The sequence below is a fragment of the Eurosta solidaginis genome, chromosome 3 (genome assembly GCF_040869045.1).
Source record: "Eurosta solidaginis isolate ZX-2024a chromosome 3, ASM4086904v1, whole genome shotgun sequence".
NCBI classification, from domain to species: Eukaryota; Metazoa; Arthropoda; class Insecta; order Diptera; family Tephritidae; genus Eurosta; species Eurosta solidaginis.
The window spans coordinates 149987584-151141016 of record NC_090321.1 but is presented as its reverse complement, the minus strand read 5'-3'; the positions used below and the strand labels follow the sequence as shown (position 1 = coordinate 151141016).

The following is a 1153433-nucleotide window of genomic DNA, read 5'->3' as shown; positions in this document are numbered from 1 at the left end:
TAATATTAAAGGTTTAATAAGTATGTAATAAATGAAAAATAAATTACAATGAAAAATCGGCGTACAAAAGTTTGAAGTAAAGACTGTTATGTTACAAACCACTTTGGGTTCTGAACAAGGTCTTAACTACAAACTCTACTACCCTGCAAAAATCGCGAGTACTCCATGCATGCATGTATGGAGTACTCGCTATGGACCAACCGAGTGCTCCAAAAGTAACCACATTTCATACAAAAAATATAGTCCAATTAACATTGCGATGTCCTAGGACTGGACCATATACTCCAGCTCCGCATTACATTAGAGTAATCCATGGAGTACCCATAGTTCAATAAACATCGTGTAGTGATTACAATCGTTAAAAACGAGCAATGATCGGCTTATAATATCTTCGTGTAGAAACATGAGTTGGTCCATTGCTGCCTTACAGTGGAGTATAATGGTAAGTACTCCAGTGGACCACATGATCCAACGATTTTTGCAGGGTAATATTATAGTTTATATGAAAAATAGACTTGGAATGCTCGAAGGAAATTGAATTTTTCTGGTTTGTTTACATGCTAGACTTTGGCCAAAAAACTATTTTGAATTTTGGACTGTTACGTTACATGAAAAAATGCGATTGAATTCAATGTGTTCAAAAGTACTCAAAACATTTGTCTTCTCGAAATATTTTATCTAATTATTTTCAGTTAACCTAAATCTGCCTGAAAAGGTAACTAGAGCATTAGAAATAAGATTCCTGAAATGCAACGTACCTTTTCGTTAGATAATGCAATTTTTAAAAATGTTGTTCATTAAGAAACACTACAGAAACTATCGTAAGTTTTCGAGGAAAACAAAGGGTTGCGCGATGTCTTCATGTCTTCAATCATAGGCATTTAGCATGTGTGTAAACCCAAAACAATCAAAAGCACACAATATTTAAAAAAATCTAATTTTTTCTGTGGTTTTGTTTTTGGCGATGTTGGCCATATATGCAAAAATAGAGTAAAAAAAAACTAGCTTGACATTATAAACTTAGTAGTCAAACACGCCATTTTATTATTTAGTTTTCATTTTGGATAAAAAATCTTTCTGTGGCAACACTGTTAGTTCGTTTTTCAATGCTGCGCTGCTTGGCGAAACAAAACTAGGTGGCGTCGGTAAGCAGCTGATTGCTAGTTTTTTCATAAGATTGGACATAACATTTTCTAGCGTAGTGCGATTTTGACATTACACTAGAGAATTACAAAAACATAACACACGGAACGTTTGTATGCATGTCGAGCCGCGGCCACCTTGTACTGTTCCGCCATGGCTGCGCTGCCTCTTGCATTATTCCGACTTTAATATGCAAGCGCATACGTGGCGAAAAATTGTGTGAATTTTTAACTATCTAAAACTTTATTTTGTGAAATTGTACGAACAAATAGATTTCCTTATGCCTCATTTCGACCAAGAGTCGTATGTGTTATTTGTTGAGACTCCAGAGGAAATATTATTTGTTTATTCTCCGAATAAAGAAGTGGAAGCTTTACGCGAAATTATTTGCGGTAGGATGCAATTTGATGAACGAGTTTTACAAAGAGTTTTTGGTAAGTAATTCGTGTAATTTTTCGTGTTACGTCGGTATCAATAATCCGAAGTCGCTTCCATGGTATTTATGTGAAGAACAGAGTTTGGTATTTGTTTCCTTCTGTGAAGAGATATTTGCAATCAAAGTTGCAAGTTTTCACGTTGTTGTTGTAATCACATTAGCCAAAAAAGTGTTCTGCGCAGACATACTGGGCATGGCGTCGTTTGATACCTATTCCGACACTTTTTATAGCAGTTCACGTATTATAGCAGTTTTACAATTGCTTGGGCAATTTCGAAAGTTTTTAATGAAACGATTTTGGTTTAATTTTCTGATTGTGGCTTAGACGCTGGAAGCATGTGTCTTCTAAACGATGCTGACTTGGCAGACATTTTCCCAAAGACAGAGATTGGGCTAAGAATAAAATTCAGGGAGCGCCTTTCACACTGGCGCCAAAACGAAGTAAGTTTCCCTTTTTATGTATTTGCCTTATTGTTATAAGGGGTATTCATGTTTAATTGCATATGGGATATATATTTTTTATAAAAAAAAACTTGTAAATGAATTATAAAAGTATTTTTTTTTATACATAAGTTTTTTGTGCGCCTTATTTTTTTGTTATGCGAGAGCGCGTACACCGAGTGCCACTCAAAATGTCCATATTAGTATAAAAAAACAATCCTTAATTGAAACTGTCATAAATAAATAAAATTAATTTAAACAAGTATGGAAGGTTAAGTTCGGGTGTAACCGAACATTACATACTCAGTTGAGAGCTATGGTGACAACATAAGGGAAAATAACCATGTAGGAAAATGAACCGAGGGAAACCCTGGATTGTGTTTGTATGACATGTGTATCAAATGAAAGGCATTAAAGAGTATTTTATGAGGGAGTGGGCCATAGTTCTATAGGTGGACGCCATTTAGAGATATCGCCATAACGGTGGATCAGGGTTGACTATAGAATTTCTTTGTACGATATGGGGGGTATCAAATGAAAGGTGTTAATGAGTATTTTAAAAGGGAGTAATCCTTAGTTCAATTGGTGGACGCCTTTTCGAGATATCGCCATAAAGGTGGACCATGGGTAACTCTAGAATGTGTTTGTACGATATTGGTATCAAATTGAAGGTATTAATGAGAGTTTTAAAAGGGAGTGGTGGTAGTTGTATATGTGAAGGTATCAGATATCGACCAAAATGTGTGTGTGTGGGTGACCCAGAACATCATCTGTTGGATACCGCTATTTTATTTATATATGTAATACCTGCCAAGATTTCAAGGGTTTTTTATTTCGCCCTGCAGAACTTTTTCATTTTCTTCTACTTAATATGGTAGGTGTCACAACCATTTTACAAAGTTTTTTCTAAAGTTATATTTCGCGTCAATAAACCAATCCAAATACCATGTTTCATCCCTTTTTTCGTATTTGGTATAGAATTATGGCTTTTTTTCATTTTTCGTAATTTTCGATATCGAAAAAGTGGGCGTGGTCATAGTCGGATTTCGTTCATTTTTTATACCAAGATAAAGTGAGTTCAGGTAAGTACATAAACTAAGTTCAGTAAAGATATGTCGATTTTTGCTCAAGTTATCGTGTTAACGACCATGCGGAAGGACAGACGGACGACTGTGTATAAAAACTGGGCGTGGCTTCAACCGATTTCGCCCATTTTCACAGAAAATAGTTAACGTCATAAAATCTATGACCCTGCCAAATTTCAAAAGGATTGGTAAATTTTGGTTCGACTTATGGCATTTAAAGTATTTTAGACAAATTAAATGAAAAAGGGCGGAGCCACGCGCATTTTGTAATTTTCTTTTATTTTTGTATTTTGTTGCACCATATCATTGCTGGAGTTGAATGTTGACATAATTTACTTATATACTGTAAAGATATTAAATTTTTTGTTAAAATTTTACTTTAAAAAAATTTTTTTTTTAAAAGTGGACGTGGTCGTTCCCCGATTTTGCTAATTTTTATTAAGCATACAAATAGTAATAGGAGTAACGTTCCTGCAAAATTTCATCATGATATCTTCAACAACTGCCAAATTACAGCTCGGAAAAGTTTTAAATTACCTTTTTTTAAAAGTGGGCGGTGCCACGCCCACTGTCCAAAATTTTACTAATTTTATATTCTGCGTCACAAGTTCAACTCACCTACCAAGTTTCATCGCTTTACCTGAACTTGGTAATGAATTATTGCACTTTTTCGGTTTTTCGAAATTTTCGATATCGAAAACTGGGCGTGGTTGTTGTCCGATATCGTTCATTTTAAATAGCGATCTGAGATGAGTGCTCAGGAACCTACGTACCACATTTGATTAAGATACCTCAAAATTTACTCAAGTTATCGTGTTAACGGACGGACGGGCATGGCTCAATCAAATTTTTTTTCGATCCTGATGATTTTGATATATGGAAGTCTATATCTATCTCGATTCTTTTATACCTGTACAACCAACCGTTATCCAATCAAACTTAATATACTCTGTGAGCTCTGCTCAACTGAGTATAAAAACCAAAAGCCATGTTTTTTATTTTTAGCATGTTAATTTAACAATAAAAACCAGGTTAAAATAACATGATAGATCGTGTTAATTTAATAATAAAAAACTGTTAAAATAACATGATAGATCGTGTTAATTTAACAATAAAAACCTGTTAAAATGACCTGATAGATCGTGATACTTTTACAATAAAAAACTGTTAAAGTAACAAGATAGATGGTGTTAATTTAATAATAACATCCTATTAAATTAACATGCTAGATCGGGTTAATTTAACAATAAAACCCTGTTAAGTTAACGTGATAGATTGTGTTAGTTTAACATGACATATCGTGTTATTTCAACATAGTATAGTGTTAGTTTAACTTGTCAGATCGTGTTAGAGTAACATGAAACAGTGTTAATTTAACGAGACAAATAATGTTGTATTAACAGGAAGTCATGTTGATTCAAACGTTTGTGATTATGTTAAATTCACACTGTTCCTTCATGTTGATTTGACATGTAGGAACAGTGAAAAAGTAGATTCATGTTAAAACAACCTGAGCGATAGTGTTGAAAAATAATAACCCGAAAAAGTGTTAAAAAAGTGTTGATTCAACATGAAAACTTTTCTGCATGTATTCATAATTGTACATTCATCCAATAGAATAATTGCTGCTTGTTGCAAAACTTTTGCCATCGCATTTCTTGAAATATTGCCCGTGGGATGTTCAATCACCTGTTAATTTGAAAATAGTTACATTTTAATTAATATCGATTAAATTTTAAAGTGATCAATCAATAAATATAAGCATACCTGCACATTCAACGGCAATTTTAATGCAGAGTGCACTGTTCGTCCACCATCCAATAGAGTAGCAGCGATTCCCGACGAAGCAAGTGCCAATGCAATTTTTCGTTGCGATCGAATGGCTGCCAAAATGAGTGATATCACAAACGTTTATCCGTTCTCGAGTTATGGAGTGACAATCAAAATGTACACTTCTTTTTATATATATAGAAGAATACGTAATCAATCGGTGAAATTTGAAGCTTATAGCTGATAAAATGGGGTAGAAATTGCGAAAAGTTTCTTATCTGAACAATCGGTTGTATGAGATATATTCTATATATACAACCGATCTCTATGATTTTTTCAGACAACAATATATGATATATACGTAAGCATTCGTTGAAATTTGACGCCTCTAGCTCTTAAAATAGGACAGTAATTACGAAAAGTTTCTTAGCTGAACAATCGGTTGTGGGGGATATATACTATAAAAAGGACCGATCTCATCAATTTTTCAGACAACAAAGTGTGCAATATACGAAAGTATTTGGTGAAGTTTGAAGATTCAATCTGTTGAATTGAGGAAGATATGACAAAAATCCTCTTTTTCTGAAAAATCGGTTGTATGGAGGATATATGCTATAGTGGTCCGATCCGGCCGGTTCCGACAAATGTCTAATCGGACACCCAAATACACCCGCTCACCAAATTTTATCAAGATATCTCAAAAATTGAGGGACTAGTTTGCATACAAACAGACAGACGGACAGACGGACATGGCTAAATCAACTCAGCTCTTCATCCTGATTATTTCGGTATACTTAATGGTTGGTCTATCTATTTTCCTTTAAGGACTTACAATTTTGGGTTTCGTGACGAAATTAATATACCATTTCATTTTCATGAAAGGTATAAAACTACACCGCTATGCTTTTGCTACGTCAATGCAAATACACAACAAAATCCATAGTTCATTTTTGCAACAATAAACAGCAAACTTCAAGAATCCGTAAACATATGTATGTAAAAGTTAATTTCCCTACAATTTTATTATATCTTCTTTTTTTGACCCAGTCTAATCCATACACACTTTTACACATGTATGTATGTGTACAATGAAAATTGCAACACCTTTTATTTACATACATCCGGATAGTAATAGCGAATAGCAATGGATGGTGATGACGAAATAATCGGAATATGGTTGGGAATGTTCCAATTTCAAAAAGGAAATTGAGGCACACCCATTTTAATAAAGTCTCATTTACTGAATAAGTCAATCGGATAAGATTTAATGGTCAATTTGCCTTTTTGCTATATCAATGCAAAAATTTCAAAATCGTTGTAAATACGCAGACAAAACGGTTGATTGACCCACCAAAAATGGCTAAATCAACTCAGCTCTTCATCCTGATTATTTCGGTATTCTTAATGGTGGGTCTATCTATTTTCCTTTAAGGACTTACAATTTTGGGTTTCGTGACGAAATTAATATATCATTTCATTTTCATGAAAGGTATAAAAATAGGTAGGTACTTTGTGCGAGGATGCAAATCAAAATGTACACTTCTTTTCATTTTTTTTTTAAATTTTGAATTTTTTCTAAAATAAATCATAACTCAAGAATGGCTAAACCGATTTGGGATTTCAAAATCAACTAACCATCCTGTATCTTTCCTAAAAATTTCATGGCAATCGGTCGAGCCGTTCTCGAGTTATGGAGCGACAATCAAAATGTACACTTCTTTTTATATACATATATAGAAGAATACGTAATCAATCGATGAAATTTGAAGCTTATAGCTGATAAAATGGGGTAGAAATTGCGAAAAGTTTCTTATCTGAACAATCGTTTGTATGAGATATATTCTATATATACAACCGATCTCTATGATTTTTTCAGACAACAATATATGCTATATACGTAAGCATTCGGTGAAATTTGAAGCTTCTAGCTGTTAAAATGGGGCTGAAATTGCGAAAATATATATATACTATATATATATATATATTGTAGCGAATTTTCTGCAAATTCCTCTTATTTGCCCTTTTGCTAGGTTCGTATCGCTAAACTGTTGAATAAATAACTCCAATATTGAATAATGGAAAAATGGCCTTTATTAAGATACTTCACAATAACACTCAAACTATGCAACGAATAGCTTAATAACCAACTGATAGCTCAAATGAAACTCCACTATTCAAAATAATACTGCTATTGCTCGCTAGATATCGTCTTAGTCGTAACTGCTTCACAACTCAAATCAAACTCAAACTCAATTACTTTTTGCTCGCTTGTGCAGCTTTTATAGTTTACGCTGCATACATCTAGGCTCTTCTATTTCCAGAACTTACCAACTATTTCGAGTGTTTATAGTTCTCATATAGTTTCTACTTGTTTACAATTTTCTACTTTTCAGCGTCTCTCAGATGTATGTGAGTTTGTAGTTTACAGTCTCTCGCACACACATAGGCGTATAAGTAAATGCATCTGTGTGTGACATCTCTTTCGGCTGCCTTATATATGTGTATACATGATTTGATTATTGACGTAAATACTGCTTGGCATGGCCTTAGCATCGCCTTAGTGATGGTATAGCTTAGTGATGCTAATATCCGTGACACTGCCCTCCACCTACGTCTGATCGTCCCGATCAGACAAATCTCCCGATCTAACTGCCGCTAGCATCTCCAAATGTACCACTCTTCTAATCCGTGGTTTCCCAGTGGGTTGTATGCGGTAGATGGTATCACTGATCTTCTTCACAACTTTGTACGGGCCTTCCCAACTGCACCGAAATTTGGCTGGAGCACCTCTCCGCCGGTGAGGGTTGTTTAACAGTACCAAATCTCCCGCCAAGAAACCTTCCGAATTAAAGTTCTTGTCATGTCAGTGTTTCATCTTACTACTCATTACCCTGGGCCGTTCCTTCACACTCTGTTGTTTGGTCAATGAACCACTTCGTAGAGCTTGCGTTGGACGGATTTGCTTTGCATAATCGGTATCGTTCCCACATTTCACAAGAGTAGTGCGCTCGGGCTTGAAAATACCCTCGCATTCTTTCTCGGAAATTCGTTGCTTCGTTTCCCTGCGTCTTTTAGGTTTTGTCAATGCCAGTGTTTCTCTCGCAGGTACTTTCGATTTTGATTTATTTGGCCCATTCGATCTATCAACTTTTGCCTTTGACTTTCGTGGTCTTTGTCGAGTCTTTTCCACCAGTACCCGATTACTGCTGAACCCTTTTTCCAAACTAAAGTTAAGTGGTATGTCCTGGTTCTTATAGCGCATAATTTTTCTCCGCATATCGATCCTGACGTCATGGTCAACCAAGAAGTCCACTCCCAATATGACTTCATCAACGATCTCCGCCACAACGAATTTGTGTAGAACCATGACTTTCCCAATTAATACCTCACATACCACTTCGCCTTGGACTTGATTATATTCGCCTGTGACCGTACGCAACCTTGCTCTAGGTAATGAATTTACTCTCCTGTAGACCAAATCAGATCGAATCAAGGAATGAGATGCCCCCGTATCTACAGTCAGTACACGCTCTTTACCATCCACATTCCCTCTGACGGTAAGACTGCTTGATTTCCTTCCAATTTGCGACACAGATATCACAGGACATTCAATAGCCGGGGCAAGTTTTCGTTCTTTACATTCGACACGCTCTTGCTCATTTCCGCCAGCTTTGCGTTTACGGCCACCCACATTATTGGAACTATTAGGACCAAGATCGCAATGACGTGCAATGTGACCTGGGTTGCCGCAGTTGAAACATTTAATAACTCCGGCATTCTTCTGTTGAGATCCCTTCAGTGCTTCCAAAATTGTGTCTACCCACTCTGGCCTTTCTACTTCCACACGGCGTGCTTTGAAAACTGGCTTACACAGACGCGACGCTGTTTCCTGAATCATAGCTTGTGACACCATTTCTGCGAATGTTGGCTTTGGGTTTGCGTAGGTAGCTCGCTTTGTTTCGGCGTTCCGTATGCCATTTATAAAGCTCTGAATTTTTACCCTTTCAGTGTATTCCACGGGTGCGTCCGCATTCGCTAAATGTGCTAGCCTTTCAATATCCGACGCAAACTCTTGCCATGTTTCACCAGGCCTCTGGAAGCGGTTCAGCAACTCAATTTGGTATATCTGTCTCCTATCCTCAGTTCCGTATCGTCTCTCTAGAGCGCCCATCAATGCTTCATAACAGTTCCGTTCGCCCTCTGAAATGGTTTGTAAAATCTCAGCTGCAGGCCCTTTCAACGCCATGAATAATGCGGCAACTTTATCTTCCACATTCCAGTTGTTCACTGCTGCGGTCTTCTCAAACTGTAGCTTAAAGACCTGGAAAGGAACAGAACCGTAAAAGGATGGTGTTTTTACCTTTGTATTACTCGCTGAAACTGGTGGACGATTTAATTGTAACTGCTCCATACGATCCTTCAAATCATCGACTTCTGCTTGAAATTGAGCGATTTTTGCATCCTGCGCTTCCAGCTTTTATGTTACCCTTGCTTCCTGTGCTTCTAACTGTGAAAACATTTGTGCCACCTGCAATGATAAGCGCTCCTCTTGTTCTTTCATCTTTGATGTTATACGGGTTTCCTGCGATTCCAGTTGTGAAGAAATTTGTGTCGACATTTCTGAAATACGTGTTTCTTGTGCTTCAATCTTCGATGTTATGCGTGTCTCCTGCGATTCCAATTGTGATGATATGTTGGTAGATATTTGTGATGACATTTCGGACATTTGTGCCGATATTGCAGCCAATATCATGTTCAGGTCTGTGTTCGCCATTGTTTGCGGTGTTTCTTCCATTTTTGTTATTTCCTCAAGATGAAAGTCATACTCTTCCACATCAATTCCTTCTGCTTCCATTACCTCTCGTAGCCGTGCCTGAAGTTCAAGTTTAACGCCGCTTGTATTCAATCCACGGCTCCCCAACTCCTTCTTCAGTTGCTGGACCTTTAATTCACTGAACTTTGCCATGTCCTTGTTGTCCTCTGGCACTTATTCAACAATTCCTCTTCTGACACCAATTGTAACGAATTTGCTGCAAATTCCTCTTATTTGCCCTTTTGCTAGGTTCGTATCGCTAAACTGTTGAATAAATAACTCCAATATTGAATAATGGAAAAATGGCCTTTATTAAAATACTTCACAATAACACTCAAACTGTGCAACGAATAGCTTAATAACCAACTGATAGCTCAAATGAAACTCCACTATTCAAAATAATACTGCTATTGCTCGCTAGATATCGTCTTAGTCGTAAAATGACAACTCAAATCAAACTCAAACTCAATTACTTTTTACTCGCTTGTGCAGCTTTTATAGTTTACTCTGCATACATCTAGGCTCTTCTATTTCCAGAACTTACCAACTATTTCGAGTGTTTATAGTTCTCATATAGTTTCTACTTGTTTACAATTTTCTACTTTTCAGCGTCTCTCAGATGTATGTGAGTTTGTAGTTTACAGTCTCTCGCACACACATAGGCGTATAAGTAAATGCATCTGTGTGTGACATCTCTTTCGGCTGCCTTATATATGTGTATACATGATTTGATTATTGACGTAAATACTGCTTGGCATGGCCTTAGCATCGCCTTGGTGATGGTATAGCTTAGTGATGCTAATATCCGTGACAATATATACTATATATACCACCATATATATACTATATATACCACCGATCTTTATGATTTTTTCAGAAAACAATATATGCTATATACGTAAGCAATCGTTGAAATTTGAAGCCTCTAGTTCTTAAAATAGGGCAGTAATTAAGAAAAGTTTCTTATCTGAACAATCGGTTGTGGGGGATATATACTATATATACGACCGATCTCATCAACTTTTTCAGACAACAAAGTGTGCAATATACGAAAGTATTTGGTGAAGTTTGAAGATTCAATCTGTTAAATTGAGGAAGATATGACAAAAATCCTCTTTTTCTGAAAAATCGGTTGTATGGAGGATATATGCTATAGTTGGCCGATCCGGCCGGTTCCGACAAATGTCTAATCGGACACCCAAATACACCCGCTCACCAAATTTTATCAAGATATCTCAAAAATTGAGGGACTAGTTTGCATACAAGCAGACAGACGAACAGACGGGCATGGCTAAATAAACTCAGCTCTTCATCCTGATTATTTCGGTATACTTAATGGTTGGTCTATCTATTTTCCTTTAAGGACTTACAATTTTGGGTTTCGTGACGAAATTAATATACCATTTAATTTTCATGAAAGGTATAAAACTACACCGCTATGCATTTGCTACGTCAATGCAAATACACATCAAAATCCATAGTTCATTTTTGCAACAATGAAAAGCAAACTGCAAGAATCCGTAAACATATGTATGAAAAGTTAGTTTCCCTACAATGTTATTATATTGTCACGGATATTAGCATCACTAAGCTATACCATCACTAAGGCGATGCTAAGGCTATGCTAAGCGGTATTTACGTCATTAATCAAATCATGTATACACATATATAGGGCAGCCGAGATATGTCAACACAGATGCATTTACTTATACGCCTATGTGTGTGCGAGAGACTGTAAACTACAAAAACATACATCTGAGAGACGCTGAAAAGTAGACAATTGTAAACAAGTAGAACTATATGAGAACTATAAACACACGAAATAGTTGGTAAGTTCTGGAAATAGAAGAGCCTAGATGTATGCAGCGTAAACTATAAAAGCAGCGCAAGCGAGTAAGAAGTAATTCAGTTAGATTTGAGTTTTCGATTGAGGCGCTATCTAGCGAGCAATAGCAGTATTATTTTGAAAGTCAGTTTCATTTCATTGGTTATTAAGCCAGCTAGTTGCAAAGTATGAGTGTTATTGTGAAGTACTTTAATAAAGACCGTTTTTCCATTATTCAATATTGGAGTTATTTATTCAACAGTTTAGTGATACGAACTTAGCAAAAGGGCAAATAAGACGATTTGCAAGCAAATTCGTTACAATTGGTGTCAGAAGAGGAATTGTTGAATAAATTCCGGAGGACAACAAGGATATGGCAAAGTTCAGTGAATTGAAGATCCAGCAACTGAAGAAGGAGTTGGAGAGCCGTGGATTGAAAACAAGCGGCGTTAAACTCGAACTTCAGGCACGGCTACGAGAGGCAATGGAAGCAGAAGGAATTGATGTGGACGAGTATGTCTTTTATCTTGATGGGGACGAGACAACAACAAAAATTGAAGAGAAAAACGAAACATCGCAGGCAGTTACGAGCACAGACTTGAACATGATTTTGGCTGCAATATCTGCTCAAACATCGACAATGTCATCTCAACTAGAAGAACAGAACACGTATATGTCATCTCAACTAGAAGAACAGAAAACGAATATGCCATCACAGATGGAATCCCAAGAGACACGAATAACATCGAAGATGGAAGCACAAGAAACGCGTATATCCGAAATGTCGTCGCAAATGTCATCTCAGCTGGAATCGCAGGAGAACCGTATAACAGCGAAGATTGAAGCACAAGAGGCACGGATATCCGAAATGTCGGCGCAAATTTCAGCACAGATATCATCGCAGATCTCTGCTCAACTGGAAGAGCAAGAAGGACGTATTTCCTCGAAGTTGGAGGTGCAAGATACAAAAATTTTACAGTTTGAAGAAAAAATCCAGGCCGAGGTGGATGCTTTGAGAGGGCGTAGCGAGCAGTTGCAACTAAATCGCCCAGCAGTTTCAACGAGTAATCCAAAAGTAAAAACCCCATCCTTTGACGGTTCTGTGCCTTTCCAGGTCTTTAAGCTACAATTTGAGAAGACCGCAACAGTGAACAACTGGAATGCTGAAGATAAATTTGCATTGTTCGTAGCTTTAAAAGGACCAGCTGCGGAAATCTTACAGGCCATCCCAGAGTACGAGCGGAACAACTACGAAACATTGATGAGCGCTTTAGAGAGACGTTACGAAGCGAGCATAGGAAACAGATATTCCAAATGGAGTTGCTGAACCGCTTTCAGAGGCCTGGTGAAACATTGCAAGAGTTTGCGTCGAATATTGATAGGCTAGCACATTTAGCGAATGCGGACGCACCCGTGGAATACACTGAAAGGGTAAAAATCCAGAGCTTCATAAATGGCATACGAGATGTGGAAACGAAGCGGGCTACATACGCAAACCCAAAGCAAACATTCGCAGAAACGTGTCACAAGCTCTGATTCAGGAAACAGCGTCGCTTCTGTGTAAGCCAGTTTTCAAAGCACGCCGTGTGGAAGTAGAAAGGCCAGAGTGGGTAGACGCAATATTGGAGGCGCTGAAAGGATCGCAAAAGCGGAGTGAAAAAGTTATCAATTGCTTCCAATGCGGGAAGTCCGGTCACATTGCACGTCATTGCGATCTTGGTCCTAATAGTTCCAACAATGTGGGTGGCCGTAAACGCAAAGCTGGAGGAGATGAGCAAGAGCGAGTAAGAGGTAGAGATCGAGACCTAGATCCAGCTATTGAATGCCCTGTGATATCTGTGTTGCAAATTGGTAGAAAATCGAGCAGTCTTACCGTCAGAGGGAATGTGGATGGTAAAGAACGTGTACTGACTGTAGATACGGGCGCATCTCATTCCTTGATCCGATCTGACTTGGTCAACAGGAGAATAAAACCGTTAACTGGAGCAAAGTTGCGTACGGTCCCTGGCGAGTATAACCAAGTTCAGGGAGAAGTGATATGTGAAGTCTTGAATGGAAAGGCACGGTTCTACACAAATTCGTTGTGGCGAAGATCGTTGAAGAAGTCATATTGGGAGTGGACTTCTTGGGTGACCATGACATCAAGATCGATATGCAGAGAAGGGTGATACGTTATGAGAACGAGGATATACCACTTAACTTCAAGTTGGAGAAAGGGTTCAGTAGTAATCGAGTAATGGTGGAAAAGACTCGACAAAGGCCACGAAAGTCAAAAGAAAAGGTTGATAGGTCGAATGGGCTAAATAAAGCAAAATCAAAAGTACCTGCGAGAGAAACACTGGCATTGACAAAACCTAAAAGACGCAGGAAAACAAAGCAACGAATTTCCGAGAAAGAATGCGAGGGTAGTTTCAAGCCAGCGCGCACTACTGTTGTGAAACGTCCAGACGATAATGATGATGCGAAGCCAACCCGTCAAGCGCAAGCTCTACGAAGTAGTTCATTGGCCAAGCAACAGAGTGCGAGGGAACGATCCAGGATAATGTGTAGTAAGATGAAACACAGGTACGACAAGGAAAATAATTCGGAAGGTTTCTTGGAGGGAGATTTGGTACTGTTGTACAACCCTCACCGGCGGAAAGGTGTTTCTTCCAAATTTTGGTGCAGTTGGGAAGGCCCGTACAAAGTTGTAAAAAGGAACAGTGATGCCATCTACCGCATACAAACAATTGGGAAACCACGAAATAGAAGGGTGGTTCATTTGGAGAGGCTAGTAGCGGTTAGATCGAGAGATTCGTCTGATCGGGACGATCACACTTAGGTGGAGGGCAGTGTCACGGATATTAGCATCACTAAGCTATACCATCACTAAGGCGATGCTAAGCGGTATTTACGTCATTAATCAAATCATGTATACACATATATAAGGCAGCCGAGAGATGTCACACACAGATGCATTTACTTATAAAAATAAGCTATATCTTTGCAAAATAGAGCTTCATATCAATGTTATTTCATTTCCCAAGTGAATTTATAACAATAAATGGAAAAAGCTTCAAATTAAAAAAAAAAATGGGTGTGATACCGCCCCTTTTATGACTGAGCAATTTTCTATGTTTCGGGAGCCATAACTCGAAGAAAAATGTGTTCAGAATAGAACCATATGTATATGTAAACAAGTAGAACAAGTAGAACTATATGAGAACTATAAACACACGAAATAGTTGGTGTAAGTTCTGGAAATAGAAGAGCCTAGATGTATGCAGCGTAAACTATAAAAGCAGCGCAAGCGAGTAAGAAGTAATTCAGTTGGATTTGAGTTTTCGATTGAGGCGCTATCTAGCGAGCAATAGCAGTATTATTTTGAAAGTCAGTTTCATTTCATTGGTTATTAAGCCAGCTAGTTGCAAAGTATAAGTGTTATTGTGAAGTACTTTAATAAAGACCGTTTTTCCATTATTCAATATTGGAGTTATTTATTCAACAGTTTAGTGATACGAACTTAGCAAAAGGGCAAATAAGACGATTTGCAAGCAAATTCGTTACAATTGGTGTCAGAAGAGGAATTGTTGAATAAATTCCGGAGGACAACAAGGATATGGCAAAGTTCAGTGAATTGAAGATCCAGCAACTGAAGAAGGAGTTGGAGAGCCGTGGATTGAATACAAGCGGCGTTAAACTCGAACTTCAGGCACGGCTACGAGAGGCAATGGAAGCAGAAGGAATTGATGTGGACGAGTATGTCTTTTATCTTGATGGGGACGAGACAACAACAAAAATTGAAGAGAAAAACGAAACATCGCAGACAGTTACGAGCACAGACTTGAACATGATTTTGGCTGCAATATCTGCTCAAACATCGACAATGTCATCTCAACTAGAAGAACAGAAAACGAATATGCCATCACAGATGGAATCCCAAGAGACACGAATAACATCGAAGATGGAAGCACAAGAAACGCGTATATCCGAAATGTCGTCGCAAATGTCATCTCAGCTGGAATCGCAGGAGAACCGTATAACAGCGAAGATTGAAGCACAAGAGGCACGGATATCCGAAATGTCGGCGCAAATTTCAGCACAGATATCATCGCAGATCTCTGCTCAACTGGAAGAGCAAGAAGGACGTATTTCCTCGAAGTTGGAGGTGCAAGATACAAAAATTTTACAGTTTGAAGAAAAAATCCAGGCCGAGGTGGATGCTTTGAGAGGGCGTAGCGAGCAGTTGCAACTAAATCGCCCAGCAGTTTCAACGAGTAATCCAAAAGTAAAAACCCCATCCTTTGACGGTTCTGTGCCTTTCCAGGTCTTTGAGCTACAATTTGAGAAGACCGCAACAGTGAACAACTGGAATGCTGAAGATAAATTTGCATTGTTCGTAGCTTTAAAAGGACCAGCTGCGGAAATCTTACAGGCCATCCCAGGGTACGAGCGGAACAACTACGAAACATTGATGAGCGCTTTAGAGAGACGTTACGAAGCGAGCATAGGAAACAGATATTCCAAATGGAGTTGCTGAACCGCTTTCAGAGGCCTGGTGAAACATTGCAAGAGTTTGCGTCGAATATTGATAGGCTAGCACATTTAGCGAATGCGGACGCACCCGTGGAATACACTGAAAGGGTAAAAATCCAGAGCTTCATAAATGGCATACGAGATGTGGAAACGAAGCGGGCTACATACGCAAACCCAAAGCAAACATTCGCAGAAACGTGTCACAAGCTCTGATTCAGGAAACAGCGTCGCTTCTGTGTAAGCCAGTTTTCAAAGCACGCCGTGTGGAAGTAGAAAGGCCAGAGTGGGTAGACGCAATATTGGAGGCGCTGAAAGGATCGCAAAAGCGGAGTGGAAAAGTTATCAAATGCTTCCAATGCGGGAAGTCCGGTCACATTGCACGTCATTGCGATCTTGGTCCTAATAGTTCCAACAATGTGGGTGGCCGTAAACGCAAAGCTGGAGGAGATGAGCAAGAGCGAGTAAGAGGTAGAGATCGAGACCTAGATCCAGCTATTGAATGCCCTGTGATATCTGTGTTGCAAATTGGTAGAAAATCGAGCAGTCTTACCGTCAGAGGGAATGTGGATGGTAAAGAACGTGTACTGACTGTAGATACGGGCGCATCTCATTCCTTGATCCGATCTGACTTGGTCAACAGGAGAATAAAACCGTTACCTGGAGCAAAGTTGCGTACGGTCCCTGGCAAGTATAACCAAGTTCAGGGAGAAGTGATATGTGAAGTCTTGAATGGAAAGGCACGGTTCTACACAAATTCGTTGTGGCGAAGATCGTTGAAGAAGTCATATTGGGAGTGGACTTCTTGGTTGACCATGACATCAAGATCGATATGCAGAGAAGGGTGATACGTTATGAGAACGAGGATATACCACTTAACTTCAAGTTGGAGAAAGGGTTCAGTAGTAATCGAGTAATGGTGGAAAAGACTCGACAAAGGCCACGAAAGTCAAAAGAAAAGGTTGATAGGTCGAATGGGCTAAATAAAGCAAAATCAAAAGTACCTGCGAGAGAAACACTGGCATTGACAAAACCTAAAAGACGCAGGAAAACAATAAACCAATCCAGTTACCATGTTTCATCCCTTTTTTCGTATTTGGTATAGAATTATAGCATTTTTTTCATTTTTCGTAATTTTCGATATCGATAAAGTGGGCGTGGTTATGGTCGGATTTCGGCCATTTTTTATACCAAGATAAAGTGAGTTCAGATAAGTAGGTGGGCTAAGCTTAGTAAAGATATATCGGTTTTTGCTCAAGTTATTGTGTTAACGGCCGAGCGGAAGGACAGACGGTGGACTGTGTATAAAAACTGGGCGTGGCTTCAACTGATTTCGCCTATTTTCACAGAGAGCAGTTACCGTCATAGAATCTATGTCCCTACCCAATTTGAGAAGGATTGGTAAATTTTTGTTCGACTTATAGCATTAAAAGTATTCTAGACAAACTAAATGAAAATGGGCGGAGCCACGCCCATTTTGAAATTTTCTTTTATTTTTGTATTTTGTTGCATCATATCATTATAGGAGTTGAATTTTGACTTATTTTACTTATATACAGTAAAGATATTAAATTTATTGTTAAAATTTGAATTTAAAAAATTTTTTTTTAAAAAGTGGGCGTGTTCTTTATCCAATTTTGCTAGTGTTTATTTAGCACATATATAGTAATAGTAGTAGCGTTCCTGCCAAATTTCATCATGATATCTTCAACGACTGCCAAATTACAGCTTGCAAAACTTTTAAATTACCTTCTTGTAAAAGTGGGCGGTGCCACGCCCATTGTCCAAAATCTTACTAATTTTCTATTCTGCGTCATAACGACAACCCGTCTGCCAAGTTTCATCGCTTTAACCGCCTTTGGCAATGAATTATCGCATTTTTTCGGTTTTTCGAAATTTTCGATATCGAAAAAGTGGGCGTGGTTATAGTCCGATATCGTTCATTTTAAATAGCGATCTGAGATGAGTGCCCAGGAATCTACATACCAAATTTCATTAAGATACCTCAAAATTTACTCAAGTTATCGTGTTAACGGGCGGACGGACGGACGGACGGACGGACATGGCTCAATCAAATTTTTTTTCGATCCTGATTATTTTGATATATGGAAGTCTATATCTATCTCGATTCCTTTATATATGTACAACCAACCGTTATCCAATCAAACTTAATATACTCTGTGAGCTCTGCTCAACTGAGTATAAAAAACAAATCTACATGGCACACAAATCAATATAGAGACAAAATGTCTCAATTGTGTTGTTAGTGTAGAAATGAGAAAAACTGAATTAGGCATGAAAACAAATACCAGCAGGATGGCCTAGTGGTTAAAGGCTACTGCAGTTTCACCATGTGATCCACGGTTCGAATCCCGGCGAAACCTTTGATAACATTACAAAATTGCTTGATGATGATTACGTTGGCGGTTTTCGAAATGGGTCCATCGCAATATGCCAGTAAATGTTTCTTTCTTTTCAGTTTCTCTTAGAAAACATAATAATTGAAATTCAATTATTATAAGCCGGTGTTAAGCTCATGAATTCTTAAATATAAGTATAAACTGAACACACCATTAAACAAACATACATAAATAGTGTCTATTTGTTGACAATGCGATCCAAGCCATTTTGGACATTTTAGTACCCATATATTTGCCAGGCCAAAAACGTACTAAATTTTATTGCATTAATGATTGGAGCCAAAAGAATCTAAGTGCGCTCCTCCAAGCAATAAAATTTAATTGCTCGGCCAAAAGAACATACAGAATTTTTTCAAGTATGCAGCTTTGTAGACCGTTTAATTTTAGTATAATAAAGTGCTAAACTTAAGTTCGTAGGAAGTCTCGCTGAATTGAAAGAGGTAAAGAAGCCTCTCCCCTCTGTCGTCTGTGCCGCAGACTTGGGTTCAATACTTGACTAATGTTAAAGCAGGCTGACATGTATGTTGTATATTTTCTGTAATTACTTAATATAATGTATGCCAAATTCGCGAAAATTTGTTATTTTGGCCGAGCACTCAACGTTCGAAATTTTATTGCAACAATTTTTGGAGCCAAAAGGGTGTATTTGCGCTTGGATCCAGAAAAAAAATTGCCAAAAATCAGCAAGACTTCCTACGAACTTAAGTTTAGCACTTTATTATACTAACATTAAACGGGCTACAAAACTGCATACTTGAAAAAATTCTGCATGTTCTTTTGGTCGAGCAATCAACGTTCGAAATTTTATTGCAACAATTTTTGGAGCCAAAAGGGTCTAAGTCCGCTTGGATCCAGAAAAAAAAATTGCCAAAAATTAGCGAGACTTCCTACGAACTTAAGTTTAGCACTTTATTATATTAAAATTAAACGGGCTACAAGACTGCATACTCGAAAAAATTCTACATGTTCTTTTGGCCGAGCAATCAACGTTAGAAATTTTATTGCAATAATTTTTGGAAATTTTTGCAATAATTTTTAGAAATTTACAGTTATTTTCCATCAGCAGTAAACATCCTTTAAATTAGTTGACTAACCTGCATTCATTTAGAAAGGAATCGTTTCAAACTCATTTACCCAGAATTTACAATAAGTAATTTACATTAACCTTAATTATCTCAATTCATCGTCGATGTTAATTAGATCCTTTTGATTCTAAGCCCTTCAAATATAAAATAAAAAATAGATAGGTACTTTGGGTGAGGATGCAAAGTTTCAGGTTTTTTGTGGTCTGCGTGTAAAAACTATGACTACGAATCACGTATTTCAACAATATATGACGTAAACGCAACTATTTGATGAAATTTGATGAATTTTGAAGCTACTAGGCGTAAAAAGGGGCAAAAATGACAGTTTATATGGGGTATATAATATATATACCACCGATCTCTATGATTTTTTCAGACAACAATATATGCTATATACGTAAGCATTTAGTAAAATTTGAAGCTTCTAGCTGTAAAAATGGCGCAGAAATTGCGCAAAGTTTCTTATCTCGGTTGTATGAGATATATACTATGTATACCACCGACCTCAATGAATTTTTCAGACATCAATATATGCTATACACGTTAGCATTTGGTGAAATTTGAAGCTTCTAGATGTTAAAGTGGGTCTGAAATTGCAAAAAAAAAAATATATATACTAAAAATATATAATATATATACCATCGGTCGTTTACTGCCACTTCTGGTGTACCCCAAGGAAGTGTGTTTGGTCCCTTATTATTTGTTATCTTTATTAATGACATACGTCATTGTTTCAGTTATGCTGAATTCTTATTGTTTGCTGATGACTTGAAAATTTTTGCATCAATCACGACTCAATCTGAGTCCAATATGCTCCAAGCTGATCTTGATAACGTAATGGACTGGTGTAAACGGAATCGTCTGCTTTTAAATATAAATAAATGTTTTAGTATTACCTTCGCTAAAACTCGAAATGTTCTTCCGGTTTCTTATCATATTGGGGACTCTACACTGAGGGTTGTTGATGAAATATCAGATCTTGGTGTAGTCTTTGATGCGAAGTTTCTATTTCACAGTCAGATTAATTATGTCATTGCGAAGTCTTATTCCACACTCGCGTTCATTCGCCGTTTCAGTATGGATTTTAGTGATCCTTATACTTTATAACTTTTATTAACAACCCTATTGCGGTCTAAACTAGAATATGCTGTTTTCATTTGTAGGCCGTACCATATAGACCGACTTGAGCGTACTCAAAAAATATTTTTGCGATTTGCCCTCCGGTCTTTGCGTTTTCAGGACCCTGTTCCAACATAAAGTTCTAGGTGTCTTTTAATTAACCTTAAATCTTTAGTGAGTAGAAGATCAATGCTTTCATTGACATTTTTATATGATATCAACAATGGGAAGGTTGACTCGCCCTATCTTTTAGAACGTATACGGTTCAATGTACCATCGCGAACCCTTCGATGTCACGATTTTTTCTGGATAGATAGATTTAGAACGACTTATGCTTCCAATTCTCCAATTGCTAGGGCAATGAGGTAGTTTAATTTGCTGTATTCTATAGATATTGATTTTGCATTAAATAAATTTAGGTTTAAACTGCTATTGAATGAAATAGTTTGAATATTATATATTTATTAGAAAGATATATTAGTAAATAGTCTGTAAGGAGGTTCTGATTGTCCTATACTATAATATGAATAAATAAATAAATAAATAAACAAGTAAGGAGGGCTAAGTTCGGGTGTAACCGAACATTACATACTCAGTTGAGAGCTATGGAGACAAAATAAGGAAAATCACCATGTAGGAAAATGAACCTAGGGTAACCCTGGAATGTGGTTGTATGACATGTGTATCAAATGGAAGGTATTAAAGAGTATTTTAAGAAAGAGAAGGCCATAGTTCTATGGATGGACGCCATTTAGGGATATCGCCATAAAGGTGGACCAGGGCTGACTCTAGAATTTGTTTGTACGATATGGGTATCAAATGAAAGGTGTTACTGGGCATTTTAAGAGAAAGCGGGCCTTAGGTAATGAGTATTTTAAAAGGGAATGGGCTTTAGTTCTATAGGTGAACGGCTTTCCGAGAACTCGCCATAAAGGTGGACCAGGGGTGACTCTAGAATATGTTTGTACGATATGGGTATCAAATGAAAGGTGTTAATGAGTATTTTCAAAGGGAGTGATCCTTAGTTCCATAGGTGGACGCCGTTTCGAGATATCGCCATAAAGGTGGGCCAGGTTTGACTCCAGAATGTGTTTGTACGATATGGGAATCAAATGAAAGGTGTTACTGAGCATTTTAAGAGGGAGTGGGCATTAGGTCTATAGGTGGACGCCTTTTCGAGATGTCGCCATTAGGGTGGGTCAGGGGTGACTCTAGAATGTTTGTACGATATGGGTATCAAACGAAAGGTGTTACTGAGCATTTTAAAAGGGAGTGGGCATTAGGTCTATAGGTGGACACCTTTTCGAAATATCGCCATTAGGGTGGGCCAGGGGTGACTCTAGAATGTGTTTTTACGATATGGGTATCAAATGAAAGGTGGTAATGAGCATTTTAGGAGGGAGTGGGCATTAGGTCTATGTGTGGACGCCCTTTCGAGATATCGCCATTAGGGTGGGCCAGGGGTGACTTTAGAATGTGTTTGTACGATATGGATATCATATTAAAGGTATTAATGAGGATTTTAAAAGCGAGTGGCCCTTAGATGTATATGTGAAGGCGTTTTCGCGATATCGACCAAAATGTGGACCAGGTGATCCAGAAAATCATCTGTCGGGTACTGCTAATTTATTTATATATGCAATACCACTAACAGTATTCCTGCCAAGATTCCAAACGCTGTTGATTTCGCCTTGTGGAACTTTTTCATTTTCTTCTACTTAATATGGTAGGTGTCACACCCATTTTACAAAGTTTTTTCCAAAGTTATATTTTGCGTTAATAAACCAATCCAATTACCATATTGCATCCCTTTTTTCGTATTTGGTATAGAATTATGGCATTTTTTCATTTTTCGTAATTTTCGATATCGATAAAGTGGGCGTGGTTATGGTCGGATTTCGGCCATTTTTTATCCCGAGATAAAGTGAGTTCAGATAAGTACGTGGACAAACTTTAGTAAAGATATATCGGTTTTTGCTCAAGTTATTGTGTTAACGGCCGAGGGGAAGGCCAGATGGTGGACTGTGTATAAAAACTGGGCGTGGCTTCCACCGATTTCGCCCATTTTCACAGAAAACAGTTACCGTCATAGAATCTATGCCCCTACCAAATTTAAGAAGGATTGGTAAATTTTTGTTCGACTTATGGCATTAAAAGTATTCTAGACAAACTAAATGAAAATGGGCGGAGCCACACCCATTTTGAAATTTTCTTTTATTTTTGTATTTTGTTGCATCATGTCATTACTGCAGTTGAGTTTTGACTTAATTTACTTATATACAGTAAAGATATTAAATTTTTTGTTAAAATTTGAATTTAAAAAAAATTTTTTTTAAAAAGTGGGCGTGTTCTCCATCCAATTTTGCTAATTTTTATTTAGCACATATATAGTAATAGTAGTAATGTTCCTGCGAAATTTCATCATGATATCTTCAACGACTGCCAAATTACAGCTTGCAAAACTTTTAAATTACCTTCTTGTAAAAGTGGGCGGCGCCACGCCCATTGTCCAAAATCTTACTAATTTTCTATTCTGCGTCATAACGTCAACCCATCTACCAAGTTTGATCGCTTTATCCGCCTGTGGCAATGAATTATCGCATTTTTTCGGTTTTTCGAAATTTTCGATATCGAAAAAATGAGCGTGGTTATAGTCCGATATCGTTCATTTTAAATAGCGATCTGAGACGAGTGCCCAGGAATCTACATACCAAATTTCATCAAGATACCTCAAAATTTACTCAAGTTATCGTGTTAAAGGACAGACGGACGGACGGACGGACGGACATGGCTCAATCAAATTTTTTTTCGATACTGATGATTGTGATATATGGAAGTCTATATCTATCTCGATTCCTTTATACCTGTACAACCAACCGTTATCCAATCAAAGTTAATATACTCTGTGAGCTCTGCTCAACTGAGTATAATAAATAAATATATATATTATATATATCACCGAACTCTATGATTTTTTGAAACAACAATATATACTATACCCATAAACAATCGGCGAAATTTGAAGTTTATAGGTGTTAAAATGGGGTAGACATTGCGAAAAGTTTCTTATCTGAACAATCGGTTGTATGAGATATATACTATATATACAACCGATCTCTATGACCACAATATATGCTATATACGTAAGCATTCGGTGAAATTCGAAGCTTCTAGCTGTTAAAATGGGGCTGAAATTGCGAAAATATATATAATAATATATATTTTATATATACCACCATATATATACTATATATATCACCATATATATACTATATATATCACCGATCTTTATGATTTTTTCAGAGAACAATATATGCTACATACGTAAGCATTCGTTGAAATTTGAAGCCTCTAGCTCTTAAAATAGGGCAGTAATTACGAAAAGTTTCTTATCTGAACAATCGGTTGTGGAGGATATGTACTATATATAGGACCGATCTCATCAAATTTTTCAGACAAGAATATATGCAATATACGAAAGTATATGGTGAAGTTTGAAGCTTCAATTTATTAAATTGAGGAAGATATGACAAAGCGCCTCTTTTTTTTCTGAAAAATCGGTTTTATGGAGGGTATATGCTATAGTGGCCCGATCCGGCCGGTTCCGACAAATGTCTAATCGGACACCCAAATACACTCGCTCACAAAATTTTATCAAGATAGCCCAAAAATTGAGGGACTAGTTTGCATACAAACAGACAGACGGACAGACGGACTTGGCTAAATCAACTCAGCTCTTCATCCTGATTATTTCGGTATACTTAATGGTGGGTCTATCTATTTTCCTTTAAGGACTTACAATTTTGGGTTTCGTGACGAAATTAATGTACCATTTCGTTTTCATGAAAGTTATAAAAATAGGTAGGTACTTTGTGTGAGGATGCAAAGCTTCACGTTTTTGTGGTCTGAATGTAAAAACTATGACTACGAATCACGTATTTCAAAAATATATGACGTAAACGTAAATATTTGATGAAATTTGATGAATTGTGAAGCTTCTAGCCGTAAAAAAGGGGCCAAAATGACAGTTTATATGAAGTATATAATATATATATCACCGATCTCTATGATTTTACCAGACAACAATATATGCTATATACGTAAGCATTTGGTGAAATTTGAAGCTTCTAGCTGTTTAAACGGGGCAGAAATTGCGCAAAGTTTCTTATCTTAACAATCAGTTGTATGAGATGTATACTATATATACCACCGATCTCAATGATTTTTTCAGACATCAATATATGCTATACACGTAGGCATTTGGTGAAATTTGAAGCTTTTAGCTGTTAAAATGGGGCCGAAATCGCAAAAAAATATATATATACTATATATATACTATATATACCATCATATATATTATATATATATCTCCGATCTCTATGATTTTTTGACATACCAATATATACTATACTAGCGGATCCCGTTGCACTTCGTAGCAACCAACCAAAAAAAGAAATGAAAGATTATACATTTTTTTTATGAAATGAATGCATTGTATACAATGCATGATATACAATATTTTTAGTTTGCCCATTGGAAGCGAGTGAACAAAGTAATTTACAATAAACAAAAAATCCAGCATTATCAGTGATTTGCACCAGATGGCGCAACACTGAATAAATATAGTTGGTAAAAAGGAAGTAGCAAATTTGCCAGTCAAACAAACCACCACTGTATAGCTAAATGGTTAGCACAGCATGCCTAAATCGTACTGATGATGAAGGCGTAGCACCCTTCGAAATGGATCTATCTGCGCAGCTATGGCAGGTTGTCTGAAAAATTTTCTACATACTATTCCAAAAAAAAAAAACAAAATACAATTTTTCAAATTTAGAAAAATTAAAAAAATAACAATAATTATGATTAGAAAAAAATTATTGTTCTGGCCTTGAGCTCGAATCGAACCTTGAATCATTGGAAGCGAGCACAAACAAACAATTTGGAGTTCCAACTCTTGAGCAGGCGACGTATAGCTGTCCATGTGAAAAGCACGGCTTCTCCAAATTTAATCCGCATATTTGAAGCGTTTGTCCTTGTGTCTTATTGATGGACATGACAAATGATAGACGCACTGGGAATTGCAAACGCTTAAATTGAAATGACATGTCTGTTGGAGTCAGTGGAATACGTGTTATGAGTACAATTTCATTTTTCGCTGTTCCGGTCAATATTGTCGCTTCAATTAAATTCGGCATCAATTTTTTTACTACTACTCTTGTGCCATTGCACAGTTTTTAAATTCCGCAGTAAAATAATTGATGAGCCAACCTTTAAATTCAAGTAATGCGGTGGCATACCAGGTGGTTCCAATGAATTCAAAAATTCAATTGGATAATTCACTGCATCATCTGCATTCATTGCGCTATCAACAGATTTATATGATGTCACTGCACCTGGCAATTTTTCTTGAATCTGATAATTGATTGCATTGACGTGTAAATTTTTTGGTGCCAGTACGTATTGCGCGTTCTCTCAACTAATTGTGATTCCTGTAATTTTGCACAATATTTGGAAACACACTTTCAATCAACTCTTCTGTTGATTGGAGAATGGTACAGAAATTGTTCGGCAATGTAATCAATCCATTTGTTTTATCGACTCGAACTTTTCCATTGCCAATATCTAACAATTGCTTCGAGAACAGATCTGCAGATTGATCGTTGTGGAATTGAACGCGCATATTTATGTTCAATGTAAATTTTTGCACATGCCGCCACAGAAGAGAAGCCTTTAAACATGCGTTGATCTCATCCGCCGGTGTTGATCGTGGAACCACAGGCAATATTTGTCGAAAATCCCCTGACAATAATATTAATGCACCACCAAAAATTTCTTGATTCTGACTTAGATCTTGCATTGTACGGTGTAATGCTTCCAGCGATTTTTTACACACAGAAAAATTTCTTACATTTTTAGTTAACATGAATCATGTTGAATCAACATGAACAGCTCTAGTACGTAAAGCAAAAACAATTTCGAAAAATCAACACAAACATTTTAACATGAATCGTATGGTTAAAATAACATGAACTATTTCTGCATTGAAATTACATTAGTGTGTATCCCTCACCATAAATTCGGTTTGATTTAACAAGAAGAAGTGTTGTTTTCGACCGCCATCTGTCCCCCTTCAAAGGTTGTGAACAGAATTTTGTTCTCAAAAGAACAGAAGTTAAGTCGAGGTCAGTGTTGCCAGTATTGGTAAGGTAAAATGGCCAAAAGTTCCAAAGTACCAAAGTTCTCTTATCGAAAAAGAGAAACATTATTGTTTGTGGCATATTGGAGAAACTTTACGAGAGAAAATCACGCTTTGCGAAAAGCTACTTTCTGGGAATGGTAGAGGCGGTCGTTCAGATCACAACTGTGAAAGTAGAACCTAAAGGAAATTAATATTTTAGTGTGTGTATATGTATATATGGTACCTACCGAAAATCTGATAAAATATATCTAATAGGGGAGCCAAACAAGCGTATTTACGTCTAGATTAGGAATCTGGAAACAGAAATTTAATATCTCAATTCGATCAAAAGTAATGCGCGAAAACCGTGCAAACCCCAAAGAAAAAAAAAACATGTTGAATATAATATTAAAGGTTTAATAAGTATGTAATAAATGAAAAATAAATTACAATGAAAAATCGGCGTACAAAAGTTTGAAGTAAAGACTGTTATGTTACAAACCACTTTGGGTTCTGAACAAGGTCTTAACTACAAACTCTACTACCCTGCAAAAATCGCGAGTACTCCATGCATGCATGTATGGAGTACTCGCTATGGACCAACCGAGTGCTCCAAAAGTAACCACATTTCATACAAAAAATATAGTCCAATTAACATTGCGATGTCCTAGGACTGGACCATATACTCCAGCTCCGCATTACATTAGAGTAATCCATGGAGTACCCATAGTTCAATAAACATCGTGTAGTGATTACAATCGTTAAAAACGAGCAATGATCGGCTTATAATATCTTCGTGTAGAAACATGAGTTGGTCCATTGCTGCCTTACAGTGGAGTATAATGGTAAGTACTCCAGTGGACCACATGATCCAACGATTTTTGCAGGGTAATATTATAGTTTATATGAAAAATAGACTTGGAATGCTCGAAGGAAATTGAATTTTTCTGGTTTGTTTACATGCTAGACTTTGGCCAAAAAACTATTTTGAATTTTGGACTGTTACGTTACATGAAAAAATGCGATTGAATTCAATGTGTTCAAAAGTACTCAAAACATTTGTCTTCTCGAAATATTTTATCTAATTATTTTCAGTTAACCTAAATCTGCCTGAAAAGGTAACTAGAGCATTAGAAATAAGATTCCTGAAATGCAACGTACCTTTTCGTTAGATAATGCAATTTTTAAAAATGTTGTTCATTAAGAAACACTACAGAAACTATCGTAAGTTTTCGAGGAAAACAAAGGGTTGCGCGATGTCTTCATGTCTTCAATCATAGGCATTTAGCATGTGTGTAAACCCAAAACAATCAAAAGCACACAATATTTAAAAAAATCTAATTTTTTCTGTGGTTTTGTTTTTGGCGATGTTGGCCATATATGCAAAAATAGAGTAAAAAAAAACTAGCTTGACATTATAAACTTAGTAGTCAAACACGCCATTTTATTATTTAGTTTTCATTTTGGATAAAAAATCTTTCTGTGGCAACACTGTTAGTTCGTTTTTCAATGCTGCGCTGCTTGGCGAAACAAAACTAGGTGGCGTCGGTAAGCAGCTGATTGCTAGTTTTTTCATAAGATTGGACATAACATTTTCTAGCGTAGTGCGATTTTGACATTACACTAGAGAATTACAAAAACATAACACACGGAACGTTTGTATGCATGTCGAGCCGCGGCCACCTTGTACTGTTCCGCCATGGCTGCGCTGCCTCTTGCATTATTCCGACTTTAATATGCAAGCGCATACGTGGCGAAAAATTGTGTGAATTTTTAACTATCTAAAACTTTATTTTGTGAAATTGTACGAACAAATAGATTTCCTTATGCCTCATTTCGACCAAGAGTCGTATGTGTTATTTGTTGAGACTCCAGAGGAAATATTATTTGTTTATTCTCCGAATAAAGAAGTGGAAGCTTTACGCGAAATTATTTGCGGTAGGATGCAATTTGATGAACGAGTTTTACAAAGAGTTTTTGGTAAGTAATTCGTGTAATTTTTCGTGTTACGTCGGTATCAATAATCCGAAGTCGCTTCCATGGTATTTATGTGAAGAACAGAGTTTGGTATTTGTTTCCTTCTGTGAAGAGATATTTGCAATCAAAGTTGCAAGTTTTCACGTTGTTGTTGTAATCACATTAGCCAAAAAAGTGTTCTGCGCAGACATACTGGGCATGGCGTCGTTTGATACCTATTCCGACACTTTTTATAGCAGTTCACGTATTATAGCAGTTTTACAATTGCTTGGGCAATTTCGAAAGTTTTTAATGAAACGATTTTGGTTTAATTTTCTGATTGTGGCTTAGACGCTGGAAGCATGTGTCTTCTAAACGATGCTGACTTGGCAGACATTTTCCCAAAGACAGAGATTGGGCTAAGAATAAAATTCAGGGAGCGCCTTTCACACTGGCGCCAAAACGAAGTAAGTTTCCCTTTTTATGTATTTGCCTTATTGTTATAAGGGGTATTCATGTTTAATTGCATATGGGATATATATTTTTTATAAAAAAAAACTTGTAAATGAATTATAAAAGTATTTTTTTTTATACATAAGTTTTTTGTGCGCCTTATTTTTTTGTTATGCGAGAGCGCGTACACCGAGTGCCACTCAAAATGTCCATATTAGTATAAAAAAACAATCCTTAATTGAAACTGTCATAAATAAATAAAATTAATTTAAACAAGTATGGAAGGTTAAGTTCGGGTGTAACCGAACATTACATACTCAGTTGAGAGCTATGGTGACAACATAAGGGAAAATAACCATGTAGGAAAATGAACCGAGGGAAACCCTGGATTGTGTTTGTATGACATGTGTATCAAATGAAAGGCATTAAAGAGTATTTTATGAGGGAGTGGGCCATAGTTCTATAGGTGGACGCCATTTAGAGATATCGCCATAACGGTGGATCAGGGTTGACTATAGAATTTCTTTGTACGATATGGGGGGTATCAAATGAAAGGTGTTAATGAGTATTTTAAAAGGGAGTAATCCTTAGTTCAATTGGTGGACGCCTTTTCGAGATATCGCCATAAAGGTGGACCATGGGTAACTCTAGAATGTGTTTGTACGATATTGGTATCAAATTGAAGGTATTAATGAGAGTTTTAAAAGGGAGTGGTGGTAGTTGTATATGTGAAGGTATCAGATATCGACCAAAATGTGTGTGTGTGGGTGACCCAGAACATCATCTGTTGGATACCGCTATTTTATTTATATATGTAATACCTGCCAAGATTTCAAGGGTTTTTTATTTCGCCCTGCAGAACTTTTTCATTTTCTTCTACTTAATATGGTAGGTGTCACAACCATTTTACAAAGTTTTTTCTAAAGTTATATTTCGCGTCAATAAACCAATCCAAATACCATGTTTCATCCCTTTTTTCGTATTTGGTATAGAATTATGGCTTTTTTTCATTTTTCGTAATTTTCGATATCGAAAAAGTGGGCGTGGTCATAGTCGGATTTCGTTCATTTTTTATACCAAGATAAAGTGAGTTCAGGTAAGTACATAAACTAAGTTCAGTAAAGATATGTCGATTTTTGCTCAAGTTATCGTGTTAACGACCATGCGGAAGGACAGACGGACGACTGTGTATAAAAACTGGGCGTGGCTTCAACCGATTTCGCCCATTTTCACAGAAAATAGTTAACGTCATAAAATCTATGACCCTGCCAAATTTCAAAAGGATTGGTAAATTTTGGTTCGACTTATGGCATTTAAAGTATTTTAGACAAATTAAATGAAAAAGGGCGGAGCCACGCGCATTTTGTAATTTTCTTTTATTTTTGTATTTTGTTGCACCATATCATTGCTGGAGTTGAATGTTGACATAATTTACTTATATACTGTAAAGATATTAAATTTTTTGTTAAAATTTTACTTTAAAAAAATTTTTTTTTTAAAAGTGGACGTGGTCGTTCCCCGATTTTGCTAATTTTTATTAAGCATACAAATAGTAATAGGAGTAACGTTCCTGCAAAATTTCATCATGATATCTTCAACAACTGCCAAATTACAGCTCGGAAAAGTTTTAAATTACCTTTTTTTAAAAGTGGGCGGTGCCACGCCCACTGTCCAAAATTTTACTAATTTTATATTCTGCGTCACAAGTTCAACTCACCTACCAAGTTTCATCGCTTTACCTGAACTTGGTAATGAATTATTGCACTTTTTCGGTTTTTCGAAATTTTCGATATCGAAAACTGGGCGTGGTTGTTGTCCGATATCGTTCATTTTAAATAGCGATCTGAGATGAGTGCTCAGGAACCTACGTACCACATTTGATTAAGATACCTCAAAATTTACTCAAGTTATCGTGTTAACGGACGGACGGGCATGGCTCAATCAAATTTTTTTTCGATCCTGATGATTTTGATATATGGAAGTCTATATCTATCTCGATTCTTTTATACCTGTACAACCAACCGTTATCCAATCAAACTTAATATACTCTGTGAGCTCTGCTCAACTGAGTATAAAAACCAAAAGCCATGTTTTTTATTTTTAGCATGTTAATTTAACAATAAAAACCAGGTTAAAATAACATGATAGATCGTGTTAATTTAATAATAAAAAACTGTTAAAATAACATGATAGATCGTGTTAATTTAACAATAAAAACCTGTTAAAATGACCTGATAGATCGTGATACTTTTACAATAAAAAACTGTTAAAGTAACAAGATAGATGGTGTTAATTTAATAATAACATCCTATTAAATTAACATGCTAGATCGGGTTAATTTAACAATAAAACCCTGTTAAGTTAACGTGATAGATTGTGTTAGTTTAACATGACATATCGTGTTATTTCAACATAGTATAGTGTTAGTTTAACTTGTCAGATCGTGTTAGAGTAACATGAAACAGTGTTAATTTAACGAGACAAATAATGTTGTATTAACAGGAAGTCATGTTGATTCAAACGTTTGTGATTATGTTAAATTCACACTGTTCCTTCATGTTGATTTGACATGTAGGAACAGTGAAAAAGTAGATTCATGTTAAAACAACCTGAGCGATAGTGTTGAAAAATAATAACCCGAAAAAGTGTTAAAAAAGTGTTGATTCAACATGAAAACTTTTCTGCATGTATTCATAATTGTACATTCATCCAATAGAATAATTGCTGCTTGTTGCAAAACTTTTGCCATCGCATTTCTTGAAATATTGCCCGTGGGATGTTCAATCACCTGTTAATTTGAAAATAGTTACATTTTAATTAATATCGATTAAATTTTAAAGTGATCAATCAATAAATATAAGCATACCTGCACATTCAACGGCAATTTTAATGCAGAGTGCACTGTTCGTCCACCATCCAATAGAGTAGCAGCGATTCCCGACGAAGCAAGTGCCAATGCAATTTTTCGTTGCGATCGAATGGCTGCCAAAATGAGTGATATCACAAACGTTTATCCGTTCTCGAGTTATGGAGTGACAATCAAAATGTACACTTCTTTTTATATATATAGAAGAATACGTAATCAATCGGTGAAATTTGAAGCTTATAGCTGATAAAATGGGGTAGAAATTGCGAAAAGTTTCTTATCTGAACAATCGGTTGTATGAGATATATTCTATATATACAACCGATCTCTATGATTTTTTCAGACAACAATATATGATATATACGTAAGCATTCGTTGAAATTTGACGCCTCTAGCTCTTAAAATAGGACAGTAATTACGAAAAGTTTCTTAGCTGAACAATCGGTTGTGGGGGATATATACTATAAAAAGGACCGATCTCATCAATTTTTCAGACAACAAAGTGTGCAATATACGAAAGTATTTGGTGAAGTTTGAAGATTCAATCTGTTGAATTGAGGAAGATATGACAAAAATCCTCTTTTTCTGAAAAATCGGTTGTATGGAGGATATATGCTATAGTGGTCCGATCCGGCCGGTTCCGACAAATGTCTAATCGGACACCCAAATACACCCGCTCACCAAATTTTATCAAGATATCTCAAAAATTGAGGGACTAGTTTGCATACAAACAGACAGACGGACAGACGGACATGGCTAAATCAACTCAGCTCTTCATCCTGATTATTTCGGTATACTTAATGGTTGGTCTATCTATTTTCCTTTAAGGACTTACAATTTTGGGTTTCGTGACGAAATTAATATACCATTTCATTTTCATGAAAGGTATAAAACTACACCGCTATGCTTTTGCTACGTCAATGCAAATACACAACAAAATCCATAGTTCATTTTTGCAACAATAAACAGCAAACTTCAAGAATCCGTAAACATATGTATGTAAAAGTTAATTTCCCTACAATTTTATTATATCTTCTTTTTTTGACCCAGTCTAATCCATACACACTTTTACACATGTATGTATGTGTACAATGAAAATTGCAACACCTTTTATTTACATACATCCGGATAGTAATAGCGAATAGCAATGGATGGTGATGACGAAATAATCGGAATATGGTTGGGAATGTTCCAATTTCAAAAAGGAAATTGAGGCACACCCATTTTAATAAAGTCTCATTTACTGAATAAGTCAATCGGATAAGATTTAATGGTCAATTTGCCTTTTTGCTATATCAATGCAAAAATTTCAAAATCGTTGTAAATACGCAGACAAAACGGTTGATTGACCCACCAAAAATGGCTAAATCAACTCAGCTCTTCATCCTGATTATTTCGGTATTCTTAATGGTGGGTCTATCTATTTTCCTTTAAGGACTTACAATTTTGGGTTTCGTGACGAAATTAATATATCATTTCATTTTCATGAAAGGTATAAAAATAGGTAGGTACTTTGTGCGAGGATGCAAATCAAAATGTACACTTCTTTTCATTTTTTTTTTAAATTTTGAATTTTTTCTAAAATAAATCATAACTCAAGAATGGCTAAACCGATTTGGGATTTCAAAATCAACTAACCATCCTGTATCTTTCCTAAAAATTTCATGGCAATCGGTCGAGCCGTTCTCGAGTTATGGAGCGACAATCAAAATGTACACTTCTTTTTATATACATATATAGAAGAATACGTAATCAATCGATGAAATTTGAAGCTTATAGCTGATAAAATGGGGTAGAAATTGCGAAAAGTTTCTTATCTGAACAATCGTTTGTATGAGATATATTCTATATATACAACCGATCTCTATGATTTTTTCAGACAACAATATATGCTATATACGTAAGCATTCGGTGAAATTTGAAGCTTCTAGCTGTTAAAATGGGGCTGAAATTGCGAAAATATATATATACTATATATATATATATATTGTAGCGAATTTTCTGCAAATTCCTCTTATTTGCCCTTTTGCTAGGTTCGTATCGCTAAACTGTTGAATAAATAACTCCAATATTGAATAATGGAAAAATGGCCTTTATTAAGATACTTCACAATAACACTCAAACTATGCAACGAATAGCTTAATAACCAACTGATAGCTCAAATGAAACTCCACTATTCAAAATAATACTGCTATTGCTCGCTAGATATCGTCTTAGTCGTAACTGCTTCACAACTCAAATCAAACTCAAACTCAATTACTTTTTGCTCGCTTGTGCAGCTTTTATAGTTTACGCTGCATACATCTAGGCTCTTCTATTTCCAGAACTTACCAACTATTTCGAGTGTTTATAGTTCTCATATAGTTTCTACTTGTTTACAATTTTCTACTTTTCAGCGTCTCTCAGATGTATGTGAGTTTGTAGTTTACAGTCTCTCGCACACACATAGGCGTATAAGTAAATGCATCTGTGTGTGACATCTCTTTCGGCTGCCTTATATATGTGTATACATGATTTGATTATTGACGTAAATACTGCTTGGCATGGCCTTAGCATCGCCTTAGTGATGGTATAGCTTAGTGATGCTAATATCCGTGACACTGCCCTCCACCTACGTCTGATCGTCCCGATCAGACAAATCTCCCGATCTAACTGCCGCTAGCATCTCCAAATGTACCACTCTTCTAATCCGTGGTTTCCCAGTGGGTTGTATGCGGTAGATGGTATCACTGATCTTCTTCACAACTTTGTACGGGCCTTCCCAACTGCACCGAAATTTGGCTGGAGCACCTCTCCGCCGGTGAGGGTTGTTTAACAGTACCAAATCTCCCGCCAAGAAACCTTCCGAATTAAAGTTCTTGTCATGTCAGTGTTTCATCTTACTACTCATTACCCTGGGCCGTTCCTTCACACTCTGTTGTTTGGTCAATGAACCACTTCGTAGAGCTTGCGTTGGACGGATTTGCTTTGCATAATCGGTATCGTTCCCACATTTCACAAGAGTAGTGCGCTCGGGCTTGAAAATACCCTCGCATTCTTTCTCGGAAATTCGTTGCTTCGTTTCCCTGCGTCTTTTAGGTTTTGTCAATGCCAGTGTTTCTCTCGCAGGTACTTTCGATTTTGATTTATTTGGCCCATTCGATCTATCAACTTTTGCCTTTGACTTTCGTGGTCTTTGTCGAGTCTTTTCCACCAGTACCCGATTACTGCTGAACCCTTTTTCCAAACTAAAGTTAAGTGGTATGTCCTGGTTCTTATAGCGCATAATTTTTCTCCGCATATCGATCCTGACGTCATGGTCAACCAAGAAGTCCACTCCCAATATGACTTCATCAACGATCTCCGCCACAACGAATTTGTGTAGAACCATGACTTTCCCAATTAATACCTCACATACCACTTCGCCTTGGACTTGATTATATTCGCCTGTGACCGTACGCAACCTTGCTCTAGGTAATGAATTTACTCTCCTGTAGACCAAATCAGATCGAATCAAGGAATGAGATGCCCCCGTATCTACAGTCAGTACACGCTCTTTACCATCCACATTCCCTCTGACGGTAAGACTGCTTGATTTCCTTCCAATTTGCGACACAGATATCACAGGACATTCAATAGCCGGGGCAAGTTTTCGTTCTTTACATTCGACACGCTCTTGCTCATTTCCGCCAGCTTTGCGTTTACGGCCACCCACATTATTGGAACTATTAGGACCAAGATCGCAATGACGTGCAATGTGACCTGGGTTGCCGCAGTTGAAACATTTAATAACTCCGGCATTCTTCTGTTGAGATCCCTTCAGTGCTTCCAAAATTGTGTCTACCCACTCTGGCCTTTCTACTTCCACACGGCGTGCTTTGAAAACTGGCTTACACAGACGCGACGCTGTTTCCTGAATCATAGCTTGTGACACCATTTCTGCGAATGTTGGCTTTGGGTTTGCGTAGGTAGCTCGCTTTGTTTCGGCGTTCCGTATGCCATTTATAAAGCTCTGAATTTTTACCCTTTCAGTGTATTCCACGGGTGCGTCCGCATTCGCTAAATGTGCTAGCCTTTCAATATCCGACGCAAACTCTTGCCATGTTTCACCAGGCCTCTGGAAGCGGTTCAGCAACTCAATTTGGTATATCTGTCTCCTATCCTCAGTTCCGTATCGTCTCTCTAGAGCGCCCATCAATGCTTCATAACAGTTCCGTTCGCCCTCTGAAATGGTTTGTAAAATCTCAGCTGCAGGCCCTTTCAACGCCATGAATAATGCGGCAACTTTATCTTCCACATTCCAGTTGTTCACTGCTGCGGTCTTCTCAAACTGTAGCTTAAAGACCTGGAAAGGAACAGAACCGTAAAAGGATGGTGTTTTTACCTTTGTATTACTCGCTGAAACTGGTGGACGATTTAATTGTAACTGCTCCATACGATCCTTCAAATCATCGACTTCTGCTTGAAATTGAGCGATTTTTGCATCCTGCGCTTCCAGCTTTTATGTTACCCTTGCTTCCTGTGCTTCTAACTGTGAAAACATTTGTGCCACCTGCAATGATAAGCGCTCCTCTTGTTCTTTCATCTTTGATGTTATACGGGTTTCCTGCGATTCCAGTTGTGAAGAAATTTGTGTCGACATTTCTGAAATACGTGTTTCTTGTGCTTCAATCTTCGATGTTATGCGTGTCTCCTGCGATTCCAATTGTGATGATATGTTGGTAGATATTTGTGATGACATTTCGGACATTTGTGCCGATATTGCAGCCAATATCATGTTCAGGTCTGTGTTCGCCATTGTTTGCGGTGTTTCTTCCATTTTTGTTATTTCCTCAAGATGAAAGTCATACTCTTCCACATCAATTCCTTCTGCTTCCATTACCTCTCGTAGCCGTGCCTGAAGTTCAAGTTTAACGCCGCTTGTATTCAATCCACGGCTCCCCAACTCCTTCTTCAGTTGCTGGACCTTTAATTCACTGAACTTTGCCATGTCCTTGTTGTCCTCTGGCACTTATTCAACAATTCCTCTTCTGACACCAATTGTAACGAATTTGCTGCAAATTCCTCTTATTTGCCCTTTTGCTAGGTTCGTATCGCTAAACTGTTGAATAAATAACTCCAATATTGAATAATGGAAAAATGGCCTTTATTAAAATACTTCACAATAACACTCAAACTGTGCAACGAATAGCTTAATAACCAACTGATAGCTCAAATGAAACTCCACTATTCAAAATAATACTGCTATTGCTCGCTAGATATCGTCTTAGTCGTAAAATGACAACTCAAATCAAACTCAAACTCAATTACTTTTTACTCGCTTGTGCAGCTTTTATAGTTTACTCTGCATACATCTAGGCTCTTCTATTTCCAGAACTTACCAACTATTTCGAGTGTTTATAGTTCTCATATAGTTTCTACTTGTTTACAATTTTCTACTTTTCAGCGTCTCTCAGATGTATGTGAGTTTGTAGTTTACAGTCTCTCGCACACACATAGGCGTATAAGTAAATGCATCTGTGTGTGACATCTCTTTCGGCTGCCTTATATATGTGTATACATGATTTGATTATTGACGTAAATACTGCTTGGCATGGCCTTAGCATCGCCTTGGTGATGGTATAGCTTAGTGATGCTAATATCCGTGACAATATATACTATATATACCACCATATATATACTATATATACCACCGATCTTTATGATTTTTTCAGAAAACAATATATGCTATATACGTAAGCAATCGTTGAAATTTGAAGCCTCTAGTTCTTAAAATAGGGCAGTAATTAAGAAAAGTTTCTTATCTGAACAATCGGTTGTGGGGGATATATACTATATATACGACCGATCTCATCAACTTTTTCAGACAACAAAGTGTGCAATATACGAAAGTATTTGGTGAAGTTTGAAGATTCAATCTGTTAAATTGAGGAAGATATGACAAAAATCCTCTTTTTCTGAAAAATCGGTTGTATGGAGGATATATGCTATAGTTGGCCGATCCGGCCGGTTCCGACAAATGTCTAATCGGACACCCAAATACACCCGCTCACCAAATTTTATCAAGATATCTCAAAAATTGAGGGACTAGTTTGCATACAAGCAGACAGACGAACAGACGGGCATGGCTAAATAAACTCAGCTCTTCATCCTGATTATTTCGGTATACTTAATGGTTGGTCTATCTATTTTCCTTTAAGGACTTACAATTTTGGGTTTCGTGACGAAATTAATATACCATTTAATTTTCATGAAAGGTATAAAACTACACCGCTATGCATTTGCTACGTCAATGCAAATACACATCAAAATCCATAGTTCATTTTTGCAACAATGAAAAGCAAACTGCAAGAATCCGTAAACATATGTATGAAAAGTTAGTTTCCCTACAATGTTATTATATTGTCACGGATATTAGCATCACTAAGCTATACCATCACTAAGGCGATGCTAAGGCTATGCTAAGCGGTATTTACGTCATTAATCAAATCATGTATACACATATATAGGGCAGCCGAGATATGTCAACACAGATGCATTTACTTATACGCCTATGTGTGTGCGAGAGACTGTAAACTACAAAAACATACATCTGAGAGACGCTGAAAAGTAGACAATTGTAAACAAGTAGAACTATATGAGAACTATAAACACACGAAATAGTTGGTAAGTTCTGGAAATAGAAGAGCCTAGATGTATGCAGCGTAAACTATAAAAGCAGCGCAAGCGAGTAAGAAGTAATTCAGTTAGATTTGAGTTTTCGATTGAGGCGCTATCTAGCGAGCAATAGCAGTATTATTTTGAAAGTCAGTTTCATTTCATTGGTTATTAAGCCAGCTAGTTGCAAAGTATGAGTGTTATTGTGAAGTACTTTAATAAAGACCGTTTTTCCATTATTCAATATTGGAGTTATTTATTCAACAGTTTAGTGATACGAACTTAGCAAAAGGGCAAATAAGACGATTTGCAAGCAAATTCGTTACAATTGGTGTCAGAAGAGGAATTGTTGAATAAATTCCGGAGGACAACAAGGATATGGCAAAGTTCAGTGAATTGAAGATCCAGCAACTGAAGAAGGAGTTGGAGAGCCGTGGATTGAAAACAAGCGGCGTTAAACTCGAACTTCAGGCACGGCTACGAGAGGCAATGGAAGCAGAAGGAATTGATGTGGACGAGTATGTCTTTTATCTTGATGGGGACGAGACAACAACAAAAATTGAAGAGAAAAACGAAACATCGCAGGCAGTTACGAGCACAGACTTGAACATGATTTTGGCTGCAATATCTGCTCAAACATCGACAATGTCATCTCAACTAGAAGAACAGAACACGTATATGTCATCTCAACTAGAAGAACAGAAAACGAATATGCCATCACAGATGGAATCCCAAGAGACACGAATAACATCGAAGATGGAAGCACAAGAAACGCGTATATCCGAAATGTCGTCGCAAATGTCATCTCAGCTGGAATCGCAGGAGAACCGTATAACAGCGAAGATTGAAGCACAAGAGGCACGGATATCCGAAATGTCGGCGCAAATTTCAGCACAGATATCATCGCAGATCTCTGCTCAACTGGAAGAGCAAGAAGGACGTATTTCCTCGAAGTTGGAGGTGCAAGATACAAAAATTTTACAGTTTGAAGAAAAAATCCAGGCCGAGGTGGATGCTTTGAGAGGGCGTAGCGAGCAGTTGCAACTAAATCGCCCAGCAGTTTCAACGAGTAATCCAAAAGTAAAAACCCCATCCTTTGACGGTTCTGTGCCTTTCCAGGTCTTTAAGCTACAATTTGAGAAGACCGCAACAGTGAACAACTGGAATGCTGAAGATAAATTTGCATTGTTCGTAGCTTTAAAAGGACCAGCTGCGGAAATCTTACAGGCCATCCCAGAGTACGAGCGGAACAACTACGAAACATTGATGAGCGCTTTAGAGAGACGTTACGAAGCGAGCATAGGAAACAGATATTCCAAATGGAGTTGCTGAACCGCTTTCAGAGGCCTGGTGAAACATTGCAAGAGTTTGCGTCGAATATTGATAGGCTAGCACATTTAGCGAATGCGGACGCACCCGTGGAATACACTGAAAGGGTAAAAATCCAGAGCTTCATAAATGGCATACGAGATGTGGAAACGAAGCGGGCTACATACGCAAACCCAAAGCAAACATTCGCAGAAACGTGTCACAAGCTCTGATTCAGGAAACAGCGTCGCTTCTGTGTAAGCCAGTTTTCAAAGCACGCCGTGTGGAAGTAGAAAGGCCAGAGTGGGTAGACGCAATATTGGAGGCGCTGAAAGGATCGCAAAAGCGGAGTGAAAAAGTTATCAATTGCTTCCAATGCGGGAAGTCCGGTCACATTGCACGTCATTGCGATCTTGGTCCTAATAGTTCCAACAATGTGGGTGGCCGTAAACGCAAAGCTGGAGGAGATGAGCAAGAGCGAGTAAGAGGTAGAGATCGAGACCTAGATCCAGCTATTGAATGCCCTGTGATATCTGTGTTGCAAATTGGTAGAAAATCGAGCAGTCTTACCGTCAGAGGGAATGTGGATGGTAAAGAACGTGTACTGACTGTAGATACGGGCGCATCTCATTCCTTGATCCGATCTGACTTGGTCAACAGGAGAATAAAACCGTTAACTGGAGCAAAGTTGCGTACGGTCCCTGGCGAGTATAACCAAGTTCAGGGAGAAGTGATATGTGAAGTCTTGAATGGAAAGGCACGGTTCTACACAAATTCGTTGTGGCGAAGATCGTTGAAGAAGTCATATTGGGAGTGGACTTCTTGGGTGACCATGACATCAAGATCGATATGCAGAGAAGGGTGATACGTTATGAGAACGAGGATATACCACTTAACTTCAAGTTGGAGAAAGGGTTCAGTAGTAATCGAGTAATGGTGGAAAAGACTCGACAAAGGCCACGAAAGTCAAAAGAAAAGGTTGATAGGTCGAATGGGCTAAATAAAGCAAAATCAAAAGTACCTGCGAGAGAAACACTGGCATTGACAAAACCTAAAAGACGCAGGAAAACAAAGCAACGAATTTCCGAGAAAGAATGCGAGGGTAGTTTCAAGCCAGCGCGCACTACTGTTGTGAAACGTCCAGACGATAATGATGATGCGAAGCCAACCCGTCAAGCGCAAGCTCTACGAAGTAGTTCATTGGCCAAGCAACAGAGTGCGAGGGAACGATCCAGGATAATGTGTAGTAAGATGAAACACAGGTACGACAAGGAAAATAATTCGGAAGGTTTCTTGGAGGGAGATTTGGTACTGTTGTACAACCCTCACCGGCGGAAAGGTGTTTCTTCCAAATTTTGGTGCAGTTGGGAAGGCCCGTACAAAGTTGTAAAAAGGAACAGTGATGCCATCTACCGCATACAAACAATTGGGAAACCACGAAATAGAAGGGTGGTTCATTTGGAGAGGCTAGTAGCGGTTAGATCGAGAGATTCGTCTGATCGGGACGATCACACTTAGGTGGAGGGCAGTGTCACGGATATTAGCATCACTAAGCTATACCATCACTAAGGCGATGCTAAGCGGTATTTACGTCATTAATCAAATCATGTATACACATATATAAGGCAGCCGAGAGATGTCACACACAGATGCATTTACTTATAAAAATAAGCTATATCTTTGCAAAATAGAGCTTCATATCAATGTTATTTCATTTCCCAAGTGAATTTATAACAATAAATGGAAAAAGCTTCAAATTAAAAAAAAAAATGGGTGTGATACCGCCCCTTTTATGACTGAGCAATTTTCTATGTTTCGGGAGCCATAACTCGAAGAAAAATGTGTTCAGAATAGAACCATATGTATATGTAAACAAGTAGAACAAGTAGAACTATATGAGAACTATAAACACACGAAATAGTTGGTGTAAGTTCTGGAAATAGAAGAGCCTAGATGTATGCAGCGTAAACTATAAAAGCAGCGCAAGCGAGTAAGAAGTAATTCAGTTGGATTTGAGTTTTCGATTGAGGCGCTATCTAGCGAGCAATAGCAGTATTATTTTGAAAGTCAGTTTCATTTCATTGGTTATTAAGCCAGCTAGTTGCAAAGTATAAGTGTTATTGTGAAGTACTTTAATAAAGACCGTTTTTCCATTATTCAATATTGGAGTTATTTATTCAACAGTTTAGTGATACGAACTTAGCAAAAGGGCAAATAAGACGATTTGCAAGCAAATTCGTTACAATTGGTGTCAGAAGAGGAATTGTTGAATAAATTCCGGAGGACAACAAGGATATGGCAAAGTTCAGTGAATTGAAGATCCAGCAACTGAAGAAGGAGTTGGAGAGCCGTGGATTGAATACAAGCGGCGTTAAACTCGAACTTCAGGCACGGCTACGAGAGGCAATGGAAGCAGAAGGAATTGATGTGGACGAGTATGTCTTTTATCTTGATGGGGACGAGACAACAACAAAAATTGAAGAGAAAAACGAAACATCGCAGACAGTTACGAGCACAGACTTGAACATGATTTTGGCTGCAATATCTGCTCAAACATCGACAATGTCATCTCAACTAGAAGAACAGAAAACGAATATGCCATCACAGATGGAATCCCAAGAGACACGAATAACATCGAAGATGGAAGCACAAGAAACGCGTATATCCGAAATGTCGTCGCAAATGTCATCTCAGCTGGAATCGCAGGAGAACCGTATAACAGCGAAGATTGAAGCACAAGAGGCACGGATATCCGAAATGTCGGCGCAAATTTCAGCACAGATATCATCGCAGATCTCTGCTCAACTGGAAGAGCAAGAAGGACGTATTTCCTCGAAGTTGGAGGTGCAAGATACAAAAATTTTACAGTTTGAAGAAAAAATCCAGGCCGAGGTGGATGCTTTGAGAGGGCGTAGCGAGCAGTTGCAACTAAATCGCCCAGCAGTTTCAACGAGTAATCCAAAAGTAAAAACCCCATCCTTTGACGGTTCTGTGCCTTTCCAGGTCTTTGAGCTACAATTTGAGAAGACCGCAACAGTGAACAACTGGAATGCTGAAGATAAATTTGCATTGTTCGTAGCTTTAAAAGGACCAGCTGCGGAAATCTTACAGGCCATCCCAGGGTACGAGCGGAACAACTACGAAACATTGATGAGCGCTTTAGAGAGACGTTACGAAGCGAGCATAGGAAACAGATATTCCAAATGGAGTTGCTGAACCGCTTTCAGAGGCCTGGTGAAACATTGCAAGAGTTTGCGTCGAATATTGATAGGCTAGCACATTTAGCGAATGCGGACGCACCCGTGGAATACACTGAAAGGGTAAAAATCCAGAGCTTCATAAATGGCATACGAGATGTGGAAACGAAGCGGGCTACATACGCAAACCCAAAGCAAACATTCGCAGAAACGTGTCACAAGCTCTGATTCAGGAAACAGCGTCGCTTCTGTGTAAGCCAGTTTTCAAAGCACGCCGTGTGGAAGTAGAAAGGCCAGAGTGGGTAGACGCAATATTGGAGGCGCTGAAAGGATCGCAAAAGCGGAGTGGAAAAGTTATCAAATGCTTCCAATGCGGGAAGTCCGGTCACATTGCACGTCATTGCGATCTTGGTCCTAATAGTTCCAACAATGTGGGTGGCCGTAAACGCAAAGCTGGAGGAGATGAGCAAGAGCGAGTAAGAGGTAGAGATCGAGACCTAGATCCAGCTATTGAATGCCCTGTGATATCTGTGTTGCAAATTGGTAGAAAATCGAGCAGTCTTACCGTCAGAGGGAATGTGGATGGTAAAGAACGTGTACTGACTGTAGATACGGGCGCATCTCATTCCTTGATCCGATCTGACTTGGTCAACAGGAGAATAAAACCGTTACCTGGAGCAAAGTTGCGTACGGTCCCTGGCAAGTATAACCAAGTTCAGGGAGAAGTGATATGTGAAGTCTTGAATGGAAAGGCACGGTTCTACACAAATTCGTTGTGGCGAAGATCGTTGAAGAAGTCATATTGGGAGTGGACTTCTTGGTTGACCATGACATCAAGATCGATATGCAGAGAAGGGTGATACGTTATGAGAACGAGGATATACCACTTAACTTCAAGTTGGAGAAAGGGTTCAGTAGTAATCGAGTAATGGTGGAAAAGACTCGACAAAGGCCACGAAAGTCAAAAGAAAAGGTTGATAGGTCGAATGGGCTAAATAAAGCAAAATCAAAAGTACCTGCGAGAGAAACACTGGCATTGACAAAACCTAAAAGACGCAGGAAAACAAAGCAACGAATTTCCGAGAAAGAATGCGAGGGTAGTTTCAAGCCAGCGCGCACTACTGTTGTGAAACGTCCAGACGATAATGATGATGCGAAGCCAACCCGTCAAGCGCAAGCTCTACGAAGTAGTTCATTGGCCAAGCAACAGAGTGCGAGGGAACGATCCAGGATAATGTGTAGTAAGATGAAACACAGGTACGACAAGGAAAATAATTCGGAAGGTTTCTTGGAGGGAGATTTGGTACTGTTGTACAACCCTCACCGGCGGAAAGGTGTTTCTTCCAAATTTTGGTGCAGTTGGGAAGGCCCGTACAAAGTTGTAAAAAGGAACAGTGATGCCATCTACCGCATACAAACAATTGGGAAACCACGAAATAGAAGGGTGGTTCATTTGGAGAGGCTAGTAGCGGTCAGATCGAGAGATTCGTCTGATCGGGACGATCACACTTAGGTGGAGGGCAGTGTCACGGATATTAGCATCACTAAACTATACCATCACTAAGGCGATGCTAAGCGGTATTTACGTCATTAATCAAATCATGTATACACATATATAAGGCAGCCGAGAGATGTCACACACAGATGCATTTACTTATAAAAATAAGCTATATCTTTGCAAAATAGAGCTTCATATCAATGTTATTTCATTTCCCAAGTGAATTTATAACAATAAATGGAAAAAGCTTCAAATTAAAAAAAAAAATGGGTGTGATACCGCCCCTTTTATGACTGAGCAATTTTCTATGTTTCGGGAGCCATAACTCGAAGAAAAATGTGTTCAGAATAGAACCATATGTATATGTATTATTGTGCAGCCTTGTAACACTATTAAGCACACAAACCAAACAACGACAGCATTTCAAGTGTACAGCTGGGTATGAAATGTTCGGTTTCACCCGAACTTAGACTTCCTTACTTGTTTTTCTGTACTTATGCATGCATGTCATCAGGTTTATTTGAAAGGTAACATGATGTATAAAGCTTAAAAGCTTTTAGTTTAAAATAAGGTTTACATATGTAAGTGTTTTTTCAAAAGACATTAGGTTGAATCAAAGAACCTTATTATTAGGCTTATAGATTTATTAAATAATTTTATAAGATCGAGGCCTTATCCAAATAAAACACAGTGCTGTACTTTATATTTGTATTTTGTTTATAATGTAGCTATTTGACATTAGGAGAGAAATTATAATAAACTATTTTCTTTGGAAATGCTTTATATAGCGAACACCCCTAAAGGCTCTATTACTGATACTTAGCATAGACCTGACTTGGCTTGCGAACTGTCACTTACAGTTCTGTTAAATGAACATTGCATGTTACTGATTACTCAAAACTTAGCAACACTTAACTTGACTTAGAAGTCTGTTGAATTTTGATTTTCTATGTAAGTTCTAAGTGACGTTTACATTTTGAGATGCCATTTGTTTGTTTCCATTTCATTTTGACATTTTGTCATACAAATTGACATTTATTTAAAAGTAAATTTCAACGCTGATTATGATGCCAGGTTGTATGCGCCAAGTGGAGTATAATCGTGACTAAGTTGCCAAGTTTACGCCAAGTCAAGTCAAGTCTATGCTAAGTATCAGTAATGGGAGTTTAATAGTACTAGGATGAATTTTAAAGCGGACACTGACCACTGTGCACATGTGTATCGGGACTTATAGCGTTTTCTTTTCTGTTAGTGTTATGCTTTTTGTACACCGCGCAAGGGTTGTTGTTCTATTCTAAAAAACAGGCAACGCCTTTACAGGGTATTCCGTTCTTTTGTGAAAAGTGTTGCCTGCTCGAAAGGCAAAAGCGTTACACTTTTACCCTGTATAAAATGGCGGTGTGGCAGTGCAACTCTGTGAGTTGAGCTCTTGAGTTCCACATATACTCTGTTAATATGAGTGCAGATCAACTACCAGATTGCGCATTCAAAATTGCTTCGTTCTTCGCAACTACGCCAAAGTTGACTGTTTGAGCGAATGAAAGAGAGATACAAAAACAAGAGCTAAAGGAGGATGACGTAAGAATTGCCCATAAAAAAGAGATGATCTAATGTTTACATGCGCAATGCGCAATCTTCTTGTGTGATTTGTGATGTGAGTGAATATGGTGAGATGAAATGTTCTTTCTATGCACTAAAAATGTTGACAATTTTCTGGGGTAGGAGTAACACTATTAAGGCTTTACCATTTACTTAAGCAACAATTTATTTCAGAAAGAAAAGGCTATTAGTTTTAAGGCAACAACATTGCACGGTAGAAAGATCTCTCCCACAACAATAAGGAAATGAGATGATATATATACATATATATGTATGCTTGTATGTCGTACTTTTACATCCCAACCTAATAAAACCGCACTGCGTTTTTTTAGCGCACGCAAACAACCGACGTTTTTTGCCCTAAAGGCCACATTATGCTTGAAACACAATGCCGAGCGACGACGATATACACCGCGTCGGGCGATGACATTTTTCAAATTACGCCCAGACATTTCGTCTATTTAAAACACAATAACGGGCGAAATTGACGCTGTTTATTCAGAGTGGCCATTATTTAGAAATAAAGATGAAAAAAATTAAAACTTTTATTAATTCTCTGCTTTAGCACTTGACTGCGAAAATGTTGAGAAAAAAACAAAACAAAACAAAAATGTTAAGAAATTAAATTAAAAATTATATGTAAAGAAAAACAAATATGTTTTTCTTTTTTTATACTTAAAAAATTGAACAGCAGCAACCCTTGGGATGTTTGTCGTCATCGCCCGGCGCCGACGATAGAAATAAATCTATCGTCGCAAAATGACGTCGCGTAAATTTCGCTCTTGGCGTTCACTGTGTTCACCTTCATGTAATTATGGGGATTATATTTTTGACAAGGCGATGTTCGTCGCGTTTATTTCGCGGCGTCATGGCATTGTGTTTCAAGCTTTAGGCTGCACTACGCAGCACTACAAAATATTCTTTGCATGTATTCTTATGAGGCAATTCACACCTAGCGTCAGCAGCACTGCGCGACCCGGCACAGCGCGGCAAATTTGATCAACTAGGCAAAAATGCCTAGAGCGCAGTGCTGCTGCCGCTAGGTGTGAATTACCGAGCGGCAAAATATGTTTACAATATTATTATTGGCCTAGTTTAATATATTTACAAAATGCAAATAAACGAGGAACAGCTTATTATTTTAATAAGTAATTATCCCGAACTTTACAATCTACAACATGAGCATTACATGAATGCTACGAGGAAAAACAATATTTGGGCCGAAATCTCAAAGGAAATTGGAGCAGATGGTGAGTAAACTGTTTTTGTTCTTGCGTTTGCATTTTCCGAGAGGTTGCGTTGAATATATCCATGTTTTAGTTAAATAATAAATCATTCACGCTTGCAGACAGTTTACAGCGAGGGTAATGAATTTTTTGCAACAGGCGATAAACTATAATCAATTGCGCAAGGAGCCAATGAAGACACTAAAGGTTCAATCGTGGTCTTTCCGCTATTATTGTTCTGGCTTAAAAAAGGCTTAGAGGTGACAGTGTAATCGAACTTTATCCCTAAGACGTTCAAAATTTGCGTTTATTTGTTCGGTGAAGGTACCAGGTCGTGCGAGCTGAAGAAACCAGAAAGTCTGGGAAGGTAGCAGTTTATTCTAGAAACTCATTCGTCTATTTGTAGGGAAAAATCAAGAGGAGCACGACGCAAATTGGAAGAGAAGCTCGGCCTTAGATCTCTCCGGAGGTTATCGCGCCTTACATTTATTTTTATTTTATAATTCGTCTATTGGAGAGCCAGGTTCGGTTGCCATTATCGTGCAGTCGTCGGCGTAAGAAAATATAGTTGTTGTTGTTGTTGTTGTAGCAGTGCTTCGCCATCAAATAGGTGTGACTGATCACAAATTGTGATCAATATCCTCTAACGGGAGTCCAAGGAAACTTGCTGTTTCAACAGGGGTGGACCATAATTTGAGGGGTGTTAGAGGCGTTGGTTCCACATTACAATTAAAGAGATGGTTGGTGTCATGTGGGGACACATTGCAAGCAGTGCATACATTTAGTATGTCGGGGTTGATTCTGGATAGGTATAGGTTAACCTGTTACAGTATCCAGATCGTAGTTGAGCTAGAGTGACTCGCGGTTCCCTAGGGAGTGTGCGTTCCTCTTCCGCAAGTTTTGGGTACTGTTCTTTGAATACTGGATTCACCGGGCAATTCCTGGCATAGAGGTACGACGCCTGTTTGTGGAGTTTTTATGTAGCGTGATTTGTTAGTGAATTAATAGTTTGTTAAAACAGCTGCTCAACTTTGTCGAGAAAAGTAAAAATGCTGCAACAACTGCAGCTCGAAAACATCCGAAATCCCTGGCCATAGTTTGACTAATATCTAAAATTTGTGAGGCTACAAACCACGTTCCAAATTTCGCTAAATTCGGTAAAGTCGTTCGGCCAATTTGTAGCGCAAAAGCTATTGTATAATTAAATATGGATATAGATTAAGTTTTTTACTTTAATATTGTATTTGAATTTATTAAATATAACAAGCCGTTTGGCCAATTTGTGGCATAAAAAATATTGTACTTCATTGCGACTGCAGAGTGGAAAATCACCATATTTCGGCAGTTGCTTCGGAAACGGCCTATCTCAGAAAACGTTTGAAGAAACCCATATTTCAGATTTTGTTTAAAAACGCCTTATCTGACCTCAAATTCATAAAATCCTGATATAGGGCGTTTCTGAAACAGCTGCCGAGATAGCACGATTTTATATGGTTAAATTTAGATTAGTTGTTTACATTAGTAATGTATTTGAATTTATTAAATAAATTATATAATTTAACTTCGGCGAGTTCCTTGTAGTGCAATATCATTCTGCCATGACGCGGTTCCTTGAGGTGAATTAAAGTAGTCCTTAAGTGTATCCCGTACCTGTATGGCGTTATTTACAAAATTACCTCCTATACGGGGAAGATCTTTCAAACGAAGTTCGCCACAATCTTCATGTTCAGTCTGTACTGAGCACAAGTGGCCAGGATGACATTATCTACGTATTCTGGGCTGAGGCATATTTTTCGATAGTACACTCGAAATTTCTGAGATAAAATTCCGAACGCATTCTCGGAAACACTTCGGACTCTGGTGTGCCTATAATTATATACCTTTTTCTTCATATCAGTTAGTTGTGAGCCAGGATAAGGTCGCATAAGATAGGGTTTCAAAGGGAAAGCTTCGTCACCAACTATTACGTGTGGTATTTGAATGTTAGTTCCTGGCAATTTTTTTGTGCCTGGTATATTCAAACTGTTATTTTCCAGTCGCCTAGCCAAATCTGAACGCGAAAATTTACCAGCGTCGCTATTTTTCCCCAAATCGCCTACATTGACATAAATGAATTTGTAGTCTGCATCTACTAGGGCGAGCAGAACAACAGAAAAAAACTTCTTATAATTGAAGAAGAGGGAGCCCGTTTTTGGGGGAGCGAAAATCTCCACATGTTTTCCATCTAGTGCTCCTGTGCAGTTAGGATAGTTCCATTTTTCAGAAAATTCGCTTTCTATTTTCTTCCATGTGCTCTCATTAGGTGTCGGCATTACTACTTTCGACAACACGTCCCATAATGCTTTGCAATTGGAATGCACTATATCTGCTACTGTTGAGTTTCCCAATCGAAGAGAAGCCGCAATTGTCTTGAATGAATCTCCTGTTGCAAGAAATCTGAAAAAAAAGAAACTTTATGTAAAGAAAAGTGGAAATCTCTAAGGGATAGCTATTCGAGAAATCTAAAAAAATGAAAAACCAAAAGTGGAGATGGTGCGTCCGCCTGTAAAAGGTGGAAGTATGAACGTCAGATGGAATTTCTCCGCCCTTATATACAGGAATGACAAAAACACAACAAATTTCCAAAGGTCCGAATCGGCTTATGAGAGCTTTAATGAAGATTCTTTGCAAGATGACGATACTATAAGCCTACCCCGAACTTCTTCATCGACAACAAGAACATCAACTCCTAGTGTCAAGAAAAGAACTCATCAGTCGCAACCTTCAGTAGCACATGTTTTACAAATTTTTTTAACCAGTCGGTAAACAGAAGTACCGCAATCAACAGCAACTGGAAGTCCATACATTCCTTCTTCAAGGTTATGGCAGACTCCGTTTCAGTTTTACCCTTGGACTTGCAATTGAAGGCAAAGAATAAAGTTTTTTCAATTGTGTCAGAAGTGGAAGAGGAACATTTAGAAAGGAGCTCAAGGAGTACTCAGCAGGTTTACGATGATCGTTCGCTAAACTCGGCAGATGTACATAAGAACGTTATATTGAACACCTCCTATCCTTACAGTGAATATATTGAAGAGGATCCACGAGTACATGTTCAAGAAGACCCCCAACTATGTTGTTTTGTTGCACCAGGCGGCTATTTAGTCCCACAACGCAACACATAAAATGTTAAATATAGGGCATGATTTAAATTTGAAAAATATTTCATGCCTATATGACACTACTTCCTTTTCGTGTATTTTTCTTGTATTTTTTTCTAAATTTTTTATCGTGCTCCCTCCTAATACGGCTTCAGTACTGGTGTAAGTGTGTAAACTATATTCAAACAAAGAAAATACAAGAAAAATACAATATAGTTTGTTAAAAACAAATCAGCCAGTTTGTATTTCGTTAGGTTTTTGTGCCATTTTAACAATCAAAAATTTATTTTTTTTTTGGAAAAATTTATGCATAAATACAAAACGAAAATCAAAGTCCTGGGGAAGTCATTTAAGCCAACAAGGAATCCATAATTTTCACTCATTATTTTCTTTTGTTTTTTTGTGAAAAAATTTCACGAAAAATAAAGTTTTCAAATTGAACAAAAACATGTTTCGCTCATTTATTTTGTGTGCAATGTTGGTCTCGTCTTCGCGTATGAGTTATTGTTATTGTAATTTGCTTTTCCGATAAAGTTTCGTCCGCTTTTCTAGTTTGGTATCAAAGACATATTCAGATACGGCCTTATTAACCAAAGCTTATTAATCAAAACAAGAAAGCATACAAAAATTTCGTACTTGTAGCAGCATAAGTATGACAAGAAAAAATTGTATTTTAGGTACATTCGATTATTGAATATAAAAGCATTCAGGCTGGGTGGTGCGAGTTTGCCTAAATTGTAGGTACCTGAACTAATATCCCACTGAAAATTTCCAGCGCTGTCATAATTTAGGAAAAAATCTGTCGAAACTGTTCGAGTTTACTTGACGGTTTTTATTGTTAGCTTTTAGGAAAATTGCAAAATTTCAAAATTTGCAGTGTATTTGCTTATTTGTTGGCGCTGTTGTAAATTTATTAAAATATTGGAAACGTTTTACAAGACATGGTTTTCTGTTCAAAGAAAAACTATGAATCGGGCCCCCATTTTCAATATTCCCGGCGTTATTTTTTATACACATTTGGTATTGCGGCGTTTATAAAACCCCAAATATTTCATTGTGCTACCCAACTGTAACGTTTTCGGTTGATATCCTTTGTTGCCTTTTGATATAGATATTCTCCAATTCTGTCAAGCTTATCTGTCGAGCTGAGCTAGTAAAATGTTAACTTCTTCATGTTTGACTTAACAAGACTATCCTTCGGATTAACTGGAAATATATTATCTACAAGCCGTTTGTAGCGGTGATTTCTGTCGAAAGATATTTACAAAAAAACAGAAAACGACCCCGAGAGGGTCCGAAATATGTGGCCCCATCCATAGTTTATCCACAGAACACCTTTTCGCGTTGGCGGCTTTCGGCCGCGATTTAAAAAAAAATAAGGTAAACGTCTAGTTGAAGAGTCGACTGCTAATAGGCGTCCAAAATTATCGAAAAAGGTGTCAAACGACGCGTCTTGACATCAGTATTAATAATCCGAAGGTGATAAATAAAACTTTTAACTTGTTCAATAAATGTTAAAGAAAAACCGAAAAATTACCCCGGGTACTTCCGAAACGGGGGTGCGATCCATACCCTGCAAAAATCGCGAGTACTCAATGCATTGTTGTATGGAGTACTCGCTATGGACCAAGCGAGTGTTCCAAATAAACCACAATTCATACAAAAAGTATGGTCCAATTAACATTGCAATGTCCGTTTTTTTTTTTTTTTTTTGTTTTTTTGCGGGGAGGCTGAAAAATGCCTAATGCATCATAATTGCTGCCGTCGCAGCAACCGTGTGTCCGTAGACTAAAAAACAGCCCCGTTCTGGAACCGTCGCCCACCCCGGCACCACTTTCGCATTACTTGTGGCGTTCCATATTTCTCATTTTTTAAGAGCCTACTGTTGTCCCTGCGTCCAGGTTCCCGCTATTTGCTCTGAGTGTCCATTTAATCGACACTGCTTCGCATGCGCATTTCTCTGCGCTCCCTCTCAGCATCCATCAGGCGTGTCATTACTATAAATGCCATTTTGCTCACTGCAGTTCAGCATTCTTTCCTGTTGCACATATGTGAAACTAAATTGCTCGTGGTAGGTTCCTCCCCAAAGACTCCATGCAAGGTGAGTCTTTCTTTGTGGAAACGGGGGCAGTAGAACATGACGTGTTCTGCGTTTTCTAACTCTGTGGTACACATTGGGCAATGAGGATCTTCCTCTATCCTACGCTTCCATAAATACTCTTTGAAACCGCCATGTCCACTCATTATCTGCGTGAGATGGTAGTTCAGTTCGCCGTGCTTCCGCTCATTCCATTGAGCTACGTTCCAAACTAGTGTGAAAGTCCAACGCCCTTTACTCGAGGCCTCCCACCGTTCTTGCCACTTAGCTATTGTTTGTGTCCTTGCTCTTTTCTTGTCTTCTTCAGATGGTCGCTCGATATTAGTGTTATACAGATCGGCCATTTCGCTTGCCAGTAAGTCCACTGGGATTTTCCGGGTTAGAACCAGGATCGCGTCGTCGGACACCGTCCGATAAGCACTTGCTATTCTTAAAGAAGCAAGTCGGTACGCTGCTAATATATATTTTTGATGGGTCTGTTTAGATCCATACCACACTGGTGCTGCGTATAGTATTATTGAGCTGGTTACTGTGGACAATAGCTGACGTATAGCTTCGCTCGGACCACCAATGTTAGGCATTATTCGCATAAGTGATCCATTAACTTTGGTAATTTTCTCCCCCACCGCTCTGAAGTGCTCTTTGAAAGTTAACTTAGAGTCAATGTGCACTCCTAAGTATTTTAAGGAATCCTTTGAGGTGATTTGATGATCCCCGACACTTAAGACTAACTCGTTCGCCGACCGTTTTGAGCTTACTAATACCACTTCCGTCTTTTGGCTAGCCAACTCCAGTCCTGTATTGGTCAGCCATTCCTTTATTCTTGCTACGGCGTCATTACATAATGCTTGAAGCAGGTCCAGTTTCTTGGCCACTACTACCACTGCAATGTCATCAGCATATCCCACAATTTGCGTGTTTTCTGGTAGATCTATCTTTAGCACCCCGTCATACATTACATTCCAAAGCGTTGGACCGAGAACAGATCCCTGTGGGACGCCTCCTGTGATTTTGTACTCTTTTGCTCCTTGATCCGTGTCAAAAAGAAGTACTCTGTCTTTAAGATAGCTACCTATAATTCTGCGTAAGTAAGCTGGAGTGCCGAAGCTTTGCAGCGCTGCCATTATCTGCATCCAGTTCGCAGTGTTAAAAGCATTCTTGATGTCCAACATAATCAGTGCACAGAACTTCCTTTTATTTTGGCCTCCAGAGATAGCTTCTCTAGCTATATTGACGACTGTTTGTATTGCATCTACGGTGGATCTTGATTTGCGAAATCCATATTGACTATTCGATAAGCCACCTGGTCTTTCTAGAGTCAGCTGTAGGCGCTCACTAATTATACGCTCGAAAATCTTCCCTAGGGAATCCAGCATACAAAGTGGCCTATATGAGGATGGTTCTTGCATACAGGCATTAAAAATATCAGTAAATAATGTAGCCCTAGTTGTAATCGCGGCTTTAAGGGCTATGTTTGGTACTTCGTCGGGTCCTGGGGATTTGTTATCAGCAACTTTTTTGCAGCGTCCAGCACCTCTTGCTCTGTAATTTGCGGAATTTCCGTACTTTCTAGATCCTCGCTTGGATAAGTCCAGCGATCTTGCGCCGGGAAAAGTGTTTCAACAATAATATTCATCAGTATCGGGCACGTAGGTTGCTGTGATATCGGTCCTTTAACTTTGGCCATCACAGTTCTGTAGGCTGATCCCCAAGGATCTAGGTCGACATTATCCAGCAGTTCCCTAAAGCATAACTTCTTGCTCTTTTTTATGGCATTTTTAAGTGCCTTTCTTTGTGCGACATAGGTGCTGTGTAGCTCTGCATATCGTGGTGATGAGCGTGCCCTCTGCGCTATTCTTCGTGCTTTGTGGCATTTTCTACGCTCTTCCGCAATTTCGTCATTCCACCAATATACCGGAGTGCGCTGTGCTTTTCCGCGACTTCTGGGCATGGCAGCATCACATGCCATATATAGCAACTTAGTGATTTGAACCGACTGGTCTTCCGCATGCGATTCTCATACTATGGCGTCCTTCCAGATAATGTCAAATATTTGTGGGTCGAAAAGGTGCTGTTTCCATTTCCTACTTTGTCGATGTCTTGCTGCTACCGTTCGTGGAGTTTCGAGCAGCTCTACGCTAATAGCTTTATGGTCGCTGTGTGTGTATACGTTGCTTATGGACCATTTTGCTCGTCTTGCTATTTCGCTGCTAGCGAAGGTGAGATCTATAATGGATCGTCTGGTACCTGTATCGAAGGTATATATCCCTGGTTCATTTAGGAGTTCTAGCCTCAAAGAAGTAAGGCTTTCGAGGAGAACTCTCCTTCTTTCGTTGGTTCGTCTACTTCCCCACACAGATGACCATGCATTGAAGTCTCCACACACTAAAAGCGGGTATTTACCTCGTGCTTCAATCGTGATCCCGTATATCATGTCTTCGAACTCGGCGATGGTCATGCTCGGAGGGGCATAGCAACTGAAGACGTATATACCGTTGATTTTTGCCCACGTGAATCCTGCTACCGTTGGCGTCATAATTTCCTGGGGGAGAAATTTCCCTGGTGCCCAAATTGAGGCTTTCCCTGCTGAATCTGAGAGCCAACCCTGCTCCTGGCGATTTTTGTATTGTTCAGAGAGTACCACTATGTCATATCCTCCTTCATAGACTGTTTGGGATAATAGCTCTTGGGCTGCCTCGCAATGGTTTAAATTGAGCTCCAATACCCTCATGAGACAGTCATTTTGCTGCCCTCTCGTTGTGGGCATTTAAAACTGCCTGCTGAATGTTGTCCCCCACATAGCGCGCATTTCGGTGCATTTTGGCAACTTGCAGCCTTATGACCTTCCTGGCCGCATTTCCTGCATAGGCTGGACCTATCTACAGTCTCCTTACATTTCTGAGCTATATGCCCGTAGCCCCAGCACCTACAGCGTTTTTCTTGCTTGAGCTCTCTAATTCGGCAGGAAACCCATCCTAACCGGATTCTTTGCGTATTAAGAACCGCCTTGGCATCATCCGCTGTAAGGCTTATAAGTGCCGACTTCGTGCCACTGTACCCTGTGCGTATGCTTTTTATGGCAGCCACATCTGGAAGTTTGATGTTGCATTGCTGGTGGAGGGCGTTGCAAATCTCCTCGGGCGTAGTAATCTCATCGAGATCTCTGCACTGTAGCGTGACCATTTGGGACTTTGTTATAACTTTAGCCGAGTCCTTTAGTACCGCTTCAATTTCTTCTTGGTACGCGCTTGTTTTCCCATCTTGCGATTTTTTCAGCTCTAGTAACAGCTCTCCTTTCGCCGTTCTTCTAATCGTTTTGACGTCATCACCCAGGGATTTTAATTCGTCGCATCTTCTCACTTTACGCAATATGTCGGCGTACGTCGCATCCCCCGCCTTGGAAATGATGATTGCATCCGGCCTAGCCTTAAGTGATTTTTTCTTGCTCTTCTTTTTGGCTAACTGCCACTCTCCCGTCTTTTGGGCTGCAGTTTCCTCTTTCCGCTCCGTCTTCTCTTGCGTTTCTTGCCGTCGTTTGTGACCACCCACGTGCCCTGTTAAGACATCTTTTAGTGTAGTAGTGGGTTTTACCACGTTGTTCTCCTTGGTCGAGTACGAATTATTCCTCGGTCGCTTTCCTGGGGGTGATGGACTTCTATCCTTGGCGCATTCGCTTGCACGCAATTTATGTTCTAAATTCTTTACCTCTAGGGCCGACTCGATGTACAGCACTTTTATTACGGAGGCCAAGCGCTTGATTTCCGCGTGTATATTATTACGCCCTATGAAGAACTGCATCAAGTCCTCAATCGCCTTGCCTAGCTTGGTCATCTTTTTTTCTCCAGGGGGGTTTTGCTGATTTAACGCAGCTGACGCGTGCTTAATTAGCTCACTTAATAATGGTGTGCCCATTTGATCCTTGCTGTCGGAGTTCTTTTTGCAAAGCTTCGGTGTAGCACCCGGCGACAACGCTCCTTGCTTGCTTTCGGCCTCCGCTCCTTTGGGTTTCGTTACCACTTGCGACGAAATGTTAAGGCCCCCAGCCGATGGGCCACGCCCTTCTGGAGAGCGAGCTAGCTTCCTTCCTACAAATGGATTGAACGCCATTTCATTCTCCTGTGTTTGGTTTTTTTATTTTAGTATTGTTGTTGCTCATCATTTATTTAATTGGGTCCCCACTTGAGGCCGCTATCTTGGTCCGAGTGTGCAGTTACCTATATAGATCCCGTGGTTGTCTATGCGAAGGCAGGGAGGCCACGTGAAGGTTGACGCAGTCCCTCATGAAGACTGCGTTCAGAGCCAGATCAGTATTAATCGGGAGGATCTCAACCGAACCTGCACCACCAACTTAATGATGACGGACTTTGAACGTACCCCAAGGCCTGCCAAGGTTTTAACAGGACGGAGACGAATGGCACATTAACCGGAAAGTCATCTCGACGGTGTGTCAAGCCGTGTACTGAGATTTCCGAATGCCACATTCGCCAGCCCTTAACAAACATATCCGAGTCGTTGATTCCAGTATACCTTAATTAAGACCTTACTGGGCTCAGTCTTAATGTGACAATCACCTTAAATTTACAAATAATTTACCTCTTTACCTTCCTGAGTATGTATCCCACGTCGTATAGTTGCCTCCCTATCTTGGGTAGGTATTCCCTCGAAGCAACCCCGTACTAGGCTGTGGATGCTTAATTCAGGGCGGCATCTACTCGCCCTGCCACTGGATGTTCTCAGGGTGCTTTAGGCCTTTTAAGCCAAACCCTCCTCACCAGCCGCTCTTGGTCGAGGGCTGCTTATTTGATATTCGCAGCTAACCTAATTAATAGGCCGTTCACTGTCCGCCAGCAGTGACCCCCTTGGCCTGAGCTCAGCCACACATTGCGATGTCCTAGGACTGGATCATATACTCCAGCTCAGCATGACATCAGAGTAATCCATGGAGTACCCACATGAATAAACATCGTGTAGTGATTACAATCGTTAAAAACGATCAATGATGGGCTTATAATATGTTCGTGTAGAAACATGAGTTGGTTCATTGCTGAATTACAGTGGAGTATAATGCTAAGTACTCCAGTATGACACACGTGGACCACATCATCCAACCATTTTTGCAGGGTAGTATTTTTGCGCTGAACACCTTTTTGCGTTGGCTTCCTTTAGCCTCGCTTATAAAAAATCACCCTGGCCGGTCTACCAATGGAGTGGGAATAAAAATAAATCCATGCAAAATCCCTTTGTAGACAAAATTTTTTTCAGTGCACAACAACCTGACAACAGCCACATGAAAATCACCAAAAAAAATTCCAAGCATAACTTACCTCAAGCTTACCATTAGTTTTTCTTCGGGACATATCGCTCTTCTAAAACAGGTGTCCTCTTTTTTAATATGAGGCAGCATTAAGGCTAACTATTCTTTAAACTTTTCTTCCGTCATACGAAAGTAAGTGTAGAATTTTGCACCATCTTTTTTTAATCTGGGCAAAAGAGTGTGGAACTCTCCTTCCTCATATCTTGAGGATGAGATGTCGTGCACCCATAGCCGCGGTCTTTTTCTTTTCCTTTCCTCTTCCTCGCACAAAAATGAAATAATTACAGCTTCAAAAACTGTGTCGGCCATTTTGCAAACAAAAATAAACTCAGACTTTTGCCGCAATTTGTCGCTCGATTGCCGCTTAATGTGAATTGCCAAAATATGTCGTACTGTGAGGCGCCGCTGCCGCTACATGTCGCGCAGCGTAATGTGCGCGTACCTTAACCGAAATAAGCATGCGTTGCGATAATGTAAAACATTTATGCGAACGTCAAATCTAAACGTCACGCAGAACAAAAATTGGAAATCGAGTTAGGTTTTCACGCAGCAAATTCAATTTCGGTTGCTCTCATACATGTTGTATGTGCATGAGACATTTTTGACAGAAAATGACTTGCGTGCGCTTATATTAGCTTGGCATGATAGCCACTCGATGTACTTTTGTCTTTGCAAACATTTTGTTTACATTTACGGTGCATTAAAATAGTAGGGGGACTCATGTAACCGTATAAATGCCTTATAAAGTGTGTAAACGTATAAATTTATCTAGTGCGTAAACGAGCTGTCAAATTTTGTATAAAAAATCATTTACACAATTTGTATAAATTTACGCGCACATTTCATTGTGTAAACGCGGTAAACTCAAAGGAATGCAACCTTGCAGACATTACAGCAGGCATTTTCACCAGAAATCTTCAACATCAGCAAGTAAAGGCATTTTAGTTTTGATTTTTCACTTAATCTTGGCATTTTTTAATTTGTATAACAATCAAAAAACTTTTGTTTAGCAATAATACAGCTGATAAACAATCAAGTTTATCAAGAGTATTTATTACTAGGTGCGTTCATATAACAGCGTGTGTAAATGGATATAATTTTACACCTTATAAGTTTATATGCTTTCATGAGTCCCCCTATTGTTTATATTTTCGTATGATTATTTGTCTCCAACATTCTTCATTTTCGCACATATGGTTAGTCTGTATCAGGCATGCTTAACCAACGAACCGATATCATTTCGTTACGATAATTAACGTTAATAAACGAAACAAAGTCATTTCGTTTCGTTTATTAACGTTAAGAACGTCAAATTAACGAAATGATTTTGTTTCGTTTTCTGCTCTATCAAAACGAAATCAAATCGTGTATGTTGATTATTAATTTCAAACTATGCTGGCAAAGCTGATTGATGGCGGAGTCATTAAAGGTGAAAGCATTAGCCAAGCTGATTGCAACTTTTCTCATGAATTTTGACAGTACGAACATTTCCCACAGTTTTTTGACATTACCACCAACGAATTACACAAACAAATTACATGGAGTTTGTGTGTGTATGTCCGCTCGCTGTTACCACCTTACGGCTTCACCATGGCTATAGCATTGCCAGCACATTCAAACATAAAGTATCACGTTTTTGTTAACGTTTTTAACGTTAACGAAAGCTTTTCGTTTCGGTTAAAAACGAGATACAATTTATCTTGAAAATTTCTTTATCGATAATATTTCGAAGTGTTTCAACCGAAACGGTGGAAATTTTTTGATAAACGATTAGCTTAACGTTAAGGTGCATCCCTGGGAACGTATTCAGTAATTGTGAGTTTTAAAATGTACACTTTTTCTTCATATAATTTGTATGAAAGAAAAATGTACATTTCAAAACTCATAGTTACTGAATAGGGCCCCTGGTCTGTATAACATTCGATTGTGTAAGTGGTACATATTTGTTTTATGCTGAATTTTTTGTAAATGTTATAATCATGTTTTTGTTTCACAGTCCTGATGATGACGTCAGAGTGAAGTCGAAATATCGAAAATACAAATATAAAGTACAACACTGTGTTTTATTTGGATAAGGCATTGAGCTTATAAAAAAAGGACGTGTGGCACTCGGTGACTGCCGCGGTAAAACTATTGCATATTATCAACTTATGCAATTATAATATTTATACAGCATTATGGTTTATTTGATATTAATTCAAGTTTTGTCTTAAACTTTAATTTTAACTTTAACTTTAACTTTAACTTTATTTTTAACTTTAACTTTCAATTTCACTTTAACTTTAACATTCACTTTAACTTTAACTTTAACTTTAACTTTACCTTTAACTTTAAATTTAACTTGTACCTTAACTTTAACTTTAAGTTTAACTTTAACTTAAACTTTAACTTTAATTTTAACTTTAACTTAAACTTTAACACTAACTTTAACTTTAACTTTAACTTTAACTTTAACTTTAACCTTAACCTTAACTTTAACTTTAACTTTAACTTTAACTTTAACTTTAACTTTAACTTTAACTTTAACTTTAACTTTAACTTTAACTTTAACTTTAACCTTAACCTTAACTTTAACTTTCACTTTCACTTTCACTTTAACTTTAACTTTATTTTTAACTTTAACTTTAACTTTAACATTCACTTTAACTTTAACTTTAACTTTGACTTTAACTTTAACTTTAACTTTACCTTTAACTTTAACTTTAACTTTAAGTTTAACATTCACTTTAACTTTAACTTCAACTTTAACTTTAACTTTAACCTTAACCTTAACTTTAACTTTAACTTTAACTTTAACTTTAACTTTAACTTTAACTTTAACTTTAACTTTAACTTTAACTTTAACTTTAACTTTAACTTTAACTTTAACTTTAAGCTTAACCTTAACTTTAACTTTCACTTTCACTTTAACTTTAACTTTATTTTTAACTTTAACTTTAACTTTAACATTCACTTTAACTTTAACTTTAACTTTGACTTTAACTTTAACTTTAACTTTACCTTTAACTTTAACTTTAACTTTAACTTTATCTTTAACTTTCACTTTAACTTTAACTTTAACTTTAACTTTAGCTTTAAATTTAACTTTAATTTTAATTTTAATTTTAACTTTAACTTTAACGTTAACTTTAACTTTAACTTTAAATTTAACTTTAACTTTAACTTTACCTTTAACTTTGTTTTTAACTTTAAATTTAACTTTACCTTTCACTTTAACTTTAACATTCACTTTAACTTTAACTGTAACCTTAACTTTAACTTTAATCTTAACTTTACCTTTAACTTTAACTTTAACTTTAGCTTTAACTTTAATTTTAACTTTAACTTTAGCTTTAACTTTAGCTTTAACTTTAACTTTAGCTTTAATTTTAACTTTAACTTTAACTTTAAATTTAACATTCACTTTAACTTTAACTTTAACTTTAACTTTAACTTTAACTTTAACTTTAACTATAACTTTAACTTTAACTTTGACTTTAAGTTTAACTTTAACTTTAACTTTCACTTTAACATTCATTTTAATTTTAACATTAACTTTAACTTTAACTTTGACTTTAACTTTAACTTTAATTTTAACTTTAACTTTGACTTTAACTTTAACTTTGACTTTAACTTTAAATTTAACTTTAACTTTAACATTCATTTTAATTTTAACATTCACTTTAACTTTGACTTTAACTTTAACTTTAACTTTAATTTTAACTTTAACTTTGACTTTAACTTTAACTTTAACTTTAACTTTACCTTTAACTTTAACTTTAACTTTCGCTTTAACTTTATTTTTAACTTCAACTTTAACTTAACTTTAACTTTAACTTTAACTTTTACTTTAACTTTAACTTTAACTTTAACATTCATTTTAATTTTAACATTCACTTTAACTTTAACTTTGATTTTAACTTTAACTTTAACTTTAACATTCATTTTAATTTTAACATTCACTTTAACTTTAATTTTAACTTTAACTTTGACTTTAACTTTAACTTTAACTTTAACTTTAACTTTAACTTTAACTTTAACTTTAACTTTAACTTTAACTTTAACTTTAACTTTAACCTTAACTTTCACTTTCACTTTCACTTTAACTTTATTTTTAACTTCAACTTTAACTTACCTTTAACTTTAACTTTAACTTTAACTTTAACTTTAACTTTAACTTTAACTTTAACTTTAACCTTAACTTTAACTTTAACTTTAACCACGGAGGGGAGTGTGGAGGGGTAAAAAGCAGGTATACTGGTGGAATAGCGAAATCGCGGAGCTGTGGAAAATATGCCACAGGATGCGAAGGCTAGCAACTCGCGCGCGCGGCAGGCCTGAGGCTCTAGAAAAGTCGGAAGCGTACAAAGGAGCGAAGAAAGCTCTTAGTGCTGCCATTAAGCAAAGCAAGCTTAAGTGCTGGAAAGCGCTTTGCGAGGAAGTGGATCGAGACCCATGGGGGCAGGGATATAAGATAGTAATGAAGAAGTTCCGTCCGCCAAACCAGCTGATGGACGAAAACCAAATAAGGAACATTGTGGATGGCCTGTTTCCCACCCAACTGCCTAGGGAGGGCGGGTACGTTACCCATGAAGATCGCAACGTGGAACCATTCCAAGAAGAAGAGCTTAAAACTGCCGTGCGAACTATGAAACCTAGGAAAGCATCTGGGCCCGACGGAATACCCGCGGAGGCAATTAGACTAGCTGCAAACGACTGCCCAGAACTTATGTTGCACATGTACAACAAATGTCTCGAAGAAAGAATTTTCCCCACCATATGGAAGACAGCACGACTGGTTCTCATTCCAAAAGGGAAAGGAGATCCCAACTCTCCATCATCCTACCGTCCCCTATGTATGTTGGACACAGCAGGGAAATTGATGGAGAGTCTCCTGAAGCAACGCCTCACCAGAGCGTTACAGGACGCCGGAGGACTGTCGCCCAGACAGCATGGTTTTCGGAGGGGGCACTCTACAATGGATGCCATAGCAGAAGTTATAGACGCAGTCAAGAAAGCCGAGACAGCGTGCCACAGAGCAAGACCTATAGTGTTGCTGGTCACGCTGGACGTCAAAAACGCTTTTAACTCAGCTAGGTGGGAGGACATGCTTGAGGCACTAGAAAGCACTTTCAAAGTACCGCAATATTTGTTAGAAATTTTAAGGGACTACCTAAGAGAGAGGTATCTAATATATGAAAGTACTCACGGTCAAAAAAAGGTAAAAATAACAGGTGGAGCAGCCCAGGGTTCGGTACTAGGTCCCGATCTCTGGAATATAACTTACGACAGTCTTCTTCGGTTAGACATGCCAGAAAGCACCTTCCTCGTTGCATTTGCAGACGACGTGGCAGCTGTGATAACAGCACCAAGCTGCGAGCTGGCACAGCTAAAATTAAACCAGGTCATGCGTAATGTAAATAGGTGGATGGCTGAGCACGGTCTCCAGTTAGCAACAGCCAAAACGGAGATCGTCATCCTCACAAAGAGACGTATTCCCACTACCAGGAACATGATGGTTGGGGACCAGCCAATAGAAACACTCGCTTCAGCGAAATATCTGGGAGTGAGGTTAGACAGCAAACTCAACTTCTCGGATCACATACGAGGGACCTGCGAAAGAGCTGCGCGCATAATAGCGCAGTTGAGTAGATTAATGGCAAACACAGGTGGCCCAAAACCATGCACAAGGAAGTTGCTTGCATCAGCCTCGGATTCTATACTCTTATATGGTGCAGAAATCTGGGCGGACGCAATGAAATACCGGAAGAACCGAGTCGCCCTCACCTCGGTCCAACGCAGAGGGGCGCTGCGAATATCTTCGGCTTACCGCACGGTCTCAGCTGAAGCTGTCCTGGTCGTTGCGGGAACCATACCGATATATCTTCTCGTTGAGGAAAGAAAAACAATATATGACAACGGATCGCAAGCAAGTAGAGCTGCTGTTGCCATGCAGGCGCGAGAAGAATCGATCCGACGTTGGCAAGATCAGTGGAGCAACAGCATCGTAGGAAAGTGGACTAGGGAACTAATCCCTGAACTTGATCCATGGTTGAAGCGACCGCACGGAGAGGTAGACTTTTACCTGACCCAGTTTCTAACGGGACATGGTTACTTCCGCAAATACCTACACAGAATGGGTAAGGTTGATAGCCCGAGCTGTCTGTACTGTGGGGAAATAGACGATGTACGCCACACCTTCTTCGAATGCAGGCACTTCTCCCATCAGCGAAGGAGGGTAGAAGAGGTACTTGGCGACCTATCCCCGGGCAGTGTCATTAATAACATGACCTGTCGAAGAGACAGATGGGATACGGTCAGCACATATGTGAGGCATATACTTACCAGTAAACGAGAAGACGGATGCCTAGCCCATTAGCGTGAGAGTAGCCATAGAGCTCACGTAGCGCGCACCCGTACCCGAAGTAATGCTAAACGCGGTCCCAGGTACGGGGATTTGCGCGGGCCGTGGGAGGTTAGGTTTTAGTGGGTAGGCCTTCATGGCAGAAGGGAGTCCTACACTCGGAGAGTCTCGCAGTGAGGCTTAAATATCCCGGTCAGTGCATAAAGCATTTCCTCCTTCCACGAAACACAAAAAAAAAAAAAAAAAAAAAAAAACTTTAACTTTACCTTTAACTTTGTTTTTAACTTTAAATTTAACTTTTACTTTCACTTTAACTTTAACATTCACTTTAACTTTAACTTTAACTTTAACCTTAACTTTAACTTTAATCTTAACTTTAACTTTGTTTTTAACTTTAACTTTAACTTTCACTTTAACTTTCACATTCATTTTAACTTTAAATTTAACTTTATTTTTATACTCAGTTGAGCAGAGCTCACAGAGTATATTAACTTTGATTGGATAACGGTTGGTTTTACAGGTATAAAGGAATCGAGATAGATATAGACTTCCATATATCAAAATCGTCAGTATCGAAAAAAAATTTGATTGAGCCATGTCCGTCCGTCCGCCCGTCTGTCCGTTAACACAATAACTTAAGTAAATTTTGAGGTATCTTGATGAAATTTGGTATGTAGATTCCTGGGCACTCATCTTAGATCGCTATTTAAAATGAACGATATCGGACTATAACCACGCCCACTTTATCGATATCGAAAATTACGAAAAATGAAAAAAATGCCATAATTCTATACCAAATACGAAAAAAGGAATGAAACATGGTAATTGGATTGGTTTATTGACGCAAAATATAACTTTGGAAAAAACTTTGTAATTTGGGTGTGACACCTACCATATTAAGTAGAAGAAAATGAAAAAGTTCTACAAGGCGAAATCAACAGCGTTTGGAATCTTGGCAGGAATACTGTTAGTGGTATTGCATATATAAATAAATTAGCAGTACCGGACATATGATTTTCTGGATCACCTGGTCCACATTTTGGTCGATATCGCGAAAACGCCTTCACATATACATCTAAGGGCCACTCGCTTTTAAAACCCTCATTAATACCTTTAATTTGATATCCATATCGTACAAACACATTCTAGAATCACCCCTGGCCCACCCTAATGGCGATATCTCGAAAAGGTGTCCACCTATAGACCTAATGCCCACTCCCTCTTAAAATGCTCAGTAACACCTTTCGTTATTTACCCATATCGTACAAACATTCTAGAGTCACCCCTGGTCCACCCTAATGGCGATATCTCAAAAAGGCGTCCACCTATAGACCTAATGCCCACTCCCTCTTAAAATGCTCAGTAACACCTTTCGTTTGATACCCATATCGTACAAACATTCTAGAGTCACCCCTGGCCCACCCTAATGGCGATATCTCGAAAAGGCGTCCACCTATAGACCTAATGCCCACTCCCTCCTAAAATGCTCAGTAACACCTTTCGTTTGATACCCATATCGTACAAACATTCTAGAGTCACCCCTGGCCCACCCAAAGGCGATATCTCGAAAAGGTGTCCACCTATAGACCTAATGCCTACTCCCACTTAAAATGCTCAGTAACACCTTTCGTTTGATACCCATATCGTACAAACATTCTAGAGTCACCCCTGGCCCACCCTAATGGCGATATCTCGAAAAGGCGTCCACCTATAGACCTAATGCCCACTCCCTCTTAAAATGCTCAGTAACACCTTTCGTTTGATACCCATATCGTACAAGCATTCTAGAGTCACCCCTGGCCCACCCTAATGGCGATATCTCGAAAAGGCGTCCACCTATAGACCTAATGCCCACTCCCTCTTAAAATGCTCAGTAACACCTTTCGTTTGATACCCATATCGTACAAACACATTCTAGAGTCACCCCTGGGTATTGCAGCTCAATTTAAACCATTGCGAGGCAGCCCAAGAGCTATTATCCCAAACAGTCTATGAAGGAGGATATGACATAGTGGTACTCTCTGAACAATACAAAAATCGCCAGGAGCAGGGTTGGCTCTCAGATTCAGCAGGGAAAGCCTCAATTTGGGCACCAGGGAAATTTCTCCCACAGGAAATTATGACGCCAACGGTAGCAGGATTCACGTGGGCAAAAATCAACGGTATATACGTCTGCAGTTGCTATGCCCCTCCGAGCATGACCATCGCCGAGTTCGAAGACATGATATACGGGATCACCATTGAAGCACGAGGTAAACACCCGCTTTTAGTGTGTGGAGACTTCAATGCATGGTCATCTGTGTGGGGAAGTAGACGAACCAAAGAAAGAGGGAGAGTTCTCCTCGAAAGCCTTACTTCTTTGAGGCTAGAGCTCCTAAATGAACCGGGGATATATACCTTCGATACAGGTACCAGACGATCCATTATAGATCTCACCTTCGCTAGCAGCGAAATAGCAAGACGAGCAAAATGGTCCATAAGCAACGTCTACACACACAGCGACCATAAAGCTATTAGCGTAGAGCTGCTCGAAACTCCACGAACGGTAGCAGCAAGACATCGACAAAGTAGGAAATGGAAACAGCACCTTTTCGACCCACAAATATTTGACATTATCTGGAAGGACGCCATAGTACGAGAATCGCATGCGGAAGACCAGTCGGTTCAAATCACTAAGTTGCTATGTATGGCATGTGATGCTGCCATGCCCAGAAGTCGCGGAAAAGCACAGCGCACTCCGGTATATTGGTGGAATGACGAACTTGCGGAAGAGCGTAGAAAATGCCACAAAGCACGAAGAATAGCGCAGAGGGCACGCTCATCACCACGATATGCAGAGCTACACAGCACCTATGTCGCACAAAGAAAGGCACTTAAAAATGCCATAAAAAAGAGCAAGAAGTTATGCTTTAGGGAAATGCTGGATAATGTCGACCTAGATCCTTGGGTATCAGCCTACAGAACTGTGATGGCCAAAGTTAAAGGACCGATATCAAAGCAACCTACGTGCCCGATACTGATGAATATTATTGTTGAAACACTTTTCCCGGCGCAAGATCGCTGGACTTATCCAAGCGAGGATCTAGAAAGTACGGAAATTCCGCAAATTACAGAGCAAGAGGTGCTGGACGCTGCAAAAAGAGTTGCTGATAACAAATCCCCAGGACCCGACGAAGTACCAAACATAGCCCTTAAAGCCGCGATTACAACTAGGGCTACATTATTTACTGATCTTTTTAATGCCTGTATGCAAGAAGGCGTGTTCCCTCGCCCGTGGAAACGACAAAGACTTGTCCTATTGCTGAAACCGGGTAAACAGACGGACCAACCATCCTCATATAGGCCACTTTGTATGCTGGATTCCCTAGGGAAGATTTTCGAGCGTATAATTAGTGAGCGCCTACAGCTGACTCTAGAAAGACCAGGTGGCTTATCGAATAGTCAATATGGATTTCGCAAATCAAGATCCACCGTAGATGCAATACAAACAGTCGTCAATATAGCTAGAGAAGCTATCTCTGGAGGCCAAAATAAAAGGAAGTTCTGTGCACTGATTATGTTGGACATCAAGAATGCTTTTAACACTGCGAACTGGATGCAGATAATGGCAGCGCTGCAAAGCGTCGGCACTCCAGCTTACTTACGCAGAATTATAGGTAGCTATCTTAAAGACAGAGTACTTCTTTTTGACACGGATCAAGGAGCAAAAGAGTACAAAATCAAAGGAGGCGTCCCACAGGGATCTGTTCTCGGTCCAACGCTTTGGAATGTAATGTATGACGGGGTGCTAAAGATTGATCTACCAGAAAACACGCAAATTGTGGGATATGCTGATGATATTGCAGTGGTAGTAGGGGCCAAGAAACTGGACCTGCTTCAAGCATTATGTAATGACGCCGTAGCAAGAATAAAGGAATGGCTGACCAATACAGGACTGGAGTTGGCTAGCCAAAAGGCGGAAGTGGTATTATTAAGCTCCAAACGGTCGGCGAACGAGTTAGTCTTAACTGTCGGGGATCATCAAAGCACCTCAAAGGATTCCTTAAAATACTTAGGAGTGCACATTGACTCTAAGTTAACTTTCAAAGAGCACTTCAGAGCGGTGGGGGAGAAAATTACCAAAGTTAATGGATCACTTATGCGAATAATGCCTAACATTGGTGGTCCGAGCGAAGCTATACGTCAGCTATTGTCCACAGTAACCAGCTCAATAATACTATACGCAGCACCAGTGTGGTATTGATCGAAACAGACCCATCAAAAATATATATTAGCAGCGTACCGACTTGCTTCTTTAAGAATAGCAAGTGCTTATCGGACGGTGTCCGACGACGCGATCCTGGTTCTAGCCCGGAAAATCCCAGTGGACTTACTGGCAAGCGAAATGGCCGATCTGTATAACACTAATATCGAGCGACCACCTGAAGAAGACAAGAAAAGAGCAAGGACACAAACAATAGCTAAGTGGCAAGAACGGTGGGAGGCCTCGAGTAAAGGGCGTTGGACTTTCACACTAGTTTGGAACGTAGCTCAATGGAATGAGCGGAAGCACGGCGAACTGAACTACCATCTCACGCAGATAATGAGTGGACATGGCGGTTTCAAAGAGTATTTATGGAAGCGTAGGATAGAGGAAGATCCTCATTGCCCAATGTGTACCACAGAGTTAGAAAACGCAGAACACATCATGTTCTACTGCCCCCGTTTCCACGATGAAAGACTCACCTTGCATGGAGTCTTTGGGGAGGAACCTACCACGAAAAATTTAGTTTCACATATGTGGAACAGGAAATAGTGCTGGACTGCAGTGAGCAAAATGGCATTTATAGTAATGACACGCCTGATGGATGCTGAGAGGGAGCGCAGAGAAATGCGCATGCGAAGCAGTGGCGATTAAATGGACACTCAGAGCAAATAGCGGGAACCTGGACGCAGGGACAACAGTAGGCTCTTAAAAAATGAGAAATATGGAACGCCACCCTGAAGTAATGCGAAAGTGGTGCCGGGGTGGGCGACGGTTCCAGAACGGGGCTGTTTTTTAGTCTACGGACACACGGTTGCTGCGACGGCAGCAATTATGGTGCATTAGGCATTTTTCAGCCTCCCCGCAAAAAAAAAAAAAAAAAAAAAAAAAAGAGTAACCCCTGGCCCACCCTAATGGCGATATCTCGAAAATGCGTCCACCCATAGACCTAATGCCCACTCCCTCTTAAAATGCTCAGTAACACCTTTCGTTTGATACCCATATCATACAAACATTCTAGAGTCACCCCTGGTCCACCTTTATGGCGATATCTCGAAAAGGCTTCCACCTATAGAACTAAGGATTACTCCCTTTTAAAATACTCATTACCACCTTTCATTTGATACCCATATCGTAAAAACACATTCTATAGTCACCCCTGTCCCACCCTAATGGCGATATTTAGAAAAGGCGTCCACCTATAGACCTAATGCCCACTCCCTTTTAAAATGCTCAGTAACACCTTTCGTTTGATACCCATATCGTACAAACATTCTAGAGTCACCCCTGGCCCACCCTAATGGCGACATCTCGAAAAGGCGTCCACCTATAGACCTAATGCCCACTCCCTCTTAAAATGCTCAGTAACACCTTTAATTTGATTCCCATATCGTACAAACACATTCTGGAGTCACCCCTGGTCCACCTTTATGGCGATATCTCGAAACGTCGTCCACCTATGGAACTAAGGATCACTCCCTTTGAAAATACTCATTAACACCTTTCATTTGATACCCATATCGTACAAACATATTCTAGAGTCACCCCTGGTCCACCTTTATGGCGATTTCTCGAAAAGGCGTTCACATATAGAACTAAAGCCCATTCCCTTTTAAAATACTCATTACCACCTTTCATTTGATACCCATATCGTACAAACACATTCTAGAGTCACCCCTGGCCCACCTTAATGGCGATATCTCGAAAAGGCGTCCACCGATAGACCTAAGGCCCGCTCCCTCTTAAAATGCTCAGTAACACCTTTCATTTGATACCCATATCGTACAAACAAATTCTAGAGTCAGCCCTGGTCCACCTTTATGGCGATATCCCTAAATGGCGTCCATCCATAGAACTATGGCCTACTCTCTCTTAAAATACTCTTTAATACCTTCCATTTGATTCACATGTCATACAACCACATTCCAGGGTTACCCTAGGTTCATTTTCCTACATGGTGATTTTCCTTATTTTTGCTCCATAGCTCTCAACTGAGTATGTAATGTTCGGTTACACCCGAACTTAGCCTTACTTACTTGTTAACTTTAGATTTAACTTTAACTTTCACTTTAACTTTAACATTCACTTTAACTTTAACTTTGACTTTAACTTTAACTTTGACTTTAACTTTAACTTTAACTATAACTTTAACTTTAACTTTAACTCTTATTTTAACTTTAACTCTAACTTTAACTTTAACTATAACTTTAACTTTAACTTTAGCTTTAACTTTAACTTTAACTTTAACTTTAACTTTAACTTTAACTTTAACTTTAACTTCAACTTTAACTTTAACTTTAACGTTAACTTTAACTTTAACTGTAACTTTAACTTTAACTTTAATTTTAACTTTAACTTTAATTTTAACTTTAACTTTAACTTTAAATTTAACTTTATCTTTAACTTTAACTTTAACTTTAACTTTAACTTTAGCTTTAACTTTAACTTTAGCTTTAACTTTAGCTTTAACTTTAACTTTAACTTTAACTTTAATTTTAACTTTAACTTTAACTTTAACTTTAACTTTAACTTCAACTTTAACTTTAATTTTAACTTTAACATTCACTTTAACTTTAACTTAACTTTGCTGCTTATCCTTTCTGTGATCGCAAAAGAAGTGAAAGAGCCTTCTTTTGCATAAAATCCTCTAACTCGCGGTAAGATCGAACGATTATTGTAGTTAACTGTTTGACAAAAGTAGTCAAACAGTTGCTGTTAACATAAGATTAACAGAATGCATACCAAGGCTGCCGAAAACATTTATGTTCCTAGGGCTGCCGCAAATATTTATGTTTTAGCCCGTAGGCATAAACATGCCGGCCCCCTTGCGATAAGCAATTTCCTAGCAGGACAACAGCCAGCCACCAAGATCCAAGTTACACTGTTGGAAAGAAATTCCAAACCGAAAGAAGTGTATGGACGTGTATTAAAAATTCCAGATGCACTTGTTTATTACGAAATTCAATTGGTTAGCGTATAAAATGTATAAAATTTGATGTAGTATAAGTTCAGCACTTAATATATGTATGTATATAAATTCAAAAGTTGAGTGTTTGAAAAATGAAAGAAAAAAATAACGACGTATGTGGTTTTAGCAGGCCCCAGATAGCACGAACCCAAAGACGGTGTCTTGGGCTAGTAGCGGACCAAGAGTGCCTGCTGGGATTGTGTCCCTGTATATTTTAGGAACACGTCCGCTCCTAGTACTAGGCGTACCGGGGCAGGACTATGAAAACGCGCGTCGGCAAGCTTTAGGTTGGAGTACGCTCTGACGATTGCACTATCAACCTCGTTAGCCGGTGAGCGCTGGAAAAAGTTACGCAGAACTATAGCATGCGTTGTTACCGTACTCGCATGCCCGTAGTTGCCTCGTAATTTGATAAAGCAACCTTTTTGCTTATTTGTCGCCGTCGTAGATAGGTTTAAATCTTTTACAAGGCCGTCCGCGATAATTGAGGTACTGGCGCTTGGATCAATCAGCGCACGAACTAAATGTAATCGCCCTCCGGATTCGACCTTGACGACTGCAGCCGGTGTAATGGTTATGCTCATTAACGCAGCAGGTTCCTGAACACCAGATCGAAAATTATTGCGAACCAGAGACTGGAAAGCGTAGGGTTCCACTGTCCTCCGGGGTTTGTTGTGCTTTTGGCGATGTGCTTGGGCATTTTGTTGTCGACGGTACGGCTTAGTCGCTCGTGACGCATCTTGTTGCCTTTTTTCGTGATGCAACAACGGTCTAAATCGGAGGTCGGTCATATCGCTGCTTCGTGCGGTTGGGAGTGCATCTAACTCCCTTTCCTCGTTGGTGTCTCTGTAGGTAGCACTAGTTCCCGCTTGCGAGACTGATATTTCACCTTCCTCCAACTCTACAGGAGCATTATTTTCAGCTTCGACCACTGATGCTTCTAACGAAATGATGTCGTCATCGTCGTCGTCTTCGTGGCGTTAATACCTTGATGGTTTGTGCGTTGTTCTTCGCGGGTCGGCAGAGGTGTCAATATGGAGAAGAGTGTGGTGGTTCGGCGTTGCATCGACGACATCTTCCCTCATTTGAGCAACTCTCTGTTCGATGAGTGCCTGCCAGGCAATTTGTGCAATAGTGGTGTATGAGCACCGCACGTAAACGATCTTCCGGTTTTTTGGCCCGAAAGATTGGACAAAGCCGAATCGGATGATATCGGCCGAAGAATTTGCACTTGAGGCTGTATTGTCCTCCGAACTCAATGCGTTTGCGCATAGCAGAATAACGGGTCATGTTGTGCTGTAATGAAATTTTTCCCCGTTGAGGTAACAATGGTATAATGGAAAATGTCATGTATATATGCTGGCGAGCAATAATTCTTCTAATAATAGCGGCTGCGACTTGTGGCTAAAGTGATTATTCTGGGTGGCAAGTATGTATTTTTACCCAGAAACCAAAATTTTGTAGCTTATTAGACTCGAGCATATACATATGTATGTTGCTTTATTGAATATGCGATCCAAAAAGAAAAGTAAAAGATTTCGTACGACCATTCTACAAATATGTAAATTAAATCTTCAGCATTAACACTTGACTTATTTTGGAGCGATTTTTGTTAATCTGAAGCATTTAGTATCCTCCCCCCTTTAATTTTAATTAAATTTGCCTTTATACGGACTAAAATAGTAAATTTTACAACGTTTTCTTACATTTAATATCGATTCCGGGATCTTGCATTCAGCCCACACAACTAGTTGCATGTTGTGAACGCTGCATGATCACACCAGTCGATAACTTTCGTGGCCTTATCGAATTGAAAAAATGCATTCACCACGCACCACTACTTTCATGATGGCCGGGAACAAAAGAAGAACAAAATCAAAACAAAGTGCCGGTAAGTGGTAGACATGGTTCAATTACGAAGGGATTGTCAAAAGGAGATGGCAAACTCAAAATGAAACCAACACATTGGCAACATTTTACTTACACATACAAAAACTGCTAAGTTTTATGTTTCCATTCCATACCATTCGCACCAACACCAATACACAGATTTTGACAATTTGAACAGACATATTTTGTTGCTTTACAGATGAGCCAACCTGTATATAGTTGAACCATGGTGGTAGATTTATATGCAAGAAAAACAGGGTGCTGGAAAATGTACCCAAGTGCAATGGCCCAAGTTCAGAAATGCGATAATTTCTGAATTTTGATGTTATTTTAATAATAGGCCGCGTGTTATGCTTATTTAACTGTGCAAATAAATTGGCAAAATCAGAATGAGCATTAGAGTGGGTTGGTGTCTTTGAACAAAAAATTTCTAGAGGAAAAAAAAATTTTTGAAGGCACGTGATAATATTTTTCACAGATGGGTTTTTATTTTGGATGTGCGCTAAAGGAGGTGTATAATCCGCCGAAAGCTGCTATTAGTTGGAGTGTGTTTTGCCAAAAAAAAACTTCATTTTTTTTTTTCTTTTTTGAACTTTTCGGTATTTTTGTGAAGTTCGATTAAATTTCAATGAATGCAAAAATTACATAAATCAAAAGATACGCAAACGGGAAAAGTTTATATGGAAAAAAATGAATTTTATGGGCAACTCCAATACCATTGGTAATTTGGATTACAGCATTATAATAAAACAAAATGTTTGTATTTTTCGGGTAAAATGAACGAGATGCGCTGTGAAAAAAAAAAGGTTTTGAACAATGAAAATGCGAACGAATGTCGAGGTGGTAGTTTTAAGTAAAAGAAAAGATTTTTTTTTGTTAAAATTTGCCTAACAGCTACTTTGCTGATTAGGGTTTTTCCTAGATCTAGTTTCCATTGAATTATGTTCCTCATTTTCAATGGTATTTGTTGGTAGTAGTACCAACTTCACTAACGGTCGTGTAACCTGACCATATTCTGTAATAAGGTCTACGACGCGAACTCGGTTATCGGAACTAGGATATAAATTGATCACTCTGCCCATTCTCCATTCGTTAGGTGGCAAATTATCCTCTTTGATGACGACAAGATCTCCGACCTTTATGTTAGTTTGAGGTTGCTTCCACTTATTCCGTTTGTGTAGTTGAGCTAAATACTCGGATTTCCATCTTCGGCAAAATTTATGGTGTGTAGTTTTCAGTTTCTGCCATCGATTAACAATCGAAGCAGGATTCTCGTTCGTATCTAATTCTGGTGGGGCTAATAGATGTCCTCCTACTAAGAAATGACCCGGGGTAAGAGGTTCTAATACAGAAGGTTGGTTAGAAGCAGGGCTCAAAGGTCGCGAATTGAGACACGACTCTATTCGACATAGAAGCGTGTTAAATTCCTCAAATGCAATCTTTTTGAAGTGTGCCTTAAAGCTTCTAACGCCCGCTTCCCAGAGGCCGCCCACATGCGGCGCAGATGGCGGTATGAAATGCCATTCAACTAATTGATGTGCATACTTTGATAAAGTTCTATCTCGCGCATCAGCGATAAAGACCTTAAGTTCTTTTTTAAGAGCCCTTGAGGCTCCGACAAAATTCGTTCCGTTGTCTGAATAGATATTTTTTGGACATCCTCGTCTAGCAATGAACCTGTCAAAGGATGCGGTACTTAAGTCATTTGTGGCTTCTAAATGAATAGGTTTGGTAGCAAAGCAAACAAATAGACAAACGTAACCTTTTGAAATGCGACAACCACGGCCGCGATATCTTTTAATATCAAATGGTCCTGTAAAGTCAACCCCTGTATTGGTAAACGCTCGCGAAAAGGTAGTTCGCTCCTTCGGCAATGCACCCATAAGTTGGTTTTGCAATCGTTTCCGATAGACCGTGCAGGTCTTACAATTATGAATGACAAACCTAATCATTGTTTTCACTCTAGGGATCCAATATTGCGTTCTGATAAGTCGAAACATTAGTAGGTTTTCACCATGAAGTGATATGTCATGGATAAATTGAACTATCAGACGTGATAACCTACAATTATACGGGAGAATAATTGGACAACGTTCGTTGAAAGGTAAATCTTCAGATGCCTCATTACGCCCTTTTATCCGCAAATGATTATCTTCGTGAATAAATAAATTGAGAGAAAGTATTTCACTCTTTGAATCTATTACTTCTCCTGCTTCGAGTTTATTGATTTCCGAACTAAAGTGTTGCCTCTGTGCAATGATTATTAATCGAGTAATCGTTAATTTAATTTCGCCTGCTGCAACTGAGCAAGACGTTGGTTTAAATGAGGCTTTTGTTTTTGGATTTGTTCTCTGAGAAAACCTAAAAATATATGAAATCACTCTCAAAGCTCTGGGTAGGCTACAAAATCTTTCAAGAATATCACTAACACTGCCTGTGGTTGTAGTATGTACTTTAACCCTTTTTTCCTCGCTATTAGTAGTATAGTCTGTATTTTGTGGCGGCCATTTTTCTTTACCTTCTTGAAGCCAAGAAGGACCCTGCCACCACAAGGAATTGTTAAGCAACTCGTGTGCTAATACACCCCTACTAGCTAAGTCTGATAGGGTTAGTTGCGGAATCTACATGAAACAAACTTGAATTTCCCACTTTATCTAGGAATTTAGTAATGCGATGGGCCACAAAGGTAGACCATGAGCATGGAGGTTTGCGTATCCATGCGAGAACTATCGTGGAATCGGTCCAAAGATGCACTTTCAAGTTAATCAAGAAATCAAGATTATTGATAACCGATTCAATAATTATTGCGAGTAGAACGGCCCCACAAAGCTCCAAGCGCGGCAGAGAAATAGTTTTAACTGGAGCAATTCTGGTTTTAGCTAAAGGTAAATTGACGTGTATCCCGTCTTCCCTTTCCACACGTAGATATACAGCAGCAGCATATGCTTTCTCCGATGCATCGCAAAATCAACAAATCTCGACTTTGTCTTTGGTGAAAATAGTACCCATCGTGGAATCCTCATTTGCTCGATTGCAATATGATTTTGCGCGAAAATGTTCCATTGATCCTGCGTGGCTGGTGAAACTGGTTCATCCCAATTAGTACCTTCTAACCAGATGTTTTGCATCAAAATTTTAGCAACTATAATAATTGGTGCCAGCCACCCTAATGGATCGAAAAGCTTGGCAATAGCCGAAAGTATTTCTCTCTTTCTCTCTCTTAGAATTTGATTAGTTTCAATAGATTTGACTTTAAAATAGAAATGATCCGCATGAGAATTCCATCTAATACCAAGTGTTTTGGCACTGCCCGTATCTTCGAATTCGAGAAAGTCTTCATGCAAAAGAAGCGCTTTTGAAATCCCACCTAAAATTTCACTGAAATTCGTAGTCCATTTTCGTAATGGAAAACCAACTGATTTCAAAACCGTATTAACTTAATCTCGCCCTTTAATTGTCGATTCTATGGAATGACCCCCAGCAAGGACGTCATCGACGTACATGTAATTTCTCAAAATATTCGATGCGATTGGGTATACGGGTTCCGAGTCATCAGCTAGCTGTAATAAAGTTCTAATTGCTAAGCAAGGAGCACAATTAACTCCGAAAGTCACAGTCTTCAATTCGTAAAGACTGATAAGTTCATTCGGACTAGAACGAAAAACTATTCTCTGATATTTGGTATGGTCACTACTGACCATAATCTGGCAATACATCTTCTCAATATCGCTGTTGAAGACGTATTTAAAGAGTCGCCAACGTAATAACAACATAGTTAAATCAGACTGAAGCACCGGCCCTGGAAGGAGAACGTCGTTAAGGCTTTTGCCATTTGCTGTTGCAGACGAGGCATTAAAAACCATCCTAACCTTTGTTGTTGTACTTTCCTCTTTGATTACCGCATGATGAGGCAAGTAATAATTGTCAGTAGCATTAGCTGACTGCATTCCAGGTAATTTGGGCATGTGGCCCATGGATTCATATTCCATGACCACCCTATTATATTCCTGTTGTAACTCGGGCCTTTTTGCTAGTCGTGATTCGTTTGAATAAAATTGTGAACAGGCTTTTCCTAAAGAAGGGCCTAAATTAATGTTATTTGGGAAATCTGATCGGAAAGGAAGTGAAACGATATATCTTCCCTGATCATTCCGCACAGTTGTACGTTTGAAGAGCTCTTCGCATTGTTGCTCATCTTGCGTACGAATTTTTGTTTTTGTTACATCTTCCAGTTCCCAAAAGCTTCCTAATTGTTTCACTAATGAAACTTCGTTGAAATAGGATGCCCGATGGTTAGATGGTTTTACTGCGTCTGCCTGACCAGTTAAAATCCACCCGAACACAGTTTCTTGGGTTAAAAGTTTATTAAGCACGTTTTTCCTAATACCCTCTAATATTATTTGTGGGTAAACGTCTCCACCCAAAACAAGATCAACTTGCTCGTTGATGAAGAACCGCTTATCCGCCAAGATAAGATCTGGAAAAGCTTGTTGTGTCAACGCCGAAATTTGGCATGTTGGCAAGTTCCCAGTTACTTGTGGCAAAACAAGAACCATAGTCTCGATAGCAATCAGTGGGTCGACAGGTGACCGCAGTTGGATCATGCACGCTTCCTTTACCTGCGCAGAAACCGTATTATTGATGCCCGAAACTTGAGCATGCATTTTACGTGTTGGCAGGTTTATTCTGCGTCTGAGCCTCTCCGTAATGAAGGAACACTCTGATCCTGAATCTATAAGTGCTCTGGCAGAAAAGTTTGTACCATTGTGATGCAGGTTAACCCGCGCCGTACCTAATAAAATCCCTTTGCTTGTATTAGCATGATGGGATTGTACATTTCTAGCAGATGTTTTGTTACTGCTAGTGGAGTCGCGCGTTTGTTGGGCTTGTGTAGAAGTGGACTGTATATTATCCGAAGGTTTCTTTGATTTGTTAGACGGTTTCGACCGTTGGTTCTGTAAATGCAATAAAGAATGATGTCGAGAGTGGCAAGTGCCGCAATTGTACGGGCTAGTACATCTCGACACCGAATGTCCCGAAGAGAGGCAATTGAGGCAGCAGCCATTGGATTTAATTAAACTAATCCTTTTGCTAACCTCTAACCTTTTGAAATTGGGACTTTGTAATGCTGTGTTAAGATACTCGTGGTTATGGTAACCAATTTATATGTTGCCTGTAAATAAATAACCGATAGCAAAGAACTTTGTTGTACGAGGTGGAAATATTAACTTGTGAACTTTACCTTGTACAGCCCTAGGTTGTGTCGAATATTTCTTACCAGAATATGGGGAAAATACTCGATAGCAAAAGGCTTTGTCGTACAAGATAATTTTTTGTGGCACTGATTTTAACAATAACTAACACAACCAGACACCCTGTTTATATAAAACATCCCAGCCAGCATTTTTTGAAAATTTTGATCAAAAAATATTCAAATATCATACCCTAAGATGATTAAAAACGTTCAAATTTAAAAGCATTTTCTGTTCGAAAATTAACGTATCGTCGGGAGAAAAATGTACCATAAATGTGATTATTCTTGAATAATCATTTATGATTCATATTTCGAAACGCTTTTTATTCATATTTGATATCATTGTAAAATTGAGCTTTAATTGTTTTAGAGTAATATTTGACTGCTTTTCATTCAGTCATTTTCTGATCATATTCGTGAATATATTTCAACCGTTTTGGTTTCGATTTTTGACTCATTTTTGAATGCGATTATGATGCATTTATTCTTCATATCTCATTCAAAATAAGATACTACATAATAATCTTATTTCACCAGGGGAAGAAAGCATGCGGAAGTGAGCTATTTGAACCACAGATCACTCGCAAACAAACTTGACCGATATTCACCTGCGACTACAACATCCAACATCAGCTATGATGTTCAATATCTTAAAATACGATACGGTACGGGATGTTGAAGACATATCCAGGTACATATGTCAAGAGAGTTTCACTTACCTGGTCAAATAGCTCACAACTTTTGTATTGTCCAACTATTATGTATTATCTGGGAAGCCGAAGGTGGAAAAATGGTTGGGGAAATCTTCGGGCATGAGCAGCATTTGCATTAAATTGTCTTGAAGAATGGCTTAGTAATAAAAATTTTACATACATATTTTTTCTGAACTTCATGATTGAAAAAATGTGTGTATGTGAAAAAAATAAGTTTTTTAATGAAAAGTAAAATTTTAACAAGTATAAAACTCATTATTCAGTTAACAAATATAGTCAGAAAAGATTCAGAAAGCTGAATTAAAAATGATTATAAATGTTTAATCACCTAAAGTAAACACATTTGATTCAAATATGATTCCAAAATGTGATTGAAAAACTATATTCAGTTTTTGTTCATCGAAAGGTAAGCACATTTTATTATTTTTTTGTTGACTTTCCCAGCCAGCATTTTTAGAAAATTTTGATCAAAAAATATTCAAATATCATACCCCAAGATGATTAAAAACGTTCAAATTCAAAAGCATTTTCTGTTCGAAAATTAACGTATCGTCGGGAGAAAAATGTACCATAAATGTGATTATTCTTGAATAATCATTTGTGATTCATATTTCGACACGCTTTTTATTCATATTTGATATCATTGTAAAATTTAGCTTTAATTGTGTTAGAGTAATATTTGAATACTACTCAGAGTAATTTTCTGATCATATTCGTGAACATATTTCAATCGTTTTGGTTGAGATTTTTGAATCATTTTTGAATGCGATTATGATGCATTTATTCTTCATATCTCATTCCAAATAGATACTACATAATAATCTTATTTCATCAGGGGAAGAAATCATGCGGAAGTGAGCTATTTGAACCACAGGTCACTCGCAAACAAACTTGACCTATATACACCTGCGACTACAACATCCAGCATCAGGTATGATCGTCAATATCTTAAATACGATACGGCACGGGATGTTGAAGACATATCGAGGTACATATGTCAAGAGTTTCACTTACCTGGTCAAATAGCTCACAACTTTTGTATTGTCCAGCTATTGTGTATTTTCTGGGAAGCCGAAGGTGGAGAAATGGTTGGGGAAATCTTCGGGCACGAGCAGCATTTGCATTACATTGTCTTGAAGAATGTCTTAATAATAAAAATTTTATATACATATTTTTTCTGAACTTCATGATTGAAAAAATGTGTGTATGTGAAAAAATTAGATTTTCAATGAAAAGTAAAGTTTTAGCAAGTACAAAACACATTATTCAGTCAACAAATATAGTCAGAAAACATTCAGAAAGCTGATTGAAAAATTAATATAAATTTTTGATCACCTAAAGTAAACACTTTTGATTCAAATATGATTCCAAAATGTGATTGAAAAACTATATTCAGTTTTTGATCATCAAAGGTAAGCACATTTGATTATTTTTTTGTTGGTTTTTATGAAATATTAAAATTTAATCATAAAACGACTTCAAAAATGATTCCAAAAAGTGATCGACAAATGCTTTTCAGTTTTTGATCATCAAAAGTATTAATATTTGATTATTTCTTTTGTTCAATTGTATGATAACTCATTATTTAGTCAGAAAAAATAATCAAATTGTATTTATATGTAGGGAAATTGAAATTTTAATCATCTAAATGCTGAGTGGGTTTATGAAATATTAAAATTTAATCACCAAAGGACTTCAAAAATGATTCCAAAACATGATCGAAAAATGATTTTCAGTTTTTGATCATCAAAGGTATTCATATTTGATTATTTCTTTTGTTCAATTGTATGATAACTCATTATTTAGTCAGAAAGAAGAATCAAATTGTATTTATATGTAGGGAAATTCAAAATTTAATCATCTAAATGCCGTGTGGGATATGTTTCAGCAATCAGATGACCGCTCGTACCATAGTGTACAAGTACAAGTGTGTTGACTTATCTGTCAAGCATTCTGACAGGCACTCGCTGAATTCGGAATGACAGCGAATTCAAAATGGATACCATTACCGAATGCGCCGAATGATTGAAAAATTGAAAGAGTCGAGACGATTGGTAGACAAAAATGTTGTCGTTGAGACCAAAAATGCGACTCTAGACCTGAGATTTACATCAGGTGAGCGAGGCTGTTTGTAGTTTTGACGTTTATCGCTTAGTGAACACACTTGTATAGGTACACTATGGCTCGTACCTAATTGCACATATGTACATATGTATATGTATGATTGTAAATAATCAAAGTGGTGGCCAGCCAGCAAAATTTTAATAATTAAAAACAAGTGCAGTGATTTTGTAAAATAATTGAAGTGACTTTTAAAACTATAATAATTTAAGTGATTTCGTGAAATGAACAATTGTTAAGGTTTTTATATATGTATGTGCACGGGCCAAGTGTTAAAAAGTGAGGTTAAAAGGAAAAGTGTGATACTCATATTCTCTAGCCTTTTCCCTAGCTTTATAAGAGGTCACTGAGGTAGAAACCCTCGGCCAACCTCTGCAGTCGAATGGAGTCAAAACCTCCAGACGAATATACTCTAAGCGCAAATGAAGTCAGAAACCTTCAGGTGTGCTCTTGGTGGGAAGTAATAAAGCCTTCCGACTCATATGCCTGTCTCCTGAAACTTTAAAAGCAAATTAATTTAATGTAAAAATATTTGTGACTAATTAACAAAAAAATTTACCGAAATCACAAAAAAAAAAAATTATTTTAACACTCTTTTTGGCTTTTGCGTGCACTATTTATGAAATCAAAAAAAAGAATGTAAGTACATATGTGCGTGGGTCACAAACAAGAACAACCCTTAACTTCAAATAATTTTCAAAACCACTTTAAAACACTTTTAAATAATTCTTTTAATTTGATTCACTTTATTCTTTACAAGAAAAGTAACCAATATATTTTTTTAAAAAGTGCACTGAAATTTTTCACACGTACCTTTTATTTAAAAATCGCAGATTTGCTGATGTATGTATGTATGTGGATGGCTGCTCCAATAAATTTCGCTGGATTGCCAAAAATTGTAAAATTTTCCAACGCTGGATCACCAAAATAAAGTTGAGTGAAATTATCCTCGCAAAAATTTTATATGGAAATTTGGTCGCTGGAAAAAAATTTGGTTCTCATTTAACGGCGCTGAAGGACCATGTTTGAGGGAGCAGGAGACCTTGGGCTCGTCCGACGAGATAAATAAAAAAAAAGGACGTGTGGCACTTGTGGACTGCCGCGGTAAAGCTATTGCATATTATCAACTTATGCAATTATAATATTTATGCAACATTTTGTTTTCTTTGATATTAATTCAAGTTTTGTCTTTGATATTATTTCACCTTAACTTTAACTTTAACTTTATTTTTAACTTTAACTTTAACTTTCACTTTAACTTTAACATTCACTTTAACTTTAACTTTAACTTCAACTTTAACGTTTACTTTAACTGTAACTTTAATTTTAAATTTAACTTTAACTTTAACCTTAACTTTAACTTTAATTTTAACTTTGACTTTAACTTTAACTTTAAATTTAATTTTAACTTTAACTTTAACCTTAACTTTAACTTTGACTTTAACTTTAACTTTCATTTTAACTTTAACTTTAACTTTATTTTTATACTCAGTTGAGCAGAGCTCACAGAGTATATTAACTTTGATTGGATAACGGTTGGTTGTACAGGTATAAAGGAATCGAGATAGATATAGCCTTCCATATATCAAAATCATCAGTATCGAAAAAAAATTTGATTGAGCCATGTCCGTCCGTCCGTCCGGCCGTTAACACGATAACTTGAGTAAATTTTGAGGTATCTTGACGACATTTGGTATGTAGGCTCCTGGGCACTCATCTCAGATCGCTATTTAAAATGAACGATATCGGACTATAACCACGCCCACTTTTTCGATATCGAAAATTTCGGAAAATCGAAAAAGTTCGATAATTCATTACCAAAGACGGATAAAGCGATGAAACTTGGTAGGTGGGTTGAACTTATGACGCAGAATAGAAAATAAGTAAAATTTTGGACAATGGGCGTGGCACCGCCCACCTTTAAAAGAAGGTAATTTAGAAGTTTTGCAAGCTGTAATTTGGCAGTCGTTGAAGATATCATGATGAAATATGGCAGGAACGGTACTTCTATTACTATATGTATGCCTAATAAAAATTAGCAAAGTCGGAGAACGACCACGTCCACTTTAAAAAAAATTTTTTTAAACTGAAATTTTTACAAAAAATTGAATATCTTTACAGTATATAAGTAAATTATGTCAACATTCAACTCCAGTTATGATATGGTGCAACAAAATACAAAAAAAAAAGAAAATTTCAAAATGGGTGTGGCTCCGCCCTTTTTCATTTGATTTGTCTAGGATACATTTAATGCCATAAGTCGAACAAAAATTTACCAATCCTTGTGAAATTTGGTAGGCGCTTAGATTCTGGAATGATAACTGTTATCTGCGAAAAAGGGCGAAATCGGTTGAAGCCAGGCCCAGCTTTTATACACAGTCGATCGTCTGTCCTTCCGCTCGGCCGTTAACATGATAACTTGAGCAAAAATCGATAGATCTTTACTAAACTTAGTTCACATAATTATCTGAACTCACTTTGTATTGGTATAAAAGGGCCGAAATCCGGCTATGACCACGCCCACTTTTTCGATATCGAAAATATCGAAAAATGAAAAAATGCCATAATTCTATACCAAATACGAAAAAAGGGATGAAACATGGTAATTGGATTGGTTTATTGACGCAAAATATAACTTTAGAAAAAAACTTTGTAAAATGGGTGTGACACCTACCATATTAAGTAGAAGAAAATGAAAAAGTTCTGCAGGGCGAAATCAAAAGCCCTTGGAATCATGGCACGAATACTGTTAGTGGTATTACATATATAAATAAATTAGCGGTTCGGACAGATGATGTTCTGGGTCACCCTGGTCCACCTTTATGGCGATATCTCGAAAAGGCGTCCACCTATAGAACTAAGGCCCATTCCCTTTTAAAATACTCATTATCGCCTTTCGTTTGATAACCATATCGTAAACAAATTTTAAAGTCACCCCTGGTCCACCTTTATAACGATATCCCGAAAAGGCGACCACCTATAGAGCTAAGGCCCACTCCCTTTTAAAATACTCATTAACACCTTCCATTTGATACCCATATCGTACGAACAAATTCTAGAGTCACCTCTGGTCCACCTTTATATCGATATTTCGAAAAGGCGTCCACCAATAGAACTAAGGCCCACTCCCTTTTAAAACACTCATTAACACCTTTCGTTTGACATCCATATTGTACAAACGCATTCTAGAGTCACCCCTGGTCCACCTTTATAACGATATCCCGAAAAGGCGACCACCTATAGAGCTAAGGCCCACTCCCTTTTAAAATACTCATTAACACCTTCCATTTGATACCCATATCGTACGAACAAATTCTAGAGTCACCCCTGGTCCACCTTTATATCGATATTTCGAAAAGGCGTCCACCAATAGAACTAAGGCCCACTCCCTTTTAAAACACTCATTAACACCTTTCGTTTGACATCCATATTGTACAAACGCATTCTAGAGTCACCCCTGGTCCACCTTTATGGCGATATCTCGAAAAGGCGTCCACCTATAGAACTAAGGCCCACTCCCTTTTAGAATACTCATTAACACCTTTGATTTGATACGCATATCGTACAAACAAATTCTAGAGTCACCCCTGGTCCACCTTTATGGCGATATCTCGAAAAGGCGTCCACCTATAGAATTAAGGCCCACGCCCAATAAAAATACAATACAATACAAATATTCATTAGCACGTTTCATTTGATACCCATATCGTACAAACAACACATTCCAGGGTTACCCTAGGTTCATTTGCCTACATGGTGATTTTCCCTTATTTTGTCTCCATAGCTCTCAACTGAGTATGTAATGTTCGGTTACACGCTTTCTACTGTGAATTAAATTATTCTGTTATTAACTTAAATGTTATTATAATTTTATTTTGAAGTGATTAACTATAAACGATTGTTTGACCTTCTACTACTGTTATATAAACTCTTTTTAATTGAAAATTATTTTCTATTTTTTAGTTCGGTTTGCTATAAAAGCGTGTTTTTTTAGTTTTTTTAAACTTTTATTTATTTTTAATTTTTTAGTTCAAGTAATTTTAAAAGTTTTTGTCGAAAGTGATGAAACATAGAAACGCCAGCGGTCTATGGATGAATCCAACCCTACAGCACCGAAAAGGGCCAAGACGCAGGGAGGCTGGACGCGGTCTTTCGCCGAAATTGCCAAGGGTCGGCAGATCATTGGCATTATAGACGATAGCAGCGAAGACGGCAGGATCCCGAAACAACAGTGGAAGTGGATCGAGGCCGCGTTCACTACGGTGGCCGTTAAGGTTAAAAAGACAACCCTGGTCCACCACCATCTTGCACCGATGCAGGGTGGTTCCAGGGCAATGTCAAGCTAATTGCCTGTGACGACGCCAGGTCGGCCAACCTCTATAGGGCCGCCGTCACGCTGATAAGGGTGGTATATCTGGGCGCGCGCCTCAAGGTTGTGGCGGAGCTTGATATCCCCTCACGACCAAGGGCTAGAGCCTGGGATCCAACGACGCCAACGGACCCAGCTGGCATCCCGGAGCTGCTCCAGGAGTACAACGCGCCACAGGTTTGGAAGTCAACCCGGACAAAACCGAGCTTGTTCGCTTCACGATGAGGTACAAAGTACCAAATCTTACACCGCCAAGAAATGGGGTTACGTTCTTAGCGTTTAGCGATCAATTCAAGTATTTGGGAGTCATTCTGGATAGGAAGGTATTATGGAGTGACCATATAGTGGAGCGATCCAAGAAGGCAGCAGCAGAGCTGTTCACCTGCAAGAGGGCAATCGGCACCTCCTGGGGATTCTCCCCTAAGGTGACCTACTGTATTTACACAGCCATTGTGCGCCCGATTCTTCTTTATGGTTCCTTGGTCTGGTGGCCTGCACTAGCTAAAAGTACCAATCTTGAAATTCTTCAAAAGGTGCAACGGAGTTCGGAGCTCTGCATTACCGGGGCTCTCGGCTCCACTCCAGATGCCGTTACATACATACATGGATACATAGATACATAGATAGATACAGGCCAAGCTAATAAAAGCGTATTAAAAAGGGCTCCAGTATGCTCTTTCGTAGATGTGCCATGCATCCACTTCTATCATTAATAAAGGAATGCGTTTTTCGCAATATGTGCAAGGTTTCAAATCTATGGCCATTTAGGGTGGTCACAAGTTCAATTGATCTTATGTCCGTTAACCTTATGTGACCCCACCATCACATTATTGCATTGCCATCGAGCCTTGATACGTGTGCCAAGTTTCAATCAAACTTATGGCTATTCAAATTGGTAATAAGGCCAATTGACCTTATGGCCGTTGACCTTATGTCACCACGCCATCAAACTAATGTATTGTCATCGAGCCTTGATAAGTGTGCAAGGTTTTAATCAAACTTATGGCCATTCAAAGTGGTAATGAGGCCAATTGACCATATGGCCGTTGACCATATGTCACCACACCATCACATTAATGCATTGTCATCGAGCCTTGATACGCGTGCAAAGTTTCAATCAAACTTATGGCCATTCAAAGTGGTAATAAGGCCAATTGACCTTATGGCCGTTGACCTTATGTCACCACACCAATACAATAATGCATTGCCATCGAGCGGTGATACGTTTGCAGAGTTTAAATCAAACTGATGGCCATTCAAAGTGGTAATAAGGCCAATTGACCTTATGGCCGTTGCCCTTATGTCAGCACACCATCACCGGTGAAAATTAAGCTCAAAAATTCCGTTACATAGATACAGGTCAAGCTAATAAAAGCGTGTTAAAAAAGGGCTCCAGTATGCTCTTTCGTACATGTGCCATGCATCCACTTCTATCATTAATAAAGGAATGCGTTTTTCGCATTATGTGCAAGGTTTCAAAACTATGGCTATTTGGGGTGGTCATAAGTTCAATTGACCTTATATCCGTTAACCTTATTTCACCCCACCATCACATTATTGCATTGTCATCGAGCCTTGATACGTGTGCAAAGTTTCAATCAAACATATGGCCATTCAAAGTGGTAATAAGGCCAATTGACCTTATGGCCGCTGACCTTATGTCACCACACCATCACAATAATGCATTGTCATCGAGCCGTGATACGTGTGCAAAGTTTCAATCAAACTCATGGCCATTCAAAGTGGTAATAAGGCCAATTGACCTTATGGCCGTTGCCCTTACGTCACCACACCATCACATTAATGCATTGTCTCGTTCCTTGATATGTATGCAAAGTTTCAAGTTAATCAGACTTCTAGAAATCGGTGAAAATTAAGCTCAAAGATTCCGTTACATAGATACAGGCCAAGCTAATAAAAGCGTGTTAAAAAAGGGCTCCAGTATGCTCTTTCGTAGATGTGACATGCATCCACTTCTATCATTAATAAAGGAATGCGTTTTTCGCATTATGTGCACGGTTTCAAATCTATGGCCATTTGGGGTGTTCATAAATTCAATTGACCTTATGTGCGTTAACCTTATGTCACCCCACCATCACATTATTGCATTGTCAACGAGCCTTGATACATGTGCAAAGTTTCAATCAAACTTATGGACATTCAAAGTGGTAATAAGACCATTTTACTTTATGGCCGTTGACCTTATGTCACCACACCATCACATTAATGCATTGTCATCGACCCTTGATACGTGTGCAAAGTTTCAATCAAACTTATGGCCATTCAAAGTGGTAATAAGCCCAATTGACCTTATGGCCGTTGACCTTATGTCACCACACCATCACATTAATGCATTGTCATCGGTCCTTGATACGTATGCAAAGTTTCAAATTAATCAGACATCTAGAAACCGGTGAAAATTATGTTCAAAGTTTCCGTTACATACAGGCCAAGCTAATAAAAGCGTGTTAAAAATAAAAAATAATTTTCCATTAAAAAGAGTTTATATAACAGTAGTAGAAGGTCAAACAATCGTTTATAGTTCCTCCTCAAAATGAAATTATAATAAAATTTAAGTTATTAACAGAATAATTTAATTCACAGTAAAAAGCGTGGGGTGCTTAAAATTAATTGTTACAATCAGTCTATTGGCAACTATCTGAGAGGAAAGATATGAAATGTAGTCAACTGCACCCCACGCTCTTTACTCTGAATTAAATTATTCAGTTAACAACTTAAATTTTATTACAAATTTATTTTGACCTGATTAACTATAAACGATTGTTTGACCTTCTACTACTGTTATATAAACTCTTTTTAATTGAAAATTATTTTCTATATTTTAGTTCGGTTTGCTATAAAAGCGTGTTTTTTAGTTTTTATACCTTTCATGAAAATGAAATGGTATATTAATTTCGTCACGAAACCGAAAATTGTAAGTCCTTAAAGGAAAATAGATAGACCCACCATTAAGTATACCGAAATAAGCAGGTTGAAGAGCTGAGTTGATTTAGCCATGTCCGTCTGTCCGTCTGTCCGTCTGTCTGTATGCAAACTAGTCCTTCAATTTTTGAGATATCTTGATAAAATTTGGTGAGCGGGTGTATTTGGGTGTCCGATTAGACACTTGTCGGAACCGACCGGATCGGACCACTATAGCATATATCCTCAATACAACCGATTTTTCAGAAAAAGAGGATTTTTGTAATATCTTACCCAATTTAACAGATTGAAGCTTCAAACTTCACCATATACTTTCGTATATTGCACATATTGTTGCCTGAAAAAATTTATGAGATCGGTCGTATATATAGTATATATCCCCCACAACCAATTGTTCAGATAAGGAACTTTTCGTAATTACTGCCCTATTTTGAGAGCTAGACGCTTCAAATTTCAACGAATGCTTACGTATATAGCATATATTGTTGTCTAAAAAAATAATAAAGATCGGTGGTATATATAGTATATATATGGTGGTATATATAGTATATATATATATATATTTTAGCAAATTTTAGCCCCATTTTAACAGCTAGAAGCTTCAAATATCACCGAATACTTACGTACATAGCATATATTGTTGTCTGAAAAAATCATACAGATCGGTTGTATATATAGTATATATCTCATACAACCGATTGTTCAGATAAGAAACTTTTCGCAATTTCTACCCCATTTTAACAGCTATAAGCTTCAAATTTCACTGATTGCTTACGTATATAGCATATATTGTTGTCTGAAAAAATCATAGAGATCGGTAGTATATATAGTATATATCTCATACAACCGATTGTTCAGATAAGAAACTTTTCGCAATTTCTACCCCATTTTAACAGCTGTAAGCTTCAAATTTCACCGATCGCTTACGTATATAGTATGTATTGTTGTGTCAAAAAATCATAGAGATCGGTGATATATATAATATATATATGATGGTATATATAGTATATATATATAGTATATATATATTTTTTTTACGATTTCGGCCCATTTTAACAGCTAGAAGCTTGAAATTTCACCAAATGCTTACGTGTATAGCATATATTGATGTCTGAAAACATCATTGAGATCGGTGGTATACATAGTATATATCTCATACAACCGATTGTTCAGATAAGAAACTTTGCGCAATTTCTGCCCGTTTTAACAGCTAGAAGCTTCAAATTTCACAAAATGCTTACGTATATAGCATATATTGTTGTCTGAAAAAATCATAGAGATCGGTGGTATATATATTATATACTTCATATAAACTGTCATTTTGACCCCTTTTTTACGGCTAGAAGCTTCAAAATTCATCAAATTTCATCAAATAGTTACGTTTACGTCATATATTTTTGAAATACGTGATTCGTAGTCATAGTTTTTACATGCAGACCACAAAAAACGTAAAGCTTTGCATCCTCACACAGATTACCTACCTATTTTTATACCTTTCATGAAAATGAAATGGTATATTAATTTCGTCACGAAACCGAAAATTGTAAGTCCTTAAAGGAAAATAGATAGACCCACCATTAAGTATATCGAAATAATCAGGTTGAAGAGCTGAGTTGATTTAGCCATGTCCGTCTGTCTGTTTGTATGCAAACTAATCCCTCAATTTTTGAAATATCTTGATAAAATTTGGTGAGCGGGTGTATTTGGGTGTCCGATTAGACATTTGTCGGAACCGACCGGATCGGACCACTATAGCATATATCCTCCATGCAACCGATTTTTCAGAAAAAGAGGATTTTTGTAATATCTTACCCAATTTAACAGATTGAAGCTTCAAACTTCACCATATACTTTCGTATATTACACGTATTGTTGCCTGAAAAAATTTATGAGATCGGTCGTATATATAGTATATATCCCCCACAACCGATTGTTCAGATAAGGAACTTTTTGTAATTACTGCCCTATTTTGAGAGCTAGAGGCTTCAAATTTCAACGAATGCTTACGTATATAGCATATATTGTTGTCTAAAAAAATCATAAAGATCGGTGGTATATATAGTATATATATGGTGGTATATATAGTATATATATATAGTATATATATATATATTTTCGCAAATTTTAGCCATATTTTAACAGCTAGAAGCTTCAAATTTCACCGAATACTTACGCATATAGCATATATTGTTGTCTGAAAAAATCATAGAGATCGGTTGTATATATAGTATATATCTCATACAACCGATTGTTCAGATAAGAAACTTTTCGCAACTTCTACCCCATTTTAACAGCTATAAGCTTCAAATTTCACCGATTGCTTACGTATATAGCATATATTGTTGTCTGAAAAAATCATAGAGATCGGTTGTATATATAGTATATATTTCATACAACCGATTGTTCAGATAAGAAACTTTTCGCAATTTCTACCCCATTTTAACAGCTATAAGCTTCAAATTTCACTGATTGCTTACGTATATAGCATATATTGTTGTCTGAAAAAATCATTGAGATCGGTTGTATATATAGTATATATCTCATACAACCGATTGTTCAGATAAGAAACTTTTCGCAATTTCTACCCCATTTTAACAGCTATAAGCTTCAAATTTCACCGATCGCTTACGTATATAGTATGTATTGTTGTGTCAAAAAATCATAGAGATCGGTGATATATATAATATATATATGATGGTATATATAGTATATATGTATAGTATATATATATTTTTTTTACGATTTCGGCCCCATTTTAACAGCTAGAAGCTTCAAATTTCACCAAATGCTTACAAAAAAAAAAAAAAATGTAAGGCGCGATAACCTCCGAAGAGATCTAAGGCCGAGCTTCTCTTCCAATTTGCGTCGTGCTCCTCTTGATTTTTCCCTACAAATTGGCCGGACGGGACCTACATGTTTTATGCCGACTCCGAACGGCATCTGCAAGGCAGATGAGTTTTCACTGAGAGCTTTTCATGGCAGAAATACAATCGGAGCGCTTGCCAGACACTGCCGAGGGGCGACCCCGCTTAGAAAAATTTTCTTCTAATTGAAAAATCTTATTTCTAAAATTTTGATGTTGCTTTGCCCGGGAGTTGAACCCAGGGCATACGGTGTGATAGGCGGAGCACGCTACCATCACACCACGGTGGCCGCCAAATGCTTACGTGTATAGCATATATTGATGTCTGAAAACATCATTGAGATCGGTGGTATACATAGTATATATCTCATACAACCGATTGTTCAGATAAGAAACTTTGCGCAATTTCTGCCCCGTTTTAACAGCTAGAAGCTTCAAATTTCACAAAATGCTTACGTATATAGCATATATTGTTGTCTGAAAAAATCATAGAGATCGGTGGTATATATATTATATACTTCATATAAACTGTCATTTTGACCCCATTTTTACGGCTAGAATCTTCAAAATTCATCGAATTTCATCAAATAGTTACGCTTACGTCATATATTTTTGAAATACGTGATTCGTATGGGCTCCGCCCATTATCATTTAGTTTGTCTAGAATACTTTTAATGCCATAAGTCGAACAAAAATTTACAAATCCTTCTCAAATTTGGCAGGGACATAGATTCTATGACGGTAACTGTTCTCTGTGAAAATGGGCGAAATCGGTGGAAGCCACGCCCAGTTTTTATACACAGTCCACCGTCTGTCCTTCCGCTCGGCCGTTAACACAATAACTTGAGCAAAAACCGATATATCTTTACTAAACTTAGCCCACCTACCTATCTGAACTCATTTTATCTTGGTATAAAAAATGGCCGAAATCCGACCATAACCACGCCCACTTTATCGATATCGAAAATTACGAAATATGAAAAAAATGCCATAATTCTATACCAAATACGAAAAAAGGGATGAAACATGGTAACTGGATTGGTTTATTGACGCAAAATATAACTTTGGAAAAAACTTTGTAAAATGGGTGTGACACCTACCATATTAAGTAGAAGAAAATGAAAAAGTTCTACAAGGCGAAATCAACAGCCCTTGGAATCTTGGCAGGAATACTGTTAGTGGTATTGCATATATAAATAACATAGCAGTACCCGACAGATGATTTTCTGGATCACCTGGTCCACATTTTGGTCGATATCGCGAGAACACCTTCACATATACATCTAAGGGCCACTCGCTTTTAAAAGCCTCATTAATACCTTTAATTTGATATCCATATCGTACAAACACATCCTAGAGTCACCCCTGGCCCACCCTAATGGCGATATCTCGAAAAGGCGTCCACCTATAGACCTAATTCCCACTCCCTCTTAAAATGCTCAGTAACACCTTTCGTTTGATACCCATATCGTACAAACACATTTTAGCGTCACCCCTGGCCCACCCTAATGGCGATATCTCGAAAAGGCGTCCACCTATAGACCTAATGCCCACTCCCTCTTAAAATGCTCAGTAACACCTTTCGTTTGATACCCATATCGTACAAACACATTCTAGCGTCACCCTGGCCCACCCTAATGGCGATATCTCGAAAAGGCGTCCACCTATAGAACTAAGGATTACTCCCTTACTCACCCATATCGTACAAACATTCTAGAGTCACCCTTGGTCCACCTTTATGGCGATATCTTGAAAAGGCGTCTACCTATAGAACTAAGGAGTACTCCCTTTTAAAATACTCATTACCACCTTTCTTTTGATACCCATATCGTACAAACACATTCTAGAGTCACCCCTGGCCCACCCTAATGGCGATATCTCGAAAAGGCGTCCACCTATAGACCTAATGCCCACTCCCTCTTAAAATGCTCAGTAACACCTTTCGTTTGATACCCATATCGTACAAACACATTCTAGCGTCACCCTGGCCCACCCTAATGGCGATATCTCGAAAAGGCGTCCACCTATAGAACTAAGGATTACTCCCTTTTAAAATACTCATTACCACCTTTCATTTGATACCCATATCGTACAAACACATTCTAGAGTCACCCCTGGCCCACCCTAATGGCGATATCTCGAAAAGGCGTCCACCTATAGACCTAATGCCCACTCCCTCTTAAAATGCTCAGTAACACCTTTCGTTTGATACCCATATCGTACAAACATTATAGAGTCACCCCTGGCCCACACTAATGGCGATATCTCGAAAAGACTTCCACCTATAGACCTAATGCCCACTCCCTCTTAAAATGCTCAGTAACACCTTTCGTTTGATACCCATATCGTACAAACACATTCTAGAGTCACCCCTGGCCCACCCTAATGACGATATCCCGAAAAGGCGTCCACTTATAGACCTAATGCCCACTCCCTCTTAAAATGCTCAATAACACCTTTCGTTTGATACCCATATCGTACAAACATTCTAGAGTCACCCCTGGCCCACCCTAATGGCAATATCTCGAAAAGGCGTCCACCTATAGACCTAATGCCCACTCCCTCTTAAAATGCTCAGTAACACCTTTCATTTGATTCCCATATCGTACAAACACATTCTAGAGACACCCCTGGTCCACCTTTATGGCGATATCTCGAAACGGCGTCCACCTATGGAACTAAGGATCACTCCTTTTCAAAATACTCATTAACAGCTTTCATTTGATACCCATATCGAACAAACATATTCTAGAGTCACCTATAGAACTAAAGCCCATTCCCTTTTAAAATACTCATTACCACCTTTCATTTGATACCCATATCGTACAAACACATTCTAGAGTCACCCCTGGTCCACCTTAATGGCGATATCTCGAAAAGGCGTCCACCGATAGACCTAAGGCCCACTCCCTCTTAAAATGCTCAGTAACACCTTTCATTTGATACCCATATCGTACAAACAAATTCTAGAGTCAGCCCTGGTCCACCTTTATGGCGATATCCCTAAATGGCGTCCATCCATAGAACTATGGCCTACTCTCTCTTAAAATACTCTTTAATACCTTCAATTTGATACACATGTCATACAACCACATTCCAGGGTTACCCTAGGTACATTTTCCTACATGGTGATTTTCCTTATTTTGTCTCCATAGCTCTCAACTGAGTATGTAATGTTCGGTTACACCCGAACTTAGCCTTCCTTACTTGTTTATTTTATATTTATCTTAAAAATCGTTTAGATATGTTCAAATTTCACCAAATGCTTACGTGTATAGCATATATTGTTGTCTGAGAAAATCATAGATACCGGTGGTATATATAGTATATATCCCATACAACCGATTGTTCAGATAAGAAACTTTGCGCAATTTCTTCCCATTTTAACAGCTAGAAGCTTCAAATTTCACCAAATGCTTACGTGTATAGCATATATTATTGTCTGAAAAAATCATTGAGATCGGTGGTATATATAGTATATATCTCATACAACCGATTGTTCAGTTAAGAAACTTTGCTCAATTTCTGCCCCTTTTTAACAGATAGACGCTTCAAATTTCACCATATGCTTACGTATATAGCATATATTGTTGTCTGAAAAAATCATAGGTATATATATTATATACCCCATATAAACTCAAATTTTTGCCCCCTTTTTACGGCTAGAAGCTTCAAAATTCATCAAATTTCATCAAATAGTTACGTTTACGTCATACATTGTTGAAATACGTGATTCGTAGTCATAGTTTTTACACGCAGACCACAAAAAACGTGAAACTTTGGATCCTCACACAAAGCACCTACCTGTCTTTTATTTTATATTTATCTTAAAAATCGTTAAGGTATGTAGATCTGTTCACTATATATTTCTTATCTTATACATCCGATTATTCGGAGATTACGAACGGGATAAGATTATTGTTCAGCCCCATTCATGAAAGGTATGAAGTCTTCGGCACAGCCGAAGACAGTCCCGTTCTTACTTGTTTTAAACTATTATTTATTTTTATTATTAAATAAACGGTTTTATTTAGCTTGAATTTACAGGCTTGCACGAATTTTGGAATTGAAATTTAAGTGACTTCTCGATAAGCTACAAGCTTGAAACTTGAAATATAGTTCAGAACCCGATGACAATGCAATAATATGAAACAAACTCCGATAGGTGGCGCATGGATCGAAATATTTCAAAAAATCGTATTTGTGGTCCGATTTGGCTCATATTTGGAACACATAATACATACATGAATTGAAAGCGACCTGTGAAAAAAGTCGCCGCTAGGTGGCGCGAGGATCGAGATATTCAAAAAAATCGTACTTGTTGTCCGATTTGGCTCATATTTCGAACACATGTACAATGTACATTGTACATACATGAATAGAAAACGGCCTGTGAAAAAAAATTCCGGTAGGTGGCGCAAGGATCGAGATATTCAAAAAAATCGTATTTTTGGAACACATAATACATCCATGAATAGAAAGCGATCTATGATGTCCGATTTGGCTCATATTTGGAACAAATATTACATATAGTACGGTAGAAATGACATCAAAATATTTTGGAGTTCGAGGAGGGACAAGCATACATAGCGCAGAGTCGAGTGAAGTGTTTGGAAGGATTATGTATTGAGGACTTAGATTGTCAAAAATTGTCAGGAAAGAGTCCGTGTAACAATGAGTCACTAAATGAACTAAGTAGAATCAGAAATAATAGGCAATTAAATAAAGACTAAAAGCTTGAAAATAAAATAACTAAAAAAAAATTTTAAGTTAAACAGTTTTATTGAAAACAATATTTACATGAAGTAATAATAATACTAAAAGCTAGAAGATAATTAGGTAGGCCCTAGGTACTAGTCATCACACTCCTTATCAATCTAGGGCGTTGATCAGACAATTAAAAAAAAGCGTTAGACGCGTCAAATTTCTATTGATAGTCATAAGTAAGAACAACTGAACCTTAATAAGGTTACGCTACGCCTCACATTTTTAGACATTTCACGCGCTCAACTCTTTTATTTAATTGCCTTATCAACGCCTTATTTTGATGAGGAGTGTGATGAATAGTACCTAGGACCTACCTAATTATTTTCTAGCTTTTAGTATTATTATTACTTCATGTAAGTATTGTTTTCAATAAAACCGTTTAACTTAACATTTTTTTTTTTAATTTGTTTACCACCGATATATCTGCATTAGTTTTTTAACAAATCATGCAAGCTTTATTGTATAGTATGCGCAGCACATCTCACAACAAGAATGGAGCCTGAAGGAAGCTAAAGTGGTATTTTAATATCCTGGCGCATTATAATTAAAATATTTATTGAAATTTTCAGCTATCTTATTGTCGAACGTTGCATCGTCAAATATGGTATCGCAATTTTCAAACAACTCTTCTTCGTTAATGTCATTTGTTTCTGGCAGAGGAAGTACCATTTCCTCCATGGTGCCGTGCTTCAGGATGGCGCCGCAAGCTAACATGTTGCTGCCATTATCGCTTGTTATGCTATAAATTTGATCAGGGCCGATGTCGCATCTTTAAAAGTTCATTCCGTATTTATTACACAGTTTTAACAAAAAAGGCAAAGGTGAAAATACCTGGGAAGTGATACAATTTTACAACTAGATCTTGAAAATCTTCGGATTACGACTTAGAACAGTTAATTCCACTAAAGCAGACATATGAATATACACTGAACAAAGTTAAAGGCCTGCAAGAGTCCAAAGGTGCGAAACCCCGGGTTTTACTCGAAACTCACGATTGGTGTCCGGAGAGAATCTTGTATGCAGTCAATCTCAGATCTTCAAGATCTACTAGAAAAATGGTAAGACTTCCCAGGTATTTTTTGGAGTCACACAGTGTTATTATTCAACTGACCTATACTTAGTAAATAAATATAGTTTTAAACATCATTGGTACTTATTTCCAACGAGTTTTAAATTTTGTTGTTATCTGGGGCCGAATCGTTACATACGATCCGTGATCGAATGCCGTTTTTTAATCACTATAGCTCCGAAATGATGCATTGGATTAATGAAATATGTGAACTAGGAACAACGCGTTCTCACTAAATCCATATGTTATAATTTTTTTTAAATAGTTGGATAGCTTCATTTTGGTCGCTTGTGGGAAAACCGTTTTCGATCCGTGATCGTATTGTAACGAATTTACTTGCAAATCCTCTTATTTGCAATCCTCTGCTAAGTTCGAATCACTAAACTGTTGAATAAATAACTTCAATTTGTAATAATGGAAAATGGCCTTTATTAAAGTACTTCACAATAACATCAAACTGTGCAACGAATATCTTGCTTAATAACCAAACTGATTGATATCTCAAATGAAACTCTACTATTCAAAATAATACTGCTCTTGCTCGCTAGATAGCGTCTTAGTCGAAACTGCTTGACAACTCAAATCAAACTGAATTACTTTTTACTCGCTTGTGCCGCTTTTATAGTTTACGCTGCATACATCTAGGCTCTTCTATTTCCAGAACTTACCAACTATTTCGAGTGTTTATAGTTCTCATATAGTTTCTACTTGTTTACAATTTTCTACTTTTCAGCGTCTCTTAGATGTATGTGAGTTTGTAGTTTACAGTCTCTCGCACACACATAGGCGTATAAGTAAATGCATCTGTGTGTGACATATCTCGGCTGCCTTATATATGTGTATACATGATTTGATTATTGACGTAAACACCGCTTAGCATGGCCTTAGCATCGCCTTAGTGATGGTATAGCTTAGTGATGCTAATATCCGTGACAGTATGTTACGATTCCATGGCGGGATTGTTGCAGATTTCACGTTACTGTAACAGCCGCTGCCAACTGACATCCATTAACTGTTGTTTCCTCGGATATATAAGAAAAAAATTTAGTAGCAGAAATAGGACGCAAACAGTTTACAATTGCCCGATACGTTTTCCTGGAGTTCACAATTAACTACTACTTCAGCCTCTTTGTGTCTTCCCAATATAGCTCCTTTGGTCAGTTAGAGGGGTGACTTGAACACATTGAGTACTCTTACTGAAATACGTCCATCTTGTTTTTTCATATCCATTGTTTTTCCTAAAAGTACAGTCGTTGAGTACAGTGTTGATTTGTTTGCTGCCTCGACAACCCAAAACTTGTTTGTCTCACAATCCCTATGAACCTTTGTCCAATTCTGATTCTCCTCCACCAGCACTCGTTTATTGCTGTAGCCTTTCTCGTTACCTGAAATTAAGTGGCACATCCATGTTCTTATATCGCATCCTTTTGCTTTGCATGTCGATTCTTGATGCTTTGATCTTCAGTCTCATCTAAGCCATGTCCTTGTTGTCCCCTAAAAGTCTGCAATTTATTCAACAACTCCTCTTCTGACACCAATTGTAACGAATTTTGGGAAATTCCTAATTATTCTGCACATTCTGTTATATTTAAAATCACTGAGCTGTCGAATGAAAAACTCAAATATTCAGTATAGCAAAATGTTCTTTGTTTACAACTCTACTGTAATAGTAGAATTTCACAATCAAATCACTCGAGTACTTCACTTAAAGCACGTTAAAATCAAACTGATTGACCATTCCTCAGCTTGCTTTGCTTTATACTCTCTGTTGCCTCGTTCGCATATTTCTCCAAGGGTCTAGACTTTTTACGAACAACCTTCTCGCTTATTTATTTCTCCTTTCTGTATCTGGTATTCACTGTTGTCTTCTAGTTATATGCATGCTAACATTCCCCACAATATGTCAATCCGCCGGTACATGAAGCACATTAATTAAATTTAGAAAAAATATTTGTTTATGGTTTTTTTTATAATAAAAACAAAATCAAAATAAAAGAAAAAACATGAGTTCCGTGAAAGTTTAACAATTTTTTAAACACCATTTACTTCAACGAGTTTACCTTGAAATATTTTTATAATGATACGTACATATTTTTGTTTTTATAAATACATTTTCAGGAAAATGTTTCACGTATACATTTACGTAGCCAATACCTACAAAATTTCCAAAAGGGAGCTAGTTGTGGAATTACCATGAGCATTCAATAGACACTTCGCAAATCCACTCAGAAGAGCTGCATTAATCGATCTTCAGCTGAATCGCTTTAAAACTTACATTTCTCATTACCACATGGAAAGAAATGGTGCTGTAAAATCAAAAAATCGGTTCTGTTGTTCTTGACTTAAAGGAGATTCCGTGAAATTGATCTAGTTATGGTTAATTCGACCGAGTTCTTTGTCAAGCGAATAAATTAGTTTAGTCATTTAAACAGAAGAAAAGTTGTCGCTTTAAGTTAACAAAATTCTGTAAAATTGACAAATTCCTAATCAATTTAACTGATTTTTCTGTTCACACAACTGATCTCACTGGTCATTTCAACAATGAACAACAGTCAATGCATGAGCAAATTTCAAAGAGAATTTTACGCTCACTGCGCTCTTTACTTTGTATTTATGACGATGGTGCCACTTGTTAAAAAAAACACCAAAATAAGAAAACACCAAATCGAAAAAACACACAAATTGGGGAAACAACAGAAAACTAGTTTTTCAGTTATCAATACAAAACGAAAAAACCCTTTTTTTTAATTTACTATGCATAACACTGCAAAATATTATGCGATATGGGGACACCTATTTATCGGGTGCAATTTTGCAACTTCTCCTCCAAGCGAAATGCAAAATGCGCCCTCTTGTTGCAAAAGTTTTGTTGGAACGAACAGGATTTTCCAAAGTTAGTAACACTTTGTTCAAGTTTTTACGAATTTTCGCTAACGCGAACGAATCTAATAAGATAATAAAAAAACATCCTTTTTTCATGTTGATATTTCCGACAGCATAAAAGTTTGAGTTGTTTTGGAATCGTTTCAAAATTAAGTGTTAAGAGATTTAAACTTGCCGAATTACATGTACAGATACTCCAGTGGTGAATTATCTTCCCGCGATTTGATTCTTTACTTTTCTATAACTTACAAGTTCTCTATTTAAAATGTTATGTCGAACATTTATACTACAAGTTTTGTTCGAAATAATTAAGTGTGGCAACTCTACATGCGAGAGAAGAAATCGAGAATGAGATGCAAATGAAAGAATTGAGAATCAGTTTCGTGCATAGCATAGCGGAACGATACAGGTGGCAGCATGGTGACATACCTACAAACATAAATAAAAATTCAATGTACTTTGTTTTTGTAAATTCGATGGACAAATGTCAAAATCGTACTGCTTCCTGCGCAGTGTATCAAATCAAATAAAAAAAGTTTGTAATCAGCTGTTCCATGCTGCCACCTTGTATCTTTGCGCCATGGTGCATAGTGTACAATACCAAGTGTGTCAACAAAGCGATAAACGTCAAAACTACAACAGCCTCGCTAAACTGATGCAAATCTCAGGTCTAGAGTTGAGTTTTTGGTACGTACGAGTACTTTAAGCTGAGTTGCATTTGATAGTTAATAAAACTTTGTAGTATTTACAGTTGAAATAGTTGCATATATTTCCACGGAAATATAAATAATAGAAGACTTTTAGCCTCCAACAATGAGGAAACATACGGACATAGCAAAATTTATATAAATTAGAGTAAAAAAAGTCTAGAAAAACCTAACAAAATATAAAGCGCCACACGTGTAACATTTTTGTTTTTTCATTTAAAAATGCTGTTACCAGATTATTGTATTACACAAATATAATGAACTTGGGTACAGAAATTCAGGAATCATAGAAAATATATATATACTTGTTGTTGTGTTTGTAATCAGCTGTTCCATGCTGCCACCTTGTATCGTTGCGCCATGGTGCATAGTGTACAATACCAAATGTGTTAACTAAGCGATAAACGTCAAAACTACAAACAGCCTCGCTTCCCTGATGCAAATCTCAGGTTTAAAGTTGCATTTTTGGTACGTAATAGTACTTTAAGCTGAGTTGCATTTGATAGTTAATAAAACTTTGTAGTATTTACAGATGATATAGTTGCATATATTTTTGCGGAAATATAAATAATAGAAGATTCGTAGCCTCCAACAATGCGGAAACATACGGAATCAACATTTATTAAAATTAGAGTCAAAAAAGTCTCGAGAAACTTAACAAAATATATACCGCCACACGTGTAACATGATTCCCTCAGGAAAAAATTTAATTTCTATGGCTGTTTACACAAATGAAAATGGGCAAAATTATATAAACGCTTTGGTCGTTTAAAATCGTTTCATTGTTTTTCATATGGCGTTGTCAAAGCGTAGACACGCAACCAAAGCGTTTATGTAAATCTTTCGATGCTACGCTGACAGATGAGTTAAATTTATGACAGCTCCTATATATTGCTAAGCAAAGTTTGTTGAATGTTAAGGGACTCAATAAGTTGAAACATTCTCAAAGGGAGATTTACAACTGTTTCTTCGCTTGGCAAGGAGTCTCATTCTTATATTATGGACCTGCCAAAGCGTCTGATCGATGCAATACAACCAAAGCGTCTATGTAAATCAGCCCTAATTTATGTCGCTCTGAAAGTCTCCCGCAAATAAAACGGTGCTGTGAGTGGAAGCTAACCAAAGGAGAAGGCAAAAATATGAATGAATGAAAGTTTGACTATTAGATACGTTTTTTTGCAATAACATTGTGGTTTTTTCATTTAAAATGCTGTTCTTGTTTTGCACAAATATAATGAAATTGGGTACAAAAATTAGAAATCCTAGAAAATAGTTTACCAGTATACTTTGTTATTGAGTTTAAAAAGTTTTTCACAATAATTTGAAAAACTCTACGTTTTCTATGCTTTTCACATTTAGAGGAGTAACCTTATGTAATAAATTAAATTTTTAATGAAAATCAATAACTCTGAACTGAACAATTTTCGTCATGACATAAAATAACAAGAGCAGGAACAGGAGCAACACTTGTGTGACTACATAAACCCTGTTTCAATCTTTTATGTCCGATTGCCTGTCAGATAAAAGTCAACACACTTGTACTCAGAGCTGGGGAGTAATGATTACTTTAGGTAATCAATTACCGCCAATGCCCCATTGCATGTACTTAATTCCTTTCCTCCACAGCGAAGGAATTGATTACATTTAAATTCCTAAATAAAAAATACCAAAAGTAATTTGGTTTTTTGATGCTCAAGAACAAACAATTTTTTGTTTGTAATTGAAAAAAAAAAAAAACAATACTTTGCTCAAATGTAATTTCTGCTCCAGTACTTTCGAAAGTAATTGGAAACGTAATTGCAAATTTTCCAATTACATTACAAGGAATACCAAATGTAATAAATAATTTCCCATTCATCAAAGGAATTGCAAAAGTAATTGAAAAATTCTTAGTGTAAATAATATTTTTGCGATTCAAGCGGTGATTTTATGAGGTCATAGTAACTCCTTGGACCACAAGAAAAATGTTTGTAAAACATAAGCACCGTCTTCAATGACTGACAATTGATTTCTCCTCACCATATATGAGGAAGGGTATGGTAAGATTGTATCATCGTAGTTGAGATTTGCTGTTGAGCGGCCGGCCAATTGCTTTGTACGTGGCTACTGGCAAGCGACTTGATGATTTTGTTACGGATTTGTACTTTAGATAAAGAGGATAGATATAATAAGAGCCGTCACTCGTTATTTTGTGGCGAGTAACTCGCTGGAAATGGAAAAATTGGTGCCGAATGTTTTCTATGAGGAACCTTTTTGAATTGCCTCCCATTTATCCATGCGGTGTTGGCACTTTAGGCAAACGTGATTTTTGGAAAGAGAATTAATACAGTCGGAAAAATAAACACAAGTACCGCATGAAAATGTATATAAGACATTTATAAACATCTCGCTGAAAAAAAGTAGCGACTAGCTCATAGTTTACATCGAGTAAATGCCTAAAAAATAACGAGTGACGGCTCTTATTATATCTATCCTCTTTGCTTTAGATACAACTTCGATGGCATACGCCTTGAAGATGAAAGTGTGAGCGAATGTTACGCCTAAGTTCTTTGAATGACTGTCCAATATTTCACGTCACAAAACAGAGTGGCCGTGGATTTGGTCGGCTAGGTTCAGATAATTTGCAGTATATCTTTTTATACAGAGGGGAAAGGGTGAACCTTCAGTATCTTGGAGTAGAGTACCGTGGTTGACTGTGGCAGTAAACTGACGGAGCAGGAAGGTTTCCAATGTCTTCGCTACTGGCGAACGGAGTGATACCGTTCGTTATGACTCACCTTCGTTAACCGGTTTTCCAGGCTTGAAAACGTATGTCAGGTAGCTTTCTTCCTCACCGCCATGAAGTTTTAGCATTGACATGGCTATTCCATCTGGACATATTGATTTAGAAGGTTTGGCTTTTTTAATGGCATCTTCATTCCCTGTGGGGTGATGGTAACGGGTCACACGTCGTGTTTTTGTCTATGTTCCCCTCTGTGTGCACGTCATGTGGCCTTGTCTACTCAAGGACGCATTAAAAATTGCCGGCAAAAACCGCTCACGCATGTTTTCGAGTCCGCAGAGTCGTATCGCCAAAAGCGATGGATATATTATCATTGTGTTTTTTCGGGTTAGACAAGGATTTGATGATTGACCACGGCTTATCGAAACCCAAGAGAGGTTGCAGTTATTTCGATGCTCTTCCCATTTGCACGTTTGTGTTAATTTACCAGCCACGTAGTATTCAAGTTCAGATTCCTAATAAGAGTCAAGTTATCCCTAGGTCATGATAGCGCCTGGCAGAATTTCTTAACAGAATCTTTTAACTAATTTTTGAACATATATCAGTTGAGCTAGAATCAAAGCGCTGAGCCTGGTGATAATGCAACACAATGGAAATCAATGTATAGATCCTAATGTCCAATCCTGTGTCGGTATATTCGGATTCTGATCCTACAGAAGTCGCAGTGTATCATTCGACTTGATCACGCATGGTATCGATAGTTTAACTTTTGGTACCGTGGAGTTTTGCGCTTTATCCACCATATCAAATAGCGCGTTCGTTCCTTGCCTTTGGAGGTTTCGAACCACTTCCCCCAGCCACCGCAAGCTCACGATGTTGCCCCACGCTATCATCTTCACACCATGGAACATGCTGAGTACAGCCTCAGGATCAGGATCCTTTGAAAATTATGCAAAATATATTCAAATATTTTTTTTTTCATGAAAATGAAGTGGTATATTAAGTTCGGTCTGGTTCTCGGAAATTGTAAGTCCTTAAATGAGAAGAGAAAAACAAAGAAATAAGCATACCGAAATGATCAGAATGACGAAGTATTGTCTATCCGTCTGTATGTTTGACTGCAAACTAGAGCCTCAATTTTTGAGATATCTTGAAATTACGCTATCTTAATGTACATTTTAGTGTCTGAGTAGACATTTGTCGGAACAGACCGGATGACATATATCTCCCATCCAACCGACTTTTCAGAAAAAGGATTTCACCAATTGTTTCTCGTTTTAACAATGTGGCAAGCATTGTTGTCTGAAAAAATCGTCAACATGGTCGGTCACTGGTCCGCTTCCCGGAAAATAGAGTTTCTCAAACAATAACCTGGTCAAGGAAACACCCCGTACCAAATTACAAGGAAATTGCACCATAAATTAATTTTGCTTAATTTTGCTTGTTGGCCCCTGGTTAATTTCCCGGCAAAATAAGAAAGAAAACGGACCAAGCTGCGAATCTAAAGCATCCACAATTCTCCTTGAACATATACACAAATATTCATTAATTGGGTCCAGTTTTTTAGGAGGAGCTCAGTCACAAATACACGTGTATATGATATACATACATATTTTAACGAAGGTATGATAGGAATAATGGGGATACTATTACCTATAAACTCACAAATTTTGCGAAACGCTTTATTGCCAAAAGTGAGGGAGATGATAAACTGTCTAACATATTCATGGTACAATGACAAACATCGTACTGTCAGGAAGCGGAAATGCAAATATTCCGACTTAAAAACAATGAGGCACAGAAGAACATCTGACCACTAAACTTTTCAAACAAGGAGGCGAAACGATGTATCATTTCTACGCAAACTTTTAAATATAAAGAAGCATTTGGCATTGAAAAATGTAGTAGCACCTGGTGCTGCTATACCTTAGTTACACTTCATTTCAAACGCTTCTGAGGTTTTATACGGACGACTCTTTGTCATTGTCTGCTCTAATATTATTTATTACAATAAGGTTCAGAGGAAGCAACTATGGATGAATCAAAAGATCAAGAATACGAGAAAAAAGTTTTCCGGAACATTAATGGTATTTACTTACTTACTTACTTACTTAATTGGCGCTTAACCGTCTAAACGGTTATGGCCGTCCAACAAGGCGCGCCAGTCGCTCCTTCGCTCCGCCAACCGGCGCCAATTGGTCACACCAAGGGAGTTTAAATCGTTTTCCACCTGGTCCTTCCAACGGAGTGGGGGCCGCCCTCTACCTCTGCTTCCATAGGCGGGTTCCGATAGAAACACTTTCTTGGCCGGAGCATCATCTTTCATTCGCATAACATGGCCTAGCCAGCGCAGCCGCTGCGTTTTAATTCGCTGGACTATGTTGATGTCTGCGTATAGCTCGTACAGCTCATCATTAAATCTTCTTCGGTACTCGCCATCGCCAACGCGTAGAGGTCCATAAATCTTTCGAAGAACTTTTCTCTCGAACACTCCCAAAGCCGCTTCATCTGCTGTTGTCATGGTCCATGCTTCTGCCCCATATAGCAGGACGGGTACGATAAGTGACTTGTAGAGTATGATTTTCGTTCGCCGAGAGAGGACTTTACTTTTCAATTGCCTATCTAGTCCAAAGTAGCATTTATTGGCAAGATTGATTCTTCGCTGGATTTCAGTGCTGATGTTGTTGCTAATGTTGATGCTGGTTCCCAAATAAACGAAGTCTTTTACTATTTCGAAATTATAGCTGCCAACAGTAGCGTGGTTGCCAAGGCGCATATGCGCTGACTCTTTACTCGATGACAGCAGGTACTTCGTTTTGTCCTCATTCACCATCAAACCCATCTTTACCGCTTCTTTTTCCAGCTTGGAGTTAGCAGAACTAACAGCGCGGGTGTTTAGGCCGATGATATCAATGTCATCAGCATATGCCAGTAATTGCACGCTTTTATAGTATATTGTTCCAGTGCGGTTAAGTTCTGCAGCTAGTATAATTTTCTCCAGCATCAAATTGAAGAAATCGCACGATAGGGGGTCACCCTGTCTGAAACCTCGTTTAGTTTCGAACGGCTCGGAGAGGTCCTTCCCAATTCTGACTGAGCTGATGGTGTTGCTCAACGTCTTTTGCACAGCCGTATAAGTTTTGCGGGGAAACCAAATTCAGACATAGCGGCATATAGGCAGCTCCTTTTCGTGCTGTCGAAGGCGGCTTTAAAGTCGACGAAGAGGTGATGTGTGTCGATTCTCTTTTCACGGGTTTTTTCCAAGATTTGGCGCATTGTGAAAATCTGGTCGATGGTAGATTTACCAGGTCTGAAGCCGCACTGATAAGGTCCAATCAGCCGGTTCACGGTGGGCTTCAATCTTTCGCACAATACACTTGAAAGGACCTTATATGCGATATTAAGAAGGCTGATTCCACGATAGTTGGTGCATTTTGCAGTATCCCCCTTCTTGTGGACTGGGCAAAGAACACTTAGATTCCAACCGTCGGGCATGCTTTCGTCCACCCATATTTTGCTAAGAAGCTGCTGCATGCGCCTTACCAACTCCTCGCAGCCGAACTTGAATAGCTCCGCAGGCAATCCATCAGCGCCCACGGCCTTGTTGTTTTTCAATCTGGTTATTGCTATTCTAACTTCGTCATAATCGGGCGGGGGGACATATATTCCATCATCATCGATTGCGGGATCGGGTTCTTCATCTCTGCGCGGTGAATTGCTGCCTCCATTTAGGAGAGCAGAGAAGTGTTCCCTCCATAATCTAATCACTCTCTGGACATCAGTTACAAGGTCGCCGTTTTCATTCCTACAGGAGTTTGCCCCGGTCTTAAAACCTTCCGTCTGTCGCCGTATTTTTTGGTAGAATTTTCGGGCGTTATTCCTGGTGGCTAGCAACTCAAGCTCCTCGCACTCACGCCTTTCTGCTTCTGCTTTTTTCTTCCTGAAAAGGCGTCTCGCTTCCCTTTTCAACTCACGATAGCGTTCACACACTCCTCTTGTCGCGCTCGCTTTTAACGTAGCCCTGTAGGCAGCGTCTTTTCTTTCGGTTGCAACGCGGCATTCTTCATCATACCAGTTGTTTTTTCGTGGCCGCCGGTAACCAATTTTTTCCTCGGCGGCAGTATGAAGTGCTTTGGAGATATGCTCCCACTGCTCCTGTATTCCTTCAGGATGAGTTGTGCCCTCAGAGAGCAGGTGTGAGAGTCGAGTTGCGAAATCATTGGCAGTCTGTTGTGATTGAAGCTTTTCGACGTCTAGCTTTCCTTGTGTTTTTTGTTCCTTGTTTATCAACCGAAATTTCTTTCAATTTTTATCTATCGTAACAAGATGTTGAATCAACTGCGCACAAATCGTTGATTCGTAATTGACCGTTTTAGTAGTCAAATGAACAAAAAAGTTGTTGCGACAGTTTTGTACGAAAGTACCTATGTTGCCATATACATACGTAAATATGTGAATACATAAATACGCATGCTTGCTACATATACATACATATGTACGCACTTACTAACCGAACTTCAATTATACTGACACACATTAAGCATTATACACTTTATTATTTTGTTTTATTAAACGCACTTTCACCAAATTTTATATTTTATAATTTATTTAATTTATAGTTTTGAACTTCGCTTTTCAAATAGAAATGAAAATAGTAGTCACAAAACTGATTCTCAATTCTTTCAGTTGCAGCTCAGCTCATTCTCAATTTCTTCTCTCCCATGTAGTTGCCACACTTGATTGTTTCGAACAAAACTTGTAGTATAAATGTTTGACATAACATTTTAAATAGAGAACTTGTAAGTTATAGAAAAGTAAAGAATCAAATTCCAGGAAGGCAATTCACCACTGGAGTAACTTTACATGTAATTCGGCAAGTTTAATTTTCGTAACACTTTAAGTTGAAACGATTCCAAAACAACTCAAACTTTTATGTTGTCGGACACATCAACATGAAAAAAGCATGTTTTTTATTATCTTATTAGATTCGTTCGCGTGAGTGAAAATTCGTAAAAACTCGAACAAAATGTTACTAACTTTGGAAAAATCCTGTTCTTCTATCAAAACTTTTGCAACAAGATGGCGCAATTTTGCATTTCGCTTGGAGGAGAAGTTGCAAAATTGTACCCGATAAATAGGTGTCCCAGTATCTCATAATTTTTGCACAGTAAATTCAAAAAAGGGTTTTTCGTTTCATAGAGATCGGTGGTATATATATTATATACTTCATATAAACTGTCATTTTGACCCCTTTTTTACGGCTAGAAGCTTCAAAATTCATCAAATTTCATCAAATAGTTACGTTTACGTCATATATTTTTGAAATACGTGATTCTTAGTCATAGTTTTTACATGCAGACCACAAAAAACGTAAAGCTTTGCATCCTCACACAGATTACCTACCTATTTTTATACCTTTCATGAAAATGAAATGGTATATTAATTTCGTCACGAAACCGAAAATTGTAAGTCCTTAAAGGAAAATAGATAGACCCACCATTAAGTATATCGAAATAATCAGGTTGAAGAGCTGAGTTGATTTAGCCATGTCCGTCTGTCCGTCTGTCTGTTTGTATGCAAACTAATCCCTCAATTTTTGAAATATCTTGATAAAATTTGGTGAGCGGGTGTATTTGGGTGTCCGATTAGACATTTGTCGGAACCGACCGGATCGGACCACTATAGCATATATCCTCCACACAACCGATTTTTCAGAAAAAGAGGATTTTTGTAATATCTTACCCAATTTAACAGATTGAAGCTTCAAACTTCACCATATACTTTCGTATATTACACATATTGTTGCCTGAAAAAATTTATGAGATCGGTCGTATATATAGTATATATCCCCCACAACCGATTGTTCAGATCAGGAACTTTTCGTCATTACTGCCCTATTTTAAGAGCTAGAGGCTTCAAATTTCAACGAATGCTTACGTATATAGCATATATTGTTGTCTAAAAAAATCATAAAGATCGGTGGTATATATAGTATATATATGGTGGTATATATAGTATATATATATAGTATATATATATATATATTTTCGCAAATTTTAGCCCCATTTTAACAGCTAGAAGCTTCAAATATCACCAAATACTTACGTATATAGCATATATTGTTGTCTGAAAAAATCATAGAGATCGGTTGTATATATAGTATATATCTCATACAACCGATTGTTCAGATAAGAAACTTTTCGCAATTTCTACCCCATTTTAACAGCTATAAGCTTCAAATTTCACCGGTTGCTTACGTATATAGCATATATTGTTGTCTGAAAAAGTCATAGAGATCGGTAGTATATATAGTATATATCTCATACAACCGATTGTTCAGATAAGAAACTTTTCGCAATTTCTACCCCATTTTAACAGCTATAAGCTTCAAATTTCACTGATTGCTTACGTATATAGCATATATTGTTGTCTGAAAAAATCATAGAGATCGGTTGTATATATAGTATATATCTCATACAACCGATTGTTCAGATAAGAAACTTTTCGCAATTTCTACCCCATTTTAACAGCTATAAGCTTCAAATTTCACCGATCGCTTACGTATATAGTATGTATTGTTGTGTCAAAAAATCATAGAGATCGGTGATATATATAATATATATATGATGGTATATATAGTATATATATATAGTATATATATATTTTTTTTACGATTTCGGCCCATTTTAACAGATAGAAGCTTGAAATTTCACCAAATGCTTACGCGTATAGCATATATTGATGTCTGAAAACATCATTGAGATCGGTGGTATACATAGTATATATCCCATACAACCGATTGTTCAGATAAGAAACTTTGCGCAATTTCTTCCCATTTTAACAGCTAGAAGCTTCAAATTTCACCAAATGCTTACGTGTATAGCATATATTATTGTCTGAAAAAATCATTGAGATCGGTGGTATATATAGTATATATCTCATACAACCGATTGTTCAGTTAAGAAACTTTGCTCAATTTCTGCCCCTTTTTAACAGCTAGACGCTTCAAATTTCACCATATGCTTAACGTATATAGCATATATTGTTGTCTGAAAAAATCATAGAGATCGGAGGTATATATATTATATACCCCATATAAACTCAAATTTTTGCCCCCTTTTTACGGCTAGAAGCTTCAAAATTCATCAAATTTCATCAAATAGTTACGTTTACGTCATACATTGTTGAAATACGTGATTCGTAGTCATAGTTTTTACACGCAGACCACAAAAAACGTGAAACTTTGGATCCTCACAGAAAGCACCTACCTGTTTTTTATTTTATATTTATCTTAAAAATCGTTAAGGTATGTAGATCTGTTCACTATATATTTCTTATCTTATACATCCGATTATTCGGAGATTACGAACGGGATAAGATTATTGTTCAGCCCCATTCATGAAAGGTATGAAGTCTTCGGCACAGCCGAAGACAGTCCCGTTCTTACTTGTTTTAAACTATTATTTATTTTTATTATTAAATAAACGGTTTTATTTAGCTTGAATTTACAGGCTTGCACGAATTTTGGAATTGAAATTTAAGTGACTTCTCGATAAGCTACAAGCTTGAAACTTGAAATATAGTTCAGAACCCGATGACAATGCAATAATATGAAACAAACTCCGATAGGTGGCGCATGGATCGAAATATTTCAAAAAATCGTATTTGTGGTCCGATTTGGCTCATATTTGGAACACATAATACATACATGAATTGAAAGCGACCTGTGAAAAAAGTCGCCGCTAGGTGGCGCGAGGATCGAGATATTCAAAAAAATCGTACTTGTTGTCCGATTTGGCTCATATTTCGAACACATGTACAATGTACATTGTACATACATGAATAGAAAACGGCCTGTGAAAAAAAATTCCGGTAGGTGGCGCAAGGATCGAGATATTCAAAAAAATCGTATTTTTGGAACACATAATACATCCATGAATAGAAAGCGATCTATGATGTCCGATTTGGCTCATATTTGGAACAAATATTACATATAGTACGGTAGAAATGACATCAAAATATTTTGGAGTTCGAGGAGGGACAAGCATACATAGCGCAGAGTCGAGTGAAGTGTTTGGAAGGATTATGTATTGAGGACTTAGATTGTCAAAAATTGTCAGGAAAGAGTCCGTGTAACAATGAGTCACTAAATGAACTAAGTAGAATCAGAAATAATAGGCAATTAAATAAAGACTAAAAGCTTGAAAATAAAATAACTAAAAAAAAATTTTAAGTTAAACAGTTTTATTGAAAACAATATTTACATGAAGTAATAATAATACTAAAAGCTAGAAAATAATTAGGTAGGCCCTAGGTACTAGTCATCACACTCCTTATCAATCTATGGCGTTGATCAGACAATTAAAAAAAAGCGTTAGACGCGTCAAATTTCTATTGATATTCATAAGTAAGAACAACTGAACCTTAATAAGGTTACGCTACGCCTCACATTTTTAGACATTTCACGCGCTCAACTCTTTTATTTAATTGCCTTATCAACGCCTTATTTTGATGAGGAGTGTGATGAATAGTACCTAGGACCTACCTAATTATTTTCTAGCTTTTAGTATTATTATTACTTCATGTAAGTATTGTTTTCAATAAAACCGTTTAACTTAACATTTTTTTTTTTAATTTGTTTACCACCGATATATCTGCATTAGTTTTTTAACAAATCATGCAAGCTTTATTGTATAGTATGCGCAGCACATCTCACAACAAGAATGGAGCCTGAAGGAAACTAAAGTGGTATTTTAATATCCTGGCGCATTATAATTAAAATATTTATTGAAATTTTCAGCTATCTTATTGTCGAACGTTGCATCGTCAAATATGGTATCGCAATTTTCAAACAACTCTTCTTCGTTAATGTCATTTGTTTCTGGCAGAGGAAGTACCATTTCCTCCATGGTGCCGTGCTTCAGGACGGCGCCGCAAGCTAACATGTTGCTGCCATTATCGCCTGTTATGCTATAAATTTGATCAGGGCCGATGTCGCATCTTTAAAAGCTCATTCCGTATTTATTACACAGTTTTAACAAAAAGGCAAAAGTGAAAATACCTGGGAAGTGATACAATTTTACAACTAGATCTTGAAAATCTTCGGATTACGACTTAGAACAGTTAATTCCACTAAAGCAGACATATGAATATACACTGAACAAAGTTAAAGGCCTGCAAGAGTCCAAAGGTGCGAAACCCCGTTTTTACTCGAAACTCACGATTGGTGTCCGGAGAGAATCTTGTATGCAGTCAATCTCAGATCTTCAAGATCTACTAGAAAAATGGTAAGACTTCCCAGGTATTTTTTGGAGTCACACAGTGTTATTATTCAACTGACCTATACTTAGTAAATAAATATAGTTTTAAACATCATTGGTACTTATTTCCAACGAGTTTTAAATTTTGTTGTTATCTGGGGCCGAATCGTTACATACGATCCGTGATCGAATGCCGTTTTTTAATCACTATAGCTCCGAAATGATGCATTGGATTAATGAAATATGTGAACTAGGAACAACGCGTTCTCACTAAATCCATATGTTATAATTTTTTTTAAATAGTTGGATAGCTTCATTTTGGTCGCTTGTGGGAAAACCGTTTTCGATCCGTGATCGTATTGTAACGAATTTACTTGCAAATCCTCTTATTTGCAATCCTCTGCTAAGTTCGAATCACTAAACTGTTGAATAAATAACTCCAATTTGTAATAATGCAAAATGGCCTTTATTAAAGTACTTCACAATAACATCAAACTGTGCAACGAATATCTTGCTTAATAACCAAACTGATTGATAGCTCAAATGAAACTCTACTATTCAAAATAATACTGCTCTTGCTCGCTAGATAGCGTCTTAGTCGAAACTGCTTGACAACTCAAATCAAACTGAATTACTTTTTACTCGCTTGTGCCGCTTTTATAGTTTACGCTGCATACATCTAGGCTCTTCTATTTCCAGAACTTACCAACTATTTCGAGTGTTTATAGTTCTCATATAGTTTCTACTTGTTTACAATTTTCTACTTTTCAGCGTCTCTTAGATGTATGTGAGTTTGTAGTTTACAGTCTCTCGCACACACATAGGCGTATAAGTAAATGCATCTGTGTGTGACATATCTCGGCTGCCTTATATATGTGTATACATGATTTGATTATTGACGTAAACACCGCTTAGCATGGCCTTAGCATCGCCTTAGTGATGGTATAGCTTAGTGATGCTAATATCCGTGACAGTATGTTACGATTCCATGGCGGGATTGTTGCAGATTTCACGTTACTGTAACAGCCGCTGCCAACTGACATCCATTAACTGTTGTTTCCTCGGATATATAAGAAAAAAATTTAGTAGCAGAAATAGGACGCAAACAGTTTACAATTGCCCGATACGTTTTCCTGGAGTTCACAATTAACTACTACTTCAGCCTCTTTGTGTCTTCCCAATATAGCTCCTTTGGTCAGTTAGAGGGGTGACTTGAACACATTGAGTACTCTTACTGAAATACGTCCATCTTGTTTTTTTATATCCATTGTTTTTCCTAAAAGTACATTCGTTGAGTACAGTGTTGATTTGTTTGCTGCCTCGACAACCCAAAATTTGTTTGTCTCACAATCCCTATGAACCTTTGTCCAATTCTGATTCTCCTCCACCAGCACTCGTTTATTGCTGTAGCCTTTCTCGTTACCTGAAATTAAGTGGCACATCCATGTTCTTATATCGCATCCTTTTGCTTTGCATGTCGATTCTTGATGCTTTGATCTTCAGTCTCATCTAAGCCATGTCCTTGTTGTCCCCTAAAAGTCTGCAATTTATTCAACAACTCCTCTTCTGACACCAATTGTAACGAATTTTGGGAAATTCCTAATTATTCTGCACATTCTGTTATATTTAAAATCACTGAGCTGTCCAATGAAAAACTCAAATATTCAGTATAGCAAAATGTTCTTTATTTACAACTCTACTGTAATAGTAGAACTTCACAATCAAATCACTCGAGTACTTCACTTAAAGCACGTTAAAATCAAACTGATTGACCATTCCTCAGCTTGCTTTGCTTTATACTCTCTGTTGCCTCGTTCGCATATTTCTCCAAGGGTCTAGACTTTTTACGAACAACCTTCTCGCTTATTTATTTCTCCTTTCTGTATCTGGTATTCACTGTTGTCTTCTAGTTATATGCATGCTAACATTCCCCACAATATGTCAATCCGCCGGTACATGAAGCACATTAATTAAATTTAGAAAAAATATTTGTTTATGGTTTTTTTATAATAAAAACAAAATCAAAACAAAAGAAAAAACATGAGTTCCGTGAAAGTTTAACAATTTTTTAAACATCATTTACTTCAACGAGTTTACCTTGAAATATTTTTATAATGGTACGTACATATTTTTGTTTTTATAAATACATTTTCAGGAAAATGTTTCACGTATACATTTACGTAGCCAATACCTACAAAATTTCCAAAAGGGAGCTAGTTGTGGAATTACCATGAGCATTCAATAGACACTTCGCAAATCCACTCAGAAGAGCTGCATTAATCGATCTTCAGCTGAATCGCTTTAAAACTTACATTTCTCATTACCACATGGAAAGGAATGGTGCTGTAAAATCAACAAATCGGTTCTGTTGTTCTTGACTTAAAGGAGATTCCGTGAAATTGATCTAGTTATGGTTAATTCGACCGAGTTCTTTGTCAAGCGAATAAATTAGTTTAGTCATTTAAACAGAAGAAAAGTTGTCGCTTTAAGTTAACAAAATTCTGTAAAATTGACAAATTCCTAATCAATTTAACTGATTTTTCTGTTCACACAACTGATCTCACTGGTCATTTCAACAATGAACAACAGTCAATGCATGAGCAAATTTCAAAGAGAATTTTACGCTCACTGCGCTCTTTACTTTGTATTTATGACGATGGTGCCACTTGTTAAAAAAAACACCAAAATAAGAAAACACCAAATCGAAAAAACACACAAATTGGGGAAACAACAGAAAACTAGTTTTTCAGTTATCAATACAAAACGAAAAAACCCTTTTTTTTAATTTACTATGCATAACACTGCAAAATATTATGCGATATGGGGACACCTATTTATCGGGTACAATTTTGCAACTTCTCCTCCAAGCGAAATGCAAAATGCGCCCTCTTGTTGCAAAAGTTTTGTTGGAACGAACAGGATTTTCCAAAGTTAGTAACACTTTGTTCAAGTTTTTACGAATTTTCGCTAACGCGAACGAATCTAATAAGTTAATAAAAAAACATCCTTTTTTCATGTTGATATTTCCGACAGCATAAAAGTTTGAGTTGTTTTGGAATCGTTTCAAAATTAAGTGTTAGGAGAATTAAACTTGCCGAATTACATGTACAGATACTCCAGTGGTGAATTATCTTCCCGCGATTTGATTCTTTACTTTTCTATAACTTACAAGTTCTCTATTTAAAATGTTATGTCGAACATTTATACTACAAGTTTTGTTCGAAATAATTAAGTCTGGCAACTCTACATGCGAGAGAAGAAATCGAGAATGAGATGCAAATGAAAGAATTGAGAATAAGTTTCGTGCATAGCATAGCAGAACGATACAGGTGGCAGCATGGTGACATACCTACAAACATAAATAAAAATTCCATGTACTTTGTTTTTGTAAATTCGATGGACAAATGTCAAAATCGTACTGCGCAGGAAGTTGATGTATCAAATCAAATAAAAAAAGTTTGTAATCAGCTGTTCCATGCTGCCACCTTGTATCGTTGCGCCATGGTGCATAGTGTACAATACCAAGTGTGTCAACAAAGCGATAAACGTCAAAACTACAACAGCCTCGCTAAACTGATGCAAATCTCAGGTCTAGAGTTGAGTTTTTGGTACGTACGAGTACTTTAAGCTGAGTTGCATTTGATAGTTAATAAAACTTTGTAGTATTTACAGTTGAAATAGTTGCATATATTTCCACGGAAATATAAATAATAGAAGACTTTAGCCTCCAACAATGAGGAAACATACGGACATAGCAAAATTTATATAAATTAGAGTAAAAAAAGTCTAGAAAAACTTAACAAAATATAAAGCGCCACACGTGTAACATTTTTGTTTTTTCATTTAAAAATGCTGTTACCAGATTATTGTATTACACAAATATAATGAACTTGGGTACAGAAATTCAGGAATCATAGAAAATATTTTACCGATATACTTTGTTGTTGTGTTTAAAAAGTTTTTCACAATAATTTGAAAAACTCTACGTTTTCTATGCTTTTTACACTTAGAGCAGTAACCTCATGTAATAAATTAAATTTTCAATGAAAATCAATAACTCTGAACGAACAATTTTCGACATGAAAAAAATTAAAATGCTGAGCAACACTTTTGTGAATACATAAACCCTGTTTCAATCTTTTACGTCCCTGCATAGAACCCTAATTGACCGTTTTCAACCGAAACAACAATGGCAACCGAGATTTTCCCGTTATGCTAACTTAAGCGAGTGCCTGTCAGAAAGAAGTCAACACACTTGTACTTATCCACAATGACTACTATTTTCATTTCTATTTGAAAAGTAAAGTGGCGCGCGGCGAAACATTGTGTACAATACCAAATGTGTTAACTAAGCGATAAACGGCAAAACTACAAACAGCCTCGCTTCCCTGATGCAAATCTCAGGTTTAAAGTTGCATTTTTGGTACGTAATAGTACTTTAAGCTGAGTTGCATTTGATAGTTAACAAAACTTTGTAGTATTTACAGATGATATAGTTGCATATATTTTCGCGGAAATATAAATAATAGAAGATTCGTAGCCTCCAACAATGCGGAAACATACGGAATCAACATTTATTAAAATTAGAGTCAAAAAAGTCTCGAGAAACTTAACAAAATATATACCGCCACACGTGTAACATGATTCCCTCAGGAAAAAATTTTATTTCTATGGCTGTTTACACAAATGAAAATGGGCAAAATTATATAAACGCTTTGGTCGTTTAAAATCGTTTCATTGTTTTTCATATGGCGTTGTCAAAGCGTAGACACGCAACCAAAGCGTTTATGTAAATCTTTCGATGCTACGCTGACAGATGAGTTAAATTTATGACAGCTCCTATATATTGCTAAGCAAAGTTTGTTGAATGTTAAGGGACTCAATAAGTTGAAACATTCTCAAAGGGAGATTTACAACTGTTTCTTCGCTTGGCAAGGAGTCTCATTCTTATATTATGGACCTGCCAAAGCGTCTGATCGATGCAATACAACCAAAGCGTCTATGTAAATCAGCCCTAATTTATGTCGCTCTGAAAGTCTCCCGCAAATAAAACGGTGCTGTGAGTGGAAGCTAACCAAAGGAGAAGGCAAAAATATGAATGAATGAAAGTTTGACTATTAGATACGTTTTTTTGCAATAACATTGTGGTTTTTTCATTTAAAATGCTGTTCTTGTTTTGCACAAATATAATGAAATTGGGTACAAAAATTAGAAATCCTAGAAAATAGTTTACCAGTATACTTTGTTATTGAGTTTAAAAAGTTTTTCACAATAATTTGAAAAACTCTACGTTTTCTATGCTTTTTACATTTAGAGGAGTAACCATATGTAATAAATTAAATTTTTAATGAAAATCAATAACTCTGAACTGAACAATTTTCGTCATGACATAAAATAACAAGAGCAGGAACAGGAGCAACACTTGTGTGACTACATAAACCCTGTTTCAATCTTTTATGTCCGATTGCCTGTCAGATAAAAGTCAACACACTTGTACTCAGAGCTGGGGAGTAATGATTACTTTAGGTAATCAATTACCGCCAATGCCCCATTGCATGTACTTAATTCCTTTCCTCCACAGCGAAGGAATTGATTACATTTAAATTCCTAAAAAAAAAAATACCAAAAGTAATTTGGTTTTTTGATGCTCAAGAACAAACAATTTTTTGTTTGTAATTGAAAAAGAAAAAAAACAATACTTTGCTCAAATGTAATTTCTGCTCCAGTACTTTCGAAAGTAATTGGAAACGTAATTGCAAATTTTCCAATTACATTACAAGGAATATCAAATGTAATAAATAATTTCCCATTCATCAAAGGAATTGCAAAAGTAATTGAAAAATTCTTAGTGTAAATAATATTTTTGCGATTCAAGCGGTGATTTTATGAGGTCATAGTAACTCCTTGGACCACAAGAAAAATGTTTGTAAAACATAAGCACCGTCTTCAATGACTGACAATTGATTTCTCCTCACCATATATGAGGAAGGGTATGGTAAGATTGTATCATCGTAGTTGAGATTTGCTGTTGAGCGGCCGGCCAATTGCTTTGTACGTGGCTACTGGCAAGCGACTTGATGATTTTGTTACAGATTTGTACTTTAGATAAAGAGGATAGATATAATGAGAGCCGTCACTCGTTATTTTGTGGCGAGTAACTCGCTGGAAATCGAAAAATTTGTGCCGAATGTTTTCTATGAGGAACCTTTTTGAATTGCCTCCCATTTATCCATGCGGTGTTGGCACTTTAGGCAAACGTGATTTTTGGAAAGAGAATTAAATACAGTCGGAAAAATAAACACAAGTACCGCATGAAAATGTATATAAGACATTTATAAACATCTCGCTGAAAAAAAGTAGCGACTAGCTCATAGTTTAGATCGAGTAAATGCCTAAAAAATAACGAGTGACGGCTCTTATTATATCTATCCTCTTTGCTTTAGATACAACTTCGATGGCATACGCCTTGAAGATGAAAGTGTGAGCGAATGTTACGCCTAAGTTCTTTGAATGACTGAAAATCGGTAACGCAACACCATCGACGCAAACGTCCAATATTTCACGTCACAAAACAGAGTGGCCGTGGATTTGGTCGGCTAGGTTCAGATAATTTGCAGTATATCTTTTTATACAGAGGGGAAAGGGTGAACCTTCAGTATCTTGGAGTAGAGTACCGTGGTTGACTGTGGCAGTAAACTGACGGAGCAGGAAGGTTTCCAATGTCTTCGCTACTGGCGAACGGAGTGATACCGTTCGTTATGACTCACCTTCGTTAACCGGTTTTCCAGGCTTGAAAACGTATGTCAGGTAGCTTTCTTCCTCACCGCCATGAAGTTTTAGCATTGACATGGCTATTCCATCTGGACATATTGATTTAGAAGGTTTGGCTTTTTTTATGGCATCTTCATTCCCTGTGGGGTGATGGTAACGGGTCACACGTCGTGTTTTTGTCTATGTTCCCCTCTGTGTGCACGTCATGTGGCCTTGTCTACTCAAGGACGCATTAAAAATTGCCGGCAAAAACCGCTCACGCATGTTTTCGAGTCCGCAGAGTCGTATCGCCAAAAGCGATGGATATATTATCATTGTGTTTTTTCGGGTTAGACAAGGATTTGATGATTGACCACGGCTTATCGAAACCCAAGAGAGGTTGCAGTTATTTCGATGCTCTTCCCATTTGCACGTTTGTGTTAATTTACCAGCCACGTAGTATTCAAGTTCAGATTCCTAATAAGAGTCAAGTTATCCCTAGGTCATGATAGCGCCTGGCAGAATTTCTTAACAGAATCTTTTAACTAATTTTTGAACATATATCAGTTGAGCTAGAATCAAAGCGCTGAGCCTGGTGATAATGCAACACAATGGAAATCAATGTATAGATCCTAATGTCCAATCATGTGTCGGTATATTCGGATTCTGATTCTACAGAAGTCGCAGTGTATCATTCGACTTGATCACGCATGGTATCGATAGTTTAACTTTTGGTACCGTGGAGTTTTGCGCTTTATCCACCATATCAAATAGCGCGTTCGTTCCTTGCCTTTGGAGGTTTCGAACCACTTCCCCCAGCCACCGCAAGCTCACGATGTTGCCCCACGCTATCATCTTCACACCATGGAACATGCTGAGTACAGCCTCAGGATCAGGATCCTTTGAAAATTATGCAAAATATTTTCAAATATTTTTTTTTCATGAAAATGAAGTGGTATATTAAGTTCGGTCTGGTTCTCGGAAATTGTAAGTCCTTAAATGAGAAGAGAAAAACAAAGAAATAAGCATACCGAAATGATCATAATGACGAAGTATTGTCTATCCGTCTGTATGTTTGACTGCAAACTAGAGCTTAAATTTTTGAGATATCTTGAAATTACGCTATCTTAATGTACATTTTAGTGTCTGAGTAGACATTTGTCGGAACAGACCGTATCGAACCCCGATGACATATATCTCCCATCCAACCGACTTTTCAGAAAAAGGATTTCGCCAATTGTTTCTCGTTTTAACAATGTGGCAAGCATTGTTGTCTGAAAAAATCGTCAACATGGTCGGTCACTGGTCCGCTTCCCGGAAAGAAGAGTTTCTCAAACAATAACCTGGTCAAGGAAACACCCCGTACCAAATTACAAGGAAATTGCACCATAAATTAATTTTGCTTAATTTTGCTTGTTGGCCCCTGGTTAATTTCCCGGCAAAATAAGAAAGAAAACGGACCAAGCTGCGAATCTAAAGCATCCACAATTCTCCTTGAACATATACACAAATATTCATTAATTGGGTCCAGTTTTTTAGGAGGAGCTCAGTCACAAATACACTTGTATATGATATACATACATATTTTAACGAAGGTATGATAGGAATAATGGGGATACTATTACTTATAAACTCACAAATTTTGCGAAACGCTTTATTGCCAAAAGTGAGGGAGATGATAAACTGTCTAACATATTCATGGTACAATGACAAACATCGTACTGTCAGGAAGCGGAAATGCAAATATTCCGACTTAAAAACAATGAGGCACAGAAGAACATCTGACCAGTAAACTTTTCAAACAAGGAGGCGAAACGATGTATCATTTCTACGCAAACTTTTAAATATAAAGAAGCATTTGGCATTGAAAAATGTAGTAGCACCTGGTGCTGCTATACCTTAGTTACACTTCATTTCAAACGCTTCTGAGGTTTTATACGGACGACTCTTTGTCATTGTCTGCTCTAATATTATTTATTACAATAAGGTTCAGAGGAAGCAACTATGGATGAATCAAAAGATCAAGAATACGAGAAAAAAGTTTTCCGGAACATTAATGGTATTTACACTGAAAGAAAAAGACTGGTAAAATCAACCGAAATACGGGTCAAATCAACCGAAATTTCTTTCAATTTTTATCTATCGCAACTAGATGTTGAATCAACTGCGCACAAATCGTTGATTCGTAATTGACCGTTTTAGTAATCAAATGAACAAAAAAGTTGTTGCGACAGTTTTGTACGAAAGTACCTATGTTGCCATATACATACGTAAATATGTGAATACATAAATACGCATGCTTGCTACATATACATACATATGTACGCACTTACTAACCGAACTTCAATTATACTGACACACATTAAGCATTATACACTTTATTATTTTGTTTTATTAAACGCACTTTCACCAAATTTTATATTTTATAATTTATTTAATTTATAGTTTTGAACTTCGCTTTTCAAATAGAAATGAAAATAGTAGTCACAAAACTGATCCTCAATTCTTTCAGTTGCAGCTCAGCTCATTCTCAATTTCTTCTCTCCCATGTAGTTGCCACACTTGATTGTTTCGGACAAAACTTGTAGTATAAATGTTTGACATAACATTTTAAATAGAGAACTTGTAAGTTATAGAAAAGTAAAGAATCAAATTCCAGGAAGGCAATTCACCACTGGAGTAACTTTACATGTAATTCGGCAAGTTTAATTTTCGTAACACTTTAAGTTGAAACGATTCCAAAACAACTCAAACTTTTATGTTGTCGGAAACATCAACATGAAAAAAGCATGTTTTTTATTATCTTATTAGATTCGTTCGCGTGAGTGGAAATTCGTAAAAACTCGAACAAAATGTTACTAACTTTGGAAAAATCCTGTTCTTCTATCAAAACTTTTGCAACAAGATGGCGCAATTTTGCATTTCGCTTGGAGGAGAAGTTGCAAAATTGTACCCGATAAATAGGTGTCCCAGTATCTCATAATTTTTGCACAGTAAATTCAAAAAAGGGTTTTTCGTTTTGTATTGATAACTGAAAAAACTATTTTTTTTTGTTTTCCCATTTTGTGTGTTTATTTCGATTTGGTGGTTTTCTTATTTTGGTGATTTTTTTAAACAAGTGGCACCATCGCCATAAGTACAAAGTAGAGAGCGCAGTGAGGGTAAAATTCTCTTAGAAATTTGCCCATGTATTGACTGTTGATCGCTGTTGAAATGACCAGTGAGATCAGTTGTGTTAACAGAAAAATCAGTTAGATTGATTAGAAATCTGTCAATTTTACAGATTTTTTGTTTTAATTAAAAGCGACAATTTCTCTTCTGTTGAAATAACTAAACTAGTTTGTTCGCTTCACAAAGAACTCGGTCGGTTTAGCCATAATTCGATCAGTTTTACCGAATATCCATTAAGTCAAGAACAACAGAACCGATTTGTTGATTTTACTAGCACCATTTCTTTCAGTGTACGTTATGCCAGCTGAATGTATGAAAGAAAATTAAAAACTATGCTGCTTTCCTATAGCCACCACCCTTTGATAGCGGAGGAAGGAAAGGAGACGCCCTTACATAGCTTGAACTTTAAGAGGATAATAATTTGATATTCATTGGTGTTTCCAAATGCTTTTAGTTACCACTCACCAGAAAAATTTGAAGAAATAATGAAAACTGTGACTCGAAAAGTCACCCCCCTCAACCGGAGTAAGTTCCTATAGACAGACTAACTCGTAGTTTTTCAATTACTTTCGCAATTGTTTTGAGGAATGGAATGGAAATTACGAAAGTACTTTTTCCATTCCTAGTAATGTAATTGAAAGAAATTTCGATTACATCCCATTCCTTTCGAAAGTACTGGGAAAGAAATTACAATTGGGCAAAGCATTTTTTTTCAATTACAAAGTAAAAATTTTTTGTACTCGAGCCTCAAAAAACCAAATTACTTTTGGAATTTTTTTTTGAGAATGTGAAATGTAATCAATTCCTTTGCTGTGGAGGAAAGGAACTGATTACTTTTTCCAATTACTTAGGAATGTAATGGAATTGAATTTACCCAGCTCTGCTTGTACTTATCCACAACGCGGCGAAATTCAAAACTATAAATTAAATAAATTATAAACAAGTAAAGGTGTCTAAGTTGAGGTGTAACCGAACATTATATACTCAGCGTGAACTCGTGAATTGTACATTTCATTTCAGATAAATTACTTTTCTACGTAACACGTGGCACCGCCCGTTTAAAAAAATGTCTCCCCATTTCCTCTTACAATAAAACTTGATAAGTGCAATATCATTGATTCAAAACTATTTTTTGCTAAGATGTAGCTTATTATTCTAGTCTACGACCCGTTTAAATTTGTTTTATATCTAAGTTGCCGTGGTCTTTAACCGATCCCGTCCATTTTTACTAGAAATATTTTCTGCTATAAGGAAAATATGTGTACACTATTTCATTACAGTATGTTAATTTTTCTTCGACTTATGGCTCCTGAAAAATAGTTATAAAAGGGGCGGTGCCACACCCATTTTCAAAAATTTTAGTGTTTTCCAATTTAATGTTATAATTCAATTTAGAAAGTAAAATCCTCCTGATACAAAACTGTTTTTCGCTAAGATATAGCTTATTATTTTCATCTACGACCCTTTTAAAAATCTTTTATATAAAAGTGGGCGTGGTCTTTAACCGATCTCGTCCAATTTTTCCAGAAATATTTCCTGCTATAGGGAAAATTTGTGTACCCAATTTTTTACGATACGTTAATTTTTCTTCGAGTTATGGCACCCGAAACATAGAAAATTGCTTAGTCATAAAAGAGGCGGTGCCACGCCCATTTTTTAAAATTTGATGTTTTTCCTATTTACTGTTGTAAATCCACTTGGGAAATGAAATACCATTGATATAAAGCTCTTTTTTGCAAAGATATAGCTATTTTATTCGTCCACGAACCTATTAAAATCTTTTATATAAAAGTGGGCGTGTTTCTTAACCGATTTCGTTAATTTTTCTTCAAAGCATTCCTTATAGTAAAGGCAACCTCTCTGCCGAATTTTTATTACATATGTAGCAATTATGCGTATTTATGTATTCACATATTTACGTAAATATATGGCAACATATTTTCGTACAAAGCTGTCGATGGTAATTCAAAACAAGTTTTGTTTATTTGAATTCAGATTTAAGTTATTATTATTTTAATTAATATTACTAAATATAGCAATAAAATCATTAGAAATGAAATGTACTTATGTGTAATTTATACAAATAACAAGTAAGGACGGCTAAGTTCGGGTGTAACCGAACATTGCATACTCAGATGAGAGCTTTGAAGACAAAATAAGGGAAAATCACTATGTAGGAAAATTAACCAACGGTAACCTTGGAATGTGTTTGTATGACATTGGTATCAAATGGAAGGTATTAAAGAGTACTTTAAAATGGAGTGGGCCATAGTTCTATAGGTGGACGCCATTTCGGGATATCGCCATAAAGGTGGAACAATGGTGACTCTAGAATGTGCTTTTACGATACGGGAATCAAATGAAAGGCGTTAATGAGTATTTTAAAAGGTAGTGGGCCTTAGTTCTATACGTCGACGCCTTTTCGAGATATCGCCATAAGGGTGGGCCAGGGGTGCCTCTAGAATTTGTTTGTACGATATGGGTATCAAATGAAAGTTATTAATGAGTATTTTTAAAGGGAGTGAGCCTTAGTTCTATAGGTGGACGCCTTTTCGAGATATCGCCATAAAGATGGACTAGAGGTGGCTCTAGAATGTGTTTGTACGATATGCGGATCAAACGAAAGGTGTTAATGAGTATTTTAAATGGGAGTGGGCCTTAGTTATATAGGTGGACGCCTTTTCCGGATATCGCCATTAAGGTGGAACAGGGGTGACTCTAGAATGTGTTTGTACGATATGGGTATCAAATTAAAGGTATTAATGAGGGTTTTAAAAGGGAGTGACCCTTAGTTGTACATGTGAAGGCGTTTTCGAGATATCGACCAAAATGTGGACCAGGGTGACCCAGAACATCATCAGTTGGGTACCGCTAATTTATTTATATATGTAATACCACGAACAGTATTCCTGTCAAGATTCCAAGGGCTTTTGATTTCGCCCTGCTGAACTTTTTCATTTTATTCTACTTAATATGGGAGGTGTCACACCCATTTTACAAAGTTACAAAGTTTTTTCTTAAGTTATATTTTGCGTCAATAAACCAATCGAATTACAATGTTTCTTCCCTTTTTTGAACTAAGTTTAGTAAAATTATATCGAATTTTGCTCAAGTTGTATTAAGGGCCGAGCGGAAGGACAGACGGTCGACTGTGTATAAAAACTGGGCGTGGCTTTAACCGATTTCGCCCATTTTCACAGGAAAAATTTTCGTCATAGAGTCTCTGCTCCTACCAAATTTCACAAGGATTGGTTAATTTTTGTTCGACTTATGGCATTAAACGAATTCTAGGCAAATTAAATGAAAAAGGGCGGAGCCACGCCCATTTTGAAATTTTCTTTTATTTTTGTATTTTGTTGCGTCATATAATTACTGGAGTTGAATGTTGACATAATTTACTTATATACTGTAAAGATAATCAATTTTTGTTAAAATTTGACTTACAAAAAATTTTTTATTTAAAAGTGGGCGTGTTCTCATCCCATTTTGCTAATTTTTATTAAGCACATATACAGTAATAGTGGTAATGTTCCTGCCAAATTTCATGTTATCTTCAAAGACTACCAAATTACGTCTTGCAAAACTTTGAAATTACATTCTTTCAAAAGTGGGCGGTGCCACGCCCATTGTCCAAAACTTTACTAATTTTCTATTCTACGTCATAAGGTCAACCCTACCAAGTTTCATGGTTTTATCCGTCTTTGGTAATGAAGTATCGCACTTTTTGAATTTTTCGAAATTTTCGATATCGAAAAAGTGGGCGTGATTATAGTCCGATTTCAATCATTTTAAATAGCGATCTGAGATGAGTGCCCAGGAACCTACATACCAAATTTCATCAAGATACCTCAAAATTTACTCAAGTTATCGTGTGGACATGGCTAAATAAATTTCTTTTTTCGCCCAGATCATTTTGATATATAGAAGTCTATATCTATCTCGATTAGTTTATGCCGTTACGGATTGCCGTTATGCGAACAAAGTTAATATACTCTAAGAGCTCTGCTCAGCTGAGTAAAAATACGTAAGTTTAAATATATATTTATCCGGCTTTTATTTTTTCCACAGGTATTATTGTCATATGAACAGAAAATTCTGTTGATGTAAAATTTATGCTATTAATCTAGAAAAAAAGAGAAATATCTGTTATTTTAATAGATTTCACTGGCAGTGTCATTTCGACAATAAACTCTGTTAATTTAACAGTTTGCACTGGTAATTTCAAAAGAACAGAAATCCCTTTCATATTAACAGTTTTGATTGGTATTCCTAAAGCGACAGTAATAATTGTTAATTTAACTATGGGTAAAGTATAAAGAAACAACTTTTTTTGTTTTTTTTTGTTGCGATGGATAAAAATTTACAGAAATTTCGATAGAATTGACCCGTATCTCGGTTGATTTTACCAGTCTTTTTCTTTCAGTGCATTTAAGGCAGTATAGTTCCCGCCCAGGTTTGAAAGCTTTTGCATACGCCAGTTGTTCTTCCTCATCAAAAACTAAGTTAAGTTTAGGAATATTCTCTGGATACTGGTGGTCAACGAAATTCTTGAAATCTGTAGGAGAAAAGGAAGAAAGGTAGTTGCATACGCCGATGACTTAGTGATTCTTATCACAGGCAAATTCTTGCCAACCATCAGCGAACTCATGGAATCGGCACTTTGCGATATTTTGCGATGGGCAGGGCAAAATAAGCTGGAGAAGGAACGTTGAGGTGAGATCAAAGAAAGCTCTAGCAGCATACTAAGCCTGCAAAAGGGCTTTTGGGCGGAACTGGGGACTCTATAATCAGTATCAACCGCAATGTCAATATCTTTCATTACACCAAGCAACCAGGTTTTAAGGCGCCGATGATTTGAAAAACTCCTTTCGGCGGTTGCGTTACTAACTGGAAGTGTAGGCAGAACACAAAGCAACTTGTGAACTAGTCGAAAAGTATAGCTATCACATATACTCAGAACCTCTATTGCTGAACTCGAGCACAATTTTTCATTTCTACATTGTTCTGACCATACCATATATTCTGCCTCCATGTTTATAGCGTCTTTACCTAAAATGCTATGATATGTTTTTGCTAAGGATTTTACGCGCTCAATAGCATCATGTTTTTTTGGTAATATATCCAGTTTTAAGATGGTGTGGGGCAGCAATAAATTAAGGTGGCATATTTTCAATGTTGCACGGGTCTTGAACCCAGCACCCTCGGTGTGGTAGGCAGAGTACGCTACCACTACACCACGGTGCCGCCAGAGTCTTGAACCAGCAAAAGTAATAAGTTAAGCTTAAATTCCGGTTAAATAATTTTAAGATGAAAATAACATGTGTTCGCTTTGTTTTCATTTTTTATTGATCTTGATGAGAAAGTTTATGTTTAATGAAAAATTTACGCTTATTGTGAACACTAAACAACCTGTTGTAAAGGATATCTTATTATTCCGTTTTTTCGGGTCGTGTATAGAAAGCTCTTATACATGTTTTGAAACATTATAAATGTGTCAATTAGGCTAATTCACGACTATTTTTATTAGTTATCTTAGCTAAAATTACTAAAAGTTTATCCACATTTAAGCAACTCTCCACATTGTTTATAAAGTACGAGCCCTCCACTTTCAAAGAATTTCTGCTGCATTAACCGAATTTCGGACCGGAGGAAGATAGGTTCCATCAACTACTAAGAGCTGCCCAAAGAACTATAGGTTGACTTAATTTTACATATTTTTTTTATCTTTATGTAGAATTATGTATAGTATAAGTCAGAGCGTGTTGCAATTCCCAAAATAATGGAGATTTCCTGGATGAATATATTACTGCTGCCAAATAGTAACACATTAACGCGATGTAGGGACTGAAATTCGCGAAGGCCTATATAAATAATTTTTTTGTGACATTTTAAAAATATTGGCCCTTCTTTTGTTTTTTCAAAAGAAATTTTTGTCCAGTAAAAAGATCTGGTGTGGCAACCGTGATCATGAAATAGTGACCAAGGCTGCCAACTTTCAGCGAAAAGTACGCAATTCCTTCTTCAAATACCAGAATGGTACATTTTTTCTGCTGATTTTACCCACAGCGAAAGAAATGGAGATTGGAAATGAATATATAGCTAAACTATTCATTTCATAAAATATTTCAACCGAAGTATTATAAATTGCAGATCTTGGGTGGCGGGGGGTGGGGGCGATTAGGACGATCTTATAGATTATACATACATAAAAGCTAAAAATTTTAAAATTCTATATGTAGTTAAAACAAACTTTTAAAATTTTCATAAGTTCCAGATCAGATCCGCCACTGAACACGTCATTAGGTAGCTAATTTTAATTCATGCCTGTTCTGCAGCAGTAAAGTTGTTTGTTTCGTGATTACAAATTCAATATTTAACTTCAGTTTTCTCTGATTTCACTGTTTACCCTTTTTGCTAAGGTCAACAGTGTCGCTTAATGTTTGAATTAAATAACATTGTGACGAATATTAGCTACAATAAGGGATACTATCATCTCTAAGCCGATGCTAAACAGTGACTTGTATGCACATCAATAAATCAATCATTATGTCTACATATATGTACGTACACGCAGCGGAGAAGCAACGCACAACCACATGCATATATCTGAGATACTCCTGAAAGTATGCAATAATTGTGTAAGTATTACTCACATATACACGCGCATGGGCTATGAGAGAAGCTATAAACGTAGTAATTTTATAGCAGATAACTAACTAGTAAATTCTAAAAATGGAAGCGCCTAGAAGTATGCGAACGAGAAATCACAGAGTATAAAAGGCAGCAACAGTAGAGGCACGACAATCAGTTTGAGTTAAGCAAGCTATTGGTTGTGAAGTATCAGTGTTATTGTGAAGTACTTTAATAAAGGCCATTTGCATTATTAAATAGTGGAGTTATTTATTCAACAGTTTAGTGATTCGAACGTTAGCAGAAGGTTGCAAATAAGAGGAATTTCAGTAAATTCGTAACAATTGGTGTCAGAAGAGGAATTGTTGAATAAATTCCGAAGACTTCGAATACAACTTGGACATGGCAAAGTGGAGTGAATTGAAGATCCAGCAACTGAAGAAGGAGTTGGAGAGCCGTGGATTGAATACAAACGGCCATAAACTCGAACTTCAGGCACGACTACGAAAGGCAATGGAATTAGAGGGAATCAACGTGGAAGAGTATGTTTTTCATCTTAGTGACGAGGAGACAACAAAAATTGTAGAGAAAAATGAAACATCGCATACAGTTACGAGCACACCCTTGAACATGATTTTAGATGCAATATCTGCTCAAACATCGACAGTGGCATCTCAACTAGAATCGCAAGAGACACGTTTAACATCCAAGATGGAAGCACAGGAGGCACGCATTTCAGAAATGTCACAAGTGTCATCTCAACTGGCATCGCAAGAGACACACATAACATCCAAGATGGAATCACAAGAAGCGCGTATTTCAGAAATGTCGACAAAGATTACATCAAAGATGGAAGCACAAGAGGAGCGCTTATCATTACAAGTGGCACAAATGTCTTCGCAGTTAGAAGCACAGGAAGCAAGGGTAACATCAAAGCTGGAAGCACAGGATACAAAAATTGTACAGCTCGAGGACAAAATTGATGCCGAGATAGAAGCTTTGAGAGGTCGTATACAGGAGTTGCAAATAAATCACCCTGCAGTTTCAGCGAGTAATCCAAAGGTAAAGACACCATCCTTTGACGGTTCTGTTCCTTTCCAGGTCTTTAAGCTACAATTTGAAAATACGTCAGCAGTGAGCAACTGGAATGCAGAAGATAAAGTTGCTGCACTGTTCATGGCATTGAAAGGGCCTGCAGCTGAGATTTTACAAACCATTCCAGAGGGCGAACGGAACTGTTATGAAGCATTGGAGATAGATATACCAAATGGAGTTACTGAACCGCTTCCAGAGGCCTGGTGAAACATTGCAAGAGTTTGCGTCGGATGTTGAAAGGCTGGCACATTTAGCGAATGCGGACGCACCCGTGGAATACACTGAAAGGGTAAAGATTCAGAGCTTTATAAATGGGATACGGAACGCCGAAACAAAGCGAGCTACATACGCAAACCCAAAGCCAACAATCGCAGAAACGGTATCACATGCTCTGATTCACGAAACAGCGTCGCTTCTGTGTAAGCCAGTTTTCAAAGCACACCGTGTGAAAGTAGTGGGTAGACGCAATTTTAGAAGCTTTAAAAGGAACGCAACAGAAGAATAATGGTGCAATAAAATGTTTCAAGTGCGGTAACCCAGTTCACATTGCACGTCATTGCAGCACCGGTCCTGGTAGTTACATCTTGGGTGGCCGTAAACGCAAAGCTGGAGGAGATAAGCAAGAGCGAGTCAGATGTAAAGATCAAAAACTTGCACCAGCTATTGAATGTCCTGTGATATCTATCTCGCAAATTGGAAGGAAATCAAGCAGTCTTACCGTCAAAGGGAATGTGGATGGCAAGGAGCGTGTACTGACTGTACATACGGGCGCATCTCATTCCTTGATTCGATATGATTTAGTCAACAGGAGAGAAAACCGTTACCTGGGGCAGGTTGCGTACGGTCACAGACGAGTATAACCAAGTCCAAGGAGAAGTGATATGTGAAGTCTTAATTGGGAAGGTCATGGTTCTACATAAATTGATTGTGGCGGAGATTGTTGATGAAGTCATATTGGGAGTGGAATTCTTAGTTGACCATGACATCAAGATCGATATGCAGAGAGGGTTTATGCGTTATGAGAACCAGGATGTGCCACTTAACTTCAGTTTGGAAAAGGGGTTCAGCAGTAATCGAGTAATGGTGGAGAAGACTCGACAAAGACCACGAAAGTCAAAGGTAAATGTTGATGGCTGGAATGGGCCAAATAAAGAGAAATCAAAAGTACCTGCGAGAGAAACACTGGCATTGACAAACCCTAATGGACGCACTAAAACTACTGAAAGCATTTTCCAGAAAGGATGCAAGGGTGGTTTCAAGCCAGCGCGCACTACTGCTGTGAAACGTCAAGACGATGCTGATGATGCAAAGTCAATCCGTCAAGATCAAGCTCTGCGAAGTAGTTCTTCATTGGCCAAATAACAGAGTGTGGGGGAACGGCCCAGGGTAATGAGTAGTAAGAGGAAACACAGGTACGACAAGAACAATAATTTGGAAGGTTTCCGGGAGGGAGATCGGGTACTGCTATACAACCCTCACGCGGAAAGGTGTTTTATCCAAATATCGGGACAGTTGGGAAGGCCCGTACAAAGTTGTGAAGAAGATCAGTGACACCATCTACCGCATACAAACCATTGGGAAACCACGGAGTAGAAGAGTAGTACATTTGGAGATTCTAGCGACGTTTAGATCAGGAAATTTGTCTGATCGGGACGATCAGACTTAGGTGGAGGGCAGTGTGACGAATACTAGGAACACTAAGGGGTACTATCATCTCTAAGCCGATACTAAGCAGTGACTCGTATGCACATCAACAAATCAATCATTATGTCTACCCATATGTCCATACGAGTAGCGGTGAAGAGACGCACAAACACATGCATATATCTTATCTGAGATGCTCCCAAAAGTAGGCAATTATAATTGTGTAAGTATCACTCACATATACACGCGCATATGAGAAGCTATAAAAGTAGTAATTTTATAGCAGATAACTAACTAGTACATTCTAGAAATGGAAGCGTCTAGAATTATGCGAACGAGAAATCACAGAGTATAAAAGGCAGAAACAGTAGAGGCACGACAATCAGTCTGATTTAAGCAAGCTATCAGTTGCGAAGTATAAGTGTTAATTGTGAAGTACTTTAATAAAGGCCATTTTGCATCATTGAATAGTGGGAGTTATTTATTCAACAGTTTAGTGATTGGAACATTAGCAGAAGTTTGCAAATAAGAGGAATTGCAGTAAAATCGTTACAATATTAAATAATAAATTTACTTATTTATTTTTAATGCTAGAAAATCTGTCGGAAAATCTTAACCACTCCATTAAACAATTTTGTTAATTGCTCATTAAATACACTTTTTCTATTAATTTAATAAATACATTATTCACTAATATAGCTTATTCAAGTACACAAGTTCACATCACACAATTCTATATTTAAGATAAATTTGTTCACACTAGATTCGGGTTGAATTCTTTGGTGAGAGTCTCCATTATATGGGCAAGTCTTCGGGCATTTGTTATTTTCCATGTGACAAATGCAATGGTGTAAATTAAAAATCCAATTCCTGTAAGTATAACAATTAGTTAGATACAAAATTAGTGAACCAATAAATAAATAGCATCTTCAAGGTTCATATAATTTTACATAGTATGTATTAGAGGTTTACGCCGATCACTTTATCGGCGGCGGCGGCGTGGGCGGCCGGTGTTCTTACTTTAAAAAGCTTAATTTTTCTATTTAAAAAAATAATGGTAATAGTGCAGTAAACGGTACCCACCGAAATTTTGGGCCAAAATTTTCGAGTGAGGTATCAAAAGACGCGTAATCACAGAATATCAAGAATCCGAAAGCGGAAGCTAACTTTTTTTACCCGTTCAAAAGATATTAACGAAAAACCGAAAAAAGACCCGCGGGTCCCTCCGAAACCGGGGGTGGGATCCATAGTATTTTTGCGCAGAACACCTTTCTGCGTTGGTGGCCTTCGGCCGCGCTTATAAAAAATAACCCTGGGCTACACCATGCCAAGTCCTGGTGTGTGGTATAACCGTGGCTACCGCCACGGTGATGCACAATTTTTTTTGTGGGTATAAACACAACAACAACCACATTAAAATCGCCAACTTCAACTGCAAATATCTCCGGACAGAGAAAAATTTCCGCCTTCGGATTAATGTTCTCGAGATTAATACGCGTCTTTTGATACCTCACTCGAAAATCTTGGCCCAAATTTAGGATGGGTACCGTAAACTGCACTACTACCAAAAATAATATTTAGGAAAGGTTTTGTTTGTATGAATTTAAGGAAATCAACGTTTTGGCCATTTCGGAAAGATCCGGGGTTTTTGCCTCAAAATCTCGCAGATCGTTAAAAAATGTTGAGGAGTAGCTCCTTCCGGAGGGATGGTCCCTCGTTCACGTACTCCAGAGAGGCTTCGAACCTAACCCTGGTCTTTGGAATTGGTACTTCTGCGTCTGCTGAAAAGAAACAGAGATACATAAAATGGTCACGCTTTTATCTGTATATCTCGTGCAAAGCGTAGTTTCACTTGGGGTTAACTCCTAATAATCGCCGCGAACACAATTTATTTAAATCGTTTGTGGCTCCTTGGCGGTCACGCACAAAGGCGACTTACGGTTGCTATTAATGATTTATTAATACTCATGACTCTCGTGGCACAGGGCGCCTCCAGTTTTTTCGGCTGTTTTTAAGAGCTACAATTCCCGATATGCGAACAGCAGCAATCCCGACCACCAGTCGCTATCACTCCTCCTGACCCTCACACCATATGTCAGCACAATAGCTATAGGACTGCGACTTCGAACTCATACCTTCGTCGATGACTTTCTAACGGATTTTTTTTGTCGCACTATGCTGCCGAGCTACAGCGGAGAAACACCTTGAAACATTAGGGAGTGACTATTCGGCCAAGGATGCCGCCCTCGAAGTCATAAGCAGCCTAAGTGGAACTCATGGGTGGAAATCGTATAATCCTCGTCTCATCTACATAATTAAAATTTTACAAGGACCCTGGATAAAATTTTTAAAATGTGGACCAAAGTTTGCAGACGTTTGTGTTCACAACATTGATTTTAATAGTCTTCGTAAAATCGAAACGATATTTTAGAATGAAAGTCGACCGATTTTAAGTTGAAAGATCTTAACTGCTGTTTTCCGGCCTTATGATATAAGAGCTCATTATGGATGGCCGCGTAGCTTCAGTTTTCAGACTAGTTCGACTGTCCACTACATTCGGGTAGTAGCACACACGATTATTAGTTCGACTGTCTTGGGAAAGCTTTTGCTTCACCACTTTAAGTGTTCTTGCGAAAGACAAAGCCTGACCTGGTAAATATATGTGCCTACGTATTCACATTTGTAAAAGGAGCCGTAACTTGTAGGTGATATTTAAACTTGGTTGATAGGCTATAATCAATGTGATTCACTTCAAGATACTAGTTTTGGATAGGGCCGCCAACTTTAGGAAATGTCAAACCGGGAGACTTGGATGTTATAACTGGCAGTGATGCGCATCCGTTGATACCACTTTCGACCATATCCGACCAATTTTCGACATGAACAATAAATGGCCTAAACAATCTTAAAGGAGTAGAAAATATAGTAACGCGCCGGATGCCGCCGCGCCGATATTTTTGACATTCGGCGGCGGCGTACGAAAAACGACAAAAATAGGTGGCGGTGTTTATCGGCGGCGTATACCTCTAGTATGTATGTATGTTAAAAAAAATTTTCTATACTGAAATTTTAAATGTTTTTCCCATCGGCAGAAAATTGGCCTTTCGAACGTTTTTGTGTTTCAATGCTTTAGCCCATGACAGAACGATACAAGGTGGCAGAACGGGACAGCTGATTATACACTTTTTTATTTTATTTGATACATCAACTTCCGGCGCAGTACGATTTTAACATTTGTCCATCGAGTTTACAAAAACGAAGTACATGGAACTTTTATTTATGTTTGTAGGTATGTCACCATGCTGCCACCACCTTGTACCGTTCCGCCATGCTTTAAGCGGGAGTCGTTGGTGCCGTATGTCGTATCGCTGTAGTCGTATCCCTAACGTGATCAGCTGTTTATCGTTACGACAGTAAACCAAAAACCAATTGGTTGGCTACGATACGGTTACGACCTTAGCGGCACCAATAATCGATTGCATTGATTCCCATAAGGTTGGTCGAATCAGCTGTTATAAGGTTACCGATACAGTTACCGATAAAGCACCAATGTCTGCAGCTTTAGCCGCGCATGTAGTCAGCAAGTAAGGAGTAATAAGACTGTCAACTGCGTTACAGTTGTTAAAATTGTACAATTTTCAATTTAAAATATTAATTAGTTGAACATTTTTAGAATGGAATATGGAATATGGCAGTTGCTAAACTTTTTGGCGCCGTTGTTCTAACCATTCATCTCTCACAGCGGTTGTTTGTTTGTCTTCATAATTTTTGTTTCTTGCCGACTTATTCTACCGAATAAACGATGTGAAAATTCGCAAATTTTTATGCCAATGATGCTATAGTGCTATATTTGTTGGCGATTTTTACCCCGTGCATTTACAACTTGGTTTTTGTTTTATCTGCGTATTGATTTGTAAGATCGTGGTTTCGAATCGAGCTAAATCCCACAGTGATTTTTTTGTCGTTATTATTGTTACAATATTTTTTTCGTAATTCTTTCTTCTGTTCTAATAAATTTTTTTTTTCAATCTAATTTATCTCACAAATCAATCATTCTGTACTATGGTTTTAAGATATTTAGTCTCTTTGGTTCCCAGGATTTTAAAACAAGCGCCGTAGGCATAAGTCAGATTAAAATGGCATGACTTTTTATTCAAAATTTTCATGTTAGTCTTCTTTATAAACGGAGATTTCCTAGCATTTAAAAATCGTATCCGATATAAAACGAAAGTTCGTGAAAAAAATCCAATTTTTTTGGTAGCCGCTATCGACTTGATCGGTGGTAGCGCCTAGTGATTTTTTCTATCCTACGTAAGTCAACCGAAAAAATCGGTAGTCTCAAGCAAAAAAAGGGTTAAGTTAGCATTTCTCATCTATTCATCGGTCTATCCTTCATCCTATTTGTCCGAGAGGTCATCGTCACACGTTGATTTTTTGCAATAACTTTCATTTAAAGAAACGTATTGTAATGAAATTCAACATTCTAAGTACTTCTTCTGACCGCGACTAATACTCCTGTAAAAAATAAATATTGTTTTAAAATGAAGTATAATTCTGTCATAATTCAATACTTAACGGGATATTTCCATCATTTACAAAGCTACACTGTCAAAATTTTATTTGATCAACTTCGTAAGGTTGACTTAAAAACCGTATTTAACTATCTTGAAAAAAAAAAGCGAGTAGCCTACCAATGCCGCTCGAATCTTTTAATATCTTAGCATCGACTTCCAAAACGATTGAAGATGTGATATTATATATAACCATTGTTTGAGTTCAATTTAATTAGCCTGTAGTGGTATTCGCTAACTTATAACGATGCGATTTGTGGAAATTTTAACTAACGATTTTGTCGCTTGCCTTATCGATTGTACTATTCACTAACTTAGTTTTAACGACTCCAAATAAATGACATTTAAATTTCGTTTTAATAGTAGAAAGGTGGTAGCACAGTTTAACGAAACCTAAAAAATGCGAAAAGCACAATTAAATGCCAAAAATAAATAAATTCCGCATACTAACTGCTTTTAAAAGTTTTTACATATTTTAACAAATGGTAAGTAAATGCGGTTATAATTTTTTTTTCTCTGTTGATATCGCAGTTATTCTTGTACCCCTTAATTGACCATCAAGTTGAGAGATAATATCATGAGCCAAGTCTGGGGTTAGTCGGTACAGCTTTCGAAACTCTGTTGCATTCAATTGGCATGGGTTATCTACTGTTCTAAGAAGGTGTCTGTCCACTGGCGATGGACTTAGTAATTCTTCATCTTATGATAAAGTACTTAAATGCCATTTGACTTATAAATAAAGCAGCTTTCGTGTTTGGAAGTATTTAATTAAAGTTACTATTTTCTTTTTAACTAAAATTGGTGGAAAATACTGGTATAATAAAAAACCCAAATGGTTTGTTTCACAAATTTATTACGACTGACTGTTACGTATTCCGAAAGAAACTGATAAAGGCTCCATTACTGATACTTAGCATAGACTTGACTTGACTTGAGAACTGTCACTTACTGTTCTGTTAAATGAGCATTGCATGTTACTGATTACTCAAAACTTAGCAACACTTAACTTGGCTTAGAAGTCTGTCGAATTTTGATTTTCCATGTAAGTTCTAAGTGACGTTTATATTTTGAGATGCCATTTGTTTGTTTCCATTTCATTTTGACATTTTTTCATACAAATTGACATTTATTGATTATGATGCCATATTGTATGCGCTAAGTGGAGTATAATCGTGGCTAAGTTGCCAAGTTTACGCCAAGTCAAGTCAAGTCTATGCTAAGTATCAGTAATGGAGCCTTAAGCCTAAAATATATTGGAAAAGTCCTGTTAACTTGACATCGAATGATGTTGAGTGAAAAAATAGTAATAACAATTTACATTAGAATACAGTTTTTCTGAGGTTGAGAAATGTTCTATGTGTACATTTGCATATTCATGTACAAATGCTTAACTTATACAAATCAATGAGTAATTATTATTATAAATATGTAAGCATGTACACATAAATAAGGTAAGCACCCAGGCGGCCGTCGCATGATTTGCTTTATGTATGTAGATACGTATACATAAAAAAACAGGCACAGTGTTACAGCTATGGATCAAAGAAATACAAATTGAATTAATCTGCTTCAACATACGCCACCCGTTGAAAGGTTCTTTTCAATATTTTACTCAACTGGCAATGGTGCTATCTTCTGCACTGGACGTCGTAACGTACCTCGCTTTGTTAAAATATCGACCGCACGTACACGTTCATCTGCTCCTGGGATGTATTTGTAATACGACTAAGAGCCCATTGTTGTGGTGGCAAATTGTCATCATGAATAAATACTAGCGTACCAGGAATGATATTTTGCGGCGTCTTAAGCCATGTGGACCGCGTAATGTATGAAGATAATCGCAAGGCCACAAGTCCTACAATCGCTGCTTTAGGTAAGTGATTCGGTGCCAACTAGTTAGACGCGATTCTTTAATAGTATTGAGTTGTGGCTCCGGTATTGTGTGTAATGAAGTACCAATGAACAAATGTGCCGGTGTCAGCGCCTCGCCATCGTTTGGGTCGTCAGTCAAAGGAGTTAGAGGCCGCGAGTTCAATATGGCCTCCATCTCATTCACAACTGTTTGAAGCTCTTCAAATGTTAAATTGGACTGCGAAATGTTTTTTTATCAGCAGAGTCTTCATTGATTTGACAGCAGCTTCCCACAAACCCCCAAAGTGCGGAGCTCGCGGAGGAATAAATCGAAATTCAAAACCGTGCTCGCTGCTAAACTGTTCCAAGACAGATAATGATTTCTGGTTGTAGAACTGACGCTTGAATTCATCAAGCTGTAACTCTGCGTCTACAAAATGTGTGGCGTAGTCACAGTATATACGCTGCGATATACCACGTCTGCAAAAGAAATGATTTAAAGAAAGAACAAAGTTATTAGTAGATAAATCAGATATCAATTCCGCATGAACTGCTTTCGACGAAAAACAGATAAATACGGCTAGATATGTTTTGTAAGGTGCTTTTCCGCGAACACGATAGATGTAAAAAATGGACCGCATAGGTCTACACCTACGACCAGAAATGGACGCTGAGCAAGTTAGCGATCAGCTGGAAAATATCCCATTATTTGTTGCACCAACTTCGGCTTGTAGTGGTTAATTAGCCAAATTTGAGAACCCATAATTCCCATTAACACCTTTGGGCCTGCATGCTTGTTCATTAGATGCATGTACTCTACAAATTTGCGCATAAATTTATGTTGTTTTGGCAATAAAGCAGGAAACTTTGCATTGTATTCAATTGGTGCTTGATTGAGTCTTCCTCCAACCCGTAGAACTAACTTAGTTGAAGCTTTCAACGGCGATTCGACCAAAAACGGGGAAAGCTTCTGTAGTTCAGGCTTTAGTGTCTTGGCTTCCTTGAGCAGCTTTATTTCAGCTGGGGATAGTGTGAGTGCTGAATGGATGAAACTATGTATAAAAACGTCTTCTGTAGTTCACTTGGTGATGTGAATGCATAATTTTGTGATGAATTTTTACTCGGCGAAATTTTGTTGAACGGCCTTAGTATGAATGTCATCAGCCTCAATATGCGCCGATACGATGAATACCTTACACCTACCTTGCAAACCTACGCTACAGTTGAGAGTAACATGTTTCCTCTGTTCTATTTCGTGTTTGCTGAAAGAGGTCTTTGTCGGCTCTTTGGGCCAGGATTCTGAGCCGCAAGAGAGAAACTTTGGTCCTTTTAACCACATTGTATACAATAGGTCACGCGCCATACAACCCCGTGATACAATATCTGCCGGATTTTGTTCAATTTGAAATAGATACCTACTGAATTGTCCTGCAGCTCCGCAACTGGATTGGCAACGAAGCAGTTAAGAGTGGATGAATGCATCTGTATCCATTGTAAAACTATGGTTGAATCGGTCCAAAAGTGAATACCTTTAATATCTACTAAAATTTATTTAAATTAAATTTTATTTTGTTCCATGTTGAAAACAGTAAAACAGCTGCGCACAACTCTAAGCGGGGGAGTGAGACTGCCTTTGATTTTGATATCAACAACGCTGTGGTAAGTTGACCGTTTATATTTGTGCGAAGATAAATACAACAGCCGTACGCACGCTGAGATGCGTCTGCACACCCATGTACATCACATTTATAGGTCAAGGCGAATGTACATACCTGGGTAATTCAATGTGGTTCAAATGTTGCAAGTCAGCTTCGATTAGCTTCCATTGAGTGATAAGCTCATTGGGTAGTGTCTCGTCCCATCCAATGCTACGTGTGCAAAGTTCTTGAACGAATATTTTACAGCGAACTGTCACTGGACTTACCAAGCATAATATGTCATACAAACGGGCAACTGTAGAAATTACAGACCGTATCGTTGGATACTCTATGACTGGCAAGTTATATTTAAAGCAGGAAACATCATCCTGCGGTTTCCATGACATGCCCAGAGCCTTAGTCACGTCCAGTTCTTCGAGTCTTATTTGGAACTCTTCACAGTCGGATTGCCACTTACGATGATTACATTTCCATTTGGCCAACTGCAAATCTGATTTTGCTAACAACGTGGTTGTTTCTAAGCCTTCATCTGTGGATCCCTGATGTTATCTGCGTCCGTCAAAAGATCGTCCACATACATATCTTCCTGAATAGTTGCAGATCCAGGAGGAAATTGTTCTTTGTAAAAATCAGCAATGAAATATAGGCTCCTGATGGCCGCAAATGGTGCGCATGCCATGCCATATGTCATTGTGTTCAGCTGAAAAAGACTTACAGGCTCATTTATATTTATATTTATTGTAATACCGTCAATGAAACAATGACGACATTTACAGATACTCTCCAATAAATTAATTGATAATTACGATCTTTTGGTTGTATAAAAATTGCCGATACATTTTGCAAATATCTGTAGTAAGGCCGTAACGATGCAATGGATGCTAATAATGTTAATATAAGATTTTGCTGAATTGTGGGCCAAACCATAATTAAATCGTTGAGGGAGCAACGAGCTGTAGTTTTAGCGGACGCATTGAATACCGTAACTTCGTTGTTGAACTCTCTGGCCGAACTACTCATTGGTGTGGTATTACGTAATGTGATAAAGTCACATCCAAATTGTGGATTGCGCTCATGTGTCCAAGATCCAAGTATTCTTGCATAAAAGATGTGTACATTTCTTTTAATGTAGCATCACGTTCGGGACGACGTTCGAGTTGGAGAAAACGGCGCTTATCAAACTCGATAGATTATACAAGTAAATTTGGAGACTGTTTAAATGGCAATGAAACTTGAATGCGGCCATTTTCAAGTACCTTTACGTTCTCTTTGAAATGATTTTCACATTCTTGTTCCTCGGGGGTATATGTGTGAGGTGTAACCTGGTCATATGCGAAATCTTCGAGTTCCTAGAATTCAAAATTGTATCGAGACCGCAACTCCTCACGATATTGCATGTGTATGGACTTGATTTAACATTGTTCTCGAGTTTTCCACCAACAATCCAGCCCAATATGGTATTGATCAGACGCGGGGAGTTTTCACCGAGACTTAAGGTGTTTTCAGAGATAATGTCAAATAATATTTTCGCAGCTAACAACAAATCGATTCTTTGTGGTCTAAAAAGAGCAGATCAGTCAGTTCAATGCCTTTTAGTAAGTTCCAGTTGGTTGTGTCCAAGCAATGATCTGGTTGATGAAGGGAAATTCTTTTTATGACGGCAAGATTTGAAGTGAATTCATAACTAGAGAATCTAGATTTTATCACGGCTTTAACTGAAAACCTCAAATTGGTACGAACATCCGCAATGCCACAAATTTCTTGAATTTTTCGCTGGAACCAAAGTTGAAGACTTTTAGCCAGCTCCTCAGTTATGAAATTAATTTCGGAGCATGAATCAAGAAGAGCTCGTGCTGTTTGAATGCCCCCATACTTGCCCTTGGTTAACACAAGAGCTGTAGGAATAAGGGCACGCCGCGAACTCTGTGAAACTAACGACAAAAGTGGTGGTTGCACAGTATTTGTGGCAGAATTTCGCTGTCTATTATTATTGTTGGTTAAAGCTACGAAATAAAGTTAAACACGCACTCAAACATTAGATGTGCATCGCACGATTTATTAACAGCAACTAACTCATATAAAATGTAAGGTGAAATATAGAAGAGAGAAAAGTGTTACAATTTTGTCAGTGTTGTTGATGTAAAGCAATTCTTATAATTGGGAATTTTACTAACAATCCTTCTCTCAAAATTAGTTAACACTATTTATTTAAAAAGAAAACTTGGACAATTCAATTCATATGCTTCTTATTTCATTAAAGATCATATAAGTTTATGTTCACTCGAAAAGAAAAAATATATAAATACGTACCTATATGCATATGTACATATATCTAAATTTACATTTTTATTTCAACCCCAATTTTGAGGTAAATTCATTATGTTTTATTTTCTTTAAATTTTTAGTTAAAATATCTGCAACCATTTTTTCTGTTGGCAAATATTTTATGTTTACAAGCGCCTTCTCTGCTACTTCTCTAACGTAGTGAACCTTAATGCCGATGTGTTTTGTTCGAGTGTGGAAAACAGGATTTTTAGCCAACTTTTACGCACTAATGTTATCGCCATATAAATCTGTAGCATTTTCGACGAGTTCATTGAAACCCAACTCTTCTATGAAGCGCCTCAAATAAACCAGTTCTTTACAGGCTGCAGAGAGAGCGACGTACTCGGCTTCAGTACTGCTGAGGGCAATGGTGGCTTGCTTTTTACTCTCCCATGAAATCGGTGCTCCTGCAATAAAGAGCGCAAAGCCCGTATATGATTTACGGTCAACGCAATTTCCACCCCAGTCGGCGTCAACAAATCCTTTTAATTTTTCACGGCTCTGGAAATAAGTAAGGTTTAAATTAAGGGTTGTATTAAGATACCTTAATAAATGCTTAATGGCATTCATGTGCTCGACATGCGGATTCTTGTTGAATTGTGCCAGTTTGCAAACTGAATGCATGATGTCTGGTCGGGTACAAATGCTCAAATAAGTTAAGGAACCAACGACAGACTGGTACTTCTTCTGGTCTACCAATACACAATTAGGTCCACCATCGCATCTTTCAAATTTTACGCCAGGGTCTAAAGGTGTTGAGCAATTTCTGCATTCGGACATACCGAAATCTTCAAGTAAATCTCGGATTAACTGCTTTTGCAATATCTGAATACCTTATCTATTTCTAGAAACCTCCATACCCAAGAACTGATCAATGGGTCCTTTGTCTACCGCGTCGAACTGCACAGATATTTAGTGTTTTATTTCTTCAAGCATATCGACACACGAACATGCAATCAATATATCGTCGACATAAACTGCAGCGATTACTACTTCGCCTGGAACATTTTTAACGTACACACACGCTACCCCGTTGCACTTTACAAAATTCAGTTTCATAAGTGCAATATTAAGTTCTTCATTCCATTGTCGTCCTGATCGCTTAAGACCATACAATGCTTTATTCAATTTGCACACTTTATTTGGGTTATCTTTGTCAACGAATGCTTCTGGTTGCACCATAAATATCTCTTCATCCAACTTTCCATTAAGGTATGCCGTAGCAACATCCATGGTATGTACGAACAAATTGTATTCTGCAGCGAGCGCTAATACCAAGCGAATTGAAGAATATCTCGCTACTGGTGAAAAGACTTCTTGAAAATCAACGCCATATTTTTGGTTGCAACCTTTAGCCACTAGGCGTGCCTTTTAGCGAACAGCAACGCCATCTTTATCACGTTTGACATTAAACACCCACTTTGATTTTATGGCTTTACGACCACTTGGCAAATCGACTAACGTCCACGTGTTTTTGTGTATAAGGGATTGAAATTCAGACTGCATAGCAGACTTCCACTTGTCTGCATCTTCTCGTTGCATTGCATTTTCCACTGTTAAAGGATTATCAGTTTTCATTAAATTTACTTGTGGGCTTAACGGCTTCCGTGGTCTTAGTTTCATTTTTATGTTTTCGGCTTCAGTGTAACTTGCCTTTGGAAGTACTTCATCTTTATTTTCAGTATTCTCGGCTTGGACGGTCGTATCGTATTCTTCAGAATTTACAAAATCTGTGCATACTGAACTATTAGCGTCGTTTGTGCATTCACTTACTTCCTTTTTGCTATTTACTGCTGGTACTTCGGTCGTACTGTCAAACACATATACATCTTCTGGTGTGAAATCAACTACCGCCTCGGAACGCTCACCTTGTAAAAATTTTACATCACGTGCAATCACTACTGTTCGTTGCTTCGGGTCATATAACCTGTATGCCTTTGCTTCACTTGCATAGCCCACCATGAAACATTCTCGTCCTTTTGCCGAGAACTTAGATTTTTGCGGAAATTTGTTCAAAACAATGCCTTTTGCGCCAAATATCTCGAAGTAAGAAACAGCTGGCTTACGGCCAGTCCATGCCTCATGTGGTGTAATATTTTGCAGTATTTTTGTCGGCGAACGATTTCGCACGTAAACAGCTGTATTGATGGCTTCTGCCCACAAAAATTCTGGCAATTTCGAATCAAGCAACATGCAGCAGCTCATCTCAACTAACGTTCGATTTACTCGCTCTGCTATGCCGTTTTGTTGCGGCGTGTATGGAACAGTCAATTGCCTGCGAATCCCTTCTTTCTTTAGGAAATTGCAAAAATCATTATTCACGTACTCTCGGCCATTGTCCGAATGAAATATTTTTATTTTATTGCCCGTCTCGCGCTCTACAGCAGATTTAAATATCTTAAACTTTTCAAGCACTTCACTTTTTTGCTTTATAAAGTACACAAAGATTGTTCTGGTGAAATCATCGACGAACGATACAAAATATTTAGCACCACTGAGCGATGGAGTACGCATAGGACCACAAACGTCGCTATGAATGATTTCTGAAACACTTTTACTATATTTATCATAATTTTTTGCAAACGGCAATGAGTTTATTTTGCCTTTTAAACAAATGTCACATTCAAATTTTTCCAATGGTTTTATGCTCATTCCGCGCACCATATTGTTCTTTGACAACTGCTCCAAACTTTTAATATTCAAGTGTCCATACTTTCTATGCCATTTAAAAGCTTTAATGTAATTATTTAATGTTGTCGCAAAGCACAAATTATTTGATTGCATTTCATATATAAAGAGATCACCATTTTTGTTCGCTCGCAATACTTCTACACCATGAAGTGTCATCACTCTTGCAGTCTCTTTGCCAAATTCTACTTTACAGTCATTCGCCGTAAACTTGCTCTCACTGATAGGAAATTAGATTTGAGTTGCGGAGCATAAAGTACATCATGTAAGATAATTTTGCTAGACTTCGTCTCTACGCGTACAACACCAATACCTTCGGAGTAAAAGAACTTATCTCCTGCTAACTCTATCTTCTCACGATGCTCGGAAAATTGAGTGAAAGACGATTTTTCACAAGTCATGTGACACGACGATCCACTGTCCAAAACCCAAACAGACTTGTTCAGCTTATTTCTATGCTGAGAGACATTGAGCATAGCGCAATTAACACTCGGTTTGCTTATGTTACTTGATTTGCAAGACGAGGCACAATGCCCTCTCTTATGACATTTATAACATTTGCCCTTGAATGTTCTGTTTTGTTGTTGCGCTTGCCGTTGTTGATGAGACTGATTGCGGGACTTATTCGCAAAAAATGCAACCTCATTGGATTCGGACCGCACACACTCAGATTTTCGCCTTTTTTCTTCTTCTAATAATTTGGTTTTAAGTACAGTTGTACTTGGCAAGCTGTCTCGAGACTCGATCGCAACAATGAAATTTTCATAGCTTTTCGGCAGAGTGGAAAGCATAACAATTGCAAGTAATTCGTCTTGAAACTTTATGTCCAACTCAACAAGTTTCTCGAACAGATCAAAAAATTTGTTTAAATGCTCTGCCATGGGCTCTTCCTCACCCATTTTCAAGTTGACCAACGACTTGAAAATTGTAATTTTCCGCGCTGGACCGCTAGGTGCATGAACTGCAGCCAATTTTTCCCATGCTTCTTTCGAAGTTTTAGCATTTTTCACATTCAGTAATTGACTTGGTTTTATGCACAACAGCAATGTAGCTAATGCTTTTCCGTCCAACTTTTTCCATTTTTCTGCAGCAACCTGCTCAGTTGGCTCGACACTTTCACCGGACACATAGCCCCATAAATCGCAATAGTTTTTCAATTTGATATAGCCCGGAACTCATTTCGGTAGTATTACAAAAAAACATTTACCGCGTCAATAACTTTAAAACGCTTTTATTGAAACAGAATCTCGCCTGGGCCCATAACCATTGTTGGTTAAAGCTACGAAATAAAGTTAAACACGCACTCAAACATTAGATGTGCATCGCACGATTTATTAACAGCAACTAACTCATATAAAATGTAAGGTGAAATATAGAAGAGAGAAAAGTGTTACAATTTTGTCAGTGTTGTCGATGTAAAGCAATTCTTATAATTGGGAATTTTACTAACAGTTATCCACTGAAGTAACACGATGCAAAAGGGTATGATGAGAATTTTGGCATACACGGCATTTTGATTTTGAAGGGCATTTTGAGATCATGTGGCCTTTACGAAGGCAGTTGAGGCAAAGATTTAGTTGCTAGGCAAATCTATACATATCACTTACAGATAGCCACAAGAACTGTGGACAAATGGCTAAATAAGGATCAGCTGGCTGACATTTGCAATAAAATGATGCCGATTTGCTCTGTATAGTACCGATATAGTTTGACGATTGTTTATCATTTGCACCTTTGCTCTTTTCTTGTTGCGGTTTGATGTTACTTTCAAGAAATTGGCAATGACGACTTAATGTGTTGTAACAGAACTCCCAGGAAGGTAAATTTTCGTAGTCTTGCTTGCTGTCATAACTCAATTTTGACTGAAGGTCTACATTTGATAGAACTAGGTTAATGATAATAGCATTCATCACATTTTCTTCGGTACCCAAAGATAACAACGAACCTCGGAGAGCAGAAACTGTATCTTACAATGTGCGAAGAGCTGATGGATCCGACTTAGGAATGGTTGGAATATTGGACAAACTAGATATGTCCTCTAAAAACATTAATACTCTTTTGTCGTATCGTTCCGCAAGGGCTTTGAGCACAGTTTCATAGTTATCCTCCGATACTTGGAAAGTGCGACGACATTCAATGCGTTGCCTGACAAAGAACTCAATAAGTAGTTAAACTTGTCAATTGTTGGTATAGATTTATCATAATGAACCAGGTTGTTAAATGAAGTAATGAATCGTTTATATTCACCATCAAACTTCGGTAATTTTAATGGGGGTGAACGATTTTGGTGCAATATATTAGAGCAATTTTAAACATTGGCTACAGTAGAGTCAACAAATTTCTCCTTCGTACTCTTATCTATACGTTTTATTGCGGTTGTCTTTGCAGCGATGGACAAATCTTCAATTTCCGAGCGAGTCTCGTCTTCCGGATCATATTTCTCTATTTGTGATTGCAGCTTAAAAATTTGTTGAAAATACGTCTCCAAAATATCTGCTTGCCATTCAACGACTGCAAGATCATCATGCTTCTCTTGATCGATTTTGTCGGCAATGCTCTTTAAATTCCTTTCAATGGTGGCGCGTTGTTGACGCAGTGCCGGTAATTGCTCTTCTGGCTTGTCCAAGTTTGGCTTATTCATTTTACTATTACACAGATGTAGCTAATGATGAAATGGTTGAAGAATCCAAACGGTACTGTGTAGTGATTAATGCTCTTCCAACGATAATAGATATGCGGAGGTTTGTTAAGTGCTGAGATCTAAAACTGCTCAGCTAGAGAATAAAAGTCATCAGCTGAGTATTATATACATAACAGTTGAAAATTATACATATAGTAAATTGTTAAATAAGTTAACGCTTTTAGCATATAAAGATTTTATTTTTATTTTGTTACGAGTGAAGTTTTCCTTATAGTAAAAAGTGAATCCGTTATATCAAATGAATTCGATTGAGAGTTAAAATCATGACACAAACACCGAAAAGGTTCATTTAATTCGAAATTAGTTCTGCACTGCCTCAAATGAAAAGGTTTTTAATGTCTTGACGCTCGTGATGGCACATTGAAGTTTACTTCGTTCAAAAGAAAGGGGCTAGAAATCAGTCCATTCAGTAGTTTAGCCATGAATAATACGCCTGGTATTTCTCTACGACTAGCGAGAGTTGGAAGATTGATAAGCTTTAACCGACTAGTATAAGGTGGAAGATTATACGCAGAGTCCCAATGAAAATTCCTTAGAGAAAAAAGTAAAAATTGCTTCTGTATTGACTCAAGCCTATCTGCATGAACTTGATATCGCGGTTTCCAGACTATTGATCCGTATTCTAGTATCGGTCCAACTAATGTGGTAAAAAGGGCTTTGGTTACATAAGGGTAATTAAATTCTTTAGACCATCTCTTCACGAATGATAGAACACCTCTAGCCTTATTGGCAGTAGTCATAATATGAAGGGTGAAACTAAGTTTAGCATCCATCGTGACTCCCAAGTCAACACAATAATTTACTGAGACAAGACAAAAATTATCAATTACGAAAGAGGCTGCTGGCAAAGATATCCGCGAGATGCACATGAATTTACATTTCTTGATGATCAGCGGCATTGAATTCGCGTTGCACCAAGCAACTAAGCAGTTTAAATCCGCTTGAAGCAAGAGACGTTCTTCAATAGACGCATAGGACCTAAAAAGTTTTACATCATCATCATACATTAAATCATCATCATTTTATTGTGGTACAGATATCATTAATAAATAGCAAGAACAGAATTGGACCGAGATGACTGCCCTGTGGAACGCCAGAGGAAATATTAATGACATATGAAAGAGTATTTTTAAAAATTACTTGTTGTGTTCTACGTTGATAGGAAGATATCCACTGGGTGAGACCAGGTTGGAAGCCAAGTCGATCCACCTTGTGGATAAGCAAGGAGTGGGAAACTTTGTCAAATTCTTTACTAAAATCAGTGTAAATAACATCAGTGCAAATAAATCCATTAGAAACATGAATTGTGAATTCAAGTAGGTTGGTAATGGTAGATTTGCCTTTACATAATCCATGTTGAGAGTCAGCAATCAATGTAGAAATGGAAAATGTTAGCTGAGTGGTAACAATGGCTTCAAATACTTTTGGGATGGCAGACAATTTTGCAATTCCTCGATAATTTTCTACACATGACCTACTGCCGTTTTTGTGGAGCGGCATTAGAAAAGATTCCTTCCAAGCAGCAGGAAAAACACCATGTTTTAGGGATATGTTGAATAAATCAGTTAGGTGCTGATAAATGTCTTCAGCGCATTTTTTAGAAAACATGTGGGAATTAGGTCAGGTCCGTATTTATAAGATTCCTTCAAAGACGTTAAATATGTAAAAACCTCATCTGGAGATATTGCTGGAATATTAATTGCGTTAAGTGAGTTAAGTTGATACGGGTATTCACTAGACAAAGAAATTAATTCAGCGGAATAATTAGATTTGAAAAATTGTGCAAAGAAGTTAGCAATATCACGATCGTCGCTAGAGAAATCATCACGGTATTTCATACCAGAAGGAAACCCTTTAACCCTACGCTTAGAGTTCACGAAATTATAGAAAGCTTTCGGATTGCAAGTTATTTTCTTTTTCATCGCACAGAGATAGGTATTGTAACACTTTTTATTTAATTCAAAATATTTATGACGCAATATAGAGTACTTCAAGTAGTCCGAGTGTGACCCCATCTTATTGTACAGCTTGAAGGAACGCGATTTTTTGTTTTTAAAGATTTCAGTTCTTTGGTGTACCATATTTGGACTAGTTCAGTGGAAACACGTTTACGCTTAGGTAAATGTCTTTCCAGAATAGCGTGAATGATTGCATTGAAGTCAGAAACGTTTTTGTCAATATCTGCACCGTATTTGGGCCAAACTACGGTAGATAAAATTTGGTTGAGTTTATTAACATTAGTCCTCGCTAATTCGAATCTAAAACTAGAGTCGTTTTCTGTGATAGTGCAACTCCGAGAACTCTCTTCCAATTCGTAAACTATTTCCACCGAAGGATGGTAAGGGTCCTCAAGTACAGTAAGAGGTTCACCCGTCCTAAGAATGGATTTTGATGTATCATCAACAAATACCAAATCAAGTACCCTCCCGCACATGTTTGGAACTATATTTATCTGTCTTAGGCAAAGTTCAGTTATTTCGACTAAAAAGTAGATGCTGGACAATTTTGAAGAAACCGGTACAATACCATGCTTGTACCGGATGTGGTCCATGATGCGTGCGGAAGATTAAAGTCACCCAAGACAATTATCCAGTTAATAGGCTTTAACATTGAATTGATATCTTTCAGTAACGAAATATGATTCATATACACCGAGGGATCTGAAGATGGTGGGATATAGCAAATGGCAATATAGGTAAAACCTATTCCTAGCTGGATTCTAAAGCACATAAATTCCGTAGCTTCTATAACAGGTAAATTAACCTCAGGGGAAGGTATAGAAGAATGTACCGCGAGTAAACTCCACCTCCAACTCTGTTCAAGCGGTCATTTCTATATATTTGGTAATCATTGCAAAGAATCTCCGAATTAAAAATATGAGGCTTTAACCAAGTTTCAGTAAAGGCCATGATATTGTCACGGATATTAGCATCACTAAGCTATACCATCACTAAGGCCATGCTAAGCGATATTTACGTCAATAATCAAATCATGTATACACATATATAAGGCAGCCGAGAGATGTCACACACAGATGCATTTACTTATACGCCTATGTGTGCGCGAGAGACTGTAAACTACAAACATTCACATCAATAATTCAATAATTATGTATCTACATAAACGAAACAATAATTGCGTCTACATATATGTACCATGTACGTATACGAGCAGTGGAGAGTCAATGTACTAACACATGCATATATCTGAGAAGTTTGAGAGCTACTGGACTAGTAGATTCTGGAAGCGCCTGAAAGATGTATAAAATTGTGCAATTTTAGTTATAGCTGAGAAGTTTGAGAGCTCATGGACAATGCTAGTAGATTCTAGAAAAATGCGAACGAGGAAACCAAAGAGTATAAAAGGCGACAGATGTGGAGGCGCTGTAATTCAGTTTGAGTTGAGCTATCAATCAGTTAGTGATTAAGCACGCGATCTGGCGGCCAATAGTAGAGTTTCATTTGAGTTATGAATCAGTTTGGTTATTAAGCCAGCGAGTAGCAAAGTATAAGTGTTATTGTGAAGTACTTTAATAAAGGCCATTTTTCCATTATTCAAAGTTGGAGTTATTTATTCAACAGTTTAGTGATTCGAACTTAGCAGAGGATTGCAAATAAGAGGATTTGCAGTAAATTCGTTACAATTGGTGTCAGAAGAGGAATTTTTGAGTAAATTCCGAAGATTGGGAATACAACTTGGACATGGCAAAGTGCAGTGAATTGAAGATCCAGCAACTGAAGAATGAGTTGGAGAGCCGTGGATTGAATACAAGCGGCGTTAAACTCGAACTTCAGGCACGGCTACAAGAGGCAATGGAAGCAGAAGGAATTGATGTGGACGAGTATGTCTTTTATCCTGATGGGGACGAGACAACAACAAAAATTGAAGAGAAAAACGAAACATCGCAGACAATTACCAGCACAGACTTGAACATGATATTGGCTGCAATAACTGCTCAAACATCGACAGTAACATCCAAGATGGAAGCGCAAGAGGCACGTATAACAGAAATGTCATCACAAATATCCACCAACATGTCATCACTACTAGAAGAACAGAAAACGTATATGTCATCACAGATGGAATCCCAAGAGACACGAATAACATCGAAGATTGAAGCACAAGAAACGCGTATGTCAGAAATGTCGACACAGATTACATCGAATATGGAAGCACAAGAGGCACGGATATCCGAAATGTCGGCTCAAATTTCAGCACAGATATCATCGCAGATCTCTGCTCAACTGGAAGAGCAAGAAGGACGTATTTCCTCGAAGTTGGAGGCGCAAGATACAAAAATTTTACAGTTTGAAGAAAAAATCGAGGCCGAGGTGGATGCTTTGAGAGGACGTATCGAGCAGTTGCAACTAAATCGCCCAGCAGTTTCAACTAGTAATCCAAAGCTAAAAACACCATCCTTTGACGGTTCTGTTCATTTCCAGGTCTTTAAGCTACAGCTTGAGAAGACCGCAGCAGTGAACCAATGGAATGCTGAAGATAAAGTTGCAGCTCTGTTCGTGGCACTGAAAGGGCCTGCCGCGGAAATCTTACAGACCATCCCAGAGTATTAGCGGGACCACTACGAAACATTGATGGGCGCTTTAGAGAGACGTTACGGAATCGAGCATAGGAAACAGATATTCCAAATTGAGTTGCAAAACCGCTACCAAAAAGCAAATGAGACATTGCAGGAGTTTGCTTCAGATATTGAAAGATTGGCTCATCTTGCAAATGCGGACGCACCCGTGGAATACACTGAAAGGGTAAAAATCCAGAGCTTCATAAATGACATACGTGATGTGGAAACGAAGCGGGCTACATATGCGAATCCAAAACTAACGTTTGCTGAAACGGTATCGCATGCACTGACTCAGGAAACAGCCTCACTTTTGAGTAAGCCAGCGTACAAAGCTCATCGCGTGGAAGTGGAAAAGCCAGACTGGGTAGACGCAATTTTGGAAGCATTGAAGGGTACGCAGCAGAAGAATAATGATGCCTTCAAATGCTTTAACTGTGGAAAGCCAGGGCATATTGCACGTTATTGCAAAACCAACCCTAACAGTTCCAACAATGTGGGTGGTCGTAAACGCAGAGCAGAAGGAGATGAGCAAATCTCCAAGACAAATCAATCGTTAAATTAAAGCGAGTCAGCAGCAAGGGGCGACAGCTGACTCCCTCAATTGAATGCCCCATAATCTCTATCTCACAAATTGGAAGAAGGTCGAGCAATCTTACTGTCGGAGGACATGTGGATGGACAGGAACGTTTACTGACTGTAGATACGGGAGCATCTCATTCCATCATTCGAGCGGATTTAGTCAACAAGAAGATAAGACCATTGCATGGAGCAATATTGCGTACAGCCACTGGAGAAGACACCCAGGTAATTGGAGAAGTAGAACGTGAAGTAGCAATTGGGAACGTCACGGTACTACACAATTTTATAGTGGCAGGTATTGTTGATGAAATCATAATTGGAGTGGACTTCTTAATCAACCAAGGCATCAAAATCGATATGCAAAGCAAGACGATGCGATATAAGAACATGGATGTACCACTTAATTTCGGCTACGAGAGAGGCTACGGTAGTAAACGAGTGCTGGTGGAAGAGAGTCAGCAAATACCACCAAAATCAGAAGCAGCCATCTGGGCAAAGGTTGATGGAGATTGTGGGACAAACAAATTGTGGGTTGTTGAAGCAGCAAATAAAACAGCACTGAACATACTTGTAGGAAGAACCCTGGCTATGTCAAAACAAGATGGACGTATTCCGGTAAGAGTACTCAATGAGTTCAAATCACCATTCAATTTGACCAAAGGAGCTATTTTGGGAAGATGCCAAGAGGCCGAAGTAGTTATTAACTGTGAACAGCTCCAGGAACACGTTTCATCTAGAAATACTGATCTTTCAAATGATATCACGGCATGGACGCATGGGCTAGAGTAAGTCTATCAGAGTAAGGCAAAACAACTGCTCCTAAAGTACGCAAACATATTTGACCAGGATGGTTCCAAACCAGGCCGAACCAATGTTGTGAAAGAAACATCAAATTGACACTGGAGATGCGAGGCCGATCCGTCAAGCTCTACGTAGTGTTCCACTGGCGAAGCGGGAAGTTGTGAGTCAAATCATTCAAGAAATGAGTGACAGCGGCGTCATCGAACCATCAGCTAGTCCATGGAGCTCACCGGTAGTACTTGTAAAGAATCAGGATGGAAAAATGAGGTTTTGCGTGGACTACCGGAAGTTGAATGACGTTACGAAAAAGGATAGCTACCCGTTGCCAAGAATTGACGACACTCTGGACTCGCTATCTGGTACGAAATGGTTTTCCACACTGGACTTGAAAAGCGGCTACTGGCAAGTTGAGGTGAAGGAGGAAGATAAAGAGAAAACAGCCTTCAGTGTCGGTGATGGTCTTTGGCAATTTACAGTAATGCCTTTTGGACTTTGTAATGCACCAGCTACTTTTGAGATACTCATGGACCAGGTACTGAAAGGACTACATTGGAAAACATGCTTGGTGTACCTGGACGACATCATCGTATTGGGCAAGAGTTTTGATGAACATCTTAAGAACTTGGAGGAAATTTTCCAGAGAATGGCTGGCGCTGGTCTGAAGTTAAGTCCCTAAAAGTGTACGCTGTTTAAAAAGGAAGTAAATTATTTGGGCCACAAGGTAACGAGAGAAGGTGCCTGTACAGCGAATGAAAAGATAGAGGCAGTAAAGGATTGGCCAAGACCACAGAATCTGCATGAATTGAGAAGTTTCCTTGGGCTGCAAGCGTAGCCCATAGTCTCCACGAGCTAACAAAAAAAAATAAAGCTTTTGAATGTAATTATAATATCATCGCTTTTACTGAAACTTGCTTAAAGCCTCATATTTTTAATTCGGAGATTCTTTGCAATGATTACCAAATATATAGAAATGACCGCTTGAACAGAGTTGGAGGTGGAGTTTTGCTCGCGGTACATTCTTCTATACCTTCCGCTGAGGTAAATTTACCTGTTATTGAAGCTACGGAATTTAAGTGCATTAGAACCCAGCTGGGAATAGGTTTTACCTATATTGCCATTTGCTATATCCCACCATCTTCAGATCCCTCGGTGTATATGAACCATATTTCGTTACTGAAAGATATCAGTTCATTGTTGAAGCCTATTGACTCGATAATTGTCTTGGGTGATTTTAATCTTCCGCACGTATCATGGACCACATCCGGTACAACCATGGTATTGTACCGGTTTCTTCAAAATTCTCCAGCATCGACTTTTTAGCAGAAATAGCTGAACTTTGCCTAAGACAGATAAATATAGTTCCAAACATGTTCGGGAGGGTACTTGATTTGGTATTTGTTGATGATACATCAAAATCCATTCTTAGGACGGGTGAACCTCTTACTGTACTTGAGGACCCTTACCATCCTTCGGTGGAAATAGTTTACGAATTGGAAGAGAGTTCTCGGAGTTGCACTATCACAGAAAACGACTCTAGTTTTAGATTCGAATTAGCGAGGACTAATGTTAATAAACTCAACCAAATTTTATCTACCGTAGTTTGGCCCAAATACGGTGCAGATATTGACAAAAACGTTTCTGACTTCAATGCAATCATTCACGCTATTCTGGAAAGACATTTACCTAAGCGTAAACGTTTTTCCACTGAACTAGTCCAAATATGGTACACCAAAGAACTGAAATCTTTAAAAACAAAAAATCGCGTTCCTTCAAGCTGTACAATAAGATGGGGTCACACTCGGACTACTTGAAGTACTCTATATTGCGTCATAAATATTTTGAATTAAATAAAAAGTGTTACAATACCTATCTCTGTGCGATGAAAAAGAAAATAACTTGCAATCCGAAAGCTTTCTATGATTTCGTGAACTCTAAGCGTAGGGTTAAAGGGTTTCCTTCTGGTATGAAATACCGTGATGATTTCTCTAGCGACGATCGTGATATTGCTAACTTCTTTGCACAATTTTTCAAATCTAATTATTCCGCTGAATTAATTTCTTTGACTAGTGAATACTCGTATGAACTTGACTCACTTAACGCAATTAATATTCCATCAATATCTCCAGAAGAGGTTCTTACGTATTTAACTTCTTTGAAGGAATCTTATAAATACGGTCCTGATCTAATTCCCACATGTTTTCTTAAAAGATGTGCAGAACACATTTATCTGCCCCTAACTGATTTATTCAACATGTCCCTAAAACATGGAGTTTTTCCTTTTGCTTGGAAGGAATCTTTTCTAATACCCTTCCACAAAAACGGCAGTAGGTCATGTGTAGAAAATTATCGAGGAATTGCAAAATTGTCTGCCATCCCAAAGGTGTTTGAAGCCATTGTTACTAATCAGCTAACATTTTCCATTTCTGCATTGATTGCAAACTCTCAGCATGGATTCTGTAGAGGCAAATCTACCATTACCAACCTACTTGAATTCACAACGCATGTTTCTAATGGATTTAGAGAAAATCTTCACACCGATGTTATTTACACTGATTTCAGTAAAGCATTTGACAAAGTTACCCATTCATTGCTTATCCACAAGCTGGATCGACTTGGTTTCCAACCAGGTCTCACTCAGTGGATATCTTCTTATCTCTGCGGTAGAACGCAACAAGTAATTTTTAAAAATACTCTTTCAGAGGTCATTAATGTTCCCTCTGGCGTCCCACAGGGCAGTCATCTCGGTCCAATTCTGTTCTTGCTATTTATTAATGATATCTGTACCATAATAAAATATTCCAAAATTTTAATGTATGCTGATGATGTAAAACTTTTTAGGTCTTATGAGTCTATTGAAGAACGTCCATTGCTTCAAGCGGATTTAAACTGCTTAGTTGCTTGGTGCAACGCGAATTTAAAGCCGCTGAACATCAATAAATGTAAGTTCATGTGCTTCTCTCGGAGATCTTTGCCAACAGCATCTTACGTAATTGATAATTTTTGTCTTGCATCAGTAAATTATTTTGTTGACTTGGGAGTTACGATGGATGCTAAACTTAGTTTCAATCTTCATATTATGACTACTGCCAATAAGGCTAGAGGATGATAGAACTATCATTCGTGAAGAGATGGTCTAAAGAATTTAGTGACCCTTATGTAACCAAAGCCCTTTTTACAACATTAGTTAGGCCGATACTAGAATACGGATCTGTAGTCTGGAATCCGCGATATCAAGTTCATGCAGATAGGCTTGAGTCAATACAGAAGCAATTTTTACTTTTTTCTTTAAGGAATTTTCATTGGGGCTCTGCATATAATCTTCCACCTTATACTAGTCGGTTAAGGCTTATCAATCTTCCAACTCTCGCTAGCCGTAGAGAAATGCTAGTCGTATTATTTATGGCTAAACTACTGAATGGACTAATTTCTAGCCCCTTTCTTTTGAACGAAGTAAACTTCAATGTCCCATCACGAGCGTCAAGACATTACAAACCTCTTCTTTTGAGGCAGTGTAGAACTAACTTCGAATTAAATGAACCTTTCCGGTGTTTGTGTTATGATTTTAACTCTCACTCGAATTCATTTGATATAACGGATTCACTTTTTACTATAAGGAAAACTGTCCTATCCTATCTCAACTCGTAACAAAATAAAAATAAAAAAAAATAAAAATCTGTATATGCTAAATCCTTAACAATTTACTATATGTATAATTTTCTACTGTTATGTATATAATACTCAGCTGATGATTTTTATTCTGTAGCTGAGCAGTTTTAGATCTCGACGCTTAACAAACCTCCGCCTATCAACAACTCGGCAAAAACAAAAACAAATCCGTGCGTCATGCGGATGCGCCCCTCGTGTTGGTTGGGTGGGCTTTGGAGGGTATTAATCTGTTGGGTTTATTATTATTATTATTATAAGAAGGAGCAAGAAGTAGCTTTCCAAACATTGAAAGAGCGGTTGTGCACTGCCCCAATGTTGGCATAACCGATTCCAGGAGCAACGTTTATTCTAGATACAGATGCGGGCGGATATGCTATAGGAGGCGTTTTATCACAACTGGTCGATGGACAGGAGAAGGTAGTTGCATATTACAGCCGTTCGATTGGAAAACCAGAGAGGAACTACTGCGTTACGCGGAGAGAGCTGTTGGCATTGGTAGAGTGCATTAAACATTTTCACAAATACCTCTACGGCCAGCGATTCCGTGTCAGGACAGATCACGCAGCGTTGAAATGGTTTCTGCAGTTCCGTAATCCGGAAGGACAATTGGCACGGTGGATCGAGCGACTACAAAGCTATGACTTTTCCATTGAGCATCGAAAAGGTAGTACCCATGGAAATGCGGATGCAATGTCACGAAGACCATGTAGTCTGGAATGCAAGCACTGCTCAAAGGCCGAGGCTAAAGAAGACATTATAGATGTCCGGCTAATGACTATAACGTGTACGGATGAATCGGACAAGGAACAACTAAGAAAGTGTCAGCTACAAGATACAGATCTGTCACATGTTATGCAAGGGCTCGAACGAAACGAAAGACTAAGCAGAGAGGAGATGTCAGCAGAGAGTCCCATTGCGAAGTCATATTGGGCACAGTGGAACAGTTTAGAATTGATATCCGGTTGCTTGCATCGAGTATGGGAGAGTGAGGATGGTCAATGCAAGAAGAAACTGATAGTTGTTCCCAGAAAGAGGATTCCCGACGTGCTCAGCGAGCTGCACAATGGTCCAAGTGGAGGTCATCTTGGAATCACGAAGACACTCGAGAAAATTAAGCAGAGATTCTATTGGGTTGGTTGCCGTCAGTCGGTCACCGAGTGGATTGCCAATTGCGAGGTATGCAACAGAGCGAAAGGGCCCAAAACCCGAAGTCATGGCCAGATGAAGCAGTATATTTCAGGTGCACCATTTGAAAGGATCGCCATGGATGTCGCAGGTCCATTTCCTACTAGCAACCGCGGAAACAAATACGTACTGGTGGTTATGGATTATTTCAGTAAATGGCCAGAGGTATACCCAATCCCAAACCAAGAAGCAGAAACAATAGCAGAAGTGGTTAAAAACGAATAGGTTGCAAGATATGGTGTACCAATGGAGTTACATTCTGACCAAGGCAGGAATTTTGAATCAGCTGTGTTCCAAGAAATGTGCAAGAAGTTGGGCATTCGGTAAACACGGACAACTGCATTGCATCCTCAGTCCGATGGTATGGTGGAACGTTTCAATAGAACATTGGAGGAGCATTTAAGGAAAGTAGTAGACAAGTACCATAAGGACTGGGATACACACATATCATTATTCTTGATGGCCTACCGATCGGCAGTACATGACACAACGGCCAAACTCCAGCAAAGGTAATTTTTGGCAATGACCTTCGACTGACAGATGATTTGAAGTATGGGATAGATGCCGATGCGGAGAGGAATGTCAAGAAATCCACTGGTGTCTTGGAAGAAGAGCTGAGAGAGATATACAATCTGGTAAGGCAACGAGCAAAGATTATAAGTGACAAGATGAAAGCGAGGTACGATAAAGCAATTAATTCGGAAGGGTTTCAGGAAGGAGATTTGGTGCTGCTATACATCCCACAACGAAAAAAAGGTTTGTCCCCGAAATTGCAGTGTAACTGGGAAGGTCCATACAAAGTTGTAAAACGGATCAACGATGTAGTGTACCGCATACAAACCACTACCAAACCACGAACCAAAATGAAAGTGGTTCATTTGGAGAGATTAGCAGCGTTTAGATCGAGAGATTTGTCTGATCGGGACGATCAGACTTAGGTGGAGGGCAGTGTCACGGATATTAGCATCACTAAGCTATACCATCACTAAGGCCATGCTAAGCGATATGTACGTCAATAATCAAATCATGTATACACATATATAAGGCAGCCGAGAGATGTCACACACAGATGCATTTACTTATACGCCTATGTGTGCGCGAGAGACTGTAAACTACAAACATTCACATCAATAATTCAATCATTATGTATCTACATAAACGAAACAATAATTGCGTATACATATATGTACCATGTACGTATACGAGCAGCGGAGAGTCAATGCACTAACACATGCATATATCTGAGAAGTTTGAGAGCTACTGGACTAGTAGATTCTGGAAGCGCCTAAAAGATGTATAAAATTGTGCAATTTTAATTATAGCTGAGAAGTTTGAGAGCTCATGGACAATGCTAGTAGATTCTAGAAAAATGCGAACGAGGAAACCAAAGAGTATAAAAGGCGACAGATGTAGAGGCGCTGTAATTCAGTTTGAGTTGAGCTATCAATCAGTTAGTGATTAAGCACGCGATCTGGCGGCCAATAGTAGAGTTTCATTTGAGTTATGAATCAGTTTGGTTATTAAGCCAGCGAGTAGCAAAGTATAAGTGTTATTGTGAAGTACTTTAATAAAGGCCATTTTTCCATTATTCAAAATTGGAGTTATTTATTCAACAGTTTAGTGATTCGAACATAGCAGAGGATTGCAAATAAGAAGATTTGCAGTAAATTCGTTACAATTTGTAATTACAGTTAATTGATTTCAAATACAGTTCAGTTAGTTTCATGTTCAGGCCTCTTACATTTTGATAAAATATATTAAGGACTGATTTAATATTTAGTTTTTTGCAGCATTATTGTTATGAAGAACAGTAGCAAGATTACGAATACTAACGTTGTGTCTATGCTCAAATTTACGTACAAAGGCTCCGGGTGGCCAAAATGAATTATTCAAAATTGTTTCAAAATGTTCCGCGGATACGTCAATCCTAAATGACGAAATGTCTCTAGTATAATTAAAATTAAATTTACGAATAGTCACATTTTCAGATTTAAGTTTACTTATGATGTACAACTTAAAGATATACGCCGCCGATAAACGCCGCCGCCGCCGCCGATTTTGGTCGTTTTTCGCACGCCGCCGCCGGATGTCAAAAATATCGGCGTGGCGGCGCGGCGTCCGGCGCATTACTATATTTTCTACTTGTTTAAGACTCTTTAGGCCATTTATTGTTCATGTCGAAAATTGGTCGGATATGGTCGAAAGTGGTATCAACGGATGCGCATCACTGCCAGTTATAAGAAACTAATTGCGAAATTTAACTCTTTATAACTATTCAATAGTTATTTAAAATAACAGGCGCTTTCGATGTTAGCTTAACACGGATTTTGCATCACCCAATTCAGCAAGTTATTAAAATATACTAAAAGAAAAGTTATATAATAAATGTATATGCTCACTTTGCATTTTTGAAAAAATTAATAATGAAAAATTAATTCGAATAAAATGATCTAAGGCGAACTTGTTTTTAAATTGTCCTCAAGAATAAGCGAAATCAGTGATGCAAAATCCTTTAGTAGGTTCTAGGGGCACAAACACTCCTTTGAAATAATTCTTACCTCATACTTAAGTTGAGGATATACATAAGTACTTATGACAAGGGTTTGAAAAATCACTGTCTTGCATTCAAACATCTATTCTTTATTTGCGAAACTATACAATAGCGTCTGAAATGTTAATTTTGATTTTCACACTTCATCATTCAACACCCAAGTCTCCCGGTTTGACATTTCCTAAAGTTGGCGGCCCTATCCAAAACTAGACCCTTGGAGTGAATCACATTGATTATAGCCTATCAACCAAGTTTAAATATCACCTACACGTTACGGCTCCTTTTACAATTGTGAATACGTAGGCACATATATCTACCAGGTGAGGCTTTGTCCTTCGCAAGAACACTCAAAGTGGTGAAGCAAAAGCTTTCCCAAGACAGTGGAACTAATGACCGTGTGTGATACTACCCTAACGTAGTGGACAGTCGAACTTGTCTGAAAATTGAAACTACGCGGTCATCCATAATGAGCTCCTATATCGTAAGGCCGGAAAACAGTAGTTAACAACTTTCAACTTAAAATCCGTCGACTTTCATTCTAAATTTGATTTAACGAAGACTACTGAAATCAATGTTGTGAACACAAACGTCTGCAATCTTTGGTCTACATTTTAAAAATTGTATCCATCCACATGACATCCACTTAGACTGCTTATGATTTCGAGGGCGGCATCTTTGGCCAAATAGTCACTTCCTAACGTTTCAAGGTGTAGCTCGGTAGCATAGCGCGACAAAAGCATCCGTTGGAAAATCTTCGGAGCTACACCTAGAGCTTCTAGGAAAGTGACGTCGACGAAGGTATGAGTTCGAAGTCGCAGTCCTATAGCTTCTGTACTGGCATATGGTGTGAGGCTCAGGAGGCGTGGTAGCGACTGGTGGTAGGGATTCCTACTCTTCGCACATCGAAAATTGTAGCTCTTAAAAACAGCCGAAAAAACTGGAGGTGCCCTGTGCCACGATAGTCATGAGTATTAATAGACCATTAATAGCAACCCTAAGTCGCCTTTATGCGTGACCGCCAAGGAGCGACAAATGATTTAAAGAAATTGTGTTCGCGACGATTATTAGGAGTTAACCCTAGGTGAAACTATGCTTTGCACGAGATATACAGGCAAATGTGTGACTATTTTATGTATCTCTATTTCTTTTCAGCAGACGCAGCAGTACCAATTCCTAAAGACCGGGGTTAGGTTCGAAGCCTCTCTGGAGCAAGCGAACGAGGGAAAATCCCTTCGCAAGGAGCTACTCCTGAAAATTTTTGAACGTTCTGCGAGATTTTGATGCAAAAACCCCGGGTCTTTCCGAAATGGCCAACACGTTGTTTTCCTTAAATACATATAAACAAAACCTTTCCTAAATATTATTATTTTTAAATAGAAAAATCAAGCTTTTAAGGTAAGAACACCGGCGTACGCCGGCGCGCCGCCTACGCCGCCGCCGCCGGTATATAATAGAGCCTACGCCGCCGTCGCCGATAAAGTGATCGGCGTAAACCTCTAGTACAACTTCAGAACCTCTTCTGTAGTATCTCTCTCGAATCTGGACACGAAAATCGACTTTTTAATCGGGACAGTAATCAATCTACTAGCCGGCGGTCCAGATTCATTAGAGGGGTTTTGGGGAGCCTGGTTCCTTTTTGTGGAGGAAGAAACTGGTAAGCCTAAAATATTGTTACGAATGTTAGCAGCACTGAGCGATGCTATCGTCTCTAAGGCGATGCTAAGCAGTGACGTGAATTCACATCCATAGATCAATCATTATGTATCTACATAAACGAAACAATAATTGCGTCTACACATATGTACCATGTACGTATACGAGCAGCGGAGGGTCAATGCACAAACACATGCATATATCTGAGATACTCCTATAAGTATGCAATGAGAAAACTATAAAATTGTGCAATTGTAGTTACAGCTGAGAAGTTTGAGAGCTGCTGGACTAGTAGATTCTGGAAGCGCCTAGAAGATGCGAACGTTGAAATCAAAGAGTACAAAAGGCGGCAATTTTAGAGGCGCTGAAATTCAGTTTGATTTGAGTTGTCAAGCAGTTTCGACTAAGACGCTATCTAGCGAGCAAGAGCTGTATTATTTTGAATAGTAGAGTTTCATTTGAGCTATCAATCAGTTTGGTTATTAAGCAAGCTATTCGTTGCACAGTTTGAGTGTTATTGTGAAGTACTTTAATAAAGGCCATTTTGCATTATTACATATTGGAGTTATTTATTCAACAATATAGTGATTCGAACTTAGCAGAGGGTTGCAAATAAAAGGATTGCAAGTAAATTCGTTACAATTGGTGTCAGAAGAGGAATTGTTGAATAAATTCCAGCGGACAACAAGGACATGGCAAAGTTCAGTGAATTGTAGCAGCAACTGAAGAAGGAGTTGGAGAGCAGTGGATTGAATACAAGCGGCGTTAAACTTGAACTTCAGGCACGGCTACGAGAGGTAATGGAAGCAGAAAGAATTGATGTGGAAGAGTATGACTTTCATCTTGATGGCGAGGAAATAAAAATGGAAGAAACACCGCAGACAATGGCGAACACAGACCTGAACATGATTTTGGCTGCAATATTTGCTCAAACATCGTATATGTCATCTCAACTAGAAGAACAGAAAACGTATATGTCATCACAGATGGAATCCCAAGAGACACGAATAACATCGAAGATTGAAGCACAGGAAACACAAATTTCTTCACAACTGGAAGAACAGAAGACGTATATGGTATCCCAACTGGAATCGCAGGAAACCCGTATAACATCACAATTGGAAGAACAGAAGACATATTTGGCATCTCAACTGGAAGCGCAAGAGGCACGTATATCTGAAATGTCGGCACAAATTTCGGAACAGGTATCATCGCAGCTCTTTGTCAAACTGGAAGAGCAGGATGCAAAAATTTTACAACTCGAGGACAAAATTGATGCCGAAATAGAAGCGTTGAAAGGTCGTATGGAGCAGTTACACCTAAACCGCCCAGCTGTTTCAGCAAGCAATCCAAAGGTAAAAACACCATCATTTGACGGTTCTGTTCCTTTCCTGGTCTTCAAGCTACAGTTTGAGAAGACCGCAGCAGTGAACAACTGGAATGCGGAAGATAAAGTTGCTGCACTGTTCGTGGCATTGAAAGGACCTGCAGCGGAAATCTTACAGACGATTCCAGAGTACGAACGGAACAGTTATGAAGCATTGATGGCTGCTGTAGAACGACGTTATGGAAGCGAGCATAGGAAACAGATATTCCAAATTGAGTTGCAAAACCGTCACCAAAGAGCAAATGAGACTTTGCAGGAGTTTGCCTCGGATGTTGAAAGGCTGGCACATTTAGCGAATGCGGACGCACCCATGGAATACAATGAAAGGGTAAAGATTCAGAGCTTTATAAATGGCATACGGGACGTCGAAACAAAGCGAGCTACATACGCAAACCCAAAGCCAACATTCGGAGAAATGGTATCACATGCTCTGATTCAGGAAACAGCGTCGCTTCTGTGTAAGCCAGTTTTCAAAGCACGCCGTGTGGATGTAGAAAGGCCAGAGTGGGTAGACACAATTTTGGAAACACTGAAGGGATATCAACAGAAGAATGCCGGAGTTATTAAATGTTTCAAGTGCGGCAACCCAGGTCACATTGCACGTCATTGCGATCTTGGTCCTAATAGTTCAACAATGTGGGTGGCCGTAAACGCAAAGCTGGCGGAAATGAGCAAGAGCGTGTCGGATGTAAAGAACGAAAACTTGCCCCGGCTATTGAATATCCTGTGATATCTGTGTCGCAAATTGGAAGGAAATCAAGCAGTCTTACCGTCAGAGGGAATGTGGATGGCAAAGAACATGTACTGATTGTAGATACGGGCGCATCTCATTCCTTGATTCGATCTGATTTGGTCTACAGAAGAGTAAAGTCATTACCTGGAGCAAGGTTGCGTACGGTCACAGGCGAGTATAACCAAGTCCAGGGAGAAGTGATTTGTGAAGTCCTAATTGGGAAGGTCATGGTTTTACACAAATTCGTTGTGGCGGAGATCGTTGATGAAGTCATATTGGCAGTGGACTTCTTGGTTAACCATGACATCAGGATCGATATGCGGAGAAAAATTATGCGCTATAAGAACCAGGACATACCATTTAACTTCAAGTTGGAGAAAGGGTTCAGCAGTAAGCCAGAGCTGGTGGAGGAGATTCGACAGAGACCACGAAAGTCAAGGAAAGTAGATCGAGCAAAGGTTGATGGATCGAATGGGCCAAATAAAGCGAAATTAAAAGTACCTGCGAGGAAAAGACTGGCATCGACAAACCCTAATGGGCGCACTAAAACGACTGAAAGAAATTTTCAGAAAGAATGTAAGGGTGGTTTCAAGCCAGCGCGCACTACTGTTGTGAAACGTCCAGACGATAATGATGATGCAAAGTCAATCTGTCAAGATCAAGCTCTGCGAAGTAGTTCTTCATTCTACAGAGTGCGAGGGAACGATCCAGGATAATGAGTAGTAAGATGAAACACAGGTACGACAAGGAAAATAATTCGAAAGGTTTCTTGGAGGGAGATTTGGTACTGTTATACAACCCTCACCGGCGGAAAGGTGGTCCATCCAAGATTCGGTGCAGTTGGGAAGGCCCGTAAAAAGTTGTGAAGAAGATCAGTGATACCATCTATCGCATACAAACCACTGGGAAACAACGGATTAGAAGAGTGGTTCATTTGGAAAGGCTAGCAGCGTATAGATCGAGAGATTTGTCTGATCGGGACGATCAGACTTAGGTGGAGGGCAGTGTAACGAATGTTAGCAGCACTGAGCGATGCTATCGTCTCTAAGCCGATGCTAAGCAGTGACGTGAATTCACATCCATAGATCAATCATTATGTATCTACATAAACGAAACAATAATTGCGTCCACACATATGTACCATGTATGTATACGAGCAGCGGAGAGTCAATGCACAAACACATGCATATATCTGAGATACTCCTATAAGTATGCAATGAGAAAAACTATAAAATTGTGCAATTGTACTTACAGCTGAGAAGTTTGAGAGCTGCTGGACTAGTAAATTCTGAAAGCGTCTAGAAAATGCGAAGGTTGAAATCAAAGAGTACAAAAGGCGGCAATTCAGTAGAGGCGCTGAAATTCAGTTTGATTTGAGTTGTCAAGCAGTTTCGACTAAGACGCTATCTAGCGAGCAAGAGCAGTATTATTTTGAATAGCAGAGCATTGTGAATGATGACAAAGTGTGTTATCTTATCTGTCAACTGCCTGACAGGCTGTTCAATATGGCTACTTTTCAGCGTTTTGACAGGCTGTTCAATATGGCGGCGCCTATCTTCAGCGGGTGATAGAAAGAGATACAGAATGAGACAGCGATATTCATTTACAAATCAGGTGATCCAATCACTTTGGAATTTTGACGTTTATGCGTAAGATATCACACTTAGTCATCATTCACAATGTAGTAGAGTTTCATTTGAGCTATTAATTAGTTTGGTTATTAAGCAAGCTATTCGTTGCACAATTTGAGTGTTATTGTGAAGTACTTTAATAAAGGCCATTTTGCATTATTACATATTGGAGTTATTTATTCAACAGGTTAGGGATTCGAACTTAGCAGAGGGTTGCAAATAAAAGGATTGCAAGTAAATTCGTTACAATATATTAGAAAAGTCCTGTTAACTTGACACCCAATGATGTTGAGTGAAAAAATAGTAATAACAATTTACATTAGAATGCAGTTATTTTGAGGTTGAGAAATGTTCTTATGTGTACATTTCTATATCCATGGACAAATGCTTAACTTATACAAATCAGTGGGTAATTATTATTATAAATATGTAAGTATGTACACATAAATAAGGTAAGCACCCAGGCGGCCGTCGCATGATTTGCTTTATGTATGTAGATACGTATACATAAAAAAACAGGCACAGTGTTACAGCTATGGATCAAAAAAAATACAAATTGAATTAATCTGCCTGAACAACCATCTTTATTTTTTAAAAAAGAAATGCCCTAGATGAAAATCACAAATTCGGATAACTATCACGCCCACTTTCTATATAAAAATAAAAATACAGGTATAGAACACACATACAACTTCGAGCTCTGTAGCATCTACTGCTTTTTTCCATGTATTTGGCGATGAAAAAATGTAAATATATATATTTTTCGTAAAAATACATTTGCACAGCAATTTACATTTAATTAATGGTGTGAGGACGATCGACTTTGCTGTTTCCCGAAATGTTTTCATATACAGCTCAAAGTCTAAAAGATCCATAAAGTTGCATGGCTGTCATCCGATCGAAAAATATGGCACAGAGTATAGGAAAAATTTTAAATGTTAATAAAACTGACGAAAGACTTCAAATCGAAAATGTCGACTTGGTAACCAATGTTCAGAAAGTGTTCAAATTCTAAAGGAAAGTCGTTATCTTAAACGGAAACAGCGTTGAAGCACCCAGCGAAGGTGACAATGTTCCACCCGCCCTTCACAATAATTGCTTCTGGAGCATTCCATGGTTGGTGCAAGACAAATCATACCCATTATTTCATTAACTTAAGAAAAAACTACAACTTTTTCAGACAAAGTTGTAAGTGCATTAGTATTGTGTAGTACGTGTATAAATAAAAATAGAACCCTGCTCTTCAAATATTTGTTTGTATGTTTGTGTTAAAAATCGCAAAAAAGCATCCGTTAGTACGAGACATTAGTCAGTCAGGTGAAACTTCAGCTAAACTATTAATACTAAAAACAAAAACAGTTCACTTTTCAAATTTCGATTTTCCTTTATACTATTTAGCGTAGCGTTCTCCACCTACCACACTGAAAATCCTTGGTTCAAGCCACGGGCAATGTAACTTCAAAAATTTAGAAACAAGTTTTCTCAAAAGTGGTGCCGCTATATAGTGGTCGTTACATAGCGGCATGGCAAAAAATATCATAGCCGTCATGACGGTACAAACGTGTCCATCGACGTTTTTTCCCACCGCTATATTCAAAGCGGTGAACATTTTGTCAAAAATTTCAAATAATTTCAAAACCAAAAATTATTTTGGCTCTTAATTTTCTTTGAAATGTCAACAATAAGTAGACTAATAAAAAACATATGAAAAACTTGGTAAATGAGAAGAAAACGTTCGGCATAAATCGGTCATAACGGCAAGGTAAGTTTACAACAGGGATAACCATTTAGTTGAATAATTATTGGCGCCACTTCACATGTATTGTTATTCTCTTTCGTCTTTACTTGTCGCTCAACAAGCAGAGTAGCAACATCGATTGTTGGTGTCGCTTGTTTGTGTACCACTATGCTATTTATGCGCGAAGTTTCGTAATTTTGACAAACGAAATTAATAACAAGTAAGGAAGGCTAAGTTCGGGTGTAACCGAACATTACATACTCAGTTGAGAGCTATGGAGACAAAATAAGGAAAATCACCATGTAGGAAAATGAACCTAGGGTAACCCTGGAATGTGGTTGTATGACATGTGTATCAAATGGAAGGTATTAAAGAGTATTTTAAGAGAGAGTAGGACATAGTTCTATGGATGGACGCCATTTAGGGATATCGCCATAAAGGTGGACCAGGGCTGACTCTAGAATTTGTTTGTACGATATGGGTATCAAATGAAAGGTGTTACTGAGCATTTTAAGAGGGAGCGGGCCTTAGGTCTATCGGTGGACGCCTTTTCGAGATATCGCTATTAAGGTGGGCCAGGGGTAACTCTAGAATATGTTTGTACGATATGGGTATCAAATGAAAGGTGTCAATGAGTATTTTCAAAGGGAGTGATCCTTAGTTCCATAGGAGGTCGCCGTTTCGAGATATCGCCATAAAGGTGGACCAGGGGTGACTCAAGAATGTCTTTGTACGATATGGGAATCAAATGAAAGGTGTTACTGAGCATTTTAAGAGGGAGTGGGCATTAGGTCTATAGGTGGACGCCTTTTCGAGATGTCGCCTGGTGGGCCAGGGGTGACTCTAGAATGTTTGTACGATATGGGTATCAAACGAAAAGTGTTACTGAGCATTTTAAAAGGGAGTGGGCATTAGGTCTATAGGTGGACGCCTTTTCGAGATATCCCCATTAGGGTGGGCCAGGGGTGACTCTAGAATGTTTGTACGATATGGGTATCAAACGAAAGGTGTTACTGAGCATTTTAAGAGGGAGTGGGTATTAGGTCTATAGGTGGACGCCTTTTTGAGATATCGCCATTAGGGTGGGCCAGGAGTGACTCTAGAATGTTTGTACGATATGGGTAAATAACGAAAGGTGTTACTGAGCATTTTAAGAGGGAGTGGGCATTAGGTCTATAGGTAGACGCATTTTCGAGATATCGCCATTAGCGTGGGCCAGGTGTGACTCTAGAATATGTTTGTACGATATGGATATCAAATTAAAGGTATTAATGAGGGTTTTAAAAGCGAGTGGCCCTTAGATGTATTTGTGAAGGCGTTTTCGCGATATCGACCAAAATGTGGACCAGGTGATCTAGAAAATCATCTGTCGGATACTGCTAATTTATTTATATATGCAATACCACTAACACTATTCCTGCCAAGATTCCAAACGCTGTTGATTTCGCCTTGTAGAACTTTTTCATTTTCTTCTACTTAATATGGTAGGTGTCACACCCATTTTACAAAGTTTTTTCCAAAGTTATATTTTGCGTCAATAAACCAATCCAATTACCATGTTTCATCCCTTTTTTCGTATTTGGTATAGAATTATGGCATTTTTTTAATTTTTCGTAATTTTCGATATCGATAAAGTGGGCGTGGTTATGGTCGGATTTCGGCCATTTTTTATACCAAGATAAAGTTAGTTCAGATAAGTACGTGGACTAAGTTTAGTAAAGATATATCGGTTGTTGCTCAAGTTATTGTGTTAACGGCCGAGAGGAAGGCTAGACGGTGGACTGTGTATAAAAACTGGGCGTGACTTCCACCGATTTCGCCCATTTTCACAGAAAACAGTTACCGTCATAGAATCTATGCCCCTACCAAATTTAAGAAGGATTGGTAAATTTTTGTTCGACTTATGGCATTAAAAGTATTCTAGACAAACTAAATGAAAATGGGCCGAGCCACGCCCATTTTGAAATTTTCTTTTATTTTTGTATTTTGTTGCATCATATCATTACTGGAGTTGAATTTTGACTTAATTTACTTATATACAGTAAAGATATTAAATTTTTTGTTAAAATTTAAATTTAAAAAAATTTTTTTTAAAAAGTGGGCGTGTTCTTCATCCAATTTTGCTAATTTTTATTTAGCACATATATAGTAATAGTAGCAACGTTCCTGCCAAATTTCATCATGATATCTTCAACGACTGCCAAATTACAGCTTGCAAAAGTTTTAAATTACCTTCTTGTAAAAGTGGGCGGTGCCACGCCCATTGTCCAAAATCTTACTAATTTTCTATTCTACGTCATAACGTCAACCCATCTACCAAGTTTCATCGCTTTATCCGCCTTTGGCAATGAATTATCTCATTTTTTCGGTTTTTCGAAATTTTCGATACCGAAAAAATGGGAGTGGTTATAGTCCGATATCGTTCGTTTTAAATAGCGATCTGAGATGAGTGCCCAGGAACCTACATACCAAATTTCATCAAGATACCTCAAAATTTACTCAAGTTATCGTGTTAACGGACAGACGGACGGACATGGCTCAATCAAATTTTTTTTTCGATATTGATGATTTTGATATATGGAAGTCTATATCTATCTCGATTCCTTTATACCTGTACAACCAACCGTTATCCAATCAAAGTTAATATACTCTGTGAGCTCTGCTCAACTGAGTATAATAATGCAATATACCTATGTAGATGTCATATATGTATATAAAATAAAAAATAAATCCAAAAAGTATATATATATGTATATTAGGTTGGGTCGATTTGTATGGACGAAAGTTAACCAATATCGCGCCATCGATTTTTCGATAGGATTTGGGCTGAGGAAAAAAAGTTCCACTACGCATACACAAAAAAATAATTTTCAAGCCCGCGAAATTTTATTTTTTTGACTTTTTTTCGACTTAGATTTTTAAGGTTTTTTCATGACCTACTAAAAAAAATTTCATATGTATAACTTGTCCGACCCAAAAGTGTCCACTAAAAACGCGATTTAGAGGTACCTTGACATTTTTTTTAATTCAGGAGAGTCTTTAGCTGTGTATAGGGTATTTTTCATACCCCTGGGTGACTAGGGTCTCGAGATATAGGCCAAAACTTGGGCCAGTGAATGTCTAGAGAGTGTTTATACAATATGGATATCAAATGAAAGCTGTTGATGAGTGCTTTAGTACAGAGTAATATATTATCCAGAGACGGACTGGGACTGGGATTAGGACTAGGACTGGAACTGAGACTCGGAGTGGGACTGGGACTGAGACTCGGAGTGTGACTGGGACTGGGACTGGAATAAAATACATACCGCCTTCTGGGACAGGCAATAAGGGATGCAGAGGAATGAGAAGAAATTGAGAGAAGAGAAAAGAGAGAAGGAGATTGAGAAAGATATATAATGAGACGAAGATGGAGATAGATGAAGCGAAAAATACGGAGGGAGGAGTGAATAAAAGGATTAGGAAAAAGTGAAGAGGGGGAAGGGCAGAGTCAGACTGAAAAAGCTTATTAAAATGTATGCAGATAGGCCAAATTTAAGACAGGACAACGTCTGCCGGGCCTTCTAGTATAACATAAAATAGTAGGTATATATATATATATATGTATTTTATACATATATCATGGAATAGTAGGTATAGATGTATTTTACACATATAACATTAAATAGTAGGTAAATATGTACATGTATTTTATACATATATGTATCATAAAATAGTACGTATACAGTATACTCTCTTTTAAACGGACACCTAAGAGACTGCCAAATTTGTCCGCTTATGAGAGGTGTCCGCTTATGAGAAAAGTATTATTGATGAATGTTTAAACAGTGTTATTTCCAAAACAAGAATATTAATACATACAAATAAGACTAAGTTAGGAGGTTCATAAAACTTTGTTCATAAATTAAAGAATAAAGTTTTGTGTACAAAATATTCAAAATAATTGTACGGAAAGTTATGTTGTGACTTTTTTGAACCTTTCCAGCCAGCCGGATGATGCACTAAAATCATCGTAATTGAGTCTCACTATAAGTGTGCCTGACAGAGGAACACTCTTATTTCGAGCCTTCACAGGCCATTCGTAGCACAATTTATCAATATTAAGGCCTTTGGGCTTCAGCATACTCTTTTTTCTCTCCGGGTTGACGTCAGTGTCCCACAAACTTAAAATTTGATCTTTGTTTTTGATAATGCTAGCAGCTTGCGTTTTGCTGATCTTACATTTCTTTGCCAACACTCGTACACTTAGTTATTCTTTCTTATGAATTTCAATGATATTAACTTTGTCTTTAATACTCAACACAACTTTAGGCATTGCGATTCACGTACGTACACAGACAAGAATATACTAACTACGTGTATGCAATAGGTACATACATTTTTATGTCTTTTACTGTATTGAAAACAGGTTCTTCGTATTTAGGGGAGTCTCCTACATCCATGCCCGTATTAGTGAATAAGCAACAGCTAGCTGTACGAATATGGTAAAGAGTAAATGTAAAAAAAAAGATTTGTAACCTGTCCGGTTATGGGAAATTAAAAAGCCTTTCGGGGTAAAAAGAAAGTGTCCGCGTCCTGTTATGGGAGGGTTGTCCGCTCAAAAGGGAAAAACTTAAAAAATGCTTAAGGATTTTTTTTGTACTGAAAAATTGTCCGTTTATGAGAGGTGTCCGCTTAAGAGAGGTGTCCGTTAGGAGAGAGTACACTGTATATACTTATTTATATTTATAATTATTTATTTAATCAACAAACAAGGTGTTTATAGACTGTTTATATACAAAACTTCAAGTTTACATAGCTTATATAAAAAGTGTAGTTAACGTTATGACAAGTATCTGATTGAGAGGTTCCTAAATGTAAATTTACTACAACTAAAATCAAACGCCAAGGAATAGGAATAAGCATTAAATTGGGAAAGTGTCCTCCTAAGGGGACCATTCATTGCATAAACTGTTCTAGCAACACCCATATAAAACAAATCGTTACAACGAAGGATACGACAGGATACATTAAAAGGAATTTTCATGAGGAGGTAAGAACAGTCAATTGAGCCCGAAACGATATCAAAGACAACGCACATTGACAACAGAGTTCGCATGGAGTCTAGTGACATAAGATTTATCAGTACACAGCGAGAGTGATATGATGGTACAGGGTCTACAAAGTTCATCGACCGCAACGCAAAGCGCACAAAAGCTCTCTGAACAATATCCAACCTCTTGATATAAACAGCATGAAAAGGTCTCCAAACAAATACCGCATACTCCAACCTCGATCTAACTAAAGATGTGTACAATAGTTTGAGAGTATAAGGATCTGAAAATAATGATCATTTGACTTTTTTAATTGAACGTCTGAAATACTATACGAAGTAGGAACTAAACCAGAACCTTTAGCATAAGTGGTAAAATGACACTTACCAATATTTAGGAATAGAAGATTACGAACACACCAATGGTTTCTAAGCTCATTTTGTAAGATTAAAGAATCATCCAAGCACTTGATTTCATTGTAAACTTTTAAGTCATCAGCATAACGAAGAAACTTACACCTTGAAAAGCAAGATGAAATGTCGTTAATAAATATGACAATTAGTAGCGGACCCAAAACGCTGCCCAGGGGACACCGGAAGTTGGGGCGAATGGAAAAGATGACACATTATATAGACGAACGACACAACTTCTGTTCTCTAAGTAAGAAGAGATCCACTTCAGAAACTCAGAGTGAAAGCCCAAGCATTCAAGTTTTGCCAGTAGTATTCGATGCGATGCCCTATCGAAAGCCTTAGAAAAATCAGAATAGATCGCGTCGATTTGGTAGCCCTTTTGAAAGGAATCCAAATAGTCTTCCGTAAAAACAGCCAGATTAGTTATGGTAGATCTACCCGCAACGAACTCGTGCTGCTGAGGACATAGTAAATGTTTCACAGAGAAGTAAATTTTATTCTTAACTATGCACTCAAATAGCTTTGACAAAGTGGTAAGTTTGAATATCGGCATATAATTTTCGATATCATTTTTGTTACCACCTTTAAGGATAGGCGTAATAAAAGTCAATTTCCATGCATCAATAAAAACTCCGGCAGATAGTGACATATTAAATATGTGCCTTAAAGGAACAATCAAAGATGAACAACTTTTCAACAGGACAGCCGAGAGGCCATCTGCGTCAGTTGTGTTGACATCTTTTGCTGTTCAATATCATTAGCTATGTTTAAGTCAGTCAAGCATAGCTTCCCGAAATTGATGGAAGTATCTACAATTGGCAGATATTCAGACAAATCCCCACTACTATTATCCTTAACGAAAGTTGAGGAAAATAGTTCAGGGAATAAGTCAGCCGCTTCCGTAATTGAGTTGGCCGAAACACCTCGAAGGTGGACCGATGTCGGAATATCCGAATAATTCTTTTTCGACTTAATGTACTCCAAAAAATTGTGGGTTACATTTAATACTGTTTTCAACATTATGAATGTACCGCCGATACAAAAATCTATTGAGCTTATTAAATGCATCTCTGTAAAAAATTTGGCGCTCACGAACATTGGCATTGGTAGATCGTTTATACTTTTTATAGAACTTATTCTTTAAATTACTTAACCGTTTGAGTTCTTTGGAGAACCACAGACGTTTGTTTTTTGTTGCTCTATGAACAGGGATGCTATTCACACAGATGTCATAAATTGTTGACAATTGTTTTTGTTTTTATCGGCCTATTGATGGCCTTGAGCTCGAATCGAACCTTGAATCATAAATTGTTGACTTAAAAATATCATAACAACCAGTTACATCTGCATTTCCAAAAAGATGGTTCAAATTCAAATCAAACAAAATGTTTAACTCATCAAAATTACATCGCGAGTAGTTAAAGGCCGCTCTATTATCACATGTTGGTAGTTCGAAATATTGATAAAACTCAAGCTCCAGCATCAATGGGCTATGATGTTGATTTGGAGGGGAGATGTAATTGGCTGCTATCGACAGCTTATGGTTAACATTGTAGATTACAAATATTAGATCTAAGACCCAGTCTAGTAAGCTTAAAAAGCTATTAATTTGTACTAGTTCTATACATGAAAGTTATCAATAAGGTATGACTCAGAGACAGTAGTAACATTCGATGGAGTTAGAACGGCATTACCATCCAAGGAGCTCTATGAAATATTACCCATATTAAAATCTCCCAGGATACAAAGTACATTGTCCCCAATTTTATCATGCACAGTCAATATATTATATGTACATGTATTTTATACATCTTAATATATAAAAAACACGTGTCACAACATTTTTGGCCGCGATGGACTCCTAATCTACTGAACCGATTTGGAATTTGTTTTGCACCCCGTGTGTAGCTTGATGTAACTTGAGTGATAGGATAGGTTATATCTCAGCTTATAGTCGCAATATTGTTTTATTGCAAATTTTTTTATTTGTTTATACGTAACAATAAAATGTTACGTATACGCAGGGGCACTCATGTTTTCAGGTGGTGCGGATATACTTCCGTGTAATTGCTTGGTGTTTAATTAAACAACCTGGTTATCAATAAAAAATATTATAGCGAATGATATCAAGTATAGCACATCACCAGGCCCGCCGCGATGGTGGGGGGGGGGGGGGGGTTTCTTAGGGGGCCCGCGATTTAGAGGTACTATGACATTTTTTTTTAATTCAGGAGAGTCTTTAGTTGTGTAGAGGGTAATTTTCATACCCCTGGGGGACTACGGTTTCGAGATATAGACCAAAACGTGGGCCAGTGAATGCCTAGACAGTGTTTATACAATATGGATATCAAATGAAACCTGTTGATGAGTGCTTTAGTACAGAGTAATATATTATCCAGAGACGGACTGGGACTGGGATCAGGACTAGGACTTGGACTGAGACTCTGAGTGGGACTGGGACTGGAATAAAATACATACCACCGTCTGTGACAGGCAATAAGGGATGCAGAAGAATGAGAAGAAATTGAGAGAAGAGAAAAGAGAGAAGGAGATTGAGAAAGAGATAGAATGAGACGAAGATGTAGATAGATGAAGCGAAAAAGACGGAGGGAGGAGTGAATAAAAGGATTAGAAAAAAGTGAAGAAGGGGGGGGGGGGGCAGGGTCGGACGGAAAAAGCTTATTAAAATGTATGCAGATAGGCCAAATTTAGGGCAGATAACGTCTGCCTGGTCTTCTAGTTTAACATAAAATAATAGGTATATATATATATGTAGGAATATATAAAAAGGAATATATTTCATTGTGTTATATGTTCAATACAATCTTCTACGATATTTTTGTGAAAATTTCGTATTCAGAGGATATTATTCAAATTCCTTGAAGTCAATTTATTTCTCTGTTTTGAACAAATATATTTCAAATCCGAAAATGCTTGTTCACAAAAATATGTTGAGCAGAATAGCGATAAACATACTAAAGCATTTTTTAGATGAGGATAATGTTCCTCATGCAAGTTCTTCCAGAACTAAATCATATTAGTGACATCTGGAACTATCCGTTCACTCCTGAGAATAACGAGTTCGCATTCAATTTCGAATTTGTATTTGCTTACATCACAATGAAATGGCGCTTCAAAAAGATCGATGAGCGCTTCATCCTTTCAAAACCTTTAAACCTATCCTGGAAGTTACTAAAAAGCTTTGGAGGATATCACAGCAATCCAATTTTTTTACAACTAATACAAAATTGGCATAAAATCATTGTTGTTTTCGGAAAACTTGAATAATTTTCTGATTGCCATAAATAATATACGAAATGTTCTATTTTCCAAGAAATCGAAGGGCTTTGAGTTTCTATTTCGATTAACTTACGATATCTGATTTTATGTATACCGACGCATGAATTACCTGAACTTTTCAAGAATCCATTCCTGGCTAATGGCCGAAATTTATTAATATTTCTTGTGAGTATTTGCTATCAACTTCAGCTTTGAATCGTCATCTCGAAAAAACCATCTCTTCCAAATTGCCGAATGAAAATTTTACAACACAACTTGTAGAACAACTAAGTATGGCGAATGAATCTATTTTGATGATATTCTCAATTTTTTACAAGTTTTGAGATAAGAAATTTAGTCAATTTCCAATCTTTTTTTGAAATTTGCCAAAATTTAGTTACTAATGGTCGAAATTTCGTCATCGCATATTCAACAAGTATGGACGGCTAAGTTCGGGTGTAACCGAACATTGCATACTCAGCTGAGAGCTTTGGAGACAAAATAAGGAAAATCACTATGTAGGAAAATGAACCTAGGGTAACACTGGAATGTGTTTGTATGGCATTGGTATCAAATGTAAGGTATTAAAGAGTAATTTAAAAGGGAGTGGACCATGGTTCTATAGGTGGACGCCATTTCGGGATATCGCCATAAAGGTGGAACAGGGGTGACTCTAGAATGTGCTTTTACGATACGGGAATCAAATGAAGGGCGTTAATGAGTATTTTAAAAGGTAGTGGGCCTTAGTTCTATAGGTCCACGCCTTTTCGAGATATCGCCATAAGGGTGGAATAGGGAATGGGTTTGTACGATATGGGTATCAAATTAAAGGTATTAATGAGGGTTTTAAAACGGAGTGACCGTTAGTTGTGAAGGCGTTTTCGAGATGTCGACCAAAATGTGGACCAGGGTGACCCAGAACATCATATGTCGGGTACCGCTAATTTATTTATATATGTAATACCACGAACAGTATTCCTGTCAAGATTACAAGGCCTTTTGATTTTGCCCTGCAAAACTTTTTCATTTTATTCTACCATTTTACAAAGTTTTTTCTAAAGTTATATTTTGCGTCAATAAACCAATCGAATTACAATGTTTCTTCCCTTTTTTCATATTTGGTATAGAATTATGGCCTTTTTTCATTTTTCGTAATTTTCGATATCGAAAAAGTGGCCGTGGTCATAGTCGGATTGTGGCCATTTTTTATGCCAAGATAAAGTGAGTTGAGATAAGTTCGTGCACTAAGTTTAGTAAAGATATATCGATTTTTTTTTTGATCGTATTAAGGGCCGAGCGGAAGGACAGACTGTGAAGACAGCGGAAGGTCGACTGTGTATAAAAAATGGGCGTGGCTTCAACCACAGGAAACAATTATCGTCATAAAATCTATGCCCCCACCAAATTTCACAACGATTGGTTAATTTTTGTTCGACTTATGGCACTAAACGTATTCTAGACAAATTAAATGAAAAAGGGCGGAGCCACGCCCATTTTGAAATTTTCTTTTATTTTTGTATTTCGTTGCGTCATATAATTACTGGAGTTGAATGTAGACATAATTTACTTATATACTGTAAAAACAATCAATTTTTTGTTAAAATTTGACTTAAAAAAATTTTTTTTTAAGTGGGCGTGTTCTTCATCCGATTTTGGTAGTTTTTATTTATCACATATACAGTAATAGTGGTAACGTTCCTGCCAAATTTTGTCATGTTATCTTAAACGACTGCCAAATTACAGCTTGCAAAACTTTGCAATTACCTTCTTTCAAAAGTGGGCGGTGCCACGCCCATTGTCCAAAACTTTACTAATTTTATATTCTACGTCATAACGTCAACCCACCTACCAAGTTTCATCGTTTTATCCTTCTTTGGTAATGAATTATCGCAGTTTTTGAATTTTTCGAAATTTTCGATATCGAAAAAGTGGGCGTGGTTATAGTCCGATTTCGTTCATTTTAAATAGCGATCTGAGATAAGTGCCCAGGAACCTACTTACCAAATTTCATCAAGATACCGCAAAATTTGCTCAAGTTATCGTGTTTACGGACGGACGGACGGACGCTCGGACGGACATGGCTAAATAAATTTCTGTTTTCGCCCAGATCATTTTGATATAAGAAGTCTATATCTATCTCGATTAGTTTATGCCTTTATGGATTGTCGTTATGCGAACAAAGTTAATATACTCTGTGAGCTCTGCTCAGCTGAGTATAAAAATGCCGACTTCAAAAAAACTGAGATAAGAAATTTAGTATAATTCCGATTATTTTAAAATTTTGCAAGAATTTAGTTGCTAATGGTCGAAATATCGTTATCGCACATTCAAAAATGCCGACTTCTAAAAATCTGAGATAAGAAATTTAGTCAAATTCCAATTTTTTTTTCTGATTTACAGGAATTTAGTCGCTAATGGTCGAAATTTCGTCATCGCACATTCAAAAATTACGACTTCAAAAAAATTGCGGCGGTGGGAGGGTTTGACACCCCCACACCCCTACCTCGCACCGCCCCTGTATAACCTATAGTTGCCCTACAATGTTAAGATGTGGTTTCCCCTAAATTAGAGACAGGAGAGTAGGACGATTGTGGTTGTGTTATGGTTTTTGTTTTGCTCTTTTTTTTCGAAAAATGACTCCATATGTGGAAAGCTAAAAGAAGTGCAAATTCAAAAATTCAATCTTAAAGTTTCTAGAAAGAAAATTTAGTTTTTTTGAACCGGCTAACGTTGCATAGAACTTTTGTCTAAGTAATGACGTCCCAGTTATCAAAACCAGAATTTTAGCTACACGAAAATTAAATCAACACCAACTAAACGACCGCTCCAGTATATTCGACGCTGAAAGGCCTTTCAACGGGAGATATCATGGACAAACATATCTACATACACACGATCACATGCATGTAAGTCAATTTTACCTTTTTTTGCCTATTTTCTTTGATTGATTTTTTTCTCGCGGATTGACTTAATTATGTACATACATCTTTAGTAAATGGTATAATTAAAATGTTGAGGGAATAAGCATATACATTTCTCCATACGTATGTAAGTCAGTAAAACTTATTCTGATGCCTATCTACATAATTCTGTCAACCCAATAACGTTCACGCGGGTTATCTTGATGTTACATGGATTGTTTTGTTAAGTTTAATGCAACAAGGGAAGTCAGCCCAGTTCCTTTTATTAAAGCTGCGAGATCGATCCCTAACACAACTGTCGCTAGCTCCTGTTTCTGATTTCCGAGTAAAAGGGTTCAAATATGTTTTAACTTCAACTAATATGTTGTTAATAAGTGTTAACAAAGTTAAAAAATAAAACTAATGTAGCCTTTAAATTTGATTAGCATAATACAAAACCCCAAAAATGATACCTTTCATGTAAATAATAATGTTAATCTATATCTAAACCAAGCTTTACTCTTTACGAGCCAGATTAATTAACATCAGGATTTATCCAAATCTAATAAAAATTGAATTGTTTAGAATAGCTTATCATCCTAGTTTGACGTTTTTCCTTTAAAGAATAAAATTATAAAGTCAGCTTATAACGTACTTATAATGTGTTAAGTTTTTGGAGTTTTCCTGAAGGCATATTGTGACACAAAGAGTAAGGAAAGTTCATTTTAGAGGGGATCTTCACCATCAAGTTGTATCGAGGATCATGGTTGGGAAAGGGTTAAGAAGGTGAGTGTCGAATATCATCTTGGACCTCGCATACCAATCCGCGTGATTAACGTTCAATGGGTTCGTTTTTTTTCGATTCTTTCACGCGGCCCTACTTCTTTGTGGTTTAAATCATTTAGTTCTGTTAGGAATATTAATATATTTAAAGTTTATGTGAATCAGTGGAGGCAAGGAAAAACCACCACGCGCCGCATGAGCTAAGGCACCAGAGGATTCCGTCCGCCGCGGCTCTTCTACTGCCATTAGGTAAATATCGGTTCCTACTCTTAACACCCAGGAACCACTGAGAGACTACCTACCATTGTAAGCGGTCATACCCAGTCACCTAATAATCACCACCGTCAACGATACCTCTGGTTAAGTTGTTGGTTACACGTGTTATGTAGAAAAGTAATTTATCTGAAATGAAATGTACAATTGAAGCTCACGCTGAGTATATAATGTTCGGTTACACCCGAACTTAGACACCTATACTTGTTATGAATAACATATTTTTTCTTTGATAAGGTATCTTTTTTATCCTGACTTAGTTTGGCTATGCTTTTATGGAAAAATTCAATATGCTTCTTATACCTGCAAAATATTTGTAACATAGAACGCATTGTACTTGCTCAGAAGCATTTGGCAACATAACATAATTTACGCTTGACATTTCAAATAAATAAACAAAATTATTGCATACGATGTTGCCTCGTTCATTGTGGATAAGTACAAGTGTGTTGACTTCTTTCTGATAGGCACTCGCTTAAGTTAGCATAACGGGAAAATCTGGGATGCAATGTTTTTGTTGGTTGAAACTGTCAATTAGGGCAGAACCCTAACATAGAGACATAAAAGATTGAAACAGGGTTTATGAAGTCACAAAAGTGTTGGTCGTGTTCCACGGCATTTTTCTTTTATATCGTGGCGAAAATTGTTCAGTTCAGAGTTATTGATTTTCATTAAAAATTTCATTTATTTCATAAGGTTACTCCTCTAAATGTAAAAAGCATAGAAAACGTAGTTTTTCAAATTATTGTGAAAAACTTTTTAAACTCAATAACAAAGTATATTGGTAAACTATTTTTTAGGATTTCTGAATTTCTGTACCCAAGTTCATTATATGTGTGCAATACAAGAACCTGGTAACAGCATTTTTAAATGAAAAAACCACAATGCTATTGCAAAAAAACGTATCTAGTAGTTAAACTTTCATTCATTCATATTTTTGCCTGCTCCACTCACAGCACCGTTTTATTTGCGGGAGACTTCACAGCGACATAAATTAGGGCTGATTTACATAGACGCTTTGCTTGTGTTGCATCGATCTGACGCTTTGGCAGGTCGATAATATAAGAATGAGACTCCTTGCCAAGCGATGAGAGAGTTGTAAATCCTCCTTTAAGAATTTTTCAACTTTTTGAGTTCCTTAACATTCAACAAACTTTGCTTAGCAATATATAGGAGCGGTCATAAATTTAACTCATCTGTCGGGCGAAGCATCGAAAGATTTACATAAACGCTTTGGTTGCCTGCCTACGCTTTGACAACGCCATATGAAAAACAAGTAAGGAAGCCTAAGTTCGGGTGTAACCGAACATTATCGCATTAAATTATCGCACTTTTTCGGTTTTTCGAAATTTTCGATATCGAAAAAATGGGCGTGGTTATAGTCCGATATCGTTCATTTTAAATAGCGGTCTGAGATGAGTACTCAGGAACCTACATACCAAATTTCATCAAGATACCTCAAAATTTACTCAAGTTATCGTGTTAACGGACAGACGGACGGACGGACGGACATGGCTCAATCAAATTTTTTTTTGATCCTGATGATCTTGATATATGGAAGTCTATATCTATCTCGATTCCCTTATACCTGTACAACCAACCGCTATCCAATCAAAGTTAATATACTCTGTGAGCTCTGCTCAACTGTGTATAGCATTTTCAGGTCAAATGAAACTTTTTATACTCAGTTGAGCAGAGCCCACAGAGTATATTAAGTTTGATTGGATAACGGTTGGTTGTACATATATAAAGGAATCGAGATAGATATAGACTTCCATATATCAAAATAATCAGGATCGAAAAAAAATTTGATTGAGCCATGTCCGTCCGTCCGTCCGCCCGTCCGTCCGTTAACAGGATAACTTGAGTAAATTTTGAGGTATCTTGATGAAATTTGGTACGTAGGTTCCTGAGCACTCATCTCAGAGCGCTATTTAAAATGAACGATATCGGACTATAACCACGCCCACTTTTTCGATATCGAAAATTTCGAAAAACCGAAAAAGTGCGATAATTCATTACAAAAGACAGATAAAGCGACGAAACTTGGTAGATGAGTTGATCTTATGACGCAGAATAGAAAGCTAGTAAAATTTTGGACAATGGGCGTGGCACCGCCCACTTTTAAAAGAAGGTAATTTAAAACTTTTGCAAGCTGTAATTTGGCAGTCGTTGAAGATATCATGATGAAATTTGGCAGGAACGGCGAAATCGGTTGATGCCACGCCCAGTTTTTATACACAGTCGTCCGTCTGTCCTTCCGCATGGGCGTTAACACGATAACTTGAGCAAAAATCGACATATCTTTAATGAACTTAGTTCACGTGCTTACTTGAACTCACTTTATCTTGGTATGAAAAATGAACGAAATCCGACTATGACCACGCCCACTTTATCGATATCGAAAATTACGAAAAAATGAAAAAAATGCCATAATTCTATACCAAATACGAAAAAAGGGATGAAACATGTTAAGGTAATTGGATTGTTTTATTAACGCGAAATATAACTTTAGAAAAAACTTTATAAAATGGTTGTGACACCTACCATATTAAGTAGAAGAAAATGAAAAATTCTGCAGGGCGAAATAAAAAACCCTTAAAATCTTGGCAGGTACTACATATATAAATAAATTAGCGGTATCCAACAGATGATGTTCTGGGTCACCCTGGTCCACATTTTGGTCGATATCTGGAAAACGCCTTCACATATACAACTAGCAGGTCATGAAAAAACCCTTAAAAATCAAAGTCAAAAAAAAGTAAAAAAAAATGAAATTTCGCAGGCTTTAAAATTATTTGTTTGGGTATGCGTAGTGAAAACTTTTTTCCTAACCCCAAATCCTATCGAAAAATCGATGGCGGGATATCGGTAATAAATCGACACATTCTAATATATATATTCTAAGTATTACATTTAAATGAAAAATAATGGAATAAAAACAAATATATATGTTTTCAAATTCCCAAACGAGTGAAGTGCAATGTAACTACGCCATAGAGTAGAAAAGATCACTTTTTACCGTTATGTTTTTCTGCATAGTTAAAAAAGATCTCTCCACAGTCCACATGCTCTACTATATAGTTGGTAAAATTAATGTTTCTCTCAATACCTTGCTATCGTTCTATGTTGTTTGGTAAGACGTTGGTCAAAGAGAAAAGCATAATACAGAGGATTCAACCGATGTGTTAGTTGGTCTCAGACAGTGAATAAGAAATACGCTCACATCATGCTCTTTGGTTCCTTCTATTTGTTCTATACGTTGCTTTATTCCTACGTTAAAAGTATACGTAGAAGAAGAATGTGCTTTATATAAAAGAGGAGTAGATACAAGTAAAAACAAGTAAGGAAGGTTAAGTTCGGGTGTAACCGAACATTACATACTCAGTTGAGAGCTATGGTGACAACATAAGGGAAAATAACCATGTAGGAAAATGAACCGAGGGAAACCCTGGAATGTGTTTGTATGACATGTGTATCAAATGAAAGGCATTAAAGAGTATTTCATGAGGGAGTGGGCCATAGTTCTATAGGTGGACGCCATTTAGGGATATAGCCATAAAGGTGGATCAGGGTTGACTCTAGAATGCGTTTGTACGATATGGGTATCAAATGAAAGGTATTAATGAGTATTTTAAAAGGGCGTGGACCTAAGTTCTATAGATGGACGCCTTTTCGAGATATCGCCGTAAAGATGGACGAGGGGTGACTCTAGAATGTGTTTGTACGATATGGGTATCAAATGAAAGGTGTTAATGAGCATTTAAAAGGGAGTAATCCTTAGTTCCATAGGTGGACGCCGTTCGAGATATCGCCATAAAGGTGGACCAGGGGTGGCCCTAGAATTTGTTTGCACAATATGGGCATCAAACGAAAGGTGTTAATGAGTATTTTAAAATGGAGTGGGCCTTAGTTCTATAGGTGGACGCCGTTTCGAGATATCGCCATAAAGGTGGGCCAGGGGTGACTCTAGAATTCGTTTGTGCAATATGGGTATCAAACGAAAGGAGTTAATGAGTATTTTAAGAGGGAGTGGGCCTTAGTTCTATAGGTGGACGCATTTTCGAGGTATCGCAATAAAGGTGGACCAGGGGTGACTCTAGACTTTGTTTGTACGATATGGGTATCAAATGAAAGGTGTTAATGAGTATTTTTAAAAGGGAGTGGGCCTTCGTTTTATAGGTATTCGCCTTTTCGAGATATCGCCATAAAGGTGGACCAGGGGTGACTTTAGAATTTGTTTGTATGATATGGGTATCAAATGAAAGGTGTTAATGATTATTTTAAAAGGGCGTGGGGCTTAGTTCTATAGGTGGAACCCTTTTCGAGATATCGCCATAAAGGTGGACCAGGGGTGACTCTAGAATTCGTTTGTGCAATATGGGTATCAAACGAAAGGAGTTAATGAGTAGTTTAAGAGGGAGTGGGCCTTTCTGGACCAGGGATGACTCTAGACTTTGTTTGTACGATATGGGTATCAAATGAAAGGTGTTAATGAGTATTTTTAAAAGGGAGTGTGCGTTCGTTCTATAGGTGGACGCCTTTTCGAGATATCGCCATAAAGATGGACCAGGTGTAACTCTAGAATGCGTTTGTACGATATGGGTATCAAATGAAAGGTGTTAATGATTATTTTAAAAGGGAGTAATCCTTAGTTCCATAGGTGGACGCCATTTCGAGATATCGCCATAAAGATGGGCCAGGGGTGACTCTAGAATTCGTTTGTGCAATATGGGTATCAAACGAAAGGAGTGAATGAGAATTTTAAGAGGGAGTGGGCCTTTCTGGACCAGGGGTGACTCTAGACTTTGTTTGTACGATATGGGTATCAAATGAAAGGTGTTAATGAGTATTTTTAAAAGGGAGTGGGCCTTCGTTCTATAGGTGTTCGCCTTTTCGAAATAGCGCCATAAAGGTGGACCAGGGGTGACTCTAGAATGAGTTTGTACGATATGGGTATCAAATTAAAGGTATTAATGAGAGTTTTAAATGGAGTGGTGGTAGTTGTATATGTGAAGGCATTTTCCAGATATCGACCAAAATGGGGACCAGGGTGACCCAGAACATCATATGTTGGATACCGCTAATTTATTTATATATGTAATACCTGCCAAGATTTTAAGGGTTTTTTATTTCGCCCTGCAGAACTTTTTCATTTTCTTCTACTTAATATGGTAGGTGTCTCAACCATTTTATAAAGTTTTTTCTAAAGGTATATTTCGCGTCCGCTAAAACGTTGGTATACATGAAAATTATACAATCAAATGAAAATTTTATAGTGTTCATAGTGTTTAATGTGACAAAGTGTACCACAAATCGATGGTACCGATTTTCTATGTAATTAATGGTGTCATGTTGGTAAATTTTATTTATTTTTCATTTGAAATATTCTCAACCGCCACATCTAAAAATATTTCGCCTCTGATGATGCTAAGGAAATTTAGCGAAACGTTGGGCCGTAAGGTGGAATAAACTTTGTTTTTACTCGCACTACAACGAAATGGATCAGAATAGTTTAAAGGAAACTTAATCTCCGAAAATTTTTTAGTAGGTCATGAAAAAACCCTTAAAAATATAAGTCAAAAAAAAGTAAAAAAAAAATGAAATTTCGCAGGCTCGAAAATTATTTGTTTGGGTATGCGTAGTGAAAACTTTTTTCCTGACCCCAAATCCTATCGAAAAATCGATGGCGGGATATCGGTTAATAAATCGACCCATTCTAATATATATATTCTAAGTATTACATTTAAATGCAATATAAAATGAAAAATAATGGAATAAAAACAAATATATATGTTTTCAAATTCCCAAACGAGTGAAGTGCAATGTAACTACGCCATAGAGTAGAAAAGATCACTTTTTACCGTTATGTTTTTCTGCATAGTTAAAAAAGATCTCTCCACAGTCCACATGCTCTACTATATAGTTGGTAAAATTAATGTTTCTCTCAATACCTTGCTATCGTTCTATGTTGTTTGGTAAGACGTTGGTCAAAGAGAAAAGCATAATACAGAGGATTCAACCGATGTGTTAGTTGGTCTCAGACAGTGAATAGGAAATACGCTCACATCATGCTCTTTGGTTCCTTCTATTTGTTCTCTACGTTGCTTTATTCCTACGTTATGAAGTATACGTAGAAGAAGAATGTGCTTTATATAAAAGAGGAGTAGATACAAGTAAAAACAAGTAAGGAAGGTTAAGTTCGGGTGTAACCGAACATTACATACTCAGTTGAGAGCTATGGTGACAACATAAGGGAAAATAACCATGTAGGAAAATGAACCGAGGGAAACCCTGGAATGTGTTTGTATGGCATGTGTATCAAATGAAAGGAATTAAAGAGTATTTTATGAGGGAGTGGGCCATAGTTCTATAGGTGGACGCCATTTAGGGATATAGCCATAAAGGTGGATCAGGGTTGACTCTAGAATGCGTTTGTACGATATGGGTATCAAATGAAAGGTATGAATGAGTATTTTAAAAGGGCGTGGACCTAAGTTCTATAGATGGACGCCTTTTCGAGATATCGCCGTAAAGATGGACCAGGGGTGACTCTAGAATGCGTTTGTACGATATGGGTATCAATTTAAAGGTGTTAATGAGCATTTTAAAAGGCAGTAATCCTTAGTTCCATAGGTGGACGCCGTTTCGAGATATCGCCATAAAGGTGGGCCAGGGGTGACTCTAGAATTCGTTTGTGCAATATGGGTATCAAACGAAAGGAATTAATGAGTATTTTGAGAGGGAGTGGGCCTTTCTGGACCAGGGGTGACTCTAGACTTTGTTTGTACGATATGGGTATCAAATGAAAGGTGTTAATGAGTATTTTTAAAAGGGAGTGGGCCTTCGTTCTATAGGTGTTCGCCTTTTCGAAATATCGCCATAAAGGTGGACCAGGGGTTACTCTAGAATGAGTTTGAACGATATGGGTATCAAATTAAAGGTATTAATGAGAGTTTTAAAAGGGAGTGGTGGTAGTTGTATATGTGAAGGCGTTTTCCAGATATCGACCAAAATGTGGACCAAGGTGACCCAGAACATCATCTGTTGGATATCGCTAATTTATTTATATATGTAATACCTGCCAAGATTTTAAGGGTTTTTTATTTCGCCCTGCAGAACTTTTTCATTTTCTTCTACTTAATATGGTAGGTGTCACAACCATTTTATAAAGTTTTTTCTAAAGTTATATCTCGCGTCAATAAAACAATCCAATTACCTTACCACATTTCATCCCTTTTTTCGTATTTGGTATAGAATTATGGCATTTTTTTAATTTTTCGTAATTTTCGATATCGAAAAAGTGGGCGTGGTCATAGTCGGATTTCGTTCATTTTTCATACCAAGATAAAGTGAGTTCAGATAACTACGTGAACTGAGTTTAGTAAAGATATATCGATTTTTGCTCAAGTTATCGTGTTAACGGCCATGCGGAAGGACAGACGGACGACTGTGTATAAAAACTGGGCGTGACATCAACCGATTTCGCCCATTTTCACAGAAAACAGTTAACGCCATAAAATCTATGCCCCTACCAAATTTCAAAAGGATTGGTTAATTTTTGTTCGACTTATGGCGTTAAAAGTATCCGAGACAAATTAAATGAAAAAGGGCGGAGCCACGCCCATTTTTAAATTTTCTTTTATTTTTGTATTTTGTTGCACCGTATCATTACTGGAGTTGAATCTTGACATAATTTACTTATATACTGTAAAGATATTAAATTTTTTGTTAAAATTTTACTTTAAAAAAAAATTTTTTTTAAAAGTGGGCGTGGTCCTTCTCCGATTTTGCTAATTTTTATTAAGCGTACATATAGTAATAAGAGTAACGTTTCTGCCAAATTTCATCATGATATCTTCAACGACTGCCAAATTACAGCTTGCAAAATTTTAAATTACCTTCTTTTAAAAGTGGGCGGTGCCACGCCCATTGTCCAAAATTTTACTAATTTTCTATTTTGCGTCATAAGTTCAACTCATCTACCAAGTTTCGTCGCTTTATCGGTCTTTTCTAATGAATTATCGCACTTTTTCCGTTTTTCGAAATTTTCGATATCGAAAAAGTGGGCGTGGTTATAGTCCGATATCGTTCATTTTAAATAGCGATCTGAGATGAGTGCTCAGGAACCTACATACCAAATTTCATCAAGATACCTCAAAATTTACTCAAGTTATCGTGTTAACGGACGGACGGACGAACGGACGGACATGGCTCAATCAAATTTTTTTTCGATCCTGATTATTTTGATATATGGAAGTCTATATCTATCTCGATTCCTTTATATATGTACAACCAACCGTTATCCAATCAAACTTAATATACTCTGTGAGCTCTGCTCAACTGAGTATAAAAAGTTTGATTTGACCTGAAAATGCTATATAACAATGAAACGCATTGCGTTATCTTTGCTTTGAAGCGACCAAAGCGTTTATATAATTTTGCCCATTTGCATTTGTGTAAACAGCCACAGAAATGAAATTTTCCCTGAGGGAAACATGTTACACGTGTGGCGCTTTATATTCTGTTAAGTTTCTCTAGACTTTTTTGACTCAAATTTTGATAAGTTTTGCTTTCGGTATGTTTCCGCATTGTTGGAGGCTACAAATCTTCTATCTATAATATAAAAATAAGTTGGGTTTTCCTTCCTGACGCTATAACTCCAGAACGCCCGAACCGATTTCCACGGTTTTGCATTCGTTGGAAAGGTCTCGGGCTTCGTGAGGTTTATAGCAAAGAAAATTCAGGAGCGACGCACAGGGTCTCGCCAGGTATAGGCCAAAACGTGGACCCGGGTACCCCTAGAATGTGTTTATAGTATATGGATATCAAATGTAGAGCGTAATTTTCATACCCCTGGGTGACTAGGGTCTCGAGATATTGGCCAAAACGTGGACCCGGGTACCCCTGAAATGTGTTTATAGAATATGGATAACAGTAAAGAGTAAGTTTTATGCCGCTGGGTGACTAGGGTCTCGAAATATACGTCAAAACGTGGACCCGGGTACCCCTGGAATGTGTTTATAGAATATGGATAACAGTAAAGAGTAAGTTTTATGCCGCTGGGTGACTAGGGTCTCGAGATATAGGTCAAAACGTGGACCCGGATACAACTATAATGTGTTTTTACAATATGGGTATCATATTGAAGCTGCTGCTGTATGCTTTAGTACAGAGTAAGTTATACACCGCTGGGTGACTAGGGTTTCGAGATATAGGCCAAAACGTGGATCAGGGTAACACTAGGATGTTTTTTACATTATGGCTATCAAATTGAAGCTGTTGATGTGTGCTTTAGTACGGAGGGTGGAGGGTGGGGCCGTGTGTAGAAGTCCACGAAAGTGGGGAAAGCTTCTGACCGCCATTCACCTGGGAATGGCCAGAGCGATTCTTTTGCATGCGGTTCAAGCAGCTCACTACTGCCGGTCGCTTGCGGCCAAGTATCCTCTGGGAATGTGAGAAGGCGACAACCTGGCTAGGCCACTCTGACATAATCGGTTTAAGGGCTAGCCGGGGGAGATCTCATCGGCAGCGTCTGTAAACCTCTAGGTGCGGCTGCCAGCGGGCGTCTGTCTTGGAGCAAGCGGCTCGCTATATTAACGTGCCAAGTAATATTTTCACCCCCGCTAAGCGGGTGGTGCGCTGGCCTTGGGACCCGCCACGTAAAACCATACTCCAATGAAATATAACAACAAGCCTCGGATAAATACACTCTCTATTGATGACGACCATGGCAAACATTTGAAGGACAATGAATTGAGGGCATGCACCTGGAACGTCCGCTCCCTGAATGGGATTGGTGCAGATGCCCGGCTGGTTTAAGTCCTCGTCAAAGCAAAATCTGACATCACCGCCATCCAAGAAATGCGTTGGACGAAGCAAGGAAGAAAGAAGATCAAAAATTGTGACATATATTGGAGTGGCCATACGAATAAGCGCAGTTTCGGCGTCGGATTCGCGGTGGGAGAGAGACTTTGTCGCCAAGTTCTGGCGTTCACACCTGTGGACGAACGTCTCGCCGCTATCCGAATAAAAGCAAAATTTTTTAATATATCATTCATCTGCGCCCATGCGCCGACAGAGGAGAAAGACGATGAGGTGAAAGACACTTTTTATGAACAATTAGAACGCACATACGAGCGCTACCCCCGTCACGATATAAACGTCGTGCTCGGTGACTTTAACGCCAGGGTGGGCAAAGAAGGTGTTTTTGGCCCTAAAGTCGGAAAGTTCAGCCTACACAATGAAACTTCTCCTAACGGACTGAGCCTGATTGACTTTGCCGGTGCTCCAAACATGGTAATATCCAGCACGAGGTTCATGCATAAAAAGATACATCAAGCTACATGGCTGTCTCTGATCAAAATACTCGCAATCAGGTCGATCACGTTGTGATAGACGGACGGCATATCTCCAGTGTCTTAGATGTGCGCACGATCCGAGGACCTAACATCAACTCGGACCATTATCTCGTTGCAGCCAAAATACGCACCCGCCTCAACGCGGCTAAAACCAAGGAACAAAAAACACAAGGGAAGCTAGACGTCGAAAAGCTTCAATCACAACAGACTGCCAATGATTTCGCAATTTGACTCTCACACCTGCTCTCTGAGAGCACAACTCAACCTGAAGGAATACAGGAGCAGTGGGAGCATATTTCCAAAGCACTTCGTAGTGCCGCCGAGGAAAAAATTTGTTAGACCACGAAAAACAACTGGCACGATCAAGAATGCCGCGTTGCAACTGAAAGAAAAGACCCTGCCTACAGGGCTACTTTAAAAGCGAGCGCGACAAGAGGAGTGTGTGAACGATATCGTGAGTTGAAAAAGGAAGCGAGACGCCTTTTCAGGAAGAAAAAAGCAGAAGCAGAAAGGCGTGAGTGCGAGGAGCTTGAGCTGCTAGCCACAATGAATAACGCCCGAAAATTTTACCAAAAATTACGGCGACAGACGGAAGGTTTTAAGACCGAGGCAAACTCCTGTACGAACGAAAACGGCGACCTTGTAACTGATGTCCAGAGAGTGTTTAGATTATGGAGGGAACACTTCTCTGTTCTCCTAAACGGAGGCAGCAGTTCAGCGCGCAGTGATGAAGAACCCGATCCCGCAATCGATGATGATGGAATATATATCCCCCCGCCCGACTATGGCGAAGCTAGAATAGCAATAACAAGATTGAAAAACAACAAGGCCGTGGGCGCTGATGGATTGCCTGCGGAGCTATTCAAGTACGGCGGAGAGGAGTTGGTAAGGCGCATGCAGCAGTTTCTTAGCAAAATATGGGCGGAAGAGTGCATGCCCGACGATTGGAATCTAAGTGTTCTTTGCCCAGTCCACAAGAAGGGAGATGCTGCAAAATGCACCAACTATCGTGGAATCAGCCTTCTCAATATCGCATATTGAGAACTGTATTGTGCGAAAGATTGAAGCCCACCGTGAACCGGCTGATTGGACCTTATCAGTGCGGCTTCAGACTTGGTAAATCTACCATCGACCAGGTTTTCACAATGCGCCAAATCTTGGAAAAAACCCGTGAAAAAAGAATCGACACACATCACCTCTTCGTCGACTTTAAAGCCGCCTTCGACAGCACGAAAAGGAGCTGCTTATATGCCGCTATGTCTGAATTTGGTTTCCCCGCAAAACTTATACGGCTGTGCAAAATGACGTTGAGCAACACCATCAGCTCAGTCAGAATTGGGAAGGACCTCTCCGAGCCGTTCGAAAGTAAATGAGATTTCAGACAGGGTGACCCCCTATCGTGTGATTTCTTTAATTTGATGCTGGAGAAAATTATACTAGCTGCAGAACTTAACCGCACTGGAACAATATACTATAAAAGCGTGCAATTACTGGCATATGCTGATGACATTGATATCATCGGCCTAAACACCCGCGCTGTTAGCTCTGCTTACTCCAAAGTGGAAAAAGAAGCGGTAAAGATGGGTTTGATGGTGAATGAGGACAAAACGAAGTACCTGCAGTCATCGAGCAAAGAGTCAGCGCATATGCGCCTTGGCAACCACGTTACTGTTGGAAGCCATAATTTCGAAATAGTAAAAGACTTCGTTGATTTGGGAACCAGCATCAACACCAGCAACAACATCAGCACTGAAATCCAGCGAAGAATCAATCTTGGACTGGGTAGGCAATAGAAAAGTAAAGTCCTCTCTCGGCGAACGAAAATCATACTCTACAAGTCACTTATCGTACCCGTCCTGCTATATGGGGCAGAAGCATGGACCATGACAACAGCAGATGAAGCGGCTTTGGGAGTGTTCGAGAGAAAAGTTCTTCGAAAGATTTATGGACCTCTACGCGTTGGCGATGGCGAGTACCGAAGAAGATTTAATGATGAGCTGTACAAGCTATATGCAGACATCAACATAGTCCAGCGAATTAAAACGCAGCGGCTACGCTGGCTAGGCCATGTTATACGAATGAAAGATGATGCTCCGGCCAAGAAAGTGTTTATATCGGAACCCGCCTATGGAAGCAGAGGTAGAGGGCGGCCCCCACTCCGTTGGAAGGACCAGGTGGAAAACGATTTACACTCCCTTGGTGTGACCAATTGGAGCCGGTTGGCGGAGCGAAGAAGCGACTGGCGCGCCTTGTTGGACGGCCATAACCGTTTAGAAGGTTAAGCGCCAATTAAGTAAGTAAGTAAGTTGTATGCCGCTGGGTGATTAGGGTCTCGAGATATAGGCCAAAACATGGACCCGGATACCCCTAGAATGTGTGTGTATTATGGATATCAAATGAAAGCTGAGAGCTTTAAAGTAATTTTCATTGTGATATTCGATTTAGCTGCATCAACCTGGCAAAACTGATAAATATGCATGCGAAGCCGAAATAAAGACATGAATTAATAATACCCACATACTTATTTACATACGTCCTATTCGATTTGCCTGAAATTTGTTATATAAATTTGCCTATATTAGTATTTGCGATGCTTTTTTCAGGGAAGTAGACCAGAGACGGGCTGGGACTGGGATTAGAACTAGAACTGTGACTGAGACTGACTGAGACTCGGAGTGGGACTGGAACAAAATACATACCACCCTCTGGGACTGGCAATAAGATATGAAAAAGAATGAGAAAAACTTGAGAGAAGAGAAAAGAGAGAAGGAGACTGAGAAAGAGATTGAATGGGACGAAGATGGAGATAGATGAAGCGAAAAATATGGAGGGAGGAGTGGATACAAAGATTAGGAAAAGTGTAGAGGGGCGAGAGCAGAGTTAGACGGAAAAAGCTTATTAAAATGTATGCAGATAGACCAAATTTAGGGCAGAACAACGTCTGCCGGGTCTGCTAGTTATTTATATTTCCGCGGAAATATATGCAACTATATTATCTGTAAGTACTAAAAAGGTTTATTAAACTATCAAATGCAACTCAGCTTTTAGTAGTCTTACGTACCAAAAATGCAACTCTAGACCTGAGATTTGCATGAGGTGAGCGAGGCTGTTTGTAGTTTTGACGTTTATCGCTTAGTTGACACCATAGTACAGACCTACAAGTAGGATATGTAGCAGCACGCACATACCCAGCCACGCTCACCTGATAAACTTTCAAACGAGCGCTTAATTACATCTCTCTTTAAATTCCATATGTTTTGGACAGTTTTAGTTAACAAATTGTGATACTTTATTACCGGGGACGATTGCTAAAACACGACCAAAACCGTCAAAGGAAGGTATTAATAGACGCGTTTTTGCCTCGCCTCCAATAATTCGAATACTTTTTCGCCTTTGGACTATTGATAACAGGACAAAACGCGTCTTTTCGTTTCTCTTTCCACATTTCTGGGCGCGTTATTGCAGTCGACCTCGGTTTCAAAGTGTTTTTCGCGGAGAACTTTTGAACGGGTAGAAAACTTAGCACCCGTGTTTGTATTCTTAATACTGGAATAACTTCGCGCCCTCAGATACCTACCCCTATTCAAGACTTTTGTATAATTTTCTGTAGGACCCATATATGTATAAATTCGTTCAAAAAAATTTACCATCACAGCAACCCATATCTGATATTCATCTCCTTTTCTTGTTTCCCTGCGTCGCTTTCAACGACAGCAACCCCGGTAATTTTGACACTTCGTTCAGTGTCAAACGCATGTTCCACGCACGCTCCACAATAGTTTGACACTGACCGAAGTGTCAAACGGCAGTGTGTTAGAAAGAGGAAGGAATTGTTTCCTTCCCATACATATTGTAACGAATTTACTTGCAATCCTTTTATTTGCAACCCTCTGCTAAGTTGGAATCACCAAACTGTTGAATAAATAACTCCAATATGTAATAATGCAAAATGGCCTTTATTAAAGTACTTCACAATAACACTCAAACTGTGCAACGAATAGCTTGCTTAGTAACCAAACTGATTGATAGCTCAAATGAAACTCTACTATTCAAAATAATACTGCTCTTGCTCGCTAGATAGCGTCTTATTCGAAACTGCTTGACAACTCAAATCGAACTGAATTTCAGCACCTCTACAATTGCCGCCTTTTGTACTCTTTAATTTCAACCTTCGCATCTTCTAGCGCTTTCAGAATCTACTAGTCCAGTAGCTCTCCAACTTCTCAGCTGTAACTACAATTGCAAAATTTTATAGTTTTTCTCATTGCATACTTATAGGAGTATCTCATATATATGCATGTGTTTGTGCGTTGACTCTCGGCTGCTCGTATACGTACATGGTATATATGTGTAGACGCAATTATTGTTTCGTTTATGTAGATACATAATGATTGAATGGCTTAGAGACGATAGCATCGCTCAGTGCTGCTAACATTCGTTACACTACCCTCCACCTAAGTTTGATCGTCCCGATCAGACAAATCTCTCGATCTATACGCTGCCAGCCTTTCCAAATGAACCACTCTTCTAATCCGTGGTTTTCCAGTGGTTTGTATGCGATAGATGGTATCACTGATCTTCTTCACAACTTTGTACGGGCCTTCCCAACTGCACCGAATCTTGGATGGAACACCTTTCCGCCGGTGAGGGTTGTATAACAGTACCAAATCTCTCTCCAAGAAACCTTCCGAATTTTTGTTCTCATTGTACCTGCGTTTCATCTTACTACTCATTAGTCTTGATGGTTCCCTCGCACTCTGTTGTTTGGCCAATGAACTTCTTCGCCGAGCTTGCACTTGACGGATTGGCTTCGCATAATCGGTATCGTTCTCACGTTTCACAACAGTAGTGCGCTCCGGCTTGAAACTACCCTCGCATTCTTTCTCGGAAATTCGTTGCTTCGTTTTCCTGCGTCTTTTGGGTTTTGTCAATGCCATTGTTTCTCTCGCAGGTATTTTTGACTTTGCTTTATTTGGCCCATTCGACCTATTAACCTTTGCCTTTGACTTCCGTGGTTTTTGTCGAGTCTTCTCCACCAGTACTCGATTACTACTGAATCCTTTCTGCAAACTGAAGTTAAGTGGTATATCCTAGTTCTTATAACGCATCACCCTTTTCTGAATATCGATCTTGATGTCATGGTCAACCAAGGAGTCCACTCCCAATATGACTTCATCAACGATCTCCGCCACAACGAATTTGTGTAGAACCATGACCTTCCCAATTAGGACTTCACATATCACTTCTCCCTGTACTTGGTTATACTCGCCAGTGACCGTACGCAACCTCGCTCCAGGTAATGACTTTACTCTCCTGTAGACCAAATCAGATCGAATCAAGGAATGAGATGCGCCCGTATCTACAGTCAGTACATGTTCTTTACCATCCACATTCCCTCTGACGGTAAGACTGCTCGATTTTCTACCAATTTGCAACACAGATATCACAGGGCATTCAATAGCTGGATCTAGCTCTCGATCTCTACCTCTTACTCGCTCTTGCTCATCTCCTCCAGCTTTGCGTTTACGGCCACCCACATTGTTGGAACTATTAGGACCAAAATCGCAATGACGTGCAATGTGAATTGGGTTACCGCACTTGAAACACTTCATAACTCCGGCATTTTTCTGTTGTGATCCCTTCAGAACTTCCAAAGTTGTATCTACTCACTCTGGCCTTTCTACTTCCACACAGCGTGCTTTGAAAACTGGCTTACACAGAAGCGACGCTGTTTCCTGAATCAGAACTTGTGATACCGTTTCTGCGAATGTTGGCTTTGGGTTTGCGTATGTAGCTCGCTTTGTTTCGACGTCCCGTATGTCATTTATAAAGCTCTGAATCTTTACCCTTTCAGTGTATTCCACGGGTGCGTCCGCATTCGCTAAATGTGCTAGCCTTTCAATATCCGACGCAAACTCTTGCAATGTTTCACCAGACCTCAGGAAGCGGTTCAGCAACTCCATTTGGTATATCTGTCTCCTATGCTCAATTCCGTATCGCCTCTCTAGAGCGCCCATCAATGTTTCATAACAGCTCCGTTCGTACTCTGGAATCGTCTGTAAGATTTCCGCTGCAGGCCCTTTCAATGCCACGAACAGTGCAGCAACTTTATCTTCCGCATTCTAGTTGTTCACTGCTGCGGTCTTCTCAAACTGTAGCTTGAAGACCTGGAAAGGAACAGAACCGTCAAATGATGGTGTTTTTACCTTTGGATTGCTTGCTGAAACAGCAGGGCGGTTTAGTTGTAACTGCTCCATACGACCTTTTAACGCTTCTATTTCGGCATCAATTTTGTCCTCGAGTTGTAAAATTTTTGCGTCCTGCTCTTCCAGTTTCAAAAAGAGCTGCGATGATACCTGTTCCGAAATTTGTGCCGAATATGTCTTCTGTTCTTCCAATTGTGATGTTATACGGGTTTCCTGGGATTCCAGTTGGGATACCATATACGTCTTCTCTTCTTCCAGTTGTGAAGAAATTTGTATTTCCTGTGCTTCAATCTTCGATGTTATTCGTGTCTCTTGGGATTCCATCTGTGATGACATACACGTTTTCTGTTCTTCTAGTTGAGATGACATTGTCGATGTCTGAGCAGATATTGCAGCCAAAATCATGTTCAAGCCTGTGCTCGTAACTGTCTGCGATGTTTCGTTTTCCTCTTCAATTTTTGTTGTTGTCTCGTCCCCATCAGGATAAAAGACATACTCGTCCACATCAATTCCTTCTGCTTCCATTGCCTCTCGTAGCCGTGCCTGAAGTTCGAGTTTAACGCCGCTTATATTCAATCCACGGCTATCCAACTCTTTCTTCAGTTGCTGGATCTTCAATTCACTGAACTTTGCCATGTCCTTGTTGTCCTCTGGTATTTATTCAACAATTCCTCTTCTGACACCAATTGTAACGGATTTACTTGCAATCCTTTTATGGCAAACCTCTGCTAAGTTCGAATCACTAAACTGTTGAATAAATAACTCCAATATTGAATAATGGAAAAATGGCCTTTATTGAAGTACTTCACAATAACACTCAAACTGTGCAACGAATAGCTTGCTTAATAACCAAACTGATTGATAGCTCAAATGAAACTCTACTATTCAAAATAATACTGCTATGGCTCTCTAGATAGCGTCTTAATCGAAACTGCTTGATAGCTCAAATCAAACTGAATTCCAGCGCCTCTACAATTGCCGCCTTTCATACTCTTTGATTTCAACCTTCGCATTTTCTAGGCGCTTCCAGAATCTACTAGTCCAGTAGCTCTCAAACTTCTCAGCTGTAACTACAATTGCACAATTTTATAGTTTTTCTCATTGCATACTTATAGGAGTATCTCAGATATATGCATGTGTTTGTGCATTGACTCTCCGCTGTTCGTATACGTACATGGTATATATGTGTAGACGCAATTATTGTTTCGTTTATGTAGATACATAATGATTGATCAATGGATGTGAATGCACGTCACTGCTTAGCATCGGTTTAGAGACGATAGCATCGCTCAGTGCTGCTAACATTCGTTACAATATCATACTTGGTATTGTACATAATGGCCTGTTTTTCTAGCATACCAACCCTTAAGCGGGGTCGCCCCTCGGCAGTGATTTCGAGTGTAATTCTGCCATGGAAAGTTTCTCAGTGTAAACTCATCTGCTTTGCAAATGTCGTTCGGAGCCAGCGTAAAACATGTAGGACTAGTCCCTCCAATTTGTAGAAAAAATTAAAAGAAACACGATGTAAATTGGAAGATAATCTGGCTTAAATTCTCTTCTGGAAATTTACTCCAGTTTACTTATATTTACATACATATTCCAGGTACAGGATTAGTCTATATACAGAAATGAACATTTTACATTTTTGGATTAACATAAAGGAATAAAAAAATGGTTCCATATGACGATTTATTTTCTGAAAAAATATCACCCTCGTGTTACACTCTTAGACCACGTTTACACATGCACACATCTACAATAAATCGTCAATAGATAATCTATGCGTTTACATACATTGTTCCATCCCTACGAACTAGATAACACTGGATCACAAATTCCAATTTTTTTTCTGCACCAGAGACACCATTATGAAATTCCTATGGAAAATCACCCCCTGATTCCGAAAATCAAGGTTATTTTTAATTCTATGGAACGATTTGAGATATTTACGAATTACCGTTAAAAAAAAAAAATATATATATTATATATATATATATCTCAAGAACGAATTGGGCAATTCCAAAACGAAGTTTTTAAAAGGTAATAAAGTTTGCTATGAACTGTGCATACAACATTTTTTGCTAGGCCCTGCAGATTCAAAAATAACGAACAATCAATACGGATTTTTTCAATTTTTTTGTAAAAATATAAAAAAATGTGTACTTTGCGAGGAAGGATCTCGAAAACTTTTTACTTTTTTGCAGATTTTTTTTCTCTGTGTGCTCTGTTTTATTACAAACAAAATAAGCTTTCATTAAAAAAAATCGATTGACTAATACAAAAGTTATAAGCATTCAAGTAAATATATCCATTTAATAGTTAAGTACCCTACTGATACATATGTGTTAGTATTCGTATATCAGTTAGTTAGCAGGTAGATTGTCGAAGGGTTATTAGATACATAAAACTGTTACTGTCGTTTTCTCTGGCATTCGCATATGTTTACCCACCCTTAGCTGGCTCACAAGACGGTTACCCTGGCTAGCTCAGAACTTCAGGTCGCGATTCTTAACCCTACCGCCTTGAGAAGGGTGCATATTATGGGTCGTTCTTAACGGTCGTTGGCATGAGTTCCTCCCACAGGATGCCCTCCCTTCCTTGAACCGCTCCTTTCCGATTATACTCACACGCAGTTCCCTTCAGCTTTTGCTCCAATCATCCGAATACCTATTTCCCTTTGATCATCTTCCACTCCCCCGTATTAAAAATTTAGCTCAACCTGTGCATTTCGGATTTTTACATTATAATATAATAATAATAAAGTTTATTTAGAAGCATAATTTTTGGGGTTACATTCATACAAACATATATGCCTTTAAAACGATTTCAATTGCGATGTACCACCGCCAAAAAGGGTAAATAACGGGGTTTTTCTGTGGCAATTCGCCCAAAGAGAACCTGACTCCCTACCTAATTTTAGATCTCTCTTAAGAAAGCCTGCAGTTTCCCTAAGCTGATATTTTTTTTCCAGCTCATCAATCTTTACTAACTCTCGCTACTACCAAATTTTGGAGGAGTTGCACCACTGTACAATAATAAAAAAATTTTAACAATCTCAAAAACTAACTTAAAATTGACACCACTAATACTAATTTACATGGAATCAAAAAACATTCAATATTTAAAATAGATTAGGCCATATCAGCGCCCGACTGCCAACTATTCACAATGCGGCCCTTATGATTTTTCCTTTATACATTCGGAGTGTGATAGCAGTGAGTGTCCGAACTATGGTTGTCGACTAGGCCGCGGTAAATTGGAGACTCCTAATATGGTGAGCTTTTATTTGCGGCACAGGTATCACCCGTTCTCGTGGACGCAAAAAAATGGTATATCATCGACATTAGACGAACTTACGTATCCGATTTTTGGGGTGTGTGTGCGGACTTGCTTATACCAAATACTCTTGGTTGTGCTCACCAGCGACCCTTTGAAATCTACTTTGTTACCGGATAAGTAGAACCTTCAGGGTATTCCACTTCCCTTACACTCGCCTCCTCATCAGTTTGTTGTTGCTCCTTTAGTACAGCCAGACTCTTACCGGGTGATTCAGGGTATTCCACTTCCCTTACGCTCGCCTCCTCACTTGTTGGTTGTTGCTCCTCCGACAGGAGTTGATTACTTATAATTAAGTTACTTTTTTTTTTGTGTGGCCTCTTAACGTGATCGCGTTTCTTTATTACGCGTATTTCTGTGGTTTGACCATACTTTAATTATTTTGTTGAGGAATATTTAAGCGGAAGTTAAAAAAAAAATAATTTTTTTTCGGATTTTCAATATATATACTTAGCGCGCGCACTTTTGGCTATTTCTTAGCCGGATTCGAATTCGGACTTTTGTCAAAGTCACGTCTCTCCAAACCGAATCTCAAATCCAATCTCCCGCTATTTCTCTTGTCTGCTCCTTTTATAGATTTTTCTTCATAGCCGAACGTTTCACCTAACGTTTTTTATTATATTCATTCCGACCAATCACATAAGCGCGCATAGCGTGATCCATCTGTCACCCTTCTCCCATCGAACCCTCCAGACCCAACCTTTCAATATGGTAACACCCTTTTTGGTCGAAAGCTCTTTTTTTTTCATTTTGTTTTATTTGATATTTTAACAAACTGAGTGAAGTTAGCTGCGTTTGGGTAAGTAGAATTTGTTTTGATTTTGCCATTATGAAAATAATTTAATAGTTTTATTTTTTTTTTGGTTCCAGAGCGGGACAAGGGATCCTGTTTAAAAAAATTCTGCAATATTTTGTAGCGCTGCTCAACGTGGGGAACACCCACCCTGATACAGTCTCCTGCTTGAAGAGCTAGGCCGGGCCTTCGCTGCAAATTGCACTTTCGGAGTCTTTATTTACATCTGCAAATCGCTTGGCATTGTCGTCATCGCGAAAAAGGTTTAAAATAGCCCAAACACTATTTTAACTCACCTTCTTGATACGTGAAGTATACCAAAGGTTTCTAGTATAGTATTATTACCATGTAGAATGGTTTTTCCCAGCCGTAACATCAAGGGATTTGGAATTATAGGCGTTAGCAACATTTTACAGCCAAAAATGTGGCCAAGGCGATTGCGCCATAAAAAAAAAGTTCAATACGTGGAACGGACTGAATAAGATGGGAAATGATGACAGGAATGTATTTTTTTTATTCTAGTCATCGAGATGGCGGCCACCGTGGTGTGATGGTAGCGTGCTCCGCCTACCACACCGTATGCCCTGGGTTTACACCCCGGGCAAGGCAACATCAAAATTTTATAAATAAGGTTTTTCAATTAGAAGAAAATTTTTCTAAGCGGGGTCGCCCCTCGGCAGTGTTTGGCAAGCGCTCCGGGTGTATTTCTGCCATGAAAAGCTCTCAGTGAAAACTCATCTGCCGTTCGGAGTCGGCATAAAACATGCAGGTCCCGTCCGTCCAATTTGTGGGGAAAATCAAGAGGAGCACGACGCAAGTTGGAAGAGAAGCTCGGCCTTAGATCTCTTCGGAGGTTATCGCGCCTTACATTTATTTTATTTTAGTCATCTAGATTGCGATTTCAAATGATTTCTTGGGCACTTGCACCACCCCTCCCGCGTGAAGACAATACCTAGTTTAAACGTGAACTTTATATTTACTCTACTTTTACATAAAAACATCTTTAACTTCTGTTTGCTTCTTTACAGGTCGATCATCATGTTAAGGTGCGAGAAAAGGAGACATTTTTGGATATCAGTTGGCCGGTACATATTTTGAAGATCCTATCCTGCCCGCCTAGTATGCTGTTTTTGGGCCTGGCCCCTATAGTCACCCTAATTCCTGGAGAAATGTTCATGTAAGTGTAAAACTTAATTTCGGTTGATTATGAACAGTTGGGACCTTAGAATCGCGGTCGGTGTAGTATATATATATAAAGCTCTCATCTAGGTAGAAAAAGTTAAAACAATGCTCACTGCAAAAAATATAAACTTAAAGATGGTCATTTAGCCAAAAACGTTGCGTGTATTACACACGCACAAAAGATACGTAGGGTATTTTAATAGACTTTTATAAGATATGGGATGGTGCTAATTAGAAAAAGTTTGTGGGTACTAATGTTTACTTAACGAAGTTTATAACACACCATCGATCCTTCCCTAATCGACTTGACCCTCATCGCCAGGGAAGTTCGTACGGATACTATTGTTTTAAGTCCTTCGCGTGCCATGCCCCAAGACTTTTCCCGCCGAGGGATTCCAGCATGTACATATTGTTGCCGAGGGCTTTCATGATACGGAACCGGGTGAATTTCTTACAAAATTTTGAGTTGATACTGTTTTTGAAATTACTAAGTACAAAGTTTCTTTTATAAACCTCTTGACCTGGCTTGAATCGAACCTCACGGACTCTTTTATTATACCGCTTTGCATTCGTTTCGTAGGCTTTATGCATATTGGCTTGTAACTTTTTCACGCATAAGTCGCAATTTGTCGTTGTTATCCAGCAAACGAAGCTCGTGGTCCTCAAGTGAATTTAGTTTCCGCGCCAATGCGTAGTCAGCGCCGTTTGTGAACATATTCACGTCAAATAACGCAAAATAGGGTGAAACTCTGAATGTACTGCGCCTCGTAAGGCGCATTCAATTTCTGATAAGTACATGTCCCAGTCTCGATGATCCTTATCGAGATATGCTCTTATCGCAGCTAGGACGGATTGATTCACGCGTTCGGCTGCGTTTGATTGTGGGGAATAATGGGCAGTTTTCATGTGCTTTACCTTATATGCTTCTATCATCTCAGCGAATTTCTTTGACGTAAATTGTTTTACATTGACGCTGTGTATGGTTTTGGGAACACCGAATTTATGAAAAATTTCTTCTGTGATAAATTTTATTACATTGCCTCTTGACGCTTCGCGCATTGCCTTAAGGAAAGTAAATTTATAAAAGTGATCTACGACAATTAGTATATAACTATTTCCACGCTTTGATCGCGGATATTTTCCTAAGAAATACACATACAGACCAATTCTAAATATTCTCGCGGAATTTTGTTCTCGCGGATTTTTTTATTCCCGCGGAAATATTCCTCCAATTCTGTTCTCCTAGGGAGAACAATAATTGGGGAATAGGAATTTCGAATTTTCGAAGTCAGCTGTTTTGTCAATTGAAATTTCGTTGCACATTTCTTCTTCTGTTTAAAAAATTGAAAAGTTAAATTATTGTTGCAAATTTGTTGGAAATTAAGAAAAAAAATATAAACAATGCACAGTATTTATAGCATTTCATGTGGTATTCACTGAAATGAGTAATGAATTGGTGCCACAGCAACATCAACAGCGGAACATAAGAAGAAGACGGCCGCATAACACAAATCTGCCGGAGTTGCCTGCTTTCATTCAGCAAAGCAATTTTCTGGCGGCCAAGTTGAATTGAATTCGTCCTTCGTCATATGCCAAAATCTATTTAAGCCTTATTAAAAAATCCTTGCGCAATTTCGGATGGCTGCATCAAATATGTATACCAAGAGCTCTACCGTTGCTTATGATATACTTTTCGACTTAAAATAAAGAATATTGTTGTTGTTGTATTAACAGTGAGAATATTGTGGTAGAATGTAAATACATATTTTAGCAAAAATTTGTACAAATAAGTGTTCTTTCTTAAAATAACCAATTTCCTTTAACTATTTTGATGCATTCCCTTTAATTTAACTAGTGAAAAAACTCCTATGAAATGGCAGAGAAATCTCCCTCTCCCTCACATTCATAATACCTACTTTTCTCCCATAACCGGTTTCCGCTTTTTCGAACATTGTTCAGAATAGGAGGAAAGGGAGAAGTGAAAAAACTCACAAGGAATTTTTATTTATAATACGAGGAATGGGAGAAGGGAAAAAACTCGCACGGAATTTTCGTTTAGAATTGGGCTGATAGATTTTCTGAAAGGGTAGTACCGTTATCACCTCGTTTCTTATGCCGGGATTAGTTAACGCGTTTTTAGGTTTGCTTTCTTTGCATATTTGACAATTTCGTACATAGTTTCGCACTTGAACAATCATGTTAGGCCAGTAATAAAGTCGACGCAATCGGTGTAGGGATTTTGTCATCCCTCCATGTGCAGACGTTTCATCGCAATGCGCGCTTTCAATCAGGGTAGAAGTTAACGCTTCCGGGACCCACAATTTCCACGAATTTTCTTCCATTTCCATGTCCATGTCACTGCCAAAGTGATTTCTTAAACAGAAGTCCATCCTCCACCTTCAGATCCGGTCTCCACCGTATTTATTAACTCTTTATATTGTGGGGAATCAAATTCTACTGTATCTAAATTGGATATGGGCGAACTAGCAACTTCGTCGATACAACGTGAAAGCGCATCGGCGACTACATTTTCAGTACCTTTGCGGTGTTGTATTTCGAAATCAAATGCCTGTAACTGCAAAGACCATCTGGCCAGCCTGCCGCTCAGATCCTTCATTGACATAAGCCATTTTAAGCTAGCATGGTCTGTCACTACCGTAAAAGGCATTAGCTCTATATACGGCCCGAACTTCTTTACGGCTAACACCGCCGCCAGACACTCTTTTTTAGTGGTACTATACTTTCGTTGACACTCATTCAATTTCTGGGAAAAGTATGCTATGGGTTTCTCTCCTCCGTCTTCTTGTTGCTGAAACAGTACGTCGCCTATGCCAAAATCTGATGCGTCGCATTGTACACAAAAGCGCTTGGTGAAATCCGGGTGTTGTAGCACTGGATCACTGGCAAGAGCCCTTTTCAGGTTGCTGAAAGCCTCCAGAGTTTGTTCATACATTTCAAATTTCTTGCCTTTCTTTAATATATCTGTCAATGGAGTGGCTAATGCGGCGAAGTCCTTAATAAACCGCCTATACCCGCGACTCCTAAGAAACTTCTTACTTGTTTTACGTTTTTTGGAATAGGGATATTTTGTATGGCCATTACCTTCTCCGGATCAGCCTTCAACATACCGCGGCCTACGATAAACCCCAGATAAGGTAGCTCCTTAAAAGCAAATTGAGATTTTTGTAGGCCTATTTTTAGGTTGGCTTCATTTAAACATATGGCAACTTCAGTCAGATATTTGACATGCGATTCAAAATCTGGTGCTATAATCAGCAAATAATCCAGATAAGTAAATACATTGGCTTTAAGCCTTTGAGGGATCACGCGGTCCATTATGCGGCACAACCTCTGCGCAGCATTGCATAGTCCAAATGGCATGGTCACGAACTGGTAAAGAGGTCGTCCCGGTACCGTGAATGCTGTATATTGTTTGCTACTCTCTTCCAGCTCGATTTGCCAAAAGGCGTGTTTCAAATCAACGCTGCTGATAAAATATGTGTCATCAATCCTGCTAAGTAAACCTTCAATGTTCTGCAGTGGATAGGCGTCCTTGATGGTCACAGAGTTGAGCTTCCTGGCATCTAAGCAAAAACCATTTTTACCAGGTTTACGGACTACTGTTGTGCGATTGCTCCATGGGCTTTCACTACTTGCAATATCGCCTAATGCCAACATCTTGTCGATTTCATCGTATACAATGTTTTGCATGGCTGGTGATAATGGAAAATGCCGGTCTATAATAGGAACTGTATTTTCAACTAATTTTATAGACTGCTTTTCCAGATTGGTTTGTCCTAGCACGTGCTGCTCGAAGGTTCTGAATTTGCTCGTAACTTCATCCAGACGTTGTCGTTGCTCAGCAGATAGGTCATGTAACACGCGTCGCTCTCTTCTGTCCTCATCCGAGACCATGTCTTTTTCCAATTAGACTAGGTCAATCTCACTCACGGATAAGATTTCGGCCGCTAATTGGAATGCGCGCCAGAAGTCCACCCCTAGATACACCTCCTGCTCTAAATAAGGACAGATAAAGAAAATTATATTTTGCTTCAAATTTCTAAATTTTACGGGCAATGAAACTTTGCCTAACACATTGTGTGCGCGGCCACTTGCTGTTCGCACAGTCGATACATAACGTTCGGTTTTAATATTGTTTCCTTCTAGGAACTCACGGCAACCTCGTCCGAGAATGCTCACTGATGCGCCTGTATCTAATAAACCACGTTTTGGAACATCATTTATTTCGACATCAGCGAAAACTCGCGGATCCGATCGGCCCACATTCTTCACAGAAGCTGTGACCTGTTGTCTCAAGGATTTGCGCTTAAGAAATCTATCCCGAGCTTTTTGCACTTTTCGAGATATAGTTCGACGTCCCATAAGTGCACTTTCAGCGAAGATATGCCGTCGAGCTTCTCAGTACCTCCTCAAACGTTCGCCATATGTTGGACTATTCTCTTTCGTAACTTTATTATGTTTATTTCTCATTACTGTGTAACAATTATTAATGTTCTCTATATTTTCAGGTCCATCAGTTTCTAAGATAGTTTTACCGGTGTTTGGTCCTACGTTTACTCGTGCGGGGTTTCCCCCGAAATAATCGCGCGCCTCCTTACGTTTCCCGCTGGGTTGCAAATAGGGCATCTTGGCGTTATAACGTCGGGTTTACCGCACTAGAAACAAAATATTTTTCGTTGAAGCGACATACAATCGGTGAAGAAATGTCCTTCAGCTCCACAGTTCCAACATACAACTGTTTTTGTTTGCCTCTTCGGTGATGTATTTCCTCCACGGTGACTTGACCCTCATCACCGGGAGGCAATACTTCATCATCGTCGATCGCGACCACTTAGTTCACATGATGGCCCTTTATCGCAAAGCTACTAGCCATTGTGCGCTCGCGTCGCGGAAATCACCGTTCAACCTCATTGTATTCCAGCCTCAGTTGCCCTAATGAGTGTGTTATGATAGGATATACTATTTTAGCTAACGACTCACGCAGATTTCCTTTTACCAGGCGGATTATTTCGTACTCCGGAATGGGGTTCCTAAGACGGGAGCGCAATTTACCCACTACGTGAAAATATTCATCTATAGTTTCGCCTGGTAATTTTTTTCTTTCGGTTAATTCTCTTAAAATTTCAAAATCTGTGCGATTAGACTCAAATTGGCGACGAAGTGCAAATTGCAAAGTTGGCCAATTGACATTGCCATTGGTACGCACATATAACCAGTACCATTCACGCGCTTTTAGCAATCGATGGAAATCACGTAGTATGTTGGCCCACGAACAACGATACTGCCCCTGTAAATACTCCAACCGGAATAAAAAGTCTTCGATTTGCATGGAATCGCGGTGACCTTGGAAGTTTATCCCCCACTTTTCAATATTTAAGTCCGATCTAATATTATCATTATAAAGTCCTTTCATTTTCTGGGTGTGAATTCCCTATCCAAGCAGGGGGTCTCTGAAAACTAGCAGTTGGGGGTGTGTCGAGTAACCGGCGGCTCGTGATATGCTAAAGTATAGGAGGTCTGCTTGAGCCGTTGATATTGGGTTGTTAGTAACGATGTTTAGGTCAATATTACCTACGAGTTGACCCTCTTTCTTACATTAGCCCTAGCTTCTATAGAATCTGTACTCGAATCATGTTTTCGTTTTTTGTTATTCCTATCTCGCGCTCCATACCCGGGTCCTGAAGCTCCCTGTTCCATACCTAAATACTGTGTTGCACTCCTAATTTCTTTTAACCCTTCGCGCATCTCTGCCAACAGGGTCTGCTGTGTTTCAGCTACCATCTCCTTTAATATTGGCATAGCTTCATTTCGTAGTTGCCATGAATTAACCTGATTAAGCCTTGCATTCCAATTGGGGTAGTTGTTATTGTTCAGATGACTTGAGTTGGGACTCGGCAAGACAAATGATCGGAGCAAAGCCTATCGCTCCTGTGAGAAAACATTGTATTCTAAAATAAGAAGGTTTGGGGGTTTTATAGATCATGTTTCATGCTTCGCAGTTCAAACAAAGAATATTTCCTATTGGTCATTATTGATCCTTACGATCGAAGCTATTTTATTAAATTTCAAAAATAAGGTCTTCGAATTCTAAAACGGAAACTAATTAAAAAAAAAAGAATTATTCAAAAGCACATTGTTTGTTGGGTTTAAGGCGATGCATATAGCCGACTTATAAAAAAAATATAAATATATGCCATCGATGGTTTATTCTAGCCGTCAGGTGATACGGTTCCTCTGCTGTACTGGTGCAAGTAGAACTTGTGAAGATCACCTCTCCAAGCCACCTAGCCAGCGAGAGGATCGCATCCTCTATGACTTCTTAGAAACGAACACAAAAAAACATATTTTTAAGATTGAAATTTATTTTTAATTTCAAAATGAGAGAAGCTGTTATGAAATGAAGTATTTTTCACCGCCATGGTATGAATATTTGGAAACTGCTCATTCGCGGGCGCCATTTTCAATCTTCGGCGCAAAACTAAAAAAATTTTTTTTGATCACTCGTCATTTTCAAACATGGCGCTTATCTCGTTTTTGTAATTTAAAATTTCGCGCCAACCTGTGCATTTCGGATTTTTACATTATAATATAATAAAGTTTATTTAGAAGCATAATTTTTGGGGTTACATCCATACAAACATATATGTCTTTAAAACGATTTCAATTGCGATGTACCACCGCCAAAAAGGGTAAATAACGGGGTGTCTCTGTGGCAATTCGCCCAAAGAGAACCTGGCTCCCTACCTAAAAGAAGGTTGGCCTGCAGTTTCCCTAAGCTGATATTTTTTTTTCAGCTCACCGATCTTTACTAAATCTCGCTACTACCAAATTTTGGAGGAGTTTTACACCACTGTACAATAATAAAAAAATTTTCACAATCTCAAAAACTAACTAAAAATTGACCACTAATACTAATATACATGGAATCAAAAAACATTCAATATTTAAAATAGATTGGGCCATATCAGCGCCCGACTGCCAACTTTTCACAAAGCTGCCCTTATGATTTTTCCTTTATACATTCGGAGTGTGATAGCAGTGAGTGTCCGGACTATGATTGTCGACTAGGCCGCGGTAAATTGGAGACTCCTAATATGGTGAGCTTTTATTTGCGGCACAGGTATCACCCGTTATCGTGGACGCAAGAAAATGGAATTTCATCCACATTAGACGAACTTACGTATCCGATTTTTGGGGTGTGTGTGCGGACTTGCTTATACCAAATACTCTTGGTTGTGCTCACCAGCGACCCTCTGAAATCTACTTTGTTACCGGATAAGTTGAACCTTCAGGGTATTCCACTTCCCTTACGCTCGCCTCCTCACTTGTTGGTTATTGCTCCTCCGACAGGAGTTGATTACTTATAATTAAGTAATTTTTTTTTTTTGGTGGCCGCTTAACGTGATCGCGTTTCTTGATTACGCGTATTTCTGTGGTTTGAGCATACTTTAATTATTTTGTTGAGGAATATTTAAGCGGAAGTTAAAAAAAATTATTTTTTTTTTTCAGATTTTCAATATATATAGTTAGCGCGCGCACTTTTGGCTATTTCTTAGCCGCCTACCATTCGGACTTTTGTCAAAGTCACGTCTCTCCAAAATGAATCTCAAATCCAATGTCCCGCTATTTCTCCTGTCTGCTCCTTTTATAGATTTTTCGTCATAGCCGAACGTTTCACCTAACGTTTCTTATTATATTCATTCCGATCAATCACATAAGCGCGCATAGCGTGATCCATCTGTCACCCTTCTCCCATCGAACCCTCCAGACCCAACCTTTCAATATGGTAACACCCTTTTTGGTCGAAAGCTCTTTTTTTCATTTTGTTTTATTTGATATTTTAACAAACTGAGTGAAGTTAGCTGCGTTTAAGTAAGTAGAATTTGTTTTCATTTTGCCATTATGAAAATAGTTTAATATTTTTATTTTTTTGGTTCCAGAGCGGAATAAGTGATCCTGTTTATAAAAATTCTGCAATATTTTGTAGCGCTGCTCAACGTGGGGAACACCCACCCTGACATCTCAAACCCAGGTATATTTCAAGCAAGAGCACATTTTTAAGGCAGGTAGTGTTTTCTTTGTAGAACTGGGGAACCTTTTCGTATAGGTAGACTTGAATTTTTACTTGATCTAAGTATAAATAATAGTACATGCGCCTTGTTCCTTTATAATATCTGCAAGGCTCGCCGGATACTGTTCAGTTTATAATTGCAGTTTATAACCCGTCATTTACTTAAAAATATAATATGAATAAAAGGGCGCGAGCGTTTGAGTGTACAAATGATCCAGATATGTTCTGTTTCATCTGCGGTCAATTTATCGTTAAAAGGCTGCGACGTGTTTTTTCAAATCCTTTGAAAGTTACATACTACAAGTATTTTGGAATTGAGCCTAAAAACCATGGACACCGATTACTGTGTGCACCACATGTCGAGTCGAATTGATTTTTTCGGAAACCGGAACAAAAACGTGTGGTGTAAAAATTCGCTCCCTTTTAATGCATAGCTGACTAATTTCTGAAACTATCTATTTAGGCGACATATGAAATTTATTACACCAAAGAAGTGGAGGGAACCAACTTGCCATTCAAAGGACTGCTATATTTATACTACAAAAGTACTTGGGGTTGGAAAGTCAAGAAAAGTAACCTATGCGAGTGTATCTACAGTGTCATTGCCAGAACTAAATTCAACGGAAGCTACATTACCAGAATCAAATTTAACTTTAGTTGCGGCTCCAGTTTCATTGTCAATAGCAGTATCTGATTACGCGCCATCATGTTGTACTGGATTTCAAACGGAAAACGAAAGAAACTTTTTGTCACAAGCACAACTCAATGATTGGATAAGGGATTTGGAATTGTCAAAGGAAAAGGCCGAACTACGCGCCTCTCGTATGCAATTTATTTAAATTTGTTTCGTTCGATGTTAAGGTAACATATTATAGAACTCGTCACGAACAATTTTCAAAGTGCGATACGAAGGAGGACAGTGTTTGTTACTGGAAAATATATTGCTGGTCTATTCAAACAGTTTGGTGAACAATATGATTAAGTTTAAAGGCCATATTATTGCATATTGGCAACCAAAATCCATCTATCCCGATCGCGCATGCAGTAAAGACGAAGGAAACGTATGAGATAATGCAAAAATTGCTCAAATTAATCAAATACAAAGAACATGATTGGAAAATATGTGCCGATCTTAAAGTCGTTGGAATGCTATGTGGTCTACAAATTGGATACACAAAATACTGTTGCTTTTTATGCAAATGGGATAGCCGAGCTCGTCAATACTACTACACCATAAAGGAATGGCCAGAACGAATCGAGTTTCAAGTTGGGATGGATAACATAAAATACTCCCCACTTAAAAAGAAGGATAAAATAATTCTACCTCCGCTCCACATAAAGCTCGGCCTTATCAATAACTTTGTCAAGGCTTTGGACAAAGAAGATGAAGCTTTTCATCATTTGAAGACAATCTGCCCAGAGATTTCAGAGCAAAAATAAAGGAAGGAATTTTTGTGGGACCGCAAATAAGGAAAATGATAACCAATAACCATTTCAAAGAACTATTGTCACCAGTGGAGGCAGCAGCGTGGGATTCTTTTGAAAAGGTCGTTACTTCTTTTTTGGGCAAATACAAAAGTCTTAAATACGAGAGGATAGTGAACACCTTAATCAAAAACTATGCGGAAATTTGTAAATAAAAACTATATTTAAGACCATTTTCTCAGTTAACTTTAAAATCTACCTGCCCGGTAAACAAAAAATTTGTATAAAAATTTTTAAATTTACATGCGAATATATAGCCCTAAATCTGAATTCATCGTCCAGTTCCGAACAAACAAGAACGAGAAAAATGTAAACAAAAAATTTGTCCTGAATTGAAATATAAATCCAGCCTAATAAAATTATATACTAATGTGTCACTTATGTATTTATCTAATATAATTTTTTATTTTCTTTCAGGAGTAAATGTGTCTTTAAAAATTCATTTTCTACACTCCCATTTAAACTTTTTCCCGCAAAATCTTGGCGACGAAAGTGACGAGCATGGCGAAAGGTTTCACCAGCAAATGAAAATGATTGGAAGTCGGTATCAAGGATTTTGGGATGTCGCTATGATGGGTGACTACTGTTGGTTTCTCATACGAAACCGATCTTAATCTAAATAAGCGTCAAAACAAGACACATAACTTTTTCAATTATATAATAGGATCATAGAGTTAAGACAGAATCATATGTACATATGCTATTATTTGTACGGCACTTAAGTTTTACTATATGTATATATTTATTTGAATGCTTATAACTTTTATATTAGTTCATCGATTTTGTTGAATGAAAGCTTATTTTTACAATATGGATATATTTATTTGAATGCTTATAACTTTTATATTAGTTCATCGATTTTGTTGAATGAAAGTTTATTTTTTTTTTAATAAAACAGAGCTTACAGAAATAAAAATCCGCAAAAAAATAAAATTTTTCGAGATCTTTCCTCGCAAAGTACAAATTTATTTATATGCTTACAAAAAAAAAAAAATAGAAAAAATCCGTAATGATTGTTCGTTATCTTTGAATCTACAGGGCCTAGCAAAAAGTGTTGTGTGCACAGTTTACAGCAAATTTTATTACCTTTTAAAAGCTTCAAACCGTTTGCTCAATTGTTTCTTGAGATATATATGATTCAGTGGACCCAATCTTTATTTTATAATCAGTTGAGCAGAGCTCACAGAGTATACTAACTTTGATTGGATAACGGTTGGTTGTACAGGTATAAAGGAATCGAGATAGATATATATCCATATATCAAAATCATCAGTATCGAAAAAAAATTTAATTGAGCCATGTCCGTCCGTCAGTCCGTCCGTTAACACGATAACTTGAGTAAATTTGGAGTTATCTTGGTGAAATTTGGTACGTAGGTTCCTGGGCACTCATCTCAGATCGCTATATAAAATGAACGAAATCGGACTATAACCACGCCCACTTTTTTGATATCGAAAATTTCGAAAAACCCAAAAAGCGCGATAATTCATTACCAAAGACGGATAAAGCGATGAAACTTGGTATGTGAGTTGAACTTATGACGCAGAATAGAAAATTAGTAAAATTTTGGACAATGGGCGTGGCACCGCCCACTTTTAAAAGAAGGTAATTTAAAAGTTTTGCAAGCTGTAATTTGGCAGTCGTTGCAGATATCATGATGAGATTTGGCAGGAAAGTTACTCCTATTACTATATATATGCTTAATAAAAATTAGCAAAATCAGCGAACGACAACGCCCACTTAAAAAAAAAATTTTCTTAAAGTAAAATTTTAACAAAAAATTTAATATCTTTACAGTATATAAGTAAATTATGTCAACATTCAACTCCAATAATGATATGGTGCAACAAAACACAAAAATAAAAGAAAATTTCAAAATGGGCGTGGCTCCGCCCTTTTTCATTTAATTTGTCTAGGATACTTTTAATGCCATAAGTCGAACAAAAATTTACCAATCCTTGTGAAATTTGGTAGGGGCGTAGACTTTAGGACGATAACTGTTTTCTGTGAAAAAGGGCGAAATCGGTTGAAGCCACTCCCAGTTTTTATACACAGTCGACCGTCTATCCTTCCGCTCGGCCCTTAAAACGATAACTTGAGCAAACATCGATATATCTTTACTAAACTAAGTTCACTTACTTATCTGAACTCACTTTGTATTAGTATAAAAGATGGCCGAAATCCGACTATGACCACGCCCACTTTTTCGATATCGAAAATTACGAAAAAAGGGATGAAACGTGGTAATTGGTTTGGTTTATTGACGCAAAATATAACTTTAGAAAAAAACTTTTTAAAATGGGTGTGACACCTATCATAATAAGTAGAAGAAAATGAAAAAGCTTTGCAGGGCGAAATCAAAAGCACTTGAAATCTGGGCAGGAATACTGTCCGTGGTATTACATATAAAAATAAATTAGCGGTACGCGACAGATGATGTTCTGGGTCACATTTTGGTCGATATCTCGAAAACGCCTTTACATATACAACTACCACCACTCCCTTTAAAAATACCCATTAACACCATTCATTTCATACCCATATCGTGCAAACACATTATAGAATCAACTCTGGTCCACCTTTATAACGATATCTCGAAAAGGCGTCCACCTATAGAACTAAGGCAAACTCCCATTTAAAATACTCATTAACACCTTTCGTTTGATACCCATATCGTAGAAACATTCTAGAGTCACCCCTGGTCCACCTTTATGGCGATATCTCGAAAAGGCGTCCACCAATAGAACTAAGGCCCACTCCATTTTAAAATACGCATTAACACCTATCATTTGATACCCATATCGAACAAACGCATTCTAGAGTCAACCCTGGTCCACCTTTATAACCATATCTCGAAAAGGGTACACCTATAGAACAAAGGCCCACTCCCTTTTAAAAAAATCATTAACACCTTACGTTTGATACCCATATCGTACAAACAAATTCTAGAGTCAGCTCTGGTCCGCCTTTATGGCGATATCCTTAAATGGCGTCCACTTATAGAACTATGACCCACTCCCTCTTAAAATACTCTTTAATACCTTCCATTTGATACACATGTCATACAAACACATACCAGGGTTACCCTAGGTTCATTTTCCTACATGGTGATGTTCCCTTATTTTGTCTCCATAGCTCTCAACTGAGTATGTAATGTTCGGTTACACCCGAACTTAGCCTTCCTTACTTGTTTTTTTTTATTTATTTATTTTTTTTTTTGAAAAAACGGTTATTCGTAAATATCTCGAAAACGTTACCATAGAATTAAAAATAACCTTGATTTTCGGAATCAGGGGGTGATTTTACATAGGAATTTCATAATGGCGTCTCTGGTGCATTTTGGCTGTAAACCAGTGTTATTATCACTTTTCCCACAAATTAGCCGCTTTCAATTCCATGGCTCACCGGCTAGTAAATGTGCCGCTCAGTGATTCGGCATACAAAAAAGAAAAGGAAAAAATCCACACACAACAAAAAGGAACGAAGGGAGAGTAGTTCATTCTTTGACACAGTGGGCGTGGATGATAAGAAGACTTGGTGTAGCATGACTTATGATCCAAACAGCTTTTATGACTTACATAAACTTTATAGGCAAGTAAATGTAATGTGTAGTGGCCCCAAGAACAACAACAAAGTTAAAATCACTAACGAAGGACAGATGTGAAAATTTGGACAAGCCGGGCGTATATTCAATAACGTGCTCGCAGAAAAACGACGATGGGAATATATGCGGCGCAAAGTACATTGGTCAGTCGTCCCGCACTGTACGAATTCGGTTAAATGAGCATTTAAAATATATAAAGAATATTGACTCGAGAAGTGGAATCGCTGAACATGCTTTATCGAATAGGCACCGAATAAGCGAATACGATTGCCAATTAAAAGCAGAAACAAATAATAGCAGATTAAATATACTAGAATCTTTACATATATATGTAAACCAAAGTGACTCGATAAATCGTGATACAGGCCCACTATATTCGAGTCTCTTCGCAGCTCTTCAGTAATGTTTGATGGTTCCGTTTATTGTTATACATACAGACATATATAATTACTTTGTTTTTTGTTCTTGTAACTCCCTTTAACTTGTTACATTGTATTAGCTTTTTCTAAATTCGCTTGTGTGATGTAGTCAGGCTTAAAAAAATAAAATAAAGGTAAGGCGCGATAACCTCCGAAGAGATCTAAGGCCGAGCTTCTCTTCCAACTTGCGTCGTGCTCCTCTTGCTTTTCCCTACAAATTGGCGGGACGGGACCTACATGTTTTATGCCGACTCCGAACGGCATCTCAAGGCAGATGAGTTTTCGCTGAGAGCTTTTCATGGCAGAAATACACCCGGAGCGCTTGCCAAACACTGCCGAGGGGCGACCCCGCTTTTGATGTTGCTTTGCCCGGGGTGTGAACCCAGGGCATACGGTGTGGTAGGCGGAGCACGCTACCATCACACCACGGTAGTCAGGCTTACTTTGTTTATTTTTATTTTGTTTTGATTAGTTGAACGTAGCACAAATTGTCATCCTCCCAGCAGCTCCTTGCAGCAGGACTGCTACATATTCTCTTACTCCGGGAAGGTATCGAACCCAATCCGGGTCCGTCTCCTGACCCCGGTCATGAGAAATGGTTTTGCTGCATTTGCCAGAAAAGAATCTTTTTAGGACGGTCATACTCTGTTCAGTGTGTCTCGTGCAAGGGATGGTTGCATCGGACAGGTTGTTCTGGGCTTGATCCCAAAACCCGACGTCCACGTAACTTTTATAAATCTTTTGTGGCTCCTTGCTGCTCACGCCCAAGGGCGTCCCGTAGTCTACGCCTAAGCGTATCCCCACTACCTTCCAGCAGCTTCGCTGCTCAGCAAGCCACAACAAGTACCCGCTGCTGCTCGCGCCCCACGGCGCCAACAACTCAAACAGCTGATACCACTCATAACTACTACCTTCGTAGTAGAGCTGGTTGCAATGCTGAGCATCAGCCCCTGCCCCCGTCTTCTTCTACCCCCCTCTTTTCTGGCAGCAATCGTGCAGGTCAGGGAAACAGACTCTTAGTCCCTGCCTCCGTTTGCACCGTCTGCCAGCACAGAATATATAGGTTTGTGACATCCGCTCAATGCAGCTCCTGCCTTGGGTGGTGCCACTTTCCTATATGTTCTGGTCTCCGCGACGGCAACCCCCCGACGGGTTTCATCGCGCCATGTTGCCAGGTCGCAAACCCAAATCATCCGGGTACCCCAATGCTTGCCCAAGGGCGCCCAGGCCCAAGGCCACAACAGCAATTGCGTCCTGGCCTTCCACAACCTAGGCGTAGTCACCCCTCACTTACCCCTAGAGTGGCGGCGTCACCCCTCATGCACTTCAGAATTCTGCAGTTCAACTGTAATGGACTAACTGGGAAGATTACGGAGATAGTCGATTTCATGAAGCGGCACAACATCCGCATTGCTGCGATTCAAGAAACTAAACTCACAGCAAGATCTGCATTGCAGACCTGCTCTGGTTATAATGTCCACAGGAAAGACCGCGAGAGCGGAAATGGAGGCGGCCTCGCGTTTATTATACTCCACTCTGTGCAATATCATATATTTGATCCTGGCATCGACCGCAGTGACAATGTCTTAGAACGTCAAGGCCTATCTGTCCGGTCAGGCGATGCAAATCTAGAAATCATCAACATCTACATCCCTCCTGTCACCTGTTGCCCCAGCGGATACCGCCCTAATATCGAGGCCTTACTCACTGGCAACAATCGCATTATCTTAGGCGATTTCAATGCCCATCACGACCTATGGCATTCAAACTTGCGGGCGGACAGTAGGGGTGAGATGTTGGCGGATCAAATAGACGAAACGACGTTCTGCACAATAAACGGAGACGCCCCCACACGTATGGTAGGAAGCTGTCATAGCTCGCCAGATATCTCAATCGTGAGCGCAGAACTCGTAAACTGCGTCAACTGGCAGCCGATGGTAACATTGGCATCCGACCACCTGCCCATACTTATTTCGTTCGAGCGTACCGCCGACTTCATCGTCACCGAAAAACGCACTTTCATAAACTTCAAAAAAGGAAAGTGGGAAGAATATAAATCTGCAACAGACAGCAGCTTTGCTGCCCTCCCTATCCCGACTGATGCCCGCCAAGGGGAGCGTGCCTTCCGTAAGGTCATTGAATCCGCCTCGGCAAATTTCATTCCCGCCGGGAGAATTCCCGATATCCGGCCCCACTTCCCGGCGGAGGCCGCGAGCTTAGCGAGAGAACGCGACCTTATAAGACAGCTTGATCCAGGCGACCCCCAAATAAGGGATATAAACCAACGCATCAGATTGCTTGTGGACGAACACAAGCGGGCGAAATGGGAAGAGCACCTAAGAGGTTGTAACCTCTCTACCGGTGTAGGTATACTTTGGTCCACCGTAAAGTCCCTATCGAATCCGACTAAGCACAAAGACAAAGTTTCCATCGCCTTTGGCGATAAGGTGCTGTCGGATGCGAAAAAATGCGCGAGCGCTTTCTGCCGACAATATATAATGCATCCTACGGTCGACAAAGATAGACGGAGAGCCAATAGACACGCACATAAACACAAACTCAGCGCGTCACCAATTACCATCACCGCTAGAGAGGTTGAGGACGCCATTGGTCGCGCTAAACCATCCAAAGCAGTGGGCCCAGACGGCATAGCCATGCCGATGCTTAAAAACCTAGGGAAAGAGGGTTTCAAATATTTAGCGCATGTCTTCAACCTGTCTCTTTCCACCTTTGTTTGTTGCCGAGAAATGGAAAATGGCCAAGGTGGTCCCGCTACTAAAGCCTGGGAAACCAGCTAACGTAGGTGAGTCATATCGTCCGATATCTCTCCTATCGCCAGTGGCAATGACGCTTGAAGCCATTTTGCTCCCTTATTTCGAAGCACATTTGCAGCTAGCTCCTCATCAGCATGGCTTCAGAAAACTCCATAGCACTACCTCCGCGCTAAATGTCATTAGCACCCAGATAAATTGCGGTTTGAATCAATATCCCCACCATAGAACAGTACTCGTAGCGTTAGACCTATCAAAAGCTTTTGATACGGTCAACCATGGCTCGTTACTGCAAGACCTGGAAGGGTCCACCCTTCCCCCATGTCTTAAAAGGTGGACCGCAAATTATCTGGGTGGTCGGCAGGCATCGGTGCAATTCAGAAACGAAACATCAAAACAAAGGAGAATTAAACAAGGGGTGCCACAGGGTGGTGCCCTATCCCCGCTTTTGTTTAATTTCTACATATCTAAGCTACCTTCACCACCGGAAGGAGTCACAATCGTTTCCTACGCCGATGACTGCACAATAATGGCCACAGGCCCAGGCCCAAAGATCGATGAGCTATGCAATAAAATAAACGGCTATCTCCCTGATCTCTCCAGTTTTTTCGCCTCGCGAAACCTGGCATTGTCACCGACTAAATCTTCCGCGACCTTATTTACAACATGGACGCCCCAAATGTCGACCATATTGAACATCCACGTCGATGGCACTACGCTACCGACTGTCCTACACCCCAAAATCTTGGGTGTGACGTTTGATCAGGATCTACATTTTGGTGCGCACGCAACCGCAATTGTTCCAAGAATTCAGAGCCGTAATAAAATCCTCAAATCCCTTGCTGGCAGTACCTGGGGAAAAGATAAAGAAACGCTCTTGACCACATACAAAGCAATTAGCCAGCCGATTACGTGCTACGCGTCACCCATATGGTCGCCAAGCCTAAAAACCACCCACTGGAAGAAACTACAGGCCTGCCAAAATACTGCTCCCAGAATCGCCACGGGCTGTCTTCTTATGTCCCGAGAACAACATCTTCATAATGAGGCGAGAATACTCCCCATCAGGGAGAGAAATGAGATGCTGACCAAACAGTTTCTGTTGAATACCCAGAAACCTGGGCATCCCAACAGACATCTGATTGACGAACCAGCACCGCCTAGGGGCCTAAGGAGTCATCTCCGTAAGCATTTTGAGGAAATACGGCACCTGAGAACCCAGCCGTATGAAGCGGAAAAACACAAGCAGGTCCTTGGTGAACTCCATAGACAGGCGTCGGACCTTTATGTCGGGAATTGCCCGGTGAATCCAGTACTTGAAGAAAAATATCCAGAACTCGCAGAAGAGGAACGCATACTCCCCAGGGAAACGCGTGTCACTCTTGCTCAACTTCGTTCTGGATACTGTAACAGGTTAAACTCTTACCTATCCAGAATCAACCCCGACATACAAAATGTATGCCCTGCTTGCAATGTGTCCCCACATGACACCAACCATCTCTTTAATTGTAATGTGGAACCAACGCCTCTAACACCCCTTTCCTTATGGTCCACCCCTGTTGAAACGGCAAGTTTCCTTGGACTCCCGTTAGAGGATATTGATGACAATTTGTGATCGGTCGCGGCTATTAGGTGGGGCGAGCATTGCTACAACAACAACAACAACACTACGTATTTGTCGAAACAATTGTTTTGCTTTTTTATTTTTATTTTAATAAAGACAAAAACAATAAATATATTCCCCGTTTTAAATTAGAATAGAAGAAAGAAAACATTTAGACAACTGCCAAAGCTCGTTGTATAGATCCATTTCGGGAACTGCTAAATTCCTTCATCGGCAACGTTTAGGCGCCGCTGCGATAACCATTCAGCCATCACAGCGGTTTTTTGTTTGTCTTCATTAATCTTACTTCTATTCTGGTTCGTGCCAATTGATATTCACAACACTGCGACATCTGTTGCAGAATGGATGTGAAAATTGGACTTGTTTGATGGCAATGCTGCCATAGTGTCATATTTTATTGACACTTTTTTCCCCGTGCTCTGGGATGTATTAACAATTTTTGTTGTTATATCGGCCTACTGATTTCTAAGATCGCGGGTTCGAATCGAGCTCAAGGCCTAACAATAATTTTTTATCATTATTATTGTTATAATTTTTTTCTTAATTGAAAAAATTTTTAAATTAGAATAGAAGAAAGAAACAAAAATTTAGACAACTGCCAAAGGTCGTTGTATAGATCCAATTCGGTAACTGCTAAATTCCTTCATCGGCAACGTTTAGGCGCCGCTGCTATAACCACCCTGCAAAAATTGTTGGATTACGTGTTCCATTTTCTTCATGTTGGAGTACTCTAACAATACTCCTTTGCAAAGCGTTTGCGGACCACCATCAGCCGATCATTGCTCGTTTTTTAACGACCGTGATCACGACGCGAATATGATCGAACAGAGTTGCCAAAAGTAAAATATTGCATACAAATAACTGATAATAAAATTTTACTATGGCAACTCTGATAAAATGCAACCGCGCACTGGTTTTATGTATACATACTATAGTATAGAGAAATATTAGTTTCTTTATTCACGCAAATGCTAAATAACATAAGAATATTCGTAGTAAAAAATATAAAAGTTGTATTGCCCCTCTTCATTTACCTTCATTTTAAATTAAATTCACTCCGATAATTCTTTCCGACACAATTCCTCTTTAGTGCTTTGGCATATGATCCTCTGTGGGTGCTCCATGGAGTACTACAGTGAAAGTACTTTGGAAAGTACTCTCACGTATGTACTCTATGGAATACTCACAAACAAAGCGAAGGTGGGATCGCCTACTCCTCTCCTAGGACATCGCAATGTTAATTGGAGCACATTTTTTGTATGAATACAGATTAGTTTTGGCATACTCCTATACTCCCAAAGGAGTATTCCTTACATTATTTATGGAGTACTCGCGTTTTTTGAAGGGCATTCAGCCATCACAGCGGTTTTTTGTTTGTCTTCATTAATCCTACTTCTATTCTGGTTCGTGCCAATTGATATTGACAACACTGCGACATCTGTTGCAGAATGGATGTGAAAATTGGACTTGTTTGATGGCAATGCTGCCATAGTGTCATATTTTATTGACACTTTTTTCCCCGTGCTCTGGGATGTATTAACAATTTTTGTTGTTATATCGGCCTACTGATTTATAAGATCGCGGGTTCGAATCGAGTTCAAGGCCTAACGATAATTTTTTATCATTACTATCGAAGACTTTGTCATTGTAATTCTAGGCCAGGGGCCGAATCATAACATACGATCCGCGATCGAATGCGGCTTTTTAATCACAATAGCTCCGAAATGCTCTATCAAATTACTCAAATATATGAACTAGGGACAACGCGTACTCATTAGATCCATAATATATTATTCTTTATTTTTTTTTAAATAGTTTGATAGCTTAATTTTTATCGCTTGAGTGAAAATAGTTTTCGACCCGTGATCAGATGTTACGATTCCTTAGCAAATTGTTATTCGCCACACGTAAGCAAAATACGTTTACGCGTTAGCCTTCGCGGCTACCAATGTGCCTAATATGAAATAAACATTAAAAAAAAAAACTTCCTCAGAAGATTAACATTGCATTGATTTTTAGCAAGACATTTTTTCCTCAGTTTAATATATGAATTATTATAACAATGAAGAAAATTCCCATGCATATTAAAGGTTTTTTTTTTTGTTTTTAGTATGGCTTTTGGGGGTGGAGGACGCCTTCCGTACCCCCGTTTATCCTCCACTGCGTATGGGACTAAAATATTCACCGGATTCTGTGTATATTACGAGTGAGGTGAAATTTCGCGAAACTATCTACTAATACTCTGCATAAGTTTGTTTTTGTTTAATACATACATAATTACGACTTACCCAAAAGAAGTATTGCCTCGGAGGCTTGGTCGTGTAACGTCTTGGAAACGACGCATAACAAAATTAATCCGCTAAGTAAACAAAATGATCCAATCACTGCCGTTAATGTGATGATTATTAAAATCGGATCACTAAGCGCATAATCACAAAATAAGTATCCAAATGGCCGCTCTTGTACCTGACTGAAAAACAATTTTATTTCACTTTATGAAACTACAAATCACAGACAAACAATTATATAAATATATTTTGTAAGTATCTTACCAAGTCTGAGTGCAGTTAACCTCCGAAGCACGTCTTATTTTCATCTTTGCGGTATTTTAACTAAACAGCTAGGTTTATCTTCGAAGAAACCCTCAATGGACTCATTCACAACACATAAGTACGCACATACTATGTACATTCATACATTTGTATACAAAAATATTTCAGTTCGAAAACTTTTCGTTGAATTTCCTGCGATTTAATGGTGCAACGAAGTTGTCTGTTGGCACTTCGGCCGCTAAAAATAAGCGGACGTGTGCCGCTCTATACTTATATTCTTGGTGCAAAGGGGAATGCGAGCAGATGCTAAGTCTATTCAAGTGATTCCAAAAATAGTACTTCGCTCGTGCCAGCTATAGATATACGCCATCTCCGCCGCCGCCGATTTTCGTCGTTTTTCGCACGCCGCCACCGAATGTCAAAAATATCGGCGCGTTACGATATTTTCTACTCATTTAAGACTGTCTAGGACGTTTATTGTTCATGTCGAAAATTGGTCTGATATGGTCGAAATGAGTATCAACGGATACGCATCACTGCCAGTTATAAGAATCCAATTGCGAAATTTAAATCTTTCTAATTGTTCAAAAGTTATATAAAAAAATAGGTGCTGTCAATGCCATTTCAACACTAACCAAGTTTAAATATTACCTACACGTTACGGCTTCGGTTACAAATGTGAATATGTAGCCACATATATTTACCAGGTGAGGCTCTGACCTTCCCACGAAGACTTAAAGTGGTACAGCAAAAAGAGAGCAGCGGCTTTATACGAAGTTCAAATTTTGTAAAGCCGAATATCGAATTCGTAAAGTACTAGTACCTCACTAGTGAAAGAGATTACTAAATGTGAATATTGTACTTGAAGCCGCATCGAAGCAGGTGTGTAAGCCGTACAGCTACATATCTCAAAATCTATGACAATCAAAGTTTGTAAAAGCCGCAGAGTAAACAGTCTTCGTTTCTGAATATTATCAAAGTTTCTAAAAAAGCTGTTAGAGCCGCACAGTTCTATATCGACGAAACACGTATAAATACAGCTACATATTCAGACGAAGAGCACAGATATTGACACTCGGAAAACTTTTAACGAAAGATGGAGCGTTAAAAGTTGCAGAAGTGGGAGCACCACAGCATAACACTGAGTTTTAAATAGAAAGTAGATACAAGAGTCAAAGAAGGTGTGAAAGCAGCACAGCTTTACACGAGAAAAGCTACAGATACCGCATAATTTGTAAAAGCCGCACAGCTTTATACATACATACACAATAGAAGAGATCATCTACAGAAAGTCGCAAGAGTCAAAGCAGTGAAATCCGTTCAGCTATACACAAACACATGAATTTTAAAGCAAGTGAACTTTTGAAATAAAAAACCGGCAGCACCACAGTTTAGCACAGAAGACAGTAATATTGGCCGATCCCGTGATTTTTGAGGAACAATGTTATCTGTGATTCTGACCTCTCAGTCACAGCGGTTTTAACCGTGACTGCGACTGAAAAAAATAAAAACAAATATCACGCCAACAGGAATCAGTTTTGGTGATTCTATACGACAACATAATACGCATTCTAAAATATCGAGAAAGGTGTCAAAAGACGCGTATTGACCTCGACAACAATAATCCGAAGGCGGAAAATAAAAATATTGGGTCTGTCAGCAGATATTTGCGAAAGAAATTGAAAATTTTCATGTGATTGTAATTTTGAAGATTTTGTGATACCCACAAACAAAATTGTGAACATAAGTGTTCTGCGCGGATATAGTTTTGGTCTCCAAAATGGTTTCGGAGCACTCGGGGTCATTTTTCGGTTTTTCGTTAATATTTTTTTAACGAGGTAACATTTTTATTTTCCGCCTTCGTATTATAGTTGTCGAAGTCAATACGCGTCTTTTGACACCTCTCTCGATATTTTTGAACGCGTATTAGCAGTGTCATGCTGTCATATAGAATTACCTCAGTTTTATATTTTTCCTGCGGATTGTATTGCGAATAATAAACTCTGCGTCATTTTTTGGGACATCTACCGTTATTCAGCCGCAGCTTAAGTAACTTGCTCTTTGTATTGGTTCATAGCATATAAGCGATTTGTTCTTGTGATGAGAGCTATGTTTGAGTCTGTGATTGGTAACGGGAAATAAATGCTGTCACAGGCAATCAGGCACGAATATTCCTTGTAAGGTGTCGCTGAAGTGTACTGTGATATTACATTAGCTGTGACAAAATCACAAGTACACGGATATTTGCCAACTCTAGAAGACAGGAAGAACATCATAATAAGTAACCACAGGAATTTTAGAGGTACCAATATTTTACATGTATGTATATCAAATAATATTAATATATATACGTATGTGAAATTAGAAGTATTGCCACGGAAATGGATGCACATTCATGTATACCCATTGTACATTTATGCATAATTTAAACAAGATTGAAGTTAGTATTTTCAAGTTCATGCATGCGAACAAGCAATCAATGTAGATCCGATATATTTATGTACGTGTTAAGATTCGTGATTTTTGTAATCATATCGTTTTCAAATTCTAAGAACAGTAGGTATATCGTAAAAGAAGAATGACGATATAAGTAGTGGAAAAGAGACAGTTGTGTATTCATGTTTATGTGCGTTTTTTTCGAACACCATGGATCAAGTCAATGGTAAACGTCGTGGTGACGACCTTAATAACGAGGTTGATAGCGCCAAAAAGGTGCAACGGATCAGCGGCTTCTCTCCTAGTTTAATGCAAAGCATGGATCAGCGATTTGCTAAGTTCAACGATCTGATTGCTAAGCAAATTTTGGACTCGGAAAAAAGGCTCATCGAATTCGTATGCAAAAAACTAGAAGACAAATTTGTGGTGTTGAAGAAAGAGGTCAGTGAGCTTAATGCAAGAGTTACTCAGCTGGAGAGAGTGTTCGAGCGCGTTGGTTATCTCGAAGAGGAAGTAAAAAAACTCAAAAACAATGCGTCAAAGCAAGAGAGCCATATTGCCGCAAGTGAAGTCCGTGTACACGGAATTCCCTTTAAGGAAGGAGAAAACTTAGCTAGTGTCTTTCATCACTTCTGTTCCACTCTTAGATTGCAACCAATACCTATAATGAGCATTTTTCGGCTACGGAAAATAGACAACAGCGTGACAGATCCGGCCGTAATAATCAAATTTCAGTCGCCGACAGACAGAAACAAATTGCTAAAAAGTATAGGCACCTTTAGGCGCCAAAACAATCCAAACATCAAGGGTCTGCAATTAGTTCATGTGGGCATAAATTCAAATGCTCCGATTTATGTAAATGCTTCGCTGTCTAGGCAAAACTATGCGATCTTCAAGGCAGCGATCCGTCTAAAGAAGGAAAGGAAGGTAGTGGCGGTTTTTTCTAAGAAGGGTCTGGTACATATCAGACGAACAGCCAACGCCAGCCCTGAAGCAATACATAGCTTGGATTTTCTAGAGCGTCTTGAGAATACCGGCGAAGAAAGCGCGAGTTCCTTTCGAGTTGATGATGCGCCAACGAATAATGATCAATAAATTAATTTCTATGTATGGTATATTACTTAAGTTCTTGAGTCTCTTCGTTTCTGTCTTTATCTCTCCCTATCATACTTGTAAACAATCACTTATGTTGTCTTTATTGTTACGCATCGCAGAGCATTCTTTATATCCCATATATAGTGATGGTCCTAGACTATATGTTGTCTAGTTCCAAAGACTGCTTACATACACTGTTGCGCGTATTCAACAAACGTACTAAAGGGCTCAAAGTCTGTAGCAAATAGATTCAGTAGTGTTATTAATTTTAATAACAGCTTATATAAGTTTAAGCTTGATTGTTTTCTATTTTTAACTAGTCTGTAATTAAGCATGTAGTTATCGACATGTAAAAATTGAAGTAGATAAAATTCAGTGCAAAGGATTTATCAAACACCAAAGGCATGTCTCAACTGGGTGAATCCAATTTCAAGGGGTTGTGTTCGCAACCCTCTCAAGGGGTTGCCAGCGCAATATATAGCTCCTCAAACCGAATTGTCAACCTCACCTATCCGCGGCGAATCCTGTTTCACTAACAGACGAGGCTCTGGCGACCCAAGCTCCTCATGGAACTTGGGGGTGGGGAGGAAGGGATGGCCTGGAAGGTTTAATGTGGTCATATAAATCGTTTCCGAGATGGTCTGGCTAGTACCTTAATCGTGCTTTGTTACCGGATCTATATCCGCCAAAGGACCATCAACATCGACCCAAAGCCTTCGGGGAGTGGCTTTATCGTTAATACAACAACAACAACAAAGCATGTACTTTTAGACTGAATGAATTAAATAAGTAAATAAATTGCGCGCACAAAGAAATTACTAGTAATTCAGATTGATATTATTGACTAGTTGACTTAGCACATTTTTTTGAACAGCTGACGACTTAGCACATTTACACATTATTGGCCACAGCACGTAAAAATTAAAAGTTAACATATTTTTTTTTTGTGATCATTGTATTTTGAATTCAGTTTTAAAATTGCATTAAAATATAATTTTTCAAAAAAAGGGACTTAGTACATTTTCACATTAATCTAACGATATATGTATATTACCCGATAAATCTATTATATATGACAGTACGAAAGTGTGAAGAAACAGGAACAATGCGTTAAAAATTATCAATTTAAGAATATAATAATCAAAACAAACGAAGATTAATTGAATTGAATATTTGCACACAAGCAAAATTATTTTTATGTAACCCATTAAAATCGCAAAAGAAAAGAGGTTTGTAGATTATAACATTGAATAATTATAGTAAATATAAATACTTACATTCCATTATTTCGATACTATTTGAATCAAAATTTTAAAGCTAAAGGCTAAACCGTAATTCAAGATATATAAGTATTTTCAACATTCACAGACCATGGACGCACAGAAAATTTTAGCAATGACTGTTGATACTTTGAAAGAGAATTTGAGATCTGTTAGCTTAAGTGTTCAAGGACGTAAGAGTGAACTAAGAGACAGATTTCTTCGACATTATGAATTATTAAATATCGATGACGAAGATAGTGAAAGAGAGTCAACCTATGAAGAAGCCGTCAATTCTTCTCCACACACCGTAATAATGAGACCTAATTTTACTTTAAAGGATATTCAGGATAGCCTGCCTTCATTTACAGGAACCGACACATTAGACGTTTATGACTGGGTACAAGAGTTTGAAGATAACGCTCTTACGTTAGGTTGGAACGAACTTCAAAAGTACGTGTACGCTAAACAACTACTCAAAGGAGAAGCAAAATTATTCTTACGTAGGCAGGCTGGGATAAACGATTGGAATTTCATAAAATCGTTGGTAATTGACGAATTTGGTAGAAAATTTTCCGCACTTGATATTCACAGAATGTTGCAAAATCGTCGTAAAAGAGCTTCTGAGTCTCTCAAAGAGTACTTATATACTCTTATGGAGATAGCGAAGCCAGTTAAATTAGATGAAATTAGTATAATTGGATATTTTGTAGATGGTATCCAAGATTCCAGAACTAACAAAATAATATTATATCAAGCGCAAACCATTAGAGAATTGAAAGAAAATTTAAAGGTCTATGAAAGGGTCCATGGTTCGCGGCTTTTATCAAATAGACGAGCTATGGTCAACAAACATCAAACGCGTCAAACTCACAAGGTAGTGCAGAAATTTCTAAAAAATGCAATAAGTGCTCCTCTACGTCGCACTTGGGGAAGGATTGTAGTAGCGGGGTTAAACAATATACATGTTTGAAATGCGGTCAAGCAGGTCATCGTAGTTTTGAGCGTAAGGGACATTCAGGTAAGCCGATAAAACAGAAAAGGGTATAGTTAATGCCATGTGTAACGCCTTTCAAGATCGCAGCAGTGGCTTAATATTTAAGAAGATATACATGGGGGGTATGGTTATCGATGCTATGCTTGACACGGGTTCTGATTTAAGTTTAATTAATTACCAAACTTTTCAAAAACTGAACTATCCCCTATTAAGCAGAGAAAAACGACGATTAGTTTGTATCAAAGAAAGTGAGCTGAGTACAATAGGCAGTATAACTAAGGAAATTAACGTAGATGATCTTGCCATAGAAGTTACTTTCCATGTTACTAAATCTAATGACTTGCGTTACGAAGCTGTACTTGGAAACGATATATTGAGTGAGGTAGATATTTCGTTTTCATTGGGAAATGCCGAGTTTAAGCCAAAACAACAACCAATTTTCTTCTAAGTGAATTTACAGCGCTTTGTTTAGAAAATGATTTCGAGAATACCAAAAAAGATCTGCCTCTGGATTTATTACATTTGGCAACATAAAAACGCGAGATAGTAACTACCATGTTAGAACAGTACAATCCAGTACCAAATTCGAAATCTCCCGTTGAAATGAAAATTATTTTATCCGATGATTTACCTATCTATGAAAGACCACGTAGAGTTTCATATTCAGATCAACGCATAATTGATGAGCAAGTTAACAACTGGCTAAAAGATGGAATAATTCAGCAAAGCAATTCCGAGTACGTGTCGCCAGTTGTCTTAGTATCAAAAAAGGATGGAAGTAAACGATTATGCTGTGATTACAGAAAGTTGAACGAAAAAATTCTTCGAGACAATTTCCCAATGCCACTCATTGATGATGTGTTGGAAAGGTTGCAAGGGGCTAGGATTTTTACAACGCTGGATTTGACCAACGGATTCCTTCATGTTCCAGTTGAACCAAACTCAAAGCGGTATACCTCTTTTGTCACACATAGTGGCCAATTTGAATTCAACTTCGTACCATTTGGACTTTGTAATTCACCCGCCGTTTTCTTTAGGTATATTTCAGCTATCTTTCGTGATTTAGTTCAAGAGGGAACCATCATAATTTATATGAATGACATAATTATTCCGGGTATAGATTTAGACGATGGTTTGGGAAAGCTTCAAGTATTTTTAAGAAGAGCGAAAAGGTATGAGTTAAAGATTAAGTGGCAAAAGTGTCAATTTCTTATGAAGAAAATTTAATTTCTCGGTTATGTTGTCGAGGAGGGAGGTATTAAACCGTCTGATGATAAGGTAAGAGCTGTGAAAATATTTCCATTACCACACGACAGGAAAGCGCTTCAAAGGTACTTAGGTCTGACGTCCCATTTTAGACGTTCCGTAGAGGGATATGCTGTAATAGCTAAGCCATTAAGCGATTTACTCAGGAAGGACACTGAATTTAAGTTCAATGAGGAACAACATATAGCATTTCAGCAACTCAAGTCAGCGCTTGTAAGCGCTCCAGTTTTAAAACTCCGATGCCTGTATGTATGGCTATGGAGGCGTACTTCTTCAAAAAGACAGAGATGACCAACAGCTCCACCCCATACAATACATGAGCCAAAAGACTAGACCGGAAGAGCAAAGGTATAACTCACATGAGCTAGAAGTTCTTGCGATCATAGAGGCGCTAAAAAAGTGGCGGATATATGTAATCGGGAAAAAGATAAAGATTGTAAGCGGTTGTAATGTTTTCACCTTGACGATGAAAAAGAATGAAGTACCACTTAGAGTCGCTCGTTGGGCTACGAATATGCAAGACTTCGATTACGTAATCGAGCACAGGCCAGCAATGAATATGAAGCATGTTGACGCGCTTAGCCGAATGACGCGCATGTTACTAGAAGACTATCTAAGCTTTCGGTTAAAGAAGGCGCAGCAAGAAGACGAAAACCAGATTTATCACGATTTTTATATGAGAAATGGTGTTTTATACAAGGACCCAGTAAATGAGCTGGTCGTTGTTCCGCAAGCCATGGAAGAAGAAATTATTCGCGCGGCCCATCGGCAGGGGCATTGGGCAGCGAAAAAGACCCAGGATTACATAGAAAAATCATTTTTTATACCACAAATTATTCCTAAAGTAAACAAAGATATAAAAGTTGCATTCAGTGCATTGCATAATTGCAGAGGCAAAGCTGGGCAAGAAGGAAGGGTTGCTTGCTCCTATTGATAAGGAGGATACGCCACTTGCCACTTACGATTTGGATCACGTCGGTCCAATGGAACTGACGCACAAGAAATACAATCACTTGCTTGTCGTGGTAGACGGGTTCATCAAGTTTGTGTGGCTATATCCTACCCGAAAGTACTGACTCAGCTTCAGTCATAGATCGATTAGAAAAACAGGCTTCAGTGTTTGGTAACCATAGACGAATAATAACAGATAGAGGTACTGCTTTTACAGCAAAATGCTTTGATGAGTATTGCGACAGAGAAAATATGCAACATCTTTTAATGGCAACAGGAGTCCCTCGCGGCAATGGACAAGTAGAACGCATACATCGCATTATTATTCTACTTCTTACGAAACTATGTCACAATAGCCCAGAAAACTGGTACAAGTATGTCGAAACAGTCCAACGTTTTATCAATAATAGTCCAAAAAGAAGTACCAGTTATACACCTTTTAAAATACTAACGGGGTTAGACATGCTTATAGCCGAAAACATAGAACTGCGCAAGTTACTGGAAGATTCGTTAGTTGAAGAATTAAATAGCGAACCAAAACAAGAGACCGAATATAATGTAGATGAGTTGGTTGCGATAAAGAGGACGCAATATGGTCCAGGCTTAAAACTTAAGGCCAAATCCTTAGGGCCATATGCTGTAAAACAAAGGCTACCCCACGGCAGGTATGAAGTAGAAAAAGTAGGTGACCATAAGGGTCCCCATAAAACTACAACAATATCCGAGCACATGAAAGCCTGGAAACTATAGTTCGGTTCGAACGACATATCAGGACGGCCGAATGTAGGATTGACACAGGAACGGATACCAAGAAGTGGACAGACCTATTAGCTACTAGATAATACAACTCTACTGACGTCACCGGTCAATTCACGTATCCTACTACAATTTAATACTTAAGCTAATCTCAATAATGTTAAATTCAATAAAGCAGTGCTGTGAGTTCAAAATATATCCAGGTGTTTTATTCAACCCTACATACATAAAGATTATCTGAAAGATATATAAAGATACAAGTCTTATCGGCTCGAGTAGTACAATAACCTGGTTATATTGTATATGAAAAGAAGAAGAAGAAACATAAAAGGAAAATCCAGAAAAATTTGTCGACTGGAGCTGGGTTCTATTTATCATGTATCCTTTTAGTTTAGGCAACATTTATTTTTTTTTTGAATTTTTGGTTTACTTTAGGGATAGACTTATTTGTAGCGTAAATACTAAGCCTAAAATAAAATTAAAGAAAAAACTTTTTTAAAAATAAGCTTTTATTATTGGTTAATAAAATTAACTAAAAAGTAAAACTAAAAACTAAAAGTAAAAAAGTAAAACAGTTCTCGGCAGGTACTCATTCTGAGCAGACGTGTTTTGTTTACTCTCGATATTCTGTTGAAGCTTTCGTTTGGCATTTGATTAGCGAACACGTGTTTGATTTGTAAACCTGTTTTTCTCAAATTTTTCCTATACAAGTGTATTAAAAACCAGTGTTTGCTAAGTGAAAACTGAAAAAATGGCCCCCGGGCCACCAAATCTCGGGGATAATAGGTTTGCACTGCTTGCCTTAGATCCCCAACCAAAAAGAAAAAAAACTACGTATACCCCTATTGTATATCCGAAACTACCAGACATTAAAAAAGAAAACCCTAAATTTCTTACAGTTCGTGCTACTGACACAAACAAATCCCTTGCTAAATACTCGTGTTTTGCTGTACATAAAGCATTGGAATCAATCAGTAAGGAAATTCTTTCGATCTCGGAACTAAGGGACGGCAATCTTTTGCTTTTAGTAAAAAGTCAGCAAATAGCCAACAAATTTTTATCAGCGAAAAAGCTCCCTGGTGTGTGCCAAATAGAAGTGAGTTATCATGAAAATTTAAACAGTTCAAAGGGAACTATTTATGCTCCCTGCTTAAACTATGTGGAAGATAAAGAAATCATAGAAAATATGAAATCACAAGGTGTTGTTTCCGTGTACAAATTTACAAAAACAATCGACAACGAAACCAAACCCACTGGAGTTGTACTCCTTACTTTCAACCTCTACAAGCTTCCTGACCAAGTTGAGGTATCTTGGAGGAGCGCAAAAGTTAGACCTTATTATCCTAACCCTATGAGGTGTAAAACCTGTCAGCTTTTGGGGCATACATCCAAACGCTGCACTAATTCTCCAGCCTGTCAAACTTGCAGCCTACCTCCTCACACTCCTCCATGTTCACGTACTTTATGTGTAAACTGCTCAGGTAACCATCCATCCTCTTCTAACGCATGCCCTAAGTACACGCAGTCAAAAGAAATACTGAAAATCAAATGCCAAAATAAATGTACAATGCGAGAGGCACTTAAACTTTACAAACAACAAACTCCCACAATACTCAACTCATCTTTCGCTGATGTCGTGAGAGTACAGCAAAACAACAACGAAAATATTGCTACGAAAACCCTTCCCTCTTTACCCGAACACATATCAAACGCACAGCCAACAATTGTCGACTCACTCTATATTACTTCCAACAATTTTTCCAAAAACACCTCAAATTTAAACAGTCTCACTTTACAAAAAAATAACAATCCACAAGAAAATAACCAACAACCTAACTTATCATCTGAAACAAATTCAATCACCTTCGATTCTTTATCACAAACATTCTTCAATACACCTCTACACTTAGATTCCACTCTCTCTCAAGTTCTTGCACAAGCCCAAAACTTCCAAACTCAACAAATTCCACAAATTTCAACAGCAGCTACTGCTGTCACATCAATAAACAATACAAATCCAAATCACACACATCATAATAATGATATACAATGTATGTCAGATGATGACCAACAATAATTTAACTAATAATTGCCACAAAAAACCTCCCATGTTCAAAATCTTGCAATGGAACATGAAAGGTTTTTACAACAACTATACTGAGTTAGAACTTTTAATAAAAGAGCAATCCCCAAGCTTTATTGCTCTCCAGGAAACTCACTTGGCTGTTGGTAAACCCGCACCTGTTCCTAAACAATACCAAAGTTTTTTTCATAATCTACCCATTAACAAACAGAATAAACAAGGTATCGCGGTTCTAGTTCGAAAGAACGTTCCGCACAAGCAAATCCATATAAATTCAAATATTTCCGTCCTTGCAATAGAAATTTCTCTTAACTTTAAGTTTACTATTATATCTTTGTACATACCCCCGCATGAAAACTTCACTCGATGCGAATTAACCAACATAATAAATTATGTCCCGAACCCCGTAATAATGCTTGGAGATTTCAATGCGTGGAGTCCCCTCTGGGGCTCACATAGTTGTAACAAACGTGGTGAGATATTGGAAGATTTGATTCTTTCGGAAAATCTTACAGTACTAAACGACAACAAACCTACACACTTCTCCACGCACAACTCATTTACTACCATAGATTTAACAATATGTTCTACAAATATAGCTCCAAAATTATTCACCAACACACTAGATGAGCTATTCGGCAGCGATCATTACCCGGTCATTACCGTGCTGCAGCATAATTCAGGCAACACTACACCCGCCTACCCCAGGTTTTTAACAGACAAAGCCAATTGGGAAAGTTTTCAGAAGATAGCCTTAAAACTTGCTAGCGAGTCGCCCATTTCTGGCAATATTAATCAAGAAGCAGCCTCAATTACTAAAATCATCCGCACCGCAGCCCATTACTCAATCCCCCAAACAGCCAGAAAGATACACCAGAAAAGGGTACGTTATTGGACGGATGAGCTTTCTAAATTACGTAACGAAAAAAAGATCCTTTGGGCAGAATTTAAAAGAGATAGATCTGACATTAACTTAGCTAACTATAAAAAAGCGAACGCCTTATTCAGGAAAAAATCAAAACTAGCAAAAAGAGACGCTTTAAATAAACTCTCGGAAAAAATTGACCACAGAACAAATACAAAGAAGGCTTGGGCAGATATCAGAAAGCTCTCCGGCTCCTACAACCAAACTAATATTCCTCTCGTTAATAGCCCTAATGGTCCCATCCTTCACTCAATAGACATAGCCAATCACTTTTCAGCAGTTTGGTCGAATTATTCATCGGACACAAACTTTGACTCTTCTTTTATATCAGCAAAGAAAGAATGCATAAACAAATTTAATAACCACAGCAATGGAGTTGCGGAATCCGCTGACTTTAAAATCCACCCCACCGAGTTAGAATCCGCTCTCGCTACTATGACTGGTAAAACTCCAGGTGCCGATAGAATTTCTTATCCGATGCTTCAGCATCTTCCCAGTAGTTTAAAGCTAAGAATAGCACAATTATATAACAACATTTTATTAAAGGGAATTTATCCACAAGCTTGGAAAAACGCAATAATAGTACCAATACCAAAATCGACTAACATTTCGACAGAAGTCCTAGGTTATAGACCGATCTCGCTTTTATGCTGTCTTGGTAAACTATTGGAAAAAATAATGGCGAAACGCATATCCTGGTACGCTTCAAAACACAACCTTATAAGCCCGCAACAAATCGCATTCAAACAAGGCCAAGGCACTATCGATGGCTTACTCCTGTTCGATAATCATATTTCTTCCGCACTTTCCAACAGCAATCATGTTTCGTGTTTAAGCCTCGAATTTGAGAAAGCTTTTGACCGTGTAGGTATACATGTAGTTCTTCGTGAAATAGAAAAATGGAACATGAGTACAGCGATACTTACCTTTGTAAAAAATTTTCTTGTAAACCGCAAGTTCAAAACCAAAGTAAATTCCACACTATCTAAAATGTACGATTTACACAATGGGATACCTTAAGGATCTCCCTTGTCAGTAGTTTTGTTTAGTATTGCATTTAACGAAGTAAGTAACATTATTGTTAAATATAAAAACATTTCACATATTTGCTATGCCGATGATGTTCTGCTCTTTACAAAAATAAACGATCTAAACGTAGCAAAAAAAGATTTTCACGATATCCTTTCTGATATCTCAAACTGGTCTAGAAGTTCAGGCTCTAATATTAATATAGATAAATGCAGTACTCTCCATATTTGCCGTAAGCACAAATGTAGTAATATAAGTCTAAGTTATAATAATGTAAATATCACAAATGCAAATAGTCTTAAATTTTTGGGTATTATCTTTGACAAAAGATACACCTTTAAAGATCACTGTTTGTACCTAAGAAAACAGCTGGCTGCCAGGTTAAACATTATCAAGTATTTAACCTCAAAACACTGCCTGATTACCATCTCCACCATGGTTAATGTTACAAAAGCCTTTATCCTATCGAAGATAGATTATGGTCTTCCAATATATGGACACTGTGCAAAGAGCAACATAAAGCATCTCTACGCACCTTACCACTCAGCCGTCTGTCGGAGCATCAGAGCATTTCCAAGGTCACCCACCAGATTTGTACTTGCGGAAGCTGGCTTACCTACGATCGAAGAGAGAACTGAGCTTAACACCACAAAACTTATATCAAAACTTTTTCTCTGTAACAACATCGTACTATACCAAACGGTTATTGCTGAAATCAGTCGCAATCGTCCACTTAGGCGAAAGTCAGTAATATCCAGATGCATAGAATACGCGAAAGAGCTTGGAATCAACGACCCAGTACTAAACCAAAAAGATACATTTTCACCATGGTCTCTGAATAAGTCATCCTTTATCTTAGAACTTAGTAAATATGCAAAAGAGACAACTAGTTCAACCGTTTACCAAAAACTGTTCGCCGAAACTCTATCTCACTTCCTCCCAGTTTGGCATACCATATTCACGGATGGTTCCAAGACTGGTGACTACACTTCGTTTGCAGTAGTAAAATCCTGTGGTGAAACTTTAATGGCAGGCCATCTACCTCACTTTTCTTCCATCTACACAGCGGAAGCTGTAGCGATCTTAAAAGCAATCGATCTTGCTCAAAGCCTCTTTTCTAAAACAATAATATGCAGGGACAGCATGTCAACTATAATGTCTATACTAAACACCTCGAACGAAAACTACGTCATATCCTGCATCCGAAATAAGCTAATCGAAAACTCGAATACAATAAAAGTTATGTGGGTCCCTGGACATAGGGAAATCAGAGGAAATTAGCTTGCGGGCCAGCGAGCCAAATTAGCTGGAAGAGAGCCATTGACCACCTTTCAATTTATTGTAAAAAGGGATTTATATAAGTACTTTGTGGCACAACAAAGAAAGACACAAACAGCTGACTGGAAATCTATTCAACACCACTACACACAATTTAATGATAATAGAAGCAAACCAGAATACCCGCCTTTATGTAGGTGCAACGACATGAAAGCCTTCGTCCGCCTTCGCCTAGGACACATTGCAGCCACACATGCATACAAACTCGCAGGGCAAAACCCACCATGTTGCCAATTCTGTTCTGCAACACCCCTAACGACCACGCATCTGCTCAACGAATGCACTTATTTTTCCACCACAAGAAACAAGATATTTAATCATAGCAGTCCCACTGAGTTGCTAAAAACGCCTACTTTAGATAACATTGAAAAAATCGCAACATATCTAACACTTACAAACTTAAGAAAATTAATATAAATATGTAGTACATAAGATTATCGATGTAAAACCTGTTAACTTTTACCACTTGATAAACATGTATAGATATATATAACCTCATACACCTAGCATAAGCATTGACACTTTATACCAGCGAGCCGAAGGCCCTGGCAGCCAGCGCTCCTCTCTTAGTGTAATAACAATTGTATTGTTGTTCCACTTTTCTTAAATAAATAAATAAATAAATAAAAAAGTAAAAATTTACTGTAAAGAAATATAACAATTTTTAAGTTCATTGTAACCTTTAACGATAATTAGGCTTCTTCGTCTGCGACAAAAAAATTCTATATTGTACATAATTATATATTTTTAACATTAAAACTTTACTCCTAAATTATTAAATCTTACAGTTTATATCACAGTCCTAATTGCTCTAATAAAAGCGTGTTACATTATGATAGCAAGTAAGGAGTTCCAAAATGTTCTTAATTATACCGTCAAAAGTTAACACGCTTTTATTAGCACAATTAGGACTGTGATATAAACTGTAAGATTTAATAATTTAGGTGTAAAGTTTTAATGTTAAAAATATATAATTATGTACAATCTGGAATTTTTTTGTAGCAGACGAAGAAGCCTAATTATCGTTAAAGGTTACAACGAACTTATAAAGTGTTATATTTCTTTGCAGTCAATTTATTTTTTACTTTTTAGTTAATTTTATTAACCAGTACTAAAAGCTTAATTTTAAAAAAGTTTTTTTCTTTAATTTTATTTATATCATGATCCGAATATATTGGGGCATATTCGTAATCGAAATAAAATGTGACTAAGTCAGTTGAAGCATTTTTGACAGAGAGCACATATAAAATTGTGTCAAACAGTGTTAACTAACTTAAAATCATATTTTATTGTGACTTTGCCAATGTCGCGTTCAGTTTACAACTACGCATTGCAGATCTCTGCTCTGTAGGTTATATCTGTTTTAAAATAAAATTCCAACTTTCGCTTAGCTAAAATAACTTCTACGTTCGTTGTATACACAAACAAAGCGAAGTTACCTGCGTTCTTGAGCCGCTGTAGGTTAATCACCGTCCCTCTAAACAAAGAACATGGAAGAAAGCGTGGGATTCACCACGTGGTAAGCAAATTTTCTCATATAAAATGGCATGGTGAATCCCATACCCGCGTAGTAATGGCATGGAATTGCTACAGCGGTTCGTGTCCGTGTTTCTCGCAGTTCGTAAATATGCAATATAAATATCTATGGTTCGAAGCAAAAATCGCCTAAGTCTCAGACTCCACGGATAGGTACCGCTGTAGATAGGCCGGGTTTTTTTGGGACTTAGGCTTTTATTGCTTGTGAGCACAAATCTTACCGATAACTCTGTTATTGATTAATTTATCGAATTCTCGCTAAGTAATATTGCATTGTCATCGGAGTTATACATGCGTGCGAAATTTCAGCTCAATCGGACACCGGGAAGTGTATCAAATTAAACTTGAAAAATTTGATTACAGACAACAGCCAAGTGAAACTAAATAAAAGCTTATAAAAAAAGGCGTAACTATAGGGCGTATGATGTACTCTTCTTACCTAATCTTAAAATATATAAGTTTCGTGGCACGTTGTTTGTCCGCGATGGACTCCTAAGCTACTTAACCGATTTCAATCAAATTTGCACACCGTGTGCAGTTTGATCCAATTTTAAAGATAAGATAGCGTTCCTGTGAAGTTCCTTTCCGGGAAGCGGACCAGGGATCGATCTATTCGAACAAATTCCATTCACTGTTCGATTTGCCTGAAATTTGGTATATATGTAGGTAGCCCTTTGTATAGATTAGCATTTACGATATCCTTTTCCGGCAAGACGACCAGGGAGTCTTTTTTAACAAATTCTGTTCTTGGTTCGATTTACCTGAAATTGGGCAAATTGCCTTGATGGGGGAGGACTGGGACTGGGATTGGGACTGGAACTGGGACTCGAAAAAATGGTTTAGAAAAACAAGAAGAACTAGAAGAAGAGAAAAGATGGAAGGAGAAAGAGACAGAGGCAGAGTTAGACGAAGATAGAGAGATATGGATAGTTGAAGTGGAAAAGAGGTGAGGGGAAAAAACTGAGAGAGAGAAGAGAAGAGAAAAAAGAAAGGAAGAGTCAACAAAAATGTAAAGAAAAAGGGGGAATGGGAAAGGAGAGTAAGAGGTAGGTTAGGTTAGGTTAGGTGGTAGCTGCCCTAATAAGGTGTGATACCACATGCAATAAAATAACGGTTACGTGGATATAGCTACTTAGAGAATCATTGGGTAGCAACGATAAAGCTCCGAATGATACCGATCTCAACTTTGGATAATCCTCGGGAGATTTAAGTGAGTCGCGACCGAAGTACTTTCGCCTAGTTCTGGCAAAAGCTGGGCAATCAAGCATAAACTGATTTGGTGATTCCACCTCATCATCCTCCATACAGCTACAGCGGGATGGAGTTTCTAGTATATTAAGACGTACCGCATGGATACACATGGGACAGTGCCCTGTCAAAACCCCAATGACCATTGATAGGTGAGCCTTAGTGAACCCAATTATTTCAGCAGACCTCCTGCCATCCACTTTCGGCAGAAAGATGTTGCTACCCTGCAAGACGTGGTGTCCGCCCAACGTTTGCTGAGATGACTCGAGGCCCATCTATGGAGGAGCAATCCACAGGTGGCCAGCGGAATCTCGAAATCCCGACAGTCATCTTCATCGGATTTAGTTGTACCGAAGCGGGCTAAAAGATCCGCTTAACAGTTACCCGGGATATCACTATGGCCCGGGACCCAGATAATCTTAATTGTAAAATAATTCGATGCAATCGCAAGCGAGGTCAGGCACTCCCAGGCCACCCTCGGTCGCACTGTAGTTGAGCTCAAGCCTTCATAGTCGCTTGGTTATCAGAGTATATGTTAAGTTCCCTAACCGTAGTAGCACAGGGATAGCATTTCATCTACCGCATCCTTAATCGCAGCAAATTCCGCTCGGAATACACTGCAGTGATCAGCCAACTTAAACTTGCGGCTTACATTTAACTCTTGACAAAATACCCCCCTTCAACCTTTCCGACCAACTTCGACCCATCCGTGAACAAGTTAACCGGTCCCATGCTCCTGATAATTCCTCTTCCCCACTCCTCTCTCGGTGGAATGACTGGGGTGAAGGTTGTATAGGTAGCAGTTATCGGCATACAATAGTCCGTCCTGTCCGGGATAAAGCCGAAACTGGTAAGAAGGCTAGAGTGTCCGAGGTCAGAAAGCCCCTAGCCCATATCACGAAGCCTGAATAACGACCGGGCCGCGGCCGCCTTTCTCGCAATATATACTGGATATATGCTCAGCATGACGTTCAGTGCCAAGGTAAGTGTTGTTCTGAGAGCGCCACTGATAGCGATCAGCTCCGTCCGTTACACTAACACTAACATTTTGGATGGGGCTCGCCCTGTCCAGTGCTTTCCACTAGACCAGCACCCCATAGAGCACAATCGGTTTGACCACCATCTCATAAAGCCAGTGTATTACTCCTGCCGAGAGTCCTCATCCCTTTCCGATAGCCCCCCTGCAGTAGTACAAGGCAACCGCGGCCTTCCTGGCCCTATCTTCCACATTGGGTCTTCGGGACAGTTTCTTGTCCAAAACAATCCCCAAATATTTAACCCTATCAGAAAGTACCAACGGTACCCCTCCAATCGCGGGAGTTCTGAAATCGGGGAACTTATATCTCCTTGTACAGAACCAATTCCGTTTTTCCCGGGTTGACCGCCAATCCACATAAACCTAGTCAGAGTGTCCAAGTAGCCCTGCAGAACAGAGGAGATAAGACACCCCCTGTGGCGTGCCCATGCACACCTTCCTCTCAATTATGGCCCCTCCCCACTCTGCTGCGACAATTCTTTTGCATTAAGTTTGTTAATAAATGCAACAAGAGCCCCATCGACTCCTAAACCAACCAGAGTTCTTTCGTTAGCCCCCGATAAGACATTGTTAAAAGCCCCCTCGATGTCTAGAAAGGCACCGCTCTATTTGCTTTATAATCGAATGGAGAGCCATTTCCGCCGATCTGCCCTTACAGTAGGCATGCTGCGAAGCCGACAGTAACTCCCTAGGAATCCTTTCCCGTAGGTGCAGGTCAATCAACCGCTCAAGTGTCTTAAGAAGAAACGACGAGAGACTGATTGGTCTGAAATCCTTAGGTGATACATGAGAACTTCTTCCGGCCTTCAGAATAAAGATAACCCTAACCTTGTGCCCAGACATCGCGATATAGCTAAGCCTAAGGCAGTTGGTGTAGATGATGGCCAACCAGCGGCAGGAAATCTCCAAAGACTTTTGAAGTTGCGCAGGAATAATGCCACCCGGGCCCGGAGTCTTATAGAACTTGATCGAACTTATAGCCCAGGTTAATTGACTCTCCCGTAGTGGAATGGCAGGCATTCGTGCATGACCACCGACCGCCGACTATGCAGGCGAAGATCCCTGCGCAACTGAGACATCGGGAAAATGATTGTCCAATAGAAGCTTTAGGGATTCCCCGCTACTTATCGACCAGTCGCCACTATTATCTCTCAGATACCCCAAAGGGGCGGGATTCCTAGAGAGTATTTTTCTAAGCCTCGCGGATTCATTGCAGCCTTCCACGTTTTCGCAGAAGCTTCTCCATGAATCTCGCTTGGCTATCCTTATTTGATATTTATAAATCCCCAGACTCACCTTGAATAAATCCCAGTCCGAGGGTAACTTACTCCTCCTGGCTCCGTTGAAGAGCCGCCTACTGGACGCTCTTAGGTCGTCAAGAGAATCAGACCACCATGGCGGCTTTCCCTTCCCCCTGTAAGTTTTCAACGGACAGGACAGTTGAAAGGCGCTATTGCTTGCCGAGGTGAAGTTTTCCACCAGAACGTCAATCTCAGATTCGGACAGGTTCAAACTCACGGTAGGCGCCACAGGCAATAGGTCTCCTAGCTTCCTACAATACAAGTCCCAGTTAGTACTCTTAGGGTTCCTAAAAGATATTTTACCGGGACGTTCTTCGTTCACCGGAAACTGAATATAACGGTAATCAGAGAGTGGAGTGCCCGTTAAAACCCCTCCATCCAGATATCCCATCTTCCAGGGTGAGGACCAGGACCTCCTCCCTCTATTTCATATACAAGGTCCCTCATCTGCAATAAAAGTAAATAAAGATTCACCTCTGATGTTGGTATCCGAGCTACCCCAGATGCTATGATGGGCATTAGCATCGGCACGTATGATCACGCCAACACTTCTCCGCTTAGCTTCAGCGGTGATTTTGCCCAATATCGCAGGTGGTGTTTCCGCTACGTCCCCATGGGAGATGTACGCTGAGACCACCCACATTTCATTACTGCCTCCCTCAAGGCAGACCGTGGTTGCGTCAGCATTGGTGAAATTAGAGAGAATAAATGCTTTAATCTCCTTTTTAACAAGTACACAGGATCTAGGCCTACCTGCCTCCCCATGCACCAACGTATTGAATTTCCCAGTCCTTAATCCAGAAATCTTTCTGCCGTTACTAATCAGCCCCGGCTCCTGGACAAGGACTATATCCACTCCGCCTTTTTCAAGGCAAAGCAAGAAATGTGCGGAAGCCGCCTTAGAGTGCTGAAGATTGATTTGACGGATTTCCATCAACACCACTCTTCTTCTGGTAAAGAAGTAAAAACTGCTTAAAAGTTATGTAGATAGACCCAAGCTAGGGCTAGCTCTTTTATATACATAGGTCACTTCTGTTGTATTCAAAGAGAGCAAAGAGTTGGTGAGACTTATAAGGGAATATAAACAAATTTCTTTAGCGTTTTCTTATCATCTGGACTCCACGCTAAAAATTTCAAATAAAGAGATATCTACCCAGTTTAAAGTATACACATATATATATGCATAAATGTGATCACATGTTCAATAAGGAGTCCGGGAAACGATATTCAATTCTCGTAGGTACATGAATTGAAGAATAGCATTACGCCATTGGGAAACTGCAATTGCGACAAAAGTTGTCTGAAATGTGAATGGAAATTTGCCCGTATATAAAATGCTGTGAAGATATCCTGATGACATTTAGCAAATTTTGACTCAGGGATCGTGAAAATTCAAAAATCTTTCCAATCTTGAACATTTTTTTTCGAGTTTTTGGGAAATTCCCGATAACTCAGAGACCCAGACATTTTGAACGAAGCTTCGAGCTCTATTAGGTTTTAATATTAAGGAAAAAACAGTTTGTTAGATGGGACAGCGGTTGATATATTTAGAAAACCAGTTTAAAACATGTGGAATCTTGCCACAACTATTTGTATAGCTTCCCGTAGAGCTAGATTCTTCATACATCAGAATCCCATGATAATGTTATATAAGGAAAAACAATTATCGCTACACAGAGCGAAAATCACCTAATAAAATAGAACAAAGGTAAGAAGATACCTCTATAGTTTTTCTTTAAGAAGAATCCCTACTTACTTTTAGTGGGATTGTCTTTTTAATAAAATCAAGAAGAAATCTTCGAATATGTATGTGGATATATCTTTGAATTAATAAAGAAGGCTTTCTTCTTACTTTTATTAGGTTATCTCAATAAATTTATTAAAAAGTTAATCTTCTAATTTTAATAAGGTTATCTCATCGAAGTTATTAAAAAGATAATCTCCTTATTTTTATTAAGTTTTCTTATTGAGTTTACTAAAAAGGTCATCTCCTTATTTTTATTTGGTTATCTAATTGAATTAACTGAAAAGATAATATCCTTATTAATGTAAGGTAATTTTCTTGAATATATTAAAACTCGTCTTGGATTATAAACAAATATTCTTTATTCGTAAAATATATATGTAAGTACTGAACTCTTACATACATACATATATATTATATACATATGTATATGTAAGTACAAAGGTAGTGTTAAATAAATGTATTCGAATTCTTTTTATACATTCAAATTTTTATCAACATATTAAATTTTAGTCAGAAATAAGTGTACAATGTGAATACACATAATCAGTATATTTTTACCGCTGGCGAAATTGCTTGTAGATCTTGGGTATTAGAATTTTCCGGAAAATTATAGTTGCTTTTATCTGAATTGACCCATCGAGAAAACAACTTTCCCGTGGGATTTTTATTTCCGTACTTTCTAGCTAGAAAGTATGTTTCATAGATAAAAAAAAAAATAAACTGAAGGAGTTTGTTGGTACGGGTATGGTCCCGAAGTTAGCAAACTTTTGTTTAGTATATTTGCAATGTTTTATATGATACATTTATTTCGTAAATTTTTTTAAAAAATATGCAGTTTAATTAATTTTCACTCTCTTTTGTTTATTCTAGAAAATCAACTATACTTGAAAAAAAAAGAAATAAATGTGTGTAAATTACTGCCTCCTCGGTTCCTGAGCGCGATCGCATCCTGCAAGCCTATAATGCGGCCCATCGACAAGTCAGAAATGCAGTAAAGAGAGATAAACGAAACTTTGCCGAAAGCACAGCAAACGAAGCAGAAATAGCAGCAAACAGAAATAACCTATGCGGCGTGTACACTGCCATTAAGAAGCTAACAAACTCAAGACCTAACGTACCTCCCATCAAAGCAGAAAATGGCACCATTTTAACCTCAGGTGAAGACCAACTGAACCGATGGGAGGAGTTCTTTAAGGACAACTCCTCCGGCGAAGAAGTGGGGTCAAACTCACGAACAACGCAGAGAAGAAACTCCAACAGAAATATTCCAACAGAACCGCCGTCATACGAAGAGATTATAGAGGCGATAACCAAATTGAAAAACAATAAATCTCCCGGTCCCGATGACCTTCCAGCAGAACTTTTCAAGTATGGTGCGGACGTCACTGCCCGTGCCCTACATCGGGTTAACCCCTTTATCCCAAAAATCTGAATCCCCAATTCAAAATCCCCAAATCAAAATCCCCAAAATCAAAATCCCATAATCAAAATCCCCAACACGAAATCCCATTTACTGTGTGAAAACATTAAAATTGGGTTTAAAATCGCTGCTAGCTGAGTCTCCTTAGCATTATCTAAGTGAGGGTCAGCCTTTTTTTGTGCCCAAATATAGACGTATATACGTGCAAAAAAAAACACGGCTAACAAAACTGCATATGTCGATCTGCGCAGAAGTTATGTATAATGCCAATAACCCCCCAATTACCAATAATTCGTCAACTTATGTAAGTGCAGACTCAGCACAAGACGATATCGACAAATTCATATTGAGCATAACAAAATATTTAAAAGTAGCTTCCGGCCCAATAAATTAAAGTCATTGCAAAATTTATGTAAACAATTCAGGTTAATTAGTAGTAAGCATTTTCACCATTGTACATTTACGCTTTTTTTTTAATTTGGAACAAAGAAAAGAATTCAGTTGGGTTTTGGAGTCTCTTGACTTAAAGTCTAGTTTCGGTTGTTAATTTATTTAAGCCGTTGCCTTTGGCTTTTTTTTTTTAAATCCACTTGCCGCCACCACGACGAAACTGGCGCAGGCGGTGCAACAGGCACATTCAAGGACAAATCAGCAGCAGTGTTTGTGGCAAGGTGCAATGACCACGGCGTGTGCACTAGCGTTTAGGCCCGGAGCTTCAGCTTCGTGGATTCGATAACGCGACCACTGCACAGCACTGCTCTCCCCAGTCAATGGTCAAACACGATAATTATTTTTACACACCGGGATTCAACCAAAAATAAATAATAAAAACCCACTATCGCATTTGCATGCCACACTTCAGCAATGTGACACCCTATACTTACCCTTCATGCCTGGAAGCTCGTTGTTGCAACGTTTGGTGGCTGCCTCTATACCCACCCTACCATTGGCCTCTTAGATGTGATTGAGGCCCCGATACACTACCACTAACTCCTGTGTCTCAAACCAAAGCAAAATCAAATTATCTACCCATTATAACAATTATTATTATGTCAAAATCAATCCATTACAATGTTAAGGATCTTAGCTTAGTTTGTCTATTGTTTCGTAAAAATACAATAAAAGGAATGGTGTGGTAGAACTATAATTATTCCAACAAGCATACTCGTTTTTTTAACTTTAACTTCAAATTCAACAAAAAGCTTTATACATAAATTTGTAAATATGTATGTGTGTAGATGCAAAAAACAAAACTCACTTTGCAAAAACAAACTATTTATAATTAAATTGCATTCGTCTATCCGCACATGCTTATGTACATACAATATGTATGTACAACAACAACAAAATATATATGTTCTATGAAAAATATGTATAAAGTCTTATTACTAAATATGCATATGTATGTAGTATTCTGCAATAATTAGGGTATCACAAAAAAGTAGCTTCCGGCCCAATAAATTAAAGTCATTGCAAAATTTATGTAAACAATTCAGGTTAATTAGTAGTAAGCATTTTCACCATTGTACATTTACGCTTTCTTTTAATTTGGAACAAAGAAAAGAATTCAGTTGGGTTTTGGAGTCTCTTGACTTAAAGTCTAGTTTCGGTTGTTAATTTATTTAAGCCGTTGCCTTTGGCATTTTTTTTTAAATCCACTTGCCGCTACCACGACGAAATTGGCGCAGGCGGTGCAACAGGCACATTCAAGGACAAATCAGCAGCAGTGTTTGTGGCAAGGTGCAATGACCACGGCGTGTGCACTATATATTATATAATATATTGTAACGAATTTGCTGCAAATCCTCTTATTTGCCCTTTTGCTAGGTTCGTATCGCTAAACTGTTGAATAAATAACTCCAATATTGAATAATGAAAAAATGGCCTTTATTAAAATACTTCACAATAACACTCAAACGTGCAACGAATAGCTTAATAACCAAACTGAAAGGAAACTGACTTTCAAAATAATACTGCTATTGCTCGCTAGATATCGTCTTAGTCGTAACTGCTTGACAACTCAAATCAAACTGAATTACAGCGCCTCTACATCTGTCGCCTTTTATACTCTTTGATTTTAACATTCGCATCTTCTAGTAGCTTCGAGAATCTACTAGTCAAGCAGCTCTCAAACTTCTCAGCTGTAACTACAATTGCACAATTTTATACATCTTCTAGGCGCTTCCAGAATCTACTAGTCCAGTAGCTCTTAAACTTCTCAGCTGTAACTACAATTGCACAATTTTATAGTTTTTTCTCATTGCATACTTATAGGTGTATCTCAGATATATGCATGTGTTTGCGCATTGACTCTCCGCTGGTCGTATTCGTACATGGTACATATGTGTAGACGCAATTATTTATTCGTTTATGTAGATACATAATGATTGAATTATTGATGTGAATGTTTGTAGTTTACAGTCTCTCGCGCACACATAGGCGTATAAGTAAATGCATCTGTGTGTGACATCTCTCGGCTGCCTTATATATGTGTATACATGATTTGATTATTGACGTAAATATCGCTTAGCATGGCCTTAGCATCGCCTTAGTGATGCTAATATCCGTGACAATATATTGCATTTCTACGTAGCATCGAAGGCCTTCACGCTTGCAGTTGCTGCATTAAGAACTTGCGAATGACGGTAACCAGGGCCGTAGATAGAAAATCCGGGCAAATATGGGTCACTAAATCCATATTTGTGGTCAACAATTTTTTAGGAATTTTAGTTTTCGAGATACGAGGTGTTCGACTAATCGAGCACTGGGCACAAGTAGGTGTTTTTTTTTAATTTTTTTATCTGGTTATTGCTTCCGCTGAGTAAAAAAACAAAATTATTTCAAGGTAACGATTTATTAAATAACTTTTAAGAGGACATAACAAGTTAACATATTGCTCAAGTTTACTTTTTTAAATGGTATGACTCAAAACAATGGGTGTGTAGTGCAATGTTACATCTATTGCATATGAAAGAACTAGGCTTGTGGCACAATTTGCATCTCCATTTTTTATTATTTTCGATTTTCACAATGTGGTGCTGTCCGGCAAGTTTCGGGATATTTTTTGGAATGACTATCCTTTGAAGATCCTGGTAAATAATCAAGGTCTCTCACTTCGTCTTCTGCGGTGTTTGCGACGTCTTCATCATCAGCGGTCATGATAAGAGAATAAGCAATTTGCACACGGAAGTCTTTCTGATGCAGGATGCTTTTCTTATAATATCGACGAGAAAAACAGTCAAGTTTCCATGCGTTTACAACATCAGAATATAACAGAGAAATCCATAAAGGCCAATACCATTTTTTGGATCGAATTGCAATGCAATAGTTCTGGGCGGCATTGTCGTGAAGATCCACTCCACCCATACCCATATTATAATTTTAAGTAACTGAGGCTGGTTGTAGTTTGCATATCCTCCAGGTTGAACAATTTCCCCACAAGCGCTTACTTTTTGCTTCTTCCACCTTTTTACAGGCACCATTGGCATGATTTGCTCGAAGTTTGTGGCAATCGTAACCTCGCTATTGTCCTGCCAACTACAAACCAAAATCTTATTGCTTTTATCAAATTGGTAGTCATGATTGCCCCTCTCCAATTGCTTTCCAGTTTTAAGTTGTGCACCTCCAATACGATTTGCCCGTACGGTGCCAGTTGCGCAGAGTCTTTTCTCAGATAATAGGCACATTAAGTAGTAGGACGTAAAAAAATTGTCAAAATATACCATATGACGACTTGGATACTCAACATTTTCCAGCAACCGTAGAACCACATCTGCTCCAAATCCACTCTGCTTGTCGTATTTATCGGCTGCTCCTGCATATGGTATACAATTATAAAGGTAGCCAGAAGCCGAACACAGACACCACAATTTGTAGCCGAAACGAATGGGTTCCAACGTATGAACATTTTGCAAGAACGACGCTCAAAATATGGAACCATTTGTTCATCGATTGAAAGCGTCTCCTCCCAAACACCAAATTGCATAAATTTTTCGTTCATTACTTCATACAATGGTCTTACCTAAGTAAACATAATACAATTTATAAGCAAATCATACAAAATGAAAAAAAACTTGATGAAAATACTTTTCTGTCGAATCAAGATTGTAGTTGTTCCCGAAATGGATGAACCTCTTGGTATCTTGAAAACGATTCCTGGACATGCATACTTTCACGTTGGTACTCCTAATGTTGGGTTTGTTGACCAATAGTCACGAGCTGTCGGCAAAGTATGATATCCTGATAAAATTAAAATACCAAGAAATCGCTTCAAAGTAACTTGATCAATGCGAAAGTGGTCGTTTTTCTGCTGAGCATATATATTTGTTTCTTCTATAATCATATCAAGGACTTCTTTATCAAGAAAGAGTGAAAACAATTCCAATGGGGTTTTGTTTTGGAAGCTTTCTGCCAAGTTTTTTTTAACATCATCCAATGGCTCGGTTGTAGGGGAAATATCATATGCGAATGTCCCGACACGGTATTTCTCTGCACCCACTTGGGCTTATTAAAAGCTGATAAGGGCTTATATTTTTTAACTGGTGTTGCATTTGTCTCAATGCTCTACCTTTTGGAGGGATTTTCTGTTGCAGATGCTGTTGTATCTGACGAACATTCGATGCCAATGACGTTGTCTTCTTCGATATGGTCATTTTGATGTATATAGTCTACTGTAGATTTTTCAATCGCATCTAGCTCAAACTTTCCAACACATTCCACTATATCTTCGCACTATTAAATAGATTATTTAATATTAAAACAAGAGAAAAAATACTTATTTGAATAATTCAAAGCTCGTCAGAGAAGCTGCAAGGATTACACTTACTTCACGCATAGTTATTAAATCATCATCAAAATCTTCTTCATCGGTATTTTCGTCGACTTTTTCTGGTGGTACAATTGTAACTGTAGCAATTTCAGTTTCATCGTCACTCCACTCTTCAATAATAGCCATCATTTCAGCTTTAGTAAGAGCTCGACGAAGGGGATCTAGCAAACTGTATTTCCATTTTTTAATCACACAATTTACCACTTTTTAATTACAAATTGCTTCAACTAAACAAGTTCACTAAACCGCACACTTATTCATACTAAATTTGAACAAGTGCGTATAGTTATTCCGACCAAAATATTTCTACGCAATTGAACAAACGGTAAATACATTTCAAATTGCAACCGAATTCAAAGAGGAAAAAATGCTGAATTGGTCCCAGTGTTCGATTAATCGAACACCTAATTTCACATACATGCAGGGACCGTTATATTAAATTTGCAAACACGAAAACTATCAAAACGAAAACTTCAATTCATTCGCAGCAAAGACTTAACCAGGTTTTCATATTTTCTAATTCTCTTTAATTAAAATAATTGCTTTTAAAACATGCTAAAATTAGTGAGTTTTTATTATGCTCTGTGAAAAGATTGGGTGATGGTCAGAAAAAATAATTGTACGTAATAATGTAGAAAACTCTCCAAACGAACATAAAACGTCATAATTTCGTATCTCACTTTAAAGAAAACCCCTGGAAAAATTGCAAAAAACAGTAAAAATTACTGTTCGATTATTCGAACAATGGGACGATATGGGTTAATACATTTCTGATAAATTTAATGATGATTATAAATTTTAATTATTCAATATAGAAAGTTCGGATATCAATGAGTGGCTTTACTTGCTTTTTCGCTGCAAAATTTTTATAATAATATCAAAATTTAACTGTCTTGCTAAAACGGATTCAACACAAAGCGTGCAAAGTCCTGAAACTCGCTCTTGAGATGAACACGATCTATGAAAGTTTTTGATTCTAGAAAGGACGCTGAAGGAACGTTCTGCACTAGCTACAGTGACAGGTGTAGTGCGAAAGATACGTAAAGCAACACAAATGTTGGGGAAAATTATATACAGATTTTGAACAAATGTAGATGACACTTAGCAATTCCAATGGTGACAGACCTTTATCAAAATTTGCTTCGTAAACGTATTTCAAGTGAATTATTTCGCATTCTAAGCTTTGAGAAATGTCCGACTTTTATTTTTCGATAAATTTTTCTGCACTCGCCCGAACCGTAGTTTCATCCATGTCTTCAAATTGCCACAAAAAGGAAAACGTCTGGTTCAAATTTCTCATAGCTGCAAATCGTTCAGTAATACGAGTGATTACCGAATCGATGATCAACAAGAATGTATTGTTTTTAAAATCAGACTCTGGATCTTCCGTAATCTTCTCATTTCCATTATCTTCAAAACGTCTTTTGGGTTTTCTCTTTCGAATGTCCGGAAACTTTGGCGAGATGTTCAATTGAATAGCAACTGTTTTGCATTCGTTTAAAATAGTTTCCCATTGGTTCCTGGTCAACATCAAATCTGCTAATAAGGCATCTAGATATCGGACCTCAACATCTAAGGTGGCGTCTCTAGCTTGGAGGACCACGTTTCTTTCATTAATGGCAGTTAGTATTTTGAACCAAATTGAGGACAGCAAGATACATTCTAACTTGTTGATGTACTTGAGAATGCCGGTAACATCGCCGTATGCTTGCGCAGTCAAATTTGGCTTTTGGCTGAAATACTATGAAGAGAGCTCGGTATATTTTTTTTGAGGATGTCCCATCGTTGTGGAGTGCTGCTAAATATAGTAAAACATTTGTGTACAACTCCGAAGAAAGTAATTGCAGCCGCACAACATTCTGCAGCATCAACACCACATAAATTGAGACTGCGGGTTGCACAAGGCGAGTAATCAGCATTCGAGTTTTTGTCGAGAATGTGACGTAGTGCTCCGTTGTGAGCTCCTTTAATATTGGCGCCGTTATCGTGCACTACAATCTTTTAATGGGATTTCATGTTTACCAAGAGTATGGCAAATTAGATCAGCGATTTTCTGACCAGTTTTTTGGTCACAATTCAAGAAAGCCAAAAACCGTTCTTGAATTGTAAAATTTGTTGCTTTCGAATTGAAATGGAGTTAGCAAAAAATGAACGTAGTCAACGCGACTAGTATCGGGCATAGCATCAACGATAATAGCAAAATACTTGGCTTTCTTGCCTTCATCTAATATAGTTTCCCTCACGTGCTTTGCATCATTTCTATAAACTCGTTCTGAATGTCTGGCGAAAGATAGTGAACTTGCAAACGTTTGTGCTGCTGTTGGAAATCCTAACTTTCTCCAAATGATCTCTAAGTATCGGATCATAATGTCTTATGAGATCTTAGATGCCCAAAAAATGTCCATCGTTTCGTTCACCAAGATATATACCTTCGCCTTAAAAGCTAGACCTCTTTCACCCAAAAATAAAATAGTGTCCAAAATTCTATATAAATTTCTAATTTTGAGTTTCAGTGATTAGCTGTTCATTGATAAGTGTATCAGTTGTAGCCTTCTTTTGAATTACATTTTGTAAAGATCGTATATAAGTATAAAGATGAATATAACATTTAATGCGATCTTGAGTATTTTTGTGTGATGCCAGTTTATCGTATAGCTTTTCCATACCTGGAATTTCGAATATCCGCACAACAAATTTTAGGTCGATTTAAAGTATTGGTGCTTAACAGACGACATGGTAGGCAATAAAAAGCATTGCTACTGGCACTCCACACTAACCAGTCACGCTCCACTTTCTCTTCATTTGGCAAGAATCTGTTTAAAAACGAGGTAGGAAATGCCTCGTCATGACAATCACGAGGAAAAATAACAGGTCATTTTTGATGACCTCGACGAATTATTTCGTTGACTTCTTCATATCGGAAAAACTCATTATTTGCGGTACCGATATCGAAGTCGTTTAAATAATCTGGACTTTGATACAGAGTTGGTGGTATGTTGGAAGACTTTTTGAAGATGAAGGTTCATCAGTGTCACCACGAAAACTTTACGATTTCGGATTCATGTAAACATACATTTTTGTTTGATGTTTTTATTGTCTCCTCAGGCCCAGGAAAAAAATTATTATCAATGTTCATTGCTTTTGAAATTCGGCTTAAAATTTGCACATGGATCAACTAAAGACTCTCCTGAATTACAAAAAAAAAAAAAATGTCTTACCTCTAAATCGCGGGCACCCTGAAAAAAACATTTTTGTTTGATGTTTTTATTGTCTCCTCAGGCCCAGGCAAAAAATCATTGTCAATATTCGTTGTTTTTGAAATTCGGCTTAAAATTTGCACATGGAACAACTAAAGACTTTCCTGAATTAAAAAAACAAAAAATGTCTTAGTACCTCTAAATTGCAGGGCCCCTGAGAAACCCCGGGCCCGGGGGAAATCCCCCATTCGCCCCTCTCGGTGGGCCTTACGTATTTATACAAAATGTTTAAGAGAGATCGCAACAAACAATTATTTAAAGCGCCAAATACACGACACGAACATTTCCGCGAACATTCCCGTTATGTCATGTTTCTGCGACCTTTTCTGTCGTGTATGGTGGTGTTTGCCAGTTCGCGCAAATGTTCGCCAAAAATCAAAATATTTTAATTTTTGGCGAACTGTTCGTGCGTGTATGGCGAAATAGCTCATAATCGTAGTAATTTCTGAACGGAACAGACGTGCGCGGAAAAGTAAAATGGAAAATAAAAAATAAAAAATGTTCGGCCAAAAGTTCGTATGGTGTATGGCCAAATCTGCGAACAAGATTGCGGAATGTTCGCGGAAATGTTCGTGTCGTGTATTTGCCGCTTAAGCTACAATTTGGGTTCAAACCATGTCATACAACACTCTCTCAAATATGTTCAATCATTCTCATTCCTTACAATTTATATTTGTCGAATGTTTGAGAGGCTGCTGTATACAAACAACAACATAGGCATATGTTGATGATCGCTAGTAAAGCGGCAGTTACCCACGAACGTACGTACAAACAAGTAAGGAAGGCTAAGTTCGGGTGTAACCGAACATTACATACTCAGTTGAGAGCTATGGAGACAAAATAAGGAAAATCACCATGTAGGAAAATGAACCTAGGGTAACCCTGGAATGTGTTGTATGACATGTGTATCAAATGGAAGGTATTAAAGAGTATTTTAAGAGAGAGTAGGCCATAGTTCTATGGATGGATGCCATTTAGGGATATCGCCATAAAGGTGGACCAGGGCTGACTCTAGAATTTGTTTGTACGATATGGGTATCAAATGAAAGGTGTTACTGAGCATTTTAAGAGGGAGTGGACCTTAGGTCTATCGGTGGACGCCTTTTCGAGATATCGCCATTAAGGTGGACCAGGGGTGACTCTAGAATGTGTTTGTACGATATGGGTATCAAATGAAAGGTGGTAATGAGTATTTTAAAAGGAAATTGGCTTTAGTTCTATAGGTGAACGCCTTTTCGAGAAATCGCCATAAAGGTGGACCAGGGGTGACTCTAGAATATGTTTGTACGATATGGGTATCAAATGAAAGCTGTTAATGAGTATTTTGAAAAGCAGTGATCCTTAGTTCCATAGGTGGACGCCGTTTCGAGATATCGCCATAAAGGTGGACCAGGGGTGTCTCTAGAATGTGCTTGTACGATATGGAAATCAAATGAAAGGTGTTACTGAGCATTTTAAGAGGGAGTGGGCATTAGGTCTATAGGTGGACGCCTTTTCGAGATATTGCCATTAGGGTGGGCCAGGGGTGACTCTAGAATGTTTGTACGATATGGGTATCAAACGAAAAGTGTTACTGAGCATTTTAAGAGGGAGTGGGCAATAGGTCTATAGGTGGACGCCTTTTCGAAATGTCGCCATTAGGGTGGGCCAGGGGTGACTCTAGAATGTGTTTGTATGATATGGGTATCAAATGAAAGATGGTAATGAGTATTTTAAAAGGGAGTAATCCTTAGTTCTATAGGTGGACGCCTTTTCGAGATATCGCCATAAAGGTGGACCAAGGGTGACTCTAGAATGTTTGTACGATATGTGTATCAAACGAAAGGTGTTACAGAGCATTTTAAGAGGGAGTGGGCATTAGGTCTATAAGTGGACGCCTTTTCGAGATATCGTCATTAGGGTGGGCCAGGGGTGACTCTAGAATGTGTTTGTACGATATGGGTATCAAACGAAGGGTGTTACTGAGCATTTTAAGAGGGAGTGGGCATTAGGTCTATAGGTGGACGTCTTTTCGAGATATCGCCATTAGGGTGGGCCAGGGGTGACTCTAGAATGTGTTTGTACGATATGGGTATCAAACGAAAGGTTTTACTGAGCATTTTAAGAGGGAGTGGGCATTAGGTCTATAGGTGGACGCCTTTTCGAGATATCGCCATTAGGGTGGGCCAGGGGTGACTCTAGAATGTGTTTGTACGATATGGGTATCAAATGAAAGGTGGTAATGAGTATTTTAAAAGGGAGTTATCCTTAGTTCTATATGTGGACGCCTTTTCGAGATATCGCCATAAAGGTGGACCAAGGGTGACTCTAGAATGTTTGTACGATATGGGTATCAAACGAAAGGTGTTACTGAGCATTTTAAGAGGGAGTGGGCATTAGGTCTATAGGTGGACGCCTTTTCGAGATATCGCCATTAGGGTGGGCCAGGGTGACTCTAGAATGTGTTTGTACGATATGGGTATCAAATGAAAGGTGGTAATGAGTATTTTAAAAGGGAGTAATCCTTAGTTCTATAGGTGGAACCCTTTTCGAGATATCGCCATAAAGGTGGACCAAGGGTGACTCTAGAATATTTGTACGATATGGGTATCAAACGAAAGGTGTTACTGAGCATTTTAAGAGGGAGTGGGCATTAGGTCTTTTCGAGATATCGCCATTAGGGTGGGCCAGGGGTGACTAGAATGTTTATACGATATGGGTATCAACGAAAGGTGTTACTGGGCATTTTAAGAGGGAGTGGGCATTAGGTCTATAGGTGGACGCCTTTTCGAGATATCGCCATTAGGGTGGGCCAGGGGTGACTCTAGAATGTGTTTGTACGATATGGATATCAAATTAAAGGTATTAATGAGGGTTTTAAAAGCGAGTGGCCCTTGTATATGTGAAGGTGTTCTCGCGATATCGAGCAAAATGTGGACCAGGTGATCCAGAAAATCATCTGTCGGGTACTGCTAATTTATTTATATATGCAATACCACTAACAGTATTCCTGCCAAGATTCCAAGGGCTGTTGATTTCGCCCTGTAGAACTTTTTCATTTTCTTCTACTTAATATGGTAGGTGTCACACCCATTTTACAAAGTTTTTTCCAAAGTTATATTTTGCGTCAATAAACCAATCCAGTTACCATGTTTCATCCCTTTTTTGTATTTGGTATAGAATTATAGCATTTTTTTCATTTTTCGTAATTTTCGATATCGATAAAGTGGGCGTGGTTATGGTCGGATTTCGGCCATTTTTTATACCAAGATAAAGTGAGTTCAGATAAGTAGGTGGGCTAAGTTTAGTAAAGATATATCGGTTTTTGCTCAAGTTATTGTGTTAAAGGCCGAGCGGAAGGACAGACGGTGGACTGTGTATAAAAACTGGGCGTGGCTTCAACTGATTTCGCCTATTTTCACAGAGAACAGTTACCGTCATAGAAACTATGTCCCTACCCAATTTGAGAAGGATTGGTAAATTTTTGTTCGACTTATGGCATTAAAAGTATTCTAGACAAACTAAATGAAAATGGGCGGAGCCACGCCCATTTTGAAATTTTCTTTTATTTTTGTATTTTGTTGCATCATATCATTATAGGAGTTGAATTTTGACTTAATTTACTTATATACAGTAAAGATATTAAATTTATTGTTAAAATTTGAATTTAAAAAAATTTTTTTTTAAAAAGTGGGCGTGTTCTTCATCCAATTTTGCTAATGTTTATTTAGCACATATATAGTAATAGTAGTAGCGTTCCTGCCAAATTTCATCATGATATCTTCAACGACTGCCAAATTACAGCTTGCAAAACTTTTAAATTACCTTCTTGTAAAAGTGGGCGGTGCCACGCCCATTGTCCAAAATCTTACTAATTTTCTATTCTGCGTCATAACGACAACCCGTCTGCCAAGTTTCATCGCTTTAACCGCCTTTGGCAATGAATTATCGCATTTTTTCGGTTTTTCGAAATTTTCGATATCGAAAAAGTGGGCGTGGTTATAGTCCGATATCGTTCATTTTAAATAGCGATCTGAGATGAGTGTCCAGGAATCTACATACCAAATTTCATTAAGATACCTCAAAATTTACTCAAGTTATCGTGTTAACGGACGGACGGACGGACGGACGGACGGACATGGCTCAATCAAATTTTTTTTCGATCCTGATTATTTTGATATATGGAAGTCTATATCTATCTCGATTCCTTTATATATGTACAACCAACCGTTATCCAATCAAACTTAATATACTCTGTGAGCTCTGCTCAACTGAGTATAAAAACATGTCAGCTAACACGACCTATCTTATGAATGTGCAATTTAAAAGAAAAGTCACCGACGTACAACGCCCGTACGTAAGTAGCCCGAAACGTAGAAATCAAAACAATTTTTATTTTTTCCGTAAGAACGTGTCAGCAGATCGCTCTCTCACTAGACAGAGTTGCATAGTAAACTTTTGAGCACTAATTTTTGACCGTTTGCAGTTTTATGTTAAAACACCTAATTAAAGTTTGGAAAATTATGAAAATAATTCGAAATAATAATGTAAAAGTGCAGATTATAAATATGTAATCTATTTATATTTATTTAATATTATTATCAGCCTTTTACAACATCAAAAATTAAGCATGCATGCAAACTGGTCAATGGCAACAGTGCTTATCTCTAAACAATACACACACAAATATGTTATGCACATTTACACAGACGCACACATTAATTCCTACGGGCTTGAGGGTTCGGTCAAGCGTGTTTCGTACGACAAACGTTGTATGTACGGCACACGTCGGTGGGTAACTGCCGCTTAACCACTGATGACCTGATACGAAACATTAATTCTCTCTCAATTCGTTTCCAGGAATGGGTGTTGAAGTTCACTCGATTGTAAACACTGGTTCATTCGATTGTAAACAAAAGTTCATTCGTTTCCAAGAATGGGTCTTGAAGATCAGATGGCTATAGAGTTGCCTAAAATACGCCAAAAAAAACTCAATGAAATCTGTTCGGTTTCATTTACCCTTATCGCGAAGTTCACGCGGAAAAGTGTTCGCCTTCACTTTTTTTGTTCGGGTGAACTTTTCCCGCCTATCAGCAATTTCGGGCGAACAAAAGTTTACTTCGAACCAGCTGGCGCTCTATTGTGAATTGGCAGTGAACAAATAATTTACTTACAATTGTGTAAATTTTGTATTTCCTTAAAATACAACAAAAATAAAATAAAAAATTTATAAAATAATGTTTAGTATTGCACTTAGGTTGGTATTGATTGAGCGCCAGGAGAATATAAATGTGAAAGCGATTCGGAGGCAATTAAGGAACTGTTCTAACCCTTTGGAGCTAAATGATTCGCTGTAAGCTAAAAATTACTATTTTCAGCACTTTTGAATAACAAGTAAATTTTTTTTCAATTAGCTTTCGCCAATATTACAGGCTAAACAAGCCAACATTCTAATATTTGCTAGATATTTTTACCAACTCCTTGCCACCATTGCAGCAAACATTTGAAATTCCACCAATTGTAAAGTTGAGTACATGTCTTCGTTTTTTCGCATAGGGAAAAGGCGTTGGAAAGGACCATGAAGTGGGTCTTAGCCGCTCTTGTTTCAGTGAGGTGCTCAACATTTTGGAACCGTTGTGTTGTCCACAATGGATAACTTGGCCGACTGATACCTTGTCATAAAAAAATAGAATTTACATACTTAGCAATACAGGAATTTCACTTTTTTCCACTCAGCTTCCGATTGCGCATTATTTATTGATTTATTTCTAATAATAAAAGTACATATAATTATAAGAGTATCAAATTTCAAAACAAAAAATTACTTACATTTTGTTTTCCTCTCGTTCGCCTGTAAAATATAAGTGAACAATTCGCCCGAACAACGAGTTGCCGATAAGGTGAAATCTTTTTCAAAAATGAAAAATTGTTTCCCCACCCTCTGCGATAGGGTGAACAAAAACTGTGAATATTTTCGGGTGAAAATAAAACTCGCGATAAGGGTGAATATATTTCGATTGCGTTGCTTTGCTTTGTTGCTCTGGCACCGCCATAATATAATAATGAACGGCTAGCCCCTTTTTTTCACTTTGATCTGACCAAAACTTTTATGTACATACATATGTATATCCACATACAATAAAAAACGCAAAAAATGTATAAGAAATTACAAAATTAGATCACTTGGTGGAGTATTTATTTCGCGCAGTAACTAACGTTTTATAATTTTTTGTGAAAGCTAAATTTCAAATTTCAGTTCAAGTTTTTTATTTTTATTTCGGAATTTATCGTAATTTCGAAAATTGTTAAGTTCTCGTATTAATTTGATTTCCAAATTAATTTAGAGAACGTTATGTTTAATTTAAACTTAAGGCTATAAATTTGTTGTTGAAATCCAAAGTTTAATTTCGTGAATTGTTTTAGTATTTTTTTTGAATTCAAACATAGTTTTAATTTTGCTGGATTAAAGACTTGATTAAATTTTGAAGAATTATGCATTAATTTTTGGTTCTGTATATTAATTTCTTCATTTGGAATTTAAATTTAATTCCAATAATTTTTGTCTCGTCGAAGTTGTGGCCTTCGAAACCTAATGCCTTGAATTCTAACCCTGGATTGATGTTTAAATTCTAGTTTTAGCCTTTCCCTTTTTCTTCCTTTGCATTTTTTATCTCAACATTTTTAGGTTACCTTTTCCCTTGAATTTTAATTTAAGTTTTAGCTTGTATTTCTAAGCATTAATCTAACTTTAAAAACTATTTTGATTACTTTTTTTACGGCGGCCACCGTGGTGTGATGGTGGCGTGCTCCGCCTACCACACCGTATGCCCTGGGTTCACACCCCGGGTAAAGCAACATCAAAATTTTAGAAATAAGGTTTTTCAATTAGAAGACAATTTTTCTAAGCGGGGTCGCCCCTCGGCAGTGTTTGGCAAGCGCTCCGGGAGTATTTCTGCCATGAAAAGCTCTCAGTGAAAACTCATCTGCCTTGCAGATGCCGTTCGGAGTCGGCATAAAACATGTAGGTCCCGTCCGGCCAATTTTTAGGGAAAAGCAAGAGGAGCACGACTCAAATTGGAAGAGAAGCTCGGCCTTAGACCTCTTCGGAGGTTATCGCGCCTTACATTTATTTTTTTTGTTATTTACTTTTAATACTTTTTCCAATTATTCGGTTGAAAGTTCCGACTTTGAATTTTAAGTTAGGTTATTACAATCTTGTTGTTTTTTCATATATTGGTGAAGGTTTTTCTTTAACTTAGCGTTAAGGGTTCTATTTTTATCCTTTTTTGGTTTCTTTGAAGTTCAAGTTAATTCCAAAGATTTATTATCCATCTCTCTTATGATTTGATTGAGTCGTTTCTACTTGTAATTTAAATCTAGGTTTTAAGTTTTATTTTTGAATTTTCAATATTATTTTGAAAGTTTTTTTTACATCCTTCTCAAGTTTTTGGTTCCATTTGCCTTTGAATTTTAATTTAATTTTTAATATATATTCCTGAATTTTTAATTTAACCGTTTTTTATTATTTTCTATATTTTAAATTAAAGTTTCGAATCTCATTTAGAATTTTATATTATTTTAAATTTTTTCTTTTTACCTTTTTTTTATAATTTAGTCGAATCTGTTTACTTTGAATTCAAATCTTAGTTTTAATGTTTAACCTTTTTTTTGTTTTGTTTGCTCTTTTTGAATTATAATTTAAATTCAAAAATCTTTTTCTATTCATTTTTATCATTTTTAATTTTTTTTTTCAATTATTTGGTTGTATTTTTTTCCATTTAATCTAAATCCAAGTTTTAATCTGTGTTTTGAATTTTAATTCAATTTCGAAAGTTTTGTTTGCTTTTGTTTCCGGTAACTCTGTTCCAATTATTGGGTTGAGTTTTTTTATTTGAATTAATTGAGTTCGGAATTCCCCGGTTTTGTTTGACTGACTGTGTGTTTGTGACCTAGAGTGAGTTTGTTGCATGATTCTGAGTTCATGACTAACGAGGCAGACAGGGAGGATAGAGTACTAGGTGGTTTGGGACTGTTTGCAAGAGATAGGCCGTTTACACGCGCTTTTACGCGTGCTCTTGAAAATCAGGTGGTTGGCTCACTTTTCGACCAAATAGATACTGGGATTGAACACAGGGTAGATTTCCTTCCCACGGACTATTTCAACCGATGTACAACCAGGATCTTTAGCTCGCTAGTTTGAGTTTCTCTCAAAAGCTCGGCGAAATCCTCGCTGAGATGTCCGTCAATGAACAGGGTGGATCACAGAAGGGCGTTGATCCTTTGGAGCAGCTGGCACCGGGAGCCACGGCAGCTGAGGTTGCGACGGCAGCAGGGGCACAAAGACCACTGCGACTGACACCGAGCAACTGACACGTCTTATGGCAATGATAGAACAACAAGGGGAGTAAATGGCCCAGTGGAATAATGAGATAGGAACTATAAAAACTTGTGTAGTCAACCTCAGCGGTCATGTCACCGACATGGGAACCTCTGCAGCTCAAGGATTGGATCATCGCTCCAATCAAGCGTCCACTCCGAACAACAGGGGGCCAGGCAGAAATGGGGCAGCGATGCAGGCCTACGGAGGAGAGCCACGGAACGACGGAGGACCCCAAAGCACACAACAGCCACTACGATGGAAGAAAATGGACTTAGAGAAGTGGCATATAAAGTTTTACGGGACGGACAAGGGAGATTTCGGCCGAGAGCTTCCTGTTTAGGATAGAGAAGATGAGGGAACAACATGAAATCTCTCATCACCAACTGTTTACCGATTTCCATTGCCTCGTGTCAGGAGCGGCTTTGAAATGGTACTGGCAGGTATTGGAGGATCATGCCGAAGATCCGAACTTCGGGTATCTTGATCTGAAGGCAGAACTGCTAGCCCATTTCAAAACCGCAGAGAGCGACTACGAGGTTATTCGGCAAATCATAGAGCGTAAACAGTTGGCGAATGAGGGATTTGATGAACTTTATGGGACGTGCACAATTTGACGTTTAGGCTTAGGAAACGAATACCCGAGAAGGAACTGGTTGGGATAATTAAGGGGAATCTCAAACCATATCTGGCTAACCTGACCTTCTCGTCAAAAATGGACACGCTAGCGGAGCTGAAAGCTGAATGTAGGCGAGCTGAAAAGGTAATTAAAGAAAATAATAGTAGGTCCAAAGGGAGTGTAAGTGAGCTGGTCTACCCCGACGTTACGTTCCCAGAGGAAGGGGTAGTTCCAAGCCACTAGAAGCAATAGGGGCTCAGTTTAAGGATAGAGCGAACAGTGGCCAAATTCCTGACAACAGGACACAAATAGGTGACATAACGCAATGCACCTGTCACAGCGTCTGTAGCCGGCCCCAAGCCAAGCATCAACTTTTTCTGCCCCTCACCCCTCCACTTGATGTTGTGCTTCTCGTGTGGGATGCCGGTTGACCATTTTGCAAAGAATCCAGCGGAAGCTAGTAAGGACACGCGATGTAAGTCCAGCTTTCATAATATGGTCTGTTTTTCGTGTGGGGGGGGGGGGGGGGGGGGCAGATCTTCTTGCATTTATAAGCCGTCTAAGGGATACGGCAACCTGACGGAGATGACCGGGGCACTCAGTCAGGAGAAGGATCACCCGGACAATAACCAGTAAAAATTTTAAAAAGGGAAGGAAGTATAAAAGCTGAGAGTAATTTAGATCAGAGAAAGCAACGGAATTTGAAGAGCCTACATACCAGGAGAATGGAGTATGAGGACGCACGTAGGAGGATATTTTGCGAAGAAATAATAAAGAAAAGAAAAACGAAAAACTTTAACTGAAAATGAGGGAGAAGCGGAAAATGTTTAGGAGAATTCAGAATAAAATCATATCGAAGATCGTTACGGTCAAAGGTGACAATCGATTTTTCGCGCAAGTTAAGATAGGGGGTAAAGAGGCGCTGGCATTACTTGATTCAGGGGCAGGAGCTTGTTGTCTGGGTAGCAATAGCACACAATTTGTAGAGGGTAATGAGGAAAGGATTCTTCCCATCACCAACCAATCGATTAGAACAGCTAACAGAGGAGAGACTCCAGTGGAAGGAGTTATTACGTTACCAGTGATGTAGAATGAGGTGTGTAGGGACTTAGAGTTCTTGATAGTGCCAGGACTTCAACAAGAGGTTTACCTCGGCATCGATTTTTGGAGGTAGGCAGAGGCCCTGTAGCTCGACCAACCCACACAACCATAGCAGAACTCGTACCCGCCGAGGGGGATTTGTCTTTTGATGCAGTACAACATGTGTTGAGAGGGTAAAGGCACAATTCTCGTCGTTCGCTGTCTTAGGATTAGGTCGAACCGGATTACAAGAGCATGAAATAGAAGTGCGCGATGAGAACCTTCCTGTCAAACAACGCCATTACCCCATCTCACCAGCGATACAAAAACTAGTTTACACAGAACTAGACCGAATGCTTAGCATGGGTGTAATAGAAGAATCAAATAGTAGCTGGAATTCTCCAGTATTCCTCGTTATAAAAGAAACCAAAAATCGTCTTTGTCTTGATGCGCGTAAGGTTAATGAGCGTACAATCAAGGATGCCTATCTACTCCCTCATATCGACGGAATTCTTAGCTGGCTGCAAAATACGAGGTATATATCAGCCATAGACCTGAAGGACGCCTTCTGGCAGATTCCGTTGGAAAAAAGGTCCAGGGAGAAGACAGCGTTCACTGTGTCAGGGAGACCCCTCTATCAGTTTACAGTAATGCCCTTTGGACTGTGCAACGCGGCACAAAGAATGTGTCGATTAATGGACAAGGTTATACCCGCTGTGTTACGTGAATGTGTTTTTGTGTATGTTGTTGTTGTTGTTAGTTTGTTCTGAAGATTTTTCGTCCCATATATGTTTGTTAGAAAAGGTCGCGCGATGTCTGTGCAAAGCAAACTTAACGACAAATGTCGAAAAAAGTAAATTCTGCTATAAATAGGTCCGATACCTCGAATATGTTGTAGGGGATGGCTGTATCCGTACGGATGCCAACAAGGTAGCAGCAGTGAGGAACTTTCCTGAACCAAAAACCCCGAAGCAGTTGCGACGGTTCTTGGGCATGTCAGGATAGTACCGACGCTTCATACAAGATTACGCGGCTATTGCATACGCGACTTACAGCTGCACGACTACTTCACTAAGGAAAAGATTAAGAAATTTACAATGACTGACGACGCCAAAATTTCATTTGACAAACAAACAAACAAAGTTTGATATCGGCGCCAGTGCTTACTCATCCGGACTTTAACAGACGGTTTTATATTCAATGTGACGCATCGACAGGCGGAGTGGGCGCGGTTCTTTTCGAACTAGACGAAGACAATAACGAGAGATCAATCACCTACATATCAGCAAAACTAAACAAGGCTCAGAGAAATTATAGCGTCACCGAGCTGGAGTGTTATGCAGCGGTTCTAAGCGTAAAAAGATGTCGACCTTACGTGGAGGGCTTGCCCTTCACCATAACAACAGACCACGCAAGTTTAAAATCGCTTATGGATCAAAAGGATCTTGCAGGACTATTCGCTAGATGGAGTTTGAAACTCCAAAGCTTCGACTTTGATATAGAGCATCGAAAAGGCTCGCAGAAAGTTGTACCAGATACCCTTTCCCGAATGGATATGGAAGAAATAATACCCAGTGATAGAGTAATGGACGTATGTCTAGACTCGCCATATTTTGACTCCGACTAATACTGCGAATTGCGAAAAACAGCGGCAGATAACGAAGACAAGTTGCCAGATTTATGCATATCTGACGGAGAAGAATATAAACGGACTCAGTTTGACCGAGGAGACGCTCTTCAAACGGACCATGCCTGGAAGCTTTGGGTTTCGTCGGAACTACGGCAGGGGTTGGTAGAGTCGGCTCACAGTTCCCCTCCAGCAGGACATGGGGGCATACATAAGACTTTGTCGCGGTTACAGGAAAGATATTACTGGCTAGGAATGGCCACGGAAGTATGTAGTTATGTAAAGGGATGTGAAGTTTGCGCGGAAAGTAAAACGCAAAATTCTTTTCACAGACCGCTAATGGGAAAGCAACATTTAACCGAACGGCCTTTTCAACGTATGTTTGTAGATTTTATGTGCCCTTATCCCCGTACGCCCGATGGTAATGTCTTCGTGTTTTTGTGTTTGGATCATTTTACAAAATTTGTGTTTTTGAAACCCATGCGGAAAGCTACTTCAGCCGAGGTGGTGAAATTTCTGGAACGAGAAGTCTTCCATATTTTCGGGGTACCCGATTACATCCATTCGGACAATGGAAGACAATTCGTTTCAGGAACTTTCGCCACCCTCCTAGAAAAATATGGTACTACCCATATGAAGACAGCGTTTTATTCACCGTGGTTATAGATTGCAATTGCTGAGGGAAAAGATTAAGAAGAGCTGAAGTTAGCACACGAGCGGAGTAGAAAGGTGTATGACATAAGAGGTAGAGATTGTTAGGTTTCAAATTGGACAAGTGGTATACCGCCGAAATTTTAAGCAGAGCTCTCAGATTGATCATTATAATGCCAAGCTTGCCCCCAAGCAAGTCAAATGCATAGTACTAAAGGCAATTGGAAATTCGATGTATGAGCTAGGTAATTTAAGTGGAAAAAAGATCGGGGTATACCATGCTAAACACATTTTTGCGAAGTAGAATAGTGAATACATGTTAAATGTTAAATGTTAAGTGTTGTTGTGTCTGAATAACGTTCGACTAATATTTGTTTATTTATATCTATCTATTAGATTGCCTGACGATACAATTATTTATGGACGTATCTGACAACCATGTTCCTTATTAATTTAGTATTTATTTTTTTAAACCCAGTGATTTTATTTTATATTGATACACCTGACCATTTAGTGATTATTATACCCGCTTTGAATTATTGTTTCAAGTATTTATTCCCTATTATCTAGTTTTAGTTTTTGATTATTTACGTATTTATACAAAGCCCACTGTGATATTTTTATTTCGTTCTCTGGCTTAACCCTATCTGTGATATTTACCCTAACAAATGTTAACCACTTAGTTTTTTAAACTGTGATATTTTAGTAATTAGATGCTTAGGACGAAAAGTGGATCTGTGAAATAGTAGTAGGTAGATACTTGCATTAGTTAGACGTTTTTACTTGCCCGGCATTGAGGCGTGGATTGAGCTGCTAGAGAAGACAAAACGGAAAGGTGGCGTATGAAACTTTTTTAAGCACACGCTACATGTAGCAGGCTCCATCGACGGATGCGAGCCTGTTACGCCAGCCTTAAGGGCAAAAACATCACCAGCAACCAAACCATATGCATTTTATACAAAAGTATCTGAATCCCGGTATCTAGACGTGTTGCGCAGCATTAGCAGAAGGATGCTGCTACGCGCATGCGTGGGTATGTAGTACATATACTATATATATATATATACTTACACCTCCTTCCATTTTAGCGTCCTTTTCTTTTATAATTTTATATGCTTTGAAAATGCAGAACGCAAGCAAGCAACGACTCAGTAGCAAGTATCGAATGAATAGAGTTATTTACAGCATTTAATGGTGTTCTAACTGTTAACTAGCTCGTGAGTCGAAAGGCAATACAAATTGGAATAGTGCAAACTGTTCATGAGAAGAGCTGCTGCATTGTCGCTCATTGCTTGTTGACGATTGCTGTTGAGTGAGTGTTGATCGTTTGCCAAACCGAATCAAAACAAACATCAGCTATAACACCGAATCACAGTGTGTGCATAGCGAAGTGAATCAGCTTGTGCAGCACTTTAGTATGTACAAGTGATGAAACGAAAGCGTGGGTGTGTGCGTATGGAAAAACGAAGGTAAAGTACGTATGTGTGTGTGGTGTGTTTGAGTGAAATGTAGGAAATTCCGTTTAGATACGGGTATGTGAAGATTTAACCGAAACTCAGAAGTTCATTAGAAAAGTTGTCTCAATAGTGCGTGGTCGTGCTGCGGAAAAGTCGCGTGTGAAAGTAGTAACACAAAATAAAAAAAAAAATAAAAAAAACAAGTAAACCGAATATTACACACTCAGCTGAGAGCTTTGGAGACAAAATAAGGGAAAATCACCATTTAGCAAAATGAACCTAGAGTAACCCTGGAATGTGTTTGTATGACATGGGTTTAAAATGGAAGGTATTAATGAGAATTTTAAAACTGAGTGGACCTTAGTTCTATAGGTGGACGCCTTTTCGAGATATCGCCATAAAGGTGGACCAGGTGTAACTCTAGAATGTGTTTGTACGATATGGGTATCAAATGAAAGGTGTTAATGGGTATTTTAAAAAAAACCATAATTCTATAGGTGGACGCCTTTTCGAGATATCGCCATAAAGGTGGACCAGGGGTGACTAGAATGCGTTTGTACGATATGTGTATCAAATTAAAGGTATTAATGAGGGTTTTAAAAAGGAGTGGCCCTTATTTGTATATGTGAAGGCGTTTTCGAGATATCGATGAAAGCGTGGACCAGGGTGACCCAGAACATCATCTGTCGGGTACCGCTAATTTATTTATATATGTAATACCACGAACAGTATTCCGGCCAAGATTCCAAGGGCTGTTTATTTCGCCCTGCAGAACTTTTTCATTTTCTTCTACTTAATATGGTAGGTGTCACACCAATTTCACAAAGTTTTTTCTAAAGTTATATTTTTCATATTTGGTATAGAATTATGGAATTTTTTTCATTTTTCGTAATTTTCGATATGTTAACGCCCGAGCGGAAGGACAGAAGGTCGACTGTGTATAAAAACTGGGCGTGGCTTCAACCGATTTCGCCCATTTTCACAGAAAAAAGTTATCGTCATAGAATCTATGTCCCTACCAAATTTCACAAGAATTGTAAATTTTTGTTCGACTTATGGCAATAAAAGATTCTAGACAAATTAAATAAAAAAGGGCGGAGCCACACCCATTTTGAAATTTTCTTTTATTTTTGTATTTTTTGCACTATGTCATTACTGGAGTTGAATGTTGACATAATTTACTTATATATTGTAAAGATATAAAATTTTTTGTTAAAATTTGACTTAAATATTTTTTTTTTAAAGTGGGCATGTTCGTCATCCGATTTTGCTAATTTTTATTTGGTACACATATAATAATAGCAGTAACGTGCCTGCCAAACATCATCATGATATCTTCAACGACTGCCAAGTTACAGCTTGCAAAACTTTTAAATTACCTTCTTTTAAAAGTGGGCGGCGCCACGCCCATTGTCCAAAATTTTACTAATTTTCTATTTTGCGTGATAAGGTCAATGCACCTACCAAGTATCATTACTTTATCCGTCTTTGGTAATGAATTATCGCACTTTTTCGGTTTTTCGAAATTTTCGATATCGAAAAAGTGGGCGTGGTTGTTGTCCGATTTCGTTCATTTTAAAAAGCGATCTGAGATGAGCGCCTAGGAACCTACGTACCAAATTTCATCAAGATATCTCTAAATTTACTCAAGTTATCGTGTTTACGGACGGACGGACGGACGGACATGGCTAAATGGATTTCTTTTTTCGCCCAGATCATTTTGATATATAGAAGTCTATATCTATCTCGATTAGTTTATGCCGTTACGGATTACCGTTTTGCGAACAAAGTAATATACTCTGTGAGCTCTGCTCAGCTGAGTATAAAAAATGAGTTAAAATAATAATACCTTCAAAATTTCCTCCACGTAGTTTATGTTAATACCATTGAGTTTGGACAATTCACGTTTTCTTTGCAATATGCTATTAATTTCCGTCCAGTTTTTTTTTGATTGAGCTAAGCATATAAAATACAGTGTTCCAACTTGTTGGTGAACAGCTTTTAAGAGTTTATTGTAAGTTTGAATTTTCACCAGATTTTTTAAAATATTTTACGAGTTTAGTAGCTTTATCACATATATCATCCAACTCAGGTACAGCTTCAACAGAATCTTCCAACATTATTTAGCAAATGGTTAATGCATGAAATATTTGCATAGGACTTAAAGGCCTTCTTCATGTTTGTTCCCCTATCAGTTACAAATGTGGCATTTTCATAAGTCATGGAATTTTAATATTTTCAGCATCTTATGTTGAATGTTTTCCCCTAAAGAAAGAATTGACTGTTACTAATGTTTTTCTGAAGTGCCTAGCCAAAGATTAATGTTCCACCAAAGTCTAGTCAAAATTTAAATATTTAACTTTCATTTTAAACTTTTAAACAGTGAAATTCAATAATGCACTTTGCGAAATATCAATTTTCAGATTTATCAAATCCTCTCATACAAAAAAATGTTTATCTCGGGACCTATGAGGACGTACCGTTTAGAATTTGGCAACAGCATCTTTGATATTGGTCCCATAACATGAATTTTTTTAAATATGCGTATTTTTTTATTTAAATGTAACCACGAATTTTTTGCCAATTTTTGCTAAATATAACTTTCTCGCAAAAAACATAAAAATCATAAAATTCTTTTTTATCGAAAAAGATCAAATGATTTATTACATTGGATCTTTTTCTATAAAAAAGTACTTAATGATTTTTTTGATGTTACCGATATTTATCGAGTTATAATATGATTGGTTATTACAAAACTTCTAAAAAAATAAAGTTTCGCAATTCCTTATGTATGGTAATATATTAGGAGTATACCTAAAACATGGTAAAGTTAGAGCAATATCTAAAAAAAGGTCCGATTTTTTATGGAAATACCTTGGTGGAGCTCACATATGTTTAACATATGAAGTGTGCGCACATATATTTGCATGGGGAGAGTGTTAGCCTATTATTATTAGTATTATTATATCACACGTTTTATTACAAACAGAAGTAATTCAGAATGCCATTTTTTTCGCCAAAAGCAAATAAAGTATTTTTTTATATACAATTCCTTTACAAAAATTAAATTCAAAAAACTAAAATTTTAAGTTACATCTGCTTACAATAAAACGTGAGAGTTTTACTTTAATTATAAAAGTCAAACATATTAGTTAAAATTTGATATTTTAAATCAATATTAGACTAAATTATTCACATCGGACTTAGAATTAACAATTTAATAGGAAATTACATAATTTTGAATTTAATTCCTTTTACCTGTACATCTTTCCCCTTTAAACGCTGATAAACCTAATAGCCGATTGATAAGTTCACCATCCTTTATGTAATGAATTGTCAGGGACATATATGAAGTTCTTATAAAGTTATCGGTCCATATATCAGAGGTTAAGCCGTAACCTATCTTACTTCCATTTCTTATCATAAACTGCAACTCATTTTTTACTATTGCTACCGTTTTGTCATATAAACTACTTATATTTCTAGATATTGTTGATGGATGTGGTAGCAATGCTTCAACATTTACATGTGGCCCATATTTCGCGCCAATTGATACAAGGAACTCAGAAAATTTCAGAAGACCACTGTCTTGTACTATTTGAAACGGTTGGCAATTAACAATCACCCATCCCGTTAAAATATTAATTCCTGTGTGTTTCAAGTCAGCACTAACTTCCTGCTTTGAAGTAGAAACATTATCCTTCATGGTTTTATAGCACTTATGCCTCACTAAATTAGAAGTGCTATTTTTATTAAACTTGTACACATTCCAACAAGTTCTGCAAGCAACTATATTTTCCAATTCGATGCCCGCGTTAGTTTTAATTTTTCCAAAAATATTCCAAACTGCATTACGCCCTTTTTTTCTACAAATTTGGTACTCCTTACTAAGGATTTTGTTTTTTATTTCGCGAAAATTTTCATCCCCACTACTGGCATCATCAATTTGTGGTACAGAGCTACTCGAATTTAACTATAACGTAAGTATAATTTACTTACTTACTTTACTTACTTACTTAATTGGCGCTTAACCGTCTAAACGGTTATGGCCGTCCAACAAGGCGCGCCAGTCGCTCCTTCGCTCCGCCAACCGGCGCCAATTGGTCACACCAAGGGAGTTTAAATCGTTTTCCACCTGGTCCTTCCAACGGAGTGGGGGCCGCCCTCTACCTTCCATAGGCGAGTTCCGATAGAAACACTTTCTTGGCCAGAGCATCATCTTTCATTCGCATAACATGGCCTAGCCAGCGCAGCCGCTGCGTTTTAATTCGCTGGACTATGTTGATGTCTGCGTATAGCTCGTACAGCTCATCATTAAATCTTCTTCGGTACTCGCCATCGCCAACGCGTAGGGGTCCATAAATCTTTCGAAGAACTTTTCTCTCGAACACTCCCAAAGCCGCTTCATCTGCTGTTGTCATGGTCCATGCTTCTGCCCCATATAGCAGGACGGGTACGATAAGTGACTTGTAGAGTATGATTTTCGTTCGCCGAGAGAGGACTTTACTTTTCAATTGCCTACCTAGTCCAAAGTAGCATTTATTGGCAAGATTGATTCTTCGCTGGATTTCAGTGCTGATGTTGTTGCTAGTGTTGATGCTGGTTCCCAAATAAACGAAGTCTTTTACTATTTCGAAATTATGGCTGCCAACAGTAGCGTGGTTGCCAAGGCGCATATGCGCTGACTCTTTGCTCGATGACAGCAGGTACTTCGTTTTGTCAAGTATAATTACGTTTAGATAATATCCACTAAATAACGCTAAGCAAAAAAAAAAAAAATACGCATCAATAAAATATACTTACACCTCCTTCCATTTTAGCATCCTTTTCTTTTATAATTTTATATGCTTTGAAAATGCAGAACGCAAGCAAGCAACGACTCAGTAGCAAGTATCGAATGAATAGAGTTATTTACAGCATTTAATGGTGTTCTAACTGTTAACTAGCTCGTGAGTCGAAAGGCAATACAAATTGGAACAGTGCAAACTGTTCATGAGAAGAGCTGCTGCATTGTCGCTCATTGCTTGTTGACGATTGCTGTTGAGTGAGTGTTGATCGTTTGCCAAACCGAATCAAAACAAACATCAGCTATAACACCGAATCACAGTGTGTGCATAGCGAAGTGAATCAGCTTGTGCAGCACTTTAGTATGTACAAGTGATGAAACGAAAGCGTGGGTGTGTGCGTATGGAAAAACGAAGGTAAAGTACGTATGTGTGTGTGGTGTGTTTGAGTGAAATGTAGGAAATTCCGTTTAGATACGGGTATGTGAAGATTTAACCGAAACTCAGAAGTTCATTAGAAAAGTTGTCTCAATAGTGCGTGGTCGTGCTGCGGAAAAGTCGCGTGTGAAAGTAGTAACATAAAATAAAAAAAAAAAATAAAAAAACAAGTAAACCGAATATTACACACTCAGCTGAGAGCTTTGGAGACAAAATAAGGGAAAATCACCATTTAGCAAAATGAACCTAGAGTAACCCTGGAATGTGTTTGTATGACATGGGTTTAAAATGGAAGGTATTAATGAGAATTTTAAAACTGAGTGGACCTTAGTTCTATAGGTGGACGCCTTTTCGAGATATCGCCATAAAGGTGGACCAGGGGTGACTAGAATGCGTTTGTACGATATGTGTATCAAATTAAAGGTATTAATGAGGGTTTTAAAAATGAGTGGCCCTTATTTGTATATGTGAAGGCGTTTTCGAGATATCGATGAAAGCGTGGACCTGGGTGACCCAGAACATCATCTGTCGGGTACCGCTAATTTATTTATATATGTAATACCACGAACAGTATTCCGGCCAAGATTCCAAGGGCTGTTTATTTCGCCCTGCAGAACTTTTTCATTTTCTTCTACTTAATATGGTAGGTGTCACACCAATTTCACAAAGTTTTTTCTAAAGTTATATTTTGCGTCAACAAACGAATCCAATTACAATGTTTCATCTCTTTTTTCATATTTGGTATAGAATTATGGAATTTTTTTCATTTTTCGTAATTTTCGATATGTTAACGCCCGAGCGGAAGGACAGAAGGTCGACTGTGTATAAAAACTGGGCGTGGCTTCAACCGATTTCGCCCATTTTCACAGAAAAAAGTTATCGTCATAGAATCTATGTCCCTACCAAATTTCACAAGGATTGTAAATTTTTGTTCGACTTATGGCAATAAAAGATTCTAGACAAATTAAATAAAAAAGGGCGGAGCGACGCCCATTTTGAAATTTTCTTTTATTTTTGTATTTTTTTGCACTATATCATTACTGGAGTTGAATGTTGACATAATTTACTTATATATTGTAAAGATATTAAATTTTTTGTTAAAATTTGACTTAAATATTTTTTTTTTTTAAAGTGGGCATGTTCGTCATCCGATTTTGCTAATTTTTATTTGGTACGCATATAATAATAGCAGTAACGTGCCTGCCAAACATCATCATGATATCTTCAACGACTGCCAAGTTACAGCTTGCAAAACTTTTAAATTACCTTCTTTTAAAAGTGGGCGGTGCCACGCCCGTTGTCCAAAATTTTACTAATTTTCTATTTTGCGTCATAAGGTCAATGCACCTACCAAGTTTCATTACTTTATCCGTCTTTGGTAATGAATTATCGCACTTTTTCGGTTTTTCGAAATTTTCGATATCGAAAAAGTGGGCGTGGTTGTTGTCCGATTTCGTTCATTTTAAAAAGCGATCTGAGATGAGCGCCTAGGAACCTACATACCAAATTTCATCAAGATATCTCAAAATTTACTCAAGTTATCGTGTTTACGGACGGACGGACGGACGGACATGGCTAAATGGATTTCTTTTTTCGCCCAGATCATTTTGATATATGTATAGAAGTCTATATCTATCTCGATTAGTTTATGCCGTTACGGATTACCGTTTTGCGAACAAAGTAATATACTCTTTGAGCTCTGCTCAGCTGAGTATAAAAAAAGAGTTAAAGAAAAAAAATATATTTTTTTATGCGAAAAATACCGCTCGGACCGTTTTAGCGGCAATATCAAAGAAACCGCAAACTGAGGGAAGAAAAAAATCCGACTATGACCACGCCCACTTTTTCGATCACGAAAATTACGAAGAATGAAAAAATTGGCATAATTCTATACCAAATATGAAAAAAGTGATGAAACATTGTAATTGGATTGGTTTATTGACGCAAAATATAACTTTAGAAAAAACTTTGTAAAATGGGTGTGACACCTTCCATATTAAGTAGAATAAAATGAAAAAGTTCTGCAGGGCGAAATCAAAAGTCCTTGGAATCTTGGCAGGAATACTGTTCGTGGTATTACATATATAAATAAATTATCGGTACCCGACAGATGATGTTCTGGGTCACCCTGGTCCATATTTTGGTCGATATCTCGAAAACGCCTTCACATATACAACTAAGGGCATTTGATAATTTGATACCCATATCATACAAACACATTGCAGAGTCACCCCTGATCCACCTTTATAGCGATATCTCGAAAAGGCGTCCACCTATAGAACTAAGGATCTCTCCCTTTTAAAATACTCACTAACACCATTCATTCGATACCGATATCGTACAAACACATTCTAGAGTCACCCCTGGTCCACCTTTATGGCGATATCTCGAAAAGGCGTCCTCCTATAGAATTAGGGCACACTCCCTGTTAAATAATCATTAACACCTTTCATTTGATACCCATATCGTACAAACAAATTCTAGAGTCACCCCTGGTCCACCTTTATGGCGATATCTCGAAAAGGCGTCCACCTATAGAACTAAGGCCCACTCCCTTTTAAATAACCGTTAAGACCTTTCATTTGATACCCATATCGTGCAAACGCATTCTAGAGTCACCCCTGGTCCTCCTTTATGGCGATATCTCGAAAAGGCGTGCACCTATAGAACTAAGGCCCACTCCCTTTTAAATAATCATTAACACCTTTCATTTAGTACCCATATCGTACAAACGTATTCCAGAGTCACCCCTGGTCCACCTTTATGGCGATATCTCGAAAAGGCGTCCACCTTTAGAACTAAGGCCCACTCCCTTTTAAATAACCATTAACACCTTTCATTTGATACCCATATCGTACAAACGTATTCTAGAGTCACCCCTGGTCCACCTTTATGGCGATATCCCGAAATGGCGTCCACCTATAGAACTATGGCCCACTCCCTTTTGAAAAACTCTTTAATACCTTCAATTTGAAACCAATGTCATACAAACAGATTCCAGGGATACACTAGGTTCATTTTCCTACATGGTAATTTTCTCTTATTTTGTCTCCAAAGCTCTCAGCTGGGTATGTAATGTTCGGTTACACCCGAACTTAGCCTTCCTTACTTGTTCAAGCTGGATTTAGCTTTTCTTTTTTCCGTTTAGCTTTAAAAATTGCGATTTAGTTCTAAGCTTTTTTTTTTGGCTTTTTTCAGAAATTTGTTAGCTCTTTTTAAGTTTTTTTTGCAAAATTTTTGAAAATCTAGATAAACACTTTGGTGTAAATTCAATTTTAAACCCATTGAATGCATTTGAGATTTGAGCTAAATGTTACAAATTTGAGTGGCTAAAGAAAATATAAAGCTAGCGTTGTGGTATATAGAAATCGAGGTGTAGTAACTTTGGTAAAAGAAAATCAACTTGATATCGTTATCCTTCCGGGTGTATGCCATTTGATTCGATTGGGTGTTTCATCTGCTTCGGAACTTTTTCCGAGCGAAATTGAATTTTTTTTTTTCAGAAACATATAGATCCAGGTTCTACAGTTGAATTTTGGGGACAGGTTCGAGAGTATAAAAACGAGCTTGGGAAAAATCCATTTGTCAGTCTTTACAGGTTTGTTTTCGCATTTTTAGTTTTGCCAGGAATGGAGCAAATTTTAAGTACTGTGAATAACGCAATACGAAACAGACCATTTGTGGTCCCTTCCGGCATCATTTCTGGATGGTTTTCGGGATCCGTCCGGGATCCTGTCGGGGTCAATTTGGAACTTTTGCGGGATCATTTGGGATACCTTCCGGCATCATTTCTAGATGGTTTTGGGGATACGTCCGGGATCCCGTCGGGGTCATTTCGGAACTTTTTCTCGACTAATACAGGATCATTTGGGGACCCTTCCGGCAACATTTGTGGATCGTTTACGGGATCCGTCCGTGATCCCGTCGGCGTCATTTCGAGACTATTAGGTGATCTTTTGAGGACCTTTCCGGCATAATTTCTGGATGGTTTTCGGTATACGTTCGGGATCCCATCGGGGTCATTTCGGGACTTTTTCGGGATCATTTGAGGTCCCTTTTGGCATCGTTTTTGGATGGGTTTCGGGATTCGTCCGGGAACCCGTCGGGGTAATCTCAGGACTTTTTCGATATCATTTGGGGTACCTTCCGGCATTATTTCCAGATGGTTTTCGGGATCCGTCCGGGATCCCGTCGTGGTCATTTCGAGACTTTTTCGCGACTAATACGGAATCATTTGTGGACCCTTTCGCCATTCTTTCTGGATGGTTTTCGGGATCCGTCCGGGATCTCGTCAGGGTCATTTCGGGGCTATTGAGGGATCATTTGGGAACCTTTAGGGCATCATTTCTGGATAGTTTCCGGCATCCCTCGGGGATCCCTTCAGGGTCATTTCGGGATCATTTTGGGGTATCCACCGGCATCATTTCTGGATGGTTTTCGGTATTCATCTGGGATACCGTCGGGTTCATTTCAGGACTTTTTCGGGATCCGTCCGTGATCCCGACGGGGTAATTTCGGGACTGTTTCAGTATAATTTGGGGTACCTACCGGTATCATTTCTGGTTGTTTTTCGGGATCCCTCTGGGATCCCATCGCTGTCATTTCAGGACTTTTTCGGGATCATTTGGGGTCCCTTCCGGCATCATTTCTGCATGGTTTTCGGGATCCGCCGGGATACCGTTAGCGTCATTTCGAGACTATTAGGGGATAATTTGGAAACCTTTCGGGCATCATTTCTGGATAGTTTTAGAGATCCGTTCGGGATCCCGACGGGGTCATTTCGGGATCATTTTGGATACCTGCCGGCATCATTTCTGGTTGGTTTTCGGGATCCGTCCGGGATCCCGTCGGGGTCATTTCGGGACTATTTCGCGATCATTTGGGGTACCTACCGGCATCATTTCTCGATGGTTTTCGGGATCCGTACCGGATCCCGCCAGGCTCATTTTGGGACTTTTTCGGGATCATTTAAGCATGGTTTTCAGGATCCGTTAGAGATCCCGTCAGGGTAATTTCTGAACTTTTCCGAGGCTATTTCAGGATCATTTTGGGACCCTTCCAAAATCATTCCTGGATGGATTTCGGGATCTGTTCGTGATCCCGTTAGGGTCATTTAGGGATCCGTTCGAGATCCTGTCAGGGTCATTTCGGGTCTTATTCGGGACTATTTCGGGATAATTTTTGGATGGTTTTCGGGATTCGTCCGGGAGCCCGTCAGGGTAATTTGGGGCTTTTTCGGGATTATTTCGGGATCATTTGGAGACCCTTTAGGGGCCATTTCGTGACTTTTTCTGTATTATTTCGGGATCTTTTGGGGACCCTTCCGGCATCAATTCTTGGTGGTTTGCCGGATCCATCAGGATAATTTTGGGATCATTTGGGGACCCTTCCGAGGTCATTTCTGGATCCGTCCGGGATGCCGTAGGAGTTATTTCGAAATTTTTTTGTTACTTTTTCGGAATAGTTATGGGACCCTTCCGGGATCATTTCTGGATCCGTGCGGGATCCCATCGGGGTCATTTCCGGACTATTTCGCGACTAATACGGGATCATTTGTGGACCCTTTCGCCATCATTTCTGGAAGGTTTTCGGGATCCGTCCGGGATCTCGTCAGGGTCATTTCGGGACTATTTGGGAATCATTTGGGAACCTTTCGGCCATAATTTCTGGATAGTTTCCGGGATCCCTTCAGGGTCATTTCGGGACTTTTTCGGGATATTTTTGCGGTACCCACCGGCGGGACTTTTTCACGACTAGTACGTTATCATTTGGGGACCCTTTCGGTATCATTTCTGAATGGTTTTCGGGAAACGTCCGGGATTCCGTCAGAGTCATTTCGGGACTATTAGGGGATCATTTGGGGACCTTTCCGGCATCATTTCTGGATAGTTTTAGGGATCCGTCCGGGATCCCGACGGGGTCATTTCGGACATGGAAAGGGGGGTAGGGTTCCCACGACCCCTTCGAATAATTACTTTTTAATAATTTTTACACATTATAACTTTACGTATACGGGCCTTCACCAATATTACAGACTTAATGGGTCAAATAAGTCGAGGGCTTACAAAGTGAGCAGTGACACCCTCCGGCCTCCTCTCCCCTTTCTCTCCCCCTCTGGTGTAAAATCTATAAATTGTTATAACGCAATATACATTTTTTCTTAAATCAATAGTTTTTGGTATCTGCACATACAGATCGAGATCTAAACAATTTTGGAAAAACGATCAGTGGTCTTCTCCTTCTCCTCCCGCCATCCGCCTCCAACCAATTGGTTTTATTAGCACGCTTTTATTAGCTTTACCTGTATGTTTCTATGTAATTCTTCATTCGCTCCAACGCGCCTGCTGCCTTATTAACATGGTTTTATAATTAGCTTCACCTTATTTGTAATCCCGTTAGGGTGATATCGAGACCCTTCCGGGATCATTTCTGTGTGGTTTTCGGTATCCGTCCGGGATCCCGCCAGCGTTATTTCGGGACTTTTTCTGGACTATTTCGGCATCATTTTGGAACATTTCCTGGATAATTTCTGTATAGTTTTCGGGATCCGTCCGGGATCCCGTCGGGGTTACTTTAGGACATTTTCGGGACTATTCCGGGAGAATTTCGGAACTATTTCGCGATCATTTGGGGACCCTTCCGGCATCATTTATGGATGGGTTTCGGAATCCGTCCGGCATCCCGCCGGGGTATTTTCGGGATTATTTGCGCACCTTTGAGAGATAAATTCTTTACGGTTTCCGGGATCACTACGGGACTTTTCGGAACATTTTGGGTAATCATTCCTGGATGGTTTTAGGGATCCGTCCGGGATCCTGTCGGGGTTATTATTAGATCTTTCCGGGACTATTTCGGGGTCATTAGGGGATCCCTCCCGGATCATTTCTGGATGTTGTACGGTATTCGTCCGGGATCCCATCGGGGTAATTTCGGGACTTTTTCTCTACTATTTCGGGGTCAGTTGCGGATCCTTCAGAGATCAATTCTGGATGGTTTCGGGAGCCGCCCGGGATCTTATCTGGATCATTTCAGAATTTTTCGGGACTATTTCGGGATCATTTTGGGACCCTTCCAAAATAATTTCTGGATGGTTTTCGGTTCCGTTCGGGATCCCGTTATTGGAACTTTTTCGGGACTATTTCGGTATCATTTGGGTACCCTTTAGGGATCATTTCTTTGTGGTTCTCTTGATCAGTCTAGAATCGTGTCGTCATTTCGGGACTTTTTTGGGCTATTCCGGGACCTTTTGGAGACCCTTCCGGGAGCATTTCTGGATGGTTTTCGGCATCCGTCTCCGATACCGTCGGGGTCATTTCGTGGCTTTTTCTAGATAATTTCGGGATTTGGGGACCCTATCAGGTTATCATCTCATTTAGTTCTTTTTTTTACTCTATTACAAAAATAAAGCCCATTAGACTGAAAAAAATTTAAAGAGATAACTTGATAAGCAGGCTAACGCGAACAACCCATATATTTCATTTTCTCCTTGCGGACGGGGCCGCGGGTAAATAAAGAGAAGCACAAACATCGTACTGAACTGATATTATAATGTTTGGATAGCAATAATAGAATGATTCATTCCAAAATTTGTTTGAGGACTATGAAAATTTAAGTACTTATGTACATATGTATGTCCCTATGTATATATCAGTTTTAAGTAATTTTTTAATACTTGTGAAAGCATGCAAAAGTTAGCGAAGCTTAGAGGAAATTTCACATACCTAAAATGAAAGGCTGAAGGAGAAAGAAGAACCTATGCTTGTAGATTAACGAAATCTGAAATATTGTTATTAAACTCAGGCTATAACGTACGGTAACGGACGCCTTTTCCTCAATGAATAGCACTATATGACATTACGGGCAGATTTCACCAACTCGACTTAGGCTAAAACTTAGTTGCAACTTAAGTTAGCCCAGATTTGAGGCTAAGTTGTTTTACGGTTTCACCAACTTACCTACTAAATCCATATGACATACAAAAACCCTATCAGTTGTTTTATACATAGTCGTATTTTTGGCTACGTTTCAATTACACACCACCCAGTGAATTCACACAATAGCGGGGTTGCTATATTTGCATAATGAAATAAGTATCAACTACCATTTAATTAGACTCAAAATTTTTACTGCAGCAACACTGTTGAAAGTCGAGAATAATCCAGCTGACAGGTAGGCTAAATTGTGACTCAGCTAAGCATTGGTGGTGAAACATAAAAATTAAAAAATATGACTTAACTAAGTTAAGTCGAGTTGGTGAAATCGGCCCTAAATATATATATACATATATACAAAATCTGCTTCTTGGAATTTCGAATGCGACCTCCAAATCTGGAGTAAGGGGCCAAAAACCCCTCCTCATACGCGGAGACATTTACTGGCATATAACTTTCCATCTGTTTATTCTTCGATGCATTTTTTATGTCATTCAAATGGGTACATTTTCTTGCTTACAACGATGTACAAATGTAAGTTTTATTGACAGCAGTATCTGATAAACGGTATAAAATAAACCAAACTTTTGAATTTTTACATTTTGAATAACTGTAATAAAATACAAATCAGTTAGCAGCAATAAATGAAGGAACATTTAGCACTTTCTCAAGTCGATCAAGCATGTTATGCAAAATATTGAAACCAACCGTGAATCGGCTGATTGCACCTAATCGATGCGGATTCAGATCTGGCAAATGTATGTCGATGGTATTAACTACATTGAAGTACATTCAGCCATAACCACATGGTTCGGCTGCATGTTAAGTTGCAGGAAGATTACTTCACAAATGGGGACTGTATGAGGCCACGAAATCAGTAGATAGGTGCACGCCGCATGGCGGGGTGTTATCACCTCTGCTGTGGGCGCTGGGTATAATGGTTATATATGGTTCGCTGAGGGAGCCGTCAAATTTACAGCTTACACAGGTAACGTTGCAATTGTCACGAGTGGAAAGTGCCTTTCAACGATTAGCTTTGTTTTTATTTACTGAGACGTTTAATATATCTCCAAAAGGCGGCATATTTTTCTCTCATACAGTGCCAATAAATATTGTTAGACCCATCGCCCAAAGTTAGGTTTTTGATACTTAAATGTTGTAACCTATCAGAAAAATTTCACAAGGATTTGATGTAAAAGAAATAATAGGAGGTTTCGGGATTTTGTGCGAATGGTCTAGCAGCATTGTATTTGCAAACTGGTGTAGTATTTGTTACGCAAAACGCCAAAAAAAATAAAACGGCTATGCATTTCTTACGTCATGACAAATACGCAACATCAAAAACCGTAGCTTATGATTTCAATGTTGAATAGCAAATTAACAACTGTCAAAACAAAACAAAATATGCTAAGAAAAAATTTAAAACGAAAAATGTTGTTCACAATCCGTAGCTTTAATTTTCTATACCAACGTTTCTAACACCAAATACACAAAATTCTGAACTCCCTTAATAATGTTCCCCAGCATTACTGCCTTTATTTTCGAAATTAAAAATTGAAAATTGAATTATTTACCATAGATCATTTCTTTTTTTTAATAAGTTACTATTACAAATAAATCAAATTTTAGTCAGTTGGTTCGAACAGCCATAAACACTTACACTGTTACAATTTTACTCTGTTTAAAAATTGTCTGATAGTAGTGCCAGAATGTGGAATTTATTAAGCTCATATCTGTTAAACACTTTAAATCCAACTTCAAATAGAACTGAGAAATACGAATCTAGTATTATTGCATATTAAATTTATTTTAAAATTGTTGTAGAAGTTACACCCTATTGTAAATACACAAGGATATCTTTGTGACTCAAAATTATATGGAGCAAATAACACAAAAAGAGAAAACTAGGTCAAGATTTACGCTTGTATAAGTGAAACAAAAACATGTTTTTCACATTGCTATCAACTTTTTTCATGATGAAAATCATCAGATCCCAAAGTAAGTTGTACAAATTAACGCACATGAGCTGCATTCTTAAGTTCTTCTGTCCAAAGTATGTGTGTGAATTTAAAACGACTATAGCTTTAGGTCTTTTTGCAATTTAAAAAATATTTTTCCACAAATAAATTCGCATTTTGTCCTTGTCCCACATTTGGTGTTCGCGAGGGGGTTCAGTTTTTTCACAAGTAAATGCATATCAGGTATACAGATGCGTATACTAATTATATGTGCACTAGGGTTGTCAGGAAAAGGGGCGGTGCCACACCCATTTTCAGAAATTTTAGTCTTTTCCAATTTAATGTTATAATTCTATTTAGAAAGTAAAATTCTATTGATACAAAGTTCTTTTTCGCTAGGATATAGCTTATTATTTTCGTCTACGACCCTTTTAAAAATCTTTTATATAAAAATGCGCGTGGTATTTAACCGATCTCATCCATTTTTTCTACAAATATTTCCTGCTATAGGGAAAATTTTTGTACCAAATTTTAATACGATCCGTTTATTTTTCTTCGACTTATGGCTCCCGATACATAGAAAATTGCTTAGTCATAAAAGGGGCGGTGCCACGCTCATTTTTTTAATTTGAAGTTTTTCCCATTTATTAATACAAATCCACTTGGGAAATGAAATACCATTGATATAAAGCTCTTTTTTGCAAAGATAAAGCTTATTTTATTCGCCCATAAGCCTTTTAAAAATCTTTTATATAAAAGTGGGAGTGGTCCTTAACCGATTTCGTTAGGTTCCCCCGAAGCATTCCCTATAGTAAAGGCAACCTCTCTGCCGAACTTTGTTACGATAGGTTTAACGATTTTTGATTTATGATTAATAATATATGTAAAATTTATTTTATCACAAGTGGGCGGTGCCATGCCCATTTCAAAAATGTTTTTCAAATTTTTATCAAGAGTTTCAATATCAGTCCACACGTCAAATTTCAGCATTCTAGGTTTACTAAATAATCAGGTTTTTGTGTTTTCCAAAATGTTATATATATAAAAAGTGGGCGTGGTTATCATCCCATTTCACTCAATATCAAGATATCTCAATATTTACTCAAGTTATCGTGTTAACGGACAGACGGACGGACATGGCTCAATCAAATTTTTTTTATATACTGATAATTTTGATATATTGAAGTCTTAGTCTATCTCGATTCATTTATGCCAGTACAACCAACCGTTATCCAATCAAAGTTAATATACTCTGTGTGCAAAGCACCCTGAGTATAAAAACAAAGCCCGTAAACAGCATAAAGTATAGTGCCCAGCGCGTAAGAAAACCTCATTACGCCACTTTACTTACTGTAACGTTCACCATTGTATAGAGGATGCATACGAGTATGTGGAGAAACAGTGAATCAGCCGAAGCTAAGAAGTATAACCGCGCTACTGTAATAGTCAAACAATTTTTGGGGTAAACGATAACGAAACCACAAGACGATAATATGCGAAACCGAGAATAATTAAATTATTCGGCAGCCCAAATACTTATTTTTGGATAATATAAAAGAGTGTTCCTGCTAGTTCAAATTATCAGTTCCAAACTTCGGCACAGTTGTGTACATTATAAATAAACATAAAATTTCTATAAGGAAATTCCTAATTATTGCATACAAATAAATACAATGGCTGATAAAAGTAATTTGCTGTTACTCTTCGATCGTCCTACCGAGCCTGTTTTCATGGAGAAAGGACATGCGTCTGTATTCGATGTGCCTGACAAATTTCTCATCGAACGATATCAACCCATCGGTAATGAAGTGCAAAACCGTTTTGGCGAAAAAGCAGAACAACGTATTCCTGTTCGTGATATAGCCATTCCAGATCTTCGCATACCCATGTCACTGCCTAGAGATGCTCAATTTTCACTTTTCATACCGGCTCATCGTCGTATTGCAGGACGTTTGATTGATATCTTCGTGGGCTTACGTTCCATTGATGATCTACAGAGTGTGGCTGTGTATGCTCGCGATCGGCTGAATCCCTACTTGTTCAATTATGCACTTTCAGTAGCATTACTGCATCGACGAGATACTAAAGGACTTGACCTGCCATCGTTTGCACAAAACTTTCCCGACAAATTTGTGGACTCGCAAGTCTTCCGCAAAGTACGCGAAGAAGTTACAGTGGTTCCGGAAGGCTCACGTATGCCAATAACTATTCCACGCGATTATACTGCTTCTGATCTGGATCCTGAACATCGTTTATGGTATTTCCGAGAAGATCTTGGTATTAATCTTCACCATTGGCATTGGCATTTGGTGTATCCCTTTGAAGCTGGTGACCGGGCTATTGTGAACAAGGATCGCCGTGGTGAATTATTTTATTATATGCATCAACAAGTGGTCGCCCGGTATAATATGGAACGTTTTAGTAACAACTTGGCTAGGGTTGTTCGGTTTAATAATTTGCGTGAACCCATTCAGGAAGGCTACTTCCCTAAAATGGACTCGTTGGTGTCGAGTCGTGCTTGGCCTCCACGATTCGATGATACAAAACTAGCAGATTTAAATCGAGAGTTGGATCAAATTAATCTGGATGTGGCGGATTTAGAACGATGGAGGGATCGCATCTTTGAAGCCATATCGCAAGGCTTTGCGACTGATGTAAGTTCAAATGAGACCCGCTTCATAATTTCAGTAAAAATAGGATTGGTTTTATATCCAAATGCTCATATCTCTACATCCTTTTTTTTACTTTCAGGAAAGTGGTAATCGTGTTCAACTAGATGCAGTGCGCGGCATAGATGTTTTGGGAAACATGATTGAGTCTTCCATTCTTTCCCCAAACAGAAGCTTATACGGTGATTTCCATAATATGGGACATGTATTCATTTCATACTCTCATGATCCTCAACATCGTCATTTAGAGTCTTTTGGCGTAATGGGTGACTCAGCCACTGCCATGCGTGATCCTGTTTTCTACAGATGGCATGCGTACATTGATGATATATTTCAGGAGCACAAGAGTCGTATCCCACCATACACTTTGCCAGAGCTAAGTTATGAAGGTGTTTTTATAACTGGTGTACAAGTGAGTGCCGAAGGCGGACGCCCGAACGTTCTTAATACCTTCTGGCAACAATCAGATGTGGATCTGTCTCGTGGAATGGACTTTGTGCCACGTGGCAATGTGTTTGCTCGATTCACCCATCTCCAACATATACCATTCACATACACTATCAACATCAATAACGATGGCGGTGCCCAACGATTTGGTACCGTGCGTATCTTTTTAGGGCCAAAAACAGACGAACGTGGACAAGGAATGCTATTTAAGGATCAACGTTTGATGATGATTGAATTGGACAAGTTCGTTGTGTCTCGTAAGTATTGCTAAATTATTTATGGTATAACTATTATAGCAATATAAATGTATAGTAAATCCGGGACCAAACACCATTCGACGCCGTTCCACTGAGTCCAGTGTGACAACCCCATTCGAACGCACCTTCCGCAATTTGGATTTCAATCGCCCAGCAGCAGGTAGTCCTAATGAATTAGAGTTCAACTTCTGCGGCTGTGGATGGCCAAATCATATGCTAATTCCGAAAGGCTTACCTGAAGGTCTTGGCTGTGAATTGTTTGTTATGGTGTCCAACTATGATCAAGATAGGGTAAGCAAAATATTTGTCCTAGGTTTGAATGTATACATAAGTAGTTTTGAATTTGTATCTTCTTCTTAAGATCGAACAACAATTGGTGGGTAGCTGCAGTGACGCGGCATCTTATTGTGGGGTGCGCGATCGTCTTTATCCTGACCGTCGTCCCATGGGCTTCCCATTCGATCGTCTTTCTAGGGCAGGAGCAGACCGGCTTGTTAATTTCTTGACTCCAAATATGAGTATCGTTGATGTGGATGTACGTCACGAAAATCGCGTGTTACCAAGAAGTGTGTAATCCGTTTGTAAAAGCTGTTGCCATTTTATCCCTCTTTATGAAATATGCATGAGTTCATACATGCTTACATACATACATATACACGCACATATGCATAGCCAAAATAATAAATAAAAATGTGTTTAAAAAGCTTTAACGTTTGCTTACTTAATTGGCGCATAATCGTTCCAACAAAGCATAACATGGCCTAGCCAGCGTAGCCGCTGCTGGACTTTGTTGATGTCTGCGTTAAGCTCGTATAGCCCATGTTTAATATTCTTCGGTACTTATTGTGGTCAACACTCCAAGAGCCACAGATGAATAATATATTCAAAAATTTGGCTTTTATTTGGATCGCCGCAAGATATTCGTCCCAGGCAGGAACGTCAGCACTTGACGACAAAGCCTCTTTCCCACCACGAATCCAACGCCAAAACTGCGCTTATTTCCATGGCCGCTGAAGTAGATGTCACAATTTTTAACTTTTTTCTTCCTTGCTTCGTCCATTACAGACACTGCAGATGAAAATCCCCCAGCTTAAACAGAATATGTCACAGTGGCCTAGCCAAGCTGTCGCCTTCTCACATTAGCTCACCAATAAACGGATGTTCAGTGGCTACGCAGAGGACGCTTGGTCGCAAGCGACTGTCAGTATTGAGCTGCCTGAATTGCATGCAAAAGAATCGCTTTGGATATTCCCTTGTGAATAGTCAGAAACTTTCCCCACTTGCGTGGACTTCTACACACGGGACCACCCCCACCCCCCTATTTACCTTATTCTAAGGTTTATCTGAGAGGAGTGAAACCAGTATTCCTTATTGCTTACAACCTCTTTTGCCCGTTTTATCTCGTACGGTACAAATGCGAAATATTGCATTAACTTAACAGGGTACATTATAGGATACATGATCAATAAACCTAATTGTAGTCGATAAAATTTCGTAATTTTTCTAGGGAACATCGTTTTTTATCATTTATCATTTATTTAACAATCATTATTAGTACATTAAGACAACGAGTCTTTTATCGTACAACAAACGGAGTAACAATTTATGTGAATTACAACAATTTATGTGAATTATATGTTTTAATTTATGACTAAGCTAGACATTTTAACGGCACAAATAACTTAAATAGAACAAGTAAGGAAGGCCAAGTTCGGGTGTAACCGAACATTACATACTCAGTTGAGAGCTATGGAGACAAAATAAGAGAAAATCACCATGTAGGAAAATGAACCTAAGGTAACCCTGGAATGTGTTTGTATGACATGTGTATCAAATGGAAGGTATTAAAGAGTATTTTAAGAGGGAGTGGGCCATAGTTCTATAAGTGGACGCCATTTAAGGATATCGCCATAAAGGTGGACCAGGGCTGACTCTACAATTTGTTTGTACGATATGGGTATCAAATGAAAGGTGTTAATGAGTATTTTAAAATGGAGTGGGTCTTAGTTCTATAGGTGGACACCTTTTAGAGATATATCCATAAAGGTGAACCAGGGGTTACTCTAGAATTTGTTTGTACGATATGGGTATCAAATGAAAGGTGTTAATGAGTGTTTTAAAAGGGAGTGGGCCTTAGTTCTATTGGTGGACGCCTTTTCGAGATATCGTCATAAAGGTGGACCAGGGGTGACTCTAGAATTTGTTTATACGATTTGGGTATCAAATGAAAGGTGTTAATGAGTATTTTAAAAGGGAGTGGGCCTTAGTTCTATAGGTGGATTCCTCTTCGAGATATCGCCATAAAGGTGGACCAGGGGTGACTCTAGAATGCGTTTGTACAATATGGGTATCAAACGAAAGGTGTTAATGAGTATTTTAAAAGGGAGTGGGCCTTAGTTCTATAGGTGGACGCCTTTTCGAGATATGGTTATAAAGATGGACCAGGGTTAGCTCTAGAATGCGTTTGTACAATATGGGTATCAAACGAAAGGTGATAATGAGTATTTTAAAAGGGAGTGGGCCTTAGTTCTATAGATGGACTCCTTTTCGAGATGTCGCCATAAAGGTGGGCCAGGGGTGACTCTAGAATGCGTTTGTACGATATAGGTATCAAATGAAAGGTGTTAATGAGTATTTCAAAAGGGAGTGGGCCTTAGATCTATTGGTGGACGCCTTTTTGAGATATCGCCATAAAGGTGAACCAGGGGAGAATCTAGAATTTGTTTCTACGATATGGGTATTAAATGAAAGGTGCTAATGAGTATTTTAAAAGGGAGTGGGCCTTAGTCGGTGCCACGCCCATTGTCCAAAATTTTACTAATTTGTTCTTCTGCGTCATAAATTCAACTCACCTACCAAGTTTCATCGCTTTATCCGTCTTTGATAATGAATTATCGCACTTTTTGGGTTTTTCGAAATTTTCGATATCGAAAAAGTGGGCATGGTTGTTGTCCTATTTCGATAATTTTAAATAGCTATCTGAGATGAGCGCCCAGGACCCTACATACCAAATTTCATCAAGATACCTCAAAATTTACTCAAGTTATCGTGTTTACGTTCGGACGGACGGACGGACGGACATGGCTAAATGAATTTCTTTTTTCGCCCAAATCATTTTGATATATAGAAGTCTATATCTATCTCGATTAGTTTATGCCGTTGCGGATAACCGTTATGCGAACAAAGTTAATATACTCTGTGATCTCTGCTCAGCTGAGTATAATAAATACCGATTCCAGTAGCTTTATTTGTTTAAAAAAACAGTCATTTGGCTGAAGAAGCCCACCTTTGGACAGACAATCTACATAACTATTCGAGGACTTATTTTGAACGTATTCCGTAAGGCCTAGTTTTCAAATTAATATATATCCGACGACATATTCCAATGCATCTTCTTTAAAAATATCTATATTACATTCCTGATTTGACGGTGGGGAGAATGTGAAGTCTTGAAAAGCAATCTCCTCTCGAGGAAGGGAGGTGGTTATATATTCAACCGACAATTCATCCAATGGGATTCACCCGGTTTCATCAAGTTTCACCTTTCCGCGAGCTGCGAGAATTTCTGTGTAACGATCGAAGGAAAGAAATTATAATTAGTTACATATATAGATATCTTGTGTTTATGTGCCTATCAACATTCAATTTACCCAATAAATGTTTTTGCGCAGTCTGGTTTGTCATTGAGACCACCTTTGGCACGCATCGCACCGAAAAAATTTTCAATGATATCCTGATTAAGTCGTTAAGTGAGAATATATTGAAGGCCGTGTTCATCCTGAACAAACTGATGCAACTGTCTGAGGGAATTGTTGTTTATAAGTATGGCGTTCTGAAAAGGCAGTAATGCTTCATGTCTATAGGCTAGAGTTTGCTGTTGCGCACATTCAATCGCTCTAATGTTTGCAATTGCTCATTTAACGCCATTCCGAAAGGCTTTTTATTTGCAATTGATTGAAAGGTGGAGAATTTCGGATGGCACTAGCCACGCTATGCGAAAACAGTTGTGCAGCGAATTTAACATTATGCCTGCCTGCGTGATGTACCGTTAAATGTTTTTCTTTTAATTTGTGCACGATTGACAAATCTGATGCGCTTGTATACGTCATGAGCTACGCAATTGCTTTAGGCGCCACTGTTGCGCCTTTGTGCATCTAAAGCCGCAGTTACCCTCGAACGTACGTACAAAAAACATGTCAGCATACACGACCTATCTTATGAATGTGCAATTTAAAAGAAAACTCACCGACGTTCAAAGCACGTACGTAGCCCGGAACGTAGAAATAAAAACAATTTTGATTTTTTCCGTAAGAACGTGTTAGCAGATCGCTGTCTCACTAGACAGAGTTGCCTAGTAAACTTTTGTGTGCTAATTTTTGACCGTTTGCAGTTTTATGCTAAAATACCTAATTAAGGTTTGAAAAATTGTGGAAATAATTATGTAAAAGTGCAGATTGTAATATGTAATCTATTTATACTTATTTAATATTAATTCCAGCCTTTTACAACATCAGAAATTAGAATAGAAAAAGTTGATGGTCCCATATGCATGCATTCAAACAGGTCGATGGAAACATTTTTTTCGTTGCCACTACGGGCATAAATTTCGTTCAAATGTGTGTACGTACGGCATACGTATACGTACGTTACACACGTCGGTGGGTAACTGCTGCTTAAGAAGTGTCGCACTAATGTTAATAAATGTGGAGCATCTGCAAACACATAAACTTTACCATCCATCGCAGGGTTTTGAAACCAACAACGTTCTTTAAATAAGAAATATTACATTAAATAATAAAATGTAAATTCATTTGATTAACATACCGTGTGATATGCCTAACTCCTTCCTGTTTGGTTACTGGGACCCGAGTCTGACACCATTGCTACAACAGGGTATCCTACTTCTTGCAATTTTATAATGATAAGGTTTAGGGTTTCTTCAGTCATCGGACAATCGTATGCAGAAAATATCGGCTGTTTCCACGAAGCTTTAAGACCGCGCATAATCGCCATTTGGACATATCAGCATGGCTCACGTATAGAGTCTGCGAGGTTGTCATATTCGCATACCGATTCTAGTCTTATTTCATCAAAGCTAACCACACATAGTCTATCTGAAATTGGAACATCGCTTGCACTTTTTAACATGCTTAATGAATATTTAATTATACCATCCTCAGATTAAAGATTTGTTGCCATCTGCTTAGTTTTGAATCGCATGGAAGGGAATCCCATTTTATACAAATGCGTGTAGGCTCTGGGCCCTGCAGCATGCAGTGCTATTGCGGGTGATTTATCTTGCAATGTCCAATGTACATTTTTTGATGGATTCTCAATTTTACGGATTTGATTATTGGTAAAAATTGAAGCCAGATTTGCTTGGAGAATTTCTAGCTTCACAAGCCTCTTATTAAAATCCAGTAGTTCCTCTTCCAATTTTGAGACCCGACAGTCAAGATACGACCTAACCCCCAAAAACAAGAGCAATAAGAAAAAATGTGTGCAATTAATAATGAAAGTACTCTGTTTCTGCTGAGGCATCGATGAAATCTTGCTCGGAATTATCCCAAGATTCAAGAACTTCTATTGCCACTGGAAGGGCTGCGTCTGATAATTTCGCCTCGCTCAAATTAACAAAATTTATAAAGTCATCGAATAAAAAATGTAATATACACAATTTCCAACCAGCTCTTAAACTAAAACCGCAAGATTCGCTCCAGATTGTCCTTTTAATTTCATTTCTTGGGACATGGAATAGCTTGAAGCCTTCATTTGCCCATGCTTTGTGGCATAATACTCAACTTGCTTTAGGAATTTTAACTCCCTAAAACAAGTCCAGTCCATAAGTTATTGCATGTAAATTTATGTTTTGTGGAAAAGCTAGGCTCTAGGAAAAAGTCGTGAATACCAAGTACTCGTGAAGTTTGGTATGTTGGTATGTGTACAACAAGAAAAATAATTGGTCCATTGGCTAGTTCTGGCTCGTGTATTTTGTGTTTGTAGTAGAGTAAAAAATATAACCCCATAAGCAGATAACCTGATAAGCACGCTCGCGTGAATAGCCCAAATGTTTTTAAGGCGGTATCGAAATCGACTGCCAATCCCGCCCGCCATCCGAATAGAAGAGGAAACAATAGAGATGGGCTGCCTGGGTTTGGCGAAATCAACGAATCACCCAGAAGTCCGAAACAGCTCTAGAAAGGGGAGATAACACAGTTGCAAAAATGGTATCTCAGCAGCACACAAAAGCACACCCGAACGCTGGAGTAAACCACGAATGTCCTGAACAGCGCCGATCATATCTCTGTTCCGAGTTGGTTGGGGGGTTGTCCATGTCAATATCAAGAGGGAGAGATATTAGAAAGAGCTGCGTCCCTGAACAGGAAAGCTAGGAGTTGGTCAAAAAACTTTTGTCGAATTGCTAGAAGGGTCAACTACATCACCTTTGGGTCCTCATATTCTAGAGTCCTAGCCTTATGCGGGATATGCGGAGCATACCGGAAATTCGCATCATGTAGGCACCAGCCCGATTATCTCGGGAAGGATATTGTATGACTACGTCATTCATCGAACTTTCCACGTCTCTGGATTTTAGGCGCATCTTACAACAGGCATGCATACCTCGAGTAACCTAAGCCCGTTTACCTTACCCTTTGCTTCAACCGCGGCTTATGTGACTGTCGCTATAGAGCGGATTCACGGTTTCGTGCTGAAATAATACCCTTAGAAGCGATCAACAAACTTTTTCATGAGGTTCGGTCTTCTTATCTCTCTCTCCGGCTGTTGCCGGATGTCGAGATCCTTCAAAAAGTTGATAACAAAAGCTCAATGATATTACTAGGGTTTACTAAAGGTGATTGGAGAATTGAAATCTCTAACTGCTTTGGTTGTATTGGGGACACAAAGGTGGAGTCATCCAATCAATTTATTCTTATCTGCCAAGGTTTTGCAAAGACAAGGCGTTATTATCTCGGATGGGAGGTATACGAATTCCCGAAGGAAATTTTTAAGATCGATGGTTGCCTTATCCGGAAGTATAACGTTGCAATGTAGTATTCATTTAACGATCAGAAAACAGTGGCACCGTTACTTTATGCGTTTAAGTGAGCTGCTTCCATCTAGGCTGAGCAGCGGCTAAAAGGATCTTCCTTCAAATTTTAGGTGCTCCACCATTTTTTTACTGAACTCTGTAATTCCTCAAAACTCACCAAGGGGAGCTGCCAACAGGGCCTATCTATTGCTCATCTTTAAGGCACCTTTTTTTGTAACGTATGAAAAGTGAGGTGTTAGGTTGGCTTGGTCACTAATGCAAATATGTTTATTTGTATTGTATAAAAACTTACTTTTACAAAAAAGCCTGGTATATGAAAAGCAAATAGTTGATACAAAGTCCTGAAAATAAGAATAGTAATACAGAAGACATATGTACTTTATTTTTACATCATTACATCATCGATTTTACTTACTTTTCTGATGAATTCCTCGCAGGAAAGCCAATAGTTCCTACAAAGTCCTATAAAACCTTAATATGGATATGCTCGTGTATTGCAAATCCCACCCGCAAAAGAAATTCACAGTTAAACCAATTAAAACTATTAAAAAATGGAATTTTAATTTGTGACCTACCGCAGATTTGCAGAAAAATATTTAGTGGATGAGAACAAAATAAACTATCAAAAGTATAAAAGTGTAACCAAATTATACTTGTTTCTTAAAAGTAAAACTTTAAATGCGTTTTTAAAATTTTGGTTTAATGTTTTGAAGGGGTGTAATGTAACTGCTTGGTCCGAGGCGAGAAGGGTGGCGGTTAGGCATGGTGGTAGCCCGGGGGTAGCCTGAGGCTCGTCGGCGTTGAGGCGCGGTTCTTGCCACCTTCCTCGACCCACAGTCACAAAAACAAAATTATAATTGTCATAAAAAAATAGGACCAGAAACGGGAATAGAAAGAAGGAGAACGATGGAGAAAAGGAAAGCGGTAGAAGATCATCCGTGTCAGGTGGATTGATCTCACCCCTCTTGTTCATGAGGCATTAACAACCTTGAACTCCGCTTTGACTCCGATAACCGAGTAGAGTTCCTTTTACCTCCTACGTTCGCCCGTCTGTAGTGGTCTGGTCAAAATCATCGTCTGTCAATCCGGTTGCAACACTAGTATGCGAGAGGGCAACACCCACACTAACACGAAGGAGACTTAAAGGGTCCGCATTTTTCCTAACGTAACTTCAACCAAAAAATTCCAAAGAAAACATATCCGTTGTCCTTAAATTTTATCAATAATTTAAGTTATAACTTATATGGCTAGTGGTATATCTATTTTATTGCTACTTACGCCCTACCCTGAACCGAAATAATAATTTAGAAATTAAAAAGAATCCAAAAAAATAGCAGGGAGAGATAGAATATCACCGAACTAAAATGTACTTACAATAAAGTTATTTTTAGGAATACCTTTAACCATTTAAAAAGAAATATTGAAATAAACAAAATCCAATGTATTGGGATGAAGAAAAACGAATAAAAGAACAGGGTTGGAAAAGAACAAAAAAAAAAGGTTTATATAAACTTAAAATAAACCTAATGGGAGATTATCCTCTCAGAAAATAATCGTAAAGGAAGGCGGGATTCAACTAAAAAAACTATGAAAAAAAAAAACAATTTAATGTTAATAAAAAGGTTACAAAAAAATTAAAGTTCGTAAGGGAACACCCTTTTCATCAAAACCTATCAATCTAATATATATCTACGAATGTTTTGAACAATAAAAAAAAAGGAATAGAGAGCTTATGACAATATGTATATTACCATTCATTGGATCCGCCACGCTCATCTGCAGACTAGGTACCATGGTACAATAACCAGGTAAACGCATCAGAGTTGCATTTTACATGTTTTTTCATTCGAAGGTGGTCATAAAATGTCAAACTTTGTTCATGTTTACATTTTTTGTTTATATACGTTTGATGTGAACATTTCTTACTACGCAGTGGTCTTTAAATGTTTTGCAAATGTTTGTAAGAAAAGAAAAAAGAATTTACTTGTCTTTTGTGGATATTTAAATATGGGAAAGTGTTGTTTGTGCAATATTAGAAGAGAGAAAGCGGGTGTGAAGCTTTTCACAGTCCCGCAAGATCCAAGGAATAGGAAAAATTGGGAAAAAGCTTGTGGCATTAAGTTTTCGCAAAATGGCTTCAGTTGCTCGCTCCATTTTCAAGCCTCTGACCATATTGTGGGAGCGCAGAGAGTAAATTTGATGCCCAACTCCACTCCGTCGCTATATTTACCGGCTTTTATGTAAGTATTCACTTTCCCGATTGGTGCAAGATAAAAAATGAAATATAATGACTTAGGAGTACTAATCAAGAGTTTGTTAAAAACGAAAGTTGTCTCGTCGTCCCCAACCGTAATTCCTACGGTGATCTACCAAAATTTCGGACAATACTTTCGCCGTTACAAAGGAACCTTTCATCTCTAACATCAAAGAAAAGTAAGATAATATATGCAAGTTATTTGATAAAGTCCCTTCTACATGTTTGGTTTTTTTTTGTTTAAGTGACACCTTTGGAGCGAAAAGCCAATACATGGCACGGAAAAACTGCAGCACACAAACGGATATACATGATGTTCAACAAATAAGCTGTGAAACCCAGACGCAGTAAGTTCCCGTAGTTTATTCACTTTACATTTTAGTCTTTCTAATACCTCATATAAATTTAAATTATTTAGTGAAATATTACTCCAGTGCGCAATTGAGTCAAATTACGCGCTTGAGGGAGGAAAATCTTAAGCTACGTGAGGAGAATGAAGAATTGAAAAGAAATATTGCCAACACCGCCATCGTAATATTTGCCGTGGAGTCTGTTTTTACAAAAGGACAGATGCAGAAGATGTTGCTACGTGGTAAGTGTTTTCCGTTACCTTGTATTGTATATATACTAATTCGCATGCGTAGAACTTAGGAGTAAAGTACCATAACTTTTATTTGTGCATAGGACCTGGGGACTGGGCTTACACCCAGCGGTAAGGGGGTCAGAATATACCCGCGGTAGGTATACCTGTCGTAAGAGGCGACTAAAATACCAGATTCAAGGGGTGTGTAGCGCAGCCCTTCAGGTTGCCAGCGCAATATATAGCTGCTCCCAACCCAATTGTCAACCTCACCTATCCGCGGCGAATCCTGTTTCACTAGCAGACGAGGCTCTGGCGACCCCAAGCTCCTCATGGAACTTTGGGGTGGGGAGGGAGGGGATGGCCTGAAGGTTTAATGTGGCCACATAAATCGTTCCCGAGATGGTCGGGCTAGCACCTTAATGGTGCTGTGGTACCGGAGCGTACCCGATCTGTTGTATCCGGCAAAGGACCATCACATCGATAACACACCCAAAAGCCTTCGGGGAGCAACCTTATCGCTACAACAACAACAACATTGGGCTTAAAACCATTTATGTATTCAACATTACAAATTAAAAAAAATAGTTCCCAGCCAGTATTTTTTGAAAGTTTTGATCAAAAAATATTTAAATATCATACCCCAAGATGATTAAAAACGTTCAAATTTAAAAGCATTTTCTGTTCGAAAATTAACGTATCGTCGAGAGAAAAATGTACCATAAATGTGATTATTCTTCAATAATCATTTATGATTCCTATTTCGAAACGCTTTTTATTCATATTTGATATCATTGTAAAATTGAGCTTTAATAGTTTTAGAGTAATATTTGACTACTTTTCACAGTCATTTTCTGATCATATTCGTGAACATATTTCAATCATTTTGGTTGAGATTTTTGAATAATTTTTGAAATGCGATTATCATACATTTATTCTTCCTATCTCATACAAAATAAGGTAGTCCATAGTAATCTTATTTCATCAGGGAAGAAAGCATGCGAAAGTGAGCTATTCGAACCACAGCTAACTCGCAAACAAACTTGACCGATATACACCTGCGACTACAACATCCAAATCAGCATTATCGTCTGCATCTTAAAATACGGATACGTTACGGGATGTTGAAGCCGTATCCAGGTATGTCAAGATAGTTTCACTTAACTGGGGTTCAAATAGCTCACAACCTACGTATTGTCCAATCATTATGAATTTTCTGGGAAGCTGAAGGAGAGAAATGGTTGGGGAAATCTTCGTTCTATCGGGGATATCTTTTTTTATATATTTTTTCTTAGCTTAATGAAAAAATATGTGTATGCGAAAAAAATAAGATTTTTAATGAAAAGTAAAATTTCAATAAGTATAAAATTCATTATTCAGTCAACAAATATATTCATAAAAGATTCAGAAAGCTGAATGAAAAATGATTATAAATTTTTGATCACCTAAAGTAAACACATTTGATTCAAATATGATTCCAAAATGTGATTGAAAAGCTATATTCAGTTTTTATCATCAAAGGTAATCATATTTGATTATTCGTTTTGTTGGGTTGATGATGAATGAGGAAAAAACGAAGTACCTGCTGTCATCCAGCAAAGAGTCAGCGCATACGCGCCTTGGCAACCACGCTACTGTTGGCAGCCATAATTTCGAAATAGTAAAAGACTTCGTTTATTTGGGAATCAGCATCAACACTAGCAACATTAGGTGCCGCATCTTTTTCCGAATACGGCATTTGAATAACCGCTTAAAGGTAGAGAAAGCAAAGTCGCGAGTAATGCGAAACAAAAAATGAGTAAAGTAACTCTAATCTGGTAAAAGAAAGATTTAGAAATATTTTCCTCAAATAAAAATTATATCTTTATTTTAGCACAACCCTGACGATACGAAAAACGGCCCTTATCAGGGCCACCACTAATCAGCAAAGAGAAAAAATTGCTAATCAATTATACCTACGCAAAACAGCCCTTATCAGGGCCACCAAGAGAAAAATTTGCTAGACAATTATGTTTTACATATTATAAATTTACTTTTGGATTATTTATATCCTCCATATTATTAAAATTATGGTTATTTTCAGGGCAATATATAGAAAAAAGGGGATGACAAGAAAACAAAACCGGAGTATAACCGATACGGAAACACTCCAAACCGAACTTTTGCCATAGCAGGTACCGATACCAGATCCAGCCTAAAACCGAAATTGATAGAAAAGCCTCCTGGTTGTTAGAGCAAAGACGAATTTAATTTATTGTGAAAATTTCATATTTCGCAGTTTTTCCAAACATTTTACGAATTAATACATTAAAAATTCTTTCTGTGAAATGAAATTGTGATATTTTAAATTTATTGTGAATCAAAAAAATTTATTGTGAAAAAAAAAACATATTAATAATAAATATCAATCTAATGTTTACAAGGAAATGAGTTTTAGTCTCAGAAAAACATTTTGTGAGGAAGCTCCAAATTGATTACACAAACAAAAAATAATTGAAAGAAAATCATGCCCTACTACATAGTAAGCTTGCATTTTCATTAATCTTCATACTACATGCATATTATACATATGTATGTGCATATTTTTTTTTGCATTAAAATACATCGAACAATTTGTTAAAGATCTTTGATTTAACATTCATATATATACTAAAATAATTAAATGATAAATTTTTTAAGAAGTAATCGCTAAAATATCAAGAAAATAAAAATATTAAGCGTGTATATAATCTTCCAAATGCTTCACGTTGCCCCATTGCCGCATATAGACCCGGTAACAAGCACCATTTACCATAATTCAATGCATTTATATTAATGAATAGTAAAATTAGATACAGGCATACATATACATACAAACATATTGTATAGACAATAATATATACATACATAGTAGCATTAAAAATTCGAGTTTTTAAAAAGTAAATTCAGCGTTTACATTTGAGACATTTAAAATAAACATTTTGTACTATTTAATTTTTTTTAAAGCTCTAAGCGATTGTACTCGCGCTATAGTACTGATTAAAATTAATAAAGGCAACCAATTGGCCAATGTCCTCCTAATAACCATGACGTACAATTTTGTTACCTAGATAAATTGTAAATTTGATAAATTTATCAAATTCTTGTTCATTATTGGATAGTTTTTTGTAGCGTGAATGTGTGAAATGCTCATCGCCGCTGCGTTTCTTGAATTCGCGTGACTATAGATTACTTAGAGAAATAAAAGAAAAAGTAAATTATACAAGAAAATGTATTAACTTTTGTACTGCTTACTTACTTGTAAAACCGTAACGATATTTCAAATATATTTTCAATAGTATACTAAAACTCTGTGCTATGACGATTTGGCATGCAAAGAAAGAGTATACTTTTCACATACGTGGTATGCTTGCTTGATTTCGCTTGTAATAAATCTTCTTGGCCTTCCATGATGCTTGCAATGCATTTGCTGTTATGTGTTTATGACGCATCAGTTGAATATGGCGATACTGTGGTGATTTGAGTATGGCTTTGCCTTGTTTTTTCACAGCCTCCTTAAGGATTTAAAAAGATTTGATAATCGAACCAAACTCGCCATCCATCAAAAAGAAATAATGTCTCAAACTACGCAAATCATCAAGTATTTGCAGTTCTTCGAGAAACAGGCGCATCACTTCATTGTTAACCAAACCCAAATGTGTAGTCATCGGTAGTATTACAGATTTTTACAGGAATTCCGTGAGCGTTATAACGCTCATGCTATTCACTTTCAATTGTTGTAAAGATTCGCGTGATTTTTTTGCTGCAACAATCATTGGTGTGTGCGACATATTCAAACGTATGTATGGATATGTATGTATATATGTATATCCAAATTGAGATTGAGATGCGCGCTATCAGCGAGCGCCGGTTTATTGTATTCAGCGAATTGCAAGTCTGTAAGTTCGCTTTCAGGTAACGTATTGAGATTTATATCAGGTTGAATGATTTTAGTATTGCCACTTGAGCATATTCGTGTGCAAGTACGCGCTTCTTGTTGCGTTGTGCCTCAGTGAGCGCTGCAAAGTAAGAAAAAAGGATGTAAGGTATGTGGGCGATAAAAAGAACGCTTCTCTTTTGTAACTGCAGCGGGGGAACCTATGATTATAGGTGCTGGACCAATAGCAAATGTTGTGCTACTTATATTTGAAGTCAATGTTTGTGCGTGTGTAGCTGCATTAATAGTCATGGTGGTGCTACTGATATTTTTCGTCATTCCACATGTTGGCGGCCCATTTGAATTAAGCACGTCAGAGGCGCTGCGCTTCAAAAATGGGGTTTTGGATGCGTTCGATAACAGCCTTGTACTCCTATCTGAGCGCGCTTGCAGCAGGCTCTTCAAATAAAACTAATTTCCTATCCGATTCTGGCTCCATTGGCTCATTAACTTGCTTAGCCGCTGTCGTTTGCTTGAAACTCATTTTCATTCTCTTCGAATTTTTGCACAAATTTATCTGCATCTGAAAAATGAAAAAAAGTGAATAAAACAAGACTAAGTATAAAGAAACAGCTCATTACCTTTCTTTTGCGTTAAATATCAGAAAACCAACTTTATTTGTTGATTTTCTTTTTTCCCAGCACGTTGTTTTGACGGAAAAAATAGTGTCATATCTTTTCATACATCACTTTTGACAGCAGAAATTGAAAGACCGATTGACAGTTTATGTTCCAGCGGCAACAACAAAATACACGGGAGGGTTGCATTTTTGCTAATGCTTCTACCTGGTAATTGTACCATGCTAGGTACCAAGGCTGAAGTGATGCGAGCTGAAAATAGAGAGAAAAAGAGAAAACAAATCCCACTAATTTTCTATGTGCTTTCATGCCATTATGTATTGCCACCGCGTGGAGCCTTTTAGTTCCGGTTTATACAAATGAAAATACACACGTACATATTTTCGCGGTCGTGGCAATTCATAAAAAGAATATTTAATAGCAAAAGAAAATTTAGTGAAAATTATCGCGAGTTGTGCGCGAACATGACAGGCCGAACAAAAAAAGGAAAAGTGATGAAACTAAGGCACACGAAAATAGAAAAACCAAAATGGTCAAATATTGGTGAATGAAGTGTAACGGGTGCACTATGAAAAAATGTGTTTTTCGTTGTAGAGAAATTATTGTGAAAAAAAAGTAGATTAAGCAAACAAAAGGAAAATTCCGAGGAGTAAGGGCAAGTAGTAATGTGGAAAAAAATGATGCAAAAAAGAATTTAGAATAAGCAACTAGAAAAATGGGATTTTTCTGCAAAATAAAATTCAAAAGTTCAAAGAAAGAAATATAAAATTTTGCCATATAAAAGAATCAAAAAAAAGGAAATCAAAATTAACAATTCTTTCAAACTAGATGTTTACCAAAAAAAAAACGTGATAAAAGTGGGGGTGAATTATTGCAGTAAATATTGGATAAGTGGTGTACAAAAAAAAAAAATAAAATATTATGACATATATTAGTGACACTAAGTGATACTCACATCACTAGTCTGATGCTAAGTAAATGAAGCCACAACAACAATAAAGCAGGCAGTCACTTGTATCTACATAAACGAATCAATCATTATGTCTGCACATATGTACGTTCAGGCAGCGGAGAGAAAATGCACAAACACATGCATATATCTTATCTGAGATGCGCTCAAAAGTAGGCAATAATTTGTGCAAGTAACACTCACATATACTCGCGCATATGAGAAGCTATAAACGTAGTTATTCTTACTTATTTACTTAATTGGCGCTTAACCGTCTAAACGGTTATGGCCGTCCAACAAGGCGCGCCAGTCGCTCCGCCAACCAGCGCCAATTGGTCACACCAAGGGAGTTTAAATCGTTTTCCACCTGGTCCTTCCAACTGACTGGGAGCCGCCCTCTACCTCTGCTTCCATAGGCGGGTTCCGATAGAAACACTTTCTTGGCCGGAGCATCATCTTTCATTCGCATAATATGGCCTAGCCAGCGCAGCCGCTGCGTTTTAATTCGCTGGACTATGTTGATGTCTGCGTATAGCTCGTACAGCTCATCATTAAATCTTCTTCGGTACTCGCCATCGCCAACGCGTAGAGCTCCATAAATCTTTCGAAGAACTTTTCTCTGGAACACACCTAAAGCCGTTTCATCTGCTGTTGCCATTGTCCACGCTTCTGCCCCATATAGCAGGAAGGGTACGATAAGTGACTTGTAGAGTTGATTTTCGTTCGCCGAGAGAGGATTTTAGTTTACAATTGCCTACCTAGTCCAAAGTAGCTTTTATTGGCAAGATTGATTCTTCGCTGGATTTCAGTGCAGATGTTGTTGCTAGTGTTGATGCTGGTTCCCAAATAAACGAAGTATTTTACTATTTCGAAATTATGGCTGCCAACAGTAGCGTGGTTGCCAAGGAGCATATGCGCTGACTCTTTGCTCGATGACAGCAGGTACTTCGTTTTGTCCTCATTCACCATCAAACCCATCTTTACCGCTTCTTTTTCCAGTTTGGAGTAAGCAGAACTAACAGCGCGGGTGTTTGGGCCGATGATATCAATGTCATCAGCATATGCCAGTAATTGCACACTTTTATAGTATATTGTTCCAGTGCGGTTAAGTTCTGCAGCTAGTATAATTTTCTCCAGCATCAAATTAAAGAAATCGCACGACAGGGGTCACCCTTTCTGAAACCTCATTTAGTTTCGAACGGCTCGGAGAGGTCCTTCCCTATTCTGACTGAGCTGATGGTGTTGCTCAACGTCATTTTGCACAGCCATATAAGTTTTGCGGGGAAACCAAATTCAGACATAGCGGCATATAGGCAGCTCCTTTTCGTGCTGTCGAAGGCGGCTTTAAAGTCGACGAAGAGGTGATGTGTGTCGATTCTTTTTTCACGGGTTTTTTCCAAGATTTGGCGCATAGTGAAAATCTGGTTGATGGTAGATTTACCAGGTCTGAAGCCGCACTGATAAGGTCCAATCAGCCGGTTCACGGTGGGCTTCAATCTTTCGCAGAATACACTTGAAAGGACCTTATATGCGATATTAAGAAGGCTGTGAACTGGGCCAAGAACACTTAGATTCCAACCGTCGGGCATGCACTCTTCCGCCCATATTTTGCTAAGAAGCTGCCACATACGCCTTACCAACTGCTCGCCGCCGTACTTGAATAGCTCCGCAGGCAATCCATCAGCGCCCACGGCCTTGTTGTTTTTCAATCTGGTTATTGCTATTCTAACTTCGTCATAATCGTGCGGGGGGACATATATTCCAATATCATCGATTGCGGGATCGTGTTCTTCATCTCTGCGTGGTGAATTGCTGCCTCCATTCAGGAGAACAGAGAAGTGTTCCCTCCATAATCTAAGCACTCTCTGGACATCAGTTGCAAGGTCGCCGTTTTCGTTCCTAAAGGAGTTTGCCCCGGTCTTAAATCTTTTCGTCTGTCGCCGTATTTTTTGGTAAAATTTTCGGGCGTTATTCCTGGTGGCTAGCATCTCAAGCACCTCGCACTCACGCCTTTCTGACTCTGCTTTTTTCTTCCTGAAAAGGCGTCTCGCTTCCTTTTTCAACTCATGATAGCGTTCACACACTCCTCTTGTCGCGCTCGATTTTAACGTAGCCCTGTAGGCAGCGTCTTTTCTTTCAGTTGCAACGCGGCATTCTTCATCGTACCAGTTGTTTTTTCGTGGTCGCCGGTAACCAATTTTTCCCTCGGCGGCAGTACGAAGTGCTTTGGAAAGTTGTGCTCTCAGAGAGCAGGTGTGAGAATCGAGTTGCAAAATCATTGGCAGTCTGTTGTGATTGAAGCTTTTCGACCTCTAGCTTTCCTTGTGTTTTTTGTTCCTTGGTTTTAGCCGCGTTGAGGAGGGTGCGTATTTTGGCTGCAGCGATATAATGGTCCGAGTCGATGTTAGGTCCTCGGATCGTGCGCACATCTAAAACACTGGGGGCATGCCGTCCGTCTATCACATCGTGATCGATCTGATTGCGAATATTTCGATCAGGAGACAACCATGTAGCTAGATGTATCTTTTTATGCATGAACCTCGGGCTGGATATGACCATATTTCGAGCACCGGCAAAGTCAATCAGCCTCAGTCCATTAGGAGAAGTTTCATTGTGTAGGCTGAACTTTCCGACTGTAGGGCCAAAAACACCTTCTTTGCCCACCCTGGCGTTAAAGTCACCAAGCACGACTTTTATGTCGTGACGGGGGCAGCGCTCGTATGTGCGTCCTAATTGTTCATAAAAAGTGTCTTTCACCTCATCGTCTTTCTCCTCTGTCGGCGCATGGGCGCAGATGAATGATATATTAATATATATATATTGCTTTTATTCGGATAGCGGCGAGACGTTCGTCCACAGGTGTGAACGCCAGCACTTGGCGACAAAGTCTCTCTCCCACCACGAATCCGACGCCGAAACTGCGCTTATTCGTATGGCCACTCCAATAGATGTCACAATTTTTGATCTTCTTTCTTCCTTGCTTCGTCCAACGCATTTCTTGGATGGCGGAGATGTTAGATTTTGCTTTGACGAGGACATCAACCAACCGGGCATCTGCACCAATCCCATTCAGGGAGCGGACATTCCAGGTGCATGCCCTCAATTCATTGTTCTTCAAACGCTTGCCATGGTCGTCATCAATAGAGATTGTATTTATCCGAGGCTTGTTGTTATATTTCATTGGAGTATGGTTTTACGTGGCGGGTCCCAAGCACAGCGCACAACCCGTTCAGCGGGGGTGAAAATATTACTTTACCGCACCTAGAGGTGTACAGACGCTGCCGATGAGATCTCCCCCGGCTAGCCCTTAAACCGATTATGTCAGAGTGGCCTAGCCAGGTTGTCGCCTTCTCACATTAGCTCACATTAGCAAACATCCGTTTAGCGGCTACCCAGAAGATACTTGGCCGCAAGCGACCGGCAGTAGTGAGCTGCTTGAACCGCATGCAAAAGAATCGCTCTGGCCATTCCCAGGTGAATGGCGGTCAGAAGCTTTCCCCACTTTCGTGGACTTCTACACACGTATCCACCCTCCCAACATAGTTATAGTTGGTAATTTTATAGCTGCTAACTAACTAGTAAATTCTAGAATAGAACCGCCTAGAAATATGTCAACGAGGAAACCAAACACTATAAAAGCAGCAACAGTTGAGGCACGAAATTCAGTTTGATTTTTTTTTTTTTAGTGTTTATTTATTTCGATGTTGATGATCTTACATACTAAAATAAACAATAGTTTTCATTTAATAATACAATTATACAATGACTCTAGACGAGTTCTCATGTACTTGGCGGGCTACATATGATATAATATAACATTTTATTAGTTGATAACACTTATGTGTAACCGCTTTAACTTAAAGCATGTATGAACCATGATTATGTTGCAAAGAAAAAAAACATTAAAAAACAATGCCTGATTAAATATTTTTAATAAAATTTTAAATATTTAACGAGCTCGAGGCCATATACATATATATTCAGATTAAAACCCGGATAGATTTTATATATATGTATATATTTTAAATTTTATTTAGTCGATATTTCGACCTCAATCTGAGGTCAAGACACGCACATATTTGACGATGAGAGTCTAGTATCATTCGATGTTGTTTCCCTATTTCCCAGTATTCCTGTGGATCATGCCTTGGAAATTATATCGTCCAAATGGAATCTGATAGAACCCCATACAACTCTGACCAAAGAACTGTTCTTGGAAGTCGTACGTTTTTGTATTAAAGAAAATAGGTATTTTAAAGTCAACAATTAAATATATGAACAGCGTGTAGGAATGCCGATGGGGTCACCGGCATCGCCGGTCATAGCAGACATAGTAATGGAGGAATTGTTAACAAAATTTGCAGAGGATGCGTCTCAAAAGCCCCGTTTTCTAACAAAATATGTTGACGATCTGTTTGCCATTGTGAAAATGAATGCAGTGGAAGACATGATAAATCTATTAAACAGCTACAATAGAACTATCAAGTTTACATTTGAAATTGAAAAAGATGGATTACTACCATATCTAGATACGCTGGTAGTAAGAAAGCACAATAAGTTATCCTTTGATTGGTACAAAAGACCCACTGCATCGGGCAGATTGATAAATTTTTATTCAAAGCACGACAAATCAACCATAGTCAACACAGCGAAAAACTTTATCAAGAGAGTTTTATCAATCAGTGATACGATATACCATGGAACAAATATAGAAATCATTACGAAAATTCTGAAAGACAACGATTTTCCTTTAGGTCTAATAAGAGGCTATATTCACGGCTATTTTACAAAAGCTAACACCAATCAAACCTTTAATGATAAAACTAATAAAATATATAAGACATCCACGCATGTTCCGGGGCTATCAAATAGAATGAAATATTCCAAAATGTATGACCGTCAGAGATTTAAAATAGCATTTACTTATAATAATACCGTCCAGAAAATATTCAGTAATACAAAATAGAAAAATAAGACAAATCGGACGTTATATACCGGATTCCTTGCAAAAATGACGGGTCCTACGTATGCCCTAAGGTATATGTTGGTACAACTAAGTCCAGACTAAAAACAAGGATTTCCGCGCACAAATCAAATTTAAAAAATTGCGACCACCCTAATGAAAACAAAACAGCTTTAAGTCAGCAGCATTGCAGAGAAACCGGGCACACTCCAGATTTTGAGAACGTAGCAATAATGCAACAGGAGAAGCATTACAACAAAAGATACACACTTGAGATGTTGTTTATTATTAACGAACCGAGAGAGAAACGAATGAACTACAAAGCAGATACGGAAAAATGCGCGTCGGCATACCGCCAACTGATCAAGAGGAGCAACAGGAAGCACTATGAGAGTTTGGCCTATTATTTAGTTAGTTTAATGTATTTCTGTTTGTGTAAAAATTTGTTTACCATTACTGTATATTTTTTGGATGTTTACTTTTTCGGTTCTATTGCCTTCTTGTACTTATGTTTAATATCGTAAAATTAGTCGACAAGCTACACCCAAGAGTGTAAATTTATAAATAGGTTTTTATATTATTTATGATTTTAATGTTTCATGTTTGTTTTTTACAGTCTTGAGAATGACCTCAGATTGAGGTCGAAATATCGACTAAATAAAATTTAAAATATATACATATATATAAAATCTATCCGGGTTTTAATCTGAATATATATGTATATGGTCTCGAGCTCGTTAAATATTTAAAATTTATAAATCTAAGGCCGAAAATAATCAGAAGATAATTTTTAATAAAAGATAAAATTAAGTAAGGGAAAGTTATGTCGGATGTCCGGCATAAGCAGGTGTTGTGGTTATATGTGATTTAGCCACCAGCATTGTTTTATGATGGAAGATGCTTCTAGTTTGTCTCTGGTAGAGATATATGTATTAAAACGTTTGTTTTCTGTGTTAATTGTTTTCGAGGTGATTATTTTCATATTCGCTCTTCTAAAAATGTGATAGATTATCGGTATGTGATCTTTATTTTGTATAAATAAATTCCTGTCAAGGTAAAGGAATTATTCTGGGGGTGTAAATCCATTTCTAACAGCAAGGGAAAAATATTCTTCGCTTTCGTAGAAGGGTGCACTTATCAGTGTGTTATTGTCATTGTTAAGACAGCGTAGTATATGTCTCCTTGTCAAATTTATTATGTGCCAGTCAATTTTCGGTACTTTTGCTGTACTATAGACCTTCGCATTCGAAATGTATTTGGTATAATTACTATTTGCAGACCTGTACAAGGAAGTACAGGATCTTAAAATTTTACGTTCAAACTTTCTCAGTCTTTCCATGTATGATGGGGATATGTTAAACCAAATCTGGCATCCATACGTAAGTATAGGTCTTAAAAGTGTTTGATACATAATGCATTTCAGCCTTTTATCCAAAAATTTTGTCGAGAACATTTTTTTATAAACATGGAACGCCTTAGTAGTTTTCGTTATTTGGCAGTTAATGTGATCGTTATAGTATAAAAATTTATCCAGATATATACCAAGGTATTTCATTCTCTCGGATTGTTTAATTATGAGATTGAATTCGTTCGAAATAATTTGGAACTTTTCCAATTTTTTTTAATATTTGAGTTGCATTTTTTGATAGGGGGGCGAAAAAGGACATTTTCACATTTGTTAGCGTTTACTTTGAGTTGCCAATCTATTGTATATTCTTCGACAGTATTGTATTTACTCTGGAGATTTGTGTTTATGTTAGTAATTGAACTATCTGAGTGATAAATAACAACATCATCGGCAAATGCTATTATGTTGTCTATTTTATGTAACAAATCTAGTATATAGATATTAAAAAGAATGGGGACATTTACAGTACCTTGCTGCAGTCCATTTATTATATTAAATTCTCTTGTACTTTTTATACCATTTGTATATACCGAGAATTGTCTATTAGAGAGCATATTATAAATTAGTATTACAAGATGAAGAGGGAATTTGTATCCAATGAGTTTTGTTATGAGTCCTTTTACCCACACTTGATCGAAAGCCTTTTCCATGTTGAGAAAACAAGCTCCTGTGAAATATTTTTTATTCCAGTTCCAGTTTATTTCGGAAACCAGAAGGCTGATGGCGTGAATAGTTGAGTGCCCATATTTAAAACCGAATTGTTTGGAACTTATTAGGTTATTATTTTCGATAATTTTATTAATGTTTATGTTTATAGCTACCTCGAAAACTTTACTAATATTTGGGAGCAAGCTGATTGGGCGAAGATTTTTGATATTGTTTTTATCTCTGTTTTTTTTAGGTATCACTATAGTTTTGGCGATTTTCCAAAGGGATGGGAAGTATGCATTGTTCAACATGTTGTTGAAAAGCGTACAATATTCTAAAATTATCTCTGTGGATAAATTTTTTAGGACGATATTTGATCTAAGCCTGATGAGAGTTTGCCTTTCAAATTCGCAAATACATCTGAGAGGTCGTTGGGAAGAATGGAGAATCTTTCAGTTTGTTCTTCGGAAAGGTAAATGTTGTTTTGGTTGCTTCGATGCTGTCGAATAAAGTTTTTGTTTTTAAAAACTCATTGAAGCAATCTTCAACCTGTGAATGAATGAGGTTTTCAGGTTTGTTCTGTTTTGGAGAGTGGATTGATTCAAAATGAACGCCAATTATATCAACTATTTCTTTGCCATTTTTATACTCAGTTGAGCAGAGCTCACAGAGTATATTAAGTTTGATTGGATAACGGTTGGTTGTACATATATAAAGGAATCGAGATAGATATAGACTTCCATATATCAAAATAATCAGGATCGAAAAAAAATTTGATTGAGCCATGTCCGTCCGTCCGTCCGTCCGTCCGTCCGTCCGTCCGTCCGTCCGTCCGTAAACACGATAACTTGAGTAAATTTTGAGGTATCTTAATGAAATTTGGTATGTAGATTCCTGGACACTCATCTCAGATCGCTATTTAAAATGAACGATATCGGACTATAACCACGCCCACTTTTTCGATATCGAAAATTTCGAAAAACCGAAAAAATGCGATAATTCATTGCCAAAGGCGGTTAAAGCGATGAAACTTGGCAGACGGGTTGTCGTTATGACGCAGAATAGAAAATTAGTAAGATTTTGGACAATGGGCGTGGCACCGCCCACTTTTACAAGAAGGTAATTTAAAAGTTTTGCAAGCTGTAATTTGGCAGTCGTTGAAGATATCATGATGAAATTTGGCAGGAACGCTACTACTATTACTGTATATGTGCTAAATAAACATTAGCAAAATTGGATGAAGAACACGCCCACTTTTTAAAAAAAAATTTTTTTTAATTCAAATTTTAACAATAAATTTAATATCTTTACTGTATATAAGTAAATTAAGTCAAAATTCAACTCCTATAATGATATGATGCAACAAAATACAAAAATAAAAGAAAATTTCAAAATGGGCGTGGCTCCGCCCATTTTCATTTAGTTTGTCTAGAATACTTTTAATGCCATAAGTCGAACAAAAATTTACCAATCCTTCTCAAATTGGGTAGGGACATAGATTCTATGACGGTAACTGTTCTCTGTGAAAATAGGCGAAATTAGTTGAAGCCACGCCCAGTTTTTATACACAGTCCACCGTCTGTCCTTCCGCTCGGCCGTTAACACAATAACTTGAGCAAAAACCGATATATCTTTACTAAACTTAGCCCACCTACTTATCTGAAATCACTTTATCTTGGTATAAAAAATGGCCGAAATCCGACCATAACCACGCCCACTTTATCGATATCGAAAATTACGAAAAATGAAAAAAATGCTATAATTCTATACCAAATACGAAAAAAGGGATGAAACATGGTAACTGGATTGGTTTATTGACGCAAAATATAACTTTGGAAAAAACTTTGTAAAATGGGTGTGACACCTACCATATTAAGTAGAAGAAAATGAAAAAGTTCTACAGGGCGAAATCAACAGCCCTTGGAATCTTGGCAGGAATACTGTTAGTGGTATTGCATATATAAATAAATTAGCAGTACCCGACAGATGATTTTCTGGATCACCTGGTCCACATTTTGCTCGATATCGCGAGAACACCTTCACATATACAAGGGCCACTCGCTTTTAAAACCCTCATTAATACCTTTAATTTGATATCCATATCGTACAAACATATTCTAGAGTCACCCCTGGCCCACCCTAATGGCGATATCTCGAAAAGGCGTCCACCTATAGACCTAATGCCCACTCCCTCTTAAAATGCCCAGTAACACCTTTCGTTGATACCCATATCGTATAAACATTCTAGAGTCACCCCTGGCCCACCCTAATGGCGATATCTCGAAAAGACCTAATGCCCACTCCCTCTTAAAATGCTCAGTAACACCTTTCGTTTGATACCCATATCGTACAAACATTCTAGAGTCACCCTTGGTCCACCTTTATGGCGATATCTCGAAAAGGGTTCCACCTATAGAACTAAGGATTACTCCCTTTTAAAATACTCATTACCACCTTTCATTTGATACCCATATCGTACAAACACATTCTAGAGTCACCCTGGCCCACCCTAATGGCGATATCTCGAAAAGGCGCCCACCTATAGACCTAATGCCCACTCCCTCTTAAAATGCTCAGTAACACCTTTCGTTTGATACCCATATCGTACAAACATTCTAGAGTCACCCTTGGTCCACCTTTATGGCGATATCTCGAAAAGGCGTCCACATATAGAACTAAGGATAACTCCCTTTTAAAATACTCATTACCACCTTTCATTTGATACCCATATCGTACAAACACATTCTAGAGTCACCCCTGGCCCACCCTAATGGCGATATCTCGAAAAGGCGTCCACCTATAGACCTAATGCCCACTCCCTCTTAAAATGCTCAGTAAAACCTTTCGTTTGATACCCATATCGTACAAACACATTCTAGAGTCACCCCTGGCCCACCCTAATGGCGATATCTCGAAAAGACGTCCACCTATAGACCTAATGCCCACTCCCTCTTAAAATGCTCAGTAACACCCTTCGTTTAATACCCATATCGTACAAACACATTCTAGAGTCACCCCTGGCCCACCCTAATGACGATATCTCGAAAAGGCGTCCACTTATAGACCTAATGCCCACTCCCTCTTAAAATGCTCTGTAACACCTTTCGTTTGATACACATATCGTACAAACATTCTAGAGTCACCCTTGGTCCACCTTTATGGCGATATCTCGAAAAGGCGTCCACCTATAGAACTAAGGATTACTCCCTTTTAAAATACTCATTACCATCTTTCATTTGATACCCATATCATACAGACACATTCTAGAGTCACCCCTGGCCCACCCTAATGGCGACATTTCGAAAAGGCGTCCACCTATAGACCTATTGCCCACTCCCTCTTAAAATGCTCAGTAACACTTTTCGTTTGATACCCATATCGTACAAACATTCTAGAGTCACCCCTGGCCCACCCTAATGGCAATATCTCGAAAAGGCGTCCACCTATAGACCTAATGCCCACTCCCTCTTAAAATGCTCAGTAACACCTTTCATTTGATTTCCATATCGTACAAGCACATTCTAGAGACACCCCTGGTGCACCTTTATGGCGATATCTCGAAACGGCGTCCACCTATGGAACTAAGGATCACTGCTTTTCAAAATGCTCATTAACAGCTTTCATTTGATACCCATATCGTACAAACATATTCTAGAGTCACCCCTGGTCCACCTTTATGGCGATTTCTCGAAAAGGCGTTCACCTATAGAACTAAAGCCAATTTCCTTTTAAAATACTCATTACCACCTTTCATTTGATACCCATATCGTACAAACACATTCTAGAGTCACCCCTGGTCCACCTTAATGGCGATATCTCGAAAAGGCGTCCACCGATAGACCTAAGGCCCACTCCCTCTTAAAATGCTCAGTAACACCTTTCATTTGATACCCATATCGTACAAACAAATTCTAGAGTCAGCCCTGGTCCACCTTTATGGCGATATCCCTAAATGGCATCCATCCATAGAACTATGGCCTACTCTCTCTTAAAATACTCTTTAATACCTTCCATTTGATACACATGTCATACAACCACATTCCAGGGTTACCCTAGGTTCATTTTCCTACATGGTGATTTTCCTTATTTTGTCTCCATAGCTCTCAACTGAGTATGTAATGTTCGGTTACACCCGAACTTAGCCTTCCTTACTTGTTAATAATGTAATTGTTGGTTGAGGTATTTTTTTCAATAACGGTACAATCTAGTCCGGCTTCTTGTATGAGTGGGGATGCAGCAAATGGAATACAAAGATGACTGATAGTCTCTCCCTGATTTTTTATAAAAGATTTTTTAATTTTTGACATTTTAAGAGGATCGCTAGTCTTGATAAAGGATAGTTTTCGTTCAAGTTGCTTGTTTATGTGTATTTTGATGTTGTCCTGAATTAATTTCTTTATTAGTTTGAGTTTGGCTTTTTCTTGTTGTATATTGCTATAAGAGCAATGTAATTGTAGGCGATTATAATTTTGTATCAAAGTAAGTGTTTTACTTTTTTCTAAAAGCAATGATTTTAAAATTGGTATGTTGGTGTGTTAGTAGTGCTGTTAGATTTTGTATTTGGTACATTCTTCTCTATGGCTGTTAATATTATTTTGTTAAGTTTATCTAGGTGATGTTCGATCTCAAAGTTTTTCAAGTTCCTATTGTCCGGTGTCCGCGTTTTATTTTCAAGTTCTGAAGTCAGGGTGCTTTTAAAATTTTTCCAGTTTGTTTTTTTGTAGGCCAAAAATTTTTGTTGCGAGTGGCCCAGTAATGTGAATAAGCTATTTTTGTCTCTACGAGCGATAATTTCTATGGCGTTATGATCGCTGTCGTAGTTAAGGCGGTTGAGACAGTTGACTGTGTCGTTGCTTTTTTGTATGTTTAGTCTATGGTCTGCAATACAGATATCTAAAATCGAATTAGATCTTAAGTATGACGGAGTGGCATATAGATTGCAGCGGTATCTCATCTCATTCGACGTAAGCCAATCTTTTAGTGATTTTCCTTTAGAATTTTTTTGGACATTACCCCAGTCCGCGTGCTTACTGTTGAGGTCTCCGGCTAGTATGTAATAATGATTCAATTGTTCAAGATTAAGAGCTTCGAAAAATGAATTGAGTTCTGTTTTAAATATGTCATTATTGTTCCCTGCCGGATAATATGCTGCTATTATGTATAATATATTATTTGGAGGCATGTGTATTTTAACAATGCAAGTTTCAAAAACTGTTAAGTTATCAATTTTACGGTTAAACACTTTGGTAAATTTTATATTGTCTTTGATTAGGATCGCTGTTCCACCACCTCTCATACCTGCCGACCTATCTTTCCTTATTAAATTATATCCAAGAAATTTTAACTTATGTTTCGGATTTAATTTAGTTTCGTTAAGTAGTAGTATATCTGGATTTCTATCTTTTATATATTTACTTAAGTCTAATCTTCTGCATAAGTTTATGAGGGAGTTAACATTAAGAGAAATAATGTTTAAGTGAGGTATATTAACAGTTTGTAAGGGACCACCACTCATACTGAGTCCATAATACCACATATTGCATCGACCCTTGCAGTCTACAATTCTAGTTGTTTTTGTAGGTTTGTAATTTGATTACTTAGTGCTAAGATTGTATTTTTTAATTCTAATAGAAAAGAATTTTGCATGTTTTGGTTATTGATAGTACCAGAAGCAACTCGATCTTCTCTCAATACATTTGCATAGCTTACATTATGATTAGTAGATTTGTTGTAATTAATAGGGTGATTAATTTTAGTCGTAGCTAAACTTTGTTTTTTCAGTCTCATTTTCTGTTGCAGCTCTTTATAGCGTTCACAACCTCTGTATGATGCTGGGTGTCCATGTTTTTTGCATAGTACGCAGTATGGGTCTCGTTTTTCTGCTGAGTTATCTTCAGAAGAAGGGCATTATTTGCTATTGTGTATCCCACTACATTTCACACACCTGGCTGGCATATTACAATTGGCAGCACTATGAAAAACATTTTGACAATTCCTACATTGTGGGATTTCGGGTCTGCGTAGATGTTCCCATTTGATACAGTGATATAGTATGCATTTGATGGCTTTTAATTCATTAACGTTGCTGTCAGCGCTTACTTGTACCATGAATATAAGAAGCGTTATCTTTTTCTCTACAGATTTCTTCGTAGTGAATTGACTTAGGGTAGAAGGGGAGGCTTCGACATGAGGGAGGCTTCGACTTTTTCAAATTTGGCCGCCGTTATTACTGCCATTGTTCTTATTCCACCAATAAACAGTAACCAAATTGAGTGTGACGCTGTCATGAAAGTTATTCAGTGCTTGTTCGACGGCGATAGTATGCAGACGAGATTTTTTATTTTTGAAAAGTGTTGATGTAAAAATTGCTGGAAAGTATTCGCGTGTAAAGTGTGCAATATATAATATACAACATGAGTTTTCTGCCCATTAATATTGCAATAAAATTAAGATTTATTGCTTTTAAAGACTTTTTCAATAACACTAAAATATATTTTTTGGAGCGAAAAATCTGAAATAAGTGCACGGGGGAGGGTTCGACAATATGTTTTGGGAGGCTTCGACAAATTGTCGAAGCCTCCCTTCTAGTTTTTTTACTTATCAAGTAATATTTTACAGCCATCAAGATGCCAAATATCTACAAAAGAAAGTTCCCTGAAAAGATCATCAATGAAGACAAAATGAAAAAACCCTTCGAGGAGAAAAAAAAGAAACACCATCAAGCGCTGCTCGGAAATATAACTTGAAGCGGACAACACTAATATCTCGAATTTCAAAATAGCAAGCGCAAGCATCAAGCGCTGCTCGGAAATATAACTTGAAGCGGACAACACTAATATCTCGAATTTAAAAATAGCAAACAAATCTTGGAACTGTTAAAGATTTTCAGTCGAAGTTTTCTTCCAACTTACAGCTGCCCAAGAAAAAGAATTAACGGTTTACTTCAAGAAATGTTCAAATCTTCATCATGAATTGAGGTATGACTTGGGTAGACGATTCGTTTTTGTTTTGTTTTTATGTTAACTGACAAAAGACATTTCTTTTACACTGGTGTAGTCGTGGAAGTTGAAAATTCGACGTGCGTCGCGAAATTCCTCCGAATGTAGAAGACAGACACTTGGTTTCAAAGAAGGATATAATACGCATATTGCCCACACCTGAACATCTACCAGGAACTTCACGCACGCAAAGCAAGTTATTTTTAACTTTGATTTTTCAAATTTAGATGTTCGTTAGGAGTACAGTTATATTTAATTTTATGCTTACATTTTTTATGTTTTTGTTCGAAAAATTTGTTACTGTATTGAAATAAATAAAATCGAATATGAATTAAAAATCGTATTTAGAGTTTTTTCCAACATCCTTTTTTTATTTTGCTGGTTAAATTGCTCTATTTGATAAATGTCGAAACCTCCCACCCAATGTCGAAGCCACCCAGATGACTGACGAAGCCTCCCTAAGAAAGGGAGGTTTCGTCATATTTTTTGTTTCTGCTTATTTGATTATAACTTAAAAAAAAAAAAAACATGTGGAATATTAACCACAAATCCAAAGTGTCATAAACATACATGGCATCAGTAATTATGAAAGGAGTTATCTATTTCTCATTCTAGTTTCTCAAAAAAAATCATTTTCTCTTAACCTGTCGAAGCCTCCCCCCTCTACCCTACTTTAAGTATGGTGAGATTTTCATTTTGGTAGTGTTGAAGCTCATTTAAGATTTCTTCGCATTTGGTATTGCCGTTAAGGCCTTTCAGCAGATAAGTTTTAGTTTTTAAGCATTTAGGTGTATACGAATAATATTTTACCTTGGCTTTTTCAAAACATCCGCGGACTATTTTATAATCGTCGAGATTTGTTAAATAAATCGCTATTTTATTCTGGCGATATTCTTTTATTTTAAATTGAGTTATCTTCAAACCATCTTTAATCAGTTCTATTATTTGTTTAGATTCTACATCGAATGTAATAATTGGAGGAATGTTTTTGCTGTTGCTTTTGTTTTTCATATTTGTATTTGCTTTTGGTTCTTGTTTATTTGTTACACTTGCAGCTGTAGCTTTGGCTGCTGCTGCGCTTGTTGATGGGTTGCAGTTGTTGTTTATAGCATGAGCTCGTGTTTCTTCGGTATCGTTACTTAGCTTGTTGGTTTGCACATATTGTTGGAATTTTATGAATGCTTCATTACACTCTTCTAGATCTTCATCTAGTATTGCGTAATAATTGTTTTTGGTGGGTTTTGACATCGTGTTTTCTGTCACGCTGTCATTTTTTCTTTTTCTTGTCAAGTCATTATTTGATGATTCTATAATTTTATTGAACACAGAGTCAAGCGCATTGCGCTCGCACATAATTATGAACTACTATTTCTGCTAGTTTTATACTACACTTGCAACTTCTGAAACAGTGATTTAGGTATTAAATAATTTGGTTTTTCGAAATTCAGTTTGATTTAAGCACGGTATCTGTCGAGCAATAGAAGTGTTATTTTGAAAGTAGTCTAATAAAGACAATTTTGCATTATTGAATATTGGAGTTATTTATTCAACAGTTTAGTGATTCGAACGTTAGCAGAAGGTTGCAAAGAAGAGGAATTGCACTAAATTCGTTACAATATGTATAATAATATCGCCAGTTAAAAATAACATACATTCAAACCGAAATCCATACGTAGGGTTTACAGGAAAACTAAAAAAAGCGTATAAGAATGATCATAAATAGAAAAGGTTTTGTAAAAAAAGTGTAAAAGCATTGATCGTTCGTCGATCGCTGCCGTGTTGTATCACATTCAGGTTGGTGGTCCGGTGCCGGCGTTGTTGTGGTGATTTCGGAGCGGTGATGAGCACGCTCTCTGCCTTGGCGATCTTCTCACCACTTCGCCCGCTGTTTCTTGCCGTTTGATGCAACAATCCGCCCCAGTGATGGACTGATTTTACTCACCGTCACGACTTATTTGATGTTATTTGCTGAGATGTAATGTAATGCGATATAATGTTATATGTTGTGGTATGATATGCTTTTGATGAGACGTGATGTGGTTTGGTGTGATGTGATGCGTTGTGTTGTGGCAGTGTCCGATGGGGGTGGATATTGTTTATGTGTATGTGAGTTTTGTTGGCCACCAGAACGGTTGCGGCAGCGATACCTTTCACAATTTTTGATCACTATTACCTGGTTTGGTGTGTGTTGCTACCTTTTTTTTCGTTGAGTTGCCTTACTTTTGGATGTGCTGTTTGGTGTGCCGACTGATGTTGGTCCAAGGTGTCGCCTGTGGTTATGTTAGTGTGGTGTAGTTTTATGTCGCAGGGGGAGGGGTCGCTGGTGAGTTGTTGCGTTGGTTGCTGCAACTCACTGGCGTGGTTGTTGTCAATACAAGAGGTTGTGAAGGCTGTTCGCTGCGAATGCGATGGCGTGTCGCCATAATATTTGCGAGTATCTCTTGATGCAGGTATATGTTACCTTGTGGTGCTGATGTGTATCTGTGTTTCTGTGTTGTTGCAGTTACTGCACGCAGAAAAATTTTCATGTTGAATCAACACTTTTTCAGGTTATTATTTTTCAACACTATCGCTCAGGTTGTTTTAACATGAATCTACTTTTTCACTGTTCCTACATGTCTGATCAACATGAAGGAACAGTGTGAATTTAACATGATTACAAACGTTTGAATCAACATGACTTCCTGTTAATACAACATTATTAGTCTCGTTAAATTAATACTATTTCATGTTACTCTAACACGATCTGACATGTTAAACTAACACTATACTATGTTGAAATAACACGATATGTCATGTTAAACTAACACGATCTATCATGTTAACTTAACAGGGTTTTATTGTTAAATTAATACGATCTATCATGTTAACTTAACAGTGTTTTATTGTTAAATTAACACGATCTATCATGTTATTTTAACAGTTTTTTATTGTTAAATTAACACGATCTATCATGTTATTTTAACATGGTTTTTATTGTTAGATTAACATTCTAAAAATAAAACACTTCGTTTTTGGTTTTTTAAATTAATTTAATTTATTTATGACATTTTTTATTAAGGATTGTTTTTTTATACAAATATGGACATTTTGAGTGGCACTCGGTGTACGCGCTCTCGCATAACAAAAAAAAAATAAGGCATATAAAAAACTTATGTATAAAAAAAACCTTTATAATTCAATTACAAGTTTTTTTATAAAAATATGTATACTTATTTTAATAACAACTTTTTGAATACTAATTGCTTTTCAATCGTATACATTTTCTGTTATTTCGAATAGTATGTGTATGCAAAGGAGGTGAAGATATTTTATCCGCATTTATGAAATTATAGCTGCATAACTTTTCTCCTACAATATATGACTGCGTATGTGAATCAAAGTTTATAATTTGATGCTGAGAACATATAAAAAATAGTTGTTTTAGTGAGCATACTGCAATATCTTCAACCTCAAACAAGTAAACAACAACATCTTTTATAATAAAAAAAAACCTATTTTGAAAAGTAATCCTTTAAAAGTTACTTCTGAATAAAACTTGTATTTTGAAATATCATATTTAATTTGAAAATTGAATCCGTATTTTAATCCTGTACTGTCAGGCAACAGGAATTTCATATGAATGCTTAAATCAGGCTTAAAAAAAGTTTCGTTTGATATATTATACGAGAATTTTAGTGCAGCTGTTATTGAAAGACTCCATGGAATATTTACTCGAGATGTAATTGAATTTGAGTATGTTTTGAAAATTTTGTGAACAGCTTCAAATCTCATGCACCATATTTTTTTTAATGGTCCACATTTTTTTATTGAAGAAACATAGTGTAATAGGAAATGGAACTTTGGTTTTAATGGGTTTTTGAACAGTGACTTATATAAATAATGGTGCTTTTCAATAAGTGACTTTAATGTGTTTAAGCTGCATTCGCCTATCTCCAACAGCAGCAAAATATCAATAATTTGCAAAAGTACTAAAAAAAAATTCCATACTTCATCTCCTTCCGGTACTAGGTCACTTATTATAAATGCAAATGATGGACAAAGCACATCATTTCCCTTGCTGACATTTTAAATTTCGAATTTCTTAAGTTATTCAAACTTATAGGCGGAGAGCTATTGCCGATTTCAGTTGGTCCATAGGAAAACATTTGCTTTCTATAGTTGAACGTTTCGAGACTAAAATATTTTTTTGTTCTATGAAATTCAAAAGAACTTCTGAAATGTCGTAATGGCAAACACCTTCAAATAAATCGTGCATCAAATCGAAATAAAAGTTATCTACAATATGAAAACTAGTTATGTCGTTAAAAATACAAGTTTCTGTTATGCCAGTCAACTTGAAATCCTGAATAGCACAGTCGGAAATATACGACTGTCTATTTCGTAAAAATTCGGTGTGTTCTGATATATCCGATTGCATATTAGATTTATGTCTTTTACAGTTACGACAATAGAAGTTTGAATTAAAACTACTAGTAAACCCCAATATAGAGTTTAATCCCAAGTTATCGCCAGTTATAAGAGCAAGGACAAAGAAAACATGAAATTCACCCTCAGCAGTAGTTAAAACTATGCCTTCCGATTCTAAATGTTGAATAACTTTCGATCATGTGATTTAAAAAAACCTGCTACAAATATGTTTTCTAACGTTGATAAGTGATGGTTGGGAATTGTTGGAAAGTTATAATAAATACCACATACTGATTGATTACAAGCATGGGAGCCCAATGGATTACCAATTCCAAACTCATCGAAATATAACACGTATGGAATAACCAATTTATTTTTAAAGCTTAACATTTTTTGTTTCCAGGTTTCACCATTAATAACATTTGCATACACATCCTGCTTTGACTGTATAATTTTTATATTTTCTAATGTTAAGTATAAGTTATTTTTAGTTTCGAAATATTTTTTGATTTGAAATTCGATTGGCATTAAAACGCCTGTAACCTTATTTGAATGTAGTCCGGGATTGTTATTTACTATTATTTCAGAAATTTCTTCATTTATTATATATGCAGTGGGAGGAGCAAAAATCTTTTCACGTTCAAGTAATTTGAAAAAACGGTATTCTTTAGTTATATTTTGAAAATTAGAGAAAATGTTTTGGAAATTATTTTCTGCATTTATTCTATTGTTATGATCTTCAATATAGGGCGCCATAAATTTCAAAACATGTTCTTGGATTGGCTTTAAAATGATCTCATGCATATCCTGTACAATAGAAAAAACATCTTTTCTTGTAAAATTGTTTTTGTTATGCAAAGATAATACAAACTGATTGAAATTCATATTTGGCACTCTATTGCTTTGCAAAGAATTTAATTTATTAATTTGATCATTTACTATAACTGAACTTACTATATGCTGTAGTGTATTGTTTTGTAAACTTGAAATGATGTGGTTATTTTGATAAATTTTGCAGCTACTGTTATTAGTAATGCAGTCTTGAGCTGATTTGGTATGTACAGTTCGGTGAACTCTGTTTAAATGATTTTAAAATGAATACATGTTTGAAAAATATTGACCACATTCAGGTATAGTACAAATAAAATTTTTTATCTTACTACACACATGGAATGATTTTAAATGGTGGACTAATAATTTTGGATTATGTCCACTAAAATTACAAGCAAAGCACTTAAACATTTTGCGGATTTAGTTAGACATTTTTTTTGCATTTTCCAAATAATTAATTAACAACAGTAAATTAGAGTTAACTGAGCAGTCGAATTTAAAAAAGTATTTTTCCATGAAGTCGTACAAAAATTTAGCTTCTATTGGGTATTTAAGGTTGAATACATGAAATAATTTAAATAAAATATCAAGCGCTCTAACAAATGTTGGAACTTTATACAGTACACCATCAGAAACAATATAATAACTTTCTAAGCTTTTCAATTCTTCGCCTATAACCAATATAAGTGGTTGCAGTGTAGTACATTTTTCCATAGCTTTGCCTTTTAATTCGTCATACCGTCTTTGGTAGTCATTTATATATTCACAGTGCAGCACTGTGACGTTTTGGGCGTCACATATAGATGGTTTCCATTTAAATCTCTTACTATTGGGAGTATTACCAGTTGAAATTAGTGGTGGTTTTAGTATAGAATGCATAAGTAAAGTTATTATACAGTCGGTTGAATCTAAAAGAAAAATAAATTTAAAATTACGTCAACATTAGCCTAGTATACAATTTACCCGAATCAACATTTTCATCAATCATGAGTAGCATGTTGTTTGATGCATTATCCTTAATTTTGTCTCTCATATAGGGAATAATAAGTCGTCTAAAATCCGGCCATTCATTGATCAAATTATTTGCGCTGTCTTTGTACTTTGCTATAAAATCGATTTCAATCTAAAATTTGAAATAATAATAAAACTATAAAAATTAAATAAATTTGGGTAGAAGTGTATGTAGTTTAACTAACCAATGTATATCCAAGTGAGTTTTTAAGCAGCGGCCAATCAGTAAAAATATTTACTTTTCTATTGAAAATATCCTGTTGCCTTATTTCGATCGTTGCATTCCACTTCTTAACAACTTCACTCCAGGGCTCCATATTGTGTGCAAGCCACAATTTGTCCGCAACTGCATTCTGATCTATAAAGTAAAATGGTGAGTTAAAGATATATTCAAAGGAATTGTGTTAGTGAAATAAAAAATATTACCACTGGTACAGGGGGCCGAATCCTTTCTTGATGAAAGATCTGTATCATCCAATAATATATGTTCTCGTTTCTTGTTAAGTTTTCTACGAACGTTTGTTGCCTTATCGTACAACTTTCCTGTAGGATTTTTGCCCTCCCGGCGGTTGCAATAATAGCGCTATATAAAATAAAAATTTATATTTGATTGAGTGTAGGTCCACAACATACGAATTAAATAAAATTGGTAATTGTGTAGATTGCACGTCAACCCGAAAAATGTCGGGAAAGGTACCAAAAGACGCGTTTCGCAAACCTCTGAATATATTAGTTTTCCGCTCGTGGATTCACATTCCGCGTCCTTTGGCGCATTTTCCGACGTGTTTTTCGAGTTGACATCTAATCTACACAATTTCCATAAAATTATAAGATGCGCCACTTAAAATAGAAATTTCTATTTGATTGAGTGTAGGTCCACAACATACCAAATTATAAAACGCACCACATAAAATAAAAAATTATATTTGAATTAATGTATGTAGGTCCACAATATACGAATTAAATAAATTTATAAGACGCACCATTTAAAATAGAAATTTATATTTCATTGAATGTAGGTCCACTGTGTAATGCTGCGCTGCATTGCATTATAGCGCCGCATTGCATTATGACTGTGTAACGCTGCGCGGCATTGCATTATGTCGCCAGTAATACTAATCGGTACTTTGGATATGCTCGAGCAAATGGTAATTCCTGCTATGACCTACAACTTTATAATGAACTTACCATATTTTCAGAGGGAAACAAAGTTATTATTTGCTCTGAAAAGTTTGCAATATCTTTCATTGCCATGCATTCGTTTTTTCGGTGAAATAGTTCACAATAATCCCAATCAAAGCTTCGCGATCACTGTCCAGCAGAAAGAAGTTTTCTTTGTGGTAATTAATTATGTTTTTGCCTTTGGGCGAGGCATTCAGAATCTCCTCTAAGTTGTTTTGTGCTATTTCGGAATTTTTGAAGTCTTCAAAGGAAGTCATCTCGCTCCTATTCGAGCTGAGAGGCGAAAGAGTGGGCGCCTAAAAAGATAACAATGGTATTCACGATCACGACGCAATGGTATTGCATCGTTGCATAGCAAAACAATGTCAACGCATTTGCAGAATGCGATACAAAAAATCTATTGCATAGCTATTTATCGCATTGGAATGCAATGTTTGACATGAGTGCTGTCAGACGGTCAATATGAATCGTGAGTATCGTTAAGTATGTGTATTTTACCATCTCATGGTCAAATATGTGCGAACGCAAAGTGTGGATGACAAAAGCACGCAACACAGTCAATATTCATTTAAAGTATTGTGATCCGTGATCCAGATTTCACAATTTATAAATATTTTTCAGTGAAAAGTTATTGGCAGAGAACTAATAATTTTACCGGGTCCCAAATATCTTTTGACAGAAATAAAATATCGGGTCTTCGCTTTAGCATTATGCATACCGAAGTCAAAACGCATTTTTCAATACCCCTCCCGACATTTTTTGGCGATATTTGAAACAACCCCGAAAAATTGTTATTTTAAAATACCGAAATCCCGGGATTCCCAAAAATCTTCGGCGTTCGATGCCTTACTACACAGTCAATATGGATCGCAATCAGTGGATCACGTCATTAAATATTGAACGTCTGACAGCACGCTATCGAACAGCTGATTTGCTCATTGAATAGAAAGGGCGCTCACGATTCGGAAATTTACAACCCATATGCAATTAAACATGAATACCCCTTATTACAATCAGGCAAATACATAAAAATTAAAACTTACTTCGTTTTGGCGCCAGTGTGAAAGCCGCTCCCTGAATTTTATTCTTAGCCCAATCTCTGTCTTTGGGAAAATGTCTGCCAAGTCAGCATCGTTTAGAAGACACATGCTTTCAGCATCTAAGCCACAATCTAAAAATTAAAGAAAAATCGTTTCATTAAAAGCTTTCTAAATTGCCAAAGCAATTGTAAAACTGCCAAAATACGTCCAAAAATGTCGGAATAGGTATCAAATGACGCCATGCCCAGTATTTCTGCGCAGAACACTTTTTGCCTAATGTTATTACAACATCCACATGAAAACTTGCAACTTTGATTGCAAATATCTTTTCACAGAAGGAAACAAATACCAAACGCCTTCGGATTATTGATACCGAGGTAACACGAAAAATTACACAAATTACTTACCCAAAACTCTTTGTAAAACTCGTTCATCAAATTGCATCCTACTGCAAATAATTTCGCGTAAAGCTTCCACTTCTTTATTCGGAGAATAAACTAATATTTCTTCTGGGGTCTCAACAAATAAGACATCCGACTCTTGGTCGAAATGGGGCATAAGGAAATCTATTTGTTCGTCCATTTGGTTGGCACAATTTCGGAAAATAAAGTTTTGGATAATTAAAAATTCACACAGTTTTCGCCACGTACATATGCGCTTGTACATTAAAATCGGAATAATGTAAGAGGCAGCGCAGCCATGGCGGAACAATACAAGGTGGCCGCGGCTCGACATACATACACACGTTCCATGTGTTTTGTTTTTGTAATTCTTTGGTGTAATGTCAAAATCGTACTACGCTAGAGAATGTTGTGTCAAATGTTATGAAAAAAACTAGCAATCAGATACTTACCGACGCAACCTAGTTTTTTTCCGCCATGCAGCGCAGCATAGAAAAACGAACGAACACTGTTACCACATAGACATTTTTATCCAAAATGTAAACTAAATAATAAAATGGCTTGTTTAACTACTAAGTTAGTTTTTTTGGGGTTTGCACGGGTTTTCGCGCTTTACTTTTGATCGAATTGAGATATTAAATTTATGTTTCCAGATTCCTAATCTATACGTAAATACGCGTGTTTGGGTCTCCTATTTGATATATTTTATCAGATTTTCTGTAGGTACCCATACTCTAAACTATGAATTTCCTTTAAGTTCTACTTTCACAGTTGTGATCTGTACGACCCCCTTTACCATTCCCAGAAAGTAGTTTTTCCCAAAGCGTGATGTTCTCTAGTAAAGTTTCTCCAATATGCCACAAACAATAATGTTTCTCTTTTTCGATAAGAGAACTTTGGTACTTTGGAACTTTTAGCCATTTTACCTTACCAATACTGGCAACACTGACCACGACTTAACTTCTGTTCTTTTGAGAACAAAATTCTGTTCACAATCTTTGATGGGGGACAGATGACGGTCGAAAACAACACTTCTTCGTGTTAAATCAAACCGAATTTATGGTGAGGGATACACACTAATGTAATTCTAATGCAGAAACAGTTCATGTTATTTTAACCATACGATTCATGTTAAAATGTTCGTGTTGATTTTTCGAAATTGTTTTTGCTTTACGTACTAGAGCTGTTCATGTTCATTCAACATGATTCATGTTAACTAAAAATGTAAGAAATTTTTCTGTGTGTGAGCGCGCGGTTGCGCTAATGAATGTGGATACTTGTGTGGTGTTGGTGGATGTCTTTGATAGTTGGCTGTGTGATCTTGTGACATTGTTTGCAGTTTCTTGTAATTAGGATAGCGTGCTGTGGTGTTGAGGTATGTGTAATTGTGGATTGGGGTAGTGACGGCTGGTGGATTGATGCCCCGCACCGATGATTAAAACGTTTCCGCACTTAACTGGAATCGAGGTTCTCAAGCGACTTTCAAGGTTTATTTGGCTTAGGGTGGCTTAGTCACTTTAGGGGTGGATGTGTTTCACTTACCGGAGAACTGGTGGTTGACTTGACGGTGGTTAGTGGTTGTGATGTAACTGTCTGTGGCGGCAGGTCATGGGACAGTAGTTTCCTACAGCTTGAATCCCGTTCGGTTGCGGTACTTCATAGCACGGTAAAAAACCACCTCTTTTTTTATTTTCACTTTCACACGCGAGATTATGCGACCGTTCGACACTTTAACTTTGATTTTTCTTGAAGAAAAACGGAATGGTGGCCCTTTTATAGGCGACTTTTTTTTTCTGCTGCCACTACCGTTTGGCGTTTGCTGACAAACCATTTTTCTTTTAGTTCAAAATCACTCAAAGATCCTGGAAGCCTTCAAACATGTAAACAACTTTTAGCAGTCATACAAGTAGAGTGGTGTAAGAAAAATTCATAACGCAGCCGCCAATTAATCCTTCTTCTGGCCCAACATGTCGAGTGCAGTAATAAGTCATATACCCACGCAGATACACACGTAATCTGGAGGCGGTTTGTATATTGTTAGTATGCTTACTTGCAGAAACAACTTTTAGCAGTCATACAAGTACAGGGGTGTAAGAAAAATTCATAACACAGCCGCCAATTAATCCTTCTGGCCCAACATGTGGCTTCGACCCACTCCCAAAGCCAGGCTTAATCAAGTTGTACCCTTGCCCTCACGTAAATAAACCTACTCTGACACATATATACATACATCACTGAGGCTTAAAACTAATTTTCTAAGGTGTCAATGGCAAAAAAATAAATCTAAGTCTATACCACTGGTTATTCTAAAACTATATCACAGGTTATTCTAAATCTTGTTAGGCTATATTATCCATCGTCAGTGGTAGTAAGAAAAAAAAGGGGCATTTAAATGTATAAGTACTAAAACAATTAAATAAATAAACCAATAAGTAAATAAATAAATAAACAAACAGGTTAATAAATATATGGTAAAGTCGGATACTTAGTCAGAGTGTGTTATTGGTCTAGAGAATTTCTACCGTCATTAACAATAAATAATCTAAAACATAATTCGAGAACAATCTACACTTTACATTGGTTACAAGGACTACATAGAACATATATATTAAGCCGCGAAAAGATCCTTTCCGTGGTATACCCCGATTGCTTTGTTATTAGTATCTCCTAATTCGTACATTGAGTTGCCAATGACCCTAAGTACAATGCACTTAACTTGTTTTGGTGCGGGTTTTGCGTTAAAATTATCTATTTTTGAACTTTCTTTAAACTTCGTTTATTTGGGAACCAGCATCAACACCAGCAACAAAATCAGCACTGAAATCCAGCGAAGAATCAATCTTGCCAATAAATGCTACTTTGGACTAGGTAGGCAATTGAAAAGTAAAGTCCTCTCTCGGCGAACGAAAATCATACTCTACAAGTCACTTATCGTAGCCGTCCTGCTATATGGGGCAGAAGCATGCACCATGACAACAGCCGATGATGCGGCTTTGGGAGTGTTCGAGAGAAAAGTTCTTCGAAAGATTTATGGAGCTCTACGCGTTGGCGATGGCGAGTACCGAAGAAGATTTAACGATGAGCTGTACGAGGTATACGCAGACATCAACATAGTCCAGCGAATTAAAACGCAGCGGCTGCGCTGGCTAGACCATGTTATGCGAATGAAAGATGATGCTCCGGCCAAGAAAGTGTTTCTATCGGAACCCGCCTATGGAAGCAGAGGTAGAGGGCGGCCCCCACTCCGTTGGAAGGACCAGGTGGAAAACGATTTAAACTCCGTTGGTGTGACCAATTGGCGCCGGTTGGCGGAGCGAAGGAGCGACTGGCGCGCCTTTTTGGACGGCCATAACCGTTTAGACGGTTAAGCGCCAATTAAGTATGTAAGTAAGTTTAAAATTTCGGCGGTATACCGTTTGCCCTACTTTAAAAACCACTTCTCTGCTTCTGAAGTTGTACGTTCTTTTGCTTCCATCGTGTGCCAATTTGAGTTCCTTCATGATCTTTTCCCTGAGTATGTGAATCTTATCTTCTGTTCTCTCTACCTCGACGTCAGTGTCTTTCAGGGCACTCAATTTCCTGCATATTTCGTATGACGCGTGGCATATTTATCGTTGTGTGTACGACACTGCGAAGGGCAAATGCTGCGTCGCTTACATGTTTGTTCCAACTCCTTTGGTTGTCTTTTATATACGACCGGATAATTTGTAGTATGGAGCTGTTAACCCTCTCTGCAGCATTCCCTTGCGGCGAATAAAAGGCCGTTTTGATGTGCATCGTACGGTATCTTTTCAAGAACGAGGTAATAATTCGGACATAAACTGCTTGCCGTTGTCTGAATGTGCATACTCGGGTACTCCGAAAACATGGAACACGTCTCTCTCTAAATATCTCACAACTTCGGCGGTCGTGGCTTTTCGCATTGGCTTAAGAAAAACAAATTTTGAAATATGATCTAAACAAACAAATATATAGACGTTACCATCACAAGTACGTAGGTATGGACCCATGAAATCGACGAACCAACGTTGAAGGGGCCTTTCTTTGAGATGCTGCTTCCCCATGTTTGGTTTGTGGAAAGCGTTTTGGGTTATGTTGCCTTTACAAATTTCGCATGCTTTTACGAATTCGTGCACATCTGCAACCATACCGGCCCAATAATATCTTTCTCAGATACGTGATAGGGTCCTATGGATCCCTCAGTGTCCAGGCGATTCGTGGGATAACTCTGTTAGCCTCCTCCGCAGCTCAGTCGGAACCCAGAGTTTCCAGGCATGGTCTTCTTGTAGTTCGGCTCCTCTGTTGAACTGTGTTCGTCTGTAAACGTAGCCGTCTGAAACGCAAAGTCCCGGTAGTTTGTCTTTGTTCTCCTTTATTGTATTTTGCAACTCCATATATTCAGTGGACTTGAAATGTGGCGAGTTTAGGTCTATGTCCAGTCTTCTGTCATTGATGTCGATTTCGTCCATGTCCATTCATGATAGTCCATCAAGCACTATGTTTTGTATCCCTTTACGGTGTTCGATATTAAAATCATATGCCTGCAATTTCAGACTCCATATATCCAAGCGGCCTGATAGATCCTTTTGGCCCATGAACCACTTCAAACTAGCATGGTCTGTAAACACCGTAAACGGTAGACCCTCCATGGCCTGAACCTCTTTATGCTAATTACAGCCGCGCAACACTCCAGTTCCGTAATACTATAGTTGCGTTGGGCTTTATTTAATTTAGCGGAGACATACGCTATCGGTCGTTCGTTGTTTTCGTCGTCCAGTTGGAATAGTACTCCACCCACCCCGTTAGTCGATGCGTCACACTGTATATAAAAATGCCTGTTGAAGTCCGGATGCGTCAGTACGGGTGCCGATATCAGGCTCCGTTTTAAACTGCCAAACGCCGCCCTTGCTTCGTCTGTCATTGTGAATTTCTTGATATTTTCTTTAGTCAGTCTATCATGTAGTGGTGCAGCAATTCGTGGTTCCGGAAAGTCTCGCATTGCTGCAATTTTGCTATCATCAGTTCGGATGCATCCATCCCCGACCACGTATCCGAGAGAGCGAACCTCCTTGAAGCAAAATTTGCTCTTTTCAACGTTGATCGTCAATTTCGCATCATGAAGACATTTAGCTACAACAGATAACAAATATAAATGAGACGAAAGATTTTCTGAACAAACAAGCAAATCATCTAAATACACAAATACGGACTCACGAAGAGAAGCGGGTATAACCTTGTCCATTAGTCGGCACATGCGCTGTGCAGCATTGCACAACCCGAAGGGCATTACCGTAAAATGGTACAAGGGTCTCCCAGGTACAATGAAGGCCATCTTCTCTCTTGATTTTCTCGCTGATGGTATCTGCCAAAATGCGTCTTTTAAGTCGATGGCAGATATATAGCGGGTACTTTTCAATCGACTTAAAATACCATCTATGTGTGGGAGTGGGTAGGCGCCTTTTATGGTGCGTTCATTAACTTTTCGGGCATCGAGGCACAGTCTTTTTTTGGTTCCTTTGATTACGAGGGACACAGGTGAGTTCCAGCAGCTGTTGCTCTCTTCTATTACTCCCATCTCTAGCATGCGATCGAGCTCGTTGTATATTAATTTCTGTATTGCGGGTGAAATAGGATAATGCCTTTGTTTCACGGGTAGGTGTTCATCAGTGACTTCAATAATGTGTTCCTCCATGTCGGTTTTTTTCAGTCGCAGAACAGCAAACGACGGAAAATATGCCTTGTTGCCCTCTAACGCTTTGTTTTCCTCAGGATTTAGCGTATGTTGCACGGCATCCCAACACACATCCCCCTCGGCGGGTGTAAGTTCTGATACGACAGCGCCTTTAGATGTATCATATCCCCTACTAATGACACTTAGCCCAAAAGCCTGCCAAAAATCAACCCCTAAGTAGGCCTCCTGCTGTAGGCCAGGGACAATCAAGTATTCCAGATCACGGGCCATCCCATCCCACCGAACTGGTAATGTTATAACACCTTGGACGGGTGTTTCACCTCCATTAGCCGTCCTTATATTCTGTCCCATGACTGGTAGAATCAGATGTTCTTTATCATTTAATATTTTTTCCGAATTTTTTCCTAGACAACAAGCTCCTGCACCCGAGTCTAATCTATATATATAAAATAGGATGTATGTATGTATGTTTGTATGTTTGTATGAGGCTTATGGAGTCCGAAACTATCACGCCGATTTTATTAAAATTTTCAGGATAACTTAGTAGGAACCCGGAGAGTGTTTGTGAAATGTTTTTTTTTCCGGGAAGTGGACCAGGGACCGATTTATTCTAAACTATCGTATATATAGCTCGATTTGCTTGAAATTTGGTATGTAGGTAGCGTTATATCTAGAATAAAATGCCGGATAATTTGTCTTCCGGGAAGTGGACCAGGATACATATTGGTGACTAGGGTCTCGAGATATAGGACACAAAGTGGACCCGGGCACCCCTAGAATGTGTTTATATAATATGGATATCAAATGAAAGCTGCTGATGAGTGCTTTAGTATGACTCTAGAATTTGTTTGTAAGATATGGATATCAAATGAAAGGTGTTAATGAGTATTTTAAAAGGGCGTGGGCTTAGTTCTATAGGTGGACGCCTTTTCGAGATATCGCCATAAAGGTGGACCAGGGGTGACTCTAGAATTTGTTTGTAAGATATGGGTATCAAATGAAAGGTGTTAATGAGTATTTTAAAAGGGCGTGGGCCTTATTTCTATAGGTGGACGCCTTTTCGAGATATCGCCATAAAGGTGGACCAGGGGTGACTCTAGAATTTGTTTGTACGATATGGGTATCAAATGAAATGTGTTAATGAGTATTTTAAAAGACCGTGGGCCTTAGTTCTATAGGTGGGCGCCTTTTCGAGATATCGCCATAAAGGTGGACCAGGGGTGACTCTAGAATTTGTTTGTACGATATGGGTGTCAAATGAAAGGTGTTAATGAGTATTTTAAAAGGGCGTGGGCTTATTTCTTTAGGTGGACGCCTTTTCGAGATATCGCCATAAAGGTGGACCAGGGGTGACTCTAGAATTTGTTTGTAAGATATGGGTATCAAATGAAAGGTGTTAATGAGTATTTTAAAAGGCGTGTGCCTTAGTTCTATAAGTGGACGCCTTTTCGAGATATCGCCATAAAGGTGGACCAGGGGTGATTCTAGACTTTGTTTGTACGATATGGGTATGAAATGAAAGGTCTTAATTAGTATTTTAAAAGAGAGTGGTGGTAGTTGTATATGTGAAGGCGTTTTGGAGATATTCACCAAAATGTGGACCAGGGTGACCCAGAACATCATCTGTTGGGTACCGCTAATTTATTTATATATGTAATACTACGAACAGTATTCCTGCAAAGATTCCAAGTGCTTTTGATTTCGCGCTGCAGAACTTTTTCATTTTCTTCTACATAATATGGTAGGTGTCACACCCATTTTGCAAAGTTTTTTTCTAAAGTTATATTTTGCGTCAATAAGCCAATCCAATTACCATGTTTCATCCCTTTTTTATACTCAGTTGAGCAGAGCTCACAGAGTATATTAAGTTTGATTGGATAGCGGTTGGTTGTACATATATAAAGGAATCGAGATAGATATAGACTTCCATATATCAAAATAATCAGGATCGAAAAAAAATTTGATTGGGCCATGTCCGTCCGTCCGTCCGTCCGTCCGTTAACACGATAACTTGAGTAAATTTTGAGGTATCTTAATGAAATTTGGTATGTAGATTCCTGGGCACTCATCTCAGATCGCTATTTAAAATGAACGATATCGGACTATAACCACGCCCACTTTTTCGATATGGAAAATTTCGAAAAACCGAAAAAATGCGATAATTCATTGCCAAAGGCGGTTAAAGCGATGAAACTTGGCAGACGGGTTGTCGTTATGACGCAGAATAGAAAATTAGTAAGATTTTGGACAATGGGCGTGGCACCGCCCACTTTTACAAGAAGGTAATTTAAAAGTTTTGCAAGCTGTAATTTGGCAGTCGTTGAAGATATCATGATGAAATTTGGCAGGAACGCTACTACTATTACTATATATGTGCTAAATAAACATTAGCAAAATTGGATGAAGAACACGCCCACTTTTTAAAAAAAAATTTTTTTAAATTCAAATTTTAACAATAAATTTAATATCTTTACTGTATATAAGTAAATTAAGTCAAAATTCAACTCCTATAATGATATGATGCAACAAAATACAAAAATAAAAGAAAATTTCAAAATGGGCGTGGCTCCGCCCATTTTCATTTAGTTTGTCTAGAATACTTTTAATGCCATAAGTCGAACAAAAATTTACCAATCCTTCTCAAATTGGGTAGGGACATAGATTCTATGACGGTAACTGTTCTCTGTGAAAATAGGCGAAATCAGTTGAAGCCACGCCCAGTTTTTATACACAGTCCACCGTCTGTCCTTCCGCTCGGCCGTTAACACAATAACTTGAGCAAAAACCGATATATCTTTACTAAACTTAGCCCACCTACTTACCTGAACTCACTTTATCTTGGTATAAAAAATGGCCGAAATCCGACCATAACCACGCCCACTTTATCGATATCGAAAATTACGAAAAATGAAAAAAATGCTATAATTCTATACCAAATACGAAAAAAGGGATGAAACATGGTAACTGGATTGGTTTATTGACGCAAAATATAACTTTGGAAAAAACTTTGTAAAATGGGTGTGACACCTACCATATTAAGTAGAAGAAAATGAAAAAGTTCTACAAGGCGAAATCAACAGCCCTTGGAATCTTGGCAGGAATACTGTTAGTGGTATTGCATATATAAATAAATTAGCAGTACCCGACAGATGATTTTCTGGATCACCTGGTCCACATTTTGGTCGATATCGCGAGAACACCTTCACATATACAAGGGCCACTCGCTTTTAAAACCCTCATTAATACCTTTAATTTGATATCCATATCGTACAAACACATTCTAGAGTCACCCCTGGCCCACCCTAATGGCGATATCTCGAAAAGGCGTCCACCTATATACCTAATGCCCACTCCCTCTTAAAATGCCCAGTAACACCTTTCGTTGATACCCATATCGTATAAACATTCTAGAGTCACCCCTGGCCCACCCTAATGGCGATATCTCGAAAAGACCTAATGCCCACTCCCTCTTAAAATGCTCAGTAACACCTTTCGTTTGATACCCATATCGTACAAACATTCTAGAGTCACCCTTGGTCCACCTTTATGGCGATATCTCGAAAAGGGTTCCACCTATAGAACTAAGGATTACTCCCTTTTAAAATACTCATTACCACCTTTCATTTGATACCCATATCGTACAAACACATTCTAGAGTCACCCTGGCCCACCCTAATGGCGATATCTCGAAAAGGCGTCCACCTATAGACCTAATGCCCACTCCCTCTTAAAATGCTCAGTAACACCTTTCGTTTGATACCCATATCGTACAAACATTCTAGAGTCACCCTTGGTCCACCTTTATGGCGATATCTCGAAAAGGCGTCCACATATAGAACTAAGGATAACTCCCTTTTAAAATACTCATTACCACCTTTCATTTGATACCCATATCGTACAAACACATTCTAGAGTCACCCCTGGCCCACCCTAATGGCGATATCTCGAAAAGGCGTCCACCTATAGACCTAATGCCCACTCCCTCTTAAAATGCTCAGTAACACCTTTCGTTTGATACCCATATCGTACAAACACATTCTAGAGCCACCCTAATGGCGATATCTCGAAAAGACGTCCACCTATAGACCTAATGCCCACTCCCTCTTAAAATGCTCAGTAACACCTTTCGTTTGATACCCATATCGTACAAACACATTCTAGAGTCACCCCTGGCCCACCCTAATGACGATATCTCGAAAAGGCGTCCACTTATAGACCTAATGCCCACTCCCTCTTAAAATACTCTGTAACACCTTTCGTTTGATACACATATCGTACAAACATTCTAGAGTCACCCTTGGTCCACCTTTATGGCGATATCTCGAAAAGGCGTCCACCTATAGAACTAAGGATTACTCCCTTTTAAAATACTCATTACCATCTTTCATTTGATACCCATATCATACAAACACATTCTGGAGTCACCCCTGGCCCACCCTAATGGCGACATTTCGAAAAGGCGTCCACCTATAGACCTATTGCCCACTCCCTCTTAAAATGCTCAGTAACACTTTTCGTTTGATACCCATATCGTACAAACATTCTAGAGTCACCCCTGGCCCACCCTAATGGCAATATCTCGAAAAGGCGTCCACCTATAGACCTAATGCCCACTCCCTCTTAAAATGCTCAGTAACACATTTCATTTGATTTCCATATCGTACAAGCACATTCTAGAGACACCCCTGGTCCACCTTTATGGCGATATCTCGAAACGGCGTCCACCTATGGAACTAAGGATCACTGCTTTTCAAAATACTCATTAACAGCTTTCATTTGATACCCATATCGTACAAACATATTCTAGAGTCACCCCTGGTCCACCTTTATGGCGATTTCTCGAAAAGGCGTTCACCTATAGAACTAAAGCCAATTTCCTTTTAAAATACTCATTACCACCTTTCATTTGATACCCATATCGTACAAACACATTCTAGAGTCACCCCTGGTCCACCTTAATGGCGATATCTCGAAAAGGCGTCCACCGATAGACCTAAGGCCCACTCCCTCTTAAAATGCTCAGTAACACCTTTCATTTGATACCCATATCGTACAAACAAATTCTAGAGTCAGCCCTGGTCCACCTTTATGGCGATATCCCTAAATGGCATCCATCCATAGAACTATGGCCTACTCTCTCTTAAAATACTCTTTAATACCTTCCATTTGATACACATGTCATACAACCACATTCCAGGGTTACCCTAGGTTCATTTTCCTACATGGTGATTTTCCTTATTTTGTCTCCATAGCTCTCAACTGAGTATGTAATGTTCGGTTACACCCGAACTTAGCCTTCCTTACTTGTTTGTATTTGGTATAGAATTATGGCATATTTTTAATTTTTCGTAACTTTCGATATCGAAAAAGTGCGCGTGGTCATAGTCGGATTTCGGCCATTTTTTACACCAATACAAAGTGAGTTCAGATAAGTGCGTGAACTGAGTATAGTAAAGATATATCGATTTTTCCTCAAGTTATCGTGTTAACGGCCGAGCGGAAGGACAGACGGTCGACTGTGTATAAAAACTGGGCCTGGCTTCAACCGATTTCGCCCTTTTTCAGAGAAAACAGTTATCGTCCTAGAATCTAAGCCCCTACCAAATTTCACAAGGATTGGTAAATTTTTGTTCGACTTATGGCATTAAAAGTATCCTAGACAAATTAAATGAACTAGGGCGGAGCCACGCCCATTTTGAAATTTTCTTTTATTTTTGTATTTTATTGCACCATATCATTACTGGAGTCGAATGTTGACATAATTTACTTATATACTGTAAAGATATTAAATTTTTTGTTAATTTGACTTAAAAAATTTTTTTTTTAAAGCGGGCGTGGTTGTTCTCCGATTTTGCTAATTTTTAATAAGCATACATATAGTAATAGGAGTAACGTTGCTGCCAAATTTCATCATGATATCTTCAACGACTGCCAAATTGCAGCTTACAAAACTTTTAAATTACATTCTTTTAAAAGTGGGCGGTGCCACCCCCACTGTCCAAAATTTTACTAATTTTCTATTCTGCGTTACAAGTCCAACTCACCTACCAAGCTTCATCGCTTTATCCGTCTTTGGTAATGAATTATCGCACTTTTTCGGTTTTTGAAAATTTCCGATATCGAAAAAGTGGGCGTGGTTATAGTCCGATATTGTTCATTTTAAATAGCGATCTGAGATGAGTGTCCAGGAATCTACATACCAAATTTAATCAAGATACCTCAAAATTTACTCAAGTTATCGTGTTAACGAACAGACGGACGGACGGACATGGCTCAATCAATTTTTTTTTCGATACTGATGATTTTGATATATGGAAGTCTATATCTATCTCGATTCCTTATACCTGTACAACCAACCGTTATCCAATCAAAGTTAATATAATTTGTGAGCTCTGCCCAACTGAGTATAAAAATGCGGACAAATATCACATACAGCTTGAAACTAAGTCACTCTTAAAAATATAATGATTCATTGACTAACCGAGAAATGACTGTATATCAATTTGTATACTCAGCGTGCTTTGCACACAGAGTATATTAACTTTGATTGGATAACGGTTGGTTGTACAGGTATAAAGGAATCGAGATAGATATAGACTTCCATATATCAAAATTATCAGTATCGAAAAAAAATATGATTGACGATAACTTGAGTAAATATTGAGATATCTTCACCAAATTTGATACACTAGCCTATCTGGGCCCAGAATAGATTGGTATTGAAAATGAGTGAAATCGGATGATAACCACGCCCACTTTTTATATATATAAAATTTTGGAAAACACAAAAAACCTGTTAATTTAGTAAATAATACACCTAGAATGTTGAAATTTGACATGTGGACTCATAGTGAGACTCTTGATAAAAATGTGGAAAAATTTTTTAAATGGGCATGGTATCGCCCACTTGTGATAAAATCAATTTTACAAATATTATTAATCATAAATCAAAAACCGTTAAACCTATCGTAGCAATATTCGGCAGAGAGGTTGGCTTTACTATAAGGAATTCCTGGAAGAAAAATTAACGATATCGATTAAGGACCATGCCCACTTTATATAAAAGATTTTTAAAAGGATCGTGGACGAATAAAATAAGCTATATCTTTGAAAAAAGAGCTTTATATGAATGGTATTTCATTTCCCAAGTGGATTTATAACAGTAAATAGGAAAAACTTAAAATTAAAAAAATGGGCGTGGCAACTCCCCTTTTACGACCAAGCAATTTTTTGTGTTACAGGAGCCATAACTCGAAGAAAAACTAACGGATCGTAATAAAATTGGGTACACATATTTTCCTTATAGCAGAAAATATTTCTAGTAAAAATGGACGGGATCAGTTAAAGACCACGGCAACTTAGATATAAAACAAGTTTAAAAAGGTCGTAGCCTAGAATAATAAGCTATAACTTAGCAAAAAATTATTTTGAACCAATGATATTCACTTATCAAATTTTATTGTAAGAGGAAATGTGGAGACATTTTTTTTTAAACGGGCGGTGCCACGTGGTATGTAGAATTTCCGAATTTTTTAATTTAAATGTGCGAAGTATTAACTCCAAGGAGCGCTCCAATCCTGGGAATGTGAGTTTATCATATAGATATGGAGGTGTTTTCCAGTGAATAAGCAGATATAAGAAAATACAGTTTCTGGATTTCACTTATTCGGGAATCTCACACCCCAAAAGAGAGGTTATCCACGTAGAAATATGGTCAAATTTACGCAATTCATAAACATATCGAGAAACGTGGTTAAATAGAACGTCTATTTTATGAGAATAACTAGAATCAAGTCTATTGTGTACTAACTTCGAGTATGTAATAATAGGTAATATCAACTGTAGCGCCAGATTGCGCCTAAAAGAAAGCGGGGTCGAATGTGCAGATTGTCTCAGGTTCCTCAGAGTGGCATACATTTTGCGCATAATCGAGGTGATATGATCTATACAGCTAAGAGAAGAGTTGATGACGATTTCCAAGTTGGTAACTTTACTGACCAGCTTAAGTGCATAAATGTAGCAGTAGTAGTAGAGTTTATTTATTTAGCAATTTAGCTACTTTTTAAATTATAAATTAAATGTAGTAATTCATTATTACATTTCAAATCTTAATCATAATTAACTTTAACAAAATCAATCACTTTTCTCTTAAATATTTACATATTAGATTCAGACTTTATTTCCATCTGCAATGAATTAAATAAGCTAGCTCCTTTATAAAACAAACTATCTTGTGCCGCACTTGACATTAGAGGTGGTCCTCTAAAATCAATATTGTTCCTAAGGGGATATGGTTGTATATCAGCTACATAGCATATCTCTGACGTTAAATATCTTGGTAAAATATTATCTTTAATTTTAAACATAAAGCATAACGCGTTAAACATAACACGCTGATTTACAGACATCCATTTCAACGTTTCAAGGAGCGTTGAAATCGATGTCATTACACTACATTTAAGAATAGATCTCATAGCTTTATTTTGGAGTTTTTGCATTCTATCTATACTTGACATTGTGCTTACGAAAAGGATAGTGGAACAATATTCAAAATGTGGTTTAAAGATCGTGCTGTAAATATTTATTGCACACATAGTTGAAACGTGTTTCCGTATTCTTTTAACGAAATTAATCTTTCTAGCTATTTTTTTTGCAAACATAATCTATATGCAGGTTAAACTTAAGTTTGTCATCAATAATAACTCTACTCTCTATATATTCACAATTTATAGAAATATTTTTGTTGGATCTACCATTGGTCAACATCCATTTTGTCTTCTTTACATTAAGTTTTAGTTTATTCATTTTTAAATAACTTTCAACTCTGATAATGTCTGCATTAAGTTTATCTATACACCAGGTATGCTTAACCAACGAGCCGATATCATTTCGTTACGATAATTAACGTTAAGAACGTCAAATTAACGAAATGATTTTGTTTCGTTTTCTGCCATATCAAAACGAAATCAAATCGTTTATGTTGATTATTAATTTCAAACTATGCTGGCAAAGCTGATTGATGGCGGAGTCATTAAAGGTGAAAGCATTAGCCAAGCTGATTGCAACTTTTCTCATGAATTTTGACAGTACGAACATTTCTCATAGTATTTTTAACATTACCACCAACGAACTACACAAACAAATTACATGGAGTTTGTGTGTGTATGCCCGCTCGCTGTTACCACCTTACGGCTTCACCATGGCTATAGCATTGCCAGCACAGTTCAAACATAAAGTATCACGTTTTTGTTAACGTTTTTAACGTTAACGAAGGCTTTTCGTTTCGGTTAAAAACGATATACAATTTATCTTCATAATTTCTTTATCGATAATATTTCGAAGTGTTTCAACGGAAACGGTGGAAATTTTTTGATAAATGATTAGCTTAACGTTAAGGTGTATCCCTGCTATACACTCATCACCTGAATTAGCTGATATATGAGCCGTATATTTTGAAAGTGGCATAAGTCATTTCATGTCGTTTAGGTTCAGTGGTAATTTGTTTGTATCTCTCCTCGCCTCCAGTTTTTTAGAGTCCAATATCCAAAAGATGCAATTCTTATTATTATTTTATAATTGTAGAACCATCTATATATGCATTCGTTCAAAAATAACAATGCATTTAAGACCAGGAGTTGGAAATGACTTATGCCACTTTCAAAATAAACGGCTCATATATAATAACGTATCATCAGCGAATAAACATACATTTGAATTCTGCAAGACTTTTACGATATCGTTAACGTAAATTATAAATAATAATGCACCTAATGTAGAGCCTTGTGGCACACCAGGGTTCACCGAAATAGTGTCGGATACACATTCTCTCATCTTAGTCCGTTGATATCTGCCAGTCAAATAGCTTTCAAACCATTGAAGCTCCGGCCCGGATATTCCGTATTGTTGCAGTTTTTTTATTTATATTCCTCTATACAAGGTTTCAAACGCTCTTTGAAAATCGAGAAATACTGCTGCTATTGTTTTTTTTCTATCAACATGTGTTTTCCATCTGCTAATCACTAAATTTATGAGTTATTCACAGCTATGTTTTTCTCTGAAACCAGATTGATATTCGGGGAATAACTCGTTTCTTTCAAAATATTGCACCAGTTGCTCATGCACAATTGTTTCAATGATTAGTATCCTGCCGTCATTTTCCAAAGTGTGTGAAAATTTGATGGCTGACCAAATTGCGGTGCATATTCAAAAGAATAATTTGCTTTCTCCATTGCAGTCTGGGTTTAGGCCTGGGCATAGTTGTGCTACTGCTATGCTTAAAATTGTAGATGACATAAGAACGCCTTTTGATAAAGGAGATATAACTATACTTTGCCTCTTAGATTTCTCTAAGGCATTTGACTCAGTCAACCATTCTCTGTTATGCTGGAAGCTAAGGCATTTTTTCGGGTTCTCTAATAGCTCTTCGAAACTGTTGTTAAGTTATTTAACGGGAAGGCTTCAACGTGTTATATGTGGTAATGCCTCATCTCAGTTCAAAGCTATCAAAACAGGTGTCCCGCAAGGCTCAATACTTGGCCCGCTCTTGTTTAGTATGTTTATTAACGACGTATTTTCAGTGTGTAAACATGTTAGTCCGCATGCGTATGCTGATGATATTCAGTTATATCTTTCAAATCGTATCGGTCTTGTAGAAGATTTATGTTACAAAGTAAATAACGATCTGTCTGCTATATTGTGCTGGGCGCAAAAAAATTATTTGTGTTTAAATGCAAGTAAATCATATGTTGTACCCATATGTAAAACCGAAATAGACCCTGATGATATACCGCCTTTAGTAATCGGTACATCCACCCTTGAGATCACTCACAAAATAAAGAACCTTGGGTTTTTAATAAATAATAAACTTAGCTGTGGTGATCATGTTAACAAATTGGTAAGCAATGTTTATTTTATTCTGCGTAGGTTGAGAATGTCTGCAGCGTTTACGCCACAAGAGACACCTAAAAAACTCTCGATACAATTGATTGTGCCCCATTTTACGTACGCGGAATTAGTATATAGTAAACTTGACTCGCTATCAGCAAATAAGGTAAATGTAGCCTTCAACAATGTTACACGGTATGTTTATGGCATAAGTCGTTATGGTCACATATCACCATGGCACGACAAAATTTTGGGTTGTAGTATTATGCAATATTTGGCCGCCAGGAACTGTATTTTCATGTTTAAGTTGCTAGAATGGAAAACCCCTAAATATCTGTATGACAAGATTCAATTAACCAGATCTCAGAGACTAAACAGCTTAATAATACCGAAATATAGTACACTAACATCTAGCCGGCTGTTTTTCATTAGTGCAATTAAAATGTGGAACAGGATTCCAGAAAATTTAAAATCAGAACTAAATAGACGCAACTTCAGAAAGCTAATATACAAATATTTTAGTGACCTCGATATGACGCTGGCCTCGTAACTACAAATAAGCTGCTAGTATCTTAATCTATATTTTCTGTCTCTCTCTATTTTCTAAATTTCATTTACTATCTATATCACTTACTGCCTTTTAAATTGTTAAGTGCCATTGCATTAGTATTAAGCTTGAATCAAATATTTTATTTATCTTTTAAGTAATGTTTTTTTTAAATATAAATACTAAATAATAGAATGTATCCCATTGCTGATGTACATATAAAAGACTGACTAGTCTTAGTTGTACAATGAAATTAATTAAATAAATATTAAATGTTAAATGTTAAATTATACTTTCCACTATCAATGTGTTAATTGGTCGAAGATCTTCTTGCTTGATCGCGTTCTTTACTTTCTCTATTGAAACAACTCTGGATTCTTTCCAATTTTCTGGGAAAATGCCTTTCGTGAATGATTCATTAATCAGCGCAACCATTATTGGTCCTACATATTAAAACGCCTGCAATAGTATAGGTGCTGAGAGACCATTAAAATCTTTCTTTTTATTCATACTTTGAATATAACTTTTGAGCTCACTTAACGTTATTTTTCTGAATTGGAAACTGAAACTTTCATTTAGTGTTTGTGCCCAATTAACAAAAGACATTGCTGGTATATATTCATTAATAGCTTTAATGCTGTCCACAAAAAAATTGTTAAGTTGATTCGCTATCTCGTAGTTTTCAGTTACTACTGTTCCACTAAAGTTTACTTTTTGTATTTCTTTATAATCTTTTTTAATACCAATTTTTTTATTTTTTGCCACATTGACTTTTGATCTTTGCACTGCTCAATTTTTTTCTCAATATATTTATTTTTCTCTATATCCTTACTTTTTTATATTCAGCCCAATCAGACGGATTCTTTGTCCATACAGCGCGTTTATAGCAATTAATTTTCTTGTATTTCAATTCACGTAATGATGTGTTAAACCACTCACATCTGATTTCATTACTCTTTAAGATTTTATTTTTTGACATTTTATGCAACGCATCTTTAATGTGTTCACTAAACATTTTTGCCTTTTGCTCGAAGTTATCGTACGAATGAATGTCGTTTACGTTATCCTGGCTGAAGACGTTAGCAATTATTCTCCAACCAAATCTTATTATTTTTAGTGATACAATATTATCCTCCTTTTCATGCTGGTTATTGTTGCTACCAATTTCTATACAAATCGTTTCGTGACCACTTATTTTATGTTCAGTTACAATTTCTGCTTTTGCTATGAGCGCATTTGTAACAACATAATCAATTAGTGTTGCTGATGTAGCAGAAATTCTCGTAGGGTCCGTAACTATTTGCTTAAACGCGTTATCTTCGAATACTTGCTTTAGTTGCCTGTTATATGAAGAATTCTCCAGCCAATTAATATTAAAGTCACCAATCACTAGCACATCAGTCATGTTCGATAACTTTTCTATTTCAGTCTTAATGAAATCGCAAAACGCAGCTTCCGGTGAAAACCGTCTGTTAGGTGATTTATAGACCGTAGCAATACACAAATTTCTATTATTTTGACTAATATGTACGTTTATCCACCAAAACATTTTCTCACGGGCGACTAGCTCAATAGACTCCACACTCCATCTATTCTTTACGTAGATCAAAACTCCACCTGTATGCCTTGATTCGCTATCACATCTAATAATATAATAATCGCTCAAACTTATTTCACTGTCTTCAATAACACTGGTGAAGTGTGTTTCTGTAAGACATATCACATCATAACGTTGATGCGCGGAGAATATCTCTAGTTGAGCATAATTCGAACATAATCCGCAGATATTAAAATAAGCACACCTAATGTTATGCTCTGATTGCTAATATAACGTTCTTTCAGCTTCAACTTTCAGTTTTCTCTGCAATACATTACAACACGCGTCTCTAGTATCGTGATCAATATTTATATTAGTTAAGTTAAGGCTTGCTTTCGCTTTTATGCAGTTTATACACTTTACGACAGTATTTTGGCGCTCCTTGTAATTATGGCCTGCTGCGCTACATTTTGCACATATTTGCTGGGTTTCTCTGCACATGGATGCTTTGTGGTTAAAACCCCAACACTTGTAACATATTGTTCATACAGCTGGAATGTCTTCGACCATCACATTCCGACTATGTACGGGGCAGGACATATGACTTTGGTGCATTTAGGCTAAGATAGTTCTGAGTAGCCCAGAGAAAATGTCTTTTTTTAGATTTGCAACAACCACACTAACATTGACTAGGGGACCTGAAAAATATAGATGAATACAGTCAGCATAAGCGTGCATAATAGCTTAGTTGCAAGTCAAAAATACGTCACTAACATATATACTAAATAGCGAGAGACCCAAAATAGAGCCCTGAGTCCCGACTGCAGAGGAGATAAAAAATCATTTTCAGATAGATGCTTAGAAACCTGTTCAGCTGTTAAAATTTCAGTATTTTCTACATAGATGGAAGAATACGAAAACCACTGGGGAAGAAGCAACTTTACTTTTCTCCAAAGGACACACAAGCAAATCAGGGGGATGTGGTGATACAATGATTAATTGCATGAGTTAAGGGGCTTATAAAATCAACTTTATAAACTAAATAGGTATCCCATCATCGTCAACAGCCTTCGATTTTATGTTTAGAAAGTTACTGTTCATCACATCAACATCTAAAGTACATTCGGATTTGTTCTTTGACCAAACTCGAAGGTTTTTGATATTACGCGACAAAGTACCAAACGGTAGAGCGGGGTTAAGTTTAGCAGAAAAATACTTGAGTCTCTCACGCCTTAATATTTGTGTAGCTCGATTTCGAGCCATGCGAAATCCATCCCAATTAGCACTATTTCTATTGGACTTCCAGATATGATATGCCTTACTGCGATTTTTAATGGCTTTCTGGATATTGTTCTTGAGCCAGGGGCAAGGACTTGGTCTTTGTGTCGGATTGGGGTCTGGGTATCAAATCCAGTGAGCATGCGGCAGTTAAGACACTGGAGTTTTTCACTAGCGGTAGGTAGATACCAGCAGCCACGTCAGTCAATTCCATTTAGGTCAGATATAAGTGCACTCACATCACACGAACGAAAGCCTAGGTACGCAAAAATCTGATCAGAGGATGGGTGGTTAAAGTGAATATCAAATGCACAAAATATAAGATCTTGGTCTTCTTACCGTTTTGATAGTGTAAGATTACTCTTCTTTAATTTCCGATGTTAAATTCGTAGCAAATTCATAATTTTTCATGATTTTTAAGCGGGGATTACCCTTATTGCTTTAAATGTATGAAAACATTTATTTGAAGCAATTTTTAATTTATAATTTATTTAATAACAAATTGCCAATTTAAAAAAAATTGCGTAATAAATTGTTTCAAACTGTAAATACAACCTTGTAAAGTGTGTTTATTGAGTAGATTTAAACGTCAGCTGCGCATGGCTCAACTATATGGTTGGCTCATCTCATCAGCTGATATTATTTTTTTCATTTCACTCGAGTAGGAATTGTCAAAAGAGGATGGCAAACTCAAAATGAAACCAAAACATTGAACACATTATCTTACAACACACAAAAATTTTAAAGTTTTATGTTTTCATTCCATTCCATTCACCTAATTCCAACACGCACATTTTGACATTCTGAACACAGGTATGTTGTTGCTGTAGAGATGAGCCAACCGGCCACCAAATTACTATTGTGTAAGCTAAATTGAGTTGTATGAACACCACTCAATTTGAATTGATATTGCCTCAATTTATTTTTCTGTTTGAACATAGCATAAGGCTTATTCGATTTTGGCTTTTGTCCAACGGCTCAGTTCTGACTTCACTGATCCATATACATTAAAATCACTAAATACTACTCTGGTTCGTTCGAAACTGGAATATGCCGTATTTATTTGGCGGCCATTTTATGCCTGTTATCCTGAAAAAAAAATAGGCCAATATTCGACAATGGGCGGCAAAAGCTAAATTTTCCATCTTGTTTTAGTCTGGGGTTACAGTTACAGCCTTGGGTTAGAGTCTGGGGTTACAGTGCAGCAGGGCATTTTTTAAGTAATACGAACGTGGCCAAATGGCCACGTAGTAGTCCGCCGTGGCCACGTAGTAATCATAATCTGGCCACAACTAAATTTCGAAAATGCGTGAACAACACCTAACTGAAATAATGTCAGAAATTTTCTGAATATACATGATTTCCCCAAAATGTCAAAAAATATATAACTTGCTAATTCTAATGAAGTTTTTTGGTGCTAATCGAAGAAATTTATCAACGAATGAATGAGAGTTTATCAAATATGTATATATATACTGAGTGCAGCCTTATATAGAGATCACACCTCAGGAGTCATCAGTAGGCCGTTTAAAGAGGTTGTACATGAATAGATCCATTTCCATTGTCAAAAAAGATTCATTTCCATTATATATTTTAATGGTGTATCAATTTTACTCCATCTTTGAGAACTTATAAAGAAACTCAAAGCTGAGTAGACGTGTAAATTTTTGCTGACGAAAAATTTAAGTTTTCCGCTGTATACAGTGAATTAATCTTACTGAAAGTGTGCTGATATGCAAAATTAATACAACCTGCGATATTTGCATCAATATAGTTTCTTCCGACTTTATTTAAAAGTTAAAATATAAATATAAGCAATTTATTTTCTGATTTAATGATCCTCCGTATATTCTTAACAAAACACTTTCGTACACGCATAAAATGCCTTTGGAGCCTGGAAGTATGACAACAAGAAAACAAACCCAACAACAGTTACTAAAAACAACAAATAATACTCTATCGCCTAGTACAAATAACACCAACCGACCTGTAGAACGGAAAGGGGAAAGTATGGTTACTGACCAGCTTATTAATACGTGGGAGGAAAAATTGAAAAAGCATGAACAAAGTATCATAAAGCAGCTTACCGAGTCCATGAAGAATCTGGAGGACAGGGTTATGCAGCGAATGAGCGAGATAGCCGGTGAGTTAGCGAATGCAAAGGAACGTATTGGAAAAATTGAAGAAAGAGTGGAAGGCATGGAAAATGTATACATGGAATTGGATTCGTTAAAACGCAAAGCAAATGATATGGGTGAAGAGATTCAAAAACTTGAAGAAAATGCGGTCTCCACTAATATCGTCCTGATAGGAATACCGCCTACTAGGGATGAAAATATCAGCGATATATTTTCAACGCTGTGTCGTTTCATAAATATTGAGCCTCCTATGTTGCGGCAATTCTTTCGTATGCGCTCAAACAACAATAACAACAGATCCAGTCCCGCTTCCATTCTAATTAAACTCAACACAGCGCACGACAGATGTCAACTACTTAAAGCTATTGCTGCATTCTGCAAATCGAAGAAAAGGCCGTTAGTACTCTTCGACATCGACGAAGTTGGCTATGACAATATTTTTGTACATGAGAGTTTAATACTAGGTTCAAACACACACCAAATTGGCAATTTATACTGTTTGGGCAATTTATTACGCAATTTGTCATATAATAAATTGTAATAATAAATTGCCAATTTAAAAAAAAATTGCGTAATAAATTGTTTCAACCTGGAAATGCAACATTGTAAAGTGTGTTTATTGAGTATATTTAAACGTCACTTACGCATGGCTGAACTATATGGTTGGCTCATTTCATCAGCTGATTTTATGTCTTTCATTTCACTGGAGCAGGGCCTGTCAAAAGAAGATGGCAAAATCAAAATGAAAACAAAACCCTGAACACATTTTCTTACAACACACAAAAATTTCAAAGTTTTATGTTTTCATTCCATTCCATTCGCCTAATTTCAACACGCACATTTTGACATTCTGAACAAAGGTATGTTGTTGCTGTAGAGATGAGCCAACCGGCTATCAAATTAATATTGTGTAAGCTAAATTGAGTTGTATGAACACCACTCAATTTAAATTGAAATTGCTTCAATTTATTTTTCTGTTTGAACATAGTATAACTAAACTAAATACAGAAGTCAGGTACTATGCCACAATGCTGAACGTCAAAAATTAATAGCATCTGCTTTTAGTTTAAGAGGCAAAGTTTATGTCATAGTACAGGTCTACAAGTATGATATGTAGAAGGACGCACATACACAGCCACGCTCACCTGATAAAATGCTTGTTCTTGTTCGTTTTTTTTGTGGATGCTATTTGGCACTATTGTACTTCTTAGGAACAAAAAAAAATTAGTAGTTGCTATCGAAAACTGCTTAAAATTTTTATTGTTATATTACAAAGAAATATACTTATTTACTTTCAAACGAGCACTTAATTACATCTTTCTTTAACATCCATATATTTTGGACAATTTTATTTAACAAATTGTGATACTTTATTACCGGGGAAGATTGCTAAAACACGACCAAAACCATCGGGGGAGGTATTAATAGACGCGTTTTTGCCTCGCTTCCAATAATTCGAATACTTTTCCGCCTTTGGACTATTGATAACAGGACAAAACGCGTATTTTCATTTTGTTCCGCTTTTTTGGACGGGTTATTGCAGTCGACCTCGGTTTCAAACTGTTTTTCGCGGAGAACTTTTGAACGGGTAGAAAAACTTAACTCCCCTGTTTGTATTCTTAATACTGGAATAACTACGCGTCCTCAGACACCCCAATTGAAGACTTTTTTATAATTTTCTGAAGGACCCATATGGGTGCACTTAAAATTTTCTACTAAATTCGTTCAAAAAAATTTACCATCACAGCAACCCATATCTAATATTCCGATCCCTTTTTTGCTTCCCTGTGTCGCTTTCGACGAAGCAACCCCGGTAATTTTGACACTTCGTTCAGTGTCAAAACTCATGTTCCACGCAGGTTCCACTGGGTTCCATGCTAGTTTGACACTGACCGAAGTGTGAAACTGCCGTGTGTTAGAAAGGGAAAGAAATTGTTTCCCTCTCATACATATCATACTTGTAAACCTGTACAATGGTTTATGTAAGAGCACAGCGAAGTAAAGAGCCGATACGTGTGAACAGCAAAATCGATATTGATGCCATCATGGCGCAACGATACAAGGTGGCAGCATGGAACATCTGATTACAAACTTTTTTTATTTGATTTGATACATCAACTTCCGGCGCAGTACGATTTTGGCATTTGTCCATCGAATTTACAAAAACAAAGTACATGGATGTGTTAAGTTTATGTTAAATACTGTAAGCAAGAGTCACCCAGACTTTCAGCTGTGCCATATAAATGCCAGTAGCTTAAATATGCCAAAGCTTGATTACTTGAACTATATTTTAGAAAACTTAAAAATTAATATGATTTGCTTTACAGAGACGTGGTTTAATGAGGATATTGGCGATAGTGTATATGAGTTACGTGGTTACAGGGTAACAATAAACCAGGCATGCTTAACCAACGAACCGATATCATTTCGTTACGATAATTAACGTTAATAAAGGGCGGCCACCGTGGTGTGATGGTAGCGTGCTCCGCCTACTACACCGCAAGCCCTGGGTTCACACCCCGGGCAAAGCAACATCAAAATTTTAGAAATAAGGTTTTTCAATTAGAAGAAAATTTTTCTAAGCTCTCAGTGAAATCTCATCTGCCTTGCAGATGCCGTTCGGAGTCGGCGTAAAACATGTAGGTCCCGTCCGGCCAATTTGTAGGGAAAATCAAGACGAGCACGACGCAAATTGGAAGAGAAGCTCGGTCGGCAATTTTATTAACTGATTTTCGTCCAATAAGCATTCTGCCGGTTTTGTCAAAAGTATGGGAGAAAATGATGGTCGCGCAAATTACGGATTACCTTAATACCAATAAGCTTTGTAACGACAGCCTGTCTCCATACTGGCCTAACTGAGTGGCAGAGTGTATATGCGTCTATGTGTTTATGTGTTTTGTGTCCAGGTCCGTGCCTTAGCCGCAATGTTGCCATTAACATCATATTAACATTAACATTGACAACATTGTACCGATAGTGAACACAATGTTGCAGCGGAAATAATATGTTGCGCTTGGCATCATGCTGTTATAACAAATAAGATGTCACCATACTGCTAACAACTTAGCAACATTGATGAATGCCATGCACCTATGTGTTTGTTTTGTTCTGTATTATGTATGTTGATGTGTATTGGTACAAGGCTATGAACGTGTGAATGCATCAGTGTAAGCGGTCAAGTCACGAACCGAATGTATCTGTGTAGGTGTTCGTTTTGTGGAGCGGTAAGCGTATGAGTGTATGAGTGCCTGATTGTATAGATGGAAAATACGGGAAAGCCGAAAAGAAAGTTTGGCATGTGATAGTAAAAATTTTCCGTTTCTGGATAACGTTCTTTGCCACGGCGGTGGCTATAAAAGGACATCAAGCTAGGCAACGGGCAAACGTTTTCTTGTAACAGTGCCCAGTGCAAGTGAAGTGAAGAGTGAAAAAAAAAAAACAAGTAAGGAAGGCTAAGTTCGGGTGTAACCGAACATTACATACTCAGTTGAGAGCTATGGAGGCAAAATAAGGAAAATCACCATGTAGGAAAATGAACCTAGGGTAACCCTGGAATGTGGTTGTATGACATGTGTATCAAATGGAAGGTATTAAAGAGTATTTTAAGAGAGAGTAGGCCATAGTTCTATGGATGGATGCCATTTAGGGATATCGCCATAAAGGTGGACCAGGGCTGACTCTAGAATTTGTTTGTACGATATGGGTATCAAATGAAAGGTGGTACTGAGCATTTTAAGAGGGAGTGGGCCTTAGGTCTATCGATGGACGCCTTTTCGAGATATCGCCATTAAGGTGGACCAGGGGTGACTCTAGAATGTGTTTGTACGATATGGGTATCAAATGAAAGGTGGTAATGAGTATTTTAAAAGGAAATTGGCTTTAGTTCTATAGGTGAACGCCTTTTCGAGAAATCGCCATAAAGGTGGACCAGGGGTGACTCTAGAATATGTTTGTACGATATGGGTATCAAATGAAAGCTGTTAATGAGTATTTTGAAAAGCAGTGATCCTTAGTTCCATAGGTGGACGCCGTTTCGAGATATCGCCATAAAGGTGGACCAGGGGTGTCTCTAGAATGTGCTTGTACGATATGGAAATCAAATGAAAGGTGTTACTGAGCATTTTAAGAGGGAGTGGGCATTAGGTCTATAGGTGGACGCCTTTTCGAGATATTGCCATTAGGTTGGGCCAGGGGTGACTCTAGAATGTTTGTACGATATGGGTATCAAACGAAAAGTGTTACTGAGCATTTTAAGAGGGAGTGGGCAATAGGTCTATAGGTGGACGCCTTTTCGAAATGTCGCCATTAGGGTGGGCCAGGGGTGACTCTAGAATGTGTTTGTATGATATGGGTATCAAATGAAAGATGGTAATGAGTATTTTAAAAGGGAGTAATCTTTAGTTCTATAGGTGGACGCCTTTTCGAGATATCGCCATAAAGGTGGACCAAGGGTGACTCTAGAATGTTTGTACGATATGTATATCAAACGAAAGGTGTTACAGAGCATTTTAAGAGGGAGTGGGCATTAGGTCTATAAGTGGACGCCTTTTCGAGATATCGTCATTAGGGTGGGCCAGGGGTGACTCTAGAATGTGTTTGTACGATATGGGTATCAAACGAAAGGTGTTACTGATCATTTTAAGAGGGAGTGGGCATTAGGTCTATAGGTGGACGTCTTTTCGAGATATCGCCATTAGGGTGGGCCAGGGGTGACTCTAGAATGTGTTTGTACGATATGGGTATCAAACGAAAGGTGTTACTGAGCATTTTAAGAGGGAGTGGGCATTAGGTCTATAGGTGGACGCCTTTTCGAGATATCGCCATTAGGGTGGGCCAGGGGTGACTCTAGAATGTGTTTGTACGATATGGGTATCAAATGAAAGGTGGTAATGAGTATTTTAAAAGGGAGTAATCCTTAGTTCTATATGTGGACGCCTTTTCGAGATATCGCCATAAAGGTGGACCAAGGGTGACTCTAGAATGTTTGTACGATATGGGTATCAAACGAAAGGTGTTACTGAGCATTTTAAGAGGGAGTGGGCATTAGGTCTATAGGTGGACGCCTTTTCGAGATATCGCCATTAGGGTGGGCCAGGGTGACTCTAGAATGTGTTTGTACGATATGGGTGTCAAATGAAAGGTGGTAATGAGTATTTTAAAAGGGAGCAATCCTTAGTTCTATAGGTGGAACCCTTTTCGAGATATCGCCATAAAGGTGGACCAAGGGTGACTCTAGAATGTTTGTACGATATGGGTATCAAACGAAAGGTGTTACTGAGCATTTTAAGAGGGAGTGGGCATTAGGTCTTTTCGAGATATCGCCATTAGGGTGGGCCAGGGGTGACTCTAGAATGTTTATACGATATGGGTATCAACGAAAGGTGTTACTGGGCATTTTAAGAGGGAGTGGGCATTAGGTCTATAGGTGGACGCCTTTTCGAGATATCGCCATTAGGGTGGGCCAGGGGTGACCTTAGAATGTGTTTGTACGATATGGATATCAAATTAAAGGTATTAATGAGGGTTTTAAAAGCGAGTGGCCCTTGTATATGTGAAGGTGTTCTCGCGATATCGACCAAAATGTGGACCAGGTGATCCAGAAAATCATCTGTCGGGTACTGCTAATTTATTTATATATGCAATACCACTAACAGTATTCCTGCCAAGATTCCAAGGGCTGTTGATTTCGCCTTGTAGAACTTTTTCATTTTCTTCTACTTAATATGGTAGGTGTCACACCCATTTTACAAAGTTTTTTCCAAAGTTATATTTTGCGTCAATAAACCAATCCAGTTACCATGTTTCATCCCTTTTTTCGTATTTGGTATAGAATTATAGCATTTTTTTAATTTTTCGTAATTTTCGATATCGATAAAGTGGGCGTGGTTATGGTCGGATTTCGGCCACTTTTTATGCGAAGATAAAGTGAGTTCAGATAAGTAGGTGGGCTAAGTTTAGTAAAGATATATCGGTTTTTGCTCAAGTTATTGTGTTAACGGCCGAGCGGAAGGACAGACGGTGGACTGTGTATAAAAACTGGGCGTGGCTTCAACTGATTTCGCCTATTTTCACAGAGAACAGTTACCGTCATAGAATCTATGTTCCTACCCAATTTGAGAAGGATTGGTAAATTTTTGTTCGACTTATGGCATTAAAAGTATTCTAGACAAACTAAATGAAAATGGGCGGAGCCACGCCCATTTTGAAATTTTCTTTTATTTTTGTATTTTGTTGCATCATATCATTATAGGAGTTGAATTTTGACTCAATTTACTTATATACAGTAAAGATATTAAATTTATTGTTAAAATTTGAATAAAAAAAAATTTTTTTTTAAAAAGTGGGCGTGTTCTTCATCCAATTTTGCTAATGTTTATTTAGCACATATATAGTAATAGTGGTAGCGTTCCTGCCAAATTTCATCATGATATCTTCAACGACTGCCAAATTGTAGCTTGCAAAACTTTTAAATTACCTTCTTGTAAAAGTGGGCGGTGCCACGCCCATTGTCCAAAATCTTACTAATTTTCTATTCTGCGTCATAACGACAACCCGTCTGCCAAGTTTCATCGCTTTAACCGCCTTTGGCAATGAATTATCGCATTTTTTCGGTTTTTCGAAATTTTCGATATCGAAAAAGTGGGCGTGGTTATAGTCCGATATCGTTCATTTTAAATAACGATCTGAGATGAGTGCCCAGGAATCTACATACCAAATTTCATTAAGATACCTCAAAATTTACTCAAGTTATCGTGTTAACGGACGGACGGACGGACGGACGGACGGACATGGCTCAATCAAATTTTTTTTCGATCCTGATTATTTTGATATATGGAAGTCTATATCTATCTCGATTCCTTTATATATGTACAACCAACCGTTATCCAATCAAACTTAATATAATCTGTGAGCTCTGCTCAACTGAGTATAAAAACTAAAAAAGTGTGAAGTGCCAAGTTAGTAAGACCTTTTTAAAAGGTTTAAAAGTTTTTAGTGCGCGTGATTTTAAAACGGTAAGAAATCTCCGCGAAAAGTTTCAGTGCCCCAAGGACTACACGCGCCCTAATCCGGCAGTTTATTTGGATCCCGCCATCAAAATTTATGGTACCAGGTAAGTGTAACCTTTTGTGTTTCACCTCCCTCTCAAAATATGGCATGCCCACTGGGAAGTTGGCTTCTATATACCCAAGTTTCCAAGCAAGCCGAAAGTAAACTTGCATGCATAGCTCTACATCCCCATATAATGTATATAAGCATGTAGGTGAGGAAATAAAGCAGCAAACAAGTAGGAATACGTTGGTAGAAAGGCATAAGTCTCTTAAATAATTTTTTTTTCTATGTAAATAATAAGATTTTTTTTTGGCAGATCGCTTCAAATTGGCGGAAACTGCGCACTAGGCACTAGCATCGAAGCAAAGGTGGCTAAAACCCGAATTTGTTGGCGCAAAAAGACCCAAATTGGTGGCGATCAACTCGACAAACAACATTTTTCACTTTATTCAGCGTACCACAGCAACAACCACGACAACACTTTGAATTGCCAGCGTACATCATTTTTATGCGGACGCAAACCGCCCCAACAACACTCCTTATTGCCAACAAAGTGGCCTCAACAACCACAACAATTACAACAAATTTTGGTCACACGCAACTGCTCAGTATCTTCAGCAGCCACACATAGAACGAGATAAATGGTAAAATATTTTTGATTGGTAGCAACGCAACGTCATCAGACACATGCACATATACTGCGGTTCAATCAAACGACAGCAGAAAACACAAGGATCTGTTAATATCAAGAATACAATTTTTCACCGGCGCATCGGACCGCAACAACAATAGCCACGGCATCGCGTACAACAAAATCTTTGGGGAACAACAAACGACACCAATTGGTCAAAACTGGCAACATTGAAGGCAGCAGCGGCAACCATCAATAAGAACAACGACACCAGGATTTTCTAAATACATATGTATTTTTTTATATTTTGTTATTTTTCACTAATAGATTTTTTTAATGCCTGTGAGGCTAGTAGGGTTACACGCTCTTACACAGAAATCTCATAGGAAAGTGGGGGGCAAAAGACGAAAGTTAGGTTTTGTTTGAGACATTTTTCTTTTACTTTTTTCTTTTTGCTCTTGGCATTAAAAATTTTTCGAAACTCGCGTTTGTTTCAATTCCTTGGTTTATGCACATTTTTCTCAACGTTTTGTACGTCTTTTCATTAATTCCTCTTCACACATAATCCTTACCATCTTTTTGGTACATCACCTTTCAACTGACATTAGCCACTAAGTGCAAATTGCGCAGTTTCGAAAGGTTTTCTTTAGCTTCCAGGTTACTTTTTTTGTGTGAAAATATTTAAAAGTATTTATAGTTTTGGTGCTTGGAACCTTAGCCAATACACCCCTTCCCAAATTTCGGCACTGGCCCGAAAATTACCTTGCATTATCCGTGGGGTCACATAATGTGAAAAGCCTTCTCGAGGCTTTTCTCCGCGGTACTGGGAACTTCACGCCACAATAGCTCGGACAGGAGCAGCTTTATACATTTTCTTTTACGTTTTTTTTATAATTTTTTTTTACCACTGAAAAAAAAAATCAACCAAAATTTCATTGCCACGTTTTTGCTTAATCGCCATCATTTTCACACTTCACATTTAATGAGCAGAACTAACTCAATGTCCAAGATCACAAGCGAGTGATCTGGCTGAGTATTGAGAAAAAAGTAGTGTGCCGGATAAATGTATGTGTATTGAGCATATATGCGTTGAGTGTTTTTCTCTTTACAGCTCGCGGACTCAACTTCATGCAGGCGCCTCCAACGGAGTGAGTAACACGGTGAGTGATAATATTTAACATTTGGAAGAGTATATATGCACGTATATATGTATGTACATATAGTGCCAGGCAATTCCTAGTCTTGCAAAAGTAGAAAAGGAATTGGCGGTGACAAAAGAAACCAAAATAATATATGTGCATACATAAGAATTTTTTTCAAACATACAATTGCACCTACATACTTTTTCTATTCCCTTGATGACCTACTTTTGCTCTGTAGAAAATTTATTTCGGATTTGTTTTGATTATTGAGATAGGTCAGGAAATAGGGTTTCACCTCTTTCGCGTTTTTATGTTTTTTTGCTTTGGCTCGCCGACCTTACGAGCGTTTGAATATCTGCATATCTAGGATTTTGAATTGACCCCTAGTAGCAGCAGTATATTAGGGTGGGTCAGAAACCAAGTGGGATTTGTACTTTTAAGCAATTATAGGATTTCATATCTGCTCCTATAGCTAATGTATAATTGAAATTGAACTTGAATTACTTCTAGTTATAAGTTAACTTAGACTAAGTCTTTGGATTCTCTGTAAATTGTTTTATTTAAGCCAATCGATAGTAAGGACAGGGGCATTAGTATTGGGGGGAATTACTGAAAAATTAAACCTAGGTTATTTAAATTTTCTCGGAGTCACAGTTTATCTATACATTTTTCTTTTCGTTATCTGTACTGATTGCCTTAAACATAGCTGAGCCTCTACTCAGAAATATCGGAATTGTTAATAAATTATAAGAATTATGCTTGGATGAAAAATTTTAGATATTGTCATAATGCAGGGCTAAAGTTTTAAGTTTGGTGTTGGTGCTGCGCTTGTGCGCGGAAAGGTTAGGTGAAGGTGAGTGTTTAGGGAAAATGACTGATTGACAGGTGACAGACTAGTGTCAGGCTTGGGGGCACTGTAAGGTAAACAGGAGTCAGCACAGTGCCCACGGTGCAGTGCAAGTTGCACTGCAGAGGGAGGGTAGACTCCACCTGACAGGACAGGCCTTCATCTGTTTCTACCCCTTATGCTTTCCCCTTCTAACTTTGCCCCTCACGTGTATTTCTATTTGTTTCAGCTTTTCTCCCCTTTATATATACATGCAGGTATGAACCCTTTTTGTTCATGTGGCTGCGGGTGAGGTCGGTGGTGCAATACCCCGCCCAAGACGACGAGCTAGCCTGGGCCCGCAAGCATACCTGCTTGCCGCCGCTCCTCACCACCCCAACAAGCCAGTCACGTAACAATGGCGCCCAACGAGTAATAGCCCGGTAATCTTTTTAGTTTTTTTGTCTTTCCATTTAGTTAATTTTTTTTCAGTTTTGTTCTGATCTACATAAATCCGCTTTAATTCCTTTTAGTTCCCAAAATTGTCTTTCAGTTCTTAGCTTTTGTATTCTCAACGTTCATAGCCCGATCAATTTTTCATTTCCACGCTAATTGACTATCTCTTACTTTAAATTTCCCAATATTTTTTTATTTTAATTCGTACTTTTAATTTTTGAATTTCTTAATCTATTTTTTTTTTCTACCTTTCCTTCCTTAAATTTCCCAAATTTTGTTATTCTGACCTTCTTACTCTTCCAAGCCCCATCCCTAGTTCCGTCTTCCGACTTAGGACAGTGACAGTCATGATGACAACGCCGATTGGGTTCACCTGATCGACAAGTGTCATCATGACCAGAGGATAGGGATTAGCTGAGTGCCCATGTCAGGGTTCCTTTGTTGAACTTTAACAGCTCGACAAAGTGGTAACTGGTATGGCACTTAGCTAGCGACGGACTTAGGTAGGAGATCGTGGCGAACTGTTCAAGCTACCTTACCGGGAGTCCAGCACTGCCGGTAAGTGAGGTTTACAGTGGTCGCCACGATATTTAGGAGTAGGAGGTGTGGCATCCACACATAGGAATAAGTTCTTGAACGTGAAGTGCCACACTTCCACGGACAGCACGATTGACCAGACTTCAAATAAATAGAGATGGACTAACTACTTTCGCCGAACCTTCGCCAAGGCAGCACCACGGACACCAATACCAATACATTAAATTTCATTTGTTAACTTTTTATTTCGAATTCAAAATTAAATATTTTCGAAGTTTCGAAGTTATAAATTATTTTTGTTTTTTTTTTTATTTTTTTTTTACGGATTATTTTCGTATTAGGATTGTTTCCAAACATTTTTTTTTCTGAAATTGTGCTTCAAAGTTTTTGGGTTTGGGTAATCCACTACAAATACAACCACTAACAAAGTGCCTGAATACTATCAAACTTTGCTATTTTTATTTAATTTTAATATTTTAATTGTTGTCCGGGTTCGAAGAATAGTTAGCGTAACTAGTACTTTGGTTTTTTTTTATGTTTTATTTTTTTTTGGATTCTGGAGCATTTTCCCTATTTATATTTTTTCTCATAATTTCTTATTAACTCGAATTTGAATATTTTTTTTATATATATAATGTGGTTCCCGACACACTCTCACGAATGCACATGGACGAAATACAGACGAATTACCGAGCCATAGACGTGTGTCTCGAGTCACCGTGCTTCGAGTCGGAGGAGTATACGGAGTTGAAAAAGACGGTCACCGAGAACAAAGACAAGTTACCGGATCTGTGTTTATCGGACGGTTACGTTTACAAACGGACGCAATTCGACAGGGGGGACGATCTTCTAGCGGACCAGACCTGGAAGCTCTGGGTTCCGTCGGAACTGCGACCGGGGCTGGTAGAGTCGTCCCACAGCTCACCGTCCGCTGGTCATGGTGGCATTCACAAAACACTATCCCGACTACGTCAAAAGTATTACTGGCCAGGTATGGCTACAGACGTATACGCACATATAAAAGATTGCGAAATTTGTAAAGTAAATAAGACTCAAAACGTTTTTAAACAACCGATGATGGGTAAACAGAAGCTAACAGAACGACCTTTCCAACGTCTGTTCATTGATTTTGTGGGTCCTTATCCGCGTACTAGTGAGGGTCATGTGTATGTCTTTGTATGTTTAGATCATTTCTCGAAGTTTGTGTTTTTAAAACCAATGAGAAGGGCAACTTCAGCTGAAGTCATAAAATATTTAGAGAAAGATGTTTTCCACATATTCGGCGTGCCCGAAATAAATATAGGTACATGTGTCTTCTATGGTATAATTTAGAGTTTTTAGCCGTTTACGAAATTTGGATATAGAATTATTGTAAATTAAATTTATACTATGTACAATAGAGCGGGTCAAATTGTATGGATGGATTTTTTCCATCAGGAGTATAGCAAAAACGTAATCTAAGTCCGATTTCGAGGTCCCCACTTTTGGAAAACAGATATTTTGCATTTGAATGTAGGGTTTGGCCCAAATATCTTCATAGTTTCTGATAAAATTATAGGAAAAATATCATACTGGGTTTACTTTAAATGTATTTTTCATACATTTTAGAATCTGTATTAATATCTATATTGTTTTTGAATTTTAGTAGAGATATCAGGCTTAAATTATGAGAAATTAGCCTAAAATGAAATTGTAACAAATATATTATCATTTTTAACAAATTTCTTATGGAAAAATTTTTTTCTTTACAGGTAAAATAAGTTCAGAACATGTCCAACAACTTTCCATCAGAGAGTTTTTCTTTTTTCGAATTCGTTTAGTAGAAAAACATTTTTGCTTATTACTTGAAAATATAGGTTTTTCTTTAAAATTTTTTTTCTACTAAAACGAATTCGAAAAAAGAAAAACTGTCTGAATGAAAGTTATTGGAAATGTTCTGAACTTATTTTAGCTGTAGGAACGAAAAATTTCCATAAGAAATTTGTTAAAAATGATAATATAATAATTAAAAGATTATTTTAGGCTAATTTCTCATAATTTAAGCCTGATATCTCACTAATGTTCAAAAACACTATAGTAATTAATACAGATTCTGAAATGTACGTAAAATATATTTAGAGCAAGCCCAATATGATATTTTTCCTATAATTCTATCAGAAGCGTTGAAGATTTTTTGGCCAAACCCTACATTCAAATGCAAAATATCTATTTTGCAAAAGTGGGGACCTCGAAATCGGACTTAGAGCTATGGTATCTTCAGCAATTTTTCTTAGAATTATCTGTAGATAACTTTTTTGCTATACTCTTGATGCTCAAAAAATTTTACTCGCTCTAATGTGCATATACATTAGGCCGGGTCGATTTGTGTGGAGGCAAAAAAATCGCCCATTGCTCTATGAAAATCATATTCTAGGGATCAAAATAAGAAACTTTGCCGAAGGAACCATACCTCTAAAACGAATTCTGATGTCCCCCCCTTTGGGTGGTAGGGGCAAATTTTGAAAAATCCCACTTTGAAATGCCTATGTTTTTTTCTTTTTGGAGTTTATTTTTCTCTTTAGAAATTTATTTAGTCAGAACATATGTAAATGAAAAAATGAATTTAACTTAGTAATAGAAAAGAAATTAAAAAAAATTATTAGAAATTAGCGTTTTTACAACCCCCTTTTAAAACCAAGGCATCACTGTGATGCATTTGCATGTCGTAAACATAGTTGTGTGGGTTTTTTATTCAACCGTTTTAAAATATGAAGGTATCACTGTGACACAATTGCAGATCGTAAAATTGCTTGTGTTGTTTTTTTAAGCCACCACAAGACACAGCAGGTAGAATTGAAATTGCCCCTACCCAAAAGTTCGACCCAAAGGGGGGACATCAGAATTCGTTTTAGAGGTATGGTTCCTTCGGCAAAGTTTCTTATTTTGATCCCTAGAATACGATTTTTACAGAGCAATGAGCGATTTTTAAATCGACCCGCTCTAATATACATATATCTCTTCCGTTTAAAAATTATTATTTTCATTTACAACCCTTTTAACCGGCCTCCTGAAATACGACTTCATTAACGGATTCGCTGAGATTACCTTTCTATTAGGACAGGTCGACATATGTAGATATAGGAAATAAGGACTATATATTTCTTATTGAAATTTAGAAATAAAATTATTTTATTATGTCACAATGAAAAAGGTTAATACGAACTGATGAAAACTTGTTGAACAATAAAATTTAAATGTTCGTTGCTAAGCACCACTTTTGTTCTGAAAACTTGAACTGCACCACCACAGATACATGTAAGCACTCGTTATGAGTTATCCGTTTAATTAAAATCTTTCCAGATTTTATGCGCTTCGATATAAACATGAAATGAGCAACTTTAATCACCAGCTACACTGAACTGTTGGTGGTGGGTAGATGCCAAGGCAACGCGAATGAGGTACGCGGTAGCTCATTTGTGAATTTCCAAGCATAAGAAAGTTTCTGTTCATTTATTTATTTCTACGTTTTTCATTTGCATAGCAGAGTTTTAGCGTGTGCACCAACTTCGACAAAGTTGAGGTGCGACTTTAAGGACAAAGCAGTAAAAATGTAAACGAAGATCCTAGACGTAAGAAGAGTTTTAATTTATATAAATTTGAATTTTTTTCGCTATTAGTGACTTCTTCGGTAACAGTTTGATTTCCGTCTCTTTTCCGCCTTTCACAAGCAACAACAGCGTGTTTTTCCTCTATAACTGATAGCTGGTTAGTAGATATCTATGTATATACGTACTTCCTCTTAAGTCTTGTGTAATACGCATTACAGAGACTCCACTTAGCACAACAAAAATGCTGGTTATATAGGATATGCTTAGTATTGCGAAAACCAGGATTTTCGGGATCCATAATTATATCTTTCAATATGAAATCACTTTATTAACCAGCTTAGATAGTTATATATTTCTTATTTTTATAATACCTATAAAAAAAGGCTATGAGTTTTCATGCTTAGTACATTCATATAGTTTTAGTTTTTAACAATAAGGCCATTTCTCCATGTGAATTTAAAGACTAATCTGAGTCTATAATGGTCTATACGATCACGGATCGTAAAACACGATACGGGTCCTAGAACGGTTTTTAATCTATAACCAATATGGAATTTATTTTTTCAGAAGTGAGTGACTTATGCAATTTTTTATCATAGGTGCTTTACTTAATATTCACGATTTGTGCGCTTTTCAAAGTATTATATATGTAAAAAGTGGGCGTGGGTATCGTCCGATTATGTAACACACTTAATTTTATTAAGATACGAAAAAATTTACTCAATCAGTGCTAGTCAGTATTTTCTTGAAATTTACGTACGTACTAGAAGTCCCACCTCCCTGTTAATACTTTCGGTTGCTAAAGCGTTCAAGTCGTTGCTTGCGAGTTTTAATAAGAGATGGCAGCACCCATTATGACCCGCAAATATGAAATTCAATTTTTTCGGACGATTAGAACTACTTATTTATTCAACGTTTTGGTTTACTAACACCGATTAGCTACTGAACCGTGCATATAGGGAAGTTTCTCAATTAGTTTATAACGATGTGCCACTATGCGAACCAAATTGTCGAGATTTACTCAGTTGGGTATAAAGATAAGGACCCGTTTCAAATATTACAATCCGTGATTGAAACTAAGTTTTTAAATCATAAAAGCTCCAAAATGTGGATCGGATTAATGACATAAGAAGTGAACTAGCGACAACGATTGCTCGTTAAATCCATAACTTATTATAGTATATAGAAATAGTTTGACAGTTGCATAGTTATCGTTCTCAATCACTGATCGTATAACATGATTCTGGGCAAATATATATCAGCCCTGCAGCTGATCGTACTAGTTTCGAACTTCGAGCTTCGACGCTGTTGGTACCAGGCACACTTGTAACTGTTTCGCTCTACATTCGTGTAGTGTGAAAGTATCGCTTTGGTTGACTGTCTCCCATATTCACTGCATACCGAAAACATTAACATCCTCAAAATCTACATATATGCACAAAAAATGGAATATAACATTTCCGGAATATCGTAAAGCATAAGCGCACACAAAAGCACAAGGAAGAAGAAGAATACTCAAACCGTTATTCCACACCCAAAAACTTAAGATATATACTTAAGCATCGAATCTGAAAGCATGCTGCTAAAAGTGGGCAATATTAACTTGATTTCAGCACTCAAATTAAATGAGACATAGCGAGTAAGTACTTCATGATAAAAGGCAAAGCTTACTTGCATCCTTTAGCATGATTCCCGATTTTAAATGTAAAGACATAAAGGGGGCGATTAAAGTTTTCGGCTAGATGTAGTCTATTAAAAATTGGCATTAGTGCAGTGAATATCATTAGTGTACGATGGTTTATATACTGGAGGTAATTCACGTGAACTTTGCTTCATTTACATTTGCGTCAAGCTTGCGACGAGAATCCAATAAAATACTATATTTTTTTTAAATTGGAGGAACATACTCAATTTGCACATAACCGTTTAAACGGTTTTGGCCGTCCAAAAATTTGCTTCTCCAAGCTAAGTGGAGTCAATTGTTAAATTTAAAGAAAGTTTAATGATATTCCGTCTGGTTCATCGGGCGGAGTGGGTCCGCCCTATTCCTTAGACGTTTTCCGATTTGAATCCCTCGTTGACCGGAGCGTTTTAATTCGCTGGAATATGTTTATGTATACATAAAGCTACTCCAGCTCATCATTAAATCTTCTTCGGTACTCAAAGCAATACAATAAAAAAAAAAAATTAAAAACTATCTAATATGCATGAAAATTGTCTTCCTTTTTTTTAAATTCATATTGTAATAAATTGAAGAAAAATCCCTCAAATGTTTATCTTCTGAGGAAGCTTTTTTAACTGTTTATTTCATACTACGCATTGACGGCCCCAGGAGTGTCTTTATCGTTAATACAACAACAGAGCTTAAGAGAACCCTCTTAAAATATCGGGCAGGATTAAGTATTATGGAGCGCTTGGATCCAGTGGTTGGCTCTTGCATGATGAACCAACCAGACCGCTACCAGTCATCGAAAGAGCTGGATGAAGAAATGGGATGAAACGGATGACCTGCACCAATAACGCGACTTCAGAATCGCTGCAGAGAGTTGTTCCAGACCTTCAAAAACAAGAAGGCGCTAGGTTGAAGGTGGTGGACAGAGCACTGATCTCCACCATACTAAAGGCCAAGTTTTGGATACCCCGATGGTAAAAGCGGAGGACGCGCTTAACATGTTGCGGCGGCAGAACCCGAATATACCAACACGGGATTGGTAGGTACTTAATGTATCCCGACCCGTGGAGGGAGCCAGTACTATACCACCATATTAATAAGGAATCGGAGGATCTGTTGCACTCATAGCTTGGGAAAATATTTTTTGGGCGCAGGTAGTATTTGTATTCCCCTTAAAAAGAGGACTCCTCAGGACAATAACCCCAATACGCTAAAAGCAGGGGATGTGGAAAAGGACTTCGAGAACCTGAAAGTAGGCAATGGCGAGGACAAAGGCGCAGTGGCAGAGGTGCACAAGCAAATCAGTGATGCTGGGAACCTTAAGAAAAACCACAATATGCTAAAAGCAGAAGAGGTAGGAAAGGACCTCTAGGACCTGGAAGTAGAAAAAAAGAGAGGGATATAGGCGTAGAGACGAGGTATTGGAAGTGGACAAAGAACTCAATGATGCTGCGAGTCCTACAAAGACGCTTCTAGGAGAAGAGGGAGGAATGGACCTCCAGACTGTGAAATCTGCGGAAAAACTCCATTGCGTGAGCTCAGTGGCGGATAATTTGGAGAGAGACAAACAGCTCAATGGCGTTGCGAGTCTTACAGATAAACCTCAAACACAGTAAAGTGGCATCGAGCAAGCTGCCCCTGACTTTAGAGGAGGTTTCGTTTGATGTGGTGCTGATACAGGAGCTATTGCTCTCATCTGGAGGAATGGTTTCTTGACTCAGCGGTTATTACGCAAGGAAGGCAGGGTTGGAGCTGCAGTCATGGTAAGGAAACACCTATATTCGTGTATGCGATCTAACTTCAGCACAGAAAACCTAGCGGTGGTCACAATAGAGGGGAAGAAATAACGGCCCCTTCCTTATCCTGGCATCCTGCTACATGGCCCATAACATGTATCAGCGTCAGAATCCCCTAAAATGGGGATCTTGCTACATGGCCCATAACGTGGATTAGCTTCAGAATCCCCTAAAATGGGTAGAGAAGAGAAGTACCTTTAGAAATCCTAGAGCAACGGACTGTTACAAATTTCAGAAATGTGTATCAGGAAGACTAGGGCAGCCTAAAGAGCTTACCACCGTAGAGGAGTGCAACAACTTCTTATCAAAAGGGTTGACAGCTGCGTACAACAAAGCTTGTCCTCTGAGAAAATTCAAGGGGGAAGCAAAGCCACCATGGTGGAGTAAGGAGTTGAGTCTTCTTAGAGGGCAGGTGAAAGATATATTTGAACTAGCAAAAGTTGCAGAAATCGAAGAATGGTGTGACGAGTACAGGGACCTGCTAAGGATCTATACTTGGAGAAAAAATCGTTCTAAAACGAACGAAACAAGTTCTAAATTAAGAGCATTTGTTGACAAAAGTTTGTTAAGTACATTTTTTTTTTAACTCGTGACCAATGGGCTTGTTTTAAGAATAGTTTTTTCAAGCACACCATTCGTATTTTCTGACCAGCTTGGTATTGATGTGTGAACCTTCTGTGCTCATTTCAAGCACTGCTTGGGCTTGAATTAAGATTTTTTGTTCTTACGGTTCGAGAAAAGTTTTTAAAGAACGGTTTGTGCTTGATCATTGGTGGGAGTGGGAAAGTATTTTTTTTTTTAATTTGTTCTTATTTGTGAGGCAATCTGAATATATACTTAAAACATTTTATAACAAGTTTGAGAATTACCTGTGCATATGTGAATGGAAAATATAACTGAACGACAAATAAGATTTAAAAAAAATTTTTTAAAAAAACTCCAGAGTTTGACGGTGTGGAACCCGCGCCACGCGATCTTGAACTTAATTTAAGAACAATGAATCAGAAAAACGCCTTTTTTATTTTATCGCCAACGTTTCGACCTTTTATTTTGGTCTTCTTCAGGGCCTAATGACAAAAAATATAAAACTTAGTATATAAGGCCTTGCATTGCAAAAGAGGGTTAATAATTATTAATTACATATACACACAAAAGTACATATATAACACAATTATTGAAATCACAGATTCTTACTCAAAATTACTGCGTTCTTCCTTGTCCAGTTGTTTTGTATAGATGTTTTGTTTTCTGCATTGTGCAGAAATGGTCATATATAAAATTTTAAATTATAGAACTTATTTATAAATTTGAATAAAATTTAAAAGAAATAAGTGATAAAATGAACACAATGTAAAATTCAAACAACAAACTATATATATATACGTATTTGACGTTTGTTGATATTTTGTCAGCCGGTTCGTGCTTGATGGACTATGTAGAGCAGCTGATGATTGTTGACATTGTTAGAAAATACACGTATAGATGTCGCTGATGTTTTTAGCTTCTACGCTTCTTTTATTAACACAGTTTTTATCAGCTTTAATAAATATTTCTTCTAATAGGATTCTTTTTCCCCAACTTTTCTCTCTAGCCAATACTTTAGTTCCTTCGAAGTCAAATCTATGTCCAAAAGTAATAGCGTGGAGGGCGAGTGCACTTTTTTCTGTTTCTTTCTTCTCAACAGTTTTTCTATGTTGATTTAGGCGTTTGTATAAATGTTGAGATGTAGTGCCTATGTAACTTTTTCTTCGCTGGCAGTCAATACAATCTATTTTGTATACAACGTTCTTTTCTTTATTTGTTGGTATTTTGTCTTTAATCTTGTTGTACATTTTCCCAACATTGTTTTTATTTTTGTACGCAAAACGGACGTTGGCAGTGAACTCTTTGAATTTGTTTGTAATACATTTTGTAATATACGGGAAATATGAAATTGTCATAGTTTTAATTTCTGCTAATTGTTGTTGAGCATTGGTGCTCGTTAATATTGGGTCGGTGTTTTTGTTGTTGATGGATATTTTATAATGATTTATTAATCTTGACACCAATTTTGGCGGATAATCGTTCGCTTTGAGGATGCCTTTTATAATTAATTTGTTCTTGTTGTGGTATTTTTCATCACTTAAGTTAAGAACTCTGTTTATTAACCCTTTTGCGGTGCTGATTTTTTGGGTTAATGGATGTATTGACCTATAATTCAAAATACGACCTGATGATACTGGTTTACGGTACCAGTCCGTGTTAAAGGTTCCGTCCTGTGCGTTTCTGAAAATAACCATATCCAAGAATGGTAGCATATTTTGTTGTTCTTTTTCAAATGTGAACTCGATTCCTGGTTCTATGGCATTGAATATTTTTAAGACCGATGGAAGGATGTGTTCAGGTAGTAGTAGGTATAGGTCGTCTACGTATTTCTTAATTATGCTAATGTTGAATTCTAGTTCTTCTTTTACTCTCTGAATGGCTCGTTCTAAAACGTTGTCCATTAGAATTTCTACTAGAATACAGCTGATGGGTGATCCCATTGGGCAACCGAAATTCTGTGCATAGAACTGTTCGTTAAATTGGAAATAGCTGTTTTTTGTGCAAAGAGTAATCATTTCGATAAATTCACTTTGCGAAAGATTTGTGATGGATTCAATTTCCCTCCACCTCTCGTTTAAGATTCTTAAAATAGAATCAACTGACGCATTTGTAAATAGGCTTTTTACATCAAATGATACTTGTATTTGGCCCGGTTCGTGTGTTTGTTGGGCGATGAATGCTTTAAATTCAAATGAATTGCATATGTGGAACTGCGATTTTGGTATTTTGGCTAGAATCGCTGTTGCATATTTCGACAGTGCTGTTGTTGGTCCATCATAGTCGGCGGAGATCGGTCTAAGTGGCATTGGAATTTCGTTTTTGTGGTGTTTTGGTGCGAAGTATATCCTTGGTGGGTTTGCGTTGTACGTTGTAAGTTTCCGTTTAGTTAGGGAGTCTATTTTACCTCTATTGAATAGGGTTTTTACAAACAGATTGTTTTTGATTTGTATTTTGTTTGTTGGGTCAGTTATGGCGTTGTATGTGTCAGTGTCGCTGAGCATCTCCTCTCCAAGTTTCAATAGGTCTTTTTTGTACATAAACACAGATTTATTTCCTTTATCCGATCTAGTGCATATTATTTCAGGATTGTTCTTAAAAAACTGTATGCAACTTTTTTCTTTTTGTAGTAGGAAGTTTTCTAAATTGGATTTTCTTGCTGTTGATTTGGCTTGTAATATTGTGCGTGTCACCGTTTGTCTGATTTCGTTCCTGTTTTGGGGATCTACGCAATTTTGCATAATGCACTCCACTTCTGCTATTATCTGTTTGGTTGGTAGCTTGTTAGGAGTTGTTGGCAGTCCAAAGTTTGGGCCTAAGCCCATTAAGAGCATAACGTCTTTTGGTAAATTTATAGTTGTTGCATTGTGTATAAAGCATGTTGTGTCAGATGTGATGTGTGTTTGTATTTGAGTTGATTCTAGCTTGTTGTACTTTGTGTTCAAGTTATTTATGGTTACTTCGTGTCTATTTTGATAGCTAATTTCTTGTGTTCGGAAAAAATCATTCGTGTTAGGTAAGCTTCTGGATTGGATAATTGATCTTCGATTATTGATTTGTTGTTCTAGTCGATTTATCTTCCAAAAGGAGATTTTTATTTCCAAGTTAAGTATTTTTCTTCGAAAATCTGAAATTAACTGGCCAATCTGTTTGTTGTATGGTGTGTCATCTTCCAAACTTTGGAAGGTGCAGCTTACGTTATTTATTATATGTTTTGGAATGATATTGTTTTTCCGACATTTGAGTAAAAAGAATTTCCGCGCCCTAAGTTTTGCTAATTTTATGTTGTTTGTTGCGAAAGCCTTAAATAAAGTTTTGGTTTCTTGGCCATATTGTATGCCAATCTTGTCAAAGAATGGATTTCGCTGTGTACCCGGCGTATTATTCATATTTTTGTACTACCGACTGTTTTCTTTATTTATTGTAAATTTGTTTTTTTGGTTTCGGGTTTACAGTCCAATGAATCAGAAAAACGCCTTTTTTATTTTATCGCCAACGTTTCGACCTTTTATTTTGGTCTTCTTCAGGGCCTAATGACAAAAAATATAAAACTTAGTATATAAGGCCTTGCATTGCAAAAGAGGGTTAATAATTATTAATTACATATACACACAAAAGTACATATATAACACAATTATTGAAATCACAGATTGGACATAGATTTGACTTCGAAGGAACTAAAGTATTGGCTAGAGAGAAAAGTTGGGGAAAAAGAATCCTATTAGAAGAAATATTTATTAAAGCTGATAAAAACTGTGTTAATAAAAGAAGCGTAGAAGCTAAAAACATCAGCGACATCTATACGTGTATTTTCTAACAATGTCAACAATCATCAGCTGCTCTACATAGTCCATCAAGCACGAACCGGCTGACAAAATATCAACAAACGTCAAATACGTATATATATATAGTTTGTTGTTTGAATTTTACATTGTGTTCATTTTATCACTTATTTCTTTTAAATTTTATTCAAATTTATAAATAAGTTCTATAATTTAAAATTTTATATATGACCATTTCTGCACAATGCAGAAAACAAAACATCTATACAAAACAACTGGACAAGGAAGAACGCAGTAATTTTGAGTAAGAATCTGTGATTTCAATAATTGTGTTATATATGTACTTTTGTGTGTATATGTAATTAATAATTATTAACCCTCTTTTGCAATGCAAGGCCTTATATACTAAGTTTTATATTTTTTGTCATTAGGCCCTGAAGAAGACCAAAATAAAAGGTCGAAACGTTGGCGATAAAATAAAAAAGGCGTTTTTCTGATTCATTGGACTGTAAACCCGAAACCAAAAAAACAAATTTACAATAAATAAAGAAAACAGTCGGTAGTACAAAAATATGAATAATACGCCGGGTACACAGCGAAATCCATTCTTTGACAAGATTGGCATACAATATGGCCAAGAAACCAAAACTTTATTTAAGGCTTTCGCAACAAACAACATAAAATTAGCAAAACTTAGGGCGCGGAAATTCTTTTTACTCAAATGTCGGAAAAACAATATCATTCCAAAACATATAATAAATAACGTAAGCTGCACCTTCCAAAGTTTGGAAGATGACACACCATACAACAAACAGATTGGCCAGTTAATTTCAGATTTTCGAAGAAAAATACTTAACTTGGAAATAAAAATCTCCTTTTGGAAGATAAATCGACTAGAACAACAAATCAATAATCGAAGATCAATTATCCAATCCAGAAGCTTACCTAACACGAATGATTTTTTCCGAACACAAGAAATTAGCTATCAAAATAGACACGAAGTAACCATAAATAACTTGAACACAAAGTACAACAAGCTAGAATCAACTCAAATACAAACACACATCACATCTGACACAACATGCTTTATACACAATGCAACAACTATAAATTTACCAAAAGACGTTATGCTCTTAATGGGCTTAGGCCCAAACTTTGGACTGCCAACAACTCCTAACAAGCTACCAACCAAACAGATAATAGCAGAAGTGGAGTGCATTATGCAAAATTGCGTAGATCCCCAAAACAGGAACGAAATCAGACAAACGGTGACACGCACAATATTACAAGCCAAATCAACAGCAAGAAAATCCAATTTAGAAAACTTCCTACTACAAAAGAAAAAAGTTGCATACAGTTTTTTAAGAACAATCCTGAAATAATATGCACTAGATCGGATAAAGGAAATAAATCTGTGTTTATGTACAAAAAAGACCTATTGAAACTTGGAGAGGAGATGCTCAGCGACACTGACACATACAACGCCATAACTGACCCAACAAACAAAATACAAATCAAAAACAATCTGTTTGTAAAAACCCTATTCAATAGAGGTAAAATAGACTCCCTAACTAAACGGAAACTTACAACGTACAACGCAAACCCACCAAGGATATACTTCGCACCAAAACACCACAAAAACGAAATTCCAATGCCACTTAGACCGATCTCCGCCGACTATGATGGACCAACAACAGCACTGTCGAAATATGCAACAGCGATTCTAGCCAAAATACCAAAATCGCAGTTCCACATATGCAATTCATTTGAATTTAAAGCATTCATCGCCCAACAAACACACGAACCGGGCCAAATACAAGTATCATTTGATGTAAAAAGCCTATTTACAAATGCGTCAGTTGATTCTATTTTAAGAATCTTAAACGAGAGGTGGAGGGAAATTGAATCCATCACAAATCTTTCGCAAAGTGAATTTATCGAAATGATTACTCTTTGCACAAAAAACAGCTATTTCCAATTTAACGAACAGTTCTATGCACAGAATTTCGGTTGCCCAATGGGATCACCCATCAGCTGTATTCTAGTAGAAATTCTAATGGACAACGTTTTAGAACGAGCCATTCAGAGAGTAAAAGAAGAACTAGAATTCAACATTAGCATAATTAAGAAATACGTAGACGACCTATACCTACTACTACCTGAACACATCCTTCCATCGGTCTTAAAAATATTCAATGCCATAGAACCAGGAATCGAGTTCACATTTGAAAAAGAACAACAAAATATGCTACCATTCTTGGATATGGTTATTTTCAGAAACGCACAGGACGGAACCTTTAACACGGACTGGTACCGTAAACCAGTATCATCAGGTCGTATTTTGAATTATAGGTCAATACATCCATTAACCCAAAAAATCAGCACCGCAAAAGGGTTAATAAACAGAGTTCTTAACTTAAGTGATGAAAAATACCACAACAAGAACAAATTAATTATAAAAGGCATCCTCAAAGCGAACGATTATCCGCCAAAATTGGTGTCAAGATTAATAAATCATTATAAAATATCCATCAACAACAAAAACACCGACCCAATATTAACGAGCACCAATGCTCAACAACAATTAGCAGAAATTAAAACTATGACAATTTCATATTTCCCGTATATTACAAAATGTATTACAAACAAATTCAAAGAGTTCACTGCCAACGTCCGTTTTGCGTACAAAAATAAAAACAATGTTGGGAAAATGTACAACAAGATTAAAGACAAAATACCAACAAATAAAGAAAAGAACGTTGTATACAAAATAGATTGTATTGACTGCCAGCGAAGAAAAAGTTACATAGGCACTACATCTCAACATTTATACAAACGCCTAAATCAACATAGAAAAACTGTTGAGAAGAAAGAAACAGAAAAAAGTGCACTCGCCCTCCACGCTATTACTTTTGGACATAGATTTGACTTCGAAGGAACTAAAGTATTGGCTAGAGAGAAATGTTGGGGAAAAAGAATCCTATTAGAAGAAATATTTATTAAAGCTGATAAAAACTGTGTTAATAAAAGAAGCGTAGAAGCTAAAAACATCAGCGACATCTATACGTGTATTTTCTAACAATGTCAACAATCATCAGCTGCTCTACATAGTCCATCAAGCACGAACCGGCTGACAAAATATCAACAAACGTCAAATACGTATATATATATAGTTTGTTGTTTGAATTTTACATTGTGTTCATTTTATCACTTATTTCTTTTAAATTTTATTCAAATTTATAAATAAGTTCTATAATTTAAAATTTTATATATGACCATTTCTGCACAATGCAGAAAACAAAACATCTATACAAAACAACTGGACAAGGAAGAACGCAGTAATTTTGAGTAAGAATCTGTGATTTCAATAATTGTGTTATATATGTACTTTTGTGTGTATATGTAATTAATAATTATTAACCCTCTTTTGCAATGCAAGGCCTTATATACTAAGTTTTATATTTTTTGTCATTAGGCCCTGAAGAAGACCAAAATAAAAGGTCGAAACGTTGGCGATAAAATAAAAAAGGCGTTTTTCTGATTCATTGGACTGTAAACCCGAAACCAAAAAAACAAATTTACAATAAATAAAGAAAACAGTCGGTAGTACAAAAATATTAATTTAAGAACATTGTTCTCTTTATTGGAACATTTATTCATATTTTCGGACAAGCCGACCTCTCTTCAAGAAAATGGTGTCAGTTCAAGAACAAGGTTGTTGTTTTAAGAAGAAGTCGTTCGTTTTTCAAGAACAAAAAAGTAAGAACATGATAAGCTTTAATTGAGTCCGGTTGTGCTAGATTTTAGAACGGCGTTTTTCTCTGAGTGTATAAACGTGAAATCAGCAGGTCAAAGCGGGTTTCGTGAAAGAAATTCTGTGCCGACATAGAATATTCCAGCGAATAGGAGAGACTGAGGAAAGAAAAATGCAGTTCAGGACTAATAAAAAATGACGACGGGGAATGGTCGCACAGTTGTGAAGAGCCCCTTTAGTTACTACTTAACACACACTTTCCATCAGGAGGTGACACGAAATCTGTAGGTAACCATGTCTACAGAGAGTGTAGGTTTTACGTGAGTACCTGAAGACGTCGACGTTGCAATTGTCATAAGTGGAAAGCGCCTTCCAACGATTAGCTCTTTGATGGATCGGGCACTTCGGGATATTCATACCTGGGCATCCAATGTCGGGTTGAAAGTCAACGCTGATAAGACGGATATGGTCTTGTTTACAAAGAGGTACAAGGTCCCTAATTGGATCAGGCCTAAGTTAGGAGGGGTGACCCTACAGGAGAAACCTTGCACAAAGTATCTAGGAATCATGTCATGGAAGCATAACGTGGAGGAAAGGGTGAAGAAGGCTTCAACGGTACTTTATACATGTGAAAGAATGCTTATCGCCCCCTCTTTCTCATTGGGTTTTGACAGCGATTGTAAGCCCTATCCTATACTATGGAGTTCTTGTTTGGTGGAAAGCCACACAAAAAGCAACCTACCTCAAATAATTAGAGGGGTATGCAGACTACCAATGCTTAGCATTACGGGAGCCCTGAAAAAAACCGCGACAGCTGCACTGTATGCCATTCTGCACATTCCACCTGTAGACCTGGTAGCAAAGAACATAGCGTTAACAACTGCAACCAGGCTCGGTTCCTCGGGGCAGCTTGAGCGCCGACCATACGGCCATATTAGTATAGCGTCATCAATCACAAGACGAACAGACTACCTGATTCCCTATCTGCGCTTCGAGGGCGATCTTAAAGCCACAATAGATAGGGGACGGTTGGCGCAAGGGTGCTCAAATGGTGGACGAGGCGATATATGTGTACACAGATGGTTCCAAAGTAGTGGAAGGAGTAGGGTATGCGGTATACTGTGCTGATCCGAAAATAAACAGATCCTACAGGCTGCCGGATTACTGTAGCGTTTTCCAAGCGGAAATAGTAGCCGTAATCAAAGCAGTAGAAACCCTGGAAGAAAATAGCCCAAGCTGCAATCGTGTTAACTTTTATATTGACAGTCAAGCAGCAATTAAGGCAATAATCTGGCATATCACAGCATCTAAATGCGTGTTAGAGTGTAGGCAGTCCCTGGAGAGAATCGGGACAGGGAGAAGCATACATCTATATTGGGCCCAGGGCATATGGAAATAGATGGGAATGAAAAAGAGGATGAACTAGCTAAAAAGGGCACATCCCTTGGAGCTTCAAGCGCGGGGCTGTAAAGTGTCGAATATTATGTGCAGGTCTTACAACCTTAGACTAACCAAGTTGCGTCTATCATTAAAAAGAGAGGACTGTAGACTCATGACGGGTATTCTGACTGGACACTGCCTTCTGGCGTCACGTGCCTTTAAATTAGGCTTGGTCAGTGATAGCAGATGTAGGAAGTGCGGGCTGGAGGAGGAAACGATCGAGCACGTTCTGTGCTCTTGCCCTGCGCTTGCCAGGCTAAGACTCCAGCTATTAGGAGTGATACAGCTGTCAGATCTGCAAGCAGCAAGTGGCTTAAATCCGAGGAAGCTTCTAGTATTTGCCAAGAGGACGGAGTTATTTTATAACATAGGTCCTGGTTTTTGATAGGGTTTTTCAGTTTAGTCATTAAAACAAACTTCTGGTAACACTACGGACTTATTCAGTCTATGTGAGGTCCTCATGGACCGGCCAGTTCAACGTAACCTAACCTGCCGACGTCGGCCTAACCTCATGGATGCACTATAGTACACGAGTCAAAGCAGGTTTGACCAGCCCCCAAGGCTCGCTTACCTTGGTCCCAATCGATAATGTGAGTGGACACACCATCACCTTGGTGGGGTTGGAGGCCTATCTAACACCTCTTCCATTCTATGGATCATGGCACCCGGTTGCAATGAAACTCCACATTCGAGCTAACGACCTCTTACCGCATGCAGATGTCAACCACAGCCCCCACGATGCTCCAAAAAGGGGCCTACCTCAAATGAGCAGAAACTGAGCAATCTCCGTGGGCTATCTGCTCCCCGTGGTTTTGCTCTGACTTTCGCAGCCGAAGCTACTACCGGCTTAGTATCCACCTACTCCGGACCGGCCGCCTAGGGGTGAGGTGGGGTTAGAACCCCCACACATTCGCGGACACGCACACAATTACCCCCCACGATAACCAATGGTGATCCGCCGTCTCCTCCATCTAAACACCCAAAGCATACTTATTGATCAAGTCAATAGTCCGACAAGTGGAGAGCGCCCCACTTTCCCTTCCAAAAGTAATTCCCCAACTGCTCATTTCTCTGATGTCTTAAATCTGGATTTTCTGCCACAAACGAAACGTCCCGGATGTACTCGTACGTTACCCTGCCGTTGGGACTATTGTTCCAACGCTCCTGCCACTTCCCTCTAACATCCCTTCTAAACGACGCTAATCTGCCAACGATCCACTCTCCAGATTATCGGCCCATTCATCATCCAACAGCGGCATACTTGCCCTCCTACTCAGCCTGAAAGAAACAGCAAGCTGTGTCACTATCAGGTCGAGAGGGGGTGCACCAAGTAGCACCTGCATAGCATCCGTTGACACGGTACGACACAAGGGTAAGCATGAGAGCATCATGCACCTCTGTATGCTCAGCACGCGCCTCAGACCATGAGCAGTCATGACCTTTCGGTACAATATGGTGGCCCCAGAAGTAGCACAGGCTACGAAGAGGCTACAATATATTGTACGAACGGCACGCGACTCAGGCCCAGTCATTCCGAATGACGCGTCGAAACTGTGCGTCCAAGTGTGGTAGGAAATTCATTCGCTCACTCATTGTCAGCCCCTCATTCTTTGACTTGAGTCGCATACCTTATGCTGACCTCGGTGATGCGGACAACCGGCGAGCGATTCCGTGCCAATCTGCCCTTGAGCAGCGTCGTCACGGTTTTGTCCACCGAAATCTCTACTCCCACGTGAGCGCCCCAGCCAGCCACATAGGGACTCGCTGGTGCGCTCAACGCTGGCGCGAGAATCGTCCTCTACTAATAAGAGGAGGTCGTCCGCCTATGCGCAGAATTTGCAAAGATGCTCGAGTTTCCTTAGCAAGGAATCCATCATCATGCTCCATATATATGGACCACAGATGGATCCCTTCGGACAGCTTCGAGCCACCTTCCATTCCACGCTTTTACCCGTTCCAAAAAAGAAGCCCGCCTGTCCGAGAAATAGCTCTTCCAAACGGCGATTTCTGGGCAGCCGAGTTCCACTAACCGTTCGATAGCCCTGTCCCAGCACAGGAGGTCAAACGCCCCTTAAAGTCAATAAATATGCCTAGGACATATTTATTGGCACTTCTCTTAACGCAGTCTTGAACATGCATCCAGGCATCTTCTATGATACGTCCTTTCCTGAACCCAAACTGCCTATTCGACTGATTACCCCCAATTAGCTCCTGAAGTTGGTCAACCATAACCCTCTCCAGTACTTTGCAAGGCAAGGAAAGAACGCTTCAATTAGTAGCTCCGAACATTCCCTCCATGTTGATAGCGTCCTATCGCCAACACGGAGGGAATTAACTTCTATATGGCGGCGACCCCTGCAGATCCTTTAGAAATGACCCGAGGGGTCGTTCGCGTTTTCAGACACGAAGTTGCGCCATTCTTCTTCTTTTATTTCCAAAATCATCCTTTTGTACTCATGCATTTTCCTACTTAGTTGAGCTGGGACACGCCATCGGAATCAATCTGCCGGGCGCGTTGAAACTGACGTCTCAGGCGCCTGAGAAATCTCCTCTTCTGGGTTAGCTCATGCGTCCATCATCTGACACGATGTGCCAAAAAACTCTATGACCTCCACCCCGGATACAGCAAAAAAGTAGTCAACGACTCATTTCTCTAGTCGTTCATTACCAAAATGTCCGTGGTTTACGATCTAAATTAAATAAATTTTTTCTTAACAGTAAAACCGGACAATTTTAACGCTGAGCTTTTTTCAAATAACTACGTCGTTTACCGGCGTGATCGTATATCTAGAGCAGGTGGTGTTCTCACTGCTGTGGACTCAAGCCTTTCATCCGAGTTGTTGTTGTCGGACAACACATTTGTTATTGAGTTTATAGCGGTATTCATTGTTTCATAATTCATAATTTCTTTAATAATATTTTAGATACATCACTCGTACAGATCAACACTGTTTTAAATTGTAAAAACAAGATTATTGACCCGGTATTTTTGGATGAATCAGTGGGTATTGCCCTCAATCCTATTTCTCCTTTATCTTTTCCCGAAGATCCTTTACATCATATGCTTCTAATAGCAATTGATATTGTTCAGTCTCCTAAGGTGCTGTTCTTTACAAAATTAAAATTTTTATCTCGCTCGAGATGTTTTTATAAACCAGACTTCATAAAACTCAACAAATTGATAGCTACTCATGCCTGGTCGGAACTTTATTCGTTTAACGACGTCGACTCTGCGACTTTGTTATTCTACGGTATTCTTGATGGCTTTTTTGACAGCTGTGTTCCCCTTCGATGTGTTAGTGTTGGTTCACAAGACAACTTATAAGACTCAATAACATAAAATCTAGGCTTTATAAACTTTTAAAGAGATCAGGATCTTCTGCGAATTTTTCGAAATATTCAGTTGCTCGTTGCAACTTTCATTGTATAAACGAACAATGTTATAAGTTGTACTGAAGCAGTTGTAAATTTCAATTTTTAAACAATCCGAAAAGATTTTACAGTTTCGTTAATTCTAAGAGGGAAACATCTGGTTTTCCAGGTACCTTTTCTTTTGGTTGCAAGAATGTCAGTTCTGATAATGACATTGCAGAATTATTTGCAGAATTCTTCGAGTCAACCTTCTCATCCAAACGTTTTCAACCCGGTCAATACTCGTAGAACTTGGAAAGTTTGAAGTAATTGATAAGAATACTGTTCTTCAGCGCCTTCTAGGTTTGAAACCAATTTTTTCTCAGGTCCAGATGGTGTTCCTAGTTGTGTGCTCAAATATTGTGCAGTTAATTAATCTGAGCCGATATATAAATTATTGCAATTATCTATGGAATCTGCCACTTTTCCATTGATTTGGAAGAAATCATTTATTATACCTTTGCACAAAAAAGGTAGTAGGTCTAGTATCGATAACTATAGAGGTATAGCTAAGTTTGCAGCTATTCCAAAAACATTTCAGCAAATAATTATATGTCAATTTCAACATATGTGTAGCTCTATATTATCGCCCTGCCAGCATGGTTTTGTGCCGCGTAGATCAACCACTACCAACTTGCTAGAGTTCACTTCTTTTGTAATGGATGGATTTTTAAACAATAGGCAAACGGACGTGATCTATACCGACTTCAGTATAGCGTTTGACTCTGTCAATCATGAGCTTTTAGTTTACAAACTTCATTTACTTGGCTTTCCGAAGCATTTACTTGTATGGCTCGAAAGCTATCTCGCGAATCGGGCTAAACAAGTTTTGTTTAAGAACACTCTTTCAAGGTTGTTTGATGTAACGTCTGGTGTGCCTCAGGGTAGTCATTTGGGTCCATTACTTTTTACCTTGTTTATAAATGACTTACCACAAACTCTTATACATTCCCGAACTCTTATGTATGCGGATGATGTTAAACTTTGCTTCTCATATTTGCCTTCGGAGTCTTCCTACGTGGAGTTTCTTCAGGCAGACTTGGATTAATTTCAATGCTGGTGTACTGCAAATCTACTAGTTTTGAACTGCTTGAAGTGCAAACTAATGGCATTTCACCGAGTGAAGCCAAGTTTGACATCGTATACGCTAAACAGCACGCCTTTGGAGCGTATATCTGTTATAAGTTATCTAGGCGTTCTTTTTGATCCAAAACTGACTTTTAGTATACATATTTCATCAATGGTAAGCAAAGCGGGTATACTCGGTTTCGTGAAGCAATGGGCTAAGGAATTTAATGATCCGTATCTGACTAAGACGCTCTACAATCTTAGAGTTTTCTTCGTGTGTCTGGTGCAAAGGGTATCAAAACTTTATAAAGCGTATTGAGTCGGTACAGGAGCAATTCATTATATTTGCACTACGTGGTCTTAACTGGGATTCAAGTGTGCATTTGCCACCATATAGAAATAGGCTTCTCCTTATTAATCTGCTAACTTTAGAAAATCGAAGAACTTCACTAAGGGGCATATTCATTTATAAGCTCATTATGGGCGAGATTGACTCCTCTGATCTTTTTAGTCGACTAAATTTTGCTATTCCTGCTAAAACGTCCAGGCACTTTGTGCCTTTTCATTTACCACTTTTCCGGCAAAATTTTGCCAAAAATAATCCATTGCGTAACTGGTGTTCGCACTACAATAACTTGTATAACTGCATCAGCTTTGAATGTTCGTTTACCGCGTTGCATAATTCAATACTCTCACGTCTGGCCTGATATTTTGTACTTTCTTTCATATGTAAGGTTGAATTTAATATATACATTTGTATATAATTATTTTTAATTGTAACATTAATTTTTGTTAATATTATCTTAGTAGTCGACCGCTTTGTGTCTGTGTCGACTTTAGTCCAAATAAAATAAAAAATAAATAAAATAAAATAAATCGTTGCCTCTTCCACCTTTCAGCCATGCTGTCATTGACCTACCAGATACAACGGTATAGTAGGGCAAACTGCTCATCTACTGGAAGCTCTGCAAATACGTCGAGCGGTGTAGCAGACACCTCCTGTTCGACGTATAGACCGTACAGGGTCCAGTTTGGCCAGGCAGTACGCCACCCCATTACAGAGGGCGTACCAAGCATATTCGGGGTGGTTCGGGGAGCGATCATAATTTGCATCAAATTATGGTTGCTTATCCCCTCACCCCTTTACTCTCAATCCGCAGTTAAATGCTCTCGCTGCTGGCTCATTCATAAGAGTGACATCTATGTCACTCTCTTCCATGGACCCATCGAATGTGTCGGTTCGTTCACAACGAGCAGTGAGTACACATTCGCCCAAAGCTTCTCCCCGTCAGCATTACCCCGAAGATCACAGAAGGACCTAAACCGTCCAGGAAGACCTCTCACCTCACGATGGGCATATTAACTGGATACTGCCGTCTGGCGTCAGATGCTTAAAAGTTTGGCTTTGTCAGTAACAGAAGGTGTAGGAAGTGCGAGCTGCAGAAAGAAATCGTTAACCACGTTCTGTATTCGTGTCCTGCGCCTGCCAAGTCAAGGCTCCAGCTATTATGGGCGGCAGATTTGCCTGCTCTCGAGGCAGCAATTAAGCTAGATCTTAAAAAACTTCTAATGTTTGCCAAGTGGGCGGAATTATTCTATAACATGAGTTCTGGCACCTGATTGGGGCTCTTAAGTTTGGTCATCCAACAAATTCTGGTAACACTCAGTCGATTTGAGGTCTGTATTGACTGGCCACTTCAACCAAACCTAACCAGGTTTCAGGATAGAGTTTTTAAGGAATGCAGTCACCTCGGAGTACAATCTGTGCATTCTGATGCATGTAATACTACTTTTGGATTACAGTCTTTATCCAAAAACAAAAAAAAGGTTTACAAATTTTCCTCAAGTGAATTATTGCCTTAAAATCTGTTTTATTCATATATATCGTTAGCTTAATGTGAAATGTGCTAAGTCACTTTTTTCGAAAAATTGTATTTTAATGCAGTTTAAACCTGAATTCAAAATAAATCGATCACAAAAAAAAATATTTTAATTTTTCATTTTTACGTGCTGTGGGCAATGATGTGTAAATGTGCTAAGTCGTCAGCTGTTAAAAAGAATGTGCTAAGTCAACCTGTCAATAATATCAAACTGAATTACTAGTCATTTCTTCGTGCGCGCATTTTATTTTATTTATTTAATTCATTCAGTCTAAAAGTACATGCTTTGTTGTTGTTGCTGTTGTTATATTAAGGATAAAGACACTCCCCTTTGGGGATATAGATTCGGTACGTTCCGGTAACAAAGCACTATTAAGGTACTAGCCCGACCAGCTCGGGAACAATTTATATGACCACATTAAACCTTCTAGGCCATCACGCCCTCCCCATCCCCTAGTTCCATGAGGAAATTGGGGTCGCCAGAGCCTCGGCTGTCAATGGAACAGGATTCGCCACGGTTAGATGAGGTCGACAATTGGGTTGGAGAAGCTATATATTGCGCTGGAAACCCTTACTAACACTACTGAATCGATTTGCTAGATGTATAGTCCTAGTCCTAGGCCCATTCATACCATAATTCGTTTTATGACAAATAATCTATTATGCCGAAGATCACACAGTGGAATATATGGAATGAACAAATTAGATACATCAGAGCAATTCGTGCTACAGTTTATTACATTATAGGCAAGCATGAGTGAGATAAAAGTTCTTCTGTCATGCAAAGCCTGAAGACCAAGCAATTTGCACCTGCTGATATATGATGGGAGGCCGTCTGGCCAGTGAAGCATACGTAAAGCAATTTTTGTAAAAATTTTTTGAACTTTCGCAATTTTATTGGAGTTAGATTTATAGAAAGGATTCCATATTATTGAGCAATATTCAAAAACCACTTCTGGCAAGGATATATAAAGTGCCTTCCTTCAACGTCATAGGGTCCTTAAAGTCACTGGTGTTACGTCTACTAAACCGAACCATTGCAACAAATTTTGAAACAAAGAAGTCAATGTGACTAGAAAAATAGAGTTTGGAGTCAAAAAACTCATGGGAGCTCATGGAACTTGGGGGTGGGGAGGGAGGGATGACCTGAAGGTTCAATGTGGCCATATAAATCGTTCCCGAGATGGTCGGGCCAGCACCTTAATGGTGCTGTGTTACCGGAGCGTATCGGATCTGTATCCGGCAAAGGACCATTACATCGATAACACTCCCCAAAGCCTTCGGGGAGTAACCTAATCGCTACAACAACAACAACAACAACAACTCCGAACGGCATCTGCAAGGCAGATGAGTTTTCACTGAGAGCTTTTCATGGCAGAAATACACCCAAACACTGCCGAGGGGCGACCCCGCTTAGAAAAATTTTCTTCTAATTGAAAAACCTTATTTCTAAAATTTTGATGTTGTTTTCCCGGGAGTTGAACCCAGGGCATACGGTGTGATAGGCGGAGCACGCTACCATCACACCACAGTGGCCGCCGCAATGCGCAAACACATGCATATATCTGAGATACTCCTATAAGTATGCAATGAGAAAAACTATAAAATTGTGCAATTGTAGTGACAGCTGAGAAGTTTGAGAGCTACTGGACTAGTAGATTCTGGAAGCGTCTAGAAGATGCGAACGAGGAAACCAAAGAGTATAAAAGGCGACAGATTTAGAGGCGCTGTAATTCAGTTTGATTTGAGTTGTCAAGCAGTTTCGATTAAGACGATATCTAGCATTTTGAATAGTAGAGTTTCATTGAGCTATCAATCAGTGTGGTTATTAAGCAGGCTATTCGTTGCACAGTTTGAGTGTTATTGTGAAGTACTTTAATAAAGGCCATTTTGCATTATTACAAATTGGAGTTATTTATTCAACAGTTTAGTGATTCGAACTTAGCAGAGGATTGCAAATAAGAGGATTTGCAAGTAAAATTCGTAACAATATTATCACGCACGCTGCGCTATCCATTTAGCTATAAAGCGGTGGTTTGTTTGACTGGCAAATTGCTACTTCTATTCATTCTTACCAACCATACTTATTCAGCGCTGCGCCATCTGTTGCAAGACACTGATAATGTCTGATGGTTAGCGCAGCGTGCCTAAAGCGTACTGATGATGAAGGTTTAGCACCCTTCGAAATGGATCTATGGAGCTATGGCAGGTTGTCTGAAACATTTCCTACTTACTACTCCAAAAATAAAATTAAATTTTTCAATTATAGAAAAATTAAAAAAAATAATCATTACAAAAAAGTATTGTTCTGGCCTTGAACTCGTTTCGAAGTTTCAATACTTTATCAGTAAGCAGATAAAACAAAAACAATTGTTAATAAACCATTAGCACTTGGGTAATGTCAAACAAAGTAATTGACAATAAACAAAACCAACATTATCAGTATCTGGCAACAGATGGCGCAGCGCTGAATAAGTATATGTAGTTGGTAAGAAGGAATAAAAGTAGCAATTTGACAGTCAAACAAACCACCGCTGTATAGCTAAATGGTTAGCGCAGCGTACCTAAAGCGTACTGATGAAGCCTTAGCACCCTTCGAAATGGATCTATCTGCGCAGCTATGGCAGGTGGACTGAAAAATTTTGTACTTACTATTCCAAAAATAAAATAAAATTTTTCAATTATGGAAAATTTTAAAAAACAATAATCTTTACAAAAAATTATTGTTCTGGCCTTGAGCTCGTTTCGAACCTTGGAAACCCATTTCTTAACAAAGGAGAGTTTGTTTAAAAAAAAACATAAAACTTTGATACATAAAGCAGTATTGTAAAAAATCATGAAGGTGGGAAAGTACATACAAGAGCTGAATTCCAAATTAGGCGTGTAATTTTACGCTAGATACGTGGATAACATACAGCCCTATTCTGCATTTCGACTTGGATTGGAATTTTTTCGATTTGGCAATTTTGGTATTCTGTGTTCCAATCTCTTTCGATCCAACTTCGAATCGTTCGATTTTTTGTATTCTGCATTTCGATCATAGTTCCGTTTTTCTCCGTGGCAAATTTGTTGACGTAGAAAATTTCAATTTGTGTTTTGCGCGCTTTTAAAAGATAAAAATTTATAAAAAATGTAAGTTAAATGTTTGTTAATCACTGTAAAATAAATTTAAAATAAAAATTTTCAATTGGTTTGATAATCTGATGGTTTTTTTTTTTTTGATTGTTTGTAGGTCAAAAACAACACCCGGGCAATATGAGAAACTTGCCGAAATGTTGGAAAGTAAGAGGGACATCGCCCAAGGATTTCAAAAGCGCCCAAAAGAAGAGGTACAAGCGTTTTGGGAGGAGGTCGCGCGTACACTAAATGCACTTGGTCCGCCAGGAAAGGATTCTACTGCCTGGAAAAAGGTAAGAGATTACCGAGAATTTAATTGTTTGAAAATAAATGCAATGATTTATTGCAGGTGTGGATCGATTGGAAGTGCTACATTGAACGCAAGCTTTCTAGCAACAAAAAGGAAATGATGGGCACCGGTGGCGGTCAGTGTAAAATCCAACGCATAAGTCCACTTGAGGAGAAAGTGATAGGGCTAACTGGGCTGGAAACATGCACAAGCGGTATTCGAGGTGCGCAAGATTTCGGTGGAAGGGTAGCGGTTGAAAATGAACAGCTGTCTGAAATGGACATTTCCAACCGTTCCTTTGATGATAATCTACCTTCCACTAGCAGAGCAAGTAGCCAGCCCAGGGAAAGAAGAGCAGTAAAGGAGATCACTTCTTCCTTGCTACAAGAACAATTATACATTCAGAGTGAATTTTATACAAATGCCACGAAGTTCCATGAAAATTCTTTGAATAAAATGGACAAAATGTGTACATATTTGCGGCGAATGAATCAATCGCTCGAAAGATTGGCGGAGACTGCAGCGAAACAATTTAAAGAACAACAAAGACACAACAGGATTAAAGAAGAGCTGTTACAGTGAAAAATTGAAATAAAAACAAGTAAGAACGGGACTGTCTTCGGCTGTGCCGAAGACTTCATACCTTTCATGAATGGGGCTGAACAATAATCTTATCCCGTTCGTAATCTCCGAATAATCGGATGTATAAGATAAAAAATATATAGTGAACAGATCTACATACCTTAACGATTTTTAAGATAAATATAAAATACAAAACAGGTAGGTACTTTGTGTGAGGATGCAAAGTTTCGTGTTTTTTGTGGTCTGCGTGTAAAAATTACGACTATCTATTGATGAAATTTGATGAATTTTGAAGCTTCTAGCCGTAAAAAGGGGGCAAAAATTAGAGTTTATATGGGGTATATAATATATATACCACCGATCTCTATGATTTTTTCAGACAACAATATATGCTATATACGTAAGCATATGGTGAAATTTGAAGCGTCTAGCTGTTAAAAAGGGGCAGAAATTGCGTAAAGTTTCTTAACTGAACAATCGGTTGTATGAGATATATACTATGTATACCACCGATCTCAATGATTTTTTCAGACAACAATATATGCTATACACGTAAGCATTTGGTGAAATTTGAACATATCTAAACGATTTTTAAGATAAATATAAAATAAAAATAGGTAGGTAATCTGTGTGAGGATGCAAAGCTTCACGTTTTTTGTGGTCTGCATGTAAAAACTATGACTACGAATCACGTATTTCAAAAATATATGACGTAAACGTAACTATTTGATGAAATTTGATGAATTTTGAAGCTTCTAGCCGTAAAAAAGGGGTAAAAATGACAGTTTATGTGAAGTATATAATATATATACCACCGATCTCTATGATTTTTTCAGACAACAATATATGCTATATACGTAAGCATTTTGTGAAATTTGAAGCTTCTAACTGTTAAAACGGGGCAGAAATTGCGCAAAGTTTCTTATCTGAACAATCGGTTGTATGAGATATATACTATGTATACCACCGATCTCAATGATTTTTTCAGACATCAATATATGCTATACACGTAAGCAGTTGGTGAAATTTGAAGCTTCTAGCTGTTAAAATGGGGCCGAAATCGTAAAAAAAATATATATATACTATATATATATACTATATATACCACCATATATATATTATATATATCACCGATCTCTATGATTTTTTGACACAACAATACATACTATATACGTAAGCAATCGGTGAAATTTGAAGCTTATAACTGTTAAAATGGGGAAGAAATTGCGCAAAGTTTCTTATCTGAACAATCGGTTGTATGAGATATATACTATATATACAACCGATCTCTATGATTTTTTCAGACAACAGTATATGCTATATACGTAAGCAATCAGTGAAATTTGAAGCTTATAGCTGTTAAAATGGGGTAGAAACTGCGAAAAGTTTCTTATCTGAACAATCGGTTGTTTGAGATATATACTATATATACAACCGATCTCTATGATTTTTTCAGACAACAATATACGCTATATACGTAAATATTCGGTGAAATTTGAAGCTTCTAGCTGTTAAAATGGGGCTAAAATTTGCTAAAATATATATATATATATACTATATATACCACCATATATATACTATATATACCACCGATCTTTATCATTTTTTCAGACAACAATATATGCTATATACGTAAGCATTCGTTGAAATTTGAAGCCTCTAGCTCTTAAAATAGGGCAGTATTTACGAAAAGTTCCTTATCTGAACAATCGGTTGTGGGGGATATATACTATATATACGACTGATCTCATAAATTTTTTCAGGCAACAATATGTGCAATATACGAAAGTATATGGTAAAGTTTGAAGCTTCAATCTGTTAAATTGGGTAAGATATTACAAAAATCCTCTTTTTCTGAAAAATCGGTTGTATGGAGGATATATGCTATAGTGGTCCGATCCGGTCGGTTCCGACAAATGTGTAATCGGACACCCAAATACGCTTGCTCACCAAATTTTATCAAGATATCTCAAAAATTGAGGGACTAGTTTGCATACAAACAGACAGACGGACAGACGGACAGACGGACATGGCTAAATCAACTCAGCTCTTCAACCTGATTATTTCGGTATACTTAATGGTGGGTCTATCTATTTTCCTTTAAGGACTTACAATTTTCGGTTTCGTGACGAAATTAATATACCATTTCATTTTCATGAAAGGTATAAAAATAGGTAGGTTCTTTGTGTGAGGATGCAAAGCTTCACGTTTTTTGTTGTCTGCATGTAAAAACTATGACTACGAATCACGTATTTTTGTAAAAAAGGGGCAAAAATGACAGTTTATATGAAGTATATAATATATATACCACCGATCTCTATGATTTTTTCAGAAAATAATATATGCTATATAAGTAAGCATTTTGTGAAATTTGAAGCTTCTAGCTGTTAAAATGGGGCAGAAATTGCGCAAAGTTTCTTATCTGAACAACCGGTTATTTGAGATATATACTATATATACCACCGATCTCAATGATTTTTTCAGACAACAATATATGCTATACACGTAAGCATTTGGTGAAATTTGAAGCTTCTAGCTGTTAAAATGGGGAAGAAATTGCGCAAAGTTTCTTATCTGAACAATCGGTTGTATGAGATATATACTATATATACCACCAGTCTCTATGATTTTTTCAGACAACAATATATGCTATACACGTAAACATTTGGTGAAATTTGAACATATCTAAACGATTTTTAAGATAAATATAAAATAAAAAAATAGGTAGGTTCTTTGTGTGAGGATGCAAAGCTTCACGTTTTTTGTGGTCTGCATGTAAAAACTATGACTACGAACCACGTATTTCAAAAATATATGACGTAAACGTAACTATTTGATGAAATTTGATGAAATTTGAAGCTTCTAGCAGTAAAAAAGGGGCAAAAATGACAGTTTATATGAAGTATATAATATATATACCACCGATCTCTATGATTTTTTCAGACAATAATATATGCTATATAAGTAAGCATTTTGTGAAATTTGAAGCTTCTAGCTGTTAAAACGGGGCAGAAATTGCGCAAAGTTTCTTATCTAAACAATCGGTTGTAGGAGATATATACTATGTATACCACCGATCTCAATGATTTTTTCAGACATAAATATATGCTATACACGTAAGCATTTGGTGAAATTTGCAGCTTATAGCTGTTAAAATGGGGCCGAAATCGCAAAAAAAAAATATATATACTATATATACTATCATATATATATTATATATATCACCGATCTCTATGATTTTTTGACACAACAATGCATACTATATATGTAAGCAATCGGTGAAATTTGAAGATTATAGCTGTTAAAATGGGGTAGAAATTGCGAAAAGTTTCTTATCTGAACAATCTGTTGTATGAGATATACACTATACCGACCTCTATGATTTTTTCAGACAACAATATATGCTATATACGTAAGCAATCGGTGAAATTTGAAGCTTATAGCTGTTAAAATGGGGTAGAAATTGCGAAAAGTTTCTTATCTGAACAATCGGTTGTGTGAGATATATACTATATATACAACCGATCTCTATGTTTTTTTCAGACAACAATATATGCTATATACGTAAGCAATCGGTGAAATTTTAAGCTTATAGCTGTTAAAATGGGGCTAAAATTTGCGAAAAAATATATATATATGCTATATATATATACTATATATACCACCGATCTTTATGATTTTTTGAGACAACAATATATGCTATATACGTAAGCATTCGTTGAAATTTGAAGCCTTTAGCTCTTAAAATAGGGCAGTAATTACGAAAAGTTCCTTATCTGAACAATCGGTTGTGGGATATATATAATATATATACGACCGATCTCATCAATTTTTTCAGGCAACAATATGTGCAATATACGAAAGTATATGGTGAAGTTTGAAGCTTCAATCTGTCACAAATGTCTAATCGGACATCGGAATTTGAAGCTTATAGCTGTTAAAATGGGGTAGAAATTGCGAAAAGTTTCTTATCTGAACAATCGGTTGTATGAGATATATACTATATATACAACCGATCTCTATGATTTTTTCAGACAACAATGTATGCTATATACGTAAGCAATCGGTGAAATTTGAAGCTTATAGCTGTTAAAATGGGGTAGAAATTGCGAAAACTTTCTTATCTGAACAATCGGTTGTATGAGATATATACTACATATACAACCGATCTCTATGATTTTTTTAGACAACAATATATGCTATATACGTAAGCAATCAGTGAAATTTGAAGCTTATAGCTGTTAAAATGGGGTAGAAATTGCGAAAAGTTTCTTATCTGAACAATCGGTTGTATGAGATATATACTATATACAACCGATCTCTATGATTTTTTCAGACAAAAGTATATGCTATATACGTAAGTATTCTGTGAAATTTGAAGCTTCTAGCTGTTAAAATGGGGCTAAAATTTGCAAAAATATATATATATATATACTATATATATATACTATATATACCACCATATATAAACTATATATACCACCGATCTTTATGATTTTTTCAGACAACAATATATGCTATATACGTCAGCATTCGTTGAAATTTGAAGCCTCTAGCTCCTTAAATAGGGTAGTAATTACGAAAAGTTCCTTATCTGAACAATCGGTTGTATGGGATATATACTATATATACGACCGATCTCATCAATTTTTTCAGGCAACAATACGTGCAATATACGAAAGTATATGGTGAAGTTTGAAGCTTCAATCTTTTAAATTGGGTAAGATATTACAAAAATCCTCTTTTTCTGAAAAATCGGTTGTATGGAGGATATATGCTATAGTGGTCCGATCCGGTCGGTTCCGACAAATGTCTAATCGGACACCCAAATACACCCGCTCACCAAATTTTATCAAGATATCTCAAAAATTGAGGGACTAGTTTGCATACAAACAGACAGACGGACAGACGGACAGACGGACATGGCTAAATCAACTCAGCTCTTCAACCTGATTATTTCGGTATACTTAATGGTGGGTCTATCTATTTTCCTTTAAGGACTTACAATTTTCGGTTTCGTGACGAAATTAATATACCATTTCATTTTCATCAAAGGTATAATGAAGATGCTGCAATTAGAGCACCCTGACTATGACGGAAATAATTAAGCTTAAAGAAAAACAAGTAAGGAAGGCTAAGTTCGGGTGTAACCGAACATAACATACTCAGTTGAGAGCTATGGAGACAAAATAAGGAAAATCAATCTGGGGTAACCCTGGAATGTGGTTGTATAACATGTGTATCAAATGAAAGGTATTAAAGAGTATTTTAAGAGAGAGTAGGCCATAGTTCTATGGATGAACGCCATTTAGGGATATCGCCATAAAGGTAGACCAGGGCTGACTCTAGAATTTGTTTGTACGATATGGGTATCAAATGAAAGGTGTTACTGAGCATTTTAAGAGGGAGTGGGCCTTAGGTCTATCGGTGGACGCCTTTTCGAGATGTCCCCATTAAGGTGGACCAGGGGTGATTTTATAATGTGTTTGTAAGATATGGGTATCAAATGAAAGCTGTTAATGAGTATTTTGAAAAGGAGTGATCCTTAGTTCCATAGGTGGACGCCGTTTCGAGATATCGCCATAAAGGTGGACCAGGGGTGTCTGTACGATATGTGCATCAAACGAAAGGTGTTACTGAGCATTTTAAGAGGGAGTGGGCATTAGGTCTATAGGTGGACGCCCTTTCGAGATATCGCCATTAGGGTGGGCCAGGGGTGACTCTAGAATGTTTGTACGATATGGGTATCAAACGAAAGGTGTTACTGAGCATTTTAAGAGGGAGTGGGCATTAGGTCTATAGGTGGACGCCTTTTCGAGATATCGCCATTAGGGTGGGCCAGGGGTGACTCTAGAATGTGTTTGTACGATATGGGTATCAAATGAAAGGTGGTAATGAGTATTTTAAAAGGGAGTAATCCTTAGTTCTATAGGTGGACGCCTTTTCGAGATATCGCCATAAAGCTGGACCAAGGGTGACTCTAGAATGTTTGTACGGTATGGGTATCAAACGAAAGGTGTTACTGAGCATTTTAAGAGGGAGTGGGCATTAGGTCTATAGGTGGACGCCTTTTCGAGATATCGCCATTAGGGTGGGCCAGGGTGACTCTAGAATGTGTTTGTACGATATGGGTATCAAATGAAAGGTGGTAATGAGTATTTTAAAAGGGAGTAATCCTTAGTTCTATAGGTGGACGCCTTTTCGAGATATCGCCATTAGGGTGGGCCAGGTGTGACTCTAGAATGTTTGTACGATATGGGTATCAAACGAAAGGTGTTACTGAGCATTTTAAGAGGGAGTGGGCATTAGGTCTATAGGTGGACGCCTTTTCGAGATATCGCCATTAGGGTGGGACAGGGGTGACTCTAGAATGTTTGTACGATATGGGTATCAAACGAAAGGTGTTACTGAGCATTTTAAGAGGGAGTGGACATTAGGTCTATAGGTGGACGCCTTTTCGAGATATCGCCATTAGGGTGGGCCAGGGGTGACTCTAGAATGTTTGTACGATATGGGTATCAAACGAAAGGTGTTACTGAGCATTTTAAGAGGGAGTGGACATTAGGTCTATAGGTGGACGCCTTTTCGAGATATCGCCATTAGGGTGGGCCAGGGTGACTCTAGAATGTGTTTGTACGATATGGGTATCAAATGAAAGGTGGTAATGAGTATTTTAAAAGGGAGTAATCCTTAGTTCTATAGGTGGACGCCTTTTCGAAATATCGCCATTAGGGTGGGCCAGGTGTGACTCTAGAATGTTTGTACGATATGGGTATCAAACGAAAGCTGTTACTGAGCATTTTAAGAGGGAGTGGGCATTAGGTCTATAGGTGGACGCCTTTTCGAGATATCGCCATTAGGGTGGGCCAGGGGTGACTCTAGAATGTTTGTACGATATGGGTATCAAACGAAAGGTGTTACTGAGCATTTTAAGAGGGAGTGGACACTAGGTCTATAGGTGGACGCCTTTTCGAGATATCGCCATTAGGGTGGGCCAGGGGTGACTCTAGAATGTTTGTACGATATGGGTATCAAACGAAAGGTGTTACTGAGCATTTTAAGAGGGAGGGGGCATTATGTCTATAGGTGGACGCCTTTTCGAGATATCGCCATTAGGGTGGGACAGGGGTGACTCTGGTATGTTTTTGTACGATATGGATATCAAATTAAAGGTATTAATGAGGGTTTTAAAAGCGAGTGGCCCTTAGATGTATATGTGAAGGCGTTCTCGCGATATCGACCAAAATGTGGACCAGGTGATCCAGAAAATCATCTGTCGGGTACTGCTAATTTATTTATATATGCAATACCACTAACAGTATTCCTGCCAAGATTCCAAGGGCTGTTGATTTCGCCTTGTAGAACTTTTTCATTTTCTTCTACTTAATATGGTAGGTGTCACACCCATTTTACAAAGGTTTTTCCAAAGTTATATTTTGCGTCAATAAACCAATCCAGTTACCATGTTTCATCCCTTTTTTCGTGTTTGGTATAGAATTATGGCATTTTTTTCATTTTTCGTAATTTTCGATATCGATAAAGTGGGCGTGGTTATGGTCAGATTTCGCCCATTTTTTATACCAAGAAAAAGTGAGCTCAGGTAAGTACGTGGGCTAAGTTTAGTAAAGATATATCGGATTTTGCTCAAGTTATTGTGTTAATGGCCGAGCGGAAGGACAGACGGTGGACTGTGTATAAAAACTGGGCGTGGCTTCCACCGATTTCGCCCATTTTCACAGAGAACAGTTACCGTCATAGAATCTATGCTCCTACCAAATTTGAGAAGGATTGGTAAATTTTTGTTCGACTTACGGCAATAAAAGTATTCTAGACAAACTAAATGAAAATGGGCGGAGCCACGCCCATTTTGAAATTTTCTTTTATTTTTGTATTTTGTTGCATCATATCATTACTGGAGTTGAATTTTGACTTAATTTACTTATATACATTAAAGATATTAAATTTTTTGTTAAAATTTGAATTTAAAAAAATTTTTTTTTAAAAAGTGGGCGTGTTCTTCATCCAATTTTGCTAATTTTTATTTAGCACATATAGAGTAATAGTAGTAACGTTCCTGCCAAATTTCATCATGATATCTTCAACGACTGCCAAATTACAGCTTGCAAAACTTTTAAATTACCTTCTTGTAAAAGTGGGCGGTGCCACGCCCATTGTCCAAAATCTTACTAATTTTCTATTCTGCGTCATAAGTTCAACCCATCTACCAAGTTTCGTCGCTTTATCTGTCTTTTGTAATGAGTTATCGCACTTTTTCGGTTTTTCGAAATTTTCAATATCGAAAAAGTGGGCGTGGTTATAGTCCGATATCGTTCATTTTAAATAGCGATCTGAGATGAGTGCTCAGGAACCTACATACCAAATTTCATCAAGATACCTCAAAATTTACTCAAGTTATCGTGTTAACGGACGGACGGACGGACGGACGGACGGACGGACGGACGGACGGACATGGCTCAATCAAATTTTTTTTCGATCCTGATTATTTTGATATATGGAAGTCTATATCTATCTCGATTCCTTTATATATGTACAACCAACCGTTATCCAATCAAACTTAATATACTCTGTGAGCTCTGCTCAACTGAGTATAAAAAATTCCTTTATTTTATTAATTTTTTATATTTGTAAAAGGACTGAATAATCAAAAGACTGAAAAATTTAAATATACATAACATATACAATGAAATATTAACTAATTTTAATTGTTTAAATAGATGAAGAATCAATAAAGTTAAAAATTAAATTTTATGAAAATAAATTTGTATCTTTATCTGTTTTGAAAAGAAGCAAGTATGTTATTACGTATACCATTCGCTATGGATGAATAATCCTCGTCGTTAGTGTCATGATCTTCATAAGAACTCTCAAAGTTCAATTCATTGCTATCTAAATCTTCCACTCTATAATAAATACAAATGTTGTGGAGGGCACAAGCAAAATTTATAATCTTGCTAACTTTTAAAGGTGAGTAATGCAGCTGTCTAGTACCCAATAAGCAACGGAAACGGTTCTTCAACACTCCAATCGTTCGTTCAACAATATTCCTGGTTTTGGAGTGCCGCATGTTGTAATTGCTTTGTGGACTTCCTTCATGAACAGACCGATAAGGAGTCATTACCCAAGGTAGCAATGGATATCCAGCATCACCTGTCAATAAAATTATTGATTTAAATTAATTTTTTTTAATTTTGTATTATTTTTAATTAAATGTACAATTATTTATATATATAGTAAAGCAATACCTAAGAGCCACGTATTTCTTTCACCTTCCTCATATCGCCGTTTCATGTACTCATTAATTTTGCTTAAACCCCATATGTGTGAGTCATGGTTGCATCCAGGATATCTGGCATCAATACTTCTTATTCTCATTTCGTTGTCACATACCTTAAAATTTTTCATAAAAGTAGGTAATTAATTTACGCAAAAATCTCCACTTCATTAAAAATAATACTCACTATCATAGCATTGATACTATGAAATCCTTTTCTATTGTAGTACAGGAATTCTTCTTCACTTGGCGTAGTTATTTTTATATGTGTTCCGTCTACACACATAATAACCCCTGAAAATTCAGCCATTGTATAGAATTCTTGCTTTGCCTGCAATTTTTCTTCCTCTGTTTGCTCAAAATTAATCCATTCATGACAAAGCTTTCGTTGCATTACATTCAGAAAGTGCGACAATGACTTGGAAACGGTTGGTTGTCCCATTCCAACATTGTAATCTTTACCAACTCCGTGCTGATAACTACCTTCTGCGAAAAACCTTAGAGCGGCCACTACTTGGTTAAGTGGCGTAAGCGAAGTCAATGAATTTGATTGTGCTTCTGGGGTAAAAATATCCAAAATATATTTAAACGCATCTTTATTTAGCCTAAAGTTCTTCCTGAATCTAAAAAATAAAGCAAATATAAAAACATTGAACACTGGTAAACAAGATTCTCACAATTCTTCACTCATCTGAAATGGATTACAGATATCGCGCAATCTCCGTCTCTCAGCCTTAGCCTCAGCCATTTGTGTCGCATTGTCCTCCTCTTCCATCAATAAAGCTGCTGCGATCGACTCCATTGGCTCTTTTTTTTATAATTTTTTTACAATATTTTTACTATTTTTTCACAATTTTTTAGCAATTTTTCACAATTTTTGATAAATATTTTTCTATTTTTGTGTTCTTGTTTCACACATTCCACGCAAAACAGCTGATTTCGAAAATTTGATCACTTTTCCTCTTGTTCTTTCGATTACGCCGTAATGTAGAATACCTATCTTCGACTTTAACGTAACGGAGAACAGGGACGTAATCGAAAAGTTTAAAAATTAATGGTGCAAATATTGTAACTGCTCTAAGAAATTTTTATTTCTTTTATGATTTATTTGCTATTGAATAAGATTTGATCTTTTGAGCTGGAATATTTTTCACTATATTTTTTTTTTGGAATATTTCGTGAGTATGGGGAAGTAAGTATCAACTACTTGCAAAGTAAAAATACTTCAAATTCAATGTGTCTAGCTTAACGAAAACTTAGATAACATTTTTAAAATACCCTAATAAACATTATAGCAAGAAAATACCATAGGTTATAGGTAACACCCTAGCCAAAGCCTTCAAAATCATTTTAAAATATTTAGGCTGAGTGCGAGTTTGTCTAAGTTTTTGGTAAAAGGTGTCAAAATTGTGCGAGTAAATTGGACAACAAATTGCAATTTGAAACTTTTATTAAATTTGCAATGTGTAGATATGCATGCTTCAACTGGGTATATGCCATGAAGGATCCACGGTAGCAGTTATCTTAGCAGCAATACATGAAAATCCATCGATTCCAACCTGTAGCGCCTTTTTCGCTGAGCATCGGCGATAACATTTTGAGCGGTATCTGCCTCTATCTAAGGCTGATTTGTAACATTAAGATTAGGTTAAGTTGAACTGGCTGGTCCATGAGGACCTCATATAGACTAAATGAGTCCGTAGTGTTACCAGAAGGAGCAAGCTTCAAGGGATGCGCCCTTTTTAGCTAGTTCATCTGCTTGTTAATTCCCATCTATTCCCATATGCCCTGGGACCCAATATAGATGTATGCTTCTCCCTGTCCCGATTCTTTCCAGATACTCCTTACACTCTAACACACTTCTAGACGCTATGTTATGCGAGATTATTACCTTAATTGCTGCTTGGCTGTCAGTATAAAAGTTAACACGGTTGCAGTTTAAGCTATTCTCTTCCTGTGTTTCTACTGCTTTGGTTACGGCTAATATTTCAGCTTGGAAAACGCTACAGTAATCTTGCAGCTTGTAGGATCTGTTTATTTCCGCATCAGCACAGTATACGGCAGACCCTATTCCTTCCACTACTTTCGAACCATCTGTGTACACATGTATCGCACCGTGCGGCCTTTGAGCACCTTTGCGCCAACCATCCACCTGTATTGTGGCCTTAAGGTCTCCCTCGAAGCGCAGATAGGGAATCAGGTAGTATGTTGGTCCTGTAATTGATGACGCTATACTACTATGGCTGTATGGTCGGCACTCAGGCTGCCCCGAGGCACTGTGCCTGGCTGTAGTTGTTAAGGCTATGTTCTTTGCTAACAGGTCTACAGGTGGAATGTAATGCTAAGCATTGATAGTCCGGATAACACCTCCAATTTTTAGAGGTGGGTTGTTTTTTGTGTGGCTTTCCACCGAATAAGAACTCCATAGTATAGAATAGGGTTTACAATCGCTGTAAAAATCCAATGAGAAAAAGAGGGCGATACACCCCACGTACACTCCAACATTCTTTTACATGCATAAAGTGCCGTTGAGGGCTTCTATCCTCTCCTCCACGTTGAGCTTCCATGACAGCTTACTGTCTAGGATGATTCCTAGATATTTTGTGGAAGGTTTCTCCTGTAGGGTCACTCCTCCTAGCTAAGGCCTGATCCAATTTTGGACCTTGTACCTTTTTGTAAACAAGACTAAATACGTCTTTTTCGCGTTGGCTGTCAACCCAACATTGATGCCCAGGTATGAATATCCCGAAGCGCCCGATCCATCAAAGAGCTATTCGTTGGAAGGCACTTTCCACTTATGACAATTGCAACGTCATCTACGTAAGCCGTAAGATTTACGGGTCCCTCATCGAATCGCATGAGTAATTGGTTGATGACCAGCGTCCACAGCAGAGGTGGTAGCACCTCTCTCTGCGGCGTGCCCCTGTCCACTGCTTTCGTGGCCTCGTACAATTCTCATTGTGATGTAATCTTCTTGCAATTTAACATGCAGCCGATCCATCTTGTTAAGGCTGGATGTACTTTAATGAAATTAAGACCATCCATTATAGCCCATTTAGAAACATTGTTGAAAGCCCCGGCAATGTCTAAGAAGACTCCTAGAGCATACTCCTTATATTCCCTGGACTATGTTTCCCTTTGCCAGGACTTTTATCAACCGTGCTGTTTCGCTGGAGCACTCTATGTCCGCACAGAAACTTTTCCATGAGATTCTCTGGAATTTCACGCTTGTAGATCCTCAGTAGATTCCTGTACTCGTCCCGACGCGCTTCGGTTTCCGCGTTCTTTGCTAGCTTAAATATTTCTCTTACCTCTTTTTTTTTGCTCCACCATGGCGGCGTTGCTTTTCCTCTAAATTTTCTTAAAGGGCAAGCTCTGTTATACGCAGTCATAAGCGACATTGTTAGGAAATCATTGGTGTCCTCCAGTTCCTTCACATTGGAAACTTCTTTGGGTTGTCTCAGTTTTGTTTCGACCTGTTCCTGTAATTTCGCCCAATTCGTTGACCTAGGGTTTCTAAAGTTTGCTCCCTTCTCTACCGTCTTTAGGGGGATGCTGAAGCTGATATACGCGTGGTCGGAGAAGGATGATCTGTCAAGAACTATCCAATCATACCTTCATATATCATGTTCGCAGCTCAATGTAATATCAAGAACATTGCTGGATGTTGCATCAATGTATGTAGGGACACTCCCCCTTTTGGCTATCTGCAAATTGGTTTTCAGGATGTAACAAAATAGAAATTCCCCTTTCTCATTCGTATCTCCTCCCCCCATGTATTGAGGTGCGCATTTTAATCCGCGCCTATGACTAACCACTCTTTGCGCCCTTCGTCCTGTATTAGCCTCTTGCCACAGTGCAACCTCCGCAGCATGTAGCAGGAAGCCAGGATAAATGCCTGCTTATTCGTTTGCTCAAAGGCCACCACTACTAGGTCCTCAGTATCCCCAGCGGGGTAGGTATGCCTGTGGAAAGACACGACTAAAATACCAAATAGATTCAAGGAGTTGTGTAGCGAAACCCTTTCAGGTTGCCAGCGCAATATATAGCTTCTCCAAACCCAATTGTCAACCTCACCTATCCGTGGCGAATCCTGCTACATAACAGCTGAGGCTCTGGCGGCCCCGACGAACCCCTCATGGATCTAGGGGATGGGAGGACCGTATGGCCTAGAAGGTCGCATGTGATCATAAAAAATCGTTCCCGAGATGGTCGGGCTTGGTATTTTTTACGCATCGTCTGCCGTAACTGTTCGTAGTTCTCAAAAAAGCGGTGCCGCTGAAAACGGTGGGTATATCGCCCGCTCTTTAGCGGCCGTAATATAATGGCAGGAAACCACTTTAAAAGTCTTTGATATTTTAAAAGTGATTCGTGTCAAAATTATGTTAAGTATTTTCTTTTATGGTTTCATAAATTTTCTCGGACTGCACATACATCTACACACCAAAACCAGAGGATTTTGTAACTCAAATCGAATATTTTGCTTCGCATTGTTTATATTTGTTATAAGTTTAAAGCTTTTCAATTATATCTCAAAATTTTAGAAGCGAGCTACCTAAAACCCCTTTTCTTGGATAACAAAAATAGTTACCTTGTTTGTTAGAGAGTCAAACTATTTTATATATACATATTTTCGTAAAAAATGTATTTTTTTTTTCAGAAGAACACGTGGAGTATTTTGAGTGAAGAGATTTTTTTTACCGAAATATTGCGTTTAAATTATAGGGTTTTTCGATTTATTCATAACAAAAATGGTTAAAATATCTTCACCTGTTCAGAAGTTATGACCAATAGAAGAAATGATAATTCCACTTTAAATTCCCATTTTTTTCAGAGTATGGAATTTAAGAAAAAAACAAAGTATGGGGAAAATGCTATTTGGGCCTCTATCAATCAAGGTAATTAGTTTAGTTATCCTACCAAAGTGATTTTAGCTGGCTCGCTTTTTAAATTTTGTCCTGTGTTTGTTTTAATATACAAATAAGTACTTATATAAGTATGTATGTATATGTGTGTTTAAAACTATGCAGTAAGCACAATTTCTGTCATTTGAGGAAATGATCAGCAAACTTATAACCATTTAAGCAATGAAAATGATGGCGATTCTAAAGTTGAGAATTAAATAAATTGCAAGGTTTGGTTACTAGTTTCATTTCGCGTGCTTTGGTATGGCTTTGTATGGACTGGTACATGTTGGTGTTGTTAAGCGTTTGCAATTGCGATAATAAATAATAATAAAACTAAATATTATTTTCCTTACCGGAGGAGCGCTTCCACCATTGGCCACGGGTACATCGCTGTAGCCGTGAGAATTCAACGCGTACGAGATAGTGTTCGTACTTAGCTTGGTGTTCCTAAAAAGTAATGTAGTATAAGATTTAATTTGTTCGATGAGCAGTTATAGAATAACAAATTGTTTCTATTGATTTTATATATGTATATGAGATATTTGTATGTAGTTTTTTCTTATCATTAAGCACTACGTTGAGTTTTTTTGCTTCCCAATAGATACCGTAATTTCACATGCGCCCGCGGTTGCGTGATGGCAGCGTGCTTATCCAAGAAAGAGGATAAAATGCTCAAACAGTAAAGGCAGGTAACCAGCTGATTGGTAGTTTTTATACTCAGTTGAGCAGAGCTCACAGAGTATATTAACTTTGATTGGATAACGGTTGGTTGTACAGGTATAAAGGAATCGAGATAGATATAGACTTCCATATATCAAAATCATCAGTATCGAAAAAAAATTTGATTGAGCCATGTCCGTCCGTTCGTCCGTCCGTCTGTCCGTTAACACGATAACTTGAGTAAATTTTGAGGTATCTTGATGAAATTTGGTATGTAGATTCCTGGGCACTCATCTCATATCGCTATTTAAAATGAATGATATCGGACTATAACCACGCCCACTTTTTCGATATCGAAAATTTCGAAAAACCGAAATAATTCATTGCCAAAGGCGGTTAAAGCGATGAAACTTGGTAGATGGGTTGACGTTATAACGCAGAATAGAAAATTAGTCAGATTTTGGACAATGGGCGTGGCACCACCCACTTTTACAAGAAGGTAATTTAAAAGTTTAGCAAGCTGTAATTTGGCAGTCGTTGAAGATATCATGATGAAATTTGGCAGGAACGTTACTACTATTACTATATATGTGATAATTAAAAATTAGCAAAATTGGATGAAGAACACGCCCACTTTTTAAAAAAAAATTTTTTATATTCCAATTTTAACAAAAAATTTAAAATCTTTACTGTATATAAGTAAATTAAGTCAACATTCAACTCCAGTAATGATATGATGCAACAAAATACAAAAATAAAAGAAAATTTCAAAATGGGCGTGGCTCCGCCCATTTTCATTTAGTTTGTCTAGAATACATTTAAAGCCATAAGCCGAACAAAAATTTACCAATCCTTCCCAAATTTGGTAAGGGCATAGATTCTATGACGGTAACTGTTCTCTGTGAAAATGGGCGAAATCGGTGGAAGCCACGCCCAGTTTATATACACAGTCCATCGTCTGTCCTTCCGCTCGGCCGTTAACACAATAACTTGAACAAAAACCGATATATCTTTACTAAACTTAGCCCACGTACTTATCTGAACTCACTTTATCTTGGTAAAAAAAATGGCCGAAATCCGACCATAACCACGCCCACTTTATCGATATCGAATATTACGAAAAATGAAAAAAATGCCATAATTCTATACCAATTACGAAAAAAGGGATGAAACATGGTAACTGGATTGGTTTATTGACGCAAAATATAACTTTGGAAAAAACTTTGTAAAATGGGTGTGACACCTACCATATTAAGTAGAAGAAAATGAAAAAGTTCTACAAGCCGAAATCAACAGCCCTTGGAATCTTGGCAGGAATACTGTTAGTGGTATTGCATATAAAAATAAATTAGCAGTACCCGACAGATGATTTTCTGGATCACCTGGTCCACATTTTGGTCGATATCGCGAGAACGCCTTCACATATACATCTAAGGGCCACACGCTTTTAAAACCCTCATTAATACCTTTAATTTGATATCCATATCGTACAAACACATTCTAGAGTCACCCCTGGCCCACCCTAATGGCGATATCTCGAAAAGGCGTCCACCTATAGACCTAATGCCCACTCCCTCTTAGAATGCTCAGTAACACCTTTCGTTTTATACCCATATCGTACAAACATTCTAGAGTCACCCCTGGCCCACCCTAATGGCGATATCTCGAAAAGGCGTCCACCTATAGACCTAATGTCCACTCCCTCTTAAAATGCTCAGTAACACCTTTCGTTTGATACCCATATCGTACAAACATTCTAGAGTCACCCCTGGCCCACCCTAATGGCGATATCTCGAAAAGGCGCCCACCTATAGACCTAATGCCCACCTTCTCTTAAAATGCTCAGTAACACCTTTCGTTTGATACCCATATCGTACAAACATTCTACAGTCACCCCTGGCCCACCCTAATGGCGATATCTCGAAAAGGCGTCCACCTATAGACCTAATGCCCAATCCCTCTTAAAATGCTCAGTAACACCTTTCGTTTGATACCCATATCGTACAAACATTCTAGAGTCACCCTTGGTCCACCTTTATGGCGATATCTCGAAAAGGCGTCGACCTATAGAACTAAGGATTACTCCCTTTTAAAATCCTCATTACCACCTTTCATTTGATACCCATATCGTACAAACACATTCTAGAGTCACCCTGGCCCACCCTAATGGCGATATCTCGAAAAGGCGTACACCTATAGACCTAATGCCCACTCCCTCTTAAAATGCTCAGTAACACCTTTCGTTTGATACCCATATCGTACAAACATTCTAGAGTCACCCTTGGTCCACCTTTATGGCGATATCTCGAAAAGGCGTCCACCTATAGAAATAGGGATTACTCCCTTTTAAAATACTCATTACCACCTTTCATTTGATACCCATATCGTACAAACACATTCTAGAGTCACCCCTGGCCCACCCTAATGTCGATATCTCGAAAAGGCGTCCACCTATAGACCTAATGCCCACTCCCTCTTAAAATGCTCAGTAACACCTTTCGTTTGATACCCATATCGTACAAACATTCTAGAGTCACCCCTGGCCCACCCTAATGGCGATATCTCGAAAAGGCGTCCACCTATAGACCTAATGCCCACTCCCTCTTAAAATGTTCAGTAACAACTTTCGTTTGATACCCATATCGTACAAACACATTCTAGAGTCACCCCTGGCCCACCCTAATGACGATATCTCGAAAAGGCGTCCACCTATAGACCTCATGCCCACTCCCTCTTAAAATGCTCAGTAACACCTTTCGTTTGATACCCATATCGTACAAACATTCTAGAGTCACCCCTGGCCCACCCTAATGGCGATATCTCGAAAAGGCGTCCACCTATAGACCTAATGCCCACTCCCTCTTAAAATGTTCAGTAACAACTTTCGTTTGATACCCATATCGTACAAACACATTCTAGAGTCACCCCTGGCCCACCCTAATGACGATATCTCGAAAAGGCGTCCACCTATAGACCTCATGCCCACTCCCTCTTAAAATGCTCAGTAACACCTTTCGTTTGATACCCATATCGTACAAACATTCTAGAGTCACCCTTGGTCCACCTTTATGGCGATATCTCGAAAAGGCGTCCACCTATAGAACTAAGGATTACTCCCTTTTAAAATACTCATTACCATCTTTCATTTGATACCCATATCATACAAACACATTCTAGAGTCACCCCTGGCCCACCCCAATGGCGACATTTCGTAAAGGCGTCCACCTATAGACCTAATGCCCACTCCCTCTTAAAATGCTCAGTAACACTTTTCGTTTGATACCCATATCGTACAAACATTCTAGAGTCACCCCTGGCCCACCCTAATGGCGATATCTCGAAAAGGCGTCCACCTATAGACCTAATGCCCACTCCCTCTTAAAATGCTCAGTAACACCTTTCATTTGATTCCCATATCGTACAAACACATTCTAGAGACTCCCCTGGTCCACCTTTATGGCGATATCTCGAAACGGCGTCCACCTATGGAACTAAGGATCACTCCTTTTCAAAATACTCATTAACAGCTTTCATTTGATACCCATATCGTACAAACATATTCTAGAGTCACCCCTGGTCCACCTTTATGGCGATTTCTCGAAAAGGCGTTCACCTATAGAACTAAAGCCCATTCCCTTTTAAAATACTCATTACCACCTTTCATTTGATACCCATATCGTACAAACAAATTCTAGAGTCAGCCCTGGTCCACCTTTATGGCGATATCCCTAAATGGCGTCCATCCATAGAACTATGGCCTACTCTCTCTTAAAATACTCTTTAATACCTTCCATTTGATACACATGTCATACAACCAAGTTCCAGGGTTACCCTAGGTTCATTTTCTTACATGGTGATTTTCCTTATTTTGTCTCCATAGCTCTCAACTGAGTATGTAATCTTCGGTTACACCCGAACTTAGCCTTCCTTACTTGTTTAATATGATTTGACATTTCAACTTACTGCGTATTACGATTTTGACATAAGTCAATCGAATTACAAAAACAAAGTCCTTGGAATTGTTATTTATATCACTAGGGTAGGCACCTTGTCGTTAGTGTGACGGCTTAGCCGACCTCCATAGCGCCCGACTATGACGCGGAGTGGCTTAGGACTGGCATCTACGCCGTTTCGCCTCATAGGAGGGCGGTGGGATGTCGGTGACAAAGAATTGCCAACCCTCTAATCCAGGGTGTTATGCGAAGCGTGCATCTTGGACGGTTTGCAGACAGGGGATGAATTCGGCTGTATTCGAACGGAGCCTTCCCGATACCGGACCACCTCGGGAAGTATAGATGCCGTACCACAGTAAGGAGCGCTGCTGGGGTGGGCGGTTCTTTCCTCATATATAATACTGGACCGCTGAGCCCGCCTTGTCGGGCAGCTAGACGTTCGACCAAGATGAACGATTCATTATGTAATTGTAATATGGACGATGATAACGGGAGGACTGATTCGCAAGCCAAGGACGACAAAAATGCATTAAGCAATGCTTCCGACTCGGGGAGCAAGAGAAGTCCTGATTCAATGAACTTCGTGTTGGAAAAGAATATAAATGTAAACGGAATAATAGAGTGGAGAAGGGTACGGAGCAGAGGAAGTAAGAGAGCTCTGTCGCAGTACTGTGCAGCACTAGGAATTGTCCAACGCTTGGAATTAGCGGTCGGCCAAACAGAATTTGAGATCGAGCTCTTGTAATGTGCTCATGAGGCGGTGGAAGTAGGTCGAAGGCAGTTCATAAGGTTTTCTGCGAGAAACCATCGGTACTGCAACCGGTACAAGGAGGAAGCAGCGTCGAATGGCAAAATGAACAGGCAAAGTTCGGCCGAAGGCGACAAGTCTGCTTTCAAGATGCAGAAGGGACTCAGTCCCAGAGCCGCTAGGCAGGACATCCGCATAGATAAGACAAGTAGGCCTAAAGCTGTAGGACAGATGGGCCCTAATAGCGAGGTAGCAACTACCTCGAAAGCTGCAAGTCAGAGGGAGGACATCAAAAGTGTCGAAGTGCCAAATACGGAAGTAGGAGATAAGACAAAGGGAGATAAAGCTAAGATTCCGGCTTTCTCATCTTCTCGAGTTATATGGCAAAGCAAAATTTCAAAATTTGTTCCAAACTCGCTGTGACTAATATAAATAGTTGATAAATGATAATTTTTGCATGCTAGGTTAGGAGCTTTAAATAAAAGGCAAACATTAAATTTTCTTTTACCCTCCTACGCGTTTCGACGCTTAAATTATGAGCGCCGTGAGCATATTTGAGGGGTAGCTTTGTTTACTTGAATATGTGTACCCTATAAACATTCTCTTACAGTTCTGGAGCTCAATATGGGTCCGAAAAATATCAGCTTCAAAAGCACCCTTCGAAATGGATCTATCTGCGCAGCTATATGGCAGGTGGTGTGAAAAATTTTCTACTTACTATTCCAAAAATACAATAAAATTTTTCAATTATGGAAAATTTTAAAAAACAATAATCTTTACAAAAAATTATTGTTCTGGCCTTGAGCTCGTTTCGAACCTTGGAAACCCATTTCTTAACAAAGGAGAGTTTGTTTAAAAAAAAACATAAAAATTTGATACATAAAGCAGTATTGAAGGTGAAGGTGTGAAAGTATATACAAGAGCTGAATTCCAAATTAGGCGTATAATTTTACGCTAGATACGTGGATAATATAATATGCGTTTTAACTACTAATAACGACGAGCTTGAACTGGAGTTCCTCAACAAGCAGCAAGGAAATAGGAAATTTACAATGGAAAACGAAAAAGACGGAGGAATCAACTATCTAGACCTCACGATATTTATTGATAAAGAAGCCAAAAGATTTAAGTATGAGATATATATAAAGCCAATGGCCACCGACATAATAATACTGTAACGAATTTACTTGCAAATCTTCTTATTTGCCCTTTTGCTAGGTTCGTATCGCTAAACTGTTGAATAAATAACTCCAATATTGAATAATGGAAAAATGGCCTTTATTGAAGTACTTCACAATAACACTCAAACTGTGCAACGAATAGCTTAATTGCCAAACTGATAGCTTAAACGAAACTCTACTATTCAAAACAATACTGCTATTGCTCGCTAGATATCGTCTTAGTCGTAACTGCTTGACAACTCAAATCAAACTGAATTCCAGTGCCTCTATATCTGCGGCCTTTTATACTATCTGGCTTCCTCGTTCGTATCTTCTAGAATCTACTAGCATTGTCCATGAGTTCTCAAACTTCTCAGCTATAACTACAAATGCACAATTTTATAGTTTTTCTCATTGCATACTTATAGGAGTATCTCAGATATATGCATGTATTTGTGCATTGACTCTCCGCTGCTCGTATACGTACATGGTACATATATGTAGACGCAGTTATTGTTTCGTTTATGTAGATACATGATGATTGAATTATTGATGTGCATTCACGTCACTGCTTAGCATCGGCTTAGAGCTGGCAGCACTCCTTAGTTTTGCTAATATTCGTAACACTGCCCTCCATCTAATTCTGATCGTCCCGATCAGACAAATCTCTCGATCTAAACGCTGCTAGCATCGCCAAATGTACCACTATTCTACTCCGTGGTTTCTCAATGCTTTGTATGCGGTAGATGGTATCACTGATCTTCTTCACAACCTTGTACGGGCCTTCCCAACTGCACCGAAATTTGGATGGAACACCTTTCCGCCGGTGAGGGTTGTATAACCGTACCAAATCTCCCGCCAATAAACCTTTCGAATTATTGTTTTCATGGTGTTTCACCATACTACTCAATACCCTGGTTCGTTCCTTCACACTCTGTTGTTTGGCCGATGAACTACTTCGTAGAGCTTGCGCTGGACGGATTTGCTTTGCATAATCAGTATCGTTCCCACGTTTCCCCACAGTAGTGCGCTCTGGCTTGAAACTACCCTCGCATTCTTTCTCGGAAATTCGTTGCTTCGTTTTCCTGCGTCTTTTAGTTTTTGTCAATGCCAGTGTTTCTCTCACAGGTACTTTTGATTTTGATTTATTTGGCCCGTTCGATCTATCAACCTTTGCCTTTGACTTTCATGGTCTTTGTCGAGTCTTTTCCACCAGTACGTGATTACTGCTGAACCCTTTTTCCAAACTAAAGTTAAGTGGTATGTCCTGGTTCTTATAGCGCATAATTTTTCTCCGCATATCGATCCTGATGTCATGGTCAACCAAAAAGTCCACTCCCAATATGACTTCATCAACGATCTCCGCCACAACGAATTTGTGTAGAACCATGACTTTTCCAATTAATACCTCACATACCACTTCGCCTTGGACTTGATTATACTCGCCTGTGACCGTACGCAACCTTGCTCCAGGTAATGACTTACCTCTCCTGCAGACCAAATCAGATCGAATCAAGGAATGAGATGCCCCCATATCTACATTTAGTACACGCTCTTTACCATCCACATTCCCTCTGATGGTAAGACTGCTTGATTTCCTTCCAATCTGCGACACAGATATCACAGGACATTCAATAGCCGGGGCAAGTTTTCGCTCTTTACATCCGACACGCTCTTGCTCATTTCCGTCAGCTTTGCGTTTACGGCCACCCACATTGTTGGAACTATTAGGACCAAGATCGCAATGACGTGCAATGTGACCTAGGTTGCCGCACTTGAAACATTTAATAACTACAGCATTCTTCTGTTGAGATCCCTTTAGTGATTCCAAAATTGTGTCTACCCACTCTGGCCTTTCTACTTCCACACGGCGTGCTTTGAAAACTGGCTTACACAGAAGCGACGCTGTTTCCTGAATCAGAGCATGCGATGCCGTTTCAGCAAATGTTAGTTTTGGATTCGCATATGTAGCCCGCTTCGTTTCCACATCTCGTATGCCATTTATAAAGCTCTGAATCTTTACCCTTTCAGTGTATTCCACGGATGCGTCCGCATTTGCAAGATGAGCCAATCTTTCAATATCTGAAGCAAACTCCTGCAATGTCTCATTTGCTTTTTGGTAGCGGTTTTGCAACTCAATTTGGAATATCTGTTTTCTATGCTCGCTTCCATAACGTCGTTCTACAGCAGCCATCAATGCTTCATAACTCACTCTGGAATAGTCTGTACGATTTCTGCAGCTGATCCTTTCAATGCTACGAAGAGTGCGGCAAATTTATCTTCCGCATTCCAGTTGTTCACTGCTGCGGTCTTCTCAAAATGTAGCTTAAAGACCTGAAAATGAACAGAACCGTCAAAAGATGGTGTTTTTACTTTCGTATTGCTTGCTGAAATAACTGGGCGATTTAGTTGCAGCTCCTGTATACGACCTTTTAAAGCATCTACCTCAGCCTCGATTTTGTTCTCAAACTGCATTATTTTTTCGTCCATACGGGCTTCTAGTTGTACAGAGATCTGCGATGATACCTGTGCTGAAATTTGTCCCGCCATTTCGGATATACGTGCCTCCTGTGCTTCAATCCTGGATGCTATTTGTGACGACATTTCGGATATACGTGTCTCCTGTGATTCAATCTTCGCTGTTATACGGTTCTCCTGGGATTCCAGCTGAGTTTCCATCTTGGATGTTATGCGTGTCTCTTGCGATTCCAGTTGGGCTGCCATATTTGTGGATATTTGTGATGACATTTCTGTTATACGTGCCTCTTGCGCTTCCAGCTGGGATGCCAATTGCGGCGACATTGATGCTACTGTCGATGTTTGTGCAGATATTGCAGCCAATATCATGTTAAAGTCTGTGCTGGTAACTGTCTGAGGTGTTTCGTTTTTCTCTTCAATTTTTGTTGTCTCCTCGCCACCAAGATGAAAGACATACTCTTCCACGTTAATTCCCTCTAATTCCATTGCCTCTCGTAGTCGTGCCTGTAGTTCGAGTTTATTGCCGGTTGTACTCAATCCACGGCTCTCCAACTCCTTCTTCAGTTGCGGGATCTTCAATTCACTTAACTTTTCCATGTCCTTGTTGTCCTCTGGAATTTATTCAACAGTTCCTCTTCTGACACCAATTGTAACGAATTTACTTGCAAATCTTCTTATTTGCCCTTTTGCTAGGTTCGTATCGCTAAACTGTTGAATAAATAACTCCGATATTGAATAATGGAAAAATGGCCTTTATTGAGGTACTTCACAATCACACTCAAACTGTGCAACGAATAGCTTAATTACCAAACAGATTGCTTAAATGAAACTGTACTATGCAAAATAATACTGCTATTTCTCGCTAGATATCATCTTAGTCGTAACTGCTTGACAACTCAAATCAAACTGAATTCCAGTGCCTCTACATCTGCGGCCTTTTATACTCTCTGGCTTCCTCGTTCGCATCTTCTAGAATCTACTAGCATTGTCCATGAGCTCTCAAACTTCTCAGCTATAACTACAAATGCATAATTTTATAGTTTTTCTCATTGCATACTTATAGGAGTATCTCAGATATATGCATGTATTTGTGCATTGACTCTCCGCTGCTCGTATACGTACATGGTACATATATGTAGACGCAGTTATTGTTTCGTTTATGTAGATACATGATGATTGAATTATTGATGTGCATTCACGTCACTGCTTAGCTTCGGCTTAGAGCTTGCAGCACTCCTTAGTTTTGCTAATATTCGTAACAATACTTAATACCTCAAATCACCCCCAACAGCATAAAAATGCAGCATTAAGGCGCTTGGTACATAGACTTGAAGAACACCTCTTACACAAGAGGCATATAAGAGAGAACTTGAGGTCATATATAATATCGCTGCAAACAACGGATATAAAAAAGCACTAGTAGATAAGCTCAGAAGGACAAATGGAGAACCAAAAAGAAATAACGAAAAGGAAAATAATAGCTGGACGACTATGACATATTCTGGAAAAGCGACATATAAATTGGCAAACTTCTTAAAAAAATGCAACATTAACACATCATTCAAAACATTGAACAATCTAGGGCGAAAACTAAGAACTAACACTAACTCAGTGAATCCGTTTAGCAGCCACAGCGTATACAAGCTTACCTGCGGATGCCAGCATAGTTACATAAGAAAAACAGGACGGCAAATAAGAACGAGGTTCAGAGCACATATTAGAGATTACAACAAAAAAAAAATATGGAATCCAAACATTATACCCGAGTCTAGTCAGTCAGCCACACAAAGCGATTAGTAAGCCACCCTCGGTTCCGAATGAACACACAGCCCATACACATAACTAAATATACACAAGCATCAATTTTAACAATACCTGCTCATGTACCTACGAACTATAAATACAGGACAAACGGCAACAACAGATCAGAACGAAAATCGACACTGATGATGGCACAACGCCGAAACCGGCTTGTGGGAAATTTGAGTTGGAAAGGGTTTTCTCATTAATGTTCCTAGAAATTTGATCATGGTTCATGCTTAACGTTTTCTGTATTAAGCACACATTTATGAATTTTAACAACATTCATATCTATTCAAATGTTATCCTGAGAAAAATGCTTGAAAAACGATTTCCGAGACAAGTACAAATCCAAAACCGTAATTAATTTCAACCGAGTAAAAAACACGTCAAAAGAGATAAATTTTGAGAATCTACTATCGCAACGTTGTCTACATATATTAGTATTTTATAATTTTTATTTAACAAAAAAAAAAATGAATGGGTATGATTAAAAAAATGTCCGAGTATAAATTTGTCATTTGTTTCTAAACTTTTGATTTTACTTTGCCCTGGAGTTGAACCCAATATCTTCGGTATGGTAGGCGGAGCATGCTACCACCGCACCCCAGCGGCCGCCGGCAATAAATTTTCCCTATCTCTAAGGTTACTGGTTCAAAACACATAAAGTTAATATTTTAAGTGATTTTAATTAAGAAAAAAAAAATTTCCAAACAAATTAAAATTAAACCCAGAAATTAAAAAAAAACTTTTTGTGTTGAAATCTGACTAAAATCCCTCTTACTTCTTGAGCCAATTATTTAATAGAAAACCCGAAGAAAGGATAAAAATTGACGGTGGTAAAGAATAATAGAATAATAAAAAAAAATTTTTAAGTTAAGCGGTTTTATTGAAAACAATACTTACGTGAAGTAATAAAAATACTAAAAGCTAGAATTTAATTAGGTAGGTCCGAGAGTCTAGAGTCTAGCCACCACACTCCTCCATACTTCGCGTTGATCCCAAAATTAAATAAAAGCGTTGGGCGCGTGAAATTTTAAAAAATGTGAGGCGTAGCATAACCTTATTAAGGTTCATTTGGTCTTATATATGACTATCATATGACGATAGGTATCGACGAGGGTTTTAATGTAGAGTGTATTTCATTTCAATATCCAACTTAGTTTCCGAGATATCGACCAAAACGTGGGCCAGGATAACTCTATAATGTGTTCATATGATATGGGTATCAAACGATAGGCATTGACGAATATATTAATGAAAGGTAGATTTAATTTTGTCACATTAGTTGGTTTGCAAGATATCGAAAATATGGACCAGGGTAACCTCAGACAGTTTATATACATATACTAGAAGACCCGGCATACGTTGTTCTACCCTAAATTTGGCCTATCTGCATACATTTTAATAAGCTTTTTCCGCCTAACTCTGCCTTCCCTCCTCTTCACTTTTTCTTAATCCTTTTATCCACTCCTTCCTCCGTCTTTTTTGCTTCATCTATCTCCATCTTCGTCTCATTCTATCTCTTTCTCAATCTCCTTCCCTTTATCTCTTCTCTCAATTTCTACTCATTCCTTTGCATCCCTTATTGCCTGTCCCAGAGGGTGGTATGTATTTTATTCCAGTCCCAGTCCCAGTCCCACTCCGAGTCTCAGTCCCAGTCCTAGTCCTAATCCTATTACCAGTCCGTCTCTGGATAATATGTTACTCTGTACTAAAGCACTCATCAACAGCTTTCATTTGATATCCATATTGTATAAACACTGTCTAGGCATTCACTGGCCCACGTTTTGGCCTATATCTCGAGACCCTAGTCACTCAGGGGTATGAAAGCACTCATTAACAGCTTTCATTTGTTATCTATATTCTATAAACACATTCTAGGGGTACTCGGGTCCACGTTTCAGCCTATATCTCGAGACCCTGTACGTCGATCGCAACCAAACCTATGTAGTAACCACCTCGTGAGGCTTACGCAACTTATGTGAAAGTTTGAACATAATCGACCGACGCATCTCTTCAAACACCGGCGACCAACTAACGCACATTTTAGCCTTTCTTTTTATATATATAGATTTTTATTTTTCACACTTCACTATAATATTAAAACGAAATGCAGATTTTGAAATTCGGCCTAAAAATTGCACATTGAACAACTAAAGACTTTCCTGAATTAAAATAAATGTCATAGTACCTCTATATCGCGGGCCCCCTTAGAAACCCCGGCCCGGGTATAAACCCCACCCTCTCGGCGGGCCTGGTGATGTGCTAGACTTGATATCATTCGCTATAATATTTTTTATTGATAAGCACGTTCTTTAATTAAACACCAACCAATTACACGGAAGTATATCCGCACGACCTGAAAATGTGAGCGCCGGTGCGTATACGTAACATTTTATTATTACGTATAAACAAATAAAAAAATTTGCAATAAAATAATATTGCGACTACAAACTGAGATATAACCGATCCTATATTTCAAGTTGGTAAGGCGCATGCAGCAGCTTCTTAGCAAAATATGGGCGGACGAGTACATGCCCGACGATTGGATTGCTCAGTCCACAAGAAGGGGGATACTGCAAAATGCACCAACTATCGTGGAATCAGCCTTCTTATTATCGCATATAAGGTCCTTTCAAGTGTATTGTGCGAAATATTGAAGCCCACCGTGAACCGGCTGATTGGACCTTATCAGTGCGGCTTCAGACCTGGTAAATCTACCATCGACCAGATTTTCACAATGCGCCAAATCTTGGAAATACCCCGTGAAAAGAGAATCGACATACATCACTTCTTCGTCGACTTTAAAGCCGTCTTGGACAGCACGACAAGGAGCTGCCTATACGCCGCTATGTCTGAATTTGGTTTCCTCGCAAAACTTATACGGCTCTGCAAAATGACGTTGAGCAACACCATCATCATAATTGGGAAGGACCTCTCCGAGCCGTTCGAAACTAAACGAGGTTTCAGACAGGGTGACCCCCTATCATGCGATTTCTTTAATTTGATGCTGGATAAAATTATACTAGCTGCAGAACTTAACCGCACTGGAACAATATTCTATGAAAGCGTGCAATTACTGGCATATGCTGATGGCATTGATATCATCGGCCTAAACACCCGCGCTGTTAGTTCTGCTTACTTCAAACTGGAAAAAGAAGCGGTAAAGATGTACCTGCTGTCATCGAGCAAAGAGTCAGCGCATACGCGCCTTGGCAACCACGTTACTGTTGGCAGCCATAATTTCGAAATAGTAAAAGACTTCGTTTATTTGGTAACCAGCATCAACACTAGCAACAACATCAGCACTGAAATCCAGCGAAGAATCAATCCTGCCAATAAATGCTACTTTGGACTAGGTAGGCAATTGAAAAGTAAAGTCCTCTCTCGGCTAACGAAAATCATACTCTACAAGTCACTTATCGTACCCGTCCTGCTATATGGGGCAGAAGCATGGACCATGACAACAGCAGATGAAGCGGCTTCGAAAGATTTATGGACCTCTACGCGTTGGCGATGGCGAGTACCGAAGTAGATTTAATGATGAGCTGTACGAGCTATACGCAGACATCAACATAGTCCAGCGAATTAAAACGCAGCGGCTGCGCTGGCAAGGCCATGTTATGCCAATGAAAAATAATGCTCCGGCCAAGAAAGTGTTTCTATCGGAACCCGCCTATGGAAGCAGAGGTAGAGGGCGGCCCCCACTCCGTTGGAAGGGACAGGTGTAAAACGATATAATCTCCCCTGGTGTGACCAACTGGCGCCGGTTGGCGGAGCGAAGGAGCGACTGGCGCCCCTTGTTGGACGGCCATAACCGTTTAGACGGTTAAGCACCAATTAAGAAAGTAAGTAAGTATTTCAAGTTAGATCAAACTACACACGGGGTGCAAAACAAATACAAAATCGGTTTAGTAGTTTAGGAGTCGATCACGGACAAATATAATGACACGTGAATTTTTATGTGAAGATTATGGGTATCAAAGAAAAGGTATTGACGGTTACATCTATACAATACCGCTTTTATTTGAATATTTCTTATTTTTGTGGATATTATCCAAATATGTGGGTGAAGATGAGAGTGATGGCAGGGTGAGGGTGGAGTAGAATGAGAATGGTAGTTAGGGAAAGCAGCAGAGAGGAGAGGAATCAAAAGCGCCGGAAAGGAGATGATAAATCGCACACCTGCATTTATTTACTTGCGATGGGGATTGCAATTTTTTTGGCTGTCTAATCGTTATGTCATTGACTATAATGTCACTTATCAGCTGTTATTTATAAAATATGAATTTAGTTTTAGAAAATTCGTTACAATTTTCAGTTTGTTTGAAAGTTAATATTTACGTATAAGTATTTTTTTACTTTTGTGAAAGTTTATATAGATTTTCTAATTCAAAATACCTTCAAATAGGAAGAATGAATATAGTTTGTGTACATTGCGGTGCGAAAAAATGGGGTAGCGAGGCGCCAGGTCTTTGTTGTGCGGGAGGTAAAGTTATTATTTCTAATCTTCAGGAGCCACCGGAACCGCTAAAGTCCCTAATTCTTGGTAATCATCCATTATCAAACATTTTCTAAATAACGCAAGAAAGTACAATGGCTTATTTCTGCTGATGTCTTGAGATAAGAGAAGGCAATTTCATGACGACATACAAAATTCTAGGGCAGCTATACCACCTCATTGGGTCATTATTACTAGAGCCGGATGTTTTTGCTAAATGCGTCAAAATTTATTTTATTTCTGAAGTTGACCAAACATCTTTTCGCTCAAACATGAATCCTTCGTTAAATGTGGAAGTTATTGAAATGCTTCAAAATTTATTGCACATGTATAATTCATTAGTTTCAAGCTTTAAGTGCAATATAGGACGTACATATGTCCACGACCGAGTCTGCGAACGATTTTCGTTTAGTTATACACGCGGACAAATTATCGGCTAATGATTACAGAGGACGATATACTGCACCTTTAGTAAATGAAGTAGCCGTCTTTTGAAAACTACGCGCTGAAGAATTATATACATATATGTGATGCTATCAATGAAGATTCTAATATTAATGTTTCTACTATAGGCCAAAAAGTTATACTTCCATCGTCATTTAATGGCTCAGCGCATTATATGAAAGAAAATCACAAGACGCGATGACATATGTACGTCATTATGGACGCCCTGATTTATTTATAACATTCACATATAATCCTGAATGGCCAGAAATAACTTGAGAGCTTTTTGATTCACAAAAGTAATATGATCGACATGATATTGTAGCTAGAGTTTTTTATTTAAAAATGAGAAAACTAATATTTATTTTAACCACAAAATGCATATTTGGAGAAGATAGGTGCCACATGGTCTCAGTAGAATGGCAAAAACGTGGGTTACCGCATTGTCATATATTGCTTTGGCTGCGACGATAATTCAACCACACGAAATAGATAGCATTATTTGGCTGAAATACCCAGCCAACGCTATAGCCCACTCCTGTACGAAATTGTGTACAAAATACATGTGGCACAAAAAAAAAAATATTTTAATTTTTACGTGCTGTGGGCAATGATATGTAAATGTGCTAAGTCATCCTGTCAATAATATCAATCTGAATTACTAGTAATTTCTTTGTGCGCGCATTTGATTTATTTATTTAATTCATTCAGTCTAAAATTACATGATTTGTTGTTGTTGTTGTATTAACGATAAATACAATCCCCGAAGGCTTTGCGGAGCGTTACCGATGTTGATAGTCCTTTGCCGGATATAGATCTGGTACGTTCCGGTAACAAATCACAATTAAGGTACTAGCCCGACCATCCCGGGAACGATTTATATGACCACATTAAACCTTCTAGGCCATCCCGCCCTCCCCACCCCCTAGTTCCACGAGGAACTTGGGATCGCCAGAGCCTCGCCTGTCAATGAAACAGGATGCGCCACTGGGTAGGAGAAGCTATATATTGCGCTGGAAACCCCTTGAGAGGGTTGCCAACACAAGCCCTTGAAATTGGATTCACCCAAATGAGACATGCATTTGGTGTTTGATAAATGCTTTGCGCTGACCATAATCTACTTTAATCTTTACATGTCGATAACTACATGCTTTCTTACAGACTAGTTAAAAATAGAAAACAATTAAAGCTTAAACTTTTATAAGCTGTTATTAAAATTAATAACACTACTGAATCGCTAGATGTATCTAGTTATAGGCTCATTCCTAGCATAATTCGTTTTAAGAGTTATTTCGATAAATAATCTATTATGCCGAAGATCACGCAGGGGAATATATGGAATGAACAAATTTGATAAATCAGAGCAATTCGTACTAAAGTTTATTACATTATAGGCAAGCATGAGTGAGATAAAAGTTCTTCTGTAATGCAAAGCCTGAAGACCAAGCAATTTGTGCCTGCTGGTACATGATTGGAGGTCGTCTGGCAAGTGAAGCACACGTAAAGCAATTTTTGTAAAAATTTTTGAACTTTCTCAGTTTTATTGGAGTTAGATTCACAGAAGGATTCCATATTATTGAGCAATATTCAAGACCACTTCTGATCAAGGATATATAAAGTGCCTTCAACGTCATAGGGTCTTTAAAGTCACTAGTGTTACGTCTACTGAACCCAACCATTGCAATAAATTTTGAATCAATGAAATCAATGTGACTAGAAAAAGAGAGTTTGGAGTCAAAAATTACACCCAAGTCTTTACCCTCCTGACAACGATTAAGATATTTTGCATTTAGTTTACAGATAAAGTATGTGGCAGTTGTCTTTATGGAATAAGTCACAACACAGCGTTTGTTTGAATTTAAAAAGGAATTATTGTCTGCGCACCATCCGGCAAAAGAGTCCAGATCAGAACCGAACGGAAATAGTTTGACAAATAAATAGCATTTTTTGTGAAATATATAGTTTTAGTGTTATATTTCAATCAAGAAAGGGGAGGAGTGATGGGGAAACATATTGAGTAAAAAGTGCATAGTCAGGAGAAAAAAATTGTTTTGAGTGCAGAAATTGTGCTAAGTCATAAAATAGCTGCTGGGTTAGCAAACATGATTTTTAGATCGCGGGTTCGAATTGAGCTCAAGGCCTAACAATAATTTTTTATCATTATTATTGTTATGATAAATTTTTTCTTAATTGAAAAAATTTTTAAATTAGAATAGAAGAAAGAAAACATTTTTTAGACAACTGCCAAAGCTCGTTGTATAGATCCATTTCGGGAACTGCTAAATTCCTTCATCGGCAACGTTTAGGCGCCGCTGCTATAACCATTCAGCCACCACAGCGGTTTTTTGTTTGTCTTCATTAATCCTACTTCCATTCTGGTTCGTGCCAATTGATCTTCACAACACTGCGACATCTGTTGCAGAATAGCTGTGAAAATTGGACTTGTTTGTTGGCAATGCTGCCATAGTGTCATATTTTATTGACACTTTTCTCCCCGTGCTCTGGGATGTATTAACAATTTTTGTTGTTATATCGGCCTACTGATTTTATGATCGCGGGTTCGAATCGAGCTCAAGGCCTAACAATATTTTTTTATCATTATTATTGTTATGATAAATTTTTTCTTAATTGAAAAAATTTTTAAATTAGAATAGAAGAAAGAAAAAATTTTAGACAACTGCCAAAGCTCGTTGTATAGATCCATTTCGGGAACTGCTAAATTCCTTCATCGGCAACGTTTAGGCGCCGCTGCTATAACCATTCAGCCACCACAGCGGTTTTTTGTTTATCTTCATTAATCCTACTTCCATTCTGGTTCGTGCCAATTGATATTCACAACACTGCGACATCTGTTGCAGAATAGCTGTGAAAATTGGACTTGTTTGTTGGCAATGCTGCAATAGTGTCATATTTTATTGACACTTTTCTCCCCGTGCTCTGGGATGTATTAACAATTTTTGTTGTTATATCGGCCTACTGATTTTAAGATCGCGGGTTCGAATCGAGCTCAAGGCCTAACAATAATTTTTTATCATTATTATTGTTATGATAAATTTTTTCTTAATTGAAAAAATTTTTAAATTAGAATAGAAGAAAGCAAAAATTTTAGACAACTGCCAAAGCTCGTTGTATAGATCCATTTCGGGAACTGCTAAATTCCTTCATCGGCAACGTTTAGGCGCCGCTGCTATAACCATTCAGCCACCACAGCGGTTTTTTGTTTGTCTTCATTAATCCTACTTCCATATTGGTTCGTGCCAATTGATATTCACAACACTGCGACATCTGTTGCAGAATAGCTGTGAAAATTGGACTTGTTTGTTGGCAATGCTGCCATAGTGTCATATTTTATTGACACTTTTCTCCCCGTGCTCTGGGATGTATTAACAATTTTTGTTGTTATATCGGCCTACTGATTTTAAGATCGCGGGTTCGAATCGAGCTCAAGGCCTAACAATAATTTTTTTATCATTATTATTGTTATGATAAATTTTTTCTTAATTGAAAAAATTTTTAAATTAGAATAGAAGAAAGAAAAAATTTTAGACAACTGCCAAAGCTCGTTGTATAGATCCATTTCGGGAACTGCTAAATTCCTTCATCGGCAACGTTTAGGCGCCGCTGCTATAACCATTCAGCCACCACAGCGGTTTTTTGTTTGTCTTCATTAATCCTACTTCCATTCTGGTTCGTGCCAATTGATATTCACAACACTGCGACATCTGTTGCAGAATAGCTGTGAAAATTGGACTTGTTTGTTGGCAATGCTGCCATAGTGTCATATTTTATTGACACTTTTCTCCCCGTGCTCTGGGATGTATTAACAATTTTTGTTGTTATATCGGCCTACTGATTTTAAGATCGCGGGTTCGAATCGAGCTCAAGGCCTAACAATAATTTTTTATCATTATTATTGTTATGATAAATTTTTTCTTAATTGAAAAAATTTTTAAATTAGAATAGAAGAAAGAAAAAATTTTAGACAACTGCCAAAGCTCGTTGTATAGATCCATTTCGGGAACTGCTAAATTCCTTCATCGGCAACGTTTAGGCGCCGCTGCTATAACCATTCAGCCACCACAGCGGTTTTTTGTTTGTCTTCATTAATCCTACTTCCATTCTGGTTCGTGCCAATTGATATTCACAACACTGCGACATCTGCTGCAGAATAGCTGTGAAAATTGGACTTGTTTGTTGGCAATGCTGCCATAGTGTCATATTTTATTGACACTTTTCTCCCCGTGCTCTGGGATGTATTAACAATTTTTGTTGTTATATCGGCAGAGCACGGGGAGAAGAGTGTCAATAAAATATGACACTATGGCAGCATTGCCAACAAACAAGTCCAATTATCACAGCTATTCTGCAACAGATGTCGCAGTGTTGTGAATATCAATTGGCACGAACCAGAATGGAAGTAGGATTAATGAAGACAAACAAAAAACCGCTGTGGTGGCTGAATGATTATAGCAGCGGCGCCTAAACGTTGCCGATGAAGGAATTTAGCAGTTCCCGAAATGGATCTATACAACGAGCTTTGGCAGTTGTCTAAAATTTTTTCTTTCTTCTATTCTAATTTAAAAAAAAATTTTTCAATTAAGAAAAAATTTATCATAACAATAATAATGATAAAAAATTATTGTTAGGCCTTGAGCTCGATTCGAACCCGCGATCTTAAAATCAGTAGGCCGATATAACAACAAAAATTCTTAATACATCCCAGAGCACGGGGAGAAAAGTGTCAATAAAATATGACACTATGGCAGCATTGCCAACAAACAAGTCCAATTTTCACAGCTATTCTGCAACAGATGTCGCAGTGTTGTGAATATCAATTGGCACGAACCAGAATGGAAGTAGGATTAATGAAGACAAACAAAAAACCGCTGTGGTGGCTGAATGGTTATAGCAGCGGCGCCTAAACGTTGCCGATGAAGGAATTTAGCAGTTCCCGAAATGGATCTATACAACGAGTTTTGGCAGTTGTCTAAAATTTTTTCTTTCTTCTATTCTAATTTAAAAATTTTTTCAATTAAGAAAAAATTTATCATAACAATAATAATACAAAATTATTGTTAGGCCTTGAGCTCGATTCGAACCCGCGATCTTAAAATCAGTAGGCCGATATAACAACAAAAACATGATTTTTGTTTATCTTTTCCAAAGCTTCTACACTCAAAAGTATTGCAACTAAGGTATCCTCATACACAGTTTTGAAAAAAAAGGTTATTTCAAAAATTATTCATTTTTTTCGTCTCCTGTAAAATTCCTAAAAAGTGACTTAGCACATTTTCACACTAACCTAGCGATATATAATTTGAAGTTAAAAAACGATATTCCAATTATTTTGCTGCGTAACCTCAAGCCACCAACTCTATGCAATGGAACGAGATTACAAATAAAACGAATGTATAACAATATGCTAGAGGCAATGGTCCTCACGGGTCCTGCGGCCGGAGAGATATCGTTCATACCCGGCATACCTATGATTCCAACGGATATGCCTTTCCAATATAAACGGTTACAATTTCCTGTGAAGGTTTCCTTTGCAGTCCCAATCAACAAATCACAAGGCCAAACTTTCCGCAATGTTGGCATTGACTTGCGTGCAGAATATTTCACCCATGGGCAGTTGTATGTTGCAATATCGAGGAGGACTGGGAACCATCAGAATCAAACTATACTGCTACCTTCAGATAATAATACTAACAATGTAGGGTATAGGAAGTACTTTAAGTTATAGTATGAAATAAATACCACATATGTATATTTAGAGTAATTCTCTTTTCTAATATCAATAACATATCTCACGTATAATTTGTTGTTATTTTGTACAACTATAAACATCCGTTTTGCGAGCTACGTCGCTTGTAAAGTAAACTTGTTCTTGAAGTTAGAAAATTAATAGGTATAATTATAAATAATTTACAGACCAGTTTAGCCAAACATAACATTAAATTATAATATTTGTGAACGTCTTATTATTATATTAATACATATTGTAATGAATTTAGTGCAATTCCGCTTATTTGCAACATTCTACTAACGTTCGTATCGCTACACTGTTGAATATATAACTCCAATATTCAATAATGCAAAATGGTCTTATTAGAGTACTTCACAATAACACTTATACTTCGCAACCAATAGCGTGCCTTAATCGAACTGATTGCTCATGTCGCAGCTGGTGCTGCCTTTATACTCTTCGGTTTCCTCGTTGGCATATTTCTAGGCGTTTCTTTTTATAGGATTCACTACTTAGTTACCAGCTATAAATACTTTTGTGAGTATCTCTCCGCTGCTGTATGTGCATATGTGTAAACATAATGATTGATTTGTTTATGTAAATACAAGTGACTGCTTAGTATCGGCTTAGAGATGATAGTATCCCTTATTTTTGCTAATATTCGTCACAATGTAAACCTTTACATAATTTCCCGTTAGCTGTAGACTAACTTTCTTTTCCAGGCTTTTGTCGTTTGTATACTTTTAGTTATAATTGTTACTTTGTATCGAGAATGTATGTACGTATGTTCATTCATATGTCTTCCAATAACTTTCTTTGTAACTATTTTGTGTGCGTTGCTTTAACTGTTTTTTATCGGCCTGTTTTTGACACGAACTCTCAGGAGACCTGCGGGACGTCAATTATGAACCATGTCACTAAAATGTATGCTGCTATGCGAAAAAAGGATGTCAATTTCTCTTTTCGATTTTACCTTTTCTACACATAGTTTATGAGGTTCGCATATTCTTACTTCCCCTTCTATTCCACCGCAGTCCCTCAAGTGCTATTACGTGCAAACGAATTGCTACTAATTCGATTCAATTTCCCATACAGTTCATTTTATTTGGACTGTTTATTTTGTTTAGTTATTTCACTTTGTTTACCTTTTATCAGCTCTGTATTCTTATGGTTGATGCCTAGAAAAACTTTTATTTTCAGGATCCAAACGCTTTTCAATTCTATACCTGAAGGTCCAATAAATCTATTTTGTATGCATTGTTGTTGTTACTTAAGCAATTGTAATAGAAGTTGTTCAATACCCAAAATTCTCCGATCAAATAAAAATGTATGTGCCTATGAATGGCATTATGTGTATGTACATACGTATTCCATAGAACTATGTATTCCGAACTAGTTCATTTAAAGAATATTGGGACCCGCAACTAGTTCTTCATATATATATGTACATCTCTTGCATCATTATTTCTTTGGCGAATTTTAAAGAAGTTCATAAGAGCACGACGCAAATTGGAAGAGAAGCTCGGCCTAAAATGACTTCAGAGGTTATTCGCGCTTTACATTTTATTTATTTATAAAATGTACAGGAAAAATCTGGGAAGTTGTATATATTGCTAATAGTAGATGTTTCTTATTAAAGCGCGTCTCATAACTATAGCACACATTTTTCCTTATAGAACTAATTGCTGGGAAATTTTTGGGATACGCAATAGAAACAAAATAACAATGTTTAAAAGTACAGCCGTTTATCCTCTCGTTTCAGCAACTAATTTTTCGAATTATTATCTTCCGTTATTGTTAACATCAATTAAACGCAAAGGGGTGCCCTTATCGGGTATAGGAAATCGTTTCATAACTATATCACATTTAAAGAATTGTCAAAAATTTGAATTTTTCATTGTTATCTTTAATTCATTAGATTTAAATTTTGTTGAATACATTTAAAACTCTATTATACACAGTGGCGTAACAATAGGGTGGCAGGGCTGGCAAAATGCCACGGCCCCCCGACGCCAGAGGGCCCCGGTCCCCGGGCCAAGAGGCCGCGAGCTAAAAAATAGTTTTTTTTTCATTGTACCTGAGTATTTTATTTTATTTGAGAAGTATATTTTTATAAGTTTTGCTTAAAATCCAAGGTAAGTCGATTAAAGATCATAATACCATTTCAAGTTAATCACTAATACCTATATGACACTACTTTATTTTCGCTGTATTTTCCTTTATACTTTTTGTCGTCCTCCCTCTTAATACGGTTTCTTTCCTGGTGTAAGAGTGTAAACTATATTTCAAAAAACTAACGAAATACAAGAAATAAATAAAAACAAACGAGCCAGTTTGTATTTCGATCGGGTCCGCTTGAGTGCAGACTTTATGGCCAAAGCAGTATAGCGTCATCTAATATCGGGCAAACTGAACACCAACGGAGGGTTGGTGCCGTGGTGCAGAAATGGCAGAACATAGCACGTGTATACGGATGGCTCCAAATTAATGGACGGGGTTGGGTCTGCTGTTTACTGTATCGACCCAGAAATAAGTAGATCATACAGCCTGCCAGATTAATGCAGCGTTTTTCAGGCGGAAATTATAGCAGTGAAGAAAGCAGCAGAAATTCTGGAGGAAGCGTGCTTAAGCTGCAGTCGCGTCCATATATATGTGACCCGGCCTATGAAAAGGTGGCTTATGACTCAAAAAAAAAATTACTACTACTAAGAAACTGAAGAAATACATTGTTTATCTTTAACAGCTGTTTCTCGCAATTTCTTTTTTGAGGCTGCGATTAAAGCAATAATCTCACACAGTACTTCGCCAAGAAGTATTCTGAAATGCAAAGAAGCAATGGAAAAACTGCGCTTAGAGCGCACCATACATCTTTACTGGGCTTCCGGCCATAAAGGGATTGAAGGTAACGAAACGATGAGTTGGCAAAGGGGGGTGCAACACTCGCTGAGTCGACGATAGACGTCCCTATCCGGTTGGGAGAAATCAAAAGGAGACAGGAGTTGCATATGATCCATCAAGCAGGAAAGGCGTGGACAAAAGCGCGGGGCTGCAAAATTTCTAAGCTCATGTACAAAGCCTACGATATTAGACTCACATATCTCTGAAAGGAGAAAACTTAAGGCTTACGATGGGCGTACTGACTGGAAACTGCCCTCTGGCGTTACATGCTTATAAGTCAAGCCTCATCAGTAAAAGCAAGTGCAGGAAATGTGAGCTGCAGGGAGAAACAGTTGAGCACGTTCTCTGTTCGTGTCCTGCGCTCGCCAGGTCAAGGTTCCAGCTATTAGTGGCGACAGAGTTGTCAGATCTCTAGGCAGAAATTAAGGTGGATCCTAGTATTTGCTGAGAGGACGGAGTTATTCTATAACGTATGTCCTGGCACCTGATTGGGGTTCTTCCTTTTGGTCGTCAAAGAAATTCTGGTAACACTATGGACACATTCAGCCAATGTGATGTCTTTATTGACCGGCCAGTTCAACCTAACCTAACCTTGTATTTCGGTAGGTTTTTTCACATTCGACTGTTTTTCCTTTATTTTTTCTGACAAATGAAATTTTTGTTGTAATTTGAAAATTTTGTGCATAAAAACACAACTGAAATCAACTTTCTTGGCCGGAGCGTCATCTTTCATTCGCATAACATGGCTAGCGAGCGCAGCCGCTGCGTTTTAATTCGCTGGACTATGTTGATGTCTGCATATAGCTCGTACAGCTCATCGTTAAATCTTCTTCGGTACTCGCCGTCACCAACGCGTAGAGGTCCATAAATTTTCGAAGAACTTTTCTCTCGAACACTCCCAGAGCGGCTTCATCTCTGTTGTCATGGTCCACGCTTCTGCACCATGTAGCAGGACGGGTACGATAAGTGACTTGTAGAGTATGCTTTTCGTTTGCCGAGAGAGGACTTTATTTTTCAATTGTCTACCTGGTCCAAAGTAGCATTTATTGGCAAGAGTGATTCCTCACTGGATTTCAGAGCTGATGTTGTTGCTGGTGTTGATGCTGGTTCCCAAATAAACGAAGTCCTTTACTATTTCGAAATTACGGCTGCCAACAGTACCTTGGTTGCCAAGGCGCATATGTGCTGACTCTTTGCTCGATGACAGCAGGTACTTCGTTTTGTCCTCATTCACAATCAAACCCATCTTTACCGCTTCTTTTTCCAGTTTGGAGTAAGCAGAACTAACAGCGCGGGTGTTTGGGCCGATGATATCAATGTCATCAGCATATGCCAGTAATTGCACGCTTTTATAGTATATTGTTCCAGTGCGGTTAAGTTCTGTAGCTAGTATAATTTTCTCCAGCATCAAATTAAAGAAATCGCACGACAGGGGTCACCCTGTCTGAAACCTCATTTAGTTTCGAACGGCTCGGAGAGGTCCTTCCCTATTCTGACTGAGCTGATGGTGTTGCTCAACGTCATTTTGCACAGCCATATAAGTTTTGCGGGGAAACCAAATTCATATAGGCAGCTCCTTTTCGTGCTGTCGAAGGCGGCTTTAAAGTCGACGAAGAGGTGATGTGTGTCGATTCTTTTTTCACGGGTTTTTTCCAAGATTTGGCGCATAGTGAAAATCTGGTTGATGGTAGATTTACCAGGTCTGAAGCCGCACTGATAAGGTCCAATTAGTTGATTCACGGTGGGCTTCAGTCTTTCGCTCAATACACTTCACAGGACCTCATATGCGATATTAAGAAGGCTGATTCCGCGATAGTTGGTGCAGTTTGAAGTATCCCCCTTCTTGTGGACTGGGCAAAGAACACTTAGATTCCAATCGTCGGGCATGCACTCGTCCGCCCTTAAAAAAAAATAAGTGTAAGGCGCGATAACCTCCGAAGAGATCTAAGGCCGAGCTTCTCTTCCAATTTGCCTCGTGCTCCTCTTGATTTTCCCTACAAATTGGCCTGACGGGACCTACATGTTTTATACCGACTCCGAACGGCATCTGCAAGGCAGATGCGTTTTCACTGAGAGCTTTTCATGGCACAAATACAATCGGAGCGTTTGCCAAACACTGCCGAGGGGCGACCCCACTTAGAAATTTTTTCTTTTAATTGAAAAACCTTATTTCTAAAATTTTGATGTTGCTTTGCCCAGGGTTCGAACCCAGGGCATACGGTGTGGTAGTCGCAGCACGCTACCATCACACCACGGTGGTCGTCCGCCCATATTTTTCGAAGAAGCTGATGTATGCGCCTTACCAACTCCGCGCCGCCGTATTTGAATAGCTCCGCAGGCGATCCATCAGCGCCCGCGGCCTTGTTGTTGAATACAACGTGACGATTTTTATTGATAGGGACGCATCAAAAGAATTTGCCACGGGACCCAGATGGCACCGTTACGCCACTGATTATACATAGAATTTACTAAATTTAAGAGTAAATTATCCTCTAGTTGTTCCCATTTATCCACAATGGTACACTTCAGTTCGTTTGTGGAGCTATATTGATGGTTTTCGGCATAGACTCCACGGGCGTATAATCCCGATTTATTCTCCATGGGATTAATTTTGGGTGAACAAGCTGGAAAATACAAAACATTAACTCTATGTTCAGAAAAAAAATTGTTTGTCTTGTGACTGACATGTATGGGTGCATTTTCCAGCTGAATAGTTCACCATTTTGCACTAGTTGGTCGTAAAAACGCATGAGGACTGCACTAAAGTACATTAACGCAATGTGAACTCTTCATTTTTGACCTCACAAACTGCAGCTCTAGTACGGCGTCGCCTGTAACTGCTGCCCAAACCATCAACGACCCACCTCCGAAATTTCTCTTGGAAATAATTGAGGCTCCTTCTCCAAATCTCTCCAATATCCCCTATTTCCGTTTGAAAATATAACCTGCAACAATAGGCGAGATATAAATATGGGTTCAAAAAGGCAATTAAACTTCCCTACTTGAGACCAGTCCATTTTCATATGTTTCTTGGCGAACTCAATGCGAGCATTTTTATGTCGCTCCCTAGAAAAAGGAGCATATTGGAGAACCCTCCATATTGTTGATTTGCTTATGCTTTTCCTCACGAGTGTCGCCAATTTTGAACAGCTCAGCGAGGAGTTGCTATCGCTTTTTAATTTCCCCTTTCCCGATCCGAAAGCTTTCGTTTTTGTCCCAAAATCTTTTCTTACCGTACTCCGCTGTATTTAATAATAAGTTTCTCTCAACTTTGAGACTCCTATCAATTTCTATTTTTGGAATTTCACTAATTTTTAAATTTGGTGCCTTCAAAACCAAAATGTTTTCTCCTTCGGTTTCAGTTAATTTTGTTCCACGTGCCATTTTTATCACCGTTCGCTTAGATTTATACGTACAAAAAAGAAGTTCGTTAATAAACTACTTTTCCCTTAGAGAATAATTTTCAAACTGAGTGCTATAGTTATGAAACCATTTTATAAGAACAATCAATGAAATTTAATGCAGGAGACATAGACGAAAAATTGGTGGCTGAAATGAGTGAGGATGAATAGCTGTACTTTTCCATATTTTTATACTCAGTTGAGCAGAGCTCACAGAGTATATTAAGTTTGATTGGATAACGGTTGGTTGTACATATATAAAGGAATCGAGATAGATATAGACTTCCATATATCAAAATAATCAGGATCGAAAAAAAATTTGATTGAGCCATGTCCGTCCGTCCGTCCGTCCGTTAACACGATAACTTGAGTAAATTTTGAGGTATCTTGATGAAATTTGGTATGTAGGTTCCTGAGCACTCATCTCAGATCGCTATTTAAAATGAACGATATCGGACTATAACCACGCCCACTTTTTCGATATCGAAAATTTCGAAAAACCGAAAAAGTGCGATAACTCATTACAAAAGACAGATAAAGCGACGAAACTTGGTAGATGGGTTGACGTTATGACGCAGAATAGAAAATTAGTAAGATTTTGGACAATGGGCGTGGCCCCGCCCACTTTTACAAGAAGGTAATTTAAAAGTTTTGCAAGCTGTAATTTGGCAGTCGTTGAAGATATCATGATGAAATTTGGCAGGAACGTTACTACTATTACTCTATATGTGCTAAATAAAAATTAGCAAAATTGGATTAAGAACACGCCCCCTTTTAAAAAAAAAATTTTTTTAAATTAAAATTTTAACAAAAAATTTAATATCTTTACTGTATATAAGTAAATTAAGTCAAAATTCAACTCCAGTAATGATATGATGCAACAAAATACAAAAATAAAAGAAAATTTCAAAATGGGCGTGGCTCCGCCCATTTTCATTTAGTATGTCTAGAATACTTTTATTGCCATAAGTCGAACAAAAATTTACCAATCCTTCTCAAATTTGGTAGGAGCATAGATTCTATGACGGTAACTGTTCTCTGTGAAAATGGGCGAAATTGGTGGAAGCCACGCCCAGTTTTTATACACAGTCCACCGTCTGTCCTTCCGCTCGGCCATTAACACAATAACTTGAGCAAAATCCGATATATCTTTACTAAACTTAGCCCACGTACTTACCTGAGCTCACTTTTTCTTGGTATAAAAAATGGGCGAAATCTGACCATAACCACGCCCACTTTATCGATATCGAAATTACGAAAAATGAAAAAAATGCCATAATTCTATACCAAATACGAAAAAAGGGATGAAACATGGTAACTGGATTGGTTTGTTGACGCAAAATATAACTTTGGAAAAATCTTTGTAAAATGGGTGTGACACCTACCATATTAAGTAGAAGAAAATGAAAAAGTTCTACAAGGCGAAATCAACAGCCCTTGGAATCTTGGCAGGAATACTGTTAGTGGTATTGCATATATAAATAAATTAGCAGTACCCGACAGATGATTTTCTGGATCACCTGGTCCACATTTTGGTGGATATCACGAGAACGCCTTCACATATACATCTAAGGGCCACTCGCTTTTAAAACCCTCATTAATACCTTTAATTTGATATCCATATCGTACAAAAACATACCAGAGTCACCCCTGTCCCACCCTAATGGCGATATCTCGAAAAGGCGTCCACCTATAGAACTAATGCCCCCTCTCTCTTAAAATGCTAGTAACACCTTTCGTTTGATACCCATATCGTGCAAACATTCTAGAGTAACCCCTGGCCCACCCTAATGGCGATATCTCGAAAAGGCGTCCACCTATAGACCTAGTGTCCACTCCCTCTTAAAATGCTCAGTAACACCTTTCGTTTGATACCCATATCGTACAAACATTCTAGAGTCACCCCTGGCCCACCCTAATGGCAATATCTCGAAAAGGCGTCCACCTATAGACCTAATGCCCACTCCCTCTTAAAATGCTCAGTAACAGCTTTCGTTTGATACCCATATCGTACAAACATTCTAGAGTCACACCTGGCCCACCCTAATGGCGATATTTCGAAAAGGCGTCCACCTATAGAACTAAGGATTACTCCCTTTTAAAATACTCATTACCACCTTTCATTTGATACCCATATCGTACAAACACATTCTAGAGTTACCCTGGCCCACCCTAATGGCGATATCTCGAAAAGGCGTCCACCTATAGACCTAATGTCCACTCCCTCTTAAAATACTCAGTAACACCTTTCGTTTGATACCCATATCGTACAAACATTCTAGAGTCACCCCTGGCCCACCCTAATGGCGATATCTCGAAAAGGCGTCCACCTATAGACCTAATGTACACTCCCTCTTAAAATGCTCAGTAACACCTTTCGTTTGATACCCATATCGTACAAACATTCTAGAGTCACCCCTGTCCCACCCTAATGGCGATATCTCGAAAAGGCGTCCACCTATAGACCTAATGCCCACTCCCTCTTAAAATGCTCAGTAACACCTTTCGTTTGATACCCATATCGTACAAACATTCTAGAGTCACACCTGGCCCACCCTAATGGCGATATCTCGAAAAGGCGTCCACCTATAGAACTAAGGATTACTCCCTTTTAAAATACTCATTACCACCTTTCATTTGATACCCATATCGTACAAACACATTCTAGAGTCACCCTGGCCCACCCTAATGGCGATATCTCGAAAAGGCGTCCACCTATAGACCTAATGCCCACTCCCTCTTAAAATGCTCAGTAACAACTTTCGTTTGATACCCATACCGTACAAACATTCTAGAGTCACCCTTGGTCCAGCTTTATGGCGACATCTCGAAAAGGCGTCCACCTATAGAACTAAGGATTACTCCCTTTTAAAATACTCATTACCACCTTTCATTTGATACCCATATCGTACAAACACATTCTAGAGTCACCCTGGCCCACCCTAATGGCGATATCTCGAAAAGGCGTCCACCTATAGACCTAATGCCCACTCCCTCTTAAAATGCTCAGTAACACCTTTCGTTTGATACCCATATCGTACAAACATTCTAGAGTCACCCTTGGTCCACCTTTATGGCGATATCTCGAAAAGGCGTCCACCTATAGAACTAAGGATTACTCCCTTTTAAAATACTCCTTACCACCTTTCATTTGATACCCATATCGTACAAACACATTCTAGAGTCACCCTTGGCCCACCCTAATGGCGATATCTCGAAAAGGCGTCCACCTATAGACCTAATGCCCACTCCCTCTTAAAATGCTCAGTAACACCTTTCGTTTGATACCCATATCGTACAAACATTCTAGAGTCACCCCTGGCCCACCCTAATGGCGATATCTCGAAAGGGCGTCCACCTATAGACCTAATGCCCACTCCCTCTTAAAATGCTCAGTAACACCTTTCGTTTGATGCACATATCGTACAAACACATTCTAGAGTCACCCCTGGCCCACCCTAATGACGATATCTCGAAAAGGCGTCCACCTATAGACCTCATGCCCACTCCCTCTTAAAATGCTCAGTAACACCTTTCGTTTGATACCCATACCGTACAAACATTCTAGAGTCACCCCTGGCCCTCCCTAATGGCGATATCTCGAAAAGGCGTCCACCTATAGACCTAATGCCCACTCCCTCTTAAAATGCTCAGTAACACCTTTCATTTGATTCCCATATCGTACAAACACATTCTAGAGACACCCCTGGTCCACCTTTATGGCGATATCTCGAAACGGCGTCCACCTATGGAACTAAGGATCACTCCTTTTCAAAATACTCATTAACAGCTTTCATTTGATACCCATATCGTACAAACACATTATAGAATCACCCCTGGTCCACCTTAATGGGGACATCTCGAAAAGGCGTCCACCGATAGACCTAAGGCCCACTCCCTCTTAAAATGCTCAGTAACACCTTTCATTTGATACCCATATCGTACAAACAAATTCTAGAGTCAGCCCTGGTCTACCTTTATGGCGATATCCCTAAATGGCGTTCATCCATAGAACTATGGCCTATTCTCTCTTAAAATACTCTTTAATACCTTTCATTTGATACACATGTTATACAACCACATTCCAGGGTTACCCCAGATTGATTTTCCTTATTTTGTCTCCATAGCTCTCAACTGAGTATGTTATGTTCGGTTACACCCGAACTTAGCCTTCCTTACTTGTTATTTCTAAGAACATCACAACAACTTCTCACCAGTTAGTTTTCTGAAGAAAAATGTTTTCCACATTATGAGTCGCAGTATAACTTAAATGTAAGTTCTGCAAATGAACGAATAATTTTAACATAATTTTGTGATTTTTCTTCTTCTCATTATGCCCCTAATTGCACACCATAAAGTGAACTACAACTGAAAAGTTAACTGCGTTTGGGTTTCATAGGTCCAACAAAAAAAATCTCCATATTGCTGCCAGCGAAGTTCAATGCTTTAGTATTACTTATACCTTATGCAAATAACTGCAATATTAATTGCGTCGAACTTTTCATACCTTATCAGCCCTCAAAAATGTTTCAACAAAATAACAAACTTTTCAATCAATCGATTGAGAAGGATTTTTCGTATTCATCGTGTTATACGATCCGTCAACGAACAATTTTTTAAAACACAAAGCCGCTTTGGTGAATCGGATTAATGACATATGTAAACAGTGACCCCGTGTACTGATAAGATCGATATTGTATTATAATTTTCATAAATAATTTAGCAGATTTATATTTATCGCTTGTTCGTGGAATCTATATCTATCAATAAATCTTATAAAATAAAGTCGCTAAATGTCATTGTACGCACATCACTTCACGCGGAATGCTCCGATTTTAAAACGAGTTTTTGCATTTGAAAGCTTAGCTAGGTGAGATGGATATTTTCAATATAATTTGATGGTATATATCAGAGCCGGCCACACAAGTACTAAAACAATTGCATAAGTGTGTGTAAAAATTGAGTGACAACTCCCCACAGTGTGCTAAAAGAAAATGTGGACTGTGAAGTTCGAAATTAAAAAGGACTCTGGTTATTTGATTTCAAGCTAATCCTAACAATATTTACTTATATTCATATAACTAAGAACGCGGAGGTCGAGCTAGCCAGATACAACTTTTTATAAAAGAAGGTATGGTGTTTCTTCAATGCAAAATTATTTAAAAAAATCACTTTTTCATTAAAAAAGAACTATAAAACAAGGTAAATGTAAAGATAGAAATATATATTTTCAAACCATAAAGTTATTCAATAAAAAAAAAATTTATCAAAATTAATAAAACTAAGTAGAACGTATAAAAAGTTACTTATATTAAATTGTCAATATTTATTAATAATTAATTAATTATTATTAATTATTAATATCTATGTTGTCAATATTAATATGTATGTTCAAAGGAACTTAATAATACTAGTTAAAACGTATTAAAAGTCACTTTAACATTGCAGCATATTGTTTTTATTATGTGACCAAAAAGTAGCATGGACTTTTCCTTTTGCACAATGTGCAACTTTTGGCCGGCTCTGGTATATATCATAGGGGCGTGGCAAATTGCCAAAATGTAGTAATCATAAAATTTTTGTTTACACAGCTAAAACTCATAAACGGATGGACGGATTTTAAAAATTCTACTTCGCAGTAAAACTTTGAAATATTTACCTTCGTCCTGCATAAAAAAAAAAAAAATACTGGATTCCTTTCTTATATCAGCCAAATTGTTTAAACAAGATTAACATTTTTACCAAAAAAATGCGTGCGTGTGGATGTTCGCTGTCAACTCTGCGCGCAAATTGGTTTTGAGTGAGACATGATTCGTCACATATGTACGTAAATAGCATTCGCTGCGTTAATTAACTTCGGAAGTACATTTATATGTATGGATGTATGTACATATGTATTTTCATATCATATCAGCTTGACGTGTTGCCAAGTTAAGGCAACATAAATGCTTAAGAATGTATACGGGGTATTCCATTCCATTTCGACCAATTTTGAACCCGACCCCTTTAGAATTGGCTGAAAGTTTTTCTTATTTTTCCAGCTTACGAAAGACGTTTTTCAGAATTTTTTCAAATTTTTTCATCCAACTCAAAAAAAGTTATGAATTTAAAAAAAAAACACAGTTTTTGTTTTCAAAATGCTATAACTTTTTCAAAAATTTACCGTTTGGGATCTTTTTTTTATTAAAAAATTGTTTTTAATTGTACTTTTCGGAAAAAAATACAAAAAAATTTTTAAAGTTTTTGTTTCAATTAAAAAAAAAAAAATCGGCCCACTCCGGGATTAGTGGGGATGATCAGAATTGATTAAAGTTTTTTATGAGAAAAAAAAAATGGCGAAATTCGAAAAATCTCGAAAAACTGAAAAATTACAAAAAAAACATGAAACATTTCTTTGTATTTTTTCCGAAAAGTACATTTAAAAATAAATTTAAGAAAAAAAAAAGATCCCAAACGGTCAATTTTTGAAAAAGTTAAAGCATTTTGAAAACAAAAACGGTGTTTTTTTTTAAATTCATAACTTTTTATGAGTTGGATGAAAAAATTTGAAAAAATTCTGAAAAACGTCTTTCGTAAGCTAGAAAAAGAAGAAAAACTTTCAGCCAATTCTAAAGGGGTCGGGTTAAAAATTGGGCGAAATGGGATGGAATACCCCATACATATCCTGAAAAATACTCTTTCGTTAAAAATAATGAATATTTCCTTTTAATTCTTAAACAAAATATGCTAATATTTGTGCACTAAGGGGATTTAATTCTTCAATATATTTTTTATGCTAATTTGTATGCTGATGGTAAAGACAAATTAAATGAGTATCCATTTTTAATATTTTTTATGGGAGCCCTAAAGGAGTTATTTTATAGAGAGGAGTTAGTTTTCACGAATTTTCGTATTAAAATTTTTACGTAAGTTGTTTAAGCTGTGCTAATAATTAATTTTTTTTTTTTTATTTGAAATCAATACAAAATTGAGCTTTTTTATTAATATTTTTTATCAATATTATTGCATAGGTAAGTACCATACGGTGCGATTTTCTATATTATTTAGTATAATTATACCAAAAGACAAATAAAAGGAAAGAAAGGGAAGTATAGGAGAGGAATGGAACGGAAAGGAAAGGAAAGAAGGGGAAAGGACAGGAAAGACAAGGAAAGGAAATAAAATGAGAGGAAATTACAGGGAGGAAAGGAATGGAGAAGACAGGACCGGACAGCGAACGAAAGGATAGGAAATGAAGAAAAGGAAAGGAAACGAAAGAAAAGGAAAGGATAGGAGAAAACGGGCCAAGAAAGGACGAAAAAAGAAAGATAGGAAAGGAAATGAAAAGAAAGGAAGAAAGGAAAGAAAAGAGAAATGAAAGCACAGTAAAGGAAAGGAAAGTAGAGGAAATGAAAACAATTAATTAAGATATTTTTTCCTTAACTTTCATCGATGCAGTTTAATATTTTAATAATAATTTATTGTTACGATTTAAACAAGTTTTTGAGCCGAGCTTTTCATAATAAGCAAATAAAAGGAAAGAAATTACAGGGGATTTGAGGAAGCCAGAAGACAGGACTGGACAGCGAACGAAAGGACAGGAAATGAAAGAAAATTAAAGGAAATGAAAGAAAAGGAAAGGATACGAGAAAAGACGACAAGAAAGGAGGAGAAATTCAAGGATAGGGAAGGAAAAGAAAAGAAAGGAAGGAAGGGAAAGGGATAGGAAAGGAAGGGAAAGGAAAGGAAAGTAAAAAAGGAAAAGAGAAAGGGAAAAGAAAGGAAAGTAAAGGAAAGGAAAGGAGAGGAAATGAAAACAATTAATTCAGTTAATTTTTCCTTAACTTTCATCCATGCAGTTTAATATTTTGATAATAATTTATTGTTACGATTTAAGTAAGTGGTTGAGCCGAGCGTTTCATAATAAGCAAATAAAAGGAGAGGGAATTACAGGGGAGTTAATGAAGGCAGAAGACAGGACCAGACAGGAAATGAAAGAAAATTAAAGGAAACGAAAGAAAAGGAAAGTATAGGAGAAAAGAGGACGAGAAAGGAGGAGAAGTTAAAGGATAGGAAAGGAAATCAAAAGAAGGAAAGGGAAGGAAGCGAAGGGAAAGGAAAGGGAAAGAGAAAAGAAAGCAAAGGATATGAATTATCTTTATTTTTTAATTGAACCACTAATTCAAAATGCAACAACTTATTACCATTTTTATACATTGGAACCTGTGTGAAACAAGGTGCGGGTTGCTAGTATATGTCATATGTTGTCCATATGGACAAAAATGGTCCCTTCCAACCCCATTTAGTCCGCTAGTCCCTTTTCTTCAATTTTGGTCCTTTTTAGGCAGTAGCCACGATTTTGGTACTTTTCTTTCTTTTTCACTCAGATACAAATTCACAATATTGCCCAAACAATTTGCCGCACATTCGTTAACCCACATATAAGTTTGAATTTATTTCAATGGATTTCTCACCACAAAAGAATGGCTCAGTCAATAAAATGTACTAAATAGTGACATTTCACCTAGAAAATAATTTAGACGAGGCAAGTGTTGGCAAACACACTGTTGTTAATTGTTGATGAACCAACCGACTTACCAAAAAAAAAACTTTTGTTTTATAATAATTATACTAATAATGGCTAGATATTTCGATCGATTATTATGTAAACACTTAGTGAAAGATTTTTGTCACTAGTGGAGTCAAACGTATGTATGTATTTCAAATGCACGTGTGTCTCTAAGACAGGGCTTGCCAATGGTGAAGCATCAAGTTTGATGAATTGTAAACTAGGTAAAAGTATGAAACTAATTTGTTTTATATTAAGTGTACTTGCCACTCACTTAATTCAAGCATACCGAGGGATATTGAGAGTTTGTGAAGAAATAACTACCTATATCAACGTGCCAATAATATGAAGATAGAAAGCTATTAAAATAAATGTGTATGGAAAATTGTAGAAGTGACACTGTCACAGTGCCAGGAACATTTCAAGCTTGTAAAATATATGAAAATAAAGATTGATTCACTCCTAGTATAGCTTATAGCGAGCACTCTGCCGTGAGCCTAAAACTTTAAAAATTTTTACAAAGAAATTCGTCTCGTTTGGCACGTCGATATTTCAATCTTTTTCATCCAGCTCAATGAATTCAAGGAATTTCAGGACTTTTGTGGGGTTAAGCCACCCAAGGTACTTTAAGATTAAGTATCTTGGCACAAGAAATATTTTAACTGGAAAGCAGAAATACTTCTTGAAGGCGATAACTTTATAAATGTACAACGAATGCGATTAAAATTTTTTTTTTATATTCAACTTTTGAAGCAAATGCAAAATAGATTTGATTTTGGAAGAAATACTTTGTGTAAAATTATCCCCGTAGGTGCTAACAGAACCCCATTAACCCCTGAGGCCTGGTATCAAAACTCACACTTACTGGATCTAGGCTATGATATAAAGTTTAAAAGTTAAGAGAAAAAGTAAGCATCTATAGAAATAGAATTAGCAAAATTGCTTAGCTTCATTTATGCTTTACTGAGTTTTCCCCATAGTTCGGCACCACAGGAACGCAAATTTTAGAACCGTTCCCTACTAACACCTCACTGTGTCATGCATTTTATTTCATTGCAATCAGCAATATAATGCTGGAACTAAGAGTTTTGTGGGCAAAACCAGGTTCATTTAATTTCATTTCATTTCTTTATTGAGTCAATGGTAACATACCTTACTGACTAGAGTACAGGTTTACTTAGAACTAAATTATTAATTTAAAGATGACTTAATGTGATAGATAGTAAGACTCAATGCATGCCTTGAAGAGAGACCTAGACATGGCAAAGTCAAGATCTAGACTCCTAGATAGGTGATTGAATTCTACACGTCCTCTTAGAAGAGGAGCAAAGCTGAAGTAATTAGAACGCAACACTTCAATACGGAATGTATTGTGAAAGCGGAGGGCTCTGTTAGGACATTGAAAGTTACCTGACCCAGAAGCTCAGAACAATCAATAGCACCAGATATTATATCAAAAATAAACATTAAGCCTTGAACAGAACGCCTGAATTCAAGTGGTAAGACATCGATAAGCATGCATCTCGCATTTTAGGGTGGCATGGGATTATCAAAGTGTAGAGGTTGAAGAGCAAACCGCATGAATTTCCGCTTAACTCTTTCAATTCTTAAAGAGTGTGAATAGCATATCGGATTCCAAATGACTGAGGTATATTCTAACTTTAAACATACTAAGGAATTATACAAAATCTTTCTGGTATACGGGTCTTTGAAATCCTTCGCCTAACGTCGTAAGAAAGCTAAGTTGGTAAAAGCTTTTGGTATAAGAAAGTTAACATGATTAGCAAAGGTAAAAGACGATTCAAAAATTACGCCAAGATCACGAAACTCATCAACTGAGGCAAGCGTTATGTGATAGCATTTACTAATATTGAGTCGCAGATTATTTTGTGAAGCCCAATCGTTAATAGCATTCAGATCTTCCTGCAGACGCAAAGCATCCGAAATACTGGTGATCTTACGGAAGAGTTTTAAATCGTCTGCATAAAGTAAATAAGTAGAATATTTTAGGCAAGAGCCAACATCATTAATAAAAATTATGAATAAAATAGGACCAAGGATGCTACCTTGTGGTACACCTGAAGTTGCTAAGAATTTGTAAGACTTACTTTTCTCGATTTCAACAAAATATATCCTATTTTCTAGGTAAGACTTCAGCCACAACAGAAAACTTGAATGAAAGCCCATGTTTTCAAGTTTCCACAAAAGTAATTTATGCTAAACTGTGTGAAAAGCCTTGGAAAAATCTGTATATATGGTGTCAACTTGACATCCATCCTTGAACGCCGAGACACAAAACTGGGGAAAACCCGTTAGATTTGTGACAGCCGAACGCCCTGCAATAAAACCATGCTGACATGGATCGATTATTTTATTGATAGCGAACGATAACTTGTCCTTAACTATCTTTTCAATAAGTTTGGCATAGGTCGACAATTTAGATATTGGCATATAATTCTTTACATCGTTTTTATTGCCTGACTTGAGGATTGGGGTGATGGACGCCAGCTTCCAGCGATCAATAAAAACTCCGGTCGAAAACGAAGTATTGAAAATATGGCGCAATGGAACACAAAGAGAAATACTACACTTTTTAAATAACGAACAGGACAAACCATCTATATAATTTTTCAGTGAGGACTGTAAGGAAGGAGATAGATACCCTTAATAATGTCCATTTCAGATACAGACAAGGACCCAAAGTTTAAAGGCTTTGGTGTATCAAAGGTATACCTGTTGCTAATATCATCCGCATCAACAACAAATGCAGATTTGAAAAAATCAGCAAACGGTTTACTGAAACAGCCAGGCTCTCTGAACTGGTATCGTTAAATTTCACACAGGTTGGGATGTTAATACAACTTTCTTAGACCGAACATAGTTCCAACAAGTAAGGAAGGCTAAGTTCGGGTGTAACCGAACATAACATACTCAGTTGAGAGCTATGGAGACAAAATAAGGAAAATCAATATGGGGTAACCCTGGAATGTGGTTGTATAACATGTGTATCAAATGAAAGGTATTAAAGAGTATTTTAAGAGAGAATAGGCCATAGTTCTATGGATGAACGCCATTTACGGATATCGCCATAAAGGTAGACCAGGGCTGACTCTAGAATTTGTTTGTACGATATGGGAATCAAATGAAAGGTGTTACTGAGCATTTTAAGAGGGAGTGGGCCTTAGGTCTATCGGTGGACGCCTTTTCGAGATGTCCCCATTAAGGTGGACCAGGGGTGATTCTATAATGTGTTTGTACGATATGGGTATCAAATGAAAGCTGTTAATGAGTATTTTGAAAAGGAGTGATCCTTAGTTCCATAGGTGGACGCCGTTTCGAGATATCGCCATAAAGGTGGACCAGGGGTGTCTCTAGAATGTGTTTGTACGATATGGGAATCAAATGAAAGGTGTTACTGAGCATTTTAAGAGGGAGTGGGCATTAGGTCTATAGGTGGACGCCTTTTCGAGATATCGCCATTAGGGTGGGCCAGGGGTGACTCTAGAATGTTTGTACGGTATGGGTATCAAACGAAAGGTGTTACTGAGCATTTTAAGAGGGAGTGGGCATGAGGTCTATAGGTGGACGCCTTTTCGAGATATCGTCATTAGGGTGGGCCAGGGGTGACTCTAGAATGTGTTTGTACGATATGTGCATCAAACGAAAGGTGTTACTGAGCATTTTAAGAGGGAGTGGGCATTAGGTCTATAGGTGGACGCCCTTTCGAGATATCGCCATTAGGGTGGGCCAGGGGTGACTCTAGAATGTTTGTACGATATGGGTATCAAACGAAAGGTGTTACTGAGCATTTTAAGAGGGAGTCGGCATTAGGTCTATAGGTGGACACCTTTTCGAGATATCGCCATTAGGGTGGGCCAGGGGTGACTCTAGAATGTGTTTGTACGATATGGGTATCAAATGAAAGGTGGTAAGGAGTATTTTAAAAGGGAGTAATCCTTAGTTCTATAGGTGGACGCCTTTTCGAGATATCGCCATAAAGGTGGACCAAGGGTGACTCTAGAATGTTTGTACGATATGGGTATCAAACGAAAGGTGTTACTGAGCATTTTAAGAGGGAGTGGGCATTAGGTCTATAGGTGGACGCCTTTTCGAGATATCGCCATTAGGGTGGGCCAGGGTGACTCTAGAATGTGTTTGTACGATATGGGTATCAAATGAAAGGTGGTAATGAGTATTTTAAAAGGGAGTAATCCTTAGTTCTATAGGTGGACGCCTTTTCGAGATGTCGCCATAAAGCTGGACCAAGGGTGACTCTAGAATGTTTGTACGGTATGGGTATCAAACGAAAGTTGTTACTGAGCATTTTAAGAGGGAGTGGGCATTAGGTCTATAGGTGGACGCCTTTTCGAGATATCGCCATTAGGGTGGGCCAGGGTGACTCTAGAATGTGTTTGTACGATATGGGTATCAAATGAAAGGTGGTAATGAGTATTTTAAAAGGGAGTAATCCTTAGTTCTATAGGTGGACGCCTTTTCGAGATATCGCCATTAGGGTGGGCCAGGTGTGACTCTAGAATGTTTGTACGATATGGGTATCAAACGAAAGGTGTTACTGAGCATTTTAAGAGGGAGTGGGCATTAGGGCTATAGGTGGACGCCTTTTCGAGATATCGCCATTAGGGTGGGACAGGGGTGACTCTAGAATGTTTGTACGATATGGGTATCAAACGAAAGGTGTTACTGAGCATTTTAAGAGGGAGTGTACATTAGGTCTATAGGTGGACGCCTTTTCGAGATATCGCCATTAGGGTGGGCCAGGGGTGACTCTAGAATGTTTGTACGATATGGGTATCAAACGAAAGGTGTTACTGAGCATTTTAAGAGGGAGTGGACATTAGGTCTATAGGTGGACGCCTTTTCGAGATATCGCCATTAGGGTGGGCCAGGGTAACTCTAGAATGTGTTTGTACGATATGGGTATCAAATGAAAGGTGGTAATGAGTATTTTAAAAGGGAGTAATCCTTAGTTCTATAGGTGGACGCCTTTTCGAAATATCGCCATTAGGGTGGGCCAGGTGTGACTCTAGAATGTTTGTACGATATGGGTATCAAACGAAAGCTGTTACTGAGCATTTTAAGAGGGAGTGGGCATTACGTCTATAGGTGGACGCCTTTTCGAGATATAGCCATTAGGGTGGGGCAGGGGTGACTCTAGAATGTTTGTACGATATGGGTATCAAACGAAAGGTGTTACTGAGCATTTTAAGAGGGAGTGGACACTAGGTCTATAGGTGGACGCCTTTTCGAGATATCGCCATTAGGGTGGGCCAGGGGTTACTCTAGAATGTTTGTACGATATGGGTATCAAACGAAAGGTGTTACTAGCATTTTAAGAGAGAGGGGGCATTAGTTCTATAGGTGGACGCCTTTTCGAGATATCGCCATTAGGGTGGGACAGGGGTGACTCTGGTATGTTTTTGTACGATATGGATATCAAATTAAAGGTATTAATGAGGGTTTTAAAAGCGAGTGGCCCTTAGATGTATATGTGAAGGCGTTCTCGTGATATCCACCAAAATGTGGACCAGGTGATCCAGAAAATCATCTGTCGGGTACTGCTAATTTATTTATATATGCAATACCACTAACAGTATTCCTGCCAAGATTCCAAGGGCTGTTGATTTCGCCTTGTAGAACTTTTTCATTTTCTTCTACTTAATATGGTAGGTGTCACACCCATTTTACAAAGATTTTTCCAAAGTTATATTTTGCGTCAACAAACCAATCCAGTTACCATGTTTCATCCCTTTTTTCGTATTTGGTATAGAATTATGGCATTTTTTTCATTTTTCGTAATTTTCGATATCGATAAAGTGGGCGTGGTTATGGTCAGATTTCGCCCATTTTTTATACCAAGAAAAAGTGAGCTCAGGTAAGTACGTGGGCTAAGTTTAGTAAAGATATATCGGATTTTGCTCAAGTTATTGTGTTAATGGCCGAGCGGAAGGACAGACGGTGGACTGTGTATAAAAACTGGGCGTGGCTTCCACCAATTTCGCCCATTTTCACAGAGAACAGTTACCGTCATAGAATCTATGCTCCTACCAAATTTGAGAAGGATTGGTAAATTTTTGTTCGACTTATGGCAATAAAAGTATTCTAGACATACTAAATGAAAATGGGCGGAGCCACGCCCATTTTGAAATTTTCTTTTATTTTTGTATTTTGTTGCATCATATCATTACTGGAGTTGAATTTTGACTTAATTTACTTATATACAGTAAAGATATTAAATTTTTTGATTTTAATTTAAAAAAATTTTTTTTTAAAAAGGGGGCGTGTTCTTAATCCAATTTTGCTAATTTTTATTTAGCACATATAGAGTAATAGTAGTAACGTTCCTGCCAAATTTCATCATGATATCTTCAACGACTGCCAAATTACAGCTTGCAAAACTTTTAAATTACCTTCTTGTAAAAGTGGGCGGGGCCACGCCCATTGTCCAAAATCTTACTAATTTTCTATTCTGCGTCATAACGTCAATCCATCTACCAAGTTTCGTCGCTTTATCTGTCTTTTGTAATGAGTTATCGCACTTTTTCGGTTTTTCGAAATTTTCGATATCGAAAAAGTGGGCGTGGTTATAGTCCGATATCGTTAATTTTAAATAGCGATCTGAGATGAGTGCTCAGGAACCTACATACCAAATTTCATCAAGATACCTCAAAATTTACTCAAGTTATCGTGTTAACGGACGGACGGACGGACGGACGGACGGACGGACGGACGGACATGGCTCAATCAAATTTTTTTTCGATCCTGATTATTTTGATATATGGAAGTCTATATCTATCTCGATTCCTTTATATATGTACAACCAACCGTTATCCAATCAAACTTAATATACTCTGTGAGCTCTGCTCAACTGAGTATAAAAAGATTTAGGATTTGCTTTTAACTCATCTTCAAGTCGGGAAATGTATTTACTGTATAAGAACTTATCAAAAACATTGAACTGAGTCATATAATAGGTATACTGATCTTTAAAAGAAATGTCGAAAGTCGCTTTATATAATTTATGGTACTTATTTCTTTGATTTTTCAGGTTATTTAACTTAGTAGTGTACCAGGGTAGTTTGTGAACTTTAACCGGTAGTAAAGCAGGAAGGCATCGAAGCATTTAGCAGGGTTTTTTGCAAAGAAAATTGAGTTCCAATCAGTTTCGGATATGAGTGAGTTAAGAGTATCATAATTTGCATCCTTGAAATTATAGGAGCGGACAGTATTATTAATGTTGTTATTCGGCACCAGTAGTGGAATTCACTAACTTTTTTAACGACATTTGCCATCGCTTTATTTGCGAATCGATACCTATAACGATTTCGTTATTCAGTAACTATTTTGTATCGATATTCGTTTATCGACTATCAGCTGTGTCATTGGCTGCGTTAAAAATCACGATATTAATATTTCTGCCAATTTTAGTTAAAAAAGAAAATCGGAACTTTAATTAAATACTTTAAAACACGAAAAGTTGCTTTATTTATAAATCAAATGGCATTTGAGTACTTTGCGTACGTTTTATCACAAAATGAGGAATTACTAAGTCCATCGCCAGTGGTTCATAGAGAAGTAGATAACCCATTCCACTTAAATGCAACGGAGTTTCTAAAGCTGTACCGACTAACCTTACTCTTGGCTCATGATATTATTTCTAAACTTGATGGTCAATTAAGGGGTATAAGAATAACTGCGATATCAACAGAGAAAAAAAATTAATACCGCATTTACTTACCATTTGTTAAAATATGTAAAAACTTTTAAAAGCAGTTAGTATGCGGAATTTATTTATTTTTGGCACTCCTTTTGTGCTTTTCGCATTTTTTAGGTTTCGTTAAGCTGTGCTGCCACCTTTCTACTATTAAAACGAAATTTAAATGTAATTTATTTCGATTCGTTAAAACTAAGTTAGTGAATAGCACAATCGATAAGGCAAGCAACAAAATCGTTAATTAAAATCTCGACAAATCGCATCGTTATAAGTTAGTGAATTCAGCTACACGAAGAATTCTATAGATAACGATAATGGTACATGATGCATATCAGACTTATAAATAGGAAACGTACATTCGGTCAAGTGAGTAATTAGATTCTCATCAACAAAACTAAGGGCCAGGATATTATTTAACTGGTTAACGAAGTGGTTAATCTGAATTAAATTAGCCCCAAAAAGGGTGTCTAAGAAATTGATCTCATGAGGATAATGGATATTAGTAGGCGTTAGGACATTATGATTAATAATTTTGGACCATACAACCTTACTTAGATTGAAATCACCCAAAACGCAGAAATTACTATCAACATTGTTTTCGCAAAGGTCAAATATGTTATTGACATGAGCACAGTACAGCGAATCTGTGCTGCAAAGCGGAATGTAAGAGGCGCAAATAAATAACTTGCCAGACGACCCCGTAATACAAACACCGTGCTGATCCAAGAGAGAGTCACTATTAGAGAGCGGAACGAGGGAGGAGAGAAGGGGACGCCTTACAGCAATTGATACTCCACCACCTCTAAGACGTCCCGTTTTGATGGTATGTCTATCCTTACGATAGGTGTGGAACAACCTTTGATCAAAAAATTTTGAGTCTGAAAAGTCATCATTGAGCCAAGTCTCGACAATAACGTAGACATCATAATCACACCATGAAGTGGCTAAAAATACTTCTTTAGACTTCGTTCTCAATCCCGATATAGTTTGATAAAAAATTGTTATAATTTTATTAACTTTGCGATTATCACACTTAACTAAGGCTTGGCAGTTGTTCCCTTCACTTTTTGAAAAAAAAAAACGAAAAGGTTTAATTTTGACATGTGATGGCCATAACGAGGAGCTCAGCAGCTTATTATATATTGAAGCCGAGACTCCATATTTGAAATTACATCTAGATAACAATTTGAAATCAGCGTCTTTCTTAACCAATTTGAAGCAATGAATTAATGAGGGTGAAATGTTAGCATTTTCCGAGACGTAGTCAACAATATCACTTGCGTTTACGGCTGGTTTGAACGACGACAAATGCAACCATTTCAGACGAACAACAACAACGAACTGCTAAATTAAGGTTAGCATTAGAGTTACTACCTACCACAATAGTGGGCGATTTGCTAAGAATATTTTTATTATTATCACTAGATTTTGTAGCGACTGATATCTGATGGCCAGACGCATTTGAGTTACTACCTACCATAATAGTGGGCGATTTACTGCGAATATTTTTATTATTAACACTAGATTTTGTAGCTACTGATATCTGATGGCCAGAATGTGCAATATCGGAATATATAGGTTTGTTAGTAACAGGTGTAGCAGAATTGTTGCTAGCTATACTAGTTGATTCAGCAGCAGCAATCCCAGACGTCGGCAGCAGGCTCTGGTCGGCGTTCGGAGCGTTAATGGAATTCGCTTTTGTTGAAAAAAGTGATTTCGATGCATCATTACATGAACTAAATGTAGACAAAACCACAGTAGCACACTGAATAGATGATACAGTCGGGCTTTTATTCCCAATATCATCTGTTCGCGTTATAGTTATTGCAGCCGTGTCATCTATGGAACTAGTTTTACTTGGTGACATTTTTTCATTAAGAGGGGCTGCCTGTTTTATTTTTGCAGCCGGATCAACTTGCGAGTTATCTTTAAGAGTTCCGTTAGATTGCTTAGTATTTGCTTTGGCAGCCAAAAACTTGCCATTGACATTGTCATTGTTTTTAGTTGCTAGATGCTTTGTTTATGCAGACTTTGTTTGTTTATTACTGCCCACAGCATTTGCGAGAGTTGATTTGAGTTCATTAGTAAAGGCAGCAACAATACTGTGCAGATCATTGTTTACTATATAGTTTGGCAGCATAAATTAAGGTTATGTTGCTAATAGAGTGGAAGGCACTCGAATTCAGTGAAAGAGACACTCGAATGGAGTGGAATGAAGAACAGTAGGAAGAGCAGAGTTGCATTGGATCAATCATTGCATTAATATTAAAGATAAATTTAGAAAAAATAATTAAAAACTTGAGTATAAGCAAACATTTTCTTTCAATTACTGCAATTAAGGTGTCCTAGATGCTATGTATTCCAAAATTATAACATTTTATGTCTGTTGAAATATTTAACTTCAATTTCCCTAAGATTTCCGTAATATGGCCATTAGTGATGTTTGTGTGTGTGTGTAAATTTTGAGCGATCAGCTGTTAGTTGCGCTACTTGGTAAAGTTTACAATGGTGCAGATCTTTTAGTTCAGCACACAGCATAGAAATTGCATCGTTCTTATCATCAATAGTTGAGTGTAGGGAACGAATTTCGGATGATAAAGAATCACACTTTTGTGATATTTGAGAGTTCTCGTATTTGAGAGCATCAACTGCTGAGAGTATACGACTATTTTCACAGCGTAGATTGGCAATGCCTTTAATGATGTCGCTTAGATTATCATTGCACTCCATATTATCGGCAACGGTAGCGGGGAGAGCCATTGGTGGCGGAGTTCGAATAGACGTACGACGCACAACCGAACATACTTTACAAAAGAACGATTTATTTGATGCGTTGAGAAAATCAGTATCATCCACCGATTTGTTGACACACTTCAGATGATAGAGGTCATTGCAATTAGCACACAGCAATTTCGGTTGGGCTCTCTCAAACCTTCGCCCACACTCACATGGCATTACGAATAAATTGTATTAATAATTTGGCAAAGTTTAGTATTATATTATATTCATTTGGACATTTAAAAACTTTTGGTTATAAAATCCAAAGAAGAGTCATTGTTTTAATATAGTAACAGTCACAAACTATTAAACTTGTAAGAATAGCAAGAAAAAAACACACTACCACGGAGCGAAGAATAACACGTCCGTTTCGTACGACTTCTGTTTGATATTTGACGTTAGCAGTGCACGGACTTTTAAAAAGAGAATGTTGGTAGACGGAAAATTAAAATAGTGGTAGAAGTTGGTAGATTTTTTTCCAAGAAAAAAATAGCTACAGTTTATATTTGTACAAAACAATTCATATTTTATTGTAAAATAAATAAAGCACTTTTAAAAAACATGTAAATAAAACAAAAAAGTACATTTAAATTTGTGTATACATAGCTTATGCATATATGATACTTGCTTGCTGTATATCGAGCTTGAAATACTGATGAAAATTTACCGAAACGTCTAATTACAACAATATTTTTTCAATGTACCAAGAATACTGCCACAAAATAACCGACTTTGGTATTTACTTAAACCTTTTTTATTTTCGTTTAAAATTATTCACAAAAAACTGATGAAAATAGCGAAGGGAAATACTTGCGTGCTCATTTACCACATTTGTTTCATAAACAAATTTATTTCTTGTTTGAATTCGTACACAAACTTTTCAAAATAAAGACCGAAATAAATGTAATCTTCGTTTGTAATAGCAATGGCAAAATTATTATATACCTAATGATCGCAGTATTTGGTTTCAATGCGAAAACGTATATTGAAATGTTGGTAGATTTTTGGGCTTTGGTGGTAGAAGTGGTAGAAAATGAAAATGGGCTAAAAAGTTGGTAGATCTACCAATAAAGTGGTAAAGTCCATGCAGTGGACGTTAGGTTGGTGAACGACATAGACTTATCCTAGAAATGTAAAAATAATACCAAGAACTACATTTTATTTTATTTTTTTTTTTTTGTTCAGCTTGAACTAGTAAAATTTTATATAGGAAACCATGGAAACATCCTAAAGTTTTTTTATTTTACAACGAATATGACACTCTTGTATACCTCTTTATATACCAATAAAATAAAACAAAAATGTGTTCCTTTTTTTGAGGTTTGTTCTTTTTTCCGATGAATTTTGGTCCCAAATAAAAACATGGTGTGGCAACTGTGTATGTAGTTACGTAATGTCGCCTAAAATACACAACGGATTAATGAAAAATGCGCATGCTTATGTATTTCCCCTACGGAAGTCCCTAGTTATATTTTTATCTCGCTAGATGGCTAGGGTCTTGAAAAAAACGTGGACAAGGCTAACCATAGGATGTGTTTGTACAATATGGATATCAAATGAAAGCTGTTGTTAAAGAAAAGTAATTTGTATTGTAATATTCGGTTTAGTTGCCTAAACCGGGCAAAACGGATAAATTTACATGCGAAATCGATGTAAAGACATGAATTGCAAAAATACTAATCTAAGTATTTACAATGTTTTTTTCCGGGAAGTGAACCAGGAAACGAGCTATCAGAAAAAATTACATTCATCGTCCGATTTGCCTGAAATTTGGTATATAGTAAATTTGATTTGCCTAAATATCATTCGATTCACTAACTTTTTCGACAGCAGTAACTTAGCTTAACAATAATTTTGTCAATTCTGCCAAACCTAAATCTAAAGAAAAGACAAATGTTATCGCTGTAGATTTTGACAATTGGCAATTGTCGTGGACTATGTTAATGTCGTTAAGCTGCCGGGAGATATGGTTAAATTTATTTACTGACTTGAATACACAAATGATTAATATTTTGAAGTTAAGTTTGTGATTTTTTTTTTGTAAGAAAATGGCATTTGAACATATATGCAGTAGTCCTATATTGCTAATAGAAAATTATCGCAATGTGTTTTGAATTCTTAATCAAAACAAGACAGCCTATAAAATGTTTGTGATTGTAGCAGCGTAAGTGTGACAAGAAAAAATTTAAATTTAGGCACATTCGATTATTGAATACAAAAACAAAAACGTTTAAACAGCAATATATCGGCACTCTGATGTTTGGGAATATACTTAGCATTTTGTAGCAATATAGGAGTATTACATATATGCATTTGAGTTTGTGGCTTATAATTTGTCGCGAAACTAAACTGTAAATAATGAAAGAGTGGTGGGCCTTGCTGGTGGACGCTACTCTGAAAAAAATATAAAAAAGGGCAGAAAATGTTCAAAAATACTTAACAACTTCCCTGTCTCCATACAAAGCGCTTTGAGAATGCCCCATGCCCATTATTTTTTTGTATTGCTTAATTGAATAATATGAATATATATTATAAAATATTATTTTTATAAATAATTTGACATATATTTACCTTATTTTGGCTATTTTATTTTATGAGTCAAATGTGACTCCTGAACGTAGCAAAAACAATTTTGTTTACCACGTTCAATGAGTCACACATGAACATATAGGACCATAAGAAATAATTTAAGTTTTCGAATCACAATAACGGTAAATTGATTTATAAATGTCAAAAGCGTGTATTGGTATGCTTTTTTGTTTAACTGAAGTTAATGAGAAAAAGATATCAGAAAAAAAAACTTTCGAAATTTTTTTTCATTTTCCTAAAGTTTAGGTCTTTTGATATACGCTCACATACAATTCACAAATATATAACGACACGTTTATCCAAGAAAGCGCCTTTAAGTTGTATAAAGAAATGAGTCACATGTGACTCATTAACTTATTGCAATAGGCGCTTGTGAGTCATATATGACTCATTGGGGAGGGAAGTTGTTAACTTTGCTGAATCCTGCACAAAACTTGTAACGCGAACAGCTGATTAGCTGTTTTTTCTTAATTTCTCTTTGACCTTTTCGTAAATTTTGACATTTAATTACCAGAGATACCACTTTTTTATACTCAGTTGAGCAGAGCTCACAGAGTATATTAAGTTTGATTGGATAACGGTTGGTTGTACATATATAAAGGAATCGAGATAGATATAGACTTCCATATATCAAAATAATCAGGATCGAAAAAAAATTTGATTGAGCCATGTCCGTCCGTCCGTCCGTCCGTCCGTCCGTCCGTTAACACGATAACTTGAGTAAATTTTGAGGTATCTTGATGAAATTTGGTATGTAGGTTCCTGAGCACTCATCTCAGATCGCTGTTTAAAATGAACGATATCGGACTATAACAACGCCCACTTTTTCGATATCGAAAATTTCGAAAAATCGAAAAAATGCGATAATTCATTGCCAAAGGCGGCTAAAGCGATGAAACTTGGTAGATGGGTTGATGTTATGACGCAGAAGAGAAAATTAGTAAGAGTTTGGACAATGGGCGTGGCACCGCCCACTTTTACAAGAAGGTAATTTAAAAGTTTTGCAAGCTGTAATTTGGCAGTCGTTGAAGATATCATGATGAGATTTGGCAGGAACGTTTCTACTATTACTATATATGTGCTAAATAAAAATTAGCAAAATTGGATGAAGAACACGCCCACTTTTTAAAAAAAAATTTTTTTTAATTCAAATTTTAACAAAAAATTTAATATCTTTACTGTATATAAGTAAATTAAGTCAAAATTCAACTCCAGTAATGACATGATGCAACAAAATACAAACATAAAAGAAAATTTCAAAATGGGTGTGGCTCCGCCCATTTTCATTTAGTTTGTCTAGAATACTTTTAATGCCATAAGTCGAACAAAAATTTACCAATCCTTCTCAAATTTGGTAGGAGCATAGATTCTGTGACGTTAACTGTTCTCTGTGAAAATGGGCGAAATCGGTGGAAGCCACGCCCAGTTTTTATCCACAGTCCAACGTCTGTCCTTCGCTCGGCCGTTAACACAATAACTTGAGCAAAAACCGATATATCTTTACTAAACTTAGCCCACGTACTTATCTGAACTCACTTTATCTTGGTATAAAAAATGGCCGAAATCCGACCACAACCACGGCCACTTTATCGATATCGAAAATTACGAAAAATGAAAAAAATGCCATAATTCTATACCAACTACGAAAAAAGGGATGAAACATGGTAACTGGATTGGTTTATTGACGCAAAATATAACTTTGGAAAAAACTTTGTAAAATACCTTACCATACCTACCATAGTAAGTCGAAGAAAAGGAAAAAGTTCTACAAGGCGAAATCAACAGCCCTTGGAATCTTGGCAGGAATACTGTTAGTGGTATTGCATATATAAATAAATTAGGAGTACCCGACAGATGATTTTCTGGATCACCTGGTCCACATTTTGGTCGATATCGCGAGAACGCCTTCACATATACATCTAAGGGCCACTCTCTTTTAAAACCCTCATTAATACTTTTAATTTGATATCCATATCGTACAAACACATTCTAGAGTCACCCTGGCCCACCCTAATGGCGATATCTCGAAAAGGCGTCCACCTATAGACCTAATGTCCACTCCCTCTTAAAATGCTCAGTAACACCTTTCGTTTGATACCCATATCGTACAAACACATTCTAGAGTCACCCTGGCCCACCCTAATGGCGATATCTCGAAAAGGCGTCCACCTATAGACCTAATGCCCACTCCCTCTTAAAATGCTCAGTAACACCTTTCGTTTGATACCCATATCGTACAAACATTCTAGAGTCACCCCTGGCCCACCCTAATGGCGATATCTCGAAAAGGCGTCCACCTATATACCTAATGTCCACTCCCTCTTAAAATGCTCAGTAACACCTTTCGTTTGATACCCATATCGTACAAACATTCTAGAGTCACCCCTGGCCCACCCTAATGGCGATATCTCGAAAAGGCGTCCACCTATAGACCTAATGCCCACTCCCTCTTAAAATGCTCAGTAACACCTTTCGTTTGATACCCATATCGTACAAACATTCTAGAGTCACCCCTGGCCCACCCTAATGGCGATATCTCGAAAAGGCGTCCACCTATAGACCTAATGCCCACTCCCTCTTAAAATGCTCAGTAACACCTTTCGTTTGATACCCATATCGTACAAACATTCTAGAGTCACCCCTGGCCCACCCTAATGGCGATATCTCGAAAAGGCGTCCACCTATATACCTAATGTACACTCCCTCTTAAAATGCTCAGTAACACCTTTCGTTTGATACCCATATCGTACAAACATTCTAGAGTCACCCCTGGCCCACCCTAATGGCGATATCTCGAAAAGGCGTCCACCTATAGACCTAATACCCACTCCCTCTTAAAATGCTCAGTAACACCTTTCGTTTGATACCCATATCGTACAAACATTCTAGAGTCACCCTTGGTCCACCTTTATGGCGATATCTCGAAAAGGCGTCCACCTATAGAACTAAGGATTACTCCCTTTTAAAATACTCATTACCACCTTTCATTTGATACCCATATCGTACAAACACATTCTAGAGTCACCCTGGCCCACCCTAATGGCGATATCTCGAAAAGGCGTCCACCTATAGACCTCATGCCCGCTCCCTCTTAAAATGCTCAGTAGCACCTTTCGTTTGATACCCATATCGTACAAACATTCTAGAGTAACCCTTGGCCCACCCTAATGGCGATATCTCGAAAAGGCGTCCACCTATAGACCTAATGCCCACTCCCTCTTAAAATGCTCAGTAACACCTTTCGTTTGATACCCATATCGTACAAACACATTCTAGAGTCACCCCTGGCCCACCCTAATGGCGATATCTCGAAAAGGCGTCCACCTATAGACCTAATGCCCACTCCCTCTTAAAATGCTCAGTAACACCTTTCGTTTGATACCCATATCGTACAAACATTCTAGAGTCACCCCTGGCCCACCCTAATGGCGATATCTCGAAAAGGCGTCCACCTATAGACCTAATACCCACTCCCTCTTAAAATGCTCAGTAACACCTTTCGTTTGATACCCATATCGTACAAACATTCTAGAGTCACCCTTGGTCCACCTTTATGGCGATATCTCGAAAAGGCGTCCACCTATAGAACTAAGGATTACTCCCTTTTAAAATACTCATTACCACCTTTCATTTGATACCCATATCGTACAAACATATTCTAGAGTCACCCTGGCCCACCCTAATGGCGATATCTCGAAAAGGCGTCCACCTATAGACCTCATGCCCGCTCCCTCTTAAAATGCTCAGTAGCACCTTTCGTTTGATACCCATATCGTACAAACATTCTAGAGTAACCCTTGGCCCACCCTAATGGCGATATCTCGAAAAGGCGTCCACCTATAGACCTAATGCCCACTCCCTCTTAAAATGCTCAGTAACACCTTTCGTTTGATACCCATATCGTACAAACACATTCTAGAGTCACCCCTGGCCCACCCTAATGACGATATCTCGAAAAGGCGTCCACCTATAGACCTCATGCCCGCTCCCTCTTAAAATGCTCAGTAGCACCTTTCGTTTGATACCCATATCGTACAAACATTCTAGAGTCACCCCTGGCCCACCCTAATGGCGATATCTCGAAAAGGCGTCCACCTATAGACCTAATGCCCACTCCCTCTTAAAATGCTCAGTAACACCTTTCGTTTGATACCCATATCGTACAAACATTCTAGAGTCACCCCTGGCCCACCCTAATGGCGATATCTCGAAAAGGCGTCCACCTATAGACCTAATGCCCACTCCCTCTTAAAATGCTCAGTAACACCTTTCGTTTGATACCCATATCGTACAAACACATTCTAGAGTCACCCCTGGCCCACCCTAATGGCGATATCTCGAAAAGGCGTCCACCTATAGACCTAATGCCCACTCCCTCTTAAAATGCTCAGTAACACCTTTCGTTTGATACCCATATCGTACAAACATTCTAGAGTCACCCCTGGCCCACCCTAATGGCGATATCTCGAAAAGGCGTCCACCTATAGACCTAATGCCCACTCCCTCTTAAAATGCTCAGTAATATCGTTTGATACCCATATCGTACAAACACATTCTAGAGTCACCCCTGGCCCACCCTAATGGCGATATCTCGAAAAGGCGTCCACCTATAGACCTAATGCCCACTCCCTCTTAAAATGCTCAGTAACACCTTTCGTTTGATACCCATATCGTACAAACACATTCTAGAGTCACCCCTGGCCCACCCTAATGACGATATCTCGAAAAGGCGTCCACCTATAGACCTAATGCCCACTCCCTCTTAAAATGCTCAGTAACACCTTTCGTTTGATACCCATATCGTACAAACATTCTAGAGTCACCCCTGGCCCACCCTAATGGCGACATTTCGAAAAGGCGTCCACCTATAGACCTAATGCCCACTCCCTCTTAAAATGCTCAGTAACACCTTTCATTTGATTCTCATATCGTACAACTAGAGACACCCCTGGTCCACCTTTATGGCGATATCTCGAAACGGCGTCCACCTATGGAACTAAGGATCACTCCTTTTCAAAATACTCATTATCACCTTTCATTTGATACCCATATCGTACAAACACATTCTAGAGTCAGCCCTGGTCCACCTTTATGGCGATATCCCTAAATGGCGTCCATCCATAGAACTATGGCCTACTCTCTCTTAAAATACTCTTTAATACCTTCCATTTGATACACATGTCATACAACCACATTCCAGGGTTACCCTAGGTTCATTTTCCTACATGGTGATTTTCCTTATTTTGTCTCCACAGCTCTCAACTGAGTATGTAATGTTCGGTTACACCCGAACTTAGCCTTCCTTACTTGTTTATACTCAGTTGAGCAGAGCTCACAGAGTATATTAAGTTTGATTGGATAACGGTTGGTTGTACATATATAAAGGAATCGAGATAGATATAGACTTCCATATATCAAAATAATCAGGATCGAAAAAAAATTTGATTGAGCCATGTCCGTCCGTCCGTCCGTCCGTCCGTTAACACGATAACTTGAGTAAATTTTGAGGTATCTTGATGAAATTTGGTATGTAGGTTCCTGAGCACTCATCTCAGATCGCTATTTAAAATGAACGATATCGGACTATAACAACGCCCACTTTTTCGATATCGAAAATTTCGAAAAATCGAAAAAATGCGATAATTCATTGCCAAAGGCGGCTAAAGCGATGAAACTTGGTAGATGGGTTGATGTTATGACGCAGAAGAGAAAATTAATAAGATTTTGGACAATGGGCGTGGCACCGCCCACTTTTACAAGAAGGTAATTTAAAAGTTTTGCAAGCTGTAATTTGGCAGTCGTTGAAGATATCATGATGAGATTTGGCAGGAACGTTTCTACTATTACTATATATGTGCTAAATAAAAATTAGCAAAATTGGATGAAGAACACGCCCACTTTTTAAAAAAAAATTTTTTTAATTCAAATTTTAACAAAAAATTTAATATCTTTACTGTATATAAGTAAATTAAGTCAAAATTCAACTCCAGTAATGACATGATGCAACAAAATACAAAAAAAAAAGAAAATTTCAAAATGGGTGTGGCTCCGCCCATTTTCATTTAGTTTGTCTAGAATACTTTTAATGCCATAAGTCGAACAAAAATTTACCAATGCTTCTCAAATTTGGTAGGAGCATAGATTCTGTGACGGTAACTGTTCTCTGTGAAAATGGGCGAAATCGGTGGAAGCCACGCCCAGTTTTTATCCACAGTCCAACGTCTGTCCTTCGCTCGGCCGTTAACACAATAACTTGAGCAAAAGCCGATATATCTTTACTAAACTTAGCCCACGTACTTATCTGAACTCACTTTATCTTGGTATAAAAAATGGCCGAAATCCGACCACAACCACGGCCACTTTATCGATATCGAAAATTACGAAAAATGAAAAAAATGCCATAATTCTATACCAACTACGAAAAAAGGGATGAAACATGGTAACTGGATTGGTTTATTGACGCAAAATATAACTTTGGAAAAAACTTTGTAAAATACCTTACCATACCTACCATAGTAAGTCGAAGAAAAGGAAAAAGTTCTACAAGGCGAAATCAACAGCCCTTGGAATCTTGGCAGGAATACTGTTAGTGGTATTGCATATATAAATAAATTAGGAGTACCCGACAGATGATTTTCTGGATCACCTGGTCCACATTTTGGTCGATATCGCGAGAACGCCTTCACATATACATCTAAGGGCCACTCTCTTTTAAAACCCTCATTAATACTTTTAATTTGATATCCATATCGTACAAACACATTCTAGAGTCACCCTGGCCCACCCTAATGGCGATATCTCGAAAAGGCGTCCACCTATAGACCTAATGTCCACTCCCTCTTAAAATGCTCAGTAACACCTTTCGTTTGATACCCATATCGTACAAACACATTCTAGAGTCACCCTGGCCCACCCTAATGGCGATATCTCGAAAAGGCGTCCACCTATAGACCTAATGCCCACTCCCTCTTAAAATGCTCAGTAACACCTTTCGTTTGATACCCATATCGTACAAACATTCTAGAGTCACCCCTGGCCCACCCTAATGGCGATATCTCGAAAAGGCGTCCACCTATATACCTAATGTCCACTCCCTCTTAAAATGCTCAGTAACACCTTTCGTTTGATACCCATATCGTACAAACATTCTAGAGTCACCCCTGGCCCACCCTAATGGCGATATCTCGAAAAGGCGTCCACCTATAGACCTAATGCCCACTCCCTCTTAAAATGCTCAGTAACACCTTTCGTTTGATACCCATATCGTACAAACATTCTAGAGTCACCCCTGGCCCACCCTAATGGCGATATCTCGAAAAGGCGTCCACCTATAGACCTAATGCCCACTCCCTCTTAAAATGCTCAGTAACACCTTTCGTTTGATACCCATATCGTACAAACATTCTAGAGTCACCCCTGGCCCACCCTAATGGCGATATCTCGAAAAGGCGTCCACCTATATACCTAATGTACACTCCCTCTTAAAATGCTCAGTAACACCTTTCGTTTGATACCCATATCGTACAAACATTCTAGAGTCACCCCTGGCCCACCCTAATGGCGATATCTCGAAAAGGCGTCCACCTATAGACCTAATACCCACTCCCTCTTAAAATGCTCAGTAACACCTTTCGTTTGATACCCATATCGTACAAACATTCTAGAGTCACCCTTGGTCCACCTTTATGGCGATATCTCGAAAAGGCGTCCACCTATAGAACTAAGGATTACTCCCTTTTAAAATACTCATTACCACCTTTCATTTGATACCCATATCGTACAAACACATTCTAGAGTCACCCTGGCCCACCCTAATGGCGATATCTCGAAAAGGCGTCCACCTATAGACCTCATGCCCGCTCCCTCTTAAAATGCTCAGTAGCACCTTTCGTTTGATACCCATATCGTACAAACATTCTAGAGTAACCCTTGGCCCACCCTAATGGCGATATCTCGAAAAGGCGTCCACCTATAGACCTAATGCCCACTCCCTCTTAAAATGCTCAGTAACACCTTTCGTTTGATACCCATATCGTACAAACACATTCTAGAGTCACCCCTGGCCCACCCTAATGACGATATCTCGAAAAGGCGTCCACCTATAGACCTCATGCCCGCTCCCTCTTAAAATGCTCAGTAGCACCTTTCGTTTGATACCCATATCGTACAAACATTCTAGAGTCACCCCTGGCCCACCCTAATGGCGATATCTCGAAAAGGCGCCCACCTATAGACCTAATGCCCACTCCCTCTTAAAATGCTCAGTAACACCTTTCGTTTGATACCCATATCGTACAAACATTCTAGAGTCACCCCTGGCCCACCCTAATGGCGATATCTCGAAAAGGCGTCCACCTATAGACCTAATGCCCACTCCCTCTTAAAATGCTCAGTAACACCTTTCGTTTGATACCCATATCGTACAAACACATTCTAGAGTCACCCCTGGCCCACCCTAATGGCGATATCTCGAAAAGGCGTCCACCTATAGACCTAATGCCCACTCCCTCTTAAAATGCTCAGTAACACCTTTCGTTTGATACCCATATCGTACAAACATTCTAGAGTCACCCCTGGCCCACCCTAATGGCGATATCTCGAAAAGGCGTCCACCTATAGACCTAATGCCCACTCCCTCTTAAAATGCTCAGTAACACCTTTCGTTTGATACCCATATCGTACAAACACATTCTAGAGTCACCCCTGGCCCACCCTAATGGCGATATCTCGAAAAGGCGTCCACCTATAGACCTAATGCCCACTCCCTCTTAAAATGCTCAGTAACACCTTTCGTTTGATACCCATATCGTACAAACACATTCTAGAGTCACCCCTGGCCCACCCTAATGACGATATCTCGAAAAGTCGTCCACCTATAGACCTAATGCCCACTCCCTCTTAAAATGCTCAGTAACACCTTTCGTTTGATACCCATATCGTACAAACATTCTAGAGTCACCCCTGGCCCACCCTAATGGCGACATTTCGAAAAGGCGTCCACCTATAGACCTAATGCCCACTCCCTCTTAAAATGCTCAGTAACACCTTTCATTTGATTCCCATATCGTACAACTAGAGACATCCCTGGTCCACCTTTATGGCGATATCTCGAAACGGCGTCCACCTATGGAACTAAGGATCACTCCTTTTCAAAATACTCATTATCACCTTTCATTTGATACCCATATCGTACAAACACATTCTAGAGTCAGCCCTGGTCCACCTTTATGGCGATATCCCTAAATGGCGTCCATCCATAGAACTATGGCCTACTCTCTCTTAAAATACTCTTTAATACCTTCCATTTGATACACATGTCATACAACCACATTCCAGGGTTACCCTAGGTTCATTTTCCTACATGGTGATTTTCCTTATTTTGTCTCCATAGCTCTCAACTGAGTATGTAATGTTCGGTTACACCCGAACTTAGCCTTCCTTACTTGTTCAAATTGAGTAAATGTTTGGCAAGTGTTGTTTAAACCACAATAATCGACTAAGATAAAAATCTAAGTTTTTCAAATCGGCAAAAATTAGCGAATCGCGCTACAGGTCTGATCTTTATTTTTTTAATTTTCGTGATGGTTTTTAAATGAGACTTTTATCATAGGTATCCGCTATTTGGATTTCTTTAAAACAAATTTCAAGTTCGTTTTTAGCGACATCTAAGACCTTTTAATATTAAGTTTTGTAAAAATATGAAAGTTTGTCCGTTGGTGAATTTCGTTATGCAGTAGGTACTTCTTCCGGGTCCGTTCGAATATTTTCGGCGTCTTTCGGCTTTTTGGGATTATTTCTGGTCCATTTCGGAAATATTCAAGAGTCATTTCGGTATAACTTCGGGACTATTTAAGAAGTTATCGATAAATAAATTGACAGTTGAATATCATTCCATTTAAAGTGACTATTATCTCAAAAAAGGTGAACAAATGAGTTAATCATATGTGGTGCATATAACATTTTATCGCTTATGTTTTTTTTTTTGCATTTTACCTTGTATGACAAGCCGAATACATAGACATTGACTACATAGACAAGCTTTCCGTTTTCGTCTTTTCGGCTGTGTGGACGTGCAGTGTCAACCTCGGTTCAACTGCAATATTTTTGGCCTTTTTTGGTTGTGCTGAAAATTAAAATCGGCCTAAAGGTTGGCTTCTGTGCTCCATTATGGCGTTTTGGCGGAGTTGGGAGATGCAATGCTTCCCTGACCTGGAGTTAGGGTCTTTTTTTGGCACTCCCAACAGGATCAGTGAAAATTTAAATCTTGCGTGGTGCCATTTAAAGACCAAACGCTTTTTATATACGTAACGTAACCAACGGGATAGTGAAAAAAACATGGCTGCAAGCCACATATCGGATTCTGAAATACATATTACTGCTTTTGTGCCTGGCGTGGTGCCATTAAAAAAATAAAAAAATAACATTTCGGGAAATAACGGAATTGAATAACGAAACTACTGTGAATAACGGAGCTTTTGCGAATAACGGAGGAACATGTGAAATGAAACTACAAATTGACTTTGAATAAAATTAAGACAACCTGGCATTTTAAGAGCTCTTCAGCACCTTGCCATTCGACGCTTGCGAATGAAGTGTCAATGAAAATCAAGACAAAAAAAAATTGCATATCTCACATTATGTTTGTTTGTTTAATGGTGTGTTCTATTTGTACTCAATATTTAAAAATTATTGAGCTTAACAACGGCTTATAATAATTGAATATTCAATTATTATGTTTGTGTAAGAGAAAAAAAAACAGTTTTTTTGCAGTTTTGAATCACCCCGCCTTCGCAAAAAGGTATATTAACCTAAAATTCAACAGTCAAATAAAATTGTATGCAATACTCCACCAAATCAAGTATAGTTAACTAAATGCCTTATTTTGCAAGTTTTTTTTTAACCTCAGACCGTGAATGAAACAAGTAAAAAAACACTTACTTGACTTTTAAAAAATCTTTGAAGGGATACCCGTAGGTAAACTATTTATATGGAGGATGTGTACTTTTTTTACTATATTTTTATTTGTTCCGAAATGTTTTGCTAAGCAGATATTTTCTATTTAATTCATACACGAGAAAACAAAATCAGTAAATAAATCTATACATATGTAGTGAAATGAATTCTGTGTGATTATGACCTAAAATCTGAAAGCATTTGTGGTGCATTTTCAGATTTTAGGTCATAATTACACAGAATTTATTTCACTGCATATGTATAGACTTATTTACTGCTTTTGTTTTCCCTCTCAGAAAATGCGTGCGGCGCGGGGAAAATTTAAACTTTCAAGAGTGGGGTAACAATGGTGCCTTTAATTATCAAGATTATATTTTTTAACTAAACACCTTGGATTTGTATGGTATGTACTTGACAAATTCTTAATTGGGTTCTATCGATTTTTCAAATGCCAACCCAGATAAATTATTTGTAAATAAGTTTTATTAATCAGGAGTTTTTTCATAAGGATATCATTGAGACAGTTGCAAATTAGTTATACACCTTTATAACTGCTAGTTTGCGCAGGTGTTACATTTTTGAAACAATGCTTAGTTCTGGAGCGAATTCGGTTATATGTAATTATAAAGAACATATTTTATAAACAGGTGATAAATGAAAACCACAAAAATGGTAGTGCTTAGTTGGCAAACAATCGGGCAAATTTTTTGATAGTGCCATAAGTCCACTAGAAAAAGTTGGCTTGTGCTAATTTTAGTACATACACTTACCCCACTTATCAAGTTGAGTGTTAGGAAAGTTTCAATAAATAAAATTGAAGTTATGTCACTATCAAAGATATCTGCTAAATTATAGACTTGCAAGACTAAAAATTACCTAGAATTGCCGAAAAATTATTGATCTACCAAGATTTTGTTAAAAATTTTAAAATGTCTAAAAACGCGAATTTGTAAATATAAATTATTGTTTCTACTAGAATAAAATTTTTTATGATTACTCGTCTAGATGTGTATTTGAATTGAAAACTTTGTTCAAGCTCTTTTTCTGACGTGTAGGTACCGTACGCTCAATAACCATATCCATGGTAAGTTGCTGTTCGACTAACAAAAGATTTTAATTTTCAGTAGCAACCTCATGTAAACATCAAATTCCACCCCATACACCCAATATTCCAATTATTGACGACCGCTAAAAGCGCACACTCAACATAGCTGTGGTAGGAAAAGTTAGGTGAAGTTGTTGGAAATAAACTCAAAGGACCTTTCGTTTCCGAAATGAGGAGCACTTGTCTCTGTCGCATCATATCAGTCTCGGTTTGGCGAAGAAGGCGTTCGTACCTAACGGAGGATACTAGATGTTTTAAAGCACACGCATAATGAGTTATGTGATTGTTTGAATGTATAGACCCTTAACATATAAACCTCCTCGCAGCGCGTTTTTTAATGAAATAACACTGAGTTTTAAATGTGGGCTAAAATAGCCAAAGTGCATCAACCGTGAGTTCCTATTTGATGTGGATAACATGAGAAAAGGATAGTGCTTTCGACTGAACATTGTTTCAAAGTGTTGAAAATAATTTGTGTGTGCGGTTTGTTTGCGTTGTGGATCTGCTGTTCGGTATAGGTACGAGTTGGTTTTAATTGCGTCACATGTCAAGTTCGAAGCTTAAGTGCTTCGCATAGTCTTATTATAAATGCGAATTCGCTCGTATTTAGCGGGCATCGTGACCAACCATTGAAACTCTTAGCACACGAATTTGTGTTTTTGTTTGTATACGTCCGTATCCGCATCCGTTGTGCAACCGTACGCGTTCGAACAATGATTCGGAGTTATTTTCCACGAATTAACATATCAATTAGGTTCACGTACACTCTCTGACCTAACATTATGACTATGAATATACATAAAATACATTTAGAGGAAAGGTATGTTTGAATAGCTCCAAGATCTCGCCGTTCCTGATGTTTACCACAATGAGTCTGTGTTCGTGTAAAATATAGTTGCGTGTGTGTTTAATTTACGGTGACGCGTAACAACGCCTCCAATCACCAACAAAGTGTGAGCATTTTATTCGCAGTTCGAGTAATCGGTAGGCACAGAAAAAGTTTACTTTGCAAACCTCAGCCTCTTTCCCACCCACTCACAGCCTCATAACGAAAAGTTTGTAGAAAAGTAAAATTGTTTGACGGCAGTTTTATAAAGAAAATAAAGGAGGCCACCATCCCACTGGCTATTAACGTGGTGTGCTGTCAGTTTTGGCATTGACGATATGTCGCATAGTAATGGGTTCCTTATTGACCTAAATACATATTTACCTTTTCAAAAGCCATACGAAAAACGGATGATATGGGTCGGTGTTTGCTTTAAGTTTTGTAGCAATGTTGATTATAATGACTTAGTATTTGGAATGAAAGTTTTGTAACCTACAGTTCAGGTAGGATTAGCGGTTAGGTTATTTTCATTTTGTTAAGTTCTTAAGGTCTTAAAAAAGGGCAGTAAATACATGCATACATATACAGGTTTTTAATCATAAACAATGCATTATCTTTTCTTAAAGTTGTGTTAAAGCATTGGATTTCTAATTATGTACACATTTTGAAATTAGTAAAATTTTCAGACTTGGCTTTTTCCAACTGAAATAAAGGCATTAATGAGATATATGTATCTTGAGGAAATACTGCTTTTGAAGGTGTAATTCGGAGTCTACTCAAAACTGTATCATAATGGCATAATTAAAAGTAAATAGTGTTCGGCAAAGCCAATATATTTCTGTTAATCCATGGCTTGAACCGACCGAAAAAAATGGTAAAAATTCGTTTTCTCATCAACTCATATTTTTCTAGAAATTTTGATATGCCGATTTTGCATCCGGCATTCGGTTTGACTGCAATACGCTATGCTCGCATTGCTGGCAAAACTTACCCTTTTTCCAATTTTATGAAGCTGCATTTAAAAGCCTCAATAAATTAAAGAGCAGTAGCTGCCATAGCTCGTAAAAAAAGGAATTTATTCTTTTAACACGTTATTATATCCAGTATGTATGGAATTCATTGAAAAAAAATCAACTTTTTACGCGCTAAAATCGTAGTGTCAATTTAATAAGTAGGTGTAAACTGTGTTGCCTCCAAATTTACATTTTATTGAGGAACCTCATAAATTTATAAGATTTCTGCAACTCATAGGCTACTTATCGTTTTAAGGAAATAAGCTTTATTTCTTCCAAAACGTAAAATTTATTTCCTTTTACTATCTCCTAATCACTTCATGCTAGTTTAGGTTAGTAGTTGGTACTTGTGTCTTTGGCAGCACCGTGCAACAAATGCACCGGTCGAACGGTTGCCATTTCTAAGCCCAGAGCATCTACGAAGGTGACATCGGCCAAGGCATAAACTGCATTGGACCGATGTCCCGATCGTAAATATTCTTAGCTGGCATACGGAGCAACGGTGTTGGGGGACTAGGAGTTGACGACTCCTTCTTACGCGAGTGCGTATATCAGAAGAGGAGGGGAGAGACGGGGGCAAAAGATGGTGCTCGGCATTGCTACTGTCCATGTTATGTAGATAGTAGAGATGGGTTTCAGCAGCCGCGTTAGCTGGAGGCGCCGTTTGGCGCAAGCAACAGCGCACAGTTTATATGGCCTGCTGGGCAGCGTTTCTGCTAGAAGGTGGCGGAGGTACGGAGAGTGAACCGTGGCACGTCCTTGGACGTGAACAGCAGGCAGCTACAAAGGTTTTGTAGACATTTGGGGGGAGACGAACGTTTGGTTCTAACCCCGAACAGCCCGAACGATATAATCTCCTTTTACACGTGATAAACTGGACAGAGTATGACCGTCTGAGATAAATCCTTTTCCGCAGCAGAACCAAAGCCTTGGGCCAGGTTTAAGTTCAATACCTTCCTGGAACAGAAGGGTATGGAACAGTCCAACTACAAGTAGTTACTCCGAGGATGACAATTTGTGGGAGGGACGCAACAATTTAAATGCGGTTACACTAAAATTACAGCCATAGAACCCTCTGCCGTGGTAATCGGTATTTCTGGGGTCACTGAAGTGTTCGATATCATATTAATCTATATGTCGGAAACTTATCCTTGCATTTTAAATACAAAACACCAACAATATAGCAACATAGCCAGATGAAGCAAAACGAGTTAATTAATTATGCAGACGCACTGACATCATATGAAAACAAAAATGAACAAGTTCTTTTATTATGGGCTATTTCAGTGGTCTCGCAATTTGCTTGTAATGAATGAAAGACTTAAGGACCAATTAAACTTCCTTAACCCTAACGCCATAGTCGTAACCATACCTATATCCATAACCATCTCCAATGTGATCGATTAATGGTGTCTTAACCTAAAAATCGTGAAAATTTCATAAAAATGAAGAAAACGCAAAAAAGTACAAATATATTCCAAAAAAAAAAAATAAGTATCTTAGTCATAACGTATACAAAACAATGAAGAAAATCTACAGAAAGTTATTAAATTCACCAACTCAAATATTTTTAGGTTATGGATATGGCGAGAAACCAAAAACCAATTGGTTGGCTATGGTATGGTTATGGCGTTAGTGTTATGGTATGACACCATTAATCGATTACATTGATTTCCATAAGGTAGGTTCGATGAGCTGTTTTATCTGGTTATGGTTTTATGGTTATACGTCACCATTTAAGCTAGCGACATACTTAGCGGCACTTCACTACTTTTTGCATGTATTCTTATAGAGCAAATCACACCTAGGGGCAGCAGCACTGAGATATTACTGAGATATCTTATTGAAATTGAATTATAACAAGGAATATTTCTAATAAAAATGGCCTAGATCGGTTAAAGACCACTTTTATTTAAGAGATTTTGGAAAAGTTCGTAAGTGAATGTCATATGTAAATTCTATTTGAAACATTGTTTTATATCAGTCGTATTTTACTTTCAAAGTGTCCTTATGACAAGAAAAAGGTAAATTGAAAAAAAAAGAATATGGGCGTGGTACCGCCCCATTTTTTCCAAGCAATATCGCACGTTTATGGAGCCGTAACTCGAAGAAGAGTTATTATAATATTATTATTTTCCTTATAATGAAAAATTAGTTAATAGCCACACACTGTTTTGATAATACTTTTTGTCAAAAATGTGCCTCAGTAGGATTGGAAAAGTAATACATCTGAAATGAACTGTATAATTGACACTCACGCTGAGTATATAATGATCGGTTACACCCGAACTTACGGTTGATTTCTGACGAGCGCAGGGTGTATCTCTTAGTCCCTGTTTCGACTTCCGATTTGAATCCAGATTCTGGTTCTTGTTTCGGTAAACTAACTTTCATATCTATATATATAAAAGAAAGTGACGTTAGTACAAACGCGTATAACTCAAGAACACCTGCACCGATTTGGATGATTGACATCAATTCAGATTGTTCTCTGGCCAGAATAGCAGAATATCCAATAAAATTCCTAAAAAAAAATTTTTTTTTCCTATACATTTTGTATGGTGAGAATTTTTATGATATTTTTTTTTGGAAGAAAAGCTCAATAATAGCTCTGTGGATTATAATAAAATATCGAACATACACTCTCTATGTGCGCGATATGGTTATTTTCTTATACATCTATATATATAAAAGAAAGTGACGTTAGTACAAACGCGTATAACTCAAGAACACCTGCACCGATTTGGATGATTGACACCAATTCAGAGTGTTATCTGGCCAGAATAGGAGAATATCCAATAAAATTCCTAAAAAATTCGTAAAAAAAAATTTATTTTCCTATACATTTTGTATGGTGAGAATTTTTGTGATATTTTTTTGTAAGAAAAGCTCAATAATAGCTCTGTGGATTATAATGAAGTATCGAACATAGACTCTCTATGTGCGCGATTGGTTATTTTCTTATACATCTTAATATATACAAATGACGTGTCACTATGTGTAACCGCGATGGACTCTTAAACTACTGATTTTGAATTTGTTTTGCACCCCGTATGTAGTTTGATCTAACTTGAAATATAGGATAGGTTATATCTCAGTTTATATTCGCAATATTATTTTATTGCAAATTTTTTTATTTGTTTATACGTAATAATAAAATGTTACGTATACGCATCGGCACTCACATTTTCAGGTGGTGCGGATATACTTCCGTGTAATTGGTTGGTGTTTAATTAAACAACGTGCTTATCAATAAAAAATATTATAGCGAATGATATCAAGTATAGCACATCACCAGGCGAACTGAGAGGGTGGGGTTTCTGAGGCGGCCTGCGATTTAGAGGTACTATGACATTTTTTTTAATTCAGGAGAGTCTTTAGTTGTTCCGTGTGAAATTTTTAAGCCGAATTTCAAAAGCAACGAAAATCTGCATCTCGTTTTAATATTATAGTGAAGTGTGAAAAATAAAAATCTATATATGTATATATAAAGAAAGGCTAAAATGTGTGTTAGCTGGTCGCCTTTGTTTGAGGAGATGCGTCGGTCGATTTTGTTCAAACTTTCACACAAGTTGCGTAAGCCTCACGCGGTGGTTACTACATAGATTTGGTTGCGATCGACGTACAGGGTCTCGAGATATAGGCTGAAACGTGGACCCGAGTACCCCTAGAATGTGTTTGTAGAATATGGATAACAAATGAAAGCTGTTGATGAGTGCTTTAGTAGAAGGTAATTTTCATACCACTGGGTGTCTAGGGTCTCGATATATAGGCCAAAACGTTGGCCAGTGAATGCCTAGACAGTGTTTATACAATATGGATATCAAATGAAAGCTGTTGAAAAGTGCTTTAGTACAGAGTAACATATTATCCAGAGGCGGACTGGGACTGGGATTGGGACTAGGACTGGGACTGAGACTCTGAGTGGGACTGGGAGTGGAATAAAATACATACCACCCTCTGGGACAGGCAATAAGGGATGCAGAAGAATGAGAAGAAATTGAGAGAAGAGAAAAGAGAGAAGGAGATTGAGAAAGAGATAGAATGAGACGAAGATGGAGATAGATGAAGCGAAAAAGGAGTGAATAAAAGGTTTAGGAAAAAGTGTAGAGGGAGGAAGGGCAGAGTAAGACGGAAAAAGCTTATGAAAATGTGTGCAGATAGGCCAAATTTAGGGCAGGACAACGTCTGCCGGGTCTTCTAGTTATCTATAAAATACACGTACAAAGCAGTATGACATATAGCTCCTCACATAACTTATGAATATACAAATTGAATTGTTATGAATACTCTTTAAGGCCCAAACACATTCGACTTGTGGGTCGCTTTTATGCTTACGTTACGTCAACTTACGTTTTAAATTTCTTCTTGAAATTCACTGCAATTTAAAAAAAATCTTCGAATCGCCATCGCCATTCAACATAATTATAAATATAATTTTATGTTCTGCTAAAAAAATTGTTGTTTTTATTTTTTCATCATAAAAGAAAAACAAAATTTTACTTTCCGTTCATTTGGAAGGGAAACTTACAACGTGCGTTACTTCAAAGTAACGCCAGCACCAAAACGACGCAAAGGGGAAAGTGTTGTGGCCTTTAGAGTTGCGTATTTCAAAATGCTTAATGCATTTATTAAGCATTCTTTAGCATACATATCATACTTTATGTGATATTTCCACTTTCTTTTCGACCTGGATACTGAGTTAAAAATTAAAAAAAAGTGCTGCCGATAGTTTCCAAACTAGGCTATAGTTCTCTGAAAAAATCGGAAGTTTTGGCAAAAAAAATGCCAGGCGAAATATTATACGATTTGGCATGGTCAAAAAGCAGATCATATCATTTTACTATTTATTTTATTATTTACAAGCTTGAAACTTTTCTGGCACTGACAGTTTTTGCAATTTTCCGTAAGAAATCATATTCATCGCTTTCTATCTTTACGTTATAGCCACGCTTCCTGACAGGTGAAGTCATTAGCACAACATCAATGTGACGGCGCCCTTAATCCGGTCATGAATTTTAAAGTAGTAGGAAGTAAAAATTTTAGTACTATTTTGCTACATTTTTAAAACCTTTGATAAGTAATGTGCGGAAAAAGCCAAACTCGATATATCTCCACATTGGAAACGGGAACATGAAAGAAAAGAGAAGAGAAAACAGAGGAAATGGGAAGAAAAAGTAGAGGAAGTTGTTCCCTCGAATTGAAAAGTAAAGAGAACAAAAGAAAGATGCAGACTGAGAGAAAAAGTATGGAAAAGGTTAGTGGTTTGAGACAAAGTAGTAAAAAGGGGTTAGTAGGAAGATTAAGAATAAGGATAAGATTGAAAGTAATAGTGGAGTTAGACTTGGATAAGATCAAGAGCGGGAAAATAAGAGGAAAAGGGGGAAGATTTGCGGTAGAATGAATGGGCCGATTACAGATAAACTAGATAATCCTGAGGGGAGAGGAAAAAAGAGAGGAAGTGGGTTGCAGAGGAGAGGCAGGTGGATAGATAGAGAAGGTTAGAACAATGTCTGTCGGGTTTGATCATAAGACTGGGAGTCTTTCATGTTGGTCTAAACATTTCCAGGGATAGCCAGAGCTGATTAAAATAATTCTCATAAGGTAAAGTTTTTTTTGCCCTCAATTAAATCAATAAGCTCTGATTTGTTGAAGCATCGTTGCTGTAAAACCTCTACCGCTATATATTTTTACACCAGCTACCTCTTTCTTCTCAATGTGCCTACTTCGACGCTTGGTTTACATAGACCAATGTTGGGACTTGGGACCGCCAACTGCGAGTTTACGTGTTACAAAAACTTTTCCAGTTCCTCTCAGGAAAAGTAAATAAACCTTCCCGCAAAAGAAAATACAGACCGCAGGCGTTTCTTTCTTGTATGTTACTTCATATTTCAGAAAGGCCTTAACGTAGTATTTTTTATTATACTGAAAAAATCAATACTGCAGATAAGTCAACAAGCAACACTTATATTTATGTGGGCGATTTTTGTTAGATGCAACTCCATTTTGTAATATTGACTCACCTGTCTAGTTTTATTGCGTCGCGCGTCGGCCCCAAAGCTGAATGCTTGAATTGCTTGCTATCTAAAAATAATAAAATATAGGCCATTTATATCTCCCTATAGGTTTATGATTAATTTGCCGAGATTTACAGCCTTATTGTGTATCTCGAACGATAGCTTAGACGAACGAATCGCCTGCTGACGTTTTCGTCTGAATATTTATGTATTTTTGAAGGGTTTTCCTCATATCTATGTTTGATTTTCTGATTTTTATCATTAAGTGGCAACTTTGGGATCTGTTTACATTTGTTTTAAAGTAAATAAAGATATTATATTGCAAAAAAATGTGTGCTGCTATTGCGCTGCTGGCTGAGGAATCTTAAGGAAGGACAATATCGAGAAGATTGCGCGACCACACTAATGCGATGGAACTACCTGATAATTCGCAGAGTGAATAACATTACAGCTTTAACTCAAATTTTGAAGTTTCTTTCATACAAATTTACTTATGCAAAATTTTTAAATCGTAAAGGAACGCATTTTTAAACGGTTTTATTTAGCTTGATTTGACCAACTGAACCATAATTATTACGCCTCACATTTTTAGAAATTTCACGCGGCCAACGCTTTTATTTAATTGTCTGATCAACGCCCTAGATTGATGAAGAATGCGATGCCCCCCCCCCCCCCCCCAATTACTTTACCGAACATAAATTAAATATTCAAAGAAAAAGAAAATTTAAATGTTCAATATTTAAAGTATTTCAAAAATAAAATTTTGTATGGAAATTCCAAGGTGTGGAAATGAAAATATCTAGCATCAATACTGCGGGCATTTTTTTCTCAACGGAATATCATAGAGAGTAAAATTTTGCGTGATATGTGCTTTTCCTTGCGTGCAAAAATGTGCTCCAGAACAATTTTTTTTGCAGGGCTTTTGCAACAATTTTAAAAGTAGAAATTTATTTGACAGAAATAACAAGTAAGGAAGGTTAAGTTCGGGTGTAACCGAACATTACATACTCAGTTGAGAGCTATGGTGACAACATAAGGGAAAAAACCATGTAGGAAAATGAACCGAGGGAAACCCTGGAATGTGCTTGTATTACATGCGTATCAAATGAAAGGCATTAAAGAGTATTTTATGAGGGAGTGGGCCATAGTTCTATAGGTGGACGCCATTTAGGGATATAGCCATAAAGGTGGATCAGGGTTGACTCTAGAATGCGTTTGTACGATATGGGTATCAAATGAAAGGTGTTAATGAGTATTTTAAAAGGGAGTAATCCTTAGTTCCATAGGTGGACGCCGTTTCGAGATATCGCCATAAAGGTGGAACCGGGGCTGACCCTAGAATTTGTTTGTACAATATGGGCATCAAACGAATGGTGTTAATGAGTATTTTAAAAGGCAGTGGGCCTTAGTTCTATAGGTGGATGCCGTTTCGAAATATCGCCATAAAAGTGGACCAGGGGTGACTCTAGAATGTGTTTGTACGATATGGGTATCAAATTAAAGGTATTAATGACGGTTTTAAAAGGGAGTGGTGGTTGTTGTATAGGGGGTCGCCTTTTCGAGATGTCGCCATAAAGGTGGACCAGGGGTGACTCTAGAATGCGTTTGTACCATATGGGTATCAAATGAAAGGTGTTAATGAGTATTTTAAAAGGGAGTAATCCTTAGTTCCATAGGTGGACGCCGTTTCGAGATATCGCCATAAAGGTGGACCAGGGGTGACCCTAGAATTTGTTTGTACAATATGGGTATCAAAAGAAAGATGTTAATGAGTATTTTAAAAGGGAGTAATCCTTAGTTCCATAGGTGGACGCCGTTTCGAGATATCGCCATAAAGGTGGAACAGGGGTGACCCTAGAATTTGTTTGTACAATATGGGCATCAAACGAAAGGTGTTAATGAGTATTTTAAAAGGGAGTGGGCCTTAGTTCTATAGGTGGACGCCGTTTCGAAATATCGCCACAAAGGTGGACCAGGGGTGACTCTAGAATGTGTTTGTACGATATGGGTATCAAATGAAAGATGTTAATGAGTATTTTAAAAGGGAGTAATCCTTAGTTCCATAGGCGGACGCCGTTTCGAGATATCGCCATAAAGGTGGACCAGGGGTGACTCTAGACTTTGTTTGTACGATATGGGTATCAAATGAAAGGTGTTAATAAGTCTTTTTAAAAGGGAGTGGGCCTTAGTTCTATAGGTGGTCGCCTTTTCGAGATATCGCCATAAAGGTGGACCAGGGGTGACTCTAGAATATGTTTGTACGATATGGGTATCAAATGAAAGGTGTTAATGAGTATTTTAAAAGGGCGTGGGGGTTAGTTCTATAGGTGGACGCCTTTTCGATATATCGCCATAAAGGTGGACCAGGGGTGACTCTAGAATGTGTTTGTACGATATGGGTATCAAATTAGAGGTATTAATGAGGCTTTTATAAGGGAGTGGTGGTAGTTGTATATGTGAAGGCGATTTCCAGATATCGACCAAAATGTGAACCAGGGTTGCCCAGAACATTTATATATATAATACCACGAACAGTATTCCTGCCAAGATTTCAAGGGTTTTTTATTTCGCCCTGCAGAACATTTTCATTTTCTTCTACATAATATGGTAGGTGTCACAACCATTTTATAAAGTTTTTTCTAAAGTTATATTTCGCGTCAATAAAACAATCCAATTACCTTACCATGTTTCATCCCTTTTTTCGTATTTGGTATAGAATTATGGCATTTTTTTAATTTTTCGTAATTTTCGATATCGAAAAAGTGGGCGTGGTCATAGTCGGATTTCGTTAATTTTTCATACCAAGATAAAGTGAGTTCAAGTAAGCACGTGAACTAAGTTCATTAAAGATATGTCGATTTTTGCTCAAGTTATCGTGTTAACGGCCGTGCGGAAGGACAGACGGACGACTGTGTATAAAAACTGGGTGTGGCATCAACCGATTCCGCCCATTTTCACAAAAAACAGTTAACGTCATAAAATCTATGCCCCTACCAAATTTCAAAAGGATTGGTTAATTTTTGTTCGACTTATGGCGTTAAAAGTATCCTAGACAAATTAAATGAAAAAGGGCGGAGCCACGCCCATTTTGAAATTTTCTTTTATTTTTGTATTTTGTTGCACCACATCATTACTGGAGTTGAATGTTGACATAATTTACTTATATACTGTAAAGATATTAAATTTTTTGTTAAAATTTTACTTTAAATTTTTTTTTTAAAGGGAGTAATCCTTAGTCCTTCTCCGATTTAGCTAATTTTTATTAAGCGTACATATAGTGATAGGAGTAACGTTCCTGCCAAATTTCATCATGATATCTTCAACGACTGCCAAATTACAGCTTGCAAAATTTTAAATTACCTTATTTTAAAAGTGGGCGGTGCCACGCCCATTGTCCAAAATTTTACTAATTTTCTATTCTGCGTCATAAGTTCAACTCATGTACCAAGTTTCGTCGGTTTATCTGTCTTTCGTAATGAATTATCGCACTTTTTCGGTTTTTCGAAATTTTCGATATCGAAAAAGTGGGCGTGGTTATAGTCCGATATCGTTCATTTTAAATAGCGATCTGAGATGAGTGCTCAGGAACCTATATACCAAATTTCATCAAGATACCTCAAATTTACTCAAGTTATCGTGTTAACGGACGGACATGGCTCAATCAAATTTTTTTTCGATCCTGATTATTTTGATATATGGAAGTCTATATCTATCTCGATTCCTTTATATATGTACAACCAACCGTTATCCAATCAAACTTAATATACTCTGTGAGCTCTGCTCAACTGAGTATAAAAAATGTGCTCTTAAAGAGTTTTTATTTACAAGCATATTGGTGTTTGAATTGTCGGTAAAAGTCTAGTTGAGGGGTTGACTGCTAATACGCTACCAAAAATATCGAGAGAGGTGTCAAAACACGCGTATTGACGTCGACAATAATAATGTGAAAAATAAACTCAATTCAGTAAAAAAATAACACAACATACATAAATTTTTCAATTCACATTGCCAGTTTTATTTCATATAAAATAAGATTTACTGAAGCGCTTACATAAATGAAATGTTAGATTTCATTGTTTGATTTGCTTACATTAACTTTTTCTAAATATGTACATTTTAAGAGCTTGAATCAGCCAAGGAAAACCTTCCGTGCTTTTTGGTCTGCGAATATGGAAATTACCGATTCAAAACTAATGCTGCGAGCAAGGCTGGACTCCAACGCCAATGTTCCAAGACTTGTCAAGCGATTGTGGCTCATAGTAGAACGTAAAAAATTTTTCACGCGAGACAATAGACTAAAAGAACGCTCCCACACTGACTGGAAGTGTGCAAAATATTCTTAATGCTATGCAGATGTTCGGAAATAATACTTCCATCTTCAAGACATGAAATTTGTTCAGAAGTTGAAATGGTGGCAGCCAATCACATCCCAAATTTGCTAAGTGGATGGCTTTGAGATGAATGATTTCATCCATTAGATCCGTAGAAATATCGATACCATAAATCGTGCAGAATGGCGCTGCCTTTTCTGTGAGCTCTTCTTCCGTCAGATCCTGATGCTTCCACAAAAAACTAAATTTAATCGCAATGTCATTTACGGCTTCGAAACGTCTTGTCATGATACCAATCAAGCAGTCCAAAAGAACGTAAAAAACTTGCTGTTTGAATTGAGTTTTGGAATCACACTCAGGTGATTCGCCAGGTAATTCATCGAACTGGCACTTTCTTATCTTCCTTCTTTTCTCTGCGAAGGTATTCACAACTCCTATACTCCCTGCCAGAACCTTACATTCTTGGAGTATGATCGACCATTGATCCCTGAACTTCTTCAACTCATCAATCAGGCTACGTATATTTTCTGTTTTCACGTCCAGTGTGGAATTTCTAGCTTGCAGTACCAGACTTCCATGGTTGATTACCACCAACACTTTGAGCCAAATGGAGGCTAAGAGGATACACTCAACTTTCCCCATATATGCTTCAATACCTTTCAAATCCGTTACTGTTTGTGAACTCAGATTCAAAAGCTTGATTTCATCAATAGCTTTCAATATTTGGGAAATGTGAGTTGCGAAAGGTTTCACACTATCCACAAGAGCAAACCATCGTGTTTGTGACATGCTGTGCAAGGAGCAATTAGTTTTTTCTTTCAGAAATTTTCCAACTCTGAGGGCTTGCGCTAAAGATGTTATAAAAGTTCTGCATAATACCGAAAAGTTTGATGACTTCTGCACAACATTCAACAGCTTGCACTATACATAAATTTAAACTATGACAAAAGGTGCAAATATTGCCAGGGAGCTATCTCTCAGGATATGACTCTGCGCTCCTTTGTAATGACCGCTCATATTACTGCCATTATCATACCCTTGCCCACGGCAGTCATTCATGGAATATTTTGCTTTTTTAGAGTGCAGCGAATCAGCTCAGCGATAGCTTCTCCTGTTTTTGCGTTACAATCGACAAACTCTAAGAAGCGTTCTTGGATTTTCCATTTTCCGGAGTCCCTGTCTAATAAAACATAACGCAATATAAAAACAGTCTGCTCAATATGCGCCGAATCAGGGGTTGCATCCAATATTACTGTGTGTAGTAGGATGAAACACAGGAACGACAAGAACAATAATTCGGAAGGTCTCATGGAGGGAGATTTGGTACTACTATGCAACCCTCACCGGCGAAAAGGTGTTCCATCCAAATTTTAGTGCAGTTGGGAAGGCCCGTACAGAGTTTCGAAGAGGATCAGTGATGTCATCTACCGCATACAAACCATTGGGAAACCAAGAAATAGAAGGGTGGTTCATTTGGAGAGGCTAGCAGCGGTTAGATCGAGAGATTTGTCTGATCGGAAAGATCAGACTTAGGTGGAAGGCAGTGTGACGGAGAGATACGCACAAACACATGTAATCATCAGCCGAAATAGTACTCACATATGCACACGCATATGGTTACAAACTAAAAGTATACTTATATATGGCTGGAAGCCAAGCATTAAGTTCGAGAAATTAGTAGACCTTAGTAGAAATATGCGAATGAAGCAACGGAGCGTATAAAATCAGTGCAATCTGAATAGTCAGGAATGTAATAATCTAATAAAGACCATTTTGCATTTCTGAATATTGGAGTTATTTAATCGACAATTTAGCGATTCCAACGTTTGCAGAAGGTGTAAAATAAGCGGAGTTTCACTAAATTCGTTACAATATATTTTATCGAGAAGAGATTTCTTGCGAGTCTCGCCTTCTCGCGATATTTTCGAATCTCGAATTACTCATAAGGTTCCCGAGCTTCTCGACTTTCAATGTAATCGATTCATTGGCTGTCTTATATATACATAGCTTACAATTTCTTCTGGAGCACAAGCGAAAATGTCCACAAAACTACAAGTAAAAAACACAGAAATATATAGAATTGTGCCAATGCACCGTCTGAATTGAAAGTCGAGAAGCTCGCGAGTATTACGAGTGTTTCGAGAATCTCGCGAGAAGCCGTGTTCTCTATTTCTCGTTAAAAAAATAAAATATTGTGAACAAAATTATATGTATAGTAAATATGTTTTGAGTTAAGTGTCATTTGAAAGCAATATAATCAATAAAAAAGTCACAAGTAAAAAAAACCAAGTGTATAAATACTGTCCATACAGCGACTAAGTTTATATCGAGAAGCTTGCGAGATTTAAGAGTACTTCGAGACACGAGAATCTCGCGAGAAGTCGAGTTCTCGATTTCTCGGTTTTCGGAAACCTCGCTTGTGTTCGAGAAGAAATCGTAAGCTCTAATAGAAACCAATTCTTCCTATCAAACTTATCTATTGGTTGAAAAAAATATAAAATATTTTAAATAATTTTAATATAAAAGTATAATAGTTTCACGTATAAAAGCACAAAATTTTTAAACTAAGTTGAATGAGTTTTTCTTGATACAAAAAAATTCATATAGATCTGATTATATATTTAGTTATTATTATTTTTAAAACTACTTAAAAATTTAAGAACCATAAATTATTTAAGCCTTTTGGTCCTAAACGATTCCTTTTGTCAATCATGGTGCACTGCTTACAGGGATGCACAAAAACAGTCTTGCAAATTTTGATAGGCTGGGATATTCTGATGAATGATTATCCCACCATTTCAATGCCTCAAAATATTTATCAGGATTTATTTTACACGAGCAGTACATTTGCAATTCATCTCGTCTATCTGAACGGTTCTCTGTAGTAATCACACTTGATAAGAATAATCTGAAATCTACATCTTGATTTGTGGAACACATTTAAGTATTATCGACTGCTAAATCAGTTGTTCAAATTATGTATGTATGTAGGTATAGATCGAGTTGCGTCTTAAACGGATCGACCGATCACAACCAAATTTGCACAACCCACTAGAAACCTTCCAAGGATGGTCATAGGCTAAAAATAATATCGATATATAAAAGGGGCGTGGCACCTCCCATGCAAAATGAATATTTGGTACTACATAACTCTGAAGGTATTAATGCTAGAACATTGAAATTCAGTAAGGAGCTATAAGAGGTCAATCCCTAACACCCCCAAGAAAATGTAGGGTGGGCAGAAGGGAGCATGGCACCTCCCATATTAATGGAATTTATCATACTGCATATCTCTGGATGTAGTAATGGTGGGATAATGAAAATTGGTAAGCAGCTATATGAGGTTAAGTTCTAACACCTCCAGTAAAATGTGGAATTGGGGAAAAGGAGGCGTGGCACCTTCCCTACAAATGGGATTTTTCAGAACTATGGCTGCCGTACAAACTTGGATTATTATAACAGCTAAAGTTTGACTACAGAGTTCTTTGGCTGTTAATCCTTTTGGTTGCTTACTAATCTTCCGCCGTTAAAATTTTTTTGTTAAATTCAGTCTATCCACATCTTCTATCTATCTATCTATCTATATATATAAAATTCAAATTATGTATGTATGTAGATATAGATCGAGATCGACCCACTAGAGACCTTCCAAGGATGGTCATAGGCTAAAAATAATATCGATATATAAAAGGGGCGTGGAACCTCCCATGCAACATGAATATTTGTTACTACATAACTCTGAAGGTATTCATGCTAGAACATTGAAATTCAGTAAGGAGCCATAAGAGGTCAATCCCTAACACCCCCAAGAAAATGTAGGGTGGGGCAGAAGGGAGCGTGGCACCTCCCATATAAATGGAATTTATCATACTGCATATCTCTGGATGTAGTAATGGTGGGATAATGAAAATTGGTAATGAGCTATATGAGGTTAAGTCCTAACACCTCCTCTAAAATGTGGAATTGGGGAAAAGAGGGCGTGGTATCTTCGCTACAAATGGGATTTTTCAGAACTATGGCTGCCGTACAAACTTAGATTATTATAACAGCTAAAGTTTGACTACAGAGTTGTTTGGCTGTTTAATAATCTTCCGCCATTAAAATTTGTTTGTTAACTTCAGTCTACACCTTCTATCTATATCTATATATATATAAAGTTAAAATTATGAATGTTTATATGTCAGTATAAATCGGGTTGCGCCCTAAATGGATCGGCCGATCACAACTAAATTTGAATCACCCACTAGAAGCCTTCCAAAGACGGTCATAGGCTAAACATAACTTCAATATAAAGAAAGGGAGTGACACCTACCATACAAATGGAATGTTTGATACAGCATAACTCTGGAAATATTCCAGGAACATTGAAATCCAGTAAAGAGTTAAATTGGATCAATCCTTAACACCACTAATAAAATAAGGGTGAGTAAGAAGGGGTGCGGCACCTCCCATACAAATGGAATAATGATAATTGGTATGGAGTTATATGACGTTAAGTCCTAACAGCGTCAGTAATATGTGAATTGAAAAAAAGACAAGAAAAATGGGTCTTTCAGAACTATAGCTGCCTTAAAAACTTAGGTTATTTCAACACGTAAAATTTGATTGCAGAGTTGGGGTTGGCTGTTATTCCCTTAGTATTCTTTTATGTTATCTGTAGGGTTGGTATTTTTAGAGACGCCAGGGGGAACCGGAAAAAACATTTCTGTTCAATTTGATATTAATTGATGTAAGATCAAAAAGGGAAATCACTATGGTAGTTGCTTTCTCAGATATCGCGGTTACCCTCTGTGTAGTGGATGTACAACTCCGCATTTAAATGACCACTGTCTTCAAACATCTAATACACCGATGTGCAACATAAGCAAACGTTCAGGCCAAAGTGAGGGTGTGCGATGTGTGCACCATTACTCATAAACAGTCGCTGCAAGTTTTAGACCGAACCCTTAAGAATTTAAGGTGTAATGATCATCCCAAAGGTGGGGCTTTCCTGTTACTTGCTGGAACAGCCGCAGTTGAAGTAAATGTGTTCTTTTTCGTCTATAGACATGTTTACGTACAAAAATTTACTCTCTTTAGAAATATGAGCAGGCATTTTGGCGGAAACACTTCGGCAGCACCTTTTGCTAACCAACTTCTTGAAATTAATTATGGGAAAATTTCTATTTCTTTACTAACAGATTTGATTTCTTTTCCTGCAAGTTTTTTATCGGACAATTTCGAAAACAAAAAAGTTTAAAACTAAAGATTCTATTGATACCGGTAGATTTGTCTTTTCAATTTTAAATGCCTCAAATTTCCTATTCAATGAAGCTCGAGGAGATCATTAGCTGCGAATCAAGGGATTAATGAGCGCAATACAAATCTTTATAGCTTCAGAGCTTCTGCAACTCAACTGTCAAACTCACGAGGGGAATCCTGTTACAAATATGAATATATTATACAACAACAATCATTAGCTGTAGCAGAAGTCAATCTTACCAACTCATGTTTTACCCATGGCCAGTTACGCGTAGCCTGCATATTTTTATAGAAACGTGGGGTAAAACCCACGGGCATAAGCTAGTATATTCTAAAAATTCTTACTGAAAGCTAAATATTTGCATGAAAATTCGCTGAATTTTCCCGAATTTTCTAAAAAGTCTTAACAACTTCCCTGTGCCCATACAAAACGCTTTGAGAATGCCCCACGCCCATTAGCCCCACGCCCATTATTTTTTTGTATTGCTTAATTGAATAATATGAATATATATTATATAATATTATTTTTATAAATAATTTGACATATATTTACCTTATTTGGCTATTTTATTTTTTGAGTCAAATGTGACTCTTGAACGTAGCAAAAATAATTTTGTTTACCACGTTCAATGAGTCACATGTGAACATATAGGGCCATCAGAAATAATTTAAGTTTTCGAATCGCAATAACGGTAAATTGATATATAAATGTCAAAAGCGTGTATTAGTGTGCTTTTTTGTTTAATTGAAGTTAGAAATATATACAAAAATTGAAGAAAATGATAAAAAGGTTTCAGAAAAAAATTTCGAAATTTTCTTTCATTTTCCTAAATTTTAGGTCTTTTGATATACGCTCATATAGAATTCACAAATATATAACGACACGTTCATACCAAGAAAGCGTCTTTAATTTGTATAAAGAAATGGGTCGAATGTGACTCATGAACTTATTTCAATACGCTCTTGTGAGTCACATATGACTCATTGGACAGGGAAGTTGCTAAGTATATATTTGGATTGTTGGTGTTATATAATAATACATATTTTTATAAAATATCGAAAATAATGGAGGTCGAAGCAAAACTTAGTAAAAACTGGAAAAATCTGAGTGATAATGACTTTTGTACATGAGTGTAAATATGTATGTGTGTTTGTATAAAAAATTATAAGGTCCCTTTATCTTACTTAAAAAGTTGACTTAAATCGCCCCCCTCCGCCGATATTATCAAATACTGGAACAGCAAAAATTTCATGCATTCAATACCTGCAACACAAGTTAGTGTCGAACGGAGATTTTTTTCCACTTTAAAACTTATACTGACAGGCACTACAATTTTTCCGATCAAAATGTGGAAGCATTTAGTCTTTTAAAGCTTAACAGCAATATAATGACGTATTTACAAACATTTTTAATGAAAAAAGTGAAAATAGAAGTAGTTGATGGTTTATTTTACAGAAGGAATATATTTTTAAAAATTCACAGTATTTAACCGCCAATAAGAAAAAACTGAGCCTAGTTTCAGTCATGTGCCTTGAACGGTTCAGGATATATCCGATACGGCAATAAAAATGTATATGGTAGGTGCCACTCCCCCTTTTCTAATGTCATTTACACCTCTCCATTTTTACAATATATGTTTTTTGCATCTACCTGCAATATTAGCTTCAAAGATATATGATTTTTCATATGTTGGTCTATATGTCAGATTCCACGCCTCCTTTATACCGAAATTGACACCTGTGTACTGAAAAACTTCATTTCCTGGAGATTGTCGCTTATTTCAACTAAATTTACCAAGCAGTGCTTGCACAAACGGAGATGAATTGTATAAAGAAGATATTCTCACTTTTTCATGTATGTTTTAAAAACGAAATACTTTAACAACCCATATACATATTTTGTAGACAAAAATACCAATCGATTGGTACCAAACTTGTTTACTTAACGGTTCCTTTGTGATTCCAACATATCTTTTATTTTTTACTAAACAAATATTTGGCAAAAGTGTTACGCTTTTTGTATGCCGCGCAAGGGTTTTAAATATATTTTGTTCTGTTCTAAACAATAGGTAACGCCTTTACGGGATATTTCGTTCTTTTGTGAAAGTTGTTGCCTGCTTGCAACGCAAAAGCGTTACACTTTTACCCTGCATAAAATGGCGGTGTAGCAGTGCAACTCTGATAAACTAGCTGATCGTAACAATTTATTTTCTTAACTTCACATATTTTTAGGTGAAGAAAATTTAAATGAAGGAAACAATTGATAATGAATTTTTATTATAATTGACAGCGTGGTTGTGAAAATCAGCTAATACACGGGGTAGCCATTATGTTCTTTGCATGCACTATTAAGGTTCAAAAATTTCTGGGGTAGGAGTAACTCTATTAAGGCTTTACCATTTACTTAGGCAACAATTTATTTCAGAAAAGAAAACGCCATTAGTGTCAAAAATTTGTTTACTAAAAAAATACCTGTTTTATAAAAATAATAACTGCTTGGGTCCCTGGCTTTGACACTTCTCCTAATATATTTGGACTCGTATTGGCAACCGAACGCTGTTCCTTTGCCCATTTTAAAAGAAGCAATGCGTTCATCGAGGTAGAATTTGGCATCGTAGCTACGGATATACCACTTTTTAGCATACATTCAATGGTTCAAATTTATAATTTTTGCAACGAAAATTCTCAAAATGTGCCAAGTGCGACATTTAGTTGACAATCTTTTTCTTAAGGAGTCAATTTATTTTGGGTGAACAATTAAATTCATGTGAATTGCTCGCCCAAAGCTGACTCGAAACATATTCATTGTTAACAATAAACATAATTAGATGTTTTTTTTTCGCTTTAAAACAAAAATTTTAATTTGGAAACTTTAAAATTCATGTGAAAATAAATTTGAAACATCTGATCAATTTCAGCCACTTTATTTGTTTTCATCATGTTTTGTAACGAACTTCTCCTCACAATTCTGCTTAAACAAGAGAAACCTACGAAGGTGCGTTTGGACTGAAGCGGGATGGCATACCTAGCTCTGCTTCAGTTTAGCTCAGGGACAATGGGGTGGGTTTGCTTCATCCTCGCGCAACGAAGTTATACTAAGAAAAAAGTGAAATGTATGCCGTCTATAAAACTACAGAAACATTTTACGCGAAACTAATCCAGCGAAACTAAATGTTGCAGCAAAAAAAAATTATTTTATATGTCTACTAGACAAGTACTCCATGGCAAAAAACGACAGTCGAGGGGAGAAAAAGGTGGACCATTCCCCATGTCTATACCCACCCAACCTGTTAACTACGAAAGATATTTTGTATGGTTTAACCCTAGCTATACTTACTTCTGCTCAGTTCATCATACCTCTACATTTCGTCATGGACCAAAAGAAATTTAGATCTTCATTTTAATATTCAAGTTTTTACGTTTTATTTAATCCAACTATGAACTAAAGTTTAAGTCCGACGCCTACATCAGAATACTTAATAAATTAGCATCCGCTTTGTGAAGGTTTAGGAATTTAATTTCAACATTTCACAAGTATCAAAAAAAACTATATGCCTAATATTTAATATTCGCAATTTTTCTTTTTCGAATTCAACACAACAAAAAAAACGAAAGCAATAAGAAAAATGCTTCCTACAAATTGAAACATGTATCTAATTAATTTTAGTTAATAGTACAAACAAAAAAAAAAAAACTAAATCAAAATCAATATAAAAAAATCAAACAGCATTATGTGCAAATGCCTGTATGTCGGTCGAAAATTTTACATATGGGGTATTCCATCCCATTTCGAACAATTTTGAACCCGACCCTTTTAGAATTGGCTGAAAGTTTTTCTTCTTTTTCTAGCTTACGAAAGACGTTTTTCAGAATTTTTTCAAATTTTTTCATCCAACTCAAAAAAAGTTACGAGTTTTTAACAAAAACACCGTTTTTGTTTTCAAAATGCTATTACTTTTTCAAAACTTGACCGTTTGGGATCTTTTTTTTAAACAATTTGTTTTTAAATGTACTTTTCGGAAAAAATAAAAAAGTTTTTAAGTTTTTTTTTTGAAATTTTTCAGTTTTTCGAGATTTTTCGAATTTCGCCATTTTTTTTTTCTCATAAAAAACTTCAATCAATTCCGCAATCATCCCCACTAATCCCGGAGTGGGCCGATATTTTTTTTTTATTTAATTGAAAAAAAAAACTTTAAAAATTGTTTTGTATTTTTTCCGAAAAGTACATTTAAAAATAAATTAAGAAAAAGATCCCAAACGGTCAATTTTTGAAAAATTTATAGCATTTTGAAAACAAAAACGGTGTCCAACTCAAAATAAGTTATGAATTAAAAAAAAAAAACGGTGTTTTTGCTACGCCTCACATTTTTAGAAATTTCACGCGCCCAACGCTTTTATTTAATTGTCTGATCAGCGCCCTAGACTGATGAGGAGTGTGAGACTAGTACCTAGGACCTACCTAATTATTTTCTATCTTTAAGTATTATTACTACTTAATGTAAGTATTGTTTTCAATAAAACCGTTTAACTTAAAAAAAAATTTTTAATTATTTTATTTTCAAGTTTTTTGTCTTTATTTAATTGCCTATTATTTCTCATTCTATTTAGTTCATTTAGTGACTCATTATTACAAGGACTTTTTCCTGAAAATTTGTTACAACCTAAGTCCTCAATACATAATCCTTCCAAAGACTTTACTCGACTCTGCGCCACGTATGCTTGTCCCTCCTCCAACTCCAAAATATTTTGATGTCACTTCTACCGGACTGTATGCAATATTTGTTCCAAATATGAGCCAAATCGGGCATCATAGATCGCTTTCTATTCTTGCATGTATTATGTGTTTCAAATATGAGCCAAATCGGACCACAAATACGAGTTTTGTGAATATCTCGATCCATGCACCACCTAGCGGCAATTTTTTTCACAGGTCGCTTTCTATTCTTGCATGTATTATGTGTTTCAAATATGAGCCAAATCGGACCACAAATACGAGTTTTGTGAATATCTCGATCCATGCACCACCTAGCGGCGATTTTTTCACAGGTCGCTTTCTATTCTTGCATGTATTATGTGTTTCAAATATGAGCCAAATCGGACCACAAATACGAGTTTTGTGAATATCTCGATCCATGCACCACCTAGCGGCGATTTTTTTCACAGGTGGATTTCTAATCTTGCTGTATTATGTGTTCCAAATATGAGCCAAATCGAACCACAAATGCGTATTTTGCGAATATCTCGATTCTTGCGCCACCTAGCGGCGTTTTTTTCTTATTATAGCATTGTCATCGGGTTCTGAACTACATTCCAAGTTTCAAGCTTGTAGCTTATCGGGAAATTACTTAAATTTTAATTACAAGATTCATTCACAACGGCCGTGCAGCCTGTCAACTCAAGCTAAATAAAAGCGTTTAAAAAGGTAATCACGGTCGAGGAGGTTCGACTAGTACTATCGGAACAACTTATATGTGATTTCTTTTTTTAATTACGTAGGTAAACAAGTTACCTTTTTCAAACACACACTCTCATAGGCATGCCCAAAAGCACACCAGGCAAATTGCCTCGAACTATGCAATGAAATATTGCGAATATTTTACATTACATTGCTCTTTCTTTTTTTTCTAACTTCTAAAACTTAAAACTTGTCATCTTGCAACTTCTTACTTAATACAATTCCTTTTATTTTTTTGTTCTTTGTATTTTATGAATATGTATTACATATATTTATTGTCTCTACATTTCTATTTTTATTTTTACCTAATAAGGTATTTACTTATTTATTTTTCTTCTGCTAACATTAATGCTTGCACAGTGCTTTGTTTCCTTCGTGATCGTTTCAGAACTCAATAAAACATAATATAATTAAGGGCTTCTTAAATATCGTATTATAAATTCTTTTTTTTTTTTTGTTTTTTTTTTTTTTTTTGTAAGTGAAATTTTTTTTTATTTAAATTAATTTATACTTATAAATTTTTATAATCCGGTTAAGGAAAGAAATGTCTGTCGCTACTTATTTTTCGGAATACATTAATAGATTGCAAGACTTAAGAAATTGCACTTAGCAACATTTTAGCAAAATTTAAACAAAGATTTTTTTTTTTGTAAGAAAAGAAATAAAAATAAGTATTTCACAAACAGCAACACTGGCACTATGGATTTCACATTTTTACTTTTTTGTTTGAAAAATCTTTTTAAACCTTTCCCACCAACATATCAAGGTTTTATTTTTTTTCTTTAAAAAAAACGTTTTCAATTCAAGTGCCGGCAAAAGACTGACTTTTTCTGCTGCAGTCAACATCAAGCTCATCTCAAAAAGTCTCGTTAACCTTGAACTAGTGTTGAACTAGGACTAGCGGTATTTACTGCTATTGTTCCAGCTTAGTGCAATGTTAATCAATAAACAAATAGTAGGCATAGAAGAATTTGAGATAATAGTCGGCATAGGTGACTTCACGATCACGCTACTTAAATATGCTTTCTGTCCTCTAATTACTAATAAAAAAACTACTTATATTTATTCATTGCAAAAAGGTTTCTTATTAGCGAATTAGGTATTTTGTAGATTGGGCATTTGCGAATTAAGTATGAATTAGGTATTTTGTGAATTATGTATTTACGAATTAAGTATGAAATAGGTATTCCTAAATTAAGTAAGTATGAATTAGATATTCCTGAATTAAATAAGAATGAACTAGGTATTTATTACTAACGTAAACATTAATTAGACATTCACGAACTAATTAAATATGAATTAAGAATTCTCGAATTACGTTAGTATGAATAAGGTTTAAATGAATTCCGTAAGTTTAATTAAGTATTCTCGAATTAGGTAAACATGAATTAGATATTTATTCATTAAGTATAAAGTCGGTATTCATGAATTAAGTACATATGTACTAGGTATTATTGAACTAAGTAAGTATATATCAGGTTGAACAAATGCGTGGTGGCAACGGCGCGCACCCACGTATTTGTTAAAGATTAGTTAAGGCGAAAAAAAGGGGAGAAAATAAAAACACCAAAAAGGTTTCGTATTAATAAAAAAATAATTCACAGTGATTTTTTATTCAATGTATATAAATACAACAAGTGTTAAGGAAGATTTTAACAGATGTTGTGAAAATGAAAATATTAAATATATTTTCGGAAATTATTAAATATATTTTATGAAATTGACAACTTACGTGAACGGGCGATTACGTGTACCTTTGATGGCTGCTGGATTCAAAGAGGACGAGCCTCTTTGCGACATGAGCCGATGAACCCGAGATACAGCTCCTTCGTTGGGTTTCCCGGCAACAAAGTTGCTATACCGCGGGCTCACAGCGGTAAAAGTCTAAGATACATGCGTACTACCACTCACACATGCCTGTGTGTATTAGTGATCACAAGCATATGTGGGTGGTAGTAAACGAAGGAAAATAACTAAGAAAATTATGTTACGAGGGAGGGGAGATATATTTAGGCCTGTGGCCTAAACATACCGGCCCCTTGCCGTAAGCAACAAAGAAAACATTAAAAAAAAGGGGATGCCACGTGATCGCGCGTCTTTTGCGAATATCTCGATTCTTGCGCCACCTAGTGGCGTTTTTTTCTTATTATAGCATTGTCATCGGGTTCTGAACTACATTCCAAGTTTCAAGCTTGTAGCTTATCGGGAAGTTACTTAAATTTTAATTACAAGATTCATTCACAACGGCCGTGCAGCCTGTCAACTCAAGCTAAATAAAAGCGTTTAAAAAGGTAATCACGGTCGAGGAGGTTCGACTAGTACTATCGGAACAACTTATATGTGATTTCTTTTTTTAATTACGTAGGTAAACAAGTTACCTTTTTCAAACACACACTCTCATAGGCATGCCCAAAAGCACACCAGGCAAATTGCCTCGAACTATGCAATGAAATATTGCGAATATTTTACATTACATTGCTCTTTCTTTTTTTTCTAACTTCTAAAACTTAAAACTTGTCATCTTGCAACTTCTTACTTAATACAATTCCTTTTATTTTTTTGTTCTTTGTATTTTATGAATATGTATTACATATATTTATTGTCTCTACATTTCTATTTTTATTTTTACCTAATAAGGTATTTACTTATTTATTTTTCTTCTGCTAACATTAATGCTTGCACAGTGCTTTGTTTCCTTCGTGATCGTTTCAGAACTCGATAAAACATAATATAATTAAGGGCTTCTTAAATATCGTATTATAAATTCTTTTTTTTTTTTTTTGTTTTTTTTTTTTTTTTTGTAAGTGAAATTTTTTTTTATTTAAATTAATTTATACTTATAAATTTTTATAATCCGGTTAAGGAAAGAAATGTCTGTCGCTACTTATTTTTCGGAATACATTAATAGATTGCAAGACTTAAGAAATTGCACTTAGCAACATTTTAGCAAAATTTAAACAAAGATTTTTTTTTTTGTAAGAAAAGAAATAAAAATAAGTATTTCACAAACAGCAACACTGGCACTATGGATTTCACATTTTTACTTTTTTGTTTGAAAAATCTTTTTAAACCTTTCCCACCAACATATCAAGGTTTTATTTTTTTTTCTTTAAAAAAAAACGTTTTCAATTCAAGTGCCGGCAAAAGACTGACTTTTTCTGCTGCAGTCAACATCAAGCTCATCTCAAAAAGTCTCGTTAACCTTGAACTAGTGTTGAACTAGGACTAGCGGTATTTACTGCTATTGTTCCAGCTTAGTGCAATGTTAATCAATAAACAAATAGTAGGCATAGAAAAATTTGAGATAATAGTCGGCATAGGTGACTTCACGATCACGCTACTTAAATATGCTTTCTGTCCTCTAATTACTAATAAAAAAACTACTTATATTTATTCATTGCAAAAAGGTTTCTTATTAGCGAATTAGGTATTTTGTAGATTGGGCATTTGCGAATTAAGTATGAATTAGGTATTTTGTGAATTATGTATTTACGAATTAAGTATGAAATAGGTATTCCTAAATTAAGTAAGTATGAATTAGATATTCCTGAATTAAATAAGAATGAACTAGGTATTTATTACTAACGTAAACATTAATTAGACATTCACGAACTAATTAAATATGAATTAAGAATTCTCGAATTACGTTAGTATGAATAAGGTTTAAATGAATTCCGTAAGTTTAATTAAGTATTCTCGAATTAGGTAAACATGAATTAGATATTTATTCATTAAGTATAAAGTCGGTATTCATGAATTAAGTACATATGTACTAGGTATTATTGAACTAAGTAAGTATATATCAGGTTGAACAAATGCGTGGTGGCAACGGCGCGCACCCACGTATTTGTTAAAGATTAGTTAAGGCGAAAAAAAGGGGAGAAAATAAAAACACCAAAAAGGTTTCGTATTAATAAAAAAATAATTCACAGTGTTTTTTTTATTCAATGTATATAAATACAACAAGTGTTAAGGAAGATTTTAACAGATGTTGTGAAAATGAAAATATTAAATATATTTTCGGAAATTATTAAATATATTTTATGAAATTGGCAACTTACGTGAACGGGCGATTACGTGTACCTTTGATGGCTGCTGGATTCAAAGAGGACGAGCCTCTTTGCGACATGAGCCGATGAACCCGAGATACAGCTCCTTCGTTGGGTTTCCCGGCAACAAAGTTGCTATACCGCGGGCTCACAGCGGTAAAAGTCTAAGATACATGCGTACTACCACTCACACATGCCTGTGTGTATTAGTGATCACAAGCATATGTGGGTGGTAGTAAACGAAGGAAAATAACTAAGAAAATTATGTTACGAGGGAGGGGAGATATATTTAGGCCTGTGGCCTAAACATACCGGCCCCTTGCCGTAAGCAACAAAGAAAACATTAAAAAAAAGGGGATGCCACGTGATCGCGCGTCCAGTAAGGCGGTGTAATGAAAGAAGGCAGTGCAGATGCGGACTGTAAGCACTGCACGCCAGATGGTTGACCTCACGTTTCGCTCTCCTGTAGAAAAAGAAAAGAAGTTATTAGATATACGTACGTGGTTTTAAATTCCGTGCATATTTACTTAAATATATATAAGATGGCGCATGTGTGAGGCGTGAAAGTGGGATATTTATATTTGGCAGGCTCCCGAGACCACCAACCCGAACACGGTCGGTTGGGTTAGGAGACCGCCAACTGTCGATTCCGGTGTACCGCTCACCATCATTTCGGCGTAAATGTCAGCGCCGAGTGTAAGCCGTATCGGTGATGAGCGGTAGAATTGCGGATCAGCCAGCCGCATGAACTCAAAGGGCGCGGCAATCTTGGGGTCCACATTGGACGGTGGACTCAAACGGAAATGGCTTTCGACGACGGCTGCTTGGGTTGTTATGCGTGTCGACGCTCCGAATTTGCCGCGCAGTATGAGGGTGCATTGTCCATGCCCTTGGCGCTCCAATTGTAAGTCGCGTACCAGCTCCGCATCGACGATCGTGCTGGTGGCGCAGGGATCAATAATGGCCCGAACCAGGTGTAAATGCCCACGCGATTCGATTCGTACGATGGCCGTCGGCGCAATGGGCACGAAAGGCCGCATGATGGGCGATGGTGTAGCCTGGAGCAGCCGCCCTGTCCGGAAGCCTTCCGGCGTGTCGCGTTAGCTTCATTGTACGTTGGGCTTCAAGAGAGTATGGCGTCGATTTCTTTCGCCGATGCTGCCTTGCGAGTTTGGACGATTTAGCTGAGTTTCGATGGGGTCCGACCTCACGGTGCCGCCAATTATTTTGTTGGTTTCGAGGTTTGTTTGCTTTCGCCGCGCTTCTTTCATGCTGTAACAGCGGCCGGAAACTGTGCGTCCCATGATTTACCGTTGACGGTCTTGTCTCCGTTTTTGCTCGCTCTTCCTCCATTTGCGCTCTCTCTTCCTCCATTTCCTCTTCCTCCACCTGCTGAGCCCAGGATTTAGCCGGCCCCGAGAGGTTGATCGACAACGCATCGTCGGACGTGTTGTCTTCGCCGTTTGTGGTCGTCTCGTCGCTTACCGGTCGACGCTCATCTAAATGAAGCGTGGTGTGGTGCTTCTCTTGGCACCTCTTGCAGCGATACTTGCTGTTACATTTGTCCACGCGGTGGAAAGGCGACAGACAGTTTGGACAGTACTTATGCAGAAGTACTGCCGGCAACCTCTCTTCTGGGGATTTTTTTCGATATTCGGCACAGATCCTAAGGCTATGATCCCTGCCGCAGAGCTGGCAAGCAACGTCGAAACGTTTTGCCCCTCCCTCTGACTTGGCCAATAAGGTTTGGTAACGGGTCATGATCTGAAAGAATATTGGTATCATTGATCATGCCCAAATTGAGGTTGGCGGAATGTTGTTTGGGTGGCGTAAACAAAACAATATTATCTCTAACATATTTTCGCAGAAGAAAAAAAACATTTTATTGAAATAAAATTTAATTGAAAAAAAATTAAAGGCCATAAGTAAATACTTGTGCGCGCAAAGAAAGGAAGAAAAAACGGATTTAGCACGCATCCAAGCGATGTGGTTGTTGCTTTAGCGCCTTTAGTACATTTTATAATTTGTTTTATGTCGGTAGATGTCGCCAAAGTAGTCCTAAAGATTTATTTTTGATTTGTGGTGAACTTTGTTTTCACAACAAGTGGCCTGCCACCACACGGAACGGTTCAAAACCTGGCTGAAAAGGTATTACAGAGTTGCACTTCCACCATTCAACATTATTTTTGACGTGTATTGTCGATAATGTTGAGATCCGTGGAATTAAGTATTTTAAATCTCGACCAAATGAATGATTGGTCGAGATATGTAATAAACGACATGTGTGGCGTGTTGTGCTCGATATGTCGTGCGGCATGCAATGCCTGACGTGTAGTGCGTGACGTGGAGTGCGGCGTGTAGTGCATGACGTGTAGTGAATGACATGTAGTGCGGCGTGTAGTGCATGACGTGTAGTGCGCGAGATGCTTGCGCATGAGGCCTAACGTTAATATTGCAATAATCATTGACAGTCAGGCATTAAATGTAGAGATTTTGACGTTTTCTACAATTTCTCACTACCTGTATGAAAAAAAAATGTCATTCATATAAAACACGCGGTGAGTATAGGTACTAAACTGCGTAATCTTACTCTTTATTAACTAATTTTGTATTTTTATTTTCAGGATTTCTTTCCAATGTTTTAAATAAAGCTGGGAAGCGAAATTTTACGCGATAAACAAGATGTGTCCTTCTAATGAAAGGCGCGAGGTCCCAAGAGGTATTTGAAGCGTTTAGCCGCCCCAAAGGCATGGATGTTAGACAAATTGGGAGGCGTATTTGCTCCTTGACCGTCAAGTGGTCCACATAAATTGCGCGAATTATTGCCCTTAATGATTTTCTTGAGAAATCAAGTACGCCCTCAGTGGGGCTGAGGTGACCAAAATTCTGATGCAGCGTCTCATTAAAATTGATGGCAAAGTACGTACTGATCCAAAGATACGACTAGCATTATCAATGGCGCTTAGTCAATCAGACATGTTGCCACGTGAAGTGTATCTATTTGAACGCCTTGATTCCGGGCGCTCTAATGAGCGCATGAAAAATTCGAAATGTGTAGTATTCATAAGACCAACAGCATGTACAGCTACTTGCCGACATGAAAAATTTCATCGAAACCTATCCACAATTTAAGAAAATGTCTGGTACTGTACAAAAACATCTTTGCGTAATGGGAGAATTATCAGCGCTCACTGCAAAGCGAAGCCTCTTTGAAGTATCCGACGTGGAGCAAGAGGTTGCATGTAAAGCTGAACATTCGCAACAACTTCAGCGTATACGTAAAATTATAGCCGATGAACGTATTACAGATATATCGTGAAATTGTTTACGTGAGGCAAAACTCCTCTATCGATGCCTAAGTTGTACAATATTTGCAATGCTTTCCACATTACATATATCGCCACCGTCACATCGAGATAAATACTAAAAGCTATACTGCCAAGTAAAACCGCCGGAATGGCAAAGCGTGGGTCATCTCTTCCGAAACTATGTCGTAATGTGTAGGAAACACCCCTATACACAGAAGAGAAACATCCTAGAAATATGCCCAACTTTAATGTATCCTTATCGAAAAAGGGTTTTCGCACATCCAATTTGAATTGTAAAATTCTTCTCAAGTTTAATACTATTCTCAGTCCCATTTGCGGACCTGAACCACCAGCAAAAAGTTTAATACCACCTACAAAAGCATAACGCCAACAATTATCACGATGTGGGCATGATGGAGGTTTACTCTTCACCGCCTCAAAGAAGCGACTATAAAGCTGCACAATTACATTTATACTTCGAAAATCGAGTGGCGGATGTGAACGTACTATATTACTGTTGGACGTGTGTATCGTTGTCGCATCAGGTAAATTTTTCGTTGACGTTGATCCTGGCTTTGTTGTTAAATTCATAACAATTGGACCTTCTTCCGCTTTATCCACGAAGAAACGTAAAACATTAAATAGCGAGTCTTTACATGTACCTTTATGTAAAACCAAAAGATACAAATACAACAAAGCTGATATGCTAATACCAAAAATTAACGTTTGTCCCTGTGGTATTGAGCGTACATAACCGCGTGCTATGCCCATCTTCCAGAGGACTTCGGTGGCCAAATTGGCTACATATAGCCAATTGATTAATATTGATGCAAAGCTGCAGAGAAAACCTGGTACAAAAGCTATGGTAGCATGATAATAATGACCAATAATTTTACGCATAAGGCAATTAATCAAAATGAATGTGTAGGCATTTGTGACGAGGAAAGCCTATGATTGTAATATACCAAGAGATGTTCTTTTGAGGGCTAGACTTGGTATACGATGCCGCATAATAAGTGAAAGCACATACACCATTGTGTAAACTCGTAAGGTATATGGTATGGCTGAAAGCAATAAACCAGCCGACGCATTTGCGCAGCTATCTGTCCATGGATGTGTGAATTCTTTACGGGTGCCGGAGACTGTTGTCAGAAAGCGGCTTTGTGCGTTCGTCATTTTTACAAGTAGCCGGAGTTGCGAGTGACAAAATTAAAGCTTTTTTTTGTTTTTATTTTGTTTGCTGTTGGGCTGTTTTGGCACACGCTGCACCCAGTAAATATGCCTCCGGCCACATAAATCAAAGCGCACACCACTCACATTTACTACGTTTATTAGCCCCACAATCTTCATTCACAAACTTATGAAAACGCCCAGCAATAATTTTGAACTATTTTGTTGCACATTTTACTTGATAAAAACATTTTTTATCCGTACAAAGTACAATACTTTTTGTTATTTTGTTGATAAACACCACAAGAAGTGGTCGTATTTATGGTTGGTGGCACTACATACGAAGAAGCACTGGCAGTACACTAACTTAATCATCTTGGCTATAAGCAATATTAGGTGGTACGACTATACACATTGCGAAAAGTTTTATAGGGGAGGTATTGAAGGCAACCGAAGGTATTCAGTTCAAACATACCAAATCAATGTTGAAATATATTTCTAGTGATAATTACTAAACTAATGATAGATAGTAGCGGGGAACAATTTAAACAGCTGTATTCGTTTACATTCTATATTCATTATTATTATGACTGCTGTACCGTGGTTTTGCTACACTGTTATCAGTATTTGTACAAATACCTCACGGTTGAAGGCAGCCGGACGTGATAGTATTTGGAGTAGTGCTTGCTGAACATAAGGTGATTTTGGAATGCGTTGTTCGAGCCCATTGACGCAAATATTTATGCAATTTTCTTTTAGGATAGAACGTGAGGAGGCTGTTTCTAATATGGTGGCCGACGAAAACTTATGCGTACCACCATGTTGACCATCATGATGCATATGAACTGAACCGAGCGACGATACTTTGTCAATCACCACTGAACATTTCAAGGGCATGCTTTATATCTAATCAATCGACTCCACACCCTTCGATCCAAGTAAGTTAGCTAGTTTTACCAAAGTACACGCTGTTATTTCCACTACAGTGGTGTCATTTGATGGTAGCAATGTGCGAAAATTATTGCAATAGGGTACTTAATATACGTTTCATTGTATTCAAAACATTGCCATTGATTAAACATTTTACTACCACGACCTCGCCTTTCTTATCATTGGTATCAGCCGAGTTACATGCAAAGACAAATCTTGTGCCGCTTGCTTCGTGCGTTGCGGTTTTTTGAAAGAATATTAGTATTACAAGTGGAAAGCGATCAGTTTACTAATACCCGATATGTATTGAACTGAATAATTCCTTAGCACACTTATTTAATTTTTTGATGAATGTATTACCATGCAACGATCTATTAGTGTGGCTGAACATAGGTTTTATGAAAAGCACGGACACCTAGGAATCGCGCACTTGCATAAACCTATGAGCATACGAAACCTAAACCGATTCAAAATTCATAGTTCAACGTCGGAAACTCGACCAGTAAACCGATTCACGTAAATATGTCATTAGTAAATAGTAGATACTCCCTAACGAAATATGAGTACATTTGCGCATGTTAACTTATTCATTTCTTATTTCCGGAACATTCACCTCTGCTAAGAATTTGGGCAATGGGAACACTTCCATTAATACTTAACGTAAGGGAGTTTTCAGAAAATTTGGATACTCCCTGTGTAGCAGGACGGCACAAAAGCTTAACCCTTCTGTCGCCCTATCTCAGAATGCCTTTCATTGACTCCATCTTATGTCAAAATGCATTGAATTTATGCTCACATAGGGGGGTTTTGAAACAAAATTTGATATAGTGTATTTTTGGTTAAAATTCCAAACCAACATAGCTTTTATCAATTCACGAAATATTTACTAGTAGCTATTGGTTCCATTTCTAAATTGCCAAGGAATGCTTGACATGTTTCTAAAACGATTTGCCAGGGATTCAATTTGATTAGTTCCCTATTTGGTATGAAATTTCGATATTGTCGTGTTGGGTATTGAGTTATTATTAGAGGCGTTATGATAAATTCTGGGTGTAATGTATTTATGGGATAGAGATTCAATTGCAAAAGTAATAAGTTTTTGATTCGTCTCTGATGGTATGAGTGTGTCCGAGTTAACGACACGTTCGATGACAGTTTGCTCTGGCAGCTTTTGATTGTTTGTAATCATAAACCATGGTTCGTTTTTGTTTTGCTTACAATTTTCACAGAATGATGTCTGGGGTAAAAATGTGAAAAAAATGTAATACTTTTTGGGGCTGTTGACAAATGTTCGTTATTTAAGCTAATGTTTTTTTTGACAAGAGGACAAGTTAATTTATTTGTAATCATTCTCGTGAGAAATTCGATTGTTTCGAGCTATTTATTTGGAATTTACGCAAACCCTTTGAGTTTTCAGATTTTAACGACGAATCTCATATATATTGAAATTTACCTTTCCAGTTCATTCTTAAAATTGGGATATGATAGGAAAACAGAAGGTGGATATTGTTAGCAGAATTCGCAGTGGAATTTCTAGGGTTTGAGGAAGTGGAATATTGTGCGGTTTATTTTCTTAATTTTCGACTTTATTTATATTTGAATATTTTTTGATTCGCTGGATATTCTGGTGACGATATGAATAAATTTCTTTGAGGATTTAACTGCTAATTTAATTGCGGATTCTGTGGCAGATAGTGAATCTGCGTTAGGGTATGTTGGCCTCGTTCCGGGGAACGAGAGCGGGATATCGGTGTGTTGGCCTCGTTCGGGGTGAAGGAGAGCTGGGTTATTTGGGATAAAAGAGTGTGGACTATTGAAGTTCATTTTCGTTGTCGTTGGCCGGAGGTAGTACCAGTTTAGCGATTGGTCTGCTAATTTGTCCCTTAATTGTATTGACGTCAACAACTCGTACACAGTTATCGGAACCTGGGTGTGTGTTGACGATTCTCCCCATTCTCCACTCGTTTGGTTGCAGATTATCCTCCTTGATGACGACTAGGTCCCCGGGTTTTAAGTTGGATTGTGGATGTTTCCATTTATACCGTTTTTGGATCTCGGTGAGATATTCCGATTTCCATCTTTTGCAAAAGGTCTGATGAAGGGCTTTCATCTCTTGCCATCGGTTTACAATGGAGGCAGGGTTTTCACTACAGTCGAGTTCAGGTGGAGCTAAAAGATGCCCACCTACGAGAAAATGGCCTGGAGTAAGCGGCTCCAGTTCGGAAGGGTCGTTGGATGAGGGACTTAGAGGTCTCGAGTTGAGGCAGGCCTCAATTCGACATAAGAGGGTTGTAAACTCTTCGAGAGTATATTTATGATCGGACGCGATCTTTTTAAAGTGGGTCTTAAAACTTTTTACCCCCGCTTCCCACAAACCTCCCATGCGAGGAGCGCTTGGCGGTATAAAATGCCATTCTATAATGTGATGGCTATATTTAGTCAACGTTCCGTCCCTTGCTTCACGCAGAAATGCTTTACACTCGGATCGTAAAGATCGAGAAGCTCCGACAAAGTTAGTACCATTGTCGGAGTAAACGTTTTTCGGACAGCCTCGCCTGAATACACATCTGGCGAAGGCAGCTAGGAAGGACCCGGTACTAAGGTCGTTTGTCGCTTCTAGATGGATGGCTTTCGTCGAAAAGCAGACAAACAGGCAAACGTATCCTTTTGAAATTCGACATCCCCTCCCTCGGTAGGATTTTATATCGAATGGTCCCGCGAAATCTACCCCAGTGTTAGTGAAGGCCCTAGTGAAGGTGGTGCGCTTTTTCGGAAGGATCCCCATAAGTTGCGTTTGTGTCCGCTTCCTGTAAATAGTACAGACCTTACAGTTGTGGATAACCGACCTTATCATGACTTTAACGCGTGGGATCCAGTACTAAGTGCGGATATAACGTAGCATCAGCTGGTTCCCTCCATGCAGGGTGGCCTCATGAGAGGATTGAACTATAAGTCTGGATAGCCTGCAAGTATAAGGAAGAATAATAGGATGACTTTCGTTATGGGACATGTCTTTGGATGCCGCAGTCCGCCCCCCAGTTCGAATGATGCCTTCTTTATCTATATATGGGTTCAGGGGTAAAATCTCACTCTTCCCATTTAGTAGTTTTCCTGACTTCAAATTTGCGTACTCTTCTTGATAATGTTGCCTCTGGCATATTGTTATCAATCTTCGTGTTGTCTTTTCTATTTCATCAGGAGCTATCGAATGAGAATCCCTTTTAAAGGAGGCTTTAGTTGTTGGTTGCGTATTCTGAAAAAACCGAAGAATATAGGATATAACCCGCAAAGCCCTTGGTAAATCGGAAAACCTATCCAGAATATCAAAGTTATTTTTGACCGAAGTTGCATGAACTTTCACCCTCTTTTCCTCCATATTCGTATTGTAATCTTCTTCTTATGTTGGCCAATTTTCGTTGTCTTCTTGTAACCAAGAAGGTCCCTGCCACCACAAAGAACTGTCGATTAGATCCGAAGCGAGGAGGCCTCTGCTCGCCAAATCTGCAGGGTTTGACGCAGAGTCTACATGCCGCCATACTTTGTCTCCAACTTTGTCGATGATTTTCGTTATTCGATGTGCCACAAACGTTGACCACGAACATGGTGGTTTTCGGATCCATGCCAGTACTATAGTCGAATCTGTCCAAAGGGTTACTTTAATATTGGAAATTTGCATATTTTCTATGGCCGACTCTATCATTTCTGAAAGTAGGACTGCGCCGCATAGTTCTAATTGTGGCAATGATATAGTTTTGACCGGGGCTACGCTCGTCTCGGCCATCAGCAAGTTGGTGAAGACTTGATCCTTCGTTTGTACCCTCAGGAAAACAGTGGCGGCATATGCTTTTTCCGAAGCATCGCTGAATCCGTGTATTTCGACGCTGTCCTTTGGAGTAAAACGAACCCATCGCGGTATGCGGATATCGTTGATTTTTCCGTAATTTTGCATAAATGCGGTCCAACGATCTAGAGTAGTTGGTGATACTTCTTCGTCCCAACCTGTCCCTTCCAACCAAATATTTTGCATTATTATTTTGGCTACAATTACGACTGGTGCCAGCCAGCCAAGAGGGTCGAAAAGTTTTGCGATCGCAGAAAGTATTGACCTTTTTGTTACAGTAGAGTTATTATCAAATGGTTTCGCTGCAAAGTAGAAGTAGTCGAAATGAGCGTTCCATCTGATACCGAGTGCTTTTACCATGCTGGTGTCTTCAAACTCACGAAAATCCTCGCTTAATAAGTGTTGCTTCGGTATACCCTGTAGAATTTTCTTGCAGTTGGACGTCCATTTTCGCAATGGGAAACCTGCCGATTGCAATGCCGATGATATCTCGTCCCTTGCCTTGATTGCAATTTCGATGATGTGTCCACCGGCGAGTACGTCATCAACGTACATGCAATGTCGCAGGATATCTGCTGCCATTGGATGCGATGTCTCCACGTCATCAGCCAGTTGGTGCAGCGTCCGAATCGCAAGATACGGAGCACAATTAACACCAAAGGTTACTGTTTTCAATTCGTAAATGTTAATTGGGTTTTCGGGGCATTTGCGAAATACGATTCGCTGATATTTTGTTTGGTCTTCATTGACCCATATTTGGCGATATATTTTCTCTATGTCGCTGTTAAATACGTATTTGAACAGCCGCCAACGTAGTATAAGAATTGTCAGGTCGGATTGAAGAATCGGACCTGGATATAAGGCATCATTTAGACTTTTGCCATTAGTGGTAGGACAAGATGCATTAAATACGACTCTGACTTTTGTCGTTGTACTTCCCTCCTTTATAACAGCATGGTGAGGTAGGAAGTAACAGTCATTTGAGTCTGGCGAAATATTGCCTATTTGTTTCATGTGCCCTAAAGTTTCATATTCGGATACAACTCTATTGTATTCCGTTTGAAGGACTGGGTTTTTCGCAAGTCGTGTCTCGTTGCGATAGAATTGAGAGCACGCACTTCTTAATGAGGGGCCTAAGTTAAACTCTTTCCTAAAGGGTAAGGAGACTACGTATTTGCCATCGTTGTTCCGAACTGTTGGAGACTTGTATAGCTCCTCGCAGTAAGTGTCATCGTTATTGATGCTCCTTTTCTTTGGAATTTCCTCTATCTCCCAAAAAGCCGCCAATTGTTTATCTAAAGTGACCTCATTGAAATATGAAACTAAGGTCTTATTTGTATCAACCGCATCTGTCCGGCCTGTCAAAATCCAGCCGAACACCGTTTCCTGTGCTATTAATGTGTTTAGCACGTCCTTCCTAATACCGCCTAGCAAATTTTGGGGGTATATGTCTCCGCCCAGAATTAAGTCGACTGGCTCATTGAAAAAGAATCTTTTGTCAGCCAGTACTAAGTCAGGGAATGCTTGCCTAGTCATTGCGTTTATTTGGCAAGTTGGAAGATTCCCTGTTAATTGTGGTAAAACCAGCATGATCGTATTGATCTCGATTAATGGGTCTGTTGGTGACCGCAGTTGTATGTTGCACGCTTCTTTTACTTGTGCAGACATTGTATTATTGATGCCCGAAACTTGGGCATGCAGGTGTTTGGATGGCAGATTAATTCTGCGCTTTAGTTTCTCGGTAATGAATGAGCATTCAGATCCCGAGTCTATTAGGGCTCTCGCCGAATAGTCAACACCATTAAAACGAATATTGACCTGAGCTGTCCCTAGTAATACCCCTTTATTTGTGTTTGCGAAACATGAGTTCACATTATTAATCGGAGCGTTTTCTCTTTCAGCATTGCGTCGTATTTGAGCTTCCCGTGAGGTAGATGCTCCGATAGTGTCAGAAGTATTTGTTGGTTTTGGCTGATTCGAAATATGAAGCAGCGTATGATGTCTTAAATGACATGTGGCACAGTTCATTTGACTGGTGCACTTTGTCACCGAATGGCCAGCAGAAAGGCAGTTTATACACCCACGGCTGCTCTTAATTTGTTCAAACCGTTTATTGGGTGTTAAACGTAAGAACTTTTCACACTTTGAAATTCGATGTGCAGGACTTTTGCACATCTTACGCGTAGGTTTGGCTACACTTGCACTTGCCTGATAGGAACTTAATTTTTTAGCCGATGTATCTGTTGTCGAACGAGATACTTGTGGCTTTGAGGTTTTGGAAGCTGTATCCCCTCTCAGATCAGTCCATTTTGAAATTTCCGTTTTGTTTTCAATTGTTTGTTCCCAGAGTGCCAGTGTGGTTTCTGGCAGATTTCTGGAACATAGATATGTTATAATAGCATCCCAGTTGGATATGTCTATATGATGACATTGGAGCGCAGAGATGCAATTATTTATTTCACGTTGCAGTTTCTTTATAGAGCTACCGCATTCACTCTCAACTGCTTTCAAACTAAAAAGAATTTTTAATTGGGCGTGTACTAAGATACGTTTATTTTCGTATCTATCACAAAGATTTTTCCACGCTGTTTCGAAACCGTCTTTCGTTAAAGGACATCGCCCAACTATCTCTTTGGCCTCACCTTGAGTCTTTTGGTTTAAATAATATAATTTTTCTACTGCTTCGAGGTTTTTGTTACGTATATATATAGCAGTGAACATGTCTCTAAATGAAGGCCAAGAAAGGTGATCTCCTTTGAAAATGTCCGTATCACACAGTGGCAGGCGCACGCGATATTCCCTGTCTCCTGAGCTTTCTTCTTTCTTTTCGGCTTTCTCAAGTTTTTCCGAAAGTTCAGCCATCGCTGCCTGGCACTTGAGAAAGCTGAAGTATGCAATTTTGTGCTTCCTTTTTGATGGCCGACAGCTCTTTTGCCTCCAGTTCTGAGGAGCTCAAGAGTTCCTCATATGTCTGCTTCGCCTTCTCCCATAGCGATTTCAACTCCTCCTTTTGGACTAAGAGGGTGTGTTTTGTATGGTCTGAAGGGGACATATCATGATAGTCATTTTCAAACTCAGTCACTGCCTCTGCTTGGCGTATATAGGTATCCATTGTGTTAAATGAAAATTTATTTAAATATTAATTAATTAATTGCCTTTGCAGAGAGCCCTGATTGAAAATGAACTGGAATGAAGGAATGTATTCGAGAGAGATTTCTCGGTGAAGTGGCCTCGAAGCTTGCAAGAAAGCTAGTAGTTTGAGGGAATGAACAAATGCGTGGTGGAAACGGCGCGCAGCCACGTATTTGTCAAAGATTAGTGCTAATGCAGCTGTGTTAACAAATTGTGTAAGCCAATAAGTAATGGCTAGTGAAAAAGTGGTGTTAGTGAAACAATATATAAACGCTCGTTATGGACTTTTAGAGAGCCTAACCAAGGACTGTATTAGGACTTTAAAGTGATTAGTGTCTTTATATCACCCAAAATAGATCAGTCAAAACTGATTTGTGTATTGCCGCAAGTGAAAAATAAAAATAATTCAATTTTAAAAAATTGAACAAGAAATACGCCTTTTGGCCACCCAAACAATAACCAACAATATATGTGTATGTAACTAAGTGCACTTTGTACTATAGCACCAAACTAAATTGCAAACGTATTGCCCGTGTAAATAAGTGCAAGTGATTTGCATGTGAGAAAAAATTTTATTTAATTAAATGTGCGCCTAAATTAAATTTACAGGTTTCTGAATAAGTAACCTTAACAAATGGAATTTTTGTGCTGTGGATTAAATGAATTTTTCAGATAAATCCTGCAAATGTGAAAAAAGAAAAGTGGCGCAAAGCGGTGTTTGAGGTTATGTTAACCTTTTAAAGCAGTGTTGTGCTATCTTGAGCTGTGTCCGGAAAATCTTACCGCTGGTGAGGGATTGTTCCGGATAGTCACAAGGCATGTTGCACAAACTTTATATAACTGCGTTAAGCGCCTTTTGTCTATTTTCGCACAAAATAAGACTTCTCACTTCACGAGCAAAAAATCACTTGCACTGTTTAATATAAAGAGTCACTTTGTAATTTGTAATTTTATTTTGAAATTTTATTAAAAGTGGAAAAGGAAACCCTACCTAGCACGGAATATTTTCAACCACGTACCTTTATTAATTCGTTGATCCGGAGTACTCGAATGTGAATTAAATTTTGTTGTTGGATGTTTCCAAAAGGTACCACCAAAAATGTATCAGTTGTTGTATATTGGCTGTTGTTGTTGTTTTGAATATAAAATCGCTGGTATCACCAAGATATTTGCTGTTGAAATTTTTGGTTTTTCCTGTGTATTCTCACGAGTTTGGTATGTTTCCTTGCTTTAATGCCTAGAGAGTTGAGTGGACTGTAATTGTGTGTCTGGTTCTCTTTACCGGCGTGGTAAGGACCATGAACAAATGCGTGGTGGCAACGGCGCGCACCCACGTATTTGTTAAAGATTAGTTAAGGCGAAAAAAGGGGAAGAAAATAAAAACACCAAAAAGGTTTCGTATTAATAAAAAAATAATTCACAGTGTTTTTTTTATTCAATGTACATAAATACAACAAGTGTTAAGGAAGATTTTAACAGATGTTGTGAAAATGAAAATATTAAATATATTTTCGGAAATTATTAAATATATTTTATGAAATTGACAACTTACGTGAACGGGCGATTACGTGTACCTTTGCTGGCTGCTGGATTCAATGAGAACGAGCCTCTTTGCGACATGAGCCGATGAACCGAGATACAGCTCCTTCGTTGGGTTTCCCGGCAACAAAGTTGCTATACCGCGGGCTCACAGCGGTGAAAGTCTAAGATACATGCGTACTACCACTCACACATGCCTGTGTGTATTAGTGATCACAAGCATATGTGGGTGGTAGTAAACGAAGGAAAATAACTAAGAAAATTATGTTACGAGGGAGGGGAGATATATTTAGGCCTGTGGCCTAAAGACAGGTAATAATAAATAAGGTAAGTAAATGAGGTAAGGAACTAATAAATAACTCCGCTATTTTCGAATTAGGCATGAGCGAATTAACCATAAGAAAATGAATTACGACTGGGTGAATTAGGTTATTACGAATTAGCTATTAGTTAATTGGGATTAACGAATTAACGAATCAGATAAATTATAAAGTACGGATTTACGAATTGGGTGTTTTCGAACATGTCAATTAACTGTTAATAATTAAAGTGTACGAAGGAAGTATAAAAAAAATGTTTAAATATTTTATGCTAAACTCAATTGACCGACGAAAACGTGCACAAGTACTTGAAGAAAAAAAATTGTTTTTCCTTTGTTCTCAAAAAAATTGCCTCATTGCCCCCCGCTGTGCTTTGTGCAAAAAGTATGTGCATAGGTATTTATTGTAACACCTCCAATAGTTATTCTAATACCTAATGTAGAAAACAATTCGTTACTCGAATGGCCCTGTAGGGTATATTTGGCATGAGCGCTACAAATTCCCCCCCCCCCCCCCCCCCCCCCCTCAACCAGACAGATGCTACACGATGCCTACGTGGAAGTTAGCAACTGCAACTACCAAAATAAATACTATCCACAATTCAATATCTTCGAAAATATAAGATTGATATTTGGCTACCAAATATCCTTGGCATGATACGTTCCCTTGCCTTTGCCATCTACATCTTCTAGCATTTAATATGAATTTCTTACCTTTTTATACTCAGTTGAGCAGACCTCACAGAGTATATTAACTTTGATTGGATCACGGTTGGTTGTACAGGTATAAAGGAATCGAGATAGATATAGACTTCCATATACCAAAATCATCAGTATCGAAAAAAAATTCGATTGAGCCATGTCCGTCCGTCCGTCCGTCCGTCCGTTAACACGATAACTTGAGTAAATTTTGAGATATCTTGATGAAATTTGGTATATAGGTTCCTGGGCACGCATATCAGATCATTATTTAAAATGAACGATATCGGACTATAACCACGCCCACTATTTCGATATTGAAAATTTCGAAAAATCGAAAAAGTGCGATAATTCATTAACAACTACGGATAAAGCGATGAAACTTGGTAGGTGAGTTGAACTTATGACGCAGAATAGAAAATTAGTAAAATTTTGGACAATGGGCGTGGCACCGCCCACTTTTAAAAGAACGTAATTTAGAAGTTTTGCAAGCTGTAATTTGGCAGTCGTTGAAGATATCATGATGAAATTTGGAAGGAACGTTACTCTTAATACTATATGTATGATTAATAAAAATTAGCAAAATCGGAGAACGACCACGCCCACTTTTAAAAAAAAAATCTTTTAAGTCAAATTTTAAAAGAAAACTTAATATCTTTACAGTATATAAGTCAATTATGTCAACATTCAACCCCAGTAATGATATGGTGCAATAAAATACAAAAATAAAAGAAAATTGCAAAATGAGCGTTGCTCCGCCCTTTTTAATTTAATTTGTCTAGGATACTTTTAATGCCATAAGTCGAACAAAAATTTACCAATCCTTGTGAAATTTGGTAGAGGCTTAGATTCTAGGACAATAACTGTTTTCTGTGAAAAAGGGCGAAATGGGTTGAAGCCACGCCCAGTTTTTGTACATAGTCGACCGTCTGTCCTTCCGCTCGGCCTTTAACACGATAACTTGAGCAAAAATAGATATATATTTACTAAGCTTAGTTCACGTACTTATATGAACTCACTTTGTATTGGAGAAAAAAATGGCCGAAATCCGACTATGACCACGCCCACTTTTTCGATATCGAAAATTACGAAAAATGAAAAAATGCCATAATTCTATACCAAATACGAAAAAAGGGATGAAACATCGTAATTGGATTGGTCTATTGAAGCAAAATATAACTTTAGAATAAAATTTTGTAAAATGGAAGTGACACCTACCATATTAAGTAAAAGAAAATGAAAAAGTCCTGCAGGGCGAAATCAAAAGCACCACCACTCTCTTTTAAAACCCTCATTAATACCTTTAATTTGATACCCATATCGTACAAACGCATTACAGAGTCACCCTGGTCCACCTTTATGGCGATATCTCGAAAAGGCGTCCACCTATCGAACTAAGGCCTACTCCCTTTTAAAATACTCATTATCACCTTTCGTTTGATACCCATATCGTACAAACAAATTCTAGAGTCACCCTGTTCCACCTTTATGGCGATATCTCGAAAAGGCGTCCATCTATAGAACTAAGGCCCACTCCCTTTTAAAATACTCATTAACACCTTTCATTTGATACCCATATCGTACAAACAAATCCTAGAGTCACCCCTGGTCCACCTTTATGGCGACATCTCGAAAAGGCGTCCACCCATAGAACTAAGGCCAACTCCGTTTTAAAATACTCATTAACACCTTTGGTTTGATACCCATATTGTACAAACGCATTCTAGAGTCACCCCTTGTCCACGTTTATGTCGATATCTCGAAAATGCGTCCACTTATAGAAATAAGGCCCATTCCCTTTTAAATACTCATTAACACCTTTCATTTGATACCCATATCGTACAAAAAAATTCTAGAGTCACCCCTGGTCCACCTTTATGGCGATATCTCGAAAAGGCGCCCACCTATAGAACTAAGTCCCACTCCTTTTAAAATACTTATTAACACCTTTCATTTGATACCCATATCGTACAAACAAATTCTAGAGTCGCCCCTGGTCCACCTTTATGGCGATATCGTGAAAAGGCATCCACCTATAGAACTAAGGGCCACGCCCTTTTAAAATACTCATTAACACCTTTCATTTTATACACATATCGTACAAACAACTTCTAGAGTCACCCCTGGTCCACCTTTATGGCGATATCTCGAAAAGGCGTCCACCTATGGAACTAAAGCCCACGCCTTTTTAAAATAATCATTACCACCTTTCATTTGATACCCATATTGTACAAACGCATTCTAGAGTCACCCCAGGTCCACGTTTATGGCGATATCCCGAAAAGGCGTCCACCCATAGAACTAAGGCCCACTCCCTTTTAAAACACCTATCAACACCTTTCGTTTGATACCCATAATGTTCAAACGCATTCTAGAGTCAATCCTGGTCCAACTTTATAACGATATCCCGAAAAGGCGTCCACCTATAGAACTTAGGCCCACTCCCTTTTAAATACTCATTAACACCTTTCATTTGATACCCATATCGTACAAAAAAATTCTAGAGTTACCCCTCTTCCACCTTTATGGCGATATCTCGAAAAGGCATCCACCTATAGAACTAAGGCCCACCCCTTTTAAAATACTCATTAACACCTTTCATTTGATACCCATATCGTACACACAAATTCTAGAGTCACCCCTGGTCCACCTTTATAACGGTATCCCGAAAAGGCGTCCACCTATAGAACTAAGGCCCACGCCCTTTTAAAATACTCATTAACACCTCTCGTTTGATACCCATATTGTACAAACGCATTCTAGAGTCACCCCAGGTCCACGTTTATGGCGATATCCCGAAAAGGCGTCCACCCATAGAACTAAGGCCCACTCCCTTTTAAAACACCTATCAACACCTTTCGTTTGATACCCATAATGTTCAAACGCATTCTAGAGTCAATCCTGGTCCAACTTTATAACGATATCCCGAAAAGGCGTCCACCTATAGAACTTAGGCCCCACTCCCTTTTAAATACTCATTAACACCTTTCATTTGATACCCATATCGTACAAAAAAATTCTAGAGTTACCCCTCTTCCACCTTTATGGCGATATCTCGAAAAGGCATCCACCTATAGAACTAAGGCCCACCCCTTTTAAAATACTCATTAACACCTTTCATTTGATAACCCATATCGTACAAACAAATTCTAGAGCCACCCCTGGTCCACCTTCATGGCGATATCCCTAAATGGCGTCCACCTATAGAACTATGGCCCACTCCCTCTTAAAATATTCTTTAATACCTTCCATTTGACACACATGTCATACCAACACATTCCAGGGTTACCCTAGGTTCATTTTACTACATGGTGATTTTCCCTTATTTTGTCTCCATAGCTCTCAACTGAGTATGTAATGTTCGGTTGCACCCGAACTTAGCCTTCCTTACTTGTTTTACCTTTGATTTATTCCTTTGGTGCTAGTTTCGAATAGAAAATTGAACAAAGTTACCTTGCGCGAAATTTCTCCTCACCATTAGCTGTACCAGTTTAAATTCACGAAGTCGGCTCCTAAGATTATAAGAAAGATAATTTTTGTCATAAGCAGTTTGGATCCTTTTCTTGATGTCTTCTTTAATCTCCGAGTCAGTTGAGAAATCTTTGAATTGGCGTCGCATCGCCTCACATACCTCAAGCCAATCGAGATTCTCGCTGTTTTGACGATACCGCCAAAACCTTTGCAGAGCTTTTCACTCGTACAAGGAATGTACATGCTGACATAAAGAAAAAAATTTCCATTCAAATGAAGAGATGTAAGGGTATTTATCCGATATATAAATTGGTCGATGGATACGGCATCGTTGGAGCCACTGAACTTAATCTGCCAATTTCTTAACAGATTCGATAGTTTTTCATTAGCCAGAGAAATCCGGGATGTTCCCAACGATTCTCCTCGGCTAGGGTTAGAAGCTCTATTTATAGGGCGTTTCCCGTACGGTATATCGCGTGGCCATACTGGTGGCTCATCACGACGTTCATTGGTAGGTGATGGGATTCTATCTACGTTCATATTAATATTTAATTTTTGAAATAAATTGTGTACTTCATTGGTAATGGATACCATGGTTTGACCACGAAAATCATTCATGGACTCGCGTATAATCTGTGCACCCTGATCTCCGAGATACTGTAAGAGTTTGGCGGCTGGTAAGCGTTCGTAGTTCGCCTATTTCTAGGGCTTGTCTGAGCTCCATGACCAGAAGATGCCGTTAACCGCTGTTGGCTTTGTGCTTGCCTACGGGTATTACGCCTTTCTCGCGGTATAGCGTATGTTGCATGAGTATCGGACTCAAGCAAATTTGCAACACCACCAGATACTATGTACAAATCTGACAATTCCGCATGTGGCTCGACATACTGACAAGTGGAGTTATTCTCTAACCACGTACGGATATTTTTGTGTGGAAATTATGCTACACCCTTACTTACTTACACCCAGTTTCAACTTTATCACTGTCCGCTTACAGGGCTTCGCTGCAAGTCACATAAATTGAATGGTTCATATTATCTAATTCTATCCTAGGGGAACCGCGTTCTGGACTATGAGTCACGGGCATTATCCACAAGAATAAGTAAAAAAAACACCTAAGTATATGCACTCGAACGGCAAAACCAAATGTACAGAACTTCTTCAAGTTCCGAATCATAAAAAAAATCAAATAATAGAGTAGATACTATAAAAAAAATTGTTTAATCAATTATTATTTATTAAAATGTCGACTAATCTGTAGGGTATAAATAGCTGAGATTATTATTTAAGTTTATCGACATTTGTATTCGCGATACTCCAAAAAAAATGCTGGCATACTCTTACTAATACTATTTTTCTAAATTCCTAGTTATTTCTCTGGCAAACTTCCGAGAGAAAAGATCCTAAAGAACTTAGTATGAGTGTATAATTTTTCAAATATTTCGTGAAGGGTATGCTTTTGATATAAACCAAAAGCAAAAGTCCAACTTCGAGCAAAATCAAAAAAAAAATATGTATTGAGAAAGAATAAGGTAAAATATCTATGCTTTTAATCGTTTTAAAGAGGAGTTGGTTTAGTGGCAAGCAATCAAGATAACTCAATATGCTAGAAATCCAAGCTTTTCTAACCAATCTTAGATAACGTAAAGCGAAAAAAACGAATTACTATACAATAACAATTATAACAGACAGAAAAATTGGGGGTCAGATTCCGAAATAATCCAGAAATCTGCAACTCCTGCTTCTTTTAACCAATCCCTAACTGTTAATGCAAAACAAAATACATGGATACAAATACATCATTAATTGGGTTAGAAGCAAACCTTTCACGGTGGTTTGGATTTGTCTAGCCATTCGATAATTCCGGGTCCCACGTTCTGTTTCTGGCTACTCGGTCGATTTCCGGCCTAGCGTTCTATTTCTTGCCCCCACGGTGTGTTTCTCGGTAGTCGGTCGATTTCTGGCCCCACGTTGGGGCGCCATTTTATTTCCTGTAACGAACTTCTCCTAACAATGCTGCTTAAACAAAACAAACCTACGAACGTGCGTTTGGACTGAAGCGGGATGGCATACCTAGCTCTGCTTCAGCTTAGCTCAGGGGCAATGGGGTGGGTTTGCTTCATCCTCGCGCAACGAAGCTGTACAAAAAAAAAAGTGAAAAGTATGCCGTCTATAAAACTACAGAAACATTTTACGCGAAACTAATCCAGCGAAACTAAATCTTGCAGCAAAAAAATAATAATTTCATATGTCTACTATACAAGTATGGGGATATGGAGTATTTGGCAAAAACGGCAGTCGAGGGGTGAAAAAGTGGACCATTCCCCAGGTCTGTACCCACCCAACCTGTTAACCACAAAAGATATTTTATATGGGTTAACTCAAGCTATACTTACTTCTGCTCAGCTCATCATACCTCTACATTTCGTCATCGACCAAAAGAAATTTAGATCTTCATTTTAATATTCAAGTTTTTAAATTTTATTTAATCCAACTATCAACTAAAGTTTATGTCCCACGCCTACATCAGAATACTTAATAAATTAGCATCCGCTTTGTGAAGGTTTAGGAATTTAATTTCAACATTTCGCAAGTATCAAAACAACTATTTGCCTAATATTTAGTATTCGCAATTTTTCTTTTTCGAATTCAACACAAAAAAAATTAAAAAAAACGATAGCAATAAGAACAATGTCTCCTTTAAATTGAAATATGTATCTAATTAATTTTAGTTACTAGTACAAACACAAAAAACTAAATCGAAATCAATATAAAACAAGTAAGGAAGGCTAAGTTCGGGGGTAACCGAACATTACATACTCAGTTGAGAGCTATGGAGACAAAATAAGGAAAATCACCATGTAGGAAAATGAACCTAGGGTAACCCTGGAATGTGGTTGTATGACATGTGTATCAAATGGAAGGTATTAAAGAGTATTTTAAGAGAGAGTAGGCCATAGTTCTATGGATGGACGCTATTTAGGGATATCGCCATAAAGGTGGACCAGGGCTGACTCTAGAATTTGTTTGTACGATATGGGTATCAAATGAAAGGTGTTACTGAGCATTTTAAGATGGAGTGGGCCTTAGGTCTATCCGTGGACGCCTTTTCGAGATATCGCCATTAGGGTGGACCAGGGGTGACTCTAGAATGTGTTTGTACGATATGGGTATCAAATGAAAGGTGGTAATGAGTATTTTAAAAGGGAATAGGCTTTAGTTCTATAGGTGAACGCCTTTTCGAGAAATCGCCATAAAGGTGGACCAGGAGTGACTCTAGAATATGTTTGTACGATATGGGTATCAAATGAAAGCTGTTAATGAGTATTTTGAAAAGGAGTGATCCTTAGTTCCATAGGCGGACGCCGTTTCGAGATATCGCCATAAAGGTGGACCAGGGGTGTCTCTAGAATGTGTTTGTACGATATGGGAATCAAATGAAAGGTGTTACTGAGCATTTTAAGAGGGAGTGGGCATTAGGTCTATAGGTGGACGCCTTTTCGAAATGTCGCCATTAGGGCGGGCCAGGGGTGACTCTAGAATGTGTTTGTATGATATGGGTATCAAATGAAAGATGGTAATGGGTATTTTAAAAGGGAGTAATCCTTAGTTCTATAGGTGGACGCCTTTTCGAGATATCGCCATAAAGGTGGACCAAGGGTGACTCTAGAATGTTTGTACGATATGGTTATCAAACGAAAGGTGTTACTGAGCATTTTAAGAGGGAGTGGGCATGAGGTCTATAGGTGGACGCCTTTTCGAGATATCGTCATTAGGGTGGGCCAGGGGTGACTCTAGAATGTGTTTGTACGATATGGGTATCAAACGAAAGGTGTTACTGAGCATTTTAAGAGGGAGTGGGCATTAGGTCTATAGGTGGACACCTTTTCGAGATATCGCCATTAGGGTGGGCCAGGGGTGACTCTAGAATGTTTGTACGATATGGGTATCAAACGAAAGGTGTTACTGAGCATTTTCAGAAGGAGTGGGCATTAGGTCTATAGGTGGACGCCTTTTCGAGATATCGCCATTAGGGCGGGCCAGGGGTTACTCTAGAATGTTTGTACGATATGGGTATCAAACGAAAGGTGTTACTGAGCATTTTAAGAGGAAGTGGGCATTAGGTCTATAGGTGCACGCCTTTTCGAGATATCGCCATTAGGGTGGGCCAGGGTGACTCTAGAATGTGTTTGTACGATATGGGTATCAAATGAAAGGTAGTAATGAGTATTTTAAAAGGGAGTAATCCTTAGTTCTATAGGTGGACGCCTTTTCGAGATATCGCCATAAAGGTGGGCCAGGGGTGACTCTAGAATGTGTTTGTACGATATGGGTATCAAACGAAAGGTGTTACTGAGCATTTTAAGAGGGAGTGGGCATTAGGTCTATAGGTGGACACCTTTTCGAGATATCGCCATTAGGGTGCGCCAGGGGTGACTCTAGAATGTTTGTACGATATGGGTATCAAACGAAAGGTGTTACTGAGCATTTTAAGAGGGAGTGGGCATTAGGTCTATAGGTGGACGCCTTTTCGAGTTATCGTCATTAGGGTGGGCCAGGGGTGACTCTAGAATGTGTTTGTACGATATGGGTATCAAACGAAAGGTGTTACTGAGCATTTTAAGAGGGAGTGGGCATTAGGTCTATAGGTGGACGCCCTTTCGAGTTATCGCCATTAGGGTGGGCCAGGGGTGACTCTAGAATGTGTTTGTACGATATGGGTATCAAATGAAAGGTGGTAATGAGTATTTTAAAATGGAATAGGCTTTAGTTCTATAGGTGAACGCCTTTTCGAGATATCGCCATAAAGGTGGACCAAGGGTGACTCTAGAATGTTTGTACGATATGGGTATCAAACGAAAGGTGTTACTGAGCATTTTCAGAAGGAGTGGGCATTAGGTCTATAGGTGGACGCCTTTTCGAGATATCGCCATTAGGGCGGGCCAGGGGTTACTCTAGAATGTTTGTACGATATGGGTATCAAACGAAAGGTGTTACTGAGCATTTTAAGAGGGAGTGGGCATTAGGTCTATAGGTGGACGCCTTTTCGAGATATCGCCATTAGGGTGGGCCAGGGGTGACTCTAGAATGTTTGTACGATATGGGTATCAAACGAAAGGTGTTACTGAGCATTTTAAGAGGGAGTGGACATTAAGTCTATAGGTGGACGCCTTTTCGAGAAATCGCCATTAGGGTGGGCCAGGGGTGACTCTAGAATGTTTGTACGATATGGGTATCAAACGAAAGGTTTTACTGTGCATTTTAAGAGGGAGTGGGCATTAGGTCTATAGGTGGACGGCTTTTCGAGATATCGCCATTAGGGTGGGCCAGGGGTGACTCTAGAATGTGTTTGTACGATATGGATATCAAATTAAAGGTATTAATGAGGGGTTTAAAAGCGAGTGGCCCTTAGATGTATATGTGAAGGCGTTCTCGCGATATCGACCAAAATGTGGACCAGGTGATCCAGAAAATCATCTGTCGGGTAATGCTAATTTATTTATATATGCAATACCACTAAAAGTATTCCTGCCAAGATTCCAAGGGCTGTTGATTTCGTCTTGTAGAACTTTTTCATTTTCTTCTACTTAATATGGTAGGTGTCACACCCATTTTACAAAGTTTTTTCCAAAGTTATATTTTGCGTCAATAAACCAATCCAGTTACTATGTTTCATCCCTTTTTTCGTATTTGGTATAGAATTATGGCATTTTTTTCATTTTTCGTAATTTTCGATATCGATAAAGTAGGCGTGGCTATGGTCGGATTTCTGTCATTTTTTATACCAAGATAAAGTGAGTTAAGATAAGTACGTGGGCTAAGTTTAGTAAAGATATATCGGTTTTTGCTCAAGTTATTGTGTTAACGGCCGAGCGGAAGGACAGGCGGTGGACTGTGTATAAAAACTGGGCGTGGCTTCCACCGATTTCGCCCATTTACACAGAGAACAGTTACCGTCATAGAATCTCTGCCCCTACCAAATTTGAGAAGGATTGGTAAATTTTTGTTCGACTTATGGCATTAAAAGTATCCTAGACAAATTAAATGAAAAAGGGCGGAGCCACGCCCATTTTTAAATTTTCTTTTATTTTTGTAGTTTGTTGCACTATATGATTACTGGAGTTGAATCTTGACATAATTTACTAATATACTGTAAAGATGTTAAATTTTTTGTTAAAATTTTACTTTAAAAAATTTTTTTTTTTAAAGTGGGCGTGGTCCTTCTCCGATTTTGCTAGTTTTTATTAAGCGTACATATAGTAATAAGAGTAACGTTCCTGCCAAATTTCATCATGATATCTTCAACGACTGCCAAATTACAGCTTGCAAAATTTTAAATTACCTTCTTTTAAAAGTGGACGGTGCCACGCCCGTTGTCCAAGATTTTACTAATTTTCTATTTTGCGTCATAAGTTCAACTCATCTACCAAGTTTCGTCGCTTTATCGGTCTTTTGTAATGAATTATCGCACTTTTTCGGTTTTTCGAAATTTTCGATATCGAAAAAGTGGGCGTGGTTATAGTCCGATATCGTTCATTTTAAATAGCGATCTGAGATGAGTGCTCAGGAACCTACATACCAAATTTCATCAAGACACCTCAAAATTTACTCAAGTTATCGTGTTAACGGACGGACGGACGGATGGACATGGCTCAATCAAATTTTTTTTCGATCCTGATTATTTTGATATATGGAAGTCTATATCTATCTCGATTCCTTTATATATGTACAACCAACCGTTATCCAATCAAACTTAATATACTCTGTGAGCTCTGCTCAACTGAGTATAAAAAATCAAACAGCATTATGTGCAAATGCCTGTATGTATGTATGTCGATCGAACATTTTACATATGTATGTAAGTCATAAACCTTACTACATCTACATAACATCAGTATGTTCGATCCAAACACATATTTTTGAAATTATTCTTTGTTATACGATTAGGACAGATTACTTACTTGCATTCAGCTATTCCATCGATGAGACGGTGGGCCCAGCGACGACGACGTTGCCGATAATGCCTTCAAAGAAATAACAAGCGAACGAGGTTGCACAAGAACAACTAGCTCGGAATCATTAAAAAGGTAATCACGGTCGAGGAGGTTCGACTAGTACTATCGGAACAACTTATATGTGATTTCTTCTGATAATTACGCAGGAAAACAAATTACCTTTTTCAAACACACACTCTTATGGGCATGCCCAAAAGCACAACAATGAAATATTGCGAATATTTTACATTACATTGCTCTTTCTTTTTTTCTAACTTCTAAAACTTAAAACTTGTCATCTTGCAACTTCTTTAATACAATTCATTTTATTTTTTCGTTCTTTGTATTTTATGAATATTACATATATTTATTGTCTCTACATTTCTATTTTTATTTTTACTTAATAAGGTATTTATTACTTATTTATTTTTCCTCTGCTAACATTTATGCTTGCACTGTGTATTGTTTACTTCATTATCGTTTAAGAACTCAATAAAACATAATAGAATTAAGGGCTTCTTAACTATGGTATTATAAATTCTTTTTTTTATACCTTTCATGAAAATGAAATGGTATATTAATTTCGTCACGAAACCGAAAATTGTAAGTCCTTAAAGGAAAATAGATAGACCCACCATTAAGTATACCGAAATAATCAGGTTGAAGAGCTGAGTTGTTTTAGCCATGTCGGTCTGTCCGTCTGTCCGTCTGTCTGTTTGTATGCAAACTAGTCCCTCAATTTTTGAGATATCTTGATAAAATTTGGTGAGCAGGTGTATTTGGGTGTCCGATTAGACATTTGTCGGAACCGACCGGATCGGACCACTATAGCATATATCCTCCATACAACCGATTTTTCAGAAAAAGAGGATTTTTGTAATATCTTACCCAATTTAACAGATTGAAGCTTCAAACTTCACTATATACTTTCGTATATTGAACATATTGTTGCCTGAAAAAATTTATGAGATCGGTCGTATATATAGTATATATCCCCCACAACCGATTGTTCAGATAAGGAACTTTTCGTAATTACTGCCCTATTTTAAGAGCTAGAGGCTTCAAATTTCAGCGAATGCTTACGTATATAGCATATATTGTTGCCTGAAAAAATCATAAAGATCGGTGGTATATATAGTATATATATGGTGGTATATATAGTATATATATATAGTATATATATATATATTTTCGCAAATTTTAGCCCCATTTTAACAGCTAGAAGCTTCAAATTTCACCGAATATTTACTTATATAGCATATACTGTTGTCTGAAAGAATCATAGAGATCGGTTGTATATATAGTATATCTCATACAACCGATTGTTCAGATAAGAAACTTTTCGCAATTTCTACCCCATTTTAACAGCTATAAGCTTCAAATTTCACCGATTGCTTACGTATATAGCATACATTGTTGTCTGAAAAAATCATAGAGATCGGTTGTATATATAGTATATATCTCATACAACCGATTGTTCAGATAAGAAACTTTTCGCAATTTCTACCCCATTTTAACAGCTATAAGCTTCAAATTTCACTGATTGCTTACGTATATAGCATATATTGTTGTCTGAAAAAATCATAGAGATCGGTTCTATATATAGTATATATCTCATACAACCGATTGTTCAGATAAGAAACTTTTCGCAATTTCTACCCCATTTTAACAGCTAGAAGCTTCAAATTTTACCAACTGCTTACGTGTATAGCATATATTGATGTCTGAAAAAATGATTGAGATCGGTGATATACATAGTATATATCTCATACAACCGATTGTTCAGATAAGAAACTTTGCGCAATTTCTGCCCCGTTTTAACAGTTAGAAGCTTCAAATTTCACAAAATGCTTTCGTATATAGCATATATTGTTGTCTGAAAAAATCATAGAGATCGGTCGTATATATATTATATACTTCATATAAACTGTCATATTGACCCCTTTTTTACGGCTAGAAGCTTCAAGATTCATCAAGTTTCATCAAATAATTACGTTTACGTCATATATTTTTGAAATACGTGATTCGTAGCCATAGTTTTTACATGCAGACCACAAAAAACGTGAAGCTTTGCATCCTCACACAGATTACCTACCTATTTTTATACCTTTCATGAAAATGAAATGGTATATTAATTTCGTCACGAAACCGAAAATTGTAAGTCCTTAAAGGAAAATAGATAGACCCACCATTAAGTATACCGAAATAATCAGGTTGAAGAGCTGAGTTGTTTTAGCCATGTCCGTCTGTCCGTCTGTCCGTCTGTCCGTCTGTCTGTTTGTATGCAAACTAGTCCCTCAATTTTTGAGATATCTTGATAAAATTTGGTGAGCAGGTGTATTTGGGTGTCCGATTAGACATTTGTCGGAACCGACCGGATCGGACCACTATAGCATATATCCTCCATACAACCGATTTTTCAGAAAAAGAGGATTTTTGTAATATCTTACCCAATTTAACAGATTGAAGCTTCAAACTTCACTATATACTTTCGTATATTGAACATATTGTTGCCTGAAAAAATTTATGAGATCGGTCGTATATATAGTATATATCCCCCACAACCGATTGTTCAGATAAGGAACTTTTCGTAATTACTGCCCTATTTTAAGAGCTAGAGGCTTCAAATTTCAGCGAATGCTTACGTATATAGCATATATTGTTGCCTGAAAAAATCATAAAGATCGGTGGTATATATAGTATATATATGGTGGTATATATAGTATATATATATAGTATATATATATATATTTTCGCAAATTTTAGCCCCATTTTAACAGCTAGAAGCTTCAAATTTCACCGAATATTTACTTATATAGCATATACTGTTGTGTGAAAGAATCATAGAGATCGGTTGTATATATAGTATATCTCATACAACCGATTGTTCAGATAAGAAACTTTTCGCAATTTCTACCCCATTTTAACAGCTATAAGCTTCAAATTTCACCGATTGCTTACGTATATAGCATATATTGTTGTCTGAAAAAATCATAGAGATCGGTTGTATATATAGTATATATCTCATACAACCGATTGTTCAGATAAGAAACTTTTCGCAATTTCTACCCCATTTTAACAGCTAGAAGCTTCAAATTTTACCAACTGCTTACGTGTATAGCATATATTGATGTCTGAAAAAATCATTGAGATCGGTGATATACATAGTATATATCTCATACAACCGATTGTTCAGATAAGAAACTTTGCGCAATTTCTGCCCCGTTTTAACAGTTAGAAGCTTCAAATTTCACAAAATGCTTTCGTATATAGCATATATTGTTGTCTGAAAAAATCATAGAGATCGGTCGTATATATATTATATACTTCATATAAACTGTCATATTGACCCCTTTTTTACGGCTAGAAGCTTCAAGATTCATCAAGTTTCATCAAATAATTACGTTTACGTCATATATTTTTGAAATACGTGATTCGTAGCCATAGTTTTTACATGCAGACCACAAAAAACGTGAAGCTTTGCATCCTCACACAGATTACCTACCTATTTTTATACCTTTCATGAAAATGAAATGGTATATTAATTTCGTCACGAAACCGAAAATTGTAAGTCCTTAAAGGAAAATAGATAGACCCACCATTAAGTATACCGAAATAATCAGGTTGAAGAGCTGAGTTGTTTTAGCCATGTCCGTCTGTCCGTCTGTCCGTCTGTCCGTCTGTCTGTTTGTATGCAAACTAGTCCCTCAATTTTTGAGATATCTTGATAAAATTTGGTGAGCAGGTGTATCTGGGTGTCCGATTAGACATTTGTCGGAACCGACCGGATCGGACCACTATAGCATATATCCTCCATACAACCGATTTTTCAGAAAAAGAGGATTTTTGTAATATCTTACCCAATTTAACAGATTGAAGCTTCAAACTTCACTATATACTTTCGTATATTGAACATATTGTTGCCTGAAAAAATTTATGAGATCGGTCGTATATATAGTATATATCCCCCACAACCGATTGTTCAGATAAGGAACTTTTCGTAATTACTGCCCTATTTTAAGAGCTAGAGGCTTCAAATTTCAGCGAATGCTTACGTATATAGCATATATTGTTGCCTGAAAAAATCATAAAGATCGGTGGTATATATAGTATATATATGGTGGTATATATAGTATATATATATAGTATATATATATATATTTTCGCAAATTTTAGCCCCATTTTAACAGCTAGAAGCTTCAAATTTCACCGAATATTTACTTATATAGCATATACTGTTGTCTGAAAGAATCATAGAGATCGGTTGTATATATAGTATATCTCATACAACCGATTGTTCAGATAAGAAACTTTTCGCAATTTCTACCCCATTTTAACAGCTATAAGCTTCAAATTTCACCGATTGCTTACGTATATAGCATATATTGTTGTCTGAAAAAATCATAGAGATCGGTTGTGTATATAGTATATATCTCATACAACCGATTGTTCAGATAAGAAACTTTTCGCAATTTCTACCCCATTTTAACAGCTATAAGCTTCAAATTTCACTGATTGCTTACGTATATAGCATATATTGTTGTCTGAAAAAATCATAGAGATCGGTTCTATATATAGTATATATCTCATACAACCGATTGTTCAGATAAGAAACTTTTCGCAATTTCTACCCCATTTTAACAGCTAGAAGCTTCAAATTTTACCAACTGCTTACGTGTATAGCATATATTGATGTCTGAAAAAATCATTGAGATCGGTGATATACATAGTATATATCTCATACAACCGATTGTTCAGATAAGAAACTTTGCGCAATTTCTGCCCCGTTTTAACAGTTAGAAGCTTCAAATTTCACAAAATGCTTTCGTATATAGCATATATTGTTGTCTGAAAAAATCATAGAGATCGGTCGTATATATATTATATACTTCATATAAACTGTCATATTGACCCCTTTTTTACGGCTAGAAGCTTCAAGATTCATCAAGTTTCATCAAATAATTACGTTTACGTCATATATTTTTGAAATACGTGATTCGTAGCCATAGTTTTTACATGCAGACCACAAAAAACGTGAAGCTTTGCATCCTCACACAGATTACCTACCTATTTTTATACCTTTCATGAAAATGAAATGGTATATTAATTTCGTCACGAAACCGAAAATTGTAAGTCCTTAAAGGAAAATAGATAGACCCACTATTAAGTATACCGAAATAATCAGGTTGAAGAGCTGAGTTGTTTTAGCCATGTCCGTCTGTCCGTCTGTCCGTCTGTCCGTCTGTCTGTTTGTATGCAAACTAGTCCCTCAATTTTTGAGATATCTTGATAAAATTTGGTGAGCAGGTGTATTTGGGTGTCCGATTAGACATTTGTCGGAACCGACCGGATCGGACCACTATAGCATATATCCTCCATACAACCGATTTTTCAGAAAAAGAGGATTTTTGTAATATCTTACCCAATTTAACAGATTGAAGCTTCAAACTTCACTATATACTTTCGTATATTGAACATATTGTTGCCTGAAAAAATTTATGAGATCGGTCGTATATATAGTATATATCCCCCACAACCGATTGTTCAGATAAGGAACTTTTCGTAATTACTGCCCTATTTTAAGAGCTAGAGGCTTCAAATTTCAGCGAATGCTTACGTATATAGCATATATTGTTGCCTGAAAAAATCATAAAGATCGGTGGTATATATAGTATATATATGGTGGTATATATAGTATATATATATAGTATATATATATATATTTTCGCAAATTTTAGCCCCATTTTAACAGCTAGAAGCTTCAAATTTCACCGAATATTTACTTATATAGCATATACTGTTGTCTGAAAGAATCATAGAGATCGGTTGTATATATAGTATATCTCATACAACCGATTGTTCAGATAAGAAACTTTTCGCAATTTCTACCCCATTTTAACAGCTATAAGCTTCAAATTTCACCGATTGCTTACGTATATAGCATATATTGTTGTCTGAAAAAATCATAGAGATCGGTTCTATATATAGTATATATCTCATACAACCGATTGTTCAGATAAGAAACTTTTCGCAATTTCTACCCCATTTTAACAGCTAGAAGCTTCAAATTTTACCAACTGCTTACGTGTATAGCATATATTGATGTCTGAAAAAATTATTGAGATCGGTGATATACATAGTATATATCTCATACAACCGATTGTTCAGATAAGAAACTTTGCGCAATTTCTGCCCCGTTTTAACAGTTAGAAGCTTCAAATTTCACAAAATGCTTTCGTATATAGCATATATTGTTGTCTGAAAAAATCATAGAGATCGGTCGTATATATATTATATACTTCATATAAACTGTCATATTGACCCCTTTTTTACGGCTAGAAGCTTCAAGATTCATCAAGTTTCATCAAATAATTACGTTTACGTCATATATTTTTGAAATACGTGATTCGTAGCCATAGTTTTTACATGCAGACCACAAAAAACGTGAAGCTTTGCATCCTCACACAGATTACCTACCTATTTTTATACCTTTCATGAAAATGAAATGGTATATTAATTTCGTCACGAAACCGAAAATTGTAAGTCCTTAAAGGAAAATAGATAGACCCACCATTAAGTATACTGAAATAATCAGGTTGAAGAGCTGAGTTGTTTTAGCCATGTCCGTCTGTCCGTCTGTCCGTCTGTCTGTTTGTATGCAAACTAGTCCCTCAATTTTTGAGATATCTTGATAAAATTTGGTGAGCAGGTGTATTTGGGTGTCCGATTAGACATTTGTCGGAACCGACCGGATCGGACCACTATAGCATATATCCTCCATACAACCGATTTTTCAGAAAAAGAGGATTTTTGTAATATCTTACCCAATTTAACAGATTGAAGCTTCAAACTTCACTATATACTTTCGTATATTGAACATATTGTTGCCTGAAAAAATTTATGAGATCGGTCGTATATATAGTATATATCCCCCACAACCGATTGTTCAGATAAGGAACTTTTCGTAATTACTGCCCTATTTTAAGAGCTAGAGGCTTCAAATTTCAGCGAATGCTTACGTATATAGCATATATTGTTGCCTGAAAAAATCATAAAGATCGGTGGTATATATAGTATATATATGGTGGTATATATAGTATATATATATAGTATATATATATATATTTTCGCAAATTTTAGCCCCATTTTAACAGCTAGAAGCTTCAAATTTCACCGAATATTTACTTATATAGCATATACTGTTGTCTGAAAGAATCATAGAGATCGGTTGTATATATAGTATATCTCATACAACCGATTGTTCAGATAAGAAACTTTTCGCAATTTCTACCCCATTTTAACAGCTATAAGCTTCAAATTTCACCGATTGCTTACGTATATAGCATATATTGTTGTCTGAAAAAATCATAGAGATCGGTTGTATATATAGTAAATATCTCATACAACCGATTGTTCAGATAAGAAACTTTTCGCAATTTCTACCCCATTTTAACAGCTATAAGCTTCAAATTTCACTGATTGCTTACGTATATAGCATATATTGTTGTCTGAAAAAATCATAGAGATCGGTTCTATATATAGTATATATCTCATACAACCGATTGTTCAGATAAGAAACTTTTCGCAATTTCTACCCCATTTTAACAGCTAGAAGCTTCAAATTTTACCAACTGCTTACGTGTATAGCATATATTGATGTCTGAAAAAATCATTGAGATCGGTGATATACATAGTATATATCTCATACAACCGATTGTTCAGATAAGAAACTTTGCGCAATTTCTGCCCCGTTTTAACAGTTAGAAGCTTCAAATTTCACAAAATGCTTTCGTATATAGCATATATTGTTGTCTGAAAAAATCATAGAGATCGGTCGTATATATATTATATACTTCATATAAACTGTCATATTGACCACTTTTTTACGGCTAGAAGCTTCAAGATTCATCAAGTTTCATCAAATAATTACGTTTACGTCATATATTTTTGAAATACGTGATTCGTAGCCATAGTTTTTACATGCAGACCACAAAAAACGTGAAGCTTTGCATCCTCACACAGATTACCTACCTATTTTTATACCTTTCATGAAAATGAAATGGTATATTAATTTCGTCACGAAACCGAAAATTGTAAGTCCTTAAAGGAAAATAGATAGACCCACCATTAAGTATACCGAAATAATCAGGTTGAAGAGCTGAGTTGTTTTAGCCATGTCCGTCTGTCCGTCTGTCCGTCTGTCCGTCTGTCTGTTTGTATGCAAACTAGTCCCTCAATTTTTGAGATATCTTGATAAAATTTGGTGAGCAGGTGTATTTGGGTGTCCGATTAGACATTTGTCGGAACCGACCGGATCGGACCACTATAGCATATATCCTCCATACAACCGATTTTTCAGAAAAAGAGGATTTTTGTAATATCTTACCCAATTTAACAGATTGAAGCTTCAAACTTCACTATATACTTTCGTATATTGAACATATTGTTGCCTGAAAAAATTTATGAGATCGGTCGTATATATAGTATATATCCCCCACAACCGATTGTTCAGATAAGGAACTTTTCGTAATTACTGCCCTATTTTAAGAGCTAGAGGCTTCAAATTTCAGCGAATGCTTACGTATATAGCATATATTGTTGCCTGAAAAAATCATAAAGATCGGTGGTATATATAGTATATATATGGTGGTATATATAGTATATATATATAGTATATATATAGATATATTTTCGCAAATTTTAGCCCCATTTTAACAGCTAGAAGCTTCAAATTTCACCGAATATTTACTTATATAGCATATACTGTTGTCTGAAAGAATCATAGAGATCGGTTGTATATATAGTATATCTCATACAACCGATTGTTCAGATAAGAAACTTTTCGCAATTTCTACCCCATTTTAACAGCTATAAGCTTCAAATTTCACCGATTGCTTACGTATATAGCATATATTGTTGTCTGAAAAAATCATAGAGATCGGTTGTATATATAGTATATATCTCATACAACCGATTGTTCAGATAAGAAACTTTTCGCAATTTCTACCCCATTTTAACAGCTATAAGCTTCAAATTTCACTGATTGCTTACGTATATAGCATATATTGTTGTCTGAAAAAATCATAGAGATCGGTTCTATATATAGTATATATCTCATACAACCGATTGTTCAGATAAGAAACTTTTCGCAATTTCTACCCCATTTTAACAGCTAGAAGCTTCAAATTTTACCAACTGCTTACGTGTATAGCATATATTGATGTCTGAAAAAATCATTGAGATCGGTGATATACATAGTATATATCTCATACAACGGATTGTTCAGATAAGAAACTTTGCGCAATTTCTGCCCCGTTTTAACAGTTAGAAGCTTCAAATTTCACAAAATGCTTTCGTATATAGCATATATTGTTGTCTGAAAAAATCATAGAGATCGGTCGTATATATATTATATACTTCATATAAACTGTCATATTGACCCCTTTTTTACGGCTAGAAGCTTCAAGATTCATCAAGTTTCATCAAATAATTACGTTTACGTCATATATTTTTGAAATACGTGATTCGTAGCCATAGTTTTTACATGCAGACCACAAAAAACGTGAAGCTTTGCATCCTCACACAGATTACCTACCTATTTTTATACCTTTCATGAAAATGAAATGGTATATTAATTTCGTCACGAAACCGAAAATTGTAAGTCCTTAAAGGAAAATAGATAGACCCACCATTAAGTATACCGAAATAATCAGGTTGAAGAGCTGAGTTGTTTTAGCCATGTCCGTCTGTCCGTCTGTCCGTCTGTCTGTTTGTATGCAAACTAGTCCCTCAATTTTTGAGATATCTTGATAAAATTTGGTGAGCAGGTGTATCTGGGTGTCCGATTAGACATTTGTCGGAACCGACCGGATCGGACCACTATAGCATATATCCTCCATACAACCGATTTTTCAGAAAAAGAGGATTTTTGTAATATCTTACCCAATTTAACAGATTGAAGCTTCAAACTTCACTATATACTTTCGTATATTGAACATATTGTTGCCTGAAAAAATTTATGAGATCGGTCGTATATATAGTATATATCCCCCACAACCGATTGTTCAGATAAGGAACTTTTCGTAATTACTGCCCTATTTTAAGAGCTAGAGGCTTCAAATTTCAGCGAATGCTTACGTATATAGCATATATTGTTGCCTGAAAAAATCATAAAGATCGGTGGTATATATAGTATATATATGGTGGTATATATAGTATATATATATAGTATATATATATATTTTCGCAAATTTTAGCCCCATTTTAACAGCTAGAAGCTTCAAATTTCACCGAATATTTACTTATATAGCATATACTGTTGTCTGAAAGAATCATAGAGATCGGTTGTATATATAGTATATCTCATACAACCGATTGTTCAGATAAGAAACTTTTCGCAATTTCTACCCCATTTTAACAGCTATAAGCTTCAAATTTCACCGATTGCTTACGTATATAGCATATATTGTTGTCTGAAAAAATCATAGAGATCGGTTGTATATATAGTATATATCTCATACAACCGATTGTTCAGATAAGAAACTTTTCGCAATTTCTACCCCATTTTAACAGCTATAAGCTTCAAATTTCGCTGATTGCTTACGTATATAGCATATATTGTTGTCTGAAAAAATCATAGAGATCGGTTCTATATATAGTATATATCTCATACAACCGATTGTTCAGATAAGAAACTTTTCGCAATTTCTACCCCATTTTAACAGCTAGAAGCTTCAAATTTTACCAACTGCTTACGTGTATAGCATATATTGATGTCTGAAAAAATCATTGAGATCGGTGATATACATAGTATATATCTCATACAACCGATTGTTCAGATAAGAAACTTTGCGCAATTTCTGCCCCGTTTTAACAGTTAGAAGCTTCAAATTTCACAAAATGCTTTCGTATATAGCATATATTGTTGTCTGAAAAAATCATAGAGATCGGTCGTATATATATTATATACTTTATATAAACTGTCATATTGACCCCTTTTTTACGGCTAGAAGCTTCAAGATTCATCAAGTTTCATCAAATAATTACGTTTACGTCATATATTTTTGAAATACGTGATTCGTAGCCATAGTTTTTACATGCAGACCACAAAAAACGTGAAGCTTTGCATCCTCACACAGATTACCTACCTATTTTTATACCTTTCATGAAAATGAAATGGTATATTAATTTCGTCACGAAACCGAAAATTGTAAGTCCTTAAAGGAAAATAGATAGACCCACCATTAAGTATACCGAAATAATCAGGTTGAAGAGCTGAGTTGTTTTAGCCATGTCCGTCTGTCCGTCTGTCCGTCTGTCAGTTTGTATGCAAACTAGTCCCTCAATTTTTGAGATATCTTGATAAAATTTGGTGAGCAGGTGTATTTGGGTGTCCGATTAGACATTTGTCGGAACCGACCGGATCGGACCACTATAGCATATATCCTCCATACAACCGATTTTTCAGAAAAAGAGGATTTTTGTAATATCTTACCCAATTTAACAGATTGAAGCTTCAAACTTCACTATATACTTTCGTATATTGAACATATTGTTGCCTGAAAAAATTTATGAGATCGGTCGTATATATAGTATATATCCCCCACAACCGATTGTTCAGATAAGGAACTTTTCGTAATTACTGCCCTATTTTAAGAGCTAGAGGCTTCAAATTTCAGCGAATGCTTACGTATATAGCATATATTGTTGCCTGAAAAAATCATAAAGATCGGTGGTATATATAGTATATATATGGTGGTATATATAGTATATATATATAGTATATATATATATATATTTTCGCAAATTTTAGCCCCATTTTAACAGCTAGAAGCTTCAAATTTCACCGAATATTTACTTATATAGCATATACTGTTGTCTGAGAGAATCATAGAGATCGGTTGTATATATAGTATATCTCATACAACCGATTGTTCAGATAAGAAACTTTTCGCAATTTCTACCCCATTTTAACAGCTATAAGCTTCAAATTTCACCGATTGCTTACGTATATAGCATATATTGTTGTCTGAAAAAATCATAGAGATCGGTTGTATATATAGTATATATCTCATACAACCGATTGTTCAGATAAGAAACTTTTCGCAATTTCTACCCCATTTTAACAGCTATAAGCTTCAAATTTCACTGATTGCTTACGTATATAGCATATATTGTTGTCTGAAAAAATCATAGAGATCGGTTCTATATATAGTATATATCTCATACAACCGATTGTTCAGATAAGAAACTTTTCGCAATTTCTACCCCATTTTAACAGCTAGAAGCTTCAAATTTTACCAACTGCTTACGTGTATAGCATATATTGATGTCTGAAAAAATCATTGAGATCGGTGATATACATAGTATATATCTCATACAACCGATTGTTCAGATAAGAAACTTTGCGCAATTTCTGCCCCGTTTTAACAGTTAGAAGCTTCCAATTTCACAAAATGCTTTCGTATATAGCATATATTGTTGTCTGAAAAAATCATAGAGATCGGTCGTATATATATTATATACTTCATATAAACTGTCATATTGACCCCTTTTTTACGGCTAGAAGCTTCAAGATTCATCAAGTTTCATCAAATAATTACGTTTACGTCAATTATTTTGAAATACGTGATTCGTAGCCATAGTTTTTACATGCAGACCACAAAAAACGTGAAGCTTTGCATCCTCACACAGATTACCTACCTATTTTTATACCTTTCATGAAAATGAAATGGTATATTAATTTCGTCACGAAACCGAAAATTGTAAGTCCTTAAAGGAAAATAGATAGACCCACCATTAAGTATACCGAAATAATCAGGTTGAAGAGCTGAGTTGTTTTAGCCATGTCCGTCTGTCCGTCTGTCCGTCTGTCTGTTTGTATGCAAACTAGTCCCTCAATTTTTGAGATATCTTGATAAAATTTGGTGAGCAGGTGTATTTGGGTGTCCGATTAGACATTTGTCGGAACCGACCGGATCGGACCACTATAGCATATATCCTCCATACAACCGATTTTTCAGAAAAAGAGGATTTTTGTAATATCTTACCCAATTTAACAGATTGAAGCTTCAAACTTCACTATATACTTTCGTATATTGAACATATTGTTGCCTGAAAAAATTTATGAGATCGGTCGTATATATAGTATATATCCCCCACAACCGATTGTTCAGATAAGGAACTTTTCGTAATTACTGCCCTATTTTAAGAGCTAGAGGCTTCAAATTTCAGCGAATGCTTACGTATATAGCATATATTGTTGCCTGAAAAAATCATAAAGATCGGTGGTATATATAGTATATATATGGTGGTATATATAGTATATATATATAGTATATATTTATATATATTATTTTCGCAAATTTTAGCCCCATTTTAACAGCCAGAAGCTTCAAATTTCACCGAATATTTACTTATATAGCATATACTGTTGTCTGAAAGAATCATAGAGATCGGTTGTATATATAGTATATCTCATACAACCGATTGTTCAGATAAGAAACTTTTCGCAATTTCTACTCCATTTTAACAGCTATAAGCTTCAAATTTCACCGATTGCTTACGTATATAGCATATATTGTTGTCTGAAAAAATCATAGAGATCGGTTGTATATATAGTATATATCTCATACAACCGATTGTTCAGATAAGAAACTTTTCGCAATTTCTACCCCATTTTAACAGCTATAAGCTTCAAATTTCACTGATTGCTTACGTATATAGCATATATTGTTGTCTGAAAAAATCATAGAGATCGGTTCTATATATAGTATATATCTCATACAACCGATTGTTCAGATAAGAAACTTTTCGCAATTTCTACCCCATTTTAACAGCTAGAAGCTTCAAATTTTACCAACTGCTTACGTGTATAGCATATATTGATGTCTGAAAAAATCATTGAGATCGGTGATATACATAGTATATATCTCATACAACCGATTGTTCAGATAAGAAACTTTGCGCAATTTCTGCCCCGTTTTAACAGTTAGAAGCTTCCAATTTCACAAAATGCTTTCGTATATAGCATATATTGTTGTCTGAAAAAATCATAGAGATCGGTCGTATATATATTATATACTTCATATAAACTGTCATATTGACCCCTTTTTTACGGCTAGAAGCTTCAAGATTCATCAAGTTTCATCAAATAATTACGTTTACGTCATATATTTTTGAAATACGTGATTCGTAGCCATAGTTTTTACATGCAGACCACAAAAAACGTGAAGCTTTGCATCCTCACACAGATTACCTACCTATTTTTTATTTTATATTTATCTTAAAATCGTTTAGATATGTTCAAATTTCACCAAATGTTTACGTGTATAGCATATATTGTTGTCTGAGAAAATCATAGATACCGGTGGTATATATAGTATATATCCCATACAACCGATTGTTCAGATAAGAAACTTTGCGCAATTTCTTCCCCATTTTAACAGTTATAAGCTTCAAATTTCACCGATTGCTTACGTATATAGTATGTATTGTTGTGTCAAAAAATCATAGAGATCGGTGATATATATAATATATATATGATGGTATATATTGTATACATATATATAGTATATAAATATTTTTTTTACGATTTCGGCCCCATTTTAACAGCTAGAAGCTTCAAATTTCACCAACTGCTTACGTGTATAGCATATATTGATGTCTGAAAAAATCATTGAGATCGGTGGTACACATAGTATATATCTCATACAACCGATTGTTCAGATAAGAAACTTTTCGCAATTTCTACCCCATTTTAACAGCTAGAAGCTTCAAATTTTACCAACTGCTTACGTGTATAGCATATATTGATGTCTGAAAAAATCATTGAGATCGGTGATATACATAGTATATATCTCATACAACCGATTGTTCAGATAAGAAACTTTGCGCAATTTCTGCCCCGTTTTAACAGTTAGAAGCTTCAAATTTCACAAAATGCTTTCGTATATAGCATATATTGTTGTCTGAAAAAATCATAGAGATCGGTCGTATATATATTATATACTTTATATAAACTGTCATATTGACCCCTTTTTTACGGCTAGAAGCTTCAAGATTCATCAAGTTTCATCAAATAATTACGTTTACGTCATATATTTTTGAAATACGTGATTCGTAGCCATAGTTTTTACATGCAGACCACAAAAAACGTGAAGCTTTGCATCCTCACACAGATTACCTACCTATTTTTATACCTTTCATGAAAATGAAATGGTATATTAATTTCGTCACGAAACCGAAAATTGTAAGTCCTTAAAGGAAAATAGATAGACCCACCATTAAGTATACCGAAATAATCAGGTTGAAGAGCTGAGTTGTTTTAGCCATGTCCGTCTGTCCGTCTGTCCGTCTGTCAGTTTGTATGCAAACTAGTCCCTCAATTTTTGAGATATCTTGATAAAATTTGGTGAGCAGGTGTATTTGGGTGTCCGATTAGACATTTGTCGGAACCGACCGGATCGGACCACTATAGCATATATCCTCCATACAACCGATTTTTCAGAAAAAGAGGATTTTTGTAATATCTTACCCAATTTAACAGATTGAAGCTTCAAACTTCACTATATACTTTCGTATATTGAACATATTGTTGCCTGAAAAAATTTATGAGATCGGTCGTATATATAGTATATATCCCCCACAACCGATTGTTCAGATAAGGAACTTTTCGTAATTACTGCCCTATTTTAAGAGCTAGAGGCTTCAAATTTCAGCGAATGCTTACGTATATAGCATATATTGTTGCCTGAAAAAATCATAAAGATCGGTGGTATATATAGTATATATATGGTGGTATATATAGTATATATATATAGTATATATATATATATATTTTCGCAAATTTTAGCCCCATTTTAACAGCTAGAAGCTTCAAATTTCACCGAATATTTACTTATATAGCATATACTGTTGTCTGAAAGAATCATAGAGATCGGTTGTATATATAGTATATCTCATACAACCGATTGTTCAGATAAGAAACTTTTCGCAATTTCTACCCCATTTTAACAGCTATAAGCTTCAAATTTCACCGATTGCTTACGTATATAGCATATATTGTTGTCTGAAAAAATCATAGAGATCGGTTGTATATATAGTATATATCTCATACAACCGATTGTTCAGATAAGAAACTTTTCGCAATTTCTACCCCATTTTAACAGCTATAAGCTTCAAATTTCACTGATTGCTTACGTATATAGCATATATTGTTGTCTGAAAAAATCATAGAGATCGGTTCTATATATAGTATATATCTCATACAACCGATTGTTCAGATAAGAAACTTTTCGCAATTTCTACCCCATTTTAACAGCTAGAAGCTTCAAATTTTACCAACTGCTTACGTGTATAGCATATATTGATGTCTGAAAAAATCATTGAGATCGGTGATATACATAGTATATATCTCATACAACCGATTGTTCAGATAAGAAACTTTGCGCAATTTCTGCCCCGTTTTAACAGTTAGAAGCTTCCAATTTCACAAAATGCTTTCGTATATAGCATATATTGTTGTCTGAAAAAATCATAGAGATCGGTCGTATATATATTATATACTTCATATAAACTGTCATATTGACCCCTTTTTTACGGCTAGAAGCTTCAAGATTCATCAAGTTTCATCAAATAATTACGTTTACGTCAATTATTTTGAAATACGTGATTCGTAGCCATAGTTTTTACATGCAGACCACAAAAAACGTGAAGCTTTGCATCCTCACACAGATTACCTACCTATTTTTATACCTTTCATGAAAATGAAATGGTATATTAATTTCGTCACGAAACCGAAAATTGTAAGTCCTTAAAGGAAAATAGATAGACCCACCATTAAGTATACCGAAATAATCAGGTTGAAGAGCTGAGTTGTTTTAGCCATGTCCGTCTGTCCGTCTGTCCGTCTGTCTGTTTGTATGCAAACTAGTCCCTCAATTTTTGAGATATCTTGATAAAATTTGGTGAGCAGGTGTATTTGGGTGTCCGATTAGACATTTGTCGGAACCGACCGGATCGGACCACTATAGCATATATCCTCCATACAACCGATTTTTCAGAAAAAGAGGATTTTTGTAATATCTTACCCAATTTAACAGATTGAAGCTTCAAACTTCACTATATACTTTCGTATATTGAACATATTGTTGCCTGAAAAAATTTATGAGATCGGTCGTATATATAGTATATATCCCCCACAACCGATTGTTCAGATAAGGAACTTTTCGTAATTACTGCCCTATTTTAAGAGCTAGAGGCTTCAAATTTCAGCGAATGCTTACGTATATAGCATATATTGTTGCCTGAAAAAATCATAAAGATCGGTGGTATATATAGTATATATATGGTGGTATATATAGTATATATATATAGTATATATTTATATATATTATTTTCGCAAATTTTAGCCCCATTTTAACAGCCAGAAGCTTCAAATTTCACCGAATATTTACTTATATAGCATATACTGTTGTCTGAAAGAATCATAGAGATCGGTTGTATATATAGTATATCTCATACAACCGATTGTTCAGATAAGAAACTTTTCGCAATTTCTACTCCATTTTAACAGCTATAAGCTTCAAATTTCACCGATTGCTTACGTATATAGCATATATTGTTGTCTGAAAAAATCATAGAGATCGGTTGTATATATAGTATATATCTCATACAACCGATTGTTCAGATAAGAAACTTTTCGCAATTTCTACCCCATTTTAACAGCTATAAGCTTCAAATTTCACTGATTGCTTACGTATATAGCATATATTGTTGTCTGAAAAAATCATAGAGATCGGTTCTATATATAGTATATATCTCATACAACCGATTGTTCAGATAAGAAACTTTTCGCAATTTCTACCCCATTTTAACAGCTAGAAGCTTCAAATTTTACCAACTGCTTACGTGTATAGCATATATTGATGTCTGAAAAAATCATTGAGATCGGTGATATACATAGTATATATCTCATACAACCGATTGTTCAGATAAGAAACTTTGCGCAATTTCTGCCCCGTTTTAACAGTTAGAAGCTTCCAATTTCACAAAATGCTTTCGTATATAGCATATATTGTTGTCTGAAAAAATCATAGAGATCGGTCGTATATATATTATATACTTCATATAAACTGTCATATTGACCCCTTTTTTACGGCTAGAAGCTTCAAGATTCATCAAGTTTCATCAAATAATTACGTTTACGTCATATATTTTTGAAATACGTGATTCGTAGCCATAGTTTTTACATGCAGACCACAAAAAACGTGAAGCTTTGCATCCTCACACAGATTACCTACCTATTTTTTATTTTATATTTATCTTAAAATCGTTTAGATATGTTCAAATTTCACCAAATGTTTACGTGTATAGCATATATTGTTGTCTGAGAAAATCATAGATACCGGTGGTATATATAGTATATATCCCATACAACCGATTGTTCAGATAAGAAACTTTGCGCAATTTCTTCCCCATTTTAACAGTTATAAGCTTCAAATTTCACCGATTGCTTACGTATATAGTATGTATTGTTGTGTCAAAAAATCATAGAGATCGGTGATATATATAATATATATATGATGGTATATATAGTATACATATATATAGTATATAAATATTTTTTTTACGATTTCGGCCCCATTTTAACAGCTAGAAGCTTCAAATTTCACCAACTGCTTACGTGTATAGCATATATTGATGTCTGAAAAAATCATTGAGATCGGTGGTACACATAGTATATATCTCATACAACCGATTGTTCAGATAAGAAACTTTGCGCAATTTCTGCCCCGTTTTAACAGTTAGAAGCTTCAAATTTCACAAAATGCTTACGTATATAGCATATATTGTTGTCTGAAAAAATCATAGAGATCGGTCGTATATATATTATATACTTCATATAAACTGTCATTTTGACCCCTTTTTTACGGCTAGAATCTTCAAAATTCATCAAATGTCATCAAATAGTTACGTTTTCGTCATATATTTTTGAAATACGTGATTCGTAGTCATAGTTTTTACACGCAGACCACAAAAAACCTGAAACTTTGCATCCTCACACAAAGTACCTACCCGTTTTTTATTTTATATTTATCTTAAAAATCGTTAAGGTATGTAGATCTGTTCACTATATATTTCTTATCTTATACATGCGATTATTCGGAGATTACGAACGGGATAAGATTATTATTCAGCCCCATTCATGAAAGGTATGAAGTCTTCGGCACAGCCGAAGACAGTCCCGTTCTTACTTGTTTATTTTATATTTATCTTAAAATCGTTTAGATATGTTCAAATTTCACCAAATGCTTACGTGTATAGCATATATTGTTGTCTGAGAAAATCATAGATACCGGTGGTATATATAGTATATATCCCATACAACCGATTGTTCAGATAAGAAACTTTGCGCAATTTCTTCCCCATTTTAACAGTTATAAGCTTCAAATTTCACCGATTGCTTACGTATATAGTATGTATTGTTGTGTCAAAAAATCATAGAGATCGGTGATATATATAATATATATATGATGGTATATATAGTATATATATATATAGTATATAAATATTTTTTTTACGATTTCGGCCCCATTTTAACAGCTAGAAGCTTCAAATTTCACCAACTGCTTACGTGTATAGCATATATTGATGTCTGAAAAAATCATTGAGATCGGTGGTACACATAGTATATATCTCATACAACCGATTGTTCAGATAAGAAACTTTGCGCAATTTCTGCCCCGTTTTAACAGTTAGAAGCTTCAAATTTCACAAAATGCTTACGTATATAGCATATATTGTTGTCTGAAAAAATCATAGAGATCGGTCGTATATATATTATATACTTCATATAAACTGTCATTTTGACCCCTTTTTTACGGCTAGAATCTTCAAAATTCATCAAATGTCATCAAATAGTTACGTTTTCGTCATATATTTTTGAAATACGTGATTCGTAGTCATAGTTTTTACACGCAGAAAACCTGAAACTTTGCATCCTCACACAAAGTACCTACCCGTTTTTTATTTTATATTTATCTTAAAAATCGTTAAGGTATGTAGATCTGTTCACTATATATTTCTTATCTTATACATGCGATTATTCGGAGATTACGAACGGGATAAGATTATTATTCAGCCCCATTCATGAAAGGTATGAAGTCTTCGGCACAGCCGAAGACAGTCCCGTTCTTACTTGTTTATTTTATATTTATCTTAAAATCGTTTAGATATGTTCAAATTTCACCAAATGCTTACGTGTATAGCATATATTGTTGTCTGAGAAAATCATAGATACCGGTGGTATATATAGTATATATCCCATACAACCGATTGTTCAGATAAGAAACTTTGCGCAATTTCTTCCCCATTTTAACAGTTATAAGCTTCAAATTTCACCGATTGCTTACGTATATAGTATGTATTGTTGTGTCAAAAAATCATAGAGATCGGTGATATATATAATATATATATGATGGTATATATAGTATATATATATAGTATATAAATATTTTTTTTACGATTTCGGCCCCATTTTAACAGCTAGAAGCTTCAAATTTCACCAACTGCTTACGTGTATAGCATATATTGATGTCTGAAAAAATCATTGAGATCGGTGTTACACATAGTATATATCTCATACAACCGATTGTTCAGATAAGAAACTTTGCGCAATTTCTGCCCCGTTTTAACAGTTAGAAGCTTCAAATTTCACAAAATGCTTACGTATATAGCATATATTGTTGTCTGAAAAAATCATAGAGATCGGTCGTATATATATTATATACTTCATATAAACTGTCATTTTGACCCCTTTTTTACGGCTAGAATCTTCAAAATTCATCAAATGTCATCAAATAGTTACGTTTTCGTCATATATTTTTGAAATACGTGATTCGTAGTCATAGTTTTTACACGCAGACCACAAAAAACCTGAAACTTTGCATCCTCACACAAAGTACCTACCCGTTTTTATACCTTTCATGAAAATGAAATGGTATATTAATTTCGTCACGAAACCGAAAATTGTAAGTCCTTAAAGGAAAATAGATAGACCCACCATTAAGTATACCGAAATAATCAGGTTGAAGAGCTGAGTTGTTTTAGCCATGTCCGTCTGTCCGTCTGTCCGTCTGTCCGTCTGTCCGTCTGTCTGTTTGTATGCAAACTAGTCCCTCAATTTTTGAGATATCTTGATAAAATTTGGTGAGCAGGTGTATTTGGGTGTCCGATTAGACATTTGTCGGAACCGACCGGATCGGACCACTATAGCATATATCCTCCATACAACCGATTTTTCAGAAAAAGAGGATTTTTGTAATATCTTACCCAATTTAACAGATTGAAGCTTCAAACTTCACTATATACTTTCGTATATTGAACATATTGTTGCCTGAAAAAATTTATGAGATCGGTCGTATATATAGTATATATCCCCCACAACCGATTGTTCAGATAAGGAACTTTTCGTAATTACTGCCCTATTTTAAGAGCTAGAGGCTTCAAATTTCAGCGAATGCTTACGTATATAGCATATATTGTTGCCTGAAAAAATCATAAAGATCGGTGGTATATATAGTATATATATGGTGGTATATATAGTATATATATATAGTATATAAATATTTTTTTTACGATTTTGGCCCCATTTTAACAGCTAGAAGCTTCAAATTTCACCAACTGCTTACGTGTATAGCATATATTGATGTCTGAAAAAATCATTGAGATCGGTGGTACACATAGTATATATCTCATACAACCGATTGTTCAGATAAGAAACTTTGCGCAATTTCTGCCCCGTTTTAACAGTTAGAAGCTTCAAATTTCACAAAATGCTTACGTATATAGCATATATTGTTGTCTGAAAAAATCATAGAGATCGGTCGTATATATATTATATACTTCATATAAACTGTCATTTTGACCCCTTTTTTACGGCTAGAATCATCAAAATTCATCAAATGTCATCAAATAGTTACGTTTTCGTCATATATTTTTGAAATACGTGATTCGTAGTCATAGTTTTTACACGCAGACCACAAAAAACCTGAAACTTTGCATCCTCACACAAAGTACCTACCCGTTTTTTATTTTATATTTATCTTAAAAATCGTTAAGGTATGTAGATCTGTTCACTATATATTTCTTATCTTATACATGCGATTATTCGGAGATTACGAACGGGATAAGATTATTATTCAGCCCCATTCATGAAAGGTATGAAGTCTTCGGCACAGCCGAAGACAGTCCCGTTCTTACTTGTTTATTTTATATTTATCTTAAAATCGTTTAGATATGTTCAAATTTCACCAAATGCTTACGTGTATAGCATATATTGTTGTCTGAGAAAATCATAGATACCGGTGGTATATATAGTATATATCCCATACAACCGATTGTTCAGATAAGAAACTTTGCGCAATTTCTTCCCCATTTTAACAGTTATAAGCTTCAAATTTCACCGATTGCTTACGTATATAGTATGTATTGTTGTGTCAAAAAATCATAGAGATCGGTGATATATATAATATATATATGATGGTATATATAGTATATATATATATAGTATATAAATATTTTTTTTACGATTTCGGCCCCATTTTAACAGCTAGAAGCTTCAAATTTCACCAACTGCTTACGTGTATAGCATATATTGATGTCTGAAAAAATCATTGAGATCGGTGGTACACATAGTATATATCTCATACAACCGATTGTTCAGATAAGAAACTTTGCGCAATTTCTGCCCCGTTTTAACAGTTAGAAGCTTCAAATTTCACAAAATGCTTACGTATATAGCATATATTGTTGTCTGAAAAAATCATAGAGATCGGTCGTATATATATTATATACTTCATATAAACTGTCATTTTGACCCCTTTTTTACGGCTAGAATCTTCAAAATTCATCAAATGTCATCAAATAGTTACGTTTTCGTCATATATTTTTGAAATACGTGATTCGTAGTCATAGTTTTTACACGCAGACCACAAAAAACCTGAAACTTTGCATCCTCACACAAAGTACCTACCCGTTTTTTATTTTATATTTATCTTAAAAATCGTTAAGGTATGTAGATCTGTTCACTATATATTTCTTATCTTATACATGCGATTATTCGGAGATTACGAACGGGATAAGATTATTATTCAGCCCCATTCATGAAAGGTATGAAGTCTTCGGCACAGCCGAAGACAGTCCCGTTCTTACTTGTTTATTTTATATTTATCTTAAAATCGTTTAGATATGTTCAAATTTCACCAAATGCTTACGTGTATAGCATATATTGTTGTCTGAGAAAATCATAGATACCGGTGGTATATATAGTATATATCCCATACAACCGATTGTTCAGATAAGAAACTTTGCGCAATTTCTTCCCCATTTTAACAGTTATAAGCTTCAAATTTCACCGATTGCTTACGTATATAGTATGTATTGTTGTGTCAAAAAATCATAGAGATCGGTGATATATATAATATATATATGATGGTATATATAGTATATATATATAGTATATAAATATTTTTTTTACGATTTCCGCCCCATTTTAACAGCTAGAAGCTTCAAATTTCACCAACTGCTTACGTGTATAGCATATATTGATGTCTGAAAAAATCATTGAGATCGGTGGTACACATAGTATATATCTCATACAACCGATTGTTCAGATAAGAAACTTTGCGCAATTTCTGCCCCGTTTTAACAGTTAGAAGCTTCAAATTTCACAAAATGCTTACGTATATAGCATATATTGTTGTCTGAAAAAATCATAGAGATCGGTCGTATATATATTATATACTTCATATAAACTGTCATTTTGACCCCTTTTTTACGGCTAGAATCTTCAAAATTCATCAAATGTCATCAAATAGTTACGTTTTCGTCATATATTTTTGAAATACGTGATTCGTAGTCATAGTTTTTACACGCAGACCACAAAAAACCTGAAACTTTGCATCCTCACACAAAGTACCTACCCGTTTTTATACCTTTCATGAAAATGAAATGGTATATTAATTTCGTCACGAAACCGAAAATTGTAAGTCCTTAAAGGAAAATAGATAGACCCACCATTAAGTATACCGAAATAATCAGGTTGAAGAGCTGAGTTGTTTTAGCCATGTCCGTCTGTCCGTCTGTCCGTCTGTCCGTCTGTCTGTTTGTATGCAAACTAGTCCCTCAATTTTTGAGATATCTTGATAAAATTTGGTGAGCAGGTGTATTTGGGTGTCCGATTAGACATTTGTCGGAACCGACCGGATCGGACCACTATAGCATATATCCTCCATACAACCGATTTTTCAGAAAAAGAGGATTTTTGTAATATCTTACCCAATTTAACAGATTGAAGCTTCAAACTTCACTATATACTTTCGTATATTGAACATATTGTTGCCTGAAAAAATTTATGAGATCGGTCGTATATATAGTATATATCCCCCACAACCGATTGTTCAGATAAGGAACTTTTCGTAATTACTGCCCTATTTTAAGAGCTAGAGGCTTCAAATTTCAGCGAATGCTTACGTATATAGCATATATTGTTGCCTGAAAAAATCATAAAGATCGGTGGTATATATAGTATATATATGGTGGTATATATAGTATATATGTATAGTATATATATATATATTTTCGCAAATTTTAGCCCCATTTTAACAGCTAGAAGCTTCAAATTTCACCGAATATTTACTTATATAGCATATACTGTTGTCTGAAAGAATCATAGAGATCGGTTGTATATATAGTATATCTCATACAACCGATTGTTCAGATAAGAAACTTTTCGCAATTTCTACCCCATTTTAACAGCTATAAGCTTCAAATTTCACCGATTGCTTACGTATATAGCATATATTGTTGTCTGAAAAAATCATAGAGATCGGTTGTATATATAGTATATATCTCATACAACCGATTGTTCAGATAAGAAACTTTTCGCCATTTCTACCCCATTTTAACAGCTATAAGCTTCAAATTTCACTGATTGCTTACGTATATAGCATATATTGTTGTCTGAAAAAATCATAGAGATCGGTTCTATATATAGTATATATCTCATACAACCGATTGTTCAGATAAGAAACTTTTCGCAATTTCTACCCCATTTTAACAGCTAGAAGCTTCAAATTTTACCAACTGCTTACGTGTATAGCATATATTGATGTCTGAAAAAATCATTGAGATCGGTGATATACATAGTATATATCTCATACAACCGATTGTTCAGATAAGAAACTTTGCGCAATTTCTGCCCCGTTTTAACAGTTAGAAGCTTCAAATTTCACAAAATGCTTTCGTATATAGCATATATTGTTGTCTGAAAAAATCATAGAGATCGGTCGTATATATATTATATACTTCATATAAACTGTCATATTGACCCCTTTTTTACGGCTAGAAGCTTCAAGATTCATCAAGTTTCATCGAATAATTACGTTTACGTCATATATTTTTGAAATACGTGATTCGTAGCCATAGTTTTTACATGCAGACCACAAAAAACGTGAAGCTTTGCATCCTCACACAGATTACCTACCTATTTTTATACCTTTCATGAAAATGAAATGGTATATTAATTTCGTCACGAAACCGAAAATTGTAAGTCCTTAAAGGAAAATAGATAGACCCACCATTAAGTATACCGAAATAATCAGGTTGAAGAGCTGAGTTGTTTTAGCCATGTCCGTCTGTCCGTCTGTCCGTCTGTCTGTTTGTATGCAAACTAGTCCCTCAATTTTTGAGATATCTTGATAAAATTTGGTGAGCAGGTGTATCTGGGTGTCCGATTAGACATGTGTCGGAACCGACCGGATCGGACCACTATAGCATATATCCTCCATAAAACCGATTTTTCAGAAAAAGAGGATTTTTGTAATATCTTACCCAATTTAACAGATTGAAGCTTCAAACTTCACTATATACTTTCGTATATTGAACATATTGTTGCCTGAAAAAATTTATGAGATCGGTCGTATATATAGTATATATCCCCCACAACCGATTGTTCAGATAAGGAACTTTTCGTAATTACTGCCCTATTTTAAGAGCTAGAGGCTTCAAATTTCAGCGAATGCTTACGTATATAGCATATATTGTTGCCTGAAAAAATCATAAAGATCGGTGGTATATATAGTATATATATGGTGGTATATATAGTATATATATATAGTATATATATATATATTTTCGCAAATTTTAGCCCCATTTTAACAGCTAGAAGCTTCAAATTTCACCGAATATTTACTTATATAGCATATACTGTTGTCTGAAAGAATCATAGAGATCGGTTGTATATATAGTATATCTCATACAACCGATTGTTCAGATAAGAAACTTTTCGCAATTTCTACCCCATTTTAACAGCTATAAGCTTCAAATTTCACCGATTGCTTACGTATATAGCATATATTGTTGTCTGAAAAAATCATAGAGATCGGTTGTATATATAGTATATATCTCATACAACCGATTGTTCAGATAAGAAACTTTTCGCAATTTCTACCCCATTTTAACAGCTATAAGCTTCAAATTTCACTGATTGCTTACGTATATAGCATATATTGTTGTCTGAAAAAATCATAGAGATCGGTTCTATATATAGTATATATCTCATACAACCGATTGTTCAGATAAGAAACTTTTCGCAATTTCTACCCCATTTTAACAGCTAGAAGCTTCAAATTTTACCAACTGCTTACGTGTATAGCATATATTGATGTCTGAAAAAATCATTGAGATCGGTGATATACATAGTATATATCTCATACAACCGATTGTTCAGATAAGAAACTTTGCGCAATTTCTGCCCCGTTTTAACAGTTAGAAGCTTCAAATTTCACAAAATGCTTTCGTATATAGCATATATTGTTGTCTGAAAAAATCATAGAGATCGGTCGTATATATATTATATACTTCATATAAACTGTCATATTGACCCCTTTTTTACGGCTAGAAGCTTCAAGATTCATCAAGTTTCATCAAATAATTACGTTTACGTCATATATTTTTGAAATACGTGATTCGTAGCCATAGTTTTTACATGCAGACCACAAAAAACGTGAAGCTTTGCATCCTCACACAGATTACCTACCTATTTTTATACCTTTCATGAAAATGAAATGGTATATTAATTTCGTCACGAAACCGAAAATTGTAAGTCCTTAAAGGAAAATAGATAGACCCACCATTAAGTATACCGAAATAATCAGGTTGAAGAGCTGAGTTGTTTTAGCCATGTCCGTCTGTCCGTCTGTCCGTCTGTCCGTCTGTCTGTTTGTATGCAAACTAGTCCCTCAATTTTTGAGATATCTTAATAAAATTTGGTGAGCAGGTGTATTTGGGTGTCCGATTAGACATTTGTCGGAACCGACCGGATCGGACCACTATAGCATATATCCTCCATACAACCGATTTTTCAGAAAAAGAGGATTTTTGTAATATCTTACCCAATTTAACAGATTGAAGCTTCAAACTTCTCTATATACTTTCGTATATTGAACATATTGTTGCCTGAAAAAATTTATGAGATCGGTCGTATATATAGTATATATCCCCCACAACCGATTGTTCAGATAAGGAACTTTTCGTAATTACTGCCCTATTTTAAGAGCTAGAGGCTTCAAATTTCAGCGAATGCTTACGTATATAGCATATATTGTTGCCTGAAAAAATCATAAAGATCGGTGGTATATATAGTATATATATGGTGGTATATATAGTATATATATATAGTATATATATATATATATTTTCGCAAATTTTAGCCCCATTTTAACAGCTAGAAGCTTCAAATTTCACCGAATATTTACTTATATAGCATATACTGTTGTCTGAAAGAATCATAGAGATCGGTTGTATATATAGTATATCTCATACAACCGATTGTTCAGATAAGAAACTTTTCGCAATTTCTACCCCATTTTAACAGCTATAAGCTTCAAATTTCACCGATTGCTTACGTATATAGCATATATTGTTGTCTGAAAAAATCATAGAGATCGGTTGTATATATAGTATATATCTCATACAACCGATTGTTCAGATAAGAAACTTTTCGCAATTTCTACCCCATTTTAACAGCTATAAGCTTCAAATTTCACTGATTGCTTACGTATATAGCATATATTGTTGTCTGAAAAAATCATAGAGATCGGTTCTATATATAGTATATATCTCATACAACCGATTGTTCAGATAAGAAACTTTTCGCAATTTCTACCCCATTTTAACAGCTAGAAGCTTCAAATTTTACCAACTGCTTACGTGTATAGCATATATTGATGTCTGAAAAAATCATTGAGATCGGTGATATACATAGTATATATCTCATACAACCGATTGTTCAGATAAGAAACTTTGCGCAATTTCTGCCCCGTTTTAACAGTTAGAAGCTTCAAATTTCACAAAATGCTTTCGTATATAGCATATATTGTTGTCTGAAAAAATCATAGAGATCGGTCGTATATATATTATATACTTCATATAAACTGTCATATTGACCCCTTTTTTACGGCTAGAAGCTTCAAGATTCATCAAGTTTCATCAAATAATTACGTTTACGTCATATATTTTTGAAATACGTGATTCGTAGCCATAGTTTTTACATGCAGACCACAAAAAACGTGAAGCTTTGCATCCTCACACAGATTACCTACCTATTTTTTATTTTATATTTATCTTAAAATCGTTTAGATATGTTCAAATTTCACCAAATGCTTACGTGTATAGCATATATTGTTGTCTGAGAAAATCATAGATACCGGTGGTATATATAGTATATATCCCATACAACCGATTGTTCAGATAAGAAACTTTGCGCAATTTCTTCCCCATTTTAACAGTTATAAGCTTCAAATTTCACCGATTGCTTACGTATATAGTATGTATTGTTGTGTCAAAAAATCATAGAGATCGGTGATATATATAATATATATATGATGGTATATATAGTATATATATATAGTATATAAATATTTTTTTTACGATTTCGGCCCCATTTTAACAGCTAGAAGCTTCAAATTTCACCAACTGCTTACGTGTATAGCATATATTGATGTCTGAAAAAATCATTGAGATCGGTGGTACACATAGTATATATCTCATACAACCGATTGTTCAGATAAGAAACTTTGCGCAATTTCTGCCCCGTTTTAACAGTTAGAAGCTTCAAATTTCACAAAATGCTTACGTATATAGCATATATTGTTGTCTGAAAAAATCATAGAGATCGGTCGTATATATATTATATACTTCATATAAACTGTCATTTTGACCCCTTTTTTACGGCTAGAATCTTCAAAATTCATCAAATGTCATCAAATAGTTACGTTTTCGTCATATATTTTTGAAATACGTGATTCGTAGTCATAGTTTTTACACGCAGACCACAAAAAACCTGAAACTTTGCATCCTCACACAAAGTACCTACCCGTTTTTTATTTTATATTTATCTTAAAAATCGTTAAGGTATGTAGATCTGTTCACTATATATTTCTTATCTTATACATGCGATTATTCGGAGATTACGAACGGGATAAGATTATTATTCAGCCCCATTCATGAAAGGTATGAAGTCTTCGGCACAGCCGAAGACAGTCCCGTTCTTACTTGTTTATTTTATATTTATCTTAAAAATCGTTAAGGTATGTAGATCTGTTCACTATATATTTCTTATCTTATACATGCGATTATTCGGAGATTACGAACGGGATAAGATTATTATTCAGCCCCATTCATGAAAGGTATGAAGTCTTCGGCACAGCCGAAGACAGTCCCGTTCTTACTTGTTTTTTTTTGTAAATGAAATTTTTTTTTTTTTATTTAAATTAATTTATACTTATAAATTTATATTCCGGTCAAGGAAAGAGATTCATGTCTGTCGCTGCTTATTTTTCGGAATACATTATTAGATTGCAAGACTTAAGAAATTGCACTTACCAACATTTTAGCAAAATTTAAACAAAGATTTTTTTTTGTAAGAAAAGAAATAAAAATGAGTATTTCACAAACAGCAACACTGGCACTGTGGAATTCGAGATCTTCACGGTAGGCCTCAGGAACATGGTTTTGGGAATACGACGTCAAGCGCGGATCCCTATAGATGTCTACGCCCTTAAGAAAAATCGCCTAGGTTGGCACTCTAAGTCACTTCACCTTCGTTTTGCATAGTTATGGTTGTAACTGACGCACTTATTATTTTATTTTTTTTAGTTTAACGTAAAATCGTTTGAAGTTTTTGTTAGTTTATACTAACTTAGTGCAAAAAGTCACCATACTTCACATTTTTACTTTTTTGTTTGAAACATTTTTTAAACTTTTCTCACCAACATATCAAGGTTTTATTTTTTTTGTTTTAAAAAAGACGTTTTCAATTCAACGGCCGGCTAATTTTTCTGCTGCTGTCAACATCAAGCTCAGTTTAAAAAGCCTCGCTAATCTTGAACTAATGTTGAACTAGGACTAGCGGTATTTACTGCTATTGTTCAAGCTTAGTGCAATGTGAATCAATAAACAAATAGTAGGCATAGAAGAATTTGAAATAATAGTCGGCATAGGTGACTTCACGATCGCGCTACTTAAATATGCTTTCTGTCCTCTAATTACTAAAAATACTTATATAATTGAGATTTTGGCGACCTCTTAATTAATTACTTATTTTGTTTAAAGCTGGCTTCAGGTCAAATTGAGTAAAACACAATATGCTTAAATTTTACTACCAATATATTTCGGTTACTCTTCCGGTAACCGTCTTCAGGGCGTAACTATTGACAAAATCAAAACAAAATAAAATAAAACATTGACAATTGTACATATTAAAAATTATAAAAATGAACAAAATATATGTACATACATTGTGTTTATTTACACGTCTGCTCTGTCTGACGTGGAGCTGTGTACTGTCTTGTTGGAAAGTAAATATCTGTAGCTGTGCGCGCAGTTCGCTGTATCTGTCTTATAAGTGAGCCTAATGTTTGTATCTTTGTCGACGATATGTAATATTTCTAGAGTGAAACGTTTGCTATAATGTTGTTCTTGCTGGAGAATCTTTGTTTCTTCAAAATTTGGTGTATGTGCTCTCATTTTACAGTGCATCATGAGTGCTGTTTTTTGATTCATTACATTATGGCAATGTTTTAAATCCGACTTGTGTTGGGCAAGTCTACTTTTCAATTTTTGTTTGCTTGTTCCTACATAAACACTATGGCAAGGCTCATTTTTTTTTACCTCCTTTGCACAGAATTTCATAAACTACGTTACTTTTTTCCATTTCGGGTATTTTAGATTTTGTTTTGTTGAAAAATTTTTTCAAGGTATTTATAGGTTTGTGTGCTATTTTAATATTTTCTTTATTGTAACAATCTGACGTCGCGAGTCGTTCAGAGAGTTGAGGTACATAAATAACTGATTTGAAAATTACTGGGTTTTCGGATTTTTGCTTTTGGTTTTGGTGTATTGATTTATTTAATAAGCTGATAAACAAGTATTGAAATGTACTCAAATTAAAGTGGTACAATAAACCGACGGCATCAGGACGAATCGTCAACTTTTTTTGTAAACACCCAAAGGCGATGATACGCTTTCCATAAACTCACGGAAATCTTCGCTTAATTGTTCTTTTAATTTTGTCGTTGCTTCTTCTATTTTTCTATTTAGTTCTCTCATTGCATTATGTTTATGTTTGATTAGTAAGTTTAATTTTTTTGGTTCATAGTAATGTGCGTGTTGTTGTAGAAGTTTTTCTATGTCAGTGTATGTGTCACGGCCAATTCACCATAGAACTATAACAAGACGGAAAATTACCTTATCTGGATTCAATGATAAACAAGTATGGAAATGTACTCAAATTAAAGTGGTACAATAAACCGACGGCATCAGGACGAATCGTCAACTTTTTTTTTAAACACCCAAAGGCGATGATACGAAATACAGCAATGGGCTGTATTCGAAGGATGTTACAAAGTTCAGATAAGATGTACCACAACCAAATAGAAAAATAAATATTTTTATTACTAAGGAATAACGATTTCCCTGATAAAACTATTAAAAGCTTATTAAATAAATCAAAACACCAAAAGCAAAAATCCAGTAATTTTGAAATCAGTTATTTATGTACCTCAACTCTCTGAACGACTCGCGACGTCAGATTGTTACAATAAAGAAAATATTAAAATAGCACACAAACCTATAAATACAGATATTTACTTTCCAACAAGACAGTACACAGCTTCACGTCAGACAGAGCAGACGTGTAAATAAATGCAATGTATGTACATATATTTTGTTCAATTTTATAATTTTTATTGTGTACAATTGTCAATGTTTTATCTTATTTTGTTTTGATTTTGTCAATAGTTACGCCCTAAAGTTGGTTACCGGAAGAGTAACCGAAATATATTGGTATTAAAACATAAGCATATTGTGTTTTACTCAATTTGACCTGAAGCCAGCTTTGAACAAAATAAGTAAAAATACTTATATTTATTCATTGTCAAAAAGGTTTCTTATTAGCGAATTAGCTCTTTTGTAGATTAGGCATTTGCAAATTAAATATGAATTAGGTATTTTGTGAATTATGCATTTACGAATTAAGTATAAAATAGATATTCCTAAATTAAGTAAGAGTAGTATGGAAATGGGGATTCCAGACCAAATGGTGAAAGGAAAAATGTGAAAGGAAAAGTATATACACACCGACACACATATATATACAGCAAAACAATTTCGTTGCCTACATTTAGGCGCATCCGTTCTTTCGGTTTGTGTTCTGGAAAAAGCTTAGAGCTTTTTGCCTTTAGCAGAGCTTAGCCGTTCAGGAGAGGATCGATCTCAGATTTCAAATGGGGGACCTTCATTTTTAAAGGGCCGCAAATTTTTAAATGTCCCCTCATATTTCTAATGAGTCCTAGACTTCACCCGAGCGTTTTTAAAGAGTCTCCCATAGATTTCTAATCGAGCGACTGCTCCCCAATCCCCCCCCCCCGCTCTTTTCTTTCGTCTACAAAAAGTAGCAGTTGGACACCAGTAGTACCGCCCAGTCCCAACCCCAACCCTCAACCCCTTTTTTCTCGTCTACCAAAAGGAGCCGATGGGCACTTGTAAAAACACCCCCCTTTTTTTCTCGTCTACAAAACGGGCCTGTTGGGTACCCGATCAGGGGCAGATTGAACATTTTGTTTGGCATTTTATTAGATTGTAAGTTTGTGTGTGTAAATGCTGTCCCATATATATATGCATGTGAGAATTTCATAAAACTCCAAATAAATAGGGGGACTCATGTAACCGTATAAATGCCTTATAAAGTGTGTAAACGTATAAATTTATCTAGTTTACGCACGAGCTGTCAAATTTTGTATGAAAAATCATTTACACAATTTGTATAAATTTACGCGCACATTTCATTGTGTAAACGCGGTAAACTCAAAGGAATGCAACCTTGCAGACATTACAGACGGCATTTTCATCAAAAATATCCAACATCAGCAAGTAAAGGCGTTATAGTTTTGATTTTTCACTTAATCTTGGTATTTTTTAGTTTGTATAACAATCAAAAAAATTTTTTTGGAAATAATACAGCTGAAAAACAATCAAGTTTATCAAGAGTATTACTAGGTGCGTTCATATAACCGCGTGTGTAAATGGATATAATTTTACACCTTATAAGTTTATATGCTATCATGAGTCCCCCTAATATGAAGACTAAACATTTTGTTTATCATCATTTTATTTTGTAAGTTTGTGTGCCTGCATTTAGGCGCATACGTTCTGGCTGATCTATAAGAAAAAGCTTCGAATTGTTTGTTTTGTCTTCTGACTGCAAGAAAAAAGAGCTTAGAATTTCATCAGTGCAGGAGAGTATCGAGCTCAGATTTTAAAAGAGGGCTCCAAATTTTTAAAGGGCCCAAATTTTTAAATGACCTCTCATATTTCTAAAGTATATAAGTGTGGAGGAATGATAACATTTTTTTTTATACCCAACTATGCTTCACCTGTCTGTGCTTAACGTATAAAAAGCCTACCATTACAAAGATATTTCTTTATTAATTTTCATAATGTTTGCGACAGTAGATGTTCAAGGCTTTAAACCATACGATAAACGATTTATTGTAAAGGAAATAGCTGTGGTCCTCAACAATGAAGAATTCCACATAAAAGCTCCATTTGAATTTTCCGATCTAAGTAAGGATAATCAACGACAAGCTAATTGGTTAATGTTACACCACCATAATTTATTACGGTCCTATGGAAGCGATAGTTTTAAATCTGTAAAAAACTATTTGATGTCACCATTGAAGCACATAAAAGTTTATGTTAAGGGGCGACAAAAAAGTGTATGGATAGCAGAGTTCCTCCAAAAGCCGGTGTTTAACATTGAAGAGGAGAATACAGGATGTGATAGAATGAATCTATCTAGGTTATATAGTTTACACCCAGATTTTGTGCGTTGTCAATATCATTTTCATACTGATTGTAATGTGAAAATCAACCAACGACAAATTCGTTGTGCTTTAAAATCAGCATATATTTTGTTCAAATACATATCGCATAGTAATTTAAATTTATAATGAAATAAAATAGAATTAGAAATCTTAACTTCAGTGTTTTTATTTTAAAAGGGTGATAATAAGAAGAAGAAAAGTAAGTATATAAATACATTGTTTTCCAATATCAACCTCATTTTAAATTGACGTGAACAAAGGGTATATCACAATGAATTTTAAATTTTATATGTCATTATTATTATTATTTGTTTTAAAACTACCCACGGTGCACCATTTTGGGAAAACCTAGCTAGTAATGCGCTTGCGATAAAAAAAAAGTCGAAAAGTATTCAATTTAATTTAACATTGCCGAATAGTAATGATATTTTATCAATCAATATTTCATTATTATTACTAAACAAGTAAGGAAGGCTAAGTTCGGGTGTAACCGAACATTACATACTCAGTTGAGAGCTATGGAGACAAAATAAGGGAAAATCACCAAGTAGTAAAATGAACCTAGGGTAACCCTGGAATGTGTTTGTATGATATGTGTGTCAAATTGGAATGTATTAAAGAGTATTTTAAGAGGGAGTGGGCCATAGTTCTATAGGTGGACGCCATTTAGGGATATCGCCATGGAGGTGGACCAGGGGTGACTCTAGAATTTATTTGTACGATATGGGTATCAAACGAAAGGTGTTAATGAGTATTTTAAAAGGGAGTGGGCCTTAGTTCTATGGGTGGACGCCTTTTCGAGATATCGCCATAAAGGTGGACCAAGGGTAACTCTAGAATTTGGTTGTGCTATATGGGTATCAAAGAAAAGGTGTTAATGAGTATTTTAAAAGGGAGTGGGCCTTAGTTCTATAGGTGGGCGCCTTTTCGAGATATCGCCATAAAGTGGACCAGGGGTAACTCTAGAATTTGGTTGTACTATATGGGTATCAAAGAAAAGGTGTTAATGAGTATTTTAAAAGGGAGTGGGCTTTAGTTCTATAGGTGGACGCCTTTTCGGGATATCGTTATAAAGGTGGACAAGGATTGACTCTAGAATGCGTTTGTACATTATGGGTATCAAACGAAAGGTGTTGATAGGTATTTTAAAAGGGAGTGGGCCTTAGTTCTATGGGTGGACGCCTTTTCGGGATATCGCCATAAACGTGGACCTGGGGTGACTCTAGAATGCGTTTGTACAATATGGGTATCAAATGAAAGGTGGTAATGAGTATTTTAAAAGGGCGTGGGCCCTAGTTCTATAGGTGGACGCCTTTTCGAGATATCGCCATAACGGTGGACCAGGGGTGACTCTAGAATTTGTTTGTAGGATATGGGTATCAAATGAAAGGTGTTAATGAGTATTTTAAAAGGGCGTGGGTCTTAGTTATATAGGTGGATGTCTTTTCTAGGTGGACCAGGGGTGACTCTAGAATTTGTTTGTACGATATGGGTATCAAATGACGAAAGGTGTTAATTAGTATTTTAAAAGGGAGTGGGCCTTAGTTCTATAGGGGGCGCCTTTTCGAGATATCGCCATAAAGGTGGACCAGGGGTGACTCTAGAATTTTTTTGTACGATATGGGTATCAAATGAAAGGTGCTAATGAGTATTTAAAAGGGAGTGGGCCTTAGTTCTATAAGTGGACGCCTTTTCGAGATATCGACATAAACGTGGACAAGGGGTGACTCTAGACTGCGTTTGTACAATATGGGTATCAAACCAAAGGTGTTAATGAGTATTTTAAAACGGAGTGGGCCTTAGTTCTGTGGTTGGACGCCTTTTCGAGATATCGCCATAAAGGTGGACCAGGGGTGACTCTAGAATTTGTTTGTACGATATGGGATTCAAATGAAAGGTGTTAATGAGTATTTTAAAAGGGAGTGGGCCTTAGTTCTATAGGTGGACGCCTTTTCGAGATATCGCCATAAAGGTGGACCAGGGGTGATTCTAGAATTTGTTTGTAGGATATGGGTATCAAACGAAAGGTGATAATGAGTATTTTAAAAGGGAGTAGGCCTTAGTTCGATAGGTGGACGCCTTTTCGAGATATCGCCATAAAGGTGGACCAGGGGTGACTCTGTAATGTGTTTGCACGATATGGGTATCAAATTAAAGGTATTAATGACGCTTTTAAAAGAGAGTGGTGGTGCTTTTGATTTCGCCCTGCAGAACTTTTTCATTTTCTTCTACTTAATATGGTAGGTGTCACACCCATTTTACAAAGTTTTATTTTAAAGTTATATTTTGCTTCAATAGACTAATCCAATTACCATGTTTCATCCCTTTTTTCGTATTTGGTATATAATTATGGCATTTTTTCATTTTTCGTAATTTTCGATATCGAAAAAGTGGGCGTGGTCATAGTCTGATTTCGGCCATTTTTTACACCAATACAAGGTGAGTTCAGATAAGTACGTGAACTAAGTTTAATAAAGATATATCGATTTTTGCTCAAATTATCGTGTTAAAGGCCGAGCGGAAGGACAGACGGTCGACTGTGTATAAAAACTGGGCGTGGCTTCGACCGATTTCGCCCTTTTTCACAGAAAACAGTTATTGTCCTAGAATCTAAGCCTCTACCAAATTTCACAAGGATTGGTAAATTTTTGTTCGACTTATGGCATTAAAAGTATCCTAGACAAATTAAATTAAAAAGGGCGGAGCCACGCCCATTTTGAAATTTTCTTTTATTTTTGTATTTTATTGCACCATATCATTACTGGGGTTGAATGTTGACATAATTTGCTTATATACTGTAAAGATATTAACTTTTCTTTTAAAACTTGAATTTAAAAAATCTTTTTTTTTAAGTGGGCGTGGTCGTTCTACGATTTTGCTAATTTTGATTAAGCATACATATAGTAATATGAGTAACGTTCCTTCCAAATTTCATCATGATATCGTCAACGCAAGCGAAAGCAAGTGATCGTGGGGCGCTCACTTTCAAAACAAATTTTAAGTAAATTTTTAATCATTTATAATTCAATATGAATTGCTTAATTTGCAAAGAAAGAATCGATCGGAATAGTGCAAATAAAATTGATTGCTCGGACTGTATGAACTATTTTCATTGCATTTGTGTTAACATCACATCCGCCGATATAGAATTTTTTAAGGTAAATAATAAAAAGTATCGTTGTGACAAATGCACAGCTTTGCGCAGAAAAACACTACAGGCAACTACAATAACTGCGACAACGCAGTCTGCTACCCCAAAACCAAATTTAGCAAGTGTACCAAATGTGTTAAAAAAACAACACAGTGCTATTGACTGCGGGCCAAGTTCTGCAAACCGAGACGCGCAAGGTAAACAAAAAACAGGTGAGCAGCGTAAAGCAGCAAACAAAGCTGAGCAGGCAGTAAACTGCGAAAGTTTGGATGAAGGTAAAATAACTCTTCAGCTTTTGTACGAGGAAATACTTAGCCTGAAACAAATTAACATCGATTGCTTAAACAAAATACAACAATTAAGCGATGAAAATGTAGCGTTAAAGAAAAGAGTGAATAAGCTTGAGAGTCGGCTAAATTTTAAAGAGCAATCGGAATTAGAGAATTGTATTGAGGTTGTTGGTGTACCGAACGTCAACATAGAAAATGCTAAAGAATGTATGGCGAAAATTTTCAGTAATGCATTAAATGTGGAGTTAATGAACGATGATATCGAAAACATTAGCATTAAGCATGCCAGTGCACGGCGATCCCAATCATCAAATGTCAATGACAGTAAGATTGTCTGCGTAAAATTTAAATCGTTCGAAAGCAAAAAGAAAATCATGATGGCCAAACGAACTGCAAGGAAAAAGTTAAATACGTCGCTTTTTTCTGATGACCGAAATAAAAATATATACATAAGCAATAGCTTTACAAGTAATTTTAGAGCTCTTTTTTCAGCTGCAAACAAAGTAAAAAAAGAAAAAAGATTTAAATACTTATGGTTAAAAAATTCGAGACTGCTAATGAAAAAAAATGAAAGCGATACTGCTGTTATTATAAGAACTTTTGACGATCTTGCTGATTTCAATTTAAATTGAACCTTTTATTATACATTTTTGTTTTCTTTTCTTTTACTTTTAACTTATTATGAACTCAAGATCCGTTTTTATTGATAACAGCCCCATCGCAAATGTCATCAATGACTCTAATTTATTAACCTCTGAAGATAATATATTTACTGTTGTTCACCAAAATGTAAGAAGTCTAAGACGGAATTTAGACTCCTTGGTTTGCAACCTTGAATCCCTTGGTAAACTTCCTGATATAATATTTGTTTCAGAAATTTGGATTTTTTCCTACGAAATTAACGATTATAATATACCTGGTTATAATTTTTCTGCTAATGCAAATGACTCGTATTCTGCCGGAGGTGTTGGTGTTTTTGTGCGAGATATCTATTAGTATGAAGTGACATTCGTTAGCTTATCAAGCGCTGATGTCATAAAAATTTCAATGCTAATATCCAATGTTCAATACACTTTTATTTGCCTGTATAGGTTCCATTCAATTTCTTTTAAACTCTTTCATGAGGAGTTTTCTCTCTTTTTAAGTAGAGAAAAAGCAGCAAATACTGTTATAATGGGTGATTTCAATTTTGACTTACATAGTCATAATGTTTTATTAGACAATTATCTTACACTTCTTGCGGACCATGGTCTAGTTTCATTCATTCATGAGACTACCCGCCCAGATTCAGGAACCTGTTTAGACCATGTATATGGTAGGTTAAATAATTTGGAAGATAACATACATATAGGTATAAATATTGATTTCGGAATCTCTGATCATTGCATGACTGGTATTCAACTTCAAAACATAAATGTAGGCGTATTACCAATTTATATACCCCATCAGGTACCAGGAAAATAAATTTTAACGTTCTCAATGAATATCTTCGCGAGGAAAACCGGGAAACGGTTTATGGTGAAACAGACGTTGCTAAGGCATATAATTTATTTATGAATAAACTCACGGTTCACATTAACAATTCGAGTATTTGTTTCTTGCCAAGACCATCATCTTTAACTCTCAAGCCATGGATAACTCGTACTTTGTTATATAAGATCCGACTGAAGAATAGGTTACGCAAAAAATGCAAAAGAAATCCAGCCAATACTAAGCTGAGAAACCGTGTCCGCCGGTTGACATATAATCTTAATAAAGAAATAAGTTCAACTCGGGAAAAATATTATCAAAATCTCTTTCTATCGCAAGGTAACACGAAAAAGGAATGGGCAGCTGTAAATAGAATAATGAACCGAAACTATAAGAAAAGGTCCGACTCGATTGTGTTAAATGTGGATGGCGTGGATACATCGGAGACTCTGGTAGTAGCTAATGAACTTAATCAGCCCAATTCTAAACGAAAATTCCGTGCGAGTTTTTTCCCTTCTCCCATTCCTCGTATTCTAAATAAAAATTCCTTGAGAGTTTTTTCACTTCTCCCTTTCCTCCTATTCTGAACAATGTTCGAAAAAGAGGAAACCGGTTATGGGAAAAAAGTAGGTATTATGAATGTGAGGGAGAGGGAGATTTCTTTGCCATTTCATAGGAGTTTTTTCACTAGTTAAATTGAAGGGAATGCATCAAAATAGTTAAAGGAAATTGGTTCTTTTAAGAAAGAACACTTATTTGTACAAATTTGCGCTAAAATATGTATTTACATTCTACCACAATATTCTCACTGTTAATACAACAACAACAGCAACAATATTCTTTATTTTAAGTCGAAAAGTATATCATAAGCAACGGAAGAGCTCTTTGTATATTTGATGCATCCATCCAGAAATTGCGCAAGGATTTTTAAAGAAGGCTTAATTAGATTTTGGCATATGGCGAAACGCGAACTCAACTCGACGTGGCCGCCAGAAAATTGCTTTGCAGAATGAAAGCAGGTAACTCCGGAGCATTTGTGTTAACCTGCCGTCTTCTTCTTATGCTCCTCTGTTGATGTTGCTGTGGCACCAATTCATTACTCATTTCAGTGTATACCACATGAAATGCAATAATGTGCATTGTGTATACCTTATTTCTTAATTTCAAACAAATTCGCAACAATAATTAAACTTTTAAATTTTTTAAACAAAATAAGAAATGCGCAACGAAATTTCAATTGACAAAACAGCTGACTTCGAAAATTCGAAATTCCTATTCCCCAATTTTTCTTCTCCCTAGGAGAAAAGAATTGGAGGAACTTTTCCGCGGGAATAAAAAAATCCGCGAGAACAAAATTCCGCGAGGATATTTAGAATTGGTCTGAATAATTATTTTGTAAATGTAGGAGCAGCTTGTAATACAATGAGGAATCCAAATATCTGCATGTGCCGTAAAAATCGAAACATCACAGAATTCAGGACTCCCAGTAATAGTTTTTTCTTTGATCCAATTACAGGTTCAGAAATTCTTAAAATAATTCAAACTTTGAGCAAGTCTGATTCAAGTGGCAGTGACAAAATTTCAAATAGGACCTTAAAAAGCACAGCTTTTAATATCGTTGATATTTTAAAGCATATATCTAATTTGAGTATAACCTCCGGAGTTTTTCCAGAAGATTTAAAATGTGCTAGCGTGATACCGCTGTTCAAAAAGGGAGATAGAAAAGACAAGAATAATTACAGGCCTATATCCTTGCTATCCTCAATCTCCAAAATCTTTGAAAAGGCAGTTAAGGCTAGGGTGTTAACTTATCTCAACAAAATAAAATTTTTTAGTCCCAAGCAATTTGGTTTTATGTCAGATCTCTCAACTGAAGATGCTCTTTTAGACTTTTCTTCCTTTATACATAAGGCGGTTGACAAAAAAATGTGTTGCGCTAGTCTGTTTGTAGATATTACTAAAGCATTTGATATGGTGGACCATAATATTCTACTGAGTAAGCTTAGCTCCGCTGGTTTTCGTGGCAACGTTTTTAGTTGTTTTAAGTCATACTTAACGAATAGAATTCAGAAAGTTAAAGTTGTAAATATTCAAAGTGAACCCAGACTTATTACCTTAGGGGTGCCACAAGGCTCGGTTCTTGGACCTATCTTGTTTCTAATATACATTAACTCACTATTCTCGTTGCCATTTGTTGGTAAAGTAACGGCATTTGCAGATGACCTTGCCATTGCATATGGATCTACAAATGAATTTAATCTTTTTGCTGATATCAATCACGATGTTTTTATGCTGAGGTCTTGGTTTGCTAGCCACAAACTCGTGGTAAGCAACAAGACAAAGTTGATGTACTTTAATCAATGCGGAAAGGAGTTACCTAGAAACGATATTTTCTTTCACGGCTCGAACTGTATGCGGTTTGGTATGTGTTCGAGTAACTGTAATCATCAAAACTCTGTCAACACATTTGACGAGACAATAAGTTGTGACAGTAATTGCTTTAAAATTGATGTGGTCCCTAATTTTAAATATTTAGGAGTTATATTCGACCAAAGCCTAAGTTGGTCATCACATATTTTTGCTTTGAAATCGTACATGTTGTCAGCGGTTCGTTCATTCTTTTACCTAAAAAGGCTGTGTACAAATCGAATGTTAGCATTAATATATCATGGGTTAGTCCACTCAAAATTACAATATGGAATCAGTTGCTGGGGTGGAGCGTATGCTAGTAAGCTAAATGCGCTTTTAATCCTACAGAAGTGCTTTATCCGAAAAATGTGTAACGCAGACCGTTTATCCCACTCTATGGACCTTTTCAAAAAATTAAACATACTTCCAATTCGACACTTGTACTATTACAAAGTTTTGAAAATTTTTTTTATAAGGAGTGGGTATTCACAAAGCCCGATATATAACCCTTACAGCCTAAGAAGTAGACCGTTATCAAGTGTAAAAATTCCTCGTTTTCGGACCACACTTTTCCGTAACTTTTACACAATCGTGCCATGTAAACTTTATAATAAATTACCTGCTGTATTACAACTCATTAGAAAACTTTCTAAGTTTATGAGGGAAGTGAAACGGTGGCTACTTGGTTTCAATCATGAGGGTGTAGAAATTCTGTTGCGACCCATCGTATAAATTCCATTATGTAATATTTATGAAGTTTTTAGCTTTATATGTAAGTACTTTGTTATTTATAGTATTTCTTTTTATTTAATATAGTATTTTTTTTTTATTTAAAATAGTTATTCTCTGGTCGTTACTTTAACTAGAGATTGTAGCAATTATATCTTTTGATTATTATGCGCCCCACAAGCATTTATAATTATATTTAAAGGAAATGACATTTCCACTGCTTTTATAATTAGCATTTAATGTCATTAACTATTTTTATACCTTTCATGAAAATGAAATGGTATATTAATTTCGTCACGAAACCGAAAATTGTAAGTCCTTAAAGGAAAATAGATAGACCCACCATTAAGTATACCGAAATAATCAGGTTGAAGAGCTGAGTTGTTTTAGCCATGTCCGTCTGTCCGTCTGTCCGTCTGTCTGTTTGTATGCAAACTAGTCCCTCAATTTTTGAGATATCTTAATAAAATTTGGTGAGCAGGTGTATTTGGGTGTCCGATTAGACATTTGTCGGAACCGACCGGATCGGACCACTATAGCATATATCCTCCATACAACCGATTTTTCAGAAAAAGAGGATTTTTGTAATATCTTACCCAATTTAACAGATTGAAGCTTCAAACTTCTCTATATACTTTCGTATATTGAACATATTGTTGCCTGAAAAAATTTATGAGATCGGTGGTATATATAGTATATATCCCCCACAACCGATTGTTCAGATAAGGAACTTTTCGTAATTACTGCCCTATTTTAAGAGCTAGAGGCTTCAAATTTCAGCGAATGCTTACGTATATAGCATATATTGTTGCCTGAAAAAATCATAAAGATCGGTGGTATATATAGTATATATATGGTGGTATATATAGTATATATATATAGTATATATATATATATATTTTCGCAAATTTTAGCCCCATTTTAACAGCTAGAAGCTTCAAATTTCACCGAATATTTACTTATATAGCATATACTGTTGTCTGAAAGAATCATAGAGATCGGTTGTATATATAGTATATCTCATACAACCGATTGTTCAGATAAGAAACTTTTCGCAATTTCTACCCCATTTTAACAGCTATAAGCTTCAAATTTCACCGATTGCTTACGTATATAGCATATATTGTTGTCTGAAAAAATCATAGAGATCGGTTGTATATATAGTATATATCTCATACAACCGATTGTTCAGATAAGAAACTTTTCGCAATTTCTACCCCATTTTAACAGCTATAAGCTTCAAATTTCACTGATTGCTTACGTATATAGCATATATTGTTGTCTGAAAAAATCATAGAGATCGGTTCTATATATAGTATATATCTCATACAACCGATTGTTCAGATAAGAAACTTTTCGCAATTTCTACCCCATTTTAACAGCTAGAAGCTTCAAATTTTACCAACTGCTTACGTGTATAGCATATATTGATGTCTGAAAAAATCATTGAGATCGGTGATATACATAGTATATATCTCATACAACCGATTGTTCAGATAAGAAACTTTGCGCAATTTCTGCCCCGTTTTAACAGTTAGAAGCTTCAAATTTCACAAAATGCTTTCGTATATAGCATATATTGTTGTCTGAAAAAATCATAGAGATCGGTCGTATATATATTATATACTTCATATAAACTGTCATATTGACCCCTTTTTTACGGCTAGAAGCTTCAAGATTCATCAAGTTTCATCAAATAATTACGTTTACGTCATATATTTTTGAAATACGTGATTCGTAGCCATAGTTTTTACATGCAGACCACAAAAAACGTGAAGCTTTGCATCCTCACACAGATTACCTACCTATTTTTTATTTTATATTTATCTTAAAATCGTTTAGATATGTTCAAATTTCACCAAATGCTTACGTGTATAGCATATATTGTTGTCTGAGAAAATCATAGATACCGGTGGTATATATAGTATATATCCCAAACAACCGATTGTTCAGATAAGAAACTTTGCGCAATTTCTTCCCCATTTTAACAGTTATAAGCTTCAAATTTCACCGATTGCTTACGTATATAGTATGTATTGTTGTGTCAAAAAATCATAGAGATCGGTGATATATATAATATATATATGATGGTATATATAGTATATATATATAGTATATAAATATTTTTTTTACGATTTCGGCCCCATTTTAACAGCTAGAAGCTTCAAATTTCACCAACTGCTTACGTGTATAGCATATATTGATGTCTGAAAAAATCATTGAGATCGGTGGTACACATAGTATATATCTCATACAACCGATTGTTCAGATAAGAAACTTTGCGCAATTTCTGCCCCGTTTTAACAGTTAGAAGCTTCAAATTTCACAAAATGCTTACGTATATAGCATATATTGTTGTCTGAAAAAATCATAGAGATCGGTCGTATATATATTATATACTTCATATAAACTGTCATTTTGACCCCTTTTTTACGGCTAGAATCTTCAAAATTCATCAAATGTCATCAAATAGTTACGTTTTCGTCATATATTTTTGAAATACGTGATTCGTAGTCATAGTTTTTACACGCAGACCACAAAAAACCTGAAACTTTGCATCCTCACACAAAGTACCTACCCGTTTTTTATTTTATATTTATCTTAAAAATCGTTAAGGTATGTAGATCTGTTCACTATATATTTCTTATCTTATACATGCGATTATTCGGAGATTACGAACGGGATAAGATTATTATTCAGCCCCATTCATGAAAGGTATGAAGTCTTCGGCACAGCCGAAGACAGTCCCGTTCTTACTTGTCTTATTTGAATTTGTTACTTTTTATATTGTACTACTTGGAAAATTGTACGTATTTATAAGAACATAAAGAATATACAATACATACATACACACATACATACGAATGCCAAATTACAGCTTGCAAAACTTCTAAATTACGTTCTTTTGGAGTGGCCATGCGAATAAGCGCAGTTTCGGCGTCGGATTCGTGGTGGGAGAGAGACTTTGTCGCCAAGTGCGTTCACGCCTGTGGACGAGCGTCTCGCCGCTATTCGAATAAAAGCAAAATTTTTTAATATATCATTCATCTGCGCCCATGCGCCGACAGAGGAGAAAGACGATGAGGTGAAAGACACTTTTTATGAACAATTAGAACGCACATACGAGCGCTGCCCCCGTCATGATATAAAAGTCGTGCTTGGCGACTTTAACGCCAGGGTGGGCAAAGAAGGTGTTTTTGGCCCTACAGTCGGAAAGTTCAGCCTACACAATGAAACTTCTCCTAACGGACTGAGGCTGATTGACTTTGCCGGTGCTCGAAACATGGTCATATCAAGCACGAGGTTCATGCATAAAAAGATACATCAAGCTACATCGCTGTCTCCTGATCGAAATACTCGCAATCAGATCGATCACGTTGTGATAGACGGACGGCATGCCTCCAGTGTTTTAGATGTGCGAACGATCCGAGGACCTAACATCGATTCGGACCATTATATCGTTGCAGCCAAAATACGCACCCGCCTCAATGCGGCTAAAAACAAGGAACAAAAAACACAAGGAAAGCTAGACGTCGAAAAGCTTCAATCACAACAGACTGCCAATGATTTCGCAACTCGACTCTCACACCTGCTCTCTGAGGGCACAACTCATCCTGAAGGAATACAGGAGCAGTGGGAGCATATCTCCAAAGCACTTCATACTGCCGCCGAGGAAAAAATTGGTTACCGGCGGCCACGAAAAAACAACTGGTATGATGAAGAATGCCGCGTTGCAACCGAAAGAAAAGACGCTGCTTACAGGGCTACGTTAAAAGCGAGCGCACAAGAGGAGTGTGTGAACGCTATCGTGAGTTGAAAAGGGAAGCGAGACGCCTTTTCAGGAAGAAAAAAGCAGAAGCAGAAAGGCGTGAGGGCGAGGAGCTTGTGCTGCTAGCCACCAGGAATAACGCCCGAAAATTCTACCAAAAAATACGGCGACAGACGGAAGGTTTTAAGACCGGGGCAAACTCCTGTAGGAATGAAAACGGTGACCTTGTAACTGATGTCCAGAGAGTGTTTAGATTATGGAGGGAGCACTTCTCTGCTCTCCTAAATGGAGGCAGCAATTCACCGCGCAGAGATGAAGAACCCGATCCCGCAATCGATGATGATGGAATATATGTCCCCCCGCCCGATTATGGCGAAGTTAGAATAGCAATAACCAGATTGAAAAACAACAAGGCCGTGGGCGCTGATGGATTGCCTGCGGAGCTATTCAAGTTCGGCGGCGAGGAGTTGGTAAGGCGCATGCAGCAGCTTCTTAGCAAAATATGGGCGGACGAAAGCATGCCCGACGGTTGGAATCTAAGTGTTCTTTGCCCAGTCCACAAGAAGGGGGATACTGCAAAATGCACCAACTATCGTGGAATCAGCCTTCTTAATATTGCATATAAGGTCCTTTCAAGTGTATTGTGCGAAAGATTGAAGCCCACCGTGAACCGGCTGATTGGACCTTATCAGTGCGGCTTCAAACCTGGTAAATCTACCATCGACCAGATTTTCACAATGCGCCAAATCTTGGAAAAACCCCGTGAAAAGAGAATCGACACACATCACCTCTTCGTCGACTTTAAAGCCGCCTTCGACAGCACGAAAAGGAGCTGCCTATATGCCGCTATGTCTGAATTTGGTTTCCCCGCAAAACTTATACGGCTGTGCAAAATGACGTTGAGCAACACCATCAGCTCAGTCAGAATTGGGAAGGACCTCTCCGAGCCGTTCGAAACTAAACGAGGTTTCAGACAGGGTGACCCCCTATCGTGCGATTTCTTTAATTTGATGCTGGAGAAAATTATACTAGCTGCAGAACTTAACCGCACTGGAACAATATACTATAAAAGCGTGCAATTACTGGCATATGCTGATGACATTGATATCATCGGCCTAAACACCCGCGCTGTTAGTTCTGCTTCCTACAAGCTGGAAAAAGAAGCGGTAAAGATGGGTTTGATGGTGAATGAGGACAAAACGAAGTACCTGCTGTCATCGAGCAAAGAGTCAGCTCATATGCGCCTTGGCAACCACGCTACTGTTGGCAGCCATAATTTCGAAATAGTAAAAGACTTCGTTTATTTGGGAACCAGCATCAACACTAGCAACAACATCAGCACTGAAATCCAGCGAAGAATCAATCTTGCCAATAAATGCTACTTTGGACTAGGTAGGCAATTGAAAAGTAAAGTCCTCTCTCGGCGAACGAAAATCATACTCTACAAGTCACTTATCGTACCCGTCCTGCTATATGGGGCAGAAGCATGGACCATGACAACAGCAGATGAAGCGGCTTTGGGAGTGTTCGAGAGAAAAGTTCTTCGAAAGATTTATGGACCTCTACGCGTTGGCGAGTACCGAAGAAGATTTAATGATGAGCTGTACGAGCTATACGCAGATATCAACATAGTCCAGCGAATTAAAACGCAGCGGTTGCGCTGGCTAGGCCATGTTATGCGAATGAAAGATGATGCTCCGGCCAAGAAAGTGTTTCTATCGGAACCCGCCCATGGAAGCAGAGGTAGAGGGCGGCCCCCACTCCGTTGGAAGGACCAGGTGGAAAACGATTTAAACTCCCTTGGTGTGACCAATTGGCGCCGGTTGGCGGAGCGAAGGAGTGACCGGCGCGCCTTGTTGGACGGCCATAACCGTTTAGACGGTTAAGCGCCAATTAAGTAAGTAAGTAAGTAAAAGTGGGCGGTGCCACGCATCTTACTAATTTTCTATTGTGTCATAAGTTCAACTCACCTACCAAGTTTCATCGCTTTATCCGTAGTTGGTAATGAATTATCGCACTTTTTCGAAATTTTCGATATCGAAAAAGTGGGCGTGGTTATAGTCCGATATCGTTCATTTTAAATAGCGATCTAATCTACGTACCAAATTTCATCAAGATATCTCAAAATTTACTCAAGTTATCGTGTTATCGGACGGACGGACGGACGGACATGGCTCAATTTTTTTTCGATACTGATGATTTTGATATATGGAAGTCTATATCTATCTCGATTCCTTTATACCTGTAAAACCAACCGTTATCCAATCAAAGTTAATATACTCTGTGAGCTCTGCTCAACTGAGTATAAACAAAGTGAACCTCTTTTAACGAATGACGAAGAAGAAATTAAAGTGTTGTCAACGACTCCATTATTTTCACCATCCACAAAAATCAAACAATCGTCTAAAGTTGACTTTTCAACGGAAGGAATCCTATGAGAATTTTTACTATAGATGAAGCTATAGAGGCTTTTCGTAGAGAGCTCATTGAAAATGAATCTGATATTGGAGGAATCATTGAGGCAAACCAAGCCCTTATCGACATTTTAAATTGAAATATGATCATTTTGATCTACCAATTCGGTGTACTTATTATAGTAGATACGTGGAAAAAATGTTGAGCATCAAGTGCTTTGAATATCGTGAAATTGAAACTGAACGAATTCTTAGCAATGGTGATATTGAAAAGATTCTAGCCCAGGATACTTCATTTAAAAGACCATATATAGAAATAATTGATGTGAAAAACTATAGAAAAACATATAATATGATCATTGTATAATGTGACTCACACATGTATAGATAAAAATAAAAAAATAAAAAAACCGATATGTGTTGAAAAATTAAGATAAGTAAAACAATGCTTGCTTACTGTAGCAAAAGAAAAACTTTAATGACTGCCCGTTAGACAATATAATATTGCCTAAACGTTTTCTCTATGTACATATTTTTACATCACCTGATTATGACTTATATTATATGAAGGACAAATTACCGCAATGATTACATAGGTACATTGGTATGTAGGTATGTACACACATAACAGATCGCGAGAGTAATTCAGTTGTTGAGAAGATATGTAGGTATGACATTCCAAGAATGGTAGAAAGGCGCAATAGGAAACAACTGTGATGCCAGATTTGTAAGCCGCTTTTCAAGTTATGGTGAATTCTCAACATTCCGCCCGCCATCGCCGCTGTGGTGGTGATGTTCATCAGCAATAGGTATCGGTAATACCGCCAGCTTAGATATAGGTCGAGTCAAATTGGCAGTGGCAATCTTGATGTTGACTACCCGTGTGAGCTTTTCCTTGCTGGTATGAAGATCTGTGACCTTAGCTAGCGGCCATTTGCAAGGTGGTAATCGCTCATCAGTAAGGAGTACAATGGATCCAATTTTTACTTTGTTATTGGGATGATACCGTTTTGAGATAGACTGCAGGCGTTGCAAGTAGTGAGCGGACCACTGGGCCCAGAATTGTTACATTTTTTGTTGAATAAGTTGCCACCGTTGAAGTCTGGATATACGTTCCTCCGTTAGAGAAGGTTCTGGTAGTGTACTTAGTGCAGTGCCGATGAGAAAATAGCCTGGTGTAAGCACTGACAGGTCTTCGGGATCATCACTCATAGCGTCAATTGGTCTTGAGTTCAAGATAGCTTCAATTTGAGTTAGCAAGGTACAAAGCTCTTCGAATGTGAGCAATGTGTCACCAATGGTTGCTTTAGGTGGAATTTCATCAACTTGACCACAGCTTCCCACTTGCCTCCCATATGTGGGGCCGCTGGAAGGTTGAAAACCTACTGTGACAAGTCTTTGGAAAGAATTTGTTGTATTTGTTATTGCTCTCTTGTATCTTCAGTGAACAAACGTTTGAGCTCTTTGCTTGCGCCGATGAAATTTTTACCGCAATCAGAATATAATTTAGTTGGTATGCCGCGTCGTGCTGAAAAACGTCGGAATGCAGCTATAAAATAATCAAAAGTATACTCGGTGACAGCCTCCAAGTGCACGGCCGAAGTGCTAAAGCACACAAACACGCATATCCAACCTTTGTACACCTTGGACCCCCTGCCTTTCCAAATTTTAATATTGAATGGGCCCGCATAGTCTACGCCTGTGTGTGTAAATGGTCGTGAAGGTGTTACTCTCGAAAGAGGTAGTTGACCCATCAGTTGCTGGGAACGGATCCCCCTTTGTCGAGCACACATAACACAATGTAGCACATGTGATTTCACGGGTGCTCGTCCCCCAATGATCCAGTATTGTTGTCTGAGGTGTGCTAAAGTAAGCTGAGTACCACAATGAAAGGTTCGCTGGTGAGAAAAACTGATGATCAAGGATGACAGTGCTGAGTGACGTGGCAAAATTGCAGTATGCTGTTCAAAGTAGCTTAGAGGAGAGTTATTTAAACGGCCTCCAAATCTGACGATACCGTCATTGTCTATGAATGCGGTCAGTCGATTGAATTGGTGGTTCCCGTTAAATGTTGCGCCACTTTTGAGAATTTTGATTTCTGATGAGAAGAAGACTGCTTGAGTAGCTCGTATCCAGAACAGTTTTGCGTGATTCAGGTCCGTTGTGTTAATGTTCATTACCAGGTAGTTCTCTGGCTTTGCTTTTAACCGATGATGTATTCTGAAACAAAGAGCAGTGACACGTAACAATTTAATTAAGAAAGAATACCTGTGGATTAGATGCCAATGATAATCCATCTTTGGAGTTGCAGATACGAGTGACACCACAGAGCGAGCCTCTAGATTGATGTCTTTATCTACTTCCATTGCTTGAGAAGGCAATTAAGACATTTCGTTTTGCAACCATGGTGGGCCTGTCCACCAGGTAGGATGATTTATTAATTGTGAAGGGGTGATTCAGCGAGACGCACAAATGAATGCTTTCCATGTCCGCATGAATAGTGGCTTGAACATATTTTGTGAGTTTTGTAAGCATCAGCGCTGCTGTGAGTTCTAACCTTGGGATTGTTAGCCGTTTTAATGGTGATACCTTTGTTTTTGCGCAAATGAGTGACGTCACTTTGCCCGTGGACGGTGAATTGACGGTAATGTATACTACCCCAGCCATTGCAAGTTGAGAAGCATCAGAGAATCCGTGTATGGTGATTTTCGATTTCGCAGATGTGTTAAGCCACCGTGGAACTGAAATGCTGACCAGACTATTGAGCTCTTCTCTGATTATCGACCACCTTGGCAAAAGTTGAGATGACAAAGTGTCATCCCAACCTATCTTATGCACCCATAACTCTTGTAAAAACATTTTTGCCTTAATAATTGCCGGTGAGATGAAGCCGAGTGGGTCGAACATCTGAGCCACTTCAGATAATATGTGCCGTTTCGTAACCGAACGTAGCCGAGATGATGGTTGACAAGTGAACTGAAATCGATCACCTTGTGGTATCCATATTAAGCCAAGAATTTTGGTGGCAGAGTCGTCTAGTGGGAGTGGTGTAGATATACCTTCGCTTGAACGTAGCTTTTCTATTAATGTAATATTGTTGGAATGCCACTTTGCGAGTTGGAAACCGCCCGCGTGACACAAATCTTTCAACTGGAGCGCCCTTTCTTGGAGCTCCGAAATAGTATCTGCGCCGTTAAAAATATCATCAACATACCGACCTTGAATTAGTGATGAAACCGCCAAAGGGAATTTGTATCCCTCATATTCAACGAGTTGTAAAAGAGCTCGCACTGCCAAATAAGGTGCTGCTTTGGTACCATAGGTCACTGTGGTAAGTTGATATGGAACCTCTACATGATCTTCGTTAAGCCATAAAATGCGTTGAAGATTCAAATTATCTGGGTGTACTTTGATCTGCCGATATATTTTGGTGATATCCGTTGCAAAGAGTAATCTTCATCCCTTTTTAACCCTCTGACGGTCCGTTGTAGGCACCGTTGGGCAAGGTAAAGAGATTCATCCAAATTTGTTCACGGAAACTTTAATGGCAATCTTACAACATACATATCTTTCTCATCTCCGCAATGAGTTTTTACAAAATGTGCTTCACATTCGTCTTCATCGGGTATTGTTGTTTGAGGGACGTCTGACGGTATTTCTTCCTGGATCCAAAACTTTGTTATTAATGTCTGAAGCTCTTCATTTTGAGCATTTGTTTCTACATGATGAACACGGAATGTTTTAGAGTTTGTAGATGAGCCAGGACCCAACACCAACCATCCAAAAATTGACAGTTGAGCTATTGGAGTAGTTGTGGAATGTCGAATGATGTTGGGTTTGATTATTTGACCGTAATAATCAGATCCAATTATGAGGTCAATGGCTCTGGATACTCTGAAGTTTGGGTCAGCTAACTGTAAATTGTTTAGATGGCTCGATTGGAGGTGAGAGAGAGGAACATCTGCTGGTGGTATACAGTTGGATATTTTTTGTATGATATGAGTTTTAATCTCGATGTCTGTACTTCCATATAATGATGAAAGAACGATTGAAGCGAATCCTTTAGTTTGTAGTGCTTTTTTCCACCCAATGCCCACAACTGTAACGTGAGAATGTTGTCGTTGAAGGTGAAGCTGATTCACTATTCCCTCCGTGATAAAAGATAGCTGAGAGCCTGTATCAATGAGCAACCGGACTGTATTAAATTGTGATTGACGTTTTCACGAAAGCTAACGCATTGACAAGCAATGTAAATTGATCTGATGAATTCACAACCCGTGACTATGAAGTTGTTGACGTATGCGCTGCCATGGCATCCTCTTTCTCTGGAGGTGAATTTATGCATGTGGTAACTGAGACATCCTTGGTTACAGAGTATTCTTCTTTGTTATGATGAGCGTATAGTCATTGTGGTGACTGGCCGAATGTCGAGGTCGAAGCTGTTATGGGCCGTGAAGGGTCATGCAACATGTTATGATGCTTACCATTGCACTCTTTGCATAGGTGTACTGATCTGCATGATCGAGCTGAGTGTGGTCCAAGGCAATTATAACACAATAACTTGGCAATAACTACCTGCTTTCGTGCCCCCTTATCTAAAGCTCGAAATTTGGGACATATGACAATGAAGTGATTCTCTTTACACATGTCACAAGCCCGTTGTTTTTGTTGAGAAAGTTGTTGCGTCACTTGGTGAGCTGCGACCGTTGATTTCGCATTGGGTGCGGATGCTGATTTTGGAAATGGAGAGGATGCTTCAACATGCTCAAGAGTTCGCACTCTTCATGTAAGGAATGTTTCGATATCTTTCAGACTCGGGTAATTTGTTGATGAACCAAGGTAATTTTCCCAGCTCTCGCGAGATGGTCTATCAAATTTGCGTTGAGCCACGTCAACAAGAATGCACTCCCACATATTCTTCCCCGCTCCAAGAAGTTGTAAAGCTTTTGTGACTTCAGTAATGGTGGTGAGAATTTTGTTCAGAGATGCTGCATGCTTTGGGAGCGCCGGTTGCATGGTGTTCAGCTTATCTAAATATTCTTGGATTATGTGTCACTTGTTTTCGTACCGGGTTGTAAGTAGCTCCCATGCTACCGCCATTAACTCATCTGTAAAAGGCAAGGACGCGATAAGCTGAGATGTTGAACCCATACAAGAGTTTCTCAGATATTGAAATTTGTCTTGCGCCCTCAAGCGGCTGTCCGTTTTGATCAAGCTTTCAAGTGGCCTGAATTCTGGCCACTTCGCATATTCTCCATTAAACTTTTGTAGTTAAATATAGGGAAGTTTGGTAAACCTTGTGTCACCGAGAACAGCGCGCGCTGTCAACGATGACGAGACCGTTGTTGTTGTAAGAATTTCTCGCAAACGCCCCAAGTTAAGCTTTGCTGTCATGTAGGATATGCATTCTATTGTCTGATAACTATTAGTGAAGTATTGATGATTTGCCATACTAATTGGCCAAGCAACCTCAGCTATAGAGTGGTCCTTTATAAACGCTTTGTGCAACTCGTCTAATTGTGTGGCCCACACTTACACATCACTCAAAGTGATGTCTTCAGCCTCATTTGGAATCTGACCTATGAGTTCTCGCATAGAATCAAGTCTCGACCGCTGTGACACAACTTTAAACAGGAGTTATGATGGCAGTTGATTGCTAGGTGAAATTGACCTTGTGTTGACGCCGCTACCAGGGTTAGTGATGGTTATGGAAGGGGCAGTGACTCGTCCCGGTTTTTGTGATGATGTAGATTTGCCCTTGGAGTTTTCATCCGTAACTTCCTCGTTGTCACCAATTATTGACAAAACTTATATCAAAATCGAGGATTAATTAACTGTTTAAATCGGGCCGCTGGTCCGGCTTGATGGACCAAATTTTGTTGGAAAATTAAGATAGGTAAAACAATGCTTGCTTACTGTAGCAAAAGAAAAACTTTAATGACTGCCCGTTAGATAATATAACAATGCCTAACCGTTTTCTCTATGTACATATTTTTACATCACCTGATTATTACTTACATTATATGAAGGACAAATTATCGCAATGATTACATAGGTACATTGGTATGTAGGTATGTACATGCATAACGGATCGCGAGAGTAATTCAGTTGTTGAGAAGATATGTAGGTATGACATTCCAAGAATGGTAGAAAGGCGCAATAGGAAACAACTGTGATGCCAGATTTGCAAGGCGCTTTTCTAGTTATGATGAATTCTCAACAATATGAAATTAGCTAATTTAATGAAAATTTTACTTATTTACCTTTTTCACTTAAGTTATGGAACAAGTTATCCCTATAATCAATTTATGAGTCAAGAACAAAATATAATCAGCTTTAGAAATTTTTAAAATAGTAAACAGACTTGTTTTAAATACAACATTCCAAACACTTCATTACGTTTAAAAATAAATGTAACAATTCAGTTGTTAGATCAGAGTTTTCCTGAGCTCAACCCATCATTATTAAAAACAATATCAACAACAACAACGCAGAGCCCTGGGGGATCTTTTAGACCAACCTATCAGCGATCAAAGGAGTGAGTCACATGGTGTGAAAAAAAGTGAATACACCATTCTAGAGGTCATTGACAATTTTAGAGAATTACTAGTCGAAAAGGAAAAGAGAATAGGAGGGTTTTTATAAACATTTCAATTTAGTTTACGATAATTGTGAAATACGAATTAAATGCTCTTATTACAGCAATTATATACAGCGTACTTTAAATAACTATTGCTTTGAATTTCCGGAAGAAAATACGGAGACATTACATAAACGAGAAGCATTATATGAGCACACTTCGTACGATATAAATCCAACAATAATTCATGTTGATCGTTATTATCAAACATTGCATATGAATGTTCAGTAATCACAAACATGTCATCGTCGTCGTCGTCAGCAGCAGTAGACATATTTAATTTTCTGAAACAATTTGAACATATTTTACCTGAAGGGCAGAGGAAAAGACTTTTCGAAATTCATTCAAAAATTGAGTATAGAGATAAATTAAGTAAAATAAAGAATCATTTCGGGGAACACTATGAAAACTGTGTTAGGTCGAATTCTAATAGCACAGATGGCCCATACACTTGCAATTGCTCACACCTAGAGCGTTTGGATGAGGAAGCCTACAAAATTATGGTCACTTATACAAAAACTTATAATCAACTTCCTTATAAATATTGTAAATAAGTTCCATCAGATTGGTTAAAAAAGTATATTGATTTAAATAATTATCATAGAACATTAGTACCAAATAAGTTTGAGGAAAATTTCTTTAAATTATTGAATAATGCTGTGTATGGGAAAACTATGGAAAATGTAGATAAAAGAGTAGATGTTAAATTAGTACAAGATTGGGAAAATACTAGTATTGGGGGAAGAGGTAGGAAAAAATTAGGTGCTAGGCCTTAATAGCAAAACCAAATTTCCATAATCTAAGCAAATTTTCTAATAATTTAATAGCGATTCAATTAAAACACGTGTCAACTCTGTACAATAAACAGATACATATTGGTCTTAGCGTATTAGAACTTTCTAAATTTAAAATGTATAGTTTTCATTATGATTATATCAAAGAGAAATAAAAAAACAAGTAAGAACGGGACTGTCTTCGGCTGTGCCGAAGACTTCATACCTTTCATGAATGGGGCTGAACAATAATCTTATCTCGTTCGTAATCTCCGAATAATCGGATGTATAAGATAAGAAATACATAGTGAACAGATCTACATACCTAAACGATTTTTAAGATAAATATAAAATAAAAAACAGGTAGGTACTTTGTGTGAGGATGCAAAGTTTCAGGTTTTTTGTGGTCTGCGTGTAAAAACCTATCTCAATAATTTTCTCAGACAACAATACATGCTATACACGTAAGCATTTGGTGAAATTTGAAGCTTCTAGCTGTTAAAATGGGGAAGAAATTGCGCAAAGTTTCTTATCTGAACAATCGGTTGTATGAGATTGTTTAAGCGACTTAAACTATGAGTTTTTTTTCTTTCGTTTGTTTCATAAGCGCTGAAATTCTCATCCGGCTTATGAAATATTCTAAAGACATAGTTTTAGTTTTTAAATTAAATACATGGAGGTTCTTCGGGTAGAAGATGGGGTGCCAATACCTCAGAGCCCAGTGCTCGCCTCCACATCACATTTTGAAAGGGGTCTTCAAATAGAAGATGAGGTGGCTCATTAGAGCGAAACCTCAGAGTTCCCTATGCTCGCCCCAAATTAAATACATGGAGATTCTTCGAGTAGAAGATGGGGTGCCAATACCTCAGAGCCCAGTGCTCGCCTCCACATCACATTTTGAAAGGGGTCTTCAAATAGAATATGAGGTGGCTCATTAGAGCAAAACGTCAGAGTTCCCTATGCTCGCCCCAAATTAAATATATAAAGGAGGTTCTTCGAGTAGAAGATGGGGTGCCAATGCCTCAGAGCCCAGTGCTCGCCTCCACATCACATTTTTAAAGGTGTCTTCAAATAGAAGATGAGGTGGCTCATTAGAGCGAAACCTCAGAGTTCCCTATGCTCGCCCCAAATTAAATAAATAAAGGTGTACCGATGCGCTGCATCGTCCTGTGTTTTAAATACACCATAAATAAAATTAAAAATACCAAAGTTAATAAGTTGAATACATTAAAATAAAGATATTATAAATATATAAAGGTGTAGCGATGCTTTGCATCGTCCCGCGTTTTAAATACACCATACACTAAATACCAAAAGGTGTACTGATGCTTTGCATTGTCCCGTGTTTTAAATACACCATAAACTAAATGAAAATAAAATACAGTCCATTAATATAATAATTTATAAAATTATAAATTTAAAAAATGCTTGGTTGCAATGGGCTTTGAACCCGCAACCCCAAACGTTTGAGTCGGGTACGTCATCCACTGTGCCACGACTCATACGCCTACAAGCACATCAAATTACTCCCTTATAACTCACATTAAACTGCTCGCCCTCAACTGCCCCACGCTTAGCTAGAGATATATACCATATATACCACCGGTCTCTATGATATTTTCAGACAACATTATATGCTATATACGTAAGCATTTTGTGAAATTTGAACATATCTAAACGATTTTTAAGATAAATATAAAATAAACAAGTAAGGAAGGCTAAGTTCGGGTGTAACCGAACATTACATACTCGGTTGAGAGCTATGGAGACAAAATAAGGATCACCATGTAGGAAAATTAACCTAGGGTTACCCTGGAATGTGGTTGTATGACATGTGTATCAAATGGAAGGTATTAAAAAGTATGTTAAGAGAGAGTAGGCCATAGTTCTATGGATGGACGCCATTTAGGGATATCGCCATAAAGGTGGACCAGGGCTGACTCTAGAATTTGTTTGTACGATATGGGTATCAAATGAAAGGTGTTACTGAGCATTTTAAAAGGGAGCGGGCCTTAGGTCTATCGGTGGACGCCTTTTCGAGATATCGCCATTAAGGTGGGCCAGGGGTGACTCTAGAATGTGTTTGTACGATATGGGTATCAAATGAAAGGTGGTAATGAGTATTTTAAAAGGGAATGGGCTTTAGTTCTATAGGTGAACGCCTTTTCGAGAAATCGCCATAAAGGTGGACCAGGGGTGACTCTAGAATATGTTTGTACCATATGGGTATCAAATGATAGGTGTTAATGAGTATTTTCAAAGGGAGTGATCCTTAGTTCCATAGGTGGACGCCGTTTCGAGATATCGCCATAAAGGTGGACCAGGGGTGACTCCAGAATGTGTTTGTACGATATGGGAATCAAATGAAAGGTGTTACTGAGCATTTTAAGAGGGAGTGGGCATTAGGTCTATAGGTGGACGCCTTTTCGAGATGTCGCCATTACGGTGGGCCAGGGGTGACTCTAGAATGTTTGTACGATATGGGTATCAAACGAAAGGTGTTACTGAGCATTTTAAAAAGGAGTGGGCATTAGGTGTATAGGTGGACGCCTTTTCGAAATATCGCCATTAGGGTGGGCCAGGGGTGACTCTATAATGTGTTTTTACGATATGGGTATCAAATGAAAGGTGGTAATGAGTATTTTAAAAGGGAGTAATCCTTAGTTCTATAGGTGGAAGCCTTTTCGAGATATCGCCATTAGGGTGGGCCAGGGGTGACTCTAGAATATTTGTACGATATGGGTATCAAACGAAAGGTGTTACTGAGCATTTTAAGTGGGAGTAGGCATTAGGTCTATAGGTGGACACCTTTTCGAGATATCGACATTAGGGTGGGCCAGGGGTGACTCTAGAATGTTTGTACGATATGGGTATCAAACGAAAGGTGTTACCGAGCATTTTAGGAGGGAGTGGGCATTAGGTCTATAGGTGGACGCCTTTTCGAGATATCGCCATTAGGGTGGGCCAGGGGTGACTCTAGAATGTTTGTACGATATGGGTATCAAACGAAAGTTGTTACTGAGCATTTTAAGAGGGAGTGGGCATTAGGTCTATAGGTGGACGCCTTTTCGAGATATCGCCATTAGGGTGGGCCAGGGGTGACTCTAGAATGTGTTTGTACGATATGGATATCAAATTAAAGGTACTAATGAGGGTTTTAAAAGCGAGTGGCCCTTAGATGTATATGTGAAGGCGTTTTCGCGATATCGACCAAAATGTGGGCCAGGTGATCCAGAAAATCATCTGTCGGGTACTGCTAATTTATTTATATATGCAATACCACTAACAGTTATCCTGCCAAGATTCCAAATGCTGTTGATTTCGCCTTGTAAAACTTTTTCATTTTCTTCTACTTAATATGGTAGGTGTCACATCCATTTTACAAAGTTTTTTCCAAAGTTATATTTTGCGTCAATAAACCAGTCCAATTACCATGTTTCATCCCTTTTTTCGTATTTGGTATAGAATTATGGCATTTTTTTCATTTTTCGTAATTTTCGATATCGATAAAGTGGGCGTGGTTATGGTCGGATTTCGGCCATTTTTTATACCAAGATAAAGTGAGTTCAGATAAGTACGTGGACTAAGTTTAGTAAAGATATATCGTTTTTGCTCAAGTTATTGTGTTAACGGCCGAGAGGAAGGCCAGACGGTGGACTGTGTATAAAAACTGGGCGTGACTTCCACCGATTTCGCCCATTTTAACAGAAAACAGTTACCGTCATAGAATCTATGCCCCTACCAAATTTAAGAAGGATTGGTAAATTTTTGTTCGACTTATGGCATTAAAAGTATTCTAGACAAACTAAATGAAAATGGGCGGAGCCACGCCCATTTTGAAATTTTCTTTTATTTTTGTATTTTGTTGCATCATATCATTACTGGAGTTGAATTTTGACTTAATTTATTTATATACAGTAAAGTTAATATCTTTACTTACTAAATTTGAATTTAAAAAAAATTTTTTTAAAAATGGGCGTGTTCTTCATCCAATTTTGCTAATTTTTATCTAGCACATATACAGTAATAGTAGTAACGTTCCTGCCAAATTTCATCATGATATCTTCAACCACTGCCAAATTACAGCTTGCAAAACTTTTAAATTACCTTCTTGTAAAAGTGGGCGGTGCCACGCCCATTGTCCAAAATCTTACTAATTTTCTATTCTGCGTCATAACGTCAACCCATCTACCAAGTTTCATCGCTTTATCCGCCTTTGGCAATGAATTATCGCATTTTTTCGGTTTTTCGAAATTCTCGATATCGAAAAAATGGGCGTGGTTATAGTCCGATATCGTTCATTTTAAATAGCGATCTGAGATGAGTGCCCAGGAATCTACATACCAAATTTCATCAAGATACCTCAAAATTTACTCAAGTTATCGTGTTAACAGACAGACGGACGGACGGACGGACATGGCTCAATCAAATTTTTTTTCGATACTGATGATTTTGACATATGGAAGTCTATATCTATCTCGATTCCTTTATACCTGTACAACCAACCGTTATCCAATCAAAGTTAATATACTCTGTGAGCTCTGCTCAACTGAGTATAAAAATAGGTAGGTACTTTGTGTGAGGATGCAAAGCTTCACGTTTTTTTTGGTCTGCATGTAAAAACTATGACTTTGAAGCTTCTAGCTGTTAAAACAGGGCAGAAATTGCGCAAAGTTTCTTATCTGAACAATCGGATGTATAAGAGATATACTATATATACCACCGATCTTTATGATTTTTTCAGACAACAATATATGATATATACGTAAGCATTCGTTAAAATTTGAAGCCTCTAGCTCTTAAAATAGGGCAGTAATTACGAAACGTTTCTTAGCTGAACAATCGGTTGTGGGGGATATATACTATATATAGGACCGACCTCATCAATTTTTTCAGACAACAAAGTGTGCAATATACGAAATTATTTGGTGAAGTTTGAAGATTAAATCTGTTAAATTGAGGAAGATATGACAAAAATCCTCTTTTTCTGAAAAATCGGTTGTATGGAGGATATATGCTATAGTGATCCGATCCGGCCGGTTCCGACAAATGTCTAATCGGACACCCAAATACACCCGCTCACCAAATTTTATCAAGATATCTCAAAAATTGAGGGACTAGTTTGCATACAAACAGACAGACGGACAGACCGACATGGCTAAATCAACTCAGCTCTTCATCCTGATTATTTCGGTATACTTAATGGTGGGTCCATCTATTTTTCTTTAAGTACTTACAATCTTGGGTTTCGTGGCGAAATTAATGTACCATTTCATTTTCATGAAAGGTATAATAATGTTACGAATATTAGCAAACTAAGGGGTGCTGCCAACTCTAAGCCGATGCTAAGCAGTGATATCATGCAAAACCATATATCAATCATTATGTCTCTACTACATAAACGAATCAATAATTGCGTCTACACATATGTACTTACACGCAGCAGAGAAGAGATGCTCCCAAAACTATGCAATTGTAATTGTTGAAGTGTCGCTCACAAATACACGCATATGAGAAGCTATATACGTGCATCTGTAGTTATAATTATATGGCGGCAACTAAGTAAATTCTGGAAGAGCCTAGAAGATGCCACGAGGAAATCAAAGAGTATAAAAGCACCAGCGGTAGAGGCGCTATGAGCAAGTTTCGATTCAGACGCTATCTAGCGAGCAATAGCAATATTATTTTGAGTTTCATTTGAGCTATCAATCAGTTTGGTTATTAAGCAAGCTATTCGTTGCAAAGTTTGAGTGTTATTGTGTAGTATTTTAATAACGACCATTTTGCATTATTAAATATTGGAGTTATTTATTCAACAGTTTAGTGATTCGAACTCAGCAGAAGATTGCAAAGAAGGGGAATTGCAAGTAAATTCGTTACAATAATATTTATTTAAATTATATGGACACTGATGTTCTTACCGCGGTAAGACCATTAGTATCCATATAATTATTTTTATATTTCTCTTTGATATAATCATAATGAAAACTATACATTTTAAACTTAGAAATTTCTAATACGGTAAAACCAATATGTATCGGTTTATTGTACAGAGTTGACACTTGTTTTAATTGAATCGCTATTAAATTATTAGAAAATTTGCTTAGACTATGGAAATTTGGTTTTGCTATTAAGGCCCTAGCACCTAATTTTTTCCTGCCTCTTCCACCAACACTAGTATTTTCCCAATCTTGTGCGATTTAACATCTACTCTTTTATCTACATTTTCCATAGTTTTCCCATACACAGCATTATCATGTTTGTGATTACTGAACATTCATATGCAATGTTTGATAATAACGATCAACATGAATTATTGTTGGATTTATATCGTACGAAGTGTGCTCATATAATGGTTCTCGTTTATGTAATGTCTCCGTATTGTCTTCCGTAAATTCAAAGCAATAGATATTTTAAGTACGCTGTATATAATTGCTGTAATAAGAGTATTTAATTCGTATTTCACAATTATCGTAAGCTAAATTAAAATGTCTATAAAAACCTATGGGCTTTCAAGAATGCCTCCTATTCTCTTTTCCTTTTCGACTAGTAATTCTTTAAAATTGTCAATAGCCTCTAGAATGGTGTATTCACTTTTTTCACACCATGTGACTCACTCCTTTGATCGCTAATAGGTTGGTCTAAAAGATCCCCTAGGGCTCTGCGTTGTTGTTGTTGTTGATGCTGTTTTTAATAATGATGGGTTGAGCTCAGGAAAACTCTGATCTATCAATTGAATTGTTACATTTTTAAACGTAATAAAGTGTTTGGAATATTGTATTCAAAACTAGTCTGTTTACTATTTTCAAAATTTCTAAAGCTGTTTATATATTGTTCTTGATTCATAAATTGATTATAGGGATAACTTGTTCCATAACTTAAGTGAAACAGGTAAATAAGTAAAATTTTTATTAAATTAGCTAATTTAATATCGGTTATTTTATTTTTTTATTTTTATCTATACACGTGTGAATCACATTATACAATGATCATATTATATGTTTTTCTATAGTTTTTCACATCAATTATTTCTATATGTGGTCTTTTAAATGAAGTATCCTGGGCTAGAATCTTTTCAATATCACCATTACTAAGAATTCCTTCAGATTCAATTTCGCGATATTCAAAGCACTTGATGCTCAACATTTTTTCCACGTATCTACTATTATAAGTACAACGAATTGGTAGATCAAAATTATCATATTCCAATTTAAAATGTCGATAAAATTCTTTTTTGCCTCAATGATTCCTCCAATATCAGATTCCTTTTCAATGAGCTCTCTACGAAAAGCCTCTATAGCTTCATCTATAGTAAAAATTCTAATAGGATTCCCTTCCGTTGAAAAGTCAACTTTAGACGATGGTGTGATTGTTGTGGATGCTGAAAATAATGGTGTCGTTGACAACACTTAAATTTTTTCTTCGTCATTCTTTAAAAGAGGCTAGGTTTGTTTTAGTAATAATAATGAAATATTGATTGATAAAATATCATTACTATTCGGCAATGTTAAATTTTTGGTTTATCGCAAGCGCATTACTATCTAGGTTTTCCCAAAATGGTGCTCCGTGGGTAGTTTTGAAAACAAATAATTATAATAATGAGATATAAAATTTAAAATTCGTTGTGATATATCCCGTTGTTCACGTCAATTTAAAATGAGGTTGATATTGGAAAACAATATATTTATATACTTACTTTTCTTCTTCTTCTTCTTATTCTCAACCTTTTAAAATAAAAACACTGAAGTTAAGATTTCTAATTCTATTTTATTTCATTATAAATTTAAATTACTATCCGATATGTATTTGAACAAAATATATGCTGATTTTAAAGCACAACGAATTTGTCGTTGGTTGATTTTCACATTACAATCAGTATGAAAATGATATTGACAACGCACAACATCTGGGTGTAAACTATATAACCTAGAGAGATTCATTCCATCACATCCTGTACTCTCCTCTTCAATGTTAAACACCGGCTTTTGGAGGAACTCTGCTATTCATACACTTTTTTGTCGCCCCTTAACATAAACTTTTTTTTAAAACTATCGCTTCCATAGGACCATAATAAATTATGGTGGTGTAACATTAACCAATTAGCTTGTCGTTGATTATCCTTACTTAGATCCGAAAATTCAAATGGAGATTTTATGTGGAAACAGTGGAATTATTCATTGTTGAGGACCACAGCTATTTCCTTTACAATAAATCGTTTATCGTATGGTTTAAAGCCTTGAACATCTACTGTCGCAAACGTTATGAAAATTAATAAAGAAATATCTTTGTAATGGTAGGCTTTTTATACGTTAAGCACAGACAGGTGAAGCATAGTTGGGTATAAAAAAAAAATGTTATCATTCCTCCACACTTATATACTTTAGAAATATGAGAGGTCATTTAAAAATTTGGGCCCTTTAAAAATTTGGAGCCCTCTTTTAAAATCTGAGCTCGATAATCTCCTGCACTGATGAAGTTCTACGCTCTTTTTTTTCTTTCAGTCAGAACACAAAACAAACAATTCGAAGCTTTTTCTTATAGATCAGCCAGAACGTATGCGCCTAAATGCAGGCATACAAACTTACAAACTAATAAGAAGATAAACAAAATATTTATTTAAGGTTTTATGAAATTCTCACATACATATATATATGGGACAGCATGTACACACACAAACTAACAATCTAATAAAATGTCAAACAAAATGTTCAATAATGGAAAATTATAAGTTCAATATTAAGATAACCTTTAGTTAATTATGAAATTCTCACATGCATATACATATATATATATATATATATATATATATATATATATATATATATATTAGAACTGGCGTTATTTTTTTTTTTTGGAATTTTGAGTACGGGGCTTGGTCAAATATGCGATTCGATGTAATAATTCATGTGGTAAATTTTTAACTCAATCAGAGTGTGCCAACCTGTGCCATAATGAGGTCAAAGGTCAAAATATAGAAAAACACTTGGTTTTTTTTACTGTTATCTGTTTATTTATTAAAGAAAAAATAAAATGACGCAATTTTTCCACAATTTGAATTTCAATCATTAATATATGTCTCAAGAATATTACAAAAGCGAAGTTTTAGTATATGAAGGGAACTTTTGCCTGTAGTTCTCGACAATATGAAGCAAGTATTGTTTATCTTCTTCGCTATGAGTTAAAGACCGGTTAAAATCTGTTATTAGTTTTACTTTCCTCTCAGCAGAATCATTAACAGCAGTGACGTTTTTGAGGATTTGAACACCTTTTAAATATTCTGCATTTTCGCACCAGTTTGAGGGATCTAAGTTGAAAAATTTTACGTCTATTTCCAATCGTGAAAAGATATTTCTAGTTCTTTGCGTTACAAAACAACTTAAATCTTTACTTATGAATGCTTTCATTTCTTCAATGCTGGCATTTACATTTTTATGCAGATAAACGCCATTGTCGTCATTGCTTTCAAACTCTTTTTCTAATACTAGTGCTTCAACCATCTTTCTTTTCACATTTAAGTCCACATTAGAATCGAAAAAGGGGAGACCAACGGCTTCCTCGGACAGATACCATAAGTGGTTTTTCATTTTATCTAATAAGGCTAGAGATATTTTTGGGTCGTAATAACCGGCAATGTTTTTTACCAGCTGCAAATCCAAATTTGGTGCTTCGACTGCATTAGTAGTTCGAAACCAATACGGAATATAAAGACGCACCAGGAAAATACACACATTGCGGAATCCATTCAAATGGCTGGAATACATTTTAAATTGTTTTTGCAAAGCAAACATTTTTAAGGCATATATCGCTTTTGACATAAACCTGGCATGTGACGTCGCGCCAGGTGCACGAAAGGAAAAGTTCGGGATGCCGCCACCTAAGAAAATAAACATGAGTTGCAATAGCTCTTTGTAATCATGGCGAATGTGGTCTTTTGCTATATTTTTGATGCAAAATTCTTTATTGGCTTCACATTCCTCGTGTCAACGCATACCATTTCCACCGAATTTATCATATTCATTTTTTCTAAGTAATTATATATGGACTGGGCGATTGCTTCACCAGTTCCACATTCAATAATTGGAATGGAAATTAATTTTTCTATATTATCTGCCGTTAAAACAATAGCTAGGCGTTCTACTTTTTCCTTTCCAGTCATTGCAGGAAGTAGTTTACCGTCCCAGTGTAACATAAATGTATCAGGGATCTGAAAAATTTTCGCTCTGAGAAGTATTCATAACAAATCCAAAATAAACTTTTATACCTTGAAATTTTCAATAATTTCTGTACCATGACGCCGACGATATTCCTTGCGCTGTTTTCTCAAACTTGTACAATTAATAACCAGATCTTCAATATTGTGACCCAAAGCTTTAGCTGTTGCAATAATAAAATGAATTGCGAGTGGGGTTGACATATTGCCAGCATCCATGCAAGCAAGCATTCTATCATCTATGAAGCTTTTTTTACCACGTTTTTTTTCAGCTCGTTGGTGTTTGATACGATCATCAACTGCTCTACAGATTTTTCAGACTCACATTCACTTTCATCACGTACATCATAGTCTACACTCAACTCTAAAAAAAATTAGTTGAAAGAGAAACTTACATGTTATTTGTTTCAGCAGAATTAACTAAATACCTTGAGTGCTTTCCAATCTTTGATACTTTGCTCTGCGTCGATTTTCTTCTTCTAACCTTTGCGCCTTCCGTTTTTCTTTATTTGCGAGACATTGATCTATAGAAATCATGCTCCCAACACGACCTGGCTCTCTTTGTTTAATTAAAAAGTCTCGGTTCTCAGGAATAGCTATCATTTCTAAAACATCAGCATATGCAATATCGAATAAATTGTTCAAATTATCATTGAAATCATTTTCCTTTTTACGAGAACTAGGAAACGAAGATGTACAAAATTTCTGTACTGTTCTCCACTCATCATATAATTTCACCAATTTATCGTCACATGTTTTTTTGTTTAACGTTGGAACACTTGCTCTTTCCCAAAAAGGCAATATTTCCTTCGAAGCCAATTTAGCACTTTCCTTAATTGTTTTCTTTTCACACCGCACATAGTAAAAAAAAAAAATATTTCAGCACTTGTAGTTTTGACGGTAACTTGCTTCCAAGTATATTTTTTTCACATTTTCCTATCAAATATACGTTTGTGTCAGCAGATCTAAGGGTAACAAGATTATTTACAGCCATCACGATATTGCAGTATAACTTTTACTATTTTTAATTATTTTAATAAAGACCCTTTCTTAACCACAGTCAATTTCGCAATGACAAAATATTAAAAGCTCTATTTGCACGTCTCAGTATGTCTAATTATCAACATTGGCGTATGTGAACCGTAATGTATGAATTTACCGTTAGGCGGGCCACTGACTACATTATCTGCGCAAATTCGAGTAATTTGTTGTTGTGAACTCAGTGAACGCAATTCCACTCAATTCCAACAACAGTCTTGTGCAGATAATTTGTTAGTCAGTGGCCCGCCTTAGTTCAATGGAATTTTTACTAATTTACTCTTTTCTAATATTTATAAATTTTCTTATCATTATTGGACATATAGAAAAAATTACTGTGCAAAATATTGAGGAAAAATGAGGTCATTACATTCTATATATAATAAATAAACAGATAACAGTAAAAAAACCAAGTGTTTTTCTATATTTTGACCTTTGACCTCATCATGGCACAGGTTGGCACACTCTGATCGAGTTAAAAATTTACCACATGCATTATTACATCGAATCGCATATTTGACCAATCCCCGTACTCAAAATTCCAAAAAAAAAAAATCTCATATAAGCTGGGCCAGGTCTAATATATATATATATATATATATATATATATATATGTATGTACACACACACAAACTTACAATCTAATAAAATGCCAAACAAAATGTTCAATCTGCCCCTGATCGGGTACCCAACAGCCCGTTTTGTAGACGGGAAAAAAAGGGGGGCGGTACTACAAGTGCCCATCGGCTCCTTTTTTTAGACGAGAAAAAAAGGGGTTGAGGGTTGGGGTTGGGGCTGGGCGGTTTTACAGGTGTCCAACTGCTACTTTTTGTAGACTAGTGAAAAGAGTGGGGGGGGGGGGGGGGATTGGGGAGAGGTCGCTCGATTAGAAATCTTTGGGACTCTTTAAAAACGCTCGGGTGAAGTCTAGGACTCATTAGAAATATGAGGGGACATTTAAAAATTTGCGGCCCTTTAAAAATGTAGGGCCCCCCATTTAAAATCTAAGCTCGATCCTCTCCTGAACGGTTAAGCTCTGCTAAAGGCAAAAAGCTCTAAGCTTTTTCTTATAGATCAGCCGGAACACAAACCGAAAGAACGGATGCGCCTAAATGTAGGCAACGAAATTATTTTACTGTTTTGCGGTTTCATACGTATGCGCCTAAAAATAGGCAACGAAATTGTTTTGCGGTATATATATGTGTGTCGGTGTGTATATACTTTTTCTTTCTCATTTTTATACTCAGTTGAGCAGAGCTCACAGAGTATATTAACTTTGATTGGATAACGGTTGGTTGTATAGGTATAAAGGAATCGAGATAGATATAGACTTCCATATATCAAAATCATCAGGATCGAAAAAAAATTTGATTGAGCCATGTCCGTCCGTCCGTTAACACGATAACTTGAGTAAATTTTAAGGTATCTTGATGAAATTTGGTATGTAGATTTCTGAGCGCTCATCTCAGATCGCTATTTAAAATGAACGATATCGGACTATAAGCACGCCCACTTTTTCGATATCGAAAATTTCGAAAAACCGAAAAAGTGCGATAACGCGCGAAAGACGAATAAAGCGATGAATCTTGGTAGGTTAGTTGAACTGATGACGCAGAATAGAAAATTAGTAAAATTTTGGACAATGGGCATGGCACCGCCCACTTTAAAAGGAAGGTAATTAAAAAGTTTTGCAAGCTGTAATTTGGCAGTCGTTGAAGATATCATGATGAAATTTGGCAGGAGCGTTACTCCTATTACTATATGTATGCTTAAAAAGAAGGACGTGTGGCACTCGGGGACTGCCGCGGTAAAGCTATTGCATATTATCAACTTATGCAATTATAATATTTATGCAACATTTTGTTTTCTTTGATATTAATTCAAGTTTTGTCTTTGATATTAATTCAAGTTAACCTTTTTAAGTGTGGTTACCGATAAGAAAACAAATTTTTACTTTTATTGAATAAATGAGAAGTTAATATTTATCTTTCACTTTAACTTTAACTTTATTTTTAACTTTAACTTTCACTTTAACTTTAAAACGTTAACTTTAATTTTAACTTTAACTTTATTTTTAACTTTAACTTTAACATTCACTTTAACTTTAACTTTAATTTTAACTTTAACTTTAAATTTAGCTTTAAATTTAACTTTAACCTTAACTTTAACTTTAACTTTATCTTTGTTATCTTTCACTTTAACTTTAACCTTAACTATAACTTTATTTTTAACTTTAACTTTCGCTTTAACTTTAACATTAACTTTAATTTTAACTTTAACTTTAACTTTAACTTTAGCTTTAACTTTAACTTTAACTGTAACTTTAACTTTAAATTTAGCTTTAAATTTAACTTTAACCTTAACTTTAACTTTAACTTTATCTTTGTTATCTTTCACTTTAACTTTAACTTTAACCTTAACTATAACTTTATTTTTAACTTTAACTTTCGCTTTAACTTTAACATTAACTTTAATTTTAACTTTAACTTTAACTTTAACTTTATTTTTAACTTTAACTTTCGCTTTAACTTTAACATTCACTTTAACTTTAACTTTAGCTTTAACTTTAACTTTAACTTTAGCTTTAACTTTAACTTTAACTTTAACTTTAACTTTAACTTTAACCTTAACTTTAACTTTAACTTTAACCTTAACTTTAACTTTAACTTTAACTTTAACTTTAACTTTGACTTTAACTTTATCTTTAACTTTAACTTTAACTTTAACCTTAACTTTAACTTTATCTTTAACTTCAACTTTCACTTTAACTTTAACTTTATTTTTAACTTTAACTTTAACTTTCGCTTTAACTTTAACATTCACTTTAACTTTAATTTTAACTGAACTTTAACTTTAACTTCAACTTTAACTTTAACCTTAACTTTAACTTTAACTTTGACTTTGACTTTAACTTTAACTTTAACTTTATCCTTAACTTTCACTTTCACTTTAACTTTAACTTTCACTTTAACTTTATTTTTAACTTTAACTTTAACATTCACTTTAACTTTAACTTTAACTTTAACTTTAACTTTAAATTTCACTTTAACTTTATTTTCAACTTTAACTTTCGCTTTAACTTTAACATTCACTTTAACTTTAACTTTTACTTTACTTTTATGATCCGGGGTGGGTGTGAGCTAAGCACCTGCTAACAAGCCAACCTAATATAAAGGCACGCAAGTCATTTTCTGTCAAAAATGTTGCTGCGTGAAAACCTATCTCGATTTCCAATTTTTGTTCTGCGTGACATTTAGATTTGACGTTTGCACACATGCTTTACATTGTCGCAACGCATGCTTATTTGGGTTAGGGCAAAAAACGCCGGTTGTTTGCGTGCGCAAAAAAAACGCTGTGCGGTTTTATTAGGTTGGCTTGTAAGCGGCCATATATGTATACGATAAGCGATAGCACCAATGGCTACTTCGTGAAAATCAACGACAGCTCTTTTAGTTTGATTTCGATGGTCGAACGGTGAGGAAGTGTTGCACGCGCGCTTAAAACAGAGTACCAAAGAGTGCGTGTGACACGTGTTCACCGTTCAAGCATTGAAATCAAACTACATAAATTATTGACTTTGCTTTCGTGCTCGCTACGCGTTCGTGTTTACTAACACATTTTCAATTTGGTAACCGTGTAAATGTAGTGGTGCCCACCGCTGTTTATGATAGAGATCCAATTTTATGTATTTGGCCTGTTGCTAACACCGAACCTTTACGAACCTTTTCGAGCCTTTTCGGATCTTTTTTGACAAATATCCGTTACGGTTTTTTTTGATTTAGTCGCCAAGCCCGCGATAAAATCTATGCAATAGCTTAAAAAAATTTTCCATACAACTTACATACATACATATGTATATATGTATGTATGTATATGGGAAACAAAAATCCCGACCATATTACCATTTCCACACCTGTTTACTAATAAACAAAGTTCTGTGATCAGTACAGTTGTAAACGACCCCGATAACTATTTCTAGCTTAAGCCTCAAGCACAACTTTGGTTACGTAAATATATGTACATAACTAAATAAATGAATATTAACAAAGCAACCCCAAACAAACAAAAATATATGCATATAAGCATCTATACACACATAAATATATGTACGTATAAATATATGTGCATGCTCATCTGCACAAGCGTTGAGCGTAACATAAACGCAATGTCTTTTATTTTACTATTCGAAGTATCCAGATAGTACTATCCGAATAAACGAATAAAAAATCCGAATAAAAAATCCGAATAAAAATTATTCGGATTATTTGAAACGAATAAATTTATTCGTTTATTCGAATATAATTCGAAAATAATCCCACCACTATAAATAAATAATTCATTTTGCTTTCGTGTTCGCTACGCGTTCGTGTTTACTAACACATTCTCAATTTGGTAACCGTGTAAATGTAGTGGTGCCCACCGCTGCTTATGATAGAGATCCAATTCTATGTATTTGGACTGTTGCTAACACCGAACCTTTACGAACATTTTCGAACCTTTTCGAGCCTTTTCGGATCTTTTTTGACAAATATCCGTTACGGTTTTTTTTGATTTAGTCTCCAAGCCCGCGATAAAATCTATGCAATAGCTTAAAAATTAGCAAAATCGTAGAACGACCACGCCCACTTTTAAAAAAATATTTAATATCTTTACAGTATAAAAGTAAATTATGTCAACATTCAACTCCAGTAATTATATGGTGCAACAAAATGCAAAAATAAAAGAGAATTTCTAAATGGGCGTAGCTCCGCCCTTTTTCATTTAATTTGTCTAGGATACTTTTAATGCCATAAGTCGAACAAAAATTTACCAATCCTTGTGAAATTTGGTAGGGGCTTAGATTCTGGGACTATAACTTATTTCTGTGAAATCGGTTGAAGCCACGCCCAGTTTTTATACACAGTCGACCGTCTGTCCTTCCGCTCGGTCGTTAACACGATAACTTGAGCAAAAATCGATATATCTTTACTAAACTCAGTTCACGTACTTATCTGAACTCACTTTGTATTGGCATAAAATATAGCCGAAATCCGACTATGACCACGCCCACTTTTTCGATATCGAAAATTACCAAAAACGAAAAAAATGCCATAATTCTATACCAAATACGAAAAAAGGGATGAAACATGGTATTTGGATTGGTTTATTGACGCAAAATATAACTTTAGAAAAAAAACTTTGTAAAATGGGTGTGACACCTATCATATTAAGTATAATGAAATGAAAAAGTTCTGCAGGGCGAAATAAAAAACCCTTGAAATCTTGGCAGGAATACTGTTCGTGGTATTATATATATAAATGTTCTGGGCCACCCTGGTCCACATTTTGGTCGATATCTGGAAATCGCCTTCACATATACAACTACCACCACTCCCTTATAAAAGCCTCATTAATACCTTTAATTTGATACCCATATCGTACAAACACATTCTAGAGTCACCCCTGGTCCACCTTTATGGCGATATATCGAAAAGGCGTCCACCTATAGAACTAAGCCCCACGCCCTTTTAAAATACTCATTAACACCTCTCATTTGATACCCATATCGTACAAACATATTCTAGAGTCACCCCTGGTCCACCTTTATGGCGATATCTCGAAAAGGCGACCACCTATAGAACTAAGGCCCACTCCCTTTTAAAAAGACTTATTAACACCTTTCATTTGATACCCATATCGTACAAACAAAGTCTAGAGTCACACCTGGTCCACCTTTATGGCGATATCTCGAAAAGGCGACCACCTATACAACTACTACCACTCCCTTTTAAAACCCTAATTAATACCTTAAGTTTGATACCGATATCGTACAAACACATTCGGGAGTCACCCCGGGTCCACCTTTATGGCGATATCTCGAAAAGGCGTCAACCTATAGAACTAAGCCCCACGCCCTTTTGAAATACTCATTAACACCTTTCGTTTGATACCCACATTGTACAAACGCATTCTAGAATCACACCTGGTCCACCTTTATGCCGATATCTCAAAAAGGCGAACACCTATACAACTACCACCACTCCCTTTTAAACTCTCATTAATACCTTTAATTGATACCCATATCGTACAAACAAATTCTAGGGTCACCCCTGGTCCACCCCTATGGCGATATCTCGAAAAGGCGTCAACCTATAGAACTAAGTCCCACTCCTTTTAAAATGCCCATTAACCCCTTTCATTTGAAACCCATATCGTACAAACAAATTCTAAGGTCACTCCTGGTCCACCTTTATGCCGATATCTCGAAAAGGCGACCACCTTTACAACTACTACTACTCCCTTTTAAAACCCTCATTAATACCTTTAATTTGATACCCATATCGTACAAACACATTCTAGAGTCACCCATGGTCCACCTTTATGGCGATATCTCGAAAAGGCGTCCACCTATAGAACTAAGGCCCACTCCCTTTTAAAATACTCATTAACACCTTTCGTTTGATACCCATATTGTACAAACAAATTCTAGAGTCTCCCCTGGTCCACCTTTATGCCGATATCTCGAAAAGGCGACCACTTATACAACTACCACCACTCCCTTTTAAAACCCTCATTAATACCTTTAATTTGATACACATATCGTACAAACACATTCTAGAGTCACCCCTGGTCCACCTATATAGCGATATCTCGAAAAGGCGTCCATCTATAGAACTAAGCCCCACGCCCTTTTAAAATACTCATTAACACCTTTCGTTTAATAGCCATATTGTACAAACGCATTCTAAAGTCACCCCTGGTCCACCTTTATGCCGATATCTCGAAAAGGCGACCACCTATACAACTACCACCACTCCCTTTTAAAACCCTCATTAATACCTTTAATTTGATACCCATATCGTACAAACACATTCTAGAGTCACCCCTGGTCCACCTATATGGCGATATCTCGAAAAGGCGTCCATCTATAGAACTAAGCCCCACGCCCTTTTAAAATACTCATTAACACCTTTCGTTTAATACCCATATTGTACAAACGCATTCTAAGGTCACCCCTGGTCCACCTTTATGCCGATATCTTGAAAAGGCGACCACCTATACAACTACCACCACTCCATTTTAAAACCCTCATTAATACCTTTAATTTGATACCCATATTGTACAAACGCATTCTAGAGTCACCCCCGGTCCACCTTTATGGCGATATCTCGAAAAGGCGTCCACCTATAGAACTAAGGCCCACTCCCTTTTAAAATACTCATTAACACCTTTCGTTTGATACCCATATTGTAAAAACGCATTCTAAAGTCACCCCTGGTCCACCATTATGCCGATATCTCGAAAAGGCGACCACCTATACAACTACCACCACTCCCTTTTAAAACCCCCATTAATACCTTTAATTTGATACCCATATTGTACAAACGCATTCTAGAGTCACCCCCGGTCCACCTTTATGGCGATATCTCGAAAAGGTGTCCACCTATAGAACTAAGGCCCACTCCCTTTTAAAATGGTCATCAACCCCTTTCATTTGATACACTTATCGTACAAACAAATTCTAGGGTCACCCCTGGTCCACCTTTATGGCGATATCTCGAAACAGCGTCTACCTATGGAACTAAGGATCCCTTCCTTTTAAAATACTCATTAACATCTTTCATTTGATACCCATATCGTACAAACAAATTCTAGAGTCAACCCTGATCCACCTTTATGGCGATATCCCTAAATGGCGTCCACCTATAGAACTATGGCCCACTCCCTCATAAAATACTCTTTAATACATTTCATTTGATTCACATGTCATACAAACACATTCCAGGATTACCCTCGGTTCATTTTCCTACATGGTTATTTTCCCTTATGTTGTCACCATAGCTCTCAACTGAGTATGTAATGTTCGGTTACACCCGAGCTTAACCTTCCTTACTTGTTCCTTTCTCATTTTGGTCTGGAACCGCCATTTACATACTACTAGTAAGTATGAATTAGATATTCCTGAATTAAATAAGTATGAATTAGGTATTTATTACTAACGTAACCATTAATTAGAAATTCACGAACTAATTAAATATAAATTAAGTATTCTCGAATTACGTGAGTATAAATAAGATTTAAATGAATTCCGTAAGTTTAATTAAGTATTCTCGCATTAGGTAAACATGAATTAGATATTTATTCATTAAGTATAAAGTCGGTATTCATGAATTAAGTACATATGCACTAGGTATTATTGGACTAAGTACATATATATCAGGCATTAATAAATAAGGTAAGTAAATAAGGTAAGGAACTAATAAATAACTCCGGTATTTTCGAATTAGGCATGAGCGAATTAACTATAAGAAAATGAATTACGACTGGGTGAATTAGGTTATTACGAATTAGTTATTAGTTTATTAGGATTAACGAATTAACGCATCAGATAAATTATAAAGTACGGTTTTACGAATTGGGTGTTTTCGAACATGTCAATTAACTGCTAACTAATTAAAGTGTACGAAGGAAGTATAAAAAAAAATTTTTAATATTTTATTCTAAACTCAATTGACCGACGGAAACGTGCACAAGTACTTGAAGAAAAAAATTTGTTTTCCTTTGTTCTCAAAAAAATCGCCTGATTATCCCGCTATGGTTTATGCAAAAAGTATGTACATAGGTATTTATTGTAACACCTCCAATAGTTATTCTATTGTGGCCATATCACCTAATGTAGAAAACAATTCGACACTCGAATGGCCCTGTAGGGTATATTTGGCATGAGCGCTACAGTTTGTATTTAAAGAACGCAGGTAAGTTTATCTATGATTTTTTATGGAAAGAGAATATTATTTAGCTGTACACAAAAAAGCACAGACCTTTTTGCAGTTGGTGAAATAAAAAAAAAACAGGATGTCCACCAATAATTTTAACTTTTGAATGAAGTCAAATATATATCCTCATGCCTAAGTCATAGTACTAAATGTGCTTAGTTTCTATAATCATTTTATATAGATATTGCAAAAACAGTTTCTAGACAGCGAGTCTAAACACCGTTTCGATGTATCTTAACCTTTCCGCCAGGCAGCAAGCAACAGAAAAGAAAAATATTTATAGAAAATAAATAGCTGATTTTGTTTTTATTCTCGGCACTAAGTGGTTCTTAAAACTTCCAAAATGCTATCGAAGGTCCTAGTATATAAATTTTGTGCTATTACCAATATATTTTTTAATATTATGAATTTTAGTCCATATTTGCATGCATACATTATGGCTTTTCAATACTTACTAGGGGGACTCATGATAGCATATAAACTTATAAGGTGTAAAATTATATCCATTTACACACGCTGTTATATGAACGTACCTAGTAATACTCTTGATAAACTTGATTGTTTTTCAGCTGTATTATTGCCAAAAAAAATTTTTTGATTGTTATACAAATTAAAAAATACCAAGATTAAGTGAAAAATCAAAACTAAAACGCCTTTACTTGCTGATGTTGGAGATTTCTGATGAAAATGCCGGCTGTAATGTCTGCAAGGTTGCATTCCTTTGAGTTTACCGCGTTTACACAATGAAATGTGCGCGTAAATTTATACAAATTGTGTAAATAATTTTTCATACAAAATTTGACAGCTCGTGCGTAAACTATATAAATTTATACGTTTACACACTTTATAAGGCATTTATACGGTTACATGAGTCCCCCTACTATACTTGGAGCACTCATAATTAATAAATCATATCGTTAGCTTAATCTGAAAATGTGCTAAATCAATTTTTTTGAAAAATTTTATTTTAATGCAGTTTTGAAACTGAATTCAAAATACATCGATCACAAAAAAAAATATTTTAATTTTTCATTTTTACGTGCTGTGGGCAATGATGTGTAAATGTGCTAAATCGTCAGCTTTTAAAAAAAATGTGCTAACTCAACCTGTCAATAATATCAGTCTGAATTACTAGTCATTTTTTTGTGCGCGCATTTTATTTATTTATTTAATTTATTCAGTCTAAAAGTACATCCTTTGTTTTTGTTGTATTAATGATAAAGGCACTCCCCGAAGGCTGTGGGGAGTGTTACCGATGTTGATGGCCCTTTGCCGGATATAGATCCGGTACGTTCCGGTAACAAAACACTATTAAAGTACTACTAGCTCGACCATTTAGGGAACGATTGATATGACCACATTAAACCTTCCAGTCCATCCCACCCTCCCCACCCCCTAGTTCCATGGGGAACTTGGGGTCGCCAGAGTCTCGGCTGTCAATGAAACAGGATTCGCCACGGTTAGGTGAGTTGACAATTGGGTTGGAGAAGCTATATATTGTGCTGGCAACCCCTTGAGAAGTTTGCGAACACAACCCCTTCAGATTGGATTTACCCAATTGAGACATGTCTTTGGTGTATGATAAATGCTTTGCGCTGACTATAATCTACTTCAATTCTTACATGTCGATAACTACATGCTTTCTTACAGACTAGTTAAAAATAGAAAACAATTCAAGCTTAAACTTATATAAGCTGGTATTAAAATTAAAAACACTACTGAATCGATTTGCTAGATGTATAGTCCTAGTTATACGTTCATTCATAGCATAATTCGTTTTATGAGTTATTTCGATAAATAATCTATTATGCCGAAGATCACGCAGTGGAATATATGGAATGAATAAAGTAGATAAATCAGAGCAATTCGTGCTAAAGTTTATTACATTATAGGCAAGCATGAGTGAGATAAAAGTTCTTCTGTAATGCAAAGCCTGAAGACCAAGCAATTTGTGCCTGCTGGTACATGATTGGAGGTCGTCTGGCAAGTGAAGCACACGTAAAGCAATTTTTGTAAACATTTTTGAACTTTCTCCATTTTATAGGAGTTAGATTTATAGAAAGGATTCCATATTATTGAGCAATATTCAATAACACTTCTGACCAAGGATATATAAAGTGCCTTCAACGTCACAGGGTCCTTAAAGTCACTGGTATTTCGTCTACTGAACCCAACCATTGCAACAAATTTTGAAGCAACGAAATCAATGTGACTAGAAACAGAGAGTTTGGCGTCAAAAATTACACCCAAGTCTTTACTCTCTTGACAACGATTAAGAGATTTAGCATTTAGTTTGTAGATAAAGTATGTAGCAGTTGTCCTTATGGAATAAGACACAATACAGCATTTGTTTGAATTTAAAAATAAGTTATTGTCTGCGCACCATCCGGCAAAAGAGTCCATATCAGAACCGTTAGAAACAAAATAAATAAATAAATAAATAAATGTAAGGAGCGATAACTTCCGAAGATATGTTAGGCCGAGGTTCCCTTCCAATTTACGTTGTGCTCTTTTTATACTCAGTTGAGCAGAGCTCACAGAGTATATTAAGTTTGATTGGATAACGGTTGGTTGTACATATATAAAGGAATCGAGATAGATATAGACTTCCATATATCAAAATAATCAGGATCGAAAAAAAATTTGATTGAGCCATGTCCGTCCGTCCGTCCGTCCGTCCGTCCGTCCGTTAACACGATAACTTGAGTAAATTTTGAGGTATCTTGATGAAATTTGGTATGTAGGTTCCTGAGCACTCATCTCAGATCGCTATTTAAAATGAACGATATCGGACTATAACCACGCCCACTTTTTCGATATCGAAAATTTCGAAAAACCGAAAAAGTGCGATAACTCATTACAAAAGACAGATAAAGCGACGAAACTTGGTAGATGGGTTGACGTTATGACGCAGAATAGAAAATTAGTAAGATTTTGGACAATGGGCGTGGCCCCGCCCACTTTTACAAGAAGGTAATTTAAAAGTTTTGCAAGCTGTAATTTGGCAGTCGTTGAAGATATCATGATGAAATTTGGCAGGAACGTTACTACTATTACTCTATATGTGCTAAATAAAAATTAGCAAAATTGGATTAAGAACACGCCCCCTTTTTAAAAAAAAATTTTTTTAAATTAAAATTTTAACAAAAAATTTAATATCTTTACTGTATATAAGTAAATTAAGTCAAAATTCAACTCCAGTAATGATATGATGCAACAAAATACAAAAATAAAAGAAAATTTCAAAATGGGCGTGGCTCCGTCCATTTTCATTTAGTATGTCTAGAATACTTTTATTGCCATAAGTCGAACAAAAATTTACCAATCCTTCTCAAATTTGGTAGGAGCATAGATTCTATGACGGTAACTGTTCTCTGTGAAAATGGGCGAAATTGGTGGAAGCCACGCCCAGTTTTTATACACAGTCCACCGTCTGTCCTTCCGCTCGGCCATTAACACAATAACTTGAGCAAAATCCGATATATCTTTACTAAACTTAGCCCACGTACTTACCTGAGCTCACTCTTTCTTGGTATAAAAAATGGGCGAAATCTGACCATAACCACGCCCACTTTATCGATATCGAAAATTACGAAAAATGAAAAAAATGCCATAATTCTATACCAAATACGAAAAAAGGGATGAAACATGGTAACTGGATTGGTTTGTTGACGCAAAATATAACTTTGGAAAAATCTTTGTAAAATGGGTGTGACACCTACCATATTAAGTAGAAGAAAATGAAAAAGTTCTACAAGGCGAAATCAACAGCCCTTGGAATCTTGGCAGGAATACTGTTAGTGGTATTGCATATATAAATAAATTAGCAGTACCCGACAGATGATTTTCTGGATCACCTGGTCCACATTTTGGTGGATATCACGAGAACGCCTTCACATATACATCTAAGGGCCACTCGCTTTTAAAACCCTCATTAATACCTTTAATTTGATATCCATATCGTACAAAAACATACCAGAGTCACCCCTGTCCCACCCTAATGGCGATATCTCGAAAAGGCGTCCACCTATAGAACTAATGCCCCCTCTCTCTTAAAATGCTAGTAACACCTTTCGTTTGATACCCATATCGTACAAACATTCTAGAGTAACCCCTGGCCCACCCTAATGGCGATATCTCGAAAAGGCGTCCACCTATAGACCTAGTGTCCACTCCCTCTTAAAATGCTCAGTAACACCTTTCGTTTGATACCCATATCGTACAAACATTCTAGAGTCACCCCTGGCCCACCCTAATGGCAATATCTCGAAAAGGCGTCCACCTATAGACCTAGTGCCCACTCCCTCTTAAAATGCTCAGTAACAGCTTTCGTTTGATACCCATATCGTACAAACATTCTAGAGTCACACCTGGCCCACCCTAATGGCGATATTTCGAAAAGGCGTCCACCTATAGAACTAAGGATTACTCCCTTTTAAAATACTCATTACCACCTTTCATTTGATACCCATATCGTACAAACACATTCTAGAGTTACCCTGGCCCACCCTAATGGCGATATCTCGAAAAGGCGTCCACCTATAGACCTAATGTCCATTCCCTCTTAAAATGCTCAGTAACACCTTTCGTTTGATACCCATATCGTACAAACATTCTAGAGTCACCCCTGGCCCACCCTAATGGCGATATCTCGAAAAGGCGTCCACCTATAGACCTAATGTACACTCCCTCTTAAAATGCTCAGTAACACCTTTCGTTTGATACCCATATCGTACAAACATTCTAGAGTCACCCCTGTCCCACCCTAATGGCGATATCTCTATCTCTAGGCGTCCACCTATAGACCTAATGCCCACTCCCTCTTAAAATGCTCAGTAACACCTTTCGTTTGATACCCATATCGTACAAACATTCTAGAGTCACACCTGGCCCACCCTAATGGCGATATCTCGAAAAGGCGTCCACCTATAGAACTAAGGATTACTCCATTTTAAAATACTCATTACCACCTTTCATTTGATACCCATATCGTACAAACACATTCTAGAGTCACCCTGGCCCACCCTAATGGCGATATCTCGAAAAGGCGTCCACCTATAGACCTAATGCCCACTCCCTCTTAAAATGCTCAGTAACAACTTTCGTTTGATACCCATACCGTACAAACATTCTAGAGGCACCCTTGGTCCAGCTTTATGGCGACATCTCGAAAAGGCGTCCACCTATAGAACTAAGGATTACTCCCTTTTAAAATACTCATTACCACCTTTCATTTGATACCCATATCGTACAAACACATTCTAGAGTCACCCTGGCCCACCCTAATGGCGATATCTCGAAAAGGCGTCCACCTATAGACCTAATGCCCACTCCCTCTTAAAATGCTCAGTAACACCTTTCGTTTGATACCCATATCGTACAAACATTCTAGAGTCACCCTTGGTCCACCTTTATGGCGATATCTCGAAAAGGCGTCCACCTATAGAACTAAGGATTACTCCCTTTTAAAATACTCCTTACCACCTTTCATTTGATACCCATATCGTATAAACACATTCTAGAGTCACCCCTGGCCCACCCTAATGGCGATATCTCGAAAAGGCGTCCACCTATAGACCTAATGCCCACTCCCTCTTAAAATGCTCAGTAACACCTTTCGTTTGATACCCATATCGTACAAACATTCTAGAGTCACCCCTGGCCCACCCTAATGGCGATATCTCGAAAGGGCGTCCACCTATAGACCTAATGCCCACTCCCTCTTAAAATGCTCAGTAACACCTTTCGTTTGATGCACATATCGTACAAACACATTCTAGAGTCACCCCTGGCCCACCCTAATGACGATATCTCGAAAAGGCGTCCACCTATAGACCTCATGCCCACTCCCTCTTAAAATGCTCAGTAACACCTTTCGTTTGATACCCATACCGTACAAACATTCTAGAGTCACCCCTGGCCCACCCTAATGGCGATATCTCGAAAAGGCGTCCACCTATAGACCTAATGCCCACTCCCTCTTAAAATGCTCAGTAACACCTTTCATTTGATTCCCATATCGTACAAACACATTCTAGAGACACCCCTGGTCCACCTTTATGGCGATATCTCGAAACGGCGTCCACCTATGGAACTAAGGATCACTCCTTTTCAAAATACTCATTAACAGCTTTCATTTGATACCCATATCGTACAAACACATTATAGAATCACCCCTGGTCCACCTTAATGGGGACATCTCGAAAAGGCGTCCACCGATAGACCTAAGGCCCACTCCCTCTTAAAATGCTCAGTAACACCTTTCATTTGATACCCATATCGTACAAACAAATTCTAGAGTCAGCCCTGGTCTACCTTTATGGCGATATCCCTAAATGGCGTTCATCCATAGAACTATGGCCTATTCTCTCTTAAAATACTCTTTAATACCTTTCATTTGATACACATGTTATACAACCACATTCCAGGGTTACCCCAGATTGATTTTCCTTATTTTGTCTCCATAGCTCTCAACTGAGTATGTTATGTTCGGTTACACCCGAACTTAGCCTTCCTTACTTGTTTTTTTTTAATTTTTCCTACAAATTGGCGGGACGGGACCTACTTGTTTTATGCCGACTCCGAACGGCGTCTGCGAGGCAGATGAGTTTTCACTGAGAGCTTTTCATGGCAGAAATACACTCGGAGTGCTTGCCAAACACTGCCGAGGGGCGACCCCGCTTAGAAAAACTTCCTTCTAATTGAAAGACCTTATTTCTAAAATTTTGATGTTTCTTTGCCCAGGGTGTGAACCCAGGGCATTCGGTGTGGTAGGCGGAGCACGCTACCATCACACCACGGTGGCCGCCAATAGTTAGGAATAGTTTGACAAATAAATAGTATTTTTTGTGAAATATATAGTTTTAGTGTTATATTTCAATCATTAAAGGGGAGGAATGATGGGGAAACATATTGAGTAACAAGTAAGGCTAAGTTCGGGTGTAACCGAACATAACATACTCAGTTGAGAGCTATGGAGACAAAATAAGGAAAATCAATCTGGGGTAACCCTGGAATGTGGTTGTATAACATGTGTATCAAATGAAAGGTATTAAAGAGTATTTTAAGAGAGAATAGGCCATAGTTCTATGGATGAACGCCATTTAGGGATATCGCCATAAAGGTAGACCAGGGCTGACTCTAGAATTTGTTTGTACGATATGGGTATCAAATGAAAGGTGTTACTGAGCATTTTAAGAGGGAGTGGGCCTTAGGTCTATCGGTGGACGCCTTTTCGAGATGTCCCCATTAAGGTGGACCAGGGGTGATTCTATAATGTGTTTGTACGATATGGGTATCAAATGAAAGCTGTTAATGAGTATTTTGAAAAGGAGTGATCCTTAGTTCCATAGGTGGACGCCGTTTCGAGATATCGCCATAAAGGTGGACCAGGGGTGTCTCTAGAATGTGTTTGTACGATATGGGAATCAATTGAAAGGTGTTACTGAGCATTTTAAGAGGGAGTGGGCATTAGGTCTATAGGTGGACGCCTTTTCGAGATATCGCCATTAGGGTGGGCCAGGGGTGACTCTAGAATGTTTGTACGGTATGGGTATCAAACGAAAGGTGTTACTGAGCATTTTAAGAGGGAGTGGGCATGAGGTCTATAGGTGGACGCCTTTTCGAGATATCGTCATTAGGGTGGGCCAGGGGTGACTCTAGAATGTGTTTGTATGATATGTGCATCAAACGAAAGGTGTCACTGAGCATTTTAAGAGGGAGTGGGCATTAGGTCTATAGGTGGACGCCCTTTCGAGATATCGCCATTAGGGTGGGCCAGGGGTGACTCTAGAATGTTTGTACGATATGGGTATCAAACGAAAGGTGTTACTGAGCATTTTAAGAGGGAGTGGGCATTAGGTCTATAGGTGGACGCCTTTTCGAGATATCGCCATTAGGGTGGGCCAGGGGTGACTCTAGAATGTGTTTGTACGATATGGGTATCAAATGAAAGGTGGTAAGGAGTATTTTAAAAGGGAGTAATCCTTAGTTCTATAGGTGGACGCCTTTTCGAGATATCGCCATAAAGGTGGACCAAGGGTGACTCTAGAATGTTTGTACGATATGGGTATCAAACGAAAGGTGTTACTGAGCATTTTAAGAGGGAGTGGGCATTAGGTCTATAGGTGGACGCCTTTTCGAGATATCGCCATTAGGGTGGGCCAGGGTGACTCTAGAATGTGTTTGTACGATATGGGTATCAAATGAAAGGTGGTAATGAGTATTTTAAAAGGGAGTAATCCTTAGTTCTATAGGTGGACGCCTTTTCGAGATGTCGCCATAAAGCTGGACCAAGGGTGACTCTAGAATGTTTGTACGGTATGGGTATCAAACGAAAGTTGTTACTGAGCATTTTAAGTGGGAGTGGGCATTAGGTCTATAGGTGGACGCCTTTTCGAGATATCGCCATTAGGGTGGGCCAGGGTGACTCTAGAATGTGTTTGTACGATATGGGTATCAAATGAAAGGTGGTAATGAGTATTTTAAAAGGGAGTAATCCTTAGTTCTATAGGTGGACGCCTTTTCGAGATATCGCCATTAGGGTGGGCCAGGTGTGACTCTAGAATGTTTGTACGATATGGGTATCAAACGAAAGGTTTACTGAGCATTTTAAGAGGGAGTGGGCATTAGGTCTATAGGTGGACGCCTTTTCGAGATATCGCCATTAGGGTGGGACAGGGGTGACTCTAGAATGTTTGTACGATATGGGTATCAAACGAAAGGTGTTACTGAGCATTTTAAGAGGGAGTGTACATTAGGTCTATAGGTGGACGCCTTTTCGAGATATCGCCATTAGGGTGGGCCAGGGGTGACTCTAGAATGTTTGTACGATATGGGTATCAAACGAAAGGTGTTACTGAGCATTTTAAGAGGGAGTGGACATTAGGTCTATAGGTGGACGCCTTTTCGAGATATCGCCATTAGGGTGGGCCAGGGTAACTCTAGAATGTGTTTGTACGATATGGGTATCAAATGAAAGGTGGTAATGAGTATTTTAAAAGGGAGTAATCCTTAGTTCTATAGGTGGACGCCTTTTCGAAATATCGCCATTAGGGTGGGCCAGGTGTGACTCTAGAATGTTTGTACGATATGGGTATCAAACGAAAGCTGTTACTGAGCATTTTAAGAGGGAGTGGGCATTAGGTCTATAGGTGGACGCCTTTTCGAGATATTGCCATTAGGGTGGGCCAGGGGTGACTCTAGAATGTTTGTACGATATGGGTATCAAACGAAAGGTGTTACTGAGCATTTTAAGAGGGAGTGGACACTAGGTCTATAGGTGGACGCCTTTTCGAGATATCGCCATTAGGGTGGGCCAGGGGTTACTCTAGAATGTTTGTACGATATGGGTATCAAACGAAAGGTGTTACTAGCATTTTAAGAGAGAGGGGGCATTAGTTCTATAGGTGGACGCCTTTTCGAGATATCGCCATTAGGGTGGGACAGGGGTGACTCTGGTATGTTTTTGTACGATATGGATATCAAATTAAAGGTATTAATGAGGGTTTTAAAAGCGAGTGGCCCTTAGATGTATATGTGAAGGCGTTCTCGTGATATCCACCAAAATGTGGACCAGGTGATCCAGAAAATCATCTGTCGGGTACTGCTAATTTATTTATATATGCAATACCACTAACAGTATTCCTGCCAAGATTCCAAGGGCTGTTGATTTCGCCTTGTAGAACTTTTTCATTTTCTTCTACTTAATATGGTAGGTGTCACACCCATTTTACAAAGATTTTTCCAAAGTTATATTTTGCGTCAACAAACCAATCCAGTTACCATGTTTCATCCCTTTTTTCGTATTTGGTATAGAATTATGGCATTTTTTTCATTTTTCGTAATTTTCGATATCGATAAAGTGGGCGTGGTTATGGTCAGATTTCGCCCATTTTTTATACCAAGAAAAAGTGAGCTCAGGTAAGTACGTGGGCTAAGTTTAGTAAAGATATATCGGATTTTGCTCAAGTTATTGTGTTAATGGCCGAGCGGAAGGACAGACGGTGGACTGTGTATAAAAACTGGGCGTGGCTTCCACCAATTTCGCCCATTTTCACAGAGAACAGTTACCGTCATAGAATCTATGCTCCTACCAAATTTGAGAAGGATTGGTAAATTTTTGTTCGACTTATGGCAATAAAAGTATTCTAGACATACTAAATGAAAATGGGCGGAGCCACGCCCATTTTGAAATTTTCTTTTATTTTTGTATTTTGTTGCATCATATCATTACTGGAGTTGAATTTTGACTTAATTTACTTATATACAGTAAAGATATTAAATTTTTTGTTAAAATTTTAATTTAAAAAAATTTTTTTTTAAAAAGGGGGCGTGTTCTTAATCCAATTTTGCTAATTTTTATTTAGCACATATAGAGTAATAGTAGTAACGTTCCTGCCAAATTTCATCATAATATCTTCAACGACTGCCAAATTACAGCTTGCAAAACTTTTAAATTACCTTCTTGTAAAAGTGGGCGGGGCCACGCCCATTGTCCAAAATCTTACTAATTTTCTATTCTGCGTCATAACGTCAACCCATCTACCAAGTTTCGTCGCTTTATCTGTCTTTTGTAATGAGTTATCGCACTTTTTCGGTTTTTCGAAATTTTCGATATCGAAAAAGTGGGCGTGGTTATAGTCCGATATCGTTCATTTTAAATAGCGATCTGAGATGAGTGCTCAGGAACCTACATACCAAATTTCATCAAGATACCTCAAAATTTACTCAAGTTATCGTGTTAACGGACGGACGGACGGACGGACGGACGGACGGACATGGCTCAATCAAATTTTTTTTCGATCCTGATTATTTTGATATATGGAAGTCTATATCTATCTCGATTCCTTTATATATGTACAACCAACCGTTATCCAATCAAACTTAATATACTCTGTGAGCTCTGCTCAACTGAGTATAAAAATTGCTAAGTCAGGAGACAAAATTTGGTTTGAGTGAGGAAATTGTGCTAAGTCATAAAATAGCTGCTGGGTTAGCATACATGATTTTTATTTATCTTTTTCAGAGCTTCTACACTCAAAAGTATTGCAACTAAGGTATCCTCATTCACAGTTTAAAAAAAGGTTATTTCAAAAATTATTCATTTTTTTTCGTCTCCTGTAAAATTCGTATAAAGCGACTTAGCACATTTTCACATTAAGCTAACGATATGTTTCTTTATTCTTCTTTCCAGATTATCGATGCCATAGTCACATTCATTACAAAACATAGTACATTTTGCTTATCGATATAACCCTACAAAATAAGCTGAATATCAAACTGATGAGATGCCCATAAACCTTATTTACGGCATTTATGCAAGCGAAAGACAGTATGAATGCGGAACGCGGCTTTCTTCATCAACGAAAACCACCTGACGTCGAGGAGGCCCTCTCGTCGATGTTGTGGACACCTTATGAGCATACTTCTACTGATAGTTCCTCCGATGAAGATGATCAAATTATACGAACTGAACGTATTCACAGATTACACAATAATTATAACCATAAAATAACCAACCAACCTCTCACCTCAACGTACTTTGGTGATGACTCTAAAATGGGTTTGAGTGTGGCTTTGACAACGACACCAACTAAACCAGATGTAGCTAATAGGCTACAGTCAACACCGTTTGTGCCTTTTTCTAATGTTAGCAACAGCAACAATATTAATAACAACGATAATGCAAGTTGTAGTAGGAACCATTGGTATCCTGTAAAGCCCGATTCAATTCGCAAAGAATCAAGAAACGGCAGTTTCCAATTCTCATACCCCTATTATGGACCGCATCCTAGTTTTAACAAATGGCGGTCGCCATCTGTAAGCTCAAAGGAGCCACCTTCGTATGAATCCCTTTATACAAATGGGCCTGCTGCATTAGTGGTAGCTCAGAGATACGACGCAATATTCAAAGACTACAAAGCCGAAACAAACAAAGGAGAGCTGCTAAATAGCAATGATACATTAGTTTATAAAAGAAGGGTAAGTCACATTAATAGACCTATCGCACTTAAGACAGAATTCCACAACTAAACTCTTAGGCGCTTGAGATAATGAGCAGGTTCATCTCGTTTGTTGGCTATCGACGTTGTTGTTGTTGTTGTAGCAGTGCTTTGCCCCATCCAATAGGTGCGACCGATCACAAATTGTCATCAATATCCTCCAACAGGCGTCCAATGAAACTTGCTGTTTCAACAGGGGAGGACCATAATGAGAGGGGTGTTAGAGGCGTTGGTTCCACAATATAGTTGAAGAGATGGTTGGTGTCATATGGGGAAACGTTACAAGCAGGATATATGTATATTTTGTATGTCGGGGTTGATTCTGGATGGGTAAGAGTTTAGCCTGTTACAGTATCCAGATGGAAGTTGAGCTAGAGTGACTCGCGTTTCTTTAGGGAGCGTGCGTTCCTCTTCTGTAAGTTTTGGGTATTGTTCATTGAGTACAGGATTCACCGGGTAATTTCTGGTATAAAGGTCCGACGCCTGTTTGTGGAGTTCACTGAGAACCTGCTTGGGTCTTTGGTTTCATACGGCTGTGTTCTCAGGTACCGTATTTCTTTATAATGCTTACGGAGGTGACTCCTTAAGCCCCTGGACGGTGTTGGCTCATCAATCAGTTTTATGCTGAGATGTCCAGGTTCCTGGGTATTCAACAGGAACTGTTTGGTTAGCATTAAATTTTTCTCCCTATGGGAGTATTCTCGCTTCATTATGGAGAGATCACGGAGGTAGCCGTTTATTCTGTTGCAACCCTCATCGATATGTGGGCCTGTGCCTGTGGCCATTATTTTGCAGTCATCGGCGTAGGAAACGATAGCAACTCCTTCTGGTGGCGAAGGTAGCTTTGATATGTAGAAGTTAAACAAAAGTGGGGATAGGACACCACCCTGTGGCATCCCTTGTTTAATTCTTCGTGGTTTTGATGTTGTGTTTCTATATTGCACCGATGCCTGCCGACCACCCAGATAATTTGCGGTCCACCTTTTAAGACTTGAGGGAAGGGTAGAACCTTCCATGTCTTGCAGTAACGTGCCATGGTTGACCGTATCAAAAGCTTTTGATAGGTCTAGCGCAACGAGTACTGTTCTATGGTGAGGATTTTGATTTAAACCGCAATTTATCTAGGTGCTAATGGCATTTAGCGCGGTGGTTGTGCTATGAAGCTCTCTAAAACCATGCTGATGACAGGCTAGTTGCAAATTTGCTTTGAAATAGGGGCACAAAATGGCTTCAAGTGTCTTGGCTAATGGCGATAGGAGAGATATCGGGCGATATGAATCTCCTATGTTAGCTGGTTTCCCAGACTTCAGTAACGGGACCACCTTGGCCATTTTCCATTTTTCGGGAATGGCAAAGGTGGGAAGAGACAGGTTGAAGACATGTGCTAAATGTTTGAAACCCTCTTTTCCTAGGCTTTTAAGCATCGGCATGGCTATGCCGTCTGGGCCCACTGATTTAGATGGTTTAGCATGACCGCTGGCATCCTCAATTTCTTTGGCGGTGATGGTAATTGGGGACCCACTTAATTTATGTTTATGAGCGCGGCTGTTGACCCTCCGTCTAACTTTGTCAAGCGTAGAATGCATTATATATTGTCGGCAAAAAGCGCTCGCGCATTTTTTCGCATCCGGCAGCACTTTATCCCCAAAGGCAATGGAAATTTTGTAATTGTGCTTGGATGGATTCGATAGGGACTTTATGGTGGACCAAAGCTTACCCACACCGGCAGAGAGGTTATAACTACTTAGATGCTCCTCCTATTTTGCCCGCTTGTCTTCATCCACAAGCAATCTGATGCGTTGGTTTATATCCCTTATTTTGGGGTCGCTGGGATCGAGCCGTTTATAAGGTCATGTTCTCTCGCTAAATTTTGCGGCCTCCGCCGAAAAATGTGGACGAATTTCGGGAATTCTTCCGGCGGGAATAAACCGAGCCGAGGCGGATTCAATGACCTTGCCGAAAGCACGCTCCCTTTGGCGAGCATCAGTCGGGATAGGGAGGGCAGCAAAGCGGCTATGTGTAAAGGATTTGTACTCATCCCACTTTCCTTTTTTAAAGTTCATGAAAGTTCGTATTTCGGTGACGATGAAGTCCGCGGTATGCTCGAGCGAAATTAAAGAGCGAAAGTATTGGTAGGTGGTCGGATGCCAATATTACCATCGGCTGCCAGTTGACGCAGTTTACGGGGCCTGCGCTCATGTTTGATATATCTCGCGAACTGTGACAGCTTCCTACTTTACGCGTGGGGCGTCTCCGTTTATTGTGTAGAACGTCGTTTCTTCTATCTGATCAGCCAACATCTCACCCTGCTGTCAGCCTGCAAGTTTGAATGCCATAGTTCGTGATGGGCATTGAAATCGCCTAAGATAATGCGATTATCGCCAGTGAGTAAGGCGGTGATATTAGGGCGGTATCCACTGCGGCAACAGGTGGCAGGGGGATGTAGATATTGCTGATTTCTAGGTTTACATCGCCTGACCGGACAGATAAGCCAGAGGTGCTAAGACACTTTCCCTGGGGCCGATGTCGGGATTAAATATATGATATTGCACTGAGTGGTGTATGATAAACGCAAGCCCGCCTCCATTTCTGCTCTCGCGATCTTTTCTGTCGACATTATACCCAGATCAGGCATGCAGAGCAGATCTTACTGTGAGTTTAGTCTCTCGAATCGCAGCGATGCGGATGTTGTGCCGCTTCATGAAATCAAATATCTCCGTGATCTTCCCAATTAATCCATTACAGTTTAACGGCAGAATTCTGAAGTGTAGCGGGTGAGACGTCGTCACTCTAGGAGTAAGTGACGGATGACTACGCCTGAGTTGTAAGAGGCTAGGACGCAATAGCTGTTGTGGCTCTGGGACTGGACGTCGCTGGGTAAGCATTGGAATGCCCGGTGTATTTGGGTTTGCGGCCTGGCAACATGGTGCAATGAAGCCCGTCGGGGGTTGCCGTTGCGGAGACCAGAACATCTAGGAAAGTAGCCCCGTCCAAGGTAGGAGCTGCATTGGGTCAATGACACAAACATATATATTCTGTGCTGGCAAACGGTGCAAAAGGTGGTAAGGACTAAAAGACCTACACAATTGCTGCCGGAAAAGAGGGGAAGAAGACGGGCGGGGGCTGATGCTAGGCATTGTTACCAACTCTACTACGGAGATTGCAGCTATGAGTGAGAGCAGCCCTAGGGCGCTGGTGGCGCCGTAGGGCGCGAGCAGCAGCCGGTACTTGTTGTGGATTGCAGAGCAGCAGAGCTGCTGGAAGGTAGTGGAGGCGCTGAGGCGTAGACTACGGGACGCCCTTGGGCGTGAACAGCAAGGAGCTACAAAATATTTATAAAAGTTACGAGGATGTCGGGTTTGGGATCTAGCCCAGAACCACCTGTCCGATGCAACCATCCCTTGCACGTGACCCACTGACAAGAGTATGGCCGTCCTAAAAAGATTCTTTTCCGGCAAACGCAGCAAACCCGTTTCTCAGGGCCGGGGTCAGGAGACGGACCCGGATTGGGTTCGATACCCTCCCGTAGCAGGAGAGTATGGCGTAGTCCTACTGCAAGGAGCTGCTGGGAGGATGACAATTTGTGAGAGGGACGCAACAAATTAAATGGGGTTACACTGAAATGACAGTACTTGGTCGGGAAAAATCCCGAGTCGCTCCGGTACATAGAACCGACTGCCTTGAGAAGAAAATCTTTCTTTCTTCATTGTGCATATTTTTCCTAGATTTTAAGCCAAAGAAAAGTCTAATTCAACGAATCCAATAAGGCTTAGACATATGTTGGCTATACACCAAGCCAAATGCATAAAAAAAACTTAGACTACACGCAAGTGCTCGATTTTGATCTTATTTAACAAAATGAATCGATTTTTTTTTTAGAATTTTAGCCTTCGAAGTAACAGTATAACTCATATTTAACTATAAAGAGGGGCAGAAATGGTAAATCTTTATAAATTTAGAAATATTCAGAGTCCAAATAAAATAATTATTCAATTTACATAGGTGCGGCTTTTTGACGAATACATACCTCATAGGAAATTATGTAAAAAGCTCGATTTAATTTGGAACCATGCATGCGCCATAGTATTGTTGGCTTCGAGTGAAAGGAGGGTGATGAAGTGATTTCATCATTACCATCATTTGGTGCTAGCCGCCTAGGCGATTTTAGCATTTCGTAACAAGCTGTCCCTCTTTCAACATAACTAACACCGCGAACACCAAGGGAGATCAAGTGTTCTTGGCGAAGTTTTCCGCTTCGTCTGCTTCCAAACATGGTCGCCACTAAGAAGTGTGTATCTTCATGCATTCCCCATACCATGACCAAGCTCCAGCCATCCCGGAGAGGACCACAAATCGTCTGCAGGATTTTTTTATCGCACGCTCCAAAGCGCCATTTTTCGTATCTTGGCACGGTCCATGAGTCCGTCCCATACATCAAGGCATCTATGATGAATGATTAATAGAAGGTTATTGACAAAAGGTACTCTCCATTTGATTTCTAAGCTAACATTGCAGACGAGGCAGAACTTGCTGAAGAAGTCCGACTCCGATGGGAGGACCAAGTGTAGAATTATGTGTTAGCCCTTGATGCTGTCAACTAGCGCCGGTTAACGAAATGAGGAAGAAGCAGGAGACCTTTATTAAACGGTGAAAATTGTGTTAACAATTAAGCAGCAATCGGGTTTTAAACGGTTTTATTTAGCTTGACTTGACAGGCTGGTTGGTTGGCTGGCTGGCAGGAATTTTGTAATTGAAATTTAAGTAACTTCCCGATAAGCTACAAGCTTGAAACTTCGAATATAGTTCAGAACCCGATGACAATGCAATCATAACAAAAAAATCACCCCTAGGTTGCGCAAGGATCGAGATATTCACAAAAATCGTATTTTTGGTCCAATTTGGCTCATATTTAGGACACATAATACATTTAAGAATAGAAAGCGACATATGAAACAAAATCGCCACTAGGTGGCGCAAGGGTCGAGATATTCACAAAAATTGTATTTGTGGTCCGATTTGGCTCATATTTGGAACGCGTAATACATACAAGAATAGAAAGCGACCTATGAAAAAAGTCGTATTTCTGGTCCGATTTGGCTAATTTTTGGAGCACATAATACATACAAGACCTATAAAAACAAATCGCCGCTAGGTGGCGCAAGGATCGAAATATTCACAAAAATCATATTTGTTGTCCGATTTGGCTCATATTTGGAACAAATATTACATACAATCCCGTAGAAGTGAAATCAAAATATTTTGGAGTTGGAGGGACGAGCATACGTGGAGCAGAGTCGAGTAAAGTCTTTGGAAGGATTTTGTATTGAGGATTTAGATTGTAACAAATTGTCAGGAAAGAGTCCCTGTAATAATGAGTCACTAAAAGAACTAAATAGAATGAGAAATAATAGGCAATTAAATAAAGACTAAAAACTTGAAATTAAAATAATAATTTCACGCGCCCGACGCTTTTATTTAATTGTCTGATCAACGCCCTAGATTTATGAGGAGTATGATGACTATTATCTTAGGCCTACCTAATTATTTTCTAGCTTTAAGTGTTCTTATTACTTCGTGTAAGTATTGTTTTCAATAAAACCGTTTAACTTAAAATTTTTTTTTTAAATTATTTTATTTCGATTTTGTGGAAAATTTTTTTACTATTTCGCAAATCAGTGTCTATTTTAGTTTTTTAAGAAGAATTCTAATCAAATTTTTTTCAATGGGGTATGAACCCCAGTGATCCTTTGGGTTTTGTTTTCAACAATTTCATATACAACAAAATAAAATGATGTGCAAATATCTAATTGTTTTTATACTCAGTTGAGCAGAGCTCACAGAGTATATTAACTTTGATTGGTAAACGGTTGCTTGTACAGGTATAAAGGAATCGAGATAGATATAGACTTCCATATATCAAAATCATCAGGATCGAAAAAAAAATTGATGGAGCCATGTCCGTCCGTCCGTCCATCCGTCCGCCCGTTAACACGATAACTTGAGTAAATTTTGAGGTATCTTGATGAAATTTGGTATGTAGGTTCCTGAGCACTCATCTCAGATCGCTATTTAAAATGAACGATATCGGACTATAACCACGTCCAATTTTTCTATATCGAAAATTTCGAAAAACAGAAAAAGTGCGATAATTCATTACCAAAGACGGATAAAGCGATGAAACTTGGTAGGTGAGTTGAACTTATGAGGCAGAATAGAAAATTAGTAAAATTTTGGACAATGGGGGTGGCACCGCCCAATTTTAAAAGAAGGTAATTTAAAAGTTTTGCAAGCTGTAATTTGGCAGTCGTTGAAGATATCATGATGAAATTTGGCAGGAACGTTACTCCTATTACTATATGTATGCTTAATAAAAATTAGCAAAATCGGAGAACGCATGATTAGAAGAATTCAATTAGATTTCTAATTGTAAAGGTAAACCAATTTTTTTTGCTAATGACAACTAATTGCAATTAGATTTACCATTAGAAAAAAAATTTCAATTATCTAATGGGAATTAGTTGAACTATTTCTAATTGTTTAATGAATTAGAGAATTTCGCAAATGAACGTAAATTAGCAATCATTAGCAGTATCTAATCATTACTTAATATCTATGGTACAAACAAAGTTTAGAGTCACCTCTGGTCACCTTTATGGCGATATCTCGAAAAGGCGACCACCTATACAACTACCACCACTCCCTTTTAAAACCATCATTAATACCTATAATTTGATACCCATATCGTACAAACACATTCTAGAGTCACCCCTGGTCCACCTTTATGGCGATATCTCGAAAAAGCGTCCACATATAGAACTAAGCCCTACGCCCTTTTAAAATACTCATTAACACCTTTCGTTTGATACCAATATTATACAAACGCATTCTAGAGTCACCCCTGGTCCACCTTTATGACGATATCTCGAAAAGGCGTCCTCCTATAGAACTAAGGCCCAGTCCCTTTTAAAATTCTCATTAACCCCTTTCATTTGATACCCATATCGTACAAACAAATTCTAGGGCCACCCCTGGTCCACCTTTATGGCGATATCTCGAAACGGCGTCCACTTATGGAACTAAGGACCACTCTCTTTTAAAATACTCATTAACACCTTTCATTTGATACCCATATCGTACAACCAAATTCTAGAGTCAACCCTAATCCACCTTTATGGCGATATCTCGAAAAGAACTAAGTCCACGCCTTTTAAAATTCTCATTAACATCTTTCATTTGATGTCCATATCGTACAAACAAATTCTAGAGTCAGCCCTGGTCCACCTTTATGGCGATATCCCTAAATGGCGTCCACCTATAGAACTATGGCCCACTCCCTCCTAAAAAAATCTTTAATACCTTTCATTTGGTACACATGTCATACAAACACATTCCAGGGTTACCCTCATTCAACATGGTTATTTTCCCTTATGTTGTCACCATAGCTCTCAACTGAGTATGTAATGTTCGGTTACACCCGAACTTAACCTTCCTTACTTGTTTTTTATTCATTTATTTACATTTATTTGCTTTGCACACAGAATATATTAACTTTGCTTGGATAACGGTTGGTTGTACAGGTATAAAGGAATCGAAATAGATATATACTTCCATATATCAAAATCATCAGTGTAGAAAAAAAATTTGATTGAGCCATGTCCGTCCGTCTGTCTGTCTGTCCGTTAACACGATAACTTGAGTAAATATTGAGATATATTCATTAAATTTCGTACACGAGCTTATCTGGACCCAGAATAGGTTGGTATTGAAAATGAGCGAAATCGGATGATAACCACGCCCACTTTTTATATATATAACATTTTTGAAAATACAAAAAACCAGATTATTTAGTAAATAATACCCCCTGAAATGTTGAAATTTGACGTGTGGACTTACACTGAGACTCTTGATAAAAATATGAAAACCTTTTTTTTAAATTAGCGTAGCACCGCCCATTTGTGATAAAATCAATTTTACAAATATTATTAATCAAAGATCAAAAATCGTTAAACCTATCGTAACAAAATTCGGCAGAGAGGTTGCCCTTACTACAAGGAATGCTTTGAAGAAAAATTAATGAAATCGGTTAAGGACCACGCCACTTTTATATACAAGATTTTTAAAAGGTCGTGGACGAATAAAATAAGTTATATCTTTGCAAAAAAGAGCTTTATATCAATGGCATTTCATTTCCCAAGTGAATTTATAACAAGAAATAGGGAAAACTTTAAATTTAAAAAAATGGGCCTGGACCGCCCCTTTATGACTAAGCAATTTTCTATGCTTCGGGAGCCATAACTCGAAGAAAAATTTACATATCGTCACAAAATTGGGTACACATATTTTCCTTATAGCATCCACAAAAGCGAATTGCGTGCGAACGGACGTGTATTTGGAGCTCATAAATAGAATAAACATTATTAAGTCTGTGTGCTTTGATAAGCACTAAAAATTGGTGAAGCTGGCAAAGTAGTGACAGGTGATGTACCAGCATTAATAAAGTGCCTTTCTTGTGAGATTCAATTATATTTAACTTAAATAAAAAGGTGAAAATATATTTTGCTTGTGCAGTTTTGTGTAACTGTTAAGCAGAAAATGGAAGAGTGCGGGAAATGTCGCAAAAACATAAGAGGGGAAACAGGTGTAAGATGTGAAGGTGTGTGTGGTAAGGTTTACCATAAAAACATTGCGTGTGCATATATCGATGATTATGGCCTTAATTGTTGCAAGGTTGTAAACTTTTAAGATTTATTTGTGATGATTGCATGACTTATGTTTCCAATGTTGATGAGGCTTTAAGGGAAATCTTGGCTATTTCAGAGGTAAACAAAGTAAATTTGAAAGAGCAGAAAAGCGAAATTGAAAAAATGTTGAGTGAGCATAAAAGGGAAATAAGCGCTTCCATAACTCACAACGAAAGAGAGATGAAAATAATAGTAGACAAAATTTATAAGCTGAACTCAGAAAAACTAGAGTTAAAGAAAAAAATAGAATGCTTGTGCTTAGAAAATGAGGATAAACTAAGTAAAGTTAGTATACCAAATGAGGCGTTCACTAAGCAAAAGGATGAAATTATTAATGAAGTTAAAAAGGTTGCTAATATCCCTAATGAGGTATTTAATAAACAGAAAGAGGAAATTATAAAAGAGGTTAAGAAGGCTGCAAATCAGAATAAAGGTTTTGACGGTGGAAATGTTTCTACATATGCCACTGTTACAAAAGGCATCCCTCCAATTGTTATTAAGCCCAAAGTGAAACAAGCCATTGAGAAAACAAAAACGGATTTAAACAAAATAGATCCATCCCATTTAAATATAGGAAGGGTACAAAACAAAAATAATGGCACCATAATTATAAGCGCTAATACAGCAGGCGACGAGGACAAAATTAGAGATACGCTAACAGAAAAGTTGTATAAAAATGTGTATAATATAGCTGAGCAAAAAGTATATTTTCCTAGAGTTGTGGTAGCTAATATTAGTGCTGAGCATACCGAGAGCGAAATAGTTAGCCGGATCCTTGCGCAGAATGAAATGTATTACAATTAAACGCGCTAAAAAAGAAAAGAGAGGACAACATATTAATGCAGTTATAGAAATAGAGCATAAATATTATGAGGCTATCCTGAGACAAAGGAAAATTAATGTTGGATGGGATCGCTGCCCAGTTTATGACGGTCAAACTGTAAAAAGGTGCTACAAATGTTTAGGGTTTAACCACATAGCTGCCAATTGCACCCGGAAACAGAGGTGTAGTAAATGTCTGGGAGAACATGGGGCAGAAAACTGCAAGGAGAGCATGCCCATTAATAAATGTGGTAATTGCGTAGATGCCAATAATCAGTTAGGTTTTAAGCTCAATATAGACCATAACATAATGAGCCATGACCGCCCAGTTTATCAAAGGAAACTTAAACTGGAAAAACAACGAGTTGGTTTTTAGCAACCAAGACGTACAAGCTAAGTAATAAATGTTTTCGATTTGAAATTTGTCTACTTGAATATTTGTAGTTTGTTAGCAAATAAAGCAGAGCTCGAAAAAATGATAGAAGAAGTGGATCCGGACATTGTTTTATGCTCAGAAACACGTATAACTTCAGATATTCTTGATTCTGAAATTAATATTGCACCGTATACATTAATTCGCTGCGACTCTCATAGTAGACATACGGGAGGGGTCGTTTTATTACTGAAAAAGGAAATCAAGTACAAAGTCAGGTTTAATCGATCTATTGATAGAAATGTATGGTGTGCTATAGTAAAATTAAAGCAAGTGGACATTAAGTGGCAAATAGGTGTGTTGTACCATTCCCCAAGTTCTAGTGACAGTGAATTTTTAAATCACGTAGAGAGTATTTTATCAGAAGTATTAGAATCAGGTACGAATTCACTTCTAGTTGGAGATTTCAATATAAACTTAAATATCAACTCTTCGAGTAGCTACAAACTGAATGATGTACTCGTAGCGCAATGAAACAAAAAATAAATTTCAATACAAGAGTCGCGGAAACTTCTCAAACAAAAATAGATTTATTATATGCAAACGCTGATATACTGTCTTGTGTAAATCTTGAAGATCACAGAATATCCGATCACGAAACTATTTCATTTGCTAAAAAAGTAAGTAATTCAAACCCGTTACGAGGAGTCATTTCATCAACATCTTGGGAGAATTATTCTGCCGATAACTTGACGGCTCTACTGAGGAATTGCGATCTTAGTTTAATAAGAAGCATGAATGTCAACGACATGGTCAACTATATAAATACTTGTTTACTAGATTATATGGGAGTACTAACGTTTGAAAAAAACAGTACGGTAAAGTTAAGAAATAAATGGTATTACCAAGAATTGACAGAATTGAATAAACTAAAATACCGGTTGCACTCACAAACTGGAGCAACGGGTGACTATACCGAATATAACATGGTCGCGAAGTACTACAAAAAACTAATCAAATTTAAAAAGATTAAATACATGGAGAATAATATTGAAATCAATAGTTCAGATAGCAAGCTAATGTGGAAGCATCTTAAGCATGCTGTAAACTTAACGGGGCCACAGGAAAAGATCTTGACGGTGATCGTAAAAGGTGTGACATATGATACACCTCGCGATATTGCTGAAGCATTGAACTCCTTCTTTATAGATAGCATTGTTGATATAAACAGGGAAATTGAAGTTGTTCAGAGTCAGAACGACTTCCAACTTACAGCTAGGTCATGTTTAAAATTCAAAGAAATTACGGTTGAGGATGTTATACGTATAGCAAAAAGGTTCAAAAATATAACTGGGGGGAAAAATTTACTTTCAGAAGGCGTAATTAAAGATTAGGTATCGTACATGGGTTTCTTCTATGCAACCGTTATACACAAATCCATGACTACTGGAATAGTGCCAGACATGTGGAAAATTTCGACAATAGTACCAATTAGGAAAGTAAAAAATTCAGTAATGGTAGAAGAACTAAGGCCGATAAATACATTGCCGAACATAGAAAAAATTCTGGAAATTGTAATAAAAAATCAACTGCTTAATTACTTAGAAAATAATAAAATCCTTATAAAGGAACAATCCGGTTTCCGAGAAAGGCACTCTTGCGATACGGCGTTAAATTACGTCATATCTAGCTGGAAGGAAGAGCTGAGCCTAAAAAAACATATAGTAGCAGTTTTCATTGACCTGAAAAGAGCGTTCGAAACAATTGATAGGAATATAATGCTCGATGAACTACAAAAAATTGGTATTAGGGAAAATGAATTGCAGTGGTTTAGAAGCTTCTTATCAGACCGGAAACAAAGAACAGCCATCGAGTCAGTAGTCCCATCCGAGGCACAAGTGGTCATAGGCTTACCACAAGGGTCGGTATTAGCACCAATCCTGTTCAACATTTACATAAACGATATATCATCAGCACTGAAATATAGTAAAATCAGGTTGTTTGCAGATGATGCGCTACTTGAAGTAAATAAAACGGACATTTCAATAGCAAGGAGAAAATGCAAGAAGATTTGGACTCATTGTATAGATGGCTTTGCATTAATAAACTCAAGCTTAACGTTAACAAAACTAAGTTCATGGTTTTATCTAGGACGACCAATAAAGAATCACTTAATTTAGATCTAAAAATAATGAATATGAGCATTGAGGATGTCAAAATATTTAAGTTCTTAGGGATCCTGATTGAAAATAAACTGAGGTTTACGGATCATATTGATTATATTGTTGCAAAAATGGGCAAAAAAATTGGATTTTGGAAAAGATCGTGTAAACTTATTAGTAAGAAAGTAAACTTATTAGTAAGTAAGTTGAAAGTTTATAGATCCATCATAGAACCAGACTTCTTATATTGCCCTACAAGATTCTTTATTGCCAATGAAACACAAGTAGACAGGTTACAAATTATGCAAAACAAAGCTATGAGATTTATATTGAAAGTGAGGTACGACACTTCCATAAAGAGTATGCTTGATGCACTAAACTGATTGAATGTAAAACAGTTGATATTTTACCATAGTATGAAATTTGTATTTTTTATCAAGCATGGTAAATTACCAGCCTACCTAAGTGAAAAACTTGTTTATGTGAATGAAACCCATTCTTACATAATCAGGGAAAATAATAATTTTAGATTACCTCTTCTCAAAACAGAAATGGACAAGCAAAATATATTTTACAAAGGCCTGAAATATTTTAATGAACTACCTAATCATGTTAAAAATTGTGAAAACTTAAACACCTTCAAAAAAAGTTTATTAGAATATTGCAAAACCATTCCAATAACATAAAATATTTTGTATTTGTATTTCATGTTACTGATCTTTGAGCGTACATGGCAATCCAAATAGACACAGAGGAACTTTATGCATCAGGGCAAATACATATATCGCTCGCAATGAAATTGGGAGAGAATCCCTGAAAATATCGTCCCAGACAAACAGTTCATGTGAATCACGTATACTCCTACAACAATGTTATAATTAATTAAAAATCTGGTACAGGGAGGATTGGAAACACGTCCTTTCCAACCGTCCGATAAGAGTGGCTCATTCTGCTGAGCTGCTAGCTTTTGGGTTGACCGGAATCAAATGCATTCCGACAGCATACATAATAAAACTGTAATCATACGTCTTGGAGTAGGGCAGGATTGTGAACACGTCCTTCCAACCTGCCAATGAGATGACTCCAAGACTCGCCCGTTGGGACCACCAGTTCCCGTGCTGATCGGAATCTCATGCATTCCGACACCCCAAACGCTAGAAATACTATTATAATTAAAATGTATTTATAATTTGTAATAATCTAAGTTTTAGGCTTAAAACGCCGTAATAATAAATAATAATAATAAAAAAAATATTTCTAGAAAAGACGGACGAGATCGGTTAAAGACCACGCCCACTTTTATATAAAAAACTTGTAAAAGGGTCGTGGACGAAAATAATAAGATATATCTTAGCGAAAAAGAGCTTTGTACTTTACTTTCTAAATTGAAATTATTGCATTAAATTAGAAAACACTAAAATTTTTGAAAATGGGTGTGGCACCGCCCCTTTTTTGACTAAGCAATTTTCTATGTTTCGGGAGCCATAACTCGAAGAAAAATTAACACATCGTAATGAAATTGTGTACACATATTTTCCTTATAGCAGAAAATATTTATTTATTTATTACTTTATTTATTTATTTATTTATTTTGAAAAGGGTCGTAGACTAGAATAATAAGCTATAACTTAGCAAAAAATAGTTTTGAATCAATGATATTTCACTTATCAAGTTTTACTGTATCAGGAAATGGGGAGACATTTTTCTTTTAAACGGGCGGTGTCACGTGTTATGTAGAAAAGTAATTTATCTGAAATGAAATGTACAATTAAAGCTCACGCTGAGTATATAATGTTCGGTTACACCCGAACTTACACACCTTTAATTGTTTCTAATGAGCTTTGTAAATGCTAAAATTGCAATATCATAGCCGAATTTCGATGGATTTTTTGCAACCGTAGATTTTTCAACACATAGGTAGTTGACAACGACATTTTCGTGTATATAGATGTAAATGAGATAGTCAAGATAACCATTATAAAGAATAAATAATGATTCAAAAATTTTGCGTCGTGAATTGGTTTCTGAGATTTCTAAAAATATATTTACACTTTGTGGACCATTTGAAGCGCAAAAATGTCCTTTTCCGATGCCGAAAGCATTAGGCTAAACATAAATAAAGTTATACACCAATATACGAGGTATGTTAAAAAAAGTGTCGCGAATTTTGTGTTTTTTAAAAAATTATTTATTTATTCATGAACATCTATTTTGTCCCCTTCAAAGTAATCTCCATGAGATATTATATACTTGTGGCAACGGTTTTTCCAATCTTCGGAGCACTTCAAAAAATTATTTTTTTTACCTTGTTCAGTTCCTCCTTCGATACCGTATTTATCTCGTCAATCGTAGCGTAGCGTCGTCCTTTCATGGGCCTCTTCAGTTTAGGGAACAAGGAAAATTCACAGGGGGCCAGATCTGGGAATACGGTGGCTGCGGCATCATTAGTGTGTTGTTTTTGGCCAAAATGTCGCGTCGAAATTGAGTAATTTTGGAACGAATTTCGCGGCGACCTGTCTCATGTCCAAATCATTGATAAAAATCGAATGGAACGGTGATTCGACGATTAGCCAATACCATTTTCTTCACTTCATAAATTTTTTCGTATGTTGTTGAAGTGCTCGAGCGTCCGGCACGCTCATCGTCGTTCACATCTTCTCGGCCTTCTGAGAATATTTTGTACCACCGATAAACGTTGCTTCGGTCCAAGGTAGACTCCGTATGCCACAGTCAACATTCGGAATGCATCCGCGCACTTAATTTAATTTTTCACACAAAATTTGATACAGGTTCATTGATCCATTTATTTTTTTTTTTTTTTTTTTATTTTTTTTTTTTAAATAGGTAAAAATCGAAGACGAGCCAAAACACTTCCCAGCAAAGCAGCTGTCAACAATTAAGTGAACATCAGAATGGCCGAGCTTGTCGGCATAAGTGGGAGACATGAGTACCAAAATAACGCCACAAAAAATTGAAATTCGAATATACGTAACCCGCGAAAATTCAAAATTCGCGATACTTTTTGAACATACCTCGTATGTATGACTCATCCTATTTTTAGCATGGCAATGTTCCCCTAGATATCATATTTGGAATAGAAATAAACCAGTCCAATTACGAGTGCAAATATTTTAGTTAAATTACGGTAACTGGAAATAATTTAAAGCCGCCGGGTATGATGCATAAGTAATCGGCTCACATTGGCGAGGACATGGTATCGGTTTCCTGTTGCCGAAAACAGCTGAATTAAAATATAAAGATTTATTGAGGTTTTTTCTAACTCTGTACATTCCAGTATTTTTTCTTTTACAAGTTATGGCCACTTTAATGTGCACGGGTAGTGGAAACTGGGGTGCATTTGACACTTTTTTTTTGAAACGATGTTCCTCGAAGCGTGATTGAACAATAAGAAAAAGAATTTTTGCTTTCCACAATGCCATTTTTCAACTTAACAATTTTGGCCGAATTTCTTTCTAGGGACGCCGTAGTGCATTTTAATTTAAAAATTTTGGAGAAAAGCCATTTTGTCAAATGTACGCCTGTCACGGGGCACATTTGACTTTAGGAGGGGAAGATTTGACACCTATATGCATTTGAAAAAGAAAAACGTTTGCGTTGTATTTTATATAAAATAAAATAGTATTTTGTAATTCAGTCTTTTTATTTTTATTGTGCAAAAACCGAATTCAAATATTTCAGTTACATGTCCGAAACTAGAAAATATAAATACCAAGAAACTAAGGTATTAAAACTTATTTTATATAATAGTTGGATAAATAATTCTTAAAAATATATTTTGTACGACAACGTGAAGTAGAAGGAATCGGCAGCTTTAGCTCTACTTCACTGCGCATAATTACAGCCAATTCTTCTATTTCTGGTTTAACAAAGCCCAAACTCGAAAGAGATGTCTTTCGAAAAAAATTTATGTTAAAAGTGCAGTTGCCAAATGCTTCCATTATTTGGCCCATATAGAACACGGTCTTTTTGATGTTTTCTTGGAATTTAACTAGAACATAATCTCCCACATCCAACTTTTCATCATCAGTTATTTTGTGTATTTCCATATCATCTGCCCGAGATTCAAGATAACATTTATCATCAGCAGCCATTAGTATCAATTGTCTCAGCGTAGCTAACCTCACTCATACTTTCGTTAGATGATTCCACTTTAATTTGGCGTTTTCTTTTCGGTTGCTTTTTTTTACCTGCGCTGTTTTTTCTGTGAAAACTTAAGAGTGCGTTTGGCATTATGAAAAGCTTTCTTCATACTAACCTGCTCAATCCTTCGTTTTTCAGCTGAACACGTTAGGATTCGAGAAGCGGCGTTTCTTGAGGATTTCTTGGACGCATGAAATTACGATATAGGCCTGAAAAATTCTGGTTTGGCGCATGGCGTAGAATCACTTATGTTGCTCTCTGTCTTCATTATAATATTTTGCGAAGAAATAATATCGTCTAACCTTTCAGGAACAACGGGTGCGCTTTACTCATCTGTAACAGCCTCCAGTGCAAAGGTTTCATCTTGAAAAACCTGGGTATTGAGAGAACAAATTCCAGTTGCTTTGAATCCGTTCATTATGCTTTCGGGAGAGAATGATCCTTGAAATGGTTGTTTGGTTAATGTTGCGATGTCGAATATACTGATTTGTTTAGCAGGATTTCTGACTAGAAAATCGTTAAAGGCTTTGCGGCAAAGTTGCTTAAAAGGGCCGAAAACTTATACATCCAGTGGTTGAAGGCGATAGGAAGTATGTGGATGAAAAGAAAGTAATAAAATTCCAGCCTCTGCGCAATAGTTAATGCTCTCTAAACTGCAATGTGATGCATGATTATCAAGTAGAATTAGAATGGGGTTTTCAGTCGAACAATTCGTAAATTTTTGAATGTGTTTCAGCAAATTTACAAAGACTTCTGAAATCCTCCATCCGGATTTTGTATTCATTGTCAAAGAATCCGACATGCATACACTTCTGAATCTTTCACTAAAACGTACACGAGGAAATATATAAACTGGAGGCAAACGAATTCCGCAAGCGTTAACTATGCCGACGATTGTTACTAAACTGCCACGTTCAGCGGAAGATGCTTTAGAAACCGAACGTTGTCCCTTTGCAGCATAAATCTGCATAGATGAAATATAATATTTGCGCAAATTAGCATAATGTTTCCAAATAAACTAAAAATACTCTCAAACGTATAAATACCATCATAACCATTAATTGACGCTTAACCGCCTTAGCGATGTTGGCCGTTACGTACTTATAACTATTTTTTAACTTAATAGGCTCCATCACCGTAGTTACGCCACTTTCGTCAAAATTATAGATATCATTTGCTTGGAATGAATATTTTTCATATATCGAAGCAAGGTTTATGAAAAAGCTTTCCACTGCTGATTTTGTAAAGCCACATAGTCCTGCCAAACTGATATTTTCAGGTTTACGAAGGGAGATAGAAGGGGTTCTTTTAAGAAATCCGTAAAGCCAATCATCTCCAGCTTCATTTGATTTCTCCAAAGTAGTGGGAACAACAATATTCACTGCTTTAGCGTAATCATACGCAAACTTTTTCAAAGTTTGATACGTTAAGCCATAAGAAAAAAAGCGCATTTCTTGACGTATTCACAAATATCGATTTCTTGTTGTTTAGTAAATGTCTGACTTGCTGTGTATTTCGATTGGTATTTGAAAAGATCTTCAGAGCTGCTGTCATTTCCAGAATTTGAGATATCGCCTGAAGGTAATTTTTTTCTCAAACGCATTATTAGAGTTGTTCTTTTTATTCCATATTTGATTGCAGCTGAAGTTTGAGTATCTCTCCCATTTCTGATATTTCTTATTGCGTTGCTAATATTTTTTTTCGTTTATAGCACACCGATCAGTCTTCGTTTTGTAATTACGAACCATATTTCCCAAATATTAACCGAAAACCACTCACTATAAACATAATAAGAACTAAGATAGGGTACATTTGACTTTTGTCAAATGTCCCCCCTTCACAAATGTCAAATGTGCCCCATCTTCGTTTATTTTAATAATTTAAATTTGTTTACCTTTTAAATTCGTTTGGCATCAAATTCGCAAATCTTTTCGAAATTATTGGAAATAATATTAGTTTATTTCACTTGGTTACTTAAAATTATAACTCAACTGACATCACAAATGTCTTACGTATCACTGTCACAAAATAACACAGAATGTCGAAAAAGGAGAAAAACAGATGCTGCTCTGCTAAAATGTACGCACTAACTGGCAAACTTCATGGAACTGAGTAAAATCAAATACTTTACCATTCCTAATTTATAAATTCGATTGATTGTACTGACCTAACATCGAAAAGCCCATAGCCAAATGTGCCCCAAAGTCAAATGTACTCTAGCTTCCCCTACATGCATAAGTATGAACATAAATATGTACATTAGACTGACCCGATTTTGCATCATATCTTTATATTTTTGATGCTGAATGCTAAAAACCTTCGAATGTCTCAGAAGTCATTTCCCAGAGTTAGGAGGCTAATCTCGAAAATTTACCCGATGCGAGTGTCCGTTTTTTTCGAATTTTCGCCACTTCCCCGCAAAGGAGGGGATAGTTGATGATAAAAAATTTATCCATTAATAGGCTAACTATATGTTTTCGAGGTCGCTGAACACGATGCCGGTATTAGATTTCCTCTGCTACCAATATATCTCGCAAAAATCACGAAAAATTTACAAAAAATGTACAAAAAATACGAAACTATCACTTTGAAAGCTAAAATAAAACTGTTTAAAAAAAAATTTTTTTCCAACATGTAATACTGCATAATGTGGCAAATTTGAAGAGCTTTGAGATGCAAAAAAGCCAGCTCAATTTGAATCAAATACAGATATGATGAAAAATCGGGTCAGTCTAATGCACATACATATATTCCTTAAACTTTGAATCAAATACAGATATGATGAAAAATCGGGTCAGTCTAATGCACATACATACATATATTCCTTAAACTTTTACACCATTCACATTTTTATTCGTTTTTCTTAATTCTCTTTGCCATTTTAGCGCTCTCTTGAGCTGTTAGGTCCGCTTAACTTTGAGGTTGGAACATTATTAAGTTCCTCGTCTGAGAAGGTTACATTATGTGCTGAAAATGTGTCCCAAATTGAACGAGAAAATTGCTACAAAAATACTGACGGTGCAAGTAAACAGCAAAGCAGCGGGGACACACCTAAATTGAAAGAAACACGGCCTACGAATAGCAGATCACAACAAACCAAAGAGTACAATGATTTAACTATCAACAATTTTAGCATCGATCGAAATGAAAATTATGTGCTGAAGTCGCGAAAACAAAAAGAAGAACGCAACCCACAAACGCTATTGCAGCTCACAAGTTTACAATCAAGTAAAGCGGCTCGGGCAGAGTCTACGAATAAAAGTGTAAAAGGAACGGAAAGTGAAAAAACAATATCACACAGTGGAGAGGAGGTCAATCAACCTGTTTCCTGCGCGGACAGCAGTAAAACCTTCCCTCTTTCCTCAGATTTACGCACCAGTGTCGTAAATATTCATACGAACAACAATAATAACGAAAGCGATCATATTGTACCAAATACAAGGCCAATGAACAGCGATGCTTTTCCAAACAATGAAATACAAATGAACAATACTGCAATGAACCCATTGAACAACTTGTTTGACGTGTCTCGGAGCGACAAAGCGACATCAACTGAGAGCTCATATGGTAAAACCTGGCAATGTATGTACGATGAGCACCGAACCATACCTACAGTGGTTGATACAGATACGATCATTCAGTCTTCGGCGTGCTCTTTAAACGGTCATGTGAACGCGCATAAATCTCGGTCGACATTCGCTACGTTACAATCATATTCACATTTGTGGAAAACCGCTTTTAAAGGTGTGCGAACAAAAGTCAAACGAGCAACACGGTCAAGTTCCGCAAGCGTACATGTTCCCTCCAACGTGGCACCGTTAGATACGTTAACGCCCAATAAATGTCTCGCGGAACTCGAGCGGTTGTATGCCGAATTTTGGGCAAGTGAAAGTGCGCTAGCAGCCGCGCGTGGCGATGTTAGCAGGAGTAACATTAGTGAACATCGTAGTAATCATTGTTTTAATCTTAGTCCCAGTGATTGTGGTGACGATAGTGATTACAAATTTGATTTTTGCTGTGAAGTCTTACGAGCCAACAGTAGTTATACTGTCAGTGTCTCTGATTGGAAAAGTAAAATGCGCCTAAACATCCCCGCTGCTGCTGATAAATCATTTCTTTCACCAACCAGAAAGTTACGAGCTCAGCAAATGCAAAATATCAAAGTATTACCCACCAACAGCAACAGTAGCATCATTCTAACAAGCTCCGATTGTACGGCCATATGTTGTCTGACCAGTAATGGTAACAGCGTTAGCGACGACGATCGATTCAGCAATTTCTTGCACGAAACCAAAAATAATTACAGTGATTGCGTCAATAATGTGATTAATCATAAAATCAACAATAACAATGAAGAAGATAATGATGTTGCCATTGTACAGAATGATTGTGTCATGGGCAATAATGATGAAACGATGGCAAAGATTGCGACTCCATCGAGTATCAATCGAACACTGTCGACTGTAACCATACAAGTAAATTCCGGTAATAATGATCAAAATAATAATAACAATTGTATTAACAATAAAAACAATGCTGAATGCAGTAATACAAATAATTATTTTGAAGATAATGATTATATTGGTGTTGAAGGTCATTTAGTGAATTTAAATATTGGGCCACAAGAAAAAAGTAACATTGTTAAAAGTAATGCAGTTTCCGTAGTCAATTGTAATTATTCCAGTATTTATACAATTAGTAATGAATACAAAAACACCAACAACAATAATGCTAGTGTGTGTAATTTGAGTGCAACAACAACACCAGTGTGCAGTGTCAATGTAAATAAAAGTGTCAATCACGTGAGTCCAGTACGTAATGTGTTTTGTAATGGTAAAACAAGTGCGACGAGTGATAATATTATCGGTGTACATGCTGTCAAAAATGATTATAACGGTAATGATATTAGAAATGGGTGTGTTACAGATAACGTCAATATAATAAATTTAAGTTCTCAGCCGCAGAGTACAGAAATGAATACTCAGGAGGTGTACACATCGGAAGACAGCCCCACGTGTGTTCCTCATTCAAAATCGGCATCTTCAACGGCATTGCCTTATGATAGATCGCATTCACCGAAAACTGCGTCTGTTGTCGTATCGGAGCAGAGTCGTACGTTTGCCTCAACAGAATGCCAAACGGACGAAATTTTATCCGTGCAATTGCGAAACGAACGGGCTCCTATCTCACCGATTTCCCAACGTGCTCAAAGACGAAGTAATAGACGTGAACGAAGACATCTTCAACAACAATTATCTTCCTCCTATCCCCATCCACATCAATTACATACCCCTTCACCTTTGCGTCACTCAGTGCCTTTGGGATCAGAGCCATTAACAAGCATAGGTACTTTGCACATACAACCTAATGCATATCATGCGGCGAGATCTACAGCGACCACAATGCCAGCTGCGATGTCGACCTTGTTACGTCCCATGCTTCCAGATTTATTGCATATACACTTTCCACCACCTTACAGTGCATCGCTATTGAACGGGGCGATAACATCATCAGCATCACCTACAATTGTAGGATCTGTACCGCCACCAGGCACAACCATACTCACATCAATGATATCAATGGTTCCTATGCCAAATGGTGCCCCACCTGTGGTCAATGATGGACGCTTTACTTTACCACTGCCAATTATTAGAAGGTGAGTACTAAAATATATAATGTGTACTCAATCGCTATATAAACCAAATATCTATATATCTATCTAATCTAATATATATTATAAATGGGAAAGTTTGGATGTTAAGATGTTTGGATGTTTGGATGTTTAGATGTTTGGATGTTTGGATGTTTGTCCAGACGTTTGTCTTTGTGACTCAATAACGCAAGAACGGCTGGACCGATTTGGATGAAATTTTGCACACATATAGCCAATAGTCTAGAAGGATCTACTAGCTATATATTTTTCAAAAGGGGCGTGGTCCCCGCCCCCTAGGAACAGTTATAATTTAATTATTATATTTTTTCGTCTTTGCGACTGAATCACGCCAGAATGGCTACACGGATTTTGATGAAATTTGGGACACAGACAGTAGTCTACTAGCGAAATTTTTTTCGAACATGGAAAGAGGGGTGGGGGTCCCACGACCCTTCGAGAAATTATTTTTCATAATTTTTACACATTATAACTTTACGTATACTGGCCTTTACCAATATCACAGACTCAAGGGGTCAAATAAGTCGAGGGCTTACAAAGTAAGCAGTGACACCCTCCGCCCGCCCCCCTTTATCTCCCCCTCTGGTGTAAAATCCATAAATTGTTATAACTCAATCTAAATTTTCTCCTAAATCAATAGTTTTTGGTATCTGGTACATACAGAACGAGATCTAGACAATTTTGGAGGAACGATCAGTGGTCCTCTCCTCTACTCCCGCCATCCGCCCTCCATCAATTGTTTTTATTAGCACGCTTTTATTAGCTTTACCTGTATGTTTCTATCTAACTTTTTATTCGCTCCAATGCGCCTGCTGCCTTATTAAAATGGTTTTATAATTAGCTTCACCTTATTTGTAATCCCGTAAGGGTCATATCGAGACCCTTCCGGGATCATTTCTGGATGGTTTTCGGGATCGGTCCGGGATTACGCCGGGGTAATTTCGGGACTTTTTCGGGACTATTTCGGGATCATTTTGGGACTCTTCCGGGATCATTTCTGTATAGTTTACGGGATCCGTCCGGGATCCCGTCGGGGTTATTTTGGAATATTTTCGGGACTATTCCGGAATCATTTCGGGACTATTTCGCGATCATTTGGGGACCCTTCCGGCATCATTTCTGGATGGTTTTCGGGATCCGTGCGGGATCTCGTCGGGGTCATATGGGGACTTTTTCGGGATCATTTGAGGGCTCTTCCGGCATCATTTCTGGATGGTTTTCGGGATCCGTCCAGGATATCGTCGGGGTCATTTGGGGACTTTTTCGGGATCATTTGGGGGCTCTTCCGGCATCATTTCTGGATGGTTTTCGGGATCCGTCCGGGATCTCGTCGGGGTCATTTGGGGACTTTTTCGGGATCATTTTGGGGCTCATCCGGCATCATTTCTGGATGGTTTTCGGGATCCGTCCGGGACCCCGTCGGGGTCATTTCAGGACTTTTTCGCGACTAATACGGGATCATTTGGGAACCCTTTCGGCATCATTTCTGGATGGTTTTCGGGATCCGTCCGGGATCCCGTCGGGGTCATTTCGGGACTTTTTCGCGACTAATACGGGATCATTTGGGAACCCTTTCGGCATCATTTCTGGATGGTTTTCGGGATCCGTCCGGGATCCCATTAGGGTAATTTCGGGACTATTAGGGGATCATTTGGGAACCTTTCCGGCATCATTTCTGGATAATTTTCGGGATCCGTCCGGGATGCCGACGAGGTCATTTCGGGACTATTTCGGGATCATTTGGGATACCTACCGGCATCATTTCTGGATGGTTTTTGGGATTCGTCCGGGATCCCGTCGTGGTCCTTTCGGGACTTTTTTTCGACTAATATGGGATCATTTGCGGATCCTTTCGGCATCATTTCCGGATAGTTGTCGGGATCCCGTCACGGTCATTTCGGGACTTTTAGGGGATCATTTGAGGACCTTTCCGGCATCATTTCTGTATTGTTTTCGGAATCCTTTCGGGATCCCGTCAGGGTCATTTTGGGACTTTTTTGGGGCTAATACGGGATCATTTGGGGATCCTCTAGGGGTCGTTTCGTGACTTTTTCTGTTTTATTTCGGAATCATTTGGGGACCCTTCCGGCATAATTTCTTGATGGTTTGCCGGATCCATCAGGGTCATTTCGGGACCATTTTGGGATCATTTGGGGACCCTTCCCAGATCATTTCTGGATCCGTCCGGGATGCCGTAGGAGCCATTTCGGGATTTTTTGTTACTTTTCCGGGATAGTTTTTGGACCCTTCCGGGATCATTTCTGGATCTGTGCGGGATCCCATCTGGGTCATTTCCGGACTATTTCGGGATCATTTTGGGATCCTTCCGGAATCATTTCTGTATGGTTTTCGCGATCCGTCGTTGATTCCCTCGGAGCCATTTCGGAACCTTTTCTGGAGTATGTCGGGGTCATTTTGGGCTCTTCCGGCATCATTTCTGGATGGTTTTCGGGATCCGTGCGGGATCTCGTCGGGGTCATTTGGGGACTTTTTCGGGATCATTTGGGGGCTCTTCCGGCATCATTTCTGGATGGTTTTCGGGATCCGTCCGGGATATCGTCGGGGTCATTTGGGGACTTTTTCGGGATCATTTGGGGGCTCTTCCGGCATCATTTCTGGATGGTTTTCGGGATCCGTCCGGGATCCCATCAGGGTAATTTCGGGACTATTAGGGGATCATTTGTGGATCTTTCCGGCATCATTTCTGGATAATTTTCGGTATCCGTCTGGGATGCCGACGAGGTCATTTCGGGATTATTTCGGGATCATTTGGGATACCTACCGGCATCATTTCTGGATGGTTTTTGGGATTCGTCCGGGATCCCGTCGGGGTCATTTCGGGACTTTTTCTCGACTAATACGGGATCATTTGCGGACCCTTTCGGCATAATTCCTGGATAGTTGTCGGGATCCGTTCGGGATCCCGTCACGGTCATTTCGGAACTATTAGGGGATCATTTGAGGACCTTCCCGGCATCATTTCTGGATAGTTCTTGGAATCCTTTCGGGATCCCGTCAGGGTCATTTCGGGGCTTTTTCGGGATCATTTAAGGATGGCTTTCAGGATTCGTCCGGGAACCCGTCAGGGTAATTTCTGGACTTTTCCGAGACTATTTCGGGATCATTTTGGGACCTTCCCAAGATCATTTCTGGATGGATTTCGGGATTTGTCCGGGATGCCCTCAGGGTCATTTTGGGACTATTAGGTGAGCATTTGAGGACCGTTCCGGCATCACTTCTGGATGGTTTTCGGTATCCGTTCAGATTCCCGTCGGAATAATTGCGGGACTTTTTCGGGATCATTGGGGTCCCTTCCAAAATCATTTCTGGATGGTTTTTGGGATTCGTCCGGCATCCCGTCGGGGTCATTTCGGGACTTTTTCTCGACTAATACGGGATCATTTGCGGGCCCTTTCGGTATCATTTCTGGATAGTTGTCGGGATCCGTTCGGGAAACCGTCACGGTCTTTTCGGAACTATTGGGAGATCATTTGAGGACCTTTCCGGCATCATTTCTGGTTAGTTTTCGGGATCCTTTCCGGGTCCCATCAGGGTCATTTCGGGACTTTTTCGGCATCATTTAAGATTGGTTTTCAGGATTCGTCCGGTATCCGTCAGGGTAATTTCTGGACTTTTCCCAGACTATTTCGGGATAATTTTGGGACCCTCCCAAGATCATTTCTGGATGGATTTCGGGATCTGTCCGGGATGCCGTCAGGGTCATTTTGGGACTATTAGGTGATCATTTGAGGACCTTTTCGGCATCACTTCTGGATGGTTTTCGGTATCCGCTCAGGATCCCGTCGGAATTATTGCGGGACTTTTTCGGGATCATTTGGTGTCAGTTCCGGCATCATTTCTGGCTGGTTTTTGGGATTCGTCCGGCATCCCGTCGGGTTCATTTCGGGACTTTTTCTCGACTAATACGGGATCATTTGCGGCCCCTTTCGGCATCATTTCTAGATAGTTGTCGGGATCCGTTCGGGATCCCGTCAGGGTCTTTTCGGAACTATTAGGTGATAATTTGAGGACATTTCCGGCATCATTTCTGGATAGTTTTCGGGATCCTTTCGGGGTTCAGTCAGGGTCATTTCGGGACTTTTTCGGGATCATTTAGAGATGGCTTTCAGGATTCGTCCGGGAACCCGTCAGGGTAATTTCTGAACTTTTCCGAGACTATTTCGGGATAATTTTGGGACCTTCCCAAGATCATTTCTGGATGGATTTTGGGATCAGTCCGGGATGCCGTCAGGGTCATTTTGGTATTAGGTGATCATTTGAGGACCTTTCCGGCATCACTTCTGGATGGTTATCGGTATCCGATCAGGATCCCCTCGGAATCATTGCGGGACTTTTTCGGGATCATTTGGGGTCCCTCCCAAGATCATTTCTGGATGGATTTCGGGATTTGTCCGGGATGCCCTCAGGGTCATTTTGGGACTATTAGGTGAGCATTTGAGGACCGTTCCGGCATCACTTCTGGATGGTTTTCGGTATCCGTTCAGATTCCCGTCGGAATAATTGCGGGACTTTTTCGGGATCATTGGGGTCCCTTCCAAAATCATTTCTGGATGGTTTTTGGGATTCGTCCGGCATCCCGTCGGGGTCATTTCGGGACTTTTTCTCGACTAATACGGGATCATTTGCGGGCCCTTTCGGTATCATTTCTGGATAGTTGTCGGGATCCGTTCGGGAAACCGTCAGGGTCTTTTCGGAACTATTGGGAGATCATTTGAGGACCTTTCCGGCATCATTTCTGGTTAGTTTTCGGGATCCTTTCCGGGTCCCATCAGGGTCATTTCGGGACTTTTTCGGCATCATTTAAGATTGGTTTTCAGGATTCGTCCGGTATCCGTCAGGGTAATTTCTGGACTTTTCCCAGACTATTTCGGGATAATTTTGGGACCCTCCCAAGATCATTTCTGGATGGATTTCGGGATCTGTCCGGGATGCCGTCAGGGTCATTTTGGGACTATTAGGTGATCATTTGAGGACCTTTTCGGCATCACTTCTGGATGGTTTTCGGTATCCGCTCAGGATCCCGTCGGAATTATTGCGGGACTTTTTCGGGATCATTTGGTGTCAGTTCCGGCATCATTTCTGGCTGGTTTTTGGGATTCGTCCGGCATCCCGTCGGGTTCATTTCGGGACTTTTTCTCGACTAATACGGGATCATTTGCGGGCCCTTTCGGCATCATTTCTAGATAGTTGTCGGGATCCGTTCGGGATCCCGTCAGGGTCTTTTCGGAACTATTAGGTGATAATTTGAGGACATTTCCGGCATCATTTCTGGATAGTTTTCGGGATCCTTTCGGGGTTCAGTCAGGGTCATTTCGGGACTTCTTCGGGAATATATCGGGATCATTTCTGGATGGTTTATGGGATCCATCCATGACCCCTTAAGGGTAATTTCGGGACTATTAGGTGATCATTTGAGGACCTTTCCGGCATCACTTCTGGATGATTTTCGGTATCCGTTCGGGATCCCGTCGGAATCAATGCGGGAATTTTACGGAATCATTTGGGATTCCTTCCGGCATCATTTCTGGATGGTTTTCGGGATTTGTCCGGGATCCCGTCGGGCTTATTTCGGGACCTTTTCGGGGCTAATACGGGATCATTTGGGGATCCTCTAGGGGTCGTTTCGTGACTTTTTCTGTATTATTTCGGGATAATTTTGGGACCCTTTCGGCATAATTTCTTGATGGTTTGCCGGATCCATCAGGGTCATTTCGGGACCATTTTGGGATCATTTGGGGACCCTTCCGAGATCATTTCTGGATCCGTCCGGGATGCCGTAGGAGCCATTTCGGGATTTTTTGTTACTTTTCCGGGATAGTTTTTGCACCCTTCCGGGATCATTTCTGGATCTGTGCGGGATCCCATCTGTGTCAATTCCGGACTATTTCGGGATCATTTTGGAATCCTTCCGGAATCATTTCTGTATGGTTTTCGCGATCCATCGTGGATCCCCTCGGAGCCATTTCGGAACTTTTTCTGGAGTTAGTCGGGATAATTTAGGGACCCTTCCTGGATATTTTCTGGATGGTTTCTGAGATCCGTCCGGGAGCCCGTCAGGGTAATTTCGGAACTTTTTCGGGACTATTTGGTACCCTTCAGGCATCATTTCTGTGTGGTTATCTGGATAAGTCTAGAATCGTGTCGTTGTCATTTCGGGTTTTTTTGGGACTACTTCGGGAACTTTTGGAAACACTTCCGGGGCGTTTCTGGATGGTTTTCGGGATCCGTCCGCGATAGCGTCGGGGTCATTTCGTGGCTTTTTCTGGATAATTTCGTTATCATTTTGGGATGTTGTTGTTGTTGTTGTTGTAGCGATAAGGTTGCTCCCCGAAGGCTTTGGGGAGTGTTATCGATGTGGTGGTCCTTTGCCGGATACAAATCCGGTACGCTCCGGTACCATAGCACCATTAAGGTGCTAGCCCGACCATCTCGGGAACGATTTATGTGGCCACATTAAACCTTCAGGCCATTCCCTCCCTCCCTACCCCCAAGTTCCATGAGGAGCTTGGGGTCGCCAGAGCCTCGTCTGTTAGTGAAACAGGATTCGCCGCGGATAGGTGAGGTTGACAATTGGGTTTGGAGAAGCTATATATTGCGCTGGCAACCTGAAAGGTTGCGCTACACAGCCCCTTGAATCTGGTATTTTAGTCGCCTCTTACGACAGGCATACCTACCGCGGGTATATTCTGATCCCCTAACCCGCTGGGGTATCATTTTGGGATCCTATCAGGTTATCAGCTCATAAAGTTCTTTTTTTTACTCAATTACAAAAATAAAATGCATTAGACAGAAAAAAAATTTTAAACAGATAACTTTATAAGCAGGCTAACGTGAATAGCCCACATATTTCATTTTCTCCTTGCGGACGGGGCCGCGGGTAAAGGCTAGTATATATTATAAATGGGAAAGTTTGGATGTTAAGATGTTTGGATGTTTGGATGTTTAGATGTTTGGATGTTTGATTGTTTGGATGTTTGGATGTTTGGATGTTTGTCCAGACGTTTGTCTTTGTGACTCAATAACGCAAGAACGGCTGGACCGATTTGGATGAAATTTTGCACACATATAGCCAATAGTCTAGAAGGATCTACTAGCTATATATTTTTCAAAAGGGGCGTGGTCCCCGCCCCCTAGGAACAGTTATAATTTAATTATTATATTTTTTCGTCTTTGCGACTGAATCACGCCAGAATGGCTACACGGATTTTGATGAAATTTGGGACACAGACAGTAGTCTACTAGCGAAATTTTTTTCGAACATGGAAAGAGGGGTGGGGGTCCCACGACCCTTCGAGAAATTATTTTTCATAATTTTTACACATTATAACTTTACGTATACTGGCCTTTACCAATATCACAGACTCAAGGGGTCAAATAAGTCGAGGGCTTACAAAGTAAGCAGTGATACCCTCCGCCCGCCCCCCTTTATCTCCCCCTCTGGTGTAAAATCCATAAATTGTTATAACTCAATCTAAATTTTCTCCTAAATCAATAGTTTTTGGTATCTGGTACATACAGAACGAGATCTAGACAATTTTGGAGGAACGATCAGTGGTCCTCTCCTCTACTCCCGCCATCCGCCCTCCATCAATTGTTTTTATTAGCACGCTTTTATTAGCTTTACCTGTATGTTTCTATCTAACTTTTTATTCGCTCCAATGCGCCTGCTGCCTTATTAAAATGGTTTTATAATTAGCTTCACCTTATTTGTAATCCCGTAAGGGTCATATCGAGACCCTTCCGGGATCATTTCTGGATGGTTTTCGGGATCGGTCCGGGATTACGCCGGGGTAATTTCGGGACTTTTTCGGGACTATTTCGGGATCATTTTGGGACCCTTCCGGGATCATTTCTGTATAGTTTACGGGATCCGTCCGGGATCCCGTCGGGGTTATTTTGGAATATTTTCGGGACTATTCCGGAATCATTTCGGGACTATTTCGCGATCATTTGGGGACCCTTCCGGCATCATTTCTGGATGGTTTTCGGGATCCGTGCGGGATCTCGTCGGGGTCATATGGGGACTATTTAGGGATCATTTGGGGACCCTTCCGGCATAATTTCTTGATGGTTTGCCGGATCCATCAGGGTCATTTCGGGACCATTTTGGGATCATTTGGGGACCCTTCCCAGATCATTTCTGGATCCGTCCGGGATGCCGTAGGAGCCATTTCGGGATTTTTTGTTACTTTTCCGGGATAGTTTTTGGACCCTTCCGGGATCATTTCTGGATCTGTGCGGGATCCCATCTGGGTCATTTCCGGACTATTTCGGGATCATTTTGGGATCCTTCCGGAATCATTTCTGTATGGTTTTCGCGATCCGTCGTTGATTCCCTCGGAGCCATTTCGGAACCTTTTCTGGAGTATGTCGGGGTCATTTGGGGCTCTTCCGGCATCATTTCTGGATGGTTTTCGGAATCCGTGCGGGATCTCGTCGGGGTCACTTGGGGACTTTTTCGGGATCATTTGGGGGCTCTTCCGGCATCATTTCTGGATGGTTTTCGGGATCCGTCCGGGATATCGTCGGGGTCATTTGGGGACTTTTTCGGGATTATTTGGGGGCTCTTCCGGCATCATTTCTGGATGGTTTTCGGGATCCGTCCGGGATCCCATCAGGGTAATTTCGGGACTATTAGGGGATCATTTGTGGACCTTTCCGGCATCATTTCTGGATAATTTTCGGTATCCGTCTGGGATGCCGACGAGGTCATTTCGGGATTATTTCGGGATCATTTGGGATACCTACCGGCATCATTTCTGGATGGTTTTTGGGATTCGTCCGGGATCCCGTCGGGGTCATTTCGGGACTTTTTCTCGACTAATACGTGATCATTTGCGGACCCTTTCGGAATAATTCCTGGATAGTTGTCGGGATCCGTTCGGGATCCCGTCACGGTCATTTCGGAACTATTAGGGGATCATTTGAGGACCTTCCCGGCATCATTTCTGGATAGTTCTTGGAATCCTTTCGGGATCCCGTCAGGGTCATTTCGGGGCTTTTTCGGGATCATTTAAGGATGGCTTTCAGGATTCGTCCGGGAACCCGTCAGGGTAATTTCTGGATTTTTCCGAGACTATTTCGGGATCATTTTGGGACCTTCCCAAGATCATTTCGGGATGGATTTCGGGATTTGTCCGGGATGCCCTCAGGGTCATTTTGGGACTATTAGGTGAGCATTTGAGGACCGTTCCGGCATCACTTCTGGATGGTTTTCGGTATCCGTTCAGATTCCCGTCGGAATAATTGCGGGACTTTTTCGGGATCATTGGGGTCCCTTCCAAAATCATTTCTGGATGGTTTTTGGGATTCGTCCGGCATCCCGTCGGGGTCATTTCGGGACTTTTTCTCGACTAATACGGGATCATTTGCGGGCCCTTTCGGTATCATTTCTGGATAGTTGTCGGGATCCGTTCGGGAAACCGTCAGGGTCTTTTCGGAACTATTGGGAGATCATTTGAGGACCTTTCCGGCATCATTTCTGGTTAGTTTTCGGGATCCTTTCCGGGTCCCATCAGGGTCATTTCGGGACTTTTTCGGCATCATTTAAGATTGGTTTTCAGGATTCGTCCGGTATCCGTCAGGGTAATTTCTGGACTTTTCCCAGACTATTTCGGGATAATTTTGGGACCCTCCCAAGATCATTTCTGGATGGATTTCGGGATCTGTCCGGGATGCCGTCAGGGTCATTTTGGGACTATTAGGTGATCATTTGAGGACCTTTTCGGCATCACTTCTGGATGGTTTTCGGTATCCGCTCAGGATCCCGTCGGAATTATTGCGGGACTTTTTCGGGATCATTTGGTGTCAGTTCCGGCATCATTTCTGGCTGGTTTTTGGGATTCGTCCGGCATCCCGTCGGGTTCATTTCGGGACTTTTTCTCGACTAATACGGGATCATTTGCGGGCCCTTTCGGCATCATTTCTAGATAGTTGTCGGGATCCGTTCGGGATCCCGTCAGGGTCTTTTCGGAACTATTAGGTGATAATTTGAGGACATTTCCGGCATCATTTCTGGATAGTTTTCGGGATCCTTTCGGGGTTCAGTCAGGGTCATTTCGGGACTTTTTCGGGATCATTTAGAGATGGCTTTCAGGATTCGTCCGGGAACCCGTCAGGGTAATTTCTGAACTTTTCCGAGACTATTTCGGGATAATTTTGGGACCTTCCCAAAATCATTTCTGGATGGATTTTGGGATCAGTCCGGGATGCCGTCAGGGTCATTTTGGTATTAGGTGATCATTTGAGGACCTTTCCGGCATCACTTCTGGATGGTTATCGGTATCCGATCAGGATCCCCTCGGAATCATTGCGGGACTTTTTCGGGATCATTTGGGGTCCCTCCCAAGATCATTTCTGTATGGATTTCGGGATTTGTCCGGGATGCCCTCAGGGTCATTTTGGGACTATTAGGTGAGCATTTGAGGACCGTTCCGGCATCACTTCTGGATGGTTTTCGGTATCCGTTCAGATTCCCGTCGGAATAATTGCGGGACTTTTTCGGGATCATTGGGGTCCCTTCCAAAATCATTTCTGGATGGTTTTTGGGATTCGTCCGGCATCCCGTCGGGGTCATTTCGGGACTTTTTCTCGACTAATACGGGATCATTTGCGGGCCCTTTCGGTATCATTTCTGGATAGTTGTCGGGATCCGTTCGGGAAACCGTCAGGGTCTTTTCGGAACTATTGGGAGATCATTTGAGGACCTTTCCGGCATCATTTCTGGTTAGTTTTCGGGATCCTTTCCGGGTCCCATCAGGGTCATTTCGGGACTTTTTCGGCATCATTTAAGATTGGTTTTCAGGATTCGTCCGGTATCCGTCAGGGTAATTTCTGGACTTTTCCCAGACTATTTCGGGATAATTTTGGGACCCTCCCAAGATCATTTCTGGATGGATTTCGGGATCTGTCCGGGATGCCGTCAGGGTCATTTTGGGACTATTAGGTGATCATTTGAGGACCTTTTCGGCATCACTTCTGGATGGTTTTCGGTATCCGCTCAGGATCCCGTCGGAACTATTGCGGGACTTTTTCGGGATCATTTGGTGTCAGTTCCGGCATCATTTCTGGCTGGTTTTTGGGATTCGTCCGGCATCCCGTCGGGTTCATTTCGGGACTTTTTCTCGACTAATACGGGATCATTTGCGGGCCCTTTCGGCATCATTTCTAGATAGTTGTCGGGATCCGTTCGGGATCCCGTCAGGGTCTTTTCGGAACTATTAGGTGATAATTTGAGGACATTTCCGGCATCATTTCTGGATAGTTTTCGGGATCCTTTCGGGGTTCAGTCAGGGTCATTTCGGGACTTCTTCGGGAATATATCGGGATCATTTCTGGATGGTTTATGGGATCCATCCATGACCCCTTAAGGGTCATTTCGGGACTATTAGGTGATCATTTGAGGACCTTTCCGGCATCACTTCTGGATGATTTTCGGTATCCGTTCGGGATCCCGTCGGAATCAATGCGGGAATTTTACGGAATCATTTGGGATTCCTTCCGGCATCATTTCTGGATGGTTTTCGGGATTTGTCCGGGATCCCGTCGGGCTTATTTCGGGACCTTTTCGGGGCTAATACGGGATCATTTGGGGATCCTCTAGGGGTCGTTTCGTGACTTTTTCTGTATTATTTCGGGATCATTTTGGGACCCTTTCGGCATAATTTCTTGATGGTTTGCCGGATCCATCAGGGTCATTTCGGGACCATTTTGGGATCATTTGGGGACCCTTCCGAGATCATTTCTGGATCCGTCCGGGATGCCGTAGGAGCCATTTCGGGATTTTTTGTTACTTTTCCGGGATAGTTTTTGCACCCTTCCGGGATCATTTCTGGATCTGTGCGGGATCCCATCTGGGTCAATTCCGGACTATTTCGGGATCATTTTGGAATCCTTCCGGAATCATTTCTGTATGGTTTTCGCGATCCATCGTGGATCCCATCGGAGCCATTTCGGAACTTTTTCTGGAGTTAGTCGGGATAATGTAGGGACCCTTCCTGGATATTTTCTGGATGGTTTCTGAGATCCGTCCGGGAGCCCGTCAGGGTAATTTCGGAACTTTTTCGGGACTATTTCGGGATCAATTTGGTACCCTTCAGGCATCATTTCTGTGTGGTTATCTGGATAAGTCTAGAATCGTGTCGTTGTCATTTCGGGTTTTTTTGGGACTACTTCGGGAACTTTTGGAAACACTTCCGGGGCGTTTCTGGATGGTTTTCGGGATCCGTCCGCGATAGCGTCGGGGTCATTTCGTGGCTTTTTCTGGATAATTTCGTTATCATTTTGGGATCCTATCAGGTTATCAGCTCATAAAGTTCTTTTTTTTACTCAATTACAAAAATAAAATGCATTAGACAGAAAAAAAATTTTAAACAGATAACTTTATAAGCAGGCTAACGTGAATAGCCCACATATTTCATTTTCTCCTTGCGGACGGGGCGCGGGTAAAGGCTAGTCTATCTATAAATCTTATAAAATAAAGTCGCTAAAAGCCATGTATGCACATAACTTCACACAGAATGCTCCGATTTTAAAACAGTTTTTTGCATTTGAAAACTTAGCTACGTGAAATAGTACAGTTAATATAATTTGAAGGTATATATTATAGGGGCGTGGCAAATTGCCAAAATGTAGTAAAAAATCATAAAATTTTTGTTTACACAGCAATAACTCATAAACGGATGGATGGATTTAAAAAATTCTTCTTTTCAGTGAAACTTTGTAATATTTACCTTCGATCTGCATCAAACAAAAAAAAAATACTTGATTCCTTTCTTATATCAGCCAAATTGTTTAAACAAAAGTAACATTTTTATCAAAAAATGTGTATATGTGTTTGTTCGCTGTGAACTGTCCGCGCTAATTGCTTTTGAGTGATGCGACACATAGATATGTACATATATAGCATTCGCTGCGTTATTTAACTTCGGGCGTAGGTTTATAGGTATGTATGGATGTACATCACTACATCGTATAAAACAAAGTCGCTTTTTCTGTCCCTATGTCGCTTTGAATGCTTAAACCTTTAAAAATACGCAACGGATTTTTGATGCGCTTTTTTTAATTGATAAAGAGTGATTGAAGAGGAGAAGTAACGGATGAACATAATTGGCTGAAAATTGGTGGAGGGGTAGCTTAGAACCAGGAGACAGACATAGGCTAATTTTATTCCGTTCTGGGTAGGGTCTTGAGATCAAAATGTGGACCTGGGTAATCCTGGGATATGTTTGTACAATATGCATATCGAATATAAGCTGTTTATGAGTACTTTGATACGGGGTATTTTTCGTACCCGCGTGTAACTAGGGTCTCGAGATATAAGCGAAAACGTGGCGCGGGTAGGGTAGAAGGGGGAGGCTTCGACATGAGGGAGGCTTCGACTTTTTCAAAATTGGCCGCCGTTATTACTGCCATTGTTCTTATTCCACCAATAAACAGTAACCAAATTGAGTGTGACGCTGTCATGAAAGCTATTCTGTTCAACGGCGATAGTATGCAGACGAAATTTTTTATTTTTGAAAAGTGTTGATGCAAAAATTGCTGGTAAGTATTCGGGTGTAAAGTGTACAATATAGAATATATAACATGAGTTTTCTGCCCATTAATATTGCAACACAATTCAGATTTATTGCTTTTAAAGACTTTTTCAATAACACTAAGATGTATAATTTGGAGCGAAAAATCTGAAATAAGTGCACGGGGGAGGGTTCGACAATATGTTTTGGGAGGCATCGACAAAGTTTTTACTTAGCAAGTAATATTTTACAGCCATCAAGATGCCAAATATCTACAATAGAAAGTTCCCTGAAAAGATCATCAACGAAGACAAAATGAAAAAAGCCATCGAGTAGATAAAACAAAAAAAAAAGAAACCCCATCAAGCGCTGCTCGGAAATATAACTTGAAGCGGACAACACTAATATCTCGAATTTCAAAAGAGGAAACAAATATGGGAACTGTTAAAGATTTTCAGTCGAAGTTTTCTTCCAATCAAGTACTTACAGCTGCCCAGGAAAAAGACTTAACGGTTTACTTCAAGAAATGTTCAAATCTTCACCATGGATGGACGTATGACTTGGCTAGATGATTCGTTTTTGTTATTATGTTCACTGACAAAACAAATTTCTTTTACACTGGTGTAGTCGTGGAAGTTGAAAATTCGACGTGCGTCGCGAAATTCCTCAGACATCAAAATAAAACCCTATATTTCTATGAACCGATTGTAGAAGACAGACACTTGGTTTCAAAGCAGGATATAATAAGTATATTGCCCACCAGGAACTTCACGTGCAAAGCAAGTTTATTTTTAACTTTGATTTTTCAAATTCAGATGGTCGTTAAAAGTGCAGTTATACTTTATTTTTCGCTTAAATTTTTTATGTTTTTGTTCGAAAAATTTGTTACTGTATTGAAATAAATAACATCAAATATGAATTAAAAATCGTATTTAGAGTTTTTTCCACCATCCTTTTTTTATTTTGCTGGTTAAATTGCTATATTTGATAAATGTCGAAACCTCCCACCCAATGTCGAAGCCACCCAGATGACTGACGAAGCCTCCCCGAAAAAGGGAGGTTTCGTCATATTTTTTGTTTTTGGTAATTTGATTATAACTTAGAAAAAAAAGCATGTGGAATATTAACCACAAATCTGAAGTGTCATAAACATACATGGCATCAGTAATTATGAAAGGAGTTATCTATTTCTCATTCTAGTTTCTCTAAAAAAATCATTTTCTCTTAACCTGTCGAAGCCTCCCCCCTCTACACTACCCCTAGAATGTGTTTATAGAATATGGATAACGAATGAAAGCTGTTGATGAGTGCTTTAGTACAGGGTAGTTTTCATACCTATTGGTGATTAGGGTCTCGAGATTGAAGCCAAAACGTGGACCCGGGTACCCCTAGAAAGTGTTTATACAATATGGATAACAAATGAAAGCTGTTGATGAGTGCTTTAGTACAGGGCAGTTTTCATACCCTTTTTGTGAAGGGTCTCGAGATATAGGCCAAAAAGTGCACCAGGGTAACACTAAGATGTATTTTTACATTATCAATTTGAAGCTGTTGATGAGTGCTTTAGTACAGAGTAATTTTTATACCGCTGGGTGACTAGGGTCTCAAGATATGGGCAAAACCTGGACTCGGATACCCCTAGAATGTGTGTGTAATATGGATATCAAATGAAAGTTTTTGCTGAGAGCTTTAAAGTAATTTTCATTGTGAGATTCGATTTAGGTGCATTAACCTGGCAAAACTGATAAATGTGCATGCGAAGCCGAAATAAAGACATGAATTAATGATACCCACATAACTATTTACATACGTCCTATTCGCTTTGCCTGGTAATAAGGGATGAAGAAGAATGGGAAAAACTTTAGAGAAGAGAAAAGACGGAAGGAGAAGGAGACTGAGAAAGAGATAGAGTAAGACGAAAATAGAGATAGATGAAGCGAAAAGACGGAGGGAGGAGTGAATAAAAAGATTAAGAAAAAGTGAGGAGGGGAGGGGGGCAGAGTTAAACGGAAAAAGTTTATTAAAATATATGGAGATAGACCAAGTTTAGAGTAGAACAACGTCTGAAGGGTCTGCTAGTAAATCTTATAAAATAAAGTCGCTAAATGTCATGTATGCACATAACTTCACACAGAATGCTCCGATTTTAAAACGGTTTTTTGCATTTGAAAGCTTAGCTACGTGAGATGGTACAGTTAATATAATTTGAAGATATGTATTATAGAGGCGTGGCAAATTGGCAAAATGTATTAAAAAAACATAAAATTTTTGTTTACACAGTTATAACGGTTGGATGGATTTAAAAAATTCTACTTTTCAGTAAAACTTTGAAATATTCACAATAACGCAGCGAATGCTGTGTATGTACGTATGTATGTGTCGCACATCCTCACTCAAAACCAATTAGCGCGAACAGTTCACAGCGAACAACCACACAAACACATTTTTCGGTAAAAATGTTACTTTTGTTTAAACAATTCGGCTGATATAGGAAAGGAATCAAGTATTTTTTTGATGCAGATCGAAGATAAATATTTCAAGGTTTTACCGAAAAGTAGAATTTTTTAAATCCGTCCATCCGTTAATGAGTTATAGCTGTGTAAACAAAAATTTTATGATTTTTTACTACATTTTGGCGATTTGCCACGCCCCTAAAATATATATCTTCAAATTGTATTAACTTTACCATCTCACGTAGCTAAGCTTTCAAATGCAAAAAATCGTTTTAAAATCGGAGCATTCTGTGTGAAGTTATGTGCATACATGGCATTTAGAGACTTTATTTTATAAGATTTACTAGCAGACCCGGCAGACATTGTTCTGCCCTAAATTTGGTCTATCCGCATACATTTTAATAAGCTTTTTCCGTCTAACTCTACCCTCCCCCTCTTCACTTTTTCTTAATCCTTTTATTCACTCCTCCCTCCGTCTTTTTCGCTTCATCTATCTCTATCTTGGTCACACTCTATCTCTTTCTCAGCCTCCTTCTCCTTCCCTATTTTCTCTTATCTCAAATTCTTCTCATTCTTCTTCATCATTTAATGCCAGTCCAAGAGGGTGGTATCTATTTTGTTCCAGTCCCATTCCGAGTCTCAGTCCCAGTCCGTCTCTGGTCTACTTCCAGGAAAAAAGGATAGTAAATACTAATATAGGCAAATTTATATACCAAATTTCAGACAAATCGAATAGTACGTATGTAAATAGGTATGTGAGTATTATTAATTCATGTCTTCATTTCGGTTTCGCATGCATATTTATCAGTATTGCCAGGTTGATGCGACTAAATCGAATATCACAATGAAAATTACTTTAAAGCTCTCAGCAACAGCTTTCATTTGATATCCATATTACACACATTCAAGGGAATCCGGGTCCACGTTTTGGCCTATATATCGAGAAAATAGTCACCAGTAGGTATGAAAACTACCCTGTACTAAAGCACACATCAACAGCTTCAAATTTGATACCCATAATGTAAAAACACATCCTAGTGCTACCCTGATCCACGTTTTCGCATATATCTCGAGACCCTAGTCACCAATAGGTATGAAAACTACCCTTTACTAAAGCACTCATCAACAGCTTTCATTTGATATCCATATTGTATAAACTCTGTCCAGGGGTACACGGGCCCACGTTTTGGCCTATATCTCGAGACCCTAGTCACCAATATGTATGAAAACTACCCTTTACTAAAGCACTCATCAACAGCTTTCATTTGATATCCATATTGTATAAACTCTGTCTAGGGGTACACGGTCTCACGGTTTGGCCTATATATCGAGACCCTAGTGACCCAGGGTATGCAAATTACCCTATACTAAAGCATTCATCAACAGCTTTCATTTTCTATCCATATCCTATAAACACATTCTAGGGCTACCAGCGTCCACGTTTTCGCTTATATCTCGAGACCCTAGTTACCCGCGGGTACGAAAAAACCCCGTATCAAAGTACTCATAAAGAGCTTCCATTTGATACCCATATTGTACAAAAATATCCCAGGATTACCCAGGTACACGTTTTGATCTCAAGACCCTAGCCAGAACGGGATAAAAATTATCCTGTGTCTGTCTCCTGGTTCTAAGCACCTATTTGCAGCCAAATATGTTCATCCGTTCCCTCCTCTTCAACCACTCTTTATCTATTAAAGAAAGGGCAATTGATAGGTGAAGAAATTCCTTTGCTTTCAGCGCACAAAAATAAAGGTCCGTTTGTCGCACCATATGTGGACGTATGTAATATTTGTACAGTGTCAGAGAAAGCTTTAAGACGAGTTCTCAAGTCATGCCCAATTGGAAATGCAAAATTAAGTTTAATAAATAAAATTTTTCAAAATATAAGTGATGAATTCTCCAATAGTATCATGGACGATCACATAGCCATCGAAAATTTATTTAGCAATGACATCTTTAATAATCACCGGACACAGCTGTGTAAGGAACTAATAAGTTTTTATTTGGATATTCGTTTGTTTTTTGAAACGGAAAAAGAATAGACGAAAAAGAGTATGTTAGAAAAAAATTTACAAAATTGTTATTATTATATCAGCCAAATTCCTTAAACAAAAGTAACATTTTTACCAAAAAATTCGTGTGTGTGATTGTTCGGTGTCAACTGTGCAAGCAAATTGCTTTTGAGTGAGGCGTGATGCGACACATACGTACATACATAGAATTCGCTGCGTTATTTAACTTCGGGAGTACATTTATATGTATGGATATAAGTATGTATATCTTTCGTCAAAAATATTGACTATTTCCTTAAAATTCTTAAACAAAAGTTTAATTTTTTGGAATTTTTGCATGTATCACTATCACTATCAGTACATAGTATAAAACAAAGTCGCTTTTTCTGTCCCTATGTCCCTTTGAATGCTTAAACCTTTAAAACTACGAAACGGCTGTTGATGCGCTTTTTTTTTAGTAGATAGAGTGATTGAAGAGGAAGGTTCGTATGTATAATAACATCCATTAAATAGTGGAGAAATACTGTTATTTTTGAAGTTTCTAATGTGGTGTAAGTATAAATATAAAAGAAAGTGGTGTTAGTTTCACTCTTTATAACTCAAAAACGGATGAACAGATTTGGCTAAAAATTGGTGGAGGGGTAGCTTAGGACAAGGAGACAGACATAGGATACTTGTTATCCCGTTCTGGCTAAGGTCTTGAGATCAAAACGTGGACCTGGGTAATCTTGGGATATGTTTGTACAATATGTGTATCAGATGGAATCTGTTTATGAGTACTTTGATACGGGGTATTTTCGTACCCGTGGGTGACTAGGGTCTCGACATATAGGCCAAAACGTGGACCAGGGTAACACTAGGATGCGTTTTTACATTATGAATATCAAATTGAAGCTGTTGATGTGTCTTTAGTACAGAGTAAGTTTTATACCGCTGGGTGACTAGGGTCACGAGATATAGGCCAAAAAGTGGACCCGGATACCCCTAGAATGTGTGTGTAATATGGATATCAAATGAAAGCCGTTGCTGAGAGCTTTAAAGTAATGTTCATTGTGATATTCGATTTAGTCGCATCAACCTGGCAAAACTGATAAATATGCATGGGAAGCCGAAATAAAGACATGAATTAATAATACCCACATTACATACATACGTCCTATTCGATTTGCCTGAAATTTGGTATATAAATTTGCCTATACATGGTAGTATTTACGATCCGTTTTTCCGGGAAGTAGACAGGAGACGGGCTGGGTATGGGATTAGGACTAGGACTGCGACTGCGACTCGGAGTGAGACTGGGACGCGGAATGGGACTGGAACAAAATGCATACCACCTTCTGGGACTGGCAGTAAGGGATTAAGAAGAATGGGAAAAACTTGAGAGAAGGGAAAAGAGGGAAGGAGACTAGATAGAGAAGAGATAGAGTGAGACGAAGATAGAGATAGATGAAGTGAAAAAGACGGAGGGAGGAGTGAATAAAAGGATAGAGGAAAAGTTAAGAGGGGGGAGGGCAGAGTTAGATGGAAAAAGCTTATTAAAATGTATGCAGATTGATCAAATTTAGGGCAGAACAACGTGTGACGGGTCTGCTAGTTATATATATAACTAGCCTATACCGGGGGCCCAGTCCGCATGAAAAAGTAACATTCCCGAAACGGCCCCAAAATAATCACGAAAACAACTTCGAAAATAAACCATCCCGAAATATTCCTAGAAAATCCTGAAACAGCCCCGAAAAGGTTCCTTAAATAATCCCGTAACAGGTCCTAAATAGACCCTCAGTAGTCTATAAATAGTCCGGAACCGATTCCGAAATAATCCTGAAGTAATCTAGAATAATTTGCGAAATAGTTCTGTGAACAGTCCCGAACTGGCCTAAATAGTTCCGAATTTATTTTTAAACACATTCCGAAGAGGCTTGATATTATATTGAAATGGGCCGATATTATCCCAAACACAATACGAAAATTAACCCGAAGTGGTCCAAAAACTACCCCAAATTGGTCCGTTGTAATCCAGAAATAGCACAACAACGACATCGAATATAGTCCTGGAATGAAATTATCCTGTAAGTAACCAGAACAACCAATCATTCTATATAAACCATGAACCATGCATACATCGTATCGTAGTAATTTTATAAATGTGAAAGTTTGGATGTCCAGACGTTTGTCTTTGTTATTCAATCACGTCAGATCGGCCAAACAGATTAAATCAAATCATACGCACTAAGATAGCCAATACTATGGAAGGATCTACCGGCTTTTTGTTTTGGGAAAAAGGAGAGTCCTGCACCCCCTGGGTACAGTTACTTTTGCGTTGTTATTCAATCACCCCAGAATGTCTGACCAGATTTGTATGAAATTTCATACAGGGATAGACATTCGTATGGAAGGATCTACTGACTATATATTTTTTAAGTGGGGCGGGGGTCTATACCTATGTAATTTTAATTATATTGACTTTGAACAGTAACATAAAATCTGGAGGCTTTACAAAGCAGTTACCTTCGAGTCATTTTCTAATCATTTTACGACTCAATTAGCCCAAAACGGCTGAAGAGATTTGGACAAAATTTGACACAGTGATAGAAAATAGTTCTAAAGAATTTACTGGCAATATTATTTAGAGAAATTGGGGGTGAGGCATACACCCCTTAGATATAGGCACTTGTAATTTCTTTTAGCCGATATAAGTTAAAGTATATTGACTTTGAATAGTGATATTCAGTCCACATGCTAAATTAACAGAGGTAGGAAAAGGTTGCAAATTCTTTCTTTCCCTGCTCTTCCCTCTGGAACAGTATCGTCAATTTACAATAACTCTTCTTCACTTTAGTGAACTTCTCAATTGAGAAGGTGTTTGCACAAGAAACGATTTTTGAAGCCGACATTAAACCACCACTCATCTTACGAGAAAATTGGTTATATAACTACGGCGCCAACTTATTAATAAAATGTATCTTTTAAATTCCGCACTGTATAACTTATTATATTATTGTACGAAATAAAAATGAACACTAATAGCGTTTTCTTTTCTGGAACAAATTGCCTAATAAATGGTAAAACCTTAATACCTCAGAAAATTGTCAACTTTTAATATACATACCTTTGTTTACATTCCCCTTCCTTTCTTTCCATCTCCTTGTTTTTCGTTTACTTTTATTTTCTTTTCTTTTCTCTTCTCTTCTCTTCTCTTCTCTTCTCTTCTCTTCTCTTCTCTTCTCTTCTCTTCTCTTCTCTTCTCTTCTCTTCTCTTATCTTCTCTTCTCCTCTCTTCTGTTCTCTTCTTTCCTTTTCTTGGCGTGAAATTTTAAACTTAATAATTTATATTAAAATAAAATGTTTTAATTACGGCGCTTAACCGTTCAAACGGTTATGGCCATCCAACAAAGCGCGCCCGTCGCTTCTTCGCCTGCTAACTGACGCCAATTGGTCACACCAAGGGAATCAAATCGTTTTCCACTTGATCCTTACAGCAGAGTGTAGGCCGTCCTCTTGTTGTTGTTGTTGTTGTAGTGATAAGGACACTCCCCGAAGGCCTTGGGGAGTGTTATCGAGTTGATGGTCCTTTGCCGGATGCAGATCCGGTACGTTCCGCTTTTGGCTGCGACGAGATAATGGGCCGAGTCGATGTTAGGTCCTCGGATCGTGCACACATTCAAAACACTGGAGGCATGCCGTCCGTCTATCAAAAAGTGATTTCGTGTATTTCGCTCGATGGACAGCCATGTATGTAGCTTGATGTATTTAACCTCTTGCTGGATATGACAATGTTTCGAGTACCGGCGAGTCGACCAGTCTCAGTCCATTAAGAGAGGTTTACTGTGTAGGCTGAACTTTCCGACTGTGGGGCCAAAAACACTTTCTTTGCCCACCATCGCCAAACACGACTTTTATGTAATGGAGGGGGCGGGGCTTGTATGTGCGTTCAAACGTTCATAGAAAGCGTCTTTCGCCTCATCGTCTTTCTCCTCTGCCGGTACACGGGCGCAGATGAATGATATATTGGAAAAATTTGCTTTTATTCGGAGAGCGGCAAGACGAATCCGAAGCCGAAACTGTTCTTATATGGCCACTCTAGTAGATGTTACAATTTTTAATCGTCTTCCTTCCTTGCTTCGTCCATCGCATTTCTTGAATGGCGCATTGGAGTGTCGTTTGACATGGCGGGTCTCAAGCCCAGCACACAACCCGCTCAGGGGGGATGAAAATGTTATTTGCACGTTTATAAAGCGAGCCGCGTGATCCAAGACAGACGCTGTCGGTTGAAATCCCCGGCTAGCCCTTCAACCGAGTATGTCAGAGTGGCCTGGCCAGATTAAACGTTTTAATGAAGAGAATAGTAAGTTTTATTTGTGTCATTTACATTTCAGATTTTTGTTACTGATCCAACTTTTCTTGACTGATTTTCGAAATCGAATTAACTTTTCCATGTTTTTGCGTCATTTACGCTTCATTAGGGTATTAGCAGTACCAAAGCTCTTTCAAAAAGCTTGCACACGAAGCCTGCTCTGATTTATTTGTCTAATCGAACAATTCTCATAGATGGTCGAAATAAGACGGTCAAAGTCTATGTGCCACAGAGTTTAAAAACTAAAATGTTTTTAATGAGTTTTAAGACTTAAAACAATTGCATATAGCATTTTCGATTCTCAAGCACCAATTGGAAAATTTTACGGGACAAACACCAACTCGTACTCATAAGGGAGTATTGGAAAACTCCAGGAAAATTATGTCAATTTATATCTAGGTTTGATATTGTTGGTGGTAATTTAACGACTAACCAAAGGTTTCGGTGTAGGCGGAAATGAGGAGTTTATTTTTCATATTTTAACTAGCAGACCCGGCAGACGTTGTTCTGCCTTCAATTTAGTATATTTGCATACATTTTAATAAGCTTTTTCCGTCTAACTCTGCCCTCGCCCCTCTACACTCTTTCCTAATCTTTGTATTCACTCCTCCCTCCGTATTTTTTGCTTCATCTATCTCTATCTTGGTCTCATTCTATCTCTTTCTCAGTCTCCTTCTCCTCCTCTCTTTTCTCTTCTCTCAACTTTTTCTCATTCTTCTTCATATCTTATTGCCAGTCCCAGAGGGTGGTATGCATTTTGTTCCAGTCCCACTCCGAGTCTCAGTCTCAGTCCCAGTCCTAATCCCAGTCCCAGTCCGTCTCTGGTCTACTTCCCGGAAAAAAGCATCGTAAATACTAATATAGGCAAATTTATATACCAAATTTCAGGCAAATCGAATAGGACGTATGTAAATAGGTATGTGGGTATTATTAATTCATGTCTTTATTTCGGCCTCGCATGCCGAATATCACAATTAAAATTACTTAAAAGCTCCTAGCAACGGCTTTCATTTGATATCCAAAACACACACAAATTCTAGGGGTATCCGGGTCCATGTTTTGGCCTATATCTCGGGACCCTAGTCACCAATAGGTATGAAAACTACCCTGTAGTAAAGCACTCATCAACAGTTTTGATTTGATATCCATATTGTATAAACATTGTCTCGGGGTATCCGGGTCCATGTTTTGGCCTATATCTCGAGACCCAAGACACCCAGCGGTATAAACAATTATTTGTAGTAAAGCACACATCAACAGCTTCGATTTGATATCCATAATGTAAAAACGCATCCTAGTGTTACCCTGATCCACGTTTTGGCCTATATCTCGAGACCCTAGTCACCAATAGGTATGAAAACTACCCTGTATTAAAGCACTCATCAACGGCTTTCATTTGATATCCATATTGTATAAACACATTCTGGGGTGCCCAGGTCCACGTTTTGGCCTATATCTGGAGACCCTAGTCACCAATAGGTTTGAAAACTACCCTGTACTAAAGCTCTATCGACAGCTTTCATCTGATATCCATATTGTATAAACACATTCTGGCCTATATCTCGAGACCCTAGTCACCAATAGGTATGAAAACTACCCTGTACTAAAGCACTCATCAACAGCTTTTATTTGATATCCATATTGTATAAATACATTCTAGGGGTACCCGGGTCCACGTTTTGGCCTATATCTCGAGACCGTAGTCACCAATAGGTATGAAAACTACCCTGTACTAGAGCACTCATCAACAGCTTTCATTTGATATCCATATTGTACAAACACATTCCAGGGGTGCCCGGGTCCACGTTTTGGCCTATATCTCGAGACCCTAGTCACCAATAGGCATGAAAACTACCCTGTACTAAAGCACTCATCAACAGCTTTCATTTGATATCCATATTGTATAAATACATTCTAGGGGTACCCGGGTCCCCGTTTTGGCCTATATCTCGAGACCCTACTCACCAATAGGTATGAAAACTACCCTGTACTAAAGCACTCATCAACAGCTTTCATTTGATATCCATATTGTATAAACACATTCTAGGGGTGCCCGGGTCCACGTTTTGGCCTATATCTCGAGACCCTAGTCACCAATAGGTATGAAAACTACCCTGTACTAAGCCCTCATCAACAGCTTTCATTTGATATCCATATTGTATAAACACATTCTAGGGGTGCCCGGGTCCACGTTTTGGCCTATATCTCGATACCCTAGTCACCGATAGGTGTGAAAACTACCCTGTACTAAAGCACTCATCAGCAGCTTTCATTTGATATCCATATTGTATAAACACATTCTAGGTGCGCCCGGGTCCACTTTTTGTCCTATATCTCGAGACCGTGGTCACCAATAGGTATGCAAATTACCCTGTACTAAAGCACTCATCAGCAGCTTTCATTTGATATCCATATTGTATAAACACATTCTAGGTGTGCCCGGGTCCACTTTTTGTCCTATATCTCGAGACCCTAGTCACCAATAGGTATGAAAACTACCCAGTACTAAAGCACTCATCAGCAGCTTTCATTTGATATCCATATTGTATAAACACATTCTAGGGGTGCCCGGGTCCACGTTTTGGCCTATATCTCGAGACCCTAGTCACCAGTAGGTATGAAAACTACCCTGTACTAAAGCACTCATCAACAGCTTTCATTTGATATCCATATTGTATAAACACATTCTAGGGCTGTCCGGGTCCACGTTTTGGCCTATATCTCGAGACCCTAGTCACCAATAGGTATGAAAACTACCCTGTACTAAAGCACTCATCAACAACTTTCATTTGATATCCATATTGTATAAACACATTCTAGGGGTGCCCGGGCCCACTTTTTGGCCTATATCTCGAGAACCTAGTCACCAATAGGTATGAAAACTACCCTGTACTAAAGCACTCATCAACAACTTTCATTTGATATCCATATTGTATAGACACATTCTAGGAGTGCCCGGGTCCACTTTTTGTCCTATATCTCGAGACCCTAGTCACCAATATGTATCCTGGTCCACTTCCTACGCTACCTACACACCAAATTTCAGGCAAATCGAGCCATATATACGATAGTTTAGAATAAATCGGTCCCTGGTCCACTTCCCGAAAAAAAAAACTTTTCATAAACACTCTCCGCGTTCCTACTAAGTTATCCTGAAAATTTGAATAAAATCGGCGTGGTAGTTTCGGAGTCCATAAGCTTCATACAAACATACATACATACATACATCCTATATTTTTTATTTTATTTATTTAGATAACAATGTAACATAAAATATGCCAAAGCTCCAAGTTGTGTATATGCGCATAAAACAGAAAAAATGTTTCCAAAACTGCTTCATTTCTTCCAAAACGGCAACTGTATATACGCATATACTTACATATGTACAAATGTATATAACTACTCACACTTTCACTTGGTTCGCCGCAAAAGACTTAACCAGGCAGTTTTTTGTATCTTTTTATTCGGTAAGATGACACCAAAGCCAAAAAAAGCTTAATAAATAACAATTGAACATCTCCGACAACAACGACATTATTTAATACATATGTATCATTGTATATGGGATATCTAGATGTACATAGTATATATACAGGTAGAGGCGGCAAAATAATAATAGGTTTCAATTTAATATTTTTTTTTGTCTTATTTTACGTTATAACACCTTTTGACTTATGTATTTTGGATTAGATACGACAATTAGCGCTTTGGCCTAATGTAAAATTCTCCCTTTCTCGGTCGTAGTACACGCTATGGGAAACTGGGCGGTTATTTTTACTGCTATTGGACAGCATTGGGCTATATGAAATGCTGTATTAGGTTGTTGCAAATTCCAATAGAGGAGACGACTAACTTGCCGCGCCCATCGGATGGGGCAAGGCACTAGTAGCACAACAACTAGCTGGTCTATTATCGTTATATAAATATTTGCGGTCATATTTAAATAATTAAATAAATAATTATACAAAAAATAAAAATTTAAATTTATCTTAGTTCCATGTAAAAGTATAGGACTTAGGCAGTTATTTTTTGTGACCACAGATTTAACCATGAGTGGCTGATTTGAATGGCAACTCCGATGGTTAAATGAATTCAAAGTAGTTACATACTTCGCTGTAGAAAATTGTTGTATGTGGGGTAGAGGGGGGAGGCTTCGACAGGTTAAGAGAAAATGATTTTTTTAGAGAAACTAGAATGAGAAATAGATAACTCCTTTCATAATTACTGATGCCATATATGTTTATGACACTTCGGATTTGTGGTTAATATTCGACTTGTTTTTATACTCAGTTGAGCAGAGCTCCCAGAGTATATTAACTTTGATTGGATAACGGTTGGTTGTACAGGTATAAAGGAATCGAGATAGATATAGACTTCCATATATCAAAATCATCAGTATCGAAAAAAATTTGATTGAGCCATGTCCGTCCGTCCGTCCGTCTGCCCGTTAACACGATAACTTGAGTAAATTTTGAGGTATCTTGATGAAATTTGGTATGTAGATTCCTGGACACTCATCTCAGATCGCTATTTAAAATGAACGATATCGGACTATAACCACGCCCATTTTTTCGATATCGAAAATTTCGAAAAACCGAAAAAATGCGATAATTCATTGCCAAAGGCGGATAAAGCGATGAAACTTGGTAGATGGGTTGACGTTATGACGCAAAATAGAAAATTAGTAAGATTTTGGACAATGGGCGTGGCACCGCCCACTTTTACAAGAAGGTAATTTAAAAGTTTTGCAAGCTGTAATTTGGCAGTCGTTGAAGATATCATGATGAAATTTGGCAGGAACGCTACTACTATTACTATATATGTGCTAAATAAACATTAGCAAAATTGGATGAAGAACACGCCCACTTTTTAAAAAAAAATTTTTTTTAATTCAAATTTTAACAATAAATTTAATATCTTTACTGTATATAAGTAAATTAAGTCAAAATTCAACTCCTATAATGATATGATGCAACAAAATACAAAAATAAAAGAAAATTTCAAAATGGGCGTGGCTCCGCCCATTTTCATTTAGTTTGTCTAGAATACTTTTAATGCCATAAGTCGAACAAAAATTTACCAATCCTTCTCAAATTGGGTAGGGACATAGATTCTATGACGGTAACTGTTCTCTGTGAAAATAGGCGAAATCAGTTGAAGCCACGCCCAGTTTTTATACACAGTCCACCGTCTGTCCTTCCGCTCGGCCGTTAACACAATAACTTGAGCAAAAACCGATATATCTTTACTAAACTTAGCCCACCTACTTATCTGAACTCACTTTATCTTGGTATAAAAAATGGCCGAAATCCGACCATTACCACGCCCACTTTATCGATATCGAAAATTACGAAAAATGAAAAAAATGCTATAATTCTATACCAAATACGAAAAAAGGGATGAAACATGGTAACTGGATTGGTTTATTGACGCAAAATATAACTTTGGAAAAAACTTTGTAAAATGGGTGTGACACCTACCATATTAAGTAGAAGAAAATGAAAAAGTTCTACAAGGCGAAATCAACAGCCCTTGGAATCTTGGCAGGAATACTGTTAGTGGTATTGCATATATAAATAAATTAGCAGTACCCGACAGATGATTTTCTGGATCACCTGGTCCACATTTTGGTCGATATCGCGAGAACACCTTCACATATACAAGGGCCACTCGCTTTTAAAACCCTCATTAATACCTTTAATTTGATATCCATATCGTACAAACACATTCTAGAGTCACCCCTGGCCCACCCTAATGGCGATATCTCGAAAAGGCGTCCACCTATAGACCTAATGCCCACTCCCTCTTAAAATGCCCAGTAACACCTTTCGTTGATACCCATATCGTATAAACATTCTAGAGTCACCCCTGGCCCACCCTAATGGCGATATCTCGAAAAGCCCTAATGCCCACTCCCTCTTAAAATGCTCAGTAACACCTTTCGTTTGATACCCATATCGTACAAACATTCTAGAGTCACCCTTGGTCCACCTTTATGGCGATATCTCGAAAAGGGTTCCACCTATAGAACTAAGGATTACTCCCTTTTAAAATACTCATTACCACCTTTCATTTGATACCCATATCATACAAACACATTCTAGAGTCACCCTGGCCCACCCTAATGGCGATATCTCGAAAAGGCGTCCACCTATAGACCTAATGCCCACTCCCTCTTAAAATGCTCAGTAACACCTTTCGTTTGATACCCATATCGTACAAACATTCTAGAGTCACCCTTGGTCCACCTTTATGGCGATATCTCGAAAAGGCGTCCACATATAGAACTAAGGATTACTCCCTTTTAAAATACTCATTACCACCTTTCATTTGATACCCATATCGTACAAACACATTCTAGAGTCACCCCTGGCCCACCCTAATGGCGATATCTCGAAAAGGCGTCCACCTATAGACCTAATGCCCACTCCCTCTTAAAATGCTCAGTAACACCTTTCGTTTGATACCCATATCGTACAAACACATTCTAGAGTCACCCCTGGCCCACCCTAATGGCGATATCTCGAAAAGACGTCCACCTATAGACCTAATGCCCACTTCCTCTTAAAATGCTCAGTAACACCTTTCGTTTGATACCCATATCGTACAAACACATTCTAGAGTCACCCCTGGCCCACCCTAATGACGATATCTCGAAAAGGCGTCCACTTATAGACCTAATGCCCACTCCCTCTTAAAATGCTCTGTAACACCTTTCGTTTGATACACATATCGTACAAACATTCTAGAGTCACCCTTGGTCCACCTTTATGGCGATATCTCGAAAAGGCGTCCACCTATAGAACTAAGGATTACTCCCTTTTAAAATACTCATTACCATCTTTCATTTGATACCCATATCATACAAACACATTCTAGAGTCACCCCTGGCCCACCCTAATGGCGACATTTCGAAAAGGCGTCCACCTATAGACCTATTGCCCACTCCCTCTTAAAATGCTCAGTAACACTTTTCGTTTGATACCCATATCGTACAAACATTCTAGAGTCACCCCTGGCCCACCCTAATGGCAATATCTCGAAAAGGCGTCCACCTATAGACCTAATGCCCACTCCCTCTTAAAATGCTCAGTAACACCTTTCATTTGATTTCCATATCGTACAAGCACATTCTAGAGACACCCCTGGTCCACCTTTATGGCGATATCTCGAAACGGCGTCCACCTATGGAACTAAGGATCACTGCTTTTCAAAATACTCATTAACAGCTTTCATTTGATACCCATATCGTACAAACATATTCTAGAGTCACCCCTGGTCCACCTTTATGGCGATTTCTCGAAAAGGCGTTCACCTATAGAACTAAAGCCAATTTCCTTTTAAAATACTCATTACCACCTTTCATTTGATACCCATATCGTACAAACACATTCTAGAGTCACCCCTGGTCCACCTTAATGGCGATATCTCGAAAAGACGTCCACCGATAGACCTAAGGCCCACTCCCTCTTAAAATGCTCAGTAACACCTTTCATTTGATACCCATATCGTACAAACAAATTCTAGAGTCAGCCCTGGTCCACCTTTATGGCGATATCCCTAAATGGCATCCATCCATAGAACTATGGCCTACTCTCTCTTAAAATACTCTTTAATACCTTCCATTTGATACACATGTCATACAACCACATTCCAGGGTTACCCTAGGTTCATTTTCCTACATGGTGATTTTCCTTATTTTGTCTCCATAGCTCTCAACTGAGTATGTAATGTTCGGTTACACCCGAACTTAGCCTTCCTTACTTGTTTAACATTAGAATTCTAATGTAGTTCTCTAATGCATTTCGAATCGAAAACTAGGTTAGAGAACTAGGTTAGAATTCGACTGTGAAACGATTCGAATAACACTAAAAATGCGATGTTATGATTATTGTCACAGTTATCGATTATTTGCAAGACATGATCACCCATTCTTAGTGTTATACAAACAAAATAAAAATAGTGGAAATATTACAAGTTGCGAAATAAGTTTTTTTATATATAATAATAAATACTAGTAAGTGAAAATGAATCAAAAAAACGTTGCCGATGAAGGAATTTAGCAGTTCCCGAAATGGATCTATACAACGAGCTTTGGCAGTTGTCTAAATTTTTTCTTTCTTCTATTCTAATTAAAAAATTTTTTCAATTAAGAAAAAATTTATCATAACAATAATAATGATATAAAATTATTGTTAGGCCTTGAGCTCGATTCGAACCCGCGATCTTAAAATCAGTAGGCCGATATAACAACAAAAATTGTGAATCAAAAATAGTTAAAAAAGGAAAGCGAGCAGATTATTGAAGTGCTATTTGAATGGCATGAACAAAACGCTTCCTCATCCGTACCTCAAACCAACGCTGAACTCAATATTTAAGTACGGTTTGATTTTTTATTATCAAAGAAAAAGCCTTTGAAATATGTTCATTCTTAATACATAAGATTATAACCAAATAAACGTATTTGATATAATGAAACAATGAAAATTGCGCTGATTTTAAATAATTGAACTTAATTGCGTATCACTTCAAAATTCTCATTCGAAACTCGTTAGAATTTGACGTTAGAATTCGATTAGAATTCTAACCCTTTTCTCGATATCGAGAACGAAGTCCCCTTTGTTGGGTATACAGCTGGGTATGTAATGTTCGGTTTCACCCGAACTTAGACTTCCTTACTTGTTTTTTTTTTTTAATTGCATACTTTGCAAAAAAGTAGAATTCTTTCTTCGTCCTTTGGTCATAACTTCTGAAACTCTGATATTTTAACAATTTTTGTTTTGAATAAACCGATGGACTCTATACTTTAAGCACAAGCTTTTAAATTATCTCCTGTTTCTAGTACTTAGCAGTGTTTTCCGCAAATTGCGAAAAAAGTTTCATGGCCTCAACTTTTCCCAAAAATTAAATATTGCTTATTTTATGCAAAAATCTTTTTTACATCGGTTTAAAAAATAAAACATTGGTAACCTTTTATACTATAGAGATAATAAGAGATTTTCTAAGCCATCTCAAATTTACAGAAGAAACTGCTAAGTAGTAGGTGCCGAAAATATATGTAGAGTTGTACTATTTATTTAATACAAAAATGGAAACCTAAAACAAAACTGGTTAAATTATTTTTAAAGCTTAGAAGTTCTGACCAAGAGAAGAAAAGATAATTTCACTTTACATTCCCAATTTTTGGCAAAGTATGCAAGTAAATAACTTTTTAAAAACAAAGTATAAGGAATATGCTAATATTTGGCCCTCTATCAAACAAGATAGCTATTTAAGTTATCCAAGGAAAAGTTTTTTAATGTGGCCCGCTTTAAAATTTTTTTTCCCAAAGTGGCGTTTTGTAGGGTAGGTACTAAATATTATCATCGAGTTGCTGAAATCGAGCAATGAATGTACAGCCCCCAAATTCGAGCTTCCGCTAACGTTAAAACTTCATTGCCAAAAATAGCTAAAACGTCTCATGTCCGCAGAAAAAAGCTCTCATTTAGAACAATTCGGTCATAACGAATAACCGCCTGTGTAAAAGTATATGTATGAGTTATGTAGACTGTTATTCCTTCTGACCATATGGCACTAAATGTATTATATGGACATAAGGAAAAACCGTCTAAGGTTAAAGTATTGAAGTTAGGGTGTTATTCCTGGCGATCATATGGTACTAAATGTTGCACTCTTTTATGGGCATATGCTACTGTTACCAAAGAGGATAAATATAATAAGAGACGTCACTCGTTACTTGTACCCATTTGCTAAATGTTTTCTTCTTCGAGGTAGTCGCTGGTTTTTTTTGGCGAGATGTGCATAAAATGTCTTCTAAACATTTTCGTGGGGTATTTGTGTTTATTTTTCCGACTGCATTTAATTGATTAATTAATTCTCTTTCCAAAAATCACAGTTGCATAAGGTGTGTGGTCACAGATAAATGCGAGCCAATTAAAACATTCAATCAAACATAAATTTTTTTAATTTCCAGCGAGTTACTCGCCACACGTAGCAGAGTGTGGATCTTATTATATTTATCCTCTTTGCTGTTATGTTAGCGAAGGTTGGAATTCGGGGGCAACCTAAAACCCCATCGTATGATCATAAATAATAACCGCCTAACTGTTGCACTTTTACATAGCACTTAAGCGGTTATTCCTAATGACCGTATGGTATTAACTGTTGCATGCTTTTCTGCGCACTTGATACTATTTACTTGAACACAAGTCGCTGCATAGAGCCTGCCAGGTAAATATAACTGTACGTGTCTACAAAGCAAGCAAGCAGCAGCAAAACTAGCAGTGCTGCAGGCAAAATTTACTTACTTACTTAATTGGCTCTTAACCGTCTAAACGGTTATGGTCGAGGTTTGTTGTTATATTTCATTGGAGTATGGTTTTACGTGGCGGGTCCCAAGCCCAGCGCACAACCCGCTCAGCGGGGGTGAATATATTACTTGGCACGTTTATATAGTGAGCCGCTTGCTCCAAGACAGACGCCCGCATGCAGCCGCACCTAGAGGTGTACAGACGCTGCCGATGAGATCTCCCCCGGCTAGCCCTTAAACCGATTATGTCAGAGTGGCCTAGCCAGGTTGTCGCCTTCTCACATTCCCAGAGGATACTTGGCCGCAAGCGACCGGCAGTAGTGAGCTGCTTGAACCGCATGCAAAAGAATCGCTCTGGCCATTCCCAGGTGAATGGCGGTCAGAAGCTTTCCCCACTTTCGTGGACTTCTACACCCGGTTGCACCCTCCAGCAGGCAATACTGCTGCACATGTAATTTGGGCATCAAGTCTAAGCTTAGATTTTTTAACATTCATATAAAAAATGAAATGAGAACCACATATTTATCATATTATTAAAGTTGTAAGAAAAACTCCTATATTTGCAAAATTTCTATCTTTTTTCGAAAAAAAAACCAATTATGCCTTAATTTCACTGAAATCAGTGATCCATTCGTAGTTTTTTCTGGTTTGGAAAGTCCCATTTTTGTATTTGTATGGCCGTCACCATCTTCAAAGGGTTGTCGCAGATCATTTTCTTTTCAAATACAATTGTTATAGAATTATACCCAGGTCCAGCGATCCAAGATTGTATATGGTTAAAATTTTAAGGCCTAACCCTTCATAGGTTTAAACAATTTCTATCCACAACGAGTACTTGTACACCAGGTTTGCGTTTTTGTGAACCCTTTTTGATTTAAAATCCACCATTTAACCAGAAATTATTTGTAATTTGATTCTTCAGCCAAATCAAAGATACTTTTTAAACCTTTCATGAAAATGGAATGGTATATTAAGTTTGGTCCGAATGGGTTGACACCGGTGTGTGCCTGGCGAGACATCTCCATCAAAAGCTTACAAAATAACAAGTAGTGTTTGATTTAGATGTCAGATCAAATCACAAATAATAAAAATAAAATAAAAAAATTTTAAGCACTTCTTTTATATAAATGGACAAAAATAGGCGAAAAATATCTCCTTATATAAAAACAAATTCTTGTTAAACTTTGATTTTTACATTTTGACATAGAAATTGCAAAAATATTTATGAGAAGTAAAAATATAAAAGTGGAGCACACATTACTTGGATTGGAAAGTTGGTAGGAAATATTTTTAATAAGTTGCTTGTAAAACCTGAAAATAAAAGGAAAATATTTTTAGTAAGGTGCTCGTACAACCTGAAAATAAAAAATAAGGTGCACGGTAAAAACCTGAAAATATAAAGAAAATATTTTAATAAGGTGCTCCGAAAAAGCCTGAGAAATACAAAGAATATAGAAAAATAAATGGGCTTGTGAAACCCTGAAAACATAAAAATAAGGTGCTCATAAAAAACCAGAAAATAAAAATAGGGTGCTCGTGAAAACCTGAAAATACAAAGAAAGTAAGGGTAAGGTGCTCAGTAAAAACTCGCACAACAATAATACGTTTAAAGTGAGTTGATATAAAAACAAAAAAAAAAAAAAAAAAATCAAAAAATTGCAAAATTCTTTAAAAGAGCTGAAAATAAATAAGATTAGCGTGCTCAGTGCGTTCAAAAGAGGTTAGTGAGCCCAACACAAAAATCGGAGGTCAAAGGAGGTTACCGAACCTGAAACAATAAAATAAAAATCAGACAATTAAAAAAAAAAAAAATTTTAATCATCGAACAGCCGAGCGGAAAGTACAGTCCACAAGAAGCAGGAAAAGTTACCAGCACAGACAGAATAACCCGCTATCCACACAAGCAGCAGATCCCGTTAACAGCACTAGCAGCATTTCCCCATTACCAACACCAGGAAAATCTCGGAACAGCAGCGTACGGTAAATAGAAGGTATCCCAGGCAAAAAGTAAGTGCAGAAAAAAAATTTTCCTACTACACATACACAGATTTATATAACCTAGCGGACCTCTAAAGCATTTTTCGAGAAACCTCTCATGTTCTCATATTTGCTATATAAAACATAAACTCAAAAAAAAAAAAAAACAAAAAAAATCTCTAAAATCCGCTAAGATATATAAATCACACAGTTTCAAATACTTACATATATATGTATATACATATATAAACCACGTATATACCCCGTTTGCCTTCCCTTGAATGCCCCTGAAAAGAATCGATTAAAAGCCCCTTATTTACCTCGACAAATTATTAACTCACCCGTACACATATTCTCCGTTGGTTTTTCACATCAGCTAGCCCAACAACAGCCAAAATTTTTGCATACTTACATATATGTATGCAGGCATTTACCAAAGACTTAAATTCGGTTCAATAATATTGCGGCCACCGTGGTGTGATGGGTAGCGTGCTCCGCCTATCACACCGTATGCCCTGGGTTCAACTCCCGGGCAAAGCAACATCAAAATTTTAGAAATAAGATTTTTCAATTAGAGGAAAATTTTTCTAAGCGGGGTCGCCCCTCGGCAGTGTTTGGCAAGCACTCCGGGTGTATTTCTGCCATGAAAAGCTCTCAGTGAAAACTCATCTGCTTTGCAGGTGCCGTTCGGAGTCGGCATAAAACATGTAGGTCCCGTCCGGCCAATTTGTAGGGAAAATCAAGAGGAGCACGACGCAAATTGGAAGAGAAGCTCGGCCTTAGATCTCTTCGGAGGTTATCGCGCCTTACATTTATTTTTTTTTTTTTAATAACACTCTTGCCTCATTAGTCTCAAAAGAAAAATAATCATTTACTTATGTACATATTTTTTCTTGTACTCAGAAGCGCTGAGACAAGTGCATAATTTTACCTCCGTTAAACCAGATATCGGCGTTTCATACATCTTAAGATGGTGAGCAACGCACACAGATAGCCTTCGCTCTTTGTTTAGTGAATGGTTCAGTCTACAATGAGCAATTGGCATGTCAACATCGAGTGTTGGTATCGCTAGTTGCGCAGCGACAAATATATGCACGTATTTACTAATTTAATATGAAAAAATGCAACAGGATCTAATAGAGAAACTGTAAATTTTATTTGAAAATAATACTAAAAATTCTCGAAAATTCGGCGAATTTTCATCAAAGTTCTTAATTTTTTAGTGTATATATAGTTTTTTTGCCCATTTATTTCTAGAACAATCAGGTGTTAGTCTTAAATTCGTAAATATTAATAGTAATAGAAAAAAATGTATGTGTTTATTAGGAAAATTATAGGGATCAATTTCCAAGTGGAATTTAACATAAAATATTCGCTTGCCTTTGTGCGCATCAATAATTTTTTATTTATTGCGTGCTTAGCCGTTGCAGTCTAACAAGCGAATGATCAGTGAATCAATTAGTTCGGGCGACCAAAGCGCTCTCACTAATACATCAACACAACATTTTTGTCTACACTTGCGTTAAACTACATAAGCTGTATACACATATATATTACATATATTCATTTGTGCTCAGAAGCGATGAGGTAGGTTCATGAGGACCTCACATAGACTGATTGAGTCCGTAGTGTTACCAGAAGTTTGTTTTAACGACCAAACTGAAAAACCCTATCAAAAACCAGGACCTATGTTATAAAATAACTCCGTCCTCTTGGCAAATACTAGAAGCTTCCTAGGACTTAAGCCACTTGCTGCTTCTAGATCTGACAGCTGTATCACTCCTAATAGCTGGAGTCTTAGCCTGGCAAGTGCAGGGCACGAGCACAGAACGTGCTCGATCGTTTCCTCCTCCAACCCGCACTTCCTACACCTGCTATCACTGACCAAGCCTAATTTAAAGGCATGTGACGCCAGAAGGCAGTGTCCAGTCAGAATACCCGTCATGAGTCTACAGTCCTCTCTTTTTAATGATAGAAGCAACTGTGTTAGTCTAAGGTTGTAAGACCTACACATAATCTTCGACACTTTACAGCCCCGCGCTTGAACCCACGCCTTTTCTGCTTGGTCGATCATGTGCACCTCTCGCCTTCGCTTAATCTCGCCCAATCTAATTGGGACGTCTACGGAGCAAGCTTCAAGGGATGCGCCCTTTTTAGCTAATTCGTCCGCTTTTTCATTCCCATCTATTCCCATATGCCCTGGGACCCAATATAGATGTATGCTTCTCCCTGTCCCGATTCTCTCCAGAGACTGCTTACACTCTAACACGCATTTAGATGCTGTGCTATGCGAGATTATTGCCTTAATTGCTGCTTGACTGTCAATATAAAAGTTAACACGGTTGCAGCTTAAGCTATTCTCTTCCAGGGTTTCTACTGCTTTGGTTACGGCTAATATTTCCGCTTGGAAAACGCTACAGTAATCCGGCAGCCTGTAGGATCTGCTTAATTCCGGATCAGCGCAGTATACCGCAGACCCTACTCCTTCCACTATTTTGGAACCATCGGTGTACACATGTATCGCCTCGTCCGCCATTTGCGCACCCTTGCGCCAACCGTCCACCTCTATTGTGGCCTTAAGATCTCCCTCAAAGTGCAGGTAGGGAATCATGTAGTCTGTTCGTCTTGTGACTGAGGACGCTATACTACTATGGCCATATGGTCGGCGCTCAAGCTGCCCCGAAGCATCGAGCCTGGTTGCGGTCGTTAACGCTTTGTTCTTTGCTACCAGGTCTACAGGTGGAATGTGCAGAATGGCATACAGTGCAGCCGTCAGGGTTGTTTTCAGGGCTCCCGTAATGCAAAGCATCGATAGTCTGCATACCCCCTCTAATTTTTTGAGGTATGTTGTTTTTTGTGTGGCTTTCCACCAAACAAGAACTCCATAGTATAGAATAGGGCTTACAATCGCTGTAAAAACCCAATGAGAAAGAGAGGGCGATAGGCCCCACGTACACCCCAGCATTCTTTTACATGCATAGAGTGCCGTTGAGGCCTTCTTGACCCTCTCCTCCACGTTGAGCTTCCATGACAGCTTACTGTCTAGGATGATTCCTAGATATTTTGTGCAAGGTTTCTCCTGTAAGGTCACCGCCCCTAACTTAGGCCTGGTCCAATTTGGGACCTTGTACCTCTTTGTAAACAAGACCATATCCGTCTTCTCCGCATTGACTTTCAGCCCGACATTAGATGCCCAGGTATGAATATCCCGAAGCGCCCGATCCATCAAAGAACTAATCGTTGGAAGGCATTTTCCACTTATGACAATTGCAACGTCATCTGCGTAAGCCGTAAGTTTTACGGGTCCCTCATCGAATTGCCTGAGCAGTTGGTTGATGACCAGTGTCCACAGCAGAGGTGATAGCACCCCTCCCTGCGGCGTGCCCCTGTCCACTGATTTCGTGGCCTCGTACAATCCCCATTGTGATGTAATCTTCCTGCAATTTAACATGCAGCCGATCCATCTGATTAAGGCAGGATGTACTTTAATGTAATTAAGACCATCCATAATCGCCCATTTTGCAACATTATTGAAAGCCCCGGCAATGTCCAAGAAGACTCCTAGAGCATACTCCTTATATTCCAGGGATTTCTCTATGCTTATTACCACCCTATGCAATGCGGTGTCTACCGACTTGCCTTTGGTGTACGCATGCTGTGTTGTGGAGAGCAGCTTTTCATCCACGTTGGACTTTATGTACACATCTCTCAGCCTCTCAAAGGTTTTGAGCAGAAATGATGTTAAGCTAATGGGTCTATAGTCTTTGGGATACACGTGACCGATCTTCCCCGCCTTTGGTAGAAAAGCTACACGAGCAGTTCTCCAAGAGTGCGGTACATGATTCAGTCTTATGCACCCATCGAATATTATTTTAAGCCATTCCACGACCGCCCTACTTGAGACTTGTAGCATGGCCGGGAAAATACCATCTGGGCCCGGCGATTTAAACTTAGAAAACGTCTTCACTGCCCACTCGATCTTGGTATCGGTCACCAAGCCCGGCACCACTAGCTCCGTGATCGAAGTGTGAGTGATGTCTGCTGGTTCTTCTAAACCGTCTCCCGATGGGAAATGTGTATCGAGAAGCACCTCAAGGGATTCCTCACTATCACGTGACCATTCCCCGTTCTCTTTCTTTATTAGTCCCTGGACTATGTTTCCCTTTGCTAGGACTTTTTTCAACCGTGCTGTTTCACTGGAGCACTCTATGTCCGTACAGAAACTTTTCCATGAGTTTCTCTTCGCCCTGGTAATTTCACGCTTGTAGATCCTCAGTAGATCCCTGTACTCGTCCCGACACGCTTCAGAAGCGATGAGACAAGTGCATAACCTCACCACCATTAGCATAGCAATTTCGCTCAACTCCATAACTGTAACATACAAATATACGTACATACACTTGGACTCAGAAGCGCTGAGCCAAGTGCACGAGCCCACCCCCGTTAACATAGCAATTAAGTGCACCAATATACTTGTACATACATATATATAGTCACCGAAATAAGTGCCGCTAACAAAATTCCCACAGTGGGCCACAGCAAATAAAATTTGTATCAAAAATACAGTGGGACAAAAACACATAAAAGCGAAGGAAAAACTTTGTATTAATTTTTTCAAAATAAACCCCAACCCCAAAAACAATTATAGAAATATATTCCTCAATATATTTTATATAATAAACAAGCTTTCGCATAGTAATATTTATTGTGTACTCCAAATACACACCTCGAAAATACCCTCTCGTGTACCTCTGATACACTTCCCGTCGCATACATAAGCGAACATTAGCTTTGACGTCCCAAATCAAAGAATCTCGCAACTAGTTTTGTATTTTGAGCAAAAACCCTCAGCGTCAGAATGACCGACGACAAAACAGAGAAACTGTCTCTACCCAAAGGGACCAAGACTCGGAGCAGGTCCCAGACAGAAGAAGAAGAATTCTTGAGGAAATCCCTTTTCGAAATAGGAAAACTCGACAGGATATGCGACAAATGGTGGAATATCTCTGAAGCAGATCAGACCAAACCCGGTTTGCAGACATATATGGAGGAACTCAACAGACTCGTAATCGCAGTAGAACGGTCATACGAAGCAGCACATATGAACGTCACAGATGCCAGTGCCCTGTCAACACTGGACGAAAATTATGACAAAGTGATGGAGACCACACTGAACACAAGAACCAGGATGAACGAGCTGCTCGCGCAACTGGAGCTGAACCCCATCAGCCAAGGACAACCCATGGTGCCATTGATAATGCCCAGGTCTGAATCCTATCTCAAGGTCCCTGCATGCGATACTGAAGTGTTCCACGGGGGCTACGAAACATGGCCGTCATTTAGGGACATGTTTACAGCGGTTTACATAAACCACCCCAAATTATTCCATGCACAAAAACTGTACCACTTGAGACAAAAAACCCGTGGTAAAGCGGCCCTAATAATCCAAAAATATCCCCTCAACGATCAAAATTTCGAACTAGCCTGGGGGGCACTCAAGTCCAGATACGAGAATCGTAGAATTCTCGTAGACAGTCAGTTAAAGACTCTATTTAATATGCAGCCCGTGTTTTATGAAAATGGTGAAAGGATCCAAGAGATCCAAACCACGATAAATAACTGCATCTCAACTCTAAATTTAAACAACGTCCCCACCAAAAACTGTGATCCCATCCTTATATATTTATGCGCCTCTAAGCTCCCCAATGAAACTCTCGCCTTATGGGAACAATCGCTAGAGTCCAGGAAAGAACTCCCACTCTGGTCTGAAATGGACAAGTTCCTAACGACGCGCTATGAAGTCGTTGAACGGCTCGGTACGTATCGGCCAAGCAAACCTCGCCACTCAAATGCGAGCTTCAACAACCGAGCTTCGACACCCCAAAATCAGTCGAATAACTTCTAAAATAAGTCCCACTCATATCATAGCGAATCGGCTCGACAGGCATCCTGTAAATTGTGCAATTCGAATCATTCTATGATGAATTGCATAAAATTTAAACAACTCAGTGTCGCGGAGCGGAACAACTTTGTTAAACAAAATCATTATTGCAAAAACTGCTTAGCATTTTCTCATCTGGAGTCCGAGTGCAAGAGCAACTTCAAATGTGTATATTGCCAAAAGAGACACCACTCTCTCCTCCACTATCAGACCACTCCATCGGTCAACTCCAACAATCATCGTCCCTCGTCACGTAATAACCAAACAAGGGTTAAACCTCAAGAGTTAAACATCAACGAGGCCTCCTCTACCTCCGCACAAGCCGCGAAGCTCCAAACTAAGGCAGCACAAAATCAAGCCTACTCAACCTCTCAAAATGAGAATAATGTTCACTCTCACTTCGCTAGCAGCAAGGAAAAACCTTACTGCCAACCGCGATGGTTCCTATTCTCCACCGAGGAGAAATATTAAAACTCCGCGCACTAATAGACCAAGGTTCCGAAAAAACTTTATTGTCCTCGCATATACAAAAGCTACTAGGTCTACCCACATAAAAAAGCAGTTACCAAATATCAGCGATGGGCGGACGCGTAGTGCAGAATTCAAATAAGACTTGTCTGATGCAGATGACTTAGCAACTCAAATCCCAACTCATGCGATAATTCTGCAGAAATTAACTCACTTCTTGCCATCATTCAAAGCCAAAAACGTGGACTTCCAGAAGTTCTCTTCACTATCTCTGGCAGACCCCAATTGCTTCTCCCCAGCAAGAATTGACATGGTGCTTGGTAGCGATGTAATCCCTCAAATTCTGCTAAACGGCCTGGAAACTAACGTGGCAGGAACTCTTATCGCACAACAAACAATATTTGGATGGATACTAAGTGGTCCGGTTAACGAACAAATTTCGGCATTCTCCACCCACGTAATTGATAATCCAGACAACTCTCTAAATGAACTGCTCAAAAGATTCTGGGAACAAGAAGAGGTTCCAACTTCCTCATCCATAACAGACGATGATACATTTTGCGAAGAGCTGTACAAAAAAACCACCGTTCGGAAAGGAGACGGTAGATACATGGTCAAACTCCCCTTCAAACAAGGTTTTCCCGAAACTATAGCTATCGGCCACTCTCGACCCGCAGCCCAGCAGCAATACATCAGCGTAGAAAGAACCCTAGAGAAAAAACCAGAGTTAAGAGAAAAGTACTCTGAAGTATTAGAAGAATACTTAACTCTGGACCACATGGAGCCAACTTCACCTCGCGAAGTTATTAACAAAGGTAAATACTTCTCCTTCTATTTGCCTCACCACGCGGTTATAAAACCCGATAGTAAAACCACAAAGGTACGAGTAGTCTTCAATGCCTCCAAACCAACTCACTCCGGAAGCTCATTGAATGACATATTACACACCGGCCCCACACTTCAAAATGACTTAATGCTGATAATCCTACAGTGGCGCCTCTATAAATTTGTTTTCAGCGGTGACATAGAAAAAATGTACCGCCAAATTATCGTCTACCCAGAAGATCAAGATTCCACACTCGACTCCATGACCCAAGTCATCGAAGCGCTCAAATCGGGAGGATTCCCTCTCAGAAAAATAACGGCCAACCACCCAAAACTACTCGAAGGCATATCCCACTCAGATCTCTTGGACATAGATTTCCTCAAATTCCAGGACTCCAGCTCCACCAAAACGCTTGGAATAAGATGGAATGGCCTTACAGATTCCTTCACGTACTCCTACGACCCCAGTCCGTCGAATAATTCGCGAACGAAAAGGCAAATTCTGTCGGCGGTAGCGAAACTTTTCAACCCGGCAGGATGGCTATCGCCAATTACGCCACAGCAAAAATCCTACTACAGCAACTATGGATGGAGGAAACTGACTGGGATGAAGAAGTAAAAGCCGGCGCTCTTCAAAAATGGACGGCTTTTCACGAAAACCTCACGGCAATAAGCGATATAAAAATTCCCCGTTGGGTTCAACTCTCCCCCGACATACCCACTCAATTACACGGTTTCTCAGACGCCTCTGAAAAAGCCTTCTGCGCCTGTGTATACATAAGTAACTCAGCAATCTCCAAACGTCTACCCTTGTCACCTTCTTGTGGCGAAAAAGTAAAGTCGCTCCCTTACAAACGGTCAGTCTCCCTCGACTGGAACTTTGCGGAGCAGTTCTTCTCTCTAAATTAATAAAACAAGTTCAACTTCAGCTAAAACTACCACCTCACGAACTAACATTATGGACGGATTCTTCAATAGTTAGCATGGCTAGAAAAGCCACCCCATATGTGGAAAACCTACGTTGCAAAACCGCACCTCTCAGATCATCAAAAATGTAAACAACGCCACTTGGAAACATGTAGCCAGCAAGGACAACCCAGCTGATCTAGGAACTCGAGGATTCGACCCCAAGACTTAGTCGACTGCCCACTCTGGTGGAGCGGACCCGAATGGTTAGCCAACCCTCTCATAAGCAAACCCTCACGTCTGGCCCAAACGAGCCCCCCCCCCCCACCCCCCCCCCCCCCCCCCCACCCACCCCCACACCCCACACCCCCCCCCCCCCCCCCCCCCCCCCTAGAACAGAAACCAATCGTCACTCTTCACACCACTGAAAGCATCGATTTGCTGGAACGCTTCTCCTCCTATGCTCGTGCGCTGCGCGTAATGTCCTTCATCTACCGCTTCATTCATAAGGCAATAGGACTCCCAATCCCCCCGACAAGCTCGGTTTCTCACGCGGAAATCACACACACAAAGGAACGGCTTATCCTCCAAGCGCCAACAAATGCATTATGGAGACACGATTTCACTATTAAAAGCATCTAAACCCATAAGTAAAAAATGCTCTCTCTTATCCTATGCTCGACGCCAAGGGCCTCCTACGCGTGAATGGGCAGCTCAGTAAGGCCCCTATGAGCGACAACGAGCGTAACCCTATAATATTCCGGAAACTTCCAGGTTCTGCATACTGTTTCTCAATTTCCTACACTCAACGCTTCTCCATGCAGAAAAACAACTCATGGTCCGAATGGTACAACAAGAATACTACATCCCTAGATTAAAGCTCAAATAAAATCTGTATTTCTAATTGCAAACCATGTACGGTGTACAAGCAAAAGATGAAGTCGCAGATAATGGCTGCTCTACCAGCGGAAAGGACGACATATACCTTACCCTTTCACACAACCGGTGTCGATTTTGCCGGCCCGTTTCTCGTCAAAACATCCCCACTACGTCGAACCTCCCACACAAAGGCTTACGTCTGTGTGTTTGTCTGCTTCTCTACCAAGGCTATTCACCTAGAAGCCTGTTCGGACCTAACAACGGAAGCATTTATAGCCGCTTTTGCTCGATTTGCCGGTCGCCGCGGCCTGCCTCATAAGATGATGTCAGATAATGGAAAAACGTTCGTCGGGGCTCAACGAGCAATTCAGAAAGAACTATCGTCTTTCTAGTGAAGCCGCCTCGGACGTAGCCGACAAATACGCTCTGCATGGCCTCTCTTGGCAGTTCATCCCCCCTTACGTTCCCTCACATGGGCGGTCTCTGGGAAGCAGCAGTGAAGAGCTTCAAAATACACTTCCACAAAGTTGCCGGAAACCATAAGTTCTCGTTTGAAGAGTTCTCGGCACTTCTAGTTCGCATTGAAGCGGTCCTCAATTCTAGACCGCTCTCTCCAATGTCCGAAGACCCCCATAATTTACTCGTCTTGACCCCAGGCCACTTCTTGCGGGGAGCCCCCCTGCTGTCCTCTCCCAGAACCCAATCCCGACAATCTTAGCCTCCTCCACCGATGGCAAAAACTGAAAGTCCTTCACCATCAATTCAGCAATCGCTGGAAAAATGAATATTTAAAGGAATTGCATAAGCGTCAAAAATGGAAGGCCGAGAACCCAACGTCGAGGTAGGGGACCTAGTCGTCATCAAAGACGACCTTCTGCCTCCCAACGAATGGCGACTAGGTCGAATTTCAAACCTACATGTAGGACCTGACGAGAATGTCCACGTCGTAGACATTCACACCCAGAACGGCACAATTAGGCGCAACATTACAAAGATATGTTTATTACCCATGTCATAGCCCCCCTCTCACACGCGTCCTGTGCCCTATCCCTCCTAATCCCCTTGCCACCCTTCTCTTTTAATATCACAACTAATTCCTCTGTTTTCGTTTTCCTTTTTTCTGTTCTCTCAAATTTCTCCACAGAGCTCATAATGGAACGCGGAAAATGCAGGCTGTGCTGCCGCCCCCACTCTTTGCGCCATTGCCATGCGTTTTTGGCCATGACTCCAGCAGAACGATATGAGTCTGCACGCGTTCATCGCTACTGCATAAACTGCTTGGCCACATCTCACACCACAGGGGCGTGCACTTCCACCGGCAGCTGCCGCCACTGTGGCAGAGCTCATCACACGCTGTTGCACCGGCCTAATATTGCAACAACAACACGTAATCGACGTCCGTCACCTCCACCACCCATACGCCATAGGCGTGATGATCGACGTGGCAGGCAGCGTGCAATTGAACGACCAGCGGCGCGCTTACAGAGCCGCAGCGCCAACCAACGTCATCAGAGGAAGTTAGTCAACCAAGCGAAGAGTACGCTCGATCAGCTTCAATAACTCCTGCATTCGTCCACTTCGCAGGCCCGGCGCCATGTTGAAGACATGGAGGAAGAAAATTTAATTGAATTATAAAACATGATAATTTTCAAATTTTATATATGTTAATCTACGCTTATACTTACCTGAATTCTATAAAAATTAACTATTCCTACATGTATGTATATATAGCCAATGAACTAATTAAATGAAGTAAAATACATATATACATATACTTACCTTAAACTCATACTCACCTGTAAATTCATACTCACCTAAAAATTTTTATATCATAAATTCGAACGCCCTAATGTAAAATCTATTAAATCAAATTGGAAGAATACCGCTTCTTTGTCATGTACGTACCTTAAGTATACATCTGTACATATACATACGTAAAGAGGTAAAAAACCAAAGGCTCAACTGTCAGCGGCAAAAAGGGAGTTAGTCAGTTATCGTTGAGCGCGCGCACATTAATGAACTCCTTCCTGAGTGCGAATCCTAAAATTGTAATTTGCATTTTTCAAACACAGTACTCAATAAAATTGTGAATTTGTTATAGAAAAAAAAGGTGTGAGTGTTTAAATTGAAATTAAAGTAAAAGAAAAGTGGCAAGTAAGTAACCCATAGGTACTCGCAACTTAAGTGAAAATTAAACAAAGTACGTGAACTGAGTTTAGTAAAGATATATCAATTTTTGCTCAAGTTATCGTGTTAACGGCCGAGCGGAAGGACAGACGGTCGACTATGTATAAAAACTGGGCGTGGCTTCAACCGATTTCGCCCTTTTTCACAGAAAACAGTTATCGTCCTAGAATCTAAGCCTCTACCAAATTTCACAAGGATTGGTAAATTTTTGGTCGACTTATGGCATTAAAAGTATCCTAGACAAATTAAATGAAAAAGGTCCTAGCCACGCCCATTTTGAAATTTTCTTTTATTTTTGTATTTTGTTGCACCATATCAGTACTGGAGTTGAATGTTGACACAATTTACTTATATACTGTAAAGATATTAACTTTTCTTTTAAAATTTGAATTAAAAAAAAATTTTTTTGAAAAGTGGCCGTCGTCGTTTCCCGATTTTGCTAATTTTTATTAAGCAGATATATAGTAATAAGGGTAACGTTTCTGCCAAATTTCATCATGATATCTTCAACGACTGCCAAATTACAGCTTGCAAAACTTCTAAATTACCTTCTTTTAAAAGTAGGCGGTGCCACGCCCATTGTCCAAAATTTTACTAGTTTTCTATTCTGCGTCATAAGTTCAACTCACCTACCAAGTTTCATCGCTTAATCCATATTTGGTAATGAATTATCGCACTTTTTCGATTTTTCGAAATTTTCGATATCGAAAAAGTGGGCGTGGTTATAGTCCGATATCGTTCATTTTAAATAGCGATCTGAGATGAGTGCCCAGGAACCTACATACCAAATTTCATCAAGATACCTCAAAATTTACTCAAGTTATCGTGTTAACGGACAGACGGACGGACGGACGGACGGACGGACATGGCTCAATCGAATTTTTTTCGATACTGATGATTTTGATATATGGAAGTCTATATCTATCTCGATTCCTTTATACCTGTACAACCAACCGTTATCCAATCAAAGTTAATATACTCTGTGAGCTCTGCTCAACTGAGTATAAAAATAGTTTAAGTTTGAAACGTATGTATATTAGGGTGGAGTGATACCCTATGGATTTTTTATACCTTTCATGAACATAAAATGGTATATTAACTTTGGTACGATGTTTGTAACGTTGAGAAATATAGAAGACAGACTCACCATTAAGTATACCGAATTAATCAGGGCGACGAACTGAGTTTATATAGCCATGTTCGTCTGTCCGTCCGTCCGTCCGTCTTTCCGTCTGTCTGTTTGAACGCAAACTAGTCCTCAAATTTTGAGATATCTCAATGAAATTTGGCAAAAGGATGTATTTTTGTATTATATTAGACATTTGTCGGATCCGGTAGGATCGGACCACTATAACATATATCTCCCATACAACCGATCGTTCATATAAGACGATTTTGGTCATTCCTGCCGCAATTTAGAAAGTATAAACGTAAAACTCGGTGATATATATTCTAATATATCATAGAAAATTTCCTGAAAAAATCACTTTGATCGGAGCTATATATAGTGTAGCATTATGTTTTCATGCCCACCTATGCAATACATTTGCGGCATTACGCACCATGAACTTCTATGCCAATACATTTTAGTAATAGCATAATCATATTACAATATTATGCGACATAAATTACATTGACCTAACACAGCGGTTCGCTAACATCAATGGAATACCGAATATGAAACCTTTGTCAGTTTACACCTAACAAATTCTGCTTAGTCACACACTCCGGCCAATACACTGCCGATCGTCAATACTAGTTTGTCACCAAAATATTTACATACAACCAATAATGTGAATTAACCAAATATTCGCATGCAAACATTTTACATGAATATCAATCTGCTGACTTTGAATACAAATCTACATGTATGCATACCACCATTACAAATGTGCATATTTTTAGTTTTTTAGTATTAGGATATTTATGAATGTGTAGGTTAAGAAATTATCTATAAAAGAGAAAGAATTTTTTCAATAAAATCAATTATTCTCAGACATTGAAGCTGAAACATTTCGTCTCATTAATTTTAACTTTTCAATAGTTATATCCCATACAACCGATCGTTCAGATAGAAAATTTTTGGCCATTTCTCCCTTAATTTAGAAAGTATAAACGTGAAACTCGGTGATATATATTTTAATATATCATAGAAGATTTTCTGAAAAACTCACTTTGATCGGAGCTATATATAGTATATATCCCATACAACCGATCGTTCAGATAGAAAGATTTTTGGCAATTTCTCCCTTAATTTCCAATATAAAAACGTTAAACTAGGGGATATTTATTCCAATATATCATAGAAGATTTCATGAAAAAATCATTTCGATCGGAGCTATATATAATATATATCCCATACAACTGATTGTTCAGATAGAAAGATTTTTAGCTATTTCTCCCTTAATTTCCAATATAAAAGCGTTAAACTTGGCGATATTTATTCTAATATATCAAAGAAGTTTTCTCCCTTAATTTCCAATAAAAAAACGTTAAACTTGGTGATATTTATTCTAATATATCAGAGAAGATTTCATGAAAAAATCATTTCGATTGGAGCTATATTAGAGCCGTTTATTTTGAAAGTGGCATAAGTCATTTCATGTCGTTTAGGTTCAGTGGTAATTTGTTTGTATCTCTCCTCGCCTCCAGTTTTTTAGAGTCCAATATCCAAAAGATGCAATTCTTATTAATATTTTATAATTGGTGAACCATCTATATATGCATTCGTTCAAAAATAACAATGCATTTAAGACCATGAGTTGGAAATGACTTATGCCACTTTCAAAATAAACGGCTCATATAATATATATCCCATACAACCGATTGTTCAGATATAAAGATTTTTAGCCATTTCTCCCTTAATTTCCAATATAAAAGCGTTAAACTTGGTGATATTTATTCTAATATATCATAGATTTCCTGAAAAAATTACTTTGGTCGGAGCTATATGTATATAGTATATACCTATCCCATACAACCGATCGTTCAGATAGAAAGATTTTTTTGCCATTTCTCCCTTAGTTTCCAATATAAAAACGTGAAACTTGGTGATATATATTCCTATATATCATAGAAGACTTCCTGTAAAAATCATTTCGATCGGAGCTACATATATATAATATATACCCCATACAACCGATCGTTTAAATAAGGGGGTTTTTGCCATTTTTTTTATATTTATCTTAAAATCGTTTAGGTATGTACATCTGTTCACTATATATTTCTTATCTTATACAGCGCATTATTTGGAGATTACGAATGGGATAAAATTATTGTTCAGCCCCATTCATGAAAGATATGAAGTCTTCGGCACAGCCGAAGACATTCCCGTCCTTACTTGTTTTTATTTGTTTTTGTAATGGCCTAGCAATGAAATGTTGTCTTTATAAGAGTTAAACAACACCACCAAATGTTATTTTCGTAGGATGGCGTTTTGAGGTGCCCCCAGGCCCAAGAAGTTGGGCAAAATAATCGCGATTTTACAGAGCTCATTATATACATATTTTTTTAAATTATTTTTTAATATACATAACTTTAGTAAAATTACATATTATAACTAAAAACGACAAATTTTAAATGGTGTTTTACAGTTTTTTGTTGATAATAGTATGTTTCTAATCAAGTGTATAAATAAGAGTTTTACAGGCACATAGTAGGCCATGAAAATCAGTAGGCTTCGAAATCAATGAGCACAATAACAACAAGCGAAAGTAAATCAATGGCAAAAACAAAAACAAAAAACAAAAAAATGTTTACCTACCGTCTTTTTCAAAGTTTAGTTGCTTTGGGGCACCTCTAAACATACGATGAGTGAAATAAACTTTCTGGAGGTCAGCCAAAAGCGATTTCGAAAAAAAAAAAAATTCACTCCCCCCTAATGTATATATAATACTCCTATATTGCTAATAGGAAATGCTCGCAATCAAGGCTCAATTATATGCATTGTAAATCTTACCAAGTAGCGCAACTAAAGGCCCCATTACTGATACTTAGCATAGACTTCACTTGACTTGGCGTAAACTTGGCAACTTAGCCACGATTATACTCCACTTAGCGCATACAATCTGGCATCATAATCAATAAATGTCAATTTGTATGACAAAATGTCAAAATGAAATGGAAACAAGCAAATGGCATCTCAAAATGTAAACGTCACTTAGAACTTACATAGAAAATCCAAATTCAACAGACTTCTAAGTCAAGTTAAAGGCCGAATTAATTGTGACTTATAACCATAAAGCCATAACCAAATAAAACAGCTGATCGAACCTACCTTATGGAAATCAATGTTACCGATTAATGATGCCATACCATAACGCTATCTCGATTACATTGATTTCATTAAGGTAGGTTCGATCAGCTGTTTTATCTGGTTATGGCTTTATGGTTATAAGTCACCATTAATTCGCCCTTAAGTGTTGCTAAGTTTTGAGTGATCAGTAACATGCAATGTTCATTTAACAGAACTGTAAGTGACAGTTCTCAAGCCAAGTCAAGTCTATGCTAAGTATCAGTAATGGAGCCTTAACAGCTGATCGGTGAAATTCGCACATTCACACGAACATATCTCGACTCAATTTCAAAAAAAAAAATCTTTAGATTATTTAGCTTATATTTTAAAGTGAGATAAACCTTACCAATTGATGTATAAATAGAATATATAAGGCGTATTTGTTGTTATTAAAAGAAGCTTTTTATTTATATTAAAGTTTTTATCATTTTTTTTTTTCAACTTTAAAATAACAATTTCATGCGTTTCTAAAGAATTTTCGTGCATTGAAATACAACCATGTGCATATACTTTTTGACATTACATTTCATACACGTTCGTATTTGCCATTCTCATTGTTTCTAAATTCGTAAACAATGACTACGGATATTCTGTGTGATTTTTCTAAAAATTTATTATTTTTGTGAAATTTTATACTTAATCTGTGGTATTGTGGTGGTCAAAAAGCTTTTATGCAAAAATACTTTGCCTCACAACACGACAATGTATTTCGATCATTGTTTACTATAATTTCGATATGTTGAAGTATTTATATGTATATGTATGTGATGTGGAAGCTTGCATTTGAGAGCACGGTTGCCACTTCAATCCATTTGGAACAAAAATGGCCCCTTCCAACCCCATATGGTCCGGTGGTCCCTTTTTCTCAATTTTGGTTCTATTTCGGCACGGTTTCGGTACGATGTGTGCTTTAGTACAGGATAATTTTCATACCCCTGGGTGACTAGGGTCTCGAGATATAGGCCAAAACGTGGACCCGGGTACCCCTAGAATGTGTTTATACAATATGGGTATCAAGTGAAAGTTGTTGATGAGTTCTATAGTACAGGATAATTTTCATACAACTGGGAGGCTAGAGTCTCGAGATACAGCCCAAAACGTAGAACCGGGTACCCCTAGAATGAGTTTATACAATATGGATATCAAATGAAAGCTGTTGATGTGTGCTATAGTACAGGATAATTTTCATACCCCTGGGTGACTAGGGTTTGGAGATATAGACAATGTTTTTACATTGTGGGTATCAAATTGAAGCTGTTGATGAGCGCTTTAGTACAGGGTAAGTTTTATGCCGCTGGGTGACTAGGGTCTCGAGATGTAGGCCAAAACGTGGACCCGGATACACCTAGAATGTGTTTTTACATTATGGGTATCAAATTGAAGCTGTTGATGTATGCTTTAGTACAGAGTAAGTTTCACACCGCTGGGTGACTACGGTCTCGAGATGTAGGCCAAAACGTGGACCCGGGTACCCCTAGAATGTGTTTATACAATATGGATATCAAATGAAAGCTGTTGATGAGTTCTATAGTACAGGATAATTTTCATACAACTGGGAGGCTAGGGTCTCGAGATATAGGACAAAACGTGGATCAGGGTAACACTAGGATGTGTTTTTACATTATGGGTATCAAATTGAAGCTGTTGATGTTTGCTTTAGTACATAGTAAATTTTTTGCCGCTGGGTGACTAGGGTCTCGAGATGTAGGCCAAAACGTGGACCCGGATACACCTAGAATGTGTTTTTATATTATGGGTATCAAATTGAAGCTGTTGATGTATGCTTTAGTACAGAGTAAGTTTTACACCGCTGGGTGACTACGGTCTCGAGATATAGGCCAAAACATTGACCCGGATACCCCTAGAATGTGTGTGTATTATGGATATCAAATGAAAGCTGTTGCTGAGAGCTCTAAAGTTCATTGTGATATTTGAGTTAGTCGTATCAACCTGGCAAAACTGATAAATAAGCATGCGAAGCCGAAATAAAGACAAGAATTAATAATACGCACATACCTATTTACATACGTCCTATCCGATTTGCCTGAAATTTCGTATATAAATTTGCCTATATTAGTATTTACGATGCTTTTTTCCGGGAAGTATACGAGAGACGGACTGGGACTGGGATTAGGACTAGGACTGGGACTGAGACTGAGACTCGGAATGGGACTGAAACAAAATACATACCACCATCTGGGACTGGCAATAAGAGATGAAGAAGAAGGAAAAAAACTTGAGAGAAGAGAAAAGAGAGGAGACTGAGAAAGAGATAGAATGAGACGAAGATGGAGATGAAGCGAAAAAGAGGGAGGGAGGAGTGAATAAAAAGATTAGGGCAGAGTTAGACTGAAAAAGCTCATTAAAATGTATGCAGATAGGCCAAATTTAGGGCAGAACAACGTCTGCCGGGTCTGCTAATGATTGAAATAAAAGACTAAAACTATCTATTTGTCAAACTATTTCTAACGGCCACCGTGGTGTGATGGTAGCGTGCTCCGCCTACCACACCGTATGCCCTGGGTTCACACCCGGGGCAAAGCAACATCAAAATTTTAGAAATAAGGTTTTTCAATTAGAAGAAAATTTTTCTAAGCGGGGTCGCCCCTCGGCAGTGTTTGGCAAGCGCTATGGGTGTATTTCTGCCATGAAAAGCTCTCAATGAAAACTCATATGCCTTGCAGATGCCGTTCAGAGTCGGCTTAAAACATGTAGGTCCCGTCCGGCCAATTTGTAGGGAAAATCAAGAGGAGCACGACGCAAATTGGAAGAGAAGCTCGGCCTTATATCCCTTCGGAGGTTATCGCGCCTTACATTTTTTTTTATTTTTTTTTCTAACAGTTCTGATCTGGACTCTTTTGCCGGATGGTGCGCAGACAATAATTTATATTTAAATTTAAACAAATGTTATGTTGTGTCTTATTCCAAAAAGACAACTGCCACATACTTTATCTACAAACTAAATACTAAATATCTTAATCGTTGTCAAGAGAGTAAAGACTTGGGTGTATTTTTAATAACAGCTTATATAAGTTTAAGCTTGAATTGTTTTCTATTTTTAACTAGTCTGTAACAAAGCATGTATTTATCGACATGTAACAATTGAAGTAGATTATGGGCAGCGCAAAGCATTTATCACACACCAAAGTATGTATCAATTGGGTGAGTCCAATTTAAAGGGGTTGTGTAGGCAACCCTCTCAAGGGGTTCCCAGCGCAATATATAGCTTCTCCAACCCAATTGTCAACCTCACCTACCCGTGGCGAATTCTATTTCATTGGCGACCCCAAGTTCCTCATGAAACTAGGGGGTGGGGAGGACGGGATGGTCTAGAAGGCTTAATGTGGTCATAAAAATCCTTCCCGCTATGGTCGAACTAGTAGCTTAATAGTGCTTTGTTACCGGAACGTACCGGATCTATATGCGGCAAAGGACCATGCCCAAAGCCTTCGGGGAGTGTCTTTATCGTTAATACAACAACAACAAGAGCAAAAAAACATGTACTTTTATACTATGTTCAAACAGAAAAATAAATTGAGGCAATTTCAATTTAAATTGAGTGGTGTTCATACAACTCAATTTAGCTTGCACAATAGTAATTTGATAGCCGGTTAGGTCATCTCTACAGCAACAACATACCTTTGTTCAGGATGCCAAAATGTGCGTGTTGGATTTAGGCGAATGGAATGGAATGGAAAACATAAAACTTTGAAACTTTTGTGTGTTGTAAGAAAATGTATTCAATATTTTGGTTTCATTTTGAGTTTGCCATCTTCTTTTGACAATTCCTACTCCAGTGAAATGAAAAAATTAATATCACCTGATGAGATGAGCCAACCATATAGTTGAGCCATGCGCAACTGACGTTTAAATCTAATAAATAAATACACTTTACAAGGTTGTATTTGCAGTTTGAAACAATTTATTACGCAATTTTTTTAAATTGGCAATTTGTTATTACAATTTATTACATGATAAATTGCGAAATAAATTGCCCAAATGGCCCAATTGCCAATTTGGTGTGTGTTCATACCTAGTATTAGACTGAATGAATTAAATACATAAACAAAATGCGCGCACAAAGAAATGACTAGTAATTCAGATCGATATTATTGACTGAGAGACTTAGCACATTTTTTTTGAACAGTTGACGACTTAGCACATTTACACATCATTGCAAACAGCACGTAAAAATTAAAAATTTTAATATTTTTTTCTTGTGATCGATGTATTTTGAATTCAGTTTTAAAACTGCATTAAAATACAATTTTTCAAAAAAAGTGACTTAACACATTTTCACATTAAGCTAACAAATATTTCTTTAAAATTTATTTGTTACTTTTTAGGTAATTTTATTAACCAACAATAAAAGCTTTTTTTAAAAGTTTTTTCTTTAATTCCATTTTTTACTTTTTAGTTCGTTTTATTAACAAGTAATAGAAGCTTATTCTTAGAAAAGCTTTTTTGTTAAATTTAATTTAAATATGATTTTTTTTTTAATTTTTAGTAGGGTAAAATATTGTTTAAATTAGTAATGTAATCTTTACTTAGTTATTTGTAACGTTTGAGTAAGTGTGAGGTTTGATACCTGGCATCAGGGGTTAATGCTAGCACCTACGGGGATAATTTTACACAAAATATTTCTTCCAAAATCAAATCTCTTTTGCATTTGCTTCAAAAGCTCAATATAAAAATAAAATTTTTTAATCGCATTCGTTGTACATTTATAAAGTTATCGCCTTCAAGAAGTATTTCTGCCTTCCAGTTAAAATATTTCTTGTTCTGGGTGAAAACGATTTAAATATCGACGTGCCTTCACAAACTCTCAATATCTAACGGTCGGCTTGAATTAAGTAAGTGGCAAGTACACTTAATACAAAATAAATTAGTTTCATTCTTTTACTTAGTTTTCAATTCATTAAACTCCACGCTTCATCAGTTGCAAGCCTTGTCAAATTTCTTAGAGGCTCAAGGGCATTTGAAATACATACTTTTAGCTCTACTAGTGACAAAAATCTTTTACTAAGTGTTTAATAACCGATGGAAATATCTATTCATTATTATTATAAATATTATACACGAGTTTTTTTTATAAGTCGGCTGTTTCATCAACAATTAACGACAGCGTGTTTGCCAACACTTTTCTTTTTAATGCCTCGCCTAAATTATTTCCTAGGTGAAATGTCACTGTTCTCCATGGTGGAACGATACAAGGTGGCAGCATTGTGACATACCTACAAACATAAATAAAAATTCCATGTACTTTGTTTTTGTAAATTCGATGGACAAATGTCAAAATCGTACTGCGCCGGAAGTCGATTTATCAAATCAAATAAAAAAGTTTATAATCAGCTGTCCCATGCTGCAACCTTGTATCGTTCCGCCATGCTGTTCTCGTACATTTTTATGGACTGAGCAATTTTTGTGGTGAGAAATCCAGTCAAGTAAATTCAAAATTATATGTGGGTTAACGAATGTGCTGCAAATTTTTTGGGCAATATTGTGAATTTTTACCTGAGTGAAAAAGATAGAAAAGTACCAAAATCGTGGCAACTGCCTAAAAAGGACCAAATTGAAGAAAATGGACCAGTGGACCAAATGGGGTTGGAAGGGACCATTTTTGGTCCAAATGGACCCACAGTGGCAACCGTGATCGCCAAAAATTAAGGGGTGCTGCTATCTCTAAGCCGATGCTAAGCAGTGACGCGAATTCACATCAATAATTCAATCATTATGTATCTACATAAACGAAACAATAATTGCATCTACACATATGTACCATGTACGTATACGAGCAGCGGAGAGTCAATGCACAAACACATGCATATATCTGAGATACTTCTGAAAGTATGCAATGAGAAAAGCTATAAAATTGTGAAATTGTAGTTACAGCTGAGAAGTTTGAGAGCTAATGGCAACTAGTAGATTCTGGAAGCGCCTAGAAGATGCAACGTTGAAATCAGAGAGTATATAAGGCAGCAAATGTAGAGGCGCTGGAATTCAGTTTGATTTGAGTTGTCAAGCAGTTTCGATTAAGGCGATATCTAGCTAGCAATAGCAGTATTATTTTGAAAATCAGTTTCATTTAAGCTATCAGTTTGGTTATTAAGCCAGTTAGTTGCAAAGTATAAGTGTTATTGTGAAGTACTTTAATAAAGGCCATTTTTCCATTATTCAATATTGGAGTTATTTATTCAACAGTTTAGTGATACGAACTTAGCAAAAAGGCAAATAAGAGGATTTGCAAGCAAATTCGTTACAATTGGTGTCAGAAGAGGAATTGTTGAATAAATTTCAGAGGACAACAAGGACATGGCAAAGTTAAGTGAATTAAAGATCCAGCAACTGAAGAAGGAGTTGGAGAGCCGTGGATTGGATACAACCTGCATTAAACTCGAACTTCAGGTACGACTACGGGAGGCAATGGAATTAGAAGGAATTGACGTGGAAAAGTATGACTTTCATCTTGACGGCGATGAGACAACAACAAAAATTGAAGAGAAAAATGAAACATCGCAGACAGTTACGAGCACAGACTTGAACATGATATTGGCTGCAATATCTGCTCAAACATCGACAGTGTCATCTCAACTGGCAGAACAGAAGACACATATTGCAGAAATGTCGTCAGAAATAACATTGAAGATTGAAGCACAGGAAACAGAAATTTCTTCACAACTGGAAGAACAGAAGACGTATATGGTATCCCAACTGGAATCGCAGGAAGCCCGTATGACATCACAATTGGAAGAACAGAAGACATATTTGGAACAGGTATCATCGCAGCTCTTTGTGAAACTGGAAGAACAGGATGCAAAAATTTTACAACTCGAGGACAAAATTGATGCCGAAATAGAAGCGTTAAAAGGTCATATGGAGCAGTTACAACTAAACCGCCCAGCTGTTTCAGCAAGCAATCCAAAGGTAAAAACACCATCGTTTGACGGTTCTGTTCCTTTCCAGGTGTTTAAGATTCAGTTTGAGAAGACCGCAGCAGTTAACAACTGGAATGTGGAAGATAAAGTTGCCGCACTCTTCGTAGCATTGAGAGGACCAGCTGCCGAAATCTTACAGACTATTCCAGAGTACGAACGGAACAGTTATGACGCATTGATGGCTGCTGTAGAACGGCGATGCGGAAGCGAACACAGGAAACAGATATTTCAAATAGAATTGCAAAACCGTTACCAAAAAGCTAATGAGACTTTGCAAGAGTTTGCTTCGGATGTTGAAAGATTGGCTCATTTGGCAAATTCGGACGCACCCGTGGAATACACTGAAAGGGTAAAAATCCAGAGTTTCATAAATGGCATACGAGATGTGGAAACGAAGCGGGCTACATATGCGAATCCAAAACTAACATTTGCTGAAACGGTATCGCATGCACTGACTCAGGAAGCATCCTCACTTTTGAGTAAGCCAGCGTACAAAGCTCATCGCGTGGATGTGGAAAGGCCAGACTGGTTAGACGCAATTTTGGAAGCATTGAAGGGAACGCAGCAGAAGAATAATGATGCAGTCAAATGCTTTAAGTGTGGGAAGCCAGGGCATATTGCGCGTTATTGCAACACCAACCCTAACAGTTCCAGCAATGTGGGTGGCCGTAAACGCGGAGCAGAAGGTGATGAGCAAATCTCCAAGACCACTCAATCGTTAAACTAAATCGAGTCAGCCGCAAGGGGCGACAGCTGGCTCCCGCAATTGAATGCCCCATAATCTCTATCTCGCAGATTGGAAGCAGATCGAGCAGTCTTACCGTCAGAGGGAATGTGGATGGTAAAGAACGTGTACTGACTGTAGATACGGGCGCATCTCATTCCTTGATCCGATCTGACTTGGTCAACTGGAGAATAAAACCGTTACCTGGAGCAAGGTTGCGTACGGTCACTGGCGAGTATAACCAAGTCCGGGGAGAAGTGATCTGTGAAGTCTTAATTGGGAAGGTCATTATTTTACACAAATTCGTTGTGGCGGAGATTGTTGATGAAGTTATATTGGGAGTGGATTTCTTGGTTGACCATGACATCAAGATCGATATGCAGAGAAGGGTGATGCGTTATGAGAACCAAGATGTGCCACTTAACTTCAGATTGGAAAAAGGGTTCAGCAGTAAGCGAGTGCTGGTGGAGGAGATTCGAAAGAGGCCACGAAAGTCAAGGAAAGTAGATCGAGCAAAGGTTGATGGATCGAATGGGCCAAATAAAGCGAAATCAAATAAAGAATGCAAGGGTGGTTTCAAGCCAGCGCGCACTACTGTTGTGAACCGTCCAGACGATAATGATGATGCAAAGTCAATATGTCAGGTGCAAGCTCTACGAAGAAGTTCATTGGCCAAACAACAGAGTGCGAGGGAACGATCAAGAATAATGAGTAGTAAAATGAAACGCAGGTACAATGAGAACAAAAATTCGGAACGTTTCTTGGAGGGAGATTTGGTACGGTTAAACAACCCTCATCGGCAGGAAAGGTGTTCCAGCCAAATTTCGGTGCAGATGGGAAGGCCCGTACAAGGTTGTGAAGAAGATCAGTGATACCATCTACCGCATACAAAGCACTGAGAAATCACGGAGTAGAAGAGTGGTACATTTGGAGATGCTAGCGACGTTTAGATCGAGAGATTTGTCTGATCGAGACGATCAGACTTAGGTGGAGGGCAGTGTTACGAATATTAGCAAAACTAAGGGGTGCTGCTATCTCTAAGCCGATGCTAAGCAGTGACGCGAGCTCACATCAATAATTCAATCATTATGTATCTACATAAACGAAACAATAATTGCGCCTACACATATGTACCATGTACGTATACGAGCAGCGGAGAGTCAATGCACAAACACATGCATATATCTGAGATACTCCTGAAAGTATGCAATGAGAAAAGCTATAAAATTGTCAAATTGTAGTTACAGCTGAGAAGTTTGAGAGCCAATGGCAACTAGTAGATTCTGGAAGCGCCTAGAAGATGCAACGTTGAAATCAGAGAGTATATAAGGCAGCAAATGTAGAGGCGCTGGAATTCAGTTTGATTTGAGTTGTCAAGCAGTTTCGATTAAGACGATATCTAGCGAGCAATAGCAGTATTATTTTGAAAGTCAGTTTCATTTAAGCTATCAGTTTGGTTATTAAGCCAGTTAGTTGCAAAGTATAAGTGTTATTGTGAAGTACTTTAATAAAGGCCATTTTTTCATTATTCAATATTGGAGTTATTTATTCAACAGTTTAGTGATACGAACTTAGCAAAAAGGCAAATAAGAGGATTTGCAAGCAAATTCGTTACAGTATAAATGGGTAAATACCCAAATATTTACCCAAAATGAGGGTAAAAATAATCTTTTGGATAATATGGGAAACAAACACACAAATTCAATAAAAAAAGTACCCAATGTGTCCTATATTGGTGGGTTATCCATTACGCTATCGGTTGAATTAGTTTTAATCTGTAATCCAGCGTTTTTCAAAAATATTTAGCCAATAATGCATGCCGTTGCAAAAATTTAAGTTTACCCAGTAAACATTTTAAGACAAAAAAGAGTCGGAAAAATATCTAAATTGGAGCGTCTACAGTCGGTATGCGCTCATTGGGGAGGTCGAAACTAATGTATTAGCATTCTTGCAATGGTCGTCCTATATGAGCCTATTAACGTACATATATCATTTGAGCCTAAATAAGTGTCCGAACATGGCCTATTTGTTAGGTATCGTCAGCGCTTATTGGGGGCATATACATATAGTTCGACACACAGAATAGCAAGGGTAACAATAATGTACAAATGTAATTCACTTTGTATTAAAATGAAAAATTGTCGTAAAAAAGTTTCAATATTTGTTCAAGCTCGCTTGCATGCTAGCTTTTTGGCCATTAAATTAAAGGCAAAAATTTAATTTTCTATGACCCTCCTAACGCGTTTCGACGCTTTTCCGATTCCTACATTGCACACTTATTTTGGACTCGTTTCGGATTCTTAAATTATGAGCGTCATGAGCATGTTTGAAGGGTAGCTTTGTTTGCATAACTATGTGTACCCTATAAACATTCTCGAAGCGCTTCCAGCTCTGAAGTTCAATATGGGTCCGAAATACGTGAAAAATATCAGCTTCAAAAATGTTACCACCTAAGAGCCTTTTATGACTCCAATTTGATGAAATTATGAACAAACGAAAAATATGAAAATCAGTAAACAAGGCAGCCCCGGAATAAAAACTCAGAAGTTGTTCTGTGAAAATTATTCTAAATAAATAATTCACCTAATACTTATTTCATTTCTATGTTATCCTCATGGGAGTTTTATCACAACAATTTTCTCGCCTATGTTTTCCGCTTCGGATATATGTCAAAAATTCTGCCTAAAAGCCATCAAGTGTGTCATTAAAGTACTCAAAATTAGCAGCATAAGACGCCAATAAGGCTCATATATTATATCGGAAGGAGGCCTGTATAAGACTTATATTAGAAGCAAAATATAAACGTGCTAAAAGTCATATAGCATTCGCTTCAGGCTCCTAAATGGGCTAATAACGAGTGCAAATGTACCAAAGCTTGGACTCCTTTCAGACTAATTGTTGACTCCGGGTGTTTGCTGGGTTGTTTGTTTAAAACCAAAACGAGATTGTTTTAATTTCCAAGCAGCCTCAATTCAAATGAATTTTAAATACCCAAAAAAAGATACAAAAAAGGAATATTCCGGGTATTTTCCTTGTATTTACCCATAAATACCTGGTACAATCCCAACTCTATGTAAAACAAAATCAAGTGCGCAGAAAAGTATGCAACAAAAAGTATGCAACATTGAGGAATAACAGCTTAACTTCTACGTTTGTTGCATACACAAACAAAGCGAAGTTACCTGCCTTCTTGACGACTTAGGTTGTTATTCCCTTGTGAATACAAATCATTACCGATAACTCTGTTATCGATTAATTTATTGAATTCTCGCAAAGTAATATTGCATTGTCATCGGAGTTATACATGCGTGCAAAATTTCAGCTCAATCGGACACCGGGAAGTGTATCAAATTTAACTTGCAATATTTCATTACATACAACAGCCAAGTGAAAGTAAATAAAAGCTTATAACAAAAACGTTTAAACGGCAATATATCGGCACTCTGATGAAATTTAAAATTGGTGAATTCGAACCATAAGCACGCCCACTTTTTCGACATCGTAAGAAATGCGATAATTAATTACCAAAGACCGATAAAAGTATTAAACGTCCACTTATGTTTTTTTGACGCGAAATATAATTTAGTAAAATTTTAAACGTATTCTAGCCTTTAAATAAAGTTTTTATGACACAAACTGTTTCTTGCAAAAATGTCCGTTCGTCCGGTAACACGTTAACTTGCGCTAACATTTTGATATCTGCACCAAATTTGGCTACGAGCTTATCCGAACTCAAAATATGTTTTATAATTAAAAATCCTCAAAATCTGATTATGACCACACCCTTTTTTAGATACCGAAATTTTGTACCAATGGGGCATTGCATTAGCAAATACTGATAAAGTGGTGGAGCTTGTGGGTGGATAAAATTTATGGCGAGATATTTAAATTTTGGGAATAAACGGAATAGCCACATTTAGTAGAATAAATTTTAAATATTTGCAAGACGTAAATAAAAACTACGAAGAAGATTAACTGATCAGCCGAGTTTTATACAGACATCAATTTGGGACATGTTATGCGAATGAAATATGACGAACGTGATCTTATCGGAACAATCCTATGGAAGCAGCGGAAGAGGACGGTCCTCCGATCCGATTTAAGTTCTTTTAGTGCAACCAATTGACGCAGTAAGCTTTAACGTGTAAGCGGTAAATAATATTTATGTGAGCGCACTGGGTATATAATGTTCGGTTTCGCCCGAGCTCACATTTCTTGACCTGTTTAAACTGCTTTTGTACTAAATTGGAAACCTGTCAATTTACTACCACTTTTTTATTTTAATCGGTTTAAATTTTAAACTTAAGAGAAAACAACAAAGTTAAAATTTGCTCCTGCCCCAAATTTCAACCTTCGATAACGTTAAAACCCCATCGCCAAAAATCTCTAAAACAGTATGAAGTGCGCGGAAAGGTATGCCATATTTATTACCGTATAGTCACTAAGAATAACAGGATAACTCCTATACTTTTAAATAGGACTTAAGCTGATATTCCTTATGACAGCATATTTTGACCATGTTGCATGCTTTTCTACGCCTTTCATAATGTTTGAGAGATTTTTGTTAATTGGATTTGGATTTTGGCGATTATTGGAGTTTGGGGGCTGATGATTTGTTTAATAAACAACGGTTCAATACGTATTTATTTATCGAGAGTAAAGAACTTTAAGTTAATGGTTTGCTGCCGGTTTTTGAGAAAAAAATTTCTTATTGAGCTCAAAATTTAAATGAATTGTTGAATTTTTATAACCAGCTGTACTTGTACACAGGGTATTATAACTTTGAATGGATAACGGTTGGTTGTACAGGTATAAAGGAATCGAGATAGATATATCAAAATCAGGGATGCACCTTAACGTTAAGCTAATCGTTTATCAAAAAATTTCCACCGTTTCCGTTGAAACACTTCGAAATATTATCGATAAAGACATTATCAAGATAAATTGTATCTCGTTTTTAACCGAAACGAAAAGCTTTCGTTAACGTTAAAAACGTAACAAAAACGTGATACTTTATGTTTGAATTGTGCTGGCAATGCTATAGCCATGGTGAAGCCGTAAGGCGGTAACAGCGAGCGGACATACACACAAACTCCATGCAATTTGTTTGTGTAATTCGTTGGTGGTAATATCAAAAATACTCTGAGAAATGTTCGTACTGTCAAAATTCATGAGAAAAGTTGCAATCAGCTTGGCTAATGCTTTCACCTTTATTGACTCCGCCATCAAAATGGATAATATAGCAATGCCAGCATAGTTTGAAATTAATAATCAACATAAACGATTTGATTTCGTTTTGATATGGCAGAAAACGAAACAAAATCATTTCGTTAATTTGACGTTCTTAACGTTAATAAACGAAACGAAATGACTTTGTTTCGTTTATTAACGTTAATTATCGTAACGAAATGATATCGGTTAGTTGGTTAAGCATGCCTGATCAAAATCATCAGTATCGAAAAAAATTTGATTGAGCCATGTCCGTCCGTCCGTCTGTCCTTTAACACGATAACTTGAGTAAATATTGAGATATCTTCACAAAACTTGGTACACGAGTTTATCTGCCCCAGAATAGATTGGTATTGAAAATGAGCGAAATCGGATGATAACCACGCCCACTTTTTATATATATAAAATTTTGGAAAACACAAAAACCTGATTATTTAGTAAATAATACACCTAGAATGTTGAAATTTTACGCGTGGACTGATATTGAGACTCTTGATAAAAATTTTAACAAATTTTTTAAAATGGGCGTGGCACCGCCCACTTGTGATAAAATCAATTTTACAAATATTATTAAGTATAAATCAAAAATCGTTAAACATATCGTAACAAAATTCGGCAGAGAGGTTGCCTTTACTATAAGAAATGCTTTGAAGAAAAATTAACGAAATCGGTTAAGGACCACGCCCACTTTTATATAAAAGATTTTTAAAAGGGTCGGGGACGAATAAAGTAAGCTATATCTTTGCAAAAAGAGCTTTATATAAATGGTATTTCATTTCCCAAGTGGATTTATAACAATAAATATAAAAAATTTCAAATTTGAAAAAATGGATGTGGCACCGCCAAAAAAAAATTGATAAAATATCGTAACAAAATTCGGCAGAGAGGTTGCCTTTACTAAAAGAATGCTTTCAAGAAAAATTAACGAAATCGGTAAAAGACCACGCCCAATTTTATATAAAAGATTTTTAAAAGGGTCGTAAACGAAAATAATAAGCTATACCTTATATAGTTATAGTTTTGTACCAATCGTATTTTGTGCCATTATAACAACAAATGGGAAAAATTCAAATCTTGAAAATGGGCATAGCACTTGCCTTTCTTACAATGCATTTCCCAACGTTTCTGGAGCCATAAATCGGTTAAATCGCCTTCTTTTATATAAAAGATTTTGTAAAAGTGCGTAGATGCAGGTAATAAGCTATTTCTAGTAAAGTTGGTAAATTTCGTTAATAACCCTGCCCTTTTTTATACTCAGCTGAGCAGAGCTCACAGAGTATATTAACTTTGTTCGCATAATGGTAATCCGTAACGGCATAAACTAATCGACATAGATATAGACTCCTATATATCAAAATGATCTGGGTGAAAAAAGAAATTCATTTAGCCATGTCCGTCCGTCCGTAAACACGATAACTTGAGTAAATTTTGAGGTATCTTGATAAAATTTTGTATGTAGGTTCCTGGGCTCTCATCTCAGATCGCTATTTAAAATGAACAAAATCGGACCATAACCACGCCCTCTTTTTCGATATCGAAAATTTCGAAAAAGTGCGATAATTCATTAACAAAGACGGTTAAAGCGATGAAACTTGGTAGGTGAGTGAACTTATGACGCAGAAAGAAAATTAGTAAAATTTTGGACAATGGGCGTGGCACCGCCCACTTTTAAAAGAAGGTAATTTAAAATTTTTGCAAGCTGTAATTTGGCAGTCGTTGAAGATATCACGATGAAATTTGGCAGGAACATTACTCCTATTACTATATGTGTGCTGAGTAAAAATTAGCAAAAACGGATTACGAACACGCCCACTTTAAAAAAAAAAATTTTTTTAGAGTAAAATTTTAACAAAAAATGTAATATCTTTACAGTATATGAGTAAATTATGTCAACATTCAACTCCAGTAATGATATGGTGTAACAAAAAAAAGAAAATTTCAAAATGGGCGTGGCTCCGCCCTTGAGCAAAAATCGATATATCTTTACTAAACTTCGTTCACGTACTTATCTGAACTCAATCTAACTTGGTAATAAAAATAGGTGAAATCCTGCTATGACCACGCCCACTTTTTCGATATCGAAATTTTTTAGAACTAAGGCCCAATCCCTTTTAAAATACTCACAAACACCTTTATTTGATACCCATATCATACAACACACATTCTAGAGTCACTCCTGGTCCACCTTTATGGCGATATCCTGAAATGACGTCCACCTATGAAACTATGGCCCACTCCCTTTTAAAATACTCTTTAATATCTTCCATTTGAAACCCATGTCATGCAAACACATTCCAGAGTTACCCTAGGTTAATTTTGCTAAATGCTGATTTTCCCTTATTTTGTCTCCAAAGCTCTCAGCTGAGTATGTGATGTTCGGTTACACCCGAACTTAGCCTTCCTTACTTGTTTTGTGATAACGCCTTTTAGTACAATGGCACTTTTGTGTTTATATTTATTGTTCTGTTATATCTTTCTTTTAAAATACACAGTAGGGAAATCCCCATATCTGAAGGAAAACTGCATTATTACCCGCTCAAGGTAACTAGCGTTAGCCTCTGTAAGCTTTTTGCTTCTTTTAAACGTAAATTTGTTCAGAATAGAACCATATGTATATGTATTATTGCGCAGCCTTGTAACACTATTAAGCACACAAAACAAACGACAGCATTTGAAGTGTACAGCTGGGTATGTAATGTTCGGTTTCACACGAACTTAAACTTCCTTACTTGTTGACGTTTATATTGTCGTCACGGCGGTGAAAGCTGCTTCGAAACACCGGGCTATTGGTTTTCGAAAATCTAATACATTGTTTACTATATAGTTTGGCAGCTTAAGTAGAGGTTATGTTGCGAATAGAGTGGAAGGCAGTCGAATGTCATATAATGAAGGAATGGTGTTCGGAGATTTTTCAAAGTTAAAAAAAAACAAGTAAGGAAGGCTAAGTTCGGGTGTAACCGAACATTACATACTCAGTTGAGAGCTATGGAGACAAAATAAGGAAAATCACCATGTAGGAAAATGAACCTAGCGTAACCCTGGAATGTGGTTGTATGACATGTGTATCAAATGGAAGGTATTAAAGAGTATTTTAAGAGAGAGTAGGCCATAGTTCTATGGATGGACGCCATTTAGGGATATCGCCATAAAGGTGGACCAGGGCTGACTCTAGAATGTGTTTGTACGATATGGGTATCAAATGAAAGGTGATAATGAGTGTTTTAAAAGGGAATGGGCTTTAGTTCTATAGGTGAACGCCTTTTCGAGAAATCCCCATAAAGGTGGACCAGGGGTGACTCTAGAATATGTTTGTACGATATGGGTATCAAATGAAAGCTGTTAATGAGTATTTTGAAAAGGAGTGATCCTTAGTTCCCTAGGTGGACGCCGTTTCGAGATATCGCCATAAAGGTGGACCAGGGGTGTCTCTAGTTGTACGATATGGAAATCAAATGAAAGGTGTTACTGAGCGTTTTAAGAGGGAGTGGGCATTAGGTCTATAGGTGGACGCCTTTTCGAAATGTCGCCATTAGGGTGGGCCAGGGGTGACTCTAGAATGTGTTTGTACGATATGGGTATCAAACGAAAGGTGTTACTGAGCATTTTAAGAGGGAGTGGGCATTAGGTCCATAGGTGGACGCCTTTTCGAGATATCGCCATTAGGGTGGGCCAGGGGTGACTCTGGAATGTGTTTGTACGATATGGGTATCAAATGAAAGGTGGTAATGAGTATTTTAAAAGGGAGCAATCCTTAGTTCTATAGGTGGACGCCTTTTCGAGATATCGCCATAAAGGTGGACCAAGGGTGACTCTAGAATGTTTGTACGATATGGGGATCAAACGAAAGGTGTTACTGAGCATTTTAAGAGGGAGTGGGCACTAGGTCTATAGGTGGACGCCTTTTCGAGATATCGCCATTAGGGTGGGCCAGGGGTGACTCTAGAATGTTTGTACGATATGGGTATCAAACGAAAGGTGTTACTGAGCATTTTAAGAGAAAGTGGGCATTAGGTCTATAGGTGGGCGCCTTTTCGAGATATCGCCATTAGGGTGGGCCAGGGTGACTCTAGAATGTGTTTGTACGATATGGGTATCAAATGAAAGGTGGTAATGAGTATTTTAAAAGGGAGTAATCCTCAGTTCTATAGGTGGACGCCTTCTCGAGATATCGCCATAAAGGTTGACCAAGGGTGACTCTAGAATGTTTGTACGATATGGGTATCAAACGAAAGGTGTTACTGAGCATTTTAAGAGGGAGTGGGCATTAGGTCTATAGGTGGACGCCTTTTCGAGATATCGCCATTAGGGTGGGCCAGGGGTGACTCTAGAATGTTTGTACGATATGGGTATCAAACGAAAGGTGTTACTGAGCATTTTAAGAGGGAGTGGGCATTAGGTCTATAGGTGGACGCCTTTTCGAGATATCGCCATTAGGGTGGGCCAGGGGTGACTCTAGAATGTTTGTACGATATGGGTATCAAAGGAAAGGTGTTACTGAGCATTTTAAGAGGGAGTGGACATTAGGTCTATTGGTGGACGCCTTTTCGAGATATCGCCATTAGGGTGGGCCAGGGGTGACTCTAGAATGTTTTTACGATATGGGTATCAAACGAAAGGTGTTACTGAGCATTTTAAGAGGGAGTGGGCATTAGGTCTATAGGTGCACGCCTTTTCGAGATATCGCCATTAGGGTGGACCAGGGTTGACTCTAGAATGTGTTTGTACGATATGGATATCAAATTAAAGGTATTGATGAGGGTTTTAAAAGCGAGTGGCCCTTAGATGTATATGTGAAGGCGTTCTCGCGATATCGACCAAATGTGGATCAGGTGATCCAGAAAATCATCTGTCGGGTACTGCTAATTTATTTATATATTCAATAACACTAACAGTATTCCTGCCAAGATTCCAAGGGCTGTTGATTTCGCCTTGTAGAACTTTTTCATTTTCTTCTACTTAATATGGTAGGTGTCACACCCATTTTACAAAGTTTTTTCCAAAGTTATATTTTGCGTCAATAAACCAATCCAGTTACCATGCTTCATCCCTTTTTTCGTATTTGGTATAGAATTATGGCATTTTTTTAATTTTTCGTAATTTTCGATATCGATAAAGTGGGCGTGGTTATGGTCGGATTTCGGCCATTTTTTATACCAAGATAAAGTGAGTTCAGATAAGTACGTGGGCTAAGTTTAGTAAAGATATATCGGTTTTTGCTCAAGTTATTGTGTTAACGGCCGAGCGGAAGGACAGACGGAGGACTGTGTATAAAAACTGGGCGTGGCTTCCACCGATTTCGCCCATTTTCACAGAGAACAGTTAACGTCATAGAATCTATGCTCCTACCAAATTTCAAAAGGATTGGTAAATTTTTGTTCGACTTATGGCATTAAAAGTATTCTAGACACACTAAATGAAAATGGGCGGAGCCACGCCCATTTTGAAATTTTCTTTTATTTTTGTATTTTGTTGCATCATATCATTACTGGAGTTGAATTTTGACTTAATTTACTTATATACAGTAAAGATATTAAATTTTTTGTTAAAATTTGAATTTAAAAAAAATTTTTTTTAAAAAGTGGCGTGTTCTTCATCCAATTTTGCTAATTTTTATTTAGCACATATAAAGTAATAGTAGTAACGTTCCTGCCAAATTTCATCATGATATCTTCAACGACTGCCAAATTACAGCTTGCAAAACTTTTAAATTACCTTCTTGTAAAAGTGGGCGGTGCCACGCCCATTGTCCAAAATCTTACTAATTTTCTATTCTGCGTCATAACGTCAACCCATCTACCAAGTTTCATCGCTTTAACCGCCTTTGGCAATGAATTATCGCATTTTTTCGGTTTTTCGAAATTTTCGATATCGAAAAAGTGGGCGTGGTTATAGTCCGATATCGTTCATTTTAAATAGCGATCTGAGATGAGTGCTCAGAAACCTACATACCAAATTTCATCAAGATACCTCAAAATTTACTCAAGTTATCGTGTTAACGGACGGACGGACGGACGGACGGACGGACATGGCTCAATCAAATTTTTTCTGGATCCTGATTATTTTGATATATGGAAGTCTATATCTATCTCGATTCCTTTATATATGTACAACCAACCGTTATCCAATCAAACTTAATATACTCTGTGAGCTCTGCTCAACTGAGTATAATGATAAAAGCTTTAATATAAATAAAACTATTATTTTAATAACAACAAGAACGCCATATATATTCTGTGTACATAAATTTGTAAGGATTATCTCACTTTAAAATTTGCATTAAATAATCGAAAGTTTTTTTTTGAAACTGAGTCGAGAACTGTGCGTGTGAATGTGCGAATTTTCGCCGATCAGCTGTTAGTTGCGCTACTTGGTAAAATTTACAATGATCTAATATTTCTTAGAAAATGGGCTCTAAACGACAAAAGGAAAAATCTACAAACATGGTTTGAAATGATCACTCATGCATTCAAGTATAGTTATAGGTAAGATGTTTTCCGATTCAAACAAAAAAATAAATTTTACAAAAAATTATACAACTAATTGCTTGAAGCGCTAAATCGAAAGCAAACAAAGTATAATATATAAAGAATGAGGTAAAAAAGAAAAAAAAATGCGAAAAGGGATAAAATAAATTTCAACTGACTATTTTAAGATTAACATACTTACACACATTTGTATATATATATGCATAACTACATAATGCTATATACATACATATGTATAACTACCTACATCTACAAAACAAACTGAAGTGGTTGGACAACTTTCTAGCCATTGTTTACTATATAGTTTGGCAGCTTAAATAGAGCTTATGTTGCGAATAGAGTGGAAGGCAGTGGACTAGGCAGTCGAATGTCATATAATGAAGGAATTGATGTTCAGAGTTTTTTCAAAATTTGCCCGAAATCCTGAATCACAAAAGGGAGTGTACTTAAGTACGAAAATGAAAAAAGGTAGTTAGGTTTTGCTCCTTTTTTAGCAGGAGATTTTCATTTTAAAAATGTAATATATTAACCAATGTTCCTTCTATTACTCATTTTATCTTTGGAGCTTCACATGCGCTTTCTGTGCTTTTTATTTTTACAAACTTATTCCTCAATGAAAATAAATGAAACACGTATTAATGTAAGCATTAATCATGTTTCTTAGTTCTTAAATGTTCTTCTTGAATGTTATAAATGTGTTAAAATTAGCAGGACTAATATAATATTGACAAATCTGATATGTCAAACTAATTTTATATAATAAAAATGATTTCATAAATTGCATGCATTTTATAAATATGCATTATATTTAAAATTTTCTCTAACTATTCGTTTAGTGCTGACTAAATTTTGCTTATGCATAACTTTCTTTGGCTATATAAGATAACAATTCCAGGGGCCGTTTTCACCATCTTCGGTGAACGCTAACAAACACTTTATTTGAAAGAAATCGTTCAGTGATTCGTCAAATAAGGGTTACTTTAAAATAACGGACGTTAAAAGTTCCCCTGTCACAATGGAAGAATGAAATACAACTATTTTTATAACATGAAGATAGACAGAAAATTTATTGGGGATTGCACTGCGACCGTTGATCTATTGTGCCCTCATCAGATTGCGTCGCGTTCCAGGAGGATATGTTCCACCGTTTCTCCTGATCGATCACGAAATCGACATGAATACAAAATTATGTTTTTTATTTAGTTGAACGATAGAAATTCTTATATTTTTCAAGGAAAACTTCAAGAAGAAAAGTTCATCCAGGAAACTTCAAGAAGAACCCTAAGTTTTTAATTATTTGTGTTTTGCTTTGACGCTGGCAGTGCGTTGCTTATAGATTGAAGCAATTAAAGCGCGTGTGTTCAAAGTCAAATGTAGACGCAACGCAAGTGCCAAAACGACTCAAAAGTCACCTTAAGCTTAGTTGCTTCACGTGTTATATATCATTATTAATTAAAAATGTTGGATCTAGTAAGAAGCTAAACTTAGGCAAGATACACACGAGACATAGCTTCGTAGACGTGTACAAAATATGGAATGCAGCTACGATTTTCTACGCCTCAAGATTTCTTATGCTGTACCCAATACGCGTCTATGAAGATACGCCTCGTGTGCATCTTGCTTTAGATTATTTTCAAAGAAAAAATGCTTTGTTTTTCAAACTTTGCTAATATTCACATACATGTCTACTACTATGGCTGTCGCTTCCATACTACTACTTCATTATTTACAAAAAAAAAAAAAAGTTTTGAAAAATGCAACCTTGTCACATGCGTTCTCAAGCACGGTTGCCACACCATGTTTTCATTTAGGACCAAAACGCATCGAAAAAAAGACCAGATCTCAAAAAAAAAGACCAAATTTTAGGTTTTTTATTGGTATACAAACAATTGGGATATTTCAATGGTTTCAAATTTTAATAAAGTAGAAACTTGGTTTTAATTCAAACTGCACAAACAAAAATAAAGTGCACCTTTAGGTATTAAGTATATGTTCACATTTCTAGGATTAGTCTATGTCTTTCACCAACCAAACGTTGTGAACCTAGTTTTGCTTGATTGCAATGGAATAAAGTGCATAGCGCAGTTGGGTTTTATTAAAGAACGGTTAAAAAATTTGCGTTGTGGCAAACTCAGTAAATCGTAAATAAAACTAAGCAGTGCTGTTAATGCTATTTTTATAGATGTTTACTTTTTCCCTAACAGTTTAAACTTCATACCAGAGTCTAGATTCAGTAAGTGTGAGTTGGAACTCAGACTAAAAATCAAGCGTCTTAAAAGTTTCAACTGTGTAATAACTGAGTACCGATCGAAATATCTAACCACTAAAACAAGTATTTTTTCTGATAAGTCCGTTGTTTCATCAAAAATTAATGACAATGTGTTTGCCCGAACATTCACCACTTCCATTTTTAATGCCTTGCCTAAATTATCTACCGGGTGAAATGTCGTTGTTCTGCTACAATTTATAGATAGAGCAATTTTCGTGGTAAGAATTCCATTGAAGTGTAAATTTTTTAGGTATTTCAATTATTTTATACGCTGCCTTCTTCTACGCGCATATAAATGGCTGCCGCGTATGCCTTTTCGGAGGCGTCGCAAAAGCCGTGGAGTTCCATTTTGCACTGTGGAGAAAACTTAACCCATCGTGGAACCCGAATGTTATTAATAGCTGGATACTCCACCGAAAATTTTTGCCACCGGTCTAATGTGCTTGAAGACACTTCTTCATCCCAACCTGTTCCCTCTAACCAAACATTTTGCATCATAATTTTCGCTACTATGACTATGACCCGAGAGGATCAAAAAGTTTCGCGATTGCTGACAAAATCTTACGTTTAGTTACTTCTTGACCTTGATTGAATTCTTTCGCAGTGAAGTAGAAATGATCCGAACATGCATTCCATCGAATAAATAAAAAAAAATAAATGTAAGGCGCGATAACCTCCGAAGAGATCTAAGGCCGAGCTTCTCTTCCAATTTGCGTCGTGCTCCTCTTGATTTTCCCTACAAATTGGCCGGAGGGGACCTACATGTTTTATGCCGACTCCGAACGGCATCTGCAAGGCAGATGAGTTTTCACTGATAGCTTTTCATGGCAGAAATACACCCGGAGCGCTTGCCAAACACTGCCGAGGGGCGACCCCGCTTAGAAAAATTTTCTTCTAATTGAAAAACCTTATTTCTAAAATTTTGATGTTGCTTTGCCCGGGAGTTGAACCCAGGGCATACGGTGCGATAGGCAGAGCACGCTACCATCACACCACGGTGGCCGCCATCCAATGTCGAATGCCGAGGGCTTTAACGCTGCTTGCGTCGTCGAAGTCTAAGAAGTCTTGGCTAAGCAGATGAGCTGCAGGAATATCGCTCAAGACTTGCCTACAGTTGGCGGCCCACTTTCTAAGAGGAAAGCCTGCTGAATATAACGCGCCAGAAATTTCATCACGCGCTTGGAGTGTGGATTCCAAGTCGTGCCCACCTGCAAGTACGTCGTCGACGTACATATGTCGCGTTAAAATAGTGGCGGCGACTGGATGTGAATCTTGAACGTCGTCTGCCAATTGAAGCAATATTCTTATTGCTAGGTACGGAGCACAGTTTACCCCGAAAGTTACCGTATTCAATTGAAATTGACGGATGGGTTCGTCTGTAGACTCACGGAAGAGAATTCTTTGAAATTTCCTCTACTGAGGATGGACAAATATTTGGCGATACATCTTCTCGATGTCGCTACTAAAAACGAATTTGAACAGCCTCCATCTAAGAATTAAGATCGTAAGATCGCTTTGTAGGATGGGACCAGGAAGCAGAGCATCGTTTAAACTCACGCCGTTATCTGATGGACACGAAGCGTTAAACACCACTCTCACCTTCGTAGAAGTGCTTTCTGGCTTACTCACCGCATGATGGGGTAAGTAGTAGGATTCGGACGGATTTTCGGACAGGCTTGGTCGGATTTCAGACATATGACCTAACTGATCACATTCTTTAAGGACTCTTGTATACTCCTCTCGTAAAGAGGGGTTTTTAGCTAGCCTACCTTCACAACGAAAATATTGCGAGAACGCAGTTTTACGTGAACACCCTAAAGAAATATCTACTGGGAAATTCTTTCGAAATGGTAGTGAGACAGTATATCTTCCGGTATCCGTTCGCGTTGTAGTTGCTTTGTAAATCTCCTTGCAGTATTCCTCATCGTCCGTACGAATCGCGTTCCTTGGGATATCTTCCAATTCCCAAAATGCTGCCAGTTGTTGGTCCAAAGAGATTTAATTGTAAAAAGAGACACAGGATGTCGCCTCTTTGTTTGCGTTGGTCCGTCCCGTAAGTATCCATCCGAATACCGTTTCCTGGGCGAGAAGATTACTCGTAAAGTCCTTCCGAATCCCCTCCAACATGATTTGCGGATAGACGTCTCCTCCAAACACAAGATCAACTTGTTCGTTCGCAAAGAATCTGCTGTATGCTAGTTTAATTCCCGGGAAGTTTCGTTGGTTTCCGGGTCAATATCGACGGTTGTTAGATTGCCTGTCAATTGAGGTAACACTAAAGCCGTAGTGCTGATGGATACCGTTGTGTCAAGGGGTGAGCCTATATGGATATGGCAAGCTAGGGTGGAATGAGCAGACACCGTATTGTTGATACCTGACACGGTAGCGTTCACTTCTTTGGCTGGAAGCCCGATACGTCGGCGAAGCCGTTCCGTAATAAATGAACACTCGGAGCCGGAATCTATTAAGGCTCGGGCCGAGTATACAGTATCGCTATATTGCAGGTGGATTTGAGCTGTTCCCAGTAGGAAACCTTTATGTGTGTTCGAAAAACACGATTGGACTTGACTCGGAGGTCACTAGTGGTCTGAGTGCGACTTTGTTCAGAAGTGGTCCGTTTGGAAGTAGTTCCGGTACCACTCGGCGTTGAACTCGAAGAGCCCGGTTTTGACGAGCAGGTTGCCTGGACTGGGTTCAAATGCAGGAGAGTATGATGTCATGCATGGCAAGTTGAACAGTTGTAGGCGCTGTTGCATTTCACCACACCATGTCCGGAAGACAAACAGTTCAGACACAAATTGTTCCTTCTCACATGCTTACTGCGATCAGACGGAGTCATCTTTAGGAAGCTTGAGCAGGATCGAATGTGGTGAGCGTCACGACTGCAGAGTTTGCATTTCGCATTTGATACGCTTGCCTGAAAAGTGTTCAATTTTTTGCTGTTCTCCTCGTTATGTGCTTTGAAGGGTTGAGGTTTGGTCGGCTGTGAGCTTCGCAAGTCAAAAACAGTTTCCAAAGTCTGGAACCGACTTGTTAGAAACTTGTCCATATCACTCCATTTTGGGATTTCGGTTTTATCTTGAACCGATTGCTCCCACAAGGAAAGCGTAGCTTCCGGAAATTTCGTGGAGCAGAGGTACGTAATGATCGCATCCCAATTTGATATGTCAACTTTATGAATCTGGAGTGCCGAAATGCAATTGATTATCCCCGCTGAAGTTGCTTGATTGCGGATCTTCAATTGGCTATTAACTAGAATTCGTTTATTCTCATAACGATCGGTCAGGTTTTTCCACGCGGTTTCGAAACCTTCATTTGTAAGGGGACATTTGCTTACTATTTCTCTTGCTTCGCCCTCAGTTTTTTTTTTATTAAATGGCATAATTTTTCTACTGAGGCGAGCCCCTGATTCTTTATGTAAATGGCCGTGAATAAGTCACGGAATGTTGGCCATGACAAATAAATAAAAAAAAAAATAAATGTAAGGCGCGATAACCTCCGAAGAGATCTAAGGCGGAGCTTCTCTTCCAATTTGCGTCATGCTCCTCTTGATTTTTCCCTACAAATTGGCCGGACGGGACCTACATGTTTTATGCCGACTCCGAACGGCATCTGCAAGGCAGATGAGTTTTCACTGAGAGCTTTTCATGGCAGAAATACAATCGGAGCGCTTGCCAGACACTGCCGAGGGGCGACCCCGCTTAGAAAAATTTTCTTCTAATTGAAAAATCTTATTTCTAAAATTTTGATGTTGCTTTGCCCGGGAGTTAAACCCAGGGCATACGGTGTGATAGGCGGAGCACGCTACCATCACACCACGGTGGCCGCCACGACAAATAATCTCCCTTAAAAACTTCGGTATCACAAGGCGGAAGCCTAATATTGCGTTCCCTAACCGAGTCGTCGCTTGAATTTTCAGAGGCTTTATCTTTTTGCTTTGTAGCTAGGTCACCTATCAACTCTATGCACTTCATATACGTCGTGTACGCTAACTTATACTTTTTCTTCGCTGCACTAGCATCTTTGGAAGATGTTGCAGCATCTGACCCCTGAAACTCACTATAGCTGCGTTTTATTTTGCCCCACAGCTCTTTAGCCTCCTCCCTTTGGGTTTCGATGACTGATTGATTGGGGTTTTCGAATTCACGAAAGTCCTCCTCGAGGTCTATCAAAGACTCAACTAATTGGTTGAAACTTGTCATTTTTTATTTTGTTGGATGAAAAAATTTATTTTGGATTATTAAAAACTTGGACGAAATCCGAAAAACGCACGTAGTGCTAAAGTGTTTTTAAAATCCAAAATTATTAAAATTGGCGTAAAACTTAAGTAGCCTACAGGTATCGTAAACTTTTTGCCGCTAAAAATTTCAAACTTATTACCGAAATAGCAATGCGGTGCTTGAAACTCCCTTTTTCTTCTGTTAAATAGGATGAACTTGAACGGAAATATAAATTTCAGTAAGACCACCAACCAAAATCCCGAAATAACTCACCAAAATCTATAAATATTAGTATAAAACAACTAAATGGGTGAGGAGAAAAATGAAAAAACACGAAATTTAAGTATAAAAATATTTATTTGTTATTTCAAAAATAATCACAAATTATTTGAAAAATAATTGCACACTTTATTTAAAATAAATACCGGTGAAAATGTATTTTTAAACTTCCTTTTTGAGGTTTCGGGATTCGTATATACGCAAATTCGCCTTGATTTGTTTACTTCTTTTATTTCGTTTTTCTTGCACTTGTTTTAAATAATGCGATCGAAAATCGCTATTATATTTAACTTAAATTGTTTTCAACAATAATAATTATAGTAGGAGAGCTGGTAAGCATTTTTGAGCAGGTATTTGAGGCACAATGAAAATTATGTACAACGCTTTTTTAATGGTATCTAAGTATAGAAATGCAGAACTGGCTAAGGGGTGGCGGGGCTGAGACTGCCCTTGAATTTAACAAAAAAATTAATTTTTGCATTCTAAAAATGTTTTTGAGGCACTTTGAAAATTAGATATGTTAAAATTTAATATTTGAAAAATATAAAAAGAAATAAGCCAGATTATTAGGCTGGGTCTAAAACTTTGCCAGGTCGTTGCAAAATAATTTTTTTTTAATTAAAAAAATGGTTTTGAGGCACTTTGAAAATTAGATATGTTAAAATTTAATATTTGAAAAATATAAAAAGAAATAAGCCAGATTATTAGGATGGGTCTAAAACTTTGCCAGGTCATTGCGAAATATTTTTTTTAATTGAAAAAATATTCTTGAGGCACTTTGGAAATTAAATATGTTAAAATTTTATATCTGTAAAATATAAAAAGAAATAAGCCAGATTATTAGGTTGGGTCTAAAACTTTGCCAGGTCATTGCAAAATATTTTTTTATTTTTAAATTGGAAAAAATATTCTTGAGGCACTTTGAAAATTAAATATGTTAAAATTTAATAGCTCAAAAATATAAAAAGAAATAAGCCAGATTATTAGGTTGGGTCTAAAACTTTGCCAGGTCATTGCAAAATATTTTTTTATTTTTAAATTGGAAAAAATATTCTTGAGGCACTTTGAAAATTAAATATGTTAAAATTTAATATTTGAAAAATATGAAAAGAAATAAGCCAGAATATTAGGTTGGGTCTAAAACTTTCCCAGGTCACTGCAAAATATTTTTTTTTTATTGAAAAAATGTATAATCTAAGTATTTGTAAAAGTAAAAAACATATTGATCGTTTTTATTCAGAATCTGAATTTGTATCTTCATCGTTCTGTTCGTCACAGCTTGAATACTCGTCTTCTTCGAAGTCATCGCAATTATCTGTGAATAATAATAAATGTATATTAAATATTTATTAACTGATAAACTGTAAAAATTCTGTTATAAAAAAATTCTTGCTGCTCACTGTTTTCATCGACAGTAATCGCTTCATCTATAATAGCATTAATTACTGAATTTGGAGCACAATCTCCATCAAACCAATGAAATTCCAGTGAATCAGCATTCTGTTCCCATCCGTTTCTGTCTGGTGTTAAAGAAGTAGGAAAACGTAAATACGCATTACGCCAAATACTAGTTATGTATTGATATCTTAATAGGTATTCGTATAATTCGGATTTACACGGAGGCAATCCAGAAGGGCCACAGTTTTTTAATAATTTTTTGAACGGCTCGTCTTTTTTATTGGCTTTGAAAACAGCACAAAATATTTTAAACCTTGCTTCATTTATGTTTGTGCAGTTCTGGAAGCCATAAATTTCACAAACGTATTTTTCTAGAGATTCAAATATTTCCTCTCGCGAACCGGATATGTGGGCAACTCCAGTATTTATTAATGCTGTTTGATAATCCTGATTTTTCTGTAAGATTTTCAACGGTTTTATCTTTTTTTTGCAATGACCTGGCAAACTTTTAGACCCAGCCTAATAAACTGGCTTATTTCTTTTTATATTTTTCAAATATTAAATTTTAACATATCTAATTTTCAAAGTGCCTCAAGAACATTTTTTCAATTAAAAAAAAATTATTTTGCAGTGACCTCAAGAATATTTTTTTCAATTTAAAAATAAAAAAATATTTTGCAATGACCTGGCAAACTTTTAGACCCAGCCTAATAATCTGGCTTATTTCTTTTTATATTTTTCAAATATTAAATTTTAACATATCTAATGTTCAAAGTGCCTCAAAAACATTTTTTCAATTAAAAAAAATTATTTTGCAATGACCTGGCAAAGTTTTAGACCCAGCCTAATAATCTGGCTTATTTCTTTTTATATTTTTCAAATATTAAATTTTAACATATCTAATTTTCAAAGTGCCTCAAAAACATTTTTAGAATGCAAAAATTAATTTTTTTGTTAAATTCAAGGGCAGTCTCGGCCCACCACCCCTTAGCCAGTTCTGCATTTCTATACTTAGATAACATTAAAAAAGCGTTGTACATAATTTTCATTGTTTCTCAAATACCTGCTCAAAAATGCTTACCAGCTCTTAGACTATTACGGAAATAAACTCGATGGGAGTGATTTCGGTGTTTTTCTGAACTAAGTGGTAATAAATTAATTCAATTGAAGTGAATAGTGCAGTGCTGTGTTGTTGTAAAACAAAAACAATGTCCAAAGGGCAATTTAGGTCGTATGTTGACGCGGCCAAAAAAATGTAATTGGCAAACAATGCAACGCGTTAAAAAACGATTATGAAAACAATTAATTTGGACACTTTTCTATATATTTATTTTAATTAATTTGGAAAGTTCTAATAAGCACTCACTGCAAAATAATTAAATTAGCACTTTTTGTTTTGTTTATGTCCGTTCGGACGGACACTATAAAGATGGCGCTAGCCGAAGATCTTTACATACAAATTGGTATTGGAAGACAAAAAACACAAAAAACACCAAATCACTCGCGCACAATTTGAAATATTTTTCGGAAAACCTGCGGAAATCACTTAAACACCTTTTATTTCGTTTTCTTATTTTATTCAATTATACAATAAAATAGAAAAACTGACCTGTATTTTACTTTTTTTGGTGTATGTGGGAGTAGGATGAATATGTATGTATGTATAAGTGTAAATGTTCGGCACCTGTTGGCTTATAGCGTTTTCTTTTCTGGCTATAGTGTTACGCTTTTTGTACGCCGCGCAAGGGTTGTTGTTCTATTCTAAAAAACAGGCAACGCCTTTACGGGGTATTTTGTTCTTTTGTGAAAATTGTTGCCTGCTCGCAACGCAAAAGCGTTACACTTTTACCCTGTATAAAATGGCGGTGTGGCAGTGCAACTCTGTGAAACTCTCAATTCGCTCTTGAGTTCCACATATACTGTTAATATGAGTGCACATATAACCAACCAGATTGCGCATTCACGAGTTCAAAATTGCTTCGTTCTGAGCATCTACGTCACAGTTGACTGTTTGAGCGAAAGAAAGAAAGAGAGAAAAAACAAGAGCTAAAGGAAGATGACGTAAGAATTGCCCATAAAAAAGAGATTATCTAATGTGTACATGCGCAACGCGCAATCTTCTAGTGAGATTTGTGATATGAGTGAATATGGCGAGATGAAATGTTCTTTGTATGCACTATAAATGTTGACAATTTTCTGGGGTAGGAGTAACACTATTAAGGCTTTACCATTTACTTAGGCAACAATTTATTTCAGAAAAGAAAACGCTATTAAATTTTCCTTCTTTGATATCAAAGCTCTTGTAGGAAATATTGCATGTTCGTAGAACGGCTACGAAGGACCATGAACACAATTGGCGGGAATGAAACCAATTGTGTTTTGCGGAAAGAAATAAAAACAAGATAATTAGTATTTATACATAGAAATATGTATAATAATTACAATATGTCTTTATTTCGTCAATTAATAAAATATCCCAATAAAGGAATTTAGGAACTTACGTTTTGTTTGTATTTTAAATCCAAAGATGAAAAACGCAGGAACAGCTGGTGACTTGTTGGGAGGCAAACTAGAGCAGAGCCGACGGCAACTTCCAAATCGCCTCCGAACCCCGAATTTTCTCTCTTAACGAAAGAAAAGGCTGGATCAAGAGGACGATTGGAAGTTAGCAGTTGCTTGCTGACAAACGAAAAAATAGTTAAGTAGAGGGTGGCTACCCGGTAGGAAATTAATTAGGCCACTGGCCTAAACAGAAATTAATACCGCATTTAGTTACGTTTTGTTAAAATAGGTAAAAACTTGCACAATAATGACTTTTAAAAGCAGTTAGTATACGGAATTTATTTATTTTTTGTATTCCTTTTGTGCCTTTCGTATTTTTTAGGTTTCGTTAGGCTGTGCTTTACCTTTCTACTATTAAAACGAAATTTAAATGTCATTTATTTCGAGTCGTTAAAACTAAGTTAGTGAATACTTAGTACAATCGATAAGGCAAGCGAAATATCGTTAATTAAAATCTCGACAAATCGCATCTTTATAAGTTAGTGAATTCCACTTCGTTTATTTGGGAACCAGCATCAACACTAGCAACAACATCAGCACTGAAATCCAGCGAAGAATCAATCTTGCCAATAAATGCTACTTTGGACTAGGTAGGCAATTGAAAAGTAAAGTCCTCTCTCGGCGAACGAAAATCATACTCTACAAGTCACTTATCGTACCCGTCCTGCTATATGGGGCAGAAGCATGGACCATGACAACAGCAGATGAAGCGGCTTTGGGAGTGTTCGAGAGAAAAGTTCTTCGAAAGATTTATGGACCTCTACGCGTTGACGATGGCGAGTACCGAAGAAGATTTAATGATGAGCTGTACGAGCTATACGCAGACATCAACATAGTCCAGCGAATTAAAACGCAGCGGCTGCGCTGGCTAGGCCATGTTATGCGAATGAAAGATGATGCTCCGGCCAAGAAAGTGTTTCTATCGGAACCCGCTTATGGAAGCAGAGGTAGAGGGCGGCCCCCACTCCGTTGGAAGGACCAGGTGGAAAACGATTTAAACTCCCTTGGTGTGACCAATTGGCGCCGGTTGGCGGAGCGAAGGAGCGACTGGCGCGCCTTGTTGGACGGCCATAACCGTTTAGACGGTTAAGCGCCAATTAAGTAAGTAAGTAAGTAAGTAAGAATTCCACTACAGATACGGATAGAGATTTAACATGCAAATGCAAAAACAATTTGAACCATATGATCCATGGTTCACATTGTTGTTGCATTTGCATGTTAAATCACTATCTGTATCTGGTTCATGTACCACTGGAACACGAGAAATATTCGTCTTACAAAAGAAAACGAATAAAACAATAAAATTCATCAAAGTAGAGTGTGAACATTTTAGTGCTTTGTCGAATTTTAATCATAAACACGCCAATATTTGATGGAGCGGCCAATGAATATTTCTAAAAAAGCTTGAATTTTGGTAATTTTGATTTTATTATTCCCTAGCAAAAAGTGTCCTGTAAATTGGCCCGTGTTGCGACGACACAAATCACACAACTGAAGATTGCGCATTGCGCATGTAAACATTAGATCAGCTGTTTTTTATGGGCAATTTTTACGTTATTTTCCTTTAGCTCATTTGTTTTTCTCTCTTTCTTTCATTCGCTCAAGCTCTGTTGTGTGATTTGTAATGTGACGACAAAAAACACGTAAAATCACGGTTGCCACTTTTGGTCCATTTGGACCAAAAATGGTCCCTTCCAACTCCATTTGGTCCGGTGGTGCCATTTTTCAGTTTTGGTCCTTTTTAGGCAGTAGCCACGATTTTGTTACTTATCTTCCTTTTTCACTGAGGTTAAAATTCACAACTCTGCTTACAACATTTGGCACACTTTCATTAAGCCACATATAATTTTCAATTTACTTATGTATGTATATGGAAATCTTACCACCAAAATTGCTCAGTCAATAAAATGTAGCAGACCAATGACATTTCATAGGAGATATTTTAGGCGAGGCATTAATAAGAAAAGTGATGGATCTAAGGGCAAACACATTACACGGACTTATCAGAAAAAATTCTTGTTTTAGTATCCAGATATTTCGATTGGTTATCAAACACTTTTCGTGATAGATTTTTTTCACTAGTTGAGCTAAGAAAATTTTTCTCAAATGCACGTGTGACTCTAAGAAATTTGGCAGGGCTTTCCACTGATGGAGCCATTATAATGGCCGTCGAGTTAAAATTTGAATTGAAAACTAAGTAAAATAATGAAACTAATTGGTTTTATGTTTGGTAACACTTTCAAAATTTTTTACAAAGAAATCCTATGCAAAAATTGCAGGAGTATTGTGGTGTTCCAGGAGTATAGTGGTGTTAAGGCACGCCGAATACTTGAAAACTAAGTAGCTTGGCATAAGAAATATTTTAACTGTAAGTAAGGCAGGAATACTTCTTGAAAGCGGTAACTTTATAAATGAATAACAATTCGCGATTGAACAAATTTACTTCTATATTCAGATTTTGAAGCAAAGTAAAAAATATTTGATTTCGAAAGAAGTGTTTTGTGTTTTATTCTCGTAGGTACAGAAAAACATAAACTTCAAAGCAACGCTGTTAACTAATTTCTAGTACCTAATTAAATGTAATCAGGTTCCGTTTTTGCACAGTTGATACCTTTAGGACGTTTATTTTTAATCTGAAGCCTGAGGCTAGATTCAGTAAATGTGAGTTTTTCAAAAATCACATTTACTAAATCTAGGATTTGGCATAAAATTTCAACGTTCAGGAGAAAAAGTAAGCATCATTTACGATTTACTGAGTTTGCTCATAGTTCGGCTACACCAAAAAACGGAAATTTTTGAGCCTTTTCTTACTAAATCCTAACTGTGCTATACATTTTATTTCTTTCCAATTAACAACATAATGCTGGAACTAAGAGCTTTGTCAGCAAAACTAAGTTCAAAACGTATAGTTAGTGAAGGCATAGACTTATCCTAGAAATTTTAAAATATAATACCTAAAAGTAGTGTTTTTGTATGTGCAGTTTGAATTAGGTCTCCTATTCGCTAAGTTAATTAAAATTGTGTATAGGAAACCATGGAAACATCCTGAAATTTTATATTTAACAACGACTACAACACTTTTGTGAATTGCTTATGTCACAATCAAATAAAACGAAAATTTGGTCCTTTTTTCTGAGATTTGGTCCTTTTTTCGATAAATTTTGGTCCCAAATGAAAACATGGTTTGGCAACCGTGCGTAAAATCTTCAGTAACAATTTTTAAGAGCATGGCGAACTTTTGTGACCATTTCATTCCATATCGTACCTATGTATTTATGTGATTGTGCATACTACTCACAAATATAGGTCTGTACTGTTCGTAAAATTTTTTTGGAGAACAAGGCAGTGGCGTGGTGAGGTTTAATTGCACCCATGTCAAAATATTTTTTTACAAAAACAATATAATTTTATAAATTCAAATATAATTAAACCAATAGAGTCGTAGGCTGAAGATATCATCTATAAGTAGACTCAAATACTTATATAATATCAGTATGCGACAAAATCAACTTTTTTTCTGGGTATTGGACCAAACCAACTTTTTTTTAGAGATTGAGGCTTAAGTAGACAAATTACTATCACGGTTTTTCGAAGTTAAAAAAAAAAATGTAAAGCGCGATAACCTCCGAAGATCTAAGGCCGAGCTTCTCTTCCAATTTGCGTCGTGCTCCCCTTGATTTTCCCTACAAATTGGCCGGACGGGACCTACATGTTTTATGCCGACTCCGAACGGCATCTGCAAGGCAGACGAGTTTTCACTGAGATCTCTTCATGGCAGAAATACACCCTGAGCACTTGCCAAACACTGCCGAGGGGCGACTCCGCTTAGAAAAATTTTCTTCTAATTGAAAAACCTTATTTCTAAAATTTTGATGTTGCTTTGCCCGGGGTGTGAACCCAGGGCATACGGTGTGGTAGGCGGAAGACGCTAGCATCACACCACGGTGGCCTCCAAAAAAAATATATCGCCTTTCGAATTTCGAAATTCTACATTTTGAAATTTTATTTTTTTTTTTTTTGTTAACGCCTTCGGCAAATTAAAAAAGTAAAAATGTGGTCGTGGTCCGCTCTTTTCCCTTATTTGAAGGGTTGAATTCTTTTTTCGAGAAATTTAGTATAACAGCTGAGGTGAAAAGTCAGATAGCCTAATGATAGTGGCTACTACTTTCATGTCTGCACATACTCTGTACTGGAATTGCTCGTACTGTAATTTATCAAAAAAAAAATTCAGCAATTCAAATAAAAGAAAAAGGCGGTCCACGACCACATTTTTCTTCTTTAATCTGCTGAACGCGTTAACAAAAAAAAATAAAATTTCGAAATGTACAATTTCGAACTTCGAAAGCCCATAACTATTTTTTGGAGGCTAACTTCGAAAAACGGAGATAGTGCTTTATCTACATAAGCCTCAATCTCTAGAAAAAAGTGGGTTTGGTCCAATACTTAGCCGGCTGTTGCACAGTGTAATATGATTATAATACATTAGTAAAACTAATATCTATGTGCAAATTTTCCTTGCCTTTAAGGAAGTAAATATACCAATGATATCCTCAAAATGATGCACTTTTAATTTCATCTATGCTTGTAAAAGACTGCCCTTCAAGGTTCTCTTTTTTTTGGAAATAGAAAAAAGTCACGGAGCCATGTCCGGCGAATATGGAGGATGCGGCATCGTTTCAGTATTGTTTTTGGCCAAAAATTCACGAACAAACAATGAAGTGTGAACAGGTGCATTATCGTGGTGTAAAAGTCATGAATGGTTTTGTCACAAATTCGGGCGTTTCTTTCAGATTGCTTCACGTAAACGGCGTTGAACTTGTATGTAGTACTCCTTATTAATCGTTTGACCTCGTGGCAAGAAGTCCTGATGCACTGTGCCATTAAAATCGAAGAATACTGTGAGCGTAACCTTCACGCTCGACCGCACTTGTCGAGCCTTTTTCGGTCTTTGTGATCCTGAATGCCTCCACTGTCTCACTCATTGCAGACACACCGTAGGCCTTTGTTAACATTTCGCACACTTTGTTACACTTTATTTCATTCTTTACGGAAAATTTGATACAAATCCTTTGATCCCATTTTTATTAACAAACGAAAATCGCCGAACTCATAAAAGCACGTCTAACCTTAGCAGCTGTCACTGAAAAAGTAAATAATGAATTCAGCTGAAAATTTTATCATACTTCAGGAACATGTGTATCACATTATAAAAAAAAATGTTTGACTATTGGGCACTCCAAACCCGCGAAATTAAAAAATTCCCGTTATTTTCTGAACACACCTCGTATGTGAGGATAATCTGAGCAGTTCCCAGTAATACCCCTTTCTGTGTGTTCGAAAAACACGGCTTAACGTTACTCGAAGGCCCAATGTTGGCCTGAGTACGGCTCTGCTCGGAAGTGTTCCGTTTGGAACTAGTTCCGGTACCAGTCGGATGTGAACTCGAAGAAGTTGCTTGAGTTGGGTTTAAATGTAGGAGAAGAAAAACAGTTCAGACACAGATTGTTCCTTCTCTCTTGCTTACTGCGATAAGACACAGTCATCTTCAGGAAGCGTGAGCAGGATCGAATGTGGTGAGCGTCACGACTGTAGAGTTTGCTTTCACATTTGATACGTTTGCCTGAAAAGTATTACATTTTTTGCTGTTCCCTTCGTTATGAGTTTTGTAGGCTTGAGATTTGGTCGGCTTCGCAAATCAACAATAGTTTCCAAGGTCGGGAACCAACTTGTTAGAAACTTGACCATGTCACTCCACTTTGGGATCTCGGTTTTATCTTTAACCGAGTGCTCCCACAACGAAAGCGTAGCTTCCGAAAGTTTTATGGAGCAGAGGTATGTAATGATCGCATCCCAATTTGATATGTCAACTTTATGAATCTGAAGTGACGAAATGCAATTATCTAATCCCCGCTGAAGCTGTTTGATTGCACTTCCAGATTCAGTTCCTATGGTAGGGACGTTGAAGAGGATCTTCAGTTGGCTATTAACTAGAGTTAGTTTATTCTCGTAGCGATCGATCAGGTTTTTCCACGCTGTTTCAAAACCATATTTCCTTTGCTTCACCCTCGGCTTTTTTTAAAATGACATAACTTTTCTACTGAGGCAAGCCTTTGATTCTTTATGTAAATGGCCGTGAATAAGTCATGGAATGTTGGTCATGACAAATAATCTCCCTTAAAAACCTCGGTATCACAAGGCGGAAGCCAAATATTGCGTTCCCTAACTGAGTCATCGCTTGATTTTTCAAAGGCTTTATCTTTTTGCTTTGTAGCTAGGTCGCCTATTAGCTCTATGCACTTCATATAAATCGTGTACGCTATCTTATATTTTTTCTTCGCTGCACTAGAATCTTTGGAAGATTTTGCAGCATCTGATCCCTAAAACTTACTATATGTAGCTGTGTTTTATTTTGTTCCACCGCTTTTTAGCCTCTTCCCTTTGAGTTTCGGTGACGGACTGATTGGGGTTTTCGAATTCACGATAGCCTGACTCGAGATCGATCAAGAACTCAATCACTTGATTAAAAATTGCCATTTTTTATTAATTTATTGGATGGACAAATTTACTTTGAAAAGCTTGGAGGAAATCGGAAAAATTTACGTAGTGCTGAAGTGGTTTTATAATCCAAAAGAACTAAAATTGGCGTAAAACCTAAGCAGCCTACAGGCACCGGTCATTTTTTGCCGCTAAAAATTTCAAGCTTTTTAACAAAATAGCGCTGTGGTGCTTGAAATTTCCTTTTCTTTGTTAATAGCGTCAATTTGTATATATATTTAAGAACTTACACCAGCTAAAATCATGGAAGTATTAGTATAACACAACTATCTAAGCGAGCAGAAAAATTAAAAACCCGAACTTTTAGTACAAAAATATTTATTTATTCCCACTCAGTATTTAGGCGATGAAATTTTGAATTTCCCTACATATCAATACAATTTTATTACTCTTTCTGACTAAATAATGAGTTATACAATTGAACAAAAGAATAATCAAATATCTATACCTTTGACGATCAAAAACTGAAAAGCATTTTTCGATCACTTTTTGGAATCATTTTTGAATCAAATGTGTTTACTTTAGTTGATCAACAAAAAAAATAATTGCACACTTTATTTAAAATTAATACCAGTAAAAATTGTCCTTTTTGAAGTTTCGGGTTCCGCAAATTCGCCGTGATTTGTTTTCTTCTTTTCTTTGTTTTTCTTACACTTGTTTTTAATAATGCGATCGCAAATCGCTACTATTTTTAACTTAAATTTTTTAGAACAATAATAATTATGGAAATAAACGTGGTGGGAGTGATTTTGGTGTTTTTCTGAACTAAGGGGTAATAAATTAATTCAATTGAAATGAATGATGCAGTGTTGTGTTGTTGTAAAACAGAAACAGTGTCCAATGGGCAATTTAGGCCGTATGTTGTCGCCGCCAACAAGAAAAAGCAATTAAAACGATAATCAAAACAATGAATTTCGACCCTTGTTCATATTGTAACGTATTTACTGCAATTCCCCTTATTTGCAATCTTCTGCCAACGTTCGTATCGCTAAACTGTTGAATAAATTACTCCAATATTGAATAATGGAAAAATGGCCATTATTAAAGTACTTCACAATAACACTTATACTTTGCAAATAATAGCTTGTTTAGTAACCAAACTGATTGATAGCTTAAATGAAACTGACTTTCGCCTCCACTTTTGTCGCCCTTTTATACTGTCCCACCTCCTCGTTGCATATTTCTAGGCTTTTCTAATTCCAGAACTTACTAGTTAGTTATAAATTTCTCAGCTACAACCACAGATGTATAATTTTTATAGCTTCTCTCATACCCCATGCGCTTGTGTGTGTGAGCGACACTTCCACAATCACAATTGCATACCTTTAGGAGCATGAGCTTGTGCTTTGCTTCTCCGCCGCGTGCACGCGCATTGTAGACATAATGATTGAATTATTGATGTGAATTCACGTCACTGCTTAGCATCGGCCTAGAGATCGCAGTACCCCTTAGTGTTGCTAATATTCGTAACACTGCCCTCCATCTAAGCCTGATCGTCCCGATCAGATAAATCTCTCGATCTAAACGCTGCTAGCCTCTCCAAATGAACCACTTTCATTTTGGTTCGTGGTTTGCCAATGGTTTATATGCGGTACACTACATCTTTGATCCGTTTTACAACTTTGTATGGGCCTGCACCGATATTTTGATGGAACACCTTTCCGCCGGTGAGGGTTGTATAGCAGTACCAAATCTCCCCCCCAAGAAACCTTCCGAATTAAAGTTCTTGTCATACCTGTGTTTCGTCTTACTTCTCATTACCCTGGGCCGTTCCCTCACACTGTGTTGCTTGGCCAATGAAGAACTACTTCGCAGAGCTTGATCTTGACGGATTGACTCTCTGCATATCGATCTTGATGTCACGGTCAACCAAGAAATCCACTCCCAATATAACTTCACCAACAATCTCCGCCACAACGAATTTGTGTAAAATCATGACATTCCCAATTAAGACTTCACAGATCACGTCTCCCCGGACTTGGTTATACTCGCCAGTGACCGTACGCAACCTTGATCCGGGTAATGACTTTACTATCCTGTAGACCAAATCAGATCGAATCAAGGAATGAGATGCGCCCATATCTACAGTCAGTAAACGTTCTTTACCATCCACATTCCCTCTAACGGTAAGACTGCTCGATTTTCTACCAATTTGCAACACAGATATCACAGGGCATGCAATAGCTGGATCTAGCTCTCGATCTCTACATCTTACTCCCTCTTGCTTATCTCCTCCAATTGACTTTGGCCTCCACTGTTGTCGCCGTTTTATACTGTCCGACCTCCTCGTTGCATATTTCTAGGCTTTTCTAATTCCAGAACTTACTAGTTAGTTATAGATTTCTCAGGTACAACTACAGATGTATAATTTTTATAGCTTATCTCATAGCCCATGCGATTGTATGTGTGAGCGACACTTCCCCAATCACAATTGCATACCTTTAGGAGCATTTCAGATGAGATATCTGCATGTGCTTGTGCGTTGCTTCTCCGCCGCGTGCACGCGCATGTGTAGACATAATGATTGAATTATTGATGTGAATTCACGTCACTGCTTAGCATCGGCCTAGAGAGGGCAGTACCCCTTAGTTTTGCTAATATTCGTAACAATATATTTATTTGAATTAATATGGAAAACCCTAATAAACACTCACTGCAAAATAATTAAATTACCACTTTTTGTTTTCTTTATGTCCGTTCGGACGGACACTATAAAGATGACGTTAGCCTTAGAGCTTTAAATAGAAATTCGTTTTCCAAGTAAATAAAAAATAAAAAAAAACACAAATTCACTCGCGCGCAATTTGAAATTTTATTTTATCAAAAATCCGCCGCTTATTTTATTGAATTTTGCTTAGTAAACAAGAAAACTCACCCGTATTTAATTTTTTTGGTGTATATGGGAGGGAGATGTATGATGATAAGTATGTAGATACATATGTAGTATTTGTTGTATTTTTGCACGTGTTGGCTGAAATTTTCCTTTTTATACTCAGTTGAGCAGAGCTCACAGAGTATATTAACTTTGATTGGATAACGGTTGGTTGTACAGGTATAAAGGAATCGAGATAGATATAGACTTCCATATATAAAAATCATCAGTATCGAAAAAAAAATTTGATTGAGCCATGTCCGTCCGTCCGACCGTTAACACGATAACTTGAGTAAATTTTGAGGAATCTTGATGAAATTTGGTATTTAGGTTCCTGGACACTCATCTCAGATCGCTATTTAAAATGAACGATATCGGACTATAACCACGCCCACTTTTTCGATATCAACATTTCGAAAAATTTAAAAAGTGCGATAATTTATTACCAAAGACGGATAAAGCGATGAAACTTGGTAGGTGAGTTAAACTTATGACGCAGAATAGAAAATTAGTAAAATTTTGGACAATGGGCGTGGCACCGGACACTTTTAAAAGAAGGTAATTTCAAAATTTTGCAAGCTGTAATTTGGCAGTCGTTGAAGATATCATGATGAAATTTGGCAGGAACGTTACTCCTATTACTATATGTATGCTTAATAAAAATTAGCAAAATCGGAGAACGACCACGCCCACTTAAAAAAAAATGTTTTTAAAGTCAAATTTAAAAAAAAAAGTTAATATCTTTACAGTATATAAGTAAATTATGTCAACATTCAACTCCAGTAATGATATGGTGCAACAAAATACAAAAATAAAAGAAAATTTCAAAATGGGCGTGGCTCCGCCCTTTTTCATTTAATTTGTCTAATATACTTTTAAAGCCATAAGTCGAACAAAAATTTACCAATCCTTGTGAAATTTGGTAGGGGCTTAGATTCTAGGACGATAACTGTATTATGTGAAAAAGGGCGAAATCGTTTGAAGCCACGCCCAGTTTTTATACACAGTCAACCGTCTGTCCTTCCGCTCGGCCGTTAACACGATAACTTGAGCAAAAATCGATATATCTTTACTAAACTCAGTTCACGTAATTATCTCAACTCATTTTGTTTTGGTATAAAAAATGGCCAAATCCGACTATGACCACGCCCACTTATGGATATCGAAAATGAAAAAAATGCCATAATTCTATACCAAACACAAAAAAAAGGGATGAAACGTCGTAATTGGATTGGTTTATTGACGCAAAATATAGCTTAAAAAAAAAAACTTTGTAAAATGGGTGTGACACTTACCATATTTAGTAGAAGAAAATGAAAAAGTTTTGCAGGGCGAAATCAAAAGCCCTTGGAATGTTGGCAGGAATACTGTTCGTGGTATTACCTATATAAATAAATTAGCGGTACCCGACAGATTATGGTCTGGGTCACCCTGGTCCACATTTTGGTCGATATCTCGAAAACGCCTTCACATATACAACTACCACCACACCCTTTTAAAACCCTCATTAATACCTTTAATTTGATACCCACACATTATAGAGCCACCCGTGGTCCACCTTTATGGCGATATCTCGAAAAGACGTCCACCTATAGAACTAAGGCCCACTCCCTTTTAAAATACTCATTAACACCTTTCATTTGATGCCCATATTGTACAAACAAATTCTAGAGTCATCCCTGGTCCACCTTTATGGCAATATCTCGAAAAGGCGTCCACCTTTAGAACTAAGGTCCATTCCCTTTTAAAATACTCATTAACACATTTCTTTTGATACCCATATTGTACAAACGTATTCTAGAGTCACCCCTGGCCCACCTTTATGGCGATATCTCGAAAAGGCGTCCACCTATAGAACTAAGGCCCACGCCCTTTTAAAATAATCATTAACACTTTTCATTTGATACCCATATCGTACAAACAAATTCTAGGGTCACCCCTGGTCCACCTTTATAGCGATATCTCGAAAAGGCGTCCTCCTATAGAACTAAGGCCCACGCCCTTTTAAAATACTCATTAACACCTTTCGTTTGATACCCATATCGTACAAACACATTCTAGAGTCACCCCTGGCCCACCTTAATGGCGATATCTCGAAAAGGCGTCCACCTATAGAACTAAGGCCCACTCCCTTTTAAAATAATCATTAACACCTTTCATTTGATACCCATATCGTACAAACACATTCTAGAGTCACCCCTGGCCCACCTTAATGGCGATATCTCGAAAAGGCGTCCTCCTATAGAACTAAGGCCCACGCCCTTTTAAAATATTCATTAACACCTTTCATTTGATACCCATATCGTACAAACAAAGTCTAGAGTCACCCCTGGTCCACCTTTATGGCGATATCTCGAAAAGGCGTCCACCTATAGAACTAAGGCCCACGCCCTTTTAAAATACTCATTAACACTTTTCATTTGATACCCATATTGTACAAACAAATTCTAGAGTCACCACTGGTCCACCTTTATAGCGATATCTCGAAAAGGTGTCCACCTATAGAACTAAGGCCCACTCCCTTTTAAAATACTCATTAACACGTTTCATTTGATACCCATATCGTACAAACAAATTCTAGATTCATACCTGGTCCGCCTTTATGGCGATATCCTTAAATGGCGTCCACCTATAGAACTGTGCCCCACTCCATCTTAAAATACTCTTTAATACCTTCCATTTGATACACATGTCATACAAACACATTCCAGGGTTACCCTAGGTTCATTTTCCTAGATAGTGATTTTCCCTTATTTTGTCTCCATAGCTCTCAACTGAATATGTAATGTTCGGTTACACCCGAACTTAGCCTTCCTTACTTGCTGATACCTATCAAAGCTCTTTAACGTAAATGCTTGTTCGTAGAGCGGCTACGAAATACCATCGACACAATTGACGGAAATGAAATCAATTTTGTTTTGTATAAAAGATATAAAAACACTATAATTATAATAATTAGGATTTTAGGAACTTACATACATACGTTTTGTTTAAATTGAACCTCCAAAATCGAACGCTGGATCAGATGGTGACTTGTTGGCATGCAAACTAAATCAAGGCCCGGATATTCTGAGGGGACCCGCGATTTAGAGGTACTAAGACATTTTTTTTTAATTCAGGAGAGTCTTTAGTTGTTCCATGTGCAATTTTTTAGCCGAATTTCAAAAGAAACGAATATCTTCATTTCGTTTTAATATTATAGTGAAGTGTGAAAAATAATAGGAAAAGTCCTTTTCCATAAAATTTAAGAATAAATATTTTATTTGGCAGCTGGCTCAAAACCATTCAGGTTCCGCATCCGATTCGACTATTGATAATGATTTTTTGCCTGGGCCTTCGAACAGTGAGGAGACAATAAAAACATCAAACAAAAATGTATGTTTACATGAATCCGAAATCGTAAAGTTTCGTGGTGACACTGATGAAGGTTCATCTTCAAAAAATCTTCCAACAATACCACCAACTCTGTATCAATGTCCAGATTATTTAAGCGACTTCGACATCGGTACCGTTAATAATGAGATTTTGCGATCTGAAGAAGTCAACGAAATATTTTTGTCGAGGTTATCAAAAGTTTTCTGTTATTTTTCCGTGTGATCGTCATGACGAGGCATTTCCTACCTCGTTGTTAAACAGAATCTTTCCAAATGGAGAGAAAGTGGAGGTGTGGAGTGCCAATAGCAATACAATACTTTTTATTGCCTACCATGTCGTCTGTTAAGCAACAATACTTTAAATCGACTTAAAATTTGTTGTCCTGGCGGATATTCGAAATTGCAGGTGTGGAAGAAGCTATATGATAAACTGCCAGCACACGAAAATACTCAAGATCACATCAAATGTTATATTCAATGGCGATCTTTACAAAATCTAATTCAAAAGGAGTCTTCAATTGATACACTTATCAATGAACAGCTAATCACTGAAACACAAAAGTGGAAAGACATTTTATATAGATCGCCGAAATTTTATATAGAATTTTGGACGCTATTTTATTTTTGGGTGAAAGAGGCCTAGCTTTCAGAGGCGAAAGTATAAATCTTGGTGAACGAAACAGTGGACATTTTTTGGGCATCTAAGATCTCATAAGCCATTATGATCCGATACTTAGAGATCATTTGGATAAAGTTAGGATTTCACAACAGCAGCACAAACGTTTACAAGTTCACTGTCTTTCCCCAGACATTTATAGAAATTTGTGCAAAGCACGTGAGGGAAACTATATTAGATCAACGCAAGAAAGCCAAGTATTTTGCTATTATCGTTGATGCCACGCCTTATGCTAGTCACGTTGAACAGACTACGTTCATTTTAAGCTACCTCCATTTAAATTCGAAAGCAACAAATTTTGCAATTCAAGAACGGTTTTTGGCTTTCGTCGATTGTAACCAAAGAACTGTGCAGGAAATCGCTGATTTAATTTGCCATACCCTAGGTAAACAAAAATCCCATTAAAAGATTGTCGTGCATAAGGGTACGATAAGGAGCTTACAACGGAGCACAACGTCACATTCTCGACAAAAACTCCAATGCTGATTACTCGCCTTGTGCAACCCACAGTCTGAATTTCTGTGGTCTTGATGCTACAGAATGTTGTACGGCTGCAATTACTTGCTTCGGAGTTGTACAAAAATGTTTTACTATTTTCAGCAGCAGTCCACAACGATGAGACATCCTCAAAAAAAATGTACCGAGCTCTCTTCCCAGTGTTTCAGACACTAGGTTGTCGGCTAGAATTGAGGTAATTAAACCATTCGCAAACCGTGTTCCAGGATTAACACAAGCACTAAACGCTTTGCTTAAGCTATATTTGATTGCACAAGCGTACAGAGATATTACCGGCATTCTCAAGTACATCAACAAGTTCGAATGTATCTTGCTGTCTTCAATTTGGTTCAAAATACTGACTACCATTAATGAAAGAAATGTCGTACTCCAAGCTAGAGACGCCACTATAGATGTTCAGGTCCGACATCTGATTCCCCCCATAAATCAAATTTTGCGCAAAATTTTATGTTTTTTTCGCTGTCTCATTACTTTCTGAATTTTGACTTCTGAAATTTTGTTCAGCCTGGAACACGAAAGAAGGCGTCATATCCAATCGAATTATGGAATATGTATAATATCACCAAATTGGGTGAAGTCCGTACAAATAATTCTATCTAAAGGTGGCACAACGACATTCGAAGTGCATTTGGGACACACCCTAACATATTTAATTTCATAAATGAAATAAAAAACGAAAACCGAACAGAAGCAAAACTGCAGCAATTTTCAGCTGGAGCCGAGCCATATCGGAAACGCAAGATAAAATATAAAGACTTCGTTTTTTTAATATTGTAAATTTATTTGAAAAAGATAAACGCGAAAAGATTTAATTAATTACATGCTTGCTATTGCACACAATATAAAATTTTAGATTTTACTACTTCTTCTTTATACATAATTCCTTCCAAATAAACGTTTCTGAATTTTGAGAAAAATTTAATGTTTTTTCTGTCGTCTAATTACTTTCTGAATTTTGACTTCTGAATTTTGCCTTCTGAAATTTGACTTCTGAATTTTCACTTCTGAAATTTGACTTCTGAAATTTGACTTCTGAGTTTTGACCTCTGAATTTTGTCCTTCTGAGAAAGGGTTCTGACTAATGTTTTCAGAAAAAACGTGTTTCTGAATTTCTGTTTTCTGATTTTATGGGGGCACCGCGACATCTAGATGCCTTATAGGCTGATTTGAAGTTGATCAGGAACCAATGCGAAACAATTTTAAACGAATGCAAAACAGTTGCTATTCAATTGAACATCTCGCAAAACTTTCCGGACATTCGAAAGAGAAAACCCAAAAGACGCTTTGAATATAATGGAAATGAGATGATTACGGATGATCCAGAGTCTGATTTTAAAAACAATACATTCGATCACGAACGTTGTTTCGGTAATCACTGGCATTACTGAACGATTTGCAGCTATGAGAAATTTGAACGAGACGTTTTCCTTTTTGTGGCAATTTGAAGACATGGATGAAACTACGGTTCGGGCGAGCGCAGCAAAATTTGTCGAAAAATACAAGTCGGACATTTCTCAAAGCTTAGAATGCGAAATAATTCACTTGAAACACATCTATGAAGCAAATTTTGATAAAGGCCTGTCACCATTGGAATTGCTAAATGCCATCTATGTTCAAAATCTGTATACCATTGTCCCCAACATTTGTGTTGCTTTACGTATCTTTTGCACTATACCTGTCACTGTAACTAGTACAGAACGTTCTTTCAGCGTCCTTGCAAGAATCAAAAACTTTCATATATCGTGTTCATCTCAAGAGCGAGTTTCAGTGCTTGTTACGCTTTGTGTTGAATCCGTTTTGGCAAGACAGTTAAATTTTGATATTATTATAAACAAGTAAGGAAGGTTAAGTGCGGGTGTAACCGAACATTACATACTCAGTTGAGAGCTATGGTGACAAGGGAAAATAACCATGTAGGAAAATGAACCGAGGGTAACCCTGGAATGTGTTTGTATGACATGTGTATCAAATGAAAGGTATTAAAGAGTATTTTATGAGGGAGTGGGCCATAGTTCTATAGGTGGACGCCATTTAGGGATATCGCCATAAAGGTGGATCAGGGTTGACTCTTGAATTTGTTTGTACGATATGGGTATCAAATGAAAGATGTTAATGAGTATTTTAAAAAGGCGTGTCCCTTACTTCTATAGGCGGACGCCTTTTCGAGATATCGCCATAAAGGTGGACCAGGGGTAACTCTAGAATGCGTTTGTACAATATGGGTATCAAACGAAAGATGTTAATGAGTATTTCAAAAGGGCGTGGGGCTTAGTGCTATAGGTGGACGCCTTTTCGAGCTATCACCATAAAGGTGGACCAGGGGTGACTCTAGAATGTGTTTGTACGATATGGGTATCAAACGAAATATGTTAATGAGTATTTGAAAAGGGAGTGGGGCTTAGTTCTATAGGTGGACGCCTTTTCGAGATATAGCCATATAGGTGGACCAGGGGTGACTCTAGAATGCGTTTGTACAATATGGGTATCAAACGAAAGGTGTTAACGAGTATTTTAAAAGGGCGTGGGCCTTAGTTCTATAGGTGGACGCCTTTTCGAGATATCGCCATAAAGGTGGACCAGAGGTGACTCTAGAATGAGTTTGTACGATATGGGTATCAAATTAAAGGTATTAATGAGGGTTTTAAAAGAGAGTGGTTGTAGTTGTATAGGTGGTCGCCATTTCGAGATATCGGCATAATGGTGGACCAAGGGTGACTCTAGAATGCGTTTGTACAATATGGGTATCAAACGACAGGTGTTAATGAGTATTTTAAAAAGGCGTGGGCCTTAGTTCTATAGGTGGACGCCTTTTCGAGATATCTCATTAAAGGTGGACCAGGGGTGACTCTAGAATGTGTTTGTACGATGTGGGTATCAAATTAAAGGTATTAATGAGGCTTTTAAAAGGGAGTGGTGGTAGTTGTATATGTGACGGCGTTTTCCAGATATCGACCAAAATGTGGACCGGGGTGACCAAGAACATCATCTGTTGGATACCGCTAATTTATTTATATATATAATACCACGAACAGTATTCCTGCCAAGATTTCAAGGGTTTTTTATTTCAGCCTGCAGAACTTTTTCATTTTATTCTACTTAATATGGTAGATTGCACACCAAATTTAAAAAGTTTTTTTCTAAAGTTATATTTTGCGTCAATAAACCAATCCAATTATCATGTTTCATCCCTTTTTTCGTATTTGGTATAGAATTATGGCATTTTTTTCATTTTTCGTAATTTTCGATATCGAAAAAGTGGGCGTGGTCATAGTCGGATTTCTGCAATTCCCCTTATTTGCAATCTTCTGCCAACGTTCGTATCGCTAAACTGTTGAATAAATTACTCCAATATTGAATAATGGAAAAATGGCCATTATTAAAGTACTTCACAATAACACTTATACTTTGCAAATAATAGCTTGTTTACTAAACAAACTGATTGATAGCTCAAATGAAACTGACTTTCGCCTCCACTTTTGTCGCCCTTTTATACTGTCCCACCTCCTCGTTGCATATTTCTAGGCTTTTCTAATTCCAGAACTTACTAGTTAGTTATAAATTTCTCAGCTACAACCACAGATGTATAATTTTTATAGCTTCTCTCATACCCCATGCGCTTGTATGTGTGAGCGACACTTCCACAATCAAAATTGCATACCTTTAGGAGCATGAGCTTGTGCTTTGCTTCTCCGCCGCGTGCACGCGCATTGTAGACATAATGATTGAATTATTGATGTGAATTCACGTCACTGCTTAGCATCGGCCTAGAGATCGCAGTACCCCTTAGTGTTGCTAATATTCGTAACACTGCCCTCCATCTAAGCCTGATCGTCCCGATCAGATAAATCTCTCGATCTAAACGCAGCTAGCCTCTCCAAATGAACCACTTTCATTTTGGTTCGTGGTTTGCCAATGGTTTATATGCGGTACACTACATCTTTGATCCGTTTTACAACTTTGTATGGGCCTGCACCGATATTTTGATGGAACACCTTTCCGCCGGTGAGGGTTGTATAGCAGTACCAAATCTCCCCCCAAGAAACCTTCCGAATTAAAGTTCTTGTCATACCTGTGTTTCGTCTTACTTCTCATTACCCTGGGCCGTTCCCTCACACTGTGTTGCTTGGCCAATGAAGAACTACTTCGCAGAGCTTGATCTTGACGGATTGACTCTCTGCATATCGATCTTGATGTCACGGTCAACCAAGAAATCCACTCCCAATATAACTTCACCAACAATCTCCGCCACAACGAATTTGTGTAAAATCATGACATTCCCAATTAAGACTTCACAGATCACGTCTCCCCGGACTTGGTTATACTCGCCAGTGACCGTACGCAACCTTGATCCGGGTAATGACTTTACTATCCTGTAGACCAAATCAGATCGAATCAAGGAATGAGATGCGCCCATATCTACAGTCAGTAAACGTTCTTTACCATCCACATTCCCTCTAACGGTAAGACTGCTCGATTTTCTACCAATTTGCAACACAGATATCACAGGGCATGCAATAGCTGGATCTAGCTCTCGATCTCTACATCTTACTCCCTCTTGCTTATCTCCTCCAATTGACTTTGGCCTCCACTGTTGTCGCCGTTTTATACTGTCCGACCTCCTCGTTGCATATTTCTAGGCTTTTCTAATTCCAGAACTTACTAGTTAGTTATAGATTTCTCAGGTACAACTACAGATGTATAATTTTTATAGCTTATCTCATACCCCATGCGATTGTATGTGTGAGCGACACTTCCCCAATCACAATTGCATACCTTTAGGAGCATTTCAGATGAGATATCTGCATGTGCTTGTGCGTTGCTTCTCCGCCGCATGCACGCGCATGTGTAGACATAATGATTGAATTATTGATGTGAATTCACGTCACTGCTTAGCATCGGCCTAGAGAGGGCAGTACCCCTTAGTTTTGCTAATATTCGTAACAATATATTTATTTGAATTAATATGGAAAACCCTAATAAACACTCACTGCAAAATAATTAAATTACCACTTTTTGTTTTCTTTATGTCCGTTCGGACGGACACTATAAAGATGACGTTAGCCTTAGAGCTTTAAATAGAAATTCGTTTTCCAAGTAAATAAAAAATAAAAAAAAACACAAATTCACTCGCGCGCAATTTGAAATTTTATTTTATCAAAAATCCGCCGAAAACACTTCATCACTTTATATGTATGTATATTTTGTTTTCTTATTTTATTGAATTTTGCTTAGTAAACAAGAAAACTCACCCGTATTTAATTTTTTTGGTGTATATGGGAGGGAGATGTATGATGATAAGTATGTAGATACATATGTAGTATTTGTTGTATTTTTGCACGTGTTGGCTGAAATTTTCCTTTTTATACTCAGTTGAGCAGAGCTCACAGAGTATATTAACTTTGATTGGATAACGGTTGGTTGTACAGGTATAAAGGAATCGAGATAGATATAGACTTCCATATATAAAAATCATCAGTATCGAAAAAAAAATTTGATTGAGCCATGTCCGTCCGTCCGACCGTTAACACGATAACTTGAGTAAATTTTGAGGTATCTTGATGAAATTTGGTATTTAGGTTCCTGGACACTCATCTCAGATCGCTATTTAAAATGAACGATATCGGACTATAACCACGCCCACTTTTTCGATATCAACATTTCGAAAAATTTAAAAAGTGCGATAATTTATTACCAAAGACGGATAAAGCGATGAAACTTGGTAGGTGAGTTAAACTTATGACGCGGAATAGAAAATTAGTAAAATTTTGGACAATGGGCGTGGCACCGGCCACTTTTAAAAGAAGGTAATTTCAAAATTTTGCAAGCTGTAATTTGGCAGTCGTTGAAGATATCATGATGAAATTTGGCAGGAACGTTACTCCTATTACTATATGTATGCTTAATAAAAATTAGCAAAATCGGAGAACGACCACGCCCACTTAAAAAAAAATGTTTTTAAAGTCAAATTTAAAAAAAAAAGTTAATATCTTTACAGTATATAAGTAAATTATGTCAACATTCAACTCCAGTAATGATATGGTGCAACAAAATACAAAAGTAAAATAAAATTTCAAAATGGGCGTGGCTCCGCCCTTTTTCATTTAATTTGTCTAATATACTTTTAAAGACATAAGTCGAACAAAAATTTACCAATCCTTGTGAAATTTGGTAGGGGCTTAGATTCTAGGACGATAACTATATTCTGTGAAAAAGGGCGAAATCGTTTGAAGCCACGCCCAGTTTTTATACACAGTCAACCGTCTGTCCTTCCGCTCGGCCGTTAACACGATAACTTGAGCAAAAATCGATATATCTTTACTAAACTCAGTTCACGTAATTATCTCAACTCATTTTGTTTTGGTATAAAAAATGGCCGAAATCCGACTATGACCACGCCCACTTATGGATATCGAAAATTTCGAAAATGAAAAAAATGCCATAATTCTATACCAAACACAAAAAAAAGGGATGAAACATCGTAATTGGATTGGTTTATTGACGCAAAATATAGCTTTAAAAAAAAACTTTGTAAAATGGGTGTGACACTTACCATATTTAGTAGAAGAAAATGAAAAAGTTTTGCAGGGCGAAATCAAAAGCCCTTGGAATGTTGGCAGGAATACTGTTCGTGGTATTACCTATATAAATAAATTAGCGGTACCCGACAGATTATGGTCTGGGTCACCCTGGTCCACATTTTGGTCGATATCTCGAAAACGCCTTCACATATACAACTACCACCACACCCTTTTAAAACCCTCATTAATACCTTTAATTTGATACCCACACATTATAGAGCCACCCGTGGTCCACCTTTATGGCGATATCTCGAAAAGACGTCCACCTATAGAACTAAGGCCCACTCCCTTTTAAAATACTCATTAACACCTTTCATTTGATGCCCGTATTGTACAAACAAATTCTAGAGTCATCCCTGGTCCACCTTTATGGCAATATCTCGAAAAGGCGTCCACCTTTAGAACTAAGGTCCATTCCCTTTTAAAATACTCATTAACACATTTCTTTTGATACCCATATTGTACAAACGTATTCTAGAGTCACCCCTGGCCCACCTTTATGGCGATATCTCGAAAAGGCGTCCACCTATAGAACTAAGGCCCACGCCCTTTTAAAATAATCATTAACACTTTTCATTTGATACCCATATCGTACAAACAAATTCTAGGGTCACCCCTGGTCCACCTTTATAGCGATATCTCGAAAAGGCGTCCTCCTATAGAACTAAGGCCCACGCCCTTTTAAAATACTCATTAACACCTTTCGTTTGATACCCATATCGTACAAACACATTCTAGAGTCACCCCTGGCCCACCTTAATGGCGATATCTCGAAAACGCGTCCACCTATAGAACTAAGGCCCACTCCCTTTTAAAATAATCATTAACACCTTTCATTTGATACCCATATCGTACAAACACATTCTAGAGTCACCCCTGGCCCACCTTAATGGCGATATCTCGAAAAGGCGTCCTCCTATAGAACTAAGGCCCACGCCCTTTTAAAATACTCATTAACACCTTTCATTTGATACCCATATCGTACAAACAAAGTCTAGAGTCACCCCTGGTCCACCTTTATGGCGATATCTCGAAAAGGCGTCCACCTATAGAACTAAGGCCCACGCCCTTTTAAAATACTCATTAACACTTTTCATTTGATACCCATATTGTACAAACAAATTCTAGAGTCACCACTGGTCCACCTTTATAGCGATATCTCGAAAAGGTGTCCACCTATAGAACTAAGGCCCACTCCCTTTTAAAATACTCATTAACACGTTTCATTTGATACCCATATCGTACAAACAAATTCTAGATTCATACCTGGTCCGCCTTTATGGCGATATCCTTAAATGGCGTCCACCTATAGAACTATGCCCCACTCCATCTTAAAATACTCTTTAATACCTTCCATTTGATACACATGTCATACAAACACATTCCAGGGTTACCCTAGGTTCATTTTCCTACATAGTGATTTTCCCTTATTTTGTCTCCATAGCTCTCAACTGAATATGTAATGTTCGGTTACACCCGAACTTAGCCTTCCTTACTTGCTGATACCTATCAAAGCTCTTTAACGTAAATGCTTGTTCGTAGAGCGGCTACGAAATACCATCGACACAATTGACGGAAATGAAATCAATTTTGTTTTGTATAAAAGATATAAAAACACTATAATTATAATAATTAGGATTTTAGGAACTTACATACGTTTTGTTTAAATTGAAACTCCAAAATCGAACGCTGGATCAGATGGTGACTTGTTGGCATGCAAACTAAATCAAGGCCCGGATATTCTGAGGGACCCGCGATTTAGAGGTACTAAGACATTTTTTTTTAATTCAGGAGAGTCTTTAGTTGTTCCATGTGCAATTTTTTAGCCGAATTTCAAAAGAAACGAATATCTTCATTTCGTTTTAATATTATAGTGAAGTGTGAAAAGCAATAGGAAAAGTCCTTTTCCATAAAATTTAAGAATAAATATTTTATTTGGCAGCTGGCTCAAAACCATTCAGGTTCCGCATCCGATTCGACTATTGATAATGGTTTTTTGCCTGGGCCTTCGAACAGTGAGGAGACAATAAAAACATCAAACAAAAATGTATGTTTACATGAATCCGAAATCGTAAAGTTTCGTGGTGACACTGATGAAGGTTCATCTTCAAAAAATCTTCCAACAATACCACCAACTCTGTATCAATGTCCAGATTATTTAAGCGACTTCGACATTGGTACCGTTAATAATGAGATTTTGCGATCTGAAGAAGTCAACGAAATATTTTTGTCGAGGTTATCAAAAGTTTTCTGTTATTTTTCCGTGTGATCGTCATGACGAGGCATTTCCTACCTCGTTGTTAAACAGAATCTTTCCAAATGGAGAGAAAGTGGAGGTGTGGAGTGCCAATAGCAATACAATACTTTTTATTGCCTACCATGTCGTCTGTTAAGCAACAATACTTTAAATCGACTTAAAATTTGTTGTCCTGGCGGATATTCGAAATTGCAGGTGTGGAAGAAGCTATATGATAAACTGCCAGCACACGAAAATACTCAAGATCACATCAAATGTTATATTCAATGGCGATCTTTACAAAATCTAATTCAAAAGGAGTCTTCAATTGATACACTTATCAATGAACAGCTAATCACTGAAACACAAAAGTGGAAAGACATTTTATATAGATCGCCGAAATTTTATATAGAATTTTGGACGCTATTTTATTTTTGGGTGAAAGAGGCCTAGCTTTCAGAGGCGAAAGTATAAATCTTGGTTAACGAAACAGTGGCCATTTTTTGGGCATCTAAGATCTCATAAGCCATTATGATCCGATATTTAGAGATCATTTGGATAAAGTTAGGATTTCAAAACAGCAGCACAAACGTTTACAAGTTCACTGTCTTTCCCCAGACATTTATAGAAATTTGTGCAAAGCACGTGAGGGAAACTATATTAGATCAACGCAAGAAAGCCAAGTATTTTGCTATTATCGTTGATGCCACGCCTTATGCTAGTCACGTTGAACAGACTACGTTCATTTTACGCTACCTCCATTTAAATTCGAAAGCAACAAATTTTGCAATTCAAGAACGGTTTTTGGCTTTCGTCGATTGTAACCAAAGAACTGTTCAGGAAATCGCTGATTTAATTTGCCATACCCTAGGTAAACAAAAATCCCATTAAAAGATTGTCGTGCATAAGGGTACGATAAGGAGCTTACAACGGAGCACAACGTCACATTCTCGACAAAAACTTCAATGCTGATTACTCGCCTTGTGCAACCCACAGTCTGAATTTCTGTGGTCTTGATGCTACAGAATGTTGTACGGCTGCAATTACTTGCTTCGGAGTTGTACAAAAATGTTTTACTATTTTCAGCAGCAGTCCACAACGATGAGACATCCTCAAAAAAAATGTACCGAGCTCTCTTCCCAGTGTTTCAGACACTAGGTTGTCGGCTAGAATTGAGGTAATTAGACCATTCGGAAACCGTGTTCCAGGATTAACACAAGCACTAAACGCTTTGCTTAAGCTATATTTGATTGCACAAGCGTACAGAGATATTACCGGCATTCTCAAGTACATCAACAAGTTCGAATGTATCTTGCTGCCTTCAATTTGGTTCAAAATACTGACTACCTTTAATGAAAGAAACGTCGTACTCCAAGCTAGAGACGCCACTATAGATGTTCAGGTCCGACATCTGATTCCCCCCATAAATCAAATTTTGCGCAAAATTTTATGTTTTTTTCGCTGTCTCATTACTTTCTGAATTTTGACTTCTGAAATTTTGTTCAGCCTGGAACACGAAAGAAGGCGTCATATCCAATCGAATTATGGAATATGTATAATATCACCAAATTGGGTTTAGTCCGTACAAATAATTCTATCTAAAGGTGGCACAACGACATTCGAAGTGCATTTGGGACACACCCTAACATATTTAATTTCATAAATGAAATAAAAAACGAAAACCGAACAGAAGCAAAACTGCAGCAATTTTCAGCTGGAGCCGAGCCATATCGGAAACGCAAGATAAAATATAAAGACTTCGTTTTTTTAATCTTGTAAATTTATTTGAAAAAGATAAACGCGAAAAGATTTAATTAATTACATGCTTGCTATTGCACACAATATAAAATTTTAGATTTTACTACTTCTTCTTTATACATAATTCCTTCCAAATAAACGTTTCTGAATTTTGAGAAAAATTTAATGTTTTTTCTGTCGTCTAATTACTTTCTGAATTTTGACTTCTGAATTTTGCCTTCTGAAATTTGACTTCTGAATTTTCACTTCTGAAATTTGACTTCTGAAATTTGACTTCTGAGTTTTGACCTCTGAATTTTGTCCTTCTGAGAAAGGGTTCTGACTAATGTTTTCAGAAAAAACGTGTTTCTGAATTTCTGTTTTCTGATTTTATGGGGGCACCGCGACATCTAGATGCCTTATAGGCTGATTTGAAGTTGATCAGGAACCAATGCGAAACAATTTTAAACGAATGCAAAACAGTTGCTATTCAATTGAACATCTCGCAAAACTTTCCGGACATTCGAAAGAGAAAACCCAAAAGACGCTTTGAATATAATGGAAATGAGATGATTACGGATGATCCAGAGTCTGATTTTAAAAACAATACATTCGATCACGAACGTTGTTTCGGTAATCACTGGCATTACTGAACGATTTGCAGCTATGAGAAATTTGAACGAGACGGTTTCCTTTTTGTGGCAATTTGAAGACATGGATGAAACTACGGTTCGGGCGAGCGCAGCAAAATTTGTCGAAAAATACAAGTCGGACATTTCTCAAAGCTTAGAATGCGAAATAATTCACTTGAAACACATCTATGAAGCAAATTTTGATAAAGGCCTGTCACCATTGGAATTGCTAAATGCCATCTATGTTCAAAATCTGTATACCATTGTCCCCAACATTTGTGTTGCTTTACGTATCTTTTGCACTATACCTGTCACTGTAACTAGTACAGAACGTTCTTTCAGCGTCCTTGCAAGAATCAAAAACTTTCATATATCGTGTTCATCTCAAGAGCGAGTTTCAGTGCTTGTTACGCTTTGTGTTGAATCCGTTTTGGCAAGACAGTTAAATTTTGATATTATTATAAACAAGTAAGGAAGGTTAAGTGCGGGTGTAACCGAACATTACATACTCAGTTGAGAGCTATGGTGACAAGGGAAAATAACCATGTAGGAAAATGAACCGAGGGTAACCCTGGAATGTGTTTGTATGACATGTGTATCAAATGAAAGGTATTAAAGAGTATTTTATGAGGGAGTGGGCCATAGTTCTATAGGTGGACGCCATTTAGGGATATCGCCATAAAGGTGGATCAGGGTTGACTCTTGAATTTGTTTGTACGATATGGGTATCAAATGAAAGATGTTAATGAGTATTTTAAAAGGGCGTGTGCCTTACTTCTATAGGCGGACGCCTTTTCGAGATATCGCCATAAAGGTGGACCAGGGGTAACTCTAGAATGCGTTTGTACAATATGGGTATCAAACGAAAGGTGTTAATGAGTATTTCAAAAGGGCGTGGGGCTTAGTGCTATAGGTGGACGCCTTTTCGAGCTATCACCATAAAGGTGGACCAGGGGTGACTCTAGAATGTGTTTGTACGATATGGGTATCAAACGAAATATGTTAATGAGTATTTGAAAAGGGAGTGGGGCTTAGTTCTATAGGTGGACGCCTTTTCGAGATATCGCCATATAGGTGGACCAGGGGTGACTCTAGAATGCGTTTGTACAATATGGGTATCAAACGAAAGGTGTTAACGAGTATTTTAAAAGGGCGTGGGCCTTAGTTCTATAGGTGGACGCCTTTTCGAGATATCGCCATAAAGGTGGACCAGAGGTGACTCTAGAATGAGTTTGTACGATATGGGTATCAAATTAAAGGTATTAATGAGGGTTTTAAAAGAGAGTGGTTGTAGTTGTATAGGTGGTCGCCATTTCGAGATATCGGCATAATGGTGGACCAAGGGTGACTCTAGAATGCGTTTGTACAATATGGGTATCAAACGACAGGTGTTAATGAGTATTTTAAAAAGGCGTGGGCCTTAGTTCTATAGGTGGACGCCTTTTCGAGATATCTCATTAAAGGTGGACCAGGGGTGACTCTAGAATGTGTTTGTACGATATGGGTATCAAATTAAAGGTATTAATGAGGCTTTTAAAAGGGAGTGGTGGTAGTTGTATATGTGACGGCGTTTTCCAGATATCGACCAAAATGTGGACCGGGGTGACCAAGAACATCATCTGTTGGATACCGCTAATTTATTTATATATATAATACCACGAACAGTATTCCTGCCAAGATTTCAAGGGTTTTTTATTTCAGCCTGCAGAACTTTTTCATTTTATTCTACTTAATATGGTAGATTGCACACCAAATTTAAAAAGTTTTTTTCTAAAGTTATATTTTGCGTCAATAAACCAATCCAATTATCATGTTTCATCCCTTTTTCGTATTTGGTATAGAATTATGGCATTTTTTTAATTTTTCGTAATTTTCGATATCGAAAAAGTGGGCGTGGTCATAGTCGGATTTCGGCCATTTAGTATACCAAGTGAGTTCAGATAAGTACGTGAACTGAGTTTAGTGAAGATATATCGATTTTTGCTCAAGTTATCGTGTTAACGGCCGAGCGGAAGGACAGACGGTCGACTGTGTATAAAAACTGGGCGTGGCTTCAACCGATTTCGCCCTTTTTCACAGAAATAAGTTATCGTCCAAGAATATAAGCCCCTACCAAATTTCACAAGGATTGGTAAATGTTTGTTCGACTTATGGCATTAAAAGTATCCTAGACAAATTAAAAGAAAAAGGGCGGAGCCACGCCCATTTTGAAATTTTCTTTTATTTTTGCATTTTGTTGCACCATATCATTACCGGAGTTGAATGTTGACATAATTTACTTATATACTGTAAATATATTAAATTTTTTGTTAAAATGTGACTTTAAAAAAAAATTTTTTTAGAAGTGGGCGTGGTCTTTCTCCGATTTTACTAATTTTTATTAAGCATACATATAGTAATAAGAGTAACGTTCCTGCCAAATTTCATCATAATATCTTCAACGACTGACGGTAAATCGCTGTCTCCATTTAGGAGAGTAGAGAAGTGTTACCTCCATAATCTAAGTACTTTCTGGACATCAGTTACAAGGTGGCCGTTTTCGTTCTTACAGGTGTTTTTAAAGCCTTCCGACTGTCACCAAATTTTTTGGTAAAATTTTCGGGCGTTATTCCTGGTGGCTAGCAACTCAAGCTCCTCGCACTCACGCCTTTCTTCCTCGGCTTTTTTCTTCCTGAAAAGACGTCTCGCTTCCCTCGCGTTCACACACTCCTCTTGTTGTGCTCGCTTTTACAGTAGCCCTGTAGGCACCGTCCTTTCTTTCGGTTGCAACGCGGCATTCTTCATCGTACCAGTTGTTTTTCCGTTGCCGCCGGTAATCAATTTTTTCCTCGGCGGCAGTACGAAGTACTTTTGAGATATGCTCCCACTGCTCCTGCATTCCTTCAGGCTGAGTTGAGCTCTCAGAGAGCAGGTGTAGAGTCGAGTTATGAAATATTAGTATTTAGAAGCGTAGTAAACGCAGAAAATATTCGACTTACCCAAATTTCTTTCGATCTGATCCTGCATTTGGCGTCAAAAGGTAAATACAAACTGTATAATTTATGCATTCATATTTTATGCAAAGAAAATTTTTGTTTTTAATAGAAAATTCAGTGTCAACATTTCTTTGTCACATCTATACATTTTCTACTCATATATACATATGTACATGAGGTTGGGTATAGAAAATGTAGAAACCGCAGAAAATTTGTCAAAAACGTAAAAAGGTCTCTTTCAATGTCGTCGGGAAAATGTCATACTTTAAACATAGGTTAAACAGATAAGTAAGAGGTTGGTAGATGCATTGTGCACATTTTTTAAGAAGGCATTTTGGAATAAAATCAGATCCGTATGCAAAAGATTCGTTTAATAAAACATATTGTCACGGATATTAGCATCACTAAGCTATACCATCACTAAAGCGATGCTAAGGCATGCTAAGCGATATTTACGTCAATAATCAAATCATGTATGCACATATATAAGGCAGCCGAGAGATGTCACACACAGACGCATTTACTTATACGCCTATGTGTGCGCGAGAGACTGTAAACTACAAACATTCACATCAATAATTCAATCATTATGTATCTACATAAACGAATAAATAATTGCGTCTACACATATGTACCATGTACGAATACGAGCAGCGGAGAGTCAATACACTAACACATGCATATATCTGAGAAGTCTGAGAGCTACTGGACTAGTAGATTCTGGAAGCGCCTAAAAGATGTATAAAATTGTGCAATTTTAGTTATAGCTGAGAAGTTTGAGAGCTCATGGACAATGCTAGTAGATTCTAGAAAAATGCGAACGAGGAAACCAAAGAGTATAAAAGGCGACAGATGTAGAGGCGCTGTAATTCATTTTGAGTTGAGTTATCAATCAGTTTGGTTATTAAGCCAGAAAGTAGCAAAGTATAAGTGTTATTGTGAAGTACTTTAATAAAGGCCATTTTTCCATTATTCAATATTGGAGTTATTTATTCAACAGTTTAGTGATTCGAACTTAGCGGAGGATTGCAAATAAGAGGATTTGCAAGTAAATTCGTTACAATTGGTGTCAGAAGAGGAATTGTTGAATAAATTCCGAAGACTTCGAATAAACTTGGACATGCCAAAGTTGAGTGAATTGACGATCCAGCAACTGAAGGAGGAGTTGGAAGTCCGTGGAGTGGCTACTTTTGGCGATAAATCCCAGCTACAAAAACGACTAAGTGTAGCTATGGTATTTGAAGGAATCTACAATGCTGAGGAGTATGACTTTCATTATGATAGCGACAAAACAACAACAAAAATGGAAGAAAAAACGAAACACCGCAGACAGTGACGAACACAGTATCTGTACAAACATCGACAATGGCATCTCAGCTGGAGTCACAGGAGGCACGCATTTCCAAAATGGCGTCGCAAGTGTCATCTCAATTGGAAGAACAGAAGACATATATGTCATCTCAATTGGAAGCGCAAGAGGCACGTATATCTCCAATGTCGACAGACATTTCGGAACAGGTATCATCGCAGCTCTTTGCGAAACTGGACGAGCAGGATGCAAAAATTTTACAGCTCGAGGACAAAATTGATGCCGAGATTGAAGCGTTGAAAGGTCTTATGCAACTGTTACAACTAAATCGCTCAGCTGGTCCAGCGAGCAATCCGAAGATAAAAACTCCATCTTTCGACGGCTCTGTTCCTTTCGAGATATTCAAGCTTCAATTTGGGAAGACGTTAGCAGTGAACAACTGGAACGTTGAAGATAAAGTGGCTGCTCTATTCGTAGCATTGAAGGGGCCAGCAGCCGAAATCCTACAGACGATTCCCGAAGGAGAGCGGAACAACTATGAAGCATTGATGGCCATTGTCGAGAGACGTTATGGAAGCGAGCATAGAAAACAGATATACCAAATTGAGTTGCAAAACCGTTACCAAAAAGCAAACGAGACGTTACAAGAGTTTGCTTCGGATGTTGAAATATTGGCTCATCTTGCAAATGCTGACGCACCCGTGGAATACACAGAAAGGGTAAAGATTCAGAGCTTTATTAACGGCATACGGGACGTCGAAACGAAGCGAGCCACATACGCGAACCCAAAGTCAACCTTTGCTGAAACGGTATCCCATGCACTGACTCAGGAAACAGCGTCACTTTTGAGTAAGCCCGCATACAAAGCTCATCGTGTGGAAGTGGAAAGGCCCGATTGGGTAGACACAATTTGGAAGCACTGAAGGGATTACAACAAAATAATGCCGGAGTTATGAAGTGTTTCAAGTGCGGTAACCCAAGTCACATTGCACGTCATTGCAGAACCGGTCATGGTAGTTCCAACTTGGCTGGTCATAAACGCAAAGCTGGAGGAGATAAACAAGAGCGAGTCAAATGTAAAAATCGAGGACTTGCCCCAGCTATGGAATGTCGTGTGATACCTATCTCGCAAACTGGAAGGAAATCGAGCAGTCTTACCGTCAAAGGAAATGTGGATGGCAAGGAGCGTGTACTGACTGTAGATACGGGCGCATCTCATTCATTGATCCGATCTGATTTGGTGAACAGGAAAGTAAAGCCATTACCTGGAGCAAGATTGCGTACGATTACTGGCGAGTATAACCAAGTCCAGGGAGAAGTGGTATGTGAGGTCTTAATTGGGGAGGTCATGGTTCAACACAAATTCGTTGTGGCAGAAATCGTCGATGAAGTCATATTGGGAGTGGATTTCCTAGTTGACTATGACATCAGGATCGACATGCAGAAAAGGATTATGCATTATAAGAACCAGGATGTGCCAATTAACTTCAGTTTGGAAAAAGGTTTCAGCAGTAATCGAGTACTGGTGGAGAAAAGTCGACAAAGGCCACGAAAGTCAAAGATAAAGGTTGATGAAATGTATGGGCCAAACAAAGCGAAATCAAAAGTACCTGCGAGAAAAACACCGGCATTGACAAACCCTAATGGACGCATTAAAACGACTGCAAGAATTTTGCAGGAAGCATGCAAGGGTGGTTTCAAGCCATCGCGCACTTCTGTTGGGAAACGGCGGAACGATACTGTCAAGCCAATCCGTCAAGCGCAAGCTCTGCGAAGTAGTTCGTTGGTCAAACAACAGAGTGCGAGGGAACGACTAAGGATAATGAGTAGTAAGATGAAACGCAGGTACAATGAGAACAATAATTCGGATGGGTTCTTGGAGGTAGATTTGGTACTGTTAAACAACCCTCACCGGCGGAAAGGTATTCCAGCCAAATTTCGGTGCATTTGGGAAGGCCCGTACAAGGTTGTGAAGAAGATCAGTAATTCCATCTACCGCATACAAACCATTGGGAAACCACGAAATAGAAAGGTGTTTCATTTGGAGCTGCTAGCGGCGTTTAGATCGAGAGATTTGTCTGATCGGGACGATCAGACTTAGGTGGAGGACAAACTACAAACATTCACATCAATAATTCAATCATTATGTATCTACATAAACGAATAAATAATTGCGTCTACACATATGTACCATGTACGAATACGAGCAGCGGAGAGTCAATACACTAAGACATGCATATATCTGAGAAGTTTGATAGCTACTGGACTAGTAGATTCTGGAAGCGCCTAAAAGATGTATAAAATTGTGCAATTTTAGTTATAGCTGAGAAGTTTGAGAGCTCATGGACAATGCTAGTAGATTCTAGAAAAATGCGAACGAGGAAACCAAAGAGTATAAAAGACGACAGATGTAGAGGCGCTGTAATTCAGTTTGAGTTGAGATATCAATCAGTTTGATTCAGCACGCGATCTGGCGGCCAATAGTAGAGTTTCATTTGAGTTATCAATCAATTTGGTTATTAAGCCAGCGAGTAGCAAAGTATAAGTGTTTTTGTGAAGTACTTTAATAAAGGCCATTTTTCCATTGTTCAATATTTGAGTTATTTATTCAACAGTTTAGTGATTCGAACCTAGCGGAGTATTGAAAATAAGAGGATTTGCAAGTAAATTCGTTACAATATTGTTTTTTTTTTTTTTTTTTTTTTTTTGATTTTAATTGAACTGCATTCGCAAGCGTCGAATGGCAAGGTGCTTAAAAGATCCCTTAAAATGCCAGGATGTCTTAATTTTATTCAAAGTCAATTTGTCGTTTCACATGTTCCTCCATTATTCACAAAAGCTCCGTTATTCCCAATATCTTCGTTATTCAATTCCGTTATTTCCCGAAATGTTAATTTTTTGTTTTTTTTTTAATGGCACCACACCAGGCACAAAATCAGTAATATCTATTTCATAATCCGATATGTGGCTTGTAGCCATTTTTTTCACTATCTCGCTAGTTACGTTACGTATATAAAAATGGCACGCCAGATTTAATTTTCACTGATTCCTGTTAGGAGTGCAAAAAACCATCCTAACTCCAGGTCAGGGAAGAATTGCATGTCCCAACTCCGCCAAAACGCCAGAATGGATCACAGAAGCCAACCTTTAGGCCTATTTTAATTTTCAGCTCAACCAAAAAAGTCCAAAAATATTGCAGTTGAACCGAGGATGACACTTCACGTCCACACAGTCGAAAATAAGAAAACGGAATAATAAAACATATTCAGGTAATAAATGTGGAGCAGAGATTGAATTACTTGAATGCAGTTCATAAGGATATTTCGCAGGTGGCAAAGCAATCTCAGCGGATAATTAGATTTGAAAAACTGAAATTTCTTGAAGGTTATAAGTTGGGAAATTAAACTTCATAGCGCTGGGAAAACCTATCACCTCACGTTTAGAATTTACGAAACCATAAAACGACCTCGGATTGTAGATAATTTTCTTCCTAATTTTACGGAGTAAGCTTTACAGCAGTTTTTATTAAGTTCAAAATACGTATGGCGCAGAATAGCATAACGAACGTAATCCGAACATAAAACAGTCTTTTTATACTCAGTTGAGCAGAGCTCACAGAGTATATTAAGTTTGATTGCATAACGGTTGGTTGTACAGGTATAAAGGAATCGAGATAGATATAGACTTCCATATATCAAAATCATCAGGATCGAAAAAAAATTTGATTGAGTCATGTCCGTCCGTCCGTCCGTCCGTTAACACGATAACTTGAGTAAATTTTGAGGTATCTTGATGAAATTTGGTATGTAGGTTCCTGAGCACTCATCTCAGATCGAAAATTTCGAAAAACCGAAAAAGTGCAATAATTCATTACCAAAGACAGATAAAGCGATGAAATTTGGTAGGTGAGTTGAACTTATAACGCAGAATTGAAAATTAGTAAAATTTTGGACAATGGGCGTAGCACCGCCCACTTTTAAAAGAAGGTAATTTAAAATTTTGCAAGCTGTAATTTGGCAGTCGTTGAAGATATCATGATGAAATTTGGCAGGAACGTTACTCCTATTACTATATGTACGCTTAATAAAAATTTGCAAAATCGGAGAAGGACCACGCCCACTTAAAAAAAAAATTTTTTTAAAGTAAAATTTTAACAAAAAATTTAATATCTTTACAGTATATAAGTAAATTATGTCAACATTCAACTCCAGAAATGATATGGTGCAACAAAATACAAAAATAAAAGAAAATTTCAAAATGGGCGTCGCTCCGCCCTTTTTCATTTAATTTGTCTAGGATACTTTTAATGCCATAAGTCGAACAAAAATTTACCAATCCCTTTGAAATGTGGTGGGGGCATAGATTTTATGACGCTAACTGTTTTCTGTGAAAATGGGCGAAATAGGTTGAAGCCACGCCCAGTTTTTATACACGGTCGTCGGTCTGTCCTTCCGCATGGCCGTTAACACGATAACTACAGCAAAATATGATATGCCAACATTTGCTACTGTTAAGTCTCAGATGATTATTAAGAGCTCACACATTAAGAGCATCCAAATCTTTCTGTGGGAGCAATGCATCAGATACAGAGGTGATACGCCTAAACAGTTTTAAATCATCAGCATAAATTAAATAATTTGAATGCTTTAAATATAAGCCGACGTCATTAATGAAAATAACAAATAAGATTGGACCGAGAATACTACCTTGTGGCACCCCAGAGGTTGTCAAGAACTCATAGGACCTCATATTCTCGATTTCAACAATTAAAATTCGGTTTGTCAGGTATGACTTTAACCATGACAGAAAGGTTGAATGGAAACCAATGTATTGAAGTTTCCGAAGAAGTATTTTGTGGGACACTGTATCAAACGCCTTAGAGAAATCTGTATATATAGTATCAACTTGATACCCATCCTTAAAAGCAGAAACACAGTATTGAGAAAAAACAGCTACGTTTGTCACTGTTGAACGACACGCAACAAACCCATGCTGACATGGATCGATTATTCCTTTAATAGCAAAAGCCAACTTCTCCTTTATTACTTTCTCAAACAGTTTTGAACAGGTTGATAGTTTAGAAATTGGCCTGTAGTTTGCTACCTCGCTCTTATTTCCAGACTTGAAGATTGGAGTAATAGAAGCCAATTTCCATCGATCAATGAAAACGCGTGGACAATGACACATTAAAGATATGGCACAACGGCACGCAAAGAAGAAGATTGTAGGGACGAGGTGCCAATAATAATATCTGAATCCGATACCAATAATGAGCCAAAGTCCAAGGAATTAGCTGTATCAGAACCAACCCTAACATCAGAAATATTCGAGTCAACAACAAAATTAAATTTGAAAAAATCAGCAAAAAGGTTCACTGTTTCCACTAAACTGTTTGAACTAATGCCATTAAAATTGACAGAAGTTGGAATATTGGCGGAACCTTTTTTTGTTTGGACAAAGTTCCAAAAGGCCTTAGGATTTTTCTTTAACTCTTCTTCGAAACGGGAGATGTATTTATTATATAAAAACTTATCAATTACATTGAACTGTTTCATGTATAATAAGTATCGATCTCTAAAAGAAAAGTCATTGTTTGCTTTGTACAACTTAAAATACTTATTCTTAAGATTTTTAAGCATTTTAACCTTGTATTGTATCAGGGTAATTTATGTATTTTACTTCGAAGAAGGGAGAGGTTTCTACTAAGTATATCAGATAACTGCAGCAGAAAAAATTCCAAAGCATTCAGAGGCATTTTTAGCACAGAAAACAGACTTCCAGTCAATTCAGCAATACTCGAATTGAATGCATCAAAATTTGCATCTTTATTAATAAAAAACATTGAATTTGTACTCCCTCTCACAAAGATAAGGGTACGTGATGCATGTCCGATTTGCAGATAGGAAATTGACACTCAGATAAGTGAGAAATTAAATTTTCATCGACAAAAATAAGATCCAGTATGTTATTTAGCTGGTTCACAAATGAATTAACCTGAACAAAGTTGGCACTAACAATAGTATCTAAAAAATATATTTCATGTTGATGATTGACATATATAGGTGTTAATAGATTGTCATTTAGCAATTTTGACCAAACCACCCTGTTCAGATTAAAATCACCCAAAACGCAAAAATGACTATTTACGTTCTTTTCGTAAACTTCAAAAATATTATTCACATGCGCGCAGTACAAAGACTTATTGCTACAAGGCGGAATATACGAAACACAAATAAACAGCCCACAAATAGAGACACACATTTGGTCCAGTAGCGTGTCAGTATTGGGGAGCTGAACGAAAGAAGAAAGGAGGGAACGTCTTACGGCAATTAGTACCCCGCCACCTCTTTGACATCCCGTTTTGATTGGATCTCTATCCTTACGATAGGTATGAAACAAAGTAGTATCAAAAAATTCTGCGTCAAAGAAATCATTGTTGAGCCAGGTCTCAACTATGAAATCCAAACATATTCACAGCGGAAGTGACTAAGAAAATATCATCCCCGAGATATTTTGGTAGTAAATATTTATATTATTAAAAATTGAATTTTGCGGATTATTTACTAGGGGTTGAGCGTTTGGCCTTTGCCCTTTTGAAAAAACGAAACGGCTTTACTTTAACATTGGTTGGCCATATAGAAGAATCTAGTAATTAACTGTAGATTGAAGTCGAGACCCCAAGTTTAAAATTGCATTTTACTAACGAGCTAGAATCTGTGGGTTTCTTTACTAGCTTATAACAATGAATAAAAGATGGCGAAATATTCGCATTTTTTGATACATAACTGATGATATAACTTGCATTAACTGACATTACTGCCTACAACGATAGTAGCAGCCTTCTTGGATTGGTTTGTCTTAATTTCATCAGATGCAGATTGCTTATTGTTGCCTTTATCCATAATAGTGACGTCAGCATAAGTAGGCACGGTTTCACTGGCAGAAGCAACGTCATCAGATGCAGATTGTTTATTATTACCTTTCTCCATAATAGTGACGTCAGCATAAGTAGGCACGGTTTCACTGGCAGACTTCAACGGCATCACAATCTTTGCAGTCATGGTGTTATTGCTTTGCATGGCAGGCGATTGAGTTGTTCCAAGTCATTGCCAAAAATAACCTATGAGGCGGTTTGGCCCGTTGTCTCATGCACTGCCGATCGGTAAGCCATCAAGAATAATGATATGTGTGTATCCCAGTCTTTATGGAACTTGTCGACTACTTTCCTTAAGTGCTCCTGCAATATTCGAACTGAGGATGCAATGCAGTTGTTCGTGTTTTCCGAATGCCCCATATCTTACACATTTCTTGGAACGCAGCTGATTCGAAATTTCTCCCTTGGTCAGAATGTAACTCCATTGGGACACCATGCCTTCGAACCCAATTGTTTGTAAACACTTCTGCTACTGTTTCCGCTTCTTAATTTGGGATTGGATATACCTCTGGCCATTTTCTGAAATAATCCATAAGAGTTACCCCCTTTATCCCCAAAATCTAAATCCCCAAATCAAAATCCCCAAAATCAAAATCCCATAATCAAAATCTCCAAAATAAAAATCCCATAATCAAAATCCCCAACCGGAAATCCCCATTTTCTGTGTGAAAACATTCAAATTAGGTTTAAAATCGCCGTGATTTTAAACTTAATTTTAATGTTTTTCACACAGAAAAAGGATTGTTATGTTTATTCTATTTCCAAACTAACACTTCAATATTGATGATTTCACAAATATTTAATGGGCACATTAAAGAAAATACAGTGCAACGCAATAACTTATAAATACAATTAATACAGTATTTACATAATAAAAAAATTCAAAATTCATTGCACTTTATTGGGGTTGGGGTCAAAATTCTGCTTTTTTGGAAATTCTGCATTCATAATTCCGTAAGTCGAAACACCGGAAATCAATATTATGGAAGTCAATATTCTGGAAAAAGCCGATCCAACCCGGCTGCGCCATGCACAGTAATTCTGCGTAGAACACATTTCTGCCCTGGGCTACGCCATGCCAAGTCCGGGTGTGTGGTATAACCGTGGCTACCGCCACGGTGATGCCCTTCTGCGTAGTACACCCTTCTGCGTAGGCGGCCTTCGGCCGCACTTAAAAAAAATAAACCTTAGCCGATCCAACACCGGCTACGCCATGCCATGATTCCGGAATTTTGACTTCCAGAATTTTGTCTACCCAGAATTTTGACTTCCAGAATTTTGTCGACCCAGAATTGTGATTCCGGAATTTTGACTTCAGAATTTTGATTTTAGAATTTTGACCGTGTCAATCTGCACCGGAAAATTTTTTTTTTGTTTTAACAAATTATAAATACATTTTTGTGATTTTGTATTCGAGGTTTTTTGATATTTCCTCAAAAACGGTTTGGGGATTTAGTCCCAAAACAAGTGCGGGGATTTTGTGTTGGGGATTATGGTTATGGGATTTTAAATTTAGGGATTATGAATTTGGGATTTTTTGTTACCTGGGGATTCTGTGTTTGGGGATTTGTTTTGGGGATTTATGGGCACTCCCAATCCATAACCACCGGTACGCATTTGTTTCCGCGGTTGCTAGTAGGAAATGGACCTGAGACATCCATGACGATCCTTTCAAATGGTGCACCTGGAATATACTGCTTCATCTGGCCATGACTTCGTGTTTTGGCCCTTTCACTGGAAAACCTCACAGTTGGCAATCCACTCGGTGACCGACTGACGGCAACCAACCCAATGGAATCTTTGCTTAATTTTCTCGAGCGTCTTCATAATTCAAAAATGGCCTCCACTTGGACCGTTATGTAGCTCACTGAGAACGTCAGAAATTCTTTTCCTGGGAACAACTATCAGTTTCTTCTTGCAGTGACCATCCTCACACTCCCATATTCGATATGTGGCAGCCGGATATCAATTCCAAACTGTTTCACTGCGCCCAATATGACTTCGCAATGGAACTCTCTGCTGACATCTCCTTTCTTTTTGGTCTTTCGTTTCGTTCGAGCCCTTGCATAACATGTGACAGATCTGAATCTTCTAGCTGACAGTGCCTTAGTTGTTCCATGTCCCATTCATCCGTACACGTTATAGTCATTAGCCGGACATCTATGACGTCTGCCCTAGCCTCAGCTTTCGAACAGTGTTTGCATTCCAAATTACATGGTTTTCATGACATTGCATCGGCATTCCCATGGGTATTACCTTTCCGATGTTCAATGGAAAAGTCATAGCTTTGGAGTCGCTCAATCCACCGTGCCAATTGCCCTTCTGGATTACGGAACTGCATGAGCCATTTCAACGCTGCGTGATCTGTCCTGACGCGGAATCGCTGCCCGTAGAGGTACTTGTGAAAATGTTTAATGCACTCTACCAATGCCAACAGTTCTCTCCGTGTAACGCAATAATTCCTCTCCACTTTGTACTGGTGTACGTGCCTGAAAAAAAAAAAACATATTCGTTATAAAGATTATTCCGAAAAAACCACACAACTTACGATAGAGTATATATCATTTTCCCCGTTGTCAATTAACCCAATTTGTACTAAAAGTTGTATCATTCCGAACACTTCCTTCTATGACAATCACCCAAAACGCAAAAATGACTACTTACGTTTTTTTCGTAAACTTCAAAAATATTATTCACATGCGCGCAGTACAAAGACTTATTGCTACAAGGCGGAATATACGAAACACAAATAAACAGCCCACAAATAGAGACACACATTTGGTCCAGTAGCGTGTCAGTATTGGGGAGCTGAACGAAAGAAGAAAGGAGGGAACGTCTTACGGCAATTAGTACCCCGCCACCTCTTTGACATCCCGTTTTGATTGGATCTCTATCCTTACGATAGGTATGAAACAAAGTAGTATCAAAAAATTCTGCGTCAAAGAAATCATTGTTGAGCCAGGTCTCAACTATGACATACAAAACATATTCACAGCGGAAGTGACTAAGAAAATATCCTTAGCTTTAGTTCTCATCCCCGAGATATTTTGGTAGTAAATATTTATATTATTAAAAATTGAATTTTGCGGATTATTTACTAGGGGTTGAGCGTTTGGCCTTTGCCCTTTTGAAAAAAACGAAACGGCTTTACTTTAACATTGGTTGGCCATATAGAAGAATCTAGTAATTAACTATAGATTGAAGTCGAGACCCCAAGTTTAAAATTGCATTTTACTAACGAGCTAGAATCTGTGGTTTTCTTTACTAGCTTATAACAATGAATAAAAGATGGCGAAATATTCGCATTTTTTGATACATAACTGATGATATAACTTGCATTAACTGACATTACTGCCTACAAGGATAGTAGCAGCCTTCTTGGATTGGTTTGTCTTAATTTCATCAGATGCAGATTGCTTATTGTTGCCTTTATCCATAATAGTGACGTCAGCATAAGTAGGCACGGTTTCACTGGCAGAAGCAACGTCATCAGATGCAGATTGTTTATTATTACCTTTCTCCATAATAGTGACGTCAGCATAAGTAGGCACGGTTTCACTGGCAGACTTCAACGGCATCACAATCTTTGCAGTCATGGTGTTATTGCTTTGCATGGCAGGCGATTGAGTTGTTCCAAGTCATTGCCAAAAATAACCTATGAGGCGGTTTGGCCCGTTGTCTCATGCACTGCCGATCGGTAAGCCATCAAGAATAATGATATGTGTGTATCCCAGTCTTTATGGAACTTGTCGACTACTTTCCTTAAGTGCTCCTGCAATATTCGAACTGAGGATGCAATGCAGTTGTTCGTGTTTTCCGAATGCCCCATATCTTACACATTTCTTGGAACGCAGCTGATTCGAAATTTCTCCCTTGGTCAGAATGTAACTCCATTGGGACACCATGCCTTCGAACCCAATTGTTTGTAAACACTTCTGCTACTGTTTCCGCTTCTTAATTTGGGATTGGATATACCTCTGGCCATTTTCTGAAATAATCCATAAGAGTTACCCCCTTTATCCCCAAAATCTAAATCCCCAAATCAAAATCCCCAAAATCAAAATCCCATAATCAAAATCTCCAAAATCAAAATCCCATAATCAAAATCCCCAACCGGAAATCCCCATTTTCTGTGTGAAAACATTCAAATTAGGTTTAAAATCGCCGTGATTTTAAACTTAATTTTAATGTTTTTCACACAGAAAAAGGTTTGTTATGTTTATTCTATTTCCAAACTAACACTTCAATATTGATGATTTCACAAATATTTAATGGGCACATTAAAGAAAATACAGTGCAACGCAATAACTTATAAATACAATTAATACAGTATTTACATAATAAAAAAATTCAAAATTCATTGCACTTTATTGGGGTTGGGGTCAAAATTCTGCTTTTTTGGAAATTCTGCATTCATAATTCCGTAAGTCGAAACACCGGAAATCAATATTATGGAAGTCAATATTCTGGAAAAAGCCGATCCAACCCGGCTGCGCCATGCACAGTAATTCTGCGTAGAACACATTTCTGCCCTGGGCTACGCCATGCCAAGTCCGGGTGTGTGGTATAACCGTGGCTACCGCCACGGTGATGCCCTTCTGCGTAGTACACCCTTCTGCGTAGGCGGCCTTCGGCCGCACTTAAAAAAAATAAACCTCAGCCGATCCAACACCGGCTACGCCATGCCATGATTCCGGAATTTTGACTTCCAGAATTTTGTCTACCCAGAATTTTGACTTCCAGAATTTTGTCGACCCAGAATTGTGATTCCGGAATTTTGACTTCAGAATTTTGATTTTAGAATTTTGACCGTGTCAATCTGCACCGGAAAATTTTTTTTTTGTTTTTGCAAATTATAAATACATTTTTGTGATTTTGTATTCGAGGTTTTTTGATATTTCCTCAAAAACGGTTTGGGGATTTAGTCCCAAAACAAGTGCGGGGATTTTGTGTTGGGGATTATGGTTATGGGATTTTAAATTTAGGGATTATGAATTTGGGATTTTTTGTTACCTGGGGATTCTGTGTTTGGGGATTTGTTTTGGGGATTTATGGGCACTCCCAATCCATAACCACCAGTACGCATTTGTTTCCGCGGTTGCTAGTAGGAAATGGACCTGAGACATCCATGACGATCCTTTCAAATGGTGCACCTGGAATATACTGCTTCATCTGGCCATGACTTCGTGTTTTGGCCCTTTCACTGGAAAACCTCACAGTTGGCAATCCACTCGGTGACCGACTGACGGCAACCAACCCAATGGAATCTTTGCTTAATTTTCTCGAGCGTCTTCATAATTCAAAAATGGCCTCCACTTGGACCGTTATGTAGCTCACTGAGAACGTCAGGAATTCTTTTCCTGGGAACAACTATCAGTTTCTTCTTGCAGTGACCATCCTCACACTCCCATATTCGATATGTGGCAGCCGGATATCAATTCCAAACTGTTTCACTGCGCCCAATATGACTTCGCAATGGAACTCTCTGCTGACATCTCCTTTCTTTTTGGCCTTTCGTTTCGTTCGAGCCCTTGCATAACATGTGACAGATCTGAATCTTCTAGCTGACAGTGCCTTAGTTGTTCCATGTCCCATTCATCCGTACACGTTATAGTCATTAACCGGACATCTATGACGTCTGCCCTAGCCTCAGCTTTCGAACAGTGTTTGCATTCCAAATTACATGGTTTTCATGACATTGCATCGGCATTCCCATGGGTATTACCTTTCCGATGTTCAATGGAAAAGTCATAGCTTTGGAGTCGCTCAATCCACCGTGCCAATTGCCCTTCTGGATTACGGAACTGCATGAGCCATTTCAACGCTGCGTGATCTGTCCTGACGCGGAATCGCTGCCCGTAGAGGTACTTGTGAAAATGTTTAATGCACTCTACCAATGCCAACAGTTCTCTCCGTGTAACGCAATAATTCCTCTCCACTTTGTACTGGTGTACGTGCCTGCAAAAAAAAAAACATATTCGTTATAATGATTATTCCGAAAAAACCACACAACTTACGGTAGAGTATATATCATTTTCCCCGTTGTCAATTAACCCAATTTGTACTAAAAGTTGTATCATTCCGAACACTTCCTTCTATGACATTCATGAAACAGCTGATTTGCCAGCCTTCAAAAAAATTGCCCACTTGAGTTTCCGGGAAACATCTTTCTTTCTTTTTTTCGGAACGAACGTGTGAGGAGGTAAGACCAGCAGAGATACGCCAACATAACCATGAGTTCAAAACCACGTTTAATGGTATAACCAAACGATATAAATATATATTGACGCGGTTATTTAAATATTATTTAGAGTAGTAAATAAAAAGTGTGCGCTTCAAATATTTTAATCGGCAACGCGTGTTTAATCTCTGCTGGCAACAAGGCTGCCACCACCATCCATATTCTAATTAGCTGCTACCACTATCAATACTCTGTAACCACCAGGAGGAGGCCGATCCTCTGCGAATCAGCATCATCATCCTACACCAGGAAGCTACAAATTCGGGACACAGATAAATAAACATATTTTTGGGAGAGAAAATATATTGCTTTTTTTATCCTAATTGAATTTCACTGCTCCCAAAGTAAAATATTTTTAACTTTGCTGTGCCAATAAATGTTATATTAAATTAAATATGCACCAAAGTAAAAATAACTTAACAATATATGCGTGTGTGTAAACACGTGCATACACTAAGCTAATTGCGATAAAAGGTGTTAACATTTCATATTCCCACGAAGGAAATTATACATTAATTTAAAGAAGAAGAAAAAAAAAATCTTAAATCGCACTAATTATTACAAAGGGATTTTCTTTTATAAAGGTAGTAAGAAACACGTGTTGGAAAAAAAAAGAATAAAAAACTCTAAATTAAATTAATGATAGCGCATGTATGTTACAGTGTGCGTACACAAAGTAATTATGGCAGAATAAAATAAAAAAAAAAAAAAAAAAAAAAAAAACAGCTAAATGAAATGTTGAAAACCAAAATTCTGATTTAAAAAAAATAAAAAACAAAAAAAAAAAAAACCCAAAGGGTAATTTAGCAAAGAGTTACCCCTTTTAACTTATTGTTAACTTAACTTAGTTAGGTCAATGAAAATAAAATCTAATTAGAATAATAATACTTGTTAAATTATGATTAAAATAAGAGTGTCATTTTGACATCTCTGAGGGCCAAAATAATTATTAGTCTTCCTCAACAAGAGTTGGTTTTCTCCTTTTAGTTTTCTCTTAAATTTTCGATTTCAATGCACACATACGTTTTACATATTTATACACATGCATGCTGTCAAGTGATTTAGGAGATCATCACATTTAGTGAGCCCTCCCTTATTATTCCTTTGCTTTTCAATTGAAATTCTTGGCAATTTGTTTCATTTTATTTCTTACAATAACTAAAAATATGAATACTTACTAGGGTGGATAGGAAAATAAATAATATATACATATATGAAACAAACATAAAACATAAGATTTCAGCGCACACAGCAAGAAGGCCTCTTCGCTACGTGGGACTGCTTTATTGACACCAATGTAAGTGATATTAAATTATTATTTTTCGCTAATTATAAAAACAATTTTTTTTCATCCATATGTACCTGTATACGTGTGTATATACATAAGTGCGGTTGTACCCGCGGAATTAGTGTACTTAAATTTCTTTTACGTTTGGTTTCTATTCTGATCTTCTCTTCTAAGTGATCATACATACGATGATACGTACATATAGAGGAGCTTAGTTTGTTGATCTACATACATACATATACAACTATGCAAAGATTATGAACGAACTGGAATTCATTCATAATATAAAGAAAATCATTTTTTTCGATTCACTCAAACTTTCTGCCAACATTGTTTTTATTTGAGAACCAAACGTGGTAGACTGTTCTCCCACTCTTCCCTAGTTCTTGGTTTTCTCCTTTCCTGTTTCTTTGCGAAAACCAATGCTTGTGTATGTAGGTATGTATGTAGGACATGCAAAATTACATACTTTAAGAATATAGGTCAATGACCAAATAAGATACCAGCTGTTGAGGTAGGTTAGTTATTGTCTTTTTGTATAATACCCATCAGGAAATTTGTTAGCAGTTAAGTGATAGAAGCATATGTGAAATTTGAAAGTCGAGTTTTTCTCTTAGAATCCTAAGCACCATAAGCACATAATTATGCCTTGAATGTAAATAAATATAGTTTTTATAATGGATTGCTAAAATAATTAGTTTGTTCTGATCGAAGGAAGTGGGGGTAGTCTAATGGGGCCTTATTACTAGCTTAAAGGCCAAGGTAGGGTGGGTTTAGAGCAGCCGAAACCTATATATGTGCTGCAAGGTGATAAGGGTTGAACACGTAAGTACGCTTGTAGAAGTAAGACTCAGGTGATAGTTTTCTTTACGTCTAGTGTGCAAGTATAAATATTTCTTGTTAGGACTGTAGAATAGGGAGAAGGTATCTTGGTCCTGTAGCTGTTTGAACTACCCCGCCACAGGCTGAAGCTCCGGGAACAATCCAGTGCACACGCGGCAGCTACAGGAGGCATATCACAAACGTGCACAAACGCCCTTTCAATGTTTGGAAAGCCACTTCTTGCTCCTTTCCATTCAAAAGCTTTATTTTTCCTTGTTAGTTCGTGGAGGCTATGGGCTACGCTGGCAAAGTTTGGTACAAATCGGTGCTAATATGTGCACAGCCTAAGGAAACTTCTTAATTCACACAAGTTCCGTGGTCTTGGCCAATCCTTTACAGCTTCAATCTTTTCATTCGCAGTGCAGATGCCCTCTGTTGTTACCTTGTGACCCAAATAACTTACTTCCCTTTTAAACATCGAACACTTTTTGGGACCTAGTTTCAGATCAACGCCAGCTATTCTCTGGAAAACTTCCTCCAAGTTCTTAAGATGTTCATCAAAGTTCTTGCCCAATACGATGATGCCGTCTAGGTACACTAAGCATATTATCCAATGTAGTCCTTTCAGTACCTGATCCATGAATCTCTCAAAAGTAGCTGGTGCATTACATAGTCCAAAAGGCATCACTGTAAATTGCCAAAAATTTCCGATACTGATGGTTTTCTCTTTGTCTTCCTCCTTCACCCCCACTTACCAGTAGTCGCTTTTCAAGTCCAGTGTGGTACGAGATGGTTTTCCACTTTCCAGTACGAGATGGTTTTCCACACTGGACTTGAATAGCGGCTACTGGCAAGTGGAGGTGAAGGGGCTGATGGTTCGATGACGCCGCTGTCGCCGCTGTCGCTCATTTCTTGTATGATTTGACTCACAATTTCCCGCTTGGCCAATGGAACACTACGAGGAGTTTGACGGATCGGCCTCGCATCTCCAGTGCCAATTTGGTGTTTCACAACGTTGGTGCGGCCTGTTTTGGAACCATCGTGGTCAAATATGTTTACGTACTTTAGGAGAAGTTGTTTTGCCTTACTCTGATAGTCTTCCTCTAGTCCCTCCGTCCATGCCGTGATGTTGTTGTTGTTGTAGCGATTAGGTTACTCCCCGAAGGCTTTGGGGAGTGTTATCGATGTGATGGTCCTTTGTCGGATACAGATCCGATACGCTCCGGTAACAGCACCATTAAGGTGCTGGCCCGACCATCTCGGGAACGATTTATATGGCCACATTAAACCTTCAGGCCATCCCTCCCTCCCCACCCCCAAGTTCCCTGAGGAGCTTGGGGTCGCCAGAGCCTCGTCTGTTAGTGAAACGGGATTCGCCGCTCGAAGGTGAGGTTGACAATTGGGTTGGAGAAGCTATATATTGCGCTACACAACCCCTTGAATCCCTGCCGTGATGTCATCTGAAAGATCAATCTTGGTAGTTGAAACGTTTTCCTGGAGCTGTTCACAATTGATTATTACTTCAGCCTCTTGGCATCTTCCCAATATAGTTCCTCTGTCAGTTTGAGTACTCTTACCGAGATATGTCCATCTTGTTTTGTCATAGCCAGGGTTTTTGTTACAAGTACGTTCGGTGTTGATGTGTTTGTTGCTTCGACAACACACAATTTGTTTGTCCCAAAACATACATCAACCTTTACTCAGATGACTGCCTCCGATTTTGGTGGTATTTGCTGATTCTACACCACCAGCACTCGTTTACTGTGTAACGACAGCCTTTCACCACACTGGCTCAAAGATACGACAACATGTTCCCAGGTTAAGTGTCTGCCGTAATGTTGCAGCGGAAGTAAAATGTTGCCCATTGGCATCATCTACGAGATACCATGTTGCAAAGAGCCTAGCTACATTGCGGCATGTACACAAATGTTATACACGTATATGTTTGCATCAGTTGTCTGGGCACGAATGTTGTGTATCTATGTGTTTGTGTTGTGTTGTTAAGTATGTAAGGGTTAATTCGTACAAGCGTTTAGGTATGAATGCATGAGTGTGAAAGTATAAGGATGATATACGGGAAAGCCGAAAGCAAGTTTTATACGTATAGGTAAAGAAGTTTCCCGTTCTGGGTAACGTTCGCTGCCACGGCGGCAGCTATAAAAGGGCATAACGTTAGGCAACGGGCCAAAGTTCTATTTCAGTGCTTGGTGTGAAGTGCGAAGTCAAGTGTCCAGTGTTAGATAAATACTTTTCCTAATTAAAAAGAAAAAAAAAGGAAAAGAAGTTTTTAGTGCGCGATTTTGAACCCGCCAGAAAAGTTGATAGTGCGCACGGAGTCCGGAAAGTCCTGGGGAACTAAACCCCCTATATTGCTATTTTTGGTGCAGCTAAGCCTGGAGACTGAGGTAAGTGACACCAACATTTTTACTGTCTATCTGGCGTGCCCCTTGGGAAGTTGGCTTCCATATAGCCAATTTTTTTCAGGCAAGCCAAAAGCAAACTTGCATGCGTACATTTCCACCTCCATACAGATATATGTATGTAGGCGAATATATTAACCATGCAAACAACTAATTAATATATGTACGTATGCACATAAATGAATCCGGTGTCTTCATTACCATGAACGTTTTTTTAAGGAATAATCTTTTTTACTAATAATTTTTTTTAGAACACCTCATTTGGGTTGGAGAGGATTCACTGGGCACTGGCTTTGGCAGCTCGAAACCCGATTTGGCGGCGTAAACCTCAATATAGCAATGTTTTTACGCAACGGCCATTAGACCTGATACTTTTTGGTACTAAGCCATGACCACAACTGCAACAATAATTTGTGATAGTACCTCCACACAACATGGTTCGATGATAAGCAGGAACAAGGCGTACATCCACAAACCACACCACTAACATTGGCAACATACACACATGCACAAAGTTCTGTGGCAACAGTAACTACCATAACTCAAGCATTTATACTCGTATTCACCGGTCCATAGTTACAGCAAATTTTGGTAACGACAACAAAAACACCAGTCACTATTACTTATACACCGGCGAAATTCTGCCCAAAAGTCATGGTTGACAATTAACTACGAAACAAGAAGCAAAGGTAACGAAAAGCAACAACCACCAACCTTGTTATATAAAACCAGCAACATTTGGAGACGGCGACAACAACAACAACACCAGGTGGAGAAGAAGCAGTCCCGACGTCCGAGAGGGCACGGATGATGGAGTTATTTTTGATTTTTTAGATTGTTGTAGATTTAGATTACTGTAGACTAATTACCTATTTTCATAATTTTTGTGAAGTTTGGGGGGAAAAATTTTTTTTGCCACATAATTTTCTTTTATCATAAATTATGTCGTTTGCGTTAGTTTTCTTACATACAAATTTCATAGCTTTCCTTTTTCATTTTTTTTCTTTTAGTGTGCATTCACTCGTGTTCCTTTTTTTTATAAATTCAGTTAGTTTCCTTTTTGTTCAAAAATTCCATTTTTTTATTTTTCCCTTATCATAAATTCACTTCAGCTCTGTTTTTGTATAAAAAAAAAAAAAAATTCCCTCTACCCTTTTTTCCTATCATTTAGTTGGTTTCATTTTTGCTTCCAATTTTCATTTTTTTTCTTTGCGCATTGTTCACTTCATTTTTTTCTTGTACCTTTCATTTAATCCTGCTTTATTTCTGACATTATTTTTTATGGTCACGTGCTCTAGTTTCGGTATACTCGCGTTTCCTAGTTAGTCGCGGGGGCTAACTCAAAATTACGAAGTTTTGGTAATTTGGTAATTCTTACCTAAACATTTGTTGGTGCAACATTAAAAGTTGCAAATAGATTATTCGGGAATTTACGCGCACAGTCCACGCTTTGAAAGCTGGCATTTGCATTTTTTTATTTTCTCAATTTTTTTTTTTACATCCTGCACACAAATTGCAATTAAGACGATCACCACGTTGGTAGAATCGATACTACCAATTCACTCATTACCCACAAGCAACAGCGAGTGATCAATAAAGCAACAGCAGAATGGGTGTTGAGTATTGACCGTATATGCTTTGAGTGTTTTCCTCTCTTTCCAGCTTAGCTACTCAACCACGTGAAGGCGCCCTCAACGAATTGAGTGATTTGGTAAGTGAGTAAAACAACTACAATTTGCATTATTATTTGAGTATATATGCATGCAAAATTTCGTGGAAATTTATGTTTGCATATACATATTTTGATACGTATATATTTCTATAATTTCGATTTCTTTTTGTCATTCTTTTTATATGCAAAACTAGTAATTCTTCCCGTTGTACATACACTCCTTTCTTGTTACGTTTATAGGTTGAGTTAGGTCAGGGAATAGGGCTTTGTTTGTTTTGCCGATTTTTTTGTTACTAGCGGTTTTTTTTATTGAAATTCTATCTATAAGATTCCATACGGAAAGTAGCATATTAGGGTGGGTCAAAACCCCACATGAAATGTTTTGAGTTAGCCTTGTGTCCATTTATATAATTTGTTTTGCTTTTATATTTACGGTTTTTCGTTGTGAATTGGAAGTTAAATATTTTGTAATCAGACATCAACGTAGCTTAAGTTTTGTTTATATATTAGTGGTAATCGCTTTTGCTTATCTTGAATTATTGGCAACTGAAATAGTAGTCGTAGTATTAGGGTGAGATAAGGCCAATTAAGATAAGATTTATTTAGGGTTTTTGTTTGAAATCGTTGACTAATTTTTTTATTTCCTTTCTCTTTTAAATCAATCAAACTTATTGTTACGTAGAGGTTAAGGAATATTTGAATTGTTAATAAATCTTAAATAATGTATGGTTGAATTATAGGTTTCCTTTTTTTGTCATGCAGGGCTAAATTTAAATATTTGGTGTAGGTGCTGTGCTTGCGCGCGACAAGGGTAAGTGAAGGTGAACATAGGGAAATGACTTGTTGACGGACGGACGGACTCATGTAAGGAATGGGGGCACTGTAAGTAGATAGGAGTCAACACAGTGCCCACGGTGCGGTGCAAGTTGCGCTGCAGGGGGAGGGTAGACTCCAACTGACAGGACAGGCCTTCATCCTTTTCCCCCTCTTAACTTTCCCCTCACGTATATTTCGATCTTTTTCAGCTTTCCCTTCTTTTTCTCATCATGCAGGTATGAACCCCTATTTTGTTCATGTGGCTGCGGGTGTGGACGGTGGTGAAATGCCCCGCCCAAGACGACGAGCTAGCCTGGGCCCGCAAGCATACCTGCTTGCCGCCGCTCCTCGCCACCCAAACAGTCAGCCACGTAACAATGGCGCCCAACGGTAATAGCCCGATCAGTTTTTTTTTTTCTAATTTTTTTTTTTTCTCAAATCACTTTTGAAATTGTATATTCTTTTTTTGTTCTTTTTAAATCTCCATTAATCTTTGAAGTTCCGTTTTATTTCTTATTTAGCCTAATTAGTTTAAAAAAAAAAAAATTTCATTCAGTTTCCTTTTATTTTTTTTTATTTCTCAACGCAATAGCTAAAGACCTTGTAATCTTTTGTATATTTGCTTCTAGTTCCAAAAAGGTTTTTCAGTTTTCCCTTTTTGCCTTAAATCCACAACGTAATAGCCAAATAACGTTCTTGTTTGTTTTTTTTTTGCTTACCATTTTTCTGTTACGTTACTACTTTTTCCTTTTTTTACCCTTCGCTAACTGTAATGCTTTCTATCTCCACTTTTTTTTTTGAAATCGCAATTCTAGTTTCCTTCTCCCGACTGAGGACAGGGACCGTCATGATGGCAACGTCGTTTGGGTCCGCCTGGCCGATAAGTGTCATCATGACGAAAGGATAGGGATAAGCTGAGTGACCATGTCAGGGTTCCTTTGCTGAACTTCGACAGTTTAGCAAAGTTGTATCTGGCATGGCACCCAGCTAGCAGACGGACGTTAGTAGCAGATCGTGGCGAGCTGTTGAAGCTGCCTTACCTGTGATCCCGCATGGCCGGTAAGTGAAGCTTGCAGACGTCGCCACGATAAATAGGAGTAGGGGGGTGTGGCAGCCACATCTAGAAACTAGTTGATAGGTATGATGTGCCACACTTCCACGGACAGCAAGACGACTGACTAGACACATTATAGAGACGGACGTCATCGCCTTCACCGAACCTTCGCCAAGGGAGCACCAGAATCACCAAAGCAAACATAAATTTTCCAATTTTTATTTTTGAGAGAAGTTGATTTTTTCACATTGGGTGTTAGGAAGTTTTGGATTTTAAGTCACAATTTATTTTTTTATTTCGAAATTATTAGTATTTTGAAATCTCCTTAAGTACAACCATATTGTTTGAATGGTACTTTTGTTTTAGCATTTTTTTTATCTATTATAAATTTTTTTTTATATAACTTTTTCTCATTTTTTGCTTCATCACTCATGCAACTTGAATTGGAATTCTGTTTTGCATGCATATACATATATTCACGCAAACATATTCGAATCCATTTTTTTGTTTTAATCATTTTAATACTTCATTTCTTTTTTGTTGCATATATGGACATTAGGATGTCCCTTATATTAACGAAATATTTCGTTTTGCAATTATCAAAACGCATACCCTCTAATTCGGTTCAGTATACAAACCTCTGCTTAAATAACAAATTTTAACTTTCCACGTAAACTTTAACCCGTGCCGACAGGGCCTCAAAAATAGCAGTTTCTTTCTTCATCTAGTAGCTAGATCAACGAAAATGTTCATTGCTTTGTTTAATAATAGAAATTTGTATTAAAGATTGTTTAATTTAAATATTGTTAATAGGATTACTCCGAACATTTTCTTTTTAAAGTCTGTTTTTTACAATCTGGATACATATCTCTATGTTCTTGCTCACAGCGTAAAAGGAACTGCTTTTGTTCTTCTTCTGTGGTTATCAAACCATGAAAGTCTTGCATAAGTTTAACAGCTCTTTCAGCTGGGTCATTAACTGCTTTTAAGCACAAAATCTTCTTTTTTGCTTCTATATAGGCCACGTTTTCTTCCCACGAAGATATATTTTCCTGAAGGAAACTGCAGTCAACTTTTAGCCTCGAAAATATATTTTTGCTTCTAATAGTGATGAAATCACTCAAAGATTTTTCTAAAACAAGAACAAAAGTTTAGCGTTTAGTAAATAGTGAGCATAGCTTAATACATATGAATAAATATTCACCATATAAAGATATCGACGTTTCATCCTTCGATGGAACGTATCTCTTTCCGGAATCTTCAAACCTTTCTCTTTTTAAGTTAATTACAATGTTCTTCTTGGTTTGTTCATCAACGTCTTCGTCAAAAATTGATAGCAGGGTTATTTCTTCTGATAAATACCACAGGTGGTGACTGAATTTTCCTAAATCTGCTTTGGAAATCAACTTGTCAACTCTTTCGTAATCCTTCAGGGTCTTTAAAAAGAGTAAGTCTTGATTCGGCGCTTTTACTGCTAAACTGCATCTTAGCCAGGGCTTAACATAAACTGTCACAATGAATAAAGAAATATCTCTAAGCGCTTGTTCGTCCTTGACGCTCATTTTAAATTGAGACTGCAACAAACATATCTTTATAGAGTAAATAGCTCTGGCCATCCACCGAGCTTGATGCAATGCGCCTGGAGGTCTGATTTTAATTTTATTCTCAGAGTTTCCTCGCAAAAAAATAATAGCTAGTTCAATCAGTTCCCGATAATCATCTCGTACAATTGACTTCTCCAGTTCGTTGTAATAAAACTCCACCAATTCATTTATCATCGTCTCACAAAAGTGTTGTTTTACGAAATTAGAGCAGGGTTCGATAGCATTAGGATTAATATTCTTCCAGTTATCTTTGAACTTTTTAAATAGTGGAATCTCGGGACTGGTACTGTCCTCTTGGATTTTAGTTTGAAATACACTTTTGAGCACAAGTTCGTAAACATGATGACGACAAGCAAAAAGTAACAATTCTCTTTCTAATGCTTGCTCCAAAAGCACACAAGCTCCATTCAAGTGACCTGTATTAGATGCTGTCGTATCACAGCACATTATTTGTACCTTATCATTAAGGTTCCAATCATTTAGCGTATTTAGTACTGCATTTGCTTGATTTTTGCCGGAAGAGCTCTCTAATTTCGGGACTGCAAGAATTTGTTCTTTCTCTTCAAACGAAATAACGATTGGCAAGCGTTCTTCTTTAGAGCTTTTTACGTTCAGACTAGGTAACAGTTTTCCATCCCAATGAACAGCAACAACTTCGGGTATGTTATTCTGAAAATCAGATTTAATGGATTCTGCTCTATGTTTTCTCATTTGCGTTCGAATGCGTTGAATAGAGGATTTGTTGATTGGGTAATCGTCACAGTTAAGACCTAGTGCTTCCACTACAGCTTGAACTACATAAACAGAATCTCGAATGCTGAGTTGACATCTGTCTAAAGTCGCAACCAATTTTGGCGTGATGAAATTTTTTCTTCCTCTTTTTGCTACTGCACTTAAAGAACGAATTGATTGAGAAGTGGAAGGAGTCGGTTCGTTCAGACTTTCTTCAGAGTTTGCAGATTCGTCATGTAATTCTGTATGTGTCATATCCTTGTAAGCAGCAACAGATGTCGATACGGCATCTGAGGGCATTTGTTTTAATCTATATTTCTCTTTTGCTAGTTGTATTAACCTTGCCTTTTCTTCAATTACAGCCAACTTTTTGTCTACACCCATTAAGCAACCTGGGCGGCCTGGCTCTCTCTGTTTACGTAAGAATACTTTATCTTCTTCTATTTTAATTCTGTTGAGAGCATCAGCATGTGCGATATCGAATAAATTATCCAAATCCTGTTAAAACTCCTCCTCGCGGCGTTTATAAAAATCCGGTATCTTTTTACAATTTCTTTGCAGCTCTCGCCAGAACTGATAAAGATCCACAATTTTTTTAACACAATTAGGGAAAGCTCTGGTGGGTATTCTAGCTTTTTCCCAGAATATAATGCACTCCCGAGCCACAAGATTTGCACTTTCACTAATATTTAACTTTATTTCGCGAATGTTGAAAAAAAGAACCGCAAGAATTTGACGATTCGACGGTAATTTTGCGCCTGTTATTTGGTGATTAATCTCACCCACCAGAAATATACTGTTTTTATTGCTTCTTAGTTCCACTGACATTTTCGAAATGAAAAACCCGACAACTCAAGAATAATAATCCGTGCACGTCTTATTTGAACGAACAGTTATGTAGAAATTTTTTTCTATTAATAAGAAACGCCACCAAACCAGTTGGCCTAATATTATCAAATTGTTTTTATTTGAAAAAAGCTAGCGTATTAGGGAAAACAGATTCAAGACGACAACGACGGTGCGGCATCTGTCAAATTATTTTTACACATGTTCTTATGGGGAGGAATTTTTTGGGTAGGACACGACAAAGCGGCAATTAATCATGAATGCCGCTGTCGCTAGATTAGATCTATTTCTATTTTGACAGGCGACGGTCGTGGCGTCTTTTTTCTTTTTGTGAATAAAAATCAAAATAAATGCAAATAGCCTTAAATATGTGTTGAAATTGATTTGTTATAAATTTTTTTAACACATGCAATACTTTTTTCTAAATTTTTTGTTGTGGTTTGAGCTAATGCAGAACTGTCGTTGTCGCTTTCATTATAATCAGTCGTCGGTGCTTGGCGGCAATTATCGTCGCTTCAGTTTTTCGCCGTTGTCGTTCGCAGTCGTCGTTTTGAATGTAGCCGGGCTATATTTCTGTATAAAGATGTACTGCGTTGCGTTGTTGTTCTAATACAGAAGGTGGCGCCACTGACGGATGAACATTTAACATGAAAATTTAATAACAATGTGATCCATATGGAACAATTTGTTGTTTCGAAAGAGCATTTGCGTGGTATTTGGTGGTATTTGGCTTTCAAAGAGTTCTTTTGCCAGTAAAATTGCCTTTTTTTGTCTTTTTCCATAGAAAATCGAGTCCTACGGGGAGGGTTTGAACCCGCACCCCTCCGCAAATCCCCCACTGTATCCAAGTATCGCAAATCAATGTACTCACTATATGGGGATGAAATCATGAAATCTTCAGAAAAACAACTACCCACATATTTAGGTTTCAATTTAAGGTATATGGCATCGAAGCCCATGGGAGGGATCCATTCCCTAAAATCCCTCCCATCTACAACACTGATACTACTCGTAAAATTATATTCTAAATATTAGTACACTTTATTTAGAATATAATATATAAAACCCAAATCGTAAAAAATTGTTTATAGAACACCTCATTTCAAATAAAAAGAATTTGATCGAATGTTAACCGTTGAACCTGAACCAACTTGTTTCCAAAGTAATTCGGCACGGTTTAGAGTTTTCGTAATGAGCTTATATTTTTTTATTGAGTAAATTGGATTAAGGAGAACCGATCTGAAGGGTATGCGTTACAAAAAAAGACTTCTAAAAATAAGGGACACCCTAATGGACATAAACCCCATTTCCTTATTATTTTTTTTAAAACCGATTTGATTTGATCAATATCTTTTTTTTTTGATATTTTGGTTTTTATTATTTTTTTTATAACACACTCAACTCTAGTGTTTGGATTCAGTTTATCACTTTTCTTAGCTATTTTGAAAATTTATATTATACTTTGGTCGAATAGAGCAGTGGAAGCAATACCTGTTTTCTCTTAATCCGTGAGTTTAGGATCACTTTCCTTTTATGTTATTGGGTTTGGGTAAATTTTAATAAGTTTTTTTTACTAGGCATTTAAGACATAGTAGTTTATTTTTTTTATACACACATCCATAACTTGAACCCTCCTTTATATACACACATACTGGCAAACATATTATCTAAATTGCTTTTATATTGTCACGGATATTAGCATCACTAAGCTATACCATCACTAAAGCGATGCTAAAGCATGCTAAGCGATATTTACGTCAATAATCAAATCATGTATACACATATATAAGGCAGCCGAGAGATGTCACACACAGATGCAATTACTTATACGCCTATGTGTGTGCGAGAGACTGTAAACTACAAACTCACATACATCTGAGAGACGCTGAAAAGTAGAAAATTGTAAACAAGTAGAAACTATATGAGAACTATAAACACTCGAAATAGTTGGTAAGTTCTGGAAATAGAAGAGCCTAGATGTATGCAGCGTAAACTATAAAAGCGGCACAAGCGAGTAAAAAGTAATTCAGTTCCCACACGGCATTTAGATGATTAAATTTTGAATTTCCCTACCTATAAATACAATTTGATTCTTCTTTCTGACTAAATAATGAGTTATCATACAATTGAACAAAAGAAATAATCAAATATGAATAACTTTGATGATCAAAAACTGAAAATCATTTTTCGATCACGTTTTTGAATCATTTTTGAAGTCCTTTGATGATTAAACTTTAATATTTCATAAAAGTCAACAAAAAGAATAATCAAATATGCTCACCTTTCGATGAACAAAAACTGAATATAGTTTTTCAATCACATTTTGGAATCATATTTGAATCAAATGTGTTTACTTTAGGTGATCAAACATTTATAATCATTTTTAATTCAGCTTTCTGAATCTTTTCTGACTATATTTGTTAACTGAATAATGAGTTTTATACTTGTTAAAATTTTACTTTTCATTGAAAAACTTATTTTTTCCACATACACACATTTTTTCAATCATGAAGTTCAGAAAAAATATGTATATAAAATTTGTATTATTAAGACATTCTTCAAGACAATTTAATGCAAATGCTGCTCATGCCCGAAGATTTCCCCAACCATTTCTCCACCTTCCCAGATAATACATAATAGTTGGACAATACAAAAGTTGTGAGCTATTTGACCAGGTAAGCGAAACTCTCTTGACATATGTACCTGGATATGTCTTCAACATCCCGTACCGTATCGTAATTTAAGATATTGACGATCATAGCTGATGTTGGATGTTGTAGTCGCAGGTGAAATCGGTCAAGTTTGTTTGCGAGTGACCTGTGGTTCAAATAGCTCACTTCCGTTGCTTTCTTCCCCTGATGAAATAAGATTATTATGTAGTATCTTATTTTGAATGAGATATGAAGAATAAATGTATCATAATCGCATTCAAAAATGAGTCAAAAATCTAAACCAAAACGATTGAAATATATTCACGAATATCACCAGAAAATGACTGTGAAAAGCAGTCAAATATTACTCTAAAACAATTAAAGCTCAATTTTACAATGATATCAAATATGAATAAAAAGCGTTTCAAAATATGAATCATAAATGATTATTCAAGAATAATCACATTTATGGTACATTTTTCTCCCGACGATACGCTAATATTCGAACAGAAAATGCTTTTAAATTTGAACGTTTTTAATCATCTTAGGGTATGATATTTGAATATTTTTTGATCAAAATTTTCAAAAAATGCTGGCTGGGTTTAAGTTGAGCTATCAATCAGTTTGATTAAGCACGCGATCTGGCGGCCAATAGTAGAGTTTCATTTGAGTTATCAATCAGTTTGGTTATTAAGCCAGCGAGTAGCAAAGTATAAGTGTTATTGTGAAGTACTTTAATAAAGGCCATTTTTTCCATTATTCAATATTGGAGTTATTTATTCAACAGTTTAGTGATTCGAACTTAGCAGAGGATTGCAAGAAAGAGGATTTGCAGCAAATTCGTTACAATATATATTAAGTTTTTATATGGTGTTTTTTTTATTACATTTATTTTTATCCTTCTTGGTTTGATTAAAATAAACTATTATCTCCGATAGCATCTGTTTTTTTTTGTTTTTCTCAATTTGCGGTTGAGTTTTACATTGGTCGGAATTTGGGTACTTTGAAATTAGGGTGGCTCTATCGCCGTAATTTTCTTGCGTGTCTTATTACCGTTTTGTTTTGGTTTCTCAGGCAGTGAATGTCTGAGAACGAGGAACGTGAAAACAGAGTTGTTGGTGGATTAGGAGTCCTAGATTCCAACAGGCGGGTTACTAGGAGTCGCGCTCGGACACTTGAAAACCAAATCGTTGGGTCCCTCTTCACTAAAATCGACACCGGGATTCCACATCCTGTAGACTTTGTACCCACAGATTACCTAAATAGGTGTGCGTCGCGGATCTTCGGAACTTTTGGCCCTGAACTTCAAATTAGGGTCTCTTTCGCGAACGGGGTGTCGTTAAACGAGTCCGAAAATAGTTTGAACTTCTCACAAAAGATTGATTTGGTGTGCCAGATGTCGGATAGTGAGGACGTGGGTGGCCGGGGGGGCTGTGTTTCTGCAGTGAACGCACCACCAGCGGTTTCCGGCGGCCTTGGTGTTCCCCGCGCGGACGCCGGTGAAAATGCAACCAATGTTGAACAGCTGAGCCGAATGATGGCGATGATGGCGCAACAACAGGATTTGGTTGTAGAAATGGCGGCAGAGGTGCGGAACATCAAAACCAATGTTGGGAAACTTGGTGGTCGCGTAGCAGAAATGGAGGCTTCTGCACAAGCGTGGGGACATCGTTCCGCCTTGTCATCCACGCCCCAACCTCGGAACCAAAGGAAGGGAACTACTGCTCGCGACGGTACTCCGGTTACTAATCAGACTACCGAGAGAGATAGTGGTAACCCCCCAAGGTGGAAAAAGCTAGATTTAGAAAAGTGGCACATCAAATTCGATGGGACCAATAAAGGCATAAGCGTCGAAAGCTTCGTCTTTCGCGAATTCTCTCTGAGCAGCATAATATTTCCTCCTTCCAGCTCTTCACGGACTTTCATAGTCTGGTTTCCGGCGGTGCCTTGAAGTGGTACTGGCAGGTCCTCGAGGACCATGCGGACGAGCCCGACTTCGGCTATCATGAGCTGAAGGCCGAGATGCTAAGCCACTTCAAGTCTGCTGAGTCCTACTATGAAATAATCCGTGAAATAATGGAGAGGAAACAGCTGCCCGCGGAAGCTTTCGATGACTTCTATGCCGAAGTCCACAACATGACGTTCCGTTTGCGGAAGAGGATCCCTGAAAAGGAGTTGGTTGGCATCATCAGGGGCAACCTCAAACCGTACCTGGCCAACTTGACCTTCGCCATAAAAATGGACTCGTTGGCGGAGCTCAAGGCGGAATGCAAGAGAGCTGAGAAACTCATCAAGGAAAATAATAGCAGGTCCAGAATAGTCAGCGAGGTAGGTTTCGAGCCTCCAGATCAGTTAGGGGAACCAAAAATAGAAGCTTTTGATAGGAAGCCTCAACATCCACCCCAACCCCAAATCCCAGCCCATCCAAATAGTGCCCGTCCGTCTGTTAGTGACTCTGTTAGTCCTGCGTCTAAATCCACTGTCAATGCGTCTCCCTTCCATTTAATGTTGTGTTTTTCGTGCGGTATGCCGGTGGATCACTATGTGAAAAACCCGGCAGAAGCACAAAAACCAAGTAAATGTTCGTCCGCGTTTCACAGTATGGTCTGTTTTGCTTGTGGTAGTGACGCGTCTTTCTGTGTTTTTAAACCCAAACAGGGAAAGCCGAGGCTTGCGGAGTTGACCGGGGCTCCAGTCAGGAGGTAAGCAACCCGGCAACTCTCAAGTAAAAATTTTGAGGAGAAGGGATACGGAAAACAGGGAAGAAGTGAAGCAGGCAGGAATGACATGGGAAAAGAAGGAGATTAAGAGTTTACACCAAAGAAAGCTAGAGTACGAAGAAGCAAGAAAAATAATATTTTCTGATACAATAAATGCAAGTAGGAAAAACAGAAATTTTATGAAGATAGAGAAGATGAGGGAAAAGAGAAAATATTTTAAAAGGTTGAAGAATAAAATAGTTGCAACAATCGTTACCGTGAAAGGAGATAACAGATTTTACGCCAAAACAAAAATAGGAGGTCATGAGGTCCTGGCTCTCTTGGACTCAGGGACGAGTGCCAGTTGCTTAGGAAAGGACTCAACCGCACTCCTTCGGGGAAAGGAAGCCTCGATTGTGCCAATCAGGGGCCAAAATATCCGAACCGCGAATGGGGGGGGGGGGGGGGGGGGGAACCGCCGTGGTAGAAGTAATAAAGTTACCGGTTGTGTGGGATAATTCGATGGAAGAATTAGAATTTGTGATAGTGCCAGGTCTACAACAACAAGTTTATTTAGGTATAGACTTTTGGCAGGCATTCCGTATGAGTGTTGTGAGTAAAGGTTTGATTGGGAGTGTGAATGCTGCCAGTGTGGCGGAGCTCGTGCCCGCCGAGGGTGGCCTCTCTTTTGACGCAGTCCAACACCTTTTGACGACGGAACAAAACCATATGTTGGAGCGTGTGAAGACCGAATTCCCGTCCTTCGCGGTACTGGGGTTAGGCCGGACAGACAAAGAGGAACACGTCATCGAGTTGGTGGACGAGAATCTGCCGGTCAAGCAACGCCATTATCCAATTTCGCCGGCCATACAAAGCCTCATATACGCAGAATTAGATCTAATGTTGGACATGGGAGTCATCGAAGAGTCCAACAGTAGTTGCAATTCCCCCGTATCACTGGTCATTAAAGGAGCGAAGAATCGGCTTTGCTTAGATGCTCGCAAAGTGAATGAAAGAACTATAAAGGACGCATACCCCTTACCACATATTGATGGAATTTTGAGCGGCCTACAAAATACGAGATATATTTCCGCAATCGACTTGAAGGATGCTTTTTGGCAGATTCCCCTTGAGAGGAAATCACGTGAAAAGACTGCCTTCACTGTCCCTGGCCGACCCCTTTACCAATTTACTGTCATGCCTTTTGGGTTGTGCAATGAAGCACAACGAATGTGTCGTCTGATGGACAAGGTCATTCCGGCCGCTTTACGTGAATGTGTTTTTGTTTATTTGAATGATTTGTTAGTGTGTTATGAAGATTTTATATCCCATATGTGTCTGTTGGAAAAGGTCGCTCGGTGTCTTCGTGAGCTCTAAGTTAACTATAAATGTAGAAAAGAGCAAGTTCTGTTTCAAAGAACTTCGATATCTAGGGTACGTAGTCGGGGATGGTTGCATTAGAACAGACGCCAATAAAGTGGTAGCTGTGAGGGACTTTCCGGTTCCGAAAACCCCGAAGCAACTACCACGGTTTCTAGGTATGGCGGGCTGGTACCCACGTTTCATACAGAACTATGCGACTATTGCAGGTCCGCTGCACGACTGCCTCAAGAAAGAAAAAATTAAGAAATTCGCTTTGACTGACGAAGCGATGAAATCTTTTGAAATTTTAAAGCAAAGGTTGATTTCGGCTCCGGTGCTTACGCACCCGGATTTCAATCGAAAGTTTTACATACAATGCGATGCATGGACAGACGGAGTGGAAGGGGTTTTATTTCAGTTGGACGATGACCAGAATGAAAGACTTATTGCCTACGTTTCGGCAAAATTAAATAAGGCGCAGCATTACGGAACTTGAATGCTACGCCGCCAACGTGAGTGTCAAAATATTCCGACCTTACGTGGAGGGAACCCCGTTCACCATCATAACTGATCATGCCAGCCTCAAATGGCTCATGAATCAGAAAGATCTTTCTGGGAGGTTGGAAAAGTGGAGTTTGAAGCTCCAAGGTTATGACTTCGATATTCAACATCGAAAAGGTGCGCAAAACGTGGTTCCCGACACACTCTCACGAATGAACATGGACGAAATACAGACGAATGACAGAGCCATAGACGTGTGTCTCGAGTCACCGTGCTTCGAGTCGGAGGAGTATACGGAGTTAAAAAAGACGGTGACCGAGAACAAGGACAAACTACCCGACCTATGTGTATCGGACGGTTACGTGTATAAACGGACGCAATTCGACCGGGGGGATGACCTTATAGCGGACCAGACCTGGAAGCTTTGGGTTCCGTCGGAGTTGCGACCGGGGCTGGTAGAGTTGTCTCACAGCTCACCGTCCGCTGGTCATGGTGGTATCCACAAAACGCTATCCCGACTACGTCAAAAATATTACTGGCCAGGCATGGCAAGCGATGTATGTGTATTCGTTAAAGACTGCGAAACTTGCAAAGCAAATAAGACACAAAACGTTTTTAAACAGCCGTTAATGGGGAAACAAAAAGTCACAGAACGACATTTCCAACGCTTATTCATAGATTTTATGGGGCCGTATCCGCGTACTGTAGATGGTAATGTATATGTCTTTGTTTGTCTTGATCATTTCTCGAAGTTTGTGTTTTTAAAACCGATGAGAAGGGCAACTTCAGTTGAAGTCATAAAATATTTAGAGAGGGATGTTTTCCACATATTCGGCGTGCCCGAATATGTACATTCGGACAATGAAAAACAGTTTGTATTTGAGATCTTCAACAACTTTTTAGAAAAATATGGCACCAAACATATAAAAACTGCATTTTATTCGCCACAAAGTAACTCTGCGGAGAGGGTAAATAGATCGGTCTTGCAAATCATAAGATCCTTTATAAAGGACAATCAAAAGAATTGGGACAAGTGCGACAGTGATGCCGCATTTGCACTTCGCAGCGTTACACGTTCTGCAATCAACATGTCGCCATATGTTGTCACTTTCGGTATGCCTATGATACAGCATGCTGCATCATATGAGTAAAGGATGTTGATTGTGAGGTAGAGGCAACAAGCGATAGAATGCAAATGATTAGGAACCAGATTATGACTGAGCTGAAGTTGGCCCATGAAAGAAGTAAAAAGGTATATGACACTAGGAGTAGGGATGTTAAGTTTCAAATTGGACAAGCGGTATATCGCCGAAACTTTAAGCAAAGTTCCCAGGTCGATAACTACAACGCCAAGCTAGCTCCGAAACAAGTAAAATGTATCGTACTTAACTCTATAGGGAATTCAATGTATGAGCTTGGCGATAGCAATGGGAAAAAGATCGGCGTATACCACGCTAAAGATATTTTTGCAAAATAGTTCAATGTTTTTTTGGGGTGCTAGTACTCGTGTCCATGTTGTTATTTATTTATTGACGTATTGTATTTATTAATTTATTGACGTATGTGATTAATTTATTAAATTATATTTATTTTCCTTGACTTTTATTTATTTGATTATTTTTGCATTTATTAAGATTTTTTTATTTACTTATTTATTTTACATATGTTTTTTTATTTGACTATATGATCTGTGATATTTTATTTTATTTAATCCTTTTATTTCATCTTTTTTTTTTATTACCAGTGACATTTTATTTCATGGTTTTTATTAAGTTTTATTATCTGTGATATTGTATTTGTTTGATTATTCTAGATTTTAGATTCCATCTGTGATATTTTATTTTGTTTTAGCATTTCTATCTGTGATATTTTAATTTTATTTTATTTTCAACATTTTTATCGGTGATACTTAAAGTTTAATTTTATTTTATTTTTTTACCTTTTATCTGTGAGATAGTTGTAGTATGGTATAAGGACTAAAAATAGCCCAGTACTTAGTCTGTAGGTAAATGAAATACAGGCATTACAGTAGAGCTAGGCCCGGCATTGAGACGTGGGTCGAGGCCACACGTTGGGCGGGAATGTGTTGCAGGCTGCGTTGAAAGGTTTTTTTTTACGCACACGCTCCATAGTGCCGGCACCATCGGCGGTTGCGAGCCTGTAACGACAGCCTTGCACCACACTGGCTCAAAGGTACGACAACATGTTCCTAGGTTAAGTGTCTGCCGCAATGTTGCAGCGGAAGTAAAATGTTGCCCAGTGGCATCATCTACGAGATACCATGCTGCAAACAGCCTAGCTACACTGCGCCTGTACACAAATGTTATACACGTATATGTTTACATCAGTGTGAGCGGTCAGGGCACGAATGTTGTGTATCTATGTGTTTGTGTTGTGTTGTTAAGTATGTAAGTGTTAGTTCGTACAAGCGTTTAGGTATGAATGCATGAGTGTGAAAGTATAAGGAAGATAATACGGGAAAGCCGAAAGAAAGTTTTATACGTATAGGTAAAGAAGTTTCCCGTTCTGGGTAACGTTCGCTGCCACGGCGGCAGCTATAAAAGGGCATAACGTTAGGCAACGGGCCAAAGTTCTATTTCAGTGCTTGGTGTGAAGTGCGAAGTGAAGTGTCCAGTGTTAGATAAATACTTTTCCTAATTAAAAAAGGAAAAGAAGTTTTTAGTGCGCGATTTTGAACCCGCCAGAAAAGTTGATAGTGTCCACGGAGTCCGGAAAGTCCTGGGGAAAGTGATACCAACATTTTTTACTGTCTATGTGGCGTGCCCCTTGGGAATTTGGCTTCCATATAGCCAATTTTTTCAGGCAAGCCAAAAGCCAACTTGCATGCGTACATTCCCACTTCCATACAGATATATGTATGTAGGCGAATATATTAACCAGGCAAACAACTAATTAATATACGTATGCACATAAATGAATCCGTTGTCTTCATTACCATGAACGTTTTTTTAAGGAATAATCTTTTTTACTAATAATTTTTTTAGAATACCTCATTTGGGTTGGAGAGGATTCACTGGGCACTGGCTTTGGCAGCTCGAAACCCGATTTGGCGGCGTAAACCTCAATATAGCAATGTTTTTATGCAACGGCCATTAGACCTGATACTTTTTGGTACTAAGCCATGACCATAACTACAACAATAATTTGTGATAGTACCTACACACAACATGGTTCGATGATAAGCGGGAACAAGGCGTACATCCACAAACCGCACCACTAACATTGGCAACATACACACATGCACAAAGTTCTGCAGCAACAGCAACTACCATAACTCAAGCATTTATACTCGTATTCACCGGCCCATAGTTCCAGCAAATTTTGGTAACGACAACAAAAACACCAGTCACTATTACTTATACACCGGCGAAATTCTGCCCAAAAGTCATGGTTGACAATTAACCACGAAACAAGAAGCAAAGGTAACGAAAAGCAACAACCACCAACCTTGTTATATAAAACCAGCAACATTTGGAGACGGCGACAACAACACCAGGTGGAGAAGAAGCAGTCCCGACGTCCGAGAGGGCACGGATCACGGAGTCATTTTTGATTTTTTAGATTGTTGTAGATTTAGATTACTGTAGACTAATTACCTATTTTCATAATTTTTGTGAAGTTTGGGGGGAAAAAATTTTTTTGCCACATAATTTTCTTTTATCATAAATTATGTCGTTTGCGTTAGTTTTCTTACATACAAATTTCATAGCTTTCCTCTTTTTTCTTTTAGTGTGCATTCACTCGTGTTCCTTTTTTTATAAATTAATTTAGTTTCCTTTTTGTTAAAAAATTCCATTTTTTTATTTTTCCTTTCTCATAAATTCACTCCAGCTCTGTTTTTGTATAAAAAAAAAAAAAGTTCCCTCTACCCTTTTTTCCTACCATTTAGTTGGTTTCATTTTTGCTTCCAATTTTCATTTTTTTTCTTTTGCGCATTGTTCACTTCATTTTTTTCTTTTACCTTTCATTCAATCCTGCTTTATTTCTGACATTATTTTTTATGGTCACGTACTCTAGTTTCGGTATACTCGCGTTTCCTAATTAGTCGCGGCGGCTAACTCAAAATTACGAAGTTTTGATATTTTGGTAATTCTTACCTAAACATTTGTTGGTGCAACATTAAAAGTTGCAAATAGATTATTCGGGAATTTACGCGCATTTTTATTTTCCAAATTTTTTTTTACATCCTGCACACAAATTGCAATTAAGACGATCACCACGTTGGTAGAATCGATACTACCAATTCACTCATTACCCATAAGCAACAGCGAGTGATCAATAAAGCAGAGCCGGCCAAAAGTTGCACATTGTGCAATTTGAGTTCGTATTTTCATACAGACACTAACGATGTGCGATCACGATCGTTTGCTTTCGCTCGACACTCACTAAAATCAACAGTGAATGCAAAAGGAAAAGTCCATGCAACATTTGGGCACATAATAAAAACAATATGCTGCAATGTTAAAGTGGCTTTTAATACGTTTTAGTTAGTATTATTAAGTTCCTTTGAACATACATATTAATATTGACAATTTAAATATTAATAAGTAATAATGATTCATTAATTATTAATAAATATTGAAAATTTAATATAAGTAACTTTTTATACGTTCTACTTAGTTTTATTAATTTTTATAAATTTTTTTTTTATTGAATAACTTTATGTTTTGAAAAAAATATATATTCCTATCTTTACATTTACTTTGTTTTATAGTTCTTTCTTAATGAAAAAGTGATTTTTTTAAGTAAATTTTGCCTTGAAGGAACACCATATCTTCTTTTATAGAAAAAGTTTTATCTGGCTAGCTCGACCTCCACGTTCTTAGTTATATGAATATAAGTAAATATTGTTGGAATTAGCTTGAAATCAAATAACCAGAGTCCTTTTTAATTTCGAACTTCACAGTCCACATTTTCTTTTAGCACACTGTGGGGAGTTGTCACTCAATTTTTACACACACTTATGCAATTGTTTTAGTATTTGTGTGGCCGGCTCTGCAATAAAGCAACAGCTGAATGGGTGTTGAGTATTGACCGTATATGCTTTGAGTGTTTTCCTTTATGTCCAGCTTAGCTACTCAACCACGTGAAGGCGCCCTCAACGAATTGAGTGATTTGGTAAGTGAGTAAAACAACTACAATTTGCATTATTATTTGAGTATATATGCATGCAAAATTTCGTGGAAATTTATGTTTGCATATACATATTTTGATACGTATATATTTCTATAATTTCGATTTCTTTTTGTCATTCTTTTTATATGCAAAACTAGTAATTCTTCCCGTTGTACATACATTCCTTTCTTGTTACGTTTATAGGTTGAGTTAGGTCAGGGAATAGGGCTTTGTTTGTTTTGTCGGTTTTTTTTGTTACTAGCGTAAGGAATATTATCATTGAATTTTTTTCTTGAAATTTTATCTATAAGATTCCATACGGAAAGTAGCATATTAGGGTGGGTCAAAACCCCACATGAAATGTTTTGAATTAGCCTTGTGTTCATTTATATAATTTGTTTTGCTTTAATATTTACGGTTTTTCGTTGTGAATTAGACGTTAAATATTTTGTAATCAGATATCAACGTAGCTTAAGTTTTGTTTATATATTATTGGTAATCGCTTTTGCTTATTTTGAATTATTGGCAACTGAAATAGTAGTCGTAGTATTAGGGTGAGATAAGGCCAATTAAGATAAGATTTATTTAGGGTTTTTGTTTGAAATTGTAGACAAAGTTTTTTTTATTTCCTTTCTCTTTTAAATCAATCATAACTTATTGTTACGTAGAGGTTAAGGAATATTTGAATTGTTAATACATTTTAAATAATGTATGGTTTAATTATAGGTTTCCATTTTTTTTGTCATGCAGCGCTAAATTTAAATATTTGGTGTAGGTGCTGCGCTTGCGCGCGACAAGGGTTAGTGAAGGTGAACATAGGGAAATGACTTGTTGACGGACGGACGGACTCATGTAAGGAATGGGGGCAATGTAAGTAGATAGGAGTCAGCACAGTGCCCACGGTGCGGTGCAAGTTGCGCTGCAGAGGGAGGGTAGACTCCACCTGACAGGACAGGCCGTCATCCTTTTCCCCTCTTAAATTACCCCTCACGTATGTTTCGATCTTTTTCAGCTTTCCGTTCTTTTTCTCATCATGCAGGTATGAACACCTATTTTGTGCATGTGGCTGCGGGTGAAGACGGTGGTGAAATGCCCCGCCCAAGACGACGAGCTAGCCTGGGCCCGCAAGCATACCTGCTTGCCGTCGCTCCTCGCCACCCAAACAGTCAGCCACGTAACAACTGCTGTAGTCTTTCTCGCAGCCGAAATTAAGTGGCACATCCATGTTCTTATATCGCATCGTCTTGCTTTGCATGTCGATCTTGATGCCTTGGCCGATCAAGAAGTCCACTCCAATTATGATTTCATCAACAATCTCTGCCACTATAAAATCGTGTAATACCTTGATGTTCCCAATTGCGACTTCACATGCTACTTCCCCATTACGTGGGTATCCTCTCCAGTGACTGTACGCAATCTTGCTCCATGCAATGGTCTTATATTTTTGTTGACTAAATCCCACCGAATTATGGAATGAGATGCGCCCGTATCTACAGTCAGTAAACGTTCCTTGCCGTCCACATGTCCTCCGACAGTAAGATTGCTCGACCTTCTTCCAATCTGCGAGATAGAGGTTATGGGGCATTCAATTGCGGGATCCAGCAGCAACTTTATCATCCGAATTCCACTGCTGACCTTTTTCTCAAATTGAAGCTTAATGACCTGGAAAGGAACAGAACCATCAAAAGATGGAGGTTTTACCTTCGGGCTGCTCGCTGGAGCAGCTGGGCGACTTAGTTGTAACTGCTCCGTACGACATTTTAAATCATCGACTTCTGCCTGCGATTTTTGCATCCTGCGCTTCTAACTGCGAAGACATTTGTGCCACCTGCAATAATAAGACTCCTCCTGTGCTTCCAATTTGGATGTTATACGTGCCTCCTGCGATTCCAGTTGGGATGCCATATATGTCTTCTGCTCTTCCAGTTGAGATGTTATACGTATCTCCTGCGATTCCAGTTGGGATGCCATATATGTCTTCTGCTCTTCCAGTTGAGATGTTATAATTTTCTCCTTTGATTCCAGTTGGGATGCCATTTGGGCTTCAATATTGGATGGTATGCGTGTCTCCTGTAATTCCAGTTGAGATGCCATATATGTCTTCTGGGATTCCAGTTGAGATGCCGCTGTCGATGTTTGAGCAGATATTGCAGCCAATATCATGTTCAAGTCTGTGCTCGTAACTGTATGCGATGTTTCGTTTTTCTCTTCCATTTTTGTAGTTGTGTCGTCCCCATTAGGATGAAAGACATACTGGTCCACATTAATTCCTTGCGATTCCATTACCTCTCGTAGCCGTGCTTGAAGTTAGATTTTATTGCCGGTTGTATTCAATCCACGGTTCTCCAACTCCTTGCTGGACCTTTAATTCACTTAACTTTGCCATGTCTCTTCTGACACCAATTGTAACGAATTTTGTGAAATTCCGCTAATTTGGAACCTTCTGCTAACGTTCGAATCGCTAAACTGTTGAATAAATCACTCCAATGTTCAGTATTGTTAACTAGTCTTTATTTAGATTACTTCGGGAGTATGTAACAATTATACTTCACAACCAATAGCGTGTTTAAATCAAAACTGATTGGTCATTCCTCAGCTTGGCTGCTTTTATACTCTCTGTTGCCTTGTCCGCATATTTCTCTAAATGTCTAGACGTTCCACCTTCTAGAATCTTCTGCTTGTTTGCCAGCTATATACATGTATATTTGTAGTTTATGCGTTTCTCTTAGTCATATGCGTGTGTATGTGTGAGCAACTACTTCGGCTGATGACCACAAGTGTGTGCGTGAAATATCTCTTCGTTGCCTTCTATATATGTGTGTAAATGATGATTGATGTGTTCATGTACACATGTTTGGCTCGCTTTAATATTTTTGTTGTTGCGTGATTATTTACTAACAGTCTAGTGATCCTAAAATTCGCCACAATAAGAACTGACGCTGGCTGTGTTATAACACCATGACTATTTTAACATCAATATTTGAACTTCAAACAGTATTAATATGCATAAGAATAATTTGGCCCGATATGCCTCTGAAGTGCTTAAGGTCGAGCTTCTCTTCCAACTTGTGAAGTGTTAGTTTTAGTATAGGTGCAAGATACGTTTACCAAAGAGTCTGACACCAAGTGCTGCGAAAGAGCGAGAGGAAGCCGCAAGCAAGCACCTCCGGTTTACTCGGAATAGAAGCTCACAGAAGTTTGCGGGGTCTGCTCACCATTGCGTGCTGTTACAAGTGTGTCTGGCTCATCAACACGCAACGTTAGCGTGATAAAAAGTCGGAGGAGTGGGTTTCATTCAATTTAAAAGCTAAAAATCTACTTACTTCTATGAAATTATCACAACTCGCCAGATATTTCTATCGTCAGCGCTGGACTCATAAACTGCGCCGAAAGGCAGCCTATCTAACCAGCTGCCTATACTCTTTTCAATACGGCGATCAGTTAATTTCATCACCTCTGATAGGCGGACGTTTATTAATTCCAAAAAATAAATTGGGAAGACTATGTAACTTTCACAAATCAATCTTTTGCTGCTCTACCCATTCCGACTGATGTCCGGCAAGACGAGAGACTGTTCGGCAAAGTCTTCGCTTCAGCTTCGGGACGGTTTATATCAACCGGTCGAATATCCGAAATCATTTCCAGGCTGCAGGTGAAAACCTAGCAAGAGACCTTAGAGATCTTCATATTAGGAATCTCAATTTTAATATTATGCGGCTGGTAAATGAACACACACATGTCAAATGGGAAGAGCATACAAAGAACTGTAACCTCTCTGCGGGTATTGGTAAATTTTGATAATTTTATTGGACACATAAGGAAATGCTCAAGAAATGCCTAAGAAATCATTCCAGGCTTCAATTGGTGCACCCAGAGCGCATCTTGTAAGGATTTTTTTTAGAAAATTATAAAGACTTATAGGGTCTTCTCGTCTTTTAATAAAACTTTCGTTATTTTACTAAAAGATACAACTATAATAAATTTAAATTAAAGAGATTATACTCCGTTCAACCATGATTATGCTACCACAGTTAAATTACTGCGGCGATTAAAAATTTTGATAGGTTATACTTTTAAAATAACTCAAAAAGACGTGTTTGAATTTTGGTACATTCGATTATTGAATACAAAGACAAAAACATTTAATCAGCAATATATCGGCACTCTGATGAGCTGAGTAGTATAGAAATATTACATACATACATGCTTTATTGCAAGTTTTTTTGTATCAAAAGACGAAAGTACAATTTTTCGTCAGCCAAAAAAAACCGGATGTTAGTTTTCATATGGCACGTTAAACAAATACATAATTAGATTTAAAGAACTCATTTAAAGTTTATATTCACACGATGCGTTCATTTTAGTCCTTTAAGGAAGTCAGTAACTAGTGATACAAATTTCTAGTTCAGAACTAGACCTTAATTACTAAGTAAGTTCTTGTTCAAAAATCGGCATTGTGGGTTTTTATATTTCATATTTAACATAAATTTGATGAATATGATATTTAGAAAAAACAACTATTAGCTTTAAGGACCTTCGAATATGAGTTCCTTCCCTACACTTTAAAGCCTTTCCCTAACGTAAACTCCATAGCATATAGAAAACAAATTGGCAGGAAAGGGGTGCTACCAAGAAATTATTTTGGCACAATCAACTTATATTTGAGTCCATTTGTATTAAACATGCCTAAGCCTCAGAAAGATGACGCCAGCCAAAAAAAACAGATGTTAGTTTTCATATGGCACGTTAAACAAATACATAATTAGATTTAAAGAACTCATTTAAAGTTTACATTCACACGATGCGTTCATTTTCGTCCTTTAAGGAAGTCAGTAACTAGTGATACAAATTTCTGGTTCAGAACTAGACCTTAATTACTAAGTAAGTTCTTGTTCAAAAATCGGCATTGTGGGTTTTTATATTTCATATTTAACATAAATTTGATGAATATGATATTTAGAAAAAACAACTATTAGCTTTAAGGACCTTCGAATATGAGTTCCTTCCCTACACTTTAAAGCCTTTCCCTAACGTAAACTCCATAGCATATAGAAAACAAATTGGCAGGAAAGGGGTGCTACCAAGAAATTATTTTGGCACAATCAACTTATATTTGAGTCCATTTGTATTAAACATGCCTAAGCCTCAGAAAGATGGCTCCGGCCAAGAAAGTGTTTCTATCGGAATCCGCCTATGGAAGCAGAGATAGAGGGTAGCCCCCACTTCGCTGGAAGGACCAGGCGGAAAACGATTTAAACTGCCTTGGTGTGACCAATTGGCGCCGGTTGACAGAGAAAAGAAGCGACTTAAACGGTTAAGCGCCAATTAAGTAAGTAAGTAAGTAAGCCTCTCTGAGGGCAATTTTGAGGAATCAGAGATACTTATCGCCTGTGCACACACACTAATGAAAGGGTTTCTGTACTGAAGTACTTTGTGTCGCGCAGCCGGTGTTAGATCGATCAATGGATATTCTTTTCGAAAGCTTCCGAAGGTCGACAGTGCAGAAAGGTACCAACTGAAATAAAATCGAATTTTCTTCTGGATCAGAACTATCTTTAAAGAGGAGTAAATATTTCTAATGTAGATATTTATGGAGTGGTTTGAAAAAGGACTAGAATCTTATTAGAAGCAACTTGTAGAACTACAGATTGACTCGGAATCGGCGTAAAATTACCAACAAAAGAATAGATCTTAACTATAAAATTTTTTCATTTTTTTTTCTAGCTGGCTTGAGGTCTGAATTGAAATAAAAACACAAGGGTTTTTTTTATATATTACCAATATATTTCGATTACACACGGTAATCGTCTTCAGGGTGAACACTACAAAACATAAAAACAACAAAATAAATAAATAAATAACAAATTTTCTAACATACAAATTTTAAAAAATTAATAACATACATTTTTTACACGTGTGTATCACTTGACGTGGAGTTTAGCACTGATCGGTTGTTTGTCAACAAATATCTATAGAAGCTAGCAGAGTTATCTACGTCCGTTTTGTAGTTCATTCGTTTACTGGTTGGTGTGTTAATAATGTGAAGCATTTCCAGAGTAAATCGTTTTCTGTAATGTTGTTCTTGTTGAAGAATAGTAGCTTTGTCAAAGTTTGGTGAGTGGGAGTTTTCAGTACAGTGGGTTATAAGTGCAGTTTTTTGGTTTGCAGTATGGTGGCAATATTTATAATCCGATTTGTGTTGCGCTAGTCTAGTTTTAAGTTTCCCTTTTGTTGTTCCAACATATACGCTGTGGCATGGTTGGTTGTTTTTTCCATTGCAAGGGATCTCGTACACTATATTGCTTTTTTCTGTATGTGGAATTTTAGATTTTGTTTGATTATATATGTTTTTTAATGTCTTTATCGGCTTGTGGGCTATTTTTACTTCATCTTTGTTGTAGCAGTCTGATTTGGCCAATCGTTCCGACAATTTTTGGCACATAAGCTACTGGCTTAAATATTTTCTGCGGTTTTTCTTTTTCTTTTTCTCTTTCTTGATTCTTTTCTTCTTGATATTTATTTAAAAGTGTTTTAATTATGTTTTCAGGAAAATCATTTCTTCTTAACAATAGTTTTATTTCATTTTTAATTTCCTCGTGGTAAGTGTCGTCCGTAATTTCTAACATTCTTCTTATACAGCCCATTGCTGTATTCATTATCATCGTCTTTGGATGCTTTGAGTAAAAGTTGATGATTCTTCCTGTTGATGTTGATTTCTTATACCACTTTAACTTCAATTCGTTTTTGCTTCTAATAGCAATTGAGTCAAGATATGGTAGTCTTCCGTCTTCTTCAAGTTCCGTTGTAAAATTTATATATTTATTGAAAGAGTTTAGTGTGTCCAGCGTACTTTTTACATCATCTTCGTGTATTATAGCAAATAGATCGTCGACAAATTTTGTGAGTAATCTGGGTACTCTTGCTAATTTTGTTGTTGTGTCCTCTAATAATTTTTCCATCACTATATCGGCAATTACTGGTGATGTTGGGGATCCCATCGGCAATCCTTTTAGCTGTGTATACAATATATCACTGAATTTGAAATACCTATTTTCTTCGATGCAAAACGTAAGTATTTCCATAAACAGTTTTTTTTGGTATATTTGTGTGTTGTTCTATTTTCATCCAATTGTCTCTTATGATCTCAAGGGCTAATTGTGTGGGAATGCTGGAAAACAGGGAAATTACGTCGAAAGATATTAGCTTTTTATTGTCAGAAATGTAGGTTTTTTTAATTTTTGTTTTAAACTCAAGTGTATTTTTAATGTTGTATGCCGAGTTTGCTGTTGCGTTTTTTAATATATCTGCTATATATTTGCATAGGCTATGTGCTGGTGATCCAGTGGCCGAACAGATTGACCTGAGTGGTGTTCCTTCCTTATGTAGTTTTGGTAGTCCATATATCCTCGGAGGTAAAGCTGTTGTTGTAGATAATTTATTTTTCTCCATTTTTGAAATTAAATCCAATTTATAAAGTTTGTCGACCAGACTGTTATTTTTGCTTTGTAGTCTCGATGTGGGGTCCTGTCTTTGAACCCTATACATTGTCAAGTCGTTTAATATATCGCCCATTTTCTTATTGTAGTCACTTATATCCATAGCTACCGTTTTGTTGCCTTTGTCAGATGTTAATATACGAATGTTTTTATTTTTACTAAGAAATTTCTGCGTCCGTCCCACTGTATCAGTTATTGCACGATCTATTGCACTTTGCCTATTTGTTGTTGTATGGTCTTTTATAAGTAATGTGAGTTTTGTTCTTGCTTCCTCTTGTTTCTCTTTAACTTTAATTGTTTGTACAAGATTCTCTCCATCAGCTATATATTTGAATCATGATGGAACGATACAAGGTGGCAGCATGGTGACATACCTACAAACATAAATAAAAATTCCATGTATTTTGTTTTTGTAAATTCGATGGACAAATGTCAAAATCGTACTGCGCCGCAAGTTGATGTATAAAAATTAAATAAAAAAAAGGTATGATCAGCTGTCCCATGCTGCCACCTTGTATCGTTCCGCCATGATTTGAATAAAGGAAATTTTGTATTCTCTATTGGAAGCGCAAATTTTGGACCTTTTGTCAAAAGCGTTTGTATGTCTGGTGGAAACTCGACTTTCGTTTTGTTTACGAACCAACCTTCATTTTTATTGTTGTCAGCACAAAAAAAAAAACAAAAAAAAAAATCGGAGAAGGGAGAGAGAGAGCGCAAGAGAGAGGATCGGCCAAAGTGACCGAAAGTGGCCGGTAGACAGCAGCAGCGACGACAGCGACGCCGCCAGCACCCACGCAACGTCAAGAAGCGACAACAGCAGCAGCAACACAGCGACGTCGCCATCGCCGACGCCACCAGCATCGAACGCCCAAGGAGGGCATAAAAGGGCATTTGACACATGTTTCTTTTTATTGAAATTTCTTTTTTTTAATGGATTTTTGCACTATTTTGCCAACCCTTCCTTTTTTTGATTATTATCATTAATATTAACTTTGGAATTTCCTTGTAATTTTTTTGTTAATTTTCGTCAATAGTTTTTTTTTTCATATCATATCTTCATTTATTTTGTTCACTGCAGCATTTCTTTTTACATTTAGTTCGTAGTAATTTCTCCTAATTAGGGTTATATTCAACAAACACTAGCACTAGCAATTAACTGCCGATTTGGAGCTTCCTTGCTCGATTCTTTTTGTAATTCTTTTTCTCGTTTTAAACTTTCTACCTTTTTTTTTTTGGTTTCCTTTTTTTCTATATTTTTTTTTGTCACTTACAGTTTTCGCGTTTCCCTCTTGGTTTTTTAATTTTGTTCAGTTTGCGTGTTTACCCACTCGCCGCCCGCTATCGCGAGTGAGTGATCGCGGAGACATTTAAAAACTTCACTGAACCTTTGCTCAGGCAGTAAAAGGTATTTTTTTATGAGTAGGCAAATACATATGTATGTAAATTTCCCTTCCTCACAGGTCCCCGCAGCTTGAAGGCGCCTACAATGCTGAAGTGCTGAGATCAGGTGAGTGAGAAAATTGACAATACTATTTGTGTTCCATTTCTTTACATATATGTCAATGACCGATATACCTAACGCCTTAGCCTAGGTCAGGGATTTACTTTTAATTTTTGCCACAGCGTTTGAATTTTTGCCACATACATAAATTTGTTTTTTTTTTTTGCAATTGTGAGATATTAAAAGACATAGATAGATACGGCAACCATTAGGGTGTGCCTGTTCGCGTACATCAGATTATTTTTCTCGTTAATTTCTCTTTCATCAAATATATTTTTATTGTCTTTTTGGTATGAAATACCAAGTTTAAACAATATACGGGTTTTTCCTTCCATATCAGTTGTTAAAAGCGATAGCTATTGGATTTTTGATCAACATATTGTTATTTCGACTAATTTTAAAATTTTTTTTCATTTTGTTTTTTTTTTTTGGATAATTCATATTTTTGGAATTCTTATATTAAGGAATTGTTAGAGTTTAAGCTTTTATAGATTTCCTTTTTTTGTGAAAATACCTGAGGTATCACTCTTAGTAGGAGATAGGTTTAACGTTAAAGTTTATAAATAAAGATATGCTTATAACGATTTGGAATTTTACCAGTTGATCTTTTTGTTGATCACTGCAATGGAGGGCTGATTGTAGGATCATTGGTGTGGGTGTTGATCGGGCTTAAGAGGGGATGTAGGGGTGATGGCCTAATAGACTTGTAGACAGACAGACTTGAGTCAGGTTTGGGGGCGCCGTAAAATTAGAGGAGTCAGCACGGCGCCCATGGCTTCGCGTAAGATACGCGAAGAGGGTGGGTAGACTCTACCTGACTGGACAGGCCTCCACCTTTTTTCCCCCTTTTTTATGAGTTCCCCCTCCTTTCTCTCTCTGTTCCCCTTACGTCTATTGTATCTCTTTCAGCTTTCCCCTTTTCTTTTTAGCACTAGGGCATGAACTCGACTTTTTTGTTAGTGTAGTTGTTGGTAAGGCTGGTGCGCAAAACCCCACCCCGTCCGACGAGCTAGCAGGGGCTTGCCACCATGCCACACTCCACCTCTGTCTTACCACTGAAAGCCAGCTACATAACAATGGCGCCCAATGACATAGCCCGATAATCTTTTCAATTTACCATAATTTCTTCTAACTTACCGCTTTCCTTTTCCCCACTTTTACTACTGTTTCGTCTTTAGCTTTCCATGTTCTTCTATCTTGTTATCTCGGTAATCCCGACCCTAATTTCCTTCTACCGACTTGGACAGGGACCGTCATGATAGCATCGTCGATTAGGTTCGCCTGGTCGACAAGTGTTATCATGACATGAGGATAGGGGATTAGCTAGGTGACCATATCAGGGTTCCTTTCTCGGATTTGGTACGATTTGATTAGGTAGTTCCTGATATGGCACTTAGCTAGAAGACGGACTTTAGTAGAGGATCGTGGCGAAATGCCCAGGCTACGTCATCGGAGATCCAGCATTTCCGATGACTGAGGTTTGAGACGTCACCACTATAGAGAGGAGTAGGGAAGTGTGGCATCTACACTTTGGGATCAGTCCAAGAGCGTGTCGGGCCACACTTCCACGGAGTGCATGAAGACTGACTAGACGCTAGAGACATACGGACGTACGAATCACTCCCACAATGACCTCGTCAAGAGCAACACCCATTACACACCAAAGCAAATAAAGATATTTTTTGTCAAGAAATTAGAAATTAAATTTTTTTCATTTCTTTTTTGGAGAGATGGAAAATAGTAGTTAAAAATTCGTTTTTGAAGCCATATAGAAACATATTTCCTTCATATTACTATTCATCATATAATTTTGTTGTACGCATCTGTAGTTAAACATATACATATATCCATATCCATTCTTGAACACACGTATATTTACATATAAACACATTTTTCATATAAATACATGCATATATATAAAATCTAAAATCTACAAATATTTTGAGCTTAGTGGAAAATTTTTTTTAGGCTGCGGTCAAGGGACTTCTAAATCGATTTAGGAATTTAGTAGTCAACGACTTTCAGCAGTGCCTTGGTTGGAATTTTCCCTTGGTTTTTGCGGAATTTTTTTTTGGAATTTAAAATTAATTTCTCGCAGTAACTGACGTTTATAATTTTATGTGAAAGTTAAGTTTCAAATTCAGTTCAAGTTTTTGCACTTTTACTTCGGAATTTATCGTAATTTCAAAAATTGTTAGGTTCTCGTATTAATTTAAGCTTAAGGCTATAAATTTGTTGTTGAAATCCAAAGTTCAATTTCGTGAATTGTTGTAGTTTTTTTTGAATTCAAACATAGTTTCAATTTTGTCTTCAAGTATTAATTAAATTTTGAAGATTTTATTTTCATTTTTGGTTCTATATATCTAATTTCTTTCTATTTGGAATTTCAATTTAATCCCAGTCATTTTTGTTTCATCGAAGCTGCGGCCTTCGAAACCTAATCCCTTGAATTCTAACCCTGAATTGATGTTTAAGTTCTAATTTTAGCCTTTCTTTTTTCCTTCCTTTGAATTTTTTTGTCTCAAAATTTCCAGGTTACCTTTACCCTGGAATTTTAATTTAAGTCTTCGTTTGTAATTCTAAGCACTAATCTAACTTCAAAAATTATTTTGGTTACTCCTAATCCTTTTTCCAATTATTCGGTTGAAAGTTCCTACCTTGAATTTTAAGTTAAGTTATTACAAAATTGGCGGCCATCGTGGTGTGATGGTAGCGTGCTCCACCTACCACACCGGATGCCCTGGGTTCAAACCCCGGGCAAAGCAGCATGAAAAATTTTAGAAATAAGGTTTTTCAATTAGAAGAAAATTTTTCTAAGCGGGGTCGCCCCGCGGCAGTGTTTGGCAAGCTCTCCGGGTGTATTTCTGCCATGAAAAGCTCTCAGTGAAAACTCATCTGCCTTGCAGATGCCGTTCGGATTCGGCATTAAGCATGTAGGTCCCCTCCGACCAATTTGTAGGGAAAATCAAGAGGAGCACGACGCAAATTGGACGAGAAGCTCGGCCTTAGATCTCTTCGGAGGTAATCGCGCCTTACATTTATTTTTTTTTTTTTTTTATTACAATCTTGTTGTTTTTTTATATATTGGTGGAGGTTTTGCTTATCTTAGGGTTAAGGTTCTGTTTTTTATCCTTTTTGGTTTGTTTGAAGTTTAAGTTAATTCCAAAAAGTTATTATCCTTTTCTTCACATCTAGGGTATAAATTTTATTTTTGAATTTTTATTTTATTTTGAAAGTTTTTTTCACATCCTTCCTAAGTATTTGGTTCCATTTGCCTTTGAATTTTAATTTAATTTTTTTATATATATTCCTGAATTTTTAATTTAATCTTTTTATTGTTATTATTTTTTTATTTAAATTAAATTCTTGTATTTCATTTAGAATTTTACATTATCTTTATTATTATTTTTATCTTTTTTTTTAATAATTGGGTCGAATCTGGTTACTTTCAATCAAATCATAGTTTTAATTGGTAACCTTTTTTTTGTTTTTTTTTTGCTTTTTTGAATTTTAATTTAAATTCAAAAATCTTTTTCTATTCGTCTTATCATTTCTAATTTTTTTTTTTTTATTATTTGGTTGGATTTTTTTCATTTAATCTAAATCCAAGTTTTAATCTTTGTTTTGAATTTTAATTTAATTTCGAAAGCTCCGCTTGCTTTTGTTTGCGGTTCCAATTATTGGGTCGAATTTTTTTTATTTTAAATTGAGTTCGGAATTCCCCGGTTTTGTTTGACTGGCTGTGTGTGTGTGACATAGAGTGAGTTTGTTGCGTGAGTCTGAGTTCATGACTGACGAGGAAAACAGGGAGGAAAGAGTACTAGGTGGTTTGGGACTGTTTGCTAGAGACAGGCCGTTTACACGTGCTTTTACGCGTGCCCTTGAAAATCAGGTGGTTGGCTCACTGTTCAACCAAATAGATACAGGGATTGAACACAGGGTAGATTTCCTTCCCACGGACTATTTCAACCGGTGTACAACCAGGATCTTTAGCTCGCTAGAAGAGGAGGCCGTGCGCGAAGTTAGTGTGCCCAGGGTTAGCCGGGTAATAGCGGATCAAGCGAAGCCAGTCTGAATTTCTCTCACAAGCTCGACGAAATCCTCGCCGAGATGTCCGCCAACGAACAGCGTGGATCACAGGGGGGCGTTGATCCCTTGGAGCAGCAGGCGCCGGGAGCCACGGCAGCTGAGGTTGCGACGGCAGCAGGGGGCACAAAGACCACTGGGACTGACACCGAGCAACTGACACGTCTTATGGCAATGATAGAACAGCAAGGGGAGTTAATGGCCCAGTGGAATAATGAGCTAGGAACTATAAAAACTTGTGTAGTCAACCTCAGCGGCCGTGTCGCCGACATGGAAACCTCAATGATTGGATCATCGCTCCAATCAAGCGTCCACTCCGAACAATAGGGGCCCAGGTAGAAATGGAGCAGCGATGCAGGCCAACGGAGGAGAGCCACGAAACGACGGAGGACCCGAAAGCGCACAACAGCCACTACGTTGGAACAGCCACTAAATGGACTTAGAGAAATGGCATATAAAGTTTGACGGAATGGACAAGGGGATTTCGGCCGAGAGCTTCCTCTTTAGGATAGAGAAGATGAGGGAAAAACATCAAATCTCTCATCATCAACTGTTTACCGATTTCCATTGCTTCGTGCCAGGAGCGGCTTTGAAATGGTACTGGCAGGCGTTGGAGGATCATGCCGAAAATGCCACCTTCGGGTATCTTGATCTGAAGGCAGAACTGCTAGCCCATTTCAAAACAGCAGAGACCGACTACGAGGTGATTCGGCAAATCATGGAGCGTAAACAGTTGGCGAATGATTTGATGAATTTTATGGGGACGTGCACAATTTGACGTTTAGGCTGAGGAAACGAATACCCGAGAAGGAACTGGTCGGGATAATTAAGGGGAACATCAAACCATACCTGGCGAACCTGACTTTCTCGTCAAAAATGGACACACTAGCGGAGCTGAAAACTGAATGTAGGCGAGCTGAAAATGTCATTAAAGAAAATAAGAGTAGGTCCAAAGGGGGTGTAAGTGAGCTGGTCTACCCCGACGTTACGTTCCCAGAGGAAGGGGGTAGGTCCAAGCCACTGGAAGCAATAGGGGCACAGTTTAAAAATAGGTCGAACAGTGGCCAACTTCCTGACAACAAGACACAAAATGTGGCATCACGTAATGTCACAGCGCCTGCAGCTGGCTCCAAGCCAACCATCAACTCTTTCTGCCCCTCACCCTTCCACTTGATGTTGTGCTTCTCGTGTGGAATGCCGGTTGACCATTTTGCAAAGAATCCAGCGGAAGTTAGTAAGGACACGCGATGCAAGTCCAGCTTTCATAATATGGTCTGCTTTTCGTGTGGGGGGGGGGGGGGGGGGGGGGGGCAGCTCTTTTTGCATTTATAAGCCGCCTAAGGGAAACGGCAACCTGGCGGAGATGACCGGGGCACTCAGTCAGGAGAAGGACCGCCCGGACAACAACCAGGAAAAATTTTAAAAAGGGAAGGAAGTATAAAAGCTGAGAGTAGTTTAGATCAGAGAAAGCAAGGTGATTTGAAGAGCCTACACATCAGGAAAATGGAGTATGAGGAAGCACGTAGGAGGATATTTTGCGAAGAAATAATAAATAGAAGAAAAACAAAAAACTTTAACAAAATACAGAAAATGATGGAGAATCGGAAAATGTTTAGGAGAATTCAGCGTAAAATAATATCGACGATCGTTATAGTCAAAGGTGACAATAGATTTTTTGCGCAAGTTAAGATAGGGGGTAAAGAGGCACTAGCCTTACTTGGTACAGGGCAGGAGCTTTTTATCTGGGTAAGGATAGCACACAATTTTTAGAGGGTAATGAGGAAAGATTCTTCCCATCACCAACCAATCGATTAAAACAGCTAACGGAGGAGAGACTCCAGTGGAAGGAGTTATCACGTTACCAGTGAGGTGGAATGAAATGTGTAGGGACCTAGAGTTCTTGATAGTACCAGGACTTCAACAAGAGGTTTACCTCGGAATCGATTTTTGGAGGGTGTTTGAGTTAAATTTAGTACTCGTACCCGCCGAGGGGGATTTGTATTTTGATGCAGTACAACATGTGTTCACCCCCGACCAAACTAGAGAGGGTAAAGGCACAATTCCCGTCGGTCGCTGTCTTAGGATTAGGTCGAACCGGATTAAAAGAACATGTAATAGAAGTACGCTATGAGAACCTTCCTGTCAAACAACGCCATTACCCCACCTCACCAGCGATACAAAAACTAGTTTTCGCAGAACTAGACCGAATGCTTAGCATGGGTGTAATAGAAGAATCAAATAATAGCTGGAATTCTCCAGTATCCCTCGTTATAAAAGGGATCAAAAATCGTCTGTGTCTTGATGCGCGTTAGGTTAATGAGCGTACAATCAAGGACGCTTATCCACTCCCTCATATCGACGGAATTCTTAGCCGGCTGCAAAATACGATTTATATATCAGCCATAGACCTGAAGGACGCCTTCTGGCAGATTCCGTTGGAAAAAAGGTCCAGGGAGAAGACAGCGTTCACTGTGCCAGGGAGACCCCTCTATCAGTTTACAGTAATGCCCTTTGGACTGTGCAACGCGGCGCAAAGAATGTGTCGATTAATGGACAAGGTTATACCCGCTGTGTTACGCGAATGTGTGTTTGTGTATCTTGATGACTTGTTAGTTTGTTCTGAAGATTTTTCGTCCCATATATGTTTGTTAGAAAAGGTCGCTCGGTGTCTGCGCGAAGCAAACTTAACGATAAATGTCGAAAAAAGTAAATTCGGCTATAAAGAGGTCCGATACCTGGGATATGTTGTAGGGGATGGCTATATCCGTACGGATGCCAACAAGGTAGCAGCTGTGAGGGACTTTCCTGAACCAAAAACCCCGAAGCAGTTGCGACGGTTCCTGGGCATGTCAGGATAGTACCGACGCTTCATACAAGATTACGCGACTATTGCAGCTCCGCTGCATGACTGCCTCACTAAGGAAAAGATTAAGAAATTTACAATGACTGACGACGCCAAAATTTCATTTGACAAACTCATACAAAGTTTGATATCGGCGCCAGTGCTTACTCATCCGGACTTTAACAGACGGTTTTATATTCAATGTGACGCATCGACAGACGGAGTGGGCGGGGTTCTTTTCCAACTAGACGAAGACAATCGCCTACATGTCAGCAAAACTAAACAAGGCTCAGAGAAATTATAGCGTCACCGAGCTGGAGTGTTACGCAGCGGTTCTAAGAGGGCTTGCCCTTCACCATAATAACAGACCATGCAAGTTTAAAATGGCTTATGAATCAAAAGGATCTTGCAGGACGACTCGCTATATGGAGTTTAAAACTCCAAAGCTTCGACTTTGATATAGAGCATCGAAAAGGCTCGCAGAACGTTGTACCGGATACCCTTTCCCGAATGGATATGGAAGAAATAATACCCAGTGATAGAGTAATGGACGTATGTCTAGACTCGCCATATTTTGACTCCGACGAATACTGCGAATTGCGAAAAACAGTGGCAGATCACAAGGACAAGTTGCCAGACTTATGCGTATCTGACGGATACGTATATAAACCAGGACATGAGGGCATACATAAAACTTTGTCGCGGTTACTGGAAATATATTACTGGCCAGGAATGGTCACAGAAATATGTAGTTATGTAAAGGGATGTGAAGTTTGCGCGGAAAGTAAAACGCAAAATGCTTTTAATAGACCGCTAATGGGAAAGCAACATGTAACCGAACGGCCTTTTCAACGTTTGTTTGTAGATTTTATGGCATGTGTTGTTCGATAGTATGCCCAGCGTCTGCATGTGGCTGTTCAGTCTGCAATGACCTGTAAGAATAGCTGTTAGGATCCTCAGGTTATCTTTCGTCAGGCCCATTAGTGACCTATATCGAGTTGTGTTGTAGCCCCCTAGCAGTAACTTAGATTGCCTCAGGCCTGGCATATTGCGCCAGTTTCCTTCCCTCTTTTCCCTTTCTTCTACTAGTAGATGCCCTCTGATTTCCTGCGGGCCTACTGGCAGGAACGGCTCAGGACCAATAGGTCGTGTCGTTGCTGCCTCTCTTGCCAGGCTGTCCGCTTGCTCATTTCCCTCCACTCCCCTGTGGCCAGGAACCCAGGCCAACAACAGTTTGTTGTGTGCTCCTAGTTGATTTAGCTTTTCAACGCACTCAACGACTTGTGCTGATTTTATTTCAGACGCCGAGATCGCCTGTGTGGCGGCCTGACTGTCACTGAGTATAAGATCGGGGTATACCATGCTAAAGACATTTTTGCGAAGTAGAGTAGTTAAATGTTATATGTTAAGTGTCGTTGTGTCTGAATAACTTTTGACTAACATTTGTTTATTTATACCTATTTATTAGCATGCCTGACGATGTAATTATTTATTGACGTGCCTGACAAAAATGTTCCTTATTAATTTAGTATTTATTTTTTTTTTAAACCCAGTGACTTTATTTTATATGGATACACCTACCTGACCATTTAATGATTATTATACCCGCTTTGAATTATTGTTGCAATTATTTATTCCCTATTATCTAGTCTTAGTTTTTGGATTATTTACGTATTTATACATAGCCCACTGTGATATTTTTATTTCTCTCTCTGACCTTAACCCTATCTGTGATATTTTATTAATTAGATGCTTAGGACCAAAAGTGGATCTGTGATAGAGTAGTAGGTAGACACATACATTACTTACATTATTTAAACGTTTTTACTTGTCCGGCATGGAGGCGTGGGTCGAGGCCACACATTGAGCTGTTAGAGAAGACAAAACGGAAAGGTGGCGTATGAAACTTTTTTACGCACACGCTCCATGGAGCAGGCCCCATCGGCGGATGCGAGCGTGTTACGCCAGCCTTAAGGGCAAAAACATCACCAGCAACCAAACCATATGCATTCTACACAAAAGTATCTTAATCCCGGTATCTGGACGTGTTGCGCAGCATTATTGGAAGGATGCTGCTACGCGCATGCGTGGGCGTATACAAGTGATGAAACGAAAGCACATGCAGGGGTGTGTGCGTGTGGAAAAACGAAAGCAAAGTACGTATGTGTGTGTGGTGTGTTTGAGTGAAATGTAGGGAATTCCGTTTAGATACGGGTATGTGAAGATTTAACCGAATCTCAGAAATTCATTAGAAAAGTTGCTCAATAGTGCGTGGTCGTGCTGCGGAAAAGTCGCGTGTGAAAGCAGTCAAGTAAAAAAAAAAAACAATAATTGAATATATATATTTTGTATGTGAAAAAAAAAAAATACCGATACGGTCGTACCGTTTTAGTGGCTTTTTAAAAACTTTATTAAAGAAACCGCAAACCCAGGGAAGAAGAAAAAAACCCCTCCTACATCCTGCCACCGGTAAGTGTAACGCAGTTATAAATATTATTTTATTTAAAAATTGTTAAATTAAATCTTTTTGGTTATTCGCTTTAAATTTAAATAAAACTTTTTTTTGCATGAATTTAATACACTCAAATTTCAACCAAGTATAAAAATAAATCGTAAATTTCCTTTTTGTGTCTTGGTTTTAAATAGTTTGATAATAAATTAAATTTGCACTTAAATTAAACTCACTTTTATATAAACCTTTTTTTTATCTTTAAATTCCCTTTTTTAATAAAGCGAATTTTTGTGCATAAACTAAAGCATGTGTGTGAACCAAAAGGTGTTGTAAACTAAAAGCATTTTAAATGGTGAATCAAAATTAATAAAAAAATTGTAATCAAATGGAAATTTAAAGAAATTTAATTGAAAATAAAATAAATTTTTGATTAAAAATTACAATTTAATTAAAATAAAATATAAAAGCAAATAAAACCGACGCAAGATAAAATTAAAATTTAATAATAAATGAAATAGAAGTGCTTAAAATAAAAATAAAATAAACAAAAATAGAAAAAAAACTAAAAATAGCATTATAAATAGGAAAAGAGAAAAAGTCAAAATTAAACCAAAAATAAAATTTATTTGGAAAAAAATGTTAATTAAACTAAAAATAAAATTAATACAAAAAGAAAATAAAATTTATATTAAATTAATTTAGTTAAAGTAAAATCAAAATTAAATTAAATTAAAGTTATTTAAAATTAACGCAAAAAGAAATTAAACTAAATTTACCTAAAATAAAATCTAAATTTAAATAAGCCTAATGTGTTGAAAATTAAATCAAAAGTAGCTTAAATTAAATTAGTTCGAAATAAAAGCAATAGTAACCTAAAGTTCGTTATTTGAAATAAAATTCCAAAATTAAATTAAAATAAATTTATTGAAAATAAAAGCAAAATTAAACCGAATAAAAAGTATCTAAATTAAAAACGAAAAGTAAATTGAAATAAAGTTTCTTAAAATAAAATCCAAAATTAATTAGATTAAATTTATTTAAAGTAAGATCAAATTTTAAATTGAATTAAATAAAATCAATATTAATTTGAAGTAAACTTGCTACAAGTGAAATCGAAGGTAAATTACACCACCCCGGTTAGAAATAAATTTGATATTGAAATAGATAAAAGCGTTGTTTTTGAAATGAAATTGGAGTTAAACTAAATTAAATTAATTTAAATCAAAACTAAAAATTAAGCCTAAATAAATTTTTCCAAAAAATACACATTAAATAATATTCAGCTAAAATTAAAAGGAACAAGGGGTTTAGCCAATATGACAGTTAAAAATTTTTTTGCATTTGATATACATGTGTACATACCGACATATAAGCCAAAGTTCGGTATCGAAGATACTCAACCGAACTTGGGAAAATATGGCTATGTGAGGTATATGCATATGTACAAAGACACCAGCTGTAAATTTTGATCTTTGTCATTTTGTTTTTTTTTCGTTTGCAGAATTCTCTGGCCGGACGAAGGAAACGGGCCAGAATACTTACCCGCATACATCATTACCCAGAGCGACCGTAGGAACGGCGGAATATTGGGACCGCCGATCAGTAAAGTTCGGGGAAGGGAGAGAGAGAGCGCAAGAGGGAGGATCGGCCAAAGTGACCGAAAGTGGCCGGTAGACAGCAGCAGCGACGACAGCGACGCCGCCAGCACCCACGCAACGTCAAGAAGCGACAACAGCAGCAGCAACACAGCGACGTCGCCGTCGCCGACGCCACCAGCATCGAACGTCCAAGGAGGGCATAAAAGGGCATTTGACAAATGTTTATTTTTATTGAAATTTCATTTTTTTAATGGATTTTTGCACTATTTTGCCAACCCTTCCTTTTTTTGATTATTATCATTAATATTAACTTTGGAATTTCCTTGTAATTTTTTTGTTAATTTTCGTCAATAGTTTTTTTATACTCAGTTGAGCAGAGCTCACAGAGTATATTAAGTTTGATTGGATAACGGTTGGTTGTACATATATAAAGGAATCGAGATAGATATAGACTTCCATATATCAAAATAATCAGGATCGAAAAAAAATTTGATTGAGCCATGTCCGTCCGTCCGTTAACACGATAACTTGAGTAAATTTTGAGGTATCTTGATGAAATTTGGTATGTAGGTTCCTGAGCACTCATCTCAGATCGCTATTTAAAATGAACGATATCGGACTATAACCACGCCCACTTTTTCGATATCGAAAATTTCGAAAAACCGAAAAAGTGCGATAACTCATTACAAAAGACAGATAAAGCGACGAAACTTGGTAGATGGGTTGACGTTATGACGCAGAATAGAAAATTAGTAAGATTTTGGACAATGGGCGTGGCCCCGCCCACTTTTACAAGAAGGTAATTTAAAAGTTTTGCAAGCTGTAATTTGGCAGTCGTTGAAGATATCATGATGAAATTTGGCAGGAACGTTACTACTATTACTCTATATGTGCTAAATAAAAATTAGCAAAATTGGATTAAGAACACGCCCCCTTTTTAAAAAAAAATTTTTTTAAATTAAAATTTTAACAAAAAATTTAATATCTTTACTGTATATAAGTAAATTAAGTCAAAATTCAACTCCAGTAATGATATGATGCAACAAAATACAAAAATAAAAGAAAATTTCAAAATGGGCGTGGCTCCGACCATTTTCATTTAGTATGTCTAGAATACTTTTATTGCCATAAGTCGAACAAAAATTTACCAATCCTTCTCAAATTTGGTAGGAGCATAGATTCTATGACGGTAACTGTTCTCTGTGAAAATGGGCGAAATTGGTGGAAGCCACGCCCAGTTTTTATACACAGTCCACCGTCTGTCCTTCCGCTCGGCCATTAACACAATAACTTGAGCAAAATCCGATATATCTTTACTAAACTTAGCCCACGTACTTACCTGAGCTCACTTTTTCTTGGTATAAAAAATGGGCGAAATCTGACCATAACCACGCCCACTTTATCGATATCGAAAATTACGAAAAATGAAAAAAATGCCATAATTCTATACCAAATACGAAAAAAGGGATGAAACATGGTAACTGGATTGGTTTGTTGACGCAAAATATAACTTTGGAAAAATCTTTGTAAAATGGGTGTGACACCTACCATATTAAGTAGAAGAAAATGAAAAAGTTCTACAAGGCGAAATCAACAGCCCTTGGAATCTTGGCAGGAATACTGTTAGTGGTATTGCATATATAAATAAATTAGCAGTACCCGACAGATGATTTTCTGGATCACCTGGTCCACATTTTGGTGGATATCACGAGAACGCCTTCACATATACATCTAAGGGCCACTCGCTTTTAAAACCCTCATTAATACCTTTAATTTGATATCCATATCGTACAAAAACATACCAGAGTCACCCCTGTCCCACCCTAATGGCGATATCTCGAAAAGGCGTCCACCTATAGAACTAATGCCCCCTCTCTCTTAAAATGCTAGTAACACCTTTCGTTTGATACCCATATCGTACAAACATTCTAGAGTAACCCCTGGCCCACCCTAATGGCGATATCTCGAAAAGGCGTCCACCTATAGACCTAGTGTCCACTCCCTCTTAAAATGCTCAGTAACACCTTTCGTTTGATACCCATATCGTACAAACATTCTAGAGTCACCCCTGGCCCAGCCTAATGGCAATATCTCGAAAAGGCGTCCACCTATAGACCTAATGCCCACTCCCTCTTAAAATGCTCAGTAACAGCTTTCGTTTGATACCCATATCGTACAAACATTCTAGAGTCACACCTGGCCCACCCTAATGGCGATATTTCGAAAAGGCGTCCACCTATAGAACTAAGGATTACTCCCTTTTAAAATACTCATTACCACCTTTCATTTGATACCCATATCGTACAAACACATTCTAGAGTTACCCTGGCCCACCCTAATGGCGATATCTCGAAAAGGCGTCCACCTATAGACCTAATGTCCACTCCCTCTTAAAATCCTCAGTAACACCTTTCGTTTGATACCCATATCGTACAAACATTCTAGAGTCACCCCTGGCCCACCCTAATGGCGATATCTCGAAAAGGCGTCCACCTATAGACCTAATGTACACTCCCTCTTAAAATGCTCAGTAACACCTTTCGTTTGATACCCATATCGTACAAACATTCTAGAGTCACCCCTGTCCCACCCTAATGGCGATATCTCGAAAAGGCGTCCACCTATAGACCTAATGCCCACTCCCTCTTAAAATGCTCAGTAACACCTTTCGTTTGATACCCATATCGTACAAACATTCTAGAGTCACACCTGGCCCACCCTAATGGCGATATCTCGAAAAGGCGTCCACCTATAGAACTAAGGATTACTCCCTTTTAAAATACTCATTACCACCTTTCATTTGATACCCATATCGTACAAACACATTCTAGAGTCACCCTGGCCCACCCTAATGGCGATATCTCGAAAAGGCGTCCACCTATAGACCTAATGCCCACTCCCTCTTAAAATGCTCAGTAACAACTTTCGTTTGATACCCATACCGTACAAACATTCTAGAGTCACCCTTGGTCCAGCTTTATGGCGACATCTCGAAAAGGCGTCCACCTATAGAACTAAGGATTACTCCCTTTTAAAATACTCATTACCACCTTTCATTTGATACCCATATCGTACAAACACATTCTAGAGTCACCCTGGCCCACCCTAATGGCGATATCTCGAAAAGGCGTCCACCTATAGACCTAATGCCCACTCCCTCTTAAAATGCTCAGTAACACCTTTCGTTTGATACCCATATCGTACAAACATTCTAGAGTCACCCTTGGTCCACCTTTATGGCGATATCTCGAAAAGGCGTCCACCTATAGAACTAAGGATTACTCCCTTTTAAAATACTCATTACCACCTTTCATTTGATACCCATATCGTACAAACACATTCTAGAGTCACCCTGGCCCACCCTAATGGCGATATCTCGAAAAGGCGTCCACCTATAGACCTAATGCCCACTCCCTCTTAAAATGCTCAGTAACAACTTTCGTTTGATACCCATACCGTACAAACATTCTAGAGTCACCCTTGGTCCAGCTTTATGGCGACATCTCGAAAAGGCGTCCACCTATAGAACTAAGGATTACTCCCTTTTAAAATACTCATTACCACCTTTCATTTGATACCCATATCGTACAAACACATTCTAGAGTCACCCCTGGCCCACCCTAATGGCGATATCTCGAAAAGGCGTCCACCTATAGACCTAATGCCCACTCCCTCTTAAAATGCTCAGTAACACCTTTCGTTTGATACCCATATCGTACAAACATTCTAGAGTCACCCCTGGCCCACCCTAATGGCGATATCTCGAAAGGGCGTCCACCTATAGACCTAATGCCCACTCCCTCTTAAAATGCTCAGTAACACCTTTCATTTGATTCCCATATCGTACAAACACATTCTAGAGACACCCCTGGTCCACCTTTATGGCGATATCTCGAAACGGCGTCCACCTATGGAACTAAGGATCACTCCTTTTCAAAATACTCATTAACAGCTTTCATTTGATACCCATATCGTACAAACACATTATAGAATCACCCCTGGTCCACCTTAATGGGGACATCTCGAAAAGGCGTCCACCGATAGACCTAAACCCCCCTATCCCTCTTAAAATGCTCAGTAACACCTTTCATTTGATACCCATATCGTACAAACAAATTCTAGAGTCAGCCCTGGTCTACCTTTATGGCGATATCCCTAAATGGCGTTCATCCATAGAACTATGGCCTATTCTCTCTTAAAATACTCTTTAATACCTTTCATTTGATACACATGTTATACAACCACATTCCAGGGTTACCCCAGATTGATTTTCCTTATTTTGTCTCCATAGCTCTCAACTGAGTATGTTATGTTCGGTTACACCCGAACTTAGCCTTCCTTACTTGTTTCATATCATATCTTCATTTATTTTGTTCACTGCAGCTTTTCTTTTTACATTTAGTTCGTAGTAATTTTTCTTAAGTTCTCCTAATTAGGGTTATATTCAACAAACACTAGCAATAGCAATTAACTGCCGATTTGGAGCTTCCTTGCTCGATCCTTTTTGTAATTCTTTTTTTTTTCTCGTTTTAAACTTTCTAGCTTTTTTTTTGGTTTCCTTTTTTGTCTATATTTTATTTTTTTTGTCACTTACAGTTTTCGCGTTTTCCTCTTGGTTTTTGTTCAGTTTTGCGTGTTTACCCACTTGTCGCCCGCTATCGCGAGTGAGTGATCGCGGAGAAATTTAAAAACTTCATTGAACCTTTGCTCAGGCAGTAGAAGGTATTTTTTTATGAGTAGGCAAATACATATGTATGTAAATTTCCCTTCCTCACAGGTCCCCGCAGCATGAAGGCGCCTACAATGCTGATGTGCTGAGATCAGGTGAGTGAGAAAGTTACCAATATATTTGTGTTCCATTTCTTTACATATATGTCACTGACCGATATACCTAACGCCTTAGCCTAGGTCAGGGATTTACTTTTAATTTTTGCCACAGCGTTTGAATTTTTGCCACATACATAAATTTGTTTTTTTTTGCAATTGTAAGATATTAAAAGACATAGATAGATACGGCAACCATTAGGGTGTGCCTGTTCGCGTACATCAGATTATTTTTCTCGTTAATTTCACTTTCATCAAATATATTTTTATTGTCTTTTTGGTATGAAATACCAAGTTTAAACAATATACGGGTTTTGGCTTGCATATCGGTTGTTAAAAGCGATAGCTATTGGATTTTTGATTATTTGACATATTGTTATTTCGACTAATTTTCAATTTTTTTTTTTTTTTTTGATAATTCATATTTGTGGAATTCTTATATTAAGGAATTGTTAGAGTTTAAGCTGTTATAGATTTCCTATTTTTGTGAAAATACTTGAGGAATCACTCTTAGTAGGAGATAGGTTTAACATTAAAATTTATGAATAAAGATATGCTTATTACGATTTGGAATTTTACGAGTTGAGCTTTTTGTTGATCACTGCAATGGAGGGCTGATTGTAGGATCCTTGGTGTGGGTGTTGATCTGGGCTTAAGAGGGGACGTAGGGTGATGGCCTAATAGACTTGTAGACAGACAGACTTGAGTCAGGTTTGGGGGCGCCGTAAAATTAGAGGAGTCAGCACGGCGCCCATGGCTTCGCGTAAGATACGCGAAGAGGGTGGGTAGACTCCACCTGACAAGACAGGCCTCCACCTTTTTTCTCCTTTTTTTTTATGAGTTCCCCCTCCTTTCTCTCTCTGTTCCCCTTACGTCTATTGTATCTCTTTCAGCTTTCCCCTTTTCTTTTTAGCACTCAGGCATGAACTCGACTTTTTTGTTAGTGTAGTTGTTGGTAAGGCACGCCACCTCTGTCTTACCACTGAAAGCCAGCTACATAACAGGTGTTAGGACTTAACGTCGTATAGCGCCTTACCAATTTTCATTATTATACCATTACTACATCCAGAGATATGCAGTATGATGTATTCCATTTGTATGGGAGGTGCCACGCCCCCTTTTTCCCAATTCCACATTTTCTTGGTGGTGTTAGGGATTGACCTCATATAACTCCTTACTGAATTTCAATGTTCTGTCATGTATACCTTCAGAGTTATGCAGGACCAAAAATTCCATTTGTATGGGAGGTGCCACGCCCCTTTTATATATCGAAATTATTTTTAGCCTAAATCCTTCGTGTTGATCGAAGGAACCTATAGCCAAAATTTGGTGATGATTGAAGTGTGGGAAATAAGTTTCCATAGCGAACACACACACACACACAGAATTTGATTTTTTTATAAGGTTTTATTTTGTTTCACTTGGCTGTTGTCTGTAATCAAATCTTGCAAGTTAAATTTGATACACTTCACGGTGTCTAATTGAGCTGAAATTTTGCACGCATGTATAACTCCGAAGACAATGCAATATTACTTTGCGGGAATTCGATAAATTAATCGATAACAGAGTTATCGGTAAAGATTTGTGCTCACAAGCAATAAAAGCCTAAGTCCTAGACAAACCCGGCCTAGCTACAGCGGTACCTATCCGTGGAGTCTGAGACTTAGGCTATTGTTGCTTGTAACCATAGATATTTATATTGCGAGAACTACGGACACGAACCGCTGTAGCAATTCCATGCCATTATTACGCGGGTATGGGATTCATCATGCCATTTTATATGAGAAAATTTTCTTACCACGTGGTGATCCCACGCTTACTTCCATGTTCTTTGTTTAGAGGAATGATGAATAACCTACAGCGGCTCAAGAACGCAGGTAACTTCGCTTTGTTTGTGTATACAACGAACGTAGAAGTTAGGCTGTTATGGCTAAATGTTGCATACTTTTCTGCGCACTTGATTTTGTTTTACAAATTTTTGGCGATGGAATTTTAGCTAAGCGAAACTAGGAATTTTATTTTAAAACAGATTAAACCCACAGAGCAGAGATTTGCAATGAGTAGTTGTAAACTGAACGCGACATAGGCAAAGTCACAATAAAATATGATTTTAAGTTAGTTAACACTGTTTGACACAATTTTGTATGTGCTTTCTCAACAATGCTTCAACTAACTTAGTCACATTTGATTTCGATTATGAATATGCCCCAATATATTCGGATCATGGTATAATCGTGTACTCGTGTACTCAGTCAGGGGTATTTAAACGTAGCGATTCGTGTCAGTAATTTGGTTAAGAGTCTTTTTCATCCTGACACCGCGTTAGCGTTGAACGCGAAAGATCTGACAACCGAAGATGCTGATATCCGAAGTGAAGCCACTTTTGGCAAACACATACGATATGTTTTCCCGAAAATCTGTATATTCATATGTATTTATGTATGTATTTAAGGTTTTGTTGTTGCAAGAACACGTGAACATATGTATGCACATATATACAAATTCATTTTAATGAGTTGAACAAAGCATGGGGCGCATTCCAAAAGCACAACTGCTGGCGAAGTTGATTAGTGATAACTTATTGGAACGCACAGTTGCAACTTTACGACAAATTAGTGAGCATAAAAATTTTCCGCTCCATTCACTGAACGTTTTTATCGATTGGTTGTTGACAGTTGGCTCAACGTATCATTTCAAAAGCACAATTTCTTTCACACAGCTGATAACTCATTAGCTGAGCTAGCAGTTGCGCTTTGAAATGCACAAATCGAAGCAAACTTTTGCCTCGTATTTCAATTAAAATTTCATACGAAATCAGACCAAACACGAGAATAGTTCGTGAGAGACCGTTGTCGCTTGTATCCATATGCATCATAGCTTATACTTACACATAAATCTTTGTATGTAAACGAATAGATCAGGCTAGCTGCGCTTGGTTGCTTTATACGTACTCATACTCCAATTGCTGCGGATATATTAGAGTATCAAAAATACCGGATGCCGACCTCTGCCACAGAGAAAATTTGTTGGTTATGAATGTGGATTTTTTCTGATTTATTATTAGTATTTATGACCCAATGCTAAGGTGAGCACGTGCCCGAGGGCTGAATGATATGAGGGTATATAAAGATTTCATATCGCTAATGTTGCGCCTCAGGGTACCAGGGCGAACCTTGTTGCACTGAAGCCCTTATCCCTCTACAATGGACCTCTGGGAGGATGGACCGTTTTTGTCCTATACTCTGTAACGTAGTAGCCGCAAAAATAATTTCATTTTCTTTACTTTCATTTATAGCTACTTTTTGTTTTTGATTGATATAGTTTTATTTTTCTTGCCACCACTGTTCCGACTTCAATACTTTATGTAACATATCAAAAACATATGTTTTGAACTGAGTTATCGACACATCTTGGAAATGCAAGGGTCTCATACCATTTCCTGAAAAAATCATCTTTCTTTTCCTCTGGAGATCCGAAACAGGTAGCAGGGTTTGTAATGTTGTCGCGGTCATATAACATATTTTTGTGTTAGAAGTTAAGCAAAAGTGAAGCTTTCTAAAGTTAATCAAATAATTTAAATAGCGCGAGTGAGCATAATTATATTTGACCAACAAAGACACCCAAAAGCAGCCGTCAACTTTGGGCCGGAGCCCTTGATATTTACTCTTTAAATTTTGAATATATTTACATGGTAAGTGTTCAAATAAGTTCATATACCCATAGGTAAAAAGTTCCCTTTTTTAATTCTATATCAGTTTAAACAAAAATATAAAAACTGCGGTATTTTATTTATTCGACCAGATTCCTTTCGAGAATTCCTCGCAGAAAAGTTGTATCATAAGCATGTGGGTTTGTGGTTCGCACAAGCAACCCTCTCCCCCATCTCCCTGCATTTCGCCTTCAAGACATAATTCTACTAAAACGCTGCAAAAGTTGCTGAGATCTGCCTAGGGCCACTCTTGACCTATCTCCAAGTCCAGCTTGATCCAGTTTACCCCCAGCTTTGGAATTTTCAAAATACATGAATAACAAATCCTCTCAAGTATTCACATAAATATTAAAATATATAAAAATGTAAAATTTGGCATATAGCTAAAATGTATGACCAAGAAGAAGAAGTTACAAATTAGTATAGAAAAAAATAAATAAATGTAAGGCGCGATAACCCCCGAAGAGATCTAAAGCCAAGCTTCTCTTCCAATTTGCGTTGTGCTCCTCTTGATTTTCCCTACAAATTGGCCGGACGGGACCTACATGTTTTATGCCGGCTCCGAACGGCATCTGCAAGGCAGATGAGTTTTCACTGAGAGCTTTTCATGGCAGAAATACACCCAGAGCGCTTGCCAAACACTGCCGAGGGGGACCCCGCCTAGAAATGTTTTCTTCTAATTGAAAAACCTTATTTCTAAAATTTTGATGTTGCTTTGCCCGGGGTGTGAACCCAGGGCATACGGTGTGGTAGGCGGAGCACGCTACCATCACACCACGGTGGCCGCCAAATTAGTATACCGAAAAGAAAAGTCATTAAATGCAACAAAACTGTGGAGCAAAAGGTTGCTAATATGAATGTATACGAGAGAAAGATGTTGCGAAATTGAAATTATTATTATTTCCAAATAAAAACATCAATCAATGGAGGATTATTCAATTAAATTAAAATAGTCCTATTTAGTTTTATACCCACTGTGGAAAACAAAAAAGTTAAATTTAAAATATCCATTAGATTTTCATAATTATTTTTCATATAATAATTATCAACGTGAATATGTAATTTAACTAGCGATCGATCATCAACATATGCCTATGTTGTTGTTCGTGTACAGCAGCCTCTCAAACATGCGACAAATATAAATTGTAAGAAATGCAGGCATGCTTAACCAACGAAACGATATCATTTCGTTACGATAATCAACGTTAATAAACGAAACGTCATTTCGTTTCGTTTATTAACGTTAAGATCGTCAAATTAACGAAATGATTTCGTTTCGTTTTCTGCCATATCAAAACGAAATCAAATCGTTTATGTTGATTATTAATTTCAAACTATGCTGGCAAAGCTGATTGATGGCGGAGTCATTAAAGGTGAAAGCATTATCCAAGCTGATTGCAACTTGTCTCATGAATTTTGACAGTACGAACATTTCTCAGAGTATTTTTGACATTACCACCAACGAATTACACAAACAAATTACATAGAGTTTGTGTGTGTATGTGCGCTCGTTGTTGCCACCTTACGGCTTCACCATGGCTATAGCATTGCCAGCACAATTCAAACATAAAGTATCACGTTTTCGTTAACGTTTTTAACGTTAACGAAAGCTTTTCGTTTCGGTTAAAAACGAGATACAATTTATCTTGATAATTTCTTTATCGATAATATTTCGAAGTGTTTCAACGGAAACGGTGGAAATTTTTTGATAAACGATTAGCTTAACGTTAAGGTGCATCCCTGATTAGGAATATCATAAGCATTCAAATATTCTTTTAAATATAAATTACCCATTTATAATAAATTTGCGAATGACGGTAACCATACGAATTCATACAAAATGCTTAAGAGAGATCGCAACAAAAAATTATTTAAGCTACAATTTGGGTTAAAACCACGTCATACAACTCTCTCTCAAACATGTTCAATCAGTCTCATGAGAGAAATGAAATGAGACTGATTGAACATGTTTGAGAGAGAGTTGTATGACGTGGTTTTAACCCAAATTGTAGCTTAAATAATTTTTTGTTGCGATCTCTCTTAAGCATTTTGTATGAATTCGTATGGTTACCGTCATTCGCAAATTTATTATAAATGGGTAATTTATATTTAAAAGAATATTTGAATGCTTATGATATTCCTAATGCAGCAACTGCAAGCGTGAAGGCCTTCGATGCTACGTAACAATGCAATATACAGATACATATATATATCCATATATATAATGTATACCTATATCTACTTTTTTTTGATGCCCCTAAATATTCGAGCACACCACGTACATATGCATATCTAGTTATAAGATTTTATTAATGTTACTTAAATACTTACATATTTTTCATAAAACATATATATGTTATTGTTGTTGTAAATACCTATTGTATGTACATAAGCATGTGCGGCTATACGAATGCAATTTAAAGTTAAGTGAAATTCAATGATTTTTAATGATAAATATTTTGTTTTTGCAAAGTGAGTTTTTTTTCATCTACATACATACATGCATATTTACATACATATGTATAAAGCTTTTTGCTGAATTTGAAGTTAAAAATAAAAAAACTAGTATGCTTGTAGGAATAATTATAGTTCTGCCACCTCATACTTTTTTTTGTATTTTTATGAAATAATAAGCAAACTATGCTAAGATCCTTAATATTGTAATGCATTGATTTTGATCAAATAATAATTGTTAAAATGGATAGATAATTTGTTTTTGCTTTGGTTTGAGACACAGGAGTTAGCGGTAATGTATCGGGGCCTCAAGAACATCTATGAGGCCAATGGTAGGGCGGGTACAGAGGCAGCCCATCGTTGCAAGAAGGAGCTGCCATGCATAAAGGTAGGTATACGGTGTGTGATATTGATGAAGTGTGGCATGCAAGTGCGTTTGTTGTTTTTTTTTTTTGTTTTTCTTATGGTAGAGTATCCCAGTGTGCATACTAAATTATTCTGTCTGACCATTGACTGGGGAGAGTAGTGCTGTGCAGTGATCACGTTAAAGAATCCACGAAGCTGAAGCTCCGGGCCTAAACGCCAGTGCACACGCCGTGGTCATTGCACCTTGTCACAAGCACTGCTGCTCGTTTGTTCTTGAATGTGCCTGTTGCACACTCAGTCGATGGATATCATAACAACTCGTGGGCACAAAATGAATAAAAAAAATTAAACTTAAGAAAAAAGCTTTTCTAAGAACAAGATTTTATTACTTGGAAATAAAACGAACTAAAAAGTAAAAAAAAAAATAAAAAAAAAATTTTTTAAAAATAAGCTTTTATTATTGGTTAATAAAATTAACTAAATAGTAAAAAATAAGTTGACTGTAATGAAATATAACACTTTATAAGTTAATTGTAACCTTTAACGATAATTAGGCTTCTTCGTCTGCGACAAAAAAATTCCATATTGTACATAACTATATATTTTTAACATTAAAACTTTACACCTAAATTATTAAATCTTACAGTTTATATCACAGTCCTAATTGTTCTAATAAAAGCGTGTTAAATTTTGATGGTGTAATTAAGAACATTTAGGACCTCCTTTTCTTGCTATCTTGCGCCAGGAACTAAAATACCAAATTTCAATAAGATATCTCCAAATGTATCGTGTTCACAGACGAATGCGCATGGCTAAATTATTTACTTTTTCACCCTGACCATTTTGTAACATAAAATTCTTTTTTTTTATCTCGATTTGATTTGTTTATGCCGTTAAAAACTACCGTTAGGTATGCTTTGCTGAGCTGAATATAAAAGGGAGAGAAATCGTGAACTTGGGCGCAATCGATTACACATAGGTATTATCGTTATCGCCCATTTCGATTCATTATTATAGTTGTTGTCGGAAACATTTTTATACTTACACACGGCATTTTCTGCTTACTTTTAGGTCACCCTCAGAACGGTCTGGAAAAGATTGTTGTGGTCAATTGTTTGCAGGGCCACCATTGCGTGCCGTAATTGCTGTTGTCGCACTTGGAGGCATTGCTTGTGCTTTAGGTGGAGCAGCGTTGGTTGCAAATGGTCTTTCAGGACCTCCGAGTTCACATTTTACAGCAGCATTTTTAATGTTAGGTAAGTATTGCATTTAACTTTTTAGATAATGACTTATACCATTGTAAATCGAAGCTTAGCAGGCAGTTGAAGTAAAGTGTTTTAATAAAACATTGTTTTTTTAATGAAAATACCTATAGAAGACTGATCCGACATCTTAGCCCCATTTTCAGAAAAGCAAGTTATTTTTTTAACTCATAGTAACCCTGCAGGTAAAAGGAATGGTATGTGATATATCATAGTGTACCTAGACAAGTGTGTTCACTAAGCGACAAACGTCAAAACTACAAACAGTCTCGCTCACCTGATGGAAATCTTAGGTCTAGAGTCGCATTTTTGGTCTCAGCGACAACAGTTTTGCGCTGGGTTGCATTCGATAGTGAAAAATAATTAAGTAATACTAAAAGGTGAAATGATTTTGAATATTTTCAAAAACTTTAAAAATAGCAAGTAAATAAAGGTCTATAATATAAATTATATAATTATATATACATTTTTTGAAGTTTAACTTAAGTTTTACCCGGGTTACAATTTATTTTTGCAAAACTTTCACTAACGTTTTAAAGACTTTAAAAAATACTTGAAAATGCAACAATGTGTATAAAAGCAACTTGAAAATGCAACATGGCGTATTTTTGTAAACATTTATTTATACTTTTTTATTTGGCAAGTTAATTTATTTTTCACAATCGGCTATTTGATTATGAACAAATCCAAATCAAGTTTCCAGCAGAATTGGATCTATGTGGGTTGGTGAAACTCGGAGATTGGACAAATATTAAAAGATGCGGACATTACAGACAATCCAATATTATTGCACTGCGAGCTGGGTACACTTGTGGGACTCCCTGCATCAGTTTTTATGCACAGTAAATTGGAGGAGCAGCATTATGAAGTAATGGAAGCAGTATGAAGTAATCGAAGCAGATCAGTTATATCGAGATTTCTGCTTCACAAGACTGAAATGTTGTCTGAATTTGTATTCACAGCAAAGAGTGGAGGTAAGTATTCATTAACTTTTAATTATAGGATTTACGACGAGAAATGCATATTTTGCGGAAAATTCTTTCAGGTGGCAGCTTAACCTTTTGCTTGGAATCTACAAAATTTTTTTTGACAAGCTCAGGAGCCCAGGACCAGGGTATTACCAATGATACCTTCCCTGCAAAAAATGCGATTAGTCTAGGATGAGTCCGGGATGAGTCGCAAGGGAGTATGCGACCAATGCCAGTTTTGATCTCTTTGTATGAGTTCAACTGTTCCCTTTTGTTTGAGCATGTCCTATGAAGAGACTAATTGTACCCATTTATACCCGAAAGGGATCGATGGGACCAATCCCCTTTGTACCCATATGGGAACATAAGAGAGTAGTCCCTTTTCGGCCCAATAAGGATTCAAATACGGACCAGTCGCATTTTCACCCCAATGGTAGTAAAATGATACATACTCACCGATGTAATCCGTTTAAAAATAAAACAATAATTAAAATTAGTTTTATTTTCATTTTCGGTTTATATTGAAATAAGCAAGTTTAAAAATTCAGTCTTTTATAATTTTTATGCAGGTACTACGTTAATGCTACTCATTAAAACAGTTCAGTAAAACACAAGCATTTTGTTAATTAGAAATAACTTAAGCTTTAAACTTTTTTCAGACATCAGTTGATCAGACTTAATAATAGATGGCTTTATTTATTTTGAAATTATATTAATATATTATTAGATCTCATTTTTATCTAGTTTATTTCATTCATTCATTTGTTTAATTAAAAATAAACTCTTATCAACTCTGAAACTTGACCAGGACTCTTTTTGTGTGGCTTGACAAAACTTTTTGGTTTCATTTAGTGAACATTTTAGCGCGTTTTTTTTTTTTTTGTGCTTATAAATTTATGGGAAAGAACAAAAAATATTTTTGTAAATATTGCAATAAATTATTAGATAATTCACAAGGTCTTAAATTCCTCATATGTGCTATGATTTTAAACCTCTCATATGTGCTTTGTTGTTGTTTATTATATAAAATTTGGATAAAAAACTACAATTCAGCAGCCTATGTATATCAGATGTACTAAGTTATTGCCAAATAAATTGTTTTGTTTTTTATTTTTTTAAATGTCAAAGAATTTTCATTAAAGAAGGATAAGCGGTAGCATACATTTAGATTTTTACAGGCTTTTTACAGATGACCCTCCTTACGGATATACTTAAATACGATCTACAACAGGATGTGGTGTTCACGAGAGTCGTATTTAAAAAGATAGTACATAGGACAATAGGAGACCTAGTGAATTGATCATATATAATTAATTTCGATTAACATTTTTCTGTCAATGTAGTAAATGTCAAGTAACGCGGCAAATTTTTATCAGCCCAAACTTAATCGACTACCATACATGTATATAATACCTACTCATATATTGCTACTTCAGACTAGGTACACTCATAAAATCAGAGTGCGGATACAATGCTGTTTAAATATTTTAGTTTTTGTATTCAATAATCGAATGTACCTTAATTAAAATTTTTTCTTGTCACACTTATGCTGCTACAGTCACAAAAATTTTGTAGGCTGTACTGTTTTGATTTAGAATTTTAAACTCATTGTGAGCATTTTGTATTAGCAACACAGGAATACTATATATATGACTACGAAACTGTTTCTTAGGGTTTCTCTTTAAAATTTAGTTTTTTTTTTTGTTTACTATCTTTAAAAGATATGCATTTATATGGACAAGTATAGAAACTTTTAAATTTAAAATTAACTTAAAAGTTATAGCCACAAAGTTATATAAAATGATATATGTTTATTATATCGACTTCACGCCGAAACTTAATCGAATCACAATTTGGTATAATGAAATTTGATTGTCATTTGTTACATTGACAATAAAATCCGACCAATAAAGCAAAACGTACCAAATTTTTGACTACATTCGGCATTCAATAAAGCACTTATGAAATGATTCAGAATTTGGATAAAGATTAATCTCCTGTGTAAAATTTGTATTAATTACTTGTATATAATTTTTTTTTTAATATTTAAGTGTGGCCAAAGTTTTTGTATTGAACACAAATTTAAGTAATTCACACAGTAATAAAGTATATATGTACATTCGGTACATAATAAAATCATAGAAAAAAAAACGAAAAATAATAATTCATAACAAGATTTTTTGTTGCCTTAAATGAGCGTTGTTTTGCACAACTTTTGGACAAACGAAAGCTCCTAATATTATTATACTTTTTATAAAATTATTATATATCATAAAACTAACTTAAGAGTTTTGGTCTCGAACCGTAAATCTTTTTGTCTAAAAAATTCTGGCAGCGGCTTCTAAAGTTATTATTTGTAAACGTATAGTAAAATTTACTCCGATCGTAGTAGAATTCAAATGTAGTTATGTATGATAGACAACCCTCTAAAATATGTATGACGAATTTGTCAGAATAAGGTGATGGCAAATCGAATTCAACCCAATTTGCCGTGCAGAAGAGTGTCAAGTCAAAAGAATGTATGCATTAATGTCGATCAACTGACATATTGTTGTACTAATGCATTGTTATAATTGTGACCCCTGTTTTTTTTGTCGGTGAAGCTTCTTAAAATGTTTTGACTTGGCAAATTGCAATCCTTTTCGGAGCATATCCTCGGGGGTTAATCCCTTAAAAGGAAGTGTAGACACAGCTCCTAAAAATTTAAAAGTTTAAATTCAAAAAACAATGTATTTATATAAGGGGTTATATGTAAATACCTGCCAATGCGCTATACAAGTTTGGGAACGATTTCAGCCCAATTTTGCCGTGAGTCCCGTCCAAATTCAAAGCAATTATCACGTATGTTTTTATAATTAGTGGTAAATTTTTGACATTGTTGCATAATATTGATGCAATCGTAGATTCCTGTAAAAGGCACGAATGGTATTTAAAAAGTATTTAAAAGTTGACACTTAACTTACATATACATCTCTGTTAGAAGATGTAATTTTTTCGCCCAATTGCTGCATCTCATATACGTCACAAAGTGGAAAATACTTTACGACGGGTGTATTTTGTACTTCCTGACGAACTAACTGACGACAATTATGTACAAATTTAAAAGAACATGCAATTTATATGTTAACCCGCAAGCAGCCAAGTTTACTGTTGAGTATGATCCTATATATTCTACTAAAATAATAATAATAGTGTTTTTTCTCGGTAAATATCCGCTTCTCTTCCAATATGTGGTGTGCTGTTTTTAATTGTTCCCACTGGTCATCCTAAACGTTTTTGGCCGACTCCGAACGCATCTGCTTAGGCAGATGACTTTTTTGCTGAGAAACTTTCATGGCAGAAGCACAATCGAAGAGTTAATCGAGCCACAAAATCTGTTTGAAGTAAGTTGTTCGCCCACTTTTCAAAAAGGATGAAAAACATTCTCCGAAAATTTAACCCTTACTTCGGCGTGGTCGGTAAGTACTAGTAATTTAAGTTCGGTATAGGGCGCAACAATTTTTCTTAAATAATTCGATTCCATCACCTGTAATTTTTTATATTTTCCTCATTTCGTTGCTGATTTGTTTTCAATATATCTTAAAAAGGGCTACATAGATTTCAAACTGACTAATCCCAACTGTACCCAAAAGAGACTAAAGGGGATCAATTATGCCCAACTGTAGACAAAAGAGCTCAATCGGGGATCAATCCCTTTAGGGATTAATCGCATGATTTTTTGCAGGGTTCATAACTGGTTTAGTGATGGCAGTTAGTATAGCAATCAGCAGTGCTGATGGTACAAGCGAAAATGCGGAGAAGAAAAATAAAAAGAAAAGCGGAACTGCGAGTTTACCATTAGCAAGCTTTCTTGATATTTTAAGTATCAGTGTGTTTCGCTCCAAGACACGAGAACGAAACATCGCAGACAGTGGGAACGGCAGCATACATAGATACTCCGCCACCGGCAGTTGCTAAGTGTGTAAAACGAGAAGAAGACAAAGTTTGCGTACCACTAGCAATCGAAGCAATGGTTATGCTTTGCAAAAATACAAAAGTAAGCCGACTGTATGATATAGTTGTTGAGAGCATATGTCGTTCGCTACGTTTATTCTAACAAATTATGGTGGAAAAGCTGGAAGAAACTACAGAAAAGCCACAGTTACTTATACCCTCTAGGTATCACTTTTTTCGTCAGGTATGTATTTAGTACTGTAGTTCCTTTTTTTAAATTAAATGAAAAATTTAACGCAGGAATTTCTTCACTTTATCTTGCTCTTGCTTGGATGGTGTATCGGATGATGATCATTTTGGCTTACCCGTAACACGCCCATATTTTCGTCGTGCAAACCGCTGTATATTCCGTAATGAATTGGGAGAATCAACACCCTTAGTGAACACACATATTGGGTTGCGCCCTAGTGATGTTTTTGATGGCAAACAATATCTTATTCAAGGAAACTATCAATACTATCATTATCATGTTACTTCTGGTGTCGATGTTGCATCGTTAGCTTCCGACCTAGCTATGCATTTCCAAACACAAGGTACACCATTTGTGATAGGTGGTGGTGTGTTGGCACATACTATTATCGGAATTGATTACTGCTCACAAACAGGAAAAGTAAAATTTGTGATATTGGATCCTCATTACACGGGTGGCGATGATTTAAGAGGGCAAAAAGTTGGTGTCGTTGGAAGGAGACTTTTGGGATGAAAAGAGCTATTATAATCGATGCATGCCTCAGAGGCCAATAATGTTTTATGAGCGCTGAATTGGATGTTGTGTTTGTCTGCGAAATTTTTTTAAAGTAGCTTAAATCGACTTACGTAAAAAATACTTAAGATTTATTCCACATTTAAGGGGACAGACAGTAGGCTTATCACTAATATATGAATTTTAGACAAGTAATAAAATATGAAGAACTTTTCATAAGGCGACTTAACTACTTTAGAAAACTTTGCAGTTATGTACAAATGTATACATATGTTAAGTACAATTCAATCCCTTCTTTTCGAAGTTATGTTTGTAAAATATCCTTGACCCAACTAGCAAGAGCAGCTAGAGGTACACCTGTTGATCGTTCTCAGATTTTTAAAATCCTCAACTATGTGAACTTTCATTCTATTTAAGTTCGTATGTAACTTTTAACGTATAAGGAAGGAATACCTATACAACTCGTCTGCAAAAACTAATGGTCGATTCAAACAAAACTTCGCTCTCCTAATTCCTATCCTTTTTCCGTTTTCGATTGAGATACCTATAACAGCAAAACTTCAAAATCAATCTGTTTGCTTAATGAGACGCTACGTTTAAAATTTGCGAAAAATGCATTTTTTTTTTTTCAAGAGAACTTTTGGAATGGCGAATTGGTAGCATAAAATACTGTTTTCATATTATTATTCACTTTTTAATTCCACATTACTTGCTACATGGTTAAAGGGAAAAATCGTAAAAACTGGGATTATCCCAATTTTTTGTAGTTTTAATATAACTACATGGTACTAAATATTAGAATCTATTGAAACAAAGGGCTTGAATTGATACGAAATACTTCAATTGAATATATTTATGAATACATTTTTACTATGAAAGATTCTCCGTCTCAAAGTTAGTTCAATACTACAATGTTTAGTTTTATATGTATATTGTCGGTAATACATTTTTGTTGTGAGGTGTTAATAATTTATAGTGAACTAGCCTTTACCCGGGCCCCGTCCGCAAGGAGAAAAATAAATATATGGGATATTCACATTAGCCTACTTATCAAGTTATCTGTTTAAAAAGATGTTTCTGTCTAATACATTTTATTTTTGTAATTGAGTAAGAAAAGAACTAAATGAGCTGATAACCTGATAGGATCCCCAAATTATCAAGAAAAATCCACGAAATTACCCCGACGCTATCGCGGACAGATCCCGAAAACCATCTAGAAATGCCACGGAAGGGTCTCCAAAAGTTCCCGGAATAGTCCCAAAAAACCCGAAATGACAACGACACGATTCTAGACTTATCCAGAGAACCACAAAGAAATGATGCCTGAAGGGTACCAAAATGATCCCGAAATAGTCCCGAAAAAGTTCCGAAATGACCCTGACGGGCTCCCGGACGGTTCTCGAAAATATCCAGGAAGGGTCCCTAGGGGATCCACGACGGATCGCGAAAACCATACAGAAATGATTCCGGAAGGGTCCCAAAATGATCCCGTATTAGTCCTGAAAAAGTCCTGAAATGACCCCGGCGGGATCGTGGACGGATCCCGAAAACCATCAAGAAATGATCCCGGAAGGGTCTCGATATGACCCAAACGGGATTACAAATAGGGTGAAGATATTTATAAAACCATGTTAATAAGGCAACATACGGGTAAAGCTAATAAAAGCGTGCTAATAAAAACAATTGAAGGAGGGCGGATGGCGGGAGGAGGAGAGTACCACTGATCGTTTTTCCAAAATTGTTTAGATCTAGATCTGTATGAGCCCGATACCAAAAATTATTGATTTTAGGACAACATTTACATTGATTTATCACAATTTATAGATTTTGCACGAGAGCGGAAAGGAGGGGGGGGGGGTGTATCACTGCTCACTTTGTAAGTCCTCGACTTATTTCACCCATTGAGTTTGTAATATAGGTGAAAGTCAGTATAAGTAAAGTTATAATGTGTAAAAATTGTTAAAAAGTAATTATTCGAAGGGGTCGTGGGACCCCCTTCCCCCTTTCCATGTTCGAATAAAATATCGCCAGTAGCCTATTATCTCTGTCCCAAATTTCATCAAAATCCGTGAAGCCGTTCTGGCGTGATTCAGTCGCAAAGACAAAAAAATATAATAATTAAATTATAACTGTACCTAGGGGGCGGAGACCACGCCCCTTTTGAAAAATATATAGCTAGTAGATCCTTCTAGACTATTGGCTACATGCTTGCCAAATTTCATACAAATCCGGCCAGCCGTTCTTGCGTGATTGAGTCACAAAGACAAACGTCTGGACAAACATCCAAACATCTAAACATCCAAACATCCAAACTTTGCCATTTATAATATATATTAGATATTAGATTTGAAATTAGAAAACTGTATGCTTGGTCAAAAATTGCTGTTTATTTTACGATTTTATGTTTTTGTAACTTTATTAAAAATGGCTAGTACGAAGAGCATTTGAAATATTAAGCACACATGTAGGTACTTTTATTAAAAATTATACATATACATACAAACTGCTTTAATGAGCCACAGATTTTGATTTAATCGCGGTTTCAGTTAATTTCAAGTTCCGATGAGAATACTGCTCAAGATAGCTAAAAATTTGATCTGCCGTGATACCACCACGCAAAGCTTGACGTACGGATCCAACTACTAAGTTGGGGAAACGATAGAGCAGATTATTTCAGTTTTCATTTCTTTGCCGCCATCACTTTGCGCTGCTTTTCCATTGCCTCCAGTTTCATATCTTCAAAATCTTCTTGTATACCAATTTTCTTGCTAATATATTCCTCACGTTGTACCTGAGCAAAATTTGACTCCATTGCCGCATTGTCTTCATCATTTAAGTCGCGATACCTATTTAAAGTAAGGAAGAGAAAACAGATTTTATGAATATAATGATTAAAAATTTGCTGCAGTTCTGGAAGGCCATAAAACGGACTTCGTTTTTTCAGACAGTCAAGAAATCGAGGTAAGACTATTTTTAAATACATGAAACAAATCGAATGTTAGCGAACAGAAATCGAATCTGGAGGTAAGTTTTTGAACTACAAAGGCACTAATGGATTTTATAGGCAATCCCGGTCCGAATATAAATAAAATATCTACTGCTTTTATTTAAAAAAAGTGTACTTACTTTTATTTGGTGGTGGCTTTTTAATATCTTTACTACACTGCATATCCAGAGGTGCAAACTGTCGGGGCTTTTGCATATCTTGTGGAAATTGACGTGGTTGAATTCTCCAATCATTATGTATTTTCTGGGAAGCTGAAGGAAAAATGGTTGGGGAAATCTTCGTCCACGAGCAGCATTACATTATTTTTGTCTTGAAGAATATCTTTTGCATAAATAATAAAATTGTTATATATTTTGTCTTAGCTTCATGATTGAAAAAATATGTGTATGTGAAAAAAATAAATTAATGAAAAGTAAAATTTTATCAAGTTTAAAATTGTGATGGATTCCATATAAGTCGCAATTAAACGCAGAGTCTAAATTCAATGTGTTCTCTTTTATTATAATTCACCGGAAGAAGAAAAGGAGGAAATAGGAATATAGATACAGTATAGAGTGGAGACAATTTTGTCTATACCGCATGGTGATGCCAGATCTGTATTATGTTAATTAGTTTCAACACTTTCCCTCAGATCTGACGTCATCAATGAGTTGATTTAAAATAGATAAACGTACATATGCATACAGGTTACTTTTTACATTGCATTATGCTTACTGATTCAATTTGTACAAACATATGTATATAAATCATAAAATTCCGAAGTTTCTAAATGATTGGTTTTATGCCTAGGTTTTTAACGCAATTGAGGTGCTTGCTTGAAGTCAAGGTTTTTGTCAGGACATCTGCGGGCATTTCCTCTGTGCTCATGTATTTTATGGTAATGTCTTTTCTTTCGACGGCTTCTCGGACGAAATGGTGACGGATGTCGACGTGTTTCGTGCGATTGTGGAATATCGGATTTTTGCTTAACTTGCCGGCACTCTGGTTGTCATTGAAGATAACTACTGGTTGGTCTTTGCCCAATATTTCATTCAGCAAACGTTTCAGGTGTATGGCTTCTTTTGTTGAGTCGGAGATGGCCATGTACTCAGCCTCGGTGCTCGAGACAGCCACGGTTCGTTGCTTTCTGGATTCCCAGCTAATGGCTGCGCCGGCTAATGTGAATGCAAAGCCGGTGTATGACCGTCTGTCGTCTACGTTAGATCCCCAATCAGCGTCAGCAAATCCCGTTAATGAAGGACCAGTGGTGCGAGTATAACAGATCCCGTGATTTTGTGTGCCCTTTAAATAGCGCAATACGCGTTTTGCTGCCACCCAGTGTGCTGTTCCGTAGCTGGTATTAAATTGGCTTAACACGCTGACTGCATGGGCGATGTCTGGTCTTGTTGATACGGCGAGATACATAAGTGATCCCACTAGGTTCTGATATGGCAACTTACTTGCAGAACGAACGTCTTCTTCTGTCTTTGGCGACATTTCTTTAGACAGTTTTATGCTCGAGTTAGCGGGCGTACTGACTGGTTTGCAGTCGTTCATCTCAAACCTTTTTAGTAAGTGTGCAACATATTTCGATTGGCTCATTGTAATAGTGTTCGATTTTAGGCATTGGTTGAATTCGATTCCGAGGCAAAACTTTATCGGGCCTAAATCTTTCATTTCAAACGTGGAGGCGAGTTCAGCTTTTATTTGTGTTAACTTTTGCCTACTGTTCGAGGCTACAATCAGGTCGTCAACGTATATGGCGATTAGGGCAGTGGTGCCGTTTTCGCGATGTATGTACAGGCATGGATCGCTTTTTGATGCCGTCATGTGCATGCTCTGTAATTTATTGTCCAGCTTTTGGTACCACAGTCGGCCTGACTGTTTCAAGCCATAAATTGCTTTTCTCAGTAAACAAACTTTATTTTCAGCATATCTGGCGCTTTCCGTGTGACCTACTACCTTATGCAATTCGTCGGGCTGGGTCATATAAATTTCGGTTTCAATGGCGCCATTAAGGTACGCACTTACAAAATCGAGTTGGTGGACTTCCAAACCCATTTCTGCAGAAATGGCCATAACTGAGCGGATAGTGTTAGGCCTGGCTACAGGTGCGAAGGTCTCGCTATAGTCAATACCGGCTCTCTGGGTGAAGCCTTTCGCTGCAAGCCTAGCCTTCCTGCTTTTGATGCTTCCATCTGACTTGTATTTGGTGCGTAGCGCCCATTTTGATTCTACGACCTTCTTCCCAATAGGACGATCTACTATTTCCCATGTATTGTTTGCGAGAAGTGTGCGATATTCTTTTAGCATGGCCTTTTTCCATTCGGTTGCTTCGAGACTAGCGAGTGCTTCTGCGTGGTTTCCTGGATCTGTACTTTGTATCAATGCTGTGCTATAAGGACTATCTTCGATTTGTGCATTTTCATCATTTGCCGAAATTTCGTCACTCGAGGGTATTTCGATGACCGGTACCATGTTGTGGTCTGCCACGCGACTTGGTCCGTATTTTCTTTCGGCGACCTCTCCCTCGTTTCATTGCTCGGATGTCGTTTACTGCAGGAGGACCCTTTATTTCTTCGTTTGGTTGTGGCTGCTCTGTTGGACATACGTCGATCTGTGTATTTGTTTTATTCGGTGTCGGTTGCAATTGCATTTCGATATCGTTTGTGTAAAATTCCTCGTACGTATCTGGCTTATTCTGCGAAGTAAATACGACGTCCCTGCTGCGACGTATCTTTCTAGAGTTGGGATCCCACAGGCGGTAACCTTTCGACGTTTCAGAATAGCCTACGAATATGCATTTTATCGACTTTGATTTAAATTTACATTTGTTCGTTTTGTCTAGCATGTATGCAATGCAGCCAAATTTTTGTAAGTAACCACCATGTGGGGCCTTCCCAGTCCATATTTTGTATGGTACTTCACCATTTAAACTTTGCGATGGGCAACGATTGCGCAAATAATTCGCCGTGTTGACAGCTTCTGCCCAATAAGCCGGCGGGATTGGATTAACATGCATCTAGCCATTTCTAAAATGGTTCTGTTTTTGCGCACGGCTACTCCGTTCTGCTGTGGCGTATACTCAATAGTAAAATCTTGCCGTATGCCTTCGGCTTTCAAAAAGTCTCTCATAGCGTTACATGTGTACTCGGTACCAATGTCGCTGCGCAAACATTTTATTCTTTTGCCTGACTGTGTTTCGACCAAACTTTTGTACTCTTTAAATTTATCTATGACTTCGCTTTTGTGTTTCAAAAAATATATTGTACACCATTTGCTCTTGTCATCGATGAACGTGCCGAAATATCGCGACCCTGCGAATGATTGTGTTTTCATGGGCCCGCATACGTCGCTGTGCACTAACTCTAGAATGTCTTTGGTAGTGCGGTTCGATTTTTGAAATGGTTGCTGAGCTTGCTTTCCCTGAATGCAGGTAGTACACGTTGTTAAACTCGTTTTAGTGTTTGCGTTGACGCCGAGAACTTTTCTTTTTTCGATGATTGCTTTGAGGTCTTTTTCGTTTAGGTGGCCGAATGCTTCGTGCCAATCCTGGAGCGTCGTTATTTTAGGGCTGGCTAACGCTGCCGATTCAGCTTGTTCTTCGACGTAATACAAGTTGTTTTCACGCTCTGCTATGAAAACTTTTGCGCCTGTCGATTTATTTGTTACGATGGCTTTTGTTCCTGTAAATTTTACGTCGAGACCGTGTTGAGTCATTTTTGACACTGACAATAAATTTGTACGCAGGTCCGGTACGTATAGAGTATCTTTAAGTGTAACGTTGCAGCCTGTATTTGACGTGACCTTTACTATTCCGTGGCCTGCTATTTTCGTCAGACTATTATTGGCTAAAGCTAATGTCTTGCCGGTCGATTCTTCAAGGGATTGGAATTTCGCGTTAGACGAGCACATGTGGGACGATGCACCCGAATCGAGGCACCATTTGTCACTTGCCAGAACGTTGCTTGCGCCTAAAACCACCTCTTCTGCATTACACGTTGAATCATTCTGGTTTCGTCTCTGACCTTTGTTTTTAAATGCCTTAGATTTGCACTCCCTGGCCTTGTGCCCAATCTTTCCGCAAGTATGGCATGCGTACTTAAAGGTGGCCCCTTTTTGATCTGAATTGTTTGAATGCTGATAATTGCTGGGTTTCTTGTTTCCGCTGCTTCTGTTCGCGTATAAGACATCTCCATGCGTTGCCGTGCCATTTCTGTTGCGTGCCTCAAACTCTTCAAGCAGTTTCACTTTCAGGATTTCTAATTTCGGTAGCTTTTCCTGAGACTCGATGGCGATTCTAAAGGTTTCAAATTCGTTTGGAATGCTGTACAGGAGCAGGCCAGTCAGAAGCTCCTCTATGACAACTAAATCCATTTCTACTAGCTTGTCGACTATACCGGAGAATTTTCGTAGATGTTCCCGAATGTCATCATTAGGACACATTTTGTGCAGTATGAGTGACTTAAGTAACATAGCTTTTCGCGCTGGCCCGCGCGATTGATAAACAGAATGCAGTTTGTCCCAAATGTCTTTTGATGTGCGACAGTGCTTTATTTGCTGCAATTCGGGTGGGCTCATTGATAGCACCAAGTCAGACTTTGCTTTGGCATCGTTGTCTTCCCATTCACTAACTGCTGCGGGTGGTGACGCTGGTTTGACACAGCTACCATTCACGTACTTCCACGCATCATTTTTTGTCAAAATAGCCTGTACCTGTATTTTCCAGGTGTCAAAGTTATCTTTGCAAAGTGGTTCAATTTTCACTGTCGTAAAGCTCATTTTGGATTTCAGCACTGGCGTTGAATTTGACACTGATGTTTGCTGAGGTTCGATTTGTTCACGATTTGCTTCTTCTGCTTGGCTGTTTTGTTTTGGTTCCTCGTTTTCTTCACTCTTCATTTGCTTAGTTTTTCACCAAGTTTTTCATATTTTTCTTCTATTTTATTTCTATATTTTTACCTTCACTTTGTGATTGCTATGATGTCTTTGTAATTATCTTTGTTTCTTCTGTTTTACTTTTCGTTGGCTGTCAGTCGTACAACTGTGCTAATTTTCTGTATACTTCTATTGGCTTTCAATTTGCTCTGTGTTTTTAGCGATTGATTTTGTTCTTGCGAAGGAGTGAGCTTTTTCTATGTGTATAACACTTTATTTTTTTTTGGCGTGTGCGCAGTTAAACGGTATGAGCTTTTCGAAAGCTCTCGGGTACTTGCATAAGGCAAATGATGTGCGCCAACGTGCGAAGGTTAAAATGAATACGTGTATACTGAAGAAAAGATTTCAACTTACGATTCTGCTTTTTGAATTACACTTAGAGACTCAATTTTGCGGTTGCGACTTTATGTGCACTTCCTAGGCGCAGTGGAAGCGTGCTGGGCCCATAACCTGTGATGGATTCCATATAAGTCGCAATTAAACGCAGAGTCTAAATTCAATGTGTTCTCTTTTATTATAATTCACCGGAAGAAGAAAAGGAGGAAATAGGAATATAGATACAGTATAAAGTGGAGACAATTTTGTCTATACCGCATGGTGATGCCAGATCTGTATTATGTTAATTAGTTTCAACAAAAATTCATTATTCAGTCAACAAATATATTCATAAAAGATTCAGAAAGCTGAATGAAAAATGCTTATAAATTTTTGATCACCTAAAGTTAACACATTTGATTCAAATATGATTCCAAAATGTGATTGAAAAACTATATTCAATTTTTGATCATCAAAGGTAAGACTATTTGGTTATTCTTTTTGTTGGTTTTCAGTTTTTGATCATCAAAAGTATTCATATTTGATTATTTCTTTTGTTCAATTGTATGATAACTCCTTATTTAGTCAGAAAGAGTAATCAAATTGTATTTATATGATGGGAAATTCAAAATTTAATCATTTAAACGCTGAGTGGGTGAGTCAAAATAAAGTAGTGTCATACAGGTATTATGGTATGGTATGGTATGGAATTTAATTGACAATTTATAAAATATATTTGGCAAAAAGGTAAAAGTCTAGTTGAGGGATTGACTGCTAATATGCGTCGAATCAAAATGCAGAGAGGTGTCAGAACACATGTCTTGACCGCGACAACAATAATCCGCAGGCGGAAAATAAAAATTTTAACTCGTTCAAAAGATATTAAAGAAAACCCGAAAAATGACCCGAGAGTCCCTCCGAAACCGGGGGTGGGATCCATAGTATTTTTGAGAAGAACACCTTTCTGCGTTGGAGGCCTGCGACCGTGATTATAAAAAATTACCCTGGCCGGTCCACCCATGGGGTGGGATCAATACTAAATGCGTGCAAAATCTTTGTACACAAAATTTTTTTCAGTGCACAACAACATTACAACAACCACATGAAAATTGCCAGCTTCAACTGCAAATATCTCCGGACAGAGATACAATTTTTCTTTTCCACCTTCGGATTATTGCTGTCGAGGTCAATACGCGTCTTCTGACAACTCTCTCGCGCGCGTATTAGCAGTCGACCCCTCAACTAGACTTTTACCGGTAAAAATTTGTATAATATATAGAACAAATTTAAACATTAATAGTCTACTCACATTTCTGCCTCCAATGGAAAGGCATGTAGTGGAACTCATAATCCACATCCAACGATGCACACTCTATTAACCATTTTAGTCTGGAATAAGAAAAATAAATAAATAGATTAACTTCAAAATCCAGACCAATTCATTATATAAAAAAAATGGTTCTTTTTTATTTTGAGTTCTGACACCTTTGCTTTTTGATTCGAGGTCCGGGGCCAGAACCCGTCTTTTGACAACACTCCCGATATTTTTGGACGAGTTTTAGCAGTAAAACATTAACCATGTTGGCCATGTTGGCGACGATATTTGTCTTTAAAACTTACGGTAGTAGTCTAGTTGAGCGGTCGACTGCTAATACGCGTCCAAAAATATCGAGAGGTTTCAAACGACGCGTCTTGACATCAGTATTAATAATCCGAAGGCGGAAAATAAAAATTTTAACTCGTTCAAAAGATATTAACGAAAAACCGAAAAATTACCCGCGGGTGCCTCCGAAACCGGGGGTGGTATCCACAGTATTTTTGCTCAGATTACCTTTCTGCGTTGGCAGGCTTCGGCCGCGCTTATAAAAAATTACCCTGGGTGGGTCAAACACTAGTTTGGAGACCAAAACTAAATCCGCACAAAACACTTATGTTCACAATTTTTTTTGTGGGTACAACAACATTACAGCAACCACATGAGAATCACCAACTTCAACTGCAAATATCTCCGGACAGAGATAAAATATTTCTTTTCCGCCTTCGGATTATTGTTGTAGAGGACAATACGCATCTTTTGACACCTCTCTCGATAGCGTATTAGCAGAAGACCCCTCAACTAGACTTCTACCAAAACTTACCAAATTGTTGCACTATTATACCCGATAGTGTTGATATCTGAAATAAAACGAAATATTATTAAAATTTCTATCGGAACCCGCCTATGGAAGCAGAGGTAGAGGGCGGCCCCCACTCCGTTGGAAGGACCAGGTGGAAAACGATTTAAACTCCCTTGGTGTGACCAATTGGCGCCGGTTGGCGGAGCGAAGGAGCGACTGGCGCGCCTTGTTGGACGGCCATAACCGTTTAGACGGTTAAGCGCCAATTAAGTAAGTAAGTAAGTATTATTAAAATTACACACATAAATGTACATTTTAAAAATTGACAATAAATACATAATATAACACTTCATACGAATAACTACCCAATAAGTTTGCTTTCTAGCCTCTAAAGATCTGGAAGAGAAAAGAAATAAAAGAATATATTAGTATTGAATTGTATTGAAATCCAAGTAATTGTAGGTAAAATTATATTAAATATCACTTTTACACAATGTACCAATGTACAAACGTTGAAATAAATGTTTGAAATTTCGTGTATGTATGTGTGCATATTCACATAACAGGGTTGCTTGAAAAAGGTTGTACGCTAAAAATTTAGAAACTTTGTAAACTCAAAGATTTATATTCCGTCTAAAAAGTTTTGACAAAATAACTTTTTTAATTCTAAATATCGGCATATCTGAGACAAAAAGTAATATTTGTAGAAATGTAGAGCGGTTTCATGTATTTTATGTTAATTTTTATATATATGTCAAGAAGCTTTTCATGAAATTATCTTTTATATGTCGGTGTTATGCCAATTTCACACATAGGCTTAATGAAGTAATTAATGAAGTTTTCTACATTAAAGGCCTAATTGAACTCAATCTTTCATACAAAATAAAAATTCTTAATAATGTTATTATTGCTTTATTGAATGCCTAATCGAGTGCAAAATCCAGTCGGTTTTGCTAAGAGCTTCGAATTTTATTGTCAATGTAACAAATGACAATCAAAAAAATTATTTTCAATAATTTACAAAAAAATAGAAAAACACGAAAAAATTCAAAATTAAATTTTCGCTGCATTTGCTGCAAAATATAATATGGCTTTTTCGAAATTAGTCACATATTTGGTTAGGAGCAACATCTATGGGTAGTTCCGCATGCATTTTATATTGATTGTATTTATAGTCAAAAAGGAAACGGCTGTTAACAGGACTTCTATAGCAGACCTGAGATGGGTTATTTATAACTGGTCCCTTGGCAACACTTTAATTTTACACACAAAAAAATGAAAAAAAAAAATATATATATAAAACCGTTAGGAAAAGCTCAAAAAGTTGAAATTTTAATTCAAATCTGTTAATGAACATTTATGTAAAGGGTTTTTCAAAGAGTTTGTATCCTGCACCAAGTACAGTTTCCTGAACCCGTCATATTTCCACCATTACAATGTTGTCAAGGAACTGTTTTGCGGAGCTAACCATAGTCCTGCTACGATATAAAATTAACATAACATAAACGTATAAGGCTATAAAAATTATCAAAAAAAATGTATTTTTGATATTAAAAAACAGTTTTCAAACTATATCATTTAGAATTTTACAGTTCTTTTCGTGCTTATGTTGCTTATATAAAGTAAATAACATTTAAATAAAAAATAATACTTTGTGTACTAAACGCTTGCAACTCACATAAAGTTATAATTCTCGTGAAGGTTACACTGGACCACGAATTTCAACTTTTTCTCTTTACCAGAAACGCCGTTATGAAATTCGTATGTAAAATCACCCCCTGATTTCGAAAGTTGAGTTCATTTTTGATTCTGTGGTACGGTTTTTGAGATATTTGCAATTTACCGTTATTCTAAAAAACCAAAAAGATGGCTCCCTTTAATTACGTATATCTGACGAACCAGTAAAGCAATTGCAAAAAAGTTTACAGAATCGGAAAGACGATAAAATTTTCTATGAATACATCATACATTGTTTTTTGCTCAACCAGACAGTTTTCGAGATATTAGCTTATCATTTCAGATTTTTGTTTTTTTTTATGAAAAAATATGAAAAAAATTACTTTTTGCGAGGGCAATATTCCAAAACCACAACTTTTTATCCAGATATTTTTCCTTTGCGTAAAGCTCTGTTTAATTAGAAAAAAGATAAGCTATCATCGAATAAAATCGATGCAAAACTACGTAAGTTATAAGCGATCAAATAAAAATACCCAGGTTGCGCGACTTCAATGTATGTATACATACATATATTAAAGGTATAAAGTGCAAATGGGATATTATCCGGATAAACGAATAACACTATAACAATGATAATACTTTTTCTTTAAATAAATCAAATAGTACTTTTAATACTCGAATTGTTTTATATTAGGTAGAGAGGTTGCATCGAAAGGAAGAGTGGTTGGGTTCGAAACCTGCTGTAGGCATGTAGTTATAAACATGTATTTCCGTCACTTATGGGTAAGTATTAGTGGTGGGATTATTTTCGAATTATATCCGAATAAACGTTATTCGAATAAACGAATAAATTTATTCGTTTCAAATAATCCGGATAATATTTATTCGGATTTTTTATTCGTTTATCCGGATAGTACTATCCGGATAATTTTTATTCGGATAGTACTATCCGGATAGTACTATCCGGATAGTGCGCACTATCCGGATACTTGGAATAGTAAAATAAAAGACATTGCGTTTATGTTACTCTCATCGTTTGTGCAGATGAGCATGCATATATATTTATACGTACATATATTTATGTGTGTATAGATGCATATATGCATATATTTTTGTTTGTTTGGGGTTGCTTTGTTAATATTAGTGGTGGGATTATTTTCGAATTATATCCGAATAAACGTTATTCGAATAAACGAAAAAATTTATTCGTTTCAAATAATCCGGATAATATTTATTCGGATTTTTTATTCGTTTATCCGGATAGTACTATCCGGATAATTTTTATTCGGATAGTACTATCCGGATAGTGCGCACTATCCGGATACTTGGAATAGTAAAATAAAAGACATTGCGTTTATGTTACTCTCATCGCTTGTGCAGATGAGCATGCATATATATTTATACGTACATATATTTATGTGTGTATAGATGCATATATGCATATATTTTTGTTTGTTTGGGGTTGCTTTGTTAATATTAGTGGTGGGATTATTTTCGAATTATATCCGAATAAACGTTATTCGAATAAACGAATAAATTTATTCGTTTCAAATAATCCGGATAATATTTATTCGGATTTTTTATTCGTTTATCCGGATAGTACTATCCGGATAATTTTTATTCGGATAGTACTATCCGGATAGTGCGCACTATCCGGATACTTGGAATAGTAAAATAAAAGACATTGCGTTTATGATACGCTCATCGCTTGTGCAGATGAGCATGCATATATATTTATACGTACATATATTTATGTGTGTATAGATGCATATATGCATATATTTTTGTTTGTTTGGGGTTGCTTTGTTAATATTCATTTATTTAGTTACAAATATTTACGTAACCAAAGTTGTGCCTGAGGCTTAAGCTAGAAATAGTTATCGGGGTCGTTTACAACTGTACTGATCATAGAACTTTGTTTATTAGTAAACAGGTGTGGAAATGGTAATATGGTAGGGATTTTTGTTTCCCATATACATACATATATACATATGTATGTATGTAAGTTGTATGGAAAATGTTTGTTTTGATATCGTTTGGTTTGTATAAACATCTAATTGGTCACCATTAAAAAAATAAGTTTACATGTCATTGTCAACATTTTTTGCGAAGTCTGATGGATCAAAAGTTATTTAAGGTCAATGTTAACTTAATGAAAACTTTTGAAAAAATTTCCTAAAATAAAGTTTGAAGCAATCAATTTTAAACGTAACAAAATTCTAGTGGAATTAGTGACTAGTTTCAAAAACGGCTGTCTGTCTGTTTTTGCCGCTCCTTAAAATTTTGATTGTCCTTGAACGCGTTAAACGCTGTAATATAAATACTCAAATGTGCATTTAAGCATATTCTAACATATTTACATGTTGTATTCTTGCAGATTCCTTTGAAATTAGATTCATATACAAGTGCATGTGGGTATCTCTATGTGTATGTATATGTATTCAAGAAAATGCGCAAAGGGTGATATGAAATAAGAATCCCACCTACTTTTACGGTTAGTGTGGGTATTATGTTTATTTTTTTTATTTAATTTTGTTGATGCTTGGACTAGCTGAGTATTTTTGCTTGCGAATGAAATGACTGACCTAACTACTGCTACTGACTGATCACAGTACTACAACCATAAATACATACGTGTAGGTAATTCTAAAATAAATTTGCATATACATAGATGGAAATATTCAGGCAAACTTTTCCTTCGGTTTTTAGTTGTGGATTTGTAATCGATTATGTATATGTTCTTTGTCTTTCTTTAAATGCCGCGCTTGGAAATTTCGTTAACAATAAATATTAACCAGCATTGTCCTTTTATATCCTGCATTGCGTAACTTATTCATAAATAAAAAACGAAACAATGGAAAGTATAAAATGAGGATACCATCTTCTTTTTGTTGATGGTGTGGGTACCTATACTCCGTATTGAACAGAAGACAAATCACTTATCACAAATAATCAGTAGTATTTTGAGGCTTATTTCGAGTTATAAGACATTCAAAAAGCAAAAAACCTTAACCTTTGCCCTTCAAAGTGAACAATTTTTTTTAATTTCATGATAAAATTTTATTTATTTATTTCTTTTATATACATACTTACAATAAAAACAATCTTTGCTTAATTATTCATTTCAGTGTCACATAAAGTTGATTTTCTTATTTATATATATGTAGATGATGACTTAGTTCTAAAATCTGTGTAAATATTTAACTTTTTTTATTTTGGTGTAAAAATATTAAAGCTGATACAAGATATGGTTTAAGTTTACTTCTTGAAGGCTTAACAATATTACCAGCACTTGAGAAAACTCGCTCGGAACTTGCTGAAGTAGCTGGTATGGCAAGATATTTCTTTGCCAGCATAGAAAGTAAGCGATATTGCTTTTCATGATCCTTCCACCAAATTCTTGCCTCTAAATTGTGGTTTATCTGAGGCTCTGAAATATATCTTTCGTACTCATCCTGCATTTCGTTTATGTTGTCGCCACAAAGAAGTATATCCATCACTGTTGGTGCATCCTGAGCGACCGAAGTTGACGGCGTGTTTATGCCGGATTTATATAGTTCTTTTGCCGTTGCACATATCTTCGCTCTGAACTCCTCTGAACTTTCAAAAAGTAAATTCTTATATCGCGGATCTAAGAATGATGCGATGTGACATGGTTCGACGGATCGTGTTTCCAACGTTGTATAAAGCCCAAACCGTTGAACCAAGTCATCCGAAATTTTGTTTTTGATATCCATTACAAAACTGGAATCATTGCAGTTCGGTCTGAGGTGTTTGTATACTAAACTATTTATAATTGGCTGAACTAAGGATATTGTTATAATAGCTTCAGAGCACAACACAGTTGTTGCTTTCTCTAAAGGCTGCAACAAATTACAGACGTCACTTAGCTTCAGCCATTCGCCCTCAAAAACTTCAATTTTTTGGGCCGCTCGACCATCAAAAAATTCTCTATCTGCGAGCACTGCTTCCAATGATGGTCTCAGGTTTATTAACCGCTCGACCATATAAAAACTGGAATTCCATCTTGTGGGGCAACTTTGTATTAGAGACAGTGCGGGTTTTCCAAGTTGCTCAAGGTGTTTCTCTAGTGCTGCAGTTCTTTTCGATGAATGGTTGAAGGCACTTACTAAATTTGATGCCTTTTTTAAGAGGTTGCTACAGTCTTCCATCTCCATGGCTTTTTTAATGCTTAACTGCAGCGTATGTGCTGCACAAGCCACGTTGCCTATTTCCTTGCTTTGCAAATTCCGAACCGCGTTTGTCACATTTTTTGCATTATCGTGCACTACAGCTGATATTCTTCCGGAAATTCCCCATTCCTCTATGGAGTCCAGAAGAAAGTTGTGCAAGTTTTCCGATGTGTGACTTGAACCCAATTTATCTGTTTTCAAATTCATTGAATGTAGGATCCAATCAGAATCAAAATAATGCGCTACAGACAAATATTTTTATAAAAAAATGTATATATAATATAAATTTTTATTTTTCCAAAAGAGTTTTTCAATTACAATATAAAAAATTTCATTTTAAGAAATTATTTTTTGGCATAACTCTTAGAACGCTCGAAAAAATGCCACGTATGAAAAAAATTATTTACATAAGACTGGCCGCAAGCCAACCATAAATAGATATATTGTAGACAACTAACCTGTTATTGTGACGTAGGAATCTAACGCCCTTGAAGTCCAACCATCTGTGGTTAGAGCTATATATGCATTAACCTTGCCAATGACATCTTTAGCTTTGGCTAATTCGTCAAAGTACAGAGCTTCAATTCGTTTCCGAATAGTTTTCCGACAAGGAGCTTTGTAGCTTGGCTCCAAAGTACTCATTAAGGACCTAAATCCTTCATTTTCAACAAACGACGTCGGCAGCATATCCAATGTCAACATTTTCGTTAACGCCTGTGTTATCAGTTCCTGCCGGTCTTGACTGATATTGCAGGAATTGCTGATTGATGTACTAACTCGTGACTGCCGTTTCCGGTTTGGTGGCAAAATTTCTCTAAAATCATCAGTAGCATTTCTGCTTGAAGTTGCTTGCTGATAATCAACTCCATAACTGAGTTTGTGCTTGAAGTTATAATGGTTCCATAAACAAGTAGTGTACCCCATGTGTTTTAGCACAGCATTACAATAATTGCAGGCGGCTTCACCAGTGTTTTCCACGATTGTAAAATGTTGCCAAACTTTGCTTCTGGGCATTGTAATTTTTTAAATGTCTTGATTTATGCTTGGATCAACAGAACGTTCTTGCTTGAGGTGTAAAACTCTTTTACTTTACGCATCTTTTTTTAAGCGATCTGCTGTAACGTTCGTAGTTAGATCAGTCAGTACCAGTTAAAGTTTTCTATTCTATTCGATGAAATACGTACATTCTTATGTACATATAAACAATGCGATGCAGGATATAAAAGGACAATGCTGGTTAATATTTACTGTTAACGAAATTTCCAAGCGCGGCATTTAAAGAAAGACAAAGAACATATACATAATCGATTAAAAATCCACAACTAAAAACCGAAGGAAAAGTTTGCCTGAATATTTCCATCTATGTATATGCAAATTTATTTTAGAATTACCTACACGTATGTATTTATGGTTATGTCTTTTATTTTACTATTCCAAGTATCCGGATAGTGCGCACTATCCGGATAGTACTATCCGAATAAAAATTATCCGGATAGTACTATCCGGATAAACGAATAAAAAATCCGAATAAATATTATTCGGATTACGAATACCTGGCGAATAAAAGAGTTTATTATTCGGATAATTTTTATTCGGATAGTCCTACCCCTAGTAAGTATGCAGGTAGATTTTCAAAATTATAAGACACAAAAAAATTTTTAAAGCCTACATCTAAAGCAGGTAGTATTTTCTTTTCCCGGCTTCGTATAAAAAGGAACCTTTCTGTTTAGGTAAGATTTGATTTTTTCAATTTTATTCTTGTTCACAGTATAATTATGAGTTAATGCGCCTTGAAACTTCATAACATCTACAAGGCTCGCCGAAGATAGTTCAGTTCATAAGTCAAATTTCAAAACCGTGATTTATTAAAAAAAATAAAATGAGTAAAAGGAAGCGAGAATTTGTTTGTAATAACGATCCAGATATGTTCGGTATCATGTGTGGCCAATATACTATCATAAGGCGACGACGAGTATTCTCAGATCATATGAAAACTTTATACTCCAAGTATTTTGGCATTGAGCCTAAAAATGCTGAAAAACCATGGACACCGAACACTTTGTGTACATCGTGTCGAGTAGAATTCATTCAGTCGGAATCAGGACAACAAATAAAATTTGATACACCAATGATATGGAGAGAACTTACTTGCCATTCAATAGAGTGTTATATTTGTCAGACAAAAGTAGTTGGCATTGGAAGATCAAGAAGAGTGACCTATGCCAGCGTACCTACAGTGACATTACCAGTACTACATTCAACGGCAGTTGCGAATCCAGTCCCATTGTCAACAGTAATATCTGAGTGCGGGGAATCAAGTTGTACTGAATTTCGCATGGGAAACGAGAGAAACGTTCTGTCACAAGCACAACTTAATGATTGGATAAGAGATTTGGAACTATCCAAGGAAAAGGCCGAGATCCACGCTTCTCGTATGCAACAATTTAAATTTGTGTCATCCGATGTTAAGGTGATATATTGTAGAACTCGTCACGAACAATTTTCCAAACACTATACCAAGAAAGACAGTATATGCTACTGCAACGACATTCCTGGTTTATTCAAAGAGTTTGGTCAAACATATGATTCAAAAGACTGGCGATTGTTCATAGACAGCAATAAACTGAGTTTGAAGGCTGTATTATTGCATATTTGTAACAAAAAGCCATCTATTCCGATCGTACATGCAGTAAATACAAAGGAAACCTACGAGGAAACGCAAAAACTACTCAAATTTATCAAATATGAAGAGCATGATTGGAAAATATGTTCGGATCTGAAAGTCGTTGCAATGCTATGCGGTCTACAAAGTAGCTACACCAAGCATTGCTGCTTCCTTTGCAAGTGGGATAGCCGAGCTCGTAGGGACCACTACGTCAGAAAGGATTGGCCGGAAAGAGTCGAGTTTACCGTTGGTGTGGATAACATCAAATACACCCCTCTTGTCAAGAAAGAGAAAATCATATTTCCACCCTTACACATCAAGCTCGGTCTCATTAAAAATTTGGTTAAGGCTTTGGACAAAGAAGGCGAAGCATTCGACAATATGAAAACAATTTTTCCAGATATTTCTAAAGCCAAGATAAAGGAAGGTATTTTTGTTGGAGCACAAATAAAAAAGTTGATCAACAGTAATCAATTCAAAAGACTACTCTCATCAGTTGAGGCAGCAGCATGGGAATCCTTTGAAAAGGTCGTTGCTTCTTTTCTCGGTAGACAAAAAAGCCCTAACTACGAGCAGATAGTGAACGACTTAATCAATAATTATGCGAAAATGGCTTAAAGGCTTATTAAAATTAGTTTCCCAAAATTCTATAACTTGTTTACCTAACTAATATTTTCTTTCCAGGCGTAAATATGTCCTTAAAAATTCACTTTCTGCACTCACATTTGAGCTTTTTTCCGGCAAATCTTGGCGACGAAAGTGACGAACATGGCGAAAGGTTTCATCAGCAATTGAAATTAATTGAGAATCGATATCAAGGATTCTGGGACGTCGCAATGATGGGTGATTACTGCTGGTTTCTCATAAGAGAAATCGATCCTAAACTGAATTAGCGTCAAAGTAGAACACATAATTATTTCGACTACATAGTAAAATAAAATTAAGATAAAGATTGTTAGAATATAGTACAAACATAAATAAATTTAAAAAAAAGTTTAAAATATTGGAAATTTCATTCATAAATTGAACTTTTAACTACATAGAAACAGAGCATAGCTAGATATTTCACTCTTCTTTATACCATACATACGTTTTGAGGTATACGTTGAAATTGCCCAACCTGGGTATCTTTATTTGATCGCTTATAACTTACGTAGTTTTGCATCAATTTTCTTCGATGGTAGCTTATCTTTTTTTTAATTAGACAGAGCTTTACGCAAAGAAAAAACATCTGGAAAAAAAGTTGTGGTTTTGGAATGCTGCCCTCGCAAAGAGTAATTTTGTTCATATTTTTTCATAAAAAAAAAACAAAAATCTTAAATTATAAGCTAATATCTCCAAAACTATCTGGTTGAGCAAAAAACAATATATTATGCATTTATAGCAAATTTTATTGTCTTTCCCACTCTGTAAACTTTTTTGCAATTGCTGTACCCGTTCGTGAGATATGGGTAATTAAAGGGAGCCACCTTTTTGGTTTTTTCGAATAACGGTAAATTGCAAATATCTCAAAAACGGTACCATAGAATCAAAAATGAACTCGATTTTCGAAATCACGGGGTGGTTTTACATACGAATTTCATAACGGCGTCTCTGGTAAATTTTGGCCGTTGACCAGTATTATCAGTCATATAAAGTTCGTAAACTTATATTTGTGCACATTTATGTTGTTAATTTAGGAAAATATAATACATTTCATTAAAAATAATAAATTTTGTATTAAATGTGTACTACATATACGTTTGCAATTTATATAAAGCCACAAGTCTGGTAAAGCTTATAAATAAATAATACATGGAAGAAAATTTTTCTAAACGGGGTCGCCCCTCGGCAGTGTTTGGCAAGCGCTCCGAGTGTATTTCTGCCATGAAAAGCTCTCAGTGAAAACTCATCTGCATTGCAGATGCCCTTCGGAGTCGGCATAAAACATGTAGGTCCCATCCTGCCAATATGTAAGGAAAATCAAGAGGAGCAGGACGCAAATTGGAAGAGAAGCTCGGCCTAAAATCTCTTCGGAGGTTATCGCGCCTTAAATTTATTTTTTATTTATTTAATAGATATAATATAAAATCAAACTATTGCAAAATACAAAACTATTACGGTATTGTTTTTCAAAATAGAACATTTATGTTATTTAAGAAATAAATAAATAATATTTCAAAAAAATATATATTGTAATGAATATTAGCATCACTAAGCGATATCAGTATCACTAAGCTGATACACTAAACTGATACTATGTACGTAAACAATTCAATCATCATTTACACACACGCATACAAGGCAACGAAGAGATACCCAACAAAGACTGAAAACAAAAATCTCAATGTTTGAGAAAAAATTGATTCTCGGTTTGATATTCAACATTATTTATCTTGTGAAACAAAATATTTTCTCGACTTTTTCCCAAACGTCGATCTTCAACTTGAGACATACTTAAACATTTTTTTTCTCTCAAATGTTTGAGAAACATTAATTCTGAGTTTGATATTCAGCATTATTAATCATTTGAAGCTAAATATTCTCTCAACTTTTTCTCAAACGTTGTTCTTCAACTTGAGAATGGTTTGTGATATACTTGCATTTCGTTCCATTCTAGTTGAAAACCATCGATATCATGGAATATTTTCGTTAATAATACTGTGAATTCTTTTTGCGCCAATGTGTTTAAATTTTAAAGTACATAATAAGTGTTCATGAAACCCAAAAATAAAATAAAATATAGTACAACATGCTTATTTTACATCAATGCTATCGATAGTGTCGTCGATAGTGCCGTTCATAATTCGTCGATCTCTAATTTGTATACTTTAGCAGGAATGTTTTACTGAGTGAAGTTGGACATAAAGTGAAAAATAATGAAGTTTTTGTACATTTTAATAATATTAAGTGATATTGTACTACATTATGCATAAATCTAAAAGAGTTAAAAGTGAAGTGAGGAAAATAATAAATTTGCTTGCCGAAAGTGGCACAACAGTAGATTCCATTTCGTTCCGCTTTATTCGCGTTTGAGAAAAAGTTGAGAATCCAAAAGTTCTCAATTTGAAAATAAAGAAAAATTTCATATTAAAAATGTGCCTTTTAGCTTGAGAATGCTATCAACGCTTATTTGAAATGCATTTGAAAACTAACGATTGAAATGTGTGAAATGGACTGATTATGAAATGTATCTCAAACAGAGAAAAAAATGTTTTTTGGGTACTCACAAAAAACATGTAATCATCAGCCGAAGTAGTATTCACGCATACACCCGCTATAAGGGAAACATAAACTACAAATAGGTATACATGTACATATATAGCTAATAACCAAGCAAGGGATACAATTGTTCTGGAATACAGTTTCGCGAAATGACTAGACCTTATGAGAAATGGATGAACGAGAAAATTGAGAGTATAAAAGCAGCGCAAGCTGAGGAATCAGTAATTAGTTTGATTTAAACACGCTATCAGTTGCGAACTATAATTGTGAAGTATAATTGTACTACTCCCAAAGTAATCTAATAAAGACCAATTTGCATTATACCGGCAGTAAACTCGAACTTCAGGCACGACTACGAGAGGCAATGGACTCAGAAGGATTTAACGTGGAAGAGCATGTCTTTCATCTTGATGGCGATGAGACAACAAAATTGGAGGAGAAAAATTAAACACCGCAGACAATGGCGAACACAGACCTGAACATGATATTGGCTGCAATATCGGCACAAATGTCCGAAATGTCACCACAAATATCCACCACCATATCATCCCATCTGGAATCACATGATACACGTATAAAATCTCAACTGGAATCGCAGGAGACTTGTATAACAGCCAAGATGGAAACAAAGTTAGAAGAACAGAAGACATGTATGGCTGAGCAGTTGAAAACACAAGAAACTCGCATATCCTCGCAACTGGCAGAACAGGAGGCAAGGGTATCATCAAAACTGGAAGCGTAGGATGCAAAAATCGCTGAATTTCAGGCAGACGTCGATGATTTGAAAGATCGTATGGAGCAGTTACAACTAAATCGCCCAGCTGTTTCAGCAAGCAATCCGAAGGTAAAAACACCATCCTTTGACGGTTCTGTTCCTTTCCAGGTGTTTAAGATTCAGTTTGAGAAGTCCGCAGCAGTGAACAACTAGAGTGCTGAAGATAAAGTTGCTGCACTATTCGTGGAAGTGAAAGGATCTGCTGCTGAAATCCTACAGACTATTCCCGAGGGAGAGCGGAACAACTACGAAACATTGATGAGCGCTTTAGAGGGGCGATACGGGAGCGAACACAGAAAGCAGATATACGAAATAGAGTTGCAAAACCGCTACCAAAAGCTAATGAGACTTTGCAGGAGTTTGCCTCGTATATTGAAAGATGGGATCATCTCACAAATGCGGACGTACCCGTAGAATACACCTAGAGCGTAAAAATCCAGAGTTTTATAAATGACATACGGGCCGTGGAAACGAAGCGAGCTACATACGCAACCCCAAAGCTCACATTTGATGAAACGGTATCCCATGCACTGACTCAGTAAACAGCGTCACTTTTGAGTAAGCCAGCATACAAAGCTCATCGCGCGGAACTGGAAAGGCCAGACTGCGTAGACACAATTTTGGAAGCATTAAAAGAAACGCAGCAGAAAAACGATGGAGACGTCAAACGCTTTAAATGTGGAAAGCCAGGGCACATTGCACGTTACTGCAGTACCAACTCTAACAGTTCCAACAATGTGGGTGGCCGTAAACGCAGAGCTGAAGAAGATGAGCAAATCTCAAAATCTACTCAATCGTTTAACTAAAGCGAGTCAGCCGCAAGGGGCGACAGCTGGCTCCCGCAATTGAATGCCCCATAATCTCTATCTCGCAGATTGGAAGGTCAATCTCACTGTCGGAGGTCATGTGATGGAAAGGAACGTTTACTGACTGTAGATACGGGTGCATCGCATTCCATCGTTCGATCAGATTTAGTCAACAAGAAGATAAGACCATTGCTTGGAACAAGATTACGTACAGCCACGGTAGCGGACACCCAGGTAATTGGAGAAGTAGCATGTGCAGTAGCAATTGGGAACGTCACGGTACTACGCAATTTTATAGTGGCAGAGATTGTTGAAGAAATCAAAATTGGAGTGGACTTCTTAATCGACCAAGGCATCAAGATTGATATGCAAAGCAAGACGATGCGATATAAGAACATGGATGTGCCACCTAATTTCGGCTACGAGAGAGGCTCCAGCAGTAAACGAGTGCTAGTGGAAGAGAGTCAGAAAATACCATCAAAATCAGAAGAACTCATCTGGGCAAAGGTTGATGGAGATTGTGGGACAAACAAATTGTGGGTTGTCGAAGCAACAAACAAATCAACATCGAACGTATCATAGGAAAAACCCTGGCTATGAAAAAACAAGATGGACGTTTTTTTATTAAATTAATTAATTATTAATTATTTTCCTTATTTTGTCAAATAAAAATAATTGTACGTTTATGGATAAACCGCAAAACAACAAACTTTATTATTTATTTAACATAAACATATTGTAACGAATTTCGTGCAAATCCTCTTATTTCACATTCTATGCTAACTTCGAATCACTAAACTGTTGAATAAATAACTGCACTATTCAATAATGCAAAATGGCCTTTATTCAAGTACTTCACAATACTACTTCTCGACAGATATCGTGCTAAAACAAACTCATTGCTGATTGCTCAGATTGCGCTCTTTTATACTCTTCGATTTCCTCGTTCAATACTTCTAGGCGCTTCTATTTCTAGAATTTACTCGTTTACCAGCTATAACAACAGATGCATGATTTCATAGCTTCTCGCAAAGCCCATGCGCGTGTATATGTGAGTGATACTTACAGAAATGATTGCATACTTTCGGGAGTATCTCAGATATATGCATGTGTTTGTGCGCCTCTCTCCTCTGTGTGTCAAAAAGGTGTGGGTCTGCTAGGTTAACGTCAAGCTAGGTTAACGTCAAGCTAGCAGACCCACAACTTAAATTTCATTTTATTTTAAATAAAAAATATATCAAAATTAGGAGCTATTTAGGTGCTTTTTAGGGCCACAAAAGATAATTTAGGTCTTCATTTAGTTTTCGAGATATTCGCAAAAAGTGTGGGTCTGCTGGGTTAACGTCAAGCTAGCAGACACACAGCTTAAATTTCATTTTATTTTAAATAAAGAATATATCAAAATTAGGAGCTTTTTAGGTGCTTTTTAGGGCCACAAAAGATAATTTAGGTTTTCATTTCGCTTTCGAGATATTCGGAAAAAAGTGTGGGTCTGCTAGGTTAACGTCAAGCTAGCAGACCCACAACTTAAATTTCATTTTATTTTAAATAAAAAATATATCAAAATTAAGAGCTATTTAGGTGCTTTCTAGGGCCACAAAAGATAATTTAGGTTTTCATTTCGTTTTCGAGATATTTGCAAAAAAGTGTGGGTCTGCTAGGTTAACGACAAGCTAGCAGACCCACAACTTAAATTACATTTTATTTTAAATAAAAAATATATCAAAATTAGGAGTTATTTAGGTGCTTTTTAGGGCCACAAAAGATAATTTAGGTTTTCATTTCGTTTTCGAGATATTCGCAAAAAAGTGTGAGTCTGCTAGGTTAACGTCAAGCTAGCAGACCCACAACTTAAATTTCCTTTTATGTTAAATAAAAAATATATCCAAATTAAGAGCTATTTAGGTGCTTTTTAGGGCCACAAAAGATAATTTAGGTTTTCATTTAGTTTTCGAGATATTCGCAAAAAGTGTGGGTCTGCTAGGTTAACGTCAAGCTAGCAGACACACATCTTAAATTTCATTTTATTTTAAATAAAGAATATATCAAGATTAGGAGCTATTTAGGAGCTTTTTAGGGCCACAAAAGATAATTTAGGTTTTCATTTCGTTTTCGAGATATTCGCAAAAAAGTGTGGGTCGGCTAGGTTAGCGTCAAGCTAGCAGACCCACAACTTCAATTTCATTTTATTTTAAATAAAAAATATATCAAAATTATAAGCTATTTAGATGCTTTTTAGGGCCACAAAAGATCATTTAGGCTTTCGTTTCGTTTTCGAGATATTCGCAAAAAAGTGTGGGTCCTCTAGGTTAACGTCAAGCTAGCAGAACCACAACTTAAATTTCATTTTATTTTAAATAAAAAGTATATCAAAATTAGGAGCTATTTAGGTACTTTTTAGGGTCACAAAATATAATTTAGGTGTTCATTTCGTTTTCGAGATATTCGCAAAAAAGTGTGGGTCTGCTAGGTTAACGTCCAGCTAGCAGACCCACAACTTAAATTTCATTTTATTTTAAATAAAGAATATATCAAAATTAGGAGCTATTTAGGTGCTTTTTAGGGCCACAAAGGATAATTTATGTTTTCATTTCGTTGTCGAGATATTCGCAAGGTTAACGTCAAGCTAGCAGACCCACAACTTAAATTTCATTTTATTTTAATTAAAAAATATATCAAAATTAGGAGCTATTTAGGGCCACAAAATATAATTTAGGTGTTCATTTCGTTTTCGAGATATTCGCAAAAAAGTGTGGATTTGCTAGGTTAACGTCAAGCTAGCAGACCCACAACTTAAATTTAATTTTATTTTAAATAAAGAATATATCAAAATTAGGAGCTATTTAGGTGCTTTTTAGGGCCACAAAAGATAATTTAAGTTTTCATTTCGTTTTCGAGATATTCGCAAAAAAGTGTGGGTCTGCTAGGTTAACGTCAAGCTAGCAGACCCACAACTTAAATTCATTTTATTTTAAATAAAAAATATATCAAAATTAGGAGCTATTTACGTGCTTTTTAGGGCCACAAAATATAATTTAGGTGTTCATTTCGTTTTCGAGATATTCGCAAAAAAGTGTGGATTTGCTAGGTTAACGTCAAGCTAGCAGACCCACAACTTAAATTTAATTTTATTTTAAATAAAGAATATATCAAAATTAGGAGCTATTTAGGTGCTTTTTAGGGCCACAAAAGATAATTTAAGTTTTCATTTCGTTTTCGAGATATTCGCAAAAAAGTGTGGGTCTGCTAGGTTAACGTCAAGCTGGCAGACCCACAACTTAAATTCATTTTATTTTAAATAAAAAATATATCAAAATTAGGAGCTATTTACGTGCTTTTTAGGGCCACAAAATATAATTTAGGTGTTCATTTCGTTTTCGAGATATTCGCAAAAAAGTGTGGGTCTGCTAGGTTAACGTCAAGCTAGCAGACCCACAACTTAAATTTTATTTTATGTTAAATAAAAAATATATCAAAATTAGGAGCTATTTAGGTGTTTTTAGGGCCACAAAAGATAATTTAGGTTTTCATTTCGTTTTCGAGATATTCGCAAAAAAGTGTGGGTCTGCTAGGTTAACGTCAAGCTAGCAGAACCACAACTTAAATTTCATTTTATTTTAAATAAAAAGTATATCAAAATTAGGAGCTATTTAGGTACTTTTTAGGGTCACAAAATATAATTTAGGTGTTCATTTCGTTTTCGAGATATTCGCAAAAAAGTGTGGGCTGCTAGGTTAACGTCAAGCTTGCAGACACACAACTTAAATTTCATTTTATTTTAAATAAAAAATATTCAAAATTAGGAGATATTCAGGTGCTTTTTAGGGCCACAAAAGATAATTTAGGTTTTCATTTCGTTTTCGAGATATTCGCAAAAAAGTGTGGGTCTGCTAGGTTAACGTCAAGCTAGCAGACCCACAACTTAAATTTCATTTTATTTTAAATAAAAAATATATCAAAATTAGAAGCTATTTAGGTGCTTTTTAGGGCCACAAAAGATAATTTAGGTTTTCATTTCGTTTTCGAGATATTCGCAAAAAAGTGTGGGTCTGCTAGGTTAACGTCAAGATAGCAGAACCACAACTTAAATTTCATCTTATTTTAAATAAAAAGTATATCAAAATTAGGAGCTATTTAGGTACTTTTTAGGGCCACAAAATATAATTTAGGTGTTCATTTCGTTTTCGAGATATTCGCAAAAAAGTGTGGGTCTGCTAGGTTAACGTCAAGCTAGCAGACCCACAACTTAAATTTCATTTTATTTTAAATAAAGAATATATCAAAATTAGGAGTTATTTAGGTGCTTTTTAGGGCCACAAAAGAAAATTTAGGTTTTCATTTAGTTTTCGAGATATTCGCAAAAAAGTGTGGGTCTGCTAGGTTAACGTCAAGCTTGCAGACACACAACTTAAATTTCATTTTATTTTAAATAAAAAATATGTCAAAATTAGGAGCTCTTTAGGTGCTTTTTAGGGTCACAAAATATAATTTAGGTTTTCATTTCGTTTTCGAGATATTCGCAAAAAAGTGTGGGTCTGCTAGGTTAACGTCAAGCTAGCAGACCCACAACTTAAATTTCATTTTATTTTAAATAAAGAATATATCAAAATTAGGAGCTATTTAGGTGCTTTTTAGGGCCACAAAAGATAATTTAGGTTTTCATTTCGTTTTCGAGATATTCGCAAAAAAGTGTGGGTCTGCTAGGTTAACGTCAAGCTAGCAGAACCACAACTTAAATTTCATTTTATTTTAATTAAAAGTATATCAAAATTAGGAGCTATTTAGGTACTTTTTGGGGCCACAAAATATAATTTAGGTGTTCATTTCGTTTTCGAGATATTCGCAAAAAAGTATGGGTCTGCTAGGTTAACGTCAAGCTAGCAGACCCACAACTTAAATTTCATTTTATTTTAAATAAAGAATATATCAAAATTAGGAGCTATTTAGGTGCTTTTTAGGGCCACAAAAGATAATTTAGGTTTTCATTTCGTTTTCGAGATATTCGCAAAAAAGTGTGGCTCTGCTAGGTTAACGTCAAGCTAGCAGAACCACAACTTAAATTTCATTTTATTTTAAATAAAAAGTATATCAAAATTAGGAGCTATTTAGGTACTTTTTAGGGTCACAAAATATAATTTAGGTGTTCATTTCGTTTTCGAGATATTCGCAAAAAAGTGTGGGTCTGCTAGGTTAACGTCCAGCTAGCAGACCCACAACTTAAATTTCATTTTATTTTAAATAAAGAATATATCAAAATTAGGAGCTATTTAGGTGCTTTTTAGGGCCACAAAAGATAATTTAGGTTTTCATTTCGTTTTCGAGATATTCGCAAAAAAGTGTGGGTCTGCTAGGTTAACGTCAAGCTTGCAGACACACAACTTAAATTTCATTTTATTTTAAATAAAAAATATATCAAAATTAGGAGCTATTTAGGTGCTTTTTAGGGCCACAAAAGATAATTTAGGTTTTCATTTCGTTTTCGAGATATTCGCAAAAAAGTGTGGGTCTGCTAGGTTAACGTCAAGCTAGCAGACCCACAACTTAAATTTCATTTTATTTTAAATAAAAACAAGTAAGAACGGGACTGTCTTCGGCTGTGCCGAAGACTTCATACCTTTCATGAATGGGGCTGAACAATAATCTTATCCCGTTCGTAATCTCCGAATAATCGGATGTATAAGATAAGAAATATATAGTGAACAGATCTGCATACCTTAACGATTTTTAAGATAAATATAAAATTAAAAACAGGTAGGTACTTTGTGTGAGGATGCAAAGTTTCTGGTTTTTTGTGGTCTGCGTGTAAAAACTATGACTGCGAATCACGTATTTCAACAATATATTGCGCAAACGTAACTATTTGATGAAATTTGATGAATTTTGAAGCTTCTAGCCGTAAAAAGGGGGCAAAAATTGAGTTTATATGGGGTATATAATATATGTATATACCACCGATCTCTATGCTTTTTTCAGACAACAATATATGCTATACACGTAAGCATTTGGTGAAATTTGAAGCTTCTAGCTGTTAAAATGGGGAAGAAATTGCGCAAAGTTTCTTATCTGAACAATCGGTTGTATGGGATATATACTATATATACCACCGGTATCTATGATTTTCTCAGACAACAATATATGCTATACACGTAAGCATTTAGTGAAATTTGAACATATCTAAACAATTTTTAAGATAAATATAAAATAAAAAATAGGTAGGTAATCTGTGTGAGGATGCAAAGCTTCACGTTTTTTGTGGTCTGCATGTAAAAACTATGACTACGAATCACGTATTTCAAAAATATATGACGTAAACGTAACTATTTGATGAAATTTGATGAATTTTGAAGCTTCTAGCCGTAAAAAAGGGGCAAAAATGACAGTTTATATGAAGTATATAATATATATACCACCGATCTCTATGATTTTTTCAGACAACAATATATGCTATATACGTAAGCATATGGTGAAATTTGAAGCGTCTAGCTGTTAAAAAGGGGCAGAAATTGCGCAAAGTTTCTTAACTGAACAATCGGTTGTATGAGATATATACTATATATACCATCGATCTCAATGATTTTTTCAGACAACAATATATGCTATACACGTAAGCATTTGGTGAAAGTTGAAGCTTCTAGCTGTTAAAATGGGGAAGAAATTGCGCAAAGTTTCTTATCTGAACAATCGGTTGTATGGGATATATACTATATATACCACCGGTATCTATGATTTTCTCAGACAACAATATATGCTATACACGTAAGTATTTAGTGAAATTTGAACATATCTAAACGATTTTTAAGATAAATATAAAATAAAAAATAGGTAGGTAATCTGTGTGAGGATGCAAAGCTTCACGTTTTTTGTGGTCTGCATGTAAAAAGTATGACTACGAATCACGTATTTCAAAAATATATGACGTAAACGTAACTATTTGATGAAATTTGATGAATTTTGAAGCTTCTAGCCGTAAAAAAGGGGCAAAAATGAGAGTTTATATGAAGTATATAATATATATACCACCGATCTCTATGATTTTTTCAGACAACAATATATGCTATATACGTAAGCATTTTGTGAAATTTGAAGCTTCTAGCTGTTAAAACGGGGCAGAAATTGCGCAAAGTTTCTTATCTGAAAAATCGGTTGTATGAGATATATACTATATATACAACCGATTTCTATGATTTTTTCAGACAACAATATATGCTATATACTTAAGCATTTGCTGAAATTTGAAGCTTCTAGCTGTTAAAATGGGGTAGAAATTGCGAAAAGTTTCTTATCTGAACAATCGGTTGTGTGAGATATATACTATATATACAACCGATCTCTATGATTTTTTCAGATAACATAATATGCTATATACGTAGGCAATCGGTGAAATTTTAAGCTTATAGCTGTTAAAATGGGGTAGAAATTGCGAAAAGTTTCTTATCTGAACAATCGGTTGTATGAGATATATACTATATACAACCGATCTCTATGATTTTTTCAGACAACAATATATGCTATATACGTAAGCAATCGGTGAAATTTGAAGCTTATAGCTGTTAAAATAGGGTAGAAATTACGAAAAGTTCCTTATCTGAACAATCGGTTGTGGGGTATATATACCATATATACGACCGATCTCATCAATTTTTTCAGGCAACAATATGTGCAATATACGAAAGTATATGGTGAAGTTTGAAGCTTCAATCTGTTAAATTGGGTAAGATATTACAAAAAACCCCCTTTTCTGAAAAATCGGTTGTATGGAGGATATATGCTATAGTGGTCCGATCCGGTCGGTTCCGACAAATGTCTAATCGGACACCCAAATACACCCGCTCACCAAATTTTATCAAGATATCTCAAAAATTGAGGGACTAGTTTGCATACAAACAGACAGACGGACAGACGGACAGACGGACATGGCTAAATCAACTCAGCTCTTCAACCTGATTATTTCGGTATACTTAATGGTGGGTCTATCTATTTTCCTTTAAGGACTTACAATTTTCGGTTTCGTGACGAAATTAATATACCATTTCATTTTCATGAAAGGTATAAAAATAGGTAGGTAATCTGTGTGAGGATGCAAAGCTTCACGTTTTTTGTGGTCTGCATGTAAAAAGTATGACTACGAATCACGTATTTCAAAAATATATGACGTAAACGTAACTATTTGATGAAATTTGATGAATTTTGAAGCTTCTAGCCGTAAAAAAGGGGCAAAAATGAGAGTTTATATGAAGTATATAATATATATACCACCGATCTCTATGATTTTTTCAGACAACAATATATGCTGTATACGTAAGCACTTTGTGAAATTTGAAGCTTCTAGCTGTTAAAACGGGGCAGAAATTGCGCAAAGTTTCTTATCTGAACAATCGGTTGTATGAGATATATACTATATATACAACCGATCTCTATGATTTTTTCAGACAACAATATATGCTATATACTTAAGCATTTGCTGAAATTTGAAGCTTCTAGCTGTTAAAATGGGGTAGAAATTGCGAAAAGTTTCTTATCTGAACAATCGGTTGTGTGAGATATATACTATATATACAACCGATCTCTATGATTTTTTCAGACAACAATATATGCTATATACGTAAGCAATCGGTGAAATTTTAAGCTTATAGCTGTTAAAATGGGGTAGAAATTGCGAAAAGTTTCTTATCTGAACAATCGGTTGTATGAGATATATACTATATATACAACCGATCTCTATGATTTTTTCAGACAACAATATATGCTATATACGTAAGCAATCGGTGAAATTTGAAGCTTATAGCTGTTAAAATGGGGTAGAAATTACGAAAAGTTCCTTATCTGAACAATCGGTTGTGGGGGATATATACTATATATACGACCGATCTCATCAATTTTTTCAGGCAACAATATGTGCAATATACGAAAGTATATGGTGAAGTTTGAAGCTTCAATCTGTTAAATTGGGTAAGATATTACAAAAAACCCCTTTTTCTGAAAAATCGGTTGTATGGAGGATATATGCTATAGTGGTCCGATCCGGTCGGTTCCGACAAATGTCTAATCGGACACCCAAATACACCCGCTCACCAAATTTTATCAAGATATCTCAAAAATTTAGGGACTAGTTTGCATACAAACAGACAGACGGACAGACGGACAGACGGACATGGCTAAATCAACTCAGCTCTTCAACCTGATTATTTCGGTATACTTAATGGTGGGTCTATCTATTTTCCTTTAAGGACTTACAATTTTCGGTTTCGTGACGAAATTAATATACCATTTCATTTTCATGAAAGGTATAAAAATAGGTAGGTAATCTGTGTGAGGATGCAAAGCTTCACGTTTTTTGTGGTCTGCATGTAAAAAGTATGACTACGAATCACGTATTTCAAAAATATATGACGTAAACGTAACTATTTGATGAAATTTGATGAATTTTGAAGCTTCTAGCCGTAAAAAAGGGGCAAAAATGAGAGTTTATATGAAGTATATAATATATATACCACCGATCTCTATGATTTTTTAGACAACAATATATGCTATATACGTAAGCATTTTGTGAAATTTGAAGCTTCTAGCTGTTAAAACGGGGCAGAAATTGCGCAAAGTTTCTTATCTGAACAATCGGTTGTATGAGATATATGCTATATATACAACCGATCTCTATGATTTTTTCAGACAACAATATATGCTATATACTTAAGCATTTGCTGAAATTTGAAGCTTCTAGCTGTTAAAATGGGGTAGAAATTGCGAAAAGTTTCTTATCTGAACAATCGGTTGTGTGAGATATATACTATATATACAACCGATCTCTATGATTTTTTCAGACAACATAATATGCTATATACGTAGGCAGTCGGTGAAATTTTAAGCTTATAGCTGTTAAAATGGGGTAGAAATTGCGAAAAGTTTCTTATCTGAACAATCGGTTGTATGAGATATATACTATATATACAACCGATCTCTATGATTTTTTCAGACAACAATATATGCTATATACGTAAGCAATCGGTGAAATTTGAAGCTTATAGCTGTTAAAATAGGGTAGAAATTACGAAAAGTTCCTTATCTGAACAATCGGTTGTGGGGGATATATACTATATATACGACCGATCTCATCAATTTTTTCAGGCAACAATATGTGCAATATACGAAAGTATATGGTGAAGTTTGAAGCTTCAATCTGTTAAATTGGGTAAGATATTACAAAAAACCCCTTTTTCTGAAAAATCGGTTGTATGGAGGATATATGCTATAGTGGTCCGATCCGGTCGGTTCCGACAAATGTCTAATCGGACACCCAAATACACCCGCTCACCAAATTTTATCAAGATATCTCAAAAATTGAGGGACTAGTTTGCATACAAACAGACAGACGGACAGACGGACATGGCTAAATCAACTCAGCTCTTCAACCTGATTATTTCGGTATACTTAATGGTGGGTCTATCTATTTTCCTTTAAGGACTTACAATTTTCGGTTTCGTGACGAAATTAATATACCATTTCATTTTCATGAAAGGTATAAAAATAGGTAGGTAATCTGTGTGAGGATGCAAAGCTTCACGTTTTTTGTGGTCTGCATGTAAAAACTATGACTACGAATCACGTATTTCAAAAATATATGACGTAAACGTAACTATTTGATGAAATTTGATGAATTTTGAAGCTTCTAGCCGTAAAAAAGGGGCAAAAATGACAGTTTATATGAAGTATATAATATATATACCACCGATCTCTATGATTTTTTCAGACAACAATATATGCTATATACGTAAGCATATGGTGAAATTTGAAGCGTCTAGCTGTTAAAAAGGGGCAGAAATTGCGCAAAGTTTCTTAACTGAACAATCGGTTGTATGAGATATATACTATATATACCATCGATCTCAATGATTTTTTCAGACAACAATATATGCTATACACGTAAGAATTTGGTGAAAGTTGAAGCTTCTAGCTGTTAAAATGGGGAAGAAATTGCGCAAAGTTTCTTATCTGAACAATCGGTTGTATGGGATATATACTATATATACCACCGGTATCTATGATTTTCTCAGACGACAATATATGCTATACACGTAAGTATTTAGTGAAATTTGAACATATCTAAACGATTTTTAAGATAAATATAAAATAAAAAATAGGTAGGTAATCTGTGTGAGGATGCAAAGCTTCACGTTTTTTGTGGTCTGCATGTAAAAAGTATGACTACGAATCACGTATTTCAAAAATATATGACGTAAACGTAACTATTTGATGAAATTTGATGAATTTTGAAGCTTCTAGCCGTAAAAAAGGGGCAAAAATGAGAGTTTATATGAAGTATATAATATATATACCACCGATCTCTATGATTTTTTCAGACAACAATATATGCTATATACGTAAGCATTTTGTGAAATTTGAAGCTTCTAGCTGTTAAAACGGGGCAGAAATTGCGCAAAGTTTCTTATCTGAAAAATCGGTTGTATGAGATATATACTATATATACAACCGATTTCTATGATTTTTTCAGACAACAATATATGCTATATACTTAAGCATTTGCTGAAATTTGAAGCTTCTAGCTGTTAAAATGGGGTAGAAATTGCGAAAAGTTTCTTATCTGAACAATCGGTTGTGTGAGATATATACTATATATACAACCGATCTCTATGATTTTTTCAGACAACATAATATGCTATATACGTAGGCAATCGGTGAAATTTTAAGCTTATAGCTGTTAAAATGGGGTAGAAATTGCGAAAAGTTTCTTATCTGAACAATCGGTTGTATGAGATATATACTATATACAACCGATCTCTATGATTTTTTCAGACAACAATATATGCTATATACGTAAGCAATCGGTGAAATTTGAAGCTTATAGCTGTTAAAATAGGGTAGAAATTACGAAAAGTTCCTTATCTGAACAATCGGTTGTGGGGGATATATACTATATATACGACCGATCTCATCAATTTTTTCAGGCAACAATATGTGCAATATACGAAAGTATATGGTGAAGTTTGAAGCTTCAATCTGTTAAATTGGGTAAGATATTACAAAAAACCCCTTTTTCTGAAAAATCGGTTGTATGGAGGATATATGCTATAGTGGTCCGATCCGGTCGGTTCCGACAAATGTCTAATCGGACACCCAAATACACCCGCTCACCAAATTTTATCAAGATATCTCAAAAATTGAGGGACTAGTTTGCATACAAACAGACAGACGGACAGACGGACAGACGGACATGGCTAAATCAACTCAGCTCTTCAACCTGATTATTTCGGTATACTTAATGGTGGGTCTATCTATTTTCCTTTAAGGACTTACAATTTTCGGTTTCGTGACGAAATTAATATACCATTTCATTTTCATGAAAGGTATAAAAATAGGTAGGTAATCTGTGTGAGGATGCAAAGCTTCACGTTTTTTGTGGTCTGCATGTAAAAAGTATGACTACGAATCACGTATTTCAAAAATATATGACGTAAACGTAACTATTTGATGAAATTTGATGAATTTTGAAGCTTCTAGCCGTAAAAAAGGGGCAAAAATGAGAGTTTTTATGAAGTATATAATATATATACCACCGATCTCTATGATTTTTTCAGACAACAATATATGCTATATACGTAAGCATTTTGTGAAATTTGAAGCTTCTAGCTGTTAAAACAGGGCAGAAATTGCGCAAAGTTTCTTATCTGAACAATCGGTTGTATGAGATATATACTATATATACAACCGATCTCTATGATTTTTCTATATATGCTATATACTTAAGCATTTGGTGAAATTTGAAGCTTTTAGCTGTTAAAATGGGGTAGAAATTGCGAAAAGTTTCTTATCTGAACAATCGGTTGTATGAGATATATACTATATATACAACTGATCTCTATGATTTTTCTATATATGCTATATACTTAAGCATTTGGTGAAATTTGAAGCTTTTAGCTGTTAAAATGGGGTAGAAATTGCGAAAAGTTTCTTATCTGAACAATCGGTTGTATGAGATATATACTATATATACAACCGATTTCTATGATTTTTTCAGGCAACAATATATGCTATATACTTAAGCATTTGCTGAAATTTGAAGCTTCTAGCTGTTAAAATGGGGTAGAAATTGCGAAAAGTTTCTTATCTGAACAATCGGTTGTGTGAGATATATACTATATATACAACCGATCTCTATGATTTTTTCAGACAACATAATATGCTATATACGTAGGCAATCTGGAAATTTTAAGCTTATAGCTGTTAAAATGGGGTAGAAATTGCGAAAAGTTTATTATCTGAACAATCGGTTGTATGAGATATATACTATATACAACCGATCTCTATGATTTTTTCAGACAACAATATATGCTATATACGTAAGCATTTTGTGAAATTTGAAGCTTCTAGCTGTTAAAACGGGGCAGAAATTGCGCAAAGTTTCTTATCTGAACAATCGGTTGTATGAGATATATACTATATATACAACCGATCTCTATGATTTTTTCAGACAACAATATATGCTATATACTTAAGCATTTGCTGAAATTTGAAGCTTCTAGCTGTTAAAATGGGGTAGAAATTGCGAAAAGTTTCTTATCTGAACAATCGGTTGTGTGAGATATATACTATATATACAACCGATCTCTATGATTTTTTCAGACAACAATATATGCTATATACGTAAGCAATCGGTGAAATTTTAAGCTTATAGCTGTTAAAATGGGGTAGAAATTGCGAAAAGTTTCTTATCTGAACAATCGGTTGTATGAGATATATACTATATATACAACCGATCTCTATGATTTTTTCAGACAACATAATATGCTATATACGTAAGCAATCGGTGAAATTTGAAGCTTATAGCTGTTAAAATGGGGTAGAAATTACGAAAAGTTCCTTATCTGAACAATCGGTTGTGGGGGATATATACTATATATACGACCGATCTCATCAATTTTTTCAGGCAACAATATGTGCAATATACGAAAGTATATGGTGAAGTTTGAAGCTTGAATCTGTTAAATTGGGTAAGATATTACAAAAAACCCCTTTTTCTGAAAAATCGGTTGTATGGAGGATATATGCTATAGTGGTCCGATCCGGTCGGTTCCGACAAATGTCTAATCGGACACCCAAATACACCCGCTCACCATATTTTATCAAGATATCTCAAAAATTTAGGGACTAGTTTGCATACAAACAGACAGACGGACAGACGGACAGACGGACAGACGGACAGACGGACATGGCTAAATCAACTCAGCTCTTCAACCTGATTATTTCGGTATACTTAATGGTGGGTCTATCTATTTTCCTTTAAGGACTTACAATTTTCGGTTTCGTGACGAAATTAATATACCATTTCATTTTCATGAAAGGTATAAAAATAGGTAGGTAATCTGTGTGAGGATGCAAAGCTTCACGTTTTTTGTGGTCTGCATGTAAAAAGTATGACTACGAATCACGTATTTCAAAAATATATGACGTAAACGTAACTATTTGATGAAATTTGATGAATTTTGAAGCTTCTAGCCGTAAAAAAGGGGCAAAAATGAGAGTTTATATGAAGTATATAATATATATACCACCGATCTCTATGATTTTTTCAGACAACAATATATGCTATATACGTAAGCATTTTGTGAAATTTGAAGCTTCTAGCTGTTAAAACGGGGCAGAAATTGCGCAAAGTTTCTTATCTGAACAATCGGTTGTATGAGATATATACTATATATACAACCGATCTCTATGATTTTTTCAGACAACAATATATGCTATATACTTAAGCATTTGCTGAAATTTGAAGCTTCTAGCTGTTAAAATGGGGTAGAAATTGCGAAAAGTTTCTTATCTGAACAATCGGTTGTGTGAGATATATACTATATATACAACCGATCTCTATGATTTTTTCAGACAACATAATATGCTATATACGTAGGCAGTCGGTGAAATTTTAAGCTTATAGCTGTTAAAATGGGGTAGAAATTGCGAAAAGTTTCTTATCTGAACAATCGGTTGTATGAGATATATACTATATATACAACCGATCTCTATGATTTTTTCAGACAACAATATATGCTATATACGTAAGCAATCGGTGAAATTTGAAGCTTATAGCTGTTAAAATAGGGTAGAAATTACGAAAAGTTCCTTATCTGAACAATCGGTTGTGGGGGATATATACTATATATACGACCGATCTCATCAATTTTTTCAGGCAACAATATGTGCAATATACGAAAGTATATGGTGAAGTTTGAAGCTTCAATCTGTTAAATTGGGTAAGATATTACAAAAAACCCCTTTTTCTGAAAAATCGGTTGTATGGAGGATATATGCTATAGTGGTCCGATCCGGTCGGTTCCGACAAATGTCTAATCGGACACCAAAATACACCCGCTCACCAAATTTTATCAAGATATCTCAAAAATTGAGGGACTAGTTTGCATACAAACAGACAGACGGACAGACGGACAGACGGACATGGCTAAATCAACTCAGCTCTTCAACCTGATTATTTCGGTATACTTAATGGTGGGTCTATCTATTTTCCTTTAAGGACTTACAATTTTCGGTTTCGTGACGAAATTAATATACCATTTCATTTTCATGAAAGGTATAAATATATCAAAATTAGAAGCTATTTAGGTGCTTTTTAGGGCCACAAAAGATAATTTAGGTTTTCATTTCGTTTTCGAGATATTCGCAAAAAAGTGTGGGTCTGCTAGGTTAACGCCAAGCTAGTAGAACCACAACTTAAATTTCATTTTATTTTAAATAAAAAGTATATCAAAATTAGGAGCTATTTAGGTACTTTTTAGGGCCACAAAATATAATTTAGGTGTTCATTTCGTTTTCGAGATATTCGCAAAAAAGTGTGGGTCTGCTAGGTTAACGTCAAGCTAGCAGACCCACAACTTAAATTTCATTTTGTTTTAAATAAAGAATATATCAAAATTAGGAGCTATTTAGGTGCTTTTTAGGGCCACAAAAGAAAATTTAGGTTTTCATTTAGTTTTCGAGTTATTCGCAAAAAAGTGTGGGTCTGCTAGGTTAACGTCAAGCTTGCAGACACACAACTTAAATTTCATTTTATTTTAAATAAAAAATATATCAAAATTAGGAGCTCTTTAGGTGCTTTTTAGGGTCACAAAATATAATTTAGGTTTTCATTTCGTTTTCGAGATATTCGCAAAAAAGTGTGGGTCTGCTAGGTTAACGTCAAGCTAGCAGACCCACAACTTAAATTTCATTTTATTTTAAATAAAGAATATATCAAAATTAGGAGCTATTTAGGTGCTTTTTAGGGCCACAAAAGATAATTTAGGTTTTCATTTCGTTTTCGAGATATTCGCAAAAAAGTGTGGGTCTGCTAGGTTAACGTCAAGCTAGCAGAACCACAACTTAAATTTCATTTTATTTTAAATAAAAAGTATATCAAAGTTAGGAGCTATTTAGTACTTTTTGGGGCCACAAAATATAATTTAGGTGTTCATTTCGTTTTCGAGATATTCGCAAAAAACTGTGGGTCTGCTAGGTTAACGTCAAGCTAGCAGACCCACAACTTAAATTTCATTTTATTTTAAATAGAGAATATATCAAAATTAGGAGCTATTTAGGTGCTTTTTAGGGCCACAAAAGATAATTTAGGTTTTCATTTCGTTTTCGAGATATTCGCAAAAAAGTGTGGATCTGCTAGGTTAACGTCAAGCTAGCAGACCCACAACTTAAATTTTATTTTATGTTAAATAAAAAATATATCAAAATTAAGAGCTATTTAGGTGCTTTTTAGGGCCACAAAAGATAATTTAGGTTTTCATTTCGTTTTCAAGATATTCGCAAAAAAGTGTGGGTCTGCTGGGTTAACGTCAAGCTAGCAGACCCACGCTTTTTTGCGAATATCTCGAAAACGAAATGAAAACCTAAATTATATTTTGTGGCCCTAAAAAGCACCTAAATATCTCCTAATTTTGATATATTTTTTATTTAACATAAAATGAAATTTAAGTTGTGGGTCTGCTAGCTTGACGTTAACCTAGCAGACCCACGCTTTTTTGCGAATATCTCGAAAACGAAATGAAAACCTAAATTATATTTTGTGGCCCTAAAAAGCACGTAAATAGCTCCTAATTTTGATATATTTCTTATTTAAAATAAAATGAAATTTAAGTTGTGGATCTGCTAGCTTGACGTTAACCTAGCAGACCCACACATTTTTGCGAATATCTCGAAAACGAAATGAAAACCTAAATTATCTTTTGTGGCCCTAAAAAGCACCTAAGTAGCTGCAAATTTTGATATATTTTTTATTTAAAATAAAATGAAATTTAAGTTGTAGGTCTGGTAGCTTGACGTTAACCTAGCAGACCCACACTTTTTTGCGAATATCTCGAAAACGAAATGAAAACCTAAATTATCTTTTGTGGCCATAAAAAGCACCTAAATAGCTCCTAATTTTGATATATTTTTTATTTAAAATAAAATGAAATTTAAGTTGTAGGTCTGCTAGCTTGACGTTAACCTAGCAGACCCACACTTTTTTGCGAATATCTCGAAAACGAAATGAAAACCTAAATTATCTTTTGTGGCCATAAAAAGCACCTAAATAGCTCCTAATTTTGATATATTCTTTTAGTTAAAATAAAATAAATTTAAGTTGTGGGTCTGCTAGCTTGACGTTAACCTAGCAGACCCACACTTTTTGCGAATATCTCGAAAACGAAATGAAAACCTAAATTACCTTTTGTGGCCCTAAAAAGCACCTAAATAGCTCCTAATTTTGATATATTTTTTATTTAACATAAAATGAAATTTAAGTTGTGGGTCTGCTAGCTTGACGTTAACCTATCAGACCCACGCTTTTTTGCGAATATCTCGAAAACGAAATGAAAACCTAAATTATATTTTGTGGCCCTAAAAAGCACGTAAATAGCTCCTAATTTTGATATATTTCTGATTTAAAATAAAATGAAATTTAAGTTGTGGATCTGCTAGCTTGACGTTAACCTAGCAGACCCACACATTTTTGCGAATATCTCGAAAACGAAATGAAAACCTAAATTATCTTTTGTGGCCCTAAAAAGCACCTAAGTAGCTCCAAATTTTGATATATTTTTTATTTAAAATAAAATGAAATTTAAGTTGTAGGTCTGCTAGCTTGACGTTAACCTAGCAGACCCACACTTATTTGCGAATATCTCGAAAACGAAATGAACACCTAAATTATATTTTGTGGCCCTAAAAAACACCTAAATAGCTCCTAATTTTGGTATATTTTTTATTTAAAATAAAATGAAATTTAAGTTGTGGGTCTGCTAGCTTGACGTTAACCTAGAAGACCCACACTTTTTTGCGAATATCTCGAAAACTAAATGAAAACCTAAATTATCTTTTGTGGCCCTAAAATGCACCTAAATATCTCCTAATTTTGATATATTTTTTATTTAAAATAAAATGAGATTTAAGTTGTGGGTCTGCTAGCTTGACGTTAACCTAGCAGACCCACACTTTGTTGCGAATATCTCGAAAACTAAACGAAAACCTAAATTATCTTTTGTGGCCATAAAAAGCACCTAAATAGCTCCTAATTTTGATATATTTTTTTATTTAAAATAAAATAAATTTAAGTTGTGGGTCTGCTAGCTTGACCTTAACCTAGCAGACCCACACTTTTTGCGAATATCTCGAAAACGAAATGAACAACTAAATTCTATTTTGTGGCCCTAAAAAGCACCTAAATAGCTCCTAATTTTGGTATATTTTTTAATTAAAATAAAATGAAACTTAAGTTGTGGGTCTGCTAGCTTGACGTTAATCTAGCAGGCCCACACTTTTTTGCGAATATCTCGACAACGAAATGAAAACCTAAATTATCCTTTGTGGCCCTAAAAAGCACCTAAATAGCTCATAATTTTGATATATTCTTTATTTAAAATAAAATGAAATTTAAGTTGTGGGTCTGCTATCTTGACGTTAACCTAGCAGACCCACACTTTTTTGCGAATATCTCGAAAACGAAAAGAAAACCTAAATTATCTTTTGTGGCCCTAAAATGCACCTATATGTCTCCTAATTTTGATATATTTTTTATTTAAAATGAAATCAAATTTTAGTTGTGGGTCTGCTAGCTTGACGTTAACCTAGCAGACCCACACTTTTTTGCGAATATCTCGAAAACGAAATGAAAACCTAAATTATATTTTGTGGCCCCAAAAAGCACCTAAATAGCTCCTCTTTTTGATATATTTTTTATTTAAAATAAAATGAAATTTAAGTTGTGGATCTGCTAGCTTGACGTTAACCCAGCAGACCCACACTTTTTTGCGAATATCTCGAAAACGAAATGAAAACCTAAATTATATTTTGTGGCCCTAAAAATCACCTATATAACTCCTAATTTTGATATATTTTTTATTTAAAATAAAGTGAAATTTAAGTTGTGGGTCTGCTAGCTTGACGTTAACCTAGCAGACCCACACTTTTTTTCGAATATCTCGAAAACTCAATGAAAACCTAAATCATCTTTTATGGCTCTAAAAAGAACCTAAATAGCTCCTAATTTTGATATATTTTTTATTTAAAATAAAATGAAATTTAAGTTGTGGGTCTGCTAGCTTGACGTTAACTTAGCAGACCCACACTTTTTTGCGAATATCACGAAAAACGAAATGAAAACCTAAATTATCTTTTGTGGCCCTAAAAAGCACCTAAATAGCTCCTAATTTTGATATATTTTTTATTTAAAATAAAATGAAATTTAAGTTGTGGATCTGCTAGCTTGACGTTAACCCAGCAGACCCACACTTTTTTGCGAATATATTGAAAACGAAATGAAAACCTAATTATATTTTGTAGCCCTAAAAAGCACCTATATAGCTCCTAATTTTGATATATTTATACCTTTCATGAAAATAAAATGGTATATTAATTTCGTCACGAAACTGAAAATTGTAAGTCCTTAAAGGAAAATAGATAGATCCACCATTAAGTATACCGAAATAATCAGGTTGAAGAGCTGAGTTGATTTAGCCATGTCCGTCTGTCCGTCTGTCTGTTTGTATGCAAACTAGTCCCTCAATTTTTGAGATATCTTGATAAAATTTGGTGAGCGGGTATATTTGGGTGTCCGATTAGACATTTGTCGGAACCGACCGGATCGGACCAATATAGCATATATCCTCCATACAACCGATTTTTCAGAAAAAGAGGATTTTTGTAATATCTTACCCAATTTAACAGATTGAAGCTTTCGTATATTGCACATATTGTTGCCTGAAAAAATTGATGAGATCGGTCGTATATAGTATATATCCCCCACAACCGATTGTTCAGATAAGGAACTTTTCGTAATTACTGCCCCATTTTAAGAGCTAGAGGCTTCAAATTTCAACGAATGCTTAGGTATATTGCATATATTGTTGTCTGAAAAAACATAGAGATCGGTGGTATATATAGTATATATATGGTGGTATATATAGTATATATATATATTATATATATATATATTTTCGCAAATTTTAGCCCCATTTTAACAGCTAGAAGCTTCAAATTTCACCGAATACTTACGTATATAGCATATATTGTTGTCTGAAAAAATCATAGAGATCGGTTGTATATATAGTATATATCTCATACAACCGATTGTTCAGATAAGAAACTTTTCGCAATTTCTACCCCATTTCAACAGCTATAAGCTTCAAATTTCACCGATTGCTTACGTATATAGCATATATTGTTGTCTGAAAAAATCATAGAGATCGGTTGTATATATAGTATATATCTCATACAACCGATTGTTCAGATAAGAAACTTTTCGCAATTTCTACCCCATTTTAACAGCTAAAAGCTTCAAATTTCACCAAATGCTTAAGTATATAGCATATATTGTTGTCTGAAAAAATCATAGAGATCGGTTGTATATATAGTATATATCTCATACAACCGATTGTTCAGATAAGAAACTTTGCGCAATTTCTGCCCCGTTTTAACAGCTAGAAGCTTCAAATTTCACAAAATGCTTACGTATATAGCATATATTGTTGTCTGAAAAAATCATAGAGATCGGTGGTATATATATTATATACTTAATATAAACTCTCATTTTTGCCCCTTTTTTACGGCTAGAAGCTTCAAAATTCATCAAATTTCATCAAATAGTTACGTTTACGTCATATATTTTTGAAATACGTGATTCGTAGTCATAGTTTTTACATGCAGACCACAAAAAACGTGAAGCTTTGCATCCTCACACAGATTACCTACCTATTTTTATACCTTTCATGAAAATGAAATGGTATATTAATTTCGTCACGAAACCGAAAATTGTAAGTCCTTAAAGGAAAATAGATAGACCCACCATTAAGTATACCGAAATAATCAGGTTGAAGAGCTGAGTTGATTTAGCCATGTCCGTCTGTCCGTCTGTCCGTCTGTCTGTTTGTATGCAAACTAGTCCCTCAATTTTTGAGATATCTTGATAAAATTTGGTGAGCGGGTGTATTTGGGTGTCCGATTAGACATTTGTCGGACCGACCGGATCGGACCACTATAGCATATATCCTCCATACAACCGATTTTTCAGAAAAAGGGGTTTTTTGTAATATCTTACCCAGTTTAACAGATTGAAGCTTCAAACTTCACCATATACTTTCGTATATTGCACATATTGTTGCCTGAAAAAATTGATGAGATCGGTCGTATATATAGTATATATCCCCCACAACCGATTGTTCAGATAAGGAACTTTTCGTAATTACTGCCCCATTTTAAGAGCTAGAGGCTTCAAATTTCAACGAATGCTTAGGTATATAGCATATACTGTTGTCTGAAAAAATCATAGAGATCGGTGGTATATATAGTATATATATGGTGGTATATATAGTATATATATATAGTATATATATATATATTTTCGCAAATTTTAGCCCCATTTTAACAGCTAGAAGCTTCAAATTTCACTGAATACTTACGTATATAGCATATATTGTTGTCTGAAAAAATCATAGAGATCGGTTTGTATATATAGTATATATCTCATACAACCGATTGTTCAGATAAGAAACTTTTCGCAATTTCTACCCCATTTTAACAGCTATAAGCTTCAAATTTCACCGATTGCTTACGTATATAGCATATATTGTTGTCTGAAAAAATCATAGAGATCGGTTGTATATATAGTATATATCTCATACAACCGATTGTTCAGATAAGAAACTTTTCGCAATTTCTACCCCATTTTAACAGCTATAAGCTTCAAATTTCACCGATTGCTTACGTATATAGCATATATTGTTGTCTGAAAAAATCATAGAGATCGGTTGTATATATAGTATATATCTCATACAACCGATTGTTCAGATAAGAAACTTTTCGCAATTTCTACCCCATTTTAACAGCTAAAAGCTTCAAATTTCACCAAATGCTTAAGTATATAGCATATATTGTTGTCTGAAAAAATCATAGAGATCGGTTGTATATATAGTATATATCTCATACAACCGATTGTTCAGATAAGAAACTTTGCGCAATTTCTGCCCCGTTTTAACAGCTAGAAGCTTCAAATTTCACAAAATGCTTACGTATATAGCATATATTGTTGTCTGAAAAAATCATAGAGATCGGTGGTATATATATTATATACTTCATATAAACTCTCATTTTTGCCCCTTTTTTACGGCTAGAAGCTTCAAAATTCATCAAATTTCATCAAATAGTTACGTTTACGTCATATATTTTTGAAATAGGTGATTCGTAGTCATAGTTTTTACATGCAGACCACAAAAAACGTGAAGCTTTGCATCCTCACACAGATTACCTACCTATTTTTATACCTTTCATGAAAATGAAATGGTATATTAATTTCGTCACGAAACTGAAAATTGTAAGTCCTTAAAGGAAAATAGATAGACCCACCATTAAGTATACCGAAATAATCAGGTTGAAGAGCTGAGTTGATTTAGCCATGTCCGTCTGTCCGTCTGTCCGTCTGTCTGTTTGTATGCAAACTAGTCCCTCAATTTTTGGGATATCTTGATAAAATTTGGTGAGCGGGTATATTTGGGTGTCCGATTAGACATTTGTCGGAACCGACCGGATCGGACCAATATAGCATATATCCTCCATACAACCGATTTTTCAGAAAAAGAGGATTTTTGTAATATCTTACCCAGTTTAACAGATTGAAGCTTCAAACTTCACCATATACTTTCGTATATTGCACATATTGTTGCCTGAAAAATTGATGAGATCGGTCGTATATATAGTATATATCCCCCACAACCGATTGTTCAGATAAGGAACTTTTCGTAATTACTGCCCCATTTTAAGAGCTAGAGGCTTCAAATTTCAACGAATGCTTAGGTATATAGCATATATTGTTGTCTGAAAAAATCATAGAGATCGGTGGTATATATAGTATATATATGGTGGTATATATAGTATATATATATAGTATATATATATATATTTCGCAAATTTTATCCCCATTTTAACAGCTAGAAGCTTCAAATTTCACCGAATACTTACGTATATAGCATATATTGTTGTCTGAAAAAATCATAGAGATCGGTTGTATATATAGTATATATCTCATACAACCGATTGTTCAGATTAGAAACTTTTCGCAATTTCTACCCCATTTTAACAGCTATAAGCTTCAAATTTCACCGATTGCTTACGTATATAGCATATATTGTTGTCTGAAAAAATCATAGAGATCGGTTGTATATATAGTATATATCTCATACAACCGATTGTTCAGATAAGAAACTTTTCGCAATTTCTACCCCATTTTAACAGCTATAAGCTTCAAATTTCACCGATTGCTTACGTATATAGCATATATTGTTGTCTGAAAAAATCATAGAGATCGGTTGTATATATAGTATATATCTCATACAACCGATTGTTCAGATAAGAAACTTTTCGCAATTTCTACCCCATTTTAACAGCTAAAAGCTTCAAATTTCACCAAATGCTTAAGTATATAGCATATATTGTTGTCTGAAAAAATCATAGAGATCGGTTGTATATATAGTATATATCTCATACAACCGATTGTTCAGATAAGAAACTTTGCGCAATTTCTGCCCCGTTTTAACAGCTAGAAGCTTCAAATTTCACAAAATGCTTACGTATATAGCATATATTGTTGTCTGAAAAAATCATAGAGATCGGTGGTATATATATTATATACTTCATATAAACTCTCATTTTTGCCCCTTTTTTACGGCTAGAAGCTTCAAAATTCATCAAATTTCATCAACTAGTTACGTTTACGTCATATATTTTTGAAATACGTGATTCGTAGTCATAGTTTTTACATGCAGACCACAAAAAACGTGAAGCTTTGCATCCTCACACAGATTACCTACCTATTTTTTTATTTTATATTTATCTTAAAAATCGTTTAGATATGTTCAACTTTCACTAAATGCTTATGTGTATAGCATATATTGTTGTCTGAGAAAATCATAGATACCGGTGGTATATATAGTATATATCCCATACAACCGATTGTTCAGATAAGAAACTTTGCGCAATTTCTTCCCCATTTTAACAGCTAGAAGCTTCAACTTCCACCAAATGCTTACGTGTATAGCATATATTGTTGTCTGAAAAATCATTGAGATCGATGGTATATATAGTATATATCTCATACAACCGATTGTTCAGTTAAGAAACTTTGCGCAATTTCTGCCCCTTTTTAACAGCTAGACGCTTCAAATTTCACCATATGCTTACGTATATAGCATATATTGTTGTCTGAAAAAATCATAGAGATCGGTGGTATATATATTATATACTTCATATAAACTCTCATTTTTGCCCCTTTTTTACGGCTAGAAGCTTCAAAATTCATCAAATTTCATCAAATAGTTACGTTTACGTCATATATTTTTTAAATACGTGATTCGTAGTCATAGTTTTTACATGCAGACCACAAAAAACGTGAAGCTTTGCATCCTCACACAGATTACCTACCTATTTTTATACCTTTCATGAAAATGAAATGGTATATTAATTTCGTCACGAAACTGAAAATTGTAAGTCCTTAAAGGAAAATAGAAAGACCCACCATTAAGTATACCGAAATAATCAGGTTGAAGAGCTGAGTTGATTTAGCCATGTCCGTCTGTCCGTCTGTCCGTCTGTCTGTTTGTATGCAAACTAGTCCTTCAATTTTTGAGATATCTTGATAAAATTTGGTGAGCGGGTATATTTGGGTGTCCGATTAGACATTTGTCGGAACCGACCGGATCGGACCAATATAGCATATATCCTCCATACAACCGATTTTTCAGAAAAAGAGGATTTTTGTAATATCTTACCCAATTTAACAGATTGAAGCTTCAAACTTCACCATATACTTTCGTATATTGCACATATTGTTGCCTGAAAAATTGATGAGATCGGTCGTATATATAGTATATATCCCCCACAACCGATTGTTCAGATAAGGAACTTTTCGTAATTACTGCCCCATTTTAAGAGCTAGAGGCTTCAAATTTCAACGAATGCTTAGGTATATAGCATATATTGTTGTCTGAAAAAATCATAGAGATCGGTGGTATATATAGTATATATATGGTGGTATATATAGTATATATATATATATATTTTCGCAAATTTTAGCCCCATTTTAACAGCTAGAAGCTTCAAATTTCACCGAATACTTACGTATATAGCATATATTGTTGTCTGAAAAAATCATAGAGATCGGTTGTATATATAGTATATATCTCATACAACCGATTGTTCAGATAAGAAACTTTTCGCAATTTCTACCCCATTTTAACAGCTATAAGCTTCAAATTTCACCGATTGCTTACGTATATAGCATATATTGTTGTTTGAAAAAATCATAGAGATCGGTTGTATATATAGTATATATCTCATACAACCGATTGTTCAGATAAGAAACTTTTCGCAATTTCTACCCCATTTTAACAGCTATAAGCTTCAAATTTCACCGATTGCTTACGTATATAGCATATATTGTTGTCTGAAAAAATCATAGAGATCGGTTGTATATATAGTATATATCTCATACAACCGATTGTTCAGATAAGAAACTTTTCGCAATTTCTACCCCATTTTAACAGCTAAAAGCTTCAAATTTCACCAAATGCTTAAGTATATAGCATATATTGTTGTCTGAAAAAATCATAGAGATCGGTTGTATATATATTATATATCTCATACAACCGATTGTTCAGATAAGAAACTTTGCGCAATTTCTGCCCCGTTTTAACAGCTAGAAGCTTCAAATTTCACAAAATGCTTACGTATATAGCATATATTGTTGTCTGAAAAAATCATAGAGATCGGTGGTATATATATTATATACTTCATATAAACTCTCATTTTTGCCCCTTTTTTACGGCTAGAAGCTTCAAAATTCATCAAATTTCATCAAATAGTTACGTTTACGTCATATATTTTTGAAATACGTGATTCGTAGTCATAGTTTTTACATGCAGACCACAAAAAACGTGAAGCTTTGCATCCTCACACAGATTACCTACCTATTTTTTATACCTTTCATGAAAATGAAATGGTATATTAATTTCGTCACGAAACTGAAAATTGTAAGTCCTTAAAGGAAAATAGATAGACCCACCATTAAGTATACCGAAATAATCAGGTTGAAGAGCTGAGTTGATTTAGCCATGTCCGTCTGTCCGTCTGTCCGTCTGTCTGTTTGTATGCAAACTAGTCCCTCAATTTTTGAGATATCTTGATAAAATTTGGTGAGCGGGTATATTTGGGTGTCCGATTAGACATTTGTAGGAACCGACCGGATCGGACCAATATAGCATATATCCTCCATACAACCGATTTTTCAGAAAAAGAGGATTTTTGTAATATCTTACCCAGTTTAACAGATTGAAGCTTCAAACTTCACCATATACTTTCGTATATTGCACATATTGTTGCCTGAAAAAATTGATGAGATCGGCCGTATATATAGTATATATCCCCCACAACCGATTGTTCAGATAAGGAACTTTTCGTAATTACTGCCCCATTTTAAGAGCTAGAGGCTTCAAATTTCAACGAATGCTTAGGTATATAGCATATACTGTTGTCTGAAAAAATCATAGAGATCGGTGGTATATATAGTATATATATGGTGGTATATATAGTATATATATATAGTATATATATATATTTTCGCAAATTTTAGCCCCATTTTAACAGCTAGAAGCTTCAAATTTCACCGAATACTTACGTATATAGCATATAATGTTGTCTGAAAAAATCATAGAGATCGGTTGTATACATAGTATATATCTCATACAACCGATTGTTCAGATAAGAAACTTTTCGCAATTTCTACCCCATTTTAACAGCTATAAGCTTCAAATTTCACCGATTGTTTACGTATATAGCATATATTGTTGTCTGAAAAAATCATAGAGATCGGTTGTATATATAGTATATATCTCATACAACCAAATGTTCAGATAAGAAACTTTTCGCAATTTCTACCCCATTTTAACAGCTATAAGCTTCAAATTTCACCGATTGCTTACGTATATAGCATATATTGTTGTCTGAAAAAATCATAGAGATCGGTTGTATATATAGTATATATCTCATACAACCGATTGTTCAGATAAGAAACTTTTCGCAATTTCTACCCCATTTTAACAGCTAAAAGCTTCAAATTTCACCAAATGCTTAAGTATATAGCATATATTGTTGTCTGAAAAAATCATAGAGATCGGTTGTATATATATTATATATCTCATACAACCGATTGTTCAGATAAGAAACTTTGCGCAATTTCTGCCCCGTTTTAACAGCTAGAAGCTTCAAATTTCACAAAATGCTTACGTATATAGCATATATTGTTGTCTGAAAAAATCATAGAGATCGGTGGTATATATATTATATACTTCATATAAACTCTCATTTTTGCCCCTTTTTTACGGCTAGAAGCTTCAAAATTCATCAAATTTCATCAAATAGTTACGTTTACGTCATATATTTTTGAAATACGTGATTCGTAGTCATAGTTTTTACATGCAGACCACAAAAAACGTGAAGCTTTGCATCCTCACACAGATTACCTACCTATTTTTTTATTTTATATTTATCTTAAAAATCGTTTAGATATGTTCAAATTTCACTAAATGCTTATGTGTATAGCATATATTGTTGTCTGAGAAAATCATAGATACCGGTGGTATATATAGTATATATCCCATACAACCGATTGTTCAGATAAGAAACTTTGCGCAATTTCTTCCCCATTTTAACAGCTAGAAGCTTCAACTTCCACCAAATGCTTACGTGTATAGCATATATTGTTGTCTGAAAAATCATTGAGATCGATGGTATATATAGTATATATCTCATACAACCGATTGTTCAGTTAAGAAACTTTGCGCAATTTCTGCCCCTTTTTAACAGCTAGACGCTTCAAATTTCACCATATGCTTACGTATATAGCATATATTGTTGTCTGAAAAAATCATAGAGATCGGTGGTATATATATTATATACTTCATATAAACTCTCATTTTTGCCCCTTTTTTACGGCTAGAAGCTTCAAAATTCATCAAATTTCATCAAATAGTTACGTTTACGTCATATATTTTTTAAATACGTGATTCGTAGTCATAGTTTTTACATGCAGACCACAAAAAACGTGAAGCTTTGCATCCTCACACAGATTACCTACCTATTTTTATACCTTTCATGAAAATGAAATGGTATATTAATTTCGTCACGAAACTGAAAATTGTAAGTCCTTAAAGGAAAATAGATAGACCCACCATTAAGTATACCGAAATAATCAGGTTGAAGAGCTGAGTTGATTTAGCCATGTCCGTCTGTCCGTCTGTCCGTCTGTCCGTCTGTCTGTTTGTATGCAAACAAGTCCTTCAATTTTTGAGATATCTTGATAAAATTTGGTGAGCGGGTATATTTGGGTGTCCGATTAGACATTTGTCGGAACCGACCGGATCGGACCAATATAGCATATATCCTCCATACAACCGATTTTTCAGAAAAAGAGGATTTTTGTAATATCTTACCCAATTTAACAGATTGAAGCTTCAAACTTCACCATATACTTTCGTATATTGCACATATTGTTGCCTGAAAAATTGATGAGATCGGTCGTATATATAGTATATATCCCCCACAACCGATTGTTCAGATAAGGAACTTTTCGTAATTACTGCCCCATTTTAAGAGCTAGAGGCTTCAAATTTCAACGAATGCTTAGGTATATAGCATATATTGTTGTCTGAAAAAATCATAGAGATCGGTGGTATATATAGTATATATATGGTGGTATATATAGTATATATATATATATTTTCGCAAATTTTAGCCCCATTTTAACAGCTAAAAGCTTCAAATTTCACCGAATACTTACGTATATAGCATATATTGTTGTCTGAAAAAATCATAGAGATCGGTTGTATATATAGTATATATCTCATACAACCGATTGTTCAGATAAGAAACTTTTCGCAATTTCTACCCCATTTTAACAGCTATAAGCTTCAAATTTCACCGATTGCTTACGTATATAGCATATATTGTTGTCTGAAAAAATCATAGAGATCGGTTGTATATATAGTATATATCTCATACAACCGATTGTTCAGATAAGAAACTTTTCGCAATTTCTACCCCATTTTAACAGCTATAAGCTTCAAATTTCACCGATTGCTTACGTATATAGCATATATTGTTGTCTGAAAAAATCATAGAGATCGGTTGTATATATAGTATATATCTCATACAACCGATTGTTCAGATAAGAAACTTTTCGCAATTTCTACCCCATTTTAACAGCTAAAAGCTTCAAATTTCACCAAATGCTTAAGTATATAGCATATATTGTTGTCTGAAAAAATCATAGAGATCGGTTGTATATATATTATATATCTCATACAACCGATTGTTCAGATAAGAAACTTTGCGCAATTTCTGCCCCGTTTTAACAGCTAGAAGCTTCAAATTTCACAAAATGCTTACGTATATAGCATATATTGTTGTCTGAAAAAATCATAGAGATCGGTGGTATATATATTATATACTTCATATAAACTCTCATTTTTGCCCCTTTTTTACGGCTAGAAGCTTCAAAATTCATCAAATTTCATCAAATAGTTACGTTTACGTCATATATTTTTGAAATACGTGATTCGTAGTCATAGTTTTTACATGCAGACCACAAATAACGTGAAGCTTTGCATCCTCACACAGATTACCTACCTATTTTTTATACCTTTCATGAAAATTAAATGGTATATTAATTTCGTCACGAAACTGAAAATTGTAAGTCCTTAAAGGAAAATAGATAGACCCACCATTAAGTATACCGAAATAATCAGGTTGAAGAGCTGAGTTGATTTAGCCATGTCCGTCTGTCCGTCTGTCCGTCTGTCTGTTTGTATGCAAACTAGTCCCTCAATTTTTGAGATATCATGATAAAATTTGGTGAGCGGGTATATTTGGGTGTCCGATTAGACATTTGTCGGAACCGACCGGATCGGACCAATATAGCATATATCCTCCATACAACCGATTTTTCAGAAAAAGAGGATTTTTGTAATATCTTACCCAGTTTAACAGATTGAAGCTTCAAACTTCACCATATACTTTCGTATATTGCACATATTGTTGCCTGAAAAAATTGATGAGATCGGTCGTATATATAGTATATATCCCCCACAACCGATTGTTCAGATAAGGAACTTTTCGTAATTACTGCCCCATTTTAAGAGCTAGAGGCTTCAAATTTCAACGAATGCTTAGGTATATAGCATATACTGTTGTCTGAAAAAATCATAGAGATCGGTGATATATATAGTATATATATGGTGGTATATATAGTATATATATATAGTATATATATATATATTTTCGCAAATTTTAGCCCCATTTTATATATAGTATATATCTCATACAACCGATTGTTCAGATAAGAAACTTTTCGCAATTTCTACCCCATTTTAACAGCTATAAGCTTCAAATTTCACCGATTGCTTACGTATATAGCATATATTGTTGTCTGAAAAAATCATAGAGATCGGTTGTATATATAGTATATATCTCATACAACCGATTGTTCAGATAAGAAACTTTTCGCAATTTCTACCCCATTTTAACAGCTATAAGCTTCAAATTTCACCGATTGCTTACGTATATAGCATATATTGTTGTCTGAAAAAATCATAGAGATCGGTTGTATATATAGTATATATCTCATACAACCGATTGTTCAGATAAGAAACTTTTCGCAATTTCTACCCCATTTTAACAGCTATAAGCTTCAAATTTCACCGATTGCTTACGTATATAGCATATATTGTTGTCTGAAAAAATCATAGAGATCGGTTGTATATATAGTATATATCTCATACAACCGATTGTTCAGATAAGAAACTTTTCGCAATTTCTACCCCATTTTAACAGCTAGAAGCTTCAAATTTCACCGAATACTTACGTATATAGCATATATTGTTGTCTGAAAAAATTATAGAGATCGGTTGTATATATAGTATATATCTCATACAACCGATTGTTCAGATAAGAAACTTTTCGCAATTTCTACCCCATTTTAACAGCTATAAGCTTCAAATTTCACCGATTGCTTACGTATATAGCATATATTGTTGTCTGAAAAAATCATAGAGATCGGTTGTATATATAGTATATATCTCATACAACCGATTGTTCAGATAAGAAACTTTTCGCAATTTCTACCCCATTTTAACAGCTATAAGCTTCAAATTTCACCGATTGCTTAAGTATATAGCATATATTGTTGTCTGAAAAAATCATAGAGATCGGTTGTATATATAGTATATATCTCATACAATCGATTGTTCAGATAAGAAACTTTGCGCAATTTCTGCCCCGTTTTAACAGCTAGAAGCTTCAAATTTCACAAAATGCTTACGTATATAGCATATATTGTTGTCTGAAAAAATCATAGAGATCGGTGGTATATATATTATATACTTCATATAAACTCTCATTTTTGCCCCTTTTTTACGGCTAGAAGCTTCAAAATTCATCAAATTTCATCAAATAGTTACGTTTACGTCATATATTTTTGAAATACGTGATTCGTAGTCATAGTTTTTACATGCAGACCACAAAAAACGTGAAGGTTTGCATCCTCACACAGATTACCTACCTATTTTTTATACCTTTCATGAAAATGAAATGGTATATTAATTTCGTCACGAAACTGAAAATTGTAAGTCCTTAAAGGAAAATAGATAGACCCACCATTAAGTATACCGAAATAATCAGGTTGAAGAGCTGAGTTGATTTAGCCATGTCCGTCTGTCCGTCTGTCCGTCTGTCCGTCTGTCTGTTTGTATGCAAACTAGTCCCTCAATTTTTGAGATATCTTGATAAAATTTGGTGAGCGGGTATATTTGGGTGTCCGATTAGACATTTGTCGGAACCGACCGGATCGGACCAATATAGCATATATCCTCCATACAACCGATTTTTCAGAAAAAGAGGATTTTTGTAATATCTTACCCAGTTTAACAGATTGAAGCTTCAAACTTCACCATATACTTTCGTATATTGCACATATTGTTGCCTGAAAAAATTGATGAGATCGGTCGTATATATAGTATATATCCCCCACAACCGATTGTTCAGATAAGGAACTTTTCGTAATTACTGCCCCATTTTAAGAGCTAGAGGCTTCAAATTTCAACCAATGCTTAGGTATATAGCATATACTGTTGTCTGAAAAAATCATAGAGATCGGTGGTATATATAGTATATATATGGTGGTATATATAGTATATATATATAGTATATATATATATTTTCGCAAATTTTAGCCCCAGTTTAACAGCTAGAAGCTTCAAATTTCACCAAATACTTACGTATATAGCATATATTGTTGTCTGAAAAAATCATAGAGATCGGTTGTATATATAGTATATATCTCATACAACCGATTGTTCAGATAAGAAACTTTTCGCAATTTCTACCCCATTTTAACAGCTATAAGCTTCAAATTTCACCGATTGCTTACGTATATAGCATATATTGTTGTCTGAAAAAATCATAGAGATCGGTTGTATATATAGTATATATCTCATACAACCGATTGTTCAGATAAGAAACTTTTCGCAATTTCTACCCCATTTTAACAGCTATAAGCTTCAAATTTCACCGATTGCTTACGTATATAGCATATATTGTTGTCTGAAAAAATCATAGAGATCGGTTGTATATGATGAAAAACGATTTGTTTAAACGCAGTGAATGAATTTTTATTGACTGAAAAAATCTTATTAATTTTGTACAAAAGTCATTCAGGAAAAACATTGCTTACTAAGATGTAATTATAGTATTGTAACTCAAGTACGAAAGTGCAAAGTATATAGGTACATTTTTTAACACCCTTCCTCAATACAATAATTATTTTAAATTCAATGATTGTACAAATTGTAAATGTTTTCCTTTTGACATATTTTTTGTGAAAATATCTGCTAACATAGAATCAGTCGAAAGATAGTTCAAACAAACATCGCCTTTCTTTATGATTTCTCTAATGAAATGATATCTGATATCTATGTGCTTGCTACGTGCGTGATGTACTGGATTCTTTGCTAGTTGCTGAGCGCTAAGATTATCATTCAAAATTGTTGTTGGTGTACTTTCTTCGCCACATCCCATTTCTATGATTAATCTCCTCAAATGAATCGCTTCTTTGACTGCTGATGATAGCGCCATATACTCCGCTTCCGTGCTACTAAGAGCTACGCTGTGCTGCTTTTCTGACTTCCATGAAATTGGGCCATTTCCTAAACAAAAAACATAACCCGTATATGACTTGCGATCAGACTGATCACCACCCCAGTCAGCATCCACATAACCTATCAAAGCCTTTCCAGTAGCTTCATAGGTTAACTTTTTGTCGATTGTTGTGGCCAAATATCTCAAAACATGTTTCACTCCTGCCATATGCTCAATATGTGGATTTGTACAACGCTGTGCAAGTTTCGCAACTGAATGCAAAATATCAGGTCTTGTTGTAAGTCCTAGCCACATCAACGCACCCACCGAAGATTGATAAGTCTTTAAATCTACCTTCTTACATGTATGGTTATTACACACAACTTGATATCCAGCGTCAAGCGGTGTCGCTGCAGGTCTACAGCTCTCAATACCATGCTCTTTTAACAGTTCTTTTATATAATACGTCTGGCTTACCATTATATTACCACGCTCACCTTCACGTTGAATGTCCATTCCCAAAAACGAATTTAGAGGACCACCGTCTACGCTTTTGAATCTCTCGGTAATATTTTTTTTAATATGTAATAAGTCTTTTTTCGTTTGACTTGCGATGATAATGTCATCTACATAAACCAAAATTAGATTCAAATTTTGATTTCCGTGTTGTCGATATAAACACGGCTCATTGTTGCAAGGAATAAAGCCGATCTCACGCAGAGTGGTGTCCAGTTTCGTATTCCACTCCCTTCCTGACTGTTTCAAACCGTATATGGCCTTATTCAGTTTCAACACATTACGAGGATTATCGCCGCAAACAAAACCTTCCGGTTGTTTGATAAAAACAGTATCTCGTAAGTCGCTATTAAGATACGCCGTGGTCACGTCAATTTGATGCATATATAATTTTAGCTCTACAGCGAGAGCAAAAATCAATCGAATTGTTTCAAATCTACATACAGGCGCAAATGTTTCATTATAATTTACACCCCATTTTTGAGAACATCCTTTGGCTACCAATCGCGCCTTATATCTTACAATATTCCCGTCCTTATCTCGCTTAATGGTGTAAACCCATTTAGAACCAATTACTGACTCACCTGGTGGCAATTCAACTTGTGTCCATGTTCCATTTTTTTTCAAGTGCCGTTAATTCAACTTGCATTGCTTGCTTCCATTCTTCACATTTTGTGCTCGAAATAGCCTCTGCATAGGTCTGTGGAATATCTTCATTTACTGCACTACTCAGAATATTATACTGTTTCTTAGGACGACCTCTATTACCACGAATAAGTCTTGGTCTACCTGGACCAATTTTTGGAGTACCACTACCTTCGTCACTTTCTTCGTCTTCTTCCGCTGTGTCAAAATTTTCTTCTTGGACATTTTCACAATCACTTTCAACACCATCAGAAATACCTTCACCTTGGCTCTCTTCTTTTTGATTCGGACTTTGAAATTCGGCGGTCTCAATATAAAATTGGAAACTGTCATTAGCTGCCTCTTTTTGCATATTCTCATTAAATAGAACATCTCGACTCTCAATTACCTTCTGCGTTTTAGCATTATACAGTCGATACGCTTTAGATACCATGGAATAACCCACCATTAACAAATTCTCACCTTTAGCATCAAATTTTCCCTTACGGACTTTGTTCAAAGCAACAGCCTTTGAGCCAAATATGCGCAAATGACCAACATAAGGGTTTCTTCCGTTCCAAATTTCATACGGGGTTTTGTTACCAATAGCTTTTGATGGACACCTGTTTCTAATATATGCTGCAGTCGCAACTGCTTCCGCCCACAACTTCGAGCTGAGGCCAGCATGAACCAGCATTGAACGCGCCATTTCAACCAATGTGCGATTTGCACGTTCGGCGACACCATTTTGTTGCGGTGTATATGGAACCGACAACTCCCGACAAATACCATGTTGCTGCAAATAATCTGTAAACTCTCCATTCACATATTCGCGGCCATTATCACTGCGTAACACCTTAATGTTACGTCCAGTTTGTCGTTCCACCTGTTTCTTGAAAACCTTGAACTTGTCAAAAACTTCTGACTTAGCCTTCAAAAAATATACAAATATCTGCCTTGAATTATCATCGATAAAAGTAAGGAAATATCTGGAGCCACCTAGTGAGCTTACATTGATAGGGCCGCATACGTCGCTATGAATCAGCTCCAACAACTCTGTAGCACGACTCTCAGAACTTGAGAATGGCAAAGTATGTATTTTGCTTACCATGCATGTGTCGCAATGAACTTTTTCGCTGCTTTTAATTGATGGCATTCCACGAACCATATCATGCTGAACTAACTGACTTAAACTTTGATAGTTTAAATGACCATATCTGTTATGCCATATTTCTCGCTCACCCGTAATGGTGAACAAACGCTCTGTTTCACTTGAGATCACAAACAAATTTTCTTGTCTCATAGCTTTGAGTATAACCGCATTTGCTGCATTCTTCAGAACTGCATGATCGGACGAAAAAATTGCTATCAAACCATGCTGAACCGCCTTACTCACCGATATGAAATTCGCCTTGAGCTTTGGTGAATAAAGAACATTTTTCAAAACTATCTCTCTTTGCTTGTAAAACAATTTCACTTCGCCTTTGCCCTGAGACTCTATATACGTATCCCCTGCTAGCATTATTTTCTCCTTATGATCTGTTAACTTAGAAAATAAGGTTTTGTTATTGCACATATGAGATGTAGCACCACTATCAAGATACCAGGATGTCTTATCAAGAGCTTTTGTTTCTGCAACACCAACCATAGAAAATGAGGATTGTTCCCCTTTCTTACCTTTCTCACATTTACTCGCATAGTGGCCTTTTTTGCCACACTTAAAGCATTTACCAGTAAATTGGGACTTTTCTTTCGCCGATTTCTGATGTTTCTTTGCTGCATTGCTAGCACCAAACGCCTGCTGACTATTTTCAGCTTGAATATCAGTATGTTGACTTCTTCTTTCCGCTTCTTCCAAAAGTTTAACCTTAAGCACGTTATACTTAGGAAGTTCATCGCGCGTTTCGATGGCAATTACAAAATTTTCGAACTCCCTTGGTAGACTAGCTAGCAAAATGATCGTTTGAAGCTCTTCTTGTAAGTCAATACCAGTTTCGGACAATTTCCCTGTAACCTCCGCAAAAGAATTCAAATAACTTGACATACCTTCGCCTTCCCGCATACGTAGGTTCAGCAACTTCTTATATAATGCCACCTTTTGTACTGGCCCTCTAGGTTTATACACATTCTGAAGCTGTTCCCACGCCTGTGCCGATGTCTTCGCTTCCTTTAAATGTAGCAACTGATTAGATTTCACGCTTAAAACAATTGTTGCCAATGCTTTCTCGTCCAGCAACTCCCACGCCGTTTTCTCATCAGCCGTCATTGAATCTTCTAATTTGGTCTGTCCATTGACCACTCTCCAAAAACCGCCATGTACCAAAACGCTGCGCATTTGAACGCACCAGGAGTCATAATTCGAGTCATCCAATTTGTCGATCGAATAAAGTGACGAAGCCATTATAAAAATTCGCGATTTTATTTGCAACCGTACATATAGAAAAACTAGCACAATTCAGTTTGCGGGTCTGGGCCCATAACCTGATGAAAAACGATTTGTTTAAACGCAGTGAATGAATTTTTATTGACTGAAAAAATCTTATTAATTTTGTACAAAAGTCATTCAGGAAAAACATTGCTTACTAAGATGTAATTATAGTATTGTAACTCAAGTACGAAAGTGCAAAGTATATAGGTACATTTTTTAACAGTATATATAGTATATATCTCATACAACCGATTGTTCAGATAAGAAACTTTTCGCAATTTCTACCCCATTTTAACACCTAAAAGCTTCAAATTTCACCAAATGCTTAAGTATATAGCATATATTGTTGTCTGAAAAAATCATAGAGATCGGTTGTATATATAGTATATATCTCATACAACCGATTGTTCAGATAAGAAACTTTGCGCAATTTCTGCCCCGTTTTAACAGCTAGAAGCTTCAAATTTCACAAAATGCTTACGTATATAGCATATATTGTTGTCTGAAAAAATCATAGAGATCGGTGGTATATATATTATATACTTCATATAAACTCTCATTTTTGCCCCTTTTTTACGGCTAGAAGCTTCAAAATTCATCAAATTTCATCAAATAGTTACGTTTACGTCATATATTTTTGAAATACGTGATTCGTAGTCATAGTTTTTACATGCAGACCACAAAAAACGTGAAGCTTTGCATCCTCACACAGATTACCTACCTATTTTTATACCTTTCATGAAAATGAAATGGTATATTAATTTCGTCACGAAACTGAAAATTGTAAGTCCTTAAAGGAAAATAGATAGACCCACCATTAAGTATACCGAAATAATCAGGTTGAAGAGCTGAGTTGATTTAGCCATGTCCGTCTGTCCGTCTGTCCGTCTGTCTGTTTGTATGCAAACTAGTCCCTCAATTTTTGAGATATCTTGATAAAATTTGGTGAGCGGGTATATTTGGGTGTCCGATTAGACATTTCTCGGAACCGACCGGATCGGACCAATATAGCATATATCCTCCATACAACCGATTTTTCAGAAAAAGAGGATTTTTGTAATATCTTACCCAGTTTAACAGATTGAAGCTTCAAACTTCACCATATACTTTCGTATATTGCACATATTGTTGCCTGAAAAAATTGATGAGATCGGTCGTATATATAGTATATATCCCCCACAACCGATTGTTCAGATAAGGAACTTTTCGTAATTACTGCCCCATTTTAAGAGCTAGAGGCTTCAAATTTCAACGAATGCTTAGGTATATAGCATATACTGTTGTCTGAAAAAATCATAGAGATCGGTGGTATATATAGTATATATATGGTGGTATATATAGTATATATATATAGTATATATATATATATTTTCGCAAATTTTAGCCCCATTTTAACAGCTAGAAGCTTCAAATTTCACCGAATACTTACGTATATAGCATATAATGTTGTCTGAAAAAATCATAGAGATCGGTTGTATATATAGTATATATCTCATACAACCGATTGTTCAGATAAGAAACTTTTCGCAATTTCTACCCCATTTTAACAGCTATAAGCTTCAAATTTCACCGATTGCTTACGTATATAGCATATATTGTTGTCTGAAAAAATCATAGAGATCGGTTGTATATATAGTATATATCTCATACAACCGATTGTTCAGATAAGAAACTTTTCGCAATTTCTACCCCATTTTAACAGCTATAAGCTTCAAATTTCACCGATTGCTTACGTATATAGCATATATTGTTGTCTGAAAAAATCATAGAGATCGGTTGTATATATAGTATATATCTCATACAACCGATTGTTCAGATAAGAAACTTTTCGCAATTTCTACCCCATTTTAACAGCTAAAAGCTTCAAATTTCACCAAATGCTTAAGTATATAGCATATATTGTTGTCTGAAAAAATCATAGAGATCGGTTGTATATATAGTATATATCTCATACAACCGATTGTTCAGATAAGAAACTTTGCGCAATTTCTGCCCCGTTTTAACAGCTAGAAGCTTCAAATTTCACAAAATGCTTACGTATATAGCATATATTGTTGTCTGAAAAAATCATAGAGATCGGTGGTATATATATTATATACTTCATATAAACTCTCATTTTTGCCCCTTTTTTACGGCTAGAAGCTTCAAAATTCATCAAATTTCATCAAATAGTTACGTTTACGTCATATATTTTTGAAATACGTGATTCGTAGTCATAGTTTTTACATGCAGACCACAAAAAACGTGAAGCTTTGCATCCTCACACAGATTACCTACCTATTTTTTTATTTTATATTTATCTTAAAAATCGTTTAGATATGTTCAAATTTCACTAAATGCTTATGTGTATAGCATATATTGTTGTCTGAGAAAATCATAGATACCGGTGGTATATATAGTATATATCCCATACAACCGATTGTTCAGATAAGAAACTTTGCGCAATTTCTTCCCCATTTTAACAGCTAGAAGCTTCAACTTCCACCAAATGCTTACGTGTATAGCATATATTGTTGTCTGAAAAATCATTGAGATCGATGGTATATATAGTATATATCTCATACAACCGATTGTTCAGTTAAGAAACTTTGCGCAATTTCTGCCCCTATTTAACAGCTAGACGCTTCAAATTTCACCATATGCTTACGTATATAGCATATATTGTTGTCTGAAAAAATCATAGAGATCGGTGGTATATATATTATATACTTCATATAAACTCTCATTTTTGCCCCTTTTTTACGGCTAGAAGCTTCAAAATTCATCAAATTTCATCAAATAGTTACGTTTACGTCATATATTTTTTAAATACGTGATTCGTAGTCATAGTTTTTACATGCAGACCACAAAAAACGTGAAGCTTTGCATCCTCACACAGATTACCTACCTATTTTTATACCTTTCATGAAAATGAAATGGTATATTAATTTCGTCACGAAACTGAAAATTGTAAGTCCTTAAAGGAAAATAGATAGACCCACCATTAAGTATACCGAAATAATCAGGTTGAAGAGCTGAGTTGATTTAGCCATGTCCGTCTGTCCGTCTGTCCGTCTGTCTGTTTGTATGCAAACTAGTCCTTCAATTTTTGAGATATCTTGATAAAATTTGGTGAGCGGGTATATTTGGGTGTCCGATTAGACATTTGTCGGAACCGACCGGATCGGACCAATATAGCATATATCCTCCATACAACCGATTTTTCAGAAAAAGAGGATTTTTGTAATATCTTACCCAATTTAACAGATTGAAGCTTCAAACTTCACCATATACTTTCGTATATTGCACATATTGTTGCCTGAAAAATTGATGAGATCGGTCGTATATATAGTATATATCCCCCACAACCGATTGTTCAGATAAGGAACTTTTCGTAATTACTGCCCCATTTTAAGAGCTAGAGGCTTCAAATTTCAACGAATGCTTAGGTATATAGCATATATTGTTGTCTGAAAAAATCATAGAGATCGGTGGTATATATAGTATATATATGGTGGTATATATAGTATATATATATATATTTTCGCAAATTTTAGCTCCATTTTAACAGCTAGAAGCTTCAAATTTCTCCGAATACTTACGTATATAGCATATATTGTTGTCTGAAAAAATCATAGAGATCGGTTGTATATATAGTATATATCTCATACAACCGATTGTTCAGATAAGAAACTTTTCGCAATTTCTACCCCATTTTAACAGCTATAAGCTTCAAATTTAACCGATTGCTTACGTATATAGCATATATTGTTGTCTGAAAAAATCATAGAGATCGGTTGTATATATAGTATATATCTCATACAACCGATTGTTCAGATAAGAAACTTTTCGCAATTTCTACCCCATTTTAACAGCTATAAGCTTCAAATTTCACCGATTGCTTACGTATATAGCATATATTGTTGTCTGAAAAAATCATAGAGATCGGTTGTATATATAGTATATATCTCATACAACCGATTGTTCAGATAAGAAACTTTTCGCAATTTCTACCCCATTTTAACAGCTAAAAGCTTCAAATTTCACCAAATGCTTAAGTATATAGCATATATTGTTGTCTGAAAAAATCATAGAGATCGGTTGTATATATATTATATATCTCATACAACCGATTGTTCAGATAAGAAACTTTGCGCAATTTCTGCCCCGTTTTAACAGCTAGAAGCTTCAAATTTCACAAAATGCTTACGTATATAGCATATATTGTTGTCTGAAAAAATCATAGAGATCGGTGGTATATATATTATATACTTCATATAAACTCTCATTTTTGCTCCTTTTTTACGGCTAGAAGCTTCAAAATTCATCAAATTTCATCAAATAGTTACGTTTACGTCATATATTTTTGAAATACGTGATTCGTAGTCATAGTTTTTACATGCAGACCACAAAAAACGTGAAGCTTTGCATCCTCACACAGATTACCTACCTATTTTTTATACCTTTCATGAAAATGAAATGGTATATTAATTTCGTCACGAAACTGAAAATTGTAAGTCCTTAAAGGAAAATAGATAGACCCACCATTAAGTATACCGAAATAATCAGGTTGAAGAGCTGAGTTGATTTAGCCATGTCCGTCTGTCCGTCTGTCTGTTTGTATGCAAACTAGTCCCTCAATTTTTGAGATATCTTGATAAAATTTGGTGAGCGGGTATATTTGGGTGTCCGATTAGACATTTGTCGGAACCGACCGGATCGGACCAATATAGCATATATCCTCCATACAACCGATTTTTCAGAAAAAGAGGATTTTTGTAATATCTTACCCAGTTTAACAGATTGAAGCTTCAAACTTCACCATATACTTTCGTATATTGCACATATTGTTGCCTGAAAAAATTGATGAGATCGGTCGTATATATAGTATATATCCCCCACAACCGATTGTTCAGATAAGGAACTTTTCGTAATTACTGCCCCATTTTAAGAGCTAGAGGCTTCAAATTTCAACGAATGCTTAGGTATATAGCATATACTGTTGTCTGAAAAAATCATAGAGATCGGTGATATATATAGTATATATATGGTGGTATATATAGTATATATATATAGTATATATATATATATTTTCGCAAATTTTAGCCCCATTTTATATATAGTATATATCTCATACAACCGATTGTTCAGATAAGAAACTTTTCGCAATTTCTACCCCATTTTAACAGCTATAAGCTTCAAATTTCACCGATTGCTTACGTATATAGCATATATTGTTGTCTGAAATAATCATAGAGATCGGTTGTATATATAGTATATATCTCATACAACCGATTGTTCAGATAAGAAACTTTTCGCAATTTCTACCCCATTTTAACAGCTAAAAGCTTCAAATTTCACCAAATGCTTAAGTATATAGCATATATTGTTGTCTGAAAAAATCATAGAGATCGGTTGTATATATAGTATATATCTCATACAACCGATTGTTCAGATAAGAAACTTTGCGCAATTTCTGCCCCGTTTTAACAGCTAGAAGCTTCAAATTTCACAAAATGCTTACGTATATAGCATATATTGTTGTCTGAAAAAATCATAGAGATCGGTGGTATATATATTATATACTTCATATAAACTCTCATTTTTGCCCCTTTTTTACGGCTAGAAGCTTCAAAATTCATCAAATTTCATCAAATAGTTACGTTTACGTCATATATTTTTGAAATACGTGATTCGTAGTCATAGTTTTTACATGCAGACCACAAAAAACGTGAAGCTTTGCATCCTCACACAGATTACCTACCTATTTTTTATACCTTTCATGAAAATGAAATGGTATATTAATTTCGTCACGAAACTGAAAATTGTAAGTCCTTAAAGGAAAATAGATAGACCCACCATTAAGTATACCGAAATAATCAGGTTGAAGAGCTGAGTTGATTTAGCCATGTCCGTCTGTCCGTCTGTCCGTCTGTCTGTTTGTATGCAAACTAGTCCCTCAATTTTTGAGATATCTTGATAAAATTTGGTGAGCGGGTATATTTGGGTGTCCGATTAGACATTTGTCGGAACCGACCGGATCGGACCAATATAGCATATATCCTCCATACAACCGATTTTTCAGAAAAAGAGGATTTTTGTAATATCTTACCCAATTTAACAGATTGAAGCTTCAAACTTCACCATATACTTTCGTATATTGCACATATTGTTGCCTGAAAAAATTGATGAGATCGGTCGTATATATAGTATATATCCCCCACAACCGATTGTTCAGATAAGGAACTTTTCGTAATTACTGCCCCATTTTAAGAGCTAGAGGCTTCAAATTTCAACGAATGCTTAGGTATATAGCATATATTGTTGTCTGAAAAAATCATAGAGATCGGTGGTATATATAGTATATATATGGTGGTATATATAGTATATATATATATATTTTCGCAAATTTTAGCCCCATTTTAACAGCTAGAAGCTTCAAATTTCACCGAATACTTACGTATATAGCATATATTGTTGTCTGAAAAAATCATAGAGATCGGTTGTATATATAGTATATATCTCATACAACCGATTGTTCAGATAAGAAACTTTTCGCAATTTCTACCCCATTTTAACAGCTATAAGCTTCAAATTTCACCGATTGCTTACGTATATAGCATATATTGTTGTCTGAAAAAATCATAGAGATCGGTTGTATATATAGTATATATCTCATACAACCGATTGTTCAGATAAGAAACTTTTCGCAATTTCTACCCCATTTTAACAGCTATAAGCTTCAAATTTCACCGATTGCTTACGTATATAGCATATATTGTTGTCTGAAAAAATCATAGAGATCGGTTGTATATATAGTATATATCTCATACAACCGATTGTTCAGATAAGAAACTTTTCGCAATTTCTACCCCATTTTAACAGCTAAAAGCTTCAAATTTCACCAAATGCTTAAGTATATAGCATATATTGTTGTCTGAAAAAATCATAGAGATCGGTTGTATATATAGTATATATCTCATACAACCGATTGTTCAGATAAGAAACTTTGCGCAATTTCTGCCCCGTTTTAACAGCTAGAAGCTTCAAATTTCACAAAATGCTTACGTATATAGCATATATTGTTGTCTGAAAAAATTATAGAGATCGGTGGTATATATATTATATACTTCATATAAACTCTCATTTTTGCCCCTTTTTTACGGCTAGAAGCTTCAAAATTCATCAAATTTCATCAAATAGTTACGTTTACGTCATATATTTTTGAAATACGTGATTCGTAGTCATAGTTTTTACATGCAGACCACAAAAAACGTGAAGGTTTGCATCCTCACACAGATTACCTACCTATTTTTTATACCTTTCATGAAAATGAAATGGTATATTAATTTCGTCACGAAACTGAAAATTGTAAGTCCTTAAAGGAAAATAGATAGACCCACCATTAAGTATACCGAAATAATCAGGTTGAAGAGCTGAGTTGATTTAGCCATGTCCGTCTGTCCGTCTGTCCGTCTGTCTGTTTGTATGCAAACTAGTCCCTCAATTTTTGAGATATCTTGATAAAATTTGGTGAGCGGGTATATTTGGGTGTCCGATTAGACATTTGTCGGAACCGACCGGATCGGACCAATATAGCATATATCCTCCATACAACCGATTTTTCAGAAAAAGAGGATTTTTGTAATATCTTACCCAGTTTAACAGATTGAAGCTTCAAACTTCACCATATACTTTCGTATATTGCACATATTGTTGCCTGAAAAAATTGATGAGATCGGTCGTATATATAGTATATATCCCCCACAACCGATTGTTCAGATAAGGAACTTTTCGTAATTACTGCCCCATTTTAAGAGCTAGAGGCTTCAAATTTCAACGAATGCTTAGGTATATAGCATATACTGTTGTCTGAAAAAATCATAGAGATCGGTGGTATATATAGTATATATATGGTGGTATATATAGTATATATATATAGTATATATATATATTTTCGCAAATTTTAGCCCCATTTTAACAGCTAGAAGCTTCAAATTTCACCGAATACTTACGTATATAGCATATATTGTTGTCTGAAAAAATCATAGAGATCGGTTGTATATATAGTATATATCTCATACAACCGATTGTTCAGATAAGAAACTTTTCGCAATTTCTACCCCATTTTAACAGCTATAAGCTTCAAATTTCACCGATTGCTTACGTATATAGCATATATTGTTGTCTGAAAAAATCATAGAGATCGGTTGTATATATAGTATATATCTCATACAACCGATTGTTCAGATAAGAAACTTTTCGCAATTTCTACCCCATTTTAACAGCTATAAGCTTCAAATTTCACCGATTGCTTACGTATATAGCATATATTGTTGTCTGAAAAAATCATAGAGATCGGTTGTATATATAGTATATATCTCATACAACCGATTGTTCAGATAAGAAACTTTTCGCAATTTCTACCCCATTTTAACAGCTAAAAGCTTCAAATTTCACCAAATGCTTAAGTATATAGCATATATTGTTGTCTGAAAAAATCATAGAGATCGGTTGTATATATAGTATATATCTCATACAACCGATTGTTCAGATAAGAAACTTTGCGCAATTTCTGCCCCGTTTTAACAGCTAGAAGCTTCAAATTTCACAAAATGCTTACGTATATAGCATATATTGTTGTCTGAAAAAATCATAGAGATCGGTGGTATATATATTATATACTTCATATAAACTCTCATTTTTGCCCCTTTTTTACGGCTAGAAGCTTCAAAATTCATCAAATTTCATCAAATAGTTACGTTTACGTCATATATTTTTGAAATACGTGATTCGTAGTCATAGTTTTTACATGCAGACCACAAAAAACGTGAAGCTTTGCATCCTCACACAGATTACCTACCTATTTTTTATACCTTTCATGAAAATGAAATGGTATATTAATTTCGTCACGAAACTGAAAATTGTAAGTCCTTAAAGGAAAATAGATAGACCCACCATTAAGTATACCGAAATAATCAGGTTGAAGAGCTGAGTTGATTTAGCCATGTCCGTCTGTCCGTCTGTCCGTCTGTCTGTTTGTATGCAAACTAGTCCCTCAATTTTTGAGATATCTTGATAAAATTTGGTGAGCGGGTATATTTGGGTGTCCGATTAGACATTTGTCGGAACCGACCGGATCGGACCAATATAGCATATATCCTCCATACAACCGATTTTTCAGAAAAAGAGGATTTTTGTAATATCTTACCCAGTTTAACAGATTGAAGCTTCAAACTTCACCATATACTTTCGTATATTGCACATATTGTTGCCTGAAAAAATTGATGAGATCGGTCGTATATATAGTATATATCCCCCACAACCGATTGTTCAGATAAGGAACTTTTCGTAATTACTGCCCCATTTTAAGAGCTAGAGGCTTCAAATTTCAACGAATGCTTAGGTATATAGCATATACTGTTGTCTGAAAAAATCATAGAGATCGGTGATATATATAGTATATATATGGTGGTATATATAGTATATATATATAGTATATATATATATATTTTCGCAAATTTTAGCCCCATTTTATATATAGTATATATCTCATACAACCGATTGTTCAGATAAGAAACTTTTCGCAATTTCTACCCCATTTTAACAGCTATAAGCTTCAAATTTCACCGATTGCTTACGTATATAGCATATATTGTTGTCTGAAAAAATCATAGAGATCGGTTGTATATATAGTATATATCTCATACAACCGATTGTTCAGATAAGAAACTTTTCGCAATTTCTACCCCATTTTAACAGCTAAAAGCTTCAAATTTCACCAAATGCTTAAGTATATAGCATATATTGTTGTCTGAAAAAATCATAGAGATCGGTTGTATATATAGTATATATCTCATACAACCGATTGTTCAGATAAGAAACTTTGCGCAATTTCTGCCCCGTTTTAACAGCTAGAAGCTTCAAATTTCACAAAATGCTTACGTATATAGCATATATTGTTGTCTGAAAAAATCATAGAGATCGGTGGTATATATATTATATACTTCATATAAACTCTCATTTTTGCCCCTTTTTTACGGCTAGAAGCTTCAAAATTCATCAAATTTCATCAAATAGTTACGTTTACGTCATATATTTTTGAAATACGTGATTCGTAGTCATAGTTTTTACATGCAGACCACAAAAAACGTGAAGCTTTGCATCCTCACACAGATTACCTACCTATTTTTTATACCTTTCATGAAAATGAAATGGTATATTAATTTCGTCACGAAACTGAAAATTGTAAGTCCTTAAAGGAAAATAGATAGACCCACCATTAAGTATACCGAAATAATCAGGTTGAAGAGCTGAGTTGATTTAGCCATGTCCGTCTGTCCGTCTGTCCGTCTGTCCGTCTGTCTGTTTGTATGCAAACTAGTCCCTCAATTTTTGAGATATCTTGATAAAATTTGGTGAGCGGGTATATTTGGGTGTCCGATTAGACATTTGTCGGAACCGACCGGATCGGACCAATATAGCATATATCCTCCATACAACCGATTTTTCAGAAAAAGAGGATTTTTGTAATATCTTACCCAATTTAACAGATTGAAGCTTCAAACTTCACCATATACTTTCGTATATTGCACATATTGTTGCCTGAAAAAATTGATGAGATCGGTCGTATATATAGTATATATCCCCCACAACCGATTGTTCAGATAAGGAACTTTTCGTAATTACTGCCCCATTTTAAGAGCTAGAGGCTTCAAATTTCAACGAATGCTTAGGTATATAGCATATATTGTTGTCTGAAAAAATCATAGAGATCGGTGGTATATATAGTATATATATGGTGGTATATATAGTATATATATATATATTTTCGCAAATTTTAGCCCCATTTTAACAGCTAGAAGCTTCAAATTTCACCGAATACTTACGTATATAGCATATATTGTTGTCTGAAAAAATCATAGAGATCGGTTGTATATATAGTATATATCTCATACAACCGATTGTTCAGATAAGAAACTTTTCGCAATTTCTACCCCATTTTAACAGCTATAAGCTTCAAATTTCACCGATTGCTTACGTATATAGCATATATTGTTGTCTGAAAAAATCATAGAGATCGGTTGTATATATAGTATATATCTCATACAACCGATTGTTCAGATAAGAAACTTTTCGCAATTTCTACCCCATTTTAACAGCTATAAGCTTCAAAGTTCACCGATTGCTTACGTATATAGCATATATTGTTGTCTGAAAAAATCATAGAGATCGGTTGTATATATAGTATATATCTCATACAACCGATTGTTCAGATAAGAAACTTTTCGCAATTTCTACCCCATTTTAACAGCTAAAAGCTTCAAATTTCACCAAATGCTTAAGTATATAGCATATATTGTTGTCTGAAAAAATCATAGAGATCGGTTGTATATATAGTATATATCTCATACAACCGATTGTTCAGATAAGAAACTTTGCGCAATTTCTGCCCCGTTTTAACAGCTAGAAGCTTCAAATTTCACAAAATGCTTACGTATATAGCATATATTGTTGTCTGAAAAAATCATAGAGATCGGTGGTATATATATTATATACTTCATATAAACTCTCATTTTTGCCCCTTTTTTACGGCTAGAAGCTTCAAAATTCATCAAATTTCATCAAATAGTTACGTTTACGTCATATATTTTTGAAATACGTGATTCGTAGTCATAGTTTTTACATGCAGACCACAAAAAACGTGAAGGTTTGCATCCTCACACAGATTACCTACCTATTTTTTATACCTTTCATGAAAATGAAATGGTATATTAATTTCGTCACGAAACTGAAAATTGTAAGTCCTTAAAGGAAAATAGATAGACCCACCATTAAGTATACCGAAATAATCAGGTTGAAGAGCTGTGTTGATTTAGCCATGTCCGTCTGTCCGTCTGTCTGTTTGTATGCAAACTAGTCCCTCAATTTTTGAGATATCTTGATAAAATTTGGTGAGCGGGTATATTTGGGTGTCCGATTAGACATTTGTCGGAACCGACCGGATCGGACCAATATAGCATATATCCTCCATACAACCGCTTTTTCAGAAAAAGAAGATTTTTGTAATATCTTACCCAGTTTAACAGATTGAAGCTTCAAACTTCACCATATACTTTCGTATATTGCACATATTGTTGCCTGAAAAAATTGATGAGATCGGTCGTATATATAGTATATATCCCCCACAACCGATTGTTCAGATAAGGAACTTTTCGTAATTACTGCCCCATTTTAAGAGCTAGAGGCTTCAAATTTCAACGAATGCTTAGGTATATAGCATATACTGTTGTCTGAAAAAATCATAGAGATCGGTGGTATATATAGTATATATATGGTGGTATATATAGTATATATATATAGTATATATATATATTTTCGCAAATTTTAGCCCCATTTTAACAGCTAGAAGCTTCAAATTTCACCGAATACTTACGTATATAGCATATATTGTTGTCTGAAAAAATCATAGAGATCGGTTGTATATATAGTATATATCTCATACAACCGATTGTTCAGATAAGAAACTTTTCGCAATTTCTACCCCATTTTAACAGCTATAAGCTTCAAATTTCACCGATTGCTTACGTATATAGCATATATTGTTGTCTGAAAAAATCATAGAGATCGGTTGTATATATAGTATATATCTCATACAACCGATTGTTCAGATAAGAAACTTTTCGCAATTTCTACCCCATTTTAACAGCTATAAGCTTCAAATTTCACCGATTGCTTACGTATATAGCATATATTGTTGTCTGAAAAAATCATAGAGATCGGTTGTATATATAGTATATATCTCATACAACCGATTGTTCAGATAAGAAACTTTTCGCAATTTCTACCCCATTTTAACAGCTAAAAGCTTCAAATTTCACCAAATGCTTAAGTATATAGCATATATTGTTGTCTGAAAAAATCATAGAGATCGGTTGTATATATAGTATATATCTCATACAACCGATTGTTCAGATAAGAAACTTTGCGCAATTTCTGCCCCGTTTTAACAGCTAGAAGCTTCAAATTTCACAAAATGCTTACGTATATAGCATATATTGTTGTCTGAAAAAATCATAGAGATCGGTGGTATATATATTATATACTTCATATAAACTCTCATTTTTGCCCCTTTTTTACGGCTAGAAGCTTCAAAATTCATCAAATTTCATCAAATAGTTACGTTTACGTCATATATTTTTGAAATACGTGATTCGTAGTCATAGTTTTTACATGCAGACCACAAAAAACGTGAAGCTTTGCATCCTCACACAGATTACCTACCTATTTTTTTATTTTATATTTATCTTAAAAATCGTTTAGATATGTTCAAATTTCACTAAATGCTTATGTGTATAGCATATATTGTTGTCTGAGAAAATCATAGATACCGGTGGTATATATAGTATATATCCCATACAACCGATTGTTCAGATAAGAAACTTTGCGCAATTTCTTCCCCATTTTAACAGCTAGAAGCTTCAACTTCCACCAAATGCTTACGTGTATAGCATATATTGTTGTCTGAAAAATCATTGAGATCGATGGTATATATAGTATATATCTCATACAACCGATTGTTCAGTTAAGAAACTTTGCGCAATTTCTGCCCCTTTTTAACAGCTAGACGCTTCAAATTTCACCATATGCTTACGTATATAGCATATATTGTTGTCTGAAAAAATCATAGAGATCGGTGGTATATATATATTATATACTTCATATAAACTCTCATTTTTGCCCCTTTTTTACGGCTAGAAGCTTCAAAATTCATCAAATTTCATCAAATAGTTACGTTTACGTCATATATTTTTTAAATACGTGATTCGTAGTCATAGTTTTTACATGCAGACCACAAAAAACGTGAAGCTTTGCATCCTCACACAGATTACCTACCTATTTTTATACCTTTCATGAAAATGAAATGGTATATTAATTTCGTCACGAAACTGAAAATTGTAAGTCCTTAAAGGAAAATAGATAGACCCACCATTAAGTATACCGAAATAATCAGGTTGAAGAGCTGAGTTGATTTAGCCATGTCCGTCTGTCCGTCTGTCCGTCTGTCTGTTTGTATGAAAACTAGTCCCTCAATTTTTGAGATATCTTGATAAAATTTGGTGAGCGGGTATATTTGGGTGTCCGATTAGACATTTGTCGGAACCGACCGGATCGGACCAATATAGCATATATCCTCCATACAACCGATTTTTCAGAAAAAGAGGATTTTTGTAATATCTTACCCAATTTAACAGATTGAAGCTTCAAACTTCACCATATACTTTCGTATATTGCACATATTGTTGCCTGAAAAATTGATGAGATCGGTCGTATATATAGTATATATCCCCCACAACCGATTGTTCAGATAAGGAACTTTTCGTAATTACTGCCCCATTTTAAGAGCTAGAGGCTTCAAATTTCAACGAATGCTTAGGTATATAGCATATATTGTTGTCTGAAAAAATCATAGAGATCGGTGGTATATATAGTATATATATGGTGGTATATATAGTATATATATATAGTATATATATATATTTTCGCAAATTTTAGCCCCATTTTAACAGCTAGAAGCTTCAAATTTCACCGAATACTTACGTATATAGCATATATTGTTGTCTGAAAAAATCATAGAGATCGGTTGTATATATAGTATATATCTCATACAACCGATTGTTCAGATAAGAAACTTTTCGCAATTTCTACCCCATTTTAACAGCTATAAGCTTCAAATTTCACCGATTGCTTACGTATATAGCATATATTGTTGTCTGAAAAAATCATAGAGATCGGTTGTATATATAGTATATATCTCATACAACCGATTGTTCAGATAAGAAACTTTTCGCAATTTCTACCCCATTTTAACAGCTATAAGCTTCAAATTTCACCGATTGCTTACGTATATAGCATATATTGTTGTCTGAAAAAATCATAGAGATCGGTTGTATATATAGTATATATCTCATACAACCGATTGTTCAGATAAGAAACTTTTCGCAATTTCTACCCCATTTTAACAGCTAAAAGCTTCAAATTTCACCAAATGCTTAAGTATATAGCATATATTGTTGTCTGAAAAAATCATAGAGATCGGTTGTATATATAGTATATATCTCATACAACCGATTGTTCAGATAAGAAACTTTGCGCAATTTCTGCCCCGTTTTAACAGCTAGAAGCTTCAAATTTCACAAAATGCTTACGTATATAGCATATATTGTTGTCTGAAAAAATCATAGAGATCGGTGGTATATATATTATATACTTCATAAAAACTCTCATTTTTGCCCCTTTTTTACGGCTAGAAGCTTCAAAATTCATCAAATTTCATCAAATAGTTACGTTTACGTCATATATTTTTGAAATACGTGATTCGTAGTCATAGTTTTTACATGCAGACCACAAAAAACGTGAAGCTTTGCATCCTCACACAGATTACCTACCTATTTTTTATACCTTTCATGAAAATGAAATGGTATATTAATTTCGTCACGAAACTGAAAATTGTAAGTCCTTAAAGGAAAATAGATAGACCCACCATTAAGTATACCGAAATAATCAGGTTGAAGAGCTGAGTTGATTTAGCCATGTCCGTCTGTCCGTCTGTTCGTCTGTCTGTTTGTATGCAAACTAGTCCCTCAATTTTTGAGATATCTTGATCAAATTTGGTGAGCGGGTATATTTGGGTGTCCGATTAGACATTTGTCGGAACCGACCGGATCGGACCAATATAGCATATATCCTCCATACAACCGATTTTTCAGAAAAAGAGGATTTTTGTAATATCTTACCCAATTTAACAGATTGAAGCTTCAAACTTCACCATATACTTTCGTATATTGCACATATTGTTGCCTGAAAAAATTGATGAGATCGGTCGTATATATAGTATATATCCCCCACAACCGATTGTTCAGATAAGGAACTTTTCGTAATTACTGCCCCATTTTAAGAGCTAGAGGCTTCAAATTTCAACGAATGCTTAGGTATATAGCATATATTGTTGTCTGAAAAAATCATAGAGATCGGTGGTATATATAGTATATATATGGTGGTATATATAGTATATATATATAGTATATATATATATATTTTCGCAAATTTTAGCCCCATTTTAACAGCTAGAAGCTTCAAATTTCACCGAATACTTACGTATATAGCATATATTGTTGTCTGAAAAAATCATAGAGATCGGTTGTATATATAGTATATATCTCATACAACCGATTGTTCAGATAAGAAACTTTTCGCAATTTCTACCCCATTTTAACAGCTATAAGCTTCAAATTTCACCGATTGCTTACGTATATAGCATATATTGTTGTCTGAAAAAATCATAGAGATCGGTTGTATATATAGTATATCTCATACAACCGATTGTTCAGATAAGAAACTTTTCGCAATTTCTACCCCATTTTAACAGCTATAAGCTTCAAATTTCACCGATTGCTTACGTATATAGCATATATTGTTGTCTGAAAAAATCATAGAGATCGGTTGTATATATAGTATATATCTCATACAACCGATTGTTCAGATAAGAAACTTTTCGCAATTTCTACCCCATTTTAACAGCTAAAAGCTTCAAATTTCACCAAATGCTTAAGTATATAGCATATATTGTTGTCTGAAAAAATCATAGAGATCGGTTGTATATATAGTATATATCTCATACAACCGATTGTTCAGATAAGAAACTTTGCGCAATTTCTGCCCCGTTTTAACAGCTAGAAGCTTCAAATTTCACAAAATGCTTACGTATATAGCATATATTGTTGTCTGAAAAAATCATAGAGATCGGTGGTATATATATTATATACTTCATATAAACTCTCATTTTTGCCCCTTTTTTACGGCTAGAAGCTTCAAAATTCATCAAATTTCATCAAATAGTTACGTTTACGTCATATATTTTTGAAATACGTGATTCGTAGTCATAGTTTTTACATGCAGACCACAAAAAACGTGAAGGTTTGCATCCTCACACAGATTACCTACCTATTTTTTATACCTTTCATGAAAATGAAATGGTATATTAATTTCGTCACGAAACTGAAAATTGTAAGTCCTTAAAGGAAAATAGATAGACCCACCATTAAGTATACCGAAATAATCAGGTTGAAGAGCTGAGTTGATTTAGCCATGTCCGTCTGTCCGTCTGTCCGTCTGTCTGTTTGTATGCAAACTAGTCCCTCAATTTTTGAGATATCTTGATAAAATTTGGTGAGCGGGTATATTTGGGTGTCCGATTAGACATTTGTCGGAACCGACCGGATCGGACCAATATAGCATATATCCTCCATACAACCGATTTTTCAGAAAAAGAGGATTTTTGTAATATCTTACCCAGTTTAACAGATTGAAGCTTCAAGCTTCACCATATACTTTCGTATATTGCACATATTGTTGCCTGAAAAAATTGATGAGATCGGTCGTATATATAGTATATATCCCCCACAACCGATTGTTCAGATAAGGAACTTTTCGTAATTACTGCCCCATTTTAAGAGCTAGAGGCTTCAAATTTCAACGAATGCTTAGGTATATAGCATATACTGTTGTTTGAAAAAATCATAGAGATCGGTGGTATATATAGTATATATATGGTGGTATATATAGTATATATATATAGTATATTTATATATATTTTCGCAAATTTTAGCCCCATTTTAACAGCTAGAAGCTTCAAATTTCACCGAATACTTACGTATATAGCATATATTGTTGTCTGAAAAAATCATAGAGATCGGTTGTATATATAGTATATATCTCATACAACCGATTGTTCAGATAAGAAACTTTTCGCAATTTCTACCCCATTTTAACAGCTATAAGCTTCAAATTTCACCGATTGCTTACGTATATAGCATATATTGTTGTCTGAAAAAGTCATAGAGATCGGTTGTATATATAGTATATATCTCATACAACCGATTGTTCAGATAAGAAACTTTTCGCAATTTCTACCCCATTTTAACAGCTAAAAGCTTCAAATTTCACCAAATGCTTAAGTATATAGCATATATTGTTGTCTGAAAAAATCATAGAGATCGGTTGTATATATAGTATATATCTCATACAACCGATTGTTCAGATAAGAAACTTTGCGCAATTTCTGCCCCGTTTTAACAGCTAGAAGCTTCAAATTTCACAAAATGCTTACGTATATAGCATATATTGTTGTCTGAAAAAATCATAGAGATCGGTGGTATATATATTATATACTTCATATAAACTCTCATTTTTGCCCCTTTTTTACGGCTAGAAGCTTCAAAATTCATCAAATTTCATCAAATAGTTACGTTTACGTCATATATTTTTGAAATACGTGATTCGTAGTCATAGTTTTTACATGCAGACCACAAAAAACGTGAAGCTTTGCATCCTCACACAGATTACCTACCTATTTTTTTATTTTATATTTATCTTAAAAATCGTTTAGATATGTTCAAATTTCACTAAATGCTTATGTGTATAGCATATATTGTTGTCTGAGAAAATCATAGATACCGGTGGTATATATAGTATATATCCCATACAACCGATTGTTCAGATAAGAAACTTTGCGCAATTTCTTCCCCATTTTAACAGCTAGAAGCTTCAACTTCCACCAAATGCTTACGTGTATAGCATATATTGTTGTCTGAAAAATCATTGAGATCGATGGTATATATAGTATATATCTCATACAACCGATTGTTCAGTTAAGAAACTTTGCGCAATTTCTGCCCCTTTTTAACAGCTAGACGCTTCAAATTTCACCATATGCTTACGTATATAGCATATATTGTTGTCTGAAAAAATCATAGAGATCGGTGGTATATATATTATATACTTCATATAAACTCTCATTTTTGCCCCTTTTTTACGGCTAGAAGCTTCAAAATTCATCAAATTTCATCAAATAGTTACGTTTACGTCATATATTTTTTAAATACGTGATTCGTAGTCATAGTTTTTACATGCAGACCACAAAAAACGTGAAGCTTTGCATCCTCACACAGATTACCTACCTATTTTTTTATTTTATATTTATCTTAAAAATCGTTAAGGTATGCAGATCTGTTCACTATATATTTCTTATCTTATACATCCGATTATTCGGAGATTACGAACGGGATAAGATTATTGTTCAGCCCCATTCATGAAAGGTATGAAGTCTTCGGCACAGCCGAAGACAGTCCCGTTCTTACTTGTTTTATTTTATATTTATCTTAAAAATCGTTAAGGTATGCAGATCTGTTCACTATATATTTCTTATCTTATACATCCGATTATTCGGAGATTACGAACGGGATAAGATTATTGTTCAGCCCCATTCATGAAAGGTATGAAGTCTTAGGCACAGCCGAAGACAGTCCCGTTCTTACTTGTTTTTATTTAAAATAAAATGAAATTTATGTTGTGGGTCTGCTAAATTGACGTTAACCTAGCAGACCCACACTTTTTTCGAATATCTCGAAAACTCAATGAAAACCTAAATTATCTTTTATGGCCCTAAAAAGAACCTAAATAGCTCCTAATTTTGATATACTTTTTATTTAAAATAAAATGAAATTTAAGTTGTGGGTCTGCTAGCTTGACGTTAACTTAGCAGACCCACACTTTTTTGCGAATATCACGAAAAACGAAATGAAAACCTAAATTATCTTTTGTGGCCCTAAAAAGCACCTAAATAGCTCCTAATTTTGATATATTTTTTATTTAAAATAAAAAGAAATTTAAGTTGTGGGTCTGCTAGCTTGACGTTAACTTAGCAGACCCACACTTTTTGGCGAATATCTCGAAAACGAAATGAAAACCTAAATTATATTGTAACGAATTTACTTGCAATCCTTTTAATTGCAACCCTCTGCTAAGTTCGAATCACTATACTATTGAATAAATAACTCCAATATGTAATAATGCAAAATAGCTTTTATTAAAGTACTTCACAATGACACTCAAACTGTGCAAAAAATAGCTTGCTTAGTAACCAAACTGATTGATAGCTCAAATGAAACTCTACTATTCAAAATAATACTGCTAGATAGCGTCTTAGTAGAAACTGCTTGACAACTCAAATCAAACTGAATTCCAGCGCCTCTACAATTGCCGCTTTTATACTCTTTGATTTCAACCTTCGCATCTTCTAGGCGCTTCCAGAATATACTGGTCCAGCAGCTCTCAAACTTCTCAGCTGTAACTACAATCGCACAATTTTTTAGTTTTTCACATTGCATAATTATAGGAGTATCTCAGATATATGCATGTGTTTGTGCATTGATTCTCCGCTGCTCGTATACGTACATGGTACATATGTGTAGGCGCAATTATTGTTTCGTTTATGTAGATACATAATGATTGATCTATGGATGTGAATTCACGTCACTGCTTAGCATCGGATTAGAGACGACAGCATCGCTCAGTGCTGCTAACATTCGTTACGCTGCCCTCCACCTAAGGCTGATCGTCCCGATCAGACAAATCTCTCTATCTAAACGTTGCCACCTTTTCCAAATGGACCACTTTCATTTTGGTTCGTGGTTTACCGATGGTTTGTATGCGGTACACTACATCGTTGATCTGTTTTACAACTTTGTATGGGCCTTCCCAATTACACTGCAATTTCGGGGACAAACCTTTTTTACGTTGTGGGTTGTATAACAGCACCAAATCTCCTTCCTGAAAACCTTCTGAATTAAGTGCTTTATCGTATCTGGCTTTCATCTTGTCACTCATAATCTTTGTTCGTTGCCTTGTCAGATCATGTATTTCTCTTAGCTCTTCTTCCAAATCACTAGTGGATTTCTTGACATTTCTCTCTGCATTGGCATCTATCCCAAACTTCAAATCAGCTGGCAGTCTAAGGTCATTGCCAAAAATTACTTTTGCAGGGGTTTGGCCCGTTGTCTCATGCACTGCTGATCGGTAAGCCATCAAGAATAATGGTATGCGGGTATCCCATTCTTTATGGTACTTGTCTACTACTTTCCTTAAGTGCTCCTCCAATGTTCTATTGAATCGTTCTACCATACCGTCGGATTGAGAATGCAATGCAGTTGTCCGTGTTTTTCGAATGCCCAATGACTTTCACATTTCCTGGAACACAGCTGATTCGAAATTCCTGCCTTGGCAGAATGTAACTCCATTGGTACACCATACCTTGCAACCCATACGTTTTTAACCACTTCTGCTACTGTTTCTGCTTCTTGGTTTGGGATTGGGTATACCTCTGGCCATTTACTGAAATAATCCATAACCACCAGTACGTATTTGTTTCCGCGGTTGCTAGTAGGAAATGGACCTGCGACATCCATGGCGATCCTTTCAAATGGCGCACCTGAGTTATATTGCTTCATCTGGCCATGACTTCGTGTTCTGGGCCCTTTCGCTCTGCTGCAAACCTCGCAGTTCGCAATCCACTCAGTGACCGACTGACGGCAACCAACCCAATAGAATCTCTGTTTAATCTTCTTGAGCGTCTTCGTGATTCCAAGATGACCTCCGCTTGGACCATTATGCAGCTCGCTGAGCACGTCAGGAATCCTCTTTCTGGGAACAACTATTAGTTTATTCTTGTATTTACCATCCTCACTCTCCCATACTCGATGAAGGCAACCGGATATCAATTCTAAACTGTTCCACTGTCCCCAATATGACTTCGTATTGGGACTCTCTGCTGACATCTCTTCTCTGTTTGGTCTTTCATTTCGTTCGAGCCCTTGCATAACACGTGACAGATCTGCATCTTCTAGCTGGCACTTTCTTAGCTGTTCCTTGTCCCATTCATCTGTACATGTTATATTCATTAGCCGGACATCTATAATGTCTTCTTTAGCCTCGGCTTTTGAACAGTGCTTGCATTCCAAACTACATGGTCTTCGTGACATTGCATCAGCATTTCCATGGGTACTACCTTTTCGATGCTCAATGGAAAAGTCGTAGCTTTGTAGTCGCTCGATCCACCGTGCCAATTGTCCTTCCGGATTACGGAACTGCAGAAGCCATTTCAACGCTGCGTGATCTGTCCTGACACGGAATCGCTGGCCGTAGAGGTATTTGTGAAAATGTTTAATGCACTCTACCAATGCCAAAAGCTCTCTCCACGTAACACAGTAGTTCCTCTCTGGTTTTCCAATCGAACGGCTGTAATATGCAACTACCTTCTCCTGTCCATCGACCAGTTGTGATAAAACGCCTCCTATAGCATATCCACTCGCATCTGTATCTAGAATAAATGTTGCTCCTGGAATCGGATATGCTAACATTGGAGCAGTGCACAAACGCTCCTTCAATGTTTGGAAAGCCACTTCTTGCTCCTTCTTCCATTCAAAAGCTTTGTTTTTTCTTGTAAGCTCATGGAGGCTATGGGCTACGCTGGAAAAATTTGGTACAAATCGGCGGTAATATGTGCACAGCCCAAGAAAACTTCTCAATTCATGTAGGTTCTGTGGTCTTGGCCAATCCTTTACAGCCTCTATTTTTTCGTTCGCAGTGCAGATGCCCTCTGTCGTTACCTTGTGACCCAAATAATTGACTTCTTTTTTAAACAGCGCACACTTTTTGGGACTTAACTTCAGACCAGCGCCAGCTATTCTCTGGAAAACTTCCTCCAAGTTCTTAAGATGTTCATCAAAGTTCTTGCCCAATACGATGATGTCGTCCAGGTACACCAAGCATGTTTTCCAATGTAGTCCTTTCAGTACCTGGTCCATGAGTCTCTCAAAAGTAGCTGGTGCATTACAAAGTCCAAAAGGCATCACTGTAAATTGCCAAAGACCATCACCGACACTGAAGGCTGTTTTCTCTTTATCTTCCTCCTTCACCTCCACTTGCCAGTAGCCGCTTTTCAAGTCCAGTGTGGAAAACCATTTCGTACCAGATAGCGAGTCCAGAGTGTCGTCAATTCTTGGCAATGGGTAGCTATCCTTTTTCGTTACGTCATTCAACTTCCGGTAGTCCACGCAAAACCTCATTTTTTCATCCTTCTTTTTTAAAAGTACTACCGGTGAGCTCCATGGACTAGCTGATGGTTCGATGACGCCGCTGTCGCTCATTTCTTGAATGATTTGACTCACAACTTCCCGCTTCGCCAGTGGAACACTACGTGGAGCTTGACGGATCGGCCTCGCATCTCCAGTGTCAATTTGGTGTTTCACAACGTTGGTGCGGCCTGGTTTAGAATCATCCTGGTCAAATATGTTCGCGTACTTTAGGATCAGTTGTTTTGCCTTACTCTGATATGCTTCCTCTAGCCCCTGCATCCATGCCGTGATGTCATTTGAAAGATCAGTATTACTAGCTGAAACGTGTTCCTGGATATGTTCACAGTTAATAACTAATTCAGCCTCCTGGCATTTTCCCAAAATAGCTCCTTTAGTCAGTTTGAGTGGTGACTTGAACTCATTGAGTACTCTTACCGGAATACGTCCATCTTGTTTTGTCATAGCCAGGGTTTTTCCTACAAGTATGTTTAGTGCTGATTTGTTTGCTGCTTCGACAACCCACAATTTGTTTGTCCCACAATCTCCATCAACCTTTGCCCAGATGACTGCTTCGGATTTTGGTGGTATTTGCTGACTCTCTTCCACTAGCACTCGTTTACTGCTGTAGCCTCTCTCGTAGCCGAAATTAAGTGGTACATCCATGTTTTTATATCGCATCGTCTTGCTTTGCATGTCGATCTTGATGCCCTGGTCGATTAAGAAGTCCACTCCAATTATGATTTCATCAACAATTTCTGCCACTATAAAATTGTGTACTACCGTGACGTTCCCAATTGCGACTTCACATTCTACTTCTCCAATTACCTGGGTGTCTTCTCCCGTGGCTGTACGTAATCTTGCTCCAAGCAATGGTCTTATCTTTTTGTTGACTAAATCCGCTCGAATGATGGAATGAGATGCACCCGTATCTACAGTCAGTAACCGTTCCTTTCCGTCCACATGTCCTCCAACAGTAAGGTAGCTCGATCGTCTTCCAATCTGCGAGATAGAGATTATGGGGCATTCAATTGCGGGAGCCAGCTGTCGCCCCTTGCGGCTGACTCGATTTAGTTTAACGATTGAGTGGTCTTGGATATTTGCTCATCACCTTCTGCTCTGCGTTTACGACCACCCACATTGTTGGATCTATTGGGACCGCTGCTGCAATGTCGTGCAATATGACCTGGGTTGCCGCACTTGAAACATTTAATAACTCCGGCATTTTTCTGTTGTGATCCCTTCAGTGCATCCAAAATAGTGTCTACCCAATCTGGTCTTTCCACTTCCACACAATGAGCTTTGTATGCTGGTTTACTCAATAGTGAGGCCGTTTCCTGGGTCAATGCATGTGATACCGTTTCAGCAAATGTCAGCTTTGGGTTTGCGCATGTAGCTCGCTTCGTTTCCACGTCCCGTATGCCATTTATGAAACTCTGGATTTTTACCCTTTCAGTGTATTCCACGGGTGCGTCCGCATTTGCAAGATGAGCCAATCTTTCAATATCTGAAGCAAACTCCTGCAATGTCTCATTTGCTTTTTGGTAGCGGTTTTGCAACTCAATTTGGAATATCTGTTTCCTATGCTCGCTTCCGTAACGTCTCTCTAAAGCGTTCATCAATATTTCGTAGTTGTTCCGCTCGTACTCTGGGATGGTCTGTAAGATTTCCGCAGCTGGTCCTTTTAAAGCTACGAACAATGCAGCAACTTTATCTTCCGCATTCCAGTTGTTCACTGCTGCGGTCTTCTCAAACTGTAGCTTGAAGTCCTGGAAAGGAACAGAACCGTCAAAAGATGGGGTTTTTACCTTCGTATTACTCGCTGAAGCAGCCGGCCGATTAAGTTGCAATTCCTTAATACGACCTCTCAACGTATCCACCTCTGCCTCGAATTTTTCTTCAAACTGCATTATTTTTTCGTCCATGCACGCTTCGAGTTTTGATGATATACGCGCCTCTTGTGCTTCTAGTTGTACTGTTATGCGTGTCTCTTGTTCTTTCAGTTGGGTTGCCATATATGTCTTTTGTTCTTCCAGCTGTGATGACATATTTGTGGATATTTGTGATGACGTTTCTGTTATACGTGCCTCTTGTGCTTCAATCTTCGCTGTTATACGTTTCTCCTGCGATTCCAGCTGAGTTTCCATCTTGGATGTAATCTGTGTCGACATTTCTGAAAAGCGTGCCTCCTGTATTTCCAATTGTGATGACATGTTGGTAGATATTTGTGATGACATTTCGGACATTTGTGCCGATATTGCAGCCAATATCATGTTCAGGTCTGTGTTCGCCATTGTCTGCGGTGTTTCATTTTTCTCCTCAATTTTTGTTGTTGTCTCGTCCTCATCAGGATAAAAGACATACTCGTCCACATCAATTCCTTCTGCTTCCATTGCCTCTCGTAGCCGTGCCTGAAGTTCGAGTTTAACGCCGCTTGTATTCAATCCACGGCTCTCCAACTCCTTCTTTAGTTGCTGGATCTTTAATTCACTGAACTTTGCCATGTCCTTGTTGACCTCTGGAATTTATTCAACAATTCCTCTTCTGACACCAATTGTAACGAATTTACTTGCAAGTCCTTTTATTTGCAACCCTCTGCTAAGTTCGTATCGCTAAACTGTTGAATAAATAACTCCAATATTGAATAATTGAAAAATGGCCTTTATTACAGTACTTCACAATAACACTTATACTTTGCAACGAATAGCAAGCTTAATAACCAAACTGATTGATAGCTCAAATGAAACTCTACTATTCAAAATGATTCTGCTATAGCTCGCTAGATAGCGCTTAATCGAAATCTCAAATCAAACTGAATTACAGCGCCTGTTCATCTGTTGCCTTTTATACCCTTTGGTTTCCTCGTTCGCATTTTTCCATAATGTACTAGCTTTGTCCATGAGCTCTCAAACTTCTCAGCTATAACTAAAATTGCACAATTTTATACATCTTTTAGGCGCTTCCAGAATCTACTAGTCCAGTAGCTCTCAAACTTCTCAGATATATGCATGTGTTTGCGCATTGACTCTCCGCTGCTCGTATTCGTACATGGTACATATGTGTAGACGCAATTATTTATTCGTTTATGTAGATACATAAAGACTGAATTATTGATGTGAATATTTACAGTCTCTCGCGCGCACATAGGCGTATAAGTAAATGCATCTGTGTGTGACATCTCTCTGGGCTGCCTTCTATATGTGTATACTTGATTTGATTATTAACGTAAATACTGCTTGCCATGGCCTTAGCATCGCCTTAGTGATGGGATAACTTAGTGATGCTAATATCCGTGACAATACCTTTTTATTAGCTTCACACCCTGAGATTGAATATGATAGGGTGCCCTCAGCACTAAAGACATTTTTTTTCGGTAGAATACACTTAATTTTTATACTCAGCTGAGCAGAGCTCACAGAGTATATTAACTTTGTTCGCATAACGGTATTCCGTAACGGCATAAACTAATCGAGATATCAAAATGATCTGGGCGAAAAAAGAAATTCATCCATGTCCGTCCGTCCGACCGCCCGTAAACACGATAACTTGAGTAAGTTTTGAGGTATCTTGATAAGATTTGGTATGTAGGTTTCTGGGCACCCATCTCAGATCGCTGTTTAAAATGAACGAAATCGGACCATAACCACGCCCACTTTTTCGATATCGAAAATTTCGAAAAACCGAAAAAGTGCAATAATTCATTACCAAGGACGGCTAAAGCGGTGAAACTTGGTAGGTGGGTTGACCTTATGACACAGAATAGAAAATTTTTAAAATTTTGGACAATAGGCGTGGCACCGCCCACTTTTAAAAAGAAGGTAATTCCAAAGTGTTGCAAGTTGTAATTTGGCAGTCGGGGAAGATATCATGATGAAATTTGGCAGGAACATTACCCCTATTACTATATGTGTGCTAAGGAAAAATTAGCAAAATCGGATTACAAACACGCCCACTTTTAAAAAAAATGTTTTTTTAAAAGTCAAATTTTAACAAAAAATTTAATATCTTTACAGTATATAAGTAAATTATGTCAACATTCAACTCCAGTAATCATATGGTGCAACAAAATACATAACTAAAAGAAATTTTCAAAATAGGCGTGGCTCGCCCTTTTTCATTTAATTCGTCTAGAATATTTTTAATGCCATAAATTGAACAAAAAATTACCGATCCTTTTGAAAATTGGTAGGGGCATAGATTTTATGACGCTAACTGTTTTCTGTGAAAATGGGCGAAATCGGTTGAAGCCACGCCAAGTTTTTATACACAGTCGTCCGTCTGTCCTTCCGCTCTGCCGTTAACACGATAACTTGAGCAAAAATCGACATATCTTTAATAAACTTAGTTCACGTACTTATCTGAACTCAATTTATCTTGGTATAAAAAATGCCCGAAATCCGACTAACTCCACGCCCACTTTTTCGATATCGAAAATTACGAAAAATGAAAAAAATGCCATAATGCTATAATTCTAATATGAAGAAAGAGATGAAACATGGTAATTGGATTGGTTTATTGAGGAAAAATATAACTTTAGAAAAACTTTGTAAAATGGGTGTGACACCTACCATATTAAGTAGAAGAAAATGACAAAAGTTCTGCAGGGCGAAATCAAACGCCCTTTGAATCTTGGCAGGAATACTGTTCCTGCTATTACATATATAAATAAATTAGCGGGACCCGACAGATGATGTTCTGGGTCACCCTTGTCCACATTTTGATCGATATTTCGAAAACACCTTCACATATACAACTAAGGGCCACTCCCTTTTAAAACCCTCATTAATACCTTTAATTTGATACCCATATCGTACAAACACTTTCTAGAGTCACCCCTGATCCACCTTTAGGCCATATTTTGAAAAGGCGTCCACCTATAGAACTAAGGCCCGCTCCCTTTTAAAATACTCATTAACACCTTTTATTTGATACCCATATCGTACAAATATATTCTAGAGTCACCCCTGGTCCACCTTTATGGCGATATCTCGAAAAGGCGTCCACCTATAGAACTTAGCCCAACTCCCTTTTAAAATACTCATTAACACCTTCCATTTGATACCCATATCGTACAAATACATTCTAGAGTCACCCCTGGTCCACCTCTATGGCGATATCTCGAAAAGGCGTCCACCTATAGCACTAAGGCCCACTCCCTTTTAAAGTACTCATTAACACCTTTGATTTGATACCCATATCGTACAAACACATTCTAGAGTCACCCCTGGTCCACCTTTATGGCGATATCTCGAAAAGGCGTCCACCTATAGAACTAAGGCACACTCCCTTTTAAAATACTCTTTAATACCTTCCATTTGAAACTCATACAAACACATTCCAGAGTTACCCTGGGTTAATTTTGCTAAATGGTGATTATTTTGTCTCCAAAGCTCTCAGCTGAGTATGTAATGTTCGGTTACACCCGAACTTAGCCTTCTTTACTTGTTTTTATATATAACCTTTGCGTTCGATCATCACGCTGTTAAAATTGGTACTATCAAAACACTCAATAACCAAGATTGCAAGCGAGCGATCCGGCTTAGTGATTGAGGGTGGCTCAAGCGAGCGTGCTTGAGGGTATATATTGTTACGAATATTAGCAACACTAAGAAGTACTGCCATACTGCCATCTCTAAGCCGATGCTAAGCAGTAACTGTATGCACATCAATAATTCAATCATTATGTCTACACATATGTACGTACACGCAGCGGAGAAGCAACGCACAAACACATGCAGATATCTTATCTGAGATATGCAATTATAATTGTGGAAGTGTCGCTCACAAATACACGCGCATATGAGAGCTATACACGTACATCTGTAGTTATAATTATAGCAGATAACCAACTAGTAGATTCTAGAACAGTTATCAGTTTCGATTAATCACGCTATCTGTCGAGCAATAGAAGTGTTATTTTGAAAGTACTTGAATAAAGGCCATTTTGCATTAGTAAATATTGGAATTATTTATTCAACAGTTTAGTGATTCGAACTTAGCAGAAGGTTGCAAATAAGAGGATTTGCAGTAAATTCGTTACAATTGGTGTCAGAAGAGGAATTGTTGAATAAATTCCGAAGACTTCGAATACAACTTAGACATGGCAAAGTTGAGTGAATTGACGATCCAGCAACTGAAGGAGGAGTTGGAAGTCCGTGGACTGGCTACTTTTGGGGATAAATCCCAGCTACAAAGACATCTAAGTGTAGCTATGGTATTTGAAGGAATGAATGCTGAGGAGTATGTCTCTCGTTATGATAGCGACAAAACAACAACAAAAATGGAAGAAAAAACGAAACACCGCAGACAGTGACGAGCACAATATCTGCACAAACATCGACAATGGCATCTCAGCTGGAGTCACAGGGGGCACGCATTTCAGAAATGGCATCGCAAATGTCATCTCAATAGGAAGAACAAAAGACATATATGTCATCTCAACTGGAAGCGCAAGAGGCACGTATATCCGGAATGTCGACAAAAATTTCGGAACAGGTATCATCGCAGCTCTTTGCGAAACTGGAAGAGCAGGATGCAAAACTTTTACAAATCGAGGACAAAATTGATGCCGAGATAGAAGCGTTGAAAGGTCTTATTCAACAGTTACAACTAAGTCGCCCAGCTGTTCCAGCGAGTAATCCGAAGGTAAAAACTCCATCTTTTGACGGCTCTGTTCCTTTCGAGTTATTCAAGCTTCAATTTGAGAAGACGTCAGCAGTGAACAACTGGAATGCTGAAGATAAAGTTGCTGTCCTGTTCGTGGCATTGAAAGGGCCTGCAGCTGAAATCTTACAGACAATTCCAGAGTACGAACGGAACAACTATGAAGCATTGATGAGCGCTCTAGAGAGACGTCACGGAAGCGAGCATAGGAAACAGATATATCAAATTGAGTTGCAAAATCGTTACCAAAAGGCGAATGAGACTTTGCAGGAGTTTGCGTCGGATGTTGAAAGATTGGCTCATCTCGAAAGTGCAGACGCACCCGTCCGAGAGGGTTAAAATTCAGAGCTTTATAAATGGAATACGGGATGCCGAAACGAAACGAGCTACATATGCGAACCCTAAGCCAACATTTGCTGAAAAGGTATCCCATGCACTGACTCAGGAAACAGCGTCACTTTTGAGTAAGCCCGCATACAAAGCTCATCGCGTGGAAGTGGAAAGGCCAGATTGGGTAGACACAATTTTGGATGCACTGAAGGGATTACAACAAAAAAATGCCGGAGTTATGAAGTGTTTCAAGTGCGTTAACCCAAGTCACATTGCACGTATTTGCAGTACCGGTCATGGTAGTTCCAACTTGGCTGGTCGTAAACGCAAAGCTGGAGGATATAAGCAAGAGCGAGTCAAATGTAAAGATCGAGATCTTGCCCCAGCTATTGAATGTCGTGTGATACCTATCTCGCAAACTGGAAGGAAATCGAGCATTCTTACCGTCAAAGGAAATGTGGATGGCAAGGAGCGTGTACTGACTGTAGATACGGGCGCATCTCATTCTTTAATCCGATCCGATTTGGTCAACAGGAGAGTAAAGCCATTACCTGGTGCAAGATTGCGTACGATTACTGGCGAGTATAACAAAGTCCAGGATACTTAGTATGTGAAGTCTTAATTGGGGAGGTCATGGTTATACACAAACTCGTTGTAGCGGATATTATTGAGTACTTGGAGAGAAGAATCGAAAAAGACCACGAAAGTCAACGGTAAAAGTTGATGGATCGAGCGGGCCAAATAAAGCGAAATCAAAAGTATCTGCGAGAGAAAAACTGGCATTGACAAAACCAAAGGGACGCACGAAAACTAAGGAAAGAATTTTCCAGAAGGAATGCGAAGGTAGTTTCAAGCCAGGGCGCACCTTTGCTGTGAAACGTGGGAACGATACTGATTATGCGAAGCCAATCCGTCAAGCGCAAGCTCTGCGAAATAGTTCATTGGCCAAACAACAGAGCGCGAGGAAACGATCCAGGATAATAAGTAGTAAGTTGAAATGCAGGTACGATGAGAACAATAATTCGGAAGGTTTCTTGGCGGGAGTTGGGAAGGTCCGTACAAAGTTGTGAAGAAAATCAGTGATACCATCTACCGCATACAAACAATTGGGAAACCACGAAGTAGAAGAGTGGTACAATTGGAGATGCTAGCGGCGTTTAGATCGAGAGATTTGTCTGATCGGGACGATCAGACTTAGGTGGAGGGCAGTGTTACGAATATTAGCAACACTAAGGGGTTTTTTAAGGGGTACTGCCATCTCTAAGCCGATGCTAAGCAGTGACTGTATGCACATCAATAATTCAATCATTATGTCTACACATATGTACGTACACGCAGCGAAGAAGCAACGCACAAACACGTGCAGATATCTTATCTGAGATATGCAATTATAATTGTGAAAGTATCGCTCACAAATACACGCGCATATGAGAGCTATACACGTACATCTGTAGTTATAATTATAGCAGATAACCAACTAGTAGATTCTAGAACAGAACCGCCTAGAAAATGCATCGAGGAAATCAAGGGGTATAAAAGGCAGGAACAGTAGAGGCGCGAGTTCAGTTGGATTTAAGACACTATCTAGCGAGCAATAGCAGTATTATAAATTTCGATTAAGCACGCTATCTGCCGATCAATAGAAGTGTTATTTTGAAAGTACTTGAATAAAGGCTATTTTGCATTATTAAATATTGGAGTTATTTATTCAACAGTTTAGTGATTCGAACTTAGCAGATGGTTGCAAATAAGAGGATTTGCAGTAAATTCGTTACAATATGCATGTTAAGAGTATTTTTTTTTTCAGCCAGTTCAGCACATCCACTCAACTACACCGGCGCCGTTGGAGTAAGAGTATTTGGGTGAGTGAAATTTGAGTACACTATTTTTGCCACTACACATACTCGAATGTATGCAACTTAACTTTCACACGAAGCGCGAAAGGTTTTAAAAAATCAACCGTCTTGCTTGGTGGTTCAAATCAAATCTAAAAATCTTTATTGATCTTCTCTTATTTATACCTTATTTACTTACCACTACATACAATTGCTTCGCGCTTAAGTTATAAGTAATGTGAAGCTTAAATGTTTACTTAAAACCAATTTCATCATCTGATGCAATAGGTTTAGCCTTGAAATGGCGTGCCCTTGAAAAATCAATAAAAATAGCCAAATGAATATTTGAGTCATTATTTACTTTAGCTTTTCCTGTTTAGATTAAAAATGCAGAGCTTAGGATATTTGAGATATTATTTACTTTAGCTCTTCCTGTTTAGAATCAAAATGTGTGGTTACTAATTGGCAGTGTAGCAAAGACACATCAGAATCATATGCCTAAGTGTTTCAATGAAGCTATATTTGTTTACTTGGCGGGTAAGTACTATGGGTGAGAATGAATGGTGGCGTTAACTCCCCCTCTTCTAAATCGAAGCGTCCCGTCTTCGAATATATAGTTGTAAGGTGATTTATTTGACTTGACAATTTCATCAATATTTTTTCCTGTTCTATAGAATTTTTCAACTTAATTTTAAAATCAATACATATGATTAATTTATAAATCAAATATATAATTATACTAATGAACAAAAGAGTAGTAAATGACCACCAAACGGGATTCCTTTTTATTTCTTGCATAAGTGGCGTTAGTACATTAAAATTGTTCAATCTTAGATCTATATTTTTTGTTTCAACATACTGTTTCACAAAATATGGTTTAAATTGTCCATCTTTTAGGTATTTTAAAGTTTTTCCTGATGGATTTTCATATCTTACATTATCTATCATAACCAAGTCTTGGAAGGTTATCAAATAAACGCCCTGTAGAGTATGATTATTAACTTTATGTTCTCCTGCACTTATTATAGCTCCATCTTTTACTATTCTTTTGGGTTCATTCGCTTCATTTAGCTTTGTACAGTTTGCTGGTTTATTATTCAACAAATTTGATAAACATGTGACATTTTCCCTATCATACAAAAATCATTATTTAATTCTCTTTTACAAAATTTAACGGAATAAAATTCATTGTAACATTTTATTATTTCATTTTCAATTAGCAATTTTCCATCATTTTGTGCTATAGCTATTGTTTTATATAATTTACACATCTTATTTACTTCTGGATATTTAATATAAACAACTATTAAATTATTACTTTGTGCGATCTTAAATTCTGAAACATCTATGACGTCTGTTATCGTTACATTAATCTGCTCTTTACTTATTATTTCTTGAATTTCCGACGTATCCAAAATTAAAGGGTCCAAAATTCCTGCTTCAGTGATTATAAGTCTGTTTCTTTGTCTTAAAAAGGTCACTTCATTAGAGCTACCTTGTAGTTGTTTTACTATTTGTGTTAATTCCGTTATTGTTTTAAATATTTGAGAATTGGTTGTAAATTGTTTATTATTATTATCTATTAAATCATATACATTATTTGTTATTTGCATAAAATCGTCATGGTCAAGTGTACCTGTAATCCACTTCCACACTATTCCCAACTCGTTAATCCCCCTTTTTTGTCTATTATTATTATCAGTTTTTAATTGGTTTAATAATGTTTTTATCATTTGTATTTCAAAGTCCATTCCCAAATCATCAATTAATTTCTCGTCAGATTCATATTTTTTCACAACGTCATGAAAAAATGATAAATTTGTTAAGTGATATATTGTTCCATAACTTTCAAAAATTTCTGCATCTTCCTCCTCCACCAATATATAATTTTCTTTGGTGTAATCAATTATGTCCGACGCGACAATAGTGAGATTCAAAAATGTCAATGAGATTTGTATGAGTTTCTTCATACCTATAAAATAACGTATTTAAACTTTAATATTATCCTTATGAATTATTCTGTTTCTATTCTGTATTTTAATTTTATTCCCCAAATCTTCTACTACTACCTGCTTTTTGTACCTCGGTTTTAATTTATTTCTTTCTCCATATATTTTTTCATATATAACCACACCCTTGTGATAATTTTTCTGAAGCCTTTTTTTATTATGATGCTTTAACATATTTTCCTGCACCGATTTTAGTCTATCCCTTATATTAGCGTGAGTTTCTTTATTGAATAAAATATTACAAGGTTGTTTACGTGTTACTGAATGTATTGTTTTATTATACTGCTGTACCGCCCTCATAATTGATTCGAAATCACTTATTAGACTGTGCTCTTGTTTCAAACAACGTGAAATTTCTATGAGTGTTGAATGAACTCTCTCTATTTGGCCATTGCTAGTGCTGTGTCGTGGCGTACAGTAATAAATTTGTATATTTAACCTTTCCATTTGAATTGTATCGTACTCAAACCTGCTTCATTATCTAAAACTATACTTCTAACATCTGGGAATGTCTGTAGAACCTTATCTTCTAATTTTACCTTATCTTCAATGTATTTCACCACCAGATACTTAGAATAAGAATCCACACATGTCAGAAATTTTAATTTCTGCGCAAAAAAAATATCAACATGAAGTTGTTCCTCTTCTTTTTCTGGAATGGGTGCCTCACCTATCGGAATAAGTTTTGGGTGTCTTTCATACTTATTATTATTACATATATTACAATTTTTTACATATTGCTTAAATTGCTTTATCATTAACGGCCAATAGTATTGCTGTCTAATTTGAGCTTATATTCTCTATAATTCCTATGTGCCCTATTGGTTATATCATTCGGAAATGACTTCGAATATAGAAATTTCATCGTAGGGTATGCCTCCCTTAAAACATGTTTAATCTCATAAAGCACCTCAGGTGTGCAAAATATTCCTGTTACTATTTTTGGATTTAAATATTCCGTCAAAACTGGATTTATATTTTCCGGCAAGTCGTATTCGACCAAAAAACGCTTGTTACCAAATGAGAAGATGGTTTCCAACGTTGTAATTCTTGCCCCTTTATCAATTAAAATTTGCTGTTTAAAATGGTTTAATGGTTTTTTGTTGCATGAATTTGATATTCATCACTACTCTCTGCGGAATGTTGGGTAACCGTTAATGAATCACCCGAATTACTTGATTCTTCTGAAGTAGATAACTTATTTAAAATCTGTCTTGATAATGCGTCTGCAACGACATTTGTAGCCCCTGGCTTATAAACAATCTTTGGCGAATATTCTTCAATAAACGCTCTCCATATTTTTATACTCAGTTGAGCAGAGCTCACAGAGTATATTAACTTTGATTGCATAACGGTTAGTTGTACAGGTATAAAGGAATCGAGATAGATATAGACTTCCATATATCAAAATCATCAGTATCGAAAAAAAATTCGATTGAGCCATGTCCGTCCGTCCGTCTGTCCGTTAACACGATAACTTGAGTAAATTTTGAGGTATCTTGATGAAATTTGGTATGTAGGTTCCTGGGCACTCATCTCAGATCGCTATTTAAAATGAACGATATCGGACAATAACCACGCCCGCTTTTTCGATATCGAAAATTTCGAAAAATCGAAAAAGTGCGATAATTCATTACCAAATACGCATTAAGCGATGAAACTTGGTAGGTGAGTTGAGCTTATGACGCAGAATAGAAAATTAGTAAGATTTTGGACAATGGGCGTGGCACCGCCCACTTTTACAAGAAGGTAATTTAAAAGTTTTGCAAGCTGTAATTTGGCAGTTGTTGAAGATATCATGATGAAATTTGGCAGGAACGTTACCCTTATTACTATATATCTGCTTAATAAAAATTAGCAAAATCGAAGAACGACCACGCCCACTTTTTAAAAAAAAAAATTTTTTTAATTCAAATTTTAAAAGAAAAGTTAATATCTTTACAGCATATAAGTGAATTATGCCAACATTCAACTCCAGTAATGATATGGTGCAACAAAATACAAAAATAAAAGAAAATTTCAAAATGGGCGTGGGTCCGCCCTTTTTCATTTAATTTGTCTAGGATGCTTTTAATGCCATAAGTCGAACAAAAATTAACCAATCCTTGTGAAATTTGGAAAAAGGCTTAGCTCCTAGGACGGTAACTGTTTTCTGTGAAAAAGGGCGAAATCGGTTGAAGCCACGCCCAGTTTTTATACACAGTCGATCGTCTGTCCTTCCGCTCGGCCGTTAACACGATAACTTGAGCAAAAATTGATATATCTTTACTAAACTCAGTTCACGTAGTTATCTGAACTCACTTTATATTGGTGTAAAAAATGGCCGAAATCCGACTATGACCACGCCCACTTTTTCGATATCGAAAATTACGAAAATTACGAAAAATGAAAAAAATGCCATAATTATATACCAAATACAAAAAAAGGAATGAAACATGGTAATTTTATTGGTCTATTGACGCAAAATATAACTTTAAAAAAAACTTGGTAAAATGGGTGTGACACCTACCATATTAAGTAAAAGAAAATGAAAAAGTTTTGCAGGGCGAAATCAAAAGCCCTTGAAATCTTGGAAGGAATACTGTACGTGGTATTACATATATAAATAAATTAGCGGTACCCGACAGATGATGTTCTGGATCACCCTGGTCCACATTTTGGTAGATATCTCGAAGACGCCTTCACATATACAACTAAGGGCCACTCCATTTTAAAACCCTCATTAATACCTTTAATTTGATACCCATATCGTACAAACACATTCTAGAGTCACCCCTGGTCCACGTTTATGGCGATATCTCGAAAAGGCATCCACATATAGAACTAAGGCCCACTCCTTTTTAAAATACTCATTAACACCTTTCATTTGATACCCATATCGTACAAACAAATTCTAGAGTCACCCCTGGTCCACCTTCATGTCGATATCTCGAAAAGGCGTCCACCTATAGAACTAAGGCCCACGCCTTTTTAAAATACTCATTAACACCTTTCATTTGATACCCATATCGTACAAAAACATTCTAGAGTCACCCGTGGCCCACCTTTATGGCGATATCTCGAAAAGGCATCCACCCATAGAACAAAGACCCACTCCCTTTTAAAACACTTATTACACTTTTCGTTTGACACCCATATTGTACAAACGCATTTTAGAGTCAACCCAGGTCCACTTTTATAACGATATTCCGAAATGCGTCCACCTATAGAACTTAGGCCCACTCCCTTTTAAAATACTCATTAACATCTTTCATTTGATACCCAATAGTATAAACAAATTCTATAGTTACCCCTGGTCCACGTTTATGGCGATATCTCGAAAAGGCGTCCACATATAGAACTAAGGCCCACGCCCTCTTAAAATACTCATTAACACCTTTCATTTGATACTCATATCGTACAAACAAATTCTAGAGTCACCCCTGGTCCATCTTTATGGCGATATCTCGAAAAGGCGTACATCTATAGAACTTAGGCCCACACTCTTTTAAAACACTCATTAATACCTTTTATTTGATACCCATATCGTACAAAATAAATTCTAGAGTCACCCCTGGTCCACCTTTATGTTGATATCTCGAAAAGGCGTCCACCTATATAACTAAGGCCCACACCCTTTTAAAATACTCATTAAGACCTTTCATTTGATACCCATATCGTACACAAAAATTCTAGAGTCACCCCTGGCCCACCTTTATGGCGATATCTCGAAAGGGCATCCACCTATAGATCTAAGGCCCACTCCCTTTTAAAATACTCATTAACACCTTTCATTTGATACCCATATCGTACAAACAAATTCTAAAGTCACCCTGGTCTACCTTTATGGGTATATCTCGAAAAGGCGTTCACCTATAGAACTAAGACCCACGCCCTTTTAAAATACTCATTAACACCTTTCATTTGATACCCATATCGTACAAACAAATTCTAGAGTAACCCCTGGTCCACCTTTATGGCGATATCTCGAAAAGGCGTCAACCTATAGAACTAAGGTCCACACCCTTTTAAAATACTCATTAGCACCTTTCATTTGATACCCATATTGTACAAACGCATTCTAGAGTCACCCCTGGTCCACGTTTATAACGATATTCCGAAATATAGAACTAAGACCCACTCCTTTTTAAAATACTCATTAACACCTTTCATTTGATACCCATATCGTACAAACAAATTCTAGAGTCACCCCTGGTCCACCTTCATGACGATATCTCGAAAAGGCGTCCACCCATAGAACAAAGCCCCACTCCCTTTTAAAACACTTATTACACTTTTCGTTTGACACCCATATTGTACAAACGCATTTTAGAGTCAACCCAGGTCCACTTTTATAACGATATTCCGAAATGCGTCCACCTATAGAACTTAGGCCCACTCCCTTTTAAAATACTCATTAACATCTTTCATTTGATACCCAATAGTACAAACAAATTCTATAGTTACCCCTGGTCCACGTTTATGGCGATATCTCGAAAAGGCGTCCACATATAGAACTAAGGCCCACGCCCTCTTAAAATACTCATTAACACCTTTCATTTGATACGCATATCGTACAAACAAATTCTAGAGTCACCCCTGGTCCATCTTTATGGCGATATCTCGAAAAGGCGTACATCTATAGAACTTAGGCCTACGCTCTTTTAAAACACTCATTAATACCTTTTATTTGATACCCATATAGTACAAAATAAATTCTAGAGTCACCCCTGGTCCACCTTTATGGTGATATCTCGAAAAGACGCCCACCTATAGAACTTAGGCCCACTCCCTTTTAAAATTATCATTAACACATTTCGTTTGATACCCATATCGTACAAACAAATTCTCGAGTCAGGCCTGGTCCACCTTTATGGCGATATCCCTAAATGGCGTCCATCTATAGATCTATGGCCCACTTCCTCTTAAAATACTCTTTAATACCTTCCATTTGATACACATGTCATACAAGCACATTCCAGGGTTACCCTAGGTTCCTTTTACAACATGGTGATTCCCCTTACTTTGTCTCCACAGCTCTCACCTGTGTATGTAATGTTCGGTTACACCCGAACTTAGCCTTCCTTACTTGTTATTTTAATGTTTGGATTTTTGTCGTAAATTGCAAACGACAATGGCTAATGATCGGTATGAATTTCCAAATCATTCACTCCATAAAGATAATTACGTAAAGCTTTTAACGCCCACACTATAGCAAGCAATTCCTTCTCATTAGTAGCATAATTCAATTATGTAGAGTTCAATGTCTTTGAAATAAACACAATAGGGTTTCCTTCCTGTGACAATACGGCCCCTAAAGCCACATTCGAAGCATCAGTGGTCAACACAAATTTTTTATTATAATCAGGCTGTGTCAATTCTATATGTTGAGATAATAATCTTTTTAATTTTTCGCAAGCAGCGATGCCCTCTTGATCAAGGTTAATAATTTTCTTTTTTGACAAATGCTGCGAAATTCTTCCATTTTCGCCCTGTAAATGTTTGGTTAATGGTTTTGCTATTACTGCGTAGTTTTCCACAAACTTCCTATAATAACCCGTCAATCCCAAAAATTTTCTCAACTGACGTAATGTTTTTGGTGTTGGGTAGTTTTGTATTGTTTCAATTTTTCTTGGATCTGTCTTAATGATATCTTTTGCCACTACATAACCCAAAAATTCTACCTCTTCTTGGTAAAACTTTGACTTTTCTGAAGATATTTTCGTATTTGCTTTTTTAAGTATTTCAATTACCGACCTCAAATGTTTTTTGTGATCCTCCAAATCCTTTGAAAAAACTATGACATCGTCGACATAGACATGGCAAAACTTTCCCACAAATTCCCTTAACACATTATCCATAGCTCGCTGAAAAATATTCGGTGCATTTTTCAACCCAAACGGCATTCGTAAAAATTCATATTTCCCGTTATTCACTGAGAATACCGTTTTCTCTATTCATTCATCAATATCTGGTGAAATCCAGACTCCAAATCAATAGTGGAAAAATATTTAGATCTTCCCAAATTTGCAAGTATTACTCCCGGATTAGGCATTGGATATCTTCTGATACTGTTTTTTCATTAAGTTTTTTAAAATCAATTACCAGTCTTAATTTTGGACTTCCATCTTCATTCATGCCCTTTTTTGGAACAACCCATACTGGAGAGTTATACGGAGTTTTACTTTCCCTAATTATGCCGTTTTGCAACAAATTTTGAATTTCTTCATTAACAAATTTGTTCACTGACATAGGATAAGGGTATTGCTTTGACCAAACTGGTCTTTCCTCAATTGTTCGTATTTCCGCTTTGATGTCAGTGCGAAAGGGCAAATTTAAATTCAAATCACTATGTGCTGTGGTAACTTCTTTTCTTATTTTTTCCTGCAAATTTTTTATTGAAACTTCCTCTTCTTTAACAACCTCGTCTCTATTTTCTTCGATAGATAACCCCGAAGCCTCCAAACACAGATTATTCAGTATGTTTCCGGATTTCAAAAAATGTTTTCAAATTCTTCCCTGTTTGTTTTTTAATTCAACACTCTTTATTTTGGATTTATTTGGATTTATTTCGGTTGGTGCTTTCAAAATTATATCTTCTGAAATATTTTTTGTGGGATATTCGTTTCCCATATTGCCGGTATCACCTTCGGCAGTCGCTGTAGTACCTTCCTGTTTCAAGGAAGAAAAATATTTTTTTAATACTATATTGCCGGTAAAATCTTCGGCGGGAGCCTTAGGATTTTTGTATCCCAAGGGGTTTAAATTCTCAAATTTTTTACTTTTCTGTTCATATTTTTCTCTTTTGTTGCCGGTAGATACATCGGCGGGCGCCTTAGGAATTGTATATCCCAAGGGGTTTAAATGTTTACTCTTAACAGTTTTCTTTGTATCTTTAAATTTTTTTGCTTTAATTTTTTTGGTTTTGCCGGTAAAAGCTTCGGCGGGAGCCTTAGGACTACTGTGTCCCAAGGGGTTTAAAATTGCATTATTGTTGCCAGCATTTTCATAGTCTGCCATTTCGGATTCAATATCCGAAATAGTTATGGTTTCTTCTCTATTATTATTTATTATTAATTTTTTATTTTCAAAATCCACCACTGCATTAATTTTCTTTAAAAAATTTAATCCAATTAAGAGATCCGATTCCAAATTATCGATCTCATAAAACATCTGTATGTGTTTATGTTTTTTTTTTTTTTTTATAACCATTAATTGTGTTTACTCTTTTATATATGGCAAGCTCATTTTTATTTTTATAAATTCCTGCTTTTATGTAGCAACTTGTTGCTCCAGTATCAATTAAAATTTTAAAATTTTTACATATAGCTTTGTCATATTGCAGGATATATGGCAAGCTTAGATTTGATCTAAAAAATGGTCCTCATCAATATTATTAACTCGTTGTGCTTTGTTTGGTGGTTGAACACTTGACTGTGCACTAGCATGTGGTCTTTTATCAGCCACATTGCTCTGATTATTTGTAAAGTAATTATTTCGATAATTACTTTGAATATTATTTGGCATTTGTTGTGGTCGGTTTTGAATCTGGATACTCCGATCGACATCCATAGGTGTCGGTCGAGGTTGATCATGCTTTTGAACCGTCCTTTGGTTGTAATCAATTTGTGGTTGGCTTCGCCCCAACCATAAGTTATTGCCAAAGTTATTTCTTCGAGGTTGGCTTTGTGCAAATCGTAAATTATTACTAAAATTGTTGTTAAAATTATTTTGCTGCCTACCCTTAACTATGTCCGAAAAAGTTGGTGTTTTTCCAAACTGTAATGCGAAATTCGCTCGCATATTATTTGATTCAAGCTCTTGAGCTTTCGCAAGAGCATTTGGCAAATCACTTGGCGAAAGTGAAAACAATACTTGGGAAAAATTGCCATTTAATCCCGTAATAAATATTCGTAACGCATCGCGCCTATTTTTAGAATTTAATTCTTTGGTAACTGCACTATCTGATCCATACGTCATTATAGTTTTATTTATAAGTAAGGTTAACTTCCCATTCACTTTATTATAATACTCAATGATAGTATTATTGCCCTGACGCAATATAGTCATCTCCTGCTCAATAATGTGAGCAGCATATCGAAAGCATATCATTTGCTTCATTAGTTACCTCGTTCCTCAATATTGTCAAGGCAGCGAAATACTTACGGCTACCCCGAATGTATAAGCTCATTGTATTGTTAGCTGACTCCCTCCAGCTAACATACTTGGTTGGTTTACCACTAAATTCTGGTAAAGATTTTATGACATCCAAAGATTCATCGCAATGAATCTGAGGATCTATTTCTTCTGTCCTATAATCCGTCACTGTTGCTGTCCTTGTAAGGTTCTCGATTTGTCTTTTCAAATCCGAGACCTCCAATCTAGGAGAGGCATTAGTAGCTGCTATTAATCTGGCTATAATTGCCTCATTAGCTCCATTTACTGCCATCTTAGAAAAACTCTCTATCAAACTGTCCAGAATGTCGCACAAAACAATAAAATAATTTCTTCCTTAATATAATTCAAATTAATAAAATGGCTTTCTCTTCAGTTTTTGGTCATTCTTTAAATACGGACACTTTTTTACTTCATGGTTATTATCACAATAATTGCAATAGTAAAGTCTCTCGTAACGGGGCAGACTCGGTTTATTGCCCATACAAACGTTTAATTTGTTTTTAAAATTTTATGGAAATATTCTTAGCTTTAATGTAAATACATAACTTATAAAAAACCAGCGACTCACTGTAGTTGTCTTCTATTACGCTATCAGTTTGATCCTTTGTTGCTGCTACTGGTGTTCTTGTTGCTGTCACTGATGTCCTCTTGTAATTTCATGGCTTTTGTTTGATATTTGTTTTATCAATCTCCTATTTTATTTTGTTAGTGCCGATTAGATGTTCGTTTTCACTTTGTCCCACAGTTTCACTTTGTTTCGTAATCGAAACTCATAGAGTTAAAAAGTCTCTTGATTTTGTTTAACTTTTCTCGTATTTTATACGATACTTGTTTGTATTTATTTTTTTGTAACTAGGGATTTCTGTCTCTTTTAATTGTTACCTTAGGAGGTTTAAAACAGCCCCTGGTTTTGTTTAACTTTTCTCGTATTTTATACGATACTTTTTATACTCAGTTGAGCAGAGCTCACAGAGTATATTAACTTTGATTGGATAACGGTTGTTTGTACAGGTATAAAGGAATCGAGATAGATATAGACTTCCATATATCAAAATCATCAGTATCGAAAAAAAATTTGATTGAGCCATGTCCGTCCGTCCGTCCGTACGTCCGTCTGTCCGTTAACACGATAACTTGAGTAAATTTTGAGGTATCTTGATGAAATTTGGTATGTAGATTCCTGGGCACTCATCTCAGATCGCTATTTAAAATGAACGATATCGGACTATAACCACGCCCATTTTTTCGATATCGAAAATTTCGAAAAACCGAAAAAATGCGATAATTCATTGCCAAAGGCGGATAAAGCGATGCAACTTGGTAGATGGGTTAACGTTATGACGCAGAATAGAAAATTAGTACGATTTTGGACAATGGACGTGGCACCGCCCACTTTTACAAGAAGGTAATTTAAAAGTTTTGCAAGCTGTAATTTGGCAGTCGTTGAAGATATCATGATGAAATTTGGCACGAACGTTACTAATATTACTATATATGTGCTAAATAAAAATTAGCAAAATTGGATGAAGAACACGCCCACTTTTTAAAAAAAAATTTTTTTTAAATTCAAATTTTAATATCTTTACTGTATATAAGTAAATTAAGTCAAAAATCAACTCCAGTAATGATATGATGCAAAAAAATACAAAAATGAAAGAAAATTTCAAAATGGGCGTGGCTCCGCCCATTTTCATTTAGTTTGTCTAGAATACTTTTAATGCCATAAGTCGAACAAAAATTTACCCATCCTTCTTAAATTTGGTAGGGGCATAGATTCTATGACGGTAACTGTTTTCTGTGAAAATGGGCGAAATCGGTGGAAGCCACGCCCGGTTTTTATACACAGTCCACCGTCTGGCCTTCCTCTCGGCCGTTAACACAATAACTTCAGCAAAAACCGATATGCCCACTCCCTCTTAAAATGCTCAGTAACACCTTTCGTTATTTACCCATATCGTACAAACATTCTAGAGTGACCCCTGCCCACCCTAATGGCGATATCTCAAAAAGGCGTCCACCTATAGACCTAATGCCCACTCCCTCTTAAAATGCTCAGTAACACCTTTCGTTTGATACCCATATCGTACAAACATTCTAGAGTCACCCCTGGCCCACCCTAATGGCGATATCTCGAAAAGGTGTCCACCTATAGACCTAATGCCTACTCCCACTTAAAATGCTCAGTAACACCTTTCGTTTGATACCCATATCGTAAAAACATTCTAGAGTCACCCCTGGCCAACCCTAATGGCGATATCTCGAAAAGGCGTCCACCTGTAGACCTAATGCCCACTCCCTCTTAAAATTCTCAGTAACACCTTTCGTTTGATACCCATATCGTACAAGCATTCTAGAGTCACCCCTGGCCCACCCTAATGGCGATATCTCGAAAAGGCGTCCACCTATAGACCTAATGCCCACTCCCTCTTAAAATGTTCAGTAACACCTTTCGTTTGATACCCATATCGTACAAACATTCTAGAGTCACCCCTGGCCCACCCTAATGGCGATATCTCGAAAAGGCGACCACCCATAGACCTAATGCCCACTCCCTCCTAAAATGCTCAGTAACACCTTTCGTTTGATACCCATATCGTACAAACATTCTAGAGTCACCCCTGGCCCACCCTAATGGCGATATCTCGAAAAGGTGTCCACCTATAGACCTAATGCCTACTCCCACTTAAAATGCTCAGTAACACCTTTCGTTTGATACCCATATCGTACAAACATTCTAGAGTCACCCCTGGCCCACCCTAATGGCGATATCTCGAAAAGGCGTCCACCTATAGACCTAATGCCCACTCCCTCTTAAAATGCTCAGTAACACCTTTCGTTTGATACCCATATCGTACAAACATTCTAGAGTCACCCCTGGCCCACCCTAATGGCGATATCTCGAAAAGGCGTCCACCCATAGACCTAATGCCCACTCCCTCTTAAAATGCTCAGTAACACCTTTCGTTTGATACCCATATCGTACAAACATTCTAGAGTCACCCCTGGTCCACCTTTATGGCGATATCTCGAAAAGGCTTCCACCTATAGAACTAAGGATTACTCCCTTTTAATATACTCATTACCATCTTTCATTTGATACCCATATCGTAAAAACGCATTCTAGAGTCACCTCTGGCCCACCCTAATGGCGATATTTCGAAAAGGCGTCCACCTATAGACCTACTGCCCACTCCCTTTTAAAATGCTCAGTAACACCTTTCGTTTGATACCCATATCGTACAAACATTCTAGAGTCACCCCTGGCCCACCCTAATGGCGACATCTCGAAAAGGCGTCCACCTATAGACCTAATGCCCACTCCCTCTTAAAATGCTCAGTAACACCTTTCATTTGATTCCCATATCGTACAAACACATTCTGGAGTCACCCCTGGTCCACCTTTATGGCGATATCTAGAAACGGCGTCCACCTATGGAACTAAGGATCACTCCCTTTGAAAATACTCATTAACACCTTTCATTTGATACCCATATCGTACAAACATATTCTAGAGTCACCCCTGGTCCACCTTTATGCCGATTTCTCGAAAAGGCGTTCACCTATAGAACTAAAGCCCATTCCCTTTTAAAATACTCATTACCACCTTTCATTTGATACCCATATCGTACAAACACATTCTAGAGTCACCCCTGGCCCACCTTAATGGCGATATCTCGAAAAGGCGTCCACCGATAGACCTAAGGCCCGCTCCCTCTTAAAATGCTCAGTAACACCTTTCATTTGATACCCATATCGTACAAACAAATTCTAGAGTCAGCCCTGGTTCACCTTTATGGCGATATCCCTAAATGGCATCCATCCATAGAACTATGGCCTACTCTCTCTTAAAATACTCTTTAATACCTTCCATTTGATACACATGTCATACAACCACATTCCAGGTTACCCTAGGTTCATTTTCCTACATGGTGGTTTTCCTTATTTTATCTCCATAGCTCTCAACTGAGTATGTAATGTTCGATTACACCCGAACTTAGCCTACCTTACTTGTTATACTCAGTTGAGCAGAGCTCACAGAGTATATTAACTTTGATTGGATAACGGTTGGTTGTACAGGTATAAAGGAATCGAGATAGATATAGACTTCCATATATCAAAATCATCAGTATCGAAAAAAAATTTGATTGAGCCATGTCCGTCCGTCCGTCCGTCCGTCTGTCCGTTAACACGATAACTTGAGTAAATTTTGAGGTATCTTGATGAAATTGGGTATGTAGATTCCTGGGCACTCATCTCAGATCGCTATTTAAAATGAACGATATCGGACTATAGCCACGCCCATTTTTTCGATATCGCAAATTTCGAAAAACCGAAAAAATGCGATAATTCATTGCCAAAGGCGGATAAAGCGATGAAACTTGGTAGATGGGTTGACGTTGTGACGCAGAATAGAAAATTAGTAAGATTATGGACAATGGGCGTGGCACCGCCCATTTTTACAAGAAGGTAATTTAAAAGTTTTGCAAGCTGTAATTTGGCAGTCGTTGAAGATATCATGATGGAATTTGACAGGAACGCTACTACTATTACTATATATGTGCTAAATAAAAATTAGCAAAATTGGATGAAGAACACGCCCACTTTTTAAAAAAATTTTTTTAAATTCAAATTTTAACAAAAAATTTAATATCTTTACTGTATATAAGTAAATTAAGTCAAAATTCAACTCCAGTAATGATATGATGCAGCAAAATACAAAAATAAAAGAATATTTCAAAATGGGCGTGGCTCCGCCCATTTTCATTTAGTTTGTCTAGAATACTTTTAATGCCATAAGTCGAACAAAAATTTACCAATCCTTCTTAAATTTGGTAGGGGCATAGATTCTATGACGGTAACTGTTTTCTGTGAATATGGGCGAAATCGGTAGAACCCACGCCCAGTTTTTATACACAGTCCACCGTCTGGCCTTCCTCTCGGCCGTTAACACAATAACATGAGCAAAAACCGATATATCTTTGTAAAATGGGTATGACACCTACCATATTAAGTAGAAGAAAATGAAAAAGTTCTACAAGGCGAAATCAACAGCGTTTGGAATCTTGACAGGAATACTGTTAGTGGTATTGCATATATAAATAAATTAGCAGTACCCGACAGATGATTTTCTGGATCACCTGGTCCACATTTTGGTCGATATCGCGAAAACGCCTTCACATATATGTACATCTAAGGGCCACTCGCTTTTAAAACCCTTATTAATACCTTTAATTTGATATCCATATCGTACAAACACATTCTAGAGTCACCCCTGGCCCACCCTAATGGCGATATCTCGAAAAGGCGTTAATCCAGCAGATCTTGGTACCCGTGGATATACACCCAAGGATCTAGCCGAATGCTCCCTTTGGTGGAAGGGGCCAGAGTGGTTGGCCAAATCCCCAACGTCCTGGCCGAAACCAGTGACACAAACCCCTACTCCACCGGAACAAAAGCGCACCCATGCATTTCATGCTGCAGATGTGCCTGATCTACTCGAACGCTTTTCTTCCTACTCAAGAGCTCTACGAGTCGTTGCTTACATGTACCGATTTATACACAGAGCACAAGGTCTTGATACTTTGAAAACGATCACGCTAACCCAAGAGGAAGTTCATCAAGCGAAAGTTCGTTTGATCCTGTTGACGCAACATAAATACTTCTCTGCCGAAATTGCAGATCTACAGTCCAACAAACCACTCCACAAAAAGAGTTCATTGTTAACTCTAAACCCTATGCTCGACGAATCAGGCATAATGCGGGTGAATGGTCGGCTCGCAAAAGCCAATCTTAGTTACAACGAGCGTTATCCCATTATAATTCCCGATAACTCTCGGTTTTGCTGTTTACTCTTAGAATTTAGTCACTCTACCTTGTTGCATGCCGAAAAACAACTGATGATCCGCATGATACAACAGGAATACTACATCCCTCGACTCAAACAAAAGGTGAAGAAGTGCATATTCCATTGTAAGATATGCACGATCTACAAACAACAGGCTAAATCCCAAATAATGGCCGCACTCTCTCCGGAAAGGTCCACATACTCTCTCCCATTTCACACGACCGGTATCGACTTTGCTGGACCTTTTCTCGTTAAAACATCAATCTTACGGAAGGCCCCTTACTCAAAGGCATACGTTTGTGTATTCGTATGTTTCTCAACAAAAGCAGTCCATCTGGAAGTCTGCTCAGATCTGACGACCGCTGCTTTTAAAGCAGCATTTGCTCGTTTTGTTAGTCGTCGTGGACTCCCACACAAAATAATGTCAGACAATGGTAAAACCTTTATTGGAGCAAGTCGTGTCATTCAAAAGGAGCTTTCTTCTTTTCTCAAGGAAGCCGCAACTGACATAGCTCAAAAATATGCTACTCATGGTCTGTCCTGGCAATTCATCCCACCATATGCTCCTCACATGGGCGGATTATGGGAAGCGGCAGTTAAAAGCTTTAAAACCCATTTCCTTAAAGTTGCAGGCAGTCAAAAATTCACATTTGAAGAATTTACTACCCTACTCACTCGAATCGAAGCGGTTCTCAACTCTAGACCGCTAGCTCCGATGTCGCAAGATCCAAATGATTTACTCGCTCTAACTCCCGGACATTTCCTCCGTGGTGCTCCACTACTCGCGTTACCCGAACCCAACTCCGAGAACCTCTCGCTCATCAACAAATGGCAAAAACTACAAGTTCTACACCATCAATTTAGTACGCGCTGGAAAAATGAATATCTCAAAGAACTTCATAAGCGTACTAAATGGAAAACTCAGCAGACAAACATCAAAGAAGGTGATCTAGTCGTCGTGAAAGATGACCTTTTCCCCCCGAATGAGTGGCAACTCGGACGTGTCACTCGTCTTCATCCCGGATCGGACGAAAATGTTCGAGTTGTAGATGTCCGCACTCAAAGCGGAATATATACACGACCCATTGCAAAACTTTGCGCACTTCCCCCAGCAGAATAATATCTCTACCCTCACTCTAGCGATCTCACCGTGGCATATAAAATCTAGGATATCCATAAAACCCTATCGTTAGCCCCCTACTCACCTCACAAAATATTTCTCTCTCTTTTTATTCTCATTACAGACGCTACGAGAGTTACAGCACTTGTCGGCTCTGTTGCCAAAAGCACTCTTTGCGCTATTGCAACGCCTTCATGGCTATGACCCCTGAAGAACGCTATGAGTCGGTGCGGGCTCATAAATATTGTATCAATTGTTTGGCAACATCCCATGTTACGGGCGCAATTTATCAATCTAAAACGATGATGCTTCCCGAAACTTCAGAGCCCAAGCGCTCACTCTCAATAAGGTAGGCGAGATGGACCATGTTAAAGACCCCATGTGGTGAAATTTTCTATACTAAATAAGAGGTGACTACACGATGCCAAAACCTCAGAGCTGTTTGGTACATTACTAGCATTAGCTGCTAAGGTCATCCTTTCATATGCTTCCATTGCTTGCCGTCGCTCAGTTTCTATACGTTGTTCGGCTTCCATACGTTTGCGTTCCTGTATTTTACGTATTTCTGCTTCAGCCGGTAATGGTGGCAACGAGAGCATTCGGTCTTTGATTAATTGAATACACGATAAACGTATTGATTTTTTTAACGCCTCTTCTCTGCTTCCCTGTTGACAATGTATAGCTAATATACGCTTACTTCGTATATCAATAGCTTCAGCCATTTGACCGATTTTTCCACGTAATGCACTTGCATCAGGTATAGTGAAAATAGATTCACCCTCGTAAAGACTATCAATAATTTTCAAATACATTTCAATATCTGGTAGTACATCCTTACGCAATTGTTGAATATCAGTATAAATTTGCGACACAAGCGGATGGAAATTGCGACTCTCATGCATTTCTTGTCGTGTCTCCAGCAACCACAAGCAATGATCGCAAGAGCGTATACCTTGTTGTGGTGCATTTGATGAACTTGCAGCGTCTTCAGAACTTTGCATGTGTTTTATAGCTTCATTTTGTGATGTAGCTAAACTCGCTAGTTGTAACGCAGTTTCTATGGATAGGAACTTTGAGCAATCATCGCACATAATACTACCGCACAGACGGCAGTGATGTTGGCGACGCGCAATGTGGAAATTTTTGGCGCAACTTGGGCATAACTTCACTGAACTACCGTCCAACCAAGTTACAATGTTACGCTCATGCTGCTTCCTCAACACTGGATCTACTGGCAAATTTGTCAACAACTTATGCAAGCGTATAAGTAGTTTATTTGTTTCGCTAGCAGAACGCTCTAATCGAGGATTTCGTACCGTTTGAAAATACTCTAAATGATTACGGTCAGCGCCGACTTCTTGCAGATCCATAAAATTAAATACATTTGCTCGTGTTCGCGCATTACTCATTTTCAATGCGTTATTCTCAGCTATAGCCGTAGCGTTTGTTGCAGCACTTCCGGTCCCCGATACACTGCCACCGGCAGCGAAATTTGATGCTGCATTCTTATCGAAGTTTCGTGACAAGTCAAATGCCTCATCAATATTTCGCTGCCGGTGGCAGTGTATCGCATTAACGCATTGAAAATGAGTAATGCGCGAACACGAGCAAATGTATTTAATTTTATGGATCTGCAAGAAGTCGGCGCTGACCGTAATCATTTAGAGTATTTTCAAACGGTACGAAATCCTCGATTAGAGCGTTCTGCTAGCGAAACAAATAAACTACTTATACGCTTGCATAAGTTGTTGACAAATTTGCCAGTAGATCCAGTGTTGAGGAAGCAGCATGAGCGTAACATTGTAACTTGGTTGGACGGTAGTTCAGTGAAGTTATGCCCAAGTTGCGCCAAAAATTTCCACATTGCGCGTCGCCAACATCACTGCCGTCTGTGCGGTAGTATTATGTGCGATGATTGCTCAAAGTTCCTATCCATAGAAACTGCGTTACAACTAGCGAGTTTAGCTACATCACAAAATGAAGCTATAAAACACATGCAAAGTTCTGAAGACGCTGCAAGTTCATCAAATGCACCACAACAAGGTATACGCTCTTGCGATCATTGCTTGTGGTTGCTGGAGACACGACAAGAAATGCATGAGAGTCGCAATTTCCATCCGCTTGTGTCGCAAATTTATGCTGATATTCAACAATTGCGTAAGGATGTACTACCAGATATTGAAATGTATTTGAAAATTATTGATAGTCTTTACGAGGGTGAATCTATTTTCACTATACCTGATGCAAGTGCATTACGTGGAAAAATCGGTCAAATGGCTGAAGCTATTGATATACGAAGTAAGCGTATATTAGCTATACATTGTCAACGGGGAGCAGAGAAGAGGCGTTAAAAAAATCAATACGTTTATCGTGTATTCAATTAATCAAAGACCGAATGCTCTCGTTGCCACCATTACCGGCTGAAGCAGAAATACGTAAAATACAGGAACGCAAACGTATGGAAGCCGAACAACGTATAGAAACTGAGCGACGGCAAGCAATGGAAGCATATGAAAGGATGACCTTAGCAGCTAATGCTAGTAATGTACCAAACACCCATATCGTACAAACACATTCTAGAGTCACCTCTGGCCCACTTTAATGGCGATATCTCGAAAAGGCGTCCACCGATAGACCTAAGGCCCGCTCCCTCTTAAAATGCTCAGTAACACCTTTCATTTGATACCCATATCGTACAAACAAATTCTAGAGTCAGCCCTGGTCCACCTTTATGGCGATATCCCTAAATGGCGTCCATCCATAGAACTATGGCCTACTCTCTCTTAAAATACTCTTTAATACCTTCCATTTGATACACATGTCATACAACCACATTCCAGGGTTACCCTAGGTTCATTTTCCTACATGGTGATTTTCCTTATTTTGTCTCCATAGCTCTCAACTGAGTATGTAATGTTCGGTTACACCCGAACTTAGCCTTCCTTACTTGTTTTTATTTTGATTTGGTAACTAGAGATTTATGTCTCTTTTAATTGTTACTCTAGGAGGTTTAAAACAGCTCCTGGTTTTGTTTAACTTTTCTCGTATTTTATACGATACTTGTTATACTCAGTTGAGCAGAGCTCACAGAGTATATTAACTTTGATTGGATAACGGTTGGTTGTACAGGTATAAAAGAATCGAGATAGATATAGACTTCCATATATCAAAATCATCAGTATCGAAAAAAAATTTGATTGAGCCATGTCCGTCCGTCCGTCTGTCCGTTAACACGATAACTTGAGTAACTTTTGAGGTATCTTGATGAAATTTGGTATGTAGATTCCTGGGCACTCATCTCAGATCGCTATTTAAAATGAACGATATCGGACTATAACCACGCCCACTTTTTCCATATCGAAAATTTCGAAAAACCGAAAAAATGCGATAATTCATTGCCAAAGGCGGTTAAAGCGATGAAACTTGGTAGATGGGTTGACGTTATGACGCGGAATAGAAAATTAGTAAGGTTTTGGACAATGGACGTGGCACCGCCCACTTTTACAAGAAGGTAATTTAAAAGTTTTGCAAGCTGTAATTTGGCAGTCGTTGAAGATATCATGATGAAATTTGGCAGGAACGTTACTACTATTACTATATATGTGCTAAATAAAAATTAGCAAAATTGGATGAAGAACATGCCCACTTTTTAAAAAACATTTTTTAAATTCAAATTTTAACAAAAAAATTAAAATCTTTACTGTATATAAGTAAATTAAGTCAAAATTCAACTCCAGTAATGATATGATGCAACAAAATACAAAAATAAAAGAAAATTTCAAAATGGGCGTGGCTCCGCCCGTTTCATTTAGTTTGTCTAGAATACTTTTAATGCCATAAGTCGAACAAAAATTTACCAATCCTTCTCAAATTTGGTAGTGGCATAGATTCTATGACGGTAACCGTTCTCTGTGAAAATGGGCGAAATCGGTGGAAGCCACGCCCAGTTTTTATACACAGTCCACCGTCTGTCCTTCCGCTCGGCCGTTAACACAATAACTTGAGCAAAAACCGATATATCTTTACTAAACTTAGCCCACGTACTTATCTGAACTCACTTTATCTTGGTATAAAAAATGGCCGAAATCCGACCATAACCTCGCCCACTTTATCGATATCGAAAATTACGAAAAATGAAAAAAATGCCATAATTCTATACCAAATACGAAAAAAGGGATGAAACATGGTAACTGGATTGGTTTATTGACGCAAAATATAACTTTGGAAAAAACTTTGTAAAATGGGTGTGACACCTACCATATTAAGTAGAAGAAAATGAAAAAGTTCTACAAGCCGAAATCAACAGCCCTTGGAATCTTGGCAGGAATACTGTTAGTGGTATTGCATATATAAATAAATTAGCAGTACCCGACAGATGATTTTCTGGATCACCTGGTCCACATTTTGGTAGATATCGCGAGAACGCCTTCACATATACATCTAAGGGCCACTCGCTTTTAAAACCCTCATTAATACCTTTAATTTGATATCCATATCGTACAAACACATTCTAGAGTCACCCCTGGCCCACCCTAATGGCGATATCTCGGAAAGGCGTCCACCTATAGACCTAATGCCCACTCCCTCTTAAAATGCACAGTAACACCTTTAGTTTGATACCCATATCGTATAAACATTCTAGAGTCACCCCTGGTCCACCTTTATGGCGATATCTAGAAACGGCGTCCACCTATGGAACTAAGGATCACTCCCTTTGAAAATACTCATTAACACCTTTCATTTGATACCCATATCGTACAAACATATTCTAGAGTCACCCCTGGTCCACCTTTATGCCGATTTCTCGAAAAGGCGTTCACCTATAGAACTAAAGCCCATTCCCTTTTAAAATACTCATTACCACCTTTCATTTGATACCCATATCGTACAAACACATTCTAGAGTCACCCTGGCCCACCCTAATGGCGATATCTCGAAAAGGCATCCACCTATAGACCTAATGCCCACTCCCTCTTAAAATGCTCAGTAACACATTTCGTTTGATACCCATATCGTACAAACATTCTAGAGTCACCCTTGGTCCACCTTTATGGCGATATCTCGAAAAGGCGTCCACCTATAGAACTAAGGATTACTCCCTTTTAAAATACTCATTACCACCTTTCATTTGATACCCATATCGTACAAACACATTCTAGAGTCACCCTGGCCCACCCTAATGGCGATATCTCAAAAAGGCGTCCACCTATAGACCTAATGCCCACTCCCTCTTAAAATGCTCAGTAATACTTTTCGTTTGATACCCATATCGTACAAACATTCTAGAGTCACCCCTGGCCCACCCTAATGGCGATATCTCGAAAAGGCGTCCACCTATAGACCTAATGCCCACTCCCTCTTAAAATGCTGAGTAACACCTTTCATTTGATTCCCATATCGTACAAACACATTCTAGAGACACCCCTGGTCCACCTTTATGGCGATATCTCGAAACGCCGTCCACCTATGGAACTAAGGATCACTCCTTTTCAAAATACTGATTAACAGCTTTCATTTGATACCCATATCGTACAAACATATTCTAGAGTCACCCCTGGTCCACCTTTATGGCGATTTCTCGAAAAGGCGTTCACCTATAGAACTAAAGCCCATTCCCTTTTAAAATACTCATTACCACCTTTCATTTGATACCCATATCGTACACACAAATTCTAGAGTCAGCCCTGGTCCACCTTTATGGCGATATCCCTAAATGGCGTCCATCCATAGAACTATGGCCTACTCTCTCTTAAAATACTCTTTAATACCTTCCATTTGATACACATGTCATACAACCAAATTCCAGGGTTACCCTAGGTTCATTTTTCTACATGGTGATTTTCCTTATTTTGTCTCCATAGCTCTCAACTGAGTATGTAATGTTCGGTTACACCCGAACTTAGCCTTCCTTACTTGTTTTTATTTTGATTTGGTAAATAGAGATGTATTTCTCTTTTTATACTCAGTTGAGCAGAGCTCACAGAGTATATTAACTTTGATTGGATAACGGTTGGTTTTACAGATATAAAAGAATCGAGATAGATATAGACTTCCATATATCAAAATCATCATTACCGAAAAAAAATTTGATTGAGCCATGTCCGTCCGTCCGTCCGTTCGTCTGTCCTTTAACACGATAACTTGAGTAAATTTTGAGGTATCTTGATGAAATTTGGTATGTAGATTTCTGGGCACTCATCTCAGATCGCTATTTAAAATGAAGGATATCGGACTATAACCACGCCCATTTTTTCGATATCGAAAATTTCGAAAAACCGAAAAAATGCGATAATTCATTGCCAAAGGCGGATAAAGCGATGAAACTTGGTAGATGGGTTGGCGTTATGACGCAGAATAGAAAATTAGTAAGATTTTGGACAATGGGCGTGGCACCGCCCACTTTTACAAGAAGGTAATTTAAAAGTTTTGAAAGCTGTAATTTGGCAGTCGTTGAAGATATCATGATGAAATTTTGCAGCAACGTCACTACTATTACTATATATGTGCTAAATAAAAATTAGCCAAATTGGATGAAGAACACGCCCACTTTTTAAAAAAAAATTTTTTAAAATTCAAATTTTAACAAAAAATTTAATATCTTTACTGAATATAAGTAAATTAAGTCAAAATTCAACTCCAGTAATGATATGAAGCAACAAAATACAAAAATAAAAGAAAATTTCAAAATGGGCGTGGCTCCGCCCATTTTCATTTAGTTTGTCTAGAATACTTTTAATGCCATAAGTCGAACAAAAATTTACCAATCCTTCTTAAATTTGGTAGGGGCATAGATTCTATGACGGTAACTGTTTTCTGTGAAAATGGGCGAAATCGGTGGAAGCCACGGCCAGTTTTTATACACAGTCCACCGTCTGGCCTTCCTCTCGGCCGTTAACACAATAACTTGAGCAAAAACCGATATATCTTTACTAAACTTAGTCCACGTACTTATCTGAACTCACTTTACCTTGGTATAAAAAATGGCCGAAATCCGACCATAACCACGCCCACTTTATCGATATCGAAAATTACGAAAAATGAAAAAAATGCCATAATTCTATACCAAATACGAAAAAAGGGATGAAACATGGTAATTGGATTGGTTTATTGACGCAAAATATAACTTTGGAAAAAACTTTGTAAAATGGGTGTGACACCTACCATATTAAGTAGAAGAAAATGAAAAAGTTCTACAAGGCGAAATCAACAGCATTTGGAATCTTGGCAGGAATACTGTTAGTGGTATTGCATATATAAATAAATTAGCAGTACCCGACAGATGATTTTCTGGATCACCTGGTCCACATTTTGGTCGATATCGCGAAAACGTCTTCACATATACATCTAAGGCCCACTCGCTCATTAATACCTTTAATTTGATATCCATATCGTACAAACACATTCTAGGGTCACCCCTGGCCCACCCAGTCTGCTACCCCAAAACCAAATTTAGCAAGTGTACCAAATGTGTTAAAAAACAACACAGTGCTATTGACTGCGGGCCAAGTTCTGCAAACCGAGACGCGCAAGGTAAACAAAAAACAGGTGAGCAGCGTAAAGCAGCAAACAAAGCTGAGCAGGCAGTAAACTGAGAAAATTTGGATGAAGGTAAAATAACTCTTCAGCTTTTGTGCGAGGAAGTACTTAGCCTGAAACAAATTAACATCGATTGCTTAAACAAAATACAACAATTAAGCGATGAAAATGTAGCGTTAAAGAAAAGAGTGAATAAGCTGGAGAGTCGGCTAAATTTTAAGGAGCAATCGGAATTAGAGAATTGTATTGAGGTTGTTGGTGTACCGAACGTCAACATAGAAAATGTTAAAGAATGTATGGCGAAAATTTTCAGTGATGCATTAAATGTGGAGTTAATGAACGATGATATCGAAAACATTAGCATTAAGCATGCCAGTGCACGGCGATCCCAATCATCAAATGTCAATGACAGTAAGATTGTCTGCGTAAAATTTAAATCGTTCGAAAGCAAAAAGAAAATCATGATGGCCAAACGAACTGCAAGGAAAAAGTTAAATACGTCGCTTTTTTCTGATGACCGAAATAAAAATATATACATAAACAATAGCTTTACAAGTTATTTTAGAGCTCTTTTTTCAGCTGCAAACAAAGTAAAAAAAGAAAAAAGATTTAAATACTTATGGTTAAAAAATTCGAGACTGCTAATGAAAAAAAATGAAAGCGATACTGCTGTTATTATAAGAACTTTTGACGATCTTGCTGATTTCAATTTACATTTTTGTTTTCTTTTCTTTTACTTTTAAATTATTATGAACTCAAGATCCGTTTTTATTGATAACAGCCCCATCGCAAATGTCATCAATGACTCTAATTTATTAACCTCTGAAGATAATATATTTACTGTTGTTCACCAAAATGTAAGAAGTCTAAGACGGAAATTGACTCCTTGGTTTGCAACCTTGAATCCCTTGGTAAACTTCCCGATATAATATTTGTTTCAGAAATTTGGATTTTTTCCTACGAAATTAACGATTATAATATACCTGGTTATAATTTTTCTGCTAATGCAAATGACTCGTATTCTGCCGGAGGTGTTGGTGTTTTTGTGCGAGATATCTATAAGTATGAAGTGACATGCGTTAGCTTATCAAGCGCTGATGTCATAAAAATTTCAATGCTAATATCCAATGTCCAATACACTTTTATTTGCCTGTATAGGTTCCATTCAATTTCTTTTAAACTCTTTCATGAGGAGTTTTCTCTCTTTTTAAGTAGAGAAAAAGCAGCAAATACTGTTATAATGGGTGATTTTAATTTTGACTTACATAGTCATAATGTTTTATTAGACAATTATCTTACACTTCTTGCCGACCATGGTCTAGTTTCATTCATTCATGAGACTACCCGCCCAGATTCAGGAACCTGTTTAGACCATGTATATGGTAGGTTAAATAATTTGGAAGATAACATACATATGGGTATAAATATTGATTTCGGAATCTCTGATCATTGCATGACTGGTATTCAATCTCAAAACATAAATGTAAGTAGGCGTATTACCAATTTATATACCCCATCAGGTACCAGGAAAATAAATTTTAACGTTTTCAATGAATATCTTCGCGAGGAAAACTGGGAAACGGTTTATGGTGAAACAGACGTTGCCAAGGCATATAATTTATTTATGAATAAACTCACGGTTCACATTAACAATTCGAGTATTTGTTTCTTTCCAAGACCATCATCTTTAACTCTCAAGCCATGGATAACTCGTACTTTGTTACATAAGATCCGACTGAAGAATAGGTTACGCAAAAAATGCAAAAGAAATCCGGCCAACACTAAGCTGAGAAACCGTGTCCGCCGGTTGACATATAATCTTAATAAAGAAATAAGTTCAACTCGGGAAAAATATTATCAAAATCTCTTTCTATCAGCGCAAGGTAACACGAAAAAGGAATGGGCAGCTGTAAATATAATAATGAACCGAAACTATAAGAAAAGGTCCGACTCGATTGTGTTAAATGTGGATGGCGTGGATACATCGGAGACTCTGGTAGTAGCTAATGAACTTAATAATTTTTTTGTAAATGTAGGAGCAGCTTCTAATACAATGAGGAATCCAAATATCTGCATGTGTCGTAAAAATCGAAACATCACAGAATTCAGAACTCCCAGTAATAGTTGTTTCTTTGATCCAAATACAGGTTCAGAAATTCTTAAAATAATTCAAACTTTGAGCAAGTCTGATTCAAGTGGCATTGACAACATTTCAAATAGGACCTTAAAAAGCATAGCTTTTAATATCGTTGATATTTTAAAGCATATATTTAATTTGAGTATAACCTCCGGAGTTTTTCCAGAAGATTTAAAATGTGCTACCGTGATACCGCTGTTCAAAAAGGGAGATAAAAAAGACAAGAATAATTACAGGCCTATATCCTTGCTATCCTCAATCTCGAAAATCTTTGAAAAGGCAGTTAAGGCTAGGGTGTTAACTTATCTCAACAAAATAAAATTTTTTAGTCCCAAGCAATTTGGTTTTATGTCAGATCTCTCAACTGAAGATGCTCTTTTAGACTTTTCTTCCTTTATACATAAGGCGATTGACGAAAAAATGTGTTGCGCTAGTCTGTTTGTAGATATTACTAAAGCATTTGATATGGTGGACCATAATATTCTACTGAGTAAGCTTAGCTCCGCTGGTTTTCGTGGCAACGTTTTTAGTTGGTTTAAGTCATACTTAACGAATAGAATTCAGAAAGTTAAAGTTGTAAATATTCAAAGTGAACCCATACCTATTACCTTAGGGGTGCCACAAGGCTCGGTTCTTGGACCTATCTTGTTTCTAATATACATTAACTCACTATTCTCGTTGCCGTTTGTTGGTAAAGTAACAGCATTTGCAGATGACCTTGGCATTGCATATGGATCTACAAATGAATTTAACCTTTTTGCTGATATCATTCACGATGTTTTTATGCTGAGGTCTTGGTTTGCTAGCCACAAACTCGTGGTAAGCAACAAGACAAAGTTGATGTACTTTAATCAATGCGGAAAGGAGTTACCTAGAAACGATATTTTCTTTCACGGATCGAACTGTATGCGGTTTCGTACGTGTTCAAGTAACTGTAATCATCAAAACTCTGTCAACACCTTTGACGAGACAATAAGTTGTGACAGTAATTGCTTTAAAATTGATGTGGTCCCTAATTTTAAATATTTAGGAGTTATATTCGACCAAAGCCTAAGTTGGTCGTCACATATTTTTGCTTTGAAATCGTACATGTTGTCAGCGGTTCGTTCATTCTTTTACCTAAAAAGGCTGTGATCAAATCGAATGTTAGCATTAATATATCATGGGTTAGTCCACTCAAAATTACAATATGGAATCAGTTGCTGGGGTGGAGCGTATGCTAGTAAGCTAAATGCGCTTTTAATCCTAACGCAGACCGTTTATCCCACTCTATGGACCTTTTCAAAAAATTAAACATACTTCCCATTCGACACTTGTACTATTACAAAGTTTTGAAAATTTTTTTTATAAGGAGTGGGTATTCACAAAGCGCGATATATAACCCTTACAGCCTAAGAAGTAGACCGTTATCAAGTGTAAAAATTCCTCGTTTTCGGACCACACTTTTCCGTAACTTTTACACAATCGTGTCATGTAAACTGTATAATAAATTACCTGCTGTAATACAACTCATTAGAAAACTTTCTAAGTTTATGAGGGAAGTGACACGGTGGCTACTTGGTTTCAATCATGAGGGTGTAGAAATTCTGTTGCGACCCATCGTATAAATTCCGCTATGTAATATTTATGAAATTTTTAGCTTTATATGTAAGCACTATGTTATTTATAGTATTTCTTTTTATTTAATATAGTATTTTTTTTTTATTTAAAATAGTTATTCTCTGGTCGTTATTTTAACTAGAGATTGTAGAAATTATATCTTGTGATTATTATGCGCCCCACAAGCATTTATAATTATATTTAAAGGAAATGACATTTCCACTGCTTTTATAATTAGCATTTAATGTCATTAACTATTTTCTTATTTGAATTTGTTACTTTTTATATTGTACTACTTGGAAAATTGTACGTATTTATAAGAAGATAAAGAATATACAATACAAAAAAAAATACAAAATACAAATCTCGAAAAGGCGTCCACCTATAGACCTAATGCCCACTCCCTCTTAAAATGCTCAGTAACACCTTTCGTTATTTACCCATATCGTGCAAACATTCTAGAGTCACCCCTGGCCCACCCTAATGGCGATATCTCAAAAAGGCGTCCACCTATAGACCTAATGCCCACTCCCTCTTAAAATGCTCAGTAACACCTTTCGTTTGATACCCATATCGTACAAACATTCTAGAGTCACCCCTGGCCCACCCTAATGCCGATATCTCGAAAAGGCGTCCACCTATAGACCTAATGCCCTCTCCCTCCTAAAATGCTCAGTAACACCTTTCGTTTGATACCCATATCGTACAAACATTCTAGAGTCACCCCTGGCCCACCCTAATGGCGATATCTCGAAAAGGTGTCCACCTATAGACCTAATGCCTACTCCCACTTAAAATGCTCAGTAACACCTTTCGTTTGATACCCATATCGTACAAACATTCTAGAGTCACCCCTGGCCCACCCTAATGGCGATATCTCGCAAAGGCGTCCACCTATAGACCTAATGCCCACTCCCTCTTAAAATGCTCAGTAACACCTTTCGTTATTTACCCATATCGTACAAACATTCTAGAGTCACCCCTGGCCCACCCTAATGGCGATATCTCAAAAAGGCGTCCACTTATAGACCTAATGCCCACTCCCTCTTAAAATGCTCAGTAACACCTTTCGTTTGATACCCATATCGTACAAACATTCTAGAGTCACCCCTGTCCCACCCTAATGGCGATATCGCGAAAAGGCGTCCACCTATAGACCTAATGCCCACTCCCTCTTAAAATGCTCAGTAACACCTTTCGTTTGATACCCATATCGTACAAACACATTCTAGAGTCACCCCTGGCCCACCCTAATGGCGATATCTCGAAAAGGCGTCCACCCATAGACCTAATGCCCACTCCTTCTTAAAATGCTCAGTAACACCTTTCGTTTGATACCCATATCGTACAAACATTCACGAGTCACCCCTGGTCCACCTTTATGGCGATATCTCGAAAAGGCTTCCACCTATAGAACTAAGGATTACTCCCTTTTAAAATACTCATTACCACCTTTCATTTGATACCCATATCGTAAAAACACATTCTAGAGTCACCCCTGGCCCACCCTAATGGCGATATTTCGAAAAGGCGTCCACCTATAGACCTAATGCTCACTCCCTTTTAAAATGCTCAGTAACACCTTTCGTTTGATACCCATATCGTACAAACATTCTAGAGTCACCCCTGGCCCACCCTAATGGCGACATCTCGAAAAGGCGTCCACCTATAGACCTAATGCCCACTCCCTCTTAAAATGCTCAGTAACACCTTTCATTTGATTCCCATATCGTACAAACACATTCTGGAGTCACCCCTGGTCCACCTTTATGGCGATATCTCGAAACGGCGTCCACCTATGGAACTAAGGATCACCCCCATTGAAAATACTTATTAACACCTTTCATTTGATACCCATATCGTACAAACATATTCTAGAGTTACCCCTGGTCCACCTTTATGGCGATTTCTCGAAAAGGCGTTCACCTATAGAACTAAAGCCCATTCCCTTTTAAAATACTCATTACCACCTTTCATTTGATACCCATATCGTACAAACACATTCTAGAGTCACCCCTGACCCACCTTAATGGCAATATCTCGAAAAGGCGTCCACCGATAGACCTAAGGCCCGCTCCCTCTTAAAATGCTCAGTAACACCTTTCATTTGATACCCATATCGTACAAACAAATTCTAGAGTCAGCCCTGGTCCACCTTTATGGCGATATCCCTAAATGGCGTCCATCCATAGAACTATGGCCTACTCTCTCTTAAAATACTCTTTAATACCTTCCATTTGATACACATGTCATACAACCACATTCCAGGGTTACCCCAGGTTCATTTTCCTACATGGTGATTTTCTTTATTTTGTCTCCATAGCTCTCAACTGAGTATGTAATGTTCGGTTACACCCCAACTTAGCCTTTCTTACTTGTTATTGTTACCTTTAGGAGATGTTTTTATACTCAGTTGAGCAGAGCTCACAGAGTATATTAAGTTTGATTGGATAACGGTTGGTTGTACATATATAAAGGAATCGAGATAGATATAGACTTCCATATATCAAAATAATCAGGATCGAAAAAAAATTTGATTGAGCCATGTCCGTCCGTCCGTTAACACGATAACTTGAGTAAATTTTGAGGTATCTTGATGAAATTTGGTATGTAGGTTCCTGAGCACTCATCTCAGATCGCTATTTAAAATGAACGATATCGGACTATAACAACGCCCACTTTTTCGATATCGAAAATTTCGAAAAATCGAAAAAATGCGATAATTCATTGCCAAAGGCGGCTAAAGCGATGAAACTTGGTAGATGGGTTGATGTTATGACGCAGAAGAGAAAATTAGTAAGATTTTGGACAATGGGCGTGGCACCGCCCACTTTTACAAGAAGGTAATTTAAAAGTTTTGCAAGCTGTAATTTGGCAGTCGTTGAAGATATCATGATGAGATTTGGCAGGAACGTTTCTACTATTACTATATATGTGCTAAATAAAAATTAGCAAAATTGGATGAAGAACACGCCCACTTTTTAAAAAAAAATTTTTTTAATTCAAATTTTAACAAAAAATTTAATATCTTTACTGTATATAAGTAAATTAAGTCAAAATCCAACTCCAGCAATGACATGATGCAACAAAATACAAAAATAAAAGAAAATTTCAAAATGGGTGTGGCTCCGCCCATTTTCATTTAGTTTGTCTAGAATACTTTTAATGCCATAAGTCGAACAAAAATTTACCAATCCTTCTCAAATTTGGTAGGAGCATAGATTCTGTGACGGTAACTGTTCTCTGTGAAAATGGGCGAAATCGGTGGAAGCCACGCCCAGTTTTTATCCACAGTCCAACGTCTGTCCTTCGCTCGGCCGTTAACACAATAACTTGAGCAAAAACCGATATATCTTTACTAAACTTAGCCCACGTACTTATCTGAACTCACTTTATCTTGGTATAAAAAATGGCCGAAATCCGACCACAACCACGGCCACTTTATCGATATCGAAAATTACGAAAAATGAAAAAAATGCCATAATTCTATACCAACTACGAAAAAAGGGATGAAACATGGTAACTGGATTGGTTTATTGACGCAAAATATAACTTTGGAAAAAACTTTGTAAAATACCTTACCATACCTACCATAGTAAGTCGAAGAAAAGGAAAAAGTTCTACAAGGCGAAATCAACAGCCCTTGGAATCTTGGCAGGAATACTGTTAGTGGTATTGCATATATAAATAAATTAGGAGTACCCGACAGATGATTTTCTGGATCACCTGGTCCACATTTTGGTCGATATCGCGAGAACGCCTTCACATATACATCTAAGGGCCACTCTCTTTTAAAACCCTCATTAATACTTTTAATTTGATATCCATATCGTACAAACACATTCTAGAGTCACCCTGGCCCACCCTAATGGCGATATCTCGAAAAGGCGTCCACCTATAGACCTAATGTCCACTCCCTCTTAAAATGCTCAGTAACACCTTTCGTTTGATACCCATATCGTACAAACACATTCTAGAGTCACCCTGGCCCACCCTAATGGCGATATCTCGAAAAGGCGTCCACCTATAGACCTAATGCCCACTCCCTCTTAAAATGCTCAGTAACACCTTTCGTTTGATACCCATATCGTACAAACATTCTAGAGTCACCCCTGGCCCACCCTAATGGCGATATCTCGAAAATGCGTCCACCTATATACCTAATGTCCACTCCCTCTTAAAATGCTCAGTAACACCTTTCGTTTGATACCCATATCGTACAAACATTCTAGAGTCACCCCTGGCCCACCCTAATGGCGATATCTCGAAAAGGCGTCCACCTATAGACCTACACTCCCTCTTAAAATGCTCAGTAACACCTTTCGTTTGATACCCATATCGTACAAACATTCTAGAGTCACCCCTGGCCCACCCTAATGGCGATATCTCGAAAAGGCGTCCACCTATAGACCTAATACCCACTCCCTCTTAAAATGCTCAGTAACACCTTTCGTTTGATACCCATATCGTACAAACATTCTAGAGTCACCCTTGGTCCACCTTTATGGCGATATCTCGAAAAGGCGTCCACCTATAGAACTAAGGATTACTCCCTTTTAAAATACTCATTACCACCTTTCATTTGATACCCATATCGTACAAACACATTCTAGAGTCACCCTGGCCCACCCTAATGGCGATATCTCGAAATGGCGTCCACCTATAGACCTCATGCTCGCTCCCTCTTAAAATGCTCAGTAGCACCTTTCGTTTGATACCCATATCGTACAAACATTCTAGAGTAACCCTTGGCCCACCCTAATGGCGATATCTCGAAAAGGCGTCCACCTATAGACCTAATGCCCACTCCCTCTTAAAATGCTCAGTAACACCTTTCGTTTGATACCCATATCGTACAAACACATTCTAGAGTCACCCCTGGCCCACCCTAATGACGATATCTCGAAAAGGCGTCCACCTATAGACCTCATGCCCGCTCCCTCTTAAAATGCTCAGTAGCACCTTTCGTTTGATACCCATATCGTACAAACATTCTAGAGTCACCCCTGGCCCACCCTAATGGCGATATCTCGAAAAGGCGTCCACCTATAGACCTAATGCCCACTCCCTCTTAAAATGCTCAGTAACACCTTTCGTTTGATACCCATATCGTACAAACATTCTAGAGTCACCCCTGGCCCACCCTAATGGCGATATCTCGAAAAGGCGTCCACCTATAGACCTAATGCCCACTCCCTCTTAAAATGCTCAGTAACACCTTTCGTTTGATACCCATATCGTACAAACACATTCTAGAGTCACCCCTGGCCCACCCTAATGGCGATATCTCGAAAAGGCGTCCACCTATAGATCTAATGCCCACTCCCTCTTAAAATGCTCAGTAACACCTTTCGTTTGATACCCATATCGTACAAACATTCTAGAGTCACCCCTGGCCCACCCTAATGGCGATATCTCGAAAAGGCGTCCACCTATAGACCTAATGCCCACTCCCTCTTAAAATGCTCAGTAACACCTTTCGTTTGATACCCATATCGTACAAACACATTCTAGAGTCACCCCTGGCCCACCCTAATGGCGATATCTCGAAAAGGCGTCCACCTATAGACCTAATGCCCACTCCCTCTTAAAATGCTCAGTAACACCTTTCGTTTGATACCCATATCGTACAAACACATTCTAGAGTCACCCCTGGCCCACCCTAATGACGATATCTCGAAAAGGCGTCCACCTATAGACCTAATGCCCACTCCCTCTTAAAATGCTCAGTAACACCTTTCGTTTGATACCCATATCGTACAAACATTCTAGAGTCACCCCTGGCCCACCCTAATGGCGACATTTCGAAAAGGCGTCCACCTATAGACCTAATGCCCACTCCCTCTTAAAATGCTCAGTAACACCTTTCATTTGATTCCCATATCGTACAACTAGAGACACCCCTGGTCCACCTTTATGGCGATATCTCGAAACGGCGTCCACCTATGGAACTAAGGATCACTCCTTTTCAAAATACTCATTATCACCTTTCATTTGATACCCATATCGTACAAACACATTCTAGAGTCAGCCCTGGTCCACCTTTATGGCGATATCCCTAAATGGCGTCCATCCATAGAACTATGGCCTACTCTCTCTTAAAATACTCTTTAATACCTTCCATTTGATACACATGTCATACAACCACATTCCAGGGTTACCCTAGGTTCATTTTCCTACATGGTGATTTTCCTTATTTTGTCTCCATAGCTCTCAACTGAGTATGTAATGTTCGGTTACACCCGAACTTAGCCTTCCTTACTTGTTTTTTTTAGAAATTGCTCCTGGCAGGATCGCCACTTAACTTTCACACGAAGCGCGAAAGGTTTTAAAAAATCAACCGTCCTGCTTGGTGGTTCAAATCAAATCTAAAAATCTTTATTGATCTTCTCTTATTTATACCTTATTTACTTGCCACTACATACAATTGCTTCGCGCTTAAGTTCTAAGTAATGTGAAGCTTAAATGTTTACTTAAAACCAATTTCATCATCTGATGAAATAGGTTTAGCCTTGAAATGGCTTGCCCTTGAAAAATCAATAAAAATAGCCAAATGAATATTTGAGTGATTATTTACTTTAGCTTTTCCTGTTTAGATTAAAAATGCAGAGCTTAAGATATTTGAGATATTATTTACTTTAGCTCTTCCTGTTTAGAATCAAAATGTGTGGTTACTAATTGGCATTGTAGCAAAGACACATCTAACTCATATGCCTAAGTGTTTCAATGAAGCTATATTTGTTTACTTGGCGGGTAAGTACTATGGGTGAATGGTGGCGTTAACTTGCACATATATTAACATATACTGCCTGATCTTCTTGAGAAAATAGAAGATAAGCAAAAGAGGAAACTTTAGCCTAAAGCGCCAAATACACGACACGAACATTTCCACGAACATTCCGCAATCTTGTTCGCAGCTTTGGCCATACACCATACGAACTTTTGGCCGAACATTAGTTCTCTTTCAGACAGCGATGAATACGGACAACAATTGTGCTGCAGCAATATTGCTCGCTGTGGCAATTAAGCGTAAAAAAAGAGAGATCGCAAAAAAAGAATTTGGTGCAAAGAATGGTTTAAAAAACGAGCAGTTCTTGGACAAAGTGAGCTTATTAAAGAACTGGAATTCACGTCACAAAATGATTTTAAAAATTACGTTCGTATGAGCAAGGCAACATTTGACCACATTTCCCCCTCATCACCGCCTTGCTTTAACTTTGCGCTTTCTAGCTAGTGGCAATAGCTTTGAAGACTTAAAATTTTTGACAGCAATTGCGCCCCAAACGATTGGGAAAATAGTTACAGAGACTTGTGATACAATAATAAATCAATTGAAACATTTTATTAAGGTAATTATTTATTGATAAATTATTTGTTTTCGACTAAACAAGAAAAGTTTCATGTGTACATATGTATGTGTTTCTGAAAATTATTGGTTTTTTGAAGTAAAAATAAAAATAAATTATTCGTCCGTTTCAAACGATGCAAAGAAATTTTGTAAGTTTTCTACCGAGCTCGAATTAATGGATGATGTATCTTCAACGATTCGTACGTTTTGTGTGACTTGAGGTGACATTCTACTACTGTTTATGGACGAGCCGCTACTTAAAGGAGTCGGAACTCTTATTGTATAATTCTGCATGTGTTGGGGCACCGCGTAGTTAAGTTGTGTAGACGTGCGCATTGGGTATTGCGGAATGACATTTGGTGTTAATATTTGACTTGGGTTAAAAACATTTTGGATTTGAATCGCGTGTCTAAATTCCAATGCTCCCAAGCAACCTTGAAATAAAACATCTGATATGATTTTTCGCGCAATCGTTTTCTGGTAGGCCTCCATTTCACTATATTGTGAAGCCCACGATTGAGCCAAGGAGTCACCTTCTGTGGGTTCGCGGCTGTTGGCAAGTCTCTCGCATGCAATTTTAATAAGTGTATCTTCTTCAAAAACTTTTCTTTTGCTTGGTCGAACAGTGAATTCCTAAAAAGAAAGATTTATAAGTTTTTCATTACTTTTCAGCTTCCACAAACAGAAAAAGATTGGAAGGTAGAAGCGAAAAATTTTGATGCACGCTGGAACTTCCCAAATTGTATAGGCGCAATTGATGGAAAACACGTCAATATAATAAAGCCACCTGGATCTGGATCTTTTTATTATAATTATAAAAAAAAATTTTCCATCATTTTAATGGCAGTGGTTAATGCTAATTACGAATTTTTGATGGTGGATGTTGGCACAAATGGAAGAGCGTCTGATGCCGGTCTTTTTAGCGAAACAAAATTTTTTTCATCTTTAAAAAATAAAACATTGAAAATTCCTGACCCTCAGCCGCTTCCAAACTGCGAAGAAAAACTACCATTTGTATTCGTAGCTGACGATGCTTTTCCCCTGTTAGAAAATATCATGAAGCCATTTAGCCACAACACACTCAAGGAAGAAGAAATAATTTTTAACTACAGGCTTTCTCGGGCGAGAAGAATTGTTGAAAACTTTTTTGGCATTTTAGCATCAAGATTAAGAATTCTCCTACAAACTATTAATTTATCACCAGAAAAAGTCACGAAAATTGTGTTAACCTGTTGTTACTTGCATAACTTTTTACGGAGGCAAAATGAGGAGACGTATTTTGAAGGTGGATTCGATGTTGAAGAAACAGATCCCGGAGCGATAGAATACGCCGATTGGCATAATGACCATGGACTTACAGCTCTTCAAGCTTCAAGTGCAAAGAATGCATCCAATTTAGCAAAAACTACTCGAGAAAAATATTGTAATTATTTTAATACAGTGGGAGCAGTTCCGTGGCAGAACAATATATTAAATATAAGAAAGTGAATCATTTACGGAATAAAAACAAAATGAATGTTTGTGTTCACAAAAAAAAAAGAAACAATAAAATTTTTACTTTTTTTCTTACCTCAAATGTGTTTGTATTTTCATCCTGCATTGTGGTAACGCCTGCCAAAGGTTCTAATTGATCTTTCAAAAAGCATAGCAAATCATAGCACCAAAGAGTAGGAACATATTCATCCTCAGCACCAGCACCAGACTTCAAACTATCTCTCTTTTTTTTTTGATTCACGCCGGTATTGCGCCCGCAAACTACTTATTTTTTTTATAACCTTTGTGGCATCAGGATCTACTTCTTTTAATTTTTCGATTAAAGCATAATCATTATTCTTTTTAATTCTATTACAATAACATTTGCTTTTTACTTGCCACAATGATGGCAAATATTTATACATTTCAATAAATTCACTCAGAAATTTTTTATTGTCCATTTTACTTTTCCGCGCACGTCTGTTCCGTTCAGAAATTACTACGATTACGAGCTATTTTGATTTTTGGCGAACATTTGCGAGAACTGGCAAATACCACCATACACGACAGAAAAGGTCGCAGAAACATGACATAACGGGAATGTTCGCGGAAATGTTCGTGTCGTGTATTTGGCGCTTAAGGGATAGATGTACATACATAGCCACAAACATACATACATTTTATTAATATGCCAAACTGGTTTTTCTGCCCCATTTATGAACTGTTTTTGTTTCCATAATTAATTATTGAGATAGGTCAGGGAATAGGGTTTCACCTTTTTTTTGCGTTTTATGTTTTTTTTGCTTTTACTTGCCGACCTTATGAGCATTTGAATATCTGCATCTCTAGGATTTTGAATTGGCCCCTAGTAGCAGTTGTATATTAGGGTGGGTCAGAAACCAAGTGGGACTTGTACTTTTAAGCAATTATAGGGTTTCATATCTGCTTCTGTATCTAACTTACAATTGAATTTGAACTTAAATTACTCCTAGTTATACGTTAACTTAAACTAAGTTTTTGGATTCTTTGTAAATTTTTTATTTAAGGCAATTGATATTAAAAATAGTGCAGGGCTAAGTTCGAATATTGGTGTTGGTGCTGCGCTTGTGCGTGGTAAGGTTAGGTGAAGGTGAGTGGTAGAGCATTATGACCGAGTGACAAACGGACAGACTGGTGTCAGGATTGGGGGCACTGTAAGTAGATAGGAGTCAGCACAGTGCCCACGGTACGGTGCAAGCTGCACTCCAGAGGGAGGGTAGACTTCACCTGACAGGACAGGCCTTCATCTTTTTTCCCTCTTAACTTTGCCCCTCACGTATGTTCCCATCTTTTTCAGCTTTCCCTTCTTTTAAACACATGCAGGTATGAACCCTTCTTGTTCATGTGGCTACGGGTGAGGTCGGTGGTGCAATACCCCACCCAAGACGACGAGCTAGCCTGGGCCCGCAAGCATACCTCCTTGCCGCCGCTGCTCACCACCCAAACAGACGGCCACGTAACATATGCTATAGGAGGCGTTTTTTCACAACTGGTTGATGGCCAGAATAAGGTAGTTGCGTATTAGAGCCGTTCAATTGGAAAACCAGAGAGGAACTATTGCGTTACACGGAGAGAGCGTTGGCATTGTTAGAGTGCATGAAACATTTTCACAAGTACCTCTACGGGCAGCGATTCCGCGTCAGGACAGACCACACAGCGTTGAAATGGATCCTGCAGTTCCGTAATCCGGAAGGTCAATTGGCGCGGTGGATCGAGCACCTCCATAGCTTTGACTTTACCATTGAGCATCGAAAAGGTAGTACCCATGGAAATGCTGATGCAATGTCACGAAGACCATGTAGTTTGGAATGCAAACACTGTTCAAAAGCTGAATCTAAAGAAGACATTATAGATGTCCGCATAATGACTATAACGTGTACGGATGAAGGGACAAGGGACAATTAAGGAAGTGTCAGCTAGAAGATACAGATTTGTCACATGTTATGCAAAGGCTCGAACGAAACGAAAGCCCAAATAGAGAAGAGATGTCAGCAGAGAGTCCCATTGCGAAGTAATTTTGGGCACAGTGGAACAGTTTAGAATTGATATCCGGTTGCTTCCATCGAGTATGGGAGAATGAGGATGGTCAATGCAAGAAGAAACTGATAGTTGTAGTATATGTAGTATATGATAGTAGGAAAAGATTCTTGACGTGCTCAGCGAGTTGCATAATGGTCCAAGCGGATGTCATCTTGGAATCACGGAGACGCTCGAGAAAATTAAGCAGAGATTCTATTGGGTTGGTTGCCGTCAGTCGGTCACCGAGTTGATTGCCAACTGCGAGGTTTTCAGCAGAGCGAAAGGGCCCAAAACAAGAATACATGGCCAGATGAAGCAGTATATTTCAGGTGCACCATTTGAAAGGATCTCCATGGATATCGCAGGTCCATTTCCTACTAGCAACCGCGGAAACAAATACGTACTGGTGGTTGTGGGTTATTTCAGTAAATGGCCAAAAAAGCGGAAACAGTAACAGAAGTGGTTACAAACGATTGGGTTGCAAGGTATGGTATACCAGTGGAGTTATTATCTGACCAAGGCAGGAATTTCGAATCAGCGATGTTTCAAGAAATGTGTGAAAAACACGGCCATCTGCTTTGCATCCTCATTCCGATGGAAAGTAGTCGGCAAGTTCCATAAAGAGTGGGATAAACACATATCATTATTCTTGATGGCTTACCGATCGGCAGTGCATGCGACGACGGGCCAAACTCTCGCAAGGGTAATTTTTGGCAATGACCTTCGACTGCCAGCTAATTTGAAGTTTGGGATAGATGCCGATGCGGAGAGAAATGTCAAGAAATCCACTGGTGTCTTGGAAGAAAAGCTGAGAGAAATACACGATCTTCTAAGGCAGCGAACAAAGATTATGAGTGATAAGATGAAAGCCAGATACGATAAATCAATTAATTCGGAAGGTTTTCAGGAAGAAGATTTGGGTTGTATAACACCACAACGAAAAAAAGGGTTGTCCCGAAATTGCAGTGTAATAGGGAAGGCCGATACAAAGTTCTAAAACGGATCAACGATGTAGTTTACCGCATATAAACCATTGGCAAACCACGAACCAAAATGAAATTGGTTCATTTGGAAAGGCTGGCAGCGTTTAGATCAGGAAATTTGTCTGATCGGGACGATCATACTTCGGTGGAGGGCAGTGGATAAATATTAGTATCACTGAGCGATACTAGTATCGCTACTGATACTTAGCAGCCACTCGTATGAACGTAAACAATGCAATCATCATTTACACACATTTATATAAGGCAACGAAGAGATACTCACAAAAAACATGTAATCATCAGCCGAAGTAGTACTCACGCATACACCCGCATATGGCTATATGAGAAACATAAACTACAAATAGATATACATGTATATAGCCAATAACCAAGCAAGGGACACAATTGTTCTGGAATACATTTTCGCGAAATGACTAGACCTTAGGAGAAATGGATGAAGGAGAGTACTGAGTATAAAAGCAGAGCAAGCTGAGGAATCAGTAATCAGTTTGATTGAAACACGCTAACAGTTGCGAAGTATAATTGTGAAGTATAATTGTACTACTCCCAAAATAATCTAATAAAGACCATTTTGCGTTACTGAATATTGGAGTTAGGTTAGGCTAGGTTAGGTGGCCACCGGTGCGAGCACCAAAAGACCCAAAAAGGTACCATTGTGATAACACGTGGATCTCTCCTCTACTCAAACCAACAGGTCGATACAGCAAACATCAGGAATTTCTTAGGTTCCAACATAGCCCGATCACAAAAATCGTCAAAGAAGGGAGATCCCAGAGATTTCTCCCCTTTATGCCAAAGCGCGGGACAATCGCACAGAAAATGTTTGAATATTTCTATCTCCCCTTCGTCTTTACAGCTCCTGCAGTAATCATTATTGAGAGCACCCAGCTGTTGTGTGTGCCTCCCGATTGCTATGTGGCCGGTTATAAGTCCAACCACCAGAGATATACCCCCTCCCCCTCCCCCCACCCAAGAAAAAGGAAACTTTTTGTGCGTCTCGCGTCCCATTCAGGCCGCACGAGCTTAAGAGTGGTAGCAGGATTCAAGATTGATCCATCTCACACCCGCTTTCTTACGGAAAATCCCTTTCAAAATGAGCTTACAGGTAGCGAGCGGCATGTTCAATCCCTTCTAGGACGACGAAAGCGAAACGGATGTGCCCGTCTTGCAAGTTCGTCAGCCATCTCATTGCCCGGTATAGCCGAGTGTCCAGGCACCCACACCAGACTAAGGGAAGTTTGCTCAGCGATCTCGCTAAGAGATTTGCGGCACTTCGCTACTGTCCTGGACTTACATGTGACCGATCCAAGTGCTTTTAGTGCAGCCTGGCTGTCAGAGTAAATACACGTTTGGTTATAGCCGTGAGCAGCCTTCCCCAGGTGATCAGCGGCCTTCTTTATAGCAGCCACCTCCGCCTGAAAGACGCTGCAATGATTGTGTAGGCTAAATGATAGATTCCACCCTAGTTGAGGTGCAAAGACACCGCTACCCACTGTTTGAGCGACTGTCGTAGTCGCCAACAGCCAACCCTTCTATTTAATAGAACTTAGGCTTAAGAAAACCTAAACATGAATTTAAATGAATTTAGCTGAATTTTATATTGAAGTTTTTTACATATGTACCTTTTACGTATAAGTACGCATTCTGAATTATTTGCACGTACAAATACGTAATATCATATATTACGTACATATTTATTAAATTTAAGAATTTGAAATGTTTGTATTTTACGCTAACACGCGAGCGTATTTCACCTCTCTGGCAACCCCAACAATGGGTTGACAGATGTGACTATGTACGTACATACATACATTTATATTATTGTTTTGACATTTCTTTTTATTTTTACTTCAAAGCAGCAGCTGCAGCCACAACAACTACATCCCACAGTAAAACGGAAGGTAAATTTCAGCTTGTGCTCCCCTAAGCAGTGGTCCTTCGAGCCGGATGACTGGCTCGTATGGAAGTTTCATTAGACGACTAAGCCGTCTAAGGGGGGAGTATGTTTAAGCGACTTAAACTATGATCATTTTTCGTTCGTTTGTTTCAGTAGCCATTGAGTGTGCTTGTAATTCTCAACTGGTTAGTGAAATATTCTAAAGACATAGTTTGAGTTTTTTAATTAAAAGGGAGGTTCTTCGGATGGTGTGCTAATACATCAGAGCCCAGTGCTCGCCTCCATATCACACTTTGAAGGGGTTCTTCAAATAGAAGATGAGGTGGCTCATTAGAGAGAAACCTCAGAGTGCCCAACTCTCGCCCCAAATTAAATAAATAGAGGTTTTTCTTGTAGAAAATGGGGTGCCAATACCTCAGAGCCGTCCCGTGCTCGCCTCCATATCACATTTTAAAGGGTTCTTCAAATAGAGGATGAGGTGGCTCAGTAGAGCGAAGCCTCAGAGCCCCCCAGTGCTCGCCCCCAAATTAAATAAATAAAGGTGTACTGATGCTATGCATCCTCCCATGACTTAAATACACCAATAACACTAAAACTACCCAACTCAATAAATGGAATACATTAAATCAAAAACCCCATAAACTCAATACAGTCCATTAATAATAATAATTTATAAATTTAAAAAAAGGAATGCTTAGGGGAGTTGAACCCGCAACCCCGGGCGTTTGGTCGGGTACGTCAGCCACTGTGCCACGACTCATACGCTTACAAGCACATAAAATTACCCATTTATAACTCTTATTAAACTGCTCGCCCTCAATTGCCCAAAGCTTAGACACCCACCTTATTATCCAGTTTGGAGCCGTCAGTATATATCTGCAGCTTATCGCTGAGGTCCGGCGGCTCCTTCAACCAATAATCCCTATCCGGGATAATAACCTCGTACTTCATATTGAAAAATACAGTCGGAGCGCAATAGTCCGACGAAGGCGAATCCATATACTTAAGGACGGCTGCATGGCCATCCACATTATCTCTCCATCGGGATAACTCTCGAAGCCGCAGAGCAGGAAAGGCCGCACATTGCTTGGCCATTAAATCTATTGGCAAAACATTTAAAATAGTGTCCATCGCCTCCGCAGGGGTGGTGCGCAGAGCACCCCCTCGCAGATTACAGCACTTCTTTGTACCTTCTGCAATATCCGTAGGTTTGATTTAGTATCTAAGTTCGTCCACCGGACCACTGCCCCGTATAAAAGAATTGGTCTGACCACAGCGGTGTGGACCCACAGGCTAATATCCGGTGATAATCCCTACAGCTGTATAGTGCAAACGGTTGCACACACTTTTTTTTCACACGCTACTGAGTTTTCCCTCCAGGATAGTTTCCTATCGAAAATTACTCCTAGGTATTTGGCAGAGTCCCTCAGCGCCAGGGTTATACCCGCTAGCACCGGCAGCTGCAACGCAGGTATCATATATTTCCTGCTGAATAGAACCAGTTCAGTTTTGGCTGAATTGACTGATAGAACTTGACTCCTGGTCCAGTTCTCCACCAGTCTCAGGTTTGTTTGCATTGTATCGCACAGCGTCTGCGGAAACTTCCCGCTAACTAACAGCGCAAGGTCATCAGCATATGCGATTACCTTGCCGCAACCGCCCGTCTCAAGAAGAGCCAAGAGCTCATTAATTGTGGCAACCCATAGAAATGAAGAAAGTACCCCACCCTGTGGGATGCCTCTCCGTATGTGTTTGACCAGTCCAGGTTAGCATGAACCTTTCTTCGCAACAGTAACTGCTGAACAAGTTTCACTAGCCCCGGATCGGCCCCGAGTCGATTAGTGCATCTTCGCAGAGGGCGAAACATTGTTGAAAGCTCCCTAAATGTCGAGAAAAGCTATGAGTGTGAAGTTCTTGTACGCCAAGGGTTTCTCGATCTGGAAGACAACTGCATGCAATATCGTCTCCGTGGACTTCCCTTTCATATAGGCATGCTGGGATGTCGATAACTTCCCCTCCAAGGACTCCCTTAGTGTAAAGTCCAATAACCTCTCGAGTGTATTCAGCTAGAAAGATGTCAGATAAATCGGTCTGAAGTCTTTAGGAGTCATGTGACACGTCCTTCAAGCTATTGGTATAAAGGTGACCCTTGAAATATTCCAATCCCGTGGAATATGGTTAAGAGCACAAACTCCTTTGAAAATGTTATACAACCACAAAGAAAAGAGCTCAATAGGTTGCTGAAGTTGTACCGGATCAACCCATCCGGCCCTGGTGCTTTGTAGGGCTTGAACGACGTTAGAGCCCATTTAATTTTACCCATAGTAATGAACTTCCCCTCATACGGCTCATCAGCGTGAGCCACCCTACAGTTCAGTTCTTCATCACTAGCGCCCGGAAAGTGCGTACTCAGGAGCAGGCAAAGGGTGGTGCCGAATCCGTCCATGTCCCATCAGATCCTTGCAGGCGTCCCGGGAAACATTTTAGAGCACCAGGGAGCACCTTTCTGAGCCTAGATCCCTCAGATACCGTCTCCATTTCGCTACAAAACTTCCGCCAGGAGGTCCTCTTCGACGACTTCAGCAGTTTATTATAGTCCCCTAGGATCATCTTGTATGCATCTCATTTTTCAGCCTCCCTGGAGGCTTTAGCAAGATTGAATGATTTCCGACATGCCTTGCGTACATTTTCTATGTTACTGTTCCACCATGGTGGTTTGTTCTTACCCCTAGATTTCTTCCCAGGACAGGCCTTATCAAGAACCTCCCCGCATGCCTTTGTGAACGAGTGAACCATATTATCCAGCTCTGCAGTGTTCTGTGGTATATGAACACTAAATCCTGAAAGCCTCTTTTGAAGCTCCTCACTGCAGATAAGCCAGTTGGCCTTTTTAAGGTTCCTATGCTAGACAGTTTTGAGCGCCACCCCGCCGAGGTCGAAGCGGACAAATCTATGATTCGAAAAAGAGTGGTCATCAAGCACCGTCCAATTTTGTATCATAGATTCCCTGCTGCCCGAGATCAGGGTGACGTCCATAACCTGCTGTCTGCTCTGGCAAAACGTGGGTACCGAACTCCTCTTACAGATCTTAAAGTTCTGATAAATAACAAGATCAAAGAGTGACTCACCCCTCTCGTTCGTCTCTCCACTGCCCCACGCCTCGTGATGCGCATTGGCATCTCCCGCTAGTACTAGTGGCCCCTTTGCACCCCGAGATATCTTACAGACTAGCTCCGTCGGAGAACATTGGGGTTATTTATTCGACAATTTTACGATTCGAACGTTTGCAGAAGGTGTAAAATAAGCGGAGTTACCCTAAATTCGTCACAATATTTAACGTAAATATTTTTTAAACCTGAGCAATGTATATAAATAAACATCGTATTTGATGGTAAAATTTATTTTTCGTTATATGAAAAAAACTTTTCAAAACTCAACGGTTACATTCACATACATACTTCGACAAGTTCTGAAAACTATGAATTACCCTACTGTATATATATCGAAAATTACTCCTAGGTATTTGGCAGAGTCTCTCAGCGCCAGGGTCATACCAGCTAGCACCGGCAGCTGCAACGCAGGTATCTTATATTTCCTGCTGAACAGAACCAGTGCAGTTTTGGCTGAATTGACTGATAGACCTTGACTCTTGGTCCAGCTCTCCACCAGCCTCAGCTTTGTTTGCATTATATCGCACAGTGTCTGCGGAAACTTCCCGCTAACTTACAGCGCAAGGTCATCAGCATATGCGATTACCTTGCCGCAATATATATATACATATACCAAACTTGTAAGGCAGGTATGAACGATGCGTTACAATGGGCTATATATGTATGTAAAATTATTTAACGCAATTTTAGAGAGAAATCAGCGTTGACTGGTTTTTATTCATATAGCCTAGCTTTAACACCTTGAACATATACATATTAATAATTTGTTTCATTCTTTTTCTTTGCGATAATTTTTTTTAACTGACGCTTTTTGGATAAATGAAACGCTCTTCGAAGCTTTTCTTCTCCTACTGCTGGACCAAGTATTGAAGAAGGGCATCTTAAAAATTGGAAATATTAGGATAAGTGTAACTATTATTTATAAATACTTTTGTGATTCACCTTTTACAACCTCATACACATTCTTCACATCTTTTAAACCCTTCTTTCCGTGACTGCCTTCCAAATTATATTCATAAATAAATCGTTGATCGAAAATAGGGTATATCTTTCTGTCCAGCTTAGTCCGAATAGTCTTTTTTACAATGCTTACCTATTGAATTACCAAAGAATTATTGTTAATTGTGCAGAGATACTAATTATATATGTACATTAGACCGAACCATTTGTTAAAAAGGCACAATTTTTTGGCGCTCTCGACTAAAAATGTGCCTTGAAATACAAGAAACTCTATTTATGTATCAGGAATAAACATTGATATTTTAGTATGAAACCTGAGGAAACAATTGTAACAATGTAAAAATTGAAGTTCATCATCGTCCTGAATGAGAAATATTTCCCCCATTCCCGAAATTTCGGTATCTTTTAAGATAAGTTTTTCTATTAGCACTGTGTGTTCGGCTAACGTCTCCATGACCACAGATTTTTGATGATCTATACCAGGGCTATTCATTTCATAGCACCAATGTGCCCCTCTCAATTCACACGCATATGATTCGCTCTGTCGTCGTTAATTGTGTTAGTCGTCGCTTAGCACTTGGCGTAGGAACATCGGTGATAGGTATTGGCTGATCGGTATCAAAATATGTATGAAAAATTATGTGCGATACATATAATTATTAGCTCGTTGTTTACTAGTAAGCGACTAAATGAAAAATCAATTCACCCGCACGATCATCGCGACGATTGCGCTCTCACTAATACAGGTGCACTTTCAGTTTCGAATAGCCCTGATCTACACCAAAGCCGGCCAAAAGTTGCACATTGTGCAATTTGAGTTCGTATTTTCACACCGACACTAACGATGTGTGATCACGATCGCTTGCTTTCGCTTGTCACTCACTAAAATCAACAGTGAATGCAAAAGGAAAAGTCCATGCTACTTTTTGGGCACATAATAAAAACAATATGATGCAATGTTAAAGTGACTTTTAATACGTTTTAGTTAGTATTATTAAGTTCCTTTCAACATACATATTAATATTATCAATTTAAATATTAATAATTAATAATAATTAATTAATTAATAATAAATATTGACAATTTAATATAAGTAACTTTTTCTTACGTTCTAGTTAGTTTTATTAATTTTTATAAATTTTTTTTATTGAATAACTATATGTTTTGAAAATATATTTCTATCTTTACATTTACTTTGTTTTATAGTTCTTTTTTAATGAAGAAGTGAATTTTTTTAAGTAAATTTTGCATTGAAGAAACACCATACCTTATTTTATAAAAAAGTTTTATCTGGCTAGCTCGACCTCCGCGTTCTTAGTTATACGAATATAAGTAAATATAGTCAGGATTAGCTTGAAATCAAATAACCAAAGTCCTTTTTAATTTCAGACTTCACAGTCCACATTTTCTTTTAGCATACTGTGGGGAGTTGTCACTCAATTTTTACACACACTTATGCCATTGTTTTAGTATTTGTGTGGCCGGCTCTGATCTCCACCAATGGTCAACATTTAGTTGAATAATTATTGGCGCCACTTCACATGTATTATTATTCTCTTGCATCTTAATTCGTATTTAGTTGTCGCTGAACAAGCAGAGTAGCAACATCAGGTAAAGCTACTGCGCAGAATTTTTTAATGGTTTCGTATTAACAATTTATTATACTCAGCTGAGCAGAGCTCACAGAGTATATTAACTTTGTTCGCTTAACGGTAATCCATAACGGCATAAACTTATCGAGATAGCTGTAGACTTCTATATATCAAAATGATCTGGGCGAAGAAAGAAATTCATATAGCCATGTCCGTCCGTCCGCCCGTAAACACGATAACATGAGTAAATTGTGAGGTATCTTGATAAAATTTGGTATGTAGGTTCCCGGGCACCCATCTCAGATCGCTATTTAAAATGAACGCAATCGGACAATAACCACGCCCACTTTTTCGATATCGAAAATTTCGAAAAACCGAAAAAGCGCTATAATTCATTACCAAAGACGGCTAAAGCGATGAAACTTGGTAGATGGGTTGACCTTATGACACAGAATAGAAAATTGGTAAAATTTTGAACAATAGGCGTGGCACTGCCCACTTTTAAAAAGAAGGTAATTCCAAAGCTTTGCAAATTGTAATTTGGCAGTCGTTGAAGATATCATGATGAAATTTGGCAGGAACGTTACACCTATTACTATATGTGTGCTAAGGAAAAATTTGCAAAATCGGATTACGAACACGCCCAGTTTTAAAAAAAAATTTTTTTTTAAGTCAAATTTTAACAAAAAATTTAATATCTTTACAATATATAAGTAAATTATGTCAACATTCAACTCCAGTAATGATATGGTGCAACAAAATACAAAAATAAAAGAAAATTTCAAAATGGGCGCGGTTCCGCCCTTTTTCACTTAATTCGTCTAGAATACTTTTAATGCCATAAATCGAACAAAAATTTACCAATCCTTTTGAAATTTGGTAGGGGCATAGATTTTATGACGATAACTGTTTTATGTGAAAATGGGCAAAATCGGTTGAAGCCACGACGAGTTTTTATACACAGTCGTCCGTCTGTCCTTCCGCTCGGCCGTTAACACGATAACTTGAGCAAAAATCGACATATCTTTACTCTTTACTTAACTTAGTTCACGTACTTATCTGAACTCACTTTATCTTGGTATAAAAAATGGCGAAATCTGACCACGCCTACTTTTTCGATATCGAAAATTATGAAAAGTAAAAAAATACCATAATTCTATACCAAATAGGAAAAAAGAGATGAAACATGGTAATTGGATTGGTTTATTGACGCGAAATATAACTTTAGGAAAAACTTTGTAAAATGGGTGTGACACCTACCATATTAAGTAGAAGAAAATGACAAAAGTTCTGCAGGACGAAATCACACGCCCTTGGAATCTTGGCAGGAATACTGTTCCTGGTATTACATATATAAATAAATTAGCGGTACCCGACAGATGATGTTCTGGGTCACCCTGGTCCACATTTTGGTCGATATCTCGAAAACGCCTTCACATGTACAACTAAGGGTCACTCCCTTTTAAAACCCTCATTAATACCTTACATTTGATACCCATATCGTACAAACACATTCTAGAGTCACCCCTGGTCCACCTTTATGGCGATATCTCGAAAAGGCGTCGACCTATAGAACTAAGGCCCACTCCCATTTAAAATACTCATTAACACCTTTCGTTTGATCCCCATATCGTACAAACACATTCTAGAGTCACCCCTAGTCCACCTTTATGGCGATATCTCGAAAAGGCGTCCACCTTTAGAACTAAGGCCCACTTCCTTTTAAAATACTCTTTAATAGCTTTCATTTTATACCCATGTCGTACAAAGAGATTCTAGAGTCACCCCTGGTCCACCTTTATGGCGATATCTCGAAAAGGCGTCCACCTATAGCACTAAGGCCCACTCCCTTTTAAAATACTCATTAACACCTTTCATTTGATACCCATATCGTATAAACACATTCTAGTGTCACCTCTGGCCCACCTTTATGGCGATATCTCGAAAAGGCGTCCACTTATGGAACTAAGGCCCACTCCCTTTTAAAATACTCATTAACACCTTTCATTTGATACCCATATCGTACAACACATATTCTGCAGTCACCCCTGTTCCACCTTTATGGTGATATCTTGAAATGACGTCCACCTATAGAACTATGGCCCACTCCCTTTTAAAATACTCTTTAATACCTTCCATTTGAAACCCACGTCATACAAGCAAATTCCAGGGTTACCCTAGGTTAATTTTGCTAAATGGTGATTTTCCCTTATTTTGTCTCCAAAGCTCTCAGCTGAATATGTAATGTTCGGTTACACCCGAACTTAGCCTTCCTTACTTTTTTTTTTAATTTTTCCTTCGACTCAAGCAATAAAGTAGTATTTATATGGCATACGTCCTACCTCACTGATTTTTCATCAACAACTAAACCACTACCAATAAGATGATTTTAGTTTAACTCACACAGCCACTGTTAGAATTTTGGCGACCATTGATCTATAGTGTAAGCAGCGTTGCCATATATTTTTTTTCCAAGTCGTCAGACGCCGCCCAAAAAATCGTCATATCTATGGCAACAACCAAAGGTGAGTTAGGACGAAGTTGGGTTATTACCAGCGGACGTACGAATTATTCACCGGAAACCAAAATGAGATCGCCGGATTTCATTCAACAATATTAACTTTAAAAGCACTCTTCTGAGAATTGTCTTTGATTGCTATTTTTTGTTGCCACATACAACATATAAAATCGTTTTCAATTCATTTCGTTTTATTTTATAAATAGCAAAAACGTCTTAAAATGTAAATTTTGTATTACACACAAAAGGTACTTGTTTTCAATCATTTTAACAATTATTATTTTTTTTATACCTTTCATGAAAATGAAATGGTATATTAATTTCTTCACGAAACCGAAAATTGTAAGTCCTTAAAGGAAAATAGATAGACCCACCATTAAGTATACCGAAATAATCAGGTTGAAGAGCTGAGTTGATTTAGCCATGTCCGTCTGTCCGTCTGTCTGTTTGTATGCAAACTAGTCCCTAAATTTTTGAGATATCTTGATAAAATTTGGTGAGCGGGTGTATTTGGGTGTCCGATTAGACATTTGTCGGAACCGACCGGATCGGACCACTATAGCATATATCCTCCATACAACCGATTTTTCAGAAAAAGAGGATTTTTGTAATATCTTACCCAATTTAACAGATTGAAGCTTCAAACTTCACCATATACTTTCGTATATTGCACGTATTGTTGCCTGAAAAATTGATGAGATCGGTCGTATATATAGTATATATCCCATACAACCGATTGTTCAGATAAGGAACTTTTCGTAATTACTGCCCTATTTTAAGAGCTAGAGGCTTCAAATTTCAACGAATGCTTACGTATATAGCATATATTGTTGTCTGAAAAAATCATAAAGATCGGTGGTATATATAGTTTATATATGGTGGTATATATAGTATATATATATAGTATATATATATAGTATATATATATATATTTGCAAATTTTAGCCCCATTTTAACAGCTAGAAGCTTCAAATTTCACTGATTGCTTACGTGTATAGCATATATTGATGTCTGAAAAAATCATTGAGATCGGTGGTATACATAGTATATATCTCATACAACCGATTGTTCAGATAAGAAACTTTGCGCAATTTCTGCCCCGTTTTAACAGCTAGAAGCTTCAAATTTCACAAAATGCTTACGTATATAGCATATATTGTTGTCTGAAAAAATCATAGAGTTCGGTGGTATATATATTATATACTTCATATAAACTGTCATTTTTGCCCCTTTTTTACGGCTAGAAGCTTCAAAATTCATCAAATTTCATCAAATAGTTACGTTTACGTCATATATTTTTGAAATACGTGATTCGTAGTCATAGTTTTTACATGCAGACCACAAAAAACGTGAAGCTTTGCATCATCGCACAGATGACCTACCTATTTTTTATTTTATATTTATCTTAAAAATCGTTTAGATATGTTCAAATTTCACCAAATGCTTACGTGTATAGCATATATTGTTGTCTGAGAAAATCATAGATACCGGTGGTATATATAGTATATATCTCATACAACCGATTGTTCAGATAAGAAACTTTGCGCAATTTCTTCCCCATTTTAACAGCTAGAAGCTTCAAATTTCACCAAATTCTTACGTGTATAGCATATATTGTTGTCTGAAAAAATCATTGAGATCGGTGGTATATATTGTATATATCTCATACAACCGATTGTTCAGATAAGAAACTGTGCGCAATTTCTGCCCCTTTTTAACAGCTAGACGCTTCAAATTTCACCATATGCTTACGTATATAGCATATATTGTTGTCTGAAAAAATCATAGAGATCGGTGGTATATATATTATATACCCCATATAAACTCTAATTTTTGCCCCCTTTTTACGGCTAGAAGCTTCAAAATTCATCAGATTTATTTATTTATTTATTTATTATTTAAAGTCGACGACAAACTATGGTCGACTGCATAATATAAAAGATATATAAATATACAACTCAAAAAATCAAATTTAAGATATATCGAGCTTTCAACAATGTTATATTACAAACAAAGAAATATTAATGAACATTACTATTTAATTTCAGAATATAATAATAATAAGAAATATGAGCAGAAATAAGATCTTATGCCGAAATCTTATACTGGCGGAATGCATCAGATTCCGCTCAGCATGATTTCGGAATGCAGTGGATTCCAATCTCCCTGTTGGAATGCAACAAGATTCCAATCAGCATGTCATGGGAATCCGGCAGTGCTAAGAGTAGTGTAATGAGGATACGCCATCACAAGGCATAAAAAAGTAACATGACCTGTGTTGTTGGAATGCACCGGATTCCAATCAGCTCGATGCCTGACCCATAAGATTATACTGCCGGAATGCATACGATTCCGGTCAGTGACTCATGAAAAAGCATGTTTTTTACGTTGTTGGAATGCACCAGATTCCAGTCAACACAGTACTGTCTTGTTCCTTCTTAATGATACATGTTGATAAATGTTCCTCCATCCTTAAGCGAGATAGTTCCTGTTTTTTATCGAAGGAATAAAATGCCGGCAAATTAAATTAGCTTGTATCTCTTAAATTAGATAGGCAAGTATTGCATTACGTATAGTGGCAAAAGTACATTCAAGACTGATGCAGCTATACAAGTCATTGTAGTGCGCGCACCAGATAAGAAGAGGATTATTTTTAGGAAAGTTTCGTCGACAAAGGGGTAAATAGAAAGGAACGTAGTGTCTGGATACTCTAGGGGGAACCGCAAAAAACAAGCGGCTGAGGAGGTCCGCGGAATCAATTTCTCCAATAATGAGCTTATGGAGGAACAATACCCCCAGTAATATTCTCCGATTTTCCAGAGTGGGTAAGTTAATAAGAAGAAGTCTACTTCTGTATGGAGGAAGGTGGAGACTTGAGTCCCAATTAAGGCCGCGCAATGCAAATATCAAAAATTGCTTTTGAACTGACTCAAGACGCTTTATATGCTTTTGAGAAACAGAGGACCAAACGCATGAGCAATACTCGAGTATTGGACGAACCAGCGTTGTGTAAAGAACCTTAGTGAGGTACGGATCATCGAACTCTTTAGCCCATCTTTTAACAAATCCAAGTAAACCCAACGCTTTGTTGGCTATAGATGAAATATGCATGTTAAAATTCAATTTCGGATCAAAAAGGACACCTAGATCATTTGCAATAGATATACGCTCCAAAGGCGTACCATCTATTACATAAGATTTCAATGCTGGCTTCACTCGGTGAAATGTCATATGCTTACATTTAGAGCAATTTAAAGCTAGTAAATTTGTTGTGCACCAATATTGGAACGAGTCCAAGTCGGCCTGAAGAAGATCCAAGGAACTCAAATCGGTAGGACAGTAAGTGTAGCAAAGTTTTACATCATCCGCATACATTATAGTATGGGAATATATTATTGTCTGTGGCAAGTCATTAATGAAAAGGGCAAAGAGCAAAGGGCCTAGATGACTTCCCTGGGGTACGCCGGAGGAAACTCCGAACGATTCCGACAGATTGCACTTGAACAGGACTTTTTGGGTCCGGTTAGAAAGATAGCTTTTCAGCCACATTAATAGGCGAAACGGAAAGCCCAGTAAATCAAGCTTATGAATAAGCAACTCGTGGTTGACGGTATCAAATGCTTTGCTGAAGTCCCTGTAGATGACATCCGTTTGCTTGTTCGCTAAAAATCCTTCCATAACTATAGAGGTGAATACAAGCAAATTTGTAGTGGTAGACCTTTGACGAATAAAACCGTGTTGACATGGAGATAAAAGACTAGAACACTGATATTGCAGTTGATTGGTGACAATCTGTTCAAAGACTTTAGGAATGACTGAAAGTTTAGCAATACCCCTGTAGTTTTCAACTTTTGACCTACTACCTTTTTTATGCAGGGGTATAATAAAAGACTGTTTCCAAAGTGCCGGGAATGAGGCATATCTGAGAGATAGCTCAAATAATTTTAAAATAGGCTCATACATGTTTTCGGCGCAGTACCTAAGCACGCAACTAGGAACACCGTCCGGTCCCGAAGAAAAGGTGGGCTTCAAAGATTGAAGACTCTGAAGAACAATATTACCATCAATAGCAGGATTCCTAATGTAATTCGAGCTATCTAAGCGATAGGGATATTGACCAGAATGAAAACCACTGGATGAATACGTGGACTTAAAGAACTCAGAAAATAGTTCAGCAACGTCGTCATCAGTGCAAGCTTTTTTACCTCCAAAGGTTAATGAGGAAGGATACCCAGAAGTTTTCCGCTTTGAATTTACGAAACTGTAAAACTTTTTTGGATTTCTAAAAAATTGGGCTTTACAACAACTCAAGTAATTTTTATAACAAAGCTGATTAAGGCGGTGAAATTTAGAACGAACTATTAGATATTTAGAGAGGTCTGCAGATGCTCCAGATTTCTTGTACCTCTTATAAAGCCTAGATTTGATGTTACTAAGTCTGATAAGTTGCCTTGAAAACCAAGGGGGCTTATTCGAACATAGGGTATAGCGAGTAGGAATGCAGGTATCAAAGAAGCTATCAAGCGTACTGTAAAATATAGAGATAGCCGAATCGACATCAGTGCAAGCATAGAGATCCGACCAATCATGGGAAGCCAACAGATCATTGAGCATAATGAAATTCGCTTTGTAGAAGCATCTAGATCGGGGACGAGACTGTACTTGAATCGTACGGGGTAGGCTGATATCAAGTGATATCTCTAGCGTATGGTGAAGAGGGTCTTCTGGAAGGGATAAAGGTGGTATTTGCGTAAGGGCAGTACCCACCGAGCCATCCACAAATACTAAATCCAGCATTTTATTTCCACTATTTGGAACATTGTTAATCTGTAAAAGAGATGAGTCTAACAAGCAATTGAGAAACTCATGTTGAGCAGTGGGAGTTAAAAAGTTTGAATCACTTATATTAACCCAACTAACTGTTGGCAAGTTAAAGTCACCAACAACAACAAGTCGATCGTTATCTCCCAACTGCGAATGCAAATCACAGATGGCCGAGCTATGACTAGCATAAACATCCATATCCGAACGAGGTGGTATATACGAACAGCAAACAATTACGCTATAGCTACCGAATGAAAGCCTAACTGCTATGAATTCGATATGAGAGATATTGTCCAGCGAAATCAACTCAGACGATAGGTTAGATTCAACAGCAATAAGGACACCTCCCGCTCTAGAGATGCGATCACGCCGATAAACAGCATATTTATTTGAAAAAACCTCAGAATTGTAATTATCAGGCTTTAGCCAGGTCTCCGTAAAAGCTACAACTTGTGCAGAAAAGTTGAAAGAATTAAGGAAGAATGGAACAAGTTTTGATCGTAAACCACGAACATTTTGATAATTAATGAGAAGACGGGACAGATCAGCAATTACCTTTGTGTTGTTATTACTGTGTTCGTCATACCGTTTTTTGGCTGTAATAAAACAGGTTCGGCCCTCGCCTTTCTCGTGAACAAGTGAACCACAGTATGCTTGGGCCAAAAAGAGGAATCAAGTACCTTATCGAAATATTCATCTGAAAGGGATATTTTAAATGAGGAGATGTCTCTCTCATATTTAAAGTTAAATTTATACACATTGATGTTACTAGTGGGTGCAACACCAAGTTTAGAGCAAACGTAATGAGCAATGTCATTTTCGGTAAGCGAGGCAAGTAATCGGGACACAAATACAGCCCTACGAGGTGGCACGGCAGTCACCTGCAAAGGAGTAGCGGATAGCGCACCAGAGAGCTGGGAAGGTGCGGCCGTTATAGCGTTGGTTATCGAGCCCGTACTATTTTTTTCAGGTACACTTGTATCGCTAGCAACAACCCCAGTATCGGTAACTGTTATTGTTGGAGCTAAAGATAAATGGTTACGTTTACGTCATATATTGTTGAAATACGTGATTCGTAGTCATAGTTTTTACACGCAGACCACAAAAAACCTGAAACTTTGCATCCTCACAAAAAGTACATACCTGTTTTTTATTTTATATTTATCTTAAAAATCGTTAAGGTATGTAGATCTGTTCACTATATATTCCTTATCTTATACATCCGATTATTCGGAGATTACGAGCGGGATAAGATTATTGTTCAGCCCCATTCATGAAAGGTATGAAGTCTTCGGCACAGCCGAAGACAGTCCCGTTTTTATACCTTTCATGAAAATGAAATGGTATATTAATTTCGTCACGAAACCGAAAATTGTAAGTCCTTAAAGGAAAATAGATAGACCCACCATTAAGTATACCGAAATAATCAGGTTGAAGAGCTGAGTTGATTTAGCCATGTCCGTCTGTCCGTCTGTCTGTTTGTATGCAAACTAGTCCCTCAATTTTTGAGATATCTTGATAAAATTTGGTGAACGGGTGTATTTGGGTGTCCGATTAGACATTTGTCGGAACCGACCGGATCGGACCACTATAGCATATATGCTCCATACAACCGATTTTTCAGAAAAAGAGGATTTTTGTAATATCTTACCCAATTTAACAGATTGAAGCTTCAAACTTCACCATATACTTTCGTATATTGCACATATTGTTGCCTGAAAAAATTGATGAGATCGGTCGTATATATAGTATATATCCCCCACAACCGATTGTTCAGATAAGGAACTTTTCGTAATTACTGCCCCATTTTAAGAGCTAGATGCTTCAAATTTCAACGAATGCTTAGGTATATAGCATATATTGTTGTCTGAAAAAATCATAAAGATCGGTGGTATATATAGTATATATATGGTGGTATATATATTTCATATTTCATATTTTCATATTTCATATTTCATATCTTTATTAAGTCAAATGGTAACAACCTTACTGACTAGATTACAGGTTAACTTAGTACTAGTTTAACAATTTTAAAGTAAGGTTTACTGAGATAAGTAATAGGACTCAATGCGTGCCTTAAACAGAGACCTTGGTATGGCAAAGTCCAGGTCAAGGCTTCTGGATAGGCGATTAAATTCTACAAGACCTCTTATAAGAGGTGCAAAACTGAAGTAATTCGAACGCAGCACTTCAACGCGGAATGTACTGTGAAAGCGGAGAGCTCTGTTAGGGACATTGGAATTCAACTGCCCAAGTAGTTCTGAGCAGTCAATGGCACCGGATATTATGTCAAAAATAAACATTACGTTTTGAACAAGACGTCTAACTTCAAGTGGCAAGACACTGATAAGCATGCATCTTGCATTGTAGGGTGGCAGGGGATTAACAAAGTGCAGAGGTTGAAGAGCAAATCGTATGAACTTGCGCTGAATTCTTTCAATTCTTAAAGAGTGTGAGGAGTATATGGGATTCCAGATGACTGATGCATACTCTAACTTGGAACGCACTAAGGCATTGTATAAGATTTTCCTGGTATATGGGTCCTTGAAATCCTTGGCATATCGTCGCAAGAAAGCTAAGTTGGTATAAGCCTTTGGTATGACAAAGTTTACATGATTACAAAAAGTAAAAGATGAGTCAAAAATTACGCCAAGATCGCGAAACTCATTAATTGACGCAAGAGTTACATTTGAAATCGAGTACGCGAATGAAACCACATTCGTAGACTTAGTATACGTCATGTGGCAGCATTTAATAATATTGAGTCGCAGATTATTTTGACAGGCCCAATTATTTATAGCATTCAGATCTTCTTGCAGACGCAATGCATCAGAAGTACAGGAGATTCTCCGAAAGAGTTTTAAGTCGTCAGCATAAAGCAAATAATTCGAATAGTTTATGCATGAGCCAACATCATTAATAAACATTAAGAACAAAATAGGACCAAGGATGCTACCTTGTGGTACACCCGAAGTTGCTGAGAATTCATAAGACTTAGTTCTCTCGATTTCAACAAAAGATATTCTATTTTCCAAATAGGACTTCACCCACGACAGAAAGCTTGAGTGAGTGCCCATGTTTTCAAGTTTCCACAGAAGTAATTTGTGCGAAACTGTGTCAAAAGCCTTGGAAAAATCCGTATATATGGTGTCAACTTGACATCCATCCTTAAACGCAGAGACACAAAACTGAGAGAAAACAGCCAGATTTGTAGCAGTCGAACGTCCCGCAATGAAACCATGCTGACATGGATCGACTATTTTATTTATAGCGAATGATACTTTGTTTTTAACTACCTTTTCAAAAAGTTTTGAACATGTTGACAGTTTAGATATTGGCCTATAATTCTTTACTTCATTTTTATTGCCTGACTTGAAGATAGGAGTGATAGACACCAGCTTCCAGCGATCAACAAAAACTCCAGACGATAGCGAAATATTGAAAATGTGGCACAGTGGCACACAAAGAGAAATACTACACTTCTTAAATAAAAAAGAGGACAATCCATCAATATCATTTTTGATTGAGGTCTGTAAGGAGGATATACCCAAGATAATATCGGTCTCAGACAAGGACATAGACCCAAAGTCTAAAGGTTTGGGGCTATCAGTAAGATACCTGTTATCAAAGTTATCGGCCTCAACAACAAACGTAGATTTGAAAAAATCAGCAAAAAGATTTGCCGAATCGACCAAGCTGTTGGAGCAAATGTTATTAAATTTGACACAGGTAGGTATATTAGAACAACCTTTCTTTGAACGAACATAGTTCCAAAAAGATTTAGGATTAACTTTCAACTCATCTTCAACTCTAGAAACGTATTTGTTGTACAAAAACTTATCAATAACATTGAACTGCGTCATATAGGAAATATACTGATCTTTAAAAACAGTATCGCTGGTATCCTTGTATAATTTAAAGTACTTATTTCTTTGATTTTTCAACTTTTTCAACCTAGTATTGTACCAGGGTAGTTTGTGAACTTTAACTGGTAGGAGAGAAAGATTCTTACTGAATATGTCAGCCATCTTTACCAGAAAAATGTCGAAACATTCAGTTGCATTTTTAGCAAAGAAAATAGATGTCCAGTCTATTTCAGATATGAGAGAGTTTAAGATTCGTAATTTGCATCCTTAAAGTTATAGGCGCGCTCATTATTATTTATATTGTTTTTCGGCACTAGGTCGAAGAATTCAATAGATTAATATAGGGCTACATGATGCATATCTGATTTATATATAGGAAACACACATTCAGTCAAGTGAGTTATGACGTTCTCATCGACAAAAATTAGGTCCAAAATATACATATATATACTATATATATATATATCTATACTATATATATATAGTATATATATATATTTTTTTGGCAAATTTTAGCCCCATTTTAACACCTAGAAGCTTCAAATTTCACCGAACACTTACGTATATAGCATATATTGTTGTCTGAAAAAATCATAGAGATCGGTTGTATATATAGTATATATCTCATACAACCGATTGTTCAGATAAGAAACTTTTCGCAATTTCTACCCCATTTTAACAGCTATAAGCTTCAAATTTCACCGATTGCTTACGTATGTAGCATATATTGTTGTCTGAAAAAATCATAGAGATCGGTTGTATATATAGTATATATCTCATACAACCGATTGTTCAGATAAGAAACTTTTCGCAATTTCTACCCCATTTTAACAGCTATAAGCTACAAATTTCACCGATTGCTTACGTATATAGCATATATTGTTGTCTAAAAAAATCATAGAGATCGGTTGTATATATAGTATATATCTCATACAACCGATTGTTCAGATAAGAAACTTTTCGCAATTTCTACCCCATTTTAACAGCTAGAAGCTTCAAATTTCACCAAATGCTTACGTATATAGCATATATTGTTGTCTGAAAAAATCATAGAGATCGGTGGTATATATAGTATATATCTCATACAACCGATTGTTCAGATAAGAAACTTTGCGCAATTTCTGCCCCGTTTTAACAGCTAAAAGCTTCAAATTTCACAAAATGCTTACGGATATAGCATATATTGTTGTCTAAAAAAATCATAGAGATCGGTTGTATATATAGTATATATCTCATACAACCGATTGTTCAGATAAGAAACTTTTCGCAATTTCTACCCCATTTTAACAGCTAGAAGCTTCAAATTTCACCAAATGCTTACGTATATAGCATATATTGTTGTCTGAAAAAATCATAGAGATCGGTGGTATATATAGTATATATCTCATACAACCGATTGTTCAGATAAGAAACTTTTCGCAATTTCTACCCCATTTTAACAGCTATAAGCTTCAAATTTCACCGATTGCTTACGTATGTAGCATATATTGTTGTCTGAAAAAATCATAGAGATCGGTTGTATATATAGTATATATCTCATACAACCGATTGTTCAGATAAGAAACTTTTCGCAATTTCTACCCCATTTTAACAGCTATAAGCTTCAAATTTCACCGATTGCTTACGTATATAGCATATATTGTTGTCTAAAAAAATCATAGAGATCGGTTGTATATATAGTATATATCTCATACAACCGATTGTTCAGATAAGAAACTTTTCGCAATTTCTACCCCATTTTAACAGCTAGAAGCTTCAAATTTCACCGATTGCTTACGTATGTAGCATATATTGTTGTCTGAAAAAATTATAGAGATCGGTGGTATATATATTATACACTTCATACAAACTGTCATTTTTGCCCCTTTTTTACGGCTAGAAGCTTCAAAATTCATCTAATTTCATCAAATAGTTACGTTTACGTCATATATTTTTGAAATACGTGATTCGTAGTCATAGTTTTTACATGCAGACCACAAAAAACGTGAAGCTTTGCATCCTCACACAGATTACCTACCTATTTTTATACCTTTCATGAAAATGAAATGGTATATTAATTTCGTCACGAAACCGAAAAATGTAAGTCCTTAAAGGAAAATAGATAGACCCACCATTAAGTATACCGAAATAATCAGGTTGAAGAGCTGAGTTGATTTAGCCATGTCCGTCTGTCCGTCTGTCCGTCTGTCTGTTTGTATGCAAACTAGTCCCTCAATTTTTGAGATATCTTGATAAAATTTGGTGAGCGGGTGTATTTGGGTGTCCGATTAGACATTTGTCGGAACCGACCGGATCGGACCACTATAGCATATATCCTCCATACAACCGATTTTTCAGAAAAAGAGGATTTTTGTAATATCTTACCCAATTTAACAGATTGAAGCTTCAAACTTCACCATATACTTTCGTATATTGCACGTATTGTTGCCTGAAAAAATTGATGAGATCGGTCGTATATATAGTATATATCCCATACAACCGATTGTTCAGATAAGGAACTTTTCGTAATTACTGCCCTATTTTAAGAGCTAGAGGCTTCAAATTTCAACGAATGCTTACGCATATAGCATATATTGTTGTCTGAAAAAATCATAAAGATCGGTGGTATATATAGTATATATATATAGTATATATATATATATATATTTTTGCAAATTTTAGCCCCATTTTAACAGCTAGAAGCTTCAAATTTCACAGCATACTTACGTATATAGCATATATTATTGTATGAAAAAATCATAGAGATCGGTTGTATATATAGTATATATCTCATACAACCGATTGTTCAGATAAGAAACTTTTCGCAATTTCTACCCCATTTTAACAGCTATAAGCTTCAAATTTCACCGATTGCTTACGTATATAGCATATATTGTTGTCTGAAAAAATCATAGAGATCGGTTCTATATATAGTATATATCTCATACAACCGATTGTTCAGATAAGAAACTTTTCGTAATTTCTACCCCATTTTAACAGCTATAAGCTTCAAATTTCACTGATTGCTTACGTATATAGCATATATTGTTGTCTGAAAAAATCATAGAGATCGGTTGTATATATAGTATATATCTCATACAACCGATTGTTCAGATAAGAAACTTTTCGCGATTTATACCCCATTTTAACAGCTATAAGCTTCAAATTTCACTGATTGCTTACGTGTATAGCATATATTGTTGTCTGAAAAAATCATAGAAATCGGTGGTATATATAGTATATATCTCATACAACCGATTGTTCAGATAAGAAACTTTTCGCAATTTCTACCCCATTTTAACAGCTATAAGCTTCAAATTTCACAAAATGCTTACGTATATAGCATATATTGTTGTCTGAAAAAATCATAGAGATCGGTGGTATATATATTATATACTTCATATAAACTGTCATTTTTGCCCCTTTTTTACGGCTAGAAGCTTCAAAATTCATCAAATTTCATCAAATAGTTACGTTTACGTTATATATTTTTGAAATACGTGATTCGTAGTCATAGTTTTTACATACAGACCACAAAAAACGTGAAGCTTTGCATCCTCGCACAGATTACCTACCTATTTTTTATTTTATATTTATCTTAAAAATCGTTTAGATATGTTCAAATTTCACCAAATGCTTACGTGTATAGCATATATTGTTGTCTGAGAAAATCATAGATACCGGTGGTAGATATAGTATATATCTCATACAACTGATTGTTCAGATAAGAAACTTTGCGCAATTTCTTCCCCATTTTAACAGCTAGAAGCTTCAAATTTCACCAAATTCTTACGTGTATAGCATATATTGTTGTCTGAAAAAATCATTGAGATCGGTGGTATATATAGTATATATCTCATACAACCGATTGTTCAGATAAGAAACTGTGCGCAATTTCTGCCCCTTTTTAACAGCTAGACGCTTTAAATTTCACCATATGCTTACGTATATAGCATATATTGTTGTCTGAAAAAATCATAGAGATCGGTGGTATATATATTATATACCCCATATAAACTCTAATTTTTGCCCCCTTTTTACGGCTAGAAGCTTCAAAATTCATCAGATTTCATCAAATGGTTACGTTTACGTCATATATTGTTGAAATACGTGATTCGTAGTCATAGTTTTTACACGCAGACCACAAAAAACCTGAAACTTTGCATCCTCACACAAAGTACCTACCTGTTTTTTATTTTATATTTATCTTAAAAATCGTTAAGGTATGTAGATATGTTCACTATATATTTCTTATCTTATACATCCGATTATTCGGAGATTACGAGCGGGATAAGATTATTGTTCAGCCCCATTCATGAAAGGTATGAAGTCTTCGGCACAGCCGAAGACAGTCCCGTTTTTACTTGTTTTTCTTTAAGCTCGACTCGAACCTCCTATCATTTTAGTTTCTTAGTTATGCATTTTCGCGTTCATTTTGTAGCATATTTATTTGCGGTTTAATATTATGACAGGAAAATTTATTAAATTTTAAATAATCTTGGGCTAGCAATATTCCTTTTAATGTATCAGATTCCAGACTGTTTCGGATTTTTGTTTTGTTTGAATTTATTTTAGACAAAATTCGTTCTACATTCGCTGTAGACTGTGGCAAGCACATTTGATCTGCAACGAATGCACATAAATTAGAAAAAGCGTATGTAGAGTAAGCTCTTTTGATAGTAGAAGTAGTTTTCCAAAGAATTTCTGGAGGAACCTTAGAAATGTCTTCAAAATAGAGGAACTGCGGAATTTGTGGTATAGCGTTTAGTTTTTGGGTAATTTTGGCCTAACCAAAAGTCCAATTCTCCTCTTTTTTGTCACATTTTCATTTGTGAAATATCATCTATAGCGTGCTTTATCTAAAGTTGTATACCACCAACACTTTACAATTTATAAGACGAAATTCGGGTGAGCCCGAAATGCCACTTCCCCACAAATTGGCGGGTAATGTGGTACGCAAACGTAGGCTAATTTGGTGTAATATACCATTTAACCCGAATAATAACCAGATCAGTTTTACACTCAGAAAAAAATTTCTCCCGATTGAAGAAAAATGGAAATGAAATGGCACTTAAGAAATTTTTTCCTCATTCGCATGGTCAAATTTCTTCAAAATGAGGAAAAATTCTTCAAACTGAATTTTTCCTCATTTTGAAGAAATTTTGGCCATGCGAAGAGGAAACAATTTCTTAAGTGCCATTTCATTCGAGTTTTTTCTGAGTGTACTAAAGAAAATATTAAATAACTTCTTTTAAAATTTAAAAATAAAAATAAATGTAAGGCGCGATAACCTCCGAAGAGATCTAAGGCCGAGCTTCTCTTCCAATTTGCGTCGTGATCCTCTTGATTTTCCCTACAAATTGCCCGGACGGGACCTACATGTTTTATGCCGACTCCGAACGGCATCTGCAAAGCAGATGAGTTTTCACTGAGAGCTTTTCATGGCAGAAATACACCCGGAGCGCTTGCCAAACACTGCCGAGGGGCGACCCCGCTTAGAAAAATTTTCTTATAATTGAAAAACATTATTTCTAAAATTTTGATGTTGCTTTGCCCGGGAGTTGAACCCAGGGCATACGGTGTGATAGGCGGAGCACGCTACCATCACACCACGGTGGCATTTACAAATTTTATTAATAAAAGATAAATAGCTTTTCAAAAGATAAAATAAAATGCCTCCTTGGCTCATTGATATTAAAAATGAAAAAGTTATTGAAAATATCAAAATTGCTTAAAAACTTCAATTTGTGTAAGTCTCGCAAATAAAAATTAAATCTTTTTGGAAATGCAGACGTTATGAGCTCAACCCGTATCGCACTGTAAACAAGCACTCCATTCTGATATATTTCTTTCGTCCTTCCACAACTTTTCGAAAAAGGAGCAAATTGCTCCGTCTGGAAGCATTTCAACAAAATCCCCTTGGTTCGATTCTGCGTAGACGACGTTTAGTTCTTCACATTCAGGTTTTCTATCTTTCGCTGCTGGTTTTTTGAAGGTTCCTTTTCTTTTTTAATTGTTGGCTTCACTTTTTCCCGGATCTTCCGAATGCTTTCTTCCAACTGATTCTTATTTGGTGATTTTGTTAATACTGTCGGTTTTGACTTTCTTCCTCCTCCGGTAGCAACTGGGTTTCTAATCTTTGGCAATGGTAAAATCTGCCATGATGAAACGAACAGTTAGATCACCTCTATCAAAGTGTGGGCGTATGTCATCCATTATTTTGAGCATAGCATTAATTTTTGTAATTAAAATTTAAGTAACTTCCCGATAAGCTACAAGCTTGAAACTTGGAATATAGTTCAGAACCCGAACGAATTTAAAAATACTCCTACATGTGTTAAATTAAATAAAACAAACTACGCTTCATCATTGTTTTCGTACAGGTGACCCAAAAATATTACTTCAAAAGTCATTTCAAAATAAGTTATTGCAGTTTAGTTCCTAATGGGCACATCAGACTAGCTTCGGTTGTGGGCGGGTGGATAGAATGCGTGCGCGCGGGAATTTGTGGTGCTGTGGCATTACCACAATACAAGATATGTATATGCCAGAACAGGTCTAGCTTGAAATGCATAAGCAAATGAGTTTTACTTTCGACCACACACAAATTACTCATAGCGACACAGTCATAGCGGCACAGTTAAGTTACATTGAACCCAGAGGGGAGCCATATCCATTTAAAGTTGCTTAACTCATAAACATAACTGATCGACAGTGTCGGTTTGTCGATGCGACTGACCAAACATTATTACATAGTTAGGTAATAAGAATATTGTACTGAATAAGTATATAGAAATAGAATGTAGTTATTTTTAGTGTTTAAGTATTGTACAAAAATGTTGTAATAGCATTGTAAGAAAAATTCATAAAAAGGAAAGCATTTGTTAATAAAAATCAATCATTAATCGGATGTCTGCGCTGAAAATTACCGCCAACAAAATCTATTTTGTTTTAATTTAACTGGCTTAAACTACATGGGGATCCTGCCAGTCTAGATCAATATTTGGCAAAACTGCTAAAGATATAGCTGGTCAGAGGAATCTGCCAGCTCGCGATAATTAACTTTCTCGCATCACGTTAATAAACAAGCAGGATTCCCCTTCGATCCTACCAACTCAGATAACAAAAATAACACAAATGAGATTGGAGTAGTTACAAATGGAGCCCTTTCGTTCGGATTTTTTGGCAAATATCACAGTGAAGGAGAATCACCAGAGGACAAAAAATAAAAAGATCACTATGATGCATACACAAGCAAGGATTCGATAAAAACAGAAAATTAAGTATTGGTGATCAACTGACAGCAAGCGAGCATAGAAGAAGTGGCATACAATTTATTCGGTAAAAACAGAAAATTGAGTATTGGTGACCAACTAGCAGCAAGCGAGCATAGAAGAAGTGGAATACAATTAACAGCAAAAACAGACTTGGCAACGAGATACGCTACCCAAGCAGCAGCCAAAGCTATATGTAAGAACTTCTCTAATGATAAAGTGAAAATAATTATGCAGGCGGGAACGTTCACAACAATGAACGACGCGATTTCAAAGTTCACAAACAGCTACACGGAAATCACAGGCAGCTCGAACACAATTTTAAATATACGGCAACAAAATCAATATGGAAGTAATTTCCGCGGAGGTTACCGAAGTAACAACTATGGGAATTACCGAGGCAGAAGATTTAGACCACAGCCGAGATACAACAATAATTCGAGAACAAATAACAATGCTCAAAGAGGATCACAAACCCAAAATGACAACAGACATTACAATCAGACTCGTAGCGTGCGCAGTTGAAACCAGCAGGAAAACCAGGAAACTCCACTTCAAAATCAATAGGTAGGAAAATATGTGTACTAAATCTACACTTAAATAGTTATATATCTACAAAAACATCATTAAATAACTCAATTTCAATTTTTTAGTAGACACAGGAGCAAATATCTCCATAATTAAAAAGAATCAAATAATTAATCATGCAAAAAGAAATACAAGAAAATAACAGACTTAAAGGGCATTGGTCAGGGTATAAATAGTACATTGGGCACAGTCAAAACTGGTTTAAAAGGTGATTTACCATCAATTTCACGTCGTAGAAGACGACTTTCCAATACCGTCCGATGGAATAATAGGTTTGGACTTTATAAAGAAATATAATTGTATTCTAGATTACGGCAAAACAGAGGATAAACTAATCCTAAGACCATATGATTTTCCCCAAACAATCACAATGTACCTAACAAATTATCTGTCTGCTAACACAATTACGATCCCTGCTAGATCTGAAGTCATTGGACAAGTAACAGTAAACACTGATAATAAAACCATTTTCATACCCCATCAACAATTATCTGGAGGCATTTTCATAGCGAACACAATCACAAATAAAGATCAAACTTTTGTCAGAATTATTAACACCACACATAAAAATACAACTATTCAAAATTACAAAATACATATTGAAAATTTAGATGACTACAATTTAACTAAAACAAACACACACAATAAACAGAGTAATGACACAGAAAAATTAAAAAGATTAACTAAATATTTCCCAAAATATGTCAATTCACAATTAACTTCATTATGCACAGAATTCATAGACATATTTGCATTAGAAACAGAACCAATCTTTTCTAATAATTTTTACAAGCAAAAACTACACATGAAAGATGACACACCAGTCTACATAATAAAATATAGATTGCCCGAGACACAAAAAGGGCAAATAAACAAAGAGGTTAATAAATTGATCGAAGATGACATTATAGAACCCTCAATATCAGAGTACAACAGTCAAATTTTACTGGTACCTAAAAAATCATTACTAGGTAATACAGAAAAAAGATGGAGACTGGTAGTTGACTACAGACAAGGTAACAAAAAATTAGCAGCGGATAAATTCTCACTTCCAGGAACCGATGATATTTTGACCAACTTGGAAGAGCAAAATATTTGTCATGCGTAGACCTTATGTCAGGTTTTCATCAAATAGAATTACACCCAGATTCTAGAGATATAACCTCATTCACAGCAGAAAATGGTACATATAGATTCAAAAGACTACCCTATGGATTAAACGGAGCATCAAACTCATTCCAAAGAATGATGACACTGGCATTTTCATTCCTCAAACCATCCCAAGGATTTCTCTATATGGATGATTTAGTGGTACTAGGGTGTTCAGAAAAACACATGCTGAAAATTTTAAGAGATGTTTTCTCTACTTGTAGGAAGTACAACTTAAAATTACATCCAGATAAATGCCTATTTTTCAGCCAAGAGGTAACTTATTTAGGACATAAATGCACAAGTAAGGGAATACTACCCGACCCAAGCAAATTTGAAACAGTTCAAAACTACCCAACACCAAAAACAGCAGATGAAGTTAAAAGATTCGTAGCGTTCTGCAATTATTACAGAAGATTTGTACCGAATTTCGCAGAGTACTCAAGAAAATTAACTAGGCTTTGCAAAAAGAATTTTTCCTTCGACTGGACAGAAGAATGTCAAAAAGCTTTTGTCTACTTAAAGGAAGCATTAATCAGCCCAAAACTTTTGCAATACCCCGACTTCAATAAAGAATTCTGCATAACAACAGACGCTAGTGGGTATGCTTGCGGAGCAGTCCTTAGCCAACACCACGATGGCAAACAGTTACCAATTGCTTACGCTTCTAGATCCTTTACAAAAGGTGAAACAAACAAAGCTACAATAGAAAAAGGACTAGCAGCAATCCATTGGGCCATAACCTTCTTCAGACCATGTTATGAACTAGTGGACAGGGTGGAAAAAGGAAACGATTGAGGGTCGTCTAGAAGGGCCGGTTAAGTATTGTCCTACGACTGCCGCGTGTGCACTGGCTCGTTCCCGGAGCTTCAGCCTGGGGCAGGGTATTAAACAGCTGCAGGACCCAGACACCTTCTCCCTAATCCCTAGCCCTAACAAGATATAATATAATATTGCACACGACTCAAAAAAAAAACCCATCGACTTACCCATTGACATTCATACTTACTCCTTCAAAGCTTCGACGCCCATCACCTTGCAGCACAGGTAAATGTTTTGGCTGCTCTAGACCCACCCAACCATGGCCTTTAAGGTGGTTAAAAAGGCCCCAATAAACCCACTCTCACTATCCTTAATCAGACCAAACTAATAGATTTATGTACTCATGTTAACAATATTTTTATTACAATTCAAAGCATGATTAATCTTAACATTAGAAGTAAAAATAAGAAGTCAAAAGCTATATTATAAGTTGTACAAACTACGAATTACAAATTTAAAAAAAAAAATGGCATTACTTAACTTCTAGCAATTTTTGTTTGGGGGTACTTAAATGCAAATCCCTAACCTACCTCAACAGCTGATCTGTATATGTATGGTCATTGAACTATCTTTTTCAAGAGGAACGAAAATCATATGTACAGGTTACATATTCATTCACATACATATGCTTGCGGAGAGCGAAAAAATTAAAAAAAGGAACTAATATGTATGTAGCTGGGATTGATGACTTTCTCACCAAAAGAAAATAGGTGGAAAAAGAGAAAAGAAACCCACTTGTTGATCACTAACTTTGGCAATCGCAACTAGAGGAAAAAACTCATCCATATGTACATATGTATGTTTCTATGTATGTATATACAGCAGAGCCGGGCACACAAATACTAAAACAATTGCACAAGTGTGTGTAAAAATTGAGTGAAAACTCCCCACAGTGTGCTAAAAGAAAATGTGGACTGTGAAGTTAGAAATTAAAAAGGACTTTGGTTATTTGATTTCAAGCTAATCCTGACTATATTTACTTATATTCGTATAACTGAGAACGCGGAGGTCGAGCTAGTCAGATAAAACTTTTTTATAAAAGAAGGTATGATGTTTATTCAATGCAAAATTTATTTCAAAAAATTCACTTTTTCATTAGGAAATAACTATAAAACAAAGTAAATGTAAAGATAGAAATATATATTTTCAAAACATAAAGTTATTCAATAAAAAACATTTCTGAAAATTAATAAAACTAAATAGAACATATAAAAATATATTTATATTATATTGTCAATATTTATTAATAATTAATTAATTATTACTAATTATTAATAATTAATATTTAAATTGTCAATATTAATATGTATGTTCAAAGGAACTTAATAATACTAACTAAAACGTATTAAAAGTCACTTTAACATTGCAGCATATTGTTTTTATTATGTGCCCAAAATGTTGCATGGACTTTTCCTTTTGCATTCACTGTTGATTTTAGTGAGTGACAAGCGAAAGCAAACGATCGTGATCACACATCAAGACAAAAAACCCAACAACAGCAATAAAGATATTGTGTCAGGTAGGCTAGTGATTACACTTGTTCTTGATGGACAAAATCTGAAGCATCGCTGGGAAAGAAAAATTGTCAAATATCCATGCGAACTTAAATGCGTATTTTTATATACTACAATGGATTACAATGTTCCGTGATGAAAGAGTCTTTGAAAATTCTAAATATAAACTTTGATATTTTTATGAAACGTTTTCGTGCAAACTTAAACTTAAAATGTATTTCATGAAACGCAAATGGCTAAGACTTAAACAACGCCGTATTAAAGTCTTTGAAAATTCGAAATATAAGCTTGGAATTTGTTTTCGAAATCGGGTTTTAAATTTAAGGCAACGTTTTTGGAATTGCAACTAAAATTTATAAAATCTCATCATTTACGCTGCTATTTATTTGCTTACAAGCATACATATGTATACCCTCACAAAACTTGGCACAGCAATTTTTACGTTTGCCACTTTGTTCACGTATTCTGGGGACGCTCAAGCAAGACATTGCAAATTTCAAATGGCTATAACAAAAGATGCGACTTGAGAATGCGCCTAGCTTTTTTTCATTACACGGGTCCTTATCTATTAACCAAAGTTGAGGTTATCCCATCCACAGACAATGAATTGGAATTTTAGGTATGCAACGAGAACATCAATGTAGCTCTGAAGATTCTATTAAAAGAAACACAAGTTTTCATGCCCACACCCGCTTATTTAGCACCATCCTTTGATTAGAAATTAATTTGACGTCGGCGAAACTACACAGCTGGGATACGGCTCCTGGTGGTCCAGCGGCGATAGGTGGCCTCGTGGCATGCACCTTCGATGGGTCTCTTGATATTTGCGTGTCGGCTTCAGCGTGGGATCAGTGGAGATTATTTTAGGTAGCGAAACCGATTGTAGATTACGCGTAGGTTTACTTTTTACCCTTTATTTGCGGTCTTAAATAAACTTTGCGAACGCGGGCAGATGGAATTTATTACAAAGCACATATGTATATGAAAAAGAAAAAAACAAATTCGCCTAATCTCCACTGATCTTACCTCCTCGATATCTCGTTCAAAAAAGACCAAAGCCCAAAAAACGTGTTTCCTTCCGGAAGTCTGGTTATGCTCTTTCTGACAGCAAGCAGTCAGTCGTTTTTGAAGTGGTATCAAATGATATAAAGGAAGTGTTCTGATCGTTGTGTGGTGAGTAATTTTCTTGCACCGGAATGTATACACCGGAAGTGAAAAGTACTCAAGCACGTATCCGATAGGATTTTAGATATAAAATTATATTAAATGAAGGAATTGTAACTTTGCCAGGTACACCAGTACAACCATATGTTTATGGCAGAAAATTCATAATTAAAACCGACCATCGCCTTTTAACATACCTTTTCTCGATGAAGAGTCCTTCGTGGTATTCCATCGTCACGGGTGGGACACTTGTACGCATATTGCATGTTTGTTGAAGGATTTTAATAAATTTTACAAGTTATTCCTAGTTTAAATATAGATTTTGGAAAGTATCATCAATTGTTAATGCACCAATTAAAAAAGAACCGTAAAATTACCACGATTTTGGAAAAAATTTAATTTTAAAAATTGTCACGGGTGGGACAGAAAAAAAAAGATATTCTCTAGTCACATAAAGTATTAGTTAAACTCTGCGAATTTATAAAAGTAATTCATTTTATTTAAATATCTCCATTTGCACTGACATATGTGGAATATAATAACATAACAATATCTTACTTTCAGTTTCTACTTTTATAATAATAATTAAAAATTGTAGTGTCACGGGTGGGACAGCCTTTGTCACGAGTGGGACACGTTGGAACTGAAAGTACTTTGAAAGCTTATTTACCATTATTTATAGATGCCAAAGGTTCAGAATCGGACTTGTTCGATGATTTACCATAAATTAAAGATGCCAAAGGTTCAGAGTCGGACTCGTTCCATGAACTTTCATCATCGTCGGAATCAATTTTATTTACGTTAAGTTTAAATACTTTAAGACTAGTAAGTTTTGACTTGAATGTAAGTCCCATAGAATGATCCTGTTGACTACATCTTTTAAAGAAATGGTGTGATTGAACCTTGTTAATAGCTAGTACATCGTTCCATCTTCGGTCAAGCATGATTCTGTTAGGTTCAGATAAATGCATAGTCTCAATATTCTTTATAACCTTTCTGGCAGTTAACATGAAATCTACAGCATTATTGATATCAGCCTTACGTTGCCGTACTTGACTCCATACCGACCTCTTCACAACGGCGCCAACTCCATCCACTGCTCCTTTTCCATGGGAAGTGGTGAAAAAATACCACTCTACCTGTACATTAAAATCTGTAGGCATATAACAAAGGTTCGATAGGGTATACTTGTTTTTAAATTGTGATGCTGCACTATCAGAGAACACTTTAATTGTTTTTAGTCCGGGAATTTCATTTTTCAGTGACACGATAATCTTTTTTAGGCATGCATACACAGTATACTTGTCGTGGCATAAAACGTCACTAACAATGGCGTACGAATATCTTTTGCCTTCAGCCAGCCATACAAACGCAGTAAATACTGTAAATTGTGCAAGACCCCAATGTGCAGACTGAAACTCATCTTGCATACGCTATAGTTTTCAGCAAAATCTGTCCCACCCATTTCTGTCACGGGTGGGACATATTTCACTACTGCATATCTCTTAAATAACTTTGTAGAAACGAAATTCCAATTGTGGTATACATTCGCAATATAATTCTAGTTTTAGGCAATAAACACGAAAAAAACGGTTCATCACTAATTAAGGAAAAAAGAAATTTTGTTTTTATTGTCACGGGTGGGACAAGGCCGATGCTGTTTTATTTATTGTACAAAAAATAGTAATAACTTTCCCAATGTGAGATAAAACTAAATTTTATTAAATAAAGACGAGATCCTGTATTTATTACAATTATCATTCACTTGAATTGAGAACCACAAACAATTTGACAGCTATTTCAAAACTACCTTATTCATCCTTACAAAAAATGCGGGCCAAATACTTTACTTTAAAAAGTGAAGAGTCATTAAAAGTGTATTTAATGTTAGAATTTGTTATTTTTCGGACGCATTAATATATTTAACAGCGTTTTTCGCAAGGGTTTTTTAGTTTTAATAAAAAACAAATTTTTGGTCTCAGGTTCTCTTTCTCATGGAAGCTCCCCTTCATCTAATTTAACACAAGTAAGACTCGATTTAGAAGAATATGATTTCGAAGTGGAGTACATTGCCGGAAAAGAAAACCACGTCGCGGGCGCATTGTCTCGCATTAATATAACAAACTTAAAAGAAATGTCAGTGAATGCATCCAAAATAATGAAAGTCACAACTAGGCCAGCAGCTAAAAATATAAAAAATAATATTAAAATTAAAAAAAGTCACACTGAGATCCCCAAAATATATGAAGCGCTAAATAAATTTGAAGTAAAAAGACTACTCGAGCTCGTTTTCAATCCTTCGAAATTCAATTTCAAAAAAGGAAAGAAAATTTGTAGCGATTTTGATACAAGCAACATAATTGTTGAGGATAAGATTGACTTCGGACAATTCTTTACCAGGCTCGAAAAAGAAGCCGGCAATTTAGGCCTTGTACGAATATAGATGTCCTTAGGGGACAAATTGTTTAAAAGAAATTATACTGCAGTAGGAAAATTTATTGAAATTAGAAACAAAGTTCTCAAAACACTAACAATCGCACTAACCCCAGAGGTTATATACGTGACTAATCCCGGGAAAATTAAAGAAATTCTGCAAAAATATCATGACGATCTTATTAGTGGTGGCCAACCAGGAATAAATCGCATGACAAATAAGATCAAGCAGAAATATAGCTGGCTAAACATGAAAAATGACGTAAGAAAATACGTAAAGAGCTACATCCACTGTCAGAAAAATAAAATAAATAAGCATATAAAAGAGCCAATGACAATAACGGAGACACCTCCGAAGACTTTTGATATAGTACAGATCGGTACGGTCGGACCATTACCGAGATCAATAAATGGAAACGAATACGCAGTTACCATTATATGCGATCTCACCAAATATTTGGTAACAATCCCAGTCCCGAGCAAACATGCGATAACAGTTGCTAAAGCTATATTAGTGCATTTCATTTTGATTTATGGTCCCATGAAAACAATTCTAACAGATATGGGAACCGAATACAAAAATAACTTATTCGAAGAACTGTGCAAATTGCTAAAAGTTGAGCACAAAAACTCAACACCATACCATCATCAAACTTTGGGCACTGTAGAACGTAGTCATAGAACGTTTAATGAATATGTACATTCATACATATCCAGTGACAAAGATGATTGGGATGAATACCTCAAGTATTTGGCGAACTGTTACAACACGACCCCATCAACCGTGCACGGGTATTGTCCTTACTAGCTTATATTTGCGAAAAACCCCCCGACCTACGAATTCCTAGACAAAAATAAGATAAGTCCATTGTACAATCACGAAGCTTATGATAAGGAAGTTAAATATAGACTTCAAATAGCACAACAAAGAGCTAGAAAATTAGTGAAAGAAGCTAAGGAAAAACAAAAAGTTAATTGTGATAAAAGTAACGCCATTAAGGAAATAAAATTAGGCGACCTAGTGTTAGTTAGAGAAGAAACATCTCATAAGCTAGATAATAGATACAAAGGAAGTTATAAAGTAAAAAGTATAGATAGAAATAATAATCATACGTAAATACCTAATAAGATAGAAATAGAGATAGTATAAAAGAAATAGTAATCCATAAAAATAGGCTTAAACTAGTATAGAACATTTACTAGTACATAACACATATCATTTGAAAAAAAAGAAATCGAAACAATAGCGCTATAAGCATTCCAATTCACTCAACACTATAGATATGTAAAAAAGAAAATGTAAATAATAAATACTAACCCATTTTTCAAGGGACTGTTACTTCATAATAAATTTGTGAACATAAACAGATTTCAAGTGGGTCGACACACTTAAAACTCTGATGTGTAAAACCAAAGGTCAATAACACTTGATGCAAAACATTATTCATAATCACAAGCACATAACCATACAAATGTACATATGTATATATATTATACTTCAAAAAAAAAAAAAAAAAATGTGCAAACAAAAGAACAATAGAGTAAAAAAAAAAAATGTGTCAACACAAAAAATCACACATGGCAAGCAAATAAACGGATATAAAAACAAGTAAACAAACTCTTCACGCTCAATATCAAATTACCGCAAGACAATAAATTAGAATATCAAACTAAAAATCAATTAAAATTTAATAAACTCTAAAAAGTCATTAAATCACTTTAAGAATCACATACAATTGTTCTCAAGCGAGACAGTCATAGCGGCATAGTTAAATTACATTGCACCCAGCGGGGAGCCATATCCATTTACAGTTGCTTCACCCATAAACATAACTGATCGACAGTGTCGGTTTGTCGGTGCGACTGACCAAACATTATTACATAGTTAGGTAATAAGAATATCGTACTGAATAAGTATATAGAAATAGAATGTAGCTATTTATTTTTTTTTTTGGTTCGCAAACGTCAAGCTGTATAGTTTATTATGTATCTATGCTCTTGTCTTTTTTGATAAATAAACTGTGTAATATTGTTAAAGATAGTTTTATTGTTGACATAAGTAGTGAAGTGAATTCATTGAGTGTGCTAATTAAAGAAATTAAATTTATTTCAGTTGTTTTAGTTAAATATTTAATATAAAAACTAATTTTTCATTAATTTGCATATACACACACTTATTCACTTACAGTTGAATTGCCGAGTGTTCTTGCATTGTGTTGTTGCTGTTGTTACGCATCAGTTTTAATAGTAGGGGGACTCATGTAACCGTATAAATGCCTTATAAAGTATGTAAACGTATAAATTTATCTAGTGCGTAAACGAGCTGTCAAATTTTGTATGAAAAATCATTTACACAATTTGTATAAATTTACGCGCACATTTCATTGTGTAAACGCGGTAAACTCAAAGGAATGCAATCTTGCAGACATTACAGCAGGCATTTTCATCAGAAATCTCCAACATCGGCAAGTAAAGGCGTTTTAGTTTTGATTTTTCACTTAATCCTGGCATTTTTTAATTTGTATAACAATCAATAAAATTTTGTTTGGCAATAATACAGCTGATAAACAATCAAGTTTATCAAGAGTATTACTAGGTGCGTTCATATAACAGCGTGTGTAAATGGATATAATTTTACACCTTATAAGTTTATATGCTTTCATGAGTCCCCCTAGTGTATTTGTTTTTTTATTTTTGATTTTGCGCGCACACTTCATATCTCTTTCTTATCACAGCTGTTTGCGCGGTTTGTTCAGTGTTATCACAGTGCATCTCAAACTGCTCTAACAAGCTAACAGCTTCCAAACTGTTTTTTTATACTCAGTTGAGCAGAGCTCACAGAGTATATTAAGTTTGATTGGATAACGGTTGGTTGTACATATATAAAGGAATCGAGATAGATATAGACTTCCATATATCAAAATAATCAGGATCGAAAAAAAATTTGATTGAGCCATGTCCGTCCGTCCGTCCGTCCGTCCGTCCGCCCGTTAACACGATAACTTGAGTAAATTTTGAGGTATCTTGATGAAATTTGGTATGTAGGTTCCTGAGCACTCATCTCAGATCGCTATTTAAAATGAACGATATCGGACTATAACCACGCCCACTTTTTCGATATCGAAAATTTCGAAAAACCGAAAAAGTGCGATAACTCATTACAAAAGACAGATAAAGCGACGAAACTTGGTAGACGGGTTGACGTTATGACGCAGAATAGAAAATTAGTAAGATTTTGGACAATGGGCGTGGCCCCGCCCACTTTTACAAGAAGGTAATTTAAAAGTTTTGCAAGCTGTAATTTGGCAGTCGTTGAAGCTATCATGATGAAATTTGGCAGGAACGTTACTACTATTACTCTATATGTGCTAAATAAAAATTAGCAAAATTGGATTAAGAACACGCCCCCTTTTTAAAAAAAATTTTTTTAAATTAAAATTTTAACAAAAAATTTAATATCTTTACTGTATATAAGTAAATTAAGTCAAAATTCAACTCCAGTAATGATATGATGCAACAAAATACAAAAATAAAAGAAAATTTCAAAATGGGCGTGGCTCCGCCCATTTTCATTTAGTATGTCTAGAATACTTTTATTGCCATAAGTCGAACAAAAATTTACCAATCCTTCTCAAATTTGGTAGGAGCATAGATTCTATGACGGTAACTGTTCTCTGTGAAAATGGGCGAAATTGGTGGAAGCCACGCCCAGTTTTTATACACAGTCCACCGTCTGTCCTTCCGCTCGGCCATTAACACAATAACTTGAGCAAAATCCGATATATCTTTACTAAACTTAGCCCACGTACTTACCTGAGCTCACTTTTTCTTGGTATAAAAAATGGGCGAAATCTGACCATAACCACGCCCACTTTATCGATATCGAAAATTACGAAAAATGAAAAAAATGCCATAATTCTATACCAAATACGAAAAAAGGGATGAAACATGGTAACTGGATTGGTTTGTTGACGCAAAATATAACTTTGGAAAAATCTTTGTAAAATGGGTGTGACACCTACCATATTAAGTAGAAGAAAATGAAAAAGTTCTACAAGGCGAAATCAACAGCCCTTGGAATCTTGGCAGGAATACTGTTAGTGGTATTGCATATATAAATAAATTAGCAGTACCCGACAGATGATTTTCTGGATCACCTGGTCCACATTTTGGTGGATATCACGAGAACGCCTTCACATATACATCTAAGGGCCACTCGCTTTTAAAACCCTCATTAATACCTTTAATTTGATATCCATATCGTACAAAAACATACCAGAGTCACCCCTGTCCCACCCTAATGGAGATATCTCGAAAAGGCGTCCACCTATAGAACTAATGCCCCCTCTCTCTTAAAATGCTAGTAACACCTTTCGTTTGATACCCATATCGTACAAACATTCTAGAGTAACCCCTGGCCCACCCTAATGGCGATATCTCGAAAAGGCGTCTACCTATAGACCTAGTGTCCACTCCCTCTTAAAATGCTCAGTAACACCTTTCGTTTGATACCCATATCGTACAAACATTCTAGAGTCACCCCTGGCCCACCCTAATGGCAATATCTCGAAAAGGCGTCCACCTATAGACCTAATGCCCACTCCCTCTTAAAATGCTCAGTAACAGCTTTCGTTTGATACCCATATCGTACAAACATTCTAGAGTCACACCTGGCCCACCCTAATGGCGATATTTCGAAAAGGCGTCCACCTATAGAACTAAGGATTACTCCCTTTTAAAATACTCATTACCACCTTTCATTTGATACCCATATCGTACAAACACATTCTAGAGTTACCCTGGCCCACCCTAATGGCGATATCTCGAAAAGGCGTCCACCTATAGACCTAATGTCCACTCCCTCTTAAAATGCTCAGTAACACCTTTCGTTTGATACCCATATCGTACAAACATTCTAGAGTCACCCCTGGCCCACCCTAATGGCGATATCTCGAAAAGGCGTCCACCTATAGACCTAATGTACACTCCCTCTTAAAATGCTCAGTAACACCTTTCGTTTGATACCCATATCGTACAAACATTCTAGAGTCACCCCTGCCCCACCCTAATGGCGATATCTCGAAAAGGCGTCCACCTATAGACCTAATGCCCACTCCCTCTTAAAATGCTCAGTAACACCTTTCGTTTGATACCCATATCGTACAAACATTCTAGAGTCACACCTGGCCCACCCTAATGGCGATATCTCGAAAAGGCGTCCACCTATAGAACTAAGGATTACTCCCTTTCAAAATACTCATTACCACCTTTCATTTGATACCCATATCGTACAAACACATTCTAGAGTCACCCTGGCCCACCCTAATGGCGATATCTCGAAAAGGCGTCCACCTATAGACCTAATGCCCACTCCCTCTTAAAATGCTCAGTAACAACTTTCGTTTGATACCCATACCGTACAAACATTCTAGAGTCACCCTTGGTCCAGCTTTATGGCGACATCTCGAAAAGGCGTCCACCTATAGAACTAAGGATTACTCCCTTTTAAAATACTCATTACCACCTTTCATTTGATACCCATATCGTACAAACACATTCTAGAGTCACCCTGGCCCACCCTAATGGCGATATCTCGAAAAGGCGTCCACCTATAGACCTAATGCCCACTCCCTCTTAAAATGCTCAGTAACACCTTTCGTTTGATACCCATATCGTACAAACATTCTAGAGTCACCCTTGGTCCACCTTTATGGCGATATCTCGAAAAGGCGTCCACCTATAGAACTAAGGATTACTCCCTTTTAAAATACTCCTTACCACCTTTCATTTGATACCCATATCGTACAAACACATTCTAGAGTCACCCCTGGCCCACCCTAATGGCGATATCTCGAAAAGGCGTCCACCTATAGACCTAATGCCCACTCCCTCTTAAAATGCTCAGTAACACCTTTCGTTTGATACCCATATCGTACAAACATTCTAGAGTCACCCCTGGCCCACCCTAATGGCGATATCTCGAAAGGGCGTCCACCTATAGACCTAATGCCCACTCCCTCTTAAAATGCTCAGTAACACCTTTCGTTTGATGCACATATCGTACAAACACATTCTAGAGTCACCCCTGGCCCTCCCTAATGACGATATCTCGAAAAGGCGTCCACCTATAGACCTCATGCCCACTCCCTCTTAAAATGCTCAGTAACACCTTTCGTTTGATACCCATACCGTACAAACATTCTAGAGTCACCCCTGGCCCACCCTAATGGCGATATCTCGAAAAGGCGTCCACCTATAGACCTAATGCCCACTCCCTCTTAAAATGCTCAGTAACACCTTTCATTTGATTCCCATATCGTACAAACACATTCTAGAGACACCCCTGGTCCACCTTTATGGCGATATCTCGAAACGGCGTCCACCTATGGAACTAAGGATCACTCCTTTTCAAAATACTCATTAACAGCTTTCATTTGATACCCATATCGTACAAACACATTATAGAATCACCCCTGGTCCACCTTAATGGGGACATCTCGAAAAGGCGTCCACCGATAGACCTAAGGCCCACTCCCTCTTAAAATGCTCAGTAACACCTTTCATTTGATACCCATATCGTACAAACAAATTCTAGAGTCAGCCCTGGTCTACCTTTATGGCGATATCCCTAAATGGCGTTCATCCATAGAACTATGGCCTATTCTCTCTTAAAATACTCTTTAATACCTTTCATTTGATACACATGTTATACAACCACATTCCAGGGTTACCCCAGATTGATTTTCCTTATTTTGTCTCCATAGCTCTCAACTGAGTATGTTATGTTCGGTTACACCCGAACTTAGCCTTCCTTACTTGTTTTATACTCAGTTGAGCAGAGCTCACAGAGTATATTAAGTTTGATTGGATAACGGTTGGTTGTACATATATAAAGGAATCGAGATAGATATAGACTTCCATATATCAAAATAATCAGGATCCAGAAAAAATTTGATTGAGCCATGTCCGTCCGTCCGTCCGTCCGTCCGTCCGTCCGTTAACACGATAACTTGAGTAAATTTTGCGGTATCTTGATGAAATTTGGTATGTAAGTTCCTGAGCACTCACCTCAGATCGCTATTTAAAATGAACGATATCGGACTATAACCACGCCCACTTTTTCGATATCGAAAATTTCGAAAAACCGAAAAAATGCGATAATTCATTGCCAAAGGCGGTTAAAGCGATGAAACTTCGTAGATGGGTTGACGTTATGACGCAGAATAGAAAATTAGTAAGATTTTGGACAATGGGCGTGGCACCGCCCACTTTTACAAGAAGGTAATTTAAAAGTTTTGCAAGCTGTAATTTGGCAGTCGTTGAAGATATCATGATGAAATTTGGCAGGAACGTTACTACTATTACTATATATGTGCTAAATAAAAATTAGCAAAATTGGATGAAGAACACGCCCACTTTTTAAAAAAAATTTTTTTTTAAATTCAAATTTTAACAAAAAATTTAATATCTTTACTGTATATAAGTAAATTAAGTCAAAATTCAACTCCAGTAATGATATGATGCAACAAAATACAAAACTAAAAGAAAATTTCAAAATGGGCGTGGCTCCGCCCATTTTCATTTAGTGTGTCTAGAATACTTTTAATGCCATAAGTCGAACAAAAATTTACCAATCCTTTTGAAATTTGGTAGGAGCATAGATTCTATGACGCTAACTGTTCTCTGTGAAAATGGGCGAAATCGGTGGAAGCCACGCCCAGTTTTTATACACAGTCCACCGTCTGTCCTTCCGCTCGGCCGTTAACACAATAACTTGAGCAAAAACCGATATATCTTTACTAAACTTAGCCCACGTACTTATCTGAACTCACTTTATCTTGGTATAAAAAATGGCCGAAATCCGACCATAACCACGCCCACTTTATCGATATCGAAAATTACGAAAAATTAAAAAAATGCCATAATTCTATACCAAATACGAAAAAAGGGATGAAACATGGTAACTGGATTGGTTTATTGACGCAAAATATAACTTTGGAAAAACTTTGTAAAATGGGTGTGACACCTACCATATTAAGTAGAAGAAAATGAAAAAGTTCTCCAAGGCGAAATCACCAGCCCTTGGAATTTTGGCAGGAATACTGTTAGTGTTATTGAATATATAAATAAATTAGCAGTACCCGACAGATGATTTTCTGGATCACCTGATCCACATTTGGTCGATATCGCGAGAACGCCTTCACATATACATCTAAGGGCCACTCGCTTTTAAAACCCTCATTAATACCTTTAATTTGATATCCATATCGTACAAACACATTCTAGAGTCAACCCTGGCCCACCCTAATGGCGATATCTCGAAAAGGCGTGCACCTATAGACCTAATGCCCACTCCCTCTTAAAATGCTCAGTAACACCTTTCGTTTGATACCCATATCGTAAAAACATTCTAGAGTCACCCCTGGCCCACCCTAATGGCGATATCTCGAAAAGGCGTCCACCTATAGACCTAATGTCCACTCCCTCTTAAAATGCTCAGTAACACCTTTCCTTTGATACCCATATCGTACAAACATTCTAGAGTCACCCCTGGCCCACCCTAATGGCGATATCTCGAAAAGGCGTCCACCTATAGACCTAATGCCCACTCCCTCTTAAAATGCTCAGTAACACCTTTCGTTTGATACCCATATCGTACAAACATTCTAGAGTCACCCCTGGCCCACCCTAATGGCGATATCTCGAAGAGGCGTCCACCTATAGACCTAATGCCCACTCCCTCTTAAAACGCTCAGTAACACCTTTCATTTGATTCCCATATCGTACAACTAGAGACACCCCTGGTCCACCTTTATGGCGATATCTCGAAACGGCGTCCACCTAGGGAACTAAGGATCACTCCTTTTCAAAATACTCATTAACAGCTTTCATTTGATACCCATATCGTACAAACATATTCTAGAGTCACCCCTGGTCCACCATTATGGGGATTTCTCGAAAAAGCGTTCACCTATAGAACTAAAGTCCATTCCCTTTTAAAATACTCATTATCACCTTTCATTTGATACCCATATCGTACAAACACATTCTAGAGTCAGCCCTGGTCCACCTTTATGGCGATATCCCTAAATGGCATCCATCCATAGAACTATGGCCTACTCTCTCTTAAAATACTCTTTAATACCTTCCATTTGATACACATGTCATACAACCACATTCCAGGGTTACCCTAGGTTCATTTTCCTACATGGTGATTTTCCTTATTTTGTCTCCATAGCTCTCAACTGAGTATGTAATGTTCGGTTACACCCGAACTTAGCCTTCCTTACTTGTTATTTTTATACTCAGTTGAGCAGAGCTCACAGAGTATATTAAGTTTGATTGGATAACGGTTGGTTGTACATATCTAAAGGAATCGAGATAGATATAGACTTCCATATATCAAAATAATCAGGATCCAGAAAAAATTTGATTGAGCCATGTCCGTCCGTCCGTCCGTCCGTCCGTTAACACGATAACTTGAGTAAATTTTGAGGTATCTTAATGAAATTTGGTATGTAGATTCCTGGGCACTCATCTCAGATCGCTATTTAAAATGAACGATATCGGATTATAAACACGCCCACTTTTTCGATATCGAAAATTTCGAAAAACCGAAAAAATGCGATAATTCATTGCCAAAGGCGGCTAAAGCGATGAAACTTGGCAGACGGGTTGTCGTTATGACGCAGAATAGAAAATTAGTAAGATTTTGGACAATGGGCGTGGCACCGTCCACTTTTACAAGAAGGTAATTTAAAAGTTTTGCAAGCTGTAATTTGGCAGTCGTTGAAGATATCATGATGAAATTTGGCAGGAACGCTACTACTATTACTATATATGTGCTAAATAAACATTAGCAAAATTGGATGAAGAACACGCCCACTTTTTAAAAAAAATTTTTTTAAATTCAAATTTTAACAATAAATTTAATATCTTTACTGTATATAAGTAAATTAAGTCAAAATTCAACTCCTATAATGATATGATGCAACAAAATACAAAAATAAAAGAAAATTTCAAAATGGGCGTGGCTCCGCCCATTTTCATTTAGTTTGTCTAGAATACTTTTAATGCCATAAGTCGAACAAAAATTTACCAATCCTTCTCAAATTGGGTAGGGACATAGATTCTATGACGGTAACTGTTCTCTGTGAAAATAGGCGAAATCAGTTGAAGCCACGCCCAGTTTTTATACACAGTCCACCGTCTGTCCTTCCGCTCGGCCGTTAACACAATAACTTGAGCAAAAACCGATATATCTTTACTAAACTTAGCCCACCTACTTATCTGAACTCACTTTATCTTGGTATAAAAAATGGCCGAAATCCGACCATAACCACGCCCACTTTATCGATATCGAAAATTACGAAAAATGAAAAAAATGCTATAATTCTATACCAAATACGAAAAAAGGGATGAAACATGGTAACTGGATTGGTTTATTGACGCAAAATATAACTTTGGAAAAAACTTTGTAAAATGGGTGTGACACCTACCATATTAAGTAGAAGAAAATGAAAAAGTTCTACAAGGCGAAATAAACAGCCCTTGGAATCTTGGCAGGAATACTGTTAGTGGTATTGCATATATAAATAAATTAGCAGTACCCGACAGATGATTTTCCGGATCACCTGGTCCACATTTTGGTCGATATCGCGAGAACACCTTCACATATACAAGGGCCACTCGCTTTTAAAACCCTCATTAATACCTTTAATTTGATATCCATATCGTACAAACACATTCTAGAGTCACCCCTGGCCCACCCTAATGGCGATATCTCGAAAAGGCGTCCACCTATAGACCTAATGCCCACTCCCTCTTAAAATGCCCAGTAACACCTTTCGTTGATACCCATATCGTATAAACATTCTAGAGTCACCCCTGGCCCACCCTAATGGCGATATCTCGAAAAGACCTAATGCCCACTCCCTCTTAAAATGCTCAGTAACACCTTTCGTTTGATACCCATATCGTACAAACATTCTAGAGTCACCATTGGTCCACCTTTATGGCGATATCTCGAAAAGGGTTCCACCTATAGAACTAAGGATTACTCCCTTTTAAAATACTCATTACCACCTTTCGTTTGATACCCATATCGTACAAACACATTCTAGAGTCACCCTGGCCCACCCTAATGGCGATATCTCGAAAAGGCGTCCACCTATAGACCTAATGCCCACTCCCTCTTAAAATGCTCAGTAACACCTTTCGTTTGATACCCATATCGTACAAACATTCTAGAGTCACCCTTGGTCCACCTTTATGGCGATATCTCGAAAAGGCGTCCACATATAGAACTAAGGATTACTCCCTTTTAAAATACTCATTACCACCTTTCATTTGATACCCATATCGTACAAACACATTGTAGAGTCACCCCTGGCCCACCCTAATGGCGATATCTCGAAAAGGCGTCCACCTATAGACCTAATGCCCACTCCCTTTTAAAATGCTCAGTAACACCTTTCGTTTGATACCCATATCGTACAAACACATTCTAGAGTCACCCCTGGCCCACCCTAATGGCGATATCTCGAAAAGATGTCCACCTATAGACCTAATGCCCACTCCCTCTTAAAATGCTCAGTAACAGCTTTCGTTTGATACCCATATCGTACAAACACATTCTAGAGTCACCCCTGGCCCACCCTAATCACGATATCTCGAAAAGGCGTCCACTTATAGACCTAATGCCCACTCCCTCTTAAAATGCTATGTAACACCTTTCGTTTGATACACATATCGTACAAACCTTCTACAGTCACCCTTGGTCCACCTTTATGGCGATATCTCGAAAAGGCGTCCACCTATAGAACTAAGGATTACTCCCTTTTAAAATACTCATTACCATCTTTCATTTGATACCCATATCATACAAACACATTCTAGAGTCACCCCTGGCCCACCCTAATGGCGACATTTCGAAAAGGCGTCCACCTATAGACCTATTGCCCACTCCCTCTTAAAATGCTCAGTAACACTTTTCGTTTGATACCCATATCGTACAAACATTCTAGAGTCACCCCTGGCCCACCCTAATGGCAATATCTCGAAAAGGCGTCCACCTATAGACCTAATGCCCACTCCCTCTTAAAATGCTCAGTAACACCTTTCATTTGATTTCCATATCGTACAAGCACATTCTAGAGACACCCCTGGTCCACCTTTATGGCGATATCTCGAAACGGCGTCCACCTATGGAACTAAGGATCACTGCTTTTCAAAATACTCATTAACAGCTTTCATTTGATACCCATATCGTACAAACATATTCTAGAGTCACCCCTGGTCCACCTTTATGGCGATTTCTCGAAAAGGCGTTCACCTATAGAACTAAAGCCAATTTCCTTTTAAAATACTCATTACCACCTTTCATTTGATACCCATATCGTACAAACACATTCTAGAGTCACCCCTGGTCCACCTTAGTGGCGATATCTCGAAAAGGCGTCCACCGATAGACCTAAGGCCCACTCCCTCTTAAAATGCTCAGTAACACCTTTCATTTGATACCCATATCGTACAAACAAATTCTAGAGTCAGCCCTGGCCCACCTTTATGGCGATATCCCTAAATGGCATCCATCCATAGAACTATGGCCTACTCTCTCTTAAAATACTCTTTAATACCTTCCATTTGATACACATGTCATACAACCACATTCCAGGGTTACCCTAGGTTCATTTTCCTACATGGTGATTTTCCTTATTTTGTCTCCATAGCTCTCAACTGAGTATGTAATGTTCGGTTACACCCGAACTTAGCCTTCCTTACTTGTTTCTATATAACCCGCTGTGCCATTTTTCAATTAATCAACTTACTCTCACTATTTTATTAATTTCTTTTTTCCGTATCTTTATTTTTATTAAAATGTCTTGCCTATATGCGAACTGCTTGATAAAAAGTGATTCCCATCCCTTCCTGTCATGCTGGCTTTGCGATGGGCTCGCCCATATGAAGTGTGCCGGTTTGTCAGCAAGAGCGGTTGACGCACTCAACGATAGTGATAAGGGAGTTCGTTGGGCCTGTTTGAAATGTAGACCAACTGAGATTGATCTTTTCAAAGTTATCAAACGCGAAATAGGCAGGGAAATTTGCGCACTGTCCAAGAATTTCATCCAGTATGAAAACTTATTTAAGTCTTTCAAATATCCGAATGACTTAACTAACGCAATCGTTCCACATAGAAATTGTAATGCTTCCTCTAGTGCTCCGACACTCAAAGCCGTTGCTGAAGTTCCTCCACCCGTAGTTACATCACCCCCAACTATCGAATTAATAAATCTGGCATCCCAAGTCCCTTACCAGCTCAGCGATCTGCACCCAAGGTTTCTTTAACAAAACCTAAAAAATATTTTACAAAAAATAATCAGCATCCACAAAACCCTTCTACGGAATCCGTACCGCCGTCTAACAATCTTATTGTTGTCCCTATTAAAAAATCTGTTTTTGTGTCAAGATTTGATAAAGACACCACAGAAGAGGACCTAAAGTCGTACGTTATCGCTAAGCTTAAATTTGAAAACGTAACAGTTCGAAAATTCAATTTTAACTATCCTAGAGATATTTCGTCTTTTAGGATTGATGTATCCGCACAACATTTTGATACTATATTAAATAATTCTTTTTGGTCGCCCGGTGCTTTTGTGCGGGAATTCGAGCGTAGGCGTAATAGTAATATTTCAAATCTTCCTACACTTCCACATAACAACATTGCATCAAAAACTGAATGTTAAACGGTCCTAAATTTGTTTTATCAAAATGTTAGAGGTTTAAACACTAAACTAACTGAATTGTATTTGAAATAGTTTAACTGCAATTACAACATTATCGCTTTAACTGAAACTTGGCTAAAACCTCATATATTTAATTCCGAGATTCTTTGCCATGATTACCAAATATACTGAAATTACCGCATGAACAGAATTGGAGGTGGAGTTTTGCTTGTGGTACATTCTTCTGTACCTTCAGCTGAGGTTAATTTACCCATTATTGATTCTACAGAATTTAAATGCATTAGAATCAATCTCGGAATGTGTTGTGTCTATATCGCCGTCTGCTATATTCCACCATCTTCTGATCCTTCGGTTTATATGGATCATATTTCCCTGCTCAAAATTGTTAATTCATTGTTGAAGCCCATTGATTCGATGATAGTCCTGGGTGACTTTAATCTCCCGCATGTATTATGGACCATATCTGACCAGGATATTGTACCTATTCCTTCAAACCTGTCCAACAACGAATTTTTAGCCGAAATAACTGAACTCTGCCTTAAACAGATAAATATAATTCCTAACATGTTCGGGAGGACCCTTGATTTGGTATTTGTTGACGATACATCAAAATGTACTCTAAGCTGGGGTGAACCTCGTACTGTACCTGAAGACCCTTACCATTCTTCCCTGGAAATAGTATACGAATTCGAAAGAAGTTCTCCGAGTAGCATTGCTACTAAACACGACTCTAGTTTCAGATTTGAATTTGCGAAGGCTAATTTTAATAAACTTAATCAAACTTTATCTATAGTGGCTTGGCCCAAATATGGTGTAGATATTGACAAAAATGTTTCTGACTTTTATACCACCATTTACGGTATTTTGGAAAAATATGTACGTACCTAAGCGAAAACGTGTGTCTACCGAACCAGTCCAAATATGGTTCACTAAAGAGCTGAAGTCCTTAAAAAACAGAAAATCGCGCTTCTTCAAATTATTCAAAATGTCGGGCTCTCACTCCGATTACTTGCATTACTCTATTTTGCGTCATAAATATTTTGAATTAAACAAAAAATGGTATAATACGTACATCTTTAAGATGATAAGGAAATAACTTGCAATCCGAAAGCCTTCTATGATTTCGTGAACTCCAAACGTAGGGTTAAAGGGTTTCCCTCTGCTTTAAAATACCAGGGTGATTTGTCTAGCGACGATCGAGATATTGCTAACTTCTTTGCACAATTTTTCAAGTCCACTGAATTTAATACTTTTTCAAATGAATATCCATTTCAGCTTAACTCACTTAACACAATTAATATTCCAGAAATATATCCAGATGAAGTTTTTTCATATTTAACGTCTTTGAAAGAATATTACAAGTACAGTCCTGATTTAATTCCCACTTGTTTTCTTAAAAAATGCGCTTCACAAAAGTGGTAGTAGGTCGTGTGTAGAGAACTATCGAGGAATAGCAAAGTTGTCGGTCATCCCAAAGTTGTTTGAAGCTATCGTTACCAATCAGCTAACATTTTTCATTTCTACTTTGATTGCAGAACCGCAACACGGAGTCTGTAAAGGCAAATCTACCATTACTAATCTACTTGAATTCACAACTCATGTTTCTAAGGGATTTAGAGAAAATCTTCACATAGATGTTATTTATACTGATTTCAGTAAAGCATTTGACAAAGTATCCCACTCCTTACTTATCTACAAGCTGGATCGACTTGGCTTCCAACCTGGTCTCACCCAGTGTATCTCGTCGTATCTCTGCGTTCGAACGCAAAAAGTTATTTTTAAAAATACTTTTTCAAATGTCATCGATGTTCCCTCTGGCGTCCCACAAGGCAGCCACCTTGGTCCAATTCTGTTCTTGCTATTTATTAATGATATCTGTACCACTATAAATTATTCCAAAATCTTAATGTGCTGCTGCTAAAATGCTGATGATGTAAAACTTTTTAAGTCTATTGTGTCTATCGAAGAACGTCCCTTGCTTCAAGCGGATTTAAACTGCCTAGTTTCTTGGTGCAACGTTAATTCAATGCCGCTGAGCCCCAAAAAATGCAAATTCATGTGCCTATCGCGAAGATCTTTGCCAGCAGCCTCTTACGTAATTAATAATTTTTGTCTTCTATCAGTAAACTATTTTGAGGACTTGGGAGTCACGATAGATGCTAAACTTAGTTTCAAACTTCCTATTAATTCTACTTTCAATAAGGCTAGAGGTGTTCTTTCATTCGTGAAACGGTGGTCCAAAGAATTTAGTAACCCTTATGTAACTGAAGCTCTTTTCATCACTTTAGTTAGACCGATACTAGAATACGGATAGTCTTATCTTATCTTAACTCTCAACAAAAAAAAAATAAATCAAATAAATTAAAAATGTTCACTTATTTAACAATGTAGTATGTATATGTATAATTTCTAAACTGTTATGTATAGTACTCAGCTGATGATTTTTATTATGTAGCTGAGCAGTTTTAGAACTCGACGCTTAACAAACCTCCGCCTATCAACAACTCGGCAATAACAAATCCGTGCGTCATACGGATGCGCCCATCGTGCTGGACGGGCGGGGTTTGGAGGGTATTAATCCGTTGTGTATTATTATTATTAGTGTGAAAATATTGTACAAAAATATTGTAATAGTATTGTAAGAAAAATTCCTATAAAAGGGAAAGCATTTGTTAATAAAAATCAATCATTAATCGGATGTCTGCGCTGAACATTAGCGCCAACAAAATCTATTTTGTTTTAATTTAACTGGCTTACACTACAGTGCGCTTGCCTAAACGTTTTAAAACAACAGGTGCATGAAAGCGCGTGTGGGGCGATGACAGCTGATATACAGTATTTGAAAAACGGAAACACGTTAGTGCAACTATTGAAACGAATTTATTATCGTCTAAGTAAAAGTCAATGTGTGTGTGTGCTTTATTAGGGTGACATTGGGGTGCAAATGGGAAAAGGATTGCGAGTAAAATAGAGAAAATGAAAGAACAGGAATAGGGAGAAGAAACTGATAAAAAGAAGAGGAGAGACCTTTTTTTTTACTACGGCAAGCCAACTTTGCTGGTAGGACGTCTAAACGAATGGGAAGAGAGAGTGGTGAGCAAGAGGGATGGTGAGAGTGACGAAAAAGGGAGGATTTATACGGACATAAAACTATAAAATAAATATAAATAATATAATAAAAATAATACACAGAAAGAAACATTATATTGACAACAATTACTTTAAAACTCTCTGATATATGATGCTAGGTTGATAATTGAATCTGAATAACATAATATTTGATGAACTCTTTGTTGTGGGATTTGCCGGAAAAATGTACCTTTCTGATCTTTGAATTGCTCCCGCCATTGTGTCTCATCTAGAAGTAATAAACGAATAGTTATAGTAAGTTTGTGTGTAAATAGTGTTTGAGCTTCTAATAGATAAAGCCTTGTTGTGATGTCTGCTTCTCTTCGATATTTTCTTTTATTGGGTATGACCTTTCGAAATAATAAAATAGTTATATATTAGATTAATGTGCATATATGTATGTTTAATAAACTTTTATTTTGATCAAAAGCAGCAATGTAATATCGGAACGCTTGCAATTTATTTCGGATGTAGGAAAAATTTCTTCAAAGTCGAAGGGGTTTGAGTCGACTACGCATATTTCTAAATATTTTAAATATTCCGTAAAGTAGGATACTTAAAGTCTCACCACCGCCACTGTTTTTTTTTCTTTGCAAAAACTTGTGATTTGAAGTGGTACATCCGGACACTAAAAGTATACTCCGATGTGACAAAACTTTTTGTTCGCTTGTTATCTTCTAAAAATTCTTCTTTTGGTGGTTCTGCGGTGTGTTTTTCATACCTAACTCTATTATGAATTTGCTGGAGAATATGGGAAGGGTTTTTTACGTAGGTTTTTAATACCTGTAAATAGTTTTCACAAGGGTAAGCTGAGACATTTTGCAGAACACCGAACTGTTTTACACACTCATTCAGAAGCAATATGTAGGTTATGCGCATTGTAGCTCACACTGTTTTGCATGAACACAATAGCGAAAATTTCAACAAACAACTGCAACATCTCCTGATTCTCCTAGATTTATATTTCTCTCATAACATTTTGGTCTTGATAATAGCCGACATTAGCAAGAGAAACTCATAGTACAGTTCATACTTCATTGAATACTTTCCTTGAACACCAAAATCCCTGTATATAGCAGAAATTGCCGGTACTCCGTTGCCTTCGAATGAGCAATTTCTTCGAAACCTCGTGGACGTCGAGAAAATTCAACCGGAGTATATTAGCGAAGAGATAGCAAGTGCTTAAAAATTTTACATATATCGTCTTTTGGAACTTTATAAGTGACGTCTACTCTGTTATTTAACAAACGCAGAAGGAAGTTTCTCATCACCCCTTAATCCACCAGATGCATATGATCAAGAGCAACTTGGGTTATCATTTTTGTTCTAATTTTCTCTAATAGACGGTCTGGTCAGAACATTTTTCTATGATGTAACGGTAGACGCCTTTCATTAAAATCCTCAACAGAAACTAGTCGGCCCACACATGTACTGTATGTCAAAACATCATAAATTGTTTTTGCTTCCTGTGTGCACTTTGAACAGCCATGGCGTGATGAATGCCCAGCTATTCCACAAATAAAAGAAGCTGCCGGAGCATCACAAACTATAGCTCTTAACGAAATCTGTGCTATTTTATTAACTCAGCTGAGCAGAGCTCACAGAGTATATTAACTTTGTTCGCATAACGGTAATCCGTAACGGCATAAACTAATCGAGATAGATATATACTTCTATATATCAAAATGATCTGGGCGAAAAAAGAAATTAATTTAGCCATGTCCGTCCGTCCGTCCGTAAACACGATAAAGTTTGAGTAAATTTTGAGGTATCTTGATAAAATTTGGTATGTAGATTCCTGGGCACCTATCTCAGATCGCTATTTAAAACGAACGAAATCGGACCATAACAATGCCCACTTTTTCGATATCGAAAATTTCGAAAAACCGAAAAAGTGCGATAATTCATTACCAAAGACGACTAACGCGATGAAACTTGGGAGGTGGGTTGACATTATGACAAAGAATGGCAAATTAGTAAAATTTTGGACAATAGGCGTGGCACCGCCCACTTTCAAAAGAAGGTAATTTCAAAGTTTTTCAAGCTGTAATTTGGCAGTCGTTGAAGATATCATGATGAAATTTGGCAGGAACGTTACACTTATTACTATATGTGTGCTAAGGAAAAATTTGCAAAATCGGATTACGAACACGCCCACTTTAAAAAAATTTTTTTTTAAAGTCAAATTTTAACAAAAAATTGAATATCTTTACAGTATATAAGTAAATTATGTCAACATTCAACTCAAGTAATGATATGGTGCAACAAAATACAAAACTAAAAGAAAATTTCACAATGGGCGTGGCTCTGCCCTTTTTCATTTAATTCGTCTAGAATACTTTTAATGCCATAAATCGAACAAAAATTTACCAATCCTTTTGAAATTTGGTAGGGGCATAGAGTTATGACGTTAACTGTGTTCTGTGAAAAAGGGCGAAATCGGTTGAAGCGACGCCCAGTTTTTATACACAGTCGTCCGTCTGTCCTTCCGCTCTGCCGTTAACACGATAAATTGAGCAAAAATCGACATATCTTTACTAAACTTAGTTCACGTACTTATCTGAACTCACTTTATCTTGGTATAAAAAATGGCCGAAATCCGACTATGACGACGCCCACTTTTTCGATATCGAAAATTACGAAAAACGAAAAAAATGCCGTAATTCTATACCAAATATGAAAAAAGAGATGAAACATGGTTATTGGATTGGTTTATTGACGCAAAATATAACTTTAGAAAAAACTTTGTAAAATGGTACCTACTACATGACACCTACCATATTAAGTCGAAGAAAATGACAAAAGTTCTGCAGGGCGAAATCAAGCGCCCTTGGAATCTTGGCAGGAATACTGTTCCTGCTATTACATATATAAATAAATTAGCGGTACCCGACAGATGATGTTCTGGGTCGCCCTGGTCCACATTTTGGTCGATATCTCGAAAACGCCTTCACATATACAACTAAAGGCCACTCCCTTTTAAAACCCTCATTAATACTTTTAATTTGATACCCATATCGTACAAACACATTCTAGAGTCACCCCTGGTCCACCTTTATGGCGATATCCTGAAATGGTGTCCACCTATAGAACTATGACCTACTCCCTTTTAAAATACTCTTTAATACCTCCCATTTGAAACCCATGTCATACAAACACATTCCAGCGTTACCGTGGGTTAATTTTGCTAAATGGTGATTTTCCCTTATTTTGTCTCCAAAGCTCTCAGCTGAGTATATAATGTTCGGTTACACCCGAACTTAGCCTTCCTTACTTGTTGTTGATAATAATACCTGTTTGAGAAATACGATCAAACTCTTCGATAAAGTGGCTCAGATATTCCCCGACATCGTATAATTTTTGCTTTCCCACATAAACACCAATAGGTAGTACCAAAACTATTTTAAAATAAACTATATAAATAAAAATTGGCCATAGCTGAACTCTGGAACTTTTATAGAGGGGAATCCTATCCACATTGATGTCGAAAGCTACTACGTCATATAGAGAATTGTATTTTAAAACGCTCAGTAATTGATTTTCTAAACCGAAATGGCAATAGAATCCAGGGTACAAATTTTTGATACAGATTTTTCCTATATTTGGCTGTAAGGTCCTAATGTCCCTTGGCACAGAAAGATTTTCCTCTGCCAAGAGATCATTACAGCACTCTCTGCTTGGCCTGTGCTTTAAAGCCAAGTCCCTAACACGATATTTTCATTCGACATCTTGGTACGATCTAAAACTTTTACTGTATTCCAGTAAGAACCTTCATTTAAAGATAGCTGGTTGCTTGCTTCAGCTACCGGCTGAACAATCGATGCTTCAAACGAACGCTCACTTGTTGAAGTTTCCACCGGTAATTGCAGCGAGGCCAGTTTTGATAAAAACTCTTTCTATCTTTTTTGTGCTAAACTTTTTAGGTTGCGGCTCCTTCCTCCCAAAAACTTTTCCATTTTTTATACTCAGTTGAGCAGAGCTCACAGAGTATATTAAGTTTGATTGGATAACGGTTGGTTGTACATATATAAAGGAATCGAGATAGATATAGACTTCCATATATCAAAATAATCAGGATCGAAAAAAAATTTGATTGAGCCATGTCCGTCCGTCCGTCCGTCCGTCCGTCCGTTAACACGATAACTTGAGTAAATTTTGAGGTATCTTGATGAAATTTGGTATGTAGGTTCCTGAGCACTCATCTCAGATCGCTATTTAAAATGAACGATATCGGACTATAACCACGCCCACTTTTTCGATATCGAAAATTTCGAAAAACCGAAAAAGTGCGATAACTCATTACAAAAGACAGATAAAGCGACGAAACTTGGTAGATGGGTTGACGTTATGACGCAGAATAGAAAATTATTAAGATTTTGGACAATGGGCGTGGCCCCGCCCACTTTTACAAGAAGGTAATTTAAAAGTTTTGCAAGCTGTAATTTGGCAGTCGTTGAAGATATCATGATGAAATTTGGCAGGAACGTTACTACTATTACTCTATATGTGCTAAATAAAAATCAGCAAAATTGGATTAAGAACACGCCCCCTTTTTAAAAAAAATTTTTTTAAATTAAAATTTTAACAAAAAATTTAATATCTTTACTGTATATAAGTAAATTAAGTCAAAATTCAACTCCAGTAATGATATGATGCAACAAAATACAAAAATAAAAGAAAATTTCAAAATGGGCGTGGCTCCGCCCATTTTCATTTAGTATGTCTAGAATACTTTTATTGCCATAAGTCGAACAAAAATTTACCAATCCTTCTCAAATTTGGTAGGAGCATAGATTCTATGACGGTAACTGTTCTCTGTGAAAATGGGCGAAATTGGTGGAAGCCACGCCCAGTTTTTATACACAGTCCACCGTCTGTCCTTCCGCTCGGCCATTAACACAATAACTTGAGCAAAATCCGATATATCTTTACTAAACTTAGCCCACGTACTTACCTGAGCTCACTTTTTCTTGGTATAAAAAATGGGCGAAATCTGACCATAACCACGCCCACTTTATCGATATCGAAAATTACGAAAAATGAAAAAAATGCCATAATTCTATACCAAATACGAAAAAAGGGATGAAACATGGTGACTGGATTGGTTTGTTGACGCAAAATATAACTTTGGAAAAATCTTTGTAAAATGGGTGTGACACCTACCATATTAAGTAGAAGAAAATGAAAAAGTTCTACAAGGCGAAATCAACAGCCCTTGGAATCTTGGCAGGAATACTGTTAGTGGTATTGCATATATAAATAAATTAGCAGTACCCGACAGATGATTTTCTGGATCACCTGGTCCACATTTTGGTGGATATCACGAGAACGCCTTCACATATACATCTAAGGGCCACTCGCTTTTAAAACCCTCATTAATACCTTTAATTTGATATCCATATCGTACAAAAACATACCAGAGTCACCCCTGTCCCACCCTAATGGAGATATCTCGAAAAGGCGTCCACCTATAGAACTAATGCCCCCTCTCTCTTAAAATGCTAGTAACACCTTTCGTTTGATACCCATATCGTACAAACATTCTAGAGTAACCCCTGGCCCACCCTAATGGCGATATCTCGAAAAGGCGTCCACCTATAGACCTAGTGTCCACTCCCTCTTAAAATGCTCAGTAACACCTTTCGTTTGATACCCATATCGTACAAACATTCTAGAGTCACCCCTGGCCCACCCTAATGGCAATATCTCGAAAAGGCGTCCACCTATAGACCTAATGCCCACTCCCTCTTAAAATGCTCAGTAACAGCTTTCGTTTGATACCCATATCGTACAAACATTCTAGAGTCACACCTGGCCCACCCTAATGGCGATATTTCGAAAAGGCGTCCACCTATAGAACTAAGGATTACTCCCTTTTAAAATACTCATTACCACCTTTCATTTGATACCCATATCGTACAAACACATTCTAGAGTTACCCTGGCCCACCCTAATGGCGATATCTCGAAAAGGCGTCCACCTATAGACCTAATGTCCACTCCCTCTTAAAATGCTCAGTAACACCTTTCGTTTGATACCCATATCGTACAAACATTCTAGAGTCACCCCTGGCCCACCCTAATGGCGATATCTCGAAAAGGCGTCCACCTATAGACCTAATGTACACTCCCTCTTAAAATGCTCAGTAACACCTTTCGTTTGATACCCATATCGTACAAACATTCTAGAGTCACCCCTGTCCCACCCTAATGGCGATATCTCGAAAAGGCGTCCACCTATAGACCTAATGCCCACTCCCTCTTAAAATGCTCAGTAACACCTTTCGTTTGATACCCATATCGTACAAACATTCTAGAGTCACACCTGGCCCACCCTAATGGCGATATCTCGAAAAGGCGTCCACCTATAGAACTAAGGATTACTCCCTTTTAAAATACTCATTACCACCTTTCATTTGATACCCATATCGTACAAACACATTCTAGAGTCACCCTGGCCCACCCTAATGGCGATATCTCGAAAAGGCGTCCACCTATAGACCTAATGCCCACTCCCTCTTAAAATGCTCAGTAACAACTTTCGTTTGATACCCATACCGTACAAACATTCTAGAGTCACCCTTGGTCCAGCTTTATGGCGACATCTCGAAAAGGCGTCCACCTATAGAACTAAGGATTACTCCCTTTTAAAATACTCATTACCACCTTTCATTTGATACCCATATCGTACAAACACATTCTAGAGTCACCCTGGCCCACCCTAATGGCGATATCTCGAAAAGGCGTCCACCTATAGACCTAATGCCCACTCCCTCTTAAAATGCTCAGTAACACCTTTCGTTTGATACCCATATCGTACAAACATTCTAGAGTCACCCTTGGTCCACCTTTATGGCGATATCTCGAAAAGGCGTCCACCTATAGAACTAAGGATTACTCCCTTTTAAAATACTCCTTACCACCTTTCATTTGATACCCATATCGTACAAACACATTCTAGAGTCACCCTGGCCCACCCTAATGGCGATATCTCGAAAAGGCGTCCACCTATAGACCTAATGTACACTCCCTCTTAAAATGCTCAGTAACACCTTTCGTTTGATACCCATATCGTACAAACATTCTAGAGTCACCCCTGTCCCACCCTAATGGCGATATCTCGAAAAGGCGTCCACCTATAGACCTAATGCCCACTCCCTCTTAAAATGCTCAGTAACACCTTTCATTTGATTCCCATATCGTACAAACACATTCTAGAGACACCCCTGGTCCACCTTTATGGCGATATCTCGAAACGGCGTCCACCTATGGAACTAAGGATCACTCCTTTTCAAAATACTCATTAACAGCTTTCATTTGATACCCATATCGTACAAACACATTATAGAATCACCCCTGGTCCACCTTAATGGGGACATCTCGAAAAGGCGTCCACCGATATACCTAAGGCCCACTCCCTCTTAAAATGCTCAGTAACACCTTTCATTTGATACCCATATCGTACAAACAAATTCTAGAGTCAGCCCTGGTCTACCTTTATGGCGATATCCCTAAATGGCGTTCATCCATAGAACTATGGCCTATTCTCTCTTAAAATACTCTTTAATACCTTTCATTTGATACACATGTTATACAACCACATTCCAGGGTTACCCCAGATTGATTTTCCTTATTTTGTCTCCATAGCTCTCAACTGAGTATGTTATGTTCGGTTACACCCGAACTTAGCCTTCCTTACTTGTTTTTTTTTTTTTTTTAATTTTTGATATTTTAGCTTTTGAATTACAAATCTTTACTCTACCAATTCACTTTTCACATTCAATTTAATGTTCACTTTTACTTTTTACAAATAGGCACGCCAAAATCAGCAGTTTTAAACTCATGCGGAAGATATACAGCATTTTCTTCTACGCTTACTACAGCTGATTCGACCAACCTTATGGGAATCAATGTAATTGGTTATTGGTGCCATATCGTAACGCTAAGGTCGTAACCGTATCGTAGCCAACCAATTGGTTTTTGGTTTCTTGCCATATCCATAACCTAAAAATATTTGAGTTGGTGAATTTAAAAACTTTTTGTAGACTTTATTCATTGTTTTGGATATGTTATGGCTAAGAGACTTATTTTTTGTGGAATATGTTTGTAATTTTTTGCGTTTTCTTAATTTTTATGAAATTTTCACGATTTTTAGGTTAAGGCACCATTAATCGATCACAATGTACCGTATAGGGTTACGTTAGGGATACGACTACAGCGATACGGCAAACGGCACCAATGACTCCGCTTTTACTTACCTTGGCGTCGCATACAGCTGTGCATACAAAAACACCTATTTAATTACACAATGTACTGAATTGTGAGATCTTTTCTTTTCATGTACGCTGGCGTCGGAGTTCGGCTGTGAGATCGGAAATAGGTATGTTCCTGTGGCTCACATTCTTAACACGCGACCGCTTAAAACGGCCCAAAAATGTCGGTTGAGGTATCGAAAAACTCGTTTCGGTGTAAGTTTCAATAATTCAGTGGCGGAAGATTAATATTATAAACCATTTTAAAGTAATTGACAGAAAACACTTTTCAAAATTTAAAGAGAATTTTTCAAGAAAATTATGGCAACTACGTGCATAGATAAGCTCGGATCTTTTTTGATTTTTGGATAGATTCTGTATTGGTTTCAGGATCATTTTGAGGCTGATTCAAGACTTTTTGGGATAATTTCAGCACTTTTACCTGATTATTTCACGACTATTTTCGGAATCACGACTATCTTTGGGATGATTTCAGCACAATAACCTAATCATTTTGCTATTATTTTCGGAATCATTACGGATTATTTGGTTGACTTACGCGTCTTACATTTTAGTTTTAATTTAAAAGCAATATAATAGTTTGCATATATTGCTTTCTTGAACTTTTATATTTTCTTGGGTTCCGATCAGTGATCTGCATGATTACAATCAAACGCCAAAATGAGCCACTTCCAAAAAAACGATTGGTGAACCACCACTGTACACCAAAAATGCGAGTGGTATTCAAGGCATGATCACTGTGGCGTGGTGTTGGTGACTGTTGATGTCAAAGCATGTACTGCCTGTGGTGAATTTCCTTGAATGCAGCGAATACTTTACTAGTATTCGCGATTGGTTTTATATGCACCTATGCCTTTGACGATTACTTGATGCCTTATTCATGAAGTTACACACTTTATGTCAAAGAATTGGTTGAACCACTTTTAAACGTTATATAGACTCCTAGTATGATTGTTAACTATATATTTATGCTTGAAATATACAAGTATACATATTGACCTAACCTAATAGAAGGGTCGTAATTTAAAAGTTTTGTTAATAAGGCCGTATCTGAGCGAAGTCGTTAATAAAGTCGTATCTCAGGTTTTAAAGGGGTCGCAACTGAAAAAATTATTTTTTTTTTGTCAAAAAAGCTTCGAATTTAACTTTTTTTTCCTATTCACAATTTGCAAAAGACATAAATTGGTAAACAAGAATATTGATTTTGTGTCTTCTATAGTATAGGCTAGCATTTTAGCACTTAACGAATCTTCAAAAAAAATTGAACCAAATTAAGTTCATATCTCGATTTTATTAACAACTTCGTTGAGATACGGCCGTAATAACAGAATGTCTAAGATACGTCCGTTTTAAGAAATCTTTTAAGTTACGACCTTTCTATTAGGGTAGGTCGATATGTATAATGCAAATTAAGTTTATAAAATTGTATCAAAAAAACAGGTTCGGTTGAAAAGAAATTGATCAACGTTAGAAAATGGTTTAGCTATTGATATTATATTTCTATCTCGAGCTTTAACTGATGAGGTAATTAAAATTGGTATTTTTTACATACGCTGTCTCCACTTGAGGCCAATTAAATATCTTAATTTAAACAACTTCTAAAAAATCATGAACAGAAATCAGTGCTAATTAAGTCCACTTAAAAGCTGAACGGATGATTGGTATTTAAGTAAGTTTGATGCTAAAGCTACGGCTAGGAAATATTAAAGGTTTTACTAACTGATTCACAGGGGCAAAATTAAATTAAAATTAAATTAGTTATTTCTATTTAATTTTTTTTCATAATTTATATTTATGTTTTATGTTTTTGTCTTATCTTTTTTGGAATCACCTCAAATGATTCGTCCAACACCAAAAAAGATTCGCAGCTTTTTAGAAGGCAGCAATGTTATTCGAGGTATATGGCGAGGTTAACAAAGATTTTTGAAAAAAAAAGATGTTGCAACGGCGAAAAATAGTGTAAAGCAACCTTCATAAAACTCTAGTAGGTCACATTCACCACCCACCATAGCAGAATTTGTTAAACTACCACTGTCTGTATTTATTATTTAACAATTATTTGTACATTTTTTATTCAGCTAATCTGTTCAGAATTTTAATTTTTACTCTCTAAAACTCCAATCAGTGTATTTGGTGTGCTTAAATTATGTTAAAAATTGTGTTTAAGTTTGTAGTGTGGTGGAAGTGACCTACTACAATTTTGTGGAGTTCCGCTGCTTTCCACTGAAGTTCGCGCAATGCAACATCTTTATTTTTCAAAAATCTTTGATGTTAACGTGGTGGAAGCAACCTGCATAATACAACGACAAAATGTTGCATATTTTTGAGGGTTTTTCACGCACACAGTTCGTTCATATACTGAACATGCTTCGAAATACATATGTTATTACTAAAATAAAAAAACCATTTCTTTCTATCAAACTTATCTCTTGACTGAAAAAACCTTAATATATTTTGAATAATTTTTTTCTAAACCTATAATAGTTTCACGTACAATTTAAATTTAATTTCAATTTCAATTTAATGCATATAAGACATAGTCTTTTACAGCGTCATGTTTGATTTGACAAAAGTAAAAAATCTTAAAATTAAGTTGAATGAGTTTTTCTTGATACAAAAAATCCTATATACCCGATTAGTAATTAATTATATATTTAGATATTATTATTTTTAAAATTGCTTAAAGAATTTAAGAATAATAATTTAATAATAAATAGCTCCTGATGGGCGCACTCAGTTGACGGTGGTAAAGAGTAAAAACAACAAACAGTAGAAAACGAGCTTGACTTGACTTGAATTTGCAAAGTGCATTGATGGCCTGATGTGCTAAACGTCAAGCCTTCATTGTGGGGATCGCTGATGATAAACCGTCATGGGTTTTGAAATAGTCGGCTATACGGTCTATGAACTTTGTTTTTTTCTAAAATACTCTTTTTCTATGTATATATATTTAATATAATATAACTTGTAAAATATACATTTTACAAAAATAAGAAACTTGGCCTTGAAGACAACAAATTAATATAATAATTAATAATAATAAATTATTTAAGCTTTTTGGTATAAAGCGATTGCTTTTGTCAGTCATAATATTTCCCGCGAGTGAAAAACCTCTCAGATGGTGGACTGCTTACAGGAATGCACAAAGCATTCTTGCAAATTTTGATAAGCTAGGATGTTATGATGAATGATGAACCCACTATTTCAATGCCTCAAAATTTTTTCAGGATTTACTTTACACGAGCAGTACCTTTGCAATTCATCATCCAGATGCTCTCTATCTGAACAGGTCTCATACTAATCACACTTGAGAAAAATAAACTGAAATATAGATCTTGATTTGTGGAGCTCATTGAGGTATTATCGACTGTCAAAGCATTGGTCGAGTTAACCATATTTCTTTCCAACACTTTTGAATTGCAACAATTTTTGATTTCAGCATTGTCTTAAATTAGATTATTAGTGGGAGGATACAAAAAACAACTTTGTGGTATATGCTAAGATTTCGAATCCACTGCTTCTCTATTTGATGCAAAATCTTATCTTTCAATGTTTGTATGACTAATATGTCTTCATGACTAGGAGAACGAATCTGCCTTATGCTGGAAATCGAAAGGTGTACATAGTTTATTGACACATAGTTTCTTCCCTGTAGCTTTCTGTTGTTTCTATCAAACTTTTCAAAAAGTTTTACTAATGCATTTTAAGTCGCGTAATCTATCGAACTTATTCTATCTTAACCCAATTAGCTAAATCTGATTTGAATAAATTAAAATGGGAACTCCAACGCGTAGTGCAATTTTTTTTAATGAAGTATCTAGCATGTGCTGTAAGTTTGATTTTTTGAAATAACGGGCCAGTTTTTCACAAGAGTCAAAAATTGGGTCTAGTTCCTCAGTTTCTTCAAATGCATAGCGTTGAACACTGTTCAGCAAATGATTAGCACAGTTAAATCTATTGAAGCCTTCTAGAGTCTTAATTATATTGGAACCCCTATCTGTTACAAATGTAACATTTTCAAGGTTCCTTATATTAAATTCCTGTAAAAGTGATGGGAGCTTGGATTAAATATTTTCTGCTGTATATCTCTCGAATTCAAGAGATTTTGTACCTAGGACTAACTCTGCTGGCTTGACACGTTTTTGCAAATGACGAGTAGCACATAAAAAATGTCTTCTTACAAAATTATCGCTCCAAAGATCGCATGTAATTGACACCCCCTCTTCTATGAAAGATTTTGTACTTTTGTACGTGAAACTATTATGCTAACTTTTATTAAGTAAGTTAAAATAAAATTTAACAAGTTGAATAAAGATGTCAAAGGCAGTTTATTATCTGAGTCAGCTCATTGAAGTAAGAAGTAATTTTGGAAATTCCGTAAAGAATTCCTTTAAGCTTAGTAATCCTTGTCCGTTAACCGCATTTTACGGATCCATGTTATAGGTATATTCATAAGTAATAATAGACATATGTTGTATGTTGGCACTAATTACTTTCGCAAGTAGGTAGGTATTAGGTGTGGGACTATTCGAATAAAAATTATTCGAATAATAAACTCTTATTCGCCAGGTATTCGCAATTCGAATAATATTTATTCGAAGTTTTTATTCATTTATTCGCTTCCATTTATTCCAGGGATGCACCTTAACGTTAAGCTAATCGTTTATCAAAAAATTTCCACCGTTTCCGTTGAAACACTTCGAAATATTATCGATAAAGAAATTATCAAGATAAATTGTATCTCGTTTTTAACCGAAACGAAAAGCTTTCGTTAACGTTAAAAACGTTAACGAAAACGTGATACTTTATGTTTGAATTATGCTGGCAATGCTATAGCCATGGTGAAGCCGTAAGGTGGCAACAACGAGCGCACATACCCACACAAACTCTATGTAATTTGTTTGTGTAATTCTTTGGTGGTAATGTCAAAAATACTCTGAGAAATGTTCGTACTGTCAAAATTCATGAGAAAAGTTGCAATCAGCTTGGATAATGCTTTCACCTTTATTGACTCCGCCATCAATCAGCTTTGCCAGCATAGTTTGAAATTAATAATCAACATAAACGATTTGATTTCGTTTTGATATGGCAGAAAACGAAACGAAATCATTTCGTTAATTTGACGATCTTAACGTTAATAAACGAAACGAAATGACTTCGTTTCGTTTATTAACGTTGATTATCGTAACGAAATGATATCGTTTCGTTGGTTAAGCATGCCTGATTTATTCCAATTCTTTTCTTCGAATAGTTCGGTACGCACTAGTACGTCCGAACTATTCGAGTAGTAAAATAAAAATTCCTGTTTATTTTACGCTCATCGCTTGTACATATGAGCATGTAAATGTATGTATACGTACATATATTTATGTGTGTATAGATGCATATGTGCGTATATTTTTGTTTGTTTGGGGTTGCTTTGTTAATATTTATTTATTTAGTTAGATATATTTACGTAACCAAAGTTGTGATTGAGTCTTAAGCTAGAAATATCGGGGTCGTTAACCACTGTACTGATCATACATAGAACTGTGTTTATTAGTAAACAAGTGTGTAAATGTTCATACATAAGGGTACATTTATTTTAATAAGATTAATATGGTAGGGATGTTTCCCATATACATACATATGTATGTAAGTTGTATGGAAACACTTTGTTTTGATATCTTTTGGTTTGTATAAACATCTAATTGGTCATGCCAATTTTACATGTCATTGTCAACATTTTTTGCGAAGTCTGATGTTTCAGAAGTAATTTCAGGTCAATGTTAACTTAATTGAAAACTTTGGAAAATAATTTCCTAAAATAAATATTAGGGTTATTCCGGTCAATTTTAATAAAACGGAACAACACTGCGTTATCACAACACATAACATCAACTAGACAAACAGCTGATCTCGCGAATACCACAATAATAGACAAAAACAAAAGAGGAAAAGTCCGATACACGTTAGAGAGCCTCCGAATAATGCAAAAAAGGGAAATCACGATAAACAAGAAGGAGGATACAGAAGCGATTGCAGCAAGCTATCTTTTATGTTTATAATATTTTTATGTTTAGTATGACTATGATACCCATTGTAAGTGGTACCAAAAAATTTTTAGAGTTAAGAAAAAAATATCATGTGAGTGATGTTAATTTTTGTTTACGTGTATATATGTATGTGCGTCCTTTTTGTACCTTAATTAGTATTAGCTTAGCTAAAATTGTTGTTTTGTGACACTTTATTGTTGTTGATGTAAATAATTTCAAAAATTGTGACCAAAAAACTAATGTAATTATTTCGTATGTTTTATTGTTGAAAATAAATAGACTTCGCCCCTGAATAAGCTAGGACGGCTAGCGAAACGTAGGGCCGCAACAGTGGAATAATTACCATCTTTTTATTTCTTACTGGAACCCACAATAGGTCAAATTTCCTAAAATAAAGTTTGAAGCAATACATTTTAAACGTAACAAAATTCTAGTGGAACTAGTGACTAGTTTCAAAAACGACTGCCTGTCTGTTTTTGCCGCACCTTAAAATTTTGATTGTCCTTGAACGCGTTAAATACTCAAATGTGCATATAAGAATATTCTAACATATGTATGTACATGTTGTATTCTTGCAGATTCCTTTCAAATCAGATTCAAGTGCATGCGGGAAGAATCTCTATATATACATAGGTATGTAAATTCAAGAAACTGCGCAAGGGGTGATATGAAATAAAAATCCCATCTACTTTTATTATTAGTGTGGGTATTATGTTTATTTTTTATTTCATTTTGTTGATGCTTGGACTAGCTGACCATTTTTGCTTGCGGCGCGAAATTCTTTTCTTTTAAATCTTTTTGTTTTTCCCACAATTTTATGTATACCTACTTACATATACTCGTGTATTCTACCTGCTACTGACTGACCTAACTACTGCTACTGACTGACCATAGTCCTACTAGCATACATACATGGGTCATTATTTTACAAATCGTACGGATTTGTAGAAAAAAAATTTCACTTTTTTAAAAGACACCAAATTTATTTGTTGGAATCTTTTCACATTTAAGTCAACACATATATCAGGATTTCCTCGAAAAAATTTTTTTTAAAGATCTGCATGTGCTCAGATTCGATGGGTAAGCAAACTTGCCCACATTCAAAATGCTATATCTTTGGTTCCACTCGTCGTTCTTATTCATTTTGTTTTATTTTGAAGGTAATAATATTTACTTTATAACTGCATTAAAAAAATATTTAATTTTATAAAATCAAAATAATGAATAAAAAACGAATTTTTTAAATAATTATTACATACTGTTTTCCGCCACGAATATTTTCGAATATGCGATACACTTTCATCTAAAAAACCCTTTTTATTTTAAGTTGGACAATTTTGTGGTTCAAAAGATATTAACTCATTTCTGACCTGACTTCGAGCAACTTCCTTACATTTACTTGCAGTAGGTACGTGCTGCAATTGTATACAGCCAACGCCAGCCTGTGTATTAGGGCGGGTCGATTTAAAAATCGCTCATTGCTCTGTGAAAATCGTATTCTAGGGATCAAAATAAGAAACTTTGCCGAAGAAACCATACCTCTAAAACGAATTCTGATGTCCCCCCTTTGGGTCGAACTTTTGGGTAGGGGCAATTTCAATTCTACCTGCTGTGTCTTGTGGTGGCTTGAAAAAAACAACGCAAGCAATTTTACGATCTGCAATTGTGTCACAGTGATACCTTCATTTTTTAAAACGGTTGAATAAAAAACCCACACAACTATGTTTACGACATGCAAATGCATCACAGTGATGCCTTGGTTTTAAAAGGGGGTTGTAAAAACGCTAATTTCTAAGAATTTTTTTTTATTTCTTTTCTATGACTAAGTTAAATTCATTTTTTCATTTACAATGTTCTGGCTAAATAAATTTCTAAAGAGAAAAATAAACTCTAAAAAGGAAAAAACATAGACATTTCAAAGTGGGATTTTTCAAAATTTGCCCCTACGACCCAAAGGGGGGGCATCAGAATTCGTTTTAGAGGTATGGTTTCTTGGGCAAAGTTTCTTATTTTGATCCCTAGAATATGACTTTCACAGAGCAATGGGCGATTTTTTTGCCTCCCCACAAATCGACCCGGCCTACTGTGTATGCATGCATGTTCAACTTAACTACCACATACATACATATATGTATTTGTAAATAAACCTACTTATCACTTAGCAGGTGACTAGTTTTACGAAATTATTACTTATGCCAGAATTAGTATAAGTAGATGTAAGATTGTAAATAAAAAACAGAATTAAATTTTATTTCAATGTAGAAACATCGTTCATTTCCTTAATTCAGAAAGTTATTGTTTTTTTATTGCGAGTTTTAAATAAATATTATTAGGAAAATACCGAAAGTTAAATGTTTTAATCCATTTGATTTGTCTCCGCACCCAAACACCAAAAACTAAAAACCACTTATTGACGCTGGATATTCCTGTAACAAAAAAAGCGATGGAACAACGAATTTGCAAAAATGCCGACTTAAGCTATCTAAAATCAACAAAGATAATGAGGTTTGTATATACTTGGACATATAATAATTGAATATACAAATTTAGAAACAATATATCTATTTATGGAACTCATATGTAAGACATTGGCAGCTGCCCTCATGTACACATATGGTTTTCCATATTTTAACTTCAGCATTATTAAATTCGTCAACTATTAGGTACTTATCATACATTTATACGTTTTTCCAGATGATATTAATTTCAGCGAAGTACACACTGAAACTGATAGCGACGTGAATTACGCTCCGGAATGTTCTACATCTGTATCATTGGAGAAAGACAGAGAAGCAATGTTCGAGGTAACTAGTTTAATCAACAAAGGCTTGGAAATAATCGGAGTTTCACCAATTAAAAAAAAAAGTTCATCAAAAACGCTATTCAACTGAAAAAATGCAGAATGTTTCTGAAGCAATTTCAGGAAAATTTTTTGGCATATCCAGTGATGACAACGTTTGCTTCGATGAAAATGATGGAAACGAAATATTACAAACTCTTAAAGACGCATTCGCTACCACCAGTGATCGAGCAAAACAAATTAGAAGTTTAACTATTTGCAAAGATTGGCTTCATCGGAAAATTCAAAATCATTTATCTGCTACGGTTCATATGATAACTGTTGCTAAGAAAATTGCTGAAGAAAAAGGAATTCTGGCAGATGCAAATCTCAAGAGTCATCCGTCAATAGAAAGAGAAGTTATTGATTTAATAACACAATTTTATGAACTCGATGAAAATAGTTTTGTGATGCCCGGGAAAAAAGATTTTGTCTCCGTAAAAATTAATAACGAATGCATTCACGTGCAAAAGAGGCTACTGTTGATAAACTTACGCGTACTTCATCAAATGTTTAAGGAAAATCACCCCACGGTTAAGTGTAGTTTTTCAAAATTTGCAACTTTGAGGCCAAAACATTGTGTTATAGCAGGTTCAACAGGTACTCATTCAGTATGTGTTTGCACTATATACATGAGAACGTCAAATTATTAGTCGAAGGACCTAACAGCAAACACATAAATGCTGAGTCTGTGCACCCAATAAAAAGTTATTAAGACTGTTTAAAACGTATGTTGTGTCTTAATGCATCAACAAATTGTTATTTCGGAAAATGTGCCCAGTGTCCTTGGGCAACAAATTTGATCGATGAAATAAGAACAATTTTGGAGGATAGCTTCATTGAGGAAATAATTTACAGACAATGGGTGAACGTCGATAGAACCTCTTTGCAAGTAATGGTATCCCCAGTTGATGAATATTTACAAAAATTAGAGTCCGGTTTAAAAAAATTAGTGTTGCATTCATACATAGTCAAAAGCCAAAACAAGTTTATAAGCAGCAAAAAAGAGTCTTTACCAGAAAATTAATGCATCGTTCTCTGTGATTTTTCCGAAAACTATGCATTTTTCGTGCAAAATGGTGCTCAAGGAATTCATTGGAATAACAATCAGGCAACAATTCATCCATTTGCCATTTATTACAGGCATGAAAGCGGCGAAATTCGTATTAAAAGCTTTGTTGTCATTTCGAACTGTTTCCATCACAACACAATTGCCGTGCATTTATTTCAAAAATACCTAGTGGAATATGTTAAAAATAACTTTGAAAATATTTCCAAAATTACATATTTTTCTTATGGGGCAAGTGCACAGTATAAAAACGATAAGAATTTTGTTAATATTACCCACCATCAAAAAGATTTCGGTTTGAGTGCGGAGTGGCACTTTTTTCCAACTTCACATGGCAAAAATGCATCCGATGGTTTAGGTGCGACCTTGAAAAGATTAGTTGGCAGAGCAAGTATACAGGGAGCGAATAATCCAATTCAATCGCCAAAAGAATTATTTGATTGGGCAGTAGCGGCTATCCCTAATATGTCATTTATGTATGTGGAAAACGAGGAATACTACAAAGAAGGAAAGAACCTTGAAGCTAGATTTAAAAAGGCAGTAGCAGTGAAAGGGACGTTGGCATACCACTTCATGATTCCAGTGGCAGAAGCAACAGTAAAAGCAAAGTTTTTTTCGTTGGATGATCATTCAGTTGAAGTTCAAGTTATCAAATAATTATTATGAAATATGTATAAATTTAAATGAAATTAAAATTATTGTTAAGTTGGTTTTAACGGTTTGTAGTAATCAATTAGTACATCAATTGGCGTCTTCAAAACTGAGTTTGTTATTTTTGTAAAATTGATATTGTATAAGTTCGTTTATATATTAGACCTAATACGTTCAATAACCTTGCTAATTTTTTACTTATAATAATAAAATATAATAATATAAAAATAACTTGTAAAATCTTAGTTTTACAAAAATAAGTATTATAATTTATAATTTATTATAAATTATTAAATCCTATATTATTAGAAATTATTAAATTCTATTTACGAAGTTTTTTATATTGAAATAAAAAGGGTTTTTTAGACGCATATTATATTGTATCGCATATTATATTGCAGGGTCAATTGTATTTAATAATTATAATATTATATATACTTTGTATTGCAATACTTTAATTATTTGTATGAAAATAATATTATCGAATTTTTAATTTTCAATCTTGATAAATGAATTTTCAAATATGTTCACTCTGCTGCAAATTTTCGATTAAATAAAAACATACTTTTAGGCGTGTTGCCTTAAATATATAAACGTTATTTCAACCACTACACTGGCGATACAGCCTTAGTGAATCCGAACTTTCCTATCGACGTCTCTCGTTCGTTACCTACGCGAAAACACCGGCTATCTGGTGAAATTTTACATGTTTATGCAAAAAACATAACATAAAATCAATAGAAATATTCAAATTTTAACCAGTGAGAGTGTAAGCAAATTAGAAATTGCTCCAAAAAGTTTCTAAAACGTGTTATAAAAGTGCAACTAATTTGGTTCTTTATCGTTGTCGTTGTCGCAGTGATCATACGCGCCATTACGATCAATATCATCCAAATATCACAAAGTCAACAATAACATCAATGCTAAGAACTTAAACAGTTAGAAATTTATCGGATTCACTTATAAAATACGCTACGCAACAAAAAAGGAATATAAATATTCAAGTGCGCTACTTAAGAAGAATTGTTATCATAGCAATGCGTCTACCAGTATATTAGTATCTTCAACTAATACAAACATAATAGTTGCATCTGTCGAAACAGAAGAAGTTTCTATATCGTCTGATATTAATTATAGTGATTGTGTTGCACAGCGAACACGTTCAAAAATATATAACACAGAAGGCGCCCCCAATTTTGATCGAGGTGCATCTAATCGTAACAACAGACATTCATTCCAGTTTACATCGGTCAAAAAGCATACGCGCCGACTTGGAAATAGCTTAAACAAAAGCAAAACTAACAGCAATGATTTCAGTAATTTATAGAATCGACACCACCAGTATATCATTATCAGTATGAGCAGTAGTAGTGGTAGCAACAGCTCAGGCAAACGAAATACGTCTAACAAACGAATACAAGTCCATCATCAGTATTAACAAGTAAGGAAGGTTAAGTTCGGGTGTAACCGAACATTACATACTCAGTTGAGAGCTATGGTGACAACATAAGGAAAATAACCATGTAGGAAAATGAACCCAGGGAAACCCTGGAATGTGTTTGTATGATATGTGTATCAAATGAAACGCATTAAAGAGTATTTTATGAGGGAGTGGGCCATAGTTCTATAGGTGGACGCCATTTAGGGATATCGCCATAAAGGTGGATCAGGGTTGACTCTAGAATTTGTTTGTACGATATGGGTATCAAATTAAAGCTATTAATGAGGGTTTTAAAAGGGAGTGGTGGTAGTTGTATAAGTGGTCGCTTTTTCGAGATATCGCCATAAAGGTGGACCAGGGGTGACTCTAGAATGCGTTTGTACAATATGGGTATCAAACGAAAGGTGTTAATGAGTATATTAAAAAGGAGTGGGCCTTAGTTCTATAGGTGGACGCCGTTTCGAAATATCGCCATAAAGGTGGACCAGGGGTGACTCTAGAATACGTTTGTACAATATGGGTATCAAACGAAAGGTGTTAATGAGTATTTTAAAAGGGAGTGGGCCTTAGTTCTATAGGTGGACGCCTTTTCGAGGTATCGCCATAAAGGTGGACCAGGGGTGACTCTAGACTTTATTTGTACGATATGGGTATCAAATGAAAGGCGTTAATGAGTATTTTAAAAGGGCGTGGGGTTTAGTTCTATAGGTGGACGCATTTTCGAGATATCGCCATAAAGGTGGACCAGGGGTGACTCTAGAATGTGTTTGTACGATATTGGTATCAAATTAAAAGTATTAATGAGAGTTTTAAAAGGGAGTGGGGGTAGTTGTATATGTGAAGGCGTTTTCCAGATATCGACCAATATGTGGACCAGGGTGACCCAGAACATCATCTGTTGGATACCGATAATTTATTTATATATGTAATACCTGCAAAGATTTAAGGGTTTTTTATTTCGCCCTGCAGAAATTTTTCATTTTTTTCTATTTAATATGGTAGGTGTCACAACCATTTTACAAAGTTTTTTCCAAAGTTATATTTCGCGTCAATAAACCAATCCAATTACCATGTTTCATCCCTTTTTCGTATTTGGTATAGAATTATGGCATTTTTTTCATTTTTCGTAATTTTCGATATCGAAAAAGTGGGCGTGGTCATAGTCGGATTTCGTTAATTTTTTATACAAAGATAAAGTGAGTTTAGATAAGTACGTGAACTAAGTTCAGTAAAGATATGTCGATTTTTGCTGTAGTTATCGTGTTAACGGCCATGCGGAAGGACAGACGGACGACCGTGTATAAAAACTGTGCGTGGCTTCAACCGATTTCGCCCGTTTTCACAGAAAACAGTCAGCGTCATAAAATCTATGCCCGTACCAAATTTCAAAAGGATTGGTAAATTTTTATTAATAGATCCTAGACAAATTAAATGAAAAAGGGCGGAGCCACGCCCATTTTGAAATTTTATTTTATTTTTGTATTTTGTTGCACCATATCATTACTGGAGTTGAATGTTGACATAATTTACTTATATACTGTAAAGATATTAAATTTTTTGTTAAAATTCTACTTAAAAAAAATTTTTTTTTTTAAAGTGGGCGTGGGCCTTCTGTGATTTTGCTAATTTTTATTAAGCGTACATATAGTAATAGGAGTAACGTTCCTGTCAAATTTCATCATGATATCTTCAACGACTGCCAAATTACAGCTTGCAAAATTTTTAGATTACATTCTTTTAAAACTGGACGGTGCCACGCCCATTGTCCAAAATTTTACTAATTTTCAATTCTGCGTCATATGTTCAACTCACCTACCAAATTTCATCGCTTTATCTGTCTTTGGTAATGAATTATTGCACTTTTTCGGTTTTTCGAAATTTTCGATATCGAAAAAGTGGGCGTGTTTATAGTCCGATATCGTTCATTTTAAATAGCGATCTGAGATGAGTGCTCAGGAACCTACATACCAAATTTCATCAAGATACCTCAAAATTTACTCAAGTTATCGTGTTAAAGGACGGACGGACGGACGGACGGACATGGCTCAATCAAATTTTTTTTCGATCCTGATGATTTTGATATATGGAAGTCTATATCTATCTCGATTCCTTTATACCTGTTCAACCAACCGTTATGCAATCAAACTTAATATACTCTGTGAGCTCTGCTCAACTGAGTATAAAAAGAAAAGCAATATCGAAAATCAAATACAGCAACAGCATTATCAAAAAATAAAGAAGAACCAAATGCCATTGCAAGAGTCGCAACTTCAAACATTATGAAACCAACAACAATAACTACAGCTATAGATTATGATTTATAAAATTTGGTGAGCTGTATCATTTATTATATCTAATTATATGATGTATGTATACGTATATAGAATATTTGATATATTAATATTATATAATTTAGGAAATTTAAATGTTTCATATTTTCAAATGTGAACTTTCTCCGATTTTAAATATGTAGTAATTTTGTGCTAATTTATTTTCGTAATTGAGGTGAGATTTCGTTGTTGCTTTTGTTCTGAAAGCAAGTAAACAATTTATTTCATATTTTTTGGTCAAACGTTTTACTAATTTCTTTGTGCGCACATTGTCAAATAACTTTAGTTTAATATACTCGTATTATTCTTCATAATGTATCGTACTCCACAACGCGACACAAGTACACCTACACACACACATAATAATAACGATTCCCTTATAGATTTGGATAATAATGAAGGCGAGTTACCAAATCCTTATGTTAATCAGAATACGAATGAAATTTTTGCAACATCTGTTAAATTGCCCCAAGTTTGGACTAATTGCCCTGAAGCATGGTTCATCCATGCTGAAATGCAATTTAGTCGAAAGAATATTACTCAGGAAAGGCAAAATATGAATATGTCATAACTGCACTTCCGCCAGATGTAACTATGACAATTCTTGATTTTATTCAAAATTCCCCTGAAAATAACAAACTTTCTGCATTAAAACAAATTTTTATTGAAAGGCGCTCATTAAGTGAGAATACAAAGTTAGATCGAGTGTTATCGAATCAGAAATGGGAGATCGCAAACCTGAGTTTTATCGGTCTCTAGTGCTACTCTCTGAATCGTTTTAGAAGTCCCTATAGATATCGATCAAAATCTCGCGACAACCCAAATTGGCTCTGTAAGTATCATTATAAGTTCGGTAGTCAGGCTTTGAGGTGCAAACAACCATGCGCTTTTTAAAAATAACAATAGTTCGACAAACTAAAGTATTCCGTTGTTGCAGCGACGAACAACGGGAACTTACAGATTTCAACTCGTCACTTATTTGTATTTGACAGAGAGAACAAATTGAATTTTTTAATAGATAGTGGGGCAGAAATTTCAGTGCTTCCGGTTTCAAAATTTTCATGTTCAAAAAAGTCCTCAGATATTATTTTAACGGCAGCTAACGGTTCAACGATTTCGACACACGGTAAAAAAATTGTAAATATAAATTTAGGACTACGTCGCGAATTTCCGTTGACGTTTTTAATAACGGATATAGCCAAACCAATTTTCGGTGCTGATTTTCTGTGTAAATATGGTCTCTTACTTGATATTAAACGCAAACGCTTAGTAGATCCGGTAACAAGTCTTTCAGTTAATACAATTTCATGTGTTTGTAATGTTTCACTACCAAAGATTTTCGCTGTTTTTTATTTTTATTTTTTTATTTTTTATTCTTTTTTATTTTTGGTTACGTGGAAGGAGGAAATACTTTATGCACTAACCGGGTTGTTAAGCCTCGGTGCTACTCTCTGTAGCAGCGAGCCGCTCCGAGTGTAGGACTCCCTTTCTTTTTCTTCATGGGCTACCCACTAAAACCTAACCTCCCACGGCTCGCGCATTTCCCGCACCTGGGACTGCATTTAGCATAACTTCAGGTACGGAAGCGCGCTACGTGAGCTCTTTGGCTACTCTCATGTTATTGGGCTAAGCAACCATCTTGCCGTTTAGCGAGGAGAATATTCCTTGCATATCTGCTGACCATGTCCCATCTGTCATTTCAGCAGGTCATTTTATGGATGACACTGCCCGGGGATAGGTCGCCTAGTGTTACTTCCACTCTTCTTCGTTGCTGTGTGAAGTGATCGCATTCGAAAAAGGTGTTGCGTACGTCGTCTATGAGCCCACAGTATAAGCAACTTGGATTTTCAACCTTGCGAATCCTGTGGAGGTATTCCCGGAAGTAGCCGAGGCCACTTAAAAACTGTGTCAGGTAGAAGTCGACCTCTCCATGTGGCCGTTCTAACCATGGTTCCAGCTCGGGAATCAGTTCCCTGGTCCACTTGCCTGCAGTGCTGCAGCTCCATTGCTGTTGCCAGCGTCGGATAGAATCTTTTCGCGCCTGCGCGGCAGCAACATCTCTACGTACTTCTCCTCGGAGGTGGTAAATTGATTTCCCGCAATAACAAGAACTGCGTCTGCGGATACCGTGCGGTAAGCTGAGGCAATTCGTAGCGCCCCTCTGCGTTGGACAGAAGTAATAGCTGCTCGATACTTTCGAAATTTCATTGCATCCGCCCAAATTTCTGCACCGTACAAGAGTATAGAATCCGAAGCGGAAGCAAGCAGCTTTCTTATACATGGCCTTGGCCCGCCTGTGTTTGCCATTAATCGACTTAAGTATCCTATGGTCCGTGCAGTTTTCTCACAGGCTCCTTGAAAGTGTTCCGAGAAGGTTAGTTTGCTATCTAGCCTCACCCCAAGGTATTTCATGGAGCTGCGTGTTTGTACTTGTTGTTCTCCAACCATCATATTCATAACCAAATTTACAAAGTTATTGAAAGAATTTCCTTCTCTATTTTCTGAACCTGATTATTCACAGCCAGTTAGACATACAACAGTTCACAGAATCGTCACTGAAGGAAATTTGCCATTTTCTAAACCGAGGTATTTAGATCCTATTAAATTCAAAGGAGCTAAAACTGAATTCGATTTTTTAGCAAAAACAGGAATATGTAGGCTTTCCAATTCAGCGGTAGCATCTCCACTGCACCTTGTACCCAAGAAAGAATTAAATGACTGGCGTCATTGTGGAGATTTTCGAATATTAAACGTGGTAACCTTCCCATATCGTTATCCTTTGCCCCATGTTCATGACTTCAACATGAATCTCAGAAATAAGAAAGTATTTTCGAAGTTAGATTTGGTAAGAGCTTGTCACCAAATTCCAATGGCAGAAGAGGATATCTATAAAACTGCAATCACTACGCCTTTTGGCATGTTTGAACTTGTACGAATGCCTTTCGGGCTTAGAGACTCCGCGCAAACTTTTCAACGGTTTATTAATGAAGTAGTTAATGGTTTAAACTTTGTTTTGACATACATTGGTGATCTCTTAGTGGCAAGCGAAAATGACGAACAACATTTCAAAGATCTACGCATACTATTCCAGCGCCTCACAGAGTACGGTTTAAATATAAAACCAAGTAAATGTACTTTTGGCGTTACAAATCTTGACTTTTCAGGACATAATATTATTAGGAATTAGGCCCTCGGAAGAAAAAGTTTTAGCTATTCGAAATTTTGATCGTTCAAGATCAATTAAGCAGGCGCAAAAATTTACTGGTATGGTTAATTATTACCATCGATATATACCAAAATTAGCAGAGTTTACGACAGTTATCTATGATTTATTAATAGGACAAATAAAAGACGAGACAAGATTTTAATTTGGGACGATACATCTCATAAAGCACTAAATGCATTAAAGAAAAGTTTGCATCTGCGATATTGTTAAATCATTTAAAAAAAATGCAAAACTTTCTTTAAATGTAGATGCATCCAATACGGCAATATGAAAAGCTTAATTTTTATGTTGCCAAGGTTGACGCCTCCCTGCCTCCTAATGTTTTATGGCGTAACCTTAAACGCCTGCGTGTAGTGTCAATGATGAAGCTTACACAATAGATCCTGACCTGCTTAATGAAGCCTTTGTTATCTGCCCTACACCCGGCGCTCACCGTCCGTTTATCCCCCGCGATAACGCCTGTTATTCCAGTAATACGTTTGAATTTGAAGCTGTATCGGACTTGGACGTCATAAAGTGTGTATCAAAAATTGAATCGAATGCTACTGGTGTGGATGGGATTCCCATAATATTTATAAAAATGGTGTTACCATTCATCATTTGAGCCGCAACTCATATTGTGAATCACTGCATTACTTCGTCTTGTTTCCCTAATCAATGTAAGATTGCATCAGTTCGACCCATTGCAAAGAAGAAGTATGCCGACACTCCTTCTGAGTTTCGTCCTATTAGCATACTACCTGCCCTGTCCAAAGCATTTGAGGCATTAATAGCCGAACAAATCTCAAACCACGTGCAGTATGGATTTAGGGATAAGCATGGTTGTGCAACAGCTATGTTTAAGATCCTCGACGATATTCGTAGTAACTTCGATGAAAACTTACTAATGTTGCTGTATCTGCTTGACTTTTCCAAGGCATTTCACTCAGTTGACCACCATTTGCTCTGCGCTAAGCTGAAGTCCTACTTTGGTTTTAGTCACAATTCATTGGCGTTAATTAAAAGCTATCTAGCCAACCGATCCCAACGGGTGATTATTGGGTCCCAAATGTCACGACTTAGTGCAATAGTCTGCGGTGTGCCTCACCGTTGCTGTTTAGCTTATTTATCAATGACATTTTTACAGTCTGTAAATTTGTTACTATTCACGCTTATGCAGATGATGTCCAGCTTTACCTTTTCAGCCGTATTGATGGCAATCCCTGTTCTAAACTTAATGCTGACATCTGAGAAATTTTCCATTGGGCTAATAACAACGGGCTTCGTCTTAACGCAAATAAAACTTACGTCTTGCCTATATTAAAGAGAAAGTTGGCTGAGACGGGTATTCTACTGCTTTGTATTGGTACCGACCAAATTAAACTGGTGAGTAAAATTACAAACCTCGGGTTTGTATTCAACTGCAGTTTGACTTGTGTTGACCACGTTAACCAGGCTGTAGGAAGGGTGTATGGCGCACTGCGAAATCTGAGGCTATCGGCGAGGTTTACTCCTCGCAACATCCGCCATAAATTGGCAGTCCAACTAATTTTACCTTATTTGACATATTCCGAGTTGATATAAAATAAGCTAGATTCGCACTCGGCTCATAGGTTAGACGTGGCCTTTAACCATATAACACGCTATGTGTATGGACTTTCGAAGTTCAACCACATATCCCGTTGGAAATCTAGCCATCTGGGATGTCAAATATCTGACTTTTTCAAAGCAAGGAGGTGCAGGAGCAACTATAAGAATGTTATCTATAACTATTTTTCTGATAATAGTATGTAGACTGGCCGTGTATTTGATCACTATACTAGAATAAATTACAATTTAGCTTTTATGGATAGGCTTACAATATATTTATATATATATATATCTCTGTTTATACCAGTATCATGTAACTGTTTATTTTCTTTTTGTACTACTACTTATAACTATCTTTCTTTTCATGTTGTACTATAAAATACCTCTAATCTTATTGCACTAATAATTTTGATTATTAAATAACCGAAATGAAATGAAACGAAATAGGTGGTGTCATACATCAAACGTTTAATAATAAATCAGAACCACTTGCATTCTTTTCAAAGAAACTGTCTCCATCCGAAATTAAATATAGTGCATTTTATAGGGAACTATTAGCTATTTATTTGTACATTAAACATTTTCGTTACCTTCTAGGGGGACGTCAATTTAAAGTTTTCACAGATCACAAGCCTTTAGTATTTGTTTTAAATTCAAAAACAAAACGCAGTCCAAGACAAACTAGACATATGGAATTCATTGCACAATTTATGAATGATATTAGGTGTATCAAAGGACAGGAAAATGTTGTAGCTGACACATTATCTCATGCGTTTGAAGTAGAAGCAATTAATAATTCAGATATTAATTTCAAAATTTTAAAAAGTGAGCAACAACAAGACTGTCAAACATACTGAGGCAAACTTACCTCAGAGCAACCATTTCTAAATTTGAAACTAATAAAAATTCCTGTTCTTAACTTTAATATATGGTGCGAAGTGTCAGGAGAAAATCCTAGGCCTTTCATTCCAAACAATTTAAGAAAAATAATATTTGATATGTTGCATGGGATTTCACATCCTGGTAGTTTGGCCCAAAATGGAGAGAGACATCAATATTTGGTCCAAACAATGTATAAGTTGTCCAAAATCGAAAGTACATCGTCCTACAAAATCTCCAGTTATTAAAATTCCAAAAAATAGATTTGAACACATTCATTTAGATATTGTCGGACCCTTGCCTGTTTCGAAGGGATATCGTTAAATATTAACTATAATTGATAGATTTACACTTCGGCCAGAGGCATTCGCGCTAAGAGATATTTCTGCAGTTACGGTAATAAATATATTTTTAAGGAATATATTTCACGTTTTGGGGTTCTATTGGAAATAAAAACGGATCAGGGCTCCCAGTTTACTTCAAGCTTATTCTCAGAATTAACGAAACTTCTTGGAAGTCATCATATAACGACTGCTACCTATCATCCCCAAGCTAATGGAATAGTAGAACGCTTCCATAGGCAGCTTAAATCTTCAATAATGGCTAGGAATGGACCCAGGGGTTGGTATGAAGAGCTACCAATAGTGTTTATGGATTTGCGTACGACTTTTAAGGAAAATATTTCGGGCGGCCACCGTGGTGTGATGGTAGCGTGCTCCGCCTACCACACCGTATGCCAACATCAAAATTTTAGAAATAAGGTTTTTCAATTAAGAGAAATTTTTTCTAAGCGGGGTTGCCCCTTGGCAATATCTGCAAGCGCTCCGAGTGTATTTCTGCCATGAAAAGCTCTCAGTGAAAACTCATCTGCCTTGCAGATGCCGTTCGGAGTCGGCATAAAACATGTAGGTCCCGTCCGGCCAAATTTGTAGGGAAAACCAAGAGGAGCACGACGCAAATTGGAAGAGAAGCTCGGCCTTTGATTTCTTCGGAGGTTATCGCGCCTTACATTTCTTTATTTATTGCGGGAAACCTAGCTGAAATGGTTCATGGATGTTTTAAGTAATTTGCGTGAACATTTTAAAAATTTTAAATTAGATTTAGAACATCATTAAAATTCTAGTGGTATTTTTGTTCCAAAAGATTTACAAGATTGTCATTTTCTTTTTGTGCGTGTACACTCAGAGAAAAAATCGTTCTAAAACGAACGAAACACGTTCAAAATTAAGAACATTCGTTGACAAAAGTCTGTTAAGTACGTTTTTTCTTAACTCGTGACCGATGGGCTTGTTTTAAGAACAGTTTTTCCAAGCACACCTTTCGTATTTTATGACCAGTTTGGTATTGATGTGTGAAACTTCTGTGCTCATTTCAAGCACTACTTGGGCTTGATTTAAGATTTTGCATTCTCACGCTTCGAGAACGATTTGTGGTCGATTGTACATTTTCACATATCAAAAAATTGTTTTAAAAAAACTTCAGAGTTTGACGGTGATCGAACTCGCACCACACGATCGCAACCGTAACATAAAAACAGCTGGGCCACTACAACTGCTTGACAGCTCGCGCCAAATGTTGTATTTAACATTGCAGTGCACACGAATTATACCGTTTCTTTTTTCTTGAACTTAATTTAAGAACATTGTTCTTAATTTAAGAACATTGTTCTCATTAATAGAACATTTGTTCATATTTTAAGACCAGCCGTTCTCTTTTCAATAAAATGGTTTTCAGTCCAAGAACAAGGTTGTTGTTTTGAGAACAGGTCGTTCGTTTTTCAAGAACAAAAAAGTAAGAACATGAAAAGCTTGAATTGAGTCCTGGATTTTAAAACGGCGTTTTTCTCTGAGTGTAGTAAACAAACATTCCTTGCAGCATCCGTATGAGGGGCCTTATAGAGTTATTGAAAAAATATTAAAAACTTTAAAATTGAGATAAATGATGGAATTAAATCTATTTTTATTGATCGTTTAAAACCAGCAATGGTTGATAGAATACAGATACCTAACACAAAAACAAAAAAGAAAGTTACTTTTAATTTATTTAACGTTAAATCTCCGGAAGGGGTTAATTGTATTTAATAATTATATTGTTATTTATACTTTGTATTGCAATACCTTAAATATTTGTTTGAAAATAATATTATCGAATTTTTAATTTTCAATCTTGATAATTGAATTTTCAAAAATTTTCATTCTGCTATAAATTTTCGATTAACTAGAAACATAATTTTAGGCGTGTTGCTAAATTCAACCACTACATTTTATTTCAACCACTACATATATATATTTTTTCGAAAATATTCGTGGGGGAAAACAAACAGTATATAATAATTATTTTAAAAATTCGTTTTTTATTCATTATTTTGATTTTATAAAATTAAATATTTTTTTAATGCAGTTATAAAGTAAAGATTGTTACCTTCAAAATAAAAGAAAAGTTAATAAGATACAATGAGTGGGACCAAAGATATAGCGTTTTGAATGTGGTTACCTATCGAATCTGAGCACATGCAGATCTCTAAAAAAAAAATGTTCGAGGAAATCCTGATACCGGTATTTACTTATTTCGTGCGAGCAACTTAAAAAAAAGTTTGAGCCGAATCAAAATTATGAAATCTCAAAAGTTGTTCGATTTGTAAAATGATGACCCATATGGGAAATAACCTCTGGTAAATGAATTTTTGAAGAAAATATTTTCATGACACTTTCTGGGCTAGCCGTCAATGAGTGACCCCTGCACGGTGGGTATCTCATAAATTTAGCTGACCAAAAGTCGATTTTTCAAAATATTCCCATTTTTTTTAATATACTCCCTGGCGTTCCTAGATGTCCACTGAATTGTATACATACACCATAACCGATCTGCAACGTCAACGGAGCTAACCGCGCAAATCTAAAGATGCATAAAAAATGTGTGAAGTTCGATGTATTTTTGGATTAAAAAGCAATATACCTTTCTAACTTAAATACTTGTTCACTTGTTTTGCCTTAATCAAATCTAGTTACATTTTCTTTTAGGACAGGTAACTGTGTTTTTACACCCAGCTGTACTTGTACAAAGAGTATTATAACTTTGATCGGACAACGGTTGATTGTACAGGTATAAAGGAATCGAGATAGCTATAGACTTCCATATATCAAAATCATCAGTATCGACAAAAATTTTATTGAGCCAAGTCCGTCCGTCCGTCTGTCTGTCCGTTAACACGATAACTTGAGTAAAGATTGAGATATCTTCACCAAATTTTGTACACGAGCCTGGACCCAGAGTAGATTGGTGTTGAAAATGAGCGAAATGGGATGATAACTACGCCCACTTTATATATATATAACATTTTGGAAAACACAAAAACCTGATTATTTAGTAAATAATACACTTAGAATGTTGAAATCTGACATGTGGACTGATATTGAGACTCTTGATAAAAATTTGAAAAAAAAAATAAAATGTTTGTGGCACCGCCCACTTGTGATAAAATCAATTTTACAAATATTATTAATCATAAATCAAAAATCCTTAAACCTATCGTAATACTATGTTCAAACAGAAAAATAAATTGCGGAAATTTCGATTTGAATTGAGTGCTGTTCATACAACTCGATTTAGCTTACACAATAGTAATTTGATAGCTGGTTGGCTCATCTCTACAGCAAGAACATACCTTTGTTCAGACTGTCAAAATGAACACGCACATTATTAGGCGAATGAAATGGAATGAAAACATAAAACTTTGAAATTTTTGTGTGTTGTAAGAAAATGTGTTCAATGTTTTGGTTTCATTTTGAGTTTGCCATCTTCTTTTGATAATCCCTACTCCAGTGAAAAGAAAGACATAAAATCAGCTGATGAGATGAGCCAACCACATAGTTCATCCATGCGTAACTGACGTTAAAATATACTCAATAAACACACTTTACAATGTTGCATTTGCAGTTTGAAACAATTTATTACGCAATTTTTTTTAAATTGGCAATTATTATTACAATTTATTATATGACAAATTGCGTAATAAATTGCCCAAATAGTATAAATTGCCAATTTGGTGTGTGTTTGAACCTAGTATAATAAAATTCGGCAGAGACGCTGCCTTTACTGTAAGGAATACTTTGAAGAAAAATTAAAGAAATCGGTTGAGGACCACACCACTTTTATATAAAAGATTTTTTAAAGGGTCGTGGACGAATAAAATAAATTATATCTTTGCAAAAAAGAGATTTATATCAATGGTATTTCATTTCCCAAGTGGATTTATAACAATAACGCCCCGATTCTAATGTGGTAACAACATTCTTCACCACGGTAACGAAATCATGTGGCAACTTTTACACCCTTTTGGTATTCTACCCGCGAAAGTAGCCGGATAATTTTTTACCCACAAAAGTAGGTGGTTACATCGAAATAACCTCACAGCAGCTGTTGCTTAGAAAAAGGCAAAACTGAAAAATAAAGAATTGTAAGCGCAAATAAGTAAAGATAATAGTAAAAAAGTGTTGCCTCTTGCTATACATATTTGTTTACATTATGTACTTTCACAGAATAAATTACAATATACCTATGTAGAAACTTATCATGCATAATATGCATACACACATCGTCCCGTTTATTCGTTAACCTCGTATCTACAAGTGAAGGGCCCATTACTGATACTTAGCATAGATGATTACTCAAAACTTAGCAACACTTAACTTGACTTAGAAGTCTGTTGAATTTTGATTTTCTATGTAAGTTCTAAGTGACATTTACATTTTGAAATGCCATTTGTTTGTTTCCATTTCATTTTGACATTTTGTCATACAAATTGACATTTATTGATTATGATGCAAGATTGTATGCGCTAAGTGGAGTATAATCGTGGATAAGTAGCCAAGTTTACGCCAAGTCAAGTCTATGCTAAGTATCAGTAATGGGCCCTTGAGACATTTTCGGTAACGCGAACATGGTTGTCACACCATGTTTTCATTTGGGACCAACATTCATCGAAAAAAGGACCAAATTTTTGTTTTATTTTATTAATATAAAATACACAATTTTAGGATGTTTCCATATAAAATTTTACTAAACATAGTGAAGACTTTCTTTAATTCAAATATATGTGCATGCAACCAAAAATGGTACTATATTTTGACATAGGATAAGTCTACCTATGTCTTTCACCAACCAAACGTTGTGAACCGAATTTTGGTCACAAAGCTCTTGTTTCTAGCATTGTGTTGTTGATTGTAATGAAATAAAATGTATAGTGAAGTTAGGTTTTAGTAAGAAACGGTTAAAAATTTGCGTTCTGGTGTTGTCGAACTATGTATGTGGAAAACTCAGTAAATCATAAATGAAACTAGGCAATTTTGTTAGTGCTACTTTAAAGATGCTTATTTTTCCATTAACGTTTAAACTTCATATCAGAGCCTAGATTCAGTAAGTTTGAGTTTTGATCCCAGGCCTCAGGATTTCTGCTAGCACCTACGGGAATAATTTTGTACAAAACATTTCCCAAATCAAATCTCTTTTGGATTTGCTTCCTTCTGTTTTCGAGTTAAAATATTTCTTGTGCCAAGATACTTAGTTTTCAATTACCTTGCGTGGCTTAACACCACAATAGTCCTGGAATTCCTTGAACTCATTGAGCTGGGTGAGACAGATTTAAATATCAACGTGCCAAACGAGAAGTAATGCATATAATTTCTTTGTATAAGTTTTGAAAGTGTTAGGCTCACGGCAGAGTGCTCGCTATAAGCTATGCTAGACGAGAAGCAATTTTTATTTGCATATATTTTACATAGTGTTGTATAACCAATCGAAATAACTAGCCATTATTAATATTATTATAAAACAAGAGTTTTTTTTGATTAGTTCGGTTATTTCATCAACAATTAACGACAATGTGTTTGCCAACAATTTTCTTTCTAGGAAAAACTTCAAATTTAAAAAACTGGGCGTGGCGACGCCCCTTTTATGAATAAGTAATTTTTTGTGTTTTGGGAGCCATAACTCGAAGAAAAATTAGTTCAGAATAGAACCATATGTATGTGTAATATTGCGTCGCCTTGTAACACTATTAAACACACAAAACAAACAACAGCATTTCAAGTGTACAGCTGGGAATGTGATGTTATTTATTGTATTATCTTAATATAAAACGTTATATAAGCCTGATTTTGGGTGGGCTATAAGCCGTATATAAAAGGTCCTATTACAAAAAGTAGTATCTTTTAATATATGTAAGTAAGCTTTTTTCTTTACTCCATAAGCCTTATAATAAATTTATTTTCTACTTTATGGCTTATAATAATTCCATCGCCCTATTTTATATTGGCTGTAAGCCTTACACATAACGGTATCCTTCAAATAAATTGTATGCCTGCTGAAATAAGTATAGAAAAATCAGGAGTTATCCTATACGTGTTAATGCAATTTACAACGGGTCGTTCCGTCGTTTAGGGCAGCATTAATGTATCATTGCATAGCTCTTTTGTCTACATGTAGACTTAGAAATCTAATAAATTTTTAATTTCTGAAATTAAAAACTCAATTTCGCTTGGAAGCAGTTTCGAAGCGGATGAAACAGCCAATCGATTCGAGTGGCAAACACACGGAACGAAAACAATATTATATTGAACTTACTTTAATACAGTTACTTAGTCTCGATTTCTGCCTACCACAATGCTAGGACTATCTGTCACTCAGCCCCTCAAATTTTTAAAACCTAGCAGGAATTTATTCAATGTCTTTAAATTGAATCTACACCAGACTGTCTATCTATCTTTCTAAAATTTTAGATTCTAAAATTTTGAAACAAAGCTAAAAAGAGCTAAACAATTTCGGAAAAAGCTGAACAAATGCTTAAAGCTACATCGCAATTTTTCAAGCTAGGCGGGGAAAAAAAGCTAAATCGTCACTCGTTAGCGAGACAGCAACGAATAAACACTGCGCACGGCTGTCGTCCAAATGTTAAGATTCCCTGTCAGAAATATAACGATGGGGGAACGCACCTGGTTAGACATCCTTTTCATATGTAGCTCATCTTCCAAACGTGTTTAGGCTTGGATATGTTATACTTAATACCTTTCCCATACAATATGATTTCTTTTAAAATATTTTAACAAAAGTTGTAACGATTTCATTCTCGACTCCCTTTTTATACTCAGTTGAGCAGAGCTCACAGAGTATATTAAGTTTGATTGGATAACGGTTGGTTGTACATATATAAAGGAATCGAGATAGATATAGACTTCCATATATCAAAATAATCAGGATCGAAAAAAAATTTGATTGAGCCATGTCCGTCCGTCCGTCCGTCCGTCCGTCCGTTAACACGATAACTTGAGTAAATTTTGAGGTATCTTGATGAAATTTGGTATGTAGGTTCCTGAGCACTCATCTCAGATCGCTATTTAAAATGAACGATATCGGACTATAACCACGCCCACTTTTTCGATATCGAAAATTTCGAAAAACCGAAAAAGTGCGATAATTCATTACAAAAGACAGCTAAAGCGACGAAACTTTGTAGGTGAGTTGAACTTATGACCCAGAATAGAAAATTAGTAAAATTTTGGACAATGGGCGTGGCACCGCCCACTTTTAAAAGAAGGTAATTTAAAAATTTGCAAGCTGTAATTTGGCAATCGTTGAAGATATCACGATGAAATTTGGCAGAAACGTTACTCCTATTACTATATGTACGCTTAATAAAAATTTGCAAAATCGGAGAAGGACCACGCCAACTTTAAAAAAAAAAATTTTTTTTTAAAGTAAAATTTTAACAAAAAATTTAATATCTTTACAGTATATAAGTAAATTATGTCAACATTCAACTCCAGTAATGATATGGTGCAACAAAATACAAAAATAACAGAAAATTTCAAAATGGACGTGGCTCCGCCCTTTTTCATTTAATTTGTCTAGGATACTTTTAACGCCATAAGTCGAACAAAAATTAACTAATCCTTTTGAAATTTGGTAGGGGCATAGATTTTATGACGTTAACTGTTTTCTGTGAAAATGGGCGAAATCGGTTAATGCCACGCCCAGTTTTTATACACAGTCGTCCGTCTGTCCTTCCGCATGGCCTTTAACACGATAACTTGAGCAAAAATCGACATATTTTTACTGAACTTAGTTCACGTGCTTACTTGAACTCACTTTATCTTGGTATGAAAAATGAACGAAATCCGACTATGACCACGCCCACTTTTTCGATATCGAAAATTACGAAAAATGAAAAAATGCCATAATTCTATACCAAATACGAAAAAAAGGATGAAACATGGTAAGGTAATTGGATTGTTTTATTGACGCGAAATATAACTTTAGAAAAAACTTTATAAAATGGTTGTGACACCTACCATATTAAGTAGAAGAAAATGAAAAAGTTCTGCAGGCCAAATAAAAAACCTTTAAAATCTTGGCAGGTATTACATATATAAATAAAGTAGCGGTATCCAACAGATGATGTTCTGGGTCACCCTGGCCCACATTTTGGTTGATATCTGGAAAACGCCTTCACACCACTCCCTTTTAAAACTCTCATTAATACCTTTAATTTGATACCCATATCGTACAAACACATTCTAGAGTCACCCCTGGTCCAACTTTATTGCGATACCTCGAAAAGGCGTTCACCTATAGAACTAAGGCCCCCTCCCCTTTAAAATACTCATTAACACCTTTCTTTTGATACCTATATTGTACAAACGAATTGTAGAGTCACCCCAGGTCCACCTTTATGGCGGTATCTCGAAACGGCGTCCACCTATGGAACTAAGGATTACTCCCTTTTAAATACTCATTAACACGTTTCTTTTGATACCCATATTATACAAACAAATTCTAGGGTCACCCCTGGTCCACCTTTATGGTGATATCTCGAAAATGCGACCACCTATACAACAACCACCACTCCCTTTTAAAACCCTAATTAATACCTTTAATTTGATACCCATATCATACAAACACATTCTAGAGTCACCCCTGGTCCACCTTTATGGCGTTATTTCGAAACGGCGTTCACCTATAGAACTAAGGCCCACTCACTTTTAAAATACTCATTAACACCTTTCGTTTGATGCCCATATTGTACAAACAAATTCTAGGGTCACCCTTGGTCCACCTTTATGGCGATATCTCGAAACGGCGTCCACCTATGGAACTAAGGATTACTCCCTTTTAAAATACTCATTAACGCCTTTCTTTTGATACCCATATTGTGCAAACAAATTCTAGGGTAACCCCTGGTCCACCTTTATGGCGATATCTCGAAACGGCGTCCACATATGGAACTAAGGATTACTCGCTTTTAAAATACTCATTAACACCTTTCATTTGATACCCATATCCTACAAACGCATTCTAGAGTCACCCCTGGTCCACCTTTATGGCGATATCTCGAAAAGGCGACCACCTATACAACAACCACCACTCCCTTTTAAAACCCTCATTAATACCTTTAATTTGATACCCATATCGTACAAACACATTCTAGAGTCAACCCTGTTCCACCTTTATGGCGATATTTCGAAACGGCATCCACCTATAGAACTTAGGCCCACTCCCTTTTAAGATACTCATTAACACCATTCGTTTGATGCCCATATTGCACAAGCAAATTCTAGGGTCACCCCTGGTCCACCTTTGTGGCGATATCTCGAAACGGCGTCCACCTATGGAACTAAGGATTACTCCCTTTTAAAATACTCATTAACACCTTTCTTTTGATACCCATATTGTACAAACAAATTCTAGGGTCACCCCTGGTCCACCTTTATGGCGATACTCGAAACGGTGTCCACCTATGGAACTAAGAATTACTCCCTTTTAAAATACTCATTAACACCTTTCATTTGATACTCATATCGTACAAACGCATTCTAGAGTCACCCGTGGTCCACCTTTATGGCGATATCTCAAAAAGGCGACCACCTATACAACTACCACCACTCCCTTTTAAAACCCTCATTAATACCTTTAATTTGATACCCATATCGTACAAACAAATTCTAGGGTCACACCTGGTCCACCTTGATGGCGATATCTCGAAACGGCGTCCACCTGTGGGACTAATCATCACTCCCTTTTAAAATACTCATTAACACCTTTCTTTTGATACCCATATTGTACAAACAAATTCTAGGGTCACCCCTGGTCCACCTTTATGGCGATATCTCGAAACGGCGTCCACCTATGGAACTAAGAATTACTCCCTTTTAAAATATTCATTAACACCTTTCATTTGATACTCATATCGTACAAACGCATTCTAGAGTCACCCGTGGTCCACCTTTATGGCGATATCTCAAAAAGGCGACCACCTATACAACTACCACCACTCCCTTTTAAAACCCTCATTAATACCTTTAATTTGATACCCATATCGTACAAACAAATTCTAGGGTCACACCTGGTCCACCTTTATGGCGATATCTCGAAACGGCGTCCACCTGTGGGACTAATCATCACTCCCTTTTAAAATACTCATTAACACCTTTCTTTTGATACCCATATTGTACAAACAAATTCTAGGATCACCCCTGGTCCACCTTTATGGCGATATTTCGAAACGGCGTCCACCTATGGAACTAAGGATTACTCCCTTTTAAAATACTCATTAACACCTTTCATTTTTTTCATTTGATACCCATATCGTACAAACGCATTCTAGAGTCAACCCTGATCCACCTTTATGGCGATATCCCTAAATGGCATCCACCTATAGAACCTTTTCCCACTCCTTCTTAAAATACTCTTTAATACCTTCCATTTGATATCCATGTTTTACAAACACATTCCAGGGTTTCCCTCGGTTCATTTTCCTACATGGTTATTTTCCCTTATGTTGTCACCATAGCTCTCAACTGAGTATGTAATGTTCGGTTACACCCGAACTTAACCTTCCTTACTTGTTTTCTATATGTTTCCGAAAAATTATTTAACGAGTGATCGCCACTATTGCAATATTTTCCGTGTTCAGCCGTTTAGACAAACCAAATTTCATGCCCATTTGCATGTAAAAATATCGGTTACCTTTCGAAGCGAATAAAACTTAACGAACTGGGGGACTTGGCAGTATTTCAAACAATTTTTGAATCAAAAATAAAATTTTTTAATAAATTCGCCATCTGCATGTTGTATTTTAAACTTAAATTTCCTGCTGGGATGCTCATATCTCCCCAATACACTTATAATTTAATTTTTGCTGACCACTGTTCTGTAATCAAAAACTTGATTTAACTCGGGAATAGTTTCGAAGCCGATGAAACAGCCAATCGAACTGAATACAAACATCCGGAACAAAACCGATATAAGAGATACTAGCGTTATCTACTCTTAAGCCCCTCAAATTTTTAACATCCAGCTCAAACGCATTCAATGTTCCTACAATTGAATGTACACCAGGGTTGGGAAATGACATTTCATGAATTGTACTAAATCCACTCAAAAATCGTACTTTTTTCGTTCAAATTGTACTGAATTTTTTGTGTATGGATTTACATATATTGCACTATTACTCATTTAATTTTTAGTACTAAAATAAAAATACGTGCTTAACCGTCCTGTTCATGAATCATTTTTCTTCTTAATTCGCATGGCTGGGTACACGGGTACCACAAGGCAGTTCATACGTGAGAACTACTAGTGGTACCTGGGTATCCCAGCCATGAGAACTAGTAATAAAAAAGTAATTTTAGTAATAAAAAACTAATTTATTAAAAAAACATCTTTATGAAAGTATATTTGAAACAATTGTCTCTCCTTTTTGTAGAAAACTTATTCCGATAGGATGCCACAAATCTTTGACTCGTTTCTATTTGTATGTTATGTAAAAATGGTTTTTGAATATGCAAAAGGTACCCGGGTAGCCATCTATGAACAGGACGGTTAATGTATGTATTCATTTGAAATTAATTTTTCTTTTTATTTAGAAGGAAACATTTTTTTAGTTCAACAAGAGTTTTTGAAAAACATAAATATTATTTTCTCATACATAAAATATACTATTATTACATAGGTATATTTTAAATATTTGCATATATGTATGTTAATCAAAAAACTTTTCATCCTCGTCAACGATTAAACTTTGTTCACGACTAACTACCTTATCAATTTGCATATTATAACAACATTGCCCCCTGGTCTTAATAAAATCCTTTGTTTTTATCAAAGAAGAAACTGATTCAACAAGTAAACGATTTCTGCACCTGGTTTTAATTATATTCTGTATCGAAAATATTCTTTCAACATTCGCTGAAGAATGTGAAATTGATAAAACCCCCTGTGCAATTCTGTATATATTTGCAAAAAACGGCTCGTTCAGTTCATTTTTCAATAATCGCACCTTTGCCCAAAACTCAGTAATGAATGATTTTTAAGAGCACGCAATTCATCGTGTTCTGACAGGGCTCGATATTCCGAATTAATTTCCTCGATTTTATCAATTTCACATGTAGGAAATAATTTAGCAACCAGTGGAACAATGCTAGTTACTTCTCCTGATAAAACAGTTTGAGGAGCAAGCTTTGTGACCCAACTCAAAATTTCATTATCAAAGTCAAATTTCGTCTGTAGGTTTTTACAAAACTCCATGTAAAATAGTTTGACGTTTAGTTTAAAATTTTGAATATCTTGTTTTCCCAATAAATTCTCACAAATTAATAGATCTACTTCAGCGCCGCAATATATATTATCAATATCCATATGGCTTTTGTTTACATCTATTTTAGAAATAGTAGTGTTATCCAAATATCCTATTTGATTTCAGTGAAAACAGGTGGGTTTCATACATATGTATGTAAGTACATATTATTAGACAGTGCTAATCGAACTATTAGTGAAAGTACACAGATGAAAGGAACGTTGTCGTTTGTTCGAAAGAAGGTTGCCATAGCGTCAAAATACATTACTTAAATTAGAATATTAGCTGTAGGCAAAATTGTACAAAAAATGGCAGCGTAGTACTTCAGTACTTTCTTGAGTCAAATTCTATCAAAAAAGTACAATTGTATCGAAAAACCCAACCCTGATGTACACCAAACTGGTTTTCTAGATTTTCCAAAATTTTGCGAAAGAGAGCAAACAAATTTTTCAAGCTTAGCGGAGGAAAATAAGCTAAAGTGGCAACACTGGTGGTGGACGTTGCTGGTGGACACCATTCTGATAAAAATGTAAAAAAGGACAGAAAATAATCAAATAATATAAAAAATACTTAACTTTGCTGAATCTTGCACAAAAAATTTGTGGCGCGCCAAATGATTACTTCTCAATTCATGTTTGTCATTTTCGTAAATTTTGACTTTTCATTACCAGGGATACCACAATACTTAACAAGTGTTGCTAAAGCCAAGTTAGTGAATGACTCATTCGACAAAGCAATAATTGACTACGGTAAAAAATCGACCTTGAAAATCGGCGAAAGTTAGCGAATCACGTTACTGACATCACGTTCTGAAATTATTTCCAAAATATTAAAAGAATTAAAATTCTTAATTGCCTTAAGACTGTTTTCACACGTTAGACAATAGCCACTCCCCGCTTAACAATATCAAGAAAAGCTTTTTATGTACAGTTTTTTTTTTCGGCGCCTATCCGGCTAAACCCAATATTTCGCGAAAGCGAGCAGCGGGATTTTACTTGAAACGAATTTTGGCACTTTATTAAGGCCAGCAGAACTGTGTTTATACGAAAGGAATTATATCATCAACAATTTATAAATTCTTGTATGGAACTGAGCTTACTTTCGTGTCTTCAGCTTGTAGAAACTGCATACTTAGAAAAGTGGGTCTGGCGGTATATTAGGAAAAGAAAGAAATAATCGGCAAATTCCCGCCTTGGGAAACATTAGCATCGATAAAAATGTCAGCTAAAAGATCAATGAAAAATAAGGTTCTCTCTTGATGAACAAAATCCACGCTCTACCGGCCGCTCATTATACATACCTGTCCTGATTTTGGCTCGGATGCCGTGAAGCCGGCGGCGAGTATCGAAGGAGGTATAATGATTAGCTATATGAGCTTAACGCAGATAAGAAGATATTACAGCGAATAAAAGCCCAAAATCTTCGCTGGCTAGGTCATGTCGCGCGAATAGAAGATATCGCTCCGGTCAAGAAAGTATTTCAATCGACAGGAAGTGGAGACCTCCACTGAATTAAGGGGGGCAGGGGTAGGAAAGCTTGATATTCCTTGGTGCTCCCAATTGGCATCAGTTATCGCGAAGCAAGGATAGCACATTGTGTATGTTCTTTTTTGCAGAACAACTTAGAGTTTTATTTGCACTATTTTAAAAGTTTTACCTTGACTTATACAATTTTTTTTATCATATCACACTTCTCCGGCGAACAATAGTCTTATCCGCACATTTGAAAGGTAGTCGAATTACCTTAGTTAATTTGATATTATGTAGTATTCTGAAGTAGTATTTTCAAACCACCTAGCTCCATAAAAGGAAAATTTGGTAAACTCGTCAGCAAAAAACTTCGAAGTCCGTTTTATGAACAATGCCATGTGTGATTTTATTTATAATTATTTCTAGTATCACCTTTGTATAGATAGTTCACAAAGTTTTATATTCTTTGCACATAATAAGTTTTTCCATGCAGGTTTTTATATTTTTTTCGAATATAATTAAAAAAATTAAAAAGGGGGTCCCGAGGGGAGCGGGGTTGGGGGTGTCACACAAAGTTGAGAGTTTTGGCACGTGCATTCGGTGGGCCAAGCAAAACAATATTGAGGGTTCAAATTTGGTTGTTTGGACGGAGCTTCAAAAACCTGCAGTAAACAGTTACCTCAAAATGCCTGTCAAACAAACAATGATTAATCAATTTGGAACAACTTTTTTGAGCATACACCTAAGCTAAAATATACAATATGAATGTACATATGTATGTAGTATGTTATACAGTGATAAATATTCTGAATGCATTTTTTTTATTTTTTTTGCATTTGTTATTTGAGTAAAGTTTTAAAAAACACGTGTACTTTCTCTGGTCATTTTAGCTATTTTAATCAAGAATATATGAAAAATGTTATGGTACTCGATTTTACGAAAAAAACGATTTTACGAACAAACCCTGTAACGATGATGTTCGTAAAATCAAGGAACTGCTGTATACAAATTTTGAAATTAGCTTTGTACCATAAATTTTCCCATTTTATCTTAGGTTAATCAATTCTCATATAAATTTTATGCAGTCGGAAAATTTTTCTGGTGAGTCGTCATTTTTATAGGATCCACACCATTTGGCAGCTGAGTACGTAATGTTCGGTTACACCCGAACTTAGCTTTCCTTACTTGTTTTTCTTTAACTGCATCCTATATATTTATGCGGTGTAGTGATTAAGCGTAATTACGATTTTTAGAAAGAAAATTAATTAGTTAATTTAATACAATCAATAAAATAAATACAAATACGCCACGAAAATGTATAGAATGCATTTTTATAAACATATTTGGAGGCCACCGTGGTGTGATGGTAGCGTGCTCCGCCTACCACACCGTATGCCCTGGGTTCACACCCCGGGGAAAGCAACATCAAAATTTTAGAAATAAGGTTTTTCAATTAGAAGAAAATTTTTCTAAGCGGGGTCGTCCCTCGGCAGTGTTTGGCAAGCGCTCCGGGTGTATTTCTGCCATGAAAAGCTCTCAGTGAAAACTCATCTGCCTTGCAGATGCCGTTCGGAGTCAGCATAAAACATGTAGGTCCCGTCCGGCCAATTTTTAGGGAAAAGCAAGAGGAGCAGACGCAAATTGGAAGAGAAGCTCGGCCTTAGATCTCTTCGGAGGTTATCGCACATTACATTTATTTTATTTATTTATCTGACAAAAAAAAAAAACAAACAGCGACTACCTTGAGGAAACATCGAGAAAGTATCGAGTGACGGCTCTTAACAAATAAAAACTCTTTGACTTGGCTGCAATAAAATTGTATTCTCCAAACAGACTCGCTCCAAACAAACTAAGAAGTTGAAATTAGTAAGCACTCAAATTTAAAGTTAACAAATATACTTTATTCAAAAATGGTTGTATATAACTAACAAATCGACTTAGTCGTACGGATCCCCGACAGCAACTGCCCAAACGTTCTTGGCGGTTTGCCAAAGAAACCTCAGCACCGGCGGCAGCGGCGCAACCCTTACGCAAGTGTGTTACAATGCAGGTGAGAATGACCGTGGCCTTGATTTCCCACAAGCATTGCGTTATTAAATTATTGGTATTGCATTTCATGATGAAATACAAATATGCTTACACTGCAGCGCATGCAACGATCGGTGGGAAACAAAATGTGCTGACGTTGCGGATCGAACGTGGGAATGGGTTGAATGGGCAGTGGCTGAGCGTGTTCACTCCTCCCACTTTAAGGATTTACGTCCCGTAGATTAGGTGTTTGGGGTGAGTCCTCGCGCCTATGTCCGCGGAAGCTCTTGTTCAATTCCGGAATGTTCAAGTTAAGAATGTTTAATTTTGCTGTAATTATCTTCCAAATTAACCAAATGACTGTGACCAACATAGTAAAGCCCACGATTTCCGATGTGATAAACCAGTCTGGTTTTCCTCTAAGGTATCGAAGAAGCTTCACGTTTCCTGTTGTCATCTCATGGACAAGGTTGAGGTTGACTGCGATACTTCTATTTGTAATAGTGGACAGCACAGGAGGTAGTACTTGGATGCCTGAGCTGCTTGTGCTCCAGTAGGTTCTACCGTCGATTCTAACCGTTTCGTTGTACAGTTGTAGAATATATGAGCCGCTCAATTCATTGGAAGTATTGTCTGACCAAATAGTTTAATTGAAATTGTCCAAGAGGATCGTGTCCTCCTTGATTGCCTCAATCGTTGAGTCAGTCCAGCTTATATATCGGCAACTGGTTTTTCCACCTTTAAGCAGACGTGGCGCACAATCATCCTCTCGAAATAGGTCCAATGATTTTTGCTTAAATACCATTGCGCTTGTAAGGTGGGTGCAACTATCCTTAATGCCATACCTTTGCTCCTTGTTAACTAGGACTGAACTGTATTGCAATTCCACCCGATGACCGTTCTTTGTTATTGACCTAGTGATTAGATGGTTGAATCTTGTTTCGGCCACCTTAGGCATGGCCAAAACGTAGATTAGCATTGTGCCGTTTGTGTAGATAGAAGGTTCTCCGTACTCAATGTCTTCTATAACATTGCTATAAGGGAGGACCTCTATCTCGCTTATGATTCTGTTGATTTCTTCTTTGTCTAGCAGGTTGCTGTTGACCACCCCTGATTTAGCCATCTCACAGGCCTGGACCAATTCGTTGACATCGTCCCTCAGAATCCTTGCCTTGTGTAGGATTGCCTGTGATATCTTCATAACGTGATCATGCCCACGGATTCCATTTGTGGCGGTTATGATGCCATTGACAGTCTGCAATAACTCATGAGATTTTTTAAATATTTCAGAGTTTACTTTGTATTGTTAATTGTTATTGGATATTAATGAATCCTTTACTTGTAAGACTTTATCCCAGTCCGAAGCGTCAGGAGAACCGGCAATCCATTTCCAAGCCGATCCTATCCAATTAATTGAGCGTCTAGGCCGTTTATCTTTCGGGCCTTTTAGTTCACTGAGCTGAGCTTGAACCTTTTCCAAGTGGTAGGAGAGAACATTATTTCCTCATATCGAGATAGGTTGATCATGTGAATTAGTTTGAAGTATCCATTTGTTATCCAGCCGTACCCATCGCGGATTGAAATGATTGGAGAAGCGATCTTGAAGACATCATACGTGTGCGCAGTTGCGCAGAGACAGATGCTGCGGGGATTAGACTTATTTTAATTATACTTAGTTCTATGAATTACCCCGCTTAGTAAAAAAATTTAATTTAATTGTAGTAGAAAATTTTAAGATAAGAATTTACAAGTCAACTTACGTCTAAAATAGTTAATAGTAGTAACTTTAAGGTAACAAGAAATTTGAAATAGTTAAAAATTGTTTCCCCTTTTTTTGTTTTACAATATTTACATTTGTTTGATCTGTTTGAAAAATTCTGAAAAGTTTAACTTATAAAATAGTGGTTTCACATGGAATATTTTTTATTCAAATCTTTTAATTACATAAGTTGATAAGAATTCTGAATGTGATGTGAGTAGTGGCCCACATAGAATATACCCAATTCCCATTAATAACCTAAATACCTAGTATTAGAAAGTGAGTTGCTGCTGGGGACTTTGGGGAATTATGAAGACAAAGGAAAGAATTATATGGACCGCTTGTGAAGGTGTTGATGGTTAGTATTTTGGAAAACTTTTTTTCGCTTTTGTTTTTGTTAGTTGATAGTTAGATGTTAGTGGTTAATGGTTTAATATTCTATTTTTTTTATTTCGTGTTAGTATCGCTCTAGTAAGAGAATTCCATTCTCCTTTTTTTTTGTTTTTTTTTTATATGAGAGCGTTTTTTTCCTCTTCACCAATTTGGTGTTTATAATATGTGTACAGTTTATGTACTCCAGTGCGCACACTGTTGGTTCAAAATTCTTTTTGTTAAATTTGCATTGGAATATAGGCGTTTTCCCAGCTGACATTGGAAGGTTCGTGTGATCCTTTTTAGTCATAAGCGTTGATAATTGCAAATGACCTACTAAGGGCACGAGTGGCTTCACGTCAATTAAAGCATAGTCCTCGTGGTGGAGTTGAACCACACCGATTGTCGTTAGTCGAGCCATCGAGTTATTTGGAATTGAACCAATATCTGACTAGATCGGCTGCAAGTTAATTGCACCCAAAACCCTGGGTCACAAAGATCTAAGCATAAGAGTTGCCTTCTGACCAATGTTATCTTAGACGTTTTTGACGTCACTTTTGTGGAACTTTTTTCCACTTTCGGTAACAATAGTTACGTATCTGTCTTCAGCGACAGTTTCTTCTTTATAAAGAGGCTTTTCTTTTGCCTTTATTTGTTTGTTGGCAATCAACAACTTTTCCCCTGTTTTAAAGGAACGCGGTGTTGTGCGTTTAGCGTTCAACCTGGCATTCCTGACCTCCTGCTCCTTCTCCAATAAGGCCTTTATATCCTCCATAGTTTTTTCTCGGAAATTCACCAATTTCTGATAATTTATTCTTGAGGTCCGGTTGAGGAAGACAGCCGCTGGTTTTCGTTTGATAACAGAGTGGACAGTATTGTTGTATCTGTCCACTGCAATAGAAATGCGTTCTTTTGGAGTAAGTCTGTTATATTCAACCGAAATACAGCGGTATATTTCAATCAACGTTGAGTGCAGACGCTCAACCTGACCGTTAGTTTCGCTTCGTTGTGTATGCGTTTGGTAAATTTCTATGCCAAGGGATCGAATATAATTTAGGACAAGGGGAGTCAAAAATCCCCTCTCATTGTCCATAACTAATATTTTCGGCACCGAGAAATAGTGCAGGAGATCAGTAAGCTTTCTTCGGAGGTGAACGGAAGATTTGTTCTTTATTGGGAAAAGCTTGTCAAATTTCGTGAATTTATCAATTGCACTTAGTTACTTTTGCTTCTCTATTTCGAAGAGGTCGACGTGTAGAATTTCGCAGGGATAATTTGGTATTGGGGTATATTGGAGGAACGGTTTCGCCGGATGCCTATCGTACCTGTTTAATTTGCAAGTATCACATTGCCTAACGTAATCTCTGATTTGCCTGGACATTGCGGGAAAATAAAATTGCTTGAGTATTTGTGCTTTATTCTCACGGGGATTTGTGTGGGCTCGTTTGTGCTCCCTCTCGATTATTTCGTAGATCCTGTGCGGAACCGTAACATCTTCCACCACCCTCTGGGTTATTCTAATTCGGTACCTCTGGAAGTTGTTAATGACACATAGTGCCTGCTATAGCCCGGATAAGGATGTTCCAGGCATTGTGGCCGATTACCGTGTCTGAAGATTATTTGGTTTTTAAAAACGTTAGAGGCCCCTACATGTGGTATTAAATCCGAATTATCCTGATCAGCTGAATGCATTGTGCATTGAGTGACAGTATCAATTTCGGGTTCTCTTTCGAGTCCAGCACTTGTGGGATCATGTCCTGAAACAGATGGAGGTTGGACAATGATAGAATCGGTTAGCACATTAACTTCTGTTTTGAGACGAGAGAGAGCATCGGCGACTAAATTCGATTTTCCCGGTTTGTAGATTATTTCACAATTGTACTCCTCTATACTGGCCTTCCAGCGTTTCAGTTTAGCATTGTAGTTTCTGCAACTCAGAGAAAACGTTAGTGGTTGGTGTTCGGTGTATATCTTAATTTTCTTGGCACCGTATAGGTACAACGGCAGATTATTGAGAGCCCAAACTATAGCGAGGAGCTCTTTCTCGTTAGTAGCATAGTTTTCTTCGCATTTATTCAAGGATCGTGAAATATAAGCTATAGGTTTGTCCTCGCCTACTGCTCCCTGGGAGAGGACTGCCCCGATGGCGATGTTCGAGGCATTCGTAGTCAGGTTAAATGGTTTTTCGAAATCTGGAAAGGCAAGAACATCAGCAGATACAAGAAGCTGTTTTAAATCATGAAAAGCCTGAAGGGCCCTGTCGTCAAGTTCAATTTTTACTTTTTTGGAACAATTTGCTTTCACTTGAGCATTCTCGCCTCGAGTGAGATTGGTTAGAGGTTTTGCCACTTTTGCGTAGTCTCTTATGAACTTCATGTAATAGGAAGTCATACCTAAAAAGCTTTTTAAATCCTTGAGATTTTCTGGTGGTGAAATAAGTTTAATCGCTTCGACCTTGCTTGGCTCAGCACGAACGCCATCGGAAATGATGACGTACCCAAGGAATTCTACTTCTTTTTCGAAGAAGCAGGCTTCTCCAGATTTACCTTAAGGTTTGCTTCGCGAAGCCTTGCCAATACCTTTTCGATGTTCAGTAAGTGTTCTTCCGGGTCCTTTCCAAAAACAATTATGTCGTCAATGTAGACATAACAAATTTTCCCTATATATTGTTTGAGGACGTCGTCGATCATCCTTTGGAAAATGGCGGGAGCACTTTTTAAACCAAAGGGTAAGCGTAGGAATTCGTATTTCCCATTCATCGTTGAGAACGCTGTCTTGGGTATATCCGACGCTTTCATAGGTATCTGGTGAAAGCCAGACGTTAAGTCAATAGTTGTGAGGAAATTGGCCTGCCCTAAACTGGAAAAGGTGGAGTTTATGTCTGGGATAGGGTACGTATCGGCGATAGTGACAGCATTTAATCTCTTATAGTCAATCACAATTCTATATTGTTTTTCCCCATTTGGTTTTGGTTTTTTAGGCACCACCCATATTGGGGAGTTGTAAGGGCTTTTGGAAGGTCTAATAACTCCCTCATTAAGCAATTCGGTTATTTGCCTGTCTACTTCTTCCCTCATACATACCAGATAAGGGTAACTTTTACTGTAGCTAGGTTCAGGGGTGGTGGTCCGTATTTCGGCTCGCACATTTGTATCCACTAGCTCACTGCCATTAAGAGGGAGGAAAAGATCGGAGTATTTTTCCAGTACTTCATCAACGTGCTGTTTTATATCAGCGGATAGGTACGTCCTTTCCCATTGAGTAACTAACCTGATTCGAGATTTTGGCCTTTAGTGGCAAATTGAAATTATTTATCCTTAAGAAATTGTTCTTCCTGTCGACTACTGCCCCTAACATTCTCAACGTATCATCGCCGATAATACAGGCGAAGGGTTTCAGTCCCGGAAGGACAAAGAAAGCTATCTTTGAAGGGAAGCCCACATCCCTGAAATATTTTAAACCTATCTTTTAACTAATTTGCACCTCTCCTCCAGTTGAGTGGACATTAAAAACTTTCTCAACGGGATCACCTCCAGCTGCAATTTCTTCGCTAATGAAATTTTTGTTGGCCCCTGTGTCAATCAGGAAGTCGAGGTTGCGGCCATCTGAGAGTGTGTACTCTAAGTATGGTACGCTATATGGCACTCCGATAGAAAATCCCCTTCATCCTCGTTCTTGGTCGATTCTTCTTCCTTGGTGTTATCCTCATCAGTTCCGGTCGTTGAATGGAAAAACCTTTGTTGGTTCCTCGGAAGGTTTTCCGATCTTGCTTCACGTTTGAATGGATTAGGGTGATTGATATACTTTACAGCACGCGATTGGGTAGAGCGGTCCACATCCATTTTTTCAACGGGAGGATTCGTAGACTGAGTAGCGGGTGGAGCACGATAGTTACTTGAAAAACGCTCCCTTCTATCGAATGGAGACCTGCGATCTTGTTTACGCTAGGTAGGCTTGGGTGGGATTACAGGTGATTTCCCTTCGAAGAAAGGTTTAATCTCGTTTAAATTGTTAATAGGGACCACTATGCGATTATTACCGGCAGATGGGTGAAGCGATACGTTTCTGAAGTTGACATTCTGCAACTCCAGGCAAGCTGAATAAGCCTCTGGAAGAGTCTTGGGACGTTAAACGAGGAGCATCCTTGAGAGCTCCCCATTTAGACCGCGGATGAATACATCCAACGCCCTATTTCTGTAGGTGTCCATAAGCGTCGTGGTTTCGTCAGTGGACGATTCGGTTTGTAACTTATTAAGAATCAAGTTGAATAGGTGGTTCACTCGAGCGTAGAACTCGTCGACAGTGCCACCTTTCTGTTGCAATTGATGCAACTGGTGTTCGAGAGTGCGGACATCCCGCTTATCTGCGTAATGCAGAGCCAGGCACTCCTTTATTTTGGACCAATTGTTGTCAAAAATTTTGTAGGAAATCAGAGCGTTATCCGCCGTACCGCGGACTTTTTGTCGAATGTGCCTTAATATAGCACGGTACAAGGGTGTTCCCTTGATGACTGAGAAGTCGGCCTCAGTCATGGGGGCTTCCTCTGTTTCCTCGCTACGCCGAGGACCGCTGAATGTATTATTGGTCCGGTCCAACTCCGTCACACGTCTCTCTAAAGCTTTCATCTTCTCCAGCAGGGCATTAACGGGACCTTTTAAATTCGTTAAGTTCACTTTAAGTTTTTCCATCCTTGTTACCGTTGGAAAAAAAGAAGGTATATTTAATTATTGGCTAAGTTCTATACTTACAGCACCACTAGGTTCATAAGTGGTGTTATATCGTGTACACTGTTTTTCCTAAGAAGAGCTAGATTCTATATATTTTTGGTTGCTTGTTTGCTTTTTCTAATATGAGGTTCTTTACCTCTTATAGCTTTTCGGTTTTAAATGTTTTGTATTATTTTTTTTATTTGCTTATTTCAATGTAAGCTTCCTTCTCACTTCACAGCTTTTTTCCTACTTGATCCTTAAAGGATATTCACTTTCACAAGCGGTCCCTGCTAGGGCACCACTTAAGGATATCGGATCCTTTCACTTAAAAAAATTAAGGAGCCAACTCGCTCCAAACAAACTAAGAAGTTGAAATTAGTAAGCACTCAAATTTAAAGTTAACAAATATACTTTATTCAAAAATGGTTGTATATAACTAACAAATCGACTTAGTCGTACGGATCCCCGACAGCAACTGTCCAAACGTTCTTGGCGGTTTGCCAAAGAAACCTCAGCGCCGGCGGCAGCGGCGCAATCCTTACGCAAGTGTGTTACAATGCAGGTGAGAAAGACCGTGGCCTTGATTTCCCACAAGCGTTGCGTTATTAAATTATTGGTATTGCATTTCATTATGAAATACAAATATGCTTACGCTGCAGCGCATGCAACGATCGGTGGGAAACAAAATGTGCTGACGTTGCGGATCGAACGTGGGAATGAGTTGAATGGGCAGTGGCTGAGTGTGTTAACTTGTATTTAGATGAGCGTGTGTACATTTCAACCGATCACGCTAAATTCGCGCGTGTTCAGTTTATCGTCCGATAAGTTGCGTGCATTTACTATGAAAAATTAATTATTTGTGCGATGGACTGAACAATTTATTAATTGTGTGCAAAACAGGCGCCCTTTATGGGATAATCACATAAAAGCATTAACACAAGGGTATTTTTGCGAAAAAGTAAATGTAAGAGAAAAAGCTGTCGGCCGATAATTGGTTGCAATTTTGACACCAGCCCGGCCGATTTCTTCAGCTGATTGCAATTTTTCGGTTTATCGGTGGCTGTGTAAGCGTACCCTTATAGTTGCGTGATAAAAAAGCTAAAATAAATAAAACAAGGAAATTTCGAAACAAACAAAAAAAAATTGCTAGCCCTGCAGAAAGAGAATCTGTATAAGCTAAACAAAAAGTAATTTTTAAATGATTAATTATAGTAGGTGCAGCAGCAAAAAAAGGAAATTTAAATCTTTCTAATGATAATGTTTCCGACAGTGTAAGATTTCTCCAAAAATGTTATCCCTCATCCTTATAAATGCTTAGATATAAACAGTTTATCACGTGACCTTTTTTCTTCGATAGAAACGGACCGTTCTTTTTTTATGGCGGTTGGAGAAATATTTGCAAAATATTTTCCAAACGATTATAACTTTACTAGCCTTACGTTTATCCGGCAATAGCGACTGGCCTAATTGAAAACCTCTTGACTTTAAATCAAAACAGAAATACTTTCAAGGCGGTTTTGAATTTGGTTTACAAATGAGTTTTTTAATTATTCGAATCATTCGGTAGTTACAAAACTACTTCCGATAGATTTTATGCGTTATGTTATTTAAATAAAGAGCAATTGTGCTTCGACAACTAAACTAAATTTCTTTTCTCTATTACTTTTAGGTGTTGGTGTTGTGCTAGTGACGGTGAGCGGTGCAGCATGGCATATGACGACGCCTGGTGGACCACCCTGTTTGGGCTTCGGATCATCGGTGGATTTGGGTCGTTATGGTCGGCGACAATGTCAGCGTGAAGGAGGTACAGCTGATGGTATTCTTTATCCCGAATTTCAACACAGGCCACCACCACCATCTTATCAAGCCAGCATGCAGGAATACAGATTAAGGTACATAAGAAACTTATATATTTAGTAGCAGACCCGTCAGACGTTGTTCTGCCCTAAATTTGATCTATATGCATACATTTTAATAAGCTTTTTCCGTCTAATTCTGCCCTCCCCCCGCTTCACTTTTTCTTTATCCTTCTATTCACTCCTCCCTCCGTCTTTTTCGCTTCATCTATCTCTATCTTCGTCTCACTCTATCTCTTCTCTAACTAGTCTCCTTCACCTTCCCTCTTTTCACTTCTCTCAAGTTTTTCCCACTCTTCTTAATCCCTTATTGCCAGTCCAAGAGGGTGGTATGCATTTTGTTCCAGTCCCATTCCGAGTCCCAGTCCCACTCCGAGTATCAATCCCAGTCCTAGTCCTAATCCCATTCCCAGCCCGTCTCCTGTCTACTTCCCGGAAAAACGGATCGTAAATACTAACATATATAGGCAAATTTATATACCAAATTTCAGGCAAATCGAATAGAACGTATGTATGTAATTAGGTATGTGGGTATTATTAATTCATGTCTTTATTTCGGCTTCGCATGCATATTTATCTGTTTTCCCAGGTTGATGCGACTAAATCGAATATCACAATGAAAATTACTTTAAAGCTCTCAGCAACAGCTTTCATTTGATATCCATATTACACACAGATTCTAGGGGTATCCGGGTCCACGTTTTGGCATATATCTCGAAACCCTACTCACCCAGCGGTATAAAACTTACTCTGTACTAAAGCACACATCAACAGCTTCAATTTGATATCCATAATGTAAAAACACATCCTAGTGTTACCCTGGTCCACGTTTTGGCCTATATTTCGAGACCCTAGTCACCCACGGGTACGAAAAATACCTCGTATCAAAGTACTCATAAACAGCTTCCATTTCATACACATATTGTACAAACATATCCCAAGATTACCCAGGTCCACGTTTTGATCTCAAGACCTTGGCCAGAACGGGATAAAAAGTATCCTATGTCTGTCCCTGATTCTAAGCTACCCCTCCACCAATTTTCAGCCAAATCTGTTTATCCGTTCTTGAATTATAAAGATTGTAGCTAACACCACTTTCTTTTATATTTATACTTACATCACATTAGAAACTTCAAAAATAACAGTACTTCTCCACTATTTAATGGATGTTATTATACATACAAGCCTTCCTCTTCAATCACTCTATCTATTAAAAAAAAACTCATCAAAATCCGTTGCGTAGTTTTAAAGGTTTAAGCATTCAAAGGGACATAGGGACAGAAAAAGCGACTTTGTTTTATACTATGTACTGATAGTGATAGTGATACATGCAAAAATACCAAAAAATTTAACTTTTGTTTAAGAATTTTAAGGAAATGTTCAATATTTTTAACGAAAGATATCCATACATACATCCATACATATAAATGTACTCCCGAAGTTAAATAACGCAGCGAATTCTATGTATGTACGTATGTGTCGCATCACGCCTCACTCAAAAGCAATTTGATCGCACAGTTGACACCGAACAACCACACACACGAATTTTTTGGTAAAAATGTTACTTTTGTTTAAACAATTTGGCTGATATAAGAAAGGAATCAAGTGTTTTTTGATGCAGATCGAAGGTAAATATTTCAAATTTTTACTGAAAAGTAAAATTTTTTAAACCCATCCATCCGTTAATGAGTTATAGCTGTGTAAACAAAAATTTTATAATTTTTTACTACATTTTGGCAATTTTCCACGCCCCTATAATATATATCTTCAAATTATATTAACTGTACCATCTCACGTAGCTAAACTTTCAAATGCAAAAACCCGTTTTAAAATCGGAGCATTCTGTGTGAAGTTATGTGCATACATGGCATTTAGCGACTTTATTTTATAAGATTTATTAGCAGACCCGTCAGATGTTGTTCTGCCCTAAATTTGGTCTATCTGCATACATTTTAATAAGCTTTTTCCCTCTAACTCTACCCTGTCCCTCTTCTCTTCTTCTTAATCATTTTATGCACTCCTCCATCCGCCTTTTTCGCTTCATCTATCTCTATTTTCGTCTCACTCTATCTCTTTCTCAATCTCCTTTTCCCTCCCTCTTTTCTCTTCTCTTAAGTTCTTCCCATTCTTCTTCATCTCTTATTGGCAGTCCCAGAGGGTAGTATGTATTTTGTTCCAGTCCCATTCCGAGTTCCAGTCCCACTCCGAGTCTCAGTCCCAATCCTAGTCCTAATCTCATTCCAAGCCCGTCTCTGGTCTACTTCTCCGAAAAAAGGATCGTAAATAATACATCGGTAAATATTACTCTGTACTAAAGCACACACCAACAGCTTCAATTTGATACCCATAATGTAAAAACACATCCTAGTGTTACCCTGGTCCACGTTTTGGCCTATATCTCGAGACCCTAGTCACCCATCGGTATAAATTACTCTGTACTAAAGCACACATCAACAGCTTCCATTTGATACCCATATTGTACAAAAACATATCCCAGGATTACCCAGGTCCATGTTTTGATCTCAAGACCCTATCCAGAACGGGATAAAAAGTGTCCTATGTCTGTCTCCTGGTTCTAAGCTACCCTATACCAAATTCAGCCAAATCTGTTCATCCGTTCTTGAGTTATAAATAGTGTAACTAACACCACTTTCTCTTATATATGTATATGCATCACAATAGAAACTTCAAAAATAACAGTATTTCTCCGCTATTTAATGGATGTTATTATACATACGATCCTTCCTCTTCAATAACTCTATCTATTAAAAAAAAGCGCATGAAAATCCCTTGCGTAGTTTTAAAGGTTTAAGCATTCAAAGGGACATGGGACAGAAAAAGCGACTTTGTTTTATAATATGTAGTGATAGTGATACATGCAAAAATACCAAAAAATTAAACTTTTTTGAAGAATTTTAAGGAAATGTTTAATATTTTTAACGAAAGAGTATTTTTCAATAGATGTGTGCATTCTTAACCATTTATGTTGCATTAATATGTATGTACATACATATGTCAAGCTGATGTGATATGAAAATACATAAATATGTACATGCATGCCTATAAACCAGGGCTATTCATTTCATAGCACAATTGTGCCCTCTCAATATTCACACGCATATGATTCGCTCTGTCGTCGCTTGGCATTTGGCGTAGTAACATCGGTGATGGGTATTGGCTGATCGGTATCAAAATATGTATGAAAAATTTTGCGCGATACACATGCTTGTTGTTAGCTCGTTGCTCGCTAGTAAGCGACTAAATGAAAAATCAATTCACCCGCACGATCATCGCGACGATTGCGCTCTCACAAATACAGGTGCAGTTTCAGTTTTGAATAGCCCTGCTATAAACCTACTCCCGAAATTAAATAACGCAGCTAATGCTATGTACATATGTACGTATGTGTCGCATCTTTGCTCACTCAAAAGCAATTAGCGCGCACAGTTGACACCGAACAATCACACACACGAATTTTTTGGTAAACATGTTACTTTTGTTTAAACAATTTGGCTGATATAAGAAATGAATCAAGTAGTTTGTTTGATGCAGAACGAAGGTAAATATTTCACAGTTTTAGTGAAAGGTAGAATTTTTCAAATCCATCCTTCCGTTTATGAGTTATAGTTGTGTAAACAAAAATTTTATGATTTTTTACTACATTTTGGCAGTTTGCACGCCCCTATAATATATACCTTCAAATTATTTTAACTGTACCATCTCACGTAGCTAAGCTTCCAAATGCAAAAAACCGTTTTAAAATCGGAGCATTATATATATAGATTTATATAGATATAGATTTATGTAATTAATCAACAAAAAAGCGCTACAAGAAAATTTTCACAACTTTATGAAACACAACTTACAAATCGGTGTATTATACTTTAAAAAGGGAGTTCTTGATTATTCCGCACCTCCGATTATCGTTCGAACCGCTGAACTATCGAATAAGTAACTCAAATATTCATTATAGCTAAATGTTCTTTATTTAGAACATTGCTATCGTAGTAGTACTTCCCAATTAATTACTCGCGTGCTTTAGTTACAACGTTTTAAAACCAACCGACTCCTATTCCTCAGCTTGCGTAGCTTTAATACTCTCAGTTGCCTCGTTCGCCTTTTTCTCCTAGGGTCTAGACTTTTCACAAACAGCAGTGTCGAATAGTTGCTTATATATATCTCTCATAGTTGGTCATTAAATTATATACATGTACATAATTGCGTCTTCGCTATTAGCGGCTGATTACAGGTACGAGAAATATTCTCTTCGCTCTTACCTTTTCTGTTTTCATGTATGTGTGGATGCCTGCTTCGCTGTTGTTGTGCATTTATTTATTAACAGCCTAGTGGCGTATCGAAACTGCTAATGTTCGCCACAATACCCTATTTTTTCTTAAAGTTAAGCAAAAGCCTTTTTGGCGTATTGGAATACGAAAAGTAATACGTTGGGAAACCTATTCTAAAGGAAAGTGTGAAATTGACCTCATATTCTGCACTTGTTGACGTTTGTCAGGCCTTTTTAAAAACCGATTAAAGGCCTGCAGTTATCTGTTTTATAAAATAATTTTTTGATTTCTAATCCTATTATTTGCCCATAATGTTTGAAATCCTGTAGTATTTCAATTCTCTATCTGCTTGTTCAATCATGCACAGTAAAAATTTAATTTACTTTTAATACCAATTTGGCATTCATATATAACAATGCCAGAAAGTATAATATTAAAACCGAAAAATATTAAAACGCGACAATCAGCATTGATTAAAGCTCTATTTAAAAACATTTTGGATTAAAATTTATATTTCATGGTCTTAAAATAAAACTTTTTAGAATTAAAACACAAATTTAATACCAAAAATGTTTAAAATACTCTTGCTTGCACTCTGTCATAGTCCAGCGAATTAAAGCTGCAGACATTGGTGCGTTATCGGTAACCTTAAAGCCAGGTGGAATTCAAACTCCGTTGGTGTTCCCAATTGTCGCCAGTTCGCAAAGCGAAAAAGCTGTTCAAACGGTTAAGCGCCAATTAAGAAAATAAGTTACACTCTTACCTACAACGGCTACTGCTTTTAACTAAGTAGTAACTTGAGAAGTATAGTCCTTGGTGGACAAACAAACATCATGCTCTATAAGTCTCTTATCATACCCGGTATCATAGGCCGAACTTCTCTTCCCATTTGCGTGATGCTACTTTTTTATTATTCTACAAATTTGAGGGACAGATCTTAATTTGTTATGCTAACTCCAAGCGACATCTTCAAAGAAGACTAATTTATACTCGATATGGTGACCCCGCTAAAAAAAGAACTGTTTCTAAAGCATTTTGATGCTGCTCCATATTATGGCGGAATTTTTATAGTGCTTTTTAGCTTTCAATACAATTCACTTTTTTTTCAGGCTTCTTCTATTGGATCGAGGCAGACAAAATGGAGTTGTTCAAGGAAATTCTCCACCGCCAACATACCGTTCTTATGTTGATACTTTGTTGAGGTAAATAATTGAGGCAATAATAGCCGTGTTTTTTTTGTACATGTATATACATCTACATTTGCGTGTAAAAAAACACTTACATCACTTAGATAATGTTTAGGATAGCCATCTAACGGCAATTATTGAAGACTCGCGGAAGTGGTTAACTAATACGCAACAAAACGGGTTGTGCTTAATAGCGAAGACACGCGCCTCATTTGGTCATAGTGTATAAGCTATAACTAAATCGGTTGCAATGAATCGTGGACACACACGCTTTTTGGTCATTGAATTGTAGGATAGTGTAGAGATAAAATGTAGAGACACATTTCAGTTACAGCTAAGTATAATTCATACTGAAATTTAGCAGTACTGATTTTCCCCACAACAATTTCCTAAGATTAGATAAAGTTATGCACTTGGCAGTCCATATAAAGTTTAAAAGCATACATGTAAAAAAGCCCTTGCTAATATATAGTCAAAGATCGTATGGAACGGATGTTATTGTTTCGCATCCATCATTCTTGAAGATGTTTGTTTTATATATAAGTTAACGCCACATACTCTGAAATTGGGCTCCAAAACTGCCCACATATAAATATGTAACTATCCATACGAAAACAGTATGCAATGCTGCGTAAGCATATGTAACTTCCCCATACGATAGCGGTATGCAATGCTGCGTAAGCATGCGACCTAAAAGTAGGTCACACGCGCAATTACTCAATAGCTGACCGTGCATTACTATTCATTGGAAATGAGGAAGTAAATAAAGCGACAACAACAACAAGAGGAATCACCTGCCAACCAACGTGACTTCATACGATAAGTAGAAGTAAGAAACATATTGTAAAGTCAGTAATTAAGTTGCTATGATGAAATAAAGTACAACGACTTCGAGTCGTCATAAAATTATATTTTTTTTAGTTTCTCACTAGAGAACTAATAACTGGCGCCCAACGTGGGGCCCAACGGCTCAGTCGCGTAAGTTTCCGCAAGTAGTAAAAAGGCCCTCAAGTAGTGCCTCGCGTTTCGTGTGACAAAAAAAAAGTGGCTCTAAAGAAGCGCCCAACACAACGAACATCCTACCTGGAAACTAAGTGGCCCTAAAGAAGCGCCCCAACGCACTGGACAGGAAACCCGGTGGTAAAGCTCTGAAGAACACAGCCACCAACCCGCAGAAGAAGCCAGCGAGACTGCCAATAGTAGCAAGATGCAAAAAGGACTACCAGCCTTGTTCGCCGCGGGATTATTAATGTAAGAACAAATTAGATAATAAGTGAAATTTAGTGAAACTTTAAGTGCAAATTTAACAAACAAAGAAAAATTAATAATAATTGAAGTATCTAAGTAAAAATTTTTTAAACTTTTAAGAAAATTTTAATAAGTGCAAATTTAAGAAAAAACACGCAAACAAAAAAAAAAAAAATAATAATAATTAGGTATTTAAGTAAAATTGTGTAACTTTAAGATAACAGGTACAATCCTTTTAATAAGTGCAAATTTCAAAAGTGAAAATATAATAAAAGTTTAGCCCCTTTTTCTCAAATTCCTTCAATAATTTTTTCTCGAAATTTTACCAAAAAAATTTTTTTTAGTGATTTTTTTTTTTTTTTTTTTTCTCCTCGATATTTATTACTTCTCATGAACAACAGGCTCGTACAGCCTATAAAATAAAAATAACCTTTAGGATAATAATAAAACAACTCTGCGATTCACCACAAAAGGGACCCTCCAGAGATTGTTAAACTAAATCCACAAAAACATCACATAGCTAGCGAAAAGTATAAAATAAAAAAATAAAAAAAAAAAAACAATTAAAATGGCTCATAATAATTTGATGAGACCGCCTGTGCTAGGGAATATTAATGCACCCCCTGCAGGACCACCATCGCCACCACAACCCCCTGGCGACCCTATCCAACAAGTGGCTAACCCCACTCCTGAATTCAAAAACCTTATAAAGGACTTAATGAGAGAGATTTTAAGTACGGACGAAAGTAGAATGATTAGGGATGCTCTGCACCCAACTCAGCAACCTATGACCGATCAAATGATCGAAGACCGATTCAGGAATAACCTGGCCGACATGGACAAGGTACCTGACGTGGTTAGATCCTTGCGAGAGTTTGGTGGAAACCCAGCTGAGTTCAGCAGCTGGAAGAAAAGTGTTGAACGAATATTAAGGATTTATGAGCCATGCGCAGGCTCACCGAAATATTTCGGCATCCTCAGTGTAATTCGTAATAAAATCGTAGGCAGTGCTGACGCAGCACTAGAGTCCTACAATACCCCCCTTAACTGGAAGGCTATTTCCCGATGCCTTACCATGCATTACGCGGACAAAAGAGATCTTAGCACACTCGAACATCAAATGACCTGCTTAATACAAGGTCGGAAATCTGTGCAAGAATTTTATGGTGAGGTTTATTCACACCTCTCACTAATATTAAATAAAATATCTTGCATGGAAATCAGCGAAGAGTGCATGCGTGTCCTCACACACACATACCGTGACAAGGCGCTAGACACCTTTGTCAGAGGACTATCAGGCGATCTATCGAGACTTCTCGGCATGAAAGAGCCGGCTGATCTGCCTGAAGCATTGCATTTGTGCATCAAGTTAGAGAATCAAAATTTCAGGGCAGCACATGCCAACAGCCAACAATACGGCTTGCCTAAACGGCCCACAATACCACCACCGATTTTCGAGATACCATATCAACAACGGCCCGCACTTCCACCAAGAAAGAACCATAATCAGCCATTCTACCCGCACCTTGCCCATCTACCTCAAGCAATTCCTACCTTTACCCGAGCTTCCCAACAATTTCCCCAATACCAACAATTTCCTCAATACCAACAATTCCCCCAATACCAACAATACGTAAAGAATCCGAACATTCAAACTCCCAACTACGCTCTGCAACAACCCCCTAGACCCAACCAGTTCAACAATCCTCCACCAAGACCCACCCAACCAAAACCCCCAGTCCCAATGGACATAGACGAATCTCTCAGGACAAAGAACGTGAACTACATGAATAGACCGACCAATAACTTCCTTGCCGGAAAACGGCCCACACCTCCTTCCAATCAAATGCGGCAACCTTTCAAACAAAATAGGGTAAACAACATAGAAACAACAGAAACGGACTCAGGACAGCAACCTGACGAACCAGATGAACAGACATTCCAGGATTACTACAACCAATACACTGCACACGATAACAACACCATTGACAGCCTCCCTCAAGAAAACTCATACGAATTCTCCGACATTCATTTTTTAGGCTAACGAATTCCACGCTACCATATTTCCAATGCAAGGACAGTAGCGGGAAAGTTCTAAATTTCTTAATTGACACGGGTTCAAATAAAAACTACATTCAACCAAATCTCGCGAAAAAACGTATTCCCAACGAAGAAATTTTTTATGCAACCTCAGTAGGAGGAAACGTTAAGATAACTCACCATACCTTTATTAACCTTTTCGGTTTAAAAGACGAGAACCTTAAATTTTTTATATTACCCACACTTAAATCATTTCACGGTATTCTCGGTAACGACAGCCTAAAACAATTAGAAGCCGTAATTTTTACTTCAAAAAATCACATGCTAATAAAAAACAATAGGAAAATAGCCATTAAACAACAAAAATCAAAATCAGTAAACAATATCGAAATAAGAACAGACCATCTTACGGATGAACAAACGGGAAAACTCCGAAATTTATGCTACTCATACCCACAACTTTTTTCTGACCCAGATGAAAAATTAACGTACACCACCGCGGTAAAAGCCGAAATAAGAACTACAAACCAAGATCCGGTATATTCCAGATACTACCCATACCCAATGTCCCTTAAGGACGAGGTAGAAAAGCAAATATCAAAATTACTTGAGGATGGGATAATTAGACCCTCTCGATCCCCATACAATTCTCCCATCTGGATAGTGCCAAAGAAAGCTGACGCATCTGGCATAAAGAAATACAGGATGGTAATAGACTACCGCAAACTAAATTCAATCACAATACCCGACCGCTACCCAATCCCAGACACCAATGAAGTTCTTTCACAACTCGGAAAGAACAAATTCTTTACAGTTCTGGACTTGAAAAGTGGCTTTCATCAGATCCCTTTAGTTGAATCCGATATCGCAAAAACAGCTTTTTCAGTCAATAATGGTAAATACGAATTTACCAGACTACCTTTCGGCCTTAAAAATGCGCCTTCCATATTCCAACGAGCATTAGATGATATTCTTAGAGACTACATCGGAAAAATATGCTTTGTCTACATAGACGATATCATAATTTTCGGAAAAGACGAAGACTCTCATTTGAAAAACGTGGAAACAATTTTCAGGACCCTACAAGATGCTAATATGAAAATCCAACTTGATAAATGTGAATTTCTCAAAGAAGAGGTTGAGTTTTTGGGATTTGTTGTCTCCAAAAATGGCATAAAAACAAACCCAGCAAAAGTGAAAGCAATTCTAGACTTTCCACCGCCTCAAACTATAAAAGAACTTCGATCCTTTCTAGGACTTTCCGGTTATTACCGACGCTTCATTAAAGACTACGCAAAACTCGCCAAGCCCCTAACGGTACTTTTGAGAGGCGAGGAGGGACGCATGTCCAAAAATCTTTCAGCTAAAATAAAAATTTCTCTCGACAATAACGCAATGGAAGCGTTTAATAAATTAAAAAATTCACTAGCATCCTCTGACGTTATGTTACAATACCCCGACTTCGAAAAAGAATTTCACTTGACAACCGACGCATCAAACCACGCCATAGGAGCAGTCCTAGAGCAAGGTGGTAAACCCATAATGTTCATCTCCAGAACATTGACGAGGACCGAGGAAAATTACGCAACTAACGAAAAGGAACTTTTAGCCATAATATGGGCTTTAAAAACCTTTAGAAATTATTTGTATGGTTCAACCACAATAAAAATTTTTACAGACCATCAACCTTTGACATACTCACTCAGTAATAGAAATACTAACAGTAAACTAAAAAGATGGAAATCAATATTGGAAGAATACAACTATGAGATAAAATACAAACCTGGCAGTACCAATATTGTCGCAGACGCACTTTCTCGACCACCACAACAAATAAATTCTTTGTCTGCAACCCAACACAGTGACGAAAGTTCAGCCCAAAATTTAATACCGTATACAGACGCACCTATCAATGCATTTAAAAATCAAATTTTTATCTCTACTGGCGAAACCTCTTCATACCAATTTAAATTACCTTTTCCCACTTACCATAGACACATTATTATTGAAAGAGACCCTACAGAAGAAACTCTTACCACATTGTTGAAAAGATATCTCAACCCTACAGTAACAAATTGCATAAAAACCGAAGACAACATTTTAGGGAAAATACAAACAATTTACCAAATTCATTTTAGCAAGTACAAAGTACGTTATACCCGAAAATTCATTAGAGACGTTACAAATGAATTAGAACAGGAAACGGAAATTATCAACGAGCATAATAGAGCTCATCGCAATCCCACCGAAAATAAAGCCCAACTCTTAGAAAGATGTTACTTCCCACAAATGAACGCCAAAATAAAAAGAATTGCAAAACAGTGCAAAATTTGCTTAGAGAATAAGTATGAGAGACATCCAGTAAATCCTATCCTGAAACCAACTCCCATTCCTAATTACCCAGGTCATATAGTTCATATAGACCTATACCATACTAACAACAAAGTAGTGCTAACGGCCATGGATAAATTTTCCAAATACGCACAAGCAAAAATCGTGCGCTCCAGAGCAACGGAAGACATAAAGGCCCCCTTAAGAAGTCTCTTGACAACATTCGGAATCCCAGAAAATATCGTTATGGACAACGAAAAATCCCTAAACGCAGCCCCTATAACATTTATGTTAGAAAACGAATACGGTATCGAAATATTTAAAACTCCTCCATACAAAAGTTCTATAAACGGGCAAATAGAACGATTCCATTCCACACTTACCGAAGTGATGCGTTGCACTAAAGCAGAAAACACCCACAACGACTTTAAGGACCTCCTTAATAGAGCCATATTCAAATATAACTATTCCATTCATTCCACTACCAAACGTAAACCAGTAGAAGTATTTTTCGGAAGAACAGTAGGACCAAACCCAATGACATTGGACAGAGAAGAAAATATCCAAAATCTTAAAAATAAACAGGAAAAAGACTTGCGACTTCATAATAAAGATAGGACCGAGTTCAGGACATACAGCAATAACGACGTTGTTTATGTGAAAATAAACAAAAGACTAGGAAACAAACTAACACCCCGATATAAAAAGGAAACAGTACTAGAAGACCAAGGCAACACAATTTTGACACAATCTGGCCGCACCGTTCATAAAAGCCATATCAAAAAGTAAATCACAATCTTCTTTTGCAGGATCCTATTTGCCCCCTGCAATGCGGAAACCCAAATTTTGGACTATACGACCAGTCCCATAGTAACGATAGACACAGGAACCGCGAAAGTTCAAATTGGAACATTTCGACTAATACACACTATTGACCTCGACCAGTACGATTCCCTACTCGACGACATACACACCACAATAGAACATGACTTAACTAGGAAAAGCCGAAGTCACCCATTCCTTTCCCAAGAGGAGAAATCCATCCGATCCCTCCTATACCAACTGAGACCCAGGAAAACCAAAAGAGCCATTGAACCACTTGGCACAGCCTGGAAATGGCTTGCTGGATCCCCTGACCACGAAGATTTTAAAATACTAACCGATAAAGTAACCAATATAGCGAGTAATAATAACCAACAAGTAGTAATAAATAAATCTATTTTAGAAAGGATAAATAATTTAACTCATATTTCAAATACAATTTTAAGCGAAATGAAATCGGGCGATGCTCTTAAATTAGAAATAGAAAAAAATATTGAAAGGAAATTGCAATTCACTAAAGAAGAATTAATAAACATAGATTATTCAATACAATGGGCAAAAGCAGGAATTATAAACTCATTCATATTATCTAACGAAGAATTAATTGTAATTGAAAAAGCACTAGAAAAACAAAACATGCCCTATTTAAATTTAATCGAAGCAATTGAATTTAGCGATGTTAAAATTGCATCAAACTTATCTTCCATTATTTATATTGTAAAATTCCCTTTAACAAGCAAAGAATCTTGTAAATTAATAAAAGCCAAAGCTGTAAAACAAGGCTATAAAGCAATTAAACTTGAATATGAAAATTTAATAATTTGTAACAAGGAAATATTTGGTGTAAGAGATAGTTGTAAGAATATAAACAATTTAATTTTATGTAAGCAAGATAGCATAAAAGAAGTCACGTTAACCACCTGCATACCAAACCTTTTAAAAGGATATTCATCCAACTGCACCCTAATAAATAGTCACCATATGCCCACGATAGAAGAAATAATGCCCGGATTATTATTTATCAATAGTTACAATGGACCCCTAAAAATAGACAACAAAGAAATCAATCTGAATGGTACATTTTTGATTAAATACGATAATTCAAGCTTATCAATTGAAGGCAAACATTTTGTTAATAAAAATCAACTGTTTGCGAAACCCTTACCAGCAATAGTCAAATCGACAAATGTTACAGCGAATCTCGAGGAAGTTCTTTCCTTACAATATTTGAAAGAACTCAATATAGCGAACATCCAAAAAATAGATGATGTCAACTTGAAATACAAAATAAGCATTTTCACATGCTCTTCGATAATCACGTTATCGCTGATCATCCTATTGGCCACCATGATTGCCAAAAAATTAAACTCTAAGAAGAAAATGAGAATAAACATTCAAGTCAATACTAGCAATTCAAAGGAAACCCCCACTGTACCTACAAATGAAATGCCATCCAACGAGGACGCTGCATACTTTAAAGGGGGAGGAGTTAACGCCACATACTCTGAAATTGGGCTCCAAAACTGCCCACATATAAATATGTAACTATCCATACGAAAACAGTATGCAATGCTGCGTAAGCATATGTAACTTCCCCATACGATAGCGGTATGCAATGCTGCGTAAGCATGCGACCTAAAAGTAGGTCACACGCGCAATTACTCAATAGCTGACCGTGCATTACTATTCATTGGAAATGAGGAAGTAAATAAAGCGACAACAACAACAAGAGGAATCACCTGCCAACCAACGTGACTTCATACGATAAGTAGAAGTAAGAAACATATTGTAAAGTCAGTAATTAAGTTGCTATGATGAAATAAAGTACAACGACTTCGAGTCGTCATAAAATTATATTTTTTTTAGTTTCTCACTAGAGAACTAATAACTTATAAATACCGCATCTCGTTTTACATAAGTTTTTGTCGACTTCAGATGTTATCTTGACGAAAAAAAATCCGATTTTTTCGGAAGCCTCTATCGACTTGATCGGTGGTAGCGTCTCGGGATTTATTTTCGATAGCCGATTTAAATCAACAGGAAAAAAATTGGCATTACTTATCCATTCATTAGTCCATCCGTCATCCGAGAAGTCATCCTCAAATGTTTTTTTGCTAATACTTTCATTCTAAGAATTGCATTATGACGAAATTCTTCGGACAGTGACTAAAACTCCTGCTAAAAATGGGCATAATAGATATAAGTAGAATCCCTCCCATTTTTTATATATCAAATATAATTTCATAATAAAGTATAATTCTGTGGTAGTTCAATATTTAACTTTTACGTGCCCGGTAGTCTGTAAAAGATCCATTTTACGGATCACTAAAAGAAAGTATCTGCGCGCACTCACTTCGTCTCTTATACAACTTTATTTAAAACTTTTAGTCTCTTTACTGTTCTATATATATGTACTCTTCTAAACTATAACTTTTCAGTTAACACTTATTTTCTTTTATGTTTTTGGTTTTCGCGTGCTGGTGCAGCTGCCGGTTCACTTTAAACTGATTTCTCCCGACAAGCTGTCAATTTTAGCAAGCTTTCTCCAACCCGATTGGTTTAATCCATCACATTCAATGATGGCAAGTGCATCTGATTCATGGTTGCATCTTGCACTTTTCCAGAGGGGGAGTTGCCAGCTAAAATTAAATATGACACTACATCATCCCCCTTGGGAAAAGAAGAATTTGGCAAAATTGCGATTAATCTTGCCACATTCTTCTTTAGGCTTTAGTAATTTGTTGTAATGTTATGAATAAATGAGTTTGCTAGCATTAGGGTGTTCTAACCCGGGACTTATTCATTCACCACAGTGCAACTTTTTTTTTTAAGTTTGAAATATGTAAGTATGTGAAAAAAGTTAGTTTTAAAATGTTTGAGTTATATAATTTTTCGTTGAAGTGAACCGGTTTTTTTTTTCTTATCGTAGAGTCTACGTAATTAAATTTATATTTATATTTGTTTTAAAGTCGGAAATTTTTGGTTGAGCTCAAGGCCGGGTTTTCTTAAATAAAACACTTGGATGTGTATTTTATTTTGTCTTTATTTTTCAATATTTCGAATTCAGTCTGAAGTCATCCTCAGGAATCTTAAGCTACGCTTTGAAGATGTCAAAATAAAATACACATCCAAGTGTTTTATTTAAGAAAACCCGGCCTTGAGTTCAAAAATTTCAGTTTTTCTAAACACTAACGGCCAATAACGAGACAAAATTTTGTTATAAAATTTTTTTGTTTAGCCTTCATTGGCATATTCTTAAAATTTATTTATATCTAAAGATTGTTTATTTAAATTTATAAGAAATGAAAGTACTGATTTAATAATTTAATTAATTTTTTATACTCGATTTGAAGATGTCTTCAAAGCGTAGCTTAAGATTCCTGAGGATGACTTCAGACTGAAGTCGAAATATTGAAAAATAAAGACAAAATAAACAAGTAAGGAAGGTTAAGTTCGGGTGTAACCGAACATTACATACTCAGTTGAGAGCTATGGTGACAACATAAGGGAAAATAACCATGTAGGAAAATGAACCGAGGGAAACCTTGGAATGTGTTTGTAAAACATGGATATCAAATGGAAGGTATTAAAGAGTATTTTAAGAAGGAGTGGGAAAAGGTTCTATAGGTGGATGCCATTTAGGGATATCGCCATAAAGGTGGATCAGGGTTGACTCTAGAATGCGTTTGTACGATATGGGTATCAAATGAAAAAATGAAAGGTGTTAATGAGTATTTTAAAAGGGAGTAATCCTTAGTTCCATAGGTGGGCGCCGTTTCGAAATATCGCCATAAAGGTGGACCAGGGGTGACCCTAGAATTTGTTTGTACAATATGGGTATCAAAAGAAAGGTGTTAATAAGTATTTTAAAAGGGAGTGATGATTAGTCCCACAGGTGGACGCCGTTTCGAGATATCGCCATAAAGGTGGACCAGGTGTGACCCTAGAATTTATTTGTACGATATGGGTATCAAATTAAAGGTATTAATGAGGGTTTTAAAAGGGAGTGGTGGTAGTTGTATAGGTGGTCGCCTTTTTGAGATATCGCCATAAAGGTGGACCACGGGTGACTCTAGAATGCGTTTGTACGATATGAGTATCAAATGAAAGGTGTTAATGAGTATTTTAAAAGGGAGTAATTCTTAGTTCCATAGGTGGACGCCGTTTCGAGATATCGCCATAAAGGTGGACCAGGGGTGACCCTAGAATTTTTTTGTACAATATGGGTATCAAAAGAAAGGTGTTAATGAGTATTTTAAAAGGGAGTGATGATTAGTCCCACAGGTGGACGCCGTTTCGAGATATCGCCATAAAGGTGGACCAGGTGTGACCCTAGAATTTGTTTGTACGATATGGGTATCAAATTAAAGGTATTAATGAGGGTTTTAAAAGGGAGTGGTGGTAGTTGTATAGGTGGTCGCCTTTTTGAGATATCGCCATAAAGGTGGACCACGGGTGACTCTAGAATGCGTTTGTACGATATGAGTATCAAATGAAAGGTGTTAATGAGTATTTTAAAAGGGAGCAATTCTTAGTTCCATAGGTGGACGCCGTTTCGGGATATCGCCATAAAGGTGGACCAGGGGTGACCCTGGAATTTGTTTGTACAATATGGGTATCAAAAGAAAGGTGTTAATGAGTATTTTAAAAGGGAGTAATCCTTAGTTCCATAGGTGGACGCCGTTTCGAGATATCGCCACAAAGGTGGACCAGGGGTGACCCTAGAATTTGCTTGTGCAATATGGGCATCAAACGAATGGTGTTAATGAGTATTTTAAAAGGGAGTGGGCCTTAGTTCTATAGGTGGATGCCGTTTCGAAATATCGCCATAAAGGTGGACCAAGGACCCTAGAATTTGTTTGTACAATATGGGTATCAAAAGAAAGGTGTTAATGAGTATTTTAAAAGGGAGTAATCCTTAGTTCCATAGGTGGACGCCGTTTCGAGATATCGCCATAAAGGTGGACCAAGGACCCTAGAATTTGTTTTTACAATATCGGCATCAAACGAAAGGTGTTAATGAGTATTTTAAAAGTGAGTGGGCCTTAGTTCTATAGGTGAACGCCGTTTCGAAATATCGCCATAAAGGTGGACCAGGGGTGACTCTAGAATGTGTTTGTATGATATGGGTATCAAATTAAAGGTATTAATTAGGGTTTTAAAAGGGAGTGGTGGTTGTTGTATAGGTGGTCGCATTTTCGAGATATCGCCATAAAGGTGGACCAGGGGTGACCCTAGAATTTGTTTGTACAATATGGGTATCAAAAGAAACGTGTTAATGAGTATTTTAAAACGGAGTAATCCTTAGTTCCATAGGTGGACGCCGTTTCGAGATACCGCCATAAAGGTGGACCAGGGGTGAATCTACAATTCGTTTGTGCAATATGGGTATCAAAAGAAAGGTGTTAATGAGTATTTTAAAGGGGAGGGGGCCTTAGTTCTATAGGTGAACGCCTTTTCGAGGTATCGCAATAAAGGTGGACCAGGGTTGACTCTAGAATGTGTTTGTACGATATGGGTATCAAATTAAAGGTATTAATGAGAGATTTAAAAGGGAGTGGTGTGAAGGCGTTTTCCAGATATCGACCAAAATGTGGGCCAGGGTGACCCAGAACATCATATGTTGGATACCGCTACTTTATTTATATATGTAATACCTGCCAAGATTTTAAAGGTTTTTTATTTGGCCTGCAGAACTTTTTCATTTTCTTCTACTTAATATGGTAGGTGTCACAACCATGTTATAAAGTTTTTTCTAAAGTTATATTTCGCGTCAATAAAACAATCCAATTACCTTACCATGTTTCCTCCTTTTTTTCGTATTTGGTATAGAATTATGGCATTTTTTCATTTTTCGTAATTTTCGATATCGAAAAAGTGGGCGTGGTCATAGTCGGATTTCGTTCATTTTTCATACCAAGATAAAGTGAGTTCAAGTAAGCACGTGAACTAAGTTCAGTAAAAATATGTCGATTTTTGCTCAAGTTATCGTGTTAAAGGCCATGCAGAAGGACAGACGGACGACTGTGTATAAAAACTGGGCGTGGCATTAACCGATTTCGCCCATTTTCACAGAAAACAGTTAACGTCATAAAATCTATGCCCCTACCAAATTTCAAAAGGATTGGTTAATTTTTGTTCGACTTATGGCGTTAAAAGTATCCTAGACAAATTAAATGAAAAAGGGCGGAGCCACGCCCATTTTGGATTTTCTTTGATTTTTGTATTTTGTTGCACCATATCATTACTGGATTTGAATTTTGACATAATTTACTTATATACTGTAAAGATATTAAATTTTTTGTAAAATTTTACTTTAAAAAAAAATTTTTTTTTAAAAGTGGGTGTGGTCCTTCTCCGATTTTGCCAATTTTTATTAAGCGTATATATAGTAGTAGGAGTAACGTTCCTGCCAAATTTCATCATGATATCTTCAACGACTGCCAAATTACAGCTTGCAAAATTTTAAATTACCTTCTTTTAAAAGTGGGCGGTGCCACGCCCGTTGTCCAAAATTTTAAAAATTTTCTATTCTGCGTCATAATTTCAACTCATCTACCAAGTTTCGTCGCTTTATCTGTCTTTTGTAATGAATTATCGCACTTTTTCGGTTTTTCGAAATTTTCGATATCGAAAAAGTGGGAGTGGTTATAGGCCGATATCGTTCATTTTAAATAGCGATCTGAGATGAGTGCTCAGGAACCTACATACCAAATTTCATCAAGATACCTCAAAATTTACTCAAGTTATTGTGTTAACGGACGGACGGACGGACGGACATGGCTCAATCAAATTTTTTTTCGATCCTGATTATTTTGATATATGGAAGTCTATATCTATCTCGATTCCTTTATATATGTACAACCAACCGTTATCCAATCAAACTTAATATACTCTGTGAGCTCTGCTCAACTGAGTATAAATACACATCCAAGTGTTTTATTTAAGAAAACCCGGCCTTGAGCTCAACCAAAAATTTCAGTTTTTCTAAACACTAACGGCCAATAACGAGACAAATTTTGTTATGAAATTTTTTTGTTTAGCCTTCATTGGCGTATTCTTAAAATTTATTTATATATAAAGATTGTTTATTTAAATTTATGAGAAATGAAAGTACTGACTTAACAATTTAATTTTTTTTTTTATACTCGATTTTTATGAAGAATTTTTTCAATTTTATTAATTTCATCATAAATCTTTACATTTGGTCCATCAATATTTTTTACTATGTAGGGACTTTGATATATATTTTTATTCTGTTTCTACTAAAACTCTATCATTAATTTAAATTTGTAGAGGCTTAGCCGTTTTATCATATAAATCTTTATTTCTAACTTTATGTTTATTAATCAAATTTTTTGCCATTTTATGCGATTTTTGCATTCTAAACTTAAGCCCTTTTGTGTAATTTTCTACATTATAGATAGGATCGTTCTTTTTGCAATTCATGTGGCATTGTAGTTTTTCTGCCAAATATTAATTCAAAGGGAGTCAATTTATTTTCGAAACCCGTACTAGCAGTTGTGTTATGCAAAAATGTAAAATATTTCAAATAAACGTCCCATCCGCGAAAGTTATCATTTAGAAAAGCTCGTAAATATTCATTAAATATCCGGTGATTTCTTTCAATTGTACCTAGGGTTTCATGATGGTAAGTTGTAGAAAAATTATGTTCGATTTTTGGTAGTTTAGTTAATTCACAGCAAATTTCGTTTTTATATTCGGTTCCTAAACCGGTTTTGATTTCATTATACCATAAATGAGGATGAAGCCTTCAAAGATGGCAGCTGCAATTGTTTTTGCTGTCTTATCAGGGGTAGATATTGTAACTAGGTATTTGCTCAAGTCGTTCATAATGATAACCGCTAACCTATTTCCATTATTCGACTCAGGCAAAGGTCCTATTGTATCTATAACTACGACATCGAAAGGTTTACAGGGTGTTGATGTAAGCACCAAATTTTGTTTGATTTTTGGGTTTACTTAATTTAATAGACATTTTTCGCAATTTTTAACGAATTTTATGATATCGCGAGTCATGTTCTTCCAATAGTATTTTGTACATATTTTTGCGTAAAGCTTTTTATTTCCGCATTTTCCACCTGATATTGGGCCATTGCGGTAAATTTCCATTAGTTTATGTTTTTTGTCGTTGTCCGTAACTGTTTCGACAGGCTCTAGTAATAGTATTTGTAAATTTTTTAAAATTGCATTCCCTGTACTTTTAGAATTTGAAATAGAAAAATATTTAAATAACTGATCATCTTTTTGCCATTCTGCTTGCTTAATATTGCGTTTACCAGCTTCTTTTTCAAGCTTCAAAAGTAATTCATCTAATTGCATTATTTTGTCGAATACCTGTAATAATTTCTTCGTTTGTGTCTAGAGTCGGTTGTTGTAATTGTTCGTGAAGTTTCGTCATAAACCTCGTCTGTACTGTTAAAATTTGATTATTTGACTTTTTAAGTTCTATAATTGAAATTCGCGATAATGCGTCTGCACCTACATTAAATTTTCCTTTAATATATTCTGTGGTAAAATTATATTCTGATAGTTTGTAACGTAGCGTTACAATAGTATGACCCCCACTGTAACCCTTTTTCTCCTACGCCCGATACCCCCCTCTTACCCTTTTTCACCTACGCCTGAGAGTATACATACATAGTACATTATCAGGTAGCCAACAGCAGCAGCTACATACCAATGCATGCGAATAGCATTTGGCGATAACAATAATATGCACACAGTACGCCAACTCACAGTAAATGGCAAACTGAAGTACCCAATTAGCGGTTAATTTCTCACTCGCATCATAGCAGAAGTAGTATAAAAGAGAATGAATTTGCTGTTGTCACTTCATTCGTCGCAGGTTAGTCAGAGGAAGTGGTTGCTTTATTAAGCAACCCAGTCACTCCTCCTGACTAGCTGAGTTGAAGGGGTGCTGCCTTGGAATTGGTCACCCCTTGCTTGCGGGGACAACGGGTTGTCGCCTTTATGGTTTTCTCGCCCGTGTCCCAGCTAAGTAAGGGGGGCCCGCCGCCTTAGGGCTACCCCGCCCCTTCCTCTCAGCTAAGGCTCCAGCCGACCCGGTTCGGCAGCTGCGTAGCGTGGTGCCTTCGGGCCCCAGTTTCTCCTCGCAGCCTACGAACCGGCAAGGACAGAGCTGGTGCACCGCCCCCCGGCACCTTACCTTAGTGTGCAACCACGGGGTGAGCGATGTCCAGCGAACGAGCCAATCCCACCTCCAGAGGGAAAGGGGGTGCCGTCACGGCACTGGTCACCCCTTGCTTGCGGGGACAACGGGTTGTCGCCTTTATGGTTTTCTCGCCCGTGTCCCAGCTAAGTAAGGGGGGCTCGCCGCCGTTCGGCCAACAGATCCCTTCTCCTCAGTCCTGGCTCAGGCAGTAGAGCGACCCGTCGGCTAAAGGGCTACCGCTGTGCCGTCAAGGCGCACTTCCCCTCAGCCCACGGATCGACCTACAAAGTCCCGGCTGGTACAACTCCGCGTCCAGCCCTGCATTCGTGCGGGCACGGAGGCGGTGGTGTCCAGCCGGCGGACCGGCATTAACCATAACTCTTTTATTCATTCCTCGCAGATCCCTCCACCGCCGCCACTGAGACAGCGTCGTTATCGGAAACCGCCCGCAACAGCCGCCACTGGAACCCCCCCCCCCCCCCCCGAGAAGGTAATCACGTGGAACATTTGCACTGACACCTCGCCCTGACCGCACCACTGGTACGCGCTCCGTTGCCCTTTTGTTGTTGTCGCTATCCTACCGCTGTGGCGCCGCTGCTACGACGACCGTTGGCCTCCCGCTATCCTACCGCCCTTCGATCCAGATCCACGGCCCCCAGCCGCACGCGGAACAGAGAGAACACGCATCACCGAAGCGAGACGAAATAAGCGACGGTGAGCTGATGAACTCCGTTCGCCGCTGGCATTTGCATTTTTCGGGCGAAGAGTCGCTGCACGAGTTTCTCGAGAGGATAGAGGAGCTCGCCGAATGTTACCGCATCTACGTCGATCGGCTCCGCCCAATGCTGCCGGAACTTCTGCGGGGGAAAGCACTACAATGGTACCGCGTCCGCAAACAACACATACACCGTTGGAACGATTTTCGGAGGGAGGTGCAAAATTTTTTTTTACCCAAGCGTCACTTACGACATCTGGAAGACGCCATCCGACAACGCAAACAGCAAGGCCGCGAAAAGGCCAAGGACTACATCCTCGCGCTAGAAACACTAATCCGCCAGCACCCGACGATGTGTGAGGAGAATAACCTCGAACGGATCTACGACGGTCTACGCGTGGAATACCGCCTTGTCGTCAAACGCAGCGAGTTTAGGACGATCGAGGAGCTCCTGGAGCTAACGGAGGAGTATGAGCTGCTAAGAGGCGAGGAAGCAAAACAGGGAAAGATGGTGGTCCACAGCCTATACCACCTGCACTTAGAGTATGAGAGCAAGGAGTGCTGTTGGTGTCTGCGAGGAACGCGGACACCACCGCTTCCAATGCAAGGCCTCCTGGAGGAAGTTCTGCTCCCGGTGTGGCCAAGACAACATCCTCTCCAGGGACTGCCCCTGCCCACCGATGACCCCAATTACCGAGAACGCATCCAGGACGCCGCCCAACGCTATCAAAGGAAACCGCAAAGAACCATACGGCCGACCAGAGAAACCAAGGGAACCACCCGCCAGCAAACCAACCGCAAAAGCACAAGTAGATGGCCGATTCTATATACCAGTGGTCATCGAAGGCATGAGCGTACGCGCACTAGTGGACACTGGCGCCACCCTATCCTACGTGGACGACACCGTACGGAAACACCTGGAAAAGAACAACATTGAGGGCGCGCTCCAACAAGCGAAGCATCCAGCTGGCAGACCAGACGTGCGTCTTTACCTCAAACTCCTACCCGGCAAGAATTGCGTATCAAGGACGAACAACAGATGCTATGCTATCCGTCAGTCCGAACTTGGCTGAGCAGGTAATCCTGGGAATGGACTTCATACGAAAAAGGGGAATCATCCTTATGCTGGATGGCCAGCCGTTGGAAGCCACCGTGACCAAGTGAGCACCCGAACTGGATACGCTATGCGCCTTAACGAGCCGAGAACACTTGAGCGACGACCAAAACACGGAGCTGCGGAACTTCTTGGCACACCACCAAGAGCGGTTTGTCGAGATTACCGGGCCAAGCACTGCAGCCGAGCATACGATTCTCCTCAAGCACAACCGGCCACTGAAGCAACGATACTACCCCCGCAACCTGGCCATGCAACAAGTCATCAATGAGGAGGTAGACGAGTTACTAACGGGAGGAAGAATAGAGCCATCGCGAAGCGCATACAGCTCGCCAATCGTGCTAGTCCGCAAAAAGCAGGGCACTTGGAGGATGTGCATAGATTACCGTCAACTGAATGCCGCCAGCGAACCGTATGTGTATCCACTACCGCAAATTGGAGCCATCCTCGGCCAGCTGAAGGAAGCGAAATTCATCTCTACTATTGACCTGAAGAACGGCTACTGGCAGATTCCGCTCGCTAAGGCTTCGCGACCATACACCGCATTCACGGTTCCTGGCAGGGGATTGTTCCAATGAAAGTTATGCCATTCGGCCTACACTCTGCTCCAGCTACGTTCCAACGCGCCCTGGATTCAATACTGGGACCGGAACTCCAACCTAAAGTATTCGCCTACCTGGATGATATCATAGTCTTGGGAGATACCTTCGAGGAGCATATGACTAAGTTGAAGGAAGTTTTCGAGCGACTCCAGAAACATAAAATGCAGGTGACGTATACGTGAAAGTTTTGAGGAGGGGTCTTTCATGTTTAACAGATAAACTAAAGGACGATGATCGGATTTTACGGTAAAGTGAGTCCCGTATATGTATGGTCGAAATTGTTTTATTGGCAAAGTAAATTGCTAAAAGTTCTAGTTCAATGATTGCTTTTTTCTGTTCTGAGTTATTGAATGTTTTTGATGCGAAGCAAATTGGTAAATCGTTGCCATTTTGGGTTTGACTCAAAATGGCACCGCAACCAATTTTCCAAGCATAAACAGTAATTATGAATTCTTTTGTGAAGTCTGGGAATTGGAGAATTTTAGGTGAAATTAAAGATCTACGGAGTTTTTCAATTTCGCAAGACTTGTCCCATTTAAATTCTACTTTCTTATAATAATAATAATAATAATAATACGACAGCGAAAACTGAGCTCGTAATCCTCACGAAGAGACGAATTCCCACCATTATGAATATGATGGTTGGAGAACAACAAGTACAAACACGCAGCTCCACGAAATACCTTGGGGTGAGGCTAGTATATCAACATTCAAGTTGATATTTAAAAAATCTTTTATTTTGATTTTGTTTTTAAAAATTTATATTTTGTTTATTTTTGAGTTTAGATATTTTCTAACTAATTAGAATTTTCTTTTTTTGAAGTTATTCAAAATTTTAAGTTAACACGAAAACTCAATTAAAATTATTTTAAAAATTAAAGTAAAGAGTACAAAGTAGTTAACACTATATTTACTCCCCCTCCAAGAAAATTTGAAACAAACAAATTATTAATTAATATTAAATGTAACCTTTTTTTGTTTTTTGTTGTTTAATGTATTTGTATTAAATTAGTGTTAATAAGTATGTTTGCTGGTTTAAGTAAATCAATTGAAATATTTTTAATAGTATTTTTGTATTGAATTGTAAATGTTTTATGTTTCTTAGAGATAACTTTAAAAGGTCCTTCATAAGGTGATTCTAAATTAGATTTACGAAGAACTTTAACAAAAACATACTCACAATTTTCTAATTGTTTAGGAACGAAAAAATTTTCTTTATTATGATGAAACACTTTAGAACGAACAAGTGAAAAATATTCTCTTATTTTATGGAGAGCGTCATTAGAAAAATCATGTTCTTTATTACTATTTGAAATAATTAATTCACCAGGTATTCTAAGTGTTTGGCCATAAACAAGTTCAGCAGATGAACATTTTAAATCTTCTTTAATAGAAGTTCGTAAACCAAGTAGAATGAATGGTAAAATGTCAGACCAATGAATCGAGTCGTTTGATGCTATAATTGCTGCTTTTAAAGTTCGATGAAATCTCTCTATCATGCCATTTGCTTGGGGATGATAAGGAGATGTATGAATTTTATGAGAACCTAGAAGTTTAGTTAATTCCGTAAAAAATTTTGAGGTGAATTGTGAACCTTGATCTACTGTAATATTCAATGGTATACCAAATCGTGGTATATAATTTTGAATAAAAGTTTTTACTATAGTATTTGTTGAAATATCTTTAAGTGGATAAGCTTCAGGCCAACGTGAAAATCTATCAATAATTGTTAAAATATAACAATTTTCATTTGAAACTGGAAGAGGTCCAACAATATCCATATGAATATGTTCAAAACGGCCTGATGGTATTTGAATTTTTTGGATAGGAGATTTAGTATGTCTTGAAATTTTGGATTTTTGACAATTGATGCAAGATGAAGTCCAATCGTTAATCTCTTTACGCATGTTAGGCCAATAATATTTATTTTGAATTAATTTTCTAGTTGTTCTTATACTTGGATGAGATAATGAGTGAATTTTGTCAAATATAATTCTTCTCATAGAATGTGGAACATAAGGTCGAAAAGGTTGTAGAGAAACATCACACCATATATTTAAATTAATAACTGGAATATGAATTTCTTTTAAATTATTTTTAGAATTTTGATCAGAAATGGTTTTTTGTAAAAATGTATCAGTTTGCTGTTCTTTATATAAAGTTTCTAAATTTATATCTTGAGTTGAAATTGCATTTATTTCTGGAATACGGGAAAGTGTGTCGGCAACTATGTTGTCTTTTCCACGTATATATTGAATATCATTTGTAAATTGAGCAATGTATTCAAGATGACGTAGTTGACGAGGAGATCTATCTACTTTAGAATTTAGAACATGAATTAAAGGTTTATGATCAGTATAAATTGTAAAAGTTCTACCTTCAAGAAAATGTTTAAAATGTTTAATTGAATTATAAATTGCCAAAAGTTCACGATCAAATGTTGAATATTTAATTTCTGTTGTAGTTAATTTTCTTGAAAAATAAGCTAAGGGTTCTAGTATATTATTGCTAGTTTGTTGAAGAACTGCTCCAATAGCAACATTTGATGCATCTACTGCTAATGATAAAGTACCATTTTTGTCGAAATGTGTCAGTAAAGTATTTTTAGCAAAAAGTTTTTTAACATTTTCGAAAGCTGTTGTGGTTTCATTTGTCCAATTTAATTGTTTGAGTTTGTTTTTAATTGCATGTGTTAACATTTCATGCAGAGGACTAAGTTCTGTTGCTAACATTTTAATATATCTGTGATAGTAATTTATCATACCTAAAAATTTTTGTAATTTATTTATAGAAATTGGTTTTTCAAAATTTGTTATGATTTCAATTCTATCTAAAGATGGTTTAATACCTTCGCCTGAAATTTCGTAACTTAAAAAATTTAATTTATTTACACCGAGAGTACATTTTGAAGGTTTGATATTTAAATTATATTCTTCAAGTCTTTTGAAAACTGATTTTAAATGATTTATATGTTGATCTTCATTATCACTGGCAATAAGAATGTCATCAATGTATGTAAATACAAAATCGAAATCAGAAAATACTTCATTAATAAAGCGTTGGAAAGTTTGAGCACTGTTTCGTAAACCGAAAAGCATTCTTACGAATTCAAACATTCCAAAAGGGGTAGTTATTGCAGTTTTATGAATGTCTTCTTCTGCCATTGGAATTTGGTGGTAAGCACGCACAAGATCAATTTTGGAAAAAAATTGTTTGTTTTTTAAATCAATTGTTAAATCGTGAATATGTGGTAAAGGATACCGATCTGGTGTAGTAATAAAATTAAGTCTTCGATAGTCTCCGCAAGGTCTCCAATCATTTGGTTCTTTTTTAGGAACGAGATGAAGTGGAGATGCAATAGGAGAATTTGAGGGTCTGCATATACCAGTTTTAACTAAAAATTCAAATTCAGCTTTAGCAATTTTAAGTTTGATTGGATCAAGACGTCTGGGTTTCGAAAATGGTAAAATACCTTTTGTTTCTATCCTGTGAACCGTATGGTGTTTAACTTTTTTAGTGTAATCTGGTTCACAGGTAATAGATGGAAATTCATTAAGTAATTTTGAAAACTTATTTTCGACAATAGGAATTTTGAGTGAGAAAATATCAGAAAATCCAGAAGATCCAGTAACTTTAATTTTTGTAGTAGAATCCATTATTTCTTTATTTTTAATATTGACAATAATTCCGAATTTTTCTAAAAAGTTTGCTCCTAAAATTGGTGTATCAATATTCGCAATAATGAATGGAAATTCAAAATTTCTTCTTAAACCTAAATCAATTTTAAGTAGTTTTGTACCGAAAGTTTCAATTGAAGAACCGTTTGCTGCGGTCAAAGTAAGATCCGAATTTCTTTTATAAATTTTAAATTTAGAAAAAGGAATAACTGATACAACTGCACCTGTATCGATAAGAAAATTAAGTTTATTGAATTTATCAAATATGAATAGGCGACGAGTAGGTTTAATAATAGTTCCATTATCCGTCACCGTCATAATGGATCGTTTCAGTTTAAATTTTGTTCGGAATTTGAATTGTGATTTTGATTAAAATTGCATGGGGGTATACATTTAAGAGCGTTATTCTTAAATTTTTTGTGATACCAACAAATATTTGTTTGTGAAGTAAAATTACGATTGTTTGAAAAATTTCTTGATTTTGAAAAATTTCGAGATTTAAATCTATTTCTATCTTTAGATCTTGAACGGATTTGTAATTGATTAATATCATTAGAAATTTTATTTAAATTTTGAAAAATAGCCGTGGTTAATTCAGTTAAATTTTTAACGCATTGTTCTAAAATATTATTATTTATACTTGAGACTACAGGAGATTTGGAAGAATGACGTTTGTTGATTAAATCAAAAAGTTTGTCAGCTAAAATAATTACTTCATCTTTATTTTGATTGTTACTAGAAGTTAAATGGATTTGTATTTCTTGTGGCAATTTACGAATCCATAATTTGAAAAGTAATTCTTGACTTACAATGGAGTCAGTACCTATAAGTGATTTCATAAATCTGAATAATTCAGATGGTGAACGATCACCAAGTTCAGTTTTTGAAAATAATTGTTCTAATCGTTTTTCTTCGCTAAGAGAAAATCTTTCACATATAATTTTTTTGATTGTATCATATTTATTAAAAAGAGGAGGAGGGTTAATAACATCTAAAATTTTAGATATAGTATCTCGTTGAAGAGTAATTAGAACATTTTGAAATTTTAAATTATCATCATTGATATTGTTAATTTCAAATTGTCCTTCAACAAGCAAAAACCAGGCATCAGGAGAATCTTGCCAAAATTGTGGTAATTTAATAGATTTAGTAGAAGGAAAATTTGTAAAGTTATCTTGTGTTGAAGTATTTTGTGTTGTATTAGAGATGTTGTATTGTGTTGTATTAATGTTAGAATTTTGAGTTGTATTGTGAGTCATGATGTTATTTGTATGGTTGATATTTTGATTTTCTGCATTTGTAAATTTACGAGTTCGTATTGGTGAACGTAGAACCATATGAAAAAAAAAATAAATAAAATAAAATGAAAAATTTGAAAATTAGGAAATATTTAAGATTTTTTTGGAAAGGGAGTTAACAATTTAAATAAAATATTTAATTTTATATAAAAAATAAGTAAATTTAAATAATTTATATTAAAATTGTTAAAATATAAAAATAATCTTAAAATAAATTTGAAAGTTTAAAAGGTTTAAAATTTTAATTTAAATTATAATTGGAAAATTTGTAATATGATATTAAAATAAAAATTATACTTACATAAAATTAAATTAGTAAAAAAATATTAAAATTAATAAGTATTTGATTGATGATTGTACAGATTTTGAGGGAATAAATGGCGTTTTTTGGACGTGATAACAATTAAATTCATTGCTGTTGCTGTTTATGCAATGGCTTTGTTGTTTTCTTTATAAATCTCATCATTTTAATCGTGATGTCTTATACTTTAAATCCGTTCTTGTGTGTATTTTGCGTAAAATTGTTGTAATAGCTCTTGTTGTAGTGAAGTGGAAAACTTAACCATTGTTTTAAGCGTAGTATGTTGTTTTTTAGAGTTCTTTATTAATTAATGATTCGTAGAAAAATTTTATTTTTATTTATGTTGCATAAAATTTATAGCATGTCTACTAGTAAATTTTTGCTATAAGTACTTTATGTTTTTATTTGATTGTCCGCACTTATTTTTTGTTTTTGTTTCGTAAATAGAATTTACAGCGACTGTTATATGCAATTTGCACAAAATATTGTTTATTAATTGAAGTATATTTAAGTTTCATTTTTTTTATCGATGTGCGATTTACAATTTTGGTACTATGATTTTACTTTTTAATTTTTTTATTGTTTCTTTAAAAGTTTTAACAATTGGTTAAACTATTTTGTTCATCAAATCTGCTAAAATTTGTTTTCCGTTTTCGGGTGTTTCCACACAGTCACATCTATGAATGTCTATGGACTTTCACTTATTTTCACAATAGTAAATGTTTTAGGCACTTTCAAAACGAAATATTTTTAAAGTTAATTATAGCTTCGTATTATAATCACTAAATTCATAATTTTTTGTTGATGCCGAATGTATTTCCAAATTGGATTTTAAGTAAACCAACTGATGGCTGTTCGTTTAGTCTGTTTCGCACAACTATTTAAGTCGTTGTAAAAATGACAGAGTAGTTACTTTAAAATTGCGAAATTTTTTGTTCAAAAAATCATTTATCACAAGCACGAGGTATTATATATACAAGCACGTACAGATATAGTTTCAGATAATAAATGTATTTTAATTAAAAATTAGCGAATGGAAATTTTCGTAATCATTACAGTCATTAATGAAATAAAATATTTGCGCAGGATCGTTGGTAGGATCGCCAATATATCAACATTCAAGTTGATATTTAAAAAATCTTTTATTTTGATTTTGTTTTTAAAAATTTATATTTTGTTTATTTTTGAGTTTAGATATTTTCTAACTAATTAGAATTTTCTTTTTTTGAAGTTATTCAAAATTTTAAGTTAACACGAAAACTCAATTAAAATTATTTTAAAAATTAAAGTAAAGAGTACAAAGTAGTTAACACTATAGCTAGATAGCAAGCTAACCTTCTCGGAACACTTTCAAGGAGCCTGCGAGAAAGCTGCACAGACCATAGGATACTTAAGTCGATTAATGGCAAAAAAAGGTGGGCCACGGCCATGTATAAGAAAGCTGCTTGTTTCCGCTTCGGAAATGACCTGCGGAAATGACAGATGGGTCATGGTCAGCAGATATGCAAGGAATATTCTCCTCGCTAAACGGCAAGATGGTTGCTTAGCCCAATAACGTGAGATTAGCCAGAGAGCTCACGTAGCGCGCGAAATTATGCTAAACGCCGTCCCAGGTGCGGAAAATGCGCGGGCCGTGGGAGGTTAGGTTTTAGTGGGTAGCCCATGATGGAAAAGAAAGGGAGTCCTACACTCGGAGAGGCTCGCTGCTACAGAGAGTAGCACCGAGACTTAACAACCCGATTAGTGCATAATTATACATAACAGTTGGAAATAATACATACATATACTACATAGTTAAATAAGTGAACATATAAAGATTTGTTTTTATTTCTTTTTTTTTTTTGTTACGAGTTAAGACAGGATAGGACAGTTTTCTTTATAGTAAAAAGTGAATCTGTTATATCAAGCGAGTTCGAATGAGAGTTAAAATCATGACATAAAAACCGAAACGGTTCATTTAATTCGAAATTAGTTCTGCACTGCCTCAAAAGAAGAGGTTTGTAATGTCTTGACGCTCGTGATGGGACATTGAAGTTTACCTCATTCAGAAAGAAGAGGCTAGAAATCAGCCCATTCAGTAGTTTAGCCATGAATAATACGCCTAGCATTTCTCTACGACTTGCGAGAGTTGGAAGATTGATAAGCTTTAACCGACTAGTATAAGGTGGAAGATTATACCCAGAGTCATAATGAAAATTCCTTAAAGAAAAAAGTAAAAATTGCTTCTGTATTGACTCTAGTCTATCTGCATGAACCTGATATCGCGGATTCCAGACTATTGATCCGTATTTTAGTATCGGTCTAAATAATGTAGTAAAAAGGGCTTTAGTTACATAAGGGTCACTAAATTCTTTAGATCATCGTTTCACGAATGATAGAACACCTTTAGCCTTATTGACAGTAGTCATAATATGAAGGTTGAAACTAAGTTTAGCATCCATGGTGACTTCTAAGTCAACAAAATAATTTACTGATATAAGACAAAAATTATTAATTACGTAAGAGGCTGCTGCCAAAGATCTTCGAGAGAGGCACATGAATTTACATTTATTGAGATTCAGCGGCATTGAGTTTGCGTTGCACCAAGCAACTAAGCAGTTTAAAGCCGCTTGAAGCAAGGGCCGTTCATCAATAGACGCATAGGACCTAAAAAGTTTTACATCATCTGCATACATTAAAATTTTTGAATATTTTATTGTAGTACAGATATAATTAATAAATAGCAAGAACAGAATTGGACCGAGGTGACTACCCTGTGGGACGCCAGAGGGAACATTAATAATATTTGAAAGAGTTTTTAAAAATTACTTTTTGCGTTCTACCGCAGAGATACGAAGAGATCCACTGGGTGAGACCAGGTTGGAAGCCAAGTCGATCAAGCTTGTGGATAAGCAATGAGTGGGAAACTTTATCAAATGCTTTACTGAAATCAGTGTATACAACATCGGTGTGAAGATTTTCTCTAAATCCATTAGAAACATGCGTTGTGAATTCAAGTAGATTAGTAATGGTAGATTTGCCTTTACAGAACCCGTTTTGTGAATCTGTAATCAACGTAGAAATGGAAAATGTTAGCTGATTAGTAACAATGGCTTCAAATACCTTTGGGATGGCAGACAATCTTGCAATTCCTCGATAATTTTCTACACATGATCTACTGCCGTTTTTATGAAGGGGTATAAGAAAAGATTCTTTCCAAGAGTTTACGAAATCATAGAAAGCTTTCGGATTGCAAGTTATTTTCTTTTTCATAGAGAGAGATAGGTATTGTAACACTTTTTGTTTAATTCAAAATATTTATGACGCAATATAGAGTACTTCATGTAGTCAGAGTGTGAACCCGTCGTCTTGTACAGCTTGAAGGAATGCGATTTTTTATTTTTTAAAGATTTCAGCTCTTTGGTGAACCATATTTGGACTAGTTCAGTGGAAACACGTTTACGCTTTGGTACGTGTCTTTCCAGAATAGCGTGAATGATGGTGCTGAAATCCGAAACGTTTTTGTCAATATCTGCACCGTATTTGGGCCAAGCCACTATAGATAAAGTTTGATTAGGTTTATTAAAATTAGCCTTCGCGAATTCAAATCTAAAACTAGAGTCGTATACAGTGGTAATGCAACTCCGATAACTTTTTTTCAATTCGTAAACTATTTCCAGGGAAGGAATGTTGATGCATCATCAACAAATACCAAATCAAGGACCCTCCCGGACATGTTTGGAACTAGGTTTATCTGTCTAAAGCAAAGTTCAGTTATTTCGGCTAACGGGTAAAATATCATGGTCAGATGTGATCCATGAAACATGAGGAAGATTAAAGTCACCCAAGACAATTATAGAATCAATGGGCTTCAACATTGAATTGATAGCTTTCAGCAACGAAATATGATTAATGTACACCGAGGGATCAGAAGATGGTGGAATATAGCAGATGGCAATATAGGTAAAACCAATTCCCAGCTGGATTCTAATGCACTTAAATTCCGTCGCTTCTATAACAGGTAGATTAACTTCAGCAGAAGTTATAGAAGAATGTACCGCGAGCAATACTCCAACTCGAACTCTGTTCAAGCGGTAATTTCTATATATCTCATAATTAAATATATGAGGCGTTAACCAAGTTTCAGTAAAAGCAATGATATTGTAATTACAGTTAAATGATTTTAAATACAGATCAGTTAGTTTAGTGTTTAGACCTCTTACATTTTGATAAAATATATAAAGGAAAGAATTCATATTCAGATTTTTTCTGCAGTATTGTTATGTGGAACGGTAGCAAGATTAGGAATATTAACGTACGTCTATGTTCAAATTCACGTACAAAAGCACCGGGCGGCCAAAATGAATTATTTAAAATGGTTTCAAAGTGTTGCGCGGATACGTCAATCCTAAATGACGAAATGTCTCTAGGATAATTAAAATTAAATTTACGAATAGTCACATTTTCGGATTTAAGTTTATTTATGATGTACGACTTCAGTTCCTCTTCTGTAGTGTCTCTCTCGAATCTGGACACGAAAATCGACTTTTTAATGGGGACAGTAACCCATCTATTAGCCGCCGGTTCAGATTCCGTAGAGGGGTTGAGGGGAGCCTGGTTCCTTTTTATGGAGGGTACAGTAGAAACAGTTGAAGCAGCCATCGATGTCGATGGTTGCACTGCTGAGGGACTCGGTGAGGACAGATTTATTAATTCCACAGTTGGGACTGGAAGAACTGGAGGTGGAGGAACTTTGGGAATGGCATCCATAGTCGGAGAGGAAACAACTATAGACCTATGATTATCATCTTGAATGTTGACGTTTGAGTGTTTGAAAGACTTAAATAAGCTTTCATAACGCATAAATTTCTCGGACAAAGCGGAAATCTCTCTACCTATTTCAGTGAATCTCTGCCTATTTCTTCCTGGTAAGCTTGTTCAAAGGTGCTGCTAATGATGCAAAATCTGGTATAAACCTTCTATAGTAGTTAGAAAATGCTACAAATCTGCGAACTGCATCTTTGTCGCATGGTTAAGGGTATTTTTTAATTGCAACAATTTCTGAATCATCAGGCAGCAAGCCTTTGGACGAGCATTTTTGACCAAGGAATGTAACTTCTGAACGCATGAAATTGCATTTTAAAGGATTTAAACGTAACTTGAACTTTTTGCATGTTTGGAAAACTGTTTCTAAATTTTTGAGATGGTGAGTCTCGCTACACCCAATAACTATTACATCGTCAACATATAAAAAGGCTTGATTGTGGGAAATACCCGAAACGGCAATAGACATCATCCTGGAAAATGAGTTTGGAGCAACGTTTAGTCCGAATGGTAGAACTTTCCAACGAAAAGCACCACGATCGGAAATGAAGGAAGTGATGTCTCTAGAATTCTTATGTAACGGAATTTGATGAAAACCGGAATATAAATCTAATTTTGAGAAGTATTTTGCTCTTCCGAGATTATCTAAAATGTCGTCTACACGCGCTAGTGGAAATTTATCAGCTATTAATTTTTTATTTACAGCTCTAAAGTCAATGCACATTCTATATGATTTTTGGCCCATTAGATCTTTTTTAGGGACCAAAATCAAGGGACTATTGTAATTTGAGTAACTTTCTTCGATTAAATTATTTTTTAGCAAATTATCAACCCGTTTATTTATACGGTGGCGGCCACCGTGGTGTGATGGTAGCGTGCTCCGCCTATCACACCGTATGCCCTGGGTTCAACTCCCGGGCAAAGCAACATCAAAATTTTAGAAATAAGATTTTTCAATTAGAAGAAAATTTTTCTAAGCGGGGTCGCCCCTCGGCAGTGTCTGGCAAGCGCTCCGATTGTATTTCTGCCATGAAAAGCTCTCAGTGAAAACTCATCTGCCTTGCAGATGCCGTTCGGAGTCGGCATAAAACATGTAGGTCCCGTCCGGCCAATTTGTAGGGAAAAATCAAGAGGAGCACGACGCAAATTGGAAGAGAAGCTCGGCCTTAGATCTCTTCGGAGGTTATCGCGCCTTACATTTATTTATTTATTTTACGTTGTGAGTATGGTAGTCTATACTTTTTAATGTATACCGGTGTCTTATCTGGCAATCTAAGTTTTTGTTCGTAAAAATTATTTAAAGTCTTTAAATCCGTCTTTAGGACAAATATATCGGAGTATTTTAAGCATAAATCAAGAAGTTCGTGTTTTGCGTACGTGGGTTTTATTAAAATTGATTTAAGTTCTTCTAAACGTTCTGGGTCACCTAAGGCTTTATTAATTTTGTATATATGAAAATTATTAATATCTTCTGTTTTAATATTTAAATCTTTTATGTATTTTATTTCGTATGTTGTATTACTTTTAAAATCGGATTTTTGTGTCTACTATGCATTTGGCTGTGAAAACGCCATCAGAAATCTCATGAGAATCAACAAAAACTGGATTTTTGGAATTACCAAAATTGAAATTACGGAAAACTTCGGACCTTGGTGGAACTGTTAAACGAGTGCTAGATGTGCTATGTAAAATTGAAACTTTAACCCTTTCTGTCCCGTGAATAATTTGTATTGTGTCGTTTGAGTAGTTGATTATACATTTGTTTGTTTTTAGAAACTCCTTTCCGAGTATGCCGTCTGATGGTATATTGAAACTGTCATCAACCACATGAAGCGTATGCAGTATTAAAACGTTCGTTACTATTAAGTTCGTCTCTCTCGTGCCTAATGTGGTAATTGTCTCGGGTGTTACGCCTGTGATATTAATAATATTACTGTTATCTATTGCTGAATTTGTCAACAAACTGGAAATTTTAATTGTGGAAATATCTGCCTACGAGTCTACTAACTTTTACTTCGATGAAATCGGAATAATTTAAATTTAGACAATATATTGATTGGAAATTGCTTAGCTCCGGCTCCCTCAGTGTTTGCGACTGAGAGGCTTCGGCGTTTAAAGCCCTAATGTTGGCAGAATTTCTAGTATTTGAGTTTTGGTTGTTGGTATTTCTTCTATTTGCGGACCGACTATTATTATTATTGTTGTAATTATTTGGCCGATTGGCGGCCGCCGTGGTGTGATGGTAGCGTGCTCCGCCTCCCACACCGGATGCCCTGGTTTCAAACCCCGGGCAAAGCAACATCAAAAATTTTAGAAATAAGGTTTTTCAATTAGAAAAAAAATTGTCTAAGCGGGGTCGCCCCTCGGCAGTGGTTGGCAAGCGCTCCGGGTGTATTTCTGCCATGAAAAGCTCTCAGTGAAAACTCATCTGCCTTGCATATGCCGTTCGGAGTCGCCATAAAATCATGTAGGTCCCGTCCGGCCAATTTGTAGGGAAAATCAAGAGGAGCACGACGCAAATTGGAAGAGAAGCTCGGCCTTAGATCTCTTCGGAGGTTATCGCGCCTTACATTTATTTTTTTTTTATTTGGCCGATTGGTGCCTCTATTGGAATTGCTATTTCGAAAATTTGAGTTACCGTTAAATCTAAAATTATTGTTGTTTTGCCTGTAATTATTGTTACTTCTAAAATTCCCTCTAAAACTTGATCTAATAGGGTGTGACCGAAGAGATAAAACTTGCCATTACTTTACCTCCTGCGCTATATTATCATCTTCGCTAAAAAGTCCTTTGAATCTTTGAATGTGGTTGACGCCAGGATTGATTTTATCATATCCGAACGGCTATTGGGTCTGCAAACGCCATCTAATGAGCATTTGCCTGTGTCATACCTTCAATGATTAGAGAGCGCTCTAACGAGTCAGAAAGCTCTTCTACCTGCTTGGAAAATTCTGAAAAATTAATATTGGTTACTCTTAAGGCTAATTTGGCTGGCTGATTCTACATGCGTTGATAGGGCTTCGCGAGCTTTGCCTTTGAGCTTTGATGTTATAAAAGCGATAAAAGTAGTGGTTAAAGTTTCATCGGAGAACTCTTCTATTAGGTTAATTTTATCAATAAATGCGGCAAGTGATAACGGATCGCCGTTGTAATTTTCTCGCATAATCGAGGCACAACTATTAATAAATGATTTCTTTGCTCAGCTGTAGCCATTTTTGGATTGCTATTTATACCTTTCATGAACATGAAATGGTATATTAACTTTGGTCCGATGTTTGTAACGTTGAGAAGTATAGAAGATAGACTCACCATTCAGTATACCGAATTGATCAGGGCGACGAACTGAGTTGATATAGCCATGTCCGTCTGTCCGTCCGTCCGTCTGTCCGTCCCTCTGTCTGTTTGAACGCAAACTAGTCCCTCAAATTTTGAGATATCTCAATAAAATTTGGCACAAGGATGTATTTTTGTATTATATTAGACATTTTTCGGATCCGGTAGGATCGGACCACTATAACATATATCTCCCATACAACCGATCGTTCAGACAAGACGATTTTGGTCATTCCTGCCTAATTTAGAAAGTATAAACGTGAAACTCTGTGATATATATGTAAAATGGTGGCATCCCTATACAATTATCTACGCTGCATCTGTTAACCACAATCAAGGCATATAAAGAGAGTAAGTGGAGACAGATAGCGACTAACAGCCGAACAGCAGACATCAACAGCAGCCGTAATACTAGAAAGCAATCACTAAAGTACCAGCAGTCATTTTTAATTGTTAATTGTTTTTAATACTTTTTCTTTTTTAAACTTTGTATCATTCGTTTGTTTAATTAAAATATCATACTTTACATTTGGGGGCTCAACCGAATGCGACCCATGAAAATTCACATGCGGTAAGCTATAAAACCGAACATTAATGTAAATGAGCATACAAACGAGAAGTAAAACAAAGAGTTATGTAATTACTCTCTGGAGAGCAGCTTACTCTCATTTTGGAAAGGTCCGTAATTTTAATCTTCAGTTTACTTTCATCTTTCTTCTTTCTCTCACTTTTTACCTTTAGTTAGTTTTTAAGCTTACGTTTATATTTAGTCTTAAGATCGACATCAAAAGCTTAATATAAAGTTTTACGAACGGAAAACAAAAATTTAAAACAATTAATAAAATATTTTAAGAAACTTTTAAAAGAGTTTGGATTGATTTTATTTGATTGGCGCAGTCGTGAAAGCGGAAAGCAGTGTGAAATTGGTGAACAAAGAAAAAAATTTTATGTGAAAACATGTATACAAATCTTGTTAATCAAGAGTAAACGCAAGTGAAACAGTTCAAAAAAAAAATAAAAAATTTAACTAACAGTTCATGCATTTTAATAAGCAAATAAAAATATACAACAAAAAACTTTATTTATCCATTATATTTATATAAAGTGAAATATTCAAGTATTCAATATTTGACTGAAAAAAAACAACGTACTATACATTCAAACTAAAACTAAAAAAACTACCGTAATCATGGCGGGACAAAACAGCTTGATTTACTAGCAGAGGTTCTAGAATTCAACGGAAGAGCCGAACAGTTGGACTTATTTATTTTACAAATAGAAGAGCTGCGAAAGATCACCGTTGATTTGTGTCCCAACTATTTACGATTATTTGACATAAGAATACGAAATAAAGTAGTAGGTAAGGCGAGCGTTTCCTTAATCAACAATGGGAATCCTTTGGAATGGGAACACATAAAATACATTTTGAAAACAAAGTTTAGTATAAGTGAAAGTATAGAATCCATTCTAAATAAAATCAAAGCTGCAGAATGTAGAAGTTCAATTAGTGATTTATACGAATATTTAATTGGACTTTTGACAAAATTAAACTTAAAAGCAACTATCGAAAACAATAACTGGTACGATAGTGCATCTAACGAAAAGATGATTTTGAAAATTTTTATAAATAAATCACCCTTTGAACCAAAACTAATATTAAAGGCAAGAAATCCAATTACTTTAATTGATGCCAAAGAAATTTTAATTGAAACTGAATACTTTTATAAAAGCTTAAATAATAACAACAAAAAATTAAGAAGCAGCTACTCTAACCAACAACAACAACAAACTCGTGAGAGAGCAACAGGCAATAACAATTATAGCCGTAACAGCAACCAAAATAGTAGAGCAGCAAGTCATTCCGCGAGTACTTCCCGACAAGCACAACAACAACAACGTAACAGCAATCCCAGGAGTTCACAGTCTCGTTTGTCCACTTCCACGAATGGAAGACCTACTTCCAATACGGTGAGGACAACCCAAGCTGAGCAAATGAAAATAGATAATATAGAGACCTCAAATTTTCAGTCAGACGACATATCTTTCCCATATAATTGTTATGACTGAATCATTTCCTTTAAATTGTTAGTGGATTCTGGTGCAGCGGCTTCATTAATTAATAAAAACCTTTTTAACAGCTCTTTCAGGCGAAAATTAAGTAGGCCTATATTACTAAAAACAATAAATTCGAAAGCTGCCATAGAATCGAAAATAATCAATTCTCTTTTCAAAGAGTTTAATAAGGAAAATACAAATATAGGAATGTTAGAGGCTGACCTAAGTAACAATGATTTTCATGGTATTTTAGGTTGTAATATTCTCGATCCTTTGAATGCGGTAATTGATTTTGAAAAACGAGAGTTAAGAACAAAATGCTCAGTATGTAAGTTAGTATTTGATAACAGAGTTTCACTTAAGTCGGAGTTGGTTCAGTTAAGTTCTGAAATGATTGATATTCAATTTAACAAGCCAGATATAAAAAAAGTTACAGATAAATTAATCACCGATCATTTAAATAAAGAAGAAATAGAAATTCTTACAAGTTTGATAAAGAGATTTAATTCAGTGTTTTATAAAGAAGGTGGTGTACTTTCATCGACAATTATCAAATACCAACATAAAATTCCTACCATTAATGATATTCCTGTATATTCCAAAGCGATATCTTTCAGTCCTTACAATGCCCCAATTTGGGTAGTTCCCAAAAAAATGGACAATTCTAAAATACAAAAATGGCGCGTTGTCATTGATTGCAGAAGGCTCAATGACATTACCATTGAAGATAAGTTCCCTATACCCAACATAGAGGATTTATTTTCTAAATTAGGCAATTCAAGCTATTTTTCTATTTTGGACCTGGCTAAAGGTTTTCACCAAATCCCTTTATCTTCTGAAGATCGGCACAAAACTGCCTTTTCCACTTCAACTGGTCACTATGAGAATACTCGCATGCCAATTGGTCTCAAAAACGCGCCCGCATATTTTCAGCGAATGACGAATGAGGTTTTACATGATTACGTTTGCAATATTTGTGTAGTGTACCTTGACGATATACTTATATTTTCAACATCTTTGCAAGAACATGTAAACTCATTAGAAAAAATATTCAAGCGACTTTCTGAATATAATTTAAAAGTCCAAATTGACAAGTGTCATTTCTTTAAGAGAGAATCGGAGTACTTGGGCCATGTAATCACAAACGAAGGTATAAAACCAAACCCTGATAAAATAGAGTTTATAAATAAAATAAAACTCCCGCAGACTCGAAACCAATACGATCATTCCTAGGGCTATCCGGATTTTATAAAAAGTTTATTAAGGACTATAACCGTATAGCTCTTCCACTGACAAAATGTTTAAAAAAAGACGCAAAAATAAATCTAAATGACCAGAATTACAAAGATTCATTTTTTAAGTTAAAGAAACTTAGAAGTTCGAGTCCCATTCTGGCATACCCTAATTTTAAAAAAATGTTCATTCTATCTACGGACGCTAGTAATGCAGCGCTCGGAGCTGTTTTGTCTCAAAACGGCCACCCGATAGCTTTTGCCTCAAGAACACTAAACAAACATGAATGCAACTATAGCACAATAGAGAAAGAACTTCTCGGAATCGTGTGGGCCACAAAGCACTTTAAGCACTTTTTATTTGGTAGAAAATTTAAAACTCAGACTTCCCACCGTACTCTAGTATGGCTTAATTCAATAAAAGAACCAGGGCCCTATTCAGTAACTGTGAGTTTTAAAATGTACACTTTTTCTTCATATAATATGTATGAAAGAAAAATGTACATTTCAAGACTCATATTACTGAATAGGGCCTCAGGCAGGCTTAACCAATGAACCGATATCATTTCGTTACGATAATTAACGTTAATAAACGAAACAAAGTCATTTCGTTTCGTTTATTAACGTTAAGAACATCAAATTAACGAAATGATTTTGTTTCGTTTTCTGCCATATCAAAACGAAATCAAATCGTTTATGTTGATTATTAATTTCAAACTATGCTGATTGATGGCGGAGTCATTAAAGGTGAAAGCATTAGCCAAGCTCATTGCAACTTTTCTAATGAATTTTGACAGTACGACCATTTCTCAGAGTATTTTTGACATTACCACCAACGAATTACACAAACAAATTACATGGAGTTTGTGTGTGTATGTCCGCTCGCTGTTACCACCTTAGGGCTTCACCATGGCTATAGCATTGCCAGCACAATTCAAACATAAATTATCACGTTTTTCTTAACGTTTTTAACGTTAACGAAAGCTTTTCGTTTCGGTTAAAAACGAGATACAATTTATCTTGATAATTTCTTTATCGATAATATTTCGAAGTGTTTCAACGGAAACGGTGGAAATTTTTTGATAAACGAGAACCATACATGAAATTGCAGCGTTGGAAGATAAATCTCAATGAATACGACTTTGACATTGAGTATGTTAAAGGTAAAACTAACCAAGTTGCAGATTATTTAAGCCGTGTTGAATTGGGTTGCTTAGAGGAGAGCTTAGAAAATCCTGCCTCGGATATAGCAACCGAAGATTTCAATGACCACATTTTTATAACAGAATCACCAGTTAATATTTACAAGCATCAAATAATAATCGAGCTAGGAAAAAGTAAAAAGTGTGTGAAAAATATTCAAGAAAACACCGCCCAACAATAACACTTAAAATGTACACGGAAGAATACGTTTTGAAAATTTTGCAAGAGCTTTTACCCGTGAAAGGTACAATCGGTATTTTCTGTAATGATTTTGATACATTTAAATTATTCCAAAAAACAGTAGTTAACTATTTTTCAAAAGTTCCTGGAATGAAATTTTTAATAGTTGTAAATATTCAGAAGACATATCTGAAAAAGATAAACTCTTGGAACTAATAGCAAAACCTCACGCTGATAAAAATCATAGAGGCATTGAGGAAACTTATAAAGAGTTGAAAGGTATTTATTACTTTCCCAATTTGAAACTAGAAATACATAAATATAAAAACAGTTGCATTATATACAACATGTGTAAATATGACCGAATTTTGCATAACAGAAACTCCAAAAATTCCAATCGAAATTATACACATCGACATATGGTTTTTGAACAAAAATACTACCTTTTAGACTTGCATAGACAAGCTCACTAAACACGTTTCCATTCACTACCTATCAGATAAAAATTCAATAACTATTGTAGATATGTTAAAAGAAAGATTCGCCATCTTAGGGAAACCAATTAAAATAATCGCTGATAACGAATTTAATACTACTTATATAAAAGATTTTCTTTGTACACAAAACGTTGAGTATCATTTTACCTCACCAAATACACACACTGGCAATTCATAGACACTGGCAATTCACTGGCAAATTCAATGACATATAAGAATGTTCAAATTAGATCAAACAAATAAAAATATAGACAACAAAACCTTAGTTCTTAGAGCTTTCCAAATTTATAATGACACCATTCATTCCACGACCGAGCAAAAGCCAATAGATCTTTTACATAAGCAAGTTGATAAATCAGAGTGGGTAAAACTTCACGAGCTTTTACATAAAAAGAAAGAAAAATATGTAAGCAAAACCAATAGAAATAGGGAAGAGTGTCAGGAGTATGGAGATATAGAGTTAGTTAAAAATCTTGGATTCCAAAACTTAAAACAAAAGCCAAAATACATAATTAAGAATGTTACCAAAAAGGAAAAGACACACTTTGTAGATGAAAAAGGTTGTAAAAGAGAAAGAAATATTGTGAAGAGGAAGTACAAGTATCAAAATGAAATAAGTGACGTTAAGTTTGAAAGAAAAGTAACTGGTAGAAATTATTCAAGGAAGAAAACAAAGAAAAATGTTAGAAAAGTCATAAATACGTAAAATTAAGCAAAAAAAAAATAATAATGTTATTGTATGTAAAGTAAAATGTTAAATTTCTTCTAATATATTACAAAAACAACAAAAAAAAAAAAAACAACACAACAGAAACAAATATGTACACATTGAATGTGCAATGTATATAGAAAGAAGGTTTATGTTCGCATACTTTCTGCAAAGACAAATCAAAGCAAGATAAACAACAATTATCCACATATTCATTGTAAATCAACAAATTAATATATGTATATATATAAATAGGGGCAAGAAATGCACAAATATCTTTGTTTAATTTAAGCTTTCAAATTACAGGAGCAATGTATTGTCAAACGGTGGGGGAGTTATGCTATTACTCTCTGGAGAGCAGCTTACTCTCATTTTGGAAAGGTCCGTTATTTTAATCTTCAGTTTACTTTCATCTTTCTCTCACTTTTTACCTTTAGTTAGTTTTTAAGCTTACGTTGATATTTAGTCTTAAGATCGACATCAAAAGCTTAACATAAAGTTTTTACGAACGGAAAACAAAAATTTAAAACAATTAATAAAATATTTTAAGAAACTTTTAAAAGAGTTTGGATTGACTTTATTTGATTAAATGGGCAACAAGAAAACGACACTACCGAATATAAAGAGGAATATCCGCTAGAAGTGCAGCAGGAATCATCTCCAGGTAACGAAACGACGATCGAGAACTTAAGCGACTTAATACGGCTATTTTCCGCAAAATTAGAGAAAGAAAACGAAACCAAGAACAACATATTAGTGGAAAATTTCGGTAAAGTTATTCCGGAATACAACAGCGCTTCAATTCCCATACGACAATGGCTGGAAAACTTTAACCAAAATGCAGAAGAATATGAGCTAAGCGATAAACAGAAATATGTCAATGCAAGAAGCAAGTTGACTGGAACAGCGAAACTGTTTTTGGAATCAGTGTCTGTTTCGAACTGCGAAAGCTTGCAAAAAGCTCTAATCGAAGAATTTGATAAAAAGCTTAATAGCACAGAAGTACACAGGCTACTAAGTAGCAGAAAAAACGCGAGTACATTTTGCAAATGCGAAAGTTGGCTGTGTTAGGTGCAGTAGACGAGCAATCGACCATTCGTTATATTGTAGATGGTTTGGCGTTGAGAGCAGAGTTAGCAATGCAACTATACGCAGTAACAACATTTAAAGAACTACGCGACAAACACGTCTTGATGGAATTGGCGATTGGCAAACAACACGGCGAAATCATGCAAAAGGTACATAAAGGTAAGCGCGAAGATGAACAAAAACAAAACGAGCGTAAGCAGCACTGCTTCAGTTGTGGATCATCGAGTCATAAAAGAGCAGATTGCAAGGCAGAGACGAAATGTTTTAAGTGCAACGGCAGCGGTCATATGGCGAAAAATTGTAACCAAGGAACGAAAAAGAACGAGGTAAACGTAATCGACAAAAAGAAACGTGCAAACGTAATCAAAATAAACGACAAAAAGCTAAGCTGTCTTGTTGACACAGGCGCGGATGTGACACTTAAACAAGAAAATGTTTATAAAACAATGTTTGCTGATTTAGCTGTGCAAAAAAGCATGGTTATTTTGTATGGTTTGGGAAACATTCCCACCTCAGTTTTCGGGAAATTTATAGCGAGAGTGGAGGTAGATGGATTACACCACGAGCACAAATTTTTAATCGTTCCTGACAGCAAAATCAATTATGGTGTGATAATGGGTTATGATTTTATTGAAAAATTTCACGGTTGTGCTGAATGCGAATGGCTATCAATTTTTAAGTCGCGAAACAGATGTCGATAAAGTAGGTTTGAATGTTTCTAACATAAGCAGTATAAGCGATGAAATTGATGTGCCAGCACAGTACAAGGCATCTATTCAAACGATGATTAGTAATTATAACCCAGCAAGTGCTCAGCAGGAGTGTCCGATACAATTAAAGATTTTACCGTGCAAAGATCTTAGCTTTAGGCAAAGCCCAACACGACTGTCATCAGTTGAACATGCGGTAAACAAAAGCAGATTAAAGAGTGGGTTGAACAGGGTATAGTCAGAGAGTAGAGCTCAGATGTAGCAAGCAGAGTTGTACTTACCAAAAAGAAAAATGGATCGTATATATTATGCTTGACTATCGCGTATTGAATGCCTGCGTTTTGAAAGACCGATACCCCCTTCCGCTAATTGGTGCAAGTGTTAGAGAGGATGCGAAACTCAAAAGTGTTCACCGTGATGGACCTTAAAAACGGGTTCTTTCACGTACCGGTGGATGAAGGCAGCAAAAAATATACGGCATTCATTACAAGAGAGGGGTTATATGAATTTAAAAGAGCTCCTTTCGGCTTCTGTAACTCGCCAGCGGTATTTGCACGATACATCAGCCATATATTCAGGCAATTAGTCAACGATGGTATCACGGAGCTTTACGTCGACGATATGGTTGTCTTCGGTCAGTCAAATGAGAATTGTCTTCAGAATTTTCAGAAGGTGTTAGACAGGGCGCAATGTTTCGGGTTGGAAATTAAATGGCAGAAATGTAAATTTTTGAGAGAAAACAATCGAATTTCTTGGCCACACAATACAGAACGGAAAGGTTGGGCCAGGCGAAGCGAAAATAAAGGCTGTTAAAAATTGTCCAATACCATCAGACGTCAGGAGTGTACAGACCTTCCTGGGACTGACCGGCTACTTTGGCAAATTCGTGAAGAATTACGCCATCATTGCCAGACCCCTACATACTCGAAGTAAAAGCAGCATACCTAGCTATTAAGAAGTTCCGGCAGTATTTAGTAGGAAACACCTTTACACTCTTGACAGATTGTGCAGCATTTAAGCAGACTACGCAAAAGAAAGACTTGCCCAGGGAGGTAGCGCAGTGGATACTGTACATGCAAGACTTTTCTTTCACCGTCGAGCATAGGCCTGGAAGTCGGATGAAACATATGGATTCGTTAACTCGTTTTCCTATTATGGTTATCAGATCCGAGTTGCATGCACGAATACACAACGCGCAGCAGAGCGACGTACATATACAGGCAGTTCAAGAAGTGCTAAAACAACGTCAGTTTGGCGACTGCAAGATGATAGGCTCGCTACTCTACAAACAGCGGCAAGGTCGTTTTGCCGAAATGTATGGAGAAAGAAATCAATTAAGTACACACAGTTCAGAGCTGGTAAAAAGCTAGCAAACAAATATATTGGGCCATACAAAATCGCGAAGGTTAAACATAACACCCGCTATGACGTAGAAAAATCAGCTGACGTCCAGGGGCCCAATCGTACATCGACAAGTGCAGACAATGTTAAATTATGGAGGTTCGTTGAGACCGCAAAAGACGGGTGGTCATCTGGGTCAGATGATGATCAGGCAGGCCGAGTGTAAAATGGTGGCATCCCTACACAATTATCTACGCTGCATCTTTTAACCACAATCAAGGCATATAAAGACAGTAAGTGGAGACAGATTGCGACTAACAGCCGAACAGCAGACACCAACAGCAGCCGTAATACTAGAAAGCAATCACTAAAGTACCAGCAGTCATTTTTAATTGTTAATTGTTTTTAATACTTTTACTTTTTATTAACTTTGTATCATTCGTTTGTTTAATTAAAATATCATACTTTTCATATATTCTAATATATCGTAGAAGATATCCTGAAAAAATCACTTTGATCGGAGCTATATATAGTTATATTCCATACAACCGGTCGTTCAGATAGAAAGATGTTTGGCTATTTCTCCCTTAATTTAGAAAGTGAAACTCGGTGATATATATTTTAATATATCATAGATGACTTTCTGAAAAAATCACTTTGATCGGAGCTATATATAGTATGTATCCCATACAACCGATCGTTCAGATAGACAGATTTTTGGCAATTTCTCCCTTAATTTCCAATATAAAAACGTTAAACTTGGTGATATTTATTCAAATATATCATAGAAGATTTCATGTAAAAATCGTTTCGATCGGAGCTATATATAATATATATCCCATACAACCTATCGTTAAGATAGAAAGATTTTTAGCCATTTCTCCCTTAATTTCCAATATAAAAACGTTAAACTTGGTGATATGTAGGGCTCAGACGAACGATTCGCCTCTAAACGATTTCGTCTAGCAATGGTATTCGCAATTATTTTCGTTCGGCCTTTACGTTTCTAACTTTATGTCAAACAGGAAGGCGAAATCAATTGTCAAATGATATGTTACCATCGTTTAACATAGTGCAAATACACTAGCGATTCTTCTCACATTAACATTAAACACGCGTAGCGTCCGTAGTGTGAGTGAACATTATCACAGTTTATCCCAGATAACCCTAATGTCCTATATGTAGGGCACCTATTTCATGTCGACTCACACACGCGCCCGATATCCAGGAAATAACGGGAATGTATTTTTCATGCAGTAGAAATTGGGCAAAAGCTTTAGTAAGAGTTTACAGTCCCTCAGTGAGGGAAGTGCTCGTTGTCTTATTCAGAAATTTACTAATTTTGAAAAATGCAAAATAATAACATACGATTTCAAAAGTGAGTTAAAATTTGTATGATAAAATTTAACAAATATATATTTTTTTATTAAAAAGTTATAGAGAAATAAATGCGTTTTCAAATGTATAAAATTATAGTTAAATACATTAAAAATTGCTAAGTAGCAAAAATGAGCAAATGTTAGTGTTGTACATATAGGATATTAGGAAGATAGGTGTCTACAAAAACTATTTTTTTGCAGGGGTCTCTCGCTTCGTGAGTTTCTTGTTTTGTTGGAAGATTGTGAAGAAAACACTGGCGACGTCGATGAAGTGGTTTTGTTTCCTCCAGTTAATGCAAACGGCAATATTACTGACGAAGATTCTGGTCCTGAGGAAGCTTTTGACAATAATTTTCCATCTGCCCAACTGCAAGCGCCAGCAGAAATAAAATTTAGTGCAGCCGGGCCTGAAAGCTCATCCGATTAGTCGGACGATAATATACCATTAAATGACTTCGAAAAAGAAGCAAAACAACCCTGAACCGAAAGCAAGTGAAAAATAAAAGACGTTTAAGTGGGTGAAGCAGGATTTGATTTTGACCGAAACAGAATTTGAAAACCCTGAATGCGCTACCGCTCTGGAGAGCCCTTTGTTTGATAATGAAGTTATTGATCTTTTTGTTAACGAAAGTAGCAAGTGCGCACAAAAAAATAATTGTTCCGGAAATGTCAGTACAACCGAGTTCAAAGCTTCCTTGGGAGTAATGATTATCAGCGGATACTTGCAAGTACCAAGACGTAAGTTATACTGAGAAAACGCAAAGGAGACTCACAACTCATTAGTATCAGAAGCCATATCCCGAGACAGATTTGATCACATGGTCAGCAATTGTCATGTAAATGATAACGACATTTTAGACCCCGACCATAAGTTTGCAAAAGTGAGGCCTTTATTTCACCTACTAAATAAGAAATTTATGGAAAATGCTACTGTTAAGGAAATGCACTCAGTCGATGAAACCATGGTTCCATACTTCGGTCGTCATGGTTGTAAGCAGTATATTCATGATAAACCCATACGTTATGAATACAAGCTATGGGTAGGTGCAACGCGTTTGGGCTACATAAACTGGTTTGAGCCATATCAAGGAGCTTCGACCAACGTAAGCAAAGATTATGCTGACCTCGGTGTTGGTGCAGGAGTGGTGATGGAATATGCTCAAGCTCTGCGTCACAAATGGCCCGATTTCAAGTTTCATCTATTTTTTGATAATTTCTTCAGTTCGGTTGTTTTGATAGAAAAACTTACGGAGTGGAATCTCTACAGAACGGGAACAATAAGAAAAAATCGTCTGAAGGGTGTTTCCCTTACCAACTCTTGTGTCATGAAAAAGGACAGCCGCGGAAGCTATGACTACGCTAAGATTAGAGACCGAAATATTATTGCTGTGAAATGGAATGACAACAACGTTGTATGTCTTATGGTGAAGCGTTTGATTTACATGTATAACTCTAACATGGGAGGAGTGGACCGTTCTGACCAAAATATAAGCTTGTATAGGACTTCAATCAGGGGCAAAAAATGGTACCTGCCTTTGCTAGCCCACTGCATTGGTATGGCTCTCCAAAACGTCATACATCGCGAACGGGGCGGAAGTTTTGACCAAGTGAGCTTTAGTCGTGCAGTGGCTACCACGCTGCTGATTACCCATCGAAAGCAATCAACCTACCAAAAAGGCCATGCAAGTTGCTCCAAAGAAGCCAAAATTCGCTATGACCGTATGGATCATCTTGTAGAGCCACATATTACCATCAAAAAACCACTACAAGATATGTAAAATGCACTACTGGAGTACATACCAAGTGTTTTGTAAACTTACATTCCAATAAATAAAATTATGTTTTTATCCCTTACATTCCTAATGTCCTATATATAGGAGACCTATAAATAATAAAACGATGTTTTTTTTTTTAAAGTATCAGAGTCTCTTTCTATAGCGGTTTTAAACAGACATTTCCAAAAAAATCAAAAGTTTTCGCATGAGTAACTTTTAGGGTAATCTGGGTTATATGCGTGTCAGGTGTTGTTGTGCTTGTGACTTTTAATTGATATTTAAGCGCTATATTTAACTTTTTTAATGGCCGGCACTGCTTCTTGGGAAAGCCTATCGATACATATACAATTTTTTGTACCTTAGAGTTATAGTTTGGCCATAAAAGGGGCGCGAAAATTTCAACTAGACTATTTATATAATATATGTGACCTGGAATCATGAAAGTGACCTATTGTACGAAAACAAGTTTTCGAGAAAAACGCGTTTAAAGTTTTTGCTTAACTTGACTCTGCGTAGCGGCCGGCCGTTGTGAACGAATCTTGTAATTAAAATTTAAGTAACTTCCCGCTGAGCCACAAGCTTGAAACTTGGAATATAGTTCAGAACCCGATGACAATGCACTAATAAGAAAAAAACTCCTATAGGTGGCGCATGGATCGAAATATTTCAAAAAATAGTATTTGTGGTCCGATTTGGCTCCTGAAACGTAGACGAATGATTGGTAAAAAAAAAAAAAAAAAGCGGTGCTATGCCCGTTTTCAAATGTTTTAAAATTTCTTGTAAGACGGCGTTTACACATGCAATAATCTGCAATAAATATTCAATAGATAATGTACGACCTTACCCGTGCCCCATAACTAGGAACTACATTTTTAGCGGCCACGTTTCTCTTTTTTTTTGCGTACTTCCAATTAGAGATTACAGCCTATAGGTGGTACCTTGCCTACGAAAAAAATCTGCATCTCTTAAATTTGTTCATAATTACCGCTTATCGAGAAATCTGGTTTTTTAATTAACGCTGCTATGATTAAGGATGCGGTGGATGAAATGCTACTACTGTTAGGGAATTTAACATCTACTCTGATAGCCTGTGGCCTGGGAGTCCCTGACCACGCTTGCGATTGCATCGTTAGTAATATCCCAGGCAACTGTCAAGCGGATATCTAAGCTCACATCAGTACAATTGAACCAGATGTAGATGGCTGTCATGCCGAGTTTGACGGACACCACCTCTTGCAGGATAGAACGAGCCTTCTGGCTGGAAGTCGATGGTAGGAGGTCTGTCGAAGTGACTGGGTTCACTAAGTCTCATCTATCAATGGTTATTGGGGTTTTGACAGCACGCTGGCTAATGGGAATCCATGCGATACGTCTCAATAAACTGAAAACCCCTCCTGCTGCAACTGTATGGAGGATTATGAGGTAGAATCATCGAGTCACTTTATGCTTGATTGCCCAGCTTTTTCCAGAACTAGGCGAAAGTATTTCGGTCGCGACTCCCTTGGATCTCCGGAGGATTTATTCAAGGTTGAGATCGGTCTCATTAGAAACTATATCGCTGCTACGCAACGATAGATATGTCACCGTTAATTTATTTTATGTGGTATCACAGCGGACCTTCATACTGTCCAAGGGAGCTTCCCCCACAAGGCCAGCTACCACCTAAGCTAACCTATCTATAAACTAGGTCTTAAAATGGTATTTGCGAAGTAAAATAGCCTTGATATTAAGCTATTATTCGCCAAGTAGTGCCTCTTATATTCGCATACCGTCCTTTTAAATATCATATATGTAGGTGCGAGTGGGAGCAGTCCTTAACCGATTTCCTCAATTGTTAGCAGAAATACTTGGGGTTATAAGAATAATATGAGAACCGATTGTTTTCAAGAAACGTAAACTAATCTTCGAATTATGGCTCCCGGAATGTTCGATTATTTGTATATTTAATTCATTCAGTCTAAAAGTACATGCCTTCTTACAGATTAGTTAATATAGAAAACAATTCAAGCTTAAACTTACATATATAAGCTGTTATTAAAATTAAGAAATTTACTGAATTGATTTGCTAGATGTATAGTTATAGGTTCAGTCATAGCATAATTTGTTTTATGAGTTATTTCGATAAATAATCTATTATGCCGAAGATCACGCAGTGGAATATATGGAATGAACAAATTAGCTGAGCAATTCCTGCTAAAGTTTATTACCTTATAGGCATGCATGAGTGAGATAAAAGTTCTTCTGTGATGCAAAGGCTGAAGAACAAGCAATTTGTGCCTGTTGGTGTACGATGGGAGGCCGTCTGGCCAGTGAAGCATACGTAAAGCAATTTTTGTAAACATTTTTTGAACTTTCTCAATATTATAGGAGTCAGATTCATAGAAAGGATTCCGTATTATTGAGCAATATTCAAGACCACTTCTGACCAAGGATATATAAAGTACCTTCAACGTGATAGGTTCTTTAAAGTCACTGGTGTTACGTCTACTGAACCCAACCATTGCAACAAATTTTGAAACATGAAGCCAATGTGACTAGAAAAAGAGAGTTTGGAGTCAAAAATGGCACCCAAATATTTGATCCTTGACAACGATTAAAAGATTTAGCACATTTTTTGTAGATAAAAAGGTGGCAGTAGTCCTTTTGGAATAAGAGACAACGCAGCATTTGTTTGCATTTAAAAATAAATTGTCTGCGCACCGTCCGGAAAAAGAGTCCAGATCAGATTGCAAGTTAGTGCAATCAGAGCTATTACGGACCGTTAGAAATAGATAGACATCGTCCGCAAACAACATATATTTTGCGAATTTGAGGCAAATCCTTTATAAAAATTAGCAATTAATAAAGGGCCACAATGGGTACCCTGCGGAATACCTGCTCCAATTGCCACATATAGCTTCCTGTTCGATAGAATTTAAATTTATTTCTTGTTACGAATTTCAACTTTTTCTCTTTACCAGAAACGCCGTTATGAAATTCGTATGTAAAATCACCCCCTGATTTCGAAAATTGAGTTAATTTTTGATTTTATGGTACCGTTTTTGAGATATTTGCAATTTACCGTTATTCGAAAAAACGAAAAAGATGGCTCCCTTCAATTACGTATATCTCACGAACGGGCAAGCAATTGAAAAGAATCGGCAAGACGATAAAATTTGCTATAAATGCATCATACATTGTTTTTTGCTCAACCAGATAGTTTTCGAGGTATTAGCTTATCATTTCAGATTTTTGTTTTTTTTTTTTTTATGAAAAAATATGAAAAAAAATTACTTTTTGCGAGGGCAGCATTCCAAAACTGCAACTTTTTTTCCAGATATTTTTTCTTTACGTAAAGCTCTGTTTAATTAGAAAAAAACAAAAGCTATCATCGAAGAAAATCGATGCAAAACTACGTAAATTATAAGCGATCAAATAAAAATACCCAGGTTGCGCAACTTCAATGTATGTATGCATACATATATTAAAGGTATAAAGTGCAAATGGGATATTATCTGGATAAACGAATAACACCATAACAATGATAATACTTTTTCTTTAAATAAATCAAATAGTACTTTTAATACTCGAATTGTTTTATAGTAGGTAGAGTGGTTGCATCGAAAGGAAGAGTGGTTGGTTTCGAAACCTGCTGTAGGCATATAGTTATAAACATGTATTTCCGTCACTTATGGGTAAGTATGCAGGTAGATTTTCAAAATTATAAGACACAGAAAATGTTTAAAGCCTACATCTAAAGCAGGTAGTATTTTCTTTTCTCGGCTTCGTATAAAAAGGAACCTTTCTGTCTAGGTAAGATTTGATTTTTTCAATTTTATTCTTGTTCCGAGTATAAATATGAGTTAATGCGCCTTGAAACTTCATAAAATCTACAAGGCTCGCCGGAGATAGTTCAGTTCATAAGTCAAATTTCAAAACCGTGATTTATTAAAAAAAATAAAATGAGTAAAAGGACGCGAGAATTTGAGTGTAATAACGATCCAGATATGTTCTGTTTCATGTGTGGCCAATATACTATCATAAGGCGACGACGAGTGTTCTCAGGTCATATCAAAACTTTATACTCCAAGTATTTTGGCATTGAGCCTAAATATGCTGAAAAACCATGGACACCGAACACTTTGTGTACATTGTGTCGAGTAGAATTGATTCAGTCGGAATCAGGACAACAAATAAAATTTGATACACCAATGATATGGGGAGAACCTACTTGCCATTCAATAGAGTGATCTATGCCAGCGTACCTACAGTGATATTACCAGTACTACATTCAACGGCAGTTGCGGATCCAGTTCCATTGTCAACAGTAATATCTGAGTGCGGGGAATCAAGTTGTACTGAACTTCGCATGGGAAATGAGAGAAACGCTCTGTCACAAGCACAACTTAATGATTGGATAAGAGATTTGGAACTATCCAAGGAAAACGCCGATATCCACATTCTCGTATACAACAATTTAAATTTGTGTCATCCGATGTTAAGGTGATATATTGTAGAACTCGTCACGAGCCATTTTCCAAACACTATACCAAGAAAGACTACACTAGTATATGCTACTGCAACGACATTCCTGGTTTATTCAAAGAGTTTGGTCAAACATATGACTCAAAAGAGTGGCGATTGTTCATATACAACAATAAACTGAGTTTAGAAGGCTGTATTATTGCATATTGGTAACAAAAAGCCTTCTATCCCGATCGCACATGCAGTAAATACAAAGGAAACCTACGAGGAATTGCAAAAACTACTCAAATTTATCAAATATGAAGAGCATGATTGGAAAATATGTTCTGATCTCAAAGTCGTTGCAATGCTATGCGGTCTACAAAGTGGCTACACCAAGCACTACTGCTTCCTCTGCAAGTGGGATAGCCGAGCTCGTAAGGACCACTACGTCAGAAAGGATTGGCCGGAAAGAGTCGAGTTTACCGTTGGTGTGGATAACATCAAATACACCCCTCTTGTCAAGAAAGAGAAAATCATTCTTCCACCCTTACACATCAAGCTCGGTCTCATTAAAAACTTTGTTAAGGCTTTGGACAAAGAAGGCGAAGCATTCGACTATTTGAAAACAATTTTTCCAGATATTTCTCAAGCCAAGATAAATGAAGGTATTTTTGTTGGACCAGAAATAAAATATTTGATCAACAATAATCAATTCAAAGGACTACTCTCATCAGTTGAGGCAGCAGCGTGGGAATCCTTTGAAAAGGTCGTTGCTTCTTTTCTCGGTAGACACAAAAGCCCTAACTACGAGCAGATAGTGAACGACTTAATCAATAATTATGCGAAAATGGGTAAATATTAAAGGCTTATTAAAATTAATTTCCCAAAATTCTATAACTTGTTTACTTAACTAATATTTTCTTTCCAGGCGTAAATGTCTTTAAAAATTTAATTTCTGCACTCACATTTGAGCTTTTTTCCGGCAAATTTTGGCGACGAAGGTGACGAACATGGCGAAAGGTTTCATCAGCAAATGAAATTAATTGGGAATCGATATCAAGGATTCTGGGACGTCGCAATGATGGGTGATTACTGCTGGTTTCTCATAAGAGAAACCGATCATAAACTGAATAAGCGTCAAAGTAGAACACATAATTATTTCGACTACATAGTAAAATCAAATACAGCAGGATGGCCTCGTTGTTAAAAGCTACTGCAGTTTCACCATGTGATTCACGGTTCGAATCCCGGTGAAACCTTTGATAACATTACAAAATTGCCTGATGATGATTACGTTGGCGGTTTTCGAAATGGTCCATCGCAATATGCCAGTAAATGTTTCTTTCTTTTCAGTTTCTCTTAGAAAACATAATAATTGAAATTCAATTATTATAAGCCGGTGTTAAGCTCATGAATTCTTAAATATAAGTATAAACTGAACGCACCATTATACAAACATACATAAATATGTACAACTGAGCCCGAGTTTACAAAGCTTCTAATTCGCAACGAAGAAGAACTTCACAAAAACAAATCTACATAGCACACAAATCAATATAGAGACAAAATGTCTCAATTGTGTTGTTAGTGTAGAAATGAGAAAAACTGAATTAAGCATGAAAAAAATACCAGCAGGATGGCCTAGTTGTTAAAGGCTACTGCAGCTTCACCATGTGATTCACGGTTCGAATCCCGGTGAAACCTTTGATAACATTACAAAATTGCCTGATGATGATTACGTTACTAAATAGAAACAGAGCATAGCTGGATATTTCACTCTTCTTTATACCATTCATACGTTTTGAGGTATACGTTGAAATTGCGCAACCTGGGTATTTTTATTTGATCGCTTATAACTTACGAAGTTTTGCATCGATTTTCTTCGATGATAGCTTATCTTTTTTCTAATTAAACAGAGCTTTACGTAAAGAAAAAATATCTGAATAAAAGTTGTGGATTTGGAATGCTGCCCTCGCAAAGGGTATTTTTTTCATATTTTTTCATAAAAAAAAACAAAAATCTGAAATTTTTTAAATGTTATTGATATCATGATACAAAAAATGGAGGTAATTCCATTTAGTGTGACGTTAGCCATTTGAATTTTGCGTGGATAATGACAAGTTCACCAAAAACAAACAACCAGATTGAAAAATGTTACGAATTTGTCTAATTTTAAGGGATTTCATTTTAACGGATGCGACATATTTTTATAGTTTTTTTTAAATAAAAAAGAAAAAAAAACAAGTAAGGACGGGACTGTCTTCGGCTGTGCCGAAGACTTCATACCTTTCATGAATGGGGCTGAACAATAATCTTATCTTATAATCGGATGTATAAGATAAGAAATATATAGTGAAACGATTTTTAAGACAAATATAAAATAAAATAAAAAACGGCAAAAAACCCCCTTATCTGAACGATCTGTTGTATGGGATATATATAGCTCCTATCGATTTGATTTTTACAGGAAATCTTCTATGATATATTAAATATGTATAACCAAGTTTCACGTTTTTATATTGGAAACTAAGGGAGAAATGGCCAAAAATCTTTCTATCTGAACGATCGGTTGTATAGGATAGGTATATACTATATACATATAGCTCCGATCAAAGTGATTTTTTCAGGACATCTTCTATGATATATTAGAATAAATATCACCAAGTTTAACGTTTTTATATTGGAAATTAAGGGAGAAATGGCTAAAAATCTTTCTATCTGAACGATCGGTTGTATGGGATATATATTATATATAGCTCCGATCGAAATGAATTTTTCAAATAAAGACCATTTTGCATTATTGAATATTGGAGTTATTTATTCAACAGTTTAGCGATTCGAACGTTAGCAGAAGGTGGAAAAAGCGGAATTTCCCTAAATTCGTTACAGTATTATGTGTTCCAAATATGGAGCAAATCGGACCACAAATACGAACTTTTTGAATATCTCGATCATTGCGTCACCTAGCGGCGATTTTTTTCACAGGACGACTTCTATTCATGCAAGTATTATGTGTTCCAAATATGAGCCAAATCGGACCACAAATACGATATCTCGATCCTTGCGCCACCTAGCGGCGATATTTATTCTAATATATCGTTGAAGATTTCCTGAAAAAATCACTTTGATCGGAGCTATATGTATATATTATATACCTATCCCATACAACCGATCGTTCAGATAGAAAAATTTTCGGCCATTTCTCCTTTAGTTTCCAATATAAAAACGTGAAACTTGGTGATAAATATTCTAATATATCATAGAAGATTTCCTGTAAAAATCATTTCGTTCGGAGCTATATATAATATATATCCCATACAACCGATCGTTCAGATAAGGGGGTATTTTGCCATTTTTTATTTTATATCTATCTTAAAAATCATCTAGGTATGTACATATATATTTCTTATCTTATACATCCGATTAAATGGAGATTACGAACGGGATAAGATTATTGTTCAGCCCCATTCATGAAAGGTATGAAGTCTTCGGCACATCCGAAGACAGTCCCGTCCTTACTTGTTTTTAAATTGGGACTAACCGTTAAATTAAAATTTGAATCAGAATCTGAATTAGAATGAAAAGTTGGAATTTGTGATGAATTGGTTGGAGTGCCAAATCCTAAAAACTCTTCAAGCACGGAATATCTAGGCTTAGGAGATTTTATTGTGACAACTGAAGAATTAGAAGAACTATCGGAATCTGACATGTATAGGGGAGTGAGGCGAAAAATTTAACTAACGCTGTATTTTAGAAAAAAATATGTCAAATCTAATTTGAGTGGAAGGGTATTAGATTATACCAGTATTTGTTGAAAAATGATTTTACTTAGCTGTATGTATATCTGAGCTTTTAGATTTTATAATTATAAAATTGGTTAGCGAAAACTTATTGAAAACAAACTTTAGTTAGTGAATTTTATTGAAGTACAAAATTTAGTGAATAGTTAATAAGAAGAATTAACAAAATTATTTACTTTACGCCCTTTTTGCCCACAAATCCAAACCCAATAACTTGAGTTAGCTGAAATGTTTCCATGCAAAACGGGAAATGGGAATTGGGATTCACATGCAATTTAAAAGATGTTGAATGTTGTTTTTGAATATATTTATTGAAATTTAAGAAGCAAAGTTTTTAATTGTACAAAATGTGAACAAAAAATTTGGATTTGAAATGTATGGCAAAATTTGTAATTTTAATTGAATTTTTATTATCTAAACGCAAAAATTGGAGAATGGCAAATAATTTTATATAAGGGCTGAAACGGACGCACCGCTTTTATCAAAATTGTATGGTTTTATTTTTATAGATACGGGCGTACCGCATCTTTTCAAATTTGTAATATAAAGTCCTCGGACGCACCGGGATTAAAAAAAATTTATATCATAGTTGTTCACGGACGCACCCACTGTAGGGCAGAGTGGGACTAAAACCAAAAAACTTTTAAAAATTTATTTCTTTTGTAGTTGTTTTAAATTTTTTTTTTTTTTTTTTTTGTAGCTTTTTGATTTTATACTTTCTTTGTAGAGATTTTTAATTATTTTGTAGTTTTTTGTAACGGTTTTTGAATTTTTTATTTTTTTATGGTTGTTTTTAAATTTTTGTATTTTTTGCAGGGTTTTTCTAAATTTTGTATTTTTTGTAATTTTTGATTTAAAACTTTTTTTGTCACTTTTTTATAACAATTTTTGATACGTATTTTTGTTAATATTTCATTTCATTTTTTTGTATATTTTATGTGGGTTTTTTTCCCCACTTTAAACGCCTGTTGGGAGGTTTGCCTCCTTTCGGACACTCGGCGTATTTGCAGCGCTTCGGCCCACGGTCGACATGTAAAAGATCCATTTTACGGATCAGTAAAAAAAAAGTTCTACGCGCACTCACTCGACTGCTAATCGCACGCACCCTTCTTTCATTTTCCTTATTCTATGCGTTTTTGCGCATACCGGTGCAACCCAATTGGTTTAATCCAGCACTTTCAATGATGCCAAATGCAACTGATGCATGGTTGCGTCTTGCACTTTTCCAGAGGGGGAGTTGCCAGCTACTATTAAATATGACACTACAAGTCTACATTTGTAGCAAATTTGGAAAAAAATTCAAATAAAATAAGAACTTAGAAAAAACCAGGTCTCGAGGATTTTAGTAGCATCCTAATTAACTGTTTATGTCGATTAAGACCGCTTTTTCAGTACAAGTTCAGTTTGTCAGCTAAACTACGCTTACACTTATTCTGCAGTTTTTCAGTCTATTTGAACTGAAGTATAAGTTAAGCTTAAGCGGCCGATCTGGCAAGGTTAAAGTCCAGTTAACCTATGAGTTATTTAAGTTCGTTCGCAATGGCGTGGACTCTACCCAACAAGCATTTAGAATTGAGTACCATTAGAGCTCATGTTTCTGACTGGAATACTTCTAAATTCTCAAGAGTTGTTTCGAAACATTGGATCAACTTGAGGATCATGGCGTTTTCAGCAAAAAGGAATTTTTTATAAAGCAAAAATGCTGTTACATAAGTTGGAAAAAATATACATAGTTCCCAACTTGTATTCGAGTGTGGTTCTCTACTTGGACTCAAATGCAAGATAGTGTAGGAATCAAGTATTTTCACGAAAGTAAAATAAAAAATACATAATTTATGTTTAATTTATAACGCTTCATTACTGCTACCAACCAGGTATTTATTTCTCACAAGAAAAAGCTGTTGGCATTGGTGGTACCACCAGAAGATTTTTTTTCTCTGAGTGTAGTAAACAAACATTCCTTGCAGCATCCGTATGAGGGGCCTTATAGAGATTGAAAAAAATATTAAAAACTTTAAAATTGAGATAAATAATGGAATTAAATCTATTCTTATTGATCGTTTAAAACCAGCAATGGTTGATAGAATACAGATACCTAACACAAAAACAAAAAAGAAAGTTACTTTTAATTTATGTAACATTAAATCTCCGGAAGGGGTTAATTGTATTTAATAATTATATTGTTATTTATACTTTGTATTGAAATACCTTAAATATTTGTTTGAAAATAATATTATCGAATTTTTAATTTTCAATCTTGATAATTGAATTTTCAAAAATTTTCATTCTACTGTAAATTTTCGATTAAATAAAAACATACTTTTAGGCGTGTTGCTAAATTCAACCACTACATTTTATTTCAACCACTAGATATATATATTTTTTCGAAAATATTCGTGGAGGAAAACAAACAGTATATAATAATTATTTTAAAAATTCGTTTTTTATTCATTATTTTGATTTTATAAAATTAAATATTTTTCTAATGCAGTTATAAAGTAAATATTGTTACCTTCAAAATAAAAAAAATTAATAAAATACAATGAGTGGGACCAAAGAAATAGCATTTTGAATGTGGGCAAGTTTGCTTACTTATCGAATCTGTGCACATGACCTCTAAAAAAAATGTTCGCGGAAATCCTGATACAGGTATTCGGTTATTTCATGCGAGCAACTTAAAAAAAGTTTGAGCCGAATCAAACTTAAGAAATCTTAAAAGTTGTTCGATTGGTAAAATGATGACCCATATGGGAAATAACCTCTAACTACGCCCACTTTTTATATATATAACATTTTGGAAAACACAAAAAACCTGATTATTTAGTAAATAATATACCTAGAATGTTGAAATTTGACATGCGGGCTGACATTGAGACTCTTGATAAAAATTTGAAAAAAAAATATTGTAACGAATTTACTTGCAAATCCTCTTATTTGCCCTTTTGCTAAGTTCGTATCACTAAACTGTTGAACAAATAACTCCAATATTGAATAATGGAAAAACGGCCTTTATTAAAGTACTTCACAATAACACTTATACTTTTCAACTAGCTGGCTTAATAACCAAACTGATAGCTTAAAGGAAATGGACTTTCAAAATAATACTGCTATTGCTGGCTAGATAGCGTCTCTGCTGACTCGCTTTAGTTTAAAGATTGATTTGTCTTGGAGATTTGCTCATCTCCTTCTGTTCTGCGTTTAGGACCACCCACATTGTTGGAACTGTTAGGGTTGGTGTTGCAATAACGCTCAATATGCCCTGGCTTTCCACACTTTAAGCATTTGACTGCATCATTATTCTTCTGCTGCGTACCCTTCAATGCTTCCAAAATTGCGTCTACCCAGTCTGGCTTTTCCACTTTCACGCGATGAGCTTTGTACGCTGGCTTACTCAAAAGTGAGGCTGTTTCCTGAGTCAGTGCATGCGATACCGTTTCAGCAAATATTAGTTTTGGATTCGCATATGTAGCCCGCTTCGTTTCCAAATCTCGTATGCCATTTATGAAGCTCTGGATTTTTACCCTTTCAGTGTATTCCACGGGTGCGTCCGCATTTGCAAGATGAGCCAATCTTTCAATATCTGAAGCAAACTCCTGCAATGTCTCATTTGCTTTTTGGTAGCGGTTTTGCAACTCAATTTGGAATATCTGTTTCCTATGCTCGCTTTCGTAACGCCTCTCTAAAGCGCTCATCAATGTTTCGTAGTTGTTCCGCTCGTACTCCGGGATGGTCTGTAAGATTTCCGCAGCTGGTCCTTTTAAAGCTACGAACAATGCAGCAACTTTATCTTCAGCATTCCAGTTGTTCACTGTTGCGGTTTTCTCAAATTGCAGCTTAAAGACCTGGAAGGGCACAGAACCGTCAAAGGATGGTGTTTTTACCTTTGGATTACTCGTTGAAACTGCTGGCCGATTTAGTTGCAACTGCTCAATACGTCCTCTCAAAGCATCCAAACTGTAAAATTTTTGTATCTTGCGCCTCCAACTTCGAGGAAATACGTCCTTCTTGCTCTTCCAGTTGAGCAGAGATCTGCGATGATATCTCTGTTGAAATTTGCGCCGAAATTTCGGATATCCGTGCCTCTTGTGCTTCAATCTTCGCTGTTATACGGTTCTTCTGCGATTCCAGCTGAGATTACATTTGCGACGACATTTCGGATATACGCGTTTCTTGTGCTTCCATCTTCGATGTTATTCGTGTCTCTTGGGATTCCATCTGTGATGACATATACGTTTTCTGTTCTTCTAGTTGAGATGATATATACGTTTTCTGTTCTTCTAGTTGAGATGACATATACGTTTTCTGTTCTTCTAATTGAGATGACATTGTCGATGTTTGAGCAGATATTGCAGCCAAAATCATGTTCAAGTCTGTGCTCGTAACTGTCTGCGATGTTTCGTTTTTCTCTTCAATTTTTGTTGTTGTCTCGTCCCCACCAGGATAAAAGTCATACTCGTCCACATCAATTCCTTCTGCTTCCATTGCCTCTCGTAGCCGTGCCTGAAGTTCGAGTTTAACGCCGCTTGTATTCAATCCACGGCTCTCCAACTCCTTCTTCAGTTGCTGGATCTTCAATTCACTGAACTTTGCCATATCCTTGTTGTCCTCAGGAATTTATTCAACAATTCCTCTTCTGACACCAATTGTAACGAATTTACTTGCAAATCCTCTTATTTGCCCTTTTGCTAAGTTCGTATCACTAAACTGTTGAATAAATAACTCCAATATTGAATAATGAAAAAACGGCCTTTATTAAAGTATTTCACAATAACACTTATACTTTTCAACTAGCTGGCTTAATAACCAAACTGATAGCTTAAAGGAAACTGACTTTCAAAATAATATTGCTATTGCTCGCTAGATACCGTCTCAATCGAAAAACTGCCCATAGCGCCTCTACCGCTGATGCTTTTATACTCTGTGATTTCCTCGTTGCATCTTCTAGGCGCTTCCAGAATTTTACTTAGTTAGTTATAAATTTCTCAGCTACAACTACAGATGTATAATGTCTCATTTGAGTAATACTTGCACAAATTATTGCCCTCTCTTGTGACAACTCAGATAAGATATATGCATGTGTTTGTGCATTGCCGCTCCGCTGCTCGTATGGTACATGGTACATATGTGTAGATGCAATTATTGTTTCGTTTATGTAGATACATAATGATTGATCTATGGATATGAATTCACGTCACTGCTTAGCATCGGCTTAGAGACGATAGCATCACCCCTTAGTTTTGCTAATATTCGTAACAATATAAAATGTTTGTGGCACCGGCCACTTGTGATAAAATAAACTTTACAAATATTATTAATCATAAATCAAAAATCCTTAAACCTATCGTAATAAAATTCGGCAGAGAGGTTGTCTTTACTGTATGGAATACTTTGAAGAAAAATTAACGAAATCGGTTGAGGACCACACCACTTTTATACGAAAGATTTTTAAAAGGGTCGTGGACGAATAAAATAAACTATATCTTTGCAAAAAAGAGATTTATATCAATGGTATTTCATTTCCCAAGTGGATTTATAACAATAACGCCCCGATTCTAATGTGGTAACAACATTCTTCACCACGGAAATGAAATCAAGTGGCAACTTTTACACCCTTTTGGTATTCTACCCGCGAAAGTAGCCGGATAATTTTTTACCCACAAAAGTAGGTGGTTACATCGAAATAACCTCACAACAGCTGTTGTTTAGAAAAAGGCAAAACTTAAAAATATAGAATTGTAAGCGCAAATAAGTAAAGATAATAGTAAAAAAGTGTTGCCTCTTGCTATACATATTTGTTTACATTATGTACTTTCACAGAATAAATTACAATATACCTATGTAGAAACTTATAATGCATAATATGCATATACACATCGTCCCGTTTATTCGTTAACCTCGTATCTACAAGTGAAGGGCCCATTACTGATACTTAGCATAGATGATTACTCAAAACTTAGCAACACTTGACTTAGAAGTCTGTTGAATTTTGATTTTCTATGTAAGTTCTAAGTGAAATTTACATTTTGAGATGCCATTTGTTTATTTCCATTTCATTTTGACATTTTGTCATACAAATTGACATTTATTGATTATGATGCCAGATGTATGCGCTAAGTGGAGCATAATCGTTGCTAAGTAGCAAAGTTTACACCAAGTCAAGTCAAGTCAAGTCTATGTCAAGTATCAGTAATGGGCCCTTGAGACATTTTCGGTAACGCGAACATGGTTGTCGCACCATGTTTTCATTTGGGACCAACATTCATCGAAAAAAGGACCAAATTTTTGTTTTATTTTATTAGTATAAAATACACAATTTCAGGATGTTTCCATATAAAATTTTACTAAACATAGTGAAGACTTTCTTTAATTCAAGCTGAACAAACAAATATATGTGCATGCAACCAAAAATGGTACTATATTTTGACATAGGATAAGTCTATGTCTTTCACCAACCAAACGTTGTGAACCTAGTTTTGGTCACAAAGGTCTTGGTTCTAGCATTATGTTGTTGATTCCAGTGAAATAAAATGTATAGTGAAGATAGGTTTTAGTAAGAAACGGTTCAAAATTTGCGTTCTGTTATTGCCGAACTATGTACGTGGAAAACTCAGTAAATCATAAATGAAACTAGGCAATTTTGTTAGTGCTATTTTTATAGATGTTTACTTTTTCCATTAACGTTTAAACTTTATATCAGAGCCTAGATGCAGAAAGTGTGAGTTTTGATCCCAGGCCTCAGGGGTTCTGCTAGCACCTACGGGAATAATTTTGTACAAAACATTTCTTCCCAAATCAAATCTCTTTTGGATTTCCTTGTATTGTATTGTATGTACATATGTATTTATTCGAAAATTTGTTCCCATGACAAATTATTTAACAGTGCTAGTCATGAATAGCATGAGCTATAAAATTTGAACATTTATAATAATAATAAATTAGATTAATCAAATTAAATTAAATATAACGGATAATAGTGAAATATTTATGTATGTAAATGTAAATCCTAAAACTAAATAAAAGTAATTAATAAATATTAAAAGACAGCAGTAGTGATGATAACCTTTGGCTGGTTATAGATCGAATAGTATTTAACAAATGAAGAAAGAAGACACAGAGAAAGGAAAAGGACTTAGAAATGAACATTTTAACAACATCAATTTGAGATCCAGTTTAAGAGTCGTTAAAAAATGATGTTAGCTCTTTTTTGAAGTGCAGAGCATTACTTAAGGGTCGAAGACTTGTGGGTAGGTTAGGTTAGGTTAGGTTAGAGTGGCTGTCTCCGCTGTCCGAGCGGAGACTCACGTAGGCCGTTGTGGCCCGTTGTGCTACCACGCGGGGGGCCCCTATTTCCTATTACCCTACTTTCGAAGAAGAGGAGAGTTTAGACCCCAGTGAGGCTAAACCAGCGCGTTTGCCTAATGAAACGCAAGATATCGTTTGGGTTTATAGATTCAAGCTCCGCAGGGCACCCAAAAGATTGTCTGTGGAGGCATTGGTACCTGGTTTTTGACAGTGCGGGACAGTGGCACAGATAGTGCTCAACGCTTTCTATCTCCTACTCGTCCCTACAGCTACGGCAGAAGTCTGCAGGCCCATATAGGCACCGTGAGTGCCCATGAGACAGTGACCTGTAAGAAGGCCCACTAGTGGGCTTATAGAGATACGGTTTAACAATATCACCGATCGCGATCTCTTTTCATCCAGCTTAGGCCAGATTTGCTTGGATATACTACACGTAGGTTCCCTCGCCCATCTGGCGTTTGCCTGATCCGTGAAAAGAGATCGCAGGTGGTATTTGCAAGTGTTTAGAGGAGGGCTGGCCCAACCAACGGAGGTTGTTGTTTGCAAGTTGGTGCCTTCCCTAGCTAGCTCATCCGCAGCGCAGTTTCCTGAGATGTCACAGTGGCCAGGAACCCATATTATGCTTAGGTTGCAATTTTCAGCTAGTTTGTCGAGGGTTTCTCTGCACTTCAATGCCACTAGTGACGAGGTGTTACTGCAATGCAGGGATTTTATGGCAGCTTGGCTGTCAGAGAAAATTGAAATAGAATTGGTTACCTGCAGTTTAGCAAGATAGCGGGCTGCTTCCCAGATAGCTATGAGTTCAGCCTGAAAAACACTGCTGTGATCAGGTAGGCGAAAGCTCTCGCTTAGATTGAGCTTCTCCGAGAATATCCCGCTGCCGACTCTGTTGTTTAGTTTAGAGCCATCTGTAAAAATGGAGATTTCGTGTGATCCCGGCTCCACGCCGTTTGCCCACTCGTTCCTCTCTGGGATTCTTGTGGAAAATTTGTTGTCCCAGCAAGGGGGCGATGTTGTATGGTCCAATTTCAAGAAGGTTTCGGGGACTTGCTTCAGGATCCGGGTGTGACCAAACCTGCAATCCCTCCATGGTTCGATAGCGTTGAGCCTCGCAGCGTTGCAGGAGGCACAGTATCTACCATATAGATCAGTTGGGAGAAGGAATAATATGGTTTCAAGAGCTTTGGTCGGAGTGGAGGGAAGGGCACCGCTGGTGAGCATTGCCGCCATCCTCTGCACTCTCGTTACTTTACTCTTGTTAAATTCGATATCGAGTGCCGTCCACCATACGGTGACGGCGTAGAAGAGTATGGGTCTCACCACTGCCGTATAGATCCAATGGGCTATGCGTGGCTGGAGACCCCACCTTTTTCCGATTGCCGACTTACAAGCGTAGAGAGCCATTGTGGCTTTCCTGGATCGTTCCTCCACATTTCGCTTCCAGTCAAGCTTCCTGTCCAGAATAACTCCGAGATATTTAACCTCGGTAGAGAGTTTGAGTTCCTTCCCGTTAAGGGACGGGAGGGTAAATTCCGGTATACTGCATTTGCGGGTAAAAAGCACCATCTCAGTTTTTTCACTGCTGATGCTGAGTCCGCATTCCATAGACCTTGTGTTTGTTAGATTAAGAAAGACTTGTGGGTAGGGAGTTGCAAAGACATATTGCAGTAACAAAGAATTGGCGCTCAGAGGTTAGCGTGCGGTATCTAATGTGCTTAGGAAGAAGCACCGATCTTGATGATTGAAGAAAAATAAGCTTACGATATAGATAGTCAGGTTCCTTCGTGTGTATCAACTTATGGAGGAAGGACAGTGTTTTGACTTTTAAAAGATTTTGGAAAGAAATGTTTAGAACCTTTCAGCATGTTGTGCTACGTGGTCAAGTCTTTTCAACCCATACACATATCTAGCAATGTTGTTGTAAACAACATTTAGTTTGTTCTTGCACAGATAGTCACAGTTTGAGTAAATCACACAACCATGGCGTAGCGTAGGTATTAAGTACGCTTTAGCGAGAAGTAGTCTTATGTGCAAAGGCGTGAAATACTCTGTTAACCATAGTGTACGAAGCATTCCATAAACTTTTCCAACCGTTCTAAAAATATGGTCTTTCCATGTCAATGTTTTGTTAAAAATTACACCTAAGTTTTTCGCCGTATCTACGTATTCTATAACGGAATTGTCGAACACTACATTCTCTAAATCATTAGTGGAAAAAGACCTTCTATGAATAACAATACATTTTGACTTATTCGGGTTTATGCATAAGCCACTCATAGCAGCCCATGAAAATATTTGTTTCAAATCCTGGTTTAAGTTACTTATGCACAAGCTAGTTTGATCACGAGGACAACACGTAAACAACTGCACATCATCAGCGTAGATATGAACATTACAATACTTAAGGACATCGGGTAAGTCATTGATGTACAGAGCAAATAACAGAGGACCCAGAATAGAGCCTTGAGGGACGCCGCTTAAGACATGTAGGAAGTCAGACTTTTCACCATCTATACATACTGCTTGAGTCCTATCGCCAAGATATGATCTTATAAGGGCAACTGCATGACCAGAGAAGTTAAATAGGGTTTCCAGCTTCCTACAGAGCAGAGTGTGGTCTACAGAATCGAAAGCTTTGGAGTGGTTAAGAAGTGTTAAGAAGGCAATGTAACTTTCATCCACTCGCTCACGAATTTCTTCTGTCACAGATAATAGTGCCGTTGTACAGCTCCGTTTTGACTTGAAACCGGACTGGCTGTCTGGCAGGAGCTTGTATTCATGTACATATGATACGATTTTCCCATGTAGAATACGTTCAACGACCTTAGAGAGGAAAGGGAGTATGGCTATTGGTCGATACTCATTATTTTGTTTACGGATTGGAATAACTTTTGCAGCTTTACAGTATGTTGGGAAGACACCGGTCGTCAAAATTGAGTTGATCAAGTAAGTAATGTGGGGAAGCGATTTTGGAAGAATGACTTTTAAAAACTTTGAACATATACCATCAAGCCCCATTGCGTTAGACTTCACAGAAAGTATGGCTTGGACAACAACACAATTATCGGCACAAACAAACTCGAAAGGGCTAGCGCCAACATTAACACGCGCGGAGTAGTTATCAATGCACACATTGTCGGCTGAGTTTGGTAGTCTTACAAAAGTATTATTTATTTCGTTGATGTCGACATCAGGGGGATGAGACAGGTCACTTTTGGGCTTACCAATTCCTATTTGTTTGATTTTGTTCCACTTTTCTTTTGTATTCAAAGCAGAACTAAACTTATACTTAAAATAATTTGCTTTGGCCAGCCTTATGGCTTTGTTTGCAGTAAGTCGAGCTGTTTTAAAGCAACTACGCACTTCCACTGTTTTGTACTTTTTCCACCGTGAGTAGCGTTGGTTACGAAGGTGGATAAGGTGTTTTAATGTAGCATTGAACCAAGGGCTATTCTTGTACTTAGGTGTTTTTATTCTTAGTGGAACGTGATCATCGAATAACTTATTTATGTTATCCTGCAGAAACTTTGTCTGGTCATCAACCGATGTCAACGTACGAATCAAGCTCCATTCAACCGACTCAACGGACTCAGAAAGAGAATAATAATCTTGGTCTACATGATGTTTGGAAGTTGTAGTTTAGGAATATCAGGTTGTGTTTTTAGAAGCAGGAGGCGGATAGTTGCGTGTAGTGAATAATTTTATGAAGATCATTGACAAAAAATAAATCTAATAGAGAAGAGTTAGTATTTGTGAAATGCGTTGGTATAGCACAGTTTGTGGGAAAAGTCCCAGAGATTCCATGCTTTGTTTTAAAGTGGCATCCACCAGTAGGTTACTATTAAAATCTCCAGCGATGATAATATTGTCATAGTCTATTAGTAACGATTGAAGAAATTCAATAAATGCGGAAAAATTTACTAGTCGATTCTGTCGGTACTAGTCTGTATGCACAACCGATAAGAAGCCTACTATTATTTTCAGAAAACATATGAACAAACACATATTCCACAGGATCACCTGGACTAGAACAACAACACAATTTACAGGACATACTACTTTTTACATATATCGCAACACCACCACCATGACCACTTCTATCAACTCTGAAAAGTTGGTATCCATTTATCTTCACCATGTCATTTTTATGAAACGAAGAAAACCATGTTTCTGAAACACATATGACATCAATATCGGAGCCTTCTGACAGAAACCTCCTTCCTTCTGTTTTCGAGTTAAAATATTTCTTGTGCCAAGATACTTAGCTTTCAATTACCTTGCGTGGCTTAACACCACAATAGTCCTGGAATTCCTTGAACTCATTGATCTGGGTGAGAAAGATTTAAATATCAACGTGCCAAACGAGAAGTAATGCATATAATTTCTTTTTATAAGTTTTGAAAGTGTTAGGCTCACGGCAGAGTGCTCGCTATAAGCTATGCTAGGCGAGAAGCAATTTTTATATTCATATATTTTACATAGTGTTGCATAACCGATCGAAATATCTATCCGTTATTAATATTATTATAAAACAAGAGTTTTTTTTGATTAGTTCGGTCATTTCATCAACAATTAACGACAATGTGTTTGCTAACACTTTCCTTTTTAATGACTTGCGTAAATTATATCTTAGGTGAAATGTTATTGTTCTGGTACATTTTATTGACTGAGAAATTTTTTATGGTGAGAGTTTCATTGAAGTAAATTCAAAATCATATGGGGGCTAACGAAAGTGTGGCGAAGTTTGGGGCAATATTGTGAATTTTTACCTGAGTGAAAAAGAAAGAAAAGTACCAATCGTGGCTACTGCTTGAAAAGGACCAAAATTGAAGAAAAGGGACCAGCGGACCAAATGGGGTTGGAACTGACCATTTTTGGACCAAAGTGGCAACCGTGAAAGTGAAGAAAACTACCTTTCAAATTTCTCCACAGACACTGGTGAGTTACCAGTTACCACTTGGGCCAGAATCGCGGATAAAAGAACTGGTAACGATATTCGGTTACATAATGTTCTGGGCACTATTTTACCGGTAACGCTCAGAATCGGGGCGTTAGTGTATTATGCGGTTTATGGGCAAAATTTATGTCGTCATTTTTCATTATTTTTCTTAGCGCTTGATTGCCGATTAGGCCAGGCACATATGTAACGCCAATGTATTTTTAGTTGGTACCCTACAAAAATCGCGAGTACTCCATGCATGCATGTATGGAATACTCGCTATGGACCAAGCGAGTGCTCCAAAAGTAACCACAATTCATACAAAACATATGGTCCAATTAACATTGCGATGTCCTAAGACTGTACCATATACTCCAGCTCAGCATTACATCAGAGTAATCCATGAAGTACCCAGTATGACACAATTAACATTGCGATGTCCTAGGACTGGACCATATACTCCAGCTCAGCATTACATCAGAGTAATCCATGAAGTACCCAGTATGACACAATTAGCATTGCGATGTCCTAGAATTGGACCATATACTCCGGCTCAGCATTGCACCAGAGTAATACATGGAGTACTCCAGTATGACACAATTGGACCACATGATCCAACGAATTTTGCAGGGTATTTGCTTCTGTTGGTTCATTTGCACTATTGGGATGGCTAATTTTTTCCGTAGTATTATTTAGTAGATTTTCTATTAACTTGTTGGGGTAGCTATTTTTAAATAGAATACTTCTTATTTTTTTTTTATTTTCTTCAGTGAATTCATTATCGCTTAGAAGGTATATTTTTCTTATTAGGCTGGTTGCCGTATATCTTTTTGGTTTCCATGGGTGATTTGTATGGAAATTAATAATTATACCCGAGGATACTATCTTTGCATATCAGTTAAGAATCCATTTTTATTTCTTCGATGTATTTGGACCCTTTTGGTGTATGCAGAAAAGTGTTAATTTTGGCTGCAATTTCACTTCTTACTGAGCATTTGTCCCTCTTAAGTCGCCAGTTAAGAATCAATTTTTTATTTCTTCGATGTATTTGGACCCTTACGTCACAAAATCACAAAAGAACTCTTTACTGCCATAGTTCGACCGATACTAGAATGCGCGTCAATTGTTTGGAACCCACGGTATCAGATTTATCGTGACAAGCTGGAATCGGTTCAAAAACAGTCCCTGCTTTTTGCGTTAAGTCACTTATCGTGGGATCCTTCTTCCGTGTCTCCGAATCTTCCATCCTATAATAGCCGGTTGAAGCTTATTAACCTTCCTTCCCTCGAGAGCCCTTGGGAAATGTTGGGTGTATTGTTCATGGTGAAATTATTGGGAGGGATTGTGAATAGCACATTTTTATTTAGTGAGATAAAGACTAATATCCCTATGAGGCCATCAAGACATTTTCAACTACTCTTCCTGAGTACATGCAAATCTAATTTTGAAATTTCGTTGTTTGTGTCTGGCTTTCAACAAACACTACATCAATTTCAATATTTCAGACTCGCCTTTCTTAATAAAGAAAATTATACCATTTAACCTAAATTAGAAAATGCTTATCTAATGCAAGCACAGGCAAATCAAAACTCATAAAAGTGTGATAAGATCATACGCCTATTAAATATATTACAAAAACGTACTGGTCACTGCGTCATCTACATCTATTAATCTAAATTAGAAAATGCTTATCTAATGAAAGCACAGGCAAATCAAAGCGCATAAAAGTGTGATAAGATCATACGCCTAATAAATATATTACAAAAACGTACTGGTCACTGCGTCATCTACAACATACATTACATCTCACGAGAGCTCTCTACTGGGCAAACAGCTCCCTCATGAGCATTTCGCGTTAGCTCCTTTATGAGCGCTTCACGTCGGCTCCCTAATGGGCACACAGCTCCTTTCTAAGCAATTCTCGTCCTTCAGAAATCCTCACGACGGCTGCCTGCTTGGGCATACGTATAAGAATTGATGCACAACAATCTATGCTACTTATAAATTTGTAGAATAAATATGTTATTTATATCGCATATACTACATATTTTAAGTAATTTAACATTTTAATCTGTATAAATTTTAAATTGTAGACTAATAAATAAATAAATAAATAAATAAATAAAATCTCCACGTCTAGGAAGGCAATTTTGTTGTTTTGTATTTCCTTTGTAAATTCTATTTTGGTATGCTGTGCGTTAAAAATTCTCAATATGTCTTCCACGTCTTTGGTTTTTACAATAGCGAATATGTCATCTACATATTTGGCTATGTATTTGACATATATGTCTTTAGTTTTTAATTCAGCGAGGCTGTCGTCCAAAATTTTATCCAGTACGATATATGCAATGGTTGGACATAGTGGGTTGCCCATTGGCATTCCGTAAATTTGTTGATATAAAATTTTATTGTATGTGAAATAATTATTATCACGCAAGCAGAAATCGAGTATCGCCTGGAATTGTTTCTTATCTATTTTCGTATATTTCTCCAACTTATCCCATTTTTGGATTATAATGCGGATTGCCAAATGTATTGGTATATTTGCAAATGGGATCTTACGTCGAATGAGATCAACACTTCATATTCTTCTATTGTGAGATGTTTAATATCTTCTTTGAGTTTCATGGAGTTTTTAATATTGAGATCTTCGGATATGATATTTTTTAAGATGCTTCCAATGAACTTTGATAGCTTATAGCATGGCACATTCGTAGAGGAGCAAATCGGTCTAAGTGGTGTATGCGGTTTATGTATTTTCGGAAGTCCGTACAGTCTTGGTGCGTTGGCAGCCGAGGAAGTCAGTTGCTATTTTAGTTTTGCATCGAGTCTATTCTGTTTGTAGAGGTCAAATATAATGGTGTTGTTCTTCCTCAGTAAGTTTTGTGTGGGATCGTTCCTAATAGTTTTGTACGTGTTCTTGTCATTTAGCAGCTCTTTAATTTTTTGATCATATTCGTACTTTACATTAAACCCGTCTTGTTTCCTTTGTCCTCATTGGTTATTGCAATTTCGTCCCTGTATTTGTTTAGAGAACTTTTGGTGTTTGCAGAAAAGTGTTAATTTTGGCTGCAATTTCACTTCTTACTGAGCATTTGTCCCTCTCTCGGCCTCAAAGTTTTGTACGCCTTGTGCGCCTGCAACAATTTGGATTGGACAAAATGCTTTTTTGATATTGGAAAAGCGAATTTTTGACCAAGCCATGGTAGCCAACGCGATTCTTGCGGGACTTCGATGCTTGTCTTGTTCACAAACCATATTCATTAAGTCTCATGCCAAACTTCACCGTATTCTTAGATGTATGTGCCTGTAGTTTTCTGTTGTGTGTGTCTTGTGTGTTTGTAGCGGTTTTTGTCGAGAAATGTCTGTGGTTTTCCATAATGTTTTCGTAATCTGTTTGTTGGAGTCCGTTTTGTAACGTTTCCTGTATGTGCTTCACGGTAGTTGTGATGGTTTTAATGTTAATGCTGGATTCCTTTATTTCTAAATTCACGACTTTTTGAAGAAAGCCCTGTTCCAATTTATTTAGGTCTCGTCGAGTGGTGTCTAGCTTGAAGCAATGTTGTAAAAAAAAATAATATGTAATTTATACAAACAGTTGATGGATCAATAGAATTAAATTCACATAAAGTGATCATATATTGCCCCCGGTCGGAATTTATGCCCGGCTTCTTCACGTTTTTTATGGTCTGCATAAGATAGTTATGACCATGAATCACTTATCTGAACAATATATGTCGTACCTATATGTAATTATTTGATGAAATTTGAAGCTTCTAGCTGTTAAAAAGGAGGCAGAAATGGTGGTTTATATGGGGTACATACTATATATTTTCAGACAACAATGTGTGCTATATACGTTGTAAGGGACATATGCTATATATACGATCGATCTCTTAAAATTTTTCAGACAACAATATTTGCTATGTATGAAAGCACATAGTGATAACAGTTTATGCAATGTACATACCATTTGGTGAAATTTTTAGCTTCTAGCTGTTAGAATGGGGCAGAAACTACGAAACGTTTCTTATCTGAACAATTGTTTGTATGGAATATATGGTATACCACCGATCTCCACAGTTTTTCAGCCAACAACATGTGGTATTTACGAAAGCATTTGGTAAAATTTAAATCTTCTAACTGATAGATTGAGGAAGATATGAAAAAAACCTCTTTTCTGAAAAATCGGTTGTATCGGGGATATATGCTATAGTGGTCCGATCCGGTCGATTCCGACAAATGTTTAATCCGATACCAAAATATACCCGCGGACAAGATTTCATCAAGATATCTCATTTGTGATTGCAATATTGTGAACTTTTACCTGAGTGGAAAAGGAATAAAAGTACCAGTATCGTGGCTATTGCCTAAAATCACCAAAGTTGAAGAAAAAGGACCAGTGGAGCAAATGTAGTTGGAAGGGACCATTTTTGGTCCAAATGAGCCATAGTGGAAACCATGGACATGAGAAGTTCTTCAAGAGTTGGTTAAATGGCTCAGTCTTATGCACCCGTCGAATATTGTTTCAATCCATCCAATCGATTACTCTACTCAAGATTTGTAGCATGGCAGGGAATACACCATCTGGGTCCGGCTATTTAAACTTAGAAAAAGTATTCACCGCCCATTCACCAAGCCCGGCCTTTCGTTCTCTATGATCGAAGTGCAAAGTGTTTCGAAACGCGCTTCAAGGGACTATTCACTACTACGTGACCATTCATCTCTCCTATCGCCAGTTGCCAAAACGCTTATCTCTCCTATCGCCAGTAGCCACGACACTTGAAGCCATTCTGCTTTCCTATTTCACTGCAAACTTTCGTCTTACACAGCACTAGCACCGCGCTAAACGTCATCAACACAGAGATATTTGCGGATTGAATACAAACCCCAATCTGAGAACAGTATTCGTAGCGCTAGACTTATCATAGGTTAAAGCTTAATCTTTTATAGTATCCAGATCGAAGTTGAGCTACAGCGACGAGCTTCTCCCTAGAGAGAATGCTTTCTCCTTCTGCCAGTTCAGGGTATTTATTTTTTAGAACGGGATTCGCCGGCAGTTCCTGGCATAGAAGTCCGACACCTTTTTGTGGATATCACTAAGGACCTGTTTGTATTTTTCTTCTACATACGGTTCTGTTTTCAGGTGCCGTATTTCCTCATAATGATTGCGGAGATGACTCATTAAGCCCCTGGTAGGTGGGACCTCTTCAATCAGATGCCTGTTGGGATACTCATCAGAAACTATTTTTTCAGCATTTCATTTCTCTCCCTAACCAAGAGTGCTCTCGCCTCACTATGTAATGGAGTTCTGGGGACATAAGAAGACAGCCCGTAGTGGTTCTGTGAGCAATGTTTTGGAAGGCCTGTATTTTCTTCCAGTGAGTAACTTTTAGGCTCGGCGACCATATCGGGGACGCCCAGCATACAAGCGGCCGGCCTATTGTTTTGTAAGTGGTAATGAGCGTGTCCTTGTTTTACCCCAAGTGCTGTCGGCAAGAGATTTGAGAATTTTATTACGGCTCTGCTTTATAGGTACAATGCGGTTGCATGCTCGCCAAAATATAGATCTTGATCGATCGTCGCACCCAATATTTTTGGGTGTAAGACAGTGGGTAGCGTAAAGCCATCGATGTGGAAGTCCAAAATGATGACATTTGTTTAGTGTATATCGTAAACAAAGTCTCCTATGGTTTAGTTGGTGACAATGTCAGGTTTCGCAAGGCGAAAAACTGGAGACATCAGGGAGATAGTTGTGTATTTTATTACATAGCCATTACCGTGCGGTCATCGGCGTAGGATACAATGGTGACTCCTTCTGGTGGCGAAGGGAGCTTCGATATGTACAGTCACTAGTCTCGACTTCTCTCGATATTCACGAAATACTCGTAAGGCTCGCGATTGACGCATTAGGTGTTTTATATAGAGCTTACGATTTCTTCTGGGGCACAAGCAAAAATTTCCACAACACCACAAGTAAAAAGCACCGAAAGGCATAGACAAATGCAGCGACTACGTTGAATATCGAGAAGCTCGTGAAATTTACGAGTATTTGGAGACACGAGGATCCCGCGAGAAGCCAAGTTCTTGAATTATCGGGTCTTGAAATTCTCGCTTGTGCTCGAGAATAAATCGTAAGCTCTAGTTCCCCTGGCTAGTACTTTTCCAGTCGCGCTGCTTCGCTGAAGCACTCGATGTCCGAATAAAAAAGTTTTCATGAGGCTCTCTTCGCACTATTTTGCTCTTGCAGATCCTCAGCAGAACCCCCTACTCGTCCCTGCAGGCTTCCTTTTCCTCGACCTTTGTCAGCTAGAACATTTTATTTCCCTATCATCCAAGAAGACTCGCTCCTTGCCCCACCAAAAGCGAAACCGCCATTTCCTCTTAATCGATTTGAAAGAGGTAACAAAATAGAGAGTCGTCTCTTCACCACGCTTTATGGTGCGCATTTGCATACGCGCTTATGGGCAACCACCCTTTGAGTCCTTCCTCTTCCACTAGCCTCTTGCATTCCCCCGTTGGGGGTTGAGCCATATAGCAGGATGCCATGTTAAATGCCTGATTATTTTTCTGCTGGACTGCTACCACTTCGAGGTTATTAGTAGTTTAATTAGATAGCAGATATGAGTGCAGCTGTTTCCTTACCATGACTCCAGCTCGCACTTTTCCTTCCGATTGCGCGTAGAAAACGTCAAATCAGCGGGCGCTGAGCGTTAAAGGAACCCACCCCAAAGATAAAGATAAAGTTTATCTGTAAGGCTCGTAGCACCATTGAACTGTTTGTCCCCCTTCAACACCTTCATTGTGATGTCTCCGACCTCATCTTTCCATTTTGGTCCTCTTCAACCTCCCCCCGCTTCTTGTATGTTCCGATTGTTATCCTCGAGACCTCTTCTGCTCTGTGCGACTCCCAGCACCATTTGTTTGTTTGTCCAACTCCAACACCTTTGTTGTGACGTACGCGTCATCCACCTTCCCCTTTGTTTTACGGTTTTCGAAGTCCTTTTCAATTTCGCCCACCTCTAGCGTCTTCGGATTGTTATGTTTTTGACTTATTTTCCTGACTCGCATATAAATTTTGCCTCTGCCCCAGGAAATTTTCCCAGGCTGTTTATTTGAAAGATTGCGTGCTGACCCTCTTCGGTAGGCCGGGATAAAGTAAGTACCTTCCAATCATGTGTCGTTATACTCGGGTTCTGACATTGCAGAAGTCGCAGCGTACCGACTTCATCGTATCCTTCGACTTTGGTATCGTGGCGGTATGCGATCTTTCCACCACTTGGAGCAATTCCTACTGCCACCGTAAGCTTGCGATGTTGTTACACGCTATCATCTTCACAACACTGTACCACCCCGCCGAATCAAAAGCTGGGAAGGGATTACTTTGCTATTCCCGAATCATCTTGAGCTTAAAGCTCACAAGCTGCCTTTCTACAGATGCCTACCTTTCACCAGTCATCTGTCCATAAGTATTATTTCAATCGACCAGCGTCACAGTCAGTGACTGCTTTGCTACATCACATATCCCCACGGGAACAGCCCGATTCTGAGTCTTTCCTCCCTTTGGAGACTCCGAGAAAGCTGGAGTCTTAGCGTTATATCTTGGCTTATATCCTACTTCCACATCCGTGGTAGGCACATCGCCACTTTTAACGTCCTCTCTTTGACTTGCAACTTTCAAGGTTGCTGCTTTAGAAGTAGGCAATAATACATACATAAACAAAGTCCATAAAAGTAAATAAGTCTCACCTCTCATGTTGGTATCCGATTCCAGATGCTGTGGTGGGTGTTCGCATCGGCACCCACAATCACGTCAAAACCTCTTCGCCTTCCTTCAGCTCCTTTTAAATAAGCACACAGGATCTAGGACTATCTGCTTAATCATGCACCTAGGTGTTGAATTTTATCGTCCTTAATCCAGAAATCTTTCCGCCGTTACTGCTCACCCACGGCTCCTGCACAGGGATTATATGCACTCCGCCTTGTTCAAGGCAGAGCAACAAATAAGTTGAAGCAGCCTTAGACTGCTAAAGATTGATTTGACGGATAATCATCATCTTCGCATCATCTTTTGAGAGCTGCTCAGCTACTGTTTTGTTTATTAAATTTTTATTTATGTTCATAAATTCCTGATGAGCATAGTGGAAAGTAGGTCAGCTGGGGCACAGTCCCCAAAATCACAATAAGACTAATTACAACCAGAGGGCGTCTGGTATTTGGAAGTCTCCCTTATAGGACACACTAAATTAGTGCCATTCATCCTATGAGTACGGTACGAAAAATACTCGGAATTACGGGTTTTATCTAGTTGTCTTCTCTAGATCCGCCGTGTTTTACAAAACAAAAGTTGGGGCATCTAATTCAGGATATCTGTGTTCACAATTCCATGGCTGGAACAAATCTGTTGAAATTCGGCTGATATATTTCAGTTCGACTTTGTCTTATCGCCAAAAATTTGTACCGAAACGAACGAGCACCCTTCCCCACCACAACCAGCTAAAATTTTGAACTACGGCGATGACTGCGCGATAATGGCAACAGGTCTCGGCTGAGCTAGGCTATGAAATCAAAAACTATGTATCTCCCTAGTCTTTCCAGTTTTTTCACCTCTCACCGACTAAAACTTCGACGACCTTATTTACAACATACACAAAGCAAATGTCGACCATATCGGACATCCACCGATGGCATTACTACTGGGTGCACTTTTGACATAGACGCAGAAACGCTCATAACTTTATTTCCAATCGCAATGTCGAACCAAACCCTCTAACACCCATATCTCCGGTCCCTGACGAAACAGAAAGTTTTCTCGGACTCCTATTAAAGGATATTGTTGACAATTTGTGATTAGAAGCAAAGTTCTTAGATATTTGGACTGTTTTTTGTGGTGTTTTGATTTGAGATCGTTGATAAGAAAACCTAAACTTAAGAGAGCTTTAAGATTCATACCTAGTTGAAAATAATATTTCACTGGTAATTCTTTTTAAATAATGCATTATATACACTACCTAACAAAACATTTGATAATGTGCATGCAAAATAAAAGATTTTAACAAAATTGTAGGTTTTCGGTATATATTGTACTGTGTCTGATAAATGCTGTTGTAGTATATTTGAGTAGACCTACAACATGGGGTATGTCTAAAAAGGGGTGCATTTATTTTTTTAGTGTATTTATTATAATATATTCATGCAAATACCTTTTTCTTTCTATTTCTATTTTAGAGCTCCCTTAACTTCCGCAATAAAAAGAGGTACCACAACTGGCAGTGTTGCCGGTATTTCTGAGTACAGCCTACCACCTAGCTATAGATCTCGCAACAGCAACTCAGCCATTATTTCCAGTGAACGCGAGATTCCATCATCAGTCCGATTAATGACGGGTCAATGTCCACCAGAGCCATCCATTATAGAACAACTACCCAAGAACAACAACACTGAATCTTCTTTACGAACGCAGTCAGAACATTCAAGTATATCGAAATCAACACCAATATCGTATCGGCAAGTTCGACCTTCGGCGATCGTGGAAATAGAAACGAGCAATAGTATAAATCGTCGAGAAAATCAATTGCTTAGCAAAAGTGAGAGCGAAACTGACATAGCAGGCGCTACGAATACTTTGACCTCGACAACCCATAAAGATCTCGTTACGATTGTTACAATATCTAAAAGCGATCCCTTGGACGGGGCTACACAGGGAGAGCATATCGAAATCTTGGCACATCTTTAGTGAACTTTTAAATTTTATTGCCAGTATGTATGTACATATATACACAAATACTAGTGTTGTGCCGGATACAGATTTTCAAAATAACAAAAATCTGAATTGTAGTAAAAAATCCTTTCCGGATTTCAATATCCGGCAATCTCTGCTCTAGCATGCGCATTTAAGAAACTACCCCGCGCGAACTATTTTCTAATTAAAAATTCAGTTTTCAAGATTTTTGTCAAAGGGTTTTGGTATAGAAACAATAAAAAATTTCGAAACCATATTGTATTGAAATATTAAGTAAAAATGAGAGAGCTGATATAAAACTCTTATATTCTTTTTATTATTTCGTTTTTACAGATATGTTTATAAGTTTATTTTTATTCACTGTTTATATCAGAGATGCACCTTAACGTTAAGCTAATCGTTTATCAAAAAATTTCCACCATTTCCGTTGAAACACTTCGAAATATTATCGGTAAAAAAATTATCAAGATAAATTGTATCTGGTTTTTAACCGAAACGAAAAGCATTCGTTAACGTTAAAAACGTTAACAAAAACGTGATACTTTATATTTGAATTGTGCTGGCAATGCTATAGCCATGGTGAAGCCGTAAGGTGGTAACAACGAGCGGACATACCCACAAACTCCATGTAATTTGCTTGTGTAATTCGTTGGTGGTAATGTCAAAAATACTCTGCGAAATGTTCGTACTGTTAAAATTCATGAGAAAAATTGCAATCAGCTTGTCTAATGCTTTCACCTTTAATAACTTCGCCACCAATCAGCTTTGCCAGCATAGTTTGAATAATAATCAACATAAACGATTTGATTTCGTTTTGATATGGCAGAAAACGAAACAAAATCAATTCGTTAATTTGACGTTCTTAACGTTAATAAACGAAACGAAATGACTTTGTTTCGTTTATTAACGTTAATTATCGTAACGAAATGATATCGGTTCGTTGGTTAAGCATGCCTGGTTTATATAAATAAATTGTTTACTGCTCACCCTTCATTTAAGAGTTTAAGGGGCAAATTTATAATAACGCACCGAGTCATTTTTTCTCGAGTGAACTAAAACTCCTATCATATAAGAGCATTTATGAATTTTTTGGTATTATATAGTGATGGATGTGAGTGACTGTGACGCAGTGTCACGGCGTCATACATAATCTGGCCCTAATTCTTCCAGTATTGTTAAAAAATCGTAATAGATTTATTTTATGGCAGGTTCTCGGGAATAAATGAAGTGAGCAAAACAAAAATTTCCAATTTAAGTTTTCAGAGTTCACGGGGTGCCTAGACTAATTTCTCACTTACCTATGATTCGAATCCAATCTTAAGGTTTTCAGAGCAAACTTAATCTTACTTCAGTCCAAGCTTGGGTTTATATATTTTTTTCCGTACAATGTAAACAATTAGGAATTGAAAAGTCTCGACATTTCATCTCCGTAGCATCTTTGTATCACATCATTTTATATCTTCTTTGCAATTATTTTTAACGCCCAGTGTCTTGTACAATTTTGTAATTGTTTTTTGCTATCAGAATTATATCAAATGTTGAATAAAAGAATAAATAATATTTTAATATACACTTGCGGTCAAAATCTTAGAAGTACTCATGGCTCATTTAATTTTTCGGTATGCACTGTAAAATCAATTAGACTAAGAAATCGGCTTCAAAACATGCAATCACTTGTTGGGATAAACCTGTTCGTTTAGTTAAATTTGTATGAAATTTAAGTTGCAACGGCTTCATAGTTCGTTATCGTTCGTGTTATCGCGACTTTCTTTGTAAAAAATTTAAAAGGAACTGTGGGGTTTGTTTATTTAATTCATATTCTATAGCTAATTGCCAAAATATTGTTACTCCTTATTCAGTAATGACGAGAAAGAAGAATTGCACACCTGAGCACCGCACTTCCATAAAAAGGCGATCGCTGATGGCAAAACTTATGTGGAAGTGCAAAATATCATTGGTTGCTCACCAATAATGGTATTTAATTCCGTCAAGTAGCAACCAAACGGCAAAAAGCGTGGAAGAAAGCCATTAATGTAGGTAAGAGAACTTAAGTCCGTCGACAGGTACTCAAAGCAAAGTCCAATTGCGACTGCTTCTGAGATTAATTTATTGACTAGCCGAAGAGATGGTTTCAGCAAAAGCCAGATCAACGTCATGGAACGGCCGCCACAGTCAACAGACATAAATTCCATTGAAGCTTTGTGGATTGATTTCGGTTGACAGATGCCAAAAACTTATTGACTCAATGCCACATTACTGTGGTGCAATTCTAAAGAACAAGGGTCATGCAATTAAATACTAATTTAAATACTAGCCAACACCTAATGTAAAAAAAGATAAAACCACCCTTATGAGGAAGTTATGTCAAATTTTATTCACAGTTTGTTACAACACTAAGTTTTTGATCGCCTAAAATTCGTCACAGTTGTTTACCATATTAAGACATGTTTCTGAATTTCACTTATTCATCAGCTAGCTTCTCGGAAACTGAGTATATAACTCGAAACTCCAACATTCATACTTCATACTGGTGTAAAGGCAGATGCCTTTAACCACTCAGCCATATGAATGCCCCGCTGCTCGCTTTGCAATTGGTCTCTAAGAATTGCCTTTTTGTTGCTATTCCTTTTTTATTCAATATTTAGGTACATACACTCATTATGTTGTTTAATCCTAATTATGTGGAATGTTTTAGGCGCACTTTTGAAAGCTTATAACATTTGTTTGGATTTTTACAGTATTTGTTTTTAATACTTCCACTGTTGAAAGATGAAGAAGTGAAATTCAGAAACATGTCCTAGTAACCATCGCAGTTTATAAACTGTTATGTATTCATGTAGGGTTAAGTAATTATAACATCTCGGTAACTCTGTTACCCAACTTTATTATCGATAAATCCCCTGCAAAAATCGTTGGATCATGTGGTCCACTGGAGTACTTACCATTGTAGTCCACTGTAATGCAGCAATGGACCAACTTATGTTTATACACGAACATATTGTAAGCCGATCATTGCTCGTTTTTAACGATTGTAATCACTACACGATGTTTATTGGTCTGTGGGTACTCCATGGATTACTCTGATGTAATGCGGAGCTGGAGTATATGGTCCAGTCCTAGGACATCGCAATGTTAATTGGACCATATTTTTTATATGAATTGTGGTTAATTTTGGAGCACTCGGTTGGTCCATAGCGAGTACTCCATACATGCATGCATGGAGTACTCGCGATTTTTGCAGGGTCTATATCATATCTTGTAGTCACACGGTTTTTCACTCCGAGAACAAAAAACGTATAACACACATACTAAAGATGAATGACTTCCCTCCTAACGCAATACAGAGGTTAATAAAAGAATACCCGAAAGATAAATGCCGGAAGAACAGAGAGAACACGACTACAAAATATAGATCTGTAGTATATATACCAGGTTTTTCAGAAAGATTGCAGGGCTCAGACATCTATGACAAGGAGAATATAAGAATTGCACACAAACCATCGTACACAACAAACATATTTTTTAATAACATGAAAAGCAAAATAACAAATTCAGACAAACATAATGTAATATATAAGATTACGTGTGCGGGAAATGAAAATAATAACTGTGAAAAAGAATATGTGGGTACAACAAAGAACAAATTAAAAACAAGAATAGCAGGACACAGATCGGATATTAAATGTAGATCATCGGGCAACATTCATAAAACAGCACTTGCGGCCCACTGTACAGAGAACGGACACCAACCAGATTTTAAAGCGGTGAGCATACTAGAGCAGGAGACAAATTATAGCAAAAGGTTTACGTTAGAAATGCTACACATAGCAAATACATCACCAAGCAAGAGACTAAATTACAAAACGGACACAGAAAATTGCTCACATATTTATAGACACTTACTTGACTCACAAAAGAACAAAAAAAAAAAAAAAAAAAAATTTGTTCTGAACTGCGTGGCGAATTAACAAGTGTCGTGTATCGGACAAGATAATTAATGTATATATGTATGGAAAAATTGTATTCAGTTTTATATGTGAATATTTGTTTGTTATTGTTATAGCCCCTGAAGACGATCTCCGAAGGAGATTTAAATATATTGGGAAATATTTAAAAAAGTGTTTTATTACATTGGACCTTGAGCCGGCAAAAATCACAGTTTGATAAAGTCACATTATATAATTCTCACAATAAAGACTTATAGAACATAACAGTGGTGTCGGAAGAGGGCACTATCCCTGCAAAAATCGTTGGATCATGTGGTCCACTGGAGTACTTACCATTGTACTCCATTGTAATGCAGCAATGGGCCAACTCATATTTCTACACGAACATATTGTAAGCCGATCATTGCTCGTTTTTAACGATTGTAATCACTACACGATGTTTATTGGACTGTGGGTACTCCATGGATTACTCTGATGTAATGCGGAGCTGGAGTATATAGTCCCGTCCTAGGACATCGCAATGTTAATTGGACCATATTTTTTGTATGAATTGTGGTTAATTTTGGAGTACTCGGTTGGTCCATAGCGAGTACTCCATACATGCATGCATGGAGTACTCGCGATTTTGCAGGGATGAGCGTCGACAACCAGCAGCTAACCACAATTATGAATGCGCTGACGGCAGCCATTCGTGGAGCGGTGGAACAAGCTTCCCAACAGGCTGGAGCAGCTGCTGCAACAAATTCTTCATCCCCACGAGTACCGCCATTTACAATGATTGGCTTCAAAAGCGGTGAAGGGGCAACAGTAAACGAGTATTTCACTCGTTTTGAGTGGGCACTGCAATTAAGTAAAATTCCAACGACGGAGTACCCAAACTATGCCCGAGTATACATGGGCACGGAACTGAATACAGCACTTCGCATTTTAATAAGTCCAAAGCAACCTGAAGAATTACAATACAACGAAATTAAAGAGATGCTAATTAAACATTTCGACGGCAAAGAAATATATACGCTGAAAGCTTCAAATTCCGCAAATTAAAGCAGGAAGCAGGGGAATCGATATCCACGTACACACTACGATTGATTGCGATTATGGCGCGTTCCTAGATAGGATGCTTACAGAGAAAATGCTTTTCGGTATGGAGTCACGCAGTATCTGTGACGAAATTGTCACAAACCGACCGAAAAACTTCTGAGACGCGTATGACATTGCATATTCAAAAGAACTGACCCAACGAGCCACGGGTATGGTAAACGCGACTGAAGGACTGGAAACAGAACCGACACACAAAGTGGGACTGGCGTCTATTAAAAAGAAGCCTAACAAGAATACAAACTCGTCACTAACCGGGACTTGCTTTGGATGTGGAGATCAACACTTACGCAAAGAATGCAAATTCAAAAATACCAAATGTTTTACATGCGGAGAAACGGGCCACATACGCAAAGTATGCCGGTCGAGTGGTAAACAGATATCTGAACTCGAAGAGACAAATGAATGTGAACCAGTACAAATTTTAGGTCAAGAGGGTAGCGTCAATGCTATGAATACTTTCGGTAGAAAATGATTACAATGCTAACTGACGGAAAGCAAATACAATTGGAGTTAGATACGGGTGCTCCATGCAGCATAATAAACACGAAATTATTCCGCACGTTGAAGCTGACAGCAAGGTTGAAGTCAACGGACCGCCAGTTTTCAAGTTACACGGGACATAAAGTTAATTGCATTGGACGTGCAGTCGTCAACGTAACATACGGGAAAACCATACGCAAACAAATACATATATATGTTGTTGAGGGTAATTTCGAGACGTTGTGTGGACGAGAGTGGATTTCACATTTCATACGTGAAATGAATTTCACTGAAATGTTCGCATCAGATACAACAACAAACCCTACAGACAGACCATTTCAAAAAAATAGTTCAATAAAATCAGTTTCAGTGCAAACAACTAACCTCGCTGGAAATGGGAGACTACGTTTGCAACAGATTTTGAGACATTGGGAGGTCGCCTTTGGTTCGGTAGCAGGAACTTTTAAGGGCCCTGCAGCAAAGGTGCACCTTAACCAGATGCTAAACCCGTATTTGCACGAGCGAGAGAAGTTTCATTCGCACTACGAGATGCATATGTTAAGGAAATTGACGCAAAAATCGCTGCAGGTTTCTACGAACAGGTCGAGTATTCTGAGTGGGCATCTACTACACATGTAGTTACAAAGAAAAATGGTGGAATACGTATAACTGGGAATTACAAGCCAACTGTCAATCCGGAGATGATAATTGATGAGTATCCAATTCCCAAAGCAGAAGACATTTTTAACCAAATGAAAGGCGCAACAGTATTTGCTAATTTGGATGTAACCGACGCATACTCACACCTACGAATTGATCAAGAGTTTGCCCATATACTAACACTGAATACTACAACGCACGGGCTCATTCGTCCAACACGTGCAGTTTATGGTGCTGCTAACATACCTGCAATTTGGCAGCGCACGATGGAAACGACATTACAAGATATACCAAACGTTAGAAATTTTTTCGACGATATCATCATATACGCCAAAAATATCAGTGAACTATTAACAACGTTGGATCAGATGTTAGAGAAACTCACAAAACTCGGGTTCAAATTAAATAAATCCAAATGTGTATTTGCTGCATCTGCAATCGAGTTCTTAGGACACAGGATCGATGCCCAAAGCATAGACAAATCAACCAAGCATAAGTATAGCGTCCATATGCTTGGCTGATTTGTCTACATGCACCAAGACCCACAACAATCGAGCAACTACAACTATTCCTAGGAAAGGCAACATAATATTCTAATTTTATACCGAATTTAGCAACACTAGAAAGACCATTACGTGATATTATCAAAAAAGGGACGTTTTATTGGCCAAGGGCCGCTGAATCGGCGTATAAGAGCATAAAGCAAATTTTGGTTTCAGCACAAGTGCTAATGCCGTATGATCCAGCACTCCCACTAGTATTAGCAACGGATGCGAGTAAAACAGGCTTAGGTGCTGTGTTGTCGCACCGCGTAGACAACAACACGGAACGACCAATTGCATACGCGAGTCGTACCATGAGTCAAACAGAACAACGCTACTCCCAAATTGACAAAGAAGCACTTGCAATTGTATGGGCCGTGCAAAAGTTTTTCAAATACTTATATGCGAGACATTTTACATTGATAACAGACAATAAACCGCTGGCTCAGATATTACATCCAACGAAATCCCTGCCGGTATTAAGTATATCCCGAATGGCAAACTACGCTGATTTCCTGAGCAACTTCGATGTCTCTATAAAAAAATCTAAGGAAAATGGTAACGCAGATTACCTCTCCCGCTTACCGGGTTCAACAAATAAGCTAAAGCAACACAGCACGGTATGTGGTGATGAATTCGATAATTTTATGATACGGCAGATTAGCCAACTACCAGTTACAGCTCCACTTATCGCCCAAGAAACCCGTAGGGATCAAAGTTTGGGAAAAATACTTCAAATACTAGAAAAGGTCAATGCCTCACCAGAGCGGGGTACAAAGCCCCAGAATGCCAGTACCAAGTATTATTTGGCTGTCTTACATTCGAGCATCGGGTCGTTATTCCTATGAAACTTCGAAAGTTATTACTTCAAGAATTCCACAAGGCACACCTGTGTGTTGTTAAAATGAAAAGCATCGCACGTTCTTTTATATACTGGCCAGGTATCGATAAAGACATCGAGAATTCGGCTAAATCATGCGAATGTTGCTCAAAAAATGCGAATAAACCACCGAAGATCACCAACCATCATTGGGAGTACCCAAAAGGCCCATGGGAACGAATTCACATCGACTACGCAGGACCTGTCGAAGGTATGATGCTGCTCATTATCACCGACGCTTACTCCAAGTGGCTCGAAGTCAAGACTACCAAAATAATGACCTCAACCGCTACAATTGCCCTGATTGTACTAGTTTCTGACAACGCAACGAATTTCAAGTCTGCGGAGTTCAAAGAATTCTTAAGCCAAGTAGGCGTCAAATACCATTAAACTACGGCCCCTTATCACCCAGCCACAAACACAAACGGTGAAAAATGCCTTAAAAGCGATGGGGACCACAACGAGAACGTTAAAACAAAATAAAAATGAGTTCTTACGACAATACAAAAATGCTCCACACAGTACAACAGGCGAGTCCCCAGCAAAACTGTTCTTAGGGCGACGACTACGCACGCGCCTAGATTTGATTCGACCCGAAAACGTAAACGAGCGAGTGTCGGCAAAACAGTTCATCCAACAAGAAGACGGGTATCGCGAATTCGCAACTGGCGATTGGGCGTATTTCCTTTCGGGAAATCCACAGCAGAACAAGTGGCTGTGCGGTAAGGTAATAAGGCGTATGGGTGATCTGCACTACGAGATCTTATTTAACAACAAGTACTACAAGAGGCATGTAAACCAAATACGGGCTATAGGCGCACCAAGCACCCAACAACCAAGTTACAGAGAGGACGAAGGGAACTACATGCAAAGCACCAACAGCGAAGGAAACTACATGCAAGGCAACAACGGCTACACGAGAGAGGAAATGAGTGAAAGAACGGAACCAAGCCACACTCCGGGGAGCGAAGATATTAAACCACATATAGCTATTACGAGCATAGAGAATACGAACACAGAAAATGATATCCGCGAAGCAAGTAGAGCTTCACTTAATAGAAATGAGTCAAACGATCGGCAAGAGCAACTACCGTTAGGGGCACCTTCACAACCGGATGACCCAGTAATAGTTCCACCAGAGGTAGAACCCGAACAAACACAACGGCGATCAACGAGAGTACGTAAGCCGAAAGTTATATTTTCACCAACAACTTAGAAGGGGGCAAAATGTTATGTATTCATGTAGGGTTAAGTAATTATAATATCTCGGTAACTCTGTTACCCAACTTTATTATCGATAAATCTATATCATATCTTGTAGTCACATTATATAATTCTTACAATAAAGACTTATAGAACATAACATAAACTTTGCAATATTTATCTAATATCAATAGCAAAAACCATTGTATAAAGCACTATTAACAATTCTCGCTAATTAAATACATATGAAAATAAGATAAAGGTAGAAATGGTTCTACGATTTTATTTACTAGATATTTAGGCTATGAGAGGGACACAATTAACATTGCGATGTCCTAGGACTGGACCATATACTCCAGCTCAGCATTACATCAGGGTAATCCATGGAGTACTCCAGTATGACACAAGTGGACCACATGATCCAACGATTTTTGCAGGGTACACACACAAAAACGTATCCTCGGCTTAGAGTGTTGAATATAGTGTTGAAATACTATAGGATTATGCTGGATTTTATGCAAATGGTCTAGCATCATTGCATTTGTAAATTGGTGGAGTACATTTGTACAATACACCAACAAAATATTCGACTATACATTTTCTAGGTCAATACAAATACGCAACATCAAAAACTGTAGTATTTTTTTTCAACATAGAATAGCAAATCAACAACTGTCAATCCAAAACAAATTGTGCAAAGAAAACACGGAAAATTAAAAAAGTTTTGCACCATGCGTAGCTTATAGTTGCTATTGCAACGTTTCCATCACCAATTGCACAAAATTCTCAACTGCCTTAATCTGGGAATAGTCCAAGACGTCACACGAAAACAGTAAAACACGTTTTTAAAAATCTTTCATCCGATTGCAGGTGTTTAGTAATGTAATGTATGTTAAGCGTCTTCTTTTATGCATCCTCTGTTCTATAAAAAGGGCTATCCACGGCATTTGTGCCTTTACATAACCTGACTTAAGAATTCTCCCTTAATTAATTATACTCGGCCTGTGCTCAGGTTTTAGAAAATAAATTTCACGAAACCGATGAAAAAATCTACATACGTGAAGCAGTGCGACCGTGTTAAACAGTTTTGATGTTTTAATACAAACATTTTTGGACCTCAACGCTCAATAATCATGGAAAACTATAAACCAAATTCTTTGCAACATATATTTTCAGAACACTTCGGGATGAATTTGTACACCCTACAACGGCGATATGTTTATTCTAAACAAATAAAAAAATGTTATCTAATTTAAAAAGAAACTAGGATATCCTTTCCAAAGTAAACTTGCAAAATTACAATAAAAGATAGTTTTAAACTATATATGTATACTTATTTGATTTTTTATTTCCAAAAAGGAGGCTGGTCAAACCCGAACACTTAGCACTAGAATATATTTTTAATATCATTTTCAAGCGATTCAGCCAACTTATTTGCTGAGTTCTTTAAATCCAATTTTTCTCCGGATGATTGTAATCAGCACCCTGATTTTTCGATCAGCCCAAACTCTGCTATAAACTTTGGGTCCCTTTTATTATCATCTGAGGATATTAGTAAAGCGATTTCGGAGCTTAAACCATCATCTCAGACAGATGTTGATGGATTTTCCGCGGTCTTGATACAAAATTGTCCTCCCTTAGTTCTTCCTTTCAGATTGATATTCAACAAGTCCATATCATCTGGTACTTTCATTGATTGGAAGCTTACTTCTGCTATGCCCGTTTTTAAAAGTGGCAATAAAAATGATGTGCGTAACTATATATTGTAACGAATTTATTTGCAAATCCTCTTATTTGCAATCTTCTGTTGAGTTCGAATCACTAAACTGTTGAATAAATAACTCCAATATTGAATAATGGAAAAATGTCCTTTATTAAAGTACTTCACAATAACACTCAAACTTTGCAACGAATAGCTTGCTTAATAACCAAACTGATTGAAACTCTACTATCAAAATAATACTGCTATTGCTCGCTAGATATCGCTTAATCGAAACTGCTTGGCAGTTCAAATCAAACTGAATTACTTTTTACTCGCTTTTGCCGCTTTTATAGTTTACGCTGCATACATCTAGGCTCTTCTATTTCCAGAACTTACCAACTATTTCGAGTGTTTATAGTTCTCATATAGTTTCTACTTGTTTACAATTTTCTACTTTTCAGCGTCTCTTAGATGTATGTGAGTTTGTGGTTTACAGTCTCTCGCACACACATAGGCGTATAAGTAAATGCATCTGTCTGTGACATCTCTCGGCTGCCTTATATATGTGAATACATGATTTGATTATTGACGCAAATACTGCTTAGCATGGCCTTAGTGATGGTATAGCTTAGTGATGCTAATATCCGTGACAATATCTATTTCCAAGCTGTCCACCATTGCTAAAATTTTCGAGCATGCCAATCAGCGCAAAACTAAGATTTGCAGTCAAATCCCTGATATCTCCGTACTAGCATGGCTTTGTCGTCGACAGATCTACAATTTCCAACCTTGCGGTTTTTAGTGAATACTGCATTGCGTCATTTGCTGGAGGTTTTCAGGTAGACTGTATCTATACGGATTTTTCTAAAGCTTTTGACAGAGTTTCTCATAGAGTCTTAATTAAAAAGTTGAGTTGTCTTGGATTCCATTCCTCTTTTCTCCTATGGATTAGTTCTTATCTATCCAATCGACAGTGTGTGGTCACTATTGATGGTGTATCCTCTAGTTCTTTTGTGGCAACCTCTGGTGTTCCTCAGGGAATTATATTAGGACCACTATTTTTCAGTTTATTTATTAATGACATTAGTAGCTGTTTCTCATTTTCAAAATATTTTTGTGGTGTGCAGATGACTTAAAGATATTCTCAATAATTAAGACACCTGAGGACGTTCTAAAGTTGCAAAGAGATATCAATAAATTATATCAGTGGTGTCTGAACTCGCGTCTGTCTCTTAATCCGTCTAAATGTTTCCATATGACCTACTCTTAGTAAACTTCCGTCTTGCGTACAAGGTATACTATTTCTGATTGTGAACTTCAGTGCGTAAGTGAGATTAAAGGCCTTGGCGTTGATAGTAAGTTTTCTTTTAATAATCATATTAATTATGCAACTTCTAAATCTTACTCCATGCTTGGATTTGTGAGTCGCAATACCTCCAAATTGTTTGATCCTTATACAATCAAACTTCTACTTAGTATATACATCGTTTATAAGGTCGCACATTGAATATGCTGTATTTATTTGGAGGCCTTGTACTCAGTTAGCCATAAATAGAATCGAGAGGATACAGAAAATTTTTCTTAAGTATGATCTTCGTCCATTAAACTTTTCTCGGCTTATGCTCTTAGGGCTCAAGTCTCTTGAGAGTCGGCGATCTATACTTTTTAACTTTTGTATACAATGTGATTAAGGGGATTATTGGCTGTCCCGATTTGTTGGAAAGGATTCTCTTTTACGTTCCTCAACGACTTCTTCGGAATTTCTATCCTTTCTATGGAGATAACTTCAGAACAAATTACGCTAGTTACGCTCCTGTTAATCGCGCTATTTGTGAGTTCAATGTACTGAGTAAAGTCTCTCTTGATTTTTCGCTTCCAAGAGCCGGTTTTTGATAATTTTGAATTCCGCTATTTAAGCTGTATATTTTTTATTACAATTATGCTGTACGTAATACATACTTAGATTCATAATATAGTCTATAAGGATTTTGTCCAATGACTTAATAAATAATAATAAAATAAATAAATATTTGAATCTTAGTTTAGAATAACTACGTTTCGAAAAATTTCAAAACGTTTGAATCAAAAAGCCAAAATACTGGTTTTTAGTCCATTTAAAGTGATCTAGGGTGTATAAAATGAAACTTTTTGATTTTTTCTGAATACATTGAAAAATTTTAAAAGTATTCCTAAAAATCTACCCTGTTAAAAGATTAGCTTATAAAAATGCATCTTAAGCGAAGAGATATTAATTTTCTAGTCTTGGCAAAGAATAATAGCCTTCACACGTAAACAACCGGCTTTTCGTGTATTCGACCCTATTGTAAAAGCAGAGAGCAGATGGGAATCAAGTTTGATAAACGAAGCCGCACTTATTATGACCCTGTTGTTCTAGCAGTAGCAAGATACCTAATTCGACAAGCATTTTCACATGGCCCTATTACCATGCCCGTTATCAAATCTCTTTGGTGGATCTTTCTCAAGGCGTTTAGTTTACAATAAGGGGGATGTTGAGTAAACCTATACTCCAAAGTGTGGAGTGTGGAATGTTGAAAAAAAATGTACCCTATAGTTTGCAGGTTTGACATTTTCCAAGGCTTTTAGTTTGCTACGTGTGCCAGGACGCCACCTCCAATGACATGCCAATGGTAAAAGGGTATATAATGTGTATAGACGGGTGCTGCCACTGTTACAGAAGAGGACTACAATACCACCAATACAATCACTGTGTTCAGATTTTTATTTTTTTATTTTCCAAACAAGTTGTATGGGGACCTCTCTTCAAAAAACTTTAAATTTTCCTACGTCAAGTTAGATCAGCTGGTTGTTGTTGTTGTAGCGAAAAAATTAAAATGATTGGGATTCAAGAGTTTGGTAGGGGTTCAGGGGGTTGATAAGCGCAATTCACAACCTCCGCAACCGAATAGTCAACCTCACCTACGCGAAGCGAAGTCTGTTACAGATATTTAGCAGGCGAGGCTTTGGCCACCCCAAGTTCCTCATGTAATTAGGGGGTGGGGGTGGGATGGCCTAGAAAGTTCAATATGCTCAATTTTATATCTCACGAGAAGGACGGGCTTTGAAGAAAAACTTTGTCGCCAAGTACTGAGGTTCACTCCTATGGACGAACGTCTCGCCGCTACCCGAATAAAAGCAAATCTTTTTAATCATTAATTTGCGCCCATTCACCGGCAGAAGAGAAAGACGATGAGGTGAAAGACGCTTTCTATGAACGTTTAGAACGAGCGCTGCCCCCGCCATAATATACAAGTCGTGTTTGGCGACTTTAGCGCCAGGGTGGGCTAAGACAGGATGACTGGCGTATGCTGAAAATATTAATATCATCGGCCTGAACCGCGCCGTAAGTTCAGCTTACTCCAAACGGTGAAAACGAGCGGAAAGATGGGTTTGATGGTAAATAAGGACAAAGCGAAGTACCTGCTGTCATCGAGCAAAAAGTCAGCGCATTTGCGCCTTGGCAACCACGCTCCTGCTGGTAGCAGTAATTTCGGAATAGTAAAAGACATCCTTTATTCGAACTTGTACCGTTGGCGAAGGCGAGTACGGAAGAAGATTTAATGATTAGTTGTACTAGCTTTACGCAGACATCGACATAGTCCAGCGAATCAAAACGCAGCGGCTACGCTGGCTAGGTTATGTTATGCGAATGACAGATGACGCTCCGGCTAAGAAAATATTTTTATCGGAACCCGCCTATGGAAGCAGAGAAAGAGGGTGGAACATTCCGGATCTATATCCTGCAAAGGACCATCAACATAGCTTACACTCCTCAAAATCTTCGTTTAGTGTCTTTATAGCTACAACAACAACAACAATAAGATCATAAGATCTTATGAAACTGACTCCTCTCCAAAAAAGTTTTTGTGTCAAGGAAGTCGAGCCCCAAGCCGAATTTTATCATCTTCAGACCAAAATCTTTGCAAGTCTGTATGCAGCACGTATCAATGGTATGCATTAGATGCAATTATTCAATTCAGTGAAACGAACTAAAAACACAGAAGGCTTGTATTTCAGAAATCATAAGTCTCAGCAAAGGTGTCGCCCTAAATAAAGTCAGAATAGGATGAAGACCTTTAACATCCGAGATTGAAGCCCAGAAAAGACGTATTGACCAAAATTCGAAGAGCAAGAGACGCATCATTGCAGATTACAAAAAGTCTTCGAAGGTCGAAGCACAGAGTATGATCAAAGCCAAAATTATAGTACGCGAAAATTGTACAACACTAATATAGGGTGACTAGATCGCCGGACGGAGATCTAACACACCTTCTACTCCCGAAGGAGAGAAGGGGGAATATCGAATATATTGTAGAGTAGGCCGTGGGCAATTGGCTTGGTTTTAAGCACGATAGTAAAATAATACACGATTAACACATTCATGTTACTATCCGCATTTAATGTAGTTTTTCCATTATAAATTATAATATTTAGTCAAGACTTCTCTCATTATCCCATTCATAAGAAAGATACTTATATTACATAGCTTCAGTCAAATCTTCAGAGTACAAATCAAATTAAAATTTTCGTTGAATCTGTGTCCACTTTTTATTCAACGGTTTTATTTAGCTTGACTTGACAGGCGGGCCGGCTGGCTGGCCGGCATGAATTTTTTAATTGTAATTTAAGTAACTTCCCTACAAGCTTGAAACTTGGAATATAGTTCAGAACCTGATGACAATGCAATAATAGGAAAAAAACTCCGATAGGTGGCGCATGGATCGAAATATTTCAAAAAATCGTAATTGTGGTCCGATTTGGTTCATATTTGGAACACATAATACATACATCAATAAAAAGCGGCGTGTGCAAAAAATTCCCGCTAGGTGGCGCAAGGATCTAGATATTCAAAAAAATCTATTTGTGGTCCGATTTTGCTCATATTTGGTACACATAACACATACAAGAATAGAAAGAGACTTGCGAAAAAAGCGCCGCTAGGTGGCGCAAGGATCGAGATATTCAAAAAAACCATGTTTGTGGTCCGATTTTGCTTATATTTGGAACACATAATACATACATGAATAGAAAACGACCTATGATGTCCTATTTGGGCCATATTTGGAACAAATATTACATACAATCCGGTAGAAGTGACATCAAAATATTTTGGAGTTTGAGGAGGAACAAGCATGCGTGGCGCAAAGTTGAGTAAAGTCTTTGGAAGGACTATCAATTGAGGACTTAGATCATAACAAATTGTCATGAAAGAGTCCTTGTAATAATGAGTCACTGAACTAAATAGAATGAGAAATAATAGTCAATTAATTAATAAAATAATTAAAAAAATGTTTAAGTTAAACGGTTTTATTGAAAACAATACTTACATGAAGTAATAATAATAATACTAAAAACTAGAAAATAATTAGGTAGGTCCTAGGTACTTGGGGCTGAAAGCGGCAGGATTGACGTTGGTGAGTGGTGCCACACATGGGAAACCGAGAACTTGCATCTTGGTAAGATCTGAACTAAATTTTCTTTTTCTCCCCCAGTTTAGCGACGAGGATGCTACAACTATGACATTGACGGTCGTGGTACGGATATGACACTGACGTCCTTTTACTTTCCTCATGAGGAGTCAGTTCCGACGGATCTATTCTGTAAGATAGCTCGGGATGCAAAGGGTCCACTACCACTAGCGGGAGATGCCAATGCGCACAACGAGGCGTGGGGCAGTGGAGACACGAACGAGAGGGGTGAGTGACTCTTTGATTTTGTTATTTATCATAACTTTAAGATCGGGCAGCGGGGAATCTAGGATACAAAATTGGACGTTGCTTGATGACCACTTTTTTTCGGATCATAGATTTGTCCGCTTCCGAACCTTAAAAACGCCAACTGCCTTATCTAAGTGAGGAGCTTCAAAAGAGGCTCTGAGGATTTAGTGTTCATATACCCCAGACCACTGCATAGCTGGATAATATGGTTCACTCGTTCACGAAGGCATGCGGGGAGGCTCTTGATAAGGCCTGTCCTAGGAAGAAATCTAGGGGTAAGACCAAACCACTATGGTGGAACAGGGACATAGATCGCTTCCCAAGGCAGTTGGTTCTACCGGAGCGACTCGGGATTTTTCCCGACCAAGGACTGTCATTTCAGTGTGACCCCATTTAATTTGTTGTGTCCCCCCACAAATTGTCATCCTCCCAGCAGCTCCTTGCAGCAGGACTGCTCCATAATTTCTTACTCCGGGAGGGCATCGAATCCAATCGGGGTCCGTCTCCTGACCCCGGTCCTGAGAAATGGTTTTGCTGCATCTGCCGGAAAAGAATCTTTTTAGGACGGTCATACTCTCTTCAGTGTGTCTTGTGTAAGGGATGGTTGCATAGGAGAGGTTATTCTGGGCTTGATCCCAAAACCCGACGTCCACGTAACTTTTATAAATCTTTTGTGGCTCCTTGCTGTTCATGCCCAAGGGCGTCCCGTAGTCTACGCCTAAGCGCCCCCACTACCTTCCAGCAGCCCCGCTGCTCAGCAAGCCACAACAAGTACCCGCTGCTGCTCACGCCCCACGGCGCCAAACAACTCAAACAGCTGCTACCACTCATAACTACTACCATCGCAGTAGAGTCGGTAGCAATGCTGAGCATCAGCCCTTGCCCCCGTCTTCTCCCCCCCCCCCCCCCCCCCCCCCCCCTCTTTTCCGGCAGCAATCGTGTAGGTCAGGGAAACAGACTCTTAGTCCCTACCTCCGTTTGCACCGTTTGCCAGTACAGAATATATATGTTTGCGACATCCGCCCAATGCAGCTCCTGCCTTGGGTGGTGCCACTTTCCTAGATCTTCTGGTCTCCGCGACGGCAACCACCCGACGGGTTTCATCGCGCCATGTTGTCAGGTCGCAAACCCAAGTCATCCGGGTACCCCAATGCTTGCCCAAGGACGCCCAGTCCCAGGACCACAACAGCAATTGCGTCCTGGCCTTCCACAACCCAGGCGTAGTCACCCGTCACTTACCCCCAGAGTGGCGGCGTCTCGCCTTATGCACTTCAGAATTCTGCAGTTAAACTGTAATGGACTAACTGGAAAGATTACGGAGATATTCGACTTCATGAAGCGGAACAACATCCGCATTGCTGCGATTCAAGAGACTAAACTCACAGCAAGATCTGCATTGCAGACCTGCTCTGGGTATAATGTCCACAGGAAAGACTGCGAGAGCGGAAATGGAGGTGGCCTCGCGTTTATCATACACCACTCTGTGCAATATTATATATTTGATCCTGGCATCGACCGCAGGGACAATGTCTTAGAACGTCAAGGCCTATCTGTCCGGTCAGGCGATGCAAACCTAGAAACCATCAACATCTACATCCCTCCTGCCACCTGTTGCCCCAGTGGATACCGCCCTAATATCAGAGCCTTACTCCCTGGCAACAATCGCATTATCTTAGGCGATTTCAAAGCCCATCACGATCTATGGCACTCAAACTTGCGGGCGGACAGTAGGGGTGAGATGTTGGCGGATCAAATAGAAGAAACGACGTTCTGCACAATAAACGGAGACGCCCCCCACACGTATGGTAGGAAGCTGTCACAGTTCGCCAAATATCTCAATCGTGAGCGCAGAACTCGTAAACTGCGTCAACTGGCAGCCGATGGTAACATTGGCATCCGACCACCTGCCTATACTTATTTCGCTCGAGCGTACCGCCGACTTCATCGTCACCGAAAAACACGCTTTCATAAACTTAAAAAAGGAAAGTGAGAAGAATATAAATCTTTTACAGACAACCGCTTTGCTGCCCTCCCTATCCCGACTGATGCCCGCCAAGGGGAGCGTGCCTTCCGTAAGGTCATTGAATCCGCCTCGGGACGTTTCATTCCCGCCGAGAGAATTCTCGAAATCCGGCCCACTTCCCGGCGGAGGCCGCAAACTTAGCGAGAGAACGTGACCTTATAAGACAGCTTGATCCAGGCGACCCCCAAATAAGGGATATAAATCAACGCATCAGATTGCTTGTGGCCGAACACAAGCGGGCGAAATGGGAGGAGCACCTAAGAGATTGTAACCTCTCCACCGGTGTGGGTAAACTTTGGTCCACCGTAAACTCCCTATCGAATCCGATTAAGCACAAAGACAAAGTTTCCATCGCCTTTGGCGACAAAGTGCTGTCGGATGCGAAAAAATGCGACGGAGAGACAATAGACGCGCACATAAACACAAATTCAGCGCGTCACCAATCACCATCACCGCTAAAGAGGTTTAGGACGCCATTGGTCGCGCTAAACCATCCAAAGCAGTGGACCCAGACGGGATAGCCATGCCGATGCTTAAAAGCCTAGGGAAAGAGGGTTTCAAATATTTAGCGCATGTCTTCAACCTGTCTCTTTCCACCTTTGTCATACCCGAGAAATGGAAAATGGCCAAGGTGATCCCGCTACTAAAGCCTGGGAAACCAGCTAACATAGGAGAGTCGTATCTCTCCTATCGCCAGTAGCAAAGACGCTTGAAGCCATTTTGCTCCCTTATTTCCAAGCAAATTTGCAGCTAGCCTCTCGCATGGCTTCAGAAAACTCCATAGCACTACCACCGCGCTAAATTCCATTAGCACCCAGATAAATTGCGGTTTAAATCAATACTCCCACCATAGAACAGTACTCGTAGCGCTAGACCTATCAAAAGATTTTGATACGGTCAACCATGGCTCGTTACTGCAAGACCTGGAAGGGTCTACCCTTCCCCCATATCTTAAAAGGTGGACCGCAAATTATCTGGGTGGTCGGCAGGCATCGGTGCAATTTAGAAACGAAACATCAAAACCAAAGAGAATTAAACAAGGGTGCCACAGGGTGGTGTCCTATCCCCACTTTTGTTTAATTTCTACATATCTAAGCTACCTTCACCACCGGAAGGAGTCACAATCGTTTCCTACGCCGATGACTGCACAATAATGGCCACAGGCCCAGGCCCAAAGATCGATGAGCTATGCAATAAAATAAACGGCTACCTCCCTGTTCCCTCCAGTTTTTTCGCCTAGCGAAACCTGGCATTATCACCGACTAAATCTTCCGCGACCTTATTTACAATATGGACGTCCCAAATGTCGACCATTTGAACATCCACGTCGATGGCACTACGCTACCGACTGTCCTACACCACAAAATCTTGGGTGTGACGTTTGATCAGGATCTACATTTTGGTAAGCTTGCGGCTACGAGAATTCAGAGCCGTAACAAAATCCTCAAATCCCTCGCTGGCAGTACCTGGGAAAAAGGTAAAGAAACGCTCATGACTACATACAAAGCAATTAGCCAGCCGATTACGTGCTACGCGTCACACGTATGGTCGCCACGCCTAAAAATTACCCACTGGAAGCTACAGGCCTCCCAAAATGCTGCTCTCAGAACTGCCACGGGCTGTCTTCTTATGTCCCCAGAACACCATCTGCATAATGAGGCGAGAATACTCCCCAGGGAGAGAAATGAGATGCTGACCAAACAGTTCCTGTTGAATACCCAGAAACCTGAGGATCCCAACAGACATCTAATTGATGAACCAGCACCGCTTAGGGGCTTAAGGAGTCATCTCCGTAAGCATTTTGAGGAAATACGGCACCTGAGAACCCAGCCGTATGAAGCGAAAAAACACAAGCAGGTCCTTGGTGAACTCCATAAACAGGCGTCGGACCTTTATGCCGGGAATTTCCCGGTGAATCCAGTACTCAAGGAAAAGTATCCAAAACTCGCTGAAGAGCAACGCATACTCCACAGGGAAACGCGTGTCACTCTTGCTCAACTTCGTTCTGGATACTGTACAGGTTAAACTCTTACCTATCCAGAATCAACCCCGACATACAAAATGTATGCCTCGCTTGCATGCAATGCATGTGGGGACATGACACCAACCATCTCTTTAATTGTAATGTGGAACCAACGCCTCTAACACCCCTTTCCTTATGGTCCACCCCTGTTGAAACGGCAAGTTTCCTTGAACTCCCGTTAGAGGATATTGATGACAATTTGTGATCGGTCGCGGCTGTTAGGTGGGGCGAAGCATTGCTACAACAACAAAAACAGGGACATAGATAATCTACGCAAAGCATGTCGGAAAGCATTCAATCTTGCTAAAGCCTCCAGGGAGGCTGAAAAATGAGATGCATACAAGATGATTCTGGGGGACTATAAGAAACTGCTAAGGTCGTCGAAGAGGACCTCCTCGCGGAAGTTTTGTAGTGAAATAGAGACGGTGTCTGAGGGATCTAGGCTCAGAAAGGTGTTCTCTGGTGCTCCGAAATGGGTCCCGGGACGCTTGCAAGGATCTGATGGGACATGGACGGATTCGAGAGAGAGCACCCTTTGCCTGCTCCTGAGTACGCACTTTCCGGGCGCTAGTGATGAAGTAATGAACTGGAGGGGGACTCACACTGATGAGCCGTAAGAGAGGAAGTTCATTACTCTGGGTAAAATTAAATGGGCTATAATGTCGTTAAAGCCCTTCAAAGTAACAGGGCCGCATGGATTGGCCCCGGTACAATTTCAGCAAACAATCGAGCTGAGTTCTTTGTGGTTGTATAACATCTTCAAAGTAGTTTGTGCTCTTAACTATATTCCACGGGGTTGGAACGATTCAAGGGTCACTTTCTGTCAAGGGTCTGTTTCTGGTACTTTCTCCACTTCTATGGGTTGCCACATTTAATGAGCTCTTGGTTCTTCTTGAGAAGGACGGATGCAGCAAGGTAATCGCATATGCAGATGACCTTGCGCTGTTAGTTAGCCGGAAGTTTCCGCAGACACTATGCGATATAATGCAAACAAAGCTGGGACTGGTGGAGAACTGGACCAGGAGTAAAGGTCTATCGGTCAATTCATTCAAAACAGAACTGATTTTGTTCACCAGGAAATATAAGATACCTGCGTTGCAGCTGCCGGTGCTAGCGGGTATGACCATTACGCTGAGGGACTCTGCCAAATACCTGGGAGTAATTTTGTATAGGAAACTATCCCCTCAGGAGCGTGTGAAAAAAGCGACGGTAGAACTGTACACTGTAGGGGAGCTGTTGCGCAAAGATGGGGATTATCACCGGATATTAGCCTGTGGCTCTACACCGCTGTGGTTAGACCAATTCTTTTATTAGGGGCAGTGGTCTGGTGGACGAGTTTAGATATTCAATCAAACCTACGGGTATTCCAGAAGGTACAAAGAAGTGCTCTAATCTGCGTTGGGGGGTGCTCTGCGCACCACCCCTGTGGAGGCGCTGGACACTATTTTTAATGTGTTGCCAATATATTTAATGGCCAAGCAATGTGCGGCGTTTTCTGCTCTACGGCTGCGAGAGTTATCCGGATGGAGAAACAATGTAGATGGCCATGCAGTCATCCATAAGTATCTGGGTTTGCCTTCGTCGGACTATAGCGCTCCGAATGAGGTACGAGGTTATTATCCCGGATAGGGACTACTAGTTGAAGGAGCCGCCGGACCTGAGCAATAGGCTGCAGATATATACTGAGGGCTGGAAACTGGATTATAAGGTGGGTAGCGGTGTCTTTGCACCTCAACTAGGGTGGAATTCATCATTAGGCTACCCGATCATTGCAGCGTCTTTCAGGCAGAGGTGGCTGCTATAAAGGAGGCCGCTGATCACCTGGGGAAGGCTGCTCACGGCTATAATCAAATTTGTATTTACTCTGGCAGCCAGGCTGCACTAAAAGCACTTGGATCGGCCACATGTAAGTCCAGGACAGTAGAGAAGTGCCGCAAATCTCTTAACGAGATCGCTGAGTAAACTTCCCTCAGTCTAGTATGGGTGCCTGAACATTCGAATATACCGGGCAATGAGATGGCTGACGAACTTGCAAGAGAGGGCACATCCGTTCCGCTTTCGGCGTCCTGGAAGGGATTGAGCATGCCGCTCGCTAACTGTAAGCTCATTATGAAAGGGATTTTCCGTAGAAAAGCGGGTGTGAGATGGAGCAGTCTTGAATCCTGCTAACACTCCAAGCTCGTGTGGGCTGAATGGAACGCGAGACGCACAAAAAGTCTCCTTCTTCTTAGTAAGGGAGGGGGGGGGGGGCATATCTCTGGTGGTTGGACTTATAACCGGCCACATAGCAATCGGGAGGCACGCACAACGGCTGGGTACTCCCTATAATGATTACTGCAGCAGCTGCAAAGACGAAGAGGAGATAGAAACAGTCAAACATTTTCTATACGATTGTCCCGCGCTTTGGCACAAGAGGAAGAAATCTCTGGGATCTCCCTTCTTTGACGATCTTTGTGATCTGGCTAAGTTGGAACCTAAGAAACTCCTGGCGTTTGCAGAATCGACCTGCTGGTTTGAGTAGGGGAGAGATCCACGTGGTATCACAATGGGACCTTTTTGGGCCTAAGTGGACTGGTGCTCGCACCGATGGCCACTCTAACCTAACCTAGGTACTAGTCATCACACTGCTCATCAATCCCGAACGTTGATCAGACAATTAAATAAAAGCGTTGGACGCGTCAAATTTCTATTTATAGTCATATATAAGACCAACTGAACCTTAATAAGGTTATGCTACTCCTCACATTTTTAGAAATTTCACCCGCCCAACGCTTGTATTTGTCTGATCAACGGCCTAGATTGATGAGGAGTGTGGTGAACATTACCTAGGACCTACCTAATTATTTTCTAGCTTTTAGTATTATTATTACTTCATGTAACTTTTGTTTTCAATAAAACCGTTTAACTTAAACAATTTTTTTTAATTATTTTATTTCTGACTCAGTCCATACTCGTGTGAACTAGCAATTTGTTTTAGAAGTTTACCATTCATAGGGTCTGACAAATGTCGAAAAAATCATGGCACGTCAAGCTTGCAAAATTAAATTGCACGATCATAATATGCGTCATATTTTCCACATCGGAAGGATTCCTTTCGTCCGTCCATTGCGAATTTAGCAATGAACACACTCGCTCACAGCGTTATGAGCTGGAATGGAAAAAAAGAACAGAACGATTTTCAAAATCTCAGAAAAACAAACCACATTCGGTTAGCAGGTTGTTTTGCTGTCTTACCTCGAACTTACTAAAATCCGGGACATTTCGAAAATATTCAGGACGACATTTCGTCAAAATCCGGGAAATGTCCCGGATTTCTGGGACGCATGGTCACCTTAACTAAGATAACATATTGACCGAGGTGAACACTTTGAGACTTCGTATCCAGGAGTTGCAACTGAATCGTCCGACGGTAAAAGCTGAATCCCATTTGTTCAGAAAAAGAAGAAATTTCAGCTTAAAAGTTAAATCATTCACAATTTTCTAACCTTTTTTTGCAATATCTTAAATCTATTGGAAGTTTACTAAGATTTTGATTATAACTTAGTTTACATTTCAAACCAATCCGACGAAATAGTAAGAGAACGGCGCTTGCAGACAAAATATGTCTAGAGACAAAATTGCCGTCCATAGGACAAAGGCTGTAAAGTCAGAGAAAATTGATTTTTTATTTTGGAAAATCTAAGACTTTTCAAGTAAATATCAATTTGATTAGGCTTTGAATGTTAATTTTAAATGAGTGTTTGTGTAGCTAATAGAGGTTTAAGCCGATCACTGTATCGGCGGCGGTGTGGGCGGCGCGCTCGCGTACCCCGGTGTTCTATCTTTAAAAAGATTGATTTTTCTATTTAAAAAATAATATTTAGGAAAGGTTTTGTTTGTATGTATTTAAGGAAATCAACATTTTGACCATTTCGGAAAGATCTATGGTTTTGCCTCAAAATCTCGCAGATCGTTAAAAAAATTTCAGTAGTAGCTCCTTGCGGGGGATTGTCCCTCGTTCACTTACTCCAGAGAGGCTTCGAACCTAACCCTGGTCTTTGAAATTAAAACTGCTGTGTCAGCTGAAAAGAAATAGAGATATGTACATAAAATGGTCACACTTTTGCCTGTATATCTCGTGCAAACCGTAGTTTCACCTGGGGTTAACTCCTAATAATCGTCGCGAACACAATTTCTTTAAATCATTTTTGGCTCCTTGACGGTCACGCACAAAGATGACTTACGGTTGCTATTAATGGTCTATTAATACTCATGATTAAGAGCTACAATTCCCGATGTGCGAGAACAGTAGCAATCCCAATCACCAGTCGCTACCACGCCTCCTGACCCTCACCAGCACAGAAGCTATAGGACTGCGACTTCGAACTCATATGTATCTTCATCGACGTCAGTTTCCTAGAAGCTCTAGGTGTAGCTCCGAAGACTTTCTAACGGATGTTTTTGTCGCGCTATGCTGCCGAGCTACACCAGAGAAGCACCTTTAAACGTTAGAGAGTGACTATTCGGCCAAGAATACCGCCCAATAAGCAGTCTAAGTGGATGTCATTGCGCAACTCACGGGTGAAAATCGTTTTAAGTTGAAAGATGTTAACTGCTATTTATCGGCTTTATGATATAAGAGCTCATTAGGATGACCGCGTAGCTTCAATTTTCAGACTAATTCGACTGGCCACTATGATAGGGTAGTAGTACGCACGGTCATTAGTTCGATTGTCTTGGGAAATCTTCAAAACTTTGAGTGAAGCCTCACCTGGTAAATATATATGCCTACATATTCACTTCACGTAAGCTTAGTTGATAGGTTATAATCAATGTGATTCACTCCAAGGGACTAGTTTTAGATAGGGCAGCCAACTTTAGGAAATTTCAAACCGGGAGAATTGGGTGTTAAAGGTTTTGAAGAATCTAAGACCAAGTGATTTTTCAAACCCTTCTCATACCTACATATATCGCGAACTTAAGTATGAGGTAACAGTCATTACAAAGCAGTGTTTATGCCCCTAGAATCTACTAAAGGATTTTCCATCACTGATTTCGCGCATTCTTTCAGCCAATCGCAATATAACATTTTTAAAGAAATCGGCACCTTTTATGGGTAATTTGTTTTGTTTTAAACTTGGTGAATTGGGTAATGCAAAGTCCGTGTTAAGCTGAGATCGAAAGCGCCTGTTTTTTTAAATAACTTTTTAACAGTCAGAAAGAGTTAAATTTCGCAATTAGTTTCTTATAACTGGCAGTGATGCGCATCCGTTGATGCCACTTTCGACCATATCCGACCAATTTTCGACTTGAACATTAAATGGCCTAAACAGTCTTAAACGAGTAGAAAATATAGTAGCGTGCCGGACGCCGCCGCCGCCGCCGCGCCACTAGTTTCGACATTCGGCGGCGGCGTATATCTCTAGTATCTAATGAGTAAATTATAATAGCAGAAATTTATTTGCATCTCAATTTATAAAAGGCAGTAAGCAAACTTTACTGCATTTTTGCTATGGACGGCAGAAAACGAAGTAGCTTAAAATTCATTTTAAAATTTTCAATTTCAATATATCCAGAGCTGCCAAAGAAATAACTGCCAAAAAAATTTTCAAAAACTCAAATTTAAGTTGTAAACACAATGCCGCACCGGGCACTGACTTCTCAAGTTATATGCCGGGCGAAATTTTTTGACGGTTTTTACTCAGAGTGGCCATATACAGAAATAAAGATGAAAACAATTAAAACTTATTTAATTCTTTACCTTAGCACTTGACTGCTAAAACCCGCCCACAATGTTAAGAGCTGTATCGAAAGACCAGTTTGGTTCCCAGGATTCCTAATCCGGTGGGCGAACAATATTTATTTATTTATTATATTAACCCTTTAATTTAAAAAATACAGGGCAATTGCCCTAGGACCCGGAAGGTTTTTGGGGCCCGGAAAGGCAAAGCAATATTGACAGTACTCGAACTAGGATTTCATAGATACATAGATATTTTGTTGCTACAAAAAATTGTTTTAAAATTGAAAATCACTGAACTAAAATCATAAGCATCCAATCAAATACTATGGGGCATAGTCATAGTCGAAATAAAATGTGATTTTGAGTTAGATAAACGTTTTTGACACAATTTTATAAGCGCTATCTGTCAAAAATGCTTCAACTATTGATGGATGTGATTCGCTGCCACCATTTCAACTTCTGAACAAATTTCATGACTTGAAGATGGAAGTATTATTTCCTAAGATCTGCATAGCATTAAGAATATTTTGCACACTTCCAGTCAGTGTGGCTGAAGGGGAGCGTTTTTTTGGTCTATTGTTTCGCGTGAAAAATTGTTTACGTTCTACTATGAGCCAAAATCGCTTGACAAGCCTTGGAGCATTGGCGTTGGAGTCCAGCCTTGCTCGCAGCATTTTGAATCGCTAATTTCCATATTCGCAGACAAAAAAGCACGGAAGGTTTTCCTTGGCTGATTCAAGCTCTTAAAATGTACATATTTAGAAAAAGATAATGTAAGCAAATCAAACAATGAAATCTAACATTTCATTTATGTATGTAAGTGCTCCAGTAAATCTTATTTTATATGACATAAAACTGACAATGTGAATTGAAGAATTTATGTATGTTATGTTATTTTTTTTACTGGATTGAGTTTATTTTTTAGGGGGCCCGTAAACGCGAACTGTCCCAGGGGCCCGGCTCGGCTCTCTGCGGCCCTGTCTATGGCCCTAAATGTAACTTTGAGTACATATATACATATATAATTCGGTTTACATTATAAACGCTGGACCGCCAGTAACGGATATAATATTTTACTTTACGATAAACGATTTTTCTCGGTTTGCGCACGCCGTCACCGAATGTCGGAAATATCGGCGCGGTGACGGCGGCGCTCAGCGCGTTACTGCATATATTTTCTACCATCTAGGCCGAATGCACATCACAGCCACTTATAGGAATCCAATTGCGAAATTTAATGTAATTTGTTTAACGGTTCAAAATTTATTTAAAAAAACAGCCGCTCAACATACAATCGGATTTTTGCATTACCGATTTCACCAAGTTATTATATTAGCCGTGTTTTTTTTATACACGCGTATACGTTTACGTTTGCGCGTGAAAAAAACGCCTATCCTCGCTTAGATAATGCTTAGGAGACCCATCTAGCGGCAGTGGTTAAATAACTAGAGCTACAGCGCAGGGTATACCGAAAAGCGGAGACACAACCCTCTGATGGCCATAGGGTATAACATATAGCTGAATCAGTTGCGATGAATTGTGGACACACATAGAATACATAGAATTAGTGTAGAGGGTGAAACAAACAAAGACACATATTTCAGTTACATCTGAGTATAATGCGTATTGAAATCTAGTAGTACACATTTTATGCGCAGCAATTTCAGAGGTGTAATAAAAGTTGGACGCTTAGCAGTCCATATAAAGTTTAAGCGTATAGACGTTTACGTGTAAAAAAACACGGCTATTATTACGAAATACGCATTTGGAAGCACTTTGAGTTTGTACGTTTGTATCCCGGCAAAAAAATTGTATACTATTTCTTAAAAATTGTTACCACAGATTAATCTCTTTTCGGACACAATTGGTCTACAGTTACTCCAAGCCAGGGCTGCCAATCGGAGGCTCCGCGGGGTTTAAATACCCATTTGAAATGATTCTCACCTCATACTGAAGTTGAAGATATACGTATATGAAGGATTTGAAAAATCTCTTGCACTTGTATTCAAAGCTCTTCTTTATTTGCAAAACTATGAACTAGCGTTTGAAACGTTTATTTCAATTTTCACACTTGATCATTACCCATGCCTAAGTCTCCCGACTTGGAATTTCGTAAATTTGCCAGCCCTATCCCAACCTAGTCCCTTGGAGTGAATCATCATGGTTATAGCCTATCCAAACCAAGTTTAAATATCACCTACACGTTACGGCTCCTGTTACAAATGTGAATTTGTAAGCAAATATATTTACCAGGTGAGGCTCAAACGTTTCCAAGAAGACTCAAAGTGATAAGGCCAAAGCTTTCACAAGCCAATCGAACAAATGACCGGCTACTACCCTAACGTAGTATTCATAACGCCGGGAAAAACGATTTTTGACTGAACGTGAAACCATTAACATTTTTCAACTTAAAGTTGGTCGACTCTCACTTTAAAATAACGTTTTGGTTTAACAAAGAATATTGAAATCTATGCTACGAATTTAAACGTCTGCAAACTTTTAACAAGTATGGAAGGCAAGTTCGGGTGTAACCGAACATTACATACTCAGCTGCCTAATTACAGCTTGCAAAACTTTTAAATTACCTTCTTTTAAAAGTGGGCGATGCCACGCCCATTGTACAAAATTTTACTAGTTTTATATTCTGCGTCATAAGGTCAACCCACCTACCATGTTTCATCGCTTTATCCGTCTTTGGTAATGAATTATCGCACTTTTTAGGTTTCTCGAATTTTTCGATATCGAAAAAGTGCGTGGTTATAGTTCGATTTCATTCATTTTAAATAGTGATCTGAGATAAGTGCCCAGGAACTTACATACCGAATTTCATTAAGATACCTCAAAATTTAGTAAATTTATTGTGTTTACGGAAAGACGGACAGACGGGCGGACGGGCGGACGGGCGGACATGGCTAAATGAATTTCTTTTTTCGCTTAGATCATTTTGATATATAAAATCTATCGATAAGTTTATGCCGTTACGGGGTACAGTTATGCGAACAAAATTAATATAATCTGTGAGCTCTTCTCAGCTGAGTATAAAAATTGTATAAAGGGTCCTACACAGGTTTAGCATAAAGAAGCACAGTGTTTGTAAAATTGAAATTATGTAGAGTCTCCGAGGATTATAGGATTTTCACCCATCCCACAGACAACTTATGATTTCGAGGACGGCATCCATGGCCGAATAGTTACTCTTTAACGTTTCAAGGCATTTCTCTGGCAATTCGAATAGTTTACACCCAGAGCTTCGTCGCTACACCTTGAGCTTCTGGGAAAATGACGTCGACGAAGGTGTGAATTCGATGTCCCAGTCCTATAGGTTCTGTGCTGGCATACGGTGTGAGGGCCAGGAGACGCGGTAGCGACTGGTGGTCGGAATTGCTACTGTGCGAACTTCGGAAGTTGTAGCTCTTAGAAACAGCCGAAAAAGCTGTAGGGATCCTTTGCCGCGATGAAAAAAAGCCCAGCATTAATGCTAATAATTCAAACTGTGAACCCCGAATCAAGACTATTAATAGTGCATTAATAGCGGCACTAAGTCAGGCGGGAACAGTAAGGAGCCAACAATGATTTAAAGAAATCGCGTTGACGGTGATTATTAAGAGTTAGACCATAACATAACGGTGAAATTAAGCTTTGCACCAGGAATAGAGACAAAAGTGAGACCATTTTAGGTATTTGTGTTTTATTTCGGCAGACGCAGCAGTACCAGTCTCTAGGACCGGGTTGGGTTCGAAGCCTCCTTGGAGTAAGTGAATGAAATGGAGAGAAATTGAGCCGCGTTACATTGAAATATCAGCCATTTGTCCTGGCAAAAACACCGGTTACTCCAGTATATAGA

At 37.4% G+C, this 1153433-nt stretch overlaps 7 protein-coding genes, 2 long non-coding RNA genes and 2 pseudogenes across 17 annotated transcripts; 5 read left to right on the top strand and 6 right to left on the bottom strand.

The window, feature by feature from the left end:
- The first annotated feature begins 284535 nt into the window (after positions 1-284535).
- Positions 284536-287402, top strand: PPO2 (Prophenoloxidase 2). The gene is made up of 4 exons (XM_067773284.1): positions 284536-285986; positions 286084-286705; positions 286761-286996; positions 287067-287402. The coding sequence occupies exons 1-4, from the start codon at positions 285006-285008 to the stop codon at positions 287277-287279; spliced, it is 2052 nt and encodes a 683-aa protein (XP_067629385.1). The 5' UTR covers positions 284536-285005; the 3' UTR covers positions 287280-287402.
- Positions 287403-319371: 31969 nt separating this feature from the next.
- On the bottom strand, positions 319372-324776 carry LOC137244365 (uncharacterized). 2 transcript variants are annotated; one of them, XM_067773283.1, is made up of 5 exons: positions 324567-324776; positions 322768-322924; positions 322527-322699; positions 322294-322453; positions 319372-322238 (listed from the first exon to the last, which is right to left on the bottom strand). In XM_067773283.1, exons 1-5 carry the CDS (start codon positions 324669-324671, stop codon positions 321751-321753), a joined length of 1083 nt encoding a protein of 360 aa, XP_067629384.1. In that variant the 5' UTR covers positions 324672-324776; the 3' UTR covers positions 319372-321750. The 2 variants fall into 2 exon arrangements, 1 of the variants encoding a protein (XP_067629384.1); XR_010950931.1 differs by lacking the exons at positions 319372-322238; positions 322294-322453; positions 324567-324776 and adding an exon at positions 323229-323324 and having other exon boundaries at positions 322511-322699.
- Positions 324777-460571: 135795 nt separating this feature from the next.
- LOC137244361 (homeobox protein 2-like) lies at positions 460572-1125190 on the top strand. 8 transcript variants are annotated; one of them, XM_067773278.1, is made up of 7 exons: positions 460572-460856; positions 599963-600750; positions 619915-622685; positions 801582-801766; positions 1044033-1044255; positions 1049615-1049707; positions 1123058-1125190. In XM_067773278.1, the coding sequence occupies exons 2-7, from the start codon at positions 600085-600087 to the stop codon at positions 1123563-1123565; spliced, it is 4446 nt and encodes a 1481-aa protein (XP_067629379.1). In that variant the 5' UTR covers positions 460572-460856; positions 599963-600084; the 3' UTR covers positions 1123566-1125190. The 8 variants fall into 8 exon arrangements, 4 of the variants coding, with proteins under 4 accessions (XP_067629379.1, XP_067629380.1, XP_067629378.1 ...); XR_010950927.1 differs by lacking the exons at positions 460572-460856; positions 1049615-1049707 and adding exons at positions 460976-461322; positions 1005973-1006027 and having other exon boundaries at positions 1123058-1123195; XR_010950926.1 differs by lacking the exons at positions 460572-460856; positions 1123058-1125190 and adding exons at positions 460976-461322; positions 1005973-1006027.
- Positions 490573-492012, bottom strand: LOC137246684 (transmembrane protein 135-like; annotated as a pseudogene).
- LOC137244362 (uncharacterized) lies at positions 663924-668445 on the top strand. The gene is made up of 2 exons (XM_067773282.1): positions 663924-664567; positions 667507-668445. The coding sequence occupies exons 1-2, from the start codon at positions 664063-664065 to the stop codon at positions 667920-667922; spliced, it is 921 nt and encodes a 306-aa protein (XP_067629383.1). The 5' UTR covers positions 663924-664062; the 3' UTR covers positions 667923-668445.
- On the bottom strand, positions 803244-806462 carry LOC137244364 (uncharacterized). The gene is made up of 3 exons (XR_010950930.1): positions 805704-806462; positions 805500-805647; positions 803244-805435 (listed from the first exon to the last, which is right to left on the bottom strand). It is a non-coding gene; the product is annotated as an uncharacterized lncRNA (long non-coding RNA).
- Positions 806473-809271, top strand: LOC137244363 (probable Ufm1-specific protease 2; annotated as a pseudogene).
- On the bottom strand, positions 809827-817088 carry LOC137246683 (uncharacterized). Its single transcript, XR_010951643.1, has 3 exons — positions 816985-817088; positions 810563-810764; positions 809827-810282 (listed from the first exon to the last, which is right to left on the bottom strand). It is a non-coding gene; the product is annotated as an uncharacterized lncRNA (long non-coding RNA).
- LOC137243320 (rabenosyn-5-like) lies at positions 917647-918864 on the bottom strand (the record flags this gene model as incomplete). The annotated part of the gene is made up of 1 exon (XM_067770934.1): positions 917647-918864. A coding segment is annotated over one exon (1188 nt), but the record flags the coding sequence as incomplete, so codon positions are not given.
- Positions 918889-919910, top strand: LOC137243303 (rabenosyn-5-like). Its single transcript, XM_067770859.1, is given in 2 exon segments — positions 918889-919633; positions 919636-919910. Coding segments are annotated over 2 exon segments (1014 nt in total). The 5' UTR covers positions 918889-918894.
- Positions 936009-937528, bottom strand: LOC137246682 (uncharacterized). Its single transcript, XM_067777701.1, has 2 exons — positions 937499-937528; positions 936009-936561 (listed from the first exon to the last, which is right to left on the bottom strand). Exons 1-2 carry the CDS (start codon positions 937526-937528, stop codon positions 936043-936045), a joined length of 549 nt encoding a protein of 182 aa, XP_067633802.1. The 3' UTR covers positions 936009-936042.
- Positions 1125191-1153433: the final 28243 nt, after the last annotated feature.

Coding starts and splice junctions, on each gene's coding strand:
- LOC137244365 (XM_067773283.1), bottom strand. CDS start 324,671: ATGTGTCTTCTAAACGATGCTGACTTGGCAGACATTTTCCCAAAGACA. Junction 322,700..322,767: donor TTCGGCCCCCTGTACCAGTG/GTAATATTTTTT, acceptor TTTACTTTATAG/ATCAGAATGCAGTTGCGGAC. Junction 322,239..322,293: donor TGATGAAAATGTTGATTCGG/GTAAATTGTATA, acceptor TTTTTCTTTTAG/ATTCAACCGACTGTATAATA.
- PPO2 (XM_067773284.1), top strand. CDS start 285,006: ATGGCTGATAAAAGTAATTTGCTGTTACTCTTCGATCGTCCTACCGAG. Junction 285,987..286,083: donor CGCAAGGCTTTGCGACTGAT/GTAAGTTCAAAT, acceptor TTTTACTTTCAG/GAAAGTGGTAATCGTGTTCA. Junction 286,997..287,066: donor CCAACTATGATCAAGATAGG/GTAAGCAAAATA, acceptor CTTCTTCTTAAG/ATCGAACAACAATTGGTGGG.
- LOC137244361 (XM_067773278.1), top strand. CDS start 600,085: ATGCAAGCGAAAGACAGTATGAATGCGGAACGCGGCTTTCTTCATCAA. Junction 801,767..1,044,032: donor AGCAGCATTTTTAATGTTAG/GTAAGTATTGCA, acceptor TATTACTTTTAG/GTGTTGGTGTTGTGCTAGTG. Junction 1,044,256..1,049,614: donor ATGCAGGAATACAGATTAAG/GTACATAAGAAA, acceptor CTTTTTTTTCAG/GCTTCTTCTATTGGATCGAG.
- LOC137246682 (XM_067777701.1), bottom strand. CDS start 937,528: ATGCAGGATGAAAATACAAACACATTTGAG. Junction 936,562..937,498: donor AAAATACAAACACATTTGAG/GTAAGAAAAAAA, acceptor CTTTCTTTTTAG/GAATTCACTGTTCGACCAAG.
- LOC137244362 (XM_067773282.1), top strand. CDS start 664,063: ATGGTGCTTGGTAGCGATGTAATCCCTCAAATTCTGCTAAACGGCCTG. Junction 664,568..667,506: donor TCGCGAAGTTATTAACAAAG/GTAAATACTTCT, acceptor ATTTCTCCACAG/AGCTCATAATGGAACGCGGA.